Source organism: Neofelis nebulosa, chromosome 1 (assembly GCF_028018385.1).
Source record: "Neofelis nebulosa isolate mNeoNeb1 chromosome 1, mNeoNeb1.pri, whole genome shotgun sequence".
Lineage (NCBI taxonomy): Eukaryota > Metazoa > Chordata > Mammalia > Carnivora > Felidae > Neofelis > Neofelis nebulosa.
This window is the reverse complement of record NC_080782.1, coordinates 207,330,832-208,464,462: the sequence shown is the minus strand read 5'-3', so window position 1 is coordinate 208,464,462 and position 1,133,631 is coordinate 207,330,832. Positions and strand designations below refer to the sequence as shown.

The 1,133,631-nt window shown below is 37.9% G+C and overlaps 2 protein-coding genes, 2 long non-coding RNA genes and 2 pseudogenes across 17 annotated transcripts; 3 read left to right on the top strand and 3 right to left on the bottom strand.

The window, feature by feature from the left end:
* Nucleotides 1–136,465: 136,465 nt before the first annotated feature.
* On the top strand, nucleotides 136,466–136,922 carry LOC131497421 (adenosine 5'-monophosphoramidase HINT1-like; annotated as a pseudogene).
* A 62,047-nt stretch (nucleotides 136,923–198,969) lies between these two features.
* DIAPH3 (diaphanous related formin 3) lies at nucleotides 198,970–708,905 on the bottom strand. 6 transcript variants are annotated; one of them, XM_058683521.1, is made up of 29 exons: nucleotides 708,583–708,905; nucleotides 681,251–681,283; nucleotides 660,635–660,802; nucleotides 640,263–640,367; nucleotides 594,990–595,117; nucleotides 568,897–568,971; nucleotides 568,740–568,809; nucleotides 563,696–563,832; nucleotides 560,342–560,447; nucleotides 542,880–542,990; nucleotides 542,471–542,589; nucleotides 541,559–541,675; nucleotides 536,798–536,916; nucleotides 533,847–533,911; nucleotides 527,082–527,186; nucleotides 523,528–523,836; nucleotides 522,663–522,777; nucleotides 486,097–486,192; nucleotides 478,212–478,306; nucleotides 473,742–473,843; nucleotides 437,882–438,121; nucleotides 420,759–420,888; nucleotides 403,308–403,428; nucleotides 395,413–395,581; nucleotides 374,585–374,720; nucleotides 333,982–334,077; nucleotides 333,424–333,483; nucleotides 201,296–201,567; nucleotides 198,970–199,170 (listed from the first exon to the last, which is right to left on the bottom strand). In XM_058683521.1, exons 1-28 carry the CDS (start codon nucleotides 708,757–708,759, stop codon nucleotides 201,305–201,307), a joined length of 3,567 nt encoding a protein of 1,188 aa, XP_058539504.1. In that variant the 5' UTR covers nucleotides 708,760–708,905; the 3' UTR covers nucleotides 198,970–199,170; nucleotides 201,296–201,304. The 6 variants fall into 6 exon arrangements, with proteins under 6 accessions (XP_058539504.1, XP_058539497.1, XP_058539517.1 ...); XM_058683514.1 differs by having other exon boundaries at nucleotides 198,970–201,567; XM_058683534.1 differs by lacking the exon at nucleotides 437,882–438,121 and having other exon boundaries at nucleotides 198,970–201,567.
* On the top strand, nucleotides 566,163–577,333 carry LOC131484846 (uncharacterized). The gene is made up of 3 exons (XR_009248476.1): nucleotides 566,163–566,289; nucleotides 573,595–573,742; nucleotides 577,183–577,333. It is a non-coding gene; the product is annotated as an uncharacterized LOC131484846 (long non-coding RNA).
* Nucleotides 708,906–919,814: 210,909 nt separating the features above from the next.
* LOC131497354 (lipopolysaccharide-induced tumor necrosis factor-alpha factor-like) lies at nucleotides 919,815–920,245 on the bottom strand (annotated as a pseudogene).
* Nucleotides 920,246–922,382: 2,137 nt separating this feature from the next.
* On the bottom strand, nucleotides 922,383–924,936 carry LOC131484819 (uncharacterized). Its single transcript, XR_009248463.1, has 2 exons — nucleotides 923,955–924,936; nucleotides 922,383–923,672 (listed from the first exon to the last, which is right to left on the bottom strand). It is a non-coding gene; the product is annotated as an uncharacterized LOC131484819 (long non-coding RNA).
* Nucleotides 924,937–925,179: 243 nt separating this feature from the next.
* TDRD3 (tudor domain containing 3) lies at nucleotides 925,180–1,089,685 on the top strand. Of its 9 annotated transcripts, none has more exons than XM_058683422.1 (16): nucleotides 925,180–925,259; nucleotides 980,061–980,145; nucleotides 985,679–985,744; nucleotides 999,823–999,983; nucleotides 1,004,429–1,004,570; nucleotides 1,010,826–1,010,897; nucleotides 1,013,448–1,013,597; nucleotides 1,019,065–1,019,205; nucleotides 1,021,972–1,022,128; nucleotides 1,022,805–1,022,930; nucleotides 1,047,947–1,048,797; nucleotides 1,053,949–1,054,074; nucleotides 1,064,944–1,065,029; nucleotides 1,084,310–1,084,435; nucleotides 1,087,336–1,087,375; nucleotides 1,089,424–1,089,685. In XM_058683422.1, exons 1-15 carry the CDS (start codon nucleotides 925,219–925,221, stop codon nucleotides 1,087,349–1,087,351), a joined length of 2,346 nt encoding a protein of 781 aa, XP_058539405.1. In that variant the 5' UTR covers nucleotides 925,180–925,218; the 3' UTR covers nucleotides 1,087,352–1,087,375; nucleotides 1,089,424–1,089,685. The 9 variants fall into 9 exon arrangements, with proteins under 9 accessions (XP_058539405.1, XP_058539429.1, XP_058539395.1 ...); XM_058683473.1 differs by lacking the exon at nucleotides 1,087,336–1,087,375 and adding an exon at nucleotides 975,779–975,904 and having other exon boundaries at nucleotides 925,199–925,259; nucleotides 985,683–985,744; XM_058683446.1 differs by lacking the exon at nucleotides 1,064,944–1,065,029.
* The last annotated feature ends 43,946 nt before the right edge of the window (nucleotides 1,089,686–1,133,631 follow it).

The following is a 1,133,631-nucleotide window of genomic DNA, read 5'->3' as shown; positions in this document are numbered from 1 at the left end:
CAATCTCCCAGTGACCAACTCGGCCTGCTAAAGATTGGGTCCCTCTGGATTTTATGCACCAATTCTGATATTTACAAAGGCGATTGTTGGATTTTGCTATAAACTGTTAGAACAGGCAAACTGAAAACCCTTTTCAAGTATAATGAGAAAAATTAAGAAGAAAATAAGAGTTTTTAAAGACTCTCTTTAAGGTATACAAATGATAAAATATAATATCTTATACACATTCCCTCTTAGCTTCCACATTTTGACTACTACTACAGATTATAAAAATTTCCGTAACAAATTATACAAAGACCTTTAAAGGCATTTTAAAACATAACTACCAGAAACATATCACATTTGTTGCACTCAACAAATTTGATTTTTGAGAATCATATGAACTATAACATATCTACACATACATTTACAACACCAAAAAATCCCATAGCAATTATCCACAGGGCTAATATTTTTGCTAAAATAATTTTTTGTTGCAGTTCAAAAAGCTATTACCAAAAGAAAAAAAATTAAATCAATGATCAGAATGAGAATCCTTAGGAGCAATAATACTGAACAAAACTCTAAGAACCTACTTCAGTTCTTTTAAGTGCACAGCACAAAATCAATTTGCAATGACCCTGAGAATCAGCCTTCCTCACCACATGACAACAAAAGAAATGGGGGATGAAAACAAATTAAAGTAGGTTCTTAAAAGTCTTTTTTGCCTTCCAAAGATTTCAGGGTATCTTTGAGCTATGAAACTTTTAAAGGCAGCTCTTTGAATGTTTATCAATATTGTTATATATTCTTACAGTAATGGCTTTTAGGCTGACCCTACAAGTTCAAGATTCACTTTCTGATTCTGCTTTCATTCTCATTATTTGTTTCTTCTACAAATGTTTTCTGCTGGCATATTGTGAACATAGCACTGGACTAGGCAATGGAGGGGAAAAAAATGATTGATATAACCTGGACATGCACAAAGCAAGTATAACACAAGGTGGGTAATTGTGTGTCTGTGTGTCCAGAAGAAAAATAAATGCCAGGGAAATGCAAAATGAAGAGGATGGTTACATGCTTTTCATACATTAGCTCATTTAACACAGGCAATACCCAAAAGGGAAGGCCTGGTAGTACATCCGGTTCACTAATGAAAAGACTACACTTTAAAAAGGAGTTGTTGATGTAGAATAAAGAATGGATTTGACCCCAGAACTCCCTGATTCCTACCCAAGCACTAAACCACTAACCTGTGATACTTCCTTAGTTCAACTGTTACAGTTGGCTTTGATGATGATATTTGAGCTGGGCCAGGAAGGATTTTAATATGTGTATGGAGGGGAAAGGCATTCCAGAGGAACAAGGAGGCCAATGCATGCGTCCTGGGAGGATGTAAATAATGGCTAAATCTTTCATGGCATTCACTTGGTGCCCAGCACTATTCTAAGTGCTTTCTGCATATTAACTTTCTCATCCTCACAAAGGCATCTTCATTCCAATGAGAAGGTGTACTATCATCATTCCAACTGTATAAGGGAGGAAACTAAGGCTCAGAGAGATCAAATAACTTGCCCAAAGTCAAGCAGCTTGTAAATGGCAAATAGGACTCAGGCAGTCTGGCTCCCAGCCGGTGCTCCTAAGTTCCCTGGAAGCCAGTGCTTGCCTGCCTCCCTAGACACTGCATATGAGATGCAGAGGGTGGGATGGTGCCGACACTGAAGGCTGGAAAAGTAGCTTGCAGCCAGGCTGAGAAAGGGCCCTCGATTGCCATCCCTAGACCTTGGGGAGCTACTTTTTTTTTCTTTTCTTTTCCTTCTCTCTCTCTCTCTCTCTCTCTCTCTCTCTCTCTTCTAGCAGGGATAATTCAGCTTTGTGCTTTAGAAAGATAACCCTGAGCCAAGAGGAGCATGGATTAGGGGTTGGGGGCTAAAAACTGGAGGTACTTTCAGTAAAAACATGTTTACAAGTAACCCTCTACACACTTACATATCACACACAAAACTTACATGTATTCACTGCACATAAGCACCCATACACCGCATACCCCCCCCACACGACTACATATACCACACACATCACACACACACACCTACCCACACATACACACATCACAGACCCATATACCACACATACACATTCGCACATATATCACACACATCATACCCAACACACACATGTACTACATACACTCATATATATACACACAAACATGCCACAAACTAACATCACATACACACGTTGGCATACACACATATATACCACGTGTATATCACACACACATTCACAACACATACACTGTTACACACTCACATAAATACATTCATCCCCTGGACTCAATCATAAGGTTAAATGAGCTCGAAAAGACAATGCTCACTAAGATTTCTTTACATTCTTTATTTTCTGCCTCTCTGAACACAAAGTGGACATTGTCAGGAATCCTGAACTTGCAGCAAAGGAATGGTGCAAATCTCCTTTCCCTTCCATTTCTAATGACCTGACATTAGAAACACGCCTCATTCTCCAGATTAATTTAGATCTTTTCTAAGCTCAATAAGAGTGCCAGGAGGGCTATCTCAAAAGGCCTAAAAAGGGGCCTTGGGCAGCATTGTCCTTGGCGACTGCAGATGATGCCCTGATCACTTATGTCTTAAATTAAGAAAAACCAATAAATTTTGGTTTCCCCGGCTTCATCTGGTTTCCTATTTAGAAATTGCCCGTGTTAAGCCTGGACAAAGCCAGTGGACAGTGACTCCAGCCTGCCAGGGTCTCCCACAGAGCTATACGTGGGTTTAATTATACAATTGTATTTTTGTCTAATATTCTACATTTTTTGATATTATAAACATACTAGTATAATTGTCATTATTTATGTGAATAATATATCTGTATCTAAAGAAAATAAAAACATTTATTCTTTAGTCAGAATAACTGCCACCCAGATGGTAAATTACATTCATATTGAGGTTCATACTTGTAAATATTTTTTAAGCCTTTAGGATATTCTGGAAAGAAAAACAATGTTTCTGAGCCCACACAATTGGAGTTTCACTTAGGGACCATGAAAAATACTCTTTTAGAACACACATAGGACATTTACAGGAAATGTGGTCCATGAGATACAGATCCTCTGTTTGGTCTGAATGGAAGATCACATTTTCATATTTTAAGGTCAAATTACATCAGTTTCCTTCCAGTAAAAAAAAGAAAAAAAAAAAAGCATCATACTAGAATGTTAATATCTTCAAAACCTCTGAGACTCAATATTGTCATCTCTCAGGATAATTTACCGGGGTGAGACTGATGAGCTGTAGCAGCTGTAAATACCCAGCGTTGTGCTTAGGAAAGAGAAGATTTCCAGGATAGACCATTTGAGGGGAAAATTCAATCTAGAATCCTTTATTTTGAGAACTTATGTTTAGGGTGGAAGAAAAAGACTCCTACATATAAACATAGGGTTTTCGTCCTTTAGTATAAGTATGGATAGTTCAGATAGCTGTGAAAATTTAGGACCTTGACCGACACATGATGATATAAAATCATTTCATTGAAGGAGACAACCAACCATTTCTTTTCGTTTCTTCCGTCTCCTTCTTCCTGTATCTGTTATTGTGCAATATTGCTGTGTCCATAGAACTATATGCAGAATATATTCAGGAAGCATTTACTGAGTCCCCACTCTCTTAGGTGCAGAATGAGACATAAAATTGGAGGAAACTTCGTATTTGCCCTCAGCGAGCCTGAAGTCTAACAGCAGGAGAGATATGACCCTTCTGGGAATACCTAAAAACAAAGCACAGTTACAAGGATGAGAAGGAAATGCAGAACTGGAGTTGAGAATAGCCAGGCAGCAGGCTAAAGGAGACATATGCATAATTCCAACAATGGGAGATGAAAGTCCAATTTCAGGGATATAAAGTTTAAGTCTGTTGAGGGACATTTTGGCTGCAGCGGCAGATGTTTGAGACCTTGTGCTCGCAGTGGGGAGAGTTAATGACTACAGGTGGTTATCATACCAAAATGACAAACAACAATAACAAAAAATCCATAAAAACCTGAGTAGCTTTTGTTAGATGTGTTGGCATATTTTCAAACACTACAAAAGGTTGCTCATAAATTATCTTTCAAGTTGATTTCCTTTTTCTCTGTATGCTAGCAAAATGCTTTAATGAACATCCTCCCACCTCAGCGGAATTGGGAGTTAGTGCAGTTTGAGAAAAACACGTGAGGTTGTTGCTCAAGGATGTACTAAGTGTTTCTAAGTGATACAGCAGTGGATGCACGAATCCCCTGTGGGTTTGGGACAATCTCAACAACTATCAAAGCAAGAGGTGTTGTGTGTGTGTGTGTGTGGGGGGGGGGGGTTGTTGTGGTGGTGGTGGTGGTCATTGGGGAGTTCTCCAAGTGGGATTTTTTGGAAGACTCTATCAAAGAGCTCTCAAGCCTCTTTCTGAACATTCACACACACACTTTCTTCTCCCCTTGGCACCTGCAGCTAAATTTCTTGCACAGAATCACACCCATATCTGTAATGTGGAAGATTCAAATTAGATTAGAGGCATGACCTTGCTGCCTGAACCTGGGAGGAAAGGCTCCATTGTGAATATTTCTGCTGAAATCTGAGCAGCCTAAGGCCTGTAGGTTAGGTAAATATATTGTCAAATTTGCCAGCCTACAGGGAAAATAGCAATCTCTGTCATTTGTAGAACACCTATCACATTCCAGAACCCTATATATATTTTTTCTCTGAATAATAATCTTGTAGGGTTTAGCTATTGTTATTCCTCTTCATAGGTTTCAAACGACTAGATAGTTTTCCCAAGTCCATATATACAAGTAGTAAGACTTTCTGATCCCAGACCATTGCACTTCTCTGTTCTGGGATTGGAAATATAACCTACAAGTGAATTATAGAATTTAGTTTAGGGACACCTTGGTGGCTCAGTTGGTTAAATGTCCAACTCTTTGAGCTCAGGTCATATCTTGCAGTTTGTGAGTTTGGGCCCCTCATCAGGCTCTGTGCTGACAGTGCAGAGCCTGCTTGGGATTGTTTCTCTCCCTCTCTCTCTGCCCTTCCCCCACTTGTGTTCTCTCTCTCTCTCTCTCTCTCTCTCTCTCTCTCTCAAGATAAATAAGTAAACTTAAAAAAATAAAATAAAAAGGTTTAAATTTTAGCATAAGCAGCATAAAAAATAAGGTGACCAGATAGGTATGACTATATTGAACCGACCCTGAGAAAAATTAAACAAAACCCTTGGCAGCCCAGAACATACTATTCTAGGTTAGACAAGATTAAAGAAGGGGCTCAGCCAGGGATATCATAACCTTATCCAAATAAGGATAAGAATATCCTGCCCCCAGGGACGAGGATTATGGAGCATTTCTCACTCTCCCAAGAGACCATTACGTCACAGGCATGGAAAACGAACACTCATCCACTCACACATAGTGCCTACTGAAGTGTACTGAATGAAAATCTGAACCTGAGCAGAATCTAAATCCATGACTTTTCCCTATGAGCAGTTAATCTAAAAGCAGAGATTTCAGAGAAAAACATGAACATTCAAAATTGCTGTGCTGTCCTTTCTGAATTAAATGTTACTTATTCAAAAATTACTGAAATCTCATAGACTTGAAATGGGCTGACACCAAGGTATAGGAATGAATAGAAATGAACGATGAAAAGATCTGTCTTACTCTCCTATTACTTGTAACTTCAAATGAACTATATCCTAGATTAGGCAGATTTCCCAGCATCACCAATGCAACACCATTTCTTTTCTTTTCTTTCTTTTTTCTTTTTTTGTACCTTGCAAAAACAATCTCATTTATTGAATCTGATGCTTTGCCAACAAAGTACATACACATCGAACAAAAAAAAAAAATCATACATGAAAATAAACTACACACTTTCATTCCTCCTTTTCATTTCCCCCTTGCAGTGGTCTTCATGGAATGGTTGTATTCAGAGTAACGTAGGTGTTGACGTTTCCTTGTGATGGAGTGAGATGAGGAAGCAATGAATTGTTTTACTCATTCATTTCACAAATATCTGAGCATTGGCTTTGTACACTCTGGGGAAATTATGAAGCAAAATAGTCAACAATCACTGCCCTTGTGGATCTCACATTCTAGTGAGGGGAGAGATGACAAAAAAAGATAAATAAGTAACATATATTGTGTTAAACAGTAAATTCTGAGGTGAAAAAAATTAGAGATAAGAAATGTCTCATGGTGCCATTTTAAATGAAGTGATCATTTAATGTGGGAGCACATGGGATCCATGCAAAGACTTTAAATTTGTGGAAATACCCTAACCCTGGTGAAGTAGACCTAGTCGGTTGGTGTGTTAGTTTCCTGGAACTGCTGTAACAAAGTACCAAAACTGAGGTGCCTTTAAAAACAGACATGTATTGGTTCACACCTCTGGAGGCTAAAAAACCTGAAATCAAGGTGTCTACAGGGTTGGATCCCTCTAAAGGCTATGATAAAGAATCTGTTCTGTGCTTCTCATCTTGTTCTGGTAGCCTCTCAGCTTGTAGATAGCATTCTCCCTGTGTCTTCACATCATCTTCTCTCTGTGCATGTCTGTCTCTGTGTTCAAATTTCCCCTTTCTATAAGGACACCAGTCATGTTGGATTATTGGATTAGGGCCCACCCTAATGGCTTCATCTTAACTTGATCATTATAAAGATCCTATTTCCAAATAAGGCCACATTTACAGGTACTGGGGTTTAGGACTTCAACATCTTTGGGAGGAGACATGATTCAAACCATAACCTATAACCCGTAAGAAATGCTTTAAAAAAATTAAAAAGTACTGACAATACTACTTTGAGAGAAGAATCATTAAAGGGATGGATTGCTTTCATCAGGGAACATGGATGATGTCTACTTCTATATTTAATAAAGTCTACTTTCAGCCCTTCAAACATTTATAATGAATTATTTAATGTAAGCTGACAAAAATACACCTATCGAACATAGATGTTGTCCTTGTTGCTATTGGATTTCGCTATAGCATAAGAAGGGAATTAGCGATCCCTTGGGGACCAGACCAGCAGAAAACTGGACATGTAAAGATCTCCTTAGCACCCCCACAGCAACTCTGCACACACCAGGCTAGACCCTGTGCTAGTAGCAGCCCAGCATTGCCTCCCGAGTTCTTTAATAAGCATCTTTTCTTTTCACAAAGGGTAGAAAATATTATCAAGCTAAATTTTTCCCTCTGCCAACAAGTTAGGGATAATGTGCACCATGTGGATCAAGCTGATCACATAAATTAAGGCTTTAAAGCACAATATCTAAGCATTTCCCAGCTGAACATTGCTTTTCTGTATAAATTAAAAATGTCTAAAAAGGGGGGTTTATTAGAAGGAGACTATCAAAGCTTTTTATGAACATGCTTTCTCTTTTGATCTATATAATTTTCAAAAAGTGTTAGACATATCATGATTTCTAGCACAACTGGAATTTTAAATCTAAGAATCAGAAGGAAAAAAATGCAAATAGAAAAGACATGATTTTGAAGCCATGTCTATTTTGCCGCAATTAGTCATTAAGCAGAGGAAATGAATTTCGGTAAAAAGCCTGGGTTATCTAACACTTTATCAACCAGAAAGCACCAGAAAAAAAGAAAAAAAGCATTTTTATACCCCCCCCCCCCCCCACACACACACATCTTCAATCTATTAACCACAGGACTATAAGAAGGTTGTTATTTGCTTTCTTACTGGTTTGGGGAGGAGAGAGAAAATTACATCTTCGCATCAGTGAGCTTTCTCAAACAATGGTGATTTACATGTCAATCTCCTGATCATTAAGTATTATCTATGTGATTTTCAACTGCATCCAATAGAAAAAATAATTTTAATGGCAGATGATATTTTAAAAATACTAACTACTTTGAATTTATATAAAGCCTTGAAGAAGATCAACATCCTTTCAAGGTATATATACTTGTGGATCACTGAGCCAGAACAGATCTGAAGTGGTCATTTATTTCTGAGCCCTCTCTTCAAGCATGTCAATATTAAAATATCAAATATTGGGAGATATTTCAGGTCCTACTCTTAAAGAACTCAATCCATGTGAGACAAAGTTAACAGTGCCCCCTGGAACTGGGAGACTGCCAAATAGTAAATACAGTGTTCATGATGTGTCCAGTTTAGTGACCATGAGAGATGTTAGAAGAATAATTCAAGCACCTTTCCTTGTCTGAATGGAAATTAAGGAGATGTATGGTTCTTCTGTTTTGAAAGATTAGTCCATCAAATTACTGAACCACAGAATATTCAAAAGATACAAAGGCAAGTATATTGGTTTTTGCTAGAACTGACATAACAAAATACCACGGACTGAGTGGCTTTAAGAAGAAAAATGTATTTTCTCACAGTTTTGGAGGCTGGAAGTCCAAGATCAAGGTGTCAGCAGGGTTGGTCTCCTCTGAGAGCCATCAGGGAACAGTCTATTCCAAGCCTCTACCCTTGGCTTGCTGATGGCCACCTTCTCACTGTGTCCTCACATGGTCTTTGTGCACACACACTCCTGATGTTTCTCTCTGAGTCCTAATTGTCTCTTTTTATAAGGACACTAGTTGGATTGAATAGGGCCCACCCTAACCCCCTCATTTTAACTTAATTACCACTTTAATGTGCTTTCTCCAAACACAGTCACATTCTGAGACACTGGGGTTAGGACTTCAACATAGGAATTATGGTGGGGGAGAATAATTCTGGCATAACAGCAAGCAAAGTGGGAATCATCTGTTAGTCTCAGAGATCATCACTCCCCTGTTTATTAAGTTTTCACATTCTTCCTGCTTGAAGGATAAATGTAGATGGCATCTAATTCAACTGTACAAGCTACAACTCTATGATCCGCCTGAATGGAGGAAAAATTAGCAAAACATGGACTGCTAAGGCAGCATAACCTTCTTCAGTACTTGAAGGTTGCCAGCATCTCCCTTCTGTTCTTGAAATAAAAATGAAATGACTATATAAATCAATGCAGTATAGGTTACGAGAGTCAAAGCCTTTGAAATCTCAAACTAGAATATAGGACCTACTGGTAGATTTCAAAATCTTGACTAGCACAGTGTCTGGTACAGTTAGGAACCACCTGAATAGTGTATCTCCAAGTAGATTGGCCACCATCATACTCCTTGTTTAAACCTCTCACCAGACAGAGACAACACCACCCCCCTCCCCATATGAACAGACATTTTACTTTTTCTCCCATTTCTCTATACAGTCTACTTGCAACACTCTTATCTAGCCAAAGGAGACAACTCTAAACATGACTGACTCTCTATTGAGTGAATTTGCTTCTGTTTTGAGTCTTCTGAGTGCAATCATGAAAGGGCCCTCACAAGATGGCAGCTGGCAGTAAGGGTACATGTGGTTTTTTTTAAATATTTTACATAGTACAGGTAATTTTTACTTCTTCTAATTAAATATCTGACAGTATCCATTTTAATAAATTTCTCAGGAAAGTGACTCAAAGTACCCTCCTGATTGGTGGGTGAACACGTGCTCACTTATACTGTGTGGCCATAAGGAGACTTTCCATGTGCATTTTTATCGTGGTCTATGAAAACATAAAGTCTGTGTACCTGCAGGGTCCTATTTCCTTGTGGAAGGACTCCTCTTCTCCCGGTGTTTGTCTAGATCCCCAGGAAAGAAGCATGAAACAAGTGTGAGAGACATCTCTCAACTACAAGAAGGATCTCACTGTCAGCAATGATCCCTACCTTCCTCTCCTCTCCAGCTTCCTGGAGATGAAGATCACTTCTCTTTGCTAGGAGACCAAGGGCCCCTGACCTGTAGGGTAGCAGGAAAGAGAAGGCAGAATAAACAGCACAATGAAAGATTGGATGCTGATTCCAAAAGTTTCACTCTCGTTTCCAGATTATGGATTATCTGAAAGAAAAAATTAACGCAATCAAAATATTCTTTCAGCTCTATGAAGCTGTGGATGTTATAAACTGTCTCTTTCCTAAAGAGCGCCAAACCTTGAATTCTTCCTGCTAGAGAGGAGCTGATCTTCACGGAAACCTGTGTATTACTAGACATTAAGAAGGAAGGTGAATGCTGTCCTCCCCTCATAAAACACTTTTTTTGCCTTCCCTCTCCTCTTTCACCGAACTCACTGTGTTTACAAGTACAAGCTATGACTCTAGAGATGGAAAATCTGATACCGTCAGCACAAGTTAAACAAAATGAAAAGGGAAAAAAAACCTACACCCATCTGGACTTCCATATGCTCTGTAGCCAAGAGGCTAATATAATTCCTTGAATGTTGGTTATAAAGCAACGTGATATGGATAACTGCTATGCACTGAGCTTATTTAGACAAGTATTCTTTCTACTCAATAAACCTTTGAAAGGATTAAAGTACCATCACTCCCAATTATCTGCCCATAAGTTCTTCCCTTCCTGTGAGTCTTGACCATACCCTACAACTGATCCCTATTTTTATCCCAGTCTGAGTCCCTAATCACTGGACCAAGTAAACTAGTGTAATGAGAACACAGGACATTGAGGGAATGTTGAGAGGTCTAATATGACGAGGGTGCTAGGTGCATGGCCAGGTAGGGGGTTGCCAAGACAGAGCTGCCTAAAGAGATTGGAACCAGGTTGTGAATGGCCTTCCATGCTATGATGTGGATTTTATCTCTGAGCATCAGGAAACCTTTCAAGTAACATGATGATTTTTGTTTTAAAGAAATAATTCTGGTGACTGTATGGATACTGTGCACGAGAGGAGAAAAAAAGATGAGGGGATGACTGATTCGGTGAGACTGCCATGGTCCAGCAGAGAACTGATGAACACCAAATGAAAGTGACTCCAGGAATGATAAAGAGGAAGGACCAGGTTAAATTCTGTGGTCAGATTTATACACTAGGACAGCTTATTCCCCTCTCTTGAAAGAATCAATTCAAAAGGAAACTCTCTGAGGAGACTTCAGGATTTTTGCAGTCCCTAATATATAAGAAACAGTATTAAGGAGACTTTTAGTGTGCTTGTTGGAGATTATTGTGAAAAAAGAGGAGGGGTCTTAAAATTTTACACTTTACTTCTTTATCTTATGGGAGCAATCGTCATTAATGTTCTGATTTCTCATCTTAACATCTAAGTTGACTCATTATTTTTTAAAATTTTTTAATGTTTATTTATTTTTGAGAGAAAGAGAGAGAGAGAGAGCACGAGCAGGGAGGGGCAGAGAGAGAGGGAGACAGAATCTGAAGCAGGTTCCAGGCTCTGAACTGCCAGCACAGAGCCCGACACGGGGCTCAAACCCACAAGCCGTGAGATCATGACCTAAGCCGAAGTCGGACGCTCAACCGACTGAACCAGCCAGGCACCCCAAGTCATTATTTTTAATAGTCAGTGGTTTTCCGTATCTGAGTGTTTTCTTTTGCTCTGAATATAAAAATGCCCTTGATTTTTGTTCCTTTTAATTTTTTCCTAACGATGCCTCAGATTTCCACCTCTGAAAGCTCTAGTAACAGCCTTGACCACTGGCCCTGTAGTACACTTCATAATGAAATTAAAACTAAATGGATTTCAACAATCTGGTTTAAATGTTTCTAAGTCCTCTTTTATAGACATCCTTTAAAGCTGGAGACCACACAATGGCCTTCGTGCCAATTACTTTTTAAAAAAAGAAAAGGCGGGGGAGATTTTGCAAGATATTTTTTTCTAAAAATTTAGCCTGCGTACTCAAGTCGAGTCAAAACTATTGTTACATGAAAGAACTGAAAAGACCCATGACTCAGCATGCAGTATTAGTAAATGAATACTGTCCCAATATAATTTGCAAAGATTGCAGTATGCTAACTAAAACGCTCCATTGTTCTACATTAGGAATAACTGTGTGTTCCAAAGATTTTTCACCTGTTCTAAAGGAGGGGCCAGCTCAGCTGAACACTGTTTTGTAGGTCAGCAGGTTCAAGGTCACCCTTTAGAAGCAGCTTCAGAAGAACCCCAGGGTGTGATGTGAATTAGATAACCATATTGCCCTCAGCAGAGCTTGGCACGCTGATGTTCAGGGACCCAGAGCTCGGGATACAGGAGAGTTGGAATCTCAGACATTAGAGGTAAGTGAGTAGAGTGGATTGTGAGTCATGTTTTAAAAGAATTAAAAGTTCCAAATAGGTGGAAGGAAATTGCCCAATATCCTCCCTGAAGCTTCTTGGGAAGGCTGGACACAAACTCGCTTCCTCAGAGAGGCAGACTTTCCGGGTTTCTAGTTGTTTCTTCTTTGTCATGAAAACGAACACAAGTTAAAAAAGAACTGTGTTTGGGGGGCCATGTTTTGGAGCACGTATCCCACTTGTGTGGGAGAGACGGCATCAGGAGCCCTCACCTGTTTTCATGATGGGCTGTGCAGAGAGACAAGCTCTCAGGAAGTAAACAAGCTTGTCAGTTCACTAAGAAAGCAGCAGACCAGCTGTCACTCTATTACACAACACTTAGTTTTTAATTTTATCCCGAAGACATGAAAACAGGCATCCAATACCACCTCTCATTTTTCTTAAGTAACACAATGGAACTGAGATTCTCCAAGTCACAGAGAAAAAATGTAATCAGAGTAGCTGAAATAGGGAGGGAACAAAATAATAAGGGAGAAGTATGCAACAGCCGGCTCACTCAGAGCCAGGTTTTCAATGGGCCTTCCTAATTGTGTCTGCAGTCTTTAACGGCAGCTTCCATTTTCACCAGTATAAGCCCACATTTCAAAAGCAAATTGGATACCTGCATGAACAAGCAGGCAGTTAGGCAGCTAATTACTGTTTGCAATTCAATTACCTAATTACTGTGGGCAAGTGTAGGGTGTTTGTGCAAGCAAACAGTCCCACCCACAAATATTGCAGATTTGATTAAGAAGGCTTAGGTGCAAAGATCCATGTTCACTGCTAGTGCATAATAGTCTCAATAATTTTCCCTCTGGGCCCAGGAAGGTCCTGGTTAAACACTCTTCTAGGAGTGGAGTGTGGAAGAGCCTGTGTAAGCAGACAGACCTTATGAGTGTCTCCGCAAGTCAGGCTGAGGCTGAGCCGGAACCTTGCTACTCAAAGTGTGGTCTGCAGATCGGCAACATTGGCATCTTCTGAGAGCTTGTCTGAAAGGCAGAATCTCAAGCCCCATCCCAGACATACTGAATTAGAATCTACAGTAGAACAAGATGCTCAGGTGATTCATATATACTTTTGTGTTTGAGAAGCACCTCTCTAGATGGCTGCTTAAGAAATAAGACTCTCTTTGGCTCCAAGTTCTGCAGAGCTAGGCCTGGGTAGGAGTTGCCCTTGAGAGCCTTTCCTTAAAGTGATAGCAAGGCAGGTACAAGGTGATGACCAAAGATTATTCGGCCACAATGAGCAAGTTTGATGCTGCAAGAGAAATTCTAAAAAGGCAATCCTTCAGAAAAAAGTTCCACAGATGCTAATACCAAAAGTACTCCGCATCTGCCCTGGGAGACAGCAAAGATGATGTGGCAAAGATTTCACAGGTAATAGCTTCCATACACCATTCCATGAACATTCTCTACTCATCTAGGATCCATTTGACTGGTGATATTTGTCTTCATCTGGGACTACGTGTTTGGCAGGAAAATCACTCTGTGAATACCCTCAACCAGGACTTTGAGTCCAATTAATCAGTAAGATCTGCTTCCACCAAAGAACAATAGAAGAGTGTGAATATTGTGTGTTCTCTGCCAATCTCTACAGAGACCAACCACACTGATGCATTTACCCAAACATTACTGACAGAATGGCTGTGCAGCCTCAGGGAGAGGCATTTTCTGCTCCCAAATAGACTGCTTCAACCACCTCATCAATCTCGCTCACTTTGCATGGTGCTGGAACCTGAGAGCCGTGCCATTTTAAGCAAAATTGTGTAGTTTGTCTTCATGATATAGAGGAAAGGCACTGTGCAGGAATCAGGGACCTGACCCCAGCACTAACCAGCTGTATGACCTTGGGCAAGGCACGTAGGGCTCAGTCTCCTCATCCGTAAAATGAGGGGATTGAATTGGCTGCTTGCCTAATTCCCTTCCAGTTCCTACAATAATTTGTCATCATCCTTCCACTCAGACGCACAGCTTCTAAGTCCACCTCTAGCTGGCAAGATACCCCATATAGCATATGATGCCTCCTGATTCCAGGCAATTCCCCGGTGTGGGACTTTTCCACTATCTCCTACCTACACTTTCGTTTTATGACTCTCATCCAATGCAAAGCTTCTTCAGCTATTTAATTGGCAACCTTCCAAAAAGCTGTACTCTAAAGTATTAGTAGCTAATTTAAATGTATTAACTTTCTCATGAAGTATTTGGTTTCAAATGGAGAACTCTTAGCATAGAGGACTCAGTTTTTAGTGAGCGAGATTTTAAACATGTTTCCATAATAAGGAAGTTATGGCATTTCTGGAAATAGACAAAGCACTGATCATGAGGCCAAGAAACCTACTCTATCCGTTTTTGTTTCAGCAACTGAGGCCTAGAGAGATTATCTCACTTGTTCAAGGAGATGATGCCAGGGTCAGAACTAATATTTCTTGAATCTCAATACTATAAACAGGTTGTTTCTTGTTGTTGTTGTTGTTGTTGTTGTTGTTGTTGTTGTTACAAAGGCAACTGCAGTTGAGGCAAGTGGTGACCAATCAGCATGATCATTAACTTTGTCTCCCAAAAGGTCAAGAATAGACTAGATCTTAGACAGGGAATGTATGTCATTTCAAGACTTCTTCTATAAAGGAAAATAGAAAGCATCTTTCATAATAATGCTCTATCATAGTTGTCCAAGCCAAAGTTAGCAAGCTTTCAAAATCAATCATTCAACAACCCAAAGGGAAAAGGCAGAATTGCTGAGAGCACAGAGATTGTTATAAGGAATGAAGGACCACAAAAGGAAAGAGGATGCAGTGAAATGTCAAGAGCTCTGCCCCTGTCATTCCTTTGGTTCAACAACTTTACAACTTCTGCTCGGATTGGACTAGACATCTCATTGTCTTAAGTTTTTTTTTTTTTTTTTTAATGTAATAGGCGAGAATAATGAATCAAACCTAAAATTAAGTTTAGTAGGAATAAATGAAAGGTCTGATGTGGGGATCCATATAAACAACTGTACAAGAATAGGATGGAGTGAAGACATTGTTTAGCAGCTATGTGATTTTTAAAAAATCACTGATGCCCATCAAATCTCATATGACTTTGAAAGGGTTAATTTGAGTTCAAGCAGCATAATACATGTTCATTTCAAATAGATTAAGGAAAATTATAGCCCTGTTCTGCTTTGTTAGATCACATCTAAAGTGTTGCATTCCCCTTTTGATACCACATTTAAGAAGCATGTGGTCAATCAGAAGAAAGTTGCCAGGGTGAAGAGACTCTGAACTTTGTCATAAGAGGAATGATGGAAGGACACAGAATGTTTAGTCTGAGGGGGAAAGAAAGGCTCACATGACCTGGTGGATACTTGAAGGGCTGTTGTTTTCATGAAGGGTTGGCACTATCCTGTGAAGTCCCAGGGAGCGGAGCCAGGGCCAGTGAGAAGAAGACACAGAAAAGAGACCCTGAGCAGTCAGGGGCATCTAAAGGCAGAATGGGTGACCTCAGGAGGTCACTTGCCAGAGCAGTTCAAGCCCTTCTGTTTGTTCTTCTCTGGAAAAGATCCAAGCATCAGATGAGTGGATGAACAAGGTGACCGTTTTACTATTCCTTTCCAACCAAGAGTCTATGAAATAGAGAGAGAAGCTGGACAAAAGAAAAAGCAGAGATGAGCAAATGCCAGGTGTTTATTACTACTTTAAATGAAACCATCCTTGTCTAGGGAATAGCAATAAATCATTCATTTTCACAGGCAGATATTTTTAATCTATTTTGCTAACATACGTAGAAGGCATTTCTACAGAATTATGACAATTAAGACACTCTTGATGTCACTGATATAACAAGGCTATCACCTATTGGTAAGCTTGTTTTTTGCTGATGAGATACAAATATCTTGGGTTTATAACTAGAACACTCATTTTTTTTCTGTACCTAATATGTGAATTCTCTCCATGTGCCTTACTTAAGGTTGTCATATCTCATTAGCAAATTTTATTTTTACCTGACCGGTTGAAAACGCATCATGTTATGGCAACTCTTATTACTAAACTACATGAGAAAGCATGATGCCTTCTCTTTGTATTCTTTTTTAGTTTCTTCATGACTACCAGTGTAACAATAATTTATTAAGATGTGATTGTCTTCAGTAGTGTGACCATCTGGGTTATTAATACAAAAGGAAAACAAAATCTGTTCCCTTCATCTTATGTCTTCCACTGCCTCCCCCCACCCCCAATCCAGTGATCATCTTATTTTGACTTGCCCAAGAGGCACGAACTGTTTCCTGCTTTTAAGAATCTCCATTTTAAGAGTGTTTGAAATTCACCTGTTCTCTGTAGACACAAGAAAAAGCACTAAAACTCTGACAGTACACATCATAATCTAATGTGCAGATGTCCACAATTATTAATGAGCAAAGGTATTGAAATTATCAGAGAAAAACATTCTTCTGTGGTTTATATCACTGTAGTCTGCTTTGAAATTTTGCTATTTTACCCCAGTAAAAGCCTGGAAACACAGGAAATAAAGACACCTTAATCTATTAAGCAGTGATCATCTTTCATAATTAGAACAATAAGCTACTAATTCTTTTTCTACTACTTAGGGAAAGGCAAACAGGAAGGAGTGATATTTGGACAGCTAAGGGCCAAAACGAGGCCCCTTGCATACTACAAGTTCAGGGTAAAAGGCTGTAGGAACGTTGGAGAAAGTACATAAGGGGGATGTTGACACCAGAGACAATTTTTCTCTGCTTTTTAAAGTTTTCCCTGGGTTATCTTGAACTTAATTGCCAAAGAAAATGGTTATGCCAGCTCATACCTGAGGAGGAGATAGAAGCAGCCGGCCTCAACTAAGAAGAATGCTGGGCCATCCTGGACCAATAAGAATCTCTTCCTTCATAAAGTCTTCAGGGAAGAGTCCCACCATCCCTTAGTAATCTCCAGAGCCTCCCAAGAAAGGTTTATTGATTGTACCACTATTCTTAGGGAGTGCAGTCCATTAACTGACTTGGCATTTCAAATTCATGTCTTCCTCTTGATCACCACTATTTTGACCAAGTATCTGACACAAGCCTGGAGAATGAACAGAAAAAGCCCACGACAAATAAACCACACACCAAAGTTCATTCTTCTAAGTTTCAGAAGCTGCTGGCCTTCCTAGACCTCCTCCATACCAATCATGGGTGGCAGACTCTCAGTCTGGGTCAGCCTGTTTTAACAGTCCACTGTCAGAGAGTTAGTGAGCCCTGAAGGTATGAGGAAAACATTATTCAAAATAGCTAGCATTGCTGTATGCTCTCTTGATGGGGAGTGAAGTAGGGGGTGTTATCATTTTTATATTTCTTATTTCACTTGATTCTCAGAACATATATATGAGTTAGCAAGAGTGGATATCACAGTCACCAATTAGCAAATGAAGAAATCAAGGCAAGAGGAAATTGAGACTTCCCATACTTGTCAGTGTCACTCAGCTCTGACCAGCCATTAAAGATAGTTTAAGGTCAAATGGAAATAAACAATTGAGATTAGAACCCAGGAAGCCAAAGTCATAATTTAACGATGTTTGGCCAAGGTAATTGTTCTCTTTCCGATGCTATTCAATTCTCTTCAAAAAGAAAAGCTGTTGATTCCACATTGGCTCCAGGAACTATTCTAGGTTCTGATGAATCCATCAAGGCCACAAAAAACAAACAAACAAACAAACAAAAAACAAAACAAAACACAAAATTAAAAAGTTAGATAAATCAATAATTACATGATTTGTACTGTGGATTATAGTAGAAGTTTATGAAAGGTCTATGGGGAACACAGTAGAAATAATTCCTCATTTTATGTGAGGATGTCAAAGGTAGTAATGTTTGAGCTAGTTCTTAAAACCTAAATAATAGTTCCCAAGGTAGAAAAGAGACAAGAAAATTAAGGTAAATAAAGTCACAGAAATATACAGGTAAATGGCATTCTAAAGAAGTGGTCAGTGGTTTAGAGAGACTAAGTTGGCGCTAGATTGAGAATGTGCCTACATGCTAAGTTAATGAACTAGAGCTTTGCCCAATGGACCAAAAGGAGCTATGGAATGATTCTGTAAAAAAAAAAAAAAAAAAAAAAGGGAAGAAGAAGAGAAAGAAAGAAAGAAAGAAAGAAAGAGAAAGAAAGAAAGAAAGAAAGAAAGAAAGAAAGAAAGAAAGAAAGAAAGAAAGAAAGAAAGAAAGAAAGAAAGAAAGAAAGAAAGAAAGAAAGAAAGACTGTTGGGGCGCCTGGGTGGCTCAGTCGGTTGAGCGCCGACTTCGGCTCAGGTCACGATCTCGCGGTCTGTGAGTTCGAGCCCCGCGTCGGGCTCTGTGCTGACAGCTCAGAGCCCGGAGCCTATTTCAGATTCTGTGTCTCCCTCTCTCTGCCCCTCCCCCATTCATGCTCTGTCTCTCTCTGTCTCAAAAATAAATAAACGTTAAAAACAAAATTAAAAAAAAAAAAAAAAAGAAAGACTGTTATCCATGACCTATGAGGTGCAAAGTGCCAGGTTGCAGGCATCATTCTACTGGCATGCGAACTAAAATCGAGAATAGCAAGGCTTCTTTTGCTTATTCTAACCCATTTTCTCCCAAGATGACATCACCATTCACCTCCCTTTCTGCTCTATCCAGGAGGCATCAAATGCAATTGAGCATCCATAGCAAGTTCCATGTTTGCAGTGAATGGAGTCGTTCATTCTGGCTACAGGGTCTTCATTATAGTTGCATGAAGCTTTCATTGTGGGCCATATTATGAGAGCATACTCAGTGCTGGCACAACAAGAACTGCCTGGTAGAGCCAGCTGCAAATGTCATGGCCAGCTTTTACGCACAAAGTGAATGGGAGCTTAAAAAAATGCAGCACCCATTATCATGATTCATCTTCCCATCAGCATCAGGATGTCTCTGATTACATTGTGCGGCTTTCAGGGAAGAGATCTAGCACAAGGTTGAAGAGAAGGGGTTGTCGCTGCAGAGTCAGGGGCTCTCCTCTGAGGCTCCAGCTGCAGACAGCCACGCTCCATGCTGACAGTCGAGCCAAGGTCTTCCCGAATGATGGCTGAAAAAGCCATTATAAAACAGAATATGAACCCTGGGGCCTACTGCTCCCAGCAGGAGAAGAAGCAGGGAACAGTAGGAGCGGACTGTAATTTTCTTTTTCTCTGGTAGCAAAGCAAGGAGAAAAAAAAAGTCACAAACATGAGGGAGAGGAAATGGGGGGTCTTTATGCTGAGCCACTAAATTTCCTATAGGCTGAGAGCTCCAAAAGGTAAGTTCACGTAAAACACTCTTTGGCATTTTACCTAGTATGTTCAAGAACCTCAGGTGCACAGATTTTTAAAATACAACCCTCTCATCTGTGGACAGGGAGTGATTATCTTGCCTGAAAGCTTGGGACTAAACTTTGGGGCACAGCGTGCCTATATCTGTGAGGTCCCAGTCAAAAAAGTAATGTATTATAAGGATTTGACTTTACAAAGTTGAGCTAGCTGGGAAATCATTTCTGCAAGGCTGTTGTCTTTGCATCTGATGCTGGAGCTTGATGACTGCAGGCCAGGCAGCTCAGAAGGGAAGATGGATGTAAAGTGGGGACAGAGAGGCCAAGCTAGAACCCATGTAGAGTCTCCCACAGTCTCCTGCAAGAGAAATGGATCATTCCTCACAGGGTTAAACGTACTTGGCCTAGGAGTCAGAGAAGCTGAAGAAGCATCCAGGGGAAAGTAGGGCAGCTGTTGGCTGCTGCCCCACAGCCCTGTTATGGGCTACAAGAGCACCAGGTGGCCCTGACCTAACCTTCTGAGCACAGAAACAATATGGCTACTGCTGTTTCAATTGCGACCCCCAAAACTTGTGCAGAGATGTCTCATGTGACCCACCTTAACCAAAAACATATAGGGAAGAAAGAGAATTCTAGGGAATGCAGCCCAGCCTGGTCAAGTCAACATGCTGCAAAGCCACCATGTGACTTTAGAACTAACCTCATGACTCTAACTGGAAGGCGGAGGGCATATAGGTGTCAAGTTAGTTTCTTAGGGCTGCTGTAACAAAGCGTCACAAATTGGCTAGCATAAAGCAACAGAAATTTATTCTCTCATAATACTAGAGGCTAGGATTCCAAAATGTCAGGGCCATGCTTCCTCCAAAGGCCCTTCAGAGCCTAGGGAAGGATGCTTCCTAGCCTCTTCTAGCTTCTGGTGGTTGCCAGTAATCTTCAGTGTTCCTTGGCATTTGACAGCCTGACTCCAATCCCTGCCTCTGTCTTCACATGGCCTTCTTCCTTTGCCTCTGTGCATCTTTTCCTCTTCTTATAGGAGCACCAGTCATACTGAATTTAGGGCCCATCCTAATTCAGTATGATCTCGCTGTAATGCAACTATTATATCTGCAAAGAGCTTGTTTCTAAATAAAGTCACACTCTGAGGTTCTGTGTGGATATGAATTTTGTAGGGAACACTATTAAAGCCAGTACAAGTATCATGAGGGAAAATCTAGATCAGGAAATGAATGGAAATCTTAGAACAGAGAATTTAACCAACAAATGTGGCATTCATAAAAGAAACAGCCTCATTCAGAGAATTGTGTCTTCAGGAATTTAGTTAGGATCTAAATGTCTTGACATTAGAATACAGGTATATCTAGAAGACTGAAAGTCATGCACTTACTGCTTCCTCATTTATCTCATTTATTTCCTCAGTGAGCATACCATATTGTTATTCAAAAGAGAAATCTAGGTTCAAAGAGATTACATAATATGCCCAAGGCTATACAATCATGAAACAGTGGGACTGGGATTTGAACTCAAGACTGTCAGCTTTCATAGGGAGACTTTTATTAACCATTTTATGTAATAATAAATAATACTTGCTGAAGTGAATATTAATAAGCTTCCTCAGGCCATCTCTTACGATCCTTCAATGCTTATATTAAATATTATGTCTTTGAAGACTGCCCTAACTCACTTGGACAAAATTAGTTCTTCTGACTTCCCACATTTGGCTCACAATTCCACTATTGTAAGTGTCATTCCATTGCATTATAGTTATCTATTTGCAAATCTGTCTCCTGTCTCATGTGAGGTACCATAACTTATCATTGCAGTATTCCTGTACCCAGCCTGGTGTCTGGCACATAATAGGAACTCAAATCTTAATTGATTAAAGCTCTTCAGAAAAGAAGCATCACTTTCTAAAAATTTCTAAAAATGTTGTGTCTATATCCTCCCCCAATATACTATTTTCAGACTTTAGAGACTCTGAATTTCTCTCTTATGCCAAATGAAATACTTCTTCTTCAGTGCAGAAGTAATTCTACTTCAATTTTTATTTCTTTTCCCTTCTCTGAAAAGGTATAAAATAACTAGACTCAAAGACTTTAGAAAAAGAAGCAGGTAATTTTATGTGTTCATTTTTATTTTCCTGCTTAATAATCTCAATTCCATAACCTAATTTTATGATATTTTTTGAAACCCTGTTAACTATACTTATGAACACACATAAATGTTTTTCATTTCATTTTTGTTTTTAGGTCATTTCATCATCTAAAATAATTCACATTAACTCCAACCATGCTTTCTGTTCTATTTCTTCTCATACATCTTCATTTCCTGCTACTTCACTCATATTTCTAGGAACAATCATCTGCTTTCATCAGACTCACTCAATAGCTTCCCAGGGAGACAGATCACCATGAAAATTACACCAAAGAGGGGGAAAAAAAAAAAGCAAAGTGAGATTTACCCAGGGCCACCGCCTGATTCCCCTGGGCCTTTCAGCAACTAAATTGTATTCTTATTTATCTAGTATCCTTCTATTTTCTCAATCCTGTGTTATCTACAATAGAGGCTACAGAGTAAGAAAGCGCCAATTTATTTTAGCTCATGGCCAGCTCTCATTTCTTTACCCGTTTCAATCCAGGAGCAACGATGTCCTACATTTTGGCAACTCAAAGTGTGGTCCACAGAACAGCTGCAGAAGCATCACCCAGGAGAGCCTGTTAGAAATGCAGGCTCTCTGGCTCCTCCTCAGACCTTCCGTATCTGAATCTACATTTTGACAAATTTTCCAATTGATTTATAGGTACGTTAATTTTGAGACACACATCCCTAGATAATTAGAGGCAACCGTGAGTTAGAGGAAATAGCCAGATTGACATAAAAAACCTAGGCTGGAATCCTGGCACTTCTATATTTCTATCCATGTAAACTTTGAAAAATCACTTGGCATTTTCATTTTTATTTTCCTGGTTAAGAATCTGATCCTCAATTTCTTCAACTGTATATGAAAACTGTAAAGTAATCCAAGAACCACTTATATTAGATTCTTAAGTCATACTGAATACCTACTGAATCAGAATTTCTCAGAGAGTTACATTTTTAACAACCTTCCCAGATGACTCTTGGGCACATTTTAATTTCAGGGTCACTGTTGTCAATGCACATAGGAAACAATTTTTTCTATCTTGATATCAATGCTAATGACATGAAGGTCAAATCTAGTAACACAGAGGGCTGGCGATTTGAACAATTTTCTAATCAAGTTGGCTTCTGTACTGTATTTTGTCTTCCTTCTTTAATGTCCACCATATGTGAAGAAGAAGTAATCTTCCCTTAAACTGAATCATTGCAAGAGGATTGCTTTATAGGAGAACTACAAAGACTGGCAATCTTTCCAAAACATTCTGCCAAGACAAAGGAACATGGTGCCTAGTGAGTTATTGTTATTACCAGTGGCTATTCATTGCTCTTCTGATTTGTCTAAGAATATCAAAAAGGTTTCCAGGGAGATGTGGCTTCCCACTTTCTATTTCACAAGATATTTCTACACCTGGTAGTTAAAAAAAAATGCTTAAAACCAAATGCTTTCTTCTCACTGCTGTGTAAGCTTTCTAGATCAAAGAAATCCCTTCAGCAGTCCTATACAATTAATTTAGAGAGCAAAATGATGGAAAGCAACATTTGGTGAGCCTCTTCTATATGCCAGGCACTGTTCTAGTTGTCCCATGGCTGCACATTCAGAAAATACCCCTACCATTCTAGGAACAAGGGATTTCTTTGTTGCATTTTACAGGTGATGATGAGAATGAGCACTGGACACATTATATACTGTTTTAACGTATAGTTTTATTCTGAGCTTTAGTCAGCTCATTAAAAACTCAAAAAAAGAAAAACCACAAAAACTAAAGAGCTAATAGTCTGAAAGTACTTAACTTACAGTTTACTTACAATCTAATCTCATTCATGATTCTCAATTTTATAGTATCACTGAATTTATGAAATATTGCTTAGTGCTTGCTCTGTTCTCTTGGCTCCTGATACCCAGGGGGCAGGATTCCACAAGTACTAAATGATGGCAATTTCCACAAAGTCTCCTGTACATCATGCTTTAGAATGGGGTTGATATTGCCTGAGACGGAATAAGAAGCATGCTGTCAGGAAAGGGATCTGGGAATTTCCAAAAAAAGGAGTACGGGCATCTGGCTTAGGGGGGTAGACAAGGCATGGAAAAGATCTTAACATGGCTGAGAGGAAGAGTTGAGGATTGCAGGAGAAAGATTAAATACGCAAAGGTTGGGAAACCAAGGAAGTTCAGGGTCTGTTCAAGCAAACAGGAGTAGCCCATTTGGTTGCAACCCAATGGATTTGTGGGAGAGATCTGGGAAGCAAGGATGGTATCATGAAAATCTTTGAATGTCAAGCCAAAGAGTGTGTCATATATGCAGAAGGCTTTCAAACAGAGGAGTACTTGATGAGAGCTGCACTTTAAAAATCACTCTGGCAGCACTGTGTAAAATGTTTGGAGGAGAAAAAGAGACTGGGGGCAAGGAAGGGGGCTGTAACCAAACCAAAGCTCCTGACAAGTGAGAGTGGAAAGGGGCAGCTGCTGTGAGAAGCTTCTGTGGAGCAGAATGTGGGCACCTTGCTGGGGCCTGAGCATCACTAGCAAGGAGGGCAGCACACATATTAAAAATGAGAGGCAGCATTGAGAGGCCAACTGGAATCCTGGATATCACACTAAACCAGATTCGAATCCAGCTCAGTGCATTACCTAACCTCTCTGAGTCTACAGCCATATTTGTAACAAAGGAAAAGTAACCTTACAGAGCTGTTATAAGAAGTGCCTGAGTGAACATGTAAGATGTCTCATTTATAGTGGCTCTTATACTGTGGCTTCCCTCTTTCCCTGTGTCTTTGTTACTCTGAATACTGAGCGTGGACCAGCAGCAGTGACATAACTCAGAAACATATTAGAAATATAGACCCTCAATCTGTACCCTAACCGACTGAATCAGAATCTGAAATTTGACATGATCCCCAAAGATTTCAGTGCATATTTAAGTTTGAGAAGCATTACCCCATGGAGTCCTCCTGAGGTGTCCTCCATTCAGGTCCCCCATTTCCTCTTTGACTCCTTAGCCTTGACTCCCATTCTTTCTTCCACTTCCCACCCTACAAAAAGAAATGGAGGAAAGAGAGGAAAAAATAATGAAGGGGGAAAAATACAGTAGAGCCTAGAAGAATGTCCTATGACTACAACATAACAACACTAATTTTTTTTCTTTTGTGAAAACTGTCACCAGAAGACATTTTAAAAACAGTTCTAAACAGTGAGTTTCAAAAATGTTTGAGGAAAAATGACTTTCAAAGATAAATTCAGTTGGCAGTTTTTCTGCTATGTTTGTTGGGAGGTGGGGGCTGTCTCATTATTTTATTGGCACACTCATAGTCAAACTTTTAGAATGACTGATAAAAGGAAAAGACAGTGTTCTAGTGACAGTAGTAATCCAATTTTATAAGGCAACAAGCAGGACCTGTGGCTGAGAGGGGAATCTTTGATTTTGTGGATTAAGGATCAAACTCAGTCCTGAATGTCTATGTGTTTGGCCACCATTCAAGCCAAAGCTTTTAGGCTCTTGACATTGTAAAGCAACAACACAGTAAAGGATCAAAGAATGGAGAATTCTTGCAAGTAAGAGTTAGGTCGGTCTGTGCCAACTCAGGTTTCTGTATACGGCATCCACAAGCACGGGGAAGCTGCTAAGTTGGTGAGCCATTGGTTCAAGGTAGCAAAAACAGACATTTTGATTCTAAGCAGAAAGGACAGTATCATGACGTCTAAGGCCAGGCTTGCAAAGGTGCATTCATAATGAGAAAAAGAGAGCCACAAAACAAACAGCCCTGGATCAATATCTCAGAAATTCATCCAACATGGACTCAGGCCTCCCCATGAGAACAGTCTTCAACATACTCTTCAAAATCTGCCTGGGAATACTTTCCTGAATCTCCAAACCCTGATAAGAATCTGCAACTGACAAAACATTGCCTGATTTTATTTCAGTATTTGTAAGTGAGGAATACATGGATTTAAAAGTATACACCGTTGAGGGGCGCCTGGGTGGCTTGGTCGGTTAAGTGTCCGACTTTGGCTCAGGTCATGATCTCACGGTCTGTAAGTTCGAGCCACGTGTTGGGCTCTGTGCTGACAGCTCAGAGCCTGGAGCCTGTTTCAGATTCTGTGTCTCCCTCTTTCTCTGCTCCTCCCCTATTCATGCTCTGTCTCTGTCTCAAAAATAAACGTTAAACAAATTTAAAAATAAATAAAAATAAAAGTATACACCGTTGATTAGATAGTCTATCACATTTAGCATAATTTCACATTATTACTGAAAGCACCATTGTGATAAGGAACAAAGAACTAAGATGGCAGTACTCTTTCATACTTTCTAGCGAAGTTCTTAAGCAAGTTAAAAGCTATATCATCACCCCATGATATGTCAATAATGATAATAATTAATTTTCAATTATTAAGCAATCACTCTCCACTACAGACTGTTCTTACCAAATATTACTGTTAAGGATGGTAGATAATTCCCATCTTACAGATGTTGAAACTGAGGCAGAGAGAGGCTAATATCTTGTCAAAGGATAAAAAACTGATAAAAGATGAACATGACCCTCATATTTACATCTTTCCAACTCCAAAGTCCTATCTACTAATCCACATTACCTCTAATAATGCACTCTACCTTGTTGCTCCTCAGTTTCCTCAACTGTGAAGTGAAGACTTCAGCAATATGGTCTCCCATGTCTTTTTCTGCCCTGACAATCTTTGATTCTCTCTGACATTAGGTTAGTCATTTTATATAATGTAGAATATTCCGATGGTTAATTTTACGTGTCAACTCAGCTAGGCTATGGTGTCCAATTATTTGGTCTAAACTAGATACGGTGAAGATAGGTTTAGATGTGATTAATATTAACAATAAGTTGACTTTAGGTAAAGATTATCCTCAATAATGTGAGTGGGTCTTATTCATTCATTTCAAGGCCTTAAAAGAAAAACTGCTGTTCCATAAAGAAAAAGTAATTTTCCTCAAGACTGTAATATAGAAACCCTGCCAGAATTTTCAGCCTTCCAACCTACCCTACTAATTTTGGACTCAAAATGGCAAAATCAGTTCTTACCTTAGTTTCCAGTATACCAGACTGCCCAGCAGATTTCAGACTTGCCAGATCCCATAGTCTTGTGAGGCAGATCCTTAAAAAACTGTGAGAAATAAATTCCTGTTGTTTATAAGCCACCCAGTCTGTGATATTTTGTTATAGCAGCCTAAACAAACTAAGATAAGGGGCAAAAGAACTATAAGATAGATATAAAACAATTAACAAAATGGTAATAGTAAGTCCTTCTATATCAATAATTACTTTAAATATAAATGGATTAAATTCCCTAATAAAAAGACCTAGAGTGGTTGAATGAATTTTTTCAAAAATCTAATTATGTGGTGTCTACTAGGATTCATTATAGACTTAAAAGCACATGTAGGCTGATAGTGATAGGATAAAAAAACATTTATATGTGAATGGTAACCAAAAAGAGAGTGAAGAGTGGCCATAATTATATCAGAAACAAACAACAACAACAACAACAAAAAACAGACTTTTCTGTCTTATTTTTGACAAAACTGTCAAAAGAGACAAAGATAAGATATTATAATAAAAAAGGGTCAATTCACAAGAATATATAACAATTATATACACACCCAACATCAGGGGTATCTATAACTAAATACATAAAGCAAACATTGACAGAACTGAAGAGAGAAATAGACAGCAACACAATAATAGTAGGAGATGTCAATACTCTATTTTCAATAATAGAATATCTAAATAGAAGATCAATAAGGGAACAGAGGACTTGGACAACACTAAACACTAAGTGGATCTAATAGACATATAAAGAACATTTCACCCAACAGCAACAGAATATATATTCTTTTTTTTTTACGTTTATATGAACATTTATTCAAATACAGGATATTGCTCTTGTGAGAACTAAAATTTATATATTTTTAAATATAATGATGTCATTGTCTTTTTAAGCAACAAAAACTATGTGAGATGTGGGTCTATGCAACAGAATATATATTCTTTAAGCACACATGGAATATTTTCAGGATAGATCACATGTTAGGTCATAAAACACAAAGCAGGTGTTAACAAATTTAAAGAGACTAAAATTATATCAAGCATCTTTTCCAGCCACAATGGAATGAAACTAAAAACTAATTACAGAAGGAATACTGGAAAATTCACAGTATGTGAAAATTAAACACACCTTGCTCATCCAATAAGACAAAGAAGAAATCAAAAGGGGAGTTAGAACATATCTTGAGACAAATGAAAACAAAAATATAGCACACCAACAGGTATCGGATGCAGCAAAAGCAGTACTAAAAAAGTTTGTAGTGACAAGGCCTACATTAAAAAAAATTGTCTTAAGTAAACAACCTAACTTTACAACTCAAAAAATTAAAAAAAGAAAAAAAGAACAAACTAAATGCAGGAGGAAAGTAATACCAAAGATTAAAACAGAAATAGAGAAGAGAAAAATAATTTAAAAAGTCAACAAAACTAAGAGTTGTTTTTTTTTTTAAAGATCAAAAAAGTTGACAAATCTTTAGCTGGACTCAGAAAAAGAGGAAAGACACACACAAAAAAAAGAAAAAAAAGACATTAATAACTAATGCCATAGAAATAAAAAGGATTATGAGACAACTATAACCAATTACAAACTAACAAATTGGATAACTTTGAATAAATTGATAACTTCCTAGAAACATACAATTTACCAAGACTGACTCATGGAGAAATAGAAAATCTAATCTGTGACTAGTAAGGAGATTGAATCAGTAATCAAAACCCTCCCCAAAAAAGACAAGCCCAAGAACAGATGACGTCACTGGTAAATTTTACCAAACAGCTAAAGAATTAATGTCAATTCTTCTCAAATTCTTCCAAAAAATTGAAAACTCATTTTTTGAGGTCAGCATTACCCTGACACCAAAGCCATAAAAGACCCTATAAGAAAAGAAAACTACAGGCCAATATCCCTGATGAATACAAGTTAAAAATATATACATATTAAGCCTCAACAAAATACTAATGAACAAAATTCAATACACCTTTAAAAAACCCATCATATACCATGACTAAGATTTATTCCTGCGATGCAAGTATGGTTCAACATAGGAAAATTAGTTAATGTGACACATCATATTAACAGAGGAAAGAATAAAAATCACATAAAATCAAAGAATAAAATTCACATTTGATAAAAAACAGAAAAAACATTTGATAAAATTTAGCACCCTTCATCTTAAAAACATTCAATAAGCTAGGAATATAGGGAGTGTACCTCTCCATAATAAAGACCATGTATCAAAAGTGAATAGCTAACTTCATACCCAACAGTGAAAAACTCAAAGTTTTTTCTCTGAGATTAGGAATAGGACAAGGATGCCCACTCTCACTGCTTCTATTCAGTAAAGTACTGAAAGTTCTAAACCAGAGCAATGAAGCAAGAAAAACAAATGTCATCCCAATCAGAAAGAAAGATGACGTGATCCTACATGTTAAAAAAAAAAAAAACCCTAAAGATTACACACACACAAAGTTAGAACTAATAAACGAATTCACCAAAGTTGTAAACTACAAAATTAACAAATAAAAATCTGTTGTGTTTTTATACTAACAATGAACAATCCAAAAGGAAATTAAGAGAGCAATTATAGAAGGACCTGGGTGGCTCAGGTTAAGCATCTGACTTTAGCTCAGGTCATCATGTCACCACTTGTGAGTTCAAGCCCTCCATCGGGCTCTGTGCTGACAGCTCAGTCTGGAGCCTGCTAGGGATTCTGTGTCTCCCTCTCTCCCTGCCACTCCCCCACTCGCACTCTGTCTGTCTGTCTCTCCTCTCAACAATAAGTAAACATTTAAAAATTTTTAAAAAGAAAGTAACTACATTTACGGTAGCATCAGAATGAATGAAATACATAAGATTAAACTTAACCAATCAGGAGAAAGACCTGTACACTAAATTTATAAAATATTGCTGAAAGAAATGAAATAAGATGTAAATAAATGGAAAGACATTCCATTTTTGTAGACTGAAAGGCAATATTGATAAAATGTCCCATACTACCCAAAGTGGTCTACAGATTGAATGCAATCTCTATAAAAATCCCAACAGTATTTTTTTTTTGCAGAAATAGAAAAAAGAAAAACAATCCTATAATTCATATGGAACCACAAAGGACTCCGAGTAGCCAAAATAATCTTGAGAAAGAACAAAGCTAAAGTTCTCACACTTCCTCATTTCTAAACATATTACGAAGCTACAATAAAATGAATTAAAACAGCATGGTAATGCATAAGGACAGATATATAGACCAATGGAACAGAACAAAAAGCCCAGAAATAAACCCCTGTCTATATGGTCAACTGATCTTTGACAAGAGCACTAAAAATACACAATAGAGAATGCGTAATCTTGTCAACAAATGATATTGAGCAAACTGTACATCCACAAGCAAAACAATGAAATTGGAACCTTGTACCATACACAAAAATCAACTCAAAATGGATTAAAGTCTTAAATGCAAGGAACTGAAACTATAAAACTTCTAGAAGAAGCATAGGGGGAAATTTTATGCCCTTGATCTTGACAATGATTTACCGGATATGACACCAAAAGCATAGGCAACATAAGCAAAAATAAATAAGAAAGACTATATCAAATGAAAAATCTCTGTACAGTGAGGAAAACAATAGAGTAAAAAGGCAATTTACAGAATGGGAGAAAATATTTGCAAAGTGTGGATCTCACAAGGGTTTCATGTCAAAATATTTGAAGAATTCTCACAACTCAATAGCAGAAAACAAATAATATAAAAATGGGCAAAAGACTGAAATAGGTATTTCTCCAAAGGAGACATACAGAGGGCCAACAAGTATGTGAAAAGACATTCAACATCACATCACTAATCATAAGAGAAATGCAAATCAAACCCACAATAAGATATCACCTTATACCTATTAGACTGGCTGTATAAAAATAAGTAAATAAAATAGAAAATAATAAGTGTTGGTGAGGATGTCAAGAAATTGGAACCTTAACATTGTTAGGAGTGTAAAATGGCACAGCCACTATGGAGAAGAGTATGGAGGATTAATTTTAAAAATTAAAAATAGAACTATATGATCCTGCCATCCCACTTCTGAGTATTTATCAAAAAAAAAAAAAAAATGGAAATGAGGATCTCCAAGAGGTGCGTGCACTCCCATGTTTATTACAGCATTGCTTGTAATAGCCAAGAGGTGGAAGCAACCTCAGTGCCCATTGACTAATGAATAAATAATGTGATTTATACATACCATGGAATATTATTCAGGCTTTAAAAAGTAAGGAAATACAGTCATATGCAGCAACAATGGATGAACCTGGAGGACATTGTGCTAACTAAAATAAGCAAGTTCCACAAGGATAAATACTGCATGATTCCATTTATATGAGGTAACTAAGTAGTCAAACTCATCAAAACAGAAAGTAGAAGGGTGATTGCCAGGGGCTGGGAGGAGAGGAAAATTGGGAGTTGCTCTTTCATGGGCCTAAAGTTTATCACGTAAGATGAAAAAATTCTAGCGAGCTTTGTGCTTATAGTTACCGATATTGTGATGCACACTTACAAATTTGTAAGAAGACTGGTCTCATGCTTTTTACTATGATTTTTTTTTTAAGTAGATATGTTAAATTGGAAGTAAAATCAAATTAGTGGAAAGAATTACAAGAAGCATAGTTTTTGCTTCTAGACCTGTGGCTAGGTGCATAGTCAAAAACATTTTGGGGTTTGTTTTTCGAAATATATTCCACAATTTTTCATGGTAACTTCCTCCATTATCCTTAGGAAATTTTTCTTTAAAATGCTCCTAATTCTATCATGAGATATAGCATTTGTTTCTTGTCCTAAGTCTAAATGTTTGATTTGGTACTTGGCCATGCCCTTAGGATTCGTCATGTATCTTTTCTTCCCTGTACTATAAAATGTGTTAAATGGCTCTGAGACTTTATCATGCTATAAACTACTAAAATTCCTTGGTATTGACCAGCAGATTGATGATCCTTAAACTTCATTATAAAATAACCAATTCAGTCAGAGAGGTACTTATCTCATCAGATTTTATTCTCTTGGTTATACTTTTCATTTTGCCACCCAGTCCTTGCCTTTCAAAAGAACTGAAATTCAGTTTAATGTACCTGTGCTATTCACACATGGTACATATATTTAAATTTAAATTAATTAAAATTATATACAATTGAAAATTCAGTTTCCTCATCACACTAGCTGCCTTTAAGAGCTCAATAGCCACATGGGGCTAGTGACTACTGAAGTGAGTAGTCCAGATATAGCTCATTTCTATTATTGCAGAAAGTTCTATTGGACAGTGCTGTCGTAGATCCTTCCCTCACCCTCCAAAGCCCCACCCCTAGTTGGCATATTAGCAGAACACTTAGCTTCTAAATGAATTTCCCTTGTCTCATCTGAACAGTGAGAATAACGCTTTTCTGACTCAAGAAAAGGACTGACCCAGATTATCTTTGAAGTTCCTTACTAGTAGGATATCCTCATTTCTGTGAATCCACTAAGACTTGACACTTGGTCAGGAAGATAACTCCATTATAATGTTTCTCTGGAAAAAAATCAAATTTGAATTACATCATCTCAACTTGCAGCCTCTTTGCCAAGAATATAACCTACTTAAATGCAGGAACTGCATTCCAACTTCACAAATTCCTTACTGGGTCCAACATGGCAGGTGGTACTTAAACTGTGTTTTTTTACACCCCAAGAGGCCTTGAAAACACTGTGATAAGAGAACCAGCCTCTCTACTAAGGGTCACAGTGTCCCTGTAAGAAGACATCTGGGAAGTAGAAAATTCACTTAAAAATGCAAACTACATAGTCCTGTAAGTAATTAATTAGGGAACATAAGTTGTATTTGAGCTAAAACGGAACCTTTGATTATACCTAATGTCTGGTAGATGATTAATGTATAAAGTGTTTGCTGTTTACTAAACAAGGGATTTGTCTTTACCATCTGAAAAATCTTGTTTGAAACACTTAGTTTCAGAGATGTGATCATTTCTTTGGCACTTACTGGACTGTTAAATTGAATTCATGCTGTCCTTCCACGTTTCCCAACCTACTCAGGAAGTATGAAAATGGGAACTGATGAGCAAGGCCTGGACATGTTTCCACATCCACTGTGTTAATGTTTATTAATGCAAGTCAGCTTGCACACAGATCTACCACCTGGACCAAGATAAATGGTGAACAGTATACCTTGCTGCTTGGGCAACTTCCTTTCCATGGCTAAAACAGAAGAGGCTTTCTAACTTGGGATATTCACTTTCATTGCAAACCTTTTTGATATCGTTGTTTTATATCAGAAACTTTTCATATCATATATGTTTGACAATAATTCTCAACAAGATATAATAAAAACGGTTATCAGACCACCCCCTTCCCCACTTCAAGTAGCCATCTCTGTTCTAGGTTGTCCTGAGCAGGGAAAATGAATTGGGGGATGGTCGGGTGATTTTTCCCTAAACTCCCTGGTCTTCTATTGTGCCAGTACAACTTTGTTATGCTATTCTTGGCTTCTTGCCTCATGAGCAACCAGAAGTTTATAAGCAGATCCAGGAACCAGTGGTTTTTATCCTGGGACTCACCAACCCCCAGAAGATAAAAGCAAAGGTACATGAATACATGCAATTTTTTTCTTAGGAGAAGGTTAATAGCTTTCATGAGATTTTGAAATGAATCCATGATCCAGAGGAGATTAAAAAGTCCCAATTTCAATTGACTTGGAATGTAATCAAGTCACCAATGACGTATTGCTTCTGCCACTAGAAAGGGCCTGTGATAGGGTACAACACAGTGTCCAGGAATCTATAAAAAGAAGAACTTGGATACTTAATTCAGGAGCCCCAGTCTCATCCCCAACTTGTAATAGTTGAGATGTGTTCAGTAAACATGGATGAAGGGCTTTAAGCACTGATGATACAGTAGGAAGCTAATTATAAGAACACTCACCAGTATTTGTTGCATGCTTATGTACATAGCAATTGTTACACGTTCTTCCATTTAATATCAATAATTCCTCAGTTGAGTATAATTTACCCCATTATGAGATGAGAAAACTGAGGCTCAAATTGGCTAAATAATGTGTTTAGGACAGCAATGTTAACACACTGCAGTACCAAAATCGGAGCCCAGGTCACTCTGAAAGCTTATAGATTAATATGCCCAGCTAGAAATGTCCTTCCAGACCGTAGGTATGGACCTTCAGTTCTCCAGTCAACCCACCTACAAAACTGGAAAGGTAGCACATCTCATGATTCCTCAGGCAGGGCAAAACAAGGCTAATTTTAGAAGTCTAATGAGAAAGGATTAAGATACTTCCTGTTAGACAGTCAACACAAGTGCCTCTCATTAGCAACAATAAAAAACCAGCTTGTATGGTTGGCAAAGGAAGCAGCCTCAGCTTTCTTTTGTGATTCTCAGCTGGATTGCCCCTTTAAGAAGCTTAGCCCACATAGTCACATACACAGATCCTCTAAATCAAAACCTTTTCAAAAAACACCCAGGAGTGATCCCTAACTACCAAGGAGTAAGACATATCCTCTCAGGAAAGAACAGTGAAGAGCTTTATCTGAATGCTGGTGAGGTTCAGCTATTCAAAAGAAAGCCATCTAGAGAAGTGATTTTACACAATTTGTGAATTTTATTCCATTCTAGCAAACTTTTATTGGCACCTGTTCTCTGCAGGGATTGTGAAAAACGCTGAAGAGGCTGAGATGTATAGAAATCGCTGTCCACTATGTTCATAGTTCATTGGGAGAGACAGATACACAACCAATAAGGATAGTCTGGCAGACAGCAGTATGTCGGAAAATCAAATTTCAACCAAAATGCAAGAGGAGAGCAGGACAGTGAAAGAACAATCAGGGAGAGTCTGAAAAGGGCTTGTGGAAAATGTGGGCTCTTTGGATTAATAAAGGCAAGTAAGACATTGATAAGGACTAACATCTCAAAGCATAAAAGAAGGTATGGATATATCTGGAAAAACAATAGTAGCCCAGGAAGGTCCAGAGAGTAGAGTGGCTTTGGAGAGTCAAGAGAATACAGGTCAGTCAGCCTGGAAAGATGGTTGGAAAGTAAGTGCACATTGCTGCCATTGCCAGGCCTATCCTGGAGACCCTTGCTAATCAGACTGTGGTTAAAGGAAAAGAAGCCTCAGGAACACCTGAAAACTTGTTAGACATGCAGAAGCCCAGGCCCCACCTTAGGCCAACAGCATCAGAATCTGCATTTTTACATGATCGCAGGTGATTCATATGTGCATTATGGTTTGAGAAGCACTGCTGTGGACAATGGGGAGCCACTGATGGTTTCTAGGGGAGAAGAATAATCTGATCTTAGCTGTGCTTGGGAATTGCACCTTTGTAAAGTAGTATGCAGGACACAAAAAATGGCCGTGCGATAAGCAGTTACCCAGTGACCACATTCTTTGCAAAAACATGAACAGTTGTCTTTTGGAATGATGATTACTGTATTATATTCCTATAGGCGTAGCTTCCTCACATTTGACTTTGAGGTAACTCGGATTAATTTTTTTAATGTAATTTATTCACTGGATGGGAAGAGGAAGACGGGAAACCTGGTTGCTGTAAAAAATAGACATATTTTTTCACTTTAATTCTTTATCCGGAATCTACATAACCGTGCTGTTTGATTTTAGATGGTTCAAATTTTTAATGCCACTTGAAATCTGATCACCAAGGACCCTGTAATATGAGATAAGATCAATCAGGCAGGCTCAGAGCCCTAATTCCAGAATAGTCTATGGCAATTCTTCTACCCTCCTCCATCCCCCAAACACCCATTTTGAGATAGCCAGGATAATTTTCTTCATTTCCTGCCCAGACAGCTGTGGAGTGTTGTAATTCTTTGTTAGACAGCTGCAGCATTTCTCCTTAGAAAAGGATACATCTTGTCAAGGATGCGGTTATTCTCAAATTTTTAGCCTATTTTTTAAACAGCGATGTACCCACCAGATGTAGAAATAGCTTAGCTTTAGAAACCGTAGAGCAAGGCCACAGCTAACATGCGCTTCCCTGCTTGGAGGTCAGCGCTACAAACAACCTCCGGAGGTTGCTTGTAATCTCCACTGCTTCCGCAAACAGTCCAACCCACCCCTGTTGGAAAATCCTCTGGACTCCTGAAAATAACTCCTTACTGGCTGAGTAAACCTTAACCGTCTCCTACAAGCAGATAAGAAAATGCCACACATCTAGAAGGTGAGGAGTAGCCAATTTTAATCCTCAATTATCTCCTCCTTCCACATCCACAAAACAGCCCAGCTATCTTCTGATCTTTGCTGTGAAACTGCAGAGAGGAAAGAAAGAGCTAAAAGAAGATAAAATCTCGTGTGTGTGCGCACGCGCATGCGTCCATGGGCAGTCATGTAGGAGGGAGACAGGCAACCACATAAAAATTGAAAATTACCTCAGATGACAGTAAGGGAGACAGGACTTGGAAGACTGCGGGAGCAGAGATGATTAGAGTGAGTAGGCACGTCGTCGGGTGAGGGCTGAGAGGTTAGAATACTTAGATTACTTGGGAAATGTTGGACATTAGGTCAAGGGAGTTTTGTTACTGTGCCACGTCCTATAATTTAGATATCACGAGTCACAGATAGCACAGATATGAGGGAAGATTTTTTCCTCTTAAATGACTTCTTCTGCTTTCAGAATAACCTCTTATTTGGTACTATTTTAATTTTTAAAGGCACCTTAGCGCTGGCAAAATGAAGCCAGAGGCAATTAAAAATCCTTGTAGTTTCTTTTGTGAAATTGGTGTTTGGGGGGAGTTTCTCCAAATAAAAATTCTGTTTGCCCCATTTCTATTTCAGGATCTCTAATAATCATTAAATTTTGTTTGACAAGGAATGCCACAGGTTAAAGCTATTCCTAACTTTGTAAAATCAGTCACAAACTCTATTCCCCGAGGTAGGGAGGAGAGAGCCTTTGTCCATTGGGACAGCCTAGAAGTACTTGGAAACCACACAGCAAAGGTCAACTGGTCTCATGCAGTCAACAAACCTCTCTGCGTACCTACTGCAGATCAGGGGTTTTGCTAGGCAGAGGCTGTGAGAAGACAACTAAGGCATAAACCCTGTCTCACAAAACTTACATATTACAAGAAAGACAATCAAGGAAAAGGGTACTTAAAATACAGGTTTATCAATATAACAGGGACAGCTACCTACAGGGTATCAGGGAAAGCTTCCTGACCAAATGGAGGGAAAATCCCTCCAAAAGCTAGCTGTTCTTAGAAGTCCATTCTTTTTTTTTTTTTTTTTTTTTTTTTTTTTGTCAAATTGGCTTACGTACAACACCCAGTGCTCATCCCAACAAGTGTCCTCCTCAATGCCCATCACCCATTTTCCTTCTCCTCCACTCCCATACACCCTTAGTTTGTTCTCTGTATTTAAGAGTCTCTTGTGGTTTGCCTCCCTCCCTCTCTGTTTGTAACTGTGTTTTCCCCTTCCCTTCCCCCATGGTCTTCTGATCAGTTTCTCAAGATCCACATATGAGTGATAACATATGATATCTGTACTTCTATGACTGACTTCCAGAATAATACCAGCATAATACCTTCCAGTTCCATCCACGTTGCTGCAAATGGCATGATTTCATTCTTTTTCATTGCCAAGTAGTATTCCATTGAATATATAAACCACATCTTCTTTAGCCATTCATCTTGCACTGTTGGTAGAAATCCATTCTGATGGAGGTTTTTGGTAATGTTGATGTTCAGGCAGGATTAACCAGTTCTCAGAGCTTGACTAAAGAGCTTAAAGTCATGGACATGTACAAGATGAGTTATCCCAGCACCACATGCCAAATTCAGAAAGGGTTAAAACCTATAGACAAGGTGACCCCTGCAGCACTGGAGAAAGTTCTCATGAAGCAAGTATGTGGTAAGCAGTCTGTGGTGGGGTTAGCGGGAAAAACTAGTCAAGGGTGCATTGCCACCAAGCAGCTTAGAATGAGCAAGACTCCAGAGCTGGACTGCCTGGGTTTAAATCCCGGCTCTCCTGTTTACTAGATATTTGACTTTCAGCTCAACCTCTCTGTGCCATAGTTTCCTTATCTGGGAAATGGGGGATGATAAATTACACTATCTACTTCATAGTGTTGTTATGAGGAGCAAACGAGTTGATGTTTGGATCGTCTTTAGGATAATGCTTGGCCCTTAGAAAGTGTTTTGAAAGGGTTGTGTTAAATAAAAGTCAGCATCATGATACACACACGCCCCCATTTAATGTCTATCAAGATAGGGTAGCTGAACCATAATTTGTTCCAGATAATATCTGCTTTTCTATGGATGAGATGATCTTTCCATGAGGGAAAGGGACCACTTATCCCAAGCAGTCTCCCTCTCTGCCAAAAAAGATCCACTCAGATTACGTTCAAGTAAAATAACTCCATGGTCCCCTTTCCCCCAATTGTGGCATAATGAATGGAACACATTTTTCCAAGAGACTCTTGCCTTGGTGGAGCTCATCATCTCCCCTCTTTTTTAATTACATTGACTGGCTCTGTCTTACCTCCAATTATGAAATTAATTTTTATAAATCTTTTGCTTTTCCTATTGTTCTCCACAATAGTTAGCAAACAACCCTCATTCTCTAGGCCATTCATTAAAAAAAAAAGAAAGAAAGAAAAAAAGATTATGCTTAGGCATACACATTACCCCTGAACTGACAGACTTCTACAAAACTAATTTCCCCATCCTCTTATCAGAGGTCTGTACTGAAGCAGCAGTTTCCACATGGAAACTATTTATAAGCTGCACAAGGCAAGTAAATGCCAGGAAGCAAAATTGGCTGCCTTTAGGATTTTACACAGACATTCCAAGTCCCAGACCTATTTCTTTTTCAAAATTTTAATAATTAGTCATTTTCTTAAGCTGTGACCAAAAAAAAAAAAAAAAAAAAAAATGTTTCCTAGGAGGACATTAGGATTGTATTAAGCCACTTTGTCAGGCAGCTTAATAAGCGTCCCACTGAGAGGGTCAGGAGCCGCAGCCCCTCCCAGACTTGGTGCAGATAAAAACTCCACTGATATGTACTTGAGTCCCTGACCTGCAAGTTAACACTCCCTGTTTTTCCAGACGGCCATTCTCCCGAGTGCAGGCTGACAATCATGTCACACGGGGCTAGGACCTGACCAGCAGCCTCATTTTCAATTGTGAGTAAAATCAGGATTTGAAGCCAGGTCTCTGAAGATCAAGCGCGATGACATGAACTTGGTCCCCTAATAAATCACAGCTGAAGTTAGTGTTCAGGAGAGCAAATGCTATATGATGCTGCTGGCAAGATGAATTCTATTACAGTCTCACTTGCCCCCTTTTGCCTTGGCTTAAAACTTTCAAAGAAGTGTAATCAGAGTTTCCAAAACTCCATGTTTATCCTTTGTTTAAAAGCATTTTTTTGTGGTTGTTCTTTTGGGAAATCATCATACAGATGGCCTCAGAGGAAAAATTATATATTTTATATTTACTCTGAGGGCTGTGGGCTTTCACAGGGGCAGAGTTTAGAACAAAAATCATGTGTGGATTGAGGAATTCTGAGTGAAGAAAGAACAAAAATTACATACCAAGCCATTTTTGAAAGAGCAAAAAATTACATATCAAGTCATTTTTGAAATATTTTTAACATTTTGTATTTTCTATCCAGAAATGCTGAAAATAAATAATAATACCTGAAAATTATGATGTACCTTCTGAATTCAGCTTCAGTGGAGCAGGTGATACTTAAGGAAGCATCACCGGTAAATATCAAAACATCACAGAAATATTGATGTTTTACTGCTATGCTCTTCTTAGCAATTTTTTAAGGGGGCCAAATGGCATAAACTCAGCGTTTAAAACTACAAAGTACATTTTTTTTTTCTGATTCTTAACGCAAAGATGTGTACTCACAAAGAAAAATCAATTTGTCAACCTTGTATGTACATGACATTTTTCATTTCCCCACTTGCTGAGGAGAAACACAGACAATGTGTGCTGCTGAATGAAGTGACATTTAAAGAATTGTGATTTGTTTTCATTTACCACCTTAGTTACATTTAAAATTTTAAATATTACATGAATAAGCCTTCTCTACATATTTGAAATCAAACCAGTAAAATTCCTTGCAAGGAAGCAAAATTTTCACCTACTCAACTCACCCTTTTATGTCTGTTGTCAAAATGATGCATTTAATGGCATCAAAAGGCTGAACAAGTAGAAAATGCAGGCTCTTTTGGCAATATTTTACAAATTTATCCAAGTTTTCACTTGCCCTGAACTCACTTCTTTTAACCCTAGACTCATGCCTTCAGGATCTAGCCCTGAACCACATTAGTTTCAGAACCACATTATTCTAACTGTTGAACCAGAAGTAATTTATAGTTTCACATCATAAAAGGATCAGGTTTACCTCTTCAAGAAGACGGTTGGTCATTGATGGTTATATCTGCCATGCTTAGAATATTCTGTTTGTCATATTCCATAATTTGAAAAGTGGGTTTTGTGTAAATACATTGCCTGCCCTACTATTTTGTAAGCAGAACACTTTTTCCTAAAGTAGCTTCATAATACCAAGTAAATCCATTGCTCGGTTCTCCTGATTCAGGATGACAGCAAATACCACAACCCATTCTGGCTTCAAGTGCTTTCTGTTCTGAGAAATGAGTCTTCTTCTATAACCAGACCCATTTAGCATCCATGCCAGACTCTGTTTGGGACTTTATTTGTTTCTTGAAAACAAGCTCTACAGGATTGGTCATCTTATGGCTATTTTGTAGTTGAAGAAACTGAGACTCAGAAGGGTTCAGAGGAGTTAAGCCCACTTAGCTGTCAGGAATTGGGATCTAAACTGTCTGCATCAAAAACCTGGATTTCAATAACTGAGCCATCTTGTTTCTCTTTCTGGCCATAAGTGAAATATAATGGTCGAGATCTGAAGGCTGGGTTCAAATCCCACCTCTGCTCCTTCCCAGCTGTGGCACTTCGGAAAAGTGTCTGAACATTGAATGAAATGAAGCTAGCAAAGTACGTGTCCCATAAGACGTTCTCAAAGATTAGAATGGGTGTGGAAGGCCCTCTGCGCAGTGCTTCCCATGCAGCAAAGTGTTCAATATGAAAGGGGCTGTCAGAGTATGGGAAGTACCAACTCTAGATACTCCAAATCACAGTGTGTGTGTTCAAGGCATCTGTAGAGTTAAAGTACAAAAGACTTAACCAGGCTTTTCATCATCCAGGACTTTCACAATCATGATTAATGAAAATGACTTTTATTAAAAGTTCACCACTGCCAGGTGCTGTGATGGGCACTTTGTATATACCATATCCATTGCTTCTCACAACCATGTGATGAACTAGAAATTAAACCTGTTTTGTAGCTTATGAGCACAGGATTAACAGTGGTTATATATTCAACCAGCTACTTATATAGAGGAGTGGAGATGTGAACCCAGGCAAATATCACAACCTAAGCTTTTACTATAGTTGTGTGGACTACTCTACTACTCCTTGATTATCTCTGTGGCAGGATATGTAATGACTTCTATAAATTCACTTGTTTTTGTTGTTCCTCTCTTTCTCTATATGTCAAAAAGATGGAATGCAAACATTTTAACTCACTGCCTAGATAATTTGAGGATTGAGACCTCTCTGCTCTCCAAGAAAGGGAAAGTAGCTTATCAGTTGCTAACAATTTGGGTTCTAAAGGTGCTGAAGCCAACAGGAGGCCATACACTGTGCAAGAAAAGGAAAACAGAGTTTCAAGACAGTTGAAGTCCCTCCAAGGGACGAGGAGGGTTTCCCCCAGAATGAAAGTCGGTCAGAAGGAAGTGACTTGAAAGAGGAGGTGACTAAGAAAAGAGTCATGGGGACAGGAACCTCATCCCCAGAAGTCAGCTTCTAGAAGGACAACTCTAAAGGGCCTTGGTGAAAGACAGTCAAACAGCTGTAACTGAAACTAGCCTGCCTTGGATCAAACCCCAATTCTACTACTTGCTAGTTTTGTGACTTTTGACAAGTGGCTTAACCTTTATCCTGCTACCTCAGATTTCTCCTCTGTAAAATGGGGATAATGTTAGCATTCTACCTTATAGGGTTCTCAGGGTTAAATGATACCTGTTAAGCCATTAGAATAATATCTGGCCCAGAGGATGCACTTAGTTATTATTTATACAATATTTGAGAGCTCTTGAGTTGGGTGGAGCTATGTCATCCTATGCCCAAAATGGAAGTCTATGCCATGGTCCATGTCTGTGCTCGCATCAGCAGATCCTCCCATTAGGGCTCAGAAATAGCTCGTTCTGGAAGGATCCAATGATATGCTTGTGATTTCCCAGTGGGAGCATGTTGTGACTTTGCTACAACCCTTCTCTGCCATTTCCAAATGCGACACAGGGACCACTGTAAATCCAAAATCAGAAAGCCTGTTAAAGTCAGAACTTAAGTGATTAACAATGAAAACCCAATTCCCCTTTCTTCTATCTCCACTTCTATTTTGCTCAGTTCCCACATGTGTAAAATAAAAATATCACCCACCTCACAGAATCATTATGAGTATTAAATGAGATAGCAAATAAAAATTGTCCAGCACTGTGCCTGACACATAGTAGGTCATTAAAAAATATCTATTTCCTCCTTTCTTTCCTTAAGCTAAAGACAGCACTTATTAAACAGTGTTAAGGGACTAATGATTGGAGGTTAAAGGCCTCATGAGAAGCAGGGAATTGGTTCTATCAGTAAGACACTGCTGTGTATACCATATCTACTGATTTAGTCCTTCCTCAAATGCTTGTTTTTCATAATGTAGATATGACAGAAAGAATGACTTCAACCTAGGAATAAAATAAAGAAAATAATAGTAATGATCATTAAAAATATCTAACTTCTGATACATAAAAAAATTGGCTTCTGTTTCTTTAACAGAAATGTCTATATTTTTCTGTTTTGGTCCCTAGAAAACCAAATCATCATTTATTCCTATGTGTTAGAAAGAGATCTGTTCTGCCATAGTTGTTAAAATCACGTATGCTCACACGACAGAAGGAGACGTTCTGGAGGGCCTTTTCCATCGTTAAATGAGCACCTATGTAGTGCTGCCAGAAGTGAAAGGGATAAGGGCACTTTGAGGAATAAAAGAGAAAAGACACTAACATAAAAATTAATCAGATGATGTGTATTAGTAGACAGAGCCCCACAGTCTGTTTACTGCATCCCCTGTGTGACAACATAACAAAGATACTGAGGGAAACCACTAGAGAGGACACACCATTTCAAGATCAAAATACTAGAAACAAGGGCTTATTTGAAGTACTGTTAGGATGCCACACCTCACCCTCAGCAGGGCGGCTAATTTCTCACACCAATCAGTCCATTGCTAGAAATGCTGAGGAGGGAAAAAAATCCCTGCCGCGCACTTTCCTGTCTTTCGCCAGATTCTAAATCTTCGCACAGAAATAATTTGCAAGCACAGGCTTCTCTGGGATTCAATAAATTTTCCCAACCACCTCTCTTTGTTCCTTCAATCCTAGAGGGATGCTCCAAGCAGACAGGAAATGTGACCCAGAAGTGTGGCAGCACATTTGTGTCTTGTTTCAGGAAGATGAGTGTTTCTCAGTCTCGTGCAGTTGAACTCACACATTCCATCTCTGAGGAAAGTTTTGAAGTCTTGGCCCTTTGTTCTCAAGACCACTTTAAGAAACAGCCCTTGGGGACACAAAGACAATAAACTGATTGGTGGAATGCTCTGTGCTCTGAATGTATATCTTCAGGGATCAGGATATACTACTGATGTTTTACTATCATGGCTTTTCAGACACTATTCCTTGTTACCAACCAGGATGATCAGTCCTAGTCTAGGTTACACTTTAAGAATCTATCTCAATGATCACATGCTGGTTCATAGAGTGAATATAATATTTTCACATAGCCTTCAAATTAGTTCTAATTTTTCTCTGGAGTACAAAAATGTCATTGAAAGTATTCTTAAATAAATGGGAAATATGTGTATATTCTATACAAATATCTATATGTAGCTGGACTTTACCTAACCGAAGCTAGACATAGGCAATTTATCTATATTAACCAATAATGACAGTCATTCACTTACTTTCTTATTGGGATGGGATTTAAAGACAGGGAATTCAGGGGTGGGTCTTGGGTTCAAGCACAAACATGCTCAGCATTGCCACTAGCCAAAGGAAAACGTGGATGCATCTCAACCCCAACCCCAAACAGGTGCAGCCCTATAGACCCACTTGTGTAGAGCAGAAGGGGGGGAGGTGTCTGAATTTCAGACCCCACCTGAGACCTCAGCAGGGTACAGTACGTTTCACAAACAGCACAGTGACAGAAAGCCCTTCACGTGCAATGAGGACATCAGTGGTGGGTTGTGAACACCTATCCCCAATACGAAAAGCTCTAGCACACCAAATACCCTGGTACATGAGAAATTCATGTAGGGATCAAGTATAACAAATGGGTGGTAATATTCATTATACTTTACGAGAATTACTTTCGTTTATCACATTTAATATACGAATGGTTATAGTCTTTAAATGCATAGGATACATTTTATATTTTCAAAATGAAAATTCCAACACATTACCCTTCATAAACACAACAAACAAAAAAGTCATCATCAGGAAAAAATTAGAACCCACCCAAGTAATTTCTTCTGAATCATCTCTCTATCTGCCCCATTTCTCTTTTCCCCACCCTTCCATGGTCTGTTGTTGCCAGCAAGTCAACATAAATGCTGAAGGAAGAACAAAAGGAAAACAGAAACATATATTTATGTAAACTTGTATTGATTCAACTAGGAAGAAACCCCACAGCTTTCAAGGTCTGAGTCACAAATCATTATGATCAGAAATGCTGAAGTGCTAGGAATACACAAGTGCTTTGGCTTGTTATCATGGCTCGGGCCTGTTGCAGAGCCAGAGTGAAGTGGAAAAACATTAAATATAGTTTTAAGCCTCCCTTTATCAGGTGATAGTTCAGGAAAGGGAGGACACAGTGGCCCTAAGTCCAGGCTCATCTATTCAGCACCACACATCCTCACTGACACATCCGCATTTGGGAAAATCAGAGGGAGGTCACGTCACCTTTCCAAACATGAGAAAACTCTGTTCTTCCCAAGATGACCCGAAATGTTCTAATTATTGGTTATTCCCTCTGGTTGGTGATGCAGCCAACAAGCACGTAGAGTTCAGTGAACCCACAAGCGCACAGCTGTTATCTTTGACTTGTGGCCAAAACAAAAATTGGAACAGAATTTACCCAGACAAGTGTAAAGGCTTCTGTTTAAAGCAGCTATTTTCTAAGTCAGATAAACAGCTTTGAAATGGAGAAGAAATGAATCCTTTTCTAGAATATCTGAATCAAAGTGAGGTCAATGTCTTAAAGACAAGATGTTAACATAGATTACCCACACAGACCGCAGAAGTCTTCCAGAGAGTGTGGCAGCCTCCAAGCCGCCTGTAGTTCTACCTGTTTATCAACTTGTTTTTGTGTTTTGGAAACAGCTTTGTGCATTCGGGAAAGGAGGCTGTGTTTATTTAGTTCATGATATAAAACATCAGAGGACTGCAAACTGCCGTACTGGAAGTTTTCACGAGCCAGCAGTTGTGTAGGCCAGTAGCCTCTTTGGCCGGTCGCATCAGCCACTCTTACTTGGCAGCAGGAGGGCAGAAAGAAACAGAGTAGTTTCACTGTGGGACTGAGTCGGTGGTTCTGTCCTTTGGATTTCCACTAAGAAACGACATTAACAAATACCTTGCTTTTTATAGGAAGCAATGAGACTGGTAAGAAATAGCTGGTAGGAGAAGCAGGGAAAGATCACCCTCCCTGTTCCTTACGCAAACACTGTGCCTCTGCTAATCTGGCAATCCATCTTACAATCACCAAACAGTACAGAGCAAGGAAGCGATTCACACCGCAATAGTACTCCTCAGAGCTTTTCATCGCTTGATGCCTATTGCGGCTGCTTGTACCAGCAGGTGGGCATAAAATAGCAGATTCGGAGACTACAGGAGTAGTGTCCCAGGGTGGAAGAGGAGATGATTTTTTTCCCCCAGTAGAGTGAATATGCATATCAGTGTACATGACTGAAGAGCTGGGTCCTGGTGAGCTGTCATCAGCAGCAATCCGTCTGTACTTCCATCTCGAGTGGTCTATTTCAGTGATAACAAGGCTTATGTAGCAAGGGTTTGAAAAGCCTGCTTCTCTTGCTTCCAGCGGGGTTACAGACTAGACTACATCTGCAGTGCAGACAGCCCTGAGCCTACTGTCAACTTTCTTTAATTCCCCAGTTCCCCTGTGCTCTTCACTTGCAGCAATAGTAAAATTGCACTGGTTTTGAAGGACTTTAAGCACCACACATCCAGACATGGTAAGAACTACAAGACACCGTGGCCTGTTCTAAAATACTCTATCGTTAAGGCAGTCAGCTGCATAATTGGTGTCGACTTCATACCCAATGGGCAGGGATAGTTATCAGAAACCCATTGAACAAATGGATGGGATGTTTCAAACCTATGAGCATCAAGCTTCTCCAAAAATAACAAGAAGTGACAGCTGAAGTCATGCTTAACAGAATTGGTTTTAAAATGTGAAATGGGTTTTAAAAGCAGCACTGCCTTCCTATTGGGTGTGAATGAGGCTTAGTATGAAATATCATAGGAAGGGAAATCCCTATCAAAGCTGGGACTCTTGCTTTGTTCTCCGCCTATGACAATTGGGTATCTCCAGATAATACTTGAAAGGACTAATGTGTGGGCAGCAGATGGGTGGGTGGCCAAGGCTTGTGTAAAACAACACTTTTAAGAATTTCAGCACATTTCATAAGCAGCACATTAGGACGAATCCTTGTAACAATTCCAGAGCTGTTGTTTATCTGGTAATTTGTTTACCTGAAGTAAGCAAGAGAAATTGTGCCTGCCACCTTCCTTCCCTCCCCTGGACTCTATGTTTTCTGCTGTTGGTGTCTGATTACGTATGCTTTCTCTACCCAATTCATGCCTTTCTTATAATTCTCTAACACTGGGTCAGCAATTTTTTTTATGTGAGTAACGAATAGGCTGAAAGTTTGCAGACCATACTTTCTCTGCCACAACTACTTAACTCTGCCCTTATAGCAGGAAGCCAGCCACAAACAATAAAGGAGGTGGCTGGGGCGCCTGGGTGGCGCAGTCGGTTAAGCATCCGACTTCAGCCAGGTCACGATCTCACGGTCCGTGAGTTCGAGCCCCGCGTCAGGCTCTGGGCTGATGGCTCGGAGCCTGGAGCCTGTTTCCGATTCTGTGTCTCCCTCTCTCTCTGCCCCTCCCCCGTTCATGCTCTGTCTCTCTCTGTCCCAAAAATAAATAAAAAACGTTGAAAAAAAAATTAAAAAAAAAAAAAAGGTGGCTGGGTTCCAATAAAACTTTATGTATAAAGATAGGTGGGGGGCCACAGACATGGTTGTAGACTCCTTCTGTAACATACCGTATCTTAAGCAAAATTAATCCCGGGAAATCTTGTAACTTTTCTGTTCCCTTCCCCCATCTTGATAACCTTCTGTGGTAGATCCTTAGTAATGTTCCCCCCTTCCATTTGTTCATGCCTTTCACTGTCCATACCTCTGGGAGTCCCATAATGACTGTTACGGGCTGAATTATGTCCCTCTAAACTTCATATATTAGTGTCCCAATTAGCCTCAGAATGTATCTGTTTTTGGAGATAATTCCTCTAAAGAGGTGATTACAAAAAAAAAAAAAAAGAAAATGAGGTCTTTAGGGCGGAGCCCTAATCCTCTATCACTGATATCTTTCTAAGAAGAGGAAGAGATGCCAAGGATGCACAGACAGAAAAGGCCATGTGAAGAGGGAGCAGGAAGGAGGCTCTCTGCAAGCCCAGGAAAGAGACCTCAGAAGAAACCAAGCCCACCATCTCTTTGATCTTGAACTTCCAGCCTCCAGAACTATGAGAAAATAAGTTTTTGTTCTTTAAGCCACCCAGACTGTGGTATTTGTCACCACAAATATAATGTAAGAGCCATAATATAAGAGCCCACATGAGCAGAAGAACCAGAAAGTTGATGAGATAGTCCAAGTTGTTGAGTCAAGAAAATGGCTTTAAGCCACTGAGTTTGGGGGTAGTTTGTTATACACAATAGATAGATACTGCTATGCCTCCTCACCACTTTCCATGTTTTCTCCACCCCAACACTCAGACCAACTTCTTTGTCTCCTGTCTCCTTCTTCAAAGCTGTACTCCATTTTTCAAGCCTTTCCCACCCTTCCACATCATCCAGTAATGCAATCAGGGACTTCATCCACTATGGACACAACTCTCTACCAGGCAGGTGTATTCATTTTCTATCACTGTGATAACAAATTACCTCCAATTTAGCAGCTTATGACAACACACATTTATTAGATTACAGTGTGTAGGTCAGAAGTTTAATACATATTTCCTAGGAAAATCAAGGCATTGACAGGGCTGCATTCCTTTATTAGCACCTCTATGGAGGAATCTGTGTCCTTGATCATTCACATGGTTAGTGGAATTTAGTTCCTTATTGCTAGAGGACTGATATCCCTGTCTCCTTGCTGGCTGTCAGCTAAGGGCCATTGCCACCTTCTAGAGGCCACCTACATATCTTGGTTTATGGTTCCCTTCCTCCATCTTCAAGGCCAGCAAAGGTAGTCCAAGTCCCCTCCACACTTAGAATCTCTCCTGCATCTTTATTCATTATCTATCTCTGACTCCAGTTGAGAAAAGTTTCCCTGTCTTAAAGGGTTCATGTGATTAGATTGGGCCAAATCTGATAAGCTAGGATAATCTCCCCAACTCAAGGTCCATGATCTTTATCATGTCCACAGGTCTATTTTGCCATCTCACATTACACATTCACAGGCTCCAGGGATTAGGGTGTGGACATCTTGTGGGGAGGGAACCAGTTATTCTGCCTACCACAGGTGGCAACTTGTGGCAGTGAAATCAGAGGCTGTAGTTCTTAGTGCCTCTCAGTTACACTGAGAATTTTTTTAAAAAGCTAACTGCCAGCTCTAATTGTGGCTGTTCCCCACCACAGCCACGGCCACAGCCACTCATGTGCTTCTGCATCATCTGGAATTGCCACTCTTACTTCTGGCAGAGTGGTCTTCACCTACATCCAGGTACCCCTCTACCCTCTACCTACATAGTTCTTCTCCATACTTAGTTGTAAAGTAAGGTATGTGGGCCATGATCCCCTGAATATGAGGTTTTCAAGAATTAGGTCTGGAATCCCTTATGTCATTGTCTTGAGCAAATGAGCTCTTACAAGCCATCATTTTTCAAGCCCAATGGCTTCAAGCTTAAGCTTAATTCAGGGAAAAGGTTGTATTACAACCAACGTCACAAGTTCCTACCCCCATCTACTTAGAATTTTGCCAACTAGTTCATTACAAGACCCAATCTATATCAGTTAGGATGCCTTCAGTTGCAAGTCAAAGAAATCCTGATTCAAACAGGCGTCCACAGTATGAAAAATTACTATTTCACATCACAAGGAGCACAGACATAGATCAGACTTCAGGAGTAATTAATTCTGTGGCTCAGAAAAATAATCAAGGTCCAAATTTCATTCCCTCTCTCCACCCTGCCTTTTTTGGTGTCATCAAGCTGGTAGCAAGGTGTCTACAGCTCTTCCTGGCATCACATCCAATTATAACTACATCTGGAGGAAGAAAAGAGATTGTCTCTTCCTGTGCCTCTATCTTTGTTTGAGGAAACGTTTTCCTGCAAGTTCCCTGGTAGACTTCCCCTCTGGTTTGATCAGCAGAATTGACCTAATTTTAAAGCAAGACAAGGGAAGGAGAACATGTCACTTCATCAAGCCCTTCCTTGATCACTCTTTTAAAATCGTAACCACTCCCCAATGCTTGTCTTCCAACATTCCCTTCTGAATTCACCAAGGCTTTGTTTTCCTCCTTAGCTCTGATTGCCATATGTTTTGCTTTATTTGTACATTTTCTTTACACACACACTATAATGTCAACCTCATTGTGTTAGGGGTTTGGAACTTTTTTATTTACCTAAAACAATGCCTGGCACATAATAAGTTTCTCTCAATATTTTTAAGTAAATAAGTGATACTCCTTGAACCCTTGGAGCTAGAGGCAAGATCCACTTCCCCATATGGCTGCAGTGGGGAGGGTGGGTTACTAAACAAAACTGAGTTTATGTTAAGAGTAGATGAGGTGGGGGGACGTGGAAGTGAATGCTAAATAGGCAACCAACATCCTCACTCAACCCCATTTCCCCACCACCACTGTCACCAATTTTGGCCTGGGGTAACTTTGAAAGATAGGGACTTGGTCACAGTGAGTCTTAGAGGGGTTTACTGATCTCAGCTCTTCTTGCTAAGAGTCTTCGTCCAAGACTTCTAGAAACTTCTCTTCATGGATTCATACATCCTACTATCCTATCACCATTTGTCATCTAAAAAGTTACTGATGCTATCAAGTCGAATGATTTTATATAACCCTTTGTTCTTCCAGTAGTTGTAATATTTTAATATAATGTACCCTTATACTTCTAAAGAAACAATTTTCCTAAAGCTTACATAGTAATAAGGGGGGTATATCCTGAAAATAATCAGGATAACCTAAAGTAATGAGTTGAAGCAATAAAAGGAACTTAAGGAAAGCCATTAGTCTGATGGCTGGCTATTCAAACTACCCCACCTGGGGAAGCCCTAGTTGAACTTGAAGAAAGACAGCAGGTGACCATATTCCTCATGACTAACATCAGACTTCTGTAGCATAATTCATAATGCTCCTCCTCATGTTCTGCCCTTGGCGTTCTTGAGAGCCCCAATGTAGGGTAACATCAGGTCTTCAGAGAGGAGCCAATATATTTACAGTGGAGAGTGCCTGACACCCAGTTTATACCAGTCCTAGAAAATCCTTCCCACTCTCCTTCCAAAGAACCTTTCTTTATCCTTGAGAAGACAAAAGGGGGTCGTTTGGCCTATACATCCCAAATCATAAGACTGGGACACTCTTACTATAACCACTTAACTCAGAGTCTTCCCATTTTGAACCCGTTCTGTCTTCATAATGCTGGGCTTTCCTCAGATTTTTTTTTCAAAGCTGGGCTTTCCACTTAGCCATTGTCGTCACCATCGTTTCTAGGCTCTGCTTCTTCAGGGGCTGCTTCCCTCCCCTTTTCCCCAGGGAACCAAAGACAACTTCTGCCCAAGTTCTTTCCCTGAATCCCAAGTTCCTGTTTGGAATTCCTTATGGCTTCTAGAACCAGCTCCTCTCAATGAAGCCTGACCCTTTTTAGGCACTGTCTGAGGAAACCCTAGTTATAATCCAATGTTTTTGTTACCTTTCTTTCTTTCTCTCTCTCTTTCTTTCTTTCTTTCTTTCTTTCTTTCTCAAATTCTTCCAGCTTTGGTCATGAAGAGTTCCTTCAGGTTGACTCCTGTATCCTTACAAGTGCCCTTCCTTTTTTGAGCACTTTTCTATACCACAAGACAATCCGGGTTAATCTTATATTTTCCTGCACCACCCCAGGAATGAATCGTTTATTTATGAAGTGCTGATTCCTTTTTTCAAAGAATGGTGTTTAGGAACCAAGACTTGGGCCCCAAATGTAGTCACTGCTCTGGCAGTGTTGTTGCTCCTGGGCCCTCATGGCAAACAGAGCTATGAGATACCTATGTGTATACTAACCCATACATACACACACATCTACGTTTTGTGTTCGAGGAATATCACTTACCGTTTAGTTAAAAAAAATGAAACTTACTATGCGTCAGGCATTGTTTTAAGTAAATAAATAAAAGTTCCAAACCCCTCCTAACACAAGGCAACTGACATGACAGTTTGATACATATATATACATATGTCAAAGTCTATGGGTTTATACTAATGGCTCTAATTTCAGCCCAACACCACAGGTTTTATTTGGGTCTTCCCCCTTTCCTTATCTGTAATGTTTTTCTCCAATAATGCAAACTTGGGTTATTATCTACCTTATTATTTATTATATAAGTAAATTTATGATCTCATTTGCTCACCTCTAATAAAGACATAAAGTACTTCAGAATTTCTAACCCAGGCCACTGTGAGAAACACATTTACTAACTAGATTATAGCATTTGTATACAGTTATTTTGTATTTAGTATTACAGTATTCAGTTAAAATACTGCTTTCCAAAGTTACTTAGGTTCATTCTTTGTTAGCAGTAGGATTCTTGACTCTGAAGCCTTTTTCAAGCAACCTGTAGGCCTCCTCATAATTATGTGACCCACTTTATCCATATGCAAATGACCATGGAGCTTTGGGTTTTAACATCATGATTTCTTTTTTTCTAGAAGGCAGGCACATTTAAACACACTTTTTTTTTTTAATTTAATTTTTTATTTTTTTAAAATTACCTCCAAATTAGTTAGCATATAGTGAAACAATGATTTCAGGAATAGATTCCTTAATGCCCCTTACCCATTTAGTGCATACCCCCTCCCACAACCCCCCTAGCAACCCTCAGTTTGTTCTTCATATTTATGAGTCTCTTCTGTTTGTCCCCCTCTCTGTTTTTATATTATTTTTGTTTCCCTTCCCTTATGTTCATCTGTTTTGTCTCCTAAAGTCCTCGTGTGAGTGAAGTCATATTTTTGTCTTTCTCTGACTAATTTCACTTAGCATAATACCCTCCAGTTCCATCCACGTAGTGCAAATGGCAAGATTTCATTCTTTTTGATTGCCAAGTAATACTCAATTGTGTATATATACCACATCTTCTTTCTCCATTCATCCATCGATGGACATTTGGGCTCTTTTCATATTTTGGCTATTCTTGATAGTGCTGCTATAAGCATGGGGTGCATGTGTCCCTTCAAAACAGCACACTTGTATCCCGTGGATAAGTGCCTAGTAGTGCAATTGCTGGGTCGTAGGGTAGTTCTATTTTTAGTTTTTTGAGGAACCTCCATACTGTTTTCCAGAGTGGCTGCACCAGCTTGCATTCCCACCAATAATGCAAAAGAGATCCTCTTTCTCCGCATCCTCGCCAACATCTGTTCTTGCCTGAGTTGTTAATGTTAGTCATTCTGACAGGTGTAAGGTGGTATTTCATTTTGTTTTGATTTGTATTTCCCTGATGATGAGTGATGTTGAGCATTTTTTCATGTGTCGGTTGGCCATCTGGATATCTTCCTTGGAGAAGTGTCTATTCATGTCGTTCACCCATTTCTTCACTGGATTATTTGTTTTTTGGGTGTTGAGTTTGATAAGTCCTTCATAGATTTTGGATACTAACCCTTTATCTGATATGTCATTTGCAAATATCTTCTCCCATTCTGTCGGTTGCCTTTTAGTTTTGCGAATTGTTTCCTTTGCTGTGCAGAAGCTTTTTATTTTGATGAAGTGCCAGTAGTTCATTTTTGCTTTTGTTTCCCTTGCCTCCAGAGACGTGCTGAGTAAGAAGCTGCTGCAGGCAAGATCGAAGAGGTTTTTGCCTGCTTTCTCCTCGAGGATTTTGATGGCTTCCTGTCTTACGTTTAGGTCTTTCATCCATTTTGAGTTTATTTTTGTGTATGGTGTAAGCAAGTGGTCCAGGTTCATTCTTCTGCATTTCTCTGTCTAGTTTTCCCAGCAGCACTTGCTAAAGAGACTGTCTTTATTCCATTGGATATTCATTCCTGCTTTGTCAAAGATTAGTTGGCCATATGTTTGTGGGTCCATTTCTGGGTTCTCTATCCTGTTCCATTGATCTGAGTGTGTGTTCTTGTTCCAGGACCATACTGTCTTGATGATTACAGCTTTGTAGTATAGCCTGAAGTCTGGGATTGTGATGCCTCCTGCTTTGGTTTTCTTTTTCAAGATTGCTTTGGCTATTCGGGGTCTTTTCTGGTTCCACACAAATTTTAGGATTATTTGTTCTGACTGTGAAGAATGCTGGTGTTACTTTGATAGGGATTGTATTGAATATGTACATTGCTTTGGGTAGTATCGACATTTTAACAATATTTGTTCTTCCTATCCAAGAGCATGGAATCTTTTTCCATTTTTTTGTGACTTCTTCAATTTCTTTCATAAGCTTTCTATAGTTTTCAATGTATAGATTTTTCACCTCTTTGGTTAGATTTATTCCTAGGTATTTTATGGTGTTTTGTGCAACTGTAAATGGGATTGATTCCTTGATTTCTCTTTCTGTCGCTTCATTGTTGGTGTATAGGAATGCAACTGATTTCTGTGCATTGATTTTATGCCCTGCAACTTTGCTGAATTAATGTATCAATTCTAGCAGTTTTTTGGTGGAATCTTTTGAGTTTTCCATACAGAGTATCATGTCATCTGTGAAGAGTGAAAGTTTGACCTCCTCCTGGCCAATTTGGATGCCTTTTATTTCTTTGTGTTGTCTGATTGCAGACGCTAAGGCTTCCAATACCATGTTGAATAACAGTGGTGAGAGTGGACATCCCTGTCTTGTTCCTGACCTTAGGGGTCCCATTGAGGATGATATTAGTGTTGGGTCATTCATATATGGCTTTTATGATCTCGAGGTATGCTCCTTCTATCCCTACTTTCTTGAGGGTTTTCATCAAGAAAGGATGCTGTATTTTGTCAAATGCTTTCTCAGTATCTATTGAGAGGATCATATGGTTCTTGGCCTTTCTTTTATTAATGTAATGAATCACGTTAATTGTTTTGCGGATATTGAACCAGTCCTGCATCCCAGGTATAAATCCCACTTGGTTGTGGTGAATAATTTGTTTAATGTATTGTTGGATCCAGTTGGCAAATATCTTGTTGAGGATTTTTGCATCCATGTTCATCAGGGAAATTGGTCTATAGTTCTCCTTTTTAGTGGAGTCTCTGTCTGGTTTTGGAGTCAAGGTAATGCTGGCTTAATAGAAAGAGTTTAGAAGTTTTCCTTCCATTTCTATTTTTTGGAACAGCTTCAAGAGAATAGGTGTTAACTCTTCCTTAAATATTTGGTAGAATTCCCCTGGAAAGCCATCTGGCCCTGGACTCTTGTTTTTTTGGGAGATTTTTGATTACTAATTCAATTTCCTTACTGGTTATGGGTCTGTTCAAATTTTTTATTTCTTCCTGTTTCAGTTTTGGTAGTGTATATGTTTCTAGGAATTTGTCCATTTCTTCCAGATTGCCCATTTTATTGCATATAATTGCTCATAATCTTCTCTTATTATTGTTTTTATTTCTGCTGTGTTGGTTGTGATCTCTCCTCTTTCATTCTTGATTTTATGTATTTGGGTCCTTTCCTTTTTCTTTTTGATCAAACTGGCTAGTGGTTTATCAATTTTGCTAATTCTTTCAAAGAACCAGCTTCTGGTTTTATTGATCTGTTCTACTGTTTTTTTGGTTTCGATAGCATTAATTGCTGCTCTAATCTTTATTATTTCCTGTCTTCTGCTGGTTTTGGGTTTTATTTGCTGTTCTTTTCCCAGCTCTTTAAGGCGTAAGGTTAGGTTGTGTATCTGAGATCTTTCTTCCCCCCTTCCCCAGTCTCCATCCTCTGTCCGCCCGCAAAAGCAGTTCCCTACTTTTTGTGGCCTCTAGCTCCCCAAGTTCAGCTCTCCGCGCTGCATACCTGCTGAACTCTGTGGTTCAGGTTGTGTTGGTTGTTGTGTTAATCCTCCAATCAGTTTTCTAGGTGTGTAGGATGGTTTAGTGTTGGTCTGGCTGTATTTCATGGACGTGAGACACACCTAAACACACTTATAAGGTCCTACTTTTTGGCTAAGATCCTTAGCCTAAATAAGTGTCAAATATATATTGTGCCAGTTTTTTTAAACCGTCTTCTTTACAAGATAAAACCTCTTAATTAAAGAAGGCAAATGGGCTTGACTTGCGTATATTGTATTTATGCTTTATTATTTTTCTATACAATACTTTGGATGCCTGAGATGATCATTATAAATTTCTTTTTATTATTCTAAATTTGTATTATCCCCTTAAGTGGTGTATTGGATTGCTATAGTTCACAACCTCCAGCCATAAAATACAAAGCAATAAAATCTTCTAATTAATGCACACATATGCAAAGTTTGTAATTAAATGCAAAGCTATAATTGGACCCAGTGCCCCATCTAACATGAAATAGCAATAGCAATGAACTAGGGGGAAGGAAAAAGAAGAGCTGAAATACTCAGCATTGAAGTTGAATAGTTATTTACAGTAACTTAAAGAAAAAACATTATTCCAGGTTTTAGGGAGAAGAAATATCCATAAAACCAATAAGGAGAAAATCTGTCTCTATTTATCATTACACAGGAGGATAAGGTCTACTGTATTCCTGACACACTAAGGTGGGGGAAGACTATAGCAAATTTATGGATGTAGTAGCTAAGGAAATAAGCTCATCTTTTGACTATAATCTGCCCACGTATACCCCTACACACAGAAAAAAAATGCACACACACACATACACACTTACTTAATGGGAGCCTTAAGTTCCCACTTTCTTTTGAGTTTTTTTCTATACATTTCTATATAAATATTATGTCTCTTGCAGCAAATGGAGTTGTTTTGTCTTTGACTACAAGTATTTCCAAAGATGATATCAAATGACCAACAAATACACTTTTCACAAACAAACTTGTTTCTAATTCTAAAAATTAACAGTAATTAGGAGTTCTGAATTTTACATGAAATAAGAGTAGGGGGAGTCCACATTATTGTATTATATTAATTTTAGGATCTAATTAACCAAAGTTGCTTCTCCCCTACTCTTCTAATCAAACTGTCACTACCTTCCACATAGTCACCCAGACCAGAGCCTCGAAATCATCCATCATTCCTCACTGTCTCTCTGCCCTGGGGCACCTTAATCAATCAATAAATCCTATTAGTTCTATCTACAAAATGTAGCATGAATTTATCTTACTGACACAACCCTAATCCAGCCTACTATCATTAATTAGCTATACCACTGCAATTGCCCCTTGACTCTTTCCCCCAATATCCATTTTTCCCACCTTGAATCCATCCTTTGTACTGCAGCCAGCGTGACTGATCTTTAACAAACATAAGCTGATTATATTACTAATTTTTCTTAAAGAATGTTAAATGCCTCCCCTTTCCTTGTCGATGAAAGACCATGTAAGATGACTCCCCAGAGGGACTCGTCTTACCTGACACTTCACCTCACTCTCTAAACTCAAGCCCACAACCATCCTTCAGTTCCTGAAATGTTTTCTTTCTGCTCAGGTCCTTTGCCCATCCCTCTCATTCTGCTGAACCTGGTTAACTCCTACCAATCATTCATATCTCAACTCTACTACTCACCTCCTCTATGAAATCCTCTCAAACCCTCACATTATAAGGCAGAGTACCTCTCACATATTCTCAAAACACAATGGACTTTTTCTTCATAGTACTCATTATAGTTGAAATTCTGCAGTTATCTGGAAAAATTATTTAACTTATGTCTTTCTACCCCTACTGGACTATAAAGAATTATATCTATTTGAGTTCTGTATAGTATTCTTAGCACCAAGGAGAGTAAGTACCTGGCACTTAGTAGGTGATCAATAAATACTTATTGAACAAATACTGGTTGAAAAAAAGAATAGCCTAACTATATGGAATTTTCACTTTTGTCTTCTTTATCAACCATCAACAGCAGGTAGAATAAAAATCCTGTCAGTGCATGTGAATCTCCTATTGTGATCCCTGAAGTTCTGCTGAGCTCAAGACAGATGGAAACCCTGCAGCATCCTCACAGAATGGCTCTCAGATATGACCTGCATACAAAACAGAGAGCACAACACTGCAGGCAGAGAGCCAGCAGCCTGTTGACATCCATAAAATACAAGGCTAGCTCTGGCTTTGACCCTCTCAGGTCCTGTAAAACATGGTAAAGATGTAGAGAAGGGATGGGCTAATTTCTTGGAATTATTCCAGAAAACTTGAGTATATGACCGATTTTGAATATATAAGCATTTATCAGCCATTCAGTACTACCTAATAATTTGTTATCATCTTTTCAATCTCAAAGAGCAGGAGACTAAATGCTTCAACAGTGATTTTTCTTCTTTCTGCCATTTTCCGATGACATATTTAATGAGACAAAAATCAAGATAATGCTTTCTCATCCTCTCTTTTCTAATTCTCATGAAAATATCACATCCTGACCATGTGGAATATGGGTGGCAGAAGAGTGACCCACCTGGAGAGGGGACACACCACCTCCAGGAAAGAGCAAAGAGGCCAAACACTGGACACAGGGTGTGCAATGAATGCTTGCCTGCTCTGGAATGGAATCAATATGCAGACATTTCTTCTCAGGGAGCTGGCTGAACATCACAAGGGATTTCCAGGTAGCAGAAGTTCTGTGTATCGGGGGTTTCCTGAAGCACAGACTGTGAAAGGTACCAGAAGCAGAATTCAATGTTAAAACGAAGGATATTGGAAACTAGGCAAGTAAAATCAAGGTCCGTGGCCAAGCAAATGGTTGGTAAATGGAGGCAAAGGGCGAATGAGAAACAGAAGATGGAAAGTCAGCTAGGCAGACTCTCCCCCTCCCTACCACACTCACTTGTCCTTGAATCTTTGTGAGATTCTATAAGATTACAGGCTCTAAATGGATGATTTTCTGATCTTTGACTCTCTAATGAACCTGATGGGAAAACCCCCAACTCTGGATCATTTCAACCACCTATCTTTCCATTCATATACCTGGTCTGGCAATCATGTACCTCAGGAGAGAATTCTCCTAACTCTGCAGAATGGCACAATTACTAGTTAATGACTCCCCCCTCATCTGAGCCCCCAGTGTGTGCAGTCATCTTTCTCAAGATTCCATTCAAAAATGTTCACATCCTAGTAGGCTCTTTCACACTGTCTCTGCTCCCATTGGGCCCGATCCCCACTCTGACTGTCAGCTAAGTGCCCTTCTATCTTATGGAGAAAAATAAAAGCCATAAAGCAAGAAATACATCAATCTCTTGCCCCTTCCATTTGACCTGAAAAAGTGCCTAGATCTTTGCTTTCTTTTTTCTACCTTAGAAGAAGAGGTGGCTCTTCTGCTGCTTCAAGTTAAGCCCCCCACATACACTCAGGATCATATTCTGTCCAAGTCCTCAGAATTTGTTCCATCAAAGGTTTTCCCTTCCTTTTCTGTATCTTCAACTTCTTCCTTGCTACATACTCTTGGCAAATAAATCTCTCCATATTTAAAAGGATTAAGTTATCTCTTTAACTTTTTATTCCCTACTTTCCCAGGTGACCTAAAAGGCTCTTTTATGCAGGCACACCTTGGAGACATCGCGGGTTCAGTTCCAGACAGCTGCAATAAAGCAAATATCGCAATACAGTGACTCAAAAGTTTTTTTGGGTTTCCCAGGGCATATAAAAGTTATGTTTATACTATTATTGTGCAATAGCATTATGTCTAAAAAAATAATGTACATGCCTTTATTTAAAAATACTTTATTGATTAAAAAAATGCTAGCCATCATCTGAGCTTTTAGCAGTTGAAAAAAAAATTTTTTTTTTCTGGTGGAGGGTCTTGCCTTGATGTTGATGGCTGTTGGATGGTCAGAGTGATGGTTGCTGGAGGTTGGTATGGCTGTGGCAATTTTTTAAAATGAGACAACAAAATTTGCCACATAAATTGACTTTTACTTTCATGAATGATTTTTCTGTAGCATGCAATGTTGTTTGATAGCATTTTACCCACAGTAGGATGCCTTTCAAAATTGGAATCCATCTTCCCAACCCTGCCACTGATTCATCAATTAAAGTTACGTAATATTCTAAATCTTCTGTTGTCATTTCAACAAGCTGCACAGCATCTTCACCAGGAGTTGATTCCACCTTTTCTTTTCCATAAGAAGAAACTTCTCATGTATTAAAGTTTTATCCTGACATTACAGCAATTCAATTACATCTTCAGGCTCTATTCCCAATTCTAGTTTTTTGGTTTGTTTGTTTTTTGCTATTTGTACCACAGATGCAGCTACTTCCTCTACTGAAATCTTAAATCCCTCAAAGTCATCCTTGAGGGTTGGAATCAACTTCTTCCAAACTCCTGTTCACATTAATGCTTTGACCTCTTCCCATGAATTATGAATGTTCTTAATGACACCTAGAGTGGTGAATCCTTTCCAAAAGGTTTTCAATTTACTTTGCCCGGATCCATCAGAGGAATCACTCTCTATGGCAGCTATAGCTTTATGAACTATATTTCTTGAATAATAAGACCCTAAAGTCTAACTTACTCTTTGATACATGAGCTGCAGAATGGATGTTGTATTAACTGGTATGAAAAGAACATAAATTTCATTGTACATCTCCATAAGAGCTCTTGGGTGACCAGGGGCATTGGCAATGACCAGTAATATTTTGAAAGCCATATTTTTTTTTTCTGAAAGTAGGTCTCAACAGTGGGCTTAAAATATTTAGTAAAACGTGTTGTAAACAGATGTGCTGTCATCTAGGCTTTGTTGTTCCATTTCGAGAGCATAGGTAGAGTAGATTTAACATAATTCTTAAGGACCCTAGGATTTTTGGAATGGTAATAACCACTGACTTCAACTGGAATCACCAGCTGCATTAGCCCCTAATAAGAGTGTCAGTCTTTCCTTTGAACCTTTGAAGCCAGGCATTGACTTCTCTGTAGCTGTGAAAGTTCTAGATGCCATCTTCTTCTAAAAAAAGGTGTTTTGTCTACCCTGAAAATATGTTGTTTAGTGTAGCCACCTTCATTAATGATCCTATGAAGATCTTCTAAATAACTCACTGCAGCTTCTACATTAGCACTTGCTGCTTCACCTTGCACTTCTACGTTATGGAGATGGCTTCTTTCCTTAAACCTCATGAGCCAGCTTCTGCCGGCTTCCAACTTTTCTCCTGAAGCTTCCTCACCTCTCTCAGTCTTCACAGAATTGAAAAAGGTTGAGGCCCTTCTCTGGGTTAGGCTTTGGTTTAAGGGGATATTATGGTTCGTGTGATCTTCGATACAGAGCACTAAAACTTTCTCCATATCAGCAATAAGCTTGTTTCTCTTTCCTATCATTCATGTGTTCACTGGAGTCACACTTTTAACTTTTTCAAGAACTTTTTTTTTTCTTAATTCTCAACTTGGCCAACTATTTAGTGCAAGGGGACTAGGTTTTGGCCTCTCCTGGATGTCACCATGCCTTCCTCACTAGGCTTAATCATTTCTAGCTTTTGATTTAAAGTGAGAAACATGTGACTTTTCCTTTCACTTGAACACTTAGAGGCCCTGTAGGGTTATTAATTGGCCTAATTGCAATATCATTGTGTCTCAGGGAATAGGGAGGCCTGAAGAGAGGGAGAAAATTGGGAGAACAGCAGGTCAGTGGAGCAGTCAGAACACATACAACATTTATCGATTAAGTTGCCATCTTAAATGGGTGCGATTTGTGGCTCCCCAAAACAAGTATAAAGTTACATCAAAGGTCACTGATTATGGATCACCATAACAAATATAATGATAATGAAAAACCTTGAAATGTGAGCATTACCAAAGTGTGACGCAGAGACACAAAGTGGGCAAATGCTATTGGAACAATGGTGCCAATGGATTTGCTCAGTACAGGGTTGTCACAAACCTTCAATTTGTAAAACATGCAAAATCTGCAAAGTGCAATAAATCAAAGCTCAAAAACTTGTGTTCAAATACTTCTACTTTGTCACCTCCTATTCACCTGGCATAGCTGAACCAGCTGTCACCAGATCAACAACTTGTTCATGATCAAATCCAATGGACACTTTTCTCTCTTTATTTACCTCACTGCATTGGACACCGTTGGCCACTTTCTCTTTTCTCTTCGCTTCTGTGAAACCAATTTTTCCTGATCTTATTCTTTCCTCTCTCCATTCCCTCATAGTGTCCTTTGCTGATATCTCTCCTTCTTCCCCCTTTCTTTTCTCATAGTACGCATATTACTTACAAAATCTCACCCACACTAGCCATCACAGACCATCCATATGCATAGAACTTTCAAATAGCAACCCTCTTTAGTTCCAGATTGCTCTGCCCAAGATTCTAGTAAACATTTCTACTTGGATTTCCCAGAACTATCTCTAACTCAGCCCATCCCAAGTTGAATGAATGTGCTTTCTCACAAAAATGCTTATTTTGATAAACCTGTCCCTGATTGCTCCTTGGGTCACCCGTAGTAACCCAAAGCAGGAGCCTGAGAATCCACTTAGTTACCTGACTATCATTTGCCCTTCACATCCAACTGGTCACCAAACACTGTTAATTCTGCCTCTTAAATATTTAACAGCTCTATTCTTATCTGTCTCCAATTTTATCACTGTGGCAGATTCTCATCATTACTTTCCTGACGTATAGCACTGAACTCCTAACTTATCTCATTGTCTCTCATTCTTAAGCACATCTTCCGGAGTTCTTCTCCACTTTTACTCCTTAAATGACATACCATAAAGAAAATAGGGGCAGCTACGTGGCTCAGTTAAGCATCTGACTCTTGATTTTGGCTCAGGTCATGATCTCACAGTCTGTGATTTCTAGCCCTGCATTGGGCTCTGTGCTGACAGCTTGGAATTCTGTCTCCCTCTCTCTCTGCCCCTCTCCTGTTTGTTGCTCTCTCTCTCTCTCTCAAAAATAAATAAATAAACATTAAAAAAAGAAAATAATAAAGCTTCCTAGCATGTCAAACAAATGATTTGCAGTCTTAAGAACACAATTTTTCTGAAAATGTATTATTTGAATATTAATAATACCTATTTCATAAGATTTTTTTTTGAGGCATACATTAGTTAATACATATAAAATGCTTAGAAGTATGTCTCTTACAAAGCAAATGCTCAGAAAAATTAGATAATATTCTAGTAGGAACTTAACCAATCTTCAATAAATAAATGATAACTGAGATAATAGGCAGAGGAGCTCATGATTTGTATCCTAGTGCTATGCAGGCACACAGAAAGAGACATTTGGACACAGTGGGCTTTAGAATCCAAGCCAATGAGGAAAAACTACCAACATGATGCCAGGTTAAGGCCCTCATTGGTGCAAAACCGTCTTTCTGGTTTTTTGCAATCCACCTCAGGACAGACAGAGCAATTTAGAATTGAAAAGCACATTAAGGGCACCTGGGTGGCTCAGTCAGTTGAGTGCCTGACTCCTGATTTTGGATCAGGTCATGATCTCATGGTTTGTGAGTTCAAGCCCCACATCAGGCTCTCTGCTTATAGCATGGAGCTGCTTGGGATTCTCTCTCTCCCTCTCCCTCTGCCCCTCCCCCACTAGTGCTCCCTCTCTCTCTTGCTCTCCTAATAAGTAAACTTAAAAAAGAGTACATTAACTACCAGATATCTTTCTTTGCTTCTTATTTTTATTTCTGTTGGGAATGATTCATTTCCATTTTCTTCTTTGCTTTTTCACCTGTTTGAAATCTTTGAGCCTATACATGGTGAGGACTATATTGCACACAGTAGAAACTAAAGTTCTAACTGATGTTCCCTGGGTACACGATGATGAGAACATGCTCAAAGGATGACCATGAAGATACTGGTCAACAGGATCCCCTTTCCCACCCAACTATATTACATAAAGCTGCCAAAAGAGGTGTCTAATCCTTATAACCTTAAGGAAGATTTTACTTAAAAATACAGTCATCTTGCAGGGTCACAGGTGGCAGATCCTGTCTCTATCAGAGGCACTGAAATTTATGCTGCAAAAGGACATCTCTGTGCTCATTCACATTAACCTCCAAGACATGCCTGAACTTCCATTAATGATCTGTCATTGTTATTTATCTAAACCAGGTCTACAAGCTGTTTATGTTATTAGTCTCCTTCACCATTTGTGGGCAGTGCGCTTTTCAAGTTCCAAACTTGTCTCTTTCAGATTGAAAGGGGTCACTCTGGTGTACTTGGGTTTAAGGGGGAACAAAAAGGTCCGAATGGGGAAGCTTTGTAGTACTATGAGATATGACAACAAAAGACTTAATATTCCCACAGATCTTTCACCGGGGCAAGATACAGCCACAACTTTTTAACACAAAGACCATAAACTACTGCTGATAATAAAGAAACATATTTTACTTTAGTAATTATGGCCAGAAAAGTACGTTATTTTAAGAAGAAAACTAGCTATTAGATTTTAGACATTTTTAGTCTTCTGACTCCATTGTTCTAGAATTCAGAAAGAATAATATCCTATAATTAAATGCTCTACATAAACATACAAAGCAAATATAAGGTGTTTAATATAGTGCTTGGCACAGAGTAAATGCATAAATGGTCATCGTTGATGTTATTTTCATTATTCTGACCATCATCACCCATAGTCCATTGGAGATAAGACCAGAAAACAGAGCCAACCACAAATGTGTCTTCAATTTAGGTAGATGTGGATAGAGCTAGAGATAGAAGAATATATGGACATAGATGAAAGACTTCTGCATTTATCACATCACATTCACTTAGGAGCCCTGTCAGTCAGGAAAGGTAATATAATTCTCCTAATGATACATATAAGGGAACTGACACCAAAAGAAGCAGATCACAGCAGTCAGTGAAAGATTTGGGCCTGTAATTCTGTCTTTCACACTCTTACCTTCTTACTCTTTGAAGTTGAGAGGAGGGTGCAAAGGAGGTTGAGAGACAGTGATGCAAGAGAAGTCAGGGGATGAGAAAGAGTACAGGAAGCTCTTCTCGAGGTTTTCTGTGTTCCTCAGCCTATGCAAAGTATATTGGTGTCAAACAGTTTATTTTGTTTATGGGTGTGGCTTATGAAATGCATCTGTTTACTTTGTCATCTTCATAATTGATTGTAAATAGGCATAAGTCTGCATTCATGATTTGCTGTTTATTGCACCAGCATGAAAAGTCAGAACAAAGTACTATACCCTACGAAGGCTCAAATTTCTCTTTAAATTTATAATACTTGTTCTAAAGGAGAAGAGAGATTCTGACAGGCATGGGTTGATTTCCCATTATGTTCCCTAGTTTCTTGGCTCAATAAGCTAGACCTTCAACAGTGCCAAGCATACGCTGACTGCCCTGGATCACCCAAGGTATGCTGGAGGCCTTAGGAGACCATATGTTAGGCATCTGACATATGTTAAAAAAAAGAGCTGGTCATATTTCTGAAGCAGATTTCCATAATGTATCTTCGGCCGTGTAGGAATTAGCCCTGTAGCTCATCATGTTTAATTCATGCTTAATTACATTTGAATCCGTGAACTTTTCCGTGAAGTCTTCACAATTGCACTTACATGGTAGTAGTCATACTTGCTAAATTCTCTGTGCTTTAAACACAAATGTCAGTGCCTTGTGAAATTTCACAATTATGCTATTCACTGTCATTTTTCATTCAGCCATGAATCAACATAATTTGATGATAGCTGTGCAATTATGAAAATACTGTCGAGTAGACATCACCCATGTGAACCTGGTGCTAAGCATTACTGTAATAAAGTCAGGGAAAAGTCATGAAATTCCTAGCTAGCCTGAACTTAACAGAACATGAAGTCATTTAACTTAATTGAAAGTGTTAGCACTGAGTTTTTCTACTTCAGCCACAGAAGTTCCATACAAATTAGAGCTGCTTAGGGAAGGAGTGCCTCTATAGTTGCCTTTTACAGAGCTGACAAAACTACCAGATTTACGGTGGCATTTCATATTCACTCATCCTTCCTAAGTACCACTTGATTATCCCCTACTGCCATGTTTAAATCGAATCCTATGGGGGCACTGGATGGCTCAGTCAGTTAAGAGTCCAGTTCTTGGTTTCAGCTCAGGTCCTGGTCTCATGGTCAAGCCCTGCATTGGGCTTTGCACTGATAGCTTGGAGCCTGCTTGGGATTCTCTCTCTCCCTCTCTCTCTGACCCTCCCCCACCCCCACTGTCTCTCTCTCTCCCACAATAAATAAACTTTAAAAATTAAATCAAATCCTATGAAGCTCCATATCAGAAGGTCATAGACTCATAGCTAAAAGGAACTTTGCAGATTACCTGATCTCTTACAGTCATTTTGAAGATGAGAAAAGACTTCCCTAATGTCACAGCTATATAGCAATAGACAGGAACTGGAACTCAGGTTTCCTGATGCCCAAGACAGGAAATAGCATGCACTAGAGCACATCTCAGTAATGGTTGCTGAGTGTTATAAAGTAAAGCCTGAAACTTTGCCCCTACCTGAGAAATGGAACACCAAAAGCTTAAATTTTGTCTCCTTCCCCATCCAGATAGATCATCCCCACTAATCTGGCTTTATGCCTGGAATCTTCACAATTAGGAGTTGTTTTTTAGATTTAAACCATTGGGTTCCTAGGAGAAACTTAATGAAATGGAAAAAACATATTATGCAACAGAGGCTATCCCCTGAAATGGCTCAAAGAATCCTCTGCATGAATTTCAAGTCAGCAATCAGAGCCTGAACAAATGGCACAAGAGACAGATAATATTTGATGGACATAACTGATTCAGTAGAGTGAGGGAGGTGACATTGCACATGGTGTGGAGCCATGACGGGTACCTGAAATCCAAAGGTCTAGATAGGAAGCAAGCTTCAGAGAGGCATCAGTGACAGGTTAGGAAATGAAGGGGAAGAGACTCTGATAAAAGGGCATTGGAGTGGGTAACTAATACCCACATACCAAAACCCAGGAACCAATGACTAGTATTTTCTTTTCCAGAGAAGAATTCTACCCCCATGTAGCATTTTCCTTTTTTACCTCTTTCTCATACAAAGGGAAGAACATTTCTGCATCTTTCTTAGGCACTCTTGCCTAAGATTTTTCTCTGGGCATGTATTACCTGCAGGTGGTCAGTCCTTTAGCCAGAAGGTCCATGATTTTAGAAAATCTTCTTCTGAGTTCAAGCAACAGAGAGAAAGCTCCGAAACAAATAATCCTCCTCCCATCTGTTTGCTACGAGCTTCCTCAAGAAGGCTGTGGTCAGTTTTGAAGTCCATAAAATGCAGGACAAGAGCTATAGAAATTGCCTAGGAACACCTCTGCCTCCCTCCACTTTTCTCTACCTCCATACCTTACACATACTAGGCTGGGCAAGCTGGTGACACTTAAGGGACTCTGGTCTCAGTATCTAACCCCACTTTAAACTGGGTAAAAATATAATCTTCTTGGAATAAGATATTATATTTACAGGTCACTTTCTGGTGTGTCTAAATCAACCCACCAGCAATGCTAGTGTGCTAGGCAATGAGAGTAGAGAAAAGAAACATGGGCCTTATCCTCAAGAACTTGGACCCAGTAAAGGAGAGAGAACCTCTGTGTAGAGAGATAGCCAACAATAATATCAAGAGCCATCAATGAGAGGAAAGGGGAAAGGAAGGAAATGGATGAGAGACATGAGTAGGAAAGAAAGATATAAATGGATAAAATAGAAAGAATAAGACATATATCTTTAAGTACATGATAACAATGATTAAGCACTGTGTTCCCAGAACAATGCTGTGGTTTATACACATTATCTTATTTGATGGTATTTGTGACTTTTTTTTTACAACTCCAGGAAGAAACTGCAATAATCAGTGGGTTACTACCTGTCATCAAAGACTTACCTCTAGGAAAAGTAACTGAGCAAAGGTTCATCATTTCAGGATGACAAAGCCAAGCTAATGCCTGTGACTTGATAACAGTGAGTCAGTGGCAGAAACTCTGTCTTATAGCCCCTACTCTAGGGACGTTATCTCCCATTTTATCAGCTTTGCTTTGAATGTCCCCTAATACCTAGCCCAGCACCTTGGAGAGAGCAGGTGACCCATATTCATTTGTTGGTCTGCCTTGGATTGTAACTTCTTGCATGAGGAGTGACCCTGCATTGTTGTCATTAGTAACTGACCAAATCCTTACCCTTCAGTTTATCAGCAATTCAAGTTCCCAAAATGCTTGCCCAAACATGGCCAGACAAGTCCCACTGTGGACCTTTGGCTGTATGTCCTAAACCTGTTCAGCCATGAAAACTCTCCTTATTTCTCCTCCATAGGCCCATGAGTTCCTCCAAGTGCAAAGTCACCCTGAAGTGCAAAGAGCACAGTGGAATTGAGACATTAGTGATGCAAAGGTGGTCAAACAGTGGTAGAGGACAAGAGAACAACAGCACTTGTCATGCTGAAGACATTTTCACCCAGAGCAGGCCAAACCTTTTTCTGTCAGCTTTGAAAATGCTGGCCACAATACATCCTCAGTTTGCCAGGATAAAAGGGATTCTATTGTGGAAGTCTCTCTAGGCTCAGGGAAATAATTATTAACTGTGGTTTCCACGGCTAGGATTGTGCCAGGTGGAAAAAACCATGGGCTTTAATCTGCTTGATCTGAAATGTCAAATTGGGCCTAAACACTTCCTAGTGCTCTTTGTGCTGCTGGGGAAGCCAAGTTCTTGATGCCTTAGCCCTTCTGTTCACAACTCAGCCTTTTATTTTACATTTCCACATTAATTACAATTCTTTGCAAAGGAGAGAATAATTGTCCTGGCTATTATGTACTATCAACAGGCCATTTTCAAGCTTTTACCCAAAATTCAGTGATTAGGCCTCAGTCGGCATGCCTTCTGGATACTCTCACTTAGCCCTTCACATTTGCTGAGTAGACAATAGTCAGTCCTGTGGTTCTGAGATTGGAAAAATAGAAGGCCTCCTTCCACCTTTAATCTCTGTGCCTATAGAACTCGGAGGGGGGAAGACCAAAGATGAGTCCTCCTCCTGGGACCAAAGCAGAATATAGCTCACTTCCATAAAAGAGACAGAGAAAGCCCTGCAGAGGCACATGGAAAACAGGCTTGAAGCAACACCGGTCACATTAGGAAGCTGGGACAACTGGGCTGGCAACATGGACTCTCAGGAATGAGGTGGGTTGGTTTGCACAAAGCTATAAAATGAGACCAGAGCCAGAGGAGCATGAGGGCATCGGCCTCTCCAGATGGAGACTCTCAGTGGTGCTGTATGCTGCTGTGCATGCCAGCTTGACGGTGGCTTGTCACTGCCATTCATTTGCCATCAGGAGCACGGTCGTCATGCATGGGAGGTTACTAAACCAAGAAAAAACACAAATTCATTACCTTAGACTGTCACTTAGCTCTATCTACTTTTTCGAAATCGTAAAGATCATTTTCCAAGAGTAAAGAGGATCTGTGTAACTAAGCTCTCAAGGAATAGCAAACATTGTGTAATAAAGATTCTGACTCCATTTTTGATGTTTGCTGACAGTTTTCAAGGCCCACCACTCCCCGCCCCCCTGCCCCATGGCTGAGCAAGGGAATAAGAAAGTCCAGTGCTCCCTCTTTTGGCACCAGCAGCAAATTCAAACTACACAAGCCACAGGCTGGGTGTGGAAAACCTTAGCCTAGCCACACCCCACTGACCACTACAAAATCTTTCTCTGCCTTCTCAAGCCATTGCTAGGCCAGCTTGGGAGCCTGTCCCTTTTTCCCCAGAGATGCTCACTGTGTGTACAATAAACTTTTTCACACCCTCTTGGTGCATATGAAATTATCATAACCAAATATGAGGTAGGAGTTCACCCTACCTTTGTGGATTGACCGGAGCACATTGTTTAAAATGCATAAGAGCAAATATTGTTTTAAAAACTTGACCTGGGGAGATTTCCAGGGTGTAGTCTCAAGCTTAGAAAGCAATTTGCAAAACAACATCGGTTGTATGATTCCATTTATGTAAAAATAAGTATTACATATAATGTATGTTTATATATATATATATATATATATATATGATATTATACATATGTATAATGGAAAAATCTATCTATCTATCCATCCTAAAAAAATGAACTGGAATCTGTTACCTCTGGTCACTCCTGGGCAAGGGAATGGAAAATAGAAAGAAAGCAAAAGGTCACCGTGATGTTTCAATCTGTATACTTATGTAAGTCTTGAATCATTTATCACAGATGTATTATTATATTTATCTAAGGCACTACCAATAAGTAAAATAAAATGAAACAAAATAAAATATTTAGCCTAAAATAATTTTTTAACTAATTTTAGAATGGTTTCACTCATCAGGTGGGGGAAAAAAACTTCTGAATGTGGGTACCCCAAATTGAGGGGGTTGTAAGGAAATGGGTACTCTTTGCATTGTCAGTAGCTCGGGAGAAAACTGATTAAGACATATCAAAAGGTTCAAAAATGATCAAATCTTTTGAGTAATTCCATTTCTAGTGATCAATTCTAAGGGAAAAAAATTACAGCTTGTAGTGCAATTTACATAAAAGAACTATCACATTATTTGTAAAGTTAATTTTTATTTCTATCAATGAAATACATGCACTTGGTTTAAACATTAAGTAGGTTGTAACGTTTATGGTGAACACAGCAGCCCCTGCTCCAACATTTCCCATCTCTCTAAGCCCATTCCTCAGATTCTGCCTCCCCTCCGATCTTTGGTAGGTTTCTTTGGATGTGTCATTCCGTGTTTTTCGATACTACACTATTTTCCTGCTACTTCTCAGTTCATCAGTTTTAGGTGTAATATATTGATTCTACTATGGTGGCTGAGACTTCAGCTCTTCTGCATCATCATCCCCACTCATCCTTACTTCCTGTCCTCTCTTCCTCTCAGTCCTATTATAGCACAATCTTTCTTCTCTATTATTGTAACTCTGTAAGTATTGGATTGAGTCAAGAAGTGAGCTATGATTACATGTCCTTTCTTGTACAGTATTTTTTCTAAAGTTAATCACTGCTTTTTCTTTTCTATGTAACTCTTTCTAATATTTTCCCCATGTTTCCAGATGTTTAACTCTTCTTCAGTCAACTCCTCCTCAAAGAACTTCCTAGGGTTTCTCTTTCCTGTTTCTCTCATGTTAAATACAGACTTATTTTTTTATCTTCCTCTTTTTTTGTGTGCCCCCTCCTTTGCTTGTGTGTATCTTTCTCTTGGGAGGGAAAAACGGAAGACCCCTTTAAAAAAAAAAAGAATTGTATAGCTGGGGGTGTTTGGGTGGCTCAGTTGGTTAAGCACCCAACTGTTGATTTCAGCTCAGGTCGTGATCTCATAGTTCATGAGTTCAAGCCCTGCATAAGGCTCTGTGCTGATAGCATGGAGCCTACTTGGGAGTCTCTGTTTCCCTCTCTCTCTGCCGCTCCCTGCTTGTGCTCACTCTCTCTTTTTCTTTCTCTCTCTCTCAAAAATAAATAAACATTTTTAAAAAAGAATTGAATATCTGAAAAATCTTTTATAGCTTCTTATAATAATTTAAGATAATTTCCTTTTTTTTGTTTTTCTCTTATTAGTTTGCTCTCAGACATTCTGCATTGATTTTCTAATTTCTTCCACTGTCCTCCATTTTCTGTTTGTTGTATTTTCTGAGGATTCCTCAATTTCATCCTCCAATCCTTTTATTGAATTGTTTATTCTACTACCATATTTCCTATTTTAAGGGCTCTTTCTAATCCCTTGATTTTTTTTATAGCCTCTTGTGTTTGTTTTATGGAGGTAGTATCTTTTATTGCTCCGAAGATATTAAATATAGATTTTTGTTTGTTTTCTTCTGCATTGTCTTTTTTATGGGTCCTTTTTTAATTTGTTTGTTTGTTTTTCTCTTTAATGTTGGATGAGTTCCTCACATATATAGTGATCCTTAGCTGAACATTCACATTTAAGGCTGGCAATTCCAAAGTTGCTGATTAGAAGCTCAGCGTTCATGAGTGTGATGCACATGGGTATTACTTGCCCACCCGTGAGCCTAACGAAGATTTTTAGCTCCGGAGTAAACATGGCTTTTAGTGAGACATACATGTCAATATCGAGATCTCTTCTCTGGAAGGGTTAAGTTTCTCCAAAAATTGTCTCATCCCCTGATGGGAGCAAGGGGATTCAGTGAAAAGTCACCATATAACTGGCTATTAGTGTTCTTGAAAAGTAGGGCAGGGGAACACAGCTGAAGACTCAAAGATTAGTGCATTTTCATGCCCTGCCTTCAGCTCTGTACCCTACCCACTCGCTCCTCCCACTTTCTGTGGCGGTGCCAGTACAAGTACTATGAAACCTCGTGTTACTACAAGAGGGAGGCAGATAAACTGACAGTCCAGTGTAGAGCCTGAAGGAAACATTATGTTACTGAGATGGTGTGCCTTCCTCCTCAAGTGCGTGGGGCTGGAGTCCTTTGCATGACCAGTGTAGTTTATTGACACTTAAGGTTTTCTAAAGATGGATCCTACTCTTAGGACTAACTCTGGCCAACACAAGGAGATAAAATGTTGTAAGCTGGATAAAAAGTACCAGGCAGCAGCCTCACATAGAGCTATATTGCTAACATAAATCTTCCTGGTAGCTGGTCTGGAGCTCACTGTTTCTGTGTATTGAATTTCAGCCTATTTTTATAGTCATGCATTCCTATAAAGACGCTTATTACAGACTGCAAAGACCTGATTATGAAGAGTAGCTGCAGAAAATGAATTATGCAAAGGAAAGACCTTGCATTCTTAATAAATATACTTGTTAACAAATATGCAGCAAAGAAACAACAGGCTGAGAACCACTACCCTAGAAATCAATGCTTATTATTCTAAGGAGAGGTTCATTTAGAGATACGCTGTATCATTTGGCAAACACATGTGAATGACATCCTGCAGCTGGAGCGGATGAAATGTGTTTAGCCCACGAGGGCTTTACCTTGTGCCACCACTCGGAGAGAACCAAAAAAGTTTTTTCGGCCCCTCTTTCTGGACTCTTGGTTCAAATTAGGCTGATGTCAGGATCTAGGTGAAACTCACTCCACACCTTCCTTGGTACTTTGCTCAAAGAGTTAAGGAGAAGCATCCAGAAGGCGTGTTCAGAGATGGCTTTGGAATGACCTGGGGGACTTGGGGTCCCTATTTCTAGTCACTCCCACCCTGAGAGTAAGTGATTTCTTTCTGTGAATAACCGAAATGCTGCCTCACTGAACTTTTCCATATGTGTAAGAAATTTTATAATGTACAATCCAAGGGAAGTAGGCTTAGTACAGTCTTCAACGGACACATATAGCAATTCAAATATTTATTAGATGTAATGTCACCTATCTACCCATGCATATATCTACCCATGTCTATTATAAGTGTTTAAATTATCCTATGGAATGTCCTTCAATCTTCAATAAGTACCCTGTTGTATATTAACATGTAAATGTTACTCCATCTTAGCACTGGTTATAATTGTCTATTAATACATCTATCTCCCTTCTGGACTCTTATGAAATCATAGATGGGGCATCTGGGTACCTAGCCTATGCTGACTACATACTTGCTGCATGAAGGACTGACTTACAATTTCTTTATTAAATCTTCTCACAAAGCTATCCTCACTTCTCATTCCAGCTTGTAAATAGTCTAGGGAAAAGTATGGGTGTATAAATAGGAGACAGAGTGGATACGGATCAAATTGTCAAATGAATTTGACTCTTTTCATGTACCTAAACCCATTTTTGGAGCTGACTATTGAAAAACACAACTGCAACTTCTGAGACGTACTGAGACAAATGTAAGTTGATATAAACACCTTAGCAAACAGATTGACACTATCTTTTTTTTTTTTTTTAAGACAGACAGAGAGAGAGAGAGAGACAGAGGGTAGGGGAGAGGGGAAGAGGAGAGACAAAGAGAATCCTAAGGAAGCTCCACACTTAGCATGGAACTTGATCCCATGACCCTGGAGTTATGACCCTGAGCTGAAATCAAGAGTCTGACATTCAACCAACTGAACCATCCAAAGGCCCCAACATTATCTTTTAAAGTTGAATTTACATCCTATATTCACAATTTGGTAATTCCATCCCTATGGTCTTAAGGAATTCTTGCTCACTACATACATACATACACAAAAGAACATGCACACAAAAGTCTATTGCAGCTTTCTTTATAACACCAGAGAAATGGTGTTATACCTAAGTGTCAATTGACAAGAGAGTGTGGAAATGATGAAACAGTGACTGAGCAGATATGAACTCAAGCTACATACACAATAAAGGTGAATCTTAGAAACATGTGATGGTTAGTTTGACATATCATCTTGGATAAGCCGTGGTGCCCAACTGTCTGGTCCAAACACTAGTCTAGATGTTGCTGTGAAGTACTTTTTAGATACGATGAAAATTTTTAATCAGTAGACTTTGAGTTAAGCAGATTACCCTTCATAATGTGTGTGAGCCTCATCCATTCAATAGAAGGCCTTAACAGCAAAGACTGAGGTTTCTTAAAGAAAAAATTCTGCTTCAATGCTAAAACATAGGAACCCTGTCTGAGTTTCCATTTCCCACCTGCCAGCCTGGCTTATGAATTTTAGACTTGCCAGCCCCTGCTGTCAAATAGTTAATTCCTTAAAATGTATATATTTCTTTTTGTTTTAATTTTTTTTTTACATTTATTTATTTTTGATAGACAGAGAGAGACAGAGCACAAGTGGGGGTGGAGCAGAGAGAGAAGGAGACACAGAATCCGAAGCAGCTTCCAGGCTTCGAGCTGTCAGCACAGAGCCCTGCGTGGGGCTCAAACTCACAAACCGTGAGATCATGACCTGAACTGAAGTCGGACGCTTAAGCGACTGAGCCAGCCAGGCACCCCTAAATGTATATATTTCTTAATATAAATTAAATATAACATAATATATATATGGTAACATATATATAATATAAATATAACATAATATAAATATAAAATATATGTTTTTACCTTATACTTTATACCTCCTTTTTACCCAATAGAAGATATTATACCTGTATAATAAGACCTATTGGATCTGCCTCTGTGGAGAACCTTAACTAATACAAAACATAAATACCAATAATAAAGCATATAAAACTACATACAGTGGTACTTTAGAGTCATATCTATAGAGCCCAAAAAGAAGGAAGGCTAAACAATATTATGTTTAGTGATGTATACATAGGTAAAAATATATATTTAAAAGAATGGTTACTCCACACATGCATGAATTCACGGTATCTCTGTGCAAGGAGTCAGGGGGAGGAGCATAGACTTTCCTTTTACATGGTGTCGATAATGTTCCAGTTCTTAGGTAGGGTGGTAGGTTTATGAGTATTCATTTTATTATTATACCTTATGTTTTTATATGTATATTAAACACAGTCTTTTTATGAGACAAATATTCTAGGGTTAAAACATTTTTTAATAACAAATCTTATAGGCCCCTATATAAAAGAACATTGTGCTGAGCTCCCTTTGCTGGCTTAGCCACTGTTTTTAACATAAAATATTTCCTCTTGGAAGCCTCTGCCTATTCCTTTTTCTTTAGCAGCACTCTTTCCTCTTTTATCCTTGTCCCACTTGTACTTTTCACAGCTTCTAATCCATTAACCACTCTGACATATGGATTTAAATGCCCTTCTTATTACACTCTGTTGGATTCAAGTTCTCCAGGTCTGATTTTCCCAACTCTGTTTCATAATCGGTAGCTTTTCCTGTAGCCCTTATTTGCTACCCGCTCATCTTGTTGGACTGCCTTTCCCTTACATTCATTCTGCCCAGACTCTGAACTATATCCTGGGAGAGTACAATAACCCCTGTCGACAACTTGGGCTTTGATTACTTCTCCCCTTAACCTTGTTCTTTTGGTTAAGTAATTCTTCTTGGCCAAAAGTTCACACCTGTTCCCCCAAGTTTCTTTCCTTCAATTCTCTCTTTGACCTTCTCTAATCCGGCTTTTACCCACTTCACTCCATTGAAACACAAAGCTCCCAATTACCTCCTCCTCAGGGGCTAAGCCTCCTGGCCTCTGTGCCAGCCTCAGCCCCCTTGACCTCACAGCTGCCTTTGATCTTGTGAAACACTCTCTCCTTGGGTCAGTTGACAACTCCCACAAGGGCCAAGCAGAATGTGTTCCTTGCCTAGAATGTGGAGGAGTCATCATGCAGCTGTCTACCCAGAGTATTTTGCATGCTGTCAAGTAGCTCTCAGCTAAAAGAGGGGAGTCTTGAGATGAGAATTCGTTTTTCATTTAAAAGCTGAATAAAGGATTGATCATGCGGGCTAAAGTAACTTAGGGAAAGAAAAGAGCTGTCGATGATTAGAAAATGCAGACCTTCTTTCAAATAATTTTTCAGGAGTTTAATAAATAGTTGTATAAAGTGAAATTTTTGAGAGAATTTGAATTCCAAAGCTCACTGTAATAATTTGTCTCTGTGTTGTTGTTGTTGTGAATTTTCTAAGCAGCATATTTGGGTTTTAGTTTCATAGCTAAATACATGAGCAGCATATTTGGACTTTTTTATTTGATTGCTTTGTATTCAGATGTAGAAAAGGCTAGAAATAATCTTTTCTTCTCTGAAATCATACTAGAAAAAAATTCCTTTATGGCCTTTATTGAAACTTACCATATATTAAGATGGAATGTATTATTAATAATACAGTTGCACGAATTTGAGTTGATAATGTGCACTTGGATATTCAAGATATTCCCTCCTAAAATATCTCCAAGTTACTATTGTTGATTTATCTCTATAATTTCATACGCTTAAGCTAAACAGGACTCTTTTCTCCCATATGCCTTTACTTTCCCTCCTCCTCATCTTTGCTCCTGAAGCTTTTTGGGTTTTTGTTAATTTGTTGGTTTGTTTTTTCCTGACTTTAAGACCTCCTTGTTCTCTCATTTCCACTGGTCAAAATTTCTCCCATTATTTGACGAGCAGTAATACTTGACTTGTACCCTTTCTGACCTTATTGTGTTTGGTTTATGCATTTGCTATAGTATTTAAACTTTTATTTGGAAATACTTTTGAACTCACAGAAAAGTTTCAAAAATCATACAGAGCATAATACTCTTGCATGGATATACAAATTTGCCATATTTGTTAAATCTCTTTCTTTCTCTGTATGCATGTGTTATGTATAGTATTTCCCTCCTGAACTTCCTTAGGATAGGTTGCATTTATCATGCCCCTTCAGCCCTTAACATCTCAATATGTATTTCCTAAGAACAAAGCTATTATTTTATGTAACCATGGTAGAGTATTCAACTTCAGGAAATTTAATACTGAGACTATACTTTTTATCTAAGCAGTCCATGTTCCAATCGTGTCACTTGTGCTAATAAAATCCTTAAAAATTTTTTTGGTGCAGAATCCAGTCTAAGATCACCCATTGCATTTAGATTGCATTTAATCTAAGTCATGTCCTTAGTTGGCACTTTGCACCTAATAAGAATTCTGGAAGTAGTCATGTGAAGAACATGCAAATATCCTGCTCTTCATCATTCTCTTCCCCTATATTTAGTATCCACTGATGATTTTTGCCCAAATCAATCTTTGCTATGATAACTGTAAAATGGTGAGTTTCCAATTCTACTACTCCACCCACATTTATTGTCTGGATAAGTCTTTAAAGAAGAGCCCTCAGTCTTCCCCTTTTTTTTTTTTTTTTTTTTTTTTTTTTTTTTACTATTTAATCATTATCAATGTAGTCTCATAGATTCCTATTTTATTCACTGGGTTGCTGTCCTTATTTATTTTGATGCTTAAAGTTGTCTCTGATTTGGCCAGCAGAAGCCCCTTCAAGCTGGCTTCTGAACGCTTTTGTTACGTCCATGCATTTTCAGATCACTTCCTGAAGTGGTCTTGCAGGATGACACTTACTGGTCTTGCAGGATGATCCAGACTCATCTCACCCTTCTCAGCCCTGTGAACAGCTATTTATTCATTCATCTCACAAGCATTATTTTAGTACCTGCCACGTACCAGGCACTCTTCCAGGCTTCACAGATATGGTGATAAGCAGATCTAGTCATTGTCCTTTTCTTAATGGAATTTACAGTTAAGTGGATGATATGGACATTAAAATATTCTTTCCCCATGTCTTACACTCATTCATTCTATCCCAGTGTGGTGAAGTACATGAATTTCTCACAAATCGGATCGCATGCTTACCAAATGAGTCTTAAGTCTTATTTTTCTGGTAATCTTCAAATTTCTCCCTGTCAGAATCTGGAGCAGGGTAATTCTGCAGGCTTGAAAGAAGAGGCTCTAAGTCTAAGGTTGTCTTCAGCCAGCAGGGAAGGTTTTACAGGCAGGAAGCTCTGTCCTGGGACTTGAACCCATGACCCTGAGATTGAGAGTTGTGTGCTCTACCAACTGAGCCATCCAGGCACCCCCATGCTCTTCTTAACTTTCACATGGAAAAGGACATCTTTGACCATCCCACCAAGACCCTCACTCACACTGTTCATTCCTTCAACATTACCTTTACAGTCTGAAACATAGAACCTTGAAGAACATGGCAGGAAGCTTAGATTTTTGTTTTAGGACTCTGGGAAAGAAAGAAAGAAAGGAAGGAAAGGAAGAAAGAAAGAAAGAAAGAAAGAAAGAAAGAAAGAAAGAAAGAAAGAAAGGAAGGAAGGAAAGGAAGAAAGAAAGAAAGAAAGAAAGAAAGAAAGAAAGAAAGAAAGAAAGAAAGAAAGAAGAAAGAAGGAAGGAAGGAAGGAAAGGAAGAAAGAAAGAAAGAAAAAAAGAAGAAAGAAAGAGCCATTGTGACATTTAAGGTAACTGATGATAGATATACCTCTCTCGAGCTACAAAAAGTAACAACCTAGACAAAAAAAATTAGCCCCTTTACCTCTATAATTTGGAAACCTTTTTTGAAATCTGAAAACCTCGAAATAAACAAATCATTGCACACAGATTCAAAATAAATAAAATGTCCCATGGTGAGTCTTTAAGCACAACCTCTTGTCTGATTTAGCGATGCAACTTCCTGCTTTGGTCATGCTGTTTTAAAGTATTAGTGTGATTGTTAGTTATACCTCAGGGACTTTCGAGAATGTAATTTACAACATTTAATATAGATGAAATGTGAATGTTTTTCATACCCAGTTGTGCAAAGCTAAATGCATAAGAGCAGCTGACTGAAAAAAGTGTATTTGTGTTAGCAATGCTCAATTCTGAAGACCTTTCCATGACCCTACTACTTTCTCTTATTTATGTAAAAAGTGGTGAGAAGCAGCAACGTGTCCCAGAAGGAGAGGTATCCTGGAGACTTCAAAGCACATATATTGTGGGAAGTTGAGGCCTTGAGAAAAAATATAATCAATTCATCTGAAAATTGGACAGTAAAATAATCAAATTGTGATTGCTTTACTCACCAACAGAAAGAAGTATCTATAATCAAGATTGGAGATATTTTTCTCTCTAAAAAAATAGATATGAAGAAACAATTGGCATAAGCTTCTTTTATTTTTATTTTTTTATTTAAAAATTTTTAAAAAATGTTTTATTTATTTTTGAGACAAAGAGAGAGACAGAGCATGAGTGGGGGAGGGGCAGAGGGAGAGAATGAGACACAGAATCCAAAGCAGGCTCCAGGCTCTGAGCTGTCAGCACAGAGCCCGATGTGGGGCTTGAACCCACATACCCTGAGATCATGACCTGAGCTGAAGTCGGACGCTTAACTGACTGAGCCACCCAGGTGCCCTGGCATAACCTTCTTTTAAATTACTTTTTTTTCTGATGATAAAAGGAACACATTTTTAAAAAAAATATGAGACGCTGAATTGCAAAAAGAATGAAATAAACTAAATTTGCTATAGTCTCACTATCCAAGTATACTAATAACTGCTATCATTTAAAAAAAAAATTTTAATTTTAGAGTGAGCATGGAAGAGGGTCAGAGAGAGAGAGAGAGAGAGAATATCTTAAGCAGGCTCCAAGCTCAGCACAGAGCCCCACACAGTGATCCCACGACCCTGGGATCCTGACCTGAGCTGAAATCAAGAGTCAGACACTGAACCAACTGAGCCATCCAGGTGCCCCCAACTATTATTATTTTGATGTGACTGAGAGAATTGGGGTGAGACAATAAGGAGAATTCTACATTCTGACTTTTGTAATCACTTTCTATTCTGAGCATTTCTCCTTGTCCTTAAATAATCTTCAAAATCATGATTTTCAGTGCCTACATTTTATTTCAGCATACGCATACACCTCATTTGTTCAACAACTTTCTGGTTTATGGAAATGTAAGTTGTTTGCAATTGTTAGTCATAATGAACAATGTTGTGGATTTCTGGTGTAAAAAATGGCAGATTGACTATTCACACTTTAGCCTTCTGCTTCCCCAAACCCTGCTAAAATTTCAAAAAAAGGGCATTAATCCACAAGGAAAAACAGAGTGAAAAGGAGACCTCAACAAATTATAGATAATATATTCTTTGGAAGATTGAAAGAGGACAGAGGAGAGTAACTGGCTTAGAAGACAAAGAGATGGCCCAAAGGCTTGTGGGGAAGGTTCCAATGAGAAGCCAACCAACTGACCCCAGAAAATGCTGAGATGCTCAGCCCTTGGAAATATCTTGCTATTTCTTCCCTATAGATGACCTTTCTTAAACATCTCTCCCTGCAATACCCATGCAAGATTGACAACACACTTTGAATTTACACAGTGTTATAAGTCAACTATATTTCAATTTAATTAATAATTGACTGATAATTAGTTTTCTTTCACCCTTTAAAAACATGACACTCTTGTCCTTGGCCAAGAATCAATAAGCGCTCAAAGGGCCACCTGCAAAGAGGGATGGGTGGGTCAAGTAGAACTCTTCATCAGAAGAGAGAATATTCTAGTTGATCACTGGTTATTTAGGAAGGCCCTTTATTTTTAATACGAAGTAGGATATAGGGTGTAGTCACATCCTATATTGTGATCTTCCCCTCCCCTTTCCAACTCTCACTCTGCATTCCTCTGTCCAGTTTCTCATGAGTTCTCATTTTGGTTCACAAAGCAACAACTTGCCTTTTTTTGGGTAAACACCTTTTCCAGTCTACTACTCTCTGGTATTTCATTTCACTACACCTCTAAGCCCACTGCCCTTTTATTTGCATGCAATGTAGATTATAAATACTTTTTTCAGTAAATATGCTGAAAATCTTTCAACACACAATTTATTGTGTTATGGTAGGAACTATAAGTCTATTTACATTTTTATTTATATTTATATTTATTTATGTAGCCCAGCTTACATCAGCAAGTTTAATAAGAGCTTCTGATGATAGAATAAGTGCTTCTTATTATGTTCAAATCTGAGTGCTTGGTTTTTGACACTTTTCCTTGGTATAGGTAACACACTTTTGAAGGATTTCTACCTCCATGCTATAATAGCTTCTCTATTACTGCATTTATCACTTTACACTGTAACTATTTGTTCACGGAACTGCCTTACATGTTAGCCTATGAGATCACCAAGGTCAGGAACTGTATTTTCATTCCTTCAACACATAGTTTTTGAGCACCTGCTACATCTCACACAGTGTGATAGGAACAGGAAATATAGTGATGAACAAGATAAACATGGCTTATTTAGGTAAATACAGTGTGGTTTGAACCCCAGTCTGGTATATTACTCAGCCATTGCCACAGTAATGCTGTATAACAAACCATTCCAGAACTCAGTGGCTCACAATAACAAGAATGTGTTCTCATGCCCATGGGTCTTCAGGTTCTGCATAGTTTGGTTAATCCAGGCTGGACTCCTATGGGAGGTTCTGCCTCAGGCTGAAGGATGGCTAGACCTGGCTCCCCACTGTGATTTGGGTTCAAGTCTAAGACATTTGCATTGAACCTAGGGCACAGCCTTCTCACATCATGCTCTCCTCATGGTGGGTCATTAGAGCACAAAATGTCAAATACATGGAGCAGACGAAACGTCTGTTCCATATTTATTGACTTTTCACTGGCCGAAACAAGTCTCATGACCAAGCCCAACAACAACGAGGCAGGAAAGGTCCCCATGTGCAGGGACACTGCACAGTTCCATGGTAAAGGGTGAGATTTGTACTTCCAATAGAGTGGGTGTCAAGAATTGCAGAATATAATGCAATCTGCTACACTAGATCACTGTTTTTGTTATAGCTGACCATCATACCCTATAGTGCTTCCCTTTAAATTATTCCTCATAAATAATTTGTTCAGTATTTGTCTCCCTACTCCTCGGTAAGCTCCATAAAGATAGAGATTCTGCTTTATTCACTAGTTATTTACTAAATTATCCTTTACACACAGTAAATGCTCAATAAATTAATATTTGATTAAATTGAATTCATAAGTGTCATGATAAGGACCTTCAGAGAGCTAATAGAGCATAGGGAACAGAGGTTTGTGCCATTTCCTGCTCATTGTTATCACCTGGGGAACTTTAACACTCTCCATGCCTGTTCCTCGCCCAGCCCATTCAAGAGGAACCTCCCAGCTTTGATCTCTGAAAGTGGAGACTGGGCCTTGGTGGGTTCCCAATGTATACCAGGTGATTCTAATATGTAGCCAGGGATGAGAATCACTGAGTGATTCTGACTCAAACCTGACTCAGATTTGGGCAATCAGGGAAGACCTCATGGAGTACATGGTACTTAAGCGCATGCTGGTTAGTAGGTTTTGCCCCGCTTTGGGGGTGAGGGCAGGGTGGAGGATAGTGGAGGATTTTCCATGGAGGCTGTCGTATGAGCCAAGAAATTGAGGTAAAAGAGAGCTCTTTTACCTGGTGTTTGGGCTGAGGTGAGCAATGGGGAGCCTAACAACTGTGGCTCTGGGCAGAGTTCTTAGATAAAATGACCAGAAAACCTTCAGATTTGAGGGGAAAGCCTTCGCCATCAGGAAGCAGAGGTCTCTCAGAAAAGGCTCTGCCTTGTCTGAGTAACTTCCCTTAGCTGCTTGCCCAGATGAGGCTTTTGTTTGGTGTCCTTTAGCCTGAGTTTATTTCCGTTGTTGTTGTTATTACACTGAACTCTTTCCAACTCTTCTTTGTTTATATAACTCTCTGGGCAGACGTGTCACATCTAGGATGTGACAGTCTTCCCAGGCAGCGTTTTTGTTCATGGTCACAGCTGAGTTACACTTTAATAGTAGGCAAGCACGTGTATTTTTTTCAAGTATTAATACACGAAATAGTGATACCGAGAACAACTCTGCTTTAAAAAAAAATTCCTCTTCAAGATAGACTTTATGTAGCTCAATATTCTCCCTATACTAATCCATGTGATGAATCAATTTCAGGGTTTTTTTTATCAGTAAAACCTTGCTGCTCTTGTCAAAGTGATTTACTTACTTGCATTCAATAATGAGAAATATTTATCCATCATGTTTTATTTCTTGTCTCAGGAAGCTTAGAGCTAAAATTGCAGGATTCAATATTAGCCCAGGTTTGGGGTATAATTCTCTTCCTGCCTATCAAATTTTAATTTTTTACTTTTATTTTTAGCAATTCTGCTCTACATGCGTCTTCAGCGGTAATCTACCATAAATAGTTTTTTGAAGCAAGAAGATGACAATACCAGGTAAGGTACTCAGAACTCTTAGTGGATATTGTGGCAAATAAATGGGTACAGGACTCCTTCACTGTGCACAAATTTTCGATCTACTAAATATTCAGAGAAGAATTTTGCTGCAAATAAGTATATTAGTGAATGTTAAGGCCTCAAATTATCTCAACAGGTCTAAAGCTAACAATGTATTTCTTTGCATTTTATCTGAAAGTCAAAGTTATAACCATTTGAATTAAATTTTTTCCAATTATACACAGAGAGAGATCTAGATGGATACATACATGCACATCTGCGAAGGTAGCAGGAGTTAACATTACCAATCACTGTCATTGTGAAGGTTGGCGAATGTGAAATGTTTGTTTTCAGCCGTTCCAGTTGGAAGGTATAGGGCAGTGACAGTGAAATAGTAAATGCATAAATAATTGCTGCCTGCTGCCTCTGCAGCTTTACAGAGAAAATAGTATCAATTGAAATCAAGTGATTTTTGAGCCCTGTCATTTTGCAGCAGAGAAAACCAAACACCCTCCTCCAAGGAAGTTTTGAATACAGGGTTCAACCAACCAATAAATGGAGATTTTCCAAGGAAAATTAGACCATTCTAGATCCCAACATTAGGGCTGCCCTCCGATATACCTCCTTTGAATAAAAAGAGTAATTTTTTAAACCCTCTGAAAAATACTTCTTGTCACAATTCTGCCTTCTGAATTTAGTTAGCAGTTTTATCACCTTCATTTTATTAACCTCTGTTAATCATGAAAAACATATTACTGGCATCCCATTGATCTTCTGGTCAGAATTTGTAAAGGAAAGCCTTCTTATTTCTATTTACTAACATGAATGAAAAAGATTTAAAGCAAGACACTTAGCATAGAAAACTCATAAACTTCCACCTAAATAAGCAGCTACAGAAAAGCAGATGCGTCTAGATTGCATTGGTAAATGGTGCTGTGTTATAGACCAGTCAATACAGTTAATGCTAATTGTAATGTACTTTGGTAAAAATTGTACTTTATCTTAATTTCTTCTGATTTATGTCATGTTCCATAAAGTAATTCTGAAAACTTAAAGCTTATTGCATTCAGTTCCTGCTAAAGGGAGGCTGATAGGGATTTAAATAACATTTTACCCTGAGTATTCAGATATCCAGTTACATATTGCCCTTAGTTCAGCATGGGCTGATGTTTACTAGATCATATCCCACCTGCCCTAGACTTCCTGTAACATAGCTCAAAGTACCAATGAGGGACAGGTCTTGACCTGAGGCATATTAATAGAAAATACCACAAGCATTTGTCTCCAGAGGCAATATCCTTTATGACTGCCTATAGAAATATTTAACATGTGCGTGGAGTGCCTTGATCATTTTGTTCTGTAAGCAGTGCATTTACAAAATGGAAGAATGAAAATTCAATTTTTTTTATTTGATTACAAGTCTCTGGTGAACTGTTCTGTGGTTGCTCCTTATATACCAGTTCCTACTCCTTGGGACAAATGCAGAAACTGCAGGAGCCAGATCTATCACATGCTATTCTAAAGAAGGCAGAAACTTTCAGAGCTTCCTGCTTTTATGGATGTAAAAAGAAAAACAAAATCCTGCCGCATCCCCTACTAGGCAGTATCATGGCAGATGATTGCATAACACCATCTTATGCTGAGTGCGGCTTCTTCCTTCTCCTCCTCCTCCCTCCCCTTCCACCTCCCCCTTCCCCATTTAGTTCACATTTACCTTTATAGAAATTTTTGGCTAGATAATTCACACACTTGGGGGGAAAATAAAACTTAGCAAAATGCCAAGTTCTATACTAAGACATTTACAGAGGAGAATCTGTCGTTATTCTTCCCAGCGTAGTATGGAAATGAATTCAGGAGTTTAATTTTCTTTTCCTGCTCATTGCCAGAATTATTTATTGCTGAAAATTGAGGAGTTGCATTATAGTCATTATTTCTTTTGGTTTAAAAATTCAGTTTGATAGTAATCTCAAAGAAAAAAAAAATCCACAAAGTTTAAATGTGGTTTGGAAAGGCAGCGGAGGGATTTGAAGAGAACAGATCTGATGAAAAAGAAAAATGTTTTAGCATTTTTCAACCGCCCAGAGTGGAATCAGTGAAAAACAGAAGTCTCAGAAGGAAGCTGCAACAAAGTAAAAAGGGTTTATAAAAGAATACATAGCCATTTTGAGAGTTGTGTTGGAAAGGATAAGGTGATTTTTTTTTTTTTTATCTGAGACTGTAATGAAAAGACCAGAATTACAGATTTGATGCCTCTATGAGAACCAAACTTTTCCATGACAACAAACTAGACTTCCATCCCCGGCTAAACATCTTGAAAAATGTGTGAATATGGAACTGATTATACAAAGTTGATTCCATGTCAATTTGTGGGAAAACAATGCATAATTAAAGGTCGGAGTGAGCATGTTAATTGAGACCTGTTCCCACAAACTAATCTGAATGATGATGAGAGGTGAAATTTACCTAGGCTCTATGCAACTCTACAGACCTGAAATAAACAGATTATGGCAGTCTTATTCATTGTTGCTATCTATGCGGATTGTTCTGTTCTGCCATCAATTCTGCAGCCATGATTATTGTCAACAGCCAAAGTAAACATGAGCAAACAGGATGGTGTCCTGGGGGGAAACACACAGAGAATAGAGGTGAGGTTTTACCCTCTTCTCTGCACTTCCACTAATGAGCCATTTATTTGAGGCCCTATATAGGGAAGCCCTATAAGCTCCTTTTCAGTTTCCTCAACATTCATATAGGAATAATAATATTCACTTGTCTACTACCTCACTGGGTTCTTACGAATATCAAATGATTGGAGTTAAATAAAAGAATCTTAGAAACGATTAAAAGCACTTACAAATGTAAGACCTGGATAGTATTTATGATCAGTGGTGCCCTAGATCATTCTGGAATCTGCTCAAGGCTCTGCTTTCATGGCAATTGACAGCATTGACATTAGTTTTATTTTTTTCCCAAATTTCATCTTAACACATTCCTATTTTGAATACAGTAGCTGAGATTGTTTTTGTAAAGGAGACTTGTCTTTTATACTTGTGTTGCTCTATGTAGAAAAGTTCTATTGTAGAGACTTTCCTGTTAAGTATTTGGAAGACTTGGGAAAGAAGTTCAAATTCAGAGGCAAGTTTCAAATCTCCACAGGTATTTCAGTGGTGATGGTAACAATAATATTTGCACTACCTGCATAGTTAAAGGTCTTGACTTCCCTTTATGGTCCTGTCATATGCATACTACAGATGGAAAAAGACAGAATGATACTTCCTGGGAAAAGCCATCTGGCCTCAGACAGGTTCCCATAGAGAGGGGAAACATTGGTATGGTCATCAAGGGTCTGGGTCATGGATATGGAGGTTGAAAATTCAGGACCAGTATATTCAGAGATTACTGGGCTCAGGCACATAACTCGGAGCAACTCATAAATCTGACATTAAAATTCCAGAATGTCCGTTTATTCACTTATAATCAAAACTCTAACTCTTCATGGATAGATCTGAGCAGAACAATCCTCATCAGAAGGTTACTTGATGGATAGGTTACTGCCTAACCTGAATGGTGGTCAATTCACCAGAATCCTGTGGGACATCTGTGTTGCACAGGCTAGGTCCTGGGCTCATGGTTCAGAAAATCCGGTCTTTTGCACAGAGCTAGAGTTGCAAAGTCCATCTTTGACCCCTTTGACCTGCCCTCTGGCTGGCCAACTGACTTTCAGATTAAGACATTTTTTTTTCTTGTCTTATTAATACTTTCCATTCAGGTTTAGCTTGGGAGGTATTCTGCCTCTTTAAGATAATCCTGTATCTTTGCTCTGATATATTAAATGTTTGTTTCATAGAAATACTTGGAGGGTAATCTTTCCAAGTTCTCAGGCTGCACCTCGCTGTTGCCCCAGGTAATATATCACCAACAATCCTTCCTCACATTTCCCTGAGCTTGTTCTATGTTCGTAAACTTCTGGGCCTTTGAACATGATTTGGTCAGGAATGCTTGCCATACCTAATAATAAACTCCTATAAAACTTCCAGTACCACTTTAAAAGTCCATTCCTCTGTGCCCACAGGGGAGGCATGGGCTAGTGTTCACTACAGTCCCAAACTCCATTGTACTGTAGGGCTTAAGTCACTTTTCTGGCTTATCCCTTCCCCCAATGGAGAAAAATGGAGAACAATCATCCTCCTCATTTTGCAAGAGTGACAATGTGGAAATCCCAATCTTCAAGGAACAATTCTAGTTCCATAGCCCCACAGTAGTTATGAGGCCTCCTCTTGGCTAAGGGGATTTTATTTCATCAAATAAAGTTGTATCATTAATCACTAGAATACTTGGAGATTCAAGGAACAGCTCCAGCCCTAGTGGATTACATTTTTAATTGCAGCTAGCACTTATTGTGTGCTTACTACATGCTAGGCAGAGGATAAACATTTTGGATAGATTATTTCATGTAGTCTTCACAATGACCTTATAATGTAGGTTGTTTGGTTATTCTAATTTATACATAGAGAGAATGACAGAACAGACGAGTGGTAGGAGGTAGAGCCAAGACATAAATCCAGTGAAATCTGAAACAGTGTGGTGACCAAACAAGTGTTCCATTACCAAAAACACTTGTTTTTCCCATGGAAGTTGTCCCTGTAGTATCCCTGATCCCTACTGCAAAGACCGATCTAGGCATTCCACAATGGCTAAGCATCTTGGCAAGATGTGGGCAAATAAAAAGTCAGGAGGTGTAGAAACTTAGACTTTGTTGATGTAAGAATAGTGCCAGGTACTCCTTGGATCAGCTACGGCTCCCAACAGACAACTTTCTCAGCTGCCACAGAGCCATAAACACAGCTCTGGGATCCACTGATCCACTCAGTGCTCTGAGCTGTCCAGGAGAATGTCACACAACAAGGAAGTATTAAGATTTGAACTAAAAAAAGGTGTGTTTTGTTTTTGTTTTTTGTGCCCTACAAAGCCACAATTCAAAAAAAAAAAAAAAAGTAATACTTTTCAAAGACTCCATTTTGTCATAATTTCCCAAATATTAGACATCTATTGGTTGTATATATGCACATTCTCTACTCCAAAGCCTATGTTGTGATAAAGCTGTACCCCTGAGAGCCCTGAAGAAAGAACCTTCTGCCTCACCCAGTATTCACAGGGTTAGAGATAGCAAACTTTTCTTCCTTTTGGAAAACCAATAAAGGGCTTTCATCATTAATGGACCATAATCTTTGTTATATGACCGTATTTTTAGCCACACTATTTGCTCATCCAGAGGAAGCTGCTGTATAGGTTACTGCCAGCAACCACTGACACTCAGCCAGCTCTAATATCTTAGCACAACTATTGTTCATAGTGTCCTTCTGTCCTTTCAGAAACATACATTTGGCACCTGCCATTTGCAGGCCACTTTGCTATCAACCCTCAGTGTTTTACGTTTTATAAGTGTATCCAAGTACAGACAATCATTTGGTCAGTGTGAAGCTTTAAGGTTCATGCTTAGTGTGTCTCAAATGTCAGTCAAATGGATATAAGTATCCCCTCCTTCTCAAAGGTTTATCTCACACCACTTCACTTTTATGAAAGACCTATGCTTGTACTTGTTTTCGCAAACCGAAAGAATTCCATTGAGATTTTCACTAGTATGAAAGCAAGAAAAAGGCAAAAATAATGTTCAGCATTTGTTTTGCAATGAGCAGTTATGAAGGCAGCATGTACCCAGAGTGGCAAGGGGGAACCACCACGCTCTTTCCCTGGGAGCTACACTCAGTGTCTCAGCATCAAGCTGTCATAGCTTTGAGCTTTGTGAGCATCTGTGCTTTATCTTGATTCATTCTGTGCATCTGTGAGCAAGCTGTGTCCTAAGGTATCAGAAGAGGCTAAGAGAGGTTATTTTTGGGGTCTGGGAATGCTCAAAAATTTTTCCATACAAATTAATGGTGACTGCTTCATTTCAGCTTACGAAAGTTTTGATAGGAAGGCTCTATTCCAGATAGCAAGGGAAACCCATACTCTGCTGGGTAATTGGGAGAGCAGTATGCCTTTTAGAATCAAAGGGCACTCAACCTTTGAAACTGGTTGTTGCCTCTCCCTTCCTCATCTGTCTTTCCCCCAAATCTATCTCCAAATTCATCTTCTCTCATCCCGTACATACAAACACATGCTTAATCAAAACAAATCTGTGGAGCAGCTACTCACATGGCTACTCCATCATTAAGATCTATCACTTTACAGCACCTTATGGTTATAATAGGTTACCCGCCCCCCCGCCTTTGATTAATTCTTGTTCAACATCTCTCACACTTGCCTACCCACGAAACTCTTTCCTGGGGGAGAAAACAAAATTACACCTTCTTTTACAATGATCCAGCAGAGAAAATGAGATTGCCCAACATATTACAGCTTCTATTCAGCAGAGCCACATGCTCCCTCTTGAGATAGGATGGAAAATGAGCTGCCAGAAGAGGAAGAAGAAAAAAAAAAAACTCCTAAAGAGTGTCACAGTTACCACTTTTCATTGGTGCTCTTAGTGACAGTACTTCTGACCTAAGACGACTGAGACATACAGATGTACTCCTGAGTCTTCTCATTAGCCTAATGAGGATGGAGTCAGGCAAAGAGTTAATTTGACTAATTTAATCAGCATGCCCCTCCATGTGTCTACTGGGAGAACACCAAAGTGACGGAGACAAACAGAAACACAGAGGAGAGGAATTTACTGAGCTGTGTTTGCCATTAGGCAGAGCCACTGTTTGAAAACATAATAGAATCAAAGCTGGAAAGAACCTTAATGATTGTTTCACCCATTCACATGATTTTATAACGTCTAATGAGGTTGAGGAATTATGATAAAAATAAAATTTACTGTCAAATGAGAGATACATGGGAAAGCACTTTATAAACTGTAATCTGCTATGTGTGTACATATATAAAATAGTGTCAGATTGTTTTCCCCAAACAACATAGGAGAATTTAAATGATGGGTACATTGTTCTATATTTTCATAGAACAAATAATATAAATTAATTTCTTCTCCACCTCCCTACAAAAACTGATCCTTTAGCTGTGTGACATACAAACTACTCATAAGGATATAGTGTGAAATCATAAAAAATTTGTCCCAAACTTCTCATGCTTTTGAAAACTTGAGAAAAATAAAGCATTGATACATGTTATTTGATGCTGAATATAAATTTTAGTTTTACCAGATTTAGGGGTTTTCAGTTAATACTTGGTGTGGATGATTTATGTGTTTGATTAATGGTTTTCGATTTCTTTAAAGTTCCACCTTAAAATGAGCACCATAAAATGTCTCTTTAATGTTGGCAGTGCTTTTGACAGCGTGCCTTGATCTTACAATTAGAAATTAAGCCACAATTACCCATCAGATTCAGTAATTCTAAGAGAGTTGATTGAGGGTTTTTTCCTGGACAATAGAATGTCATTTGCATTGATTATTTCATTATATTAATTTTCTCATCACTTTCCCTTTTTCTTTTTTTTTTTTTATTTCAACATTATTAAGGAAGTTTTTTCAACAGGCTTAAGCCTAAGGGGATGAAAGAGCAAATGAATGGGTTTCTTCAGTTTAAAAAAAAAGAAAAAAGAAAAAAGAAAAAAAAAAGGAAGAAAAGGCTTATGAGGATACTAAGCTTCCTAGCCTATAAATTGGTCCTGTTCTTTTTTCCTCAGTAATAGTGTGTGGATTTAAAGAGGATGGGAAAAATTATATTTTGAGAGTGAGTCTTTTAAGAAATTGATCTTTTGTGGTGTCCTTTCTGTTTGAACAACATTGCTGCTATCCCAGCAGCCAGACCAGGCAATGTGTAATACTGTCATTAAGTTTTCGTACAAATAATTTTTTCTTTACTCCATTATCGATGGAGATATTATTATGTATAGTAGGTATAAAGCTTAAACTCTTGTAAGAGAGATAGACATTAAACAAATAAACAAATATGACTTTAAATAGAAGTTCCATAAAGGAAAAGAATTAAGTTCTGTGAGAGAAAAAAGGAGATAACCTAATTTATATGGGAGGGTAGCCAGAGAAGTCCTCTCCGAGAGATGTAAAGAAGAGATGCACATTTAGGCTTATAGAGGATGTGAAGAGGGACTAGGCTAAAACAACAGCATATGCCAAGGATCCTGAATCAGGGAAGACCTTGGTAGGTTCAAGGACTGTTACCAAGGTCAGTGTAGCTGGAATAAAGGAAAAAGTGGTACAAAATAAGGCTGGAGAGGAAGCCAGTGTTCAACTTGGAGCAGTTCAAGAGTGAATGGGAGAGTTGATGTAGAACAGAGGTGGACTGAATGCAGGATTGAATTCCTCTGCTTCCTCCCAAAACCCACTATAGAATGACAGACAGAAAATGAAATTGTTATAAAAGGCGGCCCCCAAGAACAAAGAGATGCAGAGGAGTCCTTGGCATCAAAATTTTTGAGTCTGCAAAGCATGTGAACAAGTGATTGGTTTATCAAATCTGAGGAAGTCTGAAGTGGAGGAAAACTGAGAAGCAACCCAATTTACCAAGTTTCCTCTAGAATTGGGGTAGAGGATAAATACAGAAGAAGTAGCTGAAAGTCCATGCAAGGAGCACTTAGACTCTGTGCCAGTCAGGAAGGGATTCAATACAGAGAATGAGCTGCTTATGAAACAGTTGGAAGAACTAGAAAAGTGCAGGTCAGAGAGAGATATGGCTGCTACTTAGATTTGCTGTCAGTTTTCAAAGAATCAAGCAGTGCGGGAAATTCAGGAAACTGTCAAAGATATCACAACTATCTGAAGCATCATAGCAAGTGATTCACAAGGAAATGTTCTTAGGCTGCTGCAAAATCTCATATTTGAAAAGTCCCTTTCAAATCACGATAGTGACTCCACAATGGTAAGCCTATGCACAAGCATAAGCTTTAAACAACTATTTAGTTCCCCACATTAAATATGAACAAAGGATCATCAACACTTGAGGAAGGCAACACACATGAAAATCAGAGCCCAAAATAAAAATTAGAAAACAAAACACATGGAAGACAGAGGCTATGAAGGAAAGAGAAAAAGAAAACTAACAATAATTATCCTTGGAGAGGAAGGAGAATATATTGAAGTGGGAACAGAAAGCTTTTTTTTTTTTAACTTTTTAAATTAAAACATGATAGCAGAACTAAAAACCTTAATAGTAACTTTAGAAAGTAGTTACTGGGGTGCCTGGGTGGCTCAGTCAAGTAAGCGTCCGACTTTGGCTCAGGGTATGATCTCACAGTTCCTGAGTTCCAGCCCTGCATCAGGCTCTGAGCTATCAGATGGAAGGAATGGCAGGTGTTTGTGGAACAAGGCCCTGATAGCTCAGAGCCTGGAGCCACCTTCAGATTCTGTGTCTTCTCTCTCTCTCTCTCTCTCTCTCTCTCTCTCTCTCTCTCTCTCTCTCTCTCTCACCCTCCCCTGCTCATGCGCTCTCTCGCTCTCTCTCTCTCTCTCTCTCTCTCTCTCACCCTCCCCTGCTCATGCGCTCTCTCGCTCTCTCTCTCTCTCTCTCTCTCTCTCTCAAGAATAAACATTTAAAAAAATTTAAAAAAGAAGTTACTATCCCAGAAATTAGCGTAAAAAGCTCAGAGGTTTTAAACAAAAAGGGAGAGAAAGGATACAGAATGGTTCAAATGATAGGTGTTCCAAAAATGAAATAAGGAAAGTATAAAAGAAGAAATTTTAGTGGGAATAACTCAAGATGATATATCAGAAATGAAGGACACTGCTCAACACAATGAATGAACATAAACCAAGATATTTAAAACACTGGGGACAAAAATCTTACAAAATTTTAAAGAGGGAACTAACCCAGCACTTATATCTGGGATTGGCAAACTTTCCTATAAAGAGTCAGAACATAAATGTTTTAGAATTTGAGGGCTGTACAGTAAGTGTCAAAACTATCCAACTCTGCTGTTATAGTGTGAAAGCAGACATAAACACTATGTAAATAAATGAGCATGGTTGGGTTGCAATAAAACTTTATTAACAAAAACAGGCTGTGTGCTAGATTTAGCCACAGACTATAATTTACTAACCTCTGACTTACATAAGAAATCAAGACTCAAAATGGCATTAGACTGCAGTAAACAGACTGAGGACTAGATGACTATTCCTCACTGTTGGTAAAATTCTGAAGGAAAATTATTTTTCACCTAGAATCTTATTCCCAGAGAAATTATCAAATGTGAGGTGTGAATAAATTCTCAAAAATGTTACCTTCCATGAAACTTGACTCAGGAAACAAACCAACAGGGGGCTTCATCAAAATGAGAAAGAAAATTAAGAAAGAGAAAGACATGGGATCCTGAAACCAGGAATTAGGTTCCATTTCTTAGAACTCAGATTATAATAAAGCAAAAGATCATGCCTGTAAGTCATTCAGCATGGAAGGCAACCACTCTACTTTGGAGCAGATCACAGGGTTTTGTTTTTTATTTTTTTTTTAATGTTTACATTTTTAAAGAGAGAATGCGCAAATGTGCATATGCACAGAGGAGGGGCAGAGAGAGAGGGAGAGAGAATCCCGAGCAGGATCCACACTGTCAGCATGAAGCCCCAGGCAGGGCTTGATCCCACCAACCATGATAAGATCACAAGCTAAGCCGAAATCAAGAGTTGGACATTTAACTGACTGAACCACCCAGGTGCCCCTCACAGGGTTTTGATAGAAACTGCTTTAAGATGAAATTGAGAGAATATCAATTGTCTATATGGATTCAGAGGGTATTTATACGATTAGGAGAAGTTCTAGGTGTACATTAATTATAGACACATGCAAAACTAAACAGAACAACTAATATTAACTCCAAAGGAAACAAAAAGTTGCACAGGAAAAAAATATTGATCACTATATAATTCAACACTGATAGAGGTCTCAGAGTCCTAATAAATATTGATCCGATCAAAATTATGATAGAACTGTATCGAACAGATGGAAGGAATGGCAGTGTGCAGTAGAGGCAGGTGTTTGTGGAACAAGGAGTTAAAACTTTATCTCCCATTAGTGTAAAATCAAGGTAATAAAATCTAAATTATAAAAATAAGCAGTGTTACAAACATTTAGAATTTGGAGATAAATACCAAACAAATCAGCTACAAGAGTTGAATATGGTTGTCTCTGAGTATTCTGGACCAGGGCAAGAATCATTTAACAAGACTTGTAGAACAATATGACTCTTGTAAACTCTGTGTACGTATAACACTTTTGATTTTTTTTGTTATTTTGTTAATAATAGTAAGTAGTTTTCCATCGATAAGAAAATCAGCCAATAGTATATTTAATCAATGGATTTTGTATTAACTCTTAATCCAGGTGAAACGTTTATGTTTTAAGGTGGATAAAGGTCAAAAACCTGAGAGCAATACTACATTGTATTTCTACATAAATACGTGCTACAGAAGAATGACTTGCTCGGGAAAAACAATGCAGAATGTCATGGCCTCTTGGAGGGAGGACAATGAGAGCAGAGAATGGTCCCAGAAGTGCCTCCCCTCTAGAGTATTTTGTTTCTCCTAAGCAAATGAGGTGAAGTAATACATTTAGACAAAGCAGGAAGCAGTCAAAGAGGCAAGGAAGAGAAGGGTAACGTGAACAGCAACAATAACATTAAAATTGGAGATGGGTTCCTCTTTCTGACAACACTTTGTCACTCCATATAGTCCCTCCATTTTTCTTTCACTTCCTTTTCTCTCTGTTTTGTTTTGCTTTTGTTGTTTTGTGCACTGTGTTTGTCTGGGTTTCCATCAGTGTTCCAACATGCAGTTGCAAAGACTGTACCTCTCTCCGGTGACAGTTCTGTACTGTCGTGCCTCTTGAGAGGGTCTAAATTTTCTCACCTCCCATCAGCTTTTAAAGTTGCTCGTGGTGGTGTTTTTAAGTAACAAGGCCTCAGTAGGAGTAATTCTGAGTAAAATACAGTATTACCAATTAAACTTGTTTTCTACCCCAGCCCACCATGTAGTCATGTCTTTGGAGAGTACCAGCTTTAACTAAAACCAGGGTGCTATTTGAAACACAATTGTGTCATTAAGCATATTGAGAAAACAGGAAGTAGCTACTGCCTGGATTGGTTCAGTCATGCAAACTCATCAGAAGCCTGGCTCCTTCTACACTGCCATTCTCAAGGCATTGACTCAGTTTTCAGATTTACCCCTTGCAGTGTCATGGGGATCGCCACAGTCCCAATGTGTGCTCGAAGAAGGTTGTTTCATACCATGCATCTCTGTTGCATTACTGAGGAAATCTTTCTTAGCAGCCAAAGCGGACAGTCTTTCATGCTGCATTCACCAGCGTTGGGCCACATGCAAAGGAGGGTGGAAAAAATGAGGATAGGATTTTCAACCTCTACAATGAGAGGGAGGTTCTGCCAGCAAGCAAGTGGGGGTATGACATCTCCGTTGGCTAGGTGACCCACAGTGCCTACAACTGTCCTTGGATGCCTTAGAACATCCACCACCATACCCCGTGGAGGGCATAGAGGTGCCCAGCAGACAGAGCCATACCTATCAGATGTAGCAGCAATGCCTACCAGAAGTGGCACTACCGAGAAGGAAAGGCAGTACCAAATGGAAGCCTCAGTGGTGCCAGTAGGCACAGTGTGTCCGACAGACATTAGCCAAGTTCAGCCCTGGGAGAGACTGTAGCTTCATTGTTCAATATAATCACCAATATCCACCTGTGGTGCTTCAAACTGAAATAAAATTTGAAATTCAGTTCTTCACACTGCCTACCATTTCAAGTGTGAAACACCCGCTAGTAACTACAGCTAGTTGCTACCATATGATGCATCACAGGTAAAGAATATTTCCATCTTTACAGAAAGCTTATTGGACAGTACTGGAGCAGAGCAAGGGAAGAACTTCTCACGGGACAAATCCACATATGTAGAAATAAGATTACATTACACCTCATCTCCAAGGATCCCCAGGAAGTCATGGTACAAACTTTTGGTCAAGATAGGAATGAAATTTACTAGCTAATGATTTATAACCTGCTGTTTAAAGCCCAAAATTCCCACGGAGGCACCCAGTGTCAGCTAGTCTGCATTTAGTGAAAACGTGTAGGTTGATGGTCCCCCCCTGGTTTACCTGGTCACTCAGCCTGGTTCTGACCGTGAGATCAGTGTAGCATAAAAACTTCCAAGCAAACTTGTGCCTCATCTTCCCTAAAACAGATACCTTGTTCTCCTATTGGTAGCCATGATTCCCAGATGGAGCATGTTCTGCACGATTGAGAGAAGACTTTGGAAGCTGTGCCCAGGTGTTCCAGACCTCTGTAATGTTGCTTTGTGCTTTCTTGCTCCTGGTGCCGTGTATCCTTTGCTTGTAATAAATCTTTCATGAGTATATCTTGTTAGAATCCTGAGAGTCCTTTCAATTATCTGACCCCGAGTAATTGCTGTACCCCATGGTGGCCCATCAGATTTGGTCATTAACACATATGAAATACCCTCCTGACGCTCCCAGAAGTAACTAGATTGAACTTTACAAGGCTCTGGAGGTCCCACACCAGCAGATATGAGCAAGAAACATCCATATATATATATATAAATAAGACTTTGCCGTTGTTCTTCACCCTTACATGCCAAAAGGAAGTTACAGATGGAATGATATAGTTTGATATGAATATAAGTCAGAGATTATTTGTTTTCAAATCCTTGTAAAGATAATTTTATTGCCTAAACCTCCATTTTTCTCTTCTATATAATGGGAAATATTGCAGAATTCAAATCATAGGATTGCTTGAGGGTTGATTTATACAATACATGTGATAAGTACAATGATGATAGTATAGGAAGAACTCTGTAAGTATGAGCTCTTGTTACATACTGCCCAGATGAATATATGTGTTAAATATGAACATTTATAACAAACTGGATAATGCATTACCTTAAAGATATCATTATCTTTCTCAGATTTTATTTTATTTCATTTAGTGGTGTTATCTCAATTACCTTCCAACTTTACATCTATTTTGTTTTCCTTTAAATGATATTTTATATGAATGCACCCTGTATCTGAGTAGAGTGCTATATCTTCTAGCTCTAAATGGAGTAATATTTTCATATGCTCTATATATTCTATGCGTGGCTCTTGCTCAGTGGGAAAATTATGGATGTAGTTGTTAGGCCACTAACTCAAATTCTTCCCCTGGTGGTTAATCATGGTTTCTAATCCCAGTGGTATAAACGGCTTTCTGGCAGCCTTCTGGCATAATCCTCTCACTTTATAGTGAGATTTCACAGCTAGTAAATGATAGAACTGGGACTCCAATCCAATCAGACCCATATAAATGTTGAAGTTGTAAGAATATATAGATGATACGGTATATTTCTGGAGAGGATATCATTTGTGATAGAAATATGAGATTATAAAGAGACAAACATAATTTTAAGAAATTGTTCAAACTAATTCATATGACTGTGCTGCAGGAGAGGCAATATACGATATTTTTCCTACTGTTAAAGAACTTAGACCCCTAGTTGTACTTGTCCTGTTTGAGTTTCTTTAAATCACATGAAATAGAAACCCATTCAAGATAACTCACATAAAATGGTGATTTATTGTAAGACTCTATCAAAGAAGAAAAAGTAATATGGATGCATTTCAGGTAAACTAGAATTGGAAAGTGGAATGGTATTAAGAATTGAGACAGGCACATAATCTCTTCCTCTCGTGGGGACAAATTCTCTAATCTCTACCTTTCTGAATTCTTTGCTTTGAATTCCTTTCTGTCTTGCCTGGTTTTCTCTCCTGGCGTACCTGAACATAGCCAACACAGCCTGACTCTTAACTCTAGGGTTCATCACTTTGTGATGACCAGCATTGTGTCTCTCTTTTCTTTCAGGCAGTATCCTCCTTACCATTATAGTCCATCCGCATTGTTTTCTGTCAGCGCAGAAGTTCATCTGTCATTAATCGGTTTGGATGGAGGTTTGTGGACATCTGGAATCTACAGCTGACCCTTACAAGGCTGTGGGAAAGTAAGTACCTCCAAACATATCCTTTACACATATACACGTGTAAAGTTCAAGAACCATACAAGGGTGGTCATTTAGGGCTATTCTCGAGGTGTCACATGAAATATATGCCAAATATGTAGTAAAAACAGAAGTTCTTCAATCCTTCCACAGTAGCAGATATCCATCTGCACTGAAGCTCCAGGAAGTCCAAACAAAGGATGTAGATGTGAAATGATATCTTGAAGAATGGGTAGAGTATGATTATTTGGAAAGAAGATAAAAAGGTATTGCAGTCAGGCAAAAGGGCATGAAGGTAGGAAACGTTAAGGTACAAAGAGTAAAGTATTTGAATTGGAGTAGAATGTTCATAAACGGTTAAAACAAAAGATGAGGTTGTAAAAGGTAAATTGTGTGCTAATTGGGGAGGATACTGTGGTGCATATTATAGAGAATGGTTTTGATTCTAGAAGCAAATTTGGATAAGACTTGAATTGTAAAATATTTTCTATTTTGAATACATGGGGAGAAGTTTTGATATTGGGACTGTTTGAAGATGAGACTTGGGTGGTTCAGTATTGGAAAAAAAGAGAAAAGGTAATATAGCATATTCTATCTCTAAGACTCCATCCTTAGGAAATTATAAAAGATAAAGACGAATATTTATGTACCAAGATATTTATGGCAGCACTATAAATAACACAAAATTCTGGAAATGATTTAAATACCCAAAAACATGGAGATTCATTAATAAATTATGTATACCCAGATGTTGTATCATTAAAAAGAATGTTTCCAAAGAATATTTGATGATATGGGGGGAAGGGAGGTGAAGCTACTCATCATTTATTAAATGCAAAATTCAAGGACAAAGCTAATGTTTATGTATATGATATTGCCAAAAACTTAAATCTTTCAAAGTTTTGATAATTCAATCTCTACTTCTTAAACAGAGGATATTAACATTACTGTTTACATTCTTTTATTATTGTTTACATTCTTGACAAAGATTTATTACAGCAAGCAAATCTTGGTATCTACTATAAATGTTAAGGTAAGTGCTAAGTTTTTATAACAAAAAGATACCCAAAAATATGCCTTCAATAAGACAGAGGTTTCTTTCTCTCTCACGTCTGGCTGGTATAGGCTTGTTGAGTAGCCCCACTTTGCAAAGTATTGCGGGGAGCCAGATTTCTTTTGTCTTCTTCTCCGCCTTCCCCTGGGTTATTTTTCTTTCCTCCTGAAACCTGAGTTGGTGCCGTGTCCCTGTTCTAGCCTAAAGGGAGGAGGAAAAAATCACAAGTGCAAGCAACTTTATTTTTAAGGTTGTGTAGCAAAATTTGCTCACATGACTTCTGTTCATATCTCATTAGCCAAAATGTGATCACATAGTCATACCTAACTATAAGGGAGGCTAGGAGATATGGTGAGAGGAATGTGCTCTATGACTTAAAAGGAGAAGCAAGGGGATAATTAAGGACCATAACATCTTCCACATCTGCTAGAATACAATGGCTATTCAAGAAACCTTTATTAACTGTTCCTCAAAAATCTAAGGTGTTTTTTTTTTTGTCTTTATGTCAGTAGTGGAAACTGTGATAGTCAGTAAATCAGCCACCTGCTTTAGTTTCCTATTAATTGAGCAATTAGATAATCAAATATAGCGAGGATAAATCTCAGATCAAAAACTTAGATGGGAAAAGGTAACCACATTCCTTTATTTTCTTTAAGTCTGTTTAAATCACTAGATTTAGCCCCATTCCATCTGGTTGGAAAGAAATTCACTCTTAGATATTACTGGACTCTTCTCCTGGGGTTGTGTCAAGGATTTCCACCAAGCCCCCCATGGCCATCCGCTGTCAATGAGCATTGGGTGTGTGTTTCTCCAAGCACTGGACTCTGCACAGAAGACAGGAGTATTTTTGAGACCATAGGTGCATAACATATGTCTTATATGTGGGTAAGACACAAGTGTCTTTCAGGATGCCTGGGTGGCTCAGTTAGTTAAGCATCTGACTTCAGCTCAGGTCATGATCTCACAGATCATGAGTTTGAGCCCCATGTCGGGCTCTGTGCTAATGGCTCAGAGCCTGGAGCCTGCTTTGGATTCTGTGTCTCCCTCTGTCTCCGTCCCTCCCCTGCTTACACTCTGTCTCTCTTACTCTCTCTCTCAAAAATAAATAAACATTAAAAAAATTAAAACAAACAAAAAGACATAGGTTTCTTTCTGCCATCAATTCCCACCCCAACCCTAGCACTGTCAGGGAACAGGTTCCAAAACCCTGTTAGGCAGGCCCTCAGGATCTGTTTTCTCTCTCTCTCTCTCTCTCTCTCTCTCTTTTTTTTTTTGAAACTATAATTAACATAACAATGTTACATTAGTTTCAGCTGCACAACATCATGATTCAACAATTTTGTACATAGCTAGGTGCTCACCATTATAAGTGTAGTCACCATCTGTCACCAAACAACATTATTACAATGTTATTGACTATATTCCCCATGCTGTATTTTTCATCTCTGTGAGTTATTTTATAACCAAAAGTTTGTATGTCTTAATCCCCTTTATCTATTTCACTCATTCCCTCAACCACCTTCCTTCTAGGCAACCACCAGTTTGTTGTCTGTGTTTAAGAATCTGTTTTTTGTTTTTTGGTTTTTGGTTTGTTGGTTTTTAGATTCCCCATATAAGTGAAACCATATGGTATTGGTCTTTGCTTGCCTGACTTATTTCCCTTAGAATATACCTTCTATGTCCATCCATGTTGTTGCAACTGGCAATATCTCATTCTTTTTGAAGACTGAGTAATAGTCCATTGTATGTATATATACATGTGTGTATGTTACATCTTTCTTATTCATCTGTTGATGGACACTCAGGTTGCTTCCATATATTGGCTCTTGTAAATAGTATTACAATAAACATTAAAAAATACATATGTATCTTTTTCAGTTAGTATTTTCATTTAATTGGGTAAATACCCAGTAGTTAAATTACTGGATCATATGGTAGTTCTATTTTTAATTTTTTGAGGAGTCTCCAGACTGTTTTTCACAGTGGCTGCACCAATTTGCATTGACACCAACAGTGCACAAGGTTTTCTTTTTCTCCACATCCTTGCCACCATTTGTTGCTTCTTGTCTTTTAGATTCTAGCCATTCTGACTAGATGTAGGGTGATCTCACCGTGGTTTTGATTTGCATTTCTCTGATGATTACTGATGTTGAGCATCTTTTTCATGCATCTGTTGGCCATGTGTATGTCTTCTTTGGAAAAATATCTGTTCAGGTCCTCAGCCCATTTTTAAATGTGATTGTTTGTTTTGATGTTGAGTTGTAGGAATTCTTTATATATTTTAGATATTAGCCCCTTACTGGATATAGCATTTGCAAACATCTTCCGTCATGCAGTAGGTTGCATTTTTGTTTTGTTGATGCTTCCTTAACTGTGCAAAAGGCTTTTTATTTTGGTGTAGTCCCAATAGTTTATTTTTGCTTTAGTTTTGCTTGCCAGGGGAGACATATCTAGAAAAATGTTGCTATGGCTGATGTCAAAGTGATTACTGCCTACGTTTTCTTCTGGGAATTTTATACTTTCATGTCTCACATTTAGTATTTAACCCACTGTGAGTTAGCTTTTCTGTACAGTGTAAGAAAGTGGTTCAGTTTTGTTCTTTTGCATGGAGCTGTCCAGTTTTCGCAGAGCCATTTATTGAATGGCTTTTCCTCATTTTAGATTCCTCATTTACATCTTTACATTTTACATTTACATTCTTGCCTCCTTTGTCATAAATTACTTGACCATATAAACATGGGTTTATTTCTGGGCTCTCTATTCTGTTCTACTGATCTCTATGTCTATTTTTGTGCCAGTACCATATTGTTTTGATTGCTACAGCTTTGTAGTATACCTTGAAATCTGGGATTGTGATACCTCCAGCTTTGTTCTTTCTCAAGATTGCTTTGGCTATTTAGGGTCTTTTGTGGTTTCATATAAATTTTTGGATTATTTCTTCTAGTTCTGTGAAAAATGCTATTAGTATTTTGATGGGGATTACATTGAATCTGTAGATAGCCTTGGGTAGTTTGGACATTTTAACAATATTCTTCTAAGCCATTAGCATGGACTATCTTTCTATTCGTTTGTGTCATCTTCAATTTCTTTCATCAATGCTTTGTAGTTTTCAAAATACAGGTCTTTCACCTCCTTGGTTAAGTTTGTTTCTAGGTATTTTATTCTGTTTGGTACAATTGTAAATGGAATTGTTTTCTTGATTTCTTTTTTTGCTACTTCATTATTATGTATACACATGCAACATATTTATGTATATTAATTTTGTATCCTGCAACTGAATTCATTTATCAGTTCTAGTAGTTTTTGGTGGTCTTTAGGATTTTTTATATATAGTATCATGTCATCTGCGAATAATGACAATTTTCTTTCTACCTTAACAATTTGGAGGGTTATTACTTTATTTCTTTTTCTTGTCTGATTGCTGTGGCCAAGACTTCCAGTACTACGTTAAATAAAAGTGGTGAGAGGAGGCATCCTTGTCTTATTCCTGAATTTAGAGGAAAAGTTCTTAGTTTTTCACCAGTGAGTATGATAGTAGCTATAATTTTCACGTATGACCTTTACTATATTGAGGCTTGTTTCTTCTAAACCTATTTTCTTGAGAGTTTTTGTCATGAGTGTGTGTTTTATTTTGTCAAATGTTTTTTTCTGCATCTGTTGAGATGATCATATGGTTTTCTCCTTTCTCTTGTTAAGGTGATGCGTCATGGTCATTGATTTGTGAATATTGAACTACCCTTGCATCCCTGGAATAAATCCTACTTGATAGTGGTGAATGACTTTTTCTAATGTATTGTTGAATTTGGCTTGCTAATATTTTGTTGAGGATTTTCGCATCTATGTTCTTCAGAGATCTTGGCCTCTAGTTTTTCTTTCTTTGTATTGTGTTTGGTTTTGGTATTAGGGTAATGTAGGCATCCTAAAATGTATTTGGAAGTTTTCCTTCCTCTTCTATTTTTTGAAATAGTTTGAGAAGACTTACTGACTCTTCTTTAAATGTTTGGTAGTATTCACCTTTGAAGCCATCTGAACCTAGACTTTAGTTTGTTGGGAGATTCTTTTTTTTTTTTAATTACTGAATCAATTTCATTATTAGTAATTGGTATCTTCAAATTTTCTGTTTCTTCCTAATTCATTCTTGGAAGATTATATGCTTCTAGCAATTTACCCATTTTTTTCTGGGTTGTCCAATTTGTTGGCATATAATTTTTCATAATATTCTCTTGTAATCCTCTTTATTTATGTGGTATTGGTTGTTATTTCTCTTCCTTAATTTCTGAATTTATTTTTTTGAGTCCTCTCTTCTTGATAAGTCTGGCTGAAGATTTATCAATTTTGTATATTTTTTCAAAGTATCAACTCCTGGTTGAATTGATCTATCCTATTGCTTTTTAGTCTCTGTTTCATTTATTTCTGTTCTAATCTTTATTAATTCCTTTCTTCTAGCTTTGGGATCTGTTTTCTATCTCTTTTAAGTGTAAGGTTTCTTTGTTTGATATTTTTCTTGGTTCTCAAGGTAGGCCTGCATTACTATTAACTTGCCTCTTAGAACTGCTTTTGCTGCATCCCAAAGATTTTGGATTGTTGCATTTTCATTTTTATTTGTCTGCAGGTATTTTTTAATTTCCTCTTTGATTTCTTGGTTGACCCATTCAATGTTTAGTATCATGTTGTTTAGCCTCCATGTATTTGTGTTCTTTCCAGAATTTTTCTTGTAACTGATTTCTAATTTTATATGGTTTTAATTTTTTTTAATGTTTATTTAATTTTTGAAGGAGAGAGAGACAGAGTGTGAGTGGGGGAGGGACAGAGAGAGACACACACACAGATTCCGAAGCAGGCCCCAGGCTCTGAGCTGTCAGCACAGAGCCTGAGATAGAACTCGAACTCACAGACCATGAAATCATGAGCTGAGCTGAAGTCTAACACTTAACCAACTGAGCCACCCAGGCACCCCTATACTGTTGCGGTCCTAAAAGATGCTTGATATGATTTAACTTTTTTAAATTTATTGACACTTGTTTTGTGGCCTAACATGTGATTCTACTCTAGAGGGTGTTCCAAGTGATTTGAAAATAATGTGTATTCTACTCTTTTTGGATACAGTGTTATGTATATCTGTTATGTCCATCTGGTTTAATATGTCATTCAAAGCCACCGTTTCTTTCTTGATAATCTGTCTAGAATACCAATACACTGATGTAGGTAAAGTGTTAAATTCCCCTACTATTACTATATTCCTGTCATTTTCTCCCTTTATATCTGTTAATAATTGCTTTATGTATTTAGGTATTCCTATGTTTAACACATAGATATTTATAATTGTTATATCCCCTTGTTGGATTGTTCCTTTTATCATTAAGTAGTACCCTTCTTTGTCTCTTGCTACAGTTTTTGTTTTAAAGTCTATTCTTTCTGACATAGGTATTGCTACCCTAGAATTTTTTTTTTTTGATTTTTCACTTTTATTTGTATGATGTATGTTTTTACATACTTCTACTTGCAATCTGCCTGTATCTTTAAGTCTGAAGTGAGAGGCTTATAAGCAGGCTTATATAGATGGGTCATGTTTTTTTGTTTTTTTGTTTTTTTAAATCCATTTAGTGTCCCTATGTCCTTTGAAGTATTTAGTCCATTTATATTTAAAGTAATTACTGATAGGTATGTATGTGTTGCCATTCTGCCACTTTTCCAGTTTTTATAATTCTTCTCTGTCGCTTTCTTCTTCATTTTCTTTTCTTGTGGTTTCATTATTTTCTTTAGTGTTATGCTTGGATTCCTTTCTCTTTATTTTTGCATATCTGTTACAGATTTTTTATTTGTGGTTACCATAGGTTTATATATAACATCTTATGTGTTTTTCAGTCTATATTAAGTTGATGGTTGCTTAACTTTGAATTCATTCTAAAAGCACTACTTTTTTACTCCCTCTTCCATATTTTACCTAGATGATGTCATATTCTGCATCTTTTTTATTTTGTGTATCCCTTGTCTTTGTCAATATAATTGACTTAATACTTTTGTGTTTTAACCTCCATAATGGTTTTATTAGTGATTCATCTACTACCTTTAGATGCTTGCAATTACCTGTGAAATTTTTCCCTCTTATAATTTTCTTACTTCTAGTAATGGCATTTTCTTCTACTCAACTTCCTTAAACATTTCTTCTTGGAAGGCTGGCAACAAACTCCTTTAACTTTGTTTGTCTGGAAAATTCTTCATCTCTCATTCTATTTAAAATGATAACTTTGCTGGGTAGAGTATTCTTGGTTGAAGTCTTTTTGATTTCAGTACTTTGAATATATTCTGCCACTACCTTCTGGCTTGCAGAGTTTTGGATGAAAAATCCACTAATAACCTTATAGGGTTTCCTCTATATGTAACTTTTTTTTTTTCCTGCTGCTTTAAAAATTCTCTTTTTATCACTACTTTTTTGCCACTTTATTATGTGGTGTGGTGTGGACTCTTTGGGTCAAATTTGGGAGGGTTATTGTGCCTTCTGTATCCGGATATCTGTTTCCTCCCTCAGATTGAGGAACTTAGCAGCTATTATTTCTTCATATAAGTTTTGTGCCCCCTTCTCTCTTCTTCTGGGATCCTTTTAATATGAATGTTACTGTGCTTGATGATGTCTGAGTTCCATTAACCTATTCTCATTTTTTTATTCTTTTTTTCATTTTTCTGCTCTTCTTGTGTGCTTTCCATTTCTCTATCTTCCAAGTCACTGATGTATTCTTCTGCATCCTCTAATATGCTGTTGATTCTCTCTAGTGTACTTTTTTCTTTCAGTTATTGAGTTCTTCATCTCTGATTGGTTCTTTTTTATATTTTCTAACTCTTTGTTAAAGTTCTCACTAAGATCCTCCACTCTTTTTTCAAATCCAGTAAGTATCTTTATGACAATTACTTTCGATTCTTTATGAAGCATATCATTTATTTTCATTTCACTTAGCTGTTTTGCTATTATTTTGTCCTGTTCTTTCATTTGGGACATATTCCTCTGTCTCATTTTATCTAACTCTCTGTGTTTGTTTCCATGTATTAGGAAGGTCAGCTATTTCTCCTAGTTTTGCAAATAGTGGCCTTATATAAAAGAGGCCCTATGGTACTTCATAGCACAATGTCTCCTGGTCATCAGAACCAGGCATTCCAGGAGTGTGTCTTCTGTGGGCTGTGTATGTTCTATTGTGGATGAGTTGCATTTGCCTTCAGTTAGGTGCAATCACCTGCTTTGCCTGTTATCAGTGCACTGGACACTGTTGAGAGACCTGTCCGAGGCCACTGTGGGCTTGTAGATGAGCAGGGCCAGCTGTCAATCTTGATGTCTGTGCTGCATCTCTGTGTTAGGGCTGCAGGTGCACTGAATGGCAGGATTTTCTCCCTGCATGGCCAGCTGAAAGGCTTGCTACTGGAATTGCAGGCACACTGGTGTGTGTGGTTATCTCCCCCACTCCCTAGGGAAGGAGTCACTTTGGAGTGACACCTGTCCCTGCTAAGGTTGCTTGCATGATGTGGTAGGACAGGAGCTGCTTTGCAGGGAGATGGGCATGTTGGGTGGGGTAAGTCCACAAGGGTGTGTGAGGGTGGGGCACATAGTACTAACAAGATAGGTGGAGAATGTTTACACTGGTCACCACAAATGTCTGGCTATCTAGTATTTGCCAGTACTTTTGTTCCTGGAGAATTCTCCTAAAGATCCCTGCCCTTCTCCTTATTTATTAACTGGCTCTTTAAGGATGGGGACTCAGTTTCCAATTGCCCTCTGGCTCTCCTGGAACTAAGCCCACTGATTTTTAGAACTTGTGAAATTAAGCTTACTGGTTTTCAAAAACCAAATATTCTGGGGACCCATCTTCCCAGCGTGAGTCCCCAGAGCCTGGGGTGAGGTCTGATCCTCTTGCTTCTCCATACATGTGGTGTTCCTCCTGTTTGTGGTTAGTCTTGCCAGGAGTTTGGTTCCCAACTGAATGTCTGGCCATCCTACTTTTTTCAATGTGGCTTTTGTTTATGTTAACTGTGGAAGGTCTTGTCTTCACATCTTTGGGTCATTTTCAGGGGTAGTTACACCAGATGCGGCTGTTATCTCTGGGTATCCATAGGATGAAGTGAGCTCGGGGTCCTCCTACTCCACCATCTTCCTCACTACCCTCCCAATTTATAGATCTCTTTGGACCTTCTCAGTTTTATGTAAAACTTTCTTTTCTCCCTTAGTAATGATTAAGGAAATATTGTGAGAGCCTGAAGTCCAGACTAACATTACACGTGACAGAAAATGCCTTAGCTCTTAAGCAGGACTGCCTTCCACCCTGCAAAGTTTCTATTGGCTTAAAATGAGAAAGGAGGGTAAAATATAGCAAACAAACCACAAATAATCACCTATTAAAATGATTCAGTCCCCAATTTCTGGAATTGCATGTAAAATCTGAACCAATGTACTTCAGTATATGAACTATTTTTTTCTTATTTAATACTTCTAACTTTTTATTTCCCAATAATTACAGATTTACAGAAAGTTGCAAAAATAGTATAGTGACTCCCATATACCCTTTACCCACTTCCCTCCAGTGGTAACATCTCAGACTATAGTACAACTTCAAAACCAATGTACTGACAACAGCAACTGCTAACTAGACTTTTTTTAATTTTTAAAAATGTTTTTATTTGCTTTTGAGAGACAGAGAGTGAGTAGGAGAGGGGCAGAGAGAGAGAGAGAGAGAGAGAGAGAGAGACAGAATCCAATGCAGGCCCCAGGCTCTGGGCTCTGAGCTGTCAGCACAGAGCCTGATGCAGGGCTTGAATTCACAAGCCATGAGATCATGACCTGAGCCAAAGTGAGACACTTAACCAACTGAGCCACCCGGGTGCCCCTAGACTATAGACTTTGTTCAATTTCACCAGCTTTAACATGCGTTCATTTGTGGCTGTGTACAGGTCTATGTATGAACTAACTAACGTAGATGCATAGAGATTTTTCCATTGTGTTTGGTTCCTAGTTATTGGTCAGATTTTAGAAAATTGAAAAGGTAACCTGCATGTAAGTGATGTATCAGTGTCTGAGTTTTGGGTGGATAAAAATGGGAGAGCAGCAAGAGGAAAATGTGAGAGAGAAAAAGATTATTTACTTAACTAATGTAACTACAAAGTTTGCCTGTGGTTTAAAATAAAGAATCTGGAGGCTGTCATAAAGCTTGGGAAGCATTTATTTATTACCAAAATGTAGGTCACCAGGTGGATGTGGAATAGCATCGAGAGACCTGAGCAGAACAGATAAGAGATACAGTGGAAAAAAATATAAATTTCACCCAAATCACAACCAGGGCAGGTAAATGGGCTCCTTTCTTTAGGCAGTTTTCTACCCACACCCACCCCTTGAGAGAATAAAACTCTCTCTCTCAGAGTCAGTTTTTCAAGAATCAAATCTCTTATTTCTCAGTTCTTTGCCTATCTGACTTCCCAAACATCAACATTTCAAATTTTTAGAAATATTTGACATTTTTCCTGTTGATTTAACACAAACCAGTGATTTTTTTTATTTAAGAAAACTCACTTTAACACAGTGAAAACATGACAAGAAGCAGCGTGCAGCCAAGTCTCTGCTGAAGGCGCAGACTGCCTCTCAGCAAACACTTGTAGGGCCTCGAAAGCCAAACAAACAAGGAGGATCTCAATATTTTATGTCAGGGAAAACTTTCTCTACATCTTCACTTTTTCTCGAAGATGAAGAAGTGTGGTAGCAAGTTTCCAAGATGCTATGGTTGACGTCTTTATTAATGATCTTGCAGAGACGGCACATGGTACTTAAATGAAGTTTGCAGATGATGCTAAATCAAGAGCTGTTGCTAATACCAGTAAAGACAACACAGTAATAAATAAACTTGTGATGGTTAAAAATATAAAGAAGAAAAAGGGGGAAAGATACAGGATATGCACATTTTGTGATGTTACATGAAAGCTACACTGCCCCCACAAAGGAGACCTGTATTAGGGTAAATATGAAGCCATTGCCTTATGATAAGAAGAAATTCCATGTCCCTTCCTCTCAACTGCAATGGAACTGAACTTGGAACCGCTTGTTTAATTGGGAGGCCTGTATTCAACCTGAAAAAGACAGGAAAGAGGACGAAACTGAACCGAGAATCACCAAGTGTGATGCAAATAAAAAGGTTAATGGGAATAAATATTTACAATTTCAAGACTAAAAAAGTCTGCAATGATTTGAAAGGTACTAACACTACAAAAAAGCAATTATTTAGCCTGGGGAAAGCGTCTGTAACTAGAAATAATGACGTTAAGAATGGCACGATTTCAGAAATATCAGGAAACTTTCTCCCAGCCACAAAAACCTATAACATCTAGGTAATAGGTACAAAGACCATTCTTTCAGGACATTTCATTCTGTGGGGGAGGAGAGAAGTAATGGAAGGGATTGTAAGGTAGTTTAAGGAAAAACATTAGCCCATCAATGAGCAAAGAGCAGGGAAAGCAAAGACCTAGGCCCAGGAGAACCAACGAGTCCCTGGAGGCTTTGAGATGAGGAGCTATGTATGTACCTGGGCTTACACAGCCAAGGGAAAGCATTACAAAAAGGAAGACTCATGGTTTCCAGCACCCCTCCTTTCCAGTCTTAGAAAGACTCCATTCATATTTTATATGAAATGCTTAGAAGAGATCTCTGACGCATATTACTTGTGTCCTCTAAGAATTAATTCTCCTGTGATGGCAAGGAGCTTAACCATCACAGCAGCAAGTATACTAAGAACAGACAAATCTTCCCAGAGAATATTGATACATTCTGACAACAATGAACTTACAATGCAGTTGGGACATACTATGAGATGTGACCACTTCTCCTCCCATCTCTTCTGGATAGGTAAAAGAGTTACACTGTAGAGCAGCCCAAAATTGTTGGCAAACCTCACCTCTGCCACAGAGTAGTATATCTTGATTAAGTTACCTGACTTTGTGAGCCTCAGTTTGCCCATCTATCAAAACAGGCATCATAATTACGTTTAGAAACTACCATTTGCCTATAATTCCCAAGAGTCAGGAACCTTCCCAATTACCTAAATAGATTAGTTTCATAAATTACTAATTTTGTAAATAGTTTCCTAATGTAGGAAGTGGACAAGGGATGGCACCTTAGGCAGAGTTCTTGATCACATGCAACAAAAGCCAGTTCTGGTGAGTTTTTAAAGGAATATTTAAAAGAGGCAGAGATGGTACTGGAAAATTGGATATTCACAGGCAAAAGAATGAAACTAGACTTTTCTCAGACACCACTCACAAACATTAACTTGAAACAGATCATAGACCAAAATCATAAGACCTGAAACCATAAAACACCTAGAGAAAACTCTAGGTGTAAACTAGAGGTGGTAAACTCCTTGGCATAAGCCTTGGCAATGATTTTTTGGATAACGCCTCAGTCTCAAGCAACAAAAGCAAAAATAAACAAACATGACTACATCAAACTAAGAACCTTCTGCACAACAAAGAAAATGATCAATAAAGTGAATACAGAATGGGAGAAAATATTTGTAAACTGCATATCTGATAAAAGACTAATATCCAAGATATGTAAGGAACTCCTACAACTCAATAACAAAACAAAATCTGATTTAAAAATAGGCAAAGGACCCCAACAGACATTTGTCCAAAAAGGATAGTCGCGTGGCTAACAAGTGCAGGAAGAGGTGTTCAACATCACTAATTATCAGGGAAACTCAAAACCACTGTGACCGATCACCTCGTACCTGTTAGAATGACTGTTATCAAAAATACAAGAGGTAACAAGTGTTGGTGACAATGTGAAGGAAAAGGATTCCTTGTGCACTGTTGGTAACACTGTAAATTGGTACACTACTGTGGAGAATAATATGGAGGTTCCTCAAAAAATTAAAAACAGTACTAGTAAATGCTGTCAAATTTCTAGCTGTAAGATAAATAAGTTCTGGGGACATAATGTGCAGCATGATGATTATAATTTACAATACTGTATTTTATATGTGAAAGGTGCTAAGAGAATAAATCTTTAAAGCTCTCATTTAAAAAATTTAACTATGTGGGGTAATGTTAATTCAATTTAGTGTGGTAATTATTTCACAATATGTTACATATATCAAATCATTATGATGTATACTTTAAACAAATACATTATATACGTCAATTATGTCCCATTAAAACTGGGGGGTGGGGGATGATGGTAGTAAGAAGAGCTCAAGGTTAAGCTTCTGGAGCAATGCTCAAATCTCACCTCAAAAACCCCTGGTCTGTCATAGATATGGTTATCATCATCATCAATAACAATACCTCCTGCCATCTTGAGATGGTGTCATTCACACATCTGCCAGAAACTCAACTTGACAGCAACCCTGGCTGTCATTAGCACTGTCACCACTCCTGTGCCCCCGAAATGACCTAGTAGCATTGCTTATAGCAACAGCCAACTACCTGGGCGGTCATCTCCTATCCAGTGGATTCTACTTAGAGCCTGCTTCCTTGTGCTGTTCTGCTCTGAATCAAAGTCTCCCATGTCTGATTGATAGGGCCTAGATAATTGTCTGTGTCCTAACTTCAGGGGATGGGAAAAGAGATGTTGTGAATTCATTGGGGAGGCAGGACCCATGAGGCTGAATATTTCTCCAGACATAGGAAGGGTAGCGAGAGATGCTGGGCAGGATGTGTGGGCAATCTGGCTGTGACATCTGTCACCCTATTGATCACCAGGCCTGCTTCAGTTGATCTGGCTGGTTAGGCAACTATCCCCTTCTTCCCTCACCACTCTACAGGCACCCCTACCAAAGCTGTGCGCCTTGTCGAAAGAGGACCACCTTCCCTGATAGAGGAGGACTGTTCTTTAGTCAAGGGTATATGCGTAGCTTCTCTCCCATGCTAGAACCTCCAAACAAGATTTCAAGAGATGGTGGGCAGCCCCAAAACAAGACAAATGCCTATTGAAGAATTTGGCTCTGAAACATTAACATACACATACTTTTTCCATATTTAAAATTAAACAGCAACAGATTTAACAACTGTGAAGCACAAAATACTGCCACCTAATAAAACCCTCCAATGAGGCATCTTCCAAAAGAGAGACAAAGTCTCAACTGGTACTGCATCTAGGTCCAAATCCAAGTTTTTTGAGTCAGATATGTTCTTCCTCTGCATCTTTCACAATTTTGTCTGGAGTCCTAAGCTATGCACTATTTTGTAAACTTCACTCACACTCAATATAGAAAGGAACAAGAGAGGAGGAAAAGTTAGTTAAAATATACAACTATAGGGGTGCCTGGGTGGCGCAGTCGGTTAAGCGTCCGACTTCAGCCAGGTCACGATCTCGCTCTCTGCCCCTCCCCCGTTCATGCTCTGTCTCTCTCTGTCCCAAAAATAAATAAAAAACGTTGAAAAAAAATTAAAAAAATATATATATATTCAACTATATGCGTGAAGCAGCAAGGAAGAAAATATGAGTAAGTCCAACAGTCCTTATTTCTGAACTGGTCGCAAGGTCATAGTACTATTTTTTATTTCCTTTCTCTTTTACCTGTTACATATCCCCATTGTCCTCAAACAGTACCTCAGCTGGTCAGTATTGTTTGCCCAGTGGATAATCCAAATTTTATTCTCAAGGTAGATAAGTCTTTAGTGATCTTGCCTATAATGGGTTACTGTAGTTTTCTTATTATCACTGGATAAGGAAAAACTAGGAACCATCAATCCCTTGAATTCCCCATAAATTCTTCCACATCTCCATTGTATAACAACAACCCTATTTTCCATTGATAATAGGAACCAACCACTTCAGCGAACACAGAACCCTCATTTTTGCCTGTTTTCCAGAAGCAAGAGGAATGCTAGATGGCCAACTAGGGATCTCAGCTTTCAAAATTGTTGCATCACTGATGAAGGAAACATTTCTCTTAGGGTTATTAACACCCTCAAACCGAATTTTCAAGATACGAAGAAAGGAAATAAAGGCCTTAGAGTGATTTAGTTATAATTGTGAGATGCTCCATGCCCACGTTCACTCCTTGGTTTCAGGACCCCTGTGTTCTGGCTGTGGAGGAAGCGGCACCGATATTGGGCACTGATTACGGTTGAACCCACGTCTTGTAGAATAGCACACAACCTACACAAGGAGCTGTTACACAACCAGAGTGGTAACTGAGTTGTCAAGGGACCACTCCACTGAGCTATCAGGCTGGCTGCCTCTGAATGGCTGGGTGCACAGTAGGACCAGAAATCCCATGGCATAAGCAAATTAGCTCATATCTTTTGCTCTGAGATAAATTTTCTGTTCTGTAAATTCTGGCCCGGCTCAGACCTTATGTAAAGGCGATTATCGTACATTTCTCAAATAGGCAGCCTTTTGGGATCCTGCCTTTATATAGTTCTCTCCTTAAGTTTGTCAGACAGTTTAGGGGGCCAGAGAACATGATTCCCAAGATTCCTCAGAATCCCACATCAATGGCAAGGGAGGCATTCCAGCCCACAGTAGGGTTCTGGGAGGCCAAGTTTACAGCAGTTGCCAATCTCCTCTGTCCACAACCTTTCCCATTACTTCTAGCTCCTTTCTTCTGTTATTCTTTCTTTACTCTCGCTCTTTTCCTCTTCCTTCCCCTTCTAATTCTTTCTTCTCCTTCTTCACCCTGTACACTCTTCATCATTTTTGTAGTTTCAACTATCTAATGCCTGTCCACACTGGGAGAAGACCAATCCTACCTAAATCTCCCAGAGCAACATTTATCCCACTATACCCCCAAGCATGATAGGTCATAGGAAACAGCACATACAGTAACAACAACAAAATAACCTTGAGACTGGCAAATTTATTCTTCTTAGCATAAAAACATCAGGCTTTCCCATCTGTGTTTAAAAGCCTAAACTTTCATTCTTTCACTGTAAAATTTATGCATTTAGATATCAAGGGAAATGTTTACAAATTCCTTCATACAATCTTTACAAATTTTCTCAGTTTCAACCCCTAAGATAATTTTTCTTTCAAAATAAAAATCCTCTTTCACATCCATAGTCTTATCAGATAATTATATTTTAACTGAGCATTTGATAGGCTTTTAATCTGTCTGCATACTTCTTTGTGGGATTTATCCTATTAGATTTAAGTATATATTTTCAAGAACAGTACTTTTAAACACACTGGGTATTTTCTTCTATCTGTGTTGCTGCTGTTATTGTTGTTTTACCCTTTTCTAACTTGTGTTGACAAATTTTATTTTGTGACTTTGATTTTAGTAATAGATCTGTGATAAAAGTAATCATTATTTCTATAATCTGACATCTTTCACAAACTTTGAAGCCCAGGCATAAATGTTCTCTATTGACTGTCAAACATCTGTTTTTACTAATAATATGGTTTTATGGAAAAGATAAAGAATGGCTTAAAATTTCAGTAAGGATTTTTCAATTGAGTCATAAATGGGAATGTACAAAAAAAAGCAATTTATTGCAAATAGCATGTGAGTAGAAATGGTCTAAAATGGAAGGAAATTTTCCAAGAATGAATAAAGGAGTATTTGGAACATGCCCCCTCACCCCCCCCCCCCCCACAGACACACTTTTCTCTACAGTCGTGATTCTTAATCTTGTTAGGTCTTGGATCCTTTTAAGAATCTAAACAAAATTACGGACTTCCTCCTCAGAAAGAAAGGCATTGACACATAAGGTCCATGGACTCTAAGTTAAAACCTATGTCTAAGGAATAATATTAGACAATTAATCCTTGTCAAAGTACCCTCTGGCTTCCCTTCTGCCCCAAAGCCCTACTTGGTGAAACCAAATATTCATCCTGGAGTAGATGTGGAAGGTCAGTACCACCCATGGTTTAACCTTCTACCCATTACAATGGAGCAGAGAAAAAATGAATGAGGAAAGAAGTGAATCAATAGAAGTACAGTTCCTCATTTATGTGACTATGTAAAAATACTACTGACCTGGGTTTGGAGAAGGTCATTCTGGGCCTGAGCAACAGGAGCTGTGAAGACCCATGATGGATATGGCAAATTACCAGTGGGAAGGGGCAGTATAAGAGAAGGGATAATTTCATGAGGCTGGGGAAGGGGAGCCATTGTATGTAATGACTGGCACTTCGATTTTACTCTGTGAAGAAAGGGTTTTGACCAGTTTAGTAACTGGTCAGCTTTGCGTGTTAGAATGGTCACCCTGGCCAAAGTGCGGAGAATGCATTTGAGGAGGACAAGACCAGAATCTTGGAGGCCGAGACACCACTAAGAGGTGGTTTCAGGAGTCCAGGGCAAAGATGATTGAAGACTGAACTAAGGCAGTGATGGTAGACCCGGCAAGAAAAAAAAAATTTGAAAATCATGTAGGAAATTATGCAGGAAAAAAAGAGCTGGACTTGATAACAGAGTGGAGATTGGAAGTGATGGAAATGAAAAACTCCATGTGTGCCTTTCTAGGATGCTTATGTTTTACAGAGCATTTAAATTGTCGAACGAACAGCTTCAACATTCCAGGACCATCCCACTGAGGGGTTTAGGTAGTCTTGTGCTGAGGGCACAACACCAAGACCTTTTCCTTCCACAAAGTGCCATCCAAAGCAGAAGTAGAAATATTTGGGAGGCGGGACAAAGAAAGAGGACTGACTCACAAAGGGGTTTATATAACTATAAATGTCCTTGTAGTCTTCTAAGTCACACACAAACATACATACACGTGCGCGCGTGCAGACACACACATACACACACACACACGCACACACGCTGAGCCCCAGGAGAGGAGAGAATGCCCTATCAGGGTCATGCACGTACAATCTGTTCAGCCAGGATTCTTGTGCTACACAAAACTCTGCCACTAAGTACCTAAAGTATGCTTTCTTTAATTTTCAAAATATATACTTTCCTACTGAAAAATTAATCTTGTAACTGCTTACACTAGGAAAATCACAGCTTATGACTCAGATGCCTGATTCTGCTTCACTGAATTTTGACTCTATTTATAGGTGATGTATTTTGAGGATATTTTCTAATTCCTGGTGAATCCCTTCTTTCTTTCTTCTTTGAGTCACCGGCAAATGGAAGTTAGGAAGGACCGAAAAGGAAAAGGAAGTAATGGGTGTGTGCATGGAAGTACCCTGTACTAATGTTAACCAGTGATAGCTTTGTCAGGGCTCTTCATCACCTGCCTTTTCTTCATCAAGCCCAGAGAAGGTGGTGGTGTTAAGGTGTCAGCACCCCCCACCCAAAAAATCTCCATTACCGGTTCCCTAGACTTTATTTATTTGTTTCACACCAAATTGCGGGTCCCACAAGTCCCCACCTCCAACTTGCAGTTCCTAAGCCCTCTCTGTCAGGTTGAGCCATATTAAATAACCCTGTGTATATGTCAAGAGGGTCGAATGAAAATCACTTCACATGGTTTAAATTAACATGTGGAAATGCTGAACTCCTATCCAGCACGTGTCCCTTCCTGGGATAACAGGGGAGAAAGGTACACTCAGCCACTCTATCTGCCAGTGTCACCTGTTGCTCACCTCTGTGAATCCCCAGTGCCTCCTGCTCTACCTGAGGATTCTCCCTAGGTGTGGGGTTGTAGGAGAAGTGAAAAAGGCATTCTGAAAAATGTCAGGATTTTCTTGGAGAAGACCACAGAAAAGCCATCTGCAGTATAGCTTGTGTCAGCATCAGCTCAGTAGTGTGCAATCCTCTAGCTTCCCAGGAGCTTCCCACTGAGAGCCACAGGGGTCATGATGTGCTGAGGACACAGTGCCAGCACATGGCAGTCTGAGGGGCGAATGCATTTTCCCTCGCACCAGACCTTGTGCTGACATCCAGAGCACCGTGCTGGCCTCTTAAGAATGATCTCTCCCTCCTGCACACCGAGGGGCAAACACACAGATTTGTAAAATGTGGCCAACAAAAGGAAACCTAAGAGTCCAAGCTGAGAGACACTTCTGGAAAAAATTCCTATTCTGACTTTAATAATCAATAGCTTATGCTGGCATGCCAGCTATCATCACACACGCTGTATGCCTGCAGACTATGATATAATCAAGCTTTCATTTGTATTTATGTGACCAGGAGGACTTTGTATTTGATGATTTTAAAAGATGCATGGACTCAGTTCTGTCTAATTCTGATATATTGGTCTATTGTACTATTCACATGAGGATCCATGATGAAAATTTATCAGAATGATAGGGAAATATTCAGATTTCAATTTTCTTCAACAGTAAAATTTCGAGAATATAAGCATATTGTGTTTCCAAATGGCCGTCGGAACTAGATTTAAGAGGATCTCATTGTATAACAAATGCATTATTAAAATAGTTATGCTGCACTAAAAGAGAAGCAGTGTGACAATTGGTGGGGCGGGAGAGATTGATCCACAGAATTGCAACCGATGAAACTGCAGGCTCGGGAGCCAAATCAACGGGCCTGGACGAGGCCCCTAACAGTGAAGGGGACGGTCATTTCTTAAATAAGCAGTTATTTAAGTGTTTGCTTTGTTTCAATAATGCGACATTTAACTTCCTTACTGATAATGCATAGATAAGTCAGTTCAGTTCTTCGGGACCCTCAGCATCTATGGGTAGGGGTGTCAGTGTGATAATTATTGTGACAAATACAGATTTTCAAAGAGAATACTCATGGTCACTGCCTTTAGGAAACTAACAGTCTGGAGAAAGTACACAACATATTGACTGATAGAAAACGCTATTTTTTGTAGTTTCAAGTTTTTATTTAAGTTCCAGTTCGCTAACATACAGTGTAATATGAGTTTCAGGTGTAGAGATAAACACACTAGTTATTGTTCCTCTGGAAAGAGGTAAAGAGAAGAAGGAAATTCCTGGTTCCCAGTGGGAATTTTAGTATCAAAGAAAGGTGTATGTATGGGGATCCCAGTGAGCATGTTTTCCTCTCAAGGTCACCATTGTGAAGATGTCCTTTTAAGAGGCACCCGTTTGGGGCGCCTGGGTGGCTCAGTCGGACTGCAGCTTCGGCTCAGGTCATGATCTCACGGCTCATGAGTTTGTGCCCTGTGTCAGGCTCTATGCTGACAGCTCAGAGACTGGAGCCTGCTTTGGATTCTGTGTCTCCCTCTCTCTCTGCCCCTCCCCCACTCACATTCTGTCTCTGTCTCTCTCAAAAATAAATAAACATAAAAAAAAAAGGTTTTCTTATGCCATGGCTTAAAGGAATAGAAATGGGTTTGTAGCAAGTCATTTTTGTATGTAATCAGTGACATGCATATTTAGAAGGCTAGTCTCGGGGAGCCAAAATAATTGACTTATTGTAAGCAACAGAAAATTAAAAATGTGTTAGGGTTAGTGTCAGAAGGCCTGGGGCTGAGTTGTACCTCTGCTAGTCCTGCACAAGACCCTAGACAAATCACTCCAGTTGCAGTGATCTCAGAGTTCCTCAACTGTGAATGTTAATCCAATATTCAAAGTCACTAGAAGCCTAAGATTCTATGGATTAAAGTGGGACTGAGCCTTTGGTCACCACCTCTCACTAGATATCTTTATGGAAGACAGCTATGGAGCATTTTGACTTGATCTCAGAGCCAGATGTAGAATCCTGCCTGTATGAGGCCACATGGTCATGCTGATGAAGTAGAGTCTGTTGTCTTTGTACATTGGACACTGGGAACTAAAGACTAAGGATCCATCCATTCAATGGATATATATTGAGCATGTACCATAGGTCCTGGGAAACAATGGCAATGAGACAGGGCACCTTCCCCTCCCTGCAGGAATAAGCAAGAAAAGGCTCCAAGAACTTAGATCAAGGAGTTAAAATATCCTCTAATGGAATGCATAGCCTGCAGCTAGCATTGCAAAACTCTACATCTGAAATGATCTTAGAGCTCATAGAGGAAAAGCTCTTCATTTTTGTGTCTAGGGGAAACAGACCTGGACACACCTATCTTTCCAACAAGCTAGTGACATTCTTCATGTATTCAACAAACATTTGACCTCCAGACATTTTGCTAGGTACCAAGAAAATAACAATAGACAAAACACTCACAAATCTTATAGTCTAATGGGTGACACAGATAAGTAAACATGACTTGATAAGCATTATGACCTGGAACCCTATTTTAGAGGGGAGTCAGAGAGGGTTTTCTTGAGGGTATCAAGTCTAGGCTGAGCTCCAAAGGATGGACAGGAGGCACAGAGCTGGGGCTGTGAATCCTAATTTAGAGATCAACCCTCTTCTACAAGCCAGGACTAGTTGGACTAGCTGCTCCATGGGGAATATTCTTAGAGATTTGCCTGCTGTCAGCCCTGAGAAAGGTAGCTGTCAGGTAGCTCCTGAGAACCTTTGACTGGGTTCACTCTTCCCCTTGCTTCAGTGGATGGTAGGTAGAATAACATAGTAGGACAAAATGCCCGGCTGAGTCCAGCAGACCTGGGTGAATCCTAACTCTGACGGTGACTACAACTGTGACCCGTGCGCAAACCCTCTCTGAACCTCATACTTCCTACATGCAAAATGAGGCAAAAACCTCCTTAATAAAGTTGTTAAATCTTTAATCAAATAACAGATATAAAACAGCAAGAGCCTCCAGCGGCCAGGCCAGATAAAGAGCCCACAGAGAGTAGCTTTCAAGGGTCAGGCAACTGCAAACACCTCAAATTGCCAGCTTCTTGTCAGAGGGGACTAATAGATTTTGCAAACGGAAACAATAAATTCAAGGTCTCTAAACACTAAGACACTATCTTCTGTTCTGCTCCTCTGCTTCTTCATTATCAATTAAAATTATTATAAACTTTCTTGGTGCTTTACATCAAACCCATTAAAAGATATCTCTATAAACCCTCCATCCCAAGCTCATCACTACTATGGGCGTACTGAGAAAAGCACAAAAATACAATCCAAATTTACAGATTCACTGATTAGAAGCGATTCACTCAGCCATAACATGTGAAAAGCAACACACTTTCTGTTGTCTTGTTCTTCTGGCATGAATTAATTCTAGTTTATTCAAAGGAATTTTTAACGAAGGATCTCACAAAGTTGTAAGTGTAGTCCTGGTCATGTCTCAAATAAAAGCATCAAGTGCTGCATTCTACTTCCTGTTTCAGAGGGGTTCTTCCAGAATGGGTGAAAATACTGCTTCCCCAACTAATCTTCCTTTTTTGGATATAGAACAAAGTAAGTGAATACATGACTCCCATACATGAAGATCCTACAGGATTTCTCTTCAGGAAGCTGGAGACACTTTGACTCTGTCCAAAGTGTCCATATTTAGTGGTGACCACCAGAGCTCTTGGCTGCCTGGTTTTTACTCCGTTTAATTTCATTCGTACATCCTCTTCAAATGGTTTGATAAGCTTCTCACAAGACTTTGCAAAGGAGGGAAATGACAAGTTGCAAACTAACCACACTGGGCCTGGACCAGGGTAATGAGTGGGGTTTTGGAACACTGGAAGGCTGATAAAATGCCTGTACGTTCTGACACATAAGTTTCTTACTCTGGATTTTCAGAAACAGTGATGACATCAATTCACTCTTTCTGACTCAAGGATGTTATACACCATCAGCTTCCAGTCTCTGATTTTTACAATGTTAATAATACATAACCAATAGATTTTAATTTCAACTGTAAAAATTCTAAAGATTTCTCTAACTGCTGCACAAGCAACCTGCAAGTTTTTTTTTTTTTTTTTTATCTTTTTTCTTCACAAATGCCAATGTTATCAATAAAGGTCAAACTTGCTACCTTTATGAGAAAGGAAGCAAAGTATTTTCAGCCCAGAGAGAGCTTTATATGTAATTTGATTAATCCAACTAGAGACCCTTGTACATACCCAGCTAATTTTAAACCTCTATCAGTGGCAGATTACCCCATATAACTTTAATTTCAGAAATAAGGAAGAGTACTCAAAAGGAGAATAGATAGTTATTCTACCCAACTCAAAAAAAAGAGCCAATCCTAACTTTTTAAACTCAGCAAGTGTCCTGGCATCCCCCACAGCCTGTGTGTTAGTGTTGTCACCAAATACACTGATACTGTAACACAGACGGAGTTATTGCAGGTTTGATTCTAGACCACCGCAATAAAGTGAACATCACAATAAAGTAAGTGAAATGAATTTTTTGGTTTCCCAGTGCATATAAAAGTTACATTTGCACCGTTATATATATATACTGTAGTCTGTAAGTGTGGAATAACAGTGACTTTAAAAATGTGCAGAGCTTAATCAAAGATTACATTAGCTTAAACATGCATCATCTGAGCTTTCAGTGAGTTGCAATCACAAACCACAGATCACCATAATATAATAATAATGAAAAAGTTGGAAATATTTTTGATAATTACCAAAATGTGACATGAAGACATGAAGTGAGCAAATTGTGTTGGAAAAATGGAGCCAGTAGGTGTGCTCTGCGCAGGGTTGCTGCAAACCTTCAGTTTGTAAAACAAAACAAAACAAAACAAAACGCAGTATCTGCCAAGTATGATAAAGTGAAGCGCAATACAAGGGATGCCTATAGTTATTGAAAGAGCCATTCTTCCTCAATTCTTAATAGCAGCTCAATTCTTTCATTCCTTCTCGCATCCCAAGGCCTATACACCAGTGCAGTGATCTGTGCAGGGATAGTCAAACTGGGGTATTCACAGTCCTGGTAATATGCTCCTCGGGGGGATAGGAATTCCTACAGTTTTTTTAAGCATTCTTTTTTTTTTTTTTTTTTTTTTTTTTTTTTCCCCAACGTTTATTTATTTTTGGGACAGAGAGAGACAGAGCATGAACGGGGGAGGGACAGAGAGAGAGGGAGACACAGAATTGGAAACAGGCTCCAGGCTCTGAGCCATCAGCCCAGAGCCTGATGCGGGGCTCGAACTCAGGGACCGTGAGATCGTGACCTGGCTGAAGTCGGACGCTTAACCGACTGCGCCACCCAGGCGCCCCTCTTTTTTTTTTTTTTTAATTGAGATAGAATTGACGTAACGTATCGTTTCAGGTATACAGTGTAACGTTTTGATATCTGCGTATACTGAAAAATGATCACTGCACTAAGTCCAGTTAACATCCATCACCATAAGTAGTTGCAATTTTTTTTCTTGTGATTAGAACTTCCAAGATCCATGCTCCTAGCTATTTGCAAATATGCAATACGGTATTATTAACTATAGTCACTATGCTGTGGTGGGGTTTATGGCTAAACTGTGTCCCAGCCTGTCCAACCTGCTTCATTGTGGGCCTTCTTATGTTTGCTGAATGAGTAGGAGTGAGTCAGCTGGTTTTTAGGTTTTCTTTTTTTTTTTTTTTCCAGAGGAAGTTATTCCATATGTAGTTGTGGATTTGGTGTGTTTGTGGGAAGGGGTAAGGTTAGGATCCTATTTTGCCATCTTGAACCAGAATTCCCCTATAATTCTGGAAAATCAATTTCCAGGGTCTCTAACTCAACTCATATCCTTTCCTAAAATGGATTCACCTGATCATGTGCCTGTGTTCACCGCTAGCCCCTTTCTCACTTTACCAACAGTGAGCTATGACCTGACTCCCCACCTGCAGTGTAAAAATTGTCAGGGTATCAAAACAAAAAAAAAAGTAGATGTACCTCCTTTCATGACTACTCAAGACACTGCAAGATAGGGCTCCAGTCACTCTTTCTCTTTTTTGTACTCCTGATAAGAATGAAGGTGGGCATTAAATATAAGAAGAATGGAGTCCCTGTTTAGATGTTCTAAATGCAGACACTATAAAATGGGGCTGATAGTAAAAATAAAAATGAAATAGTGTGGGAGTAATGATAATTTTTGTTTAATGACTTCACTTTTTCTATCCCCTATTTTCAAAGCATTTATTATTCATGAGGTGGAATCTGTTGAGAGCAAGGCAAAAGGAGCATCTGTAGGAAATATTTGATACCAAAAACGGTCCCTTTTTTATGTATTTAAATGTAAGCACTTCTTTTCAGCTATTGTCAATGCTCATCCTTAAGATATGTTATTAGCGGGGGGAAAAAAAAGCAGCTTCCATCAGCCAAAAAAAAAAAAAAGAAAAGAAAAAAAAAGAAAGAAAGAAAGAAAAGAAAAAGGAAAAAGAAAGTACCTTCCATCAGCCAAAATAGTATGAGTTGGTATCACAGATCTTTTAAATGTAACTAGAGTGTTTTCTGAGATTTCTAATTTTTTAAGGTACAATAGATAAAACCCCCAGAAAAACTTCTAGATGGTTTCTTTTAGGATTTGATGTGTTTTATTATTAAATAAGGCAGCTAAATCTATTCTCTAGTTATATCTTGAAATATTCCAATCTTTATCTTATAAAAAGTTTAATATTTTTACCCCTTTTTAATAAAATATAAAATTAATAGGTGCTAACTGATTTTCAGCAGTTAATATATTGTTCTCTTTTGTTTCATATGTAGGAGCTTTGATTGTATCAAACTATTTTAGTGTCAAACAAAATTATGGTATTATTTTTGTTTACACCTGAATATTATTGAAATATGCCTAAAAGCCAGATGCATATGCACATGCACACCTACTTACCTAAGAAATACGATGACTTTGATTATAATCTCTACTTTTTCAGTAACTCATCATTTTACCTATACATTACACTACTTGTTATTAATTAAGTAATGGTAAACTACATATTGAATTATTTTATCTATATATGTTAGTACAAACAGGATGAATTAGATCTATTAGATTAAAAATATTTAAATATGGATACAACTGTTTTACTCATCACTTTTATATAATGCAGTCAATAATTTATTTCTTCAGAGTTTCTATTATATAACTCAAAATCTACTTATTGGCACATTTATTTAGTTTAAAAATAAATGAGACCTATAATTCTAGAAAATGATGGAGTAGGCACACTTCTCTATATTCTTCCTATTAAGTACAACTAAAAACTCCAGACATTATGTAAAAAACAAGACTAAAAGGTGGAGAAAAGGCAAACTAGTGAAGGACCTTGGGACCTATGGAACAACAGAGCAATGAGTTCACTGGTTTTTCTGTTCACCCTCTTACCCTGGAGTGGGCACTAATGAAGTCAGAAACACCAACAGGTACAAGAAAAAAGTCTGCTCTTTCTAGCCAAGGATCAAGAAAGGGCTGCCTATCAAGAGAAAAAACTTCTAGACAATAAGTTCCCTATTCCAACTACCATGGGAAAAAACGAGGCCATATTCCCACTCCCACCAGCAAAAGCGATGTAGAGAGCTTAGACTTCGATCTCATCAAGCCGTAACAACTCATGCTTTCCTGTGGCCAGGGTGGTGTCAGAAAATGCCAAGTATTGAACCAAGACTTTTACCTACACCCAGTGGTAAGGAGAGCTCCCTTTTCCATGGTGTCAATGAAGTCCACATGAGGGGCCTAAACGTCCACCCCTGCCCAATAGGGAGGCACCCTCTACCAGAGTCTTAATGGAACCCCCACCTGAGAACAACTGAGTGATGTCCTTTTTTTCCCAACCAGTATGGTGTCAGAGGACATCTGCTAAAACAAAACATATAAAGAAAATCAAGAATCTCATCATACAATACTCAAAATGTCCAAGATATAATAAAAAATTACTAATCACGCCAAGAACCAAAAAAATATTAAATGAGTTAAGATAATATACCCCGACACTGAGATAACACAGATGGTAAAATTATCTGATAGATTCCAAAGCAGCTCTGATAAAAATATTTGAACAATTATGAACGTGATTTAAACAAATGAAAAAAAATAGGCAGTCTCAGGAAAGAAATAGAAAATCTCAGCAAAAAAAAAAAAAAAAGATGTGAAAAAGAACCAAATGAAAATTTTAGAATTAAAAAATATAGCTGAAATAAAAATCCCAATGGATAGGAAAACAGCAGAATGGAGAGGGTAGAGAAAAGAATCAGTGAACCAGAAGATAGAGCAATAGAAATTACCCAACCTGAACAACAAACAGAAAAAAGACTGAAAAAAGAAATTAACAGAGCCTTGGAGATTTGTGCCTAAAACAAAAACAAAAGATCTAACATTCATGTTGATGTCTCAGAACAAGAGAAGAAAGAGAACAGTGCTGGAAAAGTATTCAAAAAATAATAGCTAAAATTTTACAAATCTGGAAAAACTTATAAATATACATACCCAAAAGGCTGTGCAAACCCTACATTGATTAAACATGTCAAGACACAACATAATCAAATTTCTGAACACTAAAGACAAAGAAAAAATTTGAAAGCATCAAGAAAGAAACACCTTGCCTATAAGGGAAATTTCTAAGATCTTTCATCAGAAAACATGGAGACTAGAAAGAAATAGTAAAATATTTTTCAGGGCTAAAAGAAAAGAATTTTCAACCCAGAATCATATCATATCCAACAAAGGTATCTTTCAGGAATGAAATGAAATTAAGGGGCTCCTGGGTGACTCAGTCAGTCAAGCATCCAAGTCTTTATTTTGGCTTGGGTCATGATCCCAGGATCGTGGCATTCAGCTCCCCGTGGGGCTCCACACAGAGCATAGAACCTACTTGAGATTCTCTGTCTCTCTGTCCCTCTCCCCCATTCATACTCTCTGAAAGAAAGAAAGAAAGAAAGAAAGAAAGAAAGAAAGAAAGAAAGAAAGAAAGAAAGAAAGAAAGAAAGAAAGAAAGAAAGAAAGAAAGAAAGAAAGAAAGAAAGAAAGAAAGAAAGAAAGAAAGAAAATGAAGACATTCTGTAAAGGAGGAAGAGTAAGAGAATTTGTCACCAGTAAACCTACCCTAGAAGAATAGCTAAAGGAACTTCCTGAAACAGAATGGAAATGCTAAAAGGAGAAATTTTGGAACATTATTAAAGAAGAAAGAACAATGTGAAGAATAAAAATATGAGTAAATACAATAGACTCCCCTGCTCTGAGTTTTCTAAATTGTGTTTAATGGTTGAAGCAAAAATTATAATATTCTCTGAAGTAGTTGTCAACATACATAGAGGAAACATGTAAGACAGTTATATTACAAGTGAGAAAGGGTAAAGAGGCTTAAATGAGAAATACAGTTTGTATAATTCACTCAAACTGATCAAATATCAATCACAGGAAATTGTGATAACTTATATATGTATAATGTAATACCTAGGGTAACCAACAAAAAAAAATTAAAATGAAATTCTAAAATACATTAAGAAGCCCACAGGGAGACAGGAGAAAAATAAGAAAAAAAAAACAAAAAGACGGATCAAACAAAAACAAAAAATAACAGACTTAAGCCAGAAATGTTAAGGATGGCAGTGGGGAAAAGGGTAGCATGTGGAAGATCTTTGTGGTGATAGAACAGTTCTGTATCTTGATTGCAGTCATGGTTACATAAATAAATACATGTAATCAATGACTTGGAACTACACACACATTGTACCAACTCAGGTTCCTGGTTTTGATGTGTAAGATGCAACCATTGGGGGAAACTGGGTGAAGAGTACATGAGATCTCTTTCTACTGGTTTTGCAATTTGCCGTGAATCTATTATTATCTCAAAATAAGCTTTAGATTGAGAAAATCAGACATCTCCTGAGATTAAATAAGTCTGATTTGGTTGATTGGTTTGACAATGTGCTGTTGCTTTCTTAATAACCCTATGTTGTTCATTAATGAGCTAAATTTTCTACTCTAAGCTTTAGAGTAGAAAAACTATTTAAGCCACAAGATAATAGTATTTTATCAAATGTGTAATATCAGAAAGGTGTAAATAGTGTAAATAGGATTTCTTTTTCCTATCCTTGCTGAGTATATAATGGATTTGGGTAAACAGAGTACCAATAAATTTTAAAATAATAGGTACAATTGTCATTTGCTAAGTCTGATAGAGTCTTTTTGGTATACTCTCCTTTCCCCAAATTGGAAACTCAAGTTCAGGAAGACAAGGGAAAATTATAAGTTTCCAAATTTAAAGAGGAGCTTAATGATATACAGTAAAACCTTGGTTTCTGAGCATAATTCATTCTGGAAACATGCTTATATATATATATAAAGCACTTATATCTCAAAGAAAATTTCCCCATAAGAAATAATGGAAACTCAGATGACTCATTCCACAACCCTAAAATATTCATATAAAAATGATTACAACACTGTAATATAATACAAAATAATAAATATGCAAAATTATATATATACACATATGCAAACATACACACACACACACACGCACACACACACACAAATTGCCTTTACCTTTGAAAACCTTCGTGGATGGTGTGAGGGAGACAAGACAGAGGAGTGTTATTGTGTAGGACGAATTCCACTATCACTAACAGAATCACTGCTATCTATTGGCTCAATGGAATCTTTTTCTTTTCATGCAACTTTAACAATGAACCTATCCAATGACACTTGCTTTTGCCTCCTTTTGAGTATTTTGCAGAAATGTGACATTGGATTGACAGTCATCCACAATCCCACAGTGAGATAGAGAGAGAGAGAGAGAGAGAGAGGAATCAATGGCTCAGTTTTGATCACGTGATGTTCGGTGTCACATACTACTCATATTGCAAGACATCACTCATCTATCAGGTTAAAATTTATTATAAATGCTTGCTCATATTGTGGAACACTTGCAGAACAAGATACTCACAATCCAAGGTTTTACTGTATATTTAAACTGGATGATAGTACATATTAAATCATTATGATATTTGAATCTCATTGGATACATTTAAAATAGTGAAGTACCAGCTTTCATATTTAAATTATTGTAAATAATTGTAATCCTTTGCAATTATTTAAACTTGTGATAAAAAATCTTTGAGGTCAATTTAAAATGTGTGGAAGCAAAAAATGCTTAAAGACCATATATGTAAATAAGCCCAGTATCTTCCAGAATTGCCCTTCTTCCCCACTGATCATAGACCACTCTGGATGCTAATCATCTATCACTACCACATGACTGCATAGCCATTCACACTGGATTTCTAAGATTCAACTCCTCTCCTATATGTACTTCTGTCATAGTGGCTTCTAGACCCTTCCTAGAGCCTGTCTTAGAGTCAGGTATTCTGGAAGTGGAGAAAAAAGACTTTCATTGTCATCTAAACAAAGAGTGAATGGAAGGTGTTAGTCAGGGAGGCTTTGTGCCTAGAGCACATTTAACCAGGACTAGCTTTGACCCATTTTGTCTTTTTAATGTTGACTGTTGGCTCTTGATCTCCTTTACAAATTTTAAGAAATAGTTATAAGAAGTCTTTCATACACCAGACATGGTACTTCATGCAGGAAGATTTTACACATACACACACGGGGGAGAGGGGCAGAAGGAGAGAGAGGGAGAGAATCTTAAGCAGGCTCCACACTCAGCATTGAGCCCAATTTGGGGCTCAGTCCCACAACCCTGATGTCATGACCTGAACTGAAATCAAGAGTCGAAGCTCAATTGACTGAGCCACCCAGGTGTCCCATTATCACTTGGCTTTTAAGAAGCTGACAGCTAATAGATTTCAGTAGTACAAATAGATGAAATACTGAAGGAAAGGTGCAGTAATAGAATATATAGAAACACTATATTTTACAAAATCTAAGATACCATAGATTATAAAATGTACCATTATTCTATGTATCGTTAAGGAAAATTACTGCCACTCAAATTATGACACGATGCTTTCTTATCACTTAGAATATTTACTTACTGAAAGAACTTTTTAAATGTGTTTAGATGTAGAGCTTTATTATAGTATATATACATTAAAAGGAAAATATAAAATAAGGTGTTCCTCAACCTTCTTCCAATTCAGTTTATCTTTTTTTTAATTTGTTTAATGTTTGTTTATTTTTGAGAGAGAGAGACAAAGTGTGAGCAGGGGAGGATCAGAGAGAGAGGGAGACACAGAATCCAAAGCAGGCTCCAGGTTCCAAGCTACCAGCACAGAGCTGGATGTGGAGCTCAAACCCACGAACCATGAGATCATGATCTGAGCCAGAGTTGGACGTGTAGCCAACTGAGCCACCCTAGTGCCCCCTGAGCTCATCTGTTTAATATCACCTTTTGGATCAGAATATTTAATATATGTGTCCTTCAACACAATATTGGATTTTCTTTCTTACTTTCTGTAAGTATCTGTAAGTTTTGATGATGACCCTTTCTACACCTTACAGAAGTTGTCAACAAAAGATTTCAAACAATTAAGACTTGTGATCCTTCTTTGAAAGCCTTCCTTAAATAGTCTGTTGACAATGAGGGTTTGCAATTGCTCAGTCATAAGTCCATAAACCATAACTAACTCTGAGTATGTGCATGAAAAAACAAGCATGCTATGACTGCTGCCTGACCATCAGTGATCATAAAATACTAACAATGATAAAGGCATCCTGATTTGGGAAATGATAAAACCTAGGGGCAAATAGTACGTTTTAGATTTGATTTGATACAATAGTATGAAGAAATGATTAATTTTCCCTAGGATAGTCTCGGATGACTCTCAAACAAGATCATACCTAAAAATGTTTTCTTATTGTTTTATTGTGGGATAGGTCTCCATCAAGCAAATAAAAGGAAGGGGAGGAGAAAAATGGAGACAGGAAGCAACAGGATACACTGGTGTATAAATTAGTTAGTGAGCTTAAAATTAGCCTGGAAGTTACAAGGACCCTAGATCTCAAAATAAGATGCTTAAGTTCTCAGGAAAGATGGCTGAGTAAGAGGATCTTAAGTTCATCTATTCCATGGACACACCTAGAGAACAGCCACATCAAAGTAATTAACCTAAAAAATGACAAAGACTGACAGAACAGACTTTCCAACGTTAATCATAAAGAGGAAGCCACATTGAAAAGGATAGGAAGGGCTGAGACAGGATATGGAACTAAACTCCTGATGAGACTAACCACAAAGGAAAGGAACAGACCCCATGCCAGCCACCCCAGACACAGGACCTGCACTGGGAATATGAGTCCCCATAGCATTTGGCTTTGAAAACTAGAGGATCATAACTATGCAAGTTTTTGCATTCAGCAGGGCCTAACTCTGGGTACTTTAAAAATTAGTGCACTTAGCTCTGGGAGAACTAGAGGATGATAGGAAACTGAATCCTTGCTCTTAAAGAGACAATACAACAAAAAGCTCTGCTGAGATACAGCATAGCAACAGTTTGAAAACTGCCTGGCATGTGAACAAGATTCATAATCTCAAAACATGTGCTGGAGGGGCAGAGATCTTTAGGAGAATTCTTCAAGAACAAAAGAGCTGGCAGGTGCCACATCCTTACCACCACTAGCACCCTCGATAGCCAGAGAGTTGCAAGAACACTCTCCAACTACCTTCATAACACTGCATACCCATCTCCCACATTCTTCTGCAGACCTGCCCATCCAACCCACCTGACTCAATAGGCATCATTCCAAAGCTGCTTCTGTCCTGACATATCCTGCAAGCAGCTCCAGCAAAGACCAGTGCCACTCCAGAGTGACTCCTGCCTTAGAGAGGAAGATAACCACACACACCAGTTTGGCTATAGTCCCAGCAGATAGATGAGGCAGACATATGATCTGACTGCTGGCCCACCCCCAAACAGTGGCAGCACAGGGAGAAAAACCTGTAATTTGGGGTCACTGCAGCCCTAAAAGATGGATTAGGGACTGGCATCTGGTCTGAATGCTGGTCCTGCCCACCAGCAAAATCCTCTCAGGAGACAAGGCAGGGAGATCACCCTGCTGATTGTTGCTGCTGAAGGCAGGCATCTATCTGACTGCTGATACCACCCAAATATAAGCCCATGGCAGTTCCAGACTTACCCATTAACAGCACAGGAACCAAACCCTGCCAGCAACTGGAAAAGTGAGCCATTACAGCTGGAATAAAGGCAAACATAGCTCAGCTACAACAGTAAGGTTCATGCAAGCCACATAGAGATACTTCTAAAGCACCTGCTTATGGTCAACAGGACACATTGTCATGCTACAGGCCATTACAACATTCTTCTATACGAGGCCACTACTTTCAAGATCAGGAGATGTAGCTGAATTTCCTAACACATTAAAAAAAAAGGATAGACAAAAATGAGGAGACAGAGGAATGTGTCCCAAATGAAAGAACAGGACAAAGTCATGGCAAAAGAGCTAAATGAAATATAGATATGCAGTATGCCTGATACATAATTCAAAGTAATGGTCACAAAAATTCTCACTGGACTTGAGAAAAGAGTGGAGGACATCAGTGAGACCTTCAACAAAGATATATATATATATATATATATATATATATATATATATATATGTACGCAGAGATGAAGAACTCAATAACTTAAAGAGAAACTGCACTGGAAGAAATCAACAGCATATTGGAGGAGACAGAAGAACAAATCGGTGACCTGGAAGGCAGTATAATGACAAGCAACCAAACTGAACAGAAAAAAATAAATGAAATTTTAAAAAAGAATAAAAGATGAGAATAGATTAATGGGACTCAGCAACATCATCAAGCATAATAACATTCACAGTATTGGGATCTCAGAAGGAAAACAAAGAGAAAAGGGAGCAGAAAATTTATTTGAAGAAATAATAGCAGAAAAGTTTTCTAATGTGGGGAAGGAAATAGACATCCAGATCCAGGAGGCACAGAGAGCCCCCCAACAAAATCAACTCAGGGATTGGTCCACACCACACACATAATAATTAAAATGCCCCCCCCAAAAAAAGTAGTGGTAAAGATAATTTTAGAAGGAGCGAGAAAATACAAAACAGTTACATACAAAGGAAACCCCATAAGGCTCTCCACTAATTTTTCAGCAGAAACTTCACAGTCCATAAGGGAGTGGCAGGATATATTCAAAGTGCTGAAAGCAAACACTTTCCAGGAAAATTATCCTTTGAAATAGGAGAGATGAAGAGTTTCCCAGACAGACACAAGTTAAAGGAATTCATCACCACTAAACCAGTCTTCCAAGAAACGTTTAAGGGAATTCTTTAAGTGGAAAAAAAGAGGCTATAATCAGGAATAAGAAAATTATAAAAGGAAAAAACTTCACAGAGAAGTACAAACATAATAAATGTAGTAGATTAATCCTTATAACACCAGTACAGAAGTTAAAGCAGTAAAATCAATTCTATCTATAAAAAATCAGGCAAGGGGTACCTGTCAGGTCATGATCTCATGGTTTGTGGGTTCAAGCCCTGCACTGGGCTCCCTGATGTCAGCACAGACTCCACTTTGGATCCTCTGTCCCCCTCTCTCTCTGCACCTCTCCTTCTTGCACTCTACCTCTCAAAAATAAATAAACATCACAAAAAATCATCTAAGGCATTCACAAAAGGATGTAAAGTATGACATCATATACATAAAAATTGGAGGGGAATAAAAATTTAGTGCTTTTAGAATGAGTTCAAACTTAAGCAACCATCAACTTAATATAGACTTCTCTATGTGTGAGATGTTATATCTGAAACTAATGGTAACCACAAATCAAAAACCTATAGCTGATATGGAAAAAATAAAGAGAACAGAATCTAAGCATAACACTAAAGAAAGCCTTCAAACCACAAGGGAAAAGGACAAGAAAAGAACAGAAAAGAACAAAAAGAACCATATAATAAGTAACAAATTAGCCATAACAAATACCTATCAATAATTAATCTGAATGTAAATAGACTAAATGCTCCACTCAAAAGTCATAGAGGGACTGAATGAATAAAAAATAAGACCTATCTATATGCTGCCTAAAAGAGACTCACTTCAGACCCAAAGACCCATGCAGGTTGAAAATGAAGAGATGGAAAAACATTTACAGTGCAAATGGAAGCAAAAAGAAAGCTGAGGTAGCAATACTTATAATGAACAAAATAGACTTTAAAATGAAGACTGTATGTAACAAGAGACAAGAGTACTACATAATAAAAAAACCAATCCTACAAGAGAATATAACAATTGTAAATATGCACCCAGCATGGAAGCTCATAAAGGAAGTAATTGAAAGTAATATAATAATAGTAGGGAAATTTAAACACACCACTTACATCAATGAATACACTGTCCAGACAGAAAATCAACAAGGAAACAGCAGCTTTGCATGACACATTGGACCAGTAGGACCTAACACATATATGAAAAACGTTCCATCTAAAAATAGAAGAATTTACATTCTTTTTAAGTGCACATGGAACATTCTCCTGAATAGATCATATGTTAGGCCACAAAACAAAATGCAATAAATTCAAAACGATTGAAATCATATCAAACATCTTTTAAGACCACAAGAGTATGAAACTAGAAATGAATCACAAGAAAATTCTGGAAAGAACACAAATACATGGAGACTAAACAACATGCTACTAAACATTGAACGGGTCAACCAAGAAATCAAAAGGAAATAAAAAATACATGGAGACAAATGAAAATAAAAACACAATGGTCCAAAATCTTTGGGATGCAGCAAAAACAGTTCTAAGAGGAAAGGCAATAGTGATATAGGTCTACATCAAGAAGCAAGAAAAATCTTAAATAACAACCTAACTTTACACCTAAAGGAACTAGAAAAAGAAAAACAAAGCCAAAGCTAGTAAAATAAAGGAATTAATAAAGATTAAAGCAGAAATTAATGAAAGAGACTTAAAATACAATAGAAAAAAATCAATCTAATCAGGAACTGATTCTTTGAAAATATGAACAAGACTAATGAACTGTTAGACTCATAAAAAAAGGAGAGAGAGACTCAAGTAAATAAAATCAGAAATGAAGGAGAAATAACACCTGACACCACAGAAATAAAAAAGGATTATAAGAGAATATTATGAAAAATTATATGCTAACAAATTGGACAACCTAGATAAATAATAATAAATTCCTATAAACAGGCTGATTACTAACAATGAAATGTAATCAGTAATCAAAATTGTCCCAAAAAAACAATTTTTGGGGACAAAAATTATTTGTCCCAAACCACTTCAAAGGTGAATTCTACCAAACAATTAAAGAGGAGTTAATACTTATTTGTCTCAAGCTATTCAAAAAAAGGAAAAGAAAGCTTCCAAATTCATTCTACAAGGCCATAATTGCCATGATACCAAAACTAGATAAAGACACTACAAAAAAACTATAGGCCAATATCTATGGTAAACATAGACACAAAAATCCTCAACAAAATATTAGCAAACTGAATCCAAGAATACATTGAAAAAGTTATTCACCGTGATAAAGTAGGATTTATTCTAGGAATGCTAGGGTGGTTCAATATATGCAAATCAATTAATGCGTTACATCACATCAATAAGAGAAACAAAACCATATGATCATCTCAATGATAAATGCATAAAAAGCATTGACAGTGTACAACATTCATTTATAATTAAAAACTATCAACAAAGTATGCTTAGAAGAAACATACCTCAACATAATAAAGGCTATATATGGAAAAACTCACAGCTAACATCATCTTCAAAGGCAAACAACTGAAAGTTTTTCCTTTAAGATCAGGAACAAAGCAAGGATGCCACACTCTTGCCACTTTTCTTCAACATAGTACCGAAAGTCCTAGCCATAGCAATTAGATAAGAAAAAGAAATAAAATCCATCTTGATTGATAAGAAGTAAAATTGTCACGATTTGCAGATGGCATATACTATACACAGAAAACTCTAAAAACTCCACCAAAAAAATACTAGAACTGATAAATGAATTCAGTAAAGTTGCAGGATACAAAATTAATATACAAAAATATCCTGTGTTTCTATACACTAATAACAAAATAGTGAGAGGCAAATTAAGAAAACAATCTCATTTACAATTGCACCACAATGAATAAAATACCTAGAGATAAACTTAACTAAGGGGGTGAAAAATCTGTACTCTGAAAACTGTAAAATACTGATGAGAGAAATTGAAGATGACACAAATGGAAAGATATTTCATGCTCATGGATTGGAACAGTTAATATCATTAAAATGTTCATACTACTTAAAGCAATTTACAGATTTAATGCAACCTCTATTAAAATACCAACAATTGGGGCGCCTGGGTGGCGCAGTCGGTTAAGCGTCCGACTTCAACCAGGTCACGATCTCGCGGTCCGTGAGTTCGAGCCCCGCGTCAGGCTCTGGGTTGATGGCTCGGAGCCTGGAGCCTGTTTCCGATTCTGTGTCTCCCTCTCTCTCTGCCCCTTCCCCGTTCATGCTCTGTCTCTCTCTGTCCCAAAAAAAAAAAAAAAAAAAAAAAAAAAAACGTTGAAAAAAAAAATACCAACAATATTTTTCACAGAAATAGTACAAAAAGTCCTAAAATTTGTATGGAACCACAAAAGACCCCAAATAGCCAAAGCAATCTTGAGAAAGAAGAACAGAGCAATCCCAGATTGCTAATATGCTAAGGGACTAATATGCAAAATGTATAAAGAATTTCTGTGACTCAACACACATTAAAAAAAAAAAAAAAAAAACCAAAAAAAAAAAAAAAAAAAACCCTGATAATCTTATTTAAAAATGAGAAGACCTGAGGCGCCTGGATGGCTCAGTCAGTTTGGCGTTCGAGTTCGGCTCAGGTCATGATCTCGCAGTCCGTGAGTTCAAGCTCCGCGTTGGGCTCTGTGCTGACAGCTCAGAGCCTGGAGCCTGTTTCATATTCTGTGTCTCCCTCTCTCTCTGACCCTCCCCCGTTCATGCTCTGTCTCTCTCTGTCTCAAAAATAAATTAATGTTAAAAAAAAAGAGAAGACCTGATAGATATTTTTCCAAAGAATATAAATGGCCAATAAGTACATGAAAAACATGCTCAACATCACTAATCATCAGGGAAATGCAAATTAAAACCACAGTGAAATATCATCTCAAACAAGTAAGAGTGACTAGTATTAAAAAAAAAAAAAACAAGAAATAACACATGTTGGTGAAGATGTGGAGAAAAGGGAACCCTTGTGCATTTTTAGTAGGAATGTACCCTGGTGCAGCCACTGTGGAAAATAGTATAGAGGTTCCTCAAAAAATTAAAGATAGATTTACCACATGATCCAATATTCAACTACTGGGTATTTACCCAAAGAAAAAGAAAATACTAACTTGATATATGCATTCATATGTTTATTACAGAATTATTTATAGTAGCCAAGATATGGAAGCAATCCAAGTGTCCATTAGTAGATGACTGGATAAAGAATTAGTAGATGACTGGATATCTGCACGTGCACACATATGCATTCAGTGGAAGATTACTCAGCCATAAAAAAGAATGACATCTTGCCATTTGCAAAAACACGGATGGACCTAGAGGGCATAGTGCTAAGTGAAATAAGTCAGACAGAGAAAGACAGATACCGCATGATTTCACTCATATATGAAGTTAAGAAAGAAAACAAATGAACAAAGAAAAAGACAAACAAACAAACAAAAAAAAACCAGACACTGAAGTACAGAGAGCAAAATGGTGGTTGCCAGAGGGGAGGTGAGTGGAGGGATAGGTGAACAAGAAAAAAGGGAATAAGAGTACATTTATTTTTATAATACTGATAAATATATAGAATTGTCAAATTATTACATTTGTACCTGAAACTAATGTAACATTCTATGCTAATTACACTTGAATTAAAAAAAAAAAAAAAAAGCTTAGACTTTGTGGAGCACACTCCTATGAGTAATTAAAATTTTAAAGCACTGTTAGGTTGATTAAAAAGAAAACACTCCAGTGTCTGGGGCAGTTGCATGGAAGGGAGGCCGAGATGGCAGATGAGATTATAAAGGCTTAGGCCACTAGACCTGCTAGCAACACAGTCCTCAGGAAGATCATTTGCAAGGAAATCCCAGCCAAAATAATTTCTGAGGATGACCAGTGTCTTGCTTTCCATGACATTTCCCTTCAAACACCAACACATTTTTCTGGTGATACCCAAGAAAGATATATTTCAGATTTCTGTAACAGGAGATGCTGAAAATTTTCTTGGACATTTAATGATCGTTGGCAAGAAATGTGCTGTTGATCTGAGCCTAAAGAAGGGTTATCAAATGGTGGTGAAGGAAGGTCCAGATGGGGGACAGTCTGTCTATCGCGTTCATCTCCATGTTCTTGGAAGTCAGCAGATGAATTGGCCTCCTGGTAAAGCATGTTTTAGGGATTATTTTGCCTTCTCTAGGTAATGATCAATATTTTCAAGTTCTGATATGTTAAACAGTATACTTATTTTTGCCTGTTTATGAAGAGATTGAGGACATACTTTTAAAAACCCATAATTAATAAAAGACAATGTTGCATGGTTAAAACAAAACAGAAGACTATCCAGTTGCCCAATACAGGAGAAGTTTAAGGGATGTATTGCTAGAGAGTACAGAAAACAGGAAAGAAAGCTTCTGGCAGCAATAAACCAAAGACGATAGAGTGGATGCTAAGACAGCAGCAAAACCCCTAGCAGTCCTATACAAAACCAAAACAGCATCTACGTCATCTACATCCATGATGCCATGAAGCCCAATCGCTATTGCAGTTCTGAGTATATGGAGGTTGTAGAGGAAATCTGGTGCTTGAGTGGATTTCCAGTGGTGGTCCTTTGCCTCTGACCTTTCACATCTTAACTAGGTCTATCAAGCAAGAGAAAAATACTGCTGAAGCACACTCCCCCAATTCAACCCAAGAAGTATTGAGGCTTTGCAACAACAATGATGGCAGACAAAAAAAAAAAAAAATTTATATGTATTCTCTAGTGGAGGGCTAGCAATAGGAACTCAATAAAGCTTTTATTCTTCAGAAAATACAGTAGGGACTCAATAAACATTTTCTGACAGGAAAAGAGAGGATGGAGGAGGAGAATGGATGGGAGGAGGATGGGAGGAAAGAAACAAGGGAAGGAGGAAAGAAGAAAGAGAAAGAAAGAGAACTTTAAAAAGATCACTTAAATAGGAAATGCTTTTTGTGCTTTGAAAGTTTAAAGGGTGTTATCAGATGATACAGTAAGACATCTAAGTTTCTTCTCATAGGGCAAAGTTCTGGTAAATTTCTCCATGCTGTCTCCTATATGTTTACCCATCTCTGTTCACTCAGATGAGGATTAGAATTAAGAGTTATTCCATTCTCTCCTCTGCTTCCAAGACTCCAATTTTACACATTAGGTCTTTTTATATCATTCCATATGTCCCTGAGTCTCTATTCAATTTTTTCATTTTTCTGTTATCCAGATTGGATAATTCTTATTAATCTATCTTCAAACATACTGATTATCTATGTTCTATTAAGTTCATTCAGTAATTTTTTTTAAATTTCAAATATTATTTTTCAATTCTAGAATATACAAATGATTCTTCATTATGTTAGTGGAGATTTCCCTTATTTTCATTCATTGCAAGTGTATTATTCTTTATGTTCTTAAGCATAGTTAAATGGTTATTTTAAAGTCTTTTCTAATTCTGGGGCACCTGGGTGGCTCAGCTGGTTAAGTGTCCCACTCTTGATTTCGGCTCAGGTGATGAGCTCACAGTTTGTGAGTTTGAGCCCCGCCTGGGGCTGTCAGTGTGGAGCCTGCTTGAGATTCTCTCCTCCTCTCCTCTCTCTCTGCTCCTCCCTCTGCTCATGTGCATATGTGTGCTGTCTCTCAAATGAGTTTAAAAAAATGTTTTTTGGTAATTTAAAATCTTGCTAACTTCAGAGTTGGTCTTTTTTCTTGAGAATGGGTCATATTTTCCTGATTCTTTGAATTTCAAGTCATTTGGGATTGTATCCTCGACATTGTGAATCTTATGTTTTAGAGGCTGAATTCTTTTATATTCCTCTGAGGAGTGTAGATTTTCTATTTTAGCAAGCAATTATTTGGTTGCACTCAAACTGAAAACACTGCCTCCTGCACAACACCTTAAAGGTTACTTCAGTTTTTTTAATCTTTAGCTGAAGTTGCCTAATGCATGCATGGTCTGACAGCCAGAGGTTTAGGCAGAGTTTATAATAAAACTTGCCTCTCTCTCGAAATCTCTGGGATTTCCCTTACACTTGCCAATAGCTGTGGTTTTCCCCAACATAGTCCTGTAGTTCTTGAGGTCAGAAAAATTGAGAATTTTCTTTAGAGTTTTAGTGACATGTTGATGCCAACTTTGGCCTGCCCAGAAAATAAATATTATTGAAAAATGGGTAATTTTTCATGCACTTCCCTTTTTTAAAGTGTCAACTCCTCCTCAGAATCTGCCTGCTTTTGTTCACTCTCTGATTGAAAAAGTCTGATTACAACTGATCCTAATTACTATTATTTATTTTTTATTTATTTTTTTGTTAGTAATCTCTACACCCAACATGGGTCTCAAACTCATGACCCTGAGATCAAGAGTCACATACTCTTCTGACTGAACCAGCCAGGTGCCCCTGACCAGCCCTAATTATGATTTATAATTAATTACTGAGACTGTACTCTGCACAGGAACTGTGCTTTAAATATAGATAGATTATCTTATTTAATCTTACAAGAGTCCCATGAGGGAAGGAAGTGTCAATGTTTACATTTTACAGATAAGGCAATAAAAGGTGAGAAAGGTGGAGGTCTTTCTTCAGTAACAGATCTAAACCCAAATGTTTAGGAGACCAAAGTCCATAGTCTTACTGTTGTAAGAAAGAAAATTAGCTCTTACTACCAAAAGGTGCCCTGAGGCACCAAAGACTGCCTTAGGCAGGTTTCTTAATCAGAAGCCAACTTTAAACTAGATGATTACAGGTCCTGAGAATTTTTTTTTTTTTTTTTTTTTTTTTTTTTTACTCATTTAAAGCAGTGTTTCTCCATCTTGGCTTATCATAAGGATCACCCCAGGGGACTCTCTAGAGATCACAGATTTTGTGAATCAGTCTCCAGGGGCAGGGACTGGAAATCCAAATATTTAGCAGGCATTCCAGATAAGTCAATGGTCTTCCTAGTTGGAAAACACTTACTTAGAGAAATAAGCACCTGGTATTGAACACTTCATTCACAACTCTTGTGTTACTGAGTATAAATAATGATAGTAATAAGAAATGCTAATTATCACCTAGGGCTTACTCAGGTCTGGCAGGCTCTTTTCTAAGTAGTTTACATGTATTATTTCCTTTAATCCTCCCAACAAATCTATAAGTCATTGCTGTCTTTATGGGGAAACTGAGGCACCAGCTTGCCCACAGTCATACCAGTGAGTCAGGGACCAGAGTTTAGCTAGGCTGTTTGATTCTACACCACTCTTTTTTATCATTGCATTTATTCTGTTTCCACTTGTTGTATCTGTCCTGTCTACCAACCACCACTTCTGAAAAGAGGTTTGGGTAAACATGTGACACAATACATGTTTCCCAAGTACCCAAGAATCAAATTCTTTTTAATTTTTTTTTTTTCAACATTTTTTATTTATTTTTGGGACAGAGAGAGACAGAGCATGAACGGGGGAGGGGCAGAGAGAGAGGGAGACACAGAATCGGAAACAGGCTCCAGGCTCCGAGCCGTCAGCCCAGAGCCTGACGCGGGGCTCGAACTCACGGACCGCGAGATCGTGACCTGGCTGAAGTCGGACGCTTAACCGACTGCGCCACCCAGGCGCCCCATCAAGAATCAAATTCTTAACTCAGCCTGCAAAGAGTCCTTCTTCCTGTCAGAACCCACTGAAGCTTTGTGTTGTACTCTGGGAAGCTTCAGTAGTTTCTGCTTCTTTGATTACTTTCAGGAGTAAGATTGGAAAAGAGTAGAAAAGAAGCTGGAGAGCTCAGCCAACTGATTTACAACATGCACCAAATTATTTCCACACATTTACTATAGAAGTCTCTGTGCTAGGTGCCAGTGTATAAACCAGATAAGGAGTTTGCAGTCTAAGGACGGAGGAAAATAATAAATAAGAATGCCAACTATTGCAAACTGAACTATTGATCATATCACAATCCTTGGGGTCTTTTATAGATTATGGTAGCCACCAAAGAAGTTTGAAGTGGATAGGGTGGGCTGTTTCCTTACAGCAGGTTATGCTAAAAGCAAGTCTCAGGCCAGAAGATAGATATTTATCAACTAAAGTTTTATTAGCAAAGCAAGTATCAAAAAACAATTCATATGACTTCAGTAGACTGGAGAAAGCCTCTACTCTCTTTCCTTTCAGTTGCTTTAACCATTAACTTTGCATGAAAGTTTCATTCTAGTTTAATGGCAAGTTTCCAGAGGCAGGATACTGTCACTCCAACATCCTGACAGAATCTAGAGTTCATGGCTACAAACCAGACCTTTTTACATGCAAACCCTAGGGGTATAGCCATAAGCCTCGATGGATTCTTATATTCTATTCATGCTTTTTATTAAACATTCAATGTATATTAAATACCTTAATATCACAACTAACACCTCATTTCTGATATTCCCCACATTAAGCAATAGACTCTATTTTACATAAATAGAAACCTGTTTCTGACATCAAATATGCCAATTAAAACATTCTGTTGTTGATGGAGATGTGGATAATATGAGGGCCAGTGATAGCTACCTCTGGAGTTAGTCCTTTCTGATAGAATGTTATCTCATCCCTCAGTTGTACTTAATTAGCACACTAGCTGACTACTTCTTGACCTTGCTTTCTACATCAATTCCTAGGTATTGGTTTAATCTAAGTTTTGCATTTTATAATATCATATTGTAATGTTAAAGAACTTTAAGATAATTGCAGACATTGCAACAACAAATAAGAAAACAGAAACGATGGTAAATGCTGTAAAAGAAGCCCATTACTGGGTGTTTTGGCAGAATATTAGAGAACAAACCAGTTTCCTCTCACCAGAGCCCTTTCCCTCCTTCCCTCCCCCTCCTCCCCATCTCTAAGGGACTAGGGAAGGGGGATTTGAGAGTCAGAGAACATCTCTCCTACTTTTCCTTCTTCTAGTCTTACTGCCTCAGTTGTTCAAAAGTACAAGTAGTAGTTGCAGAGCAGAGAATGTTCAGGCAGGTGGGGAAAATAGAAAATCATGAAAGAGAGGACAGAAAACTTTAATGCCAGGGTTTGAGAAATAAGCCCACTGCCCCAGTCAAAAGAGGGATGCAGAGACTTGTAACACAGTGAAGCAAGGCTTTAATCAACGTTCTTGCAAGAGCAGGTGTCTGATAGGCACACTCGGGGCAGTTACAGAAGGCAATTTATCTCCTAGTGTGCAAGTCCCTCCCCTGGTTCCTCATTGGCTGAGTGCTACAGAAGTTACAGCCTTACCCGGAAGTTGCCTATGCCCAAGTAAGGCCAAGAAGTGGTCTGATTGGAACAAATGTACATTCTTTGAGGTGACGCAAAGACTTCAGTTCTTTGGCACATGCTCATTGCATAGCCCGTGAAAAATAAGCCCACAAAATGGAGAGGGGAAGAAGAACCGGGAAGTGAAGGGTCTAAGGGTTAGGGACTCTATTGTGGTGGGTGTGTGTCGGGGGGGGGGGGGGTGTTTCTTACATAGTTCTAATAGGTTGTAAACCTATTGGTAACTAGACAGCACAGCTTTTATTTGGTCTTTCTGGAAATGAATCATCTCACTTCTCACACAGGGATGAGCAGGGAAGCTTCCTGAAATCACCCAGTCACCAGCAGAGCTCCTCTAGTGGTCTCAGTGGTCCTCAGACACATGGATTCCTCAGAGTGCATGGAGTGTCACATTCTAAGAGCCCTGTTTCCTCCCACTAACCAGCTCTCACCTGCCTTGTCACTGCTGCTTCCTCCACCAGTTGTCCTTCCCAGCCCCTCCTCTCTATTCAGCGTGACCTAAGGCTTCTCTAGAGGAGCAATATCTGGCTCTTCTTACCTTCCAACACAGATTTCCTCTGCTTCCTATTGCCTAAATGATGACAACTAATGGATTCTGTTCATTTTTATACTTCCACTGGTGTGTCTTCATTGTTGTTTTTGCAATAAAAAAGTTGTGTTTTGCATGTTGATTATGCAAAGAAATCAAGCAATATGTAAAGGAATAAGGAATAAAGCAATAATCATCTTAAATCTTACAACCCAAAGAGAACTACTGTTAGCAAACTAACTTTTAATTATCTTGCTACATATAAATACACAGAAGTGCATAATTTTACATAAGCAAGACCTTATTACACATGTTAGTTTTAGCATAGCTGTGTTTCTTTTTGTTAACTTATTTTGGCTTGCTTCCACACTTATACATTCTAATATAATCATACACAAACATGTACACATATATGGGAGAGTTGTCATGTTTGTTTTCTAATAAAAACATGGTGTAAATTCTTCCCTTCATCTTGCTTTTATCACTTAACAATGCATTATGGAAATTCCTCCAAGCCAAAGGTTTAAATTTCATTCTCTTTAATGATAACATAATATTCCAGGGTATCAATTACCAGAATTTAATCCTCCCCGTAATGATGGACATTTACATCGTTTATAGGTTTTTTTTTTTTTTTTTTTTTTGGAGGAGGGCACTACAAACATTGTATGTATACTTATCCTATTACATATGTCCTTTATATATTGGTGCTTTTATTGTTTTGACTACAAAGGAAAAATCTGTAGGCAATTAGGGATTGCTTTAAAATTTTTCAGTATTACAAATAAAATTGCAATGAACATTCCAGATTATATCTTTGATTGTTTCATTAGGTTAAATTCCTAAAGTTAGATTGGTAAATTATGAATTAGAACATTTTTAAGATTCTTAATGCACATTGCCAACTTGTTCTCCAAAAAGATTATGGTCGCAACCTTTTCAATCTTTCTAGAGGAATGTGAGAGACCTTTTTTGAGAACACCCTCACTGCTACAGATGTTCTGGTACTTATTTCTTTATTAACTCTACTTCGTAAGATCATCTTTAACCATATCCATCACTCTGTGTGTCCACCTCTCTTGCTGGAACCTGAAAATCTTGACACTGAGTGGGTCATGGGTGGTGTCCTTTTTTTCTTTTTCTTTTTTTTTTAAGGTGGCACTCTTTGTGGAGTATCTTTAATAACTTATGGAGCAAAAAGAATTTTCTTTTACTTTGGGGCAATTTTCACTACTGCTGATTACAAGTTACATACCCCAATACATCCACTAACTTTATCTTCCAAGGTAGACAGGGTTTATCCCTTGGGGTTTATATAATGGATATAAAGTATATTGACGGGGGTGACTTCTTGACAAAAGACAGACAATATTAAACTGGAAGAGGCTTAAAGTCCTCATTTTTTCGAGACACTTGCTTCTCAAAACTGCTGTATCTGGAAACCAAGTGTCCACAAGAATTTATCGATGATTCTCAAACCTAATATCCATCAGGATCACCTGAAAGGTTTGTTAAAAGACCTGTGGCCGAGGTGCACCTGGGTGGCTCAGTTGGTTAAGCGTCTGACTCTTGATGTCAGCTCAAGTCATGATCTCACAATTCCTGAGTTCCAACCATCCAGCACCCCCCATCAGTCTCTGGGCTGACAGCACAGAACCTGCTTGGGATTCTGTCTTCCTCTCCCTCTGCCCCTCCCCAACTTGCTCACACACTCTCTCTCTCTCCCTCTCTCAAAATAAATAAAAATAATCTTAAAAAAAAAAGAACTATGGCTGAGCTCTAACCCTAAAGTTTCTGATTCAGTGTGTCAGAGGCAAGGTTGGATAATTTGCATTTCTAACAAGGTTTTAGGTGGTACTAATGATGTTGGTCCTTTAGCAACACTTAGGAGCCACTGTTCTCTGTCCTATCCTCCCCCACCTGCTCTGGTAATGGAGCCTCACTTCGAAGCTCTATTCTCTATAAAGTATCCCTCTTTTTATTCTGTCTTTCGTGACAGTAAGGAACAGCTGGCCAGCACCTTCCTCATTATAACCTCTCATACCCTTGAAGAAAAAGATTTGGTTTTCCTCATCCTCCTTTTCACCTGAGTCCTGATTCCCTCAGCCTTTCCTTATAATCAAATTTTGCTACCAATTCATCATTTTTATTATTCTTCCCTGAAGCCCATTTTGAATTTCCACCCCACCCACTCCTGTCCCCACTTCAGTTAATAAGGAGATAGGAGGGGAAGGGAAGGCGCTAAACAAAAACCTTGAATGCATAGCTTTTTGCTATTCCTGCCAGAGGCTGTGGCCACAATATTTAAGAAGTGTCATAGAAATTGGTGATTTTTTTCCCCTCAGTTCTTTATTTCAAAGATTATAGCATTCCATAAATGGGTACAAACTATTGGTCACTTTCTTCATACTTAGTCACACATAATCAACTGCATCTTTTGGTAATAAACACCCATTTACTTAGTCTACAAGTATTTTTTGAACATTTAGAACAGGCCAGACATTGTGAATACCATATCTAGTGGATGTGGCATTAACTTTCAGTCAGGACAACTTGTCTGGGCAGGTCCTAACAGACTGAGAATATGAGAAATGTTTTCAACAACCCCACCTACAGTATGGCTGAAAGATAAGTTTTATCAACCCAAAATTATTTTAGCCTCTTCCAAATCCACTGTTCATATGGAAAGGGACCTAGATTATGGCCAACTTTACATTATTTACAGGAGATAATATTTTTTATAGTTCAAGTTAGTATACAATTAACAATCATTTCTGTTCGTCTTTGGGGCATGTTCTGAAATATGCATATTTCATTCAATGCTGCCATGAATAGCACTGATTACACAAAAAACTACGTCTGAAACTATCTTAGCCCTCAAATGGTAGGAGAGAGGGAGGTCCTTGTGATCTCTTTTCTAAGAGCTCTAATTCCATTCATGAGGGCTCCATGAGTAATTCCATTATCATGACTTACGCAACTTGCAAAGACCCCACATCCTAACACGATACACTATGCATTAGAATTTCAACATATGCATTTGGCTATGGGAAGGAAGGAAGGGGCAGATGACAAAAATGATATGCCTATAGGAGAAACTTTTTTTTTTTTTTTTTATGGTTACTAGATGATTTTCCCCATGCCCTGAACACTATTCTGTACTCTGAGGCTGCAAAACTTCGCGTGGTGAATTGTAATATACGCTCTTGGTGCTATGCATTCTTGGCACTGCACTTGTGGTTTGGGGACACCAGATGGCTCAGTGAGCCAGGTAGCACTCTTCTCAGGTTACCCTGTGTGGTTGTGCTCTGCAAATGAATTGTTTAATCTTCTTCCTACCAGTTATTCTGGCTTTTGATGAATGAGTTTTGATTCCTAATGTCCAACAAAATGTATGTAAATAATAGTGCTGAACCTATCTCAACGTAGCAACAATAATAAAACTATCCAGGGAAATGGGAAAAAGCAAGTTTTATGATACCTCAAATCTCTTTCAAGGAAATGACCATGGAAAAGAGAAGAAAGATCTGCAGGCAATTAGGGATTTGGTGGAAGTGCTTTGACCTAACAATAATCAGACTTTACTATAGCTGATGCCAGTCTGTGGCTTCCAAGAATTTGAAGAAAATGAGGATTGATTTCCAACGTGCAAGGGCCACATTTCCTTAAGGGGCTGTGCTAATCCTATACTTTCTGATATCAGTTCCATTCCACCCAGGAACACATGGCCACAACCCCTAGAGAAGAGAGGCAGGAAGTGAACTCAGAGGCAAGCGTTTTAACTTTCCACCCTCCAAACTAATTTTGATACTTTATGTGAATATTTTAAATAAAGTGTTAATCGATCAAATCCAACAGTACATGAAAATAATAATCCATCTTCACCAAGCATATTTTTTTACAGGAAATTTGTTAGCATACATTTAAAAAGTCAAAGTAAGTAGGAAATGTTGTAAGATAATAGTACATTCTGTAAAGACAGTTCATAAAAATTTACTCCCATTCTTAATTCTAAGGTCTGTAAAAATTTAGAATAGAAGACTATTTTCCTTCCAATAATGATGGGTACCTGTCTCAAACCAAAAAAAAAAAAAAGATATTGGTAAAATACGGTAAGCATTTGTATTAAAATCTGCATGAAGTAAGAAGGCCTACTACAGAATTATTACACAGAATCCATTTCTTCCTTCAAAAATATAGATTAAACCCCGGGTGCCTGGGTGGCTTAGTCCGTTAAGCCAACTCTTGGTTTTGGCTAAGAGCATGATCTCACGGTTTCATGAGTTCCAGCCTTGTGAGTCTCCACACTGACAGCATGGAACCTGCTTGGGATTCTCTGTCTCCTTCTCTCTCTGTCCCTCCCCTACTCGCACTGTCTCTGTCTCTGTCTTTTTCTAAATAAATACAAATATAAAAATAAAAATATAAATGTAGCTCATACATTTTTTCAGGCACTGGGGGTATAAAAATGAACAAAAGAGTCCATTGTCTTGAAAGTTCTCACCCAACAGGAAGATATAAAGACATAGCTAATGGAAAAGAGAAAGAAAATTGTTACTGTGAAAGAATTTCAATCTCAAATGGATTCAGAGAATATAAAATTTAAAAAAATCTCATGCATTTGTTGTCCTCAGGAAAACAAAACTTAAGGACTGAAAGATTTCCTTTACATACCTGATTTACAGAAAAGTGATAAGATTGAAATTTTCTTAAATGATAGAGAGTTGGTCAGGTGCTGCCTTATATCAACCTTGGGAACTTTTACTTATGGTTTCCAGAGGCATGAACAAGAAACCACCCGGGTCCTGCTAGTTTCACCAAATAAGCTGAATTGAGCTTTGTGTGACTGGATTGGTTTTTTCTGCTCAGGGAATTTTCAAAGCTGGTCTCCACTTGTTTTTGATTTTAACTGGTTCTAACTCAACTCTCTCCTTTTTACACTCCGTGCCCATAAATACAGCCCACCCCAAGCCCTCCACAGAGTTGCCCGTAGCTTGCTGCAGTTTGCATGCCCCAAACTGCAAATTCCTCTCCTATTCCCAAATAAACTCATCTTTTTGACAATTTTGAGTTTGTCTCAGTTTACCTCTTTATTTAGGTTGACATTACTGACAGACCGTGTACACTTATGTAGATAGTAATTTCTATAGAAAATATCAGATAGTAAACTGAAAATAAACTAGAATTAATAAGTGAGATGAAAAACTTAAATGTCTCCAAATTAATATTGGGAAGAAATGTTATTAAGAAGTAATAAAAAGAGGGGTGCCTGCATGGCTCAGTGGGTTAAGCATCTGACTTTGGTTCAGGTCATGATCTCGTGGCTCCTTCATTTGAGCCCTGTTTCCAACTCCCTGCTGTCAGTGAAGAGTCCACTTAGATCTTTGTCTCTCTCTCTCTCTCTCTCTCTCTCTCTCTCTGCCCCTTCTCGGCTCTCATGGGTCCAGGTGTGCACTCTCTCAAAAATAAAAAAAAACTAATAAAAATAAAAAATTAAAAAAAAATAAAGTAAGAAAAAGGTAAAGTAGCTTAGGCATCCTACCAAGGAACATGCAACACCAGATGAATGTGAAGGGTACCAGAATAAGCCGCCCCAAATTATGCCTCTTTGGCATGTGGATTTTTCTGAGCTAAAGGCCAATGAGACTGGTAAAGGCAGGGAAAGCTATTTACCTCTCCCTAACTGCCTAAAAATAGAGCATAAAGGTCCCCTTTTATAAAGAAAATTTCCCTTCATACGCATCTCCAGACCTGGAAGAGAGCTAGTCCTGAGATAATTCTTACCAACTCAGGGATTCTTATTTGCATCAGACAACACTTACGGACCACGCATTTCCTCCCTTCTCCATCCTGTAACTTGCCTCCTCAGCACAGAAGTCCCAAATCCCTTGGCCTTCATATAGAGTGAGATATTACAGAATTTCTGCTCTGACCACTTCTTTGAGTCTCATTTCTTCATAAAATCCCAATCATCAGGTATTATAAGTAACTAAAATTGTATTTTCTCTTGTCAATCTGTCTTTATTAGTGTGATTCTCAGTCCCCAGCCACTAAACCTACGGGGGTAGAGGAGAGGTTCCCCCCACCCCCACCCCCTGTCTAAAAGTGAAATCATAAAGTTTACAGAGAGACCCCCCCAAAATATGACTAAATGCAGAGGCATACTAATTAAACAGAATACAATCTCAATTTCTTCCAAAATGACATATAGTTTGAATTCAAGTTCAATTAAAATTGCAGTGAATTTTTTTTTACCTTGACAGAATTGATTCTAAATTTAATCTGAAAAAAATAAAAGGCAAGGCTAGCCAAAAAAATCTTGAAAAACATGAATGTTAAAGGAAGTATTTCTTTAGCAGATATTTAAAGTCTTCAGGGCTACAGTAGTAATTTTCAAAGTGTCTGATTCTGAAAGAAGATACAGGCAAAATAATACAACAAAAATTTATAGGAAAAGGAATAGATTAGCCAATAAATGATTTGGGGAAAATTGACAATTAAAAATAATCCATTTCGAAACTACAGGTTAATTTTAAAAGTTGAATATAAAAATAATTTCCTCAAAAAGTTAAAATAGAATTGCCCTAAAGACCCAGAAACTACACTCTGAGGTATACACTCAAAATAATTAAAAGCAGGTATTCAAGCAAATACTGTACACAAATGTTCATAACAACACTATTCACAACAGTCAAAAGTGAAAATGACCCAAATGTCTATCAGTGGGTGCATGGATAAACAAAATATGATGTATCATGTAATAATCATATAAAGGATAGAAGTGGTTATACATGCTCCAAGCTGGATGGATCTCAGAAACATTATATGAAGTAAAAGGAGCCAGACAAAAAAAGGTCACACATATTGTGTGGTTCCATTTATGCAAAATATCCAGAATAAGTAAATCCATAGAGACCAAAAGTAGATTCGTGGTTGCCAGGGGCTGGGGGAGTAGGAAGTAAAAAATGGTTGCTTAATGGTATTGGGGTCTCCTTTGAGGGTGATGAAATGTTTGGAACTAGATATGATGGGTATACAACATTGTGAATATACTAAAGTCACTTTAAAATTGGTAATTTGGTTATGTGAATTGCACCTCAATAAAAATGTAAATGAACAAAATTACAGAAAAAATATGGGTGTACAGCCTCCAAAATCTGAATTTGGAAAAGTTTTCTAAATATAAAATCGTGAAAGAAACCCAAAGAAAAGATAAATACACAGGAGGGATGCAAATATTTAACATTAAGTGAGTCAAACTTAATAAAAAAACTGCACTCTATAGATACATTACTCAAGGAATGCAAGAATCACTAGGTCCCCAAACCTGCCCTTTCCCATTCATCTCTTCTCTGCTTCTTCAACCTCTGCTGGAAAAAATCAGCACCTTTTGTTAGTCTGTTCTAGAGTACCAGCTGAAAGAATATCAGACAGATATATAAAATTGCTGTTTCACACCTTGCCAGCACCATAAAATAAGCCTTAGTATAGGGTTAATGAAGGACCCTATTTATGCCCACAGAGTGTTGAATTTAGAAAGGAGCAGATCGTAACAAGATTTGCCATGAGTCTCAGTCTGGTTAATCTATAAACAGATTTCATTAGATATTTATTTAGATGCTCTGTACAGATTGCTTTAATTTTGAAATTAAGTCCCCAGGTTGGCAGTGGAATTTTAAATACTTGAATTCTAGAAAGGCAGCAGCTTTTAACCTTTGCACTTCTCTTTTAAAAGCTAATTAGGAAATTAAATCCAAAAGGACTGAATCCATAAAATGTTGGCGTTGTAATGCTGATGGAAAAATGTAAGTCACCTGCTATTTTGGTGTCATCCCCTGATTAGTCATTGAAATGAGATATTCAAAGAAATTTTTAAAGATTTTAAAAAATAATTTAGGAGAGCCACAACCTTTGTTAATATTAGAAATTTTATTGCTTGGAAAATTAAATCTGAACAGAGAAGTATTGTAGATTTTCCTATATCACTCGTGGCTAAACGTTTTCTTAATGTATTATGCACTTGATCAGTCGGTAAACTTTGGGGATGATTTGTAGTGGCGTTGTCAGCTGGAGCTCCAGAGCCTGCCCATTATCTCGGTAGGTGCCCTGCCCCCCTGTGGGTACTCACCACAGACGGCTGGAGTCCACTGGGGGTGGGGGAAGCACTCAAGCTTCTTCTACCTCCAAAGGCATTTCTAGCCTGTGAGCACTTGAAATGCTCAGCGACACTCAAAATTCCCCTTTCCTTCAGCTGAAGGTTCCATTTACAGCTGTGACCCTCGACCTCTTCAAGCGAGTTGAAAATACCTTCTGACAGACGTAACATTTTTCTCTTTTGTCTTGAATCTGCCCACAGTCCTATGAAATCCTACCATTATACGTGGATAGAGATCCACGTGTGTGCGCCTCAGCTATGTGCTTCCTAGGACTCATCCGAGCATCTCCATCTAAACTTCTTTCTCTCAAATACCAATTGAGTGAAGTATATTTCTGGTTAACTTAATCCACAGGCACACTTCCCGCCCCCCCACCCCCCATTCGGAAATGTTTTTAAGGACCCACCTTCTATCTGATGCTTTCCTAGGCACAGATGAGAAAACACAGACTCAGGTCCTCACGTGTTTAGGAGAGGCAGAAATGTAAATTAGTAACTTAAATAATATGTCAGATTCCAGGAGAGAAGCCTCAAAAGGGAAGAGCAGGCCCACAAAGGAGGGTGGGCATAGCTCTGCCTAGAAATATGGGAGTCAGGGGTGAAGTAGATCTTGAAAGGCAAATGATGTGTTTGCTTCCAGTTGTGGAGTGGAAGAAAAGAGCGCATTCCTGACTGGTAGCTAGTCTCCAAAGACAGTCACCATCAATTCCTTCCCTCCTCTTGCATGTATCATGTATATGCACTATGTTCCTCACATCAAGAGCTGGTACTAATTCCCCCACCTTAGAATATGGGCTAACCTTAGTGACTCCTTCTAACTAGTAAAATGTGGCCGAAGTATACTGTGCAACTCCTAGACTAGGTAAGAGAGGACCATGCCACTTCTACCCAGTCTGTTTGGGGCGCTTGCTCTTGAAACCTAAGCACCATGTTGTGAGGAAGCCCAGGCCACAAACAGGGACCCATACGGAGAGGAACCAAGGGCCCCCAGCTGTCAGCTCTGGTCGAGCTCCCAGGCCACAGCCACTATTAATTGCCAAACATGTAAATGAGGAAACTTTTGAGATGACTCCAGCCCCAGCCACCATCTGACCCAAACCCATGAGAGAACCAAAAAAAAAAAAAAAAACCACCTCATGGAGTTCAATCAATCTCTACTACCATGAAAGATAATAATAGTAAATGATTGTTGTTTTCAGTTATAATGTTTTGGAATGCTTTCTTACATAGCAATAGAAAACTAGAACACAGACAATGGAGGAAGCCAATGGAAGGGACAGGGACACTGAACAAGAGCGTGACTTTGGGCATCATAGGCTCTCCCAGAGATTGAGGAAAGGGAAAAGGAAAGCTTGGCATAAAGCTGCAGGATCAGGGGCAGGATATGGACACTTGTTGATGCCATATCAAGGGGGAAGGATTCTATCATGGGGGCAATGAGGAAGCCATTGAGGTCTTGGTGGGGGAAGAGAGGTTAATAGGATAAGATCTGGGGAAGCCCATCTAGCAGCAGTGTGCAGAAGGGTTGGGAATGTAGAGAATACTGTATTCTTCCCAGCAGGAGAGGATGAGGGCCCTGAAATAAGGTGAAAGCAGAGGAGATGAAGGGGAGAAGATAGATTTAAACATGCTAATGGAGATAATCTATAGGATTTGGAGATTGTCCGGGTTTGAGACTGAGGGGAGGAGAAATTAAAACTCATTAATTTGTTACATTCTGATTGAGAGCATACTAAGTACTACGCATACTTCTGGGCCCTGAGGATAAAACGGTGAATAAGACATTTGGGGCTCTCATGAGTTTATATTCTAGTGCAAAAGAAAAACAAATGGTTTGAAGTGAGTTTAAGACTCAATTTCCAGTTACTGCCTTTCTTATTAATTTGTCTTATCATTTGTCATGAAGTATACAGGAGAAATGGACAATTTTCCAGAAAGTAAAATGAACTCCTTAATTCAATATTCTAATTGTGATCCATGAAGGAGATTATCTGGGTACTCGGGCAAGTTCAAGACATGTTTTTGAACTTTTGATACTGTTAGACTCCACATGGAAATCCAGACCCATGGGGTCCAGGGAGTACTCTGGGATGTCTATTGTGGTCTTTGATCCCTGATACCAATGGCACATAGCAAAAGGAATCATGAATGATACACTTTAGCCAGGAAGGAAGTGATTTTCACTCATTTTTCTATAATCATGCACATATTGATTCAATAAATATCCATCATTCTGACGGCTGGACATGTTACAGTGAAAAAGAGAAAGAAAATCCCTTAGTTCATGGGGCTTATATTGTTTTTAGGAGGACAGATCATTAAACTGGTAAAGAAACAACATAGTGTCAATGTATTAGCTCCCTTTTGCTGTCATAACAAAATACCATAAACTTAGTGGCTTACAACACTATACATCTATTACAGTTCTGGAGTTCAGAAGTCTGAAAATTGATCTTATGGGTTAAAATCAAAGTGTCAGCAAGACTGTATTTCTTCTAAGAATCCATTTCCTTGCCTGTCCAGCTTCTCAAGGTTACCTTCATTCCTTGGCCTACAGCCCCCTTCCCACAATGGAATCACTCTGACTTCATCTTCCCTTGTCGTATCTCATTCTCTGGCCTGATCCTCCTGTCTCCCTTTTATAAGGACTCTTATCCCTCCCAGATTATCCAGCATGATTTCTTAATCTCCATATTCTTACCTTAATCATGTCTGCAAAGTCCCTTTCACCATGTAAGGTAACACATATATCAGTAGATTCTGAAGATTAGGATTCAGACATCTTTGGGGACCATCATTCAGCCAACCGCAGTCAGGTCCTGATTGCTATGAAGAAAAATAAAGCAAGGCAAGCAGATAGAAAGTGTGACTTGGAAGAAAAGAATTAAAGATGAGGTCAAAAGGGGGATATGATTATGTAAAGACTAGGGATTTTATTCTTGGGATGTTAGGAAAACTAAAGGTGTGGAATGATTTGGCATCTGGTTTTGAAGGTTCATTTGATGCTGTGTGTGGAGAACATCCAGGAATTTCATTTCCAAAGAAGAACAGGAAAAAGGGACTAAAGAGCAATGTATGGTCAAGGGAGGTGGTTTTTTGTTTCTGTTTTGTTCCTTTTATTATTATTAGTTTTTTAGTTGGAGATACTAGCAAGTCGACGTGCTGATGGGAATTGTGTAGTAAAGAGGGGAAACAGATGACACACAAAGAAAAGGGGTTAAAGCAGAGGCAAGGTCCTGGATTGGGAAAGAGGACAGGAGGATACAGTGCACAAGTAGCGGGGCTCGTTTCTGATAGGAACAGAGAGACCTTTCTTTCTTCATTAACAAGGAGGGGAGAGTGGAACAAGAGGGAAGGGACAGACACAGGGAGACCAGTACATTGTACTTGTTTTCCTGGTGGAATAAACAGCAAAGGCATTGTTAAACATGAGTGTGGGAGGGGAAATAGTAGTCATAAGAAAGAAAAGTAAGTGTGACATATTTATCCAAGAGAGTGAGAGAATGCATTGACTATGAAAATGTCCTGGGCAATAGTGAAAGCCCCTCAAGGATGGTAGTCATTAATTTAAAGCCAGCAGGGTGTATGCTTCTTCCCAGCCACAATCAGCTGCTCAGAAAAAGTAATGGAGAATGTGAAAAGCTTGATTTAATCAGGGTTAGAGGTTTGAGTGGATATGAACACAATGGAGAGAGAAGGGACAGAATCTGAGGGTGATGCAAGGGAGCAATTGTAAGTCTGGCTATCGCATCTAAGTTGAAGAAAGGAGGGAACTGAGGGCATGGGGCAGTGAAGGACAGTAGAAGGAGGTAGGGTCAATGGATGGAAGGTCCCAGGTGCGTAAAAAAATTATTGGCATGAGGGTGTTAAAGTAAGTGAGCTGGAAAAATAGGAGATAGTGATCAGAGTAGGGCGCCTCAAATTGAGATTTTTGAGGTGATATAGGTACTGGTAAGTAAGCATACCAGGGGTTTGTATAACTAAGGTGCAATGGAAGATAAAGTTATTAGAAGCAAGGCCAAGGTGTCGAATGAATTATCCATACAGATATTTAAAAACATAAAGGATAATAACAGAGAGTGGTGGAGAAATTTCCAGTAATCCAAGGCCCAAATTCTTCAACAAATAAAAACAAAAGATTGGAAGAATGGTGATTAATTAAAAGGAGGGCTACCAAATAGTACAATTACAGACATTTGAGGTGACCAGGGAAAATAATGGTAATAGATGGTAATAAAAAGCATGACCACTCTGTGGGGTGCCTGGGTGGCTGTCGGTTAAGCATCCAACTTCAGCTCAGGTCATGATCTCACTGTTTGTGAGTTTGAGCCCCATGTCCGGCTCTGTGCTGATGGCTCAGAGCCTGGAGCCTGCTTTAGATTCTGTGTCTCCCTCTCTCTCTGCCTCTCTCCCCTGCTCACACCCTGTCTCTGTCTCTCAAAAAATGAATAAAAATGTTAAAAAATTAAAAAGAAAAAAGCATGACCACTCTAGGTATGGTGGTGGGAAAGAAAACAGTCATCATTTGAAGAGAGCTATAGCAAAAGCACTGGCTTCAAGGGACAGCCAGATTTCCATAAGAGCAAGAAGATTAAAGGAACTTTGAGGATTTAGGGGATTTTCCTGATGACACTCTGAGTTCTAGAGAATACAGCTGTAAAATTTAGGGGCTTGGAGGAGTAGGAGCTTAAGCCAGGAGAGAGCTACACAGAACTGTAATGGGGTTAATGCCCTGGGAGGCTTGGGCTTTCTGTGGGGACTGTGGTCACAAGGGATATAGGGAATCATGGGATTAATCTTAGGGCAAGGGTCAGTAAGCATTTTCTGTAAAGATAGTAAACACTGCAGGCTATGTGGAACATTAAGTTCTCTGCCACGATCACTCAGCTCTGCCATTGCAGAGCAAAAGCAGCCTTTGACAATGCATGAATGAATGGGGGTGGCCGAGTCCCAATAACACTTCACTGCAATAAACTGGCAGTTAGCTGACCCCTGTCTTAGGTGTAGTTGGTTGATGAATTCCGGGGACTATAATTCAGGCAGTTGCAGGGATATAGCAGGTAGAGGTGGTTCAGGAGAAGGGTGATAAGGATGGTGTTCTCACTGGAAATTCATGTTCTTCTAGGGCTCTCCATCCTGCCAGTGGAGTGAGAGCCAGGTACTCTCCTGTGTGGCATTTGGATCTCTGTAGGCCCACGCAGATCCTGCTGTGGTGTCCTGGGTTTCAGCTAGAACAATGTGTGGATGGTACAGTCATCCTCCCAGATACAAGTGATGACAGAGAGTCATTTTTCAGGGAAAGATGGTGAATTTCATTTATAATGTTGCCTTTGATTTGTCTATGAGACATCAAAGTAGAGATGACCAGGAGCCGGTTGGGATACGAACTCAGAAAATGTCTAGTTGGGACATGTGGAGGAAGGCATTGTTCTTGGGGAGGAAATACATTGAAGTCTCTCCCAGGCTCCAGTTGGAGGTGATCTCCCTGGGAACATTGAAGGGCAGACAGAGATACCCAGTTATAAAAATCCCCTCTGAGTCCTGAAGTTCTCAGTTGTATATATTGACAGAATCGATCTCATGTTTTCCAAATCACATCCTCATTTTATGCTAGATGAGCACCAAGGTTCTGCAGAGTAGAAGACAAAGTTTCTACCATGCACAGATCAGCGAGATACGTTACTTGAGTGAGGTTGTATACCGAGAAATGAATGCATGGAAAAAAGTCTTGAATCTTCTACAGTTTTTCAGTACAGCAGGACTCATTAATGAATTGGCAGGATGAAATTCCCTTCCCCCTTTTTGATGACTTTTTTCTGGCCCATCATCACCTCTAGAAAAGGACAAAGAAATAAGAAGGTGCTATGTAAATCTTTTGACATTACTACCAATTAATAGCTTCTGTAGAGAGAAATAATAGAAACTGTTGTATAAGAGGACATTTTCAGGTTGTGTCTTTGCCCAGAGAACCCAAGAAAGTTGGGATGAGGTAGTGGGAAAGTGGTTTGTATGGGGAATCTGAAGACCTGGACTTGAGGTGCTTAGGGCACAAATAGGACACTTGACTGGATTCCTCACTTAACCTCTCTGCACCGTGTTTTCACTTATAAAGCATCAACTATGTGCCAGGCCTGTGCTGGACACCTTATATCCTTCTTGTTTCATTTAATAATTCCCACCTAGAACAAGATTGGATGAGAACCCCATATGAGGCGGATCCAAAAGCACTTCGTAGACCATAAAGCAATATGCCAACATAAGGCAGTGTAGAACACGAATTGTTTCCAGTACTTTAATTAACATAAAAACAATAAGTTTGCCATGCCTGAAAGCCTCATTTTTTGGTACAATTTTCTCTTTTGGTCTGTCTTTTGTTATTGTTTTTAGGTTAAGGAACTAAATCACCCATTTATTGTTTAATTTTTAGATGAAAATTGCCAAACTCAGAAAAGGGAAGGTGAAATGAGAAAACTCTTAGGTGACCTGAGCCCCAATCCTCTTACTAAATTTGCTGTGCCTTTTATAAACCCACAGTCTGCTGCCCTTTCTAAAGCTCCCCTAAGCAAAGTAAAGGGTTTGGAAAAGGAATCCATAGGGGTGCTATTTCCTGGACTGAGACAGCACTGCCATTAGAGTATGATGGCATTCTTGCATTATAATTTACACCTGCATTTCATGCATTTTATTCACTGCCAATAATTATTGAATAATTACTGTGTTCTCCCACTGTGCCCTCTCTTTGTACTCCCACTTCTTCCTAGGGTTTCAGCTAGATTGTTGCCTTTTGAAAGTTTCCTTCCTTCTGAAAAGGAGGCAGGTGGTTTGTAATTCTTAGTTTTGAGCCAAGCATTTAAATAGGCAAGCTTTTAACCCAGTAGCCTGTCCTGTCTGTTTGGTTTCTATGTACACTGTTTACTGGGAGAATAACAGGAAGTAGTTTGTCCTGGGAAGTCACTTTTGCTTAAAGACCTCAAAATTCATGTGTTTGTGACTCCCATGTTACCTATTTTCGTGTAGCATCTTCCAAATTTGCTAAGCTGATTTGAATTGAGATAAATTAGATCATTTGCAGCCCAACTTGCCTGCCAACTTCAAATTGGCACTGGAAGCACTTTATCTATGTTTGGGGGTTTGTTGGAAGACAAAATCATCAAGACTTAGCTACACTGAAGTTTGTTTTGTTTGCCTGTGTGGGAAAACAAGCTAAGTCCTGCTTTTTGTTGTTGTTGTTGTTGTTGTTGTTGTTGTTTTCCCTTTGCTGCAAAAAAATGATTCCCCAATTACCCAGTTAGTCTGTCTTGGTATCCATTCTCTAACTCAGAAGAGAGTCTTGGCTTCTTTCCAGGAAACACATAAAAACTTCAGAAATGATAGATAAATCTTGGGGCACCTGGGTGGCTCGGTTGGTTAAGAGTCCAACTTTGGCTCTGGTCATGATCTCGCCATTCCCGAGTTCAAGTCCTGAATTGGGCTCTGTGTTGACAACTCAAAGCCTGTTTCAGATTCTGTGTTTCCCTCTCTATCTCTCTCTGCCCCTGCCCCACTTGTGCGCGCTCTCTCTCTCTCTCTCTCTCTCTCTCTCTCTCTCTCAAAGTAAATAAGTATTTTTTAAAATTTTTTTAAAAAAGAAAGAAAGAAGTGATAGATAAGTGTCCAGGGCTAGATGCAATCCAATTGCTTGATTTTCAGCATCTTTTAGCCATTCTGACATAACTGCTCCCAGGGAAGATTTTGTTAAGACTAGAATCTCAGTCCTTTATGTTAAAAACCTTTAACTACTCTTGGAAGGAACTTAAACTTCTGTCACACCCAGAGGAGTGCTTATTCTGCATCTTCAAGTGTTTATTGAGTTTTTGTCACATATTTTTATAACCAAAACAAACCTCAGCATATGACAGTTTAATAACCAAGTCTTTCTTGAGACTGATTATCGAAATGGAGACAGAAGCTGTTCTGGAGTCCAGATCTCACAGCTGCTTTGTGTATTTCGTCAACCTTAGAACTTGCAACCAAAATGACTCAAGCCCTAGTATTACAGAATAATGGAATGCTTGTTAGAAGGCAAGTTTGATTGGATAAATATGGATGCCACTGAAATTGGTAGTATGACATACAACTAACACTTGCTAAGGCAGAGTTGTTTATTTTACACTCATTTCTCAGTCCTCACATCAAGGTCTCCATTAAGTAGGTAGGTGAAAGGTAGGAAGTTATCTTATCCTTTGCTTTACACCAGAAGAACTGAGCTACTTGGAATTGGTTTGGAAATCTAAGCTTACAACACAAGGAGTTTCCAATGAGGAAACTTCCACTGAGGAGTTTCCAAATGGTTTTCCCATAAGAAAAGAGATGATGATAAATAGTGTCATAGGAATGTTTGAAACTTCATTTTGTTTCATTGTAAATAATACATTCCTTTAAATAACATTCCTTTGCAAGAACATATGTCACCCCACCAAGCCATCTCTATTGTGAACACCTCAGATTTGGAGGATGATGAATTGGCATCCCTAATGCCCCAATTATTATAAAATGTTTGATAGAGATGAAGTCTGCCTCCATGTATTGTTTTTAGACATTGGTCAATTCATTCATTTAATAAATTATTATTGAACATCTGCTACGTGCTAGATATTTTACTAGGTACTGGTGGTAAAACAAAGCATAGCCCCTGCCTTCTATAGGATCCTCGGCAGCTACTAAAAGTAAAATTAGAATCAAAAGCTAGGAGACAAAATAGATCAAGAAATGACTGGTCTCATGAAACAATCTGCACACAGCCAAGATGTTCAAACACACAGCCAATAAACACATGTGCTGGTATTGAGTCGGAGCTACTATCCAACCCAAATACAGTAAACGGAAGAAGTTGAAATAATTACCTGAATTAATTTACTCAGACCAGATGTTTATTGCTCTCATACCTTTCCCTGCTCTCACAAAAGTCATAGTGCTTATTCACCAGTTTCTCCCGCAGTTTTTCCTGGCTGTGTAGATATCACCACATCTTTCAGTTCCTTAAACCAAATTGTGGGAGTCCATCTCCATTCTTCTTTCCTCCCCAAACTCTCAACCCCAACACAATCCAGAAACAAACTTTGCCAATCCAAACGCACCATGAGTCTACCCTTTCCTCTGACCTCCATAGTCTCTATCCTTGTCCAGCCCCACTGTCTCTTACCTGACCCACTACAATGGAGTCCTCACCATCTCCCTACTTCTACTCTTCCTTTCAACCCCAACACACACATCATGCATTCTCAGCTCAGCAGCCAGAGTGAATTTTAAAAACAGAAACCAGTTAAATGTCAATTATATCTCAATCAAAACCAAACCAGAACAACAACAACAAAAAAAAATGAAATGAGAATGTGCTACTTACCAGTGTAAAGTGGCTTCCCCACATATGGAATAAATTCCAAACTCTTTTGGGGGCTATCGAGGCACATATGAGCTAGCCTCTGTCTTTTTCTCCAAGCTCAACCTCTCCCATTATGGCTCACCTCAAGCCATACTGGTCTTAGTGTGCTTTAAATTCACCAACTTACATCCCAAACTTGAGCCTTTGTACAGGCTCATTCTTATCTTTATATAGATGATTCCCTCATCATTCAGACCACCACATAGAGTCACATCTTCAAAACTTGTTCTCTCCCTTCACCATCATATCACTAACATCTCCACATACCACTTACCACAACCTGGGGGTGTCTTTCTCTATTAGCTTATTGGATGGTTTATCTACCACCACTAAAGTGGAAGCTCCGTGTTTATCTAGTCTGTTGTGTAACTATGGTTTCTGAAACCATGCATGACAGCGTATTGGATGCTCAACAAATATCTGTGCAATGAATGGATGAATGATGTCAGCCAGAAAAGGAGTAGGGGGTGGAGCTGGAGAGAGAAAAATTGAGAAGAAGAAGAAAAAAAAAAAAAAGCTGGAAAGATGTTGGCCAAGCAGGAAGAAGTACAAGAGCCTGAGAGATTGTGAGAGGAATAGACTGAGTTTAAGACTGAGACTCCAAGAACAGAAAGTTAAATATGGCAGGTATATAAAGTGGGGTGGGGAAGAGGGTGGAAAGGTGAAGATGGAGAGGCGAGCAGCAGACAGAGCATCAAGAAGTCTGAAATCCGAGCATCAGTGTTTGCGCTTTATCCTCTGGAACCCAATTAAGAGTTTTAAGCAGGGGAGTGATAGGATCAGATTTGTGTTTTAGAAAGATCACTGTGGCTGTGGTGTAAAGCATGAATTAGAAGAGGGAAGACAGGAGAAAAATTATGTTAACAGAAAGGAATGGTCAGTGTGGCAGCTTAAACAAAGAGGAGTCAGAAAGCGAGGATTTGGCAGTGTTTTTCCAACACTGTCAGGGAAGAGGCAGTAAATCTGAGAATCTGAGCATTCCAGTGAGTGCAGAGGAAGTATATAATGGCGGTTAAGCATCTGGGCTTGGAGTCAGACAGACCTGGGTGTAACCTCAAATCTATCACTCTGTAGTTTATGTGATCTAGCACAAGTTATCAATTCTAAGCCACAATTTTCTCTGTAAAGTAGGAATAATAATGGTGAGCATGTAAACTGCCTAGTCCTCTGCCTGATGTGGTATGAGTGCTAAATACATGTTAGTTCTGTCACATTATTAGTTGCACTGTGTTAGGGGCCTGGTTAAATCTACTAAGTCCCTTTGTGGCCTGGATGAACCGTGCCCCAATAGCCTTCCCCTCTTTTGGTGTGATTCTCGGCAAATCACACCGGGAAACTGATTATTTATTACCTTGTCTTCCTATATACCTGAGGAACTCCTGCATATCCTGGCTGCCAAAAACACCCCATATTTCTCAGAGAACCCTGGATTTATATCTAGTCTGTTTCCAGTTTGGTTAGTTCGAATGAGTCCCCTGAACTTACTGATCTCTGGAAAAAAACCAAAAACACAAAAAACCAAAACCAAAGAGTGAGATGTAGGGTCTGGAAGGCTGAAATGCAGGCGCTGGACCAGGGGCTGCACAAAGGAGGCTTACCCCCAGGAGAGTGCCCACCAGGTTGTTCCAGACAGCCGGTCCCGGTTGTGCCACGTGGAGTTGTGTGCTTGGAATGTAACGTTCTTCTACATGATAACTCTTCCACTACTTAAAATTTCCTGTTTTTCTTTTACCACCCTCCCCCATATCTTCCCTGGAAGATGAATATCCACATAGAATAAGAAATAGCGAGGGCCGTTTTACAGTGCCGAGCTTCAAATGCATCAGGAGTGATGCCCGCCTATGCATTTGATGTGTTTTTCTTTTAATCTGTCTTTGGGGGGAAGAGCTATATCTGTTAGAGACTTAATATTTTTAGAAATTTAATAGGCTCATTTGGAGGTAAATATTTTAAACGGGCCACCCACGTGGTGCATTAACTGTACCTTACTGTGACATTATCACAAAGGCCTTAGACCTTAGGGACTGAGAAACCTTTTAACACTCTGTTTAGTAAACGGTAAACCCTTGGTTGATGATCTGAGTTCACTTTCCCTTGGTGTAGATCAGGCCGCTGAGGCGGGTGATATTTCAGTCATTTGAATGTCAGTCTAAAAGCACGAACATCTCTGCTGCACATCATCAGAGCCCCGGGTCATTTACACTTGTGGTTGTTTTACTTCACAGCCCAGAGCCTTCCCCGAGCTGCTGTCATTCTGACCCTGAGGCTGCCCTTCACAGCCTTCTGACTCCACTCCCAACATCCTCTTTCAAGCTGACACAGAGCAGAGGCTGACCTTGTCCCATCAACCACTTACCCACACAGACCCAATTAATCTTTGGTTGCCAGTCAGTCTAACTCACTTCCCTCCTTGAATACTATAGAATCTCACAGAGGGGATGCTTTTGGCTTCATTTGCTTCCACATAGGATGAACTGTGGCAGAAACATAGACAGCTGCCCTGTGGAATGATTCAAGGACCCCTGATGACCAAAGGTGTCTTCTTGTCAGAGTGTCAGGGCATGGGAACTCCCATCCCTCTCTGTTGCTCCTTGGGGCTTCTCTCCAAGGATAAGGAATTCCTAGAATAATTAACCACTCGTATCCAACCAAGGAGTCTGTCCTAAGACAGATTCCATGCAAGGATAAGGGTAAGGATGAGAAAGAGCACTGAAGGAGGAATTGAGTGTCTTGAGATGCCTGAGGGCACTTGGTACCTATGAGTAGCAGGTGCCCAGGTGAGGGGACAACATGATTCTAGAATCAGGATAATCTGGGTTTAAGTTAATGAAACTGTGTGACGTGACCTGGGTAAGTTATGTTGTTTCTCTGAGGATATATACATCCAAAAGATAAATGATTCCCCATATGCAAAGGGCTTACCATAGCGCCATGTAGGTGTGTGATAATACAAATATCACTCATTGTCGAATTTAACTGTGGCCAGACGTGGCTTCAGTCAAGGTCACAAAAACACAAATCAGTTGCAGTTTCAACAAATGTAGGGTAGAGGTCTATAATGAGGATTCAGCTTTAGCTGTTCAGTATTTAGAACATTTGAAATGCATTCAGATCACTGTAGGAAGGTAACTGTTGTCTACATGAGATGCTCAGGTTGGCACTGACTGACATGGATTTGATGAGCTTCTCATCCACAAATAGAGTGGAGACAGACTTGGGGAGTATGAGGCCTGATAAGGAAAAAGTCATTGCTAATGGAACAAGAAACTTGAGGGGTAGGGAAGGTCAATGGTCCAGCATACTTTCCAACACCAGGAAAAACATCCCATCACACTATCGCTGGAGTTGGTGGGACCCAGGCTGTTCGTTGTGGCAAAAGTTGGGGAGTATATGTGCATGCTGAGGCAGGCAGAGTAACAGCTGCTGCCTTCAAAGATGTCTATGTCTAATCCCTGGGAACGGCGAATACGTTAAATGACATGGTAAAGGAGAATTATGGTCGTATATTGATCACCCAGAGGTGGGTGAGATTCTCCTGGATGATTGGGTGAGCCAAATGTCATCACAAAGATCCTTAAATGTGGAAGAAGGAAGCAGGATATGTCAGTGATAGCAGGGCAAGTCCTTCTTGTATCATTGCTGGCTTTGAAAAGGGAGGAAAAGGGCTATGAGGCAAGAAGTGCAGGGAAAGTCAAGGACAGATTCTCCCCTATAGCCCCCAGAAGGAGCACAGCCCTGCGATACCTCGATTTTAGCCCAGTGAGACCCATGTTGGGCTTGTAATCTACAGAAGTGTGAGATAATAAATGTGTGCTGTTTTAAACCACTAAACTTGTGATAATTTATTACAGTAGTCATAGAGAACACCTCAGAAGGGACCTGTATATGGAGATGCAGGGGCCCTCCCACCAGGAACAGTTTGTCCAAAGTAGTGAATCTTTTTTTTTTTTCAGTCCTAGAAGGGGGGATCTTCTTCTCTTTAACCACAAGCTAAAAGCTTTCTAGTTCCATGTTCCCTTATGGCGTACGCATCGCCTGTGACTGCAGGCGTTCAGAAGTTCTAGGTGAACAGCAGAACGCTAAGGGAAGAGCATCTATCATTGGACGTCAACATGAAACTTACCTCAAAACTTTTCAGATGACTACTTCAAAAGAAGAAAGAAACATTAAGGGGTTTGTTAGGGATCTGAGTAGGCAGCATTAGGGGGAAAAAATGCGGAGACAGTGTGTTCTGTATCTCAAGTTTACCTTTATTGTTCCAAAGAAAAGCAGGGATCTTAAAAGACTGTCATCTTAAAGCACAATGTGTCGAGTTAAAGATAGAGTGGCAATATTAATGGAATTGCCTTGCTTTCGTGGGTTTAAGGCAAATCCTTAACATTATTTTCCTGCCGTTTTCTAAATTAAATTTATAAGAAATATTATGTATCCTGCTGTGCAGAGTGAAAGCTGTATTCTTGTAAAGGGCTTATAATCATATTAAAAAGCTGGAGGGTAAAGTTTGTTCATGCCATCAAAGTCACAAAGTAAAAAATAGAGTTTTACATTGTGCATTTTTATAATGGTAATACCTTTTGGGGTATGTAACACCACAAAGTGCTTCACTGATATTGTTTTGTTAATCCTTAGAACATCCCCGATGGGGAGGTATATTTTTATCTCCACTTTGCATATGGGAAAACTGAGGCACAGCAAGTGTCAGCAATTTGCTTGGCTGCCAGTGGCTTGGCAGCCCGGCTTGTGCTGAAACTCAGGCTCTTAGCCCGAAGACGATTCCTACCGTTCATCAGATGACAGTCATCCTTCTAATCTACCTTTCTGCAGGTACCGAAATAGCTCCAGGAGGACTTCTGCATCACTCAAATTTTATCTTCAAGTTCTTCAAGAAAAAAATCCTATAAATAGATTTTGTTAATTCCACTACATCTGCTTAACATACTTAGGAACAGTTGCTGGGTTGGAGAGAAGGGTTCAGAGTGGGGGCATTTTTGCAAAGTTAGTAGGAAACGTGGATGCTTTAGGGAAAGCCAAAAGGGACAAGGTTAAGGAGGCGAAGCAAGACTGGCAGGAAAGCCAGAAGCTGCCAACAGGAGCCTGGGCACCAGAAACCGCACATCTCCCCCTTAGCTCAAGGAAATTCTGGGCCTTTTAGGAAGTCCCGTTCCTTGGCACAGAGGTTACTCCCCTTTTCCACAGACTTAGATTTTACCCTGGCTCTTAAGCTTCTGTGTAACGTGCTTTCAACCAACTGGTACACCCCAGGTTTGACTCTCTTGATAGAAGTGTGCAGTAACTTAAAGTCTTTATCCCTGCCCTGTGTCCTTGCAGGAGTGGGAAGCTTAAAATCTCATTCTCTCTGCTTGTTCCCTTGGTTGTATGTCCCTTAGTGACACAGAAGCCAAAGGCTTGAGTGCCTTGCATACAACACAGGTGAATAAAATGATGTTTGGAGCACGGGCCACATAGGCATTAGTCTCAATGTGTCCTTCCTGTGGCCTCATTGGGATTTAGGCTGCCCCTGTTGTTACGCAAGAGGAAATGTCATTTGTTCAAGGCCAAACAACCAGTAAGGGGTGGGGCTGGGACTCTGTCCCAGTCTGACAGGACTCAGCTACCTGCTTATAACCACCACACAATGCTCCCTCTGATATTCTGGGTTGTGTGAGGTTTCCAAGTGCTCCGTGACACCTGGACTCTGCCAACAAGGCTGTCCTCTTGGCACATGTCATCTGCTCAGCATTGTTTGCTGTTTGTGTCTTTGGTATCCCACCACTGAGCCTAAGAAGCATGCCCATTTCTCTTTTAATTTAAGGGCTTCTTGTCCTTAACACCCTCCATTAAATATTAGGAACACGGTCCCTAGTTCTTTTTCCTGAGAACTTATTTAAAACAAATATGGTCAATTTATTTGGATAATTAACATTTTCTGTTCCTTTCCTTCCTGTACCCATATGTTGTATGTGTCACTAGTGTGCTGCAAATGCTCGATTGTTCTCTGATTTATTTACGCAGATAGTTAATTGACTAGATGGACAGAAGCACATTTTGGAGTATAGTTTCCATTCCAGGATTTAGATTAACAATGAGGGGTGGGGGGCGGGAAACACAGGGCTTATTCAGCCCATCTCCTCATGGACAGTGTACACGCTCTTACACGGTGTTGGTCATTAGGGTATCTGCAGCCAACCAGAGTACTTCCCAGACATGCCAGCAGAGCCCCGGTCATGTCCAGTCACTTCACACCTTTCCAATACATGGGAATGGCCTCCTGTTGCCAGCACTCAGGGCTCTAAGAGTATCCACTGGCCATGTGCATGCTCAGCCTGAGAGTAGGGTAGGTCAGAAACACGGGGTCATTACCAACCACCCTCGGAGCAGCCCTAACCAGTGATGAATTGTAATGAGCGGATCAGTATCCCATCCTCCTTGCCTCTCAGAACCTTTCTGAGGTATATTCTACACCACCTCCCATTGGCCCTTACAAGATTTAACTTAGTCACCAACAGAAGCAACCTGCTTACTAACACACCCTGTCTTCACTTCCCTGTCTCACTCCCTCTCTCCCTGCCAGTGTTTCAGATAAACTCAGCATCAGCTTTTGGGGAAACAGCTTAACACACCCATGTTCCCTGGACTCTGTTTTCTCTTGTCACACAAAAAACGGACCCATTGAATGACAGTTGGACTGGACTTTACACGTCATCTAGCTCCTCATAGACCTCAGGGTGGAGGGAAGGGCAAGTAGGCAGGACTCTGGCCACACCCTTCAACAAGAGTAGGAGAAATTTGTGTGTTTTATCAGTAATCTTCCATTTGAACTATGGTGTCTGAGGGATCTAAACCTTAAAAAACTGCTTAAAAAACATGGATCTCGGCCAACTTATTTCCCCATGCAGGAACCCAATCTGTGTTAGTTTCCTATTGGTGCTGTAAGAAATTGCCACACACTTAAAAACAACAGACATTTATGGGGCGCCTGGGTGGCTCAGTCGGTTAAGCATCTGGCTTTGCTCAGGTCATGATCTCGCAGTTCATGAGTTCGAGCCCCGCGTTGCACTCTGTGCTGACAGCTCGGAGCCTGGAGCCTGCTTGGGATTCTGTGTCTCCCTCTGTCTCTGCCCCTCTCTTGCTCTCTCTCTCTCTTTCAAAAATAAATAAATGTCAAAATAAAAAACCCAGACATTTATTCTCTCAGAGATCTTGGGGCCAAAAGTCCAAAATCAAGGTGTTGGCATGGCCATGCTTACTCCAAGGTCTCTATGGGAGAATCTCTCATCACCTCCCCCTGTTTCTGGTGGCTCCAGGTGCTCCCTGGCACATGGCAGGACAGCTGCAATCTCTGCCTCGGTCTTCATGTTACTTTTTCACTGTGTTCGTGTCTTCTCACCTTTTGTCCTTTATTTAGATTTATATTAGATTTAGGGCCACCCACATAATCCAAGAAGACCTCGTCTTGGGATCCTGAATTGTATCTGCAGAGATCCTTTTCTAAATAAGTTCTTATTCACATGTTTTTGGGGTGAGGACATAAGTCTGTCTTTAGGGGAGCCATCATTCAACCCACAATATCACTCATAGCATCTCTGGCCATCACAGCTCAAACTTGTAATGATCTGCAACTCCTTCCCTCACAGGACAGGTGATTCCATCTTCACTAAACTCTAATTTCATAAAATATAGACTTCATGTTGTGCCCAATATTGTGTCCAAACTAACTGTAACTTTCCCCCTATAAGTCCTGCTTCTGCCTCTAAAGATACCCAGGGGACATTTAATTCCTCTCCAATGAGACTAATGAATAAAGCTGAGCCTAAATATTATTGGTCAAAGAGATGTGGAAGTTTGTGAATCAGGGCAATCTGAACAACTAATTCAACTTAATTCGTCATGTTTACTTTGTGCAATGGGCCATGCAGAAGATTCTAAAATTGATAAGAGTCCAGGCTCTAGACATCTAGTAAGCTACCATCTAGCAGGGAAATAGGGCGTGTTCATGCATGACTGAAATGTTCAATATTATACAAATAACACAGGTAGAAGGTGATGGAGCTCATAAGAGTATTGACAAAATACAGAGGGACCGAGATGATAGAGGGTGCACTTTGCCATTCACCTCCAGTCTGTTCTCTACACAGGAGCCAAAACAAGTTTAAGACAAAACAAAACTGAACATGTACTTCAGGTTTGAAACAAAATAAAATCAGACTCTTAGAATCACCTCCAAACCTCCTCCTGATTAGGTGCCTGTCTTCCTCCCAGCCTTGTACACCTGTGCACACATCCACATTCCTCCTTGCTTTCTGGACCAGCCACATGAGCCCACGATCAGTTCTTCAGATGTGCCAAGCTCTGCTTTGCCCCATGGCTGTCTCCTCAGTTGCTCCTAGAGCATGGAATTTTCTCACCCCCAATTCTTTGCTTGCTCGCCATTTGTATCTCAGCCTTAAAGACTCTCGATTCTTTGATTTAATCAAGTCCCCTGTCATATTCTCTCAATGTACCTTGATTTTCCATCATACCATTTACTATAGTTTGCAATCACATGCCTGGGTGTGTGATTATCTGTTGGGCGTAGTTCTTTGCCTTTGGACAGCGAGTTCATGAGGGCCATTGTTTTCCGCAATATACACATGACCTATCACAGTACCTGGACGTTAGATGTTCAATAAAGACTTTTGCTGAACAAATGATTCATTGATGAATGAATGAGAGCAATTGGTTAAAAGTTCTCCTGAGGGAGGTGACATTTGAGAAGAATTTTGAGGCAGTTGTAGGGATGGGGCAGGAAAAATATTCCAGGAAAGTGAAGAATGTATAAACAGGAAGTTCAGAGCTTACTATTTGGAAAGTGGCAAAAAATAGGGTTTGGTTTTAATATAATGACATGTCTAAGGCAGGGATCAGCTAACCTTCTGTAAAGGGCCACGTAGTAAATACCTTAGGTTTTGTCAGTCATGTGGTTTCTTGCAACTATTCAGTTCTGCCTTTGAAGTGTGAGAGCTGACAAAGATCAAGTGAACACATGGGTGTGCTTGTTCTAACAAAACATTATTTGCAAAAAATGTTGGTAATCCAAATTTGGCTCATGGTTTACAATTTACTGGCCCCTGGTTCAGGGAATGATGAGAGAGCTAAGGGTAATTGGAGGGGGGCACGAGGGGGCTTGCTCGGTTGGCTAAGGGTCCAACCCTTAATTTTGGCTTGGGTCATGATCTCAAGGTCATGAGATCTAGCCCCATGTTGGGCTCCATGCTGAGTGTGGAGCCTGCTTAACATTCTCTCTTCTTCTTCCTCTACCCTTCCCCTGCTCACACAGAAGCATGTGAGTGCTCTCTTTCTCTCTTTCTAAGAAACAAAAACAAAAACAAACAAACAAAAAAATGGAGGTTGGTCAGCACCCTTATTGCTAAGTGTGGAGTCAATAACTTTCCAGACAGGTAATAGGGAGCCATAGCAAATCTTTGGAAAAAGAAGGTATGTGATTAAGTAGTTCTTTAGCATCATTAATCTGGCAGCATTAATCTGATAAAGTGAATCAGAAAAGATTAAAGATACAGAGAGGAGCACTTAGGAGTCTATTACATTAATCTAGGTAAGAAGTAAGAGTTTCACCTGAAAAGATTGAATGTAAAGAGATAAGGAAAATGCAAATTAATTTTGTGTTTATCCTGGGTACAGGGGTGGTAGGAAAGAAACTGGGATGTGAAGAGGAGGAAAAGCTTTGGTGTTAGGGGAAAATGGACAAGTGAGCTCCCACATGTGCAGCGGAAGGTATGTGGAGGAATAAGAATGGGGTATCCAAAAGGTGAGAGAGAATTTAGGGTCCAGATGAGGGATTCCTGCTGTGCATGCAGACTTTGGTGAAAGGCTGAGAGAGTGAACAGAGGGAAGGCACAGTACCCAAGGGTAGACCTTGGAGATGATCTCCATTTAGACATTGAGGGGAAGAAGGAAAGCATTTGAAAGTGACCCAGGATAGCAGAGGGTCGTGGGAGGCAAACAAGACTTTTAAGAAAAAAAAGTGAAATCAGACCCAGACAAATCCATCTCTAGAAAGCAAACAAGAAACAATTCTGTTTCTGGAATTATTAACACTTCTATCTATAGCACTGTGCGTTAACCAGAAATGATGTACTAAAATTAGCCAGGTCTTAAGGTTGGCATTGCCCTGTTGTATTTAAGAAACTGCATCACAAAGAAGGTGACACAGAAAAGAGACAGACCTATTTGCTTTCTTTATCCTAGGCAGGTTCCCATACTTCAAATGACCTGAAAAAATTCAATAATCTGTTCGTTTGCTAGAGTCTCTGAGACTCTATTGATGGGTGATTTATCAGAGCAGCCAGGGGCAGCACAGGGGCATTCTCTGCCTTGGCTTTGACGCCCTGATGCCAAAGCACATTATCAGGACTGAAGGCCATTGTTTGCCATGGAAAACAATGGCTCGTGGTTAATACCACCCTGTTGGCATATAATAGGGGAGGTGACGGGTGGTAACGCCAGACTGAGAGTTCACTGCAGCCCACATCTGTCCTTCTATTAAAAGCTAGTTTTTTCTGCATTCTCATGCCCTTGTGTTCCAGGAAGAGGGTGCTTTGTCTGTTCTTTAGAACAAAGACTCGGACTCCCCCTTGGTCCTAGGTAAAATCAGGAGGGAAAATGCCTACCCACTAGAGCACTGCAAAGGCTGATTTCTCTGGGTTTTTCACTTCCCACTCTCTGAGTCAAAGGCATTTGACTACAGATTTCATGTGGTTAGGCCAGCAGAGAAATTAGCAGAAGGAGGAGAGCAATGATCCCAAATAACCTTTCCTGGAAAGGGTCCAATTTGTTCTTACCTGCTGATTTCTGCACTCTTTCCAAGTGCTCTTGAATTCACACGACTGTTTATTAGTTTCTGTGGATTTTCTTTGTGGAAAGATTTACCGTTCCGCATTTCTTGAAAGAAAAAATAAAAACTTCTGAGGCATCTTTGGGGATTTTACAATCAGGAAGTAGAAAATTGCGTTTCAAAGTTGAAGCTAATGAGAGATCATCCCGTAATGGATGGGCTATAAGGCTCTGTGTCTGCAGAGTGAAGGGGGTGGAAGAGACCTGCAATCGGCTTGCAGCTGTTCTCTGTCACCAGAAAAATTTCAGCCTCACCATCTGACAAGGAAGGTTTGCAGCCTGGAACATGTCATACTTCAAGTGAAAAACAACTGTTACCAATTCAGGTAACAATGCATCTGATTTTCACAAAGTCATCTGGCTACAGGATAATGAGTCAGTTATTTCTCTGGAATGACTTTCAATAGAGTTTCTCTGTGAATACATTTCAAATTTTAACAACACTATAGTGCTGTAAGTGTAAAAGCTACTAGGCCGTAAATTGAGCTGTGCTAGTCATTTGCCATTTACCCCTCCAGATCCATTTTCCAGCCTTGTCTGTGCTGCGGGAGGCTGACCTTTATAAACCATTTCACCAAAGCTCCTTGTTCTCTGGGTTCCTATTGGGTTCATCCAAAGGAAGGCATCAGCAGCTCAGAGGACCTGTTCCCCTGTCCCCTTTCTACTCCCTCCCTTCCTTGCCAGGATGTGGATAGTAGCTGTGTTCTGCCAGATGGCCTTTCTTGGGGGCTCCAGTCACAGGGTCTCTCCCTTTGCCCCTGAAGATTCGGGATGCTAATGACTTCCCATTGTTTGTCCCTGGGTATTTCCCCACCCCCTGCTCTTTTCTTCATACCTGCCTGTACCTCTGGAAGGAGTTTCTTCATTAACCTCTCTTCAACGAAACCCTTTACAGGTGCCATCTGTTTTCTGACTGCTCCCAGAAGGAAACAACAGCCATATTTTAATGATACCATTTGTAAAATAATGTAAAGGGGAGTATGGAAATAACTATGCATACCCTAGCCAAAATTTTAACAGGTGTATTGGGAAATTTGATGGAATAATTCTAAGTTTCATCTGCAAGAAAAAAATACTCAAGAATGCAGTCAAGATAATTCTGGGGAAAAAAATTTAAAGCAAAAGTGATGACAGAGCTCTCAATTTAGCAGACATTACAATTGGTTATAAAACTTCACTAATTGAAACAAATTAACACTTGTGCAAGAACAGAAGGATCAGTTAAAAAGAAAAGAGAGCGTAGAAATCCACACAGGAAGAAATGGGAATGCTACTCAGGAATGTAGTTTATGAAAATGGTAATATTTCTAATCATTAGGGAAAATGATTATTTAATAAAAGGTGTTAGGGTAACTGGCTAACCATTTGTTTAGCCATTAGGGTAACTGGCTAGCCATTTGTTTAAAAAAAAAAAAAGGCTGTGTCTTCAACCTCATTATTTACATCCCAACAAATTGCAAAGGAATCAGATATTTTTATGGGCAGGACAAATAATAAGGATACTTGAAGAACACATATTTAAACATTTTTGTAATCTTGGAACAAGTGTGGATGAGTGCTTCTAAGTGGGTCAAGAAAACATAGGAAACAAAGGATAATGATGCGTTATTGTTAAGTAACATAAAATTCTGTATACTTAAAAAGAGGACATATATGAGGAAAAAATACTAACAAAACTTTAGTTACCAGCACTTACTGTGGAATAGATAGCCTGAAATTCTTTCTGTTAAAAACAACTAAAAATGTTGGATTAAAAAAAAATTTAAAGCTCTTTAAATATACTGTGGAGCTGGGATAAAAATAAGGAGTTTGTAGGGGTGCCTGAAGGCTCAGTCAGTTAAGCGTCCCACTCCTGATTTTGGCTCAGGTCATGATCTCACAGTTCATGAGTTCAAGCCCCACGTCAGGCTCTGTGCTGACCACGCAGAGCCTGCTTGGGATCCTCTCTCTCTCTCCCTCTTTCTGCCCTTCCCTGCTTGCTCTCTCACTCTCTCTCAAAATAAATAAACATTAAACAAATTTTAAAACAAGGAGTTTGTAGAGGTTAAAGAGAAATTAAAGTAGGACCCTGTGAGATAAATAAGGACTGAAACAGTTTTCGCTCTGGGTATCTGCCATCCCTGCAGACCTGGATCTTCTCTTTGAGGGGGTTCTATAGGGAAAGGGGAACAAGATAAAGGAAGGGCTATACTCGGGGCTGCTAAGGCTACACTTTTATTGTAAGGATGCATAAGAAACAAGCCCTGTTGCACGGGAGAGGAGAGCAAGGAAATTTGCTCTCAACCTTCTCGATGCTGAATGGAAGGTCCATTTCCACTGACTGGAAAATCCTCCCCTGAGAATTCGCCAAACCTTTAGGGCTCTTCGATGGGTGTTCTCATTATCTGTCATAGTCCAAGAAACTTCCAGCTGGCAGAGGCACCAGGCAACTGACAGAAGCTAGTGCAGATCCTCTCTGAGAACATGCAAGTTCAACCCAAGGCTCCAAGAATTCTTAGGGGTAATGTTCCAAAGAAAATGAGCTAGGAGTCAAAATAAAGGAAGTAAGGCACTAGAAGCAAGAGCCAGCAGATACAAACTGGCAAAGTGTCTAGGTATCAGAACTATCAGGCACAAACTATACAGCGACACATTGAATAGGTGTAGGTAAATATAAGAGAAGTTTGGAAATAGGAGGAAGGAAGAAGAGGTTTTTAAGAGCAACCAAACAGACTTGAAAAAGAGCAAATGGATTTCTAAAATGAGCCATATAATAGTTAATATTAAAAACTCAGTGGGTGGGTTAAATGGAAGATTAGACACAGCTGGGGAGAAATTAGTGTCCCAGAAGATAGAGTGGAAGAAATTACCCAGCACCACATAGAGTGTCAAACAGGACATTTAAAAGCACAGTTAAGAGACCTAGAAGGTAGACAAAGTCTCGTACATATCTAATAGGAGTTCCAGAAGATTATAGAACAGAAAAGAAGAAATACTCAATGAGAATAGGTACTGAATTTTTCAAAATTGTGGAAACACCAAAGTTCAAATTCAGGAAATTCAATGAATCTTAGGGAGAACAAATAAAGACAAATCCATACCTAGGTAAGTCCCAGTGAAACAACAGAGCCCACAAAGGTAAATTTAAAAGCACTCAGTGAGAAAAGCAAGATTGCCTCTAAAGATCAGCACTTAGACTGACAACCAATGAACTGAGGTCTCAACAGCAACAATGTAACTTGTGGAATAATATCACCATGCTAAATGAAAATATGCAAATAAAGATCTACTGTTCAAAAATGAGAGTCAAAGAGAATTTCTCGATTAAACAAAAATTAAAAGACTTAACCATCAATAATCCCTTACCAAGGGAAATTCTAAAGCAAAATGATTCCAGAAGGGTATGATATAAAAAAGAAATCATAAGCAAACATACTAGTAAATATAAGATAAATGAAAAGAAAAAATGTGTTAAACAGTGATAACGCCAAATTTATGGAGTTGTAAGAAAAAGGCAGTAAAATATTGGACACCTTAAGCATATAGTTTTGAAGGGTTGATGTTCAAGTATTTAAAGACTTTCATTATTTGGAGAAAATGTGAAAAAACAGAGAATATGCATACATTTGTCTCTGTTCCCGGCTCCTGGCACAGAGCTTCTAAGACCTTTGTAATTCCCTAAGTTATAAGAACACTAGGAACACCACTTGTTCTAATAATTTGGTCTTTGACCTTGGCCCTGACAGAGCTTCTAAAACTCTTGTAAATTCCTAAGTGATAAGAGCGCTGGGAACATATTTTGTTCTAATTAGACAACTTGGTGGGGGGCAGGGTCCTGGATAGCTTTAGGATGGGGGCTGGTCATCCAAAAGCTCAAACCATAATTATAAGCTTGGGATTTTAACCCCACCTGCCATCTCTGGAGATGGGAGAGGGGCTAGAAATAGAGTTAATAATTGATCATGCCCTCATGAGGAAGTCTTCATAAAATCCCAACGGTAGGGGGTTCAAGGAGCTTCTAGATGGGCAAAGACATCCACACCAGTAGGGGGATGCAGCCGGACTCCATGGGGAGTAGAAGCTTCTGTACCTGGACACTCCCACATCTTGCCGTACGTATCTCTTCCTCTGGCTGTTCATCTACATCCTTTATCATAGCTTTTAATAAACTGGTAAATGTGTTTCCCTGGGTTCTGTTAGCCACTCTAGCAAAGTAAACCCAAAGGAGAGAGGGGTGTTGGAACCTCTGATCTGTAGCTTGTTGGTCAGAAGCACAAGTGATAACTTGGGTTTGTGACTGGTGTCTGAAATATGTGCATGTGGGGGAGAGCAGTTTTGTGGGACTGAGCTCTATCCTGTGGGATCTGATGCTATCTCTGGGTAAATAGTGACAGAATTGAGTTAAATTTAGCTGATGTTGTTGTGGGGGGAAAATTCCACACATTTGGTGACCAGAAGTGACAGAGGTGAAGTGTTCTGTGTGAGAAGCAAAGGAGACAAGCAGGATAAAAACACAGTGGGGAAGAACTGGGTTTTTCCTTACATCAGAAGGGGGAAAAAAAAAACCTGACTTTTTCACTTACAAAGAGTGATATAAGTAATTAACTAAGTTTAGACTTTTAAAGCTTAACTATCAAAATAGCTAGAGAAACTACTAAAAGAATAGAGTATAACTTCCCAATTTACAGAGGAAAGAAATGAAGTGAGAAAAGTTAAGGGTGGGAAAGAGTGGCACTAAAATGCATTGTTCACAAATATGTATATTCATATATACATATATTCATATATATATTCATATATACATGTATACACAGATGGAAAAAACACAAAGTAAGGGAACAATAAGCACAAGATTCAGCAAGTCTGTGGCGACTGGACATAGAATGTGGCTGCTCTGTATGGTCCCTGATAGTCTGGGGTCAGGGAGTCACCAGCAGGATGGACTGAGAAGGGCACCTCTGAGCACTGAGAGCATGGGGGCACTTGAGGTCCAGTTTTTAGCAGTGCCTTTGGGAGCTGAATGTCAATAGCAAAGACGGAGAAAGATGTGGAATAAGAATCCAGAGCCCCTCCCTGTTTTCTCTGGTATCACTTTAGCCTGGGAATCATATGATCTAGAACATTGAGAGGGAGTCTCAGTGTTCTAGGTGTGTCTGTGATGCAAGTCCCCATGGCCAAGAGGTGGAGACTCCTAATACCACACTTGAGTTAGATAGAGGAACAGGGTAGTTCTTTGAAAACAAGAAAACTCATTTCATTCCCAAAATGTCAGTGGTAATGATCTTTAGTGAAATTTCAGGTGTTCTTCACTTTCTTTATTTTTGTATTTATAATGTTTACATTTAAAAAAAAACCAAGATCTGTATAAAACCAAGTTTATTCGACTGCAGGGCATAACAAATAGAATTTTCTGTGATTTGAAAAGGCTAATGGTTGTAATTCTCTAGAAGTTGCTCTGAAAATATTTTTTTATAGTTTCTAAATGCTCTAACTGAATTTCCTAAGTAGTCTGTGCCATAAAAACTGTGGAGCCTCATCTATGCTATCCTTATTATCTTCCCTATGTGTATTTTTTCCATACAACACTATTATAATACTGTTGGCTATATTCCCTATGCTGTACCTTTCATTCCTGTGACTTATTCATTCCATAACTGGAAGCCTGTATCTCCCACTCCCCTTCACCCATTTTGCCCATGCCTCTACTCACCTCCCTCTGACAACCATCAGTTTCTTCTCTCGATTTATAGGTTTGTTTCTGCTTTTTTGTTTGTTCATTTGTTTCATTTCTTAGATTCCGAATGTAAGTGAAATCATATGGTATTTTTCTTTCTCTGACTATTTTGCTTAGCATAATAGCCTCCGGGTCCATCCATATTGTTGCAAATGGTAAGATCTCATTGTGGTTTTTTTTTTTTTTTAATGTTTTTATTTATTTCTGAGACAGAGCCAAAGCATGAGCAGGGGAGGGGCAGAGAGAGAGACACACACAGAATCTGAAGCAGTCTCCAGGCTCTGAGCTGTCAGCACATGAGCCTGACACAGGGCTCAAACTCATGGACTATGAGATCATGACCTGAGCTGAAGTCGGACGCTCAACCAACTGAGCCACCTAGGCACCCCAATATCTCATTGTTTTTTAAGGCTGAGTAATGTTCCACTGTGTGTATGTGTGTGTGTATCACATCTTTATCCATTCATCTATCAATGGATACTTAGTTTGCTTACATATCTTAGCTATTGTAAATATTGCCACCATAAATAGGGAGTGCATATATCTTTTTGAATTAGTGTTTTTCTTTTCTTCGGGTAAATACTCAGTAGTTGAATTACTGGGTTTTATGCTATTTCTAGTTTTAATTTTTTTAGGAACCTCCATACCATTTTCCACAATGGCTGCACCAATTTACATTCCCTCCAACGGTGCAGGAGGGTTCTTCAGCAGCACTTGTTATTTCTTTTTGATATTAACCATTCTGCCAAACGTGAAGTGATATTTCATTGTGGTTTTGGTTTACATTTCCCTGTGATGATTAGTGATGTTGAGCATCATTTTATGGTCGGCTGGCCATCTTTTTGGAAAAATGTCTATTCAGGTTCTCTGCCCATTTTTAATCAGATCATTTACTTGTTTGGTGTTGAGGTGTATGAATTCTTTATATATTTTGAATGTTAAATCTTTATTGGGTATACCATTTACAAATATCTTCTCCCATTCAGTAGGTTGCCTTTCTGTTTTGTTGATGCTTTCCTTTGCTGTACTAAAGCTTTTTATTTTGGTGTAGTCCCAATAGTTTATTTTTCCTTTTGTTTCCCTTCTCTGAGGAGACATATTTAGATAAATGTTGCTAAGGCTGATGTCCAAGAGATTACTGCCCATGTTTTCTTTTGGGATTTTTATGGTTTCAGGTCTCACATTTAGGTTTTAATACATTTTCAGTTTGTTTTTATGTATGGTGCAAGAAGGTGGTCTTCTGTATGGTCTTTTATGTATGTTGTAAGAAGATGTTTCATTGTTTTGCGTATAGCTTTCCAGTTTTCCCAGCACCATTTATTGAAAAAACTCTTTTCCCTGTTGTATATTCTTGCCTCCTTTGTTGTTGATTAATTTATCATATCTCTGTAGGTTTATTTTGGGGATTTCCATTCTGTTCTATTGATCTATGTCTCTATTTTTGTACCAGTACCATACTGTTTTGATAGTATTTAGCAATAATTCTTCCCTCAAGAGATCATTTTAATAAAACACATCTGTTAAGTCATATTGTTACCAAATTCTCTGTCGCCTTATAACAGAGGACCCACATATTGTGGGCCCCCTATAACTCTTAGTACATGTAAATAGTATTTTCCACCCAAGTACTAACCAGGCCCAACCCTGCTTAGTTTCCAAGATCAGACAAGAGTGGCACATTCAGAGTGGTATGGCCATTGACAGTACATATAAATTATATTCTTTTTTTTTTTTAATTTAAATCCAAGTTAGTTAACATATAGTGTAATAATAATTTCAGGAGTAGAATTTAGTGATTCATCCCTTACATATAACACCCAGTGCTCATCACAACAAGTGTCCTCCTTAATGCCCCTTACCCTTGTAGCCCTTCCCCCAACCTAGCACCCCACCAGCAAGCCTCAGTTTGTTCTCTGTATTAAAGAGTCTATTATGGTTTGTATCTCTTTCCCCTTTGATATTATTTTTGCTTCCCTTCCCTTATGTTTATTTGTTTTATATCATAAATTCCACATATGAGTGAAATGATATTTATCTTTCTCTGATGGACTTATTTCGCTTAGCATAATACACTCTATTTCCATCCACATTGTTGCAAATGGTAAGATTTCATTCTTTTTTTAAAAAAGTTTATCTTTGAGAGAGAGTGACAGAGTGTAAGTGGGGGAGGGGGAGGGAGAGAGAGAGACAGACGGACAGACAGACAGAATCCGAAGCAGGCTCCAGGCTCTAAGCCATCAGCACAGAGCCCCATGTGGGGCTCAAACCCACGAACCATGAGATCATGACCTGAGCCAAAGTCAGACACTTAACCAACTGAGCCACCCAGGTGCCCCAAGATTTCTTTCTCTTTGATGGCCGAATAATATTCCATTGTGTGTGTGTGTGTGTGTGTGTGTGTGTGTGTGTGTGTATGTATAGATATACACATACACATACATACACACCACATTTTCTCTATCCATTTGCCAGTCGATGGACATTTGGGCTCTTTCCATAATTTGGCTATTATTCATAGTGCTCTGTAAATATTGGGGTGCATGTGCCCCTTCGAATCAGTATTTTTGTATCCTTTGGATAAATACCTAAAGGTGTGCTTACTGGATCGTAGGGTAGTTCTATTTTTGAGGAACCCCCGTACTGTTTTCCAGAGCGGCTGCACCAGTTTGCATTCCCAACAACAGTGCACAAGAGTTCCTGTTTCTCCACATATTTGCCAACATCTTTTGTTTCCTGCATTGTAAATTTACCCATTCTGACAGGTGTGAGGTTGTGGTTTTGATCTGTATTTCCCTGATGAATGATGTTGAGCATTTTTTCATTGTGTCAGTTGGCCATCTGGATGTATTCTTTGGAGAAGTGTCTATGTCTTTTGCCCATTTCTTCACTGGATTACTTAGTTTTTGGGTGTTGAGTTTGATAAGTTCTTTATAGATTTTGGATACTAACCCTTTATCTGATATGTCATTTGCAAATATCTTCTCCCATTCTGTCGGTTGCCTTTTAGTTTTGCTGATCGTTTCCTTTGCTGTGCAGAAGGTTTTTATTTTGATGAGGTTCCAAGAGTTCATTTTCGCTTTTGTTTCCCTTGCCTCCAGAGATGTGTTAAAGAAGTTGCTGCAGCCGAGGTCAAAGAGGTTTTTGCCTGCTTTCTCCTCGAGGATTTTGATGGCTTCCTGTCTTACATTTAGGTATTTCATCCATTTTGAGTTTATTTTTGTGTATGGTGTAAGGCAAGGTTCAGGTTCATTCTTCTGCATGTCGCTGTTCAGTTTTCCCAGCACCACTTGCTGAAGAGGCTGTCTTTATTCCTTTGGATATTCTTTCCTGCTTTGTCAAAGATTAGTTGGCCATACGTTTGTGGGTCCATTTCTGGGTTCTCTATTCTGTTCCATGGATCTGAGTGTCTGTTTTTGTGCCAGTACCATACTGTCTTGATGATTACAGCTTTTTAATACATCTTGAAGTCTCAGATTGTGATGCCTCTAGCTTTGGTTTTCTTTTTCAGGATCACTTTGGCTATTCGGGGTCTTTTCTGGTTCCATACAAATTTTAGCATTATTTGTTCTAGCTCTGTGCAGAATGCTGGTATAATTTTAATAGGGATTGCATTGAATATGTAGATATCTTTGGTAGTATCAACATTTTAACAATATTTGTTCTTCCTATCCAGGAGCATGGAATGTTTTTCCATTTTTTGTGTCTTCTTCAATTTCTTTCATGAGTTTTCTATAGTTTTTTTTTTCTTAATGTTTATTTTTGAGAGAGGGAGACAGAGTGCGAACAGTGGGGGGCAGAGAGAGGAGGAGACAGAAACCGAAGCAGGCTCCAGGCTCTGAGCTGTCAGTACAGAGCACAACCCAGGGCTTGAACCCTGGGCTGAGCCACCCAGACGCCCCAAGGTTTCTATAGTTTTAAGTGTATAGATTTTTCACCTCTTTGGTTAGGTTTATTCCTAGATATTTTATGGTTTTTGGTGAAATTGTAAATGGGATCGATTCCTTGATTACTCTTTCTGCTGTTTCATTATTGGTGTATAGAAATGCAACTGATTTCTGTACATTGATTTTATATCCTGCGACTATGCTGAATTCATGGATCAGTTCTAGCAGTTTTTTTGGTAGAGTCTTTTGGGTTTTCCACAGAGTTTCATGTCTTGTGGGATGAGTGAAAGTGTGACTTCCTCCTTGCCGATTTGGATGCCTTTTATTTCTTTGTGTTGTCTGATTACTGAGGCTAGGACTTACAACACTATGTTGAATAACAGTGCTGAGAGCGGACATCCTTGTCATGTTCTTGACCTTAGGGGGAAAGCTCTCAGTTTTTCCCCATTGAGGATGATATTAGTGGCCTTAAGGCTATATATGGCCTTAATGATCTTGATGTATGATCCTTCTATCCCTATTTTCTTGAGGGTTTTTGTCAAGAAAGATGCTGTATTTTCTCAAATGCTTTGTTAGCATCTATTAAGAGGTTCATGTGGTTCTTATCCTTTCTTTTATTAATGTGATGTATCACACTGATTGATTTGTGGATACTGAACCAGCTCTGCATCTAAGGAATAAATCCCACTTGATTATGGTGAATAATTCTTTTAATGTATTGTTGGATCCAGTTTGCTAGTATCTTGTTGAGAATTTTTGCATCCAGGGAAATTGGTCTGCAATTCTCCTTTTCAGTGGGGTCTTTGTCTGGTTTTGGAATCAAGGTAATACTGGCTGCATAGAATGAGTTTGAAAGTTTTCCTTCCATTTCTATTTTTTGGAACAGCTTCAAAAGAATAGGTGTTAACTCTTCTTTAAATGTTTGGTAGAATTCCCTGGAAAACCATCTGGCCCCAGACTTTTGTTTGTTGGGAGATGTAAATTATATTCTTAAGGCAGAAAATAGAATTCAGAGAAATGTCTGTGTTAGAGATTATCAGTTTTTCCTCTGTTCTCTCCTCTTTGGACACATAGCCAGAGTACAGTTCTCAGCTTTTCTTATAGTGAGGGCACTGTTGTCATCAGCAGAGCATGATCACAAATGGTGTCTGCTACTCCCAGGTATGACCCAGGAAAACCTCCATATCTCTCCATTCATGTTCTTTTTCCTTCAAGCTCTCTGTCTCTTCTCGTACCCATAGTAACTATAAAGCCACAGGCTTTATAGAATGCCTGACTTAATTTGGGCTCGGGTCTTAATCACAGGGTGGTGGGATCGAGCCCTGTGTCAGGCTCTACACTGAATGAGGAGCCTGCTTAAGAGACTCTCTCTCTCTCTCCCTCTGCTCCTCTCCATCCTTCACCCTCTCAAGAAAAAAAAAAAAGCCACAGGCTGAAATGCAAAGCTACAGTTCACCTGGGTTCTGTATGGCTATGTGGATCACACCAGCCTCAAACCTTTCTAGATTACTGGGTGAGCAAGAAGGTAACTGCTATCCTGTTGAGTCATAAGTCTTTGGGTCTATTTGTTTCCATTGTCTTGTCTCCCCTAAGTAACTGAAATCGTGGCAAATTCTCAAGAGCTGCTCATAATGGCCTAAGAATGAAATTTCTTTAATGACTTTTTGTAAAGTTCTTTTCAGACGCATCCTTAAACACTGTGTGTTGTTTCACCCATGAATGTCAGATTTACCTCATTAGTTAATTTGATCTCCTGGGTGTGAAACTGTTCGTCTTTTCGCTCAGTGTGATACAGAGGCACACTCTGTAGGGTACATCTCAGATGCCAAAAGTTAAGCAGAGCCGCGTTTTCCACTAGAGCCATTTGGTTTGTTACAATTACAGAAGGGAATGTGATCTGGAAGCTGAAACTGCAGTTTTCAAAGTGCAAAAATAGCAGCAACAAGTCTTATATTTAGAGGAAACAAAGGGTTTGAAACAACAGCTATAACAAAAACTAACATGTGCTGTTCCTGGGATGGTCTGCAGAAATTTCAGGAGAGCTTCTCCTTCTAGAATAAGCCCCTGCTTTGGTCACTTTCTTGGAGCCTGTCTCAGATGTTACCCAAGTATAGAAGAGCTGTTTATACGAATCCCACAAATCTGACTCTGGAACCCTTAAGAAATAATACGATTTTTAAAGGTGCTATGGAAGAAGTACCACAGGCCTTCACACATGAGCCTCATGGAAAAACGTCTTGAGATTCCTCTTCACTGACCCCTCTCCACCAAATCCCTTCGGTGGCTGCAAAAAAAAACGTTTCTTCCCATGATAACCACGTGATGCTTTTCTCCCCCTTCCTCTCACTCCTTTTGTTAGTCCCTGTCTGTTCTTTTCATTGTAAATCCTGCTGCTCTCTTTTCCAGTACCCCCTCATACCCCACTCCTCAGTCATAGCCTCACCTCCACGGAGAGATCCAGTGAAAGGAACGCAAGCTTGGAAAGAGGTTGGGAATTCTTACATAATTTGTCTTTGTCCCTATCATAACATTAGGTCCACTTGATGAGATTTTACTGATCATATGATTTCTTTTATGCTTTTTCAACTTAATTTTCTTAATGTTTGTTTATTTAATTTTTTGAGAGAAGGAGAGACAGAGCATGAGCAGGGGAGGAGCACAGAGAGAGGGAGACACAGAATCCAAAGCAGGCTCCAGGCTCTGAGCTGTCAGCACAGAGCCTGACGTGGGGCTCGAACCCATGAGCTGGGAGATCATGACCTGAGCCAAACTCGGATGATTAACCAACTGAGCCACCAAGGTGGCCCTGCTTTTTCAACTTTTTAAAAAGAAGCTCTGTAGCCTTTAACTAAGTGAATTGGGAATGTTTTAGGGAAGGTGAGGCCTTTGGTCTCTTCCTGTGTCCATTATAATTCTTATCAGGGTTTTCTGGGGGGAAGGATGGAGGCTAGTGCTCCCATCCATTGACATAAACAGTTGAGAACTGCTCAGTTTACATTCATATCACCCAGGACTCTAATTCTATGGAGTTCATAAAAGAGCAGTTCTGTTAGGAATGCTTGTCCTTCTTTGTATGATCTTTGAAGATAGGCACTCCTTCAGGTCAGCTGCCTAGAGCTTTCCCTAAAGCATACCAGTGGGAGCACCTGCCCCAGCCCTAGGATGTCTGTGGCTCTGTCCACATCCTTGCTCTATAATAAGCAGTGATGGTGACTACCTGGCCTGGCTATTTCCGTATCTCAGTGGACCCAGAAACCTGTGTCAGAGTGACCGCCATGAGCCAGTGAGAGTAAAATGGGAGCTATCTGACCATAGTGAGGACCCAAAGTCCTCTCAGCTAGTCATCGAGAATCCTACTCCCTGATCTGCTTCATTTCACTTATTGGGGAAGAGGGCCCTGAACTTCAACTTGGGGTTCCAGGGGCTTGTATTTCCTTTGGTCTTTTCATTTGGGCTGAACCCTTGGATGATTGGCAGCTCACCTGTCACCTCACTGCTGGAGCCTCTGCCACACATTTCTGAGTACTGGGGTCTCTGGTCTCCCTGACAACTTCATGTTACCTACCATCATTTCCTTTGCGACCTTTCCAGTTGTCAAGCGAGCTTATGGTCTTTTATCCCTCCAGTCCTTTACCCCTGAAGTGAAATAAAGCTGCACATTAATCAACTTGGGTTCCCAGACACTTTGCTTTGAGCGTCTTTTGTAGTTCTTTGCTGTCTAATAGAACATGCATTTAGAAGCATGGCCTTCCTGCCCTTTCAGAATACATTGTGTTCTCAAAGGCGGCATGACATAAGCTTGTTTAGATGAAAGGGCCAGGCCTGTTTTGGTAGCTTCTGTGTGGCTTATTTGACTTTGGTGAGATCATTTTAAAGTTTCATGCTTTCTGGGTGTGTAAAATTGATGTAGCATAAATTAGTTGGCTGATGTATGCATTTTTGCTCTATTGTTTGAAAATTACTGTCTCCAGGAAAATCCCTAGTGGTTACAACCTTGCCTGCACGGATCCTAGAAAAAATACCACTGTTAGTATTTGTGAGAAAAGTATGCATCTACGGAGAAAAAAAAAAAGAGTCCTCTGAAAAATCATTTCTAAAGAATGTACATCCCACAGTGATGGTAGGTGATCTAATGGCATTTTGTACCAGTGGTGTTAAAAATTAGAGTGACATACTTAATCTCAAACTCTATAGTTATTTTCTAAAATAAACACATGAAAGCATATACTGAAAATGTATCAAGTAGGAAGGTGATACACTCTCCTTAAATACCAAGCTATCTAGTGCAGAATAATCTTTGCAATAATTAATATAACAGATGTTTACCGTGGAATACCTTAAATAAAGAAATCTTGATGCATATTAAATTAATGAAAATTTGAAGCCTCCTAATTTAATCATATTTTGCTTTTATGAAACAAAACTGAAGGACATTGATAGCACGAGTAACTGTTAGTTATTTTCCTTTTGCAGGTGACTTAGCAAAATTTATACAACCCTGTCATATTAAAATTTTTTTCCCAATGGTTTAGGAAAAATAATGGGAGTCTGTGTGTAATACAGGAAGCAGTATTCTAGCTTGATTAGCTTCCCTTCAAACTTAGATCTGTTTTGTACCCCCAAATGAACATTTCAAGCTGTTTCACTCTTTAAAGGCTCCATCCATGCAGCTCCCTCTACCTGGCACTCTCTCTGCCTGCCTAGTTTTGCCCATCATCCCTGCTTCAACTTGAGTCGCTACCTAGGAGACCTTTCCTGATCCCCCCTCCCACCCCATCAACTCAGCCTTCCACTATATTCTCCTCTGACAGCCTGTATTCCTATAGCAAGCACACTTATTCTGTGTTCATCTTCCCTGGTGTATTATACACCCCTCTAGAGCAGGCACTATATTTATTTGTCAAGCTTTGTATCTCCAGGATTGTACATAGTCCCTGGCATTATTGAATTAAGGATTGACATCTGAACAGTTATGATAGACTCTTACATGTAATTGCTGTTTTGCTTTTGTACATGGACTTTTTAGCAAAAGAATAAGAGTTGTCTCAGAATAAACCAAGATCATTCCCTACTGGATCCTTTGGTCTTCTTTCGTTAAACAGATTGTTCATTAATTATTTTCAACATAGCTGAAGTAAATTTTATTGAGCTTTATGGCAGGTATCATATAGGACACTGATGATATGGTGATTAACAAAACATTGTCCTTGTTCCCTGTAAGCAAGTCAGATAATGGATACATATGCTGCTAGATCTGTGTGCTAAAGATAATGTCAGCAACTTCTAACTTTAGAAGGATTAAACTATGGAAAGGAAGAGGAAGGACTAATAGGAAACTTACTCTGGAATGCTTTAGTAATAACAGGCAAATTTGTATTTCATTTAGGCTGTCTTAAAAAATTCAATTATTTATTTGTCAGTATTACTGACTATGGAGTGGAAAAGGCATACCTATGGGAGGCCAATACCAAGTTCGGTTCATCCACAAAAATGTCTTAACTTCAATATGATTGGAACATGAATTGCTTCTTATCCAAATGACGGAATTCAGAAATCTCCTAAAATATGTTATTGCAAAATGTATGGCTTACTACTAATCAAAGAAACACCTTGACGGGTCAAGTCTAAAAACCTGACACTTCTGAATTTATTTTTTTCAAGAAACAAAACTCTGATGCACTCAAATTTCTAGATATTAAAGGGCCTATTTTATTTTATTTTATTTATTTTTTTTTTTTTAATTTTTATTTTTGGGACAGAGAGAGACAGAGCATGAACGGGGGAGGGGCAGAGAGAGAGGGAGACACAGAATCGGAAACAGGCTCCAGGCTCCGAGCCATCAGCCCAGAGCCTGACGCGGGGCTCGAACTCACTGACCGCGAGATCGTGACCTGGCTGAAGTCGGACGCTTAACCGACTGCGCCACCCAGGCGCCCCTTAAAGGGCCTATTTTAAAACAAAGTAATTATTTTAGCAAAAGAAAATAAGTCTTGTCAAGTTACTGCTTATGTATTGTACTTCTATTTCCCACTAAACTCAGAAAGAAAGGAGGGAAAGAAATAAGGAAGCCAAGGGAAAAACAAAAATGATGAACATTGTTATTTTGCAGAGAGGCTAACGGTTTGGGAAGAACTCATCTCTTGTACATACCATACTTACAGAAATCTCATGAGTCTCCCAAACACAGAGGGTTTGACAAGCTGCTCATCTGTGCAGGAAAAGCATTCCTAGTGGGAGCAGTGCATGGAAAGTTGACTAATCTCAGAGGACCCTAAATTCCTGACAACTCGTGGTCATTCTGACCAACTTTGGCAGCAAATGTTCATGTCTAAACTTCGTCACGTTAAATTTATACGAGCGATTATTTGACAATATCATACTCAAAGAGAAGCAGCAATGACAGGAAATTTAGATGAGAAAATACTTTATAAAATATATCCATTTTCATCTTTGGTGTGTAGGTATTGGAGATTCTTGGAAATCATAGCATTTTGGTACAAAATAATGAAGCTGAGCGATGATGAGTCTTCTATAGGGTAACTATAAAAACTGTCAGCAAGTTTTGCAAGGGATGCAAAGTGTTTGATTCTTATCCCTGGTGTTTTTCCAGATGGTAGTTTAGAATTGTGCAGGCAGACAGTATAGCTTAAGATCATGAGGTCGAGAGTTTGAGAATGCTTAGATTTTAATCTTTAGCTCATTCCTTACTAGCTACAGGACTATGGGTAAATTACTTCTTGACTTGGTTTCTTAACTGGTAAACTGGGCTCCAACAGCATTTCCTTTTCATGAGGTTGTTACACACATAAAGCGAAATAAGACACAACATGCTTACAACAATGCCTGTTGCAAACGCGTGGAACCTGCATTAGTTAATGTTTTCATTACTCGCTACATTTCTACATGTTGGAAAAGAGCCGCTTTATCACTCAGACTGAGGCAGTGCACCAGCCCAGATCCTTAGCAGGGATTCTTTCCCATGGGGATTTTTGCCTTTTCAGACCACTTCTTTCTAGGGTAGGGCTGATTTATTTCAGTTGTAAGACCTGGTGCCAGAACATGAATAAACTAAGACAGTTATTATGTCCCTCAAAGAGATAAGCAAACAGAATATGGGGTGGTGTGTGGAAGGTGATAAGCCCCAAGGCAAGGGTGCCCACTTATGAGTCTATAAACATCACAGAACACAGATTCTAAGGGAGATAAAGTCCTTCAGGGCTCATATATGCCAACATGCTACCTGAGTAATCGATTCCTTTATTATCTCCCAATCAAGCAGAGCCTGGCCTCTGCTTGTCGAGGTAAGTTGGAGGGAGGGAGTGCAGAGAGCAAGAAGGTGTGGTCTCCAATGGTGTGCAAGTCACTTTACCCTTCAGATGGAGAACCAACAGTATGAATTAGATGACCTCTGGCATCCCTCTTGAGGACTTGCTTGTGTTCTAGGACCCAGTGACATCATAATCTTGGAGCCTGGCCTCTCATCATTGGACTGCTCTACAGTTAACTCGCTGTCGCATATATACTGTATGCCTTGGTCTCTAGAGGCACACAAATTCAACCGACTCTGGTGTGGCTGACAACGCTATATAGTTTAGGCAAGGCTGGTGTCTCATTTCTGAGGTTCAGGAAAGGCCAGAGTACCCAGACAATTCTTATGGATATGTAGGATAATGTTCTGAGACTGAATCAGTGGTTGCCGTTCTGTAGGATACCTAAAGTTGTAAAAGCTCAGAATTGTTGCTCACGAATGCACTAGACCCGTTCATCCCCTGCTGTCTTACCAGAGTACCACGCTTACCAGCTTCTCAACATGGGAGGGGTGTGTTTACTGTGGAGGGTGAGGACTGTTGTTTATTAGCATGGTGTCTTTATGTTTCTTGTGGCTTCTATCTGTCCCTTTGCTTTTCTACTCAGAGCTTTGTAAAGTCTTTTAAAAAGTCCCATCTTGTCTCAACGCTGCTGCAAAAGAGCATGGAAGAAAAGGGTTTTTGTCATTAAAGTGGAAGTAGCTCCCCTGGAAGTCAAGGTCTTAGCAACAAGTGTATTCAGAAAGCACGAGGGGGAGTTTCAGCTCAGGGTTCAGTTTAATAAAGGAATATAAACTCCCTCAGTTTGTGGCTTCTCAATTCTCCATTAGCGCACTTTCAATCCTTTTAGATTAGATGTAAGTTAAAATGCAAATACTCTCATGAAAGGGTAACACTTTGCTGTTACCATCCATTTAAGGAACTCAAAGGAGGCTCAGATATAAAGAGAAGCTATAAGGATAACAAAAGGCTAGTTTCTTAGGAATACCGAGGCTGATGGAAATCAAGCTCTGCCTTCCTCACGTGGTTGCTGGGACACGCCCAGAGAACCGTCACCCTAAATGAGGTCTTTCTACTCAAACAGGGCATCGGGCCTCCATAGGCATGCCCGCCATTCCCATGTGCTGCTACTATCTTCGTGCTTAACGGTGTCCTTGAAGTGTGTCTGTTCTTATATAAGTGTACTCTCCTTTGGCTCATCACACAGAAGCTGTTAAGCTTCTCTGGAGAGTGTGAGAAAAGCTATTACAACATATCAAAACCTCCCTTTTTAGGTGGATTCATGAGGAAGTGCTTAAGAGGCAACTCTCACTGACTGCCAGGATAAAGGAACTAATCATTGAAAAAGTGGGTGGTAAACTGGTGAACTTGATGAATATATAATGTATCCTATAACATCCTAGGACCCCAGAAATTATTAAGGGATGAAGCTGGACCCTTCTGAAAGAGGTCCTTTAATCCCCAAAAGACCTTCAGGACTCATTTCATAAAGTGAGACATTTAATCTAATGGATGCAGTAAATGTTCTGCAGAAAACATATGGAGTGACTTCCAGGACATTTTAACTGACTTTCTTATAAAGATTTAAAAAAAAAAAAATCAGATTTGATTTCTTCAGGTCAGTAATCCTTTATTTTGGGGAGAGGCTATGGAAGGAGGAGAGAGTAACGGATACAAGCTATAATTCAGGAGGGTGATACAAGGAAGGTCAGGCAGGACAGAATGATGTGTGAGATCACGTCAGAAATATCACCAGATTCCTTCGGGAGTTATAAAGGTGCCTTAATTCTTGTCCTTGCCAAACATCCTGTAATAGTACGACAAGATTTTTATTTATTATCCCAGTCAAATTGGACTCTTATGCTCTGGGTAGGCCACAGATGCGGGCTGTCAGTCATGGCTTACAATCATCAGAATGGCTCTCGTTAGGTCATTAATGAAGGGAAAGGAATCCAGATGAGAGCCTCCAAAGAAAATGCCTCCCCCCCACCCTCCACTAGTCCCCCTGTGGAAAGGCACCTGTTTGCTTTTAACTAGTTGGTTTTGCAATATAAGGACCAAGCATTTGTGCTTGATTCAAGGGAAGGAAAGAAATGTCTCATTTTCAAATCAAGCTTCCCTCAGAGGTTGAGTACTTGTAGTTATGAAGTCTAAACTTTTGTTGCCTAACTTTCGTGAGTGTATTTTAATAGGGAATGCTTTACACATATTGAGTCTTGAAATTATTACCGAGGTTACAAATAGACATTTCCAGATCATTGATGTATATTCATAACAGCATTTGCCCTTATACATGTTAAGTGTTTTAAATTAAAAATATATATTATTAAATATTTATATTTAATCTACTGGGGGCTTTTTGATGCAAAGATATGCCTGTTCCACCAGAACCCAGCCATGTCTGAAAGCAGACATTCTGGGGAGAGATTAACTACAATCTCCCTCTTTGAGGGTTGGTCCTGCCCTTGAGAAGTAAGTAATTCACCAGAACACTTGTTTCAATCTGTTTATTTTATTTTTATTTATGAATTTATTTATTTTTATAAGCTCTATACCCAACATAGGGATTTGAACTCACAACCCTGAGATCAAGAGTCACATGCTCTATGGACTGAGACAACCAGGTGCCCTCAATCTGTTAAATTAATTTTTTATAGTTTCATGTTTGACCACCAATCATATCTAGTCAGATTATATGTAAAATATTAAGGCAAGCTTGATAGCAATTAGAGATCCATGTTTAAAATAAACTTTTAGTAACCCATAATTAGAAAGCAAGGAGGAAAGAGCAATTTTTAAAAATCAGTTTCTAATCGAAATATAACAAGGAATAAAAATGCCAGGAGAAAAATGGATATCCACCAACTTTAGATATAATTAAAAAATATATATTAATAATAATGTAGATTTATGAGAACATGGAGAATGTTAGTGATATTAATTGTAAGGAGGAAATATCTGGAAATTTTATTTTATTTTATTTATTTATTTATTTATTTTTTTAACGTTTATTTATTTTTGAGACAGAGAGAGAGAGAGCATGAATGGGGGACGGTCAGAGAGAGGGAGACACAGAAACCGAAACAGGCTCCAGGCTCTGAGCTGTCAGCACAGAGCCCGACGCGGGGCTCGAACCCACGGACCGTGAGATCATGACCTGAGCCGAAGTCGGCCGCTCAACCGACTGAGCCACCCAGGCGCCCCATGGAAATTTTAAAACATCGTTTTGTCTAATGGTTGGGATTTCAAAGTGGATAGTGAAGGAGAACAAAATCTGTCATTGTAAGGTTTGCTGAAAGAATCCAAGATTCCTTTGAAGTTCTTGTATCTTGAAGATGCCTACAGGGAGGGTGCTCAGGCCGGTCAACAATGATGGTAATGGGGGAGACTGTGCATGTGTGGGAACAGGAGATTTTAAGAAATCTGTTCTTTCCTCTCAATTTTGTTGTAAAACTGAAATTGCTTTTAAAAAAATAAAGCCTTTAAAGATAATAAAAATAAATAAATAAAGGGAGGGTACTGTTGAAGTGTCAAATGTAATTAGGTGAATAGAAGACAAAGAGGCATCTACAGTCAAATCCTAATTAGAGGACCCAGCTAAATTTCATTCTACCTCACACCCCATCCGGCATACTAGTTACAACATTCTTATACCCATTTTATTTTAAAAATTTTAATAGACGTATAATTGGCATACAATATTATATTAGTTTTAGGTGTACAACACACCTAAATAATGATTATACATTTACATAATTATCAAATGCATATCATAAGTGTAGTTACTGTCACTATACAGAATTATTATAATAGTATTGACAATATTCCCTATGCTGTACTTTTCATGCTTGTGACTTCTTTATTCGGTAACTAGAAGTTTGTACCTCTGCATTGCCTCTGGCAATCATCAGTTTGTTCTCTGTATCTACAGGACCGATTCAGCTTTTTGTTTGTTCTTTGATTTGTTTTGTTTTTAAGATTCCACATAAAAGTGAAATCATATGGTATTTTTCTTTCTCTAACTTATTTCATTTAGCATAATACTTTCTAGATCTCTCCATGTTGTTCTATTGGTGAGATCGCATTCCTTTTTATGGCTGCGTAATATTCCACATATTCTTTGTCTAATCATCTATGAATGGACACTTCCATATCTTTGCTATCGTAAGTCATGCTGCAATAAGTGTAGGGACGAATAGATCTTTTCGAATTAATGTTTTTATTTTATTCAGGCAAATACCCAGGAGTGGAATTACTGGATTGTATGGCATTTCTATTTTTAATTTCTTGAGGAATGTCCAGTGTTTTCCACATTGGCTGCACCAATTTACATTCCCACTAACAGTGCACAAGGGTTCCCTTTTCTCTACATACTCACCAACACTTGTTATTTCTCATCTTTTTGATACTAGCCATCTTAACGTAAGTGAGGCGATACCTCATTTTGGTTTTGATTTGCATTTCCCTGATGAGTGATGTTGAGCATCTTTTCATGTGTCTGTTGGCCATCTGTAAATATTCTTAAAAAAATATCTATTCAGATCTTCTGCCTATTTTTGAAGTTGGTTTGTCCTTTTGGTGTTGAGTTATAGGAGTTCTTCATAGATTTTTGGATACTAACTCCTTATCAGATATAACATTTGCAAATATATTCTTCAATTCAGAAGGTCACCATTTTGTTTTATTGTTTTATTTCCTTCACTGTGCAGCTTTTTAGTTTGATATAGTCTATATTGCATATTTTTGCTTTTGTTATCCTTGCTTTCCCTTTTGCTAAGGCTGATATTCAAGAAATTGCTGCCTATTTTCTTTTAAGAGTTTTATGGTTTGGGTCTCACATTTAGGTCTCTAATCCATTTGAGTTTATTTTTATATAAGGTGTAAGAAAGTGGTCCAGTTTTAATCTTTTGCATGTAGCTGTTCTGTTTTCCCAGCAGCACTGTTTATTGAAAAAATTGTCTTTCCTCATGTATATTTGCGCCTCCTTTGTCATAGATTAATTGACCCCATAAGTGTGGATATATTTATGGATTCTCTATTCTGTTCTAGTTCTGCATCAGGCTCTGTGCTGACAGCTCTGAGCCTGGAGCCTACTTTGGATTCTGTGTCTTCCTCTCTCTCTGCCCGTCCTCCACTCGCACTCTCTGTCTCTCAGAAAAAAAAAAAAAAAAAAAAAGATTGCTTTGGCTATTTGGGGTCTTTTTTGGTTCCACACAAATTTTAGGAGTATCTGTTCTGGTTTTGTGAAAAATACTATTCATATTTTGATAGGGATTGGATTGAATCTGTAAGTTGCTGTGGGTACTATGGACATTTTGACAATATTCTTCCATTTTATTTATTTTTTTAATTTTCTTTTAAATATTTATTTATTTTTGGGAGACAGAGAGACAGAGTACAAGCAGAGAGAGAGAGAGACAGAATCTGAAGCAGGCTCCGGGCTCCGAGCTGTCAGCACAGAGCCCTACGCGGGGCTCAAATCCATGAAGCGCAGATCATGACCTGGGTTGAAGTTGAACACTTAATCGACTGAGCCATCCAGGCACCCCATAATTCTTCCATTTTATAAGCATGATGTATCTTTCCATTTGTATTGTCTTCAATTTCTTTTATAAGTGTCTTATAGTTTTTAAAGTATAAGTCTGTTCTCTTTGGTCAAATTTATTCTTAGGTATTTTATTTGTTTTGTGCAATTGTAAATGAGATTTTAAAAAATTTCTCTCTTTTGTTATTAGTGTATAGAAATGCAAAATATTTCTGTATGTTGATTTTGTATCCTACAACTCTACTGAATTCATTTATTCTAATAGTTGTTGTTTTTTTTTTTTTTATAGTCTTTAGGGTTTATATGTATGTATCATGTCATTTGCAAAAAGTAAGAGTTTAATTTTTTTCTTACCACTTTGGACACTTGTATTTCTCTTTGTCTGATTGCTGGGCTAGGACTTCCAGTACTATGCTAAATGAGAATGGTGAGAGTGGACTGCCTTGTCTTAACCCTGATTTTAGGGAAAATTTTTCAGCTCTTCCCCATTGAATATGATGTTAGCTGTGGGTTTGTATATATATGGCCTTTATTGTGTTACCACTAAAACTACTTTATTGAGTTTTTATTATGAGTGGATGTTGTAGTTTGTTAACTGCTTTTTCCTGCATCTATTGAGATGATTATATGGTTATCTTTCTTGTTGTTAATGTGATGTATCCCACTGATTTGCAAATATTGAACCATTCTAGCATCCCTGGAATAAATCCCACTTGGTTGTGGTGAATGTTAATGTATTGTTGAATTTGGTTTGCAAAAATTTTGTTGAGGATTTATGCATCTATGTTCATCAGAGATATTGGCCTATAGTGCTCTTTTTATGCAATGTCTTTGGTTTGGAGATCAGGGTGTTGATGGCCTCATAGAATGAATTTGGAATCACTTCTTCCTCTTCTCATAGTTCAAGAAGAGTAGGGCATCAATCATCTTTAAATGTTTGGTAGGATTCACCTGGGAAGTCATCTGGTCCTGAACTTTTTTTTGTCGGGAGTTTTTTGATTACTGATTCAATCTCATTACTAATAATTATTTGTTCAGACTTTCTATTTCTTCTTCAATCTTAGAAATTATTTCCAGGAATTTGTCCATTTATTCTGGGTTGTCCAATTTGTTGGTATGTAATTTTTCATAGTAGTCTCATGATTCTTTGAGTTCTGTGATGTTGGTTGTACTTTGGTTTTGTTTATTTGAGTTGATTGTACTGCTCTTTCATTTCTGATTTTGAGTCCTTTCTTTTTTTTTTTTTTCTTGATGCATTTGGCTAAAGGTTTAATCAATTTTGTTTATTTTTCAAAGAACCAGCTCTTAGTTTTATTGATCTTTTCTATTGTTTTTTAGTCTCTATTTCATTTATTTCCATGCTGATCTGTATTATTGCCTTTCTTCTACTGTCTTTGGGCTTCATTTGTTCTTTTCCTAGTTTGTTTAGGTGTAAGGTTAGGTTGCTTGAAATTTTTCATGCTTTGGGAGGTCGCCTGTGTACCTATAAACTTCCCTCTTAGCACTGCTTTTTCTCCATCTCAAAGATTTTGGTCCACTGTGTTTCCATTTTCATTTTTCTCTATGTATTTTTTTTATTTCCTCTTGATTTCTTGGTTGATCTATTGGTTGTTTAGTAGCATTTTGTTTAGCCTTCATGTGTTTGTTTTTTTTCCAGTTTTATTTCTTCTAATGAATTTGTAGTACATACATCATGGTCAGAAAAGATACTTGATATGATTTTAATCTTCTTAAATTTATTAGACTGTTTTTGTGGCCTAACATGTGATCTATCCTGGACAGTGTTCCATGTGCACCTGAAAAGAATGTGTATTCTCTGGATTTTGAATGAAATATTTTGTATATATCATCTGTGAAGTCCATCTTGTCTAATATGTCCTTTAAAGACATTTTCCTTATTGATATTTTGGCCTGGATGATCTGTCCATTGATGTAAGAGAGGGGTATGTGTGTCAAAGATTCCTACTATTGTATTACTGGCAAGATCTCCCTTTTTATCTGTTAATATTTGCTTTACATATTTAGGTGCTCCTATTTTGGGTGTATGGATATTTACAATTGTTACATTCTTTTGTTGGGTTGATCCCTTTTATTATTATGTAATACCCTTCTTTGTCTCTTGCTAAGGTTTTTTGTTTTAAAGTCTCTTTTGTCTGATAAAATATTGCTACCCCAGCTTTCCCCACCCCCCCCCCCCACTTCCATTTGCATGGAATCTTTTTCATCTCTCACTTTTAGTCTGTATATGCCCATAGATCTGAAATGAGTCTCTTATAAACAGCTCTAGACAGGTCTTATTTTTTATCCAGTCATCCATTTAGTCTTTTGATTGGAACATGCCATCTATTACATTTAAAATAATTGATAGATATACACTGTCATTTTGTTACTTATTTTCTGGTTGTTTTTGTAGTTTTCCTCTGTTCCTTTCTTCTTGTTGTCTTTTCCTGTGGTTTGATTACTTTCTGTAGTGTTATGCTTAAATTCATTCTCTTTATTTTTTGTGTATCTATTTTAAGTTTTTGGTTTGTGGTTACCATAGAGTTCATACATAAAATCTTGTGGTGCCTGGCTGGCTCAGCTGGTAGAGCATGGGACTCTTGATCTTGGGGTTGTGAGTTCGAGCCCCACATTGAGCTTAGAGCTTACTTTAAAAAAATTAAAAAAAAAAAGGTCATATATAAAATCTTATGTATATAGCAGTCTATATTAAGTAAATGGTCACTTAAATTTGAACACATTATAAAGGCACTACATTTTTACTTCCCCCATGTATAGATTTTATGTGTACAATGTATTTTACATCTTTTTATTCTATGTATCCTTAATTGTAGATGTATTTGACCTTTAATTATTATAGATACAATTGATTTTACTACCTTGTCTTTTAACCTTCATGCTAGCTTTATAGTTGATTGATCTATCTTTGCTATGTTTGCTTTTATCAGTGAATTGTTTCCCTTTCACAATTTTCTTACTTCTAGTAATGTTCTTTTCTTTTCTACTTAAAGAAGTACCGTTAACATTTTTTGTAAAGCCAGTTTATTATTGATGACCTCCTTTAACTTTTGTTTGCCTGGGAAACTCTCTCTTATTCAATACTGAATGAAAACCTTGCCAGGTAGAATATTCTTGGTTGTTTTTTTCTTTCTGGTACTTTGAACATATCATGCCACTCCCTCTTGCCTGCAAAGTTTCAGTTGAAAAACCAACTGATAGCTTTGTGGATTTTTCCCTTGTATGAAATTATTTCCTTTTCTCTTGTTGTTTTTAAGGTTATCTTTAATTTTTGATAACTTAATTATTATGTCTTGGTGTAGACTTCTTTGAGCTCATCTTGTTTGGAGCTCTCTGTGCTTCCTGAAGCACAGGAAGCTTCCTGAAGCATGTTTGTTTCCTTTCCTAGGTTAGGGAAGTTTGCAGCTATTTTTTCAAATAAGTTTTCTGCCCCTATTCCTCCTCTCCTTGTGGGACACCTATAATGCTAATCTTAGAGCACTTGATAGTGTATCAGTAGTCTCTTAACATATTTTTTTCATCCTTTTCACTGTTCAGTTTAGATGATGTCTACCACATCACTGACCCGTCCTTCGGTATCCTCTGATTTGCTGTGGGTTGCCTTGTATTTTTCATTTCAGCTACTAATTTTTTGCCTCTGATTCCTTTCTCACTTCCTATCTTTTTGAAGTTTTCACTTAATTCATCCCTCTTCTCTCAAGTCTGGTGAGCATCTCTGTGATCATTACTTTGAACTCTTTATTAGGTAGATGGCTTATCTTTGTTTAGTTCTTTCTCTGAGGTTTTGTCTTATTCCTTTGTTTGGAACATATTTCTGTGTCTCATTTGTCTGGCTCTCTGTGTTTGTATGTATTATGTATATCAGCTGTATCTCCTGGTCTTGCAAGGAGTGGTCTTGTGTAACAAAGTGTGGACCCAGTAGATAATCCCTCTGGTCATCAGAACCAGGCTCTTCAGGGGTGTCTCTTGTGTGGGCTGTGTGTGCCTTCCTTTCATGACTGGGCCATGACTACTATAGGTGCCCTGGTGAGTGGGGTCACCCCCAGCCCAGCTGACTGCTGGGGAGGGGGGTTGGTTCACAACTGTGTCTCTGCCTCACCTGCCCTTCTCAGTGTCGCTCTTTATGTCTTTGGCTGTGGAATAGCTATTCCACTAGGCTCAGGTTGTTCTCAGAGTGAGTCGCACCGTATGTAGTTGTAGCCTTGATGCTTCTGTAGGAGGAGGTGAGTTCAGTGCCCTCCTACTCTGCCATCTTTCCAAATCCCAAGACACGGTCTCCTTGTACCCATTCTCAAAGGCAAAGGTCTGCTTAGGAATAATGAACTTTTATGGGGAGATTTGGATTCAATTTTGAAATACCATCCAGACTTTGTGGTTCTTTGGCAACTTCATGTGTTTTGCTAAAGAGTAGCTCTTAGAGCAAAATGACTTAACAGTTTGGCCCCAGGACATATTTTAAGAACACTCAGGCCTGGCAAGGACATAGAAGAGCTACTTTTAACAACTGACTAGACAAAATTGAATATGGTTACACTGCCAGCTTACCATTCCTGGATTTCAAAAATTTTAACAATTAATATGGAGAAGAAGAACACAAATGCCACTTTTTGAGGTTCAAATTAGCAGTTTATTTATTAGGACCTATTACTTTCCAAAAGTTACATAGTCTGTACAAAAAGTTGGCACAAAAGTAACCTCGAAATGTGCTCCTGGCCCACCTGTACTTAACCATAAAGGAGGGTTTTGTTTTTAACTAGGAAACTCAGATCCACATTGGATTGTATTTTAAAATAAGAACGGATCAACCCAGGCAATAATCATTTGTGGCTAACCTAACATTTTAAAGTCATTACTGAGTCCTCTTTTTGACTAAATAGTGTGGTAATAACTAGAGTTTTGGAGAAACTTGGTATAAATAATTGCATTTTCTAGATTTACCAGAAAATGTATGCCATAAATTATTGAACCATCTACTTCCTCATATAAACTTTTATACATTTTTTTAAAATATCTAAATGTTAACAAAGGACATACATGCATATAGAGTGGTCCCTCCATGCCTTCATTTCTGGTTTAACTTTCCATGGTTTCCGTTACCTGGGCTCAGCCATAGTCTGGAAGCAGATAATCCTCAGTCTGACATACTGTCAGAAGGTTATAGTAGCTTAAAACTATACCTGCAATGTTCACCTCACCTCCTTTCATCACGGAGGCATTTTATCATCTCCCATCATCACAAAAAGGAGGAGTATAGTACATGAAGGTATTCTGATAGAAGCTACATTCATTCATATAGCCTTTTATTATAGTGTATGGTTACAATTATTCTATTTTAGTATTAGTATTGCTGTTCATCTCTTACTGTGCCTAATTAGACATTAAACTTTGTATAGGAAAAAGCATAGTCTATTTAGGGTTTGGTACTACTTGCAACTTCAGGCATCCCCTGGGGAGGATGTCTTTGAATGAATCCCCTGAGGATAAGGCAGTGGTGGGGGGAGGGGGGCTGCTGTATGATTGGATGGCCTCCCTTATTTATAAATCACTTCAAATATCAAATATATGGGAAAACTTGTTAGCAGCAGGTCTTTGCTTTTGGACAACTCGTTGTATTTGAGTGCTTACTTGTCTGTGTGTTTTTGCCAAATTATTTACGCTGACCTGAGAGGGGGTGGGAACCCAGTTGGGGTTTGTCACTAGCCTGGATGAACATCCTTGTCAAGGGTGCTGAGCTGTGTTTTGGCTTCACATTTACCTGCAAATTCAAAAGAATAAACTGCTCAGAAACATGAACTTGTACCTTGATGTCTAGTTTTCATCTAAAGTTGGCTAAAGGAATAATATGGATTTAAAAACCCTAATCATACCCCCCTGCCCATTGTTGAAGGAGCATTTATCACTGAAATTTCTGCAGCAGAAAATGAGCTGTTTCTTGGTTGGCTCTTACCTCTGTTTGCTCTTTAGGTGTGGAGAGGGAAACACAAAACATAGTCCCCTATCCAGGCCTGATCAGAACACACTCCTGCCAGGGAGGCAGAGGGAGTGGGGCCCCTGACCTGCAGGAGGCCGGCCCCTGCTGGTCCTCCCACTAGCTGGCTGTCCTTCCACTCCTGCAGACAGGTGCTGGGGGCTGACTGCGTCTGTTTAGGACTTGCCTGCATTTCTCTGCCCTTGGGGGTCTATGTCATCTTCACTTCCCTTTACTTGCCAGGCTGCTTCTCCCTTGTGGCTGCTCCCTGGCCCCAAGTTTCCAGAGTGTTTACATGCCACCTGGTATGTCCAAACTATCTGGCTGAATTTCAGTTTTGCTTCTGAAAAGCCCAAGTGTTTGCAAAATCATGTTAAGAACTGATCGTCAGAATTCTTTTCTTTCACTTCTTTTCTTGCTGTTAGGGTCCTGTCTGCTAAAATGTGTAAATGTCCTTCACCTTTCTTCATTGTTAAGATTTGTTTTCAGGAAAATATGCATTTTGCCCTCTGAGTGCAATTTCTATTTCAGCCATACATAGGAGAACAATTTATTCCTGCATAGGCTGTGGATAACACTCTGTTCCCCAATGTCTATAAACAGGGCCTGGTTCATAGTTCTAATTAATTAACTTTATTAACTTGGAGCTGAAAGGAGGTGGCAACTTAAACAAGGAAATAAAAAGCAGTGGACCTCGCCAGACTGGTTCCACATAACTGCTTTTTAACTGAAGGTAAAAGAGCAGTCATTTATTTACTGCACATAATAAAGCAAAATAGATGCTTAGATAGACTGCATAGCACAGGCTATTTCCACAGAATATGCTAGCTACAAAAACACCCAATTTTTTCATTTAGTGCGAGTAGCAAGTTTATTTTCTTTTGTATAGGATTAAGAGTTAATTCAGTGCCCCAAATGAGGGAAAATTGCAACATATGCATAGGAAACTTTCCTTGAAACACTTTAGATCTTTGTTAAACTTATTGATTGTCAGATCAAAGAGACTGTAATTTCAAGTTTGTTCACAGAAAAAAAAAAAAAAACAAAAAACTTCGTTACTTGGGAAGTTTCAAGATGCTACCTCCTGAGAGTCATAATAACCAAGGGGAAAAATGCTCTCGCAGTTGAGTTTCGGCAGCACTCTAACACCATATACATCTACTTTATACAAAAGCATGTGCATTTCACGAAGAGGGCATACCTTGCTAGTACATCATTTTTGGAAATGTGCTCAACGGCCTTATAGTCTCCTGCAGGCTCTAATTAACACGAACTCAACAATTATAATAATGAGCTTGCATTCATTTCCTTACAGCTCTGTTACATTCAATTTCATGTTTCTGATGTTGCGTTGATAGCATGTAGATCCCAACTAAGGAGAAACTTGGGCCTATGTTAAATGACATGCATGGGAAATATATATATATATATATATTATACACACATATATATGTGTATGTATATAATATATAAATATATATATATTATACATATACACACACACCATATATACATGCATACACACACACCAAGAGTTGACATTATAATTTGATATTCATTAATGCTAAAAACAGTAAGGTAAAAATTACAGTGACTTAATAAAATGTATTCTCTTCAGGACACATTGCTGAACACATGGCTACCTACCTGTTCTCTAAAGCATTATGTATAACTTAGCCACCAAATATAGAACACATGAATACCAGGAGACAAGAAAAGCATTAAAACCCATTACAATCTTGAATAAGCCAAATCCTCAAGTACATAGAAAAAGCATTGCAATCATGTAGTTAGCTTTATTTTTCTAATATATATCATAATTTAAACTATATAAAGTCACTTATATAAAAAGCATTTTTTCAAGTGTTATAGCTTAGAGCATTGCTTTATATTTGGCTTAATCATTTTTTACCAGTTTAATTTATAAAGCTCGTAATCTTGCCAGCAGGGCTTCAACTTCGGGAACAGATTCGTTTTTAGAAACAGAGCCAAGAAGTTCCATTTCCTTTTTTCTGTTGCTTTCTACATTACAGGCTTCCTTCTTCTCAACTGCCTTGATCCTCTCTGTAGACGTATGAGTGTCTAGATTATAATTAAGCTCCTTGGCGACTGGAGTCCTCGTTGAGTTGCAATTGATATTGTAGTGTGAACGTGACCCTTCTGTCAACTGCACTTTCTGATTTTCTACAGTAAGGAAGAAAGAAACATTAAACTTATCACTGTGATAAGCAAGGACTGTGCACATTAATTTAAAATAATTATTCTCAGACAAGTCCTCTTAGATAGACTAAATTAAAATATTCAGCAGAGACAGGTAGATTGAAAATAAATACACATAGTTTAAGAAGAAACTAAAATGTAAATAGACAACCATTTCATTAGCACAAATGCCGATTTCCTTCTGGTCTCTGCTCAAATGCTATCTAAATAGAGAGGACTCTTCTGACCATACAACTGAAATAGCGCTGCCCCTTTCCATCACACATCCTTCCTCATTTTTTCCTTCACTGAACTCCTAACCACCAGACACATCAAATATCTGTTTACTCGTCCATTCTCTGTCTCTTTACTAGAATATAAGCTCCAAGACAGCAGGGAGGTGGTTCGAAATACTGCTTTAATGTCAGTGCCTAAAATGGCTCTGGAGCAAAGTGATGCTCAATAAATATGCGCTGGGTAAAGAAATTATCTCCAACTCTATGACCCAAGATATACCTTAGTTGGAATAATAATGAGAATTATTATTTTTTAAAAAACCAAAAAGGAAAGTTTATAATAGGACTGTAAAAAGTCAATGACTTCCCTCAAAAGAAATATTGCATTTGGGAGGCAAATTGTTAAAACTTCCTAGCAAATCTACATCATAATCTGTCAAATACACACACATATATTTATACAGACATGTATACATACACACATACATATTCTTTTATTGGTAAGTGACTGAGCCTGATGTAGAAGGCTATAAGGAGAGAGCTGCAGTAGCTAATGACTAAAAGGCTCTGGCTGATTGACTTTCGCAAGGAACATGAGATTTTCTTTTAATTAACTGACTCTCCTATTGTACAACCTTATGAGTTAGCTCTCACAGACCTCAACACTTCTAAAAAACCGACACCCTCAATATTCATGTAACCTTGAATGGGGCTTGAAAATGGCTTCAACAAACTTGACATGACATTTAAAGTTTTTTGGTTATTCGCTGAGAGATGTTCCATTATCCCAATAGTAATGACTTTGGAGCACAAGCAGTCACTCATGACAGTGTGTTTTATGTGAGTGCTGGAAATTCCAACCGAAAACAGCTTGTACATTAAAAGGTGGCTGCTGAAGATATTTACTGCACTGTCATTTCCTGACCAGGGGCTTCCAGTGATGGATGAGTATTTTACACACTTTCTTGGACAATCTCAACAAATTTTAGAAGTATGATCACCTTTTAGCTGTTGGAAGAAAATAAATACAGCTTTCCTATCACCTTCTCTATCAGCTGGGCAATCGTTACTCAAAAATAAAAATCTAACAGAGCACTGATTTTCCTAGAGCTATTTATGCTTTGTAATTTATAAATTATATAGTTCTTTAATTACATAATTAAATATATAATGTACATATTGTGTTTGTAGTCAAGAGGACAGAGGACATACTATTCCTGCAGTTCCCATGATCACACAAATTTATTTATTTTTATAGTATCCACCCCCCTGTCCCAGAATGTCTGAAAACTGCATTTGTAGCTAAGTGTAAATCTTTGGTCAGCTTACGCTCCTTTCTCCAGATGTTCCTATCTTTTCTTGTCATTTAGTTTCTTGTAAACGACTCCATCATGATGATCTCTCCAATGAAGTAGCTGGTATTCTGCTGCTGGGCAACTCTAGCTCCATTTTTGATGGCAAACAAGAGATTAAGTTGGCTAAAATATGGGTGTGTAATAAACACAAAATATCCCATACCTTCTCTGGCTACGATGTATCAAGCCCAATTCTATATGTGGCAAAATGAAAAAGGGGCGTAGGGTTTTAGGATAAATCTGGATTGAAATCCAAGCTTCTGCTTGGCTTTAACAATGCAACTTTTTGTGTCTCAGGTTCCATGGATCAACCTTAAAGAGTAGTTGTAAATGTTAATGGAAATAACGTGGGTGACACCAATTTCAAGATATTCGTGTTTCCCTTCTATAAAAGCTTCTTAAGGGATGCACCTACCCCCCAAGGCTGACCTGTCTGAGTTTCCAGTGACCGTACCAGTGAGGCTTGAAATACCATTTTATTACCAGCTTGCGTTTACATAGCACCTTTATTTATAAAGCATTTGTTGTGCTTTAAACATAACCACCCTCGTTTTATAGATTGAGAGGTAAAAGCAAAAGGAAGTTAAGTCATTTGCTTAGACTGAGTTACTGAGTAAATCAGTGGCAGAAGCCAAATGCTGTCTCTAGAGATACTAAGGCTGTCTTAAACAAATTTGAAAAGCTTTTTGCCAAGGAAAAGTGCTAAGTAATTCAAAGCTAAGTTTCATAATAATCATATCCTGTACTTATACTTCAAAATGCTTTCTGTCACATTTAATTCTCTCAACAACTTTGTACAGCAGATAGTAGACCCATGTAAACTACCTCAGAGCAGTATGTCCAAGGTCACACATGTACTCCTTTGCTTTCTGGGTCTTGCTGAAATTCATGACCATGAATTTCAAGTATGACCTTAATACTACTGCAGTTCCCTAGTCCATTTACTCTTCCATTCTCCTAGACAAATATTTTACACCTTCTCCTTTCTTATCAACTGTCCAACATGTTCTCCTTCACTGCCATTTAACTCATTCATAGAAGCAATCAGAAGAGAACTCCCATAAGCTTCTGCCTACCCCTACGATCTACCTACTTCACGCACATACACTCCTTCTCTCCTTAGGATCCTCTCTGCCGCCCTCTGAGGACAAATCTTCACAGTAAACACCACATACTACTGTCACTTGTCTATTCACCAACATTCCCCCCTGCAGCTTGTCCTCTCTCTACCATATTGGAAACGTTACCTTCTTCATGTGATCATTCCCCTCAGCATACAAGTATGTTGTATTAAACCCAATCTTTAGAGAAAAAATATATATATTTGACTCCATAGTCTCCATTTACTACCTCAATTGTTGACTGCCTTTATAGCAAAATATCTCAACAGAATTGCCCATTCTTACTGTCTCACTTCCTCTCTTCCTATTTTTCTCTTGAACCCACTCCAATCATGCTTTTGACCCTTTCCTCTTCTGAAACAGCTCTTGTCAAGGTCACTAATAAACTGCATGTTGCTAACAGTAGGACTGTATATCCACTTGGATATTTTGGTCCTCTTTGACTCCATCTATGCCAGATCCAAGGATGAAATGCCTAGCAGAGCCTGGGCTTCTCTTTAACTGTTTGCTCTTTGAACTTCTTCGGAGGCTTAGGTGGATAACACTGGGTGGGTCAATGCAGGCAAGAGCATTTCCACCCCTTTAAGAAAACCCCAAATATTATTTTGTTCCTGCAGCACACCCATAGGTAAGAGAAAAACCAAGCTGGCATTTAACTCCTCTGTGGTTTCAGGAGGAGAATCTTTTATGAGAAGCAACAGACAAGATGATACAAACAGAAAGTGACCATTCCTGAAACCACCAAAGAAATAAAAAAGAAAGTGCACAAGGGCTTCTTTAAGAATGAGTTTATAGCTCGTAGATAACAACTCTTCACCCCAGCCCTCACATTTATATCCTAGTACCTCAAGAGCCTTCATGTGGGACCAGAGTTTCTTTCTTTTTGCTTTGTCCCCAGTCATGGGAGGTCCAAACTGTGGAACTGAGGGAGTCTCATCTGAAACCACAAAGCTGATAAAGTTGAGATGGAGAAGTCTCCCATCCCACTGCAACTAGAGAAAATGTTAACAGGTAGAGGAAGCCACCGAATTGGATGTTCACTTTTGTTATAATGTTGGTTCAAAGCCAGGTGTCTTTTGACATTACTATTATTTTAAAGTCTACTACTATTGTTGGCTTCATGTGGGCTGAACCACAGATACAAATTCCACACAAAAACATGCACTTCATTTCTACATGGTTTGCTTTGAACATCAGGGGCATGCCACAACCGTTTAATTTGGAGAGAGCTCTATATAGGTGATCAGAGACATAAAATAAATTGTAATTTGAAGCTGGTGGGCTCATATCCTTTTCCTATGAAATTAGACTGTTCCAAATACAAGATGATGCACTTGGACTCTTTCAACGAAAGACAGGGCTGGGGTATCAAGAAAAAAAAGAAGTCTTTTCTCTATCCCATCAACTCAATCCCTTAAGAGTACACATTTTTAAACAGAAACTAAAAATATGAAAGCAAAGCAGAATGATTGCTTAACTCCCCAGAGAGAGGGAGCTTGTGCTATTATTTTATGAATCAAATCCAGGGCTTACAAGATGTTACAATTGATGTTTGTGAAGGGAAGTATGATATATCTAGGACTATGGCCAACATCCAGGGCCATTGGTGATTATAGTACAGATGGCAGGGACCAGCTGCTATTCTTAGTAGTAGGTCAGTAAGGGAGTCTAATCCACACACCTTGTTCTTATGTTTCTGTGGAAATAAACAGTGTGAGAATACATGCTATTTTCCTTTAAGACAAAACTCACTTATTTCGATATGATTCTCACCGTAAGAATTGATTCTGGAGTTCGACCATGGATTTTTTTTTTTTTCCCTGAAACTGAAAAGTTACATACAGAGAACCCACTGGACTTAAACAGGAGAATAAAAGCCCTAAACTACATTTAGGGGTGGATCTCACATGACCTTTGGTGGACTACAGATTCGGAAGACAAAGAAAGCTAAACAAGCCCAAAACAAAAAACACCCACCATTCCTGAGCTAATTTTTCCATTGTTTCTCCAGTAACAGAAAAGACATGGGAAACTAGGAAAGTTGCTGACAAGAGACTGAACATAAATATATGCAACGTGGCCTTCAAAGGAGGAAATGTTTCAGCCAACAGTTGTTATGCTGCTGAGGCGAGGCTGAGTCCTGGCTGATGGCCCTTGGGGAAAACCCTCTCAGCTGCAGGAAATATCAGTTATGGTTTAGAAAGAGGTATTATTCCCTTTAAGTCGGTATTGATCCCCCATCACATTGTGGTTCTAATGGGCACTAGCTTCTTAGAAGTGCCAACTCTCAGATGAAATATAAAATTGAGCTCCTGCCTTTTGTGGTCACTGGTGAGCCTGTGGCAGCTTTGACAGGAGGAAGAATACAAAACTCTGGTGTCCTAAATTGACTGCATCTGTTTAGTCTTCCTGAAGTTTGGTTTCTCTTCACAGTTCTTTACCTTTTGCTCCTAACTATTACTTTGACCTACTAAGTAGCTGTTTGTTTCACCCCAGAAATGGCTTTACTTTGGTGAGAGAAAAAAATAACCCATAAATATAATTTTTAAAGCACTACTGGGTGTACATGATAGTAAAGTGTGTGACAAATATATGTTTTTAATCTATGCAATAACTGAAGTTAGTGCTGGCCGCCAGCAGCCCATATCCCTGTGGTGTTTCTTACCGTTGATTTACTGATGCTATAAATAATTGTCTTCCTTTAGTTTCATTTTGCTGTTCATTTTACCTTTTGTATTGAAAATGTGTAAAAGTGACAAAAAGAGCAAAAGGGCATTTTGTATACAGTCAAAATCTTTTGGGAGTGCCAAGACACTCTTACTGAAACCGATTATGTAGAAACAAAAACAACAAAACAGTTACTCCCCCAATTCACAAAACAGACAAAGACAATGATAAATAAAGGATATCTTTGGATTGAGAAAATAATTGACACTTGTTAACAAAACATGTCCAAACTGGAGTCACTTGTACTGAGCCACACATCAGCAAACCAAGACTTATACCTAACCTGATTGCAGTTTAAGCTTCACCCATGAATGTAGCTAAAGGTTACCAATCAATCTGGAATTTTCTGGTTAGCACTAGTGAGGTAATCTGCCCAATAGACCCTTTCTGTCCCCTTTCAAAGGAAGGAGGCCTCGCCTGAAACAAAACACCCTTTCCTTTGTCACCCTCTTTCAGCCTGTAAAAGTCTTCCATAGCTTCCATAGTCTTCTTATAACTCATCGAAGCTCCTTTCTACGTTCTAGATGGGATGCTGCCTGATTAACTGTTGACTAAAGCCAGTTTGATCTTCAAATTTACTCAGTCAAATTTTGCTTTCTAATAGATTTGGTGGCAGCAGTGGGTTCTGAAGTGAACTTCTGGGGGCTTTGGAAACAACCAGAAACACAGGAGCAGTACCCATGAACATTTCTGAGTCCTTTCTTGCCATTTCTGAGGGCTGTAAATTCCTCTTGGTTCTGACTTCAATTCTGGTGCTGAGCTTCTGATCTAATTGGCTTTCCTGTCAGTTCGACATTGGGAGCTGCTGGTAGTTCAGGCCACAATTCTTGTTGAATTGCTGGATACCCCCAGCCCTTGTTTCTGTTCCCAAATCCACATGGGAACTGTTCGTGGCAGTCTGCAATTCCCCAGTTATGTGGAGTCCCCAGTCCCCATTTGTTGAGGTCTGCTGGTTCAGTACTTCCCCCAGCCCAAGATTCCATGGTGGGAATTAGTAGTGGGCCACACAGGGTCTTGTCCAGGCTGCAGCAACATCTTTTGGTTACTGCTGGTGTGTTAAGGTGCGCAGGTTTGTTGGTCTTGTTTTGTGTAGAGAAAAGCTATTGCTAAAGGAATCTGGGAAGCAGCTACAAAACTGTTGGACAAAAGTCTAGCATTTAAAAGCTGTTAAAGCTCTTTCCACCTAACCCAAGACTCAAGTTAGGATAAGTTAGTCATGGGACAGGTTAGATTGACCCTAGGTCACCTGCCAACCTCAATATCTACACAATGAGGTATATGGCAAACACCACACAACCCCCAACCCAGAGGCACATCCCTTTTAAGTATTAGTTTGACTCCAAGAGACCCAAAGGCTTAGCTTAAAAAAAAAAAAAAAATTAAATGAGACCTTTAAATTCCAAAAAAGTTGAGTGTGTCACCTTACAGCACACCTGTTAATTTCATGTCTAAGACTATGGTTACGGAATGTATAAATATCTATGAAAGTGGCAAAATCTTACTAAAGGCAACCTAGAATTAAAATAGCCATTATGGGGAGCATCTCAATTAGACAAGATCATTCACTTAAAAAGTACACTTGAAAGCAAGGGTTCCTGAATTAAACAGAATGGGGTATCTACTTTAATTGGTGTGCAAAAACTTCTAAAAGGCTTCAAGATTCTAAACTATTTCATTAAAAAATTTGTTGCTAAAGGCTCATGAAAAATTAAAGACATAAGAAGTACCTAAAACAAATGACAATAAAGCTGACACGACTCCTATCACTCTCCTCTACCTTTCTTTACCTGAGTACTCATGTTCTAACTCTGTCTGAACTGCCTTTCCACTCTGAAGAGACTATTAAACAGTTACCTTTACAATAAACCACCCAAGGTCCTGGGTGATCCTTCTCGGGTATCCTTAACTCCTTGGTCAACAATGAAATAAGGGTCATAATTATAGAATTCCTAAGGGGAGGATCCCCAAAAGTGTTCTGAAGAATTTAGTTATTATTAGGGCCTACAACCCCAGTCTGCCAGATCCTTATCAGCTTGTGCAAATGATGGTGGGACCTGGTAAAGTCCAAGAATGGATGTGGGAAGCAAAATGGCAAAACACTGAGGACAGTTTTTGAGATGTTTGATTTTCAGCATGGTCCCCTCATGAACCCATAGAAACTCACAAAATAGCAACAAATCTTTTAGTGTCTGAACTTACAACCACAGCTAAACACTGTGAAAGGTCTTTGGAACACAACTGCAAACAAAAGTCGGCCACACTACTGGCCTTACAGCTACAACAGACCCAAAGCCACGCACCTGAGATACTGCTTGGCTGCCCACATTACACCCTCCAGGTATCCACCATCAGAATGATGGTCCAAGGGTGAATGTTTCATTTGTAATCACCTGGACACTGGAAAAAGAAGTGTACTCAAAGGTCCTATGCAAATTCTTAAAAAAAAAATTTTTTTTTAATATTTTTGAGAGAGAGAATGAGAGCAGGGGAGGGCAGAGAGAGGAGACACAGAATCTGAAGCAGGCTCTAAGTCATGCAAATTTTTAAAAAAAATTTTTTAAATGTTTGTTTTTGAGAGAGAAAGCGTGAGCACGAGTGGAGGAGGGGCAGAGACAGAGGGAGACACAGAATCTGAAGCAGGCTTCAGGAACAGAGCTGTCAGCACAGAGCCCAGCATGGGGCTTGAACTCATGAACTGTGAGATCATGACCTGAGCTGAAGTCAGGAGCTTAAATGAGCCAGCCAGGCACCCCTGGGCCATGCAAATTCTTAAATACCAACTCGAATGAAGTAGCTCTTCGGTCAGAAGCTGTTAATTGGAGCCTAATGGGAATATTTTTAAGGCCTTCTCCCCTTAACTAAAATGAAACTATGTACCCAGAAGGCAAGAAAAACTTTCTAAAGCCCTCATAAAAGGATTAATAGGTGGATCAGTCTATGATGTCATTTTAGTTACAACCCAATTCCTTGAGGAATTAAAAGCAACTGTCCTTTGGGAGCCCAGGTGGCTCAGTTGGTTAAGCTTCAGACTCTTGCTTTTGGCTCAGGTCATGATCTCATGGTTCTTGACATCAAGCCATGCATCAGGCTCACAATGACAGCGCAGAGCCTACTTGGGGTTCTCTCTTTTTCTCTGCCTCCTGACCCCTCACTCTCTCTCTCAAATTGAATAAAAACTACTTTACAAATCTTTACAAAACCAGAAAAGCAGCTCCAGAAACAATTTAAAGCCCACCTATTCTTTTTACCAATCCCCAAACCTCCTCTATTTATCCTGAAAGACTTTTTGTAAATATTGTAAAAGTTTTGGCCCTAAAAAACAAAAGTTGGGCACAGAGGAACTTACATTCTTTCTCTGTGCCTTTGAAATGTAAATGTTCTACTTGATCCCTCCAGGAATTCTTACCTAGATCTCTTTAAAATGCCAATTTCAGGAATAAGAACGGCTATGGTTATGGATGGTTGGGTGTAGGAAGACCCAGAATTCATCTCCGCCCTAGGCACACCAAATTTACACCTGTTTATTCCTCCTGAAGAACTAAGGCCTGAATGGACAGCTTCTGCACAAGACCAGATAGATAATGCAAGAGATGGAGGCAAAGGGACCTTGTGCGGATTCATTTGCCCTGGGGTGCAGAAAAACATCAAAACGAAACAAACCCTGAAGTTTAAAAAAGGCAACTAGAATATAAAGGAACCAGCCCTGAGCCCTGCCAAATGGCAGCAGAGCTACTGGACTCTCTCCAGCTCAGAGGGGCTGGCAAGTGCCACTGTTTATGTTCCTCTTCTACCTTGATAGTATAGATGGGAAGAGTGTCCAGACTCCATAGCCATCCTGCCACCTTTGGGAGCCCTGGGGACCTAGCCCATACCAGCCCCAAGTGGCGTGGTTTAAAAGAACAAGTAGAATATAAAGGATCTACCCTAGAACTTGGCCAAATGTCAGGAGAGCTTTCTGGGTTAAAAGGGTTGGCAAGTGGTATGGTTTTCATTTCCCCTCCACTTTGATAGTGTGGATAGCAGCAGGGTCCAGGCAGCCTAGCTGATCTATGACCTCAGTGAGCCCTGGGCTCAAAGGTCCACACTAGCCCCAGACATCCCATCAAGGCCACCCAACACGGAACATGTTGGTAAATCCCTGGTCAGCGCTCACTACAGCTTCAGCCCTCTTGCCCAGATGACACAGGTACAAAACACCCCGGAACATCCCAGGCCCATAATTTTAGATGCATCCAACATTGGAGCATCTAAAAAAATATAGCGAATATTAGCAGACAAAAAGGGAGAAATTGACAATAGTAAAATAATACTAGGCGACTTTAACAACCCACTTACATCAATGGATAGATCATCCACGCAGAAAAATCAATGCACATGGAACATTTTCCAGGATAGATCACATGTTAGGCCACAAAACAAGTCTCAATGAATTCACAAAGATTAAAATCCTATTAAGCATCTTTCCCAACAACAATGGTATGAAACTAGTAATCAATTAGAAGAAAAAAATGGGAAAAACATGGCAGGTGAAACAATATACTACTGGACAACCCATGTGTCAATGAAAAAAATCAAAGAGGAAATAAAAATACATGGAGACCAATAAAAATGAAAACACAACGCTTCAAAATCTTTAAGACACAACAAAAATAGTTCCAGGAGGCCTATTTCAAGAAACAAGAAAAAGCTCAAATAACCTAACCTTAAGCCTAAAGGAACTAGAAAAAGAATAATGCAGAAAATGCATTTAACAATATTCAACAACTGTTCACGATATAAACTTTCAATGAAATGGCCTTAGAGAACATACCTTAACATAATAAAAACAATTTTTGACAAAAACACAGCTAACATCATACTCAATGGTGGGAAACTGAGAGCTTTTCCTCTAGGATCAGGAAAGAGACAGGATGTTCACTGTCTCCACTTTTACTCAATCTAGTACTGGAAGTTCTAGCAATAGCAATCAGACAAGAAAAACTGAAGGGTCCAAATTGGTATGAAAAAAGTAAAATTGTCACTATTTGTAGGTGACATGACACGGTACATAGGAAACTCTAAAGACTCCAACCAAAAACTACTGGCAGTAATAAATCTAGTAAAGTTGCAGAATACAAAGTTAATATATAGAAATCTGTTGTTTCTGTACACTAATAATAACATTGCAGAAAGAGAAATTAAGAAAACAATCCTATTTACAATTGTACCAGAAATAAAATTCATAGGAATAAACTTAACCAAGGAGGTAAAAAAAACCTGTACTTTAAATATTATAAAACACTGATGAAAGAAACTAAAGATGGGGTGCCTGGGTGGCTCAGTCAGCCAAGCATCCGACTTAAGCTCAGGTCATGATCTCACAGTTTGTGAGTTCAAGCCCCATGTTGGGCTCTGTGCTGACAGCTCAGAGCCTGGAGCCTGCTTCAGATTCTGTGTCTTCCTCTCTCCCTCCCTCCCCTGCTCATGCTCTGTCTCCCTCTCTCTCTCTCTCTCAAAAATAAAAGAAACTAAAGATGACACAAATGGAAAGACATACATGCTCACAAATTCGAAGAATTATTGTTAAAATGTCCATACCTCTTAATTTTTTTTTAATGTTTGCTTATTTTTGAGACAGAGCATGAGCAGAGGAGGGGTAGAGAGAGAGGGGGAGACACAGAATCCGAAGCAGGCTCCAGGCTCTGAGCTGTCAGCACAGAGCCTGACACGGGACTTGAACCCATGAGCTGTGAGATCATGACCTGAGCTGAAGTCAGATGCTTAACTGACTGAGCCATCCAGGCGCCCCTAAAATGTCCATACCTCTTAAAGCAATCTACATATTCAATGTAATCCCTATCAATATACCAATAGCATTTTTCATAGAACTATAACAAATAATCCTAAAATTTGCATGAATCTGCCAAAGACTCCAAATAGCCAAAGCAATCTTGAGAAAGAAAGTATCACAATCCTAGATTTCAAGATATACTACAAAGCCATAACAATCAAATAGTATGGCACTGGGCAGAAATAGATACACATATCAATGGAATAGAATAGAAAGCCTCAGAATAAAACCATGCATATAAACCCATGCATATGTGGTAAGTTCATTCATGACAAAAGGGGCAAGAATATGCAGTGGGGAAAAGACAGTCTGTTCAGTAAATGGTGTTGGGAAAACCGAAGAGCTGTATGCAAAAGAATGAAACTGGACCACTTTCTTATATCATGCACAAAAACAAACTAAGAGTAAATTAAAGACCTAAAGGAGAGATCTGAAACCATAACACTCTCATAAGAAAACATGGGCAGTAATCTCTTGCATTGGCCTTAGCAACATTTATCTAAATATGTCTCCTCAGACAAAGGAAACAAAAGCAAAATTAAACTATTGGGACTTCACCAAAATAAAAAGCTTTTGCACAGCAAAGGAAACCATCAACAAAATGGTAAGACAGCTACTGAATGGGAGAAGATATTTGTAAATGAGACTTTATACAACTCAACACCAAAAAGCCAAATAATCAGATTAAAAAATGGGCATGGGATCTGAACAGACATTTTTTGAAAGAAGACACGCAGATGGCCAACATCACTAATTATCAGGGAAATGTAAATCAAAACCACACTGAGATGTTACCTCATACCAAAAACAAGACACAACAAGCACTGGCAAAGTTGTGCACTGTTGGTTGGAATATAAATTGGTATAGCTACTATGGAAAATAATATGGAGGTTCTTCAAAAAATTAAAATAGAAATACCATATAATCTAGTACTTTCACTATGGAGTATTTAGCCAAAGAAAACAAAAATGCTAATTTTAAAAGATCTATGCATCCCTATCTTTATTGCAGCATTATTTGCAAAGTGTTAACTGACAGAAGAATGGATAAAGATGTGGTTTATATATGCAATAGAATATTATTCAGCCATAAAAAAATGAGATATTGACATTTGAGAAAATAAAGATGGACCAGGAGGGTATTATGCTAAGTGAAATCAGTCAGAGAAAGACAAATATCATATGATTTTACTAATATGTCGAATTTAGAAGACAAATGCACAAACAAAAAAAAAATGCATTAGAGGCCCATAAATACAAAGAAAAAAACCTGACAGTGGCCAGAGGGGAGGGGTTAGGGAGATGAGCAAAATGTGTTAAGGGGAGTAAGAGAGAGAGGCTTCCAGTTATGGAATGAATAGGTCACAGGGATAAAAGGGACATCATGGGGAATACAGCTAGTGGTATTGTAATTGTGTTGTATGAATGTTGTATGGTGACAGCTGGTAGGTAACTTACAGTCAGCACGGCATAACCTGTAGAGTTGTCAAATCGTTGTACAGCTTAAACTAATAAAGATTGTATGCTAACTATCCTTCAATAAAAATGAAACACCAATTTCAGGGAGGAAATTCTTTTTTGTTTTTAAATGTTCATTTACTTGTGAAAGAGATTGCACATGCATGCACATAGGGGAGGGGCAGAGAGGGGGACAGAGGATCCCAAGTGGGATCCTCCACTGACAGCAGAGAGCTCCATGCGGGGCTCAAACTCATGAACTTGGAGATTAACACCTGAGCCAAAGTCAGAAGTTTAACGACTGAGCCACCCAGGTGCCCCTCAGGGAAAAAAATCTTATCAGAAAACAAACAAACAAACAAAAACAAAGGAGAAAGTATTATTTTAAAACTTAGGCAAATAGATAGTTGAGTAGAGAGAAACAGAGTTAAGATGATCGAGGAGCAGGGGGACCCTAGGCTCACCTTATCCCTCAAGTACAGCTAGATAATCATTCTAAATACCCAAGATATCAAACTGAGGGCTGAGCGAGAAAATCTGCATAACTAGAGACAGAAAAAATGGCCACAGCATGGAAGGTAGGAGATGAAGAGAGTCGATTTGGGAGAGAGAAGATCTGTGGGTGCTACCATGGGGAGGGACCCCGATCACAAATAGAGGAGTGAAAGAAAAAGAGAGAATGAGTGAAAGCACGAGAAGAGAAATGCACAAGAAAAACTTCCATAAAACTATTGGCTGGGAAAGAGAGAGGGGCTGAATACTGCAAGTTTTTACAAACAGCAGAGTGCAGAGTCTCAAGTTTCAAAGGTCAACACCATCACCAGGGTCGGTGCTCTGGTGGGAAAGGAGGGAAGAGAACCAGAAGCAGGTGGTGTGGTCTCAGGATCCCTTGGGTCACATGGGGAGAAGCAGTTCCCCTGCTTGGAGTGCATTTGGGAGATGTGGCAAAGCCTCTCTGGTGGGCAAAAGACTTGGCATGTGCCATTGAGCTGTCCCATACACTAACATAGGAATGGGGATACCGGCTGAGGGCAACAAGCCTTGGTGTCGGCTTTCTCCTGAGCTTTACCCTAACCTCTAAACTGCTGCCCTGTCACACAACTTACTTCTGAGACAAGCCAGCATGGCCACAGCACAGCAAGACCCTCCCCTAGAGGATCAGTGTGTGTCTGTGCCGCACTAATCTCTAAAATGTGGAGTTTTGAAACCCAGCCATACACCTGAGATAAAACACAGGAGTGCTGTGCCACCTGGCAGGCATATAGCTTGGATGCAGACAGGGTGAAGGCAGGGATCTGGTGGAAACTGGGGACACAAGAGGTTGTTTTATTGTTTGCTCTTCTGTGAAGGCTTCCTGAACAGTGACACTGCAAGCTTCCTGCTGACAGGATTAAAGAGTGGAGTATGACCATCTTCCCTTCCCTCTCCCACTCATCAGCACAGACTGACTTCAGTGAGCAAAACAGTGCCACCTAGTGGAGGCCAGAGCCACTTACACCAAACCCCACCCCCTTGCACCCTGCAGGTGCATCTCCACTAGGACAAGTCTGCCTGAGAATCAGCACAGTAGGCCCCACCCCCAGAATACCAGCACAAACCCATCTCATGCACAGTCTATTAATCACAGAGTGTTGTAAAGCTTCAGCTCTAGGATAAAGAGGATCTAGCTTCCTTTCATGTTGTTGTTGTTTAATAGGATAAAGAAAAAGCAATCTTTAATTTTTTTTAATTTTTAATTTAATTATTTTAAAAATTGATTTATTATTTTGTGGATCTAGCTTCTTTTAACAAGCAGACCAAAACATACCTAGGTTTTACCTTCCTTTTGTCTTTTTTGTACCTCTTCTTAATATAGCTATTACTCTTAGAAGGAGGGATATAACAGGCTTTCCTAACAATGACACACAAAAAATATGACAAGAAGGAGGAATTCACCCCAAAAGAACAAACGGGGGAATAATGGCCAAGAATTTAATCAATGCAGATATAGGTAAGATGTCTGAACTAGAATTTAAAACAACAATTTTAAGGACATTAGCTGGGTTTCTAAAAAGCATAGAAAACATCAGAGAATTCCTTACTGCAGAGATAAAAGAACTAAAAACTAGTCAGGCCAAAATTAAAAATGTTATAACTGAAATGCAAATCTGAATGGATACCATGACAACGAGGATGGATAAAGCAGAGGAATGAATCAGTGATACAGAAGATAAATATGGAAAATAAGGAAAAGAAGAGGGAAAGAAAGGTATTGGATGACGAATGTAGACTTAGGGAATTCAGTGACTCCTTAAAGTATAATAATATCCATATCATAGGAGTCCCAGAAGATGAGGAGAGATAAAAAGGAGAAGGTTTGTTTAAGCAAATTATAGCTGAAAAATCCCCTAATCTGGGAAAGGAAACCGGCACTGAAATCCAAGAAGCAAAGAGAACTGGCACTAAATTCAACAAAAGGTGGCCATCACCAAGATGTATCATAGTCATATTCACAAGATACACAGACAAGAAAATAATCTTGAAAGCAGCAAAGGAAAAAAAATCTTTAACTTAAGAGGGAAGACAGATCAGATTCACAGCAGATCTGTCCACAGAAACTTGTCAGGCCAGAAGGAGTGGCAGGATATATTCAATGTGCTGAATGGGAAAAATATGCAGCTAAGAATACTTTATCCAGCAAGGCTGTCATTCAAAATAGAAGGAGAGATAGAGTTTCCCAGACAAACAAAAACTAAAGGAATTCAAGACCACTAAACCAGCCCTGCAAGAAATATTAAAGGCAACTCTTTGGGGTGGGGTGGAGGGGGGAAATCAAAAGCAACACAGACTAGAAAGGAACAGAGAACATCACCAGAAATCCCAAGTTTACAGGTAACACAAAGGCACTTAATTCATATCTATCAATAATTATTTTGAATATAAATGGAATAAATGCTCTAATCAAAAGACACAGAGTATCAGAATGGATAAAAGAAAACAAGACTTATTTATATGCTGTCTACAAGACTCATTTTAAACCTAAAGACACCTGCAGGTTAAAAGTGAAGGGATGGAAAAGCATCCATCATGCTGGTGGATGTCAAAAGAAAGCCGGAGTAGCCATGCTTATATCAGACAAACTAGGTTTTTTTTTTCTTTTCTTTTCTTTTTTTTCTTTTCTTTTCTCTTTCTTTCTTTTCTTTCTTTCTTTCCTCCTTCTTCCTCTTTCTCTCTTTCTTTCTTTCTTTTTAAAATTTATTTAATTTTGAGAGACAGAGACAGCGTGAGCAGGGGAGGGGCAGACAAAAAGGGAGACACACAATCTGAAGCAGTTCCAGGCTCTGAGCTGTCAGCACAGAGCCTGACGTGGGGCTCTAACTCATGAACTGCGAGATCATGACCTGAGCCGAAGTCAGATGCTTAACCGACTAGCTACCCAGGCCCCCCAACAAACTAGGTTTTACATCAAAGACTGTACCAAGAGATGAAGAAGGGCATTACATCATAATTAAGGGATCAATCCAACAAGATCTTACAATTGTAAGTATTTATGCCCCCAAATTGTAGCGCCCAAATATATAAATCAATGAATAACAAACATAAAGAAACTCGTTGATAATAGTAGGGGACTTTAACATCTCATTTATAACAATGGACAGATAATCTAAGCAGAAAATAAACAAGGAAACAATGGCTTTGAATGACACACTGGACCAGATGGACCTAACAGATGTATTCAGAACATTCTATCCTAAAGCCACAGAATACACATTCTTTTTCAGTGCATATGGAACATGCTCCAGAATAGATCACATACTGGGCCACAAATCAGCCCTCAGCAAGTAAAAAAGATTGAGATCATACCCATGAATATTTTCAGATCACAACACTATTAAACTTGGAGTTAACCACAAGAAAAAAATTTGGAAAGACCAAAATACATGGGAGTACAGAATTACTAAAGAATGAATGGGTTATATGGAATTAAAGGCGAAATAAAAAAGTACATGGAAGCAAATGAAAATAAAAACACAACAGTCCAAAAACTTTGGGATGCAGCAAAGGTGTTCCTAAGACGAAAGTATAATGCAATACAGGCCTACCTCAAGAAGCATGTCTCAAGTACACAACCTAAAATTACACCAAAAGGAGCTAGAAAAGAAGCAGCAAATAAAGCCTAAAGCCAGCATAAGAAAGGAAATAATAAACATTAGAGCAGAAATAAATGATATACAAACAAAGAAACAAAAAACCCCAGTAGAACAGATCAACAAAACTAAGAGCTGGTTCTTTAAAAGAATTAATAAAATTGATGAACCCCTATCCAGACTTATCAAAAAGAAAAGACAAAGGACCCCCAAAAATAAAATCATGAACGAAAGAGGAGAGATCACAACCAACACCACAGAAATACAATTATAACAGATTACGAAAAATTATATGCCAACAAACTGGACAATCTGCAAGAAATGGACAAATTCCTAGAAACATAAAAACTACCAAAAATGAAATAGGAAGAAATAGAAAATTTGAATAGATCCATAGTAAGCAAAGATTGAATAGGTAATCAAAATTTTCCCAACAAACACAAGTCTAGGCCCAGATGGCTTCTCAGGGGAATTCTATCAGACATTTAAAATACCTGTTCTTCTCAAACTGTTCAAAAAGAAAAAAAGAAAGAAAGAAAGAAAGAAAGAAAGAAAGAAAGAAAGAAAGAAAGAAAGAAAGAAAGGAAGGAAGGAAGGAAGGAAGGAAGGAAGGAAGGAAGAAAGAAAAGAAAAGAAAAGAAAAGAAAAGAAAAGAAAAGAAAAGAAAAGAAAAGAAAAGAAAAGAAAAGAAAAGAAAAGAAAATCTTCCAAACTCATTCTATGAGACCAGCATTACCCTGATTCCAAAACCAGACAAGACCCCACTAAAAAGAAGAATTACAGGCCAATATTCCTGATGGGCATGGATGCAAAAATTCCCAACAAGATACTAGGAGGTCAAATTCAACAGTGTATTAAAGGAATTATTCATCATGATCAAGGGGGATTTATTCCTGGGATGCAATTATGGTTCAATATTTGTAAATCAATCAACATGATACACCACGTTAATAAAAGAAAGGATAAAAACCACATAATCCTGTCAATAGATTCAGAAAAGAAGCATTTGACAAAATACAGCATCCATTCTTGATAAAAACCCTCATCAAAGTAGGGATAGATGGAAAATACCTCAATATCATAAAGGCAATATACAAAAGACACACAGCTAATATCACCCTCAATGGGGAAAAAAATGAGACCTTTTCCCTAAGGTCAGGAACAAGACAGGGATGTCTACACTCACCATTACTATTTAACATAGTACTGGAAGTCTTAGCCTCAGCAATCAGACAACCAAAAGAAATAAAGTCATCTAAATTGGAAAGGAAGAAGTGAAACTTTCACTATTTGCAGACAACATGATACTCAATGTAGAAAACCCAAAAGATTCCACCAAAGAATTGCTACAACTGATACATGAATTCAGAAAAGTTGCAAAATATAAAATCAATGTACATAAATGTTGCATTTTTATACACCAGTAATGAAGCAGCAGAAAAAGAAATGAAGGAATTGATCCCATTTATAATTGCACTAAAACCCATAAGATTCCTAGGGATAAAGCTAACCAAAGACATAGAAAGTCTGTACTCTGAAAACTATAGAACACTTATGAAAGAAATTGAAGAGGACACAGAGAAATGGAAAAATATTCCATGCTCATGGACTGGAAGAACAACCACTGTTTAAACGTTTATAATACCCCAAAAATCTATACATTTAATGCAATCAAAATACTATCAAATGCTATCATTTGATAGCACTATACAAAATTCTATCAAAATACCATCAGCATTTTTCACAGCACTAGAGCCAATAATCCTAAAATTTGTATGGAACGACAAAGACACTGAAGAGCCAAAGCAATCTTGAAAAAGAAAAGTAAAGCTGGAGGCATCATGGTTCTGGACTTCAAGCTATATTACAAAGCTGTAGTCATCAAGACAGTATCGTACTGGCACAAAAACAGATCTATGGAACAGAATACAGAACCCAGAAGTGGACCCACAACTATATGGTCAACTCATCTTTGACAAAGTAGGAAAAAATATCCAATGGAAAAGAGACAGTTTCTTGAACAAATGGTGTTGGGAAAAGAGGATAGCAATATGCAAAAGAATGAAACCAGACCACTTTCTTACACTATACACAAAATAAATTCAAAGTGAATGAAAGACCTAAATGTGAGATAGGAAACCATCAAATCCTAGAGGAGAACATAGGCAGCAACCTTTTTGACCTCAGCTGCAGCAACTTCTTACTAGACATGTCTCTGGAGGCAAGGGAAACAAAAGCAAAAACATGAACTATTGGGACTTCATCAAGATAAAAAGCTTCTGCACAGTGAAGGAAACAACGAAACTAAAAGGCAGCCTATGAAATGGGAGAAGATATTTGTAAATAATATATCTGATAAAGGGTTGGCATCTAAAATCTATAAAGAATTTATGAAACTCAACACCAAAAATCAAATAATCCAATTAAGAAATGGGCAGAAGACATGAATAAACAGTTTTCCAAAGAAGACATCTAGATGGCTAACAGACATATGAAAAGATGCTCAACATCACTCATCATCAGGGAAATACGAATCAAAACCACAATGAGATACCACCTCATACTTGTCAGAATGGCTAAAATTAACAGCACAGGAAATAACAGGTGTTGGTGAGAATGTGGAGAAAGGAGAACCCTTTTGCGCTGTTGGTGGGAATGGAAACTGGTGCAGCCACTCTGGAAAACAGTATGGGGGTTCCTAAAGAAGTTAAAAATAGAAGTACCCTATGACCCAGCAATTATACTACTAGCTATTTACCCAAAAGACACAAAAATACAGATTTGAATGGGTACATGCACCCTTTTGTTTATAGCAGCACTATCAACAATAGCCAAACTATGGAAAGAGCCCAAATGTTCAATGACTCATAAATGAATAAATCAGATGTTATTCATATATATATATATATCATATGATATACATATACATGTATATACATATACATATACATGTACATATACATGATATATCATATCCATATATATTTCATTCCATCAAAAGGAATAAAATCTTGCTATTTGCAATGATGTGGATGGAGCTAGAGTATATTATGCTAAGCGAAATAAGTCAGTCAGAGAAAGACAAATATCATCATCATATGATTTCACTCATATGTGGAATTTTAAGAAACAAAACAGATGAGCATATGGGAAGGGGACAAAAGAGGGAAACAAATAATAAGAGACTACAATAGGGAACAAAATGAGCGTTGATGGAGGGTGGTGGGTGGGGAATGGGATAAATGGGTGATGGGTTTTAAGGAGGGCACTTGTGATGAGCACTGAGTGTTATATGTAAATGATGAATCACTAAATTCTATTCCTGAAAACAATATTACACTGTATGTTAACTAGAATTTAGTTAAAATTTTGAAAAAAGCCCAAAACTTAGGCAAATGAAAAACTTGTCTTACCCATAAATATTAATAGAAGGATTTTGCCATCTAAGAAGATAATGTCAAATCATTCTATCTGCCAGAAATGCAATTTAGATCCAATCTCTTTTATAACTAATGGTTATAAATGGAAGGCACAAGGTCTTTGCGTCTGTCTTTATGTTTATTTGTTTCTCTCTCTATATGCTGTAGAGATGTGGTATTTTCTACCTCTGGATAGTATTGCTAAAATTAACTTATAAAAGGGTTCTATGTAATTGGCTTGAAGAGAATTAAGCACTTATATGCATTAAGGATTCCTAAAACTCTCAGAATTATAATAGAAACTAACACAAATGCTTTTTAAGTTCATGCAATCTGAAATAATCTTTGGTAAATAGAAGCTAGTTGAAATTTGGATCGATTAACATAGATATGTCTTCAGAATTATCAGCATTAAAATTAATGTAGATGTATACCTTTATTCTACTTGGGTTTATTAGTCAAATTAGGTCATGTTATTTACGTTTCAAAATTTGTCAGTGAGAAAGAGTGAGGGCTGATAGCTGAGTTTGTCTCATGAAGTTTTTGTGGGTAATCTAAACATAATCATTAAAAACAGTGAATTAAATAGATGTAAAAGAGAAAAAAAGGTTTAGGTCAACTTTTTAAATAGTGTCCCCAAATCTTTTTGGTAGCCTGAAACCTTAAAGTTTTGCTAAGTTAAATTAAATATCTACATTATTTCCCAAAACATTAAATATTGAAAAAATTACTGAACACAGGTTTACCCACTTTTGGCTTCCTTTTACAGAGACACTAAAGATATTTGAATCTATTAGTAATCATGCTTTGTGCCACAAATAAAGAATTTACTGTGAGAAAGTACATGTTTCTACAGATTAAAAAAAATTTATAATTTGTTAAGTCACAAAATGCTCATGTAAAAGTGCTCAATTGCTTACTTCTTTATTTTCACTAAAAATTAATTTTTTAGTGTTAGAAATACCAATACATGTAATTAAAGCTGCTAGAAATAATAAGGGAAACCTCTCCATATGTAAGAAAAGTAGGATATATGTTTTTGGTAAAAGAAGGTATGAGAGATGGAGATGTATTTTTATTAAGGAAAAATGAAGTAATTTTGTCTTCAAGTTAAAACTGGTTATTTCAGAATAAGAGTAAAAAAACTGGACAAAATTGTAGAAGGTTTGAATTTTGGGAAAATGCAACCTTGGGAAAGGAATTTTATGGCAGTCAAGCTGGTTAAGATCAGAATAATTTAATTTAAATTTAAAAAGATGAGTTTTAATATCATTGGTACAAAATTACAATTGGTTTTTCCTCTGTTACAAGGACAAAGTTTTGCTGGACTTTAGGTCTGCTTTTGGTAACAGATAGTGAAAGTTTCTTTACCTTTTAAATAATCTGTACTGGAAGCAAAGACTTTGTGTCTTAAGAAAATAATTAACTGTGCATGATGTTAAACTTTATCTTTGGGTCTTTGATTATTTAAGAAAAACAGCCTTATCGGGCTCTTGGGTAGCTCAGCTGGTTAAGCGGCCAACTTTGCCTCAGGTCATGATCTCCTTGCAGTCTGGGTTCTAGCCCCCCGTGTTGGGCTCTGTGCTGACAGCTCAGAGCCTGGAACCTGCTTTAGATTCTGTCTTCCTTTATCTCTGCCCACCCCCCACCCCACTCATTCTCTCTCTCTCTCTCTCTCAAAAATAAATGAACTTTAAAAAAATTTTTTTAAAAAAAGAAAAACCCAGCCTTCTAAATTCCTAAAGTTTTCTAAGTTCCTGTGTCCTGCTATGATATTATAATTCCAGTTATCATTTTAAAATGTGTCACAGAAATAACCAAATTCCTTGTCAATTTCATTATAATCAACTCTCATCACATCTTTAACAATAGGAATTTTTAAAGTATTTTGGCATTTGCAGATAGTTATTGTTTTACTCAGATGCTTTTCAAAAAGTGCTCTTGCAAAAGTGCATTGTATTTCAAAGAGACTCATTTAAAGCATTTTGACAAGTACAGGTTTCTGATAACTTTCAGATCATAAGAATTGAGCTGGATAAGAACTTCTAGAACTACTAGGAAAACAAGATTCAAGCAGAACAAGTAATTAATACACAAGACTGAATGAACTCAGAAGGATGATCATAATTTTTAATTTTTAATTTATTATTTATTATTTTTAAAGCTTATTTATTTTGAGAGGGAGAGTGAGAACAGGGAAGAGGCAAAGAGAGGAAGAGAAAGAGGATCCCAAGCAGGCTCTGCACTGTCCGTTCAGAGTCTGATGCAGAGTGCTCAAACTCAGGAACCATGAGAACATGACCTGAGCTAGAGTTGGATGCTTAGCTGACTGAGCCACCCAGGTGCCCCTCTTTTTTTTTTTTTTTTTTTTAATTTTGAGAGAATGAGAGTGAGCCAATATGTAGGGGAGGGGCAGAGAGAGGGGGAGAGAAAATCTGAGGGGCTTGAACCCATGAACTGTGATATCATGACCTGAGCTGAAGTTGGATGCTTAACTGACTGAGCCACCCAGGTGACCCAAATGATTATAATTCTTTACGAGGTTTTATTTGAAACATTGCTGGTTCTTTTATGTTTTGCTTTTTCAAATTTAAGGAAACTTTTTCTTAAGTGATCTATGACTTCTAGCAATTTATTAAAGTGTACCTTTCTGAATGAAGATTGAACATTTACTTTTTCTCTGATTCCTCCAGAATTTGAAAACTCTTGAATATTCTTTTCATGGCAATATAACTGGTTATTTGCATAAATTCAATAACAATCTGTTCTGTTCATAACACAACACCACTGAAAACTGGCTAAACCAAATACGGAATGCCATATTTAAGAGACATGTGTATAGACTCAGATATGACCAGACAGCTTTAAGGAAAAGCCAGGAAGGATCGACCTGGTGTCTACTATTAGGGTTCCTGGCAGTCTTACCAGGTAAATAAGGATGGTCACTGCCTGGCAGTCCCACGGACCTCAGGATATTTTCAGGGACCTTGAGAAGAGACAAATTCACTCAAACCATAGATTTTGCAGGTAAAATCTAATAGCTTTTAAGAGGTCAATCTGAGATTGCTTATGAAATGTTCCACCAAAGCAGTCTTAAAAAGAGCTTAGATGACCAATCATTATTCTTGCTCCACTTAAGAAAATAATCAGGCCAAGTCTAATGCAAATAAATCAGCTTTACTCTGATTATTTTTGGTTAAAAAAAATGGGGCTAATTGTAGAGAGAAAAATTATGTTTATACCTTTGTAGATATTCGATTCTAATCCTGTTATCTTTGCAGTTTTGTTATGTACCTGTAAACTAGCCTAGATCCCAAATTCTTCTAGTTTCCTCAAATATCTGGCTGTGACTTCAAACTAATGTTTCCGATTTTCTCCCATCCTTTTCATTTGTAATAATTAAGAACAAAGACTGTCCTTGAATCTCATTGGAAGGGATTATAACAGGTCCTCCTCACTACCTAGGTGGCAGCCAAACTTCAGGCACTTGAACTTTAGAGACACGTCTCACAGCCAAAGGTGGCTCCACATGACGTGTGGTTCTGTGCAGATTCTGGAGGCCTCTGAATCAAACTGATGATGAAGAACAGTAGCTCACATGGAGGTAGACGGCTTCCACCAAACAATACTTCCTACTGTAAACATAAAACACTGTCCTCTTTTCTTTCTTTCCCTTGCTCTGGCAATAGCCTTGAAAGACAACACCATCGCCCACATCTTCCTTGGCCATTGCTAAGGAGTAACTTTTCAGACTGCTAGATTTGTCCTCAAAAACTCCAATTTGTCTATGATGCTAAAATACCTGAACAATGCGCCACCTTAGCAGAAATAGTTTGTGCTCCGACAGAATGTACATTTGACTGTTGTGGTTATTCTCCTTGGGCCTATGACTTCCTAGACAGCTCACACAAACTGGGCAATGTCTCCTCTTAGGTTACTGAACTGTGCTCTTAACTGTTCACAGAGTGAGACACCTCATTGCTCGACTCCCCTGAATTTACACTGTCAAGTTAGAAAGATCTACCAGGAGGAGTTCAAATTCAGAATTTGCTTCTTTTGGCAGGCCCCCTACTTCCCTGGTTAGGAGTGAATTCAAATGAGGCTATGATCTGGAACTTCTCCTTAATTCTTGAGAAGTATTGCAGAATCTCCTTCTAAAGCAATAGAGTTCTAGACTCTGGCCAAAGTTGATCTTGATTATGGGATAGCCCTCGATTATCTCCGAAGAAGGAGGTATCTGTGCTGGGGCCGCCACTTGCTGCACCTTGATTAACACCTCCGGGGAAGTTAAAACTCAGTTACATAAGATCACTGAGAAAGCCACTTGGCTTAAAAAGGTGACTCCCTCAGTCGATTCTTTCTTAGATTCATTTGATTTTTATTGCTTTGGGTCTTGGGGACCATGTCTCCTATGGACACTCCAAACACTGGGAATTATTCTACTTAAAATAATCACTGTAATTTCCCCGGAGTGCTCGATTCTCTCAAAAGCTTTCGGCGTATGTTCCCAGCCGCTACCCACCAAGCAAATGATCTACCTGAGACTGGAATGTAAGAAAAGGAACAAATGACCAACTTAAAAATTGTGAACCTGAAGTAATGGTCTGTGACTATCACAGAGATTCAGCAAAATCCATCAAGACCTGTGAATACCACACAGAAGATCATCAAAAGCCGCAAGAACTACAGAGAGGTAGATGAGAGCGGTACTGATGCCTTACATTTTGAGTGCATTGATATGGGGCCGTGGAGCACAACAGTCAAGAAGGAATTTTTGAGATGTTTTACGGTGCTTGTGTTGTATCACAGGGACAGGACTCTGCAGGCAGAAAGAGCTGCACTTGTGCTGTGAGGAGTGGCTGATACATATTTTTAAGTTTGGGGGAGGTAGAGATAACAGAAGTCTCTAAAGGGATTTCTGTATGTTAAAGAAGACTTCTGGGATCCTGAAGGTCAAGATAAAGTTACTTTTAATCTCTGGCAAAGCATAACATTAACGCTTGAGTCCCTTGAGCAACGTCACGCGCTGTGTGTCTCAGGTATTTATCGGTGGGCGGCAAGTTATAAGGAAATTTAATTTTATCTGCATTTCTCATACCTTTGTTCTCCTCATCAATATCTCTCAGTGAAGCTGAAAGTCTAATCAAAAGGGAAGAACTGTTTAAAAAGGAAACAACAGGTCCAAAATGGAGTCACTTATGCTGAGTCCCATGCCAGCAAATCAAAACTTACTATCTAGCCTCGCTCGGGAATGTTACCTCCAACCAATCAATCTGGAATGACCTGATCAGCACTAATGAGGTAATCATTTCAACAGACCCCTCCCGTTCCCTTTCAAAAGAAGGTGACCTTCCCTGAAACAACACACTGGTTCCTTGTCTCTCCCCTTTTCTGCCTAGAAGTCTTCTGTTTTGTATGGCTCCTCAAAGCTCCTTTCTCTGTGCTAGATGGGATGCTGCCTGATTCATAAACTGATGAATAAAGCCAGTTTCATCTTCGAATTTACTTAGTTGAATTGTTTGACATAATTTAACTAGAACGTTTTTGTTTTTTCTTTTCAGAAACTTATCACACATATATACTTCTTTTCAGTCTTGTTTGTTATCATTGCCCTTTAAATAAAAGTTCAAAACAGCACTTCCAGTTCGCAATTTCCTATCCTGGGCCTTCCTGAGTACTCATAAGGCTGGATGGAACTGAAAATGCTGCAGGATCCTGAGCACAGAGCATCCAGGATAAGTCCAGACTTTTTTTTTTTTTTTTTTCTACAGTGAATGGTAATGTAAACCTTTCCATTTACTTGCTTATCTGACATGCGATGTTTGTAACATATTACTTGAGTTGAATGTCCCTCTCTATATTTGCTTTCCTTTGTCCACATTCTACTCAATTCTTAACAAATTTTAATTTGGCTTTTAATCTATATCTATTGAAACCTAAGAGCCTCAAAATTCCTAAACTCAATGGAATTTCTTCATGCGTCATTTTTTGTTACATTCGCAACACTTCAGAATATGTATAATAAAAAATTTGTTTGCTTTTATCTGGGTTCCTGGGAGGTAGCCTCTAAACCCTTGGAATTTCCAGAGTGATAAGAGTGTTTTTGTTATTCATGGTAGATCCTTAATATGGTTTATGGTAATTGTGATTCAGGATGAGGGGTGGCTACCTCCAAAAGACCAACCATGTGATTAGAATGTTGGGGTTTTGAATCAAGCAATGTAAGCCTGATCTTCAAGGAGGGGAGAAGGGTAGAGACTGAGTTCAATCACGTGGCCAATGATTCAGTCAATCATGCCTAAGTAATGAAGCCTTAATACAAAGACTAGACACTGAGACTGAGCTTCTTGGTTGGCAATATGATGCATACTGATGTGCTGAGGGGAGATAATATGCCTGAGGACAATAGAAGCTTCATGTTTGGGACCCTCCTAGAACTCACTCCATGTGTTCTCTTTCTTTGGCTGGTGCTGACTGTGTCCTTTCACTATAATAAAGCTGTAAAAGTAATCTGAGTAGTATGCTGAGCTGAATAGTAAGCTCCCGAATTCTAAGACTCATTGTAATAAATTATTGAACCCAGAGAGGGTAGTGAAAACCAGTGAATTTATAGCCAGCTGGTCAGAAGTGAAGGTGGCCTGGAGACCCCCAAACTTACAGCTGGTGTCTTAAGTGAGGGCAGTTTTTCAGAGGACTGTGACCTATAAAGCTTGATGGGTAGTTGGTGTCACAAATCATTATAGGATGTTATTTATAACTTTTAATGCTATACAATCAATAATATCAATATCATTATGTTACCTTGATACATGGGTAGTTGCAGTTCACTGTCCCCATACTTCACTCATTGGTTCCTGTAACACCTCTGTGAGAGGGGTGATATGAGTCTATTTACCTTGTCTTACATAAAGTTGAAGAAGCAGACATAAGTTTCAGGCAGAGTCGGAGACAAAACTCAAGTCCTCAGACTGCTGGTTAGCATGTTCTCTCACGGTAATGCCCTTTACCATGCTTACTCTCCCACAATTTGAGGATTCATTTTTAATCTTCTTTGGTAACTTCTTCTACCTTCTACCCCCCACCCCCAAACACAATTCTACCTCTTAGCCATTTCTCATGGTTAGATGTTTGGTCCATGTTCCTGTCCATTCTACATTCTCTTCACCAAGATGTCGCAGCTCCAGCCATCTCTGCTAAGAAGACAACTCCCACGTCTGCATCTGCAACCCTCTAGGCAAAGCCTCAATCCTGTGTTCCTCTTAGGCCCCTGAAGCATTTCTGCCTTAAATGCCCTATCATTACCTCAAACAACACATTTTCAAACCAAACTCATGTCCAAAGCAGCTTCCTCTTCATACTAAAATCATACTAAAATCATAATAAAGTCATACTAGAATCAACCATAGTATCTGTTTCCCAGTTCTGCTATTTGTTCCATAGTACCCATGCTACTCTGCACTTGTGGTCAGTTTGAGGCTACTTAGCAGCTCTTAAGTAAATATTTCTCAAGTATGCAATTGCCTGTCAGGTAATACCAGATAGTAAATAATTTGATCAGTTGATCTGGTGTTTCATAAGGAAGAGGGTGGAGAAATATTACAGGGATATGGTTTGACGTTATAGTTATTGAACATGTACTATATATCTGATAAGCCCTTTACATGCTATTTAAAAAATTTTGCAACAACTCTAAAAGATAGGTATTAACCACCCAGTTTTAATAAATGAGGAAACTGAGGTTTTGAGAAGTCCATAAACTGCTAAGGCCACAGAGACTTTGCTACTTACCTCTGGCAAACTCAGTCCAAATCTTAAACCCCTAAGGCTCTGGGGCATGTGATTAGACTATGGAAAACAGACCTATAGTGAAATAAAGAGCACTTCACTAAGATGAGGGGTTGAGGAAAGGCTGATTTCCAGCGCTAATAACTTGGAAGCTATCTTGGGAAACAACCAGCTAAATAAATACTACGGGACCTAAATTCCCGAAGCCATTTCTAAGACTACTTAAATACTTAGTATCTTATAGTGTGTTTTCTCAAGTATTTTCCTTTACTTTTTATCTTTCCTAATTCAACATTTTTAGATATTTCCATTATACAGATATTCCTTCTGAACAAGTAACTTATACTATTTTGACTCCATTTCACTTTGATTCAGAGTCATATAATCTCAGGATTTGAAAGACCCTGAGTTACTTGGTAGAGCCATCTATCCAGTGCTTACATTCAATTTATTCAGCATCCTGTCAAGCAGTCGTCTTGTTTAAGTTTGAAGACCTCCAGTCATGTCCTCACAAGACAATAAATTCCTCTTTTGGACAGCTCTAATAATTAAATGTTTTACCTTATGTTTATCTAATGCTTGTTTCCCTGAGATCTTCATCACTGGCCCTACTGATTTTTTCCCTTAGAGATGTAGTAAGTGACTCCAATTCCTCCTCTACCCACCCGCCCTTCCACTATTTAAAGACAGATATCATATACCCCAGCCTCTCTGCCAAGCCTAATAGCCACAAGTTCAACTGTTCTTCCAGAGATCATGAGTTGAAGCTATGACTGTGTCACTGTATTAGTTAATTCAATAAGTCTTTAGCCACCATGCTATGTGATGCATCCTTGAAACACTTAGGATTCTGTCATAAACATACAAAATCATATTCATTTAATAGTTCAAAATTCTGAAAACAAAACAAAATCCCCAAACCAAACACAACTACCATACCCAGTACTATAAAATAATATAATTCTATGCTCCACAGAATCATTTTGAAAACAGATTTTAAAAAATTTCAATGTAGACTTGATAACTGGAGTTGGCTGTCAGTATGTACCTAACAAAAGTCTGCTTAAAACTATCTGGTTTTATTCACTGGAGAATTCCATACTGAGAAACATTTGTGTTGAAGACCATTTTAAACTTAAATAATTTTATGTATGATTGTATACATAGATACGTTCTTTTACTTCTCCCTGGCCTGTCATTAAATGAATATTAGCATATCTAAAAGATAGTAATATGTTCAAAGAATAAGAAAAACAAACTCACATCCATGCAAGTCTGACCTAACTTGCTAAAACATAAGCTCCATGAAGGCAAGGATCTTTGTTTCATTCGCTGGTATATCCTAAGTACTTAGAACAATGTTTTGCTTATGAGTGTTTAAAACATTATTTCATGACTGAACCTAAGCATAGCATAATTTCATGATAATAAATAATATAATAAAATCATATCCAGTTTCACTTAATGTTTTATGTTAGTCCTTTCCAAAGAAAACACTTTGGAATAATACCACCTGGATAACAAACTGGGGGCATATCATTTTTGTGCTTTCTGGCCATTTGAGAATCTAGCATTGAGTCCAATAGAAATAGAACATGAGAGGGGCGCCTGGGTGGCGCAGTCGGTTAAGCGTCCGACTTCAGCCAGGTCACGATCTCGCGGTCCGTGAGTTCGAGCCCCGCGTCAGGCTCTGGGCTGATGGCTCGGAGCCTGGAGCCTGTTTCCGATTCTGTGTCTCCCTCTCTCTCTCTCTGCCCCTCCCCCGTTCATGCTCTGTCTCTCTCTGTCCCAAAAATAAAATAAAATAAAATAAAAAAAAAAAAAAAAAAAAGAAATAGAACATGAGAGTCACACAAGTGGACTACATATGCAATTTAACATTTTCTAGAAGTTACATTAAATAGTGGGAAATAATCACCTGCAACTTAACATTTTCTAGAAGTTACATTAAATGGCGGGAAATACATTAATAATGTATTTTACTTAACCAAATGTCAAATATTATCATTTCAACAAGTAAGCAAATTTAAAATATATTAATGGAATCCTTGGCGTTTTTTCTTTTTTTAGGTACTGAGTCTTCAAAATCAAATATGTATTTTATACTTACAACACATCTCAATTCAGATTCGTCACATTTCAAGAGCTCAAGAGCCACATAAGGCTATTGGGTTACTACTATATTGGACAAGACAAGTCAAGAACCTGGATTTTCTACCAATGCTATTATCTGTAACAATTTTTAGTCAGATCTTTATAGAAGATTTCTATGACTTTATCTCAAATTGGATTTTGTACTATTTGAAAGCTGAAAATTATTATTAAAAATGGTGTAGGAATTATGGCAAAAATAAAGCTTTTTAAACTCTAGTCAAAACTTAAAGTTCAAATTGGAATAATCCATACCCTAATGGAAATTAACATGTTCATGTCTCCATATTTACTAAAAATACTCATATAAATTATTTACAAGTCACCGTATAAAGATGTGCATGTAGTTCACTTGGCTAGAAGAAAAGTTACAAAAAAAAAAAAATTCAAAATCGTAAGCTGCACCCTGTATAGACTAGCAAACTTGGCTTTGTTCTGTGGTCAGAGATTGTGCACTAATTGTGGTTATCAGATAAAGAGTGCCATTTGAATTACATAAGGAAATAAACTGCAGATATAAATAGATTCCTAATGTTGATGAAAAAAAACACACAAAATATATAATCTATTAAGATTAGGTCAATGAATAAAAGATAGCCTATTTTTGAAATCTGTTATTAAAGAAAGAAAATGCTTTCCGACATCATTTTGTAGCTACATGAAAAACAAGCAAAAGAATTCAACGTTCCAAAATTTAGCACTTCATTGTGATTTTGTTTTATATAAAGAGGGAACAGTTATGCATGTCTAGGTAATCTGGATTTATGTAACTGCTGCAAATGGTAGAGTAGAAAATGGCTAGACATGTAGAATACAATCATGAAAGTTGAATGCTAATAATGGCAATGCTTCTCATTGCTATTGCCCATGTTCCGATGTGTTTATGCAGCCATCTAACCATAGGGAGACCAGGTTACCATTCAGACTCCTCTACTTTGACTGCATAGTCCTGTATACATTTTAGTAAATCAGTGAAAATTAGAAGGATCTAACTTATTAAATGTGACTTTCCTTTCCAAAACGAGACTGACCTTTATTTCTTGCCATTCTTCTATTCAAATTGGAACAGAGCCTGTACTGGGGCCGAGGTGCACAGAATTGCCACTCAGAAACTGGTAGACTGGCCTTTTTTTGATAGTTCTATTCATAGCCCAGCAGCATTATCTTGTACTGGATTGATGGTACTAAGATTCGTTATGAAATCTGACACTACCTCTAAGATTTTGGTTTCATGTATTTCTAGAAAATGAGTAAAAAAAGAAATCTGGCATGAGTCATAGGCAATACCTTAAAGAAAGGAGCTCAGGCTGGTACACTACTGCCTCCTACTGTCAGTTTGAGGAAAAGGAGGGCCTCAGAGATCTTTACTCAGCCTTATTCCATTTTCAGATTTACACATCACTGGCCTTCTTGCTCCACAGTACAATTTTGCATACTATGCCCTTGGACCAGTAACCTGGGAATATATGTTGATGTTTTGTTTTTGAATTCCTCCGAATTCTTTCTCTGCTTAGATACTAGATCTGTGACAAAATCCAGCAAACACTCCGAGTATGGATTTTATTTAAATTAAAAAAAAAAAAGATCTTAAAGGTAACTCACAAAATAATATTTTTAAAAATCTGGTTCACATTTTTTTCCTTAAGTTTTTAATTTTTCTCTTCCTCCTTTTTTTTTTTTTTTATAAAGCCTTACCACATAGATATCTGTTTGGAAAAAGGAAGAGAAAAAAATCTATATTATTTTAAAGTCTTAACAGCTTTTTCTAAAGAAAAAAATATTAACAGTTATGAGTTAATATAGTAGGAGGTATAACAATTCATTAAATCAGGAAAATGTTTAAAAGCTTTGTTATGTATCTAAAACATAGAAGGAGTACATGACCAATTAGGGTAAATATAGACTACTCAGTTCTAGAACTAGCATATTTGGATCAATGATTTGGGTGCTGGTTATAGAGTCTCTTGTGCTCAGACTGAAATTTGACTTCTGAGGGCTTCGGCTGAGTCAAAGAACATCGATCTGTGTTTTAAAGGTGAGATTTTTGATGGGCAAAATAAGTCAGGCAAAGAGGACCTTTCTTAGAAGCTGCTCCCTTTTAATGAGGAAACAGGGAAAAGGAATAGGTCAATGTCACTTCAGTTATTTTCTTGCAAATAAAACACCAAGTTTAGTTCCTAAGAAACCCCAGACTACCCTGAGATCTTTGAAAAATTGGTTTCTGTAAACAACTCATTTTGAATGCAGCATGGCTGGGCCTGTGCGCTTCCTAAGACCCTCTGGACACAGTCAGATCTGACCACACAATTCCCTCTTTCCATTTACTGCTATAGATTCCTGCCTCAGGCTTCTCTCGCCAGCAGGGACTGTTTCCTCAAAGACCTGCTTCTGTTCCTCTTCCCGGGGCTTTGGAGCACCGCCTGTCTCTATGGCAACATGAAACACAAAGCACTGGAAATGTACCATACAGCAGGCAGAAAAGAAAGAAATTAGAGTGCAGTACTCTTGGTAAGCTCAAGAAGGTGCTGACTGCAGGAAAATGGACAGAGGACAAGATGTAGCAATTGTTAGTAGTTCCATTTCTCATATATTCTCTTTAAAGAGCTACAAGTGTCAGCACAGAAGAAGCCTTAAAATATATGGAACTTTATAATCCACATAGTGTCTGAAATAAAAAAATTATTGAAGATCCACATTAGCTATAAACGTGTAGTAATTTATGGTTCATTCAGCTATTGAGATAAAAGTTCTTGGTTAATTGAGATATAAAGTATAAAAAGAAAAAAATTAAATCAAATATTCCAATATGGTGTATGTCAAACACACAGGAAAATATATTACTATCACATGGCAGAATGCTTTTTTTTAATTCTTCAACCCCAATATAAATTTTTTTTAAGTCTTTTTCAATTCAGGGCATCATATTGAATGTAGAATCTACGTCCGTTTAGCTCAGTGGTTCAGGATAATCAGAGTTTAATTCCAATCTGTTCCCTGGTCACAAATAGCATCCTTAACTCGTGACGGAGTATGTGACGAATGGCAAGCCGGTTCAATTTGAATCTGAAAATATTTATAAAAACCCACACATCTACACATTATGAAAGACATTACTTATACAGGCATTGAATAAAAATATACATAGCTGGTCTGTTGATATTTTAAAAATATTTCAGGCAAGCCAATAAAATAATGCTGAATGTTGATGCTGGAAGCTTGCTTTGAACCTCGGAATTTCAACTCAAAGTACTGTAGAGATTACTTGGTTATTGGGTCTTGGGGCAGGAGGTGCTGATACATTTTTAGCACCCAAACTCGCAGATGGACAAACTTGGTTCTGAACACTGTTCTTTGAGTCATTACCTCAACAATTAGACTAGCATAACTTCAGGGAAGGTAGTAGTACGCTCACTTGTAGAACTCAATCATTAGAATCTGAGAAGGCTAAGAGCTCAATCATTAGAATCTTAGAATCTTCCCACAGCCTTAGTTATTTATTTTTAAAACCCGATCAACTGAGATGCATATACAAGCTACAGCCACTAGAGGTCAGACGGTTATACCTGTCACCAATCTAAATTCAAGTGGGCACTGTAGTACCTTTTAGTGACTTAAAAATATGGAACATAATACATTCTTTTATTACAGTGCAATATCAATATGTTTGCTAATTCATCTTATTTCTAAAGGTACTAGGTTTTGCAATACCTTTCTATACTGGTTCTTATTTAATTGGAAGAGGAAAGAATCCCATGATCTGAGAAGGCCCCTTCTGGAGTAGAAATAGAAGCAATGTGTTGTTCAGTTTCACCATTTGGTCACCCCAACATTCATGGGAATTCCAACATGAATCATTGTATTTCTCTAATGTACTACCTCATACCTATTTTCTCCAGGAATATACAAGTCCTATGATCTTATATGTTTATGGCCTTACTTAACAGAGTAAAGATTTACTTATAATTCTGTCCAGTAATTTTACTATGTGACAAACTAAAAATACTTTGTTACAAAAATAACAAAATTTTCAGTACAATCCACAAAGAGGTGGAACTCAAATTCAGTTCTAACAAATATAATTCACTTTTTGCCCATCTTATTAAGAAAATAATTGTTTGCAAGTCTTTTATCCCCTGATTTCAGGCTGCATTTTACAAAAGACTAATAATAAAAGCAATATGAATGTGTCCGAGCATTTACTAAACACCCCACCTGCAGGAGATGCTTTATAAGAACCACCATACAGCCTAGTGAAGGATGATTTTTTTTCTCTCCATTTCACAGATGAGGAAGAGAAGCTTTGAGGGATTAAGAAACTGGCTACAAGGCAGGAGGCAGATTGGGGCAGAGCTCAGAGTCAAGCCCAAAATCTCCCGTTTCAGCTCCAGACTTCAAACTATAGCTGCTGTATTTAACTTTTGAATTAAAAAAAAAAAAAAAAAAAAAGTTTGTTTATTTTTGAGACATGGAGCACGAACAGGGAGGGGCAGACAGAGAGGGAGACACAGAATCTTAAGCAGGCTCCAGGTCCTGAGCTGTCAGCCCAGAGCCCGATGTGGGGCTGGAACTCAAGAACCACGAGATCATGACCTGAGCCAAAGTTGGACACTCAACCGACTGAGCCACCCAGGTGCCCCTGTTACAGTTAACTTTTGAAAAAGAAACTATAAATGCTGAAGAAGCAGCAAATAGTATTCCTATATTAGCACAAGGAACCAAAGGTAACTTATGAGACACTTCATTTTTACCAATATTGTTTGTGACTAATGCCTTAAAAATCTGTTGAGCTCTCTAGTTAAATAGACCAGGAATATTTTTTCCAGGGCTTTTGTGTGTATGGTATAAAGGACTGCCTATGTTTACAGCTGCAACTAGTTATTCACAAGGAAGCAAAATGTAAGATCCAGATTCACCAGTACATTAGAAAATACAGCTAGTTATTTTGACATTATTACATGTTAAAAAAAAAACAAAAAACACTGTACCTTTTAATACTAAACCAATTTGTGCCAAATACAGTCCAGAGTTATATAATTATTTTCTAAACACAATTTAAAAAATGAACTAACGACAAATGCCTCAATCTATCTGAAATGTTAAAGTTTTAGCATCTAGTTTCCTCTCACTAGGAATCTGTGCTTGAGGAAACCACCATTCTTTTAGGAAACAGTGCAATTCCTAAAACTAAGACACACATTTTTTTAACTTCTTTTAGCCGTGCTTAAGGCAGTGAACTTTTCTGTAATACTACCCCCTCTCTATTCCTCTGTCCTAACCATTGTCTAGAATAACCTGTGATCCCTCAAGTCTCACCAAATGCTACCTCCTGATTCAAAAAGGATGTTGATGTCTCTTTCCAAAGAACATCCGCTGTACTTCTCTCCTATACTGTATATCCTGGTCTGCTTGGTGTTACAGTTTTCTGTGGCCCTTGCCACGTGTGAGAGCCCAGAGATAAGATCACAAACTACTTGGAGAAGGGTCTCTGTTCTTTTCCTCCCTTGTGGTGTTAAAAGTGCTTCACATGCACATGGGGGGCATTTCATCATAAGATTCTACATGCCAGGGGGCACAGGCCACGTTTCACATTTCTTTGGCACACTGCCAAAGAGGATACAAGAGGAACAGCACGCAGCCGTCATTCCTTAAGTGGAAAAATGCTGAGCATGTACAGGAGGCCATGTTGTGTGTCAGGGGTATAGCAAAGAATGGGCAGTCATGGTTCCTGCCTACAGGAGACCTACAATCTAATCACATGGATGTATTGATATCCACAAAGACACTGGCTCATTACCTTTCTTAGATAACAAGGAGAAATGGCAAGAATTGCTCCAAGTGTTTGAAATACTCAATTATGCCTTTTTAAAAATGCGTTACTGAACCTGCTTTCTGTTACGGCTTTTGGCAAAATTAGGATCCATGCCTCGTCAGTACAAAACATGAACATGCAGTGAGTCCTATGGGTGTGTTTGATTGCAAAAGAAAATGCTTAGGGCCTGGAGGGGGTATCATTTGTAGCAGTGGATGGTGAATGAAGGGAACACAAGCAATGTGGGGGTAACAGGGCCTCATCCGAGAAAGTCTAAGGAGAACTAGTGAACTCGGCAGTTTGGGGCACTGAGAGACAAGAGACAGGGAGAGGGAAAAGGAGGCTATGTAGAGGGGTAGGCATGGAGTCGATCAAGTCAGGTCCAGTTTCTGAAAGGTGAACTGGACAGGATTTAAAGAACATACGAAGCAGGAAGTGCACTTGTAATCAGAAATTCAGAGTTTGAGACGTTTTTGCACCAGATGCAGTTGACGGTGGTCGTTCCCCCGGCACGGTTCTTTCAGTGCAGCCGGCCTGTTACTGCCCTTGTTGTTATACCACAGTAAATGCAGGAGAATGATCTGCCTTCATCATTGTATCTGGGCCTCTCAAGAGACTAGTGTTCTGGTCTTCCCTTCTCTCCAGTCTGAAACAAGGTCAAAGTGCTTCGGTGCAGGAAGTCACTTCCAGGAAGCCCTCACCTCCAGCTACCATTGTCCACTCTCATGGCACCCCGTTCTTTGCCTTCACCACACTTTCCATTGGTCTCTTTTACTACATTTTATACAAGAAACCTTTCATGGGGTCTTTATCTGAATGGTGGTGAAAATAGTACCATTAAGGGGCGCCTGGGTGGCGCAGTCGGTTAAGCGTCCGACTTCAGCCAGGTCACGATCTCGCGGTCCGTGAGTTCGAGCCCCGCGTCAGGCTCTGGGCTGACGGCTCGGAGCCTGGAGCCTGTTTCCGATTCTGTGTCTCCCTCTCTCTCTGCCCCTCCCCCGTTCATGCTCTGTCTCTCTCTGTCCCAAAAATAAATAAAAAATGTAAAAAAAAAAAAAAAAAAAAAAAAGAAAAAAAAAAGAAAATAGTACCATTAATGGTGCCTCTCTGGCTTTAGACAGGACAACAGGCTTTAGTACCATTTCCCCGGTTAGTTCCCACACACTCTGTGAATTTGTTGTTAATATCCCACTTATACAGGGAAAAAAATCAAGGCCAAGACGTCTGCTACTCTGTGTCACACCACGATGCCATTTCTGGTTTTGCTGCTATGGCTCTCTTCCGGGTCTCCTTGCAGAGAGCTGGGATGATCTCCTCAAGCACATTAAAGGCTCTTTAATGGGAGGCAAGTTTCCCTGCCGTCTCTACAGACTTGATTTTAACTGAGCTTATTACTGCCAGGGAAAAACCTTTCCCTTTGTCAGGGTGTATGCTCATTGATTTGTTATTTGGATTTACATGAGAGAGAAACAAAAACAATATTCCCTGGTTCGTCTGGTTGGTTGCAAACTCAACATCTGTAGATCAGAGAGGGTGCTCTATTATGGGGTTAGTTTTTATTTATTTATTTATTAGTTTATTTTCAATGTTTATTTATTTTTGAGAGAGAGACAGAGTGTGAGTGGGGGAAAGGCAGAGAGAGAGAACACAGAATCTGAAGCAGACTCCAGGTTCTGAGCTGTCAGCAGCAGAGTTCAACGTGGGGCTTGAAACCACGGACGGTGAGATCATGATCTGAGCCGAAGTCGGACACTTAACTGACTGAGCCACCCAGGCGCCCTGGGGTTAGTTTATATTTAAAAGGAAAAATTGTAAGAGTTTCTTCTTAGCTCTGTCATTCACTTTTTATACCCTGGAATGATTCTCTCAATCTCTGTAGACTTTAGCACCTTTGTTTACTGGAGCTGATGAAATAAAACAACTCTGCAAGTATTTTTACAACAAAAACCATATATGCAAGAGCTCTTTGGTACATAGAGATCATCATATACCCCTAAGGCATTGTGGGTTGTCCTCTAATCACAAATCTTGAAAGTGGCTGTGTGCGGGCCTCTTTTCAATGGTTACAGTAGATGCATTAGTAACAGACACTCCTGAAGTCATAGAACTCTGGGTAAAAACAGAGCCATAGATGCTTTTGGAATAACTGGTCAAGTCATGTGTTTTGATGTTAAAAACAAATCATTTCTAATACTTTCAATGTAATCTATCCATCAGCAAACTGGCTTATGCTTACCTGTAGTATCATTAAATTCATGGGAAAAGTAATAAATCCAGTGATGTATATTTATGCGTTAATTTGCTGGGGATAAAGTGGGTGGATATCCAAATTCCGAGTATATCCGAAGAGAATGGCATAGAGAGAGAATGCATTACGGCTCTTTGTCATTTAAAATAATCTGACAGCTTCCCCTTAAACCATGATAACAATAATACATCTAAAATCAAGTTTGAGGATTTGAGGGCATCTAGAGTTATTAAGAGGGAAATTATGAAAATCCTTCTTTTGGAGGGAGGGAGGAAAAGGTGGGAAGGAGACTCTTCTGAGAGTCAGAGAAACATTTCCCATTTTCCTAAGATATTGGTGCTTTTCTAAGTGACTTCTACTCTCACGTTCAAATATCACTGAGGGAAACACACATGTGACTTTTTTTTTTTTATGAATAACACATTGTGTTCATGAATAAATTGATTGGGGCACCTGGGTGGCTCAGTTGGTTAAGCATCCGACTCTTGCTTTCGGCTCAGATCCTGAATATGGGATCCAGCCCTGCATCGGGCTCTGTGTTGTCAGTGCAGAGCCTGCCTGGGAGTCTCTTTCTCTCCCTTTCTGCTTGTGCACTCTGTCTCTCTCCAAATAGATAATTTTTTTTTTTTGAAAAAATAAAATGCAGAAACAGACTAAGAAGAACAATTGAACCTCTTGTTCTTGTAGCCTTGCCTTTTCCAAATGTCTTCCTGGTTCTCTTTGGCCATCAGATACAGGTCTCAGGGAAGCAGGTATGTGGACACATTAGCAGACATTTAGTCCTCTTATGAGGTGGTTATTGTTTATCTCCATTTATTGACAAAAAAAATTGAGACCAGAAGTTAAATGGATAATTTCAGTGACAGAGCTAGGGAAAGGTGGATGCAGAATGAAGACTTAACAGCCTTTCTGTTTTACCTGGCACACTGCCATTGTCTCCCGGGTCACAAACTAGCTGTTTCACTGGAGGGAGTACTCTCTCTTGTAGAAGTGGTTGGCTAATATGAAGAGATGATGAACAGATATGGAAAAGCGGTAGAGTGGTTGTATGGGGAAAAATTCAGACATACACATATACACGCCTATGTACACACACACACACACACACACACACACACACACACACACACATACTGGACCTGCAGGAGAGCTAAGCAACTAAAAGCTCAAAGAGTTGGTAGTAACAGAGTCTGAGTAAGAAAAAATAAAGTTAATGTTGATCATATCTCTTGCTTTTACGCGGAATCTATTTGTGGACTGTAGAGGCCACTTTTAGGCCACAGGCTCGAGTGATGGAAAACTTGAGCAAGGCAAAAGGGCCCACATGTGGCCACATAGCTGAAATCAAACAGGCTCATTAGGCGACCCACCCACAAATAGCCATAGGTCCTAACCAACCAATGGGCTACTTAAAACCACAGTTAACAAACAAGGGAAAATTCCACACATTCCCATACTCTCTCACTCCACCTTATAATGACAGCACCCCACCCCCTACCCCGCCCCACCTCAAGGTGCAGTCTCTCCTTTCCTGTCCTGCCCATGGCTCCATTGCAGTGTATTCAAGAAGCTTCTCCTTTGTCTGCCTTGGGTGAATTCTTTTACCAGCCATGCAGCCAGCCCCAATCCAATAAGAAACCCCACAGGGAGTGACATAGTTATTTCAAAATTCCTGTTTCTTTCCATTTGGTTTTAACCTGACATAAACTAAACTTATACTCACAGTTAACATTTTAGTAGTTTGGAAACCCTCTGACTAAATATGCACTGTATGTGGCTTTTCCTCATTTTAAGCCTAGCTGCCTCAGTCATGAAATTACCACTTTTCTAAAATCTTCTTTCATTCTGAAGTTCTTCTTTGATTCTAGGAAGAAAATAAAATAATACTAAAAATAATGTGATAAATATTTGTGAGAATTTCCTACAGGAGAAAGAAGTAGGTAAGCTGCAGAAAATGTGAAGGCTCAGCAATTTGTCCTTTCTTCTGAAACAAAGGGAAGAGACAGAATCCTAATTTCAGAAAATGCGATCCCTGAGCAGTTCTCAGCTGTAAATTTGCCAGTTACTGCTGGCCTGATTTAGTGCCTTAGGAGACATCATGTATACTTTTAAAAAAAATTTTAAACTATAAGAATGAAATCACAAAGGCTATCTATCCACATCAATGTTCCATTTGAAAAGGGAAAAAAAAAAATAAACTCACAGGTGGTTACCAGGCAGGAGTACTCCTAGGTTCTAAAAGGATAAATAGGAAAATGATGAAGCACTTTGGGCTTTTCAGGAAAAAGGTACTGCTATTGAACAAATTCAAAGATCTCTCCCCATTGGGAAAATGTAAAAAATGTTTTCGCTGACAAATAGGGCATTTATTTTTAACATATTTATGTTTTTTTATACATTTGCTTTGTTGCCGCCAATGTAGTGTCTGATTTACTTTGGGCTACAGGTACAGAAAGTTTAGCAGAATAGGAAGCCCTTTGCCTGGCCTGTGCCAGAGGTTTATCACAGTTTACACACCCGGGGTAAGCACATTCTAAAGCAGATCCTATCATCCCACATCCTCAGGCAAAACCATGTGCACCAAAGCGTTGCAGAAACAGCCTTCAGAAGTAGAACAGAGCAGTGGCACAACAATGAAAAACACCGCAAAGACCAGAACCTCTCACGATCTTTGACAAGTGATGGTATATAAAACTGTAACAACTTCAGAGCCAGGGAGGTGCTGGGGGTTCATGTAAAAGCACCATCCATTTCTCTTTGTCTGCTCCTAGTTGAGCTTCCCCATCAAGAGTGAGTCTAGACCAAGAGGCGATATTAAAAACAAAAGGTTAGAGATCATCATGGGACATTAATTATGCAAAAGAAGGCAAACTGAATTTAATCAGAAGCAGCAGACTCAGTGCAGGAAGAATTTTCTCTTTTTGACAGAAGCAGTTAGGAAAACATTTATGGTAATACCACAGCATCTGCTGATTACAGTCAAAGCTGCAGGACACCAACGCTAAATCACTGAGCCATCCTGACAGCTCCTGGGTACTCGAGTCACATCGACCGGCAATTTACAGTGAAATTCATCCAAGTCTAAAAATCAGCCAAGATGTTTAAGCCAGAGAGAAATAACTTCGTATATATGAGGAATTATGGCTGTAAAGACTTTTGAACTAATACAAATATGTATCCTCTCTCTCTCTCTCTCTCTCTCTCTCTTCTCTCTCTCTCTCTCTCTCTATATATAAAAGGATACATGAATTTTCAGATTAATGTGCTTTGTGATTAATCAGATTTTGATATTTATAGGCAGAAAGAATTTTATAAGGTTAAAAATATAGGAAGTAGAGTTTCAATTCTTGACCCCAAATCAGGGCAAAGTCTGACATTTCTTAGTGCTTTGAAATGATCTATCAAAAGGATTTAGAGAATAATTAATTTGAATATAATTTTTAATCAATCAGCTTGATTGCCAAGCAAATATGGGTTAAGTAAAAAGCTTAGAGAAATAATAAACTATGAAGTGATATAACATTAAGGTGATTATTCTATGGGCCTCCTTTAGAGGACAGGCAGGACAACCAAATGCATTATTACCCATTTGAGAATTGCTGAAATGGTAATTAAAAGAATAATGACATTCTATAGATATTAATAACTAAAAATTTCATACTTAGGTGTTTCAGTGGGCTTTCTTATGGTCAAAAACACATTGGTGTTTAAATTTGAATCTTTGAATGATATGAGAGCCCAGAGAACAAAAGGCTGTGTTAAAGTCTTCTGAGATTAAAATTCACAAAAGTAAATGTCTCATATTTTATCCAAAATCAACACCAAAGATTTTCTTCCCCCAGTTGCTTTGGGAGTTCAACTAAATATTATTCATAACATGAGAGATTAAAGGAAGAAGGAAACAAAAACTTTAAAATGACTATTTTTGAAGGAAGCCACTGAAAATGGTCACAAGGGATGGCTCTATTGTTGTCTTTTCCTCAGCTAGATAAACTGTCTCAAAATATGTTTGCTACAGTTAATCACTAACACAATATTCATCTGCAATTTTAAAATCTGAACTTCTTTATTCAATTTATTTTCCCAACACATTAAAAATGTCTCTAGACTTCTATTCATAGACATAACCTATTGATGGTAAAAATGCAACTGGGTAATCAAAACACTGCCGAAAAACTAATAACTGAAAAGGTCAAAAAACAGATCAGTTGAAAACTTCCACTTAACAAATAAGTCAATGTGTAATTGAATAATGAATCAATAAATGTTTATTGAACACCTATATGTATAAGCTATAAGAGTTGGATACTACCAAAAAGTCTAAGGCACTCTTGCTGATTGGAAAAGCACCATCGACAAAAGAAGAGCTTATGTTGGCTCATCTTTAGTGTTATGGGAATGCCAAATGAGATGTGCCCACAGTAAATGCAACAGGATCTCAGAGGGGTGAAGTCCAAACCAGGATAGTTGACGTTAAGACAGGCTTCGCAATGGCAAGCCCCCAGTTGAGCTTTGCAGTAATAGTAGAACTTAAGATACACCTGAAACAATGTGCAGGCAACACTACTTGAGGGGAAATCTACTAAAAATGCTACAAATGTCCCATCTCATAGATGTTAGGACTTAGAGCAAGTGACACCCATGCTGATGAACATATGAAGACAGTGAAGAAAACGTATTACATGGGTCATCTAATCCTAACATTTTTAATATTAAATCGCGTTGGAAATTTCACACAGAACATGTTTTTGTAATGCGGTTTGACCCAATAACAATTGTTTATATAGAAGGGGTTACATATTTATTATGTACTACTCAATCCTCAGGCACAGAAGGAAAGCAATGATTGAGGAAGAGATAAATGTGAATCTCTTGTTACAAAACGTTAAACGATTGTAAGAATTTACCGACTTCATTCTTTTTGTTCCAGAAGAGTCTCCTAGTCTCAAAGGTCATAAGATTTCTGGGGAAGCTTAAATACAGGACAGAATATAAGGAGGGCTTGACAGCTGAGGTAGGAGGCATTCTGGTCAGAGAGAAAGGGTTGAACCTCAAGCATTTTGTTTGGAGGTCAGCAGACCCCTGCTGGCCACATTCTGTCCCCTCCCACACTCCCACAGAAAGAAGGAAGAGCTAGGAAAGTGGGAAGTGCAGGTGGTATGGTAAAAAACAAACAAACAAACAAACAAACAAAAATGGATTGCACTAAAATAAAAAACAGTCGTCATCAGCCAACAGATGGCTCCTAATAGAGGATAAAGTCTGATTAGACAGTTAGCTGGAACATGTATCTGTTGCACTAGAATCAACTCAGAGAATCTCTCAGACAAATGGTAAGGAAAACTTTATGCTTTGTAGGAGAAACCAGAATTCTGAGTAGGGATTAAGAGGACTGCTTATTCTGCAAGTTCGGATGGAGACACTACATGACAGGAGTTAGTTTCTATGTAGATTTTGGTGGCAGATGTTGGGGAACAAACTGGTTTGAAGGTCCATGTATCAGCAGACTAAGGAAGAAACTGTATCAAGCAGTAAAGATATAATGTATCTAAGTGGCACTTGAAGCAAGCTAATCACACAAGAGAAAATGAAGAAATTCAGTCCATATTTATGACCCTTCCAGGATATTTTTGATTCCACCAAAGCTACCACTCTGTCCAAATAATGTTAAATACAATCAGGTTAAAAGAGCTGGAAAGTCATCTAATCCCAATGCCATTTTGCCCAAGCAGAAACTAAGGCCTTGAGAGAGTAACTCATGTCTTCTAGCTGGTCATGGTGGAAGAAAGACAACATGATGGTTATCCAGCTCCCAGACTTTGGGGGTCAGGCCAGTGGAAGTTTAAACTCCATGTGTTACTTTATTTTTCACTCCATCAAATGTTCATAATTCAGGTTAATTTCATTTGTGAGCACTTTATACCATGATACGCATTGCATGTGCATACGGCTCTAAATGTTTCAGTGTGTACTTTACATTCATTATCTTGCTTTTTCTTCAGATAATGGGAGCAGGCAAGAAGTACCAAGATGGGGGGAGAGATGTAGAAACTCAGGCATAGTAAAGTTAAATGATTTCCAAGGCAAGTTAGTCAAAGAGCTTGGCCTATATTAAGCATTCATGCTCTTATCACTAGGTCATGTTATGCCTGCCCATTGGTATAATTTACCCTGGATTGCAGTTTCTAAAGAGAAGAGGAATTGTATTTACTTAATGTAATGAAAACACTGCACATTTGTAACAGTGCTGTTTTCTGCTATTTTTCATTACAACTGCATTGTGTTTCAGCTACATTATGGGTTAAATAGACTCTTGAGGGCTAGCCTGGGAACCTAACCACCATTTATAACATTTATAACATTGTTTCTGTGGGAAATTGCTTGGTGAGTTCCAAAACAACGGATTTAAAAATTAACTTTGGGAATACAACTGGTTTCAAAGTAGAAGATTGTCTGTCAGACATTTCATATAATTGGTTACTTAATTCATGCATTGAAACAACAATAATGGACTGCCTACTATGTACCTACCAGCCATTGTGCTGGGGATGCAAAGATGAAGGAGGTCTTAGGCCTTAAGGCACTAATATCTAGCAGAGAAAAAAGCATATTATTAAAACAAATAAATTGTAAGTAAGTGCTAAAACAGCTACGAAATAAAAAAAAAATGATGAAGGAATATAGAGGACAAAAGAATTAAGCCTGCAAAGCACTGATGGTATAAATCACATTTGTATTGAGTCTTGACAAGTAATTCTAAGCCTATCAAATAAAGCAGGGTAGAAGGACATCTTAGGTAGAAGTAGGAACAGATACAACATATAGATGGTCCCTGACTTACGATGGTTGGATTTAGGATTTTTCAACTATATGATAGTATGGGAGTACTACCCATTCAATAGTAACTGTACTTTGAATTTTGATTCATTGTTTTCTCCTGGGATAACAATATACGGTATGATGCTACGTCATGGTGCTGGGGAGCAGCAGGGAGGGGCAGTTCCCAGCCGGCCACGGTATCATAAGGGTCAACAACCAATACACTTACAACCATTCTGTACCCATTCAGCCACTGTTCTTCACTTTCAGGACAGTATTCGAGAACTTACATGAGATATTCAACAATTTGTTATGAAGTAGGCTTTGCGTTCAAGAGCTTGGCCCAACTGTAGGCTAATGTAAGTGCTGTGAGCAGGTGTAAGGTAAGGTGTAAGTCTAAGCTATGATGTTCGGTAGGTTAGGTGTATTAAATGCATTAGGTGTATAAAATGTGTTAAATCGGGATGTAACTCCATTGTTAAGATGAGGAAGATCTGTACTTGGATGTGAAAGGGTCTGGTGGGTATGGGGAAAAAACGGGCAGGAGTACTGGGGAAGGGGGCTGTGCTGTGAACTGTCAGGTATTTTTTAGTCATAAAAAACTTAATTGTTGGAGGAAGGACTAATAAAGAAAGGATCGAAATTAGTGTATAAGTAAAATCGGTTCATATGGGGCACCTTAAATGAGCTCATCTCCTTGGATTTTCCAAAGGAAAGAGGATGATTAGATTGAGGAAATTATACAAACCCCTGCCCTGAATGAAAGATTGGAATTTCTGCTTTTCATGTCATTAGTATTGTTTTTGTCTCCTCAGGTTGTATAATCAACCTTCATCAATCTTTTTGCTGAACTACATCAAATCCAAGATTATAAAGCTTGCCTAGTGACATTTAGTGTTTTAGAAAATATAGTAAAGGAGCAGAACTTAAAATCTGGCTTATTTTAACCATTTTTTTTAACACTTCTGTTAAACTACTATGCTTTATATTTGCAAAGTTATAATCCTTCTGACTTCAAGAAACTGCCTCACTGGAAATGCCTGCTTCAGAAAAAGTCAGAAAAGTTCATCTGACATGTCAATCTGTGTACAGATCAATTTTCATTAATACGTGTAGAATTAATAAAGCAAACAAAGGAAATAGAGGAAAGAATGTTTTCAGCTCAAGTACATTTTAAATGTACAAGTAACTTTTATATTCAAGTACATAATCCATTTGCAGGTGGCTGACTGAGGGTGTTTAGGACTAAGTAAACTGTATTCCTTTCATGTGTAACAAAAACAAAAGGATACAGTCCATTGATCCTTTGTAAACATTAGTTACAAATAATCCTGACCCTTCCATGTAAAGCTTATGCAATGTACATGTTAGGACTAAAATACCTCATTCAGCCTAAGCCAAGTTAAAAAGGAATTTAAAAAGCCAAGAATAGAATTTAGCATGTAGACTACCACAACTGTAGTTGATGGTATTTTTTGTTCTATGCTTTTGATAACTAAAAATAGAATAAATCTTTTTTTCCCCCAATCTTACTTGGTACAGAGTCTTCATAGCTTTGAGAAATTATTGGTTGGTTCCTCTCCTTCCCCTTCCCCTTCCCCTTCCCCTTCCCCTTCCCCTTCCCCTTCCCCTCCTCCTCCTCCTCCTTCTTCTTCTTCTTCTTTTTTAAGGAAATACCAGCTTTCATAGTTGAATTTTTAACTATTTTTCTGAATACTGAGGATTTATTTATGAAATTTGGTAGGAAAAAGGATTGAGGTTTAAGACTAGGGGGTCAAGAAGGAGTGTAGATTTGGAGCCAAAGCAGTCACAATTAATTTCTAGTTATGTCCCTCCCTTTAGCCATTCTACATCCCCCCAAACCCCCTAGAAGCTTCATATTCCTGCCTGTGTCTGGAATCCTTGGTATGATTCACAACTATAACTTACTTTCTGAAAGAATACCGGAGTCCAGCCCTCATTCTATTCTATTTGTGGTTGACAATATTGTAGGTATAGAACTTTAGGTTTCCTTTTTTAAAAAAAATTTTTTTTCAACGTTTTTTATTTATTTTTGGGACAGAGAGAGACAGAGCATGAACGGGGGAGGGGCAGAGAGAGAGGGAGACATAGAATCGGAAACAGGCTCCAGGCTCCGAGCCATCAGCCCAGAGCCTGACGCGGGGCTCGAACTCACGGACCGCGAGATCGTGACCTGGCTGAAGTCAGTCGCTTAACCGACTGCGCCACCCAGGCGCCCCTAGGTTTCCTTTTACTGACAAGGACATCAAGGCCCAGAGAGGTCAAAAGTCATGCCCAAATGACTAGTAAGGGCATACTCTATGTAAAACCAACCCCCCCCCCCCCCATCACTACTCTCCTATTCTTTGAGGTCTCTGAAAATCAGTCTGTGTACCTCCTATATTGCACCATATAGCCTTCTCCTTGATTTCATGGTTATCAGGCTGTGTATTGCTCCCTGGGAGTTATTTTGGTCTAATTTACCTGTCAATGTGTGAAATACTGATTATAATAAAGTCTTTCCTCTGACTCCAACTCTTTCTTTAATCATATAGCTTATACTCTATTGGGAGAGGCAGGCATTAAACAAATAATCAAACAAATATGTAATTATAACTTGTAAGTGCAATGAAGGAAAAGTAAAGGATGCAATTATGAAGTGTAATGGGAAACCTGATTTAAGTTTTGGAGGCAAGGCAGTTAGAGGAAAGCTTCTATGAGAAAATAGTATTTGAGATCAGAAAGATACCCCAAGAGTTAGTGAGACAGTTTTAGTGGGAGAACGGCATTCCAGGCAGAAGGAACAGCATGAAGCCCATGGGTGGAAGGCTCTTTTGGTTGTAACATAGTGACCAAAGTCAAGAGTGACTAGACTAAGACCGGAAAGGTCTGAAACTTTATTCCAAGAACCATGGGAAACCCTTAAAAGATGTTAAGTGGGGGGTGGGGGGGGGGTGACCTGGCCAGATAGGTGTCTCCCTAATGGTCTTTGTCATAGGTGTCTCCCTAATGGTGTCTCAGTTTTAAAAGGATATGCCATTAGTCTAAAGAATGAAGAGAATCATCAGTGCAAATCCTTCTCTCCTATTTGTAAAAACAATTCAAAGCAAATGCTCTTTGACAGTCTTTATGTCGTATCACAGCACCATGTAATACATGGAATGCTAGTATTATAATCCAACAGGAGATCAAATTGCAGTACAATAGCGTATTTCCGAAACTTAGAAAAAAGTAACAAAGTTTGTGCAAAATTCATGAAGCATGTGATATCTTCAAAATAGTGAAAACAATATAGTGTTTTCATGGAAACACAAAGGAGATTGTTACAAAATTATACAACAAATTTGAGTTTCTTACTTGCCAAATCAAATTAGAGTCACAATTTATATTGGAAATTATGTTTTCTAATCTGAATTTCAAATGATCTTTATTATCCTCATTCTAAAATGCCCAATGTGAATTTTCAAGGAAATAGTTTCCGAAATAAAAGATGAAATGATTAAATATATAACAATGTAAGGTCATCATAAAGAAGCATCCTTAGTAATAGCCTGAAATGTGGTTTTTGAAACAGGTGATGTAATTTTTCTGACCTTGAATTTTTTGTGTGGTGTTACTTATGAGCCAAAGCATTTAAAGACTCCACCTGTGATTTGCCTATGGTTATAGAGAAAGCACAGATATGAGATCCTATTAAATATGTTTTTGGCTTTGAATTAATATTATTAACCAATAACCAACCTCAATTATACTAGAAAAATAATTTTTGGAATGGATCCTACCAAGGTAAAACAAAATAGGGGACTCAAAAAAAAAAAAATCAGAGAATTGTACATAAACCTCAACCTCCACAGGATACTCAAGATTTCCTGACTACAGAAATCAAGCAGCTCTTCTCAGACCAGGGTTTATGCTGAGAGTAGATGAGGTTGATACACTTTGATTTTGGTCTAGTTTGCTAGAAATGAAGCTATGCCAGTCTTCATTGCATAATTCTTAAAAATGTAAAGCTCTGTCAAAAAGATAATACACTGCAGGAAACAACCTAAGAAGAAAAGTAACTGAGAACATTATAAAACAGCTAATTTTATAGCTTCTAAAATACTTGTAAAACAACAACAACAACACAATGCTCTTGGGATGCCTATACTTCTGCTTAATAAAGTAAATTAACCTTAACATAGCTTCTTAGTGAATCTAAGACTTTAGGAAATACTTGCTGTGTTTCTAATTCTTGGGAAAATGTTACTAAAAACAAAAACAGAGTAAAAAATGTTACAGTTCTAGAATGAGAAAAAGTTGTTTAGTCATTTGAAACATCTGGTACCGAATGCGGATTTCTTAATTATTGAGAGGGACCTGAAATATAAATATTCACAGGTTCAAAAGAGTAATGCCAAATAGGTTATCAAGCAAAAAATACTCAACCACCTGGAGAACAAAATCCATCTGTCTGACTGAATTTAGTTGAAAATAATTTTTTAGACTTGTTAGTAAAACCCTCATGTAAAATTTATTTGATTGAATAATTTACTAAGAATATTTCCATAAGCATCATAAAGTGTTACAGTTGATAAAAATGAATACACTAATCATCTAACTTGAAACCACTGCCACAAGCTCCTAGTGAATACATCTTGTAGGTTACTAGCTGGGTTTCATTGTCCTTGTGGTTTCAACTTGAAAAACAGGATTCCCATATGTATAATATGACCAATCCCATAAATGCCTTCTTTTAGGAAAAAATGGGTGTGAGCAAATATTCCTGGGTGCTGCTGATATTTACTTGAAGGCAAGCACGCTCGTCTTTTCCTCAGAGATGTGCACCATGGTACTTTCCTCCTCTTCCCCAATACCAGACGTTGGGTGTTGGCTACAGTCAGAACCAGAAAAGCCAGGGTGGGGGATGCCTGGGTGGCTCAGTCGGTTGAGCATCTGACTCTTGACTTTGGCTCAGGTCATGACATGAGGGTTGTGGGATTGAACCCTGTGTTGGGCTCTATGTTGAGTGTGGAGCCAGCTTAACATTCTCATTCTCATTCTGTCCCTGTCTCTCTCTCTCGCCCCCTCCAAACCACCTTGGTCTCCCCCCACCCCATTATCTCTAAAATAAAATAGAAAAGCCAAGGGAACACTAATCCTATATTATCCAGGGATTTACTTTTGCAAGTAAACTGTGTATTTGCAAAGAGCCACTATCCCAATACATCCAGATGATTTCCCACTTCGAATATTTACAAGTTAAAAGGAGACTGTATTAAATGAGATAATACAATGTATGTAGAGGACCAAGCACAGTACTTAACAAGTAACTCACTGGATAAATATTAGTTCCCTTAGGTGTCTACTTCCCCCCCTTTTAAGCATCAGAAAATTGTAACCGTAAAGTCTGTAACAAAGAGAGGTTGACTATCAGGTAAATCACCTAATAGGTGAATTATCACATTCCAATTGGATTCACAGTTTCGATACTAAAATGTACAGTTACTCTTCCTGAAGATTAAAAGGTATAGTTAAAAAGTTAGTACTAAATTTTTCCAGAATACGAGTATTCCAACAAAAAGACGTTACACAGAAGAATAAAATGACCCTTATCTAAAAAAGAATGACAATTCAAGCTGAATCAAGCAATTAAAAAGATATGCACTGGTACCCTTTCTTCTAATCTAATAGTATGAAAAGATGTCTTCTAAAGAAATTCTTTGTTCCACCACCAAAACCTCTCAATGTGGTTATCTTTAAAAAGAAAACAAATATCAGAAAGATATACACCCTTGTCTTCTAAATAGAAGAAAACAACAGCTTACTGAATCCTTACTGAAAAAGCCTATAAGGTAAGGATACAGCTCCTGTGCTTCGTTCAAAAGAATTTCCATTTTAACTGTACCCAATCCCATTCACTAGTTTCCATTCAGATGAGCTGGTTTCTGGATCTTATGCTTTTAGGCAGAGATTAGCCAAGATAATCCACTAGAAGTCAAAAATATTATTTAAATTAACAATCACTTTTTAGAAATAGCTCAACGGATTTCACATCATCTGGACTGACTTTTGAACATTAAACAGCAGATGGTTATTAATGGTACAATATTAGAATGTAAAATTTGGGGCAATCTGAAAACATGTCAGCTGATACGATTAGCATTTGAGAACATGTGGAGTTATTTCTTAGAGACAATGCCATATTCCCTTATGTCACAAACCTGTTACCATGACAGGGAGGACAAACTCCTGCCATCTAGTGCCACGCATCTCATTACGACAGGTTCATTCATATTTATAATACAATCTGTGATGTCGATGCCATCACTTTAGATCTCACTGTTATTTCAAACAAATCCATAACTGAGCAAAAGGCAGGATGTTGACAGGAGTTAATGTGGGTTTTACTCTGTTTACAATTGCTTTCTAATCTACTAAATGGCCGTGAAAATTGATGCGCTCTTAGGCGTGCTTTTATATACTGGTAAGATAAAGAGCTGCTATGCTGAGTCATCTCCGTAGTGCTAAAGTGAATTTTCTACAGCGCTTTATATTTTCTCTGTTTGTATATGATGAGGCTCCTGATTTTGTGTAAACCATTAATAAAGAAACCAAAACAAACAAACAAACAAAAAAACCCCAGACTCTCATTGTATCAATTGAGATGTATTTGCCTTTACTTCCTCAAAGAAAGTCAAAGTAAACTTGTAATTCTATTCTAGTCACTTGTAAAATAGACTTTTAATTCTATTTCACATGAATTAAGGAATCACACATTCCCAAGGGATGAGTACGATTATCTCTGTTCCAAACCACTGAATCATTTCACTTGACTAACATGTGATACGTTGAGGGTTGTATAACCTAACGATGGTTGAAAAAATTTAGACACATCAATATGAAATAATAATAATACCTCCTCAAAGTATTATACATGCTGCCGAAAAGGTAAGTAAGAAAGTAGAAAGGTTTTTCAAAGAAGGAATTGAGGCCCATGTAGCAGTATCTATAATTATTTTATCTCTCTCTCTCTCTCTCCCTCTCTCTCTGCTCTCCCTCCCTCCCTCCCTCCCTTCCTCCCTCTGGAAGTGTGTGTATGTGTGAAGGCTCACTAGTCATCACAGCTACCAGGAGACTGTATTGCTTCTCTGGCTGTGACAGATGTATGATTGTAAACATGTGACAGATCTAAGAATCCTTTCTCCCTTTAGTGAATGTGACTCCCATTTGATAATTGGAACAACCTTGAATCTGAGAACTGAAAGTTGGGTTTTCATGTCTACACAAGCTGTGAATAAAGACTACCTATTGATAAAAGCAAAGAACAACAAGTGTTCATGATGTTTAAAAACAACCTTAAATCATCCAACTGATTAACAGCTACTTGTTTATTGTGCTAATGGTTTTATATTTCCATGAAAGGGATTAGAAGTAGTGGATAATTATGCTTTCATTCTAACATGTTAATTGTGCTTGTAAACAATGGTTGGTTCTACATAAAATTTTGTTTAGAAGTAAATAATGATCCGGCCTTTTTTAAAAAAAACAAAAACAAAAACAAAAAAAACAACTAATATCTTCAATTATAGCAGTCAAAGAAAGGAGAACTCTGTTATGTATTGATAAGAATTAAACGCTCAGGAAAGTCCAATAAAATATATAAGCCCAAATGTTCATAATCCAAAGAATGCCTCTTTTATACCTATTGAAATAGCTATAAATACCTTTTCAAAGATCTGTCTTCTTGCTTTTTATATTTATCAATACATTTCACGCTCTTTTTATTTCTCCCAATGACAAGTTATTGCACTGACATTTATAAAGTGCATCGTTAAGAAAATTAAATAATTGGTTGTCTGATTACAATTTCACTCTGAGCTTAATATGGGGTTTTAAAGTCTTTTCCTGTCTGCTACCCCTGATTCCCTGTGGTAAATGCTCTTCTCAAGGACTTGAAATAACTTAAAACGTCTTTCTAGTGAAGAAACACAAGACGATTTTACTGCCTCAAAACAACTAATAAAAGGGGGAAAAAATAAAAGTAGTAACAAGAAGCCGTCTATGACAACCTGCTACATGTGGAAGTCAGAACTTTAGAACATAGCAGTGGCTAAAGCAACTTGGTTACGAAAATAATTTTAATGAAGCGAAAAATAACAAAGCACCAGTGAATCTTCGTCTCATCTATTTTTTTAAAAATCTCTGTTGTACAAACATTATGGAGCAAATGTGCAAAAAAACAGTGTTGTTAACTTACTGCATGGGAAAGGGTTGCAATTGTATATCTTGACAAATGGAGTAACGCAATAAGCCATATTCCTGCTTTCTTAAAAAACAGAAAGTAAGCAGTATTCTTATTTCCTGAAATCAGCTTGAAGTAATTTATTTCCTATGAACAACACAAGTACTACATGGCAAGGATTAATAGGCCTTAGAGAACTTAGATGGCATAGTGTTACAGTCTCCAACAGCCGCTTGCAAATTTCGCTGAGGGAAAATGAAAAAAATAATGATTCCTAAGCTAAATTTATATAAATTTAAATTAACATTGCGTTCTCTTTGGGGGGGGGGTGTTAAAATATTCTTATTAAAAGTGATACATAGGAGGCACCTGGGTGGCTCAGTTGGTTAACTGTCCTACTTCGGGTCAGGTCGTGATCTCACAGTTCATGAGTTTGAGCTCCACATCAGGCTCACAGCTATCAGCCCAGAACCTGCTTCGGATCCTCTGTCTCCCTCTCTCTCTGCCCCTCCCCTGCTCATTCTCTCTCTTCTCTCTCTCTCTCTCAATAAGTAAATAAACCTAAAAAACATTAAAAAATAATAAAAGTGAAACATAGGGGCACCTGGCTGGCTCAGTTAGTAAAGCATGAGATTCTTAATCTCAAGGTCTTGAGCCCAAGCCCCACGTTGGGTATAGAGGTTACTTAAAATCTTTTTTTGAAAGTGAAATATAGATATAAATACATATTTTTCTAGTCAAAAAAAGAGGAAAATAGGTGATTGCAAAGCATGCCTTTTATATGCATTCTTTCATTCAATAATTAGTTCCCGAACTCCTATCACAGGCCAAGCTCTGTTCTAGGAACAGGGGAGGGCAAACTGCAAGGGTGCCTGCCCTCCTGGAGCCTGCATTCAGGGGGAAAGGCAGGAGGGGGCTCCCACAGAAGCAAATACAAACATATGTCAGAGGATGACGAGCATAAAAGAGAAGGAGGCAGGGTAAGCATGCTGAGGGCTGGGTTTGCTATTTGACAAAGGATGGAGGGAATAAGCCTCTCTGATAAAGTGAAAATGGAGCAGAGATCCACAGGGATGGACGGGGTGAGCATGCATACATTTAGAAAGGAAAAATGTTCTGGGCAGCAGGAACAGCAAGTACAGATCGGTGTGTTCTAGGGCCAGCAAAGAAGCTGGACAGATGAAAAGGAGTAGGCCGGAGCAGTAGCGGCTGAAGCGAGGTCAGAGAAGTGAGGGGGACAGGTGGTTTGACCGTGTACAATTCGTATCCCACCGGAGGGTTTTGAGAAGAGCAACCTAATCCGACCTACACTTGAACAAGTTCGTCCTGCCATGTTCAGAACAGACCAGAGGAGGACAGGATAGAAGCAAGGGGACCAGTGAAGAAACAACTCCAATAATCTACAGGAGAGATGATGTGACTAGATTTGTTCTCCTCCTTCAGAGATCCAGAGAGATCATGAGATGTTAATTCCACCATGATCATTTGAATCCAGACTTATTTTCCTACATCCCACTCTCTCCAGAAACACTTTTAGGCAGAAACTGGTCTTAATTCCAGGTTTTGGTTAGAAAGGGCCTTCTGTCTTTCACTCCATCTTAATTTGTAGCTGGACTTTCTCCAGGACTTCCCGATGGCTCAGGGATTGGGAGCAGTTTGGTACTTGGAGGCAGAGGCCAATGTTAGCGACCCTGCCCGGGGGGGTTGGAACAGAATTAGAATGATTGGATTCTAATTCTTGGATATTCTAATCTCTAAATCGGGTGGAAAGAAGTACTCTTTTTCTTCCATCTCCTTCCAAACGTCTTGGGAGACCCCAGCTGGCCCTGAAGTCATAGCGCTCATTCACTTCTTTTGCCCGTGATCCTCTTACTCTCCACCCTCATGTACTGTCAACCCTAAACATAGGCATTTCCCTTAGAGAGTGCACCTGACTCCGTGGCTTGAGCCTTAGGTTTTTGGATCCAAACTGTACACCTCTATGCTAAACACTTTTGTGAGTTGCAGGTTTCACTTTCTATCTGTGTGCAGAATGATGTCTCCTCTTCCTCATGTCTAAATGCAGACTTCTTTTCTCCCAGGGGAGAAAAACCAGCTCCTCCTTCCTTACCTTCCCTCTTTTGCTTAAGGGTGCCACCATTTTCCTCCTTAGCCCGTTATTTCTCTCCCGGGGAAGGATAAAGGGGAGGAAATAGCAATTCTAATAATAGTGTATCTCTCTAGAAATTGTCCCCTTCCCTTTTATCCTGCAATCGCTTGGCCAGAAAGCTTTGTAACACTAGTCAAATAGTTCTCTGGTGGTAACTTCCTGTTTTGGAGGACCCTGGAAAAGAAGGATGTGTGGGGTGCATAACACAGGCACATATACATTCCTTTGTCAGGCCACAATACTTTTGCTGACAAGGGTCCCCAAAGGAATGTAACGCTGAAGGGTGTGGCAGACACGGTGCTCAGCAAACACTCCCTGGGCTTCCCTACATTTCCTGGACTACTCTGCAATTAGGTGGGATCATGTGACTACCTCAGATCTCTTAGGGGTTGAAGTGACATGTGTCACATTTGGGATCAGGCACTTAAGAGCTAAAGTGTCTCTTCCACCCTTCTTTCCCTTCAGAGGAGACAGTGGGCTTTCAGAGGATTTAGTTACAAGATAGAGAAAGGCTGCCTGATCCAGACTGGACCCCATGGGGGAAGGAGATAAACCTCTACTGTGTTCCATCAGTGAGGTGCCAGGGCTCGCCTGCTTTGACAGGAAATCTTTGTTACCCTGACTAATAACGATTGGTTGGTTCTCCTTGCGAGATCAACCTTAAATACAGCATCTTCGTATTCCTGTCATTCTAAAATTTATCAGAAATCTTCATTTCCATTAATAATCCCTTCTAGTACCATCTTTAGTATAATGAGTCCAAAACCATTCACTTTATAAAGGAAGTTACTTGTATCAAATTCCAAGGATACAGATCTTTTTTTCTAGTATTGGGGGATCTGGTAAATAAGTCTTGGTTAACACAAAATCATCTCTTTCTCTGACCCAGTTAGAAAATATATACATATATATTTACTTATTTATTTCATATATGCGAATGTATACATACACACATACATACATATATATATATATACATTATGTTCTCTCTCAGACTGTCTTCGAGTCCAGAAAAATCATACATTTAGAAATTGCTTTTCCTCTTCTGTTCGTTTTAGTGCTTTAGTCCATTTACCCATTTTGAGGGATATCACATCTATCGATACTAAATCTTTGAAATATAGATACGACAACATTCTGTGTCTGTGAATTTTTAAAAATTTGACTGAAAGTAACCATTGGATGTTAATTAGATGCCACCCTACAGCTATCTCTGAAATCCCTTTGTCCACCCTACAGTCTAAATTAGGTGCCCCTCCAGTCTCCCAAAGCATTTTGGCATGTGTGTGGAGGCAGTTATCACATTACGGCATAAAATGCTTTATTATCTATCTCCTTCCCCAAACTGTAACCTATGTGAGGTCAGCTGCCAAGTTTGTCTTGGTCACTATGTATTTCTAGTACTTAATTTAGGACTGAGTTTATAGCTGAAGCTCAATAAATATTCGTTCACTCACTCAATAAGTGGATTGAAGAAAATCACTGTAACTTTTTAGCTAATTCAAGACCACCATCTTAAAATATGACTTCTTGCTGTGGGGATTATGAGCTTTTTCTTAGGGAAAAGGTTCAAACCTTAACTGGATTTTCAAAGGAATTTGGGTACTCTTCAAAGAGGCAAAAAAAAAAAAAAAAAAAAAGCCACTGTTTCAAAGTCACATACATGTACTGGATTTTCAATGGCCAGCTATACAGCGTTGCATTTGCCCCTTTTAACACTCAACTGCCCACCTGCACAGAGCAGCATGCTCTTTTCTGAGGCTAGTCACCAATTTATTGACTTTCTACAAGAAAGTTGTGCATTCCCTAAAACCTCTGATATTTGACCAAGTCCTGCCTTTCTCCAGATTATTTGTAGAAGTGTTAGGTAAGCCTAGAGCTAATATCAATCCTTGAAGAAACCTAGTCCTCACACTTGTCAACCTTTTATTCTGTTTTCTTTTTCTAAGAGAGATCCTTTACCATAATCAGTCATCTCATCTAACCTCAGAAAATGAAGATCCATATTTATTTTCCCAAGTTGGCTATAGGAGTTACATTTTTACATACCTCTGAGCAAGAAGACAACATATAACACCTAGACATCCTCAGTTTTAAAACCTTCATTTGTCAGATAAGAAAGTGTCTTATCTTTCTAACCAGATATCTTCCTGTTTCCTAATATATAATATACTGCAGACTGAGCCATTTATAATTAAAAAAAGAAAATCCATGCTTAACTAATTGAATGTAGTTATTTTCAATCTTAAAAAAAAAACCTAAATGCAAGAAATTTGGAAATGAATAACTGCATTGATTTTCTTACTAGATATTAAATTCACAGTGTGGAAAAGGTGTTATTTAAAAAGTTTATGCTAACACAGTTTGATAGTATTCTAGGGACTCGTGGAAAAGGATTTCTAAAAACCAAATTCAAACACACACCTTCCCTGACTCTTCACACTGCATATTTAGTGATGCACTTATGAAGGCATTATAGGACTTTACGAGTCACTTTCAGGTTTTTTTTTTTTTTTTTAATTAGCAACAGCAGAGGAAACAGAGCTAATTTTTAAACCTTGAGTCCCCCCCTCTCCTCTTAATATAAAGTGAGTAAACAAAACATGGAAATATATAGACATATTGTTTACTTTTAGATAAACTTTAAGAAATCTGTCCAGGTTGTATGTGATCTAGCTCTCTATGCTCCTCTGATCTAAATCTCCTTCTTGTCTCCCAGTTAATCCCTCCATCATACACCAGGTTCCTTGGTGTTTTTTCAAAATGTCTCAGGTTCTTGCCTTTAGCCTTCTCCCCTCATCCACCTGCACAGCTCACTTACTCCGCCATCTCCTTCATGTCTATCCTCAACTATCGACCTGTGGGGGAGGCCTTCCCTCATGTCTTCACTTAAAACTATACCTCCTCATGTCCCACACTGCCAATATTTAGCATTCTCTATCCCCTTTCCTAATTTTTTAAAAAAAATATACTTCTTCTGACTCCATTCCCCTTTTCCTTCCAGGATTCTAATTGTAAGCATGTAAATCTGAACTGTCCAATATGGTAGCCATAGCCACACACGACTATGGAGCACTTGGAATGGAAAACCCAAAAACGAGATGTGGTGAGGCGTAAAATATACATCGATTTCAAAGACTTTGCAGTGAATAAAAACAAAGTAGCTGATTAGTATTTACATGTTAATTATAGGTTGAAATAATACTTGCATACATTGGGTTATATAAATTAATTTCAACTGCTTAAGTTACATATGTGTCCAGCCACTGCAGGACAGGGCTATCAAATCTTTTGGTGTGTCTCATGTCTATTACACGGGTTTTTTTTTGTTTGTTTGTTTCTTCTTTTTCCTCTCTGTGCTTCTGATTGGATATTTTCCAGCTGTCTTCCAGTTCACCAATTCTGTTTTCTGTTTGTCTAAACTGACATTTAATCATAATTTTATCAGATCCACTTAATTTCAGATTTTATATCTTTCAATTCTAGAATTCCATGATTCTTTTTTGAGACTCTAATTTTCTGGTAAAACACTCCATCTTCTCATCTATTTTATTTTTATCTTCTTGGCTATTTTAATCTCAATTAAAGTCCTTGTCTAATAACTCTAATTTGTGGATCATCGGTGTATCACTATTTTGTGTATGTGCACATGTTCATACGTCCTGTCTCCTGATGTGCCAAGGAATGTTGTACTAAAATCTGGACGTTATATACATATTAAAAAACAAAGAACAACAAAACAACAAGACCCAGGATGCTCCATAAGATACTGTCTTCTACCTGAGGGTTCACACTTTCCTCTCCCAGGAAGAATGAATGACTACTTTAATCCAAGCACAGGCTGAACTGACTCTAGGCTAAGTTGCAGATTTAGTAAGACTTAGTCTAGTCTGATTTGTCCCAGTTCCTGGTTCCTAGGATATAGCCCTCTAGAGTTACAAGAGACTTCCTGGCAGGTTATTTCCTCAACAAGATGTCCTCTGTTTACTTTTCATCTTGTGCAGCAACTCAGGATCCACAACTTCTGAATACAGTAAACAGACTTTTTACTGTAACTGGGGAAACTGACGCTTTGCTGAGGCCCTCCCAGTCTCGCTTCCTGCTGGTCCTGCTACACACAACTGCCAAAACTTGGCTGGTTTCACTGCTCTGAAGTTGACACCCCACTGCTGGGGCCAAGGCCCGATTCCCAGTGTCCAGCCTTAGTAGCTGTAGGTATTACCTCACAGGGGCAGTATATACATCTCAGCTCCAAGTATAAGGAAAGGTGGACCCCTCTGGGAATGGTAGTTGCTTCCATTATCTGGCGGGGCTCCTGATCTGCCACCAGCTCCACTCCCACCCCAAAGCAGATGCTTTTTTTTTTTTTTTTCCACTTCACCATCTAACATACTATGTTTTATTTATTTAGTTTATCATGTTCTTTCCTCAGAATTTATCCTCCGGGAGGGCTAGGGGTTTTGTCTCTTTTTCACATCTGTATCCTCAGTTCTCAAAAAATATGGAAAGGATAAAAGAATGAATTTATAACCACTGTGCTGCTAAGATAAGAAAAACCTGAATAAAACTGACTCTTAACTAAAGATGAACTGATCTGCCTTGCCAAGAAATAGATATTTATTCTGCCATCATTTACTGGGCCCTTGCTATGTGCCAAACAGTATGTGAAGGGTTGGGCATTCAGAAATCAATGCGGCACATTCCCTACCCCCAAAGAAACAGATCGGCCAGAAAATAGAGATTAAAAAACAAAACAAAAACCAAAACACAAAAAACCAAAATGTTCTTTCTCGACTCATGACAAGAGAGCAACAATGGATTTTTAAACATTTGAGGACCCTAATTATCAAGAAACCCCATCAAAATTTCTCTGGGAGGTTTCTCATACTCCCATTGGTGTCCTTCTCATTCTGCTCAGAACAATAAGCCAACTTGTCTATAATTGCCTTCAAGGCCCACAGAGTCTTTGTTTTCAAGGATGGCAACAAATTTTCCCCCTGAGAGTAGATTTGACCTGACAAAAAAATCAGCCCTTTGGAGTGAGGTTTGATTAAAAAAAGAAAAAGAAGAAAGAAAAAAAAGAAAGAAAAACAATAGAAACTCATAAAATCACTTCTGATCAATGAGGGAAGACTATGAAGTAACAGGCCTTTTCTTGTGCGGCTTGTAAACTAGCTCTGAAGGTAATTTCAAGAAAATGGAGTATTTGCGAGAGTGGAAATATTGTTGAAGCATTTTAGTATTTTGTTTCGGTATTTTAGTCTATGGTGAAATACTTAATTTACAGAATTTACAATGCTAATGAAAGGTGAGATACGAATAGGTGGAAAAACAACTAGTATAGTAAGAATACAGAAGTAGATTAGGAATTGTTATGGTGAAGGAAATTTCTACGTTTTACAAAGCCAGTATTTCACAGCTGAGGCAATGCTTTCCTGTGCTCATCTTAGAAAGGTCTTAACAATTCTATTTGTGTTTCCTAATACTGAGCCATGCCCATAAATGCTTCAGTTTTCCTCCTACGATGTTATTACCCACTTAAGATACATGAGTGCATATATTTTTTGCATCTTCCGATTCTGAATCACCTGCAAACTTAAACTTTATGATGTGTATAATAAGAGACAGCAGTCAAGAAGAAGGCCACCTTTCCCCATTTCCAGGTGAGGAGTTACTAGGTCAAGCAGCAAAGAAGAAAGAAAAGAGAAGCATTACAAGCCTGAATAAAATACAAACTACAAAATTCAATGTCAGCTGCAAATAATGGTGATTAAGTTACTTCAATATATTTTCTTAATATAGTTTGGAAAAGGCTGACATTTTTATTTATAAACTATTAGAAGACCCAAGATGAAGAGACTCTCGGACGTGTCCAAAAGCCATAAGCCACCACTTTAAGATACTATTTCTTTTGTTATCAAGATTCCTGAACAAAATAACCTTCAACTATGGCAGGTCTGCTACGAATAACAGGAAATAAAGTAGGCCCCGAGAGGTCGCCTTGTTTCCTTTTCCTTTTTCTCTCCTGCTGTCATTCTCAGATTACTATTGATAAGTTAGATTAGTTATATTAGCATTTTTGGGCAATAGAGTTAAATTGATATCCTCACACTGAAACGACCAACAAAAATATGTTAATATTTTATATGAGTAACATAATTTCCACGGGAATATTGACTGAGTAGAATTGACACATACATATAAATGCAAGGAAGTAATTATGATTGTATTATTAGCAGTTATTGTGGCAATAATTTCAGAAAATGGTTATATCCATCTGTCTGAGAAAACAGACTTTAACACAAAATGAAGTCATATTCATTACATGAAAGAAGTGATTAGAACCTAGTAGTAAAGCCAGCTAAATGTGTTTCTAGCAAGCTCCAAGTTTAAGTTTTAATGCATTTTTAAATGTTTCTGGTCTCAAAACATTGAACAGCTGACAATTTCCCCCAAGAGAACAATACCTTGAGGGGAAAAGCAATTAGAATATGGATTGACCAGCAATCAGTAATCATTACTTGGTACATTAAATGCACTACGCTGGCACCTGGTTAAGTAATTTAGAAACCGGTTAAATATCTGGAAAACAGGGCTTTCTCAAGTTAAATGTGAAAGCTCAGAGAAATAAAATGGACTTTCTCACAGTTACAACGTATCAGGAAGAAAACTGCAGAATAAGGTTTTAGAAAGTTAAAATTGAGTGAACATATTAAAGGCAATTGGAATCAAAGGGACTGAAGTAGAAAATCTGGTATTTCTGGAAAGTTTAAATTCCCCCAAGTTTATAACTCACAAGAGTGGATGATACATCTCATAGCAAGGTTTAATATTTCTGTGAAGATGGTTTAAATAAACTGTACAATTTGGGAAAAGGTTTTTATGAAATTCTTAAACTATAGGAGGAGAAATGAAAATCAGTTACTCATCAAGTGAGAGAAGACCTTCCACAAACCCCCTTCACTGGTGACATTTCCCAACTGCCTCAATGTAGCCCACATTCGCTACCTTCCCTCCCATTTCTACCTATGAACTGTGCACTAACAAGGTCAACCCCTCCACTTGCCACCCAGACCTCAATCTCTCATCCAAGGCCAGTGCTACAACAATCCACTCATCTTTTTCTAACTTCATCAATTTCTCCCTACGTCACTGTTGCCTTTAGCAAACAAACAGGCTATTTCCCTATCTTGACCCCGACTCCTTCTACTAAACCATTTCTTTCCCTTGTTTTATAGCAAACTGCCTTGAAAGAATTATCTAGAACCTCAGTTTCTAATTTCTCCTGTTCCTTCTTGAATGCATTTCAGTCAGTATTTGTCTTACCCACGGCACCCAAACTGGTCTCCTCAGTCACCAGTCTCCTCCTCATTCTCGAATCCAATAGCCCTTCCTCAGGCCTCAGCTCACTTGACCGCTCAGCAGTACTGGGCACAGCTGTCCCTCTCTCCTTCCTGAAATTTCCTTCTTTCTAGCTTCCAGGACATCAGCCTTGTGTGGCTTTCCTTCTAGTGCTCTGATGTGTCCTCCTCACCATCCTGAGCCCTAAATGTTAGTGAGTCCCAGGGCTCAGTCTTTGAAAACTGTCTCCTTTCTATTCACACTTATTTCCAAAGCAATGTACTGTACTCACATTACTCACCATTTGTATACTGAGAATTCCCAAATTTATATTCCATAGCTCTGACCTGTTTTTGGAAGGCATTTCTTGAATATTTTAAGTAAGATGTATTGTTTTTATAATTATCTCCTCCACTCAGAAAACAAAACAAAATGCTGCTTTTCTTCTGGATTAAAAAAAATAAATAAAACACAACTCTGTTTTGGACAATCAAAACTAATTTAAAAATGAATTTATTAAAAAAAACATTTTCTTAATTGCTAGGTATGAGAGATATAAAAATGAATAAAGCAATTTCAAAATCATCTGTCCTCCCATAACCTAGAGATAACTATATTCAGACACATAGAAACTCATTAGAATCTATTAAACAATGCAAAAGATATATTTGAAATGAAACAGTACCTGATTAAAGTTTCTAAACGGGCACATGTCTTGTACTCTTTCATATTTTTAATGATTAGCTTTTACTTTTAAGTGAGCCTGTAATTTTATAGAATTACTAATTTAACATGATTTACTTTTATTAAATCGGTCTTTTTGAATAACAGATTGTTGACACCTGGGGTTGTGCTAAAAAAAACAAATATACCATGACGGTTCATGAGTTTGAGTCCTGCATAGGGCTCTATGCTGACAGCTCAGAGCCTGCAGCCTGCTTTGGATTCTGTGTCTGTCTATCTCTCTCTCTCTCTGCCCCTCTCCCCATTGTGCTCTCTCTCAAAAATAAATATTAAAAACATTAAAAAAAAAAGTCAAACATCTTATTATTACAGACTTCGAGTAAAAAAGCCAAGCTTCATTATTGTTATTTCAAATGTATTCTGTGCCTTTAATCTTAGTTTAAAAATGACACATCAAATGACAACCCAAACTGCAATTGGAGAATAGTATGCAATTAAAAATATGGGACTAGATTAGGGGTATATTAATAAAATGGTGATCTGACTCTCAAAAAAGTAGAATTTCCATTGAATTTGAACTCAATCCTTACTAATGCAATTATTGCTAAACAATCAAGGAAGAGGGAATAATAAAGAACTTGCTCAATCAATAATGTGGTTAAAAACAAGAGGTTGAATTCTGGCTTTGTCTCTCCCAAGGTGTGTGAGCCTGGGGAAGTCTAAGTTTTAGTTTCTTTATCTGTAAAATAAAGATAATATACGCTTTCACCTTGTGACTGTTATAATTACTGAGTTAATATATGTAAATATCTTGGCATAGTGGCTGATATATAAACTAATGGCTTAGCAAGTGTTAGCTATTATTACCCTTACATTTAATTTCTTAAACATGTTTACTATGTGTTGTTTTTTCCTAAGAAGGTTTTTTCACTAAAGCTATTCAAATGAACAAGTATCAGAAATAATTAAAACAAAGAGAATATTCACACTGTGTCTGAATTCTGCCTGCAAGTTTTTTATACAAAACAGTTTATTACAGAGAACAAAGCTAGACTTTGAAATCAGTTTGTTCCGACAAAAAGACAAAAAAAAAAAAAAAAAAAAGCTCAAAGGATGTAATTGAATGACTATAACACACCCTGGCCAAGAAACAAGGCTTTAACTTGCTCTTTAAAGTACATGCGAGTGAGCATTGTTCTTTCCATTTTACTATAGACTTTCCACCTCTAAATTGACTTTCTGAAATAGTTAGATAATTGTTGTACACTTTTAAGTCACTTTGTCAGTGTTCTTGAACTGTGAAAGTAATTCAGCGTTGAACTCATAAAATATACTCTCCAAGGTCCAAGTTTAAGTGAGCATAGTGATTTGTTTCCTAACAATAGAGCCCAACTAAATTTAAAAACTCCTTTGTACTGGACAGTCCTTGAAGCTTTGAGTGCCTTTCTTATCTGTAGCTGTTCCAAGCCAACGGCAATTTTTTGTGCATATAATCTACATCACCACCCCCACAACTGCCATGACCCAAAACTCCATTACCTCCGTTCCTCCCACACTATCCCCATTGCGTCAATGATTCCCTCCATCACTGTTACAACCACTGCCATCATTCCTTCCACCACCACTAATGATAGATACGAATACACTAAACCCATACAGGTAATGGGTCTCTAATTCTCAGAACAACTTGAGACCTGTTGTATCTCCTTTATGGATGAGAAAATCAAGGCACAGGGAACTTGATAATTCTCGGCCTATGTTCATATATTTGGTGGACAGAAAAGCCAGAAGTTAGATCAAAGTTTTAATGACTACAATGCATGTGTTCTTTCCATGGCCTAGTGTATCACTTGGACAGTGTTAATGCCAAAAACAAACAAACAGAAAGTTGCCATGCTTCGCATCCTGCAGCCATGGTGAGGGCTCACTGGACAACGGGCAGGAGATGCTGTGCTATAGGACATTCTGCATCCTATAGTTAGATTCTCTAACTCGCCCTATAAACTCCACTTATGGGACAATCAAACACACAGAAGGGCACAAATAGTATGGGGACATTAAAGTCAAGAAACAGAGAGAAGGCAGTGGGTCAGAGCCATAATGTCAAGAAAAACAGTGTCAACATATTCCAGAAAGGTATGGGCATTACATCTGCTGGCAATGACAACAGAAACAGATAGAGGCAGAGACACAAAGAGGGTAGGTACATCATCAGGATGACACGGCACCTTCGTGGCAATGGCAATGGCAATATCCTGAATAGCATTCTAGTTCTCCAAGCAGTTGACTGGGTAGCGACCAACATGCTTTTTTCAAATGTTTTTGGGCTCCTCTTTCTCTAACCAAGCAGTGATCTTTTCCTTAGGAAACAATAGTCTTATCCATCTGCTCAAGTCAATAACTCATGAGTGCAATGTTTATTCTGCACAACCTCTTACCATGTTCTATACTTTCTCTCTATCCTCACTGCTTCAATTCTGGTCCAAGTGACCGCCATGTCTTGTCAGGATCATGGCAGTTTCTTCCTAAGTGGTCTCTAGTCAGTCTACTCTTGTGTCTCCCAATCCCTGCTCCACACACCCACCTTCTGCACGCAGACATATCTGGTTCTCATTTGACACAGCGTTTCTTTGGGGAAGCTCAAAGTCTTTCTGTTGTTGGGTCTTTTGTCACCATCTTCTTTCTTCACACTTACCACACTTATATTACTTGTTCATTTTAATAAATCTTTCTTTCTAGACTCTTTGACGTCAATATGGTGTTTGTTTTGTTTAATCCTATACTCCAAGTATAGTGTGTGGCCTATAAGAAGTGTATAATAAATATTTGCTTAATAAATTCTATTTGTGTTACACATCATCTGTAGTAACTTGAAGATCTATTTTTTTTTGAAACTTAAAAAGACTATCAATGTCAATATCTGATCCGAAATGAATTTATGAATATTTCACAATTAATGGAACTAGAATCCAGCCCGCTTCCATTAAGGACTGCCATTATGCATGCACTGTGCTAGGTGATCTGGGATGGGGAAGGGTGGGGGGCACAGTATGCAAAGGGAAGTCCCCAACAATGGGATGACATGATTGGATCTGTTTCTTGGATAGAAAACTGTGGTGGCAGTGGGTGGGCGCAAGGATGTTAAGTCTTAAAGAAGAAAGAGCAGTTGGAGGGCTGTTAGAATACTCTAGATGAGAGGCTATTTTGATCGAAGAGCCAGTGTCCAATGGCCATCTGACCTTGTTCTGGCCACTAAGAGTTAAAGAGTTTGTTAAAGGACTTCTGAGAAAGATTTTCCTTCCTAAAACCACAGACTCAAGAAAAGACGGCCCTTCCCCAGACCCAGATGTCTCTGGACACAGCTGAGTATGGATATGATACCAATTAGCTTGCAAGCAGGAGTCTGTGAGCCCGAGGACAATGGCCCTGATGGGCAATGAGGAAGGTTAAAAAGAGTCCAAACCTTTGATGAGGCTGTTGCCCCCTCAATGAAAAGTGAAAACAAGTTTTACCTAAAACAAACTTCAGGATCTGAAACCTCTGTTTCTGCTTACTTTTTTCTCCTCCCTCCTCTTCTGACACTGTGACACATCCTCAACTTTACCTTCAGAGTGCTTTTTCTGCTCCTCCCACCTCCACCAGTGAGGATGCTCCAACATTAAGGAACAGATTATGATATAAGTGCCTTAAATGAAAGATGTGTTTATTATATCATGTATCAAGAAATCTAAGCTTCTTTGTCTTTCAAGGGCCTGAGTGGGGTGCTGAGGGAGCTGGCAGGGGAGTGGAGAGGATGCGATTCCATTTGCTGGCAAGTAATACACAGCTCAATTTTATAAGAAAAATGTTTTTGGTGAGCAAACATTTGTTACTGTTTTTACAGAACCATCTATTATCTAGAAGTTAATGAGGGCACATCATTTTCTCTGCCCTCAAAGAATTCTTCTTCAGAATTCACCTCAAGAAGAAATCACAAATTACCTGCTTAGCAAAATTCCCAGCACATGGTGGGTGATCAAATATTTGTTTAATGCATCTGTTCTATAGCATTATGTTTTTGAGGATTCTAAAGAAACCTCGTGAAGGCGAAATCTTCTGGATATGGCATGTGATTAGAGGAGGGTATGAGAAAAGAAATCATTAGCAAGTCCTAATTTTGAGCTTTGGAAGTCTTTAGACACAAAACTCAGTCATTCATATAAATCTCAAATTCTTCATAACAGTCCTGTAAGGCCAACAATTCTGTCTGCCATCTTGTAACTAGCAAGGAGGTCATTTTGCCCTAAGGGAGGTCAGCCTATCATTGCACAGTCAAGTTGGAATATTCTTTTTAAAAAAATGTTTACTTATTCATTTTTTTAATTTTATTTTTTTTAATGTTTATTTTTGAGAGAGAGAGAGAGAGAGAGAGAGCATAAGTGGGGAAGGAGCAGAGAGAGAGGGAGACGCAGAATCCAAAGCAGGCTCCAGGCTCTGAGCTGTCAGCACAGAGCCTGACAGCACAGAGACTGACGCGGGGCTCGAAGCCACGAACCGTGAGATCATGACCTGAGCCAAAGTCGGACACTTAACTGACTTAGCCACCCACGTGCCACTATTTATTCATTTTTGAGAGAGAGAGAGAGAGAGAGAGAGAGCAAGAACGTGTGAGCACAAGTGCAAGCAGGGGAGGGGCAGACAGAGAGGGAGACAGAGAATCTGAAGCCCTCCCGATGTAGGGCTTGAACCCATGAACTGTGAGATCATTACCCGAGCTGGAGTTGGACACTTTTAACAGACTGAGCCACTCAGGTGCCCCTAGAATGTTCTTTAGAGTGAGGCAAAATCTGTTTCCCAGTTAACAAAGGAGAGGAAATTCCCAGTTTGTACCAATCATAGTACTTTCACAAAGTAGTGGCAGTTTAATGAAATTAATAGTGACCTGGTGACACAAGACCAGGTGGAACTTTGAACAAGTCCTATAAGCTAAGACTCATGTTCTCTTTCTCGAAGATGACAATGATAATTTTCACCTGCTGCACGGATCATGAGAAGCAAATAAGGAGAAGTACACGGAATGTGCTCGCACACAAACATACATATTTCCAGGTGTGCAAAAATATAATGCTATCACTGAGCACTTCTAAAGACTACTCTTTGCAAAAGGATAAAAGGATAAAGACTACTCTTTGCAAAAAGGACCTTTGCAAAAGGTCCATTTTAAAGTGGACCAGCCATGTGAGTGCCAATTAGAATTAAAATCTAAATGCACAAATATGTCATTTAACGAATACCCCGGTTATATATTACAAGAAGTTGGTTGTGGACATATTAATCTTTTGATGAAAATTTTTATAATAAAATGCATACATATTCATGATTCCATCTTTTTTATATTCAGAGGAATAATGCTGGGCCTGGACATACAAGAAATGTTAATTCAGAAGAAATGATAATGAAGATGATGTCGAGAACAAAAATACAGGTGCCTCTCCTGGGGATGTGCCTGGTGCCCGGTGACATCCTAAACCCTTCACATCTGAATAGCTTCGAGTGCTCAGAAAAGCTGTTTGAAGTAGATATTATAGTTATTATCTCCATTTTACAAATATGAAACTGAACTTAAGCTAGCTTAAATAACTCAGAAAAGGTCACACTATAAGTGACTGGGGCTGGATTTGAAACCTGCTCTTTGATTTTATACTCCTGCTATTAGGTTCCTTAACACATAGAATGAGTGAGTCTGACAAAGTTATTATAAAATATATTCACTCCATGAATTCTCCTTTAAATGAGATTAACTATCCACCAACAGGAGAATGTTGGACTATTTTGCAATGCACGTTATTGTGTCAGCATTCCTTCGTGACTACAGCGACAGGTGAGCCTACTAAAAAATAAAAGGTAATAATAACAAAAAACATTGTCATGTAACTTTTATCTTTAAATTTTTGTACACTATGGTAACAATCACAAGGTGCAACAGAAACACAGAACAGTGTGTATCAAGCCTGTACATACGCTATCTTTAAAACACTGACAAAATATATCAAAAGATCCGTAATGGAACAGTCCAGGATTATTTATTTATTTAGTTATTTGATTTAATTTAATTTTAACTAAACAGCATGTAAGCTGGGGAGAGGGAGAAGGACAGGGGAGAGAGAGAAAATCTTAAGCAGGCTCCATGCTCAGCACGGAGTCTGAGGTGGGCCTTGATCCCATGACCTGGGAACATTACCTGAGCTGAAAGCAAGGGTGGGATGCTTAACTGACTGAATCACAGAGGCAACCCAGGAGAGTTGATATTTTAAATAGGAATTAAAATACAGGACTGATGAGGACTAGTATAATGTTAGGAAAAAAATAAAATAAAACCCAGTAAGTTTACAATGATCTTAAAACTACTCTGGGTTTGTTAAAAAGGTAAAAAAATCTTATCTCTAAAATGTTAAGAATTTATAATATATGGGTACAACTTTTAAATTAAAAATTTTTAATCTATATGCATTGATTTAAGCTGTAAATACTTTAGGCATTTTGAAGTACTTTATCAGGGGCCTACTTAACAATCTGCATAGAGGAGAGACATCTGTCAGCCAGTCACCTTCAATGTCATCTAAGGATCCATGGTGGCAGGAATCTGTGGTCTCTACTGCATTGTTTAGTTCCAAGGCCTGCATTAATATGTCACCCAACAGGGGCGCCTGGGTGGCTCAGTCGGTTGAGCGTCCGACTTCGGCTCAGGTCATGATCTCGTAGCTCGTGGGTTCGAGCCCCGCGTTGGGCTCTGTGCTGACAGCTCAGAGCCTGGAGCCTTCTTCGGATTCTGTGTCTCCCTCTCTCTCTGCCTCTCACCCACTTGCATTCTGTCTTTGTCTCTCTCAAAAATAAACAAACATTAAAAAAAAATTACATATGTCACCCAACAGCCCACTCGTCTTGGTCCAACCAAGGCCAAGTGTGTATACTCTAACTAGTTACTCAGACTCTTTGAAAGAAATCTTACTTTCTAGCCGTGTGCTTATTATTAGGTTACAAATGAGTATTATATAATAAAAATATATTTACAGGACTAAAAAAACGCATAATGATTATGTTTTCTGTTCCCTATGCAAGGAAACATTGGTGACTTCCCCACATAACCACCAGCCTACCTCAACATCGCCACCAGTGACATGGTAGCAACAAAGAGAGTTACAGGTATAGGAGGATAAATCTTCCAAAATGCTGCCTTTGAAGTTCCAAATTAAAAAAAAAAAAAAGTTATTAAAATGGACAATCTTCTATGTCACTGTTGAACTTTTTCTCTCTAATCGTCTCTACAGAGATCACTAAACACACAACATGAAATTTTAACAACAGAAAGAAAGAGAAATCAATAGTTACTGAACTACTATATGCCACACCTTAGCCAGGTCCTTTTGTATGTCAATTCATTTTCAAACTCCCAACAACCATTCATGCTTGGAACTGTCATTACAATTTTACAGTGAGGAAACAGGTTTAAAGGCAAAGGTCACGCTCTTGGCCACCTTCCTGATACCATGCTGTGTATGGTAGGGGGAAAAAATCCACCTAACTTGCCTCCATTTAAAAAGAGTATCACAGAACATAAACAATCCTAATAAGGCCCTAAACCTTTAGAGAAGGTATTAAGGGATGTCCTTGTAATTGCAAAGCTATTTCCTTTTGTTCTGAAATCTATCTGTGTAGCAAAAAAAAAAAAAAAAAAAAAAAAAAAAAAAGTGAAATCTGTTCAGCACTTGACGAAGTGCTGTTCAAACTTTCAGAAATAGTGAAAGTGTTTAATTCAAGGAAAAAGCACTATAAATTATAAACACCAAAGTGACCCAAATAAAACAGACTACTTAATTCTATTTGTAGCTACTCAATGTTAAGTGGTTAATAAATTAGCTTAATGTGATGTACCTGTTAAGATGATACTAGGCAGAAAGGAGACTACCATAAGCAAGTTTCCAAAGTCAAATAGTAATGTCTTCCAATAATATCTCTTAAAAATAAACACACATTGGAGTACCTGGGTGGCTCAACTGGTTGAGCGTCCAGCTTCAGCGCAGGTCATGATCTCACAGCTTGTGGGTTCCAGCCCTGCATTGGGCTTTGTGTGAACAGTTCAGAGCCTGGAGCCTGCTTCAGATTCTGTGTCTCCCTCTCTCTCTCTCTCTGCCCCTCCCCCTCTTGCACTCTGCCACTCTCTCTCAAAAATAAACATTAAAAAAATTAAAAAAAACCCACTTATTAATGTCATATGTATATGTAATTCAGACATTTTTGATAGTGAGATGTTGAAAAAGGCAGTAAAAGGTATTTTTATAGTAATGTTATTTGTTAAATCCTTTTTGTAGGCTGCATTCCCAAAGAGTAACATCTTGAGCCGGTTTTCAATTATCAGGAAGATTAGAGAGGAAATGAAACCATTATCTTGAAAAGATATCTGTACTCCCATGCTCATGGCAGCACCATTCACAACAGACAAGGAATGGAAAAAATGTAAGTGTCTATCAATGAATGAATGGATCAGTGTGATATACATATGTTATATATGAATAATAGTCCCTTGTACATGTGTGTGTATATATATATACATACACACACACACACATACATGGGACTGTTATTCAGCCTTAAAAAAATTAAGGAAATCCTGTCATTTGCAATATGGGTGAACTACCTGGAAGGCATTATGCTAAGAGAAATAAGTCAGATAGAAAAAGATAAATACTGAATGATGTCACTTATATAGAAACAAAGAATAGAAAAGTGGTTTCCAGGGGCTGGAGGGTGTGGGAAATAGGGCATGGTTGGTAAAAGGATACAAACCTTCAATTTGAGAATGAATATGGTCTGAGAATCTAATGTATGACATGGTGACTAAAGTTGATAACACTATAGAACTGTAGAATTGAAATATGCTAACAGAGTAAATCTTAAAAGTATTCACCAGGGGTGCCTGGATGGTTCAGTTGGCTAAGTGTCCTACTTCAGCTTAGGTCCCTCTGTCCACCCCCCTCTCTCTCTGTCAGAAATAAAACATTAAAAAAAAAAAAAGGTATTCACCAAAAAAAAGGGAGAAAAGAAGGTAAATATGTGAGGTGATGCATATTTCAATGAATTCACTGGGGGGGAATTCTGTCCTAATGTATAGATATCAAATTATCACATTGTATACTTTAAAGGTCTTATCATTTGGGGTCCCTGGGTGGCTCAGTTGGTTAAGCATCGGACTCTTGATTTTGGCTCAGGTCTTGATCTCAGGGTTCTTGAGTTTGAGCCCCACGTTGAGCTCTGTGCAGACAGCGTGGAGCCTGCTTGGGATTCTTTCTCTCCTCTCTCTCTCTGCCCCTCCCCTGCTCATTCAAGCATATACACTCTCTCAAAATAAATAAATAAACTTCAAAAAAAAAAAAAAAAGAAATGTGAATTCTTAGGCCGCACACCAGACCTATTGAATCAGAAACTCTGGGGGTGAGGCCTGGCAAGCCGTGTAAAAGTCTTACAATTTTGTCAATTGTCCCTTAATAAAGCTGAAAAAAAAAATTAGAGAAATTTTTCTATATGTTTTATTAAGGCTTCTGTGAGAAGTAACAGATACCTCACATTCATTCATTCATTTATTTTACTGAGATTGCCACCTCAAAAAAAGCTCTTTTCCTTCAACTCTACTTATAATTTATAAAAAATATATTCAGAATCCAGCCCTGAAATAAGTACACTGTAATGACCACTGATAGTCCATTTCTGTTCCTGAGGTTCAGCTCATGGAGCATATGGAAAGAAATGCATGTCTCTAAAAAGCCCTCACAGTTTTTAGCACAAATCAACAGCGGGCTGCTCTTTTCTCTGTGATGCCTCACAGTATTCCTTCTTTTTGGAATATTTTTTCCCCTTGAAATTAAGCCATAAAATAAAATGTCTTGCTTGAAAAGGTGTATTAGGGAAGCAGGACACATGTACATGTGTAATCCGAGCTGCAATGAAGCATATATAAAGAGCTACCTTTTAACTTAGGGAAGACACCTATCAAACACAGTGTTTGATATTAGTCCTATTTCATATTTTTAGGTGAAATTTTACTTAATAAGACACTACGATTTAATGAAGAATGGATTAACTTGCAAGCTCTGACACATGGAAGTTATGAAAAAAGTGGACCCTAGGTAAAATGGTTAACTTAGTGAAGCCTGTCTTTGGCTACTGCTGTCCCTGGTGACAGTCTGTCTGACCCAGGTATGACTTCCTCTCAAGCTGCTCATGGCCCACCTGCTACAGGCAGTCCTGTCATATGGCGTCCCCTGTGATCTGAACTTCTCTCTACATTCCCTCTTTTTTTTTTTTTAATTTTAATATTTATTCATTTTGAACAGAGAGAGAGTGTGTGAGCAGGGGAGGGGCAGGGAGAGAGGGAGACAGAGGATCTGAAACAGGCTCCAGACTGTCAGCACAGAGCCCGATGCGGGGCTCAAACTCACAAACCGTGTGAGATCATGACCTGAGCCCAAGTCGGCCATTCAGCTGATTGAGCGGCCCAGGCGCCCCTATATTTCCTCTTCTTGGTGTTCGAAAAAGCTCTTTATAGAGCCATGCCTGTTGGGTCTTGTTGACCACTTTCACCTCCCTGGAATATAGAAATGACAGACGGCATTCCAGTCATCAAACCGCACCAAGAGGCAGCTTTGAGATTAGAGGCTGAAGGACAAAGATGAAGCATAAAGACAGAAAGGGGTAATCCCCCATTTTCATCCTTTCTAACCTGGCCCTGACAGAATGGCCCCCACAAAGAAGGATGGCGAGAGGTGTTGTGCCACCATCAGTGAGGTGGTGACTGCAGATCATGTCATCGACATTTGCAAGCGTGCATCCTGGGCACTCAAACAGCTTGGAAACTGGCCGGGAAGGAGATGGTAACTCCAGACGTGCGTACTGACACCTGGCTCAACAAAGCTGTGTGGACCAAAGGAAGAGGAATGTCCTAACCTGGATCCATGTGTGATTTGTCCAGAAGAGGCAGTGAGGAGGAAGGTTCACCAAACAAGCTCTAAACGTTGGCTAAGTATTTTACTTGTCATCACCTTCAAAGATCTACAGTATGGATGAGAACTAACCACTGATTATCAAATACAATTTTATAACAAATTACAAACAAAAAAGAAAAAAAATGCAAGTCCTGATGACATTGCAGAACTACCATGCAAGTATCAGAGTCACTTTGAATTTCTCTGTTTAAGTCAATGTCAGCCTTCTTTTATATGCACTTGAATGTAACCCTACCCAACATTCACTTTTGCTGGGGAGGGGAAACTGGCTGGCAGGAGGACAGAGGGAAAGAGAGAGGGATTTTCCACTAAGTTTTCTTTAAAAAGTCTCATTCTGAACCATGCTTGGTCAACATTAAATTAAATTATGCTTAATTAGAAAAAATTCTAAAAACTTAAGACAACTTTGAAATCTTAGAAATTATTTTGTTTAAAGAAAGCATTTAAATTTATTCTGTGAAAACAGTTCAAAAAAGTCTGGACATATTTATTTTTAGTAAATGTGGGCAATGTGATACAAATCTCAAGAGATTCTTCTCAGAACTTTTTTTTTTTTTTTTTTTTTTTTAAATTTTTTTTTTTCAACGTTTTTTATTTATTTTTGGGACAGAGAGAGACAGAGCATGAACAGGGGAGGTGCAGAGAGAGGGAGACACAGAATCGGAAATAGGCTCCAGGCTCCGAGCCATCAGCCCAGAGCCTGACGCGGGGCTCAAACTCACGGACCGCGAGATCGTGACCTGGCTGAAGTCGGACGCTTAACCGACTGCGCCACCCAGGCGCCCCAAGAACTTTTAAGTAGATTAAGACAGGAACTGTTCTATTCACCCTTGTAACAAGAGCAACTGGTTAGGGGTTCTACATGTGGCCGGTGTTCAAAAACTCTGGTTGAATGAATAAAATGCCAGAAAATACATTTAGCATTCCAAGTACTCTCCTCTATACAGACCTGACAGTTACCTATAAAACTGAATGTGCGAGGAAGACTTGAGACAAACACAGAGAAAAAAGATTAGAACTTTTGAGTAGAAGCTTCGTAGAACAGTTAATGATAGTTATTTTAGTAAGCAAACATTATCAGCCAATTTATTTATCTGCTCCAATAACTCATTTTCCTCTGCAAGTATTCATTGACTGACTAGCATATGATCCTAAGTGAAAGTTTAAAAAATATTTATGTGGGGTGGGGCACAGAACTGCTATTAAAGAAGGAGATAGGGACTTAGCCCCAATTCTGATGATTTTTATTTTTCTAATATTTTTATTCTATCACAATTCAAAAAAATACAACTTAACTAAATGTATACTTGGCAAAATTTTCATACTGAAAAATTCCATAAATAACTCTCTAAACATTACATAAATCAAGAATTTTGATTTACATTTACACTATAATACCTTTTTTGTTGTTCTAGATAGAAAACAAAAAAAAATCACCCATCTTCCCAAAAGGGACTGTTAACAATTATAACCAGCTTATAGGAAAATTTGATTAGAATGGCTCAAATGGAATTTGCAAGTAAGGCCTTTTTATTGAGCAAATCCATGAAAATTTCAAAAAGATTGATAGGAATGTGTGACTTACTTTGTCAGTTTCATTTTTCATGTCTTGGTAATAAATGTTATTTTGATAAATAAAGATGATTTTTATTGCATTTATTGCACTGTGACTTTTATACAACAATGGTTCCTCACGTAATATAAAAGGAGGAACAGTACTTCAGTACTCAAGCTGTTAACCCATGTTTCTTTTAAAATTATTTGTGAACATCTCAACATCTGTGTAAAAACTAGGTAAACTGCTGATGTGGGTTTCTCTCTGCCCTAGCAAATGAATCCCAAGGGGAAAAAAAAATAGGTGTAATAACCCTATAAAGAATTCTGGACTACCACTAATTCTACCTTGTCTCTTACCATTGTCTTAGGAACCTTTGTACCCATCTGACAAAATAACGGTAATGACAGTGGGAAAGATGGCTGTACCATAAACAAAACCAAACAGGACGGATCTGAGTATGCCTCACTTGGCACCAATCCAGCCATAAAACTAGGTGAAAAAGGGAAGGAAGTCCGGTCCCATCAGTTATTTGTGTCTGGAGGAGCCAAAGAAGAAACAATCAATGTAGATTAATTCTGAAATCAGTTTCTGAGCCCCACTCAAAGTAATGGCCACAATGGCACTGCCTGCTTGTGTCCTCTCAGGAGTCAGGTTTCACTTGACAGCAAAAGCAAGGCAAAAGCTTCTGAATAAAGATAGAACCATATATAGAAGCTTTCAGATTGTATATAAAACTATTGGGAAACACTGTCAGTAAGACATCAAATTATCTCTGTCAAAGGTTCTGCATTCAAAGTGCTTAGGAATTTACGGCCAGAAAAAAAAGCTTGCCATCGTTCAAGAATTGGTATATGACCTCATAGATGGAAATAATAACAGTCTTATGGAAGGACCTCAGAAGTGTTTTCCCAAAGGCATCTGAGATCCTTATGACATGGTCTTTATTGATTTTTCCCTTCTGTAGGGTGATGTGACTATTACTTATAAACAAGGTTCCATGTCCTGGTTATGGTGCACTGACATTCAACGTCCATTTTACCCAGTCACTGGAGTGCCTTGTACTGTATTGGCTGAAAAGCTAAAATCCACATTAAGGATCCTCTTGCAATTTGAATTTGATTTGCCTTGGCCAGTCTCCAGATTGCTCAAGGTTAGTAAGTTGGAAGTGAAGTAGAGGCCATGTTTTTGCTGGTTTTGCTTGCAAGTATGACTTTGGAAGCGTTTGGAGCTCTATTATAGCACCAGCAGAACTCCCAGTATCTGCTTATTAGCTTTGTGGGTGCTGAGAGGAAGGAAGATGGATATCTGTTATGCTGGTGTAGATAACACGCACGGCCCAGTTCTGTAGCTGGCAGGAATGACGGTACCTTCCTGATCACCCACAGGGACTTCTTGTGAGGGAGCGGCAGTGAGGTTCGGGGGCCAGCAGCTGAAGAGGCAGCTTCCCCGTTCAGCAGGCAGTACTGCATCAAAGAGGAGGCAGCAGTGGCCCTGGTGTTTGTGTTATGGCTTTGGATGTTACTTATCAAAGCTCAATTTAGATGGCTTCTTCGTTTAACCCAATGACACTGTATTTCATTTACCATGCAGTTATAAAGACTTTTCTGCTTAAACTGGATTCTGGTCTTTGCAGCTGAACCCTGATCTCTACATATGCCAGAACATAACCGTTCCAAGACATGGATCTCCAGTTTTTAGTGGAGAGAAAGAACAATGCAAGGTTTAAAGGTCTATAGGGAATGGCATACTCCAAAATAATGTTCAGGGACTAATGGGTGCTAACTCAAAATGAGGTGACACTGAGCTGTGCTCAAGGATTAGGGGAGGCCAGTGTTTAAAATATTCCCTTGACACACAGTGTCCAAGGTGTTAGTAGAAGTAATATCCAAGATTTAGAGCCCCAAGGATAAAAGAACACTAAGTACAGTAAGAACCAAGCTTCTCAGAGTCAGTGAGACCCTACTTTTCTCAGGCAGTTTTCTGGAAGCCACAGGCCTCCATTGGTTCCTAGAGGCAATGGGGTTCTGAGATATGCTGCATCCACTCTGACCATGCAGACAACTGACTTCCAGTATTAGGTCACTATCTTTATGGCTATTTCTGGAAACTGCACTAGAGTGTGTGTGTGTGTGTGTGTGTGTGTGTGTGTGTGTGTGTGTGTATGCACTTTCCCAACCAAACCATAGCTCACTTGAAATATTCAAGTCCCTTGGTAAAAAGTCCCTTTTTTGGTTTTATTATTATTCACTGTCTAAAGATTCTTTAAGTCTCTCTTTGCCAGAAAATAATGACCTATCTATCCCTGTTAACCTTTTAACAAAAGTTAGAGAAGAGAAACAAAGAGAAGAGAAAAAGAAAAAAAAACCAAAAACACGCCTATGATTGACTGTCACTCTGGGTCCTCGGTTTTTGTGATAAAGGGGCAGTCCCCTATAGTTTATAAGATTTACCTGCAGGCTGTAGGTAAGGTTGCCAGATTTAGCAAAACAAAACAATGAAAACACTTAAATTTAAATTTCAGATTAAAAATTGTTTCAGAAAAACAGTGAGCAATTTTTTTTTAGTATCGGTATAGTCTGTGTAATATTTGGGACAGTTATATTTAAAAAGTATTTAGGGGACCTACTGTGATTAAAAAAAAAGTATTCATTGTTAATTGAAATTCAAGTTTAACTGACCACCTTGTGTTTAACTAACAAACTGAATTATGGAAAACCCGTTGCAAGCACTACCATGGCAGAGTCATCTTAGGTGTCTGAGAGTATCTGAGGGATTTTAGGATACCCAACTTCAGACAGAAGCAAAGAGCTCAATGTGGGTAATTTTTGGCACTTTATATAATAGGAGATAAAGAATAAATGAGGGGCGCCTGGATGGCTCAGTTGGTTAAGCGTCCGACTTCAGCTCAGGTCATGATCTCACGGTCCGTGAGTTCGAGCCCCGCGTCGGGCTCTGTGCTGACAGCTCAGAGCCTGGAGCCTGTTTCAGATTCTGTGTCTCCCTCTCTCTGTGACCTTCCCCCGTTCATGCTCTGTCTCTCTCTGTCTCAAAAATAATAAACGTTAAAAAAAAAAAATTAAAAAAAAAATACATGAAACTCTTAATTGGCCTCAGATTCTTGCTGTTTCCCGGGTTTTGTTTTCTTGACCTCAGATTCAAATACGCTCTTGCCCAGGGGACGCAAGCCCATGTTCTGGCATTCTGTAAGCACCCTGCTTCCTTTTCTCTCTCTGGCTGTCTGGAAGCTCAAAAATAAATCACAGTATTCACTTTCCAGTTTCTTCTCCATCCTTTGTTTATTTATTTAATTAAAAAAATTTTTTGACATTTATTTATTTTTGAGAGACAGAGACAGAGCACAAGCAGGAGAGGGGCAGAGAGAGAGAGAAGGAGACAGAGAATCCGAAGCAGGCTCCAGGCTCTGAGCTGTCAGCCCAGAGCCCGACACGGGGCTCGAACTCAAAAACTGCGAGACCATGACCTGAGCTGAAGTCTGACGCTTAACTGACTGAGCCACCCAGGCGCCCCTTTCTCCATCCTTTAAATAGACAAGCCACCTCAGATTCTTTTAAAACAAGAGATGGATCATAAAATATTGACTGAATCAAATGGCTTTCCTCAATGGTAGCCACAGATAACCAGTGAAAGAATCTGTTCTACAAATTACACACAACAGAAATCACCTTCCTAATTTTTTCCATCCATGGGCAATAAAACATGATGACTGTGCTACTTTAATAGTTATAGAAGTTAGAAATTTGGCTATACAAGTTTAAAAGCAGTATAGTATCCTGCACTACCGTTGTTGTGATGAATGTATGCCCCAGAGCAGAGAAGCTATTCCAGAGTTTCAACTTTTATTTACCAAGGCATGTACTCTATAACACAGAGAGGAGAGAGCAATATCAAGCAATGTCGTGTTTTTATTTGTTAAAAGTGTTCTGCTGCTAAAGTATGAGAAGTGAAAATGTGGCTAAACTTTGAAATGTAATATATATCTGGAAAATAAAATAATTTGCAGCATAGTTAAGTTTTGCTCAAGTCTGGAGAGATAACATGAAAAACTCTCAGACTAGCAATTTGCTGACTAGAAAATCACTGTATTTTCAATCAGCCTAATATGGCAGTTGTTTTTCATAGGCAAAGAAAAGCTAAGAAAAACTTACAGTCTGTGGATATTTGGCATAGCTTGGCAAAATTTAGCCGCTAGTTTCTTCTTATCCTTGTTATACGTTTTCCATATGGGACTTATTATTATCAACAAGAAGAAATAATAGAGGCAAACAGAAGCAAGAGGAAAGGTCCAGACTGGCATGCATTAACTGCTTGTCAACTATGGTTTTCCTAATGAATTGCCCTGTTGCTCTGTATCTCACTGATTATAGTACAACAGCTTTCATTAGTCACTGCAAATAAGACTCAGTGCCACCTTATTTACATTCTATTGCAAATAATTAGCATCTCATATTAGAATCATCCAAGGCACTTCTGAACTTACAGCAAGACTATTTGACATCATCCAATACTTGATTCCATCCTGAACAAGCTTGAAAACAGATTCTGTGTTTTTAGTTACAACAGTGTCACCAATGAATTCTACCATAGCTTAAATTCCTGCCAATATTGTAGCTGGGGATATCAAAACGCTGCAGTAATTAGACCTTGCAAGCCTGACTTCCCTAGTGGTAGAACTGTCACAGAACGGGAGGAAATGATATTCAAAGTTTATAATAACTCAAACCTTTACAATTATTGCTAGAACACGAATACTACCATTTTGAAAGGCAAAAAGCAATTTAAGAAAAAGCTTTATTACAAAGGTAAAAGATGGAAAAAAAATAGCATCATATGCTTTGCTGACCGATGCCTTTCTCTGCTAAAAGTTTATAATTACTTATTAAAACTCAAATCTGATTATTAACTTGGTGAGAAAGTATTTCTTTTGAAAACATAGCTGCCACATTTAACAGACTGTAAAGCCTATTCTATTACGCAAATTAGGACTTTAGAGTATTCTAGAATTAAATATATAGATTTGCATATATTATTATTTACATAACCAAATTTACAAAGCCAGTTATTTCCATCCCTATATAAATAATGTGGAGGTGCCCGGGAGGCTCAGTCGGTTAAGTGTCTGACTCTATCTCAGTTCAGGTCTTGATCTCAGAGTTCTGAGTTTGAGCCCCACAATGGGCTCTGTGCTGGCCGTGAAGCCTACTCAAAAAAATAAATAAATAAATAAATAAAAATAATGTGTGTGTATACGGGGGTGGGAGTATGGACCTACAATGCAGACACATAAGTAATTCTTTATATAAAACTGATGTTTTCTCCAGCACACACATATAACAAGACAGGAATCAATGAATCAAATAATTCTGAATTTGTGTGACGATGGTGTTCCCAGAAAAAACAAGTTAATCTGAAAATAATGGCTCAGGATAGGATAACTATCAGCCCCCTAGGCAATAGAAGATTCCATATGTCTGCTCTTACTTCCCTGACCTTTCCATCACTGGGCTCTGTGCCATGTAGATAGATCCTGATACATCCTTCAGGACCTTTTGAGATAGTTGACACTCCCTGTCCAGTTAACCAACTCAGCAATCCCCAACTCTTTACATATGACTTCTGTTTCCATGTAGTCAGTGAACCAGCGTGAATCTCCAGATGGCTTATCTTTCACTCACAAGAGAGGTGATCTATAGGACTTTTCCTGTCTCAGTATTTCAGTTGTCAACTAGTAGTTAACTATTCTCATTATATATTTGAGAAAAACAGGCAAGTAGATATTGAAATGAAATATAACAACAACAATAATAATCAGCCTTAGGTACAAAGAAGTAAATACAAACATATGAAAAATAATAGCATGTAAAGATTGTTGGCTAAGGGCTCTCAGAAAATGCAGGAGAGAGTAAAAGTCAGTAATCAATGATGAGAATAAAATATACTCAGTTGATAAAGGCCTTTTATGCAAGTTATTTTTTGTATAAAAAAGATCAAAGACCTTTTCTTTCACATTAAATGTTTTATTCCTTACTATGTCTCTCAGTGGATGGAGACAGTGAATTAGTTCTATCTGAAGAAATCTCTTCAAAAACAAAGCCAACTAGGGGCGCCTGGGTGGCTCAGTCGGTTAAGCGTCCGACTTCAGCTCAGGTCACGATCTCGTGGTCCGTGAGTTCGAACCCCGTGTCAGGCTCTGGGCTGATGGCTCAGAGCCTGGAGACCGCTTCCTATTCTGTGTCTCTCTCTCTCTCTGCCCCTCCCCCATTCATGCTCTGTCTCTCTCTGTCTCAAAAATAAATAAACATTAAAAAAAAAATTAAAATTTAAAAAAAAAACAAAAAAAACAAAGCCAACTTCTGGGATTTTGTACAAGGTCAGTATGACCTGAAGGAACAAAGGGGTGTTTATTCTCCCCTAGCAACAGCTAGGTGGTCAAATCCAGGCTACAGTTTCTTAGGGGTATAGGTTGTTGTTAGGAAACTGGGATGATAATTAGGTCCTATATCCATGAGGTCACATAGAGCATAGTAAACAATTATTTGAAATCCAGGGAAAGGACTATTAGAACTTGTCTGGGGCTGATACACAGTTGGCCTCCTTCCCAAATGTCTGCCTGAAATGAACCGAGGAATTTGGAAACTCTCATAGGAGTCCTTATCCTCATCCATCCATCTTAAATAAAGAATATGGACAAATGCATGGGTTTGAATCCCACTATGCCATATTCACTAGCTATTTAACCTTGGGCTAGTTATTTAACCTTTCTGTACCTACGGTTTCTTACTTATATATAAATATAATAAAAATACCCACATATATATAAAATACATATGCCTTATGGGATTTTTGTGATGACAGAATGAGTTACTACATATAAGCACAAAACACTACCTAAATATGATAGGAGCTACATAAATGCTGGCTGTTTTTTCTGTTAGGAAGATGATGTAGAGAAAATAAATCATTATAAATGTAGGAACTTATTAAAAGGAATTTGTCTAGTTGTTATTAAAGGGATCTGGCTACCCTTACACACCCAGCCTACCACCTCATACATAATTTGACATGGAGCCCTAATGCTTGCATTTTGTTCTCTAAGCACTTCTCCATTAAGAAAAGTGTCTGTGGAGGGTAACTGATTCCAAGTCCTACAGTAGAGGGAAAAGCAAAAAACAAAAAAAACATAGTCAAAAGAAGCCTGGGACATCTTGTTGCCAAAATGTAATGACATATTAAAAATGCCTGGGATGGTGTTATAAGGACAAAGAAACTTGAAGAAGGTTCTTACTGGATAAGTCAGACAACTGAGGAATGAGAAAGAAAAGAGAAGTTTGTCCTTCGAGTTGAGATATATTCTGCTAGTTTCTTGTTTGTTGCTGCATGTTGTAATATCTGTTAAGGGTAGACCCCCACCGGTCACTCTTTTTTTTTTCTTTTCTTTTCTTTTTACTTTTCTGAGTTTTTGCTTCTTTGTTTTTCCATTTGAATTTTTAAAATAGCCTATCTACTTTTATTTATTTTATTTTATTTATTTATTTATTTATTTATTTATTTATTTTTTTTTCGAGAGAGAGAAAGAGAACAAGAATGGGGAAGGGCAGAGGGGCAGTGAGAGAGAATATTAAGCAGGGTCCATCCTCAGCTTGGAGCCTGACATGGGGCTCGATCCCAGCACCCAGGTATCATGACCTGAGCCAAAATAAAGAGTCAAACCTTTAACTTACTGAGTCACCCAGGAGCCCCTAGCCTATCTACTTTTAGGTAAAATTCTGTAGATAATTTTATTGTAAATGACTTAATGTTGACTGATAACTTTATGGATCAATACATAAAGAATTCCTGGAAACAATTAAGAAAAAGACCAAACAACACAAACATAGAAAAAGAATATAAAGAGACATAAGATAGATAAAAAAGAAAAGATAGAAAGGATAATAGTAACATTAGTTGACTCTGAAAACAGAATAACGGACAGGGGTGGGATCAAATTTTTGTAAATTTTAAATTATGAATCATAAAAATATATTACCTGTTAAAAGTAACTTATAAAAGGAATATAATCATGGCTTACTGGAACCAAGTGAAATATATATAAAACTAGTTAATTATGGCATAAATGCCATTTTTAAAAAAATTGTTAAATTAATATATAAGATATGAATATAAAAAAAGGTGAATAGAATAGAATGTTCAATTTTTTACTACTACCTAGCGATGTATTGATCCTTAAGGGGAAAAAAACAATACACTTATGTAGATTATTTTTCTCTATCTGTATAAGCAAAAAAGTGCACACCTGGAGAATAAATAAGGAACATATTATAACATATATATCCTTACGATATATTGTAAGAAGTGGGAAGAGTACCAAGAAGGGATGTAAGAGGTGGAATAAACCAATGTCTTGAGGGGAGAGTTGACTATGCGCCCTAAACTCTTTTCCTGCCCCCAGCTACAGTGAGTTGAAATCTCTGAATGACTTCACTTATTGCACAATATTCAGAAGGCATAGTAATACACACAGGTCAACAGCATGTGACTGAAATGTTCATGTAGTGAAGAAAAGAAGCATCAAGTTTCCTGGCAAGGTGCGGACTTTAAAAGTTCCACCAATGCAGAATGGGAAGCTTGACTGTGGCCGGTGAATCAGCTCAATAAACATGGCCTAGGGCAGGCTTATCTTTGAAGGAACAAGATTCTATGTAAAAATCAGTCAGACAAGTACTTGGAACAGCTGGTCTGAGATCATAGTATCTTTTTGTCTTGTAAGATCACAGTAATGCTGAACAGGTAGAGAAATAAGTGTTGGAACTCTAATATAAGCCAGAAAAACTCTAATATAGAAGCAATCAATAGTTAAATAGAGATTAGAAAGGAATTATTGAGTAATACACACTATGATGGTTCCTGGCAGTTTTCTCTGTGTATGTGAGCACATGTGTGTGTGAGGAGGGACAAAGAACAGTGGACCATAAAAGGGTAGCATGAGATCTTTGTAGTGATGGGATCTATGTCCTGATTGTGGTAGTAGTTACGCAAATTTACACATGACCAAATTGCACACTTATACACACACACAACATGTACACATAAATGAATGTACGAAAACTGGTGAAATCTGAATAAGGTCTGTGTAATGTACCCATGTCAACTTTACCGATTTCTTGTATACGTGCTAAAGTTATACACTACTGAAGAGATTAAAGAACAAATTAAAAAAAAAATACATAGAAGCAAATGAAAATGAAAACACAACAGTCCAAAACCTTTGGATGCAGCAAAGGGAGTCCTAAGAGGGAAGTATACTGCATTAAGGCTCATCTCAAGAAGCAAGAAAGGTTCCAAATACACAACTTAACCTTACACCTAAAGGAGCTAAAAACAGCAAAAAGCCTAAAGCCAGCAGCAGAAGAGAAATAATAAAGATTAGAGCATAAATAAATGGTATAGGAACAAAAAACCCCAGTAGAACAGATCGATAAAACTAAGAGCTGGTTCTCTGAAAGAATTAACAAACTGATAAACCCCTATCCAGACACATTGAAAAGAGAAGAGAAAGGACCCAAAGAGATAAAATCACGAATGAAAGAGGAGATAGCATAACCAACACCACAGAAATAGAAACAATTATAAGAGAATACTATGAAAAACTATATGCCAACAAACTGGGCAATCTGGAAGACATGGACAAGCATCCATTCTTGATAAAAACCCTCAACAAATTAGGGATAGACGAAACATACCTCAACATCATAAAGGTCATATACAAAAGACCCACAGCTAATATCATCCTCAATGGGGAAAAACTGAGAGCCTTTTCCCTATAGTCAGAAACAAGACAGGCATGTCCATACTCATTATCACTATTTAACATAGTTCAAGAAGTCTTAGCCTCATCAATCAAACAACAAAAAGAATAAAAGGCATCCAAATCGACAAGGAAGAAGTCCAACTTTCAATCTTTGCAGACAACAGGGTACTCTATATGGAAAACTCAAAAGACTCCACCAAAAAAATGCTAGAACTAATACATGACTTCAGCAAAGTCACAGGATATAAAATCAACATACAGAAATCTGTTGCATTTCTATACACCAATAATGAAGCAGCAGAAAAAGAAATCAAGGAATTGATTTGAACTGCACCAGAAACAATAAGATACATAGGAATAAACCTAACTAAGGAGGTAAAAGAAGTATACTCTCAAAACCATAGAATACTTATGAAAGAAACTGAGGAGGACACACACACACACAAAAAATGGAAAAGCATTCCATGCTCATGGATTGGAAGAATAAACATTGTTAAAATGTCTATACTATCCAAAGCAATCCATGTATTTAATGCAATCCCTATCAAAATACCACCAGCATTTTTCACAGAGCTAGAACAAACAATCACAAAACTTGTATGGAACCACAAAAGACCCTGAATAGCCAAAGCAATCCTGAAAAAGAAAAATAAAACTGGAGGCATCATGATTTCAAATTTCAAGCTATCTTATAAAGCTATAGTAATATAAACAATATGGTAGTAGAACAAAAACAGCCACATAGATCAATGGAACAGAATAGAAAACCCAGAAACGGACCCCCAATTATATGGTCAACTCATCTCTGACAAAGCAGGAAAGAATATCCAGTGGAAAAAAGGCAATCTCTTAAACAAATGGTGCTGGGAAAACTGGACGGTGACATGCAGAAGAATGAAACTGGACCACTTTCTTACACCATACACAAAAACAAATTAAAAATGGATAAAGACCTAAATGTGGGACAGGAAACCATCAAAATCCTAGAGGAGAACACAGGTAGCAACCTCTTTGATCTCAGCTAGAGCAACTGCTTACTAGACAGGTGGCTGAAGGCAAGGGAAACAAAAGCAAACATGAAGTATTGGGACTTCATCAAGATAAAAAGCTCTGTCCAGTCAAGGAAGCAATCAATAAAACTAAAAGGCAGCCTACAGAATGGAAGAAGATATTTGCAAATGAAAGAACTTAAACTCAACACCCAAAAAACAAATAACCCAGTGAGGAAATGGACAGAAGACATGAATAGACACTTTTCCAAAGAAGACATTCAGATGGTCAACAGACACATGAAAACATGCTCAACATCATTCATCATCAGGGAAATACAAATCAAAACCCCAATGAGATACCACCTCACACCTGTCGGAATGGCTACAATTAACAACACAGGAAACAACAGATATTGGTGAGGATACAGAGAAAGGGGAACCGTTTTGCACTGTTGGTAGGAATGCAAACTGGTGCAGCCACTCTGGAGAACAACATGGAGGTTCCTCAAGAAACTAAAAATAGACATACCTATAATCTAGCAATTGGACTATGAGGTATTTACCCAAATGATACAACAATACAGATTTGAAGTTGCACATGTACCGCAATGTTTATAACAGCATTATCAATAATAGCCAAACTATGGAGAGAGCCCAAATGTCCATTGACTGATGAACGGATAAAGAAGATGCAGTATTTACATATAATGGAATATTACTCAGCAATCAAAAAGAATGAAATCTTGCCATTTGCGATGATATGGATGAAGATATAATGTATCATGCTAAGCAAGATAAGTCAATCAGAGAAAGACAAATATATGATTTCACTCATATATGGAATTGAAGAAACAAGACGGTGAACATATGGAAGAAGTGGAAGAGAAGAGAGGGCAACAAACCACAAGAGACTCTTAAAGAACAAACTATGGGTTGATGGAGGGAGGTGGGTATGAGATGGGTTAGATGGGTGATGGGTACTAAGGAGGGCACTTGTGATGAGCACTGGGTGTTATATAAGTGATGAATCACTGAATTCTACTTTTGAAACCAATACTGCAGTGTATATTAACAAAAATTTAAATTTAAAAAAGGGGAAAAATAAAAATAAAAAGCTGGTAAAAAAGCAAAATTATACAAAACATTACCATTGGGAGGTCACTGGGTGAAGGGTCCATGGATTCCCTCTATACTATTGAAGTAACTTCTTGTGGATATAATTATTTCCAAAACTTCTTAAAAATGAGAGGAAAATTTAGCTGGGCTCTTAAGAAGCAGTTGAAAGGGACCAGCCCATGGGGCACACAGAACTGCAGACAAATTTTATGTGGTCAGAGTGCTTTAAAAAAGAGCTAAAATTTAGCACGATGTGGCTGAACTGAGCGACAGCACCCTCTTCAGACTGGGCACAGAGTCTCCAATTCCCCTCAGCTCCTGCTTAGCCGTCCATTTCCAGTCTCTAGTGGTATTTTCGTTTTTATCCCTACTCTAGTAGTAGGACAATTTTACATCCTTCTTTATGTACATCATACTTTTACATCCTTCTTTTTTACATCATACTTTATGTTTCATAAATCTAGAAGTGCTTGAAAAAATTAGAAAGGGAAAACATTGTATTTGACTACATAAGGGGCAAATAAAACAAAAATAAATATGATAAACTGGGAGAATTAAAACCCTTGAAGTTATTTTTTTTAATATATGAAATTTATTGTCAAATTGGTTTCCATACAACACCCAGTGCTCATCCCCAAAGATGCCCTCTTCAATACCCATCTCCCACCCCCCATCAGCCCTCAGTTTGTTCTCAGTTTTTAAGAGTGAAGTTATTTTTTTTTAATTTTTTTAACGTTTATTTATTTTTGAGACAGAGAGAGACAGAGCATGAACAGGGGAGGGTCAGAGAGAGGGAGACACAGAATCTGAAACAGGCTCCAGGCTCTGAGCTGTCAGCACAGAGCCCGACGCGGGGCTCGAACTCACGGACCGCAAAATCATGACCTGAGCCGAAGTCGGCTGCTTAACCGACTGAGCCACCCAGGCACCCCAAGAGTGAAGTTATTTTTAATAAAAGAAAAATTGGGGGCAGAAATGCAGGAAGGCAAAATCGGTTTGTTTTGTTACACTTGTTACACGTAGCAACTCCAGTGAAGTATTAAAAGATATCAAAAGGAGGGTAAATAGAGTCTTAGTTAAAGGTAAAATGAAGTTGGTATGAAAAGTTTACTACAGATACCATATGTTTTCATTCATATGTGGATCTTTAGAAACTTGACAACAGAAAACCATGGGGGAGGGGAAGGGGCAAAAAGAGTTACAGAGAGGGAGGGAAGCAAACCATAAGAAACTCATAAATAGTGAGAACAAACTGAGGGTTGATGGGGGGTAGGGGAGAGGGGAAAGTGGGTGATGGGCATTGAGGAGGGCACCTGTTGGGATGAGCACTGGGTGGTGTATGGAAACCAATTTGACAATAAATTATATTTAAAAAATAAATAAATAAAATTAAATTAAAAAAATTGGATAAAAAATTTAAAAAAAATTTACTGTGGTAGTTCAGAAGGTATGTTCTGGAACCTGACCTCTAGGATTCCTCCTCATACTAGAGGTTACATTGGCAAGTCACGTAATCGCTTTGAGCCTTACTTCTGCCATCTATACAGCAGAGATATTAACGCTTACTTCACGGGGATGTAGCGATGGTTAAATGGGATGCATATGTAAAACACCACAGTTCCTGGCACCTGGTAACCACTCGATAAAAATCAGATCATGCTATTACTGTCAGCATAAAACTAAGCTCCTTTTCTCCTTATCTTACCTACAAAAAGACCCCTGCCCTCAGTCCCAGCCTTCCTCTCTGACTCCTCCATTCATTCATCCTCAAAGCTCAATGATCACCTTTTCATCAACACCACTCTTGTTGATTCCTCTAACAAGCCCAGATCTTTCTCCTGCCTCTGTGCATTCAGTATTTCTCCTTCCTGGCGCTTTGATTAGCTGTCACCTTCTGGGGCCTCCCTTCACACTATAGCTCAAATGTCACCTAAGAAAGGCTTCAGCTGATTATCTCATGTATTTTCTTCACAGCACTTACAATAAGCTGATATTTCTTGCGGTAGCAAGACAAGGGTGGAACTTGTAAGGTCCGTAAGAACAGGAATAGTAGAACTCCAGCATCTAGAAGAGACAATTCTGGGAGCTATACAATGAACATCTACTGAGTGAATGTCTCAGAATTAACCTACAAAACACTGGTGAAGAAACAGTAGATTTGGGGCACCTGGATGGCTCAGTTGGTTGGGCATCTGACTTCAGCTCAGGTCATGATCTTGAGTTCGAGCCCCGTGTCGGGCTGTGTGCTGACAGCTCAGAGCCGGGAGCCTGCTTCGGATTCTGTGTCTCCCTCTCTCTCTGCCCCTCCCCCGCTCAAGCTCTGTCTCTGTCTCTCTCAAAAATAAATAAACATTAAAAAAAAATTTTTTTGAAGAAACAGTAGATTTGATGTCCCACAACAAATCATATTTCACCTTAAATGTTTAACTGATTAATGTCTCATAAAGTGAAAAAGAAAATCCAATCATATAATTATATTAAGAAAGAATATTCAGAATACCAAGACAAGCAAAGCACAACAAAAAAGAATGCCATTTTGATAAATATTAAGCAATCTAATTAGACAGCCGCCATACCTACTTCTGTATAACATTTTTGACCTGCAAATTGTGCCTTCACACAGTGGAGGCAGCTCTGTAATTACACCGATCACAACAGTTAAAAAGCTTAGTAAGAGAATGAGCCAGTAAATCAACGTAAAAGACATAATTGCCATAATTGCCATATTCGAAGACCATTCAAGGCTGCTTGTTATCTACAGTCCAATATAGTTATATAGCTTTCTATACAGTTATATATGTAAAAACAGCAAGAAGAACCAAAAAGTCAGGTTGTTTAGCTTTTTCCAGCTGAAATGAAAATTTTTGTAAGCTAAATTTAGGAAGATTTCTAGCCTAGTTTCTGCTAGTTTCCCTTTAATTTAAAGATTTTTAACATCTAGATGGTCTTTACTGATCATCTGTCAGAATCCTGGTGAAAATATTTAAAAGTCCGTTATTACAAAACTTATTTGCTGTGCTAGACTACACTGAATCTTTGTAGGATATTAGATTAATTTAGAACAACAGCATAAAGTTCTTGATATTGCCAAAGTGTGTTAATCTCTAACCTTGACCTTCACTGTTCTGCAAAACCTGATTTGTCAAGTTTTCATATCTGTACAGAATACTATTAAAACACCTTTCTAAAGAGGTCCTTTTCTGAAAAATATAGTTTGCTGTTTGATTTCTCCAAAATTTAGTTCACATATTTTGTTTAAAGTCTTTTTAGTCTGTCCATCTTTTTTTCATTAGTATAATCTAAGTATTGATTTGCAATACCATTTGCTGTAAGCTGGTATTAAGGGTGTTGGTTGTTTATGATCTAATATATTTAATTGTCTGTCCTATTTACATTTCAGTCTATAAACTCCTCAGGCTGAAACTTAATTTCTGTTCTTTCTTAATAGGAGACTGTGGTATTTGCATTATTTTCCTCCTCTTCCTCTTCCTCCTCCTCCTCCTCCTCCTCTTCCTCCTCTTCTTCTTCTTCTTTTGTAACAGAGGCTATCTTTCAGTTTTGGCTTTAGTTTCTTAATAAGTAAAGTGAAAGAATTACGATACGACAGCATTTTCTCAGTTTCAGGTGCCTATCTACCAAGGCTGGCATTCTATATTCTTTTGTAAATGGAATGCAGTAGATCAGAGCAGATTGGATTACCAAATCAACTACATCACATAAAGGTAAAAACTGTGAAATTTTTGTCTTCAGATTTTTTGGTAGGTGTGTGTGCAGATATATATGTACTGGGTCTTATGTAGTATGTTTTTTTAAATGTGGCTGAAGTCAAAAAAGTTTGAAAGACACTGGGGATACAAGATCTTGAGGTTCCTTCAATATCTACATTCCATAATTGCTAAAGGCATTCACATAGGTGTTAACCTTTCTTCTTAGATCACTGCTCGTTAAGGACTACTACTGAATCACATGCAATTTTATCCAAAAAAGACTATTAAGAAAAATTCTAATACATAAGCACATTAATGGTAAGAAAATATTCATTATGGAGTAAAACTTGAAAGAAATAGATTTCTAGCAATTTCTTTTTCTCAAAAACAAGCAAAGCCAGAGCTTAATTTTCATTAAAAATTTTAATTTGAAACACCTTAATCTAACTATAACTACTGAGAAGATAATAATAAAATCTCCTATTGAAAAAGTAGTGTAACTAGTGTGTCCTATCATTTTATTCTGATGTTTGAAATAAAAATATCCCGGAAGCTTTCTGGAAGAAGTCCTTATAAAAGGAAAATATATAAATTTTGATGAATTCATTACAGATAACATTTGAAGAATGATAGTCAAGATATGAAGGTTTAATTATATTTGCCTTTTATACCTTCAGTACCATGGTCCTTAGGTTTCAGTCATACATTTGCTCAGAAGAAAACCCCAAGCACATATTCATACCAATCTCTTTCACTATCACTCTTAGCAGGTTGAAGAGCTATTCAGAGAGGACCAATGTGTGGTACAACGCATGTCATTTCCCTATCCAGCACCAGCACAGACATCACTAAATGAGCACAGTGTTCTTTCTGCTTGAACCTTTCCCAAGCCAGTACTCCAGGAAGTGAATGTGAGTCAGTAAGCTGTTGAGAGGAAATATTTTCCTTTTCTGGCCACATCAGAATCCATTTATGTCAGAAAACTCTGACATGGAGACCAAATTGCCATTACACAGATACTCCTAGCCTTGTACATTCAACTGACTGATACATGCATGGATTCAGAAATCTAGTTTGATTTAGGTAACACCAAGTCATGACATAATCTGTTACCTCTAACCTTATACTGTGTTTATTCCTAAGGCTGCTTGATTTAATAAAACCCAACTTATTCATATTCTTCAAACTCAGGAGTCAAGATAATAAATGAAGGCAGATATCTGGTTCTTCCAATCTCCCTTTCTTTGTTCCCCATTAAAACCCACATTCCCATTGAACAGCTTAGTGATGGAAATAATACATAATACATCATGTGCTGCACGAAAGTAAATGCAGTAAGTATTATCTATGGACAACAGAATCTTGGGGGTCAAAAAAAAATATAAAACATGCAAGCCTAGTCTAATTCAACAAAAAGCATCATGAAGCCTAATTGTTACAAACAAATACCTACTTTTCTTTTTGGCTCATCAACATTATCTCCTATCAAAAGTTAATGCTTATGAATTATTGAATCAGTGAGTATAATCTGCCCCTTGAAACCACCTGACTTTGCCTCCAAGGAGTCATGTCACTTCCTCTTCATGTCAATGTCTTGCATGGCTGAGTTGCCACAATCCGCTTTGGCCACTAAAGCTCAAGTCATTCGAAGCCATCAAATCAATTATAACAGCCCCTGCTGTCTTACACCGACAACCAGTGATTGATAACAAAACCTATCTGCTCTCAGTTCTCATCTGACAGCAACACATGAGTCCCCGCCTGCTCTTACTGGCATTTATCATAAATCAATGGCAATTCCACCCTGCAGAAAGGTGCTGGCCACTCTCTTTAGCCCATTTAGTCTCATTTAATTGTCAAGTGTTAGAAATGTAACTATTAAACTAGATTAATGCCAAAAGTTTATTTCTTCAAATATCTGATATTACATGTAAGTAATCACATAATTTAATACCGCATAAAGTTTCTATTCTTTAATTCAATTTCCAAGTGACTAAAACACCATTAAAACTTGGAAAGAGAAAATTGTACACTCTGGAATCCTGTGATTTTACATTTAGTAGAGAAAAACGACACTTCCTTTCTGAATATTTCAGATCTGATGTCATGTTTTTTTAACTGACTGTTTCAAAATATCTCAAAAACGGGGATTTTACTATTTGGGTAAGTCATTATAAAAACGAAGGAAAAACATCAATGCAATATTATAAGCAAATATTAGTCAACAAGCATTTAATATTAGCTGCATGTAGAAGGCTGTGCTTTGTAGATAGGGAAATCTACAATTTCCTGAAAAAGTTACTTATGGACTGAGACCAGTATACTTTAATTTGTGGAGCTGAGTAACACCTTAGTCATTTCATCTAGTTTGTAGAATTTGGAGCACACTTTTGAGAATCTATATAACCTTACCATGTGATTTTCAACATCAAAAAACAGCGAATAAAAAAATCTGGGTACATTTGACATCATATTAGGTAGCATGCTAACTTATGCAGGAATGAATGACTCTTGCAGGGATCTTATACAGTATGACTACAGGTAACCAATGGAGATGCAAAACTGAGGAGGTCATACCAGCCATGGAATATAAGAAAAGAACATGTCAGGGACTAAGGCAGTAACCATGCCACCGGCTCCAAACCCCAACATGTGTGTGCTTAAAAGCTTGATTTAAATCTCAATTCAGCTAACTAGTTGTATGACCTTGGGTTAAGCTATCTCTTAACTTCACCTTTTTCTCATCTGAAAAAAATGCATGTACCTCAAAAAGGTTGATTTGAGTTCAAAATGAATTAACCTATATGAGAAAACACTGGGCATATGGTAGTTGACTGTTAAATATTAGTGTCTCTTCCCCTTTATACATAAATCGTCACCTTCAAAACACCTTCCAAGTTTAGTTGCCATTCTCAGAAATATATAAGATCTATCTTCTTCATTTAAAATATAAACTTACCTGATTTATAGAACTCCCTGCCCAAACTGGAATCCTGGCAAAAATGGTCTGAGGTCATTTTAATAAAGATCCTGGCCAAGAAGCCAGTGTGCCATAGTGAGGGCATCATTGTAGTAAGAGGGTGCAGGTGACTGGGGCTGGGGAAACTGGGGTGGCCAGCTGAAGGAGAAGGATGCTCATCAGAGCAGCCTCCAGAGGGACTGAGCTTTCCGCGTTGTCCAGACCCAGAGCACGCCACGGACTAGCCAAAGCAGTGCCTATGTTGCTGAAGAGATGTCAGATTCCCTTTAGGTTGCTTCTTCCCTTCCGTGTACTGGGGAAGGAGGGGGCTATTGTGCGAGGCAGGCCCCAGCCCAGATTTAACCTACTATCAAATACTAAGACTACCAAGAAGAAAATATGCACAAGAGAATACATTCATCAACATTATATGCTTAAAACCTTTAAGCCCATTAATCCATGGAGATATGTTTAAGTGGCCCCACTTTAAAAATCTGGGCCTTCATGTAAAACCTTGCACCCATAAGGGAATTCTGTAGATCAAGTCGGGTCCACCTCTCTTCCAATAGCAGTTACAGATTGACTTGAAAGCCTACCTTTCTAAATTTCAAATACTTGGTTTGACCACTCTCTATATTATCTACCTATAGATTATCTATAGATTATCCACTCTATAGATTACCTATCTAGATATCTATCAATAGATAATATATAGATTATAGATCTGTCCTCAAAAACCCGACTGTGTTTACATGTTTACAACCAATGGCTTTCTCACTTTTTTTTTCAACCAGCAGTGAAGTAATACGATTTCATGTATTAAGAATGTTTCAGAGGTTAAGACTCTCCTTACTGGCCTGCTGTCTCTCCTGACCATGCCGGAAAGATCTATATCCCTCGTGCTCAGGTCCAAAGTATCAAAATTAACAACTGTTAGTAGAGGGATTAATATAGGGATTTGAAGTTTTGAATTTGCATTTCGTTAAGAATGTGATCCTGCAGAATAACATGCTGTATAAAAGAAACTAACCATATTTTGCCTACTGAATTGTAATTTGAATCTTGAATGTATTCAGCATTCTAATATTCAATTGTTGGAGGTGGCATGATATAGTAGAAAAACCACATCAGATGCAGGAATCAGAAACTTCTTTACGCAGTATGTGGCAGTGTGAGCTGGTCAGTTAACTACTGTTGAGTACTTTTTCTTCATTTGCTAATTGGGAATACCAACATCAACATATGGACCTCACACTGTTGTTCAGAGCATCAATGACAATACCCCCTGTACTGGTGTCATCAGAAGTATGATACATTCCATGGTCATTAATGTTTGTAAATATTACTCTAGGTCGGGCATTCTGTAGAAAGCTACTAAGCACAGAACGTACTTGGTACCTACAGCAATCTACAAAGTACCTTTATTTTATGGAGTTTAAAGAAAAGGAAACAGATGTAGCAAGACTGAGTATTAATACCAAACCTGGCATTTGAACCCAGGTCTGCTTATCCCAATGCATATGCTCTTACCACAGGGCTACAGTGACTCCTGTTAAGCACCGCAAAATGCAATGCAGAACACCAGAAAGTACACAAGGGTGTACTTACATACCAATCATGACACTTCAGCAGACATGCACCATTTACATTTCTGATACCACATATATGCCCATCTTACCTACTCAAGGGTAGGTGGCAGAATTATTTCAGAACATTCTTTCCTTAATTCCTTGGAAAATATATTCTTGTCTAAGAATAATTCAGGAACATGTTAAGCACAAAATTTAGGAAATACAGGTTTTGGAGTCAGAAAGATCTGAGTTCCAATTCACCTCCACTGTGCTCTACATATGAGGCCAAACACAAAGGATTTCCTCTCTCTTTACCCTGGAAATGGGAGTGATTTGACTTGCTTCATTGGACCATTCCAAGAATTAACTACACAGTGTCTGCCACGTAGACAGCACTCTGTGAACGACGCCTTCTAATACTAACTGTAATCATTGTCCTAATGACATTTAATTAGCCCGTGTGCTGGGATTTCTCACATGCTAAATGTAGCATCATACACCAAGGCCTTCCACAACCTGCAAAATTAGTAAATGGTGGACATTTAAGCAGTGGATAAAAATGCCTTGGAGAAGAATGAAACCAAGTTAAATTCTAGCATAGGTATCTTGAGAAAAACAACAAGATGCATGCGACGGGTCAAGAAACTTATGCTAGAATTAAATATGTTATCTACCTTTCTTTTACAAGTTAAAATCATTTGATATAAATTTGAGACACAACACAGTTATTCCTCTCCTCTCCTTCACACTATAGTAAGAAGATGAGAAACAGGGGACGAGGGAGTAAGAAGATGAACAGAGAAGGTGTAGCCTGAAAGCATGGAGGCATCTTCTCAGACAGAGTCAGACATCCACAGAGCAGCTCAAGGAATCCATACCCCAGGCTGGAAGGGAAAATAAGCCTTGAGGATGAGGAGCAAGTAGGGATGAGGTCAGGTACTAACCTGGAATTGTAGGAAAGCAAGATGGTTAGTTATTCCCTGTGCCCTGCACCAGCAGTGAGCAGGTCATTTTTACAGTTGAATTAGCTGCCATCCCTGACAAGACAAACACGATCAACTTAAAGGAAACTTTATGGGGCTTCTGGGTGGTTTAGTCAGTTGAGCATCTGATTTTGGCTCAGGTCATTATCTCACAGTTTGTGAATTTGAGCCCCACATCAGGCTTTGTGCTGACAGCTTAGAGCCCACTTTAGATCCTCTGTCCCCTCTCTCTGCCCCTCCCCTACTTGAGATCTCTGACAACAATAAACATTAAAAAAAAAGAGGAAAGTTTACAATGAGCAGGTGCTGTTTTAAAGAAAGAGAATGGGTACAAGGTACAAGGGATGGGGTAGTTAAGAAAGAAGAAATACATAGGGAGGTTTTATTTCTTGAATTTCTTCTCATTACAGGGATATTTGGGGTGGTGCATGCAGGGGAGACAAATACACAAAGAGAAAATGTGAGTAAATATGTACAAAGGGGAGAGAAAAAATATATTCTAATAGCACTTATTCTGTTGTACTTATTTGAGTGTCTCATCTCTACATAATAAAAATATTACAGATTTAAGCATATTTCAGACAGAAGAATACCAATGGAAGGGCAAAGCTGTAAGTATCTCTAGCAGTGAGTGAAAGGGTTACAAAATGCTGTTTCTCCAGAGGTATATTCCACTCTCTAATGCTAAATTATTTATATAATCTTAAATGAACTAAAAATGATTAGGGAGACAGATAATAAAGGCTTCATGCAAGAACAAAATCTATGGCCCAATTCAAGTAAAACTAATATATTTATAGTAAACATTGACAAAGTCGTCTCTTAAATTCCGAAATTTAACCTATTTGAATATTACTCACCATAACACAATTTTAAACTAGAAAAACCATGCGTGGGAATGACTTATATCCCAATCACGTTCACAGTTTTTTTTTCTGTCATGAGCATGGCCTAAGGTTGACATAAAAATATTTTTCTGCCTCCTTTATGCAGTTTCAACAAAACAGTGCTAAATCAAAATTATGTAAAGTAAATTAAAAACACAGAAAACAAAGTAAAACATTTTCAAATATTTAAGCTATATTCTTTTCTGACAGCTTGTACTTCAAACTGTAAAAAAGTATAGTAATTAAGAATTCAAAATGTTGTTGTTTTTTTAATCCAGATCTTGAATTGTTAACTTTGTTACAAGAAAAGTGGGAAGTTTTAAAAATATTCTTTAAAGATATTTCCGTAAGGTGGGGAGCGTGTTTAAGGAGGAAGATGAAGAAGTTCTGGAGGTGGATGGTGGTGATGGCTATGAAATAGTGTGAATACAATGCCACAGATATGTCCACTTAGAAATGGTTAAAATGATACACTCTGTGTTATGTATATTTTACCGAAATAAAAAAATATGTAAACAAAGATGAAAAATACAGGATAATGATATAAATAAAAATAAATGATAGAAGATTAAAAACCCCATATTCTTGATAGCAATACTAAATACGGAAGGTTAAAAAAAAAAAGCTTTAGAAGAAAACAGAACATATTCATAACCTTGAGGTAGGCAAAGATTTCTTAAATAGGACACTCCAAGTGTTAACCATAAAAAGGAGGCTGACTAACTGAACTACATTAAAATTAAGGTATTCCGTTTATAAAAGCACCGCTGAAAACGTGAAAAGGAAAGTTACGGAGGGGGAGAAGTTATTTGCACTACATATACCCACCAAAGTACTTGGATCCAGAGTATATCAAGGACTCCTCAAATGGATAAGAAAAAGACAACTCAATAGAAAACTGGAAAAAGACTTAATCATGACACTTTGTAAAAAAGGTTACAAATTAAAGGGATTATAAAGTAAATCCCCATTATAATACCAATACACACCAGCAAAATGGTTTAAAAAAGAATTTTAAAAGATTGATAATTTTAAAAGATTGTTCTCAAGTGTTACTGAGAACATGTAACAACTGTAATCCCATTTACTGCTGATGGAAGCAAAAGTTGGTGAGCTCTCCTTGGAACATCTTCTAATAATGTTCATGTAAGTGAAACATAAGTACACACTATGATCCAACAATTAATTCCATTCCTAGGTGTACACTCAACAGAAATGCATAATTATGTTCACGGAAAGACAGGTTTAAAAATGTTCACAGGAGCACAGTTCAGAACAGCTCTGAACTGGAAACAAACCAGATGCACTGCAGCAGCAGGTTAGGTAAATCACGCACTATTTGAACAATGGAATATTAGACACCAGAAAGGATTAGCAAACAATTGTTATGTGTAACATTATGATTGAATCTAACAGGTTGAGTGAAAGGTGGCAATTTCCAAAGAGAACAGACTGTGATACTCTATTTGTATGAAGTTCCCAAACCCACAAAAGTACTGATGGTCCTAAAATGCACAGAATCATTATCCTTGGGAGGTGATGTAGGGAATGAGAGGAGTTAGTGATTGGGAGGGGACAGAAAACGGTATCCCCGGGGGTACTGGTGAGGTGCTGTTCCTTGGTATGCGTGGGGTTATGTGGTGTGTGCATTTTGAGAAAATGCACTGAATGATCTACCTTTACAATCAATGGGTTTCTCTGCATGTATGTAATATTTCAGTAAAGTGCTCATCAATGAAACAGCAAATATGTAACTGTTAACACTAAAATCAGAAAACAGGTTAAGTGGAAATGTAAAAAAGCCTCAATTTTCAATGCAAAATGGAAAGGGTCATGGTGCATTGAGAGGCATGTCTGCGAAATACTGAAGTGGAGGATGCTAGTTGCTGACACATGCCTCTGTGGATTTTCAGCAAAATACAGACTTCCTAAAGCTTTCAGAGTCTGGCAGGCACGTGATTAGATAAGCAAGAGAAGGAAGGGCTGGGGCAAGGGAGAGCAGAGCCACACTGCAGTACGGGACCGGATGTGGGGTTGAAGGAGAAAGAACAGTGACATGCATGCCCCCAGCCAAGGGAGAAAGCTACAGGTAAAGAAGTGAGACCACTAGGCTCCATCACAGAAAGTCTGTGACTAACAGGCACTACTAAGTGCCACAACTGCTTGGACATTGAAAAGTAAGACGGGTGCCTGGGGGGCTTAGTCGGTTAAGCATTTGACTCTTGGTTTCAGCTCAGGTCATGACCTCGCAATTTGCGGGTTCGAGCCTCACACCCAGCTCTGCACTGACAGCACACAGTCTGCTTGGGATTCTGTCTCCCTCTCTTTCTCTCTGCTCCTCTCCTGCTCTGTCTCTCTCTCTCAGAAATAATAAATAAGTAACATTAAAAAAAAAAAAAAAGAAAGAAAAGAAAAAGAAAAGGAAAAAGAGAAGACCCAGGGCAACAGAATGAAAATATTTGAAGAAATTTGAATCTCAGTTTGAGATCATACAAACTGGCTCTCACCACCCACCCACCTCAATTCCTCCCCATGCTATTTTCAGCAATCCACGGAGGAAGAGTAATCTCAAAAGACCAGCATGTGATCTAAGCATAGATGTCTCTAAAAGGAGGGGGTAAAAAAGAGAAAAGGAATGTGTAGAAAGAAAAAAATTCAAGACCTGTCTAGTGTACACAGTAGGTCATGTTTCTACTCTATTCTACCATGTCTTATGTTTACATTTAAGCAGCTTTGACAAGTCGCCCTTCATGAATTATGACAAGACTCCTCAGAACTGAAGAAATGCAGACGTGGGGGGGGGGGGGTGTTCTCAGAGAGAGCATTAATAAATCTTAATGCTAGTTATTATAATATTGATTGAGATCAACATTCTTAATCTTAATGAAATGTTGGAATGTGACATACAGGGGCAACATTCCTAAAAGATCAAAACATTGTACATGTTGAAAAGTTGTGAGTCACACTGGGAACTGCAAATGGCCAAGTTCGGCTAAGTGGTGGAATCTGGTGATGGTGTGCCCAAAGATGACCCTGGGGAGGGCCATGCAGGGTCATGTGGGGGAATTTACATTGGAAACTACTGAAATTTACAAAGAGCATGGAAACATTTGTATTTTTGAATGATCGCTCTAGTAGTAGCACTATGAAGGGATGAATTGGATGGGAGGAAAGCTGGAGGAAGGGAGTATGAGCACGATAACTAACGCAGTAAAAGTATCTAGAAAGGACTATGGACTGAAAGAAGGCAGCGGCACTCAGATAGAAGGCCAGATATAACCAACCTTATGGAGATAGGAAAATTGTACTTGGTGATCGATGTGGTGTGTATGTGGTAGCTGTGGTGAGGTTTCCAGGGTGGGGAACAAATAAAGAGCAGGCTGGGTTGGAGTTAGGACGTGAGACCAGAGGATCCAGAAACATCCTGGTGAGGGTGCCCGAGGGATGATCGCCCAGGGAGAGAACACACACACCTTTGCCTTTCTCCTTCCGAGGTCTGCATGACCAGTCCAACCTGAGGACTGTCAAAAAAAGGTATGAAGTATTCTTTTCTGCACATTTTAGAAAAAATGGCCAATTATCTTTCTGTAATGATTATTCATAGATCTACTGAAGGGTCCCTTCTAGCCTTTTGATTCTATGACAACTGCCTTTTTCACAGTCATATAGGGATGTTTGGGGAATTAATGGGAGATTTGTAAAGCATTTTCATTTCCTTTAAAGTTTTTATTTACTATCCATTTACATACATTTAAATGCAGCTAGAAAAGCATATTTAAATTCAATTTCCTTTGAAATTGCCAAGGGACTGCAACAGGGAGAACAAAAAAGCACTTTAATAGAAGGAAAAGGTCCATATACCAAAGGCATTACTGTCACTTCCTTGTCTCAAGATATACACGGACATGTACACACACAATTAAGTAAGATGGTTGCAGACCATGCTATTCTTACACTAAATTTATGTTAGGATCAATTTCTTTATTTTTTTTTCTGGTAAATTCTATACTGCTAAAATACCACTGGGTGCTGGACACATGTGAAAATACATTGAACTATATATACACTGATGATTACTGCATTTTCTAAATGTATGTAATAATTGAATTAAAAAATCCAAAAGTAAAAATCCAACTTTTAAAGATGATTATGAGTAAGTTAGATACCAGATGAAGACATAACATCAAGTACTTAGACGGATATCTGTCAATTATCTGAAAAAATATGATCTTAGTGTTAGGTAGAAGCTAGACACAAGCAGTGGAAAGAACGCCCTGAGGGGCGTGCCAAGTCCTTGAAGGAAGAGGGGAATGATAGAGACAGGAGCTGGAGGCAGGGACGATGAGAACCCCCACCCCCACCCCCCACTGAGAAAGGCTGCCATGAAGGTTCCAGTACAAACGTTGTAGGGTCCAAAACTTCCTTTCCCAACCTGCAAGGGGACTTTCCCAAAGGACTGGGAGCAGCCTCCATAAGATACCACCCCACTGTACTTCCCAGCTCCTCCCAGCCCAGAAAGACCCATAAATATCCAATCCCCAAACAACGTAGTGTCAGTTGCACTTCTCAGAACCTGCCCACTGTCCCACCTTGAGAGTGTACTTTCACTTTAATAAACTGCTTTGCGCTTGCTATGTTCCTTCTGGCTATCTTTTTTTTTTTTTTTTTTTTTAACGTTTTTTATTTATTTCAGAGAGAGCAGGAGCAGAGAACGGGTGGAGAGAGGGAGACAGAGGATCTGGAGGAGGCTCTACGTTGACAGCAGAGACCCTGATAGGAGGCTTGAACCCACGAACTGTGAGATGATGACCTGAGCCGAAGTAGGACACCCAACCGACTGAACCACGCAGGCACCCCTCTCCTGGCTATCTTTATTCCAGTGCAGATGCCCACATAAATCTCCTGGGGAATGCAAGGAGGAAGACCTCCGTTCACACAACACAGACAGACACTCTCATCCCTGACATTAGAGACAGACGACATTGTGGGTCAGAAATTATAACCACCAAACTCATTTAATACCTATTACCTGCTGGGCACTGTGCTAGGTATCAAGGAACCAAAGGTAAAGGTGGCTTCTGCCTTAAGCTCATATTCCAGTAAGAGAGACAACTACAGCAATAACTAACCAAGTGATAAAGGAGACAGAACACACCGAGTAATGGGGAGTATTGTTCTTTGACCAGGAGTAGGGCAGGAGTGGGCTGGAAGGTGACATCTAAAAGGGAAACTTTGAAACCAGAGTGTGCCTGGAACATGGAAGGAGAAGAATCTAAACCAGATGGAATGACCTAAGATGCGGAACGACTAAAGCATTTTAGTTAGGAATGACGAATGTGGAGTTTATGGACAACTTGTAAAACTCAGAGCCTTTTTGTTCTAGAAAGGTTTCTTGCGGTAGTTGGTCTCATAAGAACTGACAACTTTAGCCTGCCAGGAAGGAAGTATTTTAAAACTTAGTTACTTTTTTGTCTTTCTTTTTCCTCCAGCTTTAACACACAGCCTGAGGTTTGTCAGCACGTTTAACAAGAACAAAGCTAAGAAAGTGAAAGAGAAGGCAAAAAAGAAGGGAGACCAAAACCCAACATGGCAGGAACCAATACTATTTCAACCGTGGATATTGTTTAACCTGGGGTTAGCTGTCTTTTACAAAGAGAATGCCAAAGGTTTAACAATTTCTTCTGGTGTATCTGGAGATGGTATTCCCAATAGTGAGAAAAATCTCTTAGAAGAGGTATTTCAGACAAGTGAGTCAAGGGTGTTGGGTTCTGTCATCATTTCAGTGGATAGAGAGAAGAAATAGTCACTAATGGGTGGTGTGTGAGATAAAGCTATTCATTGCTCAACTAATTACCTGTAAGCCAATGGTTACCAGTTCCTAAGGGAATGTAACATATGAGGTGAAACAAGGCTGCACAGATAAGTATACGTTAAATTAAATTGTCATTAATTATAATCCCACCAACCAACAGTCCAGACTTTATTGAAACAATGAGTTGCTGTTAGTGAGGGGACAGCAGATTGGACCCGGAGTTGGCTGGTCTAGGAGAACTGTCACTAGCAAACTGAGAAAAAATGAAAGCATACAATCAACTTAACACTTTAGGATTTTCTAAAAAATTATTTTTAAAACAAATTTTATTTAAAAAATTTTTTTTAATGTTTACTTATTTTTGAGACAGAGCAAGAGACAGAGTACAAGCAGGGGAGGGGAGAAAGAGGGAGACACAGAATCTGAAGCAGGCTCCAGGCTCTGAGCTGTCAGCACAGATCTTCAGCGGGGCTCAAACTTATGAACTGTGAGATCATGACCTGAGCCCCAAGTCGGACGCACAACCGTCTGAGCCACTCAGGCACCCCTAAAATAAATTTTCTAATGAAATTTCAGCCAATTATGTTGGCTCTGCTTGTTTGGTACTTTTCACTAATGTGGAAACTATGTTTCAGGCTCTAAGTAAATAGTTTGTAAGGATATGAATTGAAAACAAATCTTTTCAAGCACTAACTAGTTCATGTAATAATTTTTTTTTTACACTCTAGGGTTAAAAAATTTAACAAATTTATTTTATTTAACAGCAATTCTGTCCATGCTCTATATCACTTTTACTCCAAATTTATTTTTAGTCAGTAATACATTATCGATTTAATACATCTTACTGTAGATATCTTTTATATTCAAATCCATGAAATATTTTCCCTTTAGAGGGAAACAAACACCAAAAAAAGCACCAAAAATAAAACTATAAGCTAGTTAGGTTTAAATATCCCTGGAATTGACACCAAGGTATTAAGCCTTATTTTCATATTGAAACCTGATATTAAAACATGAGAAATAGTACTCTAGATCATTGTTTCCAAAATGCTCCTTTTCCAACCAGGGACATCTCAGGTCCATACAATAATCTTTTGAGAAATTTGTTTAAAAACTCCCTAGCCCCAGAAATTCTGATTCAGCAGGTCTCGAATGAGGCACATAAAACGATTTCTGAAAGAAGTTGCCCACTGATTATGACACAAGGCAAGGTTTGGAGCCACCGATATAGTTTTTCTTGTTATGTATAACTTATAATTTAAGTAGTGCTAGTTCCTAGCTTGACTACTTATTTCATGCAATGACTGACAAAGGGAAACATGAATCTAAGTTTTAAAAATTAAAAAAAAACAAAACTTGAACTATCATCACCCAAAAGTTACCCAATCATACTGAGATGCGAAAAAAAAAAATCAGGTAATATTGCTAAACTGTATATAAAACACACTTGGCTGAAAATACTTGGGAAAATAACTGTAAAAGTGAACCGAACTGTAAAACACAAAATTACTAAAAAATACCTAACAGGTTGCCAAGGTGACCCACATTACCAATTACCAATATGTGAGGAAAAAATCACCACCATTATTCTGTCAGGACTGTCTTTGAGGCATGTGTACTTAGGGAGGGATTTCTAGATAATGTCTTGGGAAAGCTTGACTGTGGCAAAGATCAAGAGGGATTGAGTCTTCTAAGACACATCCACACGAGGTAGAGATTTTGCAGTGAGATTTTAAAATCAGCCTGCTTCCATCTATGCATTGCTGGAATGGTTCATCCACCTAGAGGGACACAGCTCCTTCAATCTTCCTTTCTTTAAAAGGAGGGACAAGGAATAAGCAGTCTGAATGGGAGTTCAAATAGAATTTTAAAGTTCAGGTCACTCATTGTCTCATCTTCCCAGTGGAGTGATTCTTTTAAGCCACATCAGGTCCTGTCTGGGGTCTGTCTCAGAACGAATCTCAAGCTAAAAGAGAAGGCCATCTAACTTCATGAGCACACACACAGCATCTCCTCTTGGATCTCTTGAGTTACGTCCTACTGTGGATGCACATTTGAATGATATATGATTGTATTCTTCTCATTTCAGAAAGTGATTATCTTGCCATCCACACCAGACTGAGGGTAGGAGAGCCGGTTTGACCCCTGAATTCCTTTTCCTCATATTCAATTCTTCCTTCCCAGGTCACAGTCCTCAGGTAAGTCCCACTTCAATCAAGTGACCTGATTCTAAAAACCTATGGACTGCCACCTTCCACTAGAGATTGTTTGGAGAGGCTTTGGTTTGTTTTGGCCCAGATGACCTTAGATAGCCAGATGCTGGGCATGTTGCATCACTAAAAGCAAAGGTCTACAAACCATCCAGTAAGACAAACAGGGCAGCACCTTTTTATACTGGAAGGATATAGAACACAGTCAGCAATGGTGAGGATTCTGCCCCTGGAAGAAAGTTGGGGAGGGGGGCCCTAGGTACCACAAAGGGCTGGCCTTCCTGATGAGGTTTAATGTTAATATTATATGCTTTCAGGACACTCCTTGACATTAGAGCCCTGCTCACCCAATATTCAGGTTTTAGCCCTTTCATCTCTTTGGCCATTAAGGAAAAGAACTTTGGCAGAGTGAAGATAGACTGTCTACTCTTATTTCTCCAGAGGGCTACTATGCCCTGATCATGATGGAAATTTATCCTGCCAGTTATCATCCAGTCTACTGCTAAGTTTTGTGTTAACACAAATTCTCCCTGCCAAGGAAAAATGAATGTGCAGCCTCATTGTAAGGATATTTCAGACTTCGTTTGTTCTCAGAACCGTATGGGAGACCTAATCATTTGAGGGGGCTGGAAGCCATGACTGGCATTAAATTTGACAGTAATTTGATCTCTTTTGGCTGAGGAATTAAGAGTATTTCTTACCTTCTAGAGCTTTTTCCTTATTTATTATGCTGGGAATATAGTGTTTAGGGAATATAGCCAAATATTTTAAAGTTGAGAATTTAATAAAAATAAATTATTAAAAATATATTCCAGGGGCACCTGGGTGGCTCAGTCAGTTAAGCGTCTGGGGCTCAGGTCATGATCTTACAGTCTGTGAGTTTGAGCCCCACGTCGGGCTCTGTGCTGACAGCTCAGAGCCTGGAGCCTGCTTCGATTCTGTGCCTCCCTCTCTCTCTGCCCCTCCCCTGCTCATACTCTGTCTCTCTCTCAAAAATAAACATTAAAAAATATATATATACATATATATACACATACATACATACATATATATTCCATAGGGCTTATTAAGGAATATCCAAGATGTCCTGCATATAAAATTCACAAACAAGACATATACAATACACAAAAAATAATATTTGCTACATAGTTTATAGATACTTTGTCTTAATTAAAAATTAGGACAAAAAGAAACAAATGGATCTTACAAAATTTCAACAATTTCAAGACTTCTCCTTGGAATTTATGGATTGGGTACCTCTTTTAATCAATGAAATGGGACTAATTCGTTTAGTGTTTGAAGCACACAAATGACTCATGATCACTATCATCAGAAACTAATTTCTCCAGGGCACTGAATGATACTCTAGTGGCTGTCTCTCTGGAAAGAGCAGGACAAGTGATAAAAACAGTAAAAATACATGGAGTTCTTTCAAGGAAAAGAAAAAATGACAATGAATTGGAAGGCCTTCTTTCCCTGCTCTCCAGTAAAAAGGAATCTGTAGTTATGATTGGGCCACTTTTATACCAATTTTGACTATCTCAATACAAACATACACCTACAGCAAGGAACAGCTCAATCCAACAAGTGTATATTAGTTCCTCTAACGTTTAAGGACATTTCAGCCAGAATGCACCTTCTTCAGTCTTTTCAATTAAGGGACACACACACTAAATTCATACTTTAAAAAAGTACCTTGATATTTATTACTATGTTTACACAGTAGCTGGTTTTAAAAATCTCACGAACTTGGCCATTTTTATGAGTCAATATACTTTTAAAGGAAGATGTAATAATATAATAGTACCTAACATATTTTCCTACCATTATAATAATTTCCCCTGCAAGGATGTATAGCAATTAGGTTTTACAATGAATTACTACATACCAGGTTTAAGAACATTTTCTCAAGACCACACAATTGGTAGACTGTCACTTTGTCTTCTATTTTTCAAAGGGTACCTGTTCTCACTCACACGGAGTTGATTTTCAGTTTCAACTCCTTTCTGGCATTTGAGAAGAGAGTTACCAATACTAACTGACTCTAATACCTATGTGAATTACAATTGGTTGCTTTCAACTAAATGAGTATTTTTACCTTAGGCCACAGTGATGTAGTTTCAGATGGAAATAAGCGAAGAGCCATTGATACGTCTCCCACAGCCTCTGGGCATTCCAGTACTGAGTTTAGCCTGGATACACAGTTGTTATGATATGCCTGGCACCTACCTCTGAGGGACTGGTGTCAAATTAATCTCCATGTCATCAGTACCTTCTCAACAGGTTTTAAACAGTCTTCTCTTTCCCTCTGAGTCCCAGATCAACAGTTGTCAGGGCCCGAGTCAAGCTGTGCTTCTGCCCACATAGTGGCACTGTCAGCACTGTTGGCTGCTCAAATGATTTTTTAAGCAGAGCAGCCGGTTGCCTTCAGCAGCGATGCTTTTGGGGGCACTCAGTGCTGTTCACCCAGAGTCTCTGGCTGCTCTACAACTGTGCTAGTTAAGGGATCGACAGAAGGAACAACAAATGGCTACAATTAGCATCCACCCTGCTCCCGCAAAAGAATTTCATTGCTATGGCAACGGGAGTTGCCCAGACAACACAGGGCTTTGGCTGGGAACAGTGTACTGCATTATACCAAGAACAGAACAAAATAGCCAGAGATCAAGCTCTCGCTTCACGGCACAAAGATCCCTGCCATCATATTTAAGTTTAATTAACAAGAACTGATTTCTTAATTTTGTGAGCCAAGGTTCTGGCTGTTAATAGCCTGAAACAAAATACCATTATTGATCCATTCTTTTAAAATCCAGTAAAATAATCAGAATGATTAAATTAGATTCTTCTTAACTTGATTTTCCTATTCCCAACCTTAAGAAGCAGCCCCTACTTTTATTGTACAACAGTGTGATTTACAAGCCCATTTTTTTTTTTTGCCTCAATTGGTTGCTATGATACAAAGGTAAACAACCTGTGAAAAATTAACATGCACATGCTTACACTGGGATATTCAACCAAACTCTAGATGTCTGTAATTGTATGAAGGAAGGAGCAATGATATCGAAGCAATTTTTATCAGGAACTATAATCTTGTAGGTCTTCTGAATTGTTTAAATCAAACTGGAGAATATCATACTGCTTTTGAAATAAACTTTCAAAGCAGAAAACTGAAAATATCTTGAAGTTTGCCTGGTGATAATATAAGTAAAATGGAAAAATTAATCTAAACGACAACAATAAGCTACCTTGGCTACCATTAAACCCCTCTGCAGTCAAGCTACATAATTGGATCACTGCCATTTTTCGTCATATAAACCATTCTGTGGGTCTGAGCTGGGAGCATTACTTAATGAGCCAAGAAGAGGGGGATAAGGTAACAGACAACAACAGGGCAATGGGGCTAGCTGGAACAATTTGGGAGATGATGATCTCCTTTTCCTTCTTTTCTAAAATTTCTAAAACTCAAATATTTCCAGAGTACAGTCCTTTTCCCAGCCAACATCTTTGTCAGCCCAGGGCCAAATGTTATCCTCAGTAGTAACAGTTCACACTTACTGAAGGCATAGTACTTGGCATAGCTAGTTGCATTTAGTTTTCACAGATACGCTATAAAGTAGATATGATTTCTGCCCATTGACATGTGATGAAACCAAGGTGCAGGGAGATTCAGTAACTGCCAGCATCTAAGCAGCACAGCTGGAATTCAAAACCAAGTCTACCCTCTAGGATTCTCTTCAAGGATATTGTCAGCATTACACTACAAGTACTAATAATGTAGTAATTTTAAAGCAGCAGCCTTTTCAGAATAATCATAAGTACAGATTCTATAATGGGAAAATCTATGTGAAAAGAAAACTGGAAGTAGATATGATGAGCATAATGACACTTGATCACTTTGATCAAATTTCTTAAAGAATTATCCAGGGGTATGGGTGAGTGGAGAGAGAGGATTGAACTCTTTGCTGACCACTTAGCACTGGTTTCGGAGCAAAACACTTGGAAAGGTACATGTAAACAGTCTGAACAGAAACTGTATTCCTTAGTAACTTCTATAGACATTTATTTTCATTTCATAAACTATTACTTTAAATTGTAACCACTTTATTAGTAAGTAGCTACTAAATGAGAGGTAAGAATTTTACTGACTGGCAGAAATAATCCCACTTTACAGCTCTTTAAAAACTGTCTTTGTAAACAGGCACACTTGACTCAGTCTGATTTTAATGTAATCTGATGACAAAGGGCAAAGATTGGAAAACTTTCCAGGAAATTCATCATTGGAGATCTCTTTCATGAATCACTAGATATCTATTTATATAATTTTAATTTATGAAAAAAGAGTTTTTGAAAATAATCAAACTTCAGATAAAATGCAGTACAGTACAAAGTTTTGTTTTTTTTTTTTTTTAATGACTCCAAATGCTATAGTAATACAAGCCTGAAAAATAGTTTTTATCAAACTGATATTTTGGGACTCAAAACTGTTACACAGGGAAAATTACTTCATTTTGAACATGTTTGAACAGTGGCAGTATTGAGATTTTTGTGATAGAAAAAGAAGGTGTAAAATGAGAGGGAAGAAAAGCAAAGATCTTTCATGACACTGCTTAATGGCCAGTATTTTCCAAATAATGGCTAAATTTAAATTTTGATCATAACTAAACTTGTCACTTTTATGATATAAATGCATTAAAAATATATGTGCAAAGAAACTCCGGTACAGTTGTGGCTTCTTTTCAATTTGGTATAGACACGTTTCTTGTACTTATGGATATTTTAGGATAATAGAAGCAAAATTGTAAAAGTGTTCACCAATATGTTAAGATTAAACAAAGTAATGCATGTGAAAGCACTCTGAAAACTGTAAAGTGCTATAAAAATGTGTATTTCACTGAAAAAGTGTTAGCTTTTATGGCCTCAAAAGAGATCACCCTTGATGTTTACTTATTTTAAGTAAATCAATAGAGAAAGGAAGATAAAGTATATAAATTACCTATCTTTCTAATTCACTCCCTCCCCTTTCTAATCTATAAACCCTCATCTGGTCCATTTTCAGCCTTCTTTTTCTGGGACGTTTTTACTTTTTAGCTCTTTGGCTCATTTAAATACATGCTAAACTCAGGAGAAAAATCCCTTAGCTCATTTTCTCCATTTACTATGTCACAAAATAGTTAGAAAGTTAAACACAACTCCTTTTTCCACCTTATCTTTCTGCAGTCTAACTCTGATATTTTTGAGTGCATCTTCTGCTCCAGAAAAAGTAATTTCCTGATTCCATCCAAAGATAGGCAATTTATTGAAGTAATTTAGAGATGGAATTTGCTGTCACAGAACTGGGTTTAATTCCTGGCTCTGTCATTTATCAGCTTTACGATTTGGAGCAAGTTACTTAACCTCTCTAAGTCTCCGCTTGAGACAATGTAAATAATGCAGTCAACAATGTCTGACACATAGCAAGTGGTCAAATACTGGCTATTTTATTCTTTTTGGAACCTTATTTTTCTAAGATAGGTTTCCATTCCACTCACCCCTTCTGTTGGGGGCAATCTATTCCCTCTTTTTCTACCATTTAGCAATTACCAACTTGTAGACAGAAGTCCTGAGTTTGAATCTTGGCTCTGCCACTGAGTAGCTATAATTACCTAGAAAAGCCACACTTTCCAATAATAAACATAGCACATGGAGAATGAAAATATAAACTGTTTGCATACAGAAAAACATGCTTCAATTTGTAAGAAAACCAAAGGTTCCAGATCAGTCACATTTGTCAATGAAGAAGGCAGACACCAAACCAATCACTGGTGGTGTCACTTGACGTCACCAGTCTTGTCATACCAAACCTAAAATACCTTCTGCTGTCAATTTTCAACTAAGACTCTAAATCATTACTATTTATTTGAACTGTTGTTATGTGTTAGGCTCTGTTGAGGATTTTCCAAGTATTACCTGATTTAAATCCTTGCAACAAACCAAGGCAGGAATTAACAAGATCCCATTTTATGGGTAACAAAACCTAGGCACAAAGAACAAGTAACTTGCTTAAGGTTACACAACTAAGAAGTAGCAGCTGGAACTCTTAACTTTTACACAGTCATAGGCTCAGTACATTCATCTGACCTATGAACTGTATTTTCAATGTTCCATTTTTGTACATATATTCTTATATGTTCTGTGTTGCTCATGGAGGTCATGTTGTATACATATTCTCTGTAGAGAATGTTCTCTGTAGAGAACTACCATGGAACCAGATTCAGCACTTATTTTCAACTATTTAGAAGTCCTAGCACTTGATTCAATAACACACAACTTCTAAAGCACTAAATAAATGTTCACTGATAATGAAGAAAATGTGCATGGCCGGGGCAAAGTCAAGGTAGCATCACCCACATGGTAGAAATAATTTGCAATAAAACTATAAAATATTAAAACTTAATGAGCACAGTCTTAATTAGGAAATTGAAAATCTCATTAAACTTGCAGATGATACTTAGGTGGGCAAGGGTTAAACACTCTAGAAGAAAGAAGTAGAATTTAAAATGACCTTGATAGATTAGAGAAATGGTTCAATAGAAACCAGATGAAGTTCAAATAAAAGAAGAACAAAACCAAAAACATACCACACAGACAAAAAATGGGAATGAGTGGCTATGCACACTGATGGAGAAAAACAACAAAAACCCAAGCCACAAAGAAACAAGCTGACTTTCTGTTGGCAATATGGGCTGTTTTTCTCCATCGGTGGCTTCTAATTCTGGCTGCCCATGGAATCACAAGGGGAGTTTAAAAAAATATAGTGCTTGGGCTTTATTCTTGATCAACGAAATCAGAATACATGGAGATAAGGCTCCAGGTTGCTGTTATTTTAAAAACTATTGGGGCACCTGGGTGGCTCAGTCAGTTGAGCGTCTGACTTCAGCTCAGGTCATGATTTTGAGGTTCATGAGTTCCAGCTCCACATCAGGGTTGCTGCTATCAGACTGTCACCGCAGAGCCTGTTTTGGATCCTCTGTCCCCCTCTCTCTACCCCTCCCCGACTTGTGCTCTCCCCAAAATAAATAAATACATATCAAAAACTCTCTAGGTGTTTCTAATGTGGCCATGTTTCAGAACCACCAGAATATATAAGCAATCATAGCTTTTATATCCATATGAAGAGCCCTATAGAACTAATAACATATCTATCATTATGTATGATCAGATAGTGGGATGTATGGTTTGCAAACTATTAAAAAAAACCCAACTGATTATCAATGATAATGATTCCAGATATTCTATTCCAGATTCTAATCTAGATCTGTGGTTCTCAATGTGCAGCTCTTGAATGAACAGTATCTGGGAATTGATGAGCTACGCAAATTCTCATGCCCACGACAAACCTACTGAATCACTAACTCTGGGTTTGACCCAGCCACCTGTGCTGTGATAAGCCCCCTGGGTGATTCTGATACCCGCCAAAGATGAGAACCACGGCTCTAAGCTAAGGAGCCAACTTTCTTCTGTTTTCTTATAGTATCTGTTTTCCCTTACAATTACAGGATGTTATATGCCTTCTTTTGTAAGTCATCTCAAACTCTTCCTAGGAGCAAATACAGTGTATCAATTATAAATTTAAAGAATCACGTTTTAGCAGTCATCATAATACACAAATAACTTTTTTGAAATATGTTTTATTAAATGGAGGCATGTGGTAAATTTAGTGTGTGTGTGTGGGGGGGGAGTCTGTTAAAATTGGTGTTAAAATAGTCCGGAAGAAAAGTTAATGAATTAATTGGGTCAGTTTCTTTTCAATTGGCTCTGCTGGCATCACGTGGACAAAGATGAGTCACAGATGTCCTTACACATTTCTTAAGCTGTTGCCTAATGGCCCAAAACCCCTGGGAAAGAAATACTAGTCCTGGTGAGATTCCAGCTACCCTTTCCTTAACCAGTTAGGTGCTTCTGGGACTTAGGTCTCTGATTTCCATCCCCCATTACCTCATTACTCTAATAAATCAAGTATTAGTGGCATATATTAGCATTAATGGCCAAAATGTATAAATAAAACCTATACCTGGACTGGCAGCATTGAAAAATCATCACAAACAGTAATAATAATTTCTCCTAGGAGATAACAATATTAAAGTTTATGATTTTTCCTTAAGGGATGATAACTTGCTAAGAAATACCCAGGAAGTTTCTTACCCCCTGCCCTCTCTTTCTTATCTCCCGTTCCCCACCATTTTGTCAGCTTTATTAAAAGATAGAAAAATATACAATTTCACTGCTAATTAAAAATGTAAAAAAATGAGATACCATGTTGTCTAATTATAAAAAAATTGAAACACATCTAGAGCTTTTGAAAGGTTGAGAAATGGACATAGTCATAGGCTGCTGGGACGAGTATCATTTAATATAATACCTTCACTCTACACAGGTCAGTATGGCAATATGTATGAAAAGCCTTAAAATTGTTCCTATCTGCTAACTTATCCTAAAGAAATAGTGCTATTTATTATAATGATGAGAATTTAAACGCCATGAAAAGGTCAAACTCTAAGAAAGCTGGTTAAATAATGTATGGCCCAGACTTGCTATGGGGATATTACACGACCATTAAAAATTATTCAAAGAGGAATTCACATTATATGGAAAAAAACTCCTAACACAAGTTATGCACAACATGTTTGAATTAAAAAAGTACATGTACATTAAAAATTAGTAAGAGTGATGCCAAAAATGCTAATAATGTATATGTGAGGAGTCAGGTTATGGGTAGATTTTATTTTCTCCTTCATACTCTTCTCTATTTTTAAAATATTCTACTGTTGATAGGTAATTCCTTAAAAATACCCAAATACATTAGTTTCTAAATGAACTCAATGCTTACTTTTAGTGAGTATATTTATATTTGATCCCAGATGGCAGCTTAATTGGTTCAAATGTAGTAATCAATATGGCCTAGATACTGATATATAGATTCTGACATAACTGTTAATCAAATACAAATAACCAGTCTAAAGAAAATGAGTGGGAGGTGTAAATTGTAAAAGAATAATAACTAGTCAGTCTAATACCACATTTTACTGAGGAAGAAACATGGTTAAGTGACAGACTTTAGAACACATACTTAGCAAACCACCTACCTTTTCCCACTTCCATAGAATAGAGTCAACATTTAAAAAGAACAGTTTCTACTTCATATGAACTCTTTTTCAATTTAAAACTATCTTAATACGTTGCAAATTTGGCCTTGGAAGACAGCATATACTGTTTCGAGAAAAATAGAGTACTTTCCTAGGGAAACTTAAACATTCATTCCCTTAATTTTATTTTATTTTATTTTATTTTATTTATTTTTTTTTTTTATTTATTTTTGGGACAGAGAGAGACAGAGCATGAATGGGGTAGGGGCAGAGAGAGAGGGAGACATAGAATCGGAAACAGGCTCCAGGCTCTGAGCCATCAGCCCAGAGCCTGACGCGGGGCTCGAACTCACAGACCGCGAGATCGTGACCTGGCTGAAGTCGGACGCTTAACCGACTGCGCCACCCAGGCGCCCCTCATTCCCTTAATTTTAAACCAAACTCATGAACAGTAGAATCAATGTGTTTGGGAGTAAATATGAAGGATTTTTTCTTTGGTGATAGACTACGTAAATAAAAGTAGTCTATAGGGGTGTCTGGGTGGCTTTGTTGGTCAGGCATCTGACTCTTGGTTTTGGCTCGGTCATGATCTCACTGTTTGAGGGATCGAGCCCCATGTTGGGCTCCACACTGATAGCACAGAGCCTGCTTGGGATTCTCTCTCTCTCTCCCCACCCCTCTCAAAAATAAACAAACTTAAACAACAACAAAAAAGTAAAATCAGTCTATAAAGAATCCACTCAAATTTTATCATCAATTAAACCTACATGTGTTTTAAGTTTGTGACTTGGAGACTTCACCCCCAATTCATGTTTGTGAGCTACCAGTCAAGGACAAGATTTTATGGTAATAGTTCACCACATGCACACAGTATTTCCTGGTTAGTAATAAATATTGAGGTATGATGGAGCATACATTGAGTGAAGAGTTGAGATGCCTGGTCAGCTTTTCTAGAAGAATGTTCTTGGAGTGTCAGCAGTTCAGAGACACTAAAAGGGCCTGGACTGCTATCACATGACAACAAAGACAGGTGCACCAAAGGAAGTTAACAGAAGAGGATAAGCTGCCAGCATACTCTTTCAATGGATAATGCTGACCAGACCTGTCATTCTAAGGCTTCTTAGTGCGAGATCTGAGGGATCTATACAATTTATAAAACTATAAAATGACACAATCTTTCCTATGATAGGCCAGTAGGACATCAGTTTTAGGATGGAATTCTAAGTTGTGTCAAAATCTATTTGTAATATGAAAGACATCTCTGAGCCAATAGAAAAAGAGGCAAAACAAAACAAAGCAAAACAAAAACAAAAAGAAAAACTCTTGAACAGGCACTTCACATAGCAAGATATCCAAGAATCCAATAAGCACATGAAAAGGTGCTCAAGTTACTCATGAGGAAAACACAAATCAAAATTACAATGAGATACCCTACCAGAGTTGTTGAAATGAAACTCTCAGGCATTGCTGATGGAAGTATAAACTGGTACAATCATTTTGGAAGATTGTTGTGCAATATCTCCTAAAGCTGAATATATGTATACCCAATGAAAGAGCAATTACACTCCTAGGTATACATCTGAGAGAGTCCAAACACTTGTATAAGAATGTTTGTAGCAGGACTGCTTGTACTAGGCAAAATCGAGAAACAACATGAATATCTAACAACAAAGGGGAAAATATGGTATATTCAGAGTGGAGTACTAAATAATAAGAATGAAAAATTACAAATGCACACAACGTGGATACAAAGCATATGAACTTGTTTAAAAAAAAGAACAAAGTTAAGACGAATCTACGCAGTCACAGGGTATGTGTGTGATGCGAGGTTATAGACCGGAGGAGCGGGAAAGGGCTCCTACCTTCCTAACAATATCATTTGTTGATCTGTGTGTTGGTTATATAGATTTGTTCGCTTTATGAGCGTTCATCAAGCCACATGCTTAGGAACTGTATACTTTCTTTATGTTATTCTTCAATATAAAGTTTACATTTAAAATGAAGGAAGAAGCAAAAGAGTATATGGAAAGTTTAAGCAAAACAAAACAAAACCAAACCTCCCAGCTCTGGACTATACCAAGTACTTAAGTAAAACAGAGAGGGTTTTGCTGAGGCATGAATCTGTACATTTATAGTCTTTTATTCCTGATTTTCACAGTAGAGTTAGTGTTTGGCATTTGTAGAAAGAGGCTAGTTTACTAACAGGTAAAGAAGATCTTAGTGAAAAAATACAAAGAAATTCTAGACAGGGTTGGAGATCTGTTGAGAAAAGGAAGATGAGACGAACCATATGCGTCTAAAATGAGAAAAAAGAAATGACACTTTTTAGAACAGATAGGCATGGGCAGGGGCACAGAAACCACCACAAGGAGAGTATACCAGCAGGATACAAGAACTCATTACCAAACAGCAATTTAAAAAATTACTCTCAAAACCCTCCCTTTGGCTGACTTTACAACAACAAATATGTAGGAGGCATGGGGTTAATTTCCAGGAAGTATCACAAATTTCTTAAACATAGTATCTGGAGTTACTAACTTTCCTTACCTTGTATCATGACGGAATGTATTTATTTCTCACCCTGGGCAGATCAGGTATCTTTATGTTTCAATGACAGAGTGAAAGGGATCAGTGACGGAAGAGGTTAACAGAACAGAGGGTAATGGGCTGCTTCCAGTTTCCAGCAAGTGATGTTGCTGTGGCAAACGATGTTTAAGCAAGTGGCAAACGATGTTTAAGAAGTGATAAAAACCTGAGACTTACTGGAGGTGAAGCTACCGCCACAGGTGGCCAGGGTAGCATAGACCCCAGGAGCTTCGGGCAACACTTTCCCCTGCTCTGTGTGACTGTCCCGGACACCTCTGCATGCACTGGGCCCTTTGTTTACTGGTGTCTGCACATTCAAACACAGAGCATCATCAGCATTATCTAAGCAGTTGCCTGATGACATCACAATGAATTTTAAAGGATCCTTTTCTCTTTTTTTCTCCTCCTTTGGGCCATGGGGAATACCAAGGAAAAGATATGAAAATACACTTTTTTTTTTAACCCAGTGATAAAATACACTTTGAATTAAATAAAACCTAGTGCATGGTTTATCAAACATCAGCTTAAGAACTCCTCAGGCTAACTGTATTAATAAGAAGTAATAAAAGGACTGGTGATAAAAGTTTCTTAGTTGTGTCTTATATTTGTAGCATTGAAGTTCTACAAACTGAGTTATTGGCTTGTCAGGACTAATCTACAAGATGTTATCAACATTTTTAATGCTAAATCTAAACAGTATTTATTGGTCCATCTTCAAATATAGATATGTTGGTAAATGAGGATTTTGTTTTTATTTGCATAGCATATTAGCACTTTCCTGCTGCATAAGTGTTTTAATGGGAAAAGTATACACATATAACAGGGCTAATCATCATATTTCAAATAAAAAAAAAAAAAAGAAAAGCCAGAATCTTTCAACCTTGAGGCTGTTATAAAGGACTAGGTGAAGGTAAATAAAATTGATATATGAGGTAAATGGTGATGCATTTTTTTTTACTCAATTTCAATATTCCCTTATTTCATTATTGCTCTAGAAATCGGGATTAGACAGCTCTTCTGACTAATTAACCAAAGGAGGTTTGACTAATAGAAGGAGATTGCAAGCATGATTAGTTAAATGATGATGTACATAGCACTTAATGATCATTATCATTTATTCTAATATCAGTGGTAATAAATAGTGAAACTGTTTAAGCCAAATGCTGTCACATCACAATAATGTAGATCATGGCTAACGCTAATAATTTCTAATTTACTTGGGAATCAATGGGACATGCAGCTTTCTTAATGCATGTCAATTCTTTCTTCAATAAATTTATAGGCCCTTTTAAAGTAAAAAAAAAAAAATTAATATTTATGCCTTTACCTAGACTACATAACAGGCAGTCATTCCACCATTTGCCTCTAAAGCACCAACAGTTCTAGTTATATTAGCTAGCTCCTTGGTCTTCCTAAGGTTCGGGTAATGTATCAAGACACTTATTTAGAAAGATCCAATGACTATAACCACACTACTGTTTCAAGATGCTGGTTTCATCCTAGTCTCTTGCTTTCTACAGATTCAGTGGGAACAGATTAGTCATCAAGTTCTTAATGCAGCACTGGAAGGCTACTTTTGCTCTAAGAAACAAACTAGAGTGGTACTTGATTTTCTCTATTGCTCATTTCCATCACTATTTTTGCTCACATTAAGAATTACAAGGAAAAGAAGATTCAGATTTGTGCTGCAAAATCGCTGGCCTATGTTATCTACGGAACACACACGAAAAGGTGGGGAGGATGTCTGTTTTCTATGGAGAGGCACATTCATTATCTTGAGCTAGAGACACTACACTATTGACTATTAATCATGCCCTATCACTCTTTAGGAATGCACTTTAAAGAGGCTTTTCATTTCTGGACAGCATAAAAATGAAAAGCTGAGCACTAGGACAGACAGAAGTCCCCTTTAGGTTCTTAGCACTGGAAGAGGAAAAAGGAAAAGGAAAAATGAAAAATACAAGTGCAATCAGTTTTTTTTTTTTTAGAAGAAAAGGATATTAGATAACTAATGAATAAAAGAAGAGATTTGGCTTCTGTCTATATTTTAATGGGGACAAACTAAGTTACTCTTGGAGATGTCGTCCTATCTCGATTGCCTGCCTGTTGCCCATTATGACCTTTAATATTCCTAATTTTAATTTTCTTTAAGGTTCATGGTTACTTTACAAAGAAATGCAAAATGCTTCCAGTGAAATAGCAATTCCTTGTCTCTGACTCTGCCTTATACATATTCCCCCTGCTATTTCTCTTTAAAAAAAAAAAAAAAAAAAAAGTTTATTTATTTTGAGAGGGAGCAAGCAAGGAAGCATGAGCAGGGGAGGGGCAAAGAGAGAGGGAGGGAGTGAATCCCAAGTAGGCTCTGTGCTGTCAGAAACTGCAGAGCTCAATCTCACAAACTTAAAATCATGATCTGGGCTGACATCAAGAGTCAGATGCTTAACCAACTGAGCCACCCAGGTGTTCCCTCCCCTGCTATCTCTTGATTAGTCAATTTTTGACTATAGTTACTGATTTCCTATTATGACAGATCAAAGCTTAACTTCCTCACAGGTTGTCTCAAAAGGGCTGCTCTCAACATGGCTTCCCCCAGAACTGAGAGAGGGAAGCAAAACAGAGCACTTTAAGATGGAAGCCATGGGTCTTTCATAACCAAATCTCAGATGTGACATACCATCAGTTCTCCTGTATTCGGTAGGTTACTAACCCTGGAAAATGTGTATGAGAGTGTTGTGCGTTACATAAGGGTATGAACCCCAGGAGGCAATAATCATTTGGGTCATCTAGGGAGTCTGGCTACCATAGCATTTATATTGTTAGACTGTAAAATTGCACACAAGTCTATGTCAAATTCAAGTAGTGTACTATGATTATATATCCTTCCCCCTGCCCCACCCATTAAAATTGCCTGTACTTTTTTTCTTAGCACCTACCACTTGTCCCATACTTGTCTCCAGAGCTTTTTAACACAATTATATCTAATTGTATAAATATATGCAATTATACAAATACAATTATATACACTAATACGGTTGCACACATAGCCAAACAGATCAGATTATTTGTAAATCCTACAATTTACTCCTGAGCTTCACCAGAACTGTTTATGCTTTTCCAAATATGTACTACTTTCTTTCTGCTAGCATGTTTTTCATATTGAAAGATACTTCTAAGTTTTTTTTACATACATCTTTTATATTTCAATGAAGAAAAAAGAGGATGATATATATATATTATTATGGTGTTATATTAAATATGGTGTTATTCCCTACATTTTCTCTGTTTACTAAGAGTCCTTTGGGTTTGTTTTTTCCTTCTTTTTTCATGTTGAATGATTTCCTCAAATGTCAGCTGATGAATTCTTGGCTCAAATTAGTGTTTAAGAACAAAAATTTTGAGTGCGTTTATTAACTAGTGAGCTTCTCCATGGGATGTTCTTGCAGTAATCGAGCATTTTTTGAGAGAAGGGAGCCCAAATGCTAATACCTAAAGGCCTTTTCTCTGGACTGTTCATTATCTCCAGATGAATAATCTGACACATACTTGGAGTATAAGCTTGGCTCCTATGTAGTAAAGACTAAGTGGTAGGAAGGGGCCAGAAGAGGATTTTGCCATTCGTTTCTCCCGAAGATCTTCCCCAGTGTTCATACAATCCCTATTTTCAGTGGAGTACCTCAACTGGCTTGTATTCTAATTCTAGAGCATCTAGCAGCATACTTTTTTTTTTTTCAAACAGCATACTTCTCATCTCCTGGAGGGATGTAGGAAAGGGCGAGAGGTAAGTACAGCACAGTGGTGACAAGTCTGGATTTGGAGCTACTGTGCCTCATCGGAGGTTGAACTGCTCCTTCACGATGCCTGAATTTTCAGCTCTATGCCTTATTCTTCCCATCAGTGGTTCCTGAACCACTCGTGTGGAACCATGAGGACTCATTAGGGTCACCTGTTGTGAGCTGAATTGTGTCATCCTAAATTTATGTTGGGAGTCCTAATACCTGGTACCTGTGAATGTGACCTTATTTGGAAATTGAGTCTTTGCAGATGTAATCAAGTTAAGATGAGCTCAAACTTGATTAGTGTGGCTCTCACCAAATGACGAATGTCTTCATAAGAAGGCCACGTGAAGAAGGCAACAGGGAGAAGGCCATGCGAAGATGGAGACAGAGATTCAAGTGACTCAGCTGTAAGTCAAGGAACACCAAGGCGTGTCAGCCACCACCAGAAGCATGGAAGGAGAAAGAAGACAGATTCTCCCTCAGAACCTCTACAAAGAACCAACCTTTGACAGCACCTTCAGACTGTGAGTCTCCAGAATTGTGACAGAATAATTTCCTATTGCTTTAAGGTCCCAACTTTATGGTAGTTTGTCATGGCGGTCTTAGAAATGACAACACCTGGATTCCAGTTTTTTCTTCCTGCACCTTTTTCTTCTCTATTCTGTCTTTATATGTTGTTTCCAGTTAAAGATGCCTTTATTTCAGAGGAGTTGAGATTGGCTTTTACTACTCCTTCCCTCAGTGTCTTTGCAGTGAATCCCAAGGAGAAAAGGAGGTTAAAACATCTTTTCTATTTTAAAATTAAAGGTTCCTAGCCCTTTCATTTTTCTTCTTTTTCTCCTTCTAAACTAGTTCATACCAATTAATGCACTTTAAGTGCAATATAGGAACTATTCACAGAAAGAAAGTTAATTTCAATCTAATTAGTATACCCATTCTGCATACTGCTGTCATTTGGCTTAAGAATTTATAATAACTTTCTAGTGACAAATGCACCACAGAAGGTAGGTGGAGAAGGGGAAAGAATGAGGAGGAACAAACGTATTGAATTTATTAAATGTCTACTCGATTCTAAGCACTGTGGTACTTTCACACACTTTTATTTAATCTTCCCGGTAGTCTATGAAACATGCCATTTCTGTTTTACCACCGAGGAAGAGGAAATTCAAAGGTTAAATAATCTGCTATAGTCACCCTGTTAGCAAGTCAAACCAAGAAGTCGGTCTCTAAATCCCAAGCCTGACCCCATGCTGTCTTTCAAGGTCAGACCGGCTAGATCATTTAAGGCTTCTATAAACAGAATTCAAAAATCTGACTGGTTTTATTCTTTCACAAATGGTCAGTGAATAAGAATCACTGCTCTTTTTGTAGGTAACTACTATGTGCCTGGCAGGCACTTTGCAAAACATTCATTTTTAACACTGACAACAGTCTTGAAAAGTGGTTTCTGGATCTGGCCACTCCAGACTGACCTTTAATGAGGACAAATATAAGAACAAATCTATGGGACCTTAGCAATAATAAGGTTAGAACCAAGAGCTCTTTTCATAGGAAAGGATCTGAGACATGTAATACAGTTGACACATGCCAGGAAGGAGACCCGCCGCACGAGGGTCCCCACTATCCCTGTTAGATGACTTTTTCATACGTGACACAGCACCCCAACGATGCTGGAGCACACATCATGTTCCAACACCGTTTCCGCGGCTTTCCTAAATAATTTCCATCCCATTTGAAAGTAGGAAATATCTTATCCTCTACAAAATGGGATGACTCCTCTTGAAGGGTGCTCTGAAGCCCTCTCAGCCTGCCTTCTGCCACACTGAGCACCATGGTTACATTTGGAGATGAGCTTTTAGAACCTTTAGGTTATAGGGAAACTGTCCTTTGTCCCATGGCCTGGGAAGCACCTTGGCCACCATTCTTCCCCCTCAGACTTTATAGACTGGTATCATTGCACAAGTCATAGTCTCCCTTTTCAGATGCAAATACTATCTCGTTTCCCCAAGCAGTTACCTTTCACAGTCCATGCAAGGACATTTGCCGTGGGTCCTTTAGCACCCTTGCCTCTCTTTCTACCCAGAGACTCGCTTTCTGTTGGAGACCCTATATCTTAGTTCTCAGAGAAAACAGATGTCATCAGGTAAGGCCTCCAGATTCCTCCTTACTCAGTATTTGTATCCACTTCTCTCTGTACGTCCTTCCTTTCTACTGTCCAGGTACTCCACAGCTGTTTTCTCCATGCCATCCCCCAGAGGCCTCATTCTAACTACTACCCCACTAAATAGTCATCCCTCCCCTCCAGAGCTCCTTCCCTTCACAATACAAAGGCCATAATAAAGTCAACGACACACAAAAGGCAAAGAAACATAACCTACTAACACCAGGACCCATTCTAGTTCCAGCTGTTCCTAGCTATGTCTCTTCTTTTTCCTCTTTCATATCCAGTTTTTTATTTTTATTACTTTTAATGTTTATTTTTGAGAGAGCGAGCGCACAAGCAAGGGAGGGGCAGAGAGAGGGAGACACAGAACTCGAAGCAGGCTCCAAGCTGTCAGCACAGAGCCCAACACAGCGCTTGAACTCAGGAACCAGGAGATCATGACCTGAGCCGAAGTTGGACACTTAACTGACTGAGTCATGCAGGCGCCCCTATAGCCAAGCTTTTAGAAAGAACAGCCTCCACTCCTCCAGCCAATGCCATCTGGCTTCAGTTTCTTCTATTCTTTAGAAACTGCTCTTCCTGAGGTGGTTAACAGCACCTGTGTCCTCAGGCCAGGCCATGTTCAGCTGCTCCCCCATCCTTTCCTTACCTGGCCTTTCTGAAGCCTGGGGCTTGGTTCAAGCCCTTCCTAAGCTCCTCTTTCCCTTGCCTGCTTCATCCAAGTTGTGAAGCTCAGATGAGCCCTGCAAACTATCCTTCCCAGGAAAACTGATGACTGTCCCAGGCACAAATGATACCTTTCTCCTCCCTGTATCCTGGGGGAAGCTTCCCAGTCGCACCATTTCACTCAGTCTTAACTGTTTATCCTAAACAATTTCTTTGTCATTAAAACTGTAGATCTGCCAACCACTTGACATGTTTTTCACATTTGTGATTATGTCAATGCAACTTTAGTTCTCAAATGACAAAATTACAGTAAAAGTGGTTTCCTTTCAAGGATATACATGGAAAAATATAACGTGTAAATAGAGAAAAATTGTCGCAAGTCAGTAATCAAACAACAAAATCAATTATCTTTTAATTTTTTTTTTGGGGGGGGGTTGTGGGCAGAAATTTGATTAAATCAAGAGATCCTCTCACTGGAAAAGAAAATATGCCCAAACACAAAATCTGAAACAAAAGGACAGAGTTCAAGGAGCTTCTAAAGTCTGTCCACTGGCTCCTTCTACACTCAGATTCTAAACCTTCATCATGAGAAAAGGGAGAAATTTAGAGTGGGCCAGAAATTTTGAAAGATCATGTAATTATAGTCCACCATGGAACACAAACAGAACAAAAGACATTAATCATAACAACTATTTCAGGGAAGTCAAGGACATTACTTTCCTTAAGCAGTAGACCTTTATCCCTTCTCACTCAATTTAGTTCCAGACTTCAGCACACATTTGTGAATGCTCATTAAATGAAAGGCATTTGCTATTTCTTGCATAAATGTCCTTTTAAAGCAACTTGAAGTCCTCACGGCTTGAGAATTTTTTAACCTGTTCGTGCTTAAGAGTGTATAAGATAATGACTAAGCCAGAAGGTTGTCCCTGCCTTGACTATAAATTAGAAAGGCCATTCTCTTCTGCCCACCGGGCATGCTTATCTAGTAGGAGCCCTGCTGAGTCCATTCTTCCTTTTGCTTGAGTACATTGTAAATAGGAGAGACTGATATTTGAATAAAATGTGAAATCACCCAAATTGTTTTACATTCCTGGCCTAGAAAAATCTCCTTAAAAAATATTTAAGTCTTTTTTGACAGTTCCAGGTAGCATTTGATTCTGCTGGAAAGCTCCAGTGTAAGGGTGTCAAAAACAATTAGTATTTTATAATAGCTCCCTTTCTTTCTTAGGTAGTTAGTAGGGCACAAGTTCATCGGAAAAAGAACAAAAAATATTCTCAAGACAATGAGCCAATGACATTTAGCCAAATCATATAATTTTACTTTATTATTCTCTAGGCTCTTTCTACTTTAAATTCAGATACAGTTTAAAGAAATAAAAGTGTTGGTTGTCAACATTCACTTTGATAGATAAGGTCTTCTAGACAAGGAGTGGTTTGGTGTTGTCTTCACTGTTTTCAAACAAGCCTTAAGGCAGCTAGTGTTCGGTAGATACTACTGAAAACCTTACTAACTCCATAATTCTGCCTCAAGACAAATTCTTGCTGTTTGGGGAAAGGTAGGTCAAGAAATAAAGAGAACGCAGGACTGAGTAGATTAGGGAGGGGGAGTGGTTATGTGTGAAGTTTTGATACATCAACCACAAAGCCTGTCTTGTGTGTGTCCCTTATTGTGTGGAGAAATATGCTAATTCAAAGATATCTAACTAGCTTCACTTTTAATTCTGACTTCAAATCTTAGAGTAGCAGAGCAGCTGTGCCTGGCGGCAATACAATCTTATTTCTATAAAAATCTTTCAAAGCTCCATATATAAGTGGAAGAGTAAAAATAGATAATCAAATCCAAATTAAGGCTATTAAGAATTGATTTAGTGTAAAGATAATATAGCAAGATTTTGTTTAGGTTATGGATGTTCACTAAAAATGTGTAATACTTGTTTGCCTAAAATTTTGATTATGTTTTATCTTATTTTGTCACAGTTAAATAGTTTTATCATTAGGGGTTTTAATTGCATATAGTTTATAGAATTCTTTCTGATTACTCTATATCCATTTAACTGAGGCAAAAAAATCCCACTGTACTAAAGAGAACCTTCTAATGAAGATGCAATCAAATTGCAGGCAGATGTACCACAAGGTGTGGCTTAATAGTTCACATTTGTGAATCCTTTGTTACGAATGTCTTACAGAGTCTACACAGCGTGCAGAGGCCAAGTCCTGGAAGAGGGTAGGAAGCAATGCATCCTGAAAAATACTAGGCACACACTGGTAGGTCACGGAGTTGTAGCAACAAACAAGCAACAAAAGGAGAAAGAAAATGAGGAAATCAACTCTTTGCAAGTCTTCTTTCAACCTCCATAATGTTGGCTCCGCTATCGTGCAGTCTCCGAGACTTCTTCATCTTTCTTCTGTCTCATGCTCACTTCGTTACCCACCTGTGTCCATTCCTGAGGTGTAGCACTCGACTTGCCATTCTCTAGGTTCAAAGATTTTTCCTTTAGATAACTCAGTAACTGACACAGTGTTAGCAATTCTCTGTGAGGGTCTCTTAACCCACAGCTCTAGACCTGGCTTCTTCCCTCAAACCTTGGTAAGTTCTTTAATTCTCTCCCCATTCCCTTGTAGCCAATCCGTGTTGGCATCAAGATGGCTGTGAAATACTTCTGATTCTTTTCTCTCTCCTACATTTCTCACTTCAGTTCCAGAAAAATTGCTCGGACCTGTCATTTTCCTGCCCCCAAACCTCAACAGTCCAAATTCTTGATCTGGCATCAGACTCTCCATATACTTCTTTCCTATCTGGTCCTATATTTTCAACCAGATGGTTTGATTCACGAGCACCCAAATATGGTATAATCTTTATAAAAATGCACTAATAAATACTTTGAGTATCTTGACTGAAAAGGAAGTCTTACTATTTTCCACAGACCAAAGAAAATCTTCAGATTTGGAATGCACTGCATTCAGTAAAGAAATGAGATAATGCCCTGTACTCATTAGCAGATGCTTTCCTTTGTTTTATTTACTGTTGTTAAACTCTGCTTGATTAAGCAAGGGAAAGAAATCTAATTAATAAGCAACCCTCCACTTCTAAGGAGTGAATAATCCAATCAAGATTGAACTGCACCCTCCCTATTTGATGTAACACCTTTTGAAGCCTAGACCACTGATGATCAAATATCTCCTGATGACAGATAACATTTTAGGGAGGAGATGAGAGGGGGTTAACAGTGTTCACAGCTGGAGCTTTAGCAATTAGCATATTAAGTCCCACTTATTTGGGTGACATCCAACGACCTGATTCTGCTCAATATAGTACATTAATCGTTCCATTCAAACCTAAACATAAACATGTCTGTTCATTCAACACACTCTTACTAAACACCCATGTGTTAGGCACCAATGCAGCTAAGTGCTGAGGTTATAGCAGTAAACAAGTCAGATAGCATTGATCGCCTTGTCCCCACCCTGACGGGACTCACACATAGAGTGGCAGACACTGAATAAGAATATTTTATAGGAAATGACTACTGCAAAATGGGAAAGCCACGGTGTTATTAGAGCATACAGTTTTACAGAGTTCAGGCTGGGGTTCATGAAGAGCCTCCTGAGAAAGTCCACAAATGTTGCTCTTTCTTGGCTCACCCTTGCCCTCCGGCTTTTGGCCTCATTTCTACTCATCTCTCAAAACTCTGTCTGGATTTTAGGTCCTTCTAGAAGTCAAGTCTGGATTGTCCTCATAAGGTCTGGATCGGTCTTCCACACTTGTAGATATTCCCAAAACATTATGTATTACTTCTATCCTGGCATTAACCAAATGTATAGGAATTGCTACTCATCTGTCCCAAATGCATGATGAACTCTTAGAAAGTTATCTCTATATTGTTAGTGCCTAGCAAATGCTTAAGTTTTGCTAAATTGGGGCACCTGGGTGGCTCAGTTGGTTAAGTGTCCGACTTCAGGTCATGATCTCACAGTTCATGAGTTCGAGCCCCATGTTGTTGGGCTCTGTGCTGACAGCTCAGAACCTGGAGCCTGCTTCGGATTCTGTGACTCCTTCTCTCTCTGCCCCTCACCGGCTCACACTCTGTCTCCCTCTCTCTCAAAAATAAATAAACATAAGAAAATTTTTTTAAAAAACAAGTTTTGCTAAATTAATGAAGGAATAAAGGTTTCGTGAGGAAAAATTTTGGACATTTAGTTTCTGCTGAGGCTTTCACAGGCAACACAAAAGGTAAAAGAAGTTATGGTTTTAACCAAAGTATTTTTGGTAGCAATTTGGAGCACAGCACAAGGACTGGATCATTCATACTTGAGGTCATCTTCTGCCAGAATATACACTGGAACATTTTAGCTGCAAGGTCCCAGAGGATATTTTACCAGGATCTTCTAATTCTGAATTATAAGATGCCTGATGTCTGTATCTACATCTGTATGTGTATGCATAATCTAAAGCTCTATACAATCTGAATTTATACTCTATACAATCTAAATGTTCCATGATCTTTCTAACAGAGTATAAGGTGGCTACAATTAATACAGATGTTTTGATACAGACTTTATCAAAAGGAAAAGTGGTCATAATTCCAGAAGATGAGTCCTGTCTAGAGGTTAAATCTGGGAACAAAAGACAAGATACACTGGAGGTTAAGACATATCTGAGAGAGTGAATCTCAATAGGTCAACCTTATGTCAAGAAGAGGAAAAAAATGTACACACATGGCTCATCAGCTCAAGGGGGTGAAGGGGAACAGATCCTGATTCAAGCAATTGTACTCAGGAGGGCAACATGGCAGAGAGATTAAGAAGTTAGAATCAAAAGTCAGACAGGTTCAGGTTCAAAACTTGGCACAGGACCATAAACAAACTTCTAGACCTATTTAATCTTTAGTCGCTTTCAACAACGAAAGGGAGATAAAAATATTGACTATCCGATAGGACTATTGCCAAGATTGAATAGGATGATACATATAAAAATTCTGCATAGTGCTTGGTATTTAGCAAGCCAAATAACTCAGCAGACATTAACTTATTATTATTAATACCTTTACAGATATTATTTTACTAAGGATATAAGCCAAGTTTAAAATAATTGTATAAAATCTTAGAAATCTTTAAAAATAGGTTATGAGATAATATGAATTACTATATATGCATGTAGAAAATATCAGACATTAGTTTTAAGTACATATGAAAGCAGATTAAAAAGTAAAATAGGTTTGAGTTACATTTCGTTCACATAGTTCAGTTGTAGTGTTAGCATTTTCAAAACAAAAAGGAATGCTTAAATAGCAAGATTACAAAATACTCTGAAATATCATCTTTTTCTAAAAATAATCATGATCCTTGCTGCAATCATGATACTTTCCTTAAAAAAATCTACACTTTTCAACATGCAGTCAAGTAAATCTAACTTCTTTATACACAGAGTTCTTAAAGAGTAACTGGTCATTTGAATTTTTCCCCATGGGGTTAGAAATATGAAGGGAAAACACAACAGAAATATTGATAGAAAATAAGTTTTAAAAAGACTTTAATCCACTGCATTTATATTAGAAGAGACTTCGACCTCTGTGATACATCGATTTCCACTGGTTTGCTATATAATCTATTCGCTTAATTATCACAATAGTCTTAGAACTTCAGATAGCACATGTCAACTTGAATAAAGATAGAAATGCAAGGTTCAACTGCTTTTATGCAATGCGCCGAAATACCACAATTTATAAGTAATTATAGATGAGCCTTTATAGACTGGACACTTTACTGACATTATAGTAAGAAAAGGACTAGGTTCCCCAGGCCAATGCATAAAATTATCTTGAATAATATTCCTCTACATAATACCTAAAGTACTTATTTTAAATTAAGCATAGCATAGGTATATGTATGCCATTATATTCATGCCATGGTCATTGTGTTGGCTGTGGGTCTTTGATGATTCACAATACGGGCTGCATTGTTTATTTTATGCATTTTATTACTAATAAAAAGTAATCCAATGTGGCCATATGTAATCAAAAAAGAAATGTGATGGGAATCAGAGTTGCATTTTGGTCATATTTACGTCACTAACTAGCTCTGTACTCCTGGGAAGTTTTCAGCTTCTCTCAGTTTCTACTTATTCATCTACAAAACAAAATAGTCTCTAGCATCCCAGGATAGCTCTATTCTCCAGAATTTTTGCCATTATTTACCATGTCACAATGACTCCAAATCATAAACCCAAATTTAGGAATTACTTAATTACCTACAGTGAATATCTCTGACATACTACTACAATCCCTTTTTCTACTGTTAGTGTAGGGAAAGGGCAAACGGTAACAAACACATATGGTTGAAAAGACTCAGAAGACCTGTTTAAAAATTTGCTGTAGATTTTACCTTTCCTCTCATTTATTAAACATCTACTGTATACATTTTACCTTGAGCAGTAAGCATCTATCCATCTATTAAGATTAATTACCCACATTCTCGTCTTTTTCTTTTTTACTTCACAAATTTTTTTAGGCTACCCTAGAAATTTGACACAGATTTCTATACTCCGTCACACATTCACATTTCCAGAAATTAACTCATCTGCACCCAAAACAACCCTCAGTGCAAATCTGTCAAGTATTTTTTCCATTTATAAATCTGGCATACTTTGGTGATAATCTCACTCTGTATAAATGACAATGGTAGTCGATGAACTTGTTTATGACTATGGAAGGTAAGCAGAACCCTGTAATATGGGACAGTGAGAGAAAGGGAACCGACATAAATAAAACCGAGTCAACATAAACTGGCACCTTGAAGAGAAGAAGAGGGTTCCATGCAGGTGGTGTGCAGAGGTTGGTCAGGGACTTTTGAAAGCAGTCAATCTCAGCTAAGTATCAGAGACTAAGTTAACCCACCTTTTTGGTGATTCTGGTACATCCTTCCACAATAATAACACATGAGGCTCATCTGTGTTAATGATTTTGTCAAAATGCTAGTCACAGTATTTCAGACTTTACTGGCAAATATGGTAGAGTAAAATAGGTAACAGATTCAATATTTCAAATTGTATCCTGATATAAAGTAAATCCTATGTAAAATATTACTTTGAGAGCATACTGCTTTTGAAAGGATACATTGGACAACACTGATCAAAAATGTGTGACATAATCTCAGATAATAATTTTAAAAATTCATCTGAGATCTGAAAGAACTCTACATACTACCTCAAGGCAATGATGTAAGCATGAAATGTGAATATACAATCTCACAGCAAATAAGTACAGCTACACATTTCTCCTATTATAGCTGTATCTAAACATGAGAACTTCCCAGCAGCCTATTAAAATAATAGATCAATAGGATAAAAGTAGATAAGAAGAATGTGCAATTTATGAATGCGGTTTATTACCATGGTTACAAACTTTCAGAACAGGCCGCTGAGACATGGGACTGAAACTTCGCCGAATATCTGTTAAAAAAAGAGAGAGAGAAAGAGAGAGAAAGAAAATTAATATAGAGGTCTGTTCATCTCAAAAAGCGTTACAGCATTAGACTGTTTTCAAAGGTGAAATAGGCCGGGACCCAAAGCAATGCTTCAATACCCTGAAATACTTGAAGCAATGATGTTATGACTTTTACTTCCCATTTAATTATGCTACTGTAAACTCCACTGGGATAAGGTGCATATGGTTCTTTAGATGAGACTTGTCACACTAATCAAGATTTTCTAGGTTCAGTGCTTTGATTTGTTAATGTGCCACTGACATCGGCCAACTGGAATGCTTCTCTCTCTGACATTTGTCACTGCAAGGGAAGGATTAAGCAAACTCATGGAACTTCTGAAGAGTTGTTGCCCACAGCACTACATGCTTGACACATGACTTGAAAAGAATTAAAAGGAAGGAAAAAAAGGTTGTTCTTTGTGATAGTTCCCTAGAAAGTAACATGAAACAAGTATAATGTTCACCTTTTGGCTTTGGTGTCCTTTTTCTTCGGTCGCGGAAGGCAGCCCCCGACTGCAAAGCCTCCAGCAGACTATCCATCACTCCTGTCTCATCACCCTCTGTGAAAAGAGATGCAGGGAATTCTATCAGCCCTCGAGGTTACCATAGCAATGTCAAAGCATACACAGAAGCTGGTGATGGTGATGGTAGGGGGAAGAAAGATCAGATGCCAGGACTAAACCAGCAATTTTAAGATAAGATAGGACTTTAACTCTCTCGTAAATCAAATATCTTTTAATGAAATCTGTCTCATTAGTGTCTGTGTTACTGTCCACTAAAGAGGACCGGGTTCCACTGATTCACTTCAGAGGACTGCTTTTATAGTCTGGCGGCACAATAACTTTAAATAGAATGCGGTTCTAGTCATATCTGTGTCGCGGGTTATCATAAATCACATTTCCCTTGTAGAAATGGGTTATTTTCAAAGCACCAGCTTCTATTCTAAAATCGGCCAGGTGTAGGAGAATGTTCTTGTTGTTGTTATTGAGAACTCTGCTGCCTAAACTCATTGCACAAAATTATATTTCCAGGTTAACTATTGTGAACATGCTCCCAACTGAGTTTTCATATCAGAAGATAATCGCCCCCTGACTTAGGTGACACGGAATAATCACTACAAACTTTTATAGAATGTATGAAAAGTTTGTCTTCTGTAATGAAAAATAACAGAAGAGGCTCTCAAATACCTAAAATATTTCATCCCATTATGATTAGTTTAAATTGATATTCTGTATATATTTACCGAAAGATGTGGTTATAGAGTCAATTCTCTCTGCAAAGAACAGATTATTTTGTAATATTTACAGCTATTTATAGCTGTCAAAGCTAAATATTATTGAAAAGCAGTGGGAAAAAGAAAAGCTTCAAAGAAACTGCTGGCCCAATCCCAAATTCAAGGAAATGCCCAAGACTTTTTGGTCCCTCGGAAAGAGGTTACTCGTAGGCATTCTCTATGAAATTGTGTGACTGGTATACGTTACATGGAAAGTAACAGAAAACTATTTTCCTCTCATTTTTTAAAATTTCTTTTTATTGAGACACAATCCCTTCATTTGGAACAGATGACAAATGAATGCAGGAGAGTACAGATAGCAAACATTTACAGTTTATAAACAGATATATAAATATAAATATGCCCTGGCCCCTTTCCATCTGGTTCTATCTCATATTTTTAGAAAAGTACTAAATTTTGTAGGTGTAATTTTAAAAAAAGGTGGGTGATAAGTAGAGTATTTGGAGGTTAATTTTCATATAAATTTAATTCTGAGGTGGCTTGATGGCTATTTTAATTAAAATGCATCACAAATTTCAGTTACTTTAATTAGTAATTAGCGATCTTCGAGAATTTACACTCAAACTTAAAAAAAAAAAACCTGCAAGGAATGTCACGTATATAAGGTTGTGGATACATTTTGTTAGTAAAAGGTAACATTTTAAAAACCTAAAAGTTTAAGAAAGCAAGCATGAGATTAATGGCATACACTTTAAGGGGGGGAAAAAGAGAATTACAGAAAAATTTGAACTTTCCTTAGTAAGTTTACTGTTGGTAATGGTAATGACATAGTGATTCTGAAACTATTATGTTTATATCATAAGACTGAGGAGATAGGTATACTCACTGTGGGAAACGATACACAAGTATGGGATAGGTGAGGAAGAACCACAAAGTGTTGGAATGCTAGTACAACTATCACAGAAGCTCAGGGTTTTTAAAAAACACGTTTCCTAGCTTTCCAAAATAACCCAGAAGTAATGACACTGTGATAGCAAAGAGCATGTCTGGTCTCCAGATCTTGATTTCTGAATACCATTCTTAATGGGAACCAGAATACGTAGAGAAATGACTGATTCTGGTGCTGAGACCAAGAAAGTGTGAACAAGGAAGGCATTGATGCACCAGAAGATAATCGAGTGCTCAAGGACAGACAGGGATGTGTCAAAAGGGCAGAGGAGAGCCAGACTGAAAGACAGCCTTGGCCAAATTTTGGATGACACGAGTACTAAATGAGTAATAATGGAGATGGATTATTACACATTGGGGGAAAAAAAACAATTATGCATCCATATTGATACTAAAAAATTAGAAATAAATATAGGGGGAGAGAAAGCTCCTCTTTACAAAAGAATGTCAACCACTAGGTGTCAAAGATACAGGGGAAATAGAAAATTCACTATTTTATAACTCACATAACAAGAACTGAATGAGGCAGATATCATCAATGGATGCAGAAACCATTGTGTACAAGGCTGCAAAGGAACAGGAGTTGGAGAAATCTGGCAGATATCACCTTACCCAAATACTCAAATCTGACATCAAACTTGGTAACGACTCCTTTCTCAAGTGATGCACTAAGACAGATACAACCTGTGTGGTACTTTGCAGAAAAAATATTTATCCTGAATCTAAATGTAAGGAAACAATCACAGAAATACAAAGTTGGGAACATTATGTGAAATGACTGGCCTGGGTTCTTAATAACTACCAATTATGAAAAAGGAGAAGGAGAGAGGGAGGAAAGGAAAGAAATTAGGGAGCTGTTCTAGATTAAAGGAGATTAAAGAGATATGACAACCAAATGCAATACACAATCTTTGATTAGCTCTTAGAGTATAAAAAAAGTTATGATTTTATTGAGATAACTGGGGAAATTTTAAAATGGACTAGATGTTAAAGAATTATAGCATACCAATGTTAAATTACCTGAATAAGATAATTACATTATCATTAGGTAGGTTAATCCATTTGTTCTGAGCAGATAGATACCGACACATTTAGGCTCACAGAACAACTTACACCCCCACGTTTCCATGTTTTCTATTTCAGGTCCTTGAACATGCTGTTCTCGTTACATAGAACATCCTTCCCTTTCCTTCACCAACCTAACTTCTTCTCCTTTAAGACAGAGAACCGAGAACCCTTCCCTGATCTATGTGGGCTGAACTGGGTGCCCCTCTGTGTCCTAATGACATGGGGTACTGACAGCAATAAATCCTTTACAATATAATTTACTTGACAGTTTTTACCACTAGACTGAGTTCACTGAGGACAGAGATTATGGCTTTTTCAGAAAAATCCCAGTATTGCACAGAAAATGTTCCTTAATATATGCTGACCATATTAACAAGTGAAGCACTAATAGGGCCAAATGGAAGGAAAAAATCACGCAGGAAAATAAAGGTCTTATGTGGAAAGGGGGCCAGGGAAGTGGTGGGAGTACATTCCTACCACCATTGTAAACAATGCAGCACTGTTTCTTCCTCTTCCCTTGTCTCCTACATCCATTCAGTTGCCAAACAGTGTACACGCCTAAATATCTCAAGGATTGATCAACTGTTTCCTTTTCTGACTAAACTTTAAGTTCAGTGTCCATAATTGAATTAATTTTTTTTAATGTTTATTTATTTTTGAGAGACAGAGAGTGAACAGGGGGAGGGCAGAGAGAGGGAGACACAGAATCCGAAGCAGGTTCCAGACTCAGCTGTCAGCACAGAGCCTGATGCGGGGCTTGAATTCAACAAGCTGTGAGATCATGACCTGAGCCGGAGTCGGATGCTTAACCGACTGAACCACCCAGGCGCCCCAGAACTGAATGATTTTTCACCCAAAATAGTGCATGAGTTGCCAGGAGTCACAATGTGTCTAGTTAATCCCAAATTCAAATTTATCCCATATAGCACCAGTAAGCTCTGAAGCAGAACTAGGATCTTCAATCCCCTAGTCACAAATTTTCAGTATCTCTCACTTCCCACAATATAAAGTACCAACTCTTTCACTTGTCCCAACACTTGATTCCAATTGCTTTTTCAATCTTATGTCCTCCAACTTCATGACCTGCTCTTTAGCTAAAGGCAACTTTGAAGCTGTGGTTCTTTACAAACCTCTCTCCCATCCTTCACTCTCCACATGGAGGTTCTGTGCTTTAGTCTCCCAGAGCTGATGGCATTTCTTGGCCTTCACTCCCACAGCGTAATGGAAAGAATATAATACGAAGTAAGGAGACACGCATTCTAGTCTGAGGTCTCAACATACTACCTGTGAGACACTGGACTAGTTATAAAATCATTCCTGACAAGTGTAATAGAAAGAATACCTTTCTAGGGTTAATGAATCAAATGAGATAATACAAAATAAAGCACTTGATAAATTGCTAAGTGATATAAAAATGTAGGGGAATAAATTCATAAATGAACTCCATAGCACACTACAGCAAGTTTATGCAATATTTGATTGTGTTTCAGGCACTGTTTTAGATACATTATAAATCAAATAACTTTTATAGTGTATTTTACTATGTTCTTTTTTTTTTTTTTTTTAAATTTTTTTTTTTTCAACGTTTTCTATTTATTTTTGGGACAGAGAGAGACAGAGCATGAACGGGGGAGGGGCAGAGAGAGAGGGAGACACAGAATCGGAAACAGGCTCCAGGCTCCGAGCCATCGGCCCAGAGCCTGACGCGGGGCTCGAACTCACGGACCGCGAGATCGTGACCTGGCTGAAGTCGGACGCTTAACCGACTGCGCCACCCAGGCGCCCCACTATGTTCTTGAATATCATCATTTCTAAGGGAAACTGATCAGAAGTACCTATGAGAAGTAGGCCCTGGAATGGGAAAAGATATTTGCAAATGACATATCAGATAAAGGGTTAGTATCCAAAATCTATAATGAACTTATCAATCTCAACACCCAAAAAACAGATAATCCAGTGAAGAAATGGGCAGAAGACATAAATAGACACTTCTCCAAAGAATACATCCAGATGGCCAACAGACACATGAAAAATGCTCAACATCACTCATCATCAGGGAAATACAAATCAAAACCACATTGAGATACCACCTCATACCGGTCAGAGTGGCTAAAATTAACAACTCAGGAAACAACAGGATGTGGAGAAACAGGAACCCTCTTGCACTGTTGGTGGGAATGCAAACTGGTGCAGCCGTTCTGGAAAACAGTGTGGAGGTTCCTCAAAAAGTTGAAAATAGAACTACCCTATGACCCAGTAATAGCTCTGCTAGGAATTTACCCAAGGGATATAAGAGTGCTGATGCATAGGGGCACATGTACCCTAATGTTTATAGCAGCACTTTCAACAATAGCCAAATTATGGAGAAAGCCTAAATGTCCATCAGCTGATGAATGGATAAAGAAGATGTGGTTTATATATACAATGGAATACTACTTGGCAATGAGAAAAATGAAATCCTGCCATTTGCAGCAATGTGGAAGGTTTTTATGCTAAGTGAAATAAGTTAGAGAAAGACAGAATATCATACACGTTTTCACTCATATGTGGAACTTGAGAAACTTAGCAGAATACCAAGGGGGAGGGGAAGGGGGGAAAATAGTTACAAAAAGAGAGGGAGGGAGGCAAACCATAAGAGACTCTTAAATACAGAAAACAAACTGAGGGTTGATGGGGGGAGGGGAAAATGGATGATGGGCATTGAGGAGGGCACTCATTGGGATGAGCACTGGGTGCTGTTGTATGGAAGCAATGAATCACGGGAATCTACCCCTAAATCCAAGAGCACACTGTAGATACTGTAAGTTAGCCAACTTGACAGTAAATTATATTAAAAAAATAAAAAAAAAACAAAAAAAAATAAAAAAAGATACTGTTAATCACAAATAAATTAAAAAAATTTTTTTTTAACGTTTATTTATTTTTGAGACAGAGAGAGATAGAGCATGAACGGGGGAGGGTCAGAGAGAGAGGGAGACACAGAATCTGAAACAGGCTCCAGGCTCTGAGCTGTCAGCACAGAGCCCGACGCGGGGCTCGAACCCACCAACTGTGAGATCGTGACCTGAGCTGAAGTCGGACGCTTAGCCAACTGAGCCACCCAGGCGCCCCACAAATAAAATTTTTAAAATGTGCATTTAGAATACTCATTCAACATATGCTTACTGAGGGCCTACTGTGTGTCAGAATATTATTAGGCACTAAAAATAGCTAGGCCCCAAGAATTAACAAGACATGTCTTCTGATCACAAGAAGCAGAACAGTGTGATAGTAAGGGAGGGATCTGGACAAACTACTGGAGATGTAAGGTTTCCTAGTGAATTACGAGCTGACACATAAGCAGGAGTTAGTCATGGCAAAACGAGAGACAGAATAGCATACCTGGCAGAAGGGATAGCAGGTGCAAAGGCAAAAGATATGAATAAAAACAAAAGTGAGCTATAGTAAAGTATTGAGATGATTTATATTTACATGATTCTAATACAAACCTAATAACTCAGGTTTACATAACTCTAATACATTATTCCTCTGCAAAGAGAAATAAACATTAGCTATTCTTTAATTGTAGACTAGAATTCAATTTCCCTAACTACAAGTCAGTTCATATTCAAAATATTTATAGCCTGTTTCCTGCTGTGAACTCTTTTAAATAAATAGACTAACTGTGAGAGCCAAAGCTTTGCTACGTCTGAATAACAGATCACCTTGTTTAATTAGTAAATGGTATTTTAAAAAATCGTACAGTGTCAAGGTAAATGCAGAAGGGAAAGCTAAGGATGAGTTACCTCTGAGGCAGAATCAATAGGATGTGCAGACAAGGAGAGGGGAAGCAGTTAAGGAGTCACACAGTCTGAGGTCTCTGGGGCCTATGACTAGAGGAGTAGAAAATATGGAAATATTTTCAAATAATATTGAGTTTGGTGGAGAACACATGTTGAACATAATGAGTTTCCTTTTGGATGTGTGAGTACAGGTGCTAGCAGGGACCTCCTGATAACTTCTGAAAGTAAGCTGGAAATTCTGGCCTCAAATTCAGACAAAAATTTCAGTACTATTTCCGGAAATCATTTCTGTATTACAAAAGACACTTGCTCAGCACTCTCGGCCAGACTCTGAGAAAGGTCCCGAAATACCAGGGGTGACTTTATCCTTGCCTCACAGATGCTAGTGGTCCTCGGGAAGTGCATAGGACTGAGTCGGGAGAGGCGGCATCTTGAGAACCAGTGACATTTTATAAAGAGGAGAAAAGAGAAAAGGCAGGGACCTGGTAAAGTTTGTTCTGCCCTTTATTTCACTTTTCCCAAACCAAGGCAGAACACTGAAAGTACAGATAACAACAGATGCAGAGAAAATCCTGAAAGGTTCCAGAACATTAAAAACAAACCATATAGGCTGCATACAAAGTCTAAAATCAGAATAGAACTGGATTTCTCAATAGCAACACTGAGTTCCAGAAGACAAGATACAGATTTCAAATTCTGAAAGAGAAAGTATTTCCAGTGAAGAAATGGTTACATGGCCTAGAAGTGGAGGATAGAAAATGAACACGCAAGTTTCTGACCACTCGCTCGTAAAAAAACTACTGAAAGGCGTGCCTCTGCAAAAAAGGGAAGAAAGTAAGATAAAACAAAAAACAAAAAACAAACAAACAAACATGGGATCTAGGAAAGGGGAGGGGACAGAACAGCAAAGTGGGAAAAAAAATTTCTCAAGATGGTACTTGTGTCCCCGGCTCAGAGCAGCCGCCAATTCAGATCACATGGGAGAAAAAGGCAATGGAGGAGAGAACCGTAGCCAAGGAACTAAAAGCAAATCTGCTGTGTTGAACCATTTGCAAAAATGACTGCTGCTGATTAAACAGACGTGTCTGAGAGTCTGGATAAAACAGTGACAGATATACCCAAGTACTAAGCAAATTAAGAAAAAAAAAGAGTATAAATCTAGAAATAACACTGTTGCCCAACGGGAAACAATCATGGAATACTAACTGGAGGAATAAGGAGTATTTCCACAGTTGCGCCATTATAAACACTGGTTATTCTTTGACTCTCAGGTATGATACAGTTGTAATGTGAGGACGTCAGGGGTAGAGGAAAAGGGTACAAGGTCGGCAGAAAGCAAAAGGAAACTAAATCGTCACTGATCAGGAACTCAGTAATGCCTAAAACAAATTAGCAATAGTCTAAGCATATCATCTAGAAATAGAGAAGAGGTAAATAAATACCAGGAAAAAAAAAATCCTAAGAATTAAAAGTGGTTACCTCTGAGAAGTGGAAGGCAGTAGAGAAGAGGGAAAATACGCTATAAGCTTAACATATTTCATTTAGGAATTTGCAGACAATATGCTGATATATATAAAGTAACGCCAGCAACAAAAGATTTCATGACAGGAAAAGATGACCAGGGAGGTGGAGAAGGGGAGGAGGAGAGGTAACAAATGGAATAACACAACATCATGAGCACCGTGATGGAGATCTGCAGCCCAGGAGGGACACCTGGTGTGGGGCGCAGGAAGAAAGAACAGCAGTCAGAGAAGGCCCCCTGGATACCCAAGACTTAAAGAGTTTTAGGTCTGCCATGGCTTTCTGAAGGCGAAGACCTTGCTCGAGCTCAAAGAACAGGCAGAGGTTCTGGAGGGTCCAGAAACACTTGGCGGGCTCAGATGTCCATGGGAGTGGAGAGCAGGGTCCCCGAGGGGCAGTACTGAGAGGTGCTGAGGGCACAGGGAGAGGACAGCTCCCCACACACTGAAATAGGCCCAGGAATTTGGGGTTTGCCTTTAAAGGAGCCATCAATTTATTTTAACCTAGGACCTAACGTGGTCAAATTCCTATTTTAGGAAGATCACTATGAGAAGGGATAACACGGAAGGCAAGGTTTGAGGATTTCAGTCTAGGCAAACGTGATCACAGGGCCCAAGGAAGGAATGGAAGTGTTGAAAATGCAAAAGAGAAAGGAAGAACAGAACAATCGTGGTCAGCCTGGATGGAAGTATTAAAAAATAAAGTTGAAAAAAAAAATAAAGTTGAGGTTAATTTCCAGGTATCTAGCTTGGCTAGCTAACTAGCTAGCTCTGGGTTGATAATATTCCCCAAGTAATGACTCATGCTTGTCTGGTGGTAGAATGGGGCTGAGCCTAGAGAGACATTCATTTTTGGATATGTTGAGGTGTTCATGAGATGTCCAACTGCAAGTGATTCAAGGTGTTCAGGAGGCTGATGGTGCCTTAGGTTTAACACTAGAGGGAGAACTGGTTACCCTAATGGTTTTAACTTAGAAACACAGTGGTTGTACTTGAAGCTATAGGAAAGAGCATAGTGAAAAGGTAGAGAACACAAGTTTTGAATTCAAACAACTTGGACTGAAACACTGGCTTTCCAATTAGCCATCTGTGTGACTCTGGGCAAATGACTTAACTCTACTAACCCTCATTTTTTTTCTCTTAACTTTCGTGTGGAAATAATAATAGTACCTGCTTCACAAAGGTTATTGGAGGATTAAAAGAGATACATCATGTCCAGGCACAAAAGAGAGGGCCTGGCACAGAGTAAGGGCTTAATATCAGTTGATCTGTGGTGTGCTAGTTGTTGAAATGGCAGAGTGTGTGATCTCTTAGGAAGAGAGCGTGCAGTGACATGAGCTCTGACAAGGCAAACTAATGGGTAAAGGGAATGTAGGAAGAAATGAGCGTTCACAGCCTGTGACCGTTTCCCATTGTGTTTACTTTGCATGCACTTTGAGAGCTCCGTTTTTACCCCATTGTCCCCTACACACTTTCTGTAACTCACCACATTTTATAGGGCTTCAGCGGCAGGAAGAGATAGAACGGAACTGGGAGCGGGGCTACGGAAGAAAAGCTCAGTCTCTCCAAAGAATTGTTGAAAAGTGTGCCGCTGATGCACAAAATTCATAGGCTCATAGTTTAACCCAACTCCTTCTAAAAGAAACAGTGACAGTTGCCCTTACAAAATTCCATGAATTATTTTTCTATGCTGCTGGTTATAGACCTTCTGGGAACCAGATTGTATCTGCTTTACTTGGTAACCCAGTTCAGTCTTTAACCTAGAACAAAGCTCAAAATATGACTTAAACCAGACAGCAAAAAGACAGGAATAACTTAAAGTCTTTGAACTTGTCTTAATCTAGTTGTGAAAGTGAAAATTTGAGTCAAGGGAGTTAGAAAGCCAATTTTCATTGGGATTTAACTGATAAAATGATAATTAGAGCAGTTCTCTTTTATACTGTAGTTAAGTGGCTCAACCATAAGTAGAATTTTATATTAAAAGAACCCAAGATTTTAGGGATGCCTGGGTGGCTCAGTCATTGAGCATCCAACTCTTAGTTTTGGCTCAGGTCAAGATCTCACAGTTCGTGGGATTGAGCCCCCCATTGGTCTGTGTGCTGACAGCACAGAGCCTGCTTGGGATTCTCTCTCCACACCTCTCTCTCTGCCCCTTCCCTGCTCCTCCCCCTCTCAAAATAAATAAATAAACATTAAAAAACCCCCTCAATATTTTAATATATTTTTTCTCCACTATTCTTCATCATTTGCACAATTTGAATTCAACACATTTCCTGTTATAACTTAGAAGGAAAAAAATTAAAATCTTTTATAAAGGGAGCCTGGGTGGCTCCGTCAGTTGAGCATCCGACCGGTTCAGGTCATCATCTCGCGGCTTGTGAGTTCGAGCCTTGCATCAGGCTCTGTGCTGATAGGTCAGAGCCTGGAGCCTGCTTCAGATTCTGTGTCTTCCTCTCTCTCTGCCTCTCCCCTACTTGTGCTCTGTCTGTCTCTCTCTCAAAAGCAAATAAACATTAAAAAACAAAATAAAGTAAATCTTTTATAAAGAAGTTTTTACTGTTTTCAGTTTTTTTTTTTTCTTTTAAAATAGAACGGTTAAGAACAAAATCAAGGACTCAAAGTGCTGGGCTTGAATCGTGGCTCTTACTCTTACCAGCTGTGTGCCCCTTAATGATCATCTTGTGCTTTCCCATCTCTTCATTTAGGAGGAGGAGAAGAGCATCTACCTCAAAAGGTTGTTTTAAGGATTAAGTGAGCTAACACATGTGAAAAGCTTACAATCGTGTCTCACACATGGTAAGGCCTCAATAGATATTAACTGCCATTTTTAATATTATGATGACTATTCTTACCAATATGGTACACATTGCTGACTGGCCACTGCAAGATATCCATTCCCTACCCTCTCCTTGTTTGCTTCCACTATGGAGGCTGGAAAAGTTAAAACCTTATTTTCTGAGGCCCCCTACTAGCAAAGCTAAGGGTGGCCATGTAATGCATTTCTTTTTAAAAAAAAAAAATTTTTTTTTTTAACGTTTATTTATTTTTGAGACAGAGAAAGACAGAGCATGAATGGGGGAGGGTCAGAGAGAGGGAGACACAGAATCCGAAACAGGCTCCAGGCTCTGAGCTGTCAGCACAGGGCCCGACGCGGGGCTCGAACCCACGGACTGTGAGATCATGACCTGAGCTGAAGTCAGCCGCTCAACCGACTGAGCCACCCAGGTGCCCCAATGCATTTCTGACCAATGAAATTTAAGTGGACATCTGCTAGAGTGCTTCTAGGAAGAAAAAAGAGGCATATGTTGATAACCTCTCTACTTCTGCTTCCTATCTTGAATATCTACTGGAGCTATGACATAGCTCTGTCTGAAATCACATGTTACTACTTATTTCTTGCTATCTTGAATATGCTTGGTCCTGTTGCAGCCACCTTGTGTCATCTTGTAACTCTTGAGCACATACCATGGGGCCATTTTTACAGTTGCTCTGGATAAAATATAGGCTATCTTTTCAAAGCTTCAGTAAAAACATATTTTACAGGTACATTTAAACAAATAAACCATGTTTATTATACTATTTATTATATTGTATGCAAATTAGAATCTAATTTTACATGTTATACTAAATAAAGTTAAAGAAGTATTTGCAAAATAAAGTATTTTTCTCATATGAACTCTCTGGTCTTCAAAAAAAAATATCCAGGGGTGCCTGGGTGGCTCTGTCGGTTAAGCATTCAACTTCAGCTAAGGTCATTTTCTCACGGTTTGTGGGTTCAAGCCTCATGTCGGGCTCTGTACTGAAAGTTTGGAGCCTGGACACTGCTTCAGATTCTGTTCTCTCTTTCTCTGCTCCTCCCCCACTTGTACCCCCCACCTCAAATAAATAAATAAACATTTAAAAAATACATCCATTATTGGATGTCATAAATAAAGCATGATTCTATTTTAATTATGTAAACCAGGCAAAAAAGGTAATGTAAATATACTGTAACAAATCATATTGCATTGTCATTCATTTTTAATTTCCCAATTTCTTACAATTTAGGTTGTAAAAAAAAAATGATGATTCCATCATCACAGTCATTTAATTAAACTCATGAAGATAACCAATGTATCTTCTTCTGAAATCTTTTTTAGAGTTCTTTCATTTTTAAAACTAATGTAAACAAGTGGCAAAACTCCAGGAGAATAAATAAGTTACTTGTGTGCTCATTTAATTCTCTTTTCAAATAAAAAGGGCAGAACCAGGCACCTGGGTGGCTCAGCTGGTTGAGCATCTGACTCTTGATTTTGCTCAGGTCCTGATCTCATAGTTCTGTGAATTGAGCCCATGCAGCAGAGCATGCTGGACTCTCCCTCTTTCTCTGCCCCTCCCCCACTCTCACTTTCTCTGTCTCCTTCAAAATAAATAAATAAACTTAAAAAAGGGGCACAATCATTTTCAGAATGTCAACATACTTAAGGCACAAGATTTAAAAGTGACCATATATAATCAATAAATGAGTTTGTTATTACAAAATAATACAGCAGGTGGGCTGTATGAAATAGACATCCCACATTTAAAAAACAAAAAAACAAAAAAAACTTCAGTAAGGGACACCTGGGTAGTTCAGTCAATCGTCCTACTTTGGCTCAGGTCATTATCTCACGGTTCATGGGTTAGAGCCCTGTGTTGGGCTCTGTGCTGCCAGCTCAGAGCCTGGAGCCTGCTTTGGATTCTGTGCCTCCCCTGCTTGTGCTCTTTCTCTCAAAAATAAATAAATGTTAAAAACAAAAGAAAGCAAAAACTTCAGTAAGAGTTTCCCAAAGTGTGCACCACAGAATGCTAGTTCCGTGAGAAGCAGTATGTGTGTGTGTTGTGGGGGAAGGGAGGGTAGTTCTGCGGTCAAATAAGCTTGGAAAATAATGTGTAGTATATACTGCTCTTGGAAATTCATATAAAAAACACTTAAAAATTTAATTCATGATTTATGATAAATGTGGCATTTCAAATCAGTACAGATAATGTTCAACAACTACTATGGTGACATTATTTTATTTGGATTCCACTCTGTTACTTACACCAACATAAATTCCAAGTAGATGAAACATTTCAACATTAAAAAATTAAACTGCAAAAGTACAGCAGACAGTATGTAAAAGTTTTCATTAGTTCTGGAATGAGAAGATCTTCTTAGGAAACATCTAAATACCCAAATGTCATACAGATTTTACTACACTAAATGTCTGCAAACGGAAAGAATAATGAGAACAGAGTCAACATGAACAATAAAAGGAGAAACTAGAAGAAAAAAATTGAAACACAGGTATTCCCTAAGACTAATTTTCTTGAAATAATGAACATTGTGACTCAGGGGAAAAAAAATCAATAAAAAAAACCACCAAAAAACAGGCAAATTATATGTTCAGGAAACCCATCTTAAAAATAAATAAGCAAGGCTTTTATACAGAGAATATAATACTCAAACTCATTCATAATTAAAGATATTCCAAATACATCAGTGAAAGATCATCTTTCACTTATCAGCATAGCAATAAAAAATAAGGATAATTGGTATAGGCTGGAAAATAGGTCACTCCACACACTGTTGGTAGAAATATAAAGCTAATACAATCTCTTTAGAATGCAACTTAGACTCTATCAGAAATAAAATTGCACATCCCATTTCATGAAATATTTTCTAAGAAAATTATCCTACTTATAACTCACATGTGTGCAAAAGCACGTGCACAAGGATGTTCGTTATAACATTGTTTAAAATAACAGGAGATTGGAAACAACCTAAATGCCCATCAGCAAGGGAGAGTCTAAGCTATAACAGTAAGAGACAGACTAAATAAACCATGATGTTCACATGTTAACATATACAGAGATGTAAAAAAATAAGGAGGCATATTTCAATTGTTCATATGGACTATCTCCAAAACATAAGTGAAAAAAGTCAATCACTTATTTTATGAATAAGGACACTGGATAAAGACCGTTCTATGACCGCTCAGAGATATTAGCTATAAGGCAGAGGATATTTGGACTTCTTGCTTAGCCATTAGTCTACCACATGGTGCTCAAAAAGGCATTAATCATCCTTCCAGTATTAAAATGTTTGTTAAAATGTCTCCCATGTAAGTATTCAAACGCCCAACTCTGATTAGCTTGTTCACAGTGACCTATTCTAACAATTGCTAAAGAAAGCACAATATAAAATCCAGCGTTAACTCTGGTTAAAAACAAAACATTGCCAAAATTGTCCTTGTGTATTACATAGGGACTAGGATGCTGAGCAGATGCCCTCAGTTGTAAAAGCATAGAATGTGAGGGGAAAGATAATGTATCTATTTAAATATATATGTAGATGTGAAATGATAATGGCATTTAACAAGATGTGACTCACACACAGTGAATACCAATGACCCTTTAATCACACAGTAACCCAGACAGGAAAAGGTTAATTACATGGCATAACATCACTATTTTTGAGAAGAAGCTTCACTTGTTACCCATAAGAGCGTCATTTTACTCTGAGCAATAAGTGTGACAGTGTTTAAGCTTGGCAAGTGCTTAGTTCCCGTTGAAAATCTACTAGGATACATTTGAGACTTGTTTTAATATTTTCTTATATTAATGAGAAATTTTGAAAAATATTTTTCAATGGCTTTGTTTCTCATAAAGTTTTGAACAAAGAGTGGAATGATTTCAGATAGAGAAAATGAAAATGTTAATTCAATGCCATGAATCAAAAAAAAAAAAAAAGGGAAGGGAAACTAGGGGACAGGAGTAATTTCACAGGAATTTCTTTCAGGAGAAGCTGGGATAAATGGACTCGAGTCCATGAGGGGCCACTCTCAATGAGTGCACCTGGCTGCTGAGTGGTGCCCAGAGGGGCCCCAACAGTCAAGTGCTGACAGCAACATATGGTGCGCAGTGGAAGAGGTGGGGGAAAGGTGGGGAAGAGGGGCCCAGGGAGCTGGGATTCAAGGCTGAGGAACTGCCATAGAATGGTTTTGAAAGGTGTGAAATAATCAAAATTGTACTTCAGCATGATTAAAGCTGGCATAGTGTGAAGGTGTCAAGCCTGGGTGACTGGGAAATTGGTGGTATCATGAACCCAGAATGAGAACATGAAAATCAGGTTTTATGTGGAACGTGGTAAGTTGGTTTTAGATGAATTGATTTTGAGGGGCTGGCAGAATAGTCAAACTGCTCTCTCCAAGAAGTAGCTGGAAATAAACAACTATAAAATCTGTAGTTCAAGTCAATCCTACACGTATGCACTAAGGAGTATGTGGCAGCCACTGAATCCAGCCCCAGCCCTTGTTCTCACGGGACTTACAGTCTAAGGGCAATTTCAACACAAAATTTGTGACTACCTGTATGTTAAATATTCCAAGACAGAAAACAGAGTGCTATGACATTGCTTAATGTAGGAGGTACAGCTATGACTGCCCAGTGGCGACTGCAGGGGTTATTCTCTGATACCTGTAAATACACACTTAGATTGCTGAAGACAGTTTTTCAATGCATTTTAAAGGACCCTATGGATAACACCATAAACAATGGAAATTTGTATATTGGCATTTTGAGTGCCAAGAATGTTCTTAAATGCCAGCTTTAACAACTGCTGACAACTTTGCCCAGAGTAGTTTACTTGATTCAAGTTCTAAGTTAATTTCTGATATAAATCTGTGGCTCAAAGTATTGTTTTTTCACTTCATTTCAAAGGAGAAATACTGATTTATTCTGCACAAATTAGGTATTCCTTTCCCACCCCTTCCCCAATCAGATGCAGAAGCGTGGCATTAATATTACATACTGAAGAAATGTAAAAATCCTACTCAGAGTAACAGCCATGTATTTTTCAGAGAAAGGAAGTCAGCAAAGACAATAGGCAACTCTGAATGAGAGGAAACTGGGGAAGAAAGGAATTGACATATGCTTCCGGAGAAAGCAAATAACACAGAAAAGAAATGAAAATGGGAAACAACTGAACTTTCGATGAACTCATTATCAATTGCAAAGAAACTGGAGGCAAAAATGTGCTAAACTCTTTGATGAGAACAATGGATGATTTTCCTCTCGACTACAAAAAACTAACAAAATGAATACAGAAGGCTCCAAATAAAACCCGATATTAGGTATGTTTGAGTTAGAAGAGAGTGCATGAGAAAAAGAAAAGAATCTAAATATGAATCAAGATAATTGAGGAACCATCACTTTGAGTGAATGCCTGTGCAGAGCATTTTCCCTAAATTTTCTGATTTAATTCTTACTCCAACCCTGCAAAGGAACTATTATCAGATCCATTGTTTAAAGCCAGGGAAACTGAAGCTCCAGGAGGTGAAGTAATGTTCCCAAAGTCCTCTAATGGGTAGGTAACACAGGGGAGGTACAAACCAGTTCTTTCAGATTCTTCCCATCATGTACTTTTCTCTATACAGAGGTGTTGCATGATAACTGAGAAGTACTTAGATCCTCAGCTTTGCTGAGTTGTACTTAGAGGTGTTTTAGGAAATGCCTCAAGGTACAAAAAGACAGTGGCTTTTGTAGCTGGTAACTCAACCAACAAGAACAGATTAGGTTTCTCCCCAAGTCACTGGGAACCTGTTGACTTTCTCCAGAACCTGGCAATAAACGAGATGCAGGTCACAGAAGATTCCTTCCTCACAGAGAAAGGCCAGAGACATCTTCCTTTCGCTAGGACCAGGAGTATCGGGAAATACCAGAATCAGCCTAGTCTGCTTGTGGCTTCATGGGCTCTCCCTGCAACCCATTCAGTGGGTAACTGCTATAGTTGGGCTAAAACCTTGAGGCCAGCTAAACCGCTGTCATTCTTGGTCACCAGTGACCCAAATTTAAGTTCTTCCCGGTCTTTACTTCCTCAATATTTATTAGCATAAACAAGTTTTCTACTATCTCAAGGTCTGCAGTGAACATTCCTATCACCTCTACCTGGAAACTGGGCAGATGATCTTCACTGCTTCCTCCTACTAGATGTAGCTCATCCTCTCACACATTATACGAGTGTGGGAGTATAGGTAGGGGAAAGGGGACTACCTGTTCTCTCCCTCATCTTTACTGCTACATCAGAGTATCAATTCTTGATATAAAAGAACACTTTGAGAAACATGTCATTTTGTTATACAACTGCCATCCCTCTGGGTTTGTGTCACCTAATTGTGCACTAGTCTGCCTTCTATTCAAGACAGACTTGGTCATTGGATTCAGTCTTCCTTTATCAGCCAAGTCCTGCCATCATCCTGCATGAATTCAACCCCATGTGAACAACTAATCTAACAGCAAATGAGTTCCTTGACTCCCTCATCTCCAGAGACAAATCCTTTCTCTTTAATGGTCCATTACCCATTCTCACAACCATAACTGAACTTTGCCACCACCCACAACTATTTTATTAATAATAACTTAAATTCATATAAACTGTTCTGACTCCTGCTCTTCTTATATTCTCCCCCTCTCTCTCTCTCCCTCTCTCTCTCTCTCACTAGTCCTATCAACTATCCCTGGAAATCTCCAATGCCCTGGCCCCACTGTCTTCATTCTTTGTTTGTCTGCTAATACTCCATGGTTCATTGATTTGACCATGGTTCACCAGCCAGTATCTTCCTTCCTTCCTCCACCGGTGTACTTTTTCAGACTCCTGGTAAAACATAAATGAACCTAAAATTCCATCTTCTTTAAACTATATACCAGCTGCTGAGTAATCATGGTGAAAAATAGTACTGCAGGATCAGGGCCAGTACATAATCACAGTTGCCAATCTCAACTGAATTTTTAATGCCATCCAACACTCCTATGTTTCAGCAGGAGGCTCTCACTCCCACTCCCTGATAGGGGTTGTTTCAATGCTTCCACACTTTCTTCAAGCCTCTCAAGCAACCACTGCCCCTCCTCAGAAGACCTCTATTTCAGATATAAAATAGAAACCACTTGACAAAAATACCTTTAACTTCCTAACATCAAATCTACAAATGTATCTATACCTGGACCCAGACTTTCCTCCTTCCCACCCATCACAATAGCAGACAGAACATGTAGCTTTCCAAGACAATTTCCTCCATCTGCACTGTTACCTTATCCTCTGCATTCTGTCCTGCTACACTCAGGACCTTCTTCTATTGAGTATAATTTCCATCCTCCCTTCCTTTCTCATTCCCTCAACTTCATTCAAACAAATTTAAACACCTGCTTTGCCCTCTCTTGACCCCAAATCCCCTCTTGTTACCACCCTTTTTACAACTCAGTCTCACTTCCCATATTCACTTATCAACCCTCTACCCTCTCCTTTGAGCTGAAGTCAAAGGGACAATTGTCATTCTCTTTATTATATGATCTCTTAGCAGCATTTGACAATGTGGACTACCTCTTCTCCTTTGAAATGATCTATTCACTGGGGTCTATGATACCAGAATTTTTGTTCCCTACAACTTCATGGTGATTCCTTCTCAAGCTCTTTTCCAGACTCTTCTTCCTCAGTCCACCCTGAAACCATTCCTCACATTCTCCATCAGCAATTTATTAAATCCCATAGCTTTGAATATTAAGAATTCCAAGGTTTTATCAACAGTACAGACTCTAGTCCTGAGACCCAACTACAGCAAACAAAAATCCACATTTGCCAGTGACTAAAGGGGTTTCCTGGAACAAAGGACTTGCAGTGCTAAAACTGGGAAAGTCTCAGGCAAATTAGCTTGAATGACCCTCATCTCTTCCTAGTCACACAGACAAGGAAACTCAGGCGTTTTACAGATATCTCAAAGGTAATGCCCATAAAATGGAATTCATCACAATTTTCCCCAAACTTCCACGTCCTCCTGGATTTCTTATCTCAGTGACCAATACCACCCTATTCAAACAGAGGAAACTGTCGAAGGCAAATATGTATAGAAGAATCTCTTTATCTCAAAGGACTAAATTCCCAATCCCAACAGGATTCTTATATAACCTGTCAGTACTTACAAATCCTCTCCAATGAAAAATAGTAATCACTAGTCAATCACTTATCTGAAAAGTTACATGTCTACTGGTGAACTCCAGTAATGCAATATTTCTTTTTTTTGGTGCCACATTCTTCCACATTCAAGTTCTTGACACTAATTTTGGTCACCATCAAATCTATTATACAATCTCTTCTTTAAACACTTTGTAATATTCCCAAAGTCCAATCATAGAATTATTAATTATCCTCTCCAATAGGCTGAAGTAAAAAATATTCCTCCAGTAAGGAAACTCTGGAAAACAACTGTATTAACTTATGAATGCCTCAGCCTGAAGACAGTAATGCATTCTGTATACCAGGAAACAAAATGGTCACCCTTCACAGTTCATTCTGTGGACTCTGTTATCTCCATATGGCTCCTGGCTCTGGGCAAGCTCTATCAAATACTGCTTTTAAACTTGCTTGGACAAGTGAAATACACCCAGTGCACAAGAAAGAATAAATGAAAGTTTTAGATTAAGAACCTGCAAAAGAAGTGCAAGACCCAAGACTCTTCAGGCTGAAGGAAATAAGGCAAAGAAATAAATTCACGGTGTGTGGGTTATTATATTTATATGTCTTCATCTTCATTCAGCAGCAAACAGTAGATAGGCTGACATTTTAATGAAAAATTGAGACTAAATTACAGAAGGAATTATCTGGGAAGAAATGATTGTTAACACAGGACACAAAGTGCCAATGGAAATGGTAGTTTTTTTGTTTTTTTTTTCCTTTATCTCAAATTTAAGGAGATATTCTCTTCTGTTCCAGGGAGTTCAGGTAGTTACTAGACATAAAGCTACAAGCACATATGAACAATTCTCCATTGCTTAATATATTTATCTAAGTTTGTGGGTCCTATTTTCATCCTACTGCCAGCCATCTTTTGACCACATTTGTACCTATTAGTGTTTCTACCACTGGGTATGTGCATCAATAAGAGAAGTTAAAATTACATTAGTTAATTTGCTACTTCATTAACAGCTTGGTAAGAAGTCCAAAGAGAAAGGAGATTGAAACTAGCTAAAATGAGTGGTTTGTATTGTAAGTGAATCTAAATTATCTATGCCCCCTATTTCTGCGGATAACTGAGAGTCAGCTGTGCACACATCTGTGGATGTTTATAAACATCTACCATCTGTGAGAAGCTTATGGGTTGTAAATGGTGGGCTAATTAGTTGAAATGTTAGTCATTCCTAATGACAGTTGTTATGGATAAAGGTTTTACCCAGGTTAAACTGATCTCAGAACCCTGTTGATCACTGGAGGCCACTCTACCTTTTATTACAAGACTAAGGAGCCACACTATGTTGTATAAGTCACCCATTAAAGATGCATTATAACTAGATCAGGCTGCTAGTTTATGCATGTTAATGAGCTCTGATCTTAATAGACTGAAGTGCTGATTGAGTATTTGTCAGGGAAAATGAGAAGTTGTCAGTCTGTAAAAAGGTCAGCCAATTCTGTAATATGTAACATTTTCATTTCTGTTCTACATACATAACTAAACACATTCCATTCAGAAAATCAGGAAAGCACGGATAGCAAACTAGTAATTGACACAAGAGATAATTCATGAATGAAATGGTTTGCCCTTATACATACCTGCATACATATGCATTTCCCTAAGTTCCCCAAATTAGTAACTTTTTCTAAACCCACGTCTCCCCTTCACTGATCAAAGTGTGGGGAAAACATTCTAAACAGATTCACTTTCAAATAAAATTGTCCTTTAACCAAATGGAAAGCAAAACAAAACAAAAAACATACTGCTTGGGGAGACAGACTCATATTTATTGCCAAATGACAAGGGTCTTATGATAGAGTTTGTATTCTAATAGAGGATAGCGTTGTAGAATGAGTGGAGGGTCTACACAAATTTTGACTGCTCAGGCTATAATACATCAGGGTTTTAATTTAAAAATTAACTTATGGAATACAGGGGCGCCTGGGTGGCTCAGCTGGTTAAGCGTCTTTGGCTCAGGTCACGATCTCGCAGTTCCTGAGTTTGAGTCCTCACACTGGGTGAGCTTGAGCCCCTCTTCGGTGAAGGCAAGTCCAGCTACGGTAAAACATGAGCCCTGCTTCGGGTGAGCCCTGTCTCTCTCTCTCTCTGCCCCTCGCTCATTTGTGCCCTCTTTCTCTAAATAAATAAATAAATAATTAAATAAATGACAAAATAAAATTAACTTATGGAATATAGAAGGAATTTTCAGGGTTAGAAGGAACCTTCTTTGATGGACAAGGAGACTTATATTCCGGGAAGCAAACTGGTCTACTTCCTATCACTTAGCTACTGGTGAAGCCAGGTCTAGGATACCGGTCGCCCCAAACTCTGGGCTAGAATGCTCAACACTATGAAAGTGCTTGCGTTCTAAGAGAACAACAACACTGTCCATACAATCAAGAACTTTGGCAAGGGGGTAAAAAACTACCCTATCTAAAATGTCACTTTTTGTATTCTTCCTACCCCCCATCCCTGCCGTATTTTATTCTCAGAATTTACTGACTTCGAACACTATACATTTATCTTAAATATGTCTATCTAATGACAGTTGTTATGGATAAAGGTCTCACCCAGTTTAAATTGATCTCAGAACCCTGTTGATCACTGGAGGCCACTCTACCTGTCCTCTCTTACAGGATCCACCAGGGCAGGGATATTTACTTGTTTTGTTTCCTGCTCTATCCCAGGACCTCGGAAAGTACCATAACATAATACATGCTCAATAAATATTTGTTGGAGAAAACATTTTGATAGGAAGAAATTTTTTTTTCGCCTTTACAGTAATAGTTCTATATGAAGGAGGTACTTAAAACCACAAGAGCAAATCACACAAGGAGCCTTGGGAATGTCTTTTGGAAAGCTAGGTAAAGTGTGATTAATGATTTAAAAAAAATCATAAAATACAGACTAAAACAACATCACATAGGACATAAAAATAAATGTGAAAGCAAACTTCAATAATGAGAATCCTAGAGTCTTGAAACTGAATCCCTGAGCTGATTTTGGCTGAAGAGGAAGGAGGGGGACTGACCCTCTTTCCTTCGTAGGAATAACAGGATTGTTCTCTGTTCTACCTTACACACATCCCAAGCCTCAGTCAGCCTCTCCCAGAGAGGCCTATCCCCAGTTTATCCTCACGAACTAACATGACTTGTTTTCAAACGTTCTTGGTTGGTATAGCTACAAAAAGATACCTAAACCATTTTTGTTAACAGAGAAGTTTGTCTCTGCCTCTAGGAAAGAAGTTAGCATTCATGTGTGTTTCACACCCTATGCCATACCCTTTCAGGTGAAATTACACCCCAGATAAAAAGGCTTTTAAATTAGAGACGTAGGGGCACCTGGGTGGCTCCGTCGGTTGGGCGTCCAACTTAAGCTCAGGTATGATCTCATGGCTTGTGAATTTGTGAGTTTGAGTTCTGTGTTGGGCTCTGTGCTGACAGCTCAGAGCCTAGAGCCTGGAGCCTGCTTTGGATTCTGTGTCTCTGTCTCTCTCTGCCCCCTACCCCCGCCCGCCACCAATGCTTGTGCTGTCTCTTTCTCAAAAATAAATATTAAAAAAATTTAAATTAGAGATGTAAAATCAACAATGTCCTAGAGCTAGTATAGGTGCCATTCACCCCGTCACAAAAGCTTCTCCCTGTCTCCCCACACTTCACCAGCTACAAAGCCTTATTAGTACCACATTTAAACTGCCTTTTTTTCTTTTTTTATTATTTTTTAAATATGAAATTTATTGTCAGATTGGTTTCCATACAACACCCAGTGCTCATCCAAACAGCTGCCCTCCTCAGTCCCCATCACCCACTTTCCCCTCCCTCCCACCGTCCCCCCACTTTCAAACCCACCCTGTCTTCTCTTTCTCACTACATCCTAGTTCAGGTTGTTGGCATTGAGCTCCTACAAAATTGCAACAGTCTCCTAACGGGTCTCACTCTTCCTACTCCTCCCACGTCCTCTAAGCCATCTGCATTGTTGCCATCAGAGCCATCCCTCTAAAAGAAGACCCTATCGCTGCTCTGCTCAATTCCACTGGAAAGTGCCTATGGATGGAGCAAACCTCCAAAGCGTAGCATGCTCTCCTGACTACTAATTCAGCCTCGTGTCTTCCTATAGCTCTATCCAAAGATCATTTCAGGTGGGCTACATTATTTGTTGCTGTTCAAATATGAATTTGAAATATGTTTCTGTGTCTTAATTTATACAGCCCAGTAGATTTCCAGACTTGGAAGCCCTGGCTCATTTTACTCTGTTCATTTGGTATGCACCTAATTCAAGATTTTGCATCTCAAACGACCGATGGAAGTCTTGGCTCAGATGCCAACCCACCCTCCCTTGCTCTACCCTAATGGGGAAGTCAAAAGGACTTATTCACAAAAATAGGAACTCTCCACACAGGAAAAAATGCACATCACATTCTCGTGTTGTACATAAGTGGAAAAGATGTCCCTTCCTGCTGGGAGAGAAACTGAGAAGGGAGGAGGTTCCCTGCAGTGTAGGAATCCTGAACACCGCTCCTCATTCTGGGAGGAAATAGGACTCACTGGGTAGGATTTCACATGGAGTCACAGGGAGCAGAATCCAAGACCGGAAGCATCTTGTATCCAACGTGTGGAACTGGGAGAGTGGAAGATCCCCTGACGCACTGTGCAGAAGCATCAGGCGCTCCTGAGAGGCGGCCAGGAGATAAATTAAGCAAAAGGCCACAGAAGCCCCCGCAGATGAGTGAGTGGGAGGAGCAGAATAACTCCTGGGGGAACCGGTTGGGGAAAAAAGAGGTGAGCAGAGAGAAAGTACAAATCCAATGAAGAATACAGAGACATCTCTAAAAATGACCAATGTCAGGGAGCACAGGAGGTTTCTAAGAAAAGCCAAACAGATCTCCTGGATTACCATTCAAGAGCAAAAGAGACATCACCTTTAGCAGAAGCAGACATAGAAATTATGTCAAAGTAGGGAGGCTGGTTTGGACCCAGAAAGAACTGAATCAAGAAGAGTGCACACCTTTATTTATTTATTTATTTATTTATTTATTTATTTATTTAAATTGTTAATGTTTATTTATTTTTGAGATAGGTAGAGAGAGAGAGAGAGAGAGAGAGAGAGAGAGACTGAGACTGAGTGTGAGCCGGGGGAGAGACAGAGAGAGAGGGAGACACAGAATCTGAAGCAGGCTCCAGGCTCTGAGATGTCAGCACAGAGCCCAGGGCGGGGCTGGAACTCACGGACCATTGAGATCATGACCTGAGCGGAAGTCAGATGCACAACCAACTGAGCCACCCAGGCACCCCAGAGTGCACACCTTTAGAACCACCTGCAAGATGTCTTTCAAGCTTGGTGTCCATTTTAGAGAGGACAATATGAAGAGAGCATGGAAGGGAATTTCAAACATGAATAACTGTATCTCACACTGGAATTACTGAGCTGAAACACATATGCAGAGAGAAATGTTGTTTACCATCAGGCAGGCAGGCGGGCACTTCAGAGTCAGAACCTGAAGTTCATTTATAAAAAGTTACATCTTTGCACACCTGAGTTTGTTCTGACTGCAAAAGGCCTATTTGTTACCAATACTATAAGAGCACATAAAACAAACTTGACAGATGCCATATCTTGTCCTAGGATTGGGCCACCTATATCTTTAAGTGATCTGCTCAAATAGAAAATGCACAATTGAGGAATTTCCGCCCCATAGACATGAATTCCATGAATATTTTAAAAGTGCTTATTAAACACCTGCTATGGAAAGATACTCTACTAGAAACAGCAGCTCACTTTAAAAGGTTTTTTTTTTAAACATGGCTAATTTTGTATGAAAGAGGTTTATTTTTCTAAGAATTATTGAGAAATAATTGTTTGATTTTCATGTCTAAAGAAGCAAATCTTTTATAGTCCAAATTAGAAGATTAACTGAAGTATCATGTAAAATAACTATGGAGTAAATGTTTCATGTCACTTTCCTCTTTTATTGTATTTTATAAAAGATAAATATCATCTAATTAATGATTTAAGAGAAACCTTTACTCCACAGAGGTCTCTGATAAGTTTCTAGGAGGAATACACCAAATTATTTTTTTTCACACTCCATCGACATTTTTAATTCTAGTTATGTACAGAGTCCTTTAATCAATATCCAATATTTTCTATGTACTTTTCATCCATCTGCTGTGGAACGTAAACTTCCTCTCAATATGGTTCCACAAATCACATACTCTCAACTTCTGTGTGTTTTTCTTTTTGGAGATTAGGGATAAAGAGGTGTCCCCTGGAGCCCTTACTATTCTCACTCAAATCTAGAAGGTGGTTCTCTGGGCCTGCTTCACAGCTGTGACTGCTGTGGGAATACCCTTGACTTCTCTCTGCAGGGAATCCCTTCTTTCCTGAATCCCACCTTCCTGTCTTATTTTATTCCCTCTTTGTGATAGAAAAAGGTGCAAAGGAAATAACTTTTTATAACTTTGCATTTCTGAAAAAAATATTTTTTTCCCTACAATTACCGTTTTTGATGATTTGGCTCAATCTACATTTCTAGACTGAAAATCAATTGCCCTTATATTTTGAATATCATCTTTTTCAAGTTCTTTTACTTCTGTTTTCAATATTAACTGCATTTAAATCAGAGCTGGCTAAAAACATGCACACTTACGCATGCCTCCCTAGCGAAGTTGAGATGCTCAGATGGAAATCTGTCTGTCTATAGGCGTTCCTAAGGTCCTTACACTACTAAACACTATTGGAGATATTTCTCCCTTCTTACCTTTGCTTTTTAGAGCTGATGAATGGCAACTGAGTTAGTCTTTCATTTCTATTATATCAAAGTGCAATGCTTTGGAAATTGGATGGTGCCAAACATAAAATGGGAATTTTCTCATAGGGGAGAGGAAAGATTTGAAAAACAGTACTCCTTCCCAAGCTTTCCCACACTACAAATAATGCAGTTCTGAACAAAACTCAGCCTCACTGAGGTTCTCCTCATCATCCAGGTAGGGAAGGAAGAGTTTTAAACTCCTCATTATGCCTCCAAATATAACATTAAGGCATTTTGTGTTCAGTCTCAGCAGACATCATGATTTAGGAAACAGCATTTCCTCAGATTACAATGCTGTGTGTCTTAAAAGTATTGAAATGCAGGAATCAGAACCACATTTCCACATGCCACATTTCCCCAGACCAAGTTCCTTTAGATTTCCATGGATAAGGTCCCTAAAAAGACTGCAGTCTATAGGGAAAGTTAGAAGCATCAGGGTCTTTTTGTAAGGATGAAAGGTATTTCCAAATACCATCAATGATATTTTCCTCGACCAAAGCTGAAATCAGAGTACAATCAACAGAAGCACAGCAAAATGGTAGGATAATCTATTAAAATATTTAATAGATTTATTTATTTATTGACTGATTTAATATTTATCTAATGAAAACACTCCATGCATTCAAGAAATACCAAGTGACTCTACCAAAGAAAAAAGGCACTATGCTTTTCTGAAAGAAGATCAACATCGTTCCACAATAAACATTAAAATAAATGAAGGCAAAGTAAAAAAACAAAACAAAACAAAAAAACCTTTTTACTCACGTACGAATACAAAAGAAAATACAATCTAATTAGCATCAACAATATCCACTAGAAACAAGAGATCATAATTGTAATTCAGCACTAACAGAATCAATACTTATAAAATGTACCTGAAATACAATAAAAAGACTGCCTTTCTCTTAATTTTTGGCTTCTGAATTAAAACAGTCCCTTCTGTTTGCCAACCTTCTTGACTTTATGACATTTGATGGCTACTTTGCAGTTAAAAAGAGGAAGTGTCATACATTTAGAATCTTAGAACTAATGGCAAGTCAGAGAATCAAAGTCAGGATGACTTTGGAGGGGAATCATTCAGGTTCGTAAGGCAAGGTGAACCTTCACACAACACTTGAAAGTTTTTGATGGAGCCTCTAACTCAACACTAATCTGACAAAAAAATGTTTCTCCTTTGCAAGAGTTACTGCATGGACAGCACTAAACGTTTAAAAATAAACCTTCAAAGGACTGTATTGAAATAAAATTACTGTCACTTTTAACCATTGATGATAATTATTGGTGGAAGTTCTGTGGTGATAGTTCACTCTATCCAGGCAATGGTCTCCCAAGAACTGCTTGCTCCAAAAACAGTCAGTCATTTATTTTCTGTTATTATACTAGTGTGTCAAATTCTTCCTGCCTTGGGGCATCCTAGCTTGTGTTAAGGCTGCCCTCAATGTTAACTCTGTTAATATTATGCTGCTTCCAATTTTCTTGAAGAACATTGGATATCTGGGGAAGGAAGCTATCCAGGAAACAATATTTTAAAATCCTATTACAAAACAATGTCTAATTTCATCTAAACACTAATGCCTATTTATACCATTTTCAAGTAACACATAAATATTCAATTTCTCTGCTTAATTTTCCCAATCTGCCCTAGGGTTTACTTGTTCATCACCAAAAGCCAAATACTACTGAGTTCTTTTTGTAAAATGGCAAGATAATCACTTTAGACTTGGCAACCTTCATGACCAAGTGCAGTACCACTGAATGGATTTCCTTCAACCTTAAGAATTTAATGTCAAAATGACCAAAAATAGGAAGAGAAAAGAGACAGCCTATTAATAAAGAAATAAAAAACCTGGCTTCCCCTATGACCTCTTGACACATTGATATTTTCATCTCAAAAGATATACAAACAATAGTACAGCAATACTGGGACTCTAAGCTGGGATAAAAGGATCAGAGCACAATAGTTGTGCTGGGTTGGTGAGTGGAACAATTGGCAGGCCAGAAGCTTGCTAGCATTTCAAAAGTTCAACTGCACAACTTTTCATTTTAAATTAATAGAATCTAAAAATCACATGATTCTCTTTCTGTGCTGACTTTCTCTCACAATCACCATTATTTTTTTTATCACTATTTTTATTTATTTAACTACAAGATCCTCATTTTCTAACACATATAGGTCGTTTTGCAAATGCATGCTTTTGGTTACAGGAAGATAAGAAAAAAGCTAGTGGAACAGTTTCTTTCTTTTCTTCCTTCCTTTCTTCCTCCCTCTCTTTTTTTACTTTGTGTAATAAAAATCAAAGAATAGTCTCTATAGATTGTTGATCAATATCAGGAATTGGTAAAAAATTTTCTGTAGAACACAAGATAGCAAATAATTTTAGGCTTTGTGGGACATATGGTCTGTGTCCCAATCGCTCAGCTCTGCACCTGTAGCACCAAGGCAGCCACAGACAGTATGTGAAGGAAAGACCATGCCTCTCTTCCAATAAAAGTTTATTTATAAAAACAGGTACAGGCTACTTTGGCTCAAGGTTCTGAAGTTGGATGTATGTTTTAACTGTGTCCATAAATCACAAGAGGCTAAAATGAACACAAAATGAAAAGATGTCATTTGACCAGTTACATTTTTATCAACTATTTGACAAATCATACGCATGTCTTCTGTGATATTTACTACATGCGCACTGTATACTAGGTCCTAGGAGATAAAGCACGCTAACGGCCAACTTCCTGAAAAATGTACAGCCTATGAAAACCATAAGACTAAAGCAGATGAAATAAGTACAACCAAATATTCCATGCATAAGTTGTCTAGCAAGACTATACTGGTTTACTAAACAGAGACAGTCTATCATCAAGAACAAATACTCAGAGAAGACATTTTAGAGAATGCAAGAATTAGAACAAATAAAATTGTCTTAGGTCAGTTAAGAATTAGAGGAAAGGTATTTATGGCAAAGAGAACACCAGAAAGAAGTGCGGAGAGGTAGGGATGAGTGTGCCTGAGGTAAAGAATGGATGGTATAACCAGTTCAAAAGAGACAGAGTAGTCACAGAGAAGTACGCGTTCTCAGTCTCTTATCCACAAACTCTGCGGTCAGATGTTTTGGAATCTGTTTTTTTAGACTGTATGAATGTCAAGAAGGTATATATTCTGTGAATGAATCACTCACTCAGAGTAACCTAGGGCATCATCCTTTAATTAAACTCATTATTTCTGCTCTGATGGGGCCTCTTGTCAGCTCAGGCCAGTTTGGCATCAAACGAACTCGGACACGAAAGTTACTTAAAAACTTCTGGTTTTCAGGGCATTTTGTATTTTTGGATTGTAAAGGGGTTGTAGACATAGAGTGGATTTAGCTGCCCCAAAAGCTAAGCAATCCTGTTTATTTTATAATTTTGTCTGATTGGTTGTTATATGGGCTTTTGACTAGCACCAATAAGTAACAGGCTTCAAGGATGGCATCAATTTTGCCTCTTTTTCAACTGTGATATAATTTCTTTTCTTTGGTTGTTTGTTTATAACTTGTTTTATTTTTTATTTTTTATAATTTACATCCAAAATAGTTAGCATATAGTGCAACAATGATTTCAGGAGTAGATTCCTTAGTTACCCTTACCCATTTAGCCCATCCCTCCTCCCACAATCCCTCCAGGAACCCTCAGTTTGTTCTCCATATTTATGAGTCTCTTCTCTTTTGTCCCCCTCTCTGTTTTTATACTATTTTTGTTTCCCTTCCCTTATGTTCATCTGTTTTGTCTCTTAAAGCCCTCATATGAGTGAAGTCATGTGATTTTTGTCTTTCTTTGACTAATTTCACTTAGCATAATACCCTCCAGTTCCATCCACGTAGTTGCAAATGGCAAGATTTCATTCTTTTTGATTGCTAAGTAATACTCCATTGTATATATACACCACATCTTCTCTATCCATTCATCCATTGATGGACATTTGGGCTCTTTCCATACTTTGGCTATTGTCAATGGTCCTGCTATAAACATGGGGGTGCATGTGTCCTTTCGAAACAGCACACCTGTATCCTGTGGATAAATGCCTAGTAGTGCAATTGCTGGGTCGTAGGGTAGTTCTATTTTTAGTTTTTTGAGGAACCTCCATACACCTGACAGGTGTAAGGTGGTATCTCACTGTGGTTTTGATTTGTATTTCCCTGATGATGAGTGATGTTGAGCATTTTTTCATGGGTCACTTGGCCATCTGGACGTCTTCTTTGGAGAAGTGTCTATTCATGTCTTTTGCCCATTTCTTCACTGGCTTATTTGGTTTTTGGGTGTTAGAGTTTGATAAGTTCTTTATAGATTTTGGATACTAACCCTTTATCTGATATGTCATTTGCAAATATCTTCTCCCATTCTGTCGGTTGCTTTTTAGTTTTGCTGATTGTTTCCTTCGCTGTGCACAAGTTTTTTTTTTTTTTTTTTTTTTTTTATTTTGATGAGGTCCCAGTAGTTCATTTTGGTTTTGTTTCCCTTGCCTCTGGAGACGTGTTGAGTAATAAGTTGCTGTGGGCAAGATCAAAGAGGTTTGTGCCTGCTTTCTCCTTGAGGATTTTGATGGCTTCCTGTCTTACATTGAGGTCTTTCATCCATTTTGAGTTTATTTTTGTGTATGGTGTAAGAAAGTGGTCTAGGTTCATTCTTCTGCATGTCGCTGTCCAGTTTTCCCAGCACCACTTGCTGAAGAGACTGTGTTTATTCCATTGGATATTCTTTCCTGGTTTGTCAAAGATTAGTTGGCCATACGTTTGTGGGTCCATTTCTGGGTTCTCTATTCCATTCCATGGATCTGAGTGTCTGTTTTGTGGCAGTACCATACTGTCTTAATGATTACAGCTTTGTAGTATAGCTTGAAGTCTGGGATTGTGATGCCTCCTGTTTTGGTTTTCTTTTTCAAGATTGCTTTGGCTATTCGGGGTATTTTCTGGTTCCATACAAATTTTAGGATTATTTGTTCTAGGTCTGTGAAGAATGCTGGTGTTATTTTGATAGGTACTGCATTGAATATGTAGATTGCTTTGGGTAGTATTGACATTTTAACAATATTTGTTCTTCCTATCCAGAAGCATGTAATCTTTTTCCATTTTTTTGTGTATTCCTCAATTTCTTTCATAAGCTTTCTATAGTTTTCAGTGTATTGTAATTTCTTTTCTTTTCTGAAAGTGCTGGACTCTGTGAAGACTCTGTGAAGGCACCAATCAAGTTCAAAAGTCTGTCTCTCTGGAGGCCTGTGATTCTCAGGGTAAATGCTAAAGACAGACATTTACATCATGTTTGAAGAATATGCACTAGGTAATACAAATGGGATAAGTCCCTTTAACAGTGGAGAGATCTATGGTTATGTCTGAAAGTAATACAATACTCAGAGTCTACCTCTGAAATTAAAAAAATAAATAAATAAATAACTTCAAACACAAATACTAATTCTACCCAGAACTGGAATGTGATATGGGAAGGCTCATCATGACAATAGTCCACTGGTTTGGAAAGTATATACCTTATAAATATGGATTGGGGAGGATAGTTACCTAAGGACTAGTCCATGTTACATACAAAGAAGATGTGCTGTGATTTAGTTCTTACTGTTAACACAATAAATGTAGTCTATGTTATAAAAGTTATAATGTTTTCCATATAGTACTAGGATTACAATAATGGATTGGTATGAATTCTGTCCTAGAATATGAGTAGAGTGAATTTGTGCTTGGTAATAAAAAAGTCATAAATAAGGGATATTAATATAAAGTTTTCTTTGGTAAAATTGTTAGAAGCAACCCAGGCAACACCAAAAAGATTAAAATTATTTTCCCCCAAAAAAGTTTATGATAGTTGGCATTCCACCTTTCATTATAAAACAAATTTAAACAACAAAATATTGGAGTCATTTTCTACTTGGCATATAGCTAATATTACAGAATACTCAGAAAGGCAAAGAAAACTATTTACAAAATGTTTTTTTTTTTTTTAAGTATCGGATGAACAGTAAACCAATTGGTATGAGGATGTATCATAAAGATGTTTAACAAAGAGTGACAAACACAACTCAAGAAAATTAAGAGGAAAAAAAAAATCACAGTTTCAAGATACATTTTGAGTCTGAGAGCCTCCTCTCCTCATTTTTCTTTCAAGAGGCTTTTTGTAAAGAGACAGAGGATGGTGTGTGGGCCTTGCACAGCCATACAGAGAAGACAGAGATCAGTGCACACAAAGGTTAGATTCTGAATGAGTTTTCACAATTGAAACTGTTATTCCAGTGAAAGAGATTCCTGCTCACAAATGAAAACCTGTATAACCATTAGCGATACTCCTACAAAATTTTCCCACTGGACACTCCTTGATACTACGCATGGAAAGTCATTCTTTTAATACCATCAGAAAATAAACTGTTACCTGCTAGGACTGGTGGTGGGGGTGAGGGTGTCTAAAGGCATTTGTTTCTGAGTAAATCACATCACGGTGTTTGTGTCCCTTCCAAAAACTACTATACTGCAAAATTCCCTGATTCTTTCACTTCTCAGTTGGGTCAAATAATGAAAATACTACAGACATTTCCACCCCCTTCAGAACTCTTGAGCTCTGGCTACTCAGTTGGGCCCAGAACTATTCAGACCATTGAAGAACCTTTCCTTCCAGAAGGGAAGAGTGGTACTGATGTCATTATCTTCTGGACACTGGGATAAATGAATGCCTGGACAATCAGAAGAATTAAAGTGGAATCTGACCCAGAGTAGAAAAGCATTCCTAATTTGGCAATTGTCTTCAAACTTCCTTCAAACACAAAGGAAGATGCTATCTATCGATCATGGACCAAAAGACACAGCTGTCCCTCTCATCCAAGGTTTCCAGAGAAAAGAATTCTCCACCTCCATATATAGATATAGACTAGTGCTGGTTATTAATTATTAAAATTCATTTTGGCCCTGTTTTCCCTGCACTGTGATTAGACCATGACTGGTAAAGGTATAATAGCACAATAGTTTAAAAATATGTACTCTGGTCAGAAAACTTGAGTAGTGGCTTCACTGCTTACTGAATCTGTGACCATGTAGAGACATTAAGCAACTCTTTGATAAAAAAACAGTTTCATAAGTTTGCTGTATGGATTACATGTAATCATGAACACATATAGAGCCTGGCAAATAATATATGATCAATAAATGGCAGCAGTAGTAGGAGTGGGTGTTGTTATCACTGTCCCATAAAAGAGGAGGGTAAGAGAGAGAAATTGATCAAAGGCAGTGCAATCTAATTTGTTATATTCTTCTAAATAGAGGAGTGATTAAAACCATTGGCCTATTTAGATGTATCAATTTCCAAAAATGCTGGAAAGCTGAAAGCACCAATGCACAAAACTAGAATATGCACCATTATGGAAAATAATCTAAGTTTTATGATATCTGCAGAGGACAGGGTAATTGTCAAAGCCTTTATGAAAGCAAGTACACACATTAATTGCCTATCTGTTGAGATTGGCAGAGACATTCCCAAGTAGTATTTATGTAATATGCATTTCCTCTAAAATGGAGGCCTAATTGCTTAGTTATTCTAAATTGCAGAATGGAAAACAAAGGAGCCGTTTTGGCCATGTGGGTAAACAACAGATTTCTAAAAGCTAATTATCTCTTTATTTAATAGACTGAAGTTGTACCAAATGAGACATTTAAGTCTAATAAATAATAAACAAATTGTAACCTAAAGACTGAAATATAGGAGCTGCTCATATAGTTTTTATTGCTCCATTAAATAAGCTCTTATTTACTTCCCCCACAAAACATAATTATACAACACTGGGTCCATTTCAAGGCCATTCTGATGTGCTATTTAAAAATTATGTGAATCAACTTACATACTCAGGAAGTCTTAAGGCATAATATTTGAATTCTATTATCAAATGCCCTATTCGTTTCCATGATTAAGAAACAGAAATGCAGTCTCGAAAAACTTGCACATAATCACATAAAATTGCTATTACTATTTGTCTTACTAGAAATGATTACACATAAGAATAGCTATGCACTTCAAACAAATAAATACCAGTGTCTATACTTACTAGTTTCTACATCAGATGTTTCATACTTTGGGTATCTTCTAAATTAAGATAATTCAAATTTAAACATCAACCTCAGAAAATGTATTCAAAATTCACATACTGATTAACTAGACATCATGAAAATGTAGTTAAATGCAGTTAACTTCTTTGTTTGCTTAATGTAATACCAAATCATTTAACAGAAATAATCAAAACTGTATATGTGAATATTTTAGAGACCTTCAGGCTAATTATTTTTAAGAAAACAAAAATCAGAAAAATGACCTTTTAATGCTGTAGTATGACAATACGAGATTCTGGGCTTTCTTAGTTTTGCTGCTGAAAAGGATTTTCAATGCTTCATTTTTCTTCTTAGGGAAATGTAGCCCACTATTCTATTTTTATTTTCATTCTATTAACAAAAATCACATCCCAAAATGATAGTGATAATAAATAGCACACTCGAAAAGAGTTACCTGCTCTTTTGCCAAGGGCAAGTAATGATTTATGGTGATAAGAAAGAGCAGGGATTTAATTCACTCCACTACCTCAGGTGGTGATACAAGAATTTGTACATCTGTGAAAGAACACAGTTCTTATTTGCATGGTGAAAATACTAAAGCCATGAAAATGTATGCAAGGAAGCTCCCTGTGGGTTTATGACGGGGTTATGTGAACATTTTTCTCTCCCTCTATCATTCAGGGCTGCGTGCCCTACATACGAAAATAAGATAAAACCAAAAGTTCCTGGGCAAGAGAGGTGACACAGCACTAACGCAGATTCAACCATTCGCCCTTCCACATTTTTTTTTTCAACGTTTTTTATTTATTTTTGGACAGAGAGAGACAGAGCATGAACGGGGGAGGGGCAGAGAGAGAGGGAGACACAGAATCGGAAACAGGCTCCGAGCCATCAGCCCAGAGCCTGACGCGGGGCTCGAACTCACGGACCGCGAGATCGTGACCTGGCTGAAGTCAGACGCTTAACCGACTGCGCCACCCAGGCGCCCCCCTCACATTTTTTTTTAAGAATAGGAAAGCCAAGCTGAGAACTTCTACAAAGACTGAAGCAGTACCACGCTCCATACTAAAATAGAACACCCACAAGGAAAAATAATATCAAGGTTTAACTCACAATAAGATGTTTAAAAAATAAACCATATTGGCACATATGGTACAGGATATAAACATGAACCTAGTTAATTATCCTATCAAGTTCTGAGTTTTATAACCAGTGTTTTAAATTAGTAAGTTCCATATACATCCACATTCTTAGTTCTCTAACACCAAATTTTGTCACCACCACCCACCAGGCCAGCCAGTCCCCATCTCCATCTTATTATCCTGTCTTGTTTTACTTCATATGACTTTTTATAATTTGAAATTATCTTATATATGTCGTTGTCTGATTCACTCATTACTATTATAAACTTCACTACAGCAGGGACTTTACTTATCCTTATTTATCACTGTAATCCCAGTGTATAAATACAAAAACTATTTTTGTTAAATAAAACAAAAGTGACCTATTAGAATTTCTTTTCTACATCAATGAAATGGAAAATCATAGCACTTATATGTTTCATAGTAATAATACAAGGTTTTCATTAAAGATGGTATTTGTCAAGTATAGAAATTGCATAAAATACGGTGTATCTGTTAAGAGTGTCAAAAATGGATATTTTGCATAAGAATATTTGCAGTAATTAAAAGCGCTAAGTTGACATACTACTTTATTAACTTCTACTTCATAAAGCCTCCAAATGTTATAGAACTCATGATTTGACAAAAAATACATTCTACATCTACTATGGAAAGTAAAAAGTTATTGCATATTTATACTATTTTTAAATATGAAAAAGGTAGCAACAAATAATAATATATTTAATACTTATATGACTAACTTGACTATAGCAGCTATATTAAAAGACTGAATACTCTGTCCCTCTATATTAACAATCTTCTTATGTTTGGAGGAAAACTAAAGACCATTCAGAATAATCATCATTTATTAGCGTTTTACAAGAGGCGTTTCACCTTGGTGAGAATATTATATGATTAGGTGCTATGAAATAGCACCTAGATTCTTTAAAACTCCACAAGCTACAGAGAAAAAAAAAATCAAAGTTGACTTCCAAAATTTTAAAATGTTTTTAAAAGAAAGAAAATCTTTTCAAAAGTAGCTTCCTATATGAAAGCTTTCTTTTGTATCAAATATTTTATCATCTTGTATCAAATGACTTTCTGATTAAACCTATTAAAATATTCACATATAATATACAGTATTTAAAGATGTATTGTCTTAAAGTATTTATTTAATAACATCTATATAAAGTGACAGTACCCTATCTTTTGAAGAAAAGTCTCCTGGAAAATGTCCAAATTTCTGGAATACAGGGACCTTAGCAACTAAGGTTTTTGGGGAACTTTCATCAAGTGAGAGCCCTACACTTATTTGAGACCCAGATCATGTTTGGAAAGATATACTATAAAGTTTTATAAAGTAATCCAACAGGGGCACCTGGGTGGTTCAGTTGGATAAGCATCTGACTTTGGCTCAGGTCATGATCTCACAGTTGGTTAATTCAAGCCCTGCATTCAGCTCTCTGCTGTCAGCACAAAGCCTGCTTTGGATCCTCTGTCCCTCTGTCTCTGTCCCTCCCCTGCCTGTGCACGCGCTCTCTCTTTCTCTTTCTCCAAAATAAACATTGAAAAAAAATAAAGTAATCCAATAGGTCAAATAAGATGAGCTCTATGATTCACAAAGATGCAAGAGAAACCTTCCTTTAAGTTTATTTTTAAAAAGTTAAAATCTACTTTAACAATTTAGAAAAGTATTGTCCTCTTGGGAATGCAAACTGGTATAGCCTCTGTAGAAAAGAGTATGGATGTTCCTCAAAAAGTTAAAAATAGAACTACCTATGATCCAGTAATCAACACTACTGGGTATTTATCCAAAACATTAATTCAGAGGGACACACACACCCCTATGTTTACTGTATTATTTACAATAGCCAAACCATGGAAACTGCCCAAGGGTCCATCGCTAGATGAATGGACAAAGAAGTGGTGTATGTATGTGTTCATGTACGTGTTCATGTGCTCACACATATATGCATACATTCTTTTTTAGGCTTTTTAATAATATTCCATTGTATATAATGAATATTATTCAGCCATAAGAAAGAATGAAATCTTGCCATTTGCAATACATAGATGGAGCTAGACAGTATAATGCTAAGCAAAATTAGAGAAAGACAAATACCATACGATTTCACTCATATGTGGAATTTAAGAAACAATGAGTGAAGAAAAACACACACACACACACACACACACACACACAGAGAGAGAGAGAGAGAGAGAGAGCGAGAACAGCAAACCAAGCAACAGATTCTTAACTATAGAGAACTGACGGTTAACAGAAGGGAGGTGGGTGGGGGAGGGGTTAAGCAAGTAATGGGGACTAAGGAGTGCACTTGTGATGAACACTGGGTGATGTATGAAATTGTTGAATCGCTATATTGTACACTGGAAGCTGATATAACACTTTATGTTAACTATACTTAAAAGAAAAGAAAAAAACAAAATGTCCTCAATACAAAATTACTTATCGGAAATAAACACAAACCAATTATTAACCATAATTATTAACGATAATTATAACCATAATTGATTTGGTAAATTTCAGAAATAGACCCTCGTCTATGAATGATTAAGCAAGAATTATATTTAAGTGGAACAGAATAGTATTATGAATATCTGAAGCTAAAAAAATTTGAAGCGGATATAAAATTGCTGTAAAGATGACTTTCTAAACTTGAGCAAGCGAAAGTTATAACAAAATTATAGAAAATGAAACATTTTTATATTTCAAACTATAAAAATCAAAAGCCAAATTGAGAAAATATATTTAAAAGGTAAATACTGAGGCACAAGGAGCTGATGTGTGTAAATCATTAAAAACAAGACGAATGCAACACAGTTCACAAAGAAGGAAATACAAATGGACTAATAAACACTTGAAAAAATGTTCAACTTTAGTAGCACTCAGAGAAATGTAAATTAAGACAAAACATAATTTTCTAATTTATTAACAAAAATCTTTAAAAAAATGAGAATATTCAACCGAAGAATATTCATAAACTAACAGCTTTAAAAGTTGGTGAAATTTTTTCAGAAATCAATTTGGCAACATGCATCAAAAAGTCTTAAAACTATCCTTTTCTATTCCATATCCTAATAATTATGAATATTTGTCAATCATTTATACATAAATGTATAACACTGAAAAGATAGAAATAATTATTGTTCTATGACCTCATTACTGACTAATGCAAAATAAATTAGATATGGCATATCCAGGTATTACAAATTACAGATTAAGAATCACAAGAATAACAGGAAACATTGAGAAAGTTCAGTGAGATGCTAAACAACATATTTACTCTATCATATAACTGTTTTTAAAAGGTAGAAAATTTTAAAACTGAAAGAAAAATGTGCCAAAATATTAAAAGTGATATTTTTGGATAGGAGGATTATCGATAATGATCTTTTGGTCAACCACTTCTTAAGTGTTTTCTGTAACACAAAAGTATTATTTTTTAAGTTGGAAAAATAAAATAAACTTAGCTATTCTTAAAAATGAAATGCCTTCAGGAAAAATGTAAATTTGAATGAAAACATTATTGAGATTACATTGGATCTAACATATTCTTAAAATTTTTGCTTCCTATCAGGTTTTAACTTTCCAGATTGATAGAATAGAGAATTGCTGAGAGGCTCAGTATGATAGACCAGGGAGTCTGGGCAAAATCCACAAACAGTACAGCCAATCTGCCATCATATAAGTCATCTAAATGACTCTGGCCAATACTAAATGAGCCAGTGTTCAAATACCAGAATGTCTGGTAAATTAGGCAGTATTCAATTATTTTAAAATGATTTCCAGAAGCATATTCTTAAAATCAATGTTAAACCTTTCTGATCTCCATTTTAGTTAAAACTTTAAGAAATTTTTGAGAATACTTCCTGAATTTCAAGCGTACTCTTCTAAACAAGAAATTGTGCTTACGATTATTTTTTTCTCCTGGAAGAAACATGTGTGATACATTAAGGTACTCAGTTTGCTTTATTAAAGGTAAAATATGTCTGTAAAAGTGAAAGCAAAAAAGGCAAAAAGGCATCTCTGTCTACCCCTGGGGAAACTTTAGGTGAATTTGCAGCCCTGAGTTGTAAACTATGGTAATTTAGCAGTGAAGGTGATGGATTTTAATTAAAGCCTTCTGCAATCCTTAGTGGCTTAGAGGTGGAAGAGCCAAAAGTTTGAGGGAGTGAAAATGTAACTACAATTTCCTTAATTTTTTGCTTCTAAGTTAGTGGTATCTTTATCTATCTATCTATCTATCTATCTATCTATCTATCTATCTATTTATTTATTTTAAGAGAGAGAGTGTACCTGTGCACATGCAAGCAAGCAGGGGCGGGGTAGAGGGAGAGGCAGTGAGAAGCTCAAGTAGGTTCCATGCCCAGTGCGGACCCAACACGGGGCTGGATCCTGTGACCATGAGATCATGAGCTGAGCCAATATGCGGATCCTGTGACCATGAGATCATGAGCTGAGCCAATATCAAGAGTCAGACGCTTAACCAACTGAGCCACCGAGGAACCTCAGTTCATTGTATCTTTCAGCTTTGGAATATATATATATATATATATATATATATATATATATATATATATACACACACACACACACACACACACATATATATGTAAATACATATATGTAAAACTGTAAAGCTGTTACTTTTCTATTTTTAATTTTTTTCCAAGAGTTTTTACTAAAGAAAGTTTCAAAATATACAAAAGTAGAGCAAATGAGACAGTGAACACACCCTTCCCGTTAAGCACCCATCACCCAACTTTGGCAATTACTATTTATCACCAATCTTGTTTCATCTACAAATTCCCCTCTACAAATTTAATCTACAAATATCCACTTAATTCCCCGTCATGCTAGAGTATTTTGATTGAAATCTCAGACATATTTTTGTTTATAAAATTTCAGTATAAGCCTCTACAACATACTTTAAAATATATTCACAACAACATTGTCCTGTCTACAGGGGAAACATAATATTCAAACTTTTCAGACTCCCTTTGTCTACATTTTTTTGGATTAGAATATATGTAAGTTTCATTTATGACAACTGATTGATAAATCTCTTAAGACTCTTTTAAATCAATACATTTTCCCTTCATCACTTTTTCCCTCCCTTAGAGTATCCTGTTGAAAAAATACTAGTTACTTGTCCAATAGAATTGACCCCTTTTCTATAGTTGTTAATTTATTGGTTGCCATAACTTATTACAGATTCGTTATTGATGTAGCAGTCAAGAGAGTGGGAATACTCTGGAACTACAAGAGTAGACCAGAGGACCAATATCACCTATGACCAATGACCAGTTAGAATAAAAGCATTACTTGTTACTAACAAGTAAACTAAAGGAGGAAAGCCATTAAAAAAAAAAAAAAAAAAAAAAAAAAAAGAAGCTCTACATTTTAACTATACAAATAAGTGACCATATCTTCTTTTTTTCACTGAAGTTTATTAAACTACTAATAAAGGTACAAATTGCAAATTTGACAGTACTCACCAGTCTTCATTTCTAACAAGCGCTTTTTCTTTTGTTGGCGTTCAAGTCTTTCTTTCTCTGCTAATTCTTTGGCTATTTGGGCACGTTTTTCCCTTTCCTCTGCTTCTCTTTTTTTGACGTTCTCCTTTCTTGCTTGCTGTTACAAACAAATTTTGAAAAATGATCAATTCTAACCACAGTGATTTCACAAAGAGAATGGAAAATTATTAATCTGTAGAGCTGTGATTAAATATCTTTTAGATAATGGCTACTTCTAATATTAGTAACAGTCTTTTAAAAGATTAGCACATGAACCCTTGCTAAATATGGATCTATAAATACAACTTATGTTTAAAGCACCTGCATCTTAGTAGAATCAACTAAGAGAAGGGAGACGAAACTAAAAATAAAAAAAGCACTTAATTGACAAATCAAAACTGTTTCTCTCTATATATATTTCCAAGAGGGTCTAGCAAATGTATTTGAGTCTTCCATACATCCTCTGCTAGGTAAAATATTGAGTACAAAAAAAGCAATTGGAGACATGACAGAAAAGAGCTAAAAGTTTGCAAGGACTGTTTCATATAACAATCAATCATTTAATGATTTCCTCTCAGATAAAGACAAGTGTCATAGGATGACTAGAGGAATATTTGGTGTTTCAAAGACAGACCTCTGACTTCTCATCAAAGTCACCAAGTCACAATTATGGGATCTCAATAGGTATGTGATTTAATTCCTTATTTTCTAAGTTTTATACAAATCAAGAAACACCTCTCATGTGTCATTAGTGGGAATTAAGAGGTAAACAAGGATTTTTTATGTGCCAACAGCATAGCTCATGCTACAATCTCCTATGTTCTCAGTACCAATGAATTCAAACAAGCTATCTAATTGCTAGTTTATCACTAATGGTATTAAATAGAAAGTACACAACAAAACTTTAACAAGTAGGTGGCTTTTTTTATTTGGGAGGAAACTTTCAGTTTTCTACTGTCATAGCCTTGTTTTTGTAAACCCTAGAGATAGTGCAAGTTCTTCACTAGAAATCAAATAGCAAAATTTAAAATCATCGACCAAAACAATGAAAAACACATGGGAAAAGAGGAGAAAACAAAAAGCCTTGAGGAAATATTAATTCATCCATGTAGCCCTTCATTCAAGAAATACTGAGACACTGAGTGGTAAGTGGTATTATTCCAAGCATTTGACATATATATGATTTATAATATACATGCATATGCACATACACAATTCTAAAACAAGTTCTATATTCTGTGTGATAGGGTGGTACAGGAAGCAAAGACAGAAAATAATATGAAAATTTTGAAAAAATTGTATCATGAAAAAAAAGAGTGATGTGATAGAAGGCTTGGGGGGGGGGTTACTTCATATTAAGTGGTATAGATAAGGCCTATATCAGATAAGACCCCACTCACTGATTTCATTGATGCTGAAACTTCAATGTCAAGAAGCTAGCTAGGTGATGATCTGGGGGAGATCAAACGCAAAGGCTGTTGGTGGGTTTGAGAGACAGAAGGCCAGTATGGTGGTATAAGATGAGGTCAGGAGCTGTGCCAGATCATTTAGAGTCTTCTAGGCTAAGATAGGGAAGGTTGGACTTTCTTTTAAGGGAACCAGAAAACAACTGGAAATTTTCAAGTAAGAGAATGCAAGACTAAGCACTCTAAGATACAAGTGCTAACCAACCACCTTTGTTCCAAAAAGTAGGATCTCCCTCTTAAGCAAACGGATTTGTTCACTGTCTAGTGTGTAAACTGAGGCAAGGTTAGGCAGTCTTATTAGCTCTTAAAAAAGACTGGGTTTCCCAAGTTCAAGATTTTCCTCCAGTAATACAAACCACTGTATATGTAGGTATTAAATCTGGCCTTCTTCACATTTCCCTGTGGGAATTTAGACTCAGGAATGAACAAAGAACTGTTTACTATGGCTGTTGCTATAATAAATTCTTTGACTCTATAGTCTTGTGTTTTCTGCCAATGTCCATGAAACAATGGCAGGCTAACAAGTTAAATTCTCCTACTCCTCACAGTTCATGACATATATTAATATTATTACTGCTAAGCTATGAAATAGCAGCTGCAGTAATAGGTGCTTTCCTATGCAATCCCTCCAATCCTCAGAATGGATTCTGCATTTTCCACTTGGCACTGGCTGGTTAAATAGTTGTTCACTACAATGATTTCTGTAAGAAGCAGAGGCCAGACTTGAAAGCTAGGGGTAGTCTATGTTCTTTCCACCATGCTGCTTCATATTACGGGAGCATATGTTAGGCACAAAGTATACGACAATAGCCACTATAAGAATTGACATAAGGAAGGTAGGAGAAGGCTACATAAAAGTAGAAAAGAAGTGTGTTTTCAAAGACGAACATGTATACGCATCCATGTGTGTACATGCGCACACATGGGTACCCACGTTTGTATATGTAACAAAGATTGAGTAGAAAGACCGGATCGTGGTGGAGAAAAAAACAAGCAAATATTCAAGTGTCAAAACTGTATTTCTTGCTTGAGGGAAATAAATAAGAGGAACCTGCAATAGATAAAAAATATATCATGTAGCTTATTTATGAAACTTAAAGTACAAAATTTTCTGATGTAAATTTTCTACTTTAATGACTGGATGCATTTCAATGAGCACATTTAAAAGACAACTTATTAGCAGACATAATTGCCACACCATTTTAGTATTCCATTGGGCAGTAAAAAGTCAAAATTACTTCCTAGGACCTATAAAATAATGTTTACATTTAGAAATAAGGTCTGAAGTAATTCTTAAAGTTATTTTACTTTATGGAAAATACACTATTGATTTTCATTTAAAAGCCAATCTCATTTAAGGCATATCTTCTGACATTATAACTATTAGAAGAATTTTAGCTGGAAAAATACCAACAGACAGCACAGAAATAGGTATTTAGTCTGAAACTAATATCCCAGTTCAAACAGTAATTTGGAATTTTCTGTTATTCTAAATGTTGAGAAGCAAAAGTAGCCAAAAACGGAAAAGATGAACAGTTAGAGAACCACATTATTCTAGATACAATTGCCTCTTAGTTACGTCAATTCTACATTCCAAACTAGAAAGAAAAATTAGAGAAGAGCTATACATAAAGATGGCTAGCTCTAAGACATTGATTTGTTTAATCATCTTATTTTATTTTCTTAATGTTTATTTATTTTTGAGAGAGACAGAGACAGAATGCGAGTGGGTTAGGGGCAGAGAGAGAGGGAGACACAGAATCCGAAGCAGGCTCCAGGCTCCGAGCTGTCATTACAGAGCGCAACATGCGGCTCGAACTTACGAGCTGCGAGATCATGACCTGAGGCGACGCTCAACCGACTGAGCCACCCAGGCACCCCAATCATCTTATGTATGTATGTATGTATGTATGTATGTATGTATGTATGTATGTATGTATGTTTTTAGTATAGTTGACACAGTGTTACATTAGTTTCAGGTGTACAACTTAGTTATTTGACAAGTTTACATATATTATGCTATATTCACCTTATTCTTAATGCAGCTTTTTATTTAGTAAATTGGCAAATTAATTGCACTGCCACCAACTACTTTCAGCTATGCAATGCCAAAAACTTTCTTTAGGTGCTTGCAGATTGTCCCAGATAGAGCCCGGAACATGCTCCTGTCTGAAAGATCTATGGGCTTACCAGTCTACAGCAATGACCACAGAGGGTTTTAAAACTTCAGTCACATTTTGACTGTTTATTTCAAAGGCATAATCAATAATTTACCTGAGTTCCTAAGGCTCACATGTATTTTATGGTAACAGCAAACTCTAAACTATCTACATAAAAATACACAGGTATGTTAATAACTATGTGTATAAAAACATATAGATATGTGAAATATATGTGCATATGTGTGTGTATATTCTGAAAGAAAATGAGTTCACGATTATTTCCTACCTATAATTTATGTTTTCTGCATAGCAAATGTAACAACAAGAACTTTGCCACAACTAGTTTAAATACACATTATAGCATCATACATTTTGTCTCAGAGAAACCAAAATGACCCAAAGCCAGTGAATTTCAATGAATGTGCACACGTGTATAGAATTTACAACAGTCTGGCAGAGTGTAATCCTTCCTAAGTTGTGGCTATTCTCATAAACATTATCTTTGAGTTTATAAACAAATTCCATCATCTTTATTATAAACTTCTGTGACTTGATGTTTCCATTCAACATTATATTTCTAAGATTCATTCACATTTTTATGTATAAACTGCACCTCATTTTCACTGCTTATAATATGAAGTCATCTCCCTACCGACTCACTTATCAGTGGGATTTGAATTGCTTTGGATTTTTGACTATGACAAACGAGGCAGATACATTTTTGCTCACATCTCCCTGTGCATATGTGTATGAGTTTTTTTATGGTAGATCCCATTACTTGGTTCTTAAACCTTTTCAGAAACTGTTGACAGTGTCTTTAAACAGTACATCGTACAATGTAACACAAACAGTAAGGATATTCTTTGTTGACGCTTTGTTTTTGTTCTAAAAGAGTGCTGGGTCCACTTATAAAATATCATTTGACAATGTGGGTTATGACCAAAATAGTTTGAAACCCACTGCTCTCTTGGGTAGAAGTGGAGTTGATAATAAGGGGAGAAGTTCATCATCAAGCTTACTAGATGGTGTCAATGAGCTTCCACAGTGTGCCAAAAGATACAGCCACCATTAGTGCATAATCATAGCCTAGACACTAACCAAATTGTTATCATCAGTCTTCTATTTGGCAGCTTATAACGGTATCCCATCGTGCTTTTAACTTGTATTTCTATGGTTACTAATTAGTTCAAGTTGCTTCTCACATGTTTATAAAACATTTGGATTTCTTACTCTGTGAAATGCCTTTCGGATCTTTTACCCACTTTTTTGTTAGGCTGTTTATCAGTTTCTTAATTTGCAGTTCTTTAAAATATTCTGAATACGAATCTTTTGTTTGTTTTATATTTTAGATTTTAACTGTCATCATACTTCATTTACCTATGTTGTCTTTCAGCAAAGAGAAGTTGTTAAGTGTAGTAAAAGGTATATTTTTTTAAGAAATTGGGATGCCTGGGTGGCTCAATCTGTTAAGTGTCCGACTTCGGCTCAGGTCATGATCTCATGGTTTGTGAGTTCGTGCCCCTTATAGGGCTCTGTGCTGACAGCTCAGAGCCTGGAGCCTGCTTCAGGTTCTGTGTCTCCCTCTCTCTCTGCCCCCTCTCCCACTCACACTCTGTCTGTTTCTCTCTCTCAAATAAACATTAAAAAAAAATTAAAAAAAAAAAGAAATCCTTCCCTACTTCAAAGACAAAGATAATCTTCTATGCTTTCTTTTTAAGCTTTAACAATGCTATTCACATTTTAGTACCTACTTTATCTGGAAATCAATGTTTTCGAGTAGTATGAGGTGGGGATCCTATTTACTTTTTTCTATTGAAAATGAGTTGAACTGTAACATTTCACAACTAGCCTACCCTTTGCCCACTGATCAGCAAAGCCCATTCTTCTGTATTTCAAGTGGCCATATATGTGTTGATGTTTGGGGGCTGCTTTAGTCTATTTGGTCAATATATCCATGTCTGAATCAGTAACACTCTGTCTTATTATAGCTCATATCTGATTTTCCTTCTTTAGAATTGTCTTTACTCTTTCTGGGCCTTTACTCAGCCATCTAGTTTTCAGAGCAAACTTACTGAAGTTTTTGGAAAGGTCTATTAGGATTGTGAACAGAATTGCTCTGATTCTGCAGATTTAGATTAAATTGGTATCTTTATGATATTGACTCTTTCTGTTAACAAACACGATGGGGCTCTCCATTGACTTAGGATATATATAGTATATATCCTAACTTATTATATGACTTAGTGTGTGTGTATATATGTGTATAGGTATATATATACTTATATATATTTAAGTGTATATGTATATATATTCTTATATATATATATAAGTATATAGTGTGTGTGCATATATATTAAAGTGTATGTATATAAGTGTATACACACACACACACACACACACACACACACACATACACACTAGTATCCTATCAGTTTAGAACAATCATTTCATTAAATTTGGTAAAACTCATATGTAAAACTTTCTGGGCCAAGTATTTAATTTACTTGAAGATTCTAAATAAGTCATTAAATTAACAATTAGTTATAGACTTATTCAAGCTTTGATTTTCTTTCAAAGTCAGTTTCAATTATGTTATAATTTTTCTAGAAACTTATCTGCATCATCAACCTATCCAGTCTGGCCTATAAATTTTTATAGTGTGCTTGTCTCTTTTTACTATATTCTGTATGTATAATTATATTCCTTATTACGTCTTTAATATTTTTTCCTCATTAACCTTTTCAGAAACTTATCTAATTGTTTTTTCAAAATAATCATGGTTTAGCTTTTCAAAAATTCTCTAAGTCATTTTTTCCTTCATTCCTTTATTTTCCTATTTTTTCTAGGATTATACAATTCCTTTTTAACTTCTGAAGTCGGATGTTTAATTTTCAGTCATTCTGATTTTTTAACATAAACACTTAGAGTATAAATTTCTTTATACCACTATTTTGCTGTGTTCCATAAATTCTTCAGGTCTAATTTTACTCTAGGATTTCTTTCTTGACACATGAGTTATTTCATGTGATTTTAGAATTTGCAAAACAGAGATTTTAAAATTTCATCCTTTTAAAAATTTCATCGCTAATTTCATACTATTGTAGTTAATGAACGAAGCTGCACCTTAGAAATACATCAAGATTTCACGGTCTCTAGTATGTGATTACTTTGATAAAAGTGCCACTTATGGTTGAGAGGTGTACTCTAATTGTTGAGTTGGGTTCTCTATATATTACACTGAATCAACTGTGTTAATTGAATTGTTTAAAGCTCCCATATCTTTAATGATCAATTAGAGAACTTTGTTGAAGATCCAAATATAATGCTAACTCTATCAACTTATTCTAGAAGTTATACATTTTTACATGTTTGTTTTGGTGCCATGTTATCATTCACATGCAAATTTTTGACTTGTACCTTTCTGAAGAATTAAGCTTTCTATCAGCATGAATATTCCCTTGTCTTTAAGTCTATTTTATCTGTTACCACCATAGTTTCCCTCTTTCTTTTGATTAATATTGCATTTCATTACCTGTTCTGTTACTTTAAACCTTTCCATGTATTTGTGTTATAGGAGGTCTCAAACAGCACAAGGCTACATTGTTTATCCAATCTTAGTCTTTAAAATTTTTATTGTGACTTACGAGATACTTGTTTCCACCACCTTATATTATTCGTTTTATTGGTCCTCCTTTATCTATGCCACTTATGTATGTATGTATGTATGTATGTATGTATGTATGAGTGTATATCTTTCTTGGTTCATTTCTCCCCCTATGGTTTTGAATCTATGCTGGAACATCAATCCTTTTACTGGTTATCTTGGTAATTTTATCACACAAATTAATTTAACAAGGCCTAACGTTCACTGATAGTTTTATCTCCTTTCCTCTCCTTTGAACAATACAGAAAGATAAAACACCTGAACTCCAAACACCTCATTCAATTTATTTAACAACGTTGTCCAGTAGCTAAGCTCTATACCTCCCTTTTCTACAAAACAAGTTAGACATTATTTTATTGTATACGTTTTTTATATTTAGTTTAATGGTAAGTATGCCTTCTTGTCTCTCAATTCTTTCTGAAGAAAAAGAAAATGTTGCTTCTTTAAATACATCCTGTAGAGCTGGTGTCAGCAAACTATAATCTTGGGCTGGCCAGCAATTGTAAATAGTTATATCAGACATAGCCACACCCACTCACTTACATACTGCCTATGACTGCTTTTGCACTGCTACTGAAGAACTGAGTAGTTATTAACATTTAGCTTGCATATATTTACTATATGGCCCATTAAATAGCCAATCTTTGCTTTGGAGGATCCTTCAACAGAGAGATGTTCATGAAAAATAACCCTTTCTCCTTGAAGACTTCCCCAACTTTCTCACAAGACAGCCATATTTTAAAATAGTTTGTTGTGTTGTGGTGGGATTGATCTTTGAGAGTCTATTATTATGTGAGAAAATTCTCAAAAGTGTATTCTTATAGAAGGCTGACGAACACATCTTTATTTCTTAAATATTTTTATATAATGTGTCGATTATGATAGACTATATATTTTTCTGGGTAACATACTTACGTGTTTTAGGATCCAAAGGTAAACAATTTAACAAGGAACAGCCATATAAAATCCTGGGTGCTCACTCAAATAAGTTTGTTGAATGGACAATCAAGAATACCATCAAAAATACAATGAATATGACATTTCACTACTTTCAGAAATAATTTAAAAATGAGTTTATTACTTATTAGAAAGGCAGTGTAAAGTTAGAAGGAAATCTAAAGTCTTATTGTCTTTGTCTGAATCTCCAACTGGCACTAAATAGCTATGTAACTTGTGTCTCAGTTTCCTCTTTTGTAAAATGGGCAAAATAATACCTACTTTATAGTGATATTGTAAGAATTAAATAAAATGCCTGGCATACAGTAAAATCTATGTAAAACAGCAATTATCAATAATATTAGTAATATTACTAATTTATATTATTTCCATTATATGTCATTAATGAAATGCCCCACTATTTATTTGGGAACAAATCAAGGAAGAGCCACTTTCTAGCTTGCAATGATCGTATATGCTTCTATATATATGAGAAAGTGTCAATTCTCATAGTACCTATGAGAATACAGTTTTCCATTCAGAGATGTTGGAATATGACTGTACATTGACTCGACAGGAAGTTCCTCCAAAGCATGTACCCAATGCAGCTGGATTACTTGGCAGGGAAGTTACAGAGGTGAATTAAATATGGGAGGCAAGATATACTCTTGATCTCAAGTCTAGTTATTTACCACTAAAAATTTATTTTCATATATATATAGACACATGTTTTAATACTTCTAAATCTAATATACTTTATGAGCTTTTATTCTGAAAAAGAGAGTTTAGTTTCCTGTTTCCCCCCCCCCCGCCCAAAGAATTGCTTGCATTTCAAATTAAGATAGTCTTGGTAAATTAACTTCAAAACTTGCCCAATGACACAAAATTTGCTTTCCTCAAAAGCAAAATTTAAAAAACCAACGTGCACATTGCCTCCTTCCAGCTTAATACTCTATTATATACTGTGTCTTGAAATACTTAAAAACTTACTTTATAAGAGAAAAATTGTAACATAAGAATATAAGTGGACTTCCACAGATCCCAACTTTTTGATCATACCTCATCTCCGTTTCTAACTCTTAGCTCATTTAAATAGTTTTATCTACCCAACTCTACATTTTCAACCTATGATAATATTCTGTATATTTTTGTAACTCCAAAAACTACTGGAGATTTTATTATATAAGAAACTTGAAAAGATTATAAATGTCTTCTTATTCAGAGTTATATTTCTTTCAACATTAATGAATATTTAAACTATGCAAACCAGGGATCTCTTCAGTTTTCACTGAACTCAAAAATCTTTTCTTCGTAAGTATTTTATTTTTGTCTCAGATTCCTAACATAAGATTAGAAAACCAGATTTAAATCTGCATGCTTTCCAGAGGGATACAGGTATCATGTACTATGAAAACACAGGCTAATTTTCTCAAAATAAACAACTACTTAAGAGTCCGACATGTTCCCACTAAATGCTTTTTTTAATAGGAGTTTACTCAATTTTAAGAAGAGGCAATGTTCAAACATACTAAATGAAGCTTTCTAGAAATTCCTAATGACTCCATTTTCAGGAAGAAATGGAAAATATTTTAACTAAGAAAACCTTAAAAATGTATTCCTGTACTATTCCTGTATTGAAACACAAAATAAAATAATTTTTTCTTAGAATTACCAGACACAAACGTCTTTAAGAATACAAAGTATGTGATCTACTTGTTCGTTTTCCATCAAGTCTGTCTTTCTTTCTTTCTTTCTTTCTTTCTTTCTTTCTTTCTTTCTTTCTTTCTTTCTTTCTTTCTTTCTTTCTTTTTGTTCCTTATGATTATTTTCAGAGAGAGAAAGACAGAGAGAGCATGAGCGGGGGAGGGGCAAAGAGAGAGGGAGACACAGGATTTGAAGCAGGCTCCAGGCTCTATGCTGACAGACAGACATGGGGCTTGATCCCACAAACCATGAGATCATGACCTGAGTTGAAGTCGGTCACCTAACCAACTGAGCCACCCGGGCATCCCCCCCATTTTTTTTCCATCAAGACGCTTTTGTAACTGAATACAAAAGTTCCCCCCAACATGCAAAAGATAAACAATGGATTAGAATTACCTTGTGGAAAATTATTCTTAGAAATCCCTATTTGCAGTAATTATAGGGTAGATGCTCTATAAGGGACTCTAGAATGATAGTAAAAATTAAATTCTCTGGTATTATCAAATTCAATGAAAAAATGCTCTCAATGAGAATAGGAGAGCATAATATACGGTATACAGGCACAAACAATTCATCATCTTAACATTCAATAAGGTGGTGTTATTAGTTGAACTTTTTATGACCATGAAACTTAGGAAAATGGGAAACTATGCTTTGAGAATGTCCCCAAGAATGTGCAGGTGCTGATGAATTAAACTGCTTCAGCTGCAAGTTGCTCTTTTCTGTAAAAATCAGTCTCAGGTGAAACAACACATTACGTATTAGCCCATCAGGGATTTAACAATACTGACCCATCATCATTATGCCATGAGTTTGTTTGCAATTCTTTCAAACATTTTGTAAAATCCTCAAGTAAATGAGATATTTCAATCTATTCTGTGACTTCTTTAACAGAGAGAGTATGAAATATTCATAACTGTGGTTTCCCAAAGTACAACTTGATTTTCCAGTAAGTGTGTTTTCTCCCCTTGTGTTCTGAAGTGATATAGTAATTTAAATATTCTTTTTATCCCCCAAATGTGAGGCTAAATAAAGGCACAGCTAGGCACAAGATGGTAGTCATGAAGTATAGTGCTTAAAGGTAGACTTGGTGATAGGGCCTATCACCTATCACTATTGTTGTTTTGAGTTATTACTATCACCTCTTTGTTAGGAAAGCAAGGAGAACATCCAACTAAAGCCCCACAATATTCCATGTAAACCTGGCCATGTTTAAAACATAACATTAAAAGTAGCCTTAAGATGGGGGCACCTGGGTGGCTCAGTCAGCTGGGCGTCTGACTTCGGTTCAGGTCATGATCTCATAATTGGTGGGTTTGAGCTCTCTTTTGGGCTCTGTGCTGACAGCTCAGGACCTGGAGCCTGCTTCTGAGTCTGTGTCGTCATCTCTCTCTGCCTCTCTCCCACTCATGCTTTGTCTCTGTCTCTCTCTCTCAAAAAAAATAAACATAAACATGGGCATTGAGGAGGGCACCTGTTGGGATGAGCACTCGGTGTTGTATGGAAACCAATTTGACAATAAATCTCATATTTAAAAAATACATAAATAAATTAAAAAATTAAAAATAAATAAACATTAAAGTTTAAAAAAAAACATTGAAGTCAACAGTGTGTGCACTCTGTCTTGTTCAGAATGCAGAGGACCAATATCTGATGTACAAAGAGCATGCCATTTTATTCATTTTTGCTTGTGGTATCCTAATTTAATGTTGTATTTTCAATTACATGGGTTAATAGACTTATTATTATGTATTATTTTTTCCCATTATCTATCAATAGTTGACCTTATCACTTTATTAGAATAATCCAGTCTTTACCTTTTGCTAATATTATTTCAGTGAACAAACCAAATATTTAAAATGTAAAAGGGAAATACAAATTACCAGTCATTTAATCATATAGACGTGTCAGATGCACTAATAATCCCACTAAGCAATGTGTAGTAAAAATAAATCTTATCAGTAAAGACAAAATGTAAGTCACTTAGTGTAGCTGTGTTTTTACTGTGAAAAGACTAAAAATTAAAGATTAGAAGAACCTATCATAATTATTTTCAAGGTTGCAAGTCTAAAATATTCAGCACCTGGAATAACTCTAATTCCTTACATAATCAGACAGTAAAGGATATGAAGAAAAACATCCTAGAGCTAAAATATTTGGGTTTTTTTCTAGGTTTGGGGCTTTATACCTCCAACTATGATCTCAGAATAACAACGGTGCCAATGAAGACAATTTTTAAGCTGTAAACTCAACAAAACAAGCAAGGAGAGAAGATATTTCCTATAACTACCCAAGTTGACTCACCATCCAACCAGATGACTTTTTCACATGCTTCTTTTCTCTGATAACATGATCAATGTACAGGATTTAAGAAGCACACAGGAAAAGCTTAGTGCTTTGGAATTCCTATTGGTCACCTAGTTAGTCCATACAATGGTTATCAGAAATGGCATTTACAGTTGACAAAGATCAGATTTGTATAACTTAAATGATCAGTTTTGTTCTGGCTGTCCTCCATATCAAAAATATTTGTATACTAAAAATACCCCCTCATTGGATGATTTCATTTTTGTTTGGCAAATCACTACTTCAGTCTCAGTATTCAGTAGAAGAGAGAAATTATATTTGATCAATCCATGCAGCAAGATTAAATGAGTTACAACTGATTTTATTTTTGTTCACTACACAGTGTATTTCAATTGTATGAACGAAAAATCAACTTAAAGTCTTCAAGTAACATGAATGATGGATCTTTAACTGGATCAAACATAACTTTAACAGAATTGTAGAAATAATCTAAACACAGAGTTATTATTGAAAAATAGGTACTCCTTATTTAGTTCAAAGTGTCTATATAGAAGCATTAAAAAAAAAGGGAGAAATCCTTAAAATATCGATTCTGTTATCATGAGATGGGAGAGGTGAAAATTATTTCTATTCTCTGTAGATACCTAACTTGTTTTGGGGGTATATGTACATTATGTCATTTGATCTTCAAAATGTAACATCCTGAAGAAACACAAGCTGTTATTAACAGGAAAGAGGCTCACTAAGGTTAAGTAACTTGGCCACAGTCTTATCACCCTGGGTGTTCTGATGCCAGAGCTTTCACTGTCAGCCATTGCTGTCTTCCCCAAAATAAGACAACTGGCAAAATACCACTGTTAAAAACAAGCACAAAGGGTGAATTCATAAGTAAGATTTGAAGAAAACAGTGTGACTCCTTTCTCACTGATTGCCATTACACAATTTGGATGGGAGGTATATATGTAGGAAAGAAAGTTTAGGGGAGGAATCAACAGGACTTCAGGGACGAGAAAAGAACAAATGCAAAGTTTGGCACATATACCCAAAACTGGAACACAGAAAAGAAAGGAAGACCTAACGGAGGCCACCCCACCTTTTGTGTATGTAATAGTAATCCCTTTTAAGGCAAGGATTGCTTTTCCTCGCCCTCAAAATCCTAACCAAGTGGGGTGCCCAGATATGCAGGGTCTTAGAAACTATTAATAAAGAAGGATGTCCAGTAATATTTTCCAGTACTTTAAAATTCCTACAGGAGGGATGCCTGGGTGGCTCAGTCAGTTAAGCGTCTGACTTCAGCTCAGGTCATGATCTCGTGGTTCGTGAGTTCAAACCCCGCGTCGGGCTCTGTGCTGACAGCTCAGAACCTGGAGCCTGTTTCAGATTCTGTGTCTCCCTCTCTCTCTCTGACCCTCCCCTGTTCATGAGCTGTCTATGTCTCAAAAATAAATAAACGTTAAAAAAAAAAATTAAAAAAAATAAAATCCCTACAGGAAATGTTAATGTGCTCAGAAAAAGAGCTACAAGAACCAAAAAATGTGACTTCTTTCAGTGTAGTGACTCCAATTCTGTGTTGGAATATATGAAACTGTAAATTCAGAGGCTCATCATAGCAGTTACGTATGTATAATTAAAACAGAAAATTGACAGAGACCCATAAATACAGAGAACAAACTGGTGGCTGTCAGAGGGGAGAAGGCTGGGAGGATGGGCAAAATGGGTGAAGGAGAGTGGGAGATCCAGGCTTCCAGTTATGGAATGAACAAGTCATGGAGATGAAAGATATACCATAGAGAATATAGTCAATGATGTTGTGTCATGGCAGACGGTATCTACACTCGCAATGTGCACAGCATAATATACAGAGGTGCTGAATCACTATGTTGTCCACGTGAAACTAATGACACAATGTGTATCAACTATACTTCAAGTAAATAAAAAGAAAAATGACATATTCTTAATAATTATAATTTGGCATGAAAATTGTTTTCAAACATGTTATCTAAAAGGGAACAAGTAACAAAGGAGAGCTAAGAAAGGGAAGCATTCAGAAGTATTTTTGTAAGATAAGGTTGTTAAACAAAATAAACAAGGTGTCAGATGAAATTTGCTTAAGGAGTTAAGAGTGTTGTTGCACTGTGCTAATAATTCTGGTTAAAGAAAGAGAAAAGCAAAAGAACTTTCAATGAGGAAAAAGGAAAGCCTCACCAAGATAAGAAAAATTTTAAAGAAGAGACCATGTATTTCAGGGATGAGTAAAGGCGCTTTGAGCAGAATTCTCTAATACAAATATGAATGGGAAGTGGGGCTAGGACATACAAAATGCTTCAAGGCCACAGGGACCAATGACACACATGAAAATTAGGTTTATACTCAAAGGACCAACATGAACATTCTACAGCTGTTAGGTAAGAAAAAGGGGAATGGAGTGTCCCAGTAAAAGCCGACAAAAATTCCATAATGGGCTCAATTCATCCCATAGAAGCACGCACCTCTATGAGTAATGGGCACATTGGTAGTTGCATCTAACAGTGAGTCCAAAATGAATCACAAGTGGAAGATGATGATTATCGTTCTACAACACTACACACCTGAAGGCATGAACTTCACTTGGTGAAGCTTGATGTCTGGTAGGACAGTGATTTGCTTAGCCTACAGTGCAGGGTCAAACATTTCCACCTAGTACCTCCAATTTGAACTTTATGGTTCCCATGACTCCTACAGGAAAGAGTATCTTGCCAGCTCTCTACTCCACACCTTAACCTTCACACCAGCCTTGTGGTACATTAATAATCCTCTAATTTTAAAAGAAAACATTTTATGCTTTGAAACGGAACAAGACCAGCAAACATTCTCCTATCATGAATGCATTGACGCAAACAAGAAGTTATTCTATTAAGGAGTGAGAAAATAAAAAAATGTCTTGTGCTGATTTACACTTGTAAGTTACCAAAAATGCCCTTAAAAATCACATTTTAACAATTCTTCCAAACTCTCTGAGCAATATATTGGATATATACTGGAAATATATTAAAAAGTACAGGCTTTGGAATCAGGGAGGCTTCCATTCAAATCTTAGCCCCTACCAGTTCGGAAGCATACTGAGATTCCCTACCCCACAGTTACTACACGGGTGACATTCTGTATCTCACAAGAATGCTGGGAAGACTAAGTCAGATGACACGCGTACAGCATCTAGCAGGGAGTCTAGCAAGAAGCAGGCATTCAATCAGAGGCAGTTGTTGTTGGATTTGTCTTGTTGAAGATAGTAATAAAAATAAAGCTTGGGGTACTTGGGTGGCTCAGACGGTTAAGCGTCCTGACTCTTGATTTTGGCTCAGGTCATGATCTCATGGTTCATGGAATTGAGTCCTGCATCAGGCTCTGTGCTGACAATGTGGAGCCTGCTTGGGATTCTCTCTCTCTGCCCCTCTCCTGCTCACTCTCTTTCTCTCAAAATAAATAAAATTAAAAAAAAAAAATAAAGCTAAATAAAATTACAATATGTAAGCTTACTCCCTATTTCTTGGACACTGATTACTAGTCCTAGATAGAAACCATTTACCTATAGTAGATTGTTAAAACAAAAACAAATTAATTTCTAGTTGAGGATCTCCAACTAGAAAAGAGGAGAGTTCAACTTTTCTAGTTGTGGGGTGTCGCAATGAGCAGTTACCCCACAGAGGAAGCTCCATGATCTTAGAACTTTTTCCCTTGGTCTATATGGCTTGAAGCAGCAGTCTGGAACAGATGTTCCTTCTTTAGCTATTGTATTAGGGCTCTCAGAAAGGGTGGGAAAAAAACAAGAACCAAAACAGCTGTATCTAAACCAATTACTGATGAGATCCTGGTAACACTGATAAGAAATGACATGAGTTGGTAAAAGGTATAGTAATCGGCTCTGAATAAAAATGAGCCGGCCTTTAATTGCTTAAGAGTAACTTCTGGGGCAATCCTAAAATACAAACATTTTGGGATAAATTACTCATAAACTAAATTATTATTAAAAATAAAAGTGATCACATTTTTTTTTTTATTTTGGGGAGGGGTTAGTTTTCACATTAGTCCTAACAGCTCTTTTAAATGTAATTTAAACTATATTAATAGGAATTAGTATAGTTTAGCCATATATGGCATAGGCTGGTGCAAGACTCCCTGGGTTAGCCCCTCAGCTCCGTCAATTGCTGGCTATGTCAACAATGGGCAAGTCACAATCTCTCTAAACCCCAGTTTCCCCATCTGTAAAATGGGAATAGTAACAGTATGCCTACCACACCTGGTTATTGTTAGGGTTAAATGAGTAAGTGGAGAACTTGGCACTTGACTGGCACTATATGTATTAGCTACTAAAGCCTGGCACCCATTGTAGGTGAGAACATCTATCCCTCAACAAATTTGGCTATTTGTTACATGCCATGAGTTACATTAGAGAAACAAACATATGCAAGATAGACACAGATTTTATAAGATGAAGCGAAGTCTGAGCAGAGATCAGAAGGGTGAGTATAGTAATTTAGCCAAGCAAAGTATGGACAGACTGCTCCAGGCATAGGGAACCATACACAAGTAGGACGGTCTAAACTTGAGAGAAAACATTCCATGGAAAACTGTCATAGTGAGGGAGGGGGACAGCTATGGAATGAAGACAGTGGTTCCAACTCCTTGCATATAATACAAAACAGAACTTCACTTTAATGGTAAAATTTGCTCATTCACGAACAGGAGTATTCCTAAATACCAGTGGATGAAGTCACAATACAAACGTATCTTACCAGTATTTTCTTTTTTTTAAATATTTTTTTTTAACGTTTATTTATTTTTGAGACAGAGAGAGACAGAGCATGAACAGGGGAGGGTCAGAGAGAGAGGGAGACACAGGATCTGAAGCAGGCTCCGGGCTCTGAGCTGTCAGCACAGAGCCCGACGCGGGGCTCGAACTCACGGACCGTGAGATCATGACCTGAGCTGAAGTCGGATGCTTAACCGACAAGCCACCCAGGCGCCCCTCTTACCAGTATTTTCTTAAAAAGAAAATCTAGCTATATATTTTTTGCCTATTGTATAAATAGACCTTTCCAGAACAGACCTTCAACCCATTAAAGTTCCACATCTGTTGTTAATATTTTCACATGGATTCAGTGAAGTTAGCAGGATTTTCAAAGTTGAAGGGTGAGGAATTAAATAGCAATGTAAGGGACCAGGGATTTGAGAAAATAAAACATTTGTCAAAAATTTTTGCCAATATTGATATGTGATCTTTAAAAATATGCACTGTCTAAAATTCAAGCAGTATAACTATATTTACCAGAAAGAAAGGAAGAATAAAATTTGTGTGCCAAATTGTATCACCTTGGTATAGCCACTTTGCTTCTATAGTCTCCTTTATGTTTATTTTTACCCTAAAGATTATTTCCTCTCCAAATTACTCATTTAAATGAAATATATTTTTTATATTTAGCTCTAAGGAGGTTAGTTTAGGACAGTGTGCATATGTATATATGACAACAGTTACTTCTAGCACCCATGTGAACTCTGAAATACACACAAAGTACAGCTGTCACTCTATTACCCTCCTTTTTTTTGAACCCTTCTCCAATCAAACACTTCCTCACTCTTCCACCATTAGTAACACTAATGCCAAGTTATCCCCACAACACCCAAAGCCCTCTAATCCTACTAGATCTTAGGAAGATTTTGAATTAGACTTGATTCAAATGTCAATCTGAATGCTTAAAAACAGTATGGCCTAGATTTCATTTTTTAAACCCTTTCAGTGCCAGTGTTCTTATTTGTAAAATGGAACACAAGCTATAAACAAGGGAGGGAGCACCGCACAGCATTTAATTACACAGGCTCTTGGAGGAAGGCTGTATGGGTACAAATTCTAGTTCCACCATTTTATAGCTAAAAAACATTGAGCCAGATATGTTCCATCTCTGTACCTCGGTTTCTTCATTTGCCTCAGAGAGAATGTAACAGTGAAAGATGGAGAATTATTATGAAGACTGACTGAGATAATATACATAAGGCATCTGGAAGAATGTCTGGTTCATGGAATACTCAATATATGATGGGTATTATTACTTCGTATATCTATTTTATACCTTTATAACATAATTGTGTCAGGAGTCCCCAAGACCACCCTCACATTTGATCATTTGTTGGAAGGACTTAGAACTCAGAAAAGCTATTGTACTCATGGTTACAGTTTATTACAGTGAAAGGACACAGATTAAAATCACCATAGGCTTCTCCCAGAGGAGTTCCATTATGACATATGAAGTATTGCCTACTAGGAAAGCTCTCTCATTCCTTGATGTCAAGAGTTTTTGTTGGAAAAAAACATGTATGCCTGGACCTTCCACATGGACCACCTTAGCTACTCAGCCTCTAGCCTCCTATAGAGGACAAACCAAACAAGATAGCCCAGGGCTTCAGGTGAACAAAAACAGGTACTCACTGCAAATCACATTTCTAGCAAAAACCATCTAGTTTGGTCCAAGGCCCCAAGCAGACAAATATCCCTATGAGACAGGGTATTCCAAGAGCTAACGGGTTATCTCCCAGGAACCAGTGGAGGACTGGTTCCAGGTTTGAAACACCTCAAGCCTACTGAGTTAACCCTTCACTGCATACTAATTTATTAAACGACTACCATGTGCAAGGAACTGTGATAAATACTTAGTATATATTAGCTGGCTTAATAAACACTTTTATGAGAAAGGAATTAATATTTCCATTTACAGATATGGAAACTGAAACTCAGGAAGGTTATATCAGTTCATGGTCATATAACTAGTGTGGAATCCAAACCCAGCTCTCCCAGACTGCAGAGCCTTTGCGACTTACACTAAGGCATAAAATATTTTAAAGTTAAAATACCATATTGTACAATTTATCACATATATAGGCACACAATAAATATATTTGTCAATCAAATCCAGTTCTTCTACTTGTGATAGTGAAAAACTAAAGAATCATTTTGAATTTGTGGAAGGAACAAACTAAAGCTATGAGCAAATGTATATGTACCATAGACTAGTGTTCCTTTGAAATACTGAGGCTTTAAATGTCCATCAACTGATGAATGGATAAAGAAACTGTGGTTTATATACACAATGGAATACTACTTGGCAATGAGAAAGAATGAAATATGGCCTTTTGTAGCAATGTACATGGAAATGGAGAGTGTAATACTAAGTGAAATAAGTCATACAGAGAAAGATACCATGTTTTCACTTTCATGTGGATCCTGAGAAACTTAACAGAAGACCATGGGGGAGGGGAAGGGAAAAAAAAAAAAAAAAAGAGAGGGAGAGAGCCAAACCATAAGAGACTCTTAAAAACTGAGAACTGAGGGTTGATGGGGGGTGGGATGGAGGGAGGGCAGGTAATGGGTACTGAGGAGGGCACCTGTTGGGATGAGCACTGGGTGTTGTATGGAAACCAATTTGAGAATAAATTTCATATTAAAAAAAATAAATACTGAGGTTTAAAAAAATTTTTTTTAATGTTTATTTTTGAGAGAGAAAGACAGAGCCTGATCAGGGGACGGGCAGAGAGAGAGGGACACACAGAATATGAAGCAGGCTCCAGGCTCTGAGTTCTCATCATAGGGCCTGATGCAGGGCTCAAACTCATGAACCATGAGATCAGGACCTGAGCCAAAGTCAGACGTTTAACCGACTGAGCCACTCAGGTGCTCCTGAAAAACTGAGTTTTTATTAAAAGACTATCTCATTTTAACAAAGTCCAATAACTTCAGCAATAAAGTTTTCCTTAGAGTAAAAAGAACAACTTCTTTAAGCTTAAGCCTTTTCTTTTTTCCTTACCCTTCGAAACTTTTTAATCCCCACAAACATTTGCTGAAATAGAGAAATGACTTACCCATCTATTAAGAATAACATAATTTTTTGTTGCAGAATTGTATCACCATTTTCCCCAGGGAGGCAACAATGCTTTCTCACTTTAATATGTGTGTGGTTTTTTTTCCTCATCTAATCAGCTAATACTTTTCAAAAGATCTTTTTAATGCCTAAATGAAAGGATTCCACATCAAAGACCTGACCTCCCTATTAAAGTATCTAAAGGAAACCCTAGGAATCTAAAATCCATTCAAAGGCAAATCACAGGTAGCTTATTGTACAATGCATTAAGAAAAGAAAAGGAAAATAAGAAGCTTCATAAGAGCTTCAGGGAATTTGGTAAAATTACACCACAAAATACAAATTGATCTCAAGTATAAAGAAACAAATTCATAGCCAAAAACGTATTACAAAAGTGCTCTGTAATCAGCCAGGAGGGGAGTCTTTATGAGAAACTTCAGAATTTGTCATATTTTCAATCAAAATTTCTGATTACAGCTTAACGTTGGGAAGGCAAAAAAGAGAACAAACCACATATTTTTCAATAGATTTAAAATCTGAAATTTTTAAAGCTAACTTTCAACATGGGGAAAGGTAGGTTTTATTACCGACAGCAATACTGGAATAAAGTAACGAAATGAAAGTAAAAACTGATGAGATATATAGACACAAATACTTTCTTAAAAAAAAAATAAACATTTTAACATACCATGAATGTGGTTCTGAAGTTATTCAAGTCATTAAAAAAGTCTTCCACAGACACCTTCTTCACATCAATGGCGTAGTATCCCATCACACTCTGGTATAACGTTTCCATGTTTTCGTGTAACTTTAAAAGTTTCCCGTATTGTTCTTTTGCACTGACAACAAAGCTGTATCTTAGAGTTAAGGGATTCCGAAATTTACAAAGTAATGTTTTAGGAAAAAAAAAATACCCTGTGAATCCAATGTTTGAATTATTTTAGTCACTATTACACATCTCCGAAATGCCAAAATTACCTCTAACAGGTCACTGTTCTCAAAACGCAATCTATCCTGTACGACGGTAAAATCTTAACACCAATCTCTAATTAACTCCAGCCAAATTATCAGAAAAGTTAAATATTTATTTTTTTTATATTTCTTTTTGACAATTGAGTCCATGGAAATTATACTTCCAGTGTATGTATGTACGTTAGTCACATCATTCAATATGATTTAAATTATAGCTCAGTGTCTGATATTGAGTAATTTCAATGATATTGAAATCAACCACATGGGTGCTGAACACAGCAGTTAAACTGGATGCCCGATGTCAATTTCCAGCTCCCGCACTTGGTGGTTGCCTGTGGGCACATGCCTTAATCTCTCTGGGCTAGGACTTCCTCATCTGTAAAATGGGAATAAGAATATCATCCATTTCACAGGGCTGCTGTGAGGATTAAACAAATTAATAATTCAAAATTCTTAGAAAAATGAATAGCATTTTGTAGTACATGTAAATCCCTTTTATTTTTATTGCTTTTTGGGTTATATATGTGGTTCTAAAGTCCATCAAAAAATAAATTAAGAGTTACATTAAAAACTTCAAATATTAGGGGTGCCTGGGTGGCTCGGTCGGTTGAGCGTCCGACTTCGGCTCAGGTCATGATCTCACAGTCCGTGGGTTCGAGCCCCGTGTCGGTCTCTGTGCTGACAGCTCAGAGCCTGAAGCCTGTTTCAGATTCTGTGTCTCCCTCTCTCTGTGACCCTCCCCCGTTCATGCTCTGTCTCTCTCTGTCTCAAAAATAAATAAACGTTAAAAAAATTAAAAAAAGAAAAAAACTTCAAATATTACAGAACTTCATGTTTTAAATTCTCCTTTGGAAAACTGGGAAGTGATTTATTTTATGCATTGCATCATCTAAAATTATGATCTGGCACATACACATACAGAAATATTCTCTTCTCATTTATGACAACACAGTTCAAAACACACTGATTTTCAGAAGACTAACAGTGTGAATGTTGCAGTGGCATTAGAAAACATTTTCTAAACAAACCATAGAATTTCCTTTGTGGTGTGACAAATTGCTAATGCAGTTAGATATACCATACTTCATTCTGAAAAGATGACTCTGTTAGAGCATCATTCATAATCGTCTATGGCTCCTTTAAACTGGGACATTTAAAGAAATGGAATATACAGAATTAAGCTTATCCAAGCCATTTTATTGTCTCTGACTAATGCAAAAAAATAAAGATGTTAGTATATTTTTAAATTTTTAAATATTTGTTTAGTTATCTGTTTTTGGGGGGAGAGGCAGAGAGAGGGAGAGAAAAAAATCCCAACCAGGCTCTGCACTGTCTGCACAGAGCCTGATGCAGGGCTTGATCCCACAAAGTGTGGGATCATGAGCTGAGCCAAAATCAAGAGTCGGACACTCAACCAACTGAGCCACCCAGGCGCCCCAGTATACATATATTTTTTTAAAGCCAGTAATAAGAATAACTAGATTCGTACCAAGAAAAGAAAACCAAAAAAGGAATTTTTATAACCAAAAAAAAAAAAAAAAAAAAAAAAAGATTTTCCACAATTTCGAAAGATAACGGTTCCTCTGGTCAGAGTATTCCCCAATGGAAGATAAAATAAGGAAACCGATCTCGGCCTTTCATTTTGAGAAAGGAAGACTGAGAAAGAAAGAGGCAGCATTGCTGTTAGATGGGTGGTGAAATCCAGGGGGGCATGGAAAATTTCTAATAATTAGAGCCCAACCTCCCCAAAAAAAGGCATTCCAGTCCATCACGGCTCACTTGTAGCCATGTCTGGGGTCAGTCCACAGATTACTTACTGCCCTTCTATGCTGGTTATTTCTCCCTCTCTGCACCCCCCAGACTATGCCCTGCTTACTTTTATATTTAGCATTTTAGGGGAAAAAAAGAGTATACTAAATATAGGAGTCTGGATTCTAATGAAAGGGTTGATACTTTTTTTAAATAACCTTAAGAAAATCTATAGACCTTTCTGTAGTCCAGTTTATATTCATCTGAGTAGCAAAATGCCTCCTTATATTTTCTAGAATCTAGATCATAATAGCAGCAGTGGCTGATGAATTTATATGTAGTATCATTTTTTAATGCTTGCATAAACAAAAGATTTTCTGTAATTACTCAAATCACAAAATCACAGGAAATTATAATACAGTCACACTTGACAGATTTCCATACACTTTGTCTTATGAAATATCCATATTCATGAAATATTATAAAGCAAATGTATGTAAATTAAAAAATCACGTTTGAAACACATTCAGAAACTAATATTAAATGGACCATATGGTGATTCATTTGTAATGTGAAATAATCAGTCCTTCATTTATATAGTAAGGTCAGAAATCAACATTGGTTTATCTATTCAATCTATAAACTTTCACCTAAAATTATTTATGTCCCAGAGACAGACTATCTCCATATGGATTATTTATACATCCTTAACTCTTGTCTAAAAGAGAAATTGTTTTCTGCCTTTGCTCGCCCAAACCTATCATTCAAAGGTTCCTTCAATTATTCCTCTTCCACAAAGCCTTATTTTCTAATCTCTACAATAAGAAGTTCGTTCCACTGAACACATAGCATTTGCAATCCATTGTACTCAGCTGGAATGGTGGGGAGTTTTCCCTTCTAGACCAATTCCTTGATAGCACTTTGCTCTTGCCACATTTCTACAGGATGGCCACCTTGGACTGTCAGCCCCTTCTGCGGATGCTGTGTTCCACCTTCTCAGTACTTGTCTGCCACTACATTCGTGTCAATTACTCATCTCCCCCTAGTGAGTCATCAAATTTCCATCAGTGGGAAGGTAACAGCCTTTCTCAAAAGTGTGATGAAAGCCACAGAACTTCTATTCAAAAAAGTCCATCTCTATGCATTCACACACATACAATTTGGATGTAATGCTAAGAGTTAACAGAGTCCCTGAAAAGTAGTTTTGTTGGACAACATGTTAAGTAGGCTACTTTAGTGGGCGTTTCTAATTGTATGGTCCTAAAGCTACTCCTTGTCTTTCCCCTCACTGACTGCATAGTAAGGCTTTGCGTTTTAATAAGAGGCACTTCACAAATATGAGTAATTTTATCCTGACACCTGCAAATACTCCCTTTCTCAAGAATCAGTTTGGTAAACAGGTTAAAACAAAGCTGTAAGTATTACCCAGTAACACTTTTTAAGATTTTCAAGTAGTAATCACAAGTTCATGAAACATCAGAAATAATATTAATACTATATTCTTAATAAAAGTACAATTCTATGTAAACATAAAAAAGATGTGATGGGAAAGAAAACCAAGAGTCAAAACCATGGAGATGACATGGTCTTGTTCTGACAGCTAGAGAGCTTTATAAGTTAATTTTCTTATCGTTGTTATCTAGAAAACAATTTGCTCCCAAGGGAAATGCAATGGAGCTTTGAATAACTGGAATTACCCACGAGAATGGTAAAATTGTGATTGAACAGAAACAATTTTGGAAATAGTCAAATTAATTCTCACTTTAAAATGATTGTCTGATAGGATAGAATAAATGATGACATTGATGAGGCACTCTACATCCCTAGTGATGGGCTAGTCTCTCATTATGAGATGGTGAAACCACCCAGCACAACTACGTACTACATTTATTCTTACATCCTGCCCTCGTTATTGTGCTTCCCCCAACAAGGATATCTATTACTTCCATTAACACATCTTACAAGGACCAGCTCCAATCAGTCCTACATGCCTGATACCTTTTATAGATCTTCTTAAGTACTCGGGATCCAGCCAGGCAGCCAACCAGCTAGTCAGTAAGTATTCCCTAAGCTCCACTGCATCCCACTTTTCTGGGCAAGAGAGGAAACACTGGTTAACGAGGGAGGCAAAATCCCTGCTTTCATGAAACATACATTTGAGAGTGTAGTGACAGAATAAAGAAGTAAATGAATGAGATGTTCAGATAGTGATAAGTATGATCATGAAGATAAAGGTCTGTGATATTAGACAGGGAAGTCCTGGCTAAGGGGACATCGCCTCAGACAGGGAGTCATCACTGTGAAAGGAGCTGTGAGCACCAAGCTGTGCAGCACCCTCTATAAGTGCAATAAGACCTCAGGGAAGGAAAAGATCATGGTCACTTTGGATGAGGACCAGGATATTTTAACCTGAGTTTTACAAGTCCCTTCAGAACGAGTTAAACGGAAGACAAGGAAGGAAGAGAGAAGAGAGAGAAGAGTAAGTCAACAGAAAAATCTGCCATGACAAACCACCCAATTACCCAAACTCCCACTCTTGCAAATAGACAGGTGTTACATGAGTTTACATTTCCCAGATCCCGTTCCTCTATTTTACTCTCTAACCACTGTTCAATTAAATAAAAATGTACTGAATTCCTTTACCTAAAAATGCTGTGTCTTATGCAGCATGGAATACAGATAAAAGACCTAAGCCCTTCAAGGAACTTATTAGGACAGTTTCGCCTCTACATAATACTTTCAAAAGCACCTAAAGCATTGATATATACTAGAACAACAAAAAAGAAAGTGTGAAAATTGAGTAGGACTGCAATGAACAAATTTAAAGACTATAACATGGGAAAAGGCAAGGAAACTGCAACATAAGTGGTAAAAAGTAAAAAAAAAAAAAATGAATGTCTGGCAAAACAATTTTTTTCTAAGAAACTCAGGAGGTGGGGTAGGAAGAGAAGAAAAGGTAAATAAATCCTTGTGCAGGGAGAACTTCAAGGGCAATGCTCTAGGATCTATTTGTTATTTTCCTTGACATATGAAATATTCCAGAATCTAAAGGTGAAAAGAAATGAACAGGTACTGCATGACACAAATCCTAGCATTTTCCTGATTTTCTCACATATAAGAGCTTAGTAAGTATGTGTACTTCACATGTAATAGTTTGCATATAACAATATTGGTGATCCTGCCTCAAATTCCTGTCACACATTTTTCAAGCGAATATTTACAGTGGAAATGGTTAACTCCAGTTGTATTTCTGACCCAAGTTTAGCAATTGTAAGGAAATATAAATATTACAAAAAGGGCAATGTGATATATATGAAATAACTGTACATGCATTTTAAAGGATATGCTAAATTCATATTTTTATACTCAGTATATGAAAGTAAAGAGAGTGCACTAAAAAAATAAAATTACAATATACTATAATTGAATGCTAACAGGGAAATTTCACATAACAAAATTACATCATTATAATTTAAAACAATTCAATTAACAGATTATTTAAGCTACTAAATCATGACTGTTTAAATATCTACTTGCATAAATGCATCCCTAACAACTTAGATAATACACATATTCTTTTAGAATTGGTTGGCGAACCCAACAATTTGACATGTTTCAACTAATAAGCACAAAAACTTAAAACATAAACAAAGTTAGAGCGTTAATAGCCCAAACTTCAGTTAAATACATTTTTATTCATTGTGCATTTTAGTTTCTGAATCCTTTCATTTTGTAAGATCTGATTAAGAAGCTCACAATTTGCCACTTTAATAAGATCTATATAAATCCATTTAATATTCAAAATGTGACTTGTTGTCAGTCCTAATTAAAGTAAACAAAGCTTTGCAATGAATGAATTTAATTACTTCGAAACTAGTATGTCTAACCAAGATGAAAAGCAAACCAGTGCAATCTAATCTCAGCAAAGAATATTTATGATTATAAGCTTTGTCAATAGCAAAGTGCACCAACTGTTCGTATATCTGACTTCCAAGAGATACATGAATGCTAATCAGTTCATTAGAGGCTTCTAGGTTGTGATATTTAGCGACAGGATGTAGTAGCTTTCTTGTCCATGGAGTATAATTGTACTCAGAATGAAAAATTGTTTCCAACAAAGCATCATCCTTCCTGTTTCTGATTTCCTGCTGGTTGCTTTTTATGAGCTGCATACCTTTCCAGAAGCCAACATCATTCAGCTTCTTGTGTCATATGAATACAAGTATGGATAGGTCCTGAGATCCTCTGCTGAGCAGGATTCTACCACCTTCCCTCTAAGCTCAGGAATTTATCTTAGTTTATAGGTTCTAGAAACCGGAGCCTCATAATTAGTATGCTCAAAGTGTATTACCAGAAACTGTATGCAGGCAAACCCTTTGCTAAAATGCGTTCTCTCTATAGGGAACAATAAAAGTACTTCAATTAACAGTGCTTAATGATTAAAATAAACTGTCACATATGAATATTTTAACATGATAAAATGATGGAGGGAAAAAAGGCTAAGAATGATGAAACTAATGTAACTCTGCAATAACAAATTTGTTTTAAAAAGCATACTTTGCCAAATGAGAAGGTGCTGCAAGAGTATTTTTTGATGGGTAAATACAGCGTTCACCTTTGGTTTAAAAAAAAACAAAAACAACCCTTCTCAAATGTAGCGATAATGGCACACTGCCTAATAAAAGAAGAAACTGGATGAGTAGGAAAGATATGAAAGGAAACAAACACATTAGCCTGAATTGATTGTTGCTGGAGTGCATTTTTATGATATTTCCCAAAAGAGACAGTGAACAAAGCTAAAATTGAACTAATTCACAATTAAACTGAAAGCATATACAATAAAATCTATGACAAACCAAATAATAATTTTGTGATTTGCTAAATCTCAGGGGAGAAGGCACAGAAAGAGGAAAAGCAGTTATTTTATTTCAACTATCTCAGTTTAAAATATGAGGAGTGTCTATTTATAAGAGCTCATTGGAAGTGGGTTATCCTTTCATATAAAATTCTGAGGTCCATATGGGATTTTAATAATGCATTGTAGTAATACTTTATTATAACACAAAAGATATCAGTCTCTAATCTCATAGAATGGTTTGCAAAGCAACTCAACATTCATTTCAGGAAATTAAAAAAAAAAAGTTTATTACTTCAATTACTCATTAGAGAATAAGCCACAAAGTTAGTGAAACCAAAGATAATCGAATTCAAAAGAAATCTTTAAATTAAGCAGGACACAAGTCTCATTTATGTATATACATAATACACACATACACACGCACATATGTATATGCACATACACTGATACTAATTTGTGTTTGGAGAAGACCTGCATGAGTAGTGATCATGGCAAATTCCATTTTGATTTTGGAACTATGCAATATTTCTAAATATCTTTAATATTAAAGTTTCTGGAATGAGATCATTCTTTATTCCAACCCTTGAAATTAAGCTGACAAGTCATACCAGTTTATAAAATCTGCATATCCTTCCTGAAACATTTCAAAAGTATCTAAATCACATCCCGATATTAGATATCAAACTTCCTCAAACTGAGTTTTCATGTCCTTTCAATTTCTCATGAACATCACAAGGAAACAGGGCAAATGGAAGGGAAAAGAGGAGAGAAAATGTCCAAATGGATACAAAGTGAAACAAAAAAAAGAATAGAAAGCAAAGTACATTTCTGTATCATTCATGATAGGCAAACACATTGATAAATTTCCCTGCAAGAAGGCAAAGGCTAAAACTGTTATCTGGCACTGTAGGATAAGCACTGGTTATGCAAATATACCTACATCATTAAATAAATTGTAACTCTAGTTGACTAGTGAGTTATTTAGATATCAGAAGGATATGGACATCTTTGTCAGAAACTTATCATGCAAGTCCTCAGGAGGGGGAAAGGTTTCCAAATCTTTCTCAAGCTGTTGAAGCTGCCTTCCCATCTGCTTCAAATTCTTTTCCAGCGTTTCTACAGAGACTAAAAGAGAGTATATTAAATGACTTGAAAGGACAAAATTATAATATATAAAAGGTAAAACACTCTAGGAACAAAATATTTGTGAAAAACCTTCCGATAACAAAGAAAGAAAATTCACTATACTAGAGGTAAACTAAATTTCACTTTTTAAAAAGTTTTTGATATTTAAAGGCAAATATAAAGGAAATTTCATTTTTTTTAAAAGAAGATGGAATTTAGGAAATGCTCACATGAACAAACTACATTTAATAAGTAAGTTTTGTTGAAAATTAGAGCCCTTGACCTCAACAAACACTACAAAAGAATCCATCTATTCAGAAAAAGAGGCAAAGAAAGACTTTTAAACATAAACCAATTTCAATGCAGTTTTCACATTTTTCAAAATCATGATCTCTTGAGAGGAAACAATCAGTGCATGGAAAAGACAGGGACAAGGATGCTCTATTGCCCAAGCTCATCTACAATAGGAATGAAAAGGTATCAGAAGCTACTTGAGCAACACATGGAACAAATATCACATCTTCTTTATTGGTACCCTGAGCACAATCTGTGTTTATTATCTAATGACAATCTCTCTTCTTCGACTTAAAGTTGCTCTCACTGTGCACATGAAGGAACTAACGGTAGATCAGGGACCAAGGCACTATCAAAATGTATTGGTCGCCCAGTAAGAAGTTTAAGAATCATTACCTGAAATCTTTTTTTTTAAGTTTGTTTATTTTTGAGAGAAAGAGACACAGAGTACGACCAGGGGAGGGGCAGAGACAGAGGGAGACACAGAATCCGAAGCAGGCTCCAGGCTCTGAGCTGTCAGCACAGAGCCCGACGTGGGACTCAAACTCACCAACAGTGAGATCATGACCTGAGCCAAAGTCAGACCCTTAACTGACTGAGCCACCCAGGCACCCCCCCAGCATTACCTAAAATCTATGCATAATTTTAGATGACATCAAGAATTAACAATATATAAAGATATAGCGACCCAAACCAAATGTTTGGGTTCAGATGAATTTTGGTTAAAACTTCCTTTTACTTCCCATCAGTGTGAAGTATATGAAATGATGCTTAAAAATACATATAATAATTCTAGGCATACAGCCATTTTTAGGCTTCCAATTAATCCTGAGGAATGGATATAAGTCAGGTTTCACCTGTAAGAATGGGCATATCTTTGAAAGTAACCTGAATGCCCAACAAATGGGACTGAGTTAAAAAATATTTATAAATCTCTATATACAAATATACATATAAATAAATATATATGGTTATAGTCTTAGTTCCATAAAGTGGAATGGAAGGGAAGCATGAAAAATCATATTGCGTAAGAATATGGAGTTTTGTTTTTTAAACTAGCTGTATATAAAATAACATTTGTTATTCTATTCATAGCTTTTAATATAATATTCTAATATTCTGTTATATTAATAGCTGTTAATAAAACCTTAACGTATTTTGTTGCAAAATCAATTAGCGGGCTAATTTTCCAATACAATGTTTTCAGTGAATGAATTCTTCAGAGAGGCACATGTAATGTTTGTGCCCAAAGAGCAGCAATACGTTAACCTTTGGCTCCCACTGTAGTGAAGCCATTGTGAAGTTATACTAACGCATATTTTCTCATTAGTTTTTTGCCACTCATGTTTCCCCTCTCTGTCAGTCTTAAATATAAGACAATAACGCACAAGAGTACATAAAATATTTCTGTCATGACAGCACTTAGTGTATTAATTAATTCTTTCTATTTAACTCAAATACCCAAATCTTTGCTGTACATTACTCATGATGGTAACACATGATTCCTAGGCTATGCTCTTTTAATTTTATGTCTGTTTGTCAATTATTCACAACCAAGACATCCCTTTAATTAGGCCTAGGGTGTTTCATTTACTCTTCTCATTTCCAATTTTTTTTTTTTTTTTTTGCTTCTTTCAAAGTTCTCTATCTGAACTACAAGAAGAGATTCCTTTTGCTTTCCTAGTCTATTTGATCTCTCTTCTAACATTTCATTAGCATTTCCCCTATCACTTCTCAAGAAATCTTACAGGTGGTTCAGTCATTTTTATACATCCTTAAGCTGTGAAACTTCTCATTAAATAAATACAAGTTCAAAAACACATAAAATCATTTTGAGTAAATATGTGCTCAGAACAGTTTATAAACTGTATAATCACTTTGCGCTATAAATCAGATTTTAAAAAAAAGCATATTAGCAGCATAATATTAGTAGTCATAGTCCTAATGTGGTAGGACAGTAGCAATGGCTAAAATTTATTAAGTGTTCTGAGGTCCTTTCTGAAGTGTTTTCCATTGATTTTTAAAATCCTCACAAGATAATCATGAAATAGATATTGTTATTATCCCATTTTACAGATCACATTTTATAGATGACTAAATCAGAGTTGAGGAAAAGTCAAACAATTAAAAGTAGTGAGGTCACAATTTGAACTAAGGCAATTAAATTCTAGACTTGATTTTTAACTGTTTTGCTATACAGAAAATACTTTATTTTTACAACTACTACCTGTCAGTAACTACGTTTAAGTACACGGATGTAGTTTTCACATAATGACTTTCTTATATTCTCGCCTAGTACAATTACATATGGCCAAGCCCAGGGGAATAGATGTAAGTATTCTGGGCGGATGGCTGTATGACAGATAGATATGCTACCATATTTTTTAAATGAACATTTAAATTTAATGTGTTAACACACCATTGAACAAAACCACGTACTTAAAATACTATGTTTTACTCCACTAATCCAATTTATTATACCTACACATATTTGGGAAATACCTAGAGAAAGGACAAGTAAGTCTAAGCTTCCAATGTAACAAAAAGCACAAGGCAAACATTGGGAGGGGACACAGATTATTTCTTTTTCTTTTTTTTTTTTCCCTTGACAACTAATCCATCATTCTGTCAATCTCAGATTCTGACACCAATTGGGTAATCTTCCACTTCAATTCTGACACTAACTACCTAGAGTTAATGCGGACCCCCACAGGCTTAAGGACTCAGCTCCAGGAGACTGTCCTCACTTCAGAAGACCATCACAAGTCCCAGGGACCACCCATCACCCACGCTTCTGACTAACTAGCTATAGATTCAGGGGTTCCCGTGCCCCCCCTCCTGCTTATTTTCCATAATTTGATGTTTTACAGAATTCAAAGTACCAAACCTGCTATTACAGTTTTATTGTAAAGGACGCAATTCAGGAAGAGCCAAAGGGAAGATAAACACAAAGAACGGGGGTGGAGGGTAGTACAGAGTCTGCATGGTTTCTATGGGCATACCCCAGCACATCAATCTGTTTCCAAAACAGAAGCTTCCCCTCAGCCTCACTGCTTCAGAGTTCTTACTGAAGCTTTGTTACACAGGCATGATTGATCAAATCATTGGCCATCAGTGACTCAAGTCTATCTCTAGTCCCTTTCCCCTCCCTGGAGGTCACAGGGTAGACTGACAATTCTAACCCTGTAATCACAGACTTGTAGCCTCTGGTGACCAGTCCCCCATCCTGAAGCTGTCTAGGGTCCTCCCCCCCACATCTACCCGAGTCATCTCATTAGCATACAAAATAGGCTCTTATCACTTAAGAAATTCCAACGATTTCAGGTGCTCTATACCAGGAATCTGGAAAATGACCAAACACATATTTTTAAATATACCATATGGATATATAGAAGTGCATGCCTGGAGAGAAGGCAGAACTCCAGTACCTGTGAGGAAGTATAAAAAAAAAACAAAAAAACAAAAACAAAAAAAAGTACATTTTGATTCATGAGCTGTGTTGCTCCCAGCTGTCTAACAGCCTGGGTCGCCCTCCGAAAAGCCATCCCAATGAGTGATGAGCACTTCCCAGTGGGAGGAGAAAAAGGCTTAAGAAAGAAGCCTGTGAGCCTTTTCCAACTGTCTGTTAGCCAGCGGGTCAGCAACTATATTCTATCATTGTGATGTGGAGTTGTTCCTCACTGGCTCAACTTCCACATCAGTGAAAGGGGAAGAAGCCTATCTTCTATTTTTACTTCATGGGTATTTCATAAAAGATCAAATTGTATAACATATGATGAGGAATTTTTTTAAGAGAGTGCACTGTGCTGTGTTATTCTTAGAACTCAATAAGAAATGAAGAGCTTAAAGGCTAACATTAGTAATACTAGAATCAAAAAGTAAAGATACTCATCACCATCAGCGTCACCATTAGGCCAGAACAGTGTTGTGAAAGTCAGGCTAAAAAGAAAAGTTGCTAATTTCAAGAATACAATATTCAGAGAGTTTGGGCATATTCAAACTTTTAATGCTGATGTCATAAAGAGCAAGTCAGCGGTCTTAAGAAATGTTTCTTGCAGCTTCTCTACAGATGGAAAGCCATTATTTATGCTTTATTAGCAGTCTCTGGTTACATTATTTGTACATTATGGCTAAGAGGACTTAAGTATAAGTGACCAACTTTCACTGGTTTTTAAATAAGGACCAAAGTACACTTGCAAGAGAAAAAGATGTGAGCAAATTCTGGGCTTAAAACAAACAAACAACAACAACAAAAAAACCGTAATGTCTGGGCCATCCGATGGGTAAAACTAAAGAATATGTAAGAATTTCTTTCGTGTCTTTCTTTTTCAGCAATTCTATTTCCACAGATAATTCCTTTACACATCCTCAAACATAATTTTAACCACACTGTTCATAAGTGTCAAGTTTTTTTGAGGTCAGTGACTATATTTTTATATTAGAAATCCCAGCTACAGTGGCGTTTAATTGTACACCCTCAAAAAAGTGTTAATTTACTGGTGTCTCTGTGTGTGACCTGTATATGAATTTTATCTTTCAACACTGTCACATTCCTTGACCAAGAAATTAATCTTATTTTTTTTTATTCCTTTCCATTATTTGGAAGTAAAAACAAAAAAACGCAGCCATCATCAAACAGAGCGGACTAGATTATTTTAAGGGCAATTTCCACTTTTACATTTCACTCTATTAATATTCAATCAGATGGGATGTCTGAGTCACCTCAGATGTCATGTGCATCTGCCCCCAGGGCAACTGCCCATCTGTAATCTTCACACCCCAGTGGGTGGCAGAACCATGAATTCTGTTTCTTGTAGAGACCTGCTAGTCTTTACCCTTCCCTCTCCTGTAACCTCAGATCCAATCATGACCTCGCTGGCATTTTATTTAGCACATAGTATTTAACTTCTTGCTTGCTTGAGCACCATTCAAGTCTTCACTCTTCTCGGATCTCTGGTCTCCTTTTTTTCTTCAGTGCCTTTCCCACACTGTATGTAGGAGTTTCCAGACAAACACTAATGTAAAGATGTCCTTCCTCTGCTTAAAACCAGCCAGTAAACTGCTTTCATGACAACATCTGAGCTCCACCCACAACCTGGATTTCCTCTATTTCACGTTCCGCTACATTTTACTCTGAGAACAACATCCTGCTTCTAGTTTCCCTCCCCCATCCCTCTACATCCACCCTGTTAGGTACTGATGCTGAAAAGAACAGACTATTTGCCTTGTCACCTCAATCACTCCTACTCATACATAATAACAAGAGTCAAAAACTCTAGCTAGTCCCCTAGTGAGATGCCCTCCCCACCCATCATACCTGGTAATTATATTTATCCTTGCAATTACTACACTCCATTACTTTTATCTTTGTGTGTGCCGTCCTCTCCCAAATGACTAGGAATTCCTTGAGGGAAGATACCGTATTTTACTCGTCTTTGTATCTTCAGGTACATAATGTATTGCAGACACTCAAATATTTGCAGAAGGAATGGATTTTGGATTTAGCTTTAACCTCTTGAGGTTAATAGAGTAAACATCTAAAACCTTAAAATCCAACACACATATTGGTCTTCAAGTGCCTCGTCATTATGGTAATTATCCATTAGAGATGTTAACCATAAAAGTTAAGTCACAACTATAAATATTTAAGTTTAAAGGAATCATGAATATAAGCATTCGGCAATGCAATGGCCTCCATGATTTGCTAAGACTTCAAGTAAGAGTGTAGGAATTACATACATTTAAATAATCTTTGTAATTAAATAAAAATCATCTGTGAATAACTCCTGGAGATGCTGGTTATTATTTCATAACAAGCTTACTAAGAAATGTCACATTCATTCTTACATCTCATGATACATTCTGGGGAAACTGATTTCTTTAAAGAACGCTTAAACAACTTATTAGCATAAAACAATTCAAACATTCAACCTAAATTAACCTTCCCTTGCTCACAAACATGGCTGTTTTATGAGGGCCACAAACTAGGGGTTAAAGCAATTCCAGGCTCCCAAACAAATAACGGTGTTTTTAAAAAACCGTACGAATATTTTATAACCATGAGTTAAAATAAAAACCAAACAGTAACTTAAATGGGCAAGATGGACAAAAACCTCAGCAGCATTTTAAAAAGCTCAACATTCGGTAGGCCTGTAACAAAATCTAAGTTCTAGAATATCATTATGAAACCCATTATCATTTTGAAAAAGGCTAAAACTGAAGTAAGAGGACAGAAAAGTACAAACTCAACGTGAATCGCAGCTTGATTCATGATAGGCAAAGGTAAACCGAAAGAAGCAGTGGGAACCGAGTGACCAGTCACCCTCCCCAAGCGCTGGCCTTCCACTGTGCAGCTCATCTTCTGTCTCATTGTTCTGATTGTGAATGGGACCCCTTATAATAAATTGCCCCAACTTGCATACCTTAACTTACTATATTATATGCAATGAGAGTTTTGTGGTTATTATTATTCTTTTTCAACATCACACTGCAAGAGAACAGCCTATGTTTGTATGGAACCTGGAAAGAGGTAAGAGAGAAGAAAAGTCCTATTTGTAAGGATGAATGTAGCCAATCAAAGAGCTCCCTGGCATCAGTTCGGCTGAATGGTCCTCCTACCACACCCCTCCTTACTCTCCCTCCTCCTCCCCAACCCCCAACTCTGAGGGATAGAAGCAGCCTTGTCCTCTACAACCATGAAGAGAGTGTTAAAGGTAAATCAGCTCTTTAGAAAACAGTATTAGTGAGACCAACCTATTTAATAGATCACTATTACCTATAAAAATTTGAAAATTCAAGAAAATTCACGATGTTCAAGAACATGGTAAATATTATACAAAAAAGGTCCATCAGAGAGATGTTTGTAACAATATTCAAAGCATTCCCTCATGATAATGGTTTTGTGTGCCTGTGTATGGGAGGGGAGAGGCTACCACTTTTACTGTGTCCTCATGGCAAATATGGAGCATAGGTCGGATCATGTGCGAATTCTAAGACAAATTTTCACATATGACTAGGAGAGACCATGTAATCTCACACGTCCTGGACTGCTTATCTCTAGACTTGAAAAATTTCATTTTTCTCCCACACATCTATCTTCCACCCGAGCTCCAACTGCCTATTGAACATCTTTCCTTGATATTTAGTAGGCATCTTAAACTCACACTTTCAAATTGGAACTTGTCTTCCTCCTTGAATCCGCTTCTACATCTCAGTATGTGATTGGTGTTGTGACTCCTCTTTCTGTCATACCCAACACACCCAACCTTGGACAAAGTCTTGTTGGTTCTACCTTCAAAGTCTGAATACTTCCCACCACAGTTGCTACCTCCTCCTTCTGGTCCCAGCCAACATGCTTTCTCCCCTGGATGATTATTACAGCATCTGAGTGGTTTCACTGCTCCTGCATTGTTCTGTATTTTTTCCCTGAGCACAGAAGCCAAAGCAAGCCTTTGAAAATACAAGTCAGATGCCACCCTGCTGCTCAAAACCTTTCTAATGGCTCCCTATCTCAGAGTAAAGTCAAAATCCATCTAATGATGAATCATGTCCTATAGAATCTGTTACTTTTCTGGCCTTACCTTCTTTTATGCCTTGCTTCCTCACACGTCCCTCACATTTTTTTTCACAAAGGCCACCTTCTCTATGGGGCCTTCTCTGACCACTCAACTTTAATTGTGGGAGAAACGAAACAAAACCCTACCCTGGAATTCTAGAACTAACCATCTAACAAAATATACATGGACTTCTTCATTTGGCACATGTTCTGGAAAATGGAAACTTCAAGAGAGCAGAGACTTCTTCTGTGCCCATGGCCCTATCCAGAATCCCAAACTGTGTCTGGACAGAAGAGGCACTCGATAAATGGCTCTTCAAATAATGAATGAATCAATCTTATTTAAGCCACTGCTTCATTTCTTCCCTCTCAAAATCAAGTCTGATCTTTTCCAACACAAGTGCTTAGCACACTGTCTGCTACACAGTGAGAATTCAACAAAATTTTTGGAAAGATTCCTTTCCTTTTAGGGTCAAAATATATCCACAACTATTAATGAGCACTAGTACTTTTTCCCTTTAAATATGTAGCTTGAGGGGCGGCACCTGGGTGGCACAGTCAGTTAAGTGTCCGACTCCAGATTTTTGGCTCCATACTGGGCGTGGAGCTTGCTGGAGATTCTCTCTCTCCTTCTGCCCTATCCCCCTGCTTGCTCGCTCTCTCTCTCAAAAAAAAAAAAAAAAATTAGTTTGACAGACACCTGCTCAAAAACTGTCCTAACAGTGATAAACATATTCACATGAAAAAAGAGTCTCGTTGCTGATCAATTTTCAATCTATACTAGAAGATAACCTCTTCTGAGGGGAGAGGGGAAGGTTATCCAGAATACATTTTCTTTAGGTTTTTCTATGAATACAAATATCATTTTCGATGTTTCTAGCAACTTCTATCATTTATCATGCTACTTCATGTTTCATATGGAAATGGAAAACATTCCCAAGTAACTAATTCCTTAGTAATTCTGGGCCGGTAAATTTGTTTTTTAAACAACATGCAGACACCTCCAGAAAAAAGTAAGTCCAAGTCAAAGAGGTGCTGGACCCTAGCTATTTTTTACAGGCTTTTAATAGTAGAAGCCCTCTTTCAAAAGAAATCTTATTATCGAAGTTCAAAAGAGGAAATAAAAATAGTGACTCAGGCTGAGGCAGAAGAAGGAAAATAAAACTCATTTCCCAAATTCCATTTCTCTATTCTAGTATGTTCAACTAGCAAAATTGCATTGTGTTGTGCATGTATGATTTGTGCAGTTTCTCACATCTATATCATTTTTTAGGTTTTAGAAAAGTAAATAATATTTTAGAAAAGTAAATAATATTTTCAATAACATAAATCTATGCAATTATTAGCTTTGTATTCTAAAGCTTGCATAAGTTTCAGGCAAGACACAGTTGGGATCTGTTCAAATAATGATTCAGAATACATGTTAAAATTATGTAATTATATGACTCAGAGAGACATTTTTATCTGCATCATTAATGATAGAATAGGCAGATGTGTGTCAACAAGAAATTATCATTGAAAAATAGCAGCTAAAACTATAGCAAATATAGAGAATATTTATATTGTCCTTACATGATGCTATTCAAGCTTTGTAAGTATTTACACATGTTCACGTATAAACTCACAGCAAACCTCTGAATTAGGTACAAGTATTATCCCCATTTTATAGGTAAGAACACTGAGTCCCAGTGGGGATAAGTAACTCGTCCAAGGTTATAGCTCCAGGAATGGGCAGACGTGGGGTTTGAACACCAGGTGTCTAACCTCAGAGTCTGTGACTGTAACAAAAGCTTCTCCCATAATACAATGCCTCTATAATCTAATTGGGATCACATTTTTATTTTGCCTACTGAAATTATTTATTGGAGTTATTGTAACTCTCACTATTTGTTAATAAAAATTCCTTATATTCAGAGGCATATTATAAATTTCAGTTTTAACTGCTGTAGTATTTGCATGTGATGATGAAAGGGAAGGGTATCTCACAAGCTCATCAACAACAGCCCTTAAACACCAAAACATTTCACAACATAATGACAAACTCTTTCCATATATATGTCTATCTGTGTAACTGCACTTCACCATTTTACGATACTCAGAGATGATGGTGCTGTATCAGGGCAGCTATGGGAGTGAGGACAAGGACAACTATAGGGAGTTGAATAGTATTCCTCCCACCCCCCAAATTCATGGCCATGTAGCACTTAAGCATGTGACTTATTTGGAAATAGGATCTTTGCACAGGAAATCAGTTAAGGATCTCAAGATGAAATCACCCTGGATTTAGAGTGACCCTTAAATCAAATGACTGGGGTCTTTTTTTTTTTTTTAATGTTTATTTATATTTGGGAGAGAGAGAAAGAGAGAGCACAAGCAGGGGAGGGACAAAGAGAGAGAGGGAGACAATCCAAAGCAGGCTCCTGGCTCTGAGCTGTCAGCTCAGAGCCTGATGCAAGGCTCGCACTCACGGACCGTGAGATCATGACCTGAGCCAAAGTCGGATGCTTAACCGACTGTGCCACCCAGGTGCCCCTACTGCTGTCTTTACAAAGAAAGGTGAGAGACACAGAGGAGAAGACAAGATGAAAATGGAAGCAAGCTTGCTGGCAGCCACCAGAAGTTAAGAGAGGCCTTAGAGGGCTCCTTGCTGAAAGCCTTCAGAAGGAATCAATAGTACCAACACCTTGATTTCAGACTTCTGTATTCCTGAATAGTGAAAGAATAAATGAATATATTTCTGCTGTTTAAAGGAACTTAATATGTGGTAACTGGTTTATGGCAGCCCTATGAAGCTAATACAACTATTATGTCAAGACTTTACAAGCTGCATATAGCCTGGTTTCTGGGGAGTGGTTGGCAATTTCACCTGCAGCATCTGAGCAACCCCAGGCCTCTTCACCCAGTTGGCTACACGTCAACCGTGTGAGCAGTGACATTCAGCAGATGGCCGGAAGTGAGTTTATTGCATCCACTGCTTAGGTTTTTTCATTGTGCACAGATTTGTTTTGTTAAGCTATCCTTCAACATGCTCTCATTGTGAAATTTTCTTTCATCCACCTTGTTTATAATTTTCCACTTCATGTTGCAAAACTGAGGTGCAGTAAACACTGCTTCGCCGTCAGCAGTCTGAGAGCTCTAAGACCTTGGTTGTCACTGTTGATCCTGTCTTGTTACTTGATGTCCTGTTACTTGATGTTAGATATGGCTCATAGGTGACACTGATAGAACTGTTCGAGTAGCTATTTCAAATCTGTAGCTGGCCAAAAATCTGCAAACACTGTAAACTGTTAGTTTCTTGAAAAGATTAATGCTGTATTGATGCCACTTTCAGTCTGCTAACCTCCAAAAAGATATAGAGGTCTTCCTGATGTGTTTTTCTTCTTCATCATCATCTATCAGCCCAAGCAGCAGCCGATTCAGGAAATGTTCTCAGCTCAGTATCTCAAAAAGCAATCTTGAGCTGGAAGTACAGTTCCTCCATGCCTCGTGTTCCTCAATGTCAGTCTAAAGAATCCTTAATCCTTCTAGGGACTTTGGTCATGGTCTCTCTGCATTCCATTATGCTGCTTTTCAAAATAGTTTATATTTGCACAGAGAAACAGTGCAATACAACCTTACACGCAAGTCTCCAGTTGAAACTTTTGATGCCAACTCTATACAGACAATCCCTGGAAATAAACTGGAACAATTTAAATAAAATGCTATTATTCATCAGACAACTTGGACCTTGTGGCCCTTTTCCCAGTAGACTGTGCTCACAGTATACTATATATGTTTTTCGTATATAGGATTTCGTAAATCCTGTATTTACCTTGTGAATGGCCCAGTTATATTTCATCCTACCTTTTTATGTTAAAAGTGTTAATCTGAATATAAAATTGCACAAATACTGCCCTTTTAGGACATATATGCAAACCTGTATGTGACTTACATTTTGAAAATAAATTTGTTTTTTATTATGTTTGGCTTGTAGTGACATTAAAATTATTTTACAATTCCTAAGTATACTTATTAGATGAGTACAGATTATCAAATTAGATCATGGAGACCTAGCTACATAGGAGTCATAAAGTAGCTTCCCAGATATAACTTGTCATTTTACCGTCTATCTGCAGAGCCCTGCTACACAGGTAGGAGACCCCAAATGTTTTCACTATTTCTATAGGATGATGCAAAAAAAGGCACAACCATCCATCCACACTTCCCTTTCAGAAAAGGGTCAACAGAGAACTCAGAGTGTTACTAGCCTTTATTGGCTACTTGCTTATAATAAAATTACAACTACTCAAGTAGCAAAACAGGGGTAGGTGGTAAAGAAATATACACAGGGATACAGTGAGTAAAAACATTCTAATATACCAGTGTAAAACGCATTCTAAAATAAAATCTGAGATGCCATTGATCTAACCCTGAAATTAAATGTGAACATTCATGAATATATTTATTTAGATTGCCTCAATATTTCCTCATATATGTACTAATCTGTGTCATGTCTATTCAAAAAAGGAATTGAGGCATACTTGCAATTATGTAAAATCATGTGATAACTCATGGTTTGCACAAAAGGCTTTGATATCCCTAAATTGATTGCTAGTGAACATCTAACACAGCAGGTCTATGACTGTTTAAGTGATCTGATAAAGTAAAAAATCATTCTGTATAGGCTACTCTATTCTATAGCCAAAAACCCTCAGCAAGATAAATGTCTTAAGTTATTCTATTAGTTTGCTAGGGCCACATCACAAATGCCACACACTGGGTGGCTTAAACAACAGAAACTTATTTTCGTATAGTTCTTCAGCCCAAGACCAAGGTGTCAGTAATCTGTTTTTTTTCTGAAGCCTCTCTTCTTGGCTTGCAGATAGATGGCTACCTTCCTGCTGTCTCCTCACATGGTCTTGGGTGCATGCGAATCCCCGTTGTCTATCTGTCCAAATGTCCTCCTCTTATAAGGACACAAGTTAGATTGGATTAGGGCTGACCCTACGAGCCTCAATTTACTCATCACCTCTTTAAACCCACATTCAATCTCATTTGGAGGTACTAAGGATTAGGGCTTCCACATATGGAGACAGAATTCAGTTCCTAGTAGAATATATTTTTGTGTTCCTTATCGACAATTCGATTAAAGCAATACCCTAACATGGCTGTCTTCTCTAAATTGTTTTATTATAAATGTCCCCCCCACCATGTTCTTTCAAATTATTTCACTGTATTGACAGAAATGCACACAAATGTGTATTTTCAGAAAACTCTAATATCCTACAATTGGTTTGTAATACCAACTGAATTATTTATCTCACAAAATTATGAGGTTGTAACCTATGACTTCCATGACAGAATGGTTCCAACAAACACAATGCTATTTATGTTAATAAGTCTGTCGCACAATGAATATTTTTATGTATTTACAGTACACATGTAAGGTGTAAAATGTGATTGAATTCATAATTAATCCTGAATATTCAAAATATATACCAAACTAATAAATTTAATTGGCATTTTTAGAAGTCTATAGTACAAGGAGGTCAATGGGAGCCTTCGAAAATGCTTTCTACTTATTATAGCAGATGAATTTGAAATTCCAAACACTAGGCATTTCCAGGTGGCTGCCACCTGGAAATGAAGTGTTCTAAGTGTTCACAGTAGGTGAATAAAAGATAAACATTTGGTATTTAGTAAGCCATTTATCATAAAATGCTGGGAAGTCACAAGGCTTTGGAATTGGAGATGTATTTGATTAGACAAATATTTGGGTCAGGGCAAGGAGTTACTAGCTAAAAATCAAACAAACAGTCTTAAAAGCAGAGAAGTCAATAAAATGAAGAGGACAAAAATCAAATACAAGACATCAAAGAATGCTCCTGAAAGCTAAACACATGGAAATGGAAAAAAGTGAAAAACATTAGAAGTGGGCAATCATTAAATCCACTCTGACAATTCACTGAAGGCTGCCCTTTCTCTAGAAGCTAATTCCATCTCCAAAAGCTCCAGCAACAGTCTCCAGGCTGGACTCCTAGTTCTTAAATAAGGTCTAAGATTTTTCTGGAAAACGTATGTATTTATGCATAAGGAAAGAGTAGAGCACGCTGAAACTTAGGGGAGGCTCCCAGGAACGACCAGGAAAAAGCACCAGAGGGAAGGTGACATTTACTCTAAGTTACTCGATAAAGGAGAGAGCTAGGCAACATTGTAGGCCACAGCTGCCACTTTCCACAAATTTAACTTAAAATCCACCACACGGCTTTCAGTTGGCATGCTGAAGGCTGAAGAGAGGCAAGGTGAATGAGAAAAAGGAAATCAAAAGAAAAGGTACTAAAAGGGATTTTCTCAAGTAAATAACATTTGGGGAGAAGAAGTTAAGGCTGTAGGAATTAAGAGCCATATTTTATGCATAGTGGGGCTCAGTATTAGGCTTATAACAATGGCAATACTTAGAAGTTGCATCGAACAGGAGGTGGAAGTGAAGGGTACTGAGAATCCAAGAGGAACCCGTGGAACAGGAGCCGGGTGCCAATGAGGGAGCCTGGGTTCCACCAAGACACAGACGCTAAACCTTGGGCCAGCAGCAAGTGCACCATTTCTGACACTGAGCAATCATACAACACAGGCTTATCAAATGAATAAGTGAGTTACAGACGACTCACACGGCATTTCTAGAATTTAGACTACCTAGGGAAGAAGACAGATACATGGCAGAGGTATGAGAACCCTAAAAGAGACAGGGCTGAACAAGGTGACACTATAAACTTACCTTGGTTTTACCTTAAAACACTCCCCCAACCCACAGAGTTTTGGCATATTTTCTACTCATTAATAAAATACCATTCCAATTTAATAATGAAGCAGGTTATTGTGAAATAATCAATATAACCTTCACAGATTAGAGTCCATTAAACTTCAACTGTTTAGATAAGAGACAATGTATTCAGTCTTAAAAGTCCAGGAGGGGGAAAAAAAAAAAAGAAATATTGCAATGGTATATAGAAATACAATAATAACCCAAAATATTTTCAGCGAAATACAACAGAAAAGCTGTAAGCCATTATCTCTTAGAAAAGAAGCAGCCCTAATGAAGTAGATTTTTGAAAATTGTCATACGGGTAAGCTCATTAGTTGCAATGAAAGATCCCCCTGCTGATCCACGAGGACTTAATGGCCAGGATTTGTTATGTCTCAAAAACAAAGGTACTTTTTAATTCATGTGATAGCTCACTGAGGAGACTTCAAATATGGAAACTTTTAAATGATGATATATAATATAAAATCACTGAAATTTTCCAAAGCAAATGTAGACTCATTTCATCCAAAACTCATGTTCATTCCTATAAATTCTCATTCATTAATAGAATAATATAACCACACAAAGAAATTATGCTCAACAATCACCTATACTATATAATATCTACATCCATATCTATATCTGTATCTATATATATCTATCTCAGTGATGGTTTTTCTATTTCAAACATCGAGTTGGCTGCTCCCAGTGAAATGCATTCACACTGTCTGCTGACCTACACACATATGCACGCCTCCGCTCTAACAGATGGAAATGAGAAGCATGCAAGGCTCTAGAATGCCCCCACAGAAACACCAAAAAAGAAAACAAACAAAAGAATCTAATTACCGAGTTACAACTCTGTAAGCCCTTATCAAATTTAAATAGTTTTCAAAAGCAAAATATTAAAATATTTATAGAGAATTTCAAGTACAATCAAATGAGTCTCAAAATAGATAAATGCCATTTTAAAAACTTAATTTAGAGCAAAACTGGTAGAAAATAAACTCTGTCCTAAAAAGTACATCTGAAACAGAAGTATGTTCCAACTTACTGTTCAGTTTTAGAACCAGGAGGAAAGATGGAGAAGTGGTCAGACATGCAAACTGTTATTATCAGAACATGCTTGCATGGATTTAATTCTTGCCAAAGACCTAACGTTGATATAATGTATCAACTACTCAGCTTTCTTTTCTTCAGAAAAAGAACTTTCTCTATACTTCAAGGCATTATGCATAACTTTTTCATCTATTTCTCTTTAACTTATCATGCTTACCATTCATCAAGAACATCCACTTTCAATTCTCTTTCAGCCTGTTTACTTACATTTTATTCCAAAATTTCAGAAATCTCATTTTAGAGAAATTACCTTCTTGAATTAATAAATCAACCACTTACAGTTATTTTTAATATTTTTTTCCTCTGTGCCCTGTTGCCCTATCTCATTGTTTTATATGAGAAAATAATTTGATTATTTTCCCTTCTTAAATTCCATTTAAATGCATGCATATATACTTGGTCATTATATTCTTATACCAAGGACATTCTAAGGTAACACAAAGGCAAAGTAAGTAATTTCAGTATTGTTATATTCACATGCAAGATCAAAAAAATAAAGTGAAAAGTTTATTTTGGGTCTTAAAAATCCAGACTAATTATTTCTAACCCCCTCCCACCCTCAAAAAGCTTGCATGAGATAGATACTTTAAAGAAACCTACATCTCAGGAAACTATTTAAAGGGAGTAGAAAATGATAAAAGTGATTTTTGTTTGTTTGTTTGTTTAAGAAGAAGTATTACTAAAATATAGGGGAAAAACAAGTATCCTTAAGTTGACAAATTCCAATTTTAAGAAGGGAATAAACTGATTACAAAAATAGTCTGACGTTTCTAATGACCAGGACTCAACACAGTGAGAATAATGATATCCCATTACTTCAAATGAGTTGTCTTCCAAAAAAGGATGTACGTATAGGTATGTATACATACAAATGTGTATTCATAAACTGGTTGTTGAAGCATGTAAAATGTTTTCCACAAAATCAATGGTATATAAATAAAAACTAGATTCTTTAAGTGATCAAAAAATCGCATTCAAATCATATTATAACCAACTATTAATACCAGGTCCTATCCTGTCATGACCCTTTGCAACCTGATCTAAGTCCAGTAAGGACCAGAAGCAGGTTAGCTATCTGGGTATTACAAAGGACTGCATGGAATTGTCTCTGCTAGGACAAAGTATGCAGTCTGTCCCTTCAATGTGGATAGAGATAGATTTAGAACTTAGGCTAACTGGGGCCACTGATTACTGGGGCTTGGCCCAGACACACAATTGTCCCCAAGTGAATGACACTGAATCAAGGAAGCATCTTACCAGTAACAGTGGTGGCAGGAGGGGGGGTGGGGGGGGGAGCAGCAGAGGGTGGGGCTGGTAGGAACTCATAAGGTATAAACTACAAAATAATGTATTTTTTAATTCAGGCCTCATTTTCTAATATAAAACCATTAAACTCATAGTTCCAATAATGATAACTCATAAAATAAATGTCTTATGACATTCTATTTTTAAAATGACATACTCAGTAGTAAATCACTGTGGCAAAGTAGCAAGTGTATTCAAATAAAAGGCACTATGTTCGGTCTTTGCGTACTAACTGAAGACCCAAAGCAGTGAAATGTTTTCTATAAAATCACAAACCTTTACTAGCTTTGTCTAAATGTTCCAAATCATCCACAAAAGTCAGGATATCAGGGTACTTCTCTTCACACATTTCCACCAGAAAATGAAGTAGTGTTGTTTTCTGATCTGCGGACTTCGTGTCCTTTAGCTAAATTGGATGAGAGGGAGAAAAAAACAGTAAAAAATATTTTGATAATCTGCCTATTTATATTACATTAATACTACATTTTATAGGTAAAAGCTAAGTCAATTGTAAAATTAGTTAATTCTGTTTTTGAATTGCAAAGGTTTAAATACTTGAAAGCTACACTTTATGAATTGGTTTAAGTAACGTCATTAACGTTTGTTGGAAAGAAAGTATAAGTTTAATCTAATCTATTATGCAATTTATTATGCAGCAAATGTATGATAAATACTTAGGACAGCAGTGTAACCTGAAAGTCTATATAATAATAGTACTTAACCCCAGGCGTTAGTTTCTTTGTTTTAATTTGGCACATATTTATGGAATGCCTACTAGATACTGCAGGAGTCGGAGATACAATAACAAATAAGACACAGAGTTCCTCAAGAAGCTGTTTACTGGGGGGGGGGGGGGGAATACATACATACCTACACACACACACACACACACACACACACACACACACACACACTTACCCTGGTGTGACAAAGAGTATACTAAGAATAATCACAAAGTATGCCTAAGAGGACAGGACATCTGAACTGAACACTGGTAGACAGGAAGTTGTATGGGATTAGGAAGGGAGGAAGAAAATTCAAAAGTGCAGTATCACAAGCAGATGGAACAGCATTTTAAAAAGGCCATAGATGAAGAGGAAAATGACACATTTGAGGAGTCTGAATGACTCCAAAATAAAAGTGTGTGTTGAGGAGGATGATAGCGTAGAAAGATATAAATCTGGGAAGATCAGAAAAGACCAGAAAACAGGAGGAAGTGTATGCCATGCAAAGGAAAGAAGATTTTGATCCTTAAGAATCGGGGCGGGGGGGGGGTACTTTTTAATTAATTAACTTATTTTTAATCTTTATTTAATTTTGAGAGAGAGCACAAGCACAAGAGGGGAGGGGCAGAGAGAAAAGAAGACAGAATCTGAAGCAGGCTCCAGGCTCCTAGCTGTCAGCACGGAGCCTGATGCAGGGCTCCAACCCACGAACCATGAGATCAATTTGGAACCTGAGCTGAATTTGGATGCTTAATCAACTGAGCCACCCAGGCGCCCCAGAATTGGGAGTTTTTAAATTGGGTAAGAGATGACCAGACCTGCAGTTAGAAAGTTCCCTCTAGTGCAGTGTGGATGAAAGACGAAAAGCAAAGGTAAGAACAGAAGCAGGATGAAGAACTTTAAAATGCTGTAACAATAATTCAGTCAGGGAAAGAAGGCCTGAGCAGAGGCAGTGCCTTGGGGATGGAGATAACAGGATGGAGGGGGCATGGAAACCCAGGCAGTGCCATTAATTGGAATAAGTGGAAAGACAGACAAACAAATTTAGGTGGGGTGAGCAAAGAGAGACCAGTTTCAGTTTTGGCCAGGTTGAGTTTAAAGCTTTTAAGTGACATCCAAGTAAAAATGCCCAACAAGGATGTAGACTGATACAGGTGTAAAACAATGCTTCTCAACCTTTTTTTTGTCGTTCATTATTGCTGGCTAAGGAGCATCTTTAGACATTTTTTCTTAATTGCGTGCACTTACGAAATTTTTAAATCATCGGTATACTGTGTAACTGTTTAGGTACTGTATGTACATCTATGCTTTGCACATAAAAACAGCAAGATACTTTTGCTTCCAAAGAACCAATTTTCTCTCCCTCAAGGGTGGGTAAACTCTTGAGCATGTCTGGCTAGAACTCAGAGGAACAGACTGGACTAGGTCACCAGTTTGTGAGCCCTCAGCCCCCAAAGCTAAACAGTTGATCAAATGAATCCAAGCCAGTACACAGAATGAAAGGAAGCTGGACAGAGGCTTGAAGAGAAGACTAGAGTAGACAATTCTAATCTGAAATGGCCAAGGCATGCAACCAGAAGGGAGAAGTAATGATGCGAAAAATATAAAAAATAAATGGAAGCCAGCTCAGGTTTTGTGTAGTAACTGGGGATGGGGGTGTTGAGGGTGAATAGAAAGCAAATATGTCATGTGGTGGTGTTCCCTATAATTGAGTAATTATTCAGAGCAGATACATACGAAAGGGGGAAAATCATTTCTTTTGTACAAAGAGTTCATTTGGAGCTGGAAATTCTTGGTATACCTAGCTGTGGACAGCCCTGTTTCCCTGCTTCCTTTCCAACTTCAAATGGGGGTGGGTGTGTATGTAATTTTTTTAAAATTCTACATCACTAAATATCATATCATTATCAGACAAGTATCAAACAACTGTTAATATCTGATAGTGGAATTAGGAGAGATAAACTCTACCATCACAAATGTTAAAACACATTACTTATTAGTACAAAAATATCTTATTCCTGGAAATACAGAGCTACCCTCCCACACAACCTGAGTTTTATGATTACTCATGTGATAGATTTAAATGCTACACTGGCCTTTCAACATGCAAACCAAAAGTATGACTCCTTAAGTATGGCACCTTAAAAACTGACTGACAGGACACAATCCATTATTTGATACCTTTTTTAAAAGGAACATAAGCCACAACATCCATCTGAGTGTTTTAAAAAGCATACCTCAAAAAAGGACTTGACTAACAAGCTAGATTAATTGCCACTAACATGTGTGGATGACCTGGTAATGCTAAACAGTGCCTTTAACTAGTTACATGGTCACTGGTAAGTTACTAGAGTTCAGTTTTCACACAGATAAAATAAGAATATGGGACTGGACAGAAAAGAGAGACTCCAAATTCGTTTTCCACTCCAAAAATATTAAGTATACATTATAGCGGACTCAAGTGTTGATAGACATAGCGAAATCTAATTTTAAAAATACTAAAATAGGGGTGCCTGGGTGGCTCAGTCGGTTAAGCATCCGACTCTTGATTTTGATGCAGGTCATGACCTCATGGTTCCTAAGATTGAGCCCTCTGTTGGGCTCTATGCTGACACTGTGCAGAGCCTGCTTGGGATTCTCTCTCTTCTTCCGTCTCTGCCCTCCTCCCCCTTTGTTCTCTCTTTCTCTCTCAAAATAAATAAACTTAAAAAAAATACTAGAATAAAAATGAATTAACCTAGTTGTAATCTCAGTTCACAAGTTATTTTTGCATGCTAACGGCTGTTAGAATCTTTCAGTTTGTTTTCACATATACTGAGAATGCCAATCGGATTTATTAAATTACCTTTCAATCCGTAATTTCCTTCACACTATCATGGTTAATGGATAAGGCCAGAGTAAAAGTAGCAAAGTTTCATAAATAATTTTTCTCTTGTACAACCAAGACTTAGCATAAAAGCTGTATTTTGTTTTTGTTTTTTAAAACACCTTAATAATAAACTCTTCTCTCCCCCTCCCCCCTGGCAGCAATGACTGCCTTGGGAATAGCATCCCTTCTGTGGACTCTCAGCTCCCCACTGCTGCCGGTTACACCCCTCCCCATTCAACCATGTTCCTTTCCCGTGAAACTAGATACACGGCCTGTGTAGAATGTTGATTAGCACAAGCACCATCTACCTCTGTAATTTGCAAAGCCCTCAAAGAGCTTTCCAGTAAGTACTATGTATGATGCAACTAAATAGCCAGCCACTGCTAGGATTAAATGTATGAAGAAATCTCTGTGATCTAACAACAACCAATGAGATCAATCTCGATCTTTATTCATGAGCAATAAAAATTCAGAATTAGAATTCTGGAATATAGTTTATAGCATCTACCAGTTTAGTAAATGTTAAGTATACAAGTCAAACAAAAATTCAAGTTGTTCAGAGACCATCACAGAGCTAGACACTAATTTATGGGGCAGAGTGTTATTCTGGCTATATTACTGAAAACATCAACTGCTTAGCAGGTAGCGTATTGGCAACAGTCTAATATTCAAAAGTATGTCCACTGAATAGTAAATGGAAGCAAAATTCTCCCATCCTTTTAGAATCTGTATTTAACATTCGTAAGACCAAAACAATAAAATAAAATTCCTAAGTAAATAAATTTGAAATTAAACCTAATAAATGATAAGTTTAGACAAGAAACAAGGATGGCAACTGTTTGTTGATAACATATGGTGTCTCATTTACAAACTGCTATGTGGCTTTAAATTCCAGGGTGGAGAATCTTCATTCAGGTCCTAACATTCTCAGGAAAAAGTACACAAAGTTATTCTTCCTGCGTCAATTACTCTATCCCCTCCTCGACTTCTCCCCCATGTCACTTTATAAAAAAGGATGAAAAAGGGCACCTCCCAAAAGCATAAATGCACAAAATATTTATCAAAGTCTTTTTATGCACTTGCTCAATTTTTTTTTCACTTTTTGATAAACATGAACAAAAGGGGCACATTTTATTTCCACTAATTACTCCTATCATATATAATCAGCAACTGAACTAGAAGAATAAGGAAAGCTGGGGGGATGGTGCTAATTTTGTTGGAGAGAAAGAACAGTTCACTTGAGCACACTTTGTAACGCTAACTCTTGGAAAGAAAATGAAGCTAAAATATTTGCTTTAAAAATTCATTTAGGTTTAAAAACTATGCTTTATTTAAATTTTAACAGACATTGCTTGACAGGCTTCCTTTTGTTTTATTGCCAAGAGATGTATCTTGCTGATGAGTAATCATCACTGTTAAGTAGAATTTCTTATTTGTATATTGTTTCTTTGAGGTACATTTAATGCAGCATGGATGTCAAATAAACACAAAGATGGATGGAGTTTCTTCAACTGCTCTGTTCATTTCAGACAAAATAACGTTAAAAGAAGATCCTGTAATAAATCATGGCCTACTTGTCACTCTGGAGTAGAATTCCTTTGTAGCTACAATGCAGTGTTTTGGAATATTTTTAAGCCATTCAGCACAAATTCGGATGACATTTAAAGAATATTCCATTGTTTTAACCACAAGAAAAATTCCTAAAATAAAAACTGAGTATCCTTTTGGTGATCCTCAGAATCCAAAGGTCCCACACTCTTTGACTAATGATACTTAAATCTTAAGAGTATTGCCAAATCAGTAGCTCTATTTCCATTATTATGCTTCTGTTATCTAAGTATGTATCAAAACGGCACTACTGCTCTGGATGTTGGAGACATTGCTGAACACCATAAAAATGACAAAATTACGAGAATCTGTAATTGCCCCAGGAACATTCTAGAAGACCCTAATTTGTGTATGGCAATTAATATGATTAATATTAGAAATAATATTAATGATCAGTTTTTATAACAAATAATAACAGCAATATTAATATTAATGCCATTAACACAAATACCACTGATATTATCATAGCAGTAGCTCTTATGTGACACTTACCCTGAGGCCAGAACTAGTCAAAAAGGATATAATTTAATGCTTAAAACACAAAACATCTTTAGGTGGAACTAGTATTATACACATTACTAAAGAGGAGAAAAAAGACTTGAGAGATGATGTAGCATACACCAGGTCATATAACTACTATCTGATAAGCCCAAGGTTTGAACCCATGTCTGTTTGAATCCTAAGTTCTTAACTACTACAAAATACAGTTCCTCTACAAAAATCTTTAGATTATTATGTGTCAAAATAAACAAATTTCTCAAAACCAGGTGGACAAAAATGGCAGGTAAGACAACAAAAGAACAGATGCAATTTAAAATACTGAAGCCCTACGACCTGCTAATTTTAGCCTGAAAAGCCTCTAAAAACAGACACCTGCTACCTTGAGGTCATTTCTAGTTCTGAGAGCATGCCATTCTTTCTAATGTTGTATCTATAAATTTAATAAAATGTCACCTAAATCTTATCACTGAAACAGCAAGTCTTTCAACATTGTTAATAGATTAGTGCTGACAAAATATTATTCGAATACGTTTAGATGAAAAGACAGCTGTTAAGTTTAACCTTTAACAGACTTGAACAAGTATACATATGAACATCACATTACATCTTAAATCCTATGCAGAATAAAGCGATTTGTGAACGTACGAAATAGGAACTCTAAATAGAAGTTAAAGGTATTCCCATGAAAATAGGTGTGTAAACACATACTATCAAAAAAAAAATATCATATTTGCTTAGATAAGAAGGGCAATGTGCCAGGAAAAATTCACTAGTGAAAACCACAATTATACAATGAATAATGTTTTTTGATATGTGTATAACTGCATTAAAAAAATAATCACCATGCTGATTAATTTTTTTGAAAAGATTGGTTATCTCCCTACAATGGAAATAAAAATCTTAATTTAAATAAAATAAGATGCTTAACATCATTTAGGTCACTGCCATAACTATTACTACCTATAATAAAACTTTCAAAATGATTTTAAAGTAGAGATCAAATGATATTAGGTAAAAAAATATATTAGACAAATTGTGATATTCATATATGAAAAGAATTTCTATTCATTGTGTAGTTTTCATTTTAAAATGACGAGAGTTTAAATATTAAATAAGAAAATGCTTTATATAATGTGGATTTCTATACTTATAAGCTAGTTTCTTTCATACTCCCCCCCACTTTCCCTGAATTATGTTTTTAATTTATTTCTTTTGGATTTTAGCAACTACAAAAACTACAGAGTTCAAAGAATTTTTGCACTGTAGTAAAAATTTTAGCTTATTACATTATCTACTGTATTGTTCGATGTTCTGTTTATTTATATAGTCTCCTTATCCACAAGACATTTAAAACAGCTCAGTATTCTTTAATTAATATAAATGGACCAAATACATAAATTTTAAATTGAATGTTCTACCTTTTATTTTTTAAATCCTAGATTTTATTTTTTTAAAGCAGTTTCAACTTTACAGAAAAAAAAAATGAGCAGAAAATACAGAGCTCCCATATACCCTCTCCTCCATCCAAATTTCCCTATTAGTAACATTTTACATGGGTGTGGTACATTTGTCACAACTGATGACATTATTCTTAAGATCCGCTGCCTTCTACAGTTGTAGGGGGGTTGACAATGCAGATCATATATCTACCATTATACCATCATACAGAAGAGTTTCACCCACCCAATCCCCAAACTCCCCGTGCTCTTATTCAAATCTTCTGTATTCTCTCTCCATCACAACCCCTGACAACCACTGATCTTTTTACCATTTCTATAATTTTCTCTCTTCCAAAGAGTCATACATATATTTGGAATCATCCAGTATGTAGTCTTTTCAAATTGGCCTCTTTCACTTAATAACATGAATTTAAGCTTCTTCCTCCAAATCTTCTCTTGGCTTGGGAGATCATTTATTTTTATCACTGAATACTATTCTATTGTACGGAGGCATCACAGTTTGTTTATCCATTCACCTACTGAAGGACATCTTAGTTATTTCCAAATATTGGCAATTACAAATAAAGCTGCTATAAACATTTGTGCACAGGTTTTCAACGCCTTTGAATAAGTAAGGCGTTAAAAGTAAGTAAGAGTGTGATCACTGAATTCTAAATTTATGTTTTACTTGGTTACTGCCCAACAGTCTTCCAACAGAGATGTACCATTTTGCATTCTCTTCCTGTTGTACTACATTTTTGCCAGGATTTGAACTTGCCAATGTTTCAGATTTTAGCCATTCTAATAGATGTGTACGTTGTCTCATTGTTTCAGCTTGCAATTCTCTGCTGACTATGATGTTGGCTATCTGCTCATGTATTTATTTGCCATTTGTAAATCTTCTTTGGTGATGTGTCCGGTCAGGTCTTTTGACCATTTCTTAATTGTTTTCTTGTTGAATTTCAAGAGTTATTTATATATTTTGGATAGAAGTCCTTTATTAGATATGCATTTTGCAAGGATTTTCTCCCCGTCTGTGGTGTGTCTTCTTTTTTATATATTTTTAAGTTTATTGATTTTGACGTTGGGAGGGAGGAAGAGAGTGAGGGGGAGGGAGGGAGGGAGGCAGAAAGAAAGAGGAAAACAGAAAATCCCAAGCAGTCTTCACGCTGCCAGCATGGACCCCAACATGGGGCTTCACCTCACGAACCATGAGATTATGACCTGAACTGAAATCAAGAATCAGAGGTTTAACCGATTTAGCCAGGCAGGCACTCCCATCTTCTCTCTTAAAAGTGTTTTTGCAGAGTTTTCCATTTTGATGAAATCCAACTTCTCACTATTTTTCTTTCAAGGATCATGCTTTTGGTACCCTATCTAAAAAAAGTCATTGACAAAACTAAAGTCACCTGAATTTTCTCTTATCTTCTAAAAGTTGTACAGCTTTGCATTTTACATGTAGGGCTATGTCCATTTTGAATTGATTTTTATGAAAGGCCTGAGGTCTGTATGGAGATACAGTTTTTGTTGTTTTGTTTTTGTTTTGTTTTCACCATGTTTATGTGCAGTTGTTCCAGCACCACTTCTTCAAAAGACTGTTATTTCAGGACGCCTGGGTGGCTCGGTCGGTTAAGCATCCGACTTCGGCTCAGGTCATGAGCTCGCGGTTTGTGAGTTTGAGCCCTGCATGGGGCTCTGTGCTCACAGTGTGGAGCCTAGAGCCCACTTTGCTTTCTGTGTCTCCTTTTCTCCCTGCTCTTCCTCTGATCATGCTCTGTCTTTCCTTCAAAAATAAACATTCAAAGAAAATTAAAAAAAAAAAAAAAGGCTGTTATTTCTCCATTGACTGCCTTTGTTTCTTTGTCAAAGATTTGACTATATTTATGTAGAGTTATTTCTGGGCTCTCTATTCTGTCTCATTGATCTGTCCACTTTTTTTTTTTTTTAACCAATATAAGAATATTTTGATTATTGCAGCTTTGTAATTCTTGAAGTCCAGGAGTATCAGTCCTTCGACTCCGTTCCTCTTCAGTGTTGTGTTGGCTTTTCTGGGTCTTTTACATGCCCATATGGCCTTTAGATTCAGTTTGTCAATATTCACAAAATAGCTTGCTGGGATTTTGATTAGGATTGCATGGAATCTACAGATCAAGTTGGGAAGAAGAATTATCTAAATAATATTGAACATTCTTTTCCATTAACATGGAATATCTAATTCTTTATTAGCTCTTTTTCGATTTTTTCATCAAAGCTTTATAGTTTTTCTCATAAGAATCTTGCACATATTTTAAGTACTACTCTTTTGTGTACTAACATAAATGATATTGTTTTTCCTTTCAAGTTCAGCTCTTCGTTGCTTGTTTTTGGAAAGTGATTAACTTTTTTATGTCAACTTCATATCCTGAAACTTTGCTATAATTACCTACCAGTTCCAGGAGGTATATATATATTTTTTTCTTTTTTCTTTTTGGTTTTGGTCAATTTGGTGGGGCTTTCTACATAGGCAAACATTTCACCTATGAACAAAGACACTTTTATTTATTCCTTCTCAATCTATACAACTTCTATTTCGTTTTCTTGTCTTACTGCATTAGCTAAGACTTCCAATACAATGCTGAATAAGAAGGGTACCAGGGGAGTGGCTCAGTGGCTCAGTCAGTTAAGCGTCCGACTCTAGATTTTAGCTCAGGTCATGATTTCATGGTTCACAAGTTTGAGCCCCACAGCAGGCTCCATACTGACAGCGTGGACTCTGCTTGAGATTCTCTCTCTCCCTATCTCTCTGCCCCTCCCCCACTCACTCTAAGTAAATAAACAAACTTAAAAAAAAAAAAAAAAAAGAATTTTGACCAGGGACATCCTTTTCTTTGCCCAATGTTAGAGGGAAAACATTCGGTTTCTTACCATTAAGTACAATGCTAGCTGTAGTTTTTGTAGATATTCTTTATCAACTTGAGGAAGTCCCCCCCTATATTTCTAGTTTCTTGAGTTTTTTACATGAATGCCTGTTGGATTTTATCAAATGCTTTTTCTGCATATGTTAACATGATCAAATGATTTTTCTTCTTTGGCCTATGGATGTAATGGATTCTATTAACTGATTTTCAAATGTTTAACCAGTCTCCCACACCTGTAATAAATCCTGCTTGGCTGTAGTATATATTTCTTTTTTACACATTATTGGTTTGGCTTATAACATTTTGCTAAGAATTTTTGCATCTGTTTTTATGAGAGATATTGGCCAATAACTTTCCTTTCTTGTAATGTCTTTGGCTTTAGTGTATACCCATTTTTATCATTGTACTCCCCACCTCTGCTACCTAAGAACAAATGTTCACAAATGCCATTGTCTAACTGTGGAGATAACAATCCTGCACATTTTGCCTCTATTCCAAAAATGCAAGAACAATGCAAACCGTTGACAAAGAAGAGGTAAACAATAAATTTCCTCGACTATCAGGAATGGAGCATCTTATTCAATTTTTGATTTTTCATTTTGAAAATGCACAAAAACAGGAGACTGGAGTAAAGCAGAGATGACTCGTAAGGTTCTTCTTGGGTGCTCCCTCTAAAGGATAGGAGGCCTGCCTATAAGCATGGTGTTAAGGCCGATTCTGAGACTATGTGTTTGGGGGAAAGGAGATTTCATAGATTAGCAATGCTTTTCATGAAAATGGTGAGATGATAGCACACAAGCAGTGTATCTGCTGATCATGAGTAAAGCCACTCTAATTCTAGTGAAAGAATATTTCTTTTTAAAAAAAATTTTTTTTTAATGTTTATTTTTGAGACAGAGGGAGACAGAGCACGAGTGGGGGAGGGTCAGAGAGAGAGGGAGACACAGAATCCGAAACAGGCTCCAGGCTCTGAGCTGTCAGCACAGAGCCCGATGCGGGGCTCGAACCCATGACCCGTGAGATCATGACCTGAGCTGAAGTCAGATGCTTAACCGACTAAGCCATCTAGGCGCCTCAAAGAATATTTCTAATTTACAATGATTAATAGCAGTTGAAAAAAAAACTAAGATAATATGAATACAATTTATCAAAAACATTATTTAGTAAACCCAATTAAATATTTCTTGGAAAATGCTATTGATTAAATGTGTTACTGAATGAATCAAAGGGGTTAAAAATCCTAGATAGCTTCACGTTGCTTTGGAAGTCAACATTTCAGTGACTTAATTGGCTGGATGTAAAATAAGAATGGCATTTGTTATCTGCAAGTCTTTGGCCAAAAACTGCTTTACTTTCAAAGGGTGCCAAAATTCACTGGTGTGATTTTGCCAATCCGATAAAGAATAAAAACCTCTCTAAAATCCTTCTAAAACACAATGTAGATGGAACAGTGGATTTGTTTGGCAGAGGTCTTTCTTCAAAATAACTTCATAGAGTGAATGAAAAGGTGATATAGGAGAAGCAAAATTTCACACAAAAAGCTTCACACTATGATCCGATCTGAGTGTAACAGGTGATAGGCAGAGTTATTTGTCTCCTGCTTTTTATATAATGACTGAAACTCTATCTGTACAAGGTAGAGCCCTGAAGAATAACTCAGGACACTGGCCATCAACTTTTTTCAGTTCTGTCGTGTGCCTGAGATTCACACTCTACCCACTCTTTTTCTTTACTATCAGAGTAGTGTTGAGCTCGGCATGAAAAAAAAAAAACAAAAACAAAAACAAAAACAAAAAAAAGCAGTTTTTGGAAATATTTTCACCACTCATTCTTAAGTGAAGATGTAGACCTGTTTCTTTTTTGTTTTTGTTCTTGTATTGGTTGGGTTTTGCTTTTGTATGTTTGTTTCTTGGCTGGTTCCACACCACCAACCAGAGATTTTTCCATTCTGGGATAAAGTAGGGCAGAAGACAAAATGATTCTCAGCTCAGTTTGTGCATTAAAATCATCCAGGAGACCTCTAAGAAGCCACTTATCAAGATCCACATCCATACATGCTGAAGTAATTGATCCAATGTGGGGCTGACACATCAATATTTCTTAAAGGGCGCTCCTGGTTCAGAGTCAATGTCCTACAGGAAGAACTGTTCACGATTTCAAGAAATCACTCACTGGAGTTGGTGGAGGCATCAATCAAAAAGGAAATGAAATGGCTGGTTTTTGTTCTGTGTTGTTTTTCTCCTTCAAAGATCTTCCTCATCACAGCTTTGGTTAGCTTTATTCTACTTGGGTTAGCCTGAGCTTATAAAAAGAATATACAGGATATCAGATACAAATTTCATGTACTTCAGTGAACAAAAAAAAAAAAAAAAAAAAAAAAAAGTCTTTTAAATGGAAAAAAAATCAAAATCAAGAGGAGACAAAAACCAATCTTGCCTGCCACTTCCCAACCCTTTAACACCTAACTTCCGACTATCCTAAACTCCCGTTACTACATGTCCTTTGAGGACTTCACCTCTGAGGTGAACGCACTGTATGTTCTACTGCCAATGAGAAGAGAGAAGTTTTCCTACAACGTGATAATATTGATCAATTTATAATGGAATCAGCAATTACTTGTTTCTGCAATTTCCCCCCCAAAATAGCTAACACTGACAAAAGTCAGTTATTACACTTTGTAAACTCTTCCAAAATTTTATCTACTATCCTAATACAATGTAATTACTTAGAACAAAGAGCTATATTTTATAACTACATCATCCAGTTGTATTGATTGGGATAATTTGTAACTTGGAAATTACTTATTAGACGTTAGGAAATATTAAACACATGCTATAGCCATAGTATATGGATTGATAATACCTGTTGTTGTTTTTTTTTTAATTTACAAGGTAAAAATCCTCTCAGATTTTAATATAGTGTTAAACTTTGATGATTGGGTCAACTCATTCTTTTGCTAGAACACTGATCTACTTGGAGAAAGAAGAAAAAAAAGATCTTTGCATCACCAATAGGTTCTCTAAGAAAATTAACTTCAACACTAATCACATGTAAATTTTTTCTAGGTGGGCATTTTGGTGAGGCAATCACCTAGCATTTACTGATTGAATTTCTAAGGATACGGATTTGCATTTAATCAATAGCAGGTCCTGAAAAAAGAATATAATCTCCAATTGCATATTATCCAATTTTTATCTAGTCTAGCAATATCTTTGGCGGACTTTATGAATGACAAGAAGTTCATCCATTCTTTTACATATTCTAACGTTTATCCTTTTAAATAGTCAAGCCATCCGAAACCAAGGTATTTATACCATTTTACTTAAACTAGAAATAGCATTATGTAACTGAAGAGTATATTTGTATCTTTCCACGAGTGTTCCCTTGATGTGTCAAACCCTACCAGGCTCTGGCCCATACTCCTAGGGAAAGGATAGGGGGAGGGGAGGGAAAGATGGTTCTAAAAGAAAGATCCTAATGTAACTGATTCATTCATTTACTGTTTTAAAGAACACAGCTCAATGTCGTATTTTTCTCTTCTAACCATACACGTGCAAATTGTCTTGTGAAGTTCAGCTTTGGCAAAGGAGGAGAAACCTCTTAGTTCACAAAAAGTTTCACGACCATGTCTGTACTTCACTTTTACCACCAGAAAGCCTCTAAAAATCTACTTTAATTTTTATTTACATCTTAATAGAAACTTGCTTATGTTTAGCTTGTTTCTTTTATTTTTATATTTATTTAACAGAGGCCACATCCAATCTTTAGGGTAAAAACCCACGCAATCCTTTTCCCTCTGAACTCAGAGCTATTATATTTAGCTACCTCCATTATAAAGGTATGCAAAGATGTAATACAGCCCTTAAAATTAAGCTATAATCTATATAGATTTCACAACTCATATAATTATTTATAAAGGATGAAAAGTTAACAACTTAGTAGAACTCCATGTACTTCTCATAGTAGAGCTAAATTTACAAAGGGTATTTAAAAGTAAAGGTTTTGAATATAGAATATTAGATGTCATATAATTACGCAGCATGTTTTAACAGATTAAAATATTACCCTTTCTACTGTCAAATACATATGGAATTCCTTTTATGGGGGCTTATCACCAAACCAAATGCTTTATACTCAGTGTGAAAATTCAATCACAATTGTCAAAGATCAGGCTGCTACTTCTGATAACGTACATGATGAGATATCATCTTGTTCAATATAAGCTTTCAACTTGACATGTAGGCTAATAAAAAATATAAAATTGTAGTATTTATTTTCTTTCTTGCACAACAGAAGAATCCTAAGAGGGATGGTCAAAATATCTAGTATCGTTGCCTGAAAATACAGTCAACTCTTATCTGGAGACAGATTAACTGGTTTACAGATTAGCTGTAGTAAAATAACAGCAGCATGCATTGCTTTTGTAAAAGATTTTTAAATTATTATGCATCAGCCACTGTCTATCGGTATGAGAGAATGCCTACTCTAACTACATAAAAGGCACAACTTTGTGTCCATTTTGTCTGGTGCATTGTCATTTATTGAGTATTTGCTATGCCAGGCACTATGCCTGCTATGCCAGGCAGCTAATACCAGGCACTGTATTAGGCTATTCTACCTCATCACTCAGACCTAATCTCTTGTCAACAGCTCCCTTTCGAGGAAGTGTATGAGGGAGTCGACTGCAGTTCTGAGACACAAGCTCTACAGAAGAAAAGACCCTTAGCACTAAGAAACAAATTTCAGTTGATTTGTAGGTGTAAACTTCTCCCCAACTTTGCTCTTCATCCTGTTTTTCTTCCTTTGCTTCCTTTCTCAGGGAAAGCCTGAATCTGCTTGCCTCCTTGCCCTTCCACCTCCAAGTTCATTATCAACACTCCAACAGTTCCCTAGATATTCCTTAAATGTGCATACTCCCCTCCCCCCGCCCCTTCCATCCTACCCCAAGTCCTTTTGCCACTACCCTAGCTTGCACTTCCATTGTCTCAAAGTACCTTCACTGTTTCAGAACGGACAAATATTTGCTAAATAGTTAAAGCAGCTTCCATCAGATTCTCTTTAAGACACTGAGGTAAACAAGGGGTAGGAAACACTAAAAATAGCCTGAACTCAATCACTTTTGAGCAACCACATCACACATGTCAGTATGGAGGAGTTATCTTTGATCTCTCCTTTTTCTCTTCATCTTCCCTATCTATCTTCTCCGCTTGAGTTCCTCAGTCCACTCTCCTAGATCACGTGCTACATACGTCAGTCAGTCAGCCAGCCAGTCAGTCAGTCAGTCAGTCAGTCAGAGAGCCTCTCCCAGCTATAACCCTCTACCCCAGTGCTGTCCAGTAGAATTTTCTACTGGAAATTTGATGTGATGTGATGGAAAATGTGCTATTTTTATGCTGCCAACACGTATGGACACTTATTGGCTTGAAACATAGCTAGTGTGCCTGAGGCACTTGCTAATTTTACTTAAATTTTAATTAATTTAAATGTAAATAGCCACATATGGCTAATGGTGACAGTACTAGACAGGGCACCTTAACTTTCTTCCACACTGCTATTAGCATTATGTTCTCACGAGACGTCTCTGATATCATCACTTCTACTAAAAACTAACAGGTTTCCATAAATCTTCACCATAAGGAATGGCGCTGAAGGTGCTTTCCAATATAGACCAATTTACTATTTCATTTGCCTGTTCACCATTCCTTTCCCGTCTAGGCTTCCCATCACTTGGTGTACTCACATACGCCGTGAAATGACCCTTCATGCAAACTGATGGATTTAGCTTAGAACGCCTTTTCCTCTCAGGGAACATCCACTCGCACTTCCAGACTCAGCTCAAATTCCTTCTCCAAATGCTTAACTGTCCCCTCCTAACTGTGCCAGCCTCTCTCTCTCAACTGTTGCCATAAGTTTTTGTATACAGCTCTATTAAAAAAATTAATAATAATTAATGGTGAAAAACGGGGGTTCATGTATGCCAGGTAAATAAGTACATCCATTCAATGGGATGACCAGGTCAAGCATTTGGCACAGGAATAAGCAAGCACTCTACAAATGTGTAAAGTCTTCAATACATGTATTATGAATTGCACCTCCCATGCTAGGGATCTTAACTGAATATATCAAGCTCAGGAACTGAGAGGAAAATAAAAAGATGGAATTGGGGTGGGGCAAGCTCACAGGTGTTGATACCAACTGGAGGCTTAGGTCAGGAACACTGTATAAGGCAAGTTGTAAAAGCACTGGGAGATTAACTATTTATTCAAGCCAACCCACAGCTAAAACTGAACTTGCTTCTCACCTTCCCTATCTCACTGGCAACGGCAACACTGGTTTCCCCCGCTACCCGAAAGTAGAGTGTCCCCACGAAACCTTTCATTTGGCCTTTAAGCCAAATGGCAAAAAGCAAAAAAGCAATCCCCATTTTGTAAAAGCGAAAATCCTCTTCGGATTTCAGTTTGAAAAGAGGTTACATACATGCTAATGTAGGTCTTTCAGAAAAATCAAGTGGTATAAAGCAAACTTCTGGATAGCGGGGAGGGGGGGGATCAGTCATCAAATTCCTTAATCAGGTGGTATAGATGTTAGCAGGTCAAGAACAAAAGAAGGCTTTTCTTGTGATGTGTAACAAGAAGAATTCATTGCAAGCAGATCAATAAAGCACTATTGCTATGGCCCTCTTCCTAGGAAAGAACTCTGTTATATGAAAACAGTGAATATATTTGCCGTAACGGTATTTAACATGTGGAAGAACTCAGGAGGAAAAAAAAAAAAATCTCTAAACTTACTCAATTTTCACATCCTTTAAAATTATATTTAGATACAAACATTTCAAAATCATTAGCGATACCCAAGGTATGTCTGTCTATTCCTAATAAGAGGAATTTCCCCCTTTATATAAAGCAGTCTCACTCTTTTCTCCCTTTAGTCAGCTTGCAAAAAACGAAACAAAACAAAAACACACAGAACTATTTAAATAACTAAAGTAAAAACTGAAGCGACAATCTTAAGCAATTCTCATTATGTATATACCACCATTTGCAGTCACTTGAATTGAATATTAGATTTAAATATTTTGATGTTCCATTTCATTAGGTTGGGAAAGGATAGGTTTATGACATAATTCTGTTATTAAACAAAATCCTTCAGTTGGATTTGCAGATCAGAGAAAATTAATATTTGGATTTAGCTCAGAGGTTGAGTAAATTAGCTCAGTTCACTCTGGGTTTGGGTCCATGGTTTGGTTCAAATTCTCGATAATGAACACATCAAAATAAAAATATTTAAATAATGTAATCAGGGCTGACATTTAAGAATGAGTGTCCAGGCAAATATGTGTTTAAAAAAAAAAACAACTCACTTTACAGAGAGAGCTAAGGTTAAATCCGAAGGTTTGAGCATTCCGGGAGCCAGCGTTCATGTAGTTTCCCATTAGCAACACAAGTTCCAGCAACTTGCTAAAGCTTTTGCTTTTCTTTATCTGCTCACAGGCAGTACTGACAGCCATGATGTCAGGTTTGATGCTGTTCACCTGCTCTTCAAACTGAAGCTTAAAGAGAATAGCACTGAGCCGTGGCCGGAGTCTCTTCACATTGCTCATCTGATTGAAAAGAAAATAGCAGATTTCCTTTAAAATGCATGGTATACTTTAGTACTGTACGACTGCAAGTAATCTGGGATGATTTATTGGTATGACAGTGCCGAGGAAGCAATATGTCCCTTAAAACTGATAGCAGGGAGAGAGAGAAAAGCCTTGCTTGTTTTTGTGAGCAATCAAGAGTCATCCCTCAAAGAAAAAATTAACAATTTAGATGCTCAGGGAAAAGAAAGCTTTAATTAAATGACAAAGTTAAAGTGATAAGGTACATATAATTTTTCAACAAAGACTAAATTTTAAAAAAGGTGGCAGGGTACAGAGGCAACAAATGACAAAGCATTTCTCTCATTAATTTTTGTTCAACACTGGAAAAGGTTGGGTCATGTTTAAAACATTCAGAAAGGTCTAAAGAGGGTTTGTTTTCTTCAAATAGCAACTGCTGTCCTCAGAAGCCCTGCTGACTAACAGTATGTGTTAGATGGAGGGAAAGTAAATAGGTCCCAATTTGTACTAAATTGACTTTCTAGAGAAACACAGAGAAGTAGAATGACTCCTGACACACACTAAATTAGCAGAGTGGATGTTAAGGAACATGGGTATAGCCAGAGCCAGAAGCCATGCAAAGCTATGGGTCCATCAGATGCCAAGTTAACCCTGTTTGGGACTCTGCGTTCCCTTGTTGGGAGCGTGGGGGCTGAAGATATTGAAAAGAACAAAAAGCTTAGAGAGTCAGCAAGTTCTTGCCTTAAACTTACTCCCCTGTGTTCTATCACAGGGGAGAAGAGCCATTTAACTGAAGGCTGGAGACAAAGGGCATTTAAGCTGTGTATGAATTCACTGACCAAACGTGCTAGGGATTGAGACTTTAAACACATTGATGATGCAATAACAGTAAACCTATTGAACTTCAACAGCTATTATAAATAAAAGCAGTGTGAGGCAAGGTCAGGAAGAAAACAAAAACAAAAAACAAACAACCAACAGTGACACAACACCTTACGGTTAAAATAGGGAATAGGTCTGTTAGTCACAGAGTATAAAAGAAAACGTAAAGAACAATGTCACACAAAGCTTATAGGATTTCTGTTCAGGAGACAGAAGACTATCTGCTAATAATACAATGGCTGCTGTTTAAGTTAAATAGACCAGACAAAAGCCTGGATTTATTAGATCCAAAAAGATATTAGATCCAAAAGGATACTTGCTTGGACATAACAATACAGCCCAGCATACTCATCTAACAAGAACTGAGCAGTAAGGAGTTAACTCTCAGCAGATACATCTTCAGATGGACCAAATCCTTACAGTGATTGAGAAGTTTCTTAGCAAATAATATAAATATCTAATTCACATTTAGTATTCTCTCCAGTCACCTGATGTTTTAATGTTTAAGTGGACACAGCCAAGATTCTAAGAGTTTGACTGATGTAGTTAATTGCCCTCCACACAGAACTTTTGAAAAGGTCTTAAAATTCTGAGTTCAAGGAATGTCTTCAAATTTGCCTGTCTAGGGGAAATATTTTTTTTCTTCTTACAAGAAAGTAAAAAGGGTGGGGGGCCTGGGTGGCTCAGTGGGTTGAGCGTCTGACTCTTGATTTCGGCTCAGGTCAGGATCTCGCGGTTTGTGGAATCGAGCAAGGCCTATGGCAGGCTCTGCACTGACAGTAGGGAGTCTGCTTAGGATTCCCTCTCTCCCTCTGTCAGCCCCTCTGCTGCTCATGCTCTAGCACTCACTCTCTCAAAATAAACAAACATTGAAACAAAAAAAGTAAAAAGACTATAAGCTCAAAAAAGACGTAAGAACAAAACAACTAATAACGGTTTCATAGAATACATTTAGTATAAAATTTTAGAAAGATAAAATGAAGCCCGGTTAGAATGGCAATTGTTAGCAGGCATGAATCCTTCTGTTTAGACACTACATGTGCAGCTACACTGAGTCAAACAGTGATTACTTCTCAACGTCATTTCACGTGTCTTTTTTTGTTTTTAATTTTTTTTTTTAACGTTTATTTATTTTTGAGACAGAGAGAGACAGAGCATGATTGGGGGAGGGTCAGAGAGAGGGAGACACAGAATCTGAAACAGGCTTCAGGCTCTGAGCTGTCAGCACAGAGCCCCATGTGGGGCTCGAACTCACAGACCGCGAGATCATGACCTGAGCCGAAGTCGGCTGCTTAACCGACTGAGCCACCCAGGACCCCCAAACGTGTCTTAAATGCTCCCAAATAAACTAAATTCTCTAAATTTTTATGCTTAACCATTGCAAATGGTATTCACATTATATTGGGCCAACTCTGTATTAGTGCTCTATTCCATTTAATATACCCTCTAGAATAGTAAGGTAGAGGACTCACATGAGTACACGTGGTTATGGCCATTCAAAAGGTGTATGATGCTCCCGTGGCATGTTTTCAACCTGTGCCCTTATTCATGATAGTTTGTTACTTTGCCATAAACATGAGAAGTATCCCAGGAAAATATTATTACAAAATATATTAATTTTAACCTATATTAATGTACTAATTTATGCACAAAGAGAAAAAAACTGCTTAAATGCCTCGATTATACTGTCCCCAAATATGTTAAAGCTTTCCTGCTGACAAGCTAACCATATGTAGCCAGGATAAAGTAATTAATTTTCCTAGAAAAATATAACCTAGATTTGTATGAGTAATGAGTTTACCTGGCACTAGGGACAGGTACCTTGAAAAGACAGAGTAAGTGTATGATGTAATGCAGAACAAAATGCTATGAATTCATGAAAAACCCTGACAAAGCCAGGAAACCTAAAAACACATTTAGAGCAACATCTTTTAAAATCAGATGTCCTTTCCATATTGTTCTTTCTTCCAAATTTCAAATAGGATTTAGACTAATAAAAAATAAATGTATTTTAGTGAACAAAAATCACTGAGCTGGAAAAAAACCTGAGAGATCACCTGGAACTCATTCTGGTCTTCAGTCTACTATTGAATAGCCTACTCTGATCCTGCAGGACACATGGCTGTCCCCATTATTTAAAAACAAAAGTCTTAAAGTACACTAACATTCTAAGGTCTAGCTCTTGGGATCTGTGATAAGAATAGCAGGGTTCTTTTTGTCATTAATCAAATCAGAGTCTTTCCTCATATAGGATCAAAGAGTAAAAAGTTTAAAAATCAGAAAAAATATATATTTTTTTTATTCTTGAAGAACGTCTATTTCTTCATTACTTCACATGATCTGTCAACACAGGATTTGTGTTCCATTTGCTTACTAAGGAACCTCGCACTTGTCTGCTCCGGGTGAGGCTGAATGCAGAAATGAAGAGCTATGGTGCTCCAAATAATGCTCTCAATGGTAAGAGAGTCACTAAAAAAGAGGAGGAGAAAGAAAAGAAGGTTATGAAAGTTTAACTGTGAGACAGTTAATAATGAAGGGTGCCTGGCTGGCTCAGCTGGTTCAGGGTCCAACTCTTGATTTCGGCTCAAGTCATGATTTGTGAGATTGAGCCCCGAGCCTGGCTCTGTGCTGACAGCGTGGAGTCTGCGTGGGACTCCCTCTCCCTCTCTCTCTGCCCCTCCCCTGCTCATGCTTGTGCGCACTCTTTCTCTCTCAAAATAAATAAACATTTGAAAAAAAAAAAAAGACAGTTAATAAATTAGAACTTAACTTTCACAGAGTTATCCTTTCAACTGATCGATACCTAGTCTTAGTAATATAAACTCACATCACCAAACTCTGACAATAGGGAGTTGTAATCTGAAGATCAATCTGAAGGCATAAAAAAGAAAGTGAAAATACTTTAACTGTTATTTGAAAGCAGGGGGCAGTGTTCCTGCAATGTCCCCACCCCATAATTAGAGATGTTCCATGCCAAATAAAAAAAAACCTTTAAAGCAGTGACTGGTGAAAATCAATCAAGAATATCCAGAAGTCTAAGGGTAATTTTTATGTCACACCTCTGTTTGTTGGCAACATTAAGTGCTGTCAGAGGAGAGACAAGTGAGATGAAAGAACTTGAGAAAATAATAAAGCAACAGGTACGGACTGGATGCCTAAGTCATGACTGCCACCCTTGGATCATCTGATTCTTTCCATCTGTCTCAAAGGGCAAAAAGTAGACAAAGGGCAAAAAGGAAGATGTAATCTTGCATCATCTCATTATGATTATGTTTTCACACATAATTTTAATGCCATCCATTGTTTTATGGGGAAAACAACAGAATCTGTTAGACATTTTTATACCAACTATGTCTAATACCATATCTGGTTCTCTTTAATTTCTTTAATAGATAAGAGATACTCAGGAACCAGCTTATTCGAAACTTGGCGCATTCCCCACCCCCACCCTCCACCCTTCTCGCCTGCAGACTTGCACAGGCTCGCCTGAAAAGAAATGTTAGTACATGCGCAGTATCTTTGTTATTCTTCCCTAAAGTCACTATGGAACTATTTTAACCATCCATTTACCTAACACTACAAGTAACCAACTGACTGAAAAGACACTCACTTTCATCTGAACTGACTGGCTACTCTAAACCTTTATTTCATATATTTTGTACATGTATCAGGAATAACAGAACAAAATAAGTCAGTCAGAGAAAGACAGATACCATATGTCTTCACTCATATGTGGATCTTGAGAAACTTCACAGAAGACCATGGGGGAGGGGAAGGGGAAAAAAAAGTTACTGAGTGGGAGGGAGTCAAACCATAAGAGACTCTTGGATACTGAGAACAAACTGAGGGTTGATGGGGGGTGGGAGGGAGGGGAAAGTGGGTGATGGGCATTGAGGAGGGCACCTGTAGGGATGAGCATTGGGTGTTGTGTGGAAACCAGTTTGACAATAAATTATATTTAAAAAAAAAAAAGGAATAACAGAACAATGTTTCAGGAAGGCTAAAGGACTCCTTCAAGGTCACATGGCAGGTAGGACATGGTCCTCGAGCTAACTTGCTGCCAGTCATGTGTGCGTGTCACTGAGAGCATCAAGTGTGGAAATTAATAATCGTATCTTAAAAGCCATCTAATACTCCAATTACTCCTACTATGTTTTCCTAGGAGTAAGAATGGACTTTCTCCACTGTAGTTATGTGACCACTGTGGAGACACCCGGCTGTACTGTTTCAGATTCCTTTCTTTTTCCAACTGCCTCCCGTTGTGCTGAATTTTTAGTATTTTTTCCAGATTTGTGTTTGTTGTCCCCTCACACTGCACTTTCCACTCATATTTCCTTATTAGCTAATTCTTCTGTTCTCTGTGGAAGAGGTGCAAATAAGCAAAGGGAAGGTGAAAAACAAATGCATCCTTGTCAAAGACAAGACTAGAAAATGACAAAGGGTTGAGGGAGGAAAGCAACAGCTAAGAAAATAATGTAAATCTAATAACAGAATTAAGACACTTTGAAAAAAGTTAACTTGATTTCTTAAACTGCATAAAAAAAAATACCTACCCTTTACCGTTAGCTGGCCACTATTTTCAAGATCTCCAGAATGCTCCAGAAAAAAAGAATAGTTCATTTCAAGAAATGCATCAAAAACACAGCTATTTAAGCACCTTATGCCTGGGTAGTGCTCAGAATACAAAAAATGTTTTGTGTTTTTTTTTTTTTTAATCAATGTGTTCTTATGATATTAAAGCTCCGAGGCTAAAATTATTTTTTAAAAACTACACAACAGCAAAGTACATATGGTATGTTTTTAACATTTTTTCCATAAGAGCAAAGCCAAGAATTATACAAAAAATATTAAAAGGATGAAATGTATATTCCTGCAGCTAGTCAAGAAACAGAAAATTGGTTATAGCCATCAGATATTGCTTTATCTTTGTTTACAAGTGCTTATCAGTTCTGGACCACTAAGGATTTCACAAGAGGTCCAAATGAGTTCTGTCGATACTCAGGATCTGTAAGTGGGAAAGCTAGAGAGCGAGAGACTTATTTAATTTGGCAGTCTTAGCAAATACTCTTAACACAGAAGTTTCATATCTGATGAATTAAAAAGCTGGCATAAAACCCACAACCATTCTGGTGTCTTAAATTCATTCATGTCTGCTTCCAGACAATCCCCACCCTACCATAAGAAACCCAATGTTTTTATTTCTACCATAATAGCTTAGTTTTGCCTGTTCTTGAAATTGATATTAATGAAACCTTCAGTAAACACTTTTTGTGTCTTGCTTCTTTCACTGAACAAAAGGACTTTGAAATTCATATACATGCTGTGTGATTCGATATTTGGTTCCCTTTTACTAATGAGTGATATTTTGTTGTAAAAATATACCAACATTTCTTTACTCACTTCTGTTGATGGACTCTTTGTTTTTCAGTTTGGGGCTATGTGGTGGGTTGGGTTAAACAGGGAACTGGGTAAATCATATGTCAAGTTCTTACCCCAGGTATCTGTGAATGTGACTTTATTTGGAAATAAGATCTTTGCGGATACAATTAAGGATCTCCACGCGAGATCATGCTGGGTTTAGGGTGGGCTCTAAATTAAGTGACTGATGTCATTTTAATTTTTAAAAAGGGGGGTAGGGAGAGAGAAACACACAGGAGAAGGCAATGCAAAGGAGGCGGCAGAAATTGGAGAGATCCTAGCAGCTAGATAGACAAAGTCTTGACTGTGAGCTGCTATCACAAGTGAGAAGAGAGGCATGGAACACGTTCTCCCTCAAAGCCTCCAGAAGGAGCCAACCTGCCAACACCTCGATTTAGGTATTTTGGTCTCCAGAAATGTGAGAGAATAAATTTGTGGTTTTAAGCCACTGCAGTTGTGGACATTTGTTATTGGAGGCCTGTGGAAACTAATACAGAACATTCTGAATATTCTTGTATGAATCTTCTCATTTCCATTAAGTGTCTAAAAAATAGAGTATAAACATATACTTTTCTAAGAAATTGTCAAACTGTGTTGCTAAGTGGTTTATACTACTTAATACCTGTTTTCTAGTTTTGCATGTTTAGGTCAATATTCCACCCCTCATTAATTTTTCTGTGCGGTATGACAGAGGACTCGAGATTCATTTTAGTTCCTAGGGTATCCAAGTTTTGCAGTACAGTTGGATACAAAAAAAAATCCTTTCCGCCCACTGACTAGCCTTGAAGTCTCTACTGAAAGTCAGTTGATGGTATTGTTGTGGGTTTATTTCTAAACTTTCTAGAAAAAGTTTGTGTATTTTTAAGCCAAAGTGTTACTGTCTTGCTATCACAGTCTAAAAGTCTAAAAGTCTTCCAAGTGTGTTCTTTTTCAAAACTCATTTTATGTCTTCTAGGTTCTTTGCATGCCATACAATTTTTTTGTAATTTCCTATCAATTACGCTAATAAAACCTGCTAGGATTTTGACTGGGAATGTGTATCAAATATTCGAAATCTAAGATCATTAGAGGGGAAAAAATGACATCTTAACAATACTGAGCCTTCCACTGTAGGAGCATGGAAAGTAGCTCATTTATAATTTCTTTAATTTCTCTCAGCAATATTTTGTAGTTTTTGCCATAGAAAATTAGCATGTGTTAGTGAAAATTTTTCCTAAGTATTTTAAGTTTTTGGATGGTAGAGTAAATAGTACTATTTTTATTTTGTTTTCCAAGATCTCACTGCTTACAGAGAAAAATACAGCTTATTTGCATATACTGATTATTCTGTGATCTTATTAAACTCACTGTTTACTTCAACAAAGTTTGTATGAATTCATAAGGAATTTACAACAGGTCACTCAAAAATAAAGATGGCTTACTTCCTCATTTCCAATGCACAGGACTTTAAATTCTTTTTCTTTTCTTACTATACAGGTTAAAACATGCATTGTAATGCTGAATAGAAGCATAAGAATAGATATCCTCACCTAGATTCCAATCAGAAATGACAAAGCATTGAATCTTTCACCATCAATTATGAGGGGAGTTACATGTTTTCCATAGATGTCCTCTATCAGGTTGAGGAAGTTCCTTCTATTTCTAGTTGCTAAGAGTTTTTATCATAAATTCAAATTCTAAATACTTCTCATTTTGCGATTCTTTAGGTAATGTGATTTTTCTCTCCTTTCTCTGGTACTGTGGTTTAGTACATTAATTTTTAAATTAAGCCAACATTATACCACTTGGTCTTTTTATGTACTGAAATATTTGATACATAAAAATATTTTGTTACTCTTTGCATGTATGTTCGAGTCTAATTTTTTTGTACTGAAATTCTTTTGAGTCCTGATATCCATAATTTGAGAATTTGGTTTTGTTTTCAGTGTTTCCATTCATTCAAAATAATTTTTTCTTTGACTCACAGGTAATTAAAAAACCACATTATGCAATTTTCAAACAGTGAGATGTTCCATTATTATTCTCCAATTTACTGTTAACAGAAAACACACTCAGCAAGATTTCAATCTTTTGAAAATTATAGAGATATATTTTATGTCCCCACAGGGTCTACTTTGGTGAATGTACCATGTGTATTTGAAGACAATGCATACCCTAGAGTTGTTCTGAGGAAGCCCCACAAATATTAGAACAAAACCGCTGACAGAACTTGATTTTCTATGTATTTATTGTCTTTTTTTTTTCTTTTTTAGTCTAGAGTTTTTCCTAGAATTTGCTGAAAAGGGGTCATGATAAAGTTAGGATCAGGGAGTTATCTATTTCTCCATTTAATTCAGCCAGTTTGTGCTTGATGAATTTTGATGCTGTTACTAGGAGCTTACATATTTAAGACGATTATTCCTAGTAAACTACTCCTTTTATCATTGTGTAATATCACTCTTTATTTCTTATAATACGCTCTGCCTTGAAGTATACGTTTCCTGAAATATACGTAACTTTGCTACTTTTCTTATTGTTCTGTTTTCCATTTGTCCCTTCTGCTTTTCAACTACAAAAGCAAGAAAAAGATAAAAGAGATGTAGTCAAGCAATGTTTAGTATTCCGTTTTATTTCTTCCATTGGCCTTTGAGCTCTATTTCTTTTAATTATATTTTTTTCTGGTTGCTGGAAGACTAACAAAATGCATCTTTATATATCAGCCTCCTAGAGTTACTATTAGGTCAATATTGTACGTGTATATATTTTCCTTTTTCTACATTTCACTCACATCTCACACTGCCTGAGATTCATTTCATATGTGTAATGCTATAACAGTGCAATTCCATTTGTGGTACCCCCATCATTTGTGCAATTACTAGCTTTTACTTCTATGTACATTAGAAACCCCATCCTGCCGGATTTTTTTTTTAATTATCAATTTTAAGTAATTTATGAGAAGAGGAAACAGTTTATTTACTATTTCAGGCACTCTTATTCCTTTTTGTAGATTGGAAGTTTCCATCTGGTGTCATTTCCCTCTGGCTTGAAGGATAACCTTTAGCATTTATTTCTTGTAGGGCAGGTCTGATGGCTACAAACTCAGTTCACTAAAAATGTCTTAATTTTACCCTATTTTTGGAAGGGTATCTACTAAATAGAGAATTTTGACTTTACAGGTTTTGTTTTTAAGTTTCTTTATTTTGAGGGAGGGAGGGAGGGAGACAGAGAAAGAGAGGGAGGGAAGGAGGGAGGGAGGGGCAGCGGGGAGCCTGAGGTGGGGCTGGAATTCAGGAACCCTGAGAACATGAACTGAGCTGAAATCAAGAGTCCAACACTTAACCGACTGAGCCACCCATGTGCCCCTACAGGGTTAGTTTTTCGTTATTACTTCGACACTTTACACCCTTCCGTTGACTTCTGCTTTCCATTATTTCTGCAGAGTTAGCAAAATCTCTCATTTTCCCACATGCAACATGTCTGCCCACCCCTAATGCACCAGGTTACTATCATGATTTTTCTTTATCTTTGGCTTTCAGCAGTTTGACCAGGATGTGCCAAGGTCTTTTTTTTTTTTTTTTTTTTTTTTTCCCCCTTTACATTATCCTGCTTGGGATATGCTGAGCTTCTTGAATCTTCAATTTCTACTCCTCACCCAATTTACCCAATTTGGAAGTCTTGGCCATTATTTCTTCAAATATTTTGTCAGCCACAATCTCACTCTCTTCTCCTTTGGGGACTCCAATTACAAGTGTTTTGGAATGACTGGTATTGACCCACAATACCTAAGGTTCTGTTTGTTTTTTACACTTTTTTTTTTTTTTTTTTTTTCTGGCCTACATCCTTAAGATAAAATTACCTCTGTAGAGCTGCCTTCAAACTCGCGGACTCTTCCGCATCTCCAATACACTATTAAACCTACATGCTAAATATTTCAATTCAGTGATTAAACTTTTCAGTTTGAGAATTTCCATATGGTAAATTTTTATAGTTTTCATTTCCCTGAAGAGACTTCTCCATTAAGACCATGTTGTTGTTGTTTTAATTCCTTGAAGATAATTTCCTGTAGTTCTTTGAACATATTCATAATATCCACAGTAAAGTCTTTGCCTGTGAAATCCCAAATCCGGGCCATCTTGGGTCTGGTTTGATTTTCTTTGATGATAAATCCCATTTCATTTTTCTTTACTATTTAATGTTACAATACCGCAACAACTGTTGAGTTATAATATTCCTTTGAGGAATGTTCATTCTAGTTTTAGCAGGCAAATCACTGGGTGATAACCTTAAGTTGTAAAGGCTTGAGTTTACTCACTGTTAGTGTAGCGGTGGGAAGTAAAGGATTCACCCTAGCCCCTGGAACTTGGTATCTAAACTTTCTTCCCAGAGGAGTCTGCAAGACTCGATTATAGGTTTCCTTAAGGTGAGTCCTGAGTAGGTCCTTCTTTTTTGTTTTGTTTAAAATTTCTTCTAATGTTTATTTATCTTTGAGAGAGAGAAGGTGGGGAGGGGCAGAGAGCGAGGAAGACACAGAATCCAAAGCAGGCTCTAGGCTCTGAGCTGTCGAGCCCGATACGGGGCTCGAACCCACAAACGGTGAAATCATGACCTGAGCTAAAGATGGACGATCAACTGACTGAGCCACCCAGGTGCCCCTAGAGTAGGTACTTCTTCAGGGTGTGGTACTCATTCCTCAAGTACAACCTTTCCAGTTGTTTGAATAAATACCCAAGTGAGCAAATGAGGTGCTAAGATGATTTCTCTATTTTGGCAGAGCCAGAAATCCCATGCCTCCCAGCAATGCTGGACCTCTAGGATCGCCACTCCACTCCCAACTTGTAACAAGTGCCCTGTGACAAATCTCGATCAGCCTAGGAACAGCGCAGCCTCCAGGCACAGACTCAGTGGAGATCTGCACAAGGACCAGAGAGGACCCTTTCTGTACAACCCCTCCCCCTTTAATGCCCTGCCCAGCAGAGTCCAGCTGTTTCAACTGCTACAAATTCTGATCTCTGCCTCTTCTGCTTAGAGAAAAACAGCCTCTGCTTAAACTTCAGTTCTCTGCGCTATAACTGTAAATTTTTCACCAGGCCAAAAGCTGGGCACTCATGAAGTTAGTATAGTTTCTGTTTTCTCAAGGCTTGCAATTTTTCTCTACTGGTTGTCTACGGTCTTAAAACAGACGACTTGCATATTTTGCCTAGTTTATCTCTGTTAGTAGTTTACACAGCTTTGGCTAATTTATTCCAAAGTCTTTTATGTTTTTGTTATGTTACCGTAAATGGAATTTTAAAAACTTATAATTTCAGTTTTAAGAATACCAAAAAATCTTTACCCAGATTAACCCATTGTTTGTATTTTGCCCCACTTGTTTTATCCTATTCTCTCTCTCTCTCCCTCTATCTTACACACACACACACACACACACACACACACACTTGGTTACAGTGATGTTCACCAGTTTTTCCAATGTAAAGTTGCTATATTTTTCCTTTATAATAAGCATTTTATAGGGAGACACTTTGAGACTTTGTGAATAGTATGTATATAATCCATTTTCATCAATTTTTCACCTTCATGTTAATGGGGACAGACCACTAAGGAGAGTATTATAGTATTTATTCAACCTTATTAAAAATGCACTTTGGGGGCGCCTGGGTGGCTCAGTCGGTTAAGCGTCTGACTTCAGCTCAGGTCACGATCTCACAGTCCGTGAGTTCGAGCCCCACATCAGGCTCTGGGCCGATGGCTCAGAGCCTGGAGCCTGCTTCCGATTCTGTGTCTCCCTCTCTCTCTGCCCCTCCCCCGTTCATGCTCTGTCTGTCTCAAAAATAAATAAATGTTAAAAAAAAATTTAAAAAAAAAAAAAAAAAAAAAAAAAAAAAAAAAAAAAAAATGCACTTTAAGACCCTTTCTGAAGGCCTCAAGAATGAGACGCAAAGCAGCCTAGAGTTACAATTACACCTTAAGCCACAAGTGTGACACAACTATCTAGTCTATGGTAACTTAGTTCCATGAGTCCAGTTTCCCCCTTTCCATTATGTTTCCAAAATAGTCTCAGAAGAGAATATGGAAACCTACATAATGAGAGTTGCAGAATACAGAAAATGCTTCCCAGGCACTAGATGATATTTGGATCTAAAAAAGCAACCTTAAAACAATGTTTGCAAAGTGATGAATCATAAGAGACCTTTTTGCTTATAACTACAAAATGCTTTAGGCTTTATTTCAAATGAATGATGTATGGCTAGTAATTAGTATGTGACTGTAATGATGTTTTGTTTTGTTTTTGCAAATGAAACAAATTAAGCAGATTGTGCCATAAAATTTCAATACTATATAGATGGTCTAACTAGAAAGCATCATATTTCCATACCAAAAAATAACAAAGAATCCACATTTCCTATTACGGGCTTAAATGCCCCACTTTTTAGTTGTCTACTTAGATGATTTAAAATCCCAAAGAAGTAAACACCCAAATTCCTAAAAACTTAATTTCAAGTTCAACAATTTCAGCCCCTACTTGAACATTCTAAATAATTTGCATCTATTAATAACTCAAAGTTAACCTTTAAATACTAAAATAAATTGGTCCAGTAATGAAGCATACAGAAACCACAACTAAAAACAACTTCAAGTACAGTGGGCATCTACAGTAAACAGAAACGTAAGAGTGGTGGGCACCACAAGAAATGGAGTATTATCTTTTCATGTCCTAGAAGTACGAGCTCATAGCTGATCAGTAACAGTTATTGGTTGAGTGAACAGGTTGCCTCATCTATGAAATGGTAATGCGTATTTCTGGAGTTATGTGAGAGCCAGATACAATTACTCATTTATGTGTCAGATATTTATTGAGCATTTATTATGTGCCAAACACTCTTTTTGGCCTTGGAGATTCACATTAAAAATAAGATGACAAGGGGGCGCCTGGGTGGCTTAGTCGGTTGGGCGTCCGACTTCGGCTCAGGTCACGGTCCGTGAGTTCGAGCCCCGCGTCAGGCTCTGGGCTGATGGCTCGGAGCCTGGAGCCTGCTTCCGATTCTGTGTCTCCCTCTCTCTCTGCCCCTCCCCCGTTCATGCTCTGTCTCTCTCTGTCTCAAAAATAAAAAAAATAAATAAAAAAAAAAACTTAAAAAAAAAAAAAAAGATGACAAGAACTTGGTCCAAATGGGGTGTGCTATAAGTAAGCAGGCAGAGAAAGGAAGAGAAAAATAGAAACGAATAGACAAGATCCTTTCAGATAAGGACGAGTGCTATGACTAAGTAGGGTTCAAGAGATAGAGAATGATGGGGGGCATCATCATGATGAATGCGTTCATGACAAAGTGGCATTTGGGCTGAAACAAAGGGATCTGCAAGAGTAAAGACAAATCTGAGGTGGGGATAGCAATTGAGTATGGCTGCAACACAGTAAATAAGAAAGGGAGTGGTAAACTGAGTTTCAAGAAATAGACACTAGATCATCTTACAAATTATAATCAAATTAGAAACTATTAGAACTTCCAAAAGGAAACTCTTCTTCTGGCCAAAGATGGAAAAACAGGGACTAGACTTACCACCCTGCCTGAAGCAATAGTTTTCAGACAGTAGACACCAGTGTGGGACAGTGGCACCTGAGAAAGGGGAAGCAAGGTGAGCTCTATGACTGTGCTAGCTCACTTTTTAGAAAGAGTTTCCAAACTGCAGCACAGAGAGGAGGAAGCCAGGTAGAATCATGGGGTCTCCATGAGTTGAGGAGAGGCAGGTGAGAGTCTGCTAATGCCAAGGCAGATAGAGTTCTTTGGACAGAGTACCAGAAAGAAAAGAGTAGCACAGAGAAAAAGCTCGGGAGATCTCAAGAGATTTCCCCTATGTCTTTACTCTGGTACTGATGAGCACACGCATGTAAGAAAATCACTAGAGGCTGGAGAAAGAATCAGCTAAAAGCACTGGAGGTAACTGTGCCTGATTCTCACACAGGGCTGGGAACAGTACTTGATCTCATCAGCCAGAGTGGGAAAACTTCAAAATTCATGGGATATTGAGTAGAATACTCAGCAGACTATTACTGAGTATTACTCTTGGGGGAAAATAAGCTCTAGATTGAAGCCTCCTCTGATTCCATGTAACAAAGCTTAAATATAAGCCACATAAGTATCAAACTATTTGCAAGTAATTTAACTGTCTCCCCAAAGAAAGCACAAGAGTATTTATAAGAGTACAAAAGTATCTACAGCACAACATGGTAAAAAAAAAAAAAAAAAAAAAAAAAAAAAAAAAAAATGGCACCCAAACAAAAATTATTAGCCACCCAAAGTGGTAGGAAAATATAACCACCTAGGAGAATATTTAATAAACACAGATCCAGAAATACACGAATGACAGAAACAATAACCAGAAAGAAGTTATTATAAAACTATTTCATATGTTTGACAGGGTTGTAGAAAGAGAATTTTCAGAAGAGAAAAGATATTTTTTTTTAAAAATACCCAAACTGAGTTTCTAGAGAAAAAAGTTATGATATCTGAGATGACTGAATAGGAAAAACAACAGATTAGACACCACAAAAGAAAAAAAAACTGGAATACATAGCCACAGAAATTATCTCAAATAAAAAAATTAAAAAGAAAACAAACAAAAAAACAGAGACAAATATGGAACACCTTTAAAAGGACTAATATATGTGTAATAATAAAATATATGCAAATGAAGTCCCTGAAATAGAGGAAGGAGGTACAGAAAAAGTAACTGAAAAAAAGTAATGGCTAAACTTTTACAATTCAAAAACTATAAACCCAGAGATCCACAAGCTCAATGAACTCCACGGCCTAGAAATATGAAGAAAACTACATCCAAGGTACATCATAATCAAATTGTCCAAAACTAGTGAGAAAGAGAAAAATCTTCAAAACCAGACAATAAAAAAAAAACAAAAAGACATAACAAAGGAATAAAGGTAAGAATGATGGCAGACTGCTTGCCCAAAATTATGCAAACAACGAGACAGTGAAGTAACACGTTTGGAGTACTGAAAGGAAAAACTATCAATCTGGAATTCCATATCCGTGAAAACACTTTTCAAAATGAAGGTGGTGAAGAGAATTCCCCAGACGTACAAAAAATGAAAGAATTCATTAGCACTGTAAGAAATATTACAGTTATTTCTTCAGGGAGAAGGAAGAGGATTCTCGATGGAAGTCAAGATTTACACAAACAAGTGAAGAGTGCTGGAAATGGTATATATGTGAGCAGACATAAAAGACAAATGATTATTGATAGTAAAAACAATAACCATGTGTTAGGAGTTTTAAACATGTTGAGACAAAATGTATGATAACAATAGCACAAAGCCCCCAAGTGTTGGAAAACAGGAGTACATCATTTTAAGACTTCATACTACACAGAAAATGGTATAATATCATTTGAAGTTAGTTAAAAATATATATTATAAACACTAATGCAAGCATTAATAAAGTAGTAACTAATAAGTCAACGAGAAGATAAAGTCACTAAAATATTTAATCCAAGAGAAAAAGAGTACCAAAGAATAGATGACAGGGAAAATAAATAGCAAAACAGTAGATTCAAACCCTACCATATTAGTACCCCACATTAAAGGAAAACGGTCAATACTACACTGAAAAGGTAGAAATCATTAGATTGGATTTAAAAAGTCATTATGCTGTCTGTAACAATAGTAGCTTAAAAGGAAAAGAACAAAAAAGATAGACCATGTTATCACTAATCAAAATAAAGCTGGAGTGGCTGTATTAACACAGCACAAAGTAAATATTAAAACCTTTAGAGAGTATTTTAAAACTTGGAGGTGACATAATCTCATTTAGGGTTTTCATTTTTTTCCATTTAGTTTTATGATAAGTGATCACTAGATGCTATGTGGAAAAAGACAATACATTTAAAACATGCGGCATTCCACCTTCAGCAACCTTAAAGATTTAAGGGTCAAATCTGTTCAGGGGGGGTATGATGAGGGAGCGTAAGGCAGGCTGCCACAGTGCAAACATCCTCTCCCACAGGTGGGATATTCCTCAGGCACTCCTGGAGATCATGTGATCTCTATCAGTTATATGTCTTAGTAAATTACAAGAAAAAGGCAATCTTATTAATAGCCTAATCTCTGGAAATTTATAGACTCAGTTTTCTGGAGCCCCAACATCACCCTCCCCTCCATAGTGACGGGGGGAACAAAGACAAGAAGGAAATGGTAGGTGAAACTAAATTTCTTTATGACCCGCAGTCCATTGACAAATACTTGGGGCAAATACATGGTATAACATGTCTCCAGGAACTCCCTAGTGTCTTAATGTTAATGTCTTACTAGAAAGAAAACAATCGTAGCTTGACAATATCAAGGCCTCTGTACCTTAGGAGCCCTCTTGAGCACATCAAAATCCTTCGGGAGCCCTCCCTTTTGACTTTACCTCCTCCAACTCCATAGTATATAACCACTCACTCTTCACAACCCCTGTGCAGCTTTTTCTGCCCACGGGTCCTGTCCCCATGTTTTAATAAAATCACGTTTTTTGCACCCAAAAAATAAATATAAATGACAATAAAACATGAGACATAGGGCCTGAAACACAGTAAGCAATCAACAAACAGTAAAAACAAAAATGTATGCAGTTAGTGAAGGACTAACCCAGTAACACCATCCTTAAAGGTTAATGTTTTCTCAACAGTATTGTTCTAAAATTAATACCCACACTTTATTTTAAATTTGGCTCCCCTTTACCATTCATTAACATGTATGAAACAAAAGCACTCTAAGCATGGCGATCCCTGCCTGACTTGCAGGGCTTCATTTAATAAAAGAGGGATTATGAGAAATCATCAAAATACCATAAACATGATACTTACATTTAAGAGCCACTTTGGCTAAATCCTCTACACTTTCAAGTGGTTAATTAATTACATGCTGAAGATTGATCAATGGACCAGATAAAAATTAGTTAGTCACAGAGTAAAACAGAAAGTTGGATCTGAAGATAAGATGCAAACATATGTATGTATGTGTGTGTGTACACACACACACACACACACACAGACACCACAGTCAGACCTTTGGATGTAATTCTAGCCAGCTGACCCTTTTATCTCTATCTCCAGAAGCTGATCTCACTAGCCGACTTTCAAGTTTTGGGTGGAACTATGGAGAAGGAAGGTCAGGGGTAGTGGAGGTAAGAGTGACACAGGAAAAACTCTGTTATATATTAGATTATTCAAAAGTAATGAAGAATAAGAGGGTCTTTTCCTGTAACATTTGCTAATTACCTCATATTTTAAAGTAACAACTTTCCCCAAACATTCTTAAATGACCAATTCCTTGCTTTGACTTTAATTTCTCCTATACCATTTTACAAATTCTTGCTCCTTCTCCAATGCCAGAATATTAATGGCAATATTATCATTAAGAATGATACCTTGCTGTGTTTCTTGTTATTGATTGTTTGCACTTCTTATACTCTGTTTCTACATTAGAACAAAATAAAATTCATTCAGGGGCTTCTAAAAATAAAATCAATGGCCTGGAAATTCATTATTTGGGTTTGTGCTTCAGTTCAAGTCATTGATTTGGGGGGGGGGAGGGGTGCGGTGCGTTTGAGAGCGTTCAAGCCAAATCATTGTGATACATTTTTCTGGCAACTCCTCTGCTCTTCAGCCATAAAGTATGTCTGTTACTTTGTTCAAAGATGTCAGAGGGGCCAGGTCTGTGTCTGCATTTCAGGAAAAATGGGGAACTATGTAGACACTGATGGCAGGACTCAGGCAGTGGACTTAACCAATAAAGGATAAGGCTACAGCTCAGAGCCATGGTTAGGGAAAAGTTAAGTAGAAACCTGCATTGTGGGGAGGATGAAATTGGGGAAAGGTAGTCTTCAGCTGGCAAGCAAGGTAACTACTAAAGCCAGCAGGAAGAATTATAGATAGTTCCAAAGGAGATAATAAGAATCTAGTAAGAAACAAGGGGCTAAGAACACAGCAGATAAAGCCCTCCTAAGACAAAAACTTAGAAAAGTCAGTAAGGCAAAAGAGTGCATAAAGTTACAGAATGAGAGAGAACAGACTGGTAGATGGAAAATTAAACAATAAAGGGAAGGACTGTCACGAAGCTAACTGAACTGGTTTTCTCTTAAGTACATTCAAACTATAGAATGCTTTTTAAAAAAATTCTGGGTCAGAACTTAGGCAAAGCATAAATAAAGGAAGTGTCAAGAAAACCTCTACTACAAAGCTGCTGGAACTTTAAATCCTTTCAGAATATACTAGCGTTCAACTGATCAGAATGATTTAGGTGCTTTACTGTGGCTAGTGGTTCCAAGGGCAGCTACTTTCAAAGGAAACACTGATAAAATAGGATAGACAGACTCTACTTGGCCACAGCATAAAACTTCAGTAATGCCAACAACTACCGCAGGAAGACACGTAATGTGACGTCAATGAGTAAAAAGAAAAAAAAAAACAATTGAGGGGTGTCTGGGTGGCTCAGTCAGTTAAGCCTCCAACGGCTCAGGTCATGATCTCATGGTTCACGGGTTCGAGCCCTGCATCTGGCTCTGTGCTGGCAGCTCAGAGCCTGGAGTCTGCTTCCGATTCTGTGTCTCCCTCTCTTTCTGCCTCTCCCCGCCTTGTGCTCTCTTTCTCTCAAAAATAAACATTAAAAAATTTTTGAAAAAAAAATCAATACGACATTGGGTCCAATCACAGTTTCAGCATAAAGCCACAGACTATGAGAACTCTTAAACATATTAAAATTTATACTAAATCGTAACTATTTAATGTATCATTATAAGTTAATGTACTGTAAGTGCTACAGTACACACACACAATTAGATTTTCCTAGCAGATGGGAACTTGGACAAATATAATATGTCAAATAACTTGGTAGTGATGAGGCTGGTGGTATAAAAGTTAACATGAGCTTTTCAATGAAGGGGGTGGGGAATCACTTTGCTTCCTATCCTATGCCTCAGATAAGTACAATATATGGACTTGGATAGAAAATTGCCATCCTTGGTAAAGAAAGAAAAATAACATTAATAATGGATAATAGCTGAGTTTCAGGACAGGAAACTTGACCCAATGTTAGAGGGAAGAAAACAAACACATTTATCCTTTTAAAAAGGCCACGTCTGGTATGGAAGATAAGGATGTTTAATGAAACGTACAATTCAATACAAAATGAAAATATAAGCAAAGAAACAAAAGGAAAAGACAAAACAAAACTCAGACAAGTTCCATAATGAACCAAAAAAATATAGGACCAAACACCATCACCTTCTGTTTCAGGAGCCATCATGCAAATTAAGTTAAATGAAACTATACAATGAATCTGGGTATCCCAGAAAAGTTTTCAATGGCTCTCACCCCTAATATCACAATGCCAGCTTTCTGTCAACCAGGGTACAGAAAATGAGAGAAAAGCTTCTCAGTGAAGTCACTGGTCAGGCCAGTGACATTCCAGAAACATACACACTCATCAGGCTTTCCAAGGAAGGACAGAGGATTTTCCTCACATTTGGCCCTAAGTTTGTGAAGATAAAAAATGGTATTTGGTTTCTACAAAGAAAAGCAGGGATAGGACTTGTCTGAAGCAAAAATGTAATGTAAGCTAAAGCCTAGCTTTAAAAACCTTTCCCTTGTTTGCCTTTCGCCCACCTGCTGTATGCATCTACTTCTTGCCTAACAGATCAAGAGCTTTATAACCGAGAAATAGTACAGTATGGTAGAAACAAAATATAATTCAGAAATCCTGAACGTGAATCCTTCTCTTCTGTTTATAAAGTAGGGGGGTTAAGTCACCTACTCTCTATGAATTTCAGTTCTTGCAACCCTTAAAGGGCTGCCTTGAGGGATGAGGGATATTATCAGGCAAATGTATACAAACATACTTTGCGAAATGTTTATCACTATACAAAAGTCAAAGAAAGTAGTTGTCATGTGGTTACTTGGATGTTCAATGGTTGCTCATTTGCTGGAATACTTACATCATTAACCTAAAACTCCAAAATTGCTCTCCTGGCTCCTATCATCCAAACCCTCACGTTCTAGATGTAACAAGTTTCAGATATCATATTTAAAAAATAATCAAACTAAACTATCATAGAGTCAGATTCTAATCTCTAGCTACCCCATTGCATGAGATGACTTACAAGCAGAAGTCTAACTGCTGTTTTATTATATTTCATATAGTTAAATTCAATTCTGCCTTTTTTTTTTTTTTTTTTTTTGCCCTTGAGCACACTTTTTGTAATAACTATCAAGCTGTTACTATACACAACTGGACGATTTTAATTTCAGGAGATTTCTAAGGCTAAGGTCTTCAGTTGGATAGATCCAGTCAGGTCAACTTAGCTCATATTTCTGGTTCTAACATGTGCAACTAATATCAGAAGTGAAAGTTACCCTAATCAGGTTTTCAGTAACTTGAATTGTACTCTTGAAGGTTTTTCCCATAAACAGAAAATAACTACTCTGGCACCATTTTTCAACACAAAATCCAGGAGTCATGATAATTGATCGTACCTAAAATGTTCATCAATCAGTACTTATTTTTCTACCACACCCCCACTCATCCCCTTTATGCTTCGTGCAACAGTGAATTGTGTATATTTAAAAAATATACAAAGTAAAAAGCCTAGAATATCTAAAAATTGTTCAACAGGAATTGATAAATAATTATAAGGTGGACAAAATCATTGACAAAGAGGAGGGTATGAAAAAAGAGCAGAGGACAAAATCTGAGTAAGACCATGATTTAAGTATCAAAAGAAATGGGGAGAGAGTCTGGGAAAGAGTCAGACAAGCAGCACATGGGAGCCGCAGGAGAATGACAAGCAGGTAGATAAAGCCACCGGGGTGAAAGGCTGACCGCATGTCAAGAGCATACAGATGAGACATGAAAGGACTTATGTTGGATCTGGAAATATGACGTTGTGCATACCCTGAGAGTAACTCACAAGACCTAATGGAAGGAAAAACATATACATAAAACATGCTAGAGGATCAAAGTGGGTCCTAACTGGATCTCAACACAGGAGAAGAAAAACATTTAAAATACAACTATGATGAAGATAGCAGCTAACATAATTATTGGGTACTGATTCAGTACGGACTGCACATGAACGTTCTCCTTTAAATTTTACCACCACCTAATGAGATAGGTTCTAAGATCACCCACATTTCCTAAATAAAGAAACTGAAAAACTGAAATTGAGGGGTGTTAAGAGACTTATTCAAAGTTTCATAGCTAGTACGTGATGAATTAAGTACTCAACCCCAGACCTAACAGGGCTAGAATGCAATGAAGGATATTTGAAGGAATTTGGAATTCTAGGACCAAGTTGTTTTTAACTGAGATTCATGTTTCAATACTAGGAACACGTTGCATAGCAAGCCTCGGTAAGCCCAGAGCTAGAGAGCTTTAGCATTTCAGTATTTTCAATAAGTCATAAAGTACCTTACAGAAAATGTATTCATTCTTTCATCAGATACTTGTGTGCTTATGATATGCCAAGTAGTGCATAAGGAATTCACCAAGAGATACCTGAGAGAATGATTCCTGAGATGACAGATATTCTTATAATAGGCTAATAGATAGGTTGATGGATACATCGAATATAACGAGAAGATGATGGATACTTGGGAGAAAACTAAAACAGGGATGAGGAAAAGAAGTGCTACGGGCTAGAGGGCATGTAGTTGTCAACAGGGCGCTCAGAGAAGACTTCTAGAAGTTGACATATGAACAAAGACCAAAAGGATGTGAAGGAGCAAGTCACCTGGAGGTCTAATGGAAGCAAGGTCCAAGGAGGGTAAAAGGCAAGTATAAAACCCTGAAGAATGCGACTGGCATTTCAGTATAGAGGCCGTGTGGTTAAAGCAGACTCCTCCCGGGGGCACAGCAGAAGATGGGGCTAGAACACCAAGGCAACGGCAGATTCTGTGGAGAGCTCTGTCGACCACTGCAAGGATTTGGGAGTTTTCTCTGAGGTGGGAAGCCATTATAGGGTTACCGGTAGAGTGAATACTATCTGACTTACAGCACTGGCTACTGTGTTAAAAATAGACTGGTTGAAAATAAATTAAGATAGGTATTATTTCTTAGTATCAAATCTTTCACACATTTTACATGCCTGTTATACGCAACACAAGCAAACATTGTACCTTTTGCCATCAAGCGAATAAAGGGGGAAGATGAAGACGAATCACGGTTGAAAATTCAAACTTTGTGAGAAACTTACCAGAGGGAGCAACTCAGTGAAAGAGCTTATTATTCTGATCATGCTGTGTTTTCATTAGTTCTAATAAATTAAGGAATTGCAAAGTTATTTAATATAGCTGACATTCTACTAATTTCAAGGGAAAAGGGTAACAAAAGCTCATAAGAGAATCCGTTTAGAGCTCAATTCCACTTACCCACCCACTCTACAGAGAATACAATTGGTAATGTGTGAGTGATTTTTCCCCTTAATGGCAGGATTTGCTATTACTATTTTTATGTCGATTTGAACTAAATGAACTCAATCCCTTGATTAAATGAGAGAGTTATTTTATCATGGCAAATGCGTACGTACTTCTGGCATTTTAACATCGTCTTAGTTTATGATATAGGCACTACATGTTTAATATTATGATGTATTAGGGATTATTCCATTTTCCTTCATACGAGAGCAAGGTTTGGAGGCAAAGTTTTTTCTTTCTTTCCACAGACACATATTCTCATGACCACTAGCTTCTTTCCAAAGGTCCCTGATGAATTATATTCTACAAATGCCAAATAGCCCTCTCACCCTGGCTCATGCTTAGTTTTTGAAACCAACTGCAATAGTGTCATATTATAATATCACCTGGTACAATTCCCTAGACGGGGGATTACGATTTTCCTCAGAGAGGTGATAGCTGCAAAAACAAACAAATTTTGCTGATGGTGATCCCTCTCTAGGGACAAGATTGAGAAAACACACTACAGTTTGCATATTTTGCCTCTCCCTTTGCTGCCTCCTGCGCTGCATTTCTAATTCACTCCTCAGGTGAGCTCCTCTAGAGCCACAGCTTTAAATATCACGGTGCCCAAATTTATACCTCCAACCTTGAACTGCCAGCTTACATCCCAATTGCATACCTCATGTGTCCCCTCGGATGTCCACAGACACGTTAGGTGTGTCCCTACACAGTGTGCTCCTCTCACAAGCCTTTTCCTCACCTCCGTGAATGGGCAGGGCAGGAACTTTTGAGTCAGCCGGATATCACTCTCATCCCAAATCCAGCCCATCAGAAATCCTACTTTCCCTACTTTCCAACAGAATCTGACCTCTGACAGCACCATCAAGCCTTCAAGCCAGCACCATTTCTCACCTTAATAACTAGATCATCGGATGCTCGAATAATAGTCTGAAAGCATCAGTCTAATCACTTCACCTACTTAAAACTATCTGATGGCTTTCATACGATAAAGTCCATGGGCCTCACGCCATGGCTCCACGGCCCCAGTGATGTAGCTTCATCCCCTACCACTCCTTCATACTCGCTCTGCCACAGCCACTCACCTCCGCTGTGCCAAAGTCACTTGTCCCTCAAAGCCTTGGAGTTTGTGGTTTCCTCTGTCTATAACATGCTTTGCCCAGACGGCCACACAGCTAACTTTAGTCACTTAAGCTCTGGCTAAATATTATCTCTTCAGAGAGATCTTCCCTAGCCTTGTTATCTCTCTCTCTCTCTCTCTCTCACACACACACACACACACACACCCACTTGCACCTGTGGGCCCTCACCCTAACACTTTCTGAGGAGTATTTTTTATTATTTGATACTAGGCTATGTTTTTGTTTATGTGTATATTATTACTGTCCTCAGATGAAATGTAAGGCCAACAAGGAATAAGAGACACGTTCAATGCAATGAACGCAGGGCCTAGAGCGATTTTCAGTGCATAATAGGTATTTGATAAATATGTGTCAAATAAATGAACAAATGATTGGATAATTTTTGAACCCCAGGAGACAGGGTCTTAAAATAAAAAGATCAGATGGTGGTGCAGTTACCAATATAATCTCAAGGTCTCAATTCTCCCATTAAGTATCTGGCAATCTAAGCCCCCATAGCATCAAAAGGCCAAGACCTACACTAATGAAAAAATTGCTACCTGGAGCCATTTCGTAAGAATCTAACGCGAGCTCAAATCAATATTAGAAAGGTTCTTAAATATACTCAATCCATTGGCAGTGAAGCCATGTAAAGTTCAACTGTAAGAAAACCTCTAAGTTTCTGTATACTTCAGTGTATTTGGTTAAATCGATACATCTGTTACACATTATTTTGTACTACCCGTTAAACTTGTAAAGAGAAGATGTAAATGGCCTTTGAAAGGTTTTGTCAATGTCTAAGTCCACTGTGTCATGTGCAGGAAGAACTACAAAATAAATTCTGTGAGGAAAAAGATCTTCAGAGAAAATATTATACTAGAGTGGACAAGGTAAAACTACCTTCCAGCTGACCACTGATTGTAACTACTCAAACCAACAAAATTTATGTCTAATTAAAACTTCAAATGGCATTGTGACTATTTTGGCTTACAGTGCTGAAGGTGATGGAAGAGAGAAACCAGAGTGTGAGAAAAATGATGGAAGTACTAAACGTCTGCAGGATTTTCGCTGCAAATCAATGAGAATTGAAAGCAAGCTAAATTAATAAGCCCTGAACTAGGTGAAAGAAAAACCATCTGTGCTGGCGAGCCTATATTAAGTCCTGGATCCTGGTAAGAGCATGTCAAGAAGGTTGCAAAGCAGAGTGACAAGAATAACTGAACAGCTGAATGCTTAGGATCTTAGGAGAAGCAGACCTCTAAGATTTAAATAGCTATGAATCTGGTTATAATCATTTATTACTCTAAACAAATGTCCTCCCTGGGTAGTGAAAGATTTGCAGATGAGTTTGCCAAAGTGCTGTCTAAAGCATCATGAAATTTGAGAGGACTTGGACTCCAGGACAGGCACCAAAAGCAGACGACAAAATAGAACTCTGTCTTCCAGGAGGAGAGACTGGCAAGATTTCTCTCATTGACAGACGAGATTGAAGATGAATTATCAAAGAGAAAAGGAAGAAGTAATTACCAGAAACCAAAATGAAAAAGAAATTGTATCATACTAACTTCATGTCTCTTATTAAGTTGTAAAGTGATAAGTCTGTGAAACAGGACTGACCTTGTATCAGGACATTTGCAAAGCACTTGAAATAATCAACACCTAAAAAATGAAAGACAGCCCTGGAGATGTTTCCTCTGGAAAAGCAATCGCTCAGCAGAGGTACTTTTTCAGGTTCCTTACCTATCTTGGTCACTCCTTTCCTAAAGGTGTTTCAATAAGCCGTGATTCTTTTGTAATCTTTTTTTTTTCTTTTTTTTTTTTGAGAGAGAGAGAGAATGGGGGGGTGGAGGGGGGCGACAGAGAAAGAATTCCAAGCAGGCTCCACACTGACAGGCCCATGCAAGACTCAATCTCACCAAATGTGAGATCATTACCTGAGGGGAAATCAAGAGTCGGGCACTTACTCGAATGAGCCATCCAGGTGCCCCTCAAGAAGCCATGATTCATATCGAATCACAATTTCCTCAATACCTTTTATAAAATAAAACCACTAAGTACCCTAAGAAATACTGTACAGGGTACCCTGAATATTCAATGAACTTAAAAAGAAAATGACATTCTGAGTTAAAAAAGCATCAAGGAAAATGTCCAGTGTGATATCAGAACAGTCATGTGTTGTGACAGGTGAACAAGTTAAGTGGTAGAATTACACAGGGTGGTTAAGTTCTACATTTTTAAAAAAAGAGTGAATTCAGATTTTATGCTCAAAAGTTACTTGGTTTGCTTTTAAATTAACCCATTCTCACCACAGAGAGGTCATTATCTAGAGATTCATTTTAACAAAAATTAAAATAATTATCTTAAAAATACTTCACATTTTCATTTTAAAAAGTGTTTTATGTCTCCTGAGGCAAGGCAAACAAAAGCAAAGATAAACAAATGAGACTAGCTCAAACTAAAAAGCTTTTTCAAAGCAAAGGAAACCAACAAGAAAACTAAAAGGCAAACCTACGGAGAGAACAGATTTGCAAATGACAGTATCCAAAATATATAAAGAACTTATCAAACTCAACACCCAAAAATGAATAATCAAATTAAAAAAATGGGCAGAAGTCACAAACAGACATTTTCCCAAAGAAGACATATGGATGGCCAACAGACACACGGGAAGATGCTCAACATTGCTCATCGTCAGGGAAATAAAAATCAAAACTACCTTGAGATATCACCTCACACCTGTCAGAATGGCTGAAATCAACAACACAAGAAACAACAGGTGTTGCTGAGGATCTGGGGAAGGGCAGGCCTCTTACACTGCTGGTGGGACTGCTAACTGCTGCAGCCACTGCTGCACTGCTAACTGCTGAAACCAGTATGAAGGCTCCTCAAAAAGTTAAAAACAGAACTATGATGCAGCAATTGTACTAGTAGGTATTTACACCAAAATACAAAAATACTAATCCAAAGGCATACATGGACCCTGATGTTTACAGCAACATTATCTACAATAGCCAAATTATGGAAACAGCCTAAGTATCCATCAACTGATGAATGGATAAAGAAGACGTGGTGTGTATTCCACACAATGGAGTATCGCTCAGCTATAAAAAGGAATGAAATCTTGCCATTTGAAACGACCTGGATAGAACTAGAGAGCGTTTTGCTAAGCAAAAGAAGTCAGAGAAAGACAAATTCCATATGATCTCACTCATACGTGGAATTTAAGAAACAAAACAAGCAAAGGGAAAAATAAAGAGAGCGATCTCTGTTAGAGAAATAATAAATGAAAGGATGATTATTTATTAATTAAATAAACCCAAGAAACAGGCCCTTAACTATAGAGAACAAATTGATGGTTACTAGAGGGAAGGTGGGTAGGGGGATGGGAGAAATAGGTGAAGGTGATTAAGGAGTTCATGTGTTGTGATGAGCACCAGATGTTGTATGGAAGTGTTGAATCACTATATCGTACACCTTAAGTTAACATTATACTACGTGTTAACAGGAATTTAAATAAAATTTAAATAAAAAAGTGATTTTAAAAGACATTTATTTCAGGGCAATAAAATGTTTGTATAATACCATAATGATGGACACACCCCTCCATACATTTGTCCAAACCCAGAAACTGTGCAACACCAAGAATGCACTGTAAACTACGGAATTTGGGTGATAATGTGTCAGTGCACGTTCATTAACCTGAAATGTACCACTCAGGGGCTGGGGGAGATGTTGATAATGGGGAAGGGCATAAATGTGGTAGGGGGAGTGTATATGAGTAATCTTTGTACCTCCCTCCCAATATCACTGTGAACCTAAAACTGCTCTAAAACAATAAAATATATATATAGTTTTAAATTCCTCAAACTTTGTGCATGCTTTATTGTTCTTAACCATATATTTTCCCTTCTTTCTTTTTATCTCTTCTTTATTTCACATATTCATTTAGCCAATATCATGTGGTCACCATGTGTATCATGTATCATGTGTTGCATCATGTTGTATTACGGTAACAAAAGAGGAAGGATACTGAATTTTGTAGGGTATGTATTCCAGAGAAGTCTCTCTCAAAGTAGAAAGAAAGGGAAAAGGAAGCATTATCAGCTGGCCTCAGTATGGTGCCTTCAGAGCACAGCTGTGGAGGAAAGATGAAGCCTAGGGGAAAAGGAAGACTAGAGGAGGAGAGGGTGGCAGGTGTTGCTTCATTAAAGACCTAAGCCTGGGCACATGGGAAGGAGGGAATTATAGAAAAATCTGAGAAAACATTTGGGCGTGATGGGTACGCTCATCATCTTGATTATGGTGATGGTTTCATGAGTACATTTATATGTCAAAATGAGTCAAATTCTACAAATTTCAAATATGTACATTTTATTATATGTCAATTTTTTTTTTAAAGGCCTAATGCTACTCTAAGAATTCTGGACATCCATGTAAAAGCTATGGGGAACAAATGAAGGACTTTAGGGAGGCAGTGAAGGATAGTCAGTGGCATTTCACACTCATTTTACATACTCACAAGATGTTCCCTACAATCAAGCTAAATCTGTAGTCCTATTATAAGCAAAGAACCACACTCTTATTATATACAAAGGACCAAGCTTGTCCATATACACAGAATACATTCCTATCCTTAAGTGAGTAACATGGGTCTTCCTTAACTCACTTTTAAAACTAAACTGGAGCTGCTGGGTGGCTCAGTCAGTTAAGCATCTGACTTCAGCTCATGGTCATGATCATGATCATGGTCATGGTCATGGTCATGGTCATGATCAGCTTCAGGTCATGATCTCCAGGTCTGTGAGTTCAAGCCCCACGTTGGGCTCTATGCTGACAGCTCGGAGTCTGGAGCTTGCTTCAGGTTAGGTCTTTCTCTCTCTCTCTCTCTCTCTGCCTCTCCCCCACTCGCATGCTGTTTCTCTCTCTCTCTCTCTCAAAAATAAACAAACATTAAAAAAAATTTTAAACCAAACTTCAAAAATGCAAAAAAAAAAATCCAGCAGATATCATAAGTAAAAGCAAAGAGATAAGTGAGAAGCATTAAGAAAAACTGCAAATAGGGGCATCTGGGTGGCTTAATGGGTTAAGCCTCCCCTTCAGTTCAGGTCATGATCTAGAGGTTTGTGAGTTCAAGCCCCGCTGCAGAGCTGTGCTAACAGCTCAGAGCCTAGAGCCTGGAGCCTGCTTTGGATTCTGTGTCTCCCTCTCTCTGCCCCTCCTCTGCGTGTGCTCTCTCTCTCTCTCCCTCTCTCTGTCTCAAAAACAAACATTAAAAAAACGTTTTTAAAAGAAAAACTGCAAATATTTACAAAGGAGTATCATATAGATTACATAAGGAGCTCCTACCAACTAGAAGGAAAAAAAAGATAAGAGGCAAACAAAGGATAGTAATAAGCAATTCAAAGAAGAAATAAAAGTAATATATAGTAACTGTTTCAATTTCATCTCATAACCAAGAAATATAAAGTAAAAAAAATACACAAAAACAAATGAAAAAGGATAATATTACATATTGGTGATTGTACAAGAAAAAAAACCCATACATATATTGTTCATAAAAATATACATTGACACTCCTCTTAGAAAGATAGTTTGGCAATAAATATCAAGATTAAAAATATCTTTTACCTAGCATTTGAAATTCTGGGACTCTTTTCCAAAAGTAGTATTAATAACAAAGCTAACCTTTATATAAGAGTTTATTATTACAAGATGATTTACACAAATTCACTATTTTTAAATACTCAGGACAACACAATGGAGGTAGGCACTATCACTGTCCCTCTGACTGGCAGACTAATGACCCCCCAAGTATAACCAAGTACCAATCCCCAACGCTTTTGAATAGATTATTTTACATAGCAAAGGGACTTTGCAGACTTGACTAAGAATCTTTAAATGAGATTATCCTGGATTATCCAAGTAGGCCCAATATAATCACAGGGCCCTTATAAACAGAGAGGAGAGGGTCAGTGAAGATGTGATGACAAGAGCCACAATGACAACGGACCATGAGCCAAGGAATATGAGCAGCCTCTAGAAGTTTGGAGAAAGGAAACAAATCCGCTGCCTTCACAAGGAATGGAGCCCTGATAACCCATTTTGGACTTCTGACTTCCAGAATTAAAACATAATCAACTTCTGTTGTTTGAAGCCACTAAGGTTATGGTAATTTATTATAGCAGCAATAGGAAAAATCCCATTTCATAAATGAGGACATTGAGATACAGAAAAATAAACGACTACCTAAGAACACACAGCTAATAAGGTTGGCCTAGGATTTAAACCCAGAGTCCCTATTCACAATGTCTATAAAACACTGCCTTCAAATGCATAAAGATGTAAGCAGAGTTACTCTTTCAAGAACCCTGGGGACATACAATTTAATGAATATTGACACAATATTTCTGAATAGTATATTCAAATATGTACACAAGGATGTATACAAAATTATTATTTTAAAACCCTCCAACCAACCATATTTTTTTAAGGAAATAGTTAAAAAGAAAAAGTCATAGTTAGAGACCATGAAATACCACATAAGAATCTAAAACCGGTACATGATGAAAATAAAAATCTCCAAAACATATTTTTTATAATGAAAAAGTTTCAGAATAGTTTTTTTCTAAATGTTCATATGAACACGCACACATTTGTGAGTACAAAGAAACAGGATTGGAAATCCAACAAAATGTTAAAAATAATTTTGTATTCTGTGTGGAATGCAGTGAGTTAGTGAGATACAAGGAACTTCCACATTGTATTCACTATTTTTATATGTTATTTGAATGTTTTACAACATGAATATTAGGGTATATTTTAAAACAAGGCATTTTTAATGCAGGGAAATATGCATAAACTTCCTACAACATTTTTTTTTTTTGATTAAAAAAAAATGGAGGTCTCTACTGCAAAAAGTTTAAAAGCCCTGCCCTACAGTGACACCAAATGGTGGCAGTTCAAAATACAGTACACAAACACGACATTTGTTCAATTCAACCTTCCTATGAAAGATTTGATCCCTTTGAAGAACAGGCAGCTTAACGGAATTAAATAATATGGAGACATATACTCGAAAACCTAGAATTTTTAATGAAAGAAAGTCTACTGCACTAAGTTTCAAATGCAAATTTTTAGGCATTTTTCCAAACTTCAACTAAGCCTCTGATCCCATTGAATATTCACATATCTTATTTCTCACGCAGTTAAACCATGATAATGTGAGAACAGAGATTTTACCTAATGGTTTACTGATCAAAGAAACAGCAAATATTAAAAAAAAAAAAATGTCATGCAACTAAAATCAAGTTCTACTCAATGGGAACCAACTTTTGGTAAATAGGCCATATTTTGGGAGGTGGGGGGTGAGGTGGTGTTAGGGCTAAAGAGGGAAGGAAGGAATCCAAGAAAAGAGACGGGCAATTGGTTTAATGAGTGAGAGTTTCTAGGAGATATATTTTCACTTCTTAACTTATTGACAGACAATTAAGTTGAATAAAGCATGAGGAAAGGGCACACCAAATAAAAACCACTTTCTCAGCAACAATAAGAGTTTTATCCTGAACCGTCCAGGGAAAAGAATATTTCAAATTAGGCACATCAGTCAGTACTCCATGTCCTCTGCCCAGAACCTAAACCAACAAATAGAATCAGCATGCCAACTGTCTCATTCATTTCAAGTTACACAAAGAGACACAGATATAGACTACCTCCCAGAGAACTCCTTTAAAATACCATTTGACTAGAATCTTCAGTCTCTCAGCATTAAATGACAACTTTTTCAGATTTGGGGTGGGATATTACTTTTCATATGCCAAAATCTCTCGGAAAACATAGGACATGGTAGTATACTATAATCGGCTACAAAAAACAAATCAATTCTACCATTAAACTATTAGGACCTGAATTCACAGCACCAGAGATCAATTCCAAAAGGTACCAGCCCACCAAATGCCACCACTGTTATGATCACAACTAGACTACAGTACACAGACAAGGCCAGCTCTTAAACACCTAAGAACTGTCCTGCTCAAACTGGCCAATGTCCAAGTCATAAGGATTGCAAAGAAAACTAGTTCGGGAAGATTCTGAATTATTAAAATAATAGATGAGTGACTAAACCCTTAGTAGCAGCATAAAAGGACCTGTATCTAGTATTCATTCATTAAAAAACTTTTTTTTTTTTTTTAAGGAATCGAGATAGTGTCTGCATTAAAAATTTTTGCTTCCAATTTCAAGGGAGAAATAAAGTGCATATGAAACACTATATTATAGGAAACCTGGAGGGAATACAAACATGGTTTAGTGATTGAAAGAAAGCTTCAAGGACATACAATTTCATGAATATTGACACAGTATTTCTCAATAGTCTATTTGTATACCACACACTATATAGGACATAGAGTCCTGAAAAGTTGTATCCAAGTAATACATGACAAAAGTAAAAGATATTTCTAATTTATGTGTTATATCTTATATATTCTAATTGGTCTTTAATTGACACTGGTTACCAGGCATTTTGGGTGTGTTACTTTTGTACATTCCCTTTCTACCAAAGAGAAAATAATGTAAGCAAATTCCAATCTCCTGGTGGAGCGGATTTTTGCTTATTGTTTTACCTAATTCTTGAGTGGAATTAAAGTTGATTATATAATGCAAACAACTACGGTGATTTCGTAGTGTCAAATTCCTATGTTTGTTGAAATGGAACACACCTTTCTGAGAATTCTAAAATTCACATGAATTACATTAATAAATTTATATAATTGGATAAAAGAAAAAGTGAAACTGACAAGTAATGTAACTGTAGAGTTTCAAGTGATTTTGCTAAATTGAAAACAATGTAGAAATCAACCGTTACAGAACCTGAAGATGATACAGAGCTGAAAGTAAGCCTATCTTTGGTGAAAACAAATGAAAAGGCAAGAATTGGCCCTATTGGGGGGTACAAAGGTTACCCTAACCTATGACTACCCTTGTTTTTGATATGGTGATGATTTTTAGGTGGAAATGATTACTACTTTAAATCTAAGTTTAGTCAGTAAGTAAATGCCCTTCTTTGAAATCAAAGTCATGTAGGAATCTGCAGTTCAGTTTACTTGGGAGTTAATAGCCCATCTTCACTACAAACATGTTTATTACTTATAAAATAAAACAGTATAATGAGAATCATAGAAATAAACATGATAATTATAATCGGTTTCCTGAAACTACCAAACTATCATATTACTTATGTAATCTTGATAAATTGAAAACATATCGCTATTTAAAGAACTAGCAAACAATATTGAGCTTTTAATCCAGAAAGAACTAAAATCTGCAGGCATTCCACACTATTACACAATTTTTGTCCATCATGTTTTTTGGTAATTCTGCAGTATTGTTTGGAACTTTAAGCAGGTTACTCCCCCTTTGGGCAGGGGGGAAGTATCTAAGAAGTAAAGGGAGACATATTAGGAATGGTAAAAAGCTGAAAGAAGGTAAAGTTGAAGAACATTACAATTTGACGATGCACACACACAGACACACACTACATACTATATATATATTATTGTTTTTTCCTGTCAACTTTCTCCTTTCTTCACTAAAGCAATTATGTTTTATTTTATTTAAAAAAAATTTTTTTTAACGTTTATTTATTTTTGAGACAGAGAGAGATAGAGCATGAACAGGGGAGGGGCAGAGAGAGAGGGAGACACAGAATCCAAAACAGGCTCCAAGCTGTCAGCACAGAGCCCGACGCGGGGCTTGAACTCACGAACTGTGAGATCATGACCTGAGCTGAAGTCGGACGCTTAACTGACCAAGCCACCCAGGCGCCCCAAAGCAATTATGTTTTAAAACATTAGTACCACACAAACTAGAATGTACAACAATGGGTTCAAGAACATTCACAATCAACATATAATAAAACACTGTTCAAAATGTCTCTAGCAGATGTTTTTCAATACCATTACTCTTTCAACATTAAATTCCATTTTCAGTCAGGTATGACCTGGCATGGAATGTGTAGATTCAAGGTCAAGTTTGAGTTGACATGTCCTAAAATGGAAGTGGTCTATCTCTGTCTTAAAATCAAAACTATAACCTCTGGCACTAATATCTGGAAATATAATTGCTATATTTAAATTTCTGGCCCCTACGAGAATACTGCTTGTAAATCATGGCTCTTTGATGTGAACTCCATATTTTCAAAGGCGGACATAACCTGCCTATTTTAAAATAACTGCAAGTTTGAGCTCATTCTTCTGTGAAAATCACTAAAACGTGAGAAGAGTTTTACATTTTTCCTGTGATGATATGCAATGTAGAAAGTTACTTGCTACATAGACATTTTCATTTAAGCTTATATGTGCTTCAGATTTAATGTGAATAGGAAATATTTTTATATTATAATTTTACATTATATAATTTTCTTCAAGAGTCAAAAAAGTTGGGCCAAAAAAAAAAAAAAAAAGCCCCAAAATTCTGCATAGTCTGTGGTTAAAAATGTAATGCAAATTCTCCCTTACTTACTTATACACAATGGAAGACATTGCAGGTAGAGCATCAAATATGGAGCAAAACAAAGACAAAATGATCAGGTAATAGAATATAAAGCAAACAAGGAAATACAGAAAAGAGAAAAAGAAGAAAATGGTACCCTAGAGAACTGGGTTTAAAAAAAAAAGTTGTGTTTTTTTTTTTTTTTGGTAAAGAAAATAAGTTAAAAGTTTTATAATAAAAATTGTAAGACTATATATAGGAAAAACCTCGCCTTTTTCTTCCCCTTATGTGTGCTAAGCAGAGTTTTGTGAACTCAGGGTACAGGAAGGTAGTGCGGGGAGGGCTGAAGACAATAGGTTTATGAAGAAATGGCAGCAGTTTAAGCAGTTTAAGAGCAAATGCCAACAACATGCAAAATATGGTATGCAGTCACAGTCCTTTAGTTAGCCACCCACATCTTCACAATTATATCAAACACAAATTCCATCATGTCCCTGGAGGTTGGTAATAGAACTTCAGATGAAAGGGAAAAAAAATAATCTTACATACAAAGAATCAAAACACTACAGTATCATCATGATGACTGAATGTAACCAACCTCAAAATGATTATGTAATGATAGGAGAAAAGAACAGGAGAAAGCAAGCTCGATAAAAATCTTAATTTTAAGTTGGCAACACAGCTAATATATAGCACTGGCAAGAATTTTCACCTCTGTAGACCCCCAACTTCTATAAATAAAATAGGAGGCTGGAACAAGATGATTATCAAGGTGTCTCAAAGATTTTTTTTTAAAGGTATTCCTTTTTCACCCTTATCACCAAGGAGGAGACTGTACTTCTAATTTCAGAGTCTAACATGGGAGATGAAAGGAAGTGAGTGATTACAACAAGAAACTGATGCTGTTTTTGCAATATGTTGGCTTACGATGCTCCAGCATTAACCATAAATACTCTCGTCAGTCATAGGCGTGCAGTTTTCATCTTACATTTTGACATGAAATTGACAATAACGACAACAAGAAATCAGGTTTATACTTTATAAAAACTCCTTGGACTTCATTTGTGGCTACAGTTTCAATATACATATTTGAAATCAAAATAATTTCCCATAAATATCCTTAGGTTAAAAAAAAAAAAAAAAAAAAAAAGCAAGATGGGCTTCAAAGCTTTATGGGACAGTCCTGATGTGAAAAGGCCTGACATTTTCTTTCCTGCATTGCCTGGTATAAAGATGCCCACACAGGAGAGTTAACGCCAAAAGACAGTACTTACCACAACAGCAAACTGCTCGGGTTCACATAAGTTGTTATAGTCACTCTTGAACTGAGACAGTGAACTTAACTGTTCTTGATCTGGAAGATGCTTTATTAGGTTCTAAAAATTAAAAACATAAGAAAATATTTTCACTAAATGTGCTTCTTGCACTCTAGATAAATCCATCAATAAACTATTGGAAAGAAACCACTAAAAAAGTCAGTCTTCAGTTTTATTTCTAGGTAACCTCCCTTATACTCAGCTTTACGCTACATTCTCTGCATCTTGAAAGCAGTCAATTTTCCTCTTTACTCTCTAGAGTTATATATTCAAATCAAGCACTACTGAATGTTTATTTGATTAGCTATATAACTGAGAAAGAAAAACTCCACCTATACCAAAGGAACAGCTTTCTCACCTGGGTAAATGTGATCAATTACATTTCAGATTGAGGGAATTAAATGTCAGATATTCAAGCAAAGCCAAACATATTTTAACACTTCATCCAGGGTGATAAAAGAAATTATCATATTACTACTAAAAGGCAAGAGAAAGAAATGAAATCCAGAGAACTTTAATGAAAGTGCTTGCAAGATTTAATCAACATGATTACAGTTTTAATAAAAAAATGAAAGTATCTCTAAAACGAAGACAAAGTAACTTTTCTGATGTGGAAGAAAACTTGAAAAGGTACTAAAGACATGGAATGATATACTTTGCAAATAAAAAGCTTCTGAAGAGATCCTTTAGGAATTTAAGTGCCTGTTGCCTTTGGCCTGGATCACCTCTCATCCAGAAACCACAGGCTTGCTTGGTTATTCTGGTTCCTTTGTCCACGAACAGTCTTTCCCAAGCCACACACTTAAGGTCAGGCAAACACTCCCAATGAAGACCAAATAAACAAATTTTCTTCCCTGTTATAAAATAATGATTATACAGTCTTGTGGACAAAGTCTATATAGATCTTCCGTATCAAAATGTAATTGATTTTAACAGTGTCATTAAAAATTAGTGTCCTGATATTAAAATTAAGAAAAAGAGTGGTTGGTGTTCACAATCCCAAATTTTAGCATCAGTATACTGTCTTCACGCCCAAAGTCAATACAAGTTATAATTCAGCCTATATCATGCTCTATATATTTATGGGGAAAACGCCCCCAAAGGTGTCATTAGTTAAAGACATTGTTAGAGAATGTTATTTATCAAAGTAGTTAGATCAAAGAAGTTTTGGACTCACTGTGTACCTTTGGAAAAAACTTGGTTGACTGGCCAAAAACAAACAAAAAAAGTGGCAATTTAAGATCATCCCTAACAAAAGTATTTACTATTAATACTACCAACTGAATAAAAACAATGCAAGTAGAGGATTTTTCCATATAAATAGAAATTTATCTTATTAAAATTGCCTGAAGCCAAAAGACCTGGTTATTTGTGTTTCTTTTAACCATTCTAGCTAACAGCTGGATTGAGTTATTTATAATCAGGCTTCTGAATTTCTTCAGTATCCTTGTAGATGACCATCAAATCCCCTTAAATATTATGAGTTAATATATAATCTTTTATCATGTATTTATTAATTTTTCACTTCTTTATTTTTGCTTTGTAGAGTAATGAAACTATAATGATTTCTAAGAATACAGACCCAAACTTCCTGTGTCTCTTTACCAAAGTTACCAACCTTCCATAAATCCTAAGGTCCTTTCAGACTAAACCAACTCTTCACAGTTGCCCACATACCCACAGCTTTTCCCTCACGGCTCAGAGTATTACTAGTGCCAGAATAACTGACCTTTGCTACATATTAGTCACAGAGCCCTATTGCCTTTTCTACATCCATACTGTATTCAGTCCTGAAGTACCCTCACCTACACACACACACACACACACACACGCACCCTCACCTCCACACATGCACAGCACTCCCTTAACCCATCATCTAATCTATACCAAAAAAAAAAGTCTTGATACAGCCATGTGTACCTTGTATTATAATTTTACACACACACACACACACACACACACACACACACACACACACACACATCATTTCACTTGTCAGACTAAATATCCCAGAAAGGCAAAATCGATGTTTAATTGAACCGACCACAATGCCCTGCACATGGGGGGGGGGGGGGGGGGGAGGGGTATAATAAAATAGATGCTAAATGAACTAATTAATAAAAGACAAATGAAGGCAAACGGGGAGAGAATAAGTTAGAAGGATGACATCAAAAATGACATACTACTGACATCTGGTTATATATGAATGAGTAACTAGATATGCCAAAAAAAAATCGTAACTGTGAACATAGCTTACCAAAATGATGATTATTATAAAGTAAGGTTTTCCCTGTACCCTGTGAAAAATAAGCAGTTCTTCACTTTACAATTAGGAACATATTTTTTTTATTTAAGAGGGGCACCTGGATGGCTCAGTCAGTTAAGCATCCAGCTTTTGATTTCAGCTCAGGTCATGATCTCATTTTTTGTGAGTTCGAGCCCCGTGTGGGAGGTTGGAGATCCAGCTTGGGATTCTCTCTCCCCCTATCTCTCTGCCCCTCCCCACTTGCACTCTCCCTCCCTCTCTCTCTCTCAAAATGAATAAATAAACTGAAATAAATAAAATTAACTTGAGACTTCAAATAGCACGGAATTCTTATTTTTTAATCAGCATATAAATGTCCAAACTAAATTTTTCGATTTTAAATTCCTGAGATGGGTTTTACATGTAGTAGGTGTGGCAGGCAGAACAATGACCTGAACCACACCACCCAAGATGTCCACACCTAATCCCCAAAACTTGTAAAAATATTAGGATATGTGGCAAAGGGAATTAAGGTTGTTATCAGCTGACTTTAAAATAGGGGAAATTTCCCTAGATTATCAGAACAGCAGAATGTAACCACAAAGGTCCTTAAAAGTGGAAGAGAGAGACAGAACATGGAGCGAGAGGGAGATGTGACCATGGAAAAAAGAAGAGAGTCAATATCCTTTGAAAGTTGAAGACAAGTGTCCCAAGCCAAGGAATGTGGGAAGCCATGAGGAGCCAGGAAAGATAAAGAAAGGGATTTTTTTTTTTAATCCTATAGAAAGGAAGGCAAGCCTGCCAACACCTGGACTTTAGCGCAATAAGACACATGCCAGATTTCTGTTCAACAGAAATGGAGACTAATAAATTTGTGTTATTTTAAGCTACTGAATTTATGGTGAATTGTTACAGCAGCAATAGAAAGCTAATATATTAAGAAATTATATGGAACTGGATGTTCTTTGGACATGAATTTAAAAATGCAAATTTCCCATCTCTACACACAAAATCCACATGAATATCCAAAACATTCATGTAATCAAGTTAAAAGCTACTCTGTAAAAATTCAATAAATGCATCAAAAAAAAAAAAAATACAAACATGTATGAAGCAGAAAAGTTTTCTTTAAGGAACTTGACATTTACTCCCAACAACAAGGCACATTTACAATCAACAGTTAACAAAGACAAAAACCTAGTAAAAAGAAAGTGCTTAGAGAAAAAAGGCTCAGGGAAGAGTTACTGAATCAGGTGTATATGAGTCTCAGCTACTCACAGCACAAACCCCTACTGGGATTATATCGCAACCATCTTGGGAAGACAAGATAGGAGAAGCAAAACCCAAAACTTTCCAAGATACCATTCATTGATGGATTAAATGTCCAAAATAATTTTAAACATGTGTTCACACTAACAAATAATCTCTGGTTTCTTTTTATTGCTAAAAAGCCATTTTTCTAAGTACATCCACTATAAGAATGAAAGATAGTAAACTGAAGATATTATTCTCTTCCTATATAATTTGTGGTTTGATACTCTGATTTTACAGTTTATCAAGACACGCATTATTGATGTCTTATGTGGAATTCAGCAAATAACTCTGGCACCACGCTAGCATTCCTTAAATAATACTGTGGGTAGACACCATTTAAAAAATCTGGCAGCCTCCTGAATGAATTCAGAATGCTATGCCCACAATTTCTAGTACTCGTAGGAACACAAATGACTCAAGGAAGGGTGGTTAATAAAGGTGACTCTAAATGAAGAGAAAAGTCCCTCAATCTTCTGCACTGAATCATAATGCAACTTTACAAGGTAAGAGCCTAATAAAAACATATTGTGAAAGGATTATACAAATAAACTTTAAGTCGCATATTACTAACATTAACTGTAACAAAAACAAAAACATACATGTTGAATTAAACAATTTGCCTTTCAAAAACAGTCATTTGAAATAATTGAAATGTAATCATTTTGATAGCATTATATTTAGTTGCAGTTAAGAAAAGATGCAGAGTTTTATCTCCTGGCAAAGCAGAAGTTATGCTAAAACTAATTATGCAGCAATGATTTTCCAGTTGAATGATTTGGTTTGAGAATTTTGCTTCACTTACAGATTTGTATTTAATGAGAAGCCTGCAATGAAATATTGGAATTTAAGCTCTCTGCCAGTTTGTTTACCTGAATCATAGACTCTGCCAACTGTGTTTCATCCACTTCCAATATCATCATTTTGATTTCTTCATATGGCACCCGAAAAGAGCTCAAGAAGATTGCTAAAAGGGGGAGAAAAAGGTTCATAATGAGTAAGAGAAGAAAAGAATTTGAGATGTAGTTCTATGTATAAAATCAAAAATAATTCATAAAATGAGAGACTTTAAGCATTAAATATAATGACTATGGGAGAAATTTTCATTAGCACATTTTCTACTCTAGTTTTAGAACTAGTATTTAAGCAACAGCCCTTTATTATTATGCTGGTTCCAAAGTTGATTTTTAATGCTTAGTTATTAGCCTATCACAGGAATGGTGCCAATTTTCATATGATAAAAAAAAAAAAAAAACTGAAATATATTTGGTACACTATAAAAATATTACGTTGGAATGAAAAGAACCATAAAACTCCAATATGCACATATAATTTTTGTCTAAACATGTGTATTATTAGGTTTTATAATATCCTGCAGCTCTACTAAATAGTTCAGAAAAAATATTTTAAGAAAACTGGCGAGTAGTGCATTTACACTATTGCAAGTTATAATAGCACTTTGCTCTTTAAAAACATTATAGACAATATGCCAGAAAAATAGCCTTTATATGTAACTGAAGCTTGAATATCGAATATTGGAAAACAAATTTTCCTGGGAAACCATACAAATAGATTATATTGGGTAATATATTATTACTGAAAATTCCAACATTATTTACATTTTTTTCTAATATCTCATATGTCTAATATTAAACCACAGTGATCTTCTCAAAAGCTACTGAGGTAAATAAGGATATTTTCACAGTATTAGATTTAATGCTTTTGCCGTTTCCCCCCTTGATCTACTATTAATGTGTCTCTTCTTCAGTGACAGATGTCACTCTGTGAACATACTCAGAACTTGCTACCGCTACCATTTATTTATATGCTGAACTTATGTCATCTTGTCTGTAGGTCTTTTCACAGACAGTGTTTTTTACAAGATTTAGAAAACATGATCTTCTTTTTAAAGGCTATCTTTAGGCTTCCATATACCTGAGGACACCATGTATCATTTACAGATGAACAACATGTTCAACATCAACACCAGCTTCACTGATACACTTCTGAACTCAAATAGTTATAAATAAGGGATAGGGGCGCCTGGGTGGCTGGTCGGTTGAGTGTCCGACTTCGGCTCAGGTCATGATCTCACGGTCTGTGGGTTCGAGCCCCGCGTCGGGCTCTGTGCTGACAGCTCAGAGCCTGAAGCCTGTTTCAGATTCTGTGTCTCCCTCTCTCTGTGACCCTCCCCCATTCATGCTCTGTCTCTCTCTGTCTCAAAAATAAATAAACGTTAAAAAAAAAAATTTAAAAAATAAATAAATAAATAAATAAATAAATAAATAAATAAGGGATAATAGTGCTAGAAATTATGGATGGGTATAATCCTTAGTATACCAACAAATGGAATAAAATATCTAAATGTTATTACAAAACAGATTAATGAAATTACAAAATAAAAACCCTGTAGTAGACGCTGAAAAGCAAAAAATATAGTAACTATATGATCTCAAAGAGGTCATCAGTAAATAATTAATGGGAAGAGAACAAAATCTAAATACATACATCATGTACAAAACCAGTTGCTTATGATTGCAGAATTAAATGTAAATATTAACAAAAACAAATACTAAAATAAATTTAACATGACAATTTAGCTCCTTTATGGTAAGAGAACATCTTAATCATATAAGTTGTTGGAAAATATGTGAAAAGAGTGATCTCTGACAACATAAAAGGAGAACAAGTCAAAGCACCTTAAACAATTAAAAAATAAGGAAGCTGAAGGGATAAATCTGCCTCCAAAAGCAAAGCATTTTTTTTCTTCATTTAGAATACCCTGAGGTCTAAAAAGGAAAATGAGCAAAATGTATATAACCTTATGGGCACCTGAGTGGCTCAGATTAAACATCTGAGTCTTGATCTTTGCTCAGGTCATCATCTCAAGGTTCATGAGATGTCTCTGACCCTCCCCGCTCATGCTATCTGTCTCTCTCAAAAAATATAATCTTAAAAAATATATGTAACTTTAATTAAAAGAATAAGAGAAAAAAACAAAACTAATATATGTAATAATGTGTTAAACCTTAGGAGTAAGCAAACTGAGAAGGCAAAGTGTTAAAATACACCTGAATTGCAAATTCTGTAGGATTAGTAAGATTAATCAGAATCTTTGAAATTATTAATTCCCTTTGAGAAGCAATAAATTCTACTCAAGAAACCTAGTCTATGGATACAACAAGAAGATATAGAAAAGATTATAACATTTAATACAAAGATCAAAGGATAAAATTACTCTGAGGCATAACACAGTCATGGAGAGAAAGAAAAATTATACTTTTACATATTTCAGCCACTAAGACAAAGTGGAGAGATGCCCTGGAATTATATACTTCCTCCTCCCGAAAAAGGATATTTTGGATCTCAATCAAGAAATATCCTTAGCATAGCATTAGGTATAGTGCTGTCCAATCATTATGCTGTACAACTGAAACTAATGTAACATTGTGTGTCAGCTATAACTCAAGAATAAAAAAGAAACCCTTGAAATATCTAAAAAATATACATAAGTGTGTGCATGTATTTAAATCTTAAATCCATTTCTGAGCTATCCTTAAAGGAAGGAAAACAGAAATCCTGGGAGAAAAAAATATTCAAGGAAAGATTGAAATAATGGCCAAGGGAAAAAGAAAAAGATTACTAAAAAGAAACAAGATTTGGAGGATTTTTTACTTTTTGAAAGTAAAAAATATATATACACACATACACTAATGACATCGAAAAGTCAATGTATGGATTAGATATAATATAAAGAGAAAATTGAGGACATGAAAGACCACAGGCAAAAAAGCAATCCAAAACACAAATTTAAAGAGATGGAAAAATAGTTGGTTAAGAGATACAGAAAATAAGTAAAGATACCTTAAAAATGTCTACTTGGATTTACAAAGGGAAATCACAAAAAAGAACAGAGTTGAAAGAAATCTTATCTGAAGAGAAAATGTCAGAATATTCCAGAATTATAGAGACACAAATCATCAACAACACGAAGGCCCAACAAATTCCAAATATGATATATTTTTTTTAAGCCACTCTAGAACCTTGCAAAACACGAGGCATTGGTAAGGTTAGGAAGTAGGAACATTCAGGCGCTGATGGTGGAATAAATTGGTACAAACGCTGCCCAGATATATACTTAGAGGCGGAGTCACCTAACTTTTTCTGCTGAGAGTCACATAGCCATTATTTTAGGTTTTCTAAGCTATTCAGGCTCTGTCACAACTACTCAACTGTGCTATTGGAGCACAGAAGCACCCACAGACATTATGTAAACAAATGTCCTGGCTAAGCTCTGGTAGACTGTGTCTTAACAGACAATGGGCAAGATTTAGCCTGAAGGCCATAGTTTGCCACACCTTGCCTTAGTATAGTACCACCAAAAATGAAAAACAACAGAGAAGTCAATCAAGGGTTAAATGAATAAAGTGTAACTGTCAAAGAATGTGTTAAAAATGGCAATAAAAATGAATATACTACAGCCAGATGCATTAATATGATATGATGCTGTTTATATAAAAGTCAGTCAGTTAAAAACTAAACAGCTTATTTAGGAATATGCACATGGTTGGTAAAACTATAAATAAAAGGAAGGAAATATTTAAACCAAGATTTAAGAGAATGATAACTTCTCATAGGAAGGGATATAAAATTGGAAAAGGTCATATGTAAGTCTTTAAAGTATGAGTCATGTTCTATTTCTTTAGCTGTAGGTATTTGATTTATATCATTAAATGTAACATGCATTTTCTATATTCTCTAATAATAGGTCATAACAAAAACAATTAAAATAATTTTAAATGAATAATATGGAAACAAAATGCATGGGGAAAAAGGGTGGCATACTGTGTGGTAACAAATTAAGCTTAATCAAATGAGGTCTGGCTTCTGGGAGCTACTCTCAAAAGCCCTGGGAATGTCCTGCCTGATAAGAGTTTCTATGTTTACTGGGGACACTGGGTCACACTAGACAGTCTATGCTAATAATGTGAGTTATGGTGGGGATTTTGGGTCACACAGTATTAACCTGTCCTCCCGAGGGTCTGAAAACTAAGGTCAGTCACACAGTTTTGGGTCAGGTTCACCCAAAACCAAGAACCAGTAAAAACATTGGATACCAAGGCTTAAGTGAGCCTCCCTGGTTGGCAATAATCTGTGACTATTATTACACATCATTGCTGGGAGAAGCTAGAGATGTCCATGGGTGAAATTTCGTGCTCCAAACTCTCCTAGACACCTCCCCATGTGCCTCTTTCCTTGGCTGATTTTAATCTGTACTGTTTAATCATAAATCAAAGAGTTTTCAGTCATTTCTGTGAGTCATTCCAATAAACCATCATACTTAAGATTGGTCTTGGAGACCCCCAAACTTAACTGGTGTCAGAAGTGAAGGTGGTCGTGGAGATAAAAAAAAACAAAACTACAGATAAAAACCTACTATGATCTCACTTGCACATTTATATAAGTACAATAACAGAAGTAAACATAAATAACACAACATGCATAACTAATATAGTAACAACTATATAAAAAGATAAAACTGTTAACAGAAGGGTTTACTGTGTGAATGGACATCATTTATTCCTTTACTTTCATCTATATTTGTAATTCATTCTCTGCCTTCCAGTATTAATATTCTACAGTTAAAATAACATGCACATTAAACACCTATATCTATAAAGACTGAACAATTTTTTTATAGTTTGTGAATAAGATTTCTGGCAAACATTTGCTCTAAGGGGGAAAAAAAATGACAGAAAAGTTGAAAATGGCCTAATGCATAACACCCAATTCAGAAGACAAGCATAGATCTTTAAAAAACAAATTAGAAGTTACTGAGGATAGGAGATACTCATTTAAAGCCTCCAAAAGACCCGTTAAAGTGAATATTTTTACTAACACGCATCTTATCCTTCAAAATGTGACTATATAGGTCCCACTGGAAGCTTTGAGTTCAGTGAAGAAATGTAAAGTGTGCAGATTTTGGAACCAGTCACACATGTTTTCTTCAAGGGAACTTATAAATATTTAAATCTTTACATTAATTCATAGATTCCAGGGTTCCTCCCTTTAGAGCTCTAATATTCCAAAAATCTGGTAAAGCATATGAACCTTGTAAAACTCCTGAGGCCTCTCTTGATCCTCGAGTGCCTGGAATTCTTTTACGCTCAGCGCAGGGTCTCTGCCAAAACCTTTACGAACTCAAACATAGGGAACCTAACATACTTTTGAATAAATAGGTAAATAAGAGAGTAGATTTTACATCCTTTCCTCAAAATTCTATCAAATATTTCAGTTAAGAGAAATCTAAGAGAATGTATTGCAGATTTCTAAGTGGCAAGACTCTGTCTTGTCCTATCACAAGACTCTTCCCACAATTCAGTATCTCAAAAGACTGAATTTCAAAGACAAAAAACAGCTGTGAACCAGATTATAATTATGGTCAAGATTATAGGTTGCTAAAGCTTCTTAAAGCTTAAATCATAAGACTTGCTACAATCAGAGAGGGCAAGAATAATCCAGGAATGGATTACATCATAATATGAATGGCATAAATTCTGGACTTTTCAATATTATACTTTAAAATGTGTTTAATAATTAAAAGAGTGTGTGTGTATATATATATATTTTTTTTTTCCATATATTCAGCTAAAGCAAAAAAGACAAACAATATCCTTCTCCATGAAAATGTGATTCTGTTATCTCTAAACAGGAATAGTGTATGCTATACCTATTATTTTCAAAACAGGCAACCTTATTCAAGTTACTGAACGGTTATACCCATCTGCAACATCAATGCTACTACCTATGTGATAGGGTTGTAGTTAAGATTAAAGGGCCAAATTTAGAACACAGAAAGGTAATCAATAATTATTAACCAATGCAATTAAATTTGAAATCCCATTTAGCACATGTTCTGTCATATATAAATAATACTAAAATCAATTATTCAACTTTGAGATAGATATTTAAGCTAACTTATTATGACTGACTCATCTAAAAAGAATTCTATGTAAAGGGCGCCTGGATGGCACAGTCGGTTAAGTGTCCAACTTGATTACAGCTCAGGTCACGACCTCACAGTTCCTAAGGTCAATCACCCCATCTGGCTCCACACTGTGCGGAGCCTGCTTGGGATTCTCTCGCTCCACCTCTCTCTCTGACCCTCCTCTGCTCACTCCCTCTCTTTCCCTTAAAATTAAAAAAAAAAAAAAAAAAAAATCCATTTGAATTGGTACTTCTCCAGGACCCCTAACAAGGCTGTTTAGAGTCTAGACTAGGAATTTGTAATCTGGGTCATAGACACTTTCCAAGAAAATCTATGTTTTTCACATCACAGAGAATATAATTTTGTTGTCATTATCTAAGTTAATAATGCTTTGAAGCCAGACAATGTTCCTTTAAGGGGGAAAATTCCCTGAAATGCCTGTATCATGTAACAGTCCCCCAAATCTCAGTAGTCTAATCATGCACACACATACACATACACGTAAATTATCTCTAATTCAGACGACATGTCCATTACACATCAGAAAGACAGAGACCTGATACTTGTGATCTTCTCATCAGGGTGATAGACACCATTTTGACTGCCATACTGGGTGCAGGGGAAAGGGCACGGGAGTTTCTCACACCACCAATAAATGCTCCCACACAAAAGCTATCTCATCTCCGCTTATACTATCATTGGCCCAAGCAAGTCACATGATGACATCTAACTTCAAAGGTATCAACTTGTGGCCCAGAAACAGAGAGAAATATCTTGGCCAATAGCATTAACGTCTACACACTATCCATGTGGATCTTGGCATACCTACACTGCAGAAAAGGGGTGGCCCTCTGTCAGAGTAAGCAGGAAAGAAAGGAGATCGCAAAACTTTCACAAAAGGAATGTCAACTCTGTCTTTCACACTTACTGCCTCTAACATAATTCCCTCTTTAATCAATAGCATGGATCTTTATCCTCTCACCAAAGAATTTTTGTTCCAATACTTGCTAAAAGCTCTCTTGAGGCATGTAATAATTGAAAGGAAGACTAAAAGCCATGTTAACTTTTCATGCCTCTAGATTCTCCACATTGCATCCCTCTCATAACATCAGAAAATAACATACATATCCTATTATCTCAGTTCCAAGCAAACTATCTTTGATGCATTTAAGTTGCAGTTAGAAATGAGTTAGAAGCAAAACTCTTTGCCCTCTTCTCCCATAGTAATTCAGTCAGAAAGACAATTCAATGCTAAGTATTTAGCTCCTGTAACAGTAATTAAATCTAAAATATTTCCAGTCATTACTTTTGAGGAAAGGCTTTGAACTGCTCAGATGGGATAATGGAATTCATTTTTCTCATCATCCTAATTTCCATTAATATTCCAACCTCTTTTGTGTGTGATCAAGTATCAAAAATAATAGAGATTCAGAGGTATAAAAGAAATAATCCACTACTATTTTTTAAAATATGATGTTGTCACCCAAATTCCTTGTTATTTATATGCTTAGACAAAGGATAGCCTTTTTTTTTTCAGCTATATAACATATACTTTCATTCTAAATCCTTTCCTTAGCTTTTTTCCTAAAGTACATTATATTTTGAAAAATTTAACCCATCATTTGCTTAAATGAATTATCTTTGAAGTTATTATGCAAATAATAAAATATTAAAATAACATAAAATGAAAAACAAGTCATAAAGAAATAATTTAAAGGAACCACCTCCAGGGTTTTGCTAATGTAATAGTATTGAAGTTTGATACATACAAAGGTTCTGGGCAATTTTAGAATCTAAAAATTTAAGCTCTTTAATTTTTTTCTTAATAGCTTTCTTCTCTTCCAAATCTTCCTCTTCTCTTCTCTCTGTAAAAGCAAGGATAGATCCATGTCAGTAAGGCATTCAGCAGCAAAAGGACAGTTTGTGAACTATTATCAAAGAATATAAAAAAGATACAAATCTTTTAAAGAACATGGATATAAAAATAATAGACATCCCAAGGCCTGTTTCAGATAGGCACTGGTGGTTCTTCTGTTAGAAAAACTAAGAGTAAATACGTGAAGGTCTAACAGAAAAACTAAAAATAAAACTGATTGCATTATTTTAACCAATACCATTGGGCATAACAATGAGAACACTTAGCTCATATGAACAGTATACAGGACACAATTACAGAAATAGACTTACACTTAGGGTAAGTTAAGAAGTTAGCTCAAAGAGTGCTAAGCAAACACACACAGCTATTTTATGTCTGATATACCATGCTTATTTAAAAATATAGCTCATACTAAACCAGAAGAGTAGATGGTTTATTATTTGTTTTCCAAATCTATAAAAACAGTCAAAATGTGATACTTAGCTTACATTATCTGAGTGTTTTGAAATCAATAAATGCATCTAGCCTCCCTCTCCTTAGTAAAAGAATAACAGAATAAGCATCATGCTAAACACGAATCTATGACCTGTCCTCACAGCAAGGTATAGGATAGTCAAAATTAAGATCTGTAACATCCTATCATCTTCTTTCTCCTTTGTGTTCATGGATAGCTCTTCCGGTCAAGGCCAATCATACAAAATTAGGATCTTGATAACAAAGAATAATGGAGCAGTGTTTGTTAGATATGTACAAATAAATCACTAATACTGGGGAAATAGCTTCTAAAAGAATCTTCAAACATATAAGAGGGCACATTATGTTATTTTCTATCAAAAAAGCCTATTACATGTTTTGTTACATAGTTTGAGGGATCAAATTTTATATTTTTTCTAAATATTAATTATCTCTATCATTTTATTAATAATTATCTTTTTCAACCAATTTTATATTACACTTTTATCCCACATTTGTTTTTCTGGGTTTCTCATTCTGTTCCACTGCTCTAAGTACTACTCCTGGTCAACTATCATTCTGTCTTAAGCACTGCATGATATATCTTTTTTAATTGAATGTTCAAATCATTTTTCCCTTTCTACATTTTCTTTCCTTTTCTCCTTCATTTATTTTTCTACATGAACTTTAGAGTTATTCAAAAGTTCCAAAAATAAAATTCATTTGAATTGCATTTGACTTGCAAGGCATTTATAAATAGATTCAAGGAGATTTGATATGTTGACAATTTTTCAAAATTCCTAGTCATCAACATGACATGTGTTTATAATTATTCAACTTACCACAGTGATCTTCCTAGGCAACCTATATATTCACTGTTACTATTAGGTGTCCTAAGTAAATCCAAATCATACTCTTAAGTATGGGGATGGGAAGTGGAGGGAGTGGTTAATTCTACCTTTCCCCACTATAGTTTGTAACTAGTTATGGCTGGTATATAAAAACTACTAAATTTTGCATACATGCTTATCATCAGTAACTTCACTTATACTTTCATTCAAATGAATATTAAGCACCAATTAAAAGGGGTTGTGCTAGGCAATACAGATACACTGTTAGACAAAATAGAGACATCCTGACCTCACAGAATAGGGGGGAAAAAGAGTTACAGAGAGGGAGGGAAGCAAACCATAAGAGACTCTTAAGGACCTCGAATAGACTAAGGGTTGATGGGGGGAGGGGGAAGTAGGTGATGGGAATGGAGGTGGGCCCTTTTTGGGATGAGCACTGGGTGTTGTATAGAAACCAATTTGACAATAAATTATATTTAAAAAAATAAATAGGGGCGCCTGGGTGGCGCAGTCGGTTAAGCGTCCGACTTCAGCCAGGTCACGATCTCGCGGTCCGTGAGTTCGAGCCCCGCGTCAGGCTCTGGGCTGATGGCTCGGAGCCTGGAGCCTGTTTCCGATTCTGTGTCTCCCTCTCTCTCTGCCCCTCCCCCATTCATGCTCTGTCTCTCTCTCTGTCCCAAAAATAAATAAAAAACGTTGAAAAAAAAATTAAAAAAAAAATAAATAAATAAATAAATAAAGACCAACAGCAGTAAATTCAAAGCAAATGCCAATTACAATGCATGGATATATATGTAACATTTTATTAGAAACCACAGCTAAATAAAGAAGAATCCCATAACCCATACTTATCAGGGACAGTCTTCATGTAATAAATATCTAATCAAAAGCTTGAAGGGGAAAAGGAGTTAGGTAGGAGAGAAGATTTTGGGGTGGGAGGAGGAAGGATCAGATAAGGAAAGGATAGTATTTGGAGATCTAAAGGTGCAAGAACTTGAAGGGTACAGAAAGAAGAGAGAATAATAAGAACAGAGAATATTGAGTAGAAGTAAATGACACCAGAAAGTAGCAGGGACCACATCATGCAAAACCTTTTAGGCCAGGTTAAGACGTCTGGATTTTATCCTCCAGACAATGAGGAGCCACTGAGATTTAAGTATGTGACAGATATCAAAATAACTGCATTTTAGAAAAAAACTCAGGCTATGGAAAGAGTGGAAAATTATGAGGGTAGGAGGTCAAGACAGAGGGAGTTACAGAAATCCAAAGGAGAAAAAATGGTGCCCTCACCTGAAGCAGCAGAAACTGGGATGGACAGAAGGGATGATTTCCAAAAGGAGAATCCAGCCCACATCTGTCTCCTGAATTCCAGAGTGAATACCCAGGGGTCTACTTTCAACATCTCTACTTAGATGTCTAAGGGGCACCTTGAACGTCACATGTACACACACACCCTCCACACCTTCTCATCTCAAAAAAATGGGAATGCTCTTGTTGCAACTGCTGAACTCAAAAAGCTTGAAGTCATCCTGTTTTCTGCTACTTCCCAGTTGACTCTAACTCAAAAATGTTCCTTGAGATAAGCACTCCTTACCATCTCCCCAGCTACTGCTTTTCCTATCATCCTTTCTCACCTGGTTCATAACTGCCTTCAACTCATCGCCCACCTCCTGGTTTGACTGACTGCAATCTCAATCTCTTCACCACAGGCAGCAAAAGAATCCTGCTTTCCCTTACTGCCTTATATGGAATAGCAACTCCCACCCAGTATTCCCAATCACCATTATGATACCTATTTTTCTCCTCCAAAGCACTTACTCTTGGCATACTATCAATTTACCTTTTGTCTTTCTTCCCCTCATTCCAAAAAAAAGTGTTTTAAAATGTAGCAACTTTGTTCATCATTATATCCTTAGCACCAAGAGTATGGTCTGAAACATACATAGCAGGTATTCAGTAAATATCTGTGGGATGTAGGTTTGTATGTGTGAACCTGCACACAAAAGGGAAAAAGAGAAGGGCACTCGGGGCAACCAGGCAGCTGATAATGGTGTTTGATTCATCAAGAAATGAAAAACATGTTTAAATACTCAAGTTTTAAACACGTTGTGCTTGAGAAGCTCTTGTACATCCACACAGTCATGTCCAAGAGGAGGCTGTATGTACAGATGTGGAAAAGAGAAACCTGGAATGGAGATACAGGGCACAGTCCTACCAGTCAGTCCACTCGCTGTCAGAGATTTTTCCAGTTACCACCAAGAATGACACATTTGTCACCTTAATCCTAGTAGTTAACAGAATGAGACAAAAGGTTTACAATTTTCAGATGAAGGCTAATAAAAATTATGTTAGTAGACTTCCTCTCCATAACCTGACCAAATGGCAATCCTCTACTTTTTAGAAAATGTACATTTTTTTATCTTCATCAGGAAAAAAAAAAAAAATCCAGCATTTTTGTTTTAATCAGTTCATTTCTCAACACCAATTTCCTTTGACATTCTGAAAAATTTTCTAGCCTATTTAAAGAAAAAAAGTCAAAGAAACGAATAATTTTAAGTATGTTCTGACCATCTACTAGGCATTGCCCTGAACACTCTGTTACACTCCCTTGCATAATTCTCATCAGTACTCATACTACAACTATCACCATAATCACAGTGAGAAAAAGAATGCTTAGGGCAAGTAACTTCAAGCAGCAGATCTGAAGACAGTGATCACAAGACTTCCTCTCCAATATTCCTTCCTCTAGTTTCAAAATATGTTAGGTGCCACATTAAAATAACAAAGTGGGGGAGGGGAAGATAACCAAGTAAGCTTGACCACTTCAACCTCCAAATCAGAGGCTGAAATAATTTTAACTAATTCTGCCTTTCCATAAAAATGACAAATTAGATTCTTACTGAGTTTAACGTATCAGCATTCCCATAATGCAATGAAATTATGGTTTTCTCCTCTCTTCTCTATTACTATATAGCCAAAGGACGATTGGGAAAAGATGCAACTGAAATAGTAAGCAGAATACAGACCAAAGCAGTAAAGCTTTCTGAAAAGAACAAAAGCATTAAAAAAACAACAGTAGAAATCAGATAATCACTCCATGAGCCAAATAGACTGATTTGGATAAAATCTTAACCACGAAAAAAAAAAAAGTTTTTAAGTAATGTTGAACAAATAAAATGAAGCCAGCTAACAGACTTCCTCAAATCAGTGTGATAGCAGAGAAGATGCTTATACAAAGGTCCTGATGAAGCAGGATCTAAATGTTGGCAACAATGATAAAGATGCATTCAAGAGGAATAAGAACAAAGGACAATGTCTAGTGGAAATGAAATTCATACACACGGTCCTATTTCATTTACCTCTGCTCACATCATTTCTGTGAGACACAAGCCACGACACAGTGCAGAGCCCGCAGGGGAACTTGGGCTTGGCATCTGCCACCAGGTCCTGCATCCCCAGCTCCCACCACCGAAACTCAGCGTGGCTTACATCCCTCATCTAAGACCTGGGGACACACTGGACCTCTAAGATGGGCCATCCGAAGGCAATAGGATGATAATCACCTCTCTCAGCCTCCGCAGTGACAAGGAGATAAGGGACAAGAATCAGAGTGCCTAACCACAGCTCACGAGCCAATAGGAGAACACTTTTTGGGCTCCTCCCATCCACTGGTAGAGCTCCTCTTCTAAGGCTATTCTAAAAAACACTTTCACTAAAACACTAGATTTTCTCAAGTGTAAGACAAAACTCTGAAACATAAAGTCCAACTATTAGGGCCATCTGTACTTGTGATCTAGCTTTTTTGCCATTAGAGGTCTGTGTTTAATCTTATTTCCTAGAGAGGTTGTGTAAGGCGGCATTTTTCCAACAGAAGATTAATACTGTTCAAAAATGGTTCTGATCACTAACACAGCATATGCCGCATTTTATGAGTGTTTTATGTCAGAATGGAGTCAAAGATGACAAAACTTTCTATGTTGCCAAGAGCCATGAACTGAAAAAGTGTTTTTTTAATTACATTTTTCTCTTTATTCTTTTTCTATTTTCAAAGTTTCAAAAATAGCAGCAAAATTTTATAAAGAAATTTCCTTTCAGGATCTTTGCTTTCATACTAAATTTTCCATTAAAAATCCTAATTCCATGGTACATGGTTATACAGTTTATTCCAGTTCATTTTGCATTGTGCTCCAATCAGATTGATTAAAATGGGATCTTTTTTTCAGGAATGAGATTCACATATTCTCTCATACATTGTTTTCTCACTGCAAAAAATTCTAGAATATTCAGTTATCGGTATGTAAGCAGCTAGTCTCCACTAAAGTAATACCACACAAAAGGCAACACCACAGGCTTCTCGTTCCATAATGGAGTATTCTAAGTCAATGAATGCTACTAGTAATTGTTTATTCTTTTTTTATTGGTGCTTCCTGGAATGTATCTCATGTCACTATGTTTATAAAATACTACACGTTTCAATTTTTTCCTGGTATTCATTTAGCACAAATGCTATTAAATTGTACACGTTAGATGTTCACAGTAAATTACCTTTGTTCATTAGATTACACTAGCCTTGAGAGGATAAAAGGACATGTACCAGATTAAATATGCATTCTTTGTGACACTCAGAGAAGCCAATAAAATCAAGTCAACTATAGAAAAAAAAGCACGCATATATCATGTATTTAGGAAATGACAACTGAGGCCTAGCACAGTCTGAATTCATATAGGGTAAAAGGTGGGGGCCAGAAGACATCTATAAAGTCAAGATTATTTGCATTAATTGCAATTGTTTTTCTTCTTATTTTCTAACTGCCAAGGTTCTAATGGGCTAATAAAAAGTATCAAGATTTTATAAGGTCCAGATTTTGGAAGAACAGTCCTTGAATATGAAGTTTAACTACCTCATTCTACTAATGAGGAAACCTGAGCACAGAGTTTATGAGTTACCTGCCCATGGTCACACAAAGGGCTAGGTGGTGGCCAGCTCTCGGACAATGGCACTGACCACCACACCACAGGCTAAGAGCAGCCTCCGAGGCAGGGAATCCCCGTGAGGAAAGTAGTCTACAACCCAGCACGTAAGAGAAAGATAACTCCCTAAGGTTTTCATTGACACTGGATAGAATTTTTCCTCGCTGTCCATGTTCAGTGGGAAAGAAAGTGGGAAGGTGAATGGACCTGGGGGAGCAAAGAGAAATGCTTGGTTTCCTGAGTACAATGAGCAAGATTTAACACTATGGAAAATTATACATAGTTCCTAAAGGGAAAAATTAAGGATTCACCCATCACTACTTCAAATGGTAGCTAACCGAATACGATTCAGTTACCCAGCAATATATTGTGAACAGACTGGACCTGAAAACCTCAAGTGTCAGAATTTGAAGATAATCTAATAGCTGGGAAAGGAAAATAGATTTCTAAGAGTTACCACTACTAGTATCTGTGATAGGAGAATATTATTTCAAAGAAGATTTAGGCAGCTTGAAGGCAGAAGATATGGAATATATAGAAGAAAAGTGAAAACTTGGAATGAATTATTTTTTAAGTTGGCAATACCCCCTTGGCAAAATGTCAAAGTAAATGCTTTGGTATTGAAAACCATAATAGTATAAATAGCTTTAGTCATATCTGATCTGTCAAACCCGGTTTTAGTATTTCTAGGCACATAAATAAATGACTATGTACCTAACTACACAGAAAATAAACAGAGAAACAGGCTATCTTTCTATTCAAATATTAATATATGACTGCCATAACTAATCAGAGTATTTTACTAGCAAAGAGATGTGTGCTTGGCAATTTCAGGCTAAGAAGAAGAAGAAGAAAAGCGGCTAATGCACTAACTAAAATACTGAGGAATAGATTATTTCAACTACAGCAATCATCAAAAGTGTAGCAAACAAATGCATATTTCTTTTTATTCGACATTCTATTTTAGTAACCAATGTCACAAAACAAATAGTCTTGAAGGACTTTTCTGTATAACTCAAGTCTTACACAAACAGGGAGAAGGATTTCACTATTTCACAAATCCTCAATTAGAGCTGTATCTAATTCTTTTTAATGTTTTATTTTTTTTTAACCATTACTACATGTACAGAAGAATCATTCAAGTCCTGGGATTACGGTCTATAAAAAACTTGAAACATACTTCAAAACCAAGTCAACAGAGTTGAACAAAAAATATGTTTCCTCCCTTTTTATTCCCATATGGAATAACAAACCGATCAAGACAGGTTATAAAAACCGCTGCATCTCTAAGGACCTTTTTGCAATCACAGAACTTAGCGATTTTGCTCATTTCAAAAGTATTAGCACCACAAACTAAAAAAATGATGTTCTTGAGGTCCCCTTGTGTGTAAACACTCCCTCATAACTAAGACTGAGATAACAGAAAAACAGGAGCTCAGACCAAAGAAAATATCAATATCCTCCAAATTCATATATTCAACAAAATGTTTTTTTTTTTTTAATTTTTTTTTTTCAACGTTTTTTATTTATTTTTGGGACAGAGAGAGACAGAGCATGAACGGGGGAGGGGCAGAGAGAGAGGGAGACACAGAATCGGAAACAGGCTCCAGGCTCCGAGCCATCAGCCCAGAGCCTGACGCGGGGCTCGAACTCACGGACCGCGAGATCGTGACCTGGCTGAAGTCGGACGCTTAACCGACTGCGCCACCCAGGCGCCCCAACAAAATGTTTTAATAAGCTGTACGCTGGGGAGAAAAATAACCCAGTCAGTCAGGTCTATTTGTCATGCGTATCTTGGCGCTAACTGTTATAATTTCAAACTGACATGAGCTTTGATTAGATGGACGAAAGGTGTCAGAGGGGAAACTAAAGGAATCAGGAAATGGTTAAAAATTCAGCCCCAAAAACATGGAGGCCTAGTGTCACATGATCTTTATTGGTTCATCACAATTCATAGAAACATCATAAAGGTTTTTTTTATTATGTATCCTCAAAGTCTCCCCACTGTAAGTACCCGCACCCTTGGAATTCTTCCATGTTGTGGTTTCTCAGTCATAGAATAATACACGTACTCATAAAATATAATTTTTCTACTAACTACTGTTTTTCCCAGTGCAACCTAGTCCCATATATCCTCAGCTAATGTTAGCATGTGAAAATATATCCCTGCTAAAAGAAATTACAGAGCAAAGACTCTAAAAGTTAATGCATGGCATGCTAATGCATACACAAGAGAATGTACCAAAGGGGGAAAAAACTTAATATAAAAAGAATGAGAACTTAGTGTACATTCCTAATTTAAAGGAGGATTAAATCCAAATGAGGACACAGGTAATTCAGGATATCTAGCATGCTGTAGAATGGAAAGACTTAATAAGCCAACTTATTAGTATTTGTACACACAGTGCTAAGCAACTTGGGAATAGAAAAGGTAACAATAAATTGTATTAACTAACAGATAAGAAGGAATGCCATACTACACAGTGAGCAGACCATCCCTGGTGTATCAGAGGATAAGGAAAACAAAGACAGAATTTCATCAAAATGGCCAGAGTGATTATCTACACCTTGAGAGAAGAAATGTGATCAGACATAAAAACGACCATTATTCCAACGTAATGAGAGAGAATTTCAGGCTTAAGAAGCAGAATTTTATAATGATCTTAATTAGACTCAATGACAGCATGCCTGTATTCCTCAGGATCTTATATTTTTGCAACAAATTAACCAGAATGTGGAGTGTCAATGTCTATTTCCAATTAACATTTTGTTTTAGTATTAGAAAACTAAAGTTGCTACCCCTCTCCTGTCATAAGAACCACGGACTTGCTGCCACTTATGGGCTTATTAGCATTGTCCTAGGAAAGGAGTTATACACATCATCTCCGGTCAAAAAATAATGTGTGTGTGAGTATGTGTACGTGTGTAAAAGAGGAGGAAGTAGAATACTAGTTATTTGTTCAACTCAACATTTATTATATGGTCTTTCTGATAAGTAGTTCTCCTGTCCTTCCAATTTCATGTTCCCATCACTGATAGTTCAGTTGAAAATTCAAGTCATTTCCCCAATTTCTTAGTTATTAAATCTTTAGTCCTGGGAGATCAAAGATGCTCCCAGCTACTATTCCAGATCATCCTGGCATCTAAATGGTCTACCTAATTATAACTCCATTCTTTGACTAGCCTATTTTCTAGAATCAACTAGCTTGGGCACTTTTCTATCCCACAACCACCTGAACGTAGGATATTTCTGTTTTTGTTTTAAACTGGGCGTTTGATACTTATCTAGATTATCATCCCTTCAAGCTAGATCTCATACTATGTAGATCCTACATAGTCATACAAACTTCTTGGCTCATGTTCAGACCTCTTTTCCAGGTACCACCTTTCCCACATGCAACCCAAATGTCCCACATGTACCTTTCAACCACTGGGAAGTGGTTAAGGGAGTAGCAGGTTCATGTACACTAGGATTAGGGAAATGCTTTAAAAAAAAAATGATATTTATATGGGCAAGAAAGGAATGGGGAGTTGGTGTTTAATGGGTACAGAGTGTCAGCAAGAAAGGTGAAACAGTTCTGGAGATGGACGGTGGTGATGGTTGTGCAAAAATATGAGTGTACTTAATACCATAGGCCTGTAGGCTTAAATGTGGTTTAATTGATAAAATTTTATGTTACGTAAATTAACCATGAAAAAAATAGAAACAAAAATACAAGGCTGGATTTCAAACTACTTTTTTTTTTTTTAATGGTTTATTTATTTTTGAGAGACAGAGTGCAAGGTGGGGGGGCGGGGGCAGAGAGAGAGGGAGACACAGAATCTGAAGCAGCAGGCTTCGAGCTGTCAGCACGGAGCCTGATGTGGGGCTCGAACTCATGAACCACAAGATCATGACCTGAGCCAAAGTCTGACACTTAACCAACTGAGCCACCCATGCACTCCAAACCACTTGCTTTTTTAATAATGTTAGTTTGACCTCTTTTTGATTTAGAAATGAATGTAGGGATTAGGTAATTTTTTTAATGAAAAGACATAAATCTAAGTGACCCCAAATTCTCAAACCAGATCAAACTGGGATCATTTAAAACGCATGTGGTCTTTCCCAAGAGCTGCTGAAGGACAGGGATGTGTTCATTCACCACACACTACACCTCAAACGTGGACAACTAGTTTGACTGCTTATCTGACGGCACAGACAATGCTGCTACAGAAGAACCCTTCCTCTCTTATCTCATTCGGAATTACCTCTCCAAATTGCACAAGGAGTTTACTTCTTGGGCAATTCTGTGTTTCGAGAACCTAATCACATTTCCATTTCCTTGAATGTCGCAGCTCAGCTCTTAAATTTCTGCGACTATGGCAGCCCAGGTCAACTCTTCTGTCAATAGGGATGACAAGTGAGGAAGCAAGGGTAGTCTTTTACATGAAAGGAAGATCTTAGTTCCTCTTTCCACCCTCTTCTTGCTCCTCCGCTTTAAAAGGTTCAGCATGGAGTACGGCCCTCTCATCTTTTATTTCTTTACCTACTGAAGAGTCAGCACAGGTAAGACAGCCTGACATTTTCCAAGCACTGAAACTGATCCTCTCATCTCCTTGGTCTTTGCCCCACATAGGCAGCTGGCACATAAACTATCGTGCTGAGTTCTAGCGAAGGAGACAGCCTTAGGCCTTTGGTATATTCAGACAAAAGCCATGTTAACAATAAAATGGTACTTTATCTTCCTTTGTTGTGGATCCCTGTACATATATCTGACCAAGGAAAAAGGAGGGCCTGAACCAAGACAGGATTCAGAAATCCCCTGATGTTTTACAATCCCCCAAACTCTCATAAATACTTCTAAGAATTTAAGATAAGCAACATTTCCACCTCCTTCTTAATGTTCATATTTAAAAGTTACAGGTTTTTCTTATAAAACCATCATTTTCCAGTATCTTCCAGTCTCCCTCGCAAAAACATCTTATCTTTAGCACACTAACCAAATGCGCTATGAAAAAGAAGAAAGTACTTAAGAGAACCATTCTGTGAAAGGCAATGGGAAGAAACTTTTCATTAATGGGAGTGCAGTAGGTTAAATCTTATTAGAAAATCTCACTTTAAACTCAATTACTTCACATTATGTTGAGCCACCTGACACTTGAGCAGAGAAGCATTAACACCATGGTAGAGAACAATCCTTACCGGAAACGAAATATCCCTTACTGTAAACTACCCTATCTTACTAATTAAAAACTATCTCTGGTTTAAATGCTTCATGAAAATGTCAGACAGTAAAATTTACTGTTCAAAAGACATATACCAATAAGCCAATGCAGAACTGGAAATGAAATACTAAACAGAACATTTTTGACATCTAGAAACACGCATTAATTGGGGACTCTGGTGCATGTCAAAATTCCTAATCTTTAAAATGTTTTCATAAATCATAACAATATTATTATGTTACTTATTTTCTACCCAAAAAACATGGAATCCATATTTCAAATGATTACTTGAAATTCTCAAAACTTCAAATCCTTTCTCCCCCATTAAAATGAATAGTAAAATATCACCTAATAAAAATTTTATTTTACTGTAAGAAAACTAAAGCAGAGAGTAGCTAAGAGTCTGTCAAATGGACATCAGGACTCTAGACTTCCATGTTTGTGCTTTTTACACTCCAGAAACTTGATGATCCTGGTCATTCAGAGCCTATCCGGCTTATCAGTAGAAACTACAAATGTGACGAGATGAGAACTGAATGGAATTAAAGGCAGAATGACTAAGATTCATTCCACCCTGCAGAGAAAGTACAGCCTAGTAACAATTGGAGATGCTGATGATTAATTTTTTTTTTTTTTTTTTTTTCCCTATCTGGAGATTTTTCCCATAGCCTTGCCATTTCAGGATCAATGGCATTTGCTTCCTCTAGCAGAAAGATAACACTCGGAGTAAGAGGTCATTCCTCAACACTGAGTGTAAAATGAAGTTTCTGTTAATATCTACACTGAGACAATAGTCTTGAAAGCTATGTGGTTCAATTTGAGAGCTGGGTACTTACAGGGAGAATGTGTTGAAATGAGCCCACAACATTTTTCTTTAACTATGTAAAACAGGACAGGATTCCACTGTGCAAAGGGAAGATGCAGAATAGAAGGTAAGGACGGACACAAGGAAGACAAAAAGAAGGTCTTGGACCAAAAGAAAACTTGCAGAAGATCAGAGGAGGTAAGATCAGAATTTAGACCCAACCACACAGGGTGTGCTCCCTTCTTCCTCCCACAGATAGAAAAGGGCTGTGGGAGAAGGGTCTGAGATAAAAGAAGACAGAAGAGGGTTTGGAAACCTAAGAAGAGAGGGTATTTGCGCCCAGCTTCCTGTCTGGGCTGCCAAAGGAAGAATGGCCTTCAACCAATGTGCAGCTAGTTCTGGAAAGCAAGAGTGATGCACAACATGTTTAGGCAGCAAGCGCGCCTACCTACAAGACTATCTTGCTCTGTGAAGAGGTCAACAGGAGACATGCCACTGCTGAAGAGTCGGTGTACGTGTCATTTTCAGAAGTAAATGCTACATTACACTAGACTTTGCAAATAATAGAGAAATTCACATTGGATATAAATTTCCCTGCAATTCCAGTAGGAAAAAATATACTAGCGGCAAGTATTACATTCCAAATTCTAAGAAGTCAGTGAGGACTGCAAACACTTTTCTCACTACAAACACATACAAATGCCCAAAAAGGAACATATTAAAACATGCATTTCTATGAAGTTATATCATACTTGACATCCAACGATTTAAAATTTAAACTCTTATCCCCATACTTAGTCCTCTTTACTTGGTTACTTGTATACTCACAATGCTTTCTCACCTTTTCGCAGGCTGCTCCTTCTAAGCCTGAGGAAGATGTATGCAATTTGCACTACATCAATTACTTCTACCCTCAAACTTGAGCAAACATTCTTCAGGACAACCATTACACAGATTCCTTTCATTACAAATGGGTGTCCCTTTTGATCACCGGCACCATTTGGAATAATTAACTATCGAATACTCTGCTTTCTGAAAGCAGTTTGCTGAATTAATGGAAGCCTGTGTATGTAATATACTTGACGAAAATTTCTTTCACTTTGGAAAGCTAAGGTCATTTCTAAGCAGTGACTGTTTAAAAATCAAATAAATGACTCACATATCTTGTTACAATTTTTGAGATTCATTTACATTGGCTAAAGCAAAGTCTCCTTTTTACTTCCCAGTTAAACGTGTAAAATATGTATTTAAAAACAACAACAACAAAAACTTAGCACACTAGACCTGCAAATTGTCCTATGATTCTGGAAATGTTTTCTAGGAAAAATAAATTGCTAAAAATCACTGTACAACAATTCAAATAATAAACCAAAGTTTCCTTTACCTTACTACATGTTATTGTAAATATTCCTCCAAAGAAAACTACTGGTAACAACAGTTACTGGTAACAAAAGCTACTATTGGTAGCCTTCTAAAAGGCTTCACATAAAATATAAATATACATATATAACTGTTTATGTAAACACCAACACCTAAAATCCACTCTCATTTTATAGATATGTAACTGAGGCCTGGAAAACTGCCCTTCCCAAAGCCAAAGAACTACTACCTAAGTGACAGATTCAAGACTAAAACCAGACTCTGGATTCTCATCTATTCTATTCTCACTGTACCAAACGCCACTTTTGGAAGGACACCCAGAGCAATGAAAATGCTAGTCCAGCAATGAGACCACTAGAATTGCAATAGTTGTCAATACCAGAGTGTCCCCAAGGACTCCTTGGTCACTACGAAGACAATTTTAAGCTGTTTCATTCATTCATTCACTCATTTCATTCATTCACTTGCTCATAAGGCAGTGAGATTTCCAAGGAAAGGCAGAGAAAAGTAAAACATAATGCTGGACCTTCAAGAACGTCCATTAAAATTAGAGCAATAATATGTGCAAAGATGAAAAATAGACAATAACATCATCATTTATAGAAAGTGAAACACTTTTTTAAGTGAAACATTTTAAAGGAGTCAGACATCTTTTGAAAGAAAACCCATCAGAAGAAAAAGTAGCAGATTTTTGAATGACTAAAAGAAACGAGTCCAATCGAGGGAAAAGATACATGGAAACTCAAAGAGGAAAAAAAAAAAAAAATCCAGCTAGACTTATCAGGAAAATCTTCATGGAATAAGTGGTTTTAGGTGTGGGCCTTGAAAGATGAATAGGAGGCGGGATTAGAATGCTTCTCTTTCCCCTCTCTGAAGAGTCACTTTCTATACGTAAATACATTAATTTACATACATATACACAAAGAAGTAAAACACTGTTTTGAATAAGTTTTCTGAGAATGTACAAAAAATCTTGGTAACAACCTACAAATCCAAAACGGAAGAGCTTCTGGCTTTTCCAGTCTCATTCGGCACAAGGCATTTGAAGAACAAGGAGGGTTTATTTCAAGACTGCCGTTACACACGAACTCATAGTGCATTTCTGAGATACAAGGCAAACAGATCCTCACAGGGAAGCAGAATTGCAATTATGGAATTTAAAGAGGGGAGTTGAGACATTTGATTTCTACTGTCATCCATGCCTTGTATGCAATGGGATTTTGAAAGTTTATTTAAATACGTATTTGGGGCGCCTGGCTGGCTCAGTCAGTAAAGCATGCAACTCTTGATCTCAGGGTGGTGAGCTCAAGTGCCACATTGGGCGTGGGGCCTATTTTAAATGAGTGAATAAATAAATAAATAAAATACATCTTTATTATTTGTCAATGCATAGTTAAGTCAAAGCCACTGCATTTAACACTAACTTGCTTCTAACAACTTTTTTGTGTGTTAGAAAAAAAAAGGGGGGGGGGCAGGCTGTAGTCCTCTACACCTCCTTTTAGAAAAGAGAGAGGCAAAGCATCTAGAAAGAACTTGTCCTTAGCATCAGTCATTCTAGGATCATAGCAGGCCACTTCCTGGCCTTGTAACACCACCCACCCCACATCTGGCAGGCCAGCAAGGCCTTCTACAGTCTTAGCCCACGGCCAGCAGACAGTACAAGAGTGTGCCAAATCTTCCACTGATGCGACCATTCCTTCTGTAGGATTAGCCTTCTCCTTTCCTTCCTGCTTTCCAAAACAATATTCACCCTTCAAAAACACTCAAATGTTTGCTGGAAGCTTTTCCAAACAATGCAGGCCTCAAACCCCATCTCCTGTCATTCTGGCCTCACATGATACGCTCCAGCTTCTGAAGGATTCTAGATTCTTCCCAAACTAAGGGATTTTGAACATACTGTTTCCCACACCTGTAGAACTTGTGCCTTAATTCTTCTGGCAAATTCCTAATTCTCCTTCAGGTCTCCAATTAAATGTGATATGGACCTCAGAGGCCTTCTGTGACCTCCCTCTTCAGTCTAGCACTTATCACCATAACTTGTTCATCACTTACACGGGACATACAGAAACTGTGGTTGTTTTTCTTTGTCTACTTATTTATTTTCTATCATCTCTATTTGAAAATGCACTACCAGAAGGCAAGAATTTTATTTGTCTTGCTCAGCAGTGCATCCCAGGGGCTAGGATAGGACCTCTCATAGGAGGGGCATCCGGTATTTGTTGTTTGGCTGACTGGCTGGTTGACTGGGCTGCGTGATTTGCCATGACTGATTCAATAACCAAAACCAGAGCCTTTGCTGGCTGATTGATGGCAGATAACCGCAATCGTAGCGTATTACGAAATAGCTAGCCTTGAGGGAGTATGATTTGTATATCCAATTTCACTTGCTGACAGAAAAAAAAAAAAAGCCACAGGAGCACTAAGTCTTAAGCACTTAATACAATAGGGATTACGCAGCTCCAAGGAGAAACAGTCTGCAAGCACAAAGCTGCTGGACTGGGAGATAAGAAGGCCCTCTTCTGCGGAGGAATATCAATCTACAGAACAGATGTGGGAGCCAGTGCCAAGAGGCACAGGTAGATACCCATGTCTTATTTCCTTCAGAATTCAGAGTTAATGCATCAGTATTTTGTGTAATTATTATGCATTAGGGTTACCAGGAAAAAATCCTATAAATTCAATTTTACAAAGCAAGCCTCACATATTAAAAATATGCTTATATAAAAAATAGAGAACACTCTAGCTTATGATTAAAATCTCCTAAATAGGCATTGAATTACAGGGTGCCATCTCCATAGGACACATATAGAAAATATCTGAGTGGTAAATAACTCAAACACGACCAATGATGCTTCTACTGGCAACGGTTTTAGGTCGTTGTTTAGCCATCGCATTTTTCATCTATTAAATGATAAATGATCACTACAGATCATACTGACTTTACAATTCTGTGTTTACCTAATGAACATTCCCACTTTTTCTATTTCCATTATAAGACGCAAAGCACTATGATCCCTCTGTATTGTCCTCTCAGCTAAAATAGGTTAAAAACAAACATGTGTATAACATTTTATACTTCACAAAGCAGAAGTGCCAGTTGGAACATAAAACCCTGGATTATTAATAATGGGTAAAATGATATAATGATAAGGAAAAAAAGCCTCATCAAGACTGCTTAACATTGTTCCTTGCATTGTCATCCCCCCCTTTTATTTTTTTTAATTTGAGATACAGCGAGCGAGCACATGAGCAGGGGAGAGGGACAGAGGAAGAAAGATAATCTTAAACAGGCTCTGCACTCAATACGGAGCCTGACATGGGGCTCAATCCCACCACCCTGAGATCATGACATGAGCCAAAACCAAGAGTCAGGTTTTCAACTGAGTGACCCACCAAGGCATCGCCTTGCATTGTCATTTATTAACAACAACAACAACAAAAATGCATTTGAAGTTCATGTTCAATATATACCATGGGAAATGCAATGTTCACAAAAATCAACTCCAAAAATTCCTAATGAATGCAGATGCAGCTGATTTTAATTAGCATACAAACAACAAATGCTGAAAAAGCACTTGGGTCATCATTTAAAAATACATGCAAACAAGACACCAAGACAAAGAACATGTTGCTGATGAGAACTGGACCAGGCTTGTCAGCTTGAATAGCTATTGTGTATAATATTTTAATTCGATCATACTTAAAATTGCAAAGCTATTATTCTAAAAACATAAGTACATAATAGACATGTGTTTCCTTTCAAACTATACCACCATCAACAGGCACAACTTTAAAATAATGTGTAACACAAAATGAGAGAATTTGAAAATCTGGTACAACAGAAAGAAAAAGAAAATTGTAAAATAAAACTGATGGTGAAGTACAGAGCTGCACCAGAGGTCAACAACACTGCGTCTATTATTCAGCGGAAACACAGAATTTGCCTTTAGATACCATGTTAATGTTAAATCAAGAACTGTCAATCAACACCATTTGTTTGTAATCCCTCATCAGAACCCATTGCCTGATCCGAACATTCACCGGGAAGAAAGCAGAGAGCATATCTGCAACCACTTAACCTTCATCAGCCAACATTCATGCATGCTCATTAACATTTTTTTATCCCACTTTCGAGCATGACACAGCTCATACCGGAATAATAACTCGCTGATAATTGTTCAAGACAACAGCTGGACAGGCAGAGTGCAGAGGTGAACACTCTCATAGATTATGGGGTACAGTAATGCATTACAATTAGTATAAAGAGTCATATGCTCGTCTTCAATAGTTTTCAAAAAAAAAAGCTAAGAAAATGTCATTAGCAAAACCAGCAATCCCCTCTAACTTTAACTCTGCATGGCTCACTGCCCGACTCTCTTAACACTTCACTAATTTGATATAAAGCAATGACAACCATTGACCCCAGTGACTGTACCATTTCATGAATGGAAGCAGTAATTTTGATGTAATATAGTCAGATATAATCTAAACTTATGATCTAATTTGAAGACCACCAGGAGGGAAGGGAACATTTTACATCTTTCTAACAACTGTTTTGTATTAAATCTCATTAGGTCATTATTATTCAAAAAAGTGGCAATGAATACTCGGTCTTAAAAATGTGAATTCAGACAAATTAACACCACTGAAAAAAAACTTAAATATCATTACAAGAGGAATCCTAGCTATGGAAGGGAACTTAGAGAATATGTAGTCCAAATGTCCCATTCCTAAGAGTTTAACAGCTACTCTTCTTTGCCATAAAGCAATACAAATAAAATTAGTATAATTGCTGGAGATGGTTATCAAGAGGACACAATCACTGGTTGATCCTCCAGCTTGACCCAACCAACTGAGGACTACTTACCTGCTTGGAACGTATGCTTTGACTACCGTTCCCACAGTAGGCACTGTTCCAAGAACATAGCCTTCAGAGAGTAGGGTGATGTTGAAACCATCTGGATGTATATTTGTCTGAACCCAGTTAAAGCCTCTATATAAACCTTTAAGATTTGATGGGTAGGTGCAGACAACTACTCATCTTGCAACTGCCCAAAACAAGCCTAGTAAGTTCGCTTGCCTTTTAAACCTGCCACCTACCAATCTGCAATGATCTGCCTCTTTCTGTAGTCTCTCCTTGCCCTCTATGAACAGGGGGCCAGCCTGCAAACCAACAATAATAGTTGCCTTTATGAAGTACCATGCTAGGCATTCAGTAGACATGGTTTCTTAATGATCCTGTGAGTAGCTATTAACCTTTTTTCCAGGTGAGAAAATTAATCTGAAAAAGATTGCAAATTCATCCAAATTCCAAGAGTCAGAGAAAGAATTCCATTCTGGCATTCTGATCCCAAAAATGAAGACTTTTATTGTTGATTTCTACATCATCATCTTGCTTCTATTTCCATGATCTTATTCCAGCATTTCAGCTGCACAACTACTTGACTCTCTAGAATTAGGACCTATTCCTGAAAGGCCTTTATTTTAAGATATAGCACTTAAAAATTCCACATTTTCCCACTGTTCTCATGTCCAAGAAGCTTGCTCTTAAAATTCATAAGATCTTTAGTCTTTGTACTTCTAACTGGTATCCCTTTGAAACTCCCTCTACTTTTATTTCTCCCACCACCTAACCTAGATTTTACAATCCAACTTCAAGTAGTTCCTACTATACACTTTTTCTATCTTACTTGACATTTAGTTATAAATGTCTAGGAGGTGAATTGCCAAACTTAAGTAAATACAACAACCCTTATCTCCAGTCCTGCTTCCAACTAGTGATCATTATAAAAGGAAATCACATAATCCACATAGGGATCTACTATAATTTAATGATATGAAATAAACCCCAAAAATATAATGCAGGGGTCAACAAACTATAGCCCCATGGGCCAAATCTGGTCTGCCACCCATTTTTGTAAACAAAATATTACTAGAACACAGCTATGACCATTAGTTTACATAGAGTACGAGGCTGCTTTTGCACTGTTAACAGTCCAACTTAGTAGCTATAACAAAGACCATATGGCCCAGAGAGAATAAAGTATTTATTGCAAAGACTTAAACAGAAAAGCTTTGCCAATCTATGATATAATCTATAATGAAGATCCTTAACAGTATCTCAAGTCAACTGGATAAAAATAAAAGCTATTTATCTTCAGCCTAAAATCTATAAACACCAGCTTAATTCATGCTACTAACCCTAAATCAGACAATGTTGTGCAATTCTTTCCAAAGGCCACCAGCTAATGGTCATCTAAACCTGGCTGACTGTACTTTCACAAACATGTCTCATATTTATTGTCCTCTCATGGAAGGAGCCTAGATTCAGGACTTCACCAATTCCCTGGGTAATTAGAGTAGTCTCCTGACGGTATCCCAGCCTGTGGACTTTAACTACTACAACACAGAGCTGCCCAATACTGAGCTGTCATACTAAAGCAGAGATCATATGACATTGCATCTGTATTCAATACATTTCAATGTTTGTGACAGAATTTACTGTATTTAATATTTTAAATTATAAATATATATGTGAGACAGAACTAAATGTAAATGCCTGAATTTTACATACAAAGACCTCCATAATATGGACCCAATTCTCTCCAGATTCATCCTCCAGGGACATTACCCATTTCTTTCCTGCAATCCCCATGGAAAATGAAGTACCACCATTGCTACTTTTCAGCTCTTAAGTCTACATATTTCCATCCAGCACTATCTACCTTTACTCACACTTTTTCTCCTCTCGTATTCATTCACTAACCCATCCAACAAACTTATTAAGCAATGGTGAGCATCAGACACTGGCCTCTGTGAAAGGAATACAGTGGGGAGAAGGCACACCTAATTCTACCCATGGAAAGATTATAGCCTAATAAGAGATTAAACACACGAATAATAATTTTATGAGAATCCCAAACCAGTGCAATGCATGAAAAACAGCTCTGTGGGATTGAGTTGCAAAGGGAACTGTCCTAATCTGGAAAGTCCTAGAAGGCATTTCTCAAAGGAAATGACACTGGAGCAAAGAAACAAAGTTCGCAAGGGGTCAGCAAGATGAAGCTACCTCCATTGTAAAGTCTTTTGTAATTAACCCAGTTCCAATCAATAGATTTCTAAATATGCCTAACAGTTGTGATACAATGGCCACAAGTAATAGTATATGATCAGTGAAGATATTACAAAAACTGTTTAGTAGCAGAGAATACATCTACGAAAATGATAAGAAGTTATATTGCATATGTAAATTTTGAACAGATAAAAGGGAAAACAGCCAAACCCTACCACTCATTTCAAGTAGGGTAGTAGAGTGTAGGGTGGTGCTTTCTTTCTTTCATCCCTTTCTAAATGTTCTGTAACATAATTATTTTATAATGAATAAACTATAGCAGTTTGAAGAGTTACATAATCTTTAAAAGCTTAAGTAATATTACACGTCTACATCACTCACATGTAATACTTTATAGTTATAATACAGAATAACTCGTAACACATATATCTCTCAGGCAAACTTGCAAGCTTTCTACTCCTAGTAGCTTTGAATCCTATGCCACTGCCCAATTTTTTTTTGTAATTCAATAGTATTTGTATCCTAAGTTTTCTCCACTTGATTAAAACCTGTATTAGCCTCTATAAGAAGAGTTAATGTACTTGATTTTGTTAGGACCAATCAAAGCTTTATGTAAGAATAGTTTCAGGAAATTTGTAATTTTTTAAAAGCTTAAAGTCAATACCCATAAAAAAAATAACAACAACAAGTGTTTGCAAGAATGTGGAGAAACTGGAACAGTTCTGCCATTGCTGCAGGGAATCTAGATTCAGTCACCGTGAAAAACAACTTGGCAGTTCCTTAAAATGCTCAATGCAGAATTGTCAAGTGATACAGCAATTCCGCTCCTAAGTCTGTTACCCCAAAGAATAGAGAACAAGTATTTAAACAAATACATATTCACACATGTTTACAGCAGGACTATTCACAATACCCCCCACACGGAAACAGCTTTAATGTGCAAAGAATGAATAAAAATACCATGGTATATACACACAACGTATATACATGGATATACACACAATAGTATATACACAAAAGGAATGTGTACATGCTACATGTATGATACATGCTACATGTATGATCCTAAAATATATAATGCTAAATGAAACAAGCCATAGACAAAAGGTCACATATTGTAGGACTCTCATTTATATGAAACACTCAGAATAAATCCACACAGACAGAAAACAGATTGCTGGTTGCCAGAACTGGAAAGGAACAACAGGGAGAAACTGCTTAATGGCTGCAGGGTTTCACTTTGGACTGATCGAAACGTTTTAAAACTAGAGAGAAGTTGGAGTGCCTGGGTGGCCAGGTGATGGGTTGTCCATCCCTTGATTTTGGCTCAGGTGATGATCCCAAGGTCTTGGGATCGAGCCCTGCATTGGGCTCTGTGCTGAGCGTGGAGCCTGCTTAAGATTCTCTCTCCCTTTGCCCCCACCTACTCACACTCGCACTCTTTTGAAAGAAAATGAAAATAAATAAAACTAGAGAGAAGTGGTGGCTGCACTACATTATGAATGCCCTAAATGCCAGCGAATTATTCACTTAAAAAATGGCCTTTATGTGATATGAATTTCATCTCCTACCAAAAAAAAAAAAAAAAAAAAAAAACCAATACCCAACAAAGGTATAATTTTCAGGAGGAAAACAATCCATCTATTGCAATCTGTTTGTTAATAGTTATTCCTGGTTTGCACACATCGAGTTCCATCCAACAATAACAAAGAATTTACCTCATCTGTTTCTTCCTCCTTATATAGATTCTTGCTGCTAAACCAAGCAAGAAAGGTAAATCGTTTTAGCTAGATTCTGAATCTATCCCCCCTCTCAATCACCTTCATTTTTTTTCTTTTTCTTTTTTTTTTTTTTTTTTTTTTTTTTTTTACCTAATTTACAAAAGAGCTTGTTATTCACTCAGAGCAAAGTCATCAGTGGCAGAGTTAATTGGAATATTGATCACTTAAATCTTTCTGCTCTTGGGGCGCCTGGGTGGCTCAGTTGGTTGACTTCAGCTCAGGTCATGATGTCACAGTTCGTGGGTTCAGGCCCCACGTTGGGATCTGTGCTGACAGCTTAGCCTGGAGCCTGCTTCAGATTCTGTGTCTCCCTCTCTCTCTACCCCTCCCCACTCATGCTTTTGTCTGCCTCTCAAAAATAAATAAATGTTAAAAAAAATTAAAAAAAAAAAAAAATTCTTCTCTCCATCCAAAAAAATGGGGGGGGGGGGGACTTGCTGGAGGACGATGAAATTATAGTATTTCTGCTTTAAAGGAATGAAAAAACATTCACTTATTCAGCAAACATTAATCCACTGTCCATTACATGTTAGGCATTCTGCTAGGTGCTAGTGATACATCAGTAAAGGAAAACAAAGATCTCTCCCCTAAGGAGTTTAAATTCCAGTGGGGGCGAAGAAAGAAAAAGACAAACATATGCTTAGTAAATAAGTAATAATATGTTAGAAATTGAGAAATGACTTAAAGAAAAAAAAAGGTAGCAAGAATCAGCATGGGGGGCAGATAGAGTCCATGGAAAATGTGCCAGCACTAAGTTGGAAAGCAAGTGAAGGAATCTCACCCAGAAGGTGATATTGGAGTCAAGACTCAAAAATGGTAAGGGACTTCTTCTTCCTCCATGCAGGAAGGGGTCCAAGACAGGGTACCTCTGGGGTATACCACGGGGGCTCCACTTATACCAATGTGGCTTCAGTAAAAGGACAAAGGAGAAGGGAGTAGGAGATGAAGTGAGAGAGCAGAGCAGCAGGAAACCCAAGGGTTTCCAGAGGCTTTGGCACTCTCCCAGCAAAAGAGAAAGGGTTTGACCCTGTGAAAGCAGAAAGGCGGAAGCCAGGGGCAGAATCCAGGCAAGCTCTTCAAAGCCTAAGCTGGTGGAAGACATAACTGTCAACAAGGCAGGAGCAGTTCCCAGGGGGGATTTGCCTAGAAAATGAAGTACAGGTAGAAAGTGCAAATTAAAACATTCACAGTAAGGGATGAAGATACAGGGAGAGGCAATGAAACGCATGGCCAAACTTGGTGAAAAAATAGACCACAGTTACTGAGGCATAGTGTATTTAACAGAGAGAGAAACAAACAACAAAACAAAACAAAAACAAAAAGAATACAGCTAGAAACACAAGTGGGAACAGACTCCAAAAAGCTACCAAACTTTTCCGTTAGAAAAGTTTTTTTTTTTTCTTTTTAATCCTTTAGAATGCGTGCACACAGGGGATAGGATAAATGTGATATTTTTAAGGGTGAAAATCTGAAGACAGTTGGCATTACTGTCTTAAAAAGAGGAAGAGAATGAAATGGTAATTACAGTATCCCAAGTTTAAAGGAACAAAAGAAGTCACTGTACTTACACATGCAGGTAGTCAGGGCTCCTGATAACAAGGTCATTTCCATACCAATGCTAGTGGACTCCCATTGGCACTCCCTCCCTCCTTCCCTCTCCACTCTCAACAGGAGAGAGGGGAAAGAAACCCAGGTATGAATCAGAAGAAGTGACTTCTTGACTTCCAGCTCCTTTCTAAAGATGCCACCCTGAGGGCCAGATTTTTGACTTCTCTGAACCTCAACCTCTACGCGTTAAAGTGGGATGAAGGCCTAAATCTTACAATGTAAGGACCGGGCACAGTTACTGGGGCCAAGCAGGCACTCATTTTCTCCTTTACGGTTCAAGTCGGCTCCTTTCTCTCATTGCTTTTCACTTCCAACAGCTGTTCTAGACTTCTTACAACCCTAATATAATCGAGAATTAACGAGAAATTTTGATTTATTGAGGTTGTAAGTTATGCTTATTCATCAAGAACACATTCACAAAAATAGCTTTTTTGATAAAGCATACCTCAGAGATCCAAAAATGGGCATAGGATGATCCTATCAGTTGCCTTCTCTGTACCCAACAATCTTTCAGATTAAAAAAGATGGTAAAAAGTGAAGTAGCAATCCAGTGTTTATCAATTTCAGATTATCAGGTTTACAAAATATTCTTTCATAAACATATAACTTTATCACACACACACACACACACACACATATAGAAAATTCTATTACAAAAGTATTGTCACCACACGACATTGGCACAGACTGCTGTTTTCCTTGCTATCGGCACTGACAACACAGCTGAATCTACTAAAACAGATAATGGAAATACAAATGATTGGTCAGTATGAAAAGGTCAGATTCATTTTGACACGGATAGGCAAGATTTGAAATGAAGCACAACAAGACTTGAGAAAATTCAGTATTATTCAGAAAAAGTCTAATTTTAAAACAGGAAAATGTAACATCTCCAAACCCTAATATCCCTCATTTAAAAACAAACACAGTTATTCCATTGGCTATTTCAACTCTTCAGGGTTAAATCTTCTGCTGTGGGAGCAGAGAGCCAAACTGTCCCACTGTGACCTGTGAAACCCTGAAAAATAATTGGTTCTCTAATTGAAAAAGAAAAGAAGATTAAAGAAGGAAGAAGAGCTCTGCTTCAGGAAGAACGAGGCTAAGGCAGTATCATGATAGAAGAGTAGACTGGCAAATGACTAAGAGCCAACAATTAAATTAAAATAAATTGCTTATTTTGTGGGCAATGGGTTGCATTAGATCTTTCTGATAAATGGGATTTCCTCAGTGATGAAATTTTTCCAATTAAAATAAACTTTTTATATATTGTGTTTTAAACTGCCCAGTGAAATATGCAATTATAATAACATTTTCCAGGTTGTAATGAAATTACATGTTCATATCCGTTTATAGGTGCTTATTAGGTCGGAGTAATATTGGACCACAAAAACATGCCTCTTCCCAAAGTCCCTATCACAAAATATAAATATTTATTCTGCTAAAATATATTGTGAAAATCATACAACAAGAGTAGCAGTCCGTATTTTAGAATATAACTAATCTTTGGGGAGCCTGGCTGGCTCCATTGGCAAACTATACAACTCTTGATCTTGGAGTTGTGAGTTTGAGCCCCACACTGGGTATAAAGATTACTAAAATAAATAAAACTTAAAATATAACTAAACTTCAAAGTACAGAAATTATTGTTCAACAGAAGTGTAGAAAGTTATCTCCCAAAAGTTAATAATGTATAAAACATAAAACACTTCTTTTTCTAAATTAGAACCAGTCTTTCTTTCTTTCTTAAAATGCATAGTAATAAATCAGCATAAAGAACCAATTTGTTTTTAAATGCCAGTGGTTCTTTACTATAGGTTTTTGGATGGTGTTTCTGGGTTGAAAAAAAATTATATAAAGTAAAAACATATATACAGAATTTAATAATTTCCTAGGAAAAAAATGAAATCCATAGCATACATTACAAACTAGAAAATGCATAGTAGATTGTGATACCTGTTGCACATTAATTATAGTATATTTGACTAAAGAAAGGAAAAAAAAATATTTTCTAGTACTTAGTACATGATGTAAGGATTTTTCCTAAACCTCCACAAAGGCACTTAGCCATGGTAACAAAAACATATCTTAATGTAATTAGTAAAGATCCAAAGCTCAATAACATTTAATGAACACAACAAATGATGTATGTCAAAATGCCCCAGGACCCTAAAACGGCATTCCTGGAAAAAGCACAGAGCTAAAGAAGACGGACATAATTTTAGTGAGTGGAATTAACCGGGCCAAGTGCCCTGTGAAATGTTGCAATTTTATGATAACCAACTAATTTTGGCACCCCATCCTCCTCTGTCAAAGATAACCGTGTTCTAATCCCTAGCACTGTGAATATGCTACCTTACTTGGAAAAAGGAACTTTGCAGATGTGATTAAGGTCAGAGACAGAAAGGCTGGGACATTAGCATGATTAGCCAGGTGTACCCAATTTAACCACATGGTTCTTCAAGAACCTTTCCTAGCACAGGTCAGAGCATGAGAAGGATGCAGTCAAGGAAACCAGTGAGAGATGGACCCTGAGGACTCCCCTCACTGTAGCTGGAGGAAGGGGGCTACAAGCTGAAGAAAGTGGGCAGCTCTAGAAGCTGGAAAAGGCAAGGAAGGGACAGGTCCCCCCTAAAGCCCCCAGAATGTAGCCCTGTTGGCACTTTGATTTTAGCACAGTGAGACCATGATGGACTTCCCACGGAAATGTAAAACAGTAAATGTGCATTAAGTTGCCAAATTCCAGGAATTTGTTACAGCAGCAATAGAAAATTAATACAAAACTCCACTTGTGAGCATAATGATCCCTCCTGCCCTTGTTAACTAAGCTATGCTGAAAATAGAAGGAAAGCTAAGAAAATGGAGAAGCTAATACTGAGTCTGGACATCACTGGGATGCTGAATTGACCAAATCTAAGACAGCCAACCACCAGACTTCTGGTCGAAATCACTTTTAGCTGGGTACTGTTTCTTGCAGGCAAACTTCCTCACAGAGTCACCAGAAAAGATTAATTTATATACACTAATACAGCATGTAAAATTCCAAGGTGATCTTCCAGTCTTAGATTTGGGGGATGTAAGTCATTCCAAAATAAATACTTCTCATTTCAGGAGTTTCACTCCCCCCACCCCCCATCAATTATTTGACAAGCTATGAGAAAAGCAGAAATACCAACATTCCTTTTTTAATTAAGTTACAAAGACATTTCTATGTGTTTCCTTAATTAGTCACCACTTCAGAAAACAAGAATTGGGCTAAACCACATGAAGTTCTTGATATGTCAAAATAGAATTTCAACATTTGTATATGGTTCACCTAAATAATTCTTTTAGCTTGCACCATACAGCGCGACACACACACACACACACACACACACACACGAAAACAAGCCACTCCTGAAAAATTCTCACTCCTCTGAACCCTCTGCTAGCACTCTATGAAAATAAGAAAATTAACAGTTATCACCCTTCCTGCAAGCCCCAGGGAGAATTTAGCCATGAGTTTTAGTTGGCTCTTGTATTTGCCTATCAACGAAAGGTTCCCTACGCCTTAATGCATCCCAGTTCTGTAATTACATTAAGCCATACATAACATCCTCACTAATCTTTGAAACTGTAAATAACTGTCAAAAATAATCATGAATAATTAACAAGAACTAGTCAGATTTTATAAAGTACAGACTGAGTTTTTCAACTTCACTCTCAAGTCATTAGCTCAATGCTCAAAAACTGAATCACACCAAGTTAAAAGTTAAAGTTCTCAGTTTTTAAATTTCATAAGATCACAAAAATCGGCTCAGCTCCATTAATGACTTGTAAACTGAAAATAAAAACAAAAAAATCATGGAAAAACTCAGGAAAAAAATAAGAAAAAAGACAAACCAGTCTTCATTCCTGGTTCAACAGATCTCTCTTCTTCTCTAGGAACTTAATAAAGCATTTGACAGTTAAGACATACACAAAGATGAAAGAAATAGGATGTACAAAATCATCTATTACTATTTCTAAAACTGATGGCACAGATCAGTATTACAGAAATCTTCTTAAATGGCTACTAACATAGGTCAGTTAACACAGCAGTTCAATGGTTTGAAAGGCTTCATTTGCAAGTGGGGCTAAAGCTGGCCAGCTCATATGCAAGATTCACATAAGGTACACAAAATTTTGCAAGTGGAAACAAGCCTGCATTCTCAAAATTTAAGTTCAGCTAACAATTCCTGAACGACGACAATGAGCCGGGCATTGCAAAAGATGCTTTAAAAACTTTATTATCTAATCCTCACAATAACCTTGTGAGATGGGTATCTTCTCCCCCATTTTATAAAGAACTACAGCTGCAAAAGCCGGGGTCACACGCTTGTGGGGGGTACTCCACGGTCCCTCTCCCCTCCTGTACACGCCACAGCATGGCGTTAGTATTTACAGCTCAAATACTTACAGAAGTGAATAGAGGGACCAAATGATGAAAGATGGTCTTAATAAAAAATGGCAAGTTTTTAAAGCCTTTAATATAAATTGTGGGATGAGGGTGAACTGCTGGGGGGCAGCAGTAAGGTGGCGGGAGATGAGAGGGAAATTATTTTAAATCAAAGAAGAGCACTTTAAATAAAACATAATAGGATTTCTTTTAATCAGAGAAGCAGCATGGCATAGCTCAGATCTGTATTCCATTCAGAGTGGCAGCTCCTTTTAGCTCAACTTCACATGAAGAGTGTAACTTTTTCTTACATATAACACATATACAATATTTGCCTTGGTTCTTCCACAGGATTGTTTTGGGGAACAAATAAAATGATAGGAGATAAACACAACTGCTAAAAAAACAAAACGAAACAAAAAGACATTATCAACACTGTTGTTTTATTATTGTCTAATTAGGGCGTTTTGTACTTGTGCCAGATTCGACATATGCTTTTATTAACAAATGCATTTCAGTAGTCTGTTAAAAAAGTGGATCCAAAAACAGACGACCTAATGTTCCAGTCACAGTAAAAAGGTATTCCTAGTTAAGTATCTCATGACAAATCATGTAGTGGCCCCTTGAATTAAAACAAAATAAAACTAAGCAAGCAAACAAAAATGTGCATATATGTGAACAGGCAGTAGTCAAGGCCAGGCCGAGGCTCCTGACCTTCGCCTCATGCCCAGCACTGCACAAGGCAGAAAGGCTACAGCAGGCTTCATAACCTTTGTTGCCATGGACCCCACCGGCAGTCAGAGGGATAGACAGCTTCTCAGAAAATTCTTAAGTGCAGAAAAGATAATACATAGGATTTCAGAGGAAGCAAATGATACTCAAATGCAGCTACCAAAATGCATTAAATACCAGTCTGTGACTAGCAAAATACATGCATGGCAGCCATGGACGTGCACTGCTATCTCCCTTTAGGAAAAATGTCCCCCCTCACTTGCAAGGAGTGCACGTGGCTGGTCAGGTCCAAGCTGTCACCACCCTCATGATGCTCCTGAGTCCCAAGTCCAGGCCACCACACCATTCCTAGGCAGTTCCCAGCTGATGGCTGAGCACGGCAGGAGCGCTGGGCCTGGCTACCGGGGCCCATCCCAGGACTTCCCTAACAGATCCTCTGTTCCAGAGCTTCCCCCCGCCCTCCCCCACCCCACACACACATTAGGGTGGCTGAGAATGTGTCCTATGACATCAGGGCCTGAGGTTCTTCCTACCTGGTCCTGCTTCCCCCACCTTGTACCTTTCACACACGTTACCCACCGCACACCCCCTAAAAACGCCTGCACCCCAACATCTCAGCATAGGCTTTTGGAGGACCCAACTGACAAAATCCATTTCTTAATTAATGTCCTGAATAACAAGATCTAGCTGCAGGTCTCACAACCACCCAAATTTTGAAGTAGTGATGAGTTTCAGTGATATTTAACGTATCTGAAATAATTCTGATGGGATATAAAAAGTATACATAATCTTCACAGGTAGAAATGGTTTAGGTGTGTGTTTGTTGCCTATATTTATAAATGAAGGAAAAGCTAAATTTCAGTTACAGGTAAGTGAAAGTAACATTCTGCTTTGTTTTGCTTTTATTCAAGTTCAAAGACCCAAGTTAATCCAAGTTAAGAACTCCTGGACTAGAGCGTGTCTGACTCAGAAATAGCCATCCTTTTAAGACACAGACAAGTACTTAGACAAGGGAGGGATGTGATACCAACGGTTTCTAACCTGGTGGGTTCCTCAGATGCCAAGACACGTGTGAATGCTTGAGTTAAATGCACAACATGGTACAAGTCCTAACCTGTGACTAAATGATTTAACCTTGAAGGACAAAACACACCCAGCTTTACCTAAACACAAATCTACAACTACCTCAAAACCTAACTTTAGAAATTCAAGGTTAAAAAAGTTATTTTCATAAAGGTTCTTTTTTGCCTGTTACAAAAGAGGTTACTATCTTCTTTATTTATTATCCAGCTTCCAGAGCATATAATCCAGAAAGAAGCCTCCTCCCTCTCCTATGACTCTCCTACCATGACCCCACACTCTTCTTGTGCTACAGGGATGGCATCATTGCAATACTAACTGCATGTGATCCTATTTCCTCTGAGCCTGCTAAGTGTATGTGAAGGTGGGCCTGAGGGACACTGAGGAGTAGGGCAGAGGGAGAGAAGAGGGTCAGTGACCAGCCAGGTGTATAAATATATTAAGATTCAGAAAGATGAGTCTTATTTATATTTTCAGGTGAATAATACTGCACGTTAATTATGAGTGGGAGCCTTGACGGCTGCTAGAACATAATGCAGACAAGACAAAGAATAACTGCCTGAAATGGGGCAATGTACTTTGAACAACCACAGGGCAACAAGAGATTCCCTGGTAAATGGGAGTAAGAAGATACAGGAAACGAAAGAGAAATCCTGAGAGAAAAAAAAATGTGTGAGGACCATAAAACATCTTTACAATGTTGTCAAGGGAGGACAGCTACAGGTGCACCACTGAAAACTCCAAGAATTAAAACACCAAAGTGACCTTGTAATCTACAAGGAACACAGTTTACCCCCATCTACCACTCGTCCAGGGACTCCTGGTGAATCCAAATGCTCCCCAGTATCATCCCTCTCTCCACTGTAGAAGGAAAAGAAAGAGGGGGGGGAAAGGGGAGAGGAGCTATGTTTAGGGGCACTCAACCCCTGCACACATGTCTAAGCTTCCTCCCTTTTTGTTTATAGCAGTTGTACAATATACAAGAAATGTGCCCAGTTACAGGGACTTTTAGAATTCCCATCACACCGTGCCAAAGATACATGGTATAACTAAGCATGTAACTGAAGCATTCTGGGACTTGAAAGTCGCCTGTAGCTCCAGGCTAATAAACAAACCTACTCTCTTCAGCCCTTTTCTCTAAGTTCTGTTTCTTTAAACCTTTCAGAATAAATTTCTGTTTCTTCCGCAACCCAACACAAAATACAAATAATTGGTAACAAAAAGATACTTTCTAAGGGTGAAACAAGACATTCCTGACAGGCCCTATCATTTCCTTAAGTCTTTAGTTCTTTTCAGATTCAGACACAGACAAGAGCCAAAGGATAAATCCCTAGGGAAATATTTAATTCATCACTGATTTCCTCCTCCATCTTTCCAAACAAGTGTTTGTCAAATGTCTTTTCAGAAACCTTTAAGATATGGTGCATTCGTCATCTCTTTATTAACACACATTCATGAAAAACATTTCTCTACTATAAATTATATTATTCATCTTAATGTAGGCTTTGAGGTAGTTTAGGATTTTTTTAATACACTTTTTTTCAGACAGAGGAATAAATTGTGTTTCAAATACAAAGCGACATCCTGAACACAGCCAAGTCCCTGAGATAATCCATGGTTTATCACTCCCTACCCCAATACTTTGTCCACTGAACTATGATGTCAGAAATCTTGGCTTGATTTGTTTGTAAGTACATAATCCATTAACTGTTTCCATATGCCATAACTGCTCAGTTGATAAATTATTTCTAAACCAGTTTATTGGCCCTATCTGGCAAATATGATGCACCTGTTCTAAAATGTGATTACTTCAGAAAGCTAACAATTGTGGAATCACATTTTTATCATAAATCAGTCTAAGTGAATTAGACTATTCATATACTTCCAGAAAACCCTTTAATCCCTATTAAGTTAACAGTTTGTGAATAATGAAAGTAATTAATATTAATTTTAGTTGATAAATCCAACACCAATAACCTGTTAGTATACTTTAATCCATTTCCAACAGCCTGTAAAAATTAACCAGCAGATGCTTCCAATCTGGTAAAAAAATACACAGATCATTAGCATTATTTTGATGATACCAAATGTTCAATATATGAATATTGTGATTAAACTTCAAAGAGATATATAAACACTTTTCTTTTATAATCTTGTTAAGTCTTAACAGGAGCCCAAGACAGTAAAACATGGCAATCCTCCTTTCTGAATCAAAAATCAGCATCTGTTGTTCCACTCCTCATTCTTGTGCTTCAACTTGACTGAGAGCTTGATGGAGTTTCACTGGGGTTGAGAAAACAACACGTGGACGTGCACACAACTGCTTTCTCTCTACAGCGTCCCCAGTGCCAAACACAAGGCCTAACATACAGTGCACACCCAATAAATATTGGCTGCCTTGAACAGTGACAGCCAAACACAGGAGAAAGGAATGAGGGAGAATGAGAAAAAGAAAAATATGACCAGGAAAAATGCCTACATGTTATTTTCAGGAGAATTTAAAATATGAAAAGCTGAGATGTAACTCAAAAATTTAGACAGGTTAGAACTGAGAAAGACAAGGAAACCAAAGCGATACTTGATAGCCAAATAAAGGAATCAAAGAAAAAAATTATACAACGGGATCAAGGAAACATACTGATTTCGTACGAAGAGGCTGAGTTTCCTGTACTCCTTAAGGCAGGACACGGGCACTTTCCTAATAAAGCAATGTCTAGACGTAACAGGGAAGTTAGTTTAAAATACAAATTTAACTGGGAGGGAAAAAAAGATATAATAAAGAATAACATGAGTAAAGAGGAAATATCCAAGCTCATGCCTAGAATATCTTGCTATGTCTACCAGCAAGTGGGGCAGGGTGGTATTCTGGGGACTTAGCATCATTGGGCAGGAGAAAAATCTCAGCAGAGATGTGGTCATGATTTAAACAAGGTCACATGAAGATGGCCCAGCTCAGGAAGTGGTACAACCACAGGTGCTCCACTGGTATTGTTAAGCCCTCTTCCTTTTCCAACTTTCAGGGTATAAGACCACTAAAACCCAATCATCTTAACTTCAAAGTCAATAAAACCCAAAGCAGTGTCTTCCATAAGGTGGGGGGGGAGGGGGGGAGGGGGGGAGCCATAATAACAAAAAATACAGAGTATGTGATTAGAATAGGTAGAATTAGAGGGTAAATTATGAAATTCAGTTCCTTTTTTTTCTTTCCACCTATTTCAAATGTTTAGGGGACACAAATGATTGGCCTTTACCACTTTTAAATTCCTGGGATGGAATATCCACCTTTGTAATCAGAGAAATAGCTCTGGGTTTTTTGTTTATGTAATAAATTTCTACCCCTCCTCCCCATTTCCCCCACCCCCATCTCTGGCAACCACCATTCTGTTCTATCTATGAGCTTGGTTTGCTTTTTTCATTGTATTGGATTCCACATATAAGAGAAATCATACAATATTTGTCTTTCCCCACCTGATTTATTGCACTTAGCATAATGACCTAGAGGTCCATCCATATTGTCACAAAATGCCCTGGTTCTTAGACAAAAGAATTACTGCAATGAAAAGCAGATACATTATTTCCCTAAAAACCCAGTAATGGGAATCCTGTGTCCTTCCCTTCCAAGTCCTGACAAGAACCAATGAAGGAAAATCAACCAGGAGGCGATGCCTCTACCTCCCCCTGCTGGCTAGGGAGCAGAGAGTCACTGTATCGCCACCATGGACTGAATAATTCGTGACTAGGTTCAATTTTGAATTCTGCAGAAATTAAAAACTGGAGTTAAAGTAACCTTTGGACTCATGGGAGAAAGGAGAAAGGCAGAAGTGAAGATTTGGACCTATTGCCTCAGTGGCCAGGCCACAAATAAAGAGACAAGGAGCAACGTGTCCACTCCACCACCACCCCTTGGTCTCCGGTAAGCTTTTCAGATACCTTCCTCTTGCCTTCCTTTCTGATCTTCTCTACAAAGTATCTATAGGAAATCCTGCTTTTCTGAAAGCAGCAATTTTGTTTTCCAATAAAATACTTAACTACTGGTAATGCTAAAATGTATTCTTAAGGCTCCTTGAATAATGTTTTCCAGGAATTATTCTTTAAAATCCAGATCAAAAAATAGTCACCTTCACAGCTTGTTTCCTATTGGCATTGTGAAAGGTTGGCATTGCCCAGGATGACAACCTCGGGCATCCCCATCTTTTCTGATCACCAGGGAGGTATCATCCACTGTCACAGAAGAAAGAAGGTAGCAGTTGAGCTGAGACAAGAGAAGTCGTGGGCCTCTGCCAGTCTGTAAGTCAAATGAGAGACTCTGGACAGAGGGGACGGCACGTACGAAGGCAGAGACAGATAGAAGTACGGAATACTCAGACAAGGATCACCATTTCCTCACCTTAAACTTCATAACTAATACTTGATTGAGCAAATACATTGTTGTTTTTTTTCAACCTTGAATCTCAAGGCTAAAGTTAGATGACTTAAGAATTTTTTAAAGGTCCAATTATTTCATTTAGGGCTAACACTACAGCTAAATTAAAGACATGCTAACAAGTTTCCCTTTTGAGCCTCATTAATTAAGAAAGTAATCAGAGTAAAGAGGAAAAAAAAAGAGAGAGACAGTAGCTGGATGGCAGTATTACTTAAATAGCTTTAAGGTACCACCGTTTGTACCCTACTAGGAAAGCAAAGGGAAAACTAATCAATTCCAGATTATGAAATCTGAAATTCTGAAGTGTTTTACATGTAAATACACATTTTAACTGCCATATATTTTCCTTGATTGCCTGAAGAGTATACTAATCTTATTCAAAGAAAATTTTCATTCTCCATAATCAAAAGGTAAAATTAAGATCTGCTTACTTCACAAGTTTTCCTAGGATAAGCTTGCTGAGAAAATTCCCCCTGTTTTCAAAGATCAAAATATATCATTTTTACTATTTTAGTCACGAACAGTGCCCAAAAATATCTGCGGAAGGCTTTGGATTTAGCACAAATTCTGGAAAGCCACCTTAATTTACAATTACCTTTTAGAGTTCTAACTTACTTTTTAGAAAGAGATTCTAATTTACAGTTATATTTTACAAAGCATTTCAAAGGAATTCAAATGATTTGGGGTGGGAGGGGTATCTGCCAAAATCCTTTCATTGCTGCGACTGTCAAGTTAAATCAGATATACAGCATATCGCCTAATACGTAGTAGGTATTTTAAGAAGTTAATTCTTCCCTGTATATAGCAACCCTTCCCATCTCCAGCTGGAGTAAAATCTCTCTTCTACAGCTCTCTGTGTTCAATGAGCCCAGGGTTGTAAGTGGCATAGGTCTATGGTGAAAAGGGTTCCTTCTTGAAAATTAAAATGTAATCACTGATCCAAGTAGCTTGTAACATAGACATAAAATGTAAGCATTACGTAACTTAAAAATTAACCTACTAGTTTAAGTCAATATCAACCCTGAAACATATACAGTAGAAACCCAATTTTCAGATAAGAACGATGTTTGAATAAAATTATTTAAAAATATTCATCATCATCACACCAAGCAGGTAAAAGCTATCACGAAACAATTCGGAAATGAACGCTAATTGCTTTTAATAAAAAGTTCATATAACCTACTCATGTACTTCTATTTTAAGCTTTCAAGGTACTCTATAAATTTGGTATTTCTATCCCATGTGACTCATACTAATTATTGTGACTGTCATAGTAATATTAAAGGGTGGTAAAGTGCTGGCTAGAAGAAGGCTCACATTCTGTTTGTTTTTCTATTTCCCATTGACTCAAAGGAATTCTCATGCCAAAGTTCTCTCTGAAAATATCCTCCTTTATGAAAACCCAATTAAGAACATCTTCAAAAAAGATATCATACCAAAAATTTGACAAAGTTATGTATTAACCACTTGCATTTTCAAGACTGCTTATCCTATACTCACAACAAAATTGGTATTTTAAAATTTTTTCCCATTAATTTATTTACCCACTAATGAAGTAAAAATATCACATATAGGACTCCTCAAACAATGCTCTGTAAAAGTTAATACAGAAAAAATGGCAATGTTAACATATTAAAATAAGCATGATATTAAAATAAGCAAATAAGCATGATGTTCAACTTACCTCTTTGTTGGCAACAAAACGTATTCTCAAGTTTACAAAGCAAATCCACATTTTCATACTTATTTTCATTTGCTTTAATCCAGAAACAGTTTTCAGTCATTTCATGAGGTCTGATCTGCAATCAGAGAGATAGATTCATAAATAGTTGGGTGTTTCATCTGTCCCCGCACAATCACTACGTTCAGACCCAATGTCCCATAGCTGCCAGCAGATGTTTATGAAGTAATCCCTTAATATTTTCCCCCAAAGTACATGTAATAAAATACAAGTTCCTCCGGAAGCTAAGGTTTTATTAAAAAAAAAAAAAAAAGTTTCCACTCTCAGATAGTTGAGGGTTTGAAGCAGAGTGAAATAAAACTTGTTCTTTCTTAATTATACCTCTCAGGGTCTTGAATACAACTCATGTGCACGGCAATAATTCAAGTGCAGGATATATCACACATCATTTCCCAAGGTTATGTGACCATGAAACCATCTATCTCCAGGATTCAGGATTTCTGTGTCCTAATTACCAACTTTTGACAACATGTATTAATTTTTCCAATGGCTATCAACATAGATAAGTTCATACGAACACTAACTTATTTTTGTTCTTGTGAGAAACACTTCATGTTCAATGATGATAATGTTGAATTACCAGCTTAATCACAAACCAAATCCCATTGTAACAACCATCAACTCTCACCAAATTTCTAAACCAGAAAGCCTCAGTCGAGAGAAAAGGGCTTTGTTTCAATACTTTTATTTAATTCAAATAACGCTTATCTATTGAATGACACTCTGATTAGGATTTCCACTGGAAATTAAATATAAAGTTAAATTTTTATCTAGGCGACGGTATGTCTCTTCCATTTATTTGTTTTACCTTTAACCAATTCAATCTTCTCATGCTGGTTTCGGGCTTAAATTCTTTCTTTGGTTTTAACCCAAAAGGTAGGGTTGGTGGAGGAGGAGAGTTTCGCCCACTGAGAAATCCCAGGGGAGGCGGTGGAGGCACAGGACCACCAAAGGGCAGGGGCATTCCTGGAAGGGGAGGAGGGGGTGGGGGAGGAGGGGGAGGAGGCACTCCTCCACAGGAGGGCAGCGGCAGGGAAGAAGCAAGTGCTGGAAGGCCAGATCCATTTTCTTCTGCCAATGGCGAAGAGTTACTTGTATCGGTTGGCAAGGCACCAAACTAGAGGGGAAGGGAAAAAAAGAAAAGAAATATGACTAAAAACATCTACCAAACATGTCAAAGTACACTTGCCTCAAAAATTATTTTACACCAAAGACAATTCAGGATGAGCAATTTCACATGGCTTGACCTAAAAAGACACAATCCCAATAGTTTTTTTTCTTTTTCCAATTCAAGAATTTAGCTTTTGTTTTCATAGAAGTGTAATTGCCAGAAATATTATTTCCTATTTTGGTAGTTATGGCCATCCAGGTGGAGATGTCCTGGGAGGAAATGGGTATGTGGGTCTAGAAGATTTAAAACAGCAGTTTCTAGGTGATAGTTCAACTCACTGAGAACAGGTAAGTTCACCCAGAGTATGTACAGAGCATGTAGCATAAAGTCTATGTACAGAATTCTATGGAATACTGACATTTAAATGAGAAGCAAAACAAGAAGAAGAAGACCCAGAGAGACTTAAATAGCATTGTCACATCATACCTTTATCTTGAGGAAAAAAAATCAGAAATTCCTAAGGACGACCTGCAGGGCACATCATGATCCTTGTGAACTGGCCTTTTAAGTGGCTGTCATGTGCAATTTCACGTATTTGCCAACCACATACGTCTCTCAGGGCCCTTGCACATGCAATCCCTTCTGCCTGGAACTTTCTTGACATGTGGTTACCTCCTGTAGATCCTTTCAATCTTAGCTAGCAAGTCCTTTCCTCAGGAAAGCCTCATCCGACCACTCCTTTTACACAGATAGCACTTTGTGCTTCTCTTTGATTGCCATTATTATCAAAGTGTCAAATGCTTAAGAAATCATTAGCATTTATCTCATTGATAGATTATAAGCTCCATAAGGGCAGTTACTAAGTCTGTATAATTTACTACTCTTTCCCAGCACCTAAAGCAGCAGCTGGCAAATGACAGCCATTGAAGAAATACATGTTGGATGAATGAATTAAAGATAAGAGAAAAAAACACACAAGCGCAGGTTCATGAATCACAGTGAAGTGAAGACAGTGAGGGAGGGGGGATAACGGGCTATTCTACAGTATCAAATGTCACAAAAAAGCAAAGCAAAATCAGGAGAGAAAAAGGGCAAAATGTGGCCACTGGTCACTTCGGGCCTTATGTTTCAATGGCATGGTAAGAATATATGCTTTTTGATTATTTTAAAGAAGATCTGATTTTGTGATATGATTATTTTCCTATAATCACTGATTTCAATTCTCTCTCTTTCTCACACACACACACACACACACACACACACACACACACCTGCAAGTGGGGGCATTTAATAAACATTAATAAATCATTTTAAAAGTTTTATGGCACAATTATGAAAAATAGATGATGTATTAAAGCCTAAAGTTGACACATGAGATCAGCACAAAGAAAAAAGTGTTATAAAAGAAGTTGAGACCACAAATCAAAGAACATGTCTTAACAAAAACATTAATTATAAAGAAGAATCAATTCAGCATTATGCTGCATTGCCGTTAACATGGATAGTAGTGCCCTCTGAATGTTAAGGAGGTGTAGGTATTTTATACTCACATTCAATATACATGTTATAATTAACTATTAATGCTTTAAAGATATGGCTGCATTTCTCTTCTATACTAGTTCCTTTGATGTAGCATGGTTGACTTAAATATATTGTTCATGAAGCCAGATTATCTTGTGATCAACCTGCTCACCATTATATCCCCAGCACCCGACAATACTTGGCTGTTACGTGAATAAAGGAATAAAATCACACAGAATATATTTTATTCAGACTCTTCATAACCAGTATAGCTTTGAGCAGAGCAAAGGATCTTAAGACAAATGATTAGATTTCATGACAAATACACGAGTAATCTCTCGGAAAAAGAAATACCCAGTTATTCTTCAAAAATTAACATGGCCGCCAATACTGTGTCTAAGCTGTTGGCTTGCTTCTGATAGCCATAAATAGTCACGCTTGTCCACATTTTGAAATAATATAGGAGATTGCTGGAGTTAATCTCATTTTAAAACAATTTATTCCCATCTTAATATAAAACACAGGCAGCAGTAACATGTCGAAAGATGGCAGATATTTTCATTTTGTATAAACAGGAATTCTTTAGATTGGATTTACAAGTAATCCTTAAACTAGAAGAAATGAAAAAGAATTATTTTTAAAATTCATATTGGCCCAGACAAGGAGAAACTGGACCTAAAAATCTCAGCCATGGTCTATAACTCAATCTGAAATGTAAAACACAATCAAATGTTACTTTTTAGTATGAGAGACAAGGAGCCATACAGGAAAGATGAAAAGTTTCAATAAATTGTACTTCCTTCTTACACGCTAAAGAAAGATCGTTGAGAGTGATTTTCTTACAGATAAGAGCTTTTTTTTCCCCCTAAAATTGAACACTTAAGAGACAGCTATCTCTTAGGGTTTCTTCTTATAGCCTCCGTAACAAAATTACCCACTAAGTATTTAAGAGAAAACAAAATAGCCAGTAATATAGGAAATAGCATACCATATAGGAAATGGTACATCTGAGACTATTTCTATATAACCATAAATTAGGATGAAAAGAAAATAGCAAAACTATACTTACTACTCATCATCCTATATGTAAATCTGCATGAAGAAATTTAGCTATGAATATTCTACCTCCTTACTGTCATCCATTTAAAACATGCAGATGATGTATTTCTTGCTATCTAAATGTTTTATGTATAGAGGGTGTATGTGAGCTATCTGCTTCATAATCCAGATTTGCTCTCTTTTTTGTCATGTTTTAAATCTGTTTACTTTTGGAAATTGAAAAATTATCAGAAAATGTTCTCATTCAGCTAGAGGTTATCTTTCACTGCAAGGTACCCATAGGCTGAAGGTTTTGAAAAATAAATAGCTTGAGCAATAATTTCCTGTAGTGGGATAAAGATCAGTGATGAATGACAAATCTAAGAGTAAAAGTCTTTCTCACCCTTTATGATTACATATGAAACGTATGGCGTTAGGAACAAAACCCACATGAAACATAAGGAAGAAGATTAATTAGTAAAAATTGATGACATTTTAAAAAATGCAACTAGAAAAAACAGTGGGAAAATAATTTTAATTTACAGAGCAAAAATATGTAGAAAAACAACACTATGAAAACATACAAGTGAAATTAAAGTTTAAACATTTTGAACTATGAAGCTGTGACATGACCTTTGCTTCCATAGTAAGCTTTCAATAGCCAAATTCAATCCAGATAGATGGTATTTTACCTGTGACTTAAAAGCTTGTAACTCTGCTTGAAGTTCATTAATCTTTGCTTCTTTTTTCTGCAATTGAGCCTGAGTTTCTTGGTGGTCGGTAAACTCTTTTTCAAACTGCAAAGAAAGAAAGAAAAAAAAAAAAGAAAGAAAAAAACAGGAGACAGAAAGATGGCAGTGAAAAGCGCTATTCTTCATAAAGAAATACGGTTCTAATGATCTAAAGACCCGTCAGTAGAACACAAACTTTTTATGAAAAAAGTGGTAGATTTTGCTAAGTCACCCAAAGCCTGTCCCTAGGTCCCTCTCTGGGTCCCACCAAAATCATTCAATTTGCAAGGGAGCAGACAAAGCCAGGGATGGAGTCTGTGACCTTCTCCTCTCAGGAGAGCAAACTCGCCCGGAGGTATCTGCCACACTGACATTTTTCTTAAAAGTCCCTAAATATCATTGCAACTTTGTGTAAAATAATAGAGAGCAAAGCATTGTAGTGAGTTCCCAGACCCCTATTTGCAAAAACTTGTACTTGAACCTTATGATAGGAATTAAAAAGAATTCCATTTTAATATTTGCTATTACTATATAACTCCATTTCGTAAATGCATCACTTCTCACGTCGTCATGAGAGTTAAGGGCCCTGATGCAGGCTCTAATCTTCAACAGCAATTTAAGAGAATAAGGTCTGTTATTTATCATTAATCTTTTGGAGATTAATCTTTGAGAGATTAATGATAAATTAATCTTTCTAAAACCCTGGTGCAATACCTTGTGGGAGGAAAGCAAACAGTAAAATTTGGTGAATCCAATGAGTTTTCTAATTTATACAGCCACTTATCACAAATTCCCACCCTGCCTTCAAATAGCTTCACCCTGCCATCATCATGACTGAAAACCTCTATCAGAGGTGAATTGCAATAGGGGATTGTCTCATACTGGAGAACATTTATTTCTTTTTAAAAAATGAAGAAAAAAATCATAAAAAAAATACTACCTCACAGATGTAGCCTCTAGACTTTAAAGCATGGTCAGACCTCAATTAGGGAAAGTGCAAGAATGTAAAAAGCAACCGATGACAAAGAACACTTATTTATGAATCTTATTTTGTCCTTAACTCAAAAAGGTGGCAATCCAATCCCTTGTCGTACAGACAGTAAATTTAAAAAGTGAGATTAAAAGCCAGACCTTGTCTTCCAAGCCTGGGTTTAGATAAAACCACAGCACCCTCCTACAAATTACATTCAGATAATGTTTTACAGGTATTTTCTTAAGACAGATTTTATTTTTTAGAACTGTTTTAGGCTTACAGCAAAATGAGTCAAAGTTTCAGAGATTTCTCATATGCCAACCCCCCCAGAGGGTTGCCTCCCCCATGATTTAGTGTCAGCATTTTTGCATTTCATGAATGCAATTTCATCATTGCATTCACACACGCAAAAACTCTGAAATAATAAACATTGTTGTAATTCCCATTTACAGGTTAAATAAATCTCACATTCAATCCTCGCACTCTAAACTTTGCGCTTTTATAAAGAGAACAGAAACTACCGTGTAAAAAAAAACAAATATCCCTCACTTCACCCATACCACACCAACATTACCACTCCTATTACTGCAGCTCCTCCAAACCCCTCCTACCATTTAAGAATTTAAAAGACGCTAATCTTCCTTGACCCTCTTTTTGTCCTTACCCTGAGTCACCTAACTCTAATCTTATTCTTGCTTCAAAGTGCACCCCTTCGGGGCACCTGGGTGGCACAGTCGGTTGAGCGTCCGACTTCAGCCAGGTCACGATCTCGCGGTCTGTGAGTTCGAGCCCCCGCGTCAGGCTCTGGGCTGATGGCTCGGAGCCTGTTTCCGATTCTGTGTCTCCCTCTCTCTCTGCCCCTCCCCCGTTCATGCTCTGTCTCTCTCTGTCCCAAAAATAAATAAAAAACGTTGAAAAAAAAAATTTAAAAAAAAAAAAGTGCACTCCTTCAAAAAGTGTGCTTGGATCATACTCCCTTTTCTGGCCTGTTGAACTTCATTCACTTCATTATCCAACTTAGCCACCATCTTTCATTCTAAAAACTATGGCTTGCCAAATTCCAAAGCCCCCGGACTTCTCCGGGCCTCCTCTTACTTGACCTAATACCTGTACTATTCAATGGTGTAGCCTCTAGCCAATGTGGCTGCTAGAATGTAAATTTAAGTTAGCTAATATCAAACTTAAAACTTCAGTTCCTCAGTCACAAGGGCACAACAGGCACAGGCTGAAGGCTAGCATGCTGAACACAGATCATCAAACACTGTCATCATTCCGTATCGAACGGGACTGTCCTACAGCATTAAATACTCACGAATATGCCTCTGTATTCATTCTCTCTTCCCCAGTGTGTTGTATTACAACCCACTCTTCTGGTCCTCCTGCTTACTCCTTGGCTGTTCCTACCAATTCTTTTATAGGTTCCTATTCCTCAGTCCAACCGTCTACTATTGTCCTGTCCTAGGACTCTTCCTTTGCCCCTCTAATAGTCTCACTTCATACGCCTGGTAGAATGGTATCTTCCACACCCACATGTTTTAGTCCCCATTCATACACTGATGGCTTCCAAATTCCCATCACCAGCTCAGCTTCTTGTCTGAATTCCAGACTACTAATCAGTCCATAAACGTATTTTCAACTGCCCAATGAACATTCTTCAAGGTGACGAACAAAAACAGTATTTTTAAAACCAGTATTACCTTTCCCCTCTACAAACTTTTTTGAGTATCGCTGTTCTTTCTAAAGGATGGCTCAAAAAACATGACTCTTTTGCTTTTCAACTTACAGTGGCTACGTCATTAACCTAATATATAAGAACCTCCTGGGAGTTGGCCCCAAACTACCTACCTATTTCTCGTTATACTGTAAGGAATATCATGCATCTGATGTGTTCCTCAAAGTAGCAGGTGTTAGAGATACAGAGTTGGAATACAATATGGTCATCACTTTTAGTAAGTATAGTGTCTGGTGGCAAAGTAAAAGGAAAGTAACAATGCGAACGTATGAAAATTACCAGCAATGGAGAAATACACTGGAGGCATGGGAGTGATTACTGGAGAAGTGATAACTTGGCCCCAGGTTTGAAGAATTTGAGTAGTTAGCTGATAAGTGCAGCTGGCATTTCAAATAGAAGGTTTAGTGCAGTATACAAATGAAAACAACCACATGCAAGGGCCATAAAAGGAGGTAAGAAAACAAATTGCAAGAGATGAAGTTATAGATGTGGACAGGAATTAAACCATTTAAAGGAATTTTACAGTAAATTTGGGGACACCTGCATGGCTCAGTCAGTTAAGCGTCCAACTCTTGGTTTCGGCTCAGGTCATGATCTTGCAGTTCGTGGGTTCAAGCCCACATCTGGCTCCACGCCAAGAGCACGGAGCCTGCTTGGGATTCTCTCTCTCCCTCCCTCTCTGCCTCTCCCCTGCTCACTCTCTTTGTCTCTCTCAAAATAAATAAACGGAAAAAAAATTTTTTAAGGAATTTTAAAGTCAAAAAGTTTCTCTTTTTTCCCGTAAACCATGGAGAGCTTTTAAGAGTATTTATAATAAGAAATTAACATGACCAAATTTGCACTTTGGCAAACCCAGCCTGCAGCAGTGTGCAAGGTGGACTGAAAGAAAACACCAGAGGCATGTGAATAGGTTGAGGAGCTGCTATAGTCACCCAACCAAGAATTTAAGGCTTGCCTGAATGAAGGGGAAGACAGGGAAACAGAAAACAGGGGAAAAAAAAAAAAAAAAAATGAAGGGACTTTTTTTTTTTAAACAGAATCTAAAAAATTAGTGTACAACTAAATGAAGGAAATGAGTGAGGGGAGTATATCTCTAAGATGATGATGGTGTTCTATTGCTTTGCAAGCTGGAAACTATTATTATTTTAGGGGGGAAATAGGGATATAAAATTCATGGAGGAGGAAAGGCATTTTTTTAGGGAAAAGAAAAATAAATTTGGTTTCAGAAATATTAACCTTGAGATGGCTGTGTTGAAATTCACAATAAATTCCTGTCTCCCTCCTTCTTGGCTATCTCACCTTGTCGCCTCACATTAGCTATGACTTCCTTGGGTCAGCCTTGCCTGGCCACTCAAGTCTAGATGAGGAGTCCTTTCAGAAGGCTCCCATTCTGCATAGGGTATTCCTACTGTAGCAGTCATAACACTGTAATATAAAAATATCAAAATGCACTATTCACACACCACAGTAACACCCACCAGCCTGGAAGGTTATTCACAGTGAGAATCTGCTTTATTCATCACCTTTCCAAAGCCTTACATTTATAACTAAACTCAGTAAATATTTGTCAAATGAAGAAATGGAGCCAATTCCTGTCAAGTCTTCCTTTATATGTTGTGAATAAATATGTCAATATCATATATTAAAGTTCCACAATCTCCCGGCATGAAAAATCTTTGAGAGGTCATGTTCTCTCTTCTCCCTTTTATGACTGCTCAGTGTTTACTTCTGCTTAGCAAGAAATAAAAAATTAAATTCTTATGAGAGTAAAAATGAAGTCTTTTTCACACTATCAGTAGGTACATTACCCTAACTAGTAGGGCTTAGAATAAGATTCAGGAGGAAAAAGGATGATTTATGGGAACAAAGATAAAACTACCAAAATAATCAGAGTCATAATTAGTATACTCTAAGAGAATTTATTAAATTAACTTGGCCATACTTAAAGTATCTGTACTTAACAAAGAGATAAATTTCTATATCCTCCCCTATAAAAGGATGAGACAAAATATAAACTTTGCTTTAGCATTTTTATAATATCTACAGTCAAATCACAGTAGCCTTGGGGATAAAATGAATCTCCATTAAAGACATACTTTATAAAAACAGATATGATAGCCTTCTTCTCCAAAAAGAGTTTCTAGAGCAATATTACGCTTACAAAATTACACGCAAAAATGTCAAGAAACACAGTTAAGGCTGAGGCTCTGCTTAATTTCATTCCCTAGGGTAAATGTATTAGTGCATCTGTACAAGAAGGTTGATAATTCAATATTCTCTATGTACTTTCTGACATTTCTGGTCTTCATTTTTCAAATTTATGCACCAAAATAAAGAATGTGTCTAGCAACTATGATAGCTTCCTGCCTAAAGCAAAGTATTTACATGTGTCCTTATAAAGCTATCAGAAAGAAGTTCTTGCTGATATATACAAAATGGTATGGCAATAGGAATCTTTTATGGAGCAAACAATATTTTTTAAATATACCTAAGACATATAACTTCTGACTAAAAGGAGACAAGTAACCTTGAACAAGGTCTTTCTTCTACTTACACTTAAACTTTAAATTTTAAAACAATATGTTGAGAAAGGTATCACATTTAACAACACTCATATACATCATATACCTAAAAATGATTATAGAAGCAAATTTATACTACCTGGGATACATCCAAAGCAAGTACCTGAAAGTTTACTACTACTTTCTCAGGAAGAGTTAAAATAGAATACCAAGTAGAAGGCTTAGAATACCAAGTCAGGGGATAAGGGATCAGCCTACACCATGATCACCTATCAGCTGTAGCACATATGACACTTCAATGATGTGTTCATTTGTTTCTCAAGTTCCTGCAGGGCAAAGACAGTATCATATGCTTAAGCTGGAATTCTAGCCTGCAGCCAGAGGCCCAGGGGTTAATAACCTCTATGTGTGGGGGGACACGCAGGACTTCTTACATGGGGCATTTACAAAGTTTGTCATAAATTACCACTAACTTATAAAAGACTGTCTACCATTTGCAAGTTGTATTATCTTAAACTGTTACAGAAGTGTAAGATTCGTTCAATATTCACCAAGATCCAGAGAGTTCAAAAACATAGCCTCTTAGGCATGGTAACTGACACACAGTAAAAGTCTATTTAGTGTATGTCCATCAGGGGCTGGGGGTAGTAATTATCATTTATTCCTCCAGTGTGAGAAACCAGCCACACGAATTTAAATCAAAGTGACTGCTTAACATGTGAAGAATCCCACAAAAGCAACATTTTTTTTTTTTTCTAAACAGAAAAAGAGTCGAATAGATACATGCCAAGCAGAGATGAAAGCAAAGAACACCACTTTCGAGAACAGTGGGGAACGGCTGGATGGTCAGCAATACTACTGGGCCGAAGCAACCCAACTGGCAATATCAGATACTTCTGACCTATAAAAATGACACTTTTCTATGTTCACCTAGACCTAATGAAGCCACATGAACCAAAACAGAAAAGTTAATAAAACTTTTCGATATAGGATTTCTTGAGAAATACTCCAATCTTAAAAATTTTGACTCTACAAATTTTCTTCAATCACTTATTCGTTGACCCTTTTTTTTTTTTTTTTTTTTTTTTTTTTTTTTTAATGTTCTGAGGGCAGGAATTGTTCTAGGCACAGGGACACTGAATAAACAAAATCCTTCAAACAACAACAAAGAAATATCCTTCATAAAGGTTACTCTAGAGGGAGAAATAGACAACACATCCATAGACACATAGGTAAATACATACACCATGTCGCATGTCAGATAACAAATAAAACAGAGGAAAACAAATCACAGACAGGGTCAGGGCTGGGAGTGGAGAGTTAAAATGTTTAAATATAATGGTCTAGGAAATCCTCCTTAAGGATGGCATTTATGCAAAAAGCTCAAGGAGGTAAAGAAGAGAGTGGAAACTACAAGCAAAATCCCTGAAGGAGAAGCATGCCTGATGATGCGAGATGGTTCTTCACATAGTCTTGCAAACTCAATCAGAATTACTTACTTTCTTGTAAAGTTCTGATGCTTTCTCTTCAAACTCTTCTAGCTTCGCTTGATCTACGCAAGCATCTAAAATGGCAATGACATTTTTTCCTTAATTCCAGTACTTGTTAAAATCACTATGACTTGAAAAGGTTAGAAAAAGAAAAGAATTAGAAATAGTGTCAGTAATGAAATAAGCAAAACAAAGAAAGCTAATACTGAATGGAGAAGGATTTTCCAAGCATGATACCAAGGCCACAAAGTATAAATGCAAACCCAATTACAATTTCAAATTATTGGACAAATGTAACATACAAGACTCAAAAAGTGTCTTTCATCAACACGTAAGTATTTTGAAGGAAGAAGAGAAGATGATAACCAACACAACAATAATGAACAGAAAATTAGCAAAAACAAAATTAATAATTGCTAACATGTATGCACAGGTAGTTCATTTCCCTAATACAAAAATATAAATTTTATTTAATGAAACACAGCAATGATTAAATGATCCATAATACTGAGTGTCAGAGGTGGCACAGAAAAAATGACTTGTCTATGCCATAGAAGTATAATTCATGAACTTTGCTGGTGAGTAACTCGGAAAATATATATTAAAATTTAAAATATGTATTTTCTTTCACCCAGCAATTGCATTGTTAGGACTCTGCCTTTAAGCAAGAATGTTCATTAAAATGTTGTTAGCCAATATCTGGAAATAAAGGTCCATCAGTAACAGACTGATTAAATAAGCTACGATATAGATCCACATGATGAGACACTATGCAGGAGAAATAATTCATATAGATTCCCCATGCTGTAGTTGATCCTTTATTTTAAAAAAAAAATTTTTTTAATGTTTATTTATTTTTGAAAGAGACAGAGACAGAGCGTGAGCGAGGGAGGGGCAGAGAGAGAGGGAGACACAGAATCCAAAACAGGCTCCAGGCTCTGATCTGTCAGCACAGAGCCCAACGCGGGGCTCAAACTCACGAACTGTGAGATCATAACCTGAGCCGAAGTCGGACACCCAACCGACTGAGCCACCCAGGCACCCCTCCCCTCTTTCTTTAATAAAAGCAATAAACATGGTTTTAAAAAACATATTACAGAAGGGCTTACAATGAAAAGTAACAACCAAATCACTACATTAAAAACCCAATCCCACTTCCTAAATGAGACCTCTTATGGTTCTTTCTATATTAGATTATTCTGGCAGTTAGATTCTTAACTCTAAATAAGATGTGTACACCATTATTTCTTGATTCATCTATTTAATACATTATAGATAGCTTCCTATTATAGAAGATGAAAATGGTGTTTCCTGTCTAATCCCATTTATTTTAATAATTTTGCTTTCTAAATTGCCTGGCTCTGTAGCACTAAATAAATACTGAAACCTCCGATCACTGTTACATAAACAGTATCTACTGATTTCCACTATAATATATAAAGTTATCTTTATTTACTTGCCAACATCTCTCTCTCCTACTGTTTCGCCCCAGATCCTCATTCACCTATTACTGTAAGTCCTCTGCAGTGTGTCTAAGTTTTCTATAAACATTTAAAATCAACATATACAATGTACTTATTGTAACTATGTAAATATGTTTCACTTATATAGCCAAGCAGTAGTTAAAAAGTCTATTTCCTTCTCAAGAGTTCAATGCTTAAACAAACCTCTCACCTACTCAAGAAAAAACATTCCTAATGGCCAGGTAGAATAAACTTCCTTTTCAGGTCCTATTCAAAATCATTCCACATTTTAGTTTGCTTTATTTTTCCTCATATCTGTCCCTCCCACTACCAGGAACTTCTAATTACTTCCCTCCAGTGGAGAAAAATGAGCATTTTATCAGTGCCACTAATATAATCTAGTCCTTTCTCATTCTATGCACTCCATACTTCTTTATGAACTCTAATATATGAAGAAAAACAACCTCAACCTCACACAAAAAATGACTATTCTTTTTTCATGTTACACCAAAATTTGACATATGGTAACTCCTTGCACATTACTTGCTGTGTGGAATCACCTATCAGTGAATGTTTTGTACTCTGTTACTTCAAAATCCAAGAATTCTTCACCCATGCAGAATGTGTAATCAGGCACGGGAATTTGGAAAAGAGTGGTCTGCGGAGTCACGTAGATTCTCCAAATGTTGACACATCTCATTATACAATATCAAAATAATCCTATAGGTTATTATCATCATTGACCTCACCAGGAAAAAAATTCGCGTACTGGAAAGCTGTCAAGCTAACAGTAGCAGATCCAAGTTTTCGAAAACTCAAATTTTTCCCTGAGAGCTTGAATTTTATCATTGGTAACAAATTCTATCAGTCATTTTCCTTGACATTATAGAATTACTTTATCTCCTTTTTAAGAAAGTGTGTGCCAGACAGTCAAGCATGAGTGGCCACAGTTTTTATGACAATCATTCCTTGTAAAAAAAAAATCAACCAAGTCAGCTCGCAATACAAGCAAATACGCAGCTATTTGCTCACTGTACTTCAGTATGCAGACGTGTGCTTGACGTGTACAATTCGCTTTGTCACAGGGAATGTTGAAATGATATGTACTCCAGGGGAGATTTTTAATAAAATTAATGTCTTTCAGTTCTCTATCAAGGACACTCAGGTGAAAAAAAAATGGCAGTTTTTATTGTTTTGTTTACTGTGAGGAACTCAAGGACTACTAACATGGTTTGGGGTCACCGCCGTGATTCCTAACTAAGTGCCAGCAGTTGTACTCACCATCCTTGCATCACCAGCACAAATATCAACACAACAGAAAAGGCAAATCATGTCTTAGTGCTGCTATGAGAGCAGTTTTGACTCTTAGGATCCCCTGAAAGGGTATCAAGGGCCCTAAGGACTCTACAGATCACACTAGGAGAACTGACACTGCAGTTAACCTGTGGGGCAAGGGACGATAAAAGGTTTCCATTTAAATATTAGAGAAATACTCACCGACAAACTGGCTTAAATCTAAATCTAGTCTCTTTCGATATGAGAAGTCTGGATCCATCCCATCTCTATGCAAAACAATCTGAGATACACATTCATCAATTAATTTGAAGTATTGTTGCCTAAAACCAAGAAAAAGAATAAATGCACACTCCATTTTTTTTTTAATTTTTTTTTAACATTTATTTATTTTTGAGACAGAGAGAGACAGAGCATGAACGGGGGAAGGTCAGACAGAGGGAGACACAGAATCGGAAACAGGCTCCAGGCTCTGAGCTGTCAGCACAGAGCCCGACGCAGGGCTCGAACTCACGGACCGCGAGATCATGACCTGAGCCGAAGTCAGCCGCTTAACCGACTGAGCCACCCAGGCGCCCCAATGCACACTCCATTTATAAGAATAACTTTACATCAAAACAAAGTATTTTGGTAAGCTTGATTTCAAGTTCAATAATTTATCTTCGTATAGTGTCAACAACTGACATGACAGATTTAACATGGGAGTGAGGGTAAATACAATAGTCATCGCTTTCCTTCTTCTAATGACATTACGACATTGTTTTTACACTCTTTTAGCACATACAGTGTTTTAATGACGATTTGCTTACAAAAGTCAGAACCTTGACTTAATTAGTAAGCAATTAAAAAAAAAAAAAAAGCACTGAGATGAAGTGATAGGTGCTTAAAAGCAGTCCTCAACAGAGATCAACCTACCACTGTACCATACTGAAATATCTACCATTAATTCATTTTATTAATACAAGCCAAAATATATCCATTTTTTTCAAAAAAGTTATCTGGGTCTTAAAACTATACAGTTTACTACTTTAAGAATGTTTGCAGAGTCCAATTAAAAACAGATACTGTAAAATATATACAGTAACAAATGAATATTTCGTACTCAAAACATAACTCAAAACACATTTTTTTTCAAAAATTAGAGTTTAAATAAATGCCCAAATAGGGATCACGTTGTCACTACAGGTTTTAGTCCACCTATGTTCGTCATAAGCAAAAGAACCTCCCTTAAAACTTAAGCCAACAAGGGGAGCCTGGGTGGCTCAGTCAGTTAAACATCTGACTTGGGCTCACATCATGATCCCACGGTTTGTGAGTTCGAGCCCCAGTTCGGGCTCTGTGCTGACAGCTCAGGGCCTGGAGCCTGCTTCGGATTTGATGTCTCCCTCTCTTTGCTCCTCCCCTGATCACGCTGCCTCTCTCTCTCTCTCTCAAAAATAAATAAAACATTAAAAAAAAAAAATTAAAAAACAAAACTTAAGCCAATAAATTTAAAATATCTAGATTTTATTAACAAAACCAAACTAAAATGACAGAAAGGGTGGGTGCTATCTCAATGAGGTCAGTCCTTCATCCCCAGCCACCCCTACAACTTCTTTGTTCCCTCAATGACTTTTTGCACACATTTCCTCTCCAAATCTTTCTCACCATGTAAGTGATGGCACTTCTATTCACTAGAGCTTTTTCTCTACTGCCCTGAATCTACTTACCTCACACCTAATAAATGGCCCATTATGCAGAATAAAATCCAAAATAACTGAACATTAGCAAAGACAATAGATGGTCATCAACTGTCATCAACTAAAAATGTTTAAGACAGTGTTCTTGGGTACATGTCAAAGCAAGAAGGTACTACCACGCTTTCCTCAATGTTCTACACTGCTTCCAAAAATAGTCTCCCATTCCCTACTATCTCGCCATAACAAACACACGTACAATTAAGGTACATAAATTGCACACACAGGTACAAAGTATCAATCACGTTGGAAAATCAAGATGGAGCATTCTATTTCTTTTTTACTCTTATTCAACGTTACCCTAGTGTTGTTTTAATATAAACATGTTTTAAATTAACAACATAGGTTAATTTGTGGACTTAATAACATAGGTTATTAATTAATAACATAGGTTATTTTGTGGACTTTTTAAATAAATCATTATTTCAGTAAATGTTTTCTCACCTCCACAGCTCCCGATGATAAGCTCATTTACAAAGTAGCTGAAATTTCTTGCAAAATCTCTTTCAAGGCAACACTAGCAAAATAATAATGTACTTCTGGATTCTAGAAATGTGCATCCAGAAAATAATCACCATGAGCAATATTGGTGAGTTAGTGAATATGTCAGAGGAATATGTAAATAACCTAATTAAGGGATGAACATAAGTTGTCATTACTTCACTGATATGTCATTTTTGTTGGAGGAATTTTAAAATCATCTTCACTTTGTCTTTAGTATTTTTACCAAATATCAGAAATTATCTCCCATGCACATTCAACTAGGCAAATATTTTGCACATGGTAAGCCATTAAGTATTTGTTAGAGAAATGAATTTGATCTCCCACTCCACACTCCAATATTCTTTCCACATTTCATTTTTCTTGGGGGCAGGGGTTACCTTGCATGTACATTCTCCAACTGAGTTCCATTTCAGTAAAATTTCCTTTCGTCCCAAATGTGAACGTGAGAAAATTTTCTTATTTTCCTATCGGCTAATTCTTTTAAATGGGACTATCTTGCATTCTAAAGCAAAGCAATTTATAAAAATCTGAAAACATTTATTTATATCAATAGGAATTAAGAATGTTCATTCAACAAAAGGTGTTCAGATAATCAAAGATTTTTAAAAGGTTAAGTCCATGTCCATCGGAGACAGTGAAAATAAGCCAACCAACAAAAAACCATGAAGCTAAAACCAAAAGAGCAAGACTCACAGAACTGCACACCAAAAACAGTTTTACTGTATTTAAATAAAAAGCTAAATAATTTTAAATGAATGAAAAACTAAATGATCATAATCTGCCACAATCTTATAATAAAAATATATTCTCTGTAAGAATAAATAACAACAATAACCACCTATGAGAATTTGGGAACATGGGGGAAAAAAAAAAAACAGATGGAATGGTCTTGATTACAGAAATCATAGGAAGAATGATGCCTTCACAGCAACCATACGTGAAACAGAGACCAAGGTCCTGGGGCTTAAAGAGTCCACGAAGAATGCAACATACATAAGTATCAAGTTAAAAAGGTGATACTTGAAAAATGCCCAAAATAACTAACGTCACTTTGGTGTGGCTACAGTTTACTATTTCTCTGAGACTCTTAATTCCACTGAAGTGACAGGATTACCTGAGCATGCCCCAGGAGAGTTGTGCTTTTCAATCTATTTTAAAGGTAGACACAACCGCGTGGCCTTCTGCAGCACAGATTAAGGGATTAGGGTAAAAATGAAGGGATCATAAGTAATATAGAACCCCCTCTGGCAGCATTAAGACACATTCAAAACTTTGAAAGCAAACAATATTCTTGAATTCTTGAAAACTCCAGCAGCATCAAGCAATCAGAGGTTGACAGGACCAACCATATAGGGATCAAGAAAAGGACAAGTTTGGAGCGCCTGGGTGGCTAAGCATCTGACTTCGGCTCAGGTCATAATATTGCTGTCCATGAGTTTGAGCCCCACACCGGGCTCTGTGCTGACAGCTCAGAGCCTGAAGCTTGCTTCAGATTCTGTCTCCCCCTCTGTCTGACTCTCCCCCACTCTCACTCTGTCTCTCTTAAAAAAAGGACAGGTTTACTTTAGAGTAAATGGAAGCTTCAAATTTAAACACATGTGGGGAAAAAGACAGTTTTATAACTAGCAAGCACCTCTGATATTTAAAAATATTAATCAATGTACTATTTTGATTTTAATTAATGTATTCATATTTGTATTAATATTTTTGTCAATGTATTAGTGTTTATTTTATATTAGCATGTTTGTGCTGCAAAAGGAGGAGATAAGATGGGCGATCTGTGCTCATCCCAAAGAACGTAAACTTTTTTTTTCTTTGACTCTTATTCTATTCACTTGTCAGATATATCAAAAGCCTGAATTACACCCTCTGACATCTCCCAGGGGACACAGCCCAAATGAGACATCTCTAGCAAATTCTTCCACATGAAAGCAGTGTAAGAAACGACACGTTACCCAAAGTATTTGAGAATGGAATCTCAGCAAAGCTAAATTAAAGGCACCAAAAGTGGTTTTATATTCAAGGATCTCCACTTTCCTCATAAAACAGTAACAAAGTAGAAAGCAGATATAGAGAGCATTTACTGAGCATACACCAGGTGCCCAGATATTTGGCTAGGAGATTTATCCATGCTACTATGTGTCACCTTCAGAACCACCTAGGAACGTAGGTGTTAATATGCTTGCCCAGCTACAGATAGATAAGGTACAGATGGAATAAACAATTTGTTAAACTCAAGATGGCTGAGATATAATCGAACTTGAATGTTATTTGTCTAGCTTTTCCGATACATTAGCAACATTAAGTGCAACTGTATTACCCAGGCACTTTCTAGCTACTTAAATACTAATAAAAACAAGGTTTACTGCCTTTCATGTAACTTATAAAAAGAAACTTATCAACCCCATTCCTACTACCTAAAGACTAATGAGAAAACATTATCCATCACAAGATAAATTAGTAATTTGTTGCTAGTTCGCATTTTTTATTCAGATGAAAACTTGGTAACAAGAATCTGTGCAGCTTACAAAATAACAGTAATATCATTTTACTGTCACCTGTCTAAATATATGCCCAGAAGAAATGCCACATTCCATGAGTCAGTATTAAGACAGAAATAAAAATCTGAAAATTATGAGCTTGCCCAAATCAAACATCAAGTGAATTTCACAATTAATAGAATTTTATTAGTGAAATTTAACATTAGAACATAGCTTCCTCTTACCTTATAAAATAATCATTTCGAATCAGCAAAAGATGCTGAAGAATGGAAATAAAATATCCTTCCGCTCTAGTTTCCTTAACTGTGTTCCACACCATGTTGTAAATATCATATGCTTCAGTACACTGATTAAGGAATATGTGAATTTATTTATTCTCTACACCAAACAACCAATAACACAGCACAGAATCTGTTCTGTAAGGCTTCAAAAGATTATTGTGTGTCTTACCCCATACCATCATGTATACTCAACATATGGTACCACACAGGTAGTTAGGATTGAAGTAGAGGAAAACTGTGTGCAAATGGTAACTTCACCTGGCACTGTCTTCTCCTCCAAAATCAACTCCAACCATTTGCCTCTCTCAAGCCAAGATGTTTCGGGTGGCAAGGGTAACAGGCAGCTGGTTGGAAATACCACATTAGGTGTACAGAGTGCCCTAACCAAGAGAGATGGTGCCAGGCATTATCCACCATGGGGAAGCCCCAGTGGAGGACAGGAACCTAGTGGATTTCTGGAAAAGCACAGAGATCTGCAGACCCACAGAGTTAACAAAGGCCCATAGTGGTGTGCACCCAAGGTGTAGGACAGGAGCAAATAGGCTAATGCTAGAGAGCACTAGAGGAGGGGGAGGTGCCACACATGAGAAGAAAAAACAACACACTGTACACATACACAAGAGGCCTCATGGAATTTGTGGGTTGGAACGTCCATTTCCATATGCATGGACTCAGAAAAACACACATGAAACTATTAAGAAAAGTTTATATGAAAATCAATCTGATTCATAAAGGTTTGGCTTTATACTGTTTATACAGAAATGGCTTCAGAAGTTTAGTATCTTGGGGTGTGAAGTTTGTTTGGGGTTTAGCAACAATTTTACATATGTCAGTAACTTCAGAACAAAAGGATATTCAAGCTCAGCTCTAATCTCTTCAAGGCGATGGGAGAGCTCAAGCAAATCTTCTTCTTTATGCTCATCAAAGACTTTCAGTTGGATATCCAAGCCATCATTCTTCAGACATTTTAAATTCTAGAGATATGAAAGAGAAATGACAATTAACGGTTTTATTTTTAATAATGCAAAAAGGTTAATGAAAAACATATAAACAATAAACCAACCATGTGACTTGATTTACAGCATTCAAACACTTAAAGTGTTAATACTCCAATGTTATCTATATTTCAAAAATAAAAAGATTTTTATACTCAAGCCTTTTTCCCCCGCAGATAAATTATTCTTGAAGGTAATTTATCTAAATTTCCCCCTATTCAAGTACTCCTCTAATTTAAATATTAATAAGGAGACTGCAGGGCACTTACTGGCAATATCTCTTTCAATCCACAACGCATAAATTCATTTCTGATGTGAAGCCTGAAGTCCAAATCATCAGGAGATGTAACAAGGGCATTGATGAGTTGCATACATGCTACCTACAATAGATTGCACGGTGAGACTTAAGCTTGGATTCCAACATTAAAGAAAGAGGAATACAACCGAAACATGAAGGTTTTGTTCCAAGAATCATTAAATACCTTTCTTCCCAGGAGAATCTATTAGAACAATAATTTGTATGTAAATTATTTTAGTCAATTAAAATTAAACAAGAAATATAGTTTCGGTGGAGTTTTCTTCTTTTTTATTTGTTTGGGGGGTTTTTTGTGGGAGAGGAGAGAGAAACATTAGGCACTGGAGCTGTTCCATAAAAATTTCACTCTAGCCAAAAGTTCAGCTCTTATCCAAGAAAATCACTCCATGCTATATGTGCATACAACATAAACTGAATGTCCTAGTAGAAAAATTATAGATCTCTGTTGGATAGGTAATACTTACCTGACATAGTAAAGTAACTTGCCATTCATGGAGAGAAACCCAAAGTTTCAAACACTTCAAGGTCAGCAAGTGTCGTGAATCTGGTCAATGGCGTTGTTATAACTAAAAACTACCTTTTTATCACTGCACAATTAATTACTAGAATTAACCAGGCAATGGTCCTTACACTTTCGCAAGAATTAAAAAATTATATAGGTCATGTTTATTCCAAAGGCATAAAGAAATAACATAGCTAATTAAATCCTTTAGTATATTCCTCAAGTGCTAAAAATGTAAAAATCACTATACTTTCCAGTTATTTAACACCCCAAATTTCAAACTGGATATGCATTTTTTTTGTATCCCTGGCTAAAACCTATCTTTCATTATCTGAAATCCATATAATGGAAGCAAGAGAGACTGGAAGCAAAAGAGATGGTCTCTAGAGAAGTGAAGTACTCTTTGTTGTTGATGATGATGCTATTTTTCTGTCTACACTCTACCAGAGTCTTAACAAGAATGACTGGCCTACTGATCAATATGTTTAACCTCATGCTGTTCCCTAAATTGTCCTTTCTCCATCCCTTAAGGCAAGGTTTATATGAATTTAAAATGTCTCTTTTGGATTAAGACACCTCCAGGGGTCTCAGGTCCTGCTGGTTGAAATATATCGTAATTATTGTATTTGATGTCTAAATACTAAAATCTGACCAGCATGCCTCTACTGTCAAAACTTAAGACTATTTAAACTGGAGGAAGGAAATGTGCCAGAAGATAAATAGAGAAAAGGGAAATACTTAGAATAAAAAAAAGAATCAACTTAAAAACAGAGGCTACCTTTCCAGTACACATTCACTCAGCTGTAACTGGTTCATGTCACAAGGTTTAAAATACTTTCTTTCCACCTCCTTGTCAGTCATTACCCAGTACCGACAAAAATACCTTTTCAGCAATAGTATAGACTTTTAAAAGATCTCAAAGATCTTACAAAGATAATATTTCTCTACATTTGAGCAAATAAATTAGTATTAATCACGAGGTTTCTGGAAAAGATGTAAATTATAAAGGGCTCAATGCAGCAAAAATAGCAGCATAAAAATTAGCAGGAAATAGGATCTAAATGTAAAGTAAATATGTGTAGAACAATAGCAGCATGAAATTGAAGAGAAAGAAGGGAAAAGGATAATCCACATTCTTTCCAGGAAGTATCCTAAAGGGCAATTTTCTATAAAAGGAAAAACAGAAAATTGACTTAAGCTGAAATAATGAATTTAAGTTCATTATCTAAAATCCCTTCCCAATTCTAATGGTAATTTGCCATTATCATGACCTATAACCACTCTTAAATTAATGTCATGTAAACACAGGCCTAGGAAAATATGCAAATACACAGCAAAATGTAATGTTTCCTTATAGACAAAAAAAATTCTATAATCAAGGTAAGGATCAAAGAGTTCTTTCTAGGTTTTTAAAAATGTATACTCAGACATAAAGACTTGTTTTATCACACAATTTCAAACTAATATAGCATACCGGCAGAAGCAGGGGCCAATATAGCATCTATGTCATAGAAATCAATTCCTACAGACAGTGGAAAAGGCTCACGAACTCTGAAGGTGAACAGGATCATGCTGCCTGTCCTCATGAAGACAATAGATCAATGATAAAAATATACTATGTAGAAGAGATATGTTCCATATATACTGGGAATGTGGAGAAACCAAATAAAAACAAGGACAGCTGGGTAACGGCATTGACTCTTAAAGATAAATAGGAAGGCAGCCTGATGAAGTGAAGGACTGAGATGAGATGTTCTCAGCATCTAAGGAATTAACTGGTTAGAAAACCTGGGCCCTGGGCCCTTCCGTTGCATCACAAAGGATTCAGGAGAGAGCGGCTCCAGGAGTCACTAGAGATGAGGCTGGACAAGGACACAGGCCAGATGAGGCACAGCTTTGTATGCCAAGTCAGAAAGTTCAGGTTCAACTGGAAATAGGAGAAACTACAAGGAATGTAAAGGAGAGGCAACAGGGCGCCTGGGTGGCGCAGTCGGTTAAGCGTCCGACTTCAGCCAGGTCACGATCTCGCGGTCCGTGAGTTCGAGCCCCGCGTCAGGCTCTGGGCTGATGGCTCGGAGCCTGGAGCCTGTTTCCGATTCTGTGTCTCCCTCTCTCTCAGACCCTCCCCCGTTCATGCTCTGTCTCTCTCTGTCTCAAAAATAAATAAACGTTAAAAAAAAAAAAAAAAAAAAAAAAAAAATTAAAAAAAAAAAGGAGAGGCAACAGTAGAGGTAATAATATTAGTTAAGAAACTATTGTAGAAGCAACTTTAGTGAGCAATGATGAGAGCTTGAACATTTGAAATCTATGAAAACTGACAGAATTTGATGGCTTGGTGGACATGGGGTAGAAGAAAAGAATTCGTGAGAGCCCCTCTCCTTTGTTCTTCAACTAGACAAGAGGAGGTACCATTAACAAAGCTATAAAGTACAAGGAAAGAAAGAGGTGGGGCTATTTCAAGTGTTAGTTAAATTCTATTTAGTTAACATATATGGTAAAATTGGTTTCAGGCATAAAATTTAGTGCTTCATCACTTACATTTAACACCCAGTGCTCATTTGAACAAGTGCCCTCCTTAGTACCCATCACCCATGCTGTCCATTCCCCACCCACCTCCCTCCATCAACCCTGTTTTTTCTCAATAGTTAAGAGTCTCTTATGATTTTTTTCCCCTTCCCCTATGTTTCTCTTTTGTTTCTTAAAGTTCACATATGAATGAAATTCTATGGTATTTGTCTTTCTCTTACTTATTTCACTTAGCATAATAGGACACAAAAATACAGATTTCAAGGGGCACACACAATCTGATATTTATAGAAGCATCATCAACAACAGCAAAATATGGAGTCCAAATGTCCATCAACTGATGAATGGATAAAGAAGATATGGTGTGTGTATATACACATACAATGGAATATTACTCAGCCAACAAAAAGAATGAAATCTTGCTATTTGCAACAGTGTGGATGGAGCCAGAGTGTATTACTCTATGAGAAACGGGATTCAGAGAATAAACCCTGCTTTTAAAATTCTGAGATTAAAATGTACATTAGGAATCATTAATTCATTAAAAAAAAAATGTTTAGTTATTGGGTACCTAGCCTGTGTCAGCAGGGGATATTAACAGAAGCTCAAGGAAATAATGGCATTATGATATTCATCATAAAATAATCACCATCCTGTTTCATGTTCCAAAAGTGTAGCATATACGATTTTCATTAATTTGTATTTAGCATTCTAATTGTTTAATAGCGTGACAAAATCTACCTCCCTATGAAGTAGATGAGGGTAAGTAAACAGAGCTTCTGCCTTCCTGGAAACATCCTAATTTAACTAAAGCCTCTATCTTTGGGCATCAGAATGCAGAATTCACTTTCTGTTTACTAGCTCAACCATTTCATTTCCTCAAAGCCTATTTATTGGTGCCCCCTCAGCACTTCTCAGTAGTAGGGATATAGCTATGAGAAAAGATAAAAATCACTATCAGAAATGAGAGTCAAGACTGACTCCAAGGTTTTTAGCTTGGGCAATTCAAAGGATGGAATTATCATTTATTAAGGTAGAAAATAAATCATTCATTAAGATGGGAGAAAGAGGCTTGCAACGACAGATCAAGGGAGTTGGGTTAGAAATACATTTTAGTGATGAGCTAAATAAAGTGGAGAAGAAAACTGGATATAGGACAGCCAGGTTCAAGAAAAAGATGACCAGAGCAACTGTACATAAAAATCAAGGTCTTGCATAGAACCATCTAGGAGTAGCAGAAAGGAAAGGTGACATACAGGAACTGATGGGGCATTTCAATGGCAGGTTTTGCTTTCAAGGCTGGGCAAATAAAGTAAAAAGGCATCCGGGCACCTGGATGGCTCAGGTGGATGAACGTGTGACTCTTAGTTTTTTGGCTCAGGTCATGAGCTCCTAGTTTCATGAGTTCAAGCCCTGCATCTGGCTCTGCACTAGCAGAATGGAGCCTGGTCGGGATTTTCTATCTCCCTCTCTGCCCCTCCCCACTCACGCTGTCTCTATCTCTCTCAAAATAAATAAGTAAACTCAAAAAAAAAAAAAAAATTTTAAGTATAAAATGCATCAAAAAGGTAGAAGAAAAATAAGATTGTGGTGCTCAGGAAATATGGGAGGAAAAGTTTCTCAACAGAGAGGGTGATCAACTCAGTCAGAGGCTCTAATAGGTCAAATAAGATGACCAATAAATTAACATTGGTTTTGGCAAATTGGTGACTTGATAAGAACAGTTTCTATAAAAAGGCAGAGTTGCTGTCCCAAGTAGGACAACACTTGCCTTCTCGTTGGTACCATATGCAATCAGCAAACAAAAGCATACCATTAAGATCGGCACTAAAATATTCTTCTTGCTCCAAGCACATCTTTATACTTTAGAAATACTGGTTATTAACCTTTGGTTTCAGCGAGTAAGGCACTTCTCTTTAGGTGTTAAATCATGGACTCAGTTCTGATGATTCGGAAAGCAAATACTGTAAGCTCATTTTGTTACTCTTACCTTAATTATCAAAAAGGAGGCTTGCATGAAATAAAGTATTTAACAAAAGTTATAGCTGGAGGAGTGTGTGTATGTCCATCTAGGGCTTAGGATGGCTGAAGGTTTCCTCAAGAGCAGCGGCAAACAGAAGGTGCACTGTAAGGACTGGGGCTGGCAAAGCCCACAGACAAAGATGAGGAAAATGCACAGCCAGAGCTGTAATTATAAATAGTGAGAGAAATGTAAACAGTGCAGGAGACTAGAAGGCACAGACACGCAACAGGGGGCAAAGTAAATAAACCGTAAACAGAAATCTCAAAGATACTCAATATGAGGAATAGAGCTGTTCCAAGGCAATCTTAGGAACAAAGCAAATGATCAAAGAAAAATCATTCGACCTGGAAAAAGGTTAATCGGCAAGACAAAGAAAGAAAGATGCCCCATGTACATCACTTCAGCAGCAAAGCAGCTTTCTGCCCTTGAAAACAGGCAGGTTTGCTCACATGTGAATACACAGCACCTAAATTTCCTCTGGTACACAATTGCACTATGGCTAATTATCACTATGCTGAAAACAAATATGAGGAGAAAAAACCACTTTATGCATTTTTAAACTTCGAACAAGAACCTTTGACCCTTTTGCAAAACTCCAAGCAGAAAATTCAAGGGACCCTAACAGGTGTGATGCCTGAGGCCCAACCATAAAAGCTCATCCAAGTTTTTCGAAGGCCATCACAGAAAATGCCTTCTCCATGATTGTGCCGAAGGAACTGAGAAGATATCTGAAAGCCAAAGCAAGCATATTCTTTAGAAAGCTCATACTTTAAAAACAAAACACAAAACAAAAAAGAAAGCTCACACTTCAGTCAACATGTTCATTCTAAACACAAGTAGATGTTTTTACAAGTAAAACGATGGCTATATGACACTGAAAATATATCAGCTGCACAAGCTAAATTCACATTATAAACAAGTACCAGTCAAGTACTTACATAGAAATTCTATCGGAATCTGTGAATAATTATTACATGGGCTTGGAAGATACAACTTAGTCTGCTCTCCGTCTTTCCTAACCCATTGCTGAAATCATTTGTTTTTCTTTGCACAAATTTCATATTTCTCAAGTTAAAATGAGTAAATGATGCTTACAGATGAAGTTCCTCTCTACTGCAGACAAACTCCAAAGAATTTAAAAAGCACTGCATTAATTCAGAATAAAAACTAACCAGACTACATTATATGGACAAATACAGAAACATTTAAGTAGATCAGCAGATGTCAAGTTCTATAATTTTAACTTCCAGTTCATTGCTCTGTCAATTATAGACACAAAGAACAACTCAGAGTCCAAGGTACCTGCATAGAACCCACATAAACACAGAGAAATAAACTGCAGGATTCAAGAGGCTACGATTTATATGTATAGAAATACTGGAAAAACAAATGGATTTTTAAATATTTATTCAGAAACTTCCCTCTGAAACAGCATTAATTTCTTCTGTGTCCTCTCATGCATTTTGCTGTACACCTTAACTACTGCATTTTTCTTATGAAACATTAGCTATCTTCAGATTCCCAAGTATAAGCTTCTTAAGGGCAGGAGTATACTTCTTTATGGTCCTAGTATAATTCAGCGCACAGCAGTCACTGAATAATTAACTAATTGACTGTTTAATTATGAAACTCTGTGCAGTTACCTCTGAAGCATGAAGTAAGTTTATCTTTCTGGCAATCTACTATAGCATAACTGAATAAATTTATTATGTAAACTCAGAAAATTGGCAGTATGTGCTAGACAAAAATGTTCGCCACAATTTATACTTAAGTGTGTACTCCATATGACAATATGAGGTCACATTAGATTGTCCCACTATGTTTAATGTCTTCGCTTAATGGCCTATTATTTACCAGTCCATTTTAATACATTTAACCTTTTGATTCATATTGACATATGAATCCTACTGATGTAAACCTCAATAGAAGTAGTCAAAACAGAGAGGAATTGGGGCGCCTGGGTGGCTCAGTCGGTTGAGCCTCCGACTTCGGCTCAGGTCACGATCTCGCGGTTCGTGAGTTCGAGCCCCGCATCAGGCTCTGGGCTGATGGCTCAGAGCCTGGAGCCTGCTTCCGATTCTGTGTCTCCCTCTCTCTCTGCCCCTCCCCCATTCCTGCTCTGTCTCTCTCTGTCTCAAAAATAAATAAACATTTAAAAAAAAAAATTAAAAAAAAAAAACAAAACAGAGAGGAATTAAACTGATCTCTGCATCCTTCTGGAATGCCTCCACAATAATCCTAAAAATACATTTTCTATACTCTCTGTTCTTCATTTGGGTCCTTCATTAATGGTGAGAATAAGTTATCTGAAACTGAAAACTTCGGTTAGTAATTTTGTGGGGGAGGGTGGAGATACTTGAAACAAGACAAAATAGTAAATTAAGGTAGGACTATTTATTATAATGAGGACTTTATTTGGTCTTAAGCAAAATTAAACTTGAGAATATTTTGAGCATTTCAGGGGTACGGAAAAGAAAAGAAACAGAAGCAAATAAACTTGACTGTATCTAAAAGGGTATTTTAACCCATGATTTGTTTCAATGTTCTATTTCTCAATTATTGTCTAATAACAGATTGCAAGGTACAGTGACTATAACTCAATTAAAGGTAATTTTTCCTACTTTCTGAGACATATGAAAATGTGATCCAATCAATTTTACAAATATCTATTCTGTATTTGAACTCAATAAAATCCAGAAATTGAAGAGGCTTTTTTTATTTTGTTTTTAAGAGAAACTGTGCCTTTACAACAGCCATGGGAATGCAGTTCCTTGACTGCAGGGAGTATAAATGACTAACAGCCCAGCCCCAGCTGCTCCCTGTGAAATCCATCACAAGATTTGAGTCAAACCCACACTTCCCACCGGCTTCTCCCAGCCAGTGTCTGCACACAGCAAGAATAGTGAGACAGGACATGAAGGGCTTTGACTTGAGGATTCCCCAACCACGTTGCCAAGTTCTCCCGGAACTGCACAGCAGCCTAAGATACTTCCCCCAAGCCTCCTTCCTTCTCTCCTCCACCTGGGGTCAAGTGTGCACTGAGCTGGACATCTGCCCACCTGCCCCAGCCCTCTCCAGATCTCTAGTAGGCATTTCCCCTAGCTCCTTGCTGATCAAATCACTTGCTTCTCAAAGGACCTAGATTAACATAGCCTTGTTCTACAAAGCAAGTTGCGGAGAATATCATTTCCAATTTTTCTGATTCTTAAGTATTATACATGAAACTTCTTTTGTAACAGAGATTTTCACTTTTTCTTCTTGTTGTCTAAATGTGAGCACCCTATCCACTTTAGTATGTAAGCATGAGACATTCGTTAACGCCATGTACATGCCAGGTGTCTGAATATGTTTGAGACCTTATTTTCCTCTTGTAACAGTTCTTGAGACAAGAAAGACCTGGATTATATTTCTCCCTTTTGCTTCTTTGGAAAATACATTTCAGGGTAGAGCAATATCTATGGGAATCCTAGAAAGACATATCTATCATTCACCCCAGTCCACCGAATCCTGGAAGGATATAATCTGCTACTCTTGTCCACTGTCCACTCAGTCTGTAATTAAGGTAGAGAAAAATACTCTGTAGTACCACATGAACCAAAATTAATGAAGGATGCATTCCGTTCTATCTACACCAAGGTACGATGAATGACAGGAAAAACAATAAGAGCACAGACTGAAGAATAAGAGGGTGACAAGAGAAGGTTTAGTGGTCTGCTCCCCAATGCATGACAGTGCACCACCATGGGTCTCTTACATTTCTGCATGCATTGCAAGCCAAGGCACTGACTGCCATTTTTCTGGATGAACTTTTCAAGGAAGTTTGAACGGCAAATGGGTAGGCATGCTTCATGTCCAGTCTAATAAAGATAATGTCTCTGGAGCAAAAGGCAGGCACAATTACAACCCATTATAAAAGATTAGGATTTCCTAAATTCAGAGTTCCTGTCCTGTAGCACAACCTGGCATCCCCACCCTATCTTTAGACTCTCCAAAACAAAGGCCTGCACTCAATTTTATCCTGAACTGGGAATCCTACTGTTTATCAGACAATTGGGAGGCCACGTTTTAAGCACTATTACCCATTAGCCACCTATTTGATAAAGATCCCATTTGGGGGGCTCCAATAACTGTAAACAATGCTTTCATTCCAGAAGCACCATGTGGACATTCAAGACCACATATCTTATGAAGAAGCAAGGCATTAACTTGCTTGTCTCTCGAAAAACACCAACTTTCACCTTAGAGGTGATCATAAGAGATGTTCAAGTGTTTAAGCAAATGCTAGCGGTACACCGTGCAGTCCTCAGACAACCATGACAAGCTCACTCTCCAACTGAGGCTACCGTTGGTCCTGGAGAAAAAAGTTATTTATGTATACATGCAGGCAGTTATCCCTATGATGGGAATCACCCAAGTGGAAAAGGTGCTAAGAAATCTGTCCCCGATTTTAGTTGACATTATCAATGATACCACACATTAGCCCCAGAAAGCACTCAGATTCAACTCACTAGCCAGGGTTGTTACGGATAAAAGTATTGCCCTAGACTTCCTTCTTGCTGAACCAGGGGAAGTCTGTGCAATCACTAATATGTCATTCTGTACCTGACTACCTCAGACAAGGTGGAAAAACCAACAGAAAAAAATTAAGAAAAAAGCCTCCTGGTGTTCAAAGTCAGACCTTGATGGTCTGTGGGGTTTGTTTAGCTGACTGGATCTAGGACCTGGAAGGCCTGGCTGAGGTCCATATGACAGGCTAGCCTCAACTTACTGTTTAGAGTACGGCTGACCAAGAGCTTTAATTAAATACTCTGAGATAAACTGAAGAGATTTTGTCATAGCTTTTATCAATCAAAAAAAGCGCTGCCTGTGATGGAAGAGTTGAATTCCCTAAACTCAAGGTTTCTCTCCTAAAACACAAACCACTGCAACTGGAAACTGAGGCTGATACAAAGCTGTACTTGAGCCACTACTATTGCTGTGGGTAATGAAGTCCTTTGTTTTCGACCCAGGCATTTATGTCTTCTCATAGCATGCATAAGACTAACAAGGCAAACTAACACATTAACTTATAAGTGACACAAAATCACAGACCCTTCATCTTCTTGACACTCCCCACCCATGAGTCCAAGAGGACTGAAAGAGGAAGACATCATAGGAAAAAATGTAGCACGCTGTCACCACAGGCCTGAAAACATGTACACAGAAGCAAAGCCAAACATCCACCCCAAAAAACTCAAGGATTACCACCCTTTGATTCCTTTCCTGACAAAAATCTGCCACAATTCAAACAGTCCTCCGACCAACAGCAAAGCTTTGGACAAACTCTTTAGAATCCAGATAATGTTTCCGATACTCTAGCAAATTACGGCTCTAAAATGAGAAGGGAGAAGATACACGTAGAAAGGAAAAGAAAAATAAAGGGAAAGAAACGAAAATAATAGATAAATTCAACATGTGGTTGAAACTAGGGACTGGTTCACCCGCACTTATTCCAACCCTCTTCTGGGAAAGCAGACTGTGTCAATATGAGAGGACAATCATACATATTCAAGACCGGACCCTATGAGGAAAGGTTTGGGTCTGTGGCAGAAGCACTATTGTCTGCTCTAGGGTCTCAGGTGCTGACTAGAATAGAATGTTGGGAGTGGTTTTTCCCTTAGAACATTCACGGATGTTGTCTGGCATTTCTTCTACATTACGTCTGTAATACCCATCCACACACAGTTCCCTCCCACAAGTTCTGTTAAGGTATCCAGCACCATTTCCTGCTTAAATTACCCACAGTGGATTATGCTGCTTGAAGCTGAAAACATCTCTCTGATACACTTGAGAAAAAGTAATGTATAATTTAAGTCTGATATTTATATTTGTACTTTCTTTTCTGATAGGTAAGACTCTCTAAGGCCTGAGAATAATTTTAACTTATTTCTGGGACTCAGTTTTTCACTTTCTTTCTCTACTATATGCGTGGGAGGAATGAAAGTTATGTTTAGTTCTATCAAAAACATAGGCAGTCACATTATCTTCATTATTATCAGACTCAAAAAAAAAAAATCTAACAACACTCCTTTCAAAAGTACTTTGTTATACTTTGCAATAAAAGAACAATGAGATTTTTTTTTTATTTTACCATCTCCCACTTACTCCAATTTAAAAGCAAACAATTGGTTTCTATTTTATTCAGTGACAAACAAGTTTTATTTTTAATTTGGTGATTTGCTAATATCCACCAGCCTAGCACATTTCAATCAATGCAAAGTATACAGGTAATGGTATAAAATGGGCACTTAGTACTCAATAGTTTCATGGGCAAATTGATAATGAGCTAGCTCTAAAATATACTTTATTGTAGAAAATTCAGAAATATCCAAAGAGAAAAGTATTTTTAGATATTATTAAAGTGTTGCATGATCTTTTTAAAGGAAACAGAGAACAACCAGCAACCCCCAAAAAGACAATCTACTTACTCCCCCCGTCCCCCCACCAACACACAACCCTTCTCCCTTAGTTATCTGGAAAACAGTACCTTTAACTCCTAACTTAAGCTTGCCACCTGCTAGCTATTTCATATATTAGGCTTAGTAATAATGAGAAACCTTCCTTCCAGAATAAAAATCCACAACAAAAGGGTTGAGTAGGGAAAATAAGAATTAAAATTCTTCCCATTGCTTATTCATCATCAAAAGCATACAAATTTAATCTGGCCTTATCAGAAAAATGGGGAAAAAAATGCTAAAATGAATTTTCACTTCTCAATGAAAATTAAACTTTTAAAAACTGTATGAAGAAATTTTAGTGTTTCAAAAATAACACAACTAACCATAAAACAAAATATAATTACTTACAACTAAACAAATCACTTTCATAAAAGCAAATACAATCAGCCACCCAGATCTTGGTATAAAATTTCTCAAGAACTGAATCAGATGATTTAAACAACTATCAAGGGGAGGTGTTGCTGCTAGCCCTGCCCCCACCCTTATTCCCCTAACACTAAATACGGCAAACAAGCAGTCATTGAAAAGAAGAAAAAAAAAAAAAAAAAAAAAGAAATCATCTCCACAAATTTTCACAGGCAGCATTACTCATAAAAGCCAAAAAGCAGAAACAATTCACATGTCCACCAACTGACAAATGATCAACAAAATGTGGAATATCCATACAATACGCATAATATTTGGAGCAGAAAAAAAATGAAGTTGCGACACATACTTCAACATGAATGAACCTTGAAAATATTATGTTAAGTGAATGCAATCAGTCAGAAAGGACCTCATATTGTATTATTCTTATCAAATGTCCAGAATATGAAAATCTATAGGGAGAGAAAGTAGATTAGCAGTTGCCTAGAGCTAGAGGGAAGGAGGGCATTGCAGGCTGACCGTGAAGGGGTAGGGTGGGGGGATTCTTTTAGGGGTAAATAAAAGGTTCTAAAGTTGATTATGGTGAAGGCTACACAACTCTGATTATACACAAAATACTGAACTGTCTACGTCACATGGGTAACTTTTATGATACGTGGATTTTATCTCAATAAAGCTGTTAAAAAAATCATTTCAAATTTATATCAGATCTTTAGATAAATGTTTAAATTTCTTCAAGTCTTTTTTTTTTTTTTCAACGTTTTTTATTTATTTTTGGGACAGAGAGAGACAGAGCATGAACGGGGGAGGGTCAGAGAGAGAGGGAGTCACAGAATCGGAAACAGGCTCCAGGCTCCGAGCCATCAGCCCAGAGCCTGACGCGGGGCTCGAACCCACAGACCGCAAGATCGTGACCTGGCTGAAGTCGGACGCTTAACCGACTGTGCCACCCAGGCGCCCCTAAATTTCTTCAAGTCTTAATGTCGTCTTTAAACTAGTAATCCACTCTCAATTGTTAACTGACTATTCTCTTTCAGAGAATTGTATAGATATTTACTAGCTAAATATAAATTTATCATAACTACACCAATCATCTTTCCATATGGTAGCACCTGCAATGAGAGTAACTACCATAATAGAAATGACTAAATATACCCAAGAATGTTTTTGATACATGTAGTTTGCCTTCAGGTTCATATGGTAATCAGTTATAATTCTTAAAGTTCCAACAGATGTACCTCAATGTTTGATAGCCAAAACAAATTTAATAGGCAAATAACGAATTTTAAGGTTATAATGGTCACCTTTCAACTGTCAATCATGTTATTTACCTAGATTAAACATGGCTTTGTTCTTTTTTTTCTTAAAATTTTATTTTGAGAGAGAGATGAGGGGCGGGGGGGTGGGGGGGGTGCAGAGAGAACCGTAAGCAGGCTCCACACTGTCAGCAAAGAGCCTGATGTGGGGATCAAACCCACGAACCATGAGATCATGACCTGAGTGGAAACCAAGAGTCAAGTGCTTAGCCAGTTGAGCCAACCAGGCACCCCAAAACGGCTTTGTTCTTAACAAGACATTTTTTACCCCTTTCCTCAGACAGAGCTTTAAAATGTTAAATGATATAATATTGCTATAAACTGGGACCTTAGTTTTACCAAGATTTGTTCTTAACTGTTTATTTTGAAATAATTGTAGATACACAGAAAGTTGCAAAAAGAAACAAATGCTCAGGTAGATCCTAGGTATTCCTAACACCTTGCATGATTATAATACAACACAAAAACCAGGAAAATGAAATTGGTACAACCCACAGAACTTACTTAGCTTTTAGCAGCCTTACACTCATTTGTGTGTATATGTACAGTTCTATGTGAGTTCATCCTATGTGTACGTTTGTCACCATCACCACGATCAAGATGCAGAACTGTTTCACCACACACAACTCCCTGCTGCCATTCATTTATGGTCACACCCAACACTTTCTCAGACCCGTCCCAAATCTTTGGCAACCACTAAACTGTTCTCTGTCTCTAAAACTTGGTTCTTTCAAGAATGCTATATAAGTGCAATCACAAAGTGTGTAACCAACAGCACTGGCATTTTTTTAAAAAAAAAAAATTTTTTTTTTTAACATTTTATTTATTTTTGAGACAGGGAGAGACAGAGCATGAACAGGGGAGGGTCAGAGAGAGAGGGAGACACAGAATCTGAAACAGGCTCCAGGTTCTGAGCAGTCAGCACAGAGCCCGACGGGGCTCGAACTCACAGACAGTGAGATCGTGACCTGAGCCGAAGTCGGACGCTTAACCGACTGAGCCACCCAGGTGCCCCTAGCACTGGCATTTTTCAATCAAGGTAATTCTCTGGAGATTCACCTAAGCTGTTGTATATATCAATAGTTCATTGTTTTTCATTACTGAGTACTATTCTATGATACAGGTGTACCACAGTTTAACCCTTCATCTGTTGAAGAACTTCTGGGTTGTTCCCAATTTGAGTCTATGACAAATAAAGCTGCTATAAAAATACATGAACAGGTTGTATGTGAGCATACATTTTGTTAATCTGAGATATGTTCACAGGTATTGCTAAGTTCTAATTATGTAACAATTTTTTAAAATCTTTTGGGGAGCCTGGGTGGCGCAGTCGGTTAAGCGTCCGACTTCAGCCAGGTCACGATCTCGCGGTCCGTGAGTTCGAGCCCCGCATCAGGCTCTGGGCTGATGGCTCGGAGCCTGGAGCCTGTTTCCGATTCTGTGTCTCCCTCTCTCTGCCCCTCCCCCGTTCATGCTCTGTCTCTCTCTGTCCCAAAAATAAATTAAAAACGTTGAAAAAAAAAAAATCTTTTGATGGTTTCTTTTTTTTATGTTTGTTTATTTTTGAGAGAGAGCGAGTGTGCATGCAAGCAGGTGATGGGCAGAGAGAGAGAAGAGAGATAGAATCCAAAGTAGGCTCCAGGTTCTGAGCTGTCATCACGGAGCCCGAAGTGGGGCTTGAACCTATGAACCGTGAGATCATGACCTGAGCCGAAGTTGGACACTTAACCAACTGAGCCACCCAGGTGCCTCTAATTATGTAACAATTTTAGTATCAACACCCCTAATGTTTCTGAGAAAGGAAGATTGCCTTCAGTCTCCAATCTCCACTGTTGTTAATTGAACAAAATTCCTTTTGAAGTCTACCATTTACTCAACTCTTACGGCAAATGAACTAAACATTTTAAATACATTAATCTATATAATCCCCACATCAACCATGGGGTAGTGATCAACAGTCTCCTTATCTTACAATTAAAAAAAAAAAAAATGGAGGCAAAGAAGAGGTCTGGGGCATGATCCTGGGTCACAGAGCCAGGATGGGAAGAGCTGGGACTTAAATTCAAGCTATCTGACTCAGAAGTCTACTCCTTCCATTCCAAGACAGCATCCCTTCCACTCTTGGGATGTATGTATTATTAAATACAAAAAGTATACACTAGCACAAAAAGTATTTAGGGGATAAAGTTTATATGTGACTATTACATTTCCTAAGTGAGATTTTAAAAACTGGACATGATCTCTAATATGCTATGCAAATGACCAAAATTCATCTGATAACCTGTTGCTATCTGCACAAACATTATACGGGTAAAAGGTAACCTGGGTACTAAAGGAAAATTCAGGTAAAGTCATCAGCTTTTCTCTACGAAGTTTTTTCTGTGTTCACTCTTCCTTAGGCTTGTGGTAAATAGGAGGCCTGGGGCCAGATGAGAAAGGAGGAGAAGGGAGGGGCTCCTGGGTGGTTTAGTCAGTTGAGTGTCCAACTTTGGACCAGGTCATGATCTCACGGTTCATGAGTTCGAACCCCACAGGGGGCTCGTTGCTGTCAGTGTAAAACCCCCTTTGGGTCCTCTGTCCCCCACTCTCTCTGCCCCACCCCCGCCCATACACTCTCAAAGAAAATAAACATTTAAAAAAAAAAAAAAAAAAAAAAGAGAAGGGAAATGAGAGCAATGACATCCTTGTCCGTGGATACACACTGTAGACTCTAAGACTCTAGAATACATATGAAAAATCTGAAGGAGTAAGGTCCACATCAGAGGTGATAACACATCCCAGGCCCCTACTCCCATGCTCTCTGACAAGCCCTGATGAGTAAGGAGAGGCTTTTTTCCAGAAGCTCTGGTAACAGGACCTATGCATTAGGGAATATATACTCGGATCTCCAGCCCTACCTGTTGCCCAGAGAAACAAATCACAACAGGGTTCCTCACCAGCCATTCACAAACACTGTCATCAGAAAGGTCATCATCACAAACACCATCATCAGAAATACCATAATACATTTTTTAAATTTTGACATCTCTAAAATTTTCTGATTGCTCATCAAATACTATCTTTTTTTTTTAATTTAACGTAAGATTTGGTTTCTTTATTCCTACCACAATGAAAAATAATACAGAGGCCAAGCTGCACAGACCTTTAAATAAAAGTTAAAACTAGAAGTTTTTTACTAATTAAGGGGGAAATAAATTTACTTTGTAGCTATTATTAGCACATTTTGGTTTTTAATCATTGCTGCACATTAGAATCATCTGAGAATCTTTAAAAATCTCAATAGCCAAGTCATACCAATTAAATTTTTTAAATATCCAGAGGTGGGAGTCAGGTATTAATTATTTCCTTAAAGATACTCAGGTTATTAGCAATAACTAACAATTCCAGCAATTAAAACAAAACCCCTCTTTTTTTTTTTTTTTTTTTAAAAAAAAAAGGAGAAATTATATAAACATTAGTTATACAGCTTGGACACTATACTAGTTAAGTCTAAAAATAACTTCCTTAAAAAAAAAAAAGTGACTTTCTATAACAGCACTTAAATATTTTTTAATTTATTTTTTAATATTTATTTATTTTTGAGAGACAGAAGACAATGTGTGAGCAGGGAAGGGGCAGAAAGAAAGGGAGACACAGAACCGGAAGCAGGCTCCAGGCTCTGAGCCGTCAGCAAAGAGCCTGACGAGATCATGACCTGAGTCAAAGTTGGACACTCAACCAACTGAGCCACCCAGGTGCCCCAATAGCACTTAAATATTTAAATATCTTTGAAAATCCTAGTGTACCTTGGTCTCCTTATTATTCATGCAAACTCTTAACTTTTCAGATATAAAAACTAATAATTCAGCAAAAAGCCGTAATTCACTTAATTGTCCAAACTTCATAAAAAGTTGTAATTATCAAGTAGTAAGACTAACAGAAAATAAAGAATTCATGGACTTTGATTATCGATTTTATAGAAATCCCTAGGAAGTCAGCATCTAAGAAAGTAACCCAAGGAAATAATAACAGGTATACACCAAGTTATAACTATAAGAACACATTGTGATATATTACACATTAGAATTCTATACATTTATTTGAAATGTTATAAAACATTCAATGGCATGCAGGGTTTCGTACTTAAATATAAGCCAGTCAGAAAACAGTTATAAAACAATATGTAAGATTATACCTGAAACTTACCTGCAGCTGAGCTGAATCATGCCTGAGACCTTCCACAATAGATGAAAATCTGTCAACGTTTCTTTCTTCTCCAGCTGATGTTAAAGCTTCTAAAACCTCTTCAAGGCTATCAGAAAATTTGAAATTAATTAAATTGCCAACAGCAAATAATCTAAATGCCTTAATACAACTGCTTGATCTATTCAACTCCAGAGTCACTACTCCCAGAACCAGCAACATTTTAAAAGCTTACTGAGTACATAGCATGTATCAAGTACTAGCTACATGTTTTAATTCATTTATGCCTAATAACCCTATGATGAGGATAACTTATCAAACATTTATAAAGTGCTTTCTACACATCAGGCATTATATAAATCAGTTTACAAATATTAACTCTTTTTAATGTATATAAGTCTATGAAGTTGGTATTGTCCCATATTATAGAGCAAGAAACTGAGGGAGAAAAAAGTTAAGCAATTTTTCTAAGGTCTCACGTCTCCTAAATGATGAAGCAAGGATCTGAAATCAGACAGTCTTTGTGGTGAGCACTGTCCTGGTTTCCTTAATCATTACACTCTACTTCCTTTTCAGTGTAAATGAAGTCTGATAGCCAAAAATACACAGTAGTAAGGATTTATATACACACATTCGCACATAAAAAATATGCACATAAAAATACACACATAAAAAGTAACAGTTAAAGATCTATAGTCGCTACACCTTTAAAGAACAGTGTTAACACGATCTAGTGTATTGTAGGTCAGTTTGTAGACGTAAACGTGTAGTCTGTAAATGTTATCTGTATCATTTTAATAACCTATTATGAAGTCAAGAAATAATAAATATGGAAGAAGTAGAAGAAGAGGAAGGTGAAAAAAGAGGAGGAAAAAGAGAAAGAGGGTAAAGAAAGAAGAGAGAAAGGAGATGGCCAAGAGGAGGGAAAAGGAAAGGAAAGGAGAAGGTGTTAAGGAGGCAAGAGGGAAGAGAGAAGACACAAGAAATGGGTGGAAAGAGGGAGGAGGAGAATGGAGCGGGAGGAGGAGAGGAAGAAAGGTGGAGGGGAGAGCACTAGGTGCATCTTGTGTGTCGATATTAAATACCCTCTTAGGGTTTTTACAATAAAGTTACTATGGTCTTTTTGAAACAGTTAAGGGAATGTGGTGCAGCTGTACCTGGCTTCACATGCTGGCGCTGCTGCTGGGGACATCCTTGTCCATGGACACACACCTAGCTGTGCAGCCGCGAGGGGACATCCTTGTCCGTAGACACACGCCGTAGCTACCCGTGTAGCCACAGGGGGACATCCTTGTCCATGGACACACGCCGTAGCTACCCACGTAGCCACAAGGGACATTCTTGTCCGTGGACACATGCCATAGCTACCCACGTAGCCACAGGGGACATCCTCGTCCATGGACACACGCCGTAGCTACCCGTGTAGCCACAGGGGGACATCCTTGTCCATGGATACACACCTAGCTACCTGTCTTGCCCGGGGGGACATCCTTGTCCATGGACACACGCCATAGCTACCCACATAGCCACAGGGGGACATCCTTGTCCATGGACACACGCCGTAGCTACCCACATAGCCACAGGGGGACATCCTTGTCCGTGGACACACGCCGTAGCTACCCGTGTTGCCGCGGGGGGACATCCTTGTCTGTGGACACACATTGTAGCTACTCATGTAGCCACGGGGGGCATCCTTGTCCGTGGACACACGCCATAGCTGCACACATAGCCACAGGGGGACATCCTTGTCCGTGGACACACGCCGTAGCTACCCGTGTAGCCATGGGAGGACATCCTTGTCCGTGGACACACGCCGTAGCTACCCACATAGCCAAAGGGGGACATCCTTGTCTGTGGACACACACCGTAGCTACCCGTGTTGCCGCAGGGGACATCCTTGTCCGTGGACACACACTGTAGCTACTCATGTAGCCATGGGGGAATCCTTGTACGTGGACACACGCCGTAGCTACCCGTGTAGCCACGGGGACATCCTTGTCTGTGGACACATGCCATAGCTACCCGTGTTGCCACGGGGGGACATCCTTGTCCGTGGACACACATTGTAGCTACTCATGTAGCCACGGGGAGCATCCTTGTCCGTGGACACACGCCGTAGCTACCCGTGTTGCTGCGGGGGGACATCCTTGTCTGTGGACACACGCTGTAGCTACTCATGTAGCCACGGGGGGACATCCCTGTCTGTGGACACACACCGTAGCTACCCGTGCAGCCGAGGGCAGGGCCTGAGTCTTGCCTGCTGACTCTCCAATAATCCACACAGAGCAGCTCAACAGTTGCCAGGCCCAGGAGGGTCGCCACAAAGACAATTTTCAAATGCGTGCAGGAGGTTCTGCTTACAGGCCTCTCTACCTAGCCTTTATGAAAGGGCTATTTATTTACTCTGTAGGTTGTTCTGTTTTTATATCTTCACCCTTTTTAAAAGATATTTTAAATAATTTTTAAATGCTTCCTGTAATAAGAATCCCAACCTTTCAAAAAAGAAAAAAAAAGGGGGGGTGGAGATTTATCTTTATAATTATCTTTTAATATGTATGCAATGGTCTTTTGCTTACAATCCTAATATGTGTGGATAATGTCTTTAAAGTTTAAAACTTCAGGATGTATTTTATGGTCAAAGACTACCCTCAACCAGTAAAGTACTATTACATATAGCACTTTTATTATTTTTTTAAGTTTATGTATGTATTTTGAGGGAAAGAGTGTGAGCATGGGCTAGGGAGGGGCAAAGAGAGAGGGAATGAGAGAAACTCCCAAAGCAGGCTCCAGGCTGCCAGCATGGAGCCCGAGTGGGGCGAGTGGGGAGGCTCGGGGGCTCAAGCCCATGAACCATGAGATCATGACCTGAGCTGAAATCAAGAGTCGGAGGCTCAACCAACTAAGCCACTAAGGTGCCCCACAAATAGCATTTTTAAAATCTGCCTTACAAACAGATTTTCAAAAAATATGATGTTTGCTTTTACAAGGGAAATTGCATGACCTACAATTTGAATTAACTCTATCTGGAAAACAAAAATCACTTAAGAAACAGAATCCAATTGCATATTTTTTAAGTCTTTGTTGAGAATTTTTATTTAGGGTTTGAATTTGGAACAACTTAAATACGATGAAGAAATAAGTTTTTCATAGAAAAAGGTTAGCCCATAACTATTATACTGATTGAGAAATAATTATTACTCAAACATTTCTGTTCAGACAATTATGAATCTAAATCAGCTGCTTAAGTAATACTTCATTTATTAACAGTAAATTCTGGTCTAAAATAGAATAATGAAAACATTAAGTAAATCAAATTATATTGTTATATAATTAGAGAAATGAGTTGAGAGGACTTACATGCTTTCCTCCCCTACAATGCATACTGCAGAGAGGAGTTTTACCACATCTGTCATCATACTTGGGTGCTTGGGATCGATGGCTTTGGCTAATAGAGAAAGACTCCTCTCTTCACTCATAATTCTTTCCAAGCCATACTATAATATTTTGGAAATAAGAGGTTAAATGTTAGCAGTTTATTGGGGGAAAAAAAATAGTGCCCTAGAGGAAATACAGTTATTAAAAAAGTTTATAGGATAATATTTTTTTTTTACTTTGTACAAGCTAGAAACTATAAGGAATGTATAACATCTTGGAAAAAATTCATAGACTTATTCACATCAAAAACTATGATAGTCAACCAAACATAACTCCTCAAAGGTGATTTTACAATAGTATGACTTACAATTACTAAGAAAGCTAAGTATCCAACTGGAGAAAGGGAGAAACAGTGAGGAAAATGGAGATTTCCCAACAGAAACACACAAAATAAAAAGTCAGTTTTTGTACCGGACACTGAGGCCATAAGGAGCTTTCCTGGGAAGGATGGTTGGTAAGGGATATACCACACAAGTAAATACACAGATCAGCTCTAACCCAGAGAAATATAATGAAAACCACCCACACAATATCTAGTTTTCCAATAAAAAAGTAAAATTTTAATCAAATTAATCCAGTATATCTAAAATATTATCATTTCAACATAATCAATATAAAACATTTATTGATGAGACAGGAAAAAAAATAACTAAGTATTCAAAACCCAATGCATGTTTTATATTTACAACACATCCCAGTTCAGACAAGCCACCTTTCAAGTGCTCAATAGCCACAGGTGGTGACCACATTACATAACACACACCTAGATAGTAATGCTGAGTTCATAAAATGGGCACAAGTTGAAAGAAGATTTGGACAGATCCCGTGTAGAAACTGCCATGAGGAGCATAGATACTCTGATCCGACTGGTATTTTATCATCAGAAAGACAATGCAGTTGTAAACACATTATATAAATGGGATGATGCTGGACAAGGATAAAGTTTGTTTGCTACTGCCAGGATGCCACATCCAATTAGAAGATAAGGAGTCATGTTAATGACTTCGTGTTTTGATTTGAGGATATATACATCTCTTAGGGCCCACTTACAATCTATGGGAGATAAGTATCAAATAACAGAGGATAAATAGAAGCAATAAAACAATATGATTTATCTTCTATGTATCCCAAAGGATCCTTCTAAAGAGTGAGAAATTGGTTGATTAGAATTACTACTGAACACTAAAAAGGACTTTAATCCCAATTACAGACCTATGAACTACAGCTTAACTCAAAGTTAACACTAGATATAATTATCAAAGTTAAATCTATAACAAGCTTAGACCCAAATGCTGTGAGTGGTATGAAATCTTATTTCTAATTTTCCTATCGTGCCTACGTCATTTATATAAAGACGCCGTCACACTGCTGAAAACACTGCATTTGTTTTCAACCACTATCTAAGGAACACAGGTACCAAGGAAGCAGCACAGGCAGAAGGGCCAAGCGCCCAGGATATGCTTTCTGGAGAGACATCTCAGTCTTTTTGGTGGCAGGGAAAAGTTTACAAATAGATAGCTAAGCAAGTCAGGAAATGATCCCTTTTGTGATGCCCTGGGCTGTCTCCTAACTGGAAACAAAGAAAGAGAAAGCAGGCATGGGGCCAAGGACTACAATGTTCTTCAATAACCATTATAGGGAATTGTCAGAGGTTTATAAAGTACCACTTAGATGCAATTCAAAAAGCCAATCAGTCAATGATTACCAAGTGCCAAAGAGCTGGCTCTGTCCTGAGAAACCAGAGGATTCAGTAAAGCATTTCCCTTTCATTTCCCACCCACTTGGATGTCCTTAGCCAACTCCTGCCCGTCTGGAATCAGAGTCCTGTGGCTCCTCCAAATACTCAAAACAACTCATAGTGATTTCCTCCAAGTGATACTAACTACCTTCTCTGTGAAGCCCTCTAGCACTAAACCATTATGCGTAGAGAGCAAAATATGAGCATTCTCTGATTTCAGAGTTTTCACTAGCACTTCCTAAACTCCAAAGCTCCACCATCGGCAGTATTCTGACTTTGCTAACATAAAAACATGCCGCGCTCATTTTAAGACTGGAATGAGGCCAGATTACCACCACTGAGCACCTAGAACTAAAGACAGAATTGCCGCCTACTTCATTAAAATTACTCTTGTTCAATTATTTAAAAAACAAAGCAAAGCAAACAAAAACTGTTGACTCTGTGAAAGAAATAATCAACTTACCAGTGCTACCATTTAAAGTGCATTAAATGAAGCCTATTAGAACGTTAGAGAGGCGGTGACAAATTTTGGAAGGTCTAAGGTGTCTCTCTACTGAATATCAAGGGGCCACTCTGGTTTCTATGAAAACTCATATGTTCTAAATCGAGGAATAAAGCCAGGTTCCATTTGCTTTCTACTTGAGGCCCATTATTACCTAACAGATAGAATGTCAAGCCACTGGAAAAGTGTTAGGTAGGGGAAGGTGAAGGCCCTAAATCCTTGTGTACGATACTCAATAGGGCATGAATCCTGATCCTCAATCACTAACTACCTATGGTGAGTTAATCCCAGTAGCAGAGATAACACTGGGAAGGGGGCTGGCTTCAGGAGCAAAACACCTATGCTGGGGGATGCACACCTTAAAGCAACACACAAAATGTTAACAGACCAAAATGTAGCCCCTGTTCTACTCACCTCTTAAACATATTTAACTTTTCATCATTTTATTGTTTCCCCTAATATTCAAAATCTTTTTCCATTTAGGAAATACTATTTAGTCCAATTTAGTGTTATAAGAAACTCACTTTCATCTGTTACCAGATTTACTCATTAATTACATAATTACTAGTGCCTAAGAAGGTACCACTTTTTTTCCCCTCTCAGAGCCTCTATTTTTTTCATTATTCGAGGAACTCTTGTAAAGAGTACACAGTGACATAAATGAAAAACCATCAACAAATCTTGGGGAGGAGGGGGACTTTACCAAAAAAGTATTTCATATATTATTAAGTTTAGAATTCAGAAAATAGAATAATTTCAAGTATCAGCAACTTTTTATTCTTATTAGCACAGATGATAGCCATCAACACAAATGGAAATAGATTCCAGCTCCACAGATACAAACTATAAGCAAAAGCAATCCATTAAAAGGGAACACACTGTATCAGTCAGAACCTAAATACATAAAGTTGACTCCCTCCCCAGGTCAGTCTGAAGTAGGAAATTGCTTGTGTACACCACCTCATCTCACTTTAATCCTGGTATTCTTCCCAAAATCAAAGAATGATCCACATGCCCCTTTAGTTTAAAAAAATGTTCCTGGATTTTCTCTACTGTCAGCCTTATCATCAGGGAAATTTCCAATTTCTATATTCTCAATTTACAAGGAGCCTCTCTAAAGCAATATTATGTCCTCAGGATAGAAAAATCGCTTTCTTCGTTTACTCTTAAGACATATTGTAAAAAAGAATATGTAGTCTAACTAAAAACTAATTCTCACAGAACAATCCGTTCAAATATAGAATATATGTGAATCTGTAACAATATAAAGAGGATTTCTACATCAGATATTCCCCCTTGAAAATCATATTAGAGGCGCCTGGGTGGCTCAGTCAGTTGAGCGTCCAACTTTGGCTCAGGCTGTGATCTCACAGTTCGTGAGTTCGAGCCCCACAAGGAGCTTGCTGCTGTCAGCTTGTCAGGGCAGATCCCACTTCAGATCCTTTACTCTCTTTCCCTCTTCCCCTCCCCCACTCACACTCTCTCAAAAAACAAAACATTAAAAAAAAGAAAAGAAAAGAAAGAAAATCATATCTGATTGGAGAAGGCAGGGAGGTGAAAAATATCTCATTGTGTAAAAACAGAAATCTCAGCTCAAGAAAATGCTGAAAAATAAATAAGACGTGAAGGATTAAAAAATATTGGGGCACCTAGGTGGCTCAGTCAGTTAAGCATCGAATTGTGGCTCAGGTCATGATCTCACAGCTCCTTAATTAGAGCCCTGCATCAGGCTCTGTGCTGACAGCTCAGGGCCTGGAGCCTGCTTTGGATTCTGTGTCTCCGTCTCTCTCTCTGCCCCTTCCCCTCTCATACTCAGTCTCTCCCTCAAAAATAAACATTAGAAAAAAAAGAAAAAAAGGAAAATAGAAGTATTTGCTACATTTAATAAAAAGAAATATGAATGTTAATAACTGAAGTACCAGTACTTAAGTGTGTAAGGCTCTAAAGGCTTATTTTTAAAATGTAAGACAAAATATTGAAAATCTGAAATTAATCAGAAATATACAGGCAGTTTTGCTGTGAAACACAAATCATCCTAACACCACAGGTAAAATTCCTCTCCTGCTGTCTAATGGCAACTAAAACACCGATCATTACTGTACCCATCATGAGGTAGATATGTTTAGATGTTGAAGCTAAAGACATGGCATGTGATAGAGCCAATTTCTGCAATTAACAGTATACAATATTTAAAAATGGGAACACTGTCCAAAAAATCTAACTTCAGTTAGGAGCTTCAAGTGTTCCTCTCTTCTTACGTATCCTCTTCAAATTTGCAAACTCTGCAGACCTGCCATATTGCCTTTGGTTTCAATATTACTTGTATGAAGCATCATTGCTCCATTTTTGGGACCTGCTTCTAATCGTTTCACACCTTTTTACATTAATTTGATTGTAGATTTAAATTTCTAGGCTATGAAAACTAAATCTTTCCCACTTGATTCTTTGGTAACAAATATTACTGCAGATCACGTTCAATTATCATGTATGATTTCAAAGCTTATTTTTGCTATACTTCTGAAAATTGAGAAGGAAGGAGGAAGGGGGGGGAACAGAAAGGAGAGTAGAAAGGGAGGATCAACCCACCCACAAGGATTTGTACTCAATAGCTTATCAAAGCAGTACATCACTTCAGTGCAAATTCTGTACTACACACAACTCTATTTTATACGAATTCTGTAAGTACCAGTGAAGAACGAATACAATGTAATTACCTATGTACATACCTGTGTATTCATCAAAGCTTTTAGACACTGTATGACTTTGTGCTGCTTCTTCTTTACAATTTTTTCTTGTCTGCATTGGCATAAAAAACATCACTGTTGGGATTATCGCTGGACATGCAAATGTAGCTTAATTGAAAATAAAAATGAATATACTTACATTTTGCCACTAATCAGTTTTTCCAAAATGTCCAGTAATAATCCAAGCCCCTCATGTCCAAAACTTTCCACCCAACTGATAAACAGGGAAACAAAAAACAAAAAACAAAGGCAGTTATGCATGGTCAGTATTCTAGTTTAGAATATCACAATGAGATATGCTCACAAATATTTCATATTTGTTATATTCTAATCATAAATACAACATAAGAATATCATGTGCAAAATCACTCATGATACATAATCTTATTTGTGAGAGCAGTGATGGGATAAACCAGACTATGTCCATCACTTCTGTGCTCCGTGTCCAGCAACATTGTGTTGGTAGCTAGAATCTGCCCTGTGGGAAGTAACACAATGCAGAAATCAGCAAATGCTGCCAATCACCCCATCTCCCCCACCCAGAGAGCTGGCCATTAAACATTTACCAACACACCACTGGATAAGCCTCACTTTAAACTTTTACAAAGAGCAGAAATTAAAGAGGGAAGGGGCGCCTGGGTGGCTCAGTCGCTTAAGAGTCTGACTCTTGGTTTTAGCTCAGGTCATGATCTCGCGGTTCATGAGTTCAAGCACTACACCAGGCTCTGCACGGACAGTGCAGAGCCTGCTTGGGATTCTCTGTCTCCTTCCCTCTCTCTCTCCCTCTCCTGCGCTGGTTCTCACTCTCTCTCTCTCTCAAGATAAAACACATAAACTTAAAAAAAAAAAAAAAAAAGATTTAAAGAGGGAGAACTCAGATGTACGTATTGAAAACAAAAGTCTTAGGAAAATTTCTCAAACCACTGAAATGCATCCTAATTTCCTAAGTTTCAAAGTTCGATTGTTTTAAGAGTTTCATCATTATTTTTAAATGAACATTTTCATCTTGACCAAACCACCTCTTTTCATAAACCCACTGGTATAATCACAGTACACTAATGTAATTAGGACATCACTGCCAATAGACAATTGCTTACCTTGGTTATAGAAAAACTACCTTAATGGGAATTAATACATTTTTTTTTCCAGTGGTGATTTAGAAAGCTTTGAACAAGAATATCATCTGTTTTTTAAAAAGTAGGGGAAAGAAAATTTTAGGATATATAACTGTGTTTATCTCTTTGTATATGTGTTTGTATGTATGACTGTGTGTGTGTGTGTGTGACCTTTGAAAAATCAAACTTTAAAGACAAAGTTTTGTCCAATAACCAAAAGCAAAATATTATAAACATTAAGAACAAGTTTAAGTCACATACCAAGATATAATACCATTTTCTTAAGACACAATAGAACATTTCCTATGACAATAAGAAAACCAAACACATTTTTAAATGAAAACAAATATTGTTTAAAAAAAATCTTCTTCATTTGTACACTTGTGAATACAGCTTACTCACTTATAAACGTTCAGAATTTCTGATTCGTACCACACCAAAAAAAAAAGCTATTTGTCATTTAGATTGGTAGACACTTGTCAACTATTTCACTTGTCTCCTCCCTGTCCAGTCAAAGCCATGGAGTAACTAATTCAAGAATGTACTTAAGCAAGAAACATACTCTGATACCCTCCTAGGAAAAGAAAAGCCTGGAATCACTATTACAGTGAAGGTGAGAAAAAAAAAAGTTGAATAGAAGTCAGAGTTTTTAAACCAGGATGCTACTTCAAAAGTGACGAGTTTACTCTCCACTATCAGCAACACACAGATTACCTGTAGGCATTTCAAATCTCACTTTCATGTTTCATGAAACACCTACAGCATCTGCTTAACTGTTTGCCTTGTTGACATCCTACTCCGTATTTATTCTTATTTCACATGAAGCAGGGAAGCTTGAAATCAAACACATAAAGAGTAACTTGAGAGTTTTACTGGGGCCGACACTGACACACGTGGACAGACTGTATTCATTGTACCTTCCTGTGTTAGTGTCTCCAAGTGGGACTTCCTACTTTGAAGTGAATTTTTAACAATCTGTATATGCAAAAGTATAACCATGGAGACATTCAAAAGCTAACATAAATGATATAGGATTATTCATATGGCTATCCCTTTCAATCATTGTGGAAAATAAAGTCACTATTCCTAAAACTGCCTTATACCAAAATAATTTAAAACTAGGTTAATATAACAAAATAAACTTTGTTTCACTTAATATGCTCATGGTGAAGCCTACTACAGAATTTAGGAAGCTTATCGATCCAAGTAAATCAAGTTAAGTCTTTTGGTCTAATTAATAGAACATAGTTTTGTTTGTTTGTTTGTTTTGTTGTTTTTTTTTTTTTTTTTTTTAATTTATCACCCTTGGGGCACCTGGGTGGCTCAGTCGGTTAAGCGGCCGACTTCGGCTCAGGTCATGATCTCGTGGTCCGTGAGTTCGAGCCCCGCATCGGGCTCTGTGCTGACAGCTCAGAGCCTGGAGCCTGCTTCAGATTCTGTGTCTCCCTCTCTCTCTGACCCTCCCCCATTCATGCTCTGTCTCTCTCTGTCTCAAAAATAAATAAACATTAAAAAAAATGATAAATAAATAAAAAAATAAATAAATTTATCACCCTTAATATAACAGTTATAACCAGAATGCTGTGACCCACAGAAGGTCTCATATTAACTATTTTTGGACCCACTAAATAACTCTTCTGAACTATAGAATATAAGCCATTGCAGTAAAACTTACATTCACTCAAGCATATTACATATGAACTACTTCTCTATAAAATAAACTTAATAAATTAAACGTAAAGAGACATTATACCAAATTACTTTACACTGCAATCTTTTAACTCGTGGTAGAAATTAATTTCTGAATAAAATCAGAGAGAATGGTAATAACCTAATGAAAGTCAGACTATACATTTCATAAAATACATCAAAAACAAAGTGAGGGGGCAGGGGGAGGAAACAAAGATGCTTGATAACAAAAAAAAATACATATATATAATATTTAAACATAAAAAGCTGGTACTTACTGAAATATTAAAACATAAATTAAGTAAAAACGCTCTCTGTTTTCTTAGAAATTTGCAAGGCCAGCATATTGTTGTACTAACAAGTTGTCACTAACAAACCCATTCTTTCAAAACCTTGGCCCCCACCTCTACTATTTTCAGCATGATTTTTAAAAATAGGGGCAAATATTATTTCTTATCTTTTCTGGAAAAGACGTGCAAGATAAAAAGTGATATTGAGTAGGTAGGCCTGTGGTGCTGACAGAGGTTCATTGAAATCCATAGCTTTTTACAAAAGTAAAAGATTTCTCATCATCAATGTAAGAAGCAACCTGGAAAAAAAAATTATCAACTGATCTATAAATGATCAATCTTTAGGAAACAAAATCTGTTCTATTTATTCTGTGCCTGTCAGCATAGTACCATCAGGCATTATGTGGTTTAACTATAAACTGCATTCATGGATGAATAAGCACTGTGCAAATGTTTCTTCCTCATGAATAGAAATGACATAGAGATTAGTATGACATTTGTACGGGGAAAAAATTGCTTAAAAACAGCAAAAAGTAATGTGCTAAGTACTAATTTAACACAAAATCTACCTCTTAAAATTCCGTAACAGGAAATATCAAACTCTTCTTTTTTAATTGCTTCAAGAAAAACTTCTAAGTATATTGCCATTTAGCACTTCCTAGCAGGGGGCTCCATGTAAGAGAAAAAAAGAGGTGAAGAGGTAACAAAAGGAAAAAAAAAAAAAAGAGGGAGAAAGAGAGGTCTCTAGGATTACATGTCCAAACCATCTTAAAATGTTCAAAGCAGCTTACGCTTTGAAATTCAGTTGTTGCTTCCTGAGACACAGGATGAAATCAAAGGTATGCAAAGTGGTTTCCTAGGTGTTGTTGGCTTTATGAAGCAAATACAGTCATCTCAATGAGCAGAAGAGGCAATAATCAGGTCTCAGATTTACTTCCTGGCCCAAGGACACTATCCATGTATACGTTTCCCACAGACTTAAGTTAGTTATCACCTCTCTTCCCAAATGTGCTCCAAGGAAGGTAAAGATAAATGCATCATAGATTGTCACAACAAGAATAAACCAACCACGTCCTAAGGGCAACCTTACCAGTCACATACACCTGGAGAATAGGGACCATTTCTAATTTGTCTTTAAATTCCCCAGCACCTGGAATAGACTAAGCGTTCAATAAATGGTTTTAAAATAAAACTGAATCTCCTTCCATTTTTATATATAAGAAAAGAAGACACAGAGAGAGGTTATGGTCACTTAGAAATAGCATCCAGGTCTGCTGATGCCCAGATTCACACCCTTACTTTACATACCTAGAAAAAAAGTACAAAGCAATGACGCTTCCCATGCAGTATCACTGAGCCTGTTCCAACCTTCATGCCAAATACATCAATTCTGATTTCAGAACTGGTACTTATCCATACTGAACCAAGGATGATGAATCTGGAGTCCCTGTCCTTAGCTCACTTGAGGACTTGATTGACTGCAGCTCAAAGGGTGATGTTTCATTACTACTCAAACAAGTGTTCATTAACAAAGTCACTCAGCCTTTATGAAGGTCTCACTGTGTGCTTAATACTACAATAGGTATGACAAATACAAAACTGAATAAAACATGTTCTCTGCCCTTGAAAAGATCACAGACTAGTGGTTGAAACAAATGTTGAGCTAAATCATTTCCATAATATAATAAATGCTATAATCATGGTGCTAAGGGAACAGAAGATAACAGCATCTACCTCTCCTAGGAGCAAAGCAACTGATGTCTGACCTGAGTTTTCAAGGTTAAGTCAGAGAAAGAGCTGTTTCTAAGGCACTGGGAATGCATGCAAAGCCATTAAAAGAAATGGTCTGTGCCGAGTTCCAGAAATGGCTGTATGAGGTAAAACCAAAAAGGTAGGAAGGAGCTTCTGAAAAAAACTCTATACAATGTCATGGGCAATGGGAAGCCATTAGCACATGTGGTAGGCAGAATAATCTCACCCCTGCCCCCACCCCCACCCGGGAGATGGCCACGTCCTAACAGCAGAAGCTATGATTATCTGATATAGCAAAAAGAGGAAACAGAAAAGGAAATTCAGGTTACAAATCACAGGATTTTAAAATAGGGAAATGACCCTAAATTACCCAGGTGAGTCCAACCTAATGACCTAATTTACTTAAATTGAAAGCCTTTCCCCACGGGATTGGAGAGATGAGGCAGAAGAGAGATGCAAAGCATGACAAGGGCTCAAAGTTTACAAGCTTAAAGACAGAGAAAGGGGAATAGAAGCCAAGGAGTGTGGGTGGCCTCTAGAAGCTGAGACAACCCTCACATGGCAGCTAGCAAGAAAAAAGGGATGTCAGTCTCAAAACTGCAAGGAATTGAATTTGGCCATTAACTCAATCAAGTAAACATCAAGCACAAAGGATCGCTCTCCATTTATTCAGAACTTCTTGGATTTTCCTCAGTATGATTTTGTAGTTTTCAGCATAAAACTGATTGCTAGTGAAAGAATATAACCAATTTTTTTCAGGTGAAAATTTTCCTCTTAATATTGAAGTGTATAGGGCAGTATTATCAACAATATATATGCACACTGCTGTACAACACAGCTCTGAAACTTTTGCATCTTGCAAAATAAAGTCGATTTTTATCTTGAATCCAGCAATGTTGCTGCACCTACTGATTAGTTGTAGTTTTTACAGATTCTTTCAACTTTTCTATGTAAACATGTCATCTACAAAGAAGACAGTTACAGTTCTTCCTTTGGGATTTATACATTTTTGTTTCATTTGAACCTCATCACTATGGCTAGAATTTCCAGCACTGTGTTGAACAAGAGTGGTGAAAGCAAACATCCTTGCCTCATCCCTAGTGTGAGGCGGAAAGTATTCAGCCTTTCACATTTAATGTTAGCTCGAGAATTTTTGTAGATTTAGGTTATCAAATTGAGAAAGTACTCCTCGGTATTAGTTTCCGAGAGTAGCTGTAACAAAGTACCGTGAGATAGAATACGTAGAGGAGAAGTTCATTCTCATAGTTCTGGAGGCTAGAAGCCCAATGTCAGAAGTGCTGGGCTCCCTCTGAGACCATGGGTAGACCCCTTCCTTGCCTCTTCCTAGGTTCCAGTGTTAACGGCTAATCCAGGATTTCCCTACCTCCCATCACATGGCACTGTGTCTCTCTTCTTAAAAGAACATAAATTGGATTAAAAGCCCACTCTATTCCTTTATGACCTCATCTTACTCCATCTGTATTGACCCAATTTTCAAATGAGGTCCCATTGTAAGGCGCCAATTCGGACTTAACATTTTCCTGGGGGACACAATTCAATCCATAACGTCTTTCCTCTTCTGAGAGATTTTATTAGAAGTGTTTAGTTTTTGTCAAATCTTTGCATCTATTGATACGTGATTTTCTTCTTTAGCCCTGTTGATATAGTGCATTTCAGTTAAGATTTTCATGTCTATATTCGTGATGGACATTAGTTTGTAAATCTGGAGTTGGGGGTTTTGATTGTTATTGTCTTTGTTTGGCTTGCTATCAGTATCAGCCTCATAAAACAAATTGTGAATTGTTCCCCACTCTTGTATTTTCTGGAAAAGGCTGTGTAGAATTGGTATTAATTTTTCTTCAAATCTTTGGTAGAATTCTCCAGTGAAAGCATCTGTACTTGAAGATCTTTTAGGGACTCTTAAAATAGTAATTTAATTTCCTTAATAGCTAGAAGACTAGTCAAATATTCTATTTCATATTGGGTACATTGTAGTACTTTCTTCTTCAAGAATTAGTCTTTCAAATAAGTTGTCAAATTTGTGTGTTTAAAGTTGTTTGTAGTATTGTCTTATTGCCCTATCGACATTGAGTCTGTGGTGGTATTCTGTTTTATTCCTAATACTGGCAATTTGTCTCTTTTCTTCATCAATAATAAAGGTTTATCAGTTTTATTAATCTTCTCAAAGAACTACATCCCTGTTTCACCAATTTCCTCTATTGTTATTCTGTTTCCAATTTAATTGATTCTACTCGTTATCATTACCTTATTTATTTTCTATTTTGCTTTTTAGATTAAGGTGAGAACTAAAATTATTTATTGGAGCCTTTTACTTCTCTAATGTATGTATTTAGTCCTACAGATTCCCTTTCTCAGTACAACTTCAGATGTGTGCCACAAGCTTTGAAATGTATTTTCATTAACTTCAGTGTATCTTTTTATTTTCCTTGAGACTTCCCCTTTGACTCAAGGATTATATACAAGTGTGTTGTCTGCTTTCCAAATGTTTGGATATCTTCCTGTTATCTTTGTTATTGATTTCTAGTTTGAGTCTTTTGGTAGAAGAACACATTTGGTATGGTTTCAATTCTTTGAAATTTGATGAGGTTTGCTTTGTGGCTCAGGATACGGTCTAACTTGGTACATGTTCTAAGAAGAGAATGTGTATTCTGCTATTAACTGAAATGTTCTATACTATGCATTATGTACTTTTACTTAATAGTAGTGTTGAGTTCTTATATCTTTAGTGATTTTCTGCCTAGGTGTTCTATTGACTATTGACTGAGTTGTGAAGTCTCCAAATCTAATTGTGGATTTATCTATTCCCTTCAGTTCTAGTATTTTTGCTTCATATATTGTGGACATCTGTAGCCTGATATGTATATTTAGGATGGGTATTTTGGTGGATTGACTCTTAAAAATCAATCTTTTTCTTTACTCTGAGATCTAAATGATTGGATATTAAAACAGCCACAACTGCCTTTTGATTAATGTTTGCATAATATGTCTTATTATCATTTCACTTTCCATCTGTCTATATCAATATATTTGAAGTGAATTTCTGATAGAAAGCATATAATCAGGTGATGTTTTTTAATCTACTCTGCCAGTCTCCTTTAATTAGCATAACCATTTACACATAATGTAATATTGACATGTTAAGCTCTAGTACTTATTTTTTGGATCTTGTTCATTCTGTTTGTTCATTTTCTTTTGCCTGCCTTCCTGTGGTTTACTTGAACCTATTTTAGAATTCTATTTTGATTTATTTATTGTATTTTTTATTTATAGCTCCTACAGCTTTTTAGAGGTTGCTCTAGGTACATCAGAATATATCAAAGCTTATTGGCGTCATCGTCTCACACGCTTGTGCGAATGGTAGAAGTCTTCCATCCCGTTATGAATCGAATAGTATCCCTCCAATTCATACATACAGGCCCACACCCACAATGTGATAATATTTGGAGATAAGGCCTTCACAGAGATAATTAAGGTTAAGGGACATCACAAGGATAGGGCCCTAATCCAGTATGACGGATGTCCTCGTAAGAGGAAGACACCAGGATTGCACACCCACAGAGGAAAGGCCATGCGAAGACACTACAAGACAGCAGCCACCTGCAAGCCAAAGAAAGAGGCCACAGAAGAAACCAACCCTGAGGGCACCTGACCATGACCTTAAGGCTTCCAGCCTCTGGAATACTGAGAAAATAAATTTCTGTTTAAGCCACCCAGGTTGCAGCCTTTTTATTATGGCACCCCAAGCTAACACATCTCCCTTTATGCACTTTACCCTCCCCATTTAGAGTATCATTGTTATAAGTACTTCCTCTATGTACAGTGAGAACCTCATCAGACAGATAGAAGTTTTGCTTCTACCAAACATAATTTAGAAAATTCAAGGAAAGTACACTTACATTTTTATTTACACTGTACACTTTCTCTTCCCAGTATTTCAAGGATGCCTTCTTGTATTTCTTTTATTATTATTATTTTCTTATTCTTTTTCTTATTATTCTTTTATTATTTTTCTGTTTAGAAAATATCATTAGCTATTCTTTTAAGGCCAAAAATTCCCTTTGTTTTCTTTCATCTCAGCATGTCTTGATTTTGCCTTCATTCCTGAAGGATACATTCACAGCACGCAAGATTCTGAGCTGGCTGCTCTTGGCTTTCTTCATTTAAAAACTGTTTCTACCACATGCTTTGGGCCTCCATAGTTTCTGAAGAGAAATCCAGTGTCATGCCATTGGTTTTCTCCATAACCAAAGTGGCATCTCGGGTTGCTTTCAAGAATTTTTACTGTTTTCAGTTGTCAGAAGTTTGACTATGGAAGGTCCTAACGTGAGTTTCTCTGGGTTCACCCTATTTGCAGTTTCACTAGGTTTCTTGAATCTGTAGGTTTAGGTCTTTTGCCAAACTTGGGAAATATTTAGCCATTATTTCTTCATGTAACTTTGCTATCCTCCCACCTCTCAGATCCTCCTAGGATTTGGATAACAAAATGTTAAATCTTTTATTATAGTGCCACAGTTGCCCGAGGCTCTGTTTTGGTTTTGTTTTTTATTTCCTCTCTGTTCAGATTGGGTATTTTCTATTATTCTATACTGCAGTTCACCAATTCTTTCCTCTCATCCTCACATTTTGTTGTTGTGCCCCTCCAGTAGGTTTTTCATTTCAGTTATTGTAGTCTTCAATTCCAAAATTTCTATTTGATCTTTTAAAAAGAATAAAGTTTCTTCTATTTCTTTACGGAGACTATTTTTTTTTTTCTTTCAGCATATTCATACTTGCTCATTAAAACATCTTTAGGATGGTTCTTTTGAACATCTTTATTAGAATGTCCAAATATCTCTGACAACTCATTGTTGTCGTCTATTAGTAAAGGTCTCTTTGCACTCAGTTTGAAACCTTCCTCCTTTTTATTAAGACAGGTTTTCTATATTGAAACCTGGAAGCAGGTTATTATGTTATGATACTTCAGATTTTATTCAACCTCTTGTTTTTTTAGCTGGCTTCCTATGATACAGCTCAGGTGGAGGAAGGAGGACAGGCATCCCCTCAATACCGCCAGGTGAACACACGAGTCCATGCTCTCCAATTGGCCTCTGCTGATACCTCAGAAAGAGGCTTCTTGTTATTGCTGGACATGGATGGGTGTCTGAGCTCCCCACCTAGCCACCATGGTATCTCCCTGGCAGGGAGAAGTAGGACTGCCTTGTTATGCTCACGTAACCCCCACTAGAACCAATGGGAGGGGAGGTTTGTTTCCAAATCTGTTTTTGCCATGTGTACCTATTACTGTAATTAATTTAATAAAAATTACATAAACAGACAAATCACTGCCAAAGAAGCTGCTATTTCTATGAAAACCAAGCCTAATGCTTTGAAAAAGTTCTTTAAATGGCATTTTAAAAAATGCCAGAGAAGTAGACATGAACACAAGTGTTTACTATTGAGAGACATCAAAAAGACTTTACAAAAGAATTCTGTATACTTTATAAGAGCCTCTACATTTCTGTTCCACCTTAAAATACCAATATGAGGAAGAGAGTGCATCATGGATGTGGTTTGTATAATCATCTATTTCTACTCAGAAGTAGAGTAGGTGCTACTCTGACCTCCTCATCAAAAGTATAGAGGGAAAAAAAAAATGTTCAATCTTTTGAATCCAAAGAATGTTTAGGACATATGTAAATCATTTATCATTCCCTGTGTTAGCCCTAGGAACCAATAGCATCAAACAAAAGGACTTCTTCAGTAGACACACACACACTTCCATATAGTGCCTTTTTAAGTAGGTGATATTACACATTTGTTTCTTCATTTTGCTTGTGTTTTGTCTATTTTCTTATAATGAACTCCTACTTTTTGTAGTAAGAAAAATTTTTAATTACCTCCAAGAATAATCTTACATAAACACCTAGGGAAACACAAAGTTATTTTGCTCAAAATCAATATAAGAAACATCCTGAAAGGGGGAAAAAAATATCACTGGTCACATGTGACAAAGTAACGAATTTTATACCTTAACCTTAGAAGGTCAGCTTTAATACTGTGTAATATCCAAATCCAATTTACATTCCTCGGTCAGAGTAATATATCACCAATGCTGAATATAATTATAGCTTATTTTAGCTTTCATTTTCACCTACTCTTAGCAAGGTGACTATATGCTTACAATGAACCGGCAGGGGGCGGGGCGGGGGGGGGGGGGTGTAGAGGAGCACAAAGCAATTAACATGCCCTATAGGACAAAACAAACATACACCTCGATCCCAACTGATGGGCATCCACAAAAATTACACTAAATTATACAGGGAATGCAGTAACTAAATAATGTTCTGATTTAAAAATCTACCAAAATTCAAAATGCAAACATTAATACATATATTTTCTAGGAACTGACTTTTAAAGAAATTATATATTTAAAACCAGTCAGTTATTCTCACTTCTAATATTAGATGAGACAGTAGAATAACAAACTAAGTAGTCTATTCTCTTAGTTACTTTCTAGCAGTAACATATTGAAAGGTATAAACTATCTAGAAAAAGTAGTCCAAATAGCACAAAAAGAAAACCAGATGAACTGCAGTGATGTAACACAAATCACCAATAAGAAACATGAGCTCTTGATCTTTAAGTGAAAAGACAGTAAAAGAACTATAGAGTTGAAATAACATATACTGGCATGTGCTCTAATCAAAACTTTAGTCCACTATTAAAAGAAACATTGCAGAAAAAAAAAATCTTTTGGAATGTATTAAATAGGAGTAAAGGAGTTTCTTGGTATCAAATCAAAATACCATTACTTCAGGAAAGCATTAATGAATTTTTCATCTTAAACAGACTAATTTGACAACCAATATGCGAGGGGGGAAAGAACCCATTATAGTGCAGGTCTTCCACCATCTGTTTTCACCCGAAGTACTTGCTACTATTGCCCAATACTAGTCCCATAAACTTCATTATTAAGTCTATCATCTGCTCCTCATTCTGTCCAGTTCATTACTACCTTCACTCATAATGCTCCCCTCCACAGAGCTGCCTCTTCAGTTACAAACGAAACTATTTCACCTTTCAAGAGCCAATGCAAGTTTCTGTCTTCTTTGAACTCTAGTTCATCTAAGTTTCTCCATTTGCTTACTGGGTCTTACCCACTTGGCCCCAGATCTCTCTCCAGTTACTGTCCGTTTCTTTTTTACAGCATAGTGTCTCAATTGCCTCTGAAGAATGGTTAGTACAAGAAGTACTTCTTCACCATCCATTCTTTACCATCCATTTATTCCATCTCACTTCATCTGGCTTCTGCCACCCAGACTCCACAAAACTGCTTTCCTCGAAGGTCACCAAGAACGCTCCTCTTGCTCATTCTGGCAGTAACATCTTGCCCCAGGTCTCAGGAGCATTCATGTGGTTTGCCACTTGACCCTACTGAAACTCTCTTCCTCTCTTAGGCTCAGGAAACCAGCCTTTCTGGGTTCTCCTCCTCCCAAATGACCAGTGTTCAGTCTGTTTTTCTGGTTTCTCTAGCCTTTCTAGACCATGGATAACTGCTGGAGTTCCCCAGGGCTTCTTCTGAGTGTTTTACTGTATCTTCCTATCTTCCTTCCTTCCTTCCTTCCTTCCTTCCTTCCTTCCTTCCTTCCTTCCTTCCTTCCTTCCCTCCTTCCTTTTCTTTCTCTCTCTCCCCCCCCCTGCACCCCCCACCTGGACTCTCAACTATTCTCAGTGCTTTATGTACAGTCTACATATCAACAGTAGGTAGGCATCTCCACATGTCTCCACTGAGCTCCAGACTCCATTATCCAGCTGCTTGCTTGTTCATATCTCCAACTGTGAAACTCAAACATATCAAACTTAACGTGGTTAAAACAAACATTTTTGTTTTCCACAAAATGTATGAAACAAGTAAAAAAACCATCTTCCTCTATCGCTGTTAATGGCACTACTTTCGTCAGGTCACAAAATCTAGATGTCATTATTGATTCCTCCACTTCAGTCACACACCACAGCCGATCTGTCAACAGGTCCTACAGTTTGTACCTCCAGTTTATCTGCAAAACCCACCCTCTCATCACCCCACCACTACTACAATCCTCATCCAAGCCATGCTCATCACTCCTGTGACTAGGCCATAGCCTCCTTTCTGATCTCCCTGTCCACTCTATCCTCCCTTCAATACACTGTCCCCAAAGCAGTTCCTTTTAAAAGGTAAACTTAGAAATACGTGATTTCCATGGGGTGCCTGGTGGCTCTGACAGCTCAGAACCTGGAGCCTGCTGCGGATTCTGTGTCTCCCTCTCTTCCTGTCTCTCTCTGTCTCTCTCTCTTTCAAAAATAACTGAACATAAGAAATACGTCATTTGCCATGTAAATCTCGTTAACAGCCTCATACTTATTTAAAAAAATCTTATGTCTCCCCCCAAGTCACCCTTAAGGTCTCTCATGACCTGGCCACTGTCCACCTCTCTGATGGCTCCATGGCCTCTGGGATTCGACTCCCTCCCTCCACTCTCCTGCCACTCTCCACTTTCCTCACCTCAGGGTCTCTGCTGCCCGAGAGGTGCTTCCTGGCCCTGAAGCAAAGCCTAAGCTTCTCTTAACTAATTCCTTGTCTTCTTAGTCTCTTAATCTTTACTACCTCAAAGACTTCCGCTGACGAGCTTGTATCTAAAAGTGCTCTATGCACTATTCTCAGTCCCTGATTTTTTCTTAACTGAACTGGCATCTTCTGTTATATATTTTCTAGGTCTCACCCCTAGATGCCTCATTCCCGTGATACCTAGCACAGCACCTGAGAATTCTGGTTGCATGAGTAGATTAACTAATACATCCTCTGCTGTACTCTAGTGGCATTTTATCCATACTACACACTTAAAGAGCTGGTGGTATCACTTACTCTATGTGTTCAACGTTTCTCTCCAAATGTGATCTCAGCAAGCTGAAGCCAGGGAGAAGCCTTTACACCTCTATGAGTTTTCCAACAGAGAGGCGCGTGAAGAAACTCAAACCACCGGACCCCCTACCCTAAAAACTGACTGGTGGCAGCTCATGCATTTCATATTATTTCATGTTTTAACTTCCCTATTCTCTTTTCATTATTCAACTCCATTTAACATGCACCCTGATCTTCCATGTCCATGTGACAGTTCCTCAACAACAATTAATTAATTAATAATATTCTGGGCTCCTCCTCAGAATGCCACACCACAGCAGAGTTGCCTTATCTTCAGACTCAAGAATGCAAAGGCTCAAAACAAGTGCACAAAGAATATCATCACAAGACTTGATCTCAAATTATTGTCCAAAAGAGCAGCCTCTAGTGACATGTGAATTTAAGCTTAAATTGCATTTCTTAGTCACATTAAGCATGCTTCAAGTGCTCAACAGTCATGTTTTGAATACTGAACAGCACAGACCAAGAACATTTGCTGTACAAAGTTCTACTGAACTTCTGCTCAAATGAGCCTACTTTCTCTCTAGCTCTGTAGAGGCAGTCCAAGTGACCTCAGTGGATCTAACCCTAATGTGTTTATCTTTCATGAATGTTAACATATGAAAGATGTTTAACGTATGAAAACTTAGAAGACTATGAGTTTCTTGGGGCGCCTGGGTGGCGCAGTCGGTTAAGCGTCCGACTTCAGCCAGGTCACGATCTCGCGGTCCGTGAGTTCGAGCCCCGCGTCAGGCTCTGGGCTGATGGCTCGGAGCCTGGAGCCTGTTTCCGATTCTGTGTCTCCCTCTCTCTCTGCCCCTCCCCCGTTCATGTTCTGTCTCTCTCTGTCCAAAAATAAATAAAAAACGTTGAAAAAAAAATTAAAAAAAAAAAAAGAAGACTATGAGTTTCTTACATTTATTGATTGTCCCATAACAAAAGACCTAGAAATCCATAGCCAATATAGATGATAAAATTCAGTTTTATTTCACAAGTTTTTCTGAATCATAAAAATTAAAATTTCCTTCTATTGCCAATATATTTCACCTATGTATTTAGGCCTTATGTAGACAGCTGACCTTTGAACGCTGTGGGTGTTAGGGGTGCCAATTCCCCCCGACACAGTGGAAAATCCAGTATAATAAACATTTGATGCCCCAAAAACTTAGTTCCTAATAGCCCACAGTTGGCCAGAAGTCTTACCCATAACATAACCAGCTAATTAACACATACGTTGTATATGTGTTATACAGTGTATTTATTCTTACTATAAAGTAAGCTTTACAAAATGGTGAGAAATTCTAAGAGAAAATATTTGCAGGACGGTACTGTATTAATAAAAATAATTCAAATGTGTGTTGTTCAAAGGTCAACTGTAGTTATGCACTTTTTTAGGTATAGAGACAGCGAGGAATACCAAGACAAAAATCATATTTTAAGTTCTTTGCTTAACTCACCAACAATACTTTTAAAACTTTGGTAACGAGGCCAAAAAATTAGTCTCAGGAAGAAACTACACAGACCCTTCATATGTAGGCTACTAAATAATAGGGGGGTTTAGGGTCTGCAATGCAATAATTTTTCCACTGAAGACATTCATCTTCGCCAAAGAAACCAAAGTATTCAGTAAATAACATGATGCTGGTAACGGTTACAAATGTGAACATATAAGGCTTACATTCTCTGAGGACACAGACAAAGCAACTGAAAGGCAAAGTTTCTTGTATTTCACCTCTACGGTCAGGAGAAGCTGTACACGTTTAAGAGCAGCACTTTTCCCAAATTGTTGTAACACTATCTTCTGTTGTCTTTTAAACAGTAATCTAATCTTTTCCCATAATTAGTTTTCAGTCACAATTCTTTCTCTTATGCCTGAATATCAAACTACTCTATTTTAAAAAGGAAGATTTGAGACCCTGTGTTAATTGTGACAGACTTTACATATGAATTTTTGAAAATTAATCTTCACTATTCAAACAGCAATTTATATTTTATTTTAAATAGACTAGGAGATATATATTATCAAGTAGATGGGGAGGATTTTACTTCTAGGGCCTTTCAGGTCAAGTATAAATTGAGCTACACAGCTGTTATTCATCGTGTACAGAAAATACATATTTCTCAGTTAAAAGCAATTACTATATTTCCAATGCACTGTACTTTTATTGTTAACCTTGCATTCAAAGTCAAAGCTTTTCAGATACAGATAGAGTTAACTTTGAAACCAAATAATTATGACATATTTTAAAACAGCTATAAGCCAAAACCAAACTGTAGTATGAATGACAATACACAAAAGACGAAGTCTCCCGCCAGCGGGGAACATGAAGTCTTCTCGGAGATTTCTCAGAGAAATTACTCCAGCTTTGGTAGGACTGGGAAAGCAGTGGAAAGTATTGGCATGCCCTTTAAAATATCAGGTTAGTACTCATTTATAAAAATTAATATTTTCTTTCAGGGCATTTTGCATTAATATTTCATTCTTTTAAAACACTTTGGAAAGGACTTCAAAATGACCTAAAATTAGAGGGCATTTTCAACAAATATTTCTTTAATAAGCAATATTAAGAGTCATAAAAGTAATGGATACTGAATGTTAATTTAGACATAAATAATACAAGGTATATCCTAAGATATATGGTATCGTCTAAATACAGAAATAAAGAATATTAACATCTTACCTAGACTTGGTGACTTTCTATTGAAAACAACCTAGAAAAAATGCCTTGTAGAGGTAAAAGTACATCTCCCTGAGAAAAGTTCTGTAAAATAAACATGAATCCAATGGGTATTTTTAGCATACCAAAGGGGATGTTCCTGTGACTTTCACGATGTGCCATATTGTCGATTCCCTCATCCTAGCTACAGGCAGTCACACTGAAGGCTGTCGTGGACCACACCTTTTGCACTGCCTGTCAGACACACCCCTCCTCTCCGTTTCTACCCCTTAACAGCTGGTGCAAAGCCCATTCCCTTTGCCTTATCCAAGACAGAACTCCCCGCTAAAGGCAGCCTCTCATGGATCGCTCCTTTCTTTTTGGGATTCTCTTGATACAAATGCTCACTCATCCTTAGAGGTTTTAAAAATCTTTTAATCTTTCAGACTTCAATTCCTTTATATATTCCCATAGTCCTGAACTTAACTTTGAGGATATAATCGTCATGTAGTATTTATGTCCAAGAAGCAAGCAGCTAACCAGAAGAACCAAGGTGTTTAAGCAGCAATGTCTAATAGAATTTTTTTTACGGTGACATAAATGGTTTCTGTGTGCGGTTCAACTTGCTAGCCACTAGCCACAAGTGCCTCTTGAGCACCTGAAATGCTTACCCCCACCCCGGCTTCATTAGTTTAAATAACCACAAGGACCTAGTGGCTACCTTATTAAAACAGCACAGGAAGGAAAACAGAGCCATCTGTATCACGTGGCCTCCTGGCATCACTAGGGGAGGGGAAAAAAAAAAAAAAAAAAGGAAAGACAAGACAGAAGAAATAGAAGAATGTAGACCATCCAGGAAAATCTTTACCCTTCCTGCCCACTTGAGAAACTACCACTATTAATAACATACACCTATACATCTATACATATCGTTACTTCCCAAACTTTTTTCTAAGGCTTATTTTTAAAAAGAAATTTTGTATCTCATGTCTTATTTTAAAATTCTAAAACATGTCAGGCAATAAAAATAAACTGAAGCATATTAGTGAGAACATTTACTATCCTCCTCCTCTCGGTTCTACTAAAGAAGAGGCCTTCTCCTATGTTCCCCAGAAAAGAATATTAGGGATTACTTCCAGTCACTCCCTCCATCTCATTATTTGGAGATTTCCCCGCCACCCCTCCCCCCCCGCCATTCACCACCACCCAGAAGGACTGATTTATCAAATTAGAGAAGTGGGGAAGGGATCCTGACCCTGGCCTACAGCTGTCTATTCTTTCTACTGAGGACAGTGTGGGAAGTTTGATTCACTGGGATGAAGTACACTTCACCTTCACAAGTCCCAGTTGTGCTCTGCAACTTGGCCTTTCCAGGAGTCCAGAGGTTATTCCTAAGCTCACTTCTGTTATCTACTTTAACATGTTCAGAACTCAAGGGCAAAAAGGGGATGTATCCGTATCTCTTCAAAACCAATCGTTTGCATGTTTCTGTGCGAAACAGGACAGCTGTTAGAGAAAATAAAATAAAGAGTAAAAGGTCTCTTTTTTAATGTAATCGAGGGATAAGTACTAAACAGAAAAAGAAGATCTTTGGGAGGCAAAGTAAAAGTGAGGTATTGAGAAAGTATTGAAGTCAATGTGGGAGCTGAGCTAGTGACCATTTATTTATCTGGACTAAACGGACAATCTTCAAATAGAGGTAAGTTTCAAGAAATCCAGAGCAGGACAGCCCTTTGTATTCTTAGAAAGTTTATGCCCAGATCCAAGTCCTGTAGCATATCATGAAAATACTTATTTTTATCTCCTAGTAGTAAGATAAATGAAACTAAAACTTGGAAGAAATGAGAATTTAACACTTACTGACCTATTCTCTGCCCCACTAAATAATGTACAGATGCTTGACCCCTTTCTTCTCCTTCCCCTTCTTCCCCTTCAGCTGTTCTGATCTAGTTTCAAAGGGGCTCATTTTGTAGGCTCAATGCCGGCCCCCGTTAGCTTCATGAACAGAGTTCTCGTCCTCCCCCTCCAGCCCAAGGGTGGAGCAACTTCTCACTGCTGCCAATCAGGTCCTCACTGCTTCTTATGTGGTTTCTCAGTCTTTCCATCAGTTATTTAACCTATTTCTGGTATTAACTTCTTTAAAAAAAAAAAAAATTACAGCGTGCTCTCTGGTGTCTGTCTTCCCGCTAGGACTCTGACAACATATATACTACATACATATATATATGCATATGTATGTACAGTTTCATTCTGATTCCTTCCCATCTCCTTCCTAGGAAAGGATCTTTGCTAAGACTGACAAAAGCAACAGCGACTCCTCTAGGATCATAATGCAGTATAATTAAACTTTAGGAAGAGGTCCATCTGGGTATAAGTTTGACCTGTAGATATTTCAGTTTGGGTGCTTTGAAAAGGCTGTACACCCCCTCCCACCACATGTCATTTAGATCCACTGACTAAAATTAGGGGTTCTGCAGACAGGAGAGAAGGATGAAGGCCTGGGGGGCTGGACGCTAAGTCGTCCTCGCTCAAGGCATACCCTATCTCTCATCATAGTCACTGTCCCTTCCCCCAACCCAGGGACAGACACAGGGTGTAGGAAACGCAGACTTTTTACCCAAGTGGGTAAATTTACTCCTGCCATGAATTTCTAGGATGTTTTTTGAGGAGTATTATCACGTTCCACAAATCTCTAATGCCAAACCATGATTTTCAAAAAGATATAAACATCGCTTCACCCAGATAAAGTCAACAGTGTCAAATATTTATTTACTACGTTAATGAGGGAACCATCAAGATGGTGAGGCTGGTTCAAAAAGAACTAGAAAAATCAAAGGATTTTAAGGTGCCTTAAAGGATAGAAGAATGCTAACTGAAATGCAAGACTGATATCCTGCAGAGTAATAAAACCGTAACTTCTAGAGTTCAACTTTTTAATATATAATTTTATTTATTTACTTTGAGATAGAGATAGCACAAGCAGGGAAGGGGCAGAGAGACAGGGAGGGAAAGAATTCCAAGCAGGTTCTGCACTGTCAGCACAGAGCCCAACACAGGGCTCAATCCCACAAACCATGAGATCATGACCTGAGCTGAAATCAAAAGTTGGATGCTTAACCAACTTAGCTACCCAGGCTCTCCTCTAGAGCTCATCTTGGCGGGGGGGGGGGGGGGGGGGGGGGGGGCAGGGTAAGCAAAAGTAAGGTAAAGTAAAATAAGTATATGAACATATTAACTAACATAGGCACTTTAAAAATATGAAGCAAAACCAAAAAACAGTTAACAGGAATTCACCATTGACCAACTGGTCTGACAAATAAATGACAGAAAGGAGGAAGCCCTCTACTTGTCTGTTTATATCCTTCTGAGAAATTGGGATTTGGGGCGCAAAACTTTAATACTTGTTTTTCTTGTATTAAAATAGCGATCTGCAACAATTCTACCAAAAACCGTCACTGAAACAAGATTTTAAAGTTGTATCTGTGGTAACAAGAAAGTAAAGTATCCTTAAAAGAAAAATTTAAAGAGAGAGAAAGAGGAATTCAGAGAGGTAAGCCAGCCTTGAGCCCCACTTGCTCTGCCCTATGGGACAGATACAAAGGAAATCAACGTTTCCTTTGTGATTGTGGTACAGAGTCAAAGGGACAAGAGCCAAAGCCTAGAGGCCATTATCAAGGCTAGGACACATGGCAAAAATGAGAATCTCAAAGGGTCACACCTGCAATAAGAAGGTAAGCTAGAAATAAACCTATCCACCTGCCCAGTAAAGGACAAGGCAAATATGTTCTGGTAACATATAACCCAAGTTAGATACATGTAAGGTGCCCATGTGTTAAAACAAACATAACACCAAAAACAAAAGTCCAAAACACCTCAAGCCAGAAATTTTAGTTTAAGTTGGCCCTGGGTTATTAGTATCCATATGTGTCTAGTAGTTGAAAATCATTCAATTCATTCTAGCAAAATGTATCTTCAAAATAAATCTCAAAGAAAAAGTTCAAAGGGACAGGAGGCCACTCTCATTACAGAGCACGCAAAGAAACAAGACATGAGTAAAGATGGAAAGAACTAACCAGCCAACCAAATAACCAAGATCAGGCCTGAGAAATTTTCACTTACTAGATTACAGACCTAGAAAGTAGGGATACTTACTATGTTTAAAGAAATAAAACAGGATTAAAAACAAGCATGAAGCAACAAATTATGAAAAAGACAAGGAGTTTTAAGACAGAAACAGAGGCACCTGGGTGGCTCAGTAGGTTGAGTGTCCAACTCTTCATTTCAGCTCAGGTCATGATCTCAGGGTCTTGAGATCAAGCCCCACGTCAGGCTCTGTGCTGACAGAGCAGAGCTCCTCTCTCTCTGCCCCTCCCTCTGCTCACACTCTCTCTTTCAAAATAAATAAACTTAAACATAAATAAATAAAACGGAACAAGGGAGAAATAACAGGGATGCAATTATAATAATGGAAATTTAAAATGCAACATATAGCTCAATAGCATATTAGACACCAGTGAAGAAACAAGAAAACGAGAAGATCTAATAAATAAATATAAATGCTTCCAGAATATAGAGGAAGAATATAGAGGGATATAGAGGAATGTAAACTATTAAGTTGATAATAAATAATGGCATATGGAGGAAGAAGGCCTGCATCCTAACGTATATAAAATGAGGAAAAATTGTAAAGGGATAATAGCTGAAATTTTCACAAAATGTATTAAGGACACCAAACCATACTCAGCAAGCCCCCCCAAAACCCTAGAGGATAAATAGGAAAATTTCCACCTAGACACAGAACAGAGAGAAAAGGCAGATTACCCGGAAAAAAATGAGTTTTAGATCAAGAGCCAACCCTTTGAAAACAGCAATGCAAGGCAGAAGAGGAAATACTATCTTCAGTGCACTAACTTATCTAAAAGCCCTCCATTTCATGCCTTAGGAAAAGCATCCTTCAAAAGTAAAGGCAAATTAAGTCACTTTTTGACAAATTAAAGAGTTTTACCATTAAAAGACTTAGGCCAAGGGAGCCTAATAATATACTTGAAGCAAGAGTAAAATCATCGGAGACAAATGTGTAATACCCAAAAAGGAATGACTAAATGAATGTGCAAACATATATACGTATACAAATATCTGTAGTTTGACTCAATAGTAATAGCTAATTTGTGACATTAAAAAGAAAAAAATACAATTAATATATCACACAACACTAGCATACAAATTAACAGAAGGTGATTGGTGTTCAAGTATTTTTAGGTCTATGTTCTTAGGTTCAAAACACAGGATATTGCTTATTTTTGTCCCTTTTAGGCACATGAATATTAAATTTCCTTTTTGAGTGTGTACATGCTTTCTTTTCTAAGATCAGAAAGAGAAAATGTGTTCCAAAGGAAACACTTTTTTCCTAAGGAAAAAAGTGAAATGAGAAATTAAAAATCTACCCAAAAGAATTTAAGGAAGAAGAGGAAGAAGGAGAGGAATAATACAGAAAAGGAACAAAGAGCAGAAGGGTGGGTGTAAAAAGGAAGATGAACACAGTGCAAGCAGCATAAACTACTTGAAAATTCAAAATGAAATGTCAGGTACAGATTCCAATACGTTTTTACAGTGGTGATGAAAACATAAAACTACCAGAAAATGACAAAGACTATCAGATTTGTTAAAAAGAGCATCTGTATACTATTTGTAATAGATCTTCCTAAAACATAAGAAAAAATAAAAGTATGGGAAAGTATGGATTGTGATGGTGTGTGCGTAGTTGCACACATCAACGTACTTAAGTCTATCAAATACAATAGAGAGGGAAAGTCTCAGAAGAATGCATGGAAGATTATGCTGTTTACAGGAAGTGACAAAGATAAAACCAAATAACACACAAATTAAGAAGACATATATGGTGAAACTATAATGAAAAGAAAAAACAAAGATAACCCCTAAATTCAAAACAGCACTAACCACAGTATAGCAGGAGAACGGGACATAGAATTAAGCAGGGATGCATGGAAGCTTCCAAGTTACAAGCCTTATTTCTATCTTAGCTTCACAGGTAGGCAAGTGGGTGCTTGTTTTTCTCTTATCACAATGTCTTTACTACATGTTTAACGTTTTACAAAAATATAATTTTAGGGGCGCCTGGGTGGCTCAGTTGGTTAAGCATCCGACTTTGGCTCAGGTCATGATTTCACAGTTTGTGGGTTTGAGCCTCGCGTTGGGCTCTGTGCTGACAGCTCAGGACCTGAAACCTGCTTCAGGTTCTGTGTCTCCCTCTCTCTACCTCTCCCCAGCTTGTACTCTCTCTCTCACTCTCAAAAATAAACATTAACAAAAATTTTTGACAGATAAATAAAAATACATAAAAATTTAAATAACTATTAGCAACTTCAAAATTACCGGTCTTGACTTTTTTCTCCAGATCATGTTAGTATCAATAAGTATGTTGATCTCATTGCTTGCCACAAACTTCTTTGTCTCTTCACACAAGTGGTATAAGGCACAAAATATGTGTCAATTCTAAAACGAAGCTCTTCTATCAGCTTTGTGTTTAAGCGCAGAAAAACTAGATTCTAAACATGGCACTGATCAAATGGAATAAAGATCCACAAAGGCTGCTCAGTTGCTTTACAGTAAACATTTTACTGCACATTTTTCTTAAAGTGATTTTTTGGAAGTTACAGTTATTACCTTAATCAAACCTAGTTCCAAAACCCCTTAGAATTTTAATGAAAAGATAATGTTAGCAAAAAAAAAAAAAAAAAAAAAAAATTCTTGTAAACTTCAAAAAGCACATGTTAACTATGAGTAAAGGAAAATAATGCCTAAGATTAACACGAGACCTGATAGATTGGATTTTCTGAGCCAGAAATCGTGCCCTTGACAGCTACATCAAATTGAGAAAATGAAGATACATTCTGTAATTCATTTGCTATCTGCATAGATGAGTATGGACGAAAATGCTTGTTATCAATCATAATAATGTTAGTGTCTACTTTTTTACGTTTCCACCTCAACGTGTTCAATAGCTGAAACATAATTGTTGCCTATGTCAAGATCCACTAACAGTTATAATTGACAATTTGAAGAAGCTGGTCTTTTCCTAGTGTTCCAAAACTAAAGCACTGTGTCTTTTAGCTTTAAACTGTCACCAAGAATATTGAATAATCAATAAAACTTCAAAACAGAAGAACTTTGTGGTCTTCAAATCAACTCTTCATAAAAGGTGGCAAATAACATGATATTTAATGCACTGGTTTTCACATAATTCACTGTCTGGAGGGTAGAAGGTTGACATGGCTCATAATTGGTAGGTAGCGTTTCAGAAGCAGATAAATGATTCTGCAAGTATTGCATACCTAGATGGGGGTGGGGTGGAGAGAAGGGAGGTTTTCTTCTTGATCCTTGACTTTTTCTTTAAATAAAACTCAATCCCAAACCAATATTGGAGAACCATCATTAATCAGTTCCCATGTTTCTTTTTTCAAATTTATTCACAGACATGGAAGAATTTTAACTCTGATTTAGTCAATAATACTACAGGGCTAACAATGATCTCAAAAGATTCTTAAAAGAATTTTAATTATTTTTCTCTTGAAATTGAGTCACACACTATACGTCAAAAAATATGAAAAACACACTTTACCAGCAGACACAAAACTAATAGAAAAGTCCAAAGATTTGAACATAGGCATAAATTCAACTTTTACACATCCAAAGAAGCCATTCCACTAATTGGAGCACTGCACACAGAAATAATCTTGAGTATCTTCTCAATTTTCTCTCTACATCAAGTGCCACAATTTCAGAAAAACTTCTCCAATGGTAAGATTTCTATCATTTATAGGGAAACATCGATAGCTTGTGGATTCCTGGTAATATAGCAGGTAATATAGCAGTTTAAGGCGAAATCACATATAAATGTATCTGCTGTAATATACATGAATTCATACATAAAAGTTTTCCTTTTGCTATCATAGTCACCTAATCAAATTATGAAGATAGCAAGAAGGGTCTGCTTCTAATCAAATTGAAAAACTGCAAAAACAACCATTGCTCAGTGGTTGCCAGATAAACTAAGACATGGAGTGCATCTCTTCAGTCAACCCCAAAAAATCCTTTTGCTACATTTAAACTCCATAAGTACAGGACCTGGATCTGCTTTGCTATTTACCCAAGCCCCACAAGACAGGGCTTTGTAAGTATTAGGTGCTCAGTAATTATTTTTTAAATGAATATATTAAATAGGTACAGATTCAACTGGAAAGCAGAGTTCTTCATGTATGATTATACCTGCCAAATAAATTCTCAATTCAACTCAGTGTCTAACAATAGCCAAGGTAAAACTGAAGGAAGCTCAAATTAAACTTCATTGTTTCAATCGACAAGTCTTCACTGAGTACTTTTTATGTACTGTGTGCTATGAGTGGTAAAGAGAAGTAAGTAAGACATAGCAAGTCCTGGTCTCCTTCCCCTCATTAAGCTTACAGCCTAGAAAACAGGCTGGATGTGGGGAAATATGGAAAAACAAAGATAAAGTTGAAATATACTTTGTTTCCTCTTCATACTCCTCAGTTAAACCTCACTCACTTCATGTCTCAACAGGTAAGGTCTTTTCATTTTAAATAGGTGTACTGTGAAGGATTTTTTCATACTGTAGCCCAACTTCAGAAATGTCCAAAAAAGTAGTAACAGAGCAGACATCAAAGAGATTCTATTACATATTATTAACCTCTGTAGTCATTCTAGCCCTGACAATTATTTATATACACACACACACATTTTCAAAAATTTTTTTTAATGTTTATTTATTTTTGACAGAGAGAGAGACAGACTGTGCAGGCGAAGAGAGAGAGGGAGACACAGAATCTAAAGCAGGCTCCAGACTCTGAGCTGTCAGCACACAGCCCCACCTGGGGCTCGAACTCACGAAGCATGAGATCATGGCCTGGGCCAAGGTCAGACACACAACTGACTGAGCCGCCCAGGTGCCCCTCAAACACACATATCTTACACACATCTAATACACAGTATTTTCTTATGCAAAAACAAGCATTCATTTATTATACAAAAGAAGCCAAAACTGATCTACCTCAGACCCTTACAGCTCTGAAATTTTATGACTGTTCAGACATTTCATAACAACTTCTGCTTGAACTTTTTCAAGAATATTCTGAGCCTAAAAGTCTAAAACTTGATTTATAGAGACATCTCTATTAGAGTTGCTGGATCCAGGACACCTAGTTAAATTTGGATTCCAGATAAACAAAATCTCACAGTGTCCGTATATCTGAAATTCAGATTTCACTCGGCATCTTGTATTTTGACTCACTACATCTGGCAATACTAACCTATGTGCTCCTATAAAGACATAATTTCCAATAAAGGATGAGTTAAATAATAGTATTTCTTTGTGTGTCAAACAAAAATCAGGCACTATATATACAATACCAAAATTCGCATGTAACTCAGCCATGTTACATTGATAGTTTTTGATCATGATGATTTTCTTTTAAAAAACACCATTTCTTCACATTTTTAAGGAAAAAAAGAGTAAATTTGTTCTTGTTTTTAAGTCCCCAGGCTATGTATCACTTGGTAATAAACACAAAAGTACTGATGGCATTATATTACATTATGCATACAAACATTAGATACTCAGTTTTTACCCTGAGACACCATTGAGGTATACCACCCAGGAACAGATACTATAAAGAAAGTGTTAAATGAAAATAAAGATTAAAGACATCTGTTTAATTTACTAACATGCCCTGATGATGTTCAGATAGATGAATTACCTGACAGGATTACTAGTCAAAGATACGCGGAGGGACTCCAGGCATGTGACAATGTCATCTGCAGACCCCATTTTCAGTTCATGGATGAATTCCTGAGGTGAGATCTGTCGCCTACTCTTAAGACTTCCCTGTAATTTAAAGAAAAAAAAATTTATCTTCATTAAAGCACTATCAATTACATTAATCCTATCTTTCATATAGCAGCTGCATGCAACTACTCCGAGCAGTCTTACTTTGCAGGAATGATTCCTCTGCTCACAAATATAAATTATCATCTACGATATTCACCAAAGATGAAACACCAAAAGGTTTGCAAATTAAAAGGACTTTCTCAGGGTGCCTGGGTGGCTCAGTTGGTTAAGTATCTGACTTCGGCTCAGGTCATGATCTCACGGTTGTGAGTTTGAGCCCCGCGTCAGGCTCTGTGCTGACAGCTCAGAGCCTGGAGCCTGCTTCAGATTCTGTGTCTCCCTCTCTCTCTGCCTCCTCCCCGGCTTGCATTCTGTCTTGCTCTCAAAAATAAATAAACACTAAAAAATTTATTTTAAAAGTAAAAGGACTTTCTCAAATGCAAAATATCATGGAAAACAATGAAGTGTGGAGACATACATATCATAGGAAATATCTGAAAATAGAGTAATCTATTTTAGGCACTTGCAACATAAAAATCAAAACTCAATACAAGAAAAGCCCTGTTAAAACTAATCTTCTAAGCACCACAAAAAAAGCCTTGAAGCTACTGACTCAACTACCAGTAAGTGCCTAGTTCTAAGCACAGTATACAAAGAGATGATCAAAACCTAAGTCTGGAAGGAGAAATGCAAGCACAGTAGTAATACTTTCTGGTGAATCTAATTCCTGTAATACAGTACCTACCTAAGGACCCAGAGGAGGAATCCTTAACTTGGTGAGCAGATGAGGGAAGCCCGAGTAAAAGTGCGAAGGTAAGTCAGTTAAGGGGACTGAGAATTAGGAACTTCTTCCAGACTGAAATAGGGCACATGTGTACAACCACAAAGAAAACCAGAAGCACTTATAGCCAAAGATATCAGCCAGATCAGGGAGGGACAGAGCACCGCTAATCAATCAGATTTTCCAGGGCAGTTTTGGAAGGATCACTCTGGCAGCAGTATAAAATGCAGATTAGAAGAGCTGGAGTTCATTCATTATTCAACATTTCGTGCCTACTAAGTGTCAGGCACTGTTTGAAGTGCTATACAGAGAACAGTCAATAAGAGACAAACATCCCTAGGTACATGGAGCTTTCTTCTCCATGGAGAAGAATAAAGCCAGGCAGTCAATAAATGAACTAAGCAGTTAAAGTAGTTGCTTTGTAGCTACGGAAAAGTGCTACAGAGAAACATAAAAGCAGAGAAGTAGAATAAGGAGCACAGGAGGTGGTTTGCAATTTCAAACAGTGTGGTCACAGAAAGACTCGCAGAAGAATCTGAAGGCCTCAAACTTGAGTATTAGAATAAAGGTGTGAAGGACAGAGAAGTAACCATACCTGTAACTGAAAAGTTGTAATGGAAGGGACTGTACCCTCAGAGGCCACCCAAAGAACTCTGATTTTACTTTCAGATGAGAAGCAACAGAAGCAGCAAGACTGGTTAGAAAGGCACAAACATAGTCCAGAAGGAAAAAATGAAGCAGCATGAACAAAGTCCAGAACTGAATCTACTTAAATTACGGATTACACATCCAAGGGGAAGGAATTATACATGTTCAAGAGCAGATTAGTTGGGGTGTCAGGAAATCAGATCCACTTTTTTTAAATTTTTTATTATTAATTTGCCATAATATTGCCCAAGAAAACACTTCCAATAACACAAAACAAATTAGCACAGGAAAGACAGAGGGTTTTCATCAATAGCAGAGTGGTTATTTACCAAAAAGAAAAACAAAATTGAGCAAAATCTACAAAAATAAATTTGAAAGGAGAAATGAAATGATTTAGTGAAAATAAACACTTTTGAAATCAGTGACTGTTACATATTATTATTAAAAAGAATACATTCAACTTGTACTGACAGCATTTTCGGTATCCTTTTCTGCTTTAAATTACTTAAGTATTGCCTGTTCAACACAGAAAATTTGGAAATCAGAAAAGCACTAGGAAAAAAAAGTGCCTCAAAATGACTCTTAATTTGATATTTCTCTTTTAAGTGTTTTTTCTCATTTAGAATATGTAATAGTCCATATACATTCATAAACACATGTACTTTACTTTCAAAAATATTATGTCATACAGATTGTTCAGTAGGCTACTTTTATCTTTAGTAATATTTCATGAATATATCCCACATCTTAAATGAAAATTTTATTCCTGGCTACAGACTGTTAACATACCATTACTTACATAATTTAGACCCATATTATTGGGCGCGTAGGTTGCCCAATATACTTTCTTGGTATCTTAATTTGTCAAGTTTCCTGTACATGCTGTCAATATTTTTTTAATGCTTACTTATTTCTTTTGAGAGAGAAAGTAAGTAAGTGAGCACACGCATGCTAGCAGGGAGAGAGGGAGAGAGAGAGAGAGAGAGAGAGAGAGAGAGAGAGAATGAATCCCAAGCAGGCTCCTCACTCTCAGAGCAGAGGCCCATGCAGGGCCTGATCTCATGAACTGTGAGATCATGATCTGAGCCAAAATCAAGAGTCAGATGCTTAACCAATAGAGCCACCCAGGTGACCCATCAGGTCAATATTTTTATCAAAATATGTATCAACAGAAGTCAAACTAGATCTTTTTGTAGTACTTTCTGAATTTATCACTGAAATAATTATGATATGGAGGGATCAAAATACACCAAAGCTGAGATCAACTGGTTCCTTTCAACAAAAAATGGGTAAGCACATATAGTCAATACTTTTAAAATGTAAGAATAAAAAGCAATAAATGCATTTGAATAAAAATAAAAGTGATTTAGGGGCCCCTGGGTGGCTCAGTCGGTTAAGCAGCCAACTTCGGCCCAGGTCATCATCTTGCAGTTTGTGAGTTCGAGCCCCGCGTCAGGCTCTGTGCTGACAACTTGGAGCCTGGAGCCTGCTTCGGATTCTGTGTCTCCCTCTCTCTCTCTCTGCACCTTCCCAGCTCATGCTTGCACTCTGTCTCTGTCAAAAATAAATAAATTTTTAAAAAAATAAGTAAATAAAAAATAAAAGTGATTTAAAAAAAAAAAAAAAGTAATCACCTGCCCCAGCACTTAACCCTATCTTTCAGAGGCCATCACTTTTAATTCCCTTAACTGTTTTTTCTGATGGTTACTTAATATGTCTAAATAACATGTTTACTCCGATTTTCTTAAACTTCTAAGTTTTCAATATTACCTTTGACTTCCATTATGAAAGATAAGGAGCTACTTATATTAAAACAATGGAATATGTACTCTTCCATCTTCTGACTATAGTTATAAGTAAACTCAGTTGAACCAGAAGATGCCAATTCCATGACATGGAAGCTGACTGAATCCAGGCTCTATGAGATCCAGAGAGATTTTTGGATCACTGAACTTAGTAATTCTTTAGTTTGTTTCATGACACAAAATAGGACATCATATGCCCCCATTCGTAAAGTCTTCCAGCTACTATAATTCCCATGTTGGTCAAACCAACTCATTGGTGCCCCCACAGTAGTGGAGATGCGAGAAGCATGTTGGATCTTCCCATTCCTATTCACTATTTTACTGGAGGTACGAACTAGTGTGGCAAGGCAATAACGACAGCAACAATAGAGATTAGAAAAGAAGAAGAAGTAAGACAGTCTCTACTTGCAGATGAAATTATCTACATGAATTCAGCAAGATCACAGAATAAAAGCTCAACCTTTAAAAAATATTTTTTTTATTTCTAAATATTACTAGTAAGTGAGAAATGAAATTTTACAATTTAACACTTGAAATAGCATCAAAAAAAGCCCTCACAAAATAATGAGGAAAATTTCTAACAAAAGAAGATAAATACCTATATGGAGAACTACAAATATTGTGAAGAGGTATTAAAGAGGACCTAAATCAATGATCTTATGCCAAGTTCATGGGTCAGAAGGCTCGGTATTATTAAGACATTGTTAAGAAACACATTTTCTGAAGGACAATGTATATATTCAATATATTCACCATCAGAATCCCAGCAAGTTTTTCAGAAATTGAGAAGCAGCTTCTAAAATTTATATGGAAAAAAATAAAATAAAATTTATATGGAAATGCAGGAAACCTAAAGTAGAGCAATTTAAAAGAATAAAGTTGGGGGGATTTTTCCAATTTCACGATTTACTATAAAGCTACTAAAATCAAGTTAGAATAGTAGAAGCATCAATAGAAAAGAATCCAGAAATACACTTGCACCTATGTAGTCAATGATTTTCAACCAAGGTGTTAATGTAATTTAATGGGGTAAGAAGAATCTCTTCAACAAATAGTGCTGGAACAACAGGACATCCAAATGAGAAAAAGTGAACCTAGAACTTAGACCTAAATGTGCAAGCTAAAACTTAATGTCTATAAGAAAACATAGATGAAAAGCTTCACTACCTACGGGAAGGCAAAGATTTCTTAGGACAAGAGGCACTAACTAGAAAATTATTCATAAATTAGACTTCATCAAAATTTAAACCTTCAGTTTTTCAAACAACTCTTAAGATAGTTTTATTGAGACAATGAAAAGGAAGCCACAGGCTAGGGGAAAATATCCATAATACAAGTCAAGAAGCGTGCAGTCTGAGTCTACATAACGTAACAAGCTAAATGAGCCTGTTACTGGTTCCTGAATGGCGGCAGAAAACATGAGTCCGCAGTTAGAGACAAAGGGCTGTATTATGCCTGTGTTGGTTCCCTGATCCACCAAGTCCCACAGGGGCAACACAGGGCTCCCTGATGGATGATCAACGCCTCCACATGCCGTAGAATGCATTATAGGATACTGAGCATGGGGAACTCACCAATTTTAAAGTGAAAAATAACAAGCCTGCTCATTGTCTACAGGGAGACATAACCACCTTTCAAGGCAGCTCACTGCAAGCACAACCCTGAGAAATGGATTCAGTAAAGAGCAGTCAAGCCTTCCATTCTTGGTGTAACTAGAATAAATATACAGAGGTACTCAGGAACCATGGCAGACTGCCTCTCCCAACAATAAATGCATCTCATAAAGATTTGTATTCAGAACTTTCAATGAAGTCCTACAACTCAGTAGTAATAAGACAAATAACCCAGTTTAAAAAATGATCAAAAGACTTCACGAAAGAAGATACATGAATGGCCAATAATCACATGAAATAATGTTCAAGATGATTTGCCACCAGGGAAATGCGGTTTAAAACCACAAGTGAAAAAAACAAAAACAAACAAACAACTCACCACGAATGAGGTAACACTTCACATCCCCTAGAGAGGGGAGGATGTGAAGCACCTAAAAGTCACCTATACTACTGGTGGAAACGTAAAATGGTGTTGCCACTTTGGCAAAAAGTCTGGCAGGTTTTTTGTTGTTTTTTTTTTTTTTTTAAAGATAAATGTACACTGACCAGAGGACTCCGCAATTATACAGCGAGGTATTACGCAGGAGAAAAAACAAAACAACAAAAATTCATACAATGTTCAGAGGTATTTTATTCATAATATTCAAACACTGGGAACAACCCAACTATTCATCGAGTTGTGGTATATCTATTCAATGGAATACTGTACAACAATAAAAAAGACTCACTCATAATGCAACCAGATAGATGAACCCACCCTCCCCCCAGAAAAAAAAAACTGCTGGGTTAAAAAAAGCCAAACAAAAAAGAGCACATAATGTATGGTTGTATGTATATGAAAGACCAAGACCAACCTGTCAGTCCTTTGTCCTGCTCCACTCTCTAGCTAACAGTATAAAAGCAAACGTGTCAATAGTTTTTGTTGTATTTGGGTGGAAGATGGGGGTAAAGACAGACAGCATCTTAAATGGAGCAGCTGGTAGACTTCACCAACAAACACTGGGAAAGACAGAATAATTTCACTGGCTCAAAGTAACTCTTTATTTCAGCCATAGAAAGTCTTCCAGTTTGAGCAATTTATTATCTAAAAACCTCCACCTTTTTGCCCGAGATTCTTTCCTCTTAACACCCTCCCCTTTCACCCAAACTGTCACAATCACTACTGAATCTTTGCACAAGCCTACTCCCAGACAGCACATCTGGGCTGAGACTCACTTCCTGGGATAGGCCTCTTCCGAGCCACAAAAGGGGAATCCCCCGTCCGTGGATTCCTTCTTCTTAACACTCGCCACTCTTATTTATTGTATAGAGGATATTGTGAGCATCTACTCTTTCCAGACATTGTTTACATGATGTAGACACAGGTGACCTAAGTGGTAGCAGAAGCAGCTATTGAAGAGTTCCAAGTCTGAGCAAATGACATTCTCCTAAGAAAATAAGATTCAGCAGAAACCAGAATGAAGAGGAGAATGAAACATGTTTCAAGCAAAAGCAAAAGGCAGGAAAGAACTAGGTATATTCAAAGGATGGTAAAACGACACCTCAAAATCCCAGGAAATGACAGAGTTGAACAGGACAAGAGAGACACAACAAGCTGGTATTGGAGGCAGGGGATCAACAAACAGCCGCCTGAGTGCGAAATGTTTTCGTAGGACTCCGGAGCTAAGAGTGTTGCTTACATTTTTAAACGCTTGTAAAAAGGAAGAGGAAACACTAGCACTGGCAGAAGTAACTGAAACCCTACCTGACTTGCAAAGCCTGAAACGTTTACTGTCTGGCTATTTAATACAAAGTTCGCTGGTCTCTGATGGTGAGGGCTTCAGGTTTATTCTGAATGGATGGAAAACTATTGGCAGATATCCAGCAGATAAATTCTAAGATCTATTAAAATCAAAAAACATTTTTTTTTTTTTTTTTTAGAGAGTACACCCAAGTGGGGGAGATGGGCGGGGGGGTGGGGAGAGGAGGGACAAGGAGAGAGAGACAGAAACAGAGGCAGAGAGAGAGAGAAACAGAGAGCATCTTAAGATTCTCTTAAGCATGGCTCAATACCACCACCCTGGGAACATGACCTGAGCCAAAATCACGAGTCAGACACTTAACCGACTGAGCCACCCAGGCTCCCCAAAATCAAACGCTTTTTAAAGACTGTTCTAACTACTGTGTCGCGACAGAATGTAAGGAGCAAAATGTGAAACAAGACCACCCGTTAGAAGGCCAGTACAGCATCTGGTCAAGAGTGGACAGTAGCCTGGTACAAGGAGCCAATGATGGAAGGCATGAGATCTGCTCGATATGAAGTTAGATCAGACAAGACTGGCTGATAGTTTGGAGGTGAGGTATTGAAAGAAGTTAAATTCAAAGATGATGCTGAAGTTTTGGTCTTAACAACTAAGTGAGCAGTGCTGCCATCTACTGATCATTGATTCCCTGTCAAGAGCCTCAAGAGTGGTGGACTGGGGATAAACCCGGTCCAAAGTTCAAAGGGAAAGAAAAAAAAAAAGGGGGGCAACTCTTGTGAGGAGATTTCCCATAAAGCAGAGCAAAGAACTGGGGCAGCAGTTGGTGGGGAGCTATAGTGTGGATTTTCTTTGGGGGAAACTACAAGATGTTTGCAGGCTGATGGAAATGACCAAGCAGGGAGGAAGAAACTAATAATGCAGAAGAAGGTAGGTAAAGATGCAGGGAAACAAACAAGTAAACAAACAAAAAACTCAAGCAGATGACTCGGGATGTAGCCTACAAGAGGAAGGAATGATCTTACACAGTCACAGGTAAAGTCTATCACCATAAGAAGAGCAAAAGCAAAGTCGAGGGGAACAGATTCAGGTAGCTTGTTAGACCTGGTGATTAGGAAGTGAGGCGTGAAAGTTCTACTGTGATTGCATCAACCTTCTCAGGGATAGAAATAGCAATATAATCGGCTACAAGTGAGGACGCAGAGTTGGAGGTATAAGAAAAGGTATGAAATCATTTCCAGAAAGCAAAGAAGTGTGCTGGCAAGGGTCAGGTGGTAGGATATCTGTTAAGGGCTCACTTGTCAACCGTAGTCATTCAGAAAACACTACTTGTGGCTCTATGCTCCTTCCCAAATGCATGTTGTGCTGAGATGCAAAAGCAGACGAGGTAGGAAATTTAGTTTAACCAAGGGTAGAGTTTATATGGACCAAGAGGGAAATAAAAGAACTGTTTACTGAAGGTAACAATGGAGCATGTGTCTAAGGTCAATAAGGAAAGAAGGATGTAGCAGCAGTTGGAAAGTGATGGACATGAACAAATGGTAGAGTAGATGGATCGGTAGTTCTAAAAGGGTTATGGAATTCTTTCAGTGGGAATATTAAGTAAGCAGAAAGACAGGTAATGCTCCGCTAAGTTTGTAAACCATATTTAGGGGTGGTATTTTACTATGGGAGGCAACGAGTGGTTGAGGTTGGGTAGAAAAACCAAAGATTGCTGGAAATGATAGTCGAGAAAATGAGAGGACTGAATGTTGGATGGATCCTCTGTGTGAATGATGAGGTCAGAAAGGACAAGGGCAGCGGTAATAGCAGGAAAAAAGCAAAGGCTAGGGGCCAAATCTGTGAATGTGCTGGTACCTCTTTGTATTTTACTGGAGAAGGTCTTACACGTCTACTCAGACAGTGTCTGCCTCTGCCTAATTCATCACTGTGTCATCAGTACGTTGTAAAATTGCTGGCACTCAGTGAATGAACGAGGCTATAATAAAATCTAAGGTATACATAGAGTAAGAATTAAAACAAGAAAGGCGAGGAAGATAAGTCACAAGAAAAAATTCTCAATACTTACTCAGAAAGGAATATCTCAAATGAAAGACACAGGCAACAGACCAGATAATTGGGTGATTAGCTTTCACCAGAATTTCCCCCTTTTATTATAGTACTATCAACACACAGGTACAAAAGAAAGGAAATTGTGGGGAGAAATACATTACGTGAATAATCAGAAATATTCCTTTTAAGCACAGCTCTTCCTGTGTTTCTTTCATTTCACATAACTTCAAAGGAAGCGGGAAGTAGGGGGAGAGAGGAAGGACACTCACGTCTGCCTATCTCTGATTCCATTAGCCATGAAGATGAAAATACTTAGAAAGCTTTATCCCCTGTGGTATCAAAACACATTAGTGAGATAAGGATGTCTGCCTGACATCACAAAAATTAGAAGGATATTTATCCAACATAATTTTTAAATCTTTTTTAATCCCTTAGTAAATTTTATTCTGAAATACCAAATGCAGGATAGAAAGAAAAGTACATAACATTCCTCTTGTCAGATTCCTTATTAAATGTATTCTAAGGTATAGAAAGTAATATGCACTTTCACAACTTATTTCCCTCACCATTTCTATATTTCTGAAACCAAATATTCTTTCTTTCGCTATGTAACTATTAAAGGTAATGGTAGTCATTTCTTCTGTACCTGCCTCAATGCCTGCATTTCATCACAGGTCAGGTATCAGAACTTTTCAGTAGATTTCTCCATTATTCTGTCTCATTTATTTGTTTGCAGAATTTGAAATACCATCTCCATGACAAATTAAAAATATATCCTATTGCCAGTTACCGGTAGAAAGTATTAGAGAACATTCTTTCATTTTTCAAATAATTGAATGATTTACATACAAATATGGAGAATTCACCACTCAATGGAGACCTAATTTTAAAAACAGTAAAACAAGCTATCTCTAGAAAGCCTGCAGGCTCTGCAGGAAGATGACCCACCCTAATGTGTATGTGGGTGAGGACAATGACCTTTCAGTCCCTGGTAGAATGTCTGACACATGATAGTTGCTTAAGCAAAAGTTTGCCCAATTACTCAACTCATTGAATCATACCTTATTCCTCCTGGAATGTACCTTGTACCCATACTACATCCTCAACCATGGGTAATGGTCTCTTACTCACACCTAAACCCATAAAGAAAAATCAGCATGTTTTAACATGACCCAAAATATATAGCCTTTGGCAGTTAAAAACTTGAAATATTGGGGGACTGTAAGAAAACACTGAAACCTTAACTTTTTAAAAATTTCTTTATTTTGAGAGGGGTAGAGGAGGGGCACAGAGAGAGAGGGAGAGAGAGAGAATCCCAAGCAGGCTCGCACCAATAGTGGAGAGCCCCATGCGGGTCTTGAACTCACGAACCATGAGATTATGACCTGAGCTAAAACCAAGAGCCAGATGCTTAAGTGGCTGAGCTACCCAAACATGCCAAAATCTTAACTGATCTTTATATGAAGTAAGTTACTAGACTCAAGATCCCTCTCAATGACATTCACTTTGTAATTTTTAGCAGGTAAACTGCAGAGAACAACAAAAATTCCATCAGCATAAAACAAAAGGAGTCAAAAAGCCTAATAAGTTCTCATAGCGAGGAGAGTGTACGTGCACATGTGATCTGGCATTGGTGTGTGTGTGCCTGTTTCTATCTGCCGGTCAGTAACTCTAGGTTAACTGCCTCAGTATCTCTTTAGTATTAGAACTCCTGTGGTCTTGGTACCTAATTCAGGTGATCAGACTAGTGAAGGAGAAGAAGATATGAAATGTGGAGACTATTTAAAGAAATAGTGTGCATTGATAATGACTGTATTTTAAGAAAACTGCAGAGTCAGCACTGTGCAAAACGGGTAAACACAGTTGCTGCCAAGGGGGTAATTATAATCTAAATTACTATCATGTATATTGCTATTAAAATGCATTACTACAATTTCCTTGCATTTTTCAAATGATTTCTAGCATCTCTAATGTCACAGATCAACAGAAACACTAAACTGTCAGTGCAGTATGAATTACTTATTTTCAGAACATTTACAACCCCAACAGATCTCCAGTGCCAATAAAATCTGTTATTCAGAGATGATATTATGCAAACTCATAGTAGAAACTACGAGCAATGACAAGTACTGCAGAAAGGGGCGTTCACCACCACCAACAAAAAAAAGTTCAGCAAAGAGTTTCTTTTAGGAGTTATTATTTTTTCCATAAACATTTAATGAGCATGATTATGTACCAAGAACTTCTCCTATAATTTTGGAGGCTGCTTTTAGCGTACATTAAAAATAGCATACGTTAAAGGTTTAGAATTATCAAGTACATTTTACAAAGGAACATGATAAAATACAGAAAAATCTGCTGCTCTCCCTCTTTCAGTTTCTAAAATAGCTCTACAGAAGAAAAAAAAAAAGCAGATTGATCCAACACTAATTTTAGCCACTCAGAAATTAACTTGCATAAAAGAAATTCAACACATTACATTCCTCGTATTATCCATCAATACTTAACTAGCATCGACATCCCTTCTATTCACAGGAAAGCTTTCTCACATTAGCCCATTGCCTTCAATAAAACAGTTGACTATTTAGACGATTTTGTATATTTAAAAAGACTTGCTTCAACTGCTCAAAGCAATGTCCTGCTATTATAAACTTCCATCTGGTTACCATGACCAGAACTCAGGTGCTTTTTAGCTTCTAAACCTCAAAAGGATGTACCATTACAGTTAACAGTCAACTGCTTCTACCCACAGCCAGAGAACAGAAGCCAAATCAACCATGGTGAGCAACACATCATGAACACATTGCAGGAACCATAACACACAATTATAAATAAGAATGAGGGTGTCTCTGAGCTGTATGGCATGATTTTCATTACAGAGTTTGAAGTCGAAAAATTATGAAAGAATGTATTACTTTGTGTTTATGAAGAGATATATTCATATATTCATTATTTGTACAAAAACAGGCAGGAAGAAATAATCAGGAACTCATGAGATTGTGTACCTTCAGGGAGATGGGAATATGGTAGGTAAGACAGAGAGCAGAACACCCTAAAAGAAAAGAGGGTAAGTGACAATGCTTTAGGGATACCTCTGTGTATGTCTTTTTATTTTTCATACACTCAAAAAGAAAAAAAAACAAAATCAAAGAGGACGGGAGGAAAATCCTTAAGTGAGACGAACCCAAGTAAGTTGACCTAATTATAATTCAAATAGGTAATTATTTCAGAGAAATAAACTAGAATATAAAAATCAAAGGTAACAGTATAAATTTGTGGTCTGAAGGAAAAGGTATTTGGATAGATACAGCTAGCTAAAAATAAGAAAAAAATAAATAAAAGGTATATGTATATACATGTATACTATAGGTTTTCTACATATGGATTTACTTATATTTAATATATATACACATGTATGCATGCAATTTCCAAATATGCACACATCCATATACACGTCTCATACATATCAACATATATACATCTCCATATACAACATATATACATCCCCATATCAACATATATATATGTATATATATACATACACATATATATGCCTTAGCTCTGTCTGAAAGGGCCTAAAGATGGCCCATTAGAAGACCTAACATTCAGATCCCAACTTCTAAATAGCATTCTCCATTAAAAGAAACCATTCCTTGAACAAAGGACTGATTCCAGGGCAGAGGCTAGGATAATACAGGATGATCTCCAATGTTTTCTGCAAGAGGGGAAGCAGAGCTCCAAGAATGATGGGGACATGCCAAAAGATAAGGGAACCAGCCTGAAGGGGTCTCTACTGGCCAAAGATACCAGGGAGAGGATGGGCCCTGGAATGACTGCTTCGAGGGCAAGGGGTTTCCTTTGGGGTTGATGGAAAGGTTCTAGAACTAAACAGTGGTAATGCACAACACTGTGAAAATAGTAAATGTCAATGAATTGTACACTTTAAAATTGTTAAGGTGGTGAAGTTTATAGTGTGTGGATTTTCTCACACAAAAAAAAAATTTTTTAAAACATTTATGAAACAGGAAACTTGTTGTCTTAGAAGTTAGCAGTTACCTTGAAGAGAAGAAGCATAGGGACTAGGTCATACAAGCTCGCTATCCTTGTCCCATTGCTTCAGCTGTGTTCTGGGTACATGAGTGTGTTTATTCTGTGTTGGCTTATTCACCAATATAATAAAGATTTGTGAACTTTACTATATAAATTTGAAAGTATTTAAAACCCAGATTCAAATTTACTAATTTTTATGCTTTATTCTAAGGATACACGGTTACATTCAAATTGAATTCCTTTCAAATCTTTAGGTTTTAAAGCATGCCATTTAAAATGTTTTACACTAAATGTCATATTTTCTGGCTGAAAAATGAAATTAATGAAAAGTTACACCATGTCAAATGAGGCCACTTGTTTATATTTAGCATCTTTGGTATACCTTTTAGAACTGGAAAATGTTGAGTTCCATCTGAACAACAAACTGCACTTTAAAACTTGAAAAAAAAAAAAAAAACAAAGCAAAAAAGCCCACAGTTGGGGGTGGGGGAGCTGATTAAATAAACATGGATGTTCTAATTTGCCAGCCTCTATTTGATGGTTCAGTGAAGGATAAAGATCTATTCGGCACATCTGAACAGAGAGGGAAAAAATGTGCTGATGCTCTTAGTCATTGGTTCATTATCTTCTTTATTGTGTTGATTATGTTTATGTAAGAAGAAAAACCACAACAAAACTTCATTGGGCATTTACCAAAAAAAAAAAAAAAAAGGGAGGTGGGGGCCAGGGAGGGGGGTATAAGAAAACACCAGCTGTTCCAGTCTTTAAAATTAGGCAATTTGTTTTTCAGTCCCTCCAGGTAATTGCACAATTATTTGCCTCCCCAATTCTGAGTATTTTCAAGTGTCACTGTTACATTTACAGCACAAGCCTGTCTTCCTTTTTTTTTTTTTTTTTGCTTTTTCTTGATTTATAGAAGAAAACTAACTTGCTTCTTCATATCCACAAAGCATCCTACAAATCTAACCTGTTTATGTTAGTAAAAAAATATATAACAGCACAAAATGTAACATTTTTCAGACTGTTCTTCATACAAGTAACATTAACAGTGGAATATGGAGGAAAAATAATAGGAAAAAAGATCTTGGGATCTGAATCACATCCCACTCTGACCAGCTGTGGCACCTCAGGGTGCTTATGGAGCAGAGGAAGCTGTAAAACTCAAATACACTTGGAATATACCTGTATTATGTGATTTTATCACCAAAAGCATATATTTCTTTTACTAAGTTATTTTTAAAGCTGTGCAAGCATATAGATCAAAGCAAAGCAAGAACCCATAGTCTGCAGGGTTGTTTAGAAAGGAAGCAACACGAACTAATGAACTGATTAAAATGAGGAGAAGCAACTGAGGTCCAACAAAAAGGAGTTAATTGTTCATTTGTGTTCTCCCTTGTAACAAAGTACATATACGAAAAGGCTGAAACAGTCTCCTATTTCCATTTCCCAGAATCCCTGGCATTATGTTCCAAGCAGATACTGGAAAAAAAAAAAAAAATTACTAAAATGAGAGGAAAAAGAAGTTAATGGATCTAAATTTACTCAACTACTATGCTCCTGCCAAGAGTAAAAACAATGATGGTCCTATGGTAACATGTTATAAGTTCATCATTTCTACGATGTTCTGAAAACATGGCTATCCATCTAACAAGTCGCTCAATAAACATGGATAGAAGGATCTATGTGTACCATTATGGTGAATACTGGGACTCAAAACTGAGTAAGAGAAGATTCTGCCCCTGAGGTCGTCATCCTCAGGTAAGAAAAATCACCTGAACAGTTACAAGGACTCCAGCCTTGGTGAGCAAAAACGGGGGGGGGGGGGGGGGGGGGGGATGAGGAGGGGGTGGAAATATCCCAACTGTTACCCAGAAAATCAGGGGAAACCTCCAAGTAAAGATAATTCAAGAACTGGTCTTAAAAGATGGGGAGTATAAAGCAGAATTACAAACATGGGCACAATAAGGTGAAAGATGTGGCATTTTAGCAGCTAGATGGCTACATTACAGATGGTATAAGGAGTGAGGAGAACGAGGACACAAAATACACAGGAACCAGAACGTGGGCTGTGGCTACCTCAGCCCAAGGGAAGCCAACATTAGCCCACAGCTAACAGGAAGTCACTGCATAATTAGAAATCAAATACAAAAAGCTATGTCAGAAAGATACTAGAGCAACAGAGAGGAGGACAAAAACATGAGCCTCTGAGGTTAGAGACACAAGGGCAGTTCAGGTGAACCTGTAAGGAAGATTTCATGCTCTTGGTCCTATTATAACCTTAAAGAAACAAAACAAAACAGAACAACAACAACAAAAACCCAAGAAAGAAACAGCTAGAAAGTGTTACTAGAGTTGGTCACAAAAGTGTGCTCACCTCACACAAGAAAACCTAATGTGTTCTACCTCCAAGGCGCTTACAAGACAAAAGTGGGAGAATAGTTTCTCCTGCATTAACAGACACAAAGAAGCCTCTCTCTAACCATCCCACTCTTCTCAGAAATATTCTGTGCTCCAGTAGGGGAGGAAAAAAATTTTCTAAACCTACTTTTTCAATGTCCTAGTCTACTGTTCTCTTTCAAAGGAACTTCACTACAGACAAAATGAGTAACATTCAACCCATGTAGGCACATCATGGTTTCCCACACACGTAATAAATCCCTGCTGATGTGATTCCTGCAGCCCTCCACATCCCTACCTCCAAATGTTTCAAATCCTGCCTGTCCTTCATTCCTGCTGAACACCACTCCCCATGGCAACTTTTTCTACTTACCTCAGCAGGAGGTGATCTTAATCTCCAAATTCCCACTTTAAGGTCTCCTATTGTGCGCTAGTTACTTCCAGCTTGTTTTATCAGTGTACTTATACATCTTATGACTCCTAGCAGATTTTTTTAAATACAATTTATTGTCAAGGTAATTAACATACAGTGGTATACAGTGTACTCTTGGCTACAGGAGTAGATTCACATGATTCATCACTTACATACAACACCCAGTGCTCATCCCAGTGCCCTCCTCAATGCTCTTCACCCATTTCCCCTCCACCCCACCCTCCATCAACACTCTGTTCTCTGTATTTAAGAGTCTCTTATGGTTTGCCTCCAACTTTTTCCCTTCCCTTCCCCCATGCTCTTCTGTTAAGTTTCTCAAATTCCACATGTGAGTGAAAACGTATGATATCTATCTTTGACTGACTTATTTCACTTGGCATAATGCCCTCCAATTCCATCCATGTTACTGCAAATGGGAAATTTTCATTCTTTTTCATTGCCGAGTAGTATTCCAGTGTGTGTGTGTGTGTGTGTGTGTGTGTGTGTGTACACACACACACCACACCTTTTTCCATTCATCAGTTAATGGACATTTTGGCTCCTTCCATAATTTGGCTATTGTTGATAGCACTGTTAAACACTGGGGTACATGTGCCCCTTATGAATCAGCACTCCTGCATCCTTTGGATAAACTCCTAGTATTGCTGGGTCATAGGGTAAAACTCCTTGGGCATAAGACAAATGTTGGGCTTGTCTTTATACGTATCACAGACATAGGAGCTCAAAAATGAGTTAAAAAAAATTTTTTTTTGAATCCACCTTGATCAAAACCATGTTGGGGCACTTGGTTAAAACAACATAGTTATAGTCATTCATTCAACAATATTTGCTGAGCATCTATTAAATGCCAGCAGTGAATTACACTGTAAAATAATGAACAAAATCAGCAAAAAGATTGAGCTTTGGAAATGCACTCTTGGGAATTTTATTTATTTATTACCAATTTAGGGGGTAATTCTTTCCTTTCCAAGGCAGTTACAGTATCATTACTACTTCGACAAATTATTCAAAGTATTTGTCTTCAATTACTTCCTAAAACTTTACCTTCATATACCCACCAAGCACACAATGCCCTCATGAGCCACCTGGATAAATAAAGATACCTGTCCTAGTAAAAAAGATCCAAGTGTCAAATATCGGGCTCTGGAGTACTGGGGATGAATGTGAACACAAGTATTCATGGTAAAAAAACAATACAAATTCCTTGTGTTCCCAGACCTGGTCTTACATTACATTTTTATTATGTATCTGTTTCCTCCACTAAAATGTAGGCTACATTAGCACAGAGGTACTGTCAGCTCTGTTCATCACAATCCCTACCGCCTAGAACGGTGCCTGGCACAAAGTACTACTTGTTAAAGGAAAAAAAAAAAAAAATGAATGAGATTAAACAATTCTACTAATCTATTTCTACTAATCTGATATCGTAAGGACTCAAAGTAAAGATCATGACTCAAAGACCTCCCCTGTGTCAAGCTGTCGACATGTTTTTCATCTCTGAATTTGATCTTAAATTCTCAGAGTAGTTTATAAATAGGCTGTCATTAACTACTGTCATTACCTACTAAAATCACTGCTAACTCAAGAGGAGGGAAATGCCCATTAATTACAGCTTTAAACAATAAAAAGAGGTGCTCTACAAAGAACTGCACAAATACAGGTATAAAAGGGGGGGAAAACTAAGTATCTTTCCAAAAACCAAGTAGGAAATACAAGGTCCTAGAGGCATTGCTTAATCATTGTTTAAAATGATGTATTTCAGAATAACTTCGATGATCGTCTGCAGAAATTTACACATTCCTAATGAATATCAAAGTAAAAGTTAACACTTTTGAAAACCAAAATATCCTACACTTTCTGAGTAGGTCCTACTTACTAAATCCTGATAAAAATAAATTACAACTCAACTCTGAAATGTCATTTGTTTTCCAATTTTCAGTCACCGTATCACGGGTCCTGGTTCATAATTAATATGGCACCGCTGGAAAGTGTTTAACAGCCACCTCTCAGAAAAAAACAAAAAACAAACAAACAAACAAAAAAACAGCTTTTTGGGACTGTTTGCCGGTCTAGGTAAATACTCCCCAATGGCCAGTTTCAAGCAAGCGATGCGAGGTCACTGAATGTGAAGCAAACCAGCTCCAGAACACCAGTGAAAAGCATACTGCGCTGGAGTAGCCGGTGGACGGCACAAGCTGTGGGTATAAATCACTCCTTCAGTAACTTTTGTGAGCATACACTACACACCAGGTGGGGACGGGGGCTTGTTGACCGTCACACAACCCCCGTGCTAGGGTGAAATTCTAGTTCTCGTGTAAATTAGAATGGCACAAGGCTGTATGTATTTCAAACTACTTAAAAATCTAAGACAAATGTCTCTCACCTTCAGGTGGCAACGGCTTGTACTCGTTTCCAATTGCTCAGCCACCCATCTGATCTCCATCTCAATACTAAGTGCCAAGTTAACTTAAATGTTTCAAGTGTCAATGAATTTCAGGTCTTTCCTAAAGAGTTATATGCTTATTACCTGTATGTAATTGGTATTCTAAAAGTCCATTTTACTTTCAATTTACATCTTCTAATACATTTACTCAACCAGTATTAAATGCAATATATACGACCTGATTTTATCCACACACATACACTCTGATTAATAGGCATTACACACCTCTTTATTCAACATTTATTAAATACCAGATATATACATAGCAGACCTCTTGTTAGGAGGATGAAATACAAAAGTGATTAAGGTATTGCCTCAAGTTTATTTCCTTCACAGTAAATATTTGCCATCTTCAACTTATGCCCAAACGTTAAGTTTCCCATGTTTCTCAACTACTTAGTTTGAGCAAAATTTAAAATATGGCATCCTATAACCCCTTAATAGTAATTTTTTTTTTAGTGTAGCTAAATCTTTGTTGCCATTTTGATATGGTTTTCTTAAGTTTTGAAACTCTTAATTTCTTTATTCATGTGTGTATATATACATAAATATTTAAATGTGATATATATAATTTATATAAATACATGTAATTTTTTCATAAATCCATAAAAGAATTTTTTCTTTCACCTAGCTACTATATCCCCATTCCCATTCTAAGGTAGTTCATATAAATTGTCTGGTATATACCCTTTCATATTTTAATCCAGGCACACATCATACACACGTGTATATACACACACACACAAATTATATAGTCAGAAAGTTGGGGTTTTTTTAATTTTTTTTTAACGTTTATTTATTTTTGAGACAGAGAGAGAGAGAGCATGAACGGGGAAGGGGCAGAGAGAGAGGGAGACACAGAATCGGAAGCAGGCTCCAGGCTCTGAGCCATCAGCCCAGAGCCCGACGCAGGGCTCAAACTCACAGACCGCGAGATCGTGACCTGAGCTGAAGTCGGACGCTCAACCGACTGAGCCACCCAGGCCCCCCTGTTTTTTTGTTTTTTTGTTTTTAATGGTATCACCTTATGTAATTCTCTGCACCTTTTCTGGTTTACACCTCATAGAAGTTTCTCCAGTTATCTAGTATTATTCTAATTCATTATTTTAATATTGGCAGAATACTCAATGCTATAGGTTATTTCATATCCATTCCTTTTGTTTCCAGGTTTTTAACATAGTGAATACTACTAAAGAAAACACATCTTTGTGTGAGGTCCTCATCTATTGGTGCTTTTATTTTTATTTCATAGATTCCCAGAAGTGGAAGCCCTGGGTCAAAGAGCATGTATATTTTTTTATTTCTCACAGACATTTCAGATAGCTTTCCAAAAATGCTGTATCATAGTACAGTTCCACCAGCCATGCAGAAGCTACTTTTCCCCACATTCTCACTAGAAGAGTAAAATATGCGATGGGTCTAAAGTCACTTTAGTTTGAAGATCCACAACTATAGATCTTTGTATTTATTTAGATTTCTTCTTCTTGAATGGTCGTTTTAGACCCTTAGCCCATTTTTCTATTGATTTGTTTTTCTTTTTTCTAGACAATTCATAAATGCTTGATATATAAATATATGTGTCTACCAGATTATTGGTCTTTTGCCAATGCTAAGCTTGTTAAACAAATGGTTTTAGCTTTAACAATTAATTATGCCTTTGTTGTCTTTACAGTTCCAAGGTTTCCATTTCTTGGAGAAAGCTGTGCTATAGTCAGGGCCACAGGCACCAAGGTTCAGAGGGGAAGAGAAGAAGGAAGACAAAGTCCTGACGTCAGACCCTCATTCTGGTCATCCCTTCTCTTCCAGGTACAAGAGTCAATAAGTTGCCTTTTTTGCTCAAATTACTTCAAGTTGTGCTTCTATCACTGAACCTGCACAGATTTGACTAACATTGTGATGTACTCTCCCAAATGAACTGCTAAATGTGATGCACCGTGGGCTTTATACATGTACCGGCAAAATCAGTACTATATAATTTTTTTTCCCATTCTCACCATCCATGTCAGTGTTTCTAAGGCCCCACATGTTTTTACAAAGAAAATATCACTACATAGTTTAAGGAAAATGAAATCTAATTATTTCTTAATGCACAATAGCTAAAGCTTTTGAAATTTATGTATAATTGACAGTATTATTTAAATTACTCCTAAGAACTAGGGTAATAATACACTTAGAGTTTCCATTTGACAAATGTGTCATTTTCTTAACACACAATTTCACACAATTTTTACCCTTTAAAATTTTCTATCTTTTTATACCAGAAGTGAGATAAGCTTTACTTCCAGATACTCAACTCAAAAGCTATGGATATGATGGCTAACAATTTTAGAAAGTACTTAGAATTTTACATGTTTGTTCTCGTTTTAAAACCCAGATCCCTAATGGCTTTATTGCTGTAGAATTCTACCTTTCTTCTTAATATTTAGAAGAAGACTAAATATTAAATATTAAATAATATTAAAAACAACGGGACTACATAATTACCACTTAGAAACTACATAAGAGAAGATTTATATCAACATTTTGCTGCCCCAAATAGTCTGAACTGAGATCATCTCATGCTTAAGGAAAGAAGAAATCAGACATGCAGGCTCACCATACAGGTGAGCTGAGGAAGGCTGCGTAAAAAAAGTTCTGTCAATCTGGGACAAACACAAATCCGTGGAACCTCTCTGGAGAGCTTTAGGTAGGAAGTTTTTATAAAGCTCACATTTGATTTACCCATTTACTCAGTAGTCAGGCTACTGTGATTCATTCCTTGAGCTTTAGAAGCCACACTTGAAGGCAGCAGCAGAGTCACTGAATCATCTGGTGTGTTTGCAGAACTCATGGAGTGGGATCTGGAGAAAGCTTCCCAGCACACTCCTCCCCACAACAGTCATACACAATTCCAGAAGCAGTATTGCCCTGGAGTCCCCAGACCTCATTCCCCCCAAGAACGCACACACCTGTCTCCACACTCAATTATCTATCTGCAGTGGCCCGATGGATGTGTGAAAATAGGATGAAAATCAACCATGCAATACTAACCTCATATGCTACATAGCTTCGTCTCAGCTTCTCTTTTGATTCCCAGACTTGAGGAACCATTTGCTTAACATGAACCCTTTCAAATCCACATGCTGCTTCCTCCTTTGGACAAATTCCTAGGCGTGTGTTCTAGCTTCTTACTTGATCTTCTGGCACCTGCTCCTGAGCCTAGCCTCAACCTTAGGGTCACTTGAATTGGTGTTATTTGCCCAATCAGGATTCTTCTGGCCTATTCATAGTCAAAGGGAAAAAGATTATCAAGGTTCTAATTTATCTAGGTCGTCTTCCTTTTCTGTGCATTCTATTTGTCTCCTATCACGACAGTGTCCCTTGGAGTTCCAGGCTTCCACAAACGAGCCTCAGCCTTGAATTGACCATTGAATGGTCAATTCAAGGATTAACCATGGCCACTGAAACCCATGAGTGCTTCTATCTGTGATTTCATGGAGGGGTGGGAGGCATGTAAAACTAGATTTTTATTAAAAAGGTTCTTTCACTAAATAGAATTTGGAAGCCATTATTCTGCCTTAGTATTTGTTTATATTTTCCTAAATGGCCCTTAAGGTAGCTTTCAGATATTTTTACTGATGTTGCATCCGTTTAATACCTGTTCAAAACTCCTTACCTTCCCCCCGCCTTTTTTTAGAGAGAGAGAGTGAGCACAAAGGAGGGACAGAGGGAGAAGGAGAGAGAGAATCTTAAGCAGGCTCCATGCCCAGCACAAAGCCCGACGTGGGGCTGGATCTCACAACCTCACAACCGTGAGATCATGACCTGAGCTAAAATCAAGAGTCAGACGTTTAACCCACTGAGCCACCCAGGTGCCCCGCCCCCCCATTAGCTCTTTACAAAACTCTATCCCTGTCCATATCCTACTCTTAACACAGGACTTTGCCCCTTACTTCCCTAAAAATAGTCAAACTAGGCAGTATTGACTCCATTTTCCTCTTCTATGAAGATCAGTATTCTTATCTCACACAGCACAATGCAATCTCCCACACAGCACAACTGTGTGCTTCCCTGTTTTTAAGACTAACACTAAAGCCTCAGTCTAACCCCAGCACCTCTTTCCCTCTTTTCACCACGATGATTCTTTTTCCACAAACCTTTCAATCCAGACCCACACTCACCTCCCTTGGTTCTGCTTCCCATCAGGCTACTAGTTTTCTATCACCAACTAAAATGACAAGCATGGTATATTTTCACTATCCCCCTTCCTCACTACATCCACTTCCTAAGCCCTTACAGATGTGATTACCTCCCCCCACCCCCCACCCCCAACACACACACACACACACACACACTGTTTCTCTTACAAATGACGATCTGTGAACTCCTCATTTCTAAGGCCTCATCTCAGTGCCCATCTGCCAATCTCCCTGAAGCCCAAGTCTGTTGTATCTTCCCACCTGGGCCCTCCTCTCCCTAGACTACCCCATCTGATTATCCTTCTCTACCACTCTACATCCTATCTAAAGATACAGATACCACTCTTGCAGCTTCTGAAAATCCTCTCGTTTTATTCTTCTCTTCTACCCACTCAACGGAGGCTTTCACCATGTCTCCACCATTCCTCTCTTCTTGCTAATTTATCGGTAAGTTTTCAACTATGTCTGTACACCATTTAACATGAGAACTAACCTCTGGCATGCCAGGACCAATTTCATGAATTTCAGAGAAAAATCTATACACCCTGGTGTTCTCTACAGCTACATGTTCTATCAGACTTCACTTTTACATACACCAACATTAAATTCTCCCTTGAAAAGGAGTTAGAACATAATCAGGACACTATTAAAGAAAAGTAAGACTGACACTTTAAAACTCACTAGAAAATACACCTGTCATTAGCACATCCTGCCAAATGCTTTACCTAACGTGTGACAGACACCACACATGCAGTAACAACACGTAGAATTTCATTTACTCTCTACAACCACCTGAAGGCTGAGATTCTCAGCTTCCTGTTGCAGAATTCAAAGAAAAGTAACCAAAAATGTTAACAACCATTATCTCTGGCAAAGAAATTATGGTTTTCGTTTTCTTCTTTTTGGTTTGTATGTTTTTTCCACAATGATTATATATTACTTAATGAAAACATTCATTACTCAGTGAAAACACTCAGATAAAGGCATCAAGTTTTCAACTAAATAGCTTTGAAAACAGGGTTCTTACTTGAGTGACATTTCCTGTAAAGGCAAGAATCAAAGACATGTCAACAATGGAAAGTAACTTGGATGTTATCAGATGCACTCTAATTTTTAAGACTAGAAAAAAAAATCACTTTAGGTAATAATTTCTAAGACGCAGAAAAATCACATGAAGTACTTCAAATATAAATACTTTCCATGTATTTCAATGTAATAATATACCTCTTTGATGAATCAAGTCTCCAGGTCACCTCTATTTTTCATTTACTGTGATATTTACAGCATCCAGGATTGTCACACATAGGTAAAATGCTTAATAAACACCATTTGGCAATGATCACAAACTCAACATTTAATTTATTTAGGATTTATCCAGATGTTTCCAAAACTTAAGTTCGGCAAATAAAAGTGATTATTAAATGAGTGCCAATTTTCTACAAGAATATAAAATGAATCCGTGTGCTATTCCAAGTTACATTTAAAAGCCTTGCAAACAGCATACTATTAGCTCTGCTGATTTGTTTTTATTTTTGTAATTGAAATGTGGTCCATGTTATCAGGCCATCTGCACCATGGCAAAATGACTTAGTAAACAAGACAGAAACGGTATTCTGTTAGGAACAACATCAGACTTGATTTCTGCTAAGAAAGTATGACTCTACACAGACAATTTCTGGGACCAAGGTTGAAGACGTGGATGAAGGAAGGAAGCTATTGAGGGGACAGTCTGTCGCACTGCTCAGGTTTCCAGCTTGGAGACAGAGGAGAGTCCAGGGTCTCCTCACCCACCCCGTTAACTACCCAAGACAGAGTATAATACATTCTTAGCACAGTACTGTGGGCAATAATCCAGCACGTGACCACACACTTAGGGCCCACAGATCCCAGTGTATTCTTCTCACCTGTTACACATCTTGTCTCTCCTCAACTGTGAGCTCCTTGAAGTGCTAAATACATTGTCTTCTTCACAATAGCGTCCCCAAATTTCTTATGCACAGAATGGATTACTGTAGCCTAAACATCAAGGGGCAGGCACTGAAGTTCATTGTTCACATCTCACCACATCCCGAAGTAGGACATAATATGGTAAATGGTTGCCCTTCCTCTTCCCCTAGCTCTTTACCTCATAGCATCCTCTCCATTTTCTGTCCAAAAACAACTTTTTATCCTAAGAAATACACAAAAACACCAAAAACTAAAAGTCAGCCATAATCCCACTAGTCCTTTTTAAGTATACAAGGAAATCAGTCCTTGCCTCAGTTTCTCCAATCATAGCCTAAGATGACACTGTGAATGCTTTTGTAAGTTCAGGGAGTATCTATCAAGAGTTTGTTTTGTTTTTTCAAGGGGTAGAGAACACTCTTACCCATTCACATATACTCGTATATACTCACAAATTCTTTAAACACAGATTGGTTGGGGGCATCTGGATGGCTCATTCGGTTAAGCATCTGACTCTTAGTTTCAGCTCAAGTCATGATAAGAACAATGGGTTTGAGCCCTGCATCGGGCTTTGCACTGACAATGCAGTGCCTGCTTGGGATTTGGCTTTTTCCCTCGCTCTCTGCCCCTCTTGCACTCTCTTTCTCAAACTAAATAAACTGTTTTTTTTTTTTTAAGTTAAAAAAAAAAAAAAAACAACACAAATTTCTTGAATGATCCATAGATTTCTATAGTTTTTTTCTTATCAGCTAACTTTCTAACTCCTATCTAACTCACTCATTTTAATGGCTGGATTATCCACCACTCCATGAATGTGCTATAAACTCATCACTTCTCCAGTGATGGAGATTTTGGTTAAGTTTCTAGACATTTTACACAGTGCTGCAAGGACCCACTTCATACGTACATGTTTATACTTTCAAGTTATTGTTATTTGGGGCACTTGGGTGGCTCAGTCGGTTAAGCATCCGACTTCGGCTCAGGTCACGATCTCGCCGTTTGTGAGTTCAAGCCCCACATCAGGCTCTGTGCTGACAGCTCAGAGCCTGGAGCCTACTTCAGATTCTGTGTCCCTCCCTTTCTCTGCCCCTCCCATGCTCATGCTCTGTCGCTGTCTCTCAATAAATAAATGTTAAAAACAAATTTTTTTAAATCAAGTTATTGCTATTCAAAGGAGTGGGGTTGTTTGATAACTAGGGTATACAAGTTTTTTATTTAAATAGAGACTGCCAAATTATACTCCAATAAGGCTGCATTGCTATATATTTCTACTCCCTCACCAAACACTACTGTCAGCAATATAGTTTTTCATTTTGGACAGGTGAAAAATGCTTTCCATACCTATTTTAATTTACATATTGAGATTGAACATCTTTTCAAATGGCTGCTCACCATTTAGGTTTCTTCTTGGGTAAATTGCTTATTCACATTAAGTAAAATTTTTCCTACTGGGTTATTCATCTTTTTCCTAATGATTTGGAGGTATTCTTTACACAGGAGTGATACACAGCAAATATTTTATTCTAGTTTTTTTTTTAATTTCTTCCAACTTTATATTTACTCCTTTCTCTCCCCATCACCCACACAGAAGTTTTTAGTTGTTACATTAACAAACATAGTCAATCTTGTTCTTCACAACTTCCAGAATTTAACTTACTTAAAAACATTCACCTCCAGATTATTTTACCTTAGAATATTCTACATTTCACAACACTTATCCAGCATAGTAAAGAACAGTGAGTTCTTTTTTCTTACAAGTATAGTATCAAAAACTTTAAAGGTCCTCTTCTTCCTCAGTGTGACTGTCACTCACACTAGGAAATATAGTGAACAAAGCTGTGAATCTTCCCTATTTTCCCATCGCGTTTTTCAGTTCCATTATCCCTACTCATCAGGTTTTCCCCAACACCTTCAGGGCTGAAGGGAGTGGAGAGCAAAGAGGTAAAGTGCAGAAAACTATTGTCATCAGATATCACAGCTGTACTCCAGTGCCAGTGTCCTCTGGTTATGGCTGATAAGCATCCCAGAAGGCAGCATTTGCATATGTGGGTTACTCAGAGACTCACTTGCTGAGACTTCTACATCTACCTTCCATAGACTCTGTTGGGGTCATTGTAGGTGGTCTCCTTATATAAAATTCTGAAGATAACTGAAACCCAGCTACCTCTGAGAGGTCCATATCCAGTCAATGTTTTGGTGCAAGTCTAACTTGTTCCAACAATAGGTCTTTCTTCTTGCTTTGCCACCAGAACAACTCATACAGACTCTTGCCTTTAGAGTCTACCATTTGCAGATAGAGTCACTTTCCAACCACATGCCCCCAGATTGAAAGGGACAACAGTCAACCTCTGAGAGGTTTCTCAAAGGGCCACTCATTTAGCTTTATTCCCTCATCATAAGTTGAAGATAACACCATAGCATTCTGACACCACTCTCTCCAAAGAAAGCCTCTCTATCAATCTTCCATTTAAAAAAAAAATATTTGTGAACCTATTCTTATATAGCCTAGAGGCAAATGACAAGTTAACAGTATCAGGATCATTCTCACAATCTCCTCTGGGGCCCACACTGGTCTGGCACCTGCTGTCTTCAGCCTCTGGACTTCAACCAAACTCTGACAGCAGGAAAAGTCGCATTTAACATTTCTGCTATAGAAAACTTAGTTTTACCATTTTAATGGCTTTGTAGGTTGTTTCGAAATCAAAACCACCTTAATATTTTAGCTGATTCCTTGGGTTGGTAGGATTTTTTTATTTCCTTCTTTACATCTTATATTTTCCAAGTTTTCTTCAACAATGCATCCTTTCTGAAATAAGCAAAAACTTAATATTGCTGTTTTAAATACCTTTTAGTGTATTCCCGTTAGTCATATTCTTAACTTAGATTTTGTTATTAATTTTAAATAAGCATTATACAAAAGTAATTACTTAAAGCCATTCCATTCATTTATTCATTTTTTATTTAGTGTGCATTAAGATGGCATTTGAATTCTGATCATATCTTAAAAGAAAAGTATTCCTTCTCTAGAACTTTTAATGTAAGAAGGATTTAGAAATCATCTACTTTTGGGGCGCCTGGGTGGCGCAGTCGGTTAAGCGTCCGACTTCAGCCAGGTCACGATCTCGCGGTCTGTGAGTTCGAGCCCCGCGTCAGGCTCTGGGCTGATGGCTCGGAGCCTGGAGCCTGTTTCCGATTCTGTGTCTCCCTCTCTCTCTGCTCCTCCCCCGTTCACGCTCTGTCTCTCTCTGTCCCAAAAATTAAAAAAAAAAAAAAAAAAAAAAAAAAAAAAAAAAAAGAAATCATCTACTTTTTTTCAGTGGAGAACAAAGCAATAAGATAGTAAGAAATTCTTCCATATTGGTTGTAGACCATCTCATTAAGTGATACTCTATCTTTTTAAGTTGTATCTTTGATTTTAATAATTTTAAATTTGAACATCTGAATAAATGAAGGATACTTGCAATGTTACTTGATTACTAAACAAGTTGATCTTAGAATTTCTAATCACTTTAGTTACTGAAACACTCTTTATGTCCTAAGAAAACTCTCAAAAACACAGGGGGGAAATGTATAAAGATCATGAGCTATGAAAGTGAAATGTTTAGTGAGAAAATAAAAGGAAAACACCAGTTCTTGTCACATTCCACTCTAAAAGAAGTGAACCTACGGGGAGAGGTATTCTGCCAACTCTAAGACACCCACAAATCTGAGGTTACAATTAACTTCAGATAATGAAATTCAGAAAAATCCAAATTTATCACATAATATGAGCCTATTAAAACGTCTCAAGAGATTACACATGTGCACCAAGATCAAGCATGACCTCAAGATAAAATGAATTTAGTTACCATAAAAAGCAATTTCAGGGTACTCTAGAGGAAGTAGTCTGCATGGCTACCGGCAGACACGTCCAGAGACTCAAAGTTCTGCAGAGAGTTCTATTAAGACTTTCCAGGAAGGGGAGTACCAGGCCCATTAACACACATATCTAGTTTGTACCCCATCAGGTATTCCCCACCTTCATGGAGCTTCTCGTCTATCACATTAATTCAGTGGATAATTATATGAAGTATGAGAACAGTTAAGGTAAGAAAAGCATATAACGCTGTGGGTACACACACTGTTATGCTCATGGCATATCATCCAATACCAAATAAACAATTCTCCATCATTTAGCTTCTTATATAGACTAGTTAAAAACAATTTCCTCCTTAATGATATTTCTCATTATGTTATTAAAGTGGCATTTGGATTTTTATACAGTCTCTATTAGCTTAGATCGTATACCTGTCCACAAAATGCGTATTAAGTCTTGGAATGTTGACCAAGTTTATGAGTCTTCAAGATCCATCATATGTGGACATTCACAAATTCACAAAGATAAGACTATCTTAAAGCGACCTATCTTGTCCATGTGACACATGACCTCAATGCCATTTTTCTCCAATATAACATAGAAAGGCAGAGAAAGGGCACATCATTTCTTACTCAGGGCCCTCAAATAGTAACCCAGTAGGCAGAAAGAGTGGTAATGCGGAGGTCAAAACAGCAAATTCAAACAAGTCTTTAAATGTGGCTACACAGAGGCTGAGAGCTAGTTCGCAGTAAAACAGAGAAATGGATAGAAGCAACAAATAAGAAAGGGTTGACCTAGGCAAGAAGGAAGTCACCTTGAACTTCAGAGAACTGCAGTGGCTACTGCAGGTTTATGCATGCTCCCAGAACACTGCTGAATGGATAGGATTGGGTCAGTTATTAAAAATAGAATGGGCAATTGGGAAGCCGGGGTGGCTCAGTCGGTTGAGCGTCCGACTTCGGCTCAGGTCATGATCTCATGGTTTGTGGGTTCAAGCCCCACGCCGGGCTCTGTGCTGACAGCTCAGAGCCTGAAGGCTGTTTCAGATTCAGTGTCTCCCTCTCTCTCTGCCCCTCCCCCACTTGTGCTCTGTCTGTCTGTCTCTCTCTCTCTCTCTCTCTCTCTCTCTCCCTCCCTCCCTCCCTCAAAAATAAACAAACATTAAGAAGAATTTTTAAAAAATAGAATGGGCAATTTAAAACTAAGACCTTTAAAATTAAGGGGCAGGAGACAATTTTTTTGGAGAAAACAGATAAAAAATTTGAACTTGAACATTTGTTTTATCTTAAAATAGGCACCAAACCCAGAAAAAAATTTTTTTTTAATTTTTTTTTTTTTAACGTTTTTTATTTTTTATTTTTGGGACAGAGAGAGACAGAGCATGAACGGGGGAGGGGCAGAGAGAGAGGGAGACACAGAATCGGAAACAGGCTCCAGGCTCCGAGCCATCAGCCCAGAGCCTGACGCGGGGCTCGAACTCACGGACCGCGAGATCGTGACCTGGCTGAAGTCGGACGCTTAACCGACTGCGCCACCCAGGCGCCCCCCAGAAAATTTTATAGTTCATGAAAACAGCAAGTCAGAAAGTAATTTGTAGATTGTGGAAAAATATTTGAGGAAAAAGGCAACTTACCAGTGTCTCTCACCAATGTGGCATAGCTAAAATGTGTTCATAACAAAAGGGAAACCAAACATTTGTGAAGGAGGTAAAATTCTCAAATGAAATCATTTCTATCTTAATAGTTTCAATTCACATCACCCATTTGAGATTAACATGTTAACACATTAGTTTATATATAAAATGACTATGACAAATATGAATTACTAGTACAGTAGTCATGTTTGTAATAAGCCAATATTTATTAGTATACGATAATTTTTTTAAAAAATTAATGGGTTAAGTGATCAAGACTTTTTGGAGACTACTGACCTAAAATACAGGAGTTAAGCCAGAAGCTTCTGCTAGTCATTTAGATATACCATGGAAAGAACCTGCCAAGACACAGTAAAATGCAGCCAACATAGAAAGACTGAGTCTCTCAGTCATTTGAGAACCTAGATCTAGGTCTGTTTGAAACCAAACCTATATCTAGACCCATCTGAAGCCAATAGCTTTTCAGGTGCATGTGTCAATACATTCCTGCTTTTCCTTGAACCCATTTGAACTGAGACAACTATTTCTAACAGAGGGTAGAATAATTAAGTAGGGGAAAAATTTAAATTATGGAAAATTATATTTTTATGACCCCATTGGAGATAACGAGAAGAGAAAAAAATCCACCGTGGGACTTCCTTAAGGTGCTGGATATAGGCATCCAAGATCAAGCTTTCCATTATTCTGTAAGTTATATTTCCATTATTCTGAAAGCATACTGTAACTACACATAGTAACATAGTTACTCCCATGAATTGAATTCTGTGACTACAAAGAGTTGATTTTTTTGTATCCCCAACAGTTTATGAGCTATAATAATATCTGTTCCTGTTAACATAATCATACGTAAGAATGAAGGATAAGTTGTTTCTGTGATAAATGACTTCGATGCTTAGAAAAGACAAGATTAGGATGGGTGTTTTAAAAAACCTTATTTTCCAATTAGGTATGGGCCAAGTAACTGACAAGATCATACTCTCAAGAAATCATACAAACCTAAGTTTGAACTTAGACTGCGATACAAGTATAAATTCTTGGTCAAATTAAATCACACGAATGTTCACAGATGACACTTCACAGGTATGTCTCATGCATAGGAAAAAATCAAAGTAGGAGCAATTTTATGATGCCTAGTTTTAATAATTTATTCAACTTTATTCCATTATGAAGCCAATTTAAGAATGCTTCAGCTGTAGCATACATTTGCCCAGTGTCATTTCACACTTTAACCTCTGATGGCTTGAACTTATGTAATCACTGCCCTACTTCCCATCCTATATGTTCCAACATTAACACTCCTAAACTTTATTATTAAGTAAACCAAGTCTTAGGGATAATGAATTTTTTCAAATCACACAGCTAAAAGTAACAAAGCTGGATTCTGAACTCAGAAAAACATGGCCTGCCATGATGAGTAAAATAGGTTTTCATAAAATATTGTTCAACACAAATTTAATAATTCATACCTCCTGGAAAAGATATAATGCACTTTGTTCCTATTTCAAATTATTATTACTATACTTCAACATTTTAGTAATTTTCTTAGTATTTAAAAACAGTATCTAAATACAGTTACTCATCATTTTTGTAATTTATTTTACTACTGTATATATAATAAAGTCCTAATGTCCATAACATTTTACAAGGTGTTACAGAAATTGATGGGTTTAATTACTTAATGTGCACGGATCAATTTGAAATAAATTGAAAATGAACACACCGTACACTCTACTTGATCTTGTTACAGTCTTATTTCAGAATTCACTTTCTAATTTGCAACCCGGTAGGTTGTATTTTTTTTTAATTTTTTAATATTTTTGAGAGAGAGAGAGAGTGTGCGCGTGCCAGCATGTAAGCAAGGGAGGGGCAGAGAGAAAGGGAGACACAGAATCCAAAGCAGGCTCCAGGCTCCTAGCTGTCAGCACAGGGCTTGACGTAGGGCTTGAACCCACAAACCATCAGATCATGACCCGAGCCGAAGTCGGACGCTTAACTGACTGAACTACCCCGATGTCCCTAGTAGGTTGTATTTTAAAACAGAAAATTTCTTTTACATGTCAGCGGTTTAAAGCCAAAGCCACTACAGGGAGGTAGAGGTCTAGTAGTCAAAAAGTCTGACCTCAAGGGGAAAAAAGGTCCCAGGCTTTCATTATCTAAGCCAACTCTGTTGGCTTGTTAAACTTTTTTCTTAAAAATGGGGCAGAGATACTATAGTTCTGTCTATAGAATAGTTTTTAAATAAGTTAATAGGCACAACAGGTGCACAAACAAATTGGTAGACAAATGAAATAATGAAGGAAATAATGATTCAAAGTCAATTCTGGTCGGTTAAGGACAGCACGGAACTATATTCTTAAGAAGAGTGATACATTTTCATGAGTGATACATTTTCCAAGTAGTGTACGTATCTGCAAAAGGGGTCACACAGCACTTTTCACGTTGCTGAACCATTTTATAATACAAGGTGAAATAAACTCTCAGATGCCCATGAACTCCATTTACATGGAGTACATCACTGTAATTTTTTTAACTGCATTCATATTCAAATCTGAGAAACAGGATTCTGAGCTCATCAGGCCTGCTTAATTGCACTAACATCTGCAATCAATTTAAATTCTTTAAGATAGTCTTTCACAGTGCTTGAAGTGATTTCATGCTGTGATAGCTTTAACACACTCACTAATTTATAGACACACACAAGCAGATGAGACCTATTTTTCCAGGGGTGGGGTAAAGTACTGAAGGGCAGTCTGAATTTTCCAACTATCCATGGGATATAAAAAAGGATGCATTCTGCATAACTTATGGAAATTATAGGAGAAGATGACAGCACCACATAAACATAATATAGAAATTAAAACTAAAACTAGTGTTTTATTTAAATCTATTTGTAGGTCATGGACCATTAAGAGGTTTGATGAAAGTTTACAGGTTGCATAAACAGCAAAACCCAGAGCTAGGAGTTAAGGTTACATAGAGAAACGTCATTCCTTAATCAGTCATGATTTTCTACCCCGAAAGGCAAGGGGACTAGGACAGGCAAGAGGAAGAATGCTGGTAATCCTGAATTGTTTTTTTAGCCCGATATAAATTGGCATCAGACCAAGAATATGAAACTCACAATGAGAAGACTGGAGGATTTGGGCAGATGGCAGCAGCAGTGTAGGTTTTGAAACTCACTGGATTCCCACAGAAAAAACGACTAAAGGGCAAAACCAAAAACCTAACAATTCTGAGCAACAACTTATCTCTGTGATCCTCAAAATACAAGTGGTTGGAAAGAAACCACTAACAACCTCAAAATCTACACATTGTCAGTGTGTGTGTGTGTGTGTGTGTGTGAGAGAGAGAGAGAGAGAGAGAGAGAGAGAGAGAGAGAGAGAGAACAAACAGAGGAGGCAAGAAGGTGGCTGACGAACATGAAAACACGACCACCCCAGAAGAGCCCACTGGTGGTCATTAGAAAACTCAGTAGGTTAATCTGCGAACAGCAGCTAAAACTGGGTGGAGTACAGCCCACTCCAATTGTGGGTGAGCCCAAGTGGCAAAAAAAAGAAAAAAAAAAAAAAATCTAAAGAGACAGGAGTAGTCTGTGTCCCATGAACTGCAGGACAGCACCCGGACTGTGGAGAAAGTGCTGAGGATGAAATTAGAACAGAGAACATTCATATAGAAGATGAACAGTCACCACAAAAACAAAACCATAAGACGTGGCAAGGTAACTTACAATTTCAATATGAGTTAAGAGACACTGAGAGAATATAGAAGACCTAGTGGGAAAAAAATTAAAACAGAATTCCAAAAACTCAGAAATGAGGTATGAGAACTCGGAGCAGGGGGTAGAAACTACAATAAATTTTTAAAAAAGTGAAGTCTTCACTTAGAAGTGAAGACTACAGTGGTGCCTGGCTGGCTCAATCAGAAGAGCATACAATTCTTGATCTCACGGTTGTGAGTTCGAGCCCCATGTTGGGTGTAGAGATTACTAAAATAAATAAAACTTAAAAAGAAAAAGAAGAAGAAGAAGAAGAGGGGGAGGGGGAGGGGACTACACTACAGAGAATAAGAACAACAAAAATAAGATAAAAAGGATTTGGGACAAAGTGGCATAATGAAGATACACAAGTCTAATATACAGATAACAGGATCCCTGAAGAAGAAACCAAGGCAGGACAATAGAACAGTTTCATGAAATTTAAGTGAGGGGAAAAAAAAAAAAAAAAGGACATAAAAAGCACATAATGAAGGTATATTACATACCAGATAATCCCAACCCAGACATCTAGATGAAAACAGGGTGCCGGAGTGGCTCAGCGTGTTAAGCATTCAACCCTTAATATTGGCTCAGATCATGATCTCACAGTAGTGGGATCCTGTGCTGAGTGCAAATCCTGCTTGAGATTCTCTCTCTCCCTCTGCCCCTCCCCTGTGTGTGCTCAAGCTCTCGCATGCACGCGCTCTCTATCTCTCAAAATAAACATTTTAAACAAAAGAGCCAGTAACCTGTAAGGGATAATACTTAGTTATCCACAGAACTTTGGACACCAATACTGTCATGCTTTATGCCAGAAGAAAATGGTATGTTTAAGATCCTAAGGGAAAAAACTATGTGAGCCAAAGATTTTATTGCCAAATATAACTGACTAAGCAATAAAAGGCATATACAGTTATCAATATGCAATACTCAGGAAATACTGTTCCCAGGAGCCCTTTGAAGGAATCTATTACAAAACAAACTTCAGACAAATGTCTAGAGAAATATCAACTTAAGGACTGATGGTGAGCATTAAAATACAGTTACTTGCAAATAAAGATGAAATGGGGGCTAAATAGTTACTCATAGAAGGAAAGGCTAAATGGGAACTAGAAAGAAATGTAAAATGTAATGTCTACATAAGTCTACATATGTTTAATGCAGATATAGTACAAGAGCAGCAGTCGGACACAGGATACGCAAAAGAAACCGTTTTTGAATATATACACACAGCTTTGTTTTTCTTTTGCTAGATCTCCACTGAAAAGTCCTGGAAACAACAATTAACCTATTAGCAATAAGCATCCGTGACACCCAGACTGTTCTTGGAATACCACTTCCCCCAGAAGGAAATGATTGACTCCAGGCACAGTGAGAAAGGAACCTGGTTTGTCAGACCTTGCCAGATAGGAATGAAACAATCCAAAATTCCTAGGGTCATGCCAAAATGACTAGGAGCACCCAGGCAAGGGCCTGCTGGTCAAAGACCAGACAATCTGAGCTTCACTAAGAGTAGTAATTACGATGCATAAGTTATCCTAATGACATTTTTTTAAGTTTATTTTGAGAGAGAGAGAGAGAGCTCATGTGTGCGCACCCACACACACATGCATGTGTGAGCAGGAAAGGAGCATAGAGAGGGAGAGAGAGAATATCAAGCAAGCTCATTGTCAGCACAGATCCTCATGTGGGGCTTAATTTCGCAAACCATGAGCTCACGACCTGACCCAAAATCAGGAGTCAGATACTTAACCAACTGAACCACCCAGGTGCCCAAGTAATAATATCTTAATATCAAAAACTGGTTACTTTCAGGAACACCTGGGTGACTCAGTTATAGGTCTGATTTTGGTTCAGGTCATGCCCTCACGGTTCATGGGTTCGAACCCCGCATTGGGCTCTGTGCTCTCAGCACAGAGCCTGCTTCAGATTATCTGTCACCCTTTCTCTGCCTCTTCCAACTTGTGCTCTCCCTCCAAATTAAACAAACACTTAAAAAAAAATTTTTGTAATTGGTTACCTTCAGAGGGTGATAGGAAACCAATTCAGTATAGTGAAAACTGGCAAAGGAAAAAGAATAAAGCATTTATCCTAAATTTCCTAGATCATGAAGTAATCAGTATTTGAGAGGAAAGGACTCTTTACAAGTGTGTTCCAAAAAGAATACGCAATGGCAAAAAGACTCTTCAACAAACCATGTTGGGAAAACTGGACAGCGACATGCAAGAGAATGAAACTGGACCACGGGCTTATACCACACACAAAGATAAATTCAAAATATATTAAAAGGGCCTAAATATGAGACCTGAAACTGTAAAAATCCTAGAACAGAGCACAGGCAGTAATTTCTCTGGCAGTGGACGCAGCAACTTTCTCCAAGATATGTCCCCCAGGGAAAGGAAAACAAAAGCAAAAATAAACTGTTGAGACTACATCAAAATAAAGAGATTCTGCATTGCAAAGAAAACAACAAAACTAAAAGACAACCTAAAGAATGAGACAAGATATTTGCAAATGGCCTCTCTGATAAAGGGTAATTCCAAAATACATGAAGAACTTAAAACACCCAACACCCAAAAACACAAATAATCCAATTAATATTGGGCAGAAGGCATGAAGAGACATTTTTCCAAAGACATACAGATGGCCAGCAGACACAAGAGAAGATGCTCATCATCAGGGAAATGCAAATCAACACTACAAGGAGAGATCACCTCACACCTCACACCTGTCAGAACGGCTAACATCAAAAAAACAAGAAACAGGAGAGGATGTTGGAAATGATGTGGAGAAATAGGAACCCTTATGTACTGCTGAGGGGAATGCAAACTGCTACAGCCACTCTAGAAAATAGTATAAAGTTTCCGCAAAAAGTTAAAAATGGAACTATCCTACGATCCATTAATCGTACTACTGGATCTTTACCCAAAAAAATACACAAACACTAATCCAAAAGGATACATGCACTCCTACGTTTATTGCAGCATTATGTAAAATAGCCAAATTATGGAAGCAGCCTAAGTGTCCATCGATAGAAGATGGAGAAATAAGATGAGAAGGAAGTGACCCCTATAAAAGTCAGTCAGTCAGTAGTTCAAAAAAAGAGGTTGGGGGGAGAGGTTTGAGATGGACAGGGTAGATGCAGGGCTTTCTCAAGTGGCGGCAAGTTCCATTTGTCAACCTGGTGTTTCCCTTATGATAATTCGTTAAGCTACATATTTGGTTTTGCTGTTTTCTATAACTATTTATAATAAAAAGTTGAAAAAAAAAATCTTGGTTTCTCGTTCTAGCTGCAAATCTTGGGGATGTCACTCCATAGGCCTTACTCATTTTAAAAATGTAGAGACGTCCTAAGACATATTCCAGACCTGATATAAATAAACTCAACTACAAAAATGTCTAATCAAGGAGAACAAAACCATTCTTTACAAAAACCATGTCAGATAATGACTTAACTCACCAACAGTGTAATAGAACAGCTTTCCCAAGGAACAAAAAATCTACCAAAAAAAAAAAAAATCTTGTATAACAGTATTAATATACAAGAAGCAGTCAAAGCCTAAGGTTGTCTAAATTTACTTTTTAAGTATTTTTTCACATGTTAATGACCCAAGGATAGAGTTCCCAGTTTACTTCATCTATGCCTGAAGGCTTTTGGATTTTAAAAGGATTTGAAATAGTTTTGTATCACATTGATATGTGATACATATTAGAAGATATACCAACCGTATTTTCTTTGACGTGGGGGGAAACCATTGTATTACACCAGTTAGGAAATGGTAATAAATCAAGGAAGCATAAAATTAATAATTAATGCTTTTTGTGCATCCAATTAACCTATGAAGTATTTTTTTTAAGTATGTATAGAATTTATTCTGTTTAGAAATGAAGAACCGAAAGGCTGTCTCTTAAGTCCAAACTAAATTAAAGGGGTTTTAAGTTTACCGCCAACTGGGAAGATAAGTCAGTCCACTAAAGGTTTTAAAGCAGGCATACTCTTTTTCTTCTTATTAATACTGTTCTATTAGGCATCTTTTCCCAAAACAGACCAGGTTCTTCCATCTGTTATAATAGATAAAATCATCAGAGGGAAATGCTAAGTGGCCAAGTATCAGGATTTCTTGGTAGCTACAGTATGCTACTTGAACACCAATTTGACCTTATGTACATTCAAGCTAGCCTTGAACCCAAAGGACCTTTATTAATTAACAGCCTCTATGCTTTGCCTTTAAATTCCATCAACTCCTAGTCTTTTGTTGAATTAATGTTACACTAGCAGACATCTACTGATGAGGCTCATCCTGTAGAGCCCATCTCTGGGCTAGTTTTCATCTCTGATTGTACAGTAGAATCACCAAGACAGATTTTCTAAATACTGGAGCCTTGGTACCACCTGCAGGAATTCTGACTTGTTAAATGGTAGGGTTCAGACACCTATTTTTTTTTAAGTTCTCCAGAGGATTCTAATGAATATCAAGGTTGAGGGCTATTGTTCCTGACCACTCTCTTTCCCCTCAATTCATCAGTTACCTTTCGCCTTCACTCGCTGAAAGGCAACTGTAGATATGTAGCATTTTCATTTTCTCATATTCCTTCAGAACATTTTTTTCTTTTAAAAGGTTCCATAGGGCTATTTGCTGATTATTTCCATCTCCATCAAATCACATGCCTCTTTTTTCTAGCACTTTCAAAGGTTGTTTTTTTTTCACTACTTTTGCAGTTATCAGTCATAAGAAGTTTAATTACATTCATAAAATCTAAAAATTATGAGCAGATCAAAATATCTCAGACCAAGACCCAACTCAATGAGAAAGATAAAGACAGCCGCAGATGATCGCCAATGCCACAAATGGTATAAGCATCAGTGACCAAAACTCTACATTTGACCAGTAAATAAGTATTTCTGGTGACTCTTTTAAAAAATGGCTATAAGAAAAGGTATCTTTAAGGTGTTTAAAAGATTGAAAATCCACAATGCTAACTTAAACCTAATTTCTTATAAAAAAAAGAAAAGAAAAGAAAAGAAAAGAAAAGAAAAGGAAAGAAAGAAAGAAAGAAAGAAAGAAAGAAAGAAAGAAAGAAAGAAAGAAAGAAAGAAGCAAGCTGACTGGTTTCTTCATTATCATCTCCTGCCTAAGCAAGAACACACTGCAGTAATAGAGAACATTAAATGCCACCGGTGCCGCCCAGAAACAACTCATAATGAAGCTGGATGAATTTGAGCTGTTGGAAGATCATTTTAATTGTACATAAATAAAACCTGTCCTATATAGACAGAAATGGAAATTAAAGTGCCAGTTAGATTATTAAGAAATACTTCTAACAAGAAATTGCTTCATTGCCCTGGGGCTCTAATATTTTCCCCAACTCAGCAGACAAGACCTGGAGACAAACAAGCAAAATATCGTAAGCAAGGGCATTGTTGATAAATAGGTAAGTGTCTAATACCGAGTACCAGCCACAAATTTTTAGTAAGCTTTTATGTTACAAGTGTGCTTTGATCAATTCCCTAACCTGAAATGGAAGCCAAAAAGTAATCCATGTTAACTGTAACTAGCAAGAATGTATAAAACTGTCTGGTTCATCGAAGTTTCCAGCAGCTAAAATATAAACCTTTTAAGTAAAAATGATGAAAAGTGAGAGGAAACAAAAAGAACCTGATTTATCTGTATCTGACAATATTTTCCAAGATATATGAAAATGGACCCCATTGAGGAGGGCACCTGTTGGGATGAGCACTGGGTGTTGTATGGAAACCAATCTGACAATAAATTTCATATTAAAAAAATAAATAAAATAAAAAATAAAAAAAAAAAAGAAAATGGACCCAAAAAAGACTCTGAAAGGCATGAAAATACTGTATTATCAACGGGGGCATTAACAAATCAGAGCTAAGAATAAATGAACTCTAGCTTTTCTACCTATGTAGATAACACAAATCAGAACATTATTAGTATTTTTTCAAAAAAAAAAAATCTTTTCTGATCAAGATATGTGTAGATGGACAACATTGGACAAAACCACGTTCTCCATACTTGAACATCATGCTCTACTGGGCTAGAACAAGTGGTATCATGATAACACCTTTCAAATTATCTTTAGACACTACACACACACACACACACACACACACACACGTACACAGACACACACGAGACCTTATAACTCTACACCTACAAACTCAATTTAGATTCATTTTATTATCTTGTTTCACAAACCTGTGAGTCTTCTATGTGCCTTTTAAAGTTATGTTCTGTAATATTTGGTGTTTATTTCTTACTAAAGAAGTCTAAGCAAGAACTACAGAAATACTTAGGGGTTCAAGGAGTAAAATTGACTCGGAAAAGATTGACAACACCAAGTCAATCTTTTCCAATACATGCCTCAGCTGTCTGCAGTCTCGAATGACTAGGGAAGAGAACAGTTAACAAAGTCCAAGGAAGCTACCAGATATCTGGGCACAACAAGACGGAATTCTGCTTCTTTCTGGGAGGGGGGGAGAGGGGTGTCAAAAGGAAAAAACTGAATATAAATGGGAAATAAAGGTTGGATGCTCTAATTAAGAAGCGCTCTCTCTCAGGGGGGAAAGTGAAAAAAAAAAAAAAAAGCTAATGTATTTTGAAGGAATGAGAAGCTTAAAATCTTGAAGAGAAATTTTAAGAGCCTCTTATCCACACCTAATGGTACATCCAAAAGACAAGACCACTACATGCTGATAGCAGTCCACTCATAATTCATACAGAAGTCAACCATCAGGACAGTCTCATCTTGTATCCAAAAATAAGTGGGGGGCGGGGGGGAGCTGGGGAGTCAACTCCAAAAAGTACGGACAAGCAAATGCTAATGTGTTACATTTCACTTTTCCCCTCCCTCTTGCACCCTCTGAGACTCCCCATCCCCCCCACCCCCCAACCCCTGCTTCCAGGGTTTGCTTTCACTTCCTGGGATGTAGGTTTTGACTTCCAGGATTCCTCCAGCTTTCTATGGCCACTGATTACCCTGAAAAAGCCTAGAAGCAGAAGAGCAAATGGAAGATTCTTCTCAACAGATGGGAAAAGTAGGGTGAATTTTTTATGCTTACAATCCCTTTGTGATGGGGGGTGGGGGCAGGAGGGGAGAAGAAGTATCTTATAGCTCTAAATCCTACTCTCCACAAGTATCCTGTTTAACACATTTTTAAAAGTGTTTGTCAAGTAATCCATGGCTTCCTGTTAATCCTGTCAACAGACTTGTACATAACCCGGACATCGTACACCCAGAGCCAGTTCACCCTGAATACAACTCAAGCACCCACAAGAAGATAAACACCAACATCAACCCAGGAATCACAGATACAGGGTATGATACACCAAAACCAAGGCAGCAAGTCTATTAGACTTTATCTACTGAAGGGCGCCTGGGTGGCGCAGTCAGTTGGGCGGCCGACCTCGGCTCAGGTCATGATCTCATGGTCTGTGGGTTCGAGCCCCGTGTTGGGCTCTGTGCTGACAGCTCAGAGCCTGGAGCCTGCTTTAGATTCTGTGTCTCCCTTTCTCTCTTCTCCTCCCCCTGTTGTGTTCTATCAAAAATAAACAAATATTTAAAAAAAATTTTTAAAGAATTTATCTCCTTAGCTTGGTCCGTCCCCTCAAAGCACAGGAGTCCTGACAAATATCATCATTTAACATTATCTGCAGGGGTGCTTTAAAAATTTTAAGAGAAGAAAAGGGTTAATAATTAAACCACAATCAAGAATGAGAACACTCAAAGTCAGGATAAGCAAGACTGAATAATACATTTACAAGGTGCACTTTTATTAAATTATAGTTGCCTTTCATTTAGAAAATAGGGGAAATTCTTATGCAATTGTGCTTAAGAGCTCCTCTGTCCTGTTCCAGAATTTTCTTCTTACAATTTTGGGGAACGATGGATTCTCTTCCATTTGGACTATCATGTCTCATCCTAACTTCAAGGTCCTTACCACTTACTACAGAATAGTCTTACCATCCACCCAGTAATCAAATAAAAGCCAAGACTGTATTCATTCATTCAGAAAGTTTTTTTAAATACACTGACTACTGAACACCTGAGACAAGCCATTTACCAAGGAATGTCCATCTGGCCTTGTAGTACCCATCCTCATGTACGCTGAGTATACTTGATGAGGGGAGTAATTTCCGGAGTTAATTAAAGATAGAGATCCTATGCAGGCAAAAGGCTATCAGGACAGTCCAGCAACACGTGCACAGCCGCAAAGCAAAATCCCAACTTCAAGTAGCTTAAATAAGAATATGCACCCCATCACACAATGGGAGAGTCTGGAGGCAGGATTGTACATAGCCAGAGCATCAGCTCTAAGGGGTCATGTGCCAAGGATCCCACACCCTCTCACCACCATGTCAAATAACAGGAAAGAAAGTGGTTTTCTGCTCTGGATCTTTTTATAAGGAAGAGAAATCTTCCTCAGAAGCCCCCAGCACACCTGGCTTCCAGACTGTACAGGGCACATGTGGATCACCTATCCATCTCCACCCTAGAAGTTGGAAAACTGTGATCTGACACTTTCAGCCTCTAACTAGGCTACTTGCTGAATAAAATTTTAATAATCTTTTCTAACTGAAAAAGTCAGCATTACTATGAATTTGTTGGGGTTTTTTTCCCCCTATTCTAAGAAACAAGCTTGGCTAGTTTAGTGCTTGTTTGAGGGTTAACATTTCTAAAGCATTTTCATATACTTTTTCTATATATATATATATATATATATATATATATATGCATATATATGTATACACACACACACACACACACACACACATACACACACACACACACACACACACACACACACACACACACACTTAATGCTTACCCACAAAAAGAATCTCAAAGCAAAGTCTAAGGCTAAATTTATAAAAGTTTACCTGACAAATACCCCCATGTTCTCTGGAACAACCCATCCATAAATTTTCATGGTTTTTCCTCAGAGAAGCTTTTTTGGTACTCATTAACCTAAATACCCTGGTATGACAAAGTCTGTATGTGAGAGTTAATGTGTCTCTACTTCCAGAGCAAAAATAGATGACTGGTCAGCTTGAACTTCCTACAATGTTAACCACCCACCAAATTATTCAGAACCCTCCTAGGAAAAGTCACCATCCTCCCAGCACTAATTAAAGGAGTGAATGCTTTAATCATACTTTAGATAACTAATCTATTTCAATCCTGATAATCTAATTATCTAATTCTAGTAAATAAATTCCAACTTTAGTCCAAAACGATTAGAGGATTAAAGTTTAAAATCAGTGAATGCAAACTGAAATAGATCCACTCTAATGAAGTTCAAAGTGATTTGTTCTTCTGTTAAAACGTCTGTTTGTTATCTGAAATTCAAGAACTAAAATGCACTATTATACCAACGTTTTCTAAACCAATTCTAGTAATATAGTATCTCTTGTAATTATATCAAGTAAATTCATACTTGTTGGATTTAAAATTCCCTAACAGGGGGGTCTTCCCTGATCACTCTATGCAGCAGTTCAGTCAGAGGGAGGGTGGGTGAAGGGATGGGTAAAATAAAGGGGATTAAGAGTACACTTATTGTAATGAGCACTGTAATGAGTATAGAACTGGTAAATCCTACTGTATATCTGCAACTAATGTAACACTGTGTTAACTATATTTCAATAAAAAAAAAACAGTTGTATTATCTCCAATCCCCCTGCTTTTTTTCCCACATTACATTTCACTTATTATACGTTTGTGTTTCTGTTGTGTATATCCTATGTTACTCCGTAGGCCACGATGATTGACCATCCTGGTGCTTCAACTCCATTGCCTAAAATATTGCCTGATATACAGACACTTAATAAATGTGACACGGACTCACTAACAGTCAACTTGAATTTTCAAACATAAATCCGGGGCACCTGGGCGCTTAGTCGGTTAAGCGTCCAACTTCGGCTCAGATGGTGATCTCGTGGTTGGTGGGTTTGAGCCCCGCATCAGGCTCTGTACTGACAGCTGGGAGCCTGGAGCCTGCTTTGGGTTCTGTGTCTCCCTCTCTCTCTCTGCCCCTCCCCTGCTCACCTTCTCTGCCCCTCCCCTGCTCATCTTCTCTGCCCCTCCCCTGCTCACGTTGTCCCATTCTCTCTCAAAAATAAGTAAATATTAAAAACTTTTTTTAAAAGGCTGCCATTAACTTTGACAGAAACCCATGGGGGAGGGTAAGGAAAAAAAAAATGAGGTTAGAGTGGGAGAGAGCCAAAGCTCTCTCCCAAAGACTCTTGAAAACTGAGAACAAACTGAGCGTTGATGGGGGGTGGGGGGTGGGGGGGGTGGGAGGGAGGGAAGGGTAGGTGATGGGCATTGAGGAGGGCATCTTTTGGGATGAGCACTGGGTATTGTATGGAAACCAATGTGACAATAAATTTCATATAGTAAAAAAAAAAAGGTTTAAAAAACATAAATCCAAGTACATCAGTAATTATGGCATAAGGATTTCAACAGCGAGAACAAACAAATCACAAAGAAAAAAATAAGAAACGATTGCTACAACCACCAGTGCTACCACAAGAGACAGCCACCAGTTATAAAACCGGTTATGTTCCAATCATGGCATCAACAATTTAATTCTAACAACAAGCTGATGATATAGATATTAGTCCCATCTTAAGGATGAGGAAATTGAGCATCAGAGGTAAAACAAGATGCCCAATATCAAAGGGATGATAAGTCATCCGAAACACAAGTGCTCTGACTCTTAAGTCCCTAATTCTAATTTGTGATGTCCAGGTACCATTAAGGGACAAAAAGCAATTTTTGTCACAACAGCAGGATACAGCACCCATCTACATAGAGAGCCAAAAAAAAAAGTATAGTACTCAGTGATTTGAACAACTAAACATCAGAATGCCAAACCTGAGACATGTTTAAAAATTAAACATCACTTGAGTCTGTCTTCCCAAACAAAGGCCTCCAAGTCACTGACTGGTCTAGGAGATAAATAGAATTAAAGTATAAGTGACTTATATTCTTGTAACCTGGTCTTTGGTTAAAGTATCCAGTGAAAAGTACAGTGTGTTAAGTAATTTTTCTCTAATCCAATTCTATTTTAAATTCAGCCAAAATCATTTTCTGCTGTCTTTCTGATTGCTTCTTCATTAGCTTCCATTTCTAGATTTCATCGAATCCATTTATTCAATTTTTATATGACTGGTCAAGCTCATTTGTTGTCCCACGAAATAAATATAATTGATTCTGTGTGCCAGTCATGGTTTCTTAGACATTTACTCATTACTTCCACCCACATATTTCATGTTTCCCTAGAAAACTGGCAGCTGAGTGGACACTTAATGCTCCTTCCAACGTCTACATTTATAATTTGTTACAAGATAATTTTATCCGTAGGGAAACTCACATTAAAGAGATGCCTCTAAGCCACTATTATGTGTACTGATTTACGTAGTTAGAATGTCATCAGTCTTACTTTTCTGTAATGCAAATATCATCCTGGTGTATAAGTGACATTAGAGATCAATAGCCATCTGAATCCACTAACAGGCAAAGAAGTCTTGGAGTCAGTAAACCAACCAGTCGGTGTTCCTCACCACTGCGAGGGGCTAAAGGACCACAGCAGTTTTAGAAGCTGTAAGAAGTATTTTCAAATTAAACAAACGCCCAATACTTGTGCCTTTATACACTCAAAAGCCCTCTGATTCCAGTTGCCCACAAACTTAAGCACATCATTAGACAAACGCATTGTTTTCCCCACTGCAGCACGTTCCAGCAGTATCTCTCAACTTGACAGTTTTACTTACTGTCTTGGAAGCAGTATTAATGTACTGCATCACCATTTCTTTTTTGATGCTGAAGTCCTTTTCCCGCAATGGTGCTTTCTTATCTTCATTTAAATTCATATCTTCCTGGAAAACACAATTAAAAAGCCTCATTTTAGAATCTAAGTAGAGCAGCAATTCTACATACCCTACCAACGGAGAATCAATAATTTGTGACTACGGCAGCATTAATTGTTTTGGAATGATTTACGTGTAGTTCTGCCTGGAGGAAAGCAAAGAGCAGGAGACACAGAGAAAAACACGTTCTAGATCATTTTAACAGGTAAAACACCAGAAAATCTTTTTAAATTCGCAACAGGCTAGGAAAATTACACTCTCATCACTACAGGTAATTAGACAGTTGAAGATTTCTGCCTTTCTTAAGGTCATCTGGATTCACATTTTAAATACACAAACACAAATATAGGTACTTTAAAAAAAAAAAAAAAAAAAAACAGTGCACCTGAAGCTATCTTGCACTATTTCTGAAAGAGCTGTTCCATGTATCATAAAAATTAAAAGGTAAATAAGCAAGCACTTTCCTGATTCTGTAGCTACAAGCTCATAGAATCAAATACCTGGTAGAGAGCCTAGCAAAAGGCAAAGCATTCTAGTTTTCTCTTCTCTACCCCTACCAAAAATACCAACTACTTAATTTATTCTAGGTTCCAAAGAACATAAAAGTTGCACTCATAAAATGAAGTACCACCTAAAAATCTAACATTTCTCAACAGCACCAATCAAAGGTTAAAGTAGCCTGGAGCTCGCTACAGGTCTAACACTAACTAAAAATACAAATCAAGAATATCCACGTAAGTATGAGAATTGCTACCAGTTAAGTTGCTCTCATTAGAGGCCGTTCTGGTAATGGAAAAGGAGCCTAAGGTATAACAGAAATGGCTGAAAAAGGGCTGCTCAAATGGATTTCCTCCAGATAGTAGCCCTTATTTGTAACACACAATAGAACACACTTGAATGTATACCAACTCCATAGCCTCTCAGAAACAGGTGTATAAAAATCAAGAATTCAGATCACCTGTGGAGCCCAGCAGGTTAAATTTATTCTAAGTTTTAGAAGAGTGCTACAATTCATCAGACACTGTAGTTTATGCCTTTAGCTGACTCAGTTTTTGGCTACCCATCCCTTCAAGCACTTAAAAGTCAAAATTTCCTTCATTTCACCTTGATATAAATATTTAAGATCTTAGAAGTTGTTCAACTTGACACTCTAATAAAAGGTAGTAATTAGTAATGTCACTCCCGGCTGTTCAGGTTAGAAATATCCTATTACGTGAATAATGGTTTGTTTTGTTCCTTTTTTTTTTTTTTTTTTTTTCCCCTCTAAGCCTGGGACTCTCAATAGGCCTTAACACCACTTAGGATTTTAGAAAGGTCTTGGGATATTCTGGTCGTCAGTGACTTGAGATGAAGCTACCAGTATTCATCAAGGTATATTAGACATTCTTCAACACATGGGCTAATCCTACACAATGAGAAACTGTCTTGTGTCCCACAGAGAGAGACACACATCTTGAAAAAGAAAATTTTATTTAAGCCTAGAATAACTCAATAGAATTAAATGTACAATGGCATTAATATGTAAGTTGTTACAGATGAAATACTTTGCATTATGTGATTTTAATATTTAATATTCTAATATAGCTGCAAGTTATAGTACCACTGGGTGTATTTGTTGTTGTTTTTGTTTGTTGTTTGTTTTTAAATAAGCTTTATCATCAGTTGTGCTCTATTTTTGAAATTTGGGTACCCCAGGACAACACTGCTTGTGGTATTTGAATCACTAGAACAGCACAGCTACATAAACCTGCACCATAGCTGTTGTATGCATGAGGTGAAGATTCAAGAATGACTTTATTATACCTTCTTCAGCAGTCATGGCCAATTGTTTATATTGAAATATATGTTGAATATTTATTACAGTGAGGTATTAAGTGGATTTTTTAAATTATGAGTGTAGGTAGTTTATATTACCTATATAGAATTTCCCTGGAAGAAAGTAATGGGGAAGTTACAGGGAAAGTAATGGGTATACTGGTTACAAAAAGGCAGGGTACTTAAGAGTACTGAGAACCCCTGTATTAAATTATTCACTGTGTTTTTATTTTCTTTCTAATAGCCAAGCATGGCCCTGCCTCTTTCACCAGCAAATTAAAATATGTAGTAAATACAGAATGCTAACAAACTACAAAATCCTTTAGTTGTGGCTGAAATCAAAATAAAATTTTAAGATATACACTTTTAAAAAGTTTACTGCCTTCTTTTTGGAAAGGCATATTCAAGATGACAGGAGCTCATACACAATAGTGGTATATTTGGAATTAAGGAAGAGACTCAGGGTTCTCCCAACCTCTTTCCACTGTCTTATTCCACCTCTCTTGTCTAAATACGGCAGTCACTTCATGACAGTCCCTGTTTTAAAACAAAAAGGGGGGAGACTGGGTGGCTCAGTCAGTTGGGCGTCCAACCCTTGATTTCGGGTCAGATCATAATCCCAGAGCCATGGGATCAATCCCCGTGTCCACTCCACGCTGAGCATGGCGTCTGCTTAATAGTCTCTCTCCCTCTGCCTATCTCCCCTGCTTGCACTCTAAAATTTAAAAAAACTAAAAGTAAAAAGAAATCAAAATAAAAGCAAAAAGGAAAATGAAGGAAGGACACTGAAAGTTTGGAATCAGCTACATAGTACCGCAGACCTTTCTCATTAGGCATGTAACTCACAGGTGGTCATTCTCTACATGTCCAGAAACCAATGGCACTGGAAAAAGAAACTGCCATTTACAAAGGGAAAAAAGGATATATAGGAGCAATGAAAAGGAAAAATATATATTTGTGTATAAAAAAAAAGTTCAGTATTTGTAAAATAGATTTTTATCTCACAAAGAAAAAGGCTGAAAGGAGAAAGCCCTATTGGACTTTGGCGCTGAATTTCAGCAGGGGGCGGGTGGTGGGGGTGGGTGTCTACAAAGTCCTTGAAAAATGTATTGGAAGCTTTTTCCTAGCTAATGCACATCTATATAGGGGGAGAAAAAAGTTCTTTCTTTCTACCCTTCATAGGTTCTTCTAGTTAAACTAGGAATTAAATTGGCATGAGGCTGATCAACAGGAGAAAAATCAAATTTAATTCATACATACAAGAACGCCACATACAAGAAAGATTCCAAGACAGAAAGGTAAAATGAGGTTTATATGCCATACCGAGCTGACGCATGGGATAGGAGCCTGGGGTTTCCAAGGGGAGGAGGGCAATTCACAGGGCAATAAGAGGTTTGGTAATTAGGTATTTGTTCTGCTATACAGATGGGTCACTCAGATAAAATTTCTCTCATAGTAATGCTTTGGGAAAGACTCTCAATTTACATTCTTCTAGGTGGTTCAGACAGGGGCAAAAAAGTTTCTCTTGAGCCCTCCAGGCCTCAGTTGCCTTCAACTCCAGTAGTCCACATGCCAAAGTGGAACAGTTTGGGGAAACTTGCTCTGAATCCCTTCAGTGTCTTTAATTCCAGAGGAGCTAAGCTGAGCATCTCTGAGGGCTATCTAGGAAACTAGAGTTAGGGGTGAGGGGTGGAATCAGGGGAGAACAAGCATCTTCATTTAATAGCCCCCTGCCTTAAGGGAAAATCTTCGATGTGAGAATTTGAGCATCACATAGTCTAAGCTCCATGTGTTACAGGATAAAAAATACAGGCTCACAGAAATCGCATGACTTTTCCTAGCGAGGTGGCTATTAGAAACACAAGCCCTGGAGCCCAGACTACCAGTCCAGGGCAGTTTCCAGGTAATTATAAGAGGTCCCTTGCAAATAAGTCAACCATTTTCATGTTAGTCAGTTTCCACCTGCTCAAAATGATCGTACAGTAGCCCTACTGTCTTTGGTCAGGTTCCCAAGAGGTACTGTGTGAGACAAGGATCCTGGTGCAGATGACTAACAGAGGGGATGCCCTCAGGATAGGGGAATAAAGAAAAGCAAGACAGAGCAGGGGAAAGAGACTTTTGAAAATATTGCTTCAGCCTGAACTGCATGGCTGTTAGTACTACCTAAAGGGAGAGGACAGTTTGACCCCTCCGAATCAGTCAGCGGATTAGCTACAGGATCCTAGCCCCTGGAACCCAAATCTCCAGATAGGGCAGCTATAAGCTACGAGGAACCAACACTTACCACCTGGAATCTGCGTGCACCAGCCTGATGAAGGTGGTCTTAGAGGGGCACCAGCAGCATCCACAACACGGTTTGAAAATAACTTACTTCCTAATAAGGCTTATTTCTAAGCAGAACTGAGTAATACAGAAACTCATGTCAATGGCCTCAACAAGCAATACAAACCACTGGATTAACCAACTCTTCCATTCAGACCTAGGTTGGGACCCTCTACTACACTGCATAGGTACAAAGTGATGCGCAGGTACAGATTTTAAGAGACCCCTGAAATGTGGTTTACTTCAATGTATCAATGTATTGAGATATATGTAGGGAATTCATTAAGTATCTATTATAAACACCAAACAGGAAATATATAGAACTCATAATTGCAAAAAACCAGATGAGTAATTTGAATGAGGTTAATATTTTGTAGGTAGGACATTAAAGTTTTCCCACTTACAGAACAGATATTTATTAGCTGGCAATATTTAGCTGACTAGATCTCAAAAATATTTATGCAGTTACCAAATCAAAACTTTGTCTGAAGAGTATTGTTGTTAAAGCTCTATTAATATCTTAACAGACATTAGAAATTAACTCACTTACAGTGCTACCTTCATATACATGTTTAACCACAGTTTTGCCTGGGGAAATTGGGAGTGGCAATATCAAAAACCAATTTTCTCTCAGTTAATTACTTTCTAATTAAAAACTCACCTTAATTGAACCACTGTGCTGTTTTACTGTGGGAGTCTGACTGGAACTAAAGATAGATTTTAGACACAAAAAAATACTGCCAAAAAGAAACCCAGATCAAGGGGCTTTCAAAATAAGGATTCTTCAGAAGGATCAAGGTCAGGAAAGATAAGGAAATGTCACTGATTGCAGGGGACTAAGGATACAGAGTAAACTAAATGCAAGGTGTGATCCTGGATTGGATCCTAGAACAGAAAAAGCACAAGTAGAAAAACTGGCAAAATCTCAATAATGTAATTTCATTAGTAGTGTACCAACATTTCTCAGTTCTAATAACTGAACTCAAGTTATAGAATGTGTTGACATTTGAGGAAGTAGGGTGAAGGGTATATAAGAACGGTCTGTGCTCTTTTTGCAACCCTTCTATAAATCTAAGGTTGCTTCCAGGTAAAGCTTTTCTGAGACTAAATTGAAATATTCATAAAACTTCTGTCATAAAAATAATTTTCAAAGTATGAAAAAAATGGAACATCCTTCATTCTTTAAAAAAAATATTTTTAAGTCCACTAAATAAAAAGAGCAAGTTTGCAGTATACTTGGCTACAATAAATACAGACTTGATGAAGGGGAAGGAAGTACACACACGTACACACACACACACACACACACACACTATCAAAACAAATATCTGGAACTACTAACAAAGACATAGGTATCAGAATTCTATTCCAAATCTAAAGATTAGGCACTCTTTGGAATTTTCCAAAACAAAATTCAAGCTGTTCGAATTTCTGTTTTCATTCCAAATCTGCTCTGTAAACTGTCCTCATTCTTCCCACAAGCCTTTCTACATCTTTCACCAAGATTTAGTATTCCTAAATAATGGTTAAGTTCTTGCAGGCATCGTGCTAAACATTTATAAGCACTCTTACTACATTAACTGTTACTAATAACCCATGGGAGGTATGGACCGGCTTCTCTATATTGAAGAGAGAATGGAGACTTCGGGAAATTCTTTCAGTTGACCATAGTTCTATGCTATTTGAACTGTGGTCTATCTACACTCATCATTCTTATTCCATTATTTATCTCCATTTTCATCTAAAATCCCATTTCCTTTGGGGCTAATGCAATCGGACTCATCACTTATGTTGCCAACAACTTGTACTGACTCCTCTCCCATCCCATGCCTTGCCACCCAGTCTTTAGCTTCTCCACCACCAGCAATCTTTACTTCAACTTTGCTCAACCACAGTCTTCATGACTACACCTAGACCTTTTCATTATCTAAAAATGGTTCTACCTCAGGTATCATCATGTAATGCTCATGACTCTATTCTCAGACCCTCATTTTCTGTCTTTTCACTTGTCCTACTGTTGGACCACCATAGTGTTGACCTCAATAAGACCTATTTCTTGATCCCCTCCATGTTCTCCTAAAGCAGGTTAATTCTATGCATCATCATTTCCTACATTTACAGAAAAGCCAACTCATTTTTCTTCTCACATTCCCTAAAGTATTTATTTCAAACTTGCCCTTCCCCAAGAGCTATGAAACTACCATTTCAACTATCATTTTCAGTAAGCAAATTTCAATTTCCTCTGTAAAAAGAAAACTTTCAATTTCTCGTTTCCCATATTACCAATTTATTTGCACACTAATCTTTCTGTATCAATTCTTGCATCCATCCAAAGATAATTCCATTCATTTATGCTCTGGATCTCCTTTCCTCTCACCTCCTGAAAGGGCATTGCATATCAATTATCCTTTTTCAATTCTGTCTCACTAAATTGTTCTCAGTTGGTTGGGTCTCAATATATAAACATGTTAATCCTTAATGGATTAAAATTAAAAGGAAAAAGCACCTTCCTTCAAACCTAGCTCTCCTTTATATATGGCTTCCTTTATTCTCCTTCACAGGTAACCTTTTAAAGAACTCTTTTCTACACCCGTTGCCACTTTGACAGTGCACAGACCACAGTGGATTTATTTTCCGGTATTTGTTAAATATGTAAGATGTAACAAAATTTCCCAAACAGAGTTTGCTATTCCTGTTTAGGGACAAACTAGGAAACTGAGGTCATTTTCTGAAGGATGGAGCTGGAGCTAGAGATAATACTCACATCCCCAGCTGAGAGTACGAACAAACAAGGTCCAGCCCCAGAGATGGATTCTTTAGGCAGTTCTAGTAACACAGGTATTCAAACATGGCCAAGCTGAAATCCACGATGTTTCCAGGGAGCACTAGCAGAATCACACACAACCTCAGTGACCTGGAACCAGGGTGGCATCTGGTCGAAGAGTGAACAGAGCTGAGATCTTACAGACTTCACTCACATTGTGGGAGTTTCTGTGATGCACTGTATCCACAGAGAGGAATGAAGGAATATACCTTCTCTAAACTGCATGAAGATACCAAATGGGTCAATAGCAGCCCTGACCTGGAAGCCAGGTGAAAGGAATATAGTCAAGTCAGCAGCTTTTAAAATACTGCAAGGGATTCTTCCTAAGTGTTGGATGGGGCCAGAAATTTCCACAAACAAGAAAGTCCGAAGTTTGCTACTATATTTTACACACCTTGACTCCATCCTAGACTGACAAAATACTAATAAAAATAACTACTTTCCATGTTTTCTTGGCAAAACTGAGGTGAGGGTGTGAAATAATCTTAATACTTCCTGCACATACATGCAACTAGTTAGAGCACTAAGGAGCAATCGAGCGAAGAATGGCAAACAGAATGGACACATATTCCACCAAGTTACAAACATTTGACTCACTATTTTCATTCATGGATGTGGATTTTACAAGACAGCATGCTCATTAAATTTACATACATCAAGTGGAGTGGGATAGTTAACACCATGGAGAGTCAGATTAAATTTAAAATGATTGACTATTCAGAGAATTAAGCGAATATGTACAAGCAGCAAGTTGAAGAGGGTCAGGTTTGAGGCAATTCACCCAGAGAGGAAAAAGCAATTCACCCAGACAGGCAGAGGCATGACGAGATAGAAAATGGATGCTGCAAAGACAGGATCGTCATAGACCCAAACATTCATATTGATCAATAAGCATGATATCAGAAGGTAAAAACTGGAAGCACAGCAATAGCAAGGCAAACATTAATTCTTATTAAGTCAAAAGAAATCATCTCATTTGAATAGTGTATTAGATTTCTGTTTCATGGGTTAAAACCAATAGAACTGTTCCTGGAAACAGTCTGCTTTGGTAACATTTTATCACGACAGCTATGAATTGGTTAAGCATTTTAACAGGTCCACAAGATTCCCTAATTACTTCTCCTGAGACTTCAGATCTCAACATTCTACAAGCACAATTTTACCCATTTCTTCTAAAAGTGTTCTTCTGTTCTTAACCACATTGGAATTCATCTTCCATACCACATGTCAAAGGTCCTGCTAATGTTTATCCCTACACTAAGGTAGTATTTAGTGAAAGATTTCATGATCTTATTCCAGGTCATTATAAACACTCATAGTACACACAAACTGAATCTATCTAGTTCTGTAATTTGTTTTTTGTTTTTTTGGTTTTTTTGTTTTTTTTGTTTTTTTTTTTTTTTTAACGTTTGTTTATTTTTGAGACAGAGAGAGACAGAGCATGAACAGGGGAGGATCAGAGAGAGAGGGAGACACAGAATCTGAAACAGGCTCCAGGCTCTGAGCGGTCAGCACAGAGCCCGACGCGGGGCTCGAACTCACAGACCGTGAGATCATGACCTGAGCCGAAGTCGGACGCTTAACCGACCGAGCCACCCAGGCGCCCCTGTAATTTGTTTTATTCTTAGGTTAGGTTTAGAAAACCTTTATGAGATAAATACCTTGGAAAAAAGAGCTCACAATTAAGTGTATTACTACTTCATATTCAACATGTCCATAAATATGCTAACATTACAGAACAGCTTATCTTTCTTTTGACCATCATTTTTTACTATGTTCTTATACAGTAACCTTTTTTATATATAAATGTGATTGTAGAGATGTTATATTTTTTGGTTTTCCCACTACTAAGGTTGGATTTCCACTGTTCTAGCCACAGTATCTTTACTCAATCCCCATTAAAATTAATAGGAATTCAGATGGCTAGCTCATTAAAAGGATGGCAGGCATAAAACAGCATTTATCCAGAGACTGACAAAGAACTCACATATAATGTTCGACCAAATACTCCAACTGAAGCTTATAGCAAGTGTAAACTATCTTAATTTGAAACCAAATTTAAAACTGTCCTAGAGCCGTTATCAAAGAACAAAAAAAGAAGAAACTCATGCATTGCTTTTCTTCCATATACTTTAAGTTTTAGCCGAATAGACAAGAAATGAAATTAACATGCAGAGAGCTGCACAACTAATTTATTTTGAAATATCATCTTGCTGGAACTGTTCAAGCATATACCTAAGCACCTATAATCACAAACAATGGTTATGTGATCTTTTAGATAAGGACACAGCTACTGGTAAAAGTTTTTATTTGCTTTTCAACTTTTCTAAACAAATGGCTATTTCTTCACAAATTACATGAAGGATCGTCAGTGGACTGAAGATACAAAAGCCAACTTTTCTAGAGATGAAACAAGACTGAGAAAAAGCCTTCACAGCTGGAAAAGAACAGACTTGCACACTTCCCCATTGGTGAAAGAGCATGCTTAAACATTATCATAACACTTATTCTTTTTAAAATTCCCCTAACCATTTTTATTGGTTCAGTGAACTCCCACCAGGCAAAATCCAATGCTCCTAAATCATTTATTTTCTCACTTATCTGGATCCAAAGAGAAACAACTAGGCATTGACATTATTCGCCCCTGACAAACACAGCCAATGAATCAACTTGACAGTTGCCTTATACTTCTATACTCTTTTCTTCTTCCTCCTCCTCCAGTTTGGAATATTATTCCGATTGCTTTTAAACCACCTTTCCCTAAATTTTTCAATTTCTACCTAAAGGAAAGGGAAACGGTAACAACTAATAGATCAAAATGAACCATTCCCATGCAACCACTCTCATTTTATCTGGCCAACCCTAAATATACTTTTTAAGTTTTTAAGAAATAAAAAAATGCTCATGATAGAAGTAGATTTGTAAAGAATGCTAATACTTGAAATAAGCTAACTGCTAGTAGCAATCTATACCAGTCAATAAACAGAGAATTAACACAAAAGAGTCTTTGTTGGTTTCTCTTTTCATTCCAATTCCTGGGTAAGATATCACTTACACATCCAACACAATAGGCATTCATTTATATGACTAAAGAAAGAGCTATGTATAAACCCTTAACACGAAGGATTAAGGACAAAAAAAAAAAAAAAATGACAGGGAAAGAAAAAAGATAAACTGTCCTTCACAAGTACCCACAGAGAGGAATAGAGTTAGCAAGATGAACATTCCTCCCACCAGCTGTACCATTTAAGTATCAAACATATTAAGTGGTTATACTTGACTTTTTAGTTGATTTTATACTTTTATACTTGACCACATAGGTGGTCACACTTGATTTTATCAGTTCACCTGAGCTCTTCTTTCTTCATCTGGACCTTAGGTTTCAAATACATCTGAATAAAGCCAATAAGGACAAAAAGACATCTCAATATTTAACTGTCCGTGTACTAATTTCTATCATGTCATTGCTTAAACATGTGTTTACCAAGGTAGAAACAAGCTCCGCAATACATGCAATATGCACCATGAGGGCACTAGGGAGATGGATATGAATCAAGTTAAATATCCATAGTCCACTGAAATATAGTTCTTAGAAAAAGTTTTTATACCAAAATTCTCATTAAAGAAGTTCTTCTAGTTCTCATAAATCAACAAGTAAAACGGAAATATCAGGGTCACTCATTTAGTCAGTAATGGAGGAGATACTCTGTTTAAGGGAAAAAAAAAAAAAAAAAAAAAAGCAGGGGTCAAATATCTACCGTAAGGGAAGGCCAGTCTAGTGAGGAGCTAACCTTAACTCTAGTCACTGAAATACAAAACGAAAAGAGACCTCTACTAAACACTTTAGTAACAAAAAAATAGAACATATTAATTTGTTTTCTAGGGTTTTTAGAAAAAAATCTTTATGGAACTGATCGTGTTTCACCTTCATTTTGACAGCAGAAGATGACATTGTTAAGAAAGTGGAGCCCTTACTGGGTACGTACATAGAAATTGTGAAAGTAGCTTCTGAGTTCCCTAACTCAGAGGTTATTGTGTTTGGAATGAAATCTCAGATTTGAAAAACATTTAGAACTTTCAAGTACATGGTTTTAACCTTTTTTTTTTTTTTTATTGTAGAATTCTACTCAATATAATAAAGGAGTGAGAAACAAGTTTTCCACAAATATTCTGATTGGACACAAAAAATACGAGGCATTCAACAAACAGACTAATGAGAATTCCATAATGTTACTAGATACCAAAATTCATCAACAGAAACTGACAATATTAGTTAAAAGATTTTTTACAGCTAGTTATATATTAGAAATAAACTAAAGAATAAACCTAATAGAAGATGTGCAAGGCCCATAGGGAGAAAAACCATAAATTTTTACGTTTAGGAACTGAAAATCTAAATAGAGATAACATATACAATATTCACAGATGGAAAAACTTAATATCACAAAAGTATCCACTTTGTCTAAATCAGTAAATTCACTGAAATTCCAATCAAGAACCCAACAGGGTTTATAGTGTAACTTAACTGATTCTAAAATTAATATAAAAACACAAAGTCTCAAGAATAGCCAAGATGATTTTGAATCGAGGGAGGGGGTCTTAGATACCAAGGCTTATTATACAGCTATAGTAATTAAGACAATGGATGTAAGTGAGAGCCAGACAAATAGACAAATGGACAAAATCAAGCCTCCAAAACAAACCCACATATGTGCAAAAACTTGATGTTTACCACTGGAGGTATTACAAATGAAGGATAAGAAGGACTATTAAATCAGACTATTAAATCAATGCTGCTAGAAAAACCAGTTATCCATGTAGAAAAAAAAAAAAACAAAACTGGATCCATATCATATAGACATAAAGATACAGAATCCTGAAATACAGAACAGATTTATGATGTCAGGATAGAGAAGGATTTCTTAAATATACAAAAAGCAAAGACCATAAAGAAATGGATAAATTGGACCATAGTGAATTTTCCATTTCTGTAGTCTAATCCATCTACCCCTAAAGAAAGTAAAAAGACAAGACTCAGCCTGGGACAAGATACTTTACAGCTTATAAACAGATACAAACATAAATCCAGATAGGTGACAAATTCTACAACTTAAAAAAAAAAAAAGACAAAAAACCCCAGTTACAAAACAGGCAAAAGATATGAACAAGTAATTTACAAAATAAACCAAAGGGCCAATATATGTGTGAAGAGATATTCAAAATTCTTATGACCATTAAAAACTGACTTGTTTAAAGTATGAGGTAACCTGTTTACAACTTACAGATTTACACAATTAAAAAGTTTTATAGTACCAATTCAAATTCAGAGACCTACAAATTAACCAAGAGGAATCTTCAAAAATGTCAAATTCATAAAATACAAGGAGAGACTGAGGACTATTTCAGAACAAAGGAAATGTTAAAAATTTGACAGCCGAATGAAACACAGGATTCTACACTACACTCTTCTTCTATAAAGACCATTTTTGGTATTACTGAGGATTAGTTGATAGAAAATGATCACTGTTAACTTCCTGACTTAGGTGGTTAGAAGGATGTCCTTATTTGTAGGGACTAATACTAAAGAATACTAAAGAATTAAGAGATTATGGGGCATGGAGTCAGCAACTTACCACCAAATGGTTAGGAAAAAAGTTTCTATACATTGGTCATTATTATACAGAAAAAGTTTAACATAGGAATGAAACCATCAGGTTCAGGTTAATGTTCACCTTTGGGAATTAAGGGAAAAAATGGAATGAAGAGTATACAAGGTACTTCAATTATATCTGTGGTGGTGGTTGTTAGATTGTGTTCTATTTTTTGTGTATTTGAATCAACATTACACAGTGAACTGTTTCAAAATCAAACTGTGAATACCTTTACTACTACCTACATCTCCCTACATTAGAAGCCAATATATGTGTTAAACAGGTCATCTAAGCTCTTAATACCAGCAGACACCTCAAGCACATACTTAAGGGATAATGATGGCTTTTTATAAATGTGCTCTCTACTACATTAGATAAAGGCTGACAAACATCTTCTGAAGAAATGATTAGGCCATCAATACTCAAACTTAAGTAGTTTGTGCAATCTTAGGGGACCATTTCTTCCATACTTACAAATGATGACAGGAAATCCAGAATTTGAAAACTTTGTCAGAATAATTTTATCATCATTGGCACTGATTTAATGCCTGTTAATGATCACATCTAGATAGAGGACCATTCTTGCATAGCTTTCATTCTCTCAGAGAGAAGATATCAAAACAAACAAGAAGAGATGAATGCATAAAATTTCTCTTCCTATTCATTTTAAGGTTTTTGTCTAATTTGGAAAACTGGCAATTAAAGCTAATTTCCACCTAGACATAGAATTACAGGTAAAAAGAAATGTGGGATCTTAGAAATCTTAAAGGTTAGGAAAATGCACTTAATAGGCAATTGTTCAAGATAAACCAGTTGAATGCTGCTGTATGGGTTTAATCTAGTGGGAAGACCTATCGGAGTAACAAAGGATAAGTTCTACAAGGGATTTATACACAAGCAGCTGTGAGGCAGGTTTAATGAGTGCTAGGTCTGATAGGACATGGGAAAGGGTCTGAGAAGAGTCATGTCTGGGCCAGGATTTACAGTAATGAATAGCAGTCATGGAAGGGTGGCTGGAAGACCAGTGCATTAGCCCGGGGAAGAGGTAATGAAAGGTTCAACAGAGGACAAACAAAATCAGGGCCTAAGAAGCACAGAAATGAATGGATGTGACCAATGCCCATGGGGGATCAGAAAAGATTCCCAGATCTCAGTGTGGGCTCCTGAGAGAGAACTAAGCAAGGAGCAGTTTGGTGGGGTATTTTTCGTTTTGTTTAAAAGAACATGACAGAAAGGGGAGGTCAACACAATGGGAACATAGGTCATTACCAACATCAGTACCCCCTACAAAGGCCATTAACTATTCATAGGCAAGACAGCACTGTGAAAATCCCAGAAACCAGGAGTAAAGGTGAAACATGCCCCCGACTGAAGAGATAGATAAAGACAGTATTAGAATCACATAAACAGGACACCTAAAGGAAACCAAGTTCGTTCCAGTAACTGATCCTAAAGAACTAGCGGTCTATCAACTGGCCAAAAACTGAGAATAATCCTCTGTAAAGAGTTAAGAGTTCTTCAAGGGGCACCTGGGTGGCTTAGTCAGCTGGGTATCTGACTCTTGATGTGGGCCTAGGTCATGATACCAGGGTGGTGGGATTGAACCCCACATTGGACCCAGTGCTAAGCATGGAAGCTGCTTAGGATTTTCTCTGCCTTGTTCACTCTGGCCCTTTCCCCCACATGCTCTCACTCTTAAAAAAAAAAAAAAAATCTACAAAAACAGACAACTAAATGAAATTAGAAGGTATATAAGCAAAATTAGTTCAAAGAACTAAAACCATCAAAAAAAAAAAAAAGGCAAAGTCAATATATTCAAAGGTCAGTCATTTGAAATTATCTACTCAAAGGAGCAAAAAGAAAATAAAAAATGCCTATGGGACATCAACAAGAGAAATATCCACTGTGGAAATCTCCAGAGAAAAGAGAAAGGTACAGAAAGTCTCAAGTGATAATGGCTGAAAACTTCCCTAACTTGGGGTGAGAAATAGACATCCAGATTCAAAAGGTCCAAAGACTTCCAAAAAAGTTGAACCCAAAAGGGGCTATGCTGAGACACATTATAATTAAATGGCCAAAAGTAACAAAGAATTTGGAAAGCATGAAGGGACTAGTCACAAATAAGGGAGCCCCTGAGACTATTAGCAGATTACCCTGCAATATATTTATATATATGTACACAAATATATATAAATATATATACATTTATATATAGATTTATATTTATATATAGATTTATATATATAAATAAAGGAGATTATATACAAAATACATATATAACACAATGTTAGATGTCAACTATATCTCAATAAAGTTGGAAAAATATCAAAAGAAACTGATGAGGTCAGTTTCTGGTTTCTTGAGGTGTATATCTTTTACAGAGTTTGATTATAGCTGCTCTTCTGAAGACATAGCAAAACATCAGACTACTGGGGAGATGCCAACATAAAAGGGCTCCCATCCCCCATGAGAAATGTGTAGGGAACCAAAGAGGATGAAAAAAAAGCAAGAGGGCCAGAGGCAATACCTTGAAGAAATACAAATCAGAAAAGGAAACCTGGAAACTGGTAAAAACGGGCCAGAGAAGAGGAAAATCCGAAGTAAAGGAGTGTCATGGTAGCTAAAGGAAAAAGTAATGCAGACAGGAGCAAGTGGTCAGCAGTATTACAGGTAAAATCGGACGACTAGGAGGGCACTTACAGTTAGGAGAATAGCAAAAACTACCAATTATTGGTAGCAAGAGCCAAAGTAGTTTATACTTCACAGAGGACAGACTCTGAAGGGAACAGGCAAAGGACAGGAGTGAGGGGCCAAGAATACATGAGCTTCCCATGGACAAGATGTGGATCCCAGGGAAGCAGCAGCCCTGGGCCATCAGAGAGGTGCTGTGTCCTGAAGTCGACTCCAGCAGAGGAATGGGCTCATGGAAAACTGGGCAGAAGGCCAAAGGAGACATCACCAGTGACAAGGGAATTATAGGTGAAACTGGAGGGCAGGTGGGCACAAAAATGCCACAGGAGAAAACAATCAGCATTTGTAATCTCCTATACCTGTAACAGGCAAAATCATGCCCTAATCTCTGGATCCTACAAATAAGTTCTATTACACGGCAAAGGAGACTTTGCAGATGTAACATTATTTTGAGTTATCTGGGTGAGAACATAATCTAATACATGAGCCCTTAAAAGCAGACAACTCTGTATAGATGGAGACAAGAGGTGACACAGAAGGGAAGTCCTAGAAATTCTAAGCAGGAGATGGATTTGATGTAACGGAGAGATAGAGGCCCACACGAAGGATAGGAAAGAGGCCTCTGGAAGCTAAGGCAGCCCCCAGAGGTCAGTCAGCCAAGAAACCAGGACCTCAATCCTACAATAGCAAGGAACTGGATTCTGCCACCATGAACTTGGAAAAGGTTCTTCCCAAAGCATCGGTAAGAGCCCAGCCATCACATACTGATTTTGGCCTTGTGAAACCAGAGAGGGCAGCTGAGCCAACCTGGACTTCTGACCCACAGAACTATGAGACAGCATATTGGTGTCTTAAAGCCACACATCTGTGAAATTGTGTAAATTGTTACAGCAGCAATAAAAACTACCCAGGGCACCACTGCCAGATTATCAACACCCGAGGCCTGAAGCATCTTCTTATTCCTCCTTTCCTCACCTCCCATCAAGTCCTGGAGGAGACAGATGCAGGCTGGAGAGTAGAGCACGGAAAAGTAAGGTAGGAAAATGGAAGAGACCAACCTTGCTCCCCAACAGCAGCCCGCACTAGAGACTACAAGTGGAGCCATCCTGAAAAGGGGCAAGAGGGAACTTCTTCTGGATGAAAATTGTTTGCATTAAACTAGGATTTTTTTCTGTTTAATCTGAAAGCCAACAGAAAGCTCTGGGACCTGCCTGGGATTTCATCTAGGGGAAAGAAAGAATAAGCCAAGGAGACTGGTTTAAAGAGCCAACAGCTAGAATGAACGAGTCACTTTCAGCTTGTACCTACCATGCTGAACTCATTCAAAAACCAGTTAACATAGACCCACAGAGAGTTCAAGAGTGAACACTGAAACTTGATTTCTAGAAATTAAAGTTGTATACACAAGGATGTTAACACAGCTATTTTACAAACCTAGATTCATAGAGAAACCAACATGGGCTTTCAGGTAACAATTCTACTTTTACCAAAAGACAAATGGGAGAAAGAGCTATTAAGTAGTCTAAGTATTCATCACTACTTAAAAAACAAAAACAAAAAACAAACAAACAAAAAAACCCACTAAAACTATTACCTAGAGACCAAGTAAATCCATCTCCAATATAAAAGTAAAATGAGTACAAATATTGAAGTATTACCCTGTACCTCCTCATTAAATAATCAAGTCAGCACACTATCTTAAGAAAAAAAGGCTCTGTAAAAACAGTTTTTACTTCATGTGAAAATTACTTCAATACCTTTGATAAGGTTAAATAAGGCTTTAAAAATTGTACAATGTCAAAACTAAGAATTTACATGCAAATTTTCAATGGTAGGAAGCCCCTGTAGGTGCAAAGGCCAAGATATTAAGATTATAGATTCGATATGGCTTCTTCAGAAGAATACTCATACTACAGATAGGTAGGTGCAAGTTAAAAAAAAAAAAAAAAAAATCAAACCCAACCCTGCATCTAGCATTCTCTACAGACACAGGAACAGCTTAAAATTTGTCAAAAATAAGGTACCCTGAAAAGCCTGAGAAATATCACTCATTACATTTAAAGAAGGGAAAAGACCCTTCTCAGCTTCAGAACCATCAGTGGATTCTACCCCCCCCAATGTATTGTGATGTGGTCAAGCAACGAGAAAGGAAAGACAAGAACCCAGTCCTCACTTTAAGATGACCTTAGTTCTGACAAACTCGTTTATTAGCAAATTGGGCAGCCCTGACCCATCAACAATTTCATTTTACTTCTGCTGAGTAAAAGGAGTTTGATTGCAAACGATCTTCTGCCAACAGGGATACCTGTTTAAGATTTAACAAGTGATCAGGCCCAGTTATTAAATATGTATTCTATAAACATTCCAAAGATGTCAATATCCTTCTGCCCTATACATAACTACAAACTGATAGTCTTACACTTCTCCTAAGAATAACTGAAAAACAGTTCAAGTAATCATGTTCAGTACAGAATGCCACTGACTATATTCAGTACTTTCTAGGTAGTTGTACTTTTAATGGCTTATGGTGATAAAATGTGGCCTTGTAAACATCTAACATCAATAGCCTACTCAGTCTGCTTACTCAGATGGCACCAGCAATTATGATCAAAAAGAAAAATTTCTTCAAAGTAGTCACAAGGAAATGAAAAAAAGTACCATTCTAGAATCTCATAGGTAATTTATTTATACGCATGGTTCCACATACACTACATGGGATGAAGGAGTAGCTAAGGGCACTTTATTATCTTGAGTCCTCAAAGGTAATATCGAAGAGAACCACCTTTATACAAGCCTCATTAACAGAGGCAAAGGCTAGGGGGTAAAAAAAAAAAAAGTGCCTGCTTTGGCAACACATGTCCTAAATCTGGAAAAAAAAAATGTTTTTCAAAGCTGAAATTATATCAACTCATGGGAACAAAAGACTTAATAAGGAGTTATACATGTGTAGTTAATTAAAACCAAAATTAGCACTTCACCAAGAGCTGACATAACAGGAAATAATGTCCCAAGCCTACAGTTCATGTAAAACAATACTAACAAAACATATGTTCAGTGATGAAAAGTTAGTAATCACTAACACTGTAATTCTTCATTTATGGAGACACAAACCAGGCATGCTCTCTTTCTGGGGTCTTCTGAAGCTCCATGTATAATGGTGGACACAAATACTTGATGAATAGAAAATAAGGCAGTATAATAGTAAATATTTTGTTGATTCTAGTTGAGTAATAAAGAGGACGAACTATTAACTTTCTCAAATTTCAAACACATCTTACACTCTAAAGTAAATAAGTACATTTCCCTAAGAAGTAACAAGACTGTCAAAACCAGTAAGTGAAATAAATATAAAATAAACCCAGACTGGGAGGGTGCCTGGATGGCTCAGTGGGTTAAGCATCCAACCCCCCCACTTTTTTTTTTAAGTTTTACTCATTTATTGGGGGGGGGGGGGGGAGGGGGAGGGGCAAAAAGAGAGAGAGGGAGAGAAAATCTCAAGTAAGCTCCACACTCAGCACAGAGCACAACATGAGGCTCTATCTAATGACCACAAGATCACAACCTGAGCTGATATCAAGAGTTGGCCACTTAACGCCACCCTGGTGCCCCTAAGTGTCCAAATCTTAATTTTGGCTCAGGTCATGATCTCATGATTCATGAGTTTGAGCCCCGTGTTGAGCTCTGTGCTGACAGCAAAGTGTCTGCTTGGGTTTCTCTCTCCCTCTCCCTCTGAGCCAACCCACCCTCCCCCCACCTCCCACCCCTGCTCACTCACAACTCGCTTGCTCTTTCTCTTTCAAAATAAATGTGAATAGGGGCACCTGGGGGTCAGTCAGTTAAGCGTCCAGCTTCAGCTTGGGTCACATTCTCACAGTTGGGGAGTTCAGCTAAGTCCTCTAAGTCCATCTTCTCTACTAAATTTCCCTAAGCTGCTGCAATAACCTTTCCACTCTGGCTTCCCCTAAAGCTAATGAGATATCTCAAAAATTAATTTCTTCCCACTCTGAACTTCTGAAGAACTTAACCATTAACTACCACCTTTTGGCAATTCTTACTTAATTTTTCCAATGTTTGCTTTGAACCCTAGGAAATAAGCAACTTGAGGGTAAGAACTATATATGTAACTATTTAGATGCAATTGGCATTCATTTTGTGATAAACAATTATGAACATGGTTAATATAGCAAGCTAAATTAATTTGACCAACAACCCACTTAAAAGTTATAAGCAGAGTCACTGCTTTGTGGAACCAACTTGAAGGCAGCTTCTAAATACCAGTGTGTGTCTCCAGAAAAGGCACACCCCAAAATGAGTTTTAGTCTCCTCAGATATCAATGCTCTAAGACTATATGAACCTGGTTATCCTGAGAACTAAGAAAGGAATCAAACAAACAAAAACAAAATAAACACACCTAACAACATACACAGCACCGTGACCATCATTCTAAAATGCAAATGAACCCAGACAGACCACTTAGATAATCTTTGAGATTCAAAATATATCACTGGATACTTTAGTAAAATACATAAAAACAGAAACCCTCTTAAAAAAAAAAAAAAAAAAGGGGCGGCTGGGTGGCGCAGTCGGTTAAGCGTCCGACTTCAGCCAGGTCACGATCTCACGGTCCGTGAGTTCGAGCCCCGCGTCAGGCTCTGGGCTGACGGCTCGGAGCCTGGAGCCTGTTTCCGATTCTGTGTCTCCCTCTCTTTCTGCCCCTCCCCCGTTCATGCTCTGTCTCTCTCTGTCCCAAAAATAAATAAAAAACGTTGAAAAAAAAAAAACAACTACTGTGCTAATTTTTCTCTGGTTCTTATTTTTTGTAATCCTGGAGCTCTGAACACCTCATGTGCTATCTTCAATGACATCAGAAATCACCCTATGGAACAGGGGTCTTAAGTGTTATTGTTCCATTAATATGATTAGAAGCTAAGGTTTTAACGTCAACCATTTTATGAAAAACCACAATTCTTACCATCATCTTTTCGAAGAGTTTTAAGACTTCACTCTCTGACAGTGGCTTTGGAATGTTTTCCATCATCTCTGAAGAACAATCATTGCTTGCAAATGCAGTCTTCAGGTTGGAAAGTGGAGGTCTCTCCTTTTTGCTTCCTGGAATTCGTATGCTGGCAAATTTGTCCAGCTACAAAGGTAAAAAGTAGCATGTTATGTTAGTATCTCCTTCAACAATATTTATCTAATTACCAAAATAAGAAAACCCACACGGTGGATCACATTATCACTATGATTTCATCCCAAGGCATTCAACACTAGAATCTTCAAATTTTTTTTACAAAAACAGAAATATGAAAATTTTTCAGTAACCATCCTGTCTAAAGGCAGAAGAGAAATCAGACAACCTCCAAAGATTCCTTGTAATCTTAAATTATAGACTTAAGATTGTAACGACAAGTGAACTTTGCTTTACGGATTAACAAACTAAGCAGTTTAAAAAGGTAACTGGACTAATTTAGTGGTTGGCAATCAAACTAATACTTAGTATCCTAGTCCTCAGCCCCCTTGTCCAGTACCCTTTTTCATAGTGCATGCCACACTCCTGAAAAAACAAAACGTGAATTTTAGGAATTTAGGAATTCTAAGAGTTGAATTCTACTTATATCTCCAGAGCTAGTTGTTCTGGTAAATACCACATTTCTCCTCATTCTGGCTGGTCTGTATTTGAATTTCATGAACAACTATAAAGTACGATGGCTGAAGCCTCAGGAAATAAAGCTGGGTTTTTGCGGTAATGGGATTTCTTCTATTAGATCAAATAGTTCACTGATATTTGAAAGTGTATAGACATTAATTTATAAACCTAATTCCATATTCATTGAATATCGCTTGATTTCACAAATTCTATTCGTCACATAAAACCCACAAAGTTTCAAGTGGTAACAGTCAAAAACGCAAAATGTCTTAAAGAGGCTAATAGAAGTAAGTATACTCAAAAAACAATGGTTCTGTGCATTGTTCAATGTAACTGTACGTTACACTGTTCTTACCATAATGTAGGTAATATACAGACGTATGCTCTTCAGGGCAGCCACTAGCCATTTGTGGTTATTTAAATGTAAATTAGAATTTCAGTTCCTTAAAAGCCTAAATGTCCATCAACTGATGAATGGATAAAGAAGATGTGGTTTATATATACAATGGAATACTACTTGGCAATGAGAAGGAATGAAATCCTGCCATTTGCAGCAACGTGGATAGAACTGGAACGTATTATGCTAAGTGAAATAAGCCAGTCATAGAAAGATCATATATTTTGACTTCTGTGTGGATCTTGAGAAACTTAACAGAGACCATGGGGGAAGGGAAAGGGAAAAAAAACTAAATAGTTACAAACAGAGAGGTAGGGAGGCAAACCATAAGAGACTCTTAAATACAGAAAATAAACTGAGGGCTGATGAGGGGTGGGGGAGAGGGGAAAGTGGGTGATGGGCAGCGAGGAGGGCACTTGTTGGGATGAGCACTGGGTATTGTATGGAAGTCAATTTGACAATAAATTGTATATAAAAAAAAAAAAAGTTCAGTTCCTTAGTTACACTAGCCCCATATCAAGAGCCACATGTGGCTAGTCAAAGTACATATGTAACATTTCTACTATCACAGAATGTTCTATTGGATAGCACTAGGATTTCATTAAGACGCGAAGATAGCAATGTTTATCTTTCAAAATAAATCTTTAAATTCTCTGAGAATAAAGCCTAAGAAATATACCATGTACTGCATTCACACATGGTCCATCTAACATGACCTAATCATTGAAGTACTAAGAATATGACAGCTTCCAGTAGCATTTAGAAAGTCACAAAACACTACCACTACTCTCATCCTAACAACAAAAACAAGCCAGAAAACTTCCAAAATTATAGTTGTTGTTTTCAACCCATCAGGGAGCGGAGGACACAATGAAACCTGGAAGAACTATCACCAAGTGACAAGCTGCTTTTATCCCTGACAAACAGCTACAGACTAAGAAGTTCAACAAGGGCAAAGAAAAAACAGCCTAATTTTTAACATACTATTGGCAGCCACATGGGTGCCGGCATGAGAAACATTACTAGAATTCCAAGGAGACTAATCATGGAGCAAGTCTTCACCCACCTACCGACACTTTCCCTCAGGTCTTCAACTGCTTGGGGTAGGATGCCAATGGCTGGAGGGAGGACAAGGTGTCCTGAGCCATGTAATGTCTGGGAGGCCTCTTCCCATGCAAAGCCACTGCCCTCCCAAACACTCTGACCTAGGTAAAAGACAGCCACCCGGGTGGCTCAGTTGGTTAAGCATCTGACTTCAGCTCAGGTCATGATTTCTCAGTTCATAAGTTCGAGCCCCGCATGAGGCTCTGTGCTGACAGCTCAGAGCCTGGAGCCTGCTTCAGATTCTCTGTCTCCCTCTCTCTCCCTGTCCCTCCTCCGCTTGTGCTCTCTCCCTCTCCCTCAAAAGCAAATAAACAAACGTTTAAAAAAAAAAAAAAAAAAAAGACGGGAAAGAAATCCCAAAGACACAATCTGGACCTTCAGAGAATAAATGACAGTGGCCCCCTGATGGTTGGCTGGGGACAGATACCAGATCAAAGAGACTTCTTGAAGAAACAGAGCCAGAAGTGCAACTGCAAACACAAAGAACTCTGCACTAATTCTGAAAAGGGCGTCAGAACTTTAAAACAGAGTTATCCCAGTCTTGAAAGCTAGTAGTTCAGTTGTAAAGCCAAAAGTAGAACGTCAGAATCTCCTTAGTGCTCAGAAACTTTTGAAGCCCCAGAAGACACTAATCAAACTAAAGCAGCACCTTTGGCAAGCCCATCTCCACCAGAGAGCATAATCGACTCAGCTCCAATTCTAGCAGCCTGAAAAAAGGGCACATTCTTTCTTAGAAGTATTATTTACTTTAATTTCCACAGTATTTAAGTCAAATGTCCACCGTATATTCACATACTGCTACATACACAAAGGACCAAGGAAATGCCACGCACAAAGAGAAGCAGACCTAGAGGTAGCCTGTATGATGGAATTGCCAGACGGACCATTCAGAAGGATGTTTGTAAAAATGCTGAAGAATATAATGAAGAGTGAACACAACATAGGAGATGGGGAATTTCAGCAACAAAGTCATGGAAACTATTTTAAGAACCACACTAGAAATTTCATACATATATTGGGGCACCTGGGTGGCTCAGTTGGTTGAGAGTCTGACATCGACTGAGGTCATGATCTCATGGTTCGTGAGTTCGAGCCCCGCATCAGGCTCTGTGCTGACAGCTCAGAGCCTGGAGCTTGCTTCAGATTCTGTGTCTCCTTCTCTTTGTGCCCTCTCCCCCTCATGCTCTTTCTCATTCTCAAAAAATATTAAGAGAAAAAGAAATTTCAAATGTATCAAAAAAATGAAAAATTCATTAGCTGAGCTTCAGAGTCACCTGAATATTGCTGAGAAAAGGGGCGCCTGGGTGGCGCAGTCGGTTAAGCGTCCGACTTCAGCCAGGTCACGATCTCGAGGTCCATGAGTTCGAGCCCCGCGTCAGGCTCTGGGCTGATGGCTCGGAGCCTGGAGCCTGTTTCCGATTCTGTGTCTCCCTCTCTCTCTGCCCCTCCCCCGTTCATGCTCTGTCTCTCTCTGTCCCAAAAAAAAATAAAAAACGTTGAATATTGCTGAGAAAAGAACTGGGAAACCTAAACCCAGATCGACAAAAAGCATGCAAACCGAAACACAAAGAAAAAAGGGAAAGAATAAAGAAGAGAGAAACCAAGAGCTGTGATATAATATGAAGTGCTATAATACAAGTATAATTGAGGACCAGAAAATGGTACAGAAGACCTATTTGAGTAGATAGTGATAAAATAACTGATTTTTAAGAAATCAACTCACAGAGGGGCGCCTGGGTGGTTCAGCTGGTTAAGCTTCCAACTCTTCTTTTTAATGTTCGTTTATTTTTGAGAGAGAGACAGAGTGCGAGCAAGGTAGGGAGACATAGAATCCAAAGCAGGCTCCAGGCTCTGAGCTGTCAGCACAGCTGACAGCCCCCGATGTGGGGCCCAAACCCATGAACGATGAGATCATGACCTGAGCCAAAGTAGGACACTTAACTGACTGAGACACCCAGGCGCCCCTAGGCCTCCAACTCTTGATTTCGGCTCAGCTCATGATCTCCCAGTTCATGAGTTCGAGCCACGCATCTTGGGATTCACTCTCTCTCTCTCTCTCTCTCCGTCCCTCCCCTGCTGCCTGCCTCTCTCTCACAAATAAATTAATTAAAAATTAGTCAATTCACAGATGGATACAAGCACAAACTAAGAATACCAAAACAAGCCCACACCTAGGCAGCTCATAGTCAAACTGCTAAAAATTAAAAGTGAAGGGCAAACCATAAAAGCACAGCCAGAGATCTGAAGACACATTATGTACAAGTTAAAAATGACACAAATTACTAATTTTTCACCAGACACTACAGCAGCAGAAGACAATAGAGTAGTATCTTTACAGTTTAGTACTTGGAGAAAACGACGGTCATCCAGAGATTCTACATCTAGCAAAAATACCTTTCGAAAATAGAAGCAGAATAAAAACATTTCTGACAGAGAAAACCTGAGAGAATCTGTCTCCAACAGACCTGTACTACAAGAAGTGTCAAAAGAAGTTTTTCAGGCTAAAAGAATGATAACTAGATACAATCTCAAGTTGTAAAATGAAACGAAGAACAGAGATGTTACTCTATTAGATGTTTATAATACAAAAGAAAAAAAAGCTATGTACAATTTAAACTGAGTAACAATCAAGCGGCAGAGACAAGCATATAAAGAGGTAATTACATATGGATATAAAAAAACGCAGCAAGATATGTGCAATGAACCATGGTAGCCAAGACAAGGGGCATCAACTCAACATGAACACTCCCTTACTTTGGCAAAACCCAGAAATATACCATTGTCTCCACATGCTCAGAGGTTCAAAAGTTAGTGTCCCTGTGTACCTGAGCACCCTAATTCTTAATACTTGTTTTAAAAAATGAGGAGACACCAAAAACAGTAAGAAATGGGACTGATTCCTCCACCCGGCTTCTGAATCACTACTTCATTGCAGTAACTTCTCTACAGGGAATATCAATTCCTGAGCATAAAACCTGTGCTGACTCCACACACTACATACACAAGAAAGTAACTTCATTAATATGCTAAACTTATAATGAAGTGAAATTGAGCAAAACATCATTAATGTGACATCAATATTATAAATGTAAACATGTCAATGAGTGGGAAGAGTAAGCTTAAGCAATTCACAAGCTAATTTGTGAATATATAACCTAATGGTTTCCATCAGCGATAGCTACCCCAAAATTTTCATTTTTGCCAAAAAAAACTACAACTTTCTAAATAAGATTCTCTCAAAGTCACTGAACACCTTCCGTATTTTATGCACTGTGTTAAGAGCTTGAAAGGCAGCATCAGGTTGAATGCATTTGTTTAATTCTTAAAATAAGGAAACTGTCTATGTAAAAGGACGAGCTCCAGAACACTTTTACAGGTAACAATTTCCTAATGTTTAACTTCTAAAACAGTATAAACAAACAAAAAAATCCATTAGGTTTTTAGAAGGAGAACTGCATTTATATCAATAAACAATATCGTAATTTGTACAACAACAACAAAATAGAATTAGCACACCTCCCCCATATGCTTCGCACCTAAACTCTAGGGAAAGTTGGATTTTATTCAACTGGAAAGCAATTTCACACATTCCCACTAGGATAGCTACAGGCAAGGTACGAAAAATAAGTATATCCCTCCTTTTAGCTTCCAAGTCGACAGAGGTCCGAATACAAACAGGAGATACTTAAGGATCAATGTTGCTTAATTTCAACACTTTTATTTATTTTCCTGATTAAAAAGGATGAAACAAAGGCGTGCCTGGGTGGCATCCAACTTTGGCTCAGGTCACAATCTCACAGTTTGTGAGTTCGAGCCCCGTGTTGGGCTTTGTGCTGACAGCTCGGAGCCTGGAGCCTGCTTCGGATTCTGTGTCTCCCTATGTCTCTGCTCCTCCCGTTTTCCTCCTTCCTTTCTTGTTTGTTTTCCTCCTTCCTTTCTTGTTTGTTTTCCTTCCTTTCTTGTTTGTTTTCCTTCCTTTCTTGTTTTCCTCCTTCCTTTCTTGTTTTCCTCCTTCCTCTCTTTCAAAAATACATAAACATTAAAAAAAAAAAAGTACAAAATAAGAGTCATAGGAGTAAAATACATACGACCCTCCTATGTTACAACAGCAAATTAAATTTGTTGAATACCTCAGGCTTAATTAAAAGCATTCCCAGGTATGGATGCTCTATCAAGCACTACAGGTAGATTCCACATCATCTGGGCACTACTGACAAAGCTAGGTGCAAAATGAACTTTACTATCAAATCATTTAAACATTCTATTGTTTTGTTTTGTTTTGAGAGATAATGCTATGACTCCACTCATAAATGGGGGGGGGGGGTAAAAATCCCCCTCCTAATTTATCTTTTATAGAATTGCTCATCCAATTTGCTTGAAGGAAGGCACAATGAAACATGAGCAAAATTTTAAAATACCTTGGTCTGTAAATGCACAGTACAAATCCCCATTACACTGACTATAAGTTGGTTATTCTGTATTTGGCAATGGGACTGGGAGTATGTTCCCAAGTTGTGCACCTGCACAGCTACTGTTCGTTTTCCGTGAAATTCTCCTGAAGCTGAACTAGAAACACAACCCAAGGAGGTGAACGGTGCCAATGACTTGCCTTTGTTGAAGAATTGGTTGAACACACAGAAGACTGAGAGAATTTTATTTTAATGCTATTTAAAGGTAGTACACCACACTTAATTAATATGGCTTCAGCTGTGTCTGGGGTGTACAGAGTTTTATAAATTAATATCACTTATCTTCACGGGAAGTTAAATGAGCACCCTGCTGAGTATTATCTCACACTGATAATCAGTAATTACAGTTTAAATAAAATTAATTAAACGAAAAACAGGCTCTAAAAAACTATCTGGATTTTAAGCTATAGTTTAACACTGTAATAGTGACAAAGTTCTATTACAGTGGTTTAAATACTGACAGCAGTGACTTTTTTTTAATTTAAAACAAAAGGAAGATATTGTAATTATTAGTCATTTTAAATTTGAAAAGCCTGAAAAAGTATGTATGATCATAAACACACTTCCTTAGAACCTACAAGGGACTACATATTTTCATGGAATCCAAGAGAATCAAGCAAATAAAAGTTCATCGTAATTTTAAGTCAATTCTAGGTGAATGCACCGCCAAAATCTAGAAAAAAAAAGATTATTTAAAATTATCTACCAGTTTTCACACAATCTTGTGCCATATTTAAGAAGAAAAAAACCTAACAGCTAAAACAGCTTGGCTTTTTCATTAACTTTATTAGTAAATAGGCAACTAGCTTACTAAAAAAGCTCCAGCATCTGACTTCTGAATCCTGCCCAACCACCTGTTTGCTCTGTCACCCTAACCGAGCTATTTAAACCTTTCAAGATCGTACCTATCACAGTGAGTTGTTCATAGGAAATGAAAATGCTGGGGCGCCTGCGTGGCGCAGTCGGTTAAGCGTCCGACTTCAGCCAGGTCACGATCTCGCGGTCCGTGAGTTCGAGCCCCGCGTCGGCTCTGGGCTGATGGCTCGGAGCCTGGAGCCTGTTTCCGATTCTGTGTCTCCCTCTCTCTCTCTGCCCCTCCCCCGTTCATGCTCTGTCTCTCTCTGTCCCAAAAATAAATAAATAAATAAATAAAAAAAACGTTGCAAATGAAAATGCTTCTCACCTTTCAGTTTTGGGTTAAAAGTCCTGAAAAGCTGTAGCTGACAACTCTAAAGCAACACATGTATCTTCACAACCCCCTTCATTCTCTATCACCACACATAGTTCATTCTCTTTACATGTCCTTTCATAAGACTTAGGAAAACCTACAATTTTTTCATTTGTTTTGAAAATGTTGACTGTCTCTTGCCCACTGAAATATAAGTGCCATGCTAAATGAACCATCAACTGTCTTAGTCACTGTAGTAGGGAAATGATCCTGACTCGATTGGCCAATAGGATACTGCAGAAATGACAGAGTGTGGTTTCCAAGACTAGATCATAAAAGATGTTACAGCTTTTATCTTGCTCCCGCTTGGATCACTCAGTCTTGGGTATGCCAGGAAGACACTCAACACCTAGGGGGAGGTCCACGTGTCAAAGAACTGAGCTGAAGAAACTGAAGAGGCATAGAGGCCTCGTGTCAACAGCAATGTGCGTGTGCCGTCTTGGAAGCCCATTCGAGCTTTCAGATGACTTATTACATAGCAACAGAGCACTAACAGCTCCTCATAGAGTAATACTTGTAAACAGCTCTAGCCAACATCTTCACTACAACCTCCTAAGACCCCCAAGCCAAAACCAGCTAGCTAATCAACTACCAAATTCCTGCCCCCAGAAGAATTGTGAGATACTAATCGTTTGCTGTTTTAAGTCACTAAGTTTTGGGGTAATTTGTGAGCATAGCAACAGGTAATGGTTACAGTCACCATATATGTTCAGCCTACAGCACAGAGTATAGCAGATAGCTAGCAATCAACTAATCCATGAAGGTATGAATAACTGGATAAAATACATAAAATGCAGTACGTCTCTCAAGAGGTTTACCACTTGAAGAAAAAACATGATAGAAAACTTATTATAAATAAAGATAAAATACATAGGTGCCCCCAAGAAAAATCGTAAGCCAAGTACATCAGCGACAGATAGGAACAAGTGATTAATCCTAGGGTGAGGGAACTTCAAAGGAGGCTTGGAAAGAGAATACATCAGGGAGTCCTGTGCAGCTGATGGGAGAATTACAGAAGATGGTACACGTGGGCAGCCCAACAGTATGCCTGCCTAGCCATGGTCTTCACTAAAACGCTTGGAACATCAGTATTACTGAGAACACCATCGGTGAGAAACTAGCCATTCGCAGGTATGAAAAGCTAACCATCCCTGTCTGAGGCCACAATCCTATTACTCAATACCAATTCCCACCAACCCAACCACTACTGCATTCTATCTTTACTATCCCTCAGTGTTACAAGTGGCCTTTTCTGGCCTTAAATTTAGGTTATAGTGAAACTACACTATACTCTCTAGCCAGAGGCTTTGAAAGCAATGTTTTACCATCACCCGCAAAAAACAATCATCTACTTACAGTAGTTTATTTACATTTAAATTTCATATGGTATCTTATTAAATGAGAAGTATACTTATTAGGTTATTAAAATTCCTTGAATATAAATTGTAATATGTAGTTAGTGTTCTACAGCCAACAGGTGTAGGGCAACAAGTGAAGATGCCTGCACAGGGAAGAACGGAGGCCCCCAACAACAATCAGCACCAACTTGGCCAGTTGCAAGTGAACAGCCTATAAATGGATTCTCCAGCCCTATCAAGGCTTCACATGACTGCAGCCAGAGCCCACAATGTCGTGCTTATAAACTCATAAAAACTCTGAACCAGAACTATCCCACTAAGATGCTTCCAAATTTCCGACCCAAGAAACTGAAATGTTAAGTGTTTATTATTGTTTTAACACTCTAAGCTTTGAGATATTAGCAATAGGAAAGTAATACAGAGCTCCTCATAGAATACTTTTAAATGCCTAAAATAAATGTAATTACAACAAAAATGGTGTTATGAAGTATCTTAAATTTTAGAGTAATAGGTCTTAATACATTACAGAACATGAGGTAACAGGAAGTCTAACTTCAACATAGTGTTGAACACAGACCACCTTTCAAAATACCTTCAATAACTATAATGTGTTTTGAACATATCTATTTTCTGGGTTAATCAAGTCACAGGTCAAATCCTACTATGTGTGTATGCATTTTGAATTTTTAGTTTTTTGTTTGTTTAGTTATTTAGAGAGAGAGAGAGAGAGAGCATGCGCAAGTGGGGGAGAGGCAGAGAGAGATAGAATCCCAAGCAGGCTCTGCACCATCAGCGCAGAACCCACGAACTGCGAGATCATGACCTGAGCTGAAGTTGGGTGCTTAACCGACTGAGCCACCCAGGCACCCCTTGAATTTTCAGTTTTTAAAGAAGTTACAAATACAGGTGAAAACAAAGTTTTGCTTACAGATTAATCAAAACGATTCAATCTTTTTTTCCATTCCAGTTCAAAGACACCATGAAGGTTACTACAGACTGCCTGGAGGTCCATGGACTGCAGTTTAAGAACCCCTGATAGTAGATATAGAATAACAGAAACAGGAGTGGAAAGGAAAACAACTCCTGTGTCTAATGTCTCTCATGCATTAGAGGCAGAAACTATAAGACCTAAAGATGAGACCAAAAAAGGAGAAAACCAACAGAAATGCTTTAAAACAGCTAGAAGCTTTTGAAGGAAGAAGCCAACAGGAATGCAAAGCTTTCAAAGAACATCTAGGTTTCAATTAGAACAAGAAGGAAAACAAACATTCAAAAACAGGCTTTGACTTCCAAAGGGCAAAGTAGGAGGGCTTGAGAAGCCTGGAGGATGTGAGATAGGATGCCTGAGAAAAAGAAAAAATGGTCCTAGAAAGGGAGAGAAGCATCTAGGTGCTGATAGGGATTGATTATGACTTCTGATGTTGACTTAGATCAACAGAAAAGTGATGTGAACTGTAGTAACTAATGAAAACTAATAAGGAAACAAATCATGAAATCATGTAGACTGTCTCTTCTTAAATCATCTTCTCTCTGTCCCTACTGCCACTGTCCTAGTTCAGGACACTTGGACAACAGCTGTATACAGCCTCCTAGCTTGCCTCTAGGTCTTCTCTGTCCCTCTACCCCTAACCACTTGCAGCCATTATCAACACTGACATCATTTTGATCTTACTGAAATGTAAATCCAATCCTGTCCCTCACTCCTGTACTTAAAACCTTTCAACCTTTGCATCCCCATTACTCAAAGGAGGACATTCCAGTCTTATCATGGCTCAAAAGGTCCAGCTTGATCTGAACCCTACTTTCTGTCCAGGCAATCTCTTCACTACTCTACCCGCCATTACACTGTAGGAACCAGATGTAATGAACAACTCAGAGTCTCTTAAATGTGCAAACTGTTTTTTGTGCCTAAAAACCTACCACAACCACAACTCCTATCCCATCTCCATAATCGGGATCATTTCACCTCAGTCTTTGGCTTTCAGTTTGAGCTACATCTTAGGTAGGAGCCTTCCGGACTCCTCAAAACTAGGCTGGATGCCCACAAGTCTGGTGCTTGCCATTACATAGCACGAGTACTATTCTAAAGTTACCCCATCATAGGTTTATTCATTATTTTATTCACCACTGGACCTACTCCTGGAACTTAGCATAGTTCATACAATTAGTGCTCTATTAGTCTTTGTTAAGTGAATAATAAATAGCTTTCTGTCCTCCATGCCTGGGATATAACCCATTACTTCTTACTTTGCTAATTCCTTCCCAGCAATATCAGGATGAACTCCAAGTGTTATGTCTTTTATATATTCATTAAGAACAATCTGGACTCTTCCTAACACTGACCCTTCAAAGATTGGTCCCCTAGATTAAAAACAACCTTGAGTTCTATAATATAACACCAGGTGACAAGAAAAATATCCAAAGAAAAAGATAATCCCTTAAAAATAATATTCAAACCCCAAAGTTTTACTTACTCATATTGTTAAGCACAATTCTAATTTCTTATATACAGATATTAATACTATACACATAAAGGAAATAGAAGTTAGCTCTGTAGATAAATAGCACACTTTTTACAAGACATAGACCTGTACTACCCATAAAACAAAAGTTTCCTGAGAACACCAACAATTGTTTTCTACTTGCCTACCTGGCACTTCCATCTGGGATCCATTCAGTTGGTATCCAGGGAGTAAAATTATCAGAGTAAAAAATTACTACAACTCAGGGCACCTGGGTGGCTCAGTCAGTTAAGGGTCCGATTTTGACTCAGGCCATGATCTCATGGTTCGTGAGTTCAAGCCCCACATCGGGCTCTGTGCTGACAGCTCAGAGCTTGGAGCCTGCTTCAGACTCTGTCTCCTTCTCTCTCTGCCCCTCTTCCTCTCATGCTCACTCGGTCTCTCTCTCAAAAATAAATAAATATTTTTTTTTTAATTACTACAAATCCTACAACTCCTGCCAGCCTATATTCCAACTTGTCCTTCAAAAGTAGCTGAAAAGTCCCCTTCTCTACCAAGTCTTCTCCCAACCTCAAAGATGACCTTACAACTCCACTGGACTTTAGACAAAGTGCAATGGGCCTAGAACAGTATTAGTATACCTATACAACCGTAAACTGTATACACATCTGTTTCTTCACTGTTCCCAATGGCAGAACAGTCATATTGATCTTTATATTCCTATAACAGTACTAACCACTCAAATGCTTAATGAATGAATGGATAAAAGGATGAATAAACACGTCTGCACACCCCACTACATCTTAGTCTGTTCAACTCTGAGAGCTCTTGATCTAATTCCCAAGTTTCTACTGATTTGAGGAGGAGCTCTCTAAACTATCCCATAAATATTTAAAGATTCTAAGACAGTACTTAAGTGTTACTACTGAAAACCTAAGTACAGGAAGCTCTAATTAACTCATATTAATGGGCTCAGAAAGGCCCACCTGACTTAGTGAATAATTTAAGCTTAGAGAACTTGTTCTGATGTATTTTACCACATACATTCAATTGCCCCAGTCCATGCTGGTTTATCTACTTAACACAGAAGAGTTTATTTTGAATATATAGCTTCGAAGAAAAACTGGAAAATCTCACACTTTTTGTATTATCATTCATGGTTTTTAAACTTACCAAGGAAAACAGAAGTTCATAAAAGTGCAAAATGAACTTCAATCATAGTACAGAAAGTTTTATGTCTTATTAGACCAATAAGAAAAAAAATAATTGTTAAGATCTTTTTTTAAAGTTGATGATGTATGTTCTATTGACTTTCAAGTCAGGAACATAAATAAAATGATTCGTTTCTTTCCTAAGTACAATGTCTAACTTGGCACATATCCCACAAGGGATATCACATCTAGGTAGGTCCAGGAGTAGCCTGTAGGTAGACAAAACTTGGTTCCATCAAGTGTATCTATCTGGGGAACTCATCTTTGAGTGAACCAGTCTCGCAGATAACACCCAGGAATGTGCTAGAGTCAAATAGCAGCATTTACATCAAGCAAGGCACAAGGTCCACAGAGAACAATGAAAGTTTCTCATAGCACTCATCAGAACCCACACTCAGGCAGTATCTTCAATGGCTCTAAGACCACATTCCTGGTGGCAAAATTTGAGGGGAACCAAGAAAGCCTATACTTATACCTGGGAGCAGATTGCAGTTGCCATATCTGTAAAGTGGTTTGCAACCAGAGTTTTTCCATGTCCTTTGTAATTAAAAAAAAAAAAAACAACAACAAAACCAGACTCCTATCCTTTACCTGTTGACATCTCTCAGTCACAAATGACTACTCCTTCAGCATAAATGTTTCTCAGTTTTGTTTACTGGAAATACTAAAAATACCTCATTTCTTATAGAAAACTTCTTACAGATGTCTTTATAATTCTCAGGATTAAGGTAAGTGACTAGGATACAATTTTCCCTTGTCAATTTAATTTAGAGATCTCAGGCACCTGTGTGGCACAGTTGGTTGATCACCTGACTCATGAGGTCATGATCTCACGGTTCCTGTGTTCAAGCCCTATGTGGGGCTCTGCGCTGGGAGTGCAGGGCCTGCTTGGAATTCTCTCTCTGTATCTCCCCCCATCTCCAGTTAAGTCTCTCTCAAAATAAATAAACTGAAAAAAAAAAAAAAAAAGCTTTAAAAATTTTTGTTTAAAATAAAGGTCAGAGGTTTCATATAGATGGCTCCAGAGGAAAAGCAGGAAACGAGAAATATACTTTCAGATTTTATATTGGCACTCTCAGAGGAGAAAGGGATAGTACTTAAGTGGCAATGTAACTCTCTTGGTAAAGACCATGTTCTCTGGAATCAGTCTGCCATAGTTTTTCTGGCTGCTTCATGACATTGAACAAGTTACATAATCTCTTTTGCCTTAGTTTCTCCATCTTTAAAAATGGGAATAAACTGGCACTTGGGTGGCTCAGTCAGTTAAATGTCCGACTTCAGCTCAGGTCTGATCTCCCAGTTCATGAGTTCGAGCCACGCGTCAGGCTCTGGGCTTACAGCTCAGAGCCTGGAGCCTGCTTCGGATTCTGTGTCTCCCTCTCTTTCTGCCCCTCCCCTCCCTCACGCTCTGTCTCTCTCTCCTTCAAAAATAAACAAACATTTAAAAAAATTAAAAAGAAAAAATGTAAGGTTTAATTTGGGGCATGAACAGTTTCAAGTACAGGTGAGACATCCATACAAAAGTATTCAGTAGGCCAATAGAGTAATAGATCTCAACTTAAAGAAAAGGTCATAGACAAAGACATGGACTAAGGTCATCACCCCAGTCCAGCACTATACACAGGAGATCAGGGGCCTCAGTAAAGAAACCTGATAAATGACAATAGTTTAAGATAAGCAAAGGAAAACCACACAAAACAAAAAAGGAAAGGTCATGGGGATATGAAATCAATAAAGTTTGTGTCCCAGAGGCCAAGAAGTATTTGTTCAAAAAGGAAGGCAATAACTGTATCAAGTATAGCCAATCAATCTAGTCAATTTCCAAAGCCTACAACTTAATATTACTGGGGATATAAGTAGTTATTTCATAATGATGAAAGATATACTACAATCCCAAATGTATATGCACTTAATTCCAGAGCTTTAAAATATATGGAGCAAAACTGATAGAACTGATCAGAGAAATAAAATATCCAGAATTATAGTTGGAGACTTCCACACTTCTCTCTCAATAATTGTTAGAACAAGCAGAAAAATCAAGAAAACAGGATATGAATAATACTGTCAGCCAATGTGACTTCTTTATAGATCAATCTAACACAAGCAAAATGCACATGTAACATTCACAAAGACAGACCACATTCTGGGACAGAAAGCAAGACTCAGCAAACTGAATTATGATTGAAGTCACACAAAGCATGATCCCTGGCCACAAGGAAATTAAGTTACAATTCAGTAATAAGAGAGTTCAGGAAAATCCCCAAATATTTAAAAGTTAAACATAGACCTAAATAACCAATGGGTTAAAGAAGAAATCAACAGGAAAATTGGGAAATTTCTGAACATTCAGAAAACGACACAGCTAAAGTAGCACTCAGAGGAAAATTGATAGTGTAATTGTTTTTATATTAGAAAACAAAGGCCTCAAATCAATTAGGTAAGTTTCCACTTACTTAAGGCCAAGTCTCACTCAAGAGTAATTTGGCCCTGTATCTAGTAATAGACATTACAAGGAATGGCAAATAAGCATAATAAACGATACTTAACATCATTTGTCATTACTGGAAACAATCTGTCAGTTTCTCGTAAAGTTAATCATAGTTACCACATAATTCCCCTTCCAAAATGAAACCATACCCCCAAAAACTGTACTCAAAGGTTCACAGCTTTATTCAATCACCAAAAACTGGAAACCCAAACTGTTGAATATATAAACTAGAAGTATTACCAAACAATGACATACTATTCAGTAATAAAAACAACGAATTCTGATACACCCAAAGCACTAGAGCGGGCCTCAAAAGCACAATGCTAAGAAGCCAGACACAAAAGCACTATACTAAGTGATTCCACTTATATGAAATCCTAGAAACGGAGTTATATGGTACAAAAAGCTGACTCATGTCTCCCAAGAGCCAGGATAGGCGGAAGAAATTGACTACAAACGGCACAAAATCTTTTGGGGTGATGGAAAGCTTTTATATCATGATCATATAGTGTATACATGATTGTATACGTTTGTCAAAATTCATCAAATTGCATCCATAAAATTGGTATATTATGTTAAATGTAAATCTTTCCTCAAAAAAAAAAAAAAATTCATGTTACTAACTATACCACTAATGCTGTGAATGCATAGTTCACCAAGCACTTTGGCATTATTTTTCCCTTGTAAAGCTCTATAACCAGGGACACCAAGGCCCAACAGTTAAATACGCAAAGTCACACTGCTAGCAAGTGGCAGCAACTAGAAAGAGTCCTCAGATCTCTCTGTGAGTGTCTGCTCTTCATTTTATGATCTGAGGACTCTTTCTAGTTGCTGTACAGGCCAAGGTCTCTTTTTAAGCTACAGTCATGAACCACATGTGGGACAAGGAACCAATGTAGTGGACTGGATCCGCCTTCCTTCCCACCCTCTTTTTGTTGTTGTTGTTTTGTTTTGTTGATTTCTGTTTGGGGTTTTTTTTTTGGTGTTTGTTTGTTTGTTTTTTAATGGAAAGGAGAGGAGTAAAAAGCAATAGAAAGGAGTGGAAAGGAAAAGATCAGAGTTCATTGAGCTTAGAAACATTAAATATTAGTTCATAAAACGGTTTCAACGGAGAGAGAATTTGTATGTGTATGTGAGCTGGGCTACAAAATGAAACATACTTAGTATATATGCTGGGTCCTATAGTCAAGAAAGTCTGAAAATCCTTGCTGTAGGCTAAACCAGAGATTACAACAGTAATATTGGCGACCAGGGGGAGAAAAGAGTAGACAGAGAGGATCAGTAGGAGCACCGCACTTGAGACAAAAGGTTCTGAGGGACAAGGGAGACAATAACCAAGTCAAAAACAACTTCTAAACCACAAAAACACTCCGTGGACATGGTCATGGAGAATTCAGTATTGTGTCAACCATATTCAATTTCTTCCTGTTGACCTATTCCAACCAGCCTCCCTTCGCTGCTCTTGTCTCAACCTTTTTGCCTCTACAAAAAAAAGCGTTCTTTTCAACCCAGGTACAGACAATGGATGGTTGTAAACTAAGTGACTTTTTCACCTCGGACCGCACTTTACATGGCATGAATGCTCAGGTATTTGTAGAATGAACACTGTTTAAAGTATATGAACTCTGTCTCAACACTAGAGCAATACTTCCTTCAACCAGACAGCGTCCTATGAAATTCTGATTGTAACTCAGAAAATAACCTTGAAACGTGAAGTACTTCCGTAGGCCTTTAACAAGCAATTTAAAGGAATGGGTGTTTAACAATAATGCTTCCCAGAATGTTGCAACTTCATGTTTCTAAAATACTGTTATTCAGATCTGTGACTGCAGCAGACACCATTGTTATGGCGCCTTCTCTCAAGTTCTGCCAAAAAAAAAAAAAAAAAGCTATTCTCACATTAAGAAGCTCTGAACTGAAAACACACATACCATACACATGTTGTCAGGGTAGCAACCTTTAATTAGAAAACATATTGCTAACACACATCAAATCATCAGTGGCCAATGCTTCTCTGAGCTCTAACTCACCAAAAATCATTTATAGAGCCCCCGAAATATACAGCTACGCTTTCCTCCCTCAAAGCTCTTCATCAATCTGTGACATAGCCTGTAAGGCTCAACCGCAAACCTGTCACGTCACCCCTGCTGTCTGTGCACTGGGACATATTTTTAAGAGGGGTTAACAAGGAACAGAAATGAATGCAGCAGTTCAACACACTTCAATGAAACTCACCAAAACTCTATGAGGAAAGTAGAAAAGGTATAATTAGTCCTGCTTTACAAGTAAGTGAACAATCAGATAATTGATTTGCCAAGGTCAAAGAGCTAAGAAGAGGTGAGGTTCTGTCTTTCAACAAGAGTCTTCCGATTCCTAATCCAATGCTCTTTCCATGGTGCGTCAATCAATGAGTTAGGTTTACTTTTCAGTGTGTCTTGTTCAAAAAAGCCAGGCTTTTTCTCTAAGCTCCACAGCAATGGACCCGGCTGCCTGAACTAGATTGCCTGCTTGATCCCTCCCTGGTCTTAAGCCCTAGCCTACTCAAGAGCCAGGCTAAAGCACAAGATCAGAAGCGATCAGGGAGAGCTGGGGAGACTGTAGTTCAGTTAATCAAAAGGGAAAAGGTCAAGGAGGAATCTAGAACAGTCATACGTCCCTCTAAGGTAAAGGCAGAGGCAAGGCAATGGTCAGTGATCAAGGCAGGTGGTCACAAAGACTAACAGCAGGTCCTTGTCAAAGCCCCCCCCCTTTTTTTTTTTAATATAAAACTCTTTTACTCTGTGCAAAGGCAAGGGTCCATCTCTGGGAAGCCTGACCAGGACCAAGCCATCCCCAGATCCAAAGGCAAGTAATCAAAAGTGATGATTCACTCTTCATTCCTTCAACAAAAAATTTATAAAAATGCTTAACATAATACTAGACAACATACCAACATGCTGTCTCTTCCTTGAAGATGTTTAAACTGGTGAGAAAGTCCTACAATGATATACTGCTTTGATAAAAATACCACACAAGGCAGTATGGTAACTCCCAAAAAGTTCTGACCTTACCCCACCCAATTACAAGGAATAGGAGAGAGGAGGAATGGAGGCAGGATGGAGAGAAAAGACTGAAGTCTTCACTGGAAGGAATCCTTTTGTTAATGTAAGATCAGAGCAAGATAGCTTCTAGAATGACTTGGTGAAGCCAAACTGTAGCAGGACTCTGTTTCTAGAACTTAGGGTAGAGACTGTGGGTGACAATGTGCAACGTCAATCATAACGAAGCAAAGATCAGTAGCTCAATGAAGAGGAAGAGGGGTGCCTGGGTGGCTCAGTTGGTTGAGCTACCAACTTTGGCTCAGGTCCTGATCTCACAGTTTGTGAGTTTGAGCCCCGTGTCAGGCTCTGTGCTGACAGCTCAGAGCCTGGAGCCTTCTTCGGATTCTGTGTCTCCTCCCCTCTCTGCCCCTCCCCTGCTCATGCTCTGTCTCTGTCTCTCTCTCTCGCAATAATAAATAAACATTAAAAAAAATTTTTTAAATAAAAAAAGAAAAAAGAAAGAAAGAAGGAAGAAAAAGATGTGTAGTGCCCATAAAATATGAACAAATCTCAAAGGTCCCAGAATAGCATTCAGCAATAGAAAGGAACCAAGTAGTGATACAAGCTACAACACAGACCTTGAAGCCATTATGCGAAATGAAAAAATTCAGTCACAAAAGACCATTTATCACAGGACTCCATTCATAGGAAATATCCAGAAGTGGACATCTATGGACCAAGTAGACTAGCCATTCCCTAAGTCTGGTGGAGTTGGGGGTAAATGGTGAGTGACTGCTTTTAAGTAGGAGGTTTCCCTTTGGATGATGGAAATGTTCTAAAATTGATTGTGGCAATGGCTGTACAACTCTGAACATACTAAAAACCATTCAGTTGTACATTTTAGATGGGTAAATTGTAGGCTATATGAACTATATTTTAATAAGGCTATTCTAAATCTACCATTATATATTCTTATAGATGTTCAAACATAAAAATTACAGATGGTTTTATTATCAGTCATAAGAAGGCATTTGAAGGCTGAGTTAGCATTGTACATGTTTGGGTTTGGAGCTTTGTGGAACAAGATTCAAGCCACAGACACCCAACTTTCCAGCTGTACATACTTGGGCAAACCATGTACTTAACGTAGTTGACCCTCAGTGCAACTGAGTGCTAAGAGGAAGTCAACTCTACTTTGCATGATAAGAAATAACATGTTCTCTGTGTAAGTGTTCCATATCACTACAATTTTCTAAATACCATTATCTGAAAAATCTTATCCAGGAAAGCTTACATGAACAACCCTTGTTTTAGATATTATCCAGAGGAATAAAACAGAACATTCTAATTGAATTTTACCATCCTGCATGTCACGATCTAGATCTCATTTCTCTTTGCCTGTCCACTTTACCCAAGTACCCAAGATGGTACGTTGGATAATGGGTGCGCTAGACATTTTTTAAGTGTTTACCATGTTCTACGCATTCTGTTTCATATTACATGTAAGGTGAATTTGAATTCAGAACCAGATCAATACAGCACTGTGCTTTGTCCTATCATGCTTACATATTTTTTTTCACATTATTGTTTATTTCAGCCTTACTACTGTTGTTATTCCCTTACCGTTAGCCAAGAGTTACATTCAAAAATCTATTTCTCAGAAATATGTACTCGAATATACAACAATCTGTAATGGTGCTATAAAGTGTTAATTTCTTATAAGCAAGCCTATTGTTTTCAACATGCAGAACAAATAGGAAAGCATGCCTGGTTCCCCCATTTTTGAGCATTTTTTTTAATACACGCATCACATTTTAGTCTGGTTTACTTTGTAGCAACTACATATTTCAGAAAAGCTGAATGTCTTTAGGTGGTTTGTTTTTTTTTTTACCTCCTTTTTAAGTGTGCAATTCATCCCCAAAGAATGAGATGGATTTGAATGATTCAAAGTTGACTAACAATTTGTAATTAAACAATTTTTTTAAATTAGCCCATCAACGAGTTACTAGTTCCTTTTACTATTTAAAAGCAAAAACTGTCATGCATTTTACCAATTCTGCCTCTTATTTTAGCACTATAAAAAAACAGTTGGTTTCCAAAACATGCAGATTTTTAGCAGTTTCAAAGGTGTTAGCCCAGCACGCCATCAACATTACATGGTTAGTTAAGATTCACAACAAAAGAAGTGTTGAGTATAACCTTACCATATCATCCGTCAGTGTCCTAATATTTAAATGCTGCAAAATGAAAGAAACCAATCATATCAGTAATTTATAACAGCTTTTATTTTAGTTAATAGAATACGTTTAAAAATTCTACAATGCTAAGTTGAATGTAATTAAACTACTGACAGTCCAATAAAAATGAATTATACAGCGTTTTAATCACTTTCTCAAGAAGATGGACAAAAGGTACCCTGAATGTGGTAGTTTCAAACATTTCCTAAGATTTCTTAGACTTGCAGACCTCACAAAGTAGAAACTTAACTGTGGCACAATAAATCCATTTTCCTGAAAAACAGTATTAGTTACCATTAAGTATATGGACTTAGAACACAATGGATATGGAGACTTAAATGTGAAAAAAAAAAAAATCTGAATCATAAGACAGTGAAACTTTAAATGTACCATTAGCATGCAGCATAGTAGATAATGAAGTACTTTGCTGGCTTAATTAACTTAAACAATTCTAGTAACGAGGAGAGTACTGGAATGACTATTTGCATCTCTAACATCAGTTTGATTTATCACCAGCGGTGACAGTAGACACTTTTCAATTTCATTGCTAGCTTCTTTGAGAACCCTTTTGCTGATTTCCCTGCTAGACAAACATAAGGCCACTTTAGAAAGTGAATAAATTAGTTTCTTACAAAGTGGTTCAAAAGAAAAAGCAGTTAGGTTGCGGGGGGGGGGGGGGGGGGGGGAGACCAAAAATCTAAGTTTTCTAAATTCCGGAGTCAGGCAAGATTTTGTATTCAAGTAGCTAGAATCCATTTTCAATTCTCCCTCATCTTATTCAGTAGCAGTGGACCTTTTAAAAGGGCAGAGAAAGGGTCAAGTGCATTCCTAAATAGATCAGATTTTGGAAGTATAGAAAAACACGTGTTAGCATTCATCATATAACAGCCTGAGTGGCACTAGTTAAATTCAACGTTGACACAATGAAATTTGTCATTCATGTTTGTATACTGGAATACACCTGTATGCTCATCAGTCTATCTCAGTGAGGATCCAGATTAAAAAGGGGTACAGAGCAAATCACTATCCCAGATTCTCTTCTCTTTGACTAAGACATTCCTTCCAAGGGCAGAGGATACACTAATGGGAGGGGCCCAAAATCAGCTTTGCGTATAACAAAGCTGAATAACTGACCATACTACTAGCCACACCACCAGGCGCTAGCCTAAATTCCTTGTTACACTGGGAAGAAGGAAGGGATGGGAATGAATTAATAGATTTAGTGTTTAATTCTGGGTTAGAATTTGCCTTTAGTATTACCTTTGGCCCCTGAAAATAACAAGCAAGCACACAAGTCCTTAAGAGTGGGAGTAATCCTGGGCAGAACTATAAAATTTCTGAGGCACTGGGAGCCACAGTCTCATCCCAGAGACCATTACTAGAATTAAACTCCAGTCCACATGGCTCTCAAGTTAGCAGAAAAAGCAGCCGTGGAAAGGCTGGGTAGGATACTGTTCCCTCTAACTGCCTGCTACATGTGTGCTTTCCTGCCAATTTCCTGTCAACAGAGATTTCCCACCCACTGAATGTGGTTAACCACATCTCTATTCTTCAGAGATACCACCCCAATCACAAGGCACATCTCACCTGAAAGGGGTCATTTTGAGTTCCTCTCACAAGACAAGAGGAATGCAGTCAACTACCAACACAATAGCATCCTGGGTAGCCTAATGCTTAAAAAATAAGGCCAAAGAGAAAGGTTCCAGCTGAAATCCTATTCAGAAAAGTACACCACAGTCAAGAGAAAACACCTTCCTACACCAATGAAATATTCCCAAATACCAGTTTGACTTGCCTGAGGAAAATGCTATAAAAGCCATGCCAAGAGAATGAAAATAGACAATTTTAAGAGAAATATGAGCAGATCCCAAGTAAGATTCATGGTCTAAAGACTGCATAAAAGCTATGAAAAGTACAGCACCATACAGGAAAAGCAGAGGATGTAGGTTACAGGATGCAAAATACAGGAGATGTAAATAGCCAAAAACACTATTTTTTGCATAACATCAAAGGCCTAAAGCTGCACAGCCTTTTAGAGTTGAACTCATAACTTTCAGAATAGAACAGTCATCCTTGTGTAGGAACAAGACACATAAGATCCATTTTTTTTTTTGTCTTAACTTTTTTATATCCTTGAACTATCTCAATGAGGATCTAGTTTTTTGTTTTTTGGGTTTTTTTTTTTTTGAGAGAGAGAGAGACAGAGAGAGAAAGCAGGGTAGAGGGGCAGAGAACAAGAAAGAGAATCTTAAGCGAGCTCCTCCATCCTCAGCACGCAGCCCAACACAGGGCTCGATCTCACGATCCTGGGATCATGACCTGAGCCAAAATCAAGAGTTGGACACAATTGACTGAGCCACCCAGGCAGCCAGGATCTAGCTTCTAAAAGGACTCAATCTGTGAAATTCTTTAAAAACTATGGAGGCACATATATAAGTTCAGTTACTATCTATATTATACATAATCTTTCACAAGAAAAAAACGTGTGATGAATTACTACAGAATTATAATTCAGAGGTAACTTACAAGGAAAAGGAAGAAACTCAAAGGGATCCAAGTGCAGGAAGTTTAACAGTCAGAGAGAAAGGCAAGAAGGTAAGGTCAAGTTCATTATTCCTTCTCCTCTGGAAAACACTTGCCTATCGATTCTCACCACTATCCACACCAGGATCCAAAGAAGCCAGTAGGGCAGGACCCGTGTCAAGGACCATGTCAAGAACCCATGACAGGGCTGCAGAGAGTGACTAACAGTAAACAGCTAGAAAATGGATCAAAAAATTTTGGTTTCTATATCCAAACAGTGAAGCCAGAATGAGTTTCACTTCAAGATTGAGCTTTCAAAAAATAGAAATTACATATTTGTTTGCATGCATACAAACTGAAAGAGACTACTAAAGACTTGTTAGCATTTAAATTTTTTAATAGATCTAAGCATGAGTAACTTCCCCTAAAAACTGAAATGCCCAATCCCAGTCTACTTCAAACAGAACTGAAAGTAGAAATTAACACTAAAGTCTTATTTTAACAATGTGAAGTTATTAGCAAGTAGCACCCTTTTGTAGGATGCGTGAAAGTTATTATTAATTCAAGTTTACTGTGAAGTGGATGTCATGTCAAGGCCCTACCTGTTTAGATGGCACACTTCTCAAAAGTGGAAGGGGTAGGGAGAGAGGAAATGATGGACATAAAACCCTCAGATAATTCTGTGGGGTTTCAGCCTTTGTATAGTAGATAAAAAACGACAAGGTGACATCCGTACTCAAAAACAGTAAAGAACTTTATTATAAAAAGTTATTATTTTTATACTGCTACTTGAGGCACTATTTATATGTCTGGTTGGCCGTGACCCTTAAAAAATGCAGTATTTGCTTTATAGCTACCAGCAATGCTCTTTACTCATTCTTCTGGTTGGGGAAAACAAGAACTATACCCATCAATCCGGCTCAAGAGTAGCATTTGAAGATATCCATACCAAGAAGGAAGTGGAAACATAAAACTGACTATTAAATGGAGGCAAATAGGAACACTTTAAAAATAACCTAATAGCAACTTTTGGGATTCTATTTGTACCTACACACACACACACACACACACACACAAATTGAAACCATACCGTCTCAGACATATTAAAACATTCATACCTAATGTGATTTTGTGACTTTGTGACCTTTAGTCACAGCATCTGGTCAATGATTGTATAGGTATTGTTAATGCTTTGCAGCATGGATAAAATCAAACTGGTGATAATACCAAAATAGTTCTAGACACAGAACCATTAGTAACTGGTTAAGGTGTGGTATTAAAGTGCATCAGAGCTCCCTTCCCAAGACAAAAACCTCATTTTTCTTCCTACATTGTCCAATTCTATTTTCTCCCTAAAAAGTAAGGAACAGCTCATATAGATAGGCAACAATGTTTTCTGCTAATGACAGTTCCTAAGATGAATGGTCAAGAGGATCACTCTGGAATTGAAAAGAAAAAGTCTTTATAGTTTTTTTTTTTTTTTTTTTGATCCTATGTTCTTTTGAAGAAAAAAAAAAAAAAGGTAGAAACACAGAACGTAGGTTGCTGTATTCACATTTAAGCAAGGCATCAAAACCTTTATTGAAGACCCTACATGCTGCCAAAAAATAGATCTAGAGCTTTCAAAGCACTCTGTGAAATGCTGTAAATATCAAGGGGTATGAAGGAATGGTCCTTCCCCCAACCAACTTAGTTTACAAGGAAGTAACAAAGACACCAGATCAACTGTGTAATACAAAACAACATACAAACCCAAGGTCCACATACAGTTTAAAAAAGATTCCAAGCTGTAGCTTGAGACTTCTAGCAAATTTTATATTTTCATTGGTTAGCACATCGGAACTAGCTGGGAGCAAAAGATCTGTCCATTAATGTCATTAGGTACAGCCACCACCAACTGTCAAGTTAACAAGCACTAATCACTGTCAAAGCCAAGTACATGCTAATCTTTAAAAATAATTTTTAGCTGTTGCAATCTAATTTAATTTACATCCTTTAACTAGGTCATTATGAGTAGCCACTAACAAGAAGAACACCTCTAAGAGCAAAGCCTCTGAATGCACTTGACTCAGACCCAATTTTCATAAACTAGACCCTCTAAGCCACCTAGTTTCCAGCTTGTTAGTGTGCACTAGAAACACACCAAGATTTTCTTTATAAAAGATGACAAGGTCTCAGCTTCTCAAGATTCTGATTCAGCAGGTCTATGGTGGGGCTTAGGAACCCACACGCGTAAGGGGCCCGAGGGCAATGCTGTAGCCCTCCCTGGACCATGTGAGAAACCCTACTCCACACCCCGCCAGCCATGAAACACTTCCTCAGCCTGCACCCATTCGAATCTCAGGACATGCAGCTCACTTTAAAACCGGTGTCCCTGAAACAAGCTAAATGAAGGGTACAGCTAAGAAGTACAAGAAATTTTCAAAGTGAGAAACCCTAAGCTGGTACAATTGGGACAGGTTTTACTGCCATGTAGTGACAGGCACCAATTAGTACTGCTGTAAGAGAATTCAACACTCCATGGTGTGCAGGATGAATTATTACATCATTTATTCAAAGGCTTAGTTTAAAAAAAATTTAAAAAAAAAAGGCTTAGTTTATCTCTAAAGCTACAATAATTCACCCTCATAAGCAGAGATTTAGTGAAGTATCAAAGCTTGCTCGTTAGATCAACCATGACATGACACTATCTGCTTGTCGAAATAAGACACAACAAAGTTAGACCCAAAAGGAAAAAAGGATTAGTCTTCTTTTAATCATAAGATGCAGATAAGGTTATGGTAAAGCATTGCTCACACCTGTTTCAAATTCCAGATTCTTCCTTCCCACCAACACCTACTTTATCCTAACAGCATTTCTGGTCCACACACCTTTGTTTGTTTTAACGTCAATGCCAATTGTAAAGACCGAAGAAATGTAAAGCATTATTACTAACCATGACACTAACCACACCTACAGAGCCTAAGGTTCAGTTCCCAGGCGACTACACAACATACCTAGATGTGACAACATGCAAGGGCTCCAAAAATAATACTGAAGCTTCATAGCACTGAGGACAAGGGTAGACCTGGCTCTTTGATAATGTCAAGAAAAGCTTTTAAGTTGACTGGCTCTTCATGTGGTCATATTTTTAGACTAAGGTGGAGACAAGTGAGCGATGATAGGAACAGGTGAGAATGAGTAGGAGCTCTCCAGCTTCTTTTAATCTGTTTATCTATTCAAAACCATAACCCTGCCTACCTAGAAAGACACACACCTGGCCATTGTCCCAGGCTTCTCTCATCCACCCAAGATTCCAACCTCCCTTCTCCATAATTCCTTCTTTGGGAAAGCAGAATCACGGAGGAACATTAGCTTTCAGGAGGAGACATCATTCAACCATCCACAGAAGTGAAAAAAATCATTTCTAAGACAAGTTTTCAAAAAGGATCAAAAGGCAGCAACAGAACTGCTAGAAAACCACCACCTCTCTAGAAAAACCAATTAAATTGTTACCTGGCCCTCTCTCCTAGAGGACACATCACAGGGGCAGGGCACCTAACCTTTTTTTTTTATTCTAACAGAACTCCAATGTTCTTTTTCCTTCAATAAATTCCTTCAACATGGAGGTAAAATTAAAGGGAAACCAGAATGGCTAATTCTAGTAAAAGAGCTTTAATACCTATTTTAAGAGGTTTTCTTCAGCTGTTCAAGTTCTTGTCACCTCTACTACCAGCTCAAAACCTCCTCTGCAGCGGGTCCAGGAGCAAACAATTCAAATACCTGAACCTCTCTACAAGTAGATTTAGTCCTAGGACACCAGAATTCAAGACCTTTTTCATCATCTGGAGAAGGCTAGAAAGTATTTCAAATATTCGCTGTAGGAAGAGTAAAAATGGTCCCAGAGCTTCCAGAATTACCTTGAAGCTTATTCAAACTACTGGGCTATTTCTGAGCATGATTCAGTCTCCTAGAGGTCTTGTCCAAGACACAAATGTAGAGTGAATATTCCTGGAGCTAATACACCACCTTGCAAGGAGGATTTTGTTTTACATTCTGGTATCACCACAAGGAAATTAAATTTGGTTGAACCTTTTTAGAGAACAATTTGGTGACACAAACCCTATGTTCACATTACTTAAACTAGAATTACTAGGTTTTATTGCTAAATTAATTACATCTAGAATCTAGAGTTAGGAAATAAAACCAGAGGTTTATACACACTTACCTACAGAGTTTATCTTAAATAGCTAAAATCATAATCAACCTAAAACTTCCCAGAATCTGGGAAAGACTAAATAACTAGAGTCCTGCCATACGGACTATAATGACATGTGAAAATGCTTACAATACAATGTTACATGAAAAACAAAAGTCGCATTTAAAATGGCCTATCTAGGGGCGCCTGGGTGGCGCAGTCGGTTAAGCGTCCGACTTCAGCCAGGTCACGATCTCGCGGTCCGTGAGTTCGAGCCCCGCGTCAGGCTCTGGGCTGATGGCTCAGAGCCTGGAGCCTGTTTCCGATTCTGTGTCTCCCTCTCTCTCTGTCCCTCCCCCGTTCATGCTCTGTCTCTCTCTGTCCCAAAAATAAAAAAAAATAAAAAAATTTAAAAAAACGTTGAAAAAAAAAATAAATAAATAAAATGGCCTATCTGTGGGGCACCTGGGTGACTTAGTTGGTTGAGCACCTGACTCTTGGTTTCAGTTCAGGTCAAGATCTCACGGTTCGTGGGTTCAAGCTCCCCAACAGGCTCCACACTAACAGCACAGAGCCTGCTTTGGATTCTCTCTCCCTTTGACCCTCCCTGCTCTCAGTCTAAATAGATAGATAGATAGATAGATAGATAGATAGATAGATAAAAACAGAATTGCATGTGATGTAATTCCATTAACATTCTTATAGAAAAATGTAAGTCAGGAACCATTTTTATTTTAATATAACCGGATTGTGGGGTTTGGAGCAATTTTCCCCCCCACATTTTCCTGTATTTTCCCAGTTGTCTAGAATAGGCTTATTTATTTTATGATGAGAAAAGCTTTTTACTGTAGTATGGACAGTACTTTTCACACCAAGCAGAAAATATAGGTAAGTTCCTTTTCAAATAATAATGTAGTAAAAAAAGAAAATCTAAAAAATCTAATGCCATAAACACAGACTTTGTTAGGCTAGGAGTTTTTTTATGCATATTTTCAAATATGTCAGAATACATTAAGGGCATTATTCATTTGTTTTGTAATTCACATATATGAATTAACCAATTTCAAAAAGCTCCTTGGTCTCGTGAATTATTGATGTTGTCACCTGCTAGAGACTTAATTCCAAGAAAAATATACGAATCACTACATCACAAGCACAAATCCTTTTGACACAAATTCAATTTCTGTGGCAATAATATATTGACTTAGCTTTATTTTTCTATTTTATGACACTTATTAATGGCAGAGATAAAAGAAATCTATCATTTTTCTTTATTGTAAATGTAAATGATCTCATGCTATGTTGAGAATGTTAAGGTAAATACCACTCACCTGATAACTTTTTAATGCAAATGCGGACAGGATACCAAAATAAAATAGAACTTAAGATTTTAAGTGAAACCTAATCTCATACGCCTAACTCTCCTACCGCACAATTAGACTGCCAACATGTGCAAGACATTACGTGGAACATAAAGAGGACTCAGTCCCTGGCTTTAGAAGCTTAAAGCCAAAAAAAGCAGCAAGACGATAACCACAATACAAGACACTGACAGAGGTGTTCAGTGGTGACTGGAAGGAAAGGCAGTCTGTACTTGGTAATTATACAAGCTTAAATACATGCTATTAACATGCAAACATAGGCATGTTGAGACTAAGGTCAAATAAATCTTCAGCCATGATTCAGGTAAAACCTGTAATGCAAAAAATTACTTTTCTTTCAGCATAACAGATTCCTAAGGCTTTCAATCAACAAATGCTTATTAAACATTACTGTGTTCTTGGCAAGAGGGTACACTGGTTAAGAAAACAAGGATTCCTGTCCTAAAGGAACTTTCCTTCTATTGAGGAAGAGACGGTAATAACAATAAGTAAGTTACAGAAGGTGTTAAAAGGTAACACTTGTTAGGCTAACATGAAAAGCCGTGCAAGGCGGAAGGGAGGGTTTGCAGGTTGGGGGAGCCAGGGCTTGCATAGGCCTGAGAAAGTGGCGTTGGAGCGGAGCTGAAAGTGGACTAGGGAGATAGCGATGTGGACCCCGAGGAAAGAATTCAGAGAAAAGGAGCAGCCCTCTAGAAGGAGCACGTCTAGAGTGCTCAAGCAACACGGAACCAGCATAGCTACAGCCTCTGACTCTTAATATACTGCCTTGCGTTATCCAGGCAGAAGCTAACAGCCAGGATTCTAGAAGCAAACTCACCTGGATTGTAATCCAGCTCAGATACTGATCAGCTGTGTGACCCTGGGCGCTTCAACTCCCTAAACCTTGGTTTCCTTATCTGTACCAGGAGAATAGGAAGCATCTGTCCTTCTAGGCTTGTTAAGAGCCTTCACTGAAAGGCTACATCAAGTACTCAATGCGCTATACCTGGTGGTGAGGAGGCTTCAATAAACGTTAGTCCCCTTCCTTCCCACTAACACCCCACCAGCGTCATCTTGGTTTAGGTCTCCATCATTCCAACTCAAGGCCACATCCAATAGTCTCCTCCCTCTGGGCCCTGAAATCATCCTCTAATCCACTTAAATCCATTTATAACTGACATAAATGTGTGTGTGTCCCCTCCCCAAACTGGGCACGGGCTCCTGAGTGCAGGGATTTTTTATCACGGTCATTTCACCAGCAGGTCTATTTGCCGGTGTTGGTCATACTGGGCCATTCACTTTTCAGTTGCGGAGGCCTCTCACGTGTTGTCATTTCTCTTTGGGGCTGAGAACTCAAGCAGTGGCAGCTTCCCAATGTCATGTCCAGAGCCAGCATGTTGCCTGGGCCTCAGGACACTAACAGCTAGATGGGATGAATGAGATGTGAGGTCAGCAGCCACACCGAGTAGGTATGGCACAGATAAACCTATAGTAAAGGTGGGTCACCCTTCATTATCATCAGGAAACAACAAGCCCACACCTTTCTCCATCCAAAGCTCTTTTGTTTACAATTCCTTTGGGTCAATGATCATTGTTTGCAGTTTGTGTTCATGTCTTTCATTTTCTTTTTTTTTTTCTTTTTTTTTTTTAAAACTTTTTTTTTCAACATTTTTTATTTATTTTTGGGACAGAGAGAGACAGAGCATGAACGGGGGAGGGGCAGAGAGAGAGGGAGACACAGAATCGGAAACAGGCTCCAGGCTCCGAGCCATCAGCCCAGAGCCTGACGCGGGGCTCGAACTCACGGACCGCGAGATCGTGACCTGGCTGAAGTCGGACGCTTAACCGACTGCGCCACCCAGGCGCCCCTCTTTTTTTTTTTTTTTTTTAACATGGAGGGACCTTTTTTCTCTCATCTTTGAACCTCTAGACCTAGTACAGGAAACATTTTAGGTCAGTTATTTTCAACCCGACTAAAAAAGACAATCACCTGAAGAGAATCACCTCAAGCGTTTTTGTTTTCTTTTCCTGAGTGATATTCCAAACCAACTGAATCAGAATACCCAAAGGCAGGGCCTGTGGTAAGTAGCTGTAAAGCTCCCCCAGGTGACTTTAATGTGCAACCAGGGTTAAAAACCAGTAACTTGGGCAAACTCTTCTGAGCTCAGTCTTCCGGTGCCAAGACTATCATCAAGGAGTCTCCAAAGACACACAGGTGTAGATACGTAGATACTTGTGGGTTTCTCTGCCTCATGCACAGCATCCCTTCTCTATGTCGCAGGAGTAGACATTGTTCTTTGTGAGCCGGCCCTGACCACAGATGTGAGCAGAGCTCAACACTTAAATCCAGGCAGAGCCAATCAAATCCTCACTCTATGAGAAAAATGGATTGGGGATTCAGATGTGAGAATGAGGATCTGTCCCTGCATGAGCCAAGAGCATGTATACCTGGAATTGTGAGGCTCTGAGCCTGGCTGTGTGGAGACCAAAGCAGCAGAAGTCGTGCCCTGCAGAGATACAACATGGAACAAATGCCTAGTGAGAAGCAAACTAAAGCTGTATGACTCCAGGAAAGAGAGAATGAGAGAAGCTGTCAGCTTTCAGTCCTAGGGTTCAAATCCTTGTGAGGACCAGCTACACTTACAGTGCTTCACCCAAGAATATACCCCTCTGTATCTTTACAACTGCCCTTTCCAATTCCAAGCTAGACATTGCATGGGGTTCTGTTTCATTAAGCCAAAAAACAAAAAGGCTTTAACTGAGAAACCAGGACTCCCTAAGAACCCCATATAATACAGCCCACCCCATCATTACTACCACCACTGATTGAGCACTCTTCAAAATTATCAATACACCCTCAGGGGTTGTAATTATGGGGATAATTAGCCACTATCCCCATCTTGGAGATCAGAAAATTAGGAGTTACAGAAGTGATTTGCCAGAGTGAAATGTGGCCGGGCTGGAAATGGAACCTTGGTCACGATGACTCCAAAACCCAGACTCGTTCCCCATCCCTTTTCTCAGTGCCCACCCCCCGCAACAACAGGACAGCTGCTGGTATCAGCTCGAGGGAGGAGGGCTTGACGTGGAAATGAAGCAGTTTCTGAAGCACAGATATTTAAAAATGAAATGTGAACGAGAAAAATGAGCATAATTCCAAGTGGATGATTATTAAGTGTTATAACACCAACAACAAAATGCTATCTTAAAAGTTCAGGTGGATGACGGGGCTCCTGAGTGGCTCGGTCAGTTGGGCGTCGGACTTCAGCTCCGGTCATGATCTCAAGGTTCGTGAGTTTGAGTCCCACGTCGGGCTCTGTGCTGACAGCTCAGAGCCTGGAGCCTGCTTCGGATTCTGTGTCTCCCTCTCTCTCTGCCCCTAACCCACTCACATTCTGTCTCTGTCTCTCTCAAAAATAAACATTTAAAAAAAAATTTTTTTTAAAGTTCAGGTGAATGAACTCTCAGGAGCTGAGAGCAAGGGATTGTAATTTCTGTAAACTGACTAACACGAACAAGAATGTCTATTTTGTGAGGGAGTTTCCCCCTTTAGGTCCTAAAGTTGCTCTCTGAAGTGTATAATAGAGATTGAGTGAATAGGGGTTTTTTTTATTATTATTATTTCTAACACGTAGAATTTAAGCTGTAGGATGTACTACAAGCCTTATAAACCATGCCCTCCCAATTCAGACTAAAACATAAACCACAAAAAATATCCACATCAAAAAAAAAAAAAAAACCAAAAAACAAAAAACAGATCCACATCAAAAATTACAGGGTAATAGCTAATCAAAGAAAATTAAGGTTTTTTTAATGTTTGTTTGAGAGAGAAAGAGTGAGCAGGGGAAGGGGAAAGAGAGAGAGAGAGAGACAGAGACAGAGACAGAGAGAGAGAATCTCAAGCAGACGTCCCACTCAGTGTAGAGTCTGATGGGGTTGGGGGGGAGCTCAATCCCACAAACCACTAGATCATGACCTGAGCCAATCTCAAGAGGTAGATGCTTTACTGACTGAGTCACCCAGGTGCCCCAAAATATTAGTTTTTTTTAATTACTGATGAAGTTTGAGCTCTTTATAATAACTACATCACCACTAAGTTTTCTTGCATTAATTTGATTACTACTTTTTGTACTATTCTCTAAATTGTTTTGTCAATGAACATGAGTCCAAAGGATGATTTTCATATTGCAAAGTTAACTTCTGAAAAACAAAAAAAGAGCACATTCCCAACTGTTACATGCAGTCCTAGTGTTATGCATAAAAGGTAGGTCATTTTACATTTCTTTTAGAAATATTAACCAAGCTGAATCTAGTTAGCATCTAAGCTAACCAGACAATATGCTACACCTGGCACAGAAAGACCTATAAAACACGGCACCTGCCCTGAAGGAGGATACAATCCAGTAGGCTGTAGAGAAAAAAATAAATAAAGAGCCTGAGTCACTTATTTCCCCTTTCTGGTAATTCAGAAAATAATTTCACAAAAGCAACTGTCCTACAAGGGCTACATATACTAAAATACACAGGTTCCTCATCTTAATGCTTTTCTTTGCACTTATCCAAAGGCATCTAGAAAGGTAAATCCTTGAATGGTACAGAGCAGCCCAATACAGCACCAAAATTTGCACTGTGTCATATCACCACATAGTGAAATTCCAGCACATAGCATTGTGTCACAAGTTAGATTTTGAACACACCAATTTCTGCAGGCAAGCCACAAGCTCAAGCAACTACAGCCTAAACTGCCCTTGGCAATCTTCCAGCAGTGCCAAAATTCAACACCCTCTACCAAGAGCCCAAGGATATTTGTAAAGAACTTCTAAAAATACATCATTTCATGACAATAATCCCATAATTCAAGCACACCAATAAAACAAGTCAACAAGGATTATGAGGAAGTCCTCAGTTGATAGCCAGAGCCATGAGAAGGCACCCAATGATCCTACCAACTTAGTGCAAATTATCAAGGACTGCAGATCTTGCAAAGGTGTGAAGGTAACCCTCCCCTATTTTTCTCTTCTGTTTGAAATATAATTGACATGTAACGTGTCAATGTAAGGTGTACGAAGTGTTGATTTCATACACTTAAATATTGCAATGATTACTGCCGTGGCGTTAGCTAATACCTCTATCACAGCACCTAATTGGCACTTATTTTTTGTACTGAAAACATTTAAGATGCAGTCTCTTAGCAATTTGGGGGTATATAATACAGTATTGTTGACTATAATCACTAAACGGTGCATTAAAGATCTAGAACTTACGTTTTACTTGGAAATTTGTAGTCTTTAACCTTTCCCCAATTCCCCCATCCTTCCCAATTCCTGGCCCCTGGTAACCACCATTCTGCTTTCTGTTTGTACAAGTCTGGCTTTTTTAGAGGCTACATTGTAAGTGTTATCATAGACTATCTGTCTTTCTCTTTCCAGCTTATCTCCCTAAGCATAATGTCATCAAAGTCCATCCATGCTGTCACAAAAAGTAGGATTTCCTTCTTTTTCATGGCTGAAAAATATTCCAGTGTGTGTGCATACATATACTGCATCTTCTTTTATCCATTCATTTGTTGACACTTAGATTGTTTCCATATCTTGGCTATCGTGAATAATGCTACCATAAACGTGGGAGTGAAGATATCTCTTTGAGATCTTGATTTCATTTCCTTTGGATATATATCCTGTGGGACTGCTGAATTATATAGTCCTATTTACAATTTGTTGAGGAGTCTCCACAATGTTTTCCACCGTGGCGGCTCCAATTTACAGTGACCACAACAGGGCACAAGGGTTCCCTCTACATCCTCACCAGCACTTGTTATCTCGTCTTCTTGATGACAACCATTCTATCAGGTGTGACCTCACACCTGTTTCTGTCATTGCTGATGTTGTTTTGCTCATAAACCTTTCACTAATGGTGGCATCAGAGGCTATGAAAGTACATCATCTTTGCAGAATGAGATGTGCATGTTATCCAACAGGAATAACTCGTCACATCACTGTAGGCAGTCTGACTTATAGGAGAAGACACTGAAGACCACAGGCAGACCCTTTAAAATGAATGTAGGTCAAAGTTTGTCATTGGCCACTAGTTTACACATGGCTAGTTAATTCAAATTAAACCAAATTAAAAAGTCAGCTCATAGAGCTAGTGACTAGCAAACTGGACATAGCAGAACAGAATATTTATATCATCAAAGAAAGTTCTGAAAAACACTGATCTAAGTAGTAGTAAAAGCTAAAGAAATGGACAAGATCATGCTGAAAAGAGGTATAAACTGGAAGATGATGATCTGAGACAGTACTTGAGAACACTAATTTAAAAGGGTGCAAAGGGGACACCTGGGTGGCTCAGTTGGTTAAGCGTCCAACTCTTGACTTAGGCTTAGGTCATGATCTCACAGTTCGTGGGATTGAGCCCCACACTGGGCTCTGCACTGAGAGTGGAGCCTACTTGGGACTCTCTCTCTCCCTATCTCTCTGCCCCTCGCCTGATTGTGCGCTTGCTCTCCCTCGCGCTCTCTCTCTCTCTCTCTCTCTCTCTCTCAAAAATAAACATTAAACAGGGCGCCTGGGTGGCTTGTCGGTTGAACATCCGACTTCAGCTCAGGTCATGATCTCACGGTCCGTGGGTTCGAGCCCCGCGTCGGGCTCTGTGCTGACAGCTCAGAGCCTGGAGCCTGTTTCAGATTCTGTGTCTCCCTCTCTCTCTGCCCCTCCCCTGTTCATGCTCTGTTTCTCTATGTCTCAAAAATAAACAAACATTAAAAAAATTTTAAAAAAATAAAAATAAATAAATAAATAAACATTAAAAAAAATGAAAATAAAAGGGTGCAAGGAGTGATGAGCAAAGATCAGAAGAGACAGATAATCAGCATTATCAGTGCTAACAGTGTGAAGAAGATGAAATTTGAAAAATCAGCCACCAAGTTGGCAATTGTCGATCTGCCAAAGCAATTTTAGTGGAATGAACAGAAGCAAAGGCAAGGTTGAGAAACCAATGGGAGGTGGCTTCCTTCCTCAATGAGCGCTCTCCACCCTTTGCCAATGCCATCATAATAGTAGAAAAAGGTAAGAGCTGTTTAGTACTTATGTGTTAACCCCCATTCTAACACACTGAATCATATCTAATATATAACATAGGTACTAATGTTCCCATTTTATAGATGAAGAAACAAACAGAGAAAAACACAGTAATTTTCCAAGGTCACACAGCTATCAAATACAGAGCCAGGATTCAAACTCAGGTGAATTTCAGAGCCTGAGTCCTTCAAGATTACACAAAATGGACTCCTCAATAACACTTCCCCCATTGGTTCACACTTCTCTTCATACCAGACTGAATATTAGCCTTTTAAAGTCAAGGAATAAATTGTAACTACCTGTGCCATACGGTATAAAGAACATTCAAATATTTACTGAACAAATGAAAAGAACTAATTGACAGAATTTGGCAACAAGGGAAGGAAGCAGAGCATCGATCGTATTCAGCAGGGGAAAAGAGGTCAAGGGAAAGTTGGAGAGGGAGGCTGTTTGGTTTTGCTTCTGCTTTTTCTTTTATAATGGAAGACGCTGGAACATTCTTAGAGAATGCAACCTCTAAGGAATGAAACATACCTAATGGAACAGGACTGGGGCAAGAACGGTGGTAAAGGGATTAACCTTGAACAGGAACACAGACATTTCTTCTGTGGATATTGGAGGGGAGAGGAGGAAGAGTTGCAGATATAGAAGATTACAGGTGCAGACAGCAGGAAATTGAGCAAGTTCAAGCAAAATGTCCTTTATTTTCTCTCTGAAGAGGGTGTCAAGGTGAGTGCTAAGAGTCAGGGGTAACCATCTCTAAGATCTTTTAAGGGAACGCTGTGGAATGTTCCCGTGTGGATACAAGTGGGTATTTTACACACACACACACACAGAATATCATTAAAGGATACAAAAGAAAAAAATAGAAGTCACCGTGGCCTCTGTACGGGAAAAAGCTGAATTGGTCGCCTGGGATGTAAGGAAGTCTCAGTGAATCTCACTCTGTGATCTTAAATTCATGGGCTTTTTAAGAAGTGCACACACTACTTTTTCAGTTTAAAAAAACTATTTACAACAAAAAAAGGATCAGGCCCATAGTGAAGGGAAAGAGAGTGATGATAATGGTTTAGCATAAAAATCAAGAGAAATGGAAAAGAAGGTAACCAAAGAGCTAGTTCAAAGCCAGGACTCTGGAGTTAGACTGTGTGTGCCGATATCCATCGCTCCCTATTCCCAGCTGTGGCACCTCAGGAAAGTCCCCAGAGCCCTCCTCCTGTGCCTCAGTTCCATCAGGTCCAACACAAGGGTGCTGAGAGTGCCCACTTCAAAGCAGTGAATTAGGATTAAGTGATTAAAATCGTGCCCAGCCCACTGTGAGAGCTGAATAAATGTAGCTATTGTGATGATGATGATTATTGAGCAGCTTTCAGGACCCAGCTAATCAACGGGGCCCAGAGACACTGAATGTTAGGGAATCAGTTCACAGAGCTGGGAAGGTTTCCACCCTGATGCAGCGGCCCAGTGAAGACACAGAGAGCCTGTCAGGTTGCTCTAGGCTTGGAGATCTGAGGCACAGAACAAGGAAGGCAGAGGCCTTATTATTTATTTACATTCTACCCTACCTCGGGTTTGAGGAGGCAAGGAATGTGAAGGCATCCTAGTTCAAAAGGAGGTCCAGGGTTACTTTTAAGGAGTGTGGCTACAGTGTGGAGCAAATGTCAGCAGGAAGCTGACAGAGAAAGAAAGAGAGGCAAGGTCATGGGGCTGGAGATCTCGATGAAACAGAAAGGGGGTGGGGGGGATATGTCCAGGACCCAAACCTCCTGGTGTGTTCCCCACCACAATTAAGGTCAAGTTGGGTCTCTGGACACAAAGCAGGTGTCCAACAGGAGCGTAGGGAAAAAGGGAGGTGAGAAGCTAAAAAGAATGGTCAAAATGCTGCTGATAACTGACATCCTGTCACATGCCCTTCAAAATGACCAGCCCTAGAGAATTCAGTCCTACAGATGAGATTCCCCTACTTTGGTATCTGAGAAAAAATCAAAGGAGTAAAACTCATAATAGCTGTCATGTATTAACTGCTAGGCACTGTGCCCAAACTACTGTAACACGCATTACCTCAAGCAATCCTTACAACAATCTGTAAGTGGACATACTGTCATCATCTAATCCATTTCACAGATAGGAAAACTGAGGCACAGAAGCTAATTAATTTGCCCAAGGATACACAGCCATATTTGAATCCAGTGAATCCATCCTGAGCCCTTTTTACCACCATAGGGCTCTAAAGCCACATTGCCAGGCCCCCAAAGGAGCCCAAATTGGCAGGCCCAGTTCTCCAATGACCCAGATTTGTTTCTGGTAACCTTTACCTGCCCTTGCCCACCACCACTGAAATCTTTTATAAAAAGAAATAGACATTTAGGGTATATCAATAACATTTCAATTTGAGTTCATCATGACTAGATTAATGAACCAGGTGGTGTAAGGTTACAAGAGTAGTTCTGCATAGATTTCCAATTAGCAAAGCATCACAAACCTACTGGAGTAAGCTCAAGCCTATGCCAAGCATTACAGAGAGGAAGAGTGACTTCCAAAAGCTCACAAACACATGCGTAAAGCAAATGAAAGCAGATTCAAGATAACATATCAATAACAGCAAAATAATACCCTCAGAAGAGAGGCTGACTGAAGTTAGAGCATGGTGCTAATTGGAGACCATCACCTTCTACGAAGAGATGAAACTGTCACACTGAATTTCTGATTGCAGATTAAATGCATTCTGTTTTTCATGTTCATTTCTCAGAATGTCAAATTTTTCACTAGAAATGAATTATAATTGTCCTTATAAATTGCATTCTACCCAAGGATTTGATCCACAAAACAATTTAGTACTACAGTACAGTCCATAATTAATGTCACCAATTCGTAAATCCTAGTTAAACTGAATGCTGCATAGTTTCATTTTATGATGCCCAAATAAACAACCCACCTCAGAAAAATGCAGCAATTACAGGATAAACTCCCACATCCTGGGAAGATACTTTATAATAAAATAAGCCTTATAAATGCACTATTATGGATCTTACAATTAGACTAACCCATGTATCTTACTAAGAGTTTCAAGAAATTCTACATCATAACTCCAAAAGAAGCATGTACTTTTCTTTTTTAACTTCCAGAATAACCTAGAATTAGCAATAATATCCTTGGAGAGTTGAACAGGTATTTAGCCATCTTTAACCCATGAAGGTCCCTCATGAAATAAACAAAAAGCCCTGTAAGCCCTTTACCTCAAGAAAATAAAGAGCAAAGATTACAAGGAGATATTGATAGGAAGGGAGAAAACAGACATTTTAATAGGATTTATACAGTTTCATTTCTGAAGCTTATTGGAGAGTACATCGTGTTCTATATACCTCTTTTGTATGATTTTATATATATATTATTATATGAATATATATTGTATTGTAATATTGTATTGTATTGTAATATATTGTATTATTATATGACTACATATATATATATTATTGAGAGTAAACATTTCCTTTGAAGTTAAAATATATATATATGTGTGTATATATATATATATATATATATATATATATATATTTTTTTTTTTTTTTTTTTTTTTTTTTTTACCCTCAATAAATTATTTAGAAGTAAACTGTTTTGGGGCACCTGGGTAGCTCAGTCAGTTAAGCATCCGACTTTGGCTCAGTCATGATCTCAGGGTTCATGAGTTGGAGCCTGCATCAGGCTTTTTGCTGACAGTAGGGATCCGGCTTTGGATCCTCTGTCCCCCTCTCTCTGCCCCTCTCCCGCTTGTATGCTCTCTGTCTCACACAGGCGCTCTCTCTCTCTCTCTCTCTCTGAAAAATAAACATTTAAAAAAAGAGAAGTGAACTGTTATGAAGCATATTGTAAACATCCTTCACAACTGATAAACATTTACTAGTTACTTCTAGCTCATCACTAGTGAAAAACTAAAGGTACAAAAACCTTGGCCTGGTTCAAGTACTCTAACTTCTTGACTTACGTCAGCTCTTGGATTCCTCAAGCCAAGGTCTACAGTTCTCTTCACAGACTCTCCAGGTCCATTAGACTTTTTAAATTTTGTATTCCTCCAATATTATCTTAAACATTTGAAGTAAAAGAAGCATAATCTGGACAATCTGAATGGCCACTCAACGACCATGCTCCTTCCACCAGGCACTTCTGGTACCCACACTGCTCTGTGTGTGTACTACCACAGGGCAATAGAAGAAGCCAAACAACATCAATTATGCTACATAGGTTTTCACAATCTCCCCTACATAGGAGGAATTAAGTTGTCCATAACTCCAAAATGACACTATTCAAGGAACCACATACTCAGAGCTATGGCAAGTTAAATTTCAAGAGAAAAACGAATATAGATGCTGGTGGGCTTGGGTCCGATTCTTTCTGCCCTGTTTCAACAGCTTCATACAACTTACTAGAAAATATGTACATATGGCTATATTTTTTTTTATTTACATATTTTTTTTATCATAAACAAGTTTATAAGAGTTCACCATTTCACTCAGAGCCTCAAGTTAAGATCTTGTGAAAGAGACAGTGATGTCAGATGACAGGTCTCTACTCAGTGTGGGGCTGAGTCTTTGGATTTATCACTGTACTTTGCTTCCTCAGCCTCTGGGATTCCATTTCCATCCAAGACTCTAGCAGGCAAAAAGGAAAACAGCAAGCCATACACATATCTTTCCACTATTAAATCCAACACTGATGACTTAATTTCAGCGAAACATCATCATCAATCACATTAAATTAATGTTGTTCATTTGAATTTTATTGGTTTTATAGTTTTGTTTTTGGTTTTATATGTAAATCTGTTTGAGTTTTGTGGGGTTTTTTTCAACGTTTTTTATTTATTTTTGGGACAGAGAGAGACAGAGCATGAACGGGGGAGGGGCAGAGAGAGAGGGAGACACAGAATCGGAAACAGGCTCCAGGCTCCGAGCCATCAGCCCAGAGCCTGACGCGGGGCTCGAACTCACGGACCGCGAGATCGTGACCTGGCTGAAGTCGGACGCTTAACCGACTGCGCCACCCAGGCGCCCCAAATCTGTTTGAGTTTTATAGTTGTAAAAGCACCATAAGCATAAGGAGTTATATTTTTAGTTTTATATCTATACATATATAAGCAACATTATTTTTATTATCATTCAAGTCCACATTGGAGTAGCACAAGGATTTTTTTCTAAGTTTGAGGTTGTTTCCTTTGTGGGTTTCTTTTCTAAGTTTCATCTGCACGCAGATGTCAGAGTTTCATGATCCACATTTTACACATAAAACGATAACCCCCTCCCCTCCGAAAGCTTCAGCAATTTGCTCTGACCATTCAGCCATCACAATCAGAAGTCTGCATCAACCCAAATGGCACCTGGCATGCCGGGGTAAGAACTGAGAATGGGATGACTCCGCCTCCACCACACTATGAGGAAAAAGCCTGACCCCGTTAGGAGTTTCCAGCATAGGAAAGTAATTCAAATATCCAGCGTAATATCCCCAACGCCCTACGATCTAGAAAAAGATTGTACTACTGCTAGTACTGCTAACGATGACAGCAGCAACAATCCTATAAACGGCAAATATTTGCGTAGCAGTTACATTGAGCCAGGTACTATTTTCTAGGTCCATCACGCAGTAACCTTTAATCTTCCCAACAATCCCATTTTGCACCTGAGGCTACGGAGGCATGGAGAGAAGTAACTTGCCCAAGTAATGCATCATATAGCTAGGATCCAAACTCTAAAAGCGGTCCGGGTCCCTGCTCATAAATGCTATTCACGGTGCCTTTTCTATAAAAAGCTGTACAAAAGGATAGCAGTGGATCTTTTTGAAGAATCAAATCTATGACAAGCATTTCCGAACAGTTTTCATTAATTAGCTAGTAACTGAAATATTCCAGCACCAAAACTTAACTTATTGAAACTCTCAAATCCTCCCCTAAGTTAATAATGATTATTTGATTTGCTATTTGAGAAAATTACTCCCGACGGGAAGGTATTTCAATGCCACCCTGCTGCTACTTCGAGAAAAGTTACCTTTGTAGATCCTGTTCAAAGAAAGCTCATGCTTTGATCCTTAATATCCCATGAAGTAAAAGGTTACGCTTAATCTATATTTTATAGACCTAAAAGTCAAATTAGTTTCTGGGATAAACAAGCAGAGTGTGACTGTAAGCATATTCTGTGGCGTTCACACATGCCTAGCTTGGAGGATACTATGTGCTGAGTTAAAGACAATTACATTCGGATAATACATAGCAGTTTTGTCTTGTATTATTCTGCAAGCATAAACAAGTTATACACATGTTAATTTACATTCTATATAAAAAGCCAATTTTAAATCCAATTTATAAGGCAATAAATATATAAAGATTCTAGGACACAGCAATAAAGTTATGCCATAAAGTAGAGTTAATTCACGACAACAATAATAAAAGCATGACAAATTTTAGCATTCTACCAACTGCACAAAGGTGTTTCAGGTAACATCTGTTCAGAAGCAATTGCTACAAGACAGACTAGATGAGATGCAAGGTTTCACAGTGTAATAAATGTATGTCAGTTTGCTTGCTTCGTAATTAAAGACATGAGTCTTTGAAAAAAAGCAATTAAGCCTTGCTCTAAATCTGAGACAATTATCCCTACTCCCACCCCTTTTTACCCACAAAAAAAAAAAAAAAAAAAAAAAAAAAAGATCCAGAGTGATCCAGAAGTAATAACTACCATATATCATCTATTTTCAGCAGCTAAACATACTCCCAAAAGCCACTTTATATATTTTGGTAGCTTTTGATAAATTATATATTAACCAACAGAGAAAACTTCTTTTCCTCTGTCAGGAAAAAAACAAAAGTCTGGGACAATTCAGGCAATTTACTTAAAAGACTGGCCTGAAGAAAATAAATGATCTTACCTTATGAAGGTTTCAGTGTCAGATGGGTTAGCTGGAATTTTGACATAACACTCAAGTGCCCAAATAAGAACACTGCCTCCGATTCTTGACAATTTAACTCTAATACAACTGAAAGTATCACTTTAGCTGAGGACACAATGAAGAAATAAATTCAAAAGGCACACAAAAATAATTCCACATTTTTCTCAGCTTTCTAGCAACTTCGAAAATGAGGCAGCAGAACAAGTTGGAATCAAGTTCTAGCTGCTGTTCCAGAGGACCAAACTGTTATCTTATATCCCCCCAAATCACGGTCCAAAAGAAAATGTTACCAAAAGGAAGACATTTAGGTCAATCTGACATTTCTCCTAAAATACACATGGATGAACTGGTAAACCAAACCTTTTAACATGGTCACCCTCATAACTACACCTGTTGTGTTCATTTCCTGTGGCTGCCAAAACAAATTCCTACAAACTTAATGGCTCAGAACAAAAATGTATTCTCTCAGTACTGGAAGCCTGAAGTCAGAAATCAGTTTCACTGGGCTCCAACCAAGGTGTTAGCAGTACCGCTCTCCCTCGGAAGCTCTAGAGGAAACCAGTTCTTTTCTTCTTCTGGTTTCTTAGGGCTGACAGCATTCGCTGGCTTGTGGCTGCACCACTAACCTCTGCCTTTGAGTCACATCACATTCTCCTCTTCTGTAGTCAAATTTCCGCCTGCCTCCCTCTTACAAGGACACCTATGTTTGTTTGCATGTAGGGCCCAGCCCGGTAATCCAGAGTAATCTCCCCATTTTAAAACCCTTAATTTAAAAATCTTTTTGTTGCAATGGCAGGCAACATTCACAGGTTTCAGGGATTAAGACCTGGTTATCTTCTGGGGGGGGGGGGGGGGGTCATTTTTCAGCCTGCCACAGCTGCCTCCAAATGAACCCAAAGCCAAGAGGTGGCCATGCACTAATCCCATCATGCCTACTCCAATTTCAGTTCCACTCAAGTTCCCAGTACAACAGATAATAGTTCTCCCACTGGATTCCTCCTGCCACCTCACAACCTGCCTGTGATCAGGAAATCACTAATTCTGTACTCATTAAAGGTATTACTATTTTTAATGGCTCTTGAGTGAGACAAGTAGTAAGGGTTAAAATTCCCAACAGCACAGAAGAGCAATACAGGACAGTGACTAAGAATGTAGGAGACAGCTTGCCAAGGTTCAAATCCTGTCCTCAGCAACAGGCAGTTGTGTGACCTAAGGCAATTCAACCTCTGCATTTTGCTTTTTCCATCCAGCAAACAAGACTAATAATACCACACACCTCATAGGGTTGTTGTAAGGGTTAAAGGAGTTGATATACATATATATGGTGCATATATACACACACACACACACACACACACACACACACACACATATATGGTACCTAGAACAGAGCTTCATTCATTTATTAAAGTAACTGTTATTAGTAATGATGTCCAAAATGGTAGACACATATATATTACTGAACAGGGTGAAATATCTCTCACAACCAAAATTGAAGGTACAGTAATGACATAATTAAACAATAATGAACAATCTGTTCAATGGAAAGTATAAGATTAGATGCAAGATTTACACCAAAGTCTGTGACAACTCTTAAAGGATATTCCTAATTAAAAAGAAGAGTCACTCTGCCAACTGGGACCACCAAACATACAGGCCTCCTATCAAAACATTGACCCACGGCTTCTCCAGAAGCCACACATCCTGCTCTCAACACAGATATGGGGGCCACCACCTTGTGCACAGTGTGTTCGTAAGAGTAGGACTGAAGCGCCCAGCGTCAAGTAGGGCAACTGTTTTGTTCTGTTCTACAAGGGAAACAGGACTCAGGCTCAGGTACTATGAGTGTGACCTCCGGCAGGACAAAACTTCATGATCCTACTGAACTCCATCTACCTTCGCAAAGCCTTCATCCAGGTACCTGCCTTGGCCTGCCAATCTCCTATGGTTTCATCCTGTCCCCAGTTACTAGCTTCAGCATCTCAATACTCACTGCTTACCATATTTTCTACTGAAATCAAGTTGGTTAGTTCACAAGCAGCCCCAAAGTAGTGGATTTCTTGTGTGGCCAAACTGTCCTACACTCACAACAGATGAATTTCTGTTTACACAGATCTATGGGGAGCAATTCTATACTACAAACTTTTATACACAAGGCAACAGTACCTTGAGACTCGCGACTAAACACACAGTAGAAAACAAGGACTGGTCTGCTTTACCAGGGCTTAAAGTAAACCAAGATTTCAGTGGGCCCCAGAGCTCATGCCTTCCAACCCAAGAACAGAGCAAGTGGCCAATTTACCACTCACTTCTACTACCAGCTTGCAGCTTTGTGGAATGTGCCAAACACCTACATTATCGCTTTTCCTGTCGTATCACCAAACTCTGTTGCTTGTTCCAGTCAAAAGCAGCTGCCCCCAGCAACTCAAGCAAAAGCCAAGAAGTGCCTTGACATCTAGTAGTACAGCAAACTGAACTACAGAACAGTCACTTGTAGAGGCATTGCTAAGATCTCATGAGGAAGGATGGTCTCCATTCTCAAAACAAGAGTTACTAGGGTGAGACTGAGAACAGGTGTGAAATAGGTTGACTGGGAAGAGCTACTCAAAAGGCAGCCTTCAGCCTGGCATACTGAGACACAGGCCAGGAACAGAGTTAGGGTTGTTAAAGCCCCCTAAGAGTCCTACTTCAGGTAGAGGTGATCCCAAATCAGTGGCACTCTGAGAACAGCATCGCCCATAATGCCTCTTGGAAGATAGGCTAAGATAAAGCAATGAGCTTACAAGCATGGGAAGAGAGAGTAGTAAGCCATCAGGTGCAATCAATGTAGATAGTCCAAAAAGTGCACATAACAGAACTATCAAATAAAGAATAAAAAGAGTCACATAGCAAATGACTTTGATCAACACGGCGGTTAGAAGCGCTAGTCCTCACACAGCCAAAAATTCATGTATAACTTGTGACTCCCGAAAAACTTAACTACCAATAGCCTTCTGTTGACTGGAAGCCTTACTGATAACCAATTAAGGCATATTTCGTATGTTATATTATATACTGTATTCCTAAACAAAGCTAGAGAAAAGAAAATGTTATTAAGAAAATATTAAGAAAAAACAGATTTACAGTACTGTACTGTAATAAATCCATGCATTAAGTTGACCTGTGCAGTTTAAACCCATGTTGTTCAACAGGCAACTGTAATTGCTAAACTTAAATATCCCAAGCAAGTTAAATTAAATATCCAAGCAAGTTAAATATTCCAAGCAAGTTATCTCTGATAACAGAATTAGTGAAATGGAAAATATAGCTAAAGAAACTATAAGTATCTAAATTAGTTTCAGGGATTACAAACAGTCCAAATTACCTCTAAATTAATTATGAAGACATGATTCAAATCAGACTCCTATCTAGAAACAAACACTGGGTGCATCTGGGTGGCTCAGCACAGAGCCTGCTTTGGATCCTCTGTCCCCCTCTCACTCATGTGCTCTCTCTCCCTCTCAAAAATAAATAAACATCAAAAAAAATAAAAAATAAAAACAAACACTGTATTTTTAGATATGTTTATTAACTTTAAAGCTTCAAAGTATTGCTTTTAGAGGTCTTTTCATCTTTACAATAACCCTTTTAGCATACTTAAGAGTGGCACCTGGGTGGCTCAGTCAGTTAAGGGTCTGACTTTGGCTCAGGTCATGATCTCATTGTATTTGAGTTCGAGCTGCGAGCTGCGTGGACAGCTTGGAGCCTACTTCAGATTTTATGTCTCCTCCTCTTTCCCCTCCCCGCTCACGCTCTGTCTCTCTCTCAAAAATAAATAAAAATTAAAAAAATATAAAAACAACATACTTAATTAAGAAATGAAAAACTAGAGCTAGAGAAGAGCTAGAATCCAAATCATGTAGATACATCCTTCAATGAAACTAAACCTAAATATTAATTATTTCACTTCTGTTTTCATAACCTCCTTGCTGGAAGTCACAGAAAATCCAAACGAAAATCCAAAATACCTCATGTATTCTGGAGCATAGAAGAAACAAAATGGAATGACATCATTAACCCAAACAAAAGACTCTAAAAGGAAGAAAAGTCATTGCCCCAGGATTCTTCTCATATTGGCTAGAATCCTGCCTCGCCAATTTAACTCCATCCTATTTGTTCCTCAACTCTACCAACAAAACAATCAACAACATAGTTGACCCTCCTGCAAATTTTGCCAGTCCTCTGGCCCTCTTGCTACTTAATTTAGAAAAATTAATCCATGTTGTCTCTCATTTTCAGTATTCTGATACATCTCATAGCTCTGCTCCCAGTTTTATTCAACCATTACTTTTAATTGTTAGCAACTCACTCCTGCTCCACAAATGTCTATTCCCTTAAGGTATGTATCCTGATTTAAATTCCTAACGAGATTTATTTGTTCACAGAAGGCACATGCTGTGTTGTATAACTGTGCCTAAAACTGAAAAAGTTATATTCCATAACCCCATATTCCTAATTAAATGGAGGGGTCAAATATTAAATTCTCAATTGTTAGATTTATCCCAAATCTATTAACCTTCTGTGATTTATGTACACACATTTTTACAAAGCAGTCATCACTGCCTATTCTTTCACTAGTGGACACCAACAAAAAGATTCACAAACCGCTGATCATGACATCTCCCTTGGGTGTTAAAGTGAGTAAGAGAAGCAACCAGAATAGCGAGTTTCTTTCCAATATAAACAAAACATTCCTTAGCAGTAACTACATAGCCCGCCAAGTTTTAAAACCTGTTGTTTCTCCTTGGAAAATTACAGCAGAAAAAGAAATACTACCCCCTAAAAGTTCACTTTGCTATGTCTCATACCCTCGGAAGCCAGAAGGGTGGGGAGAAGTTCGACTCAAAAAAATGCAAGATTCACCTAGGTGACGTCAATACATTCACATTTGAACTGCTTTTCATGTCAGCCAGAACAAATGTGGGGCAACACAGTGACCAGTGAGTGTATTTGGCAGTGGGTCCAAACAGAACTGGACCCTGTCGTCGTAAATCTATTAGGAGACTGGAAGCTCTAGCAATCTAGAACAAAATGTAGCCCCCGACCCATTCCCGTTTACACCGTGGACCCACCCACCCATTCGGCTGTCAGCCAAGTCAGAGTTTCATGAAATTGAAGGATCCTGGGACCTGAGCCGCAGCCCTTCGGCCCTGCAGGAGCTGCCCCACCAAAACTCCAGGCGAAACTTACAAACTTGGGGCGTTTCTCTCCAGGTTCCTCCGCGCCGCTGGGCGGAGGGTGCTGAGGGCCCTTCCGGCCCGGCATCTTGCTTTCCCGGCAGCTACGGAGCGAGGCTGAGGAGGGGTAGGGGGCCCCGGCGGCCGAGCCCTGCTTCGGGTGGTGCAGCCGAGGCCGGTGCCGATCCATCTTTCTGCGCAGCTCTCGGGGACGGAAAGAAGGCGGCTGAAATGCAAGCCACAAGCCGTGAGCGCGGGAATCTGCGGCGGATTAGCCTTCCCGGTTCCGCCGCCAGCCGTGCCGGCCCAGCTCAGCCCAACTGCTGCTGCCGGGGCCGCAGCCAACACATCCGAAAACTCCCGCCACGGCTGACGGCTCGGGACCCGCCAATCACGCGCCGCTTCGTCAAAGACATTCCCGGGATCCGCCTTTTCCGGGCAGAGCGAAACATGATTGGCTGTGCCGCCCGTTCATTTCGCCACTCAACCGTGGCAGCTACCTTAAGGGCAAGGGCGGGATTAGGTCGCGAAAGCGCGGAACACCTATTAGGAAGTTACCTGTCCGGGTTTATTTGGAATTTGGAGAACCGGCTCCTGCTAAGCTGAAAGGCAAGCGAGACCCTCTGCACCACCATTCGAGCAGCGTTGGAATGTGAAATCATCTGCCAACCCTCTCTTGCCCCACTCGGGACGCCCTGGTGCGATGGCCACTGGGAAAAGTAGTTCTAGGATCTGCCCTTGAAAGGCAGGTGAGAACAACAGCAATCAGAACGCTCCAAGAGTATGTTGCCTGGATGTACCGAGCTGCTGCTGAGTACCCAAGTGCTGAGAGCCCTATCTGGAGTGGTAAAGGAGCCCACTAAAAATCAGAAAGGTCTAGGCCACGTCCTTAAGGAGCTCACATCTGTGCTTCACAAACCCTTACACAAATAACAAAATAATATAAATGTATAGCAGTTGTTTTAAAGGCTCATTGAGAACAAAGAGGGGGAATATTAAATCTGAAGGAGCAGAGCTGGAAAGGCTTAAGTAAGAGTCCATGGATTTTCACTAGGCAGGCAAGAGTGGCAAGACATCAGATGTGAGGCATTCAGAGCTGGAAGTAAGGCCAAGAGCACTCAAGAGCATAGAGCCGAAAACTTCAAGAGCCTGCAGTGAAGGGCCAGTGAAGGGCCTTGAGCTGAAACCATGGGAGAGAGTTTGCTATGTATGCCGAAGGGCAAGCCTCGAGGTTAAAGGAGTTTTCCCACACATCACTGTGTTTTTCCCCCTTTTAAAGTCATCTTTTCCTTCGAACTCTTGCCTTAAGTTATCCAACTTCTACAGAGAGGTGGTATGGGCCAAGACTGATAAACATGCAGATTTGGGGACAAGAAACAAGTAACTGGGAAGATTGCCACAGAGGTTCAGAAGAGGGACCTTACTTGCAAGTAAGCTCTCAGGCTATAGTCATTGGGTTTTGTTTTGTTTTTTAATGTCTATTTGTTTTTACTCTACCAGACTTTCTGTGCCAGTCTCCATCTTCAAAGAGCACCTAATCTTTAGGGGGAAATCCAGGAGAACAGCAGGGTCCGGAGAACTGAAGTAATTCATGAGGTCTTAATGACCACTAGACCCAGGTGCAGGTTTTGTCCCTGTCATTTACGAGCTATCTGATGTAGATGACATTAAACTTACTTTCTTTGCCTTCCCATCTGCAAAAGGGGATGATAATAATAATAATAATAATAATAATAATAATAATAGCTAACAGGCTTAAATGAGATAGAAATGTCTGTGAAAGCGTCTCCCACCAAAGACCACCAGGAGAAAGACCTGTAGTTGAACAAGTGGAGTTGTTCAGAGATACCTATGTGATAAGGGCACTCTGCCTTGAAGAGAGACAAAACAAGACCCAAAACCACTTTCAATTTTATCTATGCACAAACAACACCAAGGTCAAGTGCCCTTATCTGATTTTGGTGTTCTGTGGGATTGTTTATGTCCATAAGGGAACAACATGGCTTAGCTGTGAGTGTCAGGCTAGCTTTTAAAAACATTGAGCCCTTGCTGTAAGTGTCAGACTAGTTACCTGATGTGAAGGACTGCTCTTTTCTTTCTCAAGTCCTTGGCATGTAGAAGAGTACTATGTATAAATAAACAGAAGTTATTATAATTAATTTTCAGGTTTCACATAGATCACTCTGGAATTTTTCTCAGAAATCAATTGCAACTGCAATGTCTCTGTGAAAATGCTTTTCTCTACGTTTTACATTTTTAAAAATACAGTTTTAACTTGTTTATTACTTAAACTTCACAGTAGCATGCACTGCTTCCCATTCTGACACCCCCACAAGAAGATGATACATCCCACTGAGCAACAGTTTTGGACACGCTCCTTGTGCCAGGCTCGGTGCACAGGGCTGGGACTAAATTTATGGAGACAATAGGCAGGACTCCAGAAGCTTGGAATCCAAAAATGTGTGTCTTTCCTTTATCATTTCTGCTCAGTCTCAAATCCAGACAATTACTAATGCAATTGTTGTGAGGATTCACTCTTTGTGACTATCTAAGAGAGAAAGGTGTGAAAAGTTGAGGGAAGGGATGGATCATTCTCAGTCTATTTTTTTTTTTAATGGCAATTGTATGAGGTACCGTTTTACCCTTATCAGATGGTAAATAGTACAGAGTCTCTTGGCACCAAGTTTTGGCCAAAATTTATGGATTCCTACAAAGATGACAAGAGTGCAAAACTGGTACAGCCACTTTGGACAGCAACTTGGTGACACCTAGTAAACGTGAACTGAACGTCCATGTATCTGTGACCCTGCACTTCCTCGTCTACATGGGTCCCTGCAGCAGCCCAAAGATGCCCATACAGAGATACTTCTTGAACACTATTTAACCATCCTGCAGTCATGGAAAGAATAAAACACACAGAGGTTTATTATACGGTAGAATCCTATATTGTATCAAATAACTAGATCTACCTGTAGATATAGCTCAATAATAAAGAGAAAAATCAAGTGGCAAATACATACATATAAAGATATATGTATATGTATACATAGTGTGTGTGTGTGTGTGTGTGTGTGTGTGTGTAAAAACACAAGGGAAATATGCCCCAAAACCACCTACTTCCAGAGAGGAATGAAAGAAGAGATGAGGAATTAAAGCTGAAAGTTTATAGCTGAAGTATCTGTAATGTTTTATTTATTTAAAAGGAAAGATCAGAAGTAAATCTAGCAAAATATTAACAAGTATTTAATCTCAGCAATGGGTATATTTCTGTCTATTTTACTATTTTCTATAATTTTTTTGTTTATCAGAAATGTTTCATGGGGTGCCTGAGTGGCCCAGTTGGTTAAGCAGCCAACTTCAGCTCAGGTCGTGATCTGGTGATTCATGAGTTCAAGCCCCACATCAGGATTTCTGTAGCCAGCACAGAGTCTGCTTTGAATTCTCTGTCTCCCTCTCTCTCTCTGCCCCCCTCTCTCTCTCTCCCTCACAAAACTAAAAAATAAATAAAAAGAAATGTTTCATATCAAGTTTTTAACAAAACATAGGAACTTTGGGGATAGCTCCCTTAACTCTTTCTATTCCTCCAAAATTATCTTAATTTATTGGCATTGAGACCACTCTGAGCTATTAAGTTGCATGTAAGGAAAAGTGAAATAATTAATTTCCTTTTAGGATGACTTTAACTTTTTTTTTTTTAAGTGAGAGAGGATAACAACCCCCTTTTAAAAAAAATTTTTTTAATGTTTATTCATTTTTGAGAGAGAGGGACAGAGACAGAGTGAGAGTTGGGGAGGGGCATAGAGAGAGGGAGACGCAGAATCCTAAGCAGGTTCCAGGCTCTGAGCTGTCAGCACAGAGCCCAACACAGGGCTCAAACCCACACACTGTGAGATCATGACCTGAGGTGAAGTTGGACACTTAACCGACCAAGCCACCCAGGTGCCCTAAACATTTTTTTTTATTAATAATAAAATCTGTTCCCTTCCCTCCACTTTCCTTCCACTTTCTTTCATTCTCTCTTATCTCATGCATTTTCCTTCTCTCCCTTAAAGTAATACAGAGGCAGAGAGCCAAGAAACAACAACAAAAGAAAACACCCTATTTCCTTCTTTCAACAAAATTTTTCTACAATTTTGTAGTTCTACCATAGCTCTACAAAAAAATTACAAATTCAGCTCTTTGTTGTTCATGCTTTCCAAGCGGTCAGTGGATTAAGACAAGAAGCATAATCACAAGCCTAATTCAAAGCCAATTTATGTAACTTTACTACTGTCTATTGCTTTACCACCTGACTCAGTTGGGATATACCTCATTATACGAAAGTTCCCTAGCACTTTGTACTTAATCGCAGGGTGTTAGAATCATTATCTGGCCATTAGCACTGACTTTGCACCTTCATTTCAAATTCATGAGCAAAGTATACTACTGCTGCTTGCCCAGCTGGTTTTGAGGCCTGGCTACTTCTGCATTCTCCACATGCTTGTTGGTCTTAGTTTAAACTGCTGCTGTTTTATAATATAATGTAAGATGGAGAGAAAGCAAATCATATGCACAGAATGCTAACTGATATGCAAATCATATGCACAGAATGCTAATCATATAATGTACATATGTACACCAGGGTTTCTCAAGTTCAGCCCTATTGACATTTAAAGCTTGATAATTCTTTGTTATGGGAGGGTGAGGGGAGGCCATCCTGTGCATCCTAGGATGTTTAGCAGCATTCCTTATTTCAGCCACTAGATGGCGCCAAAATTTCCCAAGACAGCCAAATATCCCTGAAGGGCTGAGTAATATTCCATAGTATGGAATATACCACCTTTTGTTTAGATATTCATCAGTTGGTGGACATTTGGGTTGTTTCTTTTGGCTATTATAAATAATGCTTCTATAAATATTCATTTACACAGTTTTATGTGGACATAAGTATTCATTTCTCTTGGATATATGCTTAGAAGAGGAATTGCAGGGTCATATGGTAACTCTATGTCTGAAGAGCTGCCAGATTTACCAAAGTGGCTGCACCATTTTACGTTCCCACCAGTAGAGCATGAGGTCTCCAATTTCACCATATCATCACCAACATTTTTCTAACCTGGCTTTTTTAATCTAGCCACATTAGTGGCTGTCAAGTAGTATTTCACTGTGGTTTTGATCTGCCAGCTACTTTTTGTAAATAAAATGCTGTTGGAATATGGCTATGCCCATTCTCTTACCTATTGTTCAAAGCTGCCTTTCCTGTACAACTGTAGACCAGAGTAGTTGTGACAGAGAGCATCTTGCCTGCAAAACTTAAACTGTTTACTGTCTGGCCCTTTACAGAAAATTGTCTTGTGACCCCTGCTAAATGATTTCCACCCCTTGGTATATCACAATTAATTATATTCATTTATTTCTTGTTGTCCGATGAGAGTAGTATGCTAGTAAGAAGCAAATACTACTTTTGGACAAATGTTCAAAATAGAGTTAAATACTTCCCTTTGCCATGGTACATACCTACACAGGCTTTAACACCTTTAACAAAATCTGTTTAACACGGTCAACAAGATCTTGCCACCACAATGAATCACTGTGGAGAACAGAGTCGATTTAAGGTAGGGATGAAAAGCAAAATGCTTAAATGGATATGTGATTCTTCTTAAAACACAGTTGAGCAATTTGTGCTCTGATAAGTTTTCTCTAGGGTCTTATGCTGTAAGTTCAGATAGAAATTCTTCATAGGGAATATAATTAGTATAACACAGTTTAATGTCATGCTTAATAGTTTCCTAGAATGTTTTGATTAGAAAATTAATCTGCCCATGTTTGTAGATGATAGAGCTGTGTAAAGGAGAACAGGAATATTCCTATTAGTGTGAGACGCTTAACTAAGGTTCAGTTGAAAGTGTTAGATGTCACTACTGGATCACACTCCCAATGTTTGAAATAAATAGCAAAAAAGGAATTAAGTAATTACTAAGACTCTTGTAAGATTACAGTTTAATTCCCTCATACTAAAGCACAATTACTAAAGCCCAAATATAATTTGTTGAGTCAGTTGGATAATAATTTGTCTGACAATAGCAAATAGCAATGATGTCACTCAAAGCTAAAAATGCATGTAACAGAAGGTAGAAGAATTCTATGGTGCTCAATAGAGATCCTCAAATTTTCTTTTTCCTTCATCTGTGTCTCTATCTCATCATCATATATGTTCTTCCTTTTTTATCCTCAGGTGAATTTCTGTGTTCCAGACATTTGATAAAATCAAATTACAGAAAACCTGTCTTTATTGAGGTCTGTCCTGAAGACATCCATTTTGTGCATTGTTTTCTCTGCGTTCTAATTCTTTGGCTGAACCCATCTTGACACAATAGACTAAAAACTGTTTTCTCATTTTGCTGTAAAGAACGCATTGACATTTCTATCCAATCATGGAAGGGTGGGTAATTAGCTGCAACAGTTAGCAAAGTTAGCATCCTTACCTATTTGCTGATGGTGTCTTAAATATCCGGTTTCCTGAGAAGCCAAGCTCCGCCCATACACGATTCTGAAACTGCGCTCACAAATCACCAGAGAAATTCACACTGCCAGATCTGCTTTCTCATTCCTTGGTAACCTCTCCATTTACTACTGATAATGACAGTATCCATTTTTCAATTAATTTATTTGGGGGGATATAGTTGACATGTAACATTGTATTAGTTTCAGGTATACAACATAATGATTAGATATTTGTATATATTGTGAAATGTTCACTGAATTAACTGGAGTTAACATCTGTCACCATACACAGTTCCCCCCAGTTGGTTTTTTTTCCTTGTGACGATATCCTTCTTGAACATCTCTCCTCACTTTTTTCTCTAAACACTCTCTTCCTGACCTGCACTTGGGCTTTTCTTTCTCTTAATGACTCCTTGTGTCTCACCTCTGTAGTAGGCCTCAAGATAGAAGGCCTGATTCAGTTCCATGTTGTGTGAGTAATACAATCACCATAGAAGTTCATGCTTACGCATTATAAGCTTGCCTCTGTTTACTCATTTACTTCTTAATAAAGAGGTTAAATTGTGTCCCTCTGATATCCCAAGTAAGATTCTCAGAGCTCTAAGCTTCATATCAGCACCTCAAGGGCTACCACAGGAAGTGAGGGAAAAGGCATCAGGAAAGGTATGTTTCTGGGCCTTCTCCCCAGTGACACTTCAACCAACACTGTTTTTACCTATTGTATGAATTATTGTGTAACATCAGCTTTCATGTGAAACAAAAAGGAATTCTGCAAAAAAGGGGAAAAAAGGGTAAAAGTTTTATTAAATGAAATGTGTCTACATCAGTGTTTTTCAACCTTTTATTATCACCCCCTTTAAAATTATTGCAGACATTTTTCCTTATACCCCCCATGAAATTTTAATACCTCAGATATACTGTATATTTGTTTAGGTTATATATATATAATACTTTATATGTATATCAGTGTTTTATATATTAAAAGAGACTTTTTTTCCCCCTGAAAACCAATTTCCATACCTTTGGTATAGGGCACCAAGGGCGTTATCATCCTTCTTCCTTCATTCAAAATGCTCTAATAACCCACTGAATAACTGATTCTCTAAGGATATTTATTTCCATTTACGAAACAGGAGAAATAACTTGCAAGTATGTTATCAAGATTAATTGAGGGTGCCTGGGTGGCTCAGTTAGTTAAGCATCTGACTCTTGATTTCGGCTCAGGTCATGATCTCACAGTTAGTGAAATCGAGCCCGGCATTAGCGTCTCCTCTGTCAGTGCAGAGCCTGCTTGGGATTCTCTCTCTCTGTCCCTACCCCACTTGTGCACATGTGCAGTCATGCTCGCTCTCTCTCTCTCTCTCTCTCTCTCTATCAAAATAAATAAATTTTTAAAAAAGATTAATTGAGGTATCATATATGAGAGAGTTCTAGCAAAGTGCCTAGTACACATTATATAATCACTACATGTTAATTTTTCTTCCCCTTGAAAGTTCCATCCAGTCTGCCATTCTGTGAAATCACAGTTCTCCTTGGATCGTCCTAATTTCAGCATCTAACAAAACTGAACCTCTCACAATTCCATTTCCAATTGCCAGTGTTTGCCAGCACCACACTGTTCTTCAGGGTTGCAGGCAGAAATTCTGAAAGTTCTTTGACTTTTCCTTCTCTTTCACCAATTACACCCAAGTCAAGAGGATATAGGGTGAGAACAGTGAGCGGCACCTCAAAATCTGGAAAGGAGAAATGAAATAAGATTGCCTCTTCAGAAGTGAACTAATTAAATGAGCAGATAATGGGACGTTGATGTTGTTGTTGTTTCTGGGTTACAGGACTGATAACTTTGACTTCAAGAGTTTATTAATTAATCCATGTAAAGAAAAATACCCATCAAGAGTTTGATGGTCAGCACTGGAAAAGAGAAAATCGTGACACTATCCAACAGACACCTAAAATCCACCACATACAAAAGTGAACTCAGCATTTTCTCTATGTGCCTCTCACCCCATGAGCTCACCTCGATGAATAGCAACACAGCCTACCCCGTTGTCTAAGCAGACACTTGCCCCATTTCACATCCAGTCTCGAAATCCTGCCGAATCCTCTTCCTTCATCCCCGACAAATCCATTCCCTCCACGCTATTGCCCTGCCTCAGATCAAGCTCTGCCCCCTGCTCAACCTCATGGTGGAGGCAGCCTCAGTCTTCCTCAGACTCCACTCTGATCCCTCCCTGCACTCTGCAGGCTGCGGCCACAGCACTCGGCGAAGGTTACGTGATGGACTCCTCACTCCTCCTGTTTAACATGCAGCCGCTCTCTCCACACCCCTCCACTACCTCAAAAGAATAGCAGGAAAAACCTTTCAAAGCAGAAACTGTCACACACCAGCATAGCAATAGAGCCTGGACTAGAGAGAATGGGCGGCAGAAAGACATGTTGACTAGTTGCTTCATTGCATGAAACTTCAGAATTCAGTTGACCTTAAAAGAAACAAAGTCAGACCTAACAGAGGGAATGGAGTGATTTCTGAATTTATACGCTTATCTAGTCACCCATACTCAACAGAGACTTTTCTCTGCACTCTAAGAAAATCTTTGTTTTCTTCCTGGACATAAAGGACAGATTTGAATTGTAATAAGTACAGAATTCACTCATTTATTGTCAGTGTCAAAATGTTTTTGATTACTTTTTACAAGTAATTTCTTTGAGAACTCTGTTCCATTTCTCAGTCCTATTCTATTATTCCTATAATAAGGCAGCCTGATTCATAGTTCTGTATTGTTTAAATTACTATAGGGGGCGCCTGGGTGGCGCAGTCGGTTGGGCGTCCGACTTCAGCCAGGTCACGATCTCGCAGTCCGTGAGTTCGAGCCCCACGTCAGGCTCTGGGCTGATGGCTCAGAGCCTGGAGCCTGTTTCCGATTCTGTGTCTCCCTCTCTCTCTGCCCCTCCCCCGTTCATGCTCTGTCTCTCTCTGTCCCAAAAATAAATAAATGTTGGAAAAAAAAAAAAAATTAAAAAAAAAAATTAAAAAAAATAAAATAAAATAAATAAATTACTATATATTTCCTGTCTTCATTTCCCTTAGTTTTAATTTTACGGTAAAATCTCTCCAAAACTCTGCAACTTAGACCTAGATGGTCATCTGTCTTTCTTTTCTTTTCCAATAAATCTTTTCCTTTACCTTAGGCTGTGTCTTCATAAATAAGTTTCCAAGGTTTTTCTTTTCTTAAAGGCAAACACTGGAGCCTAATTATCATCTCACCATATGGTTTCTCTTCTCTTCTTTATTCTTCAAAACGATCACGCACTTCTTCCGCAATTGCTATCGAAATTCATCTGACCTCCTCCTATTATATTTGTACACCTCTAAACTTACCATCTGCCGTTGTCCTTCAGATGGTTACTAAATCCTGAATTCATTTTAAGGTCTTGCCATTTCTATAACTCTCTTCCTCACCTCTCTCAGTTAGATGAGTCCCTAAACCTAATTTCTACCTCTTCCTAAGAGGAGGGAGTGAGCCGGAGTAAACAAAATAAAACATCCTCTCTTTGCTTACCCCGCGACAAGGGAGAGCCACACCTTACTCGTTTCCTGAATCGTCGTCTCGGGCAAGGGCAGACTGCTCTGGGGAAGGAAGAAATGAGGAGAGCCATGGAGGACGCTGGGACGCTGGGCTGCCACACCGGGGAAGCCTCTGTGGAAGTCCTCTGCGAAGATGAACACCCAGAACAGTCTAGACCAGAACCGTTTTGGCAGATAAAACCCCAAAACTGTGGCAACGTGTATTTGTCCTCCATCAAGTCTGTGTGAAACCTTACTGTTCAGGCCTGGTCTATTTACTTTTATAGCCATGTATTTCTGACCTTAGTAAATTTGCCCACATGTTTTTCGAAATTAAATAGTAATTCTAGTTCCACCGAACCTACTGAAGTGAAGTTTCACAAGACAGGACCTCATGTTAATATTTCAGAATGTGAAGTACATGTTCTTTTTCTTTTTTTTTTTTTAATAATTTTTTCATGTTTATTTATTTATTTTGAGAGAGGAAGATGTAGGGGCAGAGAGAGAGGGGGGAGAGAGAATCCCAAGTAGGTTCCACGCTGGCAGCACAGAGCTAGGTGCGGGGCTCCATCCCACGGACCGTGAGATCATGACCTGAGCTGACATCAAGAGTTGGTCACTTAACCAACTGTGTCACCCAGGCGTGGGTGTTCCTTCTCATCTAATTACTACATGTGATTTCTTGCGTTTTGCCCATGTTGTCCTTGCTTTTACTCTTCCAGTTGAAAGCATCCCTGTATTTGAGATCTGTTTGGATAAATCAGCACCTGATCCCTTCTGTTGTTTTGGTTGATAGAGATGGATTTTTCTCTGCTTCTCTGTATATGTACTACCTTCTGATGACCAGTACCACAAACTGATTTTCAGATTCAGCTTTTCATATAAAGTCATGCTTTTATATGGCAGTGAGATGCTATTTTCACTTGTTTCCGAATACTAAAATGTGAAAACATACCCATTACCAGGCAGATGGTTTATCCATCAATGGCCCAGTGATTCCTTTCAAAATAGAGAACTTCTTACAGTAACATATTGTGTGTAAAAGCATTTTATAAACTGAAAAACATTCTAAACACGTAATAATTTTCCCTCGCATGCATTTGCTACATGCTATATAACTATCATATACATTTCTAGTTTTGAAAACATATTTTAAGTATTCACATTATATATTAAAATATTACATACTGAAATATTATATTTAGGAATAGTTAACATTAGTTTTCATTCCATGGACTATCTAATTGATGCTGTGAAGTCAGTTAAAGTCATGACAGATGGCAGGAAAACAAGATTTAGTGTTAAAACTGTGTCATAAATCATTCATAAGTGAATAATTTATTCTTCACAGATAACCAGGGTTTGTTGGTACCACAACCTGAGGACTGATAGGAAGTGCAGGTCTGAAGACGTTTGTCACAACTGTTTCCATTGCAAGTTACAAATTCTCAACTCAAACTAGCTCAAGCACGGAAGGACATTTTATTTTCCTACAAAGCAGAGAAAAACACTAAGGAAGTTCACATAGTAGAAGGAAACACATGTCAGAAACTGGAGCTGGAGACCAGAACTGGCTACATAATATACAAAATGAAAAAAGCGAGATGCCCTTGTTTAAAAATCATTAAGAATTTCAAGATGGCTACAGCAAATCATTAAACCTTATGTGCCAGTTCAGAATCCTATGTGGCTGTAAGGTTACATGCCCATAAAGTTAGTTCTGTTAAGAGAGTCAAGTCAACCAGGACCTCCCTTCTCTCTTTCTCCCTGACACCTCTCACATCTACTTTTCTGTTTCCTTTTTTTTATGATTTTCTCATTCTGTCCTACTTGCAGTGGCTCAGCCAATCAATCTCCCTTGCTAATTCAAGCAAATTCAGAGAGAGAGTTCTGACTGATCACACAGGAGTATGCTTTGCTTTGCTTTGTTGAGGGGACCTAACAGGGGGAGGTGGTGTTCTACAAGTGGGATCATGGGATGCACTGGTACTTTAAACCACAAGGAATTGTGGAGTTCCTCAAAGGAACAAATAAAAACGAGATACGGCAGTATCTTGAGCAGGCAAAACTGAAATCACTACATAAAACCCACTGAGTTTGACTTGTCACCCAAACTGGTTGTAGTTTTTTGATCTTTCCGGGCCACGATTATGGAAGGTGATTAATACTACATGATGGACATTCAATAATGATTAGTTTCTTTTATATTTTCATTTCTCTTATATTAGTGTGGACCTGGGGTATAAAAAAGTTTTTATCATTAACTTGGAATAGTGGCACAGCTTTCAAATTTACATGTAAAGATACACTGCACCGTAATTCTGGCAGGTTCTAAACCTTTTCTTCAAAACCCACAAATAGAATGGTTGAGAGAAAACCAGAGGACAAAGGGCAGAGTAGATGACAAGAAACCTGTGGTATAATATGAAGACTATGACCCTTTTTTTCCAGAGCAGGTTTTCATAAGTAGAGCCAGTCAGTGCCCATTATTTCTGAAGGTTTTATCTGTCCCTTAATTCTCCTCAATAAAGACAAACAGTGCATAATGATAAACAAAATTCTCCTGGAGGTTTGAAGATAACAAGAGGGAATTTTAAAAATTTACCAAATACAACTTTCCTAAGAATCCTAAGAAGCCCTTTAATGGACATTCCACACTTGCCATCATCTATTCAGCTTTCCAGACTGGTTCATTTCTGTGCCTTTCTCATTCAGCTTTGAACTATATTCCAGAGTTTCCTTTCTGTTACACATGAGTATACCTTAACCCATGCATTATTGAAAATTTATTGAAGATTAGAAAGAGCTCTCTACACCTTCAGAGTGAAAGGAATTAAGTTTAATTTCTAGGAAGAGCTGAACAGGGAATTACAGACAAGAGAATCGGTAAAAGAAAAACATAAAGGCAGAATCAACATTTTTGCTTTAGTTACACAGAGTAACATGGAGAATTGTCCCATCACTAGTATAAGCATCCAGGTTTCTTAAAAGCTTTAACATTCTGAAAAGTATTTAACTAACTTGATCCTTTACTTTTGTTAATATGGACTACACCTTCTAAAAAAATTTAATTAATGGTAGACGGCTTGTAGGTTTATGTATGTGTGTTTGCAAAATATAAAATATAATTGAAAATATTAGGGTTTTTTTATGTTTACTGATTCATGGAACCTCTTGTGTATATATTTAATCCTTATTTTTTCATGGAGAAAGCATGCTAAGCTTTTAATATATGACCTATGTCTCTCTCTCTCTCAACTCTGAGGAGTCAAAGCCTTTGTAACAGTCCTGGAAAAGCAACCATCACGGCTGCAAGATGGGTTTTCACATGCGTTCAAAGAGAGCTGGGACCAAACAGTCTATTTGCCTTAATCACCATGTGTAAGATTGGACAACAGATGTTCTCCTACATGTGGTTTGCTAATTTATTTCATTCTTTCTGTCCATTTACATGATGCATTCTGAAAATTAGTATTGAGAAAGTGTAATCGAATCTTCTGCTCCTCTTGGTAAACAAAATGTAATTTCTCACATTAATATATTACCTTTCGATTCCAAAACTTAGAGAAAAGAATGTCTATTACCAACCACCACCTTACACTGTGTACAAATTAAAAATCCACACCATTCCTTGGCTCCATACAAAAATGCCAAAGTACACTCTTTTAAGAACAGCAGCAGGAAAGCAAACAAACACAGCTGCTACTCTGCTATCATGCTATATTTAACATCTAGAAAAAGATGATTTGATTTTTACTCACAAATTCTGGCAAATTCTATCACTACCCCTCTCCCATATTCGTATACATTCACACATTCTCTGAAAGTCTAGAAATGTGCTCACAATTATATTTAAAGCCATAATTTAAATGTGGCTAGTTCTGAAAGAAATGAATGACTTCTACCAAAAATACTCAACATCAGGTATGTTCTAGAAAGCCTTGTAGATCAGGATCCATTTTTCTATTATGACTGACTAATACTAGTAATGCTGAAGTGCCTTGATCCACTTATGGAGGAAACTGATGTGGTTTTTCATTATATGGTATAGCTGACCATAGGATATTTAAATTGGTTTCAAATTTTAGGTTAATGTTTTTACTGCTGTCCTGTTACTTACCTTAATTCATCTTAGTATTTTATGGTGTTAGACATTACTGTCTGCATAATGATCACAGAAGTTTTAAATGTAGTGCCTCGTTTTTCCTTATTAGTGCTGCTACTAAACTTCACTTCTTAAGGAAAAATGATCATATTATATATATATTTAGAAACAGATAATTATATTGTTGAATGATACTGCCTTAAGTGGTACTTTAATTCTTATGCAGTGGGTAACTTGATTGTAAGCACCCAGAGAATATGTACTAAGTTTACCATTTTTTAATTATAAAAATAAAATAAATATGGTAATAAAAAATCCAACATTACAGAAGATTATAAAACAGCAAGCAAAAATCTCCCATTCTTCACTCCTAGTTCTATTTAGCAGAGATAACCACATTTAGCCTTTTTAATTTCAAGCCCTTCTGGTCATTACCTCTATATTACTGAATATTATACTTATGCTTTGTTTTCTAAATTTATTGATACTCAATACTATCAACTGACTCTGTTATGAAAGATTAGAAAATTAGCTTACTTCTACTCCCTCTGCTATCTCCTACTTTCAATTTTTGCTAATCTAACTTTTATTTCTGTTAAATTAGTTACCTTTGTTTTTATTTACATATGTACACATCAATGTTTTTACATTTATAATCACATAAATGTGCTAATATGGTATATGTTTTGTCTTAATGCAGTTTTTTCTGTTGTTTTTCTTTTGCCTAATTCTCCCTCCCTCAATTCAGAAACACAGTCTTTTCCCACTAACAAATGTTTCCACCCTATTAAGAATCCTTTGATATTTCTTCATGATTATATAAACATATTAAACATTCCTTTTGTTTAATGGGTGTAGAGTTTTAGTTCTGCAAGATGAAAAAGTTCTGGAGATCTGTTATACAACAATGTGAATATACTTAACACAAATGAACCCTGTGCTTAAAACTGATTAAAATGGGTACATCTTATGTTATGTGTTTTTACCACAATTACATTTTTTTTAAAAAGAACATGACTATATAATCATACACGTATTTTCATATACAGGAAGCCTTCACTTTGCATAGTTGCTACATAAAGAAACTTACCACAGTTCAGTTAAAGAATACCAGTCCCCCCCAACAATATAGTTCAAAATTCAGTTGCCAGAATGTATTCTCTGTGAACAACTGCATAAAGTACAAACATCACGCTAGCTTGTCACTCCACAGATCACCTTGTAAATAACAAATGTACGTCATGATAAGTGACCAATCACGTCACTTCTTTCGAAATCTGTTGATGATTGGTCACTGCCCATCTTTATTCAGATCACGTACAGAGGGAAAACCTTGTAGGTGTGTTGCCATTTTCTCTGCCAAGGTAAAACCACGTGATATCCACAAAACTTAAATAATCAAAAGAGGTACATGGGCAACAAAGATGAGAGAGCAGCAAAGGTAAGAAGTAATAATGCTGGAAGTGAATTCAAATTGAATATAAGTGGAGTTTAAGAGAGGTAGCTGGCCATGGGAATGTTGACCCTACAGCCATTCAGGAGATCACAGCTATGCAGCCAGAGGAACTTAGCGAAAGTGGACTTAACAACATAAATGAGGAAAGTGATTGTGATTAAAATAATTATGTCCGAGAGGGAGTGATGCCAGCGAAAAACTTTGCATTAAAAGCGTTTCTGGAGATATTTCACAGCACTGAAAGTGCAAAGGATCAGGACGCCTGGGTGGCTCAGTGGTTTGGCAGCTGACTTCCTCTGGGATCATGGTCATGCTGGGGTCTTGGTTCATGGGTTGAGCCACACATCAGGCTCTGTGCTGACAGCTCAGAGTCTGGAGACTGCTTCAGATTCTGTATCTCCCTCTCCCTCTGCCCCCACCTCGCCCCCTGCTCACCCTCTGTCTATCTCTGTCTCTCTGTCTCTCAAAAATAAATAAACATTAGGAAGAAAGAAAGAAGAAGAAGAAAGAAAGAAAGAAAGGAAGGAAGGAAGGAAGGAAGGAAGGAAGGAAGGAAGAAAGAAAGAAAGAAAAGAAAAGAAAAGAAAGAAAAAGAAGGAGCAAAAGATACAGTGTCAGAAACTGATCCAAAGTTATAAAGAAGTATGACAACTCCCCAGAAATGGAAATGGAAAAGATACTTGCTGTTTTGTAAGTTATCCAATGAGAAGGTAGCAGCACTTTTCCAATTCGTCTTCTTTTTTTTTCATCATGGTAATTGTATTTTTTAATCCCCATTGCCTATTTCACACACACACACGCACACACACACACACACACCTACGTCCCCTCTGGTAACCATTAGTTTGTTTTCTACAGCTAAGAGTCTGTTTCTTGGTTTGTGTCTATTTTGTTCCTTTGCTCTTTTGTGTTTCTCAAATTCCACATATTAGTGAAAGAATATGGTATTTGTCTTTCTCTGACTGACTTATTTTGCTTAGCATTATACTTTCTAGCTCTATCCATATTGTTGCAAATGACAAGATTTCATTTTTTTTATATGGCTGCATAATTTTTGACTATATATATATATATATATATGATATATATATATATATATATCACCTGTTCTTTATCCATTCATCTATCAATGGACACTTGGGCTGCTTCCATAGTTTGACCATTGTAAATAGTGCTTCAATAAACATAGAGGTCTGTGTATCCCTTTGAATTAGTGTTTGTGTATTTTTTGAGTAAACACGCACTAGTGCAATTACTGGATCATAGGGTAGTTCCATTTTTAACTTTTTGAGGAACCTCGGTACTGTTTTCCACAGTGGCTATACCAGTTTGCATTCCCACCAACAGTGCAAGGGGTTCCTTTTTCTCCACATCCTGGCCAACTCTTGTTTCTTGTGTTTTTTATTTTAACCCTTCTGACAGGTGTGAGGTGACCTCATTGTAGTTTTGATTTGCATTTCCCTGGTGATGAGTGATGCTGAGTATTTTTGCATGTGTCTATTGGCCATCTGTATGTCTTCTCTAGAGAAATGTCTGTTCATGTCTTCTGCTCATTTTTTAATTGGTTTGTTTTTGGGTGTTGAGTTGTATAAGTTCTTTATATATTTTGAATACTAACCATTTACTGGATATGTCATTTGCAAATATCTTCTCCTATTCAATAGGTTGCCTTTTAGTTTTGTTGACTGTTCTTTGCTGTACAGAAACTTTTTGTTTTGATGTAGTCCTAATAGTTTATTTTGGCTTTTAGTTCCCTTACCTGTAGAGACATATCTAGAAAAATGTTGCTATCACCAATGTCAGGGAAATCAATGCCTCTACTCTCCTCAAGGATTTTTGTGGTTTCAGGTCTCACATTTAGGTTTTTAATCCATTTTGAGTTTATTTTTGTATATGGCATAAGGATGTGGTCCAGTTTCATTCTTTTTCATGTAGTTGTTCGATATTCCCAACACCATTTGTTGAAAAGGCTGTGTTTTTCTCATTGCATATTCTTTCTTCCTTTATCAAATATTAATTGACCATGTGATTGTGAGTTTATTTCTGGGTTTCTATTCTGTTCCATTGATCTATGTTTCTATTTTTATGCCAGTACCATTACCATACTGTTTTAATTACTACCACTTTGTAATATAACTCAAAATCTGGAATTGTAATGCCTCCAGTTTTGTTTTTCTTTTTCAAGATTGCTTTGGCTCTTCAAGGTTTTTGTGGCTCCATACAAGTCTTAGGATTGTTTGTTCTAATTCCAATTATTCTTGATAAGTTTGTTTTAATAAGTTTTTTTACAAAGAAATAAAATGCTTTAACTCTTAATGCTCTTCATGGTTTAATTTACAGTGTACTAAATAAACATTAGTTAAAAATTTGTTAATTTCTCCATACATTTATGACTGACACAAAGGTTTTAGTTTTTGACTAAGTGTTTAAAGGCTCTAGAACAACCACAGTTTTCTCCATTGATTATTAAAATCAACTTGCATGGTTTCAGCTTGAATGTTTGTTTGTTTCTTTTGGGGGTCCTATTCTACTTTTTTAGGGTTTTGGTCACTATTGTGCAAAATTGAGATGTTACTGAACTTTTCTACATTTTCCTCTTCTCCCTTAAGAGTTCTTGATGGAAATCTCTTTAAATCAACTATAATAATTCTAAAGAATTATTTTTTAATTGTTGAAAATTTCATGGTATCAGGTACCATGAAAAATGCTTTTAGTTTTGTGCCACAATGATCATTGCTTCAATAAACATTCTGTACAAATATTCTTAATTACTAGTTGATTTATTTCTTTAATATAAATTCCCAGGAATGGAACTGCAGGGTTAAAGGTATATTTTTCTTAAATTTTTTTTTTTTTTTTTTTTTTTTTTTTAGCTATCACCAAAAGGCTGTAGCAATTCCCAAAATTCTGCAACAATGCATATTTCAGTTTCTTTGTCAGTAAGGTGAGGTAAGTAAAGTTAGGTTTACTTTAGGTTTACTTTTTTCCTTTAAAGGAAGAAAGTTCCTTTTCTTTTGCAGCCTCAACAGAAATAGATGTTAGAGCTCTTAAATTGTTGCCAGATAGGGTAAGATTATAGCTCATGGTTAATTTAATCAGCTAATATTGACTATTAGAGAATTTGAATTTTTTCCCTTAGGTTTATTTCTGTTGGTCATTTGGAATTGCTCTTTTGTAAATAATCTTTTTTGTGATCTTTGCTGGTTTTTTAAATTGAGCTGTCTTTTCTTGTCCATCTTGAGCTTTTTGTACATTATAGATTGAATAGCCCATAAATGTAGAAAAGAAAAGTGATTTGGATGAGGTCAGAACTTGCTTTCCTAATTAGCTAGAGCATGCATTTATCATCTCAGTAAGATATTGGTATAAAAAGAAGCAAATGGATCTGTAGAACAGAACAGTCTTCAGAAACAAATCCAAGTATTTATGATAAGTCATTAAATTTATTATATTTTTTACACAAGTGGGAAAATGATGGATTATTTAATAAGTTTTGCAGACAAAACTGACTCATTACATGTAAAAAGTCAAATTGGACTCTATTTTAGAAAAGAAAATACATGGATTAAAGCTATAATTGTAAAATTTTAAAAACATTCATACAATGGGGCACCTGGGTGGCTAAATTGGTTAAAGCATCCAACTTTGGCTCAGGTCATGATCTCACAGTTTGTGAGTTCAAGCCCCACATCAGGCTCTGTACTGGCAGCTTGGAGCCTGGGCCTGTTTCAGATTCTGTGTGTGTGTGTGTGTGTGTGTGTCTGCTCCTCCCCTGCTCATGCTTTGTCTCTCTCTCTCTCTCAAAAAAAATAAACATTTTAAAAAATACACTAAAACATTTGTACACAAAAATATAGGATACTATATATATAATCTATGGATAGAGAAGCTAAAATTTTTGAAAAAGATGATGAAATGTATTTGACTATCTAAAAATTAGAAATTTAGTGGCTCCTGGGTGGCTCAGTCGATTAAGTGTCCAACTTCAGCTCAGGTCATGATCTCACGGTTCATGAGTTCAAACCCTACATTGGGCTCTGTGCTGACAGCTCAGAGCCTGGAGCCAGCTTCAGATTCTGTGTCTCCCTCTTTCTCTTCCCCTCCTCTGTTGGCACTCTGTCTGTCTATCACAAATGAATAAATGTTAAAAAAAATTAAAAATTAAAAATTTATATGGCAAAATTTGTTTACAAAGTCAATAGAAAATTATGTGTGTGTATATATGTGTATACGTAAATATATATAAACATGTATATTCACTATCACTGCATAATAAATTACCTACATAATAAATTCATAACACAAAGAAATAATGTAACAAGATTTACTACTGCAAGATTTCTTTGGGTCAGGAATCTGGGTGTGGCTAAGGTGAATACCTCTAACTCAAGATTTCTCGTGAGGTTGCAGGCAATTTATCAGCCAGGAATTCAGTCATGCCTGAAGGCTCACCTCTGGGAAAAGGATCATTGTAGGTCTTTCCACATGACTGTCTCACAACCTGGCAGCTGAGCAATCCAACAAAGCACTCGGGGTGGAAGACACAGTCCTTTTTTATAAGCTAATCTCAAGTGACACCCCATCATGTCTGCTGTATTCTAGTCTTTAGGAGTTAGTCAATAAATCAAGCCCACACTCAAAATGAAAAGATTACACAAAGATGTGAACACCAGGAGACAGGGATCATTGGGGACCATCTTCGAAGCTGCTTACCAGAATATGTCACATTCATAATTTTAAATAATATACATACTTAAATCTCGTTTCTCATTTGAACAACTTTCAGTGAAATCTCTCAGCTACCATAAAATGAGGAAATTAGTTCCTTCTACCTCTCTGTTGCCAGCTTTCACTTGCCATTTCTATCTGCTAGATTACAGTGTTTACATTGACAATGTTTATAAATTTACCTGACAAATATAATTAAATCTATTGACTATCTTGACTTTAAGTGAAGGAATAGGCAGGATTCTTTTCTTCCATCTTTCAGTTTGAGGGAGGCTTACTCTGGCAGACAACTCACACACAAGACACCTTAGCCCTTCTCTGGCAGACTGTCCCATTTATTTTTAGCCTGGGGTTGCAGTTGAGGAAACTTATAGCTGATCTATAGAATTTGCCTCACACAATCACCTTGATTTCCGTCTCAATTTTCACTCCCTGTTTCTAAACTTTCCAATACAGAATCTGAAGTCTCCCAGGACTTGATAGGAAATGGTGATGCTCATTTCTACTATACATTTTCCTGCATAGGTTTTGGTCTGTAGATTCTTTTACTCAAGCTTACTCATCAACAGCCTCCCATCTACTTTCTCTTCTACAAATTTATTACAAGCCCTTATCTGATGATATCCCCACTCCTGGTTTTTGATTCTTTAATGAATATATTTTCCTATTAACGTCTTCACTAATATTTCAATAGAATTCTGGAAGGACCAGGAGCTAAATCATTTCACCTAGTTTTCCATAGTGAAAAAGAACCAACCCTATCTATCTAGAAGACAGTTGATGGATGCTTATCGGATATTTAAATTAATAGATTAATGCTTTGAGGTGAATATGATCATATTAGTTTTCTATTGTAGTGACATAAATTACCACAAACTAGGCTTAAAACAACAGAAATGTATTATCTTATAGTTCTGGAGGTCAGAAGCTCAAAATGGGTCTCACCAGGGCTAAAACTAAGGTACTAAAAGAGCCACATTCCTTTTTAGAGAATCTAGGGGAGAATTCATGTCTATGCCCAAGCAAGTCATTGGCAAAATCCATGCTGTCGTAGACAGATTCCCATTTCTTCTTCTTGTCAGCTTAAGGCTTGTTCCAGCTTCTAGAAACCACTCACATGCCTAGGCTCACAGCCCTGTTCTCCATTTTCAAAACCAGCAAGAGCAGATCAAGTCTCTTATGCTTCAAATCTTGTCTGCTTCGTCATGTATCATCACATCTGTCACGCACTCTTCAGTCTTCCCTTCCTGCTTTTAAGGGTCCACCTCAATAATTAAGTATAATCTCCATATTGTAAAGTCAACAGATAAGCAACTTTCATCTGTACCCTTAGTTTTCTTTTGCCATGTAAGGTAACATATTCACATATTCCAGAAATTAGGACATGGACATCTTTGGTGGGCCATTATTCTGCCTTCCACAGCGGTTAATATCTGCTGCCATTTACCAGGAAAAGTGATTGTACAATTCTACTTATTTGGGAAAAGTGTGTAGAAGAATGATGGAACTTCAGGAAGTCTATGAACAAGGTGAGCAAGTATACTTGACTGATAAGAGAAAGGTATTATTTAGGAAGTGGTGAAAAAGAAAATATGGAACATTAATTCTTAATCATATAAGCAGAATAAATGACTGGTATCAGAATGTCCCATGTCTCAGGACATTCTACTTAGAAGTACCTAAAATATTCTTATTGCAGAACTTACATATTTGCCTTATTTACAAATTAAGGCAGATAGTTAACTGAAAGAAATGTATATTACTAGAACTAAAAATAGGTGTGGAAAAAATAAATGTGGTATGATTTGTAAGATGTTTCTGCTTAAACTGAAGATATATGCAGAACTACAATGAACCTTGAGATTTCAAAATGCGTTTCCTTAGAGAGTCAACACATGCAATGAAGATAGTGAAAAATAACAGTTGCTTGGAATATATCAAAAGTGGCAACTTTGTTATACAAAATTTAACTATCCCCTAAAATCTGAAAACAGAACCATTCATAAAATCCTTGTTTCCACATTTGCAGTATGATAACGCCAAATGTCATGCTCTGTAAAGTAGTAAATATCATTCTCTTTATCATAAAGAAAAAAAGATGTTTTTCCACACAATATTTCCACTAATGCATTTTGAGAATTTCATTGCTAATGCATGTAGCTTAGAATGGAAAGAAACTTGGCAAATGAAAAAAGTGGATTTTTCACAATGCTCAGTAGCTTATTTTTTTCTATTTTACATGACATAGGGAAAATATACTTTTTAAATGCCCATTTATTGTTATGCTATCATTTGTGTGATTAAATATAGGAGTAGTAAATAAGTTTGCAGTTCCATTGCATATTTCCACTTTATACAAACTTTATCACTAATTGATTCTTGCTTCTAATGCCAAAGTGAAGCGAAGGGATAGGTTCAAACGTTCATTCAAAGGTTGACTGCCTGTCCAGATTGTTGTGCTATGCAGACAAAAATAAGTAAATATGCATGTTCTCTACTTTACTGATGAACATATAGATGAATACAATTCAGCCACCGTGGTAAGTTGGCTACATATAGTGCCTCCTGAGGTGTCCTCTTGCTAAGAAATGTATCTTTAACATTTAAATACGCACATAAACATTGAAAACTGTTCTGAATATAAATCTGATACTATTTCCTACAAACTGCAGAACTCAATATGTGATTAAAATAAAAAGTCAACGTAACTCACCAAGTTTAAATATGTACTTAGTGTTCGTATTTACAGTTCACAATCACAAAGTTACTCAAAGTGGATTTCAACATCTTTAGGAATGCTAATTTTATTTAATAAAGTTCTTCTATCTAACGTCTTTGTTCAGAATAGAATTTCTGGGTAATATTATTTTTTAATGACTACAATATCATCTTGACATCAAATGATGGTTGTGGGTTTATGAGCATTTTTATAATGTCAGAATTTTAATATTTTAATTGTGAATTCTTAATAACATGAATCCATTCTTCTGTGCTAACTCTGACATCTTTTCTTTTACAAGAGAATATGTAATTTTATTTTAAGCAGAACAGAGTCAGTATTTATTCTCTTAAAATTACCATTTGTTTCATTTTTGTGCCACTTATAAAGGGTGCTAGATAAATTAAAAGCTTGGTTTGTTCTAGGACTTTAAAGTGAAAAAAAATAACACCTAGGTTTCTCTTCCTTTTTCTTTCTAATTTTGCACTTTTGAAGACTTCTCTTATGTGTTATCTACAACTGTAACAAAACTAAAATCCTATGAGAAAAATCTTTTATGTTTTATAGCCTTAGATTTGCAACTGTAGTGGACCCTCACCATATCTTTGCAAATCCCTCCATTTGTAAATAGCACCATTACGCATAATTGTTGTCATAAAATGACTGTATGAATCATTACACACAAAGGTTTTGTGTTTATGTTTCGCTTTGTGTATGGCCATAAAAGTTGCTAAACACAAAGCTGATTTGAATGTGAATGTAGGATAGTAAGCTAGCCTCACTCGGGAGCTGAAGAACAGCTACCTTGTAACACAAAGAATTAAAACTAGCACCCCCAGGTAAATGACAAATTACTAGTATGACATGAAAACTTGGGGTCATTCATAATTAGTCACAAGTGGAAAAGTCAAATTTGTGAATGTTTGAGAATAACTTATTACACGTGATTTCCCAAAGTAAAGGTTTGTAACTTATGAATACAGTTGCCCCTTGAACAACATGGGTTTGAAATGTATGGGTCCACTTACATGCAGATTTTTTGATAGATATAGTGCAGTACTGTAAATGTATTTTGTCTTCCTTATGACCTTCTTAATGACATTTTCTTTTCTTTAGCTTACTTTATTATAAGGATACAGTTTATAATACATATAACATATAAAATACGTGTTTATGTTGTGGATAAGGCTTCCACTCAACAACTTCTCCTGAGCCTCTTTTATCTTCCTATCAACTGAAATGTTGTACTCAATTCTCTTGGACCACATCCCTAGAAGAACCTTCATGAACTAAGAACCCATTGAGATACCAGCAGGAGAGTGTCCGTTCAGCATGAAGTTTGAGGACTCCTGAATTAAGATTTGGGAAGAAGAGCTAGGTCTTGAATCAGTCTAGCCATTGTTATTTGTTTGTTTTCTGTGTTAAGCTCTTTTTATTACCCTGATTTCCTGTCTGCCCTTTCCCTGATAGAATATCAACTCTTCTGACTTTTGGCTTTGCCTGTTCTCAAAACCACCACACACAGAGAATGTATTTCATGGCTATTGGCTTGTCGGCTGTGTTAATATCTTCTATTCACCCATCTAGATCCACTCTTGATCCTTCTCCATCCACCTCTGTGTCCTAGAGCTGCATAGACTATCTGTGAATTCCTTTGCCTCCTGGCTTTCACTTATTTTCAACTAACGAGAGACCTTATGACTTTCGACAAGAGAAATATGGTGAACTTGAAGTACTAATTCTCCCACCTCTCCCTCATCACAGAAACTCTACATAGAGACAATAATAACCCTGTAGGGAGTGAAAATTGATATTTTGGGCCAAAAAAATTATATCTAGTTGCAATGGTTTGTGGCTTTCCAAAGGGCCACAGTACAGATCTATATATACACTAAATCTGTAGTATTAAACTTTTATAAGGGAGAGGTGATTAGGTATAAAATGTCTATGAAGGCTCCTTGGGGTAGTGATAATGAGACATCATCCTACAGAGTAGATATGACCTGGCTGCATTGTCTAGCTCAAGGTCAAATCTATTATGAGATGATAGAGTAGGTAGAAAGAAAACATTCCACTTTCAGAAATGAAAAAAAGAAAACTAAAGTTTCCAAGAGTAGAACAGGAAGCTCCTTTCTTTTTTCTTTTCCTTTCTCCAACTTTTTCCCTCCTTTCTCCAATCTCATTTCCTACTCCTAGTCTAATTTTAATGTATACACTTTCCCTAGATCAAATTTTACCTAGAAATCAATTAACATCACATTTTCTGATCCCCTACATAAACGAAGAGGGGGTTTTAATAAAAAATAATTTATGCAGAGTGTATTACAATTTACATAATTCCTTCAAGAATATGCACTTATTTTATTCTCAAAATTACTTCTTATAATTAATATGATAGACCACATTAATAAAGCAAATGATAAAAATCAAACGATCATCTCATTAGATGCAGAAAAACATGACATTGATGAAAGAAATTGAAGACAACACAAATAAATGAAAAGACATTTTATGTTCATGGATTGGGAAGATTTCATATTGTTAAAATGTATATGCTATCCAAGGTAATCTACCAATTCAATGCAATTTCTGTCAAAATACCAATGGTATTTTTCAGAGAACTAGAGAAAATAATTCTAAAATCTCTATGGAACCACAAAAGACCAAATAGCCAAGGGAATCTTGAGAAAGAAGAACAAAGCTAGAGGTATCACAGTCCCAAATTTCAACATATACTACAAAGCTGTAGTAATCAAAACAGTGTGACACTGGTACAAAACAGACTCAAAGATCAGTGGAACAGAATACAGAACCCAGAAATAAAGCCATGATTATACAGTAAATTGATCTATGACAGAAGCAAGAATATACAATGAGGAAAAGACAGCCTCTTCAACAAATGATGTTGGGAAAACTGGACAGCCACATGCAAAAGAATGAAGATAGACTATATTCTTTTTTTAATATTTTTTTACATTTATTTCTTTTTGAGAGACAGAGCACAAGTGGGGAGGGGCAGAGAGAGAAGGAGACACAGAATCCAAAGCAGGCTCCAGGCTCTGAGCTGTCAGCACAGAGCCTGACACGGGGCTCGAACTCACAGACTGTGAGATTATGACCTGAGCCGAAGTTGGACGCTTAACCAACTGAGCCACCCAGGTACCCCAAGATAGACTACATTCTTATACCATACACAAAAATATACAAAAATAAACTTAAAATAGGTTAAACATTTAAGTATAAGACCTGAAGCTATAAAACTCCTAGAAGACAACATAGGCAATATGTTTGCTCTTCAACATTTATCTTAATGATAGATATATATCTTTTGATCTGTCTCTTCAAGCAAGGGCAACAAAAGCAAAAATAAACAAACAGGACTACATCAAACTAAAAAGCTTTCTCACAGCAAAGGAAACCATCAAGAAAATGAAAAGGCAACCTACTGAACGGGAGAAGATATTTGCAAATGCTATATCCAATAAGGGGTTAACATCCAAACTATAACAACTCATAAAAGTCAATCAAAAAAATCCAATTAAAAAATGGGTAGAGGATCTGAATAGACATTTTTCCAAAGAAGACACACAAATGGCCAACATGCACTTGAAAAGATGCTAAACATCACCAATTATCTGGAAAAGAAAAGCAAAAGCACAATGAGACATCACCTCATGTCTACCAGAATGGCTAAAATCAAAAAGACAAGAAATAACATTGCTGGCAGGGATGTAGAGAAAGGAGAACCCTCTTGCACTGTGGGTGGGAATGCTAACTGGTATAGCCACTCTGGAAAATAATATGGAGTTTCCTCAAAAAGTTAAAAATAGACCTGCTCTACAACCCAGAAATTTCTCTACGAGGTATCTACCCAAAGGATACAAAAATAATTCTTCAAAGGGATACCTACACCCCGATAGTTATAGCAACATTACAACAATAGCCAAATTATAGAAATAGCCCAAGTGTCCATCGACTGATGAATGGATGAAGAGGATGTGCTGTGTGTGTGTGTGTGTGTGTGTGTGTATACACATATACACACACACACATACATGCCTACATTATGGAATATTACTCAGCCACAAAAAAGAATGAAACCTTGCCATTTGCAATGACATGGATAGAACTAGAAACAACTAGGCTAAGCAAAATCAGAGAAGAACAAAATACCATATGATATCACTCACATGTGGAATTTAAGAAACAACACAAATGAATAAAAGCTTAAAAAAAGAGAGAAGTAAACCAAGAAACAGACTCTTAACTGTGGAGAACTGATGGTTACCAGAGGGGAGGTGGGTAGGGGGATGGGTGAAATAGGTGATGGGATTAAGGAGTGCACTAGTTGTGATGAGTACCAGGTGTTGTACAGAAGTGTTGAATCACTATATTGTACCCTTGAAATTAATATTATACTGTATGTTAACTAACTGGAATTTAGACAAAAACTTTAAAAAAAAAGATACTTTGTTGATGAAATGTATATAAGTGTTTTATAGAATACTATGGATATAAAAACAGATATCATGCAGAAAATCATTGATGCCAGTATAATAGTAGAGACTTGAGTGTATAATAATTCACACACAAAAAAAATCCCAAATAACCCAAGTGTTCAGGAAAAAAAAAAGTATGAAAATGAAGCAGTGTGGAGGAATGATTCAGTTTAAAAGATTTTAATGAAAATCCAGCCTATCTTTTAATTCCTTCTGGAGTAAGAAGTCTGTAGAACACGTGGCATGAGTACATACCACTAAGAGATTTTGACAAATAAAATCTGTTTGACAAATAAGAAGATGAGAAGGAAGCCAAGTGAACACATCACATAAGGAGACAACTTTCATTGACAAGATACGTGTTTGCAAGTAAGCAAAATATTCTAATAATATAAAGGATTAACACTATTCAGTGGGGTGTTAACAAATATATCAGGGGAAGGAGACACAAAAAAAGGAAACAAGCTTGCTGATAAATGAGGACAAGCATGAAATTAATTATGTCCCTTAAATGTCTACAATACTGAAATTGGGTTTTAAAAAATCTTTCTTTAACAAGAGAAATGAAAAGGAATTTGTGCAATTTGGAAATGGAAGTGATCTTGCCAAAGTAACAATTGATAACAAGCATAAAGAATTTAAGTCTTCTGGACACACATAAATGAGCGGCCAAAAATGACAAGTTGGTCAGAGATGAAAAGCAATTAGACAGAAGGTTTATTGGGTTCCTAAGAAATCTCATTGTCAAAAGCTAGTGGATATCTTTAGAAAGAATCTGTTGAAAAGAATTTTGCACTGTTGAAGAAAAAGGTCAAGGAACCAAAGCAGAGGGTATGACCATCTGGAAGATACATTGTTAACTATTAGCAAAATAGTGGTTTTACCACCACAGGAGAAAAACTGTATAGATCAGGAGAAAATAGTTCCAAGAAAAATGAATAACAGCACATTATCAAGATAAAAAAATCCTATTCAGAATTATCTTTTCTATAGAATTATCTAGAAAATGTCTGGTATTTCAACATTAATAATATTTCTGTGCAGCCTTCCTGAACTTTTTGTTGGACAAAATGAATTTGATTTAGATAGAATGTGGTCAAGAGGAACCAAAGCTTTCTGAATGTCTATAGAAAAGATTATAAGATGAAAATATATCAGATATTTTTCATACAAGCTACTTGAATTTATCAGGGGAAAAAACACAGTACCAATGGACTCAATTTTTAACCAAGGTGTTTTAGCAAAATCAAATTAAAGATTTCTAGCATTCCAGATATCTGACATTTGAAAATATTCAATGTAATATTTTTGAGCCAGAAGTTATTATTTAAAAAAAAAATTAATGTGTTGGTTTTGCTTCCATTCATAGTATACCAAGTCTTGAGTGTTTATCAGTTGGACTTAGTAAGTTTCACTTGGTAGGAGTACATTAAGGGGAAAAAAAACCTCAACAAATAAGAGTTTTAAATTTATGTTTATTCTTTTTAATGGTTGTGTAATATTCTGCAGTATCTTTAACTTAGTTATTTTAAGTGGGGACATTTAAGTTATCTGGAACATAATTACAATAGTGTTTATTTAGAGAATTGTTTATTAATACAAGTTGATCAAGAATGTCTTTGAAGGAATTACTGATACTTGAAAAAAAATCCCATGTTAAAACACTTTTACCTATAAAACAATTACATGCATGGATTTCTCTCTTTACCACTTGTCTCTCCCCAACACACACACACACACACACACACACTCCCGATACCAAGGGCGACAGTGTGTTGAAATAAAACATGAGGGCGATGACAACGATTTCAATTTTTAAAAATCCAAAATAGAGTTTGTATTCACAAAATACCAAATCACTGCTTGTTTCCATTAATTCACACAAACGACTGCTCGAGTTACTGCCAATTAAAGCACCTAACTGAATTGATTGTTCATTTTAGTCAGAATGTTTGATCTGGTAATCTGGTATAAACACTGTCACAGGGTTTCCCCCTGGTTACTTTAGAGGCCAGATTTCCCTCAAAGATGTGAGATACACACCTCCTTAACACAGCAGTCTAACCTCTCAGTGGACACAATAACTCTGGTAGGCTCAACAGTGATTCCACTCTGTCACCTAAGTCTAAATAGCAAGAGGCTACATTGAGAGAAAAGGTCTAGAGACTAAGTGCTCCAAATTCTCTCGAAAATCCAAACAATTCCGCGAAGAACAGGCACAGCAGAAAGGGAAATCTCATGAATGGGTTTTAGAAAGTGTATTAGTTTGTAGAAGGAAAAGATGCCAAATGTGAAGCATAAGTCACTAGTTGAACCCCAAAATAAAATGACTGTGCTTTCTTGGGGACAAGCTGTTATAAATATTACTGTATAACTTCAGAAAGTCATTCGGTTATGCCTGACAGCATTTAAAGACCTTGAATCTTCAGTTAACTCAAAGTACATTTATTTATTTATTATGAAATAAAGCCTGTTGACATGTGTCACTGAAATTTTTTTTCTTTTTAAACGTGCCTACTTAATCCAAACATTCAGATATCACATGCTGCAAATCACAAACAGAACCAATATTATAAGCTGGAGGATGACCTAAATCAGAACATTTAAAGGAATGATTGACATACTTGACAATCTCATGTGGCAGAGTAACCATAAATGTAAAATAAAAAATTTGTAGAGTCTAAAAAACAAAGCAGAAACAGACCTATAAATACAGAGAACAAACTGATAGTTGCCAGAAGGAAGGGGGTTGGGGGATGGGCAAAATGGGTGAAGGGGAGTAGGAGATATAGGCTTCCTGTTATGGAATGAATATGTCATTCCATATGACATATTCATATGGAATAAAAGGCACAGCGTAGGGAACCCAGTCAATGGTATTGTTATAGCGGATGGTGACAGATGGTAGGTACACTTGTGGTGAGAACAGACTAACAGAGATGTTGAATCACTATGTTGTATACCCGAAACTAATGTAACATTGTGTGTCAACTATACTTTGACCAACAAACAAACAAAACAAGGAAGAAAAGTAAAATGAAAAAGTGAAAATAAATACAAAGTAAAAACGCAAGTGACAAGCATGGGGAAAATTGTGATGGTATATAAAGGCTAATCTGAAAAAGATGTAGAAAAATGGACTGAGAATATGATTGGTGAATCTAGAGAAAGAATAAAAATGGCCAACAGACATTAAAAAAGATTATTAACCTGACTAATAAAGATACACAAAGTAAAATACCAATTTGATATTATTTTTGGTCCACTGAGGATAAAGAAAAAATGAATAATGCCTTTAATTGAACAGAGTGTGGACAAACTAGGCCCTCACACACTGGAGTATAGGTGAAAGCAAAAATTGGTCCAACCAAAGGGATGATTCCTCTTTTACTTCAACCATAAAAGAAAAGCAATCGGACAATATGTTTCTAAATGTTAAGTGTGCATAAACTTGGACCTATGAAATCTGTTTCTTAGGTTTTTCCTTAAATGATTTTATAACTCTTCAAAAATGTAAATACAAGCATATTAATTTCTGCAAGTAAGTTCTGGAGTAACCATATAATGAAATATTCTGCAAATATTAAAAGTGTTGATGGAGGTCTACATGAACAAGGTTAAAATGCAGTGATATTTGCCCAGCTTCTCTCTCTACAGATCCCTGAAGCGATGCATTCTTTGGCTCCGGAGAAGGACAAATAGAAAACATATATTTGTGAATGAAATTTTAAACTTAAATCGAGAAACTTTACATTTGTAAGAGTGTACTTCATGAGAGAAAGTGTTAAAACAAATGATAGATTTGGAAGAATCTGTCAGGGCAGGGAAACAGGTTTATTCTTTACAGAGAGTAAGATAATGGACTTGGCTGCTGGGGGTGATCTCTGGGAAGGAATGTAGTTCTCTACATCCCTCTTGACCAAACTTGGAAGGAGGGATGAGTAGGGACAATAGAAGTCCAGTTGAGCTTGGCACCAGGCTGGGGTAGCACCAATGGAGAGGATACCTATGTTTTATTTCCCTAGATAAAGCCCAGGGATACTGCAGGATTTTTAAAGAAACTCTATGTTTCAGGGCACCTGGCTGGCTGAGTCAGAGGAGCATGTGACAACTGATCTCAGGGTTGTGAGCTTGAGCTCACATAGAGCTTACGTAGAGATTACATGAATACAAATTTTAAAAAATAAAGAAACTCTATGTTTCATATGTGTATTAGTTTCCTATTACTGCTGTAACAAATTACCACAAATTTAGTGGCTTAAAACAGTACATATTTAGGGGCACCTGGGTGGCTCAGTTGAGTGTCGGACTCTTGATTTCGGCTCAAGTCATGATCTATCTCACGGTTTGTGAGTTCGAGCCCCGTAAGGGAGTCTGTGCTGACAGCACAGAGCCTGCTTGGGATTCTCTCTCTCTCTCTCTCTCTCTCTCTCTCTCTCTCTGTCTCTCTCTCTCACTCTCGCTGCCCCTCCCCCTCTCACACATACATGCTCTCTGTCACTCAAAATAAATAAACTTTAGGAGAAAAAATACATATTTATTATAAGTCTAGTGGTAAAAACTTTAAAATTAATCTCAATGGAATAAAACCAAGGTGGTTGAGAGGTCTGCATTCCTTTTGAAGGCTATAGGGAGGAATCTGTTCTTGACTCTTCTAATGTCTAGAGTTTGTCTACATTCCTTGACTCATGACTCTTTCCTCCATCTCTAAAGCCAGCAGCATATCATCTACCAGTCTTCCTTTCTCTCTTCTTCCATCATTTCTCCTTTTCTGCTTCTGAACCTTCTGCTTTCCCCTTATAAAGGCTTTGTGATTTACTGGGCCCACCAAGAGAATCCACTATAATCTCTCCTTGTCAAGATATTTAATTCATCCCATCTGCAAAGTCTATTTTACCATATGAGGTAACATATTCACAAGTTCTGGGGAGAAGAATGTGAATATTTGGGGAGTTATTATTCAGCCTACCACAACACGGAACCCTAGTAGAATAGCAATGACTGTTAGATGTGTCAGCCGGTGGCCCCAAGGGGAATGTCTTTTGGCATGGGGAGAGCAGTTGAGAGGGTACAGATAGTGTAATGGACTGAATATTTGTGTCCCTCCAAATGTGATGGTATTAGGAGGGGGGACTTTGAGAGGTGATTAAGTCATGAGGGTGAAGCCCTCACAAATGGGATTAGTGCCCTTTCATAAAGGAGGCCACAGATTGCTCTCTTGCCCCTTCCGCCACGTGAGGACAGAGTGAGAAGACAGTTGTTTATGAACCAGGCAGTGGGATCTCACCAGACACTTACACATCTGTTAGTGTCTGATCTTAGACTTCCCAGCCTCTAGAACCATGAGATATAAATGTCTGTTGTTTAAGCTACCCAGTCTATGTTATTTTGGTTATATCTGGCTGCACAGGCTGAGACAGATGGGATGGTGGGCAAACATGAAGAGACCTTGTGTTTGGAATAAGGTGGATAGAGAATGTACAATCTGACAGCCAGATGTCAAAAAATGGTTCTAACACTCTTTGCAGATGGGGCAAGAATAAAACTGTTGACCAAAAGACAGATAAAAGGCAGCATCAAAGGGAAGAGGATCATCAAGGATCCAACTTTGTCTTCTCTGCTGCCTAGGTGATTCATAGCTCTTGCCCATTAAGTGACAGTTGCCCCAGGTGAAGGGAAAGAGAAAAGGAACAAAAATCCTGAAGTGATGTAACTATGTAAAACAATGAATAACCAAGAAAACATAGGAGTGACTAATTCCACTGTGAATCAGAAAGATTGACTTGTAGATCTTAGGAATAAATTAAGTAGTATTTCAGAAAGGTACAAGTCTTTTTTCACCACACTAAGTTATTACAATATTATTCGCTATATTCTCTATGCTTTACTTTTCATCCCCATGACTTATTTATTTTATAACTGGAAGTTTATACCTCTTAATCCCCTTCCCCTATTTCATCTACCCCCCAGAACCCCTCCAATTTGACAACCACAAGTCCAGTGGCTCAGAATGATTCTGTTTCTGTTTTGTTTGTTTAAACACGGGGGGAGGGAAGGGGGAAAAAAAGTTGCAGAGAGGGAGGTGAACCATAAGAGACTCTTTAATGTGGAGAACAAACTGAGGGTTTATGGGGGGGGGCGGGCAGGAGAGGGGGGGAAATGGATGATGGGCATTGAGGAAGACACTTGTTGGGATGAGCACTGAGTGTTGTATGTAAGTGATGAATCATGGGAATCTACCCCTAAAACCAAGACCACACTATATAATCTGTATGTTAGCTAACTTGACAATAAATTATAAAAAAAAAAAAGGTACAGTTTTGTACATATACTTGGAAACTCATAACTAAAACATTTGTTTATTGATATGGAAATGTGTCTATATTTTATATGAAAAAACCCACACTATAGAACATGATATATATTATCCTGCTTTAATTGTTATATTGTATTTACATGTGTTTATGCATGAAAAAATGTCTTAAAGATTATACTCCTAATTAACACAGTTCTCTTTGGGTGATTGGATGATGAGTGACTTTTTTGTACTTTTTTCTTCATATCTGTCCAATTTTAGATCTGTGCAAACGTTTATATAATGAGTGTGTATTATTTGAATAATCACAAAAATAATAAAGCCATTTCCATGTTCAAAAACTGTGGTAAAAGGGGCGCCTGGGTGGCGCAGTCGGTTAAGCGTCCGACTTCAGCCAGGTCACGATCTCGCGGTCTGTGAGCTCGAGCCCCGCTTCAGGCTCTGGGCTGATGGCTCTGAGCCTGGAGCCTGTTTCCGATTCTGTGTCTCCCTCTCTCTCTGCCCCTCCCCCGTTCATGCTCTGTCTCTCTCTGTCCCAAAAATAAATTTAAAAAAACGTTGAAAGAAAAAAAAAAAACTGTGGTAAAAGACACCATTATTTTTTTTAACTTTTATTTATTTTTGAGAGAGAGAGAGAGAGAGAGAGAGAATGAAAGGGGAGGAGCAGAGACAGAGGGAGACACAGAATCCGAAGCAGGCTCCAGACTCTGAGCTGTCAGCACAGAGCCCGATGTGGGGCTCAAACCCACGAACTGTGAGATCATGACCTGAGCCGAAGTCGGACTCTTAACCGACTGAGCCACCCAGGTGCCCCTAAAAGATACCAGTATTGGGGCGCCTGGGTGGCGCAGTCGGTTAAGCGTCCGACTTCAGCCAGGTCACGATCTCGCGGTCCGTGAGTTCGAGCCCCGCGTCGGGCTCTGGGCTGATGGCTCGGAGCCTGGAGCCTGTTTCCGATTCTGTGTCTCCCTCTCTCTCTGCCCCTCCCCCGTTCATGCTCTGTCTCTCTCTGTCCCAAAAAAAAAAAATAAAATTAAAAACGTTGAAAAAAAAAAAAAAAAAAAAAAAAAGATACCAGTATTTATTTTAGATAGTGAGATGGTATAGAAAGAACACTGAACTTGTCATCAGCAAAATGAGATCAAGTGTCAGTTTTCCAGTTTACTAGTCACGTGATGTTGGGCAAGCCACCTACAATTTCTGGTCCTCATCTGAAAACTGAGGCCAATAGTGCTAAGGATACTATCTCACAGTGATATCCTGTGGCATGTGTTTGGATTGACATTTGATGTGTTATCCAATCTGCAAAACAACTCCTGATGTGCCTATTATTATCCCCATTGTGCAAAATGAAATATGGAGGTATATATTGCAGTTCTTTGAAAAACATAATGTAAACCTTAGCTGTTCCTGCAATGTAATCAAGAAGAAATGCCTACAGTGCCCAGTGTAGATATAGATGCCACATACAAGCTCTTTAAATAACATATAAATTAGATTCCATGAACATCAGGGTCCTCTAAGATCTTCAGCAATTTGAGGAGAAATCTAGGAGTTCTCTGCCTGAAGATAGTGTCTGTGAAGACAGACATGTCAGTGATGCTCCATCCTACCTGCTGCCAGGGCTCTTGGTTAAAGCCTTGCCTCTGAGAAATAGATTCTGATTTATATATATTATCCTGTGGTAATACATATGAAAGTTTCAGTTACATACCTTTGTGTTTACTAAATTCAAGGTGTTTGCCATGCCAGTTTTGTGTGTATATGTTTGTATATACATAAACATATGTATGTTTTATATATTTATATGCAAACATATTATTTTAAGTGCTTAGTTATCATTAGTTACCTAGTACTCTTATTTAGATATGTTATAATTTATGGATACAGATGAGGAAACTGGGGTCAGGAACATGAGTCATGTGTAATACCATATTAAAAAAAATGTCTAGAGTAATTCTATACAACCTAAGTGGAAAAACTAGTCCTAATCCACACTATTTCTTAGTTTTATTTATTTTTTTTATTTTTAGACAGAGAGAGAGCAAGCAGGGGTAGGGGCTGAGAGAGAGTGAGAGGGAGAATCTTAGCAGGCTCCATGCTGAGTGCAGAGCCCAACGTGGGTCTCATGACCCGAGCCAAAATCAAGAGTAGGCCACTTAACCGACTGAGCCACCCAGGTGCCCCTAATTCACACTTCTTTACCTAAAACCTTTGAGGCTAGAAGTGGTTTAGGGTTCAGGAACTTCTGATTTCCAGAAAAGTAATTACATGCATATAGCTTATGTAATGTGTGGAGATATAGATACAACATCTTCAACAGGTATGTTCTCTGTAATCAAGCACATTGTTATTTGTGCACAAAAATCAATGGATATTCATACTAAGTAGGATAAATAGTCTTTAAACAGTCTTATATCAGTTTAAGTTTTGCTGCCAAATGAATTTGCACCAAACTTAGAGAAAACTTTTTGGTTCAATTAAACTCTGTAACGAGACAGGAGGTGCTTCCGTTTTCTTCGAGTTGTTTTCAGGTTTTCATTTGCTCTTCATTTGCTTGCTCTTGCTGATGTGCTGGGAAGGTTCTCACAGTTGTAGAGAGAGATAATGTGAAGGCGCAGTGTTGACTCTTATCAGGAAGCATCATCACTAATGGCGCTAAAGAAGTTGCCTTTGGGGAGGGAAGTTTTTCCTTCCCAGCATCAGTATGTACTCCCCAGATGAATAAAACGTATCCACGTGACTGGATGTAAAGAGCTGATAAATAGTTTCCTATGTAAAAGCTTTTAGAAGTCTTTAGTTTGCATGAAAACTTAACTCCTGACCTCTGCTCTCTGGGCTCCTGCTAATGGTAATGCTTATTACTATTTGAAGTTCTGAAGACCTACTTGGAGTTATTTGTAATGTTGATATACTTAGTCAGGACTGTAGATATTTTCATAGTCTGGTGATTATATGAGGAAGGGGAGTAAAGGGTACATTTTTTCCTGGACTTTAGATAGACTATTCCTATTAGAAATAGGGAAAATAAATAGTGATTTTAGTTGGAGAAGTTTCCAAAAAGTGACTCACAGATTTTCCTGTTCAAAAGGAAGCAGATACCTAAAAGCTGATGTCAACACTTAGAATAAAATAATTGGATAGGGTTGCCTGGGTGGCTCAGTCAGTTAAGCGTCCGACTTCAAATCAGGTCATGATCTCGTGGTTTGTGGGTTCAAGTCCCGCATCCGGCTCTGTACTGACAGCTTGGAGCCTGGAAGCTGCTTCAAATTCTGTGTCTCCCTCTCTCTGCCTTACCTGCCTTGTGCTCTCTCTCTCTCTCTCTAATATAAATACATAAACATTAAAAATGGATACGATATCTATGAAGGATATAATAAAGAGAAAGGGTATAAAAACAGTCTTTAAAACACCTCCTCTCCAAATCTTCCAGCGATTCCCTCAAGCTACATCCAACTATGATTGAAGAGAATTCTGAGGATTGAGGCATTTATCAAACTATAAGGAAGGAGACTTATAACTGCAGGTTAATGAAGAAAAGTCAGTCTGGCCAGTTCGTGATAGACTCGGGCACTCCTTTGTCTTCTTGGTTTATTCGTGGTTTTACATAGTCACATTATTTCAGGATTTTTTCTCTTTTTTCTCCTTCCCTTCACTTGTAGTCATTTTTCAGTTAATGGGCATGGGCTATAAATAATCTGGGCAGGAGAGAAGACAAGGTTGGGTCTTTATTTTTTTATTTTTTTTTTTTAATTTTTTTTTTCAACGTTTTTTATTTATTTTGGGGACAGAGAGAGACAGAGCATGAACGGGGGAGGGGCAGAGAGAGAGGGAGACACAGAATCGGAAACAGGCTCCAGGCTCCGAGCCATCGGCCCAGAGCCCGACGCGGGGCTCGAACTCACGGACCGCGAGATCGCGACCTGGCTGAAGTCGGCCGCTTAACCGACTGCGCCACCCAGGCGCCCCAAGGTTGGGTCTTTAATGATGCTCCTCTGTCTTATGCTGTCTTTTATCTTTCCTTTGCCCAATGGCTTCTATTCTTTCAACATATGCTAAGGGGGCCAGAGCAAACATTTGGTGGACTCTCAACAATCTCAAAGGGAAAGAATTATCCTCTTTAAGAATGGGGAAATTGAGCCCAGAAAGGTTAGGTACCTGGTACAAGGATCATGTAGATATAAATAATAGAGCTTGCAGCCTTGCCTAATTCAAAACATGGAATCAGAACAACTTAGGAAAAAAAGAATTTTGTTGAATATATTGTCCAGCAAGCTTCTAGCAATAACTATACTCAATTAAATCACACATAGAGATATGTATTCTGTGGAGATATTTCTTAAAGGAATATAATTTATAGGAATAGTAACATTAATGATCAAGAGAAATGAACCAAAGAGTAAGGAAAACATATGAATGATTAAAACAAACTCCCCCCCCGCCCAACTTCCATATACTCAGCATGGACATTGCTTGTGTATAAATGGAATGAAAAGATGTTGTATAACTGTGCACATACCCATATAAGGTGACGAGAGTAGGAGATAAAAAATTTCCTAACACAAATGGCTATTTTGTGTTTGGTGACAATTCAAAGAGTCAAAAAACCAAACAGACAAACAAACAAAACACACAAAAACTGTCTACACTAGCTAGTTCAAATCTGCTTTCTTAAAGCAGACTCTAAGAGAGATTTGGTTCCTAATCTGTTCTATCAAAAATGTATCTTTTTGCCTCTGGGTGTTTTATTTACTTTTCCTGCATTTAAAGTCACACACCCACATTCCTTCCTCCCCATCTCTCTCTCTCTCTCTCTTCCTCTCCCCCCCCTCCCCAAGCCCAGTCTCCCTCCCTCTCTCTCTCACACACACACACCTCACATGAAATTTTTTTGGAATAAGACATTTCCAGATCTAATCATAAATAATACATTTCTAATGGAAGATGTCTAAAGCACTGTGATAGGCCTATGGGGAATGCTATTATAGCTTAAAATCCTCTAATGAGACTTTATGACAACTGGTCTTATTAATCAAATGTTTGACAATACAGAGGACTCATCAAGTCCTCTTCTTTAGCATGGTAAACAAAACTAATTTTTAATGTACATACTGACTCTCATTTTGATGTCTTGCTGGGGTAAAAAAGTCAGAATTTGATGTTGAACTGAGTGTGTAAGCATGTACTCAATAAGTCGAACCCACACACAAAACTATCAGCAAGAACTCAGAGGAAGAATAAAACCATATAGATCTGATATATCTCATATATAGGTGTAGTAAAAACAAATAAATATTCAAGAAATAAAGTTTTAAAAATTGGTCTGGGCATCAAGGAATATAAAAATGTTAATTAGATTTGTGACCTCCTGTTTCCCCTGTTAAATATGAAATAATTTTGTATGTCAACAGGATAAAATTGAAAGAAAATTATTGAAAACAGGAGTTTTTAAAACCTGACTTATCCTCCTTATGCCTAAAATACATTACTATTTCCAGATAATGAAAAATTACTGGAATTAAATACAATGGTCTGAAAGTTACGATTATAAAAAGCTCATTAAAATTGATAAGAAAAACACTGAGACCCCAATATGAAAATGAGCAAAGGACATGAACAAACAATACATGCCAGCAGAGATAATTAGCAAGCAAACATATGGGAAAATATTTAACCTTGCTAGTTATAAAAAAAAAAAAAAAGAAAGAAACTAAAATAACACTGTGTTCATACCATATCATTTAAATGTGTAGAAGAATTATATTCTGGTGAATTCTACCAAATGTTTAAAAAAGAATTAATATCAATCATTCACAAACTCTTCCAAAACACAGAAGAGGAAGAAATACTTCCCAGTTCCTTCTATGAGCTTCTATTATCTTTACACTGAAGCCAGATGAAAACATCGCAAGAATGTTCATATTCATGAGATATTCATAACCAATATCTCTTATGAATATAAATGTGAAAATCCTCAACAAGATCCTAGCAAACCAAATCCTGTAACATATAAAAAGACTATATGCCATGATCAAGTAGGTTTTATCCCAGGAATGCATGGGTAGTTTAACATATAAAAATCAATCTATGTAGCATAACACATTAATAGAATGAAAGGGGAAAAAATTACATGATAATCTCAGTAGACACAGAAAAAACATTTGACAAAACCCAACACACTTTCATGAGAAAAACACTCAAAACCTAAAAATAGAAGGGAACTCCCTTTCTATTTTTATATCTTTTATATCTTGATATTTTTAGATCTTTGTATTTTTAACTTTATTAAGGAACTCCCATATACTTAATAAAGACCATTTATAAAAACCCATAGCTAACATAATACTCAGTGGTGAACGACTAGATACTTTCCCCCAAGATCAGGAACAAGACAAGAATGTTTGCTCTCACCGCTTCAATTTGATATTATAACAGACATTTGGGAAAATAGGCAGGAAAAAAAAAGTGGAAAGGAAGAAGTAAAATTATATGTATTGCATATGATATAATCTTATATATAGGAAATCTAAAGGAATTCACAAAAGCAATCAGAACTTATAAATAAGTTTAGCAAGGTTGTAGGATATATGATCAATAGCCAAAAATCAATTGTATTTCTACAGACTATCATGAACAATCTGTAAATGAAATTCACAAAGCCATCATATTTGTGATAGCATCAAGAAGAATAAAGTGCTAAGAAATAAATCTAACAAAATGTATGCAAGACTTGTACACTGAAATCTAGAAAATATTGTTAAAAAAAAAGATGACCTAAACAAATGGAAAGATACTTTGTATTCATGGGTTAGAAGAGTTAATATTGTTAACATGGCAACACACCCCAAATTAATTTGCAGATTCAACATAATACCTATCAAAACCTCAGCTAACTTTTTTGGGTAGAAACTGACAAGCTTAATATAAAAGTCGTACGGAAATATATGAAACCTAGAATAGCCAAAAAAATCTTGATAAAGTTGGAAGACACACTCTTCTAGATTTCAAAATTAACTGCAAAGATACAGTAATTAAGACAGTGTAGGGGTTCCTGGGTGGCTCAGTCAGTTAAGCATCCGACTCGATTTCAGTTCAGGACATGATCTGACGGTTCATGGGTTGGAGCCCTGCATCAGGCTCTGCACTGACAGTGTGGATCCTGCTTACAATCCTCTCTCTCCCTCTCTCTCTGCCCCTCCCCTGCTTGTGCGCTCTCTCTTTCTCCCTCTCTCTCTCTCTCTCTCTCTCTCTCTCTCTCTCAAAGTAAATAAACAAACTTAAAACTTTTTGTTTTAAAAGTGTGTAACTGGCATAGGATAGAAATATAGATCAATGGAATTGAATTAACAATCCAGAAATAAACCCTTGTACTTAAGGTCAACTGATTTTCATTAAGAATGCCAAGAAATTCAATGGGGGAAAGAACAGTCTTTCAACAGTGTTGGAACAACTGGATATCCACATAAAAAGAACAGAGTTGGATCATACTTCACACAAAAATTAACTCAAAATGGTTCATCTACTTAAATGTAAGAGCTAAGACTGTAAAACTCTTAGAAGAAAACATAGGCATAAATCTATAATCTGGGATTAGGGAATGGTTTCTTAGATACTACAGCAACAGTATAAGTGACATAAAGATAAAATAAGTAAATTGGACTCCATCAAAATTAAAAACATGTGTGCCTCAAAGGATACCATTAAGAAAGTGAAAAGACAACCCAAGGAGTGAAAGAAAACACTAACAAATCATATATGAAGTGTATTCAAAATATATAAAGAACTCTCACAATTCAACAAAAAAGAAAAATGACCCAATCAAAAATGGCCAACACATGAAAAAAATTTTCAACATCTTCATTCATTTGACAAATTGAAATTAAACCACAATAAGATACCACTTCACATGCACTAGGATGGCTATAATAAAAAAGACTGATAATGAGTGTTGGCCAGGATGTGGAGAAATTAGAATTCTCAGACATTGCCTGTGGGAATGTGAAATGGTACATTTTCCAAAACAGTTTACCAATTTCTCATAAAGTTAAACATAGAGTTACCATCACCCAGCAATCCCACTCCTGGTTATGTATGCAAGAGGATGTGAAATATATCCACACAAAAGCCTTTACACAAATGCTCATAGCAGCATTATTGTTAATAGCCCCAAAGTGGAAACAACCCAATTGTCCATCAACTGAAGAATCAATAAAAACATGTATCTTATCCATACAATGGAATATTATTCAGCCATAAAAAGGAAGGAAACACCGATTCATGCTACGACATGGATGAACCTAAAAAACAAGACTTAGTGAAAGAAGACAGACATGAAAGATCACGTAATGTATGATTCCAGTTACAGGAAATGTCCACAATAGGAAAATCCATAGACACAGAAAGTAGATTAGTGGCTGTCAAGATCTGAGAGGAGGGGAAAATTGGGAGTGACTGCTAATGGATATGGGTGGTATATGAATATCTCAATAAAGCTTTCATTGAAAAAAATTAATGTTGGCAAGACTAGTAAAATTGGTCTTATACAATATATAATATATGTTATACATTGCTAACACTTTAGAAATTAGTACAATCATTTTCTAAAACAAATTTGCCTATATGTTCCAAGAGCCATACCAGTCTTCCCATCCAGTAATCCTCTCCTTGGGAAATCAGGGCACGCTCAGTATCAAAACAGTGAAAAAGTTACATGCTCAAAGATATTCTTTCCAAAAGATCTGAAAACACATCAAACGTCTTATAAAATGAGAATAAGTAGAGGCACCTGGGGGACTCAGTCAGTTGAGCGTCCGACTCTTGATTTCAGCTCAGGTCATGATTCCAGGGTCATCAGATCGAATTCCAAGTCGGGCTCTGTGCTGAGTGTGGAGCCTGCTTAAAATTTTCTTTCCCTCTGCCCTCTCCCCTGCTCGCTCTCTAAATACATAAATAAATAACAAAAACAAAAAACAAACAAAAAAAAACCTTACCGAAAATGAGAATAGGTAGCTAAATAATAGTATATCAATTTAATGAAATATTTTTTCAAAAGGAAAATTGATACAGATATGATTACACTTTAAATTATTGATACCTATAGGAACAGATGGACAAAGAAAATGGACACAGGAGAAGTGATTTGTTAGTGTGCTTTAATCACTGGGATCTCACTCCTGCATTTCTCATATTAGCTTGTGAGGAGTATGAATTTACTACAATGTTCTTTGCTACTATGATGCTGTTATATTGAAAATAATTTTGAACTATTTGAAGGAGGATTTAAGAGTGTTCTTTTGGCTATGTGTGGCACATCCAAAAAGATGGTGAGTACTGTGGATTTCTAGAAGATGTTTCTGACCAGTGGAACACAGCGACACCGGAAGACCAAACTGGGTGAAGTGAGGAGGTGAGGAACCTACCCTGTCTGCACAGCAGCCTGGCTTGGAATGTCCCCAGAGGAGCATCCACACAGGGGGTAAGCCATGAACGTCTCCACGGACAAAAACTAAGACTACACACTATGTATCCTGAGAAGGAAATTTGTAATTACAGGAATGATGAGCTTAAAGAATGTTCCTTATATGAATCTGAGACTGAAACATGTCATGAGATATTTTTTAAAAAACTTAAAAAAAAAGAAAAAAGAGATGGGGGCTTCTGGGTGGTTCAGTGGGTCAAGCTTCTGACTCCTGACTTCTGTTCAGGTCATCATGTAGCAGTGGTGAGATCTAGCCCCCCATCGGGGCTGTCAGTGCAGAGCCTGCTTAGGATTCTCTCTGTCTATCTCTCTCTCTCTCTCTCTCTCTCTCTCTCTCCCACTCTCTCCACTCCTTGCTCACACTCCCCCCACCTCAAAATAAATAAATAAAACTTAAACAAAAGAGATATAATATGCTTCTACAATTTTAAAGATTAAAGCATTCTATATATACATTTATACACAGTAACTGTATACTTACATATAGTATATACAAATAAGTCTAGTATATATTATATACAAATAAGCATGTGTTTACATACTTATATAAACATATACATTCATATATAGTAAAATATACAAATCCTAAGTCTATAACTGGGTGGATATTTACATAAGTATAAATTAATTTTGTCACCGTCCAGATCAAGACAGAACTCTCCTGGAGGCAGCACAGTGCTCATGTGCAGCTGAGAGCCCTGCCGACAGCAGTTACTATCTGACCTGTATCACCAGCGATTAGGTTTATTGCTTTTGAACTTGATAAAAATGGAATTATTCAGCATGCATTCTTTTGTGTCCCCCTTTTCTTGCTCACCATTATATCTGGGAGATTCATCCATGATGTGTGTGTAGCTAGAATTCATTCTTTTTTTTCATTGCTTTGTAGAACTGTCACTGGATTTACAATTTCTGTAATCCGTCTCCTGCAGAACATACAAAGGTTAGTGAATTTCCTTTTATTTAAATTTCACTCTGATGTTAAACAAATGCTTGATTAAGTAAACTATCTGAAGGAGAGAAAATTTGAAATAATAATAATTAAAAAATCCCCTTGAATGCAATTGGTCCCCATAGGCAGTCAGACTATCAGCTAGAGACCTGTTACTTCTGAATAAATACAATGGACAGATGTTTGAAAAAATCAGTAGCATTGTATGGTGATCCTGTGTAGAGCAGGCAGAGCTGGATAGCAGAGGGGTTGACCAGCTGGCCAAAATGGTTCCACAAGGGAAATTGGCAAGCCTGGAAAGGTTTTTGGGACGCACACAGTGATCACACCATGTTTTGGATTCCTGGGTGTGAGGCACATGCAATGTGATTCCAGTGGCCTTGTTCTGTCCTATCATAAAACCATCTCCCTGTTTCGGGCAGAAGATCAGGTTAGATTCCAGTGAGAGTGACCTCAGGCTTCTGTAAACCTCAGGCTTCCAGGTAACAGCAGACAGGCACTGGTCAGGAAGGGAGGAGAAAGTCCTGAGAGCGGCAAACGTTCTGCGTGTTCACGGCATGTTTTTGGAGGACACCAGAAGCTAGATTATGTTAATTAATAATAGCAATGGTAAAAATAATATCAGTGGTGTAAGTCTGTTCTTGTTTAACAGGGAGATTGGGGCAGGTGTTTTCTGCATCTACAGCTGCGGACCTTCTCAGTGGTTTTTCTCCCTCTCTGCACTGCCTTCTCCCCCTCAGAGTTTGGTGTCCTGAATCCTTATTTCCTAGAAAGGTAAGGTAATTACTGACTTGTGAATCTAGGGAAACTGGCAGGTAAGCTGGCTGGCTGCTTGCCAATCCAGCTTTCTATTGACGGGGGAAAAAACTCTTTGTTTTTCATAACTAAACATATTAAAATGTATAGAACATATTTGGAACAGTTAAATAGTTTCACTTTCTCCATAATTAAGGTAAAACAAAATTATGTTCTAGCATAAGTTAGCACTGTTCCTAAGATCTGTGCGACCTTGGGGAAATTACTTCTTGGAATCTGAGTTTCCTCAACTGTAAAACTATGAGCTTAAATTAAGAGATATCTAAAGTGCATTTTTAAATGCTAATATAATTTATTTCTAGTTCAAGTCATGAGAGAATCTTTAAAATAAAAAGTTTCCCTTTGATGTTAGCTTTAGTTAGTCAATACTACATTAGTATTGACCCCAAGAACCAAGCATTTGATTTAGAATGCCTTAGAATTATATTCTGCTTGAGTTTGGGTGCTACAGTTGGAGATCACAATGTATCGTATGGAAGCAGCAGGTGAGCACCAGGAGGCAAAATAACAATTGCCTCTTGAAAAAGAGTGATGAGACCCTGATCAAAGAGTGGTCTTTTGGGTTTAGATAGAAAAAGGACCAAATGTCAGATAACATTAGATTAATTTGAGATCCTACAAACATTTAGGTCAGGCTAACAAATTTATCTTCATTTGAGCTCTAAGCAACCTGTGTGCCAGGTGTTTATTACTCTTGGGCAAGTGCTTTCTGTTTATCTGGGAAGAGTTGATTGAGACATGAGTCTCCATTATATAGGTGTGGCATTAAGTGATAGGACGTTGGCATGCCAAACCCATGTTGTAAGGAACCATTTTTTTATGAAGAAGAAATGTTCATGATTAAGAATTTCTTAGGCAAGGGACACCTGGGTGGCACAGTAGGTTGAGTGTCTGACTTCGGCTCAGGTCATGATCTTGTGATTCATGAGTTCAAGCCCCGCATAGGGCTCTGTGCTGACAGCTCGGAGCCTGGAGCCTGCTTTGGATTCTGTGTCTCCCTCTCTCTGCCGCTCCCCTGCTCTCTCTCTCTGTCTCTGTCTGTGTCTCTCTCAAAAATAAATAAACATTAAAAAAATTAAATATAAAAAAATAATTTCTTAGACAAAATGTGGGTTAGATTCATGCTTAAATTATGTGCAATCGTAAGGCCATCACCAGAGAAAAATGTCATCCTGCATGGAATTATGCGTATTCAGGCAAAAGTATTCCTGATGAACATCCCTCATTTTTGGTGCCCACTATACAATAACCCCAGCTGTCAAGTGCTGATGCAAGGCATGGAAATTCCATTTTTCTTTTCCTTTACAGAAAACACAAAGATCCTCCCATGCAATCTTCCAGGCTATTGTCATACGGTATGATTTATGTATTTCTTGTATGTTTCTTTCTTTTTAAATTTGGAAGTATATTCTTTTGTTTTATTGGGCTATTTATTCTCTTGACATCCTTGGGTGTGAGTTAATGGAACCATGATAAAAGGATAGAGAAGTAGAACAAACAAGTCTGATGGTATAGATTCAGGACTACCTGACAGATTAGGGATGGCAAGGATAGGAATAAGAGATAAAATCACCTGATTCATGTGCACTGAGATGGTCCAAATAAACCAGTGCTTGAAGGTTTTGCTCTGCTGTGACTCTGAAAAATAAATGCAGGAAAAACTGGGTTATGATTATAGGGATTAAGAAAAGACATTTGTTTCCCTTTATTAAGTTAATTTTGATACCTAAAACATAAATGCTTAGCCTAAGAGCTTAGCACAGTGCTTTACATTAAATGAGCATTTGGTAAGTATTTGTTAAATAAAGTCAAGAAGAGAAGTTGATGGGTGTGAACATGAGGGGGTAGAGGGGCAGACATCTATTATTTTGTCTGCCCAGAAGAGCCCCTACCCCCTTTCTGACCATGTCCCATCCATGTGGCTGAGATTGGAAGTTGCTACCGTCCTACAGATCTTACTGGTCATGATCCAAACTAAAATAATCCCAGTGCTTTCCCTCTGCTGTAATTGGTCCAGAAAAGTACACTGAACACAAGCTGAACCAGCTGGGGGAGTAGGATTCCCCAGGATTTTTCCCCAAAGTAGAAATATGGAAAATCATGATAAAGCTGGAATAACATAAACGTTGAGAACTGTTGCTGGTTACTCTCACATACCCAGGAGGAAATAAGATTTACATGGTAAAGCCAACCCACAGTTAAAAACAATAAAGGGAAAAGAATTCTGATCATATCCGTCTCTGGTTGCAGGTATCCCAAAAGGCCCAGTTTTTCCACTGTCCCTTGTGAGATTTGGTCACTTGAGCCAACACTGCCCCCTTTACTAAAGCTCAAAGATTCCAACCTAGTACAAGGGACGATTATAACTGAAGTCGAACTGGGCTGACTCTAAACAGTGTAAGATCAAGGATCATGTCTTTCATCTTTACAACAGCATTACACAAAATAGTGTTTGGTACACAGTTGGCAGGCATTCAAAATATATTTATTCAATGTCCAGGAAACATGCTAGGTGCTGAGAATAAAACAGTGAGCAAGACAAATGCATTCCTTGCCCTTAAGAAGCTTTCAGTCAAGTGAAAAGTACAGACAAGATAACTGGCAATGAAAATAAAAAGTGATGCTTCTTGATAGAGGAATACTTCAATTAAGTTTATTGGATGACAAGTAAATAGACTAGCTAATCTAAGTTTAAAAAAGGGAATTGTCAGGTAATGGGCTATTTCACAGAGCACTAGGGATGGACTACAGCCCGACCTTAGAACAGAAATCAGGAATTGGAGAGCCATTGTCTACCCAAGAAATATTCTCTTTCTCACTCTCGTCTCTAATGCTCTTTATTTTTCTCCCAAAGATTGACTCCTTCACTCATCAATCAGTGCTATTAGAAAATTGGTCAAAGCTTCCAAGTACAAATCTATCATTATATTGACCGGAACTCCCCTGAGGAGGAAAATCTTGCTTGGAAGTAATATTTTGATAAGCTGATTGGCTTAGTGAGTCAGCTCAAATTGCAAAAGATGATTACTCTAAACTACTATGCAGACACAAGGAGAAGAATGAGTGGGACCCAGGAAAGACAGTTAAAAAGGAGAGGGAAAGAAGAGTCTGAATGACCTCTCTCCCTTTTACCTTACTGCAGAGACTACAAAAATTATAAGATACTCAGAATGACCAGATTTTTTTTTTTTAATTTTTTTTCAATGTTTTTATTTATTTTTGGGACAGAGAAAGACAGAGCATGAACGGGGGAGGGGCAGAGAGAGAGGGAGACACAGAATCGGAAACGGGCTCCAGGCTCCAAGCCATCAGCCCAGAGCCTGACGCGGGGCTCGAACTCACGGACCGCGAGATCGTGACCTGGCTGAAGTCGGACGCTTAACCGACTGCGCCACCCAGGCGCCCCTTGAATGACCAGATATTTTAAAGGAAACTAGCAAGAGAGCTGAATTCTGTCTGCGTTGCAGCAAAACACAACAGTATGTGACTAGGCCAGGAGCAAGAACTTGGCTGTCCTTGAGGGGATCAGGTTGTACAAAATGACTGTTAAGTCCACACTTATGGGGGTGTAAGGGACAGTTAAAGGGATTCTTGTGACCTGGTCAAATGTTCTAAAAAGTACTCAATATGGGGAAGAAAAGAGTCAAGTGAACATATAGGGGAGATGACTAATCCAAGCTGGATATACTTTGAATGAAAGAATAAATAAAATAGACTTTCTTTGCCATAAACTGTGACCTGCACAGAAATAAGCCAAAGCCAGGAGGCTGCTGAAGTTACAAGTAAGAAAAAGCCATGATGTAGAAAGGAGAGGAGAGTCAGTGGTTCCCAGAGAAGTGAAAGTCGAGACAGAGGCACTGGAGGGCTGCTGGAGACAAGGGCAAATAATGAGATACTACCATGTTAGCAGCTCAGTGCTGTTCCAGTTCTCCTTGAGGTTTGACTTTGTGAACAAAGGTCTATGATCTGCAAGACCTGGTTGTTTAGCTGCTAGACTTTTTTCTGTTTTTCCTTACTTTCTTAACTTCCATATTTTTTTCAGTACCCTTATAAATATCATAACTGAGATGCCCTGGGCATGTTTATGATCCTGAGACTCTGAAAGAGCTTTATTATAAAACAAGGAAGGGAAGGAAAGGAAAGGAAAGGAAAGGAGAGGAGAGGAGAGGAGAGGAGAGGAGAGGAGAGGAGAGGAGAGGAGAGGAGAGAAGAGAAGAGAAGAGAAGAGAAGAGAAGAGAAGAGAAGAGAAGAGAAGAGAAGAGAAGAGAGCAGGATCCAGGCTAGCATGTGCATTTGTGCCATTAAGAGTTAACTTGTTCTCTCCAATTGCTGTTCCCTTCATAATTTCTGTTTTCCTTCTCATTCCCACATCTTTATTCTGTATAATACTTGCCCTGTGAGCCTCCAAATAAAAAACCTATCCTACCGATCTCTCTCCTTTCCCTTTCTATTTAGTTATAGCATAATGATATACAGATGCTCACTGGGTTACTCAACACTTGACTTATGCAAACTTGACCTTATACAAATGATTACATAAGGCGCATAATAAAATTTCAGAGATGCAGGAAATTTCACATTATGTATGGAAACAGAAAGAAGTCGAATGCATAGATGAATGCTCAGACGCAAGACCCCAAATAGGCCCTTCTGGGACAAGAACAATTGCTCTTCACCATCTGCTGTCTTTCAATCCCTGCATGGGTATCTGTGGCAGTTACACTTGCCCACTGATATGGTCTAAAGTGTTGGGATTCAGGGGCGCCTGGGTGACTCAGTTGGTTTAGTGTCTGACTTTAGCTCGGGTCATGATCTTGCAGTACATGAGTTCAAGCCCCACATTGGGCTCTGTGCTGACAGCTCAGAGCCTGGAGCCTGCTTGGGATTCTATGTCTCCCTCTCTCTCTGTTCCTCCCCTGCTCCCCACCCCCCGTGTCTGTCTCAAAAATAACAAATATAAAAAAAAATTTAAGTGTTGGGGTTCAGAGCCAACAGCCAAGAAAGAATTCTTGAGATGTTTCCAGTACAAAAAGGTGGTTTTACTAAAGCACGGGGACAGGACCTGTGGGCAGAAAGAGCTGCACTGGGGTTGCGACCAGTGACTGATTATATACCTTCAAGTTGGGAGGGGGTTAGGGATAGTGTAAGTCTCTAAGGTATTTTGAAAGCAAGGTTTCCAGGATCCTGAGGGGGCTAGCCATTGTTAGGAAAAGGTCATTTATTGCTGTTTAGTAAAAACTCAGTCATGAGACCCTTCAGGTGTGTATCCATGGGGCCACATGCTTGGAGTATGGTTGCCAACATATATCTTGGGGAGTACTGATAAAGGAAGTGTCCAAAGCAATTTTTACATGTTAAAGTAGACTTACAGGATCTTGGAGGTTGGGTTAGTGTTAAACTAAGATTGCCCTTTGCCCTTAGCAGACTGTCATCATAGAGGCAGCTGAGCTCTCAGAGGAAGGTCACTCTGCTGTCTCCAGGACTTGTCAATGGGCAATATCAAGGAAAGTATGTAAGTATATAAGTAGCAAGGAAATTTAATTTTTCATTTGTCTTTCTTTCCCACATCACCCACCATTTCCTTTGACTCTACTATTATACAGTGGGCAGTTCAGTGCTCAGACCTTAGCATCCCACTCCCTAGATCTGTAGCCTTTTTCTAATGTTTACCAGCTAAGTGACCTTGAGTAAGTTTTGAAATCTCTCTAAGCTTCAATTTCCTACTCAAAAAAGTAGGGGTAATAAGGTTTCCTTCTTCAGTGTTGTTATAAGAAATAAATCAGGGGGTACCTGGGTGGCTCAGTTGGTTAAGTGTCCACTCTTGATTTTTGGCTCAGGTCATGATCTTGGGGTTCATGGGATCAAGCCCCATGTGGGGCTCTGTGCTGATTGCACAAAGCCTGCTTCGGATTCTTTCTCTCCCTCTCTCTCTACCTCTCCCACTCTCTCTCTCCCAACAGAAATAAATAAACTTAAAAAAAAAAAGAAAGAAATCAGATAATCTCTGCATAATGCCCAGCTTGTAGTGAATATTCTTGCCAGTAATTTGAAAGCCTGATACTGCTCACCCCAATGACAGGCTTCTTGTTCTCCTGACCTACATGTTAAGCTCTTTCCAACTTTTGAGTTATGAGAAAACAGAAGAGAACAACTGTACAAACTAGGAAGCATCAGTAGCTGAAAATGTGGTGCTGTCAGGCTACAGATTTAACACTACTCTCTCTCAATCTCTCTCTGTCTCTCTCTCTCTTTTTCTGAGTGAATTAGACTGATCTGAGTTAATACAGTGATGAAGTGAGCTTGATATTCCAGATGTCTCATCCAGATGTTTGGCAGAGCTCTCAATTCCATCTTTCCTGATGCCTGTCTGTCTTTCATTCTAGGATCTCTCAGATTACTAAATCTGGGTGGAAAAACACTCAAACCCTGTTTGGAGCAAAAGAAGAGAGGAGAATAATATTCAAAAGTTGTAACCTCAATATTCTCCCTATAAAAACAACTTTCTGCAGAAACTCGGGTCAGATGTCTTTAAGCTACAGTACAGTGGAATAAAACATTCTCCAGCTCTCGTTGAATGGAAAATTTATCAGGCTGCATTAAAAAAAAAATCTCCTTTTGTGGAACTAGTGAGAGTCTCCGGAACCATGTTCATATCCATAATAATGAAGCTAGATAAGGGTGCCTGACTCAGATTCTGCCCATCAAAACAAACCATCCAAGCACCATGTGAAAAGCTTTGATAAGGCCTTGTGAAGACAGTTTAGGCAGTCCATTTGTCATTGAGTATGGTTTCATCCTTAGCACAACATTTTTAAACAGCTTGATTTTAAAAAAAAATCAATAGTCCTTGAGTAAGAATGGTATCAGGACAACAATCTTCAATTTAATATTAAGGGCTTTATTCACATCTCTTTTAGCTTTAGACAAACTGGCTTGTATCATAGTCTAAGTTCCAACAGTGACTTTCCAATGCTTCCAGATTAATTCTTTCTTACTTTTGTCATGTAGCATAGGAAGAGCCTCTTGTCTCTCTCATTGGTGGTTTTCAAACTTGACTTCTGAGCAATGAAAATTCTTTTATCAAATAGAATCTTACTCAGAACTCAACAGGAGAATGGAACTGCTCAGCAAGTGTCTCCTATCAGGAAGATCTTTGGAAAACCACTGCCCTATACCAAAAATGCTTGATTTGGCTGGCATATTTCACAGCCAGAATAGAGAAGCAATCAAAATGTAATTTGCCCACAGAATGGAAATTCATTAAGTAGCACATAAATAGAACATAATAATGTATAGTAGCTACATTCATGAAAAAGTTGCATTACAGTATTAGGCTTCATTATTAGAAATAGAAGTGGCAACAGGTCCGAGACTACATTTTCAGGTCCGCATTTCCCACTTTCCTCCAGGTGTGCTAAGCTGCAGCTCTGGAGCAACACAGAAGCAGTTGGCCTTCCCCCCAAACGCATGTGCTCTCAACAAATAGAATTTGCACATGCCCTGGGTCTGAGCCTTTCAATCCTGAGTGACTGATCTAAACACTGGGAACGTGGGTCAAGAATATGGCCCAGCTGGAAGCACATAGAGCAGAGATAGTGCAAAGACAATCTCCTCAGTTGCTCTGACTTTGACATAAGACTGGGGAGGATGGAACTTTTCTTCCTATCCAAGCATGCCCAATCTTATTTCGCTAGAGAGAGAGAGAGAAAGAGAGAGTTTCGATCTTAGAAGCAATGCTCTACAAATAATAACCCCCTACATTACTTTTAAGACTCACCAACTTTATGATAAATCCTCATTTTCCAACTCCAGAATGAGATTTTTGGCTTAAACCTAAAAAGGAGTAACATTCCAGTTCCTAAACAAAGTTGTCCAGCAGAGTAGTAGAATGAGGCAGATCCAGTAGCATGGCCCTACTTGTGTAGTGCAAAACGAGATGTGTCAAAGCATCATGAGTTTTTCAGAGGGCAAGACAGGCACGATAATATAATTTACGCTCGTACCTCTTGCACCGAAAGTTTCTTTTGCTAAGTTTTCCAGTTTCTCTACCATTGTTTCTTCAGTGCTGGCAGCCACCAACCCTCAGAGCTGCAGCTAGTCTTATAAATAAGGAATTTTGTGCTTCAGGTCTGTCTCCTCATAACCCACTCCTTCCCACTAAAGTCAGTAAGGAGCAGTGCTGTACTGAAACTGTATAACACAGGCTCATTACAGCTGAATGTTAAAATTTCAGGCAATTTTAACATTAAATTTGCAAGTCACTATTAAAAATTAAATTGTGTAAACTTAGAACTAAGTAAAATTTGTTTTAAAAAGGAGTAGCAAATATTCAAAACTCATCACTTCCTAGTTATTTTATGGCCACCTATATCCTTATGTATTCATTGTATCTGTATGGTGAAAATATCATATAATACTGTGCAATACTTCCTATTCCATATTCCATGATGTCAGGTTGGCAGCTTGAAATCAATCATAGCAAGAGCATTTACGACAGAGAAATTGATAAACACAAAAAAATGAGGGCTTTTTTATTTTCTGGAGAGCAAGTTTTTAAATGTTTACTATCACACCATTGGCAAGGAGATTATGAATAGATGTCTACTCCTTTGCCAATACCCGAGAAAACAATTACTTGAGTTTACATGACTGGCTAGTGGGACATTTTGCCATCAACTAGCTATTTTTATAATGCTGTGAACTCTGATACTCACAAGTAGATTTCCTCGTTCTCTTTTTATCACCAGTGAAAACTGTAAGTCAGTAGCAATAAGGAATTAAGTTACGTTTCAACAAGAAATAAAAACTATGGCAATGAACTGTGTGGGTAGCACTTTATACGGTTAGAAAAGGAGTAAAGATATGAAACTCATAAATCTATTGCATGAATATATCAGACAGAGATGGAGAAAAAGCTATCACAAGAGGAAGAACATAAATTGTGCTGTGTGGAAAGAAAGGAATGTACTAAAATAAGGAAGTGTACTGCATGGGTTCATAATTTTGTAATGATATCAGCTCATTATCAACAGTCTGGGATATTTTTGCTGGGTAGTAAACAATTTGTCATGGTAGAAAGAAGACCTTACGGGGGCACCTGGGAGGCCCAGTTGGTGCAGCTTCTGACTCGGTTTTGACTCAGGTCATGGTCTCACGTGTTCCTGGGTTTAAGTCCTATGTCAGGCTCTGCGCTGACAACAGAAAGCCTACTTGGTACCCTCACCACCCCCCTCACCCTCCCACACTTGTGCTGTCTCTGTCTCTCTCAAAACAAATAAATAAACTTAAAAAACAAAAAGAAAGAAGACTTTACCGAAGATATGGGGGTTTGATCATAAAAGAATAATTTAGTGAACACTTAACGAATATCATATGTGCTCACATTCAAAGCCAGGCCCATCTGTCAGGGGGACACGGTCACTTGCATGTGCCTTTCTCTACAGTGTCCTTCCAAGGAAGTCACTGAGGATTTCTACCTTCCTGGAATCCAGGCAGGCCTATCACACCCCCAAGCCTCAGTGTCCATCTCTGCATGTCCCTAGTCCCCAGTGCTTGTTCTAGAATTAACCTCTTTTTGGTATGATTAATCCTAACATTTTCATTGGTCGATAAAGTGCATGTCTGTGTAAAGCAGGGCTGGGAGATAGGGCCAGGCAAATGGGGCACTTGCTTCTGGTTCAAAGTCTAAGGGGCACCAAAAACCTTTATGACCAAGATAAAAAATAGTTTTAAATTAATCAAATTTTAATATTAAATTTCTATTGGGGCGCCTGGGTGGCGCAGTCGGTTAAGCGTCCGACTTCAGCCAGGTCACGATCTCGCGGTCCGTGAGTTCGAGCCCCGCGTCAGGCTCTGGGCTGATGGCTCAGAGCCTGGAGCCTGTTTCCGATTCTGTGTCTCCCTCTCTCTCTGCCCCTCCCCCGTTCATGCTCTGTCTCTCTCTGTCCAAAAATAAATAAAAAACGTTGAAAAAAAAATTAAAAAAAATATTAAACTTCTATTTAATGTTTTAATTAGAAATTAACTTTTTTTAACTTAAAAAAATCAAAATTAATGCAAATAACCTCTAATTTATGAAATCTCAAATTTTAAAATAATGGCAGGATCATAATTTAGTAAAAAGGGTGGACGTTCTCACTTGTAAACCCGTCTTCCGAGTGGAACACTCTTGTTCTCATTCTCTCTTGGCTCCTGTGAGAGTGTGCTCAGCTAGCTAATTTCCTCTCTCTCCTAGAATGTCAGCTTCCTCTTAAAAGAAGTCTTGCTCTCCAAAGACAACAAATTGTTCAAAGTTCAGCCACCTTAAAACAAAAACAAACGCAAGCACTACCGTGCCTTGGTAACCTTGATTCCCTCCAACCTAACACCTCCCTCACGTTTTCCCTTTATATCAGAGCTTCCTGAAAACATAACCCATGCTCAATGTCATTATTTTCTCACCTCCCATTTGACATTTCCTCACTGGACAATGTTGATTATTCTTTTTTTTTTTTTAAGTTTATTTATTTTGAGAGACAGCACACAAATCAGGGAGGGGCAGAGAGAGAGGGAGAGAACCCAAGCAAATTAAGAGTTGGATGCTTAACCAACTGACCCAGGAACCCCGATTATTCTTGTCTTCTTGACAAATCTCTTCTCCTTTGACTTTTTTGATAGCATCCTTCTATTATCTCTCCTCCTATGTCTCAGTATTCCTTCTCAGTCTTGTTTGCAGGCTCATTTATTTTGGTCCTTTCTTAAAATGTTGGTAATCCTTAGGTAATGATCTCAGTCGTCTTCCCCTCCCCTGGTGAATACATCAACTCCCATGATATTACTGTCATAAATAAGTACATGACTCTCTTTTCCAGCTCTAGCGTCTTTCCTAGTACAGTTTCTTACATAAATCACTTGCTCACTTGCTATACACATCTCCTCTTGGCCATCCCCTAGACACCTCAAACCCAATATATCCAAATTAAAGTCATTTGCCACCTTCCCAGTTTGCTTTCCATATACTACATGTTTGGTTAGATGGCATCAGGAATCCAACAAAGAAGCCTGAAGTCACTTTTTTTTTAATTGAGAAAAAATTGACATATTGTGTTAGCTTTTAGGTATACAACATAACAAGTTGACATTTATATTAAAATGATCACTGCAGGGGTGCCTGGGTGGCTCAGTCAGTTGAGTGTCCCACGCTTGATTTCAGCCCAGGTCATGATCCCAGGGGTGTGGGATTGAGCCCCGTATCAGACTCTGTGCTGAGAGTGGAGCCTGCTTGAGATTCTCTCTCTCTCTCTCTCTCTCTCTCTCTCTCTCTCTCTCTCTCTCTCTTTCTCCCTCTGCCCCTTTCCCCCACTCACGCTCTCTCTCTAGAAAATAAAATAAAAAGATAACCACCATAAGTTTAACACTATCACCATATATGGTTACAAACATTTGTTTCCTCATGATAAAACTTTCAAGAACTCTTCCCTTAGGAACTTTCAAATAGACAATACTATATGTAGACAATAGTATTAACTATAGTCACCATGCTATATATTATATCCCCAAAACTTATTTATAACTGAAAATTTGTACCTTTTCAACATCTTTGCCCATTTCATCCACTCCCCCCACCCCCCGCCTCTGGCAACCACCAGTCTGTTCTCTGTATCTATGAGCTCAGCTTTTTTTAGATTCAACATATAAGTAAAATCATAAGGTATTTGTCTAGCATAATGCCCTTAATGTTCATTCATATTGTTGCAAATAGCAGAATTTCTCTTTTTATGGCTGAATAATATTCCTCTGTGTGTGTGTGTGTGTGTGTGTGTGTGTGTGTACATATGTATGTCATAGTTTTATCTATCAATGGACACTCACTGGAGTCACCCTTTGGTTTTCCCTTCCTCAATGGTCTGGTGCTCTGGAGCCCTGTGTGCTCCCAGAGATGCCTCCACCATAAAATAAAGCTGTCAGTAGAGGCTCCAGAACACCCCTTCAATATCTGCTCACAGAGCCTTTAAGACACCCGCCCTCTTGAAAAGACATCCCACCACAATCTGCCCAAGAATCATAATGTTCCTCTCTGTCCTCCTCTGTTGCCTCTCTCTCTATAATCCCTCTGTGCCACAAATACTAGCCTTCCTATTTCTACCTGGACCTTCCTCCTCTCAGATACTCACATGGCTCCCCACCTTCCTTCATTCAGCTGTCTGTTGATATACACATCTATCAGAGAGGATCTCCATGACCACCTGACATAAAATCAGCAACCCACTGCCCTCCTATTCTCTAGTGTTCCTATCCTGCTTCATTTCTCTTCATAGCACTTATATAGACTTGACTTATACATATTTATCTATTTGTTTATTTCCCTTCCCCATTAGAATGTAAATTTCCTGACAGCAGAGTCTGTTTTATTAACTCTATATCCTCATAACCTAGAGCAGTGTTTGACATTTAGTAGATGCACAATAAATACTTGTTAGGTGAATGAATGATTACTTCCTGTCACATCTACTTTAACATTTATTGTCTTAAGTTCTCTCTTTCTCACATATTTAATAAATATTTACTCATCTCCTCCTGTGGGCCCTGCATAGTGATAGGTGCTCTCCATTCTGCTGTTCCAGGTCTCATGGTGTCTAGCCTGGGCTCTTGCAGTTATCCCCTAACTGGTTTCCCTGTTTGTAGTCACGCCTTTCCTTACTTGTTCTTCATGCTGCTGCTAGATGATCTTGCCAACTTGACTCAAATTGATCGTCTCTCTCTGAAGGCTTTCTCAACAATTTTAGTGGAATGACTTGACTTCCCTTGGCCTCAGTGTATGTTGTACAGATGGTTATCATGGCACATACAGCATGACACTTTGCTGCACACATTTACACATCTGTCATGCTCTATTTGACTGCAAACCCACCGAGGGCAGATACTATCATTTACTTGCTTCTGAGTCTTATTCTTATCTTATTCAACACAGTGCCAGGGCCATCATGAATGCTTAGTAAACATTTGCTGAATAAATGAAGTAATACTATATTCAGTGAATTATCTGTCTTTATGCCAAAGAGTCCAAAGCACTTATACATACATCATAGTATGTTTTTCTAACTTAAAAATGATGTGGTCAGATGTCTCTATACAATAGGTAAAAATCAGGTAGTGTTATCTCTCTCTAACGGAAGAATTGGATTTATATCTGTTTCCTACAGAAGAATTGGATTTATATCTGTTTTCTAAGATTAGTTTGCACCCAAAGCTGGATTGATAGCATCAAGTCCACTGTGCAGATTATTACATCAGATGCTGAAGGATTAGCAAAGAAAAGCAGAAATATTCTCTGCCTTCAAGGATCGTACTGTCTGAAGACAATATGCGTAGAAAACACAGATTCATCAAACATCTTACCAACCCTAAAAATGGACCACCCAAATACTAAGGCAGAAAAAAGAAAAATACTGAAAGGGCCAAGCTGAACTTCTTCCATGGGAGATCAGCACCTTTATGAAAATGACGGGTGCTCTACCAAGAAGACTGTTCCCCAAGGAGAAGACATTCACCACTTCCAAGCCCTCGGTGCTCCCTCATAGCCAGCTGTCCAGGGCATGCACAGAATCACAGAGATCTGAATGTCAAGTCTGAGCATCACTCCACCACTTATCTGAAGGGAAGAAGAAGTCAGGGCTGGAATACATAGAGAGGTGAGAATGGATTCCCAGTGACTAGTCTAGATTAACTATCACTAGCAACTCAATAGGTAGAAGGTACCATTTTGAAGGAGGTTCCTAAAAAAGACTAAGACCATGTTTCTAAAATGAAATCAAGACCCTACAAGTTATTTATCTGCAAAATTGTGATTCTGATTTCCTAGGAAAAGATTGTGTTCAAAGAAAGTGGGGCAGGAAAATAAGTCAACATTTACAGATACCGTCCGTATGTTTTGAACTATTCTTTTGAATCCCCTGTCTCAATGTATCCTCACAACAATATTGCAAGATAAATACTACTGTCCCTACTTTAATTTTTTTAAGTATAATTTATTGTCAAGTTGGCTAACATACAGGGTATACAGTGTGCTCTTGGTTTTGGGGGTAGGCTCCTGTGATTCATTGATTACATACAACACCCAGTGCTCATCCCAACAAGTGCCCTTCTCAATGCCCATCACCCATTTTTCCTTCTCCTTGCCCCCCATAAACCCTCAGTTTGTTCTCTGTATTTAAGAGTCTCTTATGATTTGCCTCCCTCTCTACTGAAATGATTTCCCCCCCTTCCCCCATGGTCTTCTGTTAGGTTTCTCAAGTTCCACATATGAGTGAAAACATATGATATCTGTCTTTCTCTGACTGACTTATTTCACTTAGCATAATACCCTCCAGTTCCATCCATGTTGTTGCAAATGGCAGGATTTCATTCCTTCTCATTGCCTCATCTTCTTTATCCATCCATCAGTTGATTTGGGCTCTTCCCATGATTTGGTTATTGTTGAAAGTGTTACTATAAACATTGGGGTACAAGTGCCCCTATGAATCAGCACTCCTGTATCCTATGGATAAATTCCTAGTAGTGCTGTTTCTAGGCCATAGGAGAGTTTTATTTTTAATTTTTTGAGGAACCTCCACACTGGTTTCCAGAGTGACTGCACTAGTTTGCATTCCCACCAACAGTGGGTTCCCGTTTCTCCACATCCTTGCCAGCAACTGTTGTTTGCAGAGTTGTTAATTTTAGCCACTATGACTGGTGTGAAGTCGTATCTCAATTTGGTTTGATTTGTATTTCCCTGATGATGAGTGATGTTGAGCATCTTTGCATGCTGGATGTCTTCTTTGGAAAAGTGTCTATGCATGTCTTATGCCCATTTCTTCACTGGATTATTTGGTTTTCACGTGTTGAGGAGTTTGATAAGTTCTTTATAGTATTTGGATACTAACTCTACTGGCCCTACTTGCTGATGAAGATATTGTGGGAAAGAAAGGCTTACATAAAAATATTAATTATTTATTTCTATCAGCAGGGACTCATGCAATTTATTTTATTCTATAGGTTATAATATATTATTAATCTTATTACATATCTTGTGGCTTTTTCCAGCTTTGACAATAAGAGTTCCCTCAAATGAACTCTTGTATCCTTTTCCCATGCCCCCATCAGTTTTTGAGCATCTCATTACTTTCTGGCACCACAAGATGCTTCTTTGTGTATTTTTCTTGCCTCAGTCCTGGAATCAGCCAAGGAGCCTTGGCTCCCTTTACTGAAGAACCAAGTGCCAGTTGAGTTCACTGAGGTGTCATTGTTTCTGGGTTCTTGTAGAGAGAAGAGATAAGAAGTATGTGCCTGTATATATGTATATACATTCCATACACACTCATCTATATCTTTTTCTCTACCTCTAAATATATTAAAGACCATGAGTTCATACTGACACCTCTGATTCCAAACGACCACCTCGTGGTTCATTCCATCCCGCCTCATTCTTTCTCCAACAATGAGAAACTAGTCTTTGATGATCCACAGTATATTCATTTATTTGCTCAATTCTAGAATACACCTAGTTATTGAATTGCTACCCATTCCCCAGTGCAAAACAAATTTGGTAACTAGAAACCCAGTGTTTTTTTTTTTCTTTAGTCTTAACAGTATAGAAGTTCAAATACCGTTTTCCAAATTTGTTGGTGTGTGTATTTTGAGTTCCCTCTGCTTCATGATTTATTTTAACTGTTTATTGAGTATAGATAACATTACTCATGGAATTGCCATGATTCCCAAAGTCATAACTATTAAAAAAAAATCGTATACTCAGAGAAGTGTAGCTTCTCTCAGCCCATCCACCCTATTCACGTTCTGTCCACCCAGACCTTACCCATTTCCTTTAGGTGACCAATCTTGGCTTTGATTTATCCTTCCTGTATTTCTGTCTCTATGAGAACATATGTGTTCTCATACTATACTATATATATTATGATACTCTCTTATACTTGGATGTTTCGCTTGAAAGTATAGCCTGGAAATTAATCCATATGAGTTAACAAAGATGTTCCTCACTTTTTTTTTAACAGCCTCTTGATATTTTACTGTGTGGATATACTATACTTATTCAACCACCCTTTGATGCATGGGCACTTAGACGCCTTCAAATACCTTGCAGTTATAAGTAACGCTGAAATGAGTAACTGTGTGCATGTACTTTTTCATATTGTTAAAGATACACCATCAGGGCAAATTTCTAGAAATGGGACTATCAGGTCAAAAGATAACAGCATATGTAATTTTGTTAGATATTGCCAAATTATTCCCCAACGGCAGTATCAGTTTACATTCTCCCAGCCGCATCTGAGAGTGTCTGTTGCCCTACAGCATGGCCAACACAATATGTTGTCATACTTTTTAACACCACCAATTACCTAGAACTTGTATCCCAGGGTTGTTCTAGTTTGAATTTCTCTCATTACAAGAAACCTATTATTGAACATATTTTCATATACCATGGACCATTGTTATATCTTTTTGGTGAATTACTGTTTGTATCTTTTCCCATTTTTCTACTAAGTCTTTGTTCTTTGTCTCTTAACTTGCAAGAGTGACTTGCAAGAGTTACTATTTAGACATCTTTTTACTGATGTGTCATTTGAAATTCTATACACATTCTGTTGCTTATATGATAAATTTTCATTCATCTTATATAGTTTCATTTAATGTACATGTCCCATGTTTTTTTTTTTTTCATTAGAAGAAATTTAGGGCACTTTACATATTTTATTGTAGTTATACTGTTTTCATTGTACAAATACATTTTAATCACAATGTGGCTAAATGACACAGCAGAACCAAAGAAACAAATTCATGCAAGAACTCCTTTATGCAATTCCTTCATGAAATATTTACTTAGAACAAACATTTTTTTATTTTATTTTTTTATTTATTTATTTATTTTTTTTAACATTTTTTAATTTATTTTTGGGACAGAGAGAGACAGAGCATGAACGGGGGAGGGGCAGAGAGAGAGGGAGACACAGAATCGGAAACAGGCTCCAGGCTCCGAGCCATCAGCCCAGAGCCTGACGCGGGGCTCGAACTCACGGACCGCGAGATCGTGACCTGGCTGAAGTCGGACGCTTAACCGACTGCGCCACCCAGGCGCCCCCAAACATTTTTTTAAAAGAAGGTATATCAACTTGGCCATTCTATGACTCTGACACTCATAAAAAGCAGGAGATAGCCTCATAAGTAATTTCACTCAAGATAACAAATAAGGGGAAAGAGTGAAGCAATGGAGAAAAATACTAAAATGGAGAAGTACCTCAGGATTAAATAGCTTTGCTAAGGTCACATACCTAGTCATAGAGCTGAACTGTGCAACTTCTGATTTCTATTTAAAAGGTTTCATTTAATATTTTTGGTAGTTCTATGAAAGAACAAATAAAAAATTTATTAAACTTTGCAGATGGTACCAAGTGAGGTGTTTTCAACAGAAGGAAGAATAGAAACACAGCACATATGGAACTAACAAGGTTCGAAATGTGTGGGTAGATGATTATGACATGCGATTCCTATTGGGAAAATACCTACTGATATTCATTGTGGGGAACAAACATTGTAGGGTATTGCAAGTCAAAGAAAATCTAAGAGGATACAATTCCACAGGGCTTGGGAGTGATACATAGACCTGTTAATAACTAATATAATAAAATCAGATATTTGATCTGAGGGAGCTTGAGAAACAAATGGATAATAATAGTCAATTATGCTAAGAAGCATTCACCTCCACACAAGAGCTCACAAGTTAGGTGTGTCTGGTCAAATTCAGTCAGTCAACATGTTTTGTTGGAGCCTTAATATTAAAAAAAAAAAAAATCTGCCTTTGAATGCATTTAAGTCCTACCACTCATTCCTTCTTGTTTTATATGTGGCAAATTTTACTCCTCTGTTTTCCTCCTTGTCCCCTTGTAAGCATTTGTGTTTGTTAAGTCTCCTGTGTACTATCATCTCCTTCCCCTCTTTTTAATGCAGTTGATTTATTGAAGAAACTTGGGTAGAATGTGCCAGTCTGGATTTGGCTGATTGCATCACTGGTGTACAAATGTTGTATGTACAATGTTGTTGTTAAATTGCATCATTTAACTTGATCTAATATCTATTATATTTCATATATATTCTATTATATGAAAATTTTAAGATAGATATGGAGCAGAGGTTGGCAAGCTTTTTCTGCAAAGGGACGGATAGCAGATATCTTGTGTTTTATGGGCTGTAAGTTCTCTGTCACAACTACTCAACTTTGCCATTGTAGCAAAAAAGCAGCCATAGGCAATATTTAAATGAATGGGCAAGACTGCATTTCGATAAAACAGTTTACAGAAACTGGTGATCCACTGTCAGTTTTGGCAGATGGAATAGTATGTGTGAAGACCTGCAGACAATGGGAACATGCCATGTTCAAGGAATAGAAAGAAATTCAATATGGTGGAGGGTAGAGTGGAGAAAAGGTTGAGTGAAGGCCACTTGCCTTCAGCAACCTTATCAGAGGGCTTCAGTTCCACCCGTGCTGCTTACACTCAGCAAATTCTACCCTTCTCTTTGTCTTCCATCTACAAGTCGTCTATAGCATTCTCGTAGGTCAAACACCTAGCAGCTGTTGTACAGTGAGGATCACATATATAATTATGGGTCAATCTCCCAAAAGATGGGAGTCAACGTGGCACTTACTCATCAAATATTTATTGAGCACTATGTGCCAGGCTCTGCGCCAGACACTTGAACCCACAGTGATGAACAAAAAGAGTTTTCCCTCATGGAGCTTATAGTCTAACAGGATGAAGAAATATGTTAAGGAAATAATCATAAAAATGAAACTGTATCATCTAAACTGATGTAATTGACCCATTATGGGATAAGGGGAGGCATCCCTGACGTATTTGAATCTGCTCCTCATCTTTTCAAGAACCTCCAACTGGACTGGAAAATCTGTGTCCTCAGTCACTGCTCCCAACATCAGTAATAATTCTGGCTGAGTGTCCCTGGTCATTCAGATAACAGGCTTCTGCTTTTCTTTTCAATTTTATTGCTGTCAAAGGCTCAGTTCTCCCAAAGAGTCGATCCCCTTGAGATCCCAAATTCTATGGAGGCAATGTTTGTCCCTCTTCTGTTTTTGTTCTTCTGAGAAGACACCTAGCCTCTCTCTCTCTCCTGGGATTTAGACAACCCTTTCCCCCAGGACTGCGTAAAGCCTGGAAATATCTTTAAATCCAGAGGACATTCAAGGGATCAGTGCTACTTCAAAGACCAAATTGCTAGGGTAATGTGTGCAAAAATGAAAAAGAATCCACTGGATAAGTGTATGGGCACAGAAAGAGCAGGTTAAAAAAAAAGGGCACTAGCCTGGGGCTGGCTTTACCCTCTACTGCACTGCTCGCTCCCTGCCATGCTGCCCTGTGCCTCTGTGCCATTTCTACCTCCACTTTCCCCTTTCAAAAGCAACTCTAATGTTTGCTTCAGCTGCTTTCCTCTATTCTCCAGTGTTGCAGGTGGGGATTAATTTTCTTCTCCAAGGTTTCCTCTTATCGGAAGAGGTGACTTGACAGGAAACCTTCCTAACACTCAACCGGCCCTGGCTTTTGCAGGTTTCTCTTTCTGGAATGGCTTTCCATGCCTTCACTACTTGGAGAACTCCAGCTCAGCTGATAAATACATTGCTTCCTCTGCCACATGGTCCCAGGCTCCTTCTTCCAAAAACCCAGCAGAATGGGTTCATCCTCCTTCTCTACTCCTACAGCTCCCAGCGAGGCACGGCTATAGCAGTTACCATATTATGTCATTATATTGTAATTGGGTGTTTGCAGATCTGTCTCCCCAACCAGACCTTGACTGCTTGAGGCCTGGCATAATTACATCTTACTCCTGTTTGTGTCTCCAGCACCATGTGGTATCTGCCACATCGTGGGTGCCGAGTAATGCTTAAATGATTTCATTAACTGTACTTCTTTGTCTCACATGCACATTTAGCACAGATACTAAAAAGGTACAACTCTAAAGAGATTTCACACATTCTGTTAATGCAAAAGAGGAAACTAAAGCCCAGTGGTTAAGTGGGAATTTTCTGTTTTTCAGCTGTGAAGCATGAAGACTTGCCTCCCTAAAACTGAGAGGGGCACTGAAAAGAAACGGTCAGATTTTCCACAAGCTGAACGTGGGCCAGCTGGGGGAAGTTTCACTCTTTATCAGTCTGCCTCTTGCCTGGACTCTAAGATTTTAGGGTTGTAGTGACGGGTCGGCTTATGGAATATCTCTTCCTCTTCTAGGGAGAAACGGGATTGTGTCTCAACAATGCAACTGGTCTATGAATTTGACCTTTCAATTACCAACAACCTGCTGACCAAAGATTCCCCAAGATCCTCAGATCAAGGAAATAGTATTCCTCAGGAGAGAGAATAAAAACAAAATAAAATAAAACAAAAGGAAGTCTGATACCCAGCTATGTTGGTATCTTTCTAAAGTACTAACACCATAATAAAGGCTTTCCGCTCCTGTTTCATTATGTGACAGCCAGAGACTGTAAACACTGTCGGTGGCAGAGAAAACAGTGTCTAGAAACAAATAAGAGAAACTAAAGATGAAACTGGGAATATGTGCACAGCTTATGCTTTGGTATTCTGTGGTCATGACAGCTTTTGCTCTTATGAAAGTACTGCGTGTGCTGTTCTTTTTCTCTGTAATGATTTCTGAAACCGTGTGACTTGTAGAATTTGCCTTTTAAAAAAAATGCAGTGAGTGTTTAATCGTTCAGGGTGTGAGTAACCACATTCTGTTCGAGTATGCTTCCAGCCTTCACTTTCCTCCTTATCAGCGACAGTACTCCAAACACTTGTCTCAATTTTCAGATCAAAGCTGATGAAAAACAGACCTCTAAAGGGTTGAATTGCTCTCTGCATTTTTGTGCATCAGAAGAAAATACCTTTGCCACTTGAAAGGGCTGAATGTTTTTTAGTGCTTTATCTCTAGATAGTGAATTCTGCTTTACTTTTCTGCTTTGCTTATTTTTTACTCTGTCAATGTCATCTGCTTCATGAAATGTATCTTTTAATTAATTATTCTTGTCTCAAATTGTCTGCCGCAGCTCACGGTCAGGGCAAGAATTTATATTAGCAAAATAGGATCTGTCACTAAAGGGAAATATCTTGGCTCCTTTCAACATGAAATTAACCTCATTTAACCAATAATCACCTTAATTGATTTTCCAGATAAATCTTTGTGTTGTTTATATTTTCTTTGAAGCTGCATACAGCATGGCTTTTCTACAAAGAGCAGAAATTCAGAAGCATGAAAACACTACATTGTAGAATAGCTTCGAAGTCTGATTGAGAGAGCATTTGGAGAGAATTCTAAACCTAGAAGCCAAATCAAAACACAACAATAACAACCCATTCACATTCTGTTCTATGGGGGGATCTTCAAAAAACATCTCTCAAAAATGCATTATAAAAATATGAGTAGTTTTATTCAGATTCCACATTGTCTGCGTGGATTTTTATTAAGACAATGGAAATAATTACAATACAGTAAATATAAGGCAAGTGATAGTAAATAAAATTATAACAAATAGGAACAAGATGAGAGGTTAAATAAGTAGATATAATTTTTCCAAAGGCAATCTTAAAAACAATGGTAGATTTTCAAAGTTAAGGTATTTACCAAAGCAAATAGAAGCAAAATTTCCTATGCTTTGGAGAAAAATAATTTAGTCCTTTGGGGGATGAAATTGAGGTCTAAGGATTTACATTTATTTCTATACTCTTTCAATATAATCCTTCAGGAGTGAACGTGGATTCCTTTCTTAAGAATGGGGAATGAAGGTCATCCTTTTCCTTTTAGTCCAGATACTAAGAACACCATGACAATGTGTGATGTTTAGTCTTTAGACCCATTGCATGGTATAGAAAGATCAATGGACTAGGGGCGCCTGGGTGGCTCAGTCAGTTGAGCGTCTGACTTCAGCTCAGGACATGATCTCGCAGTCTGTGAGTTCCAGCCTCCCCCCCCCCCCCCCCCACGTCGGGCTCTGTGCTGACAGCTCAGAGCCTGGAGCCTGCTTCAGATTCTGTGTCTCCCTGTCTCTCTGTGCCCCTCCCCCGCTCATGCTGTGTGTGTGTGTGTGTGTGTGTGTGTGTGTGTGTCTGTCTGTCTGTCAAAAATAAATAAATATTTTTAAAAAAAATTTTTTAAAAGATCATTGGACTAGAAATGACGAACTCCAGGTTCTTGTCCCAGATGCACCATTAACTGGTTTTGTGAGCTTGGGAAAATCAATGTATTTGACAAATATTCCTTAAGCACTTAGGTACTATACAAGATGTTTCAGACACACCAGCAATAAGAAACTTTCCTTGATTTCCAAGTTCTTTCCCCTTAGTAAAGAGAGACTGACAGTAAAAAAAAAAGAATCACAATAAAGAACTACAGGTGCAATAACAAAAAAATGGATGGGATGGGGTCAGGGGCAGGAGAAGCCATTTCAAAAACTTCAAGTCCTTTGGCTTTGCTTTCTCGGAGGGTACTTGACAAGTTGGGACAAAAGATAAAGCTGGAGTCATAGGAGAAAAACAAACTGTGGAATGGTTTTTCCATTATTGTAAGGAGTTAGACTTTAATAGGTATCCAGTGATTCTCAAATTTTGATATACAACAGAATTATTTGGGAAGCTTGTTAAAACATATCTGTCTGCCCTTAGTGATGGCATCAGAATCTCCAATGGCAGGACTAAGACACTAATGTTTTTGACAAACCCCTCAGGTTCTTCTAATGTACACAAAAGTTTGAAAACAACTGGTATCGTCAGTGGGGAGTCACTGAAGGCCCTGAGGTAAGGGAATAACACCATATTTGTATTCTAGAAAGATCATTCTACCAAGTGTATACAGAAAGGACTAGAGAGGTGTGAGCCTGGAGACAGGGAGGCCAATTAAAAGAATATTTTTCCCTGTGACCCACAACCCAGCATCCCCTCTTGGGGATATGTCTCAGACAAAGTCTAATATATGGACCTCGGGAGACAAACACAAAATGTTCACAACTGCAGTGTGTATAGTAGCAAAAAACAGGGACACCCCAAATATCCACTAACAAAAGAATGGACACATTTTGGTATCTTCCCACAAAAGAATATTCTACAATAGTGAATATGGGTGAGTCAAGTCTATATGCAACACAAGAAGTGAATCTGAAAAATAGAGTTGTGAGAGTAAAGATGCAAGAAACGGAAGACTATATACTATATACCATTCAAATAGAGTTTTAAAATGAGCAAAACTAAATAGTCTGTATACTCAGTTTTTCAACCACATGAGAGTATAAGAATAAACAATGCAGGATAGCATTTACCACTTGTAGAGCACAAGGGGATGGGTCAGGTGGAAACATTGATTGATGGCTGATGTTATTTTGAGTATACCTCACAACTTATATTTGGTAACCAGTTTGCAAAGATGGCTTTCCAATGCACCATGCTTCCTAATATTACACAAGGGTCCTGTGTAATCCTCTTACACACTGAACCTGGGGGGGGGCAAAATCAAGAAGATGCAGAAGTGACACTGTATGACTTATAAGCTTAAGTCATAAGATGCCTTGGGTCTGCTTTTCTTGGCCACCCTAGAATACACACTCTGGGGAAGCAAACCACCATGTAGGAAGTCCAACTATCTTAAGACCACCATCCTGTGAAGAAACCCAAGTTAGCCACATGGAGAGATTGCAGGGAGACAGGGAGATGTCTAACCAGCTATCCCAAGGGAGGCACCAGATATGTGAGGGAAAAAGCCATCATGTGTATCCAGCATAGTTGAGCTTACAGATAACTCTAGCCCCAGACACCATCTTAGTGCAATGGCATGAGAAACCCAAGGGGAATGTGTCCTGCTGAGCTGAACAAATCCTTAGAACTGTGGGATTGTAATTGATTGCTGTATTAAGCCACATGATTTGAAGTGGTCTACTTTGCAATAGATAACCAGAATATTATATGTTACATATGTGCTTTTTAATTTTATTTTTAATACAATTTATTGTCAAATTGGCTTCCATACAACACCCAGTGCTCATCCCAACAAACGGTCTCCTCAATGCCCATCACCCACTTTCCCCTCTCCCCCACCCCCACCAACCCTCAGTTTGTTCTCTGTATTTAAGAGTCTCTTATGGTTTGCCTCACTCCCTCTCTGTTTGTAACTTTTTTTCCCCTTCCCTTCCCCCATGGTCTTCTGTTAAGTTTCTCAAGATCCACATATGAGTGAAAACATACGGTATCTATCTTTGTCTGACTGACTTATTTCACTTAGCATAACAGCCTCCAGTTCCATCCACGTTACTGCAAATGGCAGGATTTCATTCTTTTTCATTTCCAAGTAGTATTCCATTGTATATATAAACCACGCCTTCTTTATCCATTATTCAGTTGATGGACGTTTAGGCTATTTCCATAATTTGGCTATTGTTGAAAGTGCTCCTATAAACATTGGGGTACAAGTGTCCCTATCCATCAGCACTCCTGCATCCCTTGTGCAAATTCCTAGTAGTGCTATTGGTGGGTCATAGGATAGCTCTATTTTTAATTTTTTGAGGATCATCCACGCTGTTTTCCAGAGTGGCTGCACCAGTTTGCATTCCCACCAACAGTGCAAGAGGGTTCCCATTTCTCCACATCCTCGCCAGCATCTATAGTCTCCTGATTTGTTCATTTCAGCCATTCTGACCAGTGTGAGGTGGTATCTCAGTTTGGTTTTGATTTGTGTTTCCCTGATGATGAGTGACATTGAGCATCATTTCATGTGTCTTTTGGCCATCTGGATGTCTTCTTTGAAAAAGTGTCTATTCATGTCTTCTGCCCATTTCTTCACTGGATTTTTTGTTTTTCGGGTGTGGCGTTTGGTGAGTTCTTTATAGATTTTGGATACTAGCCCTTTATCCGATATATCATTTGCAAATATCTTTTCCCATTCCATTGGTTGCCTTTCAGTTTTGTTGATTGTTTCCTTTGCAGTACAGAAGTTTTTTTTTTATCTTGATGAGGTCCTAATAGTTCGTTTTTGCTTTTAATTCCCTTGCCTTTGGAGATGGGTCGAGTAAGAAATTGCTGCAGCTGAGGTCAAAGAGGTTGTTGCCTGCTTTCTCCTCTAGGGTTTTGATGGTTTCCTGTCTCACATTCAAGTCTTTCATCCATTTTGAGTTGATTTTTGTGTATGGTGTAAGAAAGTGATCTAGTTTCATTCTTCTGCATGTTGTGGTCCAGTTCTCCCGGCACCATTTGTTAAAGAGACTGTCTCTTTTCCATTGGATACTCTTTCCTGCTTTGTCAAAGATTAGTTGGTCATACATTTGTAGGTCCAATTCTGGACTCTTTATTCTATTCCATTGGTCTATGTCTGTTTTTGTACCAATACCCCTCCAGTAACCCTCCAGCAACCTTTACAGTCTTGTTGATTATAGCTTTGTAGCAGAGGCTGTAGTCTGGGATTGTGATGCCTCCCACTTTGGTTTTCTTCTTCAATATTACTTTGGCTATTCAGGGTCTTTTGTGGTTCCATACAAATTTTAGGATTGTTTGTTCTAGCTTGGAGAAGAATGCCAGTGCAATTTTGATTGGGATTGCATTGAATGTGTGTGTAGATTGCTTTGGGTTGTATTGACATTTTAACAATATTTATTCTTCCAATCCATGAACATGGAAGGTTTTTCTATTTCTTTGTGTCTTCAATTTCCTTCATAAGCTTTCTATAGTTTTCAGCATACAGATCCTTTACATCTTTGGTTAGGTTTATTCATAGGTATTTTATGGTTCTTGGTGCAATTGTAAATGGGATCAGTTCCTTTATTTCTCTTTCTGTTGCTTCATTATTGATGTACAAAAATGCAACCGATTTCTGTACATTAATTTTGTACCCTGCGACTTTGCTGAATTCATGTATCAGTTCTAGCAGACTTTTGGTGGAGTCTGTTGGGTTTTCCATATGTTACATATATTCTTTTGTACACATCAAAACATGCAATTTTTAATTTTTATTTTATTTATTTTACTTTATTATTTTATTTTTTAAATTTACATCCAAATTAGTTAGCATAGTGCAACAATGATTTCAGGAGTAGATTCCTTAGTGCCCCTTACCCATTTAGCCCATCCCCCCTCCCATAACCCCTCCGGTAACCCTCAGTTTGTTCTCCATATTTATGAGTCTCTTCTCCCTCCCTGTTTTTATATTATTTTTGTTTCCCTTCACTTATGTTCATCTGTTTTGTCTCTTAAAGTCCTCATATGAGTGAAGTCATATGATTTTTGTCTTTCTCTAATTTCACTTAGCATAATCCCCTCCAGTTCCATCCACATAGTTGCAAATAGCAAGATTTCATTGTTTTTGATTGCCAAGTAATACTCCATTGTACATATACACCACATCTTCTTTATCAATTCATCCATCGATGGACATTTGGGCTCTTTCCATACTTTGGCTATTGTTGATAGTGCTACTATAAACATGGGGATGCATGTGTCCCTTCAAAACAGCACACCTGTATCCCTTGGATAAATGCCTAGTAGTGCAATTGCTGGGCCGTAGGGTAATTCTATTTTTAGTTTTTTGAGGAACCTCCATACTGTTTTCCAGCATGACTGCACCAGCTTGAATTCCCATGCAATTATTTTTTAAATGAGAGTACTAAAATAATTGGTCAGAATTAGACAGTTCTGGCTTCAAATCCAGACTCAGCCACTAATAAACTGTGTGGCCCTGGGTAAGTGACTCAGCTTTCTAAGAATCCATTTTCTCATCTGAGAAACACAGAAAGTAATAGCTCCTAAATCATAAGGAGGTTGAGAGGTTTCAGAAATATAGAGTTCATACATCCTTATCCAGGGCAAGCACAAGGGCTTAAATTATAGGGTCTGGGTCATACTACACAAATTTGCTTCCTCTGGATTTAAGGGGAAAAAGGAAAAAGAGCTTTTGTCAATGAAGAGTATGGATTATAGCTCAAGAACTTCTGTGAATAATCATGGTAAACAGGATTCAGCTGAAACAAATAACTACAGTCTTTTCTCACTCTGTGGTTTTATGAAGATTCATTGATTTCCTGGGGTTTATTTCAGGTATAAAACATTTGAATTCAGATATCCCAGGAACAGAGTTCCCTGCTAATTTCTCTATTTTTAGCAGTATCTCTGTCTTTTGCTTCTCTCTCCTGTGGTGCTCTCCATATTGTGCCCTCTTCTCATTTCAGGTGACAGCAAAAAACAAAACAAAACAAAACAAAAAACGAAAGGGTAATTCAGTCAATCCATTTGATGGCTGGTTAATACATCTATAGGACAGTGGGGTGAGGAAGGAGGAGCATGAGACTGAATGTATGTTCTTTCTGCAGGGTAGGTGAAGTCTGGGAAGAGAAGCTGAAAAGATGACTTTAAGGAGCCATCCTGTTTGAAAGATGATTATACTCTGGGAAGCGGTGAATTATGACCACTGTATGTCCCATAGATATCCTCAGAGTATAATGAAAGGCAGTGCCCGCCCTTTTGCATTTAGCTTGGTCCACAAACGACACAATTCAGGAGGATTAACACCACCAGCTGCGAGGTAAGCATTGCTGTCCTGAAGAACTTGTTGCCCGTGGAGCTTGTGAACCACGAAATATCAACATCCACACGGGCAGGAGGAGATCCACAGGGAGTCAGGCATGGCGTGGCTGCACCCTGCACAGGGGTCAGGCTCTCAATCTGTAGACCCTGGAGCTCACAGGATCAGAGGATGACTTCCATCTGTTTCTCTATACCCACCAGGGCAGAACAAAAGGGATGGGGCTATCATCCAGCAGGAGGTATTTGGGTTAGATGAGCTCCAGAGGTCTCTTTAAGGTCTAATACAATGAACACCATGTTTTTCTTATCTCTGAGAGGAGGCAACATTAAAAAAAAAAAAAAAAACTTAGTGTACTTCTGAAAAAAATTGTGAAATATTTGTTGGAACTTCACAAATAACTGTACTTAAAATTTTTAACTACAGCTAAGTGTTTAAATTTGTTAGAGAGTTGCTGCAGAAATTTTGGGCTTTATGTACCTATCTTTCTCTTTAATCCTTCAGAAGGATTCTTTCCTTCTTCCACCAAATTTTGAGAAGGAAATAATAGTCATAGTCCTTATAAGAGGTACCTTTACTCCTAGAAGTCCTAAATGTTTGAAGCAAAGTAAGACAAGTGGTTGGAAACTCAGGGTTAGATATATTTATACTTACCTAGCAAAATCTCATATAGTTTAGCATATCTAGTAGCTAGAGAGTTGTTATTTTCTTGCTTTCCTTGGGGGAAAATATGTAAATTCACATATCTGCCTCATTGAGCTTTCCTAATAAATTCCAGTGTATTGAAATTTTTTGAAACAATTCCAAACTTACAGAAAAACTGCAAATACAACACAGAGATTTTTTTTTACTGAGCCATTGGCTGACTTGATGTTGCTGACTTGATATTCTATAATCCCCAAATATTTAATTCAAAAGCATATTCCTATATAATAATAAGTACCCAAATCAGGAGATCAAAACTGACATTTTACTACCATCTAATCCTCAGCCCCCTTTCAGATTTTTCCGACTTCCCTAGTGATGTTCTTTACAAAAAAGGGATCTAGTTTGGAATCAAGTTTACATTTAGTTGTGATGCATCTTTAGTGTCCTTCAGTTTAGAATAGTTACTCAGTCTTTTCTAGATTTTCATGACCTCAATAGTTATGAAGACCACGGAGCAATTTTTTTTAAAGTAGAGTCCCCCACATTTTGTTTCTTCATGATCAAATTCATGTTATGCATCATTGGCAGGAGTACCACAGAAGAGATGCTGTGTTCTCATTGCATCCTATCAGATGGATTCATCTCCTTACTGATGATGTTAACTTTGATAGCCTGAGTAAACTGGTGTCTGCCTGCCTTGTCTCTAAAACCACATGTTTCCTGTTTAGTAAGTATTCTGTGGGGAGATACTTCAAGACCATGCAAATATCCTGTTCTTCATTTAACTTTTTTTTTTAATTTTTTATTTTTTTGAGAGAAAGAGAGAGAGAAAGGGAGCACACATGAGCAGGGGAGGGGGCAGAGGGAGAGAGAGAGAATCCCAAGAGGCTCCACCCTCAGCACGGAGCGGGATGCGGAGGCTTCATCCCAAGATCCTGGGATCATGATCTGAGCTGAAATCAAGAGTTGGATGCTCAACCAACTGAGTCACCCAGGCCTCCCTAACTTTCATTTAAAAAATTTGTATCAGTATGCATTCATAGACTCCTATCTTATTAAATGGATTATAATCAGTTACTATATTTATCTGGGTGCTTAAATTGTCCCAGATTTAGGCAATGGGATTCTCTTGAACCCGGTTCCTGTGTCCTTTTGAAGTGTCATCATCATTCTTTGAGCATTTCCTTACTTTCTGGCACAACAATGTCCCAGGCTTATCTTGTTCTTTGCTCTTCTAGCACTGGACTCAGCCATTTCTCTAAGGAGCCTAGTTCCTTTTAATGAAGGATGGTATTTAGAGACCAAGATTTGGTTGCTAGATGTCTTCACTGAATTTGGGGTGTTGCTGCTCCCAGACCCCTCAACCCTTTTAAAACATTTATATTTTAACAAAATGACATATTTGTCAACATGTGGCAAATAGCTTTTCTCAGTTGGCGAGTTTTCTTTTGACTTTTTGGTGATTTGGGCTATGCAAAAATAATGGATCCTATTGTAGCCCAATTTATCAATTGTTTTTGTTTTGGCTTCTGGAATTCATGTCTAATTCATTCACTTCATACCTCAGAGTTATAAACATTTTTCCCCCTATGTTTTCTTCCAGCTGTATCACAGGAGAAGATTTTTAAAACTCTTGAAGTGCACCTACTGGCATGTTGGTGAGAAATTTGTGTTCCATTTAAAGAGCAAGCTCAGTGCCACAGATTGACATACCATCTGAGGAGAACCAAGGCCAGAACAATTTTGTTGGATATATAGGCATTTTATGACCTCCTTATCCAAACTATTGGCTTTATACCCTGGTTGATCATTATCATTACATTTACAGCTTTTATAAAACACAGTGGTACCCAGTATCTACCACACAAAACAACTGAATCAGACCTCTGGGGATTGATGACTCAGGATTTTTTTTTTTTTAAAGCTCTACAGGTGATTCCAATGTGCCACCAACACTGAGAACCACTGATCTAATTATATGTCCTCACAGCTGCCTAAAATTCTATCACTAGTAACTGCTTCCTTTGGATTAAGCAATTCCTTTTTGGCTACCTTCTTTTATTTAAAAAAAAATTAATGTTTATTTATTCCTGAGAGAGAGAGAGAGAGACAGAGACAGAGACAGAGCATAAGAGGGGGAGGGGCAGAGAGAGAGGGGACCCAGAATCCAAAGCAGGTTCCAGGTTCTGAGCTGTCAGCATGGAGCCCTACATGGGGCTCGAACTCAGGACCTGTGAGATCATGACCTGAGCGAAAGTGCAACACTTAACTGACTGAGCCACCCAGGCACCCTGGTTATTTTCTTTTAAAACATAAATATTTTTCAAGGATTTAATCCTCAAGTTTCTAGTAATTTAGCACTAATAAGTTTAGCAGACTTTTTAAAAAAATTTTTATTTATTGATGAGACAGAGAGAGACAGAGCATGAGCAGGGGAGGGGCAGAGAGAGGGAGACACAGAATCCGAAGCAGGCTCCAGGCTCTGAGCTGTCAGCACAGAGCCTGACGCGAGGCTCGAACTCACGGGCTATGAGATCATGACCTGAGCTGAGGTCGGACACTTAACCAACTGAGCCACACAGGTGCCCCAATCATGACACAAGCATTTTTTTTTTTTTAATTTTTTTTTTTTTCAACGTCTTTTTTATTTATTTTTGGGACAGAGAGAGACAGAGCATGAACGGGGGAGGGGCAGAGAGAGAGGGAGACACAGAATCGGAAACGGGCTCCAGGCTCCGAGCCATCAGCCCAGAGCCTGACGCGGGGCTCGAACTCACGGGACCGTGAGATCGTGACCTGGCTGAAGTCGGACACTTAACCGACTGCGCCACCCAGGCGCCCCAAGACACAAGCATTTTAAATCATGACACAAGCATTATAATTACTTATGTGAAGAAACTGTACAGGCACCACACCCACTCCCCTGTGTTGACTGTATGCAAAAGGCAGCAGCTACCTAGATAAAATGATATGCTGTGAAAACAGGAAGAAGCTTTGCCATCAGAATGATCTGGACCTTAAAAACAAGAGCAACCTGGAAGGCATGTAATAGTAAAAGATATATATATATATATATATATATATATATATATATATATATATATATATAATATTATATTATATATATATGGCTTATTATCTATGTGATAATGAGCAAGATACTTCCCAGAATCTCAGTTTCCTTATTTGCAAACACTAGTACCTCATACTAATACTAACACCTATTTCATGGGATTATTGTGAGGATTTAGTCATATTATAAAGCTAAAGTTCTTTACATGTATCTGATACATAACAAAAAGTCAGTAAATGGTTGCCTTTAAATAAGGGAGAGCTACTCTTATCCCTTCTAACCAGTACAACTTCTAACAGATAACTATTTATGAGCCAAGTTGTAAATTGGCTTAAATTTGCTTCTTGAGTGGCCTATATATAATATTCAGTAATATCATTATTTAACACTAATCTTAGCATAAGAGTTTTGAGCTGAGACAGTTTTTTTTTTTTTTTAAATAAATGAGCATGCATTTCTGGATTTCTAAGGAAAAGCCAGTAAAACTACACTTACGAAAACTTAATTTTTAAATAGATTACTCAGTAATTGTACTGAGGTGATGGACGAATTCAAAGTGGTAAATATGCTATAACTGTTTATTGCACTAAAATTCCAATGCTGTAACATTTGCTGTATCATGCGTAAGTAGTATATATTCCGGAAAAAAAAGTGATGTTAGAACATGAGGTAGTCATGGACGATACTGAATATAGGAATTTATTATGGTGTTTAAATTGGTATGTATATACATATTTCTTATTTTACCTGATGCATGTAAAGAGTCAACCGACCTTGTGACAATTTGAAATAATAGACAAAGCATCCCAGAAATAAGCTCAGAATTATGTAGCCTGAGTCATGCACAATTTCCTGTAGTGTCAAGTAAAATGAATATGAAGTACATACTTAATGAGCAGAAACAAAAACTGATAGCCCTTACAAAGGAAGAATTCTCTTAAGAACACACACACACACACACACACACATATACACACATACATATATTCATATATATGGCTATATCCATATATATATATATATATATCCTATATTTATTCATATATATATGAAAAATATATCAATACCAGTTCTTCCATTTAAAGAAAATTAATGGTTTAGGGGCTTCTGGGTGGCTCTGTCGGTTAAGTGTTCGACTCTTGATTTCAGCTCAGGTCATGATCTCATGGTTCGTGAGTTCGAGGCCCACATCAGGCTCTGCACTGACAGTGTAGGGCCTGCTTGGGATATTCTCTCTCTCCCTCTCTCTCTCCCCTCCCCCCACTCCTGTGTGCATACACACACGCTCTCTCTCAAAATAAACAAACTTAAATTTTTTTTTAATAAAGGAAACTGATGGTTTAAGTAAACTGTATTTATATAGCCATCAAGTATCTTTACAAAGATCTTCAACAGGGAAACTTGACTTGTTAATCAGTTCCAAGACAGGGTCAATTGAGGGAGTTGGTATTGATACCTAAACCATGCCACAGGCTGGATGGGGGGGGAGAACAGCATATCTGTTTTTGCTGGTAAATTTTTATGAAGCATCAAAAAATGAGCTAGCTCCATGTTAGGGGTTGAGATAACTCAGGGTTTGTATAATTGAACACAGGATACATGAAATATGACAGAGAAAAATGAAAAATGTGTTACTCAACTAAAGAGATATCTTTCTTTGGATTGTAGTCAAAGAAGGCTTGGTGAGAAAGCACTTGACCTGGGTCTTAAAAGCAAACAGATGCAAGTGGAGGAAAGAGAAGGAGGCATTCTAGGAAAAACAACATATAAACTTAGAGCTGGCAATAAGCATGGAATGAATGGGGGCTACATTCCTTAGTTACTGATATTTAACAAATCACCCCCCAACTTAAAACAAGGGCTATTTGCTATTGCCTATTGTTCTAAGGTAGGCTGGGTGGTTCTGCAATGTGGGCTAGGCTCAGTGTCTCTTAACTGGGCTTGCTGTCAGTTGGACTGCAGTCAATTAGAAGGTCAGCTGGGGGCTGGCTGGTCTGGAATAACTCACTTACATGTTAGACTTGATGGTTTGTTGGCTCATTGTTGGCTCAAGTGTCCAAACTTGTCTCCACACAGTCTTGCATGCTCTGCCTGGCTACTGTGTGTTTCTTCTCATGTATCAGGGGATAGGGGTACAAGAGAGCAAGAGCAGAAGCATGCCAAGGACCCTTGAGGCCTAGACTTGAACTGGCACTCTATCATTTTTGCCACATTATTTTGGTCAATACGTATCACAAAGCCAGATTGAAGTGGTAGGGAATTAGACTCTACCTCTCAATGGAAGGAGCTGCAAAGTCACATTGCAAATGGTATAGACTACAGGGAGCAGCCATCTTTGCAAATTGGCTTCCACATGGGCCGTCACTGAAGAATAGAAGCTGTGGGGGGGGGCGGTTAGGGGAAGGGAGGAAATCCTAAGAATATCTTTTTAGGTAGATGGCTTGGCAAGAGTTCACACTTAAATGTGAGAAGTCATTGAAGAGACTGAAGGAGATGGGAGGCTGAGTCAGTAATCCTGATAAGAGGTATAAGGGTCATGTCTAAGTCCATTTGGGCTGCTGTAACAATAAGCCACAGACCGAGTGGCTTAGAAACAACAGAAAGTTATTTCACACAGTTTTAAAGCCTGGAAAACCCAAGATTAAGGCACCAGCATGGTTTTATGCCAGTGAAGAGCCTCTTTCTGGTTTATAGCTTGCACCTTCTCATTGTGTCCTCATAAGGTGGAAGGAACTAGAAAGCTCCAAGGTATCTCTTTTATAAGGGCATGATTCCCATCCACAAGGGCTCCACGCTCATGACCTAAACATCTCCCAAAGGCTGCACCACCTAATACTGTCTGTTTTGGAGGTTAAGATTTCAACATATGAGTTACGGAGCAGCACAAACATTTGGCTCATAGCAGGTCAAGCCAAGGACGGAGGCGGTATCATAAGGATTTCTGTTTTGTTAAAAGCAACTACAAAATAAATGGTTCTATCCTTTTGAAAATATTTTTGGATATTTTTGAGTTGGTCATGGCTCACAGCTGTATGTTTCTGAACTGTGTCTTTTGCTGCCCATATCTTTGGGCTGCATCCTGTCCTTGGACTCTGGCAGGTCATGAGTATACAGCATGTGCTGACTCCCCAAAATAGTACCATATCCAGTAAATCTGCTGGTGTGGGCACTTCAGGTGCACATTCATCAGCATTCAGGTGTTCGACAACTGAAAGATTTTTTTATGGTGTTTGTACTCTCTTGAGCTGAAGGAGTTTCCCAGAAGATCTAATACAAATTCCAATCTTGTTTTCCCAGATCCTGTTTGCAACCTCAAATATGCTTACTTTAAAACTAGATCTGTTAAGCACCTTGCTTCATTCTTTTGTTGATGGGACCGCTCCCGCATGAGACCATCAGCTATGACCTGCCAAACATCATCACGTATTAACCTGAACTCTACGTAGAGCAGTGATGATGGTATCACTTCTAGCAACTCTAGATATTACACCAGGTTTAAAAAGAAGTGTATTTATAAATATTCTAGATTTACGTGACAGCTAACTACCATAAAAATTATGTAAAATAAAACAAATACCATACTGATTTTTAAAAATATTTCTTTAGAAAGTCTGAGGGAAAATATAATAATTGAGTTAGGTTTCGCAGAAACCTAAAGAGGTCAGTCTGAGAATTCTTGTCTTAGGAGAGAAAACTCATTTAATACCAAGTAAAGATTTCAGATACTCATCACATTTCCCAAATTGATTAAAAAATTTATTGCTTTAATAACTCAAAAGTTCAATTGTTATTGGCTACCCTGGTACAAATACCCCTTGCTTTTTGAAAGTTCACATTATGTCACGTTGCTTTTATAAAAGACCTACATGAGTATGTTTTTGCTAATGGAAAGAAATCTGAAAAGGATCTTTGCTTTTATGAAAAAAGGTGAAAAGTGAGAATAGCATTCAGCGTTTGTTTTGGAGTGAGCCTTTATAGAGGCAGCATTCACTCTTACCAGCAAGAAGGGGACTGCCAAGCTCCTTCCTGGGAACTTCACTCAGCATCAGGCCACTATGGCTTTGAACTGTGTCCGTGAGCATCTGTGCTTTATCTCAATTTATTTTGTGCATCCGTTAGCAAGATGTGTCCTAAAGTAACAGAAAAGCCTAAGAGAGGTTATTATTTGAGTCTCAGAATGCTCAAAATTTTTCCATATAAATTATTGGTGATTGCTTCTTTCCTTGATGCCATTTCAGTTTACAAAACATTTCATTGGAAGGCTCTACTTTTGGATAGTGGGGGAAACCTGTACTTTTTTCAAATGGCCACATGGATTTGCTCTGATGATTTTCCCTTTCCACAGACTTGTAAATCTTCTACACAAAGATTTAATTGCTTCCTATGAAGGAAGGAGGAGAGGATGAAAACCTGATGTGGAGTGCCAGAAAAACAAAGCATTTATCTCTACTTCTGTCTGTTGAGATGTTTTAAGGTTAATAATTGGGAACTGCTCATTTTAAAGCCACATTGCATTAAAAAAAGACACATGCTTCCTGCTGATAGGATTTTCAGACTGACTAGAATTTATTATAATTTTATGAGAGAAAAAAACTTAATAGCTCAGCGATCAAATACATTATAAAATAATTTTAGAAAACCTAAGTATTTATAATTTTTCTAATTGTTCCTTGTAAATTTCACTTTCCCCTCTTGTACAGTTATGTTATCAGGATTTGGAATTTTAAATTGCAGCTTTCATTCATTTTACAACAGTATGATGAACGTTTTATCTTCCCTGGGAATTATTATTTCCAGAGGTAATAAGAACACTCATCTGTTATATGGTCTTCATTTCTTGAGTTGTTTTCTATGCATTTTGTTGTCAGCCTAGCAAAATTAATTAGATTAATTCCCCAAATTCTAGAGAATATTATTAGATATCAATTAAGCATTCAGAAATGGGTATTTTACATACTAGTTTATAGACTAATTTTAAGAGAAAGTAAACCCATCTAGATTCATATATTTTAATGCTTAGTCTTCATAATACACCCTAAAATCTATTAATGTTGTCATTATTTTTCTAGGAATATAGTAGAAAGTCATTTATATGTATTTTGAATAAAATGTTAGCAGACCTTAAGCATTATTTTCCTGTTTATCTACATTTTCAAATAGGTCTAAGTACTATACCCTCAAAAAAAAAAAAAACTTTAGAAAAGAAAATCACATACTCAAAACAGATTTGGTTGCCCATTCTAAATGGTTGACTGGGATGCCCATCTATTGTTATTTTTTTATTTAAAAAAAATTATTTTTTTGAAATAATTTTCAAAAAAGCCCCATATACACAGTGTAACCATAAAGAAATATAAGAGTTCCCTGACCCACTTCTCAGCCTCCAGTCTTACTCAACAGAGATACCAACTTCAAACTCAGCTTTTTGTAAAATGTTGGTAGATGACATTTCCCAGCCTCTCTTGCAGTTAGTTACAGTCAGGTTGTCAGTTCAGGCTGACAGAATATGAGCAAAAGTGACGTGAACCACTTCCAGGCCTATCAAAAATCTCGCAAGTACTATCCTCAACTTCTAGATGAATGGAGAGGACTCTGGGACCTGGAGGAGGGGGTCCTTGAGTCACTATTTGATATTTGATGAAATTGGTTGCCATATTGCTTTCATGTAGTCTTTCAGCCATTTCTTACTCCACCAGAAGGAATAAGTCATCTCCCAATAGGTGACTTTTTACCTCTGCTATCATGTAAAAAAATGCAAAACTGGTTTTTAAAAATGTATCATCACATTTAATAAAATTGTGTCCCAAATTGAGTATTGCATGTCTTATTTTATCTTATTTTTTATTTTTATTTGAGAGAGAGAGAGAGCCTAGGAGCGGGAGAAAGGGGCAGAAGGAGAGAGAGGTTGAGAGAGAGAGAGAGAGAGAGAGAGAGAGAAAGGGAGAAAATCTCAAGCAGGATCCATGCTCAGTGCAGAGCCTAACTTGGGGCTCGATCCCATGACCCTGGGATCATGACCTAAACATCAATCAAGAGTCAGTTGTTCAACTGACTGAGTCACGCAACGCCCCCCCCCCCCACTTCATGTCTTAAATGTAGCTGAAAAATAGTAGAGGTTTGCTTTATGGAGTTCTTTGTTTTAAAAATTCTTGCTAGGGACACCTGGGTGGCTCAGTCAGTTAAGCATCCTATTCTTGATTTCAGCCCAGGTTATGATCTCATGGTCATGAGACTGAGCCCTGCATCAGTCTCAGCACTGAGCGTGGAGTCTGCTTAAGATTTTCTTTCTCCCTCTCTCTTTGCCCCTTCCCTGATCACACACTTGTGTGCTCTTTCTCTCTCTCTTAAAAAGAAAAAGGGGAAAGGAAAAAAAAAAGTCCTGTGAATCGCGATGGCTTCACTGATATCCCAAGGAACAATACACATTCATGGTGGAATTAGTTGCTAATATTAGATGCAAATCCATACTTCAAGTAGTCCTACTCTTCATTTTGATTTATTTTTAACCAACGTGGAGTCAGCTCTTGGAATCATTGTTTGGATGTCACTGTGCGACTATCAAGAGTTCACTCCAGGAGTAGAAACATTCTTGCAAACGCTTTTTGTTCACTTATATTTACATACATACCTAGTGTTTTTAATCAGTGGCTTGTGCATAGGAATCCTTTGAAGCCACTTGTTCATTGCACGAAGATGAATTAGCATTAGATTATATAACCCAGATATCCACTGAAAAATATACTGTAACTGCAGTATGTAGCTGTAAGTTGAAATTTGACGTAGAATAAAAGGTGTCACTGCCAATGCCTCCAAATTATAGAATGCCTCTCCTGCCCCTCCTCACATATTACACATGTCAACTGTCTAGCAGACAGACTGAGACAGTTACCTCACATATTACACATGTCAACTGTCTAGCAGACAGACTGAGTGAAGGGGCCAGAGTTGATCTGTACATTATCATAGCAAAGTTTAATTTTCTAACTTTTTGATAAAGACTATAAACGTAAGTTCTAACATTTTCTTCCCTCACTTCAAAGGAACGTTTCCATATCCACTCTAAAGACTCGTGCACTCTAAACCTCTGCTGTTGACAGAGTGGTCCACGGACCAGTAGAATCAGCATTGTCATCCAGAGGCCTGTTAGAAAGGTAGCATCTCAGACCCCTCCCCAAACCTAACACATCAGAACATGTATTTTAGCAACATCCCAGAAGAATCATATGTACACTAAAGTTTGAGAATCACTGGTTGTAAGTCTCTGCCTAGGGCACTGAAACCTGGGAGCTGGCGTTTAGAACATAGAAAATAAGCTTTTCTTTGTGCATTTTCCATTTCGTGCCCTTACTTTCAGTTCTCTGTCTCACCCTCGTCAGTGGCTCTATCTAGTGTCCCCCAAGGGCCCAGCTTTACCTGGTCAATTTCTTCAGAAATGAGATTTTTCTAGAGGCATCATGGTTTTCCAAGCCATAGTATCTCATGTAGATTGTTTTTCCTCTGGCTGACATTTCTTTCCCAACCCTTCTCTCCTTGAAAGGTTTTGTCCTTTCAAGACCCAGTTCAAGAAGCACGATCTTGGGAACATTTTCTGTGGCCTGCCTCCCTCTCCGTCCCTGTAGTGCCACCAACCCACAGAACAACACAAATGCCTTTTTTGAGGGCACAAATCTCACCCCGTGCTCACCTCCAGCTTTTCACAGCCCTTGGTCATTGCTACCTTATCCTTCTCTTAAACAGAGCTGTAAGCACTTCGTGTCCTTTGCTCCCCCAACACTTAGCACAAAGCCCAACATGTACAAGATGTTCTTAGTAAATATCGGTCAGATAAATGTGTCTGAACTGACCTGGAATCTTTAGCAGCTCTCTCACCTGTAGTGAAAACAAAAGTACCCTACAGAAGTATCTTCAGTGATGCCCCAATACTGTGAAAAATTTCCCTAAGCTTCTTCCGCTCTGGGTGGGATTTCTGCTACCCCCAGTTTCTGACTTGCAGCTCACATCTGGACTTTGCCTCTTAGCTTAGACTCCTTGGAATGCAGCTAGTTGGATTGCCTGCCTAACTTTCTATTTCACATTGAGCCCTGAGTGCTGATTCTCAATACAAGTTCAGCAATAGACAACACATTGTAAGCTCCTCTCATCCCAGCCCATATGCAAATTCTGGCTTGTGCAAGAGTTCAGTCAGAACAAATGGACGAGTTACCTTCAGAAAAAGCTATACTGTGCAAATGGGCTGTTGGTTTTTATTTTATTTTGTATTGTTTTGTTGCATGCAGTTTGTTTTCTCTTTGGTTTTTGCCAGAAATAACACAGTATTTATGTGACCTTGTATTCTTTACAATGGCATTTTATACTGAATGGGAAATTGTCATTCATTCCCTCCTAGTATGACGCCAGGCCACACGTGTGTGATAGAATTTTTTCCCCTGGGCTTTTTAGAGGATTATATGAAATGAACATGACATTTTTGCTTTATTCTAGATAGTGTATCACAAGATGATCCTAAAGTTGCTATTCTCAACCTGAGAAGATTATGCAAGGAGAATTTACCATTTTGAATATAGTCTATTAATTTCTAGCTCAGTGACCTATTTCTATTGTAGTAATAAATGCTAAAAAATCATTAGCTTAAATTAGGCTTTGTGTCTTATGTTTACACTTTTTTTTTTTGATTCACAATATAGTTCAACTGAAATAGTAACTGAATGAGTTAGTGAACTGACAAGTGATACAAGAGACTACCCAGGGTGATACCCTCTCTTTTTTTCTTTTTGAGACAACTATAAATCCACACATAGTTTTTTTTAAAAAATGCAGAGAGGTCCAGTGTATCCCTTATCCAGCTCCCCCAAAAGGTAACCACTCACAAATCTAAAATCCAATGTCATAATCAGGATATTAATATTGATACAGTCAAGTACTGAACACTTCCATCATGTATATTTCATGTTGACTTCTATAGCCACTTCCTTCCACCATCACCCACTCCTTAACCCCACAGCAACTGATCTGTTCTTCATTTCTGTAATGTTGTCGTTTGAACAATGTTGTAGAAATCTAACCTTTTTTCCACTTAGCATAATTCTCTGGAGAGTCATCCAATTGTTAGATATATCAACGGCTTGTTCCTTTGTCTTGCTGAGCAGCATTATTTGCTATGGATGGGCCCACAGTTTGTTTACTTCCTCACTCACTGAAGGGCATGTGGACTGTTCCCAGCTTTAGTCTATCATGAAGAAAACTGCGATCTACTTTTGTGTACAGGTTTTTTTTTTTTTTTTGTATAAACATAAGTTTTCATTGTTCTGGGATAAATGCCCAGGAGTGTAATTGTTGGGTCATATGGTAGTTGCATGTTTATTTTATTTTTTTAAGAAACTGCCAAGCTGTTTTCCAGAGTGAAGTTACCATTTTACACTCCCACCAGCAATAAATGAGTGATTCAGTTTCTCCACATCCTCACCAACACTTTGTGTTGTCACTATTCTGTATGTTAGCCATTCTGATAGGTATCCAGTGGCATAGAATTGTGGTTTTAGTTTGCATTTCTCCAATGGCTAATATTGTTGAGTATTTCTTCACGTATTTATCTGCCATTTTATATCCTCTTTGGTGAAATGTCTCTCCGTGTCTTTTGTTAATTTTCTAATAGGATTGTTTTTGTTTTTGTTTTTGTTTTTTTACCAGTTTTGAGAGTTCTTTTTATATTCTAAACACTAGCCCTCTGTCAGGTGATTTACAAATATTTTCTGCCAGCCTGTAATTAGTCCTGTCATTTTCTTAGCAGGGTCCTAAGAAAATACAAAGTAAATATTTAAAAATACAAAGCAAATATTTTTAAATGTTTGATAATGTCCAATTTATCAATTTTTCCTTTTATGGCTGTTTTTAGTATCAAGTCAAAGAAGTCTTTGCTTAGCCCTCATTATTGAATATTTTCTTAAAAGTTTAATGGTTTTACATTTACGTCTGTTATCCATTTTGACCTAATTTTTTTTATACAGTATGAGACTTAGGTCAAGGGTCTTTTGTTTTCTTTTCTTTTTTTTTTTAAACTAAGATGTCCAATTCCTACAGCACTATTTTTGCATGGACTATCTTTCTCCCACCTTTGCACCTTTGTCAAAAATCTACTGGGCATTTTTGTGTAGATGTATTTCTAGGTTCTCTGTTCCACTGATCTGTTTGTCTATTCCTACATCAATACCACAGTCTTGATTAATGTGTAAAATAATACCACTTTATTCTCTTTTCAAAATTGTTTTAGCTATTCTAGTTCCTTGGCCCATCCATATAAAGTTTAGAATAACATTACACCTATCTATAAAAAAAAACTTGGAATTTTTGTAGAAACTGTGTCAACTTTGTATGTCAATTTTGAGATAACTGATATCTTTATTATGTTGACTATTCTAACCTATGATCACTGTATTTCTATCCATTTATTTAGATCTTTGATGTCTTATATCAGCATTATGTAGTTTTAGCATACAATCATGTACATGTCTTGTTAGATTTACACACACACACACACACGCACACAGCTACTATACAGGTGTTGTGTTTTTAATTTTTAGTGTCCATATGTCCATTGTTAGTATGGAAATGCAATAAACTTTTGTATGTAAATCTTGCATCATGCCAAATTGCCAAATCTACTTAGTTCTAGGAGATTTTTTGGTAGATTTTGAAATTTTCTACATAGGCAATTATGGCTCTGTAATAGAATATAGAGATAGTTCTATTTCTTCTTTTATGATCTGTATGCCTTTTATTTCCTTTTTTGTCTTATTGCACTGGCTTATTAACACTATGTTGAGTTATAGTGGGAAAGGCAGACATCCTTGTAATGTACCATTTAGTATGTTAGTTATGTTTTTTTAGAAGGTTTCTTTATCAAGTTGTATAAATTCACCTCTACTCCTATTTTTCATGAATGAGTATTGAGTTTTGTCAAATGATAGTTCTGTATTTATGGATTTGATGGGATTTTTTTCTTCTTTCATATAGATTACATCAAATTGATTAAATTAAATAAGCTTCAAATATTGAACCAGTCTTGCATTTCTGGAATGAATCTCACTTGCTCATGGTATAACAGTTCTGTTTTACATTGCTGAAATCTATTTGTTAATATTTTGTTAAATATTTTTTATTTATATTCATAAAGGATATTGGTGTGCAGTTTTCTTCTTTTGTACTACCCTCATCTGGTGTTGACATCTGAAAAATATTAGCTTCATAAAATGAATTAGGAATGTTCTTTGTGCTTCTATTTTCTGGAAGAGATTGTGTGTAGAATTGGTATTAATTTTTTAAACATTTTGATAGAATTCTTCATTGAACCATTTAGAAAAGGAACATTATTTGGGGGTAGTGTTTAAAATTATGAATTCAATTCTAATAGTTACAGAACTATTCAAATGATCTATTTTATGTTAGGTGAATTACGATAATTTGTGTTGTCTGAGGAATTGGTCCATTTCTTATAAGTTGCCAAATTTGTGTGTACAGCTGTCTTTAGTATTCCCTTAATATTATTTGATGTCTGCAGGGTTTTTAGCGATAGCCTCTGTTTCATTTCTGATATTGGTAATCTGCCTTCTTTCTCTTTTCTTTACCATATCAGAAATATGTCAGTGTTATTAATCTTTTAAGAGAACCAGATCTTTGAAACTGAGAAAAAAAATCCCATTTACAAATTGCACCACAAAGAGTAAAATACCTAGGAATAAACTTAACTGAGGAGGTGAACTCTGTACCCTGAAACTACAAAACACTGGGGAAGGAAGGGGCACCTGGGTGGCTCAGGCAGTTGAGCATCAGACTTTGGCACACGTCATGATCTCATGGCTCATGAGTCCAATCCCCACATTGGGTTCACTGCTGTCAGCCTGTCAGTGTGGAGCCTGCTTCAGATCCTCTGTCCCCCTCTCTTTGCCCCTCTCCCACTTGTGCTCTCCCAAAAAGAAATTTTAAAAAAAATTGAGGAAGGAAACTGAAGTTGACATAAACAAATGGAAAGATGTTCCATGCTGATGAGGAAAAACCAATAATGTTAAAATGTCTATACTCCCCAAAATAATCTACAGATTTAATGTAATCCCTATCAAAATACCAACAATATTTTTCACAGAACCAGAACAAATTATACTAAAATTTATATGGAACTACAAAAAAAAAAAAAAAAAAAAAAAAAGCCCAAAAACCCAAAAGAAATCTTGAAAAAGAAAAACAAAGCTGAACACATCACAATCCCAGATTTCAAGAATCACTACAAAGCTATTGCAATCAAAACTGAAGGTACTGGCACAAAAATAGATGCATAGAACAATAAAATAGGATACAGAGTCCAGAAACCAACCCATGCTAATCTGGTCAATTCATCTATGAAAAGGAAGTGGCAATATCCAACAGGGAAAAGACAGCCTCTCCAATAAATAGTGCTGAGAAAGCTGGACAGCTACATGCAAAAGTGAAAACTGGACCACTTTCTTACATCATACACAAAAATAAACTGAAATGGACCTAAATGTGAGAACTGACACCATAAAATTCCTAAAAGGAAACATAGGCAGTAGTCTTGTGGACATCACCATTATCAACATATCTATGAATATGCCTCCTCAGTCAAGAAACTAAAAGCAAAAACAAACTATTGGGATGACACCAAAATAAAAAGCTTTTGCATGGCAAATAAAACCATCAACAAAACAAAAAGGCAACCTACTGAATGAGAGAAGATATTTTCAAATGATGTATTTGATAAGGGGTTAATATCCAAACTACATAAAGAACTTATATACAATTCAACACACACAAAATTCTCAATTTGGCCAGAAAAATGGGCAGAGGACCTGAATAGACATTTTTACAAAGAAGACATACATATGGCCAACAGACACATGAAAAGATGCTCAACATCACTAATCATCAGGAAAATGCAAATAAAAACCACAATGAGACACCACCCTATGTCTGTCAGATGGCAAAAAGACAAAAAATAATAAGTGGTGGGAATGTGGAGAAAAAGGATCCTTCCTACACTGTTGGTTGGAATGCAAATTGGTACAGCCATTTTGGAAAATAGTATAGAGTTTCCTCAAAAGATTAAAAATACAAATACCATATGATCCAGTAATTCTACTACTGGGTATTTACCCAAAGAAAATGAAAACACCAGTTTGAAAAGATATATGCACCCGTTTGTTGCAGCATTATTGACGATAGCCTACATACAGAAGTAACCTAAGTGTTTATCAGTAGATGAATGAATAAGGAAGATGTGGTGTACACACACACACACACACACACACACTGGGATATTAATCAGCTATAAAAATGAATAAAATCCTGCCATTTGCAACATGGATGAAACTTGAGGGTATAATGCTAATGGAAATAAGGCAGTCAAAAAAAGACAAACATGATTTCATTCACATGTGGAATATAAGAAACAAAACAAATGAACAAACTAAACAAGGGACAAACAAAAACCACTCTTAAATGCAGAGAACAAACTGCTGGTTACCAGAGGGGAGGTAGATGAGGAGATGGGTGAAATAGGTCAAGAGGATTAAGAGTACACTTATCTTGATAGGCACTGAGAAATGTATAGAATTGTTGAATCACTATATTGTGTACCTGAAACTAATATAGCACTGTATGTTAATTATACTTGAATTAAAAAAAAAAAGAACTCTTTGGTCAATTCATTTTTCTGTTCTGAATTTCATTAACTTCCGCTCTTTATTATTTTTTTCCTTCTGCTTGCTTTGGGTTTATCTTGCTCTCCTTTTCCAGGTTCTTGAGGTGGGATATAATATTATTGATCTGAGAATGTTTCATTTTAATAACATGCTATTAGTGTTACAAAGTTTCCTCTCAGCACTGCTTTAACTGTGTCATATAGATTTTGGTGTGTTATAATTTCATTTTCATTCATTTCAATATATTTTTTATTTTCACTTTCTTCTGACCTTCATTTTGATAAGCAACACACTGTCATGTGAATTTTTTCCCACATTGGTAATGTGTCATCTTTATCTGGCTGCTTTCAAAATTTTGTCTTTGTCTTTCATTTTCAGAAGTTAATGATGATGTGTCTTGTCATGGATTTGATTGGGTTTTTCCTATTTGGGCTTCACTCGACTTCCTGAATTTGTAGGTATATATCTCTTGTCAAATTTAGGCAGTTTCCAATCATTATATTTCTGAGTACTTTTTCAATCTCATCCTTTTTCTCCTCTCCTCTGGGACTTGGATACCTCAAATGTCAGATCTTTTGTTATAGTTCCCCAGGTCTGTGAATTTCTGTTCATTTTATTTTTTAAGTCTATTTGCTTCCTGATGTTCAGACTGGGTAATTTCTATTGTTCTATCTTCCATTTCACTGATTCTTTCCATTGTATTTAGTGATTTGTATTTTACAGTTCTCAAGTTTCCCTTTGGTTCTTTTTATACCTTCCATTCTTTGATGAGGCATTCTATTTTCTCATTCATTTCTAAAGTGTTTTTAATTTTTCATCAAAGCATTTTTATGTTGGGCATAAAACATCTTAAAGCATTTAAGATCTTTGTCATATAATTCTAACATCTCTGTATCTTGGTATTGGTATCTATCAAGTCTTTTTAAGTTTTAGGTATTCCTTATTATTGGTATGAATGATTTTTGATGGAAATCTGGACATTTTTGTATTTTGTAATGAGATAATAGATGTTATTTGCACCTTTTAACTCTCTTCCTTGGACACATTCTTTCAGGAACAGGGGAGGGTGCCTCCTTATGACTGCCAGGCAGAGTAATTTCTGTAGTCATTCAGCCTCTGTTGAGGGATCCTCATTATTGGTGGAAGAGTGGGACTTTTAGCTCCCCTTATGGTCTTTACTGACATCATTGTGGATATGGCCTTGTTACTGCTGGTTGATAGTAAAAGTCCTGATTCTCCTTTAGGCCTCCTCTGACATCACCCCAGGAGAGAGGAGGTAGGGGCACCTTATTACTGCTGGATGGTGATGAAACTACAGACTCACATGTGGTCTTCAGTGATACTGAAGGGGTGAGGGAGAGGGCTCATTACTGGTTGGCAGGGATGAATGTCCTGGCTTCCTACTTGGCCTTCTCAGACATTACCCTGGTGGGGTGTTGGGGCACCTTGTCAGAGCACTGTGTGAGTAGAAGTCTCAAGTCCTCATTCTACTCAGCCTTTTCTAGTGGGGGTGGGGGTGGGGCCACAGTCTTTTCTGTGATTCTTGGTTTTTATGGTCTAAATGTTTTCTGTCTTGCTGTGCTGCCTTTTTCTGGTCCTTTGACTACATTGAGAGCAGGTCTTAGCTGTGTATTTTTTCTCTTGCCCCCACTGACATTCCCATTTGACATCCCCACTGGCTTCTTCAACTCCAGGTCTGGGATATATGAGGCTAAAATAAAACATAGGGAACTCACCACCATGTCTTTTCTTAAGTCCCAAAGTCTCCTGTTGATCTGCCTTCTTTTCTCCACCTTTCAGTGTCTTATATTTTATATACAATGTCCAGGGTTTTTGAGTTGTATTTAACAGAATACATAGGGAAAACAATGCCTACTTTATTTTTCCAGAAGCAGAAATACAATACATTCATTTTAGGATAAGGAAATTGAAGGCTTGGGTAAAGATCCACAGCTAAGAGTGGCATGACCAAATTAGATCCTTGCTCTCTCAATTCTTTGTTCAGTGCTCTTACCATTGTAACAGTGAAATTCAGGCATCTGCCTTGAGGTGTGATGGTATAGAGAAAATGTCATGAGAATACTGTACTCCCACTGCCTCCCAGCCATTTATTCTATTTTGTATTCCTTTAGAATCTTGTATAATTTTAGTTACCTCACCATATTGCTGTCTCCAGTGGTGGGTCCAGAATTCCCATATATGAGCAGCGTAGAGGCAGCAATGTGAATTTAAGGGAGGGTAAACGACTTCTAGCTACAGCCTAGTAAATACTCTGTTTTCACTTAATTATATATTATTGGAGGTAAATTGAGGGATGGTGAGTGGAAACAGGCGCTAAATCACCTCAAGCCATCCAAACACCATCTGCCTTGTATTAAACTCCAATGGTAACAATATGTTGATTTGGTAGCCTCTGTTGATTTTAATAAGCTATTTTTGGACAGGGATGGGATATTTTATTTACTATGAATCTGAGGTTATCTTCGGTATTGGTAGATTAAGGATGATGTTAATAAGTTTGCTTGTTTCCCCCCTACTGTTGGCATTAGGGACACATAGTCATATCAACAGAAAAGCAGAGTCTGTCATGTCAGAGTTCCACTTATCCTTGCATCAGTCTCAAGTATCAAAATTGATTTTTTTTAAATGTTCATTTGAAAAACAGCAGAGATAAGATTCAAGGATGCTTGCTCTTAGAAAAGGATTATTTATTAAGGGAAAGACTTGTCCTTTGAAAATTATTATCATAATTATCACTAAGAACCCAATTCTATATTCCTTATTAAGGCAAAATCCCTGTTGAGGCAAACACAAGAAGGATGTTGATTGCAGTGGGATATCTGTCTGAATAGGGCTAAGTAATCAGCTTTGAAATGTCACTCAAAGGAATCAGTGGGACAGAGGCTATTCCCTGGCAGGTCACAATGCTTTTTGGGTTGTTTTTTATTTGTTTGTTTTTTGTTTTTGAAATGCCAAGGGTTTTATATCATCCTTGCATAGGTAATTATTCTGGATATCTCCAGAAACAATATTTAGGACTTGAGGAAAAATTATATTAGAACAGAGAAAATGGCATAGAAATTCAAGGAGCCATATCAACTCATTGAATGTTGAGAGTCATTGAATCATAGATTCTCAGAGCTAAAGTTGTTTGGTCCCAACCCACACTGGTACATAATTCTCCCCTAGAGTCACCTTGCCATGATTTTTTCTGTCTCATGCTAGGAAAACTGGAGATGTACACAGACAGCTCACTTCATTCTCTTGCATGCTGACTTTCTGTATTTGTTTATAGTATGGTTGACTTTATTCCTTGGGGCCATGCAAGTGTTTTGTGAGTAAATAATGAGCATGCAATTTAACTTAAATCATTTGAAAACATTAAAAACCTCAATACAATGGGCACTTGACATTTTGAAAGGCTACATTCCAAAACCTTTAATATTCTCTAGATATGGAAATATTGCTATAGGTCATAATTTCTTCCCTAAACTGTATTAAGTCCTCAAGAAGCAAACTACAGCCACTCACCATTGAATTTTCAGATACTAAGCAGTTGACTAGTTTCACTCTTTCACTAAGAATTTTGTAGAAAACTTCACCTCTGTAATTGCCCTCAGTTCAATTATTTGTTTCTTCATTCATTCTACAAATATTTGTTGAAGGTCTAATACGTGACAGGTATTGTACTAAGCTCTTTAGGTAATAAAACAAATACAGTGCCTGTCCTTAGGGTATTAGCAGTCTAGTAGAAAGGGTAGTCAATACACAAGTAAACAAAAAAATACATTAAATACAAATTATGATTCAGTGCTTTGAAGGAAACAGACAAGGTAGAGTGATACATGGTACATTACAGGGGAGAGCTTACACAGAACTGGTAGGCACTGAAGACCTCACTGAGAGAGGTCTGGCATTTGAGCTGATAATTCAAAGAGTCAGTTACATAAAAAGTAGGAAAGAGTATTTCCAGTAGAGGAAAAGCATGTGGAAAAGTGTCAGATGCTAGAAAAAGCATGGGACATTTGAAGGGCTGGGGGGAAGTCAGAAAGGTAGAAGGGGCAAGGGCTCTTTGTCAGGCAAGGGCCAGATCATGTGGGGTCCTTATGGACCATTTGCCTTAGTGCATTTGGGTTCCTATAGTGGACTACCATAGACTGGGTGGCTTAAACTGATAGTGAAAAATTATAAGATGGCCGACAGGACTGATAGAGGAATTCCAGTCCCTGCCCAAAGACTCTCCTTCTGGGTTCTTCTTCCTGCCCTGCTGGCCGCGTGCACCAAATTGCGACTAACCCAGAAGTAACAGACTATAAATTGTCCCCAGTGATTACGCTTGGGGCTCAGACCTCTAGAGAGTGATCGCCTCTGAGCCCACCTGCATAAAATAAGACTCCTACCTTCCAAGATCTCCAAATGCCGCTTGGTTCTTCTGCCAGGTGATCCAGATCAGGCTCCGTAACAAAACAACAAGCATTAATTTCTCACAATTCTAGGGGGTGCGAAGTTCAATATCAAGGTGCCACAAGATTCAGTATTTAGTGAGGGTCATTGATGGCTGTCTTTTTGCTGTGTCTTCACATGGCAAAAGTGAGTGAGGAAGCCATCTGGGGTCTCTTTTATAAAAGCACGAATCACATTCATGAGGGCTCCACTCTCATGACCTAATTACCTCGCAAAGGCCCCACCTCCAAATACCATCACATTGGAGGTTAGGATTTCATCATATGAATGTTTTGGGAGGACACCAATATTCAGTCTCTAACACTATTGTAAAGAGTTTAGTTTTTATTCTTCTGCAATGGGAAGCCATTGAAAGGGTTTTAATAGAAAAGTGGCATGTTTATAGATCAGGTCAAACTTGCAACAACCCAGAGTAGCCATTTTGCAGTAGGGTGTAGAATCTGCTAATTTTAAGGAGAGGAAGCACAGAGATATTTGGGGCACAAAGATAGAATTTAAAGCCATGGAAACTGAAGAGCTCATCCAGAAGTAGGTGTGAGGAGAAAAAGAAAAGAAAGCCCAGGACTGAAGTAGAGGTCAACAGCTCAAGGTCAAAGAGAGAAAGAGGGAACTGCAAGAGAATGAAGAATTGGCAAAGAGACGGCCAGGAAACTGGAATAGAGAGTCCACTCAGCAGAGAGTTGAGGGGAGGAGGAGAAAGAGAAGGATGAAGTGGCTACCACACTAAATGCTGATAAAAGACTCCTTCCAGCCTTCAAAAAACATAAATGCATCTAATTTTGATTTGCTATTTATCACCTTAGTTATTTCACAGGTTTTCTCTACTCACATGTTTTTCCTGCTCACCTGCAAAAATGGCAACAGATATCCGAGTCATGGACCCTGTCAAATCCCACACTTTAAAGAAAAGTCTTTCATCTTTCTTTTTTATGCATTTTGATTCTCCCCAAATACTCCAGATAACTTCTACAATGCTTTCCATTTTACTATCATAGGCAGACTCTGTAATCTTCAAAAGTCTCCACTTTCCAAATGTAAAACCATTTTAGATGCAGTTTATCATCTTTTGAAAATTATCCATGTTCATTTAAAAACATATTAGCTCTTCACCGTCAATGTATTTGAATTGCCATGTTGTAGGAGCTCCGGAATATTAAGCTTATCGGAAAGTTAGGACAAGTTTTCCCTAGAGGATGGAGAAGTAGTTTTAAATTCAAAGTGGGAAAAAAAATTCCATATCTTAAAATAGAAGCAAATTTTTTCTCTGTTTCACATTCTCTCAAGATATCCGCAATCCTTTTTAAACTCTCTATTTATTATTAAATACAAGCAATTTAGCTCCTTTGTGAGGTTATGCAAATAACTCATCCAGAATTAGCATTTAACATGCAGTTCTTATATCCACACAAATGTTTTGTATAAAGTTGTTTTAAAAAGATTCAAATCTTTATAATTAGGAAGGGAAAATATATTAATAGGAATAAAGGGATACCCTGCTAATCTCCCATATGTAAATTAGCTTATAATTTCCATCATTTACTTAGAGGCAACAGAACAATGGAACTTTTATTCTTCAATATTGCTGTCTCTCTCCTTCTCCTGCTAGAAAGTATGTGCTTATACATGTGTATCTAAAGGAAAATGACAAGGAAAGTTAAATGCTTTATTTTTATGGGAAGGACACGGCTGGTAAATTGTGAGTAGGACTGAAGTTGATACTCTGTGCTTTGACAGCCTAGAGGATAAACTGCAATGCAGACCCTCTTGCATTCTCATTTCAACTGGTTGTTTCTCCTCTTTTGCTTTTGGGGCTGAATCCACCCTTGCCCACTTGACTCTTCCTCCAGTCTCTCTGCCTCCTCCCCAAACTTTACGTAAGAGGACACTGCTGTAGAATGTATGCGGAAGTTGTTCACTTCTTTGAAGGACTTTTTTTGGCTTTAGTCTCTAGCTTGGCCTTCGGAGGAAGGGATCGTGCAGGTAGGAGTAGACATTGGCCAGCAGTAAAACGCTGGTTAGATTCTTCTGTCCACTTACCTTCTGGAGCTTGGCTTTTCTCTCTCAAGATGTCAGAAGTGCGATGCACAGTCCTAAAAATCTAGTATCACTAGATGAACTAGGATGGGGAAGGATTTAAAACCCAGTCAAATACACCACCATGGAAAAGAGTAGGTTGTTGAGTCTGGAAGCAGACAGGGGAGATCTGAAGCAACTATTTTCTTCAAGTTTGTTTGTTTGTTTGCTTATCATTTACTTATTTAGAGAGACAGAGAGAGAAAATCCCAAGCAGGTTCCATGCTCTCAACACAGAGCCCGACGTGGGGCTGGATCTCACGAACTTGAGCCTCCGAGGTGCCCCCTGAAGAGACTTTAAAGACAAAACACATTTAAATATGTTCCCTACAGCTGTGGTAGAGCTAGATGATTGGGTGAAATGCATAAGGGATACATATTTCTCCCTCAGCAAGCATCTAGGAAACTACCACGTGCCAGGCAAGGTTGGCAGACTGAACACAAGATGAAAATAAGCATTTATTCACTTCAGGAATGTCTCTGTCCATGGAGAAGTACACATGCAAGCCAATGTTTTAATAGGTCATGATACATGCAATCACAGAGGTAGGTCTCATACTCAGGACAGAGGAAAGCCACCTGTGTCTGCCTAGGGTGCCAAGGAAAGCTTGAGAACAGCCTACTTTTCCCCATCTCCATGGCCACCACCTCATCTCAAAGTCTGTCAGCTCTCATATGACTTCCGGAGGGTCTCCAGCCTCCAGTCATCCACATGGCAGCCAGAGTCATTTTCCAAAAAGGAAACCTGATCATGTCATTTCCTCCCTTAAAAGCCTGCAATAACTGTCCATTACCACGTACTAAAATCCAAACCCTCAAGCTGGCTGATTGGGCTTAACTGGCTTCTACTTCCACCTTTTCTCTCCTTGCTTCCCGCCTTATGCTCCAGCTACAGCCACTGACTTGTTGTTTTCTTAAGTCACCATTGGTTTCTAAGCCCTGGGCCTCTACACATGCGTGCTCTCTGCCGGAAACTGCTCTGCCCTCCGAATTCACACAAATATGCAAAGAGAGAAGTGTGCACACACACGCGTATGCACACACACCCCAAGACTCGGTGCTATCCTCCCGTGGGTGCACTCTGTGCATGCCTTCTGCATGGACCTCACTGATTAGCTCATCACACTGTATTGTGCTTGGCTGTTTACTTTTCCGTCCTTTTTACTAGAGGGAAAGTTCCTTGAGTATAGGGAGCATATCTTTTTCATCATTGTACTTCCAGAGGCTAACATGGTTCTGAGCACATCATCAAAAGCAACCGTGTTTTTTTTTTTTTAATAGATGAGTAAAGAAACTTTTGAACAATGCTATCCCAAATATGTGAGGAAGAGCCCCTCACTGTCAGCATACAAATATATGTCCCACATCCCAGTGAAGGGACCATTTCAAAACTCTGAAAGTTTCTAGAAGACTATGATCCTATGAATCTTAGATCCTTTCTAGAAAGAGGCAATGTATAAGTAAATAAGCTATGAATGATTTCTTACCGTGAGCAGCAATGATCAGACTCCTTGATTCTTTCTCTGAATTGGGCAACATTCATGGTGTCCTATGATCACACGGACAGAGACTGTCAGTCTTATTTCAGGGTACAACACGAAGGGTGCATGCAGTTGTAACGCAAAATATTCCTCCATGGGGAGAGGAGCCGAGTCTAGCAAGCTGGCTGAAGGACTGCCAGAACACAGGGCCACTGAGCTGATCTTAGGACAATCAGGCTTTGACTCTCCCTTTTACATCTCGTTGAAGTGGGAAACTGCAGCATCCTCATAACAGAGCCAGTCTTCCCCCAATCCCAACTCCTTGCCCTTACTGCTCCAGCGGCTTCTCCCTGCAAGCTCCCATACGTTCCCTACGCTTTCTCTTGCTGCCAGAAGCCACTTTGCAGCCTACCAGTCAAGCTGGAGGGGCGGGGGAAGTGACTCTCCTCGTCAAACCTCAGGCAGAGACTGACCAGAGTGGGTCTATAACTGCTCCTCAGGTGGGATAACTTTCAGGCACGTGTCTTGCCCTGGCTCACAGGGCTTCCAGTGAGACTTGGCTCCAGCTGCCCAGAGTGCAAGCTGGCTTGATAACAAAGCTTTGCGGTCTCCCTGCTTTACTCCCTTTCATGGTGTCCTGTGATCACGCCTATGTAAACTCCAAGTCTTATCTCAGGGTTTGCTTCTAGGAGAACCCCAAAAACTACTGGCAGGCTCATGTTCTCTATTTAGGAGCAAGAATCTTTTGGAGAAGTCTTAAGACAGTTGGGAATTACCAGGAGGCGCTTTCCTCCTCATAAGATGTTATACTGGGCAGGTGGGAGATTGAGGACGGACGCTGGCTCAGAGGGCCAGGTTTACAGTAGTGATTTAACTGTGGGCAGCTGAAGCCAAATCCCCCCAAGGAAACTCTGGGACCCGGGATGGGACACGTGCGTTTAAGTTATCCTACCTGCGGGGCAGTTACGTACCAGCTCTGGCCAGTCTGTCCTGAGGGTTCCGGAGGGAGTCAATTCCCTGACCTTTCCAGCCTGCCCTATAGGCTGTTGTTTACACCGCCTACTAAGGAGAATTGTACCCTTTCTCACATGGATGCATCTTACACATTTGACAAGGCCAAAATATTATAGAGTCTGAGTAGACTGTGGCTCAATATTTACATCTCTATCCATAACCCCGGAAGTTACCATATGGTAATTAAAGCTAACAATTGCAAAGCTCGTAGAAAAATATTCCTTTCTATCCTGAGTTTGTGCCAGGGAGAGCAGGGCTCTAACCTATGGAAATGTCAGGGTGAAAACAGAGATCCTCATCTTTTAAAATTATGGTCTTCAGGGGTGCCTGGGTAGCTCAGTCAGCATTTAAGCATCTGACTCTCAATTTCAGCTCAAGTCATAATCTCACGGTTCTTGAGTTCGAGCCTCGAGTCGGACTCTGTGCTGACAGCACGGAGCCTTCTGGGAATTCTCTCTCTCCCTTTCTCTCTCTGCCCCTCCCCTACTCTCTCTCTCTCTCTTTCTCTCTCTCAAAATAAATAAACAAACATTTAAAATTATAGTCTTCATGTTTATCTAGTCTCCCTTCCCAGTTTTACCCATGAAGGAACTGAAGCCCAGAGAAATGAACTTCGGTGCCCCCAATTATAAATAGGTTCCCAATTCTTATCCTGTGTTCTTTCTACCACATCCGACCACTGCATGAGTAAGGCTGGATGAGTTACCTGGAATTTTTTTCCTATTCTCTCGAGTATTTGAGACCAGATTTCTGCATAGAGAATGAAGTCCTAATGGGAAGCCAACACTGGTTGCAAGCAAATCTGTCCTATCAAGACTTCCAAGAGACTGTTACATTTTGGAGTCTTCCTTCTACACTCAGATAACCAACAGAGAGGCCTCACAATGTGCTTTTGTCTAGAAAATCAAGTCTCTCCATGTCAGCTGGGGTAAGTCTAGGACCAGCGTTCACCCCCCAGCCCCTCGGGGCAGCTGTTCCCGTGCAACTGCCTGCATTCCTGTTGGGGCTGATGTAAGTCACACCCACACCAACCTCAGCTGCATCCATGCCCCCCAAAAAACCTGAACTTTCCTCAGGAATGCAACAACTATCTTTAAGACTGTGTGATTCAACCTCTTGAGAGTCATGTGATCTCAAGTCCTCCCTCAGAAGATAAGTTTTGTTAGTTTATCTCAAAGCCTCCCCTGGAGGCTCCCCGAGCCACCACTGTGCCCCTGTTTTGTTGGGCCTGGCAGAGAACCCAGGTTATCTTGGTTAAGGAAGTGTGCAAAAACAGAGAATGAAGACAGCGAGTATTTCAGGGAATTAGGGAAAGGTTTACAAGCAGGCCTCACGGAAATGATTTTGATTCTGGTAATATGTAATTACTACAACTTAACTTCTCTCTCCTGATGTTTCAGAGGAATGTCTCTCTCATGCCCAGTTTCTACTTTACGACTCTGGCATTATTAGAGCTTCGGCTCCCTGACAACCTTTACTGCTACGTGGCCTCTGCCAACAGCCTTCTCCGGGTGTTATTTCACCTTCAGCTCCTCTGCCAATCACTCAGCTGTGTTGTTGTTGATCACTTGCAAATATCTGAGAGAAAAATCTCCTTGCTCTACCTCATGAAGATTATCCCTTTCTGAACAAAGCTGTTGTGTCAAACCACCTACTGAACTTCTAGAAAGCCTGTCTTTGCTGGCCTTTCATCACTTGCTCTAGGAGCTGCTGTGTTATATACTATGTTATATAAATGCTTATAAGGGAGCATCTAGATCGACCTTCCTTGGCCAGGGGTTGTGGATGGCGGCTTCGTAGGAGAGTGGTAAACTTTGGCCTATCAAGTCTATATCTCAGAGAGAGGTATGAATATGGTGATGATGCTGCCCTCTGCTTAGCGCACCTCACATTCCTGTGCAGGTGCAGTGGTCTCATGGCTTCCTGAAAAGAAGAAACCGTGACGCTCCCCCTAAGCGCTGCCTCAGAAAGATTCCAGATCCCTGTCGAAAGATCCCTGTTTAAGTAGCCTAAAAGCGGGGGATGTGTTTACATTCCTTGGTAACCAATTTTATTCCATACAGCAACTTAGACAACAAAGAAAAACCGACACTGGACCTCTTTGAACTGCATCTTGAATCCATTTTGGTACGTGATTCAGTTTCAGAAAAGGTGCTCATTGGCCAAAAAATCCTACCTCATGATAATTTGGATATGCATTTGTGTTTTGGCTACTTTATGGGCAAAGGTGCTCCCAAGTTATGGATGCTTCATCCCTCACTGTACAAAGCACTCGGCATTACTAAATGAAGTTTAAATTGGAGAGACGCTATACATTACACATGGAAAAAATGTGCATTTTAACATCTCCAGAATGCTATTAAATATCTCAGAAAGATCCATAAAGAAAAGTGTGTCCTGGAGCTTGAAATAGAAAGTGATTGGAAAAAGTAGAAATCGAGTTCTTATTTTTCAAAAAGGAGCCATATCATCCCATAAATCTTTGAAAAGAAGTTTTCTTGGTCTCAGCTTTAAGCATTCAAATGCTTCCCAGGAGCACCTTGACCTTAAATTAACATTTATAGAGTTTAGCTGACATCAAGCTTTGCAGTTTAACGGAAGGTTTAAAGTCAAAGAAGGTAAGTAGTCTAAATTGGTATTGTACATTAAGTTCTGAATAAGGATGCATTTCTACAACTACCACCATTTTCATTTATTTGCCCCTCTAGAACAATAATAACAATTGGCAAAATATATGAAATGCATTTTCTTTCATGAATAATACATTTTTATATGTTAACCTCATGGAAACAGGAACGGTTCAACAGTAACAGGAACATTTTAATGCTGTCTTAAGAAAGGGTACGTGTGACAATATCTGTACTGTCTGACCTTGGTAGTGTTGTTTTCTGTAGACTCTGTGGTAGGTGGTAAGAAATATTAACCGAGTGTTCAAATAATAAGAGGCATCTTCGCAAATGAAGAAGAAAATATTCAGCGTTACCTATAGATTCCATTACGCATCAAATGAAAATGAGATACATTCCGTTCTGTTCAAACCAGGGGTACCTTCTAAGTGGAATATGAATGTCTGGAGAGTAAAATATAAAGCATGAAGGTGGTGTTTTAATACTGCTAATGAGTTGCCCCTTGGTTGTACTGCAGATAAAAACTGGTTTCCGGGGCGCCTGGGTGGCTCAGTCGGTTAAGCGTCTGACTTCAGCCAGGTCACGATCTCGCGGTCTGTGAGTTTGAGCCCCGCGTCAGGCTCTGGGCTGATGGCTCGGAGCCTGGAGCCCGTTTCCGATTCTGTGTCTCCCTCTCTCTCCGACCCTTCCCCTTTCATGCTCTGTCTCTCTCTGTCTCAAAAATAAATAAATGTTAAAAAAAAAAAATTAAAAAAAAAAAAACTGGTTCCCTATACACACATATTTCTGCGCTGCAGAAAGCCCAATTTGTGAACGCTTGGCATTAGCACCCAAAGGGAAGTCCATTTCTCCAAGTGTTTAGTCTGCCAGAATGACAGTGATTTGGTCTTTAGAAAAAAGGTGCTTTTGAAAAAGAGAATAGGAAAACTAGTACCGCCCTTAGACCCTGGACCAAGGGGATCTCAGTTCCTTCTTCTCCTTCCCCCTTGGGTTTTGGAGCATCGTCCTCAGGATGTTCTAAGTCAGAATCATTCTGACCCAGACCCTCCTGCGTGGGCCCCGGGCTGCATTGCTCCTCTTTGGGGTGCTCTGCAATCCTCTCCCCTGCCCTCCTGGGGCGGGGGTGGTTAACCAGATGCTCTGAGGAGCTCCCAGATGCACATGGGTGGAGTTGTCCTGTGCCCATTCCTGGATGGTAGCCTGGTGAGCAAATCATTCTTGCCCAAGGTTCAGTGTTTCTTTTAAAGGAATGTGTGGGCCATCGGAAGGGTGCTAACAAGCTGATTTGGGGTAACTCAAATTGTTTATATTGACAGTTGCTTTTTGAAACAAAGTATTTGCCTCCCCTCCCAAAGTACGGGTGGCCCCGTGGGGTGTTACGATAAACGGTAAGGATTAAAATCCTAGCCAGATTTTAAAAACACACACGAAAGTCTCCCTTTCTTCAAAGTTGAGGATCTATCACTTACACAAGAGCTAAGAAGTAAATTAATTCTTAGTAGTGAAATTTCTCGAGAAATTAGATGGTTTACAAATATAGGAAAATATAATCTAGCCCCTCCTGACCAGAACTTCCTTATTAAAACATTGGTTGTAGCACATAGGGCCAAATCTCTTTTGCAGAAGACTTCCTTGTTTAAACCCTGTTGGGAGACAATTGACCCTGTCAGACTCCCCTTAGGCACTGCCCCATATCCTCTCCATCTTGCTTCCTATTGTAGCCATGGCCACTGTGAACCAATCTGCACAAGCTATGACTGATTTTATGCTGACAATATCAATTCTCTCACCTGTCCTGGGTTCCTTGTGCTCCCGTATGGGACATCTATGCCCTTAGGAGTGAGAGGGAGTTAACTCTCAATGGGCAACCCTCAACCAAAAGAGATCCAAGGGAGATCTTAGAGCCAACGGATAAATGTTTCTCCCTGTGATCCTCTGCATGGACAGTTCTGTTCAGCAGAGGGTACCAGCAGGGTAGAGCTCCAGTTGCCCACTGTGGTGACCAACTCAATAATGCACACTTGATTTGCCTTCTCTTCCTGGTTCAACTCTTTCCGGTCCTTCACTCCTGGTCCCTGGCATCACTTTCCAAAATAAACTGCCTGCAAAGCCTAAGTCTCAGGCTTTATTCTCCTGGGAGGAACTTAGGCTAAGAAAACAGAGTTCTAGCACAGGTTACAGTAATTATTCTCCTGCCTCCACATGGCCTCACTACCACAAATTATCTATCATTATGCACATCTAAGTGCAACACAAAGAGCCCTCCACCGGTGCATGTATTTACAAATTTTATCACACTGACGTAAAGACATGTGATTATCCCATTACTTTCTGCTGGAGACTATCGATAATAAAGCAAGACCCATATCTTACGTTCCCTCGGTACTGCTAGCATCCAAGATGTTGTTCTGCATTCACTGGATAGCTCATGGTGTTGGACCACTGGTAACCTGCAGAAAGCAGCCATATAAATAGCTTTATTAACTGCAGACCTAAGTGTGGTCAAGTGAATGAAGGCAAGAAAGCATTTTCCTCTAACATGAATCTTTTGAACAACGAGGTATTCCATTTTATGAGATGTCTAACTGGCTCTGTAAAGATACAGTCATTTATTTATCTTCTCCCCACATACCAAATGTCATTGAAATTGGTATAAAATCACTAACTGCTGTGTTTATATAGAATAAAATGATTGTCAGAATATTCAGAAAATTTCAACGTTCCTAGGATTCTGGGTTTTAGAGAAAACATTTACAGTTATGTCACAGTATAATTTAGATGGCTGAAGCCAGGCTGCCAAAAATATTCAAGTTTCTTTAAGACTTAAGAACATCAAGGATGTATAGAAAAATGCAGAGGTATTTATTAAAAATAAACAGGCAAGTCAGAAACTGAACAACCTCAGTTATACACAGTCACATATACATACTCACACATGATCAATTAGGCCTGCAGCATTTGCATGTGGCAATTTTCCATTGTCCCAAAGGGAGAGTGGGATGATTAAAGTGTTTCTCTCGGACAGGCATCATTGCTCTTTAAAGAGGAGAAAACTCTAGTTAACATCTGGTTGAGATACATTATTGAAATACATTCCAGACCTTGCTTCTTTTGGTTGAACAGCTGGAATTTTTTTTTTTAAATCATTTTGATCCACCTAATCTTCTACTTCTTCTGCTAGAGGAAAAGGAAAACATAGAATGACAAAGAAATATACCCTTTTTATGAGCACCTGTTCTGTTCCAAGCATGCTATGTCATGTTTTGCACATGTTATTTCTAATAGGGTCACTGAGAAATGCACAACTTATAAACTGTATATAAAGGGGTGTAATCAGCCCACTCATGTGCATTTTGTTGTTATACCTTATTTGTTGTAATACCCTCTAGGTAGGTTCTAGTTAGGAAAATAGAAGCCAGAATAGGTATTTCAAGCAGAGGGGATTTCATACAGGAATTACTGACGCAAGAGTTTGAAGTCTGAAAGAGCGGAAAGGAAATGCTGAAGTAGCCCTACTATTAGTAACTGCTGAGAGCAGCTACTGCCCCCAGGCCTGGGAGCACAAAAGAAAGGAGGTCATCAGAACCTCCGAGTTCAGAGGGGGTCCCTTGTCAGCCAGGGCTGGTGTCAGTCCCCTGAGGGGATATAGCCTGTCTGGTGCTGGAGGTGTCGAAAGAACCCAGAGGCTCCTGGAGCAGTGGTGTCTACAAGCCGGAGAACGAAACAGAAATACCTTCCCTTCCTTCTGCTCTCCAATCTCCTGTGCTTCCATTAGAGAATCTAACAGAAGGTAGACGTCAAGGGAGCCTGCAAAATGTAGTTCGTAGAACTCTAGCCTCAGCGTCACAGAGCGGATCCTAGAAAGCTGGCTTTGGAGCTGAAAAACACTATGCAAGTCTTCAATCCGTACCTCTGCAATAATCATTCACTAATACAGTACCTTTATGTTCAACTTTTTGTACAGGGCAGGCAAAATTGACTTTAAGATATTTAAAACCTCTGATAGTTGTTTTATGCCTTGGAGCTTGGGGATCACAAGGACCACAGAGTAATGTTGGGTTCTACCGTTTGTAATACTCGTAAAATATTATGAGATGGAAATATTACACTGATGTTTTATTAATTCATATGCTCACACATTGAAATGCTTCTAAGCATTTTTTCTTTTGCATCTGACTTATGAATCAATGGACATATATAGAAAATTTTAGAAAGCTAGCTGAATTTCTACCAGCTTCAAATCTAAGGTGCTACAGGGCAAGTTAAGCTTTCCAAATTCCACACCTTGAGTAGTTCAAGATTTACTTTCACTAACATCGTTGAAGCCAACTTTCTACAGAACCACAATGCGCTTGTATCTTTAATTGGCTCTAAATTAGTAACACTGAGCAATTCTTCTCAACCTTTTCTATTTGTCACTCAATGGGCTGTTCCCCTAAGACTCCCGGAATATTAATTTTCTTATATTGTACCTTTATACCTAAAGACGTTATATTTATTGTGACTAAGTCAATGTCAAGAGTTAGAAGTGGGAATGCTTTCTTTCTGGTGGGGGAAACTGATGAGCAGAAAAAAAACTTAAAAGTCAGAAAAAACTTTAGTTCAAACTCAGTTATGGTATCTATTATCTATGATATAATCTAGATACAGTATCCTATTTTTAAAGCATGGTTTCTTACTAGTGACATCTTAGTACAGATAATTCTTTGTTGTGAGAAGCTGTCCTGGGCCTTGTATGGTGCTTAGTGCCATCCCTTGCGTGCCACCTCCCCTCTACGTGCCAGAAGACCACTCACATCTGTGACAACCCAAAATGTTTCCAGGCACTGCTAAGTGCCCAGTTGAGAAACACTACTCTGGAATAGTTTCCTTAACTGATTACAATTACTTCACGTGGTCGTTATAAGGTAAGATGAGATGTGGTATGGTCTTAGCATGCACCCAATTGGCAGACTGGTGCCTAATTGGTAAAGTGGGGCGGGGCGTGGGGGTGTGCGTAAGGGCTGCGGGGGGGGGGGGGTGGTTACCTCTCAGAGGAAATTAAAATGTTTCCGGCTATGGGGCCTTGCTGCCCAAAACGTGGTCAACACCGCTTGGGGTCTTTAACCCTGTATTTAAAATCTGGATAGGGGCGCCTGGGTGGTTCAGCCGCTTGAGTGTCTGACTTCGGCTCAGGTCATGATCTCACGTTTGGTGAGCTGGAGCGTCCAGTCCCTAGTCCGGCTCTGCGCTGATGGCTCAGAGCCTGGAGCCTGCTTCGGATTCTGCGTCTCCCACTCTCTTTGCCCTTCCCCTACTTCTGTTCTGTCTCTCAAAAATAAATAAATGTAAAAAAAACTTTTTTTAAATAATAAAAAAATAAAATAAAAAATAAAATCTGGATATTTTGTTCATCATGGATTTTTTGGGGGGGTATTGATTTGTATTTTCCAAAATATTGCATTAAATATTATCAATATTGCATTAATTATTTATATAAATATTTTTCTATTAATATTTAATTGCTAATAAGCATTAATTTTAATATATTAAAATAAATATTACATTTCAAATATCGCATTAAATATGATAAATATTTCATTAGAATACTATTTACCTTGAATGTTGAGTTTTTTGTAGCCCCCTTAAATTTCGAGCCTAATCCCCGCCCAGATAAATGCAGGCCCAGGGCAGGCTTACCAAATTAGAATTACATTTTAACAAGATCCCCAGGTGATTCGGCGGCATGAAAGTCCAAGACGCACTGCGGTAGTTGCCCCAAGACGCGGCAGTGGGGGCGGACGTACCAGGCGGGCGTTGGGGGGGCCCCGCAAGGCCTGGGAGGACAGCATCCAGCGCTTTTCAGATGTGGGTGGGATGTGGGATAGCGGCTGGCGGGGGTGGGGAGGCGAGGGAGCTGTTTTCACGCGGGTTTGGCGAGACCCTGCTCTTTGGATGCCTAGCTGAGAAAGGGTGAAACAAAGTGAGGAAGAGAGGCAATGCCTCCTCTCCTGGGGCAAACGCGGTGAAGCGTCCATGGGAAGGCAGGGACTGCGACGGTCCTCGGCACAGAGGAGCTTCCAGCTCCGAGGTCCGGGGGAGCGCGCCTTCTCAGGGAGGACGCTGGCGCCCTCCAGCGGATCTGTAGGGCGCGGCGCGCGTGCGCCAGGGCCGGGGCGCAGCACGTGCCGGCCGCTGGGTGAAGGCGCAGAGAGGAACCATGCGTGGCTGGGGTTTTCAGGGGGAGGGCGGCCGTCAGTGAAGATGTCAGTCATTCAGAAGACCGCACGAGCAGCCATCAGCTGGGAGGAGGCAAGGAAACTTAGGTTACACAGCTGCATCCATTAAATTGATTTTGATTTGAAATTTTGAGGGTCTGTTCTGTCCCAAGCAGCGAGGGGGTGAGTGCACAGTGGTGAATGCGTGTGGTTACCCTTCGACAATATTAATTACATAAATGCATGAATCCTGAGTTTGAACACTTGACTTGGGCCACGTCAACAGTTTTCTGTGCCATGAGTGCCTTACCGGACCCAGAAATTGTTGTTGCCTGTTACAGACCTAGGCCAGTGATTCTTAAATCTGTGACACTGCTATTCTGAAGAATAGGCACATTTTTATGTGTGCCCAAATTGCGTGACCATTGACACATCTCACACGTGTGTGCACTAGCCTGTTAAGGAGTATGTGGAGTTGCTGTTGTGCTTAATAAAATACAAACTCACTGAAAATTTTATTAAGTATACTTTATGTCGTTCTGCATTTTCTCCTTTAAGGTGTAGCAAATGGAGGGCGCCTGGGTGGCTCAGTCAGGTGAGCAACTGACTTCGGCTCAGGTCATGATCTCCCTGTTTGTGAGTTCGAAACCTGCCCCTGCATGGGGCTCTGTGCTGACAGCTCAGAGCCTGGAGCCTGCTTCGGATTCTGTGTCTCATTGTCTCTCTGCCCGTCCCCCACTTGTGCTCTGTCTCTGTGTCTCAAAAATAAATAATTGTAAAAAAAAATTTTTTTTAAGATGCACCAAATGGATAATTAATTCTACATGGGAATGTGTGTGTGTGTGTGTGTGTGTGTGTGTGTGTGTGTGTTTGTGAAATATTTTTTTTTTGTTTCTTAGGTCATCTTTCATAGTTAAAATAGTTTGCTTCCCTGTAGTTCACTTTTTATCTGCCAAGTAAAAATGGCAAAGATTGAACCAGAGCACAAGAGTCTGGAGCACAAAATTTTGATAACTGCTTCTAACGCTGCATATTCTTAACCATCAGGGCTGAACTTTAATTTCTTACAATCACGTATGTTAAAAGTAGAATATGTGTATGTATTTATTTTTCAAGGGAAACTTAGGCTTAAAAAGTTGAAAATCCTATATTGTGGACTATACCTTTAAATAACGACATTTAGCAGTTGGGGACACTAAGAAATTAGAGTCGTGCCCAGATGATGACAAAAATGACAGCGTTAAAAGCAGTTATCACAATTTTGTGCTCCAGACTCTCCCGTCCTCAAGCTCAATCCTCTGGCCGCTCTCACTCAGCAGACGAAAAGTAAACTCTAAGAAAGCAAACTATTTTAACTATGAAAGGTGACCTAAAGAAAAATCATTTCGAGACCAAGTTGGTTGCAGCAAAATTCATTAGCCTCCTCCAGGATGAAAGCTGGTGTCTGGGTGACATTCCAAGGTTACTAATGCTTGTCAGCCCCACAGCTTGCAGACTGTACATGATGGGGAATCTTTGGGGTTTGGCATCAAAGGAGAAAGGATGTAAAAATGGCCCTGATGGATGTTCTGAGGTTGTTTGATCTAAATCCAGAGAAAATAGCAGCTATCACAGCTGATGGAGTACCGCTATGACTGGGAAGATGAATAGTACGCAGAAAAAAAATTAAAGTCAGAAAAGCTTGTGCCAGACATTTTATCATATCTTTTTATTTTATTTTTTACAAACCAAGCTTGACAACTTGGAAATCCCTTTGTGCAGTTTATAAAATAATGAATTCTAAATGAAGGCCTGGATTCACCAACAGACCAAGCGATTTTGTAAACAATTTCTGTTCCCCAATATGGCTCCCTGTCATTGCATTTTCAAGTCAGATCACTTCCATGCAGTGGAACAGTAATACATATGATGCATATCTTTGAAGCGTTCGCTATCAGACATGGTAGGATGCCAGTTACTCGATGTCCCAATGACAAGAAAGGTATCCTGTGTTATATTTCCACTTCTGATTTATACTCACCGAAGAGTCAACTGAAAGACAAAAGTGCTATGGGATAATTTGTATTCTTGTATCATTTCTGCTGTGTTCAGGGGCGTTCATTCTCTGATTTTATTACCATGGCTGTTTCTTACTTTCCAGCTCCCTTTAAACACGCACAAACACAAATGTGCGTGTGCGTGTGAACGTGCGTGCACACACAGGCACAGACACAAAGTCACACACAAGTCTTCAAAGTTGCAATTAATCGTGTTCTTTGAAAGTGTTATCCTCCTGTTAATGCCTGTCCTTCCATCAGATTCCACGCTCCCGGAGAACAAGCACTGAGTATATTATGCCCTTTGTGTTCTCCCCACACAGTGAGTGTTCAATAAATACTATTGACTGACTGACACGTCTCCCTCTTTTTCTCTTTGTCTCTGACACCTCTGCTTTCTTTCAGAAATAGTATTTTTTAAGTGGCAATATTTTCCCACTCTGGACTTATAAAAAGCTCTTCTAGGCCTCTAACTTTTTCTTTATGTAAGATTCTCAACAATAGACAAAATACAGGTGGAAGAAAACCGATAATCTACAACCTCTTAACAATAAATCTGTTTTTAATTGGAGTGTGACAAGTATCTCACAGAATGGAAGCTTTTTTCCCCAAGAACAATGCTAGCGTGAACATCTTTGCTGAAGTGGCCATTAAAAAATAATAATACCTCCTGCCTGTCCTACCCACTCCAACTACTCCTGAATTCAAGGCAGGTATTAATGGACAGCCCCAGCTTTATTTTTCTTTTGCTACACAATGGGTCAGAGACACCGTCTATATTCAGGGTCTCTGTTGTTCTCTCACAGAACTCAAATAGCGGTTTGTTCTCCTTTTCAAGTAGACGCCTAAACCACAATTATTTTTTTAACCTTACCTTAGGAAAAGTCTTGGTAGTTCAGTGATATCCAGAAATATGGACTTTTCAGGAGACATGAAAGTGTACCCTCCATCAACCTGAGCATTGTTTGATCTCAGAGGCAAGGTAATAATGTGCCTTTATTACTGTTTGCTTTCTCTATTACAGCCATTATGGATTGTACAGTTGTGGCGGATGATTGTTACAGGGAGATTGCTCTCATGTCACATCCTCCCTCTCATGTCAGCCTCCTGGAAAAGGTGCAGGTGAGAAAAATCTCAACCCAATGTGGCATCTGTTCTTCACAGTCTGTCTCCACACTCACGGCAATTACAGTACAAAGCAACGTTTCTCTTTGGTGCCATTTCACTATCCTGTTTCTTTTCTTCTAATCCTCGTTGAAAGCCTCTTGGAAAACAAGAATAGTCAGAAAAAGGGTAGGCCGGAATAAAAGTCATTAAGATTAGCATAAGATACCAATGTTTCTGGTCATTACCTACTTTGTTCACCTGCTGACAGGTGTCTGCTTTGTTGTTGTTGTTGACGCAGTATCTGTAACACCCAACACAGTGCAACTACCAGAATTTTAGGCTCTTATTCCTCGATCAGAACACCTGGGGGCAAGAATTCTAACACAAATTCTTTATTTAGGAGGTGATCCCAGGAAACCAGTGGAGATGGTGGTAGCCAACTTCGGAAGACTGGTACTTTCTGTAGTGATAGGGAAAGGGGGGCAACAGGTGTTCGCAGTGGGATGGCTCCATGTTCTGCATGGTGCTAAGTGTATGTTCCTGTGCTTGGAAGCAGAGTCACTTGTGGGAAGATGTAGTTCAAAGAAAGGCAGTATGGGCAAAAGGTGCCTGTGGCCCCAGCTTACTACCCAGGTCTCCGCCCCCAGTCGAGAAGGCACCTGTGGAGGAGCATGGCTGCCTGGACCCAGCTGCGTCAGGAGCAGCAGGTCCAGGGTGTGGAGCCAGAGCAGACACAGCCGAAGGGGGTTATGAGAGAGTCTCAAAACTTGTCTCCTCACTTTTGAACCACCATTGGACTCTTACATTGCTCCCTAAAAGCATCCTTAGACTGTTCTAGGACCAGAAGACAATAATACAAGGTAGTAGCTATGGCACATTTACCAGGCTCCGACCTGAAAGGTAGCTCCATTTTACAGAGGAAAGCTAAAGCCCAGAGATTGAGTAACCTGCCCAATGCCACACAGCTGGTAGGTGGCAGAGCCAGGACTTGAAATCCAGCAGCCTTCCTCCAGAGTTTATTCTTGTGACCCCTGCACACAGTGTCACGGACAAACGACACCTGTTTACACCTGTGCCATCTTCACTTCTTGCCTTTGGCCCAGAATACAAGAAGAAATGGTGGTGCGGTGTCTTGGGAATTATATAGTTTCTCCCACGGAGATTCTTGGAATGAGGACTCGTGCCTGGAGCCATCAGTGTACACTCTCTTACCTGTTCTGTATTATTAATTTCTATAAGTAAAACACGATTTACCAAAGGAAGCAGACCCGGAGCAGTATTCTTAGCTGATGGCAGAGGGCCCCATGCTTGGGACTATAAACTCTTCATTGATTCATCTCCTACCTCTTGTGTAACTTTATATTCTCCTTCTCCACGTTAACATACGTGTTTTCCCCATCCAAAGTATCCGAGTCAAGAAGTTGAAACCATCCCTCTTTCCAAGGCAATGACTATAATACTTAAGGGAACTCCAGCCATCATAACCCTTTGATATTTCCGTCGGGAAAATATGCTGGGCAAGGTAATTATTCAGGTAAATTTTTCCTCCCAGGAGGACAGGCAGTTATTTTGACAGCTTATTTCACCGTTACAGATAAAGTTTACATTGTCAATTAATGGGAATACACCAGGTAATAGTCATGAGTTCTCGGGGGATAATCTGGAAGCCATTTCCAAATGTCCTTTATGGAAGCATATGGTCCTATCCTCCACTTCATCACCGGGTCAATCAGCAGTTGCTCTTTAATATGGTATGTTCTTCATGCACCAGTGCAATTTCCAAGCTCCATCACATTTGCTTTTTCCCCCATGGTGCTCGAAAGTTGCTTAAGCCGCTGATTATTGCCTTGCCATGAGCGCTGATTGCTCTTCTGGATAGTAGACATTCCGATGTCATCTTTAATTTGCGATATTAATATTGAACCCCATCACCGTTCAGTGGTTTTAGTGAAGTATTTACATATAGACTAGCAAAGTGTTTGAGCAGCGCACTGAAAACTGTCCGTTCCTAATTGGAACCGTAAAGTTTACCACAGCATCTGCATGACATGGATATGATTTCTGGTTATAAAGCGGCCTCGGAGGTTTGCTTTCAAAAACAAATGGGACGTGTTTTCGCAGCTCTGTATTTCCTCGCCCGCTCAGACCGTTAATGATCAGTGCTGACAGTGCTCCGAGAACTGTTTTTTACAACCTCACACACTTTGAAGAGAGATTAAACTCTCTCAAAGAGTTTTTGCTGGGAATCACATTTAAAATTAATGAACTAATTAGTTAAGAACTGTATTACTTTACTATGGAAAGGGAAGCCCAGCACCATAATGACAGTATGAAATGCACGAAATGTCCTTTTATTTTATGACATTCGAGGAAGGTGGACTTGTTAAGGAACATTTGGACTGCTGTTCTTAATTATCTGATTTAAGGATCACCTCACCCTGTGAGAAGGATGGATATCCATCGGTCTTTGAGAGATTCAAAAGGAAGAAAGAGAGACGAACAGAAAAGGGAACATCTTCCTAGTTGTGTTGTTAGATGACCTTGTGACCCAGTATGTTTAAATTGCTTACTTCCTATAACTCTATAAACTTCTGTGTTTTCATTTGCTGGATTAGATTGAAGTGTCAACTATATTTGATGAATGGCATTGGTAATATATGTTCATGTTCGTCTTTGCTCTTTCTGCTTTTATTTATATAGAGTCAGTATAATTTATTTCTCCTGAAAAAGCTTTCAGCAAAAAAGATTTTTTAAAGTACAAATACTTTTTAACAGGGCTCTGGGGTTTGTGATGATCAAATCACTCATCTTTCCTTCTTTCTAGCTTTTTTTTTTTTTTTTGGCCTGATTGCTTTTCTTTTAAATCTAGCAACTGAAAAAGAATAGAGGAGAGACAGCTCAGTGGTTGCATCTAAGCACATAAGTGGTTGCATAAAATGCTAGTCTTGTAGACAAGCCTTTAGCTTGGTCCATGTGTATATTAGCATAATGATATCAAGAATTGTGCAATTATCTGGATAATGTCACGTAAAAATACTGGTCTGCAACCTTTCCTATTCAAACACTTTATTCTCTCGTATAGCAGGCCAAGCATAAGACTGCAGATTTACTGCAGTTCTCACTGACTGAGAGGAGTCTGTTCTTTCTTTCCTTCTGTTGGGAAGGAATCCCTGGTAATGTTGAGGTTAAAATGGAGCATGTTAATTGTATACTCAGCTACTCACGGTGGATTTTTATTTAGATCAAAATGTTATGTTTAGGTTGATAGGCATGCCTATCTCTGTCAAAGCTCTCTGAGGGTTAATATATAAAAGGGGAGTGGGAAGAGGAAGAAAAAGGAGGGAAATCACAAAGTCAGCCTAGTCAGAATCTGAAAACTACCTACCACAATACTAGCTAGGAAATTGGAGGACTATAAAAGTTGGGAAAAATACAATAAACACAAAACTGGATTTGGGGAGTCACTGGTTGTTTGCCTGCCTGCCTGACTCCCTCCCTCCCTCCCTTCCTTCCTTCCTTCCTTCCTTCTTTCCTTTCTTCCTTCCTCCCTCCCTTCCTTCCTTCTTTCCTCCCTCCCTTCCTGCCTCCCTTTCTTCCTTCCTCCCTCCCTTCCTTCTTTCCTTCCTTCCTCCCTCCCTTCCTTCTTTCCTTCTTTCCTTCCTCTCTTCCTTCCTCCCTCCCTGCCTTCCTTCTTTCCTTCCTCCCTTCCTCCCTTCCTTCCTTCCTCCCTCCCTTCCTTCCTTAAAAATATCCTGTCCTTATCCTGCACTGCATCTTTCCTTCATTTCTCTTTTTATTCTTTTTGCCATCCAAGAATTTCTCCTGTTAATTGAAATCCAGGGTCTTTTTATTGTTTATTGAGAGGCTGTTGAAACAAATGATAGATGTGATAAAATGCCCAAGTTGAACCAATTCAATCACAGAAATAATAACATGCATATAACTGTATTTCTGCTTCACATATCCATTTGTCTCTGATCCACAGTCATGGTGATTACCACAGCACGCTAGCCTGGGGTCAGCACAACCTGTGTTCTCAGTGCCCGGGGCTCAGATCCTGACTTCTCTGGGACTCTATAAAAGAAAAAAGGATGATGTGCATGCTTTGGGAAGACACTGGACACATTTGTTCTGACACCAGAGAGTCAAAGACGCTGAACACTAAAAAAAAAATGAAGAGAACATAAGAGTAGCAAATTACAATCGTGCATGACTGAATGCCAGATATAAGCTCATGAATTTTTAAATTTTTTTTTTTTTCAACGTTTTTTATTTATTTTTGGGACAGAGAGAGACAGAGCATGAACAGGGGAGGTGCAGAGAGAGGGAGACACAGAATCGGAAACAGGCTCCAGGCTCCGAGCCATCGGCCCAGAGCCTGACGCGGGGCTCAAACTCACGGACCGCGAGATCGTGACCTGGCTGAAGTCGGATGCTTAACCGACTGCGCCACCCAGGCGCCCCATGAATTTTTAAAAAATAGAAATAAGCCAGATTTTATTTCTCATGTACATGTGGATAAAGTAGAATCAATAGATTTTAATTGTTATAGTACGGAAAACACACAGATGACTTGGAGAGTGAAATCCACATTAGCCAGAATGGAAGAATGTGTTCATGTTTGTTTCTTTTTAATGCAAAGTTTTCCAAATTATGTGATTAATATGCTAAATAAATTGGATCAAATTCTACTTTTGTTGATTCTTGTATAACACTCTTGGCTGTCGGTTGCTGTCATTCCTGTTCATTTGGAAAAAAAATATGTTAACATATGGGATGACATAAAAATAAAGTTAATTTTAAATAACTAGGTATTTATATAGCCACACAATCATTTGAAGGGGCTTAAAAATTATACTTATATAAAAATGTTTATGACTTTGGCTCTGGACTGAACACGATTAGATTATGACCCCCAGATGTCTAGCAGACATCTCGCATTTAACACAATCTAAACTCGACTCTTCACAGTCCATCTCCCAGTAACTGCTGCCGCTGTAGTTTTTCCCACTGTACTCGTTCAGTCGGCATTCAGACCAAACATTTCAGTCTTCCTTACCCCCACCCCGATTCTCTTACATCTCATGTCCAACCTTTCAGCAAACCTATTCATCCTACCCTCTCACTTATACCTCAAATCTGACCACTCCTCCTCATCTCCACCACTATCACCTGCCCTGTCCCCTCAATTCCTCTGAATTAATAATTGTCTAACTGGGTCCTGCTGCTTCTACCCCTTGCTCCTACAAAGCCTCTTCTCAATACAGCAGTCAGAGTGATTCTCTACAAATGTAAGTCAGAGCTTGGTCCTCTTCTGCTCAAAACCCTCCGATGGCTCCATTGCCACTTCAACTAAAAGACAAAGCTCTTTTTTTTTTTTTAAAGAAAGTCGGACTGCCTTGTGCAGCGCCTCATTTGGCTGTGTCTGGAGTCTTGGAAGCTTGACTACCCTACGTTCTCCTACAAATGGACCTTGAGAGCTTGTTTGGAGGTTCTAGCAGGGGAGCACAGCTGCTCGTATACCCTTGACCAAAGAACGGTCCTCCTCTATCGGGGAAGGTCATCCTCTTCGGCCCAGCGTGCAGCTTCAGTAGGGATGCACATGGAGTGGTGAGGGAGGAAGGGGACACTTGCCTAGCCAACCAGACCAGCCGAATCAACCCTAGAGATCAACGGAGTGACAGGTGTCGCAGCCAGATCACCCTCACATCCAAAGACAAAGATTTACCATGCCCTATATGATATGGCTCCCATTACTGGTTTGACTTCTCCTCCTGTTATGCTCCCGTTTGCTCTATTTGTGCCGCCTTGATATTTTTATTGTTTCCTCTTCCTGAAAGTTCTTTTTCCGGATATTCTCATGGAGTACTCCATTGTCTTAAGATGTTTGATCAAAGGTCAAATATCAGTGAAGCCTTCTTATTCACCTTATTTACAATTGCATACCGTATCTGCCATCCCTCCCTGTCATTCTTTCCCATGTATTTTTCTTCATAAGACACACACATACATACATGCATAGAAAATGTTAGATCTATGTTAGATAGTAATACTATGGTAGATAGCAATATTTTATGTACATATATAATGCTAACATAATGTATATTCACTACTTGTGTGAATGCGTGTGCTCATACACACACACACACACACACACACACACACAGTTTGTTAAGTGTCTGTCTTTCTCTACCAGAATGTCAACTCTGTGAGGACAGAGATTTGGGGATGTCCTGCTTACCATACAAGCGGTATTATTCCTTGCGCCCGGAATAATACCTGGCACACAGTAGAGGCTCAATAAATATTAAATGAATGAATAAACTAATCAATGACATTATATAGCTTATTTATTTCTTGAAAAATATTATAAGCCGTACCAAACTTCTTTTTATTGGCTAAACACTGTTAAATTGCTGTTATTTTGTTTTGATCTACCCAAATGTCTGTGGTTAATATTATGTGTACATTTCCCTTCCATTTCTTGTGTTTTTTCCCCCTTCTGTCTTCTCACAGCTAATATCTTCTCTGGTTTGTATTCCTCACACTCACCCAACACTTCTCACTGCCACCATCACAGTGAAGAACTGGCTTGGCCAGTAGATTTCACAACACTCTTTCATTGCTTTATCCATAACTCATCTGGCATCTTTCCCACATCAGCCACACATGGTAACTAAGCAGTAGAGATATTGTGGGAATCAGCTGCATATGGAGATGAGAACACTTACCTCTCCTATTAATCTCTCTTGCATATTTCTGGAGACTCGGGATCAGTGTCCAAACTGGCCAAAGCGCCTAGACAGCTGACAAGCATGGTTATTATGCTTTCCTCTACATACCTTTGATGAATTGCCCATGTGGAACAGGTGATCCAAGCAACTGTATAATGATTTCAAGTGGAATGAGCGCAAGGAGGATAGGCCAAATTTTAAAAGTTAAAGACACAGTTAGACTCTAACAAGGCCTTGTCTTAGTCTGGTGGGAAATTAGAGAAAGGGTTGGTCATTGTGGGGCTGCATTACTGATCAGTGGGGATTACATGGGAGCAAAACTGGTCTGCATTACCCAGTTGAGAGGATTCTTTCTAGTCAGGCTTTGGGTAGATGCATGAGCCAGTGAGACCTGGGCCTGGGCTTGTTTTGTCTAGCTGGCAGGGATGGGGAAGAAAGGTATATAAATAGAGAAGGTAAAAGGACTGGCAGGTTGGCCTTCCTTCTCTCCTTGACCCTGGAGAGGGATGCCAGTTCCTGGGCCAAACCACGGGCCCACTTCAGGTATGAGTCATAAATTGTATGCCCAACTTGGGCCCAGCTGCACCATAGCCTCATAGCCTCATAAACCATGGGCTTTGTGAGCTTTGTTTCCCCACATACAACAAATATCCAAAAGTCCTAATACATTTATGCCCCAACACTGTACCTGCATAGACTGGACCTAGTCTTCATTCCTCCTCTATTACTACCTTTAAACAGTAGGTAAAGAAGAAATCTGGAAGAAGGATAGAAAGGGAAGCACTTCCTCTGCTAATAATGTAGATCATCTTTTTCTGATAGGTCATTGGAAACAGATTGAGACAAATTTGTATGCAGAAGGATCTTTTTGTTTTGGTTGATTTTCAAAAATCTTTTATAGCAGACTCATAAGAAGTTGCAAGAGTTCCTATGTATCTCCTACCCAGCTTTCACCAACAATAGCCTCTTATGTAACTATAATATACTGTTAAAATCATGAAATTGACACTGATACACTACTAAGAACAGACAGAAGGATGTTCTTTTACAATAACAAAGGAAAAATGTCTTAGATTACATTTATTTTCACCTAGGATAAAACAAAGTGACTCACAGTAGCAGCCTCTTTTGTGCATTTTCCTCTCCTATTGACGAGCTACAATTATTAATAGTTGGATGGTTGGAAGGTGAGTTAGTAAATGTGCTTAAATCCAATCATGCCATCCCATTTTGCCTGTCCTTGGGTATTCACGTTTGATTGGTTCCTGGGCCTTTGCTGATCTCTGAGATGCATAATTTTCAACTCAATGATCACTATCAAACCGCAGATTCTCAGTGCTCTGACACATGTAGGAGGAGCTCCATCAACAGCCTTTCATGGGCTGGTTGTTAGTAAGAAGACAAGCTGTGCTCTGGGTAATAGAACCTCTATTTCTTTGAAACAGTCGTGGCTATTTCCAGGGCATCGTACAGCTTCATCATTTCTTTTCCCCTGGCCATACATCTAGGGCTTTATTATTGTGGTGTATACAACCCACAAATTTGATTTTCCATCTGGATTGGCTATGGATAAGAGTAGGTGATAAAATTGTGCTTTCAATATCAGTTAGGCTTAGCAGACATCTATTCTCCTGTCTTCTTTATATATGTATGGTATTTACACCTACTAGTTTCATACATTCCAGCCCCAGGAATCCAAAATCCTTCTTGACCAGCTGTTTTGAACAACACTTCTGGGACTTAATGAAGATTAATCAAAGATTAAAGGGGGCTCCCGTATAGAATTGGCAGCAGACTTCCTTCCTAGAGATTCCACCAACATGTTTGCCTAAAATGTAGCAATAAACCAATGCAACTATTTTGGATTCACCTAGAGGAATTGTCCGAAAGTAAGACAATTATTTCACCAGATGCTGTGATATTATGGGTCTTACTTCACTGTGGTTTATGTTAAGTGGACTGAAGCATTGATCACATTTGTAAGTCTACATCTAACTGTTGATATTTGAAAAAAAAAATTCATGATAGAGAGGATAGAGAGTTAAGATGGCAGAGTTGTAGGGGGACCCTAGACTTGCCTCATTCCTTGAACACAGCCAGATTAACATCAAATCATTTTGAACATCTAGGAAATTGATCTGAGGATTAAGAGAACAATCTGCACAATTAGAGGGAGAGAATGTGGCAGGTATGAGGTGAGGAGACATGAATTGGAGGAGAGAAAAGCCAAAGAGCTGCAGAGGGAAGGGACCCTTTTTTGCAAAAAGAGGAGAAAGAGAGAAAGAGAGAGGGGGAAAGAGGAACTGACTATTGCAGGTTTTTAAAAGCAGGGGAGCTCAAATTCTGAGTCTTAGAAGTCTGCACCATTTGCCGGAGTTGAGCTGGGAAAGTGGCAGTGTTCCTGTGGAGGAGGAGGGCAGAGGTCTAGGAGTGGAGTGGACTGTTTGATAGAGATCTCCTGGGTTGCACTGGGAGAGAACTTTCCACTTCCTGGAGTATATTTGGAAGAGGGTATATTGCCTCTCCAAAGACAAAAGTCCTGGTGGGTGCCATTTAGTGGCCGTTCATTAGCAAGGGACAGAAGCTTGTGCAGAGGGCAGATAACCTGGTTGCTGCTTTTTGCTGTGCTTCACCATAAGCTCTAAGCACCTGATCAGCCATGCGACTGCTTTTCTTGGACAAAATGGCACCAGACACAACATAGTGAGGCTCTCCGGAGGAAGAGGGGAGCAAGTTTGTGCCATACTGGCTCCTTTAAGATTTGGAGTTTTGAATCCCAGCTGCATGCCAGAGATAAAACACAGGAAACTGTAGTGCTGGGCATGTTGATGGCCCAGGCACAGACAGATGAGGGCAGGGATCTGATGGAAGTCTGAGACACAAGAGGGGAGATTGTTCGCTTTTCTGTGAGGGCTTCCTGAACAGTGGCAGGCATGAGCTCCCCTCTCCAGTGAGGAGAGAGCAAGGAGATGCCATCTTCCCCACCGCTCCCCACACTGGCATGGTCAGACTTCAGTGAGCAACACAGTGCCCCCAGTGGAGTCTGGGCTGCCTAAGCCAAACCCCACTCTCCTGCACTCTACAAGGGCATCTTTGTAAGGGCAGGTCTGATTGTTAACACACTTAGCAGAGACCAGCCCAGGCGCCCCACATGCACCAAATCTACTGATCATAGAGTGCTCCAAAGTGTCAGCTTTAGTTCTGGTGGAAATAGGACCAGACTTTCTTTCTTTCTCTTTCTTTCTTTCTTTCTTTCTTTCTTTCTTTCTTTCTTTCTTTCTTTCTTTCTTTCTTCTTCTTTCTTTCTCTCTCTCTCTCTCTTTCTTTCTTTCTTTCTTTCTTTCTTTCTTATCAGGCTTATAGTTTTTTGTTTGTTTGTTTTTTCGTTTCCTTTTCTCTTTTTTTTGGATCAGGCTTCTTCCCCCCTCCCCCCCTTCTTTCTTATTCTTTGAAATCAGGTTTATAGTTTTTCATTTGTTTGCCTGTTTGGGTTTTTGCTTTCTTTTGTTTTTGGTTCACTTTCTTTTTCTCATTTTTTGGATCAGGTTTTTTTGGTTTGTTTTTGGTTTTTTAATCAAACTTATTTTAGCAAACAAATCAAATCACCCCCTACTTAAAGGTCCAAACACTTGCCACTGCAAGCAAGGAGGAACTCTGCAGAGGACTGACTTGGTGGGAAAAACAGCCATATCACAACAACAGAGTGCACACAGCATACAGCAGAAACACTCTCTGAAGTGGTAGGCCCTGGACAGTGTAGGACCCATTCTTAATATAACATTACTCTCAGGAGTAGGAAATATAACAAACTTTAGTAATATTAGTAATATGCAAAAGACAGAAACCTAAACAAAATGACAAGACAGAGGAATTCTCACCAAAAGAAAAATCAATAAGAAATCACAGTCAGGGATTTACTAAAAAAAGAAATAAAAAGAAATAAGCAATATATCTAAACAAGAATTTAGAACAACCGTCATAAGAATGGGCTGGAAAGAAGCATAGAAGACACCAGAGAAGATCTTGCTGCAGAGATAAAAGACCTAAAAAGTAGGCTAAAATAAAAAATGCTATAACTCAGATGCAAAACTGGCTGGCTGTAAAGACTACAAGGATGGAAAAAAGCAAAGGATTGAATAAGTTATATAGAAACTAAAATTATGGAAAATAAGGAACCTGAAAATAAGAGGGAAAGAAAACTATTAGATCACAAATATAGACAGGAAATTCAGCGATTCCATAAAGTGTAATAATATCCGTATCATTAAGAGTCCCAGAAAAAGGAGAGCAGGAAAAGATGGAAGAAGATTTATTTGAACAAATTGTAGCTGAGAACTTCCCTAATCTGGGGAAGGAAGCAGGCATTCAGGTCTGAGAGGCACAGGGAACTCCCCTCAAAATCAACAAAAACAGGTCAGCACCAAGACATATCATAGTGAAACTTGCAAAAATACAAAGATAAAGAGAGAATTCTGAAAGCAGTTAGGAACAAAAGGTCCCTAACCTACAAGGGTAGATGCATAAGGTTAGCAGCAGACCTGTCCACAGAAACCTGGCAGGCCAGAAGGGAGTGGCATGATATATTCAACATGCTAAATGCGAAAAATGTGCAGCTAAGAATACTTTATCCAGCAAGGATGTCATTCAGAGTAGAAGGAGAGACCAAGAATTTCTAAGACAAGCAAAAACTAAAGGCGTTTGTGAACACTAAACCACCTCTGCAAGAAATATTAAAGGGGACCCTTTGAGTGGGAGAGACCAAAAGCAGCAAAGGCTAGAAAGGAACAGACAATCCACAGGACCAGCAACTATACAGGTAATATAATGGCACCAAATTCATATCTATCTATCTACCTATCTATCAATAATTACTCTGAATGTAAATGAACTAAATGCTCCAATTAGAAGACATAGGGTATCAGGATGGGAAAAACAAAAAACAAAAAACAAGACTCCAACATAGTACTTACAAGAGACTCATTTTAGACACAAAGTCACTTCCAGATTGAAGGTGAGAGGGTGGAGAACCATTTATCATGCTCATGGACACCAAAAGAAAGCTGGAGTAGCCATACTTGTATCAGACAAACTAGATTTTAAACCAAAGACTGTAATAAGAGATGAAGAAAGGCACTATATCATAATAAAGGGGTCTATCCAACAAGAAGATCTAACAATTATAAATATTTTTGCCCCCAATGTGAAAGATGCCAAATATACAAATCGATTAATAACAATCTTAAAGAAACTCATTGTTAATAATACAATAATTGCAGGGAACTTTAAAACCCCATTTACAACAATGGACAGATTATCTAAGCAGAAAAATCAATAAGGAAACAATGGCTTTGAATGACACACAGGACCAGATGGATGTAGCAGCTATTTTAGAGCATTTCATCCTAAAGCAGCAGAATACAATTCTCTTCAAGTGCACGTGGACATTCTCCAGAATAGATCACAAAGTAGGTCACAAATCAGGCCTCAATCAGTACAAAAAGATTGAGATCATACCATACATATTTTCAGACCACAGTGGTATGAAACTTGAAGTCAACAACAAGAAAAAATTTGGAAGGACTACAAATACATGGAGGTTAAAGAACATCCTATTAAAGAATGAATGCGTTAACCAGGAAATTAAAAAAAGAAATTAAAAAAATACATGGACACAAATGAAAATGAAAACACAGTAGTCCAAAACTTTTGGGATGCAGCAAAGGAGGTCATAAGAGGGAAGTTTATAGCAAATACAGGCTTTCCTCAAGAAGCAAGAAAGTCTCAAATACACAACCTAACCTTACACCTAAAGCAGCTGGAAAAAGAAGAACAAATAAAGGAGAACCTGGGTTGCTCAGTTCATTATGCATCTGACCCTTGATTTTGGCAGAGGTCATGATCTCATGGTTTGTGAGTTTGAGCCCAAGGTGGGCTGTGTGCTGACAGTGCAGAGCCTGCTTGAGATTCTCTCTTCCTCTCTCTTTCTCTTAAACTCTCTCTCTCTTTCTCTTTCTCTCTCAAAATAAATAAATGTACATTAAAAAAAAAGAACAGCAAATAAAGCTTAGGACCAGCAGAAGACAGGAAATAACAAAGATTAGAGCAGAAATAAATGATATAGAAATAAAAACACAGTAGAACAGGGACGCCTGTGTGACTCAGTCAGTTACACATCCAATTCTTGATCTCAGCTCAGGTCATGATCTCACAGTTTGTAGGATCAAGGCCCACGTGGGGTTCTGTGCTGGAGCCTGTTTGGTATCTATCTCTCTCCATCTCTCTTTTCCCCTCCCCTGCTTGTGTTCTCACTCTCTCTCAAAATGAACAAATCAAACATTAAAAACAACAACAATAACAACAACACAGTAGAACAGATCAATGAAACTAGGAGCTGGTTCTTTGAAAGAATTAACAAAATTGATAAACCCCTAGCCAGATTTATCAAAGAGAAAAGAGAAAGGAACCAAATAAATAAAATCATGAATGAAAGAGGAGCGATCACAACCAACACCACAAAAATGCAAACAATTAGGGGCGCCTGGATGGCTCAGTCGGTTAAGTGTCTGACTTCGGCTCAGGTCATCTTGTGGTTCATGAGATGGAGCCCTGAGTTGGGCTCTGTGCTGACAGCTCAGAGCCTGGAGCCTGCTTCAGATTCTGTGTCTCTCCATCTCTTGGCCCCTCTCCTGCTTGTGCTCTGTGTCTCTCTGTCTCTCAATAATAAATAAATGTTTTTAAAAAATGCAAACAATTAGAAAAGAATATTATGAACAATTATACGCCAACAAATTGGGCAATCTGGAAGAAATGGATACATTCCTAGAAAACTGTAAACTACCAAAACTGAAACAGGAAGAAATAGGAAATTTGAACAGACTTATATCCAGCAAAGAAATTGAATCAGTAATCAAAAATCTCCCAACCTACAAGGTCCAAGGCCAGATGGCTTCCCAGAGGAATACTACCAAACATTTAAAGAATAGTTAATATCTATTGTTCTCAAACTATTCCAAAAAATAGAAATTGAAGGAAAACTTCTAAACTCTTTCTATGAGGCCAGCATTACCTTGATTCCAAAATCAAAGACCCCACTAAAAAGGAGAATTACAGACAAATATCCCTGATGAACATAGGTGCAAAAATTTTCAACAAGATAGTAGCAAATTGAATTCAACAATACATTAAGAGAATTATTCACCATGATTAAGTAGGATTTATTCCTCGGCTGCAAGGGTGGTTCAATATCTGCACATCAATTAAAAATGAGACACCACATTAATAAAACAAATGATAAGAACCATATGATCCTCTCAATAGATTCAGAAAAAGCACTTAACAAAATAGAGCATTCTTTCTTGATAAAAACCCTCAAGAAAGTATGGATAGAAGGAACAACCTCAACGTCATAAAGGCCATATATGAAAGACCCACAGCTAATATCATCCTCAGTGGGGAAAAACTGAGAGCTTTTCCCTTAAGATCAGGAACACAGGGGCGCCTGGGTGGCTCAGTTGGTTAAGCGTCCGACTTCGGCTCAGGTCACGATCTCGCGTTCCGTGAGTTTGAGCCCCGCGTCAGGCTCTGGGCTGATGGCTCAGAGCCTGGAGCCTGCTTCCGATTCTGTGTTTCCCTCTCTCTCTGCCCCTCCCCCGTTCATGCTGTGTCTCTCTCTGTCTCAAGAATAAGTAAACGTTAAAAAAAAAAAAAAAAAAGATCAGGAACACAACAGGGACATCTGCTCTCACCATTGTTGTTCAGCATAGTACTGGAAGTCCAAGCCTCAGCAATCAGACAACAAAAAGAAATAAAAAGCATCCAAATTGGCAAGGAAGCAGTCAAACTTTCACACTTTGCAGGCAACATGATACTCTATGGAGAAAACCCCGAAAGACTCCATCAAAAAACTGCTAGAACTGATACATGACTTCAGCAAAGTCATAGGATATAAAATCAACGTACAGAAATCAGTTGCATTTCTATACACCAATAATGAAGCAGCAGAAAGAGAAATCAAGGAATTGTTCCCATTTACAATTACGCCAAAAGCTATAAAACACCTAGGAATAAACCTAACCAAAGAGGTAAAAGTTCGGTAAGCTGAAAACTATAGAACCCTTGTGAAAAAAATTGAAGAAGACAAAAAGAAATGGAAACACATTCCATGCTCATGGATTAGAAGAGCAAATATTGTTAAAATGTCAATACTACCCAAAGCAATCTACACATTTAATGCAATCCCTATCAGAATACCACCAGCATTTTTCACAAAGCCAGAACAAATAATTCTAAAATTTGTATGGAACCACAAAGACTCCAAATAGCCAAGGTAATGTTGAAAAAGAAAAGGAAATCAAGGGACACCTTAGGGCTTAGTTGGTTAAGCATCCAACTCTTCATTTTGGCTCAAGTCATGATCTCGTGGTTCTTGACATCAAGCCCCATGGGATTCTCTCTCTTCCTCTCTTTCTGCACCTTCCTTTCACTCACTCTCTCAAAATAAATAAATAAACTTTAAAAAAAAGAAAAGAAAAGCAGTAGGCATGACAGTTCTGGACTTCAAGCTGTATTACAAAGCTATAGTCATCAAGACAGTATGGTACTGGCACAAAAACAGACACATAGATCAATGGAACAGAATAGAAAACCCAGAAATGGACCCACAGCTATATGGTCAACTAATCTTCGACAAAGCAGAAAAGAATATCCTGGAAAAAAGACAGTCTCTTCTACAAATCGTATTGGGAAAGCTGGACAATGACATGCAGAAGAATGACACTGGACTACTTTCTTATAACACACACAAAAATAAATTCAAAATGGATGAGAGACCTAAATGTGAGACAGGAAACCATCAAAATTCTATACAACACCGGCAGCAACCTCTCTGACCTTGGCTGGAGCAACTTCTTACTAGACACATAGCTAGAGGCAAGAGAAACAAAAGCAAACATGAACTATTGGGACTTCATCAAGATAAAAAGCTTCTGCACTGTGAAGAAAACAATTGAAAAACTAAAAGGCAGTCAACAGAATGGGAGAAGATATTTGCAAATGACATATCAGATAAAGGGCTAGTATCCAAAATCTATAAAGAACTTAACAAACTCAACACCCCAAAAGATAAATAATCCAGTTAAGAAATAGACAGAAGACATGAACAGACATTTCTCCAAAGAAGACATCCAGATGGCTAACAGACCCATGAAAAATGCTCAACATCACTCATCATCTAGGAATTACAAATCAAAATCACAATGAGATACCACCTTAAACCTGTCAGAATAGCTAAAATTAACTTAGGAAACAACGGATGTTGGGAAGAATGCACAGAAAAGGAAACATTCACACGCTGTTGGTGGGAATGTAAACTGGTGCTGCCGCTCTGGAAAACAGTGTGGAGGTTCCTCAGAAAGTTAAAAATAGAACTTCCTTCTGACCCAACAATTGCACTACTAGGTATTTATCCAAAGGAGAAAAATATTGATTCAAAGGTGCACATGCAGCCCAATGTTTATAGCATATAGCAGCGTTATCAGCAAGAGCTAAATTATAGAAAAAGCCAATTTCCATTGACTGATAAAATGGATAAATGGATATACATATATATACATATATATATATACATATATATATATATATATATATATATATATATATATAATGGAATATTACTCAGCCATCAAACACAATGAAATCTTGCCATTTGTAATTACATGGATGGAGCTAGAGTATATTATGCTAAGTGAAAAAGTGAAAAAAGTCAGTCAGGGAAAGACAAATACTGTATGATTGCACCCATATGTGGAATTTAAGAAACAAAACAGATGAACATAGGGGAAAGGAAGGAAAAACAAATTAGATAAAAACAGAGAGGGAGGCAAACCATAAGAGACTCTTAACTATAGAGAGCAAACAGAGGGTTGCTGGAGGGGTGTTAGGTAGGGGGATGGGTCAAATGGATGATGGGTACTAAGGAGGGCACTTGTGATGGGCACTGGGTGTTATATGTAAGTGATGAATCACTAAATTCTACTCTTGAAACTCACACTATAGTATATATTAACTAACTTGAATTTAAATAAAAACTTGGAAGAAAAAAAATATATACAATAAAAAAAAATCATGACACTTAAAGAATGGTAAGGTAAACGTTATTCAGGGGGATTATCACAATAGGTGTGGAGACCACTGTAGTGGGGTCTTGCCGTGGAGGAGAGAGATTGGCTCAACTCCAATTACAGACAGGAAAAGTGAGAATTGAGAGTCAAGGAGCAGGGTGGGGGTCAGTAGATGGAAAATTACTAAGAGGAAACATCAGGGGTAAAGGGGATTCTGGCTAAACCAACCTAACAGGATCCCTGCAGGCTAAGGATATCGGAGGTCCCTTGGGAGATGGTGGAAAATGAGATTAGCTATTGAGGGTGACAAGTATGGAGGATGAGAGTGTCTGGCTAAAGTGACTTAGCAGGATTCTTGCTGAAATTGGACAATGCAGACATGAAGCCCAAAAGTCAAGACCTAGTTGAAAAGAGCTCAGAGAAAAAGCCCTATTAGAGTTTGGGCCAAGGACAGAAACTTTGTCAATCATTAACATGTGAAAAGATGCTTATTATGGCTAATGAGATAGGTGAGCTTTGTTGGACGATACTCAAACTTTTCTCTATCTGACAACTTTTTTGGTAAAAACGAAGGGACAAGATCTTGAAGTTGTTTCCTGGCACATGTAAAGAGTAGAGCAAACTGACTTCACCCTCAGACAGCTTCCTTTGGAACCCTGTAGTAATTAGAGTAGAGATGGCAGGCATTTTCTCCAGAAGATTATCTTCAGAGATGAAGATATTTAGTAGGAACTAAGGTTTCATAATCATGTTACTGCTAAGAGACAGCCTCATGCCTAGGGCCCTGGAAATGACTGCTCTTAATCTGATGAGAAGCAGTTTTTGCAATCATGTATAGCCTGGGACAATTGGAGATTAATGCATCAGTTTTCAACCAGAGCAAAACACAAAAAGTTGCTATGTGTCTTTAGCAACTTAATGGAGAATATGTCTGAGAGAAAGTGGGGAAGTCACATCAACCACTAGTGGATAATCTGACAGTCATGTGAAAGAGTTAGGATGCTAGATTGCGATCTTTTACATCTTTGGGAAAAGATGTAAAAAAAAAAAAAAAGTTTCACATATCTTGGGGTTAATCCCATTCCTGGATCTGTGACAATGACTAATGTTTCATTTGGTTTTGCTTTTAATTTTAGCTCCCCCACCTGCCCCTGCCTGCCCCACTCTCAGAAGATAATCTTGCCTTCCAATTAATCAAGAAAATTGAGGCCGTTGAGCATGACCTTTCTTAAATCCTGACCCCCCTATTTATAAACTGTTTGTGTTTGCCCCTGCACTCCGTCCCTTTCCCCTGGTCTCAGAGGCCCAGCTGTTCCCTTCTTTTTAGACCACCACCTGTCTCTTGAGCTGGTCACTTTCTGCCTTTTTCAGGACCTTGTTCCATCTTTCCACGACCTTCCCAGGATTCAAAATCTATGCAGAAATTTCTATGCTAAACTCAGGATTCGGGAAAAAAAATATGTTCTCCTTCCATTTTGGTTAGCATTTTCCCTTCTATTATTCTATACTAGATTGATATTTAAATTCCCTTCCTTAGTCAGGGCCAAAGATATATTGAGAGTGGCTGAAATGCATACAGATGCTCACATAACATTGATAACTTCTTTTTGAAACATTTTTATAATGCGCACAAATTTGGTACCTATGTAAAAAGCAATTAGAAACAATCTTTTCTATATTTGAAAAGCATAACTCAACTCAAATCCCCTCTTGATTCAGGAGGTGGTTTTATCTTATTTAAACACCTGGTTTTTATAATAGGGCACATGTGCTCTTATATGCTGGTGTTTTGATCATTCACACTAATTACACTGGACTAATTTCTGTGTGAAGCATTTTTTAACGTGCATCTTTCCGCATTTTTAACAGAAGTATGGTTGTTAATAAAATATAGTATTTAATTAAAACAGTTCCGTAGGAAAAAAATGAGCTTGTTATTCTCTCTAGCATCATGTTACATCTATACCAAATAAGCTTTGTATAGTTTTTGGCCATAACCTTTTTTTCCCCCCCCTTTCCATGTTGCCTGGGGCATACTGGCGATGTGACCACTAATGATAAATAATAATACCAGTGACAACAAAATTAATATTAATAAAGTGTTTCACCAACTGCAGAGTTCATCACAACATTATCCTACGCCATCCTTTCAATGCCAAGTGGCCTATACAGCAGGTGTCGTAAGCTCCTTCCCACAGAGAAGTAGACTGAACTTACAAATATTAAGCGACAGAGCTGGAAAGAGACAAAATTAAATGTAAAACCATATCATTTGACATTTGGAAGAGTCATTAACAGTAATTATGACAAAACACCTGGCTTGATACCAATATTTATGCATAAATACAAATATTTTTAAATGGGTTGTGAGGTGATAGATCTGCTTCTGGTAGAATTCAAACAAATAGTTAAATATGCTCCTTGATTGCCACGTTTGTTTCAAAATGTGATATAGGATAATAAATGATTTCATCATTTTTATTAGTTATTTTCTTCCCCTGTGGTTATTTTTCTTTGTGCTATTTGCCTGGTATTTTCCCAAATACCTGGTCAGTTTTGGGAAAGGCTCTAAGTTTCTCTGTTTTGGTTTCTGTTAACGCATCTCCTTGAAACTTCTAGAAGAGAAACTCAGGCCCCAGCATATCCTTAATTGCCAGTGACTACCTATTTTTCAGTCAAAATGAGACCATGCTTTTCCAAAATTGTTTCTTCGGAGAATGAGGTTCTGAACCACGACACCTACTCGCCTTTCCTACCTACGCATTTGAACATGAAGGCTAAAATTCATTTATGCTTTTGATAATGTTACTGGTTTTTGCGCATCATCCCTGGGTTTTCTGTCACACGCCCTCCCTGCCTCCTTCAGTGAGCTTGTATTCCATCATCTTACATTTTCATAATATTTGCGAACAGACCCTTTATTCAGTCGTCAGCTTTAGCTTTGTTTCTTATTGTGCCAGGTCTTTGAAGTTCGGGCTGTAAACTTTGTCATCCTCTCTCTCTATTCTGTATCTTGTGCCTCTGATACTCGTTATTCTTATCTCTGATTACTTCCCTCAGGTCCTATTTACTCACAGTGGCCCCTTTCCACTCCCAGGGCACCTACTGTTAGATCATTCACAGAACGCTGGGATAGCGAGTAATTGCTTCCTGAACACTTTCCATTTCTTTTTCCTATCTGCTCTCTTATCCTACTGTATTGTACTCAACATGGTCTCCATTTTTTCAAACTGCTTTTCTCCTTTTTTTCAGATTAACTTACCCTAATCATTAAAATTATTTGAAATGACTGTATCATGCCATCTCTATAACTCAGACCCAACATGTGGACGTCTTTAGTCTTCTTTTTGTACTTAAGAACTGCTCCACACCCCTTATTCTGATAGTTCTTTGTTTCGTATGCTAAAAATATTTAAATGTAACCTGCCCAGATTTTTTTTAACAGACCAAAGATAGACTGAACTTTTCCTTTGCATAACTTTCAGAAAATGATTTATACAAACCAAAACCCTAGTGTATATAGGACTGAGGGAGCATATTTAAACTCTGAAATATACCATACATTTGATGATAATTATATCATTTAATAAACTATAAATGAGTTATTTATTATTAACCAAAACAATTAAGTTAGAACCTTTACTAGGTAATTGGTTCAAAAATATACATTTTAGGGGTGCCCGGGTGGCTCATACTGTAAAGCATCTGCCTCTTCATTTCAGCTCAGGTCATGATCTCACAGTTCGTGGGTTCGAGCCCTGCATTGGGCTCCCTGCTGACAGTGTGGAGCTTGCTTAGGATTCTCTCTCTCTCCCTCTCTGTCTGCCCCTCTCCCCCTCAAAATAAATAAATTAACTTTAAAACAAATATATATATTTTAAAAAACATTCTACTATTTACATTTTATTCATTTAAAAAGAACTTCCTCTAAGTTTGCTCTAGAGAGGGCTTGCTTCTTTTAAGAATGTTTCTGCAGAAGTTTTTTTGTTCATAATATATTTGCCATTGGGTTCCCTTTTTTCTGTTTCCTGGTTTCATCACATGTTCATTGACATCAAATTCTGACTACCCGATGCTTCCTGACCATATTTTTCTGAGCTACAATTTCAGTGGCTTTCAGTTTTCATTCCTTAACTTTTGGCGGGGGGAAGCCTTTCTTTTCTTTTCTTTTCTTTTCTTTTCTTTTCTTTTCTTTTCTTCTTTTCTTTTCTCTTTTCTCTTTTCTCTTTTCTCTTTTCTTTCTTTTTCTTTTCTGAGGTGAAATTCACACAACATTACATTAACCTCTTTAAAGTGAACATTTCAGTGGCATTTAGAAAATTCACCACATTGGAAACCACCACCTCTATCTAGTTCCAAGACATTTTCATGATCCTGTGTACATTAAGCATTTGCTTCTCATTCCCAGCCCCTGGAAACCACCAGTCCACATCTGTTTTTATGGATGGACCCCATATTCTATGGATATTTCCTATAGATGGAATCATACAATATGTGACCTCTTGTTTCTGGCTTTTGTAACTTAGCATAAAGTTTTCAAGGCTTTTCCATCCACACTGTAGCATGAATCAGTACTTTATTCCTTTTTATAGCTGAATAATATTCCACCATGTTTATATACTACAATTTGTTTATCCATTCATCCACTGATGGACATTTGGGCTATTTCCACCTTTTGGCTATTAGAAACAGTGCTGATATGAACATGCATGTACATGTATTTTTGGAGTACCTGTTTTCAGTTCTTTTGGGTAGATACCAGGAAGCAGAATTCCTATGTGATACAGTAATTCTATGTTTGACTTTTGCAGAAGCTGCCAACCTTTTTTCTCCTTAACTTTTTAAGGTTCTCTTCAACATGAAAACTAAAGTTTTAGACACTATATCCTGAAAGTCAGCATTTCTTGAATTGTACCCAGAGTTTATTTTTTTGAATCAAACTCATTAATTACTAGATTAATTGTATCTGTCTCTTTGAACAATATGAGCTTCATGAAAGGTATTCTCAGGGTGCCTCGGTGGCACAGTCAGTTAAGTGTCTGACTCTTGATCTCTGTTCAGGTCATGATCTCATGGTTTATGAGATCGAGCCCCCAGTCGGGCTCTGTGCGGACAGTGCAGAGCCTGCTTGAGATTTTCTCTCCCTCCCTCTCTGCCCCTCTCCCCCAAGCACTGTCTCTCTCAAATAAATAAATAAATAAATACTTTTTAAAAAAGTCATTCTTACGTTAAATACAGTTATGTAATAGAAACTAGAATTTTCTCCAATATGTTGGGCCTTGGTAGAGGGGATGTAACTAATGATTCTGGTCATTGAAAAAAGCCTAACATTGCTTGGGTCACCATAAAATTCACCCAGCTGCATTGTCAGTGACAGAAAGAGTCAACAGTTTTATAGAGGATTGTAGTAAAGTTCTCATATTCAAGTAATTTTTATTTCTATTTCATTTACCAACTTGCTTATGTGTCTTTAATATAACTAACTTAAATCATACTGGAACACAGCAGGGAAGGAAGGCAACAAGGAAAAAGGGAAGAGAAAACAGAGAGACAAAAAGCTGAGGTCAAAAACCTAATGTCACATTAAGGAAAACATTTTTTTAAAAACAGCTTTGTCAGTTATTTGTTTCAGGACTGCAATTAACCCATAGATTATTCATACTGAGAGCCACTTTTAATAAAATAATCCCATGTCTGTTCAAATCTCTTTATTTTTCACAATTAATATTTATGTCTTTCCTGTGGGAGTTATCTTCTTGGCTGGAAATTTAAATATCCCAATAAAAGGCCTTTAAATAGTTTTTTTCTTTTTTTTTTTTAATTAACCATCCCCTCTTCTAACAATTTATGTGTCAAACTGGATGTTTAAAATTATTATATAGATAAACCATGGATGGACCTTCATATCTGAGCATTCTACTATTGTTTTTCCATGGCAGGGAAAATGCTGATGAAATGAATATCATTCTAGGTGAGAATATTTATTTTCATCTAACCCCTTGCAGCTCTCTGGAATGTTTTAAGGAGAATTAAATAACCCTTGAGAATTGAAATGCAAGGATGAAATTACATATTATTGTGGCCATGCTATGTCACATTTTCTTTTATTAAAAATGAATACATCGGTTTAGATTTATTTGACGATGGTTTATGCCTTCAGAGTCCAAGCTTTAAAGGTTCGTTCCATACAGTAATACTTCAGCAAGATACATCTCCCTTGTCTGCAGGATCTCATTTATAAGCTAGGCTCACCGTCTGCTTCCTGTAGTAATAAACGCTCTTGCCTGCAAGATTTTAGATGAGATATTGTGTTCCCCCTCTTATCCCCTTTTCAACCCAACACCCTGTTAGAAGGGTGTTTCTTTTTTGTGGCCTTTAAAGGGAAAAAACTCACTTGACTCATTTTTCCAAAGCAGGTCTTTTAATGTGTTTGGAATTGCTTTCTGAATACTGTCTCTCATGCTACTGTTGAGGTGTTTTGTTATATGTGAGATAGAAAATAGGAAAAACCACTTAGATGGCTGCTTTCTCGATTAAAAAAAAAATACCGTTTCAATTCAATAAAAAATATTTTTCTCCAGCCTCTGTGTCTTTGAGGCTTTTGAGGTTTAAACAACTTATATAACAACTGGGAGAGGGTGGGGGGGGGGGTGTATTTAAATATGCACTGAAAGCAATGTGAAAAATCTGCCACCCAACAGCCCAAAAACCCAGTTTCACAGGAGCAATTTTTAAAATAGAAGATGATATATGCTCTCAGAGCATGCTTACTTATGTGTGCAGGGCATAAAGTCCTTCTATTGTCCTCCCATAGACTCTCCTTCCCAGAAAATTATCAGACTCATTTCCCAGCCATTGGTGGCTTAGAAGGCGAAGGAAGCCACGTCAGACTCCGTATAGGGCTGGTCCATTCTGGATGCATCCATTTCCCTGCCGTGTTTCTGGCTGGTCTATCTCTTCTGTAGCTCTCTGTGCAGCTGTCCTCCCTAAGGAAGGCTTTCTGACGCAATATAGGTTTCAGAGAATTGTAAAACATTAGTAGCATAGACAGAGGATGGCCAAGCAAATGTGCATTCACTCCAGTGATAAAGGCGGGAGAAGGGATGAATAGTGTCTAAGAACATGAGCACTGGCCCAAGGAAGGGCTGTCATCTGACAACGGTACCCTGGAACAGGACAGTCAGGCAATTAATAACTTGAGTCTCTATCTCCTCATCTATAAAATGGGGACAATATCTGCATTGGAGCTGGTTATAAGGTTAAAAGAGTTACTGAGGGATTAATACGTGGTATTGTTAGCACTTTATTTTAAATATATCTTTAAAATAAAGGAACTACCATTTAAAACCAAATCTACACAGACTACATAGAATTCAAGTTTTTTTTTTTCCTTTAGAGTTAAAATCCCCAATTCCTCATCTTCCAACATTATCAAACAAAACAATAGACATAACAAAAACCTCCTGGAGGAGAGAACTTTTAGAAATCTCCATTTGAAGTGTGGAACATGAAGCTTTGGGACACATATTGTCATTTCCCCCTCAGTTAATCTGTCTATGCCCCATTCTTACTTGTCTAGCTCCATGCAGCTATACGGTATCTGGAGGCCCTTAAAAGATTTTCATTTTATTTTTCCTGAGATGATAAATATTTTGGCATGACTGATTCTCAAACGTTAAAAGACTGGAAATAGAGGGAGAAAATCAGGCCTTCCAAGTTGTAACTGGAGGAAATATTCTTAGCTCTGTTTCCCTTAGCTATGTTTGGTTTAACTGTACAACTTAATTACATTGCAATAAAAAAGTGTATTATGAAAGTAACCACGCCAAGGACCACATACAAAGAGAGCGCACTAATGCTTTCATTTATTTTGTTGTATAAGGGAATAACCTCAGAATGATTTTCTATAATATAGAAGATAAAATATGTATAAATGGATACTGAAGGAGCCATAGGGCTCCTACTACGTGCTGGCATTGCGTTAGATGCATTGTTGTAGATGTTCCATAGACAGACTAGTCCCTGCCTTCTCAGAGCTGATAATCATGGGAGAGAAATAAGACATTTCCACAAATATCAAAACTATAAATCATGTGGGAAGCACAAGAAAGGTTAAAAAGTATTTATGGGAACAAAAAAAATAATGGAAGTGAATACTTCCTGCTGAGACCTTTAGGAGGGCTTTGTGGAGGGGTGGCATTTAAACTGAATAGGATTTCAACAGGGGGGACAGATGAGGTTAGGATGATCCAGAAGAAGAAAAACTGTGAACAAAGGCACGAAACAGCGAGTATCTCACGTGGCTGAATACATAGGAGCAGTGAGAGAGAAGACATATTCTTGTCACATTGTGGGTCACATTGGGGAGGGTGCACATATTTTAGGGATATTGGCAGGACATGAAAGATTGGAGAAGAAGAGTAAGGAAGAAGGAAAGCTCTCAGAGGACATAAAGATATCAAGGAGAGGCCATCCTAGAGAAACCAGAAAGAGAAAGTGTTTACTGCTAGGGTTGAGGGAGGGCAGAAAAAAAGGGATAAAGAAAAGAACAATTGATGACATATACTATTACTCTCCTCTGGACATGTGGATGTTTCTAGGTTGATGCAGAGAGAAAAGAGGAGGTGTAAGAAGGACCTGCCAGGAAAATAACATCTCTCAGCACTCAGCTTAAATATGACTTGTTTTAGGAAGTCTTCATGGTCCTTAGCCCTTCTGTCTAAATTAGATCAGATTCCCCAGCTCTCTGCTCTGTGTTAGTCAGGATGACAAAAAGAAATAGGTGGCACACACAAACTGGAAAACTGTTGGGCTCAACAAGGAGATGATTCGCACAGATGCATGCAGGGTTAAGGGGAGCCCACCGGGGTTGGTGAGGAATGCTGGACTGATACATGAGAGCTGTGACTGTCCCTAGGCCTGAGTGACCAGAAAAGGAACTAGTCCCCAGGACCTGAAGAGAGCAATGCAACTACTGCTTCCCCATGGTGTGCTGGGAGGGAGCCGGGAAGTAATTACCCTGACCTTGATCCCCTTCTGCCCTCTTATCTTCTGCTGAACCCCAAGGGAAGCCAGACAGCAAGGAAACTCATGGGTGTGGCCCAGAGAGGTCAGCTTCCCAGGCCACAGAGCAGAGGGGGAAAAGTAGAGATGCATATGGAAGGGCCAATGGAGATTATTTACTTTATGTGTTTTCATAGTTTCTTAGTTTCTTATTTAGAGCTCTTGTCACAATTATAAGTAAAAATTGAATTACATAATTAGTTGTTCAATGTCTGTCTTTGAATTCAAACGTAAACTCAATGAAGGCAGATACCCTCAGGGTCTTTTTCTTTGAGTATTTCTGGGACCTGGCCCAGTACTTTACACATGGAAGATCTCAATGAACATTTATTGAATGAATAAATTAATTAAAACAAAATAAACTTTACCTTCTTTAATATATATTGCAGGTGTTTTGAAAACAATAAAGTTCCAGAGAATTCAAATGAAACATACTTTACACTGAGCTTTGGATTAATTAAAAAAAAAATTTTAATGTATGCTTATTTTTGAGAGAGACAGAGCATGAGTGGAGGAGGGGCAGAGAGAAGGAGACATAGAATCCCAAGCAGGCTCCAGGCTCTGAGCTGTCAGCACAGAACTTGACTCAGGACTCAAACTCATGAACCATGAAATCATGACCTTAGCTGAAGTCAGACACTTAAGTGACTGAGCCACCCAAGTGACCCTAGCTTTGGATTAATTTTAAGCTATACCTAGGAGGAAAAACTGTTGTGTTGAAAATTTTTACTCCTAGTTGTTCCTATTTTTTATTATTTTATTTTATTTCATTTTACTTATTTTAGTTTATTTTTTTTTTGCTGTTTCTCTTCCCTTAATGTAGACCCTTGGGATAGATCTTTGTGTGATCAGCAACATGATGCTGAAGGTCCCTCATATCTGTCATCATTCCACATGTAATTATCATGGCTGGCCCTATAGGAGAAAATTTCCTCACAGAACCTTTTCATGTCTCTGAATCTTCTACAGACTGCAGAAATTGCTTATTTTATTTGTCTTGTGTTCATCAAATAATGGTCAATAAACCTGTATTGACTAAAAAATTCACTTAAATGAGTAAGAGGATTCTTTATCAATTGCATGTGGGTCTACCAGAGAGATGTTAAATGTGAACTATGACAGTTACAAGGGAGAGACATATAAAGTAGGGAGAGTCATTCATCTATTTATAATTATTATCAAGGAAACCCTATCTGCTAGACACTGTGCTAGAAGCTTGGGATATCATCATGAACACAATAAGCATATTCCCAGCTCTGAAAGAATTTGCAGCATTATGAGAGGTAGAAGGGAGTGGGGTAGAGTAGTAGGGGAGGAGCAGGTGGGGAGTGGGGGAGAGAGATCTGGCTGCCCAGAAGTTATGGAAGGGCAGTTGATTCAGACTTGGGGGTGGAGTGAAGAGCGCTAATCCGGAGAGACTGACATCTGGGCTGTGCCTTTAAGAGTTGGAGGTAAGGTGATTAGGAGTGTATTGCATGTATAATGGATGCCATTAAAAGGTGTGCTAAAACATGCAATTTGCATTTAAACAGATTACCTTCCAGGCTGTTTCGTGCAAAATAGACTGAAGTTGTCCAGGGGTGGGAGCATAAACCCATTAAGTAAGGGAGAAGAAGAAACAAGATGGGAAAAAAAATGTCCCTTACATGTCTGGCTTGAGCTTCTGGAAAGACAATGTTTCCACTATGTGAACTGTGAAGACTGGAAAACAGATGATTTCAAGGGGTGGAGGATGCCTTGGACAAGTAAATTTCAGACACACAGCAGACACTGAAGTAGAATGGTGGAGGCAGAAGCCAGACTGAAATTATTTGAAGAAAAAATTGAGAATAAAGAAGTAGAAACAAAGCGTAGAACCCATCTGGTGATATTTTGCAGAGAAAAGCAAAGGGGAAGTAATGAGAAAGCAAAAAGGAAATGTTGGGTAAAAGGAGGTTGTTGCTTTAAATAGGACAGCCAAGCTCGTCTGGTGTGCCGATGGGAATCTTCCTGTAGAGAGAGACTGATAATGTTGAAGTGAGAGGAAATAATTCAAAGGGGTGAAGTCTTTGAGAAGGAGAGAAGAGATGGCAGCCAAGACACAAGAAGAGGAAGGTAGGAAGAGGAAGAGGAAATACAGGAAGACAGAGAACATGAGGAGTAGGTAGGTTTTTCTCTTTGGCAATAGGAAGAAGAAAGAGGTCTTAATTCTCTTTTATCAAAGAAGAGTGAGGAAAGCTGGGCTGAGGGAGTAAGAAGAGGTGTGGGAAGGTGTGAGAGTGGTTTCACACCATGGAAAATACACTCAGGAGAGAAATGTACTAGGATTGCGGGGTACTGTCGGGTGCTTGTTTGGGGTCTGTAATAATGATCAGGATGCCACCGGTCACTGCGGAAGTCCTGAGTGTCATTTTCCTAGCATCGTTTAGCAACTTTGATGCAGGCATGTGTTCAAACAAGTTGGAGTTTTGACAGGTGAATGTGATATCTTCATCAGAGGGACAAGTTGGTTGAGGGCGGTTGCCGGGGAGCGATGGACCATGAAATCTAATCTGGGAAACAGGGATGTGAAAACAGAAAAGGAATGATGAATAGTAGAAAGTGGTTACTGACATATGTTAGAACCATGGGTAGAGGAATAAGTGAGCTGGAAAGATAGGAGGTGGTATTTAAGAAGTAGAGTAGTGAAAGTGCAGTTTCAGAGGGGGTGCCATCACTGGTGATGACTAGGGTCATCGCCATGGGTGAAGATGGCTGAAGTGAAGTGTGGAAAAAATGTACTGGAATTGGAGGGGCCAAGACCAGAGAGACCAGATGTGTCATCCTTGTGAGGTCAAACATCTCTGAGAATAATGACAGCTATAAGGGCGGGGAAGACAGTGAACCAAAATCTTCTATGAGAGGACTCTAGGAAGGAAGTCAACATTTGACAGCCAAGAAACAGAAGAAAATGTGGCAAATAAGAAGGCAGGAGACTCAAAAGATCTGGGCTTGGTAGGAAGAGAAATGGCTTGGGTATGGAAATGAGGAGCATTTTATGCTTTCCTTCTGGTCCTGAGATGAGAGGAGTGTGTGAAGGTTGCCAGGGTGTGGTATCCTCAGGGAACAGCCAGGTACATTCCAGAAGGTGGAGAACCAGAGGATTTTGCTGATCGTGGATCCAGAATTCATGGATCTAGAAGGCATGGGAAGGGCTAACAGAGGTCAGGAAAGGGTGAGGGATTGGGTAAGACTAGGCACTTCTAGGAGGCACAGAGTCTGGAAAAGGGACAAGGGACAAGACCAGACGGTTAGGGATAAAAATGGAGACCGTCTTGTGGCTACAGACAGAAACTGGGAGGAAACTGTAAATACTGGGCTGAAGACAAAGAACTATTTCTTCTGGGGTCTCCAAAATAAATGTTTTCTCCCACTGTTTCTCTAAAATTGATATTGGCTCTCTTCGAAGGAATGAGGGGGGTGCCAGAAGCACTAAAAGGGGAGAAAAATTGAAAGGGAGAGAAAAAAGATTTCTTTCAGTCATTTACAAACAGTTTTCTTCTGATCCAAATATCATGAACTGTTCTTTCCTGACAATTTGCAGAGGATAGAGATTTTAAGAAGAACGTAGCAATCCCTTATAATTTCCCCCACTAGAAAATACCACTGCTAGTATTTTTGCAACATTCTTGCCTGCCAGCCCTCAACACATATATTGGCATCTTCACGGAGATGATACATATACAGAGCATCACAGTGGGAACGAGGAAAGCTGGAGAAGCTCACCTTCCACAGCCCTGATGGTCTCAAAAAGCGGTGAGGGGTTGAGAAGTGTCTAGGAGAGTGGCAAATGTCCACAAAGACTGCTCTGGTGATGTCAGCAGGAAGTCAGCAAGGGATGTGTAAAGAGTTACCGTGCAACACTGAGTGCTCAGAGAGATAACTGGATTCTGCCAATTCCTATCCGCCCCCCTCCCACCCCCCAGGATTCTCAATGTGGACATTCTGCCAACTCCCACTACTCCCCTACACCCAAATTACAAAAAAAAAAAAAAAAAAAAAAGTCACTGGAGAGCATCAGTTATTCTAGAAAACTTACAGCAATTTTTAAAAGACTCAGCGAAACTGAGTTTCCAATTCTCCCCTGTAATTGCTACAAATGCCGTTAGATTAGAATCATACTGTGGCATGATTCTCCTTCTCTCCCTAGCTGTAAGCTTAAAAATGAAATAAAGAAAAGAGGAAATTTTAAAAAAACAAATAGACTTTAATTCAGATGTTGACACACATCATAAAAGAACAAATGACTTAAAAGAATATGGTGGGCAACTTATTTTGTCAGATAACCACATGGTGAGGGAAGAGGGGGCCCGACTCCCGATCTGAACCCAGATCGTCTGCATTCATCCTGAATTAGATAACATAATTGAGACTTATGTAAGAGTTTTAATTTTTTGAAGTCTTTCAAATACACTGTAAAAGAATTCCTAAACAAAATTTCCATACTAAAAGAAACTCACATGCTGTCCCCCCGCAAAAAGTTTTTCTTCTGTACCTGTCTCCCATTCTAGTGTGTAATACAACTCCCAATAATTCTTTTACTCTTAAGAGTCTTAGTCCCCAAGGTCACGATTCCTGCTCTTGCTTTTTCTTGACAGCACAGAGGCATGAAGTGGCAGCAGGTGCACAAAGCTGCTGACCTGGAGAGCAGAGAGGTGGACAGCTCCAGGCCAGGAGGGCTGCGGGACCCGAGCAGGTGGGCCAGGGGACGGGCAGGCAGCAGAGACAAGGAAGTGAGGAGGATTCACATCAGGGCTGGGACACCATGGGGTCTGTGGTCCCTGACCAGAGGCAGAGGTCAGGGAGAACTAGCAGGCAGGAACAGCACCAGGCAGCTGCAAAAGGAGAAGTGTGGCACTTAACACGTCAGTGAAACTTTATCCTTGGACAAACTTCCTTCCTGCCCTTGCTTCTGAGTCTTTCTCAAGCCACAGTGGCACTGGGTAAGTAAGCAACACAGATGCATGACCAGGTAAGGGTTTGTTTTTTTTTTTTTTTTCCTTTAGATGCGGCCTGAAAAACAAATGCGTATCAAATCCTCATGAATCTTTTCCCCTAAGGTTTTGAGCTTGAGATAAAAATTCTCCTGGGTTTGTCCTTACTGAATGGATAAGGGTTCCCAGCGAATAGATTTTTTTTTTCTTTTAATTAACCAGGCAATTGTATTCTTATCCATTATAAGGAGGACCCTCAAAGGACATCGTCTGCCCATGGAGTCTTATGTCCTTCAGAAACCAAAGATGTCCTCTTATCTCTTCCCTATTGCTTAAAGGGATGGGGACAAAGGAGGAAAACATAGTTAAACCAGCACCCATGACTTTATTTCTTATTCCCTCATTCTGATTCTTCATTGCTTTCCCTCTTTCATTCCAACTCTTCAGTTTCTGCAAATTTCTCCTCTTATGCAGTGTTTCTGTGTATTTTTAGCTGATAGCTAAATCTGAGAATAATAACAGCTACCTTTAGAATAGTGCCCCACAGAGAGTAAGTCCTCAGTAAATAATCAATTGAATTAATTTAAATATGATTGTCATTATTAGCGGAATAAGCACTTATTATATGCCAGACTGCATTTAACATTTGTGATTTCACTGTACCTTCACAGTAGTTTGAGATTGGCATTTTTCTCCCCATTTTACAGAAAAGGAAACTGAGTCACAGAAAGGTTATGCTGCTTCTCTCAGCATGTACCAACAATGTCTGCTGTTGAATGGTGGAGTCAGGATCCAATTGTAGCAGTCTGAACCAGACCTCAATGATGAGGGTTTTTGTTGTTTTCATTTGAATTATAGTTAACATACACGGCAATACAGGTTTCAGAAGTAGAATTCAGTGATTCATCACTTACACACAACAGCCAGTGCTCGTCACAAGTGCCCTCCTTAGTTCCCATCACCCATCCAGCCCACCCCTCACTCACCTCCCTCCATCAACCTTCAGTTTGTTCTCTATTGTTAAGAGTCTCTTCTGGTTTGTTTCCCTCTCTTCTCCATGATGAGGGTTTTAAGGGCAGTATGGTCGGCATTGTAACCTACGATGGGATTGGGAGCATCAAATCTAGGAGGTTGTAAAGATATTTTGTGAGCATTCTTTCTAAATTTTGATTATTAACAATTTCAAACAAGTAAAAATAAGTAGAATAGTATAATGAACCTCCCTATATTATCATCCAGGTTCAATAATTATCTATCTTGTTTTATCTAAACCTGCAGTCCCCACCATTGCCCTAAATCATTTGAAGCAATTCCCAAATATTGTTTCATGTGTAAGTATCGTATATATCTCTAAAAGATACTGACTATATTTAAAAAATCAGTAACATTATTTCAGCTAAAAATAAAATAAAATAAAAAATGAGACTACTCTGAATCTTTAGATACTTAATTTTTAAAATACATAGTATACCTTACAGTGGAATGGGAGAGGGAGAAAGCTGTTTTCTGATGCATAGAGGTGTCCTGAAATGTAGAAAGTCTAGATGCTTCTTTTAACTGTGGATACTCATTGAAGATAAGGTGAGGTGTTACAAGTAAGGAGATTTAGTATTAGGAAATATGCTGCAGTTCAAGTATTGAGATCTTCTTTTGACCTTAAATACAATGCTGGGGAAAATGGGCCTTACTATACATCTTATTCCCCATCACCAGATTTGTGACGTGCCATCTTTCAGTGCTACTGCTTTCCAAGGATACCTTTTTCTTCACGAATTGCTACCTATTGAAGTAATACTCATTTCAGCCACGCAGATCCGGACAGTCTTTGCCTCCACCTCTCTGGTATTTTTTTGTTGACTGCATATTTCCTGGCACATAAGCAATCTGAAAATGGCCAGCTCTTCTGAATTACACACTTATTTTAAATGTGTCAGTTCGTGTCAAATGGAGATGTTTATTTTTAGAAGATTATTGATAGAAACTGGGGAGCAACATTTAAGTATCTTCAGTTTCCTGAAAGCACGTTGAATTCTCCATTAGATGAGCCACGAATATTGTTCACATTATCTTTCTAACATTGCACGCTTCCTTTGTGTATTTAAGTGTTCCTCAAAGTATGTAGAATTAATGTTAAAAAATAAATACCTACTATGAGTCAGGTATTGTCTTAGACTTGAATATGAAATAGTAAATAAAACAGACACAGTTTCAGCCCTCTCACAAGAGACAGACGTTAAACATATAATCGCCTAGAATATAAAATTAGAAACTGTGAAGGAAAAGAGCAAGATACTAGAAATAATAATGGGAAAGCCCTCTTTGAATTGGAGGAGGGAAGTGGCAGAGGCTGTTGTGAGAAAGTAATATGTGCTGTGACTTGAAGGATGACCAGAGTCAGCTAGATGAAGTGTGTGAGGAAGAGTGGTTCAGGCAAAGGAAACAGCATGTGCAAAGACCCGGAGGCATGCAAGAATTTGACAAGTTCAAGGACCCAAAGGAAATCCAGGACAGCTGAGTATAAAAGGCAAGTAAAGTGGGAGATGAGTTGGAAAAATAGGGAGGTTCTTGTCGATCACATTAAAATACTTGAATTTCATGTGAAATGAGAAGCCATTGAAAGTTGTTAAAGCTGGAGAGTGATTTAGTCTTTGAATTTTTTTTTTTTAACATTTATTTATTTTTGAGACAGAGAGAGAGAGAGAGAGAGAGAGCATGAACAGGGGAGGGTCAGAGGAAGAGGGAGACATAGAATCCAAAACAGGCTCCAGGCTCTGAGCTGTCAGCACAGAGCCTGACGTGGGGCTTGAACCCACGGACCGTGAGATCATGACCTGAGCCGAAGTCGGATGCTTAACCGACTGAGCCGCCCAGGTGCCCCTAGTCTTTGAAAGTATTTTAAAGATCACCTTGGTTGCTGCAGGGAGCTTTAGTGGAGGACCTTAAAGAGAGGAACTGGGGAGGCTAATTAGGAGGATATGGCAAGAGAATGTGTCCAAGGAGAAAGAAAGAGGCCTATAAATTTAAAGTACATTTTGGAGGTAGAACCCAGGAACCTAATGATGGGTTGTTTATCTAATACAGTTAACCTTTGAACAACATGGGTTTGAAATGCAGATCCACTTATATGCAGATTTTTTTTTATAAATACAGTGTAGTATTATAAATGCAATTTCTCTTCCAAATGATTTTCTTAATAACATTCTTTTCTCTAGCTTACTTTATGATAAGAATGCAGTATATAATACAGATACAAAATACGTGTTAATAGTCATATGTCCTTATGTTATCAGTAAGGCTTCCAGCCAACAATAGGCTACTAGTTAAGTTTTGGGGGAGTCAAAAGTTATATGTGGATTTTTGACTGCATGAGGGGCCAGCTCCCTAACTCCCACATTGTTCAGGATCCAATGTACAGCTTATATTGAGATAATCAACATCATTTTAGGTTTTGGGCTTTTCGCATATCAATCCTAAATATTGATGGCCCTGCCACTTGTATGGTCTCATTTTATACTGATAATAATCAATAATACTCATTGAGCACTTACTGATTGCCAAATGCTGTGCTAAGTGCTCTACTTTGATATCTCATTGAATTCTTCTTCTGATCCTATGGAAAGATTTTTAGAGATTAGGAAATGGACATTTACAGAAGTTAAGCAACTTGTCCAGCCATTTGGCTTACAAATAACACATCTGGGATTCAATCTCTTTTCTCCAATTTCAAAACTTGTTTTCTTAAGTACAAGCTGACATTGCTTCGGCATACCAAAAGCAAGAATGATATAATCACCTGCTTCTCAAGTGGTTCTAACAATCCCTGTCTCCTGCTGTTTACTCCCTTATAGAATCTCCTTCCTTTGTGTGTAGTATAGACCTTGTGACTTGCTTCTAACAAATAGGATATAGCAAAAGTGATAGGATGCCACTTGGACAGTAGATTTTACAAGACTGTGATTTCAGTCTTAATAGCACTCTTTCTTGCTCCCTCGCTCTCATGCTCTGATGCAGCAAGCTGCCACATGAACTGTCTGATGAAAAGCCCACAATACCAGGAATGAGGAATAGCCCAATGTAGAACCGAATCCTGCCCACCAACAACCATGTGAGTGAGCAGGGAAGTGGAGCCTTCCCTCCTGGAGCGTTGAGATTTCTGCAGCGAACACCTTGATTGCAGCCTGTGAGAGAATCTGAACAAAGGTCCTAATTAAGCCATGCCCAGATTCCTGACCTACAGAAATTGAGATAATAAATATTGTAGCTTTACCCAACCAAGTTTCAGGAACAATTTGTTACACAGCAATTGACAACTAATACAAATGAAAATGTCAGTGTTAATGATATTAATTATCATAATATCTTGCATTTGTGTAAGGTCTCAAATTTTTGCAAAGCAGAAGCAAGTTTCAAAATAATAAAATTCGGGAAACATATTACTAATCATCTTCCCTTAAAATATAGCAGCTGCACTTGAAAGTACCACCTGCATTTTCAACAAGAAAAATTGGTTTATTCACCTGGTTTTTATTGCCTTAATTCCCATCTCTAAAACCATTTGAAACATGCTATCTAGCAAGGGACTTATTATCTTCTTTATACTAAGTTATTAGTAACAAGGCACGTTTAAACCATCTGGCCTGGATGTTCTCTTGGACTTCAAATTTGTAGCAGGCAGTTGGATTTCTTACCCTGTTCTGGGGTTTCCTAATCCCTATATCAATTCCCACTCCAAGAGAGGGACACGGATTTTAAGCTGTCAATCAGTATTTTGCCAGTTGAGATGAAATATAAAGGGCAAAAAAAAAAAAAAAAAAAAATTTACATAAGTCCAGGGCTCAGATTGGGCAAGACCACAAAGAATCTCTCTAAAAAGTTTTCCCAGAAGGAGCTAATTACTGTGGGAGAAAGTAATCTTCATGTTTGGCTTGAATAACCACAGAAACAACAAAATGCAAATATTTAAAAAATGATGGGAAAATTAAAAGGAGAAAAACTTTTGATTGCACTCTCACAGGGACTTAACTTTTTTTTTTTTTTTTGATGCAGTGAGTATAAGTGTAAATGTATATACCCGCACATATACATTTACAGAAAGAGAAATAAAGGACATATACAAAACATTCATTCATTTCACAAATAGTTTTTGAGCATCTAATAAGTGCCAGTGAATATAAGAGATATAACACAGTATAGAACAAACACAGTCTCTACCCAGACAAAGCCCAAATTCTAGTGAGAGAGACAGATAAGTAAAAGCTAAAGCAATAAATCAATAAATAATTACAAGGTGTGATAGTGATTGAAAGTGAAAAGGAGGAATTGTTTACATTGGATGTTCAGAAAAGGCTTGTCTGAGAACTAAAGGAAGGGTGGGGTCAACTATGTCAGGAGCTGGGGGAAAGCTTTCCAGACAAAGGAAACAGCAAATACAAAAGCCCAGCGATCAGAACAAGCGTGGAATGTTCTAGAAACTGTTAAAGGTCCGTGAGCCTGTTGGAAAGTGAGGTGAGATGAAGTGGAGCAGTCGTCATGGGCCAGATCATTTTGGAAATGAGTGGCTCTGGAAAGGAGTGAAATTTCACTCTTAAGTTTAAGAGAATCTATTGAAGGCTTTTAGGCTCCAAACGGCATCATCTGATTTATGTGTTTAAAAGATCGTTCTCATGGCTGTGTATAGAACGGACTGTAAGCAAGCAAGACTGGACATCAGAAGCTGAGTAGAGAGAGGTACTGGCTTGGAGCAGAGGGTGGCAATAGACATGAAGAATAATGGGCAGATTTTGGAGGCAGGATGAAAAGGGTGTACGAGCTAAAGGAAAGGATGAATCAAGGAAACCTCTTAGGCTTGGTGTTTGAATTAAGTGAATGTGGTGCCATGTATTGTTCTGGGAGGTCCCTATAGAGATCTCTGTATTGAGGCACCCACGAGATCAGTTTTGAACATGCAAAGTTTGAGACGTCTGTGAGATATTCAAGTAAAGCTATAATTTAGGAAACAGGATATCTAAGTTTGAGCTGGATATAATAAGTATAAAGCCAATTTTATTCTCTGATTGGCCTAAATTACAAATATACACAGCATGTGCTTGGTGATTTAATTCTTTGATTTCTTAAGGAACTGATCTGAATCTCAGATCCCTTTCAGTGCTTTTACATTTTTCATTGTCTCCAAACACAAACCAATATCATTAAAAATGTTTGTTGTTTCATGCTTTTTCTAATTTTTTAGTATGCTAATTTTCCTCTATAAAATAGGTTTCTCAATTAGTTATGGAAAAGGGGAGAGAGTACTTGCTCTAAAGCAGGCAGGGACAACATAACATTATTTCACTCACACATAACAATTCTCTAATATCCTTTTTTTTTTTTTTTTTTTTTTTTTGCAGGTGAGGAAACTGAGGTTCACAGTATTGAAGTAACTTACCCAATGACATATGGTTCAGATTGGAAGCCAACTTTGGTTTTGGCACTAAAAACCATGTCCCATCTTTAGAGAGGCTATAAAGCACAGAGTCTCTCCTTCTGTTTCTCTTTTAGTTCCCATATTTCTTTGCACTGTTTTTACATCTCTTTTATAGTTCAACACAACTGAACTCAAGAAGCACTTAGAGCATCCCTGACATTTGTGTTGCTGTTGGCTACACTTCTGCTGAGTTTTGGACATGCTCTGTTCCTCACCTCCACCACTTGATAGTATCCTGCCATTGTCTCAGCTGCTTAATAAAAAGAAAGTCCCAATATCCGCTCTTCCCACAATGTCATAAATAGCTGCTATTGCCTTGGCAATTTTCTGGACCTCTGCATCCAGTGAGGATTGGCTGTTACCTAAACTGTTCATTTTCTCCTGGCCATAATCCACAGGAAACTAGATTCATTAACTCTGAGGCTTGCTTAATGGGACAAACAACTTGATTTTCTTCCTCTTTTCTCTTTGTTCTTCCATAATATGTTTTCTTACTATATTTCCTATTCTGTTGTTTCGCTATTTTCTTTTTATGTTGTTTTAAAAATAATCCAATGACCTTTCCCAGTCTCCGTTTTTCCCCCTGCATTTGTATTTTCCAGACTAGTACTATTTGAATCTTAGTACTTATTTATTTAAACAAACTAATAGCCCTGGCACAGGACTTGATTATTCTATTTCACAAAGAAACTAGTCATTAAAAGATATACACATCTTAATCAGATACAGTAGGCAAAGGAACTCCCACATTATTTTTCAATACAAACTCCTCTGCAGTGATTTCTATGTGTCAGTCACTGTTATAAACTGTGAGCTATCACTCAATCCTCCCAGCCAGTCTCTGAGAGTGGCTACTATTATTATCTGCATGTTTCAAGCGAAGACACCTCCAACAAAGTAGAACAGGTACTCAGAATAGAAAAATCTATATTCACTTTCACACGTGGAGATGGAATCAAACCCTAATCACCTGACATTAGCATATATTTGGGGTATTGTATAAAAGGGAAGGGGGAAGGAACCAGAAAATGGGGTTTCTGATTATGTAAAGATGTGGTCTGTTCCCAGGAGAAGAGAGTGGAGTTGCAGATGGAGAGAACTGAAGAAGAAGGCATGACTTATCCCGTAAGCAGGAGAGGCAGGCTATGAAGGAAGGCTACCTCCTTGCAAAGGTAGATGTCTCTGGTGCCCTTCCTTTTGATACGAAAATAAAATGTTTTATGTTAGCTAGAACATTATTCTTCTCCTGCTAGCACTCTATAGAGAAATTTGCATATACCTGCACAGTATGGTAGACTTATCTGAAGAGACCAAAGAAACATGGTGGTCTCAGGGAAGTGGACTATGGGTCAGGGTTCTAAGTAGTGATTGGCAGTACTCTTGGGTGGTCCCAGTGGGTGGCCCCAGTGGGAACAATTGTAGAGAAGCATTCTGGGAAAATGTAAAGCCAAAACCTGGCTACTGTATAAAGATTGCTATGAATGGGGAAAAGAGGGAGCTAGGAAACATTTGTATTTCATAACACATACGAATTGCTTATATGATAGGAAAAGAATACAAATATGATTTTTCATATGTAAGCTTATGTCACTGTATGTTGTATTGTGACACCATGATGGCATTTGTATGTTAAAAAAAAAAAATCACAAGACCAGGAGTAGCTCATCACTTTGTACAGGTATCCTTGCACAAACAAGTTTTTGGTGAGAGTTACTGGCTTATCAGTAGCAACACAGTTGAGTTCTAGTTGAGCCACAAAGCATGCATGACCTAGAGTCAAGTATTTGGAAAATTAAAGATCACCTTAAAATAAGCCTACACTGTAAGCGTAACCAAAGAATGCAAAACAAATTAAATCGATAATGATAAAACTAATAGTCTTGTATCATTAAAGAGTAAGAGTCATGGTGAATAAGAACTATGACCAATCCAACATAATGTCATTGATATACTGATTCTAAAGGAAGTAGGACTTTCAAGCATCTGTAACACATAAGTAGTAAACCCTTTTTGCAAAGCTGCTTACCAGCTGGTAGAATACTGATTTGGAGTCTTTGGTAAATTCTAGAATAAGTTTAATTTAGCTCATAAATACCACATTTGAGGAATTCTTAATAAATCACTCTCTATAACAGTTAGGAATGCTTTGGGCCGCATATTACAGAAAACTCCAGCTGACAGTGGCTTAAGCCATAAGAATATTGTTCATGTAACCATAAAAAATTGGGTGCTTCTGGTTTGGGGATCAGATGAGCAGGGCCAAATTTTAGGGCATTTGGCTGATGTATCTGCGATTCTCTAGGTCTTTCAAAAGGCACCACGCATCCTGTTCTCAGGCCTAAGAATTAAAAGACAAGAAGGAAGGGTATGGCCAGAGTGGTGAGGAGTTTCTCTTTCATGCCTTTCTGCTTTTATCCAGGAGGAAAAAATCTTCCCTAGAAGTCTACTCAGGAGACCTCCTCCTATGTCACATTGACCAGAACTGTGTCCTAGGAGCAAATAAGCTTCAAGGGAGACCAGAAAGATGAATCTATATATATATTTTTTCTTTTTTTTTTTTCTCCCCAGCTTCTAGAGAGAGAAATGAGCAAGGAAGAAGGAATTTGAAAATGGTTATTGGAGGGGCGCCTGGGTGGCTCAGTTGGTTAAACATCTGGCTTTGGCTCAGGTCACGATCTCGTGGTTCATGAGTTCAAGCCCCATGTCAGGCTCTGTGCTGACAGCTTGGAGCCTGGAACCTGCTTTGGATTCTGTGTCTCCTTCTGTCTCTCTGTCTCTGCCCCTCTCCTACTCGTTCTCTGTCTGTCAAAAATAAATAAACGTTAAAAAAATGTTTTCATGAAAATGGCTATTGGATAGTCCATTAATGAGTATTGGTCATATTTTTTTTTGTTTGCAATCCTTTACTTGGTCTGGTTTTCTTAAAACATAAAATCAAGCCTCTTTATCATGACACAGGTTTTTCATAAACAGGCCTCTGCCCACCTCTTTAGCTTCACCCCCCACCCCACCCTATCCCACAGGCAACCTGGGTTTTGACAATTATGGACCAATTGCAGTTTCTACACCTCAGCATTCTGTCCTATACTTCTATGTCTTAGCTTTCCTATTCACCCCTTAAAGACACAGTCAGTGAAGTATTTTCCAGCCTTCTCTATCGCTGTAGGAAAAAAGTCATTCTCTCCTCCTCTCCAGTTCCCACAGCATCCTATATTCTGTGCTATATTCTGTGCTATAGCACTCGATCACATGGTTTTGATTCTGATGGCTTAATTGTCAGTCTTCCTTACCCAGCCCGGAAGGACAGGATTTTATTTTGTCATCTTTGTGCGACACGTTGCACAGCATGAAGCATGTAATAATAGAGCCATAAAAATTTGTATGAATGAATGAATGAATGACTATATCATTGGTAATCACGCAAACCTTGATGGCCTGGGTATAAATGTGCTGGATATAGGCATGATTTTTTTTTTCCCTCTTTCTTTTTTCTTTGGCCGTTTTGCTGTGTTGCATATTTTTTCTCTGGATGCTCATCTTACTTGTGTAGCACAGGACTAAGGGGCTGCTTTCCAGGTGGCTGCTTTGTTCATTGTCATTTCCTCCTAGCATTCTTCCTAAGCCTCAGGCTTAGTCTGACACCTTGCTGCATTTCCTCTCCTTGCATCTACAGAGGGTCTCTGTGTTCTCTGCCTCCAATGCCAAGGCCACACAATCTCGACAGGCCTCAAAAAGGCCCTTTCCTACTCAAGTAAACCTCCTGCCTCACCACTTTGTTACTGGTTTTTCTCATCTCATTTTGTCATCACTCTATTCTCTAATGCGATAGAATCTTCATGAGAAAATACTTTGTTTAAAAAAGGAGACTCGTTTCCTATTTAAAGATCTTCACCAAGATAGGCAAAGAAAGCAAGAGAATACATCATTTCTAAGGTACTCATTGGTGTCCTTTCTTGCCCCGCTCACTTAAGTCTGGGATTGGGGGGTCAGCAGGAAACATTTTACTCCTTTCTGCCTGTTATTTATTTATGGTTCTGAAATTGCTCTGTCTCCAGGAAAGAAGTAATATTTCTCTTCCCAAATTTTCTCACTGACTTTCAAAGGGGCTTAAATACTGACTTTCCCACTCTTCAGATCTAACATACACTACACAATAGGAATCTGAAGTTGCATTTCTAGGTGCAATCGGTGTATATGTGTAGGGGGTTTGAGAGACTTTGTACTCAGGGCTCAGAATTAGGAACAAGCTGAAGGATTTATCAATGGACAGGGGAAAGAAAGAGCACACAAGTGACGAGGGCACAAGCCTCTCTCCTATGAGTTTGCATAATAACTTGACTTTAATATGATTGGTTAATTAGAGAACATTATATTTTCTTGGATTGAGATTGGGAATTAGCATTAGTTGAAACAAAATTGCTGTGCTGGTTGCAGCCAGCTTTGTTTCAATGGTGAGGTGATAAGACAATGGGGGATGAAGGTGATAAGGGCGTGTCTTTAAAAAAAATTTTTTTTTTAACGTTTATTTATTTTTGGGACAGAGAGAAACAGAGCATGAACGGGGGAGGGGCAGAGAGAGAGAGGAAGACACAGAATGGGAAGCAGGCTCCAGGCTCTGAGCTCTGAGCCATCAGCCCAGAGCCTGACGCGGGGCTCGAACTCACAGACCGCGAGATCGTGACCTGAGCTGAAGTCCGACGCTTAACCACTGAGCCACCCAGGCGCCCCAAGGGTGTGTCTTTAGATAAGTGCTGGGCTGGTAGTAGCTCTGGTGGTGACTTTCTGGAAAAGAAAAGCAATTAGTCTTGCAGTGCAGAGGAACTGGTACTCAAAAAATACGTGGGAATTTTTAGTTGCCAAAACAACTGGCATGGGTGGGAGATTTATTGGCAATTAGTGGTTGGAGGCCAGAGATACTGGATGCTCTGCAAGGTGCAGAACAGACCCACACAAGGAGGAATTCGCTCACCCAGAATGTAAAATGCCTAAAGTTGTACTTCCCCCATCTACCCCCAACCCAAGGATAGAGATGGAAGCTGGAGAAAAAGCCATACACACAAAAAAAGCTGTACACAAAACGCATGAAGGAAAACCTTTATTGTTGACATTTTGAAGTCTGAAAATCTATGGCTTTCTAACCCTCTTTCGTGCTGAAACAGAAGTTTTGTTTTGTTTTGTTTTGTTTTTTAATCTGTTTGTTCACTCATGTAACAGGAGGGTTCTTAGGAAGGCAACTGACAGCATTTTTTACAAGGACAGACAATAAAAGAAGAAATAGTTCCAGTATTTGACCTGTTCTGCATTTCCTTAACCAGAAGTGGCTTTCTTGTACTTATCAGTTCCCACTTCTACTTTGGGCAATTTTTCCATTAAAGGGAAAGCCATGCTTGTACAAGAGGAACATGTTGACCAACTTAAACTTCTTTCAGGTGTTATAAATTAAACTGGAAGTGTCTTTAAATTGCCTTCATTTTAGAATAAAGTTTAGTACACTCAGCACCCCTTTTGTCTCTTGGTACTTTTTTTCATTAACATACCTTGTCTTGGGGGCACCTGGATGGCTCAGTTAATAGAATATGTGACTCCTGATATCAGGGTCGTGAGTTTGAGCCCCATGTTAGGCATGGACCCTATGTAAAAACAAGCAAACAAACAAACAAACAAAAAACCCTACATCTTCCCTTGCTGATGTTAGCCAACGTCCGTGTTGATTTTCTATTGTTGAAGTTAATCTGTGTTTTCTTTAGTTACTTCTAAGATTTTCTTATTATTCTTAAGTTTGATCACTCTGTCTTGCAATTGTATGTCTAAGATTTTTTTTTTTTTTTTTATCCTGTGCAAAATAGTGTGTGTTTCTTCAGTCTGAGGTCTCATGTCTTGATTCACTTCTGGAAATCTCTTCGATATCTTCCTCTCATACTCAGATCTTTTCATTCTATCCTTCTATTTCTCTTAACTCTATTTTCATGGTTTTCATCTTTATTTCTCTGTGCTGTGTTCCGGGTTATCTCCAGAGATCTATCTTTCATTTCATATCACATCTTATACTGTAACTAAACCATAATGAAACAAGTCTGTTGAGGGTTTTGGTTTTTTTTTTTTATGCTGACTCTATTGTTTCCTATGTATGATTTTTTTAATAGTCTAATTTCTTGCAGCTTTAGGGATCTGCTCATTTAAAAATGCATATAGCCTATCTCTTTAAACACTTAAAACATGTTTATATTAAAGTTCCCTTCAGATTGCTTTGTTATTATAGCTGTGAAATCTCCCCTTTGTTAGGACTGGGGGTTCTCTTGTTTGCTACTAAACATTGTCATGTAATTACTGTGTTTGGGTTCATTTTCCATAAGAGTTCTCTTTCTTAGCAGTTTCTCATGGGCCCATGAGGATGCCTCAGAGCTGGTATAACATTGCCTCTACTGAGGCTCTGAACTAATGTGGGTAGTGTGAACTTCCATCCTTGCACCTGAACACAGATTTGACTCTTCTGCATGGATTATTTCCTCCTCATCCCCAGGCAGATGGCTACATGTGGGGTCTACCTAAGGCCTATTGGTCTCATGAAACAATTCTTTCTCCTCTTTTCTCTTTAAGCAGCAAATGGAGTTCTTGCTGTCTATAGCATCTGCACCTTACGTCTTATCTCCACCAAGTATTAAAGTCCTGATTATGGCATCAGGTGCCTCGCAGTGCAGCTTTAATTCCCTCTTACTCTGAGCCTTTAAATAAATTTCTTCATTTGTGCAACCTGGAGATTTTTTTTTCTAGTGTTGAGCTTGGCTACCTTCTATTAAAATAATTGAAAATGTTTTATCAGGATTTCTATATATTCTTATTGTTGTTAGAGACATAGAGGAATTTTCTCCTTCTGGTTAGCCTACCATCTTTTTTTTTTTTTTTTTTTAATGTTTATTCATTTTGAGAGAAAGAGCATGCACATGCACTCACAGGAGAGCAGGGGATGGGCAGAGAGGGAGAGAGAAATACCAGCAGGCTCTGTGCCATTGGTGCAGAGCCCAATGGGGGCTCAAACTCACAAACTGTGAGATCAGGACCTGAGCCTAAATCAAGAGTCAAACACTTAACCAGCTGAGCCACCCAGGCTCTCCAGAGCCTACCAGCTTAATTAGAAGTCACAGTAAGCCTATCTTTACCTCAAAAGTGTTTTATTCTGTACAGATTCAGTGCTTAAGGAATGGTTGTTGAATTGTTATATAATTGAAGTACATATCATATTCTGGCTAAGTTGAACCTTGTATAGAGGAGCTTTAAATCAACATTATGGAAAACACATCGAGCAAGAAACTAATGCTCTTGGTGGTGGTGTGTCAAATTGGTTACTCAGAGTGGAATTTTTTTTTTCTTTTTCACCACTTAATTGCCTATTAAGCTTATCTGAGAAATTGATTTTTTATAGCTCTGTAATTAAGTGAATGACTCTTGGATTTCGATCTTGGCAGATTCTGGGTGTAAATTCCAACGATGCCACATTCAAGTGTTCAAGTCACATAGTAGGTACTCAATAATCACTTGTTGAAGGAGGAAATGAATGAATAAATGATCTTATTAAATGTCAGTTCCTCCCAAGTAAAATATGGGTAATAATAGTAACCACCTCATCGGGTTTTGAGAATTGAGTTCATACATGTAAAGATTCTACTGTAATGTATACCATTGGGTAAGAGCTCAATAAATTATGATTCCATAGAGTTACATGAAATGCATATTTCAGGGCCTTGACATAGAAGAATTTAGATAATTATGTATTCACTTTACTTTTTCTTTTGTTTGCCTTATTGCTTCAATTATCTATATCTTATTTTGAAAAGATGTCTACTCTTTATAGGGTCACACTCGTAGATAGCAGTAAGATTCAACTTTGAACTCATGTTCCCCCAGACTAAATTTATGAAAAAAATTTCTGATATTCTTAATATTAATGACAATGGAATGGTTGATCTCCAGGTATTTATTACCTTGTTAGAAAAATTGAATCAAGAAAGTAGAAGCCTAAATAAAGACCTAGAATCTTTGTACCAGTGGAAATACCATATCATGTTATTCTAAAGAAAAAAAAAAAAAGGCTTTCCTGATTTAATAGATATTAAAGACAAAGGAGAAATAAAAACACAAATATCCTTGAGTTCATTCTGATTTTCACTGATTACTTTTTTTAAGGGAGTTAGAATATCTTAAAGAAAATTAGATCATCATATAGTTTTGTGCTATTATAGTCCTTTTAATATTCAGCTACAATTTATATAATTTAAACTACAAATTTTAGAATTCTTTTGTATTTTCCTGCTTGATAATAAATACAGAAAGTTATGGTGCCATCTTGTGAAAAAGATGCAGAACTGCATTGTATTAACATTTGAATAAATTGACTTAGGTGAGGAAAGGGATATAAAGCTAAAGAGTTGTGTGTAATAAAGGTCAACCAGCATATTTCTATTACCTTAACTAGATTTAATGTTAAAAAAAAAGAATTTAGGTGGGTTTGCCACCCTCCCAGGTTTTTCTGTGGCATGGAAGATAGCCAGAAAGGAAAAGCTAACATGTTGAATTGAAACCATGCAAGAGAAATTACCAAATTTTAGAACATTTTGATTCCAAGGGGAGAAAGAATGAGAGGAATAAATTATATCTGATCCCTGAATTGCAAAACTATATATGTGACTGAACCAAAGATGTTGCTCCATACAATTGAGAGGAGAAGGAATTGTTCCTAACACTGGATAAAATACTCACCTGAGCCTACACAAGACAGGGATACCCTCTGGTTGTCATAGAAAAAGAATCCAGGGAGTTGACAGAGGTTTTCATCACTTATAGAAAAGAGTTATCCTGTATGAATGAAAGTGACTCCAGAATATTTAACTTGTTATAGGAAGAGGCAGGAAGCATCTGTTTGTAGGAATATAAGGCACATTATAGCTAAGTTCAAGGCTCTTTAAATGACCTGGTACAAAAGACAAAATCGGCTTCTTGCCCACTGATTCAAGAGCTCTGTCTTTGCCTGCTTATATCAGAACACCCCACATGCAAGCCCATTGAAACAGTTGTACCTGGTCACCAGGACACTACAGAGATCTGGTGAAGGCACCAACATAAGAAATGGATTTTATATGAAGTTTAACAGGGGACCAAATGAAAAGAACAAAGACTGTTCTTGTTAGGATGAGCCAAAAGAGAGAAAGAAAATGAACACGAGAAGATAGAAACTGGGAGGCAGTAATGATTGGAGGTGGGAGGTGATTAGATGATTAGGTGAAGGGATGGTCATAGCAGTTGAAATGGAATCTCATTTTTGTGGTACCATTTTGATGGCCAAAAGATAGCTTCTGTAGCTTCCAGGAAGTATGCTGAGGAAAGTACCAAGGAAGCGGAAAAGATGAGAGAATAGTAATAATGAAAGGGCTCATTTTGGGAAAAAAAAAACGAAAAAATTGGATTATTCCCTATGATCCTGTTCCTATTACCAATATTTTAAGCTCCTTCACTGATCTAAAGGTCCATGGGAGTTGCCAGCTAAATAATTTCACTGCCTCTACTCCCTCCTACATGTTTAAGGAAGTGGTCATGCACGTGCAGTGAGACATGAAACTGAAGGAATTTTATTCCTAAAATCTTCCTTTGAATTTTCTTGCCTTCATGGATTTAACTTAGATCCTTTAATGCTATAATAATTTGGTTTCATATTGAATGTCCTTTGGGCTTTCATTGTCATTTATTTTATTTTATTTTTCTAAGGAGTTTTCCACGAGTTCAAAATAATCCCTTTGGCAAAAGGCAATTCAATTACAGTGACAGCCTAGAAAGAACTCAACATGGTACAATTCTCTAGTGAGATCAGATTTCCTGCTAAACCCAGATGATTTTATAAAACCAAAATTTGTATTTGCGTTTTGAGACACTTGACTGAAAGGCTTGATCAAGACCTAAAGTATCAAATAAAAGTGAATCTCTCATCTATAGAAGACAGAAGTGAATTAAGAGTTTAAGTGGCTCAGGGGCGCCTGGATGGCTCAGTCAGTTAAGCGTCCGACTTCAGCTCAGGTCATGGGTTTGAGCCCCATGTCAGGCTCTGTGCAGACATCTCAGAGCCTGGAGCCTACTTTGGATTCTGTGTCTCCCTCTTTCTCTCTGGCCTTCCTCTGCTCTCTCTCTCTCTCTCTCTCTCTGTCTCTTTCAAAAATAAATAAACATTAAAAATTAAAAAAAAAAAAGTTTAAATGACTCATCTAGGGCCATACGTTACCACGGTACAGTCACTTAACCAGGTTTGAAAGCATGTTGATTAGACACAAAATCTCCCAGTACCCATCCACTCAAATGCAGAGGAGAATATGTCCAATTCCATCCATATCATGGAGATTTCCCATGCTACAGAGATGATTAACACGGGTTCCCAACCTTATCACAACAGTGAGTAGATTGTATCGTAACTAGCTTTATTTTAAACGGCACCTTTCTCTGAAGACCTAACTGCTGATGCAACATTGAAATTATGGCTCCACTAGTTAATGGCAATGTGACCTCAACCTCTCTGTCTCAATTGTATTCGATAGGCAAAATGAGAGATCGTAGTTTCTATCCCATAGACTTTTATGAGTATCACAATGCTTGACATACTTTAAGCTCTCCGTGTTAGCTATTATTATAACACACAAAAGAATCAACATATAGATGTAAATTAATGCATGTATATGTTTATACTCTACTGATGTTCATAGGATAAGATCACAGAATTTGGCATTGTCTGCCTGGAAAATGGACTTTTCCTGAGGAGTGATTGATGGATGAGAAGTTAGATGCCAAAATGAGGAAATTCAATAAAGGTTTAAATGGAACACTAGAAGACCATTGGGGAGGGATGCTTTTGTAGACAGGGAGAGAATACATGTTGTGAATAGGTGTTTAGCAAGTGTTTAGGGTAGGAGCTGGTGACAGAAGTTTGGAGTAGACCCAGAAATACTGAAATGAACCAGGAGCCATCTGGGGTAGGTTCCTGAGGAAGCAGCACAGACCAGAGCAATTTGGGAAACCCCCTTCCTTTATCAGTTTCTCACACATTTATCATTGTGTTTATAAATCTTTATTGCTTGAACTTAACTATCTATGTTCCTGTCTTCCTTGGATTGTTATCAGGATGGATCTCAACCGGGAGTCTCTTAAAGACACAGTATCTCCAGCCTTACCCCAGATCTACTGCATTTACATCTGCATTTTTAACAAGATGCCCAGGTGTTTCCTCTCCACATCACAGACTGAAAAGCACAACTTTCACAGGCTGTAAGCTTCTAGCATGGTGCCTGGTACTTAGCCAATGCCTACTTTTAATTAATTAATTAGTTATTGAATGAAATACGCTGAATTTTTTTTAAATAAGTTGAGTTTATGGAAGCCATCAAATTGAGCTTCAGCTCAAGATGAGAAAAGCAATTTTAACCCAAAACCAAGCCTTGATCTAGAGCTGAACTTCTACAGGAACTAAGAAACTAGGAAAATCACCTATGTTAGCCAAGGGATAGAAGTAGTGTTCTATAAGAGGAAAGAACAAGTGATTAAATGGATTGGAGCTACCATGTACATGGGCCCTAGAGAAGGAAACCCTGGAAAGAGCCCACAGAGATTCTGTGAGTATAATTCGTGTCGCGAACTCCAGCCCTAGCAGTGCAATATGTTGTGTTCTGAAAACAAATGGTGCCTTATGTGCCACACCAGGGGAGACTATGTGTGGCAGCAGCAGAAGCCTGAGCTGGGGGGACAGTCAGTCCCATCCTACCCCTGGGGGAGGTGCATTATCAGGGAGCTTTGTTTAGAGGATTGATTCAAGGATCTTAAATGGTCAGATGATTACATAGAAAAAGCACCTACCCATTCTCCTGGACCACATTTTTAGATGCACGGAGAAATTGCTACTTAAACAAGGAACGGTTCATCTCCATGTCTGCTTTTGGAGTTGATCCCAACTCTTTGGATATGCTGACAATGATTTTGAAGTGTTCACTCAGAATATACATTTATTTTCTAGACTACCTTTTTAAAAAAATCCCTGTGTTTTCACTTAGCTTTGAAAAAACAGAATCACTTTGCATCTTTTCCCCTTATATATAATCTGTCCCTAATTCTTTCTAATCTGTCTTCCCAATCTGTCCTGCAGAGACATGTAAGTGTTTCCCTTTACATTTCTGAAACCACTTCTCTGACGCAGATGTCTGGAATGGTCTTCTCGCTGGGAATTTAGCATTAAGGTTAGAACCTTGGAGTCAGGTGGACCTGGGCTTGATTTTGTGCTCATCCCTTGCTACGCATGTGACCTGAAATTTCTTAACCTCTCTGTTTCAGTTTCCTTCTTTGTAAAATGGCAAAAATGGTGGCATTTTCCTCATAGAATTATTATACGGAAGTAAGATGGTCCTTGTGCGTAAATGAAAGATAAATACTAGTATTTAAGAGCACAGACTCCTCTGGAGCTAAACTGCTTGGATAAATGTTTGCTCCCAACCAGCTGTGTGTCCTTGAGGGAATTGTGTCATCTGTCTCTACTCAGTTTCCTCATTTGAAAATGGTGATAGTGATGTGCTCACCTCATAGAGGTTTTGTGAGAATTAAATGAGCATAGTGCTTCCCAGTGTCTGATACATTTAAGTGCTGTGCATGTCTCTTAACTTAAAAATCACCCACAAGATGTCCTCAATAATTTTTTTCTACTACCTGCCTTCATTTTCATCACAGCCTTAATCCATTCCCATTGATCCTCTATGAGTCCTGCTCAAAACATCCTTCTAATCATTAGTTACAATGGTGTGACCACAAATACCAGAAACCTGACCGCTAGTGGCTGAAACCGTAATATATCTACAGCTTACTTAACTAGTCTTCTGGGAGTAGGTGGGTCGAGAAGTTCAACATATCAACAATGTCATCACAGATCCAGGTTTCTTTAATATTCTTAATCATCCTCACTGTGTGTGAGAGAGATCTTTCCTCAGGGACCAAAGATTGCTACTGAGGCTCTAGGTACCATATCTCTACGCAACAGAATTCACACAACATGAGTTCAGCAAGGGGAATGAGATGCAGAAGGTGATAGCAAAATGAGTTTCTCCTTGTTTATCTTTCTCTTAAAAAAAAAAAAATTCCGGGGCACCCGGGTTGCTCAGTTGAAGCATCCGACTCAGGGTTTCGGTTCAGGTCATGATCTCGCAGTTTTGTGAGTTCCAGCCCCACACTGGGCTCTACACTGGCAGCATGGAGCCTGCTTGGGATTCTCTCTCTCTTTCTCTCTCTGTCTCTGCCCCTCCCCTACTTGCTCTGTCTCTGTCTCTCTCAAAATAAATAAACAAACTTAAAAAAAAATTCATTTTCCAGAGGCACCCTCATCGCTCATTGCTCAGACTTGGGTTACATGGTCAGAGCTGGTGGTCAACATCCATTAAAGCTAGGCGAACCAAAAGAAGGATGGCGGTGGGGAGACAATTAAGTGTCTGTCACACTTGCTTCATGTCCCTTTTCCGCCTGGCTTCAAAACCGTTTCATGCCACCTCATTGCTTACCAGAAGAGTCCCAGCCTTCTCAAGTTTTGAGACTCCTCTATGATGTAGCACTCCCGTGTGCTCATCTCCATGGGCCTCCTCTGTAAGCCTGTACTGGAGCCACACCATCCTCTCAGCCACTATGTAAACTGCCTGGTACTTGTGTGCCCTCTTACTCCATGGTTTGCTGCCTGTAATATGTTTATCAGTTCTCCCTCTCCAGCCACCATGACACACATGCTTCCCTGCTCATCTCTGCAGGTTAGAATACAACCCTTCCTTAAAGCTCCCAATCAAATGTCTTTTCTTTATTTCCTTCTTTTTAATTTTTAAAAAACTTAAAAAATGTTTATTTATTGTTGAGAGAGAGAGAGAGACAGAGCATGAGCGGCGGAAGGGCAGAGAGAGAGGGAGACACAGAATCCCAAGCAGGCTCCAGGCTCTGAGCAGTCAGCACAGAGCCCGATGTGGAGCGCGAACCCACGAACTATGAGATCATGACCTGAGCTAAAGTCAGAAGCTTCAACGATTGAGCCCCCTAGGTGCCCCTCTTTCTTTTTTCATGTTTATTTTGTTTTTGAGGGAGAGAGAGAGCAAGGGGAGAGCAGAGAGAGAGAGAGGGAGAGAGAATCCCAAGCAGGCTCTGCGCTGTCAGTGCAGAACCCCATGCGGGGCTCAAACCCACAAACTGTGAGATCATGACCTGAGCCAAAATCAAGAGTCAGATACTTAACCGACTGAGCATCCAGGTGCCCCCAAATGTCTTTTCTACTGAAACGTTGTGTGACCATCCAAGGCAGAAGTTTCCTTCCTTCACATTCCTCACACTGTTTGATATTACCTACGTGTTCTCTGATAGTGTAGTTATGGAAAGGAACTATATATTTTTCACCTGTATGTTACGTTTCTTTCAAATATGTTTAATAATAGTAATTGTAAAACTATGCTTTTGGGTGTTTACTATTTTCTAGGCATGTAGGACATTGAGCACTTTATTATCTCATCACACTAACCTTTTAAAAGTGTAAATATTTCCTTTTTAGAGAGGAGTAAACTAAACTTAAGTGAGATTTAGTGACTTGCCTTAAGATCACTACGTTTTAAGTGGCTGTATTTAAGTATTTATGTGGCCTGTGTTTTCAAACAGTATGCTATATGCCTCCTTAATGTAGTTCTTTTCAAAGTAGTAAGTCCTCATTAAAGTTTTATTTAAATTAACGGAAGAGTATTTGTCTAAGTTGGCTAATAAAGATAGCCAGTCTGTATAATATGTGCCCTGCATCCATATCTCTCCCCTTTAAATTTAAACCCCCAAAATCAAAATTGTGTCTTTTATGCAAGTTAAAATATCTGGATGTCTACCTCAACCTTCCTTATTTTATCTTAGTGATGTAGTCTTTATTCATTCAACAACAACAAATACCTGCATTAATTGTATGTCAAGCAGTGTGCTAAGTCACAGTACACTTGGCTTCATGCAACCACCTCAACAGAAAATGGCTTAAATATGTAGTGTTATTATCTTTCTTAATAATTGTTAAGTGGTTCCTAGGCAGGTAGAGCAGCTTAATGATGTCAGATCTCAGAATTGGTATCTCGGCAGTTCTCTTGACATTCCTTCATGGTTGCAATATGGCTGCTGCAACTCCAGACCTTACATCCGCACACAGCTCACAGAAGATTTTCCAGATTTCTCATATTGTATCTCAATGGCTAGATTTGGAATACATGCCTGTCCCTAGACCACTTGCCTCATCTTCCCTGAGAACAAAAATCTCCCAATACCTGAATTAAATTAGGATTCTGCAAGTAAGAAGGGAAGAGACAGGGTTTTGAGTCTCCAACAAAAATGATCTCCCTAGATAAATAATACAGAGGTGAATAAAGAGTCATGGTTCTTGTCCTGATGAAGCTGACTCCTAGCAAAGGAGACAGATACTAAATTAAAAAATAAAATAAAATAATACATTGTGGTGAGTGATAAATAGACAATAAGTAGAATCTGTGAAATACACTGGTATCTGCTAACACAAAGTGTTTCTGGAAAGACTCCTCAATGGAGGTGACACTTAAACTGAGACCAAAGAATGAGGATGACTCAGCCATATGCAGAGCAGAGAAGAGTGTGTGGGTATTAATCATGTTTTTTATTTTCTGCATCTTGTGATGTTTTGGCATTTTGGGGGCCTTATAGAAACAGGAAAAGACTGCCCCTCCCAGGGCTAGTCAATCCTTAGAGATAGCAAAGGGCCTTGTGGAGAGCACTCCTTTCAAAAGCAAACCAGCCTACTGGAACCGATTCTCCCAAACACCATACTTTATCTAGTTCTCACACACCAAGCCAATGTTGCCCCTGCTCTAAATCGTCCCAAGGCCAGATTACCAGCCAACTAGACCTCTATAGCTGGGTGATTCAAATTAACCAGTCCTCAACTGTATGCCCTGCCTTGCCTTTCCATGGAAACGTCAATAAAGACGCTGACCCCGCCTTTCCTCTCACTCTTCTCTTCTGCCACCTGACCAAAACCAGGTGCTTCCCCTTTGGCCCTGTGTGGTGTGCTATGTGTGCCTTTTTCTCTTGGGAAGTGTAAATAATAAAAATATTTCAATGGCATTAACTTTTCTGTGTTGTCACTTAGTTACTTTGATAAGTTAAGACTGGACATAGAATAGTATGGAAGCAAGTGTGGAAACCCTAGGTGAACACTGGAGAAAATAAAAGAAAGCAAGTGTGGCTGCTGATTACTTGGCATCCATCATAAGATGGACTTCTAGTGGTCCATCAAAACCCACTCCCCTATTCTTTTATTGCACTAGAATGGAGCCAGGTAAATGACTGGCCAACTGCATTATATTTCCCAGTTTCCCATAGCTTCAGTGGAGACAACAGAATGTCAGTGGAAATGATGCATAATGCTTTAGGACCAATGCCTCAGGCAATGGATGTACCTACCTTCCTTATGTTATCTTTTTCTTCCTTCGTTCTTTGTGTCAATGGCTCAGCTGTGAACATTCCCAGGGCAACACTCTGGGACAATTGTTCTCAAAGTATTGTCCCGGGATCTGGAGCATCCGCCTCACTCAGAAACCTGTTAGAAATGCAGACTCTTTAATACCAACCCAGACCTAGTGAATCGGAAACTCTGGGGACGAGCCAAGCAATTTGTCTTTTAGCAAGCCCTCCAACTGATTTCTGGTGTGTGCTCAAGTTTGAGTAATACTGGTTGTAGGAGAAAGAGGAGAAACAAAATGAAAAAAAGATGAGTCCCTGAATGTGGCACATGGAATATGTGAATCTGGATATGTGAATCTGGAGCTCAGGAGAAAGTTTTGAGTGGAAGATGATCAACTTAGGGTGATATCCAAAGCCCACAGGAATGAGTAAGGCAACCTAGGGAGAGATTTAGAGGAAGAAAAAAGAGGACTAAGGATTGAGACATGCATAACTCCAACATTCAGAAGCAGGAAAGAGGAAGAGGAGCCTGAAAAACAGTCCGAGACATGGAGATTAGCGAGCCAGAGGCAAACTAAGAATGTGATGTTATGGAAGTCAAGAGGGTAGAATGTTTCAGAGGGAGTTGGGACCTCCCCTGTTCAGTGCAGAATTTCTCCCCTCCTCAGAGCGTAACAGCAATCCATTGTTGGAGAATTGGCCTCTGACTCAAGGGTCCATCTGACTGAGTTAAAAGTCCCACCCCTTTGCCAATAGTTGCTACAAAAATGAATGTGAGGCTCAGTTCTGGCCAACGGGATGCAAGAAGTGTACTAGAGGACTTCTGTGAAAATTCTTCCTTTCTTAAGAGAGAGCAACAGGAAGCTAGTGTCTGCCCTTCCCATTGGATGCAAATGAAATAACCCTGATTACTACTGGTAGGCATTTTATGACCATGAAGGGACCATGAGGGTATCATTTTAAGGCCATAAATTTCCTCATTTGTAAAATGGGGATAATGCTTAAACTTACCTCACAGAGGATGAAGCCAGTACTTTGGATACCCATTCAAAGAGATTTAAAAAAACAAAGTCTTTGCTGACACAATTGAGCTGCTGATCAACCAAAGGAAACTTGCTGTTTTGTGAGCTGATACATTTCCCTGTTGTTTAGTCAGGTTAATTTAGGATTTCTGTTACTTGTAGCTGGAAGCAGCTTATCTGATACAGTGATATATGAAGGCTATTTCTATTTTTAATTGTCAGAAAGTCACCGATTTATTACAAATTCTCAAGAAAGATTATTTGTATGAAGTATTGTTCAATGAATATTGTAAAGCACTTTTCTAATAAAATAGAATCAGCAACCTAATCTTATAAGACAACAAAAAAATCAGCTTAGAAATAATGGATTAAGCATTTTACTTATCTGAGAATGAATATATATTTCCTATTAATGTATTCTTCTGCAATTCAAGTCATATTTTAATATTAAAACCTCACTGAAACTAATTTTTTGAACTCTCATTTGGCATAAAAGATGCAAATATTGAAAGCCTGTGTTTCATCCTTCCTTCAACCTTGAGTAATTGTAGGGATTGAAAATTGGGTCTATGGAAAGACCATCCTGAATATTAAATATGCAAGAAACTATAAACATGAAAATATATCCACACAAAGTCAATGGTTTGACTGGTTGAAATATTGATATCTTAATTTCATTTAGAACATTGATCTATTAAAACACAATGAAGCTTAATACTTTGAATTAATTTTATTTACTACTGGAAGACTGAGCTTGTAGAAAGAATGTGAATCTAGAAATCAGGAGCTTTTCGTATTAGTTCCAGTCCTCCCACTGGTTGTAGGTCTCAGGTACATAATTAACCTCTTGTTACCTTACCTAGGAAAGTGAGGAGAGGTTGATCTTCCAGTTCTATAATTCCATAACTTAAATTGTGCCTTCAATTTCAAAAGTAAAAATAACGAAAGGGACTTTTTCAATAAATATGTTACATGAAATGTACTCTTTTTCTAATTCGAAATTGGTGACTGCTTTCAATGCATAACTTGGTCTTTGTTCCAACATTCCTACTTGGAATTATTTCCTGGAAGCAGGACGGAAGCTCCCATGTAGGAGAGTTTTAATTAAAATGTCCGTGTACCATGCACTGGAAAGACACATTTTAAAGGGAGGTGCGAATAGATGGTCACAAATGAAAAAGGAACATTTCTTCTTGGTAGTGGTTAGAAACAGGATCAAAATTAAGCACAATTCATAAACCAGTAGTGCGTTTTGTAAATCATAAAATTATCACAATTGATATTCTTATTAAAAATGCCACTGTCAACATTCGCACTTATAGTGTGGTAAGTGCTGCATCAGCAGGATTAGTTGTGTGGTGTAAAGTTTTTAGTGTTTGCTTTGTACAATGGTGTCTTCTATGACAAACGTGTTTCATTGGTCCAATGACCAAAGGAAGCCTGTGTGAATATTAGCAGCAATGATGATTTTCTATGTGTTCCCCCCATATTAGTAAACAAATGTTATGTTTACTTCCTTCAATCTCCTGTTAGTTCCTTCTATTTCTCTCCTCACTCTGCACACCCCCCAACAAAAGACGTGTATATTACACATGACTATTAATTTGGGGGCATTTTCTTAGTAAGTTCACTGTCTTTTCTATTTAAAAAGCAGTAGTATTTAACCTTTGGCTTGATAAATATGATTCAATTCAGTTAAACTGCTGTTCTTCTGGAACTTAAAAAGTAAAATGCCAATATAAATATGTGGTAATTATCACTAGAACTGTTCATTTTTAACTATTAAATTTAAACAAAGAGCAATTGCTGTTTGTTCATGCAAAACAAACAGTGCCTGCTTAAGATCTTTTTGATTAATCTGCTCTCCTGCGTGCAGATTCAGGAGGAAACACCGCCTCGGGCTCAGCACACACATCTATGAAATGGAAAAAGCTTTGCTGTCCCAGTCAATTGTTAAGGCTTTCCCAAAGCAGGGGTTTAGTGGTAAACAGTGCAGGATCAGCTGGGGGAAGGGAGACCAAATCTCTGGGACCAGGCCAGCACATGCAAGGCATGGCAGAGGCTGCCCAGTTCTAGAACGAGTGTCAGAAACAAAGGCGGTGCTTTATTCCTAGGGCGAGAGTGGTTGAATAGGTGGGAAATGGAGGGATTTACACAGAAGGAACTGTTCTGAGACCCAGTGCCAAATCATACTAGAAACTGCATTCAAAACAAGTATGATGAGGAAGAGGAAGCTTTTTAAACCAAAACTGCTGGCAGAGGCACCGCTGTGTGAGGGTCCAACACATGTCCCCCGGGGCTGTGCTCAACAGCTCACCTGGGAGGACACCAAGGGGTGAAATAGACACACAGGGGCAGATAGTAGAAGACTGTGTGAAGATCCCCATGCTCCTTGAGCCTCCCAACTTGAGTAAAAATTCACACAAAATTATAAAATATTTTATTTGGTTGGATTTCTTGTAGGAACAGGTGTAAAGATAGAGATAGATGTTCAGAATATAATGAAGCAAGAGTGAAAGTCTTCCCAGAGGAGTTGAGGGAAGTGAGCCGAGGACCAGAATATCCATCAGATCTGAGCAGGAAGTGAGCCCCAGGTGACCAGCAAGTTGCTCAAGAGAAGTGAAATGGTAACTGCTTCTTGTATTTTAGGCACTGGCTAGGTCTCTTATGTCCTTAGTGTCACCAAATCAAGGGAGGACAGACTGAGCCTAATCTCCCAGGAGAAGAGAGCTGGCATGAACATGGTAATGGGCAGACCCCCACTGCTGGCAGGAGACATTCCTGAGCTTCCATGGGAAGCCAAGACACTGACCAGTGTAGTTGTGTGTGTGTGTGAGCAGGTATCTGTGTGGGGGAGATGTTGGCTACGACAGAGGAACCCTAGAGACTGAAGCAGAAGAAGCCAGAGAGGCATCCTAGCCCCAATTATTTATGGGGTTCTCCTAGCTGGATTTGTGGGCTCACTTAGCAACTCTGTCTTAGGCTTGACTATTTTCACACCCCAGTGATTCCTCGGATGGGAAAGTTGACGTGCAGATTCGAGATCTTCTCATTTAATTTTGAGGCAGGGCAGAGTAGACTACAGACGCGGGGGGCCATCAAGACCACCTAGAAAGGGGACAGAGATCAACACCAGTATGGACAGATTCTGATTTCTGAATGAGGGGAGGAGACTTGTAAATTCTAACTTATTAAGAACAATTCAAGGTAATATATGAGCAATTGCTATAATGTGACAAAGATTAGGTAAGAACTAAGATATTGTAGAACATTAATTCATATATTAAATACATGTTGAGAAAATACCATAGGCCAAGAACCATACTAGGTACTGAGGAACCAAAGACGAAGGACATGGTCACTTCTCTCAAGAAGATCCTGTCTGGTGGGGAAACACACGTGTTAAAGAATAATTGAAGCCCAGAGTGCTATATCTGGTGTAATTACAAAGTCTTACGGGGATCTCAGAGGAGGATGCTCAACTCAACCTGGGAGCCACGGACTGCTCCCAAAGGAAAACAGTCACATCAGATGAGATGTCAACATACAATTTTATAGAAAAAGGCAGATAGCTGGCATAGGGGGTCCTGGATTACCAAAATCCTTTATAAACCCTTTTAAATCCCTTCTTACAAAGTACCACAGAGAAATGTATATGCCAAAACTAATCATTGGCTTTGGCCCTAAATCAGTTGGAATGAGTGAGTTAGGTCAGACCATAGGGATTATGCAAGCCAGGTTACCTGAGCTGAAGTAACCCCCGTGTCCTTTGCCTCCTTTGGTCCTGTCCTTCACCGCGCCTCCCACCTACCTCAGGCTCCTCAGGCTGAGGCTGCAGTAGCAGTCTCTGGGCTCACATCACCTCTGTAGCAGCACATCATAAAACCACAATGATTGCCTTACATCGATCCACCTCTTATCCCCTTTGCCCAGCCCAGGGAAAAGCCCCTTTGCCCTCTTAGTGATCAATGAAATGCCTTCAAAATGACCGGTCTTACAACATGCCTGTACCTGGGAGGAGGGGCAGGGTAGGAGAGGAGGCCTGACCTCTTTAGAGATTCTGAGACTGTTATACAACCTAAGTTTTGATCATGAGGAAACTAGAAATGAGTCTTCTCGGTAGAAGGAACCATACACACCAAAGGCACCAGGCCTGAGAGATCCTAGCAGCTCGAGGGAATGCCAAGGAATAAAGCATGGTGGGACCCCAGGATATGAGGAAGGATGGTAAGGAACAGCATGACAGGGAGAACACTAAGTAGCTGTGGCATCATTTGTAGAGATTGATAGGCCATCAGAGGATTGAAACTAGCAGTGACATGATCAGAGCCTTACTGTAGAACCATCACTTGCTTATATAAAAAGCCTACTTAAGCCTATTCTGTACTTTACTACTATCCTGATACTCATCCAGTCCCAGAATTTATTATAATGAGGTTCCTATAGCGGGTGATTAACTATATATTCACTGCAAATTGGAACATTTTGGAGAGTGTCCAGGAGGAAAAAGGCTCTAGTAGTGTGAATGCAATATTGTGTCCTTGGGAGGAGAAACTATGGGACACTTTGAGCTAAAATTCTGGTTAAAACCACTGAGCAAAGGAGGAGGCATAAACTCCATTTTCACCCCCCCACCCCCACCCCACCGCCAGGCAGCATACAGGGATGAGGAAGCAGCCCACCAAAAGGAAGACAAGTAGCATGAATCCGCTTGGTTCAGGGCCTTGAAAAACGAGTCAGTAAGGATAATTTCTGAGAGCGGTTTAGAACGAAGTTATACATGATGAATTCTAACCTTGACCTAGAGAGAATTTGCGTCAAGCTTTTGAGGAGGGAGCACTGTATTGGCTATCTGTTGCTATATAACAAATTGCCCCCCAAATTTAGTGAGTTAAAAAATATTTATTATATCAAAGTCTGTGTGTGTCCGAGATGTGGGGATGGCTGAGTTGGGTCCTCTGTTTCAAGGTCTCTCACAGTGTGCAATCAAGGTATCAGCTGGGCTGCAGGAAACTCAAGTTCAACTGGAAGAATATCTATCTCCATGTTCACTCAAGTGATATTGACAGGACTTAGTTTCTTGGGGAAACTAAGAAACTGGAGGCCACCCTCAGTTCCTTGCAACGAGGGCCTCTCCATAGGGCAGCTTAAAATATGGTATCTAGCCTCTACCAGAGTGAGCAAGTGAGAAAGTGAGAGAGGGCAAGCAAATCAGAAATCAGTCATTTTGTAACCTAATTCTGGAGGTGATGTTCCATCACTTTTGATTCATTCTGTTTGCTAAAAGTAAGTCGCTAGGTCCAGCTCACTCTGGAGAAAACAGGATTACGTGCGAATAGTTGGAGATCATTGGAAGCCATTGTAGAATCTGTTTAACACAGGCAGCAAAACACAGAAATAATAAGCCCCACTAAAAACCTTTCACTCTGGAGCATGATTAAACATGGAGCCCGACATTGAAAGTAAGGGGGGGGGGGGGTGGCGAGGACATGAGAGACTGGGTTGGAGGACAATTGTTCCTTTTAAGCATTGGAAATAGCCTAAAGAAAGAGAACAGATTCTAGAAGATGGCAGAAAAGAAACACTCTCAAGATTTCTCAGGAAATATGTGAGACTTCTGCTGGGCAAAGATTTCTAAGATTCCACTTTGCTGTTAATGACTCATTAGTCAGAATTCCCCTGCATCTTGAATATCTAGGAGTTGAAAAGTCACAGCTGGGTGCCGCCTCTCTCCACAAGGCTGACCTCTTGTAGTACAGCTCTGATAGTGCCAGACCTCTATCCTATTTCATAATCCTAAGCTTCTCTGTCTGTAACATTCCTTCATTCCATAAAAGGACCGGTCAGCCTTGCTTATGTTACATGCCCACTACTGGACCAATCATAGTATCCAAGAGGGTGTAATATCACAGTTGGCCTATGCCTACTTGTGTGGCTAAAGACTGAAAGCACCTTTTTTAGTCATTGATATTGTTAACCAAATATTGCCGCTTTCCTTCCAGGCACATGGTAGGATTGTAGTTCCCTGTCCTTTTGGAGTAACTTATGGACATACGACTTTCTTTGACCAATGAAAGTAAGCAAAGTGATTCATCTGACTTAAAAAAAAAAAAAAAAAGCTTTATTGAGATATAATTTGCATACCATAAAATCCATCCTCTTCGGTTGTACAATTCAGTGGTTTTTAGTGTACTCACAAGTTGTATAACTATTTCCATTATCTACTTCTAAAACATTTTATCACTCCACAAAGAAACCCCATATCCCTTAGCAGTCACTTCCCATTTCCTCTTCCCCCTCCTTTGCTCATTGCTACTATATTTTCTGTCTCTATGGATTTACCTATTCTGGATGTTTGCTACAATACGTGGCCTTTCATGAATGGCTTCTTTCACTTAGCATAATGTTACAAGGTTCATCCGAGTTGTAGCATGAATCAGTACTTCATTCCTTGTTATGGCTAAATAATATTTCATTGTATAGATTTACCACATTTTGTTTATCCGTTCATCCACTGATGGACATTTTGGTTGTCTCTACTTTTTGGCTAATATGAAAAATGTTGCTAAGAACATTTTTTTACAGGTTTTTGTGTGGACATATGTTTTCATTTCTTTTGGGTATATACCCAGGAGTGGAATTGTTACATCATGTGGTACCTCTATGATTATCTTTTTGAAGAACTGTTAAACTGTTTTCCAAAGCAGCTGCACCATTTTACATGCCCAGCCACAATGTATAATGGTTTCAATTTCTCCACCAACACTTCTTGTTTTCTGTCTTCGAAATTTAACTATCTTTGTGAGTACCTAATTATGATTTTGGTTTGCATTTCCCTAATGACTAATGATGTTGAACATCTTTTCATGTGCTTACTGGTAATTTGTACATCTTCTCTGGAGAAATGTCTATTCAAATCCTTTGCCCATTTTTTATTGGACTGTGGTTTTATTGTTGAGTTGTAAGAGTTTGTTTTTTTTTTTATATTCTGGATATAGGTCCCTTGTCAGATATGATTTGCAAATATATTTTACCAATCCTTGGGTTGTCTTTTCATTTTCTTGATAGTATCCTTTGAAACTCAAAGATTTTCATTTTAATGAAGTCCAATTTATTGATCTCTTTTCTTTTGTTGTTTGTGCCATATATAAGAAACCTGAGATTTAGTCCTGTGTCAAGGGTTTTATAATTTTAGCTTTTACATTTAACTTTACATTTTACATTTACATTTTATACTTAGATTTCACCTTTAGGTCTATGATTGATTTCAATTATTTTTTTCTATAGGTGTGAGGTAGGGATTCAATTTCATTCTCTTGTATGTAGACATCTTTTGCATCTTTTGCATCTTTGTAACAAACACCATTTGTTGCAAAGACTATTTTTTCACTATTGAATTTTCTCGGCATCCTTGTCAAAAATCGACTGACCATGAATGTAAAGATTTAATCCTGGACCCTCAATTCTATTTCTGTTGGTTTATATGTGCAGCTTTCTGCCAGTATATATGTGTTACTTCTATGAGGAAGTTTTAAGAGCCAGTGCACAATTGGCCACACTTTATTCCTCTGCTTCTTCATTGGTAATATTTCAGATAGGAGTTGGGATCTTAGTCTGGTTTCCAGAGTACGGATAATATGGAGAAGAGCTCTGAACTGAAGGACACCAGACATCATGTGAGAATTCAAACTTTGTTTAAACTTATCAATGCGCTGAAGTTGGTTACTAGCCTGTTCTGACAAATTCAGCACTAAAATTGACAACTTTACATAGAAAAAGGGTAGTGTCTTCAGAAAAGCCAGAAGGGAAACGAGAAAGCATGCTGGACAAGCAAAACTTTAGCCATAATTGCAAACCCCAAGGACTATGAGCTAGCCCTAATTGTGTTGTATATTTCTTGATGTAGCCTGGAGAATTCTTGGTCCCCTTACCAACATCACGCAAATTGCTGATTACTATGTCCTGGGTGCTGGGTGCTAGAAATTCAGTGTGTAACATGACGTCTCTACTGTCAGGATCTTACATTCTACTTGGGAAGATAGAATGTACGCATAAAAAATAAAGAACAATACAAGCTATCATGTAATAAGTAGTGCTAGACAGGCTTAAAGGAGAATAAGGGCAATCCAACATGGTTAAAGAGGGTTTCATCATATTACAATTTAAGTTGTGTCTGCAGGGAAAAGGATTTAGGCAATCAAACAGAGAAGGGGAGTGCCTAGGTTGCTCACTCAGTTAAGTATCCAACTCTTGATTTTGTCTTAGATCATGATTTCACAGTTCATGAGTTCGAGTCCTGCATCAGGCTCCATGCTGACAGTACAGGTCCTGCTTGGGATTCTCTGTCTCCCTCTCTCTCTGCCTCTCTCTCTTTCTCTTTCTCAAAAATAAATAGATAAATATTTTTTTAAAAGGAGAAGGAAGGTACAGGGTGAAGGTGAACAGAGGGGTGGGCAAAGCAGGATCATCTTGTTCGGGAAATAGTAAATAAATAGTTTACTGGGAACAAAAGATCTATTGAGAAGTGGTCATAAAAATGGTTTGTGGATGAAACAGAAGCATATGAATGATGAGTCTTGAGTCTTATTTCGTAGGTAGTGGAAAAACATTGAAAACTTTTTTGAAGGAAAACTGATGCTTTTGGAAATTAATCTTACGGCAGTGGCATTAGAAGCAGTAAAACTGTTTCTACTTCATCCCCTCTGAAATGCCCTCTAATGCTAGCTCTTTAATGTATCTGATTCCTGTTTGTTTATTTGTTTGTTTGTTTGTTTGTTTTTTAGTGTATCTGATTCCCTACAGCTAACTAGTACAGTCCTGCAGAGACTTGGAAATGCCAATTCACTGTCATTCTCTAAACCAGAAGCAGTCTAGGCTACTATCACAGAATATCATAGACTGGATAGCTCATAAACAACAAAAATTTATTTCTCACAATTCTAGAGGCTGGGAAGTTCAAGATCAAGGTGTTGAAAGATTCAGTGTCTGGTGAGGACCTGCTTCCTGGTTTATAGACAACACTTTCTTAATGTGTCTTCACATTGTGGAAGGGGAGAAACTGCTCTCTGGAGTCTCTTTTATAAGGGTACTAATCCCATTCACGAGATCTCCATTGTCATGATCTGATCACCACCCAAAGTCCCCACCTCCAAATACCATCACATTGGAGATTAAGATTAAACATACGAATTTTGAGGGAACACAAACTTCATCCATAGCAATTACTATCTAATATTGAGAGTTTTTCTATATTGGGTAGTATGATGCCAGCACACTGAATGATGATATATATTAAAATAGTCAAAAAATGTACTGAATTTGGGGTTTAAAGTTTTGGATCTATCAGGGCCTTGCAAACAGATTCCAGAGAGAAACAGTAGACTTTAATAGTAAAGGAAATTGAAGACTCAACCATTTGAATGTGGCAATCATGAGCCGTTTGGAGTGAGAGTTGGCAAATATTTTCCCAACTGTCAATTCTAAGAAACATGCAAACAGATTCTGTGTAAGTGAATGCAGCAGTGAACCTGTGTCTGTGTTAAACCACAGAGAAATGAAATAAGCTGATTTTAAATTTCTAAAGGGAACTTAAACCACCTGCTAAGTTGTAGAATTTAATTTGCAAGATGAATACTTGGCAATGTGACACTTCTTTCATAGCTTCATTTGCTGTTTTAATAAAAATGTTCACAATGCTTTGGTTCCATCTGTTAGAGAAAGTGAAAACAACTAACTGCTATTCAAACAACAAAAAATACAGCTTTCTAGAAAACTATATCTAGTGCCGCCAAAATGTAAAGAGGTATTTATAAATTTTAAACTTCTGCCTCACTCCTTAAAAATGTTGTTGTAATTGTACTGCATCTTGGACTCAACATATAAATAATTTATGCAAAAATTTAAAATTTAAATTATTCCCCACACTCCAAATGCAAACAAATGCTTTCAAAGTTACCATGACTATGAATCTTACTGCAGCAGGCTACAGATTTTCATTATAACAATTTGTAAGCAAATATTTGGTTATTTTTATAAGCCACAAATCTGGCTGAAGGAGAAAATGATATGTAATAAATAAAAACTGTGCAAACCACGAAGTATGTTTGTTGTTACATTTCCAGATTGGAGATAACAATAAGCTATAGTGTGACAGCCTCTCTACTTTATTGATTGAATTTCCATTTCTTTTTTTCCTCAGAATTGATCAAAATTTTATAACTTTCAATAAGAGTTATTTCTCAAGCACTAACCCCAGTACTTAACACTGTGTTGGCATGTGTTAAGCACACACTATGTGTTTGTTGAGTCAAAGAGGTACAAGAGTAGTCAACATTGTATCAGAGAGAGGCAGAAAGGCAGAGCGGGGAGAGACAGATGAGAACAAACTGTAGAAAACAGAGTTTCCACTGTCCCGTGGAATTAACTAGGACATTAGTTTCAGCTTGTCTAAGATTGAGATGCTGGGTAAAACTGAACTGTTTGCAGGGAGGACAAGTGAGGTTGACAATAACACATTGGGAGCCTGTAGAATGTTTTGTTGTCTTTCCCATGATGTCTCCTCCCATAAGGAATCTCTGTGCTTACATTTCCTGAAGACAAGAAGGGCTATAAGAATCTCATCTTGTGATCAATCTTATGTTTGATTCAAGATGACATGGTGTTGTCTCGGTTCAAAAGATATTGAGAGCTAGACTCTTTGAATGTGAGTTTCAGATATTTGCGTTCAAGCCCAGGTACTTTAAGGTAAAGAAACTGAGACCCATGAAGTTAGGTAACCAGCTAATTACCCATTGAGCAGGAAATAGATACAGCATTTCCTTAAGATCATCCTGAATTCTATATAAGTTAAAATTCAAATAAGAAGAAAATGAACAATAAATAATTTCACTCTTTTCATAACAGAAACAAAACTTATGTGTCATTGCCCATTTTAAGATAAGCAAGAAGCACCTAAAGGGAAGATACCTATGCAAAGAGATGTGTTAGTTTCAATATATTTAGTGGTGGAGCCTGGAGCTGGACGTCATGTTTTAATCACTTACTACTCAGAAAAGTTTTATAATCTGTTTGATTCCAAATCTCATCTGAAAAATGGGTATAATAATTACCCGATCTAGTTTACAGGGTACTGACAGGATGAAAGTAAAAATAAGAGCATATGTCCTAAATGCTTTGTTAATTGCATGGTGTTAAATAAAAGTAAGGTATCCCTGACACTGTAGTTGCCCTGGTTTTAATAGTAATGCTCTGAACCCTTCCACAGGAAACAACTGCAAACAGCCAGTACAGGAAAATATCACTCATTTAAAAGCACTGCTAAGGAAAAGAAACTGATACAACATTGATAAAAAGATATTATTTAAAAAACAGATAAAAGGGAGTAGCAGTATCAGTTAAGAACTGAACACTCTCCAAAAAATAATGCCATGGAATAGTGGTGTTTGGTACAAAGCACTTCATAATGAATATTTTTTTAATGGTAAAAGAAACAATTATTTATGCAGAAAGAAACCACACAGAAGCACTAGATATAAATGTTGTGAAATAACAGAAAGAAATAAAACATAAAATAACATGGCAGAACTAAAAAAAGTAGATGAGAAAAGGTAAAGCCACTAGAGAAATAAAGATGAACTATAAAAGAAAAGAATTTTCTACACTGTAGAAAATTCATGGGAATATAGAGGATAGAGAAAATAGAAATGGGAAAAGTTAAAAAAAAAAAGTAAAGAGTTTAAAAGAACTAGAAAAAACACAATAGAGGGATCAGGCAAAGAAGAGCCAATTTATGCATTATTGGATTACATAAAGACGACCAGATCAGTGGCAAATACTATAGGAAATTCTCAAGGTTATAAAAATTTTTTAATCTGTCTCTTGAAAGGGTATACACTGGTACATGGAAAACTGACCTTAAATGGTCAGTACCAAGGCATATATTAGCAAAGTTACTAAGCTAACAATTTTATGACCATCCAGGTTGTCCTTCAAGGCCTTGGGAACATTGTAAGCACATAAGAACTCAAAAACTAAGAATGCCTGTGAGCCCCTACGGAGGAAAATAATGCGGGATAAATTTCACCAACCAAGAAAGACTAGGCAAACGAAAGTAAAAGAACTTGTGGTGAGAATTAAATATATTTAACTGTAGAACTAGACTGAAACAAATGAGAATAGAATGATAGAAATAAGCCATGTATGTCCTTACAATTTAGAAAGTAGCTAAGCAAATTAGGAGAGTCAGGAGAGAAAAGAGGGAGATTGTCCCATCAATAGTATCTGGAGGTCAAAGAATATTACCTCAAGTTGACAGTCAAATACTGGAAGTAAAGGAAAATTTAACAAATATAAAGAAATATAATTTTTTGGAGAGAGAGAGAGAGCATGAGTGGGGGATGGACAGAGGGAGAGGGAGAGAGAATCCTAAGTGGACCCAGTGTGGAGCCACACACAGGATTTATCTCGTGACTACCATGAGATCATGATCTGAGCCAAAATCAAGAGTTGGACACTTAAAGGACTGAGCCACCCAGGCACCCCTAAGAAATATAATTTTATCGATTCATAATGGAACACAAAGGGACCAAAAGAAACAAGAAGAGGACAAAATATTTTATTATCATTGAGCCTCATAGAAAACTAATAATGTTAAAAAAAAATAAAGGTAAATAGAGAAATAAAAATTTAGACCCATTTAAACATCAAAAAAACTACATACACACAAAAATAAACAAATCACATTAGAAAGACTTTTTTTAAGTCTATTTATTTATTTTGAGAGAGAGAGAGAGAGCACATATGCGAGCAGGGGAGTGGCAGAGAGAAAAACAGAGAGAGAGAACCCCAATCCTAAGCAAGCTCTGTGCTGTTAGCTCAGAGCCTGATGAGTTGCTGGATTCCACAAACTGTGAGACCATGACCTGAGTTGTAATCAAGAGTTGGATGCTCAACTGACTGAGCCACCCAAGAACCCCTGGAAAGACTTTTAAAAACAAAAGTGATAAAACAAAACAAAACAAGGCAAAACCAAACCAAACAAAACTGATCAGACCACATAACATAAAACAATATGACAGAAATAATGCCAAATACATCTATTATGTTGATAAATGTAAATGAGCTTAACTCACCTATTAAAGGAAAATATATTTTCAGGTTAGAGCTCAAAGCAAAACTTTGTTCTGTATGCAGAAGACACATCTAAAACTTTCAGAAGCGTTGAAACTGAAGTAGGTTTTGACAAGTCAATATCAGATAAAGTGGAATTCAGGATTAAATTACATAACACATGACCTTTATGATACCAAAGGGACAGTTGACAGTGAAAATATAAAAGTTACAAAAATCTATGCACCACTCAAAATAGCAGTGACATTTATAAAGCACAAATGATAGGAATTACAAGGAGGAATAGACAAAAAGAGACATGAATAGAGGAGAGTAAGGTCTAAAAGACCAACACAACATTGTTAAAATAAATCTATTCCATGCATGTCGAACTCTGTTCCTGAAAATACAAAATACACCTTGTTTTCAAATGCCTAAGGAACAGTCATGGAACTTGATTATAATTAGAATACAGAGTAACCTTGAATCAATAACTTGGATTACAATAAAATAAAATTAAAAATAAATCAGATAATAAGTCTTCTTCATCTGATAATTTAACAAATTGTAAAAAACTTGGGTTATGGGTCAAAGAAGAGCTAAAAACTGAAATTATAGAATTTGAAAATATATAATGGTATTTACAATGGAAATGCTATATCACAGTGCAAAAAAAGTCATAGCCCTAAATATTTAGATTACTTTTAAAAAAGGAAATAAAAATAAATTAATTAAACTATCAACTTAAAAGATTTGAAAAAGAAAAATAAACTGAAGGAAATAGAAGGAAGTATTAATAAATATGAAGGTAGAGTCAATGATTTAAAAAAATAGAAAAATAAAACTGATCAATAAATCCAAAACCCAACTAAGGAAAAAAATAGAATATATAAACAAGTTAACTTAATCAATGAAAAATAAGAAAGGTGTAACTACATAGATTAAGAAATGACAGCAGGAAAGTAACCCCAGAAAGAATTCTGCGATTACTCTGCTCAACTCTATGTAAATAAATTGGAAAACCTAAATGAAATGAATAAATTACCATACAAAAGATAGAATATGTAAACAGACCAATGTCCAAGAAAAAAAAACAACAACCGTCAAAGCGTGATCTTCTAAAAACATTACCAGGTCCGGGCGATTTTACAGGAATTTTGTAAAACATTATAAAAAAAAGAATTCCAATGCTATTAGAACTATTTCAAGAAAATAAAAATTCCAAGTCTATTTTTTTCATAAGTTTGCAATGCCTATATGGAAAAAGATTCGAAACCAAAGGAAAGCCACATATAGAACACCTGAATTAATGGAAATACATTATTATATGCTTGGTTAGGAGTAAAACCAGTTTCCTCTAAGTTAATTAGCTAATTTAATATGATCCCAATAAAAATACAACAGATGTATTTTTACCTAGACAAATTGTTCCTAAATTTCACATAGAAATATTAAAAAGCAAAAATAAAACACAAAAATTCTTTAAAGAGTCATAGTGAGGCAGAACTAGTCCTACCACATATTAAAGATTCCTGCCTCTTAGTGCACACTTCCTGTATAATCTTCTTTATTTGACCATGGACAGGACCTGTAAATATTATGAATAGCATGGCTATGGTTAGATTAGATAAGAGGGGAGAAAATGAGTAGATTTGGAAGATATGATTAAGGTGTCTAATCAGTTGGCTTTAAATTAATTAAAATGGAGATTGTCCTTGGTGGGCCTGACCCAATCAAGTGAGTCCTTTAAAACAAGGTTTAGATGTCAGAGAAACTGCTGGCCTTGCAGAAGCAAATCTCCCTGTTGTGAGAGGTCTTCTAGGAGGACCACTTAACAAGGAATTGCAGGAATCTTTCAGATTTGAGAGTGACCCACAGCATAGTAAGAAAGAGGGTCCTCACTCCTAAATTACAAGGAAGTGAATTCTATCAACAATCAGATAAATTTGGAAGAGAACCCCAAACTCTGAAAGCGATCATAGTCTGGCTCCACATAATTTCAGCCTTGTGAGACCCTGAGCCAAGGATCCAGTTAAGTTGTTCTTGGCCTCCTGGCCCATAGACACTGTGAGATAATAAATATATGTTGTTTATAGTCACTGAGTTGTAGTAGTAGTTTGTTACACAGAAAGAAATAACAAATAACCACCTAAAAACCTAAATTCCAGAAGATAACAGAATTAAATGTAAAAACTGAAACTATTAAGTAGAACAGGACATAAATATATACAATACCAATGATTTAATCAGTAACATTTTAAAGAGATTGTTGTTACCATTTTCCAAGGGAATGCTGTCTTTTCTAGCCTAAAGTTACTAGAAGTGAAAATCCCTGACAGTTTAGAAATGAACAATGAGATCATCCCAAGGGAAAATAAAAAACTCTGTGGGTTATAACCAAAGCTATATTTTAAAAAAATAATGCACACAACTAAAATATTGGAGGGAAAAGCCCAAAAACATAAACAAAAAGAAAGCATAAACAAAAATAAATCTACAAGGAGAAAGAAATTCAGTTAAAAAGAGGACCAATAAAAGAGAGAAAACAAAAATAGAATTGATAAAATCTTTAAAAGGCTGGTAAAATAGGCAAACATTATAGAAGTCTGACCAATGAAAAAAGAGAGAAAAGAGAAATATATACCATTAATAATGGAATATGACCATATATTCAGAGAAAAATCTTTAATGATAGAATTCTAAGCACTAATCAGACAATAGAATGAGAAGAGATCTCATTAAAAATAGCAATTATATATATATATATATACACCTATATATATATTTATAATGATATACTCTATGTGATATATGTGATATGAGATGCTCTGCTTGTAAATGGGAACACTGTACACTATAAATAAGGCAATTCTATAAAATAATCTATACATTCAATATAATTTCAACCAAAATTCCATTTGAAGTTGAAGGGCTAAATTAAGAAATTAAAAGGTTTATAAGAATTATCATGAAGCATGCCATGTGCCAGGAATAATGTTGAGTATTTCACAATGACCTTAGTCTTGCCACAATTCGTTAAGGTAGATACTACTATTATCTCATTTTTTGCAGATTAAGAGAGTGAGCTTTAGAAACTTTAGACAGCATGTAATAAGAGGATCAGTCTGGTTTTAACCTACGTTGTCTGAACTCAAGGTCATCCTTTTGACCACCACACATACTGGCTCAAGTTCACATTGTTGGCAAAAGGATGGACTTAGGAGTGACTGGTTTTGCGACAACTGTCTCATGACTTAGAAGAGAATAAAGGTGAATCCATACCTCTCACCTGATAGTGAAGCAAGTTTCAGAGAAATTAAATGGAAACGATTTGCAAAAAAATATACACCACCAGAGAACAAACAGATAAATATTCATATAACTTGGGGGAAGAAAAGATATTTCTAAGCATAACACTAAAGACAGTAGAATAACAATTTTAACTTCTAAAAAGCAATAAATAAATAAATAAATAACAATAAAGCCCAATAACAAATTTAAAGTACCAATAACAAAATAGGAAAAAATTTTTTGCAATTTGATAGACGAAAGGTAATGTATTAATGTATAAAAGGCCTTTCAAATCAATAAGTACAAGATGAAGACCTCAGTTTTATAAACTTAGATTCTTCTTAACAATATCTCAATAAGTTTATAATGGGGACAAGGTCAATGACTTGGTACGGAAGTGTAGAGAGCTGTTGTAAAACATAAAGGTTTATGGGTGCGCTGGGAATTTAAATTATTCAGAGAAGTTCTAGGGAGAACAATTACCCCTTCAATTTGTCACTAAATAGATGTTTATCAAGTCTGTACTCTGTACTAGGAACAAGTACACTGGTGAGGCACACTGGTGAACAAAATATGGGGCATAGATTCCAACTGTGCAAAAGTGTAAATTATGGAGAGAGTGATAGGGACAGAGAGATGGAAAGAGAGAGAGAAAAGCTAGGCCAAAAAATTAAAACGGGACTGTGTGACTATCTGACAATGACTGGTCATAGAAAATTTCTCTGAGAGGGTGAAATTTGAATCTGAATGACAAGATGTCAAGTGATGCTTTGGCAAGAAGTGATTTACATAGAAGTGGAGTGTCCAGTTGGGAAGGTTACTACAGGGGTCTAAGTAAGAGACAATGATGTCTCAGACTAGGGATAGTGCCAGTATTTTTTTAAGTTGATGGTGTATTATTTACTCAGGTGGAAAAACTAAGAGGGAGACAGATAGTTTAGGTTGGGAGATGGGTAGAATGCGAGAATCGCAAATTAGCTGCACCATGGTAGGTCTGAGAGAGAGATGTCAAATAGGCAACTGTGAGAGAATGGATGTGGAGACTCAGAGATTTGGGTTCCATTATCATATGGATGATATTTCACCCTAGAGTCTAGATAAGAACCTCTAGGGCAAGAGTGTAGACAAAAAAGAGAAGGGAGCAAAGGAAAGAGCCATAGAGTACCCAACATTTAGAGCAGCTGAGGAGGAAAAGTCAGCCAAGGAGCCTTAGAAGAAATGGCTGGTGATGTAGGAAAAAATCAAGACTGTGGAGTTATAGAGGCAAGAGAAAAGTTCCACAGAAGATAAAGGTGTCAACAGTAGCCAGAGGGGTCAAATGCTTTGCTGCTGAGAAATCAAGCAAGAGAAAAGTGAGTGCTTTGGCAATGAAAGCTATTGGGACTCTTGACAAGGGCAGTGTCAGGCAGTGGAGGGAGCAGAAGCCCAACCCAAAGTTCACTTCGTCTCAGCTTCATCATCATGAAGGAAGGAAACCTCAGCCCTGTGGAAGGTTTCACTGGGATCACCTTGAGCCACTTGCCCATTGTCCTGTAGCAGGAAGGTAAGGGGTCATCAACAGCCCAGTGTAATCCAGGTGCTTATGCCTGGATCCATCGCTGTGTCCAGGGAAGCCGATTCATGGAGCCAGAGTCCATAGCAAGATACCTCCCTGCATCCCAACATACAAAAGTGTACAAACCTTTCTCTATGTCTAAAACCAATCAGAGGAGCAAATATGCAACTACAACCAACATCAAGCAAGCATCAGTCTCAGCTTTAGGATGCAAGACTCTGTAAATGACAACACAGAAAGTATTAAGCACTTAACATTCTTTCCTTAAAAAAGTTTTTTTTTAATGTTTATATTTGAGAGAGAGACACACACACACACAAAGCATGAGCGAGGGAGGGGCAGAGGGAGAGGGATACACAGGATCTGAAGCAGGCTCCAGGCTCCAAGCTGTCAGGACAGAGCCCAACGTGGGGCTCAAACTCACAAGCGGTGAGATCATGACCTGAGCCAAAGTCAGTCGCTCCACTGACTGAGCCACCCACGCACCTCCTTAACATTCTTGATTCATCATCTCTTTGTAAGAATAGTTTTTCTCATAGCCAATAATTGGAAACAACCTACGTGCTCATCAGTGATGAATAGGTAAAGATGTGGTGGATGTACATACAATGTAATGTTATTCAGCCTTAAAAAAAAAAAGAAAGAAATCTGAGGTGCCAGGGTGGCTCAGTAGATTAAGCATCTGACTTCAGCCCAGGTTATGATCTCATGGTTTGTGGGTTCAAGCCCTGTATTGGGATCTGTGCTGACAGCTCAGAGCCTGGAGCATGCTTCAGGTTCTGTGTCTCCCTCTCTCTCTGCCCCTCCCCTGCTCATGTTCTGTTCCTCTTCCTCTCTCTCAAAAATAAATAAACATTAAAAAAAAATTTTTTTTTTTTAAAGAAAGAAATCTTGCCATTTGGGACAACATGGTTAGACCTTGAAAGTATGCTGAATGAAATAAGACAGATGGGGAAAGACAAATACTGTATGATTTCACTCATGTGTATAATGCAAACAACAACAAATGTACAAACAAAATAAAACAAAAACAAATTCACAGACACAGAGAACAGATTTGTGGTTACCAGAAGGGACGGGGGATGGGTGGTGGGCCAAGTGAATGAAGGGAGTCATTTGCATGGTGATGGATGATAACTAGATTTATAGTGGGGATCACCTTGTAGTGCAGACGATGTCAAATTATAATGTTGTACACTTGAAAGTTATATAATACTATATATCAATTATACCTCAGTAAAAAAATAGCTGGGGGGAGCTTGGGTCATTCAGTTGGTTAAGCTAAGTCTGACTCTTGATTTCAGCTCAGGTCATGATCTCACAATTGTGAGATTGAGCCCCGAGTTGGGCTCCACGCTGGGCATGAAGCCTGCTTAAAATTCTCTCTCTCCCTCTGCCCCTCCCCCTCAAAAATTAAATAATAAATTTCAAAAAAAGAATAAAAAAGAATAGTTTTTCTCTCATCTTTACTCTAGAGTGAACTTAATTGGATTTACTGATCATATCATAAGCTTATATAATTCTTCTTTTCAGGTACCATCGTTTGGTATATTGCGAACCACGTGTTTAACTAAATGTAGAGAATTATAAAATGAAGATAATAGGGTAGTTAATTTGAGCACAATAGGTACAAGTTAAGTTTTAACAGTCCTAGAGTATATTATCTCTTAAAGTAGTTACACTTACTCATTTAATCATAACATATTTAACCTGCTTTTAAATGACTGAAGACCACCAACTTTTTCAATTTTGTTTCAGAAGTTAGATAAATTTGTTTGAGAAGTCAAGACAGTAAAATAGAAAGGATTATATTAGTCAGTCTCTATGAAATATAACTCTCCAGGTCTGCACCTTACAAATGTTAATTCTGTTTATAACCAATGAATTATAATTCTACTTAGCAACACTCTCTCCTTTCCATTTTTAATTTCTAAAAGAAGATATATTTAAGTAATTACTAGTAAATTGGAACATTTGTGACTTATATTCACAGAAACTCACAGTAAAGAAAGTTACAACTAAGATGTGTAAAGTAGGTTCTTATGCATGTTTTGCAATCCATCTATTGGGCTCAAGAACTAAATGGCAGTGGGGGAGGGAGGGAACACAGGGACATAAAAAGTCCCATAGAAATAGACTATTTTATTCTTTTATTTAATGTTTATTTATTTTTGAGAGACAGAGGCAGACAGAGGGTGAGCAGGGGAGGGGCAGAGAGAGAGGGAGACACAGAATCCAAAGCAGATTCTGGGCTGTCAGCACAGCCCTGACACAGGGCTCGGACCCACGAACCAGGAGATCATGACCTGAGCCAAAGTCAGACGCCCAACCGACTGAGCCACCCAGGGGCCCCTATTTTATTCTCTTACAAAACCGTGTGATGGAACAAGAGTTCTGAGTCCCCACGCACTGACTGTTGTACTAACATATGGCTCTTCTTATACGGAAGGTCTGAATGGAAAAGTCTACTTGCTTTCTGCAGATGATTGAGATGCAGCTAAAGGATGAAATTATGAACTGGGCAAATCACTGTGGCCATTCTAGTTGTTTGGGAAAGTCCTAACAACTTCATCCCTACCCACAGGTGCAGATGCAGTCTTCCTTCTTACCCACAGGTCGCCTCCACTATGCACTCTACTGCATCATGGCCACTCTCTATGCTTTGCCTCCACAACCACTCCTTCATCTTTCATATGGTCTTGTGGCTGACCCATTAACTTCCCTTCTTCTCTTGCTCTCTGCTCAGTTCTATAGGTCCGTTCAACTCAGCTGAGCCTCAGACCTTGATAGACACCCAGCTTGGGTCAGTAAATATTTACTCAATCAAGTGTAATTTTAATAATGAGTTTTCACTTCTAAGATAATTATTTAGTGTTTATAAACTTGTTGTTGATATAATTAATGTTGTTGATTGTTTCTCCCTGTTAAAATAATCTTGAATTTTGTGTATAAACCTGTTACTTAGAGTAAAATCTCTACTTACTGTGGTGTATTATCTTTAGCTTTGCTATCATCTATATGTATCTGTTCTCTGATTTACAATATTCAAGAAACTGGATACTCAGCATTTGCATTAGTTTCCTATTGCTGCTGTGACAAGTCAACACAAATTTAGTGGCTTAAAACAACACAAGTTTAGTATCTTACAGTTCTGCTGGTCCAAAGTCTGAAACGAGTCTCACGGGGCTAACGCTAAGGTGCCAGCAGATTGCATTCCTTCTGGAGGCTGCAGGAAAGAATCTACTCCTTGCCATTTCCAGCTTCTAGAGACTGCCTTTATTCATTGGTTTAGGGCTACATCACTCTTACCTCCGCTTTTGTCTTCTTCACATCTTTTTTGACCGTCCTGCCTTCTTCATACAAGGACCTTGTGATTACATTGGGTCCACTCAACTAATCCAGGGCAATCTTTCATCTCAAATTCCTTAGCTTAATCAAATCTGCAAAATTCCTTTTTCTCTGTAAGGTAATATATTCACAAATTCCAGGGATTAGGATATGGATATTTTGGGGGAGGACTTTATTCAGGCTACCACAAAATTCATTACTGTTGTACCAGGCAAGCAAAGAAATATATAAAATTGAGACCAGATTCTAAAACATTCATTGAACTTTAATATCAAAAGACTGAAGTTGCGTAGAAACAAAAGTTATTAAGGTATTCAATAATGAGATTACGTGAAGTCTAGAGTTAATATAAAAATTAATAAACCGCAGGTTTAACAAAAACCATAAATGTCATATTGGCTTGAAGCCAAGCTCTATCTAATCCAATAACTACATAGAGATCATTTGTTTGATACTTTAAATTTCTAGAGTATCAAATTGGATATCCAAACATCCTCTTCAAGCCACTGTATTTTTTTTTGTCATTTCTTTTTGAAAATACATACATGGTAAAAAAGAAATAAAAAATCAGAAAAGCCTGAAAGGTCTATAATGAAGAGTAAGTCTCCTCTTTATCTTTCTTCCTGTCACTCATGTTCTTTCAGAGGCAATCAACTCACTAGTTTTCTGTTTATTCTTCCAGGAATTACTTGATCATTTTAGTTGCTTCTTCCTTGAATCACTGAGGCATTGGGAAGTTAATCCATGCACACTGCTTGTTTATAAAACTGTCTCTATTCCAGTTACATAGCCATTAGAAGTAATTTCTATTAATAATTGAGACCCCCTTTTCCACAATTTTTGGTGCTTACCATCAAATAAAGTATGTACTGCCTGATAATCTACAGTTATATCCTTTGGTATTTAGGTCCTTGATCACACTTTAATGTTCTTTGTTCCCCAAAAGGAGCAACTATCATGTGGATGTCAAAGCATGGGCTCTCAAGGAAGCCCCTCAGCATAAAGTTTGGCTTCCCTGATTTCAAGTTGTTTGATTTTCTTGGTTGAAAAATTAGTAAACTTTTGTTTTGCTCTCCCCGTGTGTGAATGGGTATAATAACAGTACATACCTCTTAGGGCTATTTTTTTTTAACGTTTATTTCTTTTTGAGAGAGAAACAGAGACAGAGAGCGAGCAAGGTGGGGGGAGAGAGGGAGGGAGACACAGAATCCAAAGCAGGCTCTGAGCTGTCAGCACAGAGCCCAACACGGGACTCGAACTCACAAGCCATGGGATCATGACCTGAGCCAAAATCAGGCGCTTAACCGAACCACCTGGGCACCCCTCTTGGGGTCATTGTTAAAGTTAAGTTGAACACTTCACAAAGCACCTGCCATTTACTAAGTGTTTAACAAACAATTGTACTTGTGAAGAACTCCAGTAAATGTGCAAGGATTATCTTCTTGCTTTTGTTTTATTTACCTTAGTTGCTAGTTCTACTTTTAACCAATTTTCCCAAATATGGAAGAAAGATTACTGGCCTAACATTCTTGAAGTTAGCACTAGGATCTTCCTTATGGATAGTAACAACTAATGTTCATTGAGGATCCTTAATTGTGTACCCGACTCTGTGCCCATGTGCTCTTGTTGCGTTTACTTTCTTGAGCTTCTCAGCAACCTGTGGAGTAAGTGGTGTTATTGCCAGCATCCTCATTTGAAGGGTGGCTTTCCAAGGATTAGAGAGTGTGCATCATTTCCCTAACTAGTTAGGGACAGAGCCAGAATTTGAACCCAGAATTTGACCGTTCACTTAATTATTAAGTTATACATCTTCCGACAACAGTGGTTACCCTGGCATTTCGCTAATCCTCAGACCTTCTTTCCCTCTTTCTTTTGTAGAAAGAATAAGCATTTATTGAATGCCTGTCATGTGCCAAGTACTCTCATGGGCAATAGGTGTACAAAGGTAATAACAGTGTGACTGCTCTCAGGCTCACAGTGGCTAACAGCAACAAGTCACAGATTCTGAACTACCATTATCCAATTATTACTAACTTGAGGCTAGTACATGTAGCTGCCAGTATTTGATATATTACCAGCGACTTCTCCATTTCAAAAGTCAATATGGAAGGGCACCTGGGTGGCTCAGTCGGGTAGGCATCTGACTCTTGATTTCAGCTCAGGTCATGATCTCAGGGTCGTGAGATCGATTCCCATGTGGGGCTCCGCACTGGGTGTGGAACCTGCTTAAGATTCTTTCTCTCTCTCTACCCCTCCCTCCTTTACATGTGCACACTCTCTCTCTCTCAAAATAAAAAGAAAAATAGACAATATGGAAATAAGAATTTCCCTCAATGTCTTTCTCTGACTGAAGCAAACAACTCATTATTCTCTCTCTACTCTTCTCTGTACATGTTGTACATTGTGGTTATTAAGTGCCTATATCTAGCAAGATTCCTACTTTTCAATATTTAAAAACTTATCCTTGACATTTTACATTTGTATTAGTATTTTAAAATTAAAAATTCCATTTTGACATAGATTCACATGTACACTGTACCCACTTTCCCCAATGGCAACATCTCGCAAAACAATAGTACAATATCAAAAGGATATTTACATATTAGCATTGACCAGTCCATTGACTTATACAAATTTCCCGTTTCACTGGTATTCATGTGTGTGTGTGTGTGTGTGTGCACGCTTCTATACATCACTGAGATATTAAGTCAAGGTTAGTCCTGGATATTTTTTTCCTCACATAATTTTATTTTTACCTGATCTTCCCCTTGAGCAATCTTTACATTTTAAAAGAAATGCTCTATCCCTTTCTGTGATAGCATCTTTGACATTACATTATTTTAGACATTGCAATCAACCATGAAGAATTTTTTTCTTCCAGAAATCTGGTCTTTTTAATTCATGCCACACATTTTCTTGAGCTTCCAGTGAGTTATTTTTAAATTATCTGCAGAAAGCCCGTGGCTTATTTCCTCTAAATTAATCCATGAATTTTTTCCTAATAAATGCATTTATTTTATTACATTTGTAAAATGAAGTAAATGTGCTATAGTTTTTTGGGTTTTCCCCTGAGTTGAATCATATTGTGATAGCCCATGTAATAGCAGTGTACTTTCAAATTTTCTATAGATAGAACTTCTTATTCTTCCTTCCAAATTTAATATAATTTATTTTTTTCTGGGCACTAACATCACCTATGCTAAAAATCTGAGTACTGAGTAATTTATCCCTCACAGAAACTAATCCTCAAAATCTCATTCACATGAGGTGTTGTCGGTGTGTTTTACAGCACTCCAATCTTTCTGAGTTCTCTGTAGTTTGTAGCTTGGCTTATATCAAGTTGGTTTTTCTCTTTCTGCCCAAGGTGTTAAGATGAAAATGAAAGCAAAATGATCACCTTCAATTCCATTTCAATGAAACGTAATCATTATATTACTTTGAATTCTAATCTCCCCATTTTGATTTTAGAATCTATTGTTTTAAGTAGGTAATTTTCACCATGTAATAGGAAGAGATAGGAACCCCAAATCTCTTGATTCATCAAACAACAACTTACTGCCCCACAGAGTCACAGGGGCATTACATAACATACCCTAGTACTCCAAAGGACTGCACTGTTTAAATCGCAGTGAGGTGAGGTTCCCACACGAGAAATACCTACCCTCAGGCTCTACCTTGACACAGTAGTCACAGTGAGGGAAAGAGAGTGGAGAAAGCCAGCCCAGTGACATAGGAAGGAAGGATGACGGTCTCATTTGAATTCTATTGACTAGGTCTTTGCAATTTCCACCAAATTGTCCACTTCTGATAGCAAGACTTAAATTGTGTACACTTGGGACTCCACTTTGTTCTTGACTCTTTTCACAAATTGGAGTGAATGGGTTAGGGAAGAGCTCTGGTTTCCCATAGAAGTCAGTAACACACTGGACTATTATTATTATTTTTTAAATCTTTCTTCATTTTTTTTTGGGGGGTGAGGGGCAGAGAGAGAGAGGGAGACAGAGGATCTGAAGCAGGCTCTGTGCTGTTAACATGCAGGGCTCAAACTCATGAACTGCAAGATCATGACCTGAGTTAAAGTCGGACCCTTAACCAACTGAGCCACCTAGGCACCCCTGGACTATTAAAATTTTTAAGTGTCAATTTTTAAGTGTTCTCCATTTCACATTGCTTGTGTATGCATAGCTTCAAAACCTTAGGCTTTTGGCCCATTAAGTACTGCAAACTTTGAATTTTGAACTGTCCTCAGGGTTTTCAGAATCATTTGTTAGTCTCACTATTTTGATACCCACCAGAGAAAATATCCAACCTGCTATGGAACAGGATCATTAACCGAAGCAGCCACTATGAGAAGGAAAGTGCGTAATGTTATAAATGAAGTCACTGCCATGAAATAATACAGATGTATTCTTTTCAGTGAATTCTGTGCAAAAACACCCAGTCAGGCTGAGACTTCCCTGATTATGTACAGGGAATGTATTTCAGAATATCACCAGCTGGGTTTTTCAGTGGTTTAAAAGCTGCTGTGCTGTAGCATTCCAGAATAAAATAAGCAAATACCACCTACCAACCAGTCAAGTTTTTGATGCAACATCCCTTTACTTCAAAGCTTATAATGAAATTGAGTTTCACTGCTTTTTCATTCCAACTTGCAAGTCCTGTGAATAACTACTCTAAAATAATTTCAATTTAGGAATGTTCAGGAACTGGTGAGAAATTGATAGTGACTGTTTTATGCTTAGCCAAAAGATACTGAGTAAAAATGTAAAGGAAGAACTTGCTGTGTTTAGATGAGAAGAACCATATGATAAGGAGGCAAAGAGCCAGAACATGATTTTCCATGATTACCAGAGTAATTTAAAATTTTCTTTAATTTTCAGTGGGATTGAACCCTCAGAGAAATAAGGTCTCATTGCCTGGGGAATTGTTAGAGGCTCCAAATCAGATTTGATACGTTTTTTTCCTATAATGCCAGTCATTGATTATGACTCTCTGGTGAAACAGTCATTTTGATAAGAGATTCTTTTTTTAAATTCAGCAGATAATCTAGATATTTCGAAATCCAGGATAATAGGAAGAATTTTTTAGTTTGCATTCAAATGGATAAAATTTTATTGATATTTATTTTGAAGGTATGTGCGGATCCAAGTTCTGTGTGTCCTGAAGCTGACACAATTTGGGAGAGAGGCTTCTTCAAGAAAAAAAATATGTATAATATTATAGATATAAAATCTGGTAAGAAAGTATTTATTTAGAAAGATACTAATCACAACAAATTACAAATCCCAAAAGTTTGAAAAGCTAAGATGCAGAAAATTAACAAAATTCTTGTGATTGATGAACTTCCTGATACATCACTATAATACTTTTCCCCTATATTTTTAGCTGCATACTCATTGTCTCTCTATATAACAATAATTTCAGAATATATTTTTGATCCAGAGAATAGAAAGATAATTCAGGCTTTTCTTTAGCATAGTTAACTTACGCTTGCTTATTTTCTTACTGAAAGTTTAGAAAATATTCAGCTTCACAACACCTTGTTGATGAAGCCCGTGTATGATTTTAATATTCTTGCTAAATTTGGGGAAACTTCTTTCAAAGTTTCTTTCATATATTAGTTATAGGATTTCAGGACATTTCAAGATCTCCCAGGCAGTGACTGTTCTGATGGCACTCATTAACCAATGTATCACTAATGTCCTTGTATCACCATGCTGGGTGGGCCTGCACAGTGGGGTGTAGGAAGATTCCTGAAGGTCATTCCTGCTCTGGCACAGCTAGCAATAACAACTATCTAGGGAAGTGCCTACAAGCTATATCAATATATGCCACCAAATCCAGGCTAAAAGTACCCCCAACTCAGTTCCCATTAACCAAATCCCTAAAATACCTGCAGAGTACAAAGAGACGGTAGTTTTAACTGATTGTGATTAAATTATCCCGCCCTTCTTCTTCTTCTTTTTTTTTTTTTTGCAAGTTTTACAAAACAGTCACAATAAATCCATTTCTACCTCAAAGAAAGGGAACTTAAAGCTGGAGGAGTAGATGGAGCCTTTTAGTTAATTTTTCTGTTTCCTGAGAAATGTCCTCTGATCCTTCCATGAGTATGGATCTATCCCTAGCACAGATCAAGAACAAATGGTCCCTGGATTTCTAGATCCTATGAAGTGCTTGTTTTTTTCTTAAGATATAAATTTGGTGCCTAATTTCTTTCCTTCTTGCCCGGCACGAATTCTCTGCCGTTCCCTGTTCAAACTATAGACTTTCTGAGACTACCAGTTGAGTTCTGATAGTTCAGAAAACAACCAGGGAATTTATCTGACCCTCATGTAGGGGGACAAGGCATTCCTTATGAAAATGAGAATGGGAAGATTAGATATATTATTGAAAAAAGAGAAAAATAAAATGCAACATTTTTGTCCAGTGAAAGATCAAATATATTATGTTATAGATCATTAAATGTAAGAAACAGATATATTAATTTATGTCTGGATTACAATTTACTGGTGTCTGTCAATACCTAATTGTCTTATGTAAATAAAGCTTTGTCATAATCAAGATCCCATGCTCTTTCAAGACATATTTAATTTAACTTATGACTTAAAAAGAAGTCACTGGTATTGTTGCAATAATTTGGCAAAGTGGGAGTTTCCAGTACAATTTTGATTTGAAGGACAACAAAAGGTTGGCTTGCTTCAAAATATTTCTATATGAGATGACAAAAGGGATTTACTGGAGCATGTCCTTATCCTATTATGATAATATAAATTATTTAATTATATGAGCTATTTGTCATCTTGATTTCTGTAAAGAAAGGTTTGAGGGTCAATAAAATTGAATGGAACACAGTGGAGACAAGATCTTGATGGCAGCAGAATTTTTGATCATAGATGACAGGGCTGGGGTTGTGTCACAGAACCTAGCTAGTGCAGAAATCTCAATTTTTCAATTTGATTTAGTAAACATAAATTATGCACATATTTGTTTTATGCATTGATTTTCTGGACTTTGTGAAAAGGAGGCAAACGGAATAAAGTAATCAGAATTCTGTCTTTTTTTAATGTGATTTGATTTTGGGGGGAAATGATAGTATGCCATTTAATTAAAAAAGCAGATTGTGGCTAAAGGAATCTAAGGGAATCTGAGGAAGCATAAGTATTAAAAGATAAAACTTCTATCAACTTAGTGTAGATTTTTTTCTCTTTAAGTAAGCTAGAAGAAGCACTTGAAATGGCTCTGAGGGGTAAAACATCCAATCTAAACTGGCTAAATAACCTATTGGCTCATGCAATCCACTTTCTTCAGGTTAGGCTTGATCCAGGTACTAAAATCAGTTTGTCTCTTTCAACCATGCTGTCCATTGTGGTGCATCAGTTTTTGGCTCCAACTGGTGGCTTCTGGATCTCTAATCTTGTATCTTTCAAGATTCAAATACAAAATAAAAGAGAAAATGTCTCTTGCTCATAACTCCAGCAAAAATCCTAGATTTCGTTCTTACTTGACCTTACTGTCCATCTTGATTACTCTCTAGAAGAAAGCAGTGGTCTGATTGGCCGGGCCTGGGTCACACAGCTCTCTGCAGAAAGAAAGACCAAACTGTACCTCGACCCATATGGATGAGAGTGGGAGAGAAGCAGGGACCCCAAAACAATCCAAATACAGTACTGTTAGCAAAAGAAGGATAATGACTGTTAGAGAAAATCAAGTGGAATCTACCCTTGGGTGACTCAACACCAATACATATCTTTCTTCACATACACAAACTTCCAAACATACCTTAGTTTGGCACATAATCACGTACACATCCACGAGTGCTCCTGCCCTTCCCAAAGGAAGATGGCTCAGCATTTGGTCCAGTTACTCCATCTTACTCTAAATTTAAGATAATTGGATGATGCATATTTTCAAATAGGTCTGGATATAACACTCATGGCCTGAGAATCTATGGATAAATGCAAACCCTAATCACTTTCAATGTACTCATAATGCAGCTGCTGATTGAAATTGACTTATTTTGACTTAGAACGCTTACAGAGAGGAGGATAGAATAGGAAACAACTGAGAGTGGTCACTGATTCCATATCATAACCTGCAAATAAGGAGCAATATGGACATTTTGCTTGGAAAGTAAAGGAAAATCCTTGGTCAGTCTGGCTGCCTCTGGTCCTTTCCTCTGGAAGGATCTCCCTAGACTAGTATCCTCCACAGATAATGAGCATTAGGAAAGAATCTTCTTCTGGTGGATGTATGTCTTTTAGCAGTCCACTTCTAACTGGGGCAAAAAAGGCAGGGTTGTAAGAGCCAATAGTATATTCAGTGGCACACTGACAGCTTGAAATGGCCATGGTGGGAGTATTTATACAACAGAAATCAGTAAATGCCATGAATCATTGTCCCCATCCCTCCTGCCAGTTTTACCACTTATCAGAACATCACTGAGAGAAGGTCCAAGGATTACTTAGGATTTAAGGGTTGAGAAATCACCAACTTTTATTTACTAAATCTGAGATTTCTGAGAAAGCAATACAATTTAAGAATTTAGTTGGCTCTGAGTTTGCAATTCCATGGGTTAATCACCAAATCTGTTTATCTTGTTAAATTAGAGTCTTTCAACTCAGAATCTGGGCACGGAATTTGTATGTCTTAGCAACAACCTTCAGTTTCTTCATTTGCCCAGACCTCAGAGTCAAGGCCTTTATCTTGGCCTTTGTCTCACAGTACAGTGAACATATGGTCTGCAAGTGAAAAAGCAAAAACTAAGCAGCTTTTAGCCCCCGAGCTGCAAGCCCACTGAATATTTGCAATTAGAATAATTATCCCCTTTTTGCAAGAAGAGAAGTCATAACAAGAGATGCTAGGTAGGAACCTGAGCATTAGATATTTTTAAGTGCCGATCTCATCTCATGCTAGGCTTTCCACCTCCTGCTTTGTTTGCATTTCTCTGGTTTGGTGCAGAGAATTTTGTTTTTCCAATATTGCAAATCTTCAGATCATTGACCTCTCAGGCATCCTGGATTATAGGGCATTGGCAAAGAGTGCTTCCCTGAGCATATTCTTGTGGGAGAAAAATCAAGAGGATGGTATCCTGCAATCTGAATGAAGAATGTGTATCAGGGAGAAAGAAGTACTCAACTGTGCTCAATGTCAAGGCTGTTAGATTAATCTACTAAATCCCAAGGCTGGATAGGCCAAAAAAGAGCGAGGAGGAACAACTGAGCATTGGATTTGACAGTGTAGACGTCTATGATGACCTTGACAAGAGCAGTTTCGGTGACATAATGGGGCAAAATGGAGTAGGTTTAGGTGAGAATGGAGGAGGGGAATTGGAGAAAATGAGTCTTTGGCGGTGTTTTGCTGCCAAGAAGAGCTTTGACAATTATTTCTATCCCTATTAAGTTTTTGATTGCATGTCCCTGAATATATTTCCTTTAATAAAAAAGGTGTTTTTCTACTTGATCCTTCAGATTCTAGTAACTACACTAGTGAGCCCTAATTTATGACCACCTGATGACACCCATGGATATTACAAGAATGAGTGAAAAAAGTCGTACTTTTTTTCAGTTGGTCAATAGTATAAGGAGGTTATTAGCTAGGGTTATTGGTTGAGAATTTGTGATAGCTTATATATTTATTGACTTGAATTGCTCAGGATTCCTGAGTTCTCCTTTAACTCATTCACCATCAAATTTACCAAGAGACAGTTGCCTAATTTCCCATATATATGTGCATATGCACATATAAAGTTTTTTCATTACTAACATGAAGATTAAAAGAATATCTATACTGGGTACTTGGGTGGCTCAGTCGGTGAAGTGACTGACTCCTGATTTCAGCTCAGGTCATGATCTCACAGTCTGAGGATTGAGCCCTGTGTCAGGTTCCATGCTAAGCATGGCACCTACTTGAGATTCTCTGTCTCTCTCCCTCTGCCCCTTTCAAAAAAAAAAAAAGAATATCTATACAACTCTGCAACAAGAACAAAACTATCCTTAATAAATAATTTCAGATGTAATAAAAAAAATTACGTAAGTTCAAGGCATTACCAATCTATTTACATTTTTATCCATTGCATTTAATTTCACGTATTAATAGTTACCGGGAAATCTCATTTTACTTTGTTAAAGTCAGAATAATCAATTTTTAAGCTATCATCTGCTGGAAGGTCTAAATTTGAGAATGAATGAATTTACTTAGGCTTTTCTAAGAGCCTTAAATTTTAAAAGCCTTACAGTTTATATATAATAAGGATCAAACCCCCCCACTATTTGTAGATACAGTGTGCATTTCGAGGTAATACCATACTGGCTATTTGCTTGACATTTCTGAAAAGAGCTTAAGTACAAGAAGAAATGAAGAGCAGTGATAATGGAGGGAAATGTTGAACAGTATTATTATTCAGCTCAATTCTTACCTCCTACCTCGTGCACGCGGTTTTTAAGTAGTAGGAGCTGTCCTTGGTGTTATTTTGCATTTTCATGTGGAGAGGAGGAAATTACCTTCAGTCTTTATGTGACAAAGAAGTAGGTATGGGTGGGAGAGACAGAGTTGATTTTTTTTCTCTATTCAGAAACCCTTTCCAGTTCCCCTGAGAAGGACTTCTCTGCTCTACACAGACATTTCCGCTTTGTTCAGCCACTGCTCTGTGGCCAGGACTGTAGCTTGAAGCAGGTGGCAGCTCATTATTATTACTGTCCAGGACCATGAATAAGGTTAACTTATATCCAGGCAATTATCCAGATTAAATTCATCCTCAGAGTGAAGTTGATACTGAAAAATGCCAAATGTTTCAACCTTCTGGCCCTATAGCAAAAGCACAATCAGATTCCGTACCAAGTTCCCTTGCCCTCCTGCACACTGAACATGTCATATCCTTGATTGTGGCCTCTGCTGTGTGATTATGTTTCATGGGAGCCTGTAGATGCCCGTTTTGGAATACTGACTTCCACATTATTTAATAGGGCTAAGCCTAATGCCAGTGCTATTATATAAGAAAACATGATAGAAAGCTATTCTTCTGCTGTTCCTACTTTCTTTACCAGTAGTCACCATTTCTAAAGATATTAAATCATTATATGTTCTGAAAATAATAATATATTCTATAGTGGTGGTATTGAGTTCACTTTCATATTTAATTTTAACAAATTAAATGCACTCCCATGTTAGTAGAGAAAGATTATGGGGAGTGAATTTGGTATAATTGATACCTATTACGATGATGGTGATTGTTTTGTGGTTTTGAGGATGTCCTGGAACAGGTGAAAGTATTGAGTCAAATAACATCTCCATGGATTGTTTTTATAGTGATTTCCATGATGCACTGCAAATTTGTCAAATAACATTCGTAAGTCCATGGAGTTCTTTTAATATAGAAAGGACCAATGGTCTCACTACACTAATTTCAGTCTATTAGTCGGATCTAACCTAGAATAAACATTTCCAATTAATCAGATGACAGCAAACACTTATTATATTTGCTGACCAACGTTTGTTGAGTATTTGCTGTGTAACAATTTTTGTGATGTGTATTGTACTTCATTTAATCTTCCAAGCAATCTTGTTAGGACAGTCCATTCAGAGAGAGGTCAGAATCCAAGTAGTTCTCTCAGGATCACGCTGCTAATAAAAGGTGGAGCTAGGGCTCCAACCTGGGTGTGTAACTTCCAAGTCCCTACTGTTGACCACCAAGCTCTGTGACCGCGCTGGGTAGTAAAAGGGTGAGATAATGGTCCCTGCCTTTAAGCACCTCCCAGTGGAAAAGGAGACACGGATGAATAAACACATCATTGATATCAGTGTGATGCAGTGAGAACTGGAGAAAATGGATATACAAAATGACATGTGAACCTACAGGCAGAGGAAGCAGCAGTCGCTCTGGGTAAATCAGGTGAGATTTCCCAGAAGTGAAATCTGAGGTATAAAAGAAGAAAAGGGTATTCAAGTCTAAGAGCACAGTTAGTAAAGAGCCACCAAAGAGCAAAAGACATTATCATAATATGGAAATCATGTAGTTTGGTGTGGGGGTAGAGGTGCTGGTGGCAGGAATGTTAGAATTAAGTACAGCAATGCTCTGAATTTACTCTATTGAATAACTGAATATTAAAATAGTCTGTAGGGATCAGGGAGCAGAAGTTAGAGGTTAAGTGACTAAGACAGGACTTATGACTTGGTAAGTTTTAAGTGAGGTCTATTTTTCTAGTTATTTTAATTACTTTGTCAGCATCCTTCAGAACACATCCTTTCTGTAGATTTTTTGTTTCAGGTCAACAACTCCGTGTGCATTTCAGCTAATGCCTCATTATTATGCTAACTGTATTTTCTTTGTTGAAACTCTATATTACAGTGTGTTACTATATATGGCAGGGTATGATTTGGCCTTGCCGAACTTTGGGCCATTACCAGTGGCTTCAGATTGAACAGGGTTATTTTGAGGTCATACGCTGACGCTACAAAGGATTGAATTATTTATGACTTTAATATTCACCAGTGTTTCTAGCTCAAGATCCAATATACCACTGAATATTATCTGTCAACAAAAAACTGCATCTGTTCTATTTGTTGATGACTGATAAAACAAAGCAGTTTGAATTGCTGCTTTGAACTCAGTGTGGGTTGAATTTCTGCCCCAAGTATTTCAATCATAATAATATTAATGTAATAAATGTTTAAAATATTTGTAATTAATAATAATAATATTTGTGTCTGATACTAAATAGCACCAATCATAATGAATACATAAAATTAATATATATACACATCTATGTATATGTATAATTTTACTATATTACTATATTTCTATTCTTATTTTTACATTATAGAGACTGACTGAGGGGAAATAGGTATCTTCCTGAAACACTAGCTGTGAGTCCCAGCTACATTCCGTAAACAATCAGGGTCTGGCATAAAATATATATATATAGGGGCGCCTGGGTGGCGCAGTCGGTTAAGCGTCCGACTTCAGCCAGGTCACGATCTCGCGGTCCGTGAGTTCGAGCCCCGCGTCAGGCTCTGGGCTGATGGCTCGGAGCCTGGAGCCTGTTTCCGGTTCTGTGTCTCCCTCTCTCTCTGCCCCTCCCCCGTTCATGCTATGTCTCTCTCTGTCCCAAAAATAAATAAAAAACGTTGAAAAAAAAAATTAAAAAAAAAAAAAATATATATATATTTTTTTAATTATGAGAGGAAACACCTCTACCTCATTTGACCACTTTTTTACTTGTACTTCTTACCTTCAGTAAAGCTTAAGAAAAATAGATATTAATTATTATGAGAGAAGAGGCAGAAGAAATATTTTATAATAGTAACAGAAATCCCTCTTTCTAAAAGGCATCTGAAAAATAAATATATTGATACATTTACAGAATTAAACCTAAGAGATGGAGGCATTTTAGAGTTCACTTTTAATCATTTTAAAAATATTTTTTTCAAAACTCGACATGAAAATATTTCTCTCTGAGCATCAACCCTGAAATGGGTTTTCACGACCTCACAGTAGTTTTTGTTTTGGACAAATCAGGCAGCACAGGGCATTTCTCGGAACAACACTAGAAAATGGAACATCTTAAAGTATTAATTATTTTTCCCAACGGGCAACGTTCTGTCTGGTAGCTGCATTACTAACCAATAACCTGGCATAAAATAAATCACAGATATGTCCAATAATGTAGCACGAGAGCAAGTATTGAATCACGGTGCAGACTGAAGGGAGTGACACAAATCAGACACCACAGTGCCTGCAACGTAGCATGCAATTCATACATGTTAGTTTCTCATATCCCAGGATTACTGTGGCTGCCTGACAGATTACCCCAAAATTTAATGGCTGAAAATAATAATAATAGCCACGTATTCTTTGTCATGGTTCCTGCGGTTCAGGAACTAGAAATCGTACAGGACACTGCAGGCTCAACTCTTCTCTGATCCATGCTGTCCGAGGCCTCAGCGGGAAGAGCCAAGGGCTGAAGTCTGAATCATCTGAAGATTCGTTTACTCACACGTCTGGCAGTTGCTGGTGATTATCTGTTGCGGGCCTAAGGCTGTTGGCTGGAACTTCCATGCATGGCCTTTCTGTGTGACCTGAGCTTCCTCACAATACGGTGGTTGGGGTCTGAGCGCAAGCATAAGCTAGATGCGGCAAGGGAGCGGGAGGGTGAGGGAGAGGCTAGACTGAGTTGTTTTGTCTTTTGTGATCCAGCCTCAGAAACCAAGCAGCCTTACTTCACCCATATGGGAATGGTCAAGGAAGTTATAGAGACTTAAAAGGAACAAATGATCAATCCCACCTGTCAGTGGAGGCATGTGAATGTCACACGGTAAGAAGAGCATATGGGGCAGGATACACACTGGCACAGCCATCTCTGAAACTTGCCAACCTACCATTAATTTGAAGTAATAAAATTACACTTGAAACCATACAAATTTGGAGGGTCTAAACGACTTCATAATTCAATTATTCACAAAGCGAACACTTTGGGGGGGGAAAAAACTCTCTGGAGTCCCTGAGAAGTAAATGATCTGAGTGAGGCCATTCAACTGGTTATTCTAGTGTCAATAGTGGAGTCCAGATTTGCCAAATTTCAATTCTATCATGATTTATTGTATCAGTATTCCATTAAATGTGACTGAGTTTGTTCATTGATTAGAAAAAGGGCTTAATGTATTTAAAACTATCCATCCATTGTACAAGAAATATAATTCTTATATATGAGAAATTTGAATTATTGAAACTAATATTGGGGGAGGATGTTTCCTAGCTGAGGTGTAAAAAGCGTGTAGATGCTAATGCAACCTCACTTGAAATCGCAGGCAGATCAGGTCTGTGAAAATTTGGACCACAGTAATAAACTAATAGTTAACACTTAATTAGCAATGATTTTTATTTGACTGCTCAGAATTTTGATGGGTATCTGAAGGAATGATTTTGGATAACTTATGTCTACAAAAATAGACCTGTTACTTTCTCTTCCTCTCATTCGGAGTCAAGCAGAAGCATTATAAAATTACTCCATTTATCACCCTTTTTAAAAACATTTACTGAAACACTCAACTACTTGAAAACATCATTACAGGTTTATTTTGTTGAAATTTAGAGACCCCCCCCCCCAGCCTCTTCTATCTGGCTGTCCTCTTTGTTCTTTGCTGTTCCCAAAACCAACCTTCCTTTTCTCACCTTTAAGTCTCTGCCGCCTGAAATCCAGGGTAGCTTTGAGAGTTTACAAAAAGCACAAAAATGGGGTTGACTAGGCAGTGGAGGATGGATAACCTGTTACCAGAAGTTTAGACTCAAACCGGTGCTGCCATTGACCAACTACAAATTCGAGCCTCAGTTTTGTCACCTGCAAGATGGGTATTTTACACACACACACATACACACACACACACACAATCTCTAACAGCTTTGTTGTTAAGATTAAATGAGCTAATACATAGAATGATACATAACATATTGTAAGAACTCCCATTACCTAGCTCACACAAGAGTTATGAGTCAAATTTTTTTTTTTCTTTCTTTCTTTCTTTCTTTCTTTCTTTCTTTCTTTCTTTCTTTTCTTTTAATGTTTATTTATTTTTGAGAGAGAGAGAGAGAGACAGCAAGTGGGGTAGGGGCAGAGAGAGGGAGGGAGACACAGAATCTGAAGCAGGCTCCAGCCTCTGAGCTATCAGCACAGAGCCCGATGTGGGGCTGGAACCCATGAACTGCAAGATCATGACCTGAGCTGAAGTTGGATGTTTAACTGACTGAGCCACCCAGGCGCCCCAAGTTGTTGTTTTTTAAACACTAACTAGATAGAACCTGTCTGCCCAGCAACTCCCTTAATCTCCACTCACATGATCCTCTTCTACAAGAGCTGATCTGTGCCTAAAGATCTTTCTTGAGAAGTAGAACACAGGTAATAAGATAATTTTGAATGAGCAGAGGGGCAAGACAAACTTTTACTTGTTACTGAGACATTTTAGGCATAAAAGTGTACACGAACTGACTTTTCTCCCCGGGCTTAGAAAATTCCCCTTCTAATTCTTTACAGCAAAAATTATCAGACGTGACTCCTGGCTGGTAATTTAAGGCTCTCGCTATTTTTAGCCCTGGAAAGTCAGTGAAGGTATTTAGATTGTGAGAGCAGTCTCAAAGCCAAGCTAAACTTTCTGGCCTAGTAACATTCTATCCAAGTGCAGAATGCCAGCTAGTACTCCTACAGCTGCTGAGCAGGAACAGAAGGAAAGAAGAAAGAAAGAAAGAAAGAAAGAAAGAAAGAAAGAAAGAAAGAAAGAAAGAAAGAAAGAAAGAAAGAAAGAAAGAAAGAAAAGAGTAAGGAAGAGAGAGAAAGAGGCAGGGGGAAGAAAGAAAGAAGAAAAAGGAAGAAAGAAAGAAAAATTGTACAAGCTACACTCGCAATTTTGTCATATCCACATGCTTCCTGTGTTATTATTTGCTTAATATATGTTTTTAAACAGAGCCACTCTTTTTAATGTTTATTTATTTTTGAGGGTGGGGGAAGGGGCAGAGAGAGAGAGAGAGAGAGAGAGAGACAGGATCCGCAGTGGTCTCCGTGCTGAGAGCAGAGAGCCCAATGAGATCATGATGTGAGCTGAAGTTGGATGCTTAACAGATTGAGGTACCTAGGTGCTCCTAAATGGAGCCACTTTTTAAAATCTTATGTGTATTTAGAGAAGAAACTTTATTCACTACTGTAAATGGAAAGTCAGAGTAAGTTTCCATGAATAGAAATAATTATAAAAAATAATTACAATGAAAACTAAGTAACATTGTTAAATTATGGTTAGAAATTGTTGTCTACAGAAGATTTTGACCTTCGGGCCTGCTATCTTTTTTTGTTAAAAATGGAGGTTGGCAAATGCTAGAGGGATGTTAGAAATACTTGCTCCAAACAGACACCACTTTTTTGAGGTCATTAGACAAACTGAAAGAGAATTGGAAAGGAGAGCAACTTTCTCACAATGTTTTTGATTCAATATTTATTGAGTCGATGTTATTTAAATCATGTCCACGAGGGCACCTGGGTGGCTCAGTTGGTTAAGCCTCTGACTTGATTCCCGCTCAGGTCATGATCTCATGGTCATGAGATCAAGCCCTGCATTGGGCTCTACACTGACAACACAGAGCTTGCTTGGGACTCTCTCTCTCTCTCTCTCTGTCCCTCCCCTGCTCACTCTCTCTTTCTCAAATAAATAAACATTAAAAAAATAATAAAATACAATAAATCATGCCCACAAACAGTATGGAAATGCTTATCCTAAAAATAATAGACATCTCATGACAGAAATCTAGAAATGATCTCTATGTCTACTTGTCTCATATTTGGGAAATGGTGTACTGGGTAAGAAGGTGGTGTGAGTGTTGGATAGACACAGATTTAAATCTCAGATTTGTCATTCAATGGCACAGCTATCTTGGAAGGGTTATTTTACAACCATAGTCCTGTTTCCTCATTTGCATTTAAGGAAATACCTTTCACATTCAACAAATTTTGTTGTGATGATAATAAAAATGAAGATATGTGAATATCAATGTACAGGATGAGCTGAGGAAGGGGACCGTATATAGTTGTTTTATTAAGGTGTTGGCTTACGGCTTGTCAAGCAAATATATTTTAACTTAATTCAGTGTATTTGGTTTAATAATCCATCCACATTATCTGTCCTTCAGCCATAGCAGTTCTTCCAGCCACCTGAGTAGAGCTTCTGTACTTCTTGGCTCCTTCTTCCTTCTCCCTACTGTTTACTGTGGTTGTGCCCTAGGCTTAAGAATCGAGCCTCTTGGGGCGCCTGGGTGGCTCAGTCGGTTGAGTGTCCGAGTTCAGCCAGGTCACAATCTCGCGGTCCGTGAGTTCGAGCCCCGCGTCAGGCTCCGGGCTGATGGCTCGGAGCCTGGAGCCTGGAGCCTGCTTCTGATTCTGTGTCTCCCTCTCTCTCTGCCCCTCCCCCGTTCATGCGCTGTCTCTCTCTGTCCCAAAAATAAATAAATGTTAAAAAAAAAATTTTTTTTTAAAGAATCGAGCCTCTCCTCAGCATTTACGTTACTCCTCACAACCTGTTTATAAGGCTTCAACAAGTTCTTTAAGAAGATGACTCTACAAATCAGCACCTCCAAATCTGCCCTTCATCTGTTTATAGCCCACATTTCGACTCGATACTTGGCATAGTTTGTCACTTCTGCTTCAACACGCCCCAAATCGGCACATTCATTTCATCCTCTTCTCCTCATCAAGGACCCCACTATTTTCCGGTTACTCACGAGTGTCGGAGCTAAGTGTGTGTGTGTTGTGGAGTCAAAACACTCGGGGATCTTAGCTCTTCCGTTTATAAATCTGACTGAAAATTACTTGTCAGGATGAACTCTAAATAAATACATACATATATTTGGATACATATTTTTTTCTTTTGATAATACATATGTGGATATATTTGGGTCAAAACTTCCCAATAATGCAAGAGAAATGGGTAGTGGAAGAAATACCCATAAAGAGATATAGCCAGCATCCATTTTACACTGAATTTTCTTACCTAACTGACCACTCTAAAGCGAGGAGTTAACATTAGTTGGAAACAAGGTGAGGAATAAAGCATATTCATGTGTTCTTTCATGTGCCTTGTGAAATGTTAGTTCTAAAATTAATTCCAATTAGTTTCGATAAGTCTTATCAGTGTGCTGAAAAGTGGCATGAGTACCAGAGAGCAGGGACAAATGACAATGATCGAACTCTGGAGAGACTATGAAGACAGAGCTGCATGTTAGGTCAGGTAGTAGCGGCGAGCTTCGAAGAGGATAAATGATTTGTAAAATATTTATATGGTAATTTTGTGAACGGTGAGAAAGTATGGGAAAGAATCTTAGCAAATTTCATTAAGTATGAATGTTACAACAAAAGTCTACAAAGATCTTTGCGGGTAATTTCCACATCTCTTTAAAAACAGATCATTCTTGGGGTGTCTGGACACCTCAGTCGGGTAAGTGACCTACTCTTGATTTTGGCTCAGGTCATGATGTCACGGTTCCTGGCATTGAGCCCTGAGTTGGGCTCTGTGCTGACAGCATGGAGTCTGCTTGGGATCCTCTCTCTCTGTCTGTCTCTCTCCAGCTCACATGTACATGCTCTATTTCTCTTTCTCTGAAAAAAAAAAAAAAAAAACAAGCAAACAAAAAACAAAAAAACAACTTTAAAAACAGACCATCCTGCGCACTGTTTTAGATCATGTGTGGACACCAAATACATATGGTCTTTGCCCAAAACAGCATAAAAGGCAAGTTTAATGGCTTTAAGGAATATGACAGAATGTAGTACTTGAAGTATATTGAATGAAATAACGAAAAGATATGCAGCCTAACTTTGTACCATGAAGAAAACAAAAGGGGCCAATTCCTCTTGTACATACTTATGAAGTGGCCTATGTTGTAAAGTTGTTGGAAAGTGACTGTCCATGATTTTTATTTGAATTCAAATGATTATGGTAGAATTGGAATATATACAGAAGATACATTAACTTGTGATGATTGATTTTATAAGTGGGTGCGACTAACATTCTTTTAAATCATATGTTTTTAAAATTTTACTTTACAAGCATTTAGTAGGAATACAACTATGGTAGATAGCTTTTGGGGTGTCTGCTCAGGTAAGTGCCTCAATTGCCAGCTTTTTCTCATGTGGCAGCCTCTGTGTCAAACGTGATCCCATCCTCTGACCATACTGATTGAACCCCATGCTGAGCTCTTTACCCATGCCATGCCAGATGCCTTCTCTGAAATTTCTGTTTGGGATCAAGAATGTGACATGGTCTCTCTGGGGAATGGGACCACGATACATAAACTCAGGAGCTAAACACACACACTGTCATACAAATTAGAAAGTAAAGAGAAAGAAGAAAGCAAAGGAGAGGAGGGAACAAAAGAGAGTAGAGATGGAATCTTGCCTGGGAGTCTGGTGGCTTTCAGCTATTACTTCCTATTCTTCCTAAGGTTCACCACTTTTGTGCTCCTGGGTTCTATAGGACCCCCTGTGTCTTTATTCATTCTATTTGAAAAACATTGCCCACTTAAGTAAGCTGTTACTGAAATTGAAGAGGCCTCAAACAACATCTCCTGTATCTACATAGTTTCAGTGGGAATATCAAAACTACTTCATGTAGATTTGGAAATGTTTGGTTGAAATCTCAAAGACATTTGAAGTACTCAGTTACTTATAAAAAATGATTAATTGAAAAGGGTATGTAGGATACTTAGGTCAGGTAAAGCAAGAAATAAGAAATGATATTTCGAATATATGAATGTAATTCAAACAACAAAGAGAAATAATATAAACAGAATCCTACAGTACATATCATGAGAAGCGTTGCAGTATATTAGATGATAAAATCAACAAGGGCAGAAGACTCTTCAAGTTGTTACAACTACCAACCATACTGCACATAGATGTGAAACACTAAGATTTCAGAGAATAAAAGATGCCACAATAATTCACTCTGCCATATTCTCATCAGACCTGTATATGGTTTTGTAAAAATAGTACCTGCTAGTTTTGGAAAATACACATACATTTAAGGGCATAAAATCATGCTTCTTCTATGACCACCCAGATATCTATATTAGTAACATTTATGTGTATGTCCTCTCAATCTTTTTCTTCACTTATAACTCATCTTCCTGTATTTATGTTCAGTTATGCTCATATTTTGTTGTATTTTGTAGTAACTGACAAAACCCACAGTAATAATTTCTGAAATTTAATGCATTAAATGAAATGCATGGTTTCTTCCCTAAACAGCTAGAATGGAATCTCTATGAGGACAAGGACTCCATTGGTCTTACAGCTGCCTACCCATGCCTAGCCCCTAAGTAAATACATTTTGTTCAAATAATATTTGAATAAATAGTCTAATGCAAGCACACACATATACATAGCACAAAATCAAGTGTAGTTTATAATTAGTCATTTTAATAATAAAAATACGAACTCTAATATTATATGTAAGTTTGCAGCTTTGATTGCACCTTCATGGCACTCACTACAATTGGAACTAATTAACTGTGTATACATAACTTAATGTTTTTATCCTCAGACTATAAACTTCAAAGGCCGGGATCATGACTGCAGATATTACCTGCAGTGCCTCGCACAATGATTGGCTCCTAGTGTGGGTTTAATACATCCCTGTTGAATCAATAACTGGTTTATTCATGTAGCCTCATGGTTCTCAAAACTTCTTTTTATTTGCTGACTGCTTCATTCAAATTAAATCTGTCATCAAAATGCAGTGTGTAAAGCAAGTTAAAATAGTGCTGTTCAGCTTTGAGTGGGCTTGGAGGCCTTGACTCCAGCTTCCTGACCCTTCTTGTCCCCTACTGTGGTTCTTGAGGCACCATGGAGAGCCACTAGGGTTCCTTAGAAAATCCTTTGATAAGCCACTGAACCCATCTAACCACTTGGATTCCTTTTTGTAACATTCATCTAATGGAGACTTAGCACCTCCATCACCGGGGAACTCCCACTGTTCTGAGGTTGCCTGTTTTCCTTGTTGGACTGCCTCTAGGTTAAGATTTTTTTATTATATTAAGATGAAGTCTTCTCTATAGTCCTTAGAACCACCCTCTGAGAATGACAACAAGTCTAAATGTTCTTGTACATGTGTCTTTCAAATTTCTGAGGGTCACTATTACAGTCTGGTGGGGGTTTTTTGTATGTTTTTTTGCCCTCCTCTCCTTTTTTTTTCTTTCTTATTTTTTCTCATACTACTTATATTTTGATTATGTTGATGATATAACAGAACAGTATACTAAAATAAAAGTATATTAATGTTATTGTTATAAAGTATCATGTAATAAAAGTGTTGCAACTTGCCTTTTTGAGGTATTTAAAATGTAGCAATAAGTATAAGTAATAATATAAAACCATCCATATTCTTACTACTCAAGGAACAGTAACTAATAGATTGTCATAATTGCTCCTATTCTTTTTTTAAAGAAATAAACTTAACCAATGAAGAAAAAAATCCTCTTTGGCAACTACCCTTATACCCCACCAGTATTCTGAGTTTGTTGTACGTCCTCAAATCAGTTTTCATTCTTCTACATACATGTGTATGCATCTACACATCCAGACATAAATAAATCTGTGCTGTCCAGTATGTAGCCACTGATTTAAATTTATTAAAATAAAGTGTAAAAAATCAGTTTCACCATTGGCACTAGCCATATTCTTTTTTTTAATAAATAGTTCACCAAATGAACAAAAAGACTTTATTTTTTAAAAAGCAGATTAACACCAAAGTGCTATGTAGTATCCATATCCATTGCAAAGATAATTACTGGAACTTTCAAAACATCATGAATAAGCTGAATCAATGGTTACAACTATAATTGTCAGCCAATATACCAATTTTTGTTCAAGGTCTAGTTTGATTCTACATAATGTTATTCACGTGCATTGCCTGTGCCTATTTAGTATCAAAATGGGGGCTTTTGAAAGTCAAGCCCAGCTTATCTTGATTTTGAAGATGAAATACAAGCTAATCGAGAACTCTGGATTGCTGATTGAGTCATAGAAATCATGTCTTCTGATGTATTTCTGAAAAATAAAATCAGAAATGAGATTCCTTTGAAACAGTCAGGTCCCCAAGCTTTCCAGCACCATGGTACCAGGATGTGCTCAAACTGTGCTTTCCTTTGTCTTTCTGAACTCACCACTGGGAACCCAAAAGGGAGCCTCACTTTAAGAGTTCCATTATAGAGATTGAAAAAATAATTTTTTTAAATGTTTGTTTATTTCTGAGAGAGAGAGAGAGAGAGAGAGAGAGAGAGTGCAAGCAGGGGAGGGGCAGAGAGAGAGGGAGACACAGAATCCGAAGCAGGCTCCAGGCTCTGAACTGTCAGCACGGAGCCAGCTGTGGGGCTAGAACCCACGAACTGTGAGATCATGACCTGAGCCAAAGTAGGACCCTTAACCGACTGAGCCACTCAGGCGCCCCTCATTATGGGGACTTTTAAGAACCACACAGAACCCACACAGAGCCAGTGGATAAGATTATCCATTACTTTTTCTGTTAAGAACAACAACAAAAAGAGAGCACACTGGCAAATGGGAAAATGATAGCAGTCATATGGTCAAGAAAAATGGTTCTATAAATGTCTCCTTTCAAAATTATGTTCAAAGGTGTTTAAGACCAAAAGGGGGTTATAACATGGTTAATACAAACAATTCCTCTATAAGAAAAAGGCTCTTCGTGTAAAGTGGCTGAGGATCTGGTAAAAAGAGCTGAGGGAAGGCAGATCCATGACAAGATCCAGCCCTACACTTGTATCCAGCATGCATTTATGACCTCATGCGTGTGTGTCCTGTGGGTGTGGATAGCTCCTCCTTGTACTTAAAAAGGAATGAAGAAATTAAAGTGAATTTGTGTGCTAATGAAAGCACACAGTTACAGACTCTGAGAGCCAAGCCCTTAGTTTATAAGGCAAGATTTCTATCATCGGAAGTGGGAACAGATGAACATGATGGCAGGCACTAAAAGCTGGGCCTGCTGTATTTGGGCCAGAACAGTCTCAAAATTAAGGCAACCTGTGGCCTCTCAGCTTGAGACGGCCCCCAGAAAGGCCCACGGAGGCAAGAAAAGAAGCCGGCCAATGGCAAATTACCAGAAGATATTCAGACGGGGCAATGGTCACAGTTAGATGGGGTGACTTGGGGTCACGGTAGGTGGGAAACCCTTGAACCAACACTCGAGGTGACTGTCTTTGCATGTCCTGTGCACAACTCCAAGCAGCAATCTCTGGGCTTTTGGAGGTGTGTTACTTTTGCGATATTTTTGCCCCAAAAGAAGACATGAAGGTGAAGCCCTTAGAGCGATGAGGCCCCCAAGATGAAACCCCCATCCCTGGGGCTGGACTGGGTAAGAGTTGGAGAGCACTTCCTGCAGCACGTGGCTCCCTTCAGGTCTGGCAGCCTGCTATGTAAATGCTTTTAGTAGGTGCCTAGAAGAGCTTTGCAATTGGGACAGTCGTGGTCCACAAGTGCATCCAGACAAAAAGGGATGAAGCAGCAAGCAGCCAGCTATGCACCCCAGCAGGCACAGGCTCCCCAGAACAGCCGGGTGAGGGCGCCGGCTGACAGGACAGCTGAGTCTTAATCATCTTGTTGCAGGAAGGACAACACATCTGGACTGGACGGTTGAAAAAGGAGTCCGGCTACTGCAGTCTGCACAGCAGTTGCACTGGGGACAGGCAGTGTGGCTGGGTGTAGTAGTAGGAGAATTTATGCCCTTCCCATCCGGGCTCTTCACCAGCCCCATGGTTGGCCCTGGCAGCGGGGCAGGAGGCACGGGGAAGTAACTGTTGCCGGCTGGCACCGAGAAAGACCCGGAGGGCTGCCTGGTAAGATTCTGGAACAGTCATTTTACTGCCACTGGCGCTGCCTGTCCACACTAGCCTTATTCCAAGTGCACATGTAGCCACATGTGGTGAATGGCTCCTATTCCCATATTGGACAGTGGAGATATAGAATATTTCCATCATTGTGGAGACCTCTGTTGGTATATATATATTTTAGTATGTGCTTTTAAAATTTCACATAATGTAATACTGTTTATGTTTATAAAGCTGCTAAACTGCTTTGTTTTGTTTTTTAACCTGGTTTTATGTCGTTGAGATCTACCCAAATTTACATAGAGGTCTAGGGTATTCCTTTAAACTGGCATAGAGCATTTTATTTTATGAGCATACCACCTTTTTTTTTTTAACCCATTTATCCTCAATTGAACATTGGCGTTGTTTTCATTCTTCTATTTGAAAGCAATGTGTCAGCGAATATCTTTCTCTGGAATAAGTATGTAAAAGTGAAAATGTGCAACCATAAGGTATGCACATTTTTCAGTTTTGTTAGATATTGCCAAATCACTCTCCAAAGTGGTTGTATCAACTTTACTCTTATGAGGAGTGTATTAGGAATCATTTCCCTGTATCCTTGTCAACATTTGATATTCTTTACTAGTTTTGTTACTGGGTCAGATGAAAAGTGGAATTTTATTGATAGCCCATTGCTTTAATCACTATGTTGCACACCTGAAACCAATATTGTGGTTATTGATATGGTTAAACTTTTCACATATTTATTGATTACTTAGATTTTATTTTTGCATATTGCCTATTCATACACTTTGCACTTTCTAATCGGATTTTTACCTGTTTCTTTTTATTGTTATTTTTTAAAATCTTTTTTAAACCTTTTTCTTAATGACTTGCAGTACTTATATTCTTACTCTACATACATATCTGACTAATATATCTTAGTACATAGTGATCTACTTCATTTTTTGGTTATGTCTACATGGTCCCTATTATAACTTATTTAAATATTCCCTCATTGTTGGACATTTTAGTTACCTTCAGGGTTTTGTTATTACAAATAATACTGGTACCTTATTGGCTCCCATAAGCATTAATCGTGCTCATTGAATATTTATGGTTCTCTACCTTCTGGCACCTGGTGATTGACTTTCTGTGTTGTCATATGTCCAGTCCTGGCAGGGCATTAATTTCCAGTGTGAGGTTCTCCAGAGTCTTTTTTACCCTCTACTGCTTTGACCAGCAATGTTACTGGTTAATGCTCTGTCAAGATTCTGGAGTGAGGGGGCACCTGGTTGACTCAGCCGGTTGAGGTACTGACTTCGGCTCAAGTCATGATCTCATGGTTCTGTGGGTTTGAGCTCCGCACCGGGCTCTCTGCTGTCAGGGTGGAGCCTGCTTCAGATCTTCTTCCCCCCTTCTTCCTACATCTCCCTCAGTCACGCTGTATCTCTCAAAATGAAACGTTTTTTTAAAAAAGGAGTGTGGATGACCATGATGATCAGAGGCCTTCCTCCCCACCCTCCAAACACTCACTTTGGACAGAATTTTTTTTTCTTGTCTTTCTTTATTTTATTTTTTCAACATTTTTAATTTATTTTGGGACAGAGAGAGACAGAGCATGAACGGGGGAGGGGCAGAGAGAGAGGGAGGCACAGAATCGGAAACAGGCTCCAGGCTCCGAGCCATCAGCCCAGAGCCTGACGCGGGGCTCGAACTCACGGACCGCGAGATCGTGACCTGGCTGAAGTCGGACGCTTAACCGACTGCGCCACCCAGGCGCCCCTTGTCTTTCTTTATAAAAATAAACACTTTGAATTAAAAGCCACTAACATTCTGTGGTTGTCTGTTGTCATGGCATGACCCCATTTGTCCTGATGGCCACACCCTATTGCTTGTATTTACTAGTTCAGAAACTTTAAAACAAATGGGGTTCATCTGCATGGTTTAGAATCACAGAATTCTAGAAGTTAATTTCTAGAGGTCAACTATTTTACTCTTCCTCTTAAAAATTCATCTCCTAAATCATATCTCCTAGAATAATGCCTAATGGGGTAACAGCAAATTCCCTTTTCTTTAGTTTGTGGAATCCCAGTCCTTTTGTTTGTCTATTCATCAGTTCATATACATTTTGGATTGTTTCCAAACATCATTGGCTATAATGAATGATGCTAATATGAACATCAAGTACAAGTTTTTGTATGGACATTAGTTTTTATTTCTCTTGGATATATATATATACCTAGGAGTAGAAATGCAGACTCATATGGAAACTCTATGTTTAACTTTTTTAAAAACTGACAGTTTCCAAAATAGTTGCACAATTTCACATTCCTACCAACCATGTATGAAGATTCCAATTTCTTCACATCCTCATCAACACTTGTTATCATCCATCTTTTCAAGTATAGCCATCCTAGTGGGTGTGAAGCATCTCAATTGTACTTTTTTCCCCTTAAAGTTTATTTATTTTTGAGAGAGAGAGAGAGAGAGAGAGAGAGCAGAGGAGGGGCAGAGAGAGAGGGAGAGAGACAATCCCAAGCAGGCTCTGTGATGTCAGCACAGAGCCCTACTAGGGGCTTGAACTCACGAGCAGTGAGATCATGACCCTTGCTGAAATCAAGAGTGGGATGTTTAACCAACTGAGCCACCCAGGTACCCCCTTTTCAAAAAAAAAATTTATTTATTTATTTAGAGAGATAAAGAGTGAGAGAGAGCACAGAGGAGGAGCAGAGAGGGGAGAGGGGGAATCCCAAGCAGGCTCCCCACTGTCAGTGCAGAGCCTGTTATATGGGGTTTAAACTTCATGAACCGTGAGATCATGACCAGAGCCAAAATCAAGAGTTGGACACTTAATCGACTGAGCCACCCAGATACCCCCAGGATGATGTTTTTAAAGAAAAGTGGAATCCCCCCCCCCCAATCATTATAGACTTTTGCTGTAATATTCATATGAAACCGAGCCAGGCAGTTGCTGTTTGTTATTTTTAGTGCCACTCTAAAAGCATGCACTTTACTTATTTTTTTAATTCAATAAATTATTGTCATTGTTTTTGATGCTAATATTGTCCCAAATTTTTCTAGTGGTTATCCTCAACTCATTCTTTAAAATATGTCTTAAAGTAAGGGAATACAGTGTTCCGTGGAGCATATTATTAAAGTTATTGTAAGTGCTTTGCAATGGTAAATTCACTGTACCATGAAAACAAATGTATAAAGGACTCACAGTTAAGAAGTGAGTAATTCTGATACTAGGACAGCATATCATTTTCATAGTTAACAAGTTAAACTAATTGCAAAATGTAAATAATCGGTAAGAGTGGATTCTATTTAACAACCAATAAAAAATATTAGCAATTTGAGCCATCTATTTACCTTCAGAATGGTAAATCTTTTCCTGACTCCTGTATATGATGACTGGTGCCAATAAACTGAAATATACTTGTAGCCAAGTGTATGGCCTAAACACCGTATGCTACTGTAAATTGCAGAGAATAGGATGAAATTATTTCTGATTCTAAATACTTGGAAATATGTTTCATTAAAATTAGTTTCTAAGCAATGTGCTTGAAAACATATTTCGATAGCATTAGAGTTAAGAAAGGCATCGAGATTTTAAAACTATGAGTTGGGAAGCCCAGAGTATGTATCCCAATTAGAAGGAGAAAAATTTGTATTGAGTTTTAGCTCCGCCCACAGCAATTATTTCCTTCCTTCTGTAACTGTCAATTTCCTCCCCAGTCCCAGGAGCTTCTCTAACCAGTTCCGCAGTCTGTCTTTGTGATGATGGTTTCAAATGAGGCAGCCGCGATGATACGGCTTAAGTTCTCGGTTTCTCCCCGAGACTTGACAGTTGGGGCTGGAACCACACAGAAGCGTCTTTATCTCGAGTACTCACAGAGGTGGAAAACCAGAGAGGGCGGAGCAAACTTTTAGGGAGCGTCTCCCCTGCCCGCGGCCTCTTCCACCTGCTCCTCCCCGATTGGCTGTCGTAAGTCTCAGCCGTCCAATCGCGCTGGCGCGCCCAGCGCGCCGTTCCGCCACGCCGCCGCGCATGCTTACTCGGGGACCCGCCCCTGTGCTTCATCGCTCCTGAAATCCGGAGAAGGACACCGGCTAAGCTGTGGGAGCCGGGCCTGGCTGTCTTCGTGCTAACGTCACAGGGCTGCGCTGGGACTTTGGACGGGTCCAGTGGCAGAGCGACAGAGAAAACAAACACACAACTGCCCGATTTACTCGTGTCCCTTAAGTGGAGGTTTTCCTGGGTTGACCGCTTTCATTGTGGTACAATCTCTACAAACTGATTTGCCTGTGGGGACTCGAAAAAATGCGACTTCATTCTTTTGCGTCGGGGCAGATGGAAAAGCGGGGTGAATGGACCGAGTACTTAAAAAAAAAAAAAGTAAACTTTCCTCTTGTACAGGGTGACTGGGGTTACCATTCCTTTGAGTTTTACTACCCCGAAACTAAACACTTCCTCGCAACCGACCCATCCCTCAACCCTAGCATATCCTGGTTTCTGTGAAATGACCGCCTGTAGGCGCTAGAAATGCGGACGTTACTTTCTGCTCTAGAAAAAACGTCCCCGTTAGTTTCCAAGGTGTACAACTCAGAAAAGTGACCCAAAACAAAAAATGATCAGCTTTCGGTGGAGAGGCAAAGTCTCGTGGTCCTTCTTCACAAATTGGCCAGCGAACTCCAGGCCCCAGACGGTCCGTAGCGGGGGGTGGCGGGGCGGGGGGGGAGGGGGGAAACAAGGCCTCCGGCGGGCTGCAACTACCAAGCTCCACGCCAGGCCTGCCCCTGCGGCCGCTCGGAAAACGCGGCGAGTGGAACCCGCACGCGGAAGCGCCGGCCGCACTGAGCATGCCCAGTTGCAGAGCCGACCAGAGGAGTTTTTTTTTTTTCTTTTCTTTTCTTTCGTTTTTTTTTTTTTTTTTTTTTTTTTGGTCTCAAGTAGGAGGCCTACCCCCCCCACCCCCACCCCCAGCCCCCCACCCCCACCCCCGACCTAAGCAGCTACCATGTCTGAGGTCCCCGGCGCGGCGTTGTCCCAGGCGGGTTGGTAAGTGGCAAGTCCCGCCGGCCGCCCGGCCGCGGGCGCTGGCCGGGGCCCCGAGGAGGGTTGGGGTTGGGGGCGGTGGGTACGTGTCGGGGTAGGCGGAGGCCGCCGCCTGCCCCCGGCCTCTCTCCGGCCCTCCGGGCCGGCTCCGCCCCCGGCGCCACGCGGAGCCGAGCGAGTCCCCCAGCTCCCCTCGGGGCGGCGGCGGCGCGGCCTGGGCCCCGGGCGGCGGGCGGCGGGCCGGGGAGAGGCCGGGGGGCCGCTGGCAGAACAGGCAGGGCGGCTGGCGGCCCAGGCCCGAGCGGATCCGCCCGATAGGACCTGCGGCGCCGTGCGCGCCGCTCTGGGCGGTGTTGCTGCGGCGGGACGAGGGGAGGCGAGGGCTGGAGAACCGTGTGCGGCGGAGAGGGGCGAGCGCGGCCGCAGCCCGCGGGCCCGCGGGGAGTTGAGGGTCGACCCAAGCAAAGCCTGTGCGGCTGCCTGGGCCGCCGCTTCTTTTCCGTAATTTCGGAGTAGTGTACGGACCGGTGTGAAGCTGCCCCCCGTGGCACACTCACAACTTCTGAAGCTAGGAATGACCTCATTGTCAACTCGTGTGGGTGCTCCGTAGAACTTTTCTTGAAGCGATGGCAGTGTTCTGATTTTTAAACACGTTTCACGTCAAGATTTTAACATCTGAGAGCAAGAAAAAATTATGCGAAATTAAGCCGTTTCTGAAACTGAGGTCATTGCAGTTGTTAACATTGTTTAATTTAGTAACGCTTTTCCAGGCCTTCATAGGCACAGAGAGGAGGGGTAGGAAGGATGAAAAAGATTTGCCCCTGCTCTCTGGCAGTTCACTATCTTAGGGAAAAGAGCAGAGAGGGAGGCATCCAAAGAACGAACACAAAAACGGAGACAGTGGCAAACTATACAGAGGGGCAGACAAATGTGCTATGGAATTGGAGGGGAAGGAGAGCTCACTTCCTAGAGAAGTGGGTTTTGAAAGACGGCGAGGAAAGGGCTTTCTAGGCAGAGCCACTGGAGACGCAACACAGAAGTAGGGAAGCGCTTATTGGTTTGCAGAACTGACACTAGATCCTTGTGGTTCGTGGAAGTAGGAGGGTGTGCAGTGAGGCTTAAGACCCGAAAGGTTGGGCCAGATTTAACACCTGTATTTTGAAGAGAGGGGGCTCCTGGCTGTTCAAGTTAGAAGACTAGCACAGAACTGTTAAAAGTAACTTTACGTATCTAGAAAGTGGTGGAGCTGAAAGGTGAGCACAGGGGGGCTGGTCCTTCCCACTGTTATGCCTTGTTCCTATAGTTTTTCCGTGAACACCATTAGCATAACAGACTGTGGAGTTAAAAGCTAACCTTACCCAGTTTTACTTTTGTTCTGGAATTTCTACCTTCAGTTTCTTTACCTCAAAGGACGTATTGAAGATTCTTGGGTCACTCTTCGTTTTATTATTATTATTATTATTATTATTATTATTATTAAAGTTTCTTTATTCAGAGAGAGAGCAAGCACGTAAGCATGGGAGGGGCAGAGAGAGAGAATCCCAAGCAGGCTCCAAGCTCTCGGCACAGGGCTGAATTTAGGGCCCAATCTCAGGAATCATGAGCTGAGGTGAAGTTGGATGCTTAATTGCCAGAGCCACTGAGGCGCCTCCTTGGATCACTCTTCTATTTCAGTTTTTTCCCATGCTTCGTTAGATTGAGCCTTAGTTCTTCAACCTAGTGATACAACTTCAGGTAGAAACTTGGTCTTTTACTTCTTTCCAACATGACCCCACCTCCTTTAGAAAGGCTAGTCTCATATTTTGGTTCCAAACACATACTAAATTGTTCTTTTTTGGTTTTGGACCCTAAACTCCTTAAGGGTGGGGAACTATAACTGATTTTTCTGTGTATTTTTGGTGCCAGGGAGCCACTACAGTGTAGGTTTTCAGTAAAGTCTCATACAATTGACCTTGGGATGCCCCTGCCAATTAGAATTCAGACCCTGCCAATCAGACTGCTAGCAGGGGTTTCCACCCAATCTTAGATAGAGTGCCTCCCTTTGTTATAAAGCTAAAGGAATGTTATATTGTAACATTTGTTACTTTATATCACAAATTATCTGTTTAACATGTTTCTTTTTCCACCAGATTTCTGTTGCTTTTGTAAGGCAGTGACTAATGAAGGCAATAGTAAGCCATGGGTCTAATAAGGCTGTTTTTCTAGGAATTTTGGAGTTACATGTAATTCCTAATGGGTCTTGAATGGGTTAGATTTGTGCCAAACGAAAGGATGTCCTAGGCGTTCAGGTGGCCTGTATAGATCTTACATTTAAGTACAGACTTACTATGTTAAAATACAGAATTTCAAATGTTTAGGCAGAGAAGAGTACTAGAAGGAGAATTGATGATCAAAGAGTACCTCTGACCAGTTCATTCCAGTTCTGATATTCTCAGTTTCCTCTAACTCTTGAGATTCTCTGTTATTGTCACTGACAAAACCATTTTTCTTAGTACTTAATCTATTCACTTAATGACTTGTAGGACTTAAAAAGAAATAGATGCTAACCTAAACTATTAAATCCTTTCTATTATCTTCACCTAAAACAATAGGTTAGGGTAATATCTTATGCCAAAAAAGCTTAGGTTTCTAATCTATTATTCCAGTTTGTTATTTTCTGAGTATTTTTCCCCCTCCTAAGTCCTTAATCTTCATTAGAACCCCCACAAAATCAATATTTTAAAATATAACTCCAACAGTAGCCACCCTGGCAGACTTTACAATAATTTTTTTCTTTAGTGATGAGTAGCATAGAAAACATCAGGTTTTGCTGATTTGAACTTTAAAACTTTCAGGGACTTACACAGTATGGTGATTATGTTTAAATAATGCACTAAATAGTACATTGATCTTTTGTGGTACTTAGTTATGTGTGGAATAGACTTCAGTATGAGAGGAGATTTTACTTAATTTGTCTAGATAACAGATTTACTTAATACCTTTTTGGTTTTTCTCCTTGGAGAATCCCTTAAGGGGGATTTGCATATTTCTACTAACCATTTGAATCTTTAAAATTTTTATAGAAATGTCAATCTTTTGAAATTTTTATTTATTTTAAAGTTTATTTATTTTGAGAGAGCGAGCGGGCGTGGGAGAGAGTATCCCAAGTAGGCTCCACAGTGTCAGGAAGGAGCCCATTTTGGGGCTCCAACTCAGGAACCCAGGAGATCATGACCTGAACTGAAATCAAGAGTCAGATGCCCTACTGACTTTCAAAAGGTGCCCCAACCTTTTGAAACTTTAAAAAAATAGAAACATGTTAGAACACAATTAGTTGTGATTGTGTTTTTGAAAAGGTGGAGAGCCTGGGTAGCTCAGTCAGTTAAGCGTTTGACTTTGGCTTCAGGTCATGATCTCATGGCCCCTGGGTTTGTGCTGACAGCTCAGAGCCTGGGGCCTGCTTCTGATTTTTGTGTCTCCCTCTCTCTCTGCCCCTCCCCTGCTTGTGCTGTCTCTATCTCTGTCTGTGTCTCTCTCAAAAATAAATAAACATTTAAAAAAATGAACAAAAAAAAAAAGAAAAGGTATTTTCCATAGAATTAGTGATGGTATAGCTTAATGTCTTCAGGTGTGGATGAAGAAACTGAAGCACCATGGGAATCAAAAATTTCCTCAGTTACAAGTAGCAGAACCAAGAATAGAGCCCAAACGGGCGGAATAAAGATTCAAAACTCATTTCCATCAAGCCATGGTGACCACTTCTAATTTAAATTGTTGATAAAAAAAAAAATGATACATTTTAAAATAGAAAATTGGATTTAAGCGTTTTGTAGTGTGTAAATTTACTTTCTTCTTTGGGAAAGATAAAGTGCTTATGCTGAGGAATGGTGATTTTGGAAACAAAGAAACCTTTATCTTGCGGTGGCTCACCTAAGGGCTGATTAGGGTTATCTGAAAATCTGGTTAATTGTGTATTTTTCTAAGTCTGAGAATAAGGTCTGAAAAAGTAAGACACCATATTGTATGTCTTTGCCTTACTCGGCAGTTTGGAGTTGAAGACACCATAAGGTAGCATTAGAAATAGTGTGTTTCCATTTGTATTATGAACATAATTTCTGAGAAACTCCAGGTCTCTAACATAACAAGGCTTAACCAGGTTGTGCTCTGGGATTTTTGTTTTTGTGTTTTGGTGAGGAGGGCAGGGTTAGAGGGAAAATAGAAGGATGAACACAAAGGTCTTCTTACCTTGTTCGCCTTGAATTTCACCTTCCCTTTTGGATTCTCTCTCTTTGATGACTGGTGCTACGACCACACTGACCATCCTCTGGCCCAAGTGTATACTCCTCTCCCTTTCTTTCACCTTGAGACACCTAAGAAAGATGATAGCTTGTAACAGTCTTTATCAAAATTTAGTGCTGAAGAAGAACAACTTTGATATATATTTAGATGGATATAGTCCATCTACAAGTTCTGTCCATTTATTATTTAGGAAGCACAGTGGCAGTATGGGTACAAAGTGAATGCTGTCTTGTCTTGAAGGGGGCCTGCCCTATTCCACATGTTGCTTTGAGAATGATATTTCAAAGTGGTACTTCAGGACATTTTGCTGGAATTTGTAATTCCTGACTTTTAACCTGGCCACAGAGGGAGAGCTTCTTTTCCCATTCCATCACGTGGAAGCTTCCTTCCAAATACATTAATGGTCATGACCAAGAAAGATTCCTGTCCTGTAGTCCACCCTGCACCTGTCTTGTATGGTTTCTGTTTTCTGAGAGACACAACACTTCCTCAGGAGACTGCTGGTCATTGATCCCAGTCTTTAAGTGAAAAGCAACCTGGGGCACCAGGTTCTGCAGTCGGTTCAGCGTCCTACTTCCGCTCGGGTCATGATCTCGTGGCTTGTGGGTCTGAGCCCCATGTCAGGCTCTGCGCTGACAGCTCGAAGCCCGGAGCCTGCCTCAGATTCTGTGTCTCCCTCTCTCTGCCCCTCCCCGGCTCACATCTGTCTCTCTCTCTCTCAAAAATAAACATAAAAAAATGAAAGAAAAAAAAAAAGAAAAGCAACCTTTGCAGTACCATCAATATAACTATACCTTTATGTACTACACTGTTGGTAATAGACAATAAGAGTTTATACAAAGAGTATGTGAAATTTTGCTCCCTTATATTCCAACATAATTCTTAGGCATAAGTACATTTGTAAAGGATATTAGTAGTTCTTTATAAGGTTGTACATTAAGTGCAGGATATTTTATTATCTAAAATTATAATATATTCTATCATTACCACTTTGATATAAACATACTCTTGGTATACTCTTTTGGAAAGGATAAGAACCATGAACACACTTTTTAGCTGAAACAATAATAGATCATGTTCAAGAACATTAGAAGAAACCAGTTGATTTATATTTTGGTTTCAGGGGACTTATCAGAGACCTCTATTTTGAAACATTTCCCATTTCTTTAATGAGCATTTGTAACTATCTCTTTGGTTTACCTTGTTTGTGAAATTATAGTTCAACAGTAATAAGCCTTGTTGACCTTCTGTCTCAAAATATGTTACACACTGCCTGGCAGCTTCTGATACTATAAAGTGCTAAAAAAAAATGACTGGATATTCTGTTAAACTGTGCAAGTTTTCAGGTTTCAAGGTGCTGTTTGCAGTGATTTTTTTTTTTTTTTTTTTTGGTGAATAACCTATAAATCTAGTTTCAACTGCCTGTAGACTTGACTGCCTCAAGCATAAAGGGGGTATAAAAAGAAACTTGCTACCTCAGCAAGTTGAAAATAATTTTCTCCTCTCACACAGCAGCATTTGCTAAATCAAGTAAAAATTACATAGTAACATTTCAAGAACCATAAAAATATAACTATATCAACTTTTTTGGTTTATGTTTTCTCCTTTTGACAAAAGAAGAATATTGGCATTTTGACTTACCATGTTGCAGTTAAGTCCCAACTATTTAGAAACTGTGATTTTTTGTAAGATGTAGGCTCTGGAAGTAGCTGAAGAAGACTTTGCCTCCAGATGATCTTTAGAAGAAGTAGACTACACTCCCAACAATGCAAAAGTTTTTGTGTAAAAATTGAGAAACATTTTTATGAGGTCATAGAATGAAAACAAAGAAAAGCAGAGAAGAGGGGGCAAGTAATATGTGGTGATAACATAAAATGTTAACAAGGGTGTCAAATCAAGGATACTGAGAGCAGAAAGGAAGCACACTGGTGATATAGAGAAGGAGGAAAGAACCACATCATGCTCCAGGACTGGACAGAGCCTGCCTGTACCTTATAACTATAACCCCTATAGGTTTCACACCCTGACTTGATAGGTGTAAGTCTGTGTGCATGCATGAGCAGTTTTTATACTTATTACAGTTTCACAGCCTTTAAAGTGGAGACAGATAGCTACCCTCATCTTAGGATGGTGCTGCTGAAGATATGGTATCTTTACAACAATAAGTAAGCCTCTGCAATAATGCAGAGAAATATGTAACCCCATATAGTAATGTGTGTACTGAAATACACATAGTAAATGTTTATGCATCTTGTACACAAGGCACTGTTTGTTTTGGTGATGATATACTAGTTGGTCAGAATTTAAACGTGTCATATACTGGTATTTTGCTTGAGAAGTCTGGGAAGCTTTCCAGAACTAGTGCTGTATAAGCAGGGCATGTTATATATGCCATCTCACATGGTGTCTAGTCTTTGTCTAGGGAAAAAACAAGGCAGATTCACTAACACATTCATTCAACAAATAATTATTAAACATCTTGCTGTGGCAGACTCTTTAGTTCAATCAGACGTAGTCTTAAGGGGAGAAAGCCATTAATTACATATTCAAACATTGCATCTGTAAAGTACACAGAAACGAAAAGGGACATGGTTCTAGATGAGCTTATAGAAGGGAAATTTGGTGTCTTTGTGGTGGTCAGAGAATGCTTCCCTGAGATCTGGAGGATGAGTGGGAATTAAATAGACTAAGTAAGGGTAAAGCAGCATATGCAGAGTTTATAGGGCAGTAAGGAACATGGTGAGTACAAAGGTCTGAAGGACCAGGATGAGTGGAGGGCAAGACAGAGGTGGTATAGTGAGGCGGAACTGGGAGACACTTAGGGTCTGGGTCATGTAGCTCAGGCCTTGCTTTTATTCTGGAGGCAGTAGAAATCAGTTGGAAAGTTTTATCAGGGGTTGGGACGGTTGAAGTAGGGATGACATCATAGTTAGATGTTGAGAAATGCTTGCATTGAAGAAAATGGCTCGGAGCTTGGCTTGAGTAGAGTGGTAGAATGGTGGTGATGATTGCGATGGAGAACAGAGATTGATTTGATTGGTATTTGAGAGGTAAAATGGACAGAACTTTTAGAAGGACTATATCCATCTAAATATACGCATCTATATATGGGAAAGAGAGAGAAGGAGGTGTCAAGGGGTTGATTTCTGGGTTTCTGGCTTGTATACCTAAACTGATTACAGTATGGCTAGATAGGGAGTCTTAGAAAAGGAGTACATTTTTGAGGGGTGGATCATGAATTGAAGTTGGACATTATTTGAGTACGAGGTGCCTTTGAGTCATCTAAAGTAAGATGTCAGTTAGATATTAGGAAATACTAATCTTGCACTAGGAAGAAGACTGGATTAGAGATATAAATATGGAGTCATTTGGGTATAGCTGATGACTGAAGTAGTGCATGGATGAGATCATCTAAGGCTGCACTGTCCAGTATGGTAGACATTAGCCACATGTGGTTACTGAATACTTGAAATATGTCTAATCCAAATTTGCATGTGATGTAAATGTAAAATACACACCAGGTTTGGAAGACTTAGTACCAAAAAAGGATATAAATATCTCTCATTCATTTTTATATTGTTTGCATATTGAAATAATGCCATCACTATATTGTGTTAAGATATATTATTAAATTAATTGCACATGTTTCTCTTTACTTTTTAAAATGTGATTACCAGAAAATGTAAAATTACGTATGTGGCTTGCATTACATTTCTATTAGCACCTATCAGTGATCTGAAAATCAAACTTTAAATAAGAAGAGGCTAGGTGCAAGCACTGAGGAATTTCAGCATTTAAAATTTTTTTTATGTATTTTTTATTTATTTTTTTTTACATTCATTTATTTTTGAGAGACAGAGCATGAGCAGGGGAGGGGCAGAGAGAGAGGGAGACACAGAATCCGAAGCAGGCTCCAGGCTCTGAGCTGTCAGCACAGAGCCTGACGCGGGGGCTCAGACCCACAAACCAGGAGATCATGACCTGAGCCAAAGACGCTCAACCGAGTAAGCCACTCAGGCACCCGGGAATTTCAGCATTTTAAAGGAGACTTAGCTTTTTAGGAGCTGCAGGGCAGGGCGGGGGAGCATTGGAATATGAAATCAGTGACTTTTCTGAAAAGAGAAAATGGATATGTCTTTAAGAGTTCTGTGATAAGATTATTTGCTTAGGTCAGTATTGGATTACTGGATTGGATTATTAGAGACTCAGAGCAGTTTTTAAAAACATTTTTTAAAACTTCAGATATTTGAACGTGTCTTTTTTTAATTCCCCCCCACCCCGCAAATCCCCTTAAAACTCTAAATATAAAATGCTCATAAAATTCAGCTGCAACTTTTCAGAAGACAGTCAGTCTATAATGGATATTAAGTGAAGAAAGATATTAAGAAAAAAAAAATTTTATTCTATTAAATTCCTAGGCAGGACCTTGAGAAGTTTGAAAATTAATAAATTTTTAAAAATACAGAATATGAAACATTAAGCGTAAATATTGATGGGGAAAAAACTTAAATAAATTAAGCCAACAGTTTATAATGGATTTAAGAATAATTCAGTTTAAGTTTTGTTTTGGAAGAGACATAGGGATGTATTTAAGCTTAAGTGTCTGGAAAGTTGGTAGATGATCATGATAAAGTTAGTGAAATAATTTTTCCTTTTGCCATTAACATATTCTAATATTGTTAGATCAAAAGAAATAAGTAAATATTTGGTTTCTCCAAATAGTTAAAATAGTTTGGTTGATGTCTTATTTCGTAAGCTCCTGTAGGACGAGGATGAAGTCATATCTCTGAGGTGTTCTAGCATTTGGCGGGGTGCAAGGTCCACAGTAGGCATGTACATGCTTGTGGAATGAATGTTCCACAAATTCCATTGTAATTTAGTCTCAGTATGTTTCATCATACTGTTTTTGTGTTCTCCAGGAATATGAAACTTTTTCAAGCCTTGCGTAGAGGAGAAAATTGTTACTTGTGAAATGAATGTTGTGAAGTTTTAAAAACTAGTTTTATGAAAAAATGTAATTTTTACAGTAATGTAGGAAATAACCTGTTATACAAGCTTTCCCTATTTTTTAAAAATGTTTATTGTTTTAGGGGCGCCTGGGTGGCTCAGTCAATTGAACGTCTGACTTCAGCTCATGTCAGGATCTCACAGTCCACGGGTTTGAGCCCCGCGTCGGGCTGTCAGTTCAGAGCCTGGACTCTGCTTCGGATTCTGTGTCTCCCTCTCACTGTGCTCCTCCCCCACTCACGCTCTCTCTCTATCAAAAAATGAATAAACTTTAAAAAAAAATTTTAAAAATGTTTATTTTATTTTGAGAGAGAGAGAGAGCACGTGTGTGTGTGTGCAAGCACAGGAGCAGCAGAGGGGCAGAGAGAGGGAGAGAGAGAGAACCCCAAGCAGGCTCTGCGCTGTCAGCTCAGAGCCCCCAAGCAGGGCTCAATCCCCCAAGCAGGGCTCAATCCCACAGACCAAGAGATCATGACCTGAGCCGAAATCAAGAGTCTGATGCTTAACCAACTGAGCCACTAGCACCCCAAAGCTTTCTCTATTTATTGATATTTGCTTCTAACTGAATACAAACATACACACTTACAGATATGTTGGTAACATTTCTTGCATGGGACAACCAACTGTTTTGGGAGGGGTTTGAAATGTTCTTTCTCAAACCAATGTTAATAGAAACTATTTTCAGAAGTTTGTTTTTAGTATAAATTTGTCCTAGGTCCTAATTATTTCTTTACACTTTTGATATTTTATGGGATACTACAAATTTTTACTTTTCCTTTTGATGTTTCATAATTGCTTGTTATGTCGGGGTCCCTGGTTAGAAAGGCATTAGGAGAGGAGGTTATCATTCATTCTGTGGCCCTTGATGAGGCAAAGAAGTGGACACTGGGACACTTCCCAGTTTATTAAGCTGGCATAAGGTTCCAGCCCACTGGGTTTTACGTGAGGACCCTGCCAAGCACAGGTTGCTCTTTTGTTAACTTTCAATTATGAACAACAGAAAAGGTCATATATATGTTACTAGTTAGGGGAAGGCCTTCTTCTCAGTGGCCTTCCTCAGTTTACCAAACTCAGAATGGCACATACCATTGACCCTTTTTGCTTGCGCTGAGAGCCTAGGTTGGTATGCAGAGGCTTCTGTTCCTGGGAGTTTGCAATGATCTTTTGTCCAGGCTGCTTGCTGAATCTCTCAGTGTGTTTCACTCTACATTGTAACAGTGAGATTTCTCCAGGATTGTGTTAATTTGACTTCTTTCCTTAGTTATGCTTCTTGGTACAGGTTAGTACCCAGGCTCTGTCAGATTCCTCTTTGGACATTCTGAAGTTCTACAAGATCAGGATGTTGTTTTTCCTTATTTTGGTTGCTGCTGATAAATTTTTTGACGACTTTTTCTGGTTGTGGTTATGTGCTTTGTTTTTACTTTTTTTTTCTTTATTTAGTTAATTACACATTTGTCAGAAGTCTTTATAAGCATATGTTAATTAAGTGTTTCATTTCATTAAAAAATGAAACTATTTCATATACATATATTAAAAATATGATTGCTGCAACAATACCATGAAATTGTGTCTGTGTTTTACATCGTTACTGGTGCAAAATAACGATCCCAAATAATATTAACTTTGTCGGTAGACATATCTAGCTATTCTTTGTTATACAGAGACACCTGCCATTTTACTCAATAAATTTTCTACCAGTTATAAGGAAAAGATTTCTTTTGTAGGGATAATTCCCAATTGAAAGATGTCTTCATATAATTAGATGTAGCTTCTTAACAATGAGAGGTTAACATTCAGATTTTGTTTTGACATCATGAAAAAGTTAGTCCAGTGTAGTGGTGTAAATGTTAATGGGTACAGAGTAATAATATTTAAATGATACATGACAGAAATCATGGCATGCTTTCTAGAGTCGGATTGTCTTGAAAGGGCAATAAGGCCTTGAACTTTTTTCCAATTTATACTTATGTGAATAAGCATTTATGTTGATATTATTTTAATTAAAATGTAAAACTGGCCTGAGGTATACCCTTCTTAATATTTACAAAACTGCTTTCTATTAGTTAGGTTGAAAGTTAGGCTGATATACAGAGACCCCACATTACAAAGGTCTAAAGAACATAGCCTTTTTTTTTTTTTTCCTCATCACGGAAAAACCCACAGTGTTGGGGAATCTGCTTTGTGCTGTCATTTATGGACCCAAGTTCTTTCCATCTAACTTTAGTTGTCCCCTAACTCCTGCTACTCCAAGTGTGGTCCTAAGACCAGCATCATTAGCATTACCTGATACCTTGTTAGCAATGTAGAGTCTCAGTCTCTACCACAGACCTACTGAATCAGCATCTGTATTTTAACAGGGTTCTCCTAGTGACTTTTTTGTACATTTGAGTTTGAGAAGCACTAGTTAGGTAGGGTACGTATTGTCATTGTTTTCATGCACATAGGGTAGCTGCGACATCAGGGTTTTAGTTAGCAGAAGGGAAAGGACAGCTGAGAGCCATAGAATGAGTTCCCTGATGGGAAAGGTGGCACACATCACTTCCTTGGTTTCCAAGAACTTAATCTCACCTACCTAAAAGGGATTCTGGGAAATGTGGCCTAGCTCAGTGATTCTCAAGCTGTCTTCCAATTTTTAAAATTTCCAGTTTTTCACACATCACTACCTTTGTGAAGTATAACATCTTGCAGCAATGTCAGATTGCTTTTAGAGTTTCTAAATGGCTTGCCTCAGTTTCTGTACTTATTCCATCATGAAGCAGTAACAAAGAGTTTGAAGATTGGTACTGATCAGTGGACCACACTTGAAGTAGTTCCCTTCTACCTGGACACATTTTGAATTTTTCACTTACTGATACTGTTCAAATTATGGTAAAGTTGTATGAATTTGGTATGAATGAATGAAGTGAAGCACTTTTTATTTTCTGCTTTTGATTTGACTTAATTACTTGCTAATATTCTACTTTATCTTTTTTTATTTTTAGTGATGATCTAATGTGTGGAAAGGACTTTGCGGTTTGCAAAGCCCTCTTTCTCTAATTATATATCATTCTATAATAATAAGTAGGTTGTATGTATGTATTATATTTGCTTATAAAAGGCGATTGCAAGCCTTCTTGGTTTAGTCATGTGGCTGATACCTAGTATGACACATTAAAGAGTGATCATGTTTGTTATGAGAAAGTACCTTTCCACTGCATTTTGTTAACTTTCTTATACTTTTGGTTATGAAGTAATATTAGTTTATAGTTGGTGTTATGAGACTTATCTGTGTGGCTGTTATATTGGCTGACATTGCTTGACATGGTTTGAATTATTCCTGCCTAAACATGTTTTCATGAAAAATAAAATTGAATTGGACTGTTGGTGGTCTTTTAAAATGTTTTACTTTATCACAATAACTTTCATGTGTAAATTGAATTGTTTATCGTTACTGGTAATGCTATCCTGCCTTAAGCAAAAGTGTATTTAAAAGATGTATGATTATAGATTTCTATGTATCTAAGACATGTATTTTCAAAGTGGAAAAATAGGCTGTTTGACTGAATGTTTTGTTATATTCAGCTTGCTTTTTGCTGTTATGGCTTGCCTGGTATTGCCCTGCAGCACCACTTTTTTTTTTCTTTTTTGCCTAAGTACCCGCTATGAGTGAACTAAGAAATCAGCAGGATGTCAGCATTGTGAAAGAGGAATAGGCTTGCAAGCTTGAATTGATTTGTGTTTGAAACTGAGATTAGTAAACTACATGATTTAAATTTTTTTTAACTTTTATTTATTTTTGAGAGAGACAGAGACAGAGTGCGAGTTGGGGAGAACAGAGAGAGAGGGAGACACAGAATCCAAAGCAGGCTCCAGGCTCTGAGCTGTCAGCACAGGGCCTGGTGCAGGACTCAAACACACGAACTGTGAGATCCTGACCTGAGCCGAAGTCGGCTGCTTAGCCCACTGAGCCACCCAGGTGCCCCTGTAAATTACATGATTTTACATAGTTAATTCATATTAGAATTAGTAGTTAATTAGAATTATATCACAAAACTGGGTTGTCATGAGTGATTACTTTGAAAAGAGAGTGGTTGTGAAAACAAAACTCTGTATTCTTGATTTTCAGTTAAATTTATACCTACTTTTTTTTTTGTATTAATTTTAAGTGTTAATTGAAGTATAGTTGACACACAAATATACCTGATATGGCTTGTGTTAAAAGCGTGGGCTCTGAAGTCCAACTCTCTAGAACCAGGGTCAGTCCTGGTTCTGCCACTGATTAAATAACCTTGAGTACATTAATTCAACTGCTCGCTCCCTCAGTTTATTCATCTCTTAAATGGTGCCAATTGTAGCACCTAATCCATAGTATACTTATGAGGATTAATGAGTTAATACACACAAAGTGTTTCAGAACACTGCTTGTCGTATGCCGAGTGCCCAATAAATACTTGCACTGTTTCTATTGCGTGTTAAGCCTGGACTCTCATAACTTACTGTAGCCAGTAAATAAATTCATGTAATTTGCACATGTATGGATTTCTGAAATTGTGTTACTTTTGAAAAAAATGTGTTCTTTATTTTAGAATATATAGTCTCTTAAAGGGTTACCTTGATAAAGACAAAATCCTTATATCTTACGGGTTTCAGTGTCGGTTTTGAATCTCATTATAAAGTATGTTTTAGCATTTGGTAGTCTTATAAATGTTGGTGCCTCAAATTAAAGATAAATAATACAGGTTGAATATTTCATGTATTATTTTACTTGTACAGGAAGAATAGACATTTGAGAGAGAAAAACGTCAATATGCAATCTATTATTTTTGGATATGAATTTAGTTAAGTCTCAGAAGCTGAAGGCAGGTAATTTAACATTCTTGTTGAAATGTTGCATTGTTATTAAGTATTTACCTTTTAGTGTTATAAATAAGGATTTTATTTAAGGAGCAATGGGATATCCTCCTTAAAAAATTAAATGTTTGGAGCCAGTTATGTAATATGTAAATTTATGGAACAATATACCTTTAAAAAATTTTTTTTTATGTTTTTATTTTATTTTTGAGACAGAGAGCATGAGCAGGGGAGGAGCAGAGAGAGAGGGAGACACAGAATCCGAAGCAGGCTCCAGGCTCTGAGCTGTCAGCGCAGAGTCCGACGCAGGGCTTGAACTCACAGACTGTGATATCATGACCTGAGCCGAAGTCGGATGCTTAACCGACTGAGCCACGGAGGCGCCCCGGAACAATATACTTTTTTAAAGATTAAATACATTTTTAAAGTACATTTTAAATACATTTTGAGTCTGGCTTAAAAAGGTTTTTTTTGGGGGCGCCTGGGTGGCTCAGTCGGTTAAGCGTCCGACTTCAGCTCAGGTCACGATCTCGCGGTCCATGAGTTCGAGCCCCGCGTTGGGCTCTGGGCTGACGGCTCAGAGCCTGGAGCCTGCTTCCAACTCTGTGTCTCCCTCTCTCTCTGCCCCTCCCCCGTTCATGCTCTGTCTCTCTCTGTCTCAAAAATAAATAAACGTTAATTAAAAAAAAAAGTTTTTTTAACGTTTATTTTTGAGAGACGGAGACAGAGCGTGAGTGGGGGAGGGGCAGAGAGAGAGAGAGGGAGAATCTGAAGCAGGATCCAGGCTCAGGGCTGTCAGCCCAGAGCCCCGACGCGGGGTTCGAACTCAGGAACTGTGAGATCATGACCTGGGCTAAGTAGGACACTTAACTAACTGAGTCACCCAGGTGCCCTGAGTATGGTTTTTAAAGAAAAAGGATTATATAGCTTTATCCTAAGTACAGAGTTGGCAGACTGTGGCCCAATTTGACCTTATGCTTACTTTTGTAAATAAAGTTGTACTCATACACAGTTAGACCAGGCTTTTGTGCTGTGGACAGAGATGAGTAGTTGTGATAGAGATCCTATGGCCTGCAAAAATACCTACAATTTTTACTATCTAGCCCTTTAAAGAATAAGTTTACTTAGCTTTACCCTAAGTAATTAGTGAGGTAGATTTATTAGTCCATTATTAGTTAGAAGAAGTTGGAATAAGTAGTACATGCTACTTATCCAGTATTTACCAAAAATAACTTTCTAAAACAACCACAATCCTTGTTTATATCCTTATTTGTAATGACTGGTATGAATGGAGCTGCCTCACAGATTAGTAAATCCTAACTATTTGATAGGAATGTGGCGGTACTTGTAGTGGGGCTTTCTATCAAATACAGAATTGTTAGGTGTTTTTGAAATGGTCTACTGATTTTAATAGAACTTTTCCATTATGTCCTAGAGCAGATAGAAATCCTTCATTGGTTTCAATTGAGAATTTCTGTCACACCTGGACAACTTTTGGATTTTATAGAAAACCTAGACTACAGATAGTTTTTATCAAATCAGTATACTGCTTAAGGAGAGGAAACAGTGGATGTGAAGTTGAAAAACTTGTTAAAACATATCAATCCTGTGTAAAATATAGAAGTCAGTCATTAACACATTGGGTAACCAGTCATACTTAAATTAACCTAATTTATTTGTAAGAAGCTGTTTTAGATTAGAAATGGAATTCATGACAAAAAAATTCATGCCTTGATAGGACAAAGATTGAAGATAAAGTTTTTAACAGTGTTCAGGGAATCGATTAGGCACAAAGGGTCTAATAAGATCCAGTTTCTCAATATCCATTCTTATACACATTCATATTTTTCCTTTTTTGGAATGTGTCCTCAAACTTGTAGAGTTGCCGGTCCCACCATGTGGAGATTCATATTCACTGGGATCTATACACAGTTTCCGTTTTTGACATTATTCTGATCATAGAAATTACATTGCTGTTTCATCAGAACTTTTACACTTCATCTAGCCACGTTGGTATCCTGGGGTATAACTAGCACAGTGATAACAAGCAAATGTGCCATTTAACAAATGTAACCAATAATAGGCAAATGCCATTACTGAGAAAACCAGGCCCTGAATTTTAGCTAAATTAAATAGACTACTGCAATCTTGATGGCTCATCCACACACTTGAAAAATATCATAGTTTGGAAGAGTACATTAGTTTTTCTGTAAAAATCATGATTATTTTTACATATCATATTGTAAAATATGCAAATTGAATTGCTTTCTTTTCTCAAATGGCCAAGTTTTGTATGAATGACTTAATAGATTCCCTGTACCACCCTGGTGCAGAGATCCATTGAGAGTTTTAAATCAGGACCATGAAAAAATCAGATTTGCTGAGTTTACAAAGATCACTCCGGCTTTTATTGCAAAGATGGGTTGAGGGATTAATATTCTGGCAGGGACAACTTAAAGAAAAACAATCTTTAGAGATAAACTTCATCAATGAATTTTTTCTTAAGGGAAGTTGAAGAAATGGAGAATTCTGGTTCTCTCTCAGTGCCCCTGACTTGTTTCTTTCTTCCCCAGCAATTTAAAAGTAAAATCAGCTAATACAACTTATTCTATTAGTGTTAGTGCTGACAGCTTTTTGATGTTTTTTGCTTTAGAGTACTTAAATTTGTTGGATGCCTCAAAACTAAGGTATTTATTGGTTTTAAACACTATATAAAAATATAATACATATTTTTGTAAATAATGTATACTTATATGAGATATGTATGTTTATATTTATGTAAAAATGCTTTAGAAGATAGGTATTTTGAAGTGTAAAGATTTTTTTATTATTTAAAAATTTTTTTTAAATGTTTATATATTTTTGAGAAAGAGAGAGATAAGAGAACACGAGTGGGAGAGGGGCAGAGAAAGAGGGAGACACAGAATCTGAAGCAGGCTCCAGGCTCTGAGCTGTCAGCACAGAGCCTGATGTGGGGCTCAAACTCACGAACCATGAGATCATGATCTAAGCCAAAGTCGGACGCTGAACTGACTGAGCCACCCAGGCACCCCTGAGGGGTAAGGATTTTTAAAGGAAGATCAGGAAGACCTCATAATGTATTTCTTAGATCTAGATTTCTGAAGAATGTTATTTTTTTTTTTTAACTAATGATGTTTTAGGAGCATATTAATGAAAAAGCAGTCAGATGGGAATACTTGCTCTCACTTTTCTCATGACTGAGCTGATACAGTCAACTATGGATTCCCTTCTTATTTTAGTGCTGTTTCCAAGCCAGTAGGTGAAGCTATATTTAAAACATTCATTTAATAAGTAAATATTCATTAAGCAAGACATTTTTCTTCAAGATCTGCATTTCCTTTTTAAGAGACTATTTTATGTATTCCTTTTCTGGTATTTTTCTTTGTTTTGAAAGTCGCTTTAATGCTGAGCGCATGTATGACTGTGTTCATATGTAGAATTCTATCACCTACCCCTACCATTGCTTCTCCTTCCTGCTGTAGTCTGACATGTGCTTCTTCCACATTACTGAGATGCTTTTGTTGAAGTTACCAGTGACCTCCCAATGAGGTACATTTCAGGCCTTTCCTAACTGACCTCTTTGCTGCATTGGAGAGTATTGGTCAACCCACTCCTTGAAATTCACTATTGTCTGCCTTAACACTGCAGAATTCTTGTTCTCTTTCTCCTTCTTGATTCTTCAGTTGGTGTCTTTTTATGGTATTCTTATCCCACCCTTCCTTGCCTTTTCTTACTCTCCCTGTTGGTACTACCAAAGTTCGGTTTTTATTCTGCATTCTCATTCTTCTTACTTTAACTGATGAATCTCATTTGATTTCATATGTAGACTAGTTTCTACATGCTGATGATTCCTAAATCTGCCTAAACCTGTATTTTAAAATGTGACACATTTTGAAATACACAATTTGTGTTATTTTGCTGTACAATTTGAACTAAGTATCATAGAGGCACCTCAGACTTCAGTGTTTCTAACTGTGCTTCTCTTTCTCAGAAGAATGTTTCCAAATTCTCTTTCTATTCTGGCTTAGTCGGTGGTACGCTCATCTCACCAGTTACCTAAGAGTCTGTTTTACCATATTCTCTTATATTTAAATGATGAATCAGTCCTGCCTGTTTTACCTTTTGAGTATTTTTCCACTTTAGGCCTTCATTCTTGGGAGCATGTTAGTAGCTTCCTGATTGGTCTTCTTCCTCTCTCAAATCCATCTTTTTCAGGGCTGTTAGAATAAGTTATTTAAAATAGCTGTTTAACCTTTAGATTTCTCTTCACCTGCAGGATGAAGTCTGTTTTCTTTACAAAGATTTGTGCAGCCTCTTGTTTCTCTCTGGCTTCCTTTCTTGCTCCTTCCTCTCCATAGTTTCCATTCTAACAACATCAACCTGCTCGTTGGTCTCTTATGTACATGGTATACTGGTTCCAATTATTGTGTCATGTCTCATCTTGCTGTTTCTGTCTTTAATGCTCCATTTAAGTTAGTTGATTCTTTCCTTTCATTTGATTTATTTTTTAAATGTTTATTTTGAGAGGGAGAGAGAGAGAGGCAGACAGAGAGAGGGAAGAGAGAATCCCAAGCAGGCTTTGCACTATCAGCACAGAGCCCCAGGTGGGACTCAGTCCCATGAACGCGTGAGATCATGACCTGATCAAGAGTTGATGCTCAACCAACTGAACTACCCAGGTGTACCTTGCCTTTCATTTTAAAACATAACCGTCATCTTTTATGGGAAGTCTCTAACAGGAATAAGGTGTCATTTCTCTGAGTTCCTATAATATTGTATCTCTAGCTAATTGTGCTATCTCTACAACTCAGCTAAGCTTCACTGAAACTGAATTTATTTCAGGTCAATGTCCATGTTCTTTTTATCTTTGAATTCCCAGGACTACAGACTCAAATGTTTACTGAATAAACAAGGTGATGGGACTTTTCTTTTTTAATTGTAGCATACTTAACATACATTAAAATGTGTAGGCCGTGTTTAGTGGTGATTAAGTTTTGATAGTTGTGTGCACAGAATGTAATCACCATTCCAAACAAAATACAAAATGCCACTGTCATGCAAGAAAGTGTTCTCCTGTTTTGTCTCTTCCACTGGCCTGTTCCCTCCTGGTCATCTTTTTCTGACATTTGTCACCATGAATTAATTTTCCTGTAATTAGACATCATAAAAATGGAATTATTTTTGTCTGACTTCTTAGAAGCCTAACATGTTTTTGAGTTTCATTCATGCCCTTGCCTGTGTCAGTTAGTTTATTCTTAATATTATATAGAATTTCATGTTTACATATGCCATAATTTGTGTAATTACTTTCCTGTTGATAGCCATTTTGGGTTGTTTTTCGTGTCTGGTTATTAGGAATAAGACTGTGAACATCTTGTACAAGTATTTTTGTGGGCATATGTTTTCATTTCTTTTGGATAAATATCTAAGAGTAGAATTGGTGGATCCTAGGGCAGCTTATTGTTTATCTTTATAAGAAATAGGCACTTCATTTTCACAATGCAGGTGACATTTTCCATTCCAGCCAACAATGTGTGAGACATTTGGTTTCTCTACTCCCTCACCAAAATTCAGTGTTTTTAGTCCTTTTAATTTTAGCCATTCATACTTACATGACATGGCATCTCATTGTGCTTTTAATGTGCTTTTTCTTGATGACTAAAGATAGTAAGATATTGAACCCTTTTTCATGTGCTTATCATTTTATGAAGTACCTATTTGACTCTTTTGCCCATTTAAAAAAATTGGATGTTTGACTTTTAAATATTGATTTGTAGGAATTGTTTATATGTTACAGATAAAAGTCTTTTGACAGTTACATATGCTCTGAATGTCTTTTTCCATCTTTTATTGGTTTATTTCATTAATAGTATCTTTTGATACTAAGAGTGTTTGATTTTGGTAAAGATCAATTTTTTCATTTTTTTTTCTTTCATGATTAGTGCATTTCATGTTCTCTTTAAAAATTGTTCCCCTACTTCAAGTTTGTGAAAATATTCTTTTATGATCGCTTTCAGAAGCTTTAGGCTTGTATTTAGATATATGAACTAATTAATTTTGATGTATGGCGTGGGAAAAAGGCTGTTTTATTTATTTATTTTTTTGTACAAATATTCAGTTGTTTCAGTAACATGTGTTGAAAAGATTTTTGTTTCCCTGGATTGACTTGACATTTTGGTTGAAGATCTATTGACCATATCCTGTGGGCCTATATTTAGACACTATTCCATTTCATTGTTCCAGTTGACTTTCTCCATGCCCATATCATACTGTCTTGATTAATACAACTTAATAGAAGAACTGATATCAATTAGTGCGAGTCCTCATGTTTTCTTCAGAGTAATTTGACTATCCTTGATTTTTTGCATTTACATTAAACAAATTTTTTTAATGTTCATTTATTTTTGAGAGACAGAGATAGAATGTGCATGAGGAAGGGACAGAGTGAGAGGGAGACACAGAATTGGAGGCAGGTTCCAGGCTCCGAGCTGTTACCATGGAGCCTGATGTGGGGGCTAAAACTCACAAGCTATGAGATCATGACCTGAGCCAAAGTCGGATGCTTAACCAACTGAGCCACCCAGGCGCCCCTTTACATATAAATTTTAGAATCACCTTATGTATGTGTTGAACAAAACGCATTCAGACTTCTGATAGCTAGAAGATGGTAATAGTGTAGTAAACAACCTCTCCAAATCTCCTTAAACTATGTAAGTGATGAATCACAGGAATCTACCCCCAAAACCAAGAGCACACTGTATATACACTGTATGTTAGCTAACTTGACAATAAATTATATTAAAAAATTAATAAATAAATAATACATAAAAATTCAGATTTTACAATACACATTTTCTCTTTTTATGTAGGTTTTTTTTTTTTAATGTTTTTATTTATTTTTGAGACAGAGAGAGACAGAGCATGAGCAGGGGAGGGGCAGAGAGAGAGGGAGACCCAGAATCTGAAGCAGGCTCCGGGCTCTGAGCTGTCAGCACAGAGTCTGACATGGGGCTCGAACTCACGAACTGTGAGATCATGACCTGAGCCAAAGTCAGACGCTTAACTGACTGAGCCACCCAGGCACCCCAATACACATTTTCTTAAACTACAAAAAAAGCCCCCAGTCTCCTTAAACTATACAAATAACTGCACACATATAAAAATTCTGTGTAAAAACCACACTCTCAACGTTATGTAAAGGCAGAGAATGCTGAAACCATCAAACAGCTGAGGGTAAAAAGAAAACGTTAACAGAAATCAGCACCATGTTTCCACACACTACCACTCCAACCTTGTCTTGCTGTAGGGTTTGGTGATTCAAGGCAGACTTTGTAAAACTTTTAGAAAAGAAGAAGAGAGATGCAAATGAAATGGCTTGAGAGTGAATAGGAATGACTACCAGAAAGATGAAATCTACCCTAAATCTGAAAATACTAAAGTCACTTGATACACCAGAAGAGTATTTTAAAGTATGCATATCTTAAAGGTACCAGGTTCCAATTAAGGCCCCCAGGTGGGAGATTTAAGGAGATCGATACTGTAGAGTTTGCCAGGCATACGACTTAAACAGTATTAGATGCCATATGTGCATGTGCTTTGGGGCTCTCTATTCCATTTCTTTGATCTAGGTGTCTGTTTTAATTACTACTGTTTTGTGGTATATCTTAAAATCTGGGATTGTGATACTTCCACCTTTGTTCTTTCTCAAGATTGCTGTGGCCATTTGAGGTCTTTTGTGGTGCCATACAAATTTTAGCATTATTTGTTCTAGTTCTGTGAAAAATGCTTTTGGTGTTTTGGTAGGGATTGCATTAAATCTGTAGATTGCTTTGAGTTAGTATGGGCATTTTAACGATATTAGTTCTCCCAATCCATGAGCATGGAGTATCTTTGCATTTGTTTGTGTCATCTTCAGTTTCTTTCATCAGTGTTTAATAGTTTTCAGGATACAGGTCTTTCACCTCACTGGTGAAGTTTATTCCTAGTAATTTTATCCTTTTTGGTGCAGTTGTAAGTGGGATAGTCTTCTTAATTTCTCTCTCTGCTACTTCAGAAAGTGTATAGAAATGCAACAGATTTCTGTATATTGATTTTGTATGCTGCAATTTTCTGTATTTATTAGTTCTCATAGGTTTTTTTGGTGGCTTCTTTAGGGTTTTCTATGTATAGTATCATGTCATCTGTAAATAGTGAAAGTTTTACTTCTTCCTTACCAATTTGGATGCCTTTTATTTCTTTTTGTTGTCTGATTGCTGTGGCCAGAACTTCCAGTATTCTGTTGAATAGAAGTAGTGACAGTAGACATCCTTATCTTCTGATCTAAGGAAATGTTCTGTTTTCCCCCACTAAATATGATGTTGTGGCTTTTTCACAGATGGTCTTTATTATGTAGCGATATGTTTCCTTTAATCCCATTTTGTTGAGAGTTTTTATCATGGATGGATATTGAGTTCCATCAAATGCTTTCTGCATCTATTAAGATGATATGGTTTTTATCCTTTGTTTTAGTTATTGTGATGTGTCACATTGACTGATATGCAAATATTGAACTACCCTTGCATCCCAGGAATAAATACCACTTGATCGTGGTGAATAACCTTTTTAATATATTGTTGTATGCAGTTTGCTGATATTATGTTGAGGATTTTTGCATCTATGTTAATCAGAGACATTGGCCTATAGTTCTCTCTCTTTTTTTAGTGTCTTTATCTAGTTTTGGTATCAGGGTAATGCTGGCCTTGTACAATAAATAAATAGTAGAATAGATAAAGCCTTTCTTCTTCTTCTTCTATTTTTTAGAATAGTTTGAGAAGAATAGGTATTAACTCTTCTTTAAATGTTTCGTAGAATTCACCTGTGAAGCCATCTGGTCTTTTCTTCAGAATTTTTTGATTACTGATTCAATTTCACTGCTAATAATTGGTCTTTTCAAATTTTCTGTTTCTTCCTGATTCAGTCTTGGAAGGTTATGTATTTCTAGGAATTTATCCAGTTCTACGTTTTCCATCTGCTGGTGTACAATTTTTTTACATTATTTTCTTACCATCTTTTTTATTTCTTTGGTCAGTGGTTGATTCTTTTTTATTTCTGATTCTGTTTACTTGAATCACCCCCCCCCCTTTTTTTTATGAGTCTGGCTAAGTACTTACCAATTTTGTTTATCTTTTCACAGAACCAGCTTCTGGTTTCATTGGTGTGTTTTATTGTTCTTTTTTAAAGTCTCTATTTCATTTATTTCTGTTCTAATCCTCATTTTTTCCTTCCTTCTACTGGCTTTGAGCTTCGTTGTTCTTTTTCTAGTTCCTTTAGGTGTAAGGTTAGGGTGTTTACTTGAGATTTTTCTTGCTTCTTGAGGTAGGCCTGTATTGCTGTAAACTTCCCTCTTAGAACAGCTTTTGCTGCGTCCCAAAGTTTCGGACCGTTTTGTTTTCGTTTTCATGTACTTTTTGATTTCTTCTTTGATTCCTTGGTTGACCCATTCATTGTTTAGCAGCATGTTATTTGGCCTCCATGTATTTGTGTTCTTTCCAGATTTTTTTCAGGTGGTTGATTTTTAGTTTCATACCAGTGTGGTCTGAAAAGATACATAATATTATTTCAGTCTTTTTGAATTTATTGAGACTTGTTTTGTGATCTAACATGTGACCTGCTTTGGAGAATGTTCTATGTATGCTTGAAGGTATCTTTTAAATATTAAAGTCATATAAAAATAATTTTCAATATATCATAACTTAGGGAATTCTGTACTTCTCATGCCTTTTTGAGAAGTCTAGAAGATGAGTTTCATTCAACCAAATGATGTTTGGGAAACTTCGTTAAAAGGTTTGATGGTGAGCCTCTTAAAACATATATAAATATATGCATAAGGTTAAAAGAAAGATGGGGATGAGGATGGAATACTAATGTAAAAATGTTATATATTGTGACAACATAAGAAATAATGAAACTAGAAAGCAGGAGGAGAGGGGAGAGGGAAAGAGGAAAATAGTCAGTGCGTGCCAAAAGCACCTGATAAGCCAGATTTTAAAAAGTTAAATGAGGAAACTGGACCCAAGTGAATTAAAAAAGATAACGTACAAAGGCACTACTAAAACAAGAATATAGAACTTTGTAAAAACAACAACAAAAAATTAACAAAGTTAGCAAATTATACATATCTTGTGGACAAAGAACCATGCTAAAAATATCAAAATACATGGTTTATAAAATATTGGGATAAAATGTCTCATATAACAAGACCCAACTATATTCTATTTATAAGAGGGATACTTTAAAATAAACTGATTCAGCTCTGTGACTTCCCCGCTCATGCTCTCTCTCTCTCTCAAAATAAATAAACATTAAAAAATTAAAGTGATTCAGAGTGGTTAAAGGTAAAAGGATGGACAAAAGTAGGATGGACAAAAGGACCAGATATATGGAACAATATGAGAACAGGGATAGTGATCTTGGCATCAGATATGGTAGAATTCGAGCCCAAAAGCATTAAATGTGACAAAGAAGGTTAATGGTAAAACCCATCCTGGACAATTAAAATATTACACTTATGACTATTTATGCATCAAAGAACATAGCAACTACCTTTCTGAAACAAAACCCACAGGAGATGTAAGGACACAAAGATAGAAGCGTAGTGCGCTGCACTGCTTTCGCTACTAAGTAAATCAAGAGGACAAATAAGGAGGTAGAAGATCTAAATACTATAATCAATGAGGTTGATCTTATGGGTGCATAGTAAATGCTACACCTTGATAATAGAGAATATACATTCCTATTGGGTACCTATGGCACATTAATCAAATTCATGATATATTAGATTACAAAGAAAGCCTTAGTAACTTCCATAAAGTAGAAGTATTACAACATTTTGATTACACTGTGATAAAACTAGAGTTTACTAACATAAGTAAAATAGTCTCTTCCATCTGGAAATTTACAAAAAATAATCAAACAGTTCCTTGGTAAAAGGGAAAATACGATTAAAATCATGGAGTTAAACATAGCAGCATTGAAGACACTGCATATCATAATTTATGCGATGCATTTAAAGCAATGATCAGAGAAAAATTCTTTGTACTAACCATTGTTATCAATAAAAATGAAAAAATAAAAGTAAATGAATTAAATTTTTAGTTTCAGAAAAAACTAGAGGAAGAACAACAAAGCAAGCCAAAAGAAAGCAGAAGGAAGAAAAATAATAAAGATAAAAAGCAAAAATTGATGAGGAAGAAAATAGAAAAACAATAACTCTAATAAATAAACCAAATTCCTGGTGTGTTTTTCTCTCTGGCTATATAGTAGCTTTTTAAAAATTACCAGCTTTATTGATCTCATAAAATTCACCCTTTTAAAGTGTACAATTCAGTAACTTTTAGCATATTCACAGTGTTGTGCAGTCGTCACCACTATCTAATTCTATAACGTTTTTATTACCCAAAAAGAAGGCTTATACCCATTAATCATTCCCTCCCCTCACCCCTTTATCTTCAAGCACCTGGCAACCCCTAATCTGCTTTCTGTCTTAATGGATTTGCCTATGGATATTTCATATAAATGGAATCATACAATATGTGGCATTACGTATTTGGTTTCTTTCATTTAGCATAATGTTTTTATGGTTTGCTCATGTTGTAGCATGTATCAGCCCTTCACTCCTTTTTATGACTGAACAGTATTCCACTTATGGAAATAACCACATTTTCTTTATATGCATTCATCACTTGATGAAAAGTCCTGTTGTTTTTGAAAAAGTTAACAAAATAGGGAAATCATTACCTAACTTACTCAAGGGAAAAAAGAAAACATAAATATATAAAATAAGAAATAACAAGGAGAATTAGCAATTGAAGCCAAATAATTAAAAATATCATGAGACCACACTGCCAATACTTTTGAAAATAATAGAATGTGAAATAACTAATTTTCTAGGGAAATACAAATGACTGATATTGACTCTACTGGAGTTAGAAAGCTTAAGCAAACCAATGACCATAGAAATAATAAAGTTATCAAGGAATAACTCCAAAAAGCGTTCAAGCTCAGATACTTTTGCTGGGGAATTCTACCAAATCTTCATATAATGTATAATCTAAATATTTTGTAAGTTATTTCAGAAAAAAAGAAAGGAAAACTTCCTGATTTCTTTTATAAAGGAAGTGTAACACTGAAACCTAAACCATATGGACAGTACAGTGAAGGAAAACTACAGACAAATACAACTCATTAATGTTGACACAATATTTCTAAACAAATAATAGCAAACATAATTCAGTACTACATAAAGAAAGAAATATATGAGCTTGATTGAATATTAAGAAATCTATTAGTATCATGGACCATATTAATAAATATAAGGAAAAAATCATATTATCTCCATTGATGCTGATTTTGAAAGCCTTTGAGAAAATTTAGCATCCATTCATGATAAAAACACTCAAGAAAATAGGAATGAAGGGATACTTTTTAAACTGGATACAATGCTATATCATTTAGTCTTAAAGCCCTTGTGTTACATAATGGAGAAACACAGAAAATCATTAACAAAGCAAGGATGCCCAGTACTCTTAACTATTCAACACTGTACCAGAGATATTAGTCAGGGTTTTAACCAAGATAAATCAGGATAAAGAAGTTATAAAACTGTCTCAGTCTGCAGATGATATGATATACCTGAAACCCCAGAGAATCAATGAAAAAACTAAATCCGACAATAAAATAATTTAGAGAAGTAGCAGGATGTAAAATTAACACACAAAAATCAATTTTTTCATACACATGAATAATAAACAGGGAACAAAATTGATAGCAGATGTTTACCATAGAAACAAAGAAGATTAAATATTTAGGAATAAATTTAACAAATGTGGAAAAGCCTGTATGAAGAAAAATTTAAAGCACTCATTAAAGATACAAAAGTAAAATTGGAAAGACATCTTTGTTCTTGGATAGAACAACTCAACATTATAAGGATGTCAGCTCTCCCTAAGTTACTTTATACATTGAATAAAATCACAATAGAAACATCAAGTTACTTTATAGAATTAGGCAAATTGATACTAAAATTTATAATAAAAAACATGTGAGAATATCCAGGAAACCACTTAAAAAGGAAAAAAAAAACTATATATGAGTAGGGGGAATAGCCCTATCAAACATTAAATTATAAAGTCTGTATAATTATGGCAGTGTGGTATTGTTGCATGAATAGAAAAGCAGAAAGTCCTGAATTAGACTGAGGTACAAATGGAAACTTAGTATGTGGCAAAGGTCATGTCTCATTCTGGTTCCAATGAGGAGAGAGAAACCCACACAGTAATCTGAACAGAGACAATTTAGAATAAAAATTATGAAGTGTAACCAGATATTGGAAAAATGAGGCCGTATCTAGTAAGAAGCAAAGACAATTCCAAAGAATATAGGAATAACAGATATAAGGAGCAGCTATTACCCCTTACGAGGAAGAACTTCCTCTATCCTAAGGGGCTGAGATTCACACCACCTTGAAGAAGACAGTAAATGGGAATGGAACTGCTCGTGGTCCTGCGCTGGAAGTCACTTCAGTAGCTTCTTAAAATTTACCGTTAAGATGTAAGGAAAAACTGTTCACAAGGGACAAATCTTCCTGGAGTCACTCCACTATGCAACCACCTGAGAGATGGCGCGCCCTGATGGTATTGGCCAGGCTGCCCTGTAGGAGCCTATTGTACAAGAACACTGGAATCACGAAGCAAAACCCTTTTATCCTGCAGTCCCCAGTGCTCTCTGCTACAAAGGTTAACATCATTCCAGCTGGCAAAGAAAAAATATGTAAAGGGCTCAGATTTATTTTCACAGTTCAGACAACATTTGGGGCTGAAAAACAGATTTCTGGCATAAGCAACATCTCAAGGCAGTACAATGAAGGCTCATTTTGAAAGTACTCGGACCACTTGGTAGCCATTCAAAGGAAGGTAAAATTCCATCCGTGTATTTATACCATACACAGAATAAACTCCACATTGATTACAGTCTACTTAAAACCATACATGTAGTAGAAGAAAATGTGGAAAGGGCAATTCATATACAAAAAGAGACAAAAATGGTTCTCAAACATATGAGAAATTGTTCATACTTACGGAGACCTGCAAATTAAAGTGACCCTGGGATATCCTAGAACACCCATAGGATGGCAAGTTTAAAAAAAAAAAAAAAAAATGACATACTGTGTTGGCAAGGTTGTGATGAAACAGACACTCTCCTAGGATGCTGTTGTGGATGCAAATTGGAATAACTATGGCAGAGTGAAATCTGGCCCTGCTTCCTCTCTTCAACTGTCTTGAAGACTTGGAATGCCTTGGAGTGCTTTCCCCTACTTCTCCTGAGAGCCTTAAGCCTCTGGTAGCTGAACAATCTAAGCATCTCAGGGGACTTCTCTCAATTCTTTTGCCCCACTTCCTGCTTTTAGTAGTTGAAAGTCTGGAGTGTTTAATTCATTACTTAATATAAATATTAATATGGCTTATTTTAGACTCCCATTTCATTGTTTTCTTCTTATCTCCATTGATCTTTGTATCTGTTTTTTCTACCTTTTTTTTTGGTATAACATTTATTTAAAAAAATTTTTTTTAACATTTATTCATTTTTCAGAGACAGAGAGAGACATGTTGTGAGTGGGGGAGGGGCAGAGAGAGGGAGGCACAGAATTCAAAGCAGGCTCCAGGCTCTGAACTGTCAGCACAGAGCCTAATGTGGGGCTCAAACCCACAAACCATGAGATCATGACCTGACCTGAAGTCGGACGCTCAACCGACTGAGCCACTCAGGCGCCCCAGCATTTATTTTTTAGTATACTGTTTTGCCTCCTATATTGACCTTCATTATACCTTTTAGTGTCATTTTAAAAACGGCTGCTCTTCAAGAGATTTCAGTATGAATCTTTACGTTATCATAGTTTACCTTCAAATAATAATAACTTCATGAACACTGTAAGAATTTTATAGCAGTGTAATTTTGTTTATCCCAGCCTGCCCGTTGTTCTTCTGTTTTTTTTTCATGTATGTATCCTTCACAGTATTTTTATTATTTCACTTTAAACAATCTGTAGAGTTGAAGAAATTTACATATGTATGTAAAGGTATTTTAAAAGATTTTCTGTATTTACATACATATTTACCATTTCAGATGCTTTTAATTCTTTCCTGTGGTTTCATCTTGTATTATTTTGCTTATGACTAATAACTTCTATTAGTATTTCTTATATTTTGTCTCTGCTAGTGGTAAATTCTCTCAGCTGTTGCCTTTTTGAAAGATATTTTTTCTGGATATAGATTTATAGGTTGACTTTTTTCCTATTTCAGTACTTTTAAGATGTGGCTTTATTTTCTTCTGGAATGAATTGTTTCTGAAGACAAGTTAGTGGAAATTCTTACATTTTTCCTCAATACGTAATGTGTCTTTATTCTCTCACTGCTATTAAAATTTTTTTTTTTTTTTTTTACTGTTTTTCACTATCAGTTTGAATGTGATGTGCCTTGCTGTGGTTTTCTTTATATTTAGTCTGTGTGGGGTTTGTTGAGCTTTTTCATCTGTGGTTTGGTATCTTTGATCCATTTTAGAAATTATGTAGACACTATTTTTTTATATGTTCTCCTTCATTTTCTCTTTTATTTCTTTTTAGAGCACTACTGACTCCATATTATTAGCTTCTGTTATCTTGGATTTTCCATTCTGTTAACTCTTCACTTTTTTTTTTTAAATAATTTAGCTACTTCCTTTTTATCTAATGTTCAATTTCACCAATCCTTTACTCTTTTATGTCCGCTCTAAAGCCTATTTATTGAATTTATTTCTGATCCTGTATTTTTCATTTTTAGCATTTCTTTTTTTTATTGTTTACATATCCTTTGAAATTCCTCATCTCTTCCTGCTTATTGTTCAATTTTTCCATACCTTTTTATTTATAGTGCCTACCAGTTTTGACATTTGACTCACCTCTATTCTGTTTTTTTTTATTTCATCTTTAAAAATTTTTTTTTAAATTTATTTATTTTTGAGAGAGAGAGACAGAGTGTGAGCAGGGGAAGGGCAGAGAGAGGGAGACACAGAATCCAAGGCAGGCTGCAGGCTCGGAGCTGTCAGCACAGATCCCGACGCGGGGCTCGAACCCACAAACCGTGAGATAGTGACCTGAGCTGAAGTCGGACGTTTAACCGACTGAGCCACCCAGGTGCCCAAACTATTTTATCTTTTGATTGTTACAATCTATTTTTGCTTTATGGTATGCCATCTAATTTTTTATTGCATTGTTTTTGTATAAAACAGCTGTAGAGAATGAAACAAAAAATACTCATTCCCATGCCCTTCTTCTAGATATGCAGTGAGGAGGGATGAGTTAATCAAATTTGTGGTTATTGTGGCTTTTTTTTTTTTTTTTTCTTCAGTTTTAATTTGTGGCAAATCACCACTGGTTCAGTTGCTTTGAGGATAGGGTCACAACTTTCTCTTTGATAGGACCTGGGATCTGAACACTGGCAGATTCCAAGGATCTGCTCTTGCTTCACAGTTAAGCTGCCATCTTTAAAACTGCGGGAGATCTGTTTCTCTCCGTTTTGCTGCCTTATCAGACTCATGATTCACGTTCTGCTTGTTGTGCTTCTTTCAGCCCTGTTGCATGTTTCTTCTATTAAAGCCTGGAGTGCCTTGGAATGGTTTCTTTCAGCTTCTACTTTACTCCCTATAGTTGAAAACTTGGCGTACCTGGAGATTCAGGAGTGGGGAGAGGTGGGGGGGAGATGAGAAGTTCTTTCTTCTCTCCTGCCCTGCCATAGTCATTTGTAACTGAAAGCCTGATGTGTTCAGAGGTTACCTCTCCGATTTCCTTCTCAAGAATTATTCTTCTGTAGCTAGAAGTCCATTGTGCCTCCGACAGACTTCTCTCCCTCGTTCCCTTTCTCTCTCTCTCTGTCTCTTTTTTCTGGTCCCAGCTTTTGGCCTACAATACCTGAGCACTTGGTGAAGACTGGTGTGAGATGGCACAGATGGTCCTTGGGTGTCTAATCTGTGAGACCAGACTACATGTGGCTATAAAGTTTGTTACAAGTCTAGCTGATTTCTCCTTGCTCAAAGGGTTAAATTCCTTTTACTTCACCAGGGATGGAATCACTGTGGATCTCTTCTCTCCTGTGAAGGACTAGTCACTTTCTGGAGTTTAATCCCCAGAAGTTTCTTTGTGGCTTCAGTTCTCTAATGGGTTTAAAAACCTAGGAATTCGTTGTTTTACCAGTTTGTTTTGGTTGAACGGTTGAGAGTAATGGTCTCTTGCCACTTTGTGGAGCTGCTTCTCTTCTTGATATTTCTAATTTCATAAAACTTCCTCTCTTCATAGTGAGGAAAATGTGGAATTAATAACCAATGAATTATTCTTCTCTTGATTTTGGGTACCTTTATAACTTCATTCAGTATAACAAGTTTGGTACACTTGAGGTAGAATATTGACTGTCTACTCTTAATTTAAAATAACAGAAGCTAGCTCGTTACCCTAGACTGTTACTGAGCAAAGAAAGGTTCCTTTGAGTGCACCTTGATGGTCGTGACATGGAACTTCTGAATTGGAAACTACATGGCCTTGTAGCCCGGCTCCTTTATTTCCCCCACGGGAAAATATCGCTGTGTTCTAGCTGGCCATAATGAGGTTGCGTGTAATTCCTGGTAGCCTAGCTAGTACACTTTCATTTGTCTTTAGTGCAATGTTTTTATTCTTTACATTTCCACTTTGTAATCTTCAGTCTGCTCTGGCTATCCTTATTTTTCTTTTTTTCCCCCTAGACATTAATTTGAATTTTAAAATGTTTACAAAGACAGATTATTTCTCTGGGGTTCTAATTATTTGTATTTGTGTCTCCTGTAACATAAATGGGATCATACATATAAATGGATTTAAAGTGTGTTACGGTGACATTAACTAAAACTCTTGATATTACTGTGTATGTAGTTCATTATTTAAGTAAAATATAGATTAGTAGTCATGAATAATGCCTTTCTTTGAATTATTTTATGCAACAGAATATACTTCTTCATAAAAATTGGACTTGGATATTAATTTTTGAGATAGGGGATTCCAATACAAATAATTTCAGTTTATTTTAATTATAAAAATGAAAAGCTAACCATTTCAAATATGTAATAAACAGTTGGCAATGAATGACTACTTGTTGAATCAGAGAAAGATAAAAATATAAAATGCGGTCTTCCAGGAATAGGTGCCAGCACAAGTTTTGTTTGATATTTTTATGAGTGACAGATAAATGGAGATAAAATAATATGGGGGGTTATTATGACAATTAAATGACATTATGTATCAAATAATTAGGATGATATCTGGCATTTAAAGGTACAGTATTTGCTTGTCATTGTCATAATAATTGTTATTACCATCATCATCATTTTTATCCCCGCCCCATCTTTGTTTTTTTCTGCCTGTTCTGACGATTACTATCATATTCTACACACACTTTCTTACTACTTTGCACTTAAACTTGTGTGATAGAATTTATTTATACTTTTTAGACTAGTCTAACTAAAGCAGAACTTTTAATCAGGACACTGCCTAATTCAAGAATATCTTTTCATTGCTCATATGGTCAAACCTTTCTTTTATTTAACTTATTATTACTCACTTAACTTACTCAAAATTTGTAGTAGGTTTTTTAAAATTAAATATTTGTTGAATAAATTGAATCAATGGTTCTATTATAGCATTTATAAGATTAGATTACAGTTAAAATTCAGTATATGAACGGTTGATGATACTGTTTTGTTTTTATTTATGTAAATAATATTTCTCATAAAAGATACTCATTGATTTAAAAAAAAAATTAACGTTTATTTTTGAGAGAAAGAGAGCATGAGCGGGAGAGGGGCAGAGGGAGAGGGAGACACAGAATGTGAAGCAGGCTCCAGGCTCTGAGCTGTCAGCACAGAGCTCGACATGAGGATCGAACTCAACCAGTTGTAAGATCATGACTTGAGCTGAAGTCAAGCGCCCAACTGACTGAGCCCCCAGGTGCCCCAGATACTCATTGATTTTTTTTTTAACTTTTTTTTAATGTTTGTTTATTTCTGAGACCGAGAGACAGAACATGAGTGGGGGAGGGACAGAGAGAGAGGGAGACACAGAATCCCAAGCAGGCTTCAGGCTCTGAGCTGTCAGCACAGAGCCCCACGCGGGGCTCGAACTCACAAACCGTGAGATCATGACCTGAGCTGAAGTCGGTCGCTCAACCGACTGAGCCACCCAGTCACCCCTATACTCATTGATTTTTATCAATTGCCTAAGATTTATATCAAAGTATTATATGCTTATAGCTAAAAAAAAACACCAAAGGATACTGAAGGACTTAACAATGAAAACTGTAGTTCCTGCTCCTCTGTCTCTCCCCTTCTCCCATCCTACTTTAATTCTTAAATATTTCTGATGGTTATTTTCCTCCTTGAGAATAATAAGCCTTTATCAAGCTGTTTTGACTTTATAAATTTTAAATTTACATATATTTTTCTTATATTTATCTGTTGATTCATGGGATAGATGAATATTTAGCCTGTCCTACTACTTGTCTACCCTCCCTAATAAATTTAATGTTATTTTTTAGAAGCCTATCGCTTGCCCCACTTCTTATCTGTATTTTTCCAGTGTCAAGATAGATGATATGTACATTTTGTCATGTAACCATAATTAAGTCTTCCATAGCTATTATACTGGCTGACACTGTGGCCACAATTAAATTCATAGTGTTTCTATTATTGTGACTGTAAATTTTCTTTACAGAAAATCATGTAAATAGCTCTGATATTTTCTTTCTTATATAGTTTTTTGTACTTCCTGGAGTTTCTATTTGCCATTATTACTTATTTACTTTTTTTTACATTGCTTGCTGTATCTATTTTTCAGTTCTTTTAGATAGTGGTTCTCAATGGCAGTTTTCCCAACACCCCCACCCCCATGACATTTGGTAATGTCTGGAGACATTTTTGGTTGTCACAACTCAAGGAGTGTCACTGGCATCTAGAGCCTAGGAATGCTGTTAAACATCCTACACTGCACAGGACAGCCCTCTACAACAAAGAATTACCCACCCCCAAGTGTTAATATGTAAGGTTGAGAAACGAAAATAATCACATGTGAGGAATGCCTTCTTCTCCTTGTTTTTCCCACCTTGGGCAGCTCCTTCTGAAGTGCTCCCTCCTTTTTCTAGTCTGAAGTGAATTTTTTTTTTTTTTTTTTTTTTTTTTTTTTTTTTTTTTTAGTTCTGCTGTGCATCTCTCTTTTGAGATTTCAATTTATCATTTTCTTGTATTGGGTTCACTTTCTGGCTCCATTTTCTTTCTTAGTTTTTTTTCCATTTCTTTATTAGGCCATACCCTTATGTAATTTAATTTGCTATGAATGGATGGATAAAAGTAAATTTTCTTAGGCATTCCATGTCTGAAACTATATTTATTTTGCCCTCACACCTGAATGATATTTTGGATAGGTGTAGAACTATAAGTAGAAATCGTTTTCTTGAAGGCATTAATCACAAAAAGTCTGATGCCAGCCTCATTCATATTTCTTCTTCCTTTTTCCTTCTTCCTTTTTATTTGCTGACTGTAAGTTTGTTAGAATCCTCTTTTTATATCCCTGGTATCTTGAAAATTTACACTTAAGTATCTGGGTACTTTCCCCCTCCCCCATTTATTGTATTGGGAACTTTTTTACTAGGTTATTTCATTATTTATATCTTTAGCTTTGGGAAATTCTCTTATATTTTTTCCGTGCCAGTTTCCTCAATACTCTTCTCTTTCTACAACCTTTATTTAGATATGTGTATGACCCTCTGGATTTTTTTCTTTAAGTTCTCTTTTTGGCAGTAAATAAAGCAATTTAAAAAAATTTAAAAATTTTCCTCATAAAGAAGATGTCTCAGGTAGAAGTTCCCTTTGACTCATATCTTAGTCATATCTCCTTCTTTCCTTTTTCAGAAGCAACCGTACTATGATTTTGGCACATAATTCTTTTTTTAAAATTTTTTTGAATGCTTATTATTTATTTTTGAGAAAGAGAGAGAACATGAGTGCGAGTGGGGGACGAGCAGAGAGAGAGGGAGACACAGAATCCAAAACTGGCTCCAGGCTCTGAGCTGTCAGCACAGAGCCCAACTCGGGGCTCGGACCCATGAACTGCGAGATCATGACCTGAGCTGAAGTCAGACACTTAACCGATTGAGCCACCCAGGCGTCCCTGCATATATTCTTTAAGGTCATTAAAGAATACATTGACCTTTATGTGTACATAAATAATATGTAGGATTGCTTAGTGAATAATTTAAGAATTTATGTAGTTATTGTTTCACATCTTACTCTTTCTGTCCTCTGTCCATGCTGGTATACAAACATCTATTTGTAAGCTCCCCGAAGGCAAAGACTTTGTCTTGCTCATTGTGGAATCCCCAGCACCTAGAACAGTATCTGGCGTATGGCTGGGCCTCAATACACATTTCGTAAGTGAGTCAATATAGTTTGTTTTTAATTGCTATGTAGTAGTAAACTGTGTGAATGTACTGCATATCATGGTTTTTTTATTCCTTCCCATACAGATTGACAATTTAGGTCATTTCTGATTTTCATGCTTCTTCTTACAAAAGTGTTGTGAAGCACCCTCCTTATAGCTGCATCTCTTTGTACTTGTGTTTCAGATTTTTATCAAGATTGCTTACCTAGAGTGGGATGGTTGGGTTGTGGGAAATATATTTAAAATTTTTAACTTTTAAAGTCATGGTTTTGAAACAAGTGCTCTCTCTCTATTTTTCCTTTTTTTTTTTTTTTTTTTTTCTTTTCTTTGAGTGCTCTGCATCCTGGAGCTTTAGTTTTACATTATTCTTTCCTGGAGACTGTCAGCTTTTCAGAATGGTAATCTACAGCCCACCATCCAGTCATGCCTGACACCTGAAAGAGTTAACCTTTGATTTTAAGTTATGTTAGCCAATTATTTCTCCTTTTAAAAAAATAATTTTTCTTGAGGTACACTTTACAAAGCTTAAAATTAACTGTTTGAAAGTGAACAAGTCAGTAGTTCTTTTACTTTTTTCTCTTGTATTTTTTTGTTTTACTTCCTGAGAGACTTCCTAGACATTTTCCAAACTTGCTTTTGGGTTTTTAATTTTGATAAATATTTTAATTTCTAGGAATTCCCCTTTTTAAAATATTTTTTTATAACACTCTGCTCTTTTATGGAGTCTTCTTTTATGGATGCTTTAATATGTTTCATGGTGTTTTGTTCTTCTTTGATCTTTTGACTCTAAGGGAAGTAATCAGAGATCCTTTCCTCTTCTGAATTATTTCTGTTTCCTCTAGTGCCATTTTTTTCTGTTCGTAGTTCTTGGTCTCTGTTTCATGTTATAGACTTTCCCATTTATCTTTGGTATGTGGTTATTAGTTCTTACTTTAAAATGAGCCAGGAGAAAAACTGTATACCTGGGAGGAACTCTTTCTGAAAGGCTTTGCTCTGGAGTGACAAAGTGGATTACTTAATAACTCAGTTTAGGACCTATAAATGCTAAAATGGGATGAACTTGTTTATTCCCTGGTACTCAGTGTCTGTACTTGCTATCTTGGTTCTTCCCAAAGAGACTCTGGCTTCTTTAAAGAAAAACCTTCTATTATATGTTTCTTTCCCTTTCCTTTCCTTTCCTTTCCTTTCCTTTCCTTTCCTTTCCTTTCCTTTCCTTTCCTTTCCTTTCCTTTCCTTTCCTTTGTCTTGTCTTGTCTTTTTACTTGTTTGTTTGTTTTATATGGCAAACACCTGGCTGCCACAGTTCGAGTGTATGCCATCCAGTACGGACAGAGGGAGTAAGAAAATGTCAGCCAGTTTTCTCCTCTACCGTTTCCCCCTTCCTCTTATTCCTCTGTTTATCTGCAGCTCAGACAACTCTTTTAACGTCTGCTGCCCGCAAGGCATGTCCATTTGGCTGTCTGGCAGACACATCAGAGCCAACCTGCCCCAAACTGAATTCATCATCTTTCCCCCAAAACTGCTTCTCACTCTTAACTCTCACCATCCATCCTCACTTTCCTTATTTCCCCAGACTCACCAGCTACTACTATAGAATTTCATCTCTAAATGCCTCTTGCCTCTTTCTGGTTATCTATACCCTCCTTGTCACTGCCCTGTTCTAGGCTATCTTCATCTCTGATTTGGATTGATGTAGTAGCTTCCTAGTCAGTGTCTCAGACTTTAATATTGTTCCCCCAGTCTGATTTTCTATTGTATGCAGTCAAAAACATTCCTAGCTGATCCACATAAGAGTTAGAAAAAGAAGAGGTCTGAGGAAAGTACCTTTTTTGGTTTTTTTTGGTTTTTTTTTTTTTTTTTTTTTGCAAAAGCAAGGCTTCTCACAATATTATCCTGAACGTGAAAATTCAAGTTTTGCTGTGGCATGATGAGGTCCTTTCAGAGAGATGGTGGAAGAACCAGAGGGAAAGGAGCAGCAGGCCTGGAAAGGTGGAACTATAGTTGTTGGAAGCTGAAGAAGGTATATTTTGGCTTTAGAAGTCTTTAATGACTCAGACCTAGATGGGACATTAAAGATGATCTCTTCTAATTCTCTTAGTTTATATGTGATTAACCTGAGGCACAGCAGTGTGAGTTCCTTATCTCAGGTCACACAGGTTTTGAACTTTGACATTTTTTTACTCTGGGTTTAGTGTGGGTACTCAGAGTATAAACTGGGGCCAGACTCCTGGGATTAGTATGCCAGCTCTATTTGTAAGCTATGTGTCCATGAGCAAGTTTCACCAAGCTCTTTGTATTTGAGGTTCCTTATCTGTAAAATGAATAATGCTAGTATATACCTCATAGAATTGTTGTGAGGACTCAGTAAGTTCATATACACAAAGCACTTAGAACGGTGTAAGCACATAACACATACTAAATAGTGTTAGCTGCTGTTATATATTAATGTAAAGCATCCCGAGTTTCATTGGCCTAACTTATACACTGTGTTACTTAATATTTTCATTTTATAATACAAGAAAATAGCTATGGTGCTATAATATGTTCTCCATGTGTTACAAGGATTACAGTGTACCCCTGGTATTGGTGAAGGATATGGCCTGATTCCTTGTGAATACCACTGTAGAGTACTGAAAAGTTGCCCTGAGACGTGGATATGTGGTGGTTGGCAGAATTCTTCTGTGACTCATTCCTGTAAAGCAGCCATTCAGCAAATGTGCTTCAAATTTGTGACTGAGCAGAACTACACGTTACTATGTTGAGACTTTTAGGGTTACTTACAAATAGTGTTAAATCCTCATACTAATATGTTAATATAAAGTATGTTCTGGGGCACGTTGGTGGCTCAGTTGGTTAAGCGTCTGACTCTTGATCTCAGCTTAGGTCTTGGTTTCAGGGTCGTGAATTCATTGGGCTCTGCGCTGGGCATGAAGTCTACTCAAAAAAAAAAAAATTCATATGTGTGTGTGTGTGTGTGTGTGTGTGTGTATGTTCTGAGGATGTTAAATGGCAAAGTTAGGTTCCCTCATCTAATTAATTCTGTATTTAAAAAAAATAGAAAAGCAAACAGGTTGTTGATTGCAGGACTTTTCAAATCATTTACTATTTTAGGTTAGCTTCTCTTGGGACTTTCTTAAAAGGCAATATGGTAAATAGCCAGACTTATTTGGTCTTGAGATTGGTTGTTTTGGCAAATGGTGATCTACTGGATTTTGTAGAACAATAATCAATTGCCTTAGAATTGTATTAACATGGCTCAATTATAAGTGAGATCTTTTTTTTTTTAATTTTTTTTTTTTTTTTTTTACATTTATTTATTTTTGAGAGGCAGAGAGAGATAGACTGTGAGTGGGGAGGGACAGAGAAAGAAGGAGACACAGAATCCAAAGCAGGCTCCAGGCTCTGAGCAAGCTGTGAGCCCAGAGCCTGATGCAGGGCTTGAACCCATGAACCATGAGATCATGCAGATGCCTAACCGACTGAGCCACCCAGGTGCCCTGAGATCTTCTTTTATTAAGGTAGATGATGTAAGAAATTTCATCTTTGTCAAATAAGAAAACTGCGAGTTGAGAAAGGTATAAAATTAACAAATAATATCTTATTTACTTATCACAGACTTTATGATGCTGTATGCCAGTTTAACCTCACGATTGTGGAATGTATTACTGATGCTACAGTTTGCATATAGAACATACTTTTGACTACTATAATTTGCCTATCTTATCTTTTCTGCAAGATAGGCAGAAACTCTGATCTTTTTTGCACTCATGCAAGGTTTACCATTCACAGAAATGACTGATAATTAGTTGTGTTCTTTCTAATCTCAGTTGATGATACCACTTTCTCCTAAGAGCCTACGCTGATCTTTCCATGCAAACTTAACTTCCTCATTCATCTTACTCATACCAGGTACATTGGAACAGTTTTGTTTCTTTTTATTATAGCTTTTTGTTTTCATGTCTACCAGTTCACTGGACCATGGACTGTTCTTTTTTTTTCTTTTTTTTTTGAGAGAGAGAGAGAGAGAAGGAGAAAATGAGTGGGGGAGAGGCAGAGAGAGAGAGAGAGAGAGAGAGAGAGAGAGAATCTCAAGCAGGCTCTGCGCTGTCAGTGCAGAGCCCAAATGTGGGGCTGGAACTCACAAACTGTGAGATCATGACCTAAGCCAAAATCAAGAGTCAGATGCTTAACTGACTAAGCCACCCATGCTTCCCTGGACCATAGACTTATTCAAGATGGGTCTGAGCTTTTACCTTTGTATTATTTGTAGTACCAAATAAGTCCCAAATAAAAATTTTGCTGAGGGAAGGAAAAAAAATAATTCAGGAGACTGAATTAGCTCTAAAGAAACTTTAAAAAAGTTTTGTTAGTGTTTTTGGTCCTGTAAAAGTCCAAATTCTTGTAACCTAATTTCTGTAACCTGATTTACATGAGTGCTGTTACACACACTAGAAACTATATTTGTGTCTATATTCATTGGCAATGAAGTTTCAGGTTTTTTGACAGATAAAATAACAAGGTTTGAGTCTTTATTTAACATTACCTGCAGGATGAATGTACTGCCAAAATATGGGTTTCATATTTTCTAAATTAGGGAAGTTAAAAAAATAGATTCACAAAGTACAATTTTGTCAATGTACAGTTTTTTGTATAGACATGTTTTTAAAATAATACTTCCCCAAATACCCTTACCTGTTGCCAGTTTGACTTTTATTCATTTTAGGATTATTATTAACATGTGTTTAATAGAAATGTACATATTTAGTTATTTGTTACTGTTATATGATTAAATATCATCTTTTTCATGTGTACATCTTTAAAGTGGGAAGCATGTTTTTACTGGAAAAGATGATGGCCTTGTCTTATAAATGTTCAGATTTTATAATCTGTAATAGTTCCTGATTTTTATATGTCAGATATTATAAAAAATGCTTTACTGCCCTTTTAAAATTAAGAGTCATATCAAGGCTTTTTTCGTGATGAAATTAATGAAGATGTAACTATTACATGACACGTGCTGTTTCGGGACAATCCACACACATGAGAATGAATACATTGATATATAAGTATAAAATCATGAGTTTATCCTGAAACTTCTATTTCTAGTACAACACCAGAGGTTTATTTCTAGCCGTCTACCATCTATATTTGTATCTCCCTTCTCCAACAGTGAGAACCCTGACTTCCTAACATCATCAGTATATTTTCTCATTTGTTCAGAGTAGTTTTAGAGTTGCTACATCACTGGAAAAAGAAACCTACTAGAATTCAAGATTTGTTTAGAGTTTCTAATGTTTAATTTAAATGTATAATTTCTTGTTTACTTGGTTAGTTTATTTTGGTGTGGTTACAGTATTAATTAACATATAGATCATTTATTTCTGTTTGTATTTAATTTTAGGCTCATATCTTGCTAAGTTTTATATTTTGAATGTATTTATCATTATGTTCAATAACAAAAAAGCCGTGAGGCAGCTCTGGTTATTGTAAAGACTGGACTAAGGATTCAAAGGCTTTTGTTTTGTCTAGCGTTGCTACTTTCTGTGTATCATTAATAAATTAGCAAACTTATCTGAAATTCTGGTTCCTCTCTTCTATGTCTCTCCTTTTTTATGTTTACTAAGGTATTGTTTACATACAATTAAACTTGCCAATTTTGAGAGTGCAGTTTGATGGAATTTTAATATCTGCAGTTGTGTAAATGGATTTTTCACCTTTCAGCTCCTTTGTATTTGATACCCTCCCTCACTCCAACTCTGAGCACACTCTGATCTGCTTTCTGTCAATAATTTTGCTTTTTCTAAAATTTCATCTAAATGAAATCACACCGTGTAGTCTTTTGTATGTTGCCTTCTTTTACTTGAGATCATGTTTTTGAGATTCAGTCATGCCATTATGTGTGTTTTTATTTTGTTTATTTTCATAGTGGTATAAGTATGTTATAATTTTAATAAAGTCCATTCATTAATTGATGGACTTTTGGGATCCTATAGTTTTTGCTGTTATAAATAATGATGCTTTAAACAGTCACGTACACACTTTTGTGTACTATCATTTCTCTTTTGCATTATTTTTATAGTGGTTTTCCTAAGGAGTATAGTATATGATATCCTTAACTTTTCATACTGCATTTATTGTTAATAATGTACTACTTTATGTAAAATATAGACATGTTGCAGCATCTGTCTTATAATTCACTTAACTTTTTCCACTGTGCTTATCGTGCTGTTAATTCCATTTTATTTCACAAATAGTTTTCCATTCTAGAACTTTAACGTGATTCTTTAATTGTTTCTGTCTCTGCTGAAACGTCATCTCTCTGCATTGAAAGCATTTTTTCTTAATTGAGAATAGTTATAACATTTATTTTAATGTTCTTATATTTTAGTTCCAACATTTGGTTCATCTTGGGATCAAATTTGATAAATTTTATTTTTTTCTAGAGAATGTGTTTTATTTTTTGGTTCCTTGGTTCTTTGTATGTTGGGTAATTTTGGATTGTTTTCTGGGTATTATGGGTTGTTAAGTAGTGGAGATTTTGGTTCCGTTGCTTTTTACTGATGATATTGTTTCCTAAGTTGTAGATGGCATTTTTTTTTCTTTTTTTTTTTTTTGGCTGGGCATGAACTGAAGACTCTTCATTTGTGCAACAATTCCATTCGTCGTTCAAATCTTTTGTCTTGAGCTGGTTTGCCATGAGTCTTTTCTGCACATGGGTTGTTCAGAGGTTGTCAGAGAGGTGGGTAGACAGAGCCTACAGATCCCCTCTCTGGGTTTGTCTCTTGCCTGATTCCCCCACACCTTCAGTGCTCCTGGTTTCCTTACTTCCTTTTTCTGTTCCCCAGAGCAGAAAGATTGTTGATATGTCCTTGTGCACACTTGCTTCTGGACTGCCAATGAACTGCACTCTGACCTGGGCTTAAAGCACCAAAGACCATAAGGTGCTTGTAGCTCCCTGTCTTCCACATCCAAGTGAGCATGCATTTCCCAGTATTTTCTGCTCACTTTGTAGTAGCTTTAGTTGATTTTTGTATTTTTTTTTTCAGCTTTTTCTTGCAGGGGGCTGAGGGTGTCATACTGCCAATAGGTTCTTATTCCATCATACCTAGAACTGGTACTTTAGAGATCATATATTGATCCCTGTCTTTTTTTTCTTTTTAAGTTCATTTTGTGAGATAGCGCATGAGCAGGGGAGGGGCAGAGAGAGATGAGAGAGAGAGAGACAGAGAGAGAGACAGAGAGACTGAGAGAGAGAAAGAGAGAGAGTCCTAAGCAGGCTCCACACTGTCAGCACCGAGCCCGATGCATGACCTGGGCCAAAATCAAGAGTTGGACGCTTAACCAACTGAGCCACAGATGCCCCTGATTCCTGTCTTTTTAAATGGCACTAACAGCACATGCAAGTACGCGCGCGCACACACACACACACACACACACACCCCAATAGGTATGGAAATCCCAGGAGTCAAATATGTCAACTTGAACTCAAGAGTCTGAGAGAGCATAGGGAGGGATCATGTCATTTATCTAAATTCTTATTCAGTCATTGAAAGTGCCTTGTTAATTGTAAAGCTCTCTGGGGATATTTGTTCATCAAGTAAGATTTCTTAAAATTAGAAATTATTTATAAATAATCATTTTTATTGAAACATTTAAGTATTTCCAAAAGCACAATCATAATTTTAGAGCTTAAAGTTCTTTTCTTCTGTTCTAATACATATGACACAGCAGCACCACTTTTAGAAATATCTTGAATAAAATATTAATATTTGTCCTCTGTTGCATGTCTACAGAGATACTCAAGGAAGTGTTGTGGTTTTTTTAAATTTTTTTTTTTTTAACGTTTACTTATATTTGAGAGTGACAGAGCATGAGAGGGGGAGGGGCAGAGAGAGAGGGAGACAGAGAATCCAAAACAGGTTCCAGGCTCTGAGCTATCAGCACAGAGCCTGATGTGGGGCTTGAACTCATCATGACCTGAGCTGAAGTCAGACACTTAACCGACTGAGCCACCCAGGAGCCCCAAGGAAGTATTGTTAATATAAAGTTAGTAACAGCCTGAATAGTTAAAGTATGGTATAGCCCCTATGTGGAAGGGACTAGTTTGGCCTATTGAAAAAGATGAAATGGGGAAATCCATATGCTTAAAATGGAAGTTGGCCATGATATATTCTTAAATACAAAGATTTACTGCCAAAACTGTTGTATAAAATGATTCTGTTTTTATAAGCAAACAAATATTTTCTTCTAAATTCCACTCTTATTTATGTGTATGTATATTACAGGGATATATATACCTAAGATTGTTAATAGTGTTTATTTTTTAGAAGAATTAGGGGAGGACCACTTTTAACTTTTTATTATACCTCTCTACAGTTTGTATTTTATTATTTTTATAGACTTAAAAAGTCAATCAGGTTCACACAAGGAATTAATCAGGAATAGCTAATGAAGGCATTTAATTTGAATAGAAAACATGCTTCTTTGTAGATTCTAATCTAAAGGATTATTTTTCAAAAATGTATTCTTACTGAATTTAACTAGTACTTCCCACATAATTACTTAAATTTATAATAAGTGTATTAGTTTGCTGTGGCTGCTGTAACAAATTGCCACAAACTGTGTGGCTTAAAACAGCAGAATTATGCTCTCAAGCAGTCTGGAGGCCAAATCAGTTCTTTGACTCTCCTTGCTTATGGGGGTTATTGGCAATCCTTGGTTTAAGACCTCCTCACTCCAGTGTCTGCCTCCATTGTCTCACGGCCTTCTCCTCCTCTTTGTGTCTCTTCCCTCTGTGTATCTGCTTCTGAACTCCCTCTGCCTTTCTCCTCTAAGTTTTCTTGTCATTGGATTTAGGGCCCTCATAGATAATCATCTCAAGATCTTTCACTTATCCGTTAAGACCATTTTTCCAATAAAGGCACATAATTTACAGGTCCGAGAGATTAGGACATTTGGGCACCACCATTTAGCCCACTACAAAGAGATATGAGGATATATTTAAATGATGTCTTCCAAGCTAAAAATTAACACTTTGTATTACAGCTTTTCAGTTTCAAAAATTTGATCAACACAAGGCATTTTGTGTGTAAGATACATTAAAAAAATGAAAATTAGAATGCATATTTATTGGCTAAGATATATATATATATATATATATATATATATATATATATATATACACACACACACACATATATACATATATTTGTGTGTATGTGTGTGTGTTTGTGTGTATGGGGGCTGTTTCACTGTTTGGGCAAATAAGTCACTTACTTGTTTAATATTTAATTAAGTTGGTTGCATATTTAAGTGAACACTCTTTTATTTTAGACCTCTTTCATTGTCATTTCACTTTAATTTATGGAGAAATGTTATACTAAAAGATGGTAAAAATATGATTACATATATTACAAATAGGTATTTGCCATAATTGCCTACGACAATTGAAGTAGATTTTTGTTTAAAGTTTTAAGTAAATGGTATTAGTTTAAATACATTATAAGCAAATGATAAAGTGTCTAATTTTAAGATTAGTTATTATAATTATAACTCTCTGTACAATAGAATTTTAAGTTTATTACTCACCACATATTTCTTGACATCATTGTTTTATATTTTGACATAAATGGCAGATTGGGCAAAAATGATGGCAATGTATTTATTTTGCATTGGAAATTCTGTTTGGGGCAGAAACAAGTTGCACAGTCTCATGGAGTGAGTTATTTTTTTGTTACAAACTATATATATTTATTCATATATGCAAAATTGGAAGATATCAACAAATTAAATAATAAAATTTTTCCATCTTCCTAACAGTTTCCTTCTATTCTCAATGAACTCTTTGTCAGTAATATGTTAGAAATATGGAGTTCAGGCTTCCTATAAAGAAAAATACACACCTTGATTATTAGTTGTAGCCTTTGAGGAAATTCCCTTTATTGTTTAGCAATTCTCATTCTTTTTCTTCTAAGAACCCAGAGGGCATCTTTGAATATCATGTTTTGAAAATATTTTCCAGAACAAACACCAAGAGTATAGTGTTTAAGAAGGAAAAAGAAGTATTATTTACTTAGCATCTACTTTATACCAAGCATTTGCTAGTTCTTTCTCTTTTTATTCTTGAAAACAACTCTGTAAATCAACATTTTCAGCATTATCTCCATTTTCATTTATTCCTTGGGGGTAGAAACTGAGGTGCAGAAAGATTCAATTGGCCGGGATTCCACATGTATTACAGGGTGAGGGTGAGATGTACGTGTAGTTCTGCCTTACTAAACAGCACAGATCGGATGGCAGTCTCTCCAGGCTTTTCATAAAAATGCCTGCTAGTTTTTCCTGTGGTATCTTACATTTTTAAACAACCTTTCTTATACAGACTTAACCGAGTGTGCAGTCTCCTGGAGTTAATCCTGGGAGGTCCTCGGCATGAACTCCACAGATACTGATGCTCTATTGTAGCAGTCCACGCACAGGGCATCGGGCCTAAAGCGAGGCTTTCCACCTGATATGTAGTTTTATAGCTGTCACCTTTGGGCTGAGGAAAAGATGACAGAAATATCAAATGCTCTTACATTTTAAAATATGAGTTACTAAAACATAACTTCAGCTCTGCTTCTGAATTAAAATGTGAAAATGTTGAATTAGATGAAGGATATAAATTATAACCTCCGATGAAAGTAAAAATATCCAGGATTCATTTTATACTTTTAAATTTATGTGAAGGTCTGGTTAGCAAAAATGAATAATAACATGGTGAGGTTCCCATTGCCACTATTCTTTGTAATATATCAATTATGGGATTTCACAAGAATTACTTATAAAATTTACTTGCTCAGCTGTTATAACTTTTTTATACCAAATAAGCATTCCAGGGTTAATCATCATCATAGGTTGGTTTATGTATGGGGAAAATATTTTAATATCTAAAAATGGGTTTTAAAAAATAGAAGTTTATAATTTATTGTCAACTATCTTCTTATGGTTATTATCTTAAAATTGCCGTGCTTATTTATTTTAATGTCGGAGAAAAGCAACTATCGAAATAACATAGTTATTCTTTGTAACTACTCCACAGCAAAAAAGCATTATTCTCTAATAATTTATGTATATTTTTCATAAGTCTCTATTTCCAAAGAATGAACATAGGATAAATTATCTTTTGATACTCTTTAATTTTTTTTCTTATGAGATCTCTCTCAAATACTAATAAATAAGTTTGTTTTTAAATCCTGAGTGATCTTTATAGCAAACACAAATTCTAAAATTATAATAGTCTATTTTATTTTCTTTGATATCTCTCCTACCCCTTACAAGCCAGCAAATGCCAGGGTGCCCAGGTAGGCTCAGTCAGTTAAGTGTCCGACTTTGACTCAGGTCATGATCTCATGGATCATGAGTTCAAGCCCTGCATCATGCTCTGTGCTGGCAGCTCAGAGCCTGGAGCCTGCTTCGGATTCTGTGTCTCCCTGTCTTTCTGCCCCTCCCTACTCTGTCTCTCTCTGTCTCTCAAAAATGAATAAACATTAAAAAAAAAACCCAAAAACCTGCAAATGCCAAAACTTTTATTTTAAAGGTAGTACATCTTTGGAGTCATACCTTTCAGCAATAGGATGATATTTTCCTTTGTGAAGCAAGGTTGTCATCTAGTGGTGTTTTCAAGTAGTACATCTTCAGAATTCACTAATAAATCTTCAGTATTTTAAAGGGAGTGCTTCGCAAAAACAAATGTAGGTTTCAGAACTTAAACACTTTCAAATCTTTTAAATTAGGTATAATAACTTTACAAAGGATTTTCCTTTATAACTTTTTCTAATTTCTATTGTCCAATGTTTAATGTTGGGTCAAAAAATTTTTGTCTAGCCACTGAAATGCTTGAGTAGTATGGGTATTAATCATGATGTATATCCAGGCTTTTTGTAATGCTTCACGTATCTATTTTTTTCTTAGTTTTTGCATATTCATCCTGTTTATGCAGGTTAATTTTCTGAAATGGTTACATTTAAAATGGTAAGGTTTTTATGATGATCTCTGCTTTGGTGTTTCTATTTGAATAATATAAAAATTTGAAAAGTTAGTGTGAAAGAAATTAAATAGATTTTCTGAGGTGTAGTGAGTGTGTGTAAGCATGTACTTGTGGAAAAAATTTAATGTCATAGGTTAGCTTAATGGAAATGGTGTACATTTGTGTTTGTAAAGAAATCATAAAACTAAACACTTTTAAAAAAATAGTTTACTTCTGAATAAAATAAGTTTTATATTAAAAATAGTTTATTAAGATCAACAGTAGGTGATTGTACTTTAGTGGTACTTTAAGTAATACATAACTTTTTTCATCTGATCCATTCATACATAAACCATAGAGAAAATTAAATTTCGAGCTAGTGTTGATTCAGGTCCTTATTTTAATTGTTGGAATAAAGATTCCAAGAATTCGCTTGTATTTATTTTGACATAGTAGGTGTCCATGTTACCTAAAGAAGGAAAGGAAATTATAGTGATAGAAGAGATACTTGGTTGTTAATGGAAATGAAATAGAAGACCTCTTTTTTCATTTTTATCTTTTGTGTGTCATAGTACGTTCTCTTCTGAATTATCTTTAGTAGTGTTTTGCTCCTCCTATTCTCTGTGCTTAATAGCGATTTGGGCATAGAATCCCCTGGGTTCATTCAGCTTAACTGCTGGCATATCGATTTGTATTGTTTTCAGTGATTTTTTTACCCATAATGTATCTATAAACTGTAATGAATATATTGATTCCATCTGTACCAAGGGATCTGAAGCAAATTTTGTCCCAATTTTTGTTAGCCCTTGGTATTGTACTAATCTTGCTACTCAGTGTGGTTAAACACAGGCATACCTCAGAGATATTGTGCGTTTGGTTTCATATCACTGCAGGAAGAGGAATACCGCCACAAAGCTAGTCAAACTAATGTTTTGGTTTCCCAGTGCATATAGAAGTTATGTCTTCCCTGTAGTCTATTAAATGTACAGTAACATTATGTCCAAAACAATGTGCATAATTTAAAAATACTTTATTGCTAACAAATGCTGTCACCTGACCTTCAGCAAGTTGTGATCTTTTTGCTGGTGGAGGGTCTTGCCTAGATGTTGATGGCTGCTGACTGATCAAGCTGTGGTTGCTGAAGATTGGGGTGGCTATGGCAATTTTTAAAAATGAGACATCAGTGAAATTTTCCTCATCACTTGACTTCCTATCATGAACAATTTCTCTGTAGCATGTGATGCTGTTTGATAGCATTTTACCCACAGCAGAACTCCTTTCAAAATTGGAGTCAGTACTCTTAAGCCTGCGGCTGCTTTATCAACTAAGTTTATGTACTATTCTAAGTCCTTTATTTTAATAATCTTCACAGTATCTTCACCAGGAACAAATTCCATCTCAAGAAACCACTTGTTTGCTCATCCATAAGAACCAACTCCTGATCTGTTTAAGTTTTTATCATGAGATGGCAGCGGTTCAGTCCCATCTTCAGGCTCCACTTGTAATTGTAGCTCTCTTGTTATTTCCACCACATGTACAATTACTTCTTCCACTGAAACCTTGAACCCCTCAAAGTCACCGATGAGGGTTGGAATCAACCTCTTCCAAATGCTTGTGAATGTTGCTATTGTGACTTGTCCTATGAATCAGGAATATTCCTGGGGCACCTGGGTGGCGCAGTCAGTTAAGCGTCCGGCTTCAGCTCAGGTCATGATCTCACAGTCCGTGAGTTCGAGCCCCGCGTCGGGCTCTGTGCTGACAGCTCAGAGCTTGGAGCCTGCTTCGGATTCTGTGTCTCCCTCTCTCTCTGCCCCTCCCCCGTTCATGCTCTGTCTCTCTCTGTCCCAAAAATAAATAAAAAATGTTGAAAAAAAAAAAATTTAAAATTATTTCATGTTTTATTCCCTTCTTTCCACATATAGGCTTAGCTAATTGGAAGTTAGTTATCTTTATTTTTATTGTGTCTAAGCAGGAATTCATTTGTTAAAATTCCCATTTTGATATTTAGACAAATGTTTGGGCCAGTAATCTCAGTGTGGTAGTAAATAATCATGTGTAGATCAAAGACCATAAAAACCACACAAGGCCATTTGACTTGGGTTTTATTGCGAGACAGTTAAGACTGCTGTATACCATTCAGTGTTCAGATATGTCCATTTTTTTTTTTAAGTTTATTCATTTACTTTGAGAGATAGAGAAAGAGCATGAGTGGGTAGGGGAAGAGAGAGAGGGAGAGAGAATCCCAAGAAAGTCCTGTACTCTCAGCACAGAGCCCAACGTGGGGCTTGATCCCACAAACTGTGAGATCATGACCAGAGCTGAAATCAAGAGCCAGACTCTTAACCAACTGAGCCACCCAGGTGCCCCCCGTTATTTTTTGATTGAGTTCTTATCCATTTGGGAAGAATGTTTTCATTCTTAGTTTTCTCATTGGCATTTGAAAGAATTTTCTTGTGTCATCAGCCTAATTTGTATGTGCAGTAATTGATTCTGTCTTTGATTACTTTAGGAATTCAGGTCTCAGTTCAAACTTGAATGGGCATTCATTGCTTCAGTGGATGAAGATGGGTGGAAGGGAAGAAAACTTTAGTGTTTGCTTGTTAGTATTTCTGGCTAATTAATTAGAACATTCCTCTTCCCTAAAAAAATATATGGAGTCTGGAAATCTGAAGTAAGGATGAGTTCCATATGTCTAGTTAGTAAAATGTTTAGGCCAAGCTAAATGATTTGACACTTTTTTATTTTGATGTAGACAACTCTGGTAAGAATATTTATTACATGTATAATTATACGCATTGCTTTCCAAGAATCCTACAAAGTGATCTGAATGAAAGTTCTTTTATTCTTCTGCTTGAACAGGAAGTCAGCCATGAATATTACATCATTTGAGAGACACTTGTGGTACAAACTTGCATGTGGAAGACAGACAACTTGAAACTATACACGAGCAAATAAGCAGATAATTTTAATAATCTAATATGATTAGTAAGTATAAAGTATGTGTTCCACCTGCAGGCTGAACTCTGTTTTGTTTGGCTTATATATTGCTTTACAAAAAAACTAAAAGCTAAAAATGAGAAGATCTGACAATAATTGCTTTACCTGTCCTCCTACAGACAGTCACCTGGATGCGAATTAAGGCTATCCCCTTTAGATGGGTCATGTAGTCTTCGGCTTGTCCCAGTCCTCCTCATTAGATTTTCAGTGTAGCCAGTGAATAAGTTAGACTCAAGGATTGTACCTGCTTTCAGAGGAATGAATCAAAGGGTAATTGACTGTCTTTTGTCTCACTGGTAGTAAGAGGTATTGATGGTGATCCACTATCTCAATCAGATAAATGAGATTAAAATGATAATATTTGTCTTATCAAAGTTTTCTGTCAATTGAGATTCTTGAACTATAGTTTGGGCACGTTTGTTTTATATGCCCAAGTGGGTTCTGAACATGAAATGAAGATGGTTCTGGCAGTAGTACTTACGCTGTGTGACCCTTCTTATTGAATATATATTCAATATTTGGAATAAGAAATCCCCTCTTCCCCAAATTGGTGGATAACAATTAATTTTGGAGCTTTTACTTCTAAAGTGAAAAGAGTTGCTCAGGATTACAAATTAAGTGACTCTGAGTAAGATGGGATGTTAATGTCTTCTATTTGTGAATGAAGGAAGCAGTTTCTAAAATCTTTTTTTTTTTAAATGAGCACATATTAAACTGTGACTTAAAATGGCATTATTTGAAGTTAAAATTCGTGAGAAATGTTAGTCTATTCTGTGAGTATCATGAAGAAATTTAGCCCTCTAGTGCCTTGCTTGTCAATAAAATGTATTTCAATATATTTTTAGTACAGTACAGCAATGAGTGATTCTATAATGTTACTGTTCCAAAATCTCCACTAGAATGGAAAAAAAGTATGTGTTTGCTGTTTTAGTAAACAAGAACTCTCTGGGGTTTGTTTCTTCTTTAAGGTCTATTTGCCAGCTCAAAGATGGTACATGGGAACTGATTACAGTTCTCTTCCCTCCAGGTCCGTCTTGCAGATGTGCACAGGGATCAGATCTAGCACACCTGCTCCGGTTTTCCCTTCCTTTCTTTCCCAGTGACCACATTAAGGCTGGTGAATGTTGTGTTTTGTTCTTTCAGTTAACTGCATTACTGTGGTGCATCTTGAAGCCAGTTTGGGCATTTGACTTTCATCATTTGCTTTATCCCTTTTTATTGGTTTTATTCATGGATAATGTTGGAGTATTAAATGTTTACAAAAACAAAAGGATTAATTTGTAAATCTCAGGTTACTGTTAATTTAGATTCAGTCCTTCAGTGAAAATGGTACAGTATTTATACAAGGATCACCAAGGTGTTACTGGGAAGACCTGTGAATGGGTCTCTTGTTTCTTGATAGGAGTATAGTGGTAAGGCTCAGATCCTTTGATTTTTCAAAATATGAAGGATGAGTAAGGGAGACTTGTAAGACATGGAAACTGAGACTCAGCCACATTTTAGAATTTGTTACGTTCAGGAGGCCTTTTAAAGGCATTATTTGAAAGAAATCACATGATATTTGACTTCCACGTGTATCAAGTCAAATTTTCACCTCCTTATGGCTTTGGCCTTGACAATTTTTCTTAGGCTTTCCCTTTTTTTATATATGTAGAGTTAGGTATTTTTGTTGTGATAACAGTTTCTGAATCTTTAATTATTAGTATTAGTTCTCTGATCTTTTATGATGAAACTAGGCATATTTTTATTTAATATATTATTTTGGAGTTCACTGACTGAATTTGCCTGGTTGTGCTTTTTGTGTGTGTATTGGTAAAATTGCCTAGTTGTTCAGGAAATTGATTTGTGTAGGTATTGGCTTATGTTAGTGAGCATATAGTATTTCTAATATTAGCGATTGTAGTTGATAAATAAAAATGGTGTGTTGGAACGAAAAGACTGATGAACTGGGACTCAGGAGGCATTGTTTTTTTAACTTTGTGTCACTGAAGTTTGTGTTTTCGGGAAGGTCTGTTAACATCTTTGGGCCTTCTTTCCCTCATCTGTAGAATTGAAGAGGTGAATTTTGATTATTTTTAAAGATTTATTCCAGTTTATTGTCACCCTATGATCGTTTAAATCCTAAAGACTTGCCTTTCTAAAAGCAAAGTATTTTATTAGTCATTATATACTATTTCCACATTGTATAGGAATTTTGAAAATTGTGTTTTTTGTTACCACTTATTCAGGATTTAAGATACCACCCATATCTCTCTGTGTACCATTGCTTTCTATAATTGGTCTCAACCTATATTCATCTCTCATTTCTTCCCCATTTTCTAGCCAGGATATTCTAGGTTTTTGCCTGTAGAAGGTACTTTACACATTTTTACTTTCATGTCGTTCTTCATACTATTCCCTTTTTTGCACTCTTTCCCATCCCCCAGCCACTTTGAGGCACTATAACATTTTGTTTATAATTATTTTGGCCTTGCATGTTAACTGTATATTTATTGTGTGGTGTTGTATATAAGACACTGAACTCCTTGAAGGCAGGTGTTTAATTTTCATCATTTTACTAATCTTATTAGTGATGCACATAATACTTTTCACATATTAAAGAGGGACTTAATATTTCTAGAAGTGAATTTATAAAATGATTAATGACATGTACTCAGCTCTTTGGTTGCTGTCTCCAGGTAGTTTACATTGCCAAGTGTCTTAGAATCGGTCTGATGTTGGGAATTGATGGTGGAATTGCTGGCCATCAGGAATGACCTCGAGTTAGTTCTGTCAGACTAACACTCCTGTCTCTTTTTAGTGGAAGAATATCTGTAGGGGCGAAGCTGGCACCGGCCCTTTGGTTAAAGGTCTTAATACTGTTTATGAAAGTTGTGAGATGTTAATGGTCATTTGTATAGGTGGACTTTTGGGAGATGATACCTGAATTCTAGAATTTATCAAAGAAAATAAAATGCTTGAGTTGGGCATGTATGAATGGGTAGAGATGATCCCCCACCCCCCTGGATTCAATCATCTTTTTACTCTTGAATTAATTATTGTGTCCAATAGATGTGTGGTTGGTTTGGACTGGATAAAAGATCAAAAGGCAATAAGGCAATGAGTTAAAAAGCTGAAAAGAGAATAGGAAAGTAAAAGGCATAAGATAAAAAGTTGCCTCTCTTTTCTGCCACTTTAAGTTGATAATACATATTAAAGCATTCTGGTGAATATTATGTCCAAGAAAGGGGACCTGAGAAGATAAAATGAGAAAGTAGCGGAGAAGCAAATTATCAGGGATTAAATTTAAATCTATGTTATTTTTAGTTCTATTTTATTTTATTTTATTTTATTTTTTTATTTTTTTATTTTTTTTTATTTTTTTATTTTTGAGACAGAGAGAGACAGAGCATGAACGGGGGTGGGTCACAGAGAGAAGGAGACACAGAATCTGAAACAGGCTCCAGGCTCTGAGCTGTCAGCACAGAGCCCGACGCGGGGCTCGAACCCACGAACTGTGAGATCATGACCTGAGCCGAAGTCGGCCGCTTAACCAACTGAGCCACCCAGGCGCCCCTTAGTTCTATTTTATAGCACATCTCAAATCTCTAAGAACTTCTGTATTAGCAAATATTTAAGTCAAATATTATATTTGCTTAACAGTAAGAATAGCTCATACGTTCATTAAGAAGTATTTATTTAATGTTTATTCATTTATATTTTTGAGAGAGAGAGAGAGAACGGGAGAGGGGCAGAGAGAGAGGGAGGCAGAGGATCCAAAGCAGGCTCCACATTGTCAGTGCAGAACCCAGTGTGGGGCTCAAACTCACAAAACTGTGAGATCATGACCTGGGCTGAAGTCAGATGCTTAACTGACTAAGCCACCCAGGCACCCCAAAAAGTATTTTGATACTTAAATTTCTCAGAAAGCATTTGGATAATTTTTAATGCAACATCCTTTTAAGGATACAAAAGATAGAAAACATGCATTGCCCATTCTTGTTCTATCAGAGATTGTAAATAGGGAATATCTAAGGCCCTTTCCCTAGTATTTGTAGTAGAAGCATTTTATAGTACAGAACAAAACTGCATGTTGACTTAAGAAAATAATCTTGGTTAATTTTTTATTTTAGAAAATATTAAGCCATTTATTTTATTTTAACAGGTATCTTTCAGATGAAGGCATTGAAGCTTGTACAAGTTCTCCTGACAAAGTCAATATAAATGACATCATCCTGATTGCTCTCAATGTAGGTTTTGTTTATTATCTTCTATAAACATTTTAAATCTGGAAGCTATGTTCATGAGAAACCTCTTATAGAATAAATTGGATATTAAGATAAGTAATATGGAGGACATCTTTTATTTTTATTGTACATTTTAAGTTGCAGTGATGTTTGTTGAATTTGGTAATCTCATATAGGCCCAATTTTTAGAAATATATGTTTCTTGTAACATCTATTATACAGAATCCAGTGAAAAGAAAAAAAATGCAATTAAAACTCTCATTTCCTCCCATTGATCAGTTATAAAATTTCATAACATTTACAGTAGATACATATTAGCAGAAAAAACTGATCATATTTATTAAAACAAATTACCAGTTAACATAGGAACTGTAGGTAGGTTATAGCTTTTTGACAGCTGTATTTATTGTTTCAAAATAACTTTTCCTGTTAACAAAAGTAATATATATTGTAGAACACTTTAGAATACAAAAGTAAAATAAGAAAATTGGGGCTATTTATAATTACTGTTAATGTTGTGTATTTATTTCTTTCCAATCTCTCTCCCTCCACCTGTCTGTAATAGCTGTATCTTTTTCATGATTGGGATTGGCTTTTGGATTTTTTTTGAAGTTATAAAAATTATTTGAAATTTAGATGTAAGTTAAATGAATATTCTTTTTTCAGTTTTGTAGTTACCCCAGTGAGAGTTTTTTCATATTGCTTTTATAATAACAACCTATTAAATTATAATTTAATCTATTCAGTTAAATTTATACATTATGATACATAGTCAACTAAATTTATAAGAGAATTACTGCCTGATGAATCCGTCATATCACTGCAAAAGAGGTATAACATGAAGCAGAAATGGTAGCAACTGATAAGAACATTTAAGATAAAATAAATGTATAACTGTGTATAACTTTTTCTTTTCAAAATACTTAAATTTATATATAATTAAATGGACTTAAACAGATAAAATTTATGTTTCAATTCTGTCATTTATTTTCAGCTTCTTTAAATTTTATTCAATAAAACTAACAAGATCAGGGGCGCCTGGGTGGCGCAGTCGGTTAAGCGTCCGACTTCAGCCAGGTCACGATCTCGCGGTCCGTGAGTTCGAGCCCCGCGTCAGGCTCTGGGCTGATGGCTCAGAGCCTGGAGCCTGTTTCCGATTCTGTGTCTCCCTCTCTCTCTGCCCCTCCCCCGTTCATGCTCTGTCTCTCTCTGTCCCAAAAATAAATAAAAAACGTTGAAAAAAAAAAATTAAAAAAAAAGAAAAAAAAAACTAACAAGATCATTTTTTGTTCTAAGCTGAGAATGTAGGTTTTTAATAATAGACTATAAAATTTTTTAAAGTAAGCTTTAGAAGTTATACATGTTATCTATGACTCCAAAGGGAAATATTCCCTATACACTTTTTTTTTGACCTGTACCCTAATAAGTGAATTCTACTTTCAAAAAATAGTGAAAGACCTCTATTCATTGAAAAAAATTTCTAAAGATGATGAGGAAGAGATTTCGTGACAATCTCTGCTTTTCTTATTTTTCTTATATATTTAGATAAATAGCAATGAGCTATCTATAATTGGGTGTGAAGCTTTATTATTTTTTAAAAGCTTATTTATATATTTTGAGAGAGAGCGAGCCCACAGACACATGAGCATGAGTGGGAGAGGGGCAGAGAGAGTGGGAGAGAGAGAATCCTAAGGAGGCTCCCACATGGGGCTCAATCTCATGAGCTCTGAGGTCATGACCTCAAGAGATCAAGAGTCCGACATTTAACCGACTGAGTCACCCAGGCTCAGTTGTAAAACTTGAAAATAAATCAAGATGAAGTATTTGTCCTATGCACATAAGAGGTAATGATAACCATTATTTTATGAATTAATTTTTTTATAATTTTCTCTGAAATATATGGTTGAAAATTCCAGCCTAAGCTATCATGCCACATAATAGGAAAAAAAAAAATACTTTTAATTAGGATGAGGTCTACACCAGACAGATAATCTACTTTGAACCTTACTTATCATCTTTAAATAAAATCAGGCATTTCTATTGAATTTTTTCATCTTTTGAGTGATCAGTAGCTGAAAAAGGCTTGTATTATTGATTCTTATTACATATAACTTATTACATATTGGGAGAATAATCCATGCATCAGCTTTCTTATGGCCCCCTCCTCCTGTGTGGGGGCACACTGAGCTTGTTCCTTTGTCCAGCAGTGAAAATGCAGTAATATATGTGCAGGTTTTCCCTGCTATCCAAAAGTAGAGCATTCCTATGAAAATTTTATAAGCCAAAATGGTGTAAAGTGAAGAAGCAATTACCATTAATTTATGTAGAAAGATTTTAGAGCGTTCCCAGACCTAAAAAGTAACCTCTCTTAGGTTTTTCTGACACCATAGGGCATATCTTGCTAAAGGATGCACAAAATAAATCAAGATAAAACACAGATGCATACAACACAGTTCAAACCTACTGTGGCTTGATGCTGAGATGCTGAGTGTGGTTCCTGGGGAAGGAGCTTAGCTGTGGCCCTCTCACTGTTTGCGGTGTGTTCTGTGTTCTATGAAGGCTTACTATATAAAACAGCCCTATTTTTGTTTTTCTTTTTCTGTAAAATGAAAATCTTCAAATTTCTTTCAGTTAGTGAAAACTCACGTAGATCTTTTGTGACAGCAAAGTGGCATAATGTTAACTTTTGCAAAGCAAGGATAACTGGACAGTGTTTCTGCTCAGGGAAGTCCACTGGAGACCAGCACCCAAGGCATTGATTGGACTGCTTACGAAAGTACTCTGTGCCTAAATGAAACAATTCTAGACTCCTCCTTCCAAAAAGCAGCTATTCACCATAAATCACATTGTTTATACAAATATATATAGTCTAGGCAGTGAACCACATTTTCAGTTAGGAGATGGTTCAAGTACATAGTTCCCAGATGTTAGCCTAGGGCCAACCTTGTGAAAGCAGGCCCTTCTAAAAAGAGCAGCTACATAACTCATTTCTGTATAGATTTTTATGTTGAAAAGGAAGATTCTTAAGTTTTTACTCTACAGAATGGGGAGTAGGAATATTAAGAAATGACATTGAAATCCAACATGCAGTTTGGGGATCAAATACCTGAATTATTCAGAAGTAAATTAAGTGATCGCTCAGTCTTAAATTACTGAATACCATGTATTGGTAAAAATTTTAAAATAGATTTTTAAAAATTTCTTTTAAGATTCTATACAATATAAAATGATTTGCCAGATAGATATTCCATTGAACTCACTCAATAAATAGTCAAGAATCTTTTGTATGTGTGCACACATGCATGTCTATTTATAGGCTAAATATTTCTCCTGCATAAATTTTTATGTACAATATCAATGAATTTTTGGACCCATTTGTCCTACTGATCCTGATATAATGGCATCTGAATCAGAAAATTGCCTTTGCAGTATTTATAAATTGACTTTGATTTTAGGATGCCTAAAGATTTGGTAGGTCATTTTCATCTTGCTAAAAGAATAATGAAATAATATTCATTATGAGTGTACAGCACTTTAAAGGTTAGGCAAACTTTGAATATATTGTCTCCTTTTAGCCTGATAACAACTTTGTGAGATAGGATTCATGATATTTTTTCCACTTCATAAAAAAGTAAATTACCTGAATTTAGAGAATTTGTGACAGTGTCCACAGTCCTATTAGTTAATTACAGTTGGTAGTGAATCAAAGTTTAGGATTTTAGTGTCATGCTTATTTCTACTTCTCATGTTAGTTTATGTTACATTTCGTAATTACTGCTAAAAGCCAGAAATGAGGGACCATGATGTATCATAAAATTTGTATATATTCTGTTTCTTATACACATTTAAATATTTTAGCCTTTGAATGACTTCAAAATAATGCCTATATTTTTATGAACTGTTAGTTGTATTACTGGCTTGATGATTATTCATACACAGATGATAGCAAAATGTACATGTCTTATATTCACTAAAATTAACATGATAGCTAATATTCATTAAGTGCTTACTCTTTGCAGTTTATTGACTAAGTGCTTTGCGTATATTGACATTTAATCTTCAAAACAATCCTAACATAGGGAAGGCTAATGTAAATAGTTTTTGCCCATCTGTTACTCAGTATTTTCAAGATGAAAAAGCTTGCAACTCGAGGTATGCTTTATAATTTTTTCACTCCGTTATTGGTTAGAGGCTACAAACATGATAAAGCTGATGCATTGTTTCACAAGTGTTTTGATTTGGGGCTTAGTTTGCCTGGCAGTTCCATTTGGTGAGTTTGTAGCTTGGGAGTAACCCTTGCATTACATTGAGAAACAAAATATGAATTATGGTGGTAAAAGACTGGCCAATTATGTAATTTTATGCTCGTTTCTTAAGCTGATCACATACTGATATTTCAAATAAGAGGATGTTCTATTATTGTAGGTGGTCAAAGGAGACTACCCTACTTCTCTCTATGTATTCATTTTATATTATAGTAATTTTAATCATCTAGTGTTTTCCCCTTGAGTCTAACATGAATTTTTGCCTTAACAATTTATGTGATTAAATGCACTGTTTGCTTTTATTTTGCTCTTAAGGAGATGACGACCTACTGTTATTATATTTTAAGGAATAGCAAAACAATATAAATTTGTTTAGCAATCTAACCGCACACTCCCAGTCACCAAGATAATTTCTTAGCTTAAATAATTAGGCCTCCTTCATGAGTATTGACAGTTTTCCTCGGAGCAAACTTCTTACCGTTCCTTTAGTTTGCACTTCCTAAAGAGGACAGTATCCTTTGTGGTTCTGCTTTTTATGTAAATTGTACAGTTGAAGTTTTGTTTTTATATCAGAAATGCTATAACTTTGTTTATGTCAGTCCTTATGTTTTCCTTTCGATGTTTTGCTTTGGTTTGCGGAGAAATATGTACTTCTGCACTTTCATAGAGTTGGTCATTTCTTCACTAATTTAGATTTCTATAATTTATTTAAGCAAATGAAATATACTTTTACTACAGTAATATCTTACTGTTCTTGCTGTTGCAGTTGTGTTGTTCCCTAGGATATTTGTATGTTATGTAGCTTTGTTTTGGGTATCACAGCTTGTAGAATAATGTGTTTTCATGGCTCTGCATAGCAAGGTCACATAGGATTCAGTTATCAAGAATATATTCTGTTTATGTATTTAAAAGTAGTCATTTGGTTTGGGCTTGGGCATTAAGTTTTTTAGTAAGACTACAGTTTACATAAAAGCAAGTGTTAGGTTTTAATAGAGAAAATTTAGTAAGTTAAAAAGTTATCAAAAGGAATACGACCAGAATTAAGTCCTTAAACATTACTAGTCAACTTACCAGTGTACTTTAAACAACATATGTATGGGACTATGTTATTTGAAAAGATTGATTATATGTCTAGATCTCATAATCAGCTAAAAGATACTTTAATTTCATTCTATAAACCTTAAGTAACTTCATCTTTGTTTATGAGTAAGATTAGATTTAGATTTACTTTTCTCTACAATTATATTTTAATAATAATATTTTTATTTTAGACAGACTTAAGAACAATTGGCAAGAAATTCCTCCCCAGTGACATCAATGGTGGAAAGGTAGAAAAGGTAAAGAAAAATGTTAACTTCCTAAATTATGCTAACTACAATAAATATGAACATTTACTAAATTATTGCCATTATTTTTTGTCAGTAAAGACTGCAACTGCAAAATATTTTAGAAGTGAATAGATTATAGAGTCATCCTCATAGTAACTTTCTATACAAATGGAAATCAATTGACTTGAACTTTTAAACTTTTGGTGACTTTTTCAACATTTAAAAAAAACTTCTGTTTCAGGAATTATAATTATGGCACACTTACATGTGAGACTTACCAGATATTGCTGGAGTTCAGGACAAGGACCCTTTTGTACCTTTTAATTTTAGTTACCTATTTCCATATTTATTTAATGAATTTATTTATATAAAATTATAAGATTGCGAGAGGATATCAGAAGCAGTTTGTCAAAGCTATGCATTTGGTTATTGCTGTCATTTTGCACCACACACACACATACACACACATACACACATATATATAAATGCATAATATATATAATATAATATATGTTATATATCATATAATTAGATATTTTAGAATATATATACATATATATTCATGTTATGAATTTTTTTAGTGATCTTTTTAAAATCCGGGGTACAGTTTTTAGGTACCAGCTACTCAGTCTTCTACTTCTTATTTATTTATATTCAATTTCTTCTTTTTATTTGAAAATACATGTAAATTGTGTCAGCCAAGAATTTTATGTGCTGTTGGTCACTTTTTGAACTTTTAAAGAACATCATTATCTATAATTTAAATAAATACTTTCAGTGTTTATGTTTAGAGTTTGAATAGTCTTATAATTTTAACATTTGGATATTTAATATAGTTATCAGATGTTTTAAATTTTAGATAATTGTAAAAGATCTATGATGTAACAACTTCTCTCATGTTTCTCACATTTTCTAAATATTAATCCATTTATGTAAATAATGGTCATCGTTTAGGTGGAAAGAACCATAAGAGTTTCTAATCTTATCTAGTTTTTCTAAATTTTTTTTCTTAATGTTTGTTTATTTTTGAGAGAGACAGAGAGTGAGCAGGTGGGGGAGGGACAGGGAGAGAGAGCAAGAGTCACTGAATCCAAAGCTGCACTGACAGCTCAGAGCCTGACATGGGGCTTGAACGCACGAACCGTGAGATCGTGACCTGAGCCGAAGTCGGATGCGCAGCCAACTGAGCCACTCAGTTCCCTCATAATCTTATCTAGTTTTTGACACAAATACTCAGAGAAGAAGTTCTATAAACTTCAGCAATTCATTTTAATGTTTAACAACACTCTGTGTCAGCAGACTTTAATTATATTTTGATCTAAAGTTCTTATGCTACAACTTAAAGTTCATGTCTTCTTTATCTTCCCTTGGAAATGGAGAACATCTGCTTACCTTCTCTTGGGAGTAATTCTTCATATAGAGGACTTGTAAATGTCATTGCCACAGGTTTATTTTTGCTAAAGCTAGTTTATCTTGATTCCTCTGTTATTCTGTCGCAAACTTTTCATTGAACTTCATTGTTCTCAGAGTTCTCTCTGGTTTCTGTACATCTCTTCTTTTTGGTTGTAGTAGTTCTCAGACTTCAATGTACACCAGAATCACGGTGAGGCCTGCATAAAACATAGATTGCCAACCCCCCCCTTCCCCCTCCCCCCACACTTTCTGATTCCGTTGAACTGGGATAGTTCAATGAGAATTTGTATTTTGGACAAGTTTCCATAGGATATCGATTCTGCTGGTCTGGGAAGCATATTTAGCAAGCTTCTGGATTATAGAACCCCAGATTAGGCAGCAGTCTTAGGTAGGTCTGATGAGTGTAACAGTTCTTTACCAGTAAAGTAACTAACATGAAAGCAGTCTGTGCATACCTTACATTAGTTTATTTAAGAACATTTCAAAGCTTTCTAGGTTATTGTTTTCCATGTTCTTGATGTGTCTTCAGGGATTCTGAGAGCCCATCTCTGCTGTAAGCTTGTGGGGATGTTGCTGACGAGGCCTGTGTCTGCTTATTCCACCTTCTCAGAGCATCCTTGCTTCAAAGAGTTTTTGCCCAGTGATCTCTTTAGGATTTCTTTTGAATGCAGCTAACAACAATGAAAAACACCTTAAAATCTTTAAATGTAGAATTTTCTGTACCAAATTTTATCTTTTAAAATATTCTTAATACTAATGTCACTTTAGGTTATGCATAAAATGAGAAGATTTAAAATCAACCCTTTACACATGAAACAGGAATTGTGTTGGATATCCCTTTCTGTCCTTTGGTTATATTTTTTCCTTTAATTACCTATTTTTAGCACTAAAAATAACTCTCTTCATAGTACCTGTATTAATATGTGAAGGTGTTTTGAAAAATAATTTTAATAGAAATTTTAGAAGCTGACCCACAGGGAATTGCTCATTTTATTTGCCTTCTGTTCAAAACTCCATATGTTGTATAAATATGTAACTATTTTTAGTCTAAGTAAATGTTTAAGGAATATTTTTTTGACATGAATTATTTGTGCTTTTTTCTAAGATAGTACTAACTCAGTATAAACTACTTTATTTGTGCCTTTATTGAAATGCTTTATTAACCAGCATTTTACCATGTTAATGATGACTGAATCCTTATAAAGATATGGCTCCAGTCACTAAATTATGTCTGTCATAGTTCATGTTTAAAATAAATTTTAAAAAGATTCAAAATAAATTATTTTAATCTGTGCATAAGATAGGCAATAGTTAGTAAGCAGAGTATTTGTAAATTGTCTTAATCTGTGCATAAGATGTAGGCAATATTTAGTAAACAGAGTATTTGAATAAATAATCTGTTTTTTGGACATGTTGGGTTTTGTTATAATACTATTTTTTAGTCATCTTTTATATTAAAAAAGGAATGAATGAATACAAGAGCTGGGTTGTCCAGTGATCATCCAGATAGATCATCTATTTGCATAGTTATAAGCATATGCTTAACTTCCCATAAACAGTTCATGTTTGAGCTTTAGGCCATAAAGATTGTGAGAGTAGAGGGAACTGTGGTGGGGAAACCACCTTTTGCAACTTCTTTACTGAGTGGTTCATGGTAGGCTTTGCATTTCTCAGATATAAAGTCTTGAACCATCAGTTGCATTCTTATACACTAACAATGAAGCAACAGAAAGACAAATAAAGAAACTGATCCCATTCACAATTGCACCAAGAAGCATAAAATACCTAGGAATAAATCTAACCAAAGATGTAAAAGATCTGTATGCTGAAAACTATAGAAAGCTTATGAAGGTAATTGAAGAAGATTTAAAGAAATGGAAAGACATTCCCTGCTCATGGATTGGAAGAATAAATATTGTCAAAATGTCAATACTACCCAAAGCAATCTACACATTCAATGCAATCCCAATCAAAATTGCACCAGCATTCTTCTCGAAACTAGAACAAGCAATCCTAAAATTCATATGGAACCACAAAAGGCCCCGAATAGCCAAAGTAATTTTGAAGAAGAAGACCAAAGCAGGAGGCATCACAATCCCAGACTTTAGCCTCTACTACAAAGCTGTCATCATCAAGACAGCATGGTATTGGCACAATAACAGACACATAGACCAATGGAATAGAATAGAAACCCCAGAACTAGACCCACAAACGTATGGCTAACTCATCTTTGACAAAGCAGGAAAGAACATCCAATGGAAAAAAGACAGTCTCTTTAACAAATGGTGCTGGGAGAACTGGACAGCAACCTGCAAAAGGTTGAAACTAGACCACTTCCTCACACCATTCACAAAAATAAACTCAAAATGGATAAAGGACCTGAATGTGAGACAGGAAACCATCAAAACCTTAGAGGAGAAAGCAGGAAAAGACCTCTCTGACCTCAGCCGTAGCAATCTCTTACTCGACATATCCCCAAAGGCAAGGGAATTAAAAGCAAAAGTGAATTACCGGGACCTTATGAAGATAAAAAGCTTCTGCACAGCAAAGGAAACAACCAACAAAACTAAAAGGCAACCAACGGAATGGGAAAAGATATTTGCAAATGACATATCGGACAAAGGGCTAGTATCCAAAATCCATAAAGAGCTCATCAAACTCCACATCCGAAAAACAAATAACCCAGTGAAGAAATGGGCAGAAAACATGAATAGACACTTCTCTAAAGAAGACATCCGGATGGCCAACAGGCACATGAAAAGATGTTCAACGTCGCTCCTTATCAGGGAAATACAAATCAAAACCATACTCAGATATCAGCTCACGCCAGTCAGAGTGGCCAAAATGAACAAATCAGGAGACTATAGATGCTGGAGAGGATGTGAAGGAACCCTCTTGCACTGTTGGTGGGAATGCAAATTGGTGCAGCCGCTCTGGAAAGCAGTGTGGAGGTTCCTCAGAAAATTAAAAATAGACCTACCCTATGACCCAGCAATAGCACTGCTAGGAATTTATCCAAGGGATACAGGAGTACTGATGCATAGGGGCACTTGTACCCCAATGTTTATAGCAGCACTCTCAACAATAGCCAAATTATGGAAAGAGCCTAAATGTCCATCAATTGATGAATGGATAAAGAAATTGTGGTTTATATACACAATGGAATACTACGTGGCAATGAGAAAGAATGAAATATGGCCTTTTGTAGCAACGTGGATGGAACTGGAGAGTGTGATGCTAAGTGAAATAAGCCATACAGAGAAAGACAGATACCATATGGTTTCACTCTTATGTGGATCCTGAGAAATGTAACAGAAGCCCATGGGGGAGGGGAAGGAAAAAAAAAAAAAAAAGAGGTTAGAGTGGGAGAGAGCCAAAGCATAAGAGACTGTTAAAAACAGAACAAACTGAGGGTTGATAGGGGGTAGGAGGGAGGGGAGGGTGGGTGATGGGTATTGAGGAGGGCACCTTTTGGGATGAGCACTGGGTATTGTATGGAAACCAATTTGACAATAAATTTCATATATTAAAAAAATAAATAAATAAATAAAGTCTTGAACCTAGTGTCTTATAGTCTAAAAAATCATGGAACAAAGTTAAAAAAAAAAAAAAGCAAAACCATTCTTTCTACAAAACTGTTTCGTATTTTTAATATTTTTTAAGCTTAATGTTTTACAGTAGTCATTTTCATAGTTTACGCCTCTGAACCAAAGTATATAAATAGAATTATAAAATATAGGTTAATGTAAAAATGCTTTGTTACCAGTCCAGCTATGTGATGACATTATGCATTATTGTGGAACCCTAAAAAGGAAAGGCTTTCAGGTCTGCGTTTATTTTTTTCTTCTAAGTTTTAGAAACGACTGGTTGTACATGCCTTTTTAAACATGAAACTGTGGGTAAAGACCTGATTTTACAAATGGATGGACTGTCTCAAAGCTTCAGCAATACCAACATCAACCACAAGATGGCTTCACTGCCTTAAAATTCAAAGTGAATGCACTCTTACCAGTAGCCTAGAAAATTAGATGTTTTTAAAAAGAAAAATAATTGAAAAAAGTTTTTAAGTTTTAATTTAAATAAAATTGTATCATGTTTTATGTATGTTAATTTATTCTGTGCTAATAATAGTTTGTCAGTGTTCCTTCTAATGAGTTATTAAAATTAAGCATACACGGTTTTTTTCAGAACAGTGGATTACTCTGAAACATTGATTTTACTATGCAATAAAGCATAGTAAATAAATAAAATAAATAAATACAAGTGCTCATTGGCAATTATTAATAGAACTGTGGAGTTTAAAAACGACTGCATAAAACAATATATATTAGCCACGTACTCCGTTCACTTTACTTTTTTTTTTCCTAATTCTCCCAGAGAACAAAAAGCTAACCAGGTGAAGGATAGACGTGTGGAAATAGGGAAATGATACACTAGTAGAAGGGTTACTTTGGACTGGGAGTCCTGCAATGTTTTCCTCATGTTTCATTTGTTGTAATTGCTCTGAATGTAAGAGAAATCATGTTCTGTGCTGTACTTTGATGTATAAATTGATGCTTTTTGCAGGGGATCTCAAGTTTGGGAAAACCTATTCAAGATTATGTCTATTTCTCACTTAACAGGCTTTTATAATATCCTGTTTTTAAAATTTCTAAGAGGTAGAAACTTTTAGATCTTCTAGTAAATATCACCATATTTATGATTCAGAAAGGGTTTTTTTTTTTTTTTTTTTTGCTCATTATTATTATTTCTTACATTTACACTCTTGCTGTATGTGAATATCACTTGAAAATTTTGAGATAAGGATGAGGGACTACCTTCGCAAAGCTATTTTTATTTTCATCATCCCTAGTGCTTTTGACTTGTTTTCCTCTTGTTTTTTGGGTTTTTTTTTTTTGTGCGAGCTCCTGTCCTATCTAGGAGAACGCTGATTTTCAGCAAACTCTTCTTTTTCTCCACCTTCTCCTCTTTACTGAAAATCTACTCTGTCCCAGATACTATGTTAAGTAATTTACATCCAATATCTATGTAGTCTTCAGAAGAACACTGAAAACAGAAAAGATTTTTTACTGCAGAGATGCAGTAACTGGAACTTTCTTAAAATCTGTCTTTTGTTGCTACAGCACCTTCATATTGCCATGTAAACACAATGTCTTCCCCTCACCGGCCAGCCAAACTGCTGTTTATTCTTCAAATCCTCACTCAGATGCCACGTATCTCCTAATTTTCTTGACCCCTTTTGAGCAGAATTCATTTTTAAGCATTAACATTTCCATTGGCCTTTATACCTATATATGCTTCTCTATATAACAAATGTTGTGGTTTTGGAACATGTAATAGAAAGATGACAGACTTTGGTGTAAGACAGATCCACATTCGAATTCGAATTCTGCCTCTTACTAGCTGAGTGACCTCTGGCAGAGTACATTACCCTCTGCTCTCAGTTTTCTCATTTAAGATACACAGTGATCCTAACATACTTTATAGATCTGGAGGTAAATTATTGTAAAAACACAAGGAAATACTTTATTTATCAAGGAGTTTTGAATGTTGTGTTTGTGCTAATAAGTTCAAGGGATGCAGAGATTAACAGGACAGCCCATGCCTTGTTGGAGCAAACAGCCTAATGAGAGATAAAGAAACCTCAGTGTTAATGTAGTGAAACACATGCTAGGTCAGAAGTACCCGTGATGAAGAGGCAGCTGTCTCAGCTTGGTGAGGCGGAGAGGTTGCTTTTCTTGCTAGACTATTAGGTCTTAGATGTGATTTTCAATGAGGTAATAGTGAGAAGATCCTCATTTGGGGACATATTTAAAATCTTAGGGTAGGGTGTATACACAGAAACACACATGTATATGTATATATATATATATATATATATATATATATATATATACACACACATACGTATACACATACGTATATACATATGTATATTCAGTATTATTCAGTATTATTTCTGTATATTCAGTATTATTTCTATTTGGAAATTTTTGAACAATTAAAAACCTATTTTATTGTACAAACTGTAAAAAATAGAGCTTGACAAAATCTTGACTGGTAAGATAAGTGTAGTGGACGTTTATGATTCCTAGAACCTGAGTTCTTTTCCTGTGTTGGTGGGGGGAGGAATTTCCCATCTTTAGAGTCTTGGTGGTGGAGAAGAAGAAAATTGGAAATAGTTTTTCCCCAGCCTCCCTTGCAACTATGCTATGCATACATACCTCAGCTCTACTCGTCAAGTGAGCTGCTCTGGTCTTGGGCTAATTAATCACACAACTAAGCGGGAACTGTGGCAAATGCTCTCTGCCGGGAGAAGCTACAGCAAGGCTGAGTCTCTGGGGTAACAGCAGCAGAAGTGCTGAGGTAAGCGTCCAGGGCGGGTGAGACTGAAGGGACGAGGCATGTAGGGTGATGCTTGCAATGTGCAGGGTCCAGCTCCTTAACAGCTCCTAAACGCCGATTATCAGCTTGTCTTCCCAGTTTAGAGTTCAGTGACATCTAGTTGGTACTTGAAATCAGTCACTGGCAAATGCCACCAACACTAAGGCTTCTCATCTCCCCCCCACCCGTCCCAGAACTCTTTTACCGACACACCCCTGCCCCCAGACCAGTTCTGTGGTTTGACTGTGAGTGGTTTTTTCCGCTGGGTAGGTGGCAGACCTAGTTCTTTCATTCTCCTGACATTTCTGTGGACTTCTGTGGACTTCAGTGTCTTAATTTCAGAATATCATGTACATTATTTAACTATTTTAAGGTAATATTTGATATGTACAAACATATATGTTTTAAAGCTTAATAATGATGTGAGTACCTGTGAAGCCTCAGCCTGATGTAGGAGCTAGAACATTAAAGTGCCACCCTGCCTCCTTTATGTGCCTGGCGCATCCTCCCTCCCACACCAAGAAATGGAGTTCAGTTTTACATGACTTTTAAAAATATTCCTAAACAATATGTGGTTTTGTTTTTAGGCTTTATAAAATGATAACATATTGTCTGCTTTCATCATTCAGTGTTGTATTTCTAATAGGTGTCCGTGTTGCACATGGCTATTATTCATTTGTTTTCTCTTCTGTGTAACATAAACTGTGTAAATATACCTCAGTTTACTTATTCATTCTTCTATTGATGGATATTTAGGTGCTTTTCTTCTTCTTTTGATAATAGATGAACTACTTCTAGGAACAAATTTATATATTTTTCCTGATGCATGTATGTGAGTTTCTTTGGGACACATAACCAGGGATTGAATTATTATTATGTGCTAGAGCTAAGCAAATGTTTGACTTTATAAGATTATGCCAAATAATTTTTCAGAATGGTTGTGCCAGATTTATCTTAACTTCAGTAGTGTATGGGAGATACCATTAATCTGCATCATTTGTGACTCTTGAAATTATCAATTTTTTTCTAATCTTGTGATTTTAAAATATGTTATTCTGTGTAAATTTTCTAGACAGGCTTATTATTTTATAGTCTGTTTTTGATTAATTCCAAATTCTCCAGGCCTTAGAAACTTAAATTTGTTTCTTTATTATTATTATTTTTTTATGATTCTCATGCTTTGTGGCTTGTTTCTTTGTGAGTCTCTTGATATTTTCTTGTGACTTCATGTTTCTTGATCTTTTTATATGGGAATCCTGGGCGCCTGAATCAGCAGTGCTTTCTTCTAGAAGGGACATGTGGAGCTAGTGGGGGTACTACTAATTTACAGTGAGTTGAGGTTTTGGCTAAGGTTAATTTTGCTACGTTTTCACTAGCCTGGAGTTGAGGCTCTCTCAGCTGCAATGTCATTACTACCAGAAGCAAACATAGATATTCTCTGGAGGAAAATGCCCTCCAAATTGAGACTTACCGTACATGCCTGAATGGATGGTGTGAGGAATGTTCTAAAATTTCTAACATTATAAAAAGTTGTCTTTCACTCTAGTTTCTTGAGTCTGATATTATCCTTATAATGGTACAGAGTGTGACAAATCATACTTTTATCCCCTGTGCTCTTTTCCTGCCCTACCCTTGTGTTTATTAAAATAAAATTTGTTGAAATGGTATTAAGATATTAATGATTTTAAGGCAAAGAAGTAGGTTAAGAAAGAGAGCATCGTAAATGCTATTTAAAGCCTGTCCTTCAGGCTTTTAAAGAAGGTAAAGCAGAACCACTATTTCTTCTTTCAAGGCAGCTTTCTGGGATCATTTGCCCAGTTGCTTGGACCCTAAGGTAGAGATGTGAGTAGTCTAGCCAAAAACTTCTCTAGATAAAAGTGAAGGGGGAAAAAAATGACCCCTAGAAAATCTTATTGAAACTTTGGAAGTAGTGATAAAAAATGAAATGAATTATGATTTTAAGTACTTAAAAGGACTCTGGAGGATGGAACTGTCTTTATTCTGTTAATTTTAACTCACTTTGCAATAATGCGATGCTAACATTGTTAGGTTTTGATGGAGCAAATTTATTTCTCAAGGAAATTGATATGATTATACAAAGAAATGGCTACCAGATATTTCACAGTAAGTAAAATAAACTGTCCAAACTTAAATGGTTTCTCGAGTCCTAAAAAAATTACAGTTTCAGCAGTTTCTCCAGGTGTGATCAGACTGTAGATAACTCGTTCCATGTCATCCAGCCTTTAGAGAGACTGATAAACAAGAGTGCTATTGACTATGATCAGTAAACTGATGGAGTCATTTAAATCTGGTATTCCGTATCAGTTTAAATGACTGGTTAGGAGTTCAGATTACAGAGGTGTCCATCTTTAAAGAGAAAGGAATGAAGCCTGGGTGAATTTTTGGGGGCCTCAGATAATATTTCTGGCAGATACTTGATATCATTTATTATGATTAGAAATCTTTACCTAGAGAGACAATGATGAATTCTTCTTACCTATTTAAACTTTTCACAGTCATTTCTTTTACTTGTTCCTTATTACTTAGGCAAAAGAGAAAACCGGACATTAAAGGAATCTTGGGCAAAGATTAATCTTTGTTTTTTATTGCTTTCATTTGAAATTTGTATTTTTTTTTTCTTTTTTCACTTTAGAGTTGCCCTTGACACTAGTTGGCCACAGATTCTGAGGCTAAATCTCATTCAGTTTTGTGGATGCCTTTAGATGATTTCAGTTTCAGGGTTTAAAGTTAGGATTTATAAACTTAGAACTATATATAGCATTTTATTCTATTTGTGTTTTATTTAGATCCCATACTTCTGTATTTTATCTGCTATGGAGTATAGTAAACTGAATATTGTGAACATAATAATGAAAAAGAATCTTTACCTGCTGGCTTCCTTACAGAATCTTTCTGAATTATGTAATCACTGATATTAAGGCTTGATGATTCACATTGAGAAGTGATTATCACAAGACTGTATAATTTAGGAGATTCTAAGAGGAGTCTGATAAATAGTACCTCCTTTTCCACTTAGCTTTTGAATCAGTCGAGAAGTAAAGAGTGAGAGATGTGGGTCAAAATATCAACTTTATAATTGATAAAAATTACTTCGAAAGTTGTGGTTTTAGTGGAAGACCCGAACGGGCCTATTAACTGAACCACACACCAGGAGGACTTAAATACTCCTTTATGATAGTGCCAATCCAGTGAAGATGCTGAGTAAATACCTCCCACCTCAGGACTCCTAACTAGATCCCAAGAAAAAGAAAGTTGACGATGAGCCCAGTATACACAGTATCTTCTTCCCGGTCAGAGAAGTCAGTCATTCTATAAGGGGTGTATTAGTTTTCTAAGGTTCCTATAAAAATTACCACAAACCTGGTGACCTGAAACACAGACATGTATTCTATCATGGTTCTGTTGGCCGGAAGTCTAAAATCAGAGTGTCAGCAACTTTGGTCCCTTTGGAAGCTCCAAGGGAAAATCTGTTTCACGCCTCTCTCCTAGCTACTGGTAGCTGTGGGCAGTCTTTGGCATTCCTTGCCTTATAGATGTGAACCTCCAATTTTTCCTTCCATCTCCACATGGCCTTTACACCACGCATCTTTCCGTGTGTATTTATACTGTGTGTATTTATACTGTGTGTTTATTTCCTCTTATCTTGTAAGGACACTCATCACCGGATTTCCAGCCCATCCTAATTCTGGATGGTCTGACCTTTAAATTTTTTTTTTTTAATGTTTATTTATTTTTGAGAGAGAAAGAGCACGAGTGGGGGAGGGGCAGAGAGAGAGGGAGACACACAATCCGAAGCAGGTTCCAGGTTCTGAGCTGTCAGCACAGAGCCTGACATGGGGCTTGAACTCACGAACTGTGACATCATGACCTGAGCCGAAGTCGGACACTTAACCGACTGAGACACCCAGGCACCCCTGGATGGTCTCATCTTTAGATCCTGACTTCAGTTATGCTTGCAAAGGCCTTTTTCCCAAATAAGGTTACATTTACAGGTTCTGGTAGATTTATGTTTTGGAGGGGCTACTATTCAATCCACTGAAAGGGCCAGAGAGGCCAGGAATTGGAGTAATTAAATAAGTAAACTTGGGGCGCCTGGGTGGCTCAGTCGGTTAAGCGTCCAACTTGGGGTCAGGTCGTAATCTCATGGCTCATGTGTTCGAGCTGGGTGTCGGGCTCTTTGCTGACAGTTCAGAGCCTGAGGCTCACTTCTGATTCTGTGTCTCCGGCTCTCACTGCCCTTCCCACTCATGTTCTGTCTCTCTCTATCTCAAAAATAAACAAACATAAATTTTTTTTTTACAAATAAGTAAGCTTGTTGCTTGCTAGGAAATATTAGGAGTTGGGGACACGTGTTACTTCCGATTATTCCCCAGCTTTTTGTTCCCATGGTCAGCTAGGATGTATGAGATCAACAAAATGGTCATTTTCCCACCCAATTTTTGTGTCATTGGCATTATCTTCAATTTTTGTTTCTTTGGTAGAATCTTAAAGCTACTTGTCTGTTTTGTATTAGAGGTTAAAAGTGAGCAATGTAAGCTATATATCCATTTAACTGCATACAAATAAGAGGCAATTTGTTACAACACATTGAAAACAAACAAAATAAGCAAAGGTGTTCTCTCAACCCTCATGGGATGTAGAACTGCCCAGTTCCATAAAGATGCATTGTGATCTGTATGTCCTATGGACCGAGTCAGGGTGCCCTTGTCAGGCTGGATAACAAATACTAGGAAAGTTCCATTTCTTTCTTACTAAGAATTATATAGAAGCAAATGTTTTACTCTCACAGTTCAATGGATATGCGCTCCCTTGGATGCATAAGTCTCGCTTTGGAACACCTAAATCTAGATCATCTCTGATCGTCCAACAGAACTTTTTGTAGTGATATGGATACTTTATATCTGTGTTGTCCATGTGCAGAACATTTGAAATATAGCTAATGTGACTCAAGAATTAATTTTAAATTTCTTTTAATTTTCACTAATTTAAATATAAATTTAAATAGCTGCATGTGGTTGGTGGACCATATTGGACAGCACAAGCTACATATATGTCAATGTCTAAGCAAAAAATACTGAGAGTAGTAAAATAAAGAGAATGATGAACGTTATAATAACAATAATCTGCCTGTGGCTTAATTTAAATGTCCTTATTTTAATGGCATTAACAAAGCAGAAGAAAAAGTTCATCCTGAATTAGCAGCTTATCTGTACTTGTTAAGGGTTTTGGACTTGTTTTAACTTGGAATTTTTTATAACTGAACATTGGATGAAATTTTAGTCTCTTGTCTCTAATTATATTCTTTAGGACTAAATTTATATCAAAATTATTCCTCTGTAGGCAAAATACTGGTAAATATGAAGCAGAAATTTGTTAACTTGGGAAATGCTTACTTGAGAAATTAAGTGTAAATGTCAATCATTTCACATTTTCTTTGCAGAAAATATAAACTAAATTAATGTGCACAGAAAGATTTTACTTAAAAGACTATGTAACAAAAAAGTAGCCTTTTTTTTTCCATTTGTAGGTATGATACTGCTTGAAGGTATAATATTTTATAATGTGGAAAATAACACTTTATGGTAAAGTTATTTTTCTGGCATGTAAGCAGATTTTACCATCATTTCCCAATTATTTCATAAGTATTTTATTATATAAAATTTTCAATAGCAGTTAGTCCATCAATTTTATTTTTGTGTTTGAAATGTAGCCAGGCATTAGATTTAAATATACTTTAAAAGGCAATGCAAAAATAAGTCAGGTTTAGTCTACACTTCTTGAACTTTATATGGTTTAAATTTTGGAATTTTGTATTCTTCATTAATGCCAGAAGAGGGTGTACTTTAAACTTGATGTTTTTAAACAGTAAACATTCCTTCCAACTGGTGCTGTGAAGTCGATGTCCCTTAAAAAATTACCAAGTGCTTTAATTTCAGATTGTCCCTTAATGTACATGGGAGGAGATGGGGGGAGGTGTATGTGAATAATTTAGAGCACATAACACTAAAAACACCTATTAACACTAAACACCTTTAATCCAGAAACACAACTTTGTTTTCCTAAAGTTTTCTCATTACTTTCCAAAAATGAATTCAGAATTAGTGAATTCAGGAGACCCTTCTGAAGGGTCTCCCCCAAACTCTGATGTATTTCACTTTTGACCTTATTTAATTGAAATTATTATAAATGATAAAGGAAAAGAGAAACACAATAAATGAAAAATAAAGCCATAGCTAGAAAGTGATATTTATTCCTTTGTGTTTTGACAGCTTGAAGGTCCATGTGTTTTGCAAATTCAAAAAATTCGCAATGTTTCTGCACCAAAGGACAACGAGGAATCTCAGGCTGCACCAAGAATGCTGCGTTTGCAGATGACTGATGGTCATATAAGTTGCACCGCTGTTGAATTTAGTTTTATGTCCAAAATAAGGTGAAACTTTATTTTGTATATTTCTCACAGTGTTTGAAGGTGCTATTCAAAATGGATTTTGTTTTACACATTTTGGAAAGAAAAATGAACTCTTAAGTTCATGTTACAATTTTTCAGAAGATATTAACGAGTGTTTGTATTTCTGCTTTATCTGTATAGGAAAATAGGAATGGATTTACTTCCTCCTTCCTTAAATGTTAATTATAAAAACAAATTAAGTTGTTTTGTATGGAGAGTTTTTTTCAGTAAATTTTAGGTCATTCAAAAATCTCTAAGAACAAACAGAATTTCTTTGAATGTATTACTGCTGCTTCTTTGACAGCTGTGTCCATCACCCTAGAAGTTTTATAGATGAATGAACTTTCTTAGGAAATGATTGAAGCTAGAGAGATGTGCCACTCCACTATCTGAGAGGAGAAGTAACTTCATAAGGAACAATTTTCCAAATCCCTCTTTTGGCTATTTTTATGAGAAGTTTTTATTTTTATTTGAATAAAGTTGATGTATAACATTGTGTAAGTTTAATTGTACAGCATGTTACTTTGATACACTTAATGATTGCTAACATAACAGAATTTATTACAATACATAATTATAGTATAATACTACTGTCTATGTTCATTATACTGTATATCAGATTTCTGTGGCTCATATACTACTCATTACAACTTTGTGCCCTTAAATACCATTAATCTTATCCCTCTCTGCCATTCCCTGGTGGCCACTATTGTATTCTCTTCTTACAGGTATAACTTATTTGGGTTCTACATGTAAACGATACACAGTCTTTCTCTGTCTGAATTATCTTGCTTAGCATAATATGTCCGAGGTCCATTCATGTTGTTGCAAATAGCAGAATATTCTCCTTTCTCATGCTGAATAATATTTATTGTGTATATGTACCACATCTTTATTATCCATTCATTTTAGTTGTCTCCAGATTGTGAATAATGTTGCAATAGACATGGGAGTACATATTTGTGGTCGAAATCCTGTTTTCATTCCCTTCGGGTGTATACCCAAAGGTGGGATGGCTGGATTGTATGGTAGATCTAATTTAATTTTTGAGGAATCTCCATATTGTTTTCCATAGTGGTTGGACCAATTTACATTTCTACCAACAATGTATGAAAGTTCGCTTTTCACCACATCCTCACTAACATCTGTTGTCTTTTGTGTTCTTGATGATAACCATTCTAAGAGGTGTGAGGTGATACCTCTTTGTGGTTTTGATTGGCATTTCCCTGATGAATAGTAATGTTGAGCATGTTTTACATGACTGTTGGTCATTTTGATGTCCTGTTTGGAAAAATGTCTGTTCTTCTTATTTTTTAACCAGATTGTTTTTTATTATGTTGACAGAATTCTTCATATGTTTTGGATATTAACCCCTCATCCAATATATAGTTTGCAAAAATTATCTCCGATTCTGTATGTTGTCTTTTCATTTTGTTGTTTTTTTGCTGTGTAGAAGCTTTTGAGTTATCAAACCCATTTGTTGATTTTTGCTTTTGTTTTTGTGCTTTGGGTATCCTCTCCAAAAAAATCATTGCCAAGACCATTACTGATAAGCTTCTCCCCTGCGTTTTCTTCTAGGAGCTTTATGGTAGCAGGTTTCATGTTTAAGTCTTTGGTGCATTTCGAGTTAATTTTTGTGAGGGTTGTGAGTTGGGAGTCCAGTTTCACTGTTCTGCTCATGTTTCTATGAAAGGCTTTTAGAGTTATACTTGATGGAATGGATAAAAGCACTGAGAAGGACTTTATCTTCAGTGTCCCCATTAGTTCACTTTGAGCAATTTTATGAGGTGGCAGTTTTCATTAGGCATTTACTATGTCATTTTATATGCTCATGTTTGCTGTTCTGGGTCTTGTGAGCTTTTTCACTTAATGTAAACTCCTAGACCATACTCCTCTCCTAAATGAGTGGAGGTACGAAGGTAAAAAAAAAAAAAAAAAAAAAAGTTTAGATTTTGCCTCCAGTAGCTCCTCTGCTAAAGAGGTAGGCATATAGGCAGGCAAGTTATAATAAGTATGTATCAACTGAAAGGTAGGAGTCTAGAAATTTAACTCTACTTGGGGGAGCCAGAAATGAGATTTAAAATATGAATAGGTGTTTTGAGACAGGTGAGAGGGGGAATAGCACATGTAGAGACATGTATCCTGAAAACAAATGAGTGAAAAGTTCCATTTGGAAGAGCTTACGTGATTTGAGATGGTAGTATGTAGGCAGAAATGTGGTAGGTGGAGGCCTTCTATGCCATGCTCATTAATTTCTCTTCTTTTTTCCCCCCTTCAATCTGTATCTGCCTCTGGTAAAGGAAGTTCCTTCCTTAGGAGATCTATGTTTGTCTGAAATATTGATTTTCATATATAAATTGGGTTTTATTGATTTTGTGATTATGTTGTCGTTTTGAAGAGTAGGGGGGTTCCTGTTTCTCTGGAGAAAGACAGCCTCTCTTCTTTTGACAAATTCAGTCAGACTCCCTACAAGGGAGTTCACAGATGACTCAGGAAGACTTGCCATGTAATGGCTCCTTCTCGGATTTTACTGCTGTGTATTTCTCTGAGGTAAATGAAAACACAAGGTTATCCAGAGAGAAGGGTCCCTTATGTTGCCCTCTGTCTTTTGTTGAATTTATTGCAGTTTGACAATTGAAAATAAATACTACCACTTGCTCATTGACCCATCATTGAAGTAGTATGTCTACTTTTGTGGCTGTAAAAGCAACAGTCTTCAGAACTGTTCTTACAAATGAACATTTGAAGACATTTTTCAAAGTAAGTGTGGTTAGTGGTTATCTCAAAAAGAGAATAACTCACTAGAGAAGATACACTGGGATCTGGTACCGACTGGGTTCCTCCAGTAGACATTGCATTTCTCTGGGGTGCTTTTTTTTTTTTTTTTTTTTTTCCAATTTTTTATCCTACCTCCTGAATGGCTTGAACTTTTAAACACATGCTTCTCACTGTTTTTGTTTTTTATCTTGTTTTGCTTTTTTAAAAATTGCATTGAAAAGAGAGTAAAAGCACTTTGGGGTGCCAATAAAAATAGTAATTAAACCGAAATGTACTCTCTGAATAAGAGTTACTTAGGGCCTTAAAGGTGATGTAGTAAAAATTATATTAAAATTTTAGCACCTATTTATCCTTTTTGGGACTAGAGCTATCATTTAATGTGGTGAATGGGACTTTTTATCATTTATCCTAATGAAATTGTAAGTCCATCTTCAAATAATTTGACAGTTTTTCCCTCTTAACCTATTAAGGAAAGTTTAAGAAAGGTACAGTCATTTTATACAAAAATTAGTTTATCATTTGTTTTAAAATTAGCTTTTAGTTTTAAATTATTGTACCACAACTTAAATGTCCCTGTAATTTGCATCCAGTTGTTTTTTTAAGTTCTTACGTAGTTTTTTTTCTGCTAATTTATGTTTCTACATTTTCATTACATTTTCTAATTTTACCAATTTGTAACAAATTATTGGCTAAAAATGGTTTTGAAAATAAGTGTTTTTTGGGTTTTTTTTTAATGTTTATTTTTGAGAGAGAGAGAGAGAGAGAGAGAAAGAGACAGAGCATGAGCAGGGAAGGTGCATAGAAAGAGAGGGAGACACAGAATCCAAAGCAGGCTCCAGGCCCTGAGCTGTCAGCACAAAGCCCGGTGAACTGTGAGATCATGACCTGAGCCAAAGTCGGACGCTTAACCTACTGAGCCACACAGGCACCCTGAAAAATAAGTTTTATGTAAATGATATAATTCAGTAATTATAGTAGTTTCTTTAAAGAGTACAGCATCCTGTACTTAGAACTTTGTTTTTAATCCCTAAATGATGATACAGAATTATGAAAATCTGGATCTGTCGTTTACCTGAAGTTGGGAAAAATGTCTTCACTTAGTGTCACTGTATTCAGTTGTGCTGATAAATATTGTCTTTAGTTTACTATACTTACTACCACAGAACTCTCTACTTAAGGGTTAGGTCAGGCAAGGCTATTCATGACTCTTTGTTCTGTAAGTTACGTGGGATGACAGAGTGACAGAGCTTGGGATCCTCAGAATAATTTTTATCAGATAATACCTTACTCTGTATAGGATCTTTGAGGCTTTAAAAACAGACATATTGTATTCCTTCTTGTTAATAGCTGTTCTAACAACCATCTTTCTTCAAAACAGACCAATGATATCAACACTTTCACTGATTTTGCTGTTGCATCTATCAGCACATGGTGAATATCCTGAACTTTAAAAAATGTGAACAATGTTAAGCCATTTCAGTCTGGTTTTCTGATTCATCCTAAGTGCTTGAGACTATGTAGCCAGTCTCCTGAAAAAAGGTTTCTCTATGAGTGTGTTTTGAAGAACTTGACCAGGTTCAGGACTGAATTCCAGTTTGGGGAAGGAGCGCCAATGTATTTTAACTCTTTTTCTTTTTTCCTTGATTTAGCCTGAACACACCACCTGGAACTAAAGTGAAGCTCTCAGGCATCGTGGATATAAAAAATGGATTCCTGCTCTTGAATGACTCAAACACCACAGTTCTTGGCGGTGAAGTAGAACACCTTATTGAGAAGTGGGAGTTACAGAGAGTAAGTGTAAACTAAGAAAAATGGCTAGAACTTTAAAAAACTCTGCTCTTTTTAATGTATTCTGGGTTTTAAGATCTTCCCACAGTAAAAAGTAAAATTAGTCTTTTGTGTCAGAGTTGAATAGAATGGAAAACAGTGATCTTTACAGAAAACTACCTTTGATTAGCATAGTTTGTCTTCAGAAGATGTCATTTTTCAGTATTTGCTACATTTTATTACATATTTTTAAAAGTAATTCTTTACTGACAAGTTTTCAAAATTCCCAAGATACCTGTTATAAACTATGTGTAATGTATTTGTGTGTAATTCTGCAAAAACCAAATATTTGTGAATATATATGAATATAACGTATGTCTATTTGTCTCAGCTACAAACACGCGTACGTACAACTGAAAGCAAGTTGTTTGTGTAAAGTGTCGCAATAACGGAGAGATTCTTACTGTATTTGTTTTCCTAGGCACATTAGTTGGTGTTTTTCCCATTTATGTTAACGATATCTTCATCCTTCTAGTCATAGGTTATCTAAGGGTTGTGTCTCTAGTTTGCTTCCAGCAACCAATTCTGTTGATCCACTGCTGTCAGATCTCCTATCCTTCCCTTTGCTCTCCAGTTCCATCGCTTTTCCAATAGTTTGTCTTTTTATTTTCAGTTTATTTCTTAATTTTTAAAATATTCACAACTTGATTATTTTAGTTTACGTCTTTTGCATCTCACACCTGGACTACTGCAGTAGCCTTTTCAATGGTATCTCCACATATCCTTCCTCCATCTTCTAATTTATTTTATTTACTTCTGCAAGACTATTTTCCTTCAGTATCACTCAGAACATGTCATACCCTGCTTTTATTTCAAATGTCTTAATTTGGTATTCAAGGCTATTTATAGTCTAGCCCTACTTCCAGTTTACCTTTTTAACTTCCTATATTATTTTACATGGATTTTGTTCTAACCAAATGGAACCACTTACTCTTTCTTTGCTGCTCTATGCTTTCCTTAGTTATACTTTCGGGGGTAAAATCTTTTTCCACATTTATATCATTCATCTTGTTCTCTTTCTCCTGATCCCTGAATGGCCAAATTGTCCCATGCTTTTAGACCCAGATCAAATGCTTGCTTCTTTGCCAAGTGAAGTAGTTGGTCCTTTATTGAGTTCTTGGAACATTTTATTTGTGTTAAGTATATTACTTTTTACCTAGCACTAGAATTATGTTTACTTATCTCCTTTAATAGATTATAAGCTTCTTGAGGTCAGAATTGTTTGTGCCTTTGTTTAATTCCATGAATATTTGTTGAACAGTCTGTAGATACTGTGCTGGACCCTTGCATCAGGAAACCATGTAATCCTCCTAACAGTCTTATAAGGGAGTATTGTGTCCATATAGATCAGGAAATGGACTTAAAGAACTGTTAAGTAATTTATTTTATGATTACAGATCTAATAGGTGACAGATCTGAGCCTCCTCTAACACAGAAGCTCAGGATGTGTACATGCAAAAACATTATAACAAATGATTGTGGAATGAATGAATTATAAAGCACATAAATCTAATTACTCTTTGATCTAAAATTGATGTTCTTGTGCTGCCCCAAATCTTGCCTGTTACCTGGAATGAGCCAAGGAACCTAGTAACATTTGAAGATTTTCCTATTTTATGATACATTATTCTTTTCTATTTTCTTGCTTTGCAAGTGCCTCTGTTTGGGAGGTAAATAGATAAAGAAATTTAGGCACATATTTTATTCCTTAGTACTAATTACTTACAATACTAATGTGCTACCTTTAGGTCTGCTGTACTATGTAGTATAAGATAATGTTCCCTACCTGCATTGTTTAATTAAAATGTTACAAAAGCAGAAGTGGCTTGATAGTTTTACATAAATAGCCAAGGTTATGAACCTTGAATTTCCCAGAGAAATCCCACCCATTTCATGTAACTCTTTCCTTTCACAAGTTGATAAATTATATTTTTATTATTAGACATTTTTTAGAGTGTGGTAAGATGCCATTAAGTCAGACCAACATCTTACATTATTTTCCTAATGCCAGCCAAAACTACTTCACTAACTGTAAAATCAATTAAACATTCCTAGAAACTTCCTCACTCCTAAAACGCACACCCCCCCACACACACACACAACGATTATTAGTAGTTTGATAGTTATCTTTGTAATATTTTATTATATTATGTTTACACTTTGTTTCCTGAAAACTGTGTTAATATTTCTTTTTAGGGGGCAATAAAAATTTATATTAAAAAGTGTTTAAAACATCTTGCAATGATTATAGTTCTCTTGATTTATAGTTGTTGCTGCTGTTTTAATTTGGTAACCATAGCCATGTAGAAACCATGGAGAGTTTAATTACTGAAGCATCTGGCAGGTGGTACACATAGAAATGAGATGTACGCATAGAAACCATAGACCATAAAGTTAATTTTCAAAAAGGGCCCTAACCATTTTGTAAAATAAATGGATTAAGGGGACATGGGCAGTATTTAAACTATGTGCATGTTTTGTAGCTATAACAAATTGTAATAGGTGAAGAGAAGAAGAAAAACTCAAACCTCAAAATGTTTTGTACATTTGGCAAAGACCAGTTCTAGAGAGTTCTGTGCCAGATGTAATTTGCAAAGTAATGTAGTTTCTGTAACATTTTAGTGCCCCCCAGCCTGTTGCCATGACAGATCTGGGTTTGTTTGTTTTTTCTTTGTGTGTGTGTGTGTGTGTGTGTGTGTGTGTGTGTGTGTGTGTTTAGTAATGTATACATAACATACCATTTTTACCATTTTAAATGTAAAATTCAGTGGCATTAAGTACCTTTATATTGTTAAACAACCATTACATCATCCATCTCTAGAATTTTTATCTTCCCAAACTTAAACTCTGTACCCATAAAACAACTTCCCATCCCCCTATACCCACCTCCAGTCTCTGGTAATCGCCATTCTACTTTCTGTCTCTATGAATTCAACTACTCTAGGTACTTCATATAAGTGAAATCCTGTGATATTTGTCCTTCAGTGTCTGGTGTATTTTACTTAGCATAATGTCTTCAGGGTTCATCCATGTTGTAGCATGTGTCAGAATTGCTGGACTTTTTTAGGCCGAGTACTATTCCATTGTATATTCCATATACACGCACACACGCACATACAGCATTTCAGTGTTTTCCTCATTCATCCATTGATGGACATTAGGGTTGTTCCTACCTTTTGGCTAATTATGAACAGTTCTGTTATGAACAAGGTTGGACAAATATCTGTTCAGGTTTCTGCTTTCAGCTCTTTTGGACATACAACCAGAGTAGAATTGCTGAGTCATATGGCAGGTAATTCTATGTTTAATTTTTTGAGTAACTGCCATATTGTTTTCTACAGTAATTGCACCATTTTATATTCCCGCCAGCAATGCACAAGGGATCTAATTTCTCCACATCCTCGCCAATCCTTGGTATTTAATTTTTTATAATAACCATTCTAATAGGTGTGAAGTGGAATCTCATTGTGGCTTTGATTTGCATTTCCCTATGCTTAGTGATATTTAGTGCCTTCCATAGGCCACTTGTATGCCTTCTTTGGAGAAATGTTTATGTCCTCTGTCCATTTTTTAACTGGTTTGTTTAGCTTTTGTCCTATTCTTGATATTTTCTGGGTATCAGTTCTTTGAGATGTATGAAATACAAATATTTTTTTCACGTTCTGTGGGTTGTCCTTTTACTCTATCGATAGTATCCTTTGATGCACAAAAGGTTTTAATTTTGATGAAGTTTGATTTCATGTTTTTTTTCTTTTGTTGCTTGTGCTTTTGATGTCATATCCAAGAAATCATTACCAAATCCAGTGTCCTGAAACTTTGCTTCTGTCTTTTTTTCTAAGAGTTTTATGGGTTTAAATTTAGGTATTTGATCCATTTTAAATTAATGTTTGTATATGATACAAGTTAAGGGTCCAACTTCATTGTTTTGCCTATGGATATCCAGTTTTCCCAGCACCATTTCTCTCTTTCCCCAATGAACGGTCTTGTCCACACTCTTCAAAAATGATTTGACCACATATGCAAGCAAGGGTTTATTTCTGGGTTCTTTATTCTTTTGTTCCCTATGTCTGTCTTCATGCCAGTACCACTCTGTTTCGATTATAGTAAGTTGTAGTAAGTTGTATAACTGAGAAACATGAGGACTTTTCAGGATAGTTATAGTATTCAGGGTCCCTTGAGATTCCATATGAATTGTAGGATGAATTTTTCTGTATCTGCAAAAAATTTCTTGTGATTTTGATAGGAATTGTATTGAATCTTAATAATATTGATCTCTTAATATTAATTCTTTCAATCCTTGACCATGGGATATCTTTGCATTTATTGATATCATCTTTAATTTCTTTTAGCAGTCTTTTATAGTTTTCAGTGTACCAGTCTCTGAAGTTTATCTCCCAAGTGTTTTATTCTTTTTGATGCTATTGTAAAGGGAAGCTTACAATCTACAGTGGCTTTTTGCTCAGTCTAGTTCTCAGCAATGACTTCAGGGAATTCATATGCTGGTTTCTGGAGCCTCTTTTCTCCACATGTCCCTCTTTTACAAAACTCTGCCCCAGCACTTCCAGTTGCTTCAGCCTGCCTGAAGTTGATTCTCTCAGGTTGGCTCTCTGCGCTGACTGAATCATGCCTCTGAGCAGAAATGCAGAGCTCATCTGGTTCGCTTTTGTTTATTTCTCTTTCTTTCAGGGACTATAGTCCTGCACTACTTATTGTCCTGTGTCTTAAAACAGTTTGTTCTTACAAGGTGTCCAGATTCCTGCTTGTTTGTAGAGGGAGGTGAAGTCTGACTTCTGTACGTTCATGAAGATGAGAAGTATCAACCCTGTAATATGTTTTAAATTATATAATCTGTATTGACAGATGGCATTATTAGCAGTTTGTGTGAGTTTTTAAAGGAAGTTACAGTATAAATTGAAATGATGCTTGAATATCTTGATTATTCAAGATAGGTCTTTCCTATCTGAGGAAAGACCCCTAGATAATTGAATTCGCTGCTGGTTTTTAAAAAGTAAGTTAACATCTTATGTACAGCTTGTAAAGAAATATGACAGTCCTGTAAAGTTTATATTATTCTTTGCTTAATCAGCTGAATAGTCTTGTACAGACCCTGCCTCTCAAGGACTCGGTTTCACAAGACTACTTCCGCACTTCAGATGCCAGTTGCAAATAGCGGGTCCCTGGGTTACCCACATGTCAGTACGTTGTGGGTACAAATTGGTGGTTCCTGTGACCTCCTGCTTGGGTTTGATAATTTGCTATAATGGCTCACAAAAATCAGGGAAACACTTTACTTACTATTAACAGGTTTACTATGAATTTAGGATATTGTAAAAGACGCAAATGAACACCCAAATGAAGCTACAAGATCTAGAAGAGTCCTGAACACAGGAGCCTCCGTCCCTGTGGAATTTGGTGTGTTCTACCCTTCCAGCACATGGATGTGTTCACCAAACTGGAAGCTCTCAGAACCCTGTTGTATAGGGGGTTTGATGGAGGCTCATTATATAGGCATGATTGACTAAACCACTGAACATTGGCGACTAACTCATTCTCCAACCTTCCAATCATATTATTGGTGCCTCTGGCAGCCTGCCCCCATCCTGGAGCTATTTAGGGGCCCATCAATAGTCACCTCATTAGCATAAACTCAGGTATCCTCAAAGAAGCTTATTATGAATAACAGAAGATGCTCCTCTGACCCCAATCACTCAGGAAATTCCAAAAGTTTTAGGAGCTCTGTTCCAAGAACTGGGGAAGAAGCCCAAATATATATATTTTTATTACATTGCAGTATCTCAAATATTTGCTAGTAGATTTTATGTATAAAAATTTATTTTGAAGATAATTTTCAGGTAATATTTGTCTGTCGGATTATAGTTTTAGTGCGCTTTTAAAACTTTTGTTACCATTGTTTGTTGTCTTGAATTAACTCCTTGTCGAAGAGGGTATTTTTTTACTGTGTTTTCTTTTTATGGGAGCAGGTTGGTAAGTACTTCTGAAAATTCTATGTGAATGTGTAGTTTAGTATGGGAGATGAGGAGAGAACCTTTACCTAATTATTGCCTAATTACACAAAATGTTTTTATGTAGTTTAAAATTATTTATACAAGGCTTTTTTTTTTTTTTTTCCTATTCTATATAAGAATCTACTAACATAAGTGGATTCCTGGCACATTGTAAATGGTATAATTTCTGTCTTATGACTCACTTTTCTCACAGAGCTTGTCAAAACACAATAGAAGTAATATTGGAACTGAAGGTGGACCACCTCCTTTTGTGCCTTTTGGACAGGTAATGACTTCCATGTTGGCAGATGAATTTAATCAGCAAAAAAGTGTTTTTCATTTGTATTCAAGCTGTGTTTAGTTTTGTGTGGAACTATTCATTTAGAGGTCATGGAGTTATGTGGAAATCTATTAAATACAGAAATTTAATAATTGTGGTTTTTTTCTTTAACTAAATTGTTGGTGTAGATTCTTTTCTCAAGAGCTGTTAACCGAAAGATTGAAGCAGTTAAGAGGCATACTTGAAGAGCAACTTATAATTAATTAAGATAGCCTGGTGGTAGAGGCTTTGTTTTTTTGTTCTTGTTGTTATTTTTTTGTTTTTTTGACAGAGTGAGCGAGAAATTCAAAAGTAAGGCAGATGTATGCTGTAATTTCCCACTTTTTTCGGTAGACACAAAAGAGGGAGAGGAAAAAATGAAAATGTCAACAGAGAGATGAGACATAAATGTGCGAACCCAGAGACAGGGAAGGGCATCACTGCACTTTAGTGGGGTTTCTGTCCCAGTTGTTCTTTCCTGGATTCTAATCTTCGGCCTTGATCCAAATTACCTGTCTCAGTCAAGAACTTAATTTTATTTCCATTTGATATTTTTCTTTTTAACCACAGCAGCCCTGATCCTTCTCTTACAGAAGCTAAAAGTTTCCTCCTCACTGTTTTTCAACCCACCCTCTGCAAAATGTTACAGTGAGGTAACTCCTTAGCTGCCTGAAATCTTGGGCCTTCCTGATTTTACTCAGCGTTCCACTGTTATTCACAACAGTCTCCTGCAGCCTTTTCCTGTTTTATCCCTGATGAGTCTGAGATTAATCCCTGTGGCAGCTTGCTCTTTGCTTCATGATAGCACCAACATTTAGCTGTTGGTAATCTGCCTTGCGTTTGCTCTTCATTTGCTTCATTCCACCCAGATAAATGGGTGGAGTCCGTTGACTGGCATCCTTTTCAAACACATTTTTGTAAGGTCAACTCAAAATTGAATTAAAGTCATTCTCTCATCATGGCTATTTTGAAAATAATTTAAAAATATGTTGACTCTACTGTGCTTTGGAGCAAGGCACAGTCAAGATGAGAGGAGGCATGATGCCCTGTGATCTGATCCATGTTGCTGATACTCTCTCCCACCAATGTCACAAAAACCTTCAGAATGCAGAGTGTAAACAGTCGAATGATTTATATTTTAATAATATAAATACATGTTTGCAAGAATTTGCTTTCTTCTTAAACATTTTGGTGATAATATTTCTTTTACGAATTACTCAGAGAAACGTAATTTTGAGAGAGAGCGCAGGGAAGAGGCAGAGAGGGAGGGAGAGAATCACAAGCAGGCTCCACACTATCAGCTCAGAGGCCCATGCGGGGCTCAATCCTACGAATCATGAGATCATGACCTGAGCTGAAATCAAGAGTCAGACGCTTAACCAACTGAACCACCCAGGCACCCCTTATGGTTTTTTAAATTAGGAATATATTAAAAGGTATAGTTTCACTAATATTTCTTATCAAGTCCATTCTAAAATATTCTTGTTCAGTTTATCTTAGTCTTGTACATGGGTTAAAGATAGATAATGCTGGATGTGTGCCAATAGCAACAGGATATATTAATATTGCTGAAAACCTGTATTTGTACAACACATTTGTGTGAGTGTATGTTTTTCTTTTTTTATTAGTGAGTTGAGAAAAGGCTCATTTTATAGGATTTTTACTGCTAGGATTGGAAGGGAGAACAGAATTCAGGGCTTATTTTTAAGCAGTGTTGGCTTTTTAAAATTATCCTAAGAAATTAAAAATCAAAAACTTTGGGGGCGGTTGGGTGGCTCAGTCGGTTAAGTGTCCAACTTCGGCTCAGGTCATGATCTCGCGGTTCGTGAGTTCGAGCCCGCATCAGGCTCTGTGCTGACAGCTCAGAGCCTGGAGCCTGCTTCGGATTCTGTGTCTCTCTCTCTCTCTCTACCCCTCCCCCACTCTCATTCTGTCTCTGTCTCTCTCTCTCTCTCTCTCTCTCTCAAAAATAAACATTAAAAAAAAATTTTTTTTTTTAAATCAAAAACTTTGTAGCCTGATTGAGAGAGCAGTTATGTTTTTAGTTTTTAGTTTGTAAGTTCAGAGACAGCTCTTTATATTTAAAATAACCATACTATACTACTTAACCATCATATGCATATTGTGTCATAATATGGAAATCAAACTCTTAATAAAAAACTGAACTTGTCTCTTCTTGTACAGTAGTATAGACTGTTTGAAGTTTAAAATTATTTCAAGTTGTTATTGTAAAATGCTACATAAATCTCTTGGTTCAATGTGTGTTTTAAATATGTGCCCTATTTTAGATGGCCATTATGTAGCTTTACAATTTTATTTACCAGTTACATTTATTTACAAGTGACTTTAATCAATTTTCTACCTTTATTTTTAAATCTATGGGAAAGAATTAAACTTTTATGAGCTCTCAATTGTTAAAGCAACACAAACCTTTCTTTTGAGGTGTTACTTTCTTAGGAAAAACTTGGATCTCTTTTGGAACTACTGAAGTGTTTTATTTTTCTCTATTATTACCAGAAGTGTACGTCTCATGTCCAAGTGGATAGTAGAGAACTTGACCGAAGAAAGACATTGCAAGTCACAATGCCTGTCAAACCTACAAATGACAATGATGAATTTGAAAAACAAAGGACTGCTGCTATTGCGGAAGTTGCAAAAAGCAAAGAAGTAAGAAACTAGATCTTTATAAACTCTTATTCTTTGTCATTATGTTCTATTTAAGTCGCTCAGAATCATTATTGTCTTTCCATATAAGGTAACTAATTCAACAAACTTTCGACATTCTTCTTGCATATTTCAACAGTAGAAATGCCCTGGGCCTTTATGGAGCCTTAAGCTCACACATTTTGCTCACAAGTTCTTGCTAGCAAACCACTCTTCTTTCCTCCCTTTTCCTTTTCTTCTGAATAGAGTAACAACGAAACACAACACTTTTCATGATGGCAGAGGATTTTCTGTTGTTAGTTGAGCTAGATACCACCTGTGAGGAATGCAAGTAAAGGTAGATCAGAAGAGGGGCGCCTGGGGGGCTCAGTGGGTTAAGCATCTGACTTTGACTCAGGTCATGATCTCACGGTTCGCAGGTTCAAGCCCCGTGTCGGGGCTCTGCGCTGCAGCTCAGAGCCTGGAGTCTGCTTCAGATTCTGTGTCTTCCTCTCTCTCTCCCTCCCCTGCTCATGTGCATGCATGAGTTTCTTACTTCTCTCTCTCTCAAAAATAAATAAATATTTTAAAAAAAAGATTGATCAGAGGATAAATCATGGCTTAGTATTAACATTTTTGTTAGTTTTCATTCTTCAATCTACTTAGTAAAAAATAATTTTTTTCTTTGGATCCTGTACATTTATGCCCGCCCCCCCCCACCCCCCCCCCACACACACAATCCATCATGTTCTCTTAACAGCCAAATGGTTTTCTTTTAATTATTTAAAATTTCTTGCTTATTTGAAATAGGTGTTTTCTCTAGTTAGTTATTCATTTTAGACTTTGAGAAGAAATTTAAGTTCATGAATTAGTTGCTTAGACAGACTCTCCTTCTCTTAACCAGTGAGATTAGAATACTTTCCTTTATTTAAAACCAGTAATAAAGCTTAGTTAACAACTGCTTTCCTATTTAACTTTGAAGTATAAGTAAGAGATTTATTGAATTTTGATTGTTCTTCCTGCAGTGTCTTTCCGTCATCAGTCTGATCCAAGAGCACAAGCTCTGGAGTCAGGCAGCCTGGAAGTGTATCCTGCTGACAGCCTTCGATAAGTTACTTAGCTTTTCATACCTGATTTTTCTTCATCTTTGCAAAGGGGATAATAACGGCACCCACTTCATATGGTTGCTGTTAGAATTAAACTGATAATCTTTAAAACGTTTACAACGCTGCATGTGGCACAGTTCAAATTTTCCTTCACTGAAAGCTCTCCGTAAATGTGACTATTGCCATTCCTTAGTGTCTTTTATGTTCTAAGGTACATGCTTTTAAAAATCGTTTTTCATGCTTCTGAAATTAATGCATTTTGCATAGTTTACATAATATATATTTCTTTTTTCCTAAAAGACTGTTAAAATTATGGAATTTAAAAAGAGTATATGGGATATATATCAATTTCTTAATGATTATAGGAAAGTTGTTCTTTTGATGTACATTTTTCTCACACAAACTTTCCTTCCAAAACTTTGATGCAGGGTATGGCTATTTTCTAGAATATAGTTAAACTGTAATATGCTTCATTTTTTAAAGCCATAATTGATCACATTGTATTTTGTATAAATATTTGATAAATAAAGAATCCTAGCTTTCCAAAGCAAACTTAAAACTACTCAGTTTATATATGAGAGAACTGATGGTGGTTCAAAACTACCCGAACTTGCCCGGTGTTACCCAATGGCAAATTTAGGACTAAACCTATGTGTATTATAGATTATCCTTATATCTATAGATCTGTCTCTATAGGTAAGTACACACACACACACACACACACACACACACACACAAGCACAGATTTATATTTAATCTAAATGCCTGAACAATGGAGCACCTGGGTGGCTCAGTCAGTTAAACATCTGACTCTTGACTTTGGCTCAGGTCATGATCTCACAGTTTGTGAGTTTGAGTCCAACATCGGCCTCTGTGCTGACAGCACAGAGCCTGCTTGAGATTCTTTCTCTCTCTGTCTCTCTTCTCTCCCCCCACTTGCTCTTGTGCTCTCTCTCTCAAAATAAATAAATCAACTTAAAAAAATAAATGTCTGAACAGCAAAATCATAAGAGTGCAATTGTTTTAGAAAGATGTTTTATGATCATCCATTCAAACAATTATGTGGATTTGGTGGAATTTAGTGCACATGATCAAGCCATGATTTTCATATATTTTTTCCGTTATTTGTTTATTCAGCAATCTTATGAAAATCTGTATGCGAAGAAGTGTTCTAAATGCTTAGATTAAGAGTCCCTGGGTGGCTTAGGTGGTTAAGCATCTGACTCTTGATCTCAGTTCAGGTCATGATCTCTTGATTCGTGAAGTCAAGCCCCACATCAGGCTGATAGTGCAGAGCCTGTTTGGGATTCTCGCTCTCTGCCCCTCCCCTGCTCATGCTCTTTCTTTCTGGATCTATCTCTTTCTCAAAATAAATCAATAAACTTTTAAAAAATGTAAAAACTAGGGGCACCTGAGTGGCTCAGTCGGCTAAGCACTGACTTCAGCTGAGGTCATGATCTCGTAGTTCATGAGTACAAGCCCTGCGTCGGGCTCTGTGCTGACAGTTCGGAACCTGGAGCCTGCTTCAGAGTCTGTGTCTCCCTCTCTCTCAGCCCCTCCCCTGCTTGCGCTCTCTCTCTCTCTCTCTCTCTCTCTCTCTCTCTCAAAAATAAATAAACACAGACAAAAAAATTGTTTTTTTTTAAATTAAAAAAATAAATGCTTATGTTAAGTCAATGAACAAAATAGACAAAAGATCCCTGCCCTTATCAAGCTTATATTTTAGTAAAGGAGAAAACTATTTATATGTAAGTTGTATGGGAAGTTAGAAATCAGTAAGCTCTATAGGAAGAAAAAGAATAAAGTAGGTTGGGGAGTTGGGAGTACTGGTTGGGGATGGGGTGCACTTTAACATAGGATGGTCAGAAGTTAAGAATTCTTTTTGTGTAGTTTACATTCTAGTAAAGACACTAAATAATATAAGCATGCTAAATAAGTAAGATTCAGATTTCAGTTTTAAATAGAGTGATTTGATTAGGTCCCAAGATGATGAGATTTGAGCTAAGACTTGAAGGAGGTAAGAGAATTAGCTATGTGGTTACCTGAGAAAGAAAAGTCTTTACAAAGGCTCTAAAGCAGGAGTATGTGTTCAAAGAATAGGAAGGTAGCCAGTGGAAGCAGAGAGAACAAAGGGACAAGAAGTAGACCATAAAGTCAATGGTGATAATGTAGGTCAGCTTATATATGGCTCTGTGAGCCATGTTTAAAAAACTGGTCTTTATTCAGAGAGAAATGAGAGCCTTTAGAGGTGTTCAGCACAACAGTGACATCAACTGACCTACATTTAAAAAAGCTAATTGGGGGGGCGCCTGGGTGGCTCAGCCGGTTAAGTCACGGTTCGTGAGATTGAGCCCTGTGTCAGTCTTTGCCCTGGCCGGGCAGAGCCTGCTTGGGGTTCTCTCTCCCTCTCTCTTTGCTCCTCCCCCTCTTGTGCACACTCTCACTCTCTCAAAATAAATAAATAAATAAATAAATAAACATTAAAAAAAATAAATAAAAAGCTAATTCTGGCTGCTATGTCCAGAGTAGATTGTAGAGAAGAAGACTGGACCAAAAAAGTTAGGAAATTATTGAATGATCCAGGGAGGGGAAAAATGATGGTAGCTTGGATGAAGATGGCAGCTGCACAGGTGGTGTGAAGTGGTCAGATTCCGGAATTTTGAAAGTAGAACTATCACAGTTTCTGAGATACTGAATGTGGTACATGAGGGAGGTCTCATGAATGATTCCAAGGGTTTTGCCCTAAGAAATGGGCAGGTTAGAGTTTCTTACTTTGAATTAGAGAAGACTATAGTGGAACAGGTTTGAGGATAAAGATTTGGTATTCTGTTTTGAACATAGTAATGTTGAAGTGTGCCTGTCAGACATCATGTGGCTTCATAGGCAGTGAGACAGAAGAGTATAATTGGAAAAGTGAGCTTTGGAAGAGATGCATTTGGAAGTTGTAAGCATATATGGATGCCTATTTAAAATCATGAGGCTATTTAAGTGATGACCTTCCAAACTTCCAAATCTATTGCATAAACCAAAAATTGAATGAATCTAGTAATGCACCTTTGGTCTTTGAAGGTGTGGTTTTAATTTTGGTTTAAATAAAATTTAAATATTGTGGTGGTGTATCAACTACATAATAGATATTTTATACGTTGTCTGGTTAATGCTTATCTACTATCATTTTTCTATTTCTCAGGTTCTGTTTCTTTATATTTTCATCAGATTGAAAATAATTTCCCAGTATCTCATAAATTTATATCTAGGATGTTTTCTTACTGTAATAATTTTAAAACACATGTAAAAATATTTATTATTATCACTAATAAAAATCAAGTCTTGACTTCTTTCTCTTTTATTGGATCTATTAGAGCTCTAAAGATGCTGTATGACCACATATTTAATTTGATACTGTACAAGTAACAGCAGTGGGTTACTTTTCAATCATGAATTTGTATCTTTATGACTAATGTCCTTTACATTCTTGTCTTTTTATAATAGTTTGTTTTTGTGTTTTTTTTAATTTTTTTTTTCAACATTTTTTAATTTATTTTTGGGACAGAGAGAGACAGAGCATGAACGGGGGAGGGGCAGAGAGAGAGGGAGACACAGAATCGGAAACAGGCTCCAGGCTCCGAGCCATCAGCCCAGAGCCTGACGCGGGGCTCGAACTCACGGACCGCGAGATCGTGACCTGGCTGAAGTCGGACGCTTAACCGACTGCACCACCCAGGCACCCCTATAATAGTTTTGATGAAAATGAGATCAGAGCAGATTTTCAAATGTGATTAAACATAATTATTGAAATAATTCAAACAAAATAAGAAATAAAGGCTTTAAAGTTTTCTATACATAATTAGTAAGATAGCATATTATGTAATGAATGTAAATAGTAAGTTAGCGATGAGAATTTTAATCCAGTGTTAAAATTCACATTATTTGTTTACTTTTTAAGTTTGTATAAATAATCATATTATTGGATCATGGACATAATGTAACTGATTCCTAGACATGTTGAGTGCCTTGCTAAAAATAGACTTGCTACGTATCTGGGTTTATAACCCAGCTCTCGTGATTTATCAGTCACGTATCGTGCCGTAGAATTATTTTAACACCTGAACTCCATAATGCTAATATTATTGTATTTTCTTCTATGTTGTTGTCTACTTCAGTTTATTCTGATGACTTGCCTTGAAGACTTAACGATGCTAATTTTGTAAATTTTTTATTGCTTCACTCAGACTTGTGGAAAGACGAGATGATGGCCAGTAGTTAGCATAATTGAGAAGCGTTTCGTTACTTGTTTTGCCAGATGTTTTTGGTTGCAGACTAGTCTTGAGAACTATCTTTCCATGTTACTTACCTACATCTCTTTGTCTTTCACTTGCTTAAAGACCAAGACATTTGGAGGTGGTGGTGGTGGTGCTAGAAGTAACCTCAACATGAGTGCTGCTGGGAACCGAACTAGAGAAATCTTACAAAAAGAAAAGTCAGCCAAACCGGAGGGGAAACATGAGGGTGTCTACAGAGAACTGGTAAGGCCAAAGAATCAACCACAGAGTTAATGTGTTCTGCCTTACCTGGATGATTTTTCTGTCCCTTCTCACAACCACTCCTGGCTTTATTCAGTGCGTTATGAATGAACTTTACAACTCTTAAGAAGGTTTTCATTAAGGATTGTCGCTAATCGTGGAGCATCTGGATTGTTTGAAAGATAATTTACTTAAAACCTCCATCGTACTTAAATTTCTAATGTCTGAATTATGTCTTTTGGAATAGCTTGATGAAAAGCCATCACATTTAATAGAGGACATTTAATGGAGATTATTTTGTATAAGATGATGCCTCAGGAACATCCTTTCCCTTCCCTTCTCCATATCCTTCTCAAATTTTCTGTAAAGTGATTTTGTTTTGTTTTGTTTCGCTCTTTGGGAAAAATGTATTAGAACAAGTAAATGTGTATTCTGGTCTCATTTGCAAAATATACTTGGATTTTTAAGATAAATGATAGGAGTCAAAGTTATTTCTGGTATGCTGCAGTGTTCTCATACATGAGAGAACTGACAAGAATTCTTTTTCCTCTGCCTTTAGAAGTTGAATGACTTTAGGTGCTTTTATCTGTAGAGTAGGGGATACTAAGACTGACTTAAATAATAGGGATTTATTATTTCACATAACTAGAAATTCAGAAGTAGATGGTTACAAAGGTTGATAAATCCAGCAGTATAACAATGTTGGAGCTCTGGTGAGCATCTCTGTGATTTTTTGGCTTTCTTCTCAGGGTTATAGGACTCTTTGTGTATTAAGTCTTCACACAAAAAGTTCAAAGGCAGGAAGGAAAGGGTGTAGGTCTATTTTATCAGACTAGAAAATACTTTCTGAAATCTCCAGAAAGTTCCATTTATGTCTTAATGACTAGAGATAGGTCACATTTCCACTTCTAAATCAGTCATTGGCCAAGGAGAACTATGGGCCAGGCTGTCTCTTCCTTGAACATGGTACCATTTCATGGACTTTTACAAAAGTCAGTTTCAGGTTAGAGTAGATACAGCGAACTGAAAAAATATGGTCCCTAACTCAAGAAGCTTTCAAACTTCAGTAAATTGAGAATACTTCTCTGGGGATGTCTTGCCATAGAACATCAGAGACCAGCAGTTTGGGGTTGTGGCAAGGACTAAACATATGAAGGGAGTGACATTGCAAAGATGGTGGAGTCGAGAGCTCCAGGAATTGGCCTCTCCACCCAAACAACTGTTTAGGTGACAAGTACTCTCTGAAACAACAGTTTTAGAATTCCGAAGGCTGGTAGTCAAATACTTGAGGATCCAGAATAGTGAGTAATGAAGAAAGAGGATAATGGAACAGAGACTTCAGTGATCACATATCACAAGGAATATAATCCTTGCAAAGAAAGTTTGGAAAAGTCACTACACAAACTTACAACAGCAGCTTTCGTCAAGTAACAATAGCAATCCCTGAGGAGGAGGGAGAATCTGATTTTCAAAATTACTGCCATTATAGTATTCAAAATGTCCAGTTCTCAACAAAAAAAAATTACAAAGCCTACCGAAAAACAGCAAAGTACAACCCACTTAGGGGAAAAAAAAGAAATTGACAGGAACTTTCCCTGAAGAAGCCCAGGCATTGGACTGACTAAACAAAGACTTTAAATGCACTATCTTAAATATGCTCAAACGTCTGAAGGGAACTGTTGACAAAGAACAAAGAGAAATCAAGAGAACAATATATGAACAAGTGGGGAATATCAGTAAAGAGAGATTATAAAAAAAAAAGAAACCAAATAGAATTTCTGGAGCAGAAAAGTACAGTAACTGAAATGAAAAATTAGCAGATTCAACATCAGACTGGAACAGGCAGAGAAAAAATCGGTGAACTTTGATACTGGGCAATTGAAATTACCCAGTGTAAGATGCGGAAAGAGAAAAGAGTGAAGAAAAAAAGAGGATAAGGGACCTATGGGGTACCATCAAGAAATTTCTTTATGGGATATGTTTATGTTACTTAAAAAGTTCTTGAATTCTACTCAGCTCTAGATTTTTCAAGGAGATTTTGGTTTATGGCATTTTAAGGTAGATTTTCCTATTTGAGGTACAGGCTATCACAGCATCATAGATAGTATTGCTAATGAGTATAGAAAGAATACTGGAACAGAGAGAGTAAAAAAAAAATAAAACTACTGAGATAGCACCTTTTTGTTAGCTTCATTTTATACTTTGCGGTTTTGGAGAAGTGAAATATTAAGCAAGAAAAGTTTTCATTAGATAGTTTTCACTGTATTATTTTCAGAAGCTTCTTTCCGACATATATGATTTTCTTTCTTTTCCTTTCTTTCATTCATTCATTCACTCTTTTGTAATGGTAGTTGTTAAGTCAGAGAGTACTTGACCCCACATATCATACAGAATTTTCCTCGACTATTGGTATGAACAAACAGCAAGTGGATGTTGTATTAGTATGGCATTTTTTCTATAACCATGAATGTAATTTTTAATTTAAAAACAGTATACATAGGGGTACCTGGGTGGCTCAGTCAGTTAAGTGTCCGACTCTTGGATCAGATAATGATCTCACAGTTTGTGAGTTTGAGCCCCGCATTGGGCTCGAATCCCTGCCTGGGATTCTCTCTCTCCCTCTCTCTCTGCCCCTCTTCCACTTACTCTGTCTCTCAAAATAAATAAACTTAAAAAAAAAAAAAAAAAAGAAACTATACATATACTTAAAAACGTATACCTTGCTTATTTATTGGCCATTAGCGTAGCTTTGCTCTTAATTTCTTACAGGTTGATGAGAAGGCTCTGAAACACATAACGGAAATGGGCTTCAGTAAAGAAGCATCGAGGCAAGCTCTTATGGATAATGGCAACAACTTAGAAGCAGCGCTGAATGTACTTCTTAACAGCAATAAACACAAACCTGTTACAGGTCCACCTCTGAGAGGTAGAGTTCATTAAGCCATGTGACAGATAGTATTGTTTGCATTTCTGGCTGAGGTTTTGTTGCTGGGCGGGGGGGACAGTATAACTTCATTTACTCTTTGTGGTAAGAGGAAGGAGCACCAGTTAGGGCATCACAGAGACTTGTGCAAGTTTCTCCAAGTCTCTCTGTCTTCATCTTAATGTAAAGTAGGTCTAATAATACCTTACTTAACAGGGTTGTTATAAGTAATAGAGAAAATATAATATGAAATGAGTTGTTCTGTTAATTATTTTTAGAACTATGCCCCTTGTATAAGTGACTAGTCTGCAGACTTTTAAAAATTATCAAGAACATGACTTTTATTTAGTGTTATTCTTTGGTCATTCAAGTCTTAATCCTATATTCTTTTAAAGGATTAGTGGTTAAAGAAAAATTTTATAAGAATGATTTTTTTCTCTTAAAAGATAATTTACATGAACAAATTCAAATTTCCAGATAGATCATTTAGAGGACTAAAGGTACTAGTTGATATAATCATTTTAAAAACTTATTTATTTAAAAGATGCAGAATATACAGAAAAATATGAAAAGAAAGACATACAAAATCATACTTGAGGTGACTGATGATTCTGTTTTGGTGTATTTTCTCCTTTTGTTTTTGCACGTACAATAAACGTGTCTTGCTTTACTTCTTCAGGTAAGGGAAAAGGCAGGGGGAGAATACGATCTGAAGAAGAGGAGGAGCTGGGAAATGCAAGGCCGTCAGCTCCAAGCACATTATTTGATTTCCTGGAGTCTAAAATGGGGACTTTGAGTGTGGAAGGTAGGCTACCTTAAAGTAGATTGCTTTTTTTTTGTTTGTTCTTGTAATGTTTATTAATTTTGAGAGAGAGAGAGAGAGAGACAGTGAGTGACTACTGGGGAGGGGCAGAGAGAGAATCCCAAGCAGGGTCCGCACCGTCAGCACAGAGCCCAACACGGTGCTCAAACTCACGAACTGTGAGATCATGACCTGAGCCAAAATCAAGAGTTGGACGCTTAACAGACTGAGCCACTCAGGCGCCCCTAACATAGATTTCTTTTAAAAAGACCAAACTTTGGAATTGCACCAAAAAAAGTTTAATAAAAGAACTGACAATACAAACTTCTATCTGGGTGTTAAAAATTAAAATTTTTAAATTACAAATTTACTGTTTAACAGAAGTACAGAACAAAATTTTTGATTGTTACAGTCTGAAAATACAAAAGGCAGCTTATTTTGCCCTCTAACGCTGTAATAGGTAGTATTGCCAAGATCTTTCCCCCAACTTCACTAGATAACAGATTTAGCTATGAAAACTGATTGTTATGCTGGAGAATTTATTATTATATAATTTTATATAACACTTTGTGAAATTGGCCTATCTATTCTTTCTCCACATATTACATATTTTATGGAAATATTCACACAATGAGTGAATATGCTCCCATAATATGATGTATTCCTTAATAGGACATATTTTAGTGATTAACATAAATACTGAAAAGATAAAGAATGTTAAATGTGTATCTTTTTTCTAAGCATGGGATAAGTATTTTCTAAAATAGTATATTTTTAAAAATATGAGTCCAAAACATTAGGAAAATACCCTTTTTCCTTTAAATTTATTTATTTAAGAGAGCGAGCATGAGCACAAGCAGGGGAAGGACAGAAAAAGGGAGAGAGAGAGAGTGAGAGAGAATCCCAAGCAGGCTTAGCACTCTGTGCTGAGCCCAGTGCAGGGCTAGATCCACAACTGTGAGATCATGACCTGAGCTGAAATCAGAGTTGGATGCTTAACCAAGTGAGTCACCCAGGTGCCCCAGGGAGATATACTTTTAAATTCAGTTTTCTCTTTCAGATATATTTTTAATTAAAAAAAAAAAAAAAAAGGTTGGAGATAAAATGCTATGATAACAAATTTGAAATGTCCAGATTTCATGAAAATGGAAGCTCATTGCTAGATTATATAGAAAAGGCAATGTATTTTGAAAAAGTATTTGATATAGGTGAGATTTGTAAGCACACATTTAACAGCAATGTTTTCTGGGTTGTAAAACATAATGTATTGGTTTTCCACTGCTGTTTAATAGATTACCACAAATTTGGTGGCTTAAAACAATGCAAATTTATCTCATGGTTTCTGTGGGTCAGGAGTCCAGGCAAACTTAGTTGGGACCTTTGCTGAAGATCTCACATCCTGAAATCAAGATTTCAGTTGGGGCTATGACCTTGGCTGAGGCTTGAGGTTCTCTCCTAAGCTCACTGGTTGTTAGCAAAATTCAGTTCCTTGTAGATTAAGACCAAAGTCCCCATTTTCTTGCTTGATGTTGCCTGGGGAGTGCTTTTAGCTCCTGGAAGCTCTCGAGTTCTTGCCACCTGATCGCCTCTGTAGGCAGTTCACGTCATGTTTGTTTCCTTCTGTAAAGCCAGCAAGAGAATCTCTACTGCTTCTTCAAATCTCTGCCTTTCTGATATTTTTGTCCCAACTTCCTTTATACTCTCCCAATCAGAACTTTGGTGATTTTCTTTTACCTTTCTGTCTCCCTACATTTGCTTTTGACTCCTGCAGTATCTCCTAAATCATAACGAGGTTGAGACTGAGATACTAATTTTCCTGTGACCTATGTGCCTATAATGCTTCAGTTCTCACAGAACATATTCTATACCAACAAAATGAAATGATATTAGCATTCCATTTGGAAAAAGGTATGAAAGTTAATTAAGATACATGACCTGGATACTACACTCAAAAACAAACGTCAGTGTCTTCTGAAGAGACAGAAGTTTATGAAGACTTCTGGTAATATAGGGTATTGTTTTAGTAGATGTGTTTTATTTATGACACTGCTATTAATATGACACAGAATCTGTTAGCATGTGAGAAAAAATATGGACTTTATAATAATAATATTCCAGATCCTTGGCTTTTACAAGGTATATAATCTGACCTTCAGACACGTGTGCAGAGGAATATTGGATCAAGGATAGGCCAAGTAGAGGAAGCTCTGGGCATCCAGGCTTGGAGGCATCAGATCACCAGTTCCCTATCTTTGGGACAGTGTGGGAGAGGTGAGGCCAGAGGGCCAGAGATAGAAGTGGTAAGCTGGAGATGGATCAAGAACATTTTGTCCTAAGGAGTTTTTATTTCATGTAGATGACAGTGCAAAACTGTGATGGCTGTGAAACTTCACTATGAGAACAATGGAGTTTGTTCGGTGCTTTCAGGCAAAAGACTTTTTTGTGTCTGCAAGGGGGAACATGGGATTGAGACTGAAGTGAGACTGCATTATATGGGCTCCGAGGAATTCTTCATTCTGTAGATGTATTTTATGTAGTATTTATTTGTACCAGGTCTATGGTAAGTGGTGGGGATACAGAATATAATAAACTAGCTCTTTCAAAACATTTGGGGGAAATACAGGGATCTCGTAGCTCTTACCCCAAAGAAGCTTACTGTCTACTTTGTGAGACAGAAGAAACCGCAAACTAAAGAGACACAGAAATACTTATTAAAAAGGACTTTATCATTTACTTAGTATAAACCACCCTGAACAGCATATAAAGGCTTAGCAGAGGCTGTTTCGAATACAGTAATCAGACATGATTTATATTTGTACAGGCACACCTTGGAGACATTAGAGGCTCAGTTCCAGACCACCAGAATAAAGCATATATTGTAATAAAGTAAATATCGCAATAAAGTGGGTCAAATGATTTTTAAAATTTTTCAACGCATATAGAAGTTATGTTTACTTTATTTTTTTTTTTTAAAGGACTTTTCTTTTTTTTTTTTTTTATTTTTTTTTTATTTTTTAATATATGAAATTTACTGTCAAATTGGTTTCCATACAACACCCAGTGCTCATCCCAAAAGGTGCCCTCCTCAATACCCATCACCCACCCTGCCCTCCCTCCCACCCCCCATCAACCCTCAGTTTGTTCTCAGTTTTTAACAGTCTCTTATGCTTTGGCTCTCTCCCACTCTAACCTCTTTTTTTTTTTTTTTTCCCTTCCCCTCCCCCATGGGTTTCTGTTACGTTTCTCAGGATCCACATAAGAGTGAAACCATATGGTATCTGTCTTTCTCTGTATGGCTTATTTCACTTAGCATCACACTCTCCAGTTCCATCCACGTTGCTACAAAAGGCCATATTTCATTTTTTCTCATTGCCACGTAGTATTCCATTGTGTATATAAACCACAATTTCTTTATCCATTCATCAGTTGATGGACATTTAGGCTCTTTCCATAATTTGGCTATTGTTGAGAGTGCTGCTATAAACATTGGGGTACAAGTGCCCCTATGCATCAGTACTCCTGTATCCCTTGGATAAATTCCTAGCAGTGCTATTGCTGGGTCATAGGGTAGGTCTATTTTTAATTTTCTGAGGAACCTCCACACTGCTTTCCAGAGTGGCTGCACCAATTTGCATTCCCACCAACAGTGCAAGAGGGTTCCCGTCTCTCCACATCCTCTCCAGCATCTATAGTCTCCTGATTTCTTCATTTTGGCCACTCTGACTGGCGTGAGGTGGTATCTGAGTGTGGTTTTGATTTGTATTTCCCTGATGAGGAGCGACGTTGAACATCTTTTCATGTGCCTGTTGGCCATCCGGATGTCTTCTTTAGAGAAGTGTCTATTCATGTTTTCTGCCCATTTCTTCACTGGGTTATTTGTTTTTCGGGTGTGGAGTTTGATGAGCTCTTTATAGATTTTGGATACTAGCCCTTTGTCCGATGTGTCATTTGCAAATATCTTTTCCCATTCCGTTGGTTGCCTTTTAGTTTTGTTGGTTGTTTCCTTTGCTGTGCAGAAGCTTTTTATCTTCATAAGGTCCCAGTAATTCACTTTTGCTTTTAATTCCCTTGCCTTTGGGGATGTGCCGAGTAAGAGATTGCTACGGCTGAGGTCAGAGAGGTCTTTTCCTGCTTTCTCCTCTAAAGTTTTGATGGTTTCCTGTCTCACATTCAGGTCCTTTATCCATTTTGAGTTTATTTTTGTGAATGGTGTGAGAAAGTGGTCTAGTTTCAACCTTCTGCATGTTGCTGTCCAGTTCTCCCAGCACCATTTGTTAAAGAGACTGTCTTTTTTCCATTGGATGTTCTTTCCTGCTTTGTCAAAGATGAGTTGGCCATACGTTTGTGGGTCTAGTTCTGGGGTTTCTATTCGATTCCATTGGTCTATGTGTCTGTTTTTATGCCAATACCATGCTGTCTTGATGATGACAGCTTTGTAGTAGAGGCTAAAGTCTGGGATTGTGATGCCTCCTGCTTTGGTCTTCTTCTTCAAAATTACTTTGGCTATTCGGGGCCTTTTGTGGTTCCATATGAATTTTAGGATTGCTTGTTGTAGTTTCAAGAAGAATGCTGGTGCAATTTTGACTGGGATTGCATTGAATGTGTAGATAGCTTTGGGTAGTATTGACATTTTGACAATATTTATTCTTCCAATCCATGAGCAGGGAATGTCTTTCCATTTCTTTATATCTTCTTCAATTACCTGCATAAGCTTTCTATAGTTTTCAGCATACAGATCTTTTACATCTTTGGTTAGATTTATTCCTAGGTATTTTATGCTTCTTGGTGCAATTGTGAATGGGATCAGTTTCTTTATTTGTCTTTCTGTTGCTTCATTGTTAGTGTATAAGAATGCAACTGATTTCTGTACATTGATTTTGTATCCTGCAACTTTGCTGAATTCATGTATCAGTTCTAGCAGACTTTTGGTGGAGTCTATCGGATTTTCCATGTATAATATCATGTCATCTGCAAAAAGCGAAAGCTTGACTTCATCTTTGCCAATTTGGATGCCTTTGATTTCCTTTTGTTGTCTGATTGCTGATGCTAGAACTTCCAGCACTATATTAAACAACAGCGGTGAGAGTGGGCATCCCTGTCGTGTTCCTGATCTCAGGGAAAAAGCTCTCAGTTTTTCCCCATTGAGGATGATGTTAGCTGTGGGCTTTTCATAAATGGCTTTTATGATCTTTAAGTATGTTCCTTCTATCCCGACTTTCTCAAGGGTTTTTATTAAGAAAGGGTGCTGGATTTTGTCAAAGGCCTTTTCTGCATCGATTGACATGATCATATGGTTCTTCTCTTTTTTTTTGTTAATGTGATGTATCACGTTGATCGATTTGCGAATGTTGAACCAGCCCTGCATCCCAGGAATGAATCCCACTTGATCATGGTGAATAATTCTTTTTATATGCTGTTGAATTCGATTTGCTAGTATCTTATTGAGAATTTTTGCATCCATATTCATCAGGGATATTGGCCTGTAGTTCTCTTTTTTTACTGGGTCTCTGTCTGGTTTAGGAATCAAAGTAATACTGGCTTCATAGAATGAGTCTGGAAGTTTTCCTTCCCTTTCTATTTCTTGGAATAGCTTGAGAAGGATAGGTATTATCTCTGCTTTAAACGTCTGGTAGAACTCCCCTGGGAAGCCATCTGGTCCTGGACTCTTATTTGTTGGGAGATTTTTGATAACCGATTCAATTTCTTCGCTGGTTATGGGTCTGTTCAAGCTTTCTATTTCCTCCTGATTGAGTTTTGGAAGAGTGTGGGTGTTTAGGAATTTGTCCATTTCTTCCAGGTTGTCCAATTTGTTGGCATATAATTTTTCATAGTATTCCCTGATAATTGTTTGTATCTCTGAGGGATTGGTTGTAATATTTCCATTTTCATTCATGATTTTATCTATTTGGGTCATCTCCCTTTTCTTTTTGAGAAGCCTGGCTAGAGGTTTGTCAATTTTGTTTATTTTTTCAAAAAACCAACTCTTGGTTTCGTTGATCTGCTCTACAGTTTTTTTAGATTCTATATTGTTTATTTCTGCTCTGATCTTTATGATTTCTCTTCTTCTGCTGGGTTTAGGCTGCCTTTGCTGTTTTGCTTCTATTTCCTTTAGGTGTGCTGTTAGATTTTGTATTTGGGATTTTTCTTGTTTCTTGAGATAGGCCTGGATTGCAATGTATTTTCCTCTCAGGACTGCCTTCGCTGCATCCCAAAGCGTTTGGATTGTTGTATTTTCATTTTCGTTTGTTTCCATATATTTTTTAATTTCTTCTCTAATTGCCTGGTTGACCCACTCATTCGTTAGTAGGGTGTTCTTTAACCTCCACGCTTTTGGAGGTTTTCCAGACTTTTTCCTGTGGTTGATTTCAAGCTTCATAGCATTGTGGTCTGAAAGTATGCATGGTATAATTTCAATTCCTGTAAACTTATGAAGGGCTGTTTTGTGACCCAGTATATGATCTATCTTGGAGAATGTTCCATGTGCACTCGAGAAGAAAGTATATTCTGTTGCTTTGGGATGCAGAGTTCTAAATATATCTGTCAAGTCCATCTGATCCAATGTATCATTCAGGGCCCTTGTTTCTTTATTGACTGTGTGTCTAGATGATCTATCCATTTCTGTAAGTGGGGTGTTAAAGTCCCCTGCAATGACCACATTCTTATCAATAAGGTTGCTTATGTTTATGAGTAACTGTTTTATATATCTGGGGGCTCCAGTATTTGGCGCATAGACATTTATAATTGTTAGCTCTTCCTGATGGATAGACCCTGTAATTATTATATAATGCCCTTCTTCATCTCTTGTTACAGCCTTTAATTTAAAGTCTAGTTTGTCTGATATAAGTATGGCTACTCCAGCTTTCTTTTGGCTTCCAGTAGCATGATAAATAGTTCTCCATCCCCTCACTCTCAATCTAAAGATGTCCTCAGATCTCAAATGAGTCTCTTGTAGACAGCAAATAGATGGGTCTTGTTTTTTTATCCATTCTGATACCCTATGTCTTTTGGTTGGCGCATTTAATCCATTTACATTCAGTGTTATTATAGAAAGATACGGGTTTAGAGTCATTGTGATGTCTGTATGTTTTATGCTTGTAGTGATGTCTCTGGTACTTTGTCTCACAGGATCCCCCTTAGGATCTCTTGTAGGGCTGGTTTCGTGGTGACAAATTCCTTCAGTTTTTGTTTGTTTGGGAAGACCTTTATGTCTCCTTCTATTCTAAATGATAGACTTGCTGGATAAAGGATTCTCGGCTGCATATTTTTTCTGTTTAGCACACTGAAGATATCGTGCCAAGCCTTTCTGGCCTGCCAAGTTTCAAAGGAGAGATCAGTCACGAGTCTTATAGGTCTCCCTTTATATGTGAGGGCACGTTTATCCCTTGCTGCTTTCAGAATTTTCTCTTTATCCTTGTATTTTGCCAGTTTCACTATGATATGTCGTGCAGAAGATCGATTCAAGTTACGTCTGAAGGGAGTTCTCTGTGCCTCTTGGATTTCAATGCCTTTTTCCTTCCCCAGTTCAGGGAAGTTCTCAGCTATAATTTCTTCAAGTACCCCTTCAGCACCTTTCCCTCTCTCTTCCTCCTCTGGGATACCAATTATGCGTATATTATTTCTTTTTAGTGTATCACTTAGTTCTCTAATTTTCCCCTCATACTCCTGGATTTTTTTATCTCTCTTTCTTTCAGCTTCCTCCTTCTCCATAACTTTATCTTCTAGTTCACCTATTCTCTCCTCTGCCTCTTCAATCCGAGCCGTCGTGGTTTCCATTTTGTTTTGCATTTCGTTTAAAGCGTTTTTCAGCTCCTCGTGACTGTTCCTTAGTCCCTTGATCTCTGTCGCAAGAGATTCTCTGCTGTCCTGTATACTGTTTTCAAGCCCAGCGATTAATTTTATGACTATTATTCTAAATTCACTTTCTGTTATATTATTTAAATCCTTTTTGATCAGTTCATTAGCTGTTGTTATTTCCTGGAGATTCTTCTGAGGGGAATTCTTCCGTTTGGTCATTTTGGATAGTCCCTGGAGCAGTGAGGACCTGCAGGGCACTTCCCCCGTGCTGTGGTGTATAACTGGAGTTGGTGGGCGGGGCCGCAGCCCGACCTGATGTCTGCCCCCAGCCCACCGCTGGGGCCACAGTCAGACTGGTGTGTGCCTTCTCTTCCCCTCTCCTAGGGGCGGGATTCACTGTGGGGTGGTGTGGCCCGTCTGGTCTACTTGCACACTGCCAGGCTTGTGGTGCTTGGGATCTGGCGTATTAGCTGGGGTGGGTAGGCAAGGTGCACGGGGCGGGAGGGGCAGGCTTAGCTCGCTTCTCCTTAGGTGATCCACTTCAGGAGGGGCCCTGTGGCAGCGGGAGGGAGTCAGATCCGCTGCCGGAGGTTTGGCTCCGCAGAAGCACAGAGTTGGGTGTTTGCGCGGAGCGAGCAAGTTCCCTGGCAGGAACTGGTTCTCTTTGGGATTTTGGCTGGGGGATGGGCGAGGGAGATGGCGCTGGCGAGCGCCTTTGTTCCCCGCCAAGCTGAGCTCTGCCGTCCGGGGGCTCAGCAGCTCTCCCTCCCTTTGTCCTCCAGCCTTCCCGCTTTCTGAGCAGAGCTGTTAACTTATGACCTCCCAGACGCTAAGTTGCGCTTGCTGTCGGAACACAGTCCGTCCGGCCCCTCTGCTTTTGCCAGCCTGACTCGGGGGCTCTGCTTGGCCGGCGAGCCGCCCCTCCGCCCCGGCTCCCTCCCGCCAGTCCGTGGAGCGCGCACCGCCTCGCCGCCCTTCCTACCCTCTTCCGTGGGCCTCTCGTCTGCGCTTGGCTCCGGAGACTCCGTTCTGCTAATCCTCTGGTGGTTTTCTGGGTTCTTTAGGCAGGTGTAGGTGGAATCTAAGTGATCAGCAGGACGCGCGGTGAGCCCAGCGTCCTCCTACGCCGCCATCTTCCGGAACTCCCCCTGTTTACTTTATACTGTAGACTATTAAATATGCAACTGCATTATGCCTATAAAACAATGTACATACCTTGATTAAAAAACACTTTAGTGCTAAAAAGTGCCAACCATCATCTGAGCTTTCAGAAAGTCATAATCACTGATGATAGATCACCATAACAATATTTGAAATATTAAATAATAATATGACCAAAATGTGACAGACATGAAGTGAGTGGTGCTGTTGGAAAAAATGACACCAATAGACTTGTTGGACACAGGGTTGCCCCAGACCTTCAATTTATAAAAAATGTAGTATCTGTGAAGCACAATAAAATGAGGTATGCTTGTAATCTATAATATTTAATCCTTTCTTTCAAAGTTTTAGTGCCAAAATAAGACCAACTAGTTATTTTGAATGACTAGAATATACTTTAATCAGGCAGACTTGAAAATACCGTTTGGTTTAATATTTCATTGTTTTAAATATTTGACCAGAACCTGATTCTGTCAGTAGCAGCTCTTCTGACCCTAAACTTTTTCTTTGATGATGTTGACAACATTCGTAACAGATTGATTATAACACATGACCACAAACAGCTGGACAATAAAATGATACATATATATCCTGAAGATTATTGTGCTTGTAGATGTTTCTCATATTGTCCTGTCTCTGCCTTCATGTAATCCTATTACAATGAAGGTGATGGAATAGATGTGAGTGCTCTGTGTGTGGTTGCCCTCACCATTATTCTTTCTCTCGCTAACCCACTCTATACTACTACAGTTTTCTTAGGTGAGCCGAGGTTCATAGTAAAATAAATGGATGAGGCAAACAACTGAATTGTTTTTCTGCTCATTTTATGGTTTTATGGGTTTTTTTAAATTGAAAATAAAACCTGAAATAACTTTTTACTGTCATAAAATTGAGTCTCCGTGTTGGTCTTCTCTTAGAATTTGGTCATTGTTCCATAAATCCTATGTTCTAAAATTAACACTTCATTGATGGGAGAAAATGTTGTCCATTTTCCGAAGGAAAACCTAGAAGGCTTTTCAGGATGGAGTCTCCATAATGTTTAATGGTTGATGCCTTATGGATAGCTAATGAAAAACGTTAGGATCTTATAATTTTAATGTTCAAAACATTGGTGTCATCATGTGGGTCTGTTATAGTCCCAGATTGATTATAAAGAAATAATCATTATTTAGTGATACATATATTTGGGGTTTTTAAATTTTTGTTTCTAGTTTAGCTGAATTATCAAATCTTTCTTGCTTCTATGTTTTGTATCATATGATCTGTCTGAGGATTTTGTTTAATGTTAATACCCTAGAAATCATCTTTTGGCTGAGTAAACAAATGTAGGCCTGGATGGACTTGTTATTATCATATCAGATCCTGTGTAATGTGTCAGGCTTCTGGAAAAAAAAAAAATGCATCCTTTAAGAATGAGCTTCTGACAAATTTAAGGCATGTTAGTAACACTTTTACTTCCACATTATATCATATATTTTTGTCTAAAAGCGGGCTATCATTTTTTATTCTAATTTTTTAAAACTTCCATCAGAGGTCATTGATCATCACATGTACTTTTTTTAGAGAGATTTTCTCTTAACATTAACTTTTTGTTGTATCTTTAAATTGGAATCAAACATAATTCTAGTTGACATTTTTATCAGTATTCTGAAAAAAATGAAGCTGCATTACATTGTTTTCTGAGAGTAATCACTAATTAAAGTGTTTCTCTGTGATATGTGATGACTTGGTGTCAACTTGGGAACATTTAACTGACCACCTTGTGATAGGATTGTGTCCAAAAGGTTCTTATATAGAGATTTTTTTAAATTTCATTTTACAGACTAGGTATTATAATTGGTGACTAGATTATCAAGCCAGTGACTAGATTATCAAGCCAACTTTAAAAATCATATGCTTTTTGCCATCATATACTTTATCAATATATCACCTTGTTATACATAACTACCACTTAAATCAATGTCCATTGGGAATATGTGTTTTAAATTTCAACTTGAGATGGAAAGGATAGGTTTGATTCGTTCAATTATTTGGAAGTTTAGGTTGGCCAGAGATGGGAGTAGGAAATACCCTGAGACAATAACTTTACTGTTTTAACTTTCTACATCTAAATAAGACCAGGAAAACCTTAATTTGTTCTGAATGGGGAACAAAAGACATGGTGAGAAGAGTGGACAGAGTAACTGTCTTACATTTGTATTTATCTATTATTCCCTCTTTTGTATAGCCTATCCTGTAATTGTTATCTATTTTATTTATGTTTCTTCATATCTTGCATCAGAATTGTAGAAAGCAGAATAAAGAATATAACTTACTCATATGTTGAGTAAATACTTGGAAGAATATGAAGAACATATTCCACCAAATAGAGATATTTTTATGAAAAGGATAAGATTTAAATTAAACAAATATAGGAACTAAGAATTCATCTAACATTTATAAATGTTCATGGAGTTCTGTAATTCCTCAAGAAGCACAATTATCTATTTCTGCCTTTTTGGCTTATTGGTAATAATTGAGAAAAGCACCTCTTACCTAGTTATATCTGTGCCCCTTCTGCTTTCGAACTTGCCAGCTTGTGTCTTTCTTGTAGGGCATACTGAAGGAACTAGGAAGTACCCAACATCTTCTTTGGCTACTTTCTTTAAGAGCATCAGCTTCCTTCATTAGTTGGTTTCAGTTTCAAGACCATAGACTACAATTTTACTGCACAGCGAGGAGTTCAAACTTCCTGTTAGGGGATGCGGAGACTCTCACGATCCAGCACTCTTTTTTTTTGCTAAACAAGTTTTACATTTGAGGTTCTGTCACTTGTATCACCCTATTTTCTGGCACCAACTTATAAATTAGTTTGCTTTCAGATGTAAGCCAGAGAAATACAAAGAAAGATTTTTTTTTGCCTCAATAACTGGAAAATTGTTCTGCCTCTGAAGTCTGCTTTTTTTGTATACTGGCAGACTGTCTCCATGTGGTAACAATAATTGATCCAGGTAGCTCCAGGTGTAGCATAAGGCCAACATATAAGGGGGCATAATGACGTATAAAGATACGCAGGTAGAAAGACTCCATTTTGCAAGTAAATATTTGGCGGGGAAAGATAAGTATCTATCATTGCATAATTATTGGTTACCCAAGTTCAACTGAGTTCCACCAATGATATTGGCATTGTTGTATGTGGAGTGGCTAGGACAGAAACCCAGAAGACTTGCACAACCATTGGTGTCAGATATGAGATAAAAGGTAATAAAAAAAAATATTTGTCAGAAACAGGGAAATGGTCCTCATATCTAGGAGGTCAGATAGAAAAAGGCCTTCTGTCCCCTTAGTCGGAAAAACACAGGACATCTTAATTGATTAACTGATATAATTGATTTCATCAGTATTATATATAAGGAGGAAGGAGTAGTTCCCACCACTACCTTCCCCTGGAAAGCAGGATTCTATTCCCAAAAGAAGGAGAGAATTGACAAGATGCTGGAATAGAGAAGTACAACTGATTCTACTACTAAGTTAAATTACAACTTCTGTATTTATTAGTTGTATGTCTTTGGGAAGGTTACATAACCTCTTAAACCTTAACATCATTATTGGGAAATGGAGGAATAGTAACAGCACCTAGCTGTCGGGTTGTTGAGAATATCAAAGTAGATATGACACATAAAATGCTAAGCACAGTGCTTGACACTTAAGCCTCCACATAGCGGTAGTTCTTCCACCAGCACCACTACCATCATCTCCATGATTAGCAACAGTAGCAACAGCCTCCTTCACTCATCACCTCCTCATCTCCACCCCCACTGCTCTACTCCAGGCCTTCACCACCCCGCCCCTGACTCCTTGCAGAACTTTATCATCCCATTCTCCATATTGTCAGCGATCTTTCAAAACACAAACTTAATCCTACTACCCCCTTGCTTAAAATACTGTATTATCTCTTCTCATTGTCAGAATAATATTCAGACTCTGCTATGCATACTGTTTTTGTGGTGTTCTATTACTCTATTTCCTGTGGGTTATGTGAGAAGTAGTATTTACGTGGTTAACATTACTGCCTAATTTCAAATTCTGCGTAATATTCAGTTGTAAATAATGTATTTAGATGTTGGCAGATATAATATTGGTGGTTGATGGGTAATTGACATGAAGTTGCATGCTTTTGATAGTTGTTAGGTGTCTTTTTTGGTCTTGTTTTCTTTTAATCAGGTTTCAAGTCAGCTTAAATAGTTTGGCTTATAGATTTATAGCTCAAATTTTAAAGACAGAAGAATGGGAGGTGTAGGAAGGATATGTGATATAATGGTAATAGTTCAATTAGAAAAGCAGGAAACTAAGTCAAGAAAAGAGACTGTGTATGTGTTAGGCTGTGTATGTGTTCTTGAGAAGGGTTTCCTCAAGAAAGGATTGCCCAAGTAGAGATCTTCCTTGACTTAAGATAGGGTTACTTACTAGTAAACCCATCGTAAGTTGAAAATATCGCAAGTCAAAACACATTTAATACACCTAGCCTAAGGTATATACACTGAACATCATAGTTTAGCCTAGCCTAAGTTAAGCATGTTCAGAAAATGTACATCGGCCTACAATTGGGCAAAATCATCTAATACAAAACCTATTCTGTAACAAAGTGTTGAATGTCTCATGTAATCTGTGGAATTCTCAAATGAAACTACTGTGAAAATATTCTGCAGTGCTGCACATGTAATGCCCTGATTATAAAAGTGAATTTAGTAGTTATTTGAATTTGATAATTATATACAAAAATTGTATGTGGATTTAGGGATAATTTTAGTGAAAATTTTTAAAGGAAATATATAGAAAGTTGGTTACAATCAGTTTACCAAAAATTCGAAATGCACTTTTTAAAACATGTCTTAGAAGGGCATTTTAAAAATAGGAGCTAAGAATTGAGGTTAATAAATTCTTTGATCACGTACCACAGAAGTGTATTATTACCTGTTGTATCTGTGTTACCTGATAAATTTAGGAAAAATTAAAAATATAGTTAACAAAAGAAAAGGAAAATGGCCCATGGTCTCATCACCATATTCTGTTTTTGTTTCTGTTTGAGATCATACTTAAATAACCTGCGTTTTGTCCCAACAATAAAATATAACTCTATTTCTATGTAATTATATATTTGTGTCAGCATGATTTTTAATGGCTGCATAGTAATCGATTATAATTCCATTAATGCTCTTAGTAATTTGAAAGTTTCCAAATTTTGCTTATAACAATAACCTTCCAAAATAGTCTTTTAGTTAAATTTGGTTAAATTTACATATTGATGATTATTTTTTCAGACAAATGTACAGAAATCAAATTATGTGGCATACATATTTTTTAAATATGTTAACCATGCTATCAGTTATGACATATAATTAATTTTCTTTGGTGCTTAGATCTATAGAAGAGATACAGCTTTGCTCAGAATACTAGGACAAGTGAGCCTCTTTTTCATTTTTGCCATTCTTCTGTTTTCCTCCTCCTCAATTAATGGTCCATTCATTTAAGCATTTAATGACCATAAAATAAAATATGTGCCTTTATTGAACATCTACTATATGCTGGGAACTGTTCTAGGTGCTTTGCATACTATTAATTCATAAATCGTTTAATCATCTGCAAATGCAAAAGATACATTGTTATTTCCATTTGACAGGTAAGTTATAGGCTTGGAGATAAAACAGATTACCCGTAAGAACTAAAGATCTGGAGTTTGGACCTCTGTCTGTCTGATTCCCAACTCAGAACTCTTTCTACCATGCCCCATTTCTAAACATCTGTTGGGTTTTTTGGGGAAAGAGCAACCGACAGTTTAATTTTAAGATACGCCAATTTTTAAAAACCAAGGAGAGACATCAAGCAAGCAGTTGTGTTTAGAGATCAAGTAGAGGTGGAGGAGCCAGCAAAGGAAACTGAGAAAAGAGCTGAAAGAAGTAGGAGGAGTATGAGAGTGAGTGAGAGACAAGATGAAAAGTGTCCATTGAGTTTACATAGCATAAATAGCACACAGGTGAATGTTAACAGCAGGCTGTGGGAGAAGAGGCGGGGGTGAGGGAATGCCCTGTTTTTTAGTTTTTCCTCATTTCTGTGGTGTAAATATTTCCACTGTGGCTGATCTCAGACAATCAATAGTTTAACAATCAGCTTCCAGATTTTCTGAAAATTTAACGTTAGGTCTTATACAATGTTCACATTGGGTGCAGCACACCACTGATTGAAGACCTTGACAAGAATAGTGCTAGTGAAGTGGTAGGATTGAAAGATAAGCTGAAGGATATCCAGCAGATAATTGTTACATGGATATTAAAATGATGATTTTGAAGAGAGTGATAAGAGAGAACACATTTAATATCGCATGAAAAAGTGAAGCTAAATGCTTGAGATGATGGGTGATTTCTCTTCCTGCCTATCACATAATATTTTTTAAAGTTTACATTTTATTTTTACAGTATTTGGAAAACATAATCATTTAATAAATACTTGTATTTGTATGTACCTACAAGGCATAAGATATAGTCCCTGTTCTTATATTTTGTAATCTAAATCAGAACTCATTCAGAATAAATTTGTAGAGGAAAGGGTTTTGTTTTGTTTTTGTTTTTGTTTTTATTGAGGAAACAAAGTATACAGATTTTGAGCTGATAGACTAATTTTCAGAGCCGAAGAGTTTTGTGGTTATTGCAGAATATATACAACATCTAAAGACATTTTACACAAATAGCCCTGATTTGTATCACTGAGAAAATTAGTTGACAATTATGTATAAAATGGCTGAAATATAGATCTAGGAATATTAGAAGGTGTTATGCTTCATTTATGGTGCGAGTTCATGTACTAATCAGTTGAGACCATATTTTTGTAGCATATACCTTTAATGACTTATGTTTATTTTGTTTCACTTGTTGGAGGATTACTCTCAGTTTCAGCTATTCTACCAGAATCATTTTCTGTATCAGTAGGTAACCTGTTGCAGTGGGGTACTGTGGCTTTTTAAAAATAGTATTCTAGCCCATAAATGGACATTCCTTTGCTTCTTCTCTCTAAAAATTCTCCTTATTTTCATTTTTTGCCCCTAAAAATAAAGTACCTTTAAATGTCACTAGCATATTTTGGCTTCAAATTGTGAAAGTTCTCATTTTTGTTTTGCTATAGTTTTCTGTGAAATTTGCAAGAAATGTGTTACAAAGATAATGTGGAGTCTAAAATTATCATAGTCATGATCCTGGAAAATACTAATCAGCTTGGAAGAAAAGATCACACAAGTTAAGTTTAGTTTCTTACGCTTGACAGGTATTTCCTGTATGAGAGTTTTAGTTGTTCTGACACACCATCCTTTGAGTTTTTACAAGTTTGATAATAAGTGACATTTTAGTCGACGTTTCCAGTGTGTTTTTGCAGTACGCATTGATATTTGAGTTAAAGCAGAAAGATACACATTGTATTTCTAAGTGGTTTGTGACTCACAAGTTTAGCATCTCTTGTATAAACTCCCAGTTTATCAACAAGGGGGACATTACCTGACTCACCTGAGTCGACCAATGAACAGCTGAACGAAAGGCATCAATGGCAGTGAGTAGTATGGGGATGACAGTAAGGCTGCAGTGCCACGTTGGATTAAAAAAATTCTTGTGTTATTATGTGTCCACAATACGCTAGGAAGATGAAATAATCCAGCTTGAGTTTTACAAGAAACACAGAAGTATGACTGACAGTGCTCACTTGGTATTAGAGTTGGTTGCTGTCTGTGGGGTTGAAGGAGAAAAAGTGAAATCTAAGTTGAGATCTGAAGAGAAGCCAGAAGGACGACTCCTGGGACACCTTCAGGCACTGTGCAGGCATGCAGGGATGTGTGATCAAAATATACTGAAAACACTCAAGGGGCCCTTGGGTGGCTCAGTCAGTTAAGTGTCTAACTCTCGATTTTGGCTCAGGTCGTGATCTCATGGGTTCATGAGTTCAAGCCCTGTGTCTGGCTCCACACTGACAGTGCAGAGCCTGCCTCTCCCCTCTCTGCTCCTCAACTGCTTGTTCTCTCTCTCTCTCTGTCTCTCTCTCTGTCTCTCTGTCTCTCTCTCTGTCTCTCTCTCAAAACTCTCTCTCTCAAAATAAATAAACTTAAAAAAAAAAAAAAAAAGAAAACAGTCAGAACAAGACTTTTCTCATTTACCAGGAAAAAAAACTCTGTTTTAGAGTGTCTATTAGTTACGGATGAAGAAAAGGCCAAACTGGCTAGAAAAGCCCTCTAAAGAGGACATTATGCGTTTAATGTGTTTAGAGGTAGAAGAAAAATTAAATGAATCCAGTGGCATATTTTGCATATGAGATGTGTGATGAAGCTATACTCCTGCAATTTGTTTATAAGGAAGAAAAAGGAGGAAAATCAGCTGAATTAAATACATGTATTTTCATTTAATGAATTGACCTGTATAGCAAATGCTTTTTTATTTTTATTTTTTAACCCTGGCAAAAATATTTTTATGGTAATGCTAACCTGTGTTCTGTGAGGAAGTACTGAAAATGACTCCTGGTTATTAATGACTTAATGTTACCAGCACAATGGTATTGTTGTTGAGGATGTATAGCTGGGAGGTTAATACTGGAGTCTGGAACCTGAGTGCTCGGTTAATCCCAGTTCTACCCCAGTTCATTGTATGCCCTTGGTTAAGCTTCTCCCCCTTCCATATTTGCAAGGTGAGGGTGTTATTATAGTTGTACCCTGAGCTAAGCTCATTTGGTCATTTACCTATGTGAGCGATCCTAGTGTACTCCCCGAACTATAAACCTTTTGTTTTCTCTTGCACCTGTAAGCACTGGCTCGGACTCTGCCTGCCTTTTGAGCAGGACTGGAGAACGGGCAGCAGCTGTACTGTGGGTGCACATTGTGTTTCCTCAGCGTTCTTCTATCCGTTCGTTTATAGCAGCGGTGATTTTAGGCGCCACGCCCACCCTTTTTTTTCATGGATTTTTTTCTCTCTGTTTTTGAACAGGATTTGCGATACTAAAGGATTAATTCTGTGAACACTGAGTATCACACATGTTTATTTGTGAGCTTAGCCTTAAGCTTAACGTTCATCACAATTAAGAGAGAGTATCATGAAAATTAAAAAAAGAAAAATTACGCCTTTGAGTAACGAAAGAAAATGCCATGTCCAATTACTAATGTTCATTTTTGTGTCTTTTTTTCTGGAATTTGCTGTTTTTATTTGGCATAAAGGACATCAATTTTGGGGTATTGCTATTTGTAACTGTTCCTCCCTTGAAATTAATAATTACCAGTGATTGTGTTTTTACCTAAAATTGGGCCTGCCAAGATTTTTTTAGGAACACATTAACTCCACGAAGCAAGTTTCCAGGCCAGGACTTTTGCGCGTGCTGTTCCTGCTCCTTGGACCACTCTTCTTGACTTCATTGCATTGCTTCTCATTCTTTAGAGCACAAACGAAGCACGGCTTCTTCAGAGAAATGCTCCCCCTGAGTTGGTATATACCCACTCCTCCCAGTTTTATATAAAAGTCTATATATTTCCCTCTTTGTCTTTTTCACAATTTTAAGCTGTGTTATTAGTTGGTTTACTTATTTGTTGTTTACTTCTTCCCATTATACCTAAAGCAGCACCGGAGAGAGCACTTAGGAGCCTTACTACTGCTTTGTATACAATGACTAGAACGGTGTTGATGCTTGTCCATAGTCAGTGCTCACTAACTATAGTACAGAGTAACTTAATGAAGGAAATAGGTAGGTAGCATTATTCCAGTTTTAAAAGGTAACACAGCTGCTTAATGGTAGGACTGGGACTTACTTTCAATTGTCAGTCTAATTCCAAAGGCCCTATATGGCCCATAAGAAAAGCAATTTCACAAATATTTTCTAATTGATTCTTCACCATAATCTTGTAATAAATATAATTATCCACACTTTCCAGATGAAGAAACTGGGGCTCTTTGGGACTTTATTAACGACGCATCACTCGGAAGTGGGAGAATTAATTTATTTTGCTTGAGCTCAGTGTTTATATGTTGTGCAGTCTTTGTCTGTAATCACTTGAACTCAATCTAACTCTGTCCCAATGCTTTCATGCAAACCTTTCATACAGAAAATAATACAGGGAAGTGTATTTTCTATTTCAGTATTGCCCTCTTAGCTGAGCCCAGGTGACAGTGTTAAACAGGTAATGGTTTTGAACTTGGAAACTTGTTCCATGCCCATTGCTTTTAGTAACTGTATCTTTCTTTGAGCAAATACTTACTGAATACCATCTGTTTGCCTGACTGTTGTAGCCAGGCACTGGAAAAAAAAATGCCAAGTAAGGCGTACACTCCACCCTTAATTTGGTTAATACTTAATAATATTTAAAGTACCCTCCTTTAAGAAAAAAAAAAAAACATGCAATATCAAAAAGAATGAGATAACTCTGGGTACTGACTTGGAAAGATATGGCGGCCGGGGAGCCTGGATGGCTCAGTTGGTTAATTTTACAACTTTGACTCGGGTCATGATCTCGCATTTTGTGGGTTCGAGCCCCACATGGGGCTCTGAGTTAACAGCTCAGAGCCTGGAGCCTGCTTCGGATTCTGTGCCTCCCTCTCTCTCTGCCCCTTCCCCACTCATGCTCTGTTGTGTGCGCACGCGGTCTCTCTCTCTCTCTCTCTCTCTCAAAAATAAACATTAAAAAAAAAAAAGTATACTACAGCCTATGAGATATGGGTGAGTCTGCCTTTTTTCTGTTGTTTAAAATTTAAAAATATGTATAGATATATCTATATGGCTTATATAAAAAGGAAGAATAACCTCTGAAATGTTAATAGTGGCCATCCCTAGAGGTGGAATTGGTTAGGCAGAAGGTAGTACTTTTATTTTGTATGTATTTTTTATGATAGGATTATTAGTAATTTTTACTTTTTAAAATATTTATTAGTATTTTCTAAGATAGAAACATTTTAAAGGGTATATAAAAGAAATTTTATCTAGAGAATGTTTATAATATTTTGAGTAGAAAACAGTATTAGAGTAAGATTTTGATTTTCTGATCTAAATTTTCTCTATAATATGACTTACATAATTTGACAGTAAAGTTTTTACTAAAGCATTCTTTCTGCCCTATTTGCAACAACAAGCACAACAAAAAACCAAACGCAAACAAAAAATAAATACAGTGAGGTAAGGATCCTAACTAAAGTTAGGGATTGTGGTAGGGGAGCCGTGTAAATAGGGAAGTGCCTTACCATCCAAGTGTTGTTTAAATTGGCTTGCATAATTATAATGCTAATAGTAATCATAATAATAACAGTGACCGCTCACATTTACTGAGTGCTTATTAAAGCCAGATACTGTTCTAAGTACTTTGCATGTATTAAACTTAGTCAATCCTTTGAGGTAGGCTCTACTGTTATCCCATACCTTAAAGATGAGGCTCAGAAAAGCTTATCTTACCTAAGGTTACAAAACTATTAATTGGCAGAGCTGTGGTGTAACCTATGCAGCCCTTCTGCAGAGGTTGTACCCACACACTTGCTACCTCTGGGTGTCAGTTTGTGAGATTCTAAGTTCAGCCAACTGTTAATAGGGGTTTCGGGTTGTTTTTTTGTTTGTTTGTTTGTTTTTGCATTAATGGAAAGAGATTATTAATTTTAGCTCAGGATTCTGGTAATATCCAAAGTTTCCTGGTATCCAAATTTATTTTTTCAGCCCAACAGGGATTAGGAAAGAGTCTTTGTGATTTCTGCATCTCACCAGAAATGAACAGATGTAGGTGACAAAATTGTAACTAACATGTTGTTGGTTGCATTCTGTTTTGTTTCTCTAGGCAAGCAACTTGGCATAGTGGAAAGTAGTGGTTTCAGTTAGATTTGAGTTTAAATTCTGGCACCAACATTTTCTAGCTTCTAGGCTTGTTTCTTTTTGTAAAATAAAGATAATACTGCCCTTCGGAGTGGTTATGAGAATTACATGAAATAATGTAAGCAAAAGACCTTCTAAGTAGAGTTGTCAGGCACATAGTAAAATCTAAATAAATATTAAGTCACTTCTTCTTCTGGTAGATGTCTCAGAATAAATTGAAGAGTCATCTTGGGAAACAAAACGTACTTGATTTTCTACTACAAAATGTAGGTACAACTGTGACTGCAAAATGAATATTCAGCAAAGAAATATTAATAGTTTCAGATGCCTGATTAATTCAGCACATTCTTATATACAAACCCAAATAATTTGTGGCAATTAATAAAAATTTTTAATGATCCTTGCATTTCAACTCATGGGAATGTAAAACATTATAAATCAGTTATCTTATAAACATACATTTGAAACTCGTGATCTAGTGTAATAGGAACATTTTATCATAAGTCAGACTGAACTCACACAGCAATCTTTTATTAGTTTTTTCATATGAACTTTTTTTAAAATTTAATTTAATTAATTTTTTATTTGAGAGAGAGAGAAAGAAGAACTTACTGGGGGTAGAGCAGAGAGAGGGAGAGAAAGAGAATCCCAAGCAGACTCCACACTGTCAGCACAGAGCCTGATGCAGGGCTTGATCCCGCCAACTGTGAGATTATGACGTGAGCCACAATCAAGAGTCGGACTCTTAACCAACTGAGCAGTCCAGACACCCCTCATAAACGCTCTTTTTTTTTTTTTTTTTTTTTACTTGACCGGGCTCAGTCAGTGGAGCATGAGACTCTCAATCTCAGAATCATGAGTTTAAGCCCCATGTTGGGTGTGAATCCTACTTAAAAAAAAAAAAAAAAAAAAAACAGAAAAAAAGAAGAAGAAGAAGATGAGGGTATCACTCTGATCTTTTAGATGTCACAGTTTCGTCTATTTTGTGATGAATTTTTCCATTATTTTTGCTAATATCCCTTTTTTTCTCCCATTAAATACTAAATGTTACCTATTTTTATTTATGTTTTTGTTTCATGTTTCTTCTTCAGGTCTTCAAAAAAAAACCCTACATTTTATTCCACTGCCTATACAGAAAAGTATCTCGGTATATTTATTATTAGAGTGACTGTAGACCTGGCTGGTAGTGTTGAGTAGTATTTTGGGTGGTTTGAAATCATCATGCCTTTGGAAGAATGTGGCAGAGAGCAAGTAGGTTCTGAGTGGAGAACTGAGTAACTTTCTGTTTGATTTTGGGGTATTTCTTAATTTATTTAAAATCACATTTTCCACAATTTAGTAATTAAGCATATTCTATTTATTTAATATGTTAGCTCAGTTTCAAAATACCTACTCTGTATCTGACTTCCTTGCATAACAATGTAGGACAAAAGATCTCAGGGTTAAGGAAGTTCAAGAATGATGAAACATTTAAGAACCTTCCTTTCTTGACTTACTTTTATTTATTTTTGAAAAAAAATGGATGTATATGAAAACTATATTCTTTCAAAAGCGCAGTTGTATTTTCTGCCTTCTTTAGTTTATTTCTAAGAGCTATTTTATTTAATTTTTTTTTAATGTTTGTTTATTTTGAGATAGAGCATGCACACACATGCTCACGCGGGTGTGAGAGCAGGGAGGGACAGAGAGAGAATCCCAACCAGGGTCCCTGCTGTCAATCTGGAGCCTGATGCAGGGCTCAATCTCAGGAACCATGAGATTGTGACCTGAGCCAAAATCAAGAGTCGTACGTTTAATTGACTGAGCCACCCAGGCACCCCACTCAGTTAAAAGACTAATTTTTTTAATGGATTTTTCCCTGACAGTATTATCTCAACATAATGATAGAGATAAAGTATATTCATATATAATGTATATTATAATATACAATGAATGTATTAGTGAATTACTCATTTTATTTTTTACTCTAATGTACATCAATTAAATAAATATAGCAATCTTTTTTTTTTTTCCTTTTAGAGGAATTGAAGTCAAGTTCTCCCATATTGTGTATACATGGTTATCCAGATCCCTGTCTGTAGTGCAGAATACTTAGTTACTCTCATGATGACCTAAGTTATTTGTGCTTCCTGACCATCATAGATATTGGTGGCCCTTAATGGAATAATTTAAGAAAAAAATCTATTCCTAATCATAATACATCCAAAATGCTTACTTCTGAAATATCTATTCAAACCTAATTGACGACAAATAAAATACCTTCATATTTGACTTATTTTGGAAGCTGAAAATTGTCTTCAACTCACTGTACATGGGACCTCTCTCTGTTAAATAAATCTCATAACACCTGTATCTGAAGATGACTGTGGGGCCTATTGATAATGTGTGTGAAATGCTAGCGTGTCATGCTTAATACATAGCAGATAGTCAGCAAGAGGCAGCTGCTGTTTTTATCCTCCAATAATGAGTGGAACAAATGCCAGTACATGCTTTATGCTGAAAATGCTCATTTGTGTCCTGCTTATGTTCACTATTCTTGCTTTCCTAAATCTTCACTCCTGGATAATAATGCCAGCAGAAACCAAAGGTGACCATTTTTCTTCTCTCTAAAGAAGGATTTAATATTGACTACAGTTGTTAAAAATAGGATAGTTGTGTTATATTTATAAAGAAAATCTTGGGAAAAGTGATTTTTAAAAAACATCCCTGTAAACAGTCTTGGCTACTATTTGAGATCTTGCATATTGGAAACATGTATTCTTTGTCGAAATTAATGGGTGATTTGGCTGGATGTAGAATTGTACTTAGGAAATAATTTTCCTTTAATTTCAAAGACATTTAAAGCCTATTAGACTGGCTTTAGCTTCCAGTGGTTCTGTTGAGAGGTTTCTTGCCAGTTCGAGTCTTGATTTTTACTGTGACTTGTTTTGTCACTCACGAACTTTTAAAGGTCTTCTCTTTATCCCTGTTTGAGACATTTTACCTGGTACCTTTTGCCTCTGGTGGGTGTTTGAAGATGTATGGAGACAGTTTTGTTCGTCACAATAACTACGGAGGATGCTTTGATTCTTTAGCATTTAGTAACTGGAGGTCAGAAAGGTTAATTTTCTTGCATTGCAGGAAACAGTCTCACCCAAAGTGTCATTAGTGCCACTGTTGAGAAATATTGTGACCTTGTGTATGACAAGAGAAACAAGACATGCACATCAAAGACCACTCAATATGGTTTGGTAATAAGGTTACAGACATGCTGTGTGAAACAGTGAAGGAAGAAAGTATAAATGGCATGTTACTAATCGAAATAGAATAAAAACCACTACATGAAATACAGCCATTAAATTATCTATGAGTATATGTTTACCATGTTACTGCTTTGGGTTTCTAGTTTGACATTATCTGTGCTATTATGCTTAATCATATTTTTGACACTTTTTTCCATATTTCCAAGTAGTAGTTACTCTTAATTACTAAGTCAAAGAAATTACTCTTTTCTGTAAGTAGGGTATCTGTTTGTAATCTTTTTTAAAAAATTTTTTTAACCTTTATTTTTGAGAGAGAGAGACAGACAGACAGAATCAGAAGCAGGCTCCAGACTCTGAGCTGTCATCAGCACAGAGCCCAATATGGGGCTCGAACTCATGCACCATGAGATCATAACCTGAGCTGAAGTAGGACACTTAACCAACTGAGCCACCCAGGTGCCCCTGTAATCTAAACACTTAGCAATTCTAGATGCAGAAAGATTTGAGGAATAACATTTTTTGCAAAGGCTAGAACCTGACTGCCAATGATAGCTGTACATATTTAAATTGAAGTGGGATTCAGGAAAGGGTTGAGCACGGTTGTACTTGTGTTCTTCCATAGCAGCTTCTGGGTCAGCAGTTTGCAATTCTGTTTCATTACTGTTTTTGGGAAGTGAATTACCAGAACAGCACATATAGATAGCTATGTTATAAGAGTACAAACATTCAAGGACAAAGACGAATTCCTTTTGAATTATTCTTTACTTCATTAACGCAGCTGACCAGGAAAACTACATTAGAAATATAGAACTATAAGGAAGCAGAGAGGGATTAAGATAATGAGGTGGGAAGGTAGTGGAAAATGTTAAAATAGAAGTTTGATAATTTGTATTAATATAATAATTTGTTGATATTTTAAGTAATTCAGTATTAATTCAGAGCCTTCATTTTAATATACATATAATAACTTTTACTTTTCAGAACCTAAACCACAGCCACAGCAGCTTCATCAGGGACAACACCGATTGTCAAATACTGAGCAAAATGGAGTCAAAGATAGTAATCAACCACGGTATCTGCCTCGAAATGATACCAGACAGCCAAGAAATGAAAAGCCTCCTCGTTTTCAAAGAGACCCCCAAAATTCAAAGTCAGTTTTAGAAGGCAGTGGATTACCTAGAAACAGAGGTTCTGAAAGACCAAGTACTTCTTCAGGATCCGAAGCATGGGCTGAAGAGAGAATCAAGTGTGATAGACCCTATTCTAGATATGACAGAACTAAAGATGCTTCCTACCTTTTAAGCTCTCAGCACAATGATGGTGCTTTTAAAAAAAGGGATAACTCTATGCAAAGCAGATCAGGAAAAGGTCCGTCCTATGCAGAGGTAAAAGAAAACCCACTTCCTCAAGAATCCATTGACTATAATAATCAAAAACGTGGGAAAAGAGAAAACCAAACAACAAATCCTGATCATTTTTATGACAGGAAACCACGAACAATAAATAACGAAAGTTTCAGTGGTGTAAAAATTGAAAAACATTTTAATGTAAATACTGATTTCCAGAATCCCGTCCGAACTAATAGTTTCGTTGGTGTTCCAAATGGAGAGACAGAAATGCCACTGAAGGGCAGGCGAGTAGGACCTATTAAGCCAGCAGGACCCATCACAGCTACACCCTATGATGATAAAGTATTTTACAATAGTGGGCCCAAAAGAAGATCTGGGCCAATTAAACCAGAAAAAGTACTAGAATCATCTATTCCTATGGAGTATGCAAAATTGTGGAAACCTGGAGATGAATGTTTTGCACTTTATTGGGAAGACAACAAGGTATGCATGCTGTAACGTTTTCATATTCTAATGTTATTAAATGTCACCCCCTAGTGAGACTGTAGAAGGCCATTGCTTTGGGACTATGAGTTTTGTTCTATGGCTGTATCTGTTTAGAGTCTTTGAACAGATCTATAGATATGTAATTTATAAAAGAGGAAAAATAAAATATTTAATATTTTTTATGGATCCTTAGAGAGAATCAGTCTCATAAGATTTGGTTAAGTAAGGTTTGATTTTAGATTGCCTATCGGAATAGTATTTAAAAGCAATTAAGTAGAGTTGATCAGTTATTTCACTTACCGACTGAGCTGTCAATGTTTGCTTTTCTTTCTAGTAAAGTTATACTGATTCACAAGGAAGAAAATGAATTGAGTGGCACAGAGTTAAATTCTGCAGATTACATCTAAATTAAAGAAAATATACAATCAGCCTACTTAAAGAAATAACAGAAAGGTTAATTATTTAGCTAATAATAAATGATAATTATTAAGCCAATAATTTAAACACTCTAGTTCTACATTATATGCTGACTACAGTGGAAAGAGGGAAATCATGGAGAAAAGGTAAGGGAAAGACAGAAGATGTGGTCAAGAAGGAATACGGTGGATCAGTTAAAAGAGCCTGGGTGAGAGGGAGAAGACCAATAGAGAACAGGAAAGGAAAGAGGAAAAAGAAACCCTCAGAGAGAAGGACCTTTGCACATATTTTCCCTTCTGCCCAACATACTCTTCTACCAACTATTCTCATCATTGAGAGCTTAGTTGCAATATCACTTCCTAGAGAAGCCTTCTTTGACCTGCCCCCTCCTCCCTTCTACACTGTTGTCTTTCTCAGTCAGTGCCTTATTCACCTTCTAAAACTTACCACAATTTGTATTTTTGGTTTTGGTTCTTGGATTGATAACTCCTTCCCCTACCATAATTTTGAGTTTCTTGAAGGCAGGGCTATGTCTGTCTAGTTTTCCTCTGCAGCCCTGCTTCTCCTGTAATATAGGGATTTCATAATTATTTATGGACTCTGTTAATTAGTTAATTCTGAATAGGGCACTTATGTAGGAAAAAAGTAGAGTGGTAGGGGACAGGAGATACCAGCAAGATAGTAATAAACAGACTCATAGTATAGATCTGGGTGGATGTGAGGATCCAGTCCAGCAAAAAAAAAAAAAAAAAGAATTATTTCATGGGTAGAATAGTTTCAGTTCATAAAGTAAGGCTGTGCCCATGAGAGTGTATCTTTGGCTAAACAGAGAGGTGGAGGCAAAGTTAACTACAGTTTTCAAGGAACTGAAATTCAGACTAGGGAATGTGGTTGGATCTTTTAAAAGGATGCTATAGGTCCTGGGATCAGGAAATGGGCCCTACTGTGTTCAGTGAATGATGAAGTATAAGCAAGATGTTAGATGTTTCCTAATGAGAGCAGCAAGGAGAGGGGTACCGGCTGATATAGCTAGATGGCACAGTCCTGTAAGGTTTTTGTATGATGGTGGAATAGCATCTATCTACAAGCAGCAGCCCGACTGTCAAGTTTTCATTCAAGGTTAGAAGGAGGGGGAGACAGCGGTTTTTGTTTTTGTTTTGGTTTTGTGTTTTTTTTAGTTCCAGAAAAGCAACAGCCTTTCCAGAAATCTCAACAATCTCACTGGTTGGAACTATTTCGCACGGCTCTTCCCCGGCTGTTAGGAAGGCTTAGGAAGCACGTGTTCTTCACTACTCAGACTCTGACTGTTAACAACTCAGACCACTTTCCAACATACAGGAACTATTTGATTTGGGTAGTGAGGGATTACTTATGTTTAGCTGTTTCTCCCTCATGATAAAGGCAAGAAAAGGTGAAGTAGTTGGAAATCAGTGCAGGTTTATAGAGCTAACAGTGTCTATCTTAGGATGAGTGGCCACTTGTGTCAGATGCTTCTGTGAAAGTTTGATTAAGATGATAATGGAAAAGTATTTTTTTATTGGACAATCTGAGATTTTTGGTGATCTTGATGAGCAGAGAAAGTACATGATTGGAGTTGAAAGCCCAATAATTTTCAAAAGTCTTAGTAGATAAGTCAGGATTTCCATTGAAATCCCACAAGGATCATGCCCTAATAGTAAGTGCAAAACTCATACAAATAAGCCATTACACAGCTAAAACCAACGATTTACAGGCTCAGAGATACCTGTTTGTACTCTGTCTGCCAAAGGAAAATATAATCCCCTTTTTTGGGAAAAATAACATTTTCTAAGACCTCTTCAATATTTCATCTGCAATGTCTGCAATCCTATAAAAAAATTAGAGGGCATGGTTAAAAATGGAGAGAGAGAGAGAGAGAGGAAGAGAAAATGAATGACTAGGAACAAATAAAGCAACAGAAAATATTAACAGAGCTACATATATTTAGATATTGGATTTAACAGACAAGTTCTTCAACAAATATTGACTAAACTGTAATTGAGTAGCTGCTAAGAGTCAGGTGCTTGGGATATATCAGATAGTTCTGGTTATGCTATTATCCTAATTTCTTCAAACACCTGATGGAATTATTAATAAAGTTTACTTTTAACTGTAATTATCTCAAAAAAATCAATAACAATGAGTTTATCTGTTGCCTTTCCTGAATATATTTAATACAATGTCATATAGTTTGTGAAAGACAGTACTTAACAATTCCCAAAGTGTTTTGAGCTTTTGTTCTTAGAATAATTGCATGATCTTCTGAGGTGACTAATTTGATTTTAATTGGATATACACTCTCAGTTTAGAGTGAGGGACTGTAGGCTCTCTCTGTATTACACCATTAAACAAATAAACAGTATTTACCCTCTGAAAAAGATGAGATTAGTTATCTTCTGAAAACACCTAATTTAAGAGATAGCTTTTAAATGTTTTGTCAAGAATAAGCAACTTCCCAATTTTTTAACCAGAGACCAACCAAGATAAAGATTTAAGAAAAATGTGAGTTGTTAACGGTCCTTAGGAAACTCTAGCCATAATAGCATTATAGTGATGTAATGCAGATAATTAACCAGTTGGTATAATCTATCATTTAAAAAATTCTTTACACTACCTTGCCTTCTTTCAGCCTTTATTTCCATAGAAGGATTGGGAATTTGGACCAATTCTCCTCCTTCTAGACTGCTATAATTAGTTCAGCTCTTTCTGCTCTCTCTACTGGAATGCTGTAACAACCTCCAAAATGGTTTCCTTGCCTTAAACCTTATTCCTCTTAAATTTGTCATTGGAATTACCATCACTGATCCTGGTCTTAGACGTTGTCATTCTTCCTAGTTAAAATCTTTTACCTGTGGAATAAATAGAGCCTGCAGCATGCATACAGAGCCTCTTTCAGCTGGTCCTTACCTTCTTGTCCTGTCTTGTTTCCTATTGGTTGACCCTCCTCACATCACGCCATAATTAATTTTAAACTGTTTGTAGTTTCCTGCACTCATCTCCATGTTTTAGGTCTCTGTAACTTCCCGTGATGCACCCTCCTCAGTTGTTTGCTTGGCTAAACCTTCTTCATCCTTGAAGAATGTATCCATTGTTATCTGCCACAGGAAGTTCATCCCCAACTCCTCAGCCCTATTAAGTGCCGTGTCACTGCACCATTATTACGGTACTCTCCACTCTCCATGTAATATAGAAGTCATTTTTCACACAGTTGTTTTTGTTAGACTCTAAGCTCCTAAAAGGATGTCAACTTATTATGAGTCTTGTTTGTTGAACTTACCAGAACTGACATAATTATCTGAGAAGCTTACAAACTCACAGCAATTCATAGATCACAGAAGTGTGAAACTAAGAAATAAAGGAGAAAAGGATAGACGTGAATGTATGTCAGGAACTCTAATATAAGAAAAAGAATTCCAGCATGGTGTTTTTAAACTTGCTAGCATCTAGAACTGGGAAGGAAACACCATGGATTAACTTAATAACCTTTGTGATGTAAAGTATACTATTTAATCAGTAAAAACAGATTTTTTTCTCCCTGGTGTACTCAGGATAACATATTTTAGAAGGAGGTAGAGAATAAGAATTTTTGTTGCCTTTAACATTTTCTGATTCTGGTGGGATTATTAAGAGATACTGTTAGAGTATTATAGTAGAGCATCCAATTGCCCTAATTTGAAGGAAATATTTCTTAAGAGTAAATAGTTTTTACTTTTCATTTTGTCTTCACTAAGCACCATTCAGACCTATAATTTGGGTCCTGAATGGGTTGACCTGTAGCAGAGAAGTACTCCAATTAGTTGACCTACTTGTGGTTACATTAACAGAAAAAAATTAAGATTGTTGTTGTTATGTAAATCAGCTCCTTCTGAGTTTATTAACGTGAATTAATTCCCAGAGCCAAATTATACTAGGTAAACTGATAAAATAAAAGTATTTGGTCTTTCAGTGTCTCAAATCTGATAAATCCTGGATATAAGTAATGTGTTTACTCCTTATCTGACATCCCTACTTCACCCCATTAGCCTGTGATGACTATGGCGGGGAGCCTTTTTCTCTGAGATTTATTTTTGTCATATATTTATGCTCCATAGTTATATTTTCTTTTCTTTTCTTTTTTTTTTTAATATATGAAATTTATTGTCAAATTGGTTTCATAGTTATATTTTCTGATTAGTACATAAGAATAATCTTACTAATATTGGTTAAGGGCTTCAGTGGCTTGTAACAAAACAGAACACTAGTTTTGTGGGGTGTTTTTTTTTTTTTATTCCCATTAACATGTGAATATTCTTCTCTACTGACCCTTCTTAGTTCTGTCCTGAAATCTTACTACTGCCCAGTGTATGTCAGAACTCACATGGATGAGAGAATTTATCTCTTTTTTTAGCCAATTTATGATTATCTGCAGGTAAGTTTTCTTCCTTAAAAATATTATTCTCTTAAAAATTTTCTTTCAAATATTGTGTAATTGAAAGTTGCTAAGAGAGTAGATCTTAAAAGTTCTCAGCACAGGAAGAAACTTTGTAACTTTGTGTGGTGATGGACATTAAACTTGTTGTGGTGATCCTTTCACACTATATATATAGCTCAATAAAAAATAATTTTAAAAAATGAGCTTTCAAAAAATATACATTGTATTTATATTTCCATCAAACATTGCCCTTTGTAGACAATGTGGATTGTCACATTCCCAACTCCTTTTTGTCTCCTCAGTTCTACCGAGCAGAAGTTGAAGCTCTCCATTCTTCTGGCATGACAGCGGTTGTTAAATTCATTGATTATGGAAACTATGAAGAGGTGCTACTAAGCAACATGAGGCCCATTCAGACAGAGGCATGGGTACGTGATTCAAATTCTGTACGAAGGCATAGGCTGTTTTGAAGAAAATACATAGCTCTAAAAGTTTAGTCATAGCAATACAAAATCTGCCAGTGGAAAAAATATTTTGAATTTACTTAAAACTGGCTACTCCTAAAGTAAGATTCTAGTTTAATAATTACATTGAACTACAATAAAAATGAATGCATTGGAATTCACTTTCCTTGTGTAATGCTTTGTTATATTATGCTTTGGAAATGGGTGCCCTTATTTACAGTTGCAAGCCTTTATGCATATTTTGTTCTTTCCCAGTTTGTTACCTTAAATTTGACTAGATTATGTCCAGCAGTTATCAAATTTAAATCTCTGATGAATACGTGTATGTTCTTTATTATTTTCGTTACATATCAAATCAAGAAAAACACTTTAAATTATATATGAAGTCATGCTGCATTTACTACATATATGTTTATATATGTATACATACAGACTAACTATAATATCTCTGTTTAGTAATTACTTGATTTTGTTGCCAAATGTATGTCAATGTTCTGTGGTAATTTTGATGATGTAATTGAGAACAGTTGACTTCATGGAGTCCATTATATATAAGGGCTTATGTGACTTTATATAGATTCTCAGCTACATTTAGGCAAAAACGGAGGACAAGGCACATTAAAATTGGTTTCATAAAGTTTTTTTTTAACTTCGTTTTTCCACTTTATGGGTAGCTGTTAATAAACTTATCATTAGATGTCTAACTCGTTTCTGTTTCTCTAAAGTATCAAAATATACTATAAAATGGTATTATCCAGACATTAGTCTTATCTTTGAAGTATACAGGTTTCTCTCAGTTGCTCCCTTTTAGTTTAGTTTAGTTTAGTTTTGGTCTCCTTACATTTTTCTGTCACCACCTCAGTGTCACCCACTCCCCTCACACACACAGCCCACCGTCCACTCTCCCCAAGATAAAGAAAACAACAACCAAAAGCCTAGTACCAGTAATTGTGCTTTGGGCCATGGAAATTTCTAGAAAATTTATCATTTTATATTTTATAGTATATTACTAATGATTCATAAGTTTAATTAATAGATCTTTTCCCTCACTCTCATTGTCTAAAGTTTAGCCACTTTTTCTCTAAAGGACTGAAATACCATCAATATCTAATCTATGCCTTTCTTTTAATGGAGAAACTTGATGTAACCATATGTTTGCCCTTTTGATTCTCCTATGACTGCTACTTTCATTCTCTTTTTCCATTAATACATCTTAATCTGGTTTTGATGGTAAAATTAATTATTTATTTATAGGTTATGTATTCCCAGAAGTTGAGTCCTTGTTTGCTATTTGTAATGTGCTCCTAAATGTGTTTAACCATTACAGTCAAAGTCAAACTAGAATTTTTACGTTCAGGTTTTTTTTTTTTTTTTTAAGAGGATTTGATAAGAGATTGATTTTATTCTTTTCTCCCTAGAGAAAAATTTAGTTTCCTTACTTCACTTCTTTTCTACTTCCTTTTTCTGTTTCAGGGTGGCCATAACTGATGAGCACATTGTCATTCCTCACTGTAGCTCTTCCATTCAAAGGTGTTTGCTACTGAGTGATCATTTTCTTTCTAGTCAGTGATTTTTCCTTTCCCCCTTTAATACCCCTCTTTCTGTTATCATTAATTTTTAAGTCAATGTAAACTTAGCTGGACAATAAATTTCACAGATGTCACAGTCCATGTAGTGTTTCTGAGCCAAGCAGTACTTTTCTACTTTCTAACCATTTGTGAATACTCATCTATTCTCTTTTCTAATTTTTTTTTTTTTTTTACTTATTTACTTTATTTTGCAGTCAACCTAAAAATCTTTTATAAGATGCTTGAAATATTTTACAGTGAGAAGCACGAGAGAATCACTAAATCTTTTGGAGATTCTGGTATTACTTTTCTGCTGTGATTGTTGATATTTTATGATTTTGCATAAGTTAATATGACAAATAAGTTGGATCATGAACATTGTTATTGGGGATAAGATCATTCTTCATTCTTTCTCTGCATGAGTAATTGACTTAGTTTGTAGAATCATCTCCTTGATATTCAGAAGCCACTAGCTTAACATATCTTCATCCATCTCCATTTTTTAAAAGTACATATGTGCATATATACATAAAAAGGCCCTGAAGAAAAGCTGTTTATGCGGTTGTCAATACATTTAGTGTAGAGTTGGTCTGGAGTTCTCTTGGCCTCTGAGAGTATTAATGTTGGGGTCTATGAGCACTTTTTCTTATTGTAACTGGAATTGTGGCAAGTTTTAAATTAAAGCAAAATACCCACTATATCAATAAGAGGATGATTCTAATTGGTAAACATACTAGAAAAATTAAAGGGCTGCAAAGGTACAGTGTTCATTCACCCCATGGATTGTGTAATTTTTAATTTTTAACTCTTGGTCTCTTTTTAATTGTGAAATTATATTTTATCTCTTAGAAGGTGTTTGTTTCTTATTGGTATAAGATTTGGGAAAAACCTCCTTTTCCTAAATGTAGCAGTGGTCATTCATTGAAGATGTTTCTAATAGTTTGCAGGAAAAACAGCCCAAAAGCCTGCATATAAACCAAAAGCTTTTATAGAAATCAGTTGCCTGTATTATCTATTAAAGGTGTAAGGATAAATCATTAAATAAAAAGCATGAAATATTAAGAGACTCAATGACTAAGTTAATAGTCTCTCATATGGAAAATTAAAATAAAAATCTACCTATTACTTTAAGGGTTAGTATTTTTCTCACGAAGTTTAGGAATTATTTGCCTTTGCTCTCTACACTAAATACCTACTTTTCCCTTTCCATATGGATACGTATTTTTCCTTCCAGAACATATTCAGTGATGATATTTCAGATGATGAAAATATATGTTCTGATTATGATTAAGTACTTTATTTCCTCCAAAATGATTTAGTAAACTTTTTAATAAGTCATCCTTGATTTTTTTTGTTCTAGCTAGATTTCACCTGGTTCTTTTAGATGTCGTTAAATATTCTCTCTTAACTTTAGCATATTTATTATAGTGAACTCTCTAACTATCACACATAATGTGGGGTTCATAACTTATTCTTAACTGGATAAATGCTCTCGCTTTTTTCCCCCAATGTTCTTTGAACATCATACGATTTTCCTTGTTTTTCCAAAGTAAGTGAAGCGTTAGGGAGTCTCATATTATTTATAAAATTATATAGGAAGAAAAGTATACATATATTATTTTATATTTCTGATTACTGTATGAGAAAACATTAGGGGCGAAGAAAACTGCTGTTTGTGTTTCCTGCAGGCCCTTTCCAAATTGGTTCCTTTTAACTCTAAAACTAATACCAGGAAACCAGTAAAAAGATGCCTCAGGCAATTTGGAATTATTGTAAAATACCCTGGTGCTGCTGCTCAGACAAACCTTTTGTGTTTTTAGAGTGTGGTTTCTTCTGAATTGCCTTCCTAAGCCTGTAGAGACACTTGTCAAGTCTTGATTTTCCAAGTATTTTTATGACCTGGATTCTATTGAGACTTTTATATCCCAAGAAATGTTTTAGAACTTGCTAGTTTCTAAACTTTCTTTTTATAAATTCATTGTATTTGCTTCTTAGTATCAGGAAATAATTATTGTTCAGCTATTGTTCCAAATAAAACCATTATGATTACATAGGTAATGCTTAGTTCCAAGGCCTTAACATACACATCATCTTGGTCATTAATTCTGGACAGATGGGTTGTTACTGCGTTTTAGATGATCATCCTGTTTTAAATGTTTTTCTGTATTCATATATTCAAAAATATTCTTTGCATATCTATTAGGTACTACGTAGGCTCTATTCTAAGTGAAGGATATATGTTAGTGCACAAAGCACACAAAAATCCCTGCCCACTGCACAAAGTTAGAAGAAAGTTATAGTTCCACTTATGTCAGTGAAACTTAAATATCTCATGGGGGTCTTCATTCTTTCTTCTTGAAGTTTTAAAACAAAATGCGAGTGGAAAAAATCTTGTTTACTAAAGTTTTAATTAAGTAATGTTTAGGTCTTTATTTTATTCCACCGTAGTTTGAAGATAAAATTAACGTGGAAGAAAAAAGCATGACTTAATGAATTTTACTTGATTCAAAAGTTCGTATCTATTTAAAAAGTAAAATTTGTTTTTAGGAGGATTTGGGTTTTGCTTTTTTAGATAATTATATATATATATATATATTTCAGTTTTACTGTACTTTACAAAAGGAACTGTCGATCTGAACTTTTACTTTTGAAGTACGTTTGCACAAAATTTTATAATGACATCCTGGAATGCACATTTGAAAGTTATCTTTTCAAATTCGAATGACACTCACAAAAAGCTATAAATTATTCTACCACTAATAAAAATATTAAAAAGAAACATATTACCAAAAAACCCCTAACCTATTTAATGACAGAGATTGAAAGTTATGATACGTAAATTAATGAGTTAAAATGGATCCTAAATGTATTAGAACAAGGTCATGTTAGTGATTTTAATGATGTAGTGATAAAGTTAGGCTATATCTGGGTTGTGTTTGATATTAAAAGATCATAATAGATATTAAAGAGGACAATTGTTACCGAAATCATTAACTTCAAAGGAATATTAGAATTATGTAACAGTGAAGTTCTGCCAATTAGTAGCCAATAATAAAAAGTACAAGCACATATTTGATCATAGTCCAAAGGTTTTTCATTTTTGCTGATAAATTCTTAAATAAATTAGTGGGTATAATTTACCACACTTAAATTTCTGCATTAAAAGCATAAGTTGATTAAGGTCACTAAAATACTGAAATACATTTTCTTCCACCATACATATTTCGGGAAACTTTCCTTTCAAACATTGTCCTACAGGCCATGCCCATTTTGTTTTGTCTTGTTTTGTTGCAGTATAAACAGAGTTAGAATGAAACTGTACTGATAGCTTAGCCCAATTTAAGAACATATGGGTGATGGAATTTGGGGATTCCATGCAGTGTCTTCAAGCTTTGATTTCATAAAGTTTGGTTGTACTTGATATTCTTTATTTCTTCATCAATTGCTCAGCCTTTCACAATTCCCACCAGAGGTTGTGGATTACACAGAAGGACTTTACTGGAGATATGAAAGCTGCTGATGAAGAGGGAGAGATTATTCATTCATAAATGCGTACCATATACATAGAGATGTCAACTTCATACTGTTGCTATCTACCCCCTGAAGCCCAAATTTTGTTTGTGATAGCCAAACCTAACAGTTGATTATGAAAATGTTGACATCTACGTTTGACCCTGCTATATTATTTAACAGAGACATTTTATTTCACCATTTAAATTAATCCTAAGAGAATAATAAACTAGATAATAATTTTAAAAACCTATACAAAAAGTACTGTTTGAATTTTGCTATTTGATAACTTCGTATATTGTAATCTACCCAAAGGAGCTATATATAAAGACATGTTTAAAACGTTTCTGGGTAATCTGAGGTTTTCTTTATTGAGCACTGAATGTACAGGTTATTTGCTTATGTCATGTTCCTTTTTTCTGAAGGTGAAATAACTTCCAAAGTGAAATAACATGGCAGGGTATTACCCAAGATGTGCCGTCTTTTTAAAATTATTATAGTCATACTAGTCAGTTTGTTTCTAACTTTAACTATAATTCATAAGACAATTTGAGCCTTACATTATTTGGTTATCAATATTAAGAATCAAGCTAGCATAACTGTTTGAAAAATCCACAGCAATTATTTTTGCATAAATGAATACCAGCAGATATGATGTTAATTTTTATCCTCTAAGTCTCACCTTTATTTATAGCAACCTAAAGTGTGGTGCCCTGAATTATGATGTTTGTTAGTTAAAGTTAAAATATGTTGCTTTTAGATTTATGCCAAATATCCTCTGATTTACATTTCCCTTCAAAGTAGTCTTTAAGGAAGCATCATGGGGGAGAGCTGCAGCCAAAGGGTGCTGGGATTGTCAGGTGAACTGATTTTTTCCTTTGGCGTTTTTGATTTAGTAGGCTCAAGCCTTGTTCTCTTCGAAGTGTAAATTTTTGTTTTTTCGTTTATTTTACATACCAGGGCTTTTAAAATTGCCGTTTCAAACTGCACTGAATTTTACCATTCCTTTGCATATAATACAAAAGACTTGCTAATATACTTATTGCACAGAAAATAAAATAGTAAAATAAATGAATCTGAGGAATATTTTTGTTTTGTTTTATTTCTCTGTCCCAACGGTGTTACTCTTATACTGGGCATGTGCCTTGACTAGACACTTATGTCAGTATATTTTAAAGATTATTTTCAATCCGAAGAGGCATCCTTGAATTAAAAAAATACACACAGTTCTATTTCAGTTTCTAGTGAATTTCTGAGCCTCTTCCATCTGCACCTAAAGAAGCTGAAAAATAGTGTTGCGTTGTTGGACGACAGCACTTTCAGATGGAGCCCCCGCAATACATCTTTCCTCCCCTAAAGTCTGGGATTGACCATACATATTGGATTGCATACTATAGGGGGTTGTCAACTGTCCTTTCATCTTGTGTCTCCGCTTAATACTGTTTTTGTGTATTCTTTGGTCATCTTGTTTGTTAGTCATCTCTCTCTGTTTTCATTTTTATTTCCAAAACATTCTTGTATCCTCTTGGCTTTTTTTTTTTTTTTTTTTTTAACTGTTCTTTCTTTCCTTTCTTTCTTTATTTCACCTTTGGTAGGTGGTATCTCTTGATATATATGGACTACTTTTCCTATTGCTCTTAATTTTCTGAACTTTACTGGATCTATGCTATTTACTCTAGAATCCTGTGTGATAGGCTTCACTAGGAAAGAGTGGAGTTTGATCTGTCTCCTTGTGAGAAATACTCTAATGTTATAGAGCTTCCAATTCCATTAAACTTGGGAACTACTAGCAAGAGTTTTACACCTTGGCTTGAAATAACTCCCTTAGCAACCTGTCATTGACTGAGAGCACCATTCAGAAGGGAAAGGAAGTACTACAACAGTGAGTACATTTTATTTGCCTAAAAAAGAAAACCCATATGGTTTATTAAGAGTAAACATAGTTGAAGAGGCTCTATTTAAGCAACTTAGACCACTGTAAGAATACAAAAGTCATTAGTTTTTTGTGCAGATGGTTTTATGCCTAATCCATCTAGAAGGTGTGTTCTGAGAATATTAGTTCTGCTTTTTAGTTAAATACATTTGGAAAATGCTGAGTTAAAAAAATTAAGCACGCTTTTTTTTTTTTTTAATGGGACCTCTTTGAGCCAATAACAGACTAATATGTATTTTATTTTATCTTGTTTTTCTCCATTTATTTAGGTCTTCTGTAATTTCCTTCATCAGTGCTTTGTAGTTAACATGCAACCTTGCTAATATCACTTATTGGATCTATGAGCTTATGTTCATTTGCTTTGAGTGCTTTTGTTTTTTATTTTTTTTATTTAGAAAATACTGTTGAACATTCACATCAGTTGATACATATTTTAATCTCTGAGAGAGAGAGAGATACTATGTATTGCTTCACAAACTTATTTGTTCATGGAACTTTTTTTTTAACCTGTTATAGAACCTGTTACAGAAAATCTATAGGACATATTTTGGAAAACGTCTTAGCTGTCTTGTTACCTTCTTTCTAGTTTTCAAATTTTCCCAGCTTTAAGATAGGGTGAAGATTTAGCTTTAAATATATTGTTTTAGATATTCCAAACTTCTTAAGAGGAACATAATATTATATTTTTATGTTATAAATAGAGACTAAATATATAGTAAAAGGCAGTTTGTCCTCAAACATGTTCTCTCATCTTATAACTCACTGGTCTTTTAATTTTATTTTAACTTAATTCTAATTCTAAAAACTTCTATTTATTAACATTTAGAAATTGTCATTTGTGGAGACTACCATTAGAGTTTTTATAATATTGCTGTCCTTCTCTGTAATTCTCACCCAATAACCTACATGATGTTTACATGTTCCAGCAGTAAGGCATTTTCATCATCTATTTGGGTTTTGAATTTGTTATTCCCCAATAAACTAGTCTAAGACAAAATCTGAAATCCCTTTTTTTGTTGTTTTTAAGATGACATTTCAAAAAGAAAGTGTCAAAGCAAGTTAATTCCAGTGGGTAAGTGAACATTGTTAAGCGAAGGAGATTCCTAAAAGACCAAAAATTGTGTTTTGTTTCAACATTTATATTGCTCTTTTACTAATAGGCTTGTATGTTCTAAAGCTTTTGAATAATATTGTTTTAATTAGTTGAAAGCTTGTTAAAAGCCTCCTGGAAAATAAGCAAGCTCTTATACTTAACTGCTCTTGATCTCCCTTTCTTCTTTTCCTGGTTACAACAGTTAAGTGAGATGAATTGATAATCTTGGATAGAATTCCACAGCTCACTTGAGTGAACTAGAGGGGGAAATATTCTTATTTTAAGAAACCTGCCTTTTCCAGGCACTTATAATTATAAACAAGGGCAGAATTTATGGTTGGATAATAGCTAGTGAGAGTGCAAAAGAACTCTTTAAATAAGTGGTAGATATATACTGTAAGTACCAGCTCTTTTAGAGCTTGAAGGGATTAGAATTTTAAGTAAGCACATGAACGGGCTTGATAACTAAAACAGTAGAAGGAGGTCAGAAATTACGTGTTGATTTATGATTTATGGATGATTTATGTAGTCTTGGTGGGCACCTTTATTAGTGAAGAGTCCTTTGTCAGACATCAGGCCTAAGCGTAATAGTCTAATATGATAGTTTTCCAATACATAGTCTTTGAATGCTTTTTGTAGCAAAGCTACTTCAGAAAATAGATTGCCCTATATACCCAAAGGATTAAAAGGATATAAGAGAAGTAGAAGATAGATTTCCTTCCTTCCAGAAACCACCTAATAAATATTAATAAGGCCTCCATCAGTCCTAGATGGTTCCAGTCTGGGAACCATTGTTGGAATGGTTCTTGATTACAATTTTGTTATGCATGTTAAACGAATAGGATAGCATGAAGGAGGGAAGTGGGAAAGGCTAACATTGACTTTTCAAAACTAGAATAACTTTAAAGACCTTTTATTGACACTTTTATCTTGCCTGAAGTATGCTCATTTTTTCCCAGATCATGTGATTAAAAAATTAGGGTAAGCCTTTTTGGTCATGCTTAACCAACAACTTACTATATAAAGTAAGATATTAGAAGTCAGTTTAATTCTGTTTCTTTCTGGTTCAAATTTTAAAATGTATGGGCTTGTGTTCTTCTTTTTTTTTTTTTTTTTTTTTTTTTAATGTTGGAAACCATTTTTGGTACTATTTAATGAATGATTTTAGGAGAATATAATGATCATTTTATCTTGAAGAGACTAATGTAAATAAAGCTTAAAATAATGTGGAGAAAATATACTAATTTTTTTCTTACCTCATAAAATCATTAGATAATATAAATATTATTATTAGGAATTCCTGAATTTGACCATCAGTATTCAAAAGAATGTTAGACTTAATTAGATTTTTCAAATATGTAATTGAAGTCTTAAAGCAAAGGGAAAAGGGAGGCATATCAAAGCTTGAAAGTATTAGTACTTACTCGAATTTTTTTGTTTATTCTAGGTAAACTTTTTTTCTTCTTCTTCTATTTTGTTCATTTTCTGTCCTTTTCCTCTTCCCCCTTACCCAGACTCTTCTTCCTTGTCCTCTTCCTCTTTGGTTTTGTGTCTGAGTATTTGCCTTTTTATTCATCTTAAAGGTTTCACGTGGCTTTTAACTATTAGATTGGGTATGTTCCATCTCAGACAAGACTGATCCTCAAATAAAGTCTGGTTAAATAGAGCATTTTTCAAGTTCAGAAAACCTTTGAAAGTTTTGGGAACAAATGAATTGATATCCTTGGTTGATCTTTTATAAGCCCTGATTATAATTGATGCTTACTTAGCACCTAGACCTAACTGACACAAGTTCTCATAAATGCAAAGACTGTTAGAGACAGATGTACTGGAGCTGAGTACAAAAAGATGTAGAAGTGATAAAAAGTTGGTTAAATGCCAAGTTGATTTAAATTGTACCCTTGTATTCTTAGGAAATAAGAAAAGAAAAAAATTCTCATTGAATATATTTAAAACTTATTTGAAATGTAAGTAATCAAGATGAGAAATTAAAATACATGATTCTTTAAGAAAAATTAAGGAACTATTCAAGAAACTAGGTACTGAAAACTCTAAACTTTGTCATAGAAAGTTAATTATAAAAGGCTACATTAAAGACCTTTTAGATATAATTTAGAAATATGAGATTTACATCTCATTTATAAGAAGATGATACATTTTCCTATTAATTTGTTGAAAATACTTGGCTATAAAAAGACTGAATATTCTGTCCATTCTAATGATTATAATTGCTTTAATGACAATAATCACTGAGGGAAGATGATTAAAATAGAAAAAAATGGCCATAGAGTAGGGTTAAATATATATTTGGTATCTGGGTTCTTAGGTATTTTTCAAAATAATTTTTATAATGGTATAACTTAAAAAGGTTTGACTCAAACTGCTAAACAAAACATTTCAAACAAACTGCTTTGAATAATTTCAATTATAAAAATTTTTTTTTTACTTTCTGAAGTGAGAATTACTATACTTTGAGATTCCAGTAAATTTCACATCAGTGGCAAAGTACTGCCAAAATTACTTCTGACATCATTTACTACTTAGTGCTATTCTTGAGCCCGAGCCTGAGAAACATTTTCAGATTCTGTGTGCTGTATCCTGAGAGAATTTGATGCAAAGAGGCCACTGCAAGAGTTACATGTCTGCTCTGCTTGGCCTTTAAAAGAAGGGGAGAGGGCAAGGCTGGTCTTGGGCATATTACTTCCACCTCCCTTTTGCCCCTGCTTCAGCTCCAGGGGAGCTGGAAATGCACAGGAAGAATCAGAAGACCTGGGTCGAGTCCCGGCTCTGCCACTTACTACCTAAGTGACTTTGGGTAAGTTACTTAATATCTCTGGGTCTCAGTTTCAGTACAGGGTTGTCGTGAGGATTAAGTAATACGATCAATGGAAATGTGCTTTGTAAAGTCCCAAGGTATATAGAAACATACATTTCTATCATTGTAACCTTGGCCTTCTTCCCTGTTCTTCTATAGTATAGTGTCCTCAGCTATGTTATTTTTAAAGCAACCCAAAATGACTTAATTCCTTTTGCTTCTCCCTATGTCCTCTCCATGTTGGAATTCTTAGTCCTATCTTCTGCATGCTTCAGAGTTAAATATTCTAAGAATACAAAACCAGTCTAGTTAAATTAATTTCACCATGAAGTGTGGATGACTGTTACCGCTTCTTACCTTTCACACTCCTACCTTTCTCCTTTATTCTTCTCAGAATTATGTGCTTAGAAACGTGAAGAATCTACTGCATGAATATTCAGACAGTGTTGGGGAGCAATGTTTTGGCAGAGGGAAATCCTATTACCTTAAATCCTATTACCATGAATTAGTAAGGTTGACTGGGAAAATGGGAATATGTGCCTCTAGTCCTTTCTCTGCGGGAAAAGAGATGGAAGGAGTTTGGGATTTAAAAGCTCTTGAGAAGTCTCACTGAAAACCTAGACTTGAGGTGTAATCATAGATGGGAAAAGGGATTGAATGACCATAACTCTCAAAGAGTTATATCTGACTGGGCCTCATCTTTGCTTCTCAGTAAAGTAAGTTCTAGCCCACCCTCAGCCAAACTATGCTCATAATGCCTAGGATCTTTTCTGGGTGCTCGGTGTATAGAGGCTGTGTGGAGCTAAGGAAGGAAAGAGAACTTGCCTTCTGGATCACATCTGGTTCCAGATCAAGGGATCTTTATGAGGGCGTAAAAGAGCTTAAATCTCTACCTGGTCCAGCCCTCCCCGTAATCTAAGAATGCTTGATCTGGCTATGTGTAAATAATAACAATAATAGCCACTTGCCGTGAACTGCTTGCCATTAATGCCTAATTATCGTGGATCACAATAACAGTTAATCATGCCATGATTAGATTAACTTTCTTAAAGATTTTATTTATTTTCTTTTGTTTTTACAGCCTTGACCTTTTGACTTATGCTCAATATGGTTTCTTGCTGAAGTAGCAGTGTCATCTTTCATAACTAAGAATTAGAAATATTGAACTCTAGGAGTATTCAAATGCAATTGAAACAATTACATGCAGGGTTAAATGTATGAGTTGGTGGGGAAAAATTAGGTAAAGCTCATGCTGGCAAGGATGCAGTGATGTGAATACTCTTAAACATGGCCAACGGCAGTGTAAATTGATGTAATCCTTCTGATTTTTTCCAAGCCTAAAGAGTGTTTAAAACCAATAATCCCACAGTTGTTAATCTCTCCTAGGGAAAGAGCAAAGGAAATAAGCTAATTGCTGAGAGATGATCATTGCAGCATTGTGATAAAAACTAGAAGTTACCTAAATGCCTAACAATAATAAGAGAACGGTAAAATAAGTGATCTTCCACCTAATGGATGAAATATGATAGAGCTGTCATAAAAGATCATTATGAAGTCTGTAATGTCATGGGAAATATTTATGATGAGTGAATAAAGCCAATTTATAGATTTGGATGAGAATACATTCAAGGTAATGGCTTAGTGTAGTAGAATTATGTACACTCTGTGTGTCTACATACACTTTTTCAATTTTATAAACTTTCTGTCATTTTGTATTATGATTTTTTATTTGAAAAAGTAAAAGCAAGCAAAATAAAATTAGCAGGAAGGAAGTTGATCATAATTAGGGAATTTTAGTCTTAAAAATCCCTAAAATTTGCAAAAAGGATCTGAAAATATGAGAGTTTAAAAAAGTATGAGAAACAAAACATCACCTTTTAATTTTTAATTTTGCCTTTGCCTTCAGTGAGGTTAATGGCAATGCAGTTATGGTTTTTCCATGATAAAATACCATGGTCTTTAAACTTGTTCCTGTCTGTAATTAGTAAATGAAAACAACTGAACAAATAGAGTTACTTCTGCAAAGTCTTATCACCTATTTTCATTCTGTCCATACAGCCTACTCCCCAATTCCTTGCAAAATTCTCCCTTAATTATACTGTTCCCAAAATGCTTGCACACCTTCAGAATTCAGGCTCTCCCAAGTGCTTTCAAATACAGAGCAAAATACATTTCTCCTATGAAATGTTTCTTTAATCTGCACTTACCTACCATTCATAATTTTAGGAATATGTTACTATGTAGTTATAACATTTTGTTTGACTCTTTGTCCCTGGTTAGCATTTGATATGTTATTAAAATATTAAGTAAAAAGTGAAGATTTTATTTTGAGGTTTTCTTATTATTTCAAATATGTATCAGTCTATTCCACCAGCCTGTTTCTTGAGCACTTGTTATGTGGCTTTACCTCTCCACCCAGAACAGTGGTGAGCACATTTCCGTAGAATGATTATGTGCTAGGCAGTGGAAACACACAGATGAGCAGCCTCTGCCCTCAAGGAGTCACAGACTAGCAGAGGAGCCCAGCAAGTAAGCCAACACCTGTTCATCCTGAGCAGAGCACAGAATACCTAACTGAGTCAGGAACCAATTCATGGAAGAATCAAGGCCTTCCCTGACTATTCCTGTTATAAAAACAGCAGTGTGCCATCACACAAATTCTCTTTCCCCTTTGCCCTGCTTTATTTTCTGCACATCTTGGTCCTGCCTCCAACCCCCGAAGTGAAGTCAGTGTGAGAACAGACACTTTGTCTCAGCTAATACTTCAGCATTCAGAACAGTACCTGAAACATAAGGGGCTCTCAATAAATATTTATTTATCAATAAATAAATAAATAAATAAATTCTGGATGAATGAAGTTTGATGTGAATCTCGAAAGTCGTGAAGGGAACTTAGAACTTAGTTTGGGAAAAAAAGGGAGGAAAGTAAGAAAACAGAGTAGCCAGGGAAATTCTAGAGGGCATGGTAGGGTGAGGTATGTTGGCAACAGTACAGGTGGGTATAGTAAATGTCAGTAGACGAGGCTGCCAAGGCAGGTGGGGTCAAAGCGTGAAGAGTAAGGTGGGTTATGGTGAGGAGTTTGAATTTTATCCCTCAGAATAGGGACTATGGAAGGATTTTAGGCAGGAGAGTGTCATATACATTTCTCCTATGAAATGTTTCTTTAATCTGTACTTACCTACCATTCATGTGATCTTTGATTTAACAGATTGTTGCCTGGTATGGAAAATGGGTTTAGTGAAAGCAGAGAGCCTGGAGACCAGTGATTGGAATAGTTAAGGCAAGAGGTGAGACCCTGGAGTTATCAAAATTTAGGCAAAATTAAAGAGTATGGGTAAGACTGCCTAGAGAAAGTGTGCAAAGAGAAAAACAAGGACTGGAGTCAGACTTCCGGGGAATTCGTTAAGGGGTGGGGAGAGGCATTAGGAAAGTCTGGCCAGGGAGGACAGGGGTTTGGCCAACAGGAATGACTGCTGAATCCATAAAATATAATGCTGGAAACATCAAGGAAGATAAGAACTAAAAAGTACCTAGTGGATTTGGCAATCGATAGGTGACTGGTAACTGTAGAATGCATTTCCAGTGGAATTGGTGCAGGAGGATCGCAACTTAGCGTTTCTTGAGAATGGGCAAAAAGAAAATGAAGTGTAGGCTACTTATAAGACCTTGGTTGTGAAGATAAAGAGCATAGAGGATGAGAATAAAGAGTAAAGGAGCTCAAGGGAAATGCCCAAGCGTGTTTACATCAAAGGCACAGTGAAGCAAAGAAGGAAGGAGAAGTTGTAAAAATGGGAATAAAGATTTTTAAGATCCCAGGCCATGGTAAGAAAGTGGGGCACAATAACGTGATTTCGCGTATGTTGAGGAACACTAGAGAAAGGAGGAGAAAGAAGTAAATAAAGATGTGGGCGAGGTTAAGTTGTTGGGTTTCAGGGAAGGAAGCTGAATAACTGTAATGAACTCTCTTCTCTATGAAGTAAAATCAGGTCATCAGTTGAAAGTAATGAGATCAAGAAGAGGCGATGAATTTTGAAGAGCGAGGTAAAGATTCAGAGACTGCCCAGGAATATGACAGAGGGAGTTAACCAAGAATGTATTTTCACAGCAGAAGTTTTCAACCCTTAGTAAAAGTTATGTGTAAAGCCTACTGTGACAGTTCATTCTCAGTTTCTAGTCTTTTAGTACAAGAAAAGTATAAGTGGATATACAAATGAGAAGAACTTTCCATGTTTATTAAACAGAAACTAACAGTTAACTCCTAGCCAATTTTCGCTAGAGGTTTCTACTAGGAACCTGATATTTGAAAGTCTGCACAAACATAATGACTATATTATTGCTCTATGACCTCAGCAAAGTTTAGTATTGGAAAATGCCCTGTGAAGGTGGATTTAAGCATACCATTAACATTAATACAATCCTAGGAATGTTAACAAAGTTTCAGGGCTTCTTTTTTTTTTTAATTTTTTTAATCTTTATTTATTTTTTATTTTTGAGAGACAGAGAGAGACAGAGTGTGGGTGGGGGAGGGGCAGAGAAAGAGAGAAAGACACAGAATCTGAAGAGGCTCCAGGCTCTGAGCCATCAGCACAGAGCCCAATGCGGGGCTCAAACTCACAAGCCGTGAGATCATGACCTGAGCCAAAGTCGGACGCTCAACTGACTGAGCCACCCAAGTGCCCCAAAGTTTCAGGGCTTCTTGAGCTCATCTTGATGCCAGGCAGTGATATATTAAATAGATAAAAATGTTAATTAGGTACTTGAACATTCTAAGACACAGTGTGTGTGTGTGTGTGTGTGTGTGTGTGTGTGTGTGTGTGTACGCATGGGAGCACACGAAAGATATTAGTGTTTTAAAAGCTGTGATAGTTACTACATTGTTCATTTAGAGAACAAAATAAGGTAAGAAAATTTTTTAAAAACTGCTGTTTAATCTGGTGAGACCTCATCTGTCTATTGACCTGTCCACCTGTTACTGACTGATTCATGGAGAAAGATTTTCCTTACATGGACATGGTTTTAAATAAGGAATTTTTGTTAATGTTCATCACGGTTTTTGCATGACAGTTGTAAAGAGTTGACACTTACTAGCTATGGAAGTATAAAACAGAATCCAAATAAGAAACTAAGTAATCCTGTTAAGAACATATACTCTTCACAGTTTTGGAGTTAATTTATAAACTACCATGGGATACTCTTGTTCTGTCACCAAAGGGGATGGCTCATCATGGACATACCACACCACAAAATTGATAGAGTTTCTAAAAAAGCCTAAATAACTTATAGTCTCTCGCTAAGACCAGAGAGAGCTTAGAAAAATAGTCTGTCTCAAGTTTATGCTGCTGAATGTGATAAACACTCAAACAGAGAAGCATAATACTACTACTACGTGAGGCATCAAATTCTGAAATTAAGGAACATCCCTTATTTAAAAAAAATTAAAGTTCTTAGGTAAAGTTAAGACCTTGATAATTAAGTATACAACAGAATTATTTGTGTTAATCCAAGCCCCTGAGGATAAATATCTTGGAACATGTAATAGTTTGTATTGGTACACTTTACTGCTTTATTATATTCTCCTTCTCATAGTCATGTTCTCGGGAGTACTAATGCTCCCATCTGTAGATACCTAGGTGGGGAACATTAACTTGGATGAATTTTATAAAGACAATTTCTATATTTGGTAGGCTGATAGGATTTGCCCTGGTAAAGAAGTTTGCCTCTGGGTTCCTTTCTTCACTGGAAGAAAAATGAGTATGTTGCTAATTGACCAGATTCTCAGCCTCTCTTTTATATTTGACATTGGTTATTAACACCGATAATTGTAAGAATCACTTTGGAAATGTAAAGTGCCACCTGGAGGCTCATTTAGCATTGCGTGTTAGGTTTTTAACTTCTATAATTCACTAAGATAATATAGTCAAATTGCTTGACTCGAACCACTGAAAGAAAAACTGTTTATGTTTTATGTGGCATTATAAAGAATAGAACTTTACATTTGTGAAGCATTAATAATAGCACACTTTATCGAACACTTAATTTTGTACCAGACATGATTCTAAGCTCTTTATTTACTTTAATTCATGTAAAGTATAGTTGCTGCTTATGAAGAGTGTAACCACCTCACTGTCTTTTGTTCTCTCAATTGAGTCCTTCAGAGTAGATAGCATTATGGATAATTGGTGCTTTACAGGAGGAACTGTGGCACCTAAGTGTTATTATATCTACTTTATTTTATTAATTTCACGATGTGCTTAAGATGCAACTTAGATGGAAAGCACCTGATTTTTATCTTTTTGTATAAACTTCGAAGAGTTTAACATGAACAATCTAATTCTCTTGTTCAGCCTCTGCATCCACTGGGATGTGTGAAAAGAGCAGCATAACCTGGGCAAGATATATCCTCTTTTTTAGCCTGAGGTTTGTTTTCTCTTCTGAAAAATAGCAATAAAAATATGCAATTTGATAGGGTTGTTGTAAGGATCATAGTAGCTGTTCAATAAGCGTTTTGTTCAGTCATTGAATGATTGAAACGCCTCACACATAGGTTTTTAATTACTGTTGGTTCCATTTCTTTAGTTTTCTTTCTAGGCTGTGGAAAGAGCAGCTTTCCTTCACTGCCCATCTCTTTAAAGTGACGTTTGTTGATCCTGGATTGCAACATCAGCAGCTACTAATTGGAACTTTCAAATCAGGAGTTGCGTGTCCATCCCAAATTATCCCTCTTCAAAGGAAAACCAGACTGCTTCCCTGTCCCATCTTTTTCTTCAAATGAATTCCTTTTTCTTTTATACTTCTTTTTAAAATGTTCTTTTCTATTAGGATGTTACTAGTATAATGAACTTCTGTATTAGGACTTTTAAAATGCAATCCTAATATAAAAATCCACAAATCTTTTAAAAGTAAACTAGTTTTTCCCACAAACTAAAAGAACTGTGTTCTTTTAAGCTAATAGTATTGCCTGCAAAGCTATAAAATTTCCATCATTTTCTTAATGCAAAACCATTTTCCTTCACACTTTTGAAGTCCTATGTTTGCAACAGCCTTCATAAATTGGCGACCCCTATCCTGACTCTGACACAAACCTGCTCAGCCCATCCTGCTGTCGGTGTACCTGCTGCTTGCCATTGACAGGATTCTTGTCAAAACCGGGGATTGCATAAATTAGTGTTTAACCCTGGACAGGCTTTTTCTCATTTCAGTTCAGCTTTTAAAAGACTGTCGTGTCCTTATTCATATGTAATGAAAGTGAAATTTGACTACCATCATACACTTTATACTTTCAGAGTTTGTAAACTCTGAAGAGCATCATAAACATTCCTAGTCTTACTGATTTTTTTTTTGTTAAGCCTTAATTAGTAATCCTCAGTTTTACAAATTCCTGTACAAAAATGACATCATCACTAATTGTCTACTGGCCTTTCCTTCTAGTCCAGAGGACCTACTTGCCTTACTTTTTACTTTAACAAGCAGCTTACATCATGTGTGTGTGGTGGGAGGGCGGGGGTGGTGGTGGGAGAGAGAAGAGAGGAGTATTAAGTTGTGTAAAGGAATATATGTTAAATAATCTTATGGATGAATTTAGAATTATTAAAAAATGGGTTGTTTTACCTTGATTCTTTTCAGAAGGGCACATATTAAGTGTTTGAAAAACCTAAGAAAATCTTTTGACTCCATAATACTTCCTAACTTGTCCTTGCTGTCATTGTTCCACTGTGACTCTATGGACAAGGAGAAATAGCTTCATTCTCGAACAAGGAGAACAAAACATATTTAATAAGAACAAATATGTATTATGTTCTTCTTTTGTACAAGATGATGAGCAAATTACCCTCAAGAGTATATTATCAGTTCTCCCAGCCTGTGTTGAACATCTAAAACAGAGTTCCTGAATTTCAGTAAACTAGAAATAGTATTATTACAGGAAAATATAATATGTTTAATAGCCTTGATTAAATCAGGTGATATATGCTGTCTAATTTTCCTTTACCTGAGTTGACAGAGATAAGTTTCTCTCCCTTATTATTCTTAGAGAAAATCTTTGTGATACCTTTCTCTTTCTTCAACTATCTAACCGTCAAAAATGATTGAGAAGGTCTCCTAAACTTGGAAAGAGAATGATTTTTTTTTTAAAGCTAATTCCTCATATACTGAACATTTTGAAATCTCAATGGGAGGAAAAGAAATCCATAAATTTAAGCATACTGAAATCCACAAATTTAAGCATAGTTAACACCAAGATGAAATGTTATTTCTCTACTAACTTATTGAGGGAAAAGGGAATAAATGGTTGAGAACGTGAAGGTTAGAGTCCTTACGTTCAAGACTTCACTATAATTGGAACACTCATACACCAGACCACCATGTATAACTCTTGAGCTGCATTAACCAACTTAATATCTACAGGAACCCTATGAAATAATTATTAGCATTCCCATTTTACATACACGGGAAACTACAAATACGGGTTCAGAGTCATGAAGTAACTTGCCTAAAATCTTTGAGCTAGTAAGTTACAAAGCTGATATTCAAGTTTGGATTCACTGACACCATCACACATGATCCTACGTTTTACTTGTAAATGAACGTAGATGATACCAAACTATTTGAGGATTTTTGTGGGAGTTTAATGAAATAGTATATATAAAAATATTCAGCATTGTAAGTAAATGTGTACTTCAATATGTGATACATTGTTTTGATTAAGGTATCTTTCAAACAGTTTATTCAACCTTAATTCTCATGAATTTAGAGAATTTTGAATGGAAAAGTGAAGACATATGTGGGTAGAAATATCAGCTAGAAAGTATCTTACATAGGGCAGAAAAAAAATCAACTTGTTCCTTTCACTTACTATTGTATTGCTAAGAGAATTTAATCTCAAACCGAGACTCTCTTTTTATCCTCTAAATTTCCCTGGAATCTAGTTTTAGGATTATACTACATTTTAGCCATCTGTTTAGGTCTTACCCTTTTAGATAGTAGTCCTAATTTTCACTATTCGAAAGAAAGAGAGGGAAGGAAGGAAGGAAGGAAGGAAGGAAGGAAGGAAGGAAGGAAGGAAAGAAAGAAGGATCACCAAATCATCATTTGGAAAAACTGACTTAATATTATATATTCAGAATACACCAATGATAATACTGTGCCAAAATAATATCTTTCATTAGTGTATGGATTTCAATTGCGATGAAATTTAAGACCTTAGATTGGGGAAATAATTATTTTCCAATACAGAATGATATAGACCTACGAGTAGGTTATAGGGATTCTGCTTGATGACAAGCACAATATGAACAAGTAGTGATTGAGCAGCTGCTGAAAACATTAAAGCAAGGCTAGATTGCACTAATAGATTTATATAGAGTTTGTTCACTATGGGAAATAATAGTATTATGTTCCAAGCAGACTTTACATGGAATATTATCTGAAAACTAGGTTCTAAAGAATAGTAACTATTAAAGTGAAATAAAAGAAAAGACATTGAAGATTATGGAAGATTCTAGAAATAATAGTATTTGACAAGTGATTCCAAGAGCTGAGTCTTTTGCTTCTAGAAAGTAGAAGACTGAAGAGAGATATAATACTTGTTTTAAAATAGCTTAAAATCTTTCATATGGCAAAGGAAACAGACTCAACTAGAAATGTAGGTGGGACTTCTAGAAATGCAGATTTGTACTTTGTTGTGCAGAACAGAGAGCCTAAAAGAGCCTGAGTACCCCTCACCAGAGTTACCTGAAGGCGGTAGGTGGATCTTGTACTGGGATCAGATCATTGACTCCTGTAGTCCTTCTACAGGACTTTGTTAACTGGCCTGTTAACGGATAAGGGTTTCTAAACATCTGTTATTATGGTTCACTAAAGAGAAATATTTTCAGTTCATTATGCAGACTTTGTTAGTATGGGTTTTTAGGTATGAATGGGATTTAAATGTATAATGATGTTTGTCACATTGGGCCTCTATCTGCTTGAAGATTTAAGTGTTTAACTTTTTTCCTGTCAGTCTTCCTTTATGTTCATTAAGGGGGTGAACACATCAGCATTGATTTCATTTCTGTGTTATTAGGCATGGCGACTTTTTTCTTATAGTTAAATAAAGCATGTCAAGTCACGTGTCCCCTCCCTCCTCCAACCTTCCATACTTTTTAATGGCAAAGATCTGGCCTATATTTCCTCAATTTGACATGGAGATTTTTTTTCCTATTTCTGTTTCTTAAATCTGTATTACACGTCACTGTAGCATACCGTAAGTGTTTGTCTCAGGTGGTCAGTTACATAATATGCATCGGGCTGACTTTTAGAGTAAGAAGTGCTCTGGCATTATGGTGCAGAAATCATTACTTTCAGAGAAAGAATTAGTTAACCCATCTTAAATTGTGTTATATTAGCCTGCCCATTTAAGATGTAAAAATGATATAAATTATGAGAGCGAAATGATTAACCACTTGTGATTAGTGCTCATATGTCTTGACCATAAGATATTCTAAAACATTGGTTGCGTTTGCATAGATAATTTGTAGGCATTGACCTAAAAACAGATCAACATAGATAGGCATTGTCTATTATGAATTGTCATTGCTGTACAACTTTTTAAATAGTGTTTCTAACTGGTTCCTTTTTATAGCATTTGCCAAAATTTAAAGGGTATGATCTAAAGGCAAGATATTCAAAGAGACTGATCACATTAACTTATTTTTGGCTTCCTCTTAAAATGTTCAGATTTTATGCAAATCGTGTCTATAACTTTTGACTGATTTTCAAGAGTGCTTCTTTGCCAGTTTCCTCCCCTTTTTTGTTCTATTTTCCTTTTTTATCTATAATAAATTTTAAAAAAATACCTCCCAAAGAAACAAAACCAGTGGTAACAATAGAATTAAACTAGTAACAATTAAACAAACAAACTATTCATTTTAATGTGTAGATCATTTTTTTTTTTAATTTCAGTAGATAAAAATGGCAAGTGTGTGGCAAGAATCTTCCTCCTTGCATTGGCTCTTTGATTTTTTTTTTTTTCCAGTGACTCTTCCACTTTCCTTATCTGCCCAAAACAACCTGAGGAATAGCAGCAAACTTCCTAAATTTTAGCAAAGTCTGTGAGTCTAGATAGTTTAATTGAAGTGGGCACATATATTGTATTGTCAAACGGTTACTTATTTCACAACAGTAGAGAACATAGAAGGCTTATTTGATAAACCCTTCCTAAGTATTAAAACGTCATATAGTTCTCCATGTAAACCTATGAGTTCATTATTATTTTCTGTGTGAGAAAACTGAGACCAAGAGAAGTTGAGTAACATGCCTCAAAGTGGTAGAGGCTAAACTGAGACTCAGATCTGACTTAAGAGACTGAGGTCTCAAATACCAATGTCATGAAGTAACTCTCAAGGAAATCTTTGAGTACATCGGCATATCTGGGAGCAGGATATGCTCCGTACCTTGATTTCTGGGCAAGCTTTTGGAATCTATTTAATCTTAAGCTAAAGCAGCCAATGAGTTTTAGAGAGGTGCACATTTTTATAAAACATATATTCATTCTTTGGACCTCACTGTAGTATTTCAGCAAAGATTATGACCAGTAAATGATGTTTGTGCTAGGACAGAGACCTTGGGACAGAGGCCATCCATTTACTTAAAAATGATCTTAAGCTAGCTATTAGAAAAAAGTAAGCCAAACTGTCTGAAGCAAGATATGTAAATATGCACTGTGTGATGCAATGGAAAGGACTTTGGAGCAGACAGCCCGGAGTCTTATTCAAGCATGGCCACTTATATAGCTTTGGGTAAATTACTTTGTTTCTTCATCTGTAGAGAGGTGAGATTAGGTAACTCAAAGCACTGTTACAAGGATTAAATGAGATAGAATGCAAAATGCCAGGCACACAATGGAATAAACATCCATTTCCTTTTTCTCTGTTCCAAGTTGTAAATAAACTCAGGTGTGTTTTTGAATGTAGGAGTGTCTGTACTTTCGCAATTTGGTAAGGGTGACATGTTTACTAGTCTCTTTTTCATATCCTCGTAGTTAAAATATGGATGGAGCATTTTGAAGTTCAGCTCAATTTCCTTAAGTGCCTAAACTGCCAAAAATGGCTTGTCTACTTTATATTAAAGGGTCGGTGATCTTAATGAAATTAGAGGAGGGACTGTGATGAAGAGTACGGTGTTTGCTTTTACTGTCATTTAAACATCAAGTTTTCTTCTGTGTTAAGTTAGTTGTCTTATGTAGGTTGTGCTCTAGCTGGCAGGGCATGGAGTAAAATCCTTGAACTAAGATTTCTGATAACTTCCTAATATAGCATCATCAACAATTTCAATTTTTGTATAAATCTAAAAAAATATACTCTTTTCTGAAAAGATCAGAACCACAGTGAAATGTCTCATTTTTCTCCTGAAATCCTGTGTGATACAGGAATGAAAGCACTGGGTTCTGTCGGCCATGCATTTTGGAACAGCTGTTTAGTAATTAGATCAGATTGAATCAGATTATTATTTTTATTTTTATTTTTTGGTCTTGAATCAGTATTTTTCTTTTCTGCTATAAAATATCTGGTTTAAATAAAATATTCTTGGACATGGTACGTATTAAAGGGATGATCTTAGATCTGCTCTGAGGGAAGGGGAGACTCTAATTCTAAGTGGTATAATTCTAAAATGGTATCTTCTTTTACCCAAAGTTTCAAACATAGAGAAATTAGTCTATTACAAAATTACTTATTTTGGTTATATATGACACTCTCATATGTTAGTGAAACTTGAGATTTTTTTTTCCTCACCTAGGTGCAGAAGGTTTTATTACCAAATGAGGCATTTAATTCATTGAAGTCAAAAGAAGTGTTTAGATTTTCTCTGTGATAGAAGGCAAAGGCAAAAGGGTTCCGAACTCAGAGTCAGAGGCCTACTTTTTGGTTCCTCTTCTTCCACCAGCTCACTTTTTTTTTTACGTTTATTTATTTTTGAGACAGAGAGAGACAGAGCATGAACGGGGGAGGGGCAGAGAGAGAGGGAGACACAGAATCAGAAGCAGGCTCCAGGCTCCGAGCCATCAGCCCAGAGCCCGACGCGGGGCTCGAACTCACGGACCGTGAGATCATGACCTGAGCTGAAGTCGGACGCTCAACCGACTGAGCCACCCAGGCGCCCCACACTTTCTTATATTCATCAAGTCAGTCGACCCAGCTAGTTCCCCGTGTTCAGCAGAGGCTGAACTAGATGGGGCTAGTTTTTGTGCCATAGAGAGTTACAGAGCTTGGAGGGGCTGAGGAAGAGAAAGCCAAGGGGATACTGCTTGCTAACACATGTAAAACACTCACTGTAACCTGGGCCCATCTACTTTAGGGTGAAATTCTATATAAAATTTCATATGAAGCCAGAGTGCCACATTTACCCAAAATATAAACGATAATTCTGATATATATATATTTTTAATGTAATCTGCTCCGTTCGAGTATCTCCAATTCCTCTTCCAATTCTGGCATTCATTGTAACTATATTCCTCACCCTCATTCTTTGGGAGCAGAGTGAAAGACAGGACTGTGAGTCAGAAGACTTGTGTTCTAGCTCAGGTTACGGTACTAATTCCTTGAGCAAATAATAGTTTTTAGGTATTTGGATTACTGTTCTTTACAGAAACTTTGTTTTATAGAAAACAGTTTGTGGTTCCAGGCTACCACAAGCCTGGTTTGTTTTGTGATACAGCTGTAAATATTCAATTGGAACATATTTCTTAAACAAGAATAATTGGTAAATTAAGTTCAGCGTTGATCATAATACATGATTCTAGTGGGCACAGATGTTATAACCTTCACAGAAAATAAAAAACCAATCCAGCTTTTACTTTCAATTTTAAGTCACTCTAATATAATGGAATGTTAGTTTAATTGATTTAAAATAGGTTACTTAAAAATATTTTAAATTCTTCTTTACATGATTTTTTGTTCTTGTTTTTGAATGGGGCAGAGATACTTTATTTCACCTGTTTGGACTGTAACATAAAATCAAAGGTCAGAGTTTCAGTGGGGATGAAGAGGAAATGTTATAAATATCCAAGGTATAATCAAAATTGAGCACATCCTAAAAATCAATTCAGAAAGCTCCATAAACTTCAAAGTGGCTTTCACACATTAATTCATTCTCATGGCATCCCAAGGATGAAAGCAGTTTAATTGTCATATTCTAGTTACTGATAACCACAGGAAGAATCTGAATGGATTGAAATGTGCCATTTTATTAATAAGGCATGTCAAGAAACATTTTATCAAATATTAAGGATCCACGACATCATCAGCACTATTCAAGGCACAAAGTATCCCACTGACATGGCCTATTTTACAGCCTATTTTTTTTAATATACTTCATTTTTTTAGAACAGTTTTAGATTCTTCGGAAAGGAAGATACAGAGACTTCCCATATGCTCCCTGCCCCCCACCCCTACACACAGCCTCCCCCATTATCAACATCTCCCACTAGAGTAATGCATTTGCTCAGAGTCCGTGGTTTACATTGGGCTTCATTGTTGGTGTGTACATTCAGTGGGTTTGGACAAATGTATAATAACATGTATCTACCATAATAGTATCATAACACAATGGTTTCACTACCCTAAAAATCCCCTGTGCTCTGCCATTCATCCCTCTGTTCTCCCTTACCCTGGACAACCTCTAATCTTTTCACTGTCTCCATAGTTTTGCCTTTATTACATGATGTTTTGGGAAAGCAAGTTTGTCTTTAACTTTTGTTTAGGTTTTGTATTAAAATGAATTTATATTTCTATAAACTGGCTACAGAAGCTCACCAGGCAGGCAAAAGGTGGCCTGGAAATTCACAGGGTGAGTGACTCATATGTGAATCACTGATAGAGATATGTACTCATTAATATTTCATTATTCAAAGTATCCTAAATTTCAAGGCTTGTTGTTGAGAGTACATGGTGTTCATTTCATATGCTGGATTATGTTTTTGTGACTACTATACAAATTCTGTGAGAAGGAACTGACTAGAAGAAATTTTATTAAATTACACACAAAATACCTATTAAAAGATGTGTGACAGTAGTAATAAGTTTTTCTAAGTTTTTTTATGAAGAGAATTGCCATCCCTGCTCCCCACTCTCACCAACCAAATAATCTCTGATTGTCTCCTCACAGAGTCATGGTTGTGGGAAAATGCCGAAGGAATGGTAATTTAAGAAGATATATGAATATGTCAGTGAAGCAGAGGAAAATGTGGCATTGTTGGCAAATAGAGCCCCCTCCCCCCCGCCCCACAACAAAATTTCCATAGAGATTTGGGTTAGCGTTTCAGCCTTAGAGACAGACAAGAAAGGTGGCAAACCCAAGCTTCCTGAATTTCAGAATTATTTTCCAGGCTGGCACTTAGGAGTAGGAAGTTTCCTCCTCCTCCCTTGGCCTAGCCCAGGGTTTCTCAATTCTGGCACTGATGGCATTAGAACTGGGTAATTCTTTGTTGTGTAGGCTGCCCTGTGCCTTTTAGAATATTTAGCAACATCGTTGGCCTCCACCCCTTAGATGTAGTAACAACTCGCCTACACCTTACCCTCTCACTTTGTAACAACCAGAAATATCTTCAAACCCACTAGATGCCAGTAGCATCCCTCAGTTGTAGCAACCAAAAATGTCTCCAGACAGTGGTTAAGGTCCCCTGGGGGGCAAAAAATCACTTTCAGTTGAGAACCACTGATCCAGCACCTTCCTTAAAATACTCATTTGTATGGTTCACCTTGTTTTTTCATTTTTTTAATTTTTGTTTTGGGGTTTTTTTGGGTTTTTTTGTTTGTTTGTTTTTTGATTTGTTATTTTTGCACTTCACCTTGTAGAACAGAGAACCCTACCTCTATTTAAATGTTGCATACCTTTTACTGAGGTATGATTCAGGTTCCGAGTGACTGATTTCCAATGAGCTTTTGTACCAGAGCTCATTTATAAATGAGGGAAGATGTATTTGTCTGTGTTCTCACTCCGGATACAGTGTATGCTGAAGATCATACTCAAGAAAGATGTGACCTGTCAAACATGTTTCATAGGTGAAGTTGTCATCTCCTTTTTGCACTGGTCCTGGGACTTTTTATTTTCTTCAGACTGTCATTCCATTCATGCTTGATGACACAGTGATTATTGTATTTTATATCTTCTTAATAAAAGGAGCAATAAACTAGTAAATATTGGCATGAAAAGAGGATGCATTTTGAATCTTAGTTATATAGTATTTTTAAACCAGGTTTAATCTGAAAACATGGTTTAGGGGGGCAAAAATCTGAGTCCCAATAAAATAGTTCTGAATCTCAAAGTTTAGGTGAAGATGACATTGGTCACTTTCATTTTATGAAAGTTATCGCAGAATTTTTTTTTTTTTTTATTTTTTTTTCAACGTTTTTTATTTTTATTTTTGGGACAGAGAGAGACAGAGCTGAACGGGGGAGGGGCAGAGAGAGAGGGAGACACAGAATCGGAAACAGGCTCCAGGCTCCGAGCCATCAGCCCAGAGCCTGACGCGGGGCTCGAACTCACGGACCGCGAGATCGTGACCTGGCTGAAGTCGGACGCTTAACCGACTGCGCCACCCAGGCGCCCCAGTTATCGCAGAATTTGTAAAGAATCTTGCCTGAGAGTCAGAAACAGAATGGTGCTGGTCTGGACCCTTCCTTGAATAAGCTCTGTGACATGGAAAACTGAGTTCGCTTCTCAGGGTTTAGAGATTCCTTGTCTGTCAGATCTAAGGGGAGGGACAAGACTATATGGCTTTCCAGAACAGTGCCAGCTCAAACATAGTGTCAGATTTTTAAAAATATGTTTTGAACTATCCTATTATTTAATTTTTTTGAGTTTTAAATCTATTACAGAGTAGCAAAACCTAAAAGAGGAAGAAAAGTTAGGAGCAAGAACTAGGTATAAATGTCATTCAAGGATGACTCCAAGTAAACTCACCTATTAAGTTTAGCTGTGTATTATATAAAATGGAAAGAGGTATTCCTTCGGTGCTAAAAATGACTAGCTATGGAATATACGAAGTAGTTTCTGTGGGTGACCAGGTTTGCCCTCAAGTACTCTGCAAGAGGAATATTTAAAAGTTAAAAAGGCAAGATTGTGCCTTTGACGATCACTGAAAACCAAGCTGTCAGAATCATTTTTATTTTTTGCTTCTATCTTGCATAAAAAGATGGTGAAGACATCAAATAACGTGAAAGAAATCTCATGGTCGGTCATCTTTATAAAACCATCTAATTGGCTCTGGCTAGTATGGTCTGTGAATCTTTTAAACACAGTAGAGACAGCTTTTCAAATAGCAATGCCATATTATATAGATCCAGCTCCCTCACTCAACAAATGTAGCTTCCTACCTTTAGCAGTGTTTTCTATTGATAAATTATAGATTTTTAGATGTCCTCTCAGCCAGTTCCACAGTGGGGTGTGGAGAAAAAGCAGCATTCCATTCTAATTCTTGAAATAATTACTTCATCTACTACAGTAACAAATATATGTTCATTCTTCTCAGTTAATATGCAAAGCTTCAAATGTTGCCCTATGTCATAAAATTAAATAGCCTTTTTTCAAATTTAGCCATAATATTTGACCATCATCATTCAAAACAGTGACCAGAGTAATTAAAAATAATTCTTTCCTTTCCTAAACACTTTGTGATTTTTCTTATTGCATTTAATTGATATTCTAAATTATAGACCTAGTATCTGACACTTCTAACCATTTTGAGATTGATTGTCAATGAAAGGGACACAGGAAAGGAGAGCTAACCTGAAAGTTTGTCTCTAAGAGGCAGTTACTGAGTTATGCCGATACATTGTCGCATTTCTCCATTCTCTTATTTAGGTGATGATGACCCCTTAAGGATGATCATTAATTTTTGGCTATTGGTTTATTTCTTTTTACATGCAGGCTGAGATGTAAACATTTAAGCAGTTCAGTTGCACTTGAATCAAAACCCAGGTTTGCCTTAGAAGTATTAGGGCAAAGTCACAAAGTTTTCCTGGGCTTCAGTGTCCTTTGTATAAAATGGAAATAATTGTTCTTTAAGAATACCGTGGAGGATGCCTAAGAATACGAGTTATGTCCGTGCCATATATTAAATAATCATTTCTAAATGATAGGATTTGATCAAATTATCTTAGCATATTTCTGCTTCTCTCAGGTAAAATTGTAATAGTTGGATCCGTAAAATTCGAAGAATAGAACTCAGTCTCTCATATAACTTCTTATGTTATTAATAGGGTCAAAAGAAAGCAATCTTTTGGGAAAGATGATTCAGAGATAAAGTGAGGAGGAGGAAGATGTGGGATACATTTCCAAAATCATGCAAATTATTATGTTCTGATAATTCAGTTGGAATTTAAACGCTACTTTTGAAATAGATGCTGTTCCTTTCATAAACAAAACTGAGAGCCAATTTTTTTCTGTCTTTAAGAGGGAGCATACTTCATAGCTGCATTCATTTAAAAATACTAAAATTACAGGGTGGCAGCACTCAGTAAGAAACCAGTGTGGCTTTGGCTACATTTCTGTTGCTTCTAAGTTCTTTTCAAATATTACAATTAACTGTATTCTTTCTGCTGTTTAATCTGCTTATCCTAAGTTTTCCATGCTATTCCTTGAGCTGATAGATGTATCCCCTCAATAAGAAAGAAAATGAGAAGAAAGTAGTTTGTGTCTTACTGTGGCGATTGCTATGTCTTGCATGAAGCTTTCTTTATATGTAAACTGTATTTCCCTCCTCATTCCAATCCATTATTTTTTCCTGTCTCTAGATGTAAGGTTCTTAACGATGTTGGAGATCTCATCAGATGAGGACAGACAGCTGGTGAATGTTCTCTGGCTCTTCACCCCTCTTCCATATCTTACAAAATCCCCTTCCATGACAAATACCTACAAATATTTAGAAGCCCAAATATTCAGGAAAATTTTTATTATAATGCTCGTTTTTCTGTGTTTTCACGCCCTTGTGTCAAGTCATTTGGTGAGATAATCATGCTATTATTATGTGGAAATAGTTTCCTTTTCTGAAATTAAATTTGATTCTAATCTTACCACTGTCAAGTTCATTCTTCTGTTATCAAGGACCAAAAGATTTTTAGCAATGTCCCTGCTTTTTTTTTTTTTTTTTTTTCCTTTCCCCTTGCCTCCCTCTGTTATAAAAGTTGACAGATGTGAATCCCAAGGCAGCTTAAGAGGGCATATCAAAATCGGCACCATAGAGTTATTAACTTAGGAAACTTGGAGCTATTTTGAACATGTTTAAATCACTATTCTTTGCAAATAGGAGGAAGAAGGCACCTATGACCAAACGCTTGAGTTCCGCAGAGGAGGTGATGGTCAGCCAAGAAGATCCACTAGGCCCACACAGCAGTTTTACCAACCTCCCCGGGCGCGGAACTAATATGAGAAGGTAAACTTGACATTGTGAGGTGGTTTCCATATAAAGAAAGATGCTATTTATGCTAAACGTGTAAGTGCAATTATTGATGTTTTATAACATCATAGAAAAAACTGATATTTCAGACCTTTCAATTATAAAGTATGTAAGATTATACCATAGTCACAAGCTACTTTTGCACCAAATCTTTCCTCACACGTATAACTCCTAACCCCCTCTTTTCTCTATACTTATCCCTTCTGTCAGAGGTGATGCCAATCAGTAAAATGTCAGTAAGTTTGAAAGCAGGAAGAAAATAAAAGGAAAACAAAGGACCAGATAACCACCAACTTGGATAATTGAGGTTTTTTATTATTTAACTAATTTCAGTCCTTTTTAAAAAAGAGGAAATGTTTCATTGTATATCTTCAGAAATTGGATGAAGGTAACATGATTGCTTACTGAGACATGATGTGGCGGCTGTGTGCTATTGATCCAGAAACTTTCATCTTAGAGTTTCAGAGAGTTGCTATCTGAAAATCATCTTCAATAGGAAGGATGAGAAATATAACAGAAAAGTCAGGAAATTATGGGAGCAATCGAAGGCATCTCATTTTGATCAACAAAGACCTTAGTTTTTAATGTGTTATTAGAAGGTGATACTTTTGCTGTCTTTGGTAACATCTCTGTTTTTTCATTATGCCAGGATTTTTGAATATATTCAGAGTTTTCCCATTACAGCTTTTGTTATATATCACTGTAAAGACTATGAGACTATTTTAGACTTAACTATATCTTTTTCTCAGTCTCATCTTCTCAGTAACAAGACCATTGAGAATTTAAAGAAATTGTTCTCCATTTCTCATTTCAGCTATTCATTTTGTTAAGGTTGTTATCCACATTGTATTTCCCCCCCTCCTAAGTGACTCTCAATTTTTCAAACCAGCTGTGACTTTTTAGCACTTGAAATTGCAGCTAGTCTGAATTGAGATGTGCTGTAAATGAAAAATGCACATCAAATTTTAAAGTCTTAAAGGTTGGTAATTTGCAGTATTTATGTATTGAAATGAGAGTATTTTTGATAGATTGGATTAAATCAAATATGTCATTAATGTTACTTCCCCCTATTTGTGCTTTTTTTAATGAGACTAGAGGGAAATTTGAAATTACATGTGTGTTTCACATCGTGCCTGTGCTGGGCAGCACTGTCCCGGAGTCTTAGATCCCCTTCAGCTCTTCCGGAGCTCCTTCTCTGGTTACAAATTAGTTCTGTCATCCTAAGTGAAGGAACGTTTTCTTCTGTTTTCTGGTCCTTAGCCCCTTGTGCAGTAGTCTGCCTGGAGTGGAAGTCTGGTGCTACCTGACTTCTGATTTACCTGAGCAGGCCAGAGTACCAACTTTTTCTCTTATCACAGGCTTTTCTTTGTGCTTAATACAAGGCCATCCAGTAAACAGACGTGACCTACCATCCATAGTTATCACAGAAGGACTGATTCTCGACTTTGGGCATTTTTCTATAGCGAGAACTGACCAAAGCAGAGTCAAAGTATAGATAATGACTTCCGCAGCTTCACACCGTACAAGATTGAACATCCACTTTTGACATAAGTTCAGTTGCTTACAATGAAATCACATGTAAGGTGAATGAAAACTGAGAATTCCCTCATAGCTTTCTGAGGGCTTCGCATTGTTTAAACCAAGGTTTTAAAGTAAGACTGAAGTGGGACGCCCAGGTGGCTCGGTCAGTTAAGCCCCTGACTTGGGCCCAGGCCATGATCCCACAGTTTGTGGGTTCACATCCCGCATTGGGCTCTGTGCAGACAGCTCAGAGCCTGGAGCCTGCTTCGGATTCTGTGTCTCCCTCTCTCTGCCCCTCCCCCACTTGCAGTCTGTGTCTCTCTTTCTCTCTCAGAAATGAATAAAACGTTCAGAATATTTTTTTTAGTAAATAAAATAAAGCCGAAGGTTCTCAACTTCCTGATTGCTCTAGGGTAGTGGTTCCCTAGCAGCGGATGCAGGACTGGGACTCCTCAAGGGTGTCCTGAGGCTGCAGAATAGAAGGGGGGTAGGGCCTGGCAGGGCTGCCAGTGGAAAGAAGGAAAGGAGATGGTGAGAGTGAGTAAGGCTGCAGCCAGAAGCCTGGAACAACATCCTCTTGGCCCTTCTTTAGTTTCTTTCATATGTTTTCTAGGTTAGGCTTCCATGGAAAATTACCTATGAAAAAGAACATACTGCCTAAATCAGGAACCATAGCCCCACAGTACAATGCAGACTGTTCCCAATCAGCTGAAACATCACAGTGTTAGTGGTTTTCTGCTCCCTGGCTTAAAATGCCCATTTTTCCCAGATGCTTGCTTTGGATTGTACTGTTGATGTGGGAAATGTGTGACACAGAGATTCTGGATTCCTGACATCAGTGAGAATAACTTTGCTGGTGGGGGGCAGTTTCATGATAGCATCACTAAAAAAAACCTCTCACTACAAAATTTACTCCAAAAAATAAATAGTCAAGACACGTGATCTTGGTTGAAACAATTATTATTTTTTTATTTGAGTTCAAACATGGAAAGATTATGAAGTAGAATTATCTTTTTGATATATGGTCTGTGAATGGGAGGTTCAACAATAGTAAGAATTATACTTTTTGTTCTTGTCACGCAACCCAGTATATTATTTTCTTCTTGAGAGGAAAGGTATTTTTATTTCCTCATTCCTGGTTTCCATTAACCTAAGCATTTAAAAAGAAGATATGCATTGTAGCTGGCCATTTGACTTCCAGCAGATATAAGTATGAATTCTAATATGTGCTGAAATTTTTCTCAGATTTTGTTATCTAAAATTATTCAAGATAGTAAGAAACACTTCAGGCACTTTGTATTCTCACTTTTAAAAAATCTATAATTTCATAGTAATATTTTTTTTTAATGTTTCAGGTACTTTGTTAGGTGATGAATGACACATAGTAGCTGTTCAGTAAGTGCTTATTAAATAAGTATATTTTGATAAAGTTTTTGGTAAGATTTTGTAAATTACATAATTTACACATTCTTTGGTTGTCCTGGAGGGTTTTTCCTATAAGCCCTCTCTCCCACCACCACCACCTCGTCACGTGCACATACACTTCCCCTCGAGGTGCAGAGGGAGTTGGATTCAACTTGGTCTTGGTCCCAAACACACCGTCAGTGACTCGCAAAAGCAGGAGCTCCCTGGGGGTCTGGGCAAGGTGGGAGAAGGAGGTGTCAGGGAGCGACGTGGGCAGATAGGCCCAAGTCTGAGACAACGTGGTGGAGAGTCAGATCTGGGCCTTGAGGGGGGAGAGGGCCCAAACGCCAAACTTCTCGTTCCTGGACTTGTTATAATTGTCACAGACAACTCAGAAATATGAGTAGCTATGGATGGAGAAATTATACCCAATTCTTTTATCAGTGAAACCGACCATAACTGTGTGCATCTGAAGAGGTTTCTGATGTGACTGGAGTCCTGGGAACTAGGTACCAATTAGCAGGGGCAGGAGAATGCTCAGAAATAGTTTGAAGCTTCATTTTTTTTCTTGGTCGGGGAGAGCCCTCTGAAGACACTCTGAAGGCCGAGGAGGACTGAAGGGGGAGAGGCAGAGTTCACAGGAAGTGGCTCCAGTGGCAAGAGTAGAACGTGTGAACCCAAACAGTGCATGTTAAACGTATGGATTGGTGGTGACTCAAGAATGTAGCTTTAGACGCATTAAGAGTTTGATGTGTTTGGTGATAATGAACTTCTGAATAAGAGTAATGTGATGAAAATTAAGCTTAGGAAATACTGCTGTTGGATATGGGGTGGGTTACAGCCCTATAATCCATGGGAAAGACTGTAAGAAGCTATCGCATCATTCCAGTGGAAGAGTGCACATCCCGTTGTGAAAAGAGAGGAGTGGCAGACCTGGGTGGGAAGACTTTGTAAGACACATCAGCATGAAGTCCCCCTACCCACCACCAGGCCACCAAGGCTAGTGCTCGGCGCAGGAAGCCGTTTAATAAATGTTGACTCACGTTGAGTATTCACTTCCAGTTTCTTATTTGTGTGATGGAAGAATGGTCTTCAGGCTTTCACGTATCAGCCAGAAACCACAAACCCAAGAGCCATGCATAGACTTATTACCTAAATGCTGTGACTTAGTTTTTTCCGAAATCCAGGTTTAGCTTTCAGCTGGTAAAAGATACATTTTTAAATGTCAATTTTTTTTTTTTTTTAATCTGATCCAGCATCCTTTTGCAACACTTTGCAAATCAAGGTCAGGGAAATTATTGCTCTAAAGATAGCCGCTGCAGAGCCCTCTGGTGCCAGCAGGCTAGACGTCATGTGAGGATAGCAATACCCGAAGCTCTTCATTTCTGAGCAGGACACTGTTACTTCGGAAGACTTGTGAGCTGTTTGTATGCAGCAAGGGCACTCTGCCGCCCCTGCCCGAGTGTTCTTTAGTGCATGAGGCTGAAATACGACCAGGGCAAACAGCTTCTCTCCCCGCTTCTCTCAGCTCTGTCTGTCATCACCACCCAAAGAGGTTCACCTAGAGCAGTGCCTGGTAAAGACTGGGAGCGGGCGACAGACCCCCATCAATTACCTGTGTGGACTGAACCAATCCAGAGGTGTTCAAAGGGGAGACGGAGGGAGGTGGGATGCGGGTAGAAGTGGTTCACTGGGAGAGTGCATATCTTTTTTAGGCCATCCTCTGTTACATACTATTCAGTTAATCCAAATTCCTAAAGTCAGCATGCCAGCAATAATAGGGCTCACGATGACAGACACGTGCTCTAAGAATTTCTAGAAGAAAAATTATTTTGGAAGATTTCTATTTTTGTTTATATATTGATTTATAGAAGTTATATTTATAAATTAGATAGCAGTGCCCAATGTATTCTACTTGAGATCTATTAATGTTTATACAAGCGCTCCACATTTAGGTATGTTTCAGCAGAAGTGTATCTTGAGTACGGAAAAGTCAACTTGAGGACCCAATCTCACCTTCCCCCTCTCTTTTTAAATAGAGTCTTTGTGAAGAAAGGAGCCACTGACTGAAACATCCTGGTCAAAACCTGTTGATAGACCGCCTACTTTCCCTTCAGAATAAATAAGGTGCAGCCATGATGGATATTATTATTGGAGAATGGAACAACAGATTTTAGAGGGAAAAAACCCCAGCCCACATGGAGAATGGGAAAAATACTAAGTTAACTAAAGCAAGTACCTTTTACAAGTGAAAGAGAATCTTTTCTTCTGCCATCAATAAAACCAGTGCGCTGTTATATACATTGTTTTACTGTATGTTTTATTTGCTGAATATTATCTTTCTTGTTCGTCTGGTATTCACCCCATATTATAGCATCACAGCATACTGAAGACCCTCCCCATAATTACAGAATAACCTGACTGACACAGCTTGCCACATGTCATACAAAAACAATGTGTAGCCAATTAGCAGTTCTTGGTAAGGTAAAAGTTGCTAAATGTGATAGCCAAAAGTATTGAAAACTTGAATATGTTGTGTTTAACACTCTGCTAGCTTTTTCAAGTGTAATTCAGTTAAAAGCCAGGCATTCCCTTCCTTTTAAAATTTGCAGCAGATCTTTCAAGATGTGTCTGGTTGTAGACAATGGAAAACCCAACTCAAACCGGCTTAGACACTAAATGGAATCCACTCGCTCACTGAAACAGTAGGTTTCAGTTGGTTTAATTCAGGGACTCAGAGTTGTCAACAAAGACCCTGATTCTTTGCATCTTTCATTTCTGCTTTCTCTGGCATCAGTTTCATTCTACAGCAGGCTGCCCCATGGGACCATGAGGTGGCTTCAACAACCAGAGCTGTGAAGTCCAGGGATGGGGTTGGGGTCACTTCCAGAATTACTCTCAAAAGAGAAAAGAAGCCTTTCTCCTGATACTGCATTTACCTATATTGTGCTCTTTTCTGCCTGGGAAGCAGTGACTTCAGCAAGGGTCTGTGGATTAGTTTAGGCCTTCGATCCAAGTGCTTTGATATTATAAGTGGAGGTGGAAGCACATTTTGAGGCAGAAATATGTGTCTGAAAGCCAACATACTTGCCAAAAGGAGAAGGAGACCAGAATGTCCATTACAGAGAACAAACATGTCTAAACTATAAATTTTGTGTAATAGGACGAAGACAATCTTCCCATAGTCTCAATCCTGTGAGGCCAGAAGAGAACAGTTAAAAAGAAAGAATAAGAAGAAAGGAGGGAGGGAGGGGGGAAAGGAGGGAGGGAGGGAAGGAGGGAGGGAGGAAGGAAGGAAGGAAGGAAGGAAGGAAGGAAGGAAGGAAGGAAGGAAGGAAGGAAGGAAGGAAGGAAGGAAGGAAGGATTTTGTTTTCAAAATCCTCTGGTCAAAGTAATTGACAACATGTCATACTTTGCTTTGAAGGAGAGGGCTTTAGGATGGTGCTCAAGGCCTATTAATTCTACATTTCTTTATTAACCCACAGTTTATTGTTTCTACAACATCATTATAAGTGAACGGGTGCAGGTGAAAATGACATGGCTAACAGTGTTGAGTTTTCTCTTTTCTGTCTTTTGTTCGTTACCATTGCTGTGCATCGTAATCAACTAGGAATGGGATGACGTAGGCATGGTATTTTTAAAAAGATCTCCAAGGAATCTAAAGTGTCTCCTGGGTTGAGAACCAGGGGAGGAACCATGGTAGTTTTGATTAATTTGACGGCTGATAGGTCAGTAAGGGAAGAGGCAGAAGAACTTAAACTTGAGGTAAGTGGTTGTCCACGTTTTCTCGTTTAACAGAACAATCATACCGAGTGCAGTGTTACCTAGAATAGACTCTCGATGGCTGGCACTAGAAATGGCTAGTGGTTGGTAACTTGGCAGTCCCTAAGAACAGCTGTGTATGAAAGATGTGATGTATATGATTTGACCTGAAAGTTTAAGTACAGCCAGGGGGCCAGCCTCACTGTGGCTGCTGGAACACAGAAGGGCAGGAGTCCGTTCCTGACAGAGCAAGATGTACTGGGCTAAGTATACCAAAAGACAGGCTTCTCTGTGTCTTTCTGTAAGTAGGGCCGCTGCGGGCCTGCATGTGCAAGTGGTATGTGATAATAATCGTTACGATTGGCCAAGGTTTTCCTGGGTGCCAGCACTGCGTTAAACACCTTGCACTTGTTGTCTTTTGTAACCTTCACAGCAACTCTTGACATACGCACTTCTATCGTGACTCTGCAGCTGAAGCAGCTCCTTCAGAGAGGTTAAGTCACTTCCCCAGGACACAAAGTGCAAGGGTTAGAGCCTGGATTCAAAGCGGACAGTGGACAAGCACGCTCAAGGAAGATGGTTAGAAACCCGCATCAGCGGAGTGCCTTTTCTCTTCCCTCTTTTCCCCTCTTACTGTTTGTTTTGGTTTGCGATGTGGATATATTCTGTCATGTGAATTAGCCCCTTAGGTTTGCTCCATAATTTGTCATTGCCGTACCAGGTGATGTTCACAGTTGACCGTTCCTCCTAGTTCTGTGGCGGATCCTTGTCTCCCCGACTCACCATCCCTCTCCTTTCTTCCGGCTCTCCCTCACGTTTCAAACCCTACTTGTCCTTTGACTTCCCATATCCATATTCTTGGCTCAGTTTCTCCTTTCTCCTTTCAAAGAAAAAAAATGATTTTAATTACAGTTCAAAAATGGATGTTTCTGTGGGTTCAGTCACTACTTCACGAGTACTAACGGGGTCCTGGGCACTGTGCTGTCACCAAGCCCGGCTTGCTCTCCAGTCTGCTAGTGCTCGTGGTCTGGCTCCCTTAGCTGGCTTTGCTTTCGGCATATTATCCTTTTCACGTTCCTTTTATTTATTATAACTTCCTCCCTTAACAGTTTTTTGTGCACTTTTAGTTTTGCTAAACTGCTAAAAACTATCCATTTTTTTAGTTTTAATATTTTACCTTCTGTTCTCTATTATGTTTTTGGTGTTTTTAATTTTAAAGTATTTTCCCCCTCTGGGCCACGGGTATTAGTTTTCTGAAGGAAGTCTTCACAGTTTGGGGAAAGCACCCGAGGCTGCCTCCAAACCTTCTGCCACCTTCCCCAGGTGGCTGACACCATGTGGGATGGTTAGTACTGCCAACCACATCTTTCCCACCCTTTCACTTATTAAGACACTGGAGGGGGCACCTGGGTGGCTCAGTCGGTTAAGCGTCCGACTTCGGCTCGAGTCATGATCCCATAGTTCGTGGGATCAAGCCCACGTCAGGCTCTGTGCAGACAGCATAGAGCCTGCTTGGGATTCTCTCTATCCCTGTCTCTCTGCCCCTTCTCTGCTTGTGCCATCTCTCTCTCTTTTTCTCTCTCTCTCTCAAAAATAAATAAACTTTAAAAAATATACTATAGAAACAACTATCAGTTAATAAATGAAGAAGACTAAGAGTTGGTAGGCTCTAAGAGAATTCCTAAGCCCTCTTCTTCAAAGCAGAGTACTAGATTTTGTCACTTATTTTGGCCAGAAGAAGATTCCCTTGAGCTCCCTCCCCTCTTCTTTTCCCTCCCTCCTTGTCTCTCCCTATTTTCTTCCTCCCTCCCTCTTTCTCTGCTTCCCTCTTTCTCTCTCTCTAATTACTCACTTCGAGCTTTTTAGGATTATGAGACTGTCTTTGTCCTATTAAAGAGTTTGTACTATATTTGACCTTCCAGGCTCGAGCCATGATGGCAACAACCCCAGCCTCGTATAGTCTCCTAGTGTCTCTGTAGTTAACTTGTCTCATGGGCCTGCCTCTGTGACTCTTAGCCAACACTGGTTGATAAAGAGACACATTTGGCGAACATTTATTTTCCTCCCATTTATTTTGTCTCCTTTGAGAACATAGGCGTGAAACACACCAATAGCACAGTGCCTGCTACAAAAGACTTGGGATCCCTCTGGTCTATAGAAATAACAAGGAAAGCTGGGTTTGCTACCTGGAGATTATGGGGCTCAAAAAGGCTTAGAGATTCTGCTCACAAGAGGATGAAACCATTTCCCTTGACGAAGACTAGTAGGTACGAGGAACACAGTGGTCAGAGGGGAAGTGGAAGGTCAAAATAAGCGAATTAAACAAAGGAAAGAGCTCTTAGGGAAATACCTGAAAAGGAAGAGCAGACTCTTTAGGCTCTCATTCTCCAAGAGAGCAAGCCATCTGCATAAAGGAGAATTCCCCCGCCCACCCAGAATGTAAAAACCCTAGCCTTATTACCCCTTATGTTAAGAGTTTTCTGCTAAATGATCTCAGGTTGGTCTCTGGCAGTGGATGGGTTTTCTGGCACATGGTAACTCCTTTCTCTTTTCTTTGCTAATTTTTCCATCTCTCTTCTTTTCAGATAACAAGGTTTATTTTATGACCATGGTTAGATCGCTAATGTAGGTTAAAATCTCAAGTCCTTGCTTGCTAGTATTGTCAGGTACACATTATAATACAATCCTGGATAGTGAACATTATAACATGAGGGAACTCTAATGGCATCATATTTTGTTTCACATTAGGATAGCCTTAACTGAAGTAATATAATGATTCAATTCAGAGACTGCTGGGGTACCCTCAATAAGTCTTATAGATGACTTTGAGAGACTAGCTGCCTGTATTGCAGGGTCTAGGTAGGGTGTTTTTATTTTATTTAAATAATAATTTTAGAGTAACTGTTGTTAGGAAAAGTACCCCTAGGAAAGGGCAAACAGGATTTTTTTTTTTTGATACCTATTTTTATGTTGATGGTTTGAGGAGTACAGAAATATTCATAATTATCACAGGCTAAGTGCTTTGGGGTTTTATAGGAAAAGAACAAAACTTAGAAGAATGTGGTGACCTATACTAATTATGAGTGGCAAACTCTTGCCCTTTCATCATTAAAGAAAGGCAATTTTGTTAAAGTTCAAGGGTTTGTAGGGCTTCTGCTTATGGTCAGGATAAAGCAACAGAGGATGGATTTGCCTTCCTGCCTGAAACCCTTAAAGAACTAGACAAAATATATGAGACACTGGAACTCAAGACATTGGCCACAAGGCAACGAGGTACTGTGAGTCTTGACGGATGGGAAGCAACTAGGTGAGCCCTGCAATCGCTCCAGACTACTGCCTAGAGAAAGTTTGGAGACTGTTGGGGGGCGGGGGGGGGGGGGCTTGGAACCCAGCCAGTGTGTTTTGTTCTCTGTGAGTTGAGAGATGGAGGAGGGAATTTAGGGAAGACAGAGTAGGAAGATTTTGCAGGGCAGAATATCAGGAAATGGCGTGTAGACCTAGGTATAATACCTAAAGCTGGGAGAAAACACAGGAAATTTTTATGACTTTGCATGTAGACGGAGTTCTAAACTCTATAACACCAAAAACATGATCCATAAAAGAACCAATTGATAAATATAGCACTTAATCAAATTAAGAATTTCTGCTTTTCAAAGATACTGTTAAAAAACTAGAAAGACAAGACACAGAGTTGGAAAAATATATTTGCAAATCACATATCTGATAAAGGACTTCTATACAGAATATATAAGGAATTCTCAAAACCCAGTAAGAAAACAACCCAATAAAAAAATAGGCAAAAGATTCGAACATACATTTGACCAAAGAAGATACACAGATGGCAATTAAGCACATGAAAAGATGCTCAACATTAAGTAAATACAAATTAAAACCATAATGAGATAACAATTGTACATATATTAATATGACCAAAATTGAAAAGTCCCACCCTACCAAGATGTGGAGGAACTGGAACTCTCATACACTGCTGGCGAGATGTGAAATGGTACAAACTGTTTGGGAAATAGTTTGGCAGATTCTTAAAATGTTAAATATATACTTATTGAATGATCCAGTCATTTTACTCCTGTTTACTCATGATAATGAAAGCATATGTTCATACTTAGATTTGTACATGAATGTTCATAGTGTCTTTATTTGTGATAGCCCAAACTGGAAACAACTCAAAATATGTTAACATGTAGGGGAGCAAAATTTGTCACCCCAAAATATGTGTCTTTGGCAATGGCTGATAATTTTGAAGAAACAGAAGGCTCAGGAAGAACTTTTGATCTTCCCCCTCACTGCTTAAAAGAATTGAGATAGAGGGGGCACCTGGGTGGCTCAGTCGGTTGAGTGTCCGACTCTTGGTTTTGGCTCCTGTCATGATCTCCCAGTTCATGGGATTGAGTCCTGCCTCAGGCTCCACACTGATAGCAGGGAGCTTGCTTGGAATTCTCTCCCTTTCTCTCTGGCCCTCTCTCACTCGTGCTTTCTGTCTCTTTCTCAAAATAAAATAAATGAACATTAAAAAAAAAAAAAAAAACTGTTTGAAGGAATTTAGAGGACAGACTCCAGGAAAGGAGCTGTCACCATAGATAATTATGAACTAGGAGTGGTAGACAGGGAGGAACTTGGCAAAGTCTGTTAAAATTCCTATGTCCCATTGTTTCTCTATGGCTCAGCAAACATTTGTTTACCAAACATTTACTCTTTTTCATTTTTTTGTAAATTGTTTCCCTTCTCTTTGACATCCCAGGCCCCAACCCCCTTCTCCTTAGCTCTGCATGGCATAAAAGCCTCACTTGCCTGACTACCTGTGATTCTCGTATTCTTATGGAGCCCTGTACATATGTAATTAGATTAGATTTTCTCCTATTAATCTGTCTCATATCAATTTAATCCTTAGGCCAGTCAAAAGAATCTTGAAGCATAGAGAAAAACTTCTCCTCCCCAACAAACATGTAAGGAGATAAACAAATTGTAGTATATCTATAAATGAAATACAACTTAGTAATGAAAAGCAACTACAAGTATAAATGTCAAAATAATTATGCTGAGTGAAAGAGGCTAGCACCCCACCAACCCCACTTCCTGAGAGAAAAAGAATGAGAGAGCAAACACACTGGAGGATTACATTTGTAGAAAACTATAGAAAATGCAAAGTAATCCCTAGTGGCAAAAAGCCGATCAATGAGTGCTTGCCAAGGCTGGGGAGGAGTGGAGTGGGAAGAAGGAATCATCAAAGGGCATGAGGAAACTTTCTGGGGCAATGGATGTGTTCATTCTCTTGACTGTAGTGATGGTTTCATATATATACATACATATACATATATGTATGTATATATATGCCAAAATGTATCAAATGGGACCATTAAATATATGCACTTTGCTGTATGCCAGTTACACCTCAATAAAAACAATTGTGAACCCAATGTGAGTATTTTCTTGCTCCTTACTAACTCACTGGAATAATAGTGGGCATTATGGCTGCATTCAATGAAACACTCATAACTTTCCACTCTTCATTGGGTTATGCTAATGATATGTTGACAGTTACAATTATCTTTGTTAGGAAATATTTAACATAAAAATATTAATAATTCTTTATGATCATTTTAGACACTTTAAATTATTGCTGTTATTTGTAAAGCTCTTGATTCTCAGAGGACAGAGAGGTTGTTATAATTGTTGATACATTTGTTGTGTTACTGCTACTTGGACTAACTCTTCTTGTGGCCTGAGGTTTTATGTATGTGTATGTGTGTCTAAATTTTCTATTGTTAAAGTTTAATCTGTCAGAAAACCCAGGCACTTCCTTAGAAGGACTAGGGTTTTTTACAAACATTTGTCTGTATGAGCCCTCTCAATTTTTTTCTTTGTATTTACTATACAGTTTTCAAGTGCTGACAGAAGTAACTCTAGTACATGAGGCTTAATTTGCTGCTTAATAGGTACTTGTTTTAATTTTATACATCTTTTACATCTCTTGGGGAAATACAGCTCATAGGTGAATAACTTTGGCATTTTTACAGTGCTTTGAATTCTTCTAAGTTTTCCATGGCATCTTTTTCAAACATGCAGTAATTTCTCCCCCACCAATTTAATATTAGATCTCCATGACATATACACCCTAAAATAAATACAGTTACAGAGTATTTACGTACTATTGTAACTCTCCTGTTTCTCGTAGTCAGGTTTATGCACACTGAATAAATAACTGGCACATTTTGCCTTAACCTGTTGCTTTGGATTTATAACATGCTAAAACTCATAAGCTCAATAGAGGAATCCAGATACATGTGATAATCACAAGGTTGAAGATTTTCATAACCATTGTATAGGAAACATTCCATTTTGAGATGAAACAGTAATTTTTCCATGTCTTCATGGTATGCACACAACACAACCCCCTTTATAGATAATGGTTTCCATCTAAATTTTTCTTTGTAGCTCTCAAAAAAGCTTTGAGAAGTCTTTTTTTTTTTTTTTTTTTTTTTTTTTTGGTCCTGCTGAGGAACATGGCCCAAGGAATTCAGGCCATTTGCTACTTCCTCGTTCATGGAAAATACAAGTAGAAACATTTCTGGCCTGGTCAGATTACAGTTTAGTTATCTCCCAAAATAATTTCTTCCATGAATTAATTTAATCACCTTAGTAGAAAATTGTGTTGTATGCTGTATGTAAGCTGCTTAAGTAAAATCAGCAGAATTGTCCCTTCCAAGTTCCATTCATACCACTTCTTGGAATTTAAATCTTAGATCCATCATGGCAAATAGTTCCTACTTAGCAAGGCCATGTCCAGTTACCAAGGTGGGATTTTCTGTGTTCAAATGTTCCTACTTTAAACCCTGAATCTGATTCTTTACTTAGATTTAAGACACCAATAAACGAAAGCTACTAATATTATCAGAGTCATACTACAATGCACCAATGGAATTACTTGTTAATTCACTTAAACACTTTTGCAGAGGAGTGGACATCGTTTTTGTTGTCTATCCAGACCCTCTTCTCTCGGCATTGCTTCTCCCCACTGTCTTCAGCACATGGTTTCAGAGAGAACCACTATGTTTTTTTTATTTAAATTTTTTTTAATGTTTTATTTATTCTTGAGAGTAAGAGAGACAGAGCATGAGTGAGGGAGGGGCACAGAGAGGGACACAGAATCCGAAGCAGACTCCAGGCTCTGAGCTGTCAGCACAGAGCCCGACGTGGGGCTTGAACTCACGAGCCGTGAGATCATGACCTGAGCTGACGTCAGACGCTCAACCGAGTGAGCCACCCAGGTGGCCCAAAATACTATGTTTGCATAGTATTTAGCATAGAGAGAAAGTAGAATCGTGAAATAGTGGGAAACAAAGGTTCTATGGCTTCTTGACTTTGTGACATTGGTGACTTTGTGACTTAGGAAGCTTAACCCTTCCTAAGTTTGTTTCCCCATCTGGGAACTGGGATTAATAGCAGTAAACTTGACCCTTGAACAACATGAGTTTGAATTGCACAGCTCCATTTACACGCAGATTTTTTTCTTCAGTAAGCACAGTACAATGTTGTAAATATATTTTTCTCTTCCTTATGATTTACTTAATAGCATTCTCTTTTTTCTAACTTATTTTGTTGTAAGAGTACTGCATATCATACATATAATATACAAAATATGTGTTAATCAACTGTTTATAGCAGCAGTTAAGTTTTGGGGGTGTCAAAAGTTATACATGGGTTTTTGACTACACATGGAGGTCAGTGCCCCAACCCCTGCTTTGTTCAATGGTCAACTGTACTTATAGGATTATTGTGAGAGAGAGAGAGAGAGAGAGAGAGAGAGAGAGAGAGAGAGAGAGAGAGACACAGCCTCTGGCCTTCAGAACCGGGCCTGGCACTCAACTCTCTTGTTGCCCATAAGCAATTTCACAGGATTCCGACAGCAGACAAGGTCACTGTGACCATGCTGAGGCAAGAAACAACCAAAGCGCTCCATAATCATGTCTGAATATCAAAAATCAACAACAGACATAAGAAAAAAAAATCAAAACCGTAAGAAGAATATTGTTCAAACCAGAAAAATGACCGAATGTCCCCTTTTTCTGGCGATTACTGGAATGACCATAATTCCACAGCTGCTTTGCCAGGTACAGCTTTTGTTCTACTTCACTTGTCCCACCATCTGGATAAAAATGATCGTGATGTCCAATCACAAAATGTTCTTGCTTCCTGACAGCATCCAGTGCCAAGCGAAGCCCACTTTTCTTGCACCATCCAGAGTCCCCTAACACCAGGTCAGACCCTACTGTATTAACAGACATCAGTTTCTGTATCTGATGTTTTGCCTTCTGGGGCATTGCTGCCTTGATCCATGCTTTCACATGGAAACTAACCACTCCAGAGCCTATTTACACTCCTGAGACACTAACCCCTTGTCCTAATCTCCCCGCACCAGGCAGTGACAACTAAGGGCAGCTCCACAACCCAGTGAAATCGGTCCACCTCTCCTAAACATAGTAAGCCCATTCCTTCCTGGGAGGCCACAATAAAGGCGTTCCCCTTTCCCCTAGCTCTCTGCCTGCCACCAGCCTCAGTGTTCTTTCCTGTGGCGTATCCCCTACTCTGGGGAACTGTACAAAAAATATATATCTTTTCGATGGCAATTGTCTTGTGTTGTTCTCACCGAACTGGAATGAAAGCAAAATCTCATGTACATTTTTAAATGCCTGTAAGTTCTTTCCAACATCCTCTTACTTACACATTCCACAGTTCTCCATGCCATGCGGTCTCTTGCATTTCGGTGAGCCAATAAGCCAAGTTCATTTTACGGCACGTATGTTTTTTGTGGTCTTTGGCTGGAGAACGTTACTATGAGGTCATGTGAAGTAATGTCTGTAAAGGTCAATCACTGAAAACCGTAAACACTTCAATGATATCATTAAAAATGTCATCTAGTTCCCTTGCCCATGAGTCATTGGCTCAGGAGATGACCTTGGGGGACCAATGAGATTTCTCTTGAGACAAATGGACCTGCAACAAGTGAACTTCAGAAGTTACTGAACCTGTTTTGTTGTTTTCTCTATCTAGGAAATAGAACCTGATGAGGGTTTGGAGTGATGGGGGGGCGGGTCCGGAGCCAATGACCAAGAAACAATTCTCAAAGACGTCTTTGGTGAAAAAGGTGGTTTTATTAAAGTGTGGGGACAGGACCCGTGGGCAGAAAGCACTGTCATGGACCCCGTGGAGAGACAGGTAATATATCTGGGAGTTGGGGGAGGTAAAGTCAAGGGGAAGTTTTCAATGAGATTTTCATATGCTGAAGAAGATTCACAGGGTACTGGAGGCCTGGCTATTGTCAAGCTGAGGTTGTTTTTCCCTCTTAGCTTTAAGACAGTAAGGAGTTCCAGGAGAAATATTTAACTGCCAGCCTCTAGTATCTGTCAATGGGCTGCAGGTTATAAGGAAATTTAATTTTATCTGTCATTCATTTCCTTCTGCCTTTGTTTCCCATATCATTATGGAAGGCTGATGTTGGGGATCCAGGAAACCAAGTCTATAGGTTTCTGGAGATCGCTACTGATAAGATTGCCTTTTTCCTGCAATTTACTAAAATATTTGAAAACTTGTGGAGACCCATGTCCTGTATGAGTGTGATCTCTATCACTTGGCCATTTGTTTTCTTTCCTTTCCTTTGTCCTTGGGCAGCCAGGAGTGGCAGAGGAATATCACACAAATCCCACCTGGGATGACAGGGAGGCTAGCTTGCACTTTGTCCTCAACCTGTCCCACGCTCCTTCATCAGAACCCATCTACTATGATAGAGTAGAAAGCATTTAATGCTCACAGAGAAGTGGGGGGTGGGGGTGGGGTGGGGGTGATAAGAGAATTAACTGAGTTCCTCACCAGTATCTTGTTTATGCCCATTCCCTGAGTCTGGTTCGGTCTCTTCCCTTGGATCCTGTGAGATACCCCAGGATCCTAATTAATCCCAATACAGTTTGCTTAAGGGAGACTAAGTATGTTACTTTCAGCCAAAACAAATCCTCACAGATGTAATTAACATAACAATTAATTATAATAAATTAATTAGGGGTGTCTGGGTGGCTCAGTCGGTTAAGTGTCTGACTATTGATTTCAGCTCAGGTCATGATTTCATGGTTTGTGAGATCAAGCTCCCAGTTCAGCTCTATGCTGACAGTGTGGAGCCTGCTTGGGATTCTCTCTCTCTCTCTCTCTCTCTCTCTCTCTCTGTCTGCCCCCACCCTGCTTGTACACACTTTCTCATTCTCTCTCTCTCTCCCTCCAAAATAAATAAACTTTAAAAAATTAATTAATAAATAATATATTAAATAGGTAAGTTCATAAGCACCTTCCATATTACAAGGAATTGGTAATATTTTCTAGCTATGAGAGAATTTCCTTCGACATTTCTTTTTCTAAATTCTATACCCTTCCACTTTTGTGGAAGCATCATATGGGCTCAGCATCCCATGGGCTTCCTAACAGTAAGTTTTTTATTAGGGCCCTTCACAATCTTGTTACACTTACCACAAATATAAGAGCTGCCACGGCTGGTGGGGTAGGGGTGTGAGTGGGTGAGGTGGGGGGTGGGGGGCAATGCTTCCTTCTTTTGGTCTCTGCTTGTTCTGGGCTGGGTAGCACTGAATGGGGTGTCTGTCTAAGGTCATAAGCATCCCAGGCTTTTAAGGCTGTGCTTTTTGAATATTTTCCCCACATGATCCCTAAACATTAAAATACAAAACAAAATCAGCCAAATGACTTCTGGCATAATTTTAAGGCGATGTAAAAAAATCATATGAGGATTTTATAAGTTGCAAAGATACACTTCCTCCCATGGTGTATATGGTGTGCTTTTTTTTTTTTTTAATATATTTTTTTTAATGTTTATTTATTTTTGAGACAGAGAGAGACAGACCATGAATGGGGGAAGGGCAGAGAGGGAGAAACAGAACCGGAAGCAGGCTCCAGGCTCTGAGCCATCAGCCCAGAGCCCGATGCGGGGCTCGAACTCACGAACCGTGAGATCGTGACCTGAGCTGAAGTCGGATGCTCAACCGACTGAGCCACCCAGGTGCCCCTATGGTGTGCTTTTAACGTATTTATGTATTTTCTTCAAAACCTTGGAGCTGCACATTTAACTTGTTCAGCTTTTGGACCATGTTCTCCATTTTCCATAGGTTAGCCAAGGCCAGTGCTCAGGCCAGACCGGTCAGCCAAATCAAAGCATGGGGGCTTGGGGCTCAGAAAATGTTTTAATTTTCTTTTCCCTCCCAAATCAACAAATATGGCATAATACCTTTCTTTGAAACATTCATCTCAGTCCTGAATTCTAAGGTAGATGGAGCCTGGCTGCGTGTTTGTCACAACGAAAGATGACTCAGGGTGCCTTGGCCACCTTCTCTTCACAGCAGCTCTGGGACTTTCCCTCAGGGGATAGTTCTTCTTGAGTCTTCTCCACTGCCACCCCTTCTCCCCAGCCAGGAAGAAAGCAGCATTTTAAGATTCATGGAAGTTAAGAGCTATGCCTTTCTCCTCTTCCTTCCCCTTCTTCTTCTTGTTCTAAATGTATCTATTTTTTATCAGAAGCATATTGGTTTCAGATAGGGGTATTGTTGCAGGATTTTCCACCGCAATGCCCGGGATTCGTTGTCTCCCCGTTTCGATGAATGAAAGAGGTGGGCGCAAAATAAGCGGCAGGCAAAAGTTGATTAGAATATAAGATTAGAAAGGAAGAATAGGAGGAAAGCTCTCTTCACAGAGAGGGGACACTGCAAAGTGAATGCCCGAGGACTGTAGGCAAGGGTCCTAGTTTTGTAAGGTTCTGGTCAGCCCTCCCCCTGCCCTACCCCCTGTTCCTCCTCAGGTTCTACCCTTATTGGCTTCACAGCTCTAGGCACTGGGTTGTCCATTCCTGATTGGCTCGTTTCCATTGTATGAGGGGTGGTCTATGGTCATACTTTGGTCTTTTGTCAAATTCCTGAGGGAAACCTGAGGGGGAGTAGATGGGGTCTGTTACATTCTTAAGAGGAACCTTGGGTTTGCTGTGGTCAGACAGTCCCAGCATTGTTCAAACATAGATGTTTTTCCCCACCCTGGGACCTCAGGCCCTAAGCTTTCCCTGTCTGCCTACTGAACCCTATCTTCTCCTATCATAGTATCGGACAATCATAAATGCACAGGCCCCTTTTTATGCCTTTTCTTTGTTGTAAGAGAGAGAAAGATGACCCTGAACAGCCAGGAGGAAGAGGAAGAAGTGGCAGAGGAGACATAAGCATTACATTTGGAAAGATCAGTTTTTGGAAGAATGAAAATGAAAATTTCAGGGTTTAGAAAATGTTTCCTTCAAACTACTCAAGTCTGTGTGGCCTATGGAAATCATCAGGTCTCCCCAGATGTAGGTATGCCCTTGTGAAATATCAGTGCTGTTGCCTAAGGCAGCAATGCCCCATGTTTAGAGACCAGCAGAATTTTCCAGAAGGCTGGCTTATAGGCAGCTGCCGGCTCCACCCCCAAGATTCTGATTCTGTGGTTCTCAGCTCCACCCTGGGAATATGCATGTGAGCCAGTCTCCTGAGCTGATGCTTTTGGCCTGCTGCAACTCTCAGAAACACCCTTCGGAAAGGATAAGCACAATCTCCCGCAGCTTTAGAAATGCAGGTCACGGCCTCAGAATCAGAAGGCTTAGGGGTGGCGTGTGTAATAAGGAAAAGTAAAACTTAAAAATAAGAGGTGTAATTCTCCCTGTTGAAAATAAGGGAAGAGATTCCTCTCCCTCCTTTTTCTCACAACCTTACTTTAGAAAACTTGTAATTGTTGGTAGTTTCTTCTCTCTTTGAAATGTATATAAATCCTTTGAAAACCAGATAGGCCTTTGTCAGCTTGATGACCCATGAATGCCGTGCTCAGGGACCTGGGAGGCATCTCTTTGAAATGTAAACACAAGGAATGTACTCCCTCCTCCTAGTTTCTTTGGGAGGCAGGGTGCTCTGCAGAAGGTGCAAAGTGCCAGTCGCAAAGGTATGAGAATTTGTTTCTCCACTAGATAAAGCCGATAAACTAATACAGACCTGTAGGCAGAATCCCCAGAAAAAAAAAGACAACAACACATAGCTTTCTTGACATAAGAAAAGTCATTTTAGGCCCGCAGCCATCTTGTGAAAGAAGGTAAGAGCAAAGAGCCAGTAGCAGGCTGGGAGATAGCCTAATCGTACTCAGAAGAGAAGACTGACCCACACATCCCCTGGAGTTATCCTTGCAGGATAAACCCCTTTGAGCACTCAGATACCAGACCAACCAGAGCCAGAGAAGTAATGATGTGGATTCCGGCAGGTCCTCATGACTGACCTGGACGCAGTCACCTTAAGGTGAGTTTTGCCCCGGGTCTATGTTGTATTCCCCATTACACAAGCCTCTTCATGAATATATACACACCCTTAGCTTAAAATTTCCCCAGTTTTGTTATTGGGGAGACACTACTTTGGGAACCATCCCCATGTCTTCTTTTATTTATTGCAGGTAAAACCCTTGCTTTTCCTATTCTCGGCTCTGTCTTTTAGCTTGACATCCACCAAGAGGCAAGCCCAGTTCCGGGTAACCACCCCACTTGGTATGTGAGTCAAGGATAAACTATGTATAACAAATGATGCTGTCCCCTTACTTGCGGACTAGTTATTGTTTATCTTGAGAACCTGTCTGTAACGGGTTCTATCTGCTTGGCTATATGAGGGGGTGAGATTTCTTTCTGTCATTGCCACCTAATCTCTTAGCAGACTGCCTGTGATATGTGTCACATTCAGGCTTAATGCTCATTCACTAATTGTGAGAAGTAAGGGAGATGATTCATTTTTAGAAACACCAAACAAAAGCTGTGCTGTCTAGTTAACAGTAGGTTTACAACCTATTGGAAATATGTATGAACCCGCCTCCCCCAACAATGGAGTCCCAAACCCTTGGACACTTCACTTCCTGGTTCTGCTTCCCCTCTCCATTTCGCGGGCTTTGCAATGAGCATATGCCAAAGAACAAAGGGGGGACTGAAAGTTTCTGTGTCACCTTAGGAATTGGACATTTGTTCCAATCAGACTACTTTTGGCCTTACATGGGCGTAGGCGACGGCCAGGTAAGGCTGTAACTTCTGTAGTACTTAGCCAATGAAGAACCAGGGGAGGGGCTTCACACTAGGAGATAAATTGCCTGCTGTAACTGTCCTGAGTGTGCCTGTCCCTCAGACACTGCTCTTGCAAGAATGTTGATTAAAGCCTCGCCTCACTCTGCTCTGAGTCTCAGCATCCCTCCTTTGATTGGGTCAGCGGGCTTATTTCCCAACTAATGATACCCCCAGGCTGGGTCCAAGGATCAAGAGGGGGTCCCATAAGGCCAGCCAAGAGGGCCCTTGGCTTTGCACAGGATAGAAATTAAATGTAAGCCGGGAGGAAGTGAGAGGAGAGTTTATTGAAGGCATAAAAAGAGAGCAGATATAGACAGAGTGTCTGGGAGACTCAGAAAGGAAAGAAGAGAGAGTCTTGTCTTTGCCTGGGGTCTGGACTTTTTCCTGAGGATTGTGGATCTGTGTACAAGTCTTCTCAGGCATCCAGGAACAAAGACAAGTAGTTAAGTGTCCTCCATAAGTTATGTATGCCCGGAGCCGGGGGCCTTGGTGAGTCAGTCGTCTTGGAAACCTGGTAACTCCTTCGATGTTACCTACTGTGCTGGGGGCCACCAAAAGATCATTAAATCCTTGACCTTTACAAAGAGGACGTACATTATCTGTTCTTTAAGGTGTGTGTAAGGCAGGGGTATAGGTCCTAGCAAAAATAACTGCAGAAAAAGGAGTGAAGAGAGCAGTTTTTCATGGGGTCCCTTTAGTCTCCCTGTCTCAGTAATACAACTGTTTCCTATTCCTCCTGTCTTTGTGGCGAGGTTTTTCTGGATTGAGAGAAGATTTTGTTTTTTAATGCTATTCCTCCAACACGGGCAAGTTGTCTTTATTATAGGTTCCTCAGGGTAAATAGTGAGACTGACCCTAGGGTAGAACCCACAGCTCTGGCAAAGCAATTTTGCAAAACATCAGAAGCAATTTCTTTCACGTGCTCTGTTGCCATATGAGATACAGATATACTACCCATCAAATGTTTCAAGGTTCACAATTCCTGGGCAATAATTGCTGTACTCAAGTATTAAAGAAAGAACACAAGAAAGGTTGAATGAATATGGATTGTGTACGAGTGGATAGATCTTTATCCCAGGACCTTTGGCATCACCTCCCTTCCTATCCCGGTGAACTCTCTGGACCACCCAGAGGAAACCCCCGTGTTCAGTAGTAGAGTGGGTCTTTGTAGATACACCTTAGGGTTAGAGTGCAGCTTTGCAAATGTCGGTTGGAGGTTTGAACCTCACACTCACCACTCCCTGGTGAGATGTTAGTCATTTGATTTAAGTTTGAGCTTCAGTTCACAGAACAAAGCAATTATAGTACGGTAGTGTTGCAGGAATTTTTACCTCAATACATGGGGTTTGTTGCCTCGCCGCTTCGAAGAATGAAGAGGTGGACACAACAAAATGAGCAGCAGGCGGGGGCGCCTGGGTGGCCAGTCGGTTGGGTGTCCCACTTCGGCCCATGTCATGATCTCCCAGTTTGTGAGTTCGAGCCCCGCGTGAGGCTCTGTGCTCACAGCTCAGAGCCTGGAGCCTGCTTCAGATTCTGTGTCTCCCTCTCTCTCTGCCCCTCCCCAACTCACGCTCTGTCTCTCTCTGTCTTAAAAATAAATAAAACATAAAAAAAATTTTTTTTAATGAGCAGCAGGCAAATGTTTATTAGAGTATAAGATCAGAAAGGAAGAATAGTATGAAAGCTCTCTTTATAGAGAGGGTGCATTTGAAATGCCCAAGTAGAGGTAAGGGTCTTTGTTTTCTAAGGTTCTGGTCACCCCCCTCCCCTTCCCTTCCCTCTTTTTCCTTCTCAGGTTCTATTCTTTTTTTTTTTTTTTTTTTTTAACGTTTATTTATTTTTGAGACAGAGAGAGACAGAGCATGAACGGGGGAAGGGCAGAGAGAGAGGGAGACACAGAATCGGAAAGCAGGCTCCAGGCTCTGAGCCATCAGCCCAGAGCCCAACGCGGGGCTCGAACTCACGGACCGTGAGATCGTGACCTGAGCTGAAGTCGGACGCTTAACCGACTGAGCCACCCAGGCGCCCCTCTCAGGTTCTATTCTTATTGGCTTGATAACTGTAAGCGCTGGGATGTCATTCCTGATTAGTTCAACAACATTGTGTGAGGGGTCAGACTATGGTCATACTGTCCCTCATATGACATAAGTTTTATGGTTTACTTATTTTAGTCAGGTATTTTGATTGTCACATTCCTGAGGGAACCTGACGGGGAGTAGGTGGGGTCGGTTACATTCGTAAGAGGAACCTTACGCGTGAGGGGGTTTGCTGTGGTCAGACGCTCCCAACATTGTTCCCAAATATGTGTTTTTTCCCACCCAGGGACTCCAGGCCCTAACCTTTCCCTCTCTGCCTATTTTATCCTATCTTTTCCCATCATAGTAGGAGAGGGAAACTTTCCCATTCTTCCCTCTTATGTTCTTTGGCCTAATAATTAAATTGCCATAAGACAGATTAACAGGATAAAAACAAATTTAACTAGTACCTACAGGAGCCCCACATGAGAGGCTCCCTGGCAGTCAGGCAGTTGAGGCTTATATACCATTGTGAGCTAAGGAGACAGGGGTAGAAGGGTGGGAAGAGAGAATGTTTGATAAACATGTTCGTCACACCAGGCAGAGACAATGAGACACAGAGAAGAATTGGAACACACAGGCCCTGCTGAGCTCCCCCCACTCACCACACCTGCCCTTCACTCTGTTGTTCTTGCTGGTGATTGCTCTCCTCCTGGACCAGGTCCTCTGTCTAAATGTTTAGGAGTTAAGGAGGAGGTAAAAAGCTCATCCGGAGTCTTTTGGGTCTTGACTGCCCTCAGCTCAGAATACTCCACATGCCAAAGTGGCCTGCTATGAAGAGGCTCATTCTGAACCCCTTCAGTCCCCATCCAAGAGGGCAGCTGTGAGGTATGGATGAGCCAGACACATACGAGACAGTGGCTGCTCTGGCAAAGAGCCAAGACTGATCAGCCAGGGCCCACCAGCATCTTTTTTCTTTTTATAAATTGATGCATAACTGACATATAACATATATTAGTCCTAAATGTACATCATAATGAATCCATATTTGTATACATTGTGGAATGATCACCATATCCATCACCATATATTATTAAGAATTATGTTTTTTTGTGATGAGGGCTGTTAAGATCTACTCTCTCAGCAACCTTCAAGTATATAATACAGTATTGTTAACTGTAGTCACGATATTGTACATTATATCCCCAGAACTTATTCATCTTATAACTAGAAGTTTGTACTTTTGATCCCCTCACTCATTTTGCCTGCCACTACCCCCTACCCCTGGCAACCATCGGTTTTCTGTATCTGTGAGCTTGGGATTTTAAATCAGAGCATACATAGTCAGTGCCTGGCATTCCTGGCTTGAAACTGGACCCTTTCACATGTTCAATATCAATGGTGTCCCGTATGGGACAGCCATCCCATACTCATGGACCCCAGGGTTCTCTGCCCACCCCTTAAGCCCACTGTCAGTTGTACTTCCTAATCCAAAGAATCACATGTTGCCACTTACTCCCATTCCTTTGCTGTCGGAACGATCTTGGTTTTGATTGTCAGTGTCTATTCTGATTCTGTGTCTTCACCCACTGAGGGCTCTTTATCTTCTCCCTAATGAGGGGTAGAGAAAGTGTAAGGGTTAAATTGTAGTGTAGGGTAACGCTTACCTTGAAAAATAACAGCTTTGTTCTGACACCAAAGGTCAAAAGATAACAGCCTTGCCTTTACTCTTGTAAATCATGCTTCATACTCTTGTGAATCAGGCTTTACCAATGAAGGAAGCAAAAGCTCAAAAAAAGAGCATCAGTGACAAGGTCAAGGAGATCCACTGGTTGCAACTTAGCGGCAGAAAGTCTAAAATAATCACCTCATTCGATAACTGTTTCTGACTCATCTGGCAACTGTTTCTAATTCATCTGGGAACTGTTTCTCTGTTCTGTTCCCAGATAATGATAAAACGATGTGATTGGCTTTAAAAACTCTGTACCCCGGCTGCTCGGGGCTGCACTCTTATCAAGAGTGTTGGTCCCGATCGGTCGGCCTTGCCTCTGTTGTAATAAACTTTGTTGTGACTGTCACTGGTGCCCGTAGCATTCTGTTTCAAGAGTCGTGTGGATGCAACAAAAGACCTATACAATTTACTGAACAGGGGTGCCTGGGTGGCTCAGTCAGTTAGGCGTCCGACTTCGGCTCAGGTCATGATCTCATGGTTCATGAGTTCAAGCCCCGCATCGGGCTCTGTGCTGACGGCTCAGAGCCTAGAGCCTACATCGGATTCTGTGACTCTCTCTCTCTCTCTGCCCCTCCCCTGCTCACGCTCTGTTTCTGTCTCTCAAAAATAAATAAATAAATAAATAAATAAATGCTAAAAAATTTGTTTTAAAATAATAAATAAAAAATTAAATGAACAAATTTCAGGATAAAAATCTTAACACTGCTTTACAAGCCAAAACTAAAATTCTCAAAGTGTAATGTATATTCTGAGGTACAATTTTAATGACTAGCAGGGCAAAAGAAGTCACCAGGATTTTTGAGTACTAAATAGCAATTTCCTGTCTTTTGAGAATACATTTAACATAGTGCTTTCTAACACAATATGTGAAGAATTGGGTTTTATTATTAAGCTCAGTTGCAATTTCATTTAAAATTATAACATTTTACACGTACTGTTTAAAGTGGCTAAATGTGCAATTTTATTTCTCATAAACTCTAATTACATTTTAAGGAGTATACAGGCAAAAATAAAGTTTAACTTCCATACTTACTATAAAATCAATTAAAGAAATTCAAAAACACTGATGAAAATTTTGCAGATATTACACTTGTGCAAATAGAGACCAAAATCCTCTGTTAGCAAAATGTTTCATCTTTAGTTTTCCCACAACAGTTGTATTTGTAAGGATAAGAAAGGTGTTAATGAACCATGCATCCATCCATCCATCCATCCATCAGGTTATTCATTCAGTAAATCAGTCACTAACTGAAACTTAACATCACCTGCTTTTGAGATTCTAAAAGGATTAACATTATGAGACTGTCCACGCAAAGTTTAAGAGAGAAGATAAGACATGATGCAACAGAGGAAGAATAGATTTCTTTAATCTTGGAGGTAACATTTGGGAAGATAGAGATCATCCTTAAAGGAGATAGAAGGACAGACAGAAAAATCATGGGCTTTGAAAGCAAAAGACCTGGGTAAATTTCTAGTGCCACTCTTTACTAGCTGTGTGACCCAGGGCAGCCTGCTTAAATACTCTAAGCTTTAATTACCTTGTCTATAAAACAGGAGATGTTATAGCATTACCACACAACCTTGTTCGGAGGATTAATTGAGTTAAAATCAGCAAATCACACTACTTTGCGTATAGTAGGTCTCAATAAATTCCAGTTCCACCCCATTCATCCGATTTCTCTTAGTTTGGATTTTTTTTTTTTTTTTTTTTTTTTTTTTTTTAGTATTTAAACCTCTTGGGGTGCCAGGGTGGCTCAGTCGGTTGAGCGTCCAGCTCCAGCTCAGGTCATGATCTCACAGTCTGTGAGGTCGAGCCCTGCATCGGGCTCTACGCTGACAGCTCAGAACCTGGAGCCTGCTTCGTATTCTCTCTCTCTCTCTCTCTCTCTCTGTCTCACCCCTGTTTGCACTCTGTCTCTCTCTCTCTCTCTCTTTCAAAAATGAATAAATGTTAAAAAAAATTTAAATACTTAAACCTCTGGATTTAATCCATTTATTCAGTCATTTAAACATTCATTGAACACATACAATATGCCTGGCACTGTGATAGGTGCTGGGGATCCAAAGATGAATAATTCAAAATTCCTGCTGGGTATAATCATTTACTAGAGGAGAAAGACCCATAAATAAATCGACACACTAGAGAATACAAGAGGAGTAGAATGGCTCCAGGGGTCCAGAAGAGAACGCATTGCCTCTGCCTTAAAAGGTGGGAGAGGAGGGTTCAGATTTATGGCTACCTTGGCAACTGGTAGTCCATAAATGTATCCAAATGGAGACTTTTTCCAAGCAAGTAGTCCTAGCAGTTCTTTAAAAAATCCTCCCATTTATTAGACACTAATGAAAAGTGATAAAGAAGGCAAAATGGTTGCCAACAGGGGGAGGCAGATTTGCAAAGTCCAAGTGCCTGGGTCCGTATCTGTGCTCTATCCCGTATTAACTGTCTGCAGGTTATTATTTATTTATTTATTTTTGGTGGGGCGGGGGGGCGGAGGGGAGTGCAAGTTGGGGAAGGGGCAAAAGGGAGACAGAGGTTATGAAGGGAGCTCTGCCCTGACAGGTTGACAGCAGTGAGCCCGATGTGGGGCTCAAACTCACAAATCCCGAGATTAAGACCTGAGCCGCAATCCAATGCTCAAACAACTGAGCCACCCAGGCGCCCCTGTCTGCAGGTTATTTAGCTTCTCTCAGACTCCAGTTCCTCATGTGAGGATAGTAACTGCATCTATATCATTGACTCTTCAATGAAAACAAAAAATTACGTAAAACGCTGCATTCTGTGGCTGGAACATGTTAAATATTTGATATTAGCTGCTATTATTACTTGCCTAAGCCTTCTTGCAAGCATTAACATAGGTGTTTTTCTTTTTAAAAGGACATGCTCCAATTATAATGGCAGAAATAAAAAGGGCCCTTCCATCCTGGGATTTAGGAGTTCTCCCGGTTACCCATTCTCCCTCTCATATTGCTGCCTTGGGGTATCTGGTGTGGCACCAAGAAGAACGGGCAGGAAAGCGCTGCTGTTCCATAGCATCATAATTCCACACATGTAGAAACAGTTCCCCCTCCAGAAAGTGGGGAAACTGCCTGTCCTCAGGGATGTCTCAAGGCCAGAGGGGATGATCTCTATGAAAGTGCCTTTGAAGGAAATAATTGAGTTCATTCAAAGTTTAATTATCATTTTGAACACAAAATGATTTCCCAGCATCCTGTATAACATAAGCTTTTTTGAGCTTAAATATATTTACCTTTTACCCTCTCCTACCACCATGTTTGATACGTAAAAGATGCCCTCAAATGATGGTTAAGTTGTTAAATAAAATCCTATGTACCAAAGGTACCTGTACTGAAGCCGTGTTTGGGAATAATTTATTTTTAAAAAATGTTTTTTAAATCACTTTTTAAGTTGAAGTATGTGAATGCAAACATTTCAGTCTTCGGCGCCAGCTGGGTATTCGATTTCACGGCTTTGCTTTCACATTCCCAGTTACCTGGACGTGCGCACAGACCACAGACGCACACATATTTGTTCTTTGTTATTCTAACAGCACCTGGCGCTCCTGCTTGAGGTTTGGCTTTGCTTTTTGATGTCGGAAGTCGGTTTGGGGATTGCAGTGGGACGCTGCGAGCTCGGAGGCAATGGGGGAAAGGCGCCAACGTCTGAACTGGTGCCTAATCCTCCGCTTCCTCCTCTTGGGAGCGCACCTAATTCAAGGATTTAGAGAGGCCTGCCACACCTTTCGGCTGTATTGGGCTGCAATTCATCTTTGGAGCAAAGGGATTCCAAATGTAAAGGTCAAACCACTCGGCAGCCGCCTTAGCATCTAACAGAATGCTTCTGTGTCCCAGGGGCATCTACCGCCGACCAGAGCCCTCTCAGCCCAGGATCCAGGTCGGTCCCTGACTGCACAGGCTTTTCTTGGCACGCACAGCAAAGGCTTCGGGGCGTTTCCATCTGCCACTTGCCAAAAGGCTGCAGCCGTGTGCGGTCCAAGTGCCTGGCTTGAAAGCGTTCCAGCGCTGTGTTCTGTGGCTTTGAGGTTTGCCCTCGCTCGCGCTCGCAGTGTGTGGGAAGGTCCCCTGGGGACCGAGGCGGCGGCTCTGCGCGCAGGGCTTATCAAAGGTCTTCCGCTGTGCGGCAAATGGAAAGCAGCCAGGCTCTTGGAGGAGGCTTACAACTTGCCAATTATTTTCCGGGGCACTTCGGTGTGTTACCTTCTTCCTGTTCTCAAGTCTGCACGTAGCAAGGTGCTTTCCTTTTCCTTTTCCTCTTCCTTTTTTTTTTTTTTTTCCTTTCCTTTTCCTTCCTGTTTTTATGCCACACCGTTGTTAAGTCCCAATTTTGTATTGCCTGATTGCGTTCCTTTGTAAAATTTGCGATATAACCTCTCGAATCTGGCAGCCTACATACTTGCTAACTTACTCCATTACCCACCCCCCTCCGTGTTCAGGGTTTTATTTCTACTTAGCATCTAGTTTATAATGTCTTTTATTAAGACTGGAAACTTAATTATGTACGTATTTGAAACCTGAACCCGTTAAGTCGATAGATCCCTTGAAAACGTTGTTTGCCAGGTGTGCAATCACAGTGAATGTGCAAAAATGTTGCCCAATTAGTTTTTAAAGCTTAACTGAAAACAGGCTGAGGGACTAGCTTTTTAAGTGGAGAAAAATGGCTCCCTAAATGTTAGAAGAAATAAGGAAAATGCATGAAATGAATGAGAAATAAAATTATGAGGATTATATCCACAGGAAAGATATCAGGGGAGAGACACTGAAAGGAAAGAAGAAAATGAAGATTTTACAATGTAAACAGTAGCAGGTTCCCCTCCTGGAGGAAGTCGGAGGCTGTTCAGCTCACCCCCCTGCCCTTGGGTCTCTCTGGGTTCTCTCCATCCTGAGTCAGTCACCACCTCCGCTGTGTGTCTGCACACGACCACCTCCTCCTTGTGTGTCTATAGACACATGGGGGTGATCGGATGCTTCACATTGTCATCATGACTTATTCACCGTCTCTCCCATCAGACTATAAGCATCTCAGGGGCAGGAATCATGACAAGTGTCCAAGACAGTAAAGGTTAGTCGTTGGAAAGAGTAGTAGTGTCTGATGGGCCTGACCCCCTTCAAGGGGGTCAGGGATGTGCTACTCTGGCAGCTGGAAGGCTGTCAGTTGAGAGCCCTTCAACTTGCAGCCTTTGGAGGATGCCCTCAGCTGCGGACAGCTGCCTTGGCCCGGGTCACACCCTTCCAGGGGTCATACATCTCCAATGACTGGTGCCCCCCATCCCAGCCTGGCCTGGGACAACTCTGAAATGTTGCTCTAGCTTCAGAGCTTCTCTGTGGGCTTGGCCAGGCTGTCAGAGGCCTGCATTGCCAGTGGCCTTCTCTCTCTGTCCACTCCTAGTTTGCCCCTTGTTTACACAGGTGTTTGGCCCAAGGGCACTGGCTAATGAACACTCTATACACAAAATCCCATCTGAGTCTGCCTGTTGGAGAACCCTACCTGCAACCCCATTTAGCTGAGGATGGTAAATAATTAGGGCAAGGGGTAGAGAATCTAGGAGGAAGATATTAAGGGGTAGTATTAAGGATGGTAAATAATTAGGGCAAGGGGTAGAGAATCTAGGAGGAAGTATTAAGGGGAAGTATTAAGGATGGTAAATAATTAGGGCAAGGGGTAGAGAATCTAGGAGGAAGATATTAAGATTTTAATATCTTAAATGATGTGGGGTTCTAAAGGAGAATGAAGAGATATAAAACCAAAAAAAAAAAAATGTAGTCTGGTGGAAAGAATAATTGCTGGGGAGTTCCCAGACCTGGTGCTTATGTGGGCTCTCCTAAGAGCTGAATGCGTGACCTTGGGACAGTCCCAGCAACCCATGGGCCTCCCTCCTCTTCTACAAAGGGAAGAGAGTTGGAAAAGCATATTCCCAAAGTACCTCCCTCCTCTGCCCTTCCATCAGTCTGGATTAGAAACTCTAAGAACATTTAGCAAAATTTGACTGCAACCACGAGATTTCCAAAGATGACCTCGAAACTGTAAATCCAGGAGACAAAGCTGAAGGAAAAGAAAATGTGCCATTCAGCGTTCGAGGCGGTGATCTAACATCCCTCGAAGTCTGTCATTTTGACAACTCACAGACGTGTGAGGAAGGCATTCCTTTGATGGCTGCTTGTCTAGAGATAACTGTGCTTTTCAAAGGAATGAGGTGAGGGAACAAGGAGGGCATGGGCTTGGCAGACAGTGGAAATTGGAATGGAAACACCATGGGGAGTAAGTCAGACAGAAAAAACACAATTATTGGCAGCGGAGATGAAGAGACTGACAAAGAGGAACATTTTATAGTCACAGAAGTAAAGCTTCTTGCAAATCAAGAAGTTTGGCCGGAAATGAGAAGTTGGAATCTTACTTAGTTTCATTTTGTTTGGTTCCATTTTGTTTGCCTTTAGTTAAAACAATAGTCATTCATCAAATAATCAAATGCCTATTTTTATCAGGTAGGCTTCTTCGATGCAGTCAAAAAAGGGAACAAAATAATAAAAGAAGAATTTGTGGTCAGAGTAGGAAGTGGCTAACAGAATAGAAGGAAAAGTCAAACAAGCCAGCTCCCAGGATAGGACCCAGGGAGCCTCCAGGGATCTAACAGCAGGCGCAAGAGAGAGGCTTTCCAGGATCCAGGCTTCCCAACCTTTTCATCCTGTGAAGCCTTAACTTTCCAGGAGAGAAGGTTACTAAAGAGTACTAAAGAGACTAACTTGCGTTATCCTTGGCTGGAAGGAAAGGAAGGACCCTCTTGCCTGATGATTGGGGAGGAGCCATTCCCCAGAGGAAATCAAGTTTCTGTCGCCAAAAGAAAGGACAAAGGATGCATGCAGGCCAGCAAAACTTTCAGAAAGTTCCCCCCACCCCCTAAGCATTGCTATAGCCATGGCTTATGTTGGTGAGAGGCACAGAGATGAGCCCTACTCACCGGGAGCATGGAGCCTAGTAAGAAAGTGTAACAAGGTATGACAAATCCTGCTGGCTAGTGACCTTATAGCCATTCCTGCCTTGTTTTTTCTTGCCTAGCTCTACCTCATAGTTTGACAAAGTGAAGTACTCGCTTTCCCAGACTCCCTTGCAGCTAGAAATGGCTAAGTGACATGGTTTTAGCCTGTATGTATAAGCAGAAGCCTGCTAGAGGACTGAGGGAAAACCCTTTGCTTTCTGTGATAAAAGAGACAGATGCATCTGTACAGTCCTTTCCCTCCTTTTCCTGCTTGACACATGATGTCTGGTGCTACATCCATGAAGATAAAACACCAATTGAAATAGTGGAGGAGAAGAATGAACAAGGCTCGGGGCTTCCTTGTTATTTGTAAGCCCCTTTGCTATTTGTAGATGGATGCATTTCTTTTTTATTTTTTAAATTGTTTTAAATGCTTATTTTATTTATTTTGAGAGAGAGAGAGAGAGAGAGAGAGCGAGAGCGCACATGCACATGAGTGGGGGAGGGGCAGAGACAGAATGAGAGAGCGAATCCCAAGCAGGCTCCATGCTGTCTGTGCAGAGCCTGACTCAGGGCTCAAACTCAAAAACTGTGAGATCATGACCTGAATCGAAACCAAGAGTCGGTCGCCTGAGCTTCTCAGGTACCCCTTGCTGAATGCATTTCTAACTGATATATAGGAGTCTGAACTATGGAGTCTGGGATGGAATCTCTGAGGCAGTGAATACGATATGAAAAGGGGTTATCCAGATGTGGATTGCAGGGAAGGACGAGCACTCCGGGTGGTCTAGGAGTAAGAACATCTGTGCCCACTTCCTACATGATGCATATAACCTGGGCCAGCCTAACTTTTCTGAGCCCAATTTCATCCCACAGAATCCACCTTCACCTGCCTTCCTCAACTTGGGAAAACATGGTCTTTGTTTTATTCAAGGAAAATCCCTCTACTGTGGTCTGATGCAATTGTCTCCCAGGAATTTATTGATTGTTATTCTTTCTGTTTTATAATCTCTCCCTCTCTATTGGCTCCTTACCCAAAGACTGCCTCCGTTCTCAAGTCTCTCATATTTAAAAAAAAAACAAAGCCTCTTTCAGCTACTGTATTGTTTGTCTTTTTTCCCTTGAACACTTTATTCTTTTTGTATTTACTTCCTCACTTCTCTGTAACTCCCTCCCTTAGTGCTGTGAGACAGCCACACTCTACCGCTATGTGGAACTGTTCTGAGAAAAGTCACAGTGTCACTAGAAGGTAATTTCTATGCAGGCAGGGATCTTCTCTCTTTTGTTCCCCACGGGATGTCCTGTCTCCAGAGTAGGGCCCGGAACATAATAGTTGCTCAAGAAATAAATAAATGTCTCCCAAATCATCAAAGCAAATGAATCCTGCCTGTTTTGCCTCACTTGACTTCTCAGGAGCTTTGTCATTTTTGAGCACTTCTGTCGTGAGACCCACGCATCTTAGTTTTTGTAACATAATTGTTTCTACTTCTCTTTGAAATTTTTATTATGGAAAAATTTCATAAATGGATATGAAGGAAAAATAAAATAACAAAGGTCCCAGTACCCAATGCCCAGCTTCAACTCATGGCCAATCTTGTTTCATCTGAACCTTCACTCCTCTCTCATGTTAATTTGAAACAACCCTAGACACCATTCTATTTCACCCATAAATATTTCAGATTCCATTGCCAAAAGAAATGAAATCTTTTAAGCAGCATAATCTCAACACTGTCATTACACATAAAAAAAATAACAAATCCTTGAGGTGCCTGGGTGGCTCAGTTGGTTAAGCGTCCGACTCTTGGTTTCAGCTTAGGTCATGATCTCGCGGTTTCGTGACTTAAAGCCCCGTGTGGGGCTCTGTGCTGACAGTGCAGAGCCTGCTTGGGATTCTCTCTAGAGAGAGAATCTCTCTCTGTCCCTCCCCCACTTGCACTGTCTCTGTCTCTCTCAAAATAAATAAATCAACTTAAAGATAACAATTCCTTAATATCATCAGCTTCATTCTTGATTTTATTTTGAGCTATCTTGATTATTATTTTGGAGGCTGGAATACCTTTCTGTTTCTGTTTCTTCTACCTCAACTTTATCTTATTGGTAAATTGGGAAATTGGAGTGAGGCCTGGTCAGGTTTTTTGAGCTCTTTCTAGAAGCAACCCAGTTGTGGGAGTCCTGTACCTCTGCCCTTGCTGAAGCGTAGCTCCCAGGGTCATATTCGGCCTGCAGTTTGTCTACCTCTGCCATGCCTGGGCAGGTAAGTTAAATTAACAGTGAACCCTTAGGAAGCCCATCTGCTTTGGTCAATAATCAGGCTGATATTTTATGTTCAGCCACCTGACTTCCATACCGGTCTCCCAGTCAGTTCTGAAATCAGGAGGAAAAAACTATGTGAAGCCCTATCAACAAAATGAGAATATTATTCAGAAACATTGAGGTAAACACCAGAAGAAAGAGCTAATCAGTTGAAAGTGATTGTTTCTGGGGAGGGAAGAAGACATAGGAGGTGGTGGACAGTGAGCTTCTTTTTGATTTAAGCCTCTTTACAATATATGACTCCTGAAGCTCTAGACATAGGATATATTGATAGGTATAAAAATGATGGGGCACTGGGTGGCTCATTCAGTTAATGTCTAACTCTTGGTTTTGGATCAGGTCATGATCTCATAGTTTGTGACTTCAAGCCCTGGTCAGGCTCTGCAATGCCAGTGTGGACCCTGCTTGGGATTCTCTCTCTCTTCCTCTCTCTGCTCCTCCCTCTCTCTCTCTCTCTGTCTCTCAAAATAAACAAATAATTTTTTTTTAAATTTAAAAATCAATGAAAACATGTCATATCAAAACCTAGAGGAGCTTAACTCAAAATCCCCTCATCTTACCCGGCCCCTCCTCTTTCAGGGAACACTACCATCTATCAGAAATCTTGGAGTCCTCCTGCTTCTTCTTGCCCTTTCTTGCCAGATTTTGGTGGTGAGCAGGACTTCTATAATGTGTCCTGTTCCCATCACAACTTCTGTGTTCCCACTGCTCTTGTCTTGGTTCATGTCCTTCACCATCCTTTGCTGGACAATTACAGCAGCCGCTGCCTGGTCCATCTGATATGGGCTGAATTGTGTCTACCTTAAATTCCTATGTTGAAGTTCTAACCCCAGTCAGAATGCGACTGTATTTGTATATGGGGCCTTGAAGAGGTAATTAAGGTAAAATAAGTCCATATTTATGGGCTTTATATGACTGAGTCCTTTTAGGAAGAGGAGATTAGGACAGAGAAAGGCATAAAAGAAAGCTCTTGTGCAAACAGAGAAGACGACCACCTACAAGCCATGGAGAGAGGCTTTAAAAGGCACGATCCTACTAATACTTTGATCTTGGACTTTCAGCTTCCAGAACTGTGAGAAAATAAACTTCTGTTGTTTAAGCCGCTGAGGCAGTGGTGCTTTGTCATGGCAGCCCTGATGAACCAATACACCAGCCCCCCTGCCCTTCTTGGCCATGATCTGATTCAACTTCCAAAACAGTGTCAGAGGGAGTTCTCAATAATGCACATCTAATCAAGTTATTCTCCTGCTTAAAATCCTTAAATGACTCTTCTACATGCTAGATAAAACCTATCTCCTTAGCCTGACACGGGAAGCCTTCCCTTATCTTCCCTCCTTATACCGAAGCACCAACTTTAGTGAAGTATCTGCACATCCAAGGAGGCCACCCTAATTCAGGCTTTACTGTCTCTGCAGGTGTATTTTCCTTGCTCAGAAGACCTTTACCCTCCTCAGAATTTTCTTTCTTTTTTTTTTTTTTTAATTTTTTTTTAACGTTTATTTATTTTTGAGACAGAGAGAGACAGAGCATGAACAGGGGAGGGGCAGAGAGAGAGGGAGACACAGAATCGGAAGCAGGCTCCAGGCTCTGAGCCGTCAGCCCAGAGCCCGACGCAGGGCTCGAACTCACAGACCGTGAGATCATGACCTGAGCTGAAGTCAGACACTTAACTGACTAAGCCACCCAGGCGCCCTACCTCCTCAGCATTTTCGAGTCTCAGGTCAAACCCCATTTCCCCTGGGAAACCTTTCTTACCCCTTCAGATAGAATCAATATTCTTTCCTTATGTTCACTTTGGACCCTATATAGACTTCTACCTGACACAGTATTTTTATTGCCATTGCTTTTATCTTATTTATCTAATCCTTAAAAGCAGAGACTATGCTGTAACTTTGCAGACACAGGACCTAACATAATACCACGCACATAATGGGTGCTCAAAAGATGTTGACCAACCACCTGATTAAATGAATGAATCTGGAAAACTGGAATAATTATGTTAGTTTAGAATACCTCAGAGAGCTATTTTCCAATAATACATGTGGACATTTTAAACAATGCCTAGAAATAAGTAATTTTTGAATTTTTAAAGACGAATTGAAATTGCAACTTACTACTTGATCTTGAGTTTGAATGTACTCGAATAGTGGGTCATTTCCAACCCTTAACATGGTGTTGCTTTTTCTTTAAAACATGGGATCATGAAAATGTATTTTTGGAGAAGGTAGAGATGATCTGATCCAACCATTCTATTTCATCAACAAGGAAGCTAAGAAACAGCAACTGTGCCCATGAGCACACGGGCCCGCTGTTACCAGAGCCGGGATGCTTGATTCCATGTCTGATACACTGATTCTGCCTCCGATGAAGACAGAAACACCGCAGTTAGATTGGTTTGAGGAAAAGGGATCTGAAATGTAATTCAACCAAGAAAAAAGCCACCAAATTTACATTTATAAAAGTAAGAGAAAGACTCTGATTCTTAAATTGTTTCTAAATAAAATATTGTGAATGAATTTCATCCAATATTGATATGTCCTTTGGCACTGGGGCATTTTAGAGTATTTATTTGTTATTGTGAAAAATTGCATTTGAATAATGTATAACAAGATGCGTATTCAAATTGCCTCTGAATAATGTATAACAAGAACATTTATTCATTTGGCACCTTTCTTTCAAGGAAGTACAAATACCTGGTGTACTTTAAATTAGGTATGGCTTGCTGGGTACTTGCTTTTTCACTTAACTGTAACATTTTGGATACCACAGTAATGGTTTGAACCTAAAGCAGCAACACTCCACAACCTGAGAACATCTTGACAAAGGAAAAAATTTACATAGTCTACCTCATCTGTTAGCACAACTTGGAAGCACTGTCTTGGAATGAAGAACTTGAAGTTGTGTCTGTTGGTGGAATTTCAGACATTTCTGACCCTTTGGAGGAGGCTGCAGGACCAGTCACCCACAGGCTTCTGTATGCAAGCCTGTTGTGGTGCCTCAATGACAGTGTGTGACCACAGATGAGAAAGATAAGCATTCTCTCCACTACTTCCAGAACACAATGTTCAGCTCAGCAAGAGCTGCAGGAAATCCAGCACAGCTTTGCTGCTTTGAAACTTCGAGAGGCTTTGTTCCTGACACAGGTATGGGCTGGCTATGGTGGTTGTGGGACTGGCAGTAGGAGTGGGGGGAGGTTCCCTCAAGAATCATACTGAACAGCAGCCATCAGCAGGGCAAAGAGCATACATGAACTTACTGGAGACACTCCTGCAGACTCCCCCAAATTACTGGGCAAGACTTTGAGGGGGTGCAGAAGGTCCTATATTGGCACGGTGGAATAGATAGACCTCATTCAGCCATTAGCAAACCTATGTGAGACAGTCTTCTTGGGGCTGGAGATGTAGCAGTGAAGAAAACAAAGATTCCATTCTTGTGAAGTTTACACAAAGTGAGGAGGAGGGGATGATACAGGCTATGAACTGAATCGTTTCCCCTAAAAATTTGTACATTGAAGCCTTAACCCCCCAAGTGATGATTTTTGGAGATGGGGCCTTTGGGAGGTAATTAGGTACATATGAGGGTATGAAGGTGGAGCCCTCATGATGGTGGTGGTGTCCTTGAAGAAGAGACATCAGAGAGCTTTCTCTCTCTCTTTCTACCATGTGAGGACACAGTAAAAACATGACTGTCTGCAAGTCAGGAAGAAAACCCTCACCAGGGAATCAAATTGGCTACCACTTTGATCTTGGAATTCCCATCCTCTGGAACTGTGAGAAATCAATTCCTGTTGCTTAGGTCACCCAATCTATGGTATATTTTGTTATGGCAGCCCTAGCTGACTAATACAATAAAGAATGTAAATAACACATAGATAAATTACCTAGTATGTTAGGAAGTGATACGTGCTATAGAATTTTATTTATTTTTATTTAGAGAGAGAGAGAGTGAGAATGGGGGAGAGGAGCAGAGGGAGGGAGGGAGGCAGAGAGAGAGAGAGAGAGAGAGAGAGAGAGAGAGAATCTCAAGCAGGCTCCACACTTAGCGCAGAGCCCAGTGCAGTGCTCGATCCCACAACCCTGGGATCATGACCTGCGCTGAAATCAAGCTGGATGCTGAACTGACTGAGCCACCCAGGCACCCTGCTATAGAACTTTTTTTTTTTTTTAAAGAAGCAGGATAAATGAGATCAAGAGAATAGGTGTGGGGAACAAAGTTGGTCAGACTAGGACTCGTTAAGAAGGTGATATCTAAACAAAGAATTGAAGGAGATAAAGCAGGTAACTGATGGAAATGTGTTTCAGATAGCAGGTATAGCTAGGGCAATGGTCCTAACGTGGGAAGGTGGTTGGGATGTTCTTGCAATGCCAATGAGGCCAGCATGGCTGGAGGGGGGTAAACAAGGGGGAGAAAATAAGCATAAGGTCAGAACAATGATCTGGGTCTAGATCACAAGGGCCTTGTGGACCTTTGTAAGGATTTACTCTGAGTGAAATGGGGAGATACCATGGAGTTTTGAATAGGGAATGACATGATTACATTTAAGTTTACGTTTTTTTTGTTTTGTTTTGTTTTGTTTTTATTTATTTTTGGGACAGAGAGAGACAGAGCATGAACGGGGGAGGGGCAGAGAGAGAGGGAGACACAGAATCGGAAACAGGCTCCAGGCTCCGAGCCATCAGCCCAGAGCCTGACGCGGGGCTCGAACTCACGGACCGCGAGATCATGACCTGGCTGAAGTCGGACGCTTAACCGACTGCGCCACCCAGGCGCCCCACATTTAAGTTTAAAAAGGTCTCTTGAGCTGCTGTGTTGAGGTCAGCATAGAATCTGGAAAGCCAGCCAAGACAGCATTACAGTAATGTAGATGAAAGCTTAGACCAGCTGGTCGCAGTGAAAGTGGTAAGAAATGGTCAGATTCTGGATAAGTTTTGCAAGTAAAGCTAACAAGATTTGTTGTGTTAGAGACAGGGAGGCATCAAGGATGGCTGACTTGATTAATGGGAAGAATGCAGCTGCTATCAAATGAGATAGGAAGGTATTGCTAGTGCAGATTTGGGGCTTTCAGGAGTTTGGTTTTGGCCATATTGAGTTTGAGATGTCTATTGGTCATTCAAGTGGGGATGTCAAGGCTTGAATTATTTCAGTTATTGTGAACTCATGAGCACCTCAAGTGATGAATCCTGGGGAAATATGGATTACATCCACAACATGACCTTAAGTTGGCAGGGTTTGAAGGGATATTTGTTGAAGTCGTGAGTATGACTTGTTAGAAGTTGGATGTATCCATGGCATAGTTGGAGAAGTGGCTCAATTTTCAGCGCTGGTCATTGTCATCTCTTTGTAAAAGGATCTGAATGCTTCCAGGCAAAACTACTTTGGATCCTCCTATTTTTTGAAATGAAAGTAATTATTTCCTTATGTGCTTGATTCTCCCACTTAATCACGAGCTCCTTGAAGGCAGCGCTGCGCTGTCTTTATCCCTGTATTTCAAGCAATTGACAAGCTAGTGTCCAGATGCAATAAATGCTTATTTAGTGAATAAATACAGGTTTGTCTATGTGAGAGTCAGTTACGTATTTTGTTTCAGCAAACTATTTTTAGACATTTGAAGTAATCTATCTCCCACTTAATGCCCTAAATTTGATTTTACAAAACAAGGCATAAGATAAAAAGAAAAAAAAAAATAAGCAAAGTGTTATTACTGTAATGCAAATGTATTATGGATAAACATAAGGTACTTTTTGTCCCCTAAAGAGGTCTGTCTCATGACTCTTTCATCTCTATATTATGTGGCTGATGGAAGTTCGGTCTTTCTACTGAGAGTGTTGTCCTCAGACCAGCAGCAATGGTATCACTTGGAAGATAGTTAGAAATGCTCCACTGCACACCTCCTGAATCAAACGATGCTTTTCAGCTAAAACCCCAGGTGATTCATGAGCACATTAAAGTTTTAAGAAACACTGTTCTGCAGCCGGGTTGGCAAACTACTACTTGTTTTTGTAAATAAAGTTTTATTGGAACATAGCCATACATATTTACACATTGCCTGTGGATTGTTGTGCTACAACAGCAGAGCTGAGGAGCTATCATAGAGACTGGCTTGCAAGGCCTGAAATACTTCCCATATTTTTTTTAATGTTTGTTTATTTTTGAGAGACAGAGTGCAAATGGCGAGGGGCAGAAAGAGAGAGAGACACAGAATCCAAAGCAGGTTCCAGGCTCTGAGCCGTCAGCACGGAACCCAATGCGGGGCTCGAACTCGTGAACCGTGAGATCATGACCCCAGCCAAAGACAGACACTTAACTGACTGAGTCACCCAGGCGCCCCCCCATCTGACCCTTTAAGAATCAGTTTGCAGTCTCTCTTCCTGGGTTCCAGTGTTATTCTGGACAGACCTTCCAAGAGGCCGCACGCCGTGTGTGAATGTTGTGGCCTGGACACTAATGTAAATATTTATTTGTTTTCTATTCTTTTTTATTGGGAAAAAGTGTTCAAGATTTTGAATGCAAATATAAATCCTTCTAAAGTAGTACTATAAAATTGGGTAACATGAATACCATTCATATTCCAAAAATTTTTTTTAAGTTTATCTTTTTCTGTTTATAAAAACAATATGTGCTCATTACTGGAATTTTGAAAAGTACAGAAAGAATGAACAAGAAAAAGAAAATACTATCTAGATTTTAATATGTATTTTTATATACTTAGACTGATCCCATATTTGTATTTTATATTCTGATTTTTCACTTATCCTACAGCAAATCTTTCCCCAAGATATAAAAAATTCTGTGTAAGCCTCATGCTTAGCAGTGACTAATCTTCCATCACTGGGAATTGTTTCATTTTCTTAATGATTCTTCTATGGTTGGCTCTTTAGATCAATAACTATTTAAGAGTGAAAATTAGCGCTTATTATATAAGTGACTAGCAAATGATGTGCTCCAGCCCTTTTACTAAAAAGGACAGGAAAACAACACAGGATGAAAGTCCAAATTAATTAGCCTTTTAGTATTGATGTGCCTTTGTATATACAGGAGAAAGAAATTATTCGGGAGACTTATAACTGATTGAACATGATGGGAAATAAAGATACAAATTATAATCCCCTAATGAAAAAGTATGTGATCTGTGAAAACTAGAGAAAGCAGTGAGGGCAGTTTTGACACGATGCAAATGAAAAGGCAGTAAGCCCTGAATTGTGAGATAAAAAGCAGGGCCAGACTACCAACAGGCGATTAAAACATCATCTTCCCAAACAACATGGCCTCTATAGGCCTAACGTGCTATTTCTTACTATCATGTTTTAGCGAATCCCTAGGTGGTGGTTTAGGTACTTGACTCAAATAGATATTCTCATCTCACTTTGATTGCGGTGATGTTCACAAACACTGAGAAAAGGTACCACGGGCCAGAAGACCCCCTGTAGACGTGCTGTCTTGGGCCCCCGCATTGCTGCCTGGCCTTGCCAGACCATACCTGCTCTCAGCCTAGACCTACTAGTTCCATTCTCACAGAGAACAGCTCATCTCTGTCCTAGAATAAGTCATTATCATCCATTCTGCTCCTTGTGAGGATTTTCTTACTTATTCTGAGCCCGAGATTACACTCCCATCCCTGCTTTATGGAATGATTTTTGGCTCATGCCCTTCTGTTTGGATTATAACCCCAACTGGCTTACCTGGGATTTGCTCCCTCCTACCTGCTCAGATCTCTTACTTTTGACCTTAACTTGCCCTTGTGATATGTAGTGCTCACATGTGCATCCTGGGAGAACCCAGTTTTCTAATGGGATTGCAGCTTCTACTGCACTTGACAGTCTAGAAAATCTGCAGCCCTATGCCCGTCTGAACTAACTGGTAATGAGTTGTTTGTGACCTGCTGAGTGATGCTATCAGACTCGGAATAATTTCTGCCGTCTGCTGTGTCATTAAATATGTGATTAAAGAAGGAAGGCTTTATTCAAAGACACAAATGCAGGCCTTGAGTAAGGAGTTTTGTGGTGACCTCCGCCATCTTACTCAGAAATGTTCTGAATTGGAAGCTGGACCGTTTGGTCCCACGGGGGTTAGGAGATTTCCTAGGGGGGTTGTAATAAAGCACCACGGTCTGGTGTGTTTAAATTTCTAAACAAAAGGAATTTATTCTCCCACAGTTCTAGAGGCTCAAAGTGTAAAATCAAGGTGTTGCCAGGACCTGTTGTCTCTGAAGCCTCTGGAGGAGAATCCTTACCAGCCCCTTTCAACTTCCGGAAGCCCTAGGCATTCAATGGTTTGTGGTGGTATGAAGTTTCTGCCTCTATGATCACATGACATTCTCTCTTTGGTTGTCCTCTTCTCTTAAGGAGACCAGTCCTACTGGATTAAGCACCCACCCTACTCCAAGATTATCTCATCTTAACTAACCACATCTGCAAAGACCTTATTTCCAGCTAAGGTCACATCCTGAGGTATAAGGGGTTAGGACTTCAACATATGTATTGGGGGGACACAGTGTAAACCACAACAAGAAGGTAAAGCAAATGAGTGTGCAAGAAAGTATGTTCTGTTTGCATACCCTAAATTGGTAGGTGTATTCTTCACTTCTGTGATGAAATATGATGTTTATTCCATTTTCCTTGAAACATTCAGTTATCTTGTTCTACATTTCTTTTTGCTTCATGGATGTCAGGAGATGTTTTATTTTATCTTTACATCTGCTCTTAAAAATACTATACTCTAGGGGCACCTGGATGGCTCAGGCGACTAAGCATCTGACTTCGGCTGAGGTCATGATCACGCTGCCCATGGGTTTGAGCCCTGTGTCGGGCTCTGTACAGCTCAGAGCCTGGAGCCTGCTTCGGATTCTGTGTCACCCTCTCTCTCTCCCCGTCCCCCACTCACGCTCTGTCTCTGTCTCAAAAGTAAACAAACATTAAAACAAAATTTAAAAATTCTATACTCTAAAAAATTGCAAATACTATACTATAAAAATGCAATCATGCATGGCAACTAATAGTGGTCTCAGTTTAAGAGACGTTAGGATGTAGTGAAAATTGTAGCAAATTTGAGTGTGCATGCACATCAAAAGGAATCATTGCTACTTGACTCCTGCAGATTTCTGCTAAAAATAAATGTGGGCCCAGTGGTGTTCCCTCCTGTGAGTGGATTCTATGATCCAGCTCTGATGTACTAAGGCATATATGTGTTTGTATCTTCTCTTCTGCCTTCCTTTCAAATCATGGGAACATGTGTTGGGATAGAGACTCCATCAGTTTTCTCTCGAAGGTTACTAAAGGGCCTCAGGCTCAAGTCCAGTACGTGTGAGAGGGTTTCCCCACACCATCAAGCCATGTTTGGACACCAGCTGGGTATTCGACAATTCAACTCAATTCTGATACCATCTAACGAGAGGTAGAGTCAGATTCCACAGCTTCCTGGCTCCGTCCCAGAAGACTGCCCTCCCCCTCAGACACTGGTGGCAAATCCAGATTGTTTACCTGTACCTCTGACTGACTGTAAATCAGAGGTTCCCATGCCCCCCTCCTGGAATGGGAGTTTCCTGTACTAACTCCTTGATAGCAATCTCCCCTCTGTTTTATGTTGTTTCTGGAATGTATGTTGATTGCATGTGCAATCCCCAGGACTGATTCTCTGATTTTCTTACCGTTTCTTTTCTGTTGTCCACCTCCGTGTCTTTTTGTTCGTCTTTCACACAGAAATCCTGGCTTTATTTTCTGTCTCTTCTATAGATTAAAAAAAAGCAGGGGTTCTATTTAAACATTTTTTTTTTAATCTCTTTCTTGATCTTGGAATTTCTTTTTCTTTTTCTTTTTTTCTTTTTTTTGGGTCATATATCTCATCTTTCTCTGTTTCTTTAGTTCTCTCCTGCTCCTTAATTGACTTCGGTTTTGGAGTTCTTTATTTATTTTATATTTTTGTTCTGGTTTCTTGAATGTTGGGGAATTTCCTCAATTACTTGGTGCTCCTTTTAATACTTAAAGCAAAGTACTAAGACGCTGTTTGGAGGCTCTATATGCAAGGGCAGGGCTGACTGGCGGGTGGGGTTTGCCAGGGGGTTGTTGGGCACATCTGAGTTTTGCTTTGGAGCTTCCAAATATCAATACCTGTAGGTCTTTATTTTGGAGTTCAGGGTTTCATGGGAGACTCCTAGGTGAATGAGTCTGCCTGCTGGAGCTCTAGGCCTGGGCAGGAGAAGAGAAGAAGGCCTTGGACTTTTCAGTAACTCTGTATGGAGACTTCCAATTAATCGCCCTGCCTCAGCCCTCCACTGTATGAGGTGTCCTTGAGTCTAGGGTGGTTCAGATTCATTTCCTCTGAAGAGTAAGCATTTGGTCTCCTCAGGAGTGAGCATAAGGGGAATGCCTAACCACACAGACTGGGAAATGGGGACTTGAAGGTCCACCTGCTCCCTAAAGAAGCTTTCCACCCATCCCAGTATTTAGCTTTCAAGTGCACTCTGAATTATGTGTTACTTCTGATTTCTGTGACTTTTCAGGCTTCCAAAGGGTGGATTGCATGGCTCCTTGTTATCGTTGCCCTCTGAAGGCACTTGAGTTTCAGCCTTTTCTATGCTAGGAGTCAGATCCTACAGCAATAGATGCTGTTATTTTGAAAATCTCCGTACACCTAAGTGATTAACAAGGCTTAGCTAATATCCATCTTGTTTCTGTGTTGGTGGAAGTTCACAGTAATGGGATCTGACCAGTTTAACGTTAATGAATCACACTCTGTGGTGAGGTGGCTGCCTTTCATCTTAAATACTAAAGTCAGACTTAGAGCCATGCACATCGTTAAGCAGATGCTTTGCCTCACCACTTGTCTTTCAGTTGCAGAAAATATCGGTTTCATTGCAAAATTAAATTGGTATGCTTGTCTAATTAACTGTGAGTATTGGGACAAATTCTTTCCCCCTCTTCTCCTTTTATTCCATAATCCTATTCAAAACCAGATCCCAGAAGGAGAAACAGCATGTCCTCACCAGCTCAGCAAGTTTCTTATGAAGCAATGCTTCTTCCATTCAGACTCTGCTGCCTTAACAGAGGCAAGAATGTGAGTGATGACTCTTCAGTGGCCTCGAGAGTCCCATCAGCTCTCACACCCCAATGTGTAAGCCCCAGGGATCCCCCTTGATGAGAATTTTGTCTGAGGAGAGGTCTTTGAACACAATGTGTTGTGTAATATGACCAACCATCTAACTAGAGACCCCAAACTAAGGGATCTCAGGCCAGCTGTCTCAGGCCAGGGATCGCGTGAAACCTCGTATGCTGAAGACTTATCTGAGCTGTCCACACTCGATGGAGAAATGCTGGTCAACGAGTAGAAAGACTGGCATAGGGAAGCCAGAGACCAAGCCACCACTATCCAGTTTACCATCTGGATTATTGGGTAACTAAATAAAAAAGTAAAGAGACAGAGACACAGAGATTGATTAAGGAATCATAAACAACAGAAAAGATGATTGCTGGAGTAGACAGGGTTCTCCAGAGAAACAGATCAAATAGTGAAGCAGGACCCAGTCATTGCCCCGACTGACTCCATTTTGCCTTCAACCTGTTCCACTTAATGGCTGTTTTCCCCTCTATCTACTCAGGTAACTCCGGCAGGGGGCGTGGTGGGCAAAACCACCCGTGATGGGAATCAAAATTGCCCCTTTAAGCAGTAACGACTGCCCTGATGTCAGTAAGACCCCATATGGTCGATCCCAAGATAATGATCAACCTGACTTTTGTTGCTTAGCTGCACATACCCACCAATCTTTGTTCTGCATTTTCCCTATATAAACTGAGAAGTATTCTCAGCAGTTCTTGGGACACTAGTCTGCTGTCTTCCTGGTGTTGGCCTCATTGAAGTAAAATCCTTTCTTGTTTCACCACCATTGGCCTCTCTGCCTTCACATTTTGTCAGCAGTGAGTGGCACAACCTGGTCCCTTTGGGACCCTGGGACCAGGTGTAAGATCTTGCACCCTGGAGCTCTGGTAACAATAGGATGTTATCTATATCTAAAATTTCTCTTTTTCTGATTGACACTTTTTCTATGTGGTATTCAAAGGCAAACTCCCCAGCTTGATTTGAATCTTGTCTAAACCATGGATATTCATGTTCAAATTCCTTTGTGTGTGTTTAATCCTTCCTCTTGCATATCTTGAGTTTTCAGATTTGCTCACTTTCCTCTGTGTTGGGCTACCAGTCAGTACAGGGAACCTTTTTTTTTTTTTTTTTTTTTTTTTTTTTTTGTTCAACATTTTTTATTTATTTTTGGGACAGAGAGAGACAGAGCATGAACGGGGGAGGGGCAGAGAGAGAGGGAGACACAGAATCGGAAACAGGCTCCAGGCTCCGAGCCATCAGCCCAGAGCCTGACGCGGGGCTCAAACTCACGGACCGCGAGATCGTGACCTGGCTGAAGTCGGACGCTTAACCGACTGCGCCACCCAGGCGCCCCTAGTACAGGGAATCTTAGCTTTACCTAGAAAACCCGAGAAACTAACTCTCTGGCCCCTCGTCATTTTTTTTTTTTTTTTTTTTTTTTTGGTATACAAATCAACTAGTATTTTAATTTTGTTACTTCATTTGACAGTGAATTCTGCCCAGACTCACATTTAAGACCACCCTCTTCTGACACAGGACCCTATTAATGCATCCTGTTTTGATCATGGGGTCCTTTTCAATGTTTTTTGTTTTTGTTTTTGTTTTTTTCTGGGTGCCTGGATTTAAAATTAGCATATGGTTACCTTTCATATTTTATTTATTTTATTTTATTTTTTATTTTTTAAGTAGGCTCCAGATCCAATGTGGGGTTTTCACTTACAACCCTGAGATAGAGTCTCATGACTGAGCCAGCCAGGCGCCCCTACCCTTTCATATTTAAAATTTTTACCTAATTTAGTGTTTGTTACTATGCAGTTTTCATTTCAGTATTTTCCCTTTTTTAGTGTGTGCTTATTCCCTAAGTATATTAATTTTTAAACTTGAGATTTGGATGTTATTTTATTATTTGGATCCATATTACTGCCATTTGTAATTTTTCTTCTTCTTCTTTTTTTTTTTTGAGGCATTTGCATATTCTCCCAGTTTAGCATCATCTAACATCTAAACATTTCACCAGGTGTGTTCTATTTTCCTTTTCTGTTATTAGTGTTCAATGTTTATGGATCTTTGAGAGGCACAGGCCAGGAAAATCCCAGGGAGAGACATAATGCATGTGCTCAGTTGGACTTGTTGAAAATGATTTCACGTTAGCAGGATAATCTTAAAAAGAGTTACCACTTCCTTGTGTGATCTCTCTCCCTTAACCCTGTTGTCAAGGAAACATATCAAGACTTACTTATCCCTTTTATGATTTTTGGCCAATTCTCAGTACATATGTAACAAATGTCAAAGTCTCCAACTTTAAGGGGCAGCTTCCTCAATATATTTGGAAAAGAAGTTATTTATCATGTATTTGTCAGGGAGTTAACTACTTGGCAGCTAATTCTTTGAATTGCAGGTTTTCTGCAGTGAACCCCACTCTTTGCTGCTGGTTACTGCCTAGGTTTCTTGGACTACATCCTGCTCAGTGCAGTGCCGCCACCATGGTCTAGTTCTGCGAGGGCAGGGCTGAGTTCCTGTCTTCTAATCATCAAATTCTAGGCACTCAGCACAATGTCTGTCCATAGAAGTTTGTGAGAGATATGTTTTGGGTGGATGAGTTTGTTAATTGTCTGCTATATGTAAAGCAAAATAACACTAAGCACTGGGAATCCAATGGTGATTCAGAAGTCCCTGCTTCTTATAGGCTATAGTTTCACAAAGAAGATAAAGTATTAAATAGGCAATCAGAATAGTATATGATAAGTGATGTGCCAGGTTGGTGAGGCTGATGGGAAATAGAGTAAGGGAAGACACGGATGAGGGTTGAAATAAGGATCTAAGGATTGTAGCTGGGTAGGGAAACACCTGAAGATAGAGTGTGGTGATAGGGAATAGAGGGATCAACTATCTGGAGGAAGCACTGAGTGAAAGAATTGGGAAAATTGAAATTGTGCTCAGAGAGTGGGGTGTTTGGCTCATTTTTTCAAAGGTACAGAAGTTCCAGGTAAAATTGCAGTTCATGATGTGCTATGTCAAAGGATGGTCTGGTGGAGAAAATCACTATCTGGGAACGGGTCAAAGAAGTGAGAGGTCAGAGGCTGGGAGGACTCATCCACATGCTGATATTATTTACAATAATCAGAGTCTCCACAGATCTCAAACTCTTCTTCCTCTAGAACACAGATCATCTCTTTTGAGTTAGGTTGCTGTTCTGGGTGCACCCCATGCAGCTTTGTCATGACTCAGCATTTATCACACTGCTTGGTCATCGCCTTTTACATGTCATGGAAATCAGGAACCACACTGTCTCTCTGGCTCTAGCAGGGAGTAAGGTACACAGAAGGGCTTGATAAATATTTGTCAATGAAAACATGAATGAAGAATTCAGTTATTGTAAGTAGGCTTGGTTTCAGCTTTATGTTGATGAAGGGACTCAATATCACTAGAATCTTTTTTTTTCCCTCCCCTCTATTTCTGGACTCTGCTTCTTTTCTTTTGTCCCTATTCTTAGACATTGCTCTCTTTGTGCTAGAGAAATGGAACCAGACCTCATACTGCTCAGTCCATTGTCTCCACAGTTGGGTACATGTAGTTCACAGCATGCAAAATGTTATCCAAAGCAGATGGCCTGAGAAGAGGGAAAGCATGGTTACTTGGAGGGAAATCAAGGCACTACACACACACACACACACACACACACACTTATGTATCTCAAGAAGAGTAACTGGATTCAGGCAGCAGAAACAATAGATAGACAACAATAACAACAATATTTTTTCTTGTGACACCAACAATAACTTCAAAAAGCACAGAAGTTGAATCTCGTTTGCTCTTCAGGGCACAGAGTCCTCACCTAGATGTTTCTGAGTGAAGGTCATTTGCCTTTGTTCATGATGAGGTGCTCACTTTAATTTCTTGGAATCCCAGGACCACTGAACCACAGAGTTTGGAGGTTGCTGGCTGTGGGTCACGATCCTCACATTCCAGAAACCTTTTTGAGCCATGTGGACAGTAGCACTGTGGTTGCCATAGAAAGACTCCTTTTGGGGAATCTCCTTGAGATACACTGATGGAAGCTTGACAGTGACTTCCAATTGTAGTTAGAGCCACAAGACTTCCAGTAAATAGCCTCACTGCTGAAAACAACTGTCTTGAAGAAGGGAAGATAAAGGCATAGGGAGTTGGAGAGGAGTGT

Coding starts and splice junctions, on each gene's coding strand:
- DIAPH3 (XM_058683514.1), bottom strand. CDS start 708,759: ATGGATCGGCACCGGCCTCGGCTGCACCACCCGAAGCAGGGCTCGGCC. Junction 523,837..527,081: donor TACAAGCTTTTAAGTCACAG/GTAAAATACCAT, acceptor CTTCCCCTCTAG/TTTGGTGCCTTGCCAACCGA. Junction 473,844..478,211: donor TGGCAGAGTCTATGATTCAG/GTAAACAAACTG, acceptor TTTAATTTTTAG/AACCTAATAAAGCATCTTCC.
- TDRD3 (XM_058683412.1), top strand. CDS start 925,219: ATGTCTGAGGTCCCCGGCGCGGCGTTGTCCCAGGCGGGTTG. Junction 985,745..999,822: donor ATGGTGGAAAGGTAGAAAAG/GTAAAGAAAAAT, acceptor GTGTTTTGACAG/CTTGAAGGTCCATGTGTTTT. Junction 1,022,931..1,047,946: donor GGGGACTTTGAGTGTGGAAG/GTAGGCTACCTT, acceptor TTTACTTTTCAG/AACCTAAACCACAGCCACAG.